Source organism: Leptopilina boulardi, unplaced genomic scaffold (genome assembly GCF_019393585.1).
Source record: "Leptopilina boulardi isolate dan_hultmark-lab unplaced genomic scaffold, ZJU_Lbou_2.1 LbouV2_165, whole genome shotgun sequence".
NCBI lineage: Eukaryota > Metazoa > Arthropoda > Insecta > Hymenoptera > Figitidae > Leptopilina > Leptopilina boulardi.
This window is the reverse complement of record NW_026137713.1, coordinates 2,227,341-3,155,926: the sequence shown is the minus strand read 5'-3', so window position 1 is coordinate 3,155,926 and position 928,586 is coordinate 2,227,341. Positions and strand designations below refer to the sequence as shown.

At 27.8% G+C, this 928,586-nt stretch overlaps 51 protein-coding genes, 5 long non-coding RNA genes and 2 other non-coding genes across 137 annotated transcripts; 25 read left to right on the top strand and 33 right to left on the bottom strand.

Moving 5' to 3' along the window:
• Positions 1–969: 969 nt before the first annotated feature.
• On the bottom strand, positions 970–12,632 carry LOC127277107 (protein quick-to-court). Of its 3 annotated transcripts, XR_007842321.1 has the most exons (9): positions 12,369–12,632; positions 8,865–9,304; positions 6,157–6,429; positions 5,488–6,042; positions 5,186–5,422; positions 4,829–4,924; positions 4,311–4,412; positions 2,207–3,366; positions 970–2,117 (listed from the first exon to the last, which is right to left on the bottom strand). XR_007842321.1 is itself a non-coding variant. In XM_051297940.1 (8 exons), the coding sequence occupies exons 2-8, from the start codon at positions 9,294–9,296 to the stop codon at positions 3,157–3,159; spliced, it is 1,905 nt and encodes a 634-aa protein (XP_051153897.1). In that variant the 5' UTR covers positions 9,297–9,304; positions 12,369–12,632; the 3' UTR covers positions 970–3,156. The 3 variants fall into 3 exon arrangements, 2 of the variants coding, with proteins under 2 accessions (XP_051153897.1, XP_051153898.1); XM_051297940.1 differs by having other exon boundaries at positions 970–3,366; XM_051297941.1 differs by lacking the exon at positions 4,311–4,412 and having other exon boundaries at positions 970–3,366; positions 12,369–12,630.
• An 81-nt stretch (positions 12,633–12,713) lies between these two features.
• LOC127277108 (sentrin-specific protease 8-like) lies at positions 12,714–13,761 on the bottom strand. The gene is made up of 2 exons (XM_051297942.1): positions 13,668–13,761; positions 12,714–13,534 (listed from the first exon to the last, which is right to left on the bottom strand). The coding sequence occupies exon 2, from the start codon at positions 13,502–13,504 to the stop codon at positions 12,857–12,859; it is 648 nt and encodes a 215-aa protein (XP_051153899.1). The 5' UTR covers positions 13,505–13,534; positions 13,668–13,761; the 3' UTR covers positions 12,714–12,856.
• A 1,559-nt stretch (positions 13,762–15,320) lies between these two features.
• Positions 15,321–20,131, top strand: LOC127277283 (protein spaetzle 4). Its single transcript, XM_051298275.1, has 6 exons — positions 15,321–16,140; positions 17,790–17,974; positions 18,063–18,218; positions 18,314–19,096; positions 19,531–19,653; positions 19,815–20,131. The coding sequence occupies exons 1-6, from the start codon at positions 16,111–16,113 to the stop codon at positions 20,050–20,052; spliced, it is 1,515 nt and encodes a 504-aa protein (XP_051154232.1). The 5' UTR covers positions 15,321–16,110; the 3' UTR covers positions 20,053–20,131.
• A 2,099-nt stretch (positions 20,132–22,230) lies between these two features.
• On the bottom strand, positions 22,231–37,261 carry LOC127277282 (disks large homolog 5). 5 transcript variants are annotated; one of them, XM_051298274.1, is made up of 14 exons: positions 36,982–37,223; positions 36,317–36,418; positions 35,515–35,532; positions 34,634–34,778; positions 33,892–34,240; positions 33,259–33,678; positions 31,961–33,013; positions 31,214–31,899; positions 30,087–31,114; positions 28,565–29,543; positions 28,094–28,338; positions 27,530–27,759; positions 26,888–27,107; positions 22,231–26,455 (listed from the first exon to the last, which is right to left on the bottom strand). In XM_051298274.1, the coding sequence occupies exons 2-14, from the start codon at positions 36,357–36,359 to the stop codon at positions 26,349–26,351; spliced, it is 5,523 nt and encodes a 1,840-aa protein (XP_051154231.1). In that variant the 5' UTR covers positions 36,360–36,418; positions 36,982–37,223; the 3' UTR covers positions 22,231–26,348. The 5 variants fall into 5 exon arrangements, with proteins under 5 accessions (XP_051154231.1, XP_051154227.1, XP_051154226.1 ...); XM_051298270.1 differs by having other exon boundaries at positions 30,087–31,899; positions 37,172–37,261; XM_051298269.1 differs by having other exon boundaries at positions 30,087–31,899.
• A 368-nt stretch (positions 37,262–37,629) lies between these two features.
• Positions 37,630–258,264, top strand: LOC127277278 (facilitated trehalose transporter Tret1-2 homolog). Of its 5 annotated transcripts, none has more exons than XM_051298261.1 (11): positions 37,630–38,144; positions 38,237–38,327; positions 74,167–74,193; positions 205,660–206,197; positions 244,539–244,640; positions 249,765–249,898; positions 251,080–251,326; positions 251,935–252,219; positions 252,277–252,529; positions 252,936–253,282; positions 254,244–258,264. In XM_051298261.1, the coding sequence occupies exons 4-11, from the start codon at positions 206,174–206,176 to the stop codon at positions 254,379–254,381; spliced, it is 1,530 nt and encodes a 509-aa protein (XP_051154218.1). In that variant the 5' UTR covers positions 37,630–38,144; positions 38,237–38,327; positions 74,167–74,193; positions 205,660–206,173; the 3' UTR covers positions 254,382–258,264. The 5 variants fall into 5 exon arrangements, with proteins under 5 accessions (XP_051154218.1, XP_051154219.1, XP_051154220.1 ...); XM_051298262.1 differs by having other exon boundaries at positions 74,167–74,221; XM_051298263.1 differs by lacking the exon at positions 74,167–74,193.
• On the bottom strand, positions 38,163–40,570 carry LOC127277279 (aminoacylase-1-like). Its single transcript, XM_051298266.1, has 5 exons — positions 40,255–40,570; positions 39,951–40,120; positions 39,284–39,787; positions 38,812–39,102; positions 38,163–38,522 (listed from the first exon to the last, which is right to left on the bottom strand). The coding sequence occupies exons 1-5, from the start codon at positions 40,346–40,348 to the stop codon at positions 38,379–38,381; spliced, it is 1,203 nt and encodes a 400-aa protein (XP_051154223.1). The 5' UTR covers positions 40,349–40,570; the 3' UTR covers positions 38,163–38,378.
• On the bottom strand, positions 40,969–176,214 carry LOC127277277 (rap1 GTPase-activating protein 1-like). 4 transcript variants are annotated; one of them, XM_051298258.1, is made up of 11 exons: positions 159,540–159,714; positions 156,386–157,119; positions 87,232–87,334; positions 85,955–86,047; positions 54,488–54,796; positions 48,006–48,188; positions 46,270–46,508; positions 45,777–46,055; positions 44,998–45,163; positions 43,786–44,682; positions 40,969–43,555 (listed from the first exon to the last, which is right to left on the bottom strand). In XM_051298258.1, the coding sequence occupies exons 2-11, from the start codon at positions 156,424–156,426 to the stop codon at positions 43,394–43,396; spliced, it is 2,472 nt and encodes an 823-aa protein (XP_051154215.1). In that variant the 5' UTR covers positions 156,427–157,119; positions 159,540–159,714; the 3' UTR covers positions 40,969–43,393. The 4 variants fall into 4 exon arrangements, with proteins under 4 accessions (XP_051154215.1, XP_051154213.1, XP_051154214.1 ...); XM_051298256.1 differs by lacking the exons at positions 156,386–157,119; positions 159,540–159,714 and adding an exon at positions 175,799–176,214; XM_051298257.1 differs by lacking the exons at positions 156,386–157,119; positions 159,540–159,714 and adding an exon at positions 124,538–124,958.
• LOC127277276 (cilia- and flagella-associated protein 57) lies at positions 176,845–181,202 on the top strand. Its single transcript, XM_051298255.1, has 4 exons — positions 176,845–177,234; positions 177,654–179,160; positions 179,225–179,398; positions 179,458–181,202. The coding sequence occupies exons 1-4, from the start codon at positions 177,002–177,004 to the stop codon at positions 181,186–181,188; spliced, it is 3,645 nt and encodes a 1,214-aa protein (XP_051154212.1). The 5' UTR covers positions 176,845–177,001; the 3' UTR covers positions 181,189–181,202.
• LOC127277280 (very-long-chain enoyl-CoA reductase) lies at positions 181,295–183,831 on the bottom strand. The gene is made up of 5 exons (XM_051298267.1): positions 183,572–183,831; positions 183,421–183,468; positions 182,692–182,999; positions 181,653–182,062; positions 181,295–181,568 (listed from the first exon to the last, which is right to left on the bottom strand). The coding sequence occupies exons 1-5, from the start codon at positions 183,575–183,577 to the stop codon at positions 181,441–181,443; spliced, it is 900 nt and encodes a 299-aa protein (XP_051154224.1). The 5' UTR covers positions 183,578–183,831; the 3' UTR covers positions 181,295–181,440.
• LOC127277281 (mediator of RNA polymerase II transcription subunit 20) lies at positions 184,712–262,159 on the bottom strand. Its single transcript, XM_051298268.1, has 5 exons — positions 262,049–262,159; positions 261,605–261,747; positions 190,511–190,770; positions 185,739–185,849; positions 184,712–185,283 (listed from the first exon to the last, which is right to left on the bottom strand). Exons 1-5 carry the CDS (start codon positions 262,060–262,062, stop codon positions 185,191–185,193), a joined length of 621 nt encoding a protein of 206 aa, XP_051154225.1. The 5' UTR covers positions 262,063–262,159; the 3' UTR covers positions 184,712–185,190.
• A 2,465-nt stretch (positions 262,160–264,624) lies between these two features.
• On the bottom strand, positions 264,625–268,238 carry LOC127277095 (uncharacterized). 2 transcript variants are annotated; one of them, XR_007842318.1, is made up of 5 exons: positions 268,175–268,238; positions 267,514–267,744; positions 265,683–265,913; positions 265,122–265,222; positions 264,625–264,892 (listed from the first exon to the last, which is right to left on the bottom strand). It is a non-coding gene; the product is annotated as an uncharacterized LOC127277095 (long non-coding RNA). The 2 variants fall into 2 exon arrangements; XR_007842319.1 differs by lacking the exon at positions 268,175–268,238 and adding an exon at positions 267,825–267,851.
• Positions 268,239–268,619: 381 nt separating this feature from the next.
• On the top strand, positions 268,620–271,238 carry LOC127277306 (protein PRRC1-like). 2 transcript variants are annotated; one of them, XM_051298330.1, is made up of 5 exons: positions 268,620–268,848; positions 269,395–269,856; positions 270,179–270,263; positions 270,356–270,713; positions 270,818–271,238. In XM_051298330.1, exons 1-5 carry the CDS (start codon positions 268,758–268,760, stop codon positions 270,929–270,931), a joined length of 1,110 nt encoding a protein of 369 aa, XP_051154287.1. In that variant the 5' UTR covers positions 268,620–268,757; the 3' UTR covers positions 270,932–271,238. The 2 variants fall into 2 exon arrangements, with proteins under 2 accessions (XP_051154287.1, XP_051154286.1); XM_051298329.1 differs by having other exon boundaries at positions 268,621–268,848; positions 270,161–270,263.
• Positions 271,239–271,343: 105 nt separating this feature from the next.
• On the bottom strand, positions 271,344–278,301 carry LOC127277394 (translation elongation factor 2). Its single transcript, XM_051298495.1, has 14 exons — positions 278,290–278,301; positions 277,655–277,831; positions 276,743–276,957; positions 276,342–276,535; positions 275,807–276,249; positions 275,411–275,524; positions 275,011–275,157; positions 274,479–274,719; positions 274,032–274,199; positions 273,514–273,803; positions 273,110–273,319; positions 272,828–273,010; positions 272,287–272,544; positions 271,344–271,960 (listed from the first exon to the last, which is right to left on the bottom strand). Exons 1-14 carry the CDS (start codon positions 278,299–278,301, stop codon positions 271,892–271,894), a joined length of 2,721 nt encoding a protein of 906 aa, XP_051154452.1. The 3' UTR covers positions 271,344–271,891.
• Positions 278,302–278,353: 52 nt separating this feature from the next.
• Positions 278,354–289,263, bottom strand: LOC127277308 (cactin). The gene is made up of 12 exons (XM_051298333.1): positions 288,880–289,263; positions 287,914–288,743; positions 287,457–287,633; positions 287,183–287,384; positions 286,587–287,091; positions 282,874–283,256; positions 282,227–282,767; positions 281,990–282,106; positions 281,734–281,823; positions 281,301–281,552; positions 280,774–280,942; positions 278,354–278,913 (listed from the first exon to the last, which is right to left on the bottom strand). The coding sequence occupies exons 1-12, from the start codon at positions 289,110–289,112 to the stop codon at positions 278,756–278,758; spliced, it is 3,657 nt and encodes a 1,218-aa protein (XP_051154290.1). The 5' UTR covers positions 289,113–289,263; the 3' UTR covers positions 278,354–278,755.
• A 235-nt stretch (positions 289,264–289,498) lies between these two features.
• LOC127277307 (cyclin-dependent kinases regulatory subunit-like) lies at positions 289,499–291,602 on the top strand. The gene is made up of 3 exons (XM_051298331.1): positions 289,499–289,688; positions 290,289–290,416; positions 290,537–291,602. Exons 1-3 carry the CDS (start codon positions 289,633–289,635, stop codon positions 290,590–290,592), a joined length of 240 nt encoding a protein of 79 aa, XP_051154288.1. The 5' UTR covers positions 289,499–289,632; the 3' UTR covers positions 290,593–291,602.
• Positions 291,603–293,067: 1,465 nt separating this feature from the next.
• LOC127277402 (excitatory amino acid transporter 3-like) lies at positions 293,068–299,409 on the top strand. 3 transcript variants are annotated; one of them, XM_051298502.1, is made up of 12 exons: positions 293,068–293,186; positions 293,399–294,057; positions 294,698–294,809; positions 296,526–296,811; positions 297,133–297,376; positions 297,533–297,575; positions 297,778–297,814; positions 297,901–298,087; positions 298,251–298,484; positions 298,615–298,806; positions 298,871–299,005; positions 299,173–299,409. In XM_051298502.1, exons 4-12 carry the CDS (start codon positions 296,556–296,558, stop codon positions 299,321–299,323), a joined length of 1,479 nt encoding a protein of 492 aa, XP_051154459.1. In that variant the 5' UTR covers positions 293,068–293,186; positions 293,399–294,057; positions 294,698–294,809; positions 296,526–296,555; the 3' UTR covers positions 299,324–299,409. The 3 variants fall into 3 exon arrangements, with proteins under 3 accessions (XP_051154459.1, XP_051154460.1, XP_051154461.1); XM_051298503.1 differs by having other exon boundaries at positions 294,698–294,813; XM_051298504.1 differs by lacking the exons at positions 293,068–293,186; positions 293,399–294,057; positions 294,698–294,809 and adding an exon at positions 295,463–295,621.
• A 391-nt stretch (positions 299,410–299,800) lies between these two features.
• Positions 299,801–301,290, bottom strand: LOC127277403 (vacuolar protein-sorting-associated protein 25). Its single transcript, XM_051298507.1, has 4 exons — positions 301,121–301,290; positions 300,628–300,773; positions 300,285–300,503; positions 299,801–300,069 (listed from the first exon to the last, which is right to left on the bottom strand). The coding sequence occupies exons 1-4, from the start codon at positions 301,168–301,170 to the stop codon at positions 299,957–299,959; spliced, it is 528 nt and encodes a 175-aa protein (XP_051154464.1). The 5' UTR covers positions 301,171–301,290; the 3' UTR covers positions 299,801–299,956.
• A 215-nt stretch (positions 301,291–301,505) lies between these two features.
• LOC127277398 (kinesin-like protein Klp61F) lies at positions 301,506–307,257 on the top strand. The gene is made up of 16 exons (XM_051298499.1): positions 301,506–301,754; positions 301,995–302,142; positions 302,328–302,477; positions 302,589–302,749; positions 302,896–303,045; positions 303,139–303,375; positions 303,480–303,855; positions 303,943–304,193; positions 304,397–304,655; positions 304,778–305,122; positions 305,203–305,430; positions 305,569–305,748; positions 305,969–306,191; positions 306,283–306,404; positions 306,567–306,776; positions 307,050–307,257. Exons 1-16 carry the CDS (start codon positions 301,690–301,692, stop codon positions 307,164–307,166), a joined length of 3,222 nt encoding a protein of 1,073 aa, XP_051154456.1. The 5' UTR covers positions 301,506–301,689; the 3' UTR covers positions 307,167–307,257.
• Positions 307,258–307,398: 141 nt separating this feature from the next.
• Positions 307,399–315,885, bottom strand: LOC127277399 (protein masquerade-like). Its single transcript, XM_051298500.1, has 12 exons — positions 315,610–315,885; positions 314,875–315,427; positions 311,782–312,149; positions 311,670–311,709; positions 311,136–311,596; positions 310,860–311,036; positions 310,620–310,752; positions 310,331–310,519; positions 309,957–310,227; positions 309,485–309,762; positions 309,179–309,333; positions 307,399–308,973 (listed from the first exon to the last, which is right to left on the bottom strand). The coding sequence occupies exons 2-12, from the start codon at positions 314,972–314,974 to the stop codon at positions 308,806–308,808; spliced, it is 2,340 nt and encodes a 779-aa protein (XP_051154457.1). The 5' UTR covers positions 314,975–315,427; positions 315,610–315,885; the 3' UTR covers positions 307,399–308,805.
• Positions 315,886–316,236: 351 nt separating this feature from the next.
• On the bottom strand, positions 316,237–319,596 carry LOC127277401 (BRCA1-associated RING domain protein 1-like). Its single transcript, XM_051298501.1, has 7 exons — positions 319,370–319,596; positions 319,055–319,246; positions 318,082–318,982; positions 317,801–317,881; positions 317,499–317,695; positions 316,874–317,312; positions 316,237–316,711 (listed from the first exon to the last, which is right to left on the bottom strand). Exons 1-7 carry the CDS (start codon positions 319,444–319,446, stop codon positions 316,349–316,351), a joined length of 2,250 nt encoding a protein of 749 aa, XP_051154458.1. The 5' UTR covers positions 319,447–319,596; the 3' UTR covers positions 316,237–316,348.
• Positions 319,597–319,923: 327 nt separating this feature from the next.
• On the top strand, positions 319,924–322,609 carry LOC127277105 (pinin). The gene is made up of 5 exons (XM_051297938.1): positions 319,924–320,189; positions 320,706–320,901; positions 321,188–321,361; positions 321,442–321,736; positions 321,898–322,609. Exons 1-5 carry the CDS (start codon positions 320,029–320,031, stop codon positions 322,266–322,268), a joined length of 1,197 nt encoding a protein of 398 aa, XP_051153895.1. The 5' UTR covers positions 319,924–320,028; the 3' UTR covers positions 322,269–322,609.
• A 154-nt stretch (positions 322,610–322,763) lies between these two features.
• On the top strand, positions 322,764–325,455 carry LOC127277103 (protein YIF1B). The gene is made up of 4 exons (XM_051297935.1): positions 322,764–322,976; positions 323,348–323,445; positions 323,514–323,891; positions 324,453–325,455. Exons 1-4 carry the CDS (start codon positions 322,946–322,948, stop codon positions 324,984–324,986), a joined length of 1,041 nt encoding a protein of 346 aa, XP_051153892.1. The 5' UTR covers positions 322,764–322,945; the 3' UTR covers positions 324,987–325,455.
• A 328-nt stretch (positions 325,456–325,783) lies between these two features.
• On the top strand, positions 325,784–349,776 carry LOC127277404 (phosphofurin acidic cluster sorting protein 2). Of its 4 annotated transcripts, XM_051298511.1 has the most exons (13): positions 325,828–325,972; positions 329,477–329,617; positions 336,879–337,182; positions 337,781–338,068; positions 338,280–338,379; positions 338,637–338,792; positions 340,013–340,117; positions 342,337–342,608; positions 342,990–343,198; positions 343,331–343,678; positions 344,037–344,431; positions 344,675–344,788; positions 345,114–349,776. In XM_051298511.1, the coding sequence occupies exons 3-13, from the start codon at positions 336,961–336,963 to the stop codon at positions 345,245–345,247; spliced, it is 2,343 nt and encodes a 780-aa protein (XP_051154468.1). In that variant the 5' UTR covers positions 325,828–325,972; positions 329,477–329,617; positions 336,879–336,960; the 3' UTR covers positions 345,248–349,776. The 4 variants fall into 4 exon arrangements, with proteins under 4 accessions (XP_051154466.1, XP_051154468.1, XP_051154467.1 ...); XM_051298509.1 differs by lacking the exon at positions 329,477–329,617 and having other exon boundaries at positions 325,784–325,972; XM_051298508.1 differs by lacking the exons at positions 325,828–325,972; positions 329,477–329,617 and adding an exon at positions 335,330–335,523.
• Positions 345,321–354,400, bottom strand: LOC127277405 (UPF0692 protein CG33108). Of its 2 annotated transcripts, none has more exons than XM_051298513.1 (4): positions 354,188–354,400; positions 352,921–353,401; positions 352,174–352,506; positions 345,321–352,071 (listed from the first exon to the last, which is right to left on the bottom strand). In XM_051298513.1, the coding sequence occupies exons 2-4, from the start codon at positions 353,133–353,135 to the stop codon at positions 351,870–351,872; spliced, it is 750 nt and encodes a 249-aa protein (XP_051154470.1). In that variant the 5' UTR covers positions 353,136–353,401; positions 354,188–354,400; the 3' UTR covers positions 345,321–351,869. The 2 variants fall into 2 exon arrangements, with proteins under 2 accessions (XP_051154470.1, XP_051154469.1); XM_051298512.1 differs by lacking the exon at positions 354,188–354,400 and adding an exon at positions 353,713–354,112.
• Positions 354,401–355,208: 808 nt separating this feature from the next.
• Positions 355,209–358,390, bottom strand: LOC127277102 (mitochondrial-processing peptidase subunit alpha). 2 transcript variants are annotated; one of them, XM_051297934.1, is made up of 12 exons: positions 358,193–358,390; positions 357,694–357,941; positions 357,549–357,628; positions 357,289–357,474; positions 357,086–357,178; positions 356,834–357,006; positions 356,632–356,746; positions 356,324–356,532; positions 356,038–356,203; positions 355,823–355,955; positions 355,619–355,753; positions 355,209–355,386 (listed from the first exon to the last, which is right to left on the bottom strand). In XM_051297934.1, exons 1-12 carry the CDS (start codon positions 358,240–358,242, stop codon positions 355,346–355,348), a joined length of 1,629 nt encoding a protein of 542 aa, XP_051153891.1. In that variant the 5' UTR covers positions 358,243–358,390; the 3' UTR covers positions 355,209–355,345. The 2 variants fall into 2 exon arrangements, with proteins under 2 accessions (XP_051153891.1, XP_051153890.1); XM_051297933.1 differs by having other exon boundaries at positions 355,209–355,753.
• A 299-nt stretch (positions 358,391–358,689) lies between these two features.
• On the top strand, positions 358,690–368,009 carry LOC127277194 (mediator of RNA polymerase II transcription subunit 12). Of its 2 annotated transcripts, XM_051298076.1 has the most exons (13): positions 358,690–359,787; positions 359,857–360,557; positions 360,688–361,582; positions 361,671–361,993; positions 362,537–363,068; positions 363,174–363,767; positions 364,019–365,718; positions 365,784–366,033; positions 366,106–366,206; positions 366,277–366,781; positions 366,908–367,167; positions 367,405–367,566; positions 367,686–368,009. In XM_051298076.1, the coding sequence occupies exons 1-13, from the start codon at positions 359,244–359,246 to the stop codon at positions 367,902–367,904; spliced, it is 6,786 nt and encodes a 2,261-aa protein (XP_051154033.1). In that variant the 5' UTR covers positions 358,690–359,243; the 3' UTR covers positions 367,905–368,009. The 2 variants fall into 2 exon arrangements, with proteins under 2 accessions (XP_051154033.1, XP_051154032.1); XM_051298075.1 differs by having other exon boundaries at positions 358,692–359,787; positions 365,784–366,206.
• A 361-nt stretch (positions 368,010–368,370) lies between these two features.
• LOC127277199 (replication factor C subunit 4) lies at positions 368,371–370,620 on the bottom strand. The gene is made up of 6 exons (XM_051298087.1): positions 370,422–370,620; positions 370,066–370,341; positions 369,123–369,516; positions 368,950–369,063; positions 368,763–368,846; positions 368,371–368,579 (listed from the first exon to the last, which is right to left on the bottom strand). Exons 1-6 carry the CDS (start codon positions 370,532–370,534, stop codon positions 368,487–368,489), a joined length of 1,074 nt encoding a protein of 357 aa, XP_051154044.1. The 5' UTR covers positions 370,535–370,620; the 3' UTR covers positions 368,371–368,486.
• A 255-nt stretch (positions 370,621–370,875) lies between these two features.
• LOC127277200 (uncharacterized) lies at positions 370,876–388,734 on the top strand. The gene is made up of 6 exons (XR_007842340.1): positions 370,876–371,132; positions 372,120–372,397; positions 374,363–374,491; positions 375,740–375,821; positions 388,164–388,386; positions 388,596–388,734. It is a non-coding gene; the product is annotated as an uncharacterized LOC127277200 (long non-coding RNA).
• On the bottom strand, positions 371,595–377,237 carry LOC127277196 (nose resistant to fluoxetine protein 6-like). The gene is made up of 14 exons (XM_051298079.1): positions 376,876–377,237; positions 376,037–376,328; positions 374,624–374,868; positions 374,277–374,467; positions 374,037–374,161; positions 373,714–373,938; positions 373,406–373,619; positions 372,957–373,122; positions 372,794–372,873; positions 372,607–372,702; positions 372,387–372,516; positions 372,137–372,311; positions 371,886–372,028; positions 371,595–371,818 (listed from the first exon to the last, which is right to left on the bottom strand). The coding sequence occupies exons 2-14, from the start codon at positions 376,260–376,262 to the stop codon at positions 371,696–371,698; spliced, it is 2,139 nt and encodes a 712-aa protein (XP_051154036.1). The 5' UTR covers positions 376,263–376,328; positions 376,876–377,237; the 3' UTR covers positions 371,595–371,695.
• Positions 378,640–423,582, bottom strand: LOC127277197 (protein FAM102A). Of its 7 annotated transcripts, XM_051298081.1 has the most exons (11): positions 423,458–423,582; positions 423,191–423,275; positions 406,170–406,802; positions 389,388–389,508; positions 389,009–389,199; positions 388,695–388,900; positions 388,173–388,392; positions 386,296–386,952; positions 384,068–384,214; positions 382,896–383,101; positions 378,640–382,819 (listed from the first exon to the last, which is right to left on the bottom strand). In XM_051298081.1, exons 3-11 carry the CDS (start codon positions 406,310–406,312, stop codon positions 382,701–382,703), a joined length of 2,010 nt encoding a protein of 669 aa, XP_051154038.1. In that variant the 5' UTR covers positions 406,313–406,802; positions 423,191–423,275; positions 423,458–423,582; the 3' UTR covers positions 378,640–382,700. The 7 variants fall into 7 exon arrangements, with proteins under 7 accessions (XP_051154038.1, XP_051154040.1, XP_051154039.1 ...); XM_051298083.1 differs by lacking the exons at positions 423,191–423,275; positions 423,458–423,582 and adding an exon at positions 415,968–416,048; XM_051298082.1 differs by lacking the exons at positions 423,191–423,275; positions 423,458–423,582 and adding an exon at positions 411,296–411,444.
• LOC127277201 (uncharacterized) lies at positions 388,756–398,664 on the top strand. Its single transcript, XR_007842341.1, has 5 exons — positions 388,756–388,898; positions 389,052–389,210; positions 392,914–393,142; positions 395,859–396,005; positions 396,411–398,664. It is a non-coding gene; the product is annotated as an uncharacterized LOC127277201 (long non-coding RNA).
• LOC127277195 (rab GTPase-activating protein 1-like) lies at positions 411,491–422,914 on the top strand. Its single transcript, XM_051298078.1, has 18 exons — positions 411,491–411,840; positions 412,385–412,560; positions 413,242–413,437; positions 413,530–413,719; positions 413,842–414,025; positions 414,144–414,509; positions 414,573–414,848; positions 414,916–415,084; positions 415,168–415,409; positions 415,508–415,696; positions 415,768–415,893; positions 415,990–416,175; positions 416,476–416,650; positions 419,042–419,232; positions 419,369–419,428; positions 419,585–419,776; positions 419,897–420,114; positions 420,232–422,914. The coding sequence occupies exons 2-17, from the start codon at positions 412,393–412,395 to the stop codon at positions 420,110–420,112; spliced, it is 3,126 nt and encodes a 1,041-aa protein (XP_051154035.1). The 5' UTR covers positions 411,491–411,840; positions 412,385–412,392; the 3' UTR covers positions 420,113–420,114; positions 420,232–422,914.
• Positions 423,583–424,782: 1,200 nt separating the features above from the next.
• Positions 424,783–426,712, top strand: LOC127277191 (40S ribosomal protein S5). The gene is made up of 4 exons (XM_051298072.1): positions 424,783–424,833; positions 425,314–425,410; positions 425,884–426,252; positions 426,370–426,712. The coding sequence occupies exons 3-4, from the start codon at positions 425,884–425,886 to the stop codon at positions 426,652–426,654; spliced, it is 654 nt and encodes a 217-aa protein (XP_051154029.1). The 5' UTR covers positions 424,783–424,833; positions 425,314–425,410; the 3' UTR covers positions 426,655–426,712.
• Positions 426,713–427,538: 826 nt separating this feature from the next.
• LOC127277189 (macoilin-1) lies at positions 427,539–437,080 on the bottom strand. 2 transcript variants are annotated; one of them, XM_051298067.1, is made up of 12 exons: positions 436,858–437,080; positions 435,175–435,316; positions 434,858–434,984; positions 434,612–434,741; positions 434,348–434,414; positions 434,049–434,262; positions 433,653–433,908; positions 433,275–433,514; positions 433,025–433,201; positions 432,689–432,967; positions 432,311–432,504; positions 427,539–432,193 (listed from the first exon to the last, which is right to left on the bottom strand). In XM_051298067.1, the coding sequence occupies exons 1-12, from the start codon at positions 436,935–436,937 to the stop codon at positions 431,934–431,936; spliced, it is 2,166 nt and encodes a 721-aa protein (XP_051154024.1). In that variant the 5' UTR covers positions 436,938–437,080; the 3' UTR covers positions 427,539–431,933. The 2 variants fall into 2 exon arrangements, with proteins under 2 accessions (XP_051154024.1, XP_051154025.1); XM_051298068.1 differs by having other exon boundaries at positions 434,052–434,262.
• Positions 437,081–437,153: 73 nt separating this feature from the next.
• Positions 437,154–438,742, top strand: LOC127277193 (DNA-directed RNA polymerase II subunit RPB7). The gene is made up of 7 exons (XM_051298074.1): positions 437,154–437,308; positions 437,398–437,507; positions 437,700–437,859; positions 437,936–437,986; positions 438,059–438,196; positions 438,282–438,315; positions 438,419–438,742. The coding sequence occupies exons 1-7, from the start codon at positions 437,297–437,299 to the stop codon at positions 438,433–438,435; spliced, it is 522 nt and encodes a 173-aa protein (XP_051154031.1). The 5' UTR covers positions 437,154–437,296; the 3' UTR covers positions 438,436–438,742.
• Positions 438,743–439,020: 278 nt separating this feature from the next.
• On the bottom strand, positions 439,021–441,645 carry LOC127277190 (uncharacterized). Of its 3 annotated transcripts, none has more exons than XM_051298070.1 (6): positions 441,563–441,645; positions 440,806–441,142; positions 439,948–440,448; positions 439,767–439,855; positions 439,474–439,695; positions 439,021–439,340 (listed from the first exon to the last, which is right to left on the bottom strand). In XM_051298070.1, exons 2-6 carry the CDS (start codon positions 440,926–440,928, stop codon positions 439,067–439,069), a joined length of 1,209 nt encoding a protein of 402 aa, XP_051154027.1. In that variant the 5' UTR covers positions 440,929–441,142; positions 441,563–441,645; the 3' UTR covers positions 439,021–439,066. The 3 variants fall into 3 exon arrangements, with proteins under 3 accessions (XP_051154027.1, XP_051154026.1, XP_051154028.1); XM_051298069.1 differs by having other exon boundaries at positions 441,482–441,579; XM_051298071.1 differs by having other exon boundaries at positions 441,499–441,570.
• A 1,305-nt stretch (positions 441,646–442,950) lies between these two features.
• LOC127277347 (uncharacterized) lies at positions 442,951–448,801 on the bottom strand. Its single transcript, XM_051298429.1, has 10 exons — positions 448,574–448,801; positions 448,118–448,420; positions 447,806–448,051; positions 447,510–447,736; positions 447,199–447,436; positions 446,917–447,129; positions 445,361–446,840; positions 444,654–445,285; positions 444,325–444,437; positions 442,951–444,255 (listed from the first exon to the last, which is right to left on the bottom strand). Exons 1-10 carry the CDS (start codon positions 448,697–448,699, stop codon positions 443,256–443,258), a joined length of 4,578 nt encoding a protein of 1,525 aa, XP_051154386.1. The 5' UTR covers positions 448,700–448,801; the 3' UTR covers positions 442,951–443,255.
• Positions 448,802–448,902: 101 nt separating this feature from the next.
• On the top strand, positions 448,903–450,031 carry LOC127277354 (nucleoside diphosphate kinase 6-like). The gene is made up of 3 exons (XM_051298442.1): positions 448,903–449,244; positions 449,380–449,683; positions 449,784–450,031. Exons 1-3 carry the CDS (start codon positions 449,167–449,169, stop codon positions 449,933–449,935), a joined length of 534 nt encoding a protein of 177 aa, XP_051154399.1. The 5' UTR covers positions 448,903–449,166; the 3' UTR covers positions 449,936–450,031.
• On the bottom strand, positions 449,575–497,135 carry LOC127277348 (guanine nucleotide-releasing factor 2). 7 transcript variants are annotated; one of them, XR_007842360.1, is made up of 18 exons: positions 494,140–494,555; positions 467,435–467,825; positions 467,069–467,296; positions 466,674–466,859; positions 466,281–466,585; positions 464,928–465,044; positions 464,308–464,633; positions 463,780–463,984; positions 463,235–463,258; positions 462,196–462,388; positions 461,824–462,076; positions 461,257–461,491; positions 461,127–461,141; positions 460,799–460,973; positions 460,030–460,674; positions 459,789–459,920; positions 459,452–459,660; positions 449,575–449,712 (listed from the first exon to the last, which is right to left on the bottom strand). XR_007842360.1 is itself a non-coding variant. In XM_051298431.1 (18 exons), exons 2-18 carry the CDS (start codon positions 494,171–494,173, stop codon positions 459,534–459,536), a joined length of 3,591 nt encoding a protein of 1,196 aa, XP_051154388.1. In that variant the 5' UTR covers positions 494,174–494,415; positions 497,016–497,135; the 3' UTR covers positions 452,662–459,533. The 7 variants fall into 7 exon arrangements, 6 of the variants coding, with proteins under 6 accessions (XP_051154388.1, XP_051154389.1, XP_051154393.1 ...); XM_051298431.1 differs by lacking the exon at positions 449,575–449,712 and adding an exon at positions 497,016–497,135 and having other exon boundaries at positions 452,662–459,660; positions 494,140–494,415; XM_051298432.1 differs by lacking the exon at positions 449,575–449,712 and having other exon boundaries at positions 452,662–459,660; positions 464,314–464,633.
• LOC127277351 (uncharacterized) lies at positions 450,135–452,148 on the bottom strand. The gene is made up of 5 exons (XM_051298439.1): positions 451,851–452,148; positions 451,135–451,672; positions 450,836–451,048; positions 450,617–450,756; positions 450,135–450,546 (listed from the first exon to the last, which is right to left on the bottom strand). The coding sequence occupies exons 1-5, from the start codon at positions 451,882–451,884 to the stop codon at positions 450,386–450,388; spliced, it is 1,086 nt and encodes a 361-aa protein (XP_051154396.1). The 5' UTR covers positions 451,885–452,148; the 3' UTR covers positions 450,135–450,385.
• On the top strand, positions 477,319–480,608 carry LOC127277350 (J domain-containing protein DDB_G0295729-like). Its single transcript, XM_051298438.1, has 4 exons — positions 477,319–478,089; positions 478,273–478,557; positions 479,427–480,133; positions 480,211–480,608. The coding sequence occupies exons 1-4, from the start codon at positions 477,496–477,498 to the stop codon at positions 480,533–480,535; spliced, it is 1,911 nt and encodes a 636-aa protein (XP_051154395.1). The 5' UTR covers positions 477,319–477,495; the 3' UTR covers positions 480,536–480,608.
• Positions 494,675–496,146, top strand: LOC127277353 (leucine-rich repeat-containing protein 57). Of its 2 annotated transcripts, none has more exons than XM_051298441.1 (2): positions 494,675–494,896; positions 495,008–496,146. In XM_051298441.1, the coding sequence occupies exon 2, from the start codon at positions 495,054–495,056 to the stop codon at positions 495,768–495,770; it is 717 nt and encodes a 238-aa protein (XP_051154398.1). In that variant the 5' UTR covers positions 494,675–494,896; positions 495,008–495,053; the 3' UTR covers positions 495,771–496,146. The 2 variants fall into 2 exon arrangements, with proteins under 2 accessions (XP_051154398.1, XP_051154397.1); XM_051298440.1 differs by having other exon boundaries at positions 494,676–494,920; positions 495,008–496,144.
• Positions 497,136–497,233: 98 nt separating the features above from the next.
• On the top strand, positions 497,234–508,711 carry LOC127277349 (metal-response element-binding transcription factor 2). Its single transcript, XM_051298437.1, has 10 exons — positions 497,234–497,543; positions 498,729–498,864; positions 498,960–499,160; positions 499,306–499,488; positions 499,580–499,752; positions 499,820–500,015; positions 500,092–500,333; positions 500,441–500,614; positions 500,700–500,919; positions 501,800–508,711. The coding sequence occupies exons 2-10, from the start codon at positions 498,733–498,735 to the stop codon at positions 502,748–502,750; spliced, it is 2,472 nt and encodes an 823-aa protein (XP_051154394.1). The 5' UTR covers positions 497,234–497,543; positions 498,729–498,732; the 3' UTR covers positions 502,751–508,711.
• Positions 508,712–509,901: 1,190 nt separating this feature from the next.
• Positions 509,902–510,129, bottom strand: LOC127277355 (dolichyl-diphosphooligosaccharide--protein glycosyltransferase subunit 4). The gene has a single exon (XM_051298444.1). It carries the CDS (start codon positions 510,126–510,128, stop codon positions 510,024–510,026), a length of 105 nt encoding a protein of 34 aa, XP_051154401.1. The 5' UTR covers position 510,129; the 3' UTR covers positions 509,902–510,023.
• Positions 510,130–510,900: 771 nt separating this feature from the next.
• Positions 510,901–536,067, top strand: LOC127277344 (bromodomain-containing protein 4-like). Of its 13 annotated transcripts, XM_051298418.1 has the most exons (24): positions 512,989–513,130; positions 513,227–513,494; positions 515,873–516,160; positions 516,422–516,470; positions 516,773–516,814; positions 517,574–517,822; positions 517,895–518,089; positions 518,172–518,813; positions 519,519–519,596; positions 519,784–519,879; positions 520,043–520,144; positions 520,230–520,532; positions 520,620–521,184; positions 521,261–521,419; positions 522,044–522,163; positions 522,958–523,107; positions 529,478–529,572; positions 530,154–530,271; positions 531,898–532,365; positions 532,591–533,181; positions 533,678–533,826; positions 533,995–534,144; positions 534,579–534,875; positions 535,259–536,067. In XM_051298418.1, the coding sequence occupies exons 3-24, from the start codon at positions 516,150–516,152 to the stop codon at positions 535,322–535,324; spliced, it is 4,695 nt and encodes a 1,564-aa protein (XP_051154375.1). In that variant the 5' UTR covers positions 512,989–513,130; positions 513,227–513,494; positions 515,873–516,149; the 3' UTR covers positions 535,325–536,067. The 13 variants fall into 13 exon arrangements, with proteins under 13 accessions (XP_051154376.1, XP_051154371.1, XP_051154372.1 ...); XM_051298419.1 differs by lacking the exons at positions 512,989–513,130; positions 513,227–513,494 and adding an exon at positions 510,901–511,460; XM_051298417.1 differs by having other exon boundaries at positions 512,988–513,494.
• LOC127277346 (argininosuccinate synthase) lies at positions 536,009–542,399 on the bottom strand. Its single transcript, XM_051298428.1, has 7 exons — positions 542,218–542,399; positions 541,986–542,054; positions 541,633–541,878; positions 541,382–541,527; positions 540,830–541,233; positions 540,636–540,737; positions 536,009–540,543 (listed from the first exon to the last, which is right to left on the bottom strand). Exons 1-7 carry the CDS (start codon positions 542,380–542,382, stop codon positions 540,374–540,376), a joined length of 1,302 nt encoding a protein of 433 aa, XP_051154385.1. The 5' UTR covers positions 542,383–542,399; the 3' UTR covers positions 536,009–540,373.
• Positions 542,400–542,688: 289 nt separating this feature from the next.
• LOC127277341 (protein ROP) lies at positions 542,689–549,729 on the bottom strand. 2 transcript variants are annotated; one of them, XM_051298410.1, is made up of 11 exons: positions 549,655–549,729; positions 547,950–548,246; positions 547,599–547,702; positions 546,487–546,635; positions 546,198–546,413; positions 545,975–546,073; positions 545,644–545,851; positions 545,289–545,537; positions 544,990–545,177; positions 544,693–544,847; positions 542,689–544,529 (listed from the first exon to the last, which is right to left on the bottom strand). In XM_051298410.1, exons 1-11 carry the CDS (start codon positions 549,680–549,682, stop codon positions 544,459–544,461), a joined length of 1,764 nt encoding a protein of 587 aa, XP_051154367.1. In that variant the 5' UTR covers positions 549,683–549,729; the 3' UTR covers positions 542,689–544,458. The 2 variants fall into 2 exon arrangements, with proteins under 2 accessions (XP_051154367.1, XP_051154366.1); XM_051298409.1 differs by lacking the exon at positions 547,599–547,702 and adding an exon at positions 546,949–547,052.
• A 46-nt stretch (positions 549,730–549,775) lies between these two features.
• Positions 549,776–768,554, top strand: LOC127277340 (disabled homolog 2-interacting protein). Of its 14 annotated transcripts, none has more exons than XM_051298401.1 (17): positions 549,776–549,880; positions 550,506–550,908; positions 652,551–652,663; positions 662,331–662,372; positions 665,421–665,607; positions 672,697–672,810; positions 675,452–675,517; positions 699,519–699,584; positions 754,316–754,410; positions 760,328–760,611; positions 760,839–761,125; positions 761,367–761,699; positions 761,804–762,208; positions 762,383–762,549; positions 762,633–764,198; positions 764,572–764,696; positions 766,463–768,554. In XM_051298401.1, exons 2-17 carry the CDS (start codon positions 550,860–550,862, stop codon positions 766,731–766,733), a joined length of 4,170 nt encoding a protein of 1,389 aa, XP_051154358.1. In that variant the 5' UTR covers positions 549,776–549,880; positions 550,506–550,859; the 3' UTR covers positions 766,734–768,554. The 14 variants fall into 14 exon arrangements, with proteins under 14 accessions (XP_051154358.1, XP_051154357.1, XP_051154359.1 ...); XM_051298400.1 differs by having other exon boundaries at positions 550,484–550,908; XM_051298396.1 differs by lacking the exons at positions 549,776–549,880; positions 550,506–550,908 and adding exons at positions 637,935–638,029; positions 644,728–645,162.
• LOC127277407 (U12 minor spliceosomal RNA) lies at positions 574,682–574,832 on the bottom strand. Its single transcript, XR_007842366.1, has one exon. It is a non-coding gene; the product is annotated as a U12 minor spliceosomal RNA (small nuclear RNA).
• On the bottom strand, positions 703,534–707,199 carry LOC127277342 (uncharacterized). 2 transcript variants are annotated; one of them, XM_051298411.1, is made up of 2 exons: positions 707,025–707,199; positions 703,534–706,619 (listed from the first exon to the last, which is right to left on the bottom strand). In XM_051298411.1, the coding sequence occupies exon 2, from the start codon at positions 705,984–705,986 to the stop codon at positions 705,402–705,404; it is 585 nt and encodes a 194-aa protein (XP_051154368.1). In that variant the 5' UTR covers positions 705,987–706,619; positions 707,025–707,199; the 3' UTR covers positions 703,534–705,401. Both variants share the same exon structure in this region, with proteins under 2 accessions (XP_051154368.1, XP_051154369.1).
• LOC127277343 (uncharacterized) lies at positions 747,606–750,310 on the bottom strand. The gene is made up of 3 exons (XR_007842359.1): positions 750,221–750,310; positions 749,227–749,541; positions 747,606–748,312 (listed from the first exon to the last, which is right to left on the bottom strand). It is a non-coding gene; the product is annotated as an uncharacterized LOC127277343 (long non-coding RNA).
• Positions 768,555–769,530: 976 nt separating the features above from the next.
• On the top strand, positions 769,531–912,453 carry LOC127277334 (hormone receptor 4). 9 transcript variants are annotated; one of them, XM_051298379.1, is made up of 13 exons: positions 769,531–769,668; positions 770,578–770,725; positions 773,357–773,575; positions 895,969–896,073; positions 899,056–899,985; positions 900,167–900,713; positions 901,480–901,690; positions 901,810–902,172; positions 904,485–904,619; positions 904,724–904,987; positions 905,203–905,395; positions 905,672–905,799; positions 905,911–912,453. In XM_051298379.1, the coding sequence occupies exons 4-13, from the start codon at positions 895,974–895,976 to the stop codon at positions 905,989–905,991; spliced, it is 2,952 nt and encodes a 983-aa protein (XP_051154336.1). In that variant the 5' UTR covers positions 769,531–769,668; positions 770,578–770,725; positions 773,357–773,575; positions 895,969–895,973; the 3' UTR covers positions 905,992–912,453. The 9 variants fall into 9 exon arrangements, with proteins under 9 accessions (XP_051154336.1, XP_051154334.1, XP_051154333.1 ...); XM_051298377.1 differs by having other exon boundaries at positions 769,531–769,809; XM_051298376.1 differs by having other exon boundaries at positions 769,531–770,328.
• Positions 872,537–877,137, bottom strand: LOC127277339 (uncharacterized). Of its 3 annotated transcripts, none has more exons than XR_007842357.1 (3): positions 874,596–877,137; positions 873,587–874,306; positions 872,537–873,297 (listed from the first exon to the last, which is right to left on the bottom strand). It is a non-coding gene; the product is annotated as an uncharacterized LOC127277339 (long non-coding RNA). The 3 variants fall into 3 exon arrangements; XR_007842356.1 differs by having other exon boundaries at positions 873,443–874,306; positions 874,596–877,134; XR_007842358.1 differs by having other exon boundaries at positions 874,163–874,306; positions 874,596–877,127.
• A 193-nt stretch (positions 912,454–912,646) lies between the features above and the next one.
• Positions 912,647–915,348, bottom strand: LOC127277337 (inositol polyphosphate multikinase). 3 transcript variants are annotated; one of them, XM_051298390.1, is made up of 5 exons: positions 915,111–915,348; positions 914,842–914,968; positions 914,267–914,443; positions 913,918–914,178; positions 912,647–913,835 (listed from the first exon to the last, which is right to left on the bottom strand). In XM_051298390.1, exons 2-5 carry the CDS (start codon positions 914,951–914,953, stop codon positions 913,105–913,107), a joined length of 1,281 nt encoding a protein of 426 aa, XP_051154347.1. In that variant the 5' UTR covers positions 914,954–914,968; positions 915,111–915,348; the 3' UTR covers positions 912,647–913,104. The 3 variants fall into 3 exon arrangements, with proteins under 3 accessions (XP_051154347.1, XP_051154348.1, XP_051154346.1); XM_051298391.1 differs by having other exon boundaries at positions 915,120–915,348; XM_051298389.1 differs by lacking the exon at positions 915,111–915,348 and having other exon boundaries at positions 914,842–915,077.
• Positions 915,349–915,578: 230 nt separating this feature from the next.
• Positions 915,579–919,551, top strand: LOC127277335 (nucleolar pre-ribosomal-associated protein 1-like). Its single transcript, XM_051298385.1, has 9 exons — positions 915,579–915,707; positions 915,817–916,118; positions 916,239–916,638; positions 916,761–917,367; positions 917,477–917,773; positions 917,863–918,156; positions 918,240–918,557; positions 918,640–918,955; positions 919,039–919,551. The coding sequence occupies exons 2-9, from the start codon at positions 915,953–915,955 to the stop codon at positions 919,269–919,271; spliced, it is 2,631 nt and encodes an 876-aa protein (XP_051154342.1). The 5' UTR covers positions 915,579–915,707; positions 915,817–915,952; the 3' UTR covers positions 919,272–919,551.
• Positions 919,280–921,695, bottom strand: LOC127277338 (uncharacterized). The gene is made up of 2 exons (XM_051298392.1): positions 920,338–921,695; positions 919,280–919,694 (listed from the first exon to the last, which is right to left on the bottom strand). Exon 1 carries the CDS (start codon positions 921,524–921,526, stop codon positions 920,351–920,353), a length of 1,176 nt encoding a protein of 391 aa, XP_051154349.1. The 5' UTR covers positions 921,527–921,695; the 3' UTR covers positions 919,280–919,694; positions 920,338–920,350.
• Positions 920,004–920,075, bottom strand: Trnam-cau (transfer RNA methionine (anticodon CAU)). Its single transcript has one exon. It is a non-coding gene; the product is annotated as a tRNA-Met (tRNA).
• Positions 921,696–921,744: 49 nt separating the features above from the next.
• LOC127277336 (conserved oligomeric Golgi complex subunit 4) lies at positions 921,745–925,171 on the top strand. Of its 2 annotated transcripts, none has more exons than XM_051298386.1 (10): positions 921,745–921,955; positions 922,063–922,260; positions 922,365–922,739; positions 922,870–923,078; positions 923,195–923,390; positions 923,537–923,784; positions 923,850–924,072; positions 924,198–924,464; positions 924,554–924,739; positions 924,825–925,171. In XM_051298386.1, the coding sequence occupies exons 1-10, from the start codon at positions 921,893–921,895 to the stop codon at positions 925,080–925,082; spliced, it is 2,223 nt and encodes a 740-aa protein (XP_051154343.1). In that variant the 5' UTR covers positions 921,745–921,892; the 3' UTR covers positions 925,083–925,171. The 2 variants fall into 2 exon arrangements, with proteins under 2 accessions (XP_051154343.1, XP_051154344.1); XM_051298387.1 differs by having other exon boundaries at positions 924,798–924,919.
• Positions 925,172–928,586: the final 3,415 nt, after the last annotated feature.

The following is a 928,586-nucleotide window of genomic DNA, read 5'->3' as shown; positions in this document are numbered from 1 at the left end:
TTTTTTTAAAAAATGGCGGCAAATTCAACAAATAATATAAATTATTTTTATTTTCGACTTCAAAAATTATCATTAACAATAAAATAAATAATAATAATTAATTTAGTGTATGTTTATAATAATTTAAAGGAGATTTTACCTTATAATTGAAATGAAATAAGAAAAGAAAGTTATTTTTTAAATCTTTTCATTATTTTCAGAATTTACATATGTAACCATTTTTTTTTTTTTTGCCCAAGAAATGACGAAATGAAATATATATGAAATAATTATATAATATCTATGAAGAATATACAATATTTTCTTTTTGAAATTTACACAACCGTTAAGTTATTTTATTTATTTTTTTAAATTTTTATTTCATTTGAAAGTTTTTAAATATAAAAAGCCACTATTTAATCATTTGAATTCTCAATTCACTTTTATTTTATAGCTAAAGCACAAAGTATATTGAACTCACATTTCTTTATATTTTTTTTGTATTCAAATAAAATTTTCAAAATCAAATGATTATTAATTTTATTTGATTTAGAGATGAGTTCAAAAAATTTCTTCTAAAAAGATGCTATCTACAACATTTACAAGTTTCATAAAATACAATATATTATTATTAGTTTATAATAGTTATAGTCAATTCGGTGGAATGTGTTTTTTATTTTCTTTGGCTCAATAGTAACATATTATTTAATTTTTTTGAGTTGCAAAATTATTATATAAATATATTATATAAATTATATTCATAATATAAGAAATGAAAACTTTTACAGAAAAATTTGTAATAAGACAAAGACAAGAATTTTAATTTTCCAAACGCATTTTTGACAAAAATTGCTTTACCAAATTCTATCTAAATTTTATTTAAAAGGCAAGATATTTCCTTTCAGTCTCCACAAATCCCATCTGGATTTCTTACCAGATTTTGATATAGACAATCTTTTAATTATTATTCTTAATTATTAACTATATATATATAATAAATGATAAGTTTGTCGCCTTTATTTCAATTCGAAGAAAGGCAATACTCGATGAAATTTTCCATTCTTAGATATATTAAATTATATATTATCACACACACACATATTTTAAATTTGCGGAAAATGCATTTTTCTAAATATATCTCTTTCTTCAATAAATGACTTAATATAACATATCTTTAAATATTTTTTAACACATTAAGGCCCACTGTCGACTTTATTCATATCGCGTTTGCAAAATCGAATTTCATTTATGAGCGCTATGCAATTATTAGGGTTATTTCACCTTACTGACTGATGGCAAAACAGTTTTTTTGAAAAATGAAAATATAAAAAATTACCGACGCAGGAATCTACATTACCGACCGTTGGTAATTACCGACTGATGGTAAAACAGATTTTTTGAAAAATGAAAATATAAAAAATTACCGACTTAGAAATCTACATTACCGACCGTTGGTAATTACCGACTTATGGTAAAACAGATTTTTTGAAAAAAGAAAATATAAAAAATTACCGACGTAGGAATCTACATTACCGACCGATGGTAATTACTGACTGATGGTAAAACAGTTTTTTTTTAAAAATGAAAATATAAAAAATTACCGACGCAGGAATCTACATTACCGACTGATGGTAAAACATTTTTTTTGAAAAATGAAAATATAAAAAATTACCGACACAGGAATCTACATTACCGACCGTTGGTAATTACCGACTGATGGTAAAACAGGTTTTTTTTGAAAAATGAAAATATAAAAAATTACCGACGCAGGAATCTACATTACCGACTGATGGTAAAACAGATTTTTTGAAAAATGAAAATATAAAAAATTACCGACGCAGGAATCTACATTACCGACTGATGGTAAAACAGTTTTTTTAAAAATGAAAATATAAAAAATTACCGACACAGGAATCTACATTACCGACCGTTGGTAATTACCGACTGATGGTAAAACAGTTTTTGATAAATGAAAATATAAAAATTACCATCAGTCGGTAATTACCAACAGTCGGTAATGTAGATTCCTATGTCGGTAATTTTTTATATTTTCATTTTTCAAAAAAACTGTTTTACCATCAGTCGGTAATGTAGATTCCTGCGCCGGTAATTTTTTATATTTTCATTTTCCAAAAAAACTGTTTTACCATCAGTCGGTAATTACCAACGGTCGGTAATGTAGATTCCTGTGTCGGTAATTTTTTATATTTTCATTTTCCAAAAAAACTGTTTTACCATCAGTCGGTAATTACCAACGGTCGGTAATGTAGATTCCTGTGTCGGTAATTTTTTATATTTTCATTTTTCAAAAAAACTGTTTTACTGTCAGTCGGTAATGTAGATTCCTGCGTCGGTAATTTTTTATATTTTCATTTTTCAAAAAAATCTGTTTTACCATCAGTCGGTAATTACCATAGGTCAATAATGTAGATTCCTACGTCGGTAATTTTTTATATTTTTATTTTTCAAAAAGCTGTTTTTCCATCAGTCGGTAAGGTAGATTTCTGTGTTGGTAATTTTTATATTTTTTTTTCAAAATTTTTACCATCTTGTTAATTTTTTAACCATCTACATATTAAATAGAGCACATTCATTGCGCTTTTCAGTGCTTAGTTTCACTTTTTCGTTAAAAATGAATTAATAATTTATTCAAAAGAAAAAAATAGTTATATATATATATAAACCAAACAAAAAATTTACTATTTACAATACTTAAATATTTTATCATTTAAATAAAATATTTAATTGACATTAAACCTTCAAAATTATTAATGCATGAACTTAAAAAAAACAATTAAACGAAAATTCAAGAATGAAACTAATAAAATAAATAATAAAAATTATATTCATATCACAGTTGCTAGATCGATTATCGGTATAGAAAAAAGTAAAAAATAAAAATTGCAAAATTCCCTTTGCAAAAAAGAACTCAGCACTGAATATCGCTCACAACGACGATAATTTTCTATGAAAACAAAATATTATACTGAGAAAAAAAATTATGAAAAAAATGTATAAAATAAATTTTTAGAATTATTTAGAATTGAAAAATTATTCAATAATCAAGAAATAATACAATTAAATCTCGATGGAAAATTAAGTAAGAAATAAAATTGTGAATTATTGAAAAGAAAAGAACACCTCTCAGTGTTTGACAACGGGCCGGAAGAATAATAATTATTTTCTTACTGAACGATAAATCTTATCGATATTCGATTTTTCATTTTCATTAAAACCAAGAATACTTTCAATTGCATTTAAATGACCCTGATGATTCTCCTTATCGGTGAGAAAATAATAAATAGCTGATTTTAAAAATTGTAATGTTATCTCTGGATCGAGAACAGCTTGTGTATTTCTGGATTCCACGATTCGACGATACATCGCCTGAGGAAAAAAAACAACAATTTCTTCATTAAATATTGTTCTTCTGTTTTTTTTTTTATGAATTATCAATCAACAAAAATAACACCTAAAATTCCAATAATGCAATCTCTATAATATATATAAAAAAAGCTAAAATAAGGAAATAACACAACCAAAGGAATGAAGAGGCTGTTTCTTTTCAAAGTGCTTCTTTACATTCTATAATATGTGAAAAAACACCAAGTGTGTGTGTGAAAAACAATTAAGCCAATTTTCATGCACATTTTTTTTTAAAGCTTCAATTGAAGGCGAATCATGCAATGAAATGAAATTAATATGTTAATATTAAAACAATTCATGCTAATAATAAAAACTATTTGTAATTTTTCAATATTTTCGTTTTTTCTCTTTGGCGCACTGATATTTTTAAATGTCAATAATAATTATTATTAATAATCAATATCATTAATTATAATTATTATTAATTGATAATTAAGTACGATTTTTAATCAACGAAATTATATAAATCAAATATCAAAATTTGAAATAGAAAGAATTTTTATTTTTAAATTTAAAAAAAAACTCTTTAAATTAATTACGAATTTCTTAATAATTAAATCTCTAATTAATAATTTATCTAATTCTTTAATTAATTAAGTAATTTATTTAATTAATTGGACAAAATACCTCATTAATTCTCCAATTAATTAATAATTTGTCTAATTAATTTTCTAGTTAATTACCTAATTAATTATATAATTTATCATAGTTAATTGTTTGTGTCATGATAAATGAGGTAACATGAAAATTTCGTGAAAATTTGCACAAAAATAATGTTTGTGGGCAAGTGCTCTTAAAAATAGGTGCACTGCGTGATCAAATAATGCAAATTATTATAAAAAAAGAATACATCGAAATAAGAAAAAAAATTTAATCGCGAGACATTTTGAGTAAGGAATACAGACCTTACGTGTACCAAGCACCCAGAGAGAAACAGCCTCCTGAGCACTTAATAAACACGGACTACGTTCTGCTGAACAACACGGTTCAGACGTGTAGTATGTATCCTGGAATGTGAGCAGCGGCCAAAAAAATATATATTAGCATCGTTAGTAGACAAAAACAAACAAAAAAGAATGAAAAAAAAACAAGAAAACTGTGAATTTTAAAGTGATTAAACAGTGTTAGTGAGAAAGAAAGAGAAAAGTTACACAAGGGATGCGATATCGTGAGAAGCATCAGAATCGAAAAAGAAAGACAATCCCACAATCGCGAGATGATTTTCAATGAGAAAAATTATTGTTTCGATGAAATTAAAAAAAAAAAAAAACAATGATTAGTTTTGCAGCTTAAAGCATTATTCAAAGTATACATTTCAAATTGCAAAGATAATTTTAAAAATTTTTTAGAAAAATTTCATCGACAAATTTATTTTTACAACGTAAATATGAAAATAAATAAAAATTCTTGACTATAAACTGACCTTAATATTTTCTAATTCAGCTTGCGTGACTGTAAGTTGTTGAAGGAGTTCGGCTACTGTTACTTTCGGCGGTGTTTCATGGGCGTGCTCGAGAATCTATGAAAATACAGGTCAAGAATCAACGATTGTCTCGCTATACAAAAAAAAAAATTGTCAAATAGCTCTAAGCATTTTTCAAAAAGAAAAAAATAATCTTTAAAGAAAGTAAAGTTTTCTTTTCTCTTCTTTCTTTTAGAAAAGAAATAATCTTTGTTTCAGCAAAATTAATTTTTCACTATTCTAAAAATATATTCACAATTTTTTAGAAAATTACTGAAATATTTTTTTTTTGTTACTAAAATTTATTTTTTAGCTTACCTGATCGGTTTGCTCAATTCTTGCAGCTTCTTGACCTTTGGCGAACATTTTCAGGTACATTTGTTTATTTCTCTCTTCTTGATCACTTAGCAGAGCCTTTTGCTCCGTAAGTTCGGACTTTACAGCATCGAGTTCAGTTTCCAATTCGCGAACTCGAATCTCCGCTGTGTCGACGGACGGACGAATTTCACAATATCGCGTATTTACCTCGGCCAATTGATTCAATAAACTCTCAACCTATATAATAATAATAATCATTTTAGATAATTATTAATATAAAAATTATTTTTTTTTGTATTCACCTTATCGTTATGCTTCTCCTTGAGCTCCTGAAGTTCATCAACGTGCCTACGATGCAATTCCTCAATTCTTCCCTCATAATGATTGACAAGCTTTCTTCTCTCTTCATCCCAATCAGGAATTTCGACAATTGAATTAAATGTCGAATTCGGCGAATTTTCATGTTGCTGAGCGACTAAATTATTATTATTATTATTATTATTATTGATTGTGGTGGAAGTGATATTGGCTTCGGGAAGAAAAACGGCTTCCTTCGAATGAATGGAACTATCCTCAAAATGTCCCGAATCGGCCAATGACGATGGAACTTCAGAAGAAATTTGTTTCTCAGGACTTGTAACATTTTCAAATCGTCCTTCATCTGGAAGATCTCTTGTTGGCGATTGCGGTGAGAATGGATCATTTTCACGTATTGTTGGCGCATCACTACTATCAGTTTTTTCCTCAGGACTATTTAACGATGCCTTATGAAGACGCAATTCAACAACTTCTTTCGTTAGGCGAACAATTTCCTGATTTTTCTCCTCGATTTCTTTTTTCGCCTCTTTCAAGAGAATCTGTCGCAAAAAAAAAAAAATGAAAAACATTTTTCTAATTGGGACTTTTTATTGAATTAGCAAAATAATATTTTTGAGGGAAAGAAATTTTTATTATGTAGGGAAGAAAATTACCTGAAACCTGCGAATTTGTCTGGCTGCTCTTTGCGTGGGCGTGAGATATTGTTCAGTGTCTCCACTGTGATTTGAACAATGAACAACGTATTTTCGTGATCTACCTGACCATGTGGTACCATTGAGGGCAAAACTTGCATGATCGCAGGCACTCGCTGTACTGCAGGCACTTCCATAACTTTTGACACTTTCGACATCGCTGTCGTCGAATCCAACAATACAACCCGAGGTCGTGTGAATTGGTCGCGGCCTTGCCGGCGTCAGTGATAAACTCTGAATGAATAAAAAACATTCTATATAGTAAAATGTAACAAATGTATATTTACTGTCATTATCGATCGATAACAAGAGTCTCTCTATACATTTCATCAGATACTAATTTTATATCCACTAAAATCAATAAATAGTATTATTAAAAAAAAAAAAAAAAAAAACAAGTAAAGTGCATTTCTCATTTAATCATTATAAAATTTAATTAAAAATTCAATATTATTAAAATTAGGTTCAAATTTAATTTTAATGAATAAATTAGTAAAATTAGTGAATAAACAAAGTTTTAACATAATTTTAAGAAATATTTAATAATTATATAACTAATTATTATTTTCCTAAAATTTAATGCAAAAAATTTGGTTTATTGTTCAAATATTCATTTGTAATATTAATTATTTTAAGTACAAAAATGCAAGGTAAATTTTTATTTCATATAAAAATAGAAAAGTCGAAACAAAAAGAAGGATACAATTAATAATTTTTTCATTTCATGCAATTATCATAATGACCCCCCCCCATTTATTCCTTTTAGGGTATTATTAGTTGCCTGTTACATTATTAAATTAAAAATTCATGCCCCTAAATACTGAGAATTTGAATCTAATGATTAATTAATTATCGACATATAGTAGAGTGATTGATTATGAAAAAATTTTAGATTTCATAATTTCAATTATTATAAAAATAATTTTTTAAAATTCATTAATTTTATGAAAAAAAAATTTTTTTCAAAAATTTTATATTTATATTTTATATAATTATTTTTAATTAATAAAAAATATTTAATATTATTATTATTAATATTAATTGTACCGTTTAATTAATTTTATTATTAAACAAATCCATTGAAAATTCTATCATACAATTGAATAAAAAAAAAAAAAAATTTCCAAATGAATCAATTAATAAGAAACAAAAAAATTTACAGTATACAAAATAAGGAAAAATTATAAAAAAAATTTTATATAACGTAAATTATTATTAATAATAATAATAATAATAATAATAATAATAAACAAATAAATAAAATTGAAAAAAATGATTACATCATTAAAAAAAAATCATCGACTTGTTTTCTTTCAATTTTTTCATTCCTTCTTAAAGCTACCACTTTTCTTTAAGACGCAAAACGTGACTCCAAAAGAAGACCGTCAAGTCTGAAAAGCTTCTATATATAATGTGTATCAAAGGAATATAAGTGAATGACACAAAATGTAATTTACATAATTTTTTCCATATTAAAATAAAAAAAAAAAAAAATCCACCTTGACATACCGAGGGACAACTGCGTGAATTTCTTTCGTCGTGCGAATCCATGCGATATCGACACTGGATAGATGAAAAAATCACCGAAAGGACGAATTTCCATGAAGAGAAGTTTTATTTTAAAATTTCAATCGTTTTTTTTTTAATTGAATTTTTTTTTATTTTATCACCAAAAGGACGAAAGTTTAATTGTAAAATTTCAATCGATTTTTTTTTAAAGGGAATTAATTTTTTTAAATTATTTTTTTTTTGGACGGAAAAGATTGTCAATAGCCCCCCGAGAAAATAAACACGGGGGGGAGAGGAGGGACGTGCGAAGGGTTTTTTTTTTCGCGTGTACGATATTATAACAATTGGGAACGAGACACTGTTCACCACTGACGAGGAACCTACGTGTATCGTATAATGCAATGATTGAAATCTGCGCCGACGCGCTCGTTGGTAAAGGTCAGGAGCTCCTCTCCTTTTTCTTTATATATATATATATATTTGCGAAAATCCACTTCAAAATTAGAGCAAAGAAGGCGTAAAACTTCTTACTATCAGGAAGTAAAAATTCCATAATTAAAATTTTTTTTTTAAATAAACAACGAAAAGAATCATATTATTAAACATTGCAAATTTTTTTCACAAAAAAAGTAAATTCTTTTTTTCTTAATGAAATACCGACAATTTCGCTTCTTTTTTTTTTATCGCCTGCAACAGGTTTCTAGCGAGATCCTGGGAAATCGATTATATTTTCTGCCTGCGCCTTTGATTCGGGTCGTTTTGGAATTAAAGAATCAGGTCGAAGTACACAAAGTGTTGTATTAAATTTTTTTTTTTGAATTAATAGAGAAAAAAAATTAATTCCCCATACTTTTTTTTTATTGTCTGAAATCTCAGTTAATTGAATGCCAATTGCGCACAATTTCGAAGCTCAATATTGTGTTTTAATTTTTATAGATCGTTCGATAATAATAATAACAAGACAATTCTGAGATGAAAATAATAAAATCAAAAGAATGGATAAAAAAAATAAAATCGGAAACAAATTAAATTAATTAGAAAATGAAATTTCAGAAATAATTTCAGAATTTCAAACTAATCGATTAAATAATTACCAAAAATTTATAATTAATTAAAATTAAAAAGAAATATTTTTAAATATAATTAAAAGTAAAACTTACAGAAGAACGATTTCGTGGTGTATCTGATCCATTTTCATTGATAATGGGAAAAAATTCATGCGCATTCAATTGCGATTGAAGATAATTGTGATTGCTATTGTTTCTTATTTGATAATTATTATGAATAGTTGAGCTGACAATTGGCGATCGTAAATGTGAACCACGTTCACCACGCAATCGTAAACTTGCTGAGCGTCTTAATGCAGTTGGCGATGGTCTTGGAATTCGCGATTCCATTGATGGTGAAATGGCGGAACAATTCTTTTCTGTTTCCATCTCATTTTCGGATGTTAATTTTTTTGTTGTTGAATTCATTGTTAATGATGACGATGATGTTGGTGTGAGAACAGAATTTCCTGTTGAATTCATTGTGAGTGAATGCAATGACAATGAATCCGTTCCTTGACGAGCCATTCTGCTCGTCCAACTCATTCTATTATCTGTAAAAAAAAAGAAATTTAAAAAAAATAAAATTGATCACAAATCACTAGAATTTCAATTTTCTTTTATTTTTAAAGATTTTATAATTTTTGTTTTTCTCCAATTTAAAATTTTTTTCCACTAAAAATAAATATAATTTTTTCTTCACCGAAAACGAAATTTCTTCTTTCAAATTTCAAAAAAAAAAAAAAAAAAAAAACAAGAAATAAAATAATAAATCTATTGTCTAGTAACTATTGAGAGCAACAAGATAACAGTTATTGAAAGATAATACAAAAACAGTTACTTCTGATCTTTTTAGTTCAAAAAATGATAAAATAAATTTCGTGTTTTTCTTTTATTTTTTTCGTTTCAAAAGAATTGAATTGCAACAACAATACCTTATAAGAACTTTTCCAATCTTTGACAAAAAAAAAAAAAAAGAAAATTATTTTGTGAAAATTCCCACGATCTTCTTTATTCATTGAAGAATATACAGTTAATCATCATTAAAATTGCATAACAGTTAATTCTTTACTGACATGTACGTGAGAGATATACGGTATCTTAATAAGACATAAAAAAAAGAAACGTTATGCAACGAGCGCGACCGTTCTTTTTATAATAAGGGTCATCCGGAAGTAGATTAAATTTTATATTAATGTCCACATTGCAAACCATTTTTTTCTCTCTACATTCCTCGAATGTATAATTAATTTTTCGTTATCTGTTACTATACATACATATAAGTACAAAAAAAAATTTTTTCCTGTAAAATTCACAAGACAAAAAAAAATATTTTTATCCAAATTTTTGAAAGAAAATTTGTTTAATAATTAAAATTATCATTACTTTTAACTATGATATTTTGAAGAAAAAAAAAACCAACTGAAATTTATAATTATTCAAATAAATTTTATATTAACTTAAAGGAATTTATCAAAACACTAAATACTTTCATTTTACCACAACTTGTTTCTAAATGACTCATGATTAATAGATATTGTTTTTCATTTTTTTAATGTCGAAATCAAGTTTAATGACTAGAAAGGAAATTATTTACTAATGCGCTTAAATTTTCAATTGCACTTTCAAAACTTAAAAAACTAAATTTTTTTTTCTATATAATTTCTATTTTCTCTGAATTAAAATTTAGATTATTAAATTAATTAATTAATTAATTATTAAATTAAAAATTAAAAACAAAAACGTGAAAAATTTTCGTAATATTCACAAGAAATAAAAATATTAGAACAATGGAACATAAGAAACATTGTAGTTGATATTTACTTGGATAAATTATAAGCTCATAAGTCCTGTATGAAAAGACATAATGTATAAGATAAGAGGTCAAGAACTGATCGATCATTTTCGAGTCAATGATCGGAGTTACGGGCTTTAACCTAAGTTTGATTTTATTTTATTCTAGAATATTTATTAACTAATCGACTAAATCTTAATTCAATTTTATATATTAATGTATAAACTAAAGAAAATTTTGTAATTTTTTTCTTTTCCTTTAGAAAATAAATTGAACACTTTTCATTACAATAAAGAATTAGAAATAAAAAAAATAAAATTTAAGGGATAAATTTTTTTTTTGCAAGTTTTCTATTTTACGGAACGATAGATCTCGAAATTTCCGCACGGATCGGTGCCTTTTTGCTGATTGTGAATTTGCACTTAAAATCATTGACCGAATCGTGGTACATATAAAACTTGCTTTTTAAATGTGAATCTGTGATTGTAAATGAGAAACAAGTTTCACGAGAAGAAAAACCGATTTTAAAAAAAAATTTATTTTATTATTAGGTAATTTAATTATATAAATCAGATTTCTATATATATAAATAGTTGGCGAAACTTTCTGTTAAAATAAATAAAACTTATTTTCCGAAACCTTGAAACAAAACAAGAATATTCTTGAATATTTAAAAAATAAAATTAACACTTTTGAACTGAATTAAAAATTTTTTTTCAACAAAATATTTTACAATAAAAATAATTTTAATAATACAATATTTTACAATAAAATATTATATTCAAGAGAAATAAAATAAAAAAAAGAAATAAGTATAGAGACAATTTTTTTTTTTTATCTTTAACAATAGTTGATAAAAATTCTTGAAATAAATGGAATTTTTAAAATGTATAAAATAATTTTTCAAAGTTGAATTTTTTTTTCTTCTAAATATTCAATAATATTTTAGACAGTATTTTAGGGGGGGAAAAAATAAATAAAAAAAAATTTCCCTTATCATTGACTAAGAAATTTATTTAAAAAGTTAATTTTTTAATATATTATTGCAAAAAGTGCATTATTCACGTATTTTTAAAATTGTTTTATTTTTCCATTTTTTCTCAAATCGATATTTCATCACAATAAAACAATTTTTTAAAAAACAAGAAAAATATTTCAATATTCTTTATATATATATATATATATATATATATATATATATATATATATATATTCAAACAAGAAAATACTAAAATGTATTTTTAAACTAAATAAAAAAAATATATTTTTGAAAGAAAATTTCCAAATAAAAAAGATATTGTTATTGTATAAATTAAAATAAAAATTTACTTTTATTTCTAATTTAATAATTTTTTTTTTAAAGTTTACTTTTATTTCTAATTAAATATAATTCTAATAAAGTTTATAAATAAAACATATTGATAATTTAATTTAATTTTCCAAAACATAAAAATTGCATTTAAATATTGTCAATAGAAATGTTTTTCCTTTTTTTTAAAAAACAAGTATTTAAATTTTTAAATATATATAAAATCGATTCATTATTTACTTTAGATAAGAATTTTTATCAGATTACTATAGAAACGATCTGTTAGAAAATATTGCAAAATAATCGACATTTATATGACATAAGTAAAGCGCAATGACAGAATTAAACACGTGACGTATTCATTCTCAAATTAACAAACTGTCGCTGTCAAAAACTAAATGCCACGTAGCTTATGAAATTTTTTTTTTATAAATAATCATTGATTTTCATTGTTAAAAAAAAAAGAATTCACCACATATATGTAATAAAAAAATAAATAAAAGTAAAAACTCACCATTTGTATATGTAGAATTCAAAACATTTTTTTCCTCACAAAATCTCACAGCAAAATTTTTGTTTATAAACACACAATTTGCACAAATCGAGAAAAATCTGGTTGAATCATGTAAAAAAAAGGGACTGAATTATTTTTTTAACAGTCAGCTGGTTGTAGAGAGAGAGAGTAAAATTAACTATTGCTTTTAGATGTCACTATTTTCCTTTGAAAACAACTAATTCCCTCTGGCGATTAATAATAACACTATCATCTCAAAAAATACTCGATCGATATCAATTTTATTCTCACCATCTATACAAAAAAAAAGAAAACAATTAAAATAATAAATTAATAAAAATCAAATTTTTAAAAAGTATGAATTTTTATTTAAAAAAAATTTGTCAACTTACTATTAAAAAAAAAAAAAAAAAAAAAAGAAGTGTTCAAGCGGAAGAAATACAGAAGTTCTTCTCTTAATATTAAATCATAATTTTTTTTTTTGCAAATTATGTCTTGAGACTATTTATTAATTCCGTTAAATTATTTCGTTTTTCAGAGACAAGTCTTTTAACATTCTCTAAATCACAACCTTTAACTTTTGAATGTTTTGTTACATATTCCGTGAGAATATCAGTAATACACATCACATAAATTCCACAATCATAACAATTTTCTTGTTGTGGTGAATTAACTTCAATGAATGTTCCATTTTTATCACCAATTATTAAATATTTATCAAGATTTCTTATAAAATTACGTGCAATTATTTCATTTGATTTAGATAATGAATCAAAATGAAAATATGAACATTCAATTTTTGAATATACCAATAAACTCCAATGTGAACCACCAGATGAATTTCTTCTTTCACAATTATTTAATGGAAAGAATATAAAATTTTTTTGCAATGCATTTAATGGATCAAGAAAAAATGACACTTCTGATGAATCAGTCATTTTTAATAATTGCGTTAATTCAGGACTTGAATAAAGAATTTTTGCAAAATTTGGTAATTTCAATGTTTTACCCAAATATTCCAAATAAAATCCAATTAATGCATCATTTATCCAATTTGGTTCGATTAAAAGATCGACATCCGATTTACGTAGTAGACAATCGTGATAACTTAATATTATTTTATCAATGTCAGTCATTGTTTTTATTTTTGTAGTTTTTAAGTTCTTCTGTAAAAAAAAAAGTTTTTGAGGTTATGTTAGACGGAAATTTACGCTATATGTAAAAAAAAAATGAATGTTCATTTATTTTATATGACTTTTGTTTGTTTATTATTTATAAAAATATATTTACACTACTTACGAATTATGTATTTATCATTATTTTTTTTATTTATTTCACGTTGCTGCAAATATCAAAACAACGTCAAAACGAGATGCTAAGAGCTTACTTTAATACTCGTTTGGTGGCTCTGTTGTAGTTTCGAAATTTCGAATGGCGCGAATTTTTAAATTTGACATTTAAAATTTACTTTTATATATTATTTATTATTATTACTATTTTTTTATTATTATTAAATTGGAATTTTTTCAATATTATTTTTCACGATAGGAATAAAATAAATGTAATATTAAAAATTAATTCCAAGAATTTTCAATAATTGCTGACTTTAAAAAAAAAACATAAAAAAGTAAATAAATTCAATGAAATAAAGATAAATTAATAAATCAAGTAACAAATAAAAGAAATTGTTTAAAAAAATCATTTTTTAAATATATTAAATATTTTTTAGATAATTATTAATTAATTTAGAAAGATTAATTAATTTAATTTAATTTAGAAGAGAAAAAAAATTAATTTACTATAGTAAAAAAAAATGTTTAAATTCCAATGTTTAGTGAATTAAATATCGTTCATAAATTTTACGACAGTGAATATCAATGAGTCAATAAGAAAGTGACATTACTGTCACTGCTAATTATCATATTATTATTCTTTCAACTTACATAGTAGGTTACAACCTGAACACAATGTCACTGAAAGTTATAATTTACTAATTCTACGAAATATTTAAATTTTAGTTTTAGATTTCTTTTTTAAATTCAATTAATAATTATATTCTATTTTGTTATTTTGCATTTAATCAACTGTATAGATTTAATAAAATTCATGGTCGAAAAAATATTTGTGTCAAAGAAATTGTTACTTTAAATAAGAAAATAATTTTAAATTAATTTCCGCAACACTAATATGCTCTTCAAATGATAATATAATTGTATTAAATAATAAATTATAGAAATAAAAATGTTATCGTAAATTATTATTAATAGTGAAAACAATAATCGAAAAAGAAAAGGGAATGTAATGTAAAAAAAAAATTTACCTGCAGTCTTGTTCTGAAAAAAAAACTACAAATATACATTATTATTAATTAAATAAATACACTGAAACCTCATTTAATGTGTCACTGGATGTTACTCAATAACTCAAGTTTCAGTGTATTTATTCGATTCGAAAAAATATTTTTTGAATTTGTGGAAAATTTCGACTTTTTTCTAATTAATTTTCTATTTTTTTAAAAAAAATTTCTCTCAGTGGCAAAAATTATTTTACATTAAAATTTTATTTATATAATGAAATAAAATAAAAAATTTATATTTTAATAAAAATTCATTTGAAGGGTGTTTTTAAACTTTTTTTCGGAAGTTCCTTTCTCCCAAAAAATATTTTCTCTACAAATGGAAAAATTCCTCGAAAATTGTTTTTTTCAAAAATTATTTTTTCTGAAAAAAAAAAACAATTTTGGAAAATTATTTTCTCATTTAAGGAAAATTTTTCAGTTTCCAGCATTGCCTCAAGTATAGAAAGTAAATCTCACTAATTTAAAATTTAAAAAAAAATCTCTAAATTTGCAAAAAGAAAAAATTAATTGAAAAATCATTACTGCCAAGTGGGAAAAAATTTTCCCTTAAATAAGAAAAATCATTTTTAATTCTAATCAGATTAAAAAGTTCTAATGAACGTACGTGGTTTCTTGATACGGCGCACATGGGTTTTTTTTTTTTACTGGTAAATACGCGAACGGGGGCCCTCGTGACACACATCAATGGCCAACGCTTCTATAACGGTACCACCTTGTGACCTACTCTCTCTCGTAGAAGCTCTCTTTCTCTTTCTTTCTCTTTTCTTCTTCCTCGTGATTGAACTTTTGTGTATATATCTTGTGTATATGTGTGTATATATACTCTTTTTTTTCCTCCACAATCTCTCTTTCTCTCTCTCAAGTGTGGCCTTTCCTTTCCTTTTTTTTCTTCTTCTTCTTCTTTTTTTTACCACCATCAGCAGGTTTCCATCTCTTTCTTGCGCGAACACTTGACTACGATCCGAGCAAAATGTGTGGTCAGACTTATTTCAGAGACTCGACGATGATCGGGGTACACACTTTTTCCTCATGAGGAACTTCCTCTGATGGCTATAAACTCAACGATTATAGGCAGAGGCAGTAATGAAAGCGGCCTGGCTCGTGAAGGTGCTGCTTGTCATGTGGCTGTTGCATCCCATTTTTAAGTTGCACCCTCGCTAGCAACTTATTTATTTTTTTTTTTTTTTTATTTCCGATATACTGAAAACAAATCACAATCATTCATAGGAGCCTTAAAATTGTGACGTCAACAGTGATCGATTAGTTTCAAATTTTTTTTTTCTTTTTTTTTTTTTGAAGAGCAAAAGAAGAAATTGAATTTTCTTTTAAGAGAAAATTCAAACCCGATTCCCTTCAATTCTCGTAATATAATTGCCGGAAGATATGAGAGTTCTCGTATTCTTGACTCTTTTGGTGAGTCGATGAACTGATCAAAAAATTCTCTTTTTGATAAAATGGAAAATCCTCTCTTCTTTTGTGTTGTCAAGTGATTATTGTGAAGTGAAAAGCTTCCTGAAAAAAAAATCGAATTTGGATATAATCATCTCATTTAGAAATTACATTAGTTAACAAATTATTTTAATATTAATTTGGTTTATATAAATTATTTTTATTATTATTAGATAAATTATTATTATTATTATTATTATTAATGATAATATTAAATTAATAATTACAATTATACAAATATAAAAAAAATTGAAATATTATTGAAGTTTCTTTTATTAGAAAATTTCAGCGATTTGAGAACAGTTTAGTTGTGACAGCATTTGGCAAAACTTAGTAATAAAATTTCGAAGAATTTATTAATTTATTTTACAATTTTTAATTTTAATTAATTAAAAATTTAAATTAATAAATTTTCAGATATTAAATGAAATGAAATTTTTTAATTTTGTCAATTTATTTCGTTACTTCTGTACTTAATTTTGTAAGTAATTGTTTTTCTATTAATTAATGTAAATTATAAAGAGTAAAACTTTTGTAAAGTGTAAATTGAAAAAATAAATATTTTAATTACTTCAATTAATATAAATTTAATTAATTTCTATAGAATAACTTAATTAACAAAACAAAAACCAAATTTCTTTTAAAATTCGTTTCAATTTTCTTTGATAATTTTGATCATAGACTATCACTAATGAATCATCTTAAATGTATTTTGAAAAATATCAAATTTTCTAAATTTCAAAAGATTTTTAAATTCGAAATTGTTTGGAATCATTTTTTAATACTATAATAATAATATTTAATGAAAAATTTAATTAATCAAAATATTTAACAATCGTTGGCAAAATATTTTTTAATTGAACAAAATCTTGATCAAAGGATCAAAATATTAATCAAACAATCAAAATATAACATTAGAAGTTTATCAGACTATCAAAATACTTCCACTAAATGAGGAGGCAATAAATTTATTTTTAATTTTGATTTGTAGTTGAAAATAATTTTAACGAAATTTGTTTTATGAAAGGAAAAGTAATTTGAAAATAAACATTGAAAATAAATATTTATGACAAAGGAATTCTTTTAATAATAAATAAATTTTGTTAAAATAGTCCAATTTTTTTCAAATTTAAATTGTAAGCGGATATTTAACAAAAAATAATATTTAATTTCCACGTGGCAAAATCAATCGACAATCTTCTTCGAAAATCAACCTTATCGACACGATTGAAGAAACAAGTCTAACGGTATTCCCGATATCTTGTAGTATGCAGAAATGCATGTTTCATTTTTTTTCCGAAAATTAAAAATATCATTTCTTTAAAAATTCCAACAACTACAAATCGAATTTAAATATAAAATTCATACATTCTTTTGAAATTCTTTAGGATACTTTTTTTTTTTTTTACTAAAAAATTGCATTTTTATCATTAAGAAAAAATCGAAAGATCAATTCGAAATTGAATTTCTAGAAATTTTTTTTTTAGAAGATTTTCGCTTGCGGTTTTAATGACAAGAAGAAGAAAGTACCTGAGTGAAAAAAAAAAGATGAAAATAAAACAAGTAGAAAGGAGAAAGCAAATTTCAAAGAGATAAAAATAATTTGATTGCAGGTAGTCAGACTGCATTTTGCGAGATGTCAGGGATTCGGAGGAGGTGGTCCAAGTACTTTCGGATATGATGCATCATCGGCATGCAGTAAACCATATTCACGTGATGCTCGAGTTTTATTTGAAAATCTCCCTTGCGACTTTCGCCGACAAAATTGGTGCACAATCGCTGGCAACACTTATCCATGGTTAGAGAAAATCATCACAAATTCTTATAGAAATCGATAATTTTTTTTTTCAAAAATATATAAAGATATCAATTTTAATTCTTTACAGGCACGCAGTTCGAAGATTCGTGAGGGAAAATCAAGGCCTAATGAAAAGAATGTATGGCGATGAAAAGCATATTAATATTTTAAAATCAGAATTCGAGAAGAATGATATTGAAATTGAAATCGAATACAACTATCAAAGATATCCGGAAAAATCCAGGTGAGATTTCTTGAATAATAAAAAAATGAAATAATTTTAATTTACAATTTTTGATAAATTCCTCTCAAATTAATGAATAAAATTTATGATTCAAGGCGCTTCGATTATGACGATTGGGAATTGAATGATCCGCGATATCCCAGTGTCCTTGACGAGGAACCAGAGAGAAGAGGATTCACGAGTCGATCTTTAAACGATGATAAACTCAAGATGGAGAAAAAATTTATCAAATTGGAAGATCGTGTAAAATCACAAATTAAGTTCTCAGAAAATCCATCGACTTCTGAATCAAGTTCAACGACATCAAGTGCAACTGAAAAAATATCGACATCAAAAATAACATCAACTACAACAACAACAACTACTACTACAACTACTACTACAACTACAAAACCGATATCATCGACTACATTCGCAACAACAACAGTAAATACAACAAATTTGAAATTTAATACAACATCTCCAAATATGGAAAATAATATCGAATCACTTTCCACCTCAGCTCCAATTACATTGGCTGATATTGCAAATATTCAAAATTTTAGTATTAATGAAATACCAGGACGAACTGCCGAATTAAATGAGGAAATTTCTGACGATGAATCGACGACAAAATTTTCAAATTTGTTGAGTATCGATCGAATCGATGAAATTGTTGACAATGACGATAATAATAATAATGATAATGAAGAAGACACAGTGGAAGAATCAATTGATCAGCTTGCGGAAGAGAGTGAAAAACATCAGGAATTTCGACCTAGACCCGAATATCGTCCAACAGAGACAAAAACTAATAGTTCAAATATGCAAGGACAATTATTTCAGGACGTTGCTGGCAAGGAAAAACAAAAACAACCAGTTTACAAGGGCCAAGGAATGTGAGTTCTCTTTTTTTAAAGAAAATTTTATCATTCTTCAATTTAATAAAAATCACGACGATTTTTATGATAAAAGAAAATTCGGGACAAATGACAATTATTCAGCTAAATAGAAAATTCGTTTTTAAATAAAAATTCTCTCACTTGCGAAAATCGATTAATAAAAATTCAGTCAAATGCAAAATTTTTCAAAAAAATAAATATTCGATTAAGAGAATTTTTTTCAGTCCAAAAAATTTCCAACTATTGAATAAAAAATTAAATTATAAATTATTCATATCTAATTGAATAAATTTATAATTCATAATAAATAATTAAATATATATATAAAAAAAATAAGAATTAAAATAATACTAACTTGAAAATAATTGTTGACAAACATTGTTCCAAGGCAAATTTAATTCTTGATAAATAAATTATTTTTTTTTTTCCAGAAACGCTTGCCCAGTAAAAGAAGAAGTTGTGGCTCCATTTTGGGCGAATAATACACGAGGTGAAGTCCTGGCTCTATTGAATCTTTATCCTTTTGAGCAATATGTCCATTGGGAAAAGTGCACGTAAGTGAAAATTTTTGTCTGCAAATGAAAATAATTCATAAAAATTTGTATAAAAATTTCAAAATTCAAATTCAAATTCAAATTATAAATTAATTAAATTAAATATTAATTTAAATATAGCAAAACAAATGTTAATTATGAAAAAAAATACCTGTTTACAGACACGAGGATAAACAAATGAATTGCCGCGATGGTTGCAAATGTGAACAACAATATAGATTACACAGATTATTGGCCTACGATCCAAATAATGAATGTCGTGGAATTTTTAGCGATTGGTTCAAATTTCCCAGTTGCTGTTTATGTCGCTGTTACAATATTCCTGTTGAATTTCGTGTCACATCTCGCTCACCTCGCATGAGAAAGCAAAAAGTTAAATTACAAGTTTCGCGAAATTAATTACAAAAATTAAAAAGATTTTCAATTTTTCAATCGAAATAGAAAGTATCAATAAATAATAAAATTTTGAAAATAAAAATTCAAATTTAATTTCTATTTCAATTGAAAAACAAAAATAATCTAGTTTTATAAGTTAAAAAAAAAAAAAAAGTGCGTTAATCCAGTGAAAAAAAAAATCAGTTATTTCAATTTAACATCTGATAACAATCAATGGAATAACTCATTTTTTTCTGGTTTCCGAATTTGAAATGCAAGGCTCGTGATTGAAATGATTTCGCCATTTTCTGTTCTGAAAATATTTATAGATTTAAACTTGTAATATTTATTTATACTTGATAAGTGAATAGTAGGTGCAGAAATATTAAGAAATTTCTGCTTTCTCAAAACTAATCTAAAAAGAAGAAATAAAATAATTTTTTAATATTTTAAGAAATTAATATTTCTAATTGCACTAAAATAATATATTTTAATCAATTTATCACAATTACTAAAAGCAAAATAATTACTTATTTTAAGAGCCTCACATTTGACACTAAATTAAAAAAAAAACTGTTTCTAATCCTATTTTTTAAAAAAATTTGTACGATTGAGAATTTTTTTATTGTAATTTTCTTCTACAATAAGAGAACGATATCTTTTACAAAGAAGTTATAAACAATAATAACGAAAATTAACGTTAATACTTTTTTTTTGTTTTCTGGGCTTCCACTCAAAAAAAAAAATTTTAGAGCAGCTCAACAGTAATACTTATGCGCCTACATTACACTTTTTAATCAATGTCACATATACATATAATAATAATAATAATAATAATAATAATAATATATATTTTTTTTAATAATATTACAAACGTCGTGTTGTCGTCATATCGTTTAACAACATATGTATGTACATATAAAATAATATATACACACATATCTATATATACGTATGTATGTATAAAGAAGTCGTATGTAAATATATAGAAGTTTTATTTATATATAATATAAATATGGGTTATTTTTTTTAACATTTGGTATCAAAACCATTGCAGGAAAAATCTTCGAAAAAATGTAACTTCAAATTTACCCTCGAACAATAATTTCACAAATATTAATTTTTTTTTTCTATTTCAATTCCTTTTTTTGTTACTAGTTTCTATTCTACAAGCACGTTATAAGAATAGTTCCTCTTTTTTTTGTTTTTTGTTTTTAGTACAAAGTCGTGTCCCAGTAGAAAAGTGGACTTTCTAAACTCACCTACTTTTTGCCTTTTCATTTCTTTTTCTACATAAAAGATGACGATTCATTTCCCCATTCGTATTCACTAATTATTATTGTGATCTCGCTCCTTTTTCTATTATATACCCTGAATCTATTTTAAAAAACCTGACTTTTTTTGTCAGATTTTTTTTTTTTTATTAAAACAAAAAAAAGTAGTTAAAAATCTCAAAAAACAATTTACAAAATAATTTCATGGAAATTTTAATTAAATTTCGAGTAATGAAATATATTATTTCATTTAATATATAATTATTATTAAAAATTATTTGAAAATATTTCAATTTCTGAAAATCTTGGAAAAAATATTCAGATTGATTTTTGAAATCATATATATATATATATATATATATATGTGAGGAAAATTTAATTTTCCGTAAAATCTAAAATCACTTCGAAAATTAAATTTATCAATTTCAAAGTCATTTAAATCACAGAAGGTACGGACTAATTTTCTAATTCGAAATTTTTTTTTTTATTTATTTGCAATTCGAATTCATTTTTTCTATGTTTAATTAATTATATGATTAATTAACTAACTAATTAATAAAATTATTAATTAATTTGTTAAATAATAATTTAAATGATAAATTAACAAAATTCATCAACATTAATTAATTAACTAATTAATTAAACAATGAAAAAAATATTCTAATACAAATTGACAACATAAAAAGAGTTTTTTTTTTCTCTATGGGACAATTAAAAATGTATCACAACCATTTCGAAGGCTAAAAATTCGATTTAATTTTCTAATTCGCAAAAATCTAAGACTATTTTCTTTTTTAATAATCTCACTCGCTTATTTTCCAATTTCTTTTCTTTTTTTTTTTGGAAACGAGCTCCAATTATACGAAGACTGTATTTGGCTTTTATATATAATTTCAACAAGTTTGAGCATTTTTGTCTTGTTCCTTTGAAAAAAAAAAAAAAAAAAAAAAAATTAAATCGAAAAATTCACTAATCAACGAATAAAGTTCTATTTATTTTTTCTGAATTTAAAAATTATACTTTCACCTGCAAAAGTAATGATCTACAAAATGCATTGTGGGAAATAAAGTTTTACTTTTTTTTTTAGCAAAGTTCTCGAAAATTATCTGGATTTTGGAGAAAGATTTTTTTTATACAATTTAAAAAAAAAGTTTCGTTTAACGCCATAAAAATGATTGATATTAATTTTGAATATTTCTCATAATAAATTAAATTTAAATTATTTAATGTAAATTTAAAATTAAATTTTAATTGAATAATTTGAATTTTCAACAAGGAAAAATTAAGTAAAAATAAAATCCAGAATATTTTCAAGAATTTTAAAGATATTTTTTTTTTTTGAAGAAACCTACACCAATTACAATATTTCTGTCTATAAAACTACAACAAGAGAAATTGAGAGGCGGAAAATTGTGATCCACCAAGAGAAATTTGAAGAAAAACCCGAAAACACCAACCAGAGAAGAATATACATAGAAGAAGAATAAGAAGAAATAGAAGAGAATAATGAGAGCATTATAGAATCACGGAATAAAAGTGAGAAAAAACATGAAAAAAGAAGAAACATATTGTAAATTGTAGAATACTATTCGAAGACTAGTCGTGATTTCCGTCATAACGATCCCAAGTCGGACTCTAAAAAATGAAAAAAAAAAATAATAATAATAAAAAAGTAAAATTCATTAGAATCCTAAACGTGGATCAATAAAACGTAATCTACGTTTCCGCTTCTTAGCTACGCAGTATATCACCATTTACGCTTTAATGATCATCGTAATAATAGTCATTTTTTTTTTTTTTTTTTTTTTTTTTTTCTTTTAAGTCGAGATGAATGCACCTGGCTTTTATATGCTAAATTGAGTTTTTTTTAAGGTCGATATAAATTATCGTAACATTTAACTTAACTGTTTTCTGTTCTTTTCTTATTTAAAAAAAAAAAAAAGAAAAAAAAAATTAAAATCGTGCTTGATGCAGAATATCAAAAGTGCGTCACTAAGTATATTTTATATATATTTATATAACTATTTTCATATATACACAAGGCGTGTCAAACAAGTTTCCTGATTTTAAAACAATAAAAATTCCTCGTCGAATTTAATTTTTAATTAAATTCCAATAAATATATATATATATATAAAATGGATTCTCCTTTGACTCGTCTCGTTTACAATATTAATTAAGGCGCATAATTATCGTTGAAATTCGAATTATTTCATTTATTCGATTTACAGAATTTATAACGAACGATTTGTAAAAATATTAAAAGCTACGGTACATTTGGTAAATTAATTATTGAATTAATTCAGTTTATTAATATATTATTGACAACACTTTTTCTTGTATTTTTATTTTATTCCATAATTAACACAAATTATGCTTTTTTTTACTTTCAGGTTTTTCATGAATTTTTGCTTATTGCTAATTAATAATTAATAATTAATATTAGCAAAATTGTAATTCACAAATAAAAAAAAATCAACAAATATCTTTTTGAAAAATATTTTCATTGAAATAATTTATAAAATTTTTAAAATAATAATTTAATAAATAATTAATAAATTAAAAAACATGTTAATCAATAAATTACATTAATTTTCATAATAAAAAAAAAATTGTAATAAATCAATCGATCATTAAAAATCCTCAAAATTGCAAATAACTGAAAAATTAAAATTTAAAACAATAATCACGCACATTAATTATATTAATCAATAAATATATATATATATATGTGTGTTTATTTACACATACTATAATGTATTTTGTGTCTGTATATATACGATGCCGATAATAAGTGAGTATGGTCCGATTTTTAAAGATGATATGTCATCAAGTATTATAACTTTTATCACAGCGATGTGATTAAAAAATTCTCATTTATCACGTTTCTAATATTTTGTTTAAAAAAAAAAAAAAAAAAAAAAAAACAGTTTCACAGAATGTTTACTAAACTCGGAAAAAAACACAACAAATTCTAATTTTCTTTTACAATGAGAGAAAAAACATTATAAATCGTAGGTATACAATAAAATTCAATTTAACATTATTTAATCTAAAATTTTCTTTTCGTCTCGTTAAATTAAAATTTAAGAGAAAATTTGTTCCATTCCCTAATTTCAATATTTTATAAATATTTTTATACTTAAAAATTGTATGATTATAAATAATTATAAATAATACTAATTGAATAATTAAATTCAAAAAAAAAATTCCAAATTTTTGTGACAAAATTAATTTTAATCTTAAATTTGTTAAAAAATGTTCATAATTTCCGGTCAAGTAAAACATTCTCGAAACCAATAATAATGTGTAAGTTAACTTCGATTAAATCTCGTGTTAGTGACGAGATTAAAAAAAAAAAAAAAAAATTTCTCAACCCAAAATCGTAAGAAACAAAAGGAAAAAAAAAGACTAAATTTCTAATAATCTCGTCCTCATTTGCCTATGAAAATTAAATTAATAATTATAGAACCCCCCCTCCCCCTAACTCCATTAATTAAATATCAATATTCTTTTAATTTTTGGTCTCTAGTATGTAACTTACGCCTATATATTATTGTTTTTTTTTTCCTTTTTCTTTTTTTAGATAGAAAACTCAATTTGACGATGAAAAAATTCACAATCTCGACAATTACGAGTCGCACTACCCAAAAGTTTACCTCAATCACTGAATAAAAAAAAAAAAAAAAAAAATACTTTCTTGAGATCATATAAAGAAAAAATACATCGGTTTTTTTTCAAATGCAAAAAAATAAATACAATACAGAAGTGTCAATAAATTGAAAAAGAAATTTGCCAACAAAAAAAAATTTGATTTGTTGACTTCTAAGCAGATCAGTGATTAAGGAAACTTTCTTTAAAAAAAAAAGATTTTTTTTTTTTTTTTTTTTTTTGGTAGGCTCTTCGATATAACAGTGTAACAAGTACCGTAAAGAACGGTAATAAAAAACAATTCTTATCATATTAAATACGTATTTACGTTACTCTTGCACCATTGAGGAGCGCTTTTTATAAGCACATTCAAAATCCCCGTATGTGTATTTATAAATACGATTAAAGGCGAGGGGGTTAAAAAAAATCCCCTTTTTAAATCGATAATCTGTACAAAAGCGGCGAATTCTTCCCTAAATCATCAATAATATAATAATAATAATAATAATAATAATAATAATAATATTTTTTGTTAGTCGCGTTAACGATGTCTACATACACAATATTTACAGAAAAAACCGAGTGTCAAAAAAATCAATTCCAGCAATTCCGTCGCTCTATACGTCTAAAAAAAAAATCTATTCCAAATGAATAATTTTTTTTCTACCTCTATTAAATGTCAGACTGTATCTTTTTTTCTTTTTTTTTATAACAACAAGTCTTAACAACAATGTAACAAATTACTCTCGATAAATTTTTCATTTAGATACAGTCGCTCACTTTTTATGGTCTCTTTGAAATTTTCACAGACTGCTTCTATTTTTTTTTTTTTTTTTTTTCTCACTAAGCTATTATTGTGTTTCTTTTTTTAATCTCCCCCTTTTGAGACTTAATAGAAGATGGCGAAAAAAATTTTCAAAACAATTATGAATAATAAAAAAAACGACAAGTAGAAAAAGATGGCAAAGAAATTTTCAAAACAATTATGAATAATAAAAAAAAAAAAAAAAACGAGAAATAGAAAAAGAAAAATGAGAGAAACGAAAAAAAAGAAGAAGATGCAGAATACTGCCATCGTGATTAGAAATATGAAGAAAATAAAATTCTATCTAATAGGGGGACAAAAAAGAAAAAGAAAAAATTGAAGAAAATGTAAAAAAAATGAAAAATCCTGAAATCACAACCAACGAGATTTGTTTATACCCGAGCAAGAATTCTTTTTGATGAAGAATAAAAAACTTTCTTTTGCTCTGAGAATAAATTGGCTCGAGACCATAAATAAAAATATTTTTTTTTTTTTTTCTTTAAGAATTGTACGCATAGTTGAGACGAAAGGGTCCCCCGATGGAATTAGATTGATTTCCACTGCGGTTTGTTGGGACCCCCCCTTAAATGTCAGGGAGGCCCTCGAGGTACCCATAATGCTTTGCTTTGCTCGTCGTCGACGGCTGCTTTTATCTGCGTTACGATATATGCGACACTAACTCCAGCAGGAATTATTGCTGCAAAAATAATATTTTTGTTTAAGGATTTTTTTTTTGTTCACCTTACAATTTTCCACGAATAAATATTCTCAGCCTCGTGTATTTTTAATAAATTAAATTAAATTTGATTTAAAAAAAAAATCTTTAAAAACCAACAATGCAATGATTATACTTACATTGCATGTATACAAAATAATTCCCTAGATATGGAAAATTTATTTTTCCCTTGATTTAAATTAAAAGACAGTTTTTTGGAAAAAAAATTTCTTACAAACTAATTAATAATGAATAATAATATTCATTATTATACTTAATATTATTTAAATATTGAGTAAAAAATTATATAATTATAAATTTCGTTGATAAATTGTTAATAAATTTAAATAAAATATTAAAAATATTTTATTATAAAATTGAAAAAAAAAGGAAATTAAAATTGTTTTTACTTACATGAGATGAAAAATCGATATTCGGCCTCTGATTTGAGTGCTTGTTCGTACATCTCCTTAGCTGCCTTGGCGCTAACTTTTTCGCCAGGATACCTCGAATCTTTCACCTCCTTTATTTGCTTTGTGCTCTTGAATTTAATCAATAGAACGATAGGATATATTTGATGCCTATGAAGTCTTTCAATTGAGGCAATTGATATATCCAAAAGACAGTGCGAATTCTAACAAAAAAAAAACAAATGATTAATAAATTTTATTTAAAAACAGAAATTAATTTTAATTTAATTTTAATTTAAACATTAAAAAAATAATACAAAAATATAATTCATTAAATCTAATTTAATTACAACAAAATTTTATAAACTGAAAAAAGAACTTTAGTTTATTAAAACAATAAATATATTAGCGCTGAAAAATAAGGAAAATTTTTATCTTTTTCATAATGTAAAAAAATTGTAAATTCCAAATAATGCCAGTAAATGCATTAGTATTCTTTAAAAAAAATTAAATAATCTAAACATTATTAATTAACAAAAAAAGAAAAGATGTTTTTTGATTTATATTAATATTATATAATATAATAATGGAAATAAATAATAATAATTAATAATAATACGTAAAGAAAATATTTAAAATTGTCTACCTTTTCGCAAATGTCCTTCACTGCCTGAACAGTTGTGCATTCGAAGTAACTACCTTTCTTTCTGTAATCAACATACAGAGAATCTCGCAATCCTTGCTCGAGAGTTGCTTGCGAACAATGCATTGCTTCCGGTAGACATCTGGTGAATTGTCCCGGAAACTCCTGAAGCAGTCTTCCCAGAACGCATTCACTGAATGGACCAATTATTAAAATTGGTCTCAAAGCTGGATCTATAAAGGCAACAATTGTAAATTTTTTTTGTATTCCTCAATATTTTTTAAAACTAAAAAATAAAAAATTTTTCTTTAAATAATATCTATTTTTGTCAAAATGGTTTCAAAAAAATACATTTTTTTTTCAAAAATAGAAAAATTTTCAATGTAAAAATAAAGAAACATATAATAAAACATTTATATAATTTTTTTTAAAATTATTTTCTTTTAAAACAAAAATAATTTTTAAAAAAAGTAATATTTTATATAATTTTACTTTTTGTTAGTAAAAGAAAATTTTTGCAATTGTTTTTTTTTTTTTTTAATTAAATAAGTAATTAAAAATATTTACAGTCAAGTCGTTCAACTCGTTGATAACTGGCTGGTAAATTTTCCTCATTGAGCGTTCCACTGTCACTGTACCATCCCATATTGACGCCTGTAAGCTGCGAAAGTTCCTTGCTATCTCTGCTGGAAGATCGTTGATGCTGCTTTTTTCTACGGAAGAAACTGCGCCTAGCACTTGTTGTTCCTCTCCTTCCGGCGTCAGTTTCCAAATCACCAAGTGATCTTCTCAAAAGCATTTCCTCCTCAACTCTAAGAAATCAAATTATTTTCATAATCATTAATTACTTTTTACCAGTAAGAATTTTTTATTTTTCTTCAATCATTTTCTTTTATATATTATTTAAATTAAATTTTTAAAATAGTTTTTCAATAAATAATTTAGAAATTAGATTTAAATCGAAAAAAAAATCGCATTTCTTTAAAAACATGATTTTAAAATATTGATGATTAATTTTAAAATGAAAATTGATCTTACTTATATTTACTGGGAATGATGCCGCAGGTTTGTCGTCTTCCAGTTTGATCAACAAGCCAAGCTCTCCAGTGTCCAGGCGTTCCATTAAACATTGTATTATCAACATATAAAATATCATCTTTATTGAATCTCAATTGTAAACTATCGCCAACATCACCGGTACGATCGAACATTGCCTTCACATAGAAACTATCACCAGGTTTATCCTTAACTTCATTATATCTCTCGGGTATAAATTGTGCAATTAATGTCACTTTATCAGTGGGTCTTGCCAATTCCAATGCAGCTTGTTCAGCAGTCGCTTGCCTTAAATCAACACCATTATATTCAAGTATACGATCACCAGTTCTTAATCCCGATTTTTCCGCTAAACATCCCGGTTGAACGGAATGAACAAATATTCCAACTCCATTACCACCAACGAGCGATATTCCTAAATTGGAACATTTTCTCGTTTCAATGAATAAATAACGCGGTTCACTTGGTGGCACTGTTGCTTTTTGCGTTTGATCCTCTTGCGTTGGACTACGAACTGTTGCATTTTGTCGTTGCAATGTTGTTGCGGCTTGATTAATTTGTGCACGTGTCAATGTACCCGTTGCACTTCGCAACGAATCTAATGTCGCTGAATTTCTCATATTTTCAAGTGTTGCCGAATTTCTTAATTCTGGCTTTCTAATATTAATATCAAGCGACGCTGAACTACGAATTTCACGATCACGATCCTGTGTATTTCTCACGTCTAACGATGCTGATGCACGAACTTCACGTTCACGTTCTCTATCGCGATCACTTCGCATTGTATTCAATGATGATGAACCATCACGTTCAGGTTCTGATGATTCTAATGGTTCGCTCGTTGTTTTTCTAGGTGCTTCCGGACTATTGCATGGTGTTGGTGATCCACTACGACTGCCAGCTTCTTCGCCACCCGCTTCCGATGAACTTGACGATGCTGAACCATCTTGTTCATTGAATTCTTAAATAATGGAAAAATAAAAATTTAGCAAATAATTTTACAAAAAAATTCACATTTTCCTTTAGAATAATAATTATTTAAAAATATAAATATATTAATAAATAAATAAATAAAAAATTAGATAAATGTTTATCATATTAAAAATACTTAAATCCTCTGAATTTGATGCAGCAAGAAAAAGCTTCAGATTAATTAATAAATATTATAGTTATTAAATATCCAAAATATATGCAATATACAATTAATATTATAAATAATTTGTCAATGGTAAATATTCTACAAGGATAAATATTTTCAGGACAATGAATATTTCTACAAAGGGCAATAAATACTCTAATCTAAAATTGCAGAAACACATTTTTTAAAAATTCAATTTTTAATATAATTATTTCCAAAAAAATTTAATTGATAACGAATTAATAAAATATGAATTCTAAAATTTGGAAAAAATATTTGTCAGTTTCTGCAATTATAGATTAAAAAATAGAAAGAAAAAAGACAATAAACAATTAATGAAAAAAAAAAAGATGAAATAATACTCACTTTCAGGACTATACTGGACCAGCATCGTTATTGAATTACCACATTGTCTCAAGACATTAGCTGCCAATTGATAAGTAGCACTTCTCATATTAATTCCACAGACTTCCAATAATTGATCGCCAATTTGTAATCCAACGCGTGACGCTAAACTATGTTCAGAAACAGTTGATACAAAAACTCCACCACCATCCAAACATGAGATTTGAATACCAAGTGGTTCGACTGATTTATCAATATAAACCCTTCTTAATTCACCACTACCACCACCTGTTCCTGGACTCAATACCTCAACATGAAATGTTGGCATTGGACTTCCTCTCTCTGATGTTCTTTCAATACTACCCGTTGATAATTTACCAATACTATTTTTTGGCGTCACACTTGGATTCGATGGTATTCGAAAACGTTGATTTTCCTTTTTTCTTGGAAATGTACCGCCCTCATAGCCATGTGTATAAGAAGACGGTGTAACATCATATGGATGTGTTTTATTACTTTTATGACAATGAAGATCAGCCGATGGTGTATATAAATGTTGTCCAAAACCAGATTGCGGTTGAGGACTATAAGGTGGTTCAAAACAAAAAGAACGTGCATCGGGAAGGCCAATAGACTCACCCGATTGTGCCGAGGGTAATGATGGTGGTGATGGATAACGTGAGAATAATGAATTTTGTGGATGTGGATGCGTATAAGGTGGATATGAAAAATTACTACCAGCTAATTGTTGTCGTGGTCCAGTTGTTGATGATGATGATGAACCAGTTCCCATGATACCACTATAAAGTTGTGAATGTGCACGATTATGCATTGATTCTGTTGTTCCATCGTTTGGCAAATATTTTGCCGTACGTTTCTTTGCATAATAATCCAAATCCTTGCTTGATTTCACTGAAAAATCAATGCTCGTCTCCGATGGCGCTAACGTTGATCCCAAATCGAATTCACTTAATTTTTTCTCCTTTGTATCCTTGAATTGAACACCGGGCGTAAAGGATTTTTGACTGAAGAGCTGATGACCTGATTTACTGGTATCCGAAATAAAAACAGTATGCCGATTACTGGCATTGGAAAAATTAGTCAAAGGAATGGGGTTTGAGATCCTATTGTAATTATAACTCTCGTACTTGGGTGGTTGATTTAGAAGAACGCTGAGTGGTAGACGTTCCTTTGTTTTACGTGGATGGAGTATTGTTCCCGTTCCATTTTGCAATAGAGGTCCACCACGTGCTTTTGGCCATGTACCGCCATTTTTCTCCGCTTTCTCAGCACCGCCTCGACGTTTACTTCGTTTTAATACTCCATTATTTGCTTTTTTATGATAACTCTCAATCACTGAATCGAGTTCCGCTATTGCGTCCTGTTCCTGTTCAAATGTACTCGGACTCGAATTACGATGACGTTTTTTCTTTTCCTCACGATCCTTACTGTGTCGTCGTCCTCGAACAATGTCAATTTTCTCCCTTATATTATCCCAAGCGTTACTAATTCCACTTGCCTTCTCTCCGCTTACCGATTTTGACACTTTATAAACAGTTCGATCGCCAAAATTCGAGGCAATGTAGCGACGATCATAATCATCGGAACTTGTTTTCAACATTAGACGCTCATGTTCCGTTTGTGAACAACTATTCACCATTTTTTGTTTCTCCGGACTAAAACTCCCATCAAGGGGCATCGAATCAGAACTTGTTACTGTTGGCAATGGAATTCCCTTAAGTGTCGTAATTGTCAGCACATCCGAGGAATTGTCATTTAAAATCGCCATTGCCTCGTGCGATGAAGTTACATTATCCATCGGTTTGCTATTTATCTGCAAAAAGAAAATTAAAAATAAAAAAAAACTTGCGAAAAAGGATAAAAGAAAAACTTACGTTCAAGACCCGATCGCCAACTGCAAGATATCCGTCCTTTGCCGCTAAACTTCCGGGCGAAATTTTTGAAATGTAAATCCCAGTCTCGAGATTAATTCCATGTGGTACGGAACCAACTGGCAATTGTGTTGTTCTCAATGCTCGACGATTCATTCTTCTTCTTCGAACAGTCAACGTAGCGGGACCAACAGTTGACGAGCGTAATGTTTCCAAAACCATTCTCGTCGATACAGAAGTACAATCAACGTTATTCACTCTCATTATACAATCATTGACTCTCAATTTTCCATCCATTACACTACCCTGTATTACTTGCGCCACATAAACTCCAGTATCATTTGGATAATGTGGATTCTCCCTTCCGCCAACAAGCACCAAACCTAAATCACGATCCGAATCAAAGCAAAGCCTTCCAAGATCATGATGAATTGTCAATACATCCCATTCATTAACTTCCGTTTCAATACCACTTGTTCTTAATAAATGATCACCCGATTCAATTTTCTCCTTTAAATCTTTTAATTCTTTTAAAATTTCATTTCTTTGCTTTTTAATATTATCAGAATCTTTTAATGCACTCGCCAATTCAGAAACTGCTTGATCACGCTCCTTTTGTCGTACATCACAAAGTGATCTTATACTTTCACGTTCAAGGACAATTTTATCACGTTCACTGAAAGCCCAATCGCGTCTTCTTTTCGATACCTCAGCTTCTTGTACAGCTTCCTCAAGATCCGCTTGCAATGTATCGACAAATTTACGCAATTTATCTAATTCAAGATTTGCTTGATCTAAATTAACCATACGTTCTTTTTCTCTTTTCGCATAATCACGTGTACTTGTATCTTTTTCAACTTCCTTATTTGCATTGTCCTTCTCACGACTATAGGAATGAAGTTCCAAACGATTTTTATAATCACGATTTGCACTCTCGGAGAAATCGCCAAATTTCTGTCGTAATTCGTTGCATTCTTTTAAAGCCTCATCACGATCATGTAAAGCCGATGAGATCTCTCGTTGTAATGTTTCAATTTGATAGGAAAGTGTCTTCTTCTGAAAACAGGGCATTTTTTTTTTTTTTAAATTTACAATATTTTCAGCTTTTGGATCGACTTTAAGAAGAGTCATCACCTTTATTTTGACCCACTTAAATTTAAATTATTAATGAAATTTAAAGGACTCCAAATAAAGGTGGTGACTCACCTTAAGGCACAAAAAAAAGTCGATTTATATTTCAAAAATTGTGTTCTAGTTTAATAAAAAAAAAAAAGGCAAAATAATGATAAAATAATTCTTACTTCATCAACGAGTTGTTTATTTTGATTTTCCAAATGCGTGATGTGCGATCTCGCTTGTGCAAGATCCTCGCCTAGTTTTTCAATTTCCTTATGCACCGTGTCTCTCTCGCCCATAATTAAACTATATTCTTGTAACGCTGCATTTCTTTCCTCTGTTAAACGTTTCATATCTTTACTTGTCTTCATACGATGTATCATTGCATTATTAATTTCCTTCACAGCTTCCTCATGTTGTTGTTGTGTTTTTGCAAGCGCTTCCTGATATTCTTTTTTCTGACGTAATGCAATATCCCATTGACGAATTGCCGCCGTACACTGTTGTTTAAATCCATTTCGTTCTCTAACAACAGTATTTCTCTCCTGAACAACTTCTTCATTTTGTGTTCTCAGTCTTGCAACCTCTTCTTGTACCAATTCCAGCTGCAATAATTCATTTTATTTCTTATTTATACAAAAATTTTTTATTGAAATAAACAAAATTTTTATAAATAAAAATAAAAATTGGAAAAATTCCCTGCTCGAGATAAAATAGAAACAAGAAAACAAAAATAGAAGAGAAAAATAATAAAATAATATGAAAAAAATCGATTATCGAATATGAAAACTATAAATAATTATTATTAGAGCACAAACCTGATTTACAACGTCAGAATGAGATGATACGAGGTCATCGTATCGTTTTCTCAGGGCATCGTTCTCATCCTTGACGGCCTCATATTTACGTAGTGTCGATATATAATGTTGATTTATACTATCGCTATTACTTCCATCAGCGACAAGGACTTCCTGATTTTTTAATCTTAATTCCGAAACTTCTTTTTGTAAACCCTGTACCTCACGATCGAGACGTTGATTATCATTAATAAGTTCACCGTACTTGCCACGAAGAGCTGAACTCTCCTGTGAATTTGCTTCCAATTGATTCATGGCTGCTCTATGCTGTGTTCGATAGTATTCCAATTCTTTCATAGTATGCTCATACCTATCATCAGAGAGAGAGAGAAAAAAATGCGTAACATTAAACATTATTCGATTATTGATTTTGTTTTCCAATATATTGTGTGTGTATGTGTATGCTCTATTTATATAGAGCAAGCAAAAATAGAACTGTAAAACGATGGTCATGAGCAACAAATGAATATAAAACTAGGTCTCGAATTTCCAAATAGAAAAGATAATTCAGAAAAAAATCAAATGAATCAAAAAGAAAAATTTCCGTTATTTTCAATTCAAAAGGGAAATTCAAAATTTAAAACTAGAACTGAAAAAAAATTAAATATTGTAATTAAAATATAAATTAAAATAAAAGACAAAAAATTGGTCAATTAAATAAAACTAAAAATTGAACAAAACAAAACGGAAAAAATGAACAAACCGTCGAATAGTTTCGTTGTGCTTATGTCTAAGGAGTTGAAGTTGATGCATTGCTTGCTCGCATTGATTCTGTAAACCGTCATAGTCCCGACATTCAAGGCCCCGAACAGGACTTCCGACACCGCCGTAGCCTCCGCTATCCCTCTCTACATGCGTTAAAATGAAAACAAAAAAAAAATGCAGGGGAAACACAAAAAAACAAATGTATAAATTAAAAAAAAAAACAAACTTAAAATAATGCACAGCAAATTTAGTTGTTTAAAAAAAAAGAAATTGTTTCCAAATTCTCTTTCGTATAAAAATAAAAAAAAATAATAGAAAATGATCTTCATTGTAATTCAAAGAAAAATTAATTGAAATTAAAATTCGATTCATATGTACATAAATTTTATTAATAAGTTGACTTTAACTCTCGAACAATTCAAACTTTTAGTAGAGAAAAAAAAAAGATTATGATGAAAAATGATTTGTGACGTTTAAATCGATTATGATTTTGATCTAAAGTGAAAGACTTGTTATCAGAGTTTTATATTGACAATAAACAATCTAAAAGACATTCGGGTAAAGAACAAAATTTCTATATTACTATAATAGAGGCTAACAAAATTATATTGTTAAAATTATCACAATATGGAAATAATAAATAATATAAAAATATATGAATTAAATACGAAAAATGTAATAAATAATAATTAAAACAAAAAAAAAAAATTAATATAATTTGCAAAAGGAATTTGAAATATCGAGAGAAAAAAATTCAAAATAGAGATTTGAATTTTGTGCAGTATCGGCAATGAAAAAATAAAAATTTGAAAAAAAACAAAGATTTGCGAGCATGGATATTAAAATTTTCAGTTTTAATAATGTAACTCGAATTCTCACCCATATTGAGAGCTCCATCTGAAAGAAAAAACAAAAAATTATTTTCAGAAAAATTAAATACAATCAAAATATATTAATAAAAAAAAATATTGGGAAAGATTCGTATTTTGATAAAAGAGAAGAAGAAAATAATAATTAACTCGTTACAGTGTCTAAAACAATATAATTAGAGAAATGTTTGCTTTCACCAGGAAAGAAATCATGGCTCATGCATGTAAGCATCTTGATTTACTATTTTGTTGCATTAGTGAAACTAGAAATTAAGAAATTATAATTTCACTTTATGTGTGTAAGTTTTCAAATTTTGTACATTAATATTCAAAAACAATTTTTCAGCGATTTTCATTTTAAATTATAATTGAAAAATGTTTATTTTTCTTTGTTTTTCCGCATAATTGTCAAAAAAAAAGAGTAATTTTTCTTAATTTCAAACTACAAATTAAAAACTAATTTCAAAAATATTAATTCTTTTCGAAATTTATTCATCTAAATCAAAATTGAATTTTGTAATGATATTTAAATATAAGTTAAAAGAAAAAAATAATAAATGTTACAAAATGAAATTTATTGATGTAAAATTGTAAAAAAAAAATTGATATTTTGCAGTTAATCCTATAAAATATATAAACATTGAAAGTTGTAAATACAATTTTTGAACAATGAGAGAATTTTAGAAAAGCCATAGCGATAAAAATGAAGAAAAATTTCGGATTTTAATTTTGTAAAATAACAAAAAGGAAATTAATTGAAAGTTAAAAAAAAATGTTAAAGATATAGATATTTTTTTTTTTTTTAAACTTACCACTGCTACCAGCACTGTCCAAGGAAGACGCACCAGAAGCCATAATCCCCGATGAAACTCAACCTCGTCCACTAGTGTAGCAATATAATCACTAGGGTTCGCCTGAAAAATAGCGATGCGCTGTACTTCACGGAAGAGCGAACCCTTTGTGAATTAATAAAAAGTATAGCCTTCACAATGACAATTCATGTATAGATAAATAGGCCTTCGCGGTTGTTAGAAATAAATTTTTTTTTTTTTTTCATTTTCATAAGAACCCACGAGACATTCATATTGAAAACACTGCATTTAAATGATATGAGAATTATTGACAATCGAAATTAAATAATTGCAAAACCATTTCCCACCCCCTTAACACCCGTTAAAGAGAATTGTGTCTTTAAAAGCAATATTTTTTTCCATATAAAAACCATTTATCGTACAATAGTGGGTAGGAGGAAGGGCGTATGTTTTCAGAATGGTCGCATAGGAAATTAATCTACGTTTTGATGATGTGTCCCCCCCCACGAGAGAATATGATGAAAACTTTTTTATTGACACCAACTTTTTCAATTATTAATTCACAATTTTAGGTTATGTGAATATTGAAGAATAATTTTTATATTGCGACATGCTTTTTTAGTAATCAAAGAAACACTGTGTTAAGAAAAAAAATGAGATCAAACCAGTTCTTGTAAAGACGATTCCTATTGCTCATCACAGTGGGAACTGATTATTTGACCATTGCGTTGAAAAAACTTGTTGAAATTATGTTACTTTAATGTGAACAAACGATTACCACTAATCACTGCACCATTCTTCATGATTCACAACCAATTATTTAAACATTTTAACCAACATTTTAGAATTGCTCACCTACGGCACGTCTGACAATTAGCCATTTTCAATTTTCATTAGTTAGCTACCATAGAATATAAACTGGAAATCCATGGAAATGGAACAAATACGGCCTTTCATTGCCGGCAGTGCAAGTTATTTTATTAGATAGTTCGAGTTTTCGCCGTGGTGGCGCTCGTATCGTAATTTGAACGATAATATTTAAATTTTTTCTCTTGTTTTTTTTTTTTAAATTAAATAGATTTATTATAATATAAATAGATTAATAATAAATAAATCAAATAATAAAATAAACGAAAATCTTTAAATTTATAGAAATTTTTTTAATTTAAATTTCTAATTATGTTGATATAGTATTTCAAATTTACTTACCCACACGTTGGTAATCCTGTTTCTTCCAGCCAATGGGCGTAATTCCCTCCATTTGAGGAAAAATTTTCTTCATTGTTCGTTAAACATTTGTGCAAATTGTTAAACGTTTTATTAACAAAATTATTCTTGCTCGTAAATAATTCATATTAATCGGAATTTAAAAAAAAACTTTCTTTTGCTTCTTATTATAAAAATAATCACAATTGAAAAATAATCGAAAATTTTTGTAAATAATCCTGAATTATTTGCGATTTATTGTAAATTTGATATATTTCGAAAAAGTTTTCCAATTCTTGTTAGTCCATTTTTTATATTGATATAAATTTCAAATAGTTTTATCATATTTTCCTGAAGGTTTAATTAAAAGTATTATTGATAAAAATTATGACTTCGTGATAATAAATGAAATTTAACCTGTCAAATTCGTGACATATAAATAATTGAAACATAACCGCAAAAATACGTTTCATGTAACAAATACATATATTATTCAAAGTTTTATAAAAAAAATCAATACCCCAAATAAATAATGTAAATTCGAAATTATAATTAAATAAGTAAATTCAGTGTAAAAAAAATGTTCGAGTTGAAAAATTTCTCTTCGTTTTTTTACTTACAGGTAAATTAAATCTGAAAATTATTTTTATAATTGAATTTTTATTCCAATTTGGCTATAATCTAACCTTTTTCATTTTTTTGGTGTTTTTTCAGGATAAAAACCGAAAGTTGGTACAACTTAATCCCTTATGATTGGAAACTGGTCCAGAGAGATAAGATGCTGTACATCGATGGACTTTACAAGGTTTTTAATTAAATTCAAAATTAATTTCACTTGTGTATATCATATTTTTTTTTAAACATTCGCTATTTCTGTGATGATTTCCATGAATATTTTTATCCCCTTTAAGAAAATGTCCTTATTTAAAAATTCATTATCGCCATGCATACGAATAGGCGTTTGATTAATTGGTGTAAAACCAAATGTCGGTATATCCATCTAAAAAATAAAAAAAAATATTAGAAATTTAATCATTTAAACGCTTATTATTAATTATTAATAAAATAATTTTTTAACTTCAAACAAATTTAAAAATTAAAATCGTATTTAAAAAACAAAAATAAAAAAAATACTAAAATAAATAATAAAACAACTAAAATAAAAAATATTAAAAATCAAAATTGAATTAAATTTAAAAAAAAAATATTAAATAATAATAAATAACATTTAAAATTGTTTCTTTTTTTTTTAAATCAAAAATGTTTGATTTTGAAAAAAAAAAACTCACAACACGAAGAAAACGCGAATCTGATGCTCCTAAACGAATCATTGGATCAAGTTTTATATTTAAATTATCGCAGGATTTTTTAAATGCCATCCAATAAATATTGGTATTATCCATTTTTGTATTTTCAACAAATGGTTCTTTAAGTTCTGTCGTATAATATACACCATCTCCTGCATCATCACACCATTTTTGAATCATTTTCTCAAATTTTTCATGATTCACATCAGCAGCCAAACGAATATCAAATCCTGCTGAAAATTCCTTGGGAATAACATTAATTTGCACACCGCCCTAAAATTAAATAGAAAATTTCAACAAAAAAAAAATAAAATTTTCCATAAAAAAATTTGAAAACAAAAATTTTCTTCAATTATTTAATATTAATTGTACCCTTATTAATTAGATACAATTAATTGAATTAAATTAATTTAAAGAAATAAAATTTAATTTTCCCATTACACCATTCCCATACCTTAATCATTGTTAAATTTATACTCGTAACATTTCCAATTCTAATTTTGGGATTTTTTAATTTTTCCTGCTCAGCGTTACGAAATTTTGTGAATTTTTCCAAAATTAAAAGTAATTTTTCGCCAGCTGTATTATTTGGTAATAGTGAGGCATGTCCAGTTGTTCCATTACAATGAATCCAAATACGAAATAATGTTCGTTCACCATATGTTAATGAGAATTCATCATTTATCGAAGCACTTCCTTCATCTAAGGCAAATCCAATTTTTAATGATTTAAAATAATTTGTTTGTGTAAATGCTTTCATTCCGTCATGTCCTCCAATTTCTTCATCCGGAACAAATGAAATGTGAATTGTTCTCTTTAAATGAATTCCATTTAATTTTAAACGACGAATCGCCTCTAAATGTTGAATGCTAACGCATTTACAATCTTGTGAACCGCGTGCATAAATGTCTCCTTTTTCATCTATGTGAGCACTAAACGGTGGATATTTCCAATCTTCCTGTGAAAAAAAATTTTTAAAAAATTTGTCAGATTTTTTTTTCAAAAATACAAAAAAATATCGAATATTTTAGACATTTTTAGATTATTTTTAACAATTATTTTTTTTCTCTTCGTTCAATTATAATTTTTGTTACAAGTTTGATTATATATTTTAAACTTACGGGAAAAACGGGAACGACATCCATGTGTCCATTTAATAAAATTGAATCCTTCTCAGGTTCTGTTCCTGTCCAGGTGATAATTACAACGGGTTTATTAGGGGATACTTCAAAAACCTTGACTGGAAGTTGAAGACTTTCCGCTTGTTTTTTTATAAAAGCCACGCATCCGTCTAAATAGAATTAAATTTTATTTGAAAATAAAGAAATTTATTTTAATAACAAATAATTATTCAAAACTAAATACACTATAATAAAAGTAAAAAATTAACGATAAAAATAGTAATTATAAAGTTATAAAACTTACTGTAATTAATATTTGGATGAACACTAGGAATTTGGAGATATTCTTGAAAATTTTCCACGGCCTTTTTATCCATTGTTGATTCACTTAAAGCCATTTTGTGTAAATTCGCGATTTTATTTTCCAAAGCACTTTCTCTTTCTCTCAAAAACGCCCATTGACTTTGTGTCTGATAAATTTAATCTTCTCGCAAACTTGTTTGCTAAACAGTTTTCGCAAAATTTAAATCCACACCGATAGCGTTCAGATTTCACTTTACCGTACCTAGATAAAAATTTGATAAGAATAAAAAATATCGTCAACACAAATGCAAAGAATTATTTTAAATCAGCAAATTAAAAAAAAGAAAAAAATATTGGTATTCAATTTTTTCTTAATTTTTTAAAAATATTTATTATTTTCCTTAATAAAAGTAATAATTTTTATTATTTGTGGAAATAAGTTTTATTTTAAAAAAGTTTATTATTGGAACAAAAATAAATATTTTGAAAAAATTAATTTTAGAAGAAAAAAAAAAATTGGAACAATATTTTTCGAGAAATAATAAACTAATAAAATAAAAGTAAAATTGAAAAATTTAGTATTATTTTGTTAGTTTATTTTAATTTTGTTAGACAGTAGAGAAAATATAAATTAAATCGTATAGAAAGGGACGTGATCATTACTGTGAGAGATTTCATTATTGAAATATCAAAACAGAAATAAATAAATAGAAAATTTTGTCATGATTAGCGGATTTATTTTTGCTTCTTTTTCGAGTCGAGAATGGTGCACAAAAACATAAAGATATTTATATGTATATATAATATATCAGCCACAGAATGCACACGTCTCTATATATATATATATTTTTTTTTTTTAGAATCAGAGAATATAATAAAGTGACCTCTCTTTCTTTCTCTCTCCATATTGTATCCATTTAAATTAGCGCCCCGTTTTCGTCAAATATAAAATATATATAATATAGTATAATATATTCTATATCTACAATAGTAGTAGTTACTCTTTCTTTGTTTTTTTTTTCTTTTCAATATAACAGTGCATCTTTCATATTTAATAGGTCTAAATAGTTTCTTTGATTTTGCAAGGCCAATACTAGAGGTGGTAAACACAGTTTTCTTTTTTTTTTTTTTAATAATAATTTTTATACACAGAAGGCCTCAAAATTCTAGAGAAATTATTTACAAAAAATTTTCACAATAAAATCTCACGAAAATATTTTCTCCCCAATATAGAAAAAAATTAAGAATTAATCTTTTCATTTTAAATCCTTTAAATTTTTCTCTATTTTTTTTCGCAAAAAATCGACACAATGCAATAAATATAATTAGCAAAATATTTTCCAATTTTCTTTATAATTTTTTTTTCTTTGTTCTCTAATAATTTTTCTTTTTATTTTCTTAAATAGAAGTACACATTTTTTGTTTTGAAAATTTTTTCCTTTTTCTTTTCTTCTAATAGAAGTAGAATACAACTTTTTTTTATGAATAGAATATTATAGACAATTTTTTTTTCTTTCTATAGAAGAATTTCGAAAGAGATATTTTTTGAGAAATATACAATACATTTTTTTATTTTTATTTTCTTGTTAGGAAAATAAGTCTTAGAATATGAGAAAAAATTTCCATTTAAAAAAGTCTTTTTTTTTATATATACAGAGAGATGACGTAAAGTCTTTTGAAGGACGATACGGTGTAGGCAGTGGTAAAAGTGGTGTTCTAATCTTTCGTAAAATGTACATAAAATGAAAAAAAAAAAAAAAAAAAAAAAATGAAATGTTTGATAGTAGAAAAATTGGTGCTTAGCTTACACTACTTTCCTAACACTTTGGACGTGTGTTCTCGACATTTTTTTATGAGAAAATATTAAACAATAATTTTAATAATACAAATGAATAGAACAAAACTTTTTTTTTTCGTTGAAAATTAGAAAAATCAATTAAGCGAAAAATAGGGAGAAAAAAAAATATAAATGAGAAAGAAACAAAAACATGGCTTTGCTAAGTTAAACTTTGGTATTGGTTATGAGTGAATTTTGATTTCGAAAAATCAAAACTCATATGTACACAAAATGATATAAAATACAACGAATAAAAGTTGATAATAATAAAAAATGATTAATAATATTAATAAAATGATTAAAAATATAATAATAATATATATAACTAATATGTTAAAAGTAACGATAATAATACAGTTACTAAACGAAAGAAAAAAAATGACATAGGTGAGGGAGTTTCTAAATTCTACGTTTTTTTCTTCTTTTCTTTTTTTTCTCTCTCTCACAAAATTTATCTATCGCTTTAAAACGATTGTCAATATTTTTTTCTTTCCCCGATAAATACAATTATGTTCTAAACAATTTCTTTTTTTATACAGTTTTTTTTCTAAATAAAAACTACATCTTATTTTTGTTAAAACATTTGAAAAAACATTGCCGCTAGTAGAATAAAGCTATCGTCTCTAAGACAAAATAAATTCCTTCGAAAAAGAAAAATAATTCAAAGAATTTGCTCGCTAACGTCAATAATATTGGTGTGTGCAGGACATCTACAATTTTTTTTTTCCTAAATCTTTTTTTTTTTTTAAATTGTAGTGCCAGTTATTCTACTTTTTTTTTTTTAAACACCATTTTTGTCTTTCTCTCTAAAACATTGTACGTTAATGACATTCTTTTTTTTTCTATACAATAAACTACAAAGAGGGCTTTTCTTAAAAGCTACTAATAAATTAATTGTTAAATACTCAACTTGGAAAAGTACTCTCACATTTTGAGATCTCTGTGCGTCTCTCCCGAAACTTAAAAAAAAAAAAAAAAATCAATACAATTCTCAACTGGGAGGATTAAAGAGATCTCTTTTTCGACTATCAACTTTGTACCCAATAAACTATTCAACAAGTTTTACCTGTCGTAGTGACGAAAAAACCAAATTGTGATTAATTGCGCATCACGAGAAAATTGTTAAGAACAATTTTCCTTTTTTTGGTTTTCCTTTATCGAAACCGACTGGTAAAACAATAAATGCCTATAAATTCTTTCTGTTCCCCTGTTTCAATTATCGACAACGTGTTTCTTTTTTTTTGCTATTTAAAGCAATGTTTGGAAAATTCAAATATTTGTGGTCCACAAGAGAATTGTTTCTTCAAACTGTTGACGTTTGTTGATTATTGTTGTCTAGAGGAATACTTGAGGAACATTCTTTCAGCATTGCCCTTAATCGAAGTATTTCCTTCGATGCGGCCGCTAAATCCGATTGCAATTGTAGTTCTTTCTCGCGAAGACGTTTAATGTCCCTTTGACAGGTCTGTAAAAAAAGAATTTCCTTTTTTAATTTTTCTTATTTCTTCAATATTTTTATAAAGCGTACATTTTAAATATTTTTTTCTATTTTTGAATTAGTGATTTTTTGTTGTTAATATTTTTTATTTATGAAATTAGTTTTACTACAGAAAATTGAATTAAATTTCTATTTATGAAATTAATCTTTCATTCAGTAAATGAAATAAAATTCTTATTTTTACTATTGATACGTACCACATTTTGCCGCAATAAATCCAGCTTATCGCATTTCAATCGTGTGACCTCCATTCGCAGTGTTTCATTTTCCGTGGCCCCCTCTTTGGCAGGACATCTCGTCGCCTCATGAGTTTCCGCGGAACTCATCGATTCAAGTCCCGTGTCACTGTCCGGATAAACAGCTTGATCTAATTCCAATTCGCTATTCAATGAACTATCATCGCTCTCTGAGATAATTCTCGTTGTTCCCTCTTGTTTCTCTCCACGTTCCTCTCGTTTTCTCAAATTTTCATGTGTCAATCTTTGAAATGACGATGATCCCATTGTCGTCGTCGTCGTCATTGAAGATTGCACGATTTTATCAACAATTGTCGCCGTTGTATCAACAACACTCGTCATTCCATTTATTGATGAATTTGATTCACGTCTATCGACTTCATCTTGTTGTAATGTCGTCAAACTACTGTCTTGATTGTCAGTATTTGATAAACTACTATCTTGACTTCCTAAACTTGCATGATCGGAATCTCTTCTTAATGTTAAATCAGGTGATCCAATTGGACTCGATGGTTCAGTGGAACGTTTACTGCTGTTATTATTAATTTTCGTCGTTGATTGACGATTACTCGGTGGACTTGGCTCGGATGATTGTCCTTTTTTTGATAATTGTTGTGGTACACTTTCTGTTGATGCATTTCTTACACGGGAAATTAAAGCTTTTCGCACGGTATCAATAAAACGATTACCACTTCCGCCACCGCTTCCTGATGTTGTTGATACATCGCTTGAGGTTGGACTCACTGGACAATTTCCCCCAAGTCCTAATCCAACATTTGTACCACCGCCGAGAAATTCATTTGTCTTTGTTTGCAATTCCTCAGTTAACGATTCCAAGAGAGCTGATCTCGTTCTCAACTGGGGAAAAAAATTTAATTAATTAATTTTTTTATTTTACTATCATAATTAATTGTATATTGAGAAAAAAATTTGAAAAATTATTTTATTTATTATATATTATTATTATTATTATTATTTTAGTACTGTTTACAAATTCCGAAACGTAATTAAAAATCTATTTTGATTCTATTTTCAAAATAAAACGAAATTAATTTTGAATTCGTTGAGTTTTTGCTTTTAATATTTTAAAAATTCTAAATTAATTTTATTTTTATTAATTTTTTATTTAAATTACTATAAATAAAATAATAATAAAATTTGGACGGAACTTACTTCGAGTTTGGAAAATTGTTCAGCTTTGTAAGCGGCATTTTCGGCATTGACAAGTTTAGTAAGAAGAAATTCTTTAAATTCAACGCCTCGCAGAAAAACTGCAGGTGAAGGTAATGGTGGTCCAAACCACGGAACGTCAAGGCGAGATGTTACACTCACTTTGTACCTGAAAGGCAAAAAAAAAAAAACAAATTAATTTCAGTAAAGAAATTTTTTTTGCGAAAAAAATCCCTTTTTTCTCGAGAATAAAAAGTATAAAGCATATTTTATAATTTGAAATATTTTCTCTGATAAAAAAAACTAATTAATAATTAATAAATTGATAATTTAATAATGTAATAATTAATAAAAATTAAGTTGTATTTAATAATAGTAATAATAGTACTACTAAAATAATAATTTCCGGAAAAGAAACATTCAATCTTTAAAAAAAAAAAAAAACGAAAAAAAATCATCAATGGGAAATATCGTTAATCTCTAAAATCATAATCTTTTGTTTTTTAAAATTTTCATCTAAATATAACATCCAGATTCTGTAGATACAAATATTCCTTCTGTTCAAATACGTGATGAATCAATCAAAACACGTGAACTATTTTTAAAGTCAAGAGGAATTATTTCAGTTTGAAGAAATACAAAGTGCTGTCTGTTTTTCTCATCTCGTTTTCTTTTTTTTTTCAAACTGCGCGTTCACCACGACTTGTCTTGTTCTGAATCTTTTTTAAGGCATAACATAAAAGAGTTGCTTCTTTTTTTTTTTTCTTTGTAAAAATATGTACCTTGTGTTAGGAGTGCAAGGATCGATGACCTGAACGACAATGAAGGCGTGAAGGAAGTGGCTTGCAATCATGTCAGGACTAAAGGGCGTAGGTTCCTCTTGGAAGATGATTGCAACGATGTCGTTGCCAATGTGCCTTTTGCGTTGCAATTGTTGTGAATCGCCTGGACTGAATGGTAATAGTGAAGCAACATGAAAAAGTACTTCACGACCTCGGAATACCTCGTATACCGCGGAATCGCCCGTTTGCCCGTGTCTCGTATCTAATCCTCCGCGATATCTGCAAAAAAAATTTTTTATATCAAATTATTTAATTAATTACTAATTAAAAAATTAATTGAATAATTAAAAAAAAAATTGAATTTAAAAAAAAGAAACTAAATTTTTTTATTTCTTTAATAAATTGAAAATTTGTTTTTTTATTAAAAAATTTTCTTCCGTTGAAATTGAAAATAAATGGAAATTTTTTTTTTGAAATAGTATTTTTAACGTACCCTTTGTGATCTTTTAAATCGATTTTCTGACCGAGAAGATCGAGAAATTCTTGAAAGGCCGGAGTGATTTGGCGGTTACTGAAGAGTTGCTCCTCTGTTAGTTGGCCAGCTCTCTGATGTAGAACGCCAAATTTGAATCTGGATACGAGGGCATGCTCATCGTAACGAGCAATCAAAGTTCCAGCACCGGAGCATACCACAGGCATTAGATTATTCACGTTGAGTGACTCGTTGATTGCCTGAAAACAGAAATAATAAATACACTCTTTCTTTATATTCACATTATTTTTGGTTACATTTTAGAAAACGAAAATTATTATTCTATTTTTAATATCAATAAAAAGCAAATTTTTAATTAAAAACAATAAAATTATAAATAAATAATTTTAGATTATAATAAAATAATAAATATTAAAATATATATTAATTATATATTATTAAATAAAATAATTATTTAATTGTAAAAAATAAAAATGATAAATAAATATTTTTTAAAAATGACATTGTCACTAAAATAATAAACAATAAAATAAACAAAATAATAAATAAAATAAAAGCTAAAAAAAGGAAAAAAAAAATATATGTCAAATTGAGTATAATGATTGAGAACCCTTCGAAAATTGAAATGCATAGATAAAATTGCAAAGTACATATATGCATAATTTATGAGTTCAAAATTAGTGTTTCGAGTATGCATCGAGAGCATCTTCAAGTTCAATGTCTGAATACTAATGAACTTGTAGGAACGATATTTTCAATTTAAACGGTTTGTGCTCCAAGAAAAAAAAATTAAATTCGTTAAATTTTAATTTTCAAGATTTTGTAGATACATTATCTTTATATTATTCTCTTAGTCAGTTTAATATGAGTCTTTTAATATATAAATAATAGAACGAGATAATAAGCGGACGTTAAGTAATCTAATGCGTACTTTGCCACAGCCTCGCTCTCATCTCGCCTTCAGAGCGTAGTAATAATGTATATATATATATATGTTCTACTTAAATAAATGGCAAGAAAACCACACGGCTTTCTAATGACTATACTTGAAGACAAAAAAAAACTGTCCTCTTTATAGAAAACACACGAGACTTTAAAATTAGATTTAAAAGTAAAGGATATATAATATATATAAGAATCACTTTTTTTTTGTTAAGGTTAACAAAATTAATTCTTTAATTTTCAAAAATACAATTTTCTTTCAAAAAAAAAAAATTCTGTTTTATTTTTCTATCGTTTAATTCTTAATCTCAAATATTTCAAAAACGGAAAAAAATTTAATGATAAATATTTTTCAAAGGACAACAAATTTTAATTTACCTGAGAAATTTTTTTCATTTACGAATAAAAAAAAAATATATTAAAAATTCAAAGTTTCTTTAAAAAAAAAAAAAAAAAATTTGAATTCCACATAATAAGTATAATGTTTCGTTGATTTATGTGAACAAAAAAAAATAATTTTTTTTTGTTCTTTTCACCGCAATTCACTCTCGACAATTGTATATGAAATAAGTTTAAAATTTCTTGCGCCGGAAATACGGTGCAGCGAACCGATAAAAATCACTCTCTCGTGGCTTATATGTCCTTCACATTTTTTTTTTTCAAGTTTATGCCTCTTTCATTCTCAAGAAATTTTGAAATAAAGTAGTAAGAAAAAAAATAATTCAGAAAAATTGGTTTTTGGGAAAAAAAAATTGTTTTTTTTTTCATAAATAAATAGAAATTAATTATTTTACCTTAACCATTTTGGCCGGTGAGGGATTTGGTCCAAGTGTTGCTGCCGGCACCAATTCGTGTGTTGAACCAGCTCGTAATCGCAAAAGTACTCGCCAATGTTCCTGGCCAGCGACAGTTTCGGCTTTCATGGATACCAATACTGGTCCATTTTCACTGTCTCGTCCCACAAGGTTCACGTGTTCCTGTAGGAGAAAAAAAATCCAAATTTTAGAAAATTAATTTCTCTTTTCCCCAATACTAAATTTTAATTTTTTAAATTATTTTTTTTAACAATTAATAATAATAATAATAATAATATTAATTAATTAATAATTGAGAGAAAATTTTAATTTAGCCGAATTTAAATTAGAATTTTCTTAGAAATTCTGGCTTAATAAAAATTCGGTTAAATAAAAAATTTTCTAATTACAAATTTGATTAAATAAAATAATTGTAGATAAATATTCTGTTAAATATTAATCGTTATAAATATAGAAAAATCTGTTAACAGTTGCGAATTTGGTTAAGTATAATAATTTGGATAAATAAAAAATCTAAATATTAGTTTCGTTAATAGAAAAATTTGTTAAACTTTATTAAAAGATAATTCAATTATATAGAAATATATAAAGAATTATATTTTGCAAAAAAAAATTTCAAAGAAGACTAAATTATGTGTGTATTTGACAATTGACAATAATATATTGAAATTCATCATTCTGAAAATGAATGCATTTTGCCATACCGAATTTAGAACGAGTTTTGAACCTTCTGTTCATTTGATGCAAAAGTTATTTCTGCGGAAGTTAATATTGGTTGCGTCAGTGAATGCATTTGTACTCATTGTGCGTGCATGCGTGCAACTCACGTATATATAACGTCCATTGTCAACGATCGAGTCAAATACACAATATATTTCTATATATATAAAAGAGCCTTCGAGTGCGATAACTCAAGTCCTATCAGATTTTGTCAAGTTCCTCTATATATAATATAAATTTTATTCATAATATACTGAATATAATTTTGCTCGCATCTAAATATATCTATAGTTCGATTCACGTAAAAAAAAAAAAAAATTCGCATATAAATTGTCTTGAAATCATTTCATCAACTTTTTTTTATATTATTATTATTTATAAGCGATGAATCTAGATGACGTATATATGTATTATGCTAACTAGAACTGATTTACTGCTCTATTGTTTCCAAGTTATAAGGGCCGTGCGAAACGGAATTATTATATTGTATATATATATGAGGAAATTCACTATAAAAAAGAGTCAGGGAAGATATTTTAATATATGTATATATATATCGTGCGTGTATTTTAAGAGAAACAGGAAGATGTTTATTTTAATGCAAAAGATGGCATTTTCAAAATTCTAAAATACGCCAGTTTTATATTTTAATCTTGAATTTTTATTTAACAGAATTTTTATTAAACATTTCCATTTAACCAAATTTCTATTTAACAGAATTTTAATTTAATAGAACTTTTATTAAACATAATTTTCATTTAACCAAATTTCTATTTAACAAAATTTTCAATTAACAGAACTTTTATTAAATATAATTTCCATTTAACCAAATTTCTATTTAACAAATATTTCCGTGAAATAAAAGTGAATTTATATATTTAACAAAAATTCTGCATTTATACTGTTATTTAGCAGATTTCTATTTTACTGAATTCTAATTTAATAGAATTTCTATATTTTTAATTTTATATTTAGCCGAATTTTAATTTTACAAAATTTCCATTTAACCAAATATTCTATTTTTAAAAAATAGATATATTTATTTAAAAAATTGATAATTAGCCGATTTCTGATAAATTCTAAATGCCAATTTTGTTAAAAGAACATTCGGCTAAATAAAATTTCTATATTAAATATAGAAAATTTTGGTATAATAAAATTCGAGTTAATAAATATTTTGCTAATTAGCAATTAAAAGAACAATTTTTTAAATAAAATTTCTACTAAATAGCAAATTTAGTATAATAAAATTTGGCTAAATAAATATTCTGCTAAATAGCATTTAAAAGAACAATTTTTTAAATAAAATTTTTACTAAATAGCAAATTTAGTATAATAAAATTCGGCTAAATAAATATTCTGCTAAATATTATTTTTGTTAAATGGAAATTTAGTGAAATAAAAAATCAAATAAATAATATTCGATTAAATCGTAGTTCTGTTATTTCAAAATTCGGTTAACTATTATAAAGTCTGCTTAATATAACAAAATTTAGGCAAGACTAAATTTTTTTTTTCTAAATTCAGAAAAGAGTATTATGGAAAATTGTCGAGTTTTTTTTCCCCGAGTATTATTACAAATTCGAAAAGAAGTTGAGAAAATGAAAAAAAAAAAAATCACAAGAGGGGTATAGGGTAAAATAATGAAATGAAAGATCCATAGAACGCAGGAAAGAAGTACTTCGGGCGTGGGAGTGGGAATGTTCTCACACTGAATGTCCGCATGACGCACCTCTCCTTACCCCCCGGGATTTGATTTTCATCCTTATGGCCACATTTACGCTTCCCTCCCCCCTCACTGTATACACCATCCTTCCGTTTCCTCTCACTCTTTACCCCGCCATCATCATCATCATCATCTTAATCCCAACATAATATGTATTCCATTTTGTAATTCTTGTCTCGTCTCGTCTTAAATTCTTCTTCCTCTCACCTTCTGCTTTCAACATAGTCACTGTCTATACATATTCTATAAATAAAAGAAGCGATTCTGGACATTCATTCTTTTTTTTTTTTTAATTTTTTTCTTTTGATATTAGAGAAACAGTACTTTCTGTTTTTTTTTCTTTTCTTCGTGGAATAATTATAGTAATTAATAATAATTATTATTTAATAACAAAAAAATATTTATTATATTATTTATTAGTTATTTTATTTTATAACCGATTATTTTAATAAAATAAATTTTTTTTTCCATATATAATATCAATCGCAGTGATCCTTGGACTCCTTAGTTATAGTGACTGTACTTTCAATAATAATTAGAGTCCGGAAACTCGAGTCGATAATGATCAAGTAATCGTCCCTCTTTAATTAAGTTTTCGTCTCGCGAACAAGCTAATTGTACTTTAGTAGCATTGCATTTGTAAAATGAGGGGCTTATATTGCTTTTTATACGGATGTTTAATTTTATGCTCATTTGAAAGGTTAATTCAATATTATTTCATTTTTCAAATGCTAATTTTATAATTTAATATATAAGTGAATGCAATATTCCTTTTGACAATATATAATTATTGTAAAGTGCATATTATACACTGAAAAAAGAAAAAAAACCATTTTTATTAAATTAAATATATATTTGTTTCAAATACAAAAATTATTGGTTCAAATACAGTTTATTTAATTCAAATTCAACAAACTTAAATTAAAATTATATTTGGTTCAAGTAAATATTTATTTAATAATAATAATCAAGTAAACGTTTATTTTAATTAAATAAATAAGTAAATAAATAAATTAAATTTAATAATTGATAGTAAATAAATATATAAAATAAATTAATAAAATAAATAGTAAATATATATATAGAATAAAATGAATAAAATAAAAGGATAAATAAATTTTTTTTTCAAAAATATAAACAAATTAAAAATAGTAAAAACTAAAATAAATAAAATTTAAAAAAGTGAAAAATGTATTAAATAGATTTTTATTTTAAACTAATAATTATTCACACTATATATTTTTTTATATTTAGTAAAAAAAATAAAAGTGAAAAGTTGTATAGAGGAGTCGACATCGATTATTATTAAGCCAGTAGTGAAATTATCGTTTTTGCACGTACTGACCTACTGACCATTGCTTTTATGGCATGTGGCTACGAGGAAACTATTTTCAATTGAATTCTATTATACCGAAAGATGCGCGTCACTTTACACATAAGAATTATTCATTAAAGGGAAACTTTGCGGTGAAATTTCAACTTATCAAAATTCTCACTCAAAAACGATTGTATATAGATATATTATACAATTAATCAATTAAAAAATAATTCTTTTTAAAAAAAAGTTTATAAATTTTTTTTCTTTATGAATATTTCTTCTATTTTTTGCTTTTACATTAAAAAAAAATTTTTAATTATCTAGTTTCTAGGTAGTCTGACTATACGGAAACTGTCTAGTTTCCAGGTAGTCAGACTATATGGAAAATATTTAGTTTCTAGGTAGTCAGACTATATGGAAAATATTTAGTTTCTAGGTAGTTATACTATATGGAAACTATCTAGTGCCTCTATATTAGGTCAGAACAGTTATACTATCTAGTTTCTAAATAGTTAAACTATATGGAAACTATCTAGTTTCTTAGTAGGTAAACTATATGGAAACTATTTAGTACTACTAGATTATTTAGGAAGGTTAGGGTATTTATACTATCTAGTTTCTAGGTAGTTATACTATATGGAAACTATCTAGTGCCTCTATATTAGGTTAGAACAGTTATACTATCTAGTTTCTAAATAGTTAAACATATGGAAATTATCTAGTTTCTTAAGAGGTAAACTATATGGAAACTATTTAGTACTACTAGATTATTTAGGAAGGTCAGGGTATTTATACAATCTAGTTTCTAGGTAGTTAAACTATATGGAAACTATCTAGTTTCTAAATAGTTAAACTATATGGAAACTATCTAGTGCCTCTATAGTTTATTTATAATAGATTTTCTAGACAAAATCTATCTAATTTTTTCAATGAAAAAAAGAATAATAGTTTTGACAATAAATTATCATTTCGTTTCTCTATTATAATCTCGCATTTATCCATTATTGCTTCCACAAAGTCTTATGGTTCAGTTTTGGTGAATAGTTAACCATCATAAATTTGATCTCACATGTTGTTGATATATTTATATATACCCGCAAGTATAACACTCTATCTAATCCTAAAGATGATTGTAGGGGTATAGAAGGTATAGATAATATATAGAATCAGTTTCAAGTTTGAAATAGCTTTCATTAACATCACAAGATTCACGTGTGTCTTTAATTAGTGAACGTGGGTAAAAAATTAATGAAGTTGTTTATCAAACTCATCTCTCTCTCTCTCTCGCTCTCTCTCTATATATACATATATATATATATATATATGTAATCCAATAAGTCAAGCTGAAAATATTTTAATAATATTGTAATAATTCAGCGTGCGAGTCAATTGCGTCATACATATTTGATATATAATAAATTCAACGCAGGTTCATTATTTTCATTCTCATTATGATGATTCCCAAACGTCATTCATATGGGCCTCGCTTTATTATTCTTTTCTTTCTGTTTTTATAAAACAGAGGAACAATTGTTATTATATATATAATTGTATTCAAATTCAAGTTACTTGTTTGTTACTCTTTTGGTAACAACGAATGATTGGTTTATTTTTCTGTTGGTAAATATCTACTATTGTTAATTTCTTTTGTTACTTTTTCGTTTGGTAACAACTATACCAATTGTTACTTTTATTAGTAAAAATAGCACGGAAAACAATTTTTCCGTGAGTTAATTTGGTATACCCGTGTAGAAATTTTCCTATGGCTCCGATTGGAGTCTAATCGGATTTTAATGCAACGCTTGACGTGGCCCTGATTAGGAAATCCACATTTTCTCGTGGCCCTTATCTGGGACAAATTATGATTCCCTACTAGGGCCCTGGTAGGGAAATTTCTACAAGGGTAATGGTAGTTACCAGTTGGTATAGTAAAACGTGTTAACCAACGCAAAGAAAGTAAAAATTTATTTACCATTTGTAAAAATAAATAAAAGCAGAATTTATATAGTTTCGCTGGTAGTTTTATTTGATTGCAGTTAAATTTCGAACATTGGTGATATGCGTTCATCGTGCAACGCTGCATTAAAGCCGCGTTTGCGTTCATTATACGATGAACTGTGATTAAAACCCTTCTCTCTAGTATAACTTCCATGAAAGAGTTTGCAATTATGGAAGAGAGGCCCCGTTTCGTAGGCATTCACTATCAGATATAGGATTAACTTGGAAAAGCGAGTAAATGGGCACTGAGAGTTTGCAACGAGAATTAAATATACGACTTGTTAACGCGGAAATTGTTAAGACAACATCGTGGGATATGTTTCTTTGTATAACCATTTTGAAACAATCGCTAAAAGCACACACACATATATATATAATATAAAGTACCAAACAAGGACCATATTTGCATTGTACTTGAAATTCGTTAATCGAAAATCCCATTTTGTATGTGTCCTCGAAATGCTTTAATTATTTATAGGAGAAATCAATAACCCTATCACAAAACTTGCTTAAATTTATAGGGAGAACACTTCAAAATTTATTTCCACGACTATTTTTCTAATAATTTGAAATTTCAATTAAAATTTAAAAAATCGTATTTAAAAAATCAAATCGAAAAGATTTGGATTAAATTAAAAATTTTTGGATGAATTTAAATTGTTGAACATAATTATACATATGAAAATTGTTTTGGCTTACCCTGCCAACGAAAAAGCGTCTGTAGCATTTGGCCGTATCATCTTGGTCTATCCTTGGTTGCCATGCTGGTTGTGCTGGTAATAGTGCTCTTCCCGCAGAATCTAAAGTATGCCTGTGATCTGTACCATCGACCCAATAACCTGGTGGTGTGACAACCAAAGGCGGTTTCTGAGATCCAGAATTTGCTTGTTGAATTGCTTGTTCCATAAGCGCTCGACCCAATGGTGCATCTCCAACTGGAGATGGTGATGGTGTCGGCGTTGTGATTTGTGGTGATGGACTAGACGCTGATCTTTCATCTCTAGACGCCTGTAACAAAATAAAATTCAAAATTTCATTAAATAATTTTTAAATACTATATAAAAAAATTATTATATTTTTTTTGAGATTTAGAAAAATGTTTCTCTTTCCATATTTAATGTTTGGAATCCAATACGATTAAAAAAAAGAAACAGAAGAACAAGAAAAGACAATGGAATTTTATATTTAAAAGTCACTGACACCTGTCGATAAAAATCTATATACGTTATTGTTGCAGAATATCTGCTATTGTTCCGCACCAGGTTGTCGATTCTCTGGCTGCTCAGAGAGCCATGAAGAAAGTAACAATTCTATCTGCATTTTCTTATATATATACTCGCGGATTATTTCTCAGAGCTTATAAAACTTTATTCAATTGTTATCCATCATAATTTTCTAATAAAAGGTGTTTTTAAAGTGAATTACCGACATGTCGGTAATGTAGAAATCTAACTAAAAATACTCAAATTCGGGAAAAAATAATTAAGGCATGTAAATTGGCAATTAATTAATAGAATGTGATAAAAATATTGAAAATTTCTTTTATGATTTTCGAATGGGATAGTGGAATATAAATTTTTCGAAGAAAAGAAACATTTTTGTGGGAATTATATTCGTGATCGCTTCTTCCTTCGAGACTTTCGATCAAAGGAAGGAAGCAAAGCAAAAAAAAAAAAAAAAAGGAAGACGTGTATGTATATAGGAGGAGTCGACATATGAGAAGGAGGCGCTCTTTTCGCCTGGGATCATCTGCCAGGTCGAATGGCTTCATGTATATATGAAAACCCAGAGTCCAGAGGTCGTGTATAAAAGCAAAAATAAAACGAAGTACCCTCTCTCTCTTTCTATGAGTACAGGAGCATATGGCACTTGAGCAGGTGGTACACTGTCCAACCGCATTCGGGACACGGAAATTAAAACACCAGGTCCCTTAGCAACATGTGTTTTATTGTCTGGAACTTCTTTTTTTTTCTTTTTTATACTCCCAACAAGGAAACCTGTCGTTCATATTAACGAATTTCTTTTTTCTTTCCTTTCAATTCAGAAAGGATTTAAAAAGCATTTAATTACATTCGTTTTTTCAATTTACCGGATGATATCATCATGGAAATTCTTCTTTCAAAAAAGCTCGACGAATTCGTTCAACAAAAAGTTAAATTGATTTATAATTTAATTATAAAAAAAAGAATTGTTTTTTTTTGCAATGAGAAACATAATTCACGCGCAGCTTGACCCAAATTTTTTGGTTACGCCTCTATATAATCAACATACACACGCCAATTGAATGACAAGATGACATAAAATTTGCTCGTGTAAAAGATAAAAATTTACCACTTGACACATACATACGATGAGTGGTATATAGTTGTTATCTGTGACCGAACCCATATTCCGAAACTCGATATTCCCTCATTCAAATTATTAATGGCACTTATGGACATTTATATATATATATATGATCAGAAAAAAAGCATCTCGCTATGATTTAACTCTAAAGATAGATTGCGCAAATAATTTAAAACAATTAGAAATTAAAAGTTAAAATTTCAAAAACTTGAATTTTAAATTCAATTTTTGTGTATATATAGAAGAATTTTTAATTTGGAACAATAATCGAGTGACGCAATTACAAATTATCTCGTTAACTCTAAAAATAGATTGCACACCAACCCTACAAATTGGAAATCAACGGTTTTCTATTTTTTTTTTAATTTTTGCTTCTCCTCGTCTTTTAAAATCTGTCACGAATGATGTAGAGAGAGAGAGAGAGAGAGAGACGAAAAGCTCGCCGCTTCCCCAAAATGCGTGTTGAATTTATATTTAGCGTCAATGTGAGAAACGACGTTAGTTAGTGTTTCATTTTTTTTTTAGTCCCACCCATAGAATTTAAAGGCACTTAAATTACTGAACAAGCGCGAGCGTTAAATTTTTTTTTCGACGTCTAGGGTAATTCAATCCAAATATCAACGAACGAATTATTATATCTAAAACTCATTTCTCGAATGGCTTATTGAGAGACAAGATATATATATAGGAATATAATGTATACGAAACATGAGCCAGACACACTCCTGTTGACAATTATAATTTTGTTTTAAAATTTAAAAAATATGAGATTGGCATCCATTGCAGAATCTCATGGCCTGCTAAAGTAACGTTTACTACCATGGTAACTGTTGCTATGTTACCATGGTTTGAGCCATGAAACCCTATTAAAAAAGTAAGAGGAAGGACTATTCTTTTGCTTTTTCTATTAAATTGAAGCAACCAGAAATATGTTTCTTTGAATCAAAAATATTTGATTGTTATTTAAAAGAAAATTTTTTTTTATTTAAATCAAATAAATTTTCTTTAAATTAAATTATTTCTAAAAATTGATGAATGTTTTTAAATAGAGAAAAAAAAAAGTTTTAGAATTGGTACAATTTTTCTCTATTCTTCCAATTTTCTACTCTTAGACTGCAGGATCAGATGTCTTGGATGAAGGGAGAATTTACTATTATAGAAGATCACATTGTTGGAATTAGACTTGATGAGGGAAACTTTTTCGAAAATAAGAATAAAACACGAAGACGCAATGATTTGCTCTCTCTCTCTCTCTCTCTCTCTCTCTCTCTCTCTCTCTCTCTCTCTCTCTCTCTCTCTCTCTCTCTCTCTCTCTCTCTCTCTCTCTCTCTCTCTCTCTCTCTCTCTCTCTCTCTCTCTCTCTCTCTCTCTCTCTCTCTCTCTCTCTCTCTCTCTCTCTCTCTCTCTCTCTCTCTCTCTCTCTCTCTCTCTCTCTCTCTCTCTCTCTCTCTCTCTCTCTCTCTCTCTCTCTCTCTCTCTCTCTCTCTCTCTCTCTCTCTCTCTCTCTCTCTCTCTCTCTCTCTCTCTCTCTCTCTCTCTCTCTCTCTCTCTCTCTCTCTCTCTCTCTCTCTCTCTCTCTCTCTCTCTCTCTCTCTCTCTCTCTCTCTCTCTCTCTCTCTCTCTCTCTCTCTCTCTCTCTCTCTCTCTCTCTCTCTCTCTCTCTCTCTCTCTCTCTCTCTCTCTCTCTCTCTCTCTCTCTCTCTCTCTCTCTCTCTCTCTCTCTCTCTCTCTCTCTCTCTCTCTCTCTCTCTCTCTCTCTCTCTCTCTCTCTCTCTCTCTCTCTCTCTCTCTCTCTCTCTCTCTCTCTCTCTCTCTCTCTCTCTCTCTCTCTCTCTCTCTCTCTCTCTCTCTCTCTCTCTCTCTCTCTCTCTCTCTCTCTCTCTCTCTCTCTCTCTCTCTCTCTCTCTCTCTCTCTCTCTCTCTCTCTCTCTCTCTCTCTCTCTCTCTCTCTCTCTCTCTCTCTCTCTCTCTCTCTCTCTCTCTCTCTCTCTCTCTCTCTCTCTCTCTCTCTCTCTCTCTCTCTCTCTCTCTCTCTCTCTCTCTCTCTCTCTCTCTCTCTCTCTCTCTCTCTCTCTCTCTCTATTTCGTCTCGAAAAATGGTCCTAATACAGACTCTAACAGCGGAATTGAAGATTGTCGAGATAGGGTAGCAATCTTGATTCTATATTTCTTTTTTTTTCTACTACGTCTGACAAATTTCGTAACACCTATATACTATAGAGATTTTTATAGAGATTGCAATTTTTTTTTTATTATTTTTTTATTATCGAGAAAAAAAGTATTGAATCAAGAAAATCCATCCTTTGATTACTTAATTCAAGAAAAGAAGTAAAATAGTATATTGTTGGTAGTTATAATCTTTTTACATATATATATAAGATTATACCAAAAAGTTCATTCTTGGAAAACGAAACAACTGTCGGATCATTTCAAAATCCAGTTTCAAATTTACATTTAGGGTCTCTTTCAACCCTCTGTCCTCTGAGATGGTGTTTCTGCCTCGCTAATTTGTATATATATATATATATATATTCCCCTGAACCAGTGAAATTCTCTATAGGGTTTCCCGTAGAGTGCGCGTGCTGTTTTTAACAAGGAGTCGCAATTATCACACCAGGGTCTAAACCCTCAGTTAAAAAAAAAAAAAAAATTAAGTCTCAACCACGTCTCGCGTGTATGTTTTTCGAATTGGAAAATTTTCTTAAAATCACAGTTTTTCAATACATTTTTTTATGGCACTAAAAGCAAAATGAAATACTTTAAAAAAATAATATCCATATTCACAGAAAATTAAAAGGCATTAAAATAAGCTGCAACGCTTATTATTTTAATCCATTTTGGTATTAAAATAAACAAAATTGGATTAAAATAATAAGCATTGCATTGCAGCTTATTTTAATACCTTATAATTTTCTGTTTTACTGAGACAATAGGAAAATTATATTTTTTGTGAATAAAATAATTCAAGTATATATAGGTATATAATATTTGTTGACCCCTCATGGTATCCTTATAATATTTTCTACGCCTACGAGACGATGAGTCACCTCCTTCGTCTTTTATATGTACGCGAACTAACTTTCCCTTCCCAAGTCATTTTGAAAAGTTTATACTGCCCATCAAATGTTCCATTTTATTGCAATATCGATGGAGCATCTTATCTATCTCTCTTTTCATGAAGACGAAATGGAATCCGTATCTAATTTCTGACTGATACATTCTCATTCGTTCTACATATATATATATCTCGTGTGTTCTATCAAACCTATTCTATCAAACATGAAGTTCTTCACTTTTATCTTTACCCCTGCACACACTTTAAAACCAGTTTTAAACATATATATATACATATATATATATTTTTTTTTTCAAGAGATAAGCGAGCGTCCAATTTAGACACTTCCAAAAATTAAAAAAAGTGTTAAAAACTTGAATTTATTTTCTAAATTTTAACATGTATTTTCTAATTGATAATGAAATGCATTGAGAGATAAGAAATGCATCTTTTTTAAAAATTTTCCCAAATTATTAATCTATCCAAATTTTAAAATTAAGGATGGTGCTCTCTTAATTTGAATCAGTGAAATTTCACTGGTGAAATAGCTAGAAGTCGGTTACTGAATCATTTAGTGAAATTTTCACTGAAAATCAGTCATATATCACTGATTCATTTAGTAACCGAATTCTAGCTATTTTACCAGTGAAATTTCACTGATTCAAATTAAGAGAGTGGCGGGTCAACATAACCTCAAAAACATGTCAAAACTAAAAAATTGTTTTTAACGCAAACAAAAATATAATAAATATTAATTTTAAACAATTTTAGAAGATCTAGATTTAATTCTTTCGAAAAAAATTATTTTTTTCCAAAATATTTTGTCAATAATTATTTTTTTAACATTCAGTTTTTTTTTTCTTTTAAAATCAGACAAAAATTGCATTTTTTACTAAGTTTTTACTAAGTTTTACTAAGTTAAACATTCTCTACAATAATATTGTAATAAGTATGTTCTTAAAAAGTTATTTAATAAATAAAATTTTAATTGTTTATAACTTATTAAGAACATACTTATTATAATATAAAAAAGGTAACAATTATAGAGAATAATTTACATTTAGTAAAATGAGCATTTGTTTATAAAAATTGGTTAAAAATTGCAATTTTTGTCTGATTTAAAAAGAAAAAAATAAAACTAAATGTTATAAATATTTTGGAAAAAAATAATTTTTTTCAAAAGGAGTAAATATAGATCTTCTAAAATTGTTATGAAATTAATATTTATTATATTTTTGTTTGCGTTAAAAATAATTTTTTAATTTTGACAAGTTTTTGAGGTTATGTTGACCCGCCACCCTCCTTCATCAAAAAAAAAAAAAAAAAATGATGAAATTCTATTCTTTTAAATTTTTTTACATATTCTACAATTTAGAAATATCAAAACGAACATAAGGTATTTTTTTTCAAAAACAGAACAAAAAAAATGTATTTAATACGCGTCTCACTTGTCGAGTAAACGATATTATATATATATATAACCTTTTCATTAGAATGCGTGACGCAATTCCTTGTAGCCTCATCGCTTAATAAACGAACACGAGCGTTTATTCTTTTTTTTTTCATTTCTATTTTGTGCAAAAGAGTCGGGCAACAAATCCAGAGGGGCTGAATGAAGTTCGAGTTGACTCAGAAAAGAGAGGCGAGAAGGGGACACTGTGTCTCAAATGCAGAGAAAGAGAATCCACCTTTGTGCATAGAGACAAGGACAGACAGACATAACGAAAGTAAAAAAAAAAAGAGAGAGAGAGAGAGAGAGAGAGAGAGAGAGAGAGAGAGGTACACGATAGATACCAGAGAGATAAATAAAGAGAGAACGAGAGTGAAAGAGGCGCAAAGAAGTAGAAAGAGAGACAAAAGTGAGAGGATATAGAAAGAGGTTGAATGTAGCTAGCATATTAATAACGCAGCTAGAATTGCAAGAAGAAAAAAAGATGAAAAAAAAAAAATCTGGAGGGTGAAACTCTTTTTAACCCTTGACAAACTGGGGAGAGAGAGAGACCCTAAGCAAACGCAAAAAAAAAAAAAACTACCGGTGTGGGTGCAGTGTGTAATCGGTATGTGCACGCTAGGCTTCAGTTTCACAACTCCCTCAAGCTCAATCTGCACTTTTGCCGCATAAGATTCACCAAGAGAAAATTCGCAGGTATACGAATGTGTTATTAAGAGTTGAGTGCACTGTGCGTATATACGTTTGATGCATACATATATAGAAAGATGCACACACACACATATGATATGTATAGGTAGGAGAAGCACAAGTGTTTGTTTATGGATGCACTTGAGCGAAACCGTCGAGACGGCTTAGAGAAGATGACGTAAATGGCAAACCTTAAGGAAACCACAAGTAGAGCTCCCATTTCCGCGTAACAAATAGATAATATACTAATATATACGTATTATTTATTGTAAGTAGATATAATAATACTATATACTGAGAATTGGTACACAGAATTTCTAAATTATTTCTAATTATAAATGGTTCTTTAGAAACAGCATTCAATATATCTGAAAACATAAACAATCTGAATGTTTTTTTGAAAATGGGTTCGCTATTAAAAATCTCTTTTCAAAATCACTTAAAATTCATATGAATTCGAAGTTAAAAATCATCAAGTTGAATATTATAAAGAATCTATAATGCTTCCGATTTTCAGAATCATCAAAAATTCTGATATTCTGCAAGTTGAAAATCGTTTAGAAATCAAATCTTAAAGAATCCTAATTGTTCCGAATTCAGAACCGCCAAATCTACAATTTTAAAATCACTTCTTTGACAATTATATACGTAACAAGGATAATTTCCGTTTTTCTCTCTATTTCTCTTGTTCGAAATCCAATAAAAAGCTATTACGTGAATCAAAGGAATTCAGGGACACACGTTATTCGTACTATATAATATATATTGTGCATTTTCGCACAGAATGTACAGCCATCAGTGCGGGAAGTGAGAAAGAAACAAATAATGGAAAGATATATATATATATATATATATATATATATATATATATATATAGGGAAAAAAGGGTATAAAGAGAAACTTTGAGTATACTTGGATCTTATGGCACACAGGAAGAAGAGCGCAATTACCTCACGGAATATTTTTCTCATCCTCGCGACCTACGGGGTATGGAAACGATTGCGCGAATCCAGAAAATAAAATGCTTTGAACCTATATATATGGGAACGCGGAAAACTAGGAAAGCAACAATCATCTTTTTCAAAACTTATTAAGTATTTCCCCGCACCAAGTGTTTTCATTTGTAAATTATTTACAGAATTTGTATATATTGTTAAAACTATTCACATTGAGAAAAAAGGTTTCAATTGATAACAAAACTTAATTTATATGTGCAATCTTTTTTTGTTGCATCAACAAAATTTTAGTTGTTTCAATATTGGTACAATCAAATTTTGATTAAGAGTAAAATTTATTTTTTCTATTCCGTTGTGCCAACATTTGGAACAATTAAAATTTTGTTGATGCAACAAAAAAAGATTCACACGCGACATCTGCAACTTACATATATATATATATATATACTTTCTTCCGTTATTTTTGAGGTCACTTTTTTTCAAAAAGAATCTCGTCTCCCCTTTTTTTTCTATAACGAACCGTAACTAATGGAACACCCAGTTTGAAGAGTTGTTGTCGCATCTTTTAAAAACAACATTTCTTTCAATCCTTTTGCATTTCTTTCTCTTAATAATATCCTTCTCCCACCAATATTTTTCTCTTTCAATTCTTCTTTTTTTTTTCCTCAATTGTCTACACGAGACTAATTAATCCTCATTTCTCTATTGGCTTTCAAGTTTTGAAATCTGAGAGCTATTTCTATTTATGGAGAAACGAGAACTATTGATTGCTAAAGAATATTATTTATATATATATACGAATACTGAACAATTCGCATAGAATCAAAAATAAGTCAATCGAGTTAATAGAAAATTTTTAGACCATAAAAAATACGAATCATATTTATTAAAAAAAAAAAAAAAAAAATAGGATTCTAAATTATACTTGTAACCTAAATAATGAAATAAAATTGAAACTAAAAAACCTCAAAAAATAATAATGGTCTTCAAAACAAAGAAAATGTATGTATACTGTCCCAATTTCTTAAATATATATATATATTCAATTCTTGAATGAAATCCGTTTCTCATTGCCGCTAATTATCATTGAATCTGCTTTCTATTCATGAAGATATACAGTTGCCGAATAATTAACGCAATTATCCTTGGCTCGAATCTCATATATATATAAAAAAATTTCAATTACATTTTACTGTTGCTGCTGATGACCTTCTTTTTATGCGTGTCTCCAAAATCGGAAACTAAGCTTAAAGAAATATATTTGTATTATATGGCAGTAGCTTTATAGACCTAATACAAGTTGAATAATCCAAAGACCTAAGTGCGCGTCAATTTTATTCTCGACACACCTTTCATATAACGACATATATATACACATAAGGTGTATATGTCTCTTGACTTCACATGGGTGCGTCCAACAATGTCCCACGTAATGAATTATTCATTTTCACCAAGAGTCACAACAACTCTCTTGCATACATCTCAAAATTTCAAGTCAGCTTTTTTAATGACTTTTTTTTTACCTCCATATCATTGAGGAAAAATATTAATCTTCATTTTAGACAATCTATTTTCACGCCGTTAACAGACGTGACTTTAGTCGATTGTCTATTTTCACGCCGTGAAAAGGCGTGACTTTAGCCAAATGTCTAGTTTCACGCCGTTAATGTAGACAGCGGCGAAATCTTTTTATATAGTGAAAGAAGGAAGTTCTTCCTTTTTCCTAATTATACAATCAAGCAGAAAATTGACTTTTAGTTCTGACTTAAAAAAAAAAAAAAAAAAAAAAAAAAAACGCTGTAAAATTATATCAGGAGGAAAAAAAATCCTTTCGTAAGGAACGTCAATACATAAAACCAAGTTGTAAATAATAAATTATTTCAAGTGATTATAAAATGTTGTAAAACGCCTTTCGCTGAGATAACGATAACGCGAGTGGTATTTTAATGTGAGTGATCAAAAAAAAATCAGGTGAAATTATATGCGCGTAATTTATATTAAAAAAAATTTCGAAATGCAAAAAAGAGTTGAAAATTTTATTCATTAAATAATTTTTTTTTTTAATATAGATTTAAAATGTAACCAATGAAATATGTTCTCAATGTAGGAAAAAAATTCGATTATTATTATTTTTTCTTTTAAATAATCTTACTCTAAGAAAATTTTTTTTAAGTTTTTTTTTTTTTTTGAAAATCTTTTTCTTTTCGTTGTCGGATTCGAAATTCCTTTCACAAAAAGAAAAAAGAATAATAACTTTAAAAGCATTTTACGAAAAATTGCTTCGAGATGAAAGAGAAACTTTTTTTTAACGAGTTCAAATATTTATATAAATAGAAAACTAAAATGTTTTCCGTATTGATTTCAGAGAAAATATTTCTGGACCCGTATAAAAAATAGTTTCCGTTATGTTTTATTATGAACAAATTCTATAACTATATGAAAAATAGTTTGGATTTTTTTTACAAATTTTATTGCCAGACAGTTGTTACAATGAGAGGTAAAACGATATCATTATGTATAACGTTTTATCACTATATATATATATGTAATAACCAAATGGTAGTTTGGATCAAAGTTGTTTTTTTTTTATTTTCTACACATGTGGTATATATCAAAAACTTATATCACTGCGTAGAAATGACAGAAAAAAAAACGATTCTTTTTTTTCCGAGTCGAGTGCGCGAGTATATTATAAGAATTTTTTTCATACCCTTTCTCTCTCTCTCTTTTTGTGAGTCAGCTCGCGGTGAAATTATCAAGGGAACATGAGACGTGAAGTAATTTAGTCACAGAGTGATTTATCTCATCATTCGTGTTAATAATTTTCATAAAACGGAATCATTAAAAAAAAGTCAAATGATTTCTATTTTTGTATATTTTAAAAAGGGGGTCAATTAAAATTTCTCTACTGAAAATTTTCGATTCAAGTATATCTCAAAAAAAAAATTAAATTATTTTCTTTTATTTTAATGTTGTTGTTTCGTGGACAATATTAATATTACCGTTGCTTAGGAAAAAAAACGTCATGGTAACGGTTGTCATGGAAACAGTTGCTATGGTAACCGTACACTGAGAAAAACAATTTAGTGTTTGCAACAAAATTGTTTGATTATAGGTATAATTTTGGTTCTTGTAACCAAATTTTGGTTGGCTGAAACAAAGTCATAGACTTATCTCAACCAAACATTTGGTTAGGCCAACAAAATTATTTGATTGGACATTTTTAAATTCCAATCAAAATTTGGTTACAACAAAATAATTTGGTTAATACAACAAAATAGTTTGGTCTAAAAAACCAAATGATCGTTTGTTGTCCTAACCAAAATTTGGTTGCGACAATTAGTATTTTTATTTTATTCTCATTTTGAAAAGAAATAAAAAATACTCTTCTTTTTGAGAGAAAATATATATATTAGAAGGGTATTTTCCTCTTAAAATGAGAATTTTTTTTTACAGACTTTGTAAATCGAATTTGAATTAATTTTTAAAAGGCAAAAAAAATTATAATTGACTGAAATATTTGTCTAAATAAGATCAAGGTTGTTTGAAAATTAAAGAGACTATTTGCTTGCAACGAGGTCCTATTTATCTCTCGAATGTGTGACATAAAACTGATTTACAGCTGTTCCAGTTTTGTCCAACTCTATCTAATTTCAAACGGCAGTTGAATGACAAGAGAGAGGATATGTACCATAGAGTTAAAGAGTGGACTCTTTTACATGTGGGACCTCACGTGAGTCAAAAAATAAAAATAAAAAAAAAAAAAACAACTATATAGGGAACAACAAAACGACAACATAAATGCGGATGTTCGACAAGTAGGTTTTGTCACTTATCGATCGTTTAACCGGAAACAGCTCTTGACGTCGTCATATCAAGAGTGTGTGCGTGTATATAGATATTGCCAGCTGCAGTTTACACATATACAAAAAATTTCTGCACCTGGCTTCCTATTTAGTATTAGGCTTTCAATTTTCTTTGATATTTTTTTTTTTTTTTGGCTCACATGCTAATATGTATCCACCTAATCATAAGATATTTACCGTTAAATTAGGACTGTTGCCAAAACGTTCTGCACTATTTGTGCCACAGGAAAATTGAGAGAGAAAGAGAGAATAAATAATGTCAATTTCAGGCTTTTTAAATCTCATATAAAAGATTCAGTTCAGAGACTTTTTAAATTGTTTTAAATTTTTGATATTCAAAAAAAGAAAATTTGTAACAAATTTTTATATTATATTTATAACAGAAATTACTACTGGCGCGTTACTACCACTATTTTATTTTTACCATAAAATTAGTAAAATTTAACTACACTGAGAAAAATGTTTAGTCAGAGCAACCAAAATTTGGTTGGGCCAACAGAAAAATTTTGTTGGTATTTAAGCAACCAAACTATTTGTTTGGGTCACCAAAAAAATTTTGTTGAGTGTTTTTTGTTGGTATAACAAAAATGTTTAGTTAGCTCAACCAAATTTTTTTTGTTAGGTCAACAAAAATGTTTGGTTGATCAAATAAACAGTTTTTTTTGTAATATTAAAAATTTTATTCTACTTTATTTCATTTCTTTTCATCTTTTTTATTTATTTCATTATTTATTTATTATCAATTTAACATTGAATTTATATTTATCCAATTGAAATATTTGTGGACTTTGAAAAATCTCATCTCCGCATGGGATCGAACCTCTGTTTTAAAACTGAAGGTGGAGAGCTCTGACCACTGGACTACCCATCCTTGTGAGAGATTTAAACTAACTGTTCTCTTAAGAGAGCGAATCAAATTATTTGGTTGTCGCAACCAAATTTTGGTTAGGACAACAAACCATCATTAGGTTTTTTAGACCAAACTATTTTGTTATGTTAACCAAATTATTTTGTTGTTGTAACCAAATTTTGGTTGGAATTTAAAAATGTTCAACCAAATAATTTTGTTGGCCTAACCAAATGTTTGGTTGAGATAACCCTACGACTTTGTTTCAGCCAACCAAAATTTGGTTTCAAGAACCAAAATTGCCTAACCAAACAAATTTTGTTACAAACACTAAATTTTTTTTCTCAGTGTATAATTTAATAGCAAAAAAGTGAGTATTTAACTCAGATCCCAGTGGGAAATTGCCAATGGTAACCATTTGCCCATTATATAGGACCAATGATGGTCCAATATTGGGCCACTCTTTTGCCAATGATAAATTTCCCACTGGGATTATAGTTAAAATTTGTACTCATTTAAAGTAAATTTCGTTTCTTTGGTTTGTAAATTACATTATATTAATAATTGTAAGTTTACATTAAACAGTACACTATCAATCAAAGTGAGTTTATGGTTTTTTTTTGGTATATAAAGAGCAATCAAACTCGTTTCAGCCGTCTCTCTTTCTCTTTCCTTCTTTCTTTATAGATGATATTATAAGTATTTATACGAAGTCAATTGAGCACGTGCGCGAGAATCGTTTCAAGAGGCTTTAAACTTTAAACTTTTCTAAACGATCAAGAAGAAGAGAGAGACCTTTATATAACTTGGTCCGAGAGTTCTAATAAAAGTATATATATATATGTATGTATATGGGAAAATGAGAAAGACGTATATATATATACTTTTGAAAAGACACTCAACTTGACTCAGCAGAAAACTTAGGAGAGAAGAACTTAACGGTAGCGGAGAAAATTGCTTATACGCGAACAAGATCGTCAAAGTTAACAGTTAGTAAAACCGCTTTCGCCAGAATCAAGAGCGTCTGCTACTTTTTCTCTGTTCTTTATATTCTTCACTCGTTTATATATATATATATAAAGTCATTCTTATATTTACTGACGCCATGATTTCCAAGTTACAAACTACATATATATATATAAAGAAACATCCTATAAAAGAACGGTTTGTTTAGAAAAAAAAAGAAAAATGTGGTCCAAAGCGAAATCGTGTGAAACTCTCGGAAATAAGACGTAGAATTATTGCCAATTTTCCAGTCAGTGATTTTTTTCAAATACTCTTTTCAAATTCTTTCGCGAAATTATAATTCTTGCAATTTTCTTATATGAAAGCGAGTGAGGACAGAAAGAGAAAGAAGATTTTTTTGTTTTTGTATTAAAAAGAAAGTAAAATTACTATATATTTATAATAGTTACCATATAGCAAATTTGGTTACTAGAAAAATGGAAAAATGAATAAAGTATACCCAAGCAGCACCCGGTATATCCCCTGAATATCCCTTGAATACCACTGTGGAATATTCCCACTCTCTATAAATTTGAATCAGCGATAAGTATACACGGAGAAAAAAGATTTCTTTTATAAAGTAACTTTTACTATACTTTCAGAGTAAAACTGGACCAACTCGAAGTTTCTGCGCATCTCTGGCAATTTTTACTCCAAAAATAGTAAAATTTACTCTAGAAATAGTAAAACTTACTACGGAAACAGTAAAATTTACTACAGAAATAATAAATTTTACTATTTTTGGAGTAAAAATTGACAGAGATGCGCAGAAACTTCGAGTTGGTCCAGTTTTACTCTGAAAGTAGTAAAAATTACTTTTTCTTTTTCTTCGTGTACCACTGTTACCAATTAGCGTATATACATACGCTGAAAAATCAGTGAATTTTCACTAATTTAACCGTTGCATATACTGAATATTCCCTCAATATTACTGGAATATTTCCACATTATCATACCTGAATATCCCCTTAATGTCACTGAAATATTCCAATATGAATGTCACCGAGGAATATTCCCTCAATGTCACTGGAATATACCCTGAATGTCACTATGGAATATTCCCATGATGCGGACATTTTGATTTTCCTAGAAGATCATGAGAATATTCCACTGTGCGGTATTCAACGGATATTCAGGGAATATACCGTGCTGCTTGGGTATAACTTTTACTATATATTACTTTAATAAAAGTAAAACCGAAACTGTCCGCAGTTTCTGCCAATTTTCATTCCAGAAATAGTAAAATTTACTCCTAAACTAGTAAAAATTATTCGGAAAATAGTAAAATTTTACTATTTCTCGAGTAAAAATTGCCAAAAATTCGAAGAAACTGCGGACAGTTGCAATTTTACTTTTATAAAGTATAGTAAAAGTTACTTTATTCGTTTTTCCATTTTTCTCCCTGTAATTGAAGTTATTCACAATGGTATAGTTATCATTAATATTAGTTACCAGTAACTCTCGTATAATAATGGTAGTTACGTTACCAGTAGTATGTATAATAATTTCAATGTAATGTAAATCGTGAACAATCATATCGATGATTAAGAATTGAATTATTACTATTATTATATTGGCATAGAGAAAGAGAGTCTTTACAAGCTTCGTGAGCTTTCACAAATATATATATAATAAATGTGAACCATTATTGTAACGAGAAGGCACTAATATTTGTATATTCGAATGTCCGCGTGCATGTATATAATAAATCTTAAATGGGAAAATGTCCTCTATTGTGTTCTTGAATCAAGAGAGACCAGTAAGTCTCAGAAAATCGATTATAGAACCGAGCTCGCGTTATTCTTGTATTTATATGTCGATCGCAATATTCCTTTTTTTATGATTCATCGGTAACTCCACACGAATATATATATACTTAGTCATATGGTTTCGCCGATAAGGTCTCTCACGTGATATTAAAAAAAAATAATCTATATTTCAAACATTTTTTTACCCTTTTAGGTACAATTACTTTCACCTGATATATATATATATATATACTGATAAAGTTATCGATTTTTCTCTTCATTTCATTTTAATCAATGAACATGTGTTGCGAAAATAGGGTTTTATTAATTAATTGAATCGAATTTTTCGGGGTGTTTTTTTTTTCTTCAAATTACCAATAATGGCGAATAATGGTTTGTTAAAAATTATAGTGAATACTATCTTAAATTAGTACATAATCAGAATAATTTAAATAAGAATTTATTAATAATTGAAAAGCGAAGTAAATTACGAAACAATTTTTAACAATGATAAATTTATAATATAGACAACTTTGTGTATATATATTTATCTATTAATAGCAACTCAAAAGAACCAAGTACTAATTACGTATACAGTATAAATAATACACTGTCTATATAGAAGGTGGAAATTAATTAATTCTCAATCGAATAAAAAAGGAAATATAAAAATAATTTTTTGATTAGATAAACAAAAAACTATGTAACACAGCTCTCTCACACACTATATATTTTATCAAACCTTAGACGAGCGATCATGTTCGATTAGAGTAATTATGATCCATGAAATATGTCTTGATCAACCATATGAAATATATGCATATATATATATTTATTATATCGGATTACATTACACGCTTCGAATATTTATATATAGTATACATAAACAACACGTGCAGTTAAAAAGCAATTCTTTTAACATTGAACACGCAAGGAAAAAAAAAATTTTTACTATAGAATCATTGTCAATTTTAAAATTATTATATATAAAAAATATGTATATTTAATATTTATTATCTTGTATCGAAGCTGCGTAAAAAAGAGTAAATTCTATTTAAATTTTTCGGTTTTTTTTTTCTAATACAATGTATATATATATATAATACATTAAAGTTTTCATAATAACGTTTTAGCAACATTAAAATTTTATAGTTAGAAATTTTTCTTCAACTGTAAATTTATATATAGAAAATATCAGGAAACAGTAAATAAAATTTCAATAATACTAAAAATAATAACACTTGAATGATAATAAAAATAGAAAAATATTATTATTAATGTTATATTAATATTAATAATATTATATCAAATACAATATAATAATAATAATAATAATAATAATAATAATAATAATAATAATAATAATAATAATAATAATAGAAAACAATAGGACCTAATAATAATACTTAAAAATAAAATTATCTGAATCTATATATTGTCTATTTTAAAAATAGGCTATTTTTAATTTTATCGCACGAAAATTATAAAAAGATTAAGGTGTAGAATTCTTTTTTTAAATTAAGAATGATGATATGGATAATAATTTGACAGTTGTAAATAGAAAAATATTTGAACTCAAGGACACTATTTAATTCTATTTTATCAACAGTATAAGATGAATCTGCTTTCCCCTTACTGTATGTTTTTTTTTCTTTTTTTTTTTTTTAGAGTGTAATATAGTTTGACACATATTTAATCAAAATTTAAGGGCTGTAGTATAAAATTGTAGAGAAATGAATTTTTTTATTTTAAATATACACAATATATAGTTAAAAACTTACTATATATATTTTTGTTTGAAAAAAGTGTTTTCGTTAGTCGAAAAAAAAATTATCTCCATTCATTGATAATATATATATAGTAGAAATTAAGCAATCGCGACGCAATAGCCGATTGATAATAATATATTATACATTATATGTGTGACGAGTTCGAAATTTAAATTGTGGCACACTACTACCAATTATTACTGTTATAAATATTAAATTTTATAAAAGTATAAGTTAAAAATAATTATTATAATTAATTCTATTTATAATTAAAATTGAATTATTATAATATTAATTGATATTATTATTTATCGAATTAACTGATATTTAAAACTGTCAACAATAGTAGAAATTAGGAATAATTAAAAATAATATAAGAAATAACAATCACTAATAACAGACAAAAATCACCTTCGGAAAGGATCGAACTCTAGATTTATTGTTGAGAGTCGAGAACGCTGACCACTAGGCTACACACAACATTATAACACGGAAAGAAAGAAAAAATAATTTTTACTACTTACGGAGTAAAACGGAAACTGTCCGAAGTTTCTGCGCATCTCTGGCAAACTTTTACTCCAAAAATAGTTAAATTTACTTTAGAAATAGTAAAAATTATTATGAAAACAGTGAAATTTACTACAAAAATAGTCAATTTTACTATTTTTGAAGTAAAAGTTGCTAGAGATGCACAGAAACTTCGGACAGTTTCCATTTTACTCTGAAAGTAGTAAAAATTACCTTTTCTTTTCTTCCGTGAATCATTATAATAACTTTTTAAAATCTTCCACTTCTATTAATCTAAACTTTGAGTAATGAGAACAATTGTTTGAAGACCATTATTTAAATAACCATTATTTGAAACTATATACAAACAAAAACGACCCTCGTATCGCATTTTCTAAATTTGAAAACTAAATTTCCATCTTTTTTTTTTTAAATTTTTTTTTTCAAATCACAAAAAGAAAAACAAATATTCCATTCTGTTTGCTCGTGTATTTAGAATTTCAAATACAATTTTTTATCCCAAGCTTTGTTTGACGAAACTTTTAGAATTTGTGGTCATGCTTTTCTTTCTTTCTCTCTCCCTCTCCTATATGTTTATGACAGGTTTTTCAAGGGAAAGTGAAACTCAGCAGGTCAAAAATTTAGTTGACACACTGCAATGCATCTGGCACAGGTTTTTCATTCTTACCTGACTAACAAGTTTCGGCAGAGTGTGAGAATGTGTTGATCTATCTGTGTTGCTTCTCTGTTGACTAGCTTCCGACCTCAAGTCTTGCCTCCATCTCAATACACCCATCATGATCGCCTTTTGTATTACACTTTTCCAAATTCACACAAAAAAAAAAATATATATATTCACAATTTTCTTGATTAAAAAAAAAATGTCACAATTATTTATATTGTTTGTTTTCAATAAAGAAAATTTGATAGAATAATTTTGACAAAGTTATAACTGGCGACGATGAGTCTATAAACGCCGAAAGAGTAAAACCGCTTGAAACGTAAATAAACTCTTAACTCTCCAATCCCCCTAATTCCTCTGCTTCTTCTTCTTCTTCTTCTTCTTCTTCTTCTTCTTCTAATTCTTGTGGCTTGCGTCACGAATTGCGAATACTTTCAGTAAACTTAGAAACACTTTTTTTTTTTATTATTATTCTCCAATTTCAAAAAAACGTCACTCATTCCAAAGAAAACTTCCTCACTACTTTTTTTTTGAGGGGGGGGCTATTTTTTTTCACAATTCCTCTCAAAAGAGAGGAGAATTTTTCCTCGGTAATATATATATTTGTTAATATTTGCACTTCATCAAAAAAAAAAATAATAATAATAATACTATATCACTGAGAAGAAAACAGTTATCTCGCGTCCCGGCATCGATTGTGGATTCGTAGCACGTGACAGTTTCTTGCTGCGCGGTTTTAAATTCCGAGCAGCTGTCATTCTTGCCGGTTATTTTTTTTTTTTAATTAGGAGAAATTCTCTCTCTCTCAAAAAAAAAAAAGTTCAACTCATAGATTTAAGTTTATGAGAGAGGACAAACACCCACGCGCGAATTTTGATCGCGCGAGTGGCGAAACCCCCTCGAGGTCAGAATAGAAAGTGTGTTTAAATCGTGGGCGCAGAACCCGTTGGTCCAAAGAAAGATATTGTTAATAATAATAATAATAATGCACCATATACGAATATAAAACTAACACAATAATAATAATATAAAAATCCCACTGAGAGAAGGAGAGAGATGGAGAGAAAAAAAAAGATTTGTTTATAGAGAGAAGGGACGCGCGATCTCACAGGAACGGCAGGAGCGCAACTGGCATCGTAAACGAACTTTAGGCCTCACTTTGCCTTTACCATCCTTCCATGCTCGTGGAATAAACTCCCCCCGATATGTCCCGCACCTTCGTTGGGTTCTACCAACTTTGTCCAGGGACGGAGTTTTGAAAGGCGACTTTCGATTACTTCTTTATATATATATAAATAAACAAATTGTTTTTTCATCACAAAATGGATATAGTAGAAAAAAAACCCTTCAAATTGAATAAATTTTAATTACATTTTTTCTTAATTTAAATACCGCTCTCTTAATTCAAGTGATATAGTCTTAATTTTATCTAAAGTTGGAATATTTTTTATTTACAGGTATATAGCAAGTTGGAAATTCAAAAAGTGAGTCAAAGTACCTTTAATTCATAATGTAAGTCTTAATTTCAGTATTTTAGTGTCTTAAGTCAAAAAAAAATTAAGAAATTAAGTATATATATATACCAGAATTTAAAATCGTGTCAGCTGATTCAATTTACGTAAATTGATAATTTAATAGCAAAACAAAATTATATTATTAAAAAGTAAAACTTAATTAAGTACTAATATCTTAACTTAAGTAACAATGTCTTAAATTAAGAGAGCAAGGCTAAATTTAAGATATTCGTTATTGTAATAAAACAAAAAAAAAAATATTTTATTTTTAATTTAAGTATACTGATATCTTAAATTAAGAAAGTAATTTTTAAATACGGTGTAACTGAAATTAAGAAAATAATTTTTAAAAAAGATACCAGTAACCGAAATTAAGAAAGTTATTTTTAAATTATGTTCTAGTATACCTAAATTTGAAATAGAGAGTTTAAATTCAAGTAAAACTAAAATTTAAATTAATGAAGTCGGTCTTAATTTAAGTTCTAGTTTGCTTAAATTAAGAAAGTATGTCTTAATTTAAGTACGAAACTTAAATTAAGAAAATGTATCTTTATTCAGGTGAATCTTAAATTAAGACAGTGCGATTTTAAATTATATTACATATCTCAAAATAAGATAATAGATCTTAATTTAAACATCCGTATCTTAAATTAAGAAAAGATTAAGAAATTAAATCTTAAATTATGGTATTACTGTCTTAAAATAAGAAATTGAGTAAATTCAGGTACACGGAAAAAAATGGAAAAACAAATAAAGTAATTTTTACTATACTTTAAAAGTAAAACTTGAACTGTCCGCAGTTTCTGCGCATTTCTGAAAATTTTCACTCCAAAAATAGTAAAATTTACTATTTTCGGAATAATTTTTACTATTTAGGAGTAAATTTTACTATTTTCGAAGTAACTTTTGCTATTTTCGGAGTAACTTTTGCTATTTTCGGAGTAACTTTTGCTATTTCTCGAGTAAAAATTGAAAGAAATGCGCAGAAACTGCGGAAAGTCCAGGTTTTATTTTTAAAGTATAGTAAAAGTTACTTTATTCTTTTTTTCATTTTTCTTCGTGTAACATCTTAATTAAGAAATGTAATTCTCAAATTAAAATTAATGTAAATTATCTTAATTTTTAACGGCCATCGAGCTAGTAATTTTTTATATATTCGCGGCTTAAAGTAATAGTACAATTATTGTCTATAGTAGTTACAATAACAATGAGTTATATAATTACACACTGAAATCGTTACGATGATTGTTAAAGTTAATGATAATTTAAAATGAAGTTACAGATAAATTAAATAAAAATAAATTTAAATATTCAAAGACAGTATAATATATAATAAATAAAAAGTGTATAAGGAAGTCAGTTTTTCATATATTCAAAAACATTGCGAGTATATATAAATATGAATAATTATTACTGAAAACAATAATCCTATTTTGCATATATTATCTATATATATTCTTTAGACCAATGTACACGTTTTCCGTCGTGTGTTGCTAAATGAAAAAAAAATAAAAAATTTTTTTTTTTCTTTTTTTTTTACTGAAAAATCGATGTTGCCGTGTGTTTCCACAAATTGTTAGTAAAGTCTTATCTTCCGCTTGTTCAAAGTTCATGAAAATTAAATATTCAACACGAAGAAGAACTATAGCATAAAAATGCCAGTGTTCTATTTTTCTTTTTTTTTTTTTTTATTAAAAATTTAAATTTTTTTCTCCAAGAAAATCTGCCTATTATTTTAATAAATTTTTAAAGTGAAAATAAGCGATAATTTTATTATCATTGTTAATTTTTATAATATAAACTTAACTGTAATTTTTTTTTAATATCTTTAAATTTTCACTGTCTCTCCATTTTTTTTTATGAATGTAAATTAGTGAACAGTATATATATATAAAAATAACAGGTGGGAAAAAAAAGAGGGAAAACGAAGACGAGAGAGAGAGAGAGAGAGATGTTGTTGGAAAGGAAGCACCGACGGATGTCATTTCGTGGTCGACTTATTTCGTTGTTGGTAGATGCGCAACACTGACATCCCGTTCCCTTTGTATTTTGTATATTTCACTTCTCCCATTACATTGGCATACTTCCTGTGTCCCGAAAAACGACACAAAATATAAAAATTCGATATTATAATATTCCCGAAGAATGTGGCTATTTAGAAAAAAAAAAAAAAAATTAGGATGTGGTGTCTACATTACAAAAATTCAGGAAGGACGTGCGGTGTTCATTTTTATATTGAAGTATTATGTATACGTCTCAAATATTAGACAGTGAACCCTCGATAAAAAAATTCCATTTCAAGTTTTAAGAATACAGTAAATCCTCGATAAAAAACGCGATAAGTTTTAGGAATACAGTAAACCTTCGGTAAAAAAAACCTTTTTTTTCCAAAATACAGTAAACCCTCGATGAAAAAAAAATGTTAAGTTTTAGAGCTACAGTAAACCCTCGATAAAAAAAGGCGGTAAGTTTTAGGAATATAAAATAACCTTCGGTAAAAAAAACCTTTTTTCCAGAATACAGTAAACCCTCGATAAAAAACGCGATAAGTTTTAGAGCTACAGTAAACCCTCGATAAAAAACGCGATAAGTTTTAAAGCTACAGTAAACCCTCGATAAAAAACGCGATAAGTTTTAGGAATACAGTAAACCTTCGGTAAAATAAACCTTCTTTTTCCAGAATACAGTAAACCCTCGATGAAAAAAAAATGTTAAATGTTAGAGCTACAGTAAACCCTCGATAAAAAAAGGCGGTAAGTTTTAGAAATACAAAATAACCTTCGGTAAAAGAAAACCTTTTCTTTTCCAGAATACAGTAAACTCTCGATGAAAAAGAAATGTTAAGTTTTAGGGCTACAGTAAACCCTCGATAAAAAACGCGATAAGTTTTAGGAATACAGAAAAACCTTTTCTTTTTCATAATACAGTAAACCCTCGATGTATTAAGTGTTAGTGATAAAAAACGCGTTAAGTTTTTTGAATTCAGTAAATCCTCGATAAAAACAGCTTTGAATTTTAGGAATACAGTAAACTCTCAAAAAGAGTCCTTTTCTAAATATCCGAAATACAATTAGGTCTCTTGCTAAAAAAAAAAACCCATTTACACTCATTAGAAAAAGATACAGTATAACCTCGATAACAAAGCACAAAGAAATTCTACAAAAGAGAAATACAGTGTACTCTCGATAATAGACCACATCTAAATTCTGAATATTCACATATATAGCTAATTTTGGAAAGTATATCTCAAAATTTAAAGCAGATACAGTAAACTCTCGTTAAAAGAATCGCCAATCGTTAGATATAGCTATATACAATACAAGAATAATAATTTTAAAAAAATTAATTTTTAAATATATTTTTTCAATTGAATTTTAATTACTATATATAATAAATATATATTATTTGTGAAAGATTCGCGATCAATTTTATTTGACCTGGTACTCTAGTAATTTGATCATAGAAATTAATTCCAATGGGAGATGAGATCAGTAAGTAGAGTCACGTCAAATCGATATGTCGTGTGATCATCGACGTGTGAACATTGCGAGAAAATTTATGCATATATATTTTAGTGGTAATTTGATTTAAGACTTTATCGCCATATATGCGCGTCAATTTCAAATGCGGAAGCCGTTGACAAGTACTAGTGATAAAAATTGCTTTTTCTGTGTTATTTTACTGTTAAATAATTAATTAATTTAATAATTAATTCAATTAATTTAAAAAATAATTAATTTAATAAATAATTTTAATAAATAAAATTCACGGAATCCTTTTTTTTAAATTTATTTCGGTCTTTTCTTTAGCGAAAGAGAAAAATAAAAATTACTATAAGTTAATTAAAAAATATATATTTATAATTTTGAGCGTTTATCTCTTTCGTGAGGGATTCTCATGGTTGGAATCAGAAATCTTTATGGTGGTTGCGCAAGATTTGAATTTAAATATCATCGTCGACTGCATTAACAAAGCAAAATCCATGGCATGACGCTACAGAGTGGCTACACACCGGGATTTCCGGTCTAAGTGCATCAGTAAATATACTGTCTTAGGTATTCTGTAACGCGGTATATCTATATACCTGTTCCAGTTGCTTTGAACTCCTTACACATTGAAAATAGATCGATTAAAATATCTATTCACCATTTTCACTAAAGTATTTTATAGAAAAAAAATTTTTTTTTTTGTTTTGAATAAGATGAAATTATAATTGTTTTTTTTTTCAAAAATATTTATTGAAATTTATTGTCTAAGAATAAATATCAGCATCTATTTTAGATTCTTTCTAGTAATTTTTACTATTAATAAAAGAATATTTTTAAAGCATGTTTATTTTTTATATTAATTATTAATTTTTTTTTATTAATTTATTATATATTTAAGAATATGTATTCTTAATTTAAGAATAGAATTAATTAAATGACTATTCTAAACGTTAGGATAATATTCTTAAATTCAGAATAAATGAATAAAAAAAACAAATGAAAAAATAAATTGCATTGAAATATTCTAAAACAGAATTTAAATTAAGTAAAAATAAAAAAAGAATTTAATTTAAAAAAATATTTTAATCGAAATTGCAGTGACATCTAGTAGGTAAATTCAGTTAGAATACAGTAAATAGTAGAAATTTCCTTCTATACCGACAGTTGATAACTTAACAGCAAAGTCTCGCTTACCGACAGTAGTTAATACACTTAAAATTTACCCTCAGAGGATAATGCCGCTTTAATGGAATCTACCTTATCAAAGGAAGGTTCAAAAGAAATAATTTACCTACAAAAACGAAAGGGAAAACTATTAGAAAAAATAAAAACTTATCAAAGGCGAATGAAGGCGGGAATAATAAACACGTGGTATTCATATGGATAGGGGAGTTATTTCTCTCTCTCTCTCTTCTTCGTAATAAATGAACCTGATCGAAACGTCAGATGAAGAAAATAAATTCTCTCAACACATAATAGTGTCATCTGCTAAAATGAAATTCACAGCCCTTCTTTAACTCTCACCGGAAATTGTTTTTTTTTGACAAATTAAGATCTTTGCTGAAAGACATAATTGTCTCTTAAGTGGTGATTTTTTCGGTAATTAAAGAACCTATAGTACCAGGAGTTAAATTAGGATACAAATTATCTGTAAAATTTCTTGTGAATTTTACAGCTGTTATTAAGTAAAGAAAAAGATGTTTTTTTTAAATATTTAATTATACGATTAAATCATAAAAACAATTTTTAATTTAAAAATAAAATAAATTATTTTTTCAATTAAAAACTACTATAAAAAAAAATTGTGCAAATAATAATTTTTTTTTTTAATTTGAATTCTAATTTCTACATATATAAAAAATAAAAATGTAATTCTAAAGAAAATTTAATTTTAACAAAACATATTTTTCTTATACTAAAAACAATTTTCTTTAATTGAAGCAAATTTATTCTTCCTGAGTGCTTTTTTGTTGTATAAAGCGGGAACATTGTTTTATAACTTTAAAGTGTAATAAGAAAATTGTTGTGCATCAAATTATTATTCATCACTTTTAATACATTTACAAAGAAAAGCTAGTTTTGTTTTTGACAAAGTGTTCTTTAACAAAACAATACCGTTAGTTTAATTTAACAACCGCTTTATATAACACAATTAAATGCAATATGTCCAAAAGTAATAGTACAATGAAATAAGTTTTGCTATAGTTAAATTAAACTTCAAACACATTCTCTTGAATACCAAACTCTGATTTTAGTTAAAATTAATCTCTTTTTTTAATTAATTAATTAATAAATAATAATTAATTTGAATTTTAATATAATATATATACTATCAAAATAAGAATATATTCATTTTCTTTTCAATTGGATTATATTTTTCCAAACAAAACTATATTCTCGAGAAAATGTTTTTAATTTGTTAAAAAATATTATTTTATAACAGGAGAATATACTTAAATTAAGAATAAATAAAGTAATTTCAATTTATTTTGACAAAAAACAAAATCTTAAATTTAGAATATTATTTTTAAAGTGTTTATTGTGCAAAAATTTCAATTTCATGCGACTATGAAAAAAAAAAAAATTTATGTGTCTCTTGACCCAAATTCCAATTTAGATCCCCAAATGATTCGAGGATGCACTTCAATTTAGGTTGTCATTATCGTCACTTATCGTTTATAATCTTTTTGGAGGGGAGATAGGAACAATTATTTTGTCACAGTCACGCGCTAAACTGTTATTTTTTTTTCGAACAATTTCTATAGTATGAAGATCGATTTATTTTCAATTCACTCAATTAAATACAAAGGAGTATTTCGATTTCCCGATATTATATTTTGTTTGTTGCAAATTTCCTCGCGTATATAACAAATGTTCTCATTGAAAAAATCGTTGACAAAAAAAAACGGAAGAAAAAATATTGTATCATTAAATTTTTTTCTGTCCTAAAATCATTAATCTCTGCTGTAAATAAGTGTATACTGAAACCGATTAGGAAATTTACCACTTGAATTGATTTTTTTTTTTCAATATGAGACACTTCTTTTTTTTTTATATGACTTAGCTTTTTTATGTTTAGTGATATTTTTTTTTTTAAATTATATTGCAAATGAATGAAAATATTCTTAAATTGAGAATAATTTTTTTACATCTGTATATAATTTAGTAAAAAAAAAAAATAAAAAAATATCATTTTATTAAAATATCAACAAGGTCAAGTTGATTATTCCAAAAGATTTATGCAAATTTCACCCCGGTCAGCATCTTTTTTTGCGTGTATATTTATATATATATATATACAAGGGAGGCAAAGTATATATATATATATATATATATATATATATATATATATATATATATATATATATATATATATATATATATATATATATATATATATATATATAATATAAAATATTCATAAACAGTAAAGAAGGAAGGGGAGGGAGTTTTGAAAGTAAACTCAAAGAATTAGCATAACAACGATGCTGAAAAGTAGCTTTGTTGCTACTCTGGAATCTTGCTTTATGGTCGAAAGGAACTTCGGAATAGAGTCAAGGCGACCTACCGCTGAAATCGGGTAAAATCTCTTAACGAAGCTTGTGATTAATTTACCCCTTTTTTCCTCGTCCCTCTTCAAATAAATTCAAACACATATACATATATATATACACCCCATCGAGCCATTTACTCGCGCCAGTGTCCATTCACTTGGAACGGAAATTTTTATCAGATATCAAAACAATTCAATTTTTTACTCGCGATATGCTTTTTCTTTATATATATATATATATATATATATATATATATATATATATATAATAAAACTATTTCAAAAATAAATGCATATAGGGTAAATGTACTAATTGCGGCGCGATTCGAGTCAAAACACTTTTGAAATAGAAAATTCGACATTTCTATTGTATAAACTCAATTTAAGACTTATTAAACTAAAAGCTTATGTTATTTAGATATTAAAAAAAAAAAATTTAACTTTATAAAAATCGATTATTTAAACAAATATCAGAAATTAAAACTGATACCGTAATTTTCTATTGCGGCGCGTTTGTATCAATTTCGGTGACCTAAATTATACATGTATTTTGAAGATACTTTGCCCGCCGAAATTCGAGCCAATAGAAATATTAAAAATGTTTCAATTGTGTCGCGGAAAAAAATTTGATCTCAAATAATTAAATTAATAATTGTTTAAATATGCATCTTTATAAGTAATTGTATCAAAAAAAGATTAAAATAATTTTTTTTAATCATTTCGCAACAGTTATATTAAATATAATTGTAATAATAGTTAGTTTTTGTGAACGCGCCGTAATTGATGCACTCGCCGTAATTGGTACACTTACCCTATCTAAATTTGAGAATATTTAAATTTTTGCATATGAAAATAAATTATAGGGAAAATGTTTGGATTCTTTTTTTTTTTTTTTTTTTTTTTTTTGAAATTTTAAAAACAGACGATGATTTAAAGTTGCTTTCTCTTTCTCTACATGAACTCATTATCTCATACGGTATAAATTTTATAGTACCTATATACATATATATAAACGATGAAAGAGCTTTTTTCGTTTCGATGTCAACACACTGCGTGTCCGAATGATTCGCTCGAAACATGTTGCCGAACATGTTACGATGCAACATTGTAACGCATTGGCCATTTCGGGTCGCGGACAACATATATACCTTTTGGACAGGGAACAGGGACAGCGCGTGAAGAATTATATTCATCCATCTTCGAGTAGTTCCACGTGGGATTATAATGGGGGGAGAACCGCGATGCACGATACTTCATATATATATATATATATACTGGAGAGCCGCAAATAATATTAATCGTCGGCTGTACCGTTTGGATGAGCATATGCTCACACGTATATATATTATATAAAAATATAAAGAGAAAACAGGTAAAGAGAGAGAGAGAGAGAAAGAGAGAGAAATGAAAAGTTGGAAAACTCTTTCTAATACATGTGTTTTCTACAAAATATATATAAGGGTGATTCTACAATAAGAGGTAAATTTTTCCAAAAGTATGAAAAGAATATTTTTTTATTATTATTTTTTTTTTGTAATAAACGTTAAAAAAAAGATTGTTTTAAGTATAAAATATTCTTAAATTCAGTTATTTAATTTGAGGCGTATGAATATTCTCCAATTGACATATATATAACAGAATTTTTATTTAACCGAAACGCATATAACACAACTGTCAGAAGTCTGATATGACATATATAACAGAATTGACAAGTGTCCGATACGACAAATAACGTAACTGTCAAATGTCCGAAATGTCAGATAGCAGAACTTACAAATGTCCGACAAGTCATATAACAGAATTGACAAATGTCCGACATATATATATATATATATATATATATATATATATATATATATATAACATAACTGTTAGACGTCCGATATGACATACAACAGAATTGACAAATGTCAGAAATGACGTATAACAGAATTGTCATTGAACCGAAATGACACATATAGCAGAAGTGTCAAATGTCCGACACGTCATATAACAGAATTGACAAAAATTTCCGACATGACAAATAACATAACTGTCAAATGTCCGAAATGTCACATAGCAGAATTGTCATTTAACCGAACTGACATGTAAGAGAACTGTCATTTGACCGACTTTTTCGGCGCGAATTTCAATATTGACCAATCGCAATTTTAATAATAATTTTTAATTGGCCAATTTTGAAATTCGTGCCGAAAAAGTCTGTCAAATGACAGTTCTATTACATGTCAGGTTGGTTAAATGACAATTCTGTTATATGTCACGTCGGACATTTGTCAATTCTGTTATATGACAAATCGGACATTTATCAACTCTGTTAAATGGCGTGTCGGACATTTGACAGTTCAGCTATGTGACATTTCGGACATTTGACATAGTTATGTTATTTGTCATGTCGGACATTTATCAATTCTGTTATATGACGTGTCGGACATTTGATAGTTTTGCTATATGTCAGTTTGGTTCAATGACAATTCTGTTATATACGTCATTTCGGACATTTGTCAATTCTGTTATATATGTAATTTCGGACGTCTATAAAAGTTATGTTATATGTCATGTCGAACATTTTATAATAATGTTATAAGTCATTTCGGACATTTGTCAATTCTGTCATATCCGACTTTCTGACAGTTCTGTTATATGCGTTTCGGTTAAATGACAATTTTCTTTTATGTCAATTGGAGAATATTCATGCGCCTCTATTCCTAATTTAACAATATTATATACTTAAATTCAGTAAATATTATTCTTAAAATTAAAATATATAGTAAAAAATTTGAAGTACAAAATATTCTTAAATAGGCGCCAAGAATATATTATTCTTTAAGAATATTATATACTGAATTTAAGGATATATATAAAATATTCTAAAATAGTTCTATTCTACAGAATATTTTTTTTTTTTTGAGTTTTTGAGTCCTCTTAAATTAAAAGGACATATTTTTGATATAGAGGAAAATTTGCATATAAAAAATTAACACTTCTTATCGTAAAATCACCCATAAGTCCCTGAGGGGGATGAGAGAAGAAATATATATAAAATAGCGGGATTTAAAACGATCGATGCTGGTCACATATATATATATATATATATATATAATAGACTGAGAAAACGTCATCTCTTTTTGCTCACAGTTATTAACCTTTTCTCGGAATGTGTCAGTCTCTTCTTCCTCTGTGAAATTTCTTCTAAGCTCTCTGTTATTACCTCTAAAGACGTAAATTAATTACGTGAAATTAAAGAGTTTTTCATTTATATATATATATATATATATATATATATATATAGAAAACGTGCGACAGAATTTTTATTCTATTTTATTTGACTTTATATTCATAAAATAGAATACGTTTTTTTTCTCGATAATATAACGGTATTTAAAAAAAAAAACAATAAAAAATTAAACTAATAAATTTCCCTTGAACTCAAATAAATTATTTCAATCGAATTATTCGTCATTTTAGCAGTGATATAATAATGGGACAGTTTTTAACGAGAAATTTCTTGAAACATTATATATATAAATAATCAATGATTCTCCACCGTCAGTAATAGTGAATAAATTATTCAACTGTGATAAATATTTTAAAAAACCGACGAAATACACATACTATATATATATTCCCAAGAAAACCCTCACCGCACCCGCCGTAATGTTCAGAAAAAGTTCTTAAAATATTCAAAATTCGTTACACATCCCCCTATATATATATATATATATATATATACTTTCGAGGTCTTTGCATTATTTGCATGTTGCATCTTTCCACTTGCGACTTTTCTTTTTTAAAGTGGAATCTCACGAAACGACGTTGTCCAAAGTCACCGAAGCGTATAAATGCCGGAAATGAGTAGGCGAGCATTTCAATTGATATAAGGTTGACTATATATATATATATATATATTTTTTTTTCTTTTTTTTGTACATAATATATGATTATATTATGTAATCTTTAATCGTTTTCGCCTTTCCATTTTTTTTTCTTTATCTTTTGGTAATTACAAGTTTTGTCCTATTAAGACGGCGATTTTTTCCTTATTCTTTCGTTTTAGGGTTGATTTTTAAAGTAAAATTTTTATATATATACAAAGAAAAGATATTCTAAATTTAAGAATACAGTTGAATATTTTCTAAAAATTTCATAACTGAAAAAATTATATTCTAAATTTAAGAATATCTTCTTGGCGCCTATAAGAAAATTTCCCATGCATTTTATTCTTACAGTTATAGTATAATATATTCTCAAAATAAGAAATACTTTCTTAAATTAATAATTATTCTATACAGACAAAAGAAAATATTCTTAATTTAAGAAAGTGTTTCTTATTTTAAAAATATTGTATTCTAACTATAAGAATAAAATCCATGGGAAATATTCTTAAATAGGCGTCAAGAAGATTTTCTTAAATTTAGAATATAATTTTTTTAGTGTTAAATTTTTGAGAAAATATTTCAAATGAATATATTCTAAATTTAAGAGTATATTCTAACAGAATATATTCTAAATTAAACAGTATATATTCTAAAAGAATACATTTTTTTAACCATGATATATATATATGTATATTCTAACTGTAAGAATAAAATACACAAATACAAGTGAAAAAGATACATAATATTCTTAAATTTAGAGTATCGTTTTTTTTTTGTTATTGTGGTATAGATATATAAATTATTTTGTTTCATACCTGTGTAAAGTATGGTGGAAGTACGCAGCGTTGGTCGTCAAGCCTCGAGCTCTGCACCCTCTCGAGCAATTCGAATAAATCTTGTGTCGCTCCCTGCAATCATGTCAACACAAGAAATTAACTGCTGAACTTAAAGAATACAATTAAAATATCAACAATTTATTTACATATTATTCTATTCTTAATTACACCGAATTGATTCTTTCATTGTGATTTAAATAAATAACTAACTAACTTACACAGAGAAAAAAGAATTGTTAATATAGAACTAACAAATTTACTTTGCTTTTGTAACAAATTTTTTGTTGGCAGAACAAAACCAATTTAGAATTTTGTTCCAACAACAAACTGAATAATTGAGACAGCAGAAAAATTTGTTATTGTAACAAATAATTTTTGTTGGTTCTATATTAACAATTCTTTAGTAGATACAACAATTCCTTTTTCTCCGTGTACCAACTAAATAACTAAGTAACTAACTAACTAAATATATATATATATATTTTTTAAAATATATACAATAAAAAAACAAATTTATTTGATTCAAATATTCAGTTACTTGACTATTATTAAATAAATATTTACTTCAACCAAATAATTTTTATTTGAATTAAATAAACTCTCTATACATGAACCAATAATTGCTGTATTTAAAACAAATACCATCTCAAATAATGATTATTTCATACAAATAAATATTTATTTAATAATCGATTATTTGAATCAAATTTTTTTACACCGTATTCTAAAAAAAAAAATACTGGGTACAAAAAATGGAATATAATTCACATCGGGATTTAAATAAGCGCGCTTAAAATAAAGACCTGCAAAACAATTTTGATATCACTGACTGATAATAAAAACCGGTTTAGTCGCTAAAAACGTGCATTAAATTAGGCCATGCTCTCATAAATAAATAAATATATACATATACCTATATATACACGAAACATTTCAATGGACAGGTGTTTAAAAGTGAAAAACAAAAAAACTATTTGAAAAAATTTTCACGGTATGCATCGGCACAAAAAAAAAAAAATAAATTGTGTATGTGTAGATATAAATTCGAGCCGTATCATATATGACATAATTAAGGTCATAAACACGAATGCTATCGATACAGAGAGCATTATAATTTTTTTTTGTCCCGGACATTACCGAAGATTACGTATACAATTTTTTTTTTCTATTTTTTTTAGTCGTGAAAGGTTCGTGTCTTCGATATCGTCGTTGTATGAGAGAAAGAGAAAAAGAGATAAGTGAGATAATTATCATACCTTGACTTTGTCCGAATTTCCGCCCCGAGCATCGTGACGATCATCCCCAGGCGATTTGCGTGACTCGGAATCGCAGTAAACTGATTGCTCGAGTTGCTGTCTCCTGTAAATCGAAAAATACATATTATAAATATATTTCGCAGAAAATTATTTATTAGGCATTATTATTTTTTATTACTATTAAATTATTATTAATAATATTATTATTATTATTATTTATTGTTAATATTTTTTTGGTAATGTAAAATGACGTGACTTTAGTCAAAAGTGTATTTTCCCGCCGTGAAAGTATGTGAATTTAGACAAATGTCTGTCTTCACGCCGTAAAATGACGTGACTCTAGTCAAATGTCTATTTTCCCGCCGTGAAAATATGTGAGTTTAGACAAATGTATGTCTTCACGCCGTAAAATGACGTGACTTTAGACAAATGTCTGTCTTCACGCCGTAAAATGACGTGCCTCTAGTTAAATGTCTATTTTCCCGCCATGAAAATATGTGAGTTTAGACAAATGTATGTTTTCACGCCGTAAAATGACGTGACTTTAGACAAATGTATGTTTCCACGTCGTGAAAATACGTGAGTTTAGACAAATCTCTGTTTTCACGCCGTAAAATGACGTGACTTTAGACAAATGTCCGTTTCCACGTCGTAAAATGGCGTTTGTCTTAGCTGTTTGTCTGTTTTCACGCCGTAAAATGACGTGACATTAGTCAAATATGTATTTTCCCGCCGTGAAAATACGTGAATTTAGACAAATGCCTGTCTTCACGCCGTAAAATGACGTGACGTTAGTCAAATGTCTATTTTCCCGCCGTGAAAATACGTGAGGTTAGACAAATGTATGTTTTCACGCCGTAAAATGACGTGACTCTAGTTAAATGTCTATTTTCCCGCCATGAAAATATGTGAGTTTAGACAAATGTATGTTTTCACGCCGTAAAATGGCGTGACTTTAGACAAATGTCTGTTTCCACGTCGTGAAAATACGTGAGTTTAGACAAATCTCTGTTTTCACGCCGTAAAATGACGTGACTTTAGACAAATGTCCGTTTCCACGTCGTAAAATGGCGTGACTTAGCTGTTTGTCTGTTTTCACGCCGTAAAATGACGTGACATTAGTCAAATATGTATTTTCCCGCCGTGAAAATACGTGAATTTAGACAAATGCCTGTCTTCACGCCGTAAAATGACGTGACGTTAGTCAAATGTCTATTTTCCCGCCGTGAAAATACGTGAGGTTAGACAAATGTATGTTTTCACGCCGTAAAATGACGTGACTTTAGACAAATGTCCGTTTTCACGTCGTAAAATGGCGTGACTTTAGATGTTTGTCTGTTTTCACGCCGTAAAATGACGTGACTTTAGACAAATGTCTGTTTTCACGCCGTAAAATTGCGTGACTTTAGCTGATTGTCTATTTTCAAGCCATAAAATGACGTGACTTTAGACAAATGTCATTTTATAATATAAATATATTTATATTTTTTACTTTTAATAAAGAAACAAGTTTATAAAATAGTTTTGCTATTTGAAAATTTGATTAAAAAGAATAAAAACAAAAATGCAAAATTATTTTGTTGGAAACATAATAAATAAAGGAGAAAAGAACTTTTCAGTAGAACGGATACGAATTTGTAAATTTTCACTCGATTAAATTAGACGAAAATAATCTCCCTATAACCACGAATAGCCTTCTCTTCTTTCAACAAAAACCGCATATGTGTCGCTCCCACAGAATCAGCTTTCATCTCCAATTGCCGCACACGCCACACATACTCAAAATAATGTGTGCAATCAATTAAATAAATTAATTCAATAAACATACCCAACGGGTAACCAATAAAAAAAAAAAAGAAAATAAAAATCCAAGGGAATGTGACTCAAAATTTACGTCTTTATCATATATACCATCTGTTAATTTTTAATTGACGGTTAATATTTTTATATATACTGCGCGAATTATTTTATCGATATAATCTCAAAATATTATATATATACTTATAGCATATGTGCTTTTAAACAGTCAAATATCACAAAATCAAATGTCTAACAAAATGACATTTATTCTATAAATATATTTTACTCTTTAGAGGATGGAATATTATAGTTTGATATAATTCAATTTTTGCAATAGACGAGTCTCTGTCATATTTCAGTTTTCATTATAGTGACATATTCTACTTTTGGTTTTTAATATCGAGATATCATATTAAAAAAAAATAAATAAAATTTCACCACGTTTTCGATATAACGAGATTTTATTATTTTTGAATTTAATTTTTTTTTAACAGTACATAACAATCGTTAATTAAATCACCTGTTATATATAAATACAAAGCGAAAAAATAATTGGAAAAAAAAATAAATAAAAATACCTTCTTTTTTTACAACGTTCATAAAAATAATAATAATTTTTTTTTTGTTGACAAAAAAATCATTAGTTAAAATTTTATTTTTTATTTTATTAAATATATTATTTTTTTTTTGTAAATAAATATTCGTCTTTTTAAGAAGAAAATAGAATTGATTAATAGATAAGCGAAAAACTATAAAATTATTTAATCTCTATATAGACATTAATAAATTTATATTCCCTTTTTTTTGAAAGGAATAATATAATTGAAGAAAACATTGTCACGAAAACCAACAAAATGACTGACAATTTTTTTTTTTTTTCACCATAAAGAAGAAAATAATGTTTCATGATGCACCTGGGAGATTAAATTAATATGCTGAGCATTCAGATTAAATATAGACAGAGTTATAGATATATAAAATTCTGTCTGTCTGTTTGTCATATATACAAAATTAGAGAATGAGTTGCAAGTAATGAAAATAAAGAAAAAAAAATAGATTTTCATTTCTTAGAAAGAGAACGATAATAAGTCAGAAACTAGACGATTCTCTCTCTCTCTCGTCGGATGGAAGAAGAAGAAGAAGAAGAAAAATGCAGCTGCTGCCAGATGCGGTATCTGTATATATTTGTTTCAATATCGTTTCTTCGTAGGGGAGGCCCCAAAGATTTCACGTTTGTTGCGTCTACACTGTCAAGAATGTCTATATACAATAATACTATATATTAGTATAACCCGAAGCAGAAGCATCAGCAGTATAGAGACCAAACACTGACAGTGCGTCTTCACCTTTACAGAATTCAGCCCACACTTTAAGATTCACAAGCATCTGTCGATGAAGGCCAATTTCTTGAATATAACATTTTAAACGGCATTTACAAGCCGCATGTGCTATATATATATACTCAATTCAATGGCAAAACACACTTTCCCAAAAACTTGGAACATCATTTCTTCCCTTGACATTAAAAAACTATTTAGTTGAGTCGGATATCATTAATCTTTAGACACTTCAAGCAAAAATTTAACTGCAGAAGTAACGTTCTTTTTTTTATTTATAGAATTCATCTTTACATATACAGATATATCTGTAAACCAAATGGTTTATCGTATCATGAATTTACTTTAAAAATGACTGCAGGGGCAGTGTTTAAATAAACCTAATAATAATAACAATAGTAATAATAATAATAATAAATAAGCATATTTAACAACAGTCGTGATTATTAATTTTAACTATCATAACTGATAATTCCCATATTTTAATTACCAACTGATTGTAGTTAACTATCATAAGTGATAATTATCATGACTGATAACTATCATAAGTGATACCTATCATAACTAATGGTTATCATGATTGATAACTATCGTAACTGATTAAATATAATAACTAATAATTCTCATAAGTAATAACTATCATGTGATAACTATCATAAGTCCTGACTATCATAAGTGATAATTATCATAAGTCTTACCTATCATAGGTGATAACTATCATAATTGATAGTATTCATGACTGTTAACTATCATAACTAATGGTTATCATAATTGATAACTGTCGTAACTGATGAAATATAATAACTATCATAAGTAATAACTATCACGTGATAACTATCATAAGTCCTACCTATCATAAGTGATAACTATCATAAGTCTTACCTATCAATCATGATAACTATCATGATTGATAAATATCGTAACTGATAAAATATAATAAACATCATAAGTAATAACTATCATATGTGATAACTATCATAAGTGATAACTATCATAAGTAATAACTATTATAAGTGATAACTATCAAAAGTGGTAACTATCATAACTGATGGTTATCGTGACTGATAACTATCATGTGATAACTATCATAAGTCCTACCTATCATATGTGATAACTATCATAAGTGATGACTATCATAAGTGATGACTATCATAAATAATAACTATCATATGTGATAACTATCAAAAGTGGTAACTATCATAACTGATAGTTATAGTGACTGATAACTATATCATAAGCGATAACTATCAAAAGTGATGAATATCATAAATAATAACTATCATATGTGATAACTATCATATGTGATAACTATCATAAGTGATAACTATCATAACTGATAGTTATCGTGACTGATAACTATCATAAGTAATAACTATCATATGTGATAACTATGATAAGTGATGACCATCAGTTACGATGATATCAGTTATGATAGTTATCAGTCATGATAATTATTAATTATGATAGTTATCAGTTGTGATAACAATTGTAAGTGGTAACTATTTGTAACTAATAGCTATCAAAATTGATAACTATCATATTTTATAATAAAAATAATCTTTTCCGTTTTTTCTATGAAAAAAAATTATACATAAATAGCTGAAATTTTGTTACATTCTATTTGTGATTATTAAAAGGCGTAAAATATGTGACCTTAAGCGCACACGCATATTCTATAGACAAATTACAAAACATAAAAGTTTAAAGTAAAAAAATGAAAAATTTTTTTTTTTCATCATCAATCATTTTTTTGGTTTTGAAATCAAAGCACAAACTGTATAAGCGTCGATCTTATTAACATATATTCATGCGTGACATTACGCGAATCGTTGGACATCTGTCTGTCAAAATGTCCCTATACTGCTCCTCCCTTTGGTAACGGAGTAGTTCAAAAACCGGAAGGGAAACCAAGAAAAAAAAAAAAAAAAAAAAAAAAGAAAAAGAAAAAAATTGTCCTTTTCACTTGGATGGACCACGGTCACGCAATTTTCGTGAATCACGATGTATGATCCTCGTTCCTATATATTCCGATATATGCGGTATGAAGATTGATGCGACTTTTTCGGCCCGATTGATTCAAAATTAGGGTTTCGTTATATAAGGGCGAGAGAGAAATGAACACACGTGTGTTCGAAAATATATGATAATTTATAGGGTGATGAAGAACCAATCGCGATTCATTCTGCATATATATATATATATATATATATATATATATATATATACGTGAAGAGTGAGGTTTATTTTGTAAAAAAAAGCCGGAAATTAAGTGGCAAAATGTCAAACCACTAAAATTCAATTTTTTTTACTTTACTAGTGTGTGTTATATTTTTGCAATCAAATACGCAGAGTTTTTTTTTTTTTGCTACAAGCGATGATGACAATAATTTTTCATTTCACTTGAAATAAAAACGATATGTCGTCATTATTCTATTGACCCTTGACATTGAAAAATTATTTAACTTCTTCACTCAATATCATTATCTCTTTTTATGTTTTGTAAATACTTTCTTTTTTATAATTTGATATCATTTATAATATCAATTGTTGTTTATTTGTCTCACAGTCTAATAAATATTTTTTTGATTGAAAAAAATTTTTATTTAATTTAAATAAATTTTTATTTGATTTAAAAAAATTTTTATTTAATTTAAATAAATTTTTATTTGATTTAGATAAAAAAAAATTTATTTACGCTAGTAGGCTGTGAGACAAATATACGTTTATTTAACTCAAATATATTATATTTGGTTCAAATAAAACATTTCTTTGGGTGTAATTTTTGACGTAAATAGAAAAAACAAAAGGAGAAAGTTAATTAAAATCAATTTTTAAATTTATTTATGATTGTTTCGAATTTATTGATGTATATTAAATGCAGTTGTAAAAAAAATAATAATAAAAAAAAAAAAATTCCAGACACTATCAAGGGATCAATACAAGTACAATAATAATTGATCATTCTGTTTTGTCACTTCACGTCCACACGCAAAAATTGATCCGAATATTAATGAATGAAATAAGAGAGAATACATTATTATCGGTGACAGTTTATTTAATAATAAAAGGGGAGGAAGGGGGGAAAGAATATGATAAGTGGATATACGTTTAGGTTGAATAAATTTTCTTTTTTTTTTTGAAAAAAGCATTGATATATATCCACACCTCCAAAAATTTGCACCCGCCTTTGACGGATTTTTAATCGATTGTCTGATCTCTCAGGCGCGCGTTTATATATTATATATTACTAGACAAAGACTGCGCGCGCAAAGCGCGCGCCTTTTTCGTTGGTATTTAGTACTTAGTCAAAAAGAAAGCGAGTTATTAAATTTTTCTAAAAATATATAAAGTTGTTGCATAATTAATTTAAATTTTTGTTAATATCAGCAAAATACTTTGTAACTGCACTTTTATTACACTAAGTACACATAATTGTCAGTCTAACCATTTCTTGACAATCATAGAAAATTTAAAAAAGAGCCCGTGGAGAAGTTTCCCTAAGTTTCCTTATCGAAAACTAAAATTTGGTAAGTTTCTGATATGGAAAAATGCAGAATTCTGGTTAGGTCCTGATGTTTTTGGTGACGCTTGTTTTTCTCAAAAATTAGTTTTAATGGTTAATAGTGAGAAGAATAACAAGAACCCTACGATTGCCCTTTGAGAACTTTCAATTTAACTTTCAATTTAACTTTTATTTAACTTTCAATTTTTGATTAATTATAATTTCAGGTTATATTACTATATTATTCTTTATAAAAAATATAATTAAACTGTAAAAAGAAAATTTGTAGTTTATATAATTCATTAGAAAATATAATGAATTTAAATTATTAAGAATGTGAAAATAATTGTAAATATGAGGCAAAATTCCTGAAATGTCCAAACAAAAAATTAAAAGTTCTCGAATTTAATCCATACTTTTCTAAAATATTATTGAATTTAATAAAATAGTTTTTGAATTACAACGTTTTTAATGTTTGACTTTTGAAAAAAAAATTTTTTTCAATGTACAATATTTATAAGTAGAATGCATAAAAGTTAACATATATATAATGATTTTTAAAGCTTTTTTGACGGGCTACACGCTGTTAATAAAAAATTTTTTTTTTTAAATAACATTTGACCTTGAAATTCAAGGTCAAAATGTTAATTTACGTTTATCTCAAAATCCGATTTTTTAAAATTATGTTTAACTATCTCAATGGAAAGCTTGACTAATTTCCTACAAAACATGTAATTTTCAGAGTGGGATCTTTTAAAGTTTTTGAGATATTAATTAATTAATTAATTAATGTTTATAACAAATGAAATATTTTACAAACGAATACAGTTACCGTAATTCTGAAGTTAGCAATTGAAACTTAACGTAATTCCGCATCCAACGAGCCCTGTATGAAGTATTTTGGATAAGTAGATTGTTAATAAACAATTAGTTAACATTGCAATTGTTTATTACCAGTCTACTTATCCAAAATACTTCATATAGGGCTCGTTGGATGCGGAATTACGTTAAGTTTCAATTGGTTAATTTAGATTTACGATAACTTTATTTGTTTGTAAGATATTTCATTTTTTATTGTTATTTAACTAAAATTGAACAAAAATACTTCATATGGGGCTTTTGGATGCTTGTTGTTAGTAAAAAATAAAATATTTTACAAACAAATAAAGTTATGGTAATTCTGAACTTACCAATTGAAAGTTAAGGTAATTCCGCATCCAACGAGCCCTATATGAAGTATTTTGGATAAGTAGATTGTTAATAAACAATTGCAATGTTAACTAATTGTTTATTAACAATCTACTTATCCAAAATACTTCATACATCAGGGCTCGTTGGATGCGGAGTTACGTTAAGTTTTAATTGCTAACTTCAGAATTACGGTAACTTTATTCGTTTGTAAAATATTTTATTTGTTATAAACATTAATTAATTAATTAATTAATATCTCAAAAACTTTAAAAGATCCCACTCTGAAAATTACATGTTTTGTAGGAAATTAGTCAAGCTTTCCATTGAGATAGTTAAAAATAATTTTAAAAAATCCGATTTTGAGATAAACGTAAATTAACATTTTGACCTTGAATTTCAGGGTCAAATGTTATTTAAAAAAAAAAATTTTATTAACAGCGTGTAGCTCGTCAAAAAAGCTTTAAAAATCATTAGGGTCAACCGGGGTAAATCCGAACGGTTTTAGTAAATTTCAACAATAACATAAGTTTTTTCTTTAAAAAAAAATACTTCCGGTATTCTGGTGCATGAAGTTGTTACTTTACTTCCATAGAACAATTTTATGGGGTAGAAAATTTTTTTGATAAATTACAATCGCAGGAAACTTAGCGTTCGTATTTACCTCGATACTTTGCAACTTTCCTAAAATATGGGGGTAAATACGAACGCCACTGTATTTCAGAAAAATCTTAGGGAAAATAAATTTAAAGTATTGCAATTGTTAAACTTATATAAAAACTCAAAAAAATACGATAATAAACCTATTATGTAATAATGCATCATATATAAATACAAAAATCAAACAGGTTAAAAATTAAAATGCATTACACAATTAAAACCTTCAATAACTTTATCAAATCATAACGGATTTTTGCAAAACTTGGTACAGAAAGTATTTTGGAGTGATTGAATGTAAATACAAAAATAAAAGTGAAATTTTTTAAATTCAAAATGGCGAACTTTCCTAAAACTTATTTTTAAAAATGACCAAATTTGCTAACCCTGAAACCCCCCGAGTAACAATTTTCGAGCGAATCCAATGAATTTTTTAATTCTCGTCCGCCATTTTGAATTTTGAAAAACTGACTTCAAATTGGTAATTAGCGACCCCAAAAACCGTAGAATACCAAATTTTATTAAGATCCTGAAAAACTTTTTTTAACAAATTATTTGGCAAAAAAATTGAAACACTCCTTCGAGAGAACAGAGATTAAGTTTCTGCTTATTAATTACTAACGAGGATACGTATAGAAAGAAAAACTTTTTTCTATGTACTTTTATAATGTTAAAATAATAGTGTAATCAAATAAAAACAATTTTGTGTGGCTTTGATGTAAAAAAAAATTATTAAAAATACCGTTCGGATTTACCCCAGTTTTCCAATTTTCTTGGGTAAATACGAACGGTCTGATATTATTAATAAAATTTTACAGAAAGCAAAAATCAAATATAGTTTCTGTTCTAGTATTCATAACAAACAATTATAAATAATAAAATGAATTTTTAGGTTCTTTTTCTTCAAATACGAGACAAAATACTGAAAGAGTGTCATCTTTGATTTTCAATCTTTTTTGCAATACTTGTTATCTTTGTTTATGCTGTTGCTAATTAACAAACAAAAAATGGGATAATACTTAGAATCTCTTCAAGAGGATCTGAGGTAAAAATTCTCATATCGAACTTATTTTTAAAAATTTTAATTAAGCTGAAATAATTAGCGTTCGGATTTACCTCCCGTTCGGATTTACCCCGACTGACCCTATATATATGTTAACTTTTATGCATTCTACTTATAAATATTGTACATAGAAAAAAAAATTTTTTTTCAAAAGTCAAAAATTAAAAACGTTGTAATTCAAAAACTATTTTATTAAATTCAATAATAATTGATTTTTAGACTTTCACCAACAATAAAAACATTTAAGAAAAGTATGGATTAAATTCGAGAACTTTTAATTTTTTGTTCGGACATTTCAGGAATTTTGCCTCATATGTAGCAATCGATTCGAAGATATTAAAAAATAAAAATGTCTTATTTAATGGTAAAATCTCCTTGAACTTTGAGAAATTATTTTGTATGATGTTTTTGTAATACAAAAGTTATTTTATTAAACGTTAATGTATTACCATATATTAACTATTTAAAATATTTTAATCCCAAAAATACAATTTTTTTAAAAAATTATTAATATACTCTGGCACATTATAACAAAACCTTTTACTATTTTTGAGTTGTCAAAATCTGCGCAGAATATATTTATATGTGAAATCACAAAAAAAAACAGAAGATGCTTTCCCGACAAAAATTGATTTTAATTAATCATATTATTCTATTTGCTGCTTTTTTTTAAGGCCTACCCTTATAATGTTATTCTTGTTCCTTAATAAATATATATGACAGTCATAATTTTATAAATAAAAAAGAGTATATATCAAAAAAACATTGAGGTGAGATTTTAAATATTTTCTTGACAAAAACAATAAAATATTTTGTTTATAATTTTCTCTTTTACAAATTATTGATCGAAAAATTAAGTAAAATAGTTTTTATGCAAGAATATGTAAACATTTAAATAGAAAAATATTTGTTCTTCTAAATCGTTGATTAGAAATCGTTGTGAACCTCACTAAAGTAATTTATTAATTATTAGACTAACTATTTGATTTCAGCACATGCACAAAATAACAATATTCCTGGTAACACAATATAAAAATCTTAATTTTAAGTTTCGTGTTAAAATGATACTGGTCCAAATTTTCTACTATTTATAATAAATAATATAACCTTAAATTATCATTCAATAAAAATGATAGTAAGTTGAAAGTAATCGAAAGACGGTCGTAGGGTTCTTACTATTGGGTACTATGAATCATTTTTATAACGTTTATTTTACTTGTAAGTATATAATTAAAACTTGAAATAATTGAAAAAATACATTTTCATTATTAATAAAAATTAATTAATCATTATTCTTAGTAGAACTTATTTAAAAACAATTATAAGATTATGATGCTGTACAAATTTTCTAATATATTTGTGCATCAGTAGAACCTTATTCGGACTGAATGTATTATATATACATAACATGCTTGCATGAAGAAAGAAACTAACGCATACAATGCTTTTATTCATATGTGAGTGTATATTCGTATATACGGGCTAAACGTGTCTGATAATCGTGCTTGTAAGACGGAGAAAGACGAAGATGACGAATAACACTTCGACCAATGGGATACAGGTTACTGTGACAAAACTTCGAGAGTTTATCGATTAGAGATTTATTATATAGGATTGTTCAACGTGAGTGCAATATAGTGGACCCTCGATAATGATCAAACTGTCCCTTAGTGTATACAATCTCAACAACTCTATTACAATATCGTATATATATATATATGGAAAATTGTCAATCAATATATGACATGAATTAAGAGTCTGGAGGGTGATTTCTATATATATATATATATTTAATGTTGTCAATGTAAATATTATTACTCTCACTTTATAGTCAAATGTATTTTTTTTATCCAAAATTATTTTTCCTAATATATTTTTGCAAGCACGTAAAATGAATTTATTTTTTCTATTTATTTCAATTTTTATTTACAGTAGAATATTCATTTAACTGAATTTTTTCAATTAACAGAATTTTTATTAGGCCGAATTTTAAATTTACAGAATTTTCATTAGGCCGAATTTTTTATTTAATCGCATTTTCAATTAACAGAACTTTTATTAAGCCGACTTTTTATTTAATTGCATTTTCAACTAATAAAAACTTTTACTGGGCCGAATTTTTATTTAACCAAATTTGCAATAATGAAAATTTTATTTTCGTTACATAAAATTTCGGCCTAATAAAAAATTCTGTTAATTATTAATAGAAATTTGTTTATTATGCCGAAATTTTATTCAACGAAATTTTTGTTTCAACCCAAGCAAAAATTTGTCAGAATTTTTTATATCAGAATATAATCATTATAGGCATAATATTTGTCTATAGAAGAAAAATTATGTTAAATTTTTTTGATGAGAGAAACAAATAATTTTTTATTAAATACAAATTCTAAAACAAAAAATGTTTGAAAATTAAATATTGAAATAAAATAACGATTTTTTGACGAATATGATAAAAAAAAATTTGTCATGTAAAATATTTTTTTTTTCAATTTATGTGTTAGCTATAATTTGGTATGGCGCGATATTAATCCGCGTGTCCAATTTGCCAAACGGTTGGCAATATCTATATATATATATATACAACTTTGAAATTGTACAATCACTAAAAGGGTTCCTGTATGAGATTGGTTTCTCCGCATATTATCGATTCAATTTTCCATATATGCTACTACTTGCCATATGCATATGCTATGTCAATTTTACATTACACACACACATATATATAGATATTATGGTTATGGGAAATTTGCGGTCGTCGCGCGCGACCCAATTCAACGGTATTAAAGCTTTGTTGATGAAATCCGCAACGACACACCCCCTTAACATATTTATACATATATACGCGATATTATATACACGTTACGGATATTAAATTTGATAATTTTATTATTACAACATTTTCATTTTGATTTTTCGATGACTGAATATTAATCTGATAATGAACAAAATGTTTTTTACTTTTTTTTTTTTTTTATTAAATTTAAAAGAATAAATTATTATTTAGTTTAGAGAAAAATTAAACTATTTTTTATTATTGTTATAAAGAAGGAAGTATTATAAAAAATGAATAATTTTTTTTTCATCTAAAATTCTTTTTAATAGAAAAACATTTTTAATTAAAGAATATAAGCTTCTTTATAAAACAAAAAACAGAAAAAAATGTCACGAATATTCTATATAATTAAGAAACGAAAGAATATTTAATCATTGTGTGAATTCTTTTTAACTTTCACAAATGGAAGATATAATGAAGAGAATAAAATTTCTCAAAGTGTATTTTTTATATATATATATATAATGTAAAAAAATGGAAACTTATTTTTCTACTTCTTGAATATGCATACAATGGTCAAGGTAATTTAATATTAACGAGATCCAATATTTATAATACACGATGTCGTTATATATGCAAATTAAACATGAGTCTCATTTTTAATGATATTGTTTAAAACGTACGGAAGTCGCGACTCACTTTTTTCCCTCGTTTCTTCTATATATATATATACACGAAATTGTGCGATTAAAACCGCGTCAATAACAACAAAAAGTCTCATGAAAAAAAAATTTCACACAAAAAAATTTTTTTTTTTTTTTTAAATAAGTTTACAGTAAATAATTATTATAATTATTATTTATTCGGTATCAACAACAAACATTTGTTGATGCCAAATAACCAAATAATTATAATAATTAGTAGAAAACTTATTTATTTTATTTTAAATATATGTATATATGCATGTAAAAAAAAATTAAACCTTTTCTTACAACCGCGGCTATAATTATTTGCTGCTCAAAGATTATTACTGCAGGGTCATATTCCATTGCCAATATACGCATTTATCTTCGCCTGTACCAAGGATATGAGATATATTCTCCTTTACGTAACCTCCTCCATCTTAGGAGCGATGAAAACGATCGTTTGCAAAGAAAATTAATTGCCCCTGCATCTTTTCTTTATTACCATCGCAAATACTATATATTTATTTTCTAGTGTTTAAAAAAGAAAAATAATTATGAATTATTATTAAAGCTTATTGACAGTTTTAATCCACGGTAGTTATACTGTTAACAGCAAATTTCAATTGGCGTTATAAATGACGGTAAGTGCCAACAATTGTAATTTTTTTATGGACGGTAAGTGCCAAAGACAATTGAAGGTATGTGCCAAAGATTATAGTTATAATCGACGGTAAGTGCCATTGATTTTAGTTATAATGGACGGTAAGTGCCAATAGTTATAGTTATAATCGACGGTAAGTGCAAATGATTATAATTATAATCAACGGTAAGTGCCAAAAACTATAGTTATAATCGAGGATAACTGCCAACAATTATTATTTTTTATGGACGGTAAGTGAAAACGGTTATAGCTATAAACAACGGTAAGTGCCAACGATTAAAATGATATTCGAGGGTAAGTGCCAGCGATTAAAATGGAAATCGACGGTAAGTGCCAACGGCTATAGCTATATTCGACGGTAAGTTTCAACGATTAAAATTACAATCGACGGTAAGTGCCAACTGTTATAGCAGTAAGTGACAGTAAGTACCAGATACTATAATGATAATTGACGGTAAGTGTCAATGATTATAGTTATAATGGACGGTAAGTGCCAACTAATATAGTTATAATCGACGGTAACTGCCAACAATTGTTATTTTTTATGGACGGTAAGTGTCAACGATTATAGCAATAAACGACGGTAAGTTCCAGAGTTATAAGTAAGTGCCAACAGTTATAGTTACAATCGACGGTAAGTGCCAATAATTGTAAATTTTTATCTTCCTACTGTCTATTATAAATTTTTCATCTATGGTAACTACTAATGTTGATAGTTTTCATTAAATTTTATATTTTATATAACTAACATTTTGTCTTCTATAAATTTCAACTCCCGTGAAAAAGATTATCCTAATTATATGTCACAAGAGGAAAAGAATAGAGGGACAAAGGAGTCATTAAATTTTCGATAACTAACTACCTAATTTAATAAATTGGTGTAAAATACGAGGACTTATATTTATATATATTGTTACGCACATCTTGTGAATTTGACGTAAGGTGAAATAATTTATATATGACGAAACAAATCGACTGCTCTTCGTCCTACGCCTTCTGCATAATGCATCAAAAAGGGCTTATAGACTTTATCAAATATATCGAATTGCAACTCCAATATACAATTTATAAAGTTGAAGTTTTTTTTAGCCTCGAGAGCGAGACATTTTCAATCTCCGGGTGACATTCGAGGGTCTATTCGAGAGAGGCGTGAATGCTCTCTTTGTTGCAATGCAAATTTCAACGCGACACCTCTCTCTCTCTCTCTCTCTCTTGCATTATAAATGTCCAACGCAATACACAATGCCGAAATACTCGTAATAATGGTAATGAGAGGAGAAATATGGCTATGCAAATGCCGAATCGAGTTCAACACGAAGGTGTTGGCATCAGAGTTGCTTCTCTCTCTCTCTCTTTCTTTTTTTCGCAATACCAATGGTATTATTATGGGTACACATACGCTCGTGTCAAAAAGCACAACATATGCCCGATCCTCGGTCACATATATCACCTTGTCAACCCCTCGAGTCGATCCCCCCAAATTACGAGAGAGGACCACTGTTTATTATTTTTTTTACCTCGACCCTCCTCATCCTTCTACCCCTCGGGGAGAATTGATATCAACTTTATATATATCCCGAAATAAAATTCTCGACTTCCATATCTTTTCATTCATATACGTTGGGAACAAATCCAATTCGTTAATCCTTATTTCCCGCGTTTAAGGCAGAAATATAATTTCTTAACCGCGATAAATATATACATATATATATATAATATTGTTTATGTGTAGGCGCGGTGAAAAAAGAAATTCTATACAAAATATATATATACTAAATTTTATTACTTTAGTGTCAATTGCATTTAAATGTTTTGTTAGATGGAGTTTCAAAAAGACCTTTATGATTTAGTATCACTGATGTAATTCAAACAAGTTTAATATTTTACAAAGGAGAAACACCTAACCGGTTTAGTTTTTCATTTAGTAGAATTATATTTAAATATACTATTGAGAGCTATATTTTGGTAGAATGTATTGTTGTAATAACCGTTTAATGAAACAAGTGTTGCCAGTAAAATAAACTATACTGTTGCTGTTAAATACCGTCTAATTAAACAATTACATTTATAGAAATTACCGTCTACTTAAACTACTGTTACCAGTAATTACTGTCTATACTCAAACTACTGTTGCTGGTAATTACTACCTAAAGAAACTACTGTTACCAGTAAATATCGTCTACATAAACTACTGCTTCCTAACTACCGCTTACTAAAACTACTGTTGCTAGGAACTACTATGTAAATAAACTACTGTTACCAGTAACTACCGTCAACTTAAACTACTGTTTCCATTAACTACCGTCTACTCAAAATACTGTTGCTAGTAACTAATATCTTAATAAACTACTGTTACCAGTAACTACCGTCTACATAAAATACAGTTTCCAGTAACTACCGCCTACTTAAACTACTGCTTCCAGAAACTACCACCTACTTAAACTACTGTTTCTAGAAACTACCGCCTACTTAAACTACTGCTTCCAGAAACTACCACCTACTTAAACTACTGCTTCCAGAAACTATCGCCTACTTAAACTACTCTCCTATATAGAAAATACTGTATACACTGACTACTGTTGCCAGTAATTACCATTTAGTTAAACTATTGTTGCCAGTATCTACCGTGTAATTAAACTGCAATAACTACCGTCTAAGTAATCTACTGACTCCACTATTTACTGTTTTCTTAAACTATTGTTATCAATTTTAATTATTTAAATTAGGTCACGATATTCGTGAAACTATGTCGCGGAATGCGCGACTACCGTCGCCAGTACTAAAATAAACTACCGTCAAATTGTCATGTCGTTTAAGGAAATTAGTGTCTTTTTTTAGCCAATGCGACTTATCGACAACAACGGTATTATTGCAATTATTATAATATATAATGATAGTTATCAACGACGCTGATAGTTTCAATTTGAAAAATTGAGAAACATTAATTTTGCCATTTCACTAATAGTTTAGCCTTATCATCATAGTAAAATGATTAGCATCGTTTGTAAAATGACTGTTTACTCATTATGTAAATTGATAATAACGGTTTTCTAAGTGAAAAGGCACATGAGTTGTGTGACCTTTATTATATATATATATATATATATATATATATACGATTAGAAGCAAATTCACAATAATTTAATGTTTGACCATCAGTTTCTAATTAGAAATTCAACCCACGCGTTGATTCATCCTCTCTCTCTCTCTCTCTCTCCCTCTCTAATTCTGTCTCGGTTGGCATATGGACGAAACGTTGAATATATATTTTATCCGCACGAGACATCGCAAAACGCGTGGAATATGCGGCGCAAGAATGAAAATCGCGTCAGATCTATCAAACTTGGGTTTGTAATAGGGGCACATTCAATTTTGCTTTCACCCTTTTAAATTCCAAAAAAAAACCACTTCTATACACATAATATTATAATAATTGCATTAAAATATTTGCATCAAGTTATTTTTTAATATATAATATATTCTCTGTAAAACACTCACAGCAAAAAAAAATTTATTTAAATCAAATGAAATTTTTAATTGAATCAAAAAAGTAAATAAAAAAAAAATAATTGAAGAACAAATTTAAATCGCTTTAAATGTTCATTATATTTGCATAATTCTATTATCTATATTTATAGATAAGAAGAAAAGTAACCGTTAAACGCATGTCGTATATTATTTTCCGGAAAAAATAAAAATTATATGTATACATGATTTACAACGCTCTCAAGAGACATATACATCGGAGGCGTGTCGTGTGCGCGTCGACTGGACATTAAATGAAATGCGCATTACACTGTTCTACTGCAGACACGAAATGAAAATCTCATTAAATTTGTAAATACCATAGGGGGAGGGGGAAGTTGGACTTTTTATGTCCACGTGCAGACAACAATAGAAATAAGGGTTATTTTATTGTCTTTTTTTTTCATCTAAATTGACATCAAACGTTATCTAATTTGACAATTAAGGACACATCTTTATTACATCTGAAAGAATAGAAATATAACTGCGTTGATAATTAAGACTGATAACAGTTATAATTTTATCAACGGTAAGTACCAAAACGGTTAATTATAACCGTTATATATAGCAGTTATATTATAATTATTATATAGAAGATAAATTCCAAAGATTATAGTTATAATCGACGGTAAGTGCCAACGAATATAGTTATAATGGACGGTAAGTGCCAAAAACTATATTGTAATGCACGGTATATGTGCCAAAGACTATAGTTGTAATGCACGGTAAGTGTCAACAAGTATAGTTATATTTGACAATAAGTGCCAAAGATTATAGTTATCATTGACGGTAAGTGCCAAAAATTGTTATTTTTATGGACAGTAAGTGCCAAAGACTATAGTTGCAATCGACGGTAAGTGCCATAGAGAATATTTAAATTTGGTTGTAAGTGCTAACGAGTATAGTTATAATAGACGGTAAGTGCCAACGAATATAGTTATAATGGACGGTAAGTGCCAACGATTATAGTTATAATGGACGGTAAGTGCTAACAGTAAAAGGTATAATCGACGATAAGTGCCAACGAGTATACTTATAATCGACGGTAAATGCAAACCATTGTAATTTTTATAGACGGTAAGTGCCAAAGACAATTGAAGGTAAGTGCCAAAGACTGTAGTTGTAATCGACGGTAAGTATCAACTATTATAATTATAATTGACGGTAAGTGCCAACGATTATGGTTACAATCGCCGGTAAATGCCAAAAATTGTAATTTGTTTTGTACATACCGTATATTAAAATTTGTTTGTTTATGGCAATTACTAACTTTGATAGTTGTCATTAAATTTCATATTTTATAACTTGAATATGTCATTTTTTTATTAGGACTCTTGATGTCTAGACATTTTTATAACTTCAGTCATGATAATTTTTTTTTTTATAATAAAAACCAATCACGGACACTTTTTATTATGACTTCAATCATATATAGACATTTTTTTACATTGATGAGTTACTTTCTTTTTTGTATTATGAGTTATAACGTGAATATTTTTTATCATGAGTTATATCGTAATAAAAGAGATAAATAAGGTCGTTAGGGGGATTACAAATGTGGTTCGATTATCCTTGAAACTCGTAAATAGAAGGAGAGTATTACTTAGGCGTGTGGAGAGTGTAGGAAATTTTTTTTTAAATTTATTAAAAAAAAGGTGAATGAACCCAGTTTTTTTTTACTACAAAAAGAAAATAGAAAAAAAAATTCAATCCCTATGTAAAAATGTCTCTTTAAACTTGTATTCATATAATTATGTTATAAAACTACTCTTTCATAATATTATATTTTTGCTCTTTAATCTTATTGAGAATACATTTTTTTCAAGTAAAATACAAAAGAAAAATGAAGTTATCTTGCTTTGAGTGTAAAAGTAAACTCATTAAATGTCTTCAAAAAGAAAAGAAAAGAAAAAAAAATAAAGAAAAAGACTCAATATTGATTCTTCCATTTCTCTGAAAGTGCAAAATCTCTTTTATCGTATTCATATGTATATAAAAGTCCTCGGGAGTTTCTTTTCTCGAAGTATATAAGGATTTGCGGTTCCTATAAATGCGGGTGTTGGAAAAAATGCCTAAAGGTCTTTGAAACCCAACTCTCAAAAAAGGGGATTGTGCAAGTGATCATGGGGCGTTTTTTTTTTTCGCCTGAATGAGGCATGAAATACAAAGTGCCTACAGTCCCCCTGTTTCATCCCATACGGTCACTATTATTGCGGGGACGTTACGTGGACACGGAAATCTCTCCCCCTGCGCATTATGTCCAATAGAAGTGCGGTTATTGCATATAGACGACATTGGACTCATAGATATTACGACTTCAACACAAAAATATACCTCACACATACAAAATGGGTGTAATACATATACACAACAGATTATCAGTCTGAGCATTCACTGTTTGGGGTTAAACAGTATTATGTCACGACTTACGTATATGCATTAGTATTTGTAATCCGATTTGCTTCTTCGAAATGGTAAACGTTTATTATTGTCATTCTTATCCACTGTCATATTTGTCTCCCTAAAATCTCTTCTTTAAAATTTGTCATGCCTAGTGAAATGTAAATAGTATAAGAGCAAACATTGCAAATAGTAACAACAGTTTTAAAATTTATCGATTTTAACAAAAATTTACAGAAGTATACTATGATTTATTTAACAACAACAATTGGTACTTACAGGTAAATACCGTCGTTAGTACTTTCCGTTGATTAAAAGTTCTTTTTATAGCACTTACCGTCAATAGTAAATACCGTCATCGGCACTTACCGACGATTTCGTTAAAAGCACTTACCGTCATCAGTACTTACCGTTGGTTATAACAACAATTTAGAACAATTTTTGGTGTAACCATCAATTACCGTTGGAACTTACCGTCGATTATACCTGTCATTCTAGATGCTTATAAAATAACACTTTGAATCACAATTTCATTTTGAAACTAATTTTTTTACTCTTTAAATTTTGAAATTAACAATAATTTTTAAACGTTCAGAACTAATATATAAAGCGTGGGAATCTAACAAATAGATATAATGTACATCAGAAATATATATTTTGTAATATCTGTAACGAAATAATTTTCACGCTGGATCATCATCATCATCATCATCACGAGAGGGTTACTCTCACTAATCCTTAATCCTTTTGCTATTGAAAATTTATAAAGGGGTCGATTTATCATCGATTTTGATTCGCATTTTCAAATGAGATTAAAAATGACAACAAAACTATAATATATATGAGAAATAAAAAATGGTACTGTTGAAAAAAAATCCGTCTATAAGCAACAATGAGAACTATTCATTCACACAGTTACATATATATATATATATATATATATATTCTAACCGAAAAGCCTCAATTAAAAAAAACGAATCTCTAAATTTTTTCGAGTCTCCACTTGCGGTATATATTTAATTGAGTTAAATTCGTCAGGATTGCGTCATGATTTAAAAGAACCCAGACAGATTCATTGGAACAAAAAATTTGCATGACTTGAAATTAGGCACTTCTTGGAGATGTGATAAATACGTATACATATATAACAAAAATTATCTTGTGTGTGTGTGTGTGTATTTTTTCCATTTCATTTTGTGTCTGATTAGTTTTTATTCTTTTCATTCATCGTTAAACGAAGGGGAACTTGAATGTCTCGCTTCGTCTTATATATACTTTAGTAAAAGGAGATAAGGTCGCAAAGAGTATATAGCTTAATTGCTCGTTTCCTGTTCAGAGGCAAAAGCGAAAACGATGAAGCATGCTCCCACTCGTCTCCTACTCGACGATGCATCTTTGACCCATCTTCATTTCTCTCAAACTTTTACATCTTGAACACATACACAAATGTAGTATATATATATATATATATATATATGTATATATATAGCAAATGGGCGACTCATCGTGTCCGCGAGAAGTCACTCGTAAATTCGCACGTTCACTATATATATATTATGTGCGCTCAATGACTATACGCGCGCAGCAACACTCAATGGATGAAAAGGAACAAGTCCAACCTTTCTCCCTACTGCATAATTGTCATTAATCTTGATAAAAGCCACTCTGTATTTAATTTCCTATTCTGCTGCAATAAATGCCCACGCAACTCTACACCTTAACAAAGAACAGTTCAATTACACGTTCTGCAACGTTTTAATTAGACGGAACAAGTCAACTATCGTGTTCAAACTTCACCCTTTTTACTCAATTATTGTATATACTCGCACTCTATCTTTCTCTCTCACTCTCTATGTTAGCCAATTTCATTGTTTAGAATTATTAAAAAAAAAAAAAACGCTCGAGTTTGATATTCTGATTTCAATTTTAGCATTGAAAAAAACATGATTCGTTGAAATTCTTTAAACTAATGAAACTATTTTTTATGCTGTAAATATTGCCGTTATTCTAAAATAGGCAAAAAATTATTTTAATTTACATATTAATCGACGGTAAGTGCCAACGATTATAACTATAAACGACGGTAAGTTCAAGATACTGTAAATAATAATCGACGGTAAGTGCCAACGATTATAATTGTAAACGACGGTAAGTGTTGGCGATTATAATAATAATTGACGGTAAGTGCCGACGGTTATAGCTATATTCGACGGTAAGTGCCAACGATTCAAATTGCAATTAACGGTAAGTTCCAACGCTTACTTCTATAAACGACGGTAAGTGCTAGATAATATAATTATAATCGACGATAAGTGCCAAAGGTTAAAATTATAACCGACGGTAAGTGATAGCCATTATAATAATAATTGACGGTAAGTACCAACGGTTATAACTATAAACAACGGTAAGTGCTAGATACTATAATGATAATCGACGGTAAGTGCCAACGATTATAATTATGAACGACAGTAAGTTCTGGCGATTATAACGATAACCGACGGTAAGTGTCAACGACTTAATTTGCAATTATATTATAATAATAATCGATGGTAAATGCCAAAGATTAAAATTGCAATTAACGGTAAGTGCCAACGATTATAGCAATAAACGACAAGTGCCAAGAGTTATAGTTATAATCGACGGTAAGTGCAAAGACTTAATTTGAAATTATATTATAATAATAATCGACGGTAAGTGCCAACGGTTATAATTATAAACGACAGTAAGTGCTGGCGATTATAACGATAACCGACGGTAAGTGTCAACGATTAAAATTGCAATCGACGGTAAGTGCCGCAACGATAATTTGTCATCCATTTTAATTTTCAACAAAATTTACTATTTTGTTCTTTTGAAAAACTCATTATGAAGACATTATTCATGGAAAAAAGTGATTCAATAGTTTGCTTTAACAAAAAAATTCGTGCCAATGATAATTTTGCCTATAATGATAAGTATGTATATATATATATATATTTTTTATTTCTATGTTCGAATTTGATGAATCATTCCCATATCTTTTACTGTGATGATTTTCAAATGTCTCTATTTCTCTTTCTTTCTTTATTGCATTGTTCTTATACCTTAAAGATAAAGTATGTTAAACTAAAGATAATGCACTTTTAAAATAATCGTGATCATATCACATGGTCATTGTTTATAGTAACTGAATAGATATATATATAATGTATATATACGTAATCTGACATGTGTGCGCTATTATAAGGAATATGAAAATCATCCAAATTGATAGTCTCAGCACTATAATAATATAGATAAAATTCTATTTATCAAATCATTTTAATAAAATAACGACAATTTTCTCTCCTGTGATTTTGAAAAATAAATTTTATTCGTAAAAAAGAAAAATTATTGTTGCAAAAATTCTTTTCAAATCTCGATTATTCTCTTTTTCTTTTTTTCTCTCATATAATGCGATCAAATTTCCTATGAATTTTCCAAGAATATCGCGCACACGAGAATAGAATAATAATATAATGCTGATTCAATTGAAATACGATTAGACTTTCCATCGTTCTTTATATATTACAAATTTCATTGTTACAAATTTAAGTGATATTCATTTTACGTCTCTGCATCACTATTATCTCACTCTTTTTTTTTTTTATTACATTTCCTTTCAGTTTCAATGTGAATTAATACGATTTTTTTTTTTTGAGGAAAATTAAATTATGCTCAAAAATAGAAAAATAATTTTATAAAAAATAAAACATATTGTATTGTATATAGGGTAAAAAGTAGCAAACACACCGGTGTGCGCAAATGGTTTTGTCGAAAGTGATTTAGTGTTAATCGTACATTAAGGGGGACACGCATGATTTTGAAATCATGTGTGGGCGTTAACGTGTAGGATTAATGTTCGTTATGCCCACGTGGCATCTATTCACGTATATATATATACATATAAACAAGAGCATCTCTCTTATTTCTTTTCTTTTTAATAAAGCGTCTAATGCCACATATGTATACATATAGCCATTAAGACCTTTCGCTATTTTTCCTGGCGCCTACAGCACTATAATTAAAAATCCATCAGTACCAACAATATAATATATAAATGACGATTTATCCTTGCTTGTTTTTTTATCCGTTATTCATTTCCGATTACAGAAGAAAATTGGTTGTACAACCTTTATCGCTTTTTCTTCTATAAAAATTTTCCAATGCCATTATTAAGAAATTAATAAGGCGAGTGCAAACTTTTTATCAAATTGCTTGGAAAATCGGAAAAAAAGTCAATTTCACTTTTTCTCTAATAATAGAAGGTTAAAAAATATCAGAAATAATTTTTTCTAGAAAATACCAAGTAAAATAATTACATAATAAAAATGTTATTTTACTCACGTTCGCCGTGAATATGATTTTGAAACTTGAAACTCACCTGTAACAAAAAAAAAAACAATATATTATTAGAATCATTCCACTAAATGTAATTTCAATTTATTACATCAATAACAATTTTTATATAATAAAAATAAATTCACAATGACACGCATTTGGTTTGGAATGTCTGTTTTATTTTTTATTCAAAGGATGCAAAACTGCAACGCTATGAAAAAAAAAAAAAAAAAAAAACGAGGAGGAGGAGGTTAACGGTTTCAGTTCATTGGTCCGGGCTCTTACATAAAAAGTACCAGGTCGTAAAAATCCATGCAGAGGCCTCTCTTTTGATAACCTGCCTTCTATTTTGGACAGATGATAGCGCCTGTCGGGAAGGCGGTCACTTCCTATCTCTACTAAAGAAGTGGCGTGCATATTAGCTGCCACGAGTCAAAGGCATAACCGCGGGGTGTCCGGGACCCCATGGCGATATGGAAAACGAGAAAGTATATAGATATATATACCACAAACACAAACATGGATATACACTGCACAACGTTGCATCAAAACCATCCCTCCCTGTGTGCGCGCAGATTAGAACTTAAAATCGACCATCTGTCAGACTTGTCCGTTTGTGCTTCATCGTTTTTTTTTTTTTTTCATTTCTTTACCACGTCAATGCCATCATCATTATTATAATAATAATAATAAAAAGTTTTCCTCCTGAGGAAAAGGATCATGTGGATTATTATAAATGAAAAGTCTTAAAATAACCGCCCATTTCTCTATTATATATATATATATATATATACTCTATTACGTGTGTGTTTCGTAACCCTAGGGTTTGTTATAGTAAATAACTTCAGATGCTTTTTTTCCCCCTTTCATTTTGAAATCCATATTATCGTGAATTCATGTGACATCAGTTTAAACATTTCCCAGAAATGCAATGTATATACATATATGCGTCTCGAAATTCTATACACGAATGTTGCTGGGACCATGTATCGGAATACGAATTACAATTCAGCACTTGAATTTGCAAGCATTGATATGTTTGTGTGTGTGTGCGTGTAATCTTGTGATAAGGAACGGTGTCATTGACGCACTTTAAAGACAATGCCATTCACCCCGCTATTGTTATGGATTCACAAAACAAAACGTTATTCACTAAAAATATATAGTCAAATAATAGAAGAAATAGAGAGCATAAAATAATGTAAATAAAAGAAAATAATTGTCAAATTTATCTTTTATGAAACAAAATAAATAAACAGTTACGATTTATTCTATAGAAAATGATAAAAACTATATTTATAAACGACGATAAGTGACAAAGTTCAAAGTTGTAATTGACGGTAAGTGCCACAGATCCTAACATTTGACGACGGAAAGTGTCATCAAACCAAAGTTGTAACAGACGGTAAGTGCCATCGTTCATAACAGTTAACGACGGTATGTGAAATAATCCAAAGTTGCATTGACGGTAAGTGCCACAGATCATAATACTTGACGACGGTAAGTGCCATCATCCAAAGTTGTAACAGACGGTAAGTGCCATCGATCATAACAGTTGACGACGGTAAGTGCCATCATCCAAAGTTATATTGACGGTAAGTGCCACAGATCATAATACTTGACGACGGTAAGTGTCATCATCCAAAGTTGTATTAACGGTAAGTAACACAGATCATAATACTTGACAACGGTAAGTGCCAACATTTAAAGTTGTAATTGACGGTAAGTGCCAAACGAAGTATCGGTTCTTTTAGTTATAATGTACGGTAAGTGCCAAAGAGAATATTTCAAATTGACAGTAAGTGCTAACGAGTATAGTTATAATCGACGGTAAATTCCATCGATTATTGCAATATACGACGGTAAGTAATAGCGATTATAACAAAAAACGACGGTAAGTACTAGCGATTATAATGGTGATCGACGGTAAGTGTTAAGGATTAAATTATAATCGACGGTAAGTGTGCTATCGATTTCTGTTATAAATAGTGGTAAGTGGCACTGATTAAAGTTTTAATGAACGATAAGTTCTAACAATATGAAAGAATAATTCATTTTTGTTTTTATTTTCAACACCTTTTTTTGTGAGATACTTTTACGTTTGGAAAATGAAAAAATTAATTTTTATTATTAATTTTTTGCAATAATCTTAAAAAGTTCTAATTTCCTTTTTTACTATGGGAGAATGATGAATTATTGGCAATAAAAGTTAGTAATACGTTTTTTTAATTTTAGTTTGCATAAAATATAATCTCAACTTCTTCATTCGTTATCTCTTTAGATTGAAAATTCTGCAAAATTTTACCTGAGTTCTATTTCCGTAGCGTAATGTAACGAATGTCGTGGAAGCCGTTTTATTTTCAGATAATCGAATGACATTTCGATAAATTGAAAATCTCAGAGGACATTTGAGAAAATCGTTTGTATATATATATATATATACATGGTTGCAATGAGAGAAAAACGAACTTCATATGCCTGAAAGATAAAGCAAAGAAGTGCGCAGTCAATTACCACAGACCTTTTTTTTATTTTCTTAAGATTATACAACGAGTTCAATCTCTCTATTTCTCTTATTCTTTTCCCTTAGTATATATATATATATATATATATATATATAAATTTATAAATAGACTTTTTTATTTTATACACTGTCTTCACTTAATAGTAATGTTTTTTATTTTGATTTTAAATTAATAAAATTTTTTTTCATCAAATATCGAAGTGAATGTTCACAAAATTAGGCAATGCAGATTTATTATCACAGCCTTTAATAGAAACTTTGTAAATTTATATTTATATATAAAGAGTAAATTGATAAATTCAATTACGAACATTATCTTGCTTTCAGAACTTTAGCTCAAGAACTCCTATACAATATATGTATATATATATATACATATACTAAAGAGTGTATTCACACAGCATTTCAGAAGCATCGACACGAAAGTAAAGTAACTAACTTTATGCCAGACACTATCTCGCCACTGAGCGACTCAAATTAAATAAAAACTTTTCCATCTTCAACTTCGCTATGTGATGAACTTTAAATAGAGCTAAAAATAGAGCCTGCGGGGTTAATTTTACTCTCTGAATACAGAACATTGATTTAAAATATATATTCAATATTAAAATCTTTATAAAAACTTTTGATCCCTTTTAAAATTAAATCGTATAGATTTTATAATTTTAGTTTATTATTTACAATTAGGATAATTAAGAAAAATTAACTTTAAAACTTTCTAATGAATAGTCATACCAAAGTCATATCAATGTTGACGGTAAGTGACAACTACAGTTGTAATTGACAGTATGTGTCAGCTATTACAATTGACGGTAAGTACCAACAATTATAACAGACGGTAAGTGCAAACTAAACCAGCTATAATCGACGGTAAGTGCAAACGAAACTAGCTATAATCGACGGTAAGTACCAACAAATTTAACAGACGGTAAGTACAAACTAAACTAGTTATAATCGACGGTAAGTGACAACGATTATAACAGACGGTAAGTGCAAACTAAACCAGTTGTAACAGACGGTAAGTGTATACTAAACCAGCTGTAATCGACGGTAAGTACCAACGAATTTAATAGACGGTAAGTGTCAATTATTATAACAGACGGTAAGTGCCAACTAAACCAGCTACAATTGACGGTAAGTGCCAGCGATTATATCAGACAGTAAATTCAAACTAAACCAACTATAATCGACGGTAAGTGTTAACGATTACAACAAACGGTAAGTGCAAACGAAACTAGCTATAATCGACGGTAAGTTCCAACCATTATAACAGACGGTACTTAAATTTTATGATGGTATTTGTTAATGATATTGACGGTAAGTTCCAAAAAAATGATAACTACATCTTCGACGGTAAGTACTTGAAAGATTCTACATATATGATTTTATAAATGTCTATATTTTCAAAGTGTATATAATACACTCGTCTCGATGGGATTAATTGACCGGTGTTTACAAGCTGAATGATTCGCGATTCAAGTAAAGATGGAAAAAAGGGAAAAATTTCAAGAGCAGGTAGGAGAGCAAAGAAGAGTATAAGAAAAGAAGAAAAAAAAAGTGAAAGAAAGAACAAGAATGCCCTGCCACTGAAGCACCACGATCCACACAGCGTCGAGGAGGATTAATCGACCACTTTTAAACTCCCGGGTGCACGATCTTTGTGTGCAATAGATTCTTCTGTCTCAGCCCTTAAGTTTTCTCACGTGCCAGAATCTTGGACGTGCTGACGTTACTGCCATTCTCAAAGAGAGAGAGAGAGAGAGAGAGAGAGAGAGAGAGAGAGAGAGAGAGAGACCCAACATCCTTTTCATGACCAGCGTTGCCAACTTGAAGCACACACAACTTCTAACCAGATTTATGCCCTCGTACAATTTACAATACAACCTTTCTTACTTACTTCGTCGTTGAGATTTATTTTCTTCCCCCTTTTTCCTTGACTTAATTATCAGTCGCCTGTGCATAAAGTAGCCATGTGGAATTTTTTTTTTTTTTTTTTCATTTGACGAATCTCAAATTTATTACAAATTACACGATCAATTGAGTTGGGTTTGTTGGGGATTGTCATTGACGAATCATTCGATTATACTGTACATATGTATACAGTTTCCCGTGTACAATTTTTCAAGAACCTTCCACAAAATTTACGCAATGATCTCCTGCAGAGAAATTGAAAGAGGGGGAGAGAGAGTTTTCAAGTTCCCCCCCCTCAAAAATCTAATATATAATCTCTGTGAATGAAAAACCCTCATCCTTTTTTTTTTTTACTTGACAAGTCTTCGCACCCCTTATATGGGAAAATAATAGTGGAACTCGAAATGTTCTAAAGAAAATAGTAATGTTTGATTTAAAATGTGTCGAAGGGATATTAAAAGTTTTATTAACTGAATTCAGTTTTTCTTTTTTAATATTTTTATATATTAAAAAAATGAAAAATTGACAAATTTCTAATTCTGAATTAGTAAAAAACAAATTTTTAAATTCAACCTACAATAAAAAGCGTTGTCATTAGTTTTTTTTTCGAACATTAAAAACTAGATCCACTGCCATAATGAAAACCAAAATTTATTTTATAATCTTTACCATACGACAAAACGGTTAACTACGGAAGCAGGTGTGTGCCCTTAAAAATAAAAGAGCATTTAAGTAAAAGGTGTCATAAAAGTGTAATTTCTTCACAATTTGAGACTACGGTATTTTAACGCATACCGTTATATATTTCTTTTTTTTCAAGCTCGTTTAATTATTCAGGAAGTATATATATATATATATATATATATGCTAAAAAAGTCGTAAAATCTTTTTGTTTTTTCTCCTTATCTTCATATATATATATATATATATATATATATATATACTTGTTCTGTGTAGTTTTTGAAAAATCTCGACTGGATGCTGCGCAGGAATGAGAAGATTCAATATAAAAAAAAGTTTCGTTTTCTCCTTCAATCGCCAGTAAAATAACTAGGGGGTATTTTAACATGAACGAGTTGGCAACACTGTTCATACCCTTTTCCTTAGGATTTTACGAGCATCTGTACGCAGTTTACGAGGTACGAATGTAATGCTTCTCAGAATTTCGCGTCGTTTTCATATATATGTATATATGTAGGTGTGTATGTGTTGTATGAGGTCGTAAGGTTACAGTATACTTGAATCTCAAATAAAAGCTATTATAAGAATTTCGTGAAATAAAAAATTATTTTCTTCTATACAACTCCGGTTGACCAATATTCGTCGCTTCTTTCTTTATATATATATATATAATACTTAAACTTCTCTTATTCTTACTTGATATATTATCTCAATTCTCCTTAAAAAGCATAAAATATATATGTTAAAAAAAACAGTTATTTGATATTCAAATTAGGATCTATTCTTCTTTGTGTGTTGTAAATATTTTAAAATTATCTTTCAGGGTAAATATTTTTAATACGTCTCTAAATTCCGGTTGGAAAAAATAATTTTTATTTTAACTATAATCAACGATAAGTGCTGAATACTATCCTGATAATCGACGGTAAGTGTTACCGATTATAATCATATTCGACGGTAAGTGTCAATGATTAAATAACAATTGTCGGTAATAGTGCCAACGGTTATTAACATAAACGATGGTAAGTGCTAGAGATTAAAATTGAAATTGACGGTAAGTGCCAACGATTAAAACGGAAATCGACGGTAAGTGCCAGCGATTAAAACGGAAATCGATGGTAAGTGCCAACGATTAAAATGATATTCGACGGTAAGTGCTAACGATTAAAATAAAAATCGACGGTAAGTGCCAACGATTAAAATAGAAATCGACGGTAAGTGCTAGCGATTGTAATGATATTCGAAGGTAAGTTTCAACGATTAAAATGATATTTGACGGTAAGTGCCAACGATTAAAATGATATTCGATGGTAAGTGCCAGCGATTAAAATGGAAATCGACGGTAAGTGCCAACGATTAAAATTGAAATCGACGGTAAGTGCTAGCGATTATAATGATAATCGACGGTAAGAGTCAGAGATTATATTTATAATTGACTGTAATTTCAATTATTAAATGACATAATAATAAATTATTATTTAACAATTTCCTGATTAAATTCTAAAACTTTTTGCAAAATCATTTTAAAACATAAATTCACAATAAAAGTGTTGAAATAAAATCTTTTTCTATATATATTTATTATTGAAATCGCCCGCATCCAATTTGATTTGAAGAAGTGAGGATTTGTCAGAATGGAAAACATTCTTGAAAAATACAATAAAAAGCAAATTGTACAAAAAATTGTAACATCAATAAATCATGAAAAATCTTCAAGTGTAGAAAATTTTTCAATTTTTCTACTATACAATATATATTCAAATCAAAATAAATAAAAAGTCTTCTTGAATTTTCAGACAAGATTTTTCATCTCTGGGAAATAAATTTTTTACTTTTAAATAAATCTTTATGTAAATTTTATAAATGCGATATCTATTATTTAATTAAAAACAAAATAAATTATTTATCTTTTTATGTGTACGAATCTTGTTTTATAGATTTTAAAAATATTTCCTTGTATTCTACACGTGCTCCCAATTATGTGCTCGATCATGAAACTTGAAAAATATCATGTTTCTCAGTCCAGAGAGAAATTTGAACTTTCCTTCTCTCTGTATATATAGCCCCAATCGGTGCACTATATTCGTGTCTCAAGTGCACGTTTAATCGTTTATGTATGTCAGAGTAAATATATATATATATATATATATATATATATATATATTTGAACAAGTATTGGCTATACGGTTATCTAAACGTTGATTTGGAATGACGTCCCATGGCGCCATACACTGATAGCTATTTGATCGAAAATTCGCTGGATGCCCCCCAAGAGTGACATTATGCTTCGATTACATTCGTGGGGGTGACGTTAAATGAGGGTTGAAAAATAGATGTGTGGAAAAAAGAAGAAGACATAAGCAGGGGGTTAAGAAAAAAATCTAGAATCTGCTTAGCACATGTCAGAAACAGAATTTTTCAATAAATTTTATGTAATACACATGTGTTTAAATGGCTTTTTTTTATTTTTATTATATGAAAGTAGAAAAAAATTGTCTGAAAATAATCTTAAACGACTTTTTTTTATTTAATATTAATTATAAACCTCAACTATATAATACTATTTTTTTAAAAATAAGAACGCATTATATTTTCAATTAAAAAAAAAACTTTTCTGTACTTTTACTATACGAATCTACAACTGTAACTTTTATTATAAATGAACGCAAATTAAATTATCATCTATCAATAAAATTACCCAAATATTTCTGGTTGAATTAATTTTTTTTTTCTTTTCAATTCTAAGATTACAAAGTGTTTCTTCCTTCTGTTTGCTTTGAAAATTGCCGAATATTTTATGGAGTATATATATATAATAAGAAACGAAATAATACAAGTCGAAAAGTCATTAATTTTAATGTAAGATTTTCTATACCATAACAAGAGGGGGAGGGGGGAAGAATAATTTTTTGGCGACCTGCCGAAATATCCCCCTGAAATTCCCATGGAATAAAAATCGATACTCCTTGTCATCGAGATCTTTAACGATGCGTTTCGTCTATAGGGGTGCAAACTCCCTTTTTTTTAAATACGTGACTTTGCATTTTCAAGGGCATATTATTTTCGATTACACATATCCGCCTAATAATAAATCAGTATTTACATTCGGTAAAAAACAAATTAACATAATTCTATTATCTAACAGTCGTTCAAAATATTTTTTCCGGACTAACCATTTTTTTTCCCCCCTTATTATATAACGGTTTCCTATTCAAGTTCCTTTCGTCACATATTTTTGAATTAGAAAGAAAAATAGAAAATAATAGAAAAGGACAAGAAGTAATTAATGAAAAACTAAATCAAAATATCTCTTTTAAAAATAATAAAGTATCATAAAAGGGCCAATTTCATCATATTTTTTTTTTAATTTAATTTTTCCGTAGTTAAAAAAAAAATCCCACACCTTTTCCCATCGGGGGCCAGGTAAAAAGTGCAGATGTTTCTCAATTGGATTTTCAGATTGCGTTTATATGCGCACTTTATCTTGCCAGGCGAGAAAATGAAAAAAAAAAAAAAAAAATTAATCGATCATCTAAAATAGAAAAAAAGCTTCGAGAAAACGATAGGGCAAAACATATCGGAAAAAGTGTCTCAAGAAGAATGTTTATTTAGGACAAAAATGATACTTGCTAATTCGGCTACTTTTCTTTAGGAGAAAAAACTTTTCACACCATTTTATTTTTTTTTCTATTTTAAAAATATCACTAAATCAATACGAACGGTTAATGAATTAATCAAATAATTTTCTCTCTCTCTCTCTCTCTTTCTCTCTCTCTATGTAAAAAATTGAATATATAACGATATAAGTTAGAAAATTTGCTTATAGGTATTATAAGTAGATTTTGATATATAAGAAAAATCTGCAAATAAAAAAAAAAAAAAAAAATGGGGAGCTACCGTGCGAACCTAGGGGTCAGTTAGATCGACATATTTTAAACGCCCATTAGGAAACTTGTATAAATCACTTGAAAATTATGTCCGGCCCATATATTCCCCCAAAAAAAGAAAACTAGAATCTGTCACTCAGACATTTGAATCCTCAATTAGTTCAATTTTCTCCGCGGCGCCAAAAATTCAACAAAATGTATCAATAAAAAAATTCCAATCTTTGAAAAAAAAATACCCCAAAAAGAGTTTTCTAGATGAAAATGTTTTTAAATTAAACATGGAAAAACCTTCTCTGGAACAGCAAAACGTTTCATTAAAATAGTAAAAGATTTTACTGAAACAATTAAAACATTTGCTATTTTAATGAAACCTTTTGCTGTCCCAGGTAAAAAACTTTTTCAATTATACATTTATATTTTTATAACTGTCATATATAATTTTATTATATTATTATATCAACGATTTCATAATTCTTTTTTTTTTGACAACATTCGTATATAATAATAATCAAACAATGTGACATATCTCGGAAAGCAGATAACCTCTATTTACATTTTTTTTTGTTCTCCCTCGCCTCATTTATATCAAAAATATCACCGGTCATTTACGATAAAATTGATAAAAGTTTCTAACAAAAGATAAATGAAAAAAAGAGTTGAAAATAAAACAAAAAGATAAACATTTATATTTGTATATATTAATTGACAAATCCTTTTGGTATTAAATATAGTAACATCAATTGTTACACCAAAATAATAATAAAAATATAAAAAATAATAATGAATTGACAAAAAAAAAATAATGAATGTTATATGAAATGTCATAAATTTTTTTAAATCACAATCAACGATAAGTATCAACGATTAAAATGATAATCGATGGTATGTGCCAACGGTTATAACTATAAACGACGGTAAGTGCTAATAGCTATTGTATCATAATCGGCGGTGAGTGACAACGGTTATATATATAAACAACGGTAAGTGCCAAGAGTTATAGTTATAATCGACGTTAAGTGACAACGATTATATTAATAAACGACGGTAAGTGCTGGATAATATAATGATAATTTACGGTAAGTGCCAATGAGTAAAATTTCAATTGACGGTAAGGGCCAACGGCTACATCTATGAACGACGATAAGTTCTAACGATTAAAATTGCAATCGACGGTAAGTGCCAACGATTATAGCAAGAAACGACGGTAAGTTCCAACGATTAAAATGATAATCTACAGTAAGTTTTAGCGATTATAATCATAATCGACGGTAAGTGCCAACGATTATAGTAATAAACGACGGTAAGTACCAACGATTAAAATGATAACCGACGGTAAGTGCCAACGATTAAAATGATAATCGATGGTATGTGCCAACGGTTATAACTATAAACGACGGTAAGTGCTAGCTATTGTATCATAATCGACGGTAAGTGCTAATGACTAAAATTACAATTGACGGTAAGTACCAAAGGTTATAATTATAAATGACGGCAAGTGCAAGTGATTATACGATTATATTGTCATTATAATCGACGGTAAGTGCCATTAACTATGATTTTAGTTAACGGTTAGTGAATTAAAGTTATAATTAAATTAAATCAATTAAAATTACAATCGACGGTAAGTATTAATGATTTTAAATCAATTTATCGACAAATTCTAAAGAAATGAGAAAAAAAAATTCACCAACAATTTTAAATATAAATTCCAAAATATAATTTTATCAGCTGAACTTTTAATATTTTCGTATACCATCTGTTCGGACATAAATAAATAACAATATCTCGAATTAATTTTTGTTCGTCTATATATATATATTTATTGATATATCGAGGAAAGGAATAAGTTGACCTTTAAATATATACATGAAGTTGAAAAATTTTTGTGGAAACATTTTCAGCTAAAGGGACAAATGGTGTAAAAGCATTTTGTTGTTACAAGGGAAAATTCAATTGAGGGAAAATATTGGTATCTCGTGTTCGGGTGCGATAATACCTTGGACAAAGCCCCTCACCAGGTGAGCATAGAGGAAGAGAGAGAGAGCAGCTAAACATTTAACACTGCAGGCATTATAACAACTACATATATATATATACCTCCTGCAGGGTTTATCCTCTTCGCACTAATTTCAAAGACCACTGAATATTATATATTCCAAGAGAGGCAAAGTAAACGAGACCTTGATGAAAAGGGGTATATACTACAAGAATAGGTCAGAGATTCCAGAAATACAGTGAAATTTACTAGCTTCGTAAGACCACATTTCATTCAACGAAATTGGATTCATGTTGAACAAAGTTGATGTGCATTGTTGTATTATTAATTTACATTCTGCTATATACGTTGCAGGATTTACATTTTATATATACATTATAGTGAACCTTTTCATTACTAAAAACACTTAAAGGAATTTAACACCTCATACCAGATGGTTATCATTAAAATTGAGATCCTTTTTGTATTTACGCGTATATTTATTTTTAAATTAAATTTTTTTCAAAAAAAATTTTAAAAAGCAGTTAAACACTTTGAGAATGCATATTTTCCATACGATCAGATCGCCCATGGGGATGAGTATACATACATCCATATATATAAACCCATAAATTAATTCCACGAGAGTCTATTTAAAATTCTTAAATATTTTTTCCCCCCGCCGCTATAGAGTACGAATGGAATTAATTCATATTTATATATAAGTGTGTGCAGGGAATGCGAATCGGAAAGTTCGCAGTGTCGATATCTTAATTAATGAAAGCCCAAGTTAAAACATGTAAACTGGCTTTTAGAACCAGCGATGACATTTAAAGATATAGAGAAGTAGTATATATATATATATATATATATATATATATATATATAAAAGCGTAATCCGCAACTTATATCATCATTAACAATTTACATCAATTATGGTAACCACAGTCATTAGCTCAACCATCCATATACAGCCATTAAAAGTTATTAAATTGTCCCGCGCGCACATTGAGACTACAATTTCTTAATAATGGATTATCAATTACAAGTTGTCACTTGTGGTCAAATGTCCAATGCTACTGGTTAATCAACGTAATTGCGATAATTAAAAAAAAAACATTTATCTTGAATTTTATAAACTGATTTATACATCCAAAATTTTTATTTACAAAAACTGAAGTAAAAAGTTTCAACAATAAAATTATTCTAAACGATAAAATATATGTAAAAATTCATATTTAAAATCAACGGAAGGAACCAACAATTTTAATTATAACGATAAGTGCTAACGATTATAGTTATAATAGACAAGTACCAACTATTTTAATTATAACCAACGGTAACTGCTAGTGAATATATATAGTTATAATCGACGGTAAATGTTAGATAATATAATGATAATCGACGGTAAGTGCCAAAGGTTAAAGCTGTAAATGACGGTAAGTATCCAGGATTAGTTATAATTGACATTAAGTGTTAGCGATTATAATTATAATCCACGGTAAGTGACAACGGTTATAGTAATAAACGACGGTAAATATCAACGATTAAAATGAAAACCGACGGTAAGTGCCAACGATAAAATTACAATCGACGGTAACTGCTAGTGATTATAATCATAATCGACGGTAAGTGCTAATGGCTAAAACTACAATTGACGGTAAGTACCAAAGGTTATAGTTATAAATGACGGTAAGTGCAAGTGATTATAATGATAATCGACGGTAAGTACCAACGGTTATATCTATAAATAACGGTAAGTGCCAAGAGTTATAGTTATAATCGACGGTAAGTGCCAACGATTATAGTAATAAACGACGGTAAGTGCTGGATACTATAATAATAATCGACGGTAAGTGTCAATGATTAAAATTACAATTGACGGTAAGTGCCAATGGTTATAGCTATAAACTACGGTAAGTGTCAATGATTATAGTTATAATCGACGGTAAGTACCAAAAGTTATATTTATAAACAACGATAAGTGCTAAGAGTTATAGTTATAATCAACGGTAAGTGCCAACTAGTATAGTAATAAACGACGGTAAGTGCTGGATACTATAATAATAATCGACGGTAACTGTCAATGATTAAAATTACAATTGACGGTAAGTGCCAACGGTTATAGTTACGAACGACGATAAATTCCAACGATTAAAATTGCAATAATCGACGGTAAGTGCCAACGGTTATATAGCTATAAACGATGGTAAGTACCATTTGTTGTAAATATAATCGGCAGTAACTATTAGCGAAAATTAATTTAAAAATTACTCGTTATATGAAATATTTAAGCTTACTTAAATAAATAAAAATAACCATTTTTTTTCTAGAGGAAAAATTAATTTTTTCTTTTTTAAAGTAATTGAATTACCGTTTTTTGGAGAGTAATGTGTACGATTCCTTTGAATTGGTGCACAGTCGCATACGCATTTTGCGACTTCCTCGCTTCTTGGCGATTCCACCTTCTAAAACTGGCATCCAGACGAGCATATGTACCAAAAGTACAACGACAACAACAACATGAACACCACTTTGCTATCAACAACGATGCACCATCCGCTTTTAATTTTTTTTATTTTGCCTTTCCCCCCCTCTTTATCACTCGTTAGTCCTTCACCCACGAATCGTCGAACAATAAGTCCATTCGACCTCTTCTTCCGAGATAACACTTTATCTACCAACAATGATCACCATGTGTTTCTCCGACAATGCTCTCACTTGGCATGACACGATTCTGCTCTCAGGGTCGATCGAGTATCCCTCTCTTAATCGATTATACCCTCTTTCTCTGATATAATTCACAATTTTTTTCCTTTCTTTGGAAATTAGTATTTCTTTTTATTTTAATTATAAAATTTAATTTAATCTTTGTTTTTTTTTTTAGAAAATTTTGCGTTATTTAAAAATATTTAATTTTTTTAATAGCAAAAAAATATCCAACAAAATCAATGAAGTAATGCTGTACTTTGTGAGATTGTCTATATGTGTAATGATACTTTTTTTTTGTGAAAGTTGTATTTGCTTCTTAGGGAAGTTGTTATTCTACAGAAGCTGCTATTACTTTTTCTTCATAAAGTTGTTACTCTTGTTTACAGAAACTTGTACCACTTTTTAAAGTAATTGCCGTTTTTTTTTTTTTTTTTGATATTATTCCTTTTTTAGTAGCTTTTTTCATTAAGTACATTTGGTATTATTTTTTGCATCATTAATTTCTTTATGGTATCAATCAATTAGCTACTGTATTTTTCAACTGTTGGCTTTTTTTCCCTTCATCAGCTGCTTTTTCAATTATTCGATTTTCAACTACTGGTTAAACTACTGATTTTTTTATTCCCTCAGCTTCTGTCACCAATTTTGCTTTTGCCATTAATTTTCATCAATAAGAATGTTAATTTTCAACAAAATTGCAATAACCGGATCAAGATTAAAATCAAATAACACGACACCTACTACTTTTATCGCACAAACACTGTCTTGTTAATCAGAAGAAGAAAAATTATTTCTTATCAAAAATTGTTGGCAGAACACTGAACTTCTTTAGTCACATTCGTCACACCAATGATATTATCAAAATGAACATTTAATGTGCATGGCAAATAAATCACTATATATAAGATGTCATCAACGTCATCCTACACACTATTCACACATACTTTTCTTATTTTTTCAATTCTCGAATTCACTAAAAAAAAATTTAACCGCAAAATTACCGAGCAATAAATTATAAAGCACAATTGTGGGTACTGTACTGTTTTCCGGGAATACAAGATAAACTCGGCACATTGATGTACGAGTGTATATATGAGGCACGCGTTTCCTTATGTTATTCGTTTTTCTTCAATGAGCACTGAGATGAAGAGAGAGAGGAAGAAGGAAGGAAAAAGGAGACAGAATGAGAAAAAAAAAGAAAAAAGAGAGAGAGTGGTGAATGCTCGTGCTCACGGACGGACGGACCGAGCAAGTATGAAAACTACACGATGAGCCATGCGTCATTGCTAAAGGGGGCCCCACCATGGCCCCCGGATCGAGGAGAGTTGGAAGCGTCAAGTATACACGGCTAGAGAGAAAAACAAGGGGTCTAAAGGGCAGAGTGGAAAAAAGTCGGGAGAGAGGGAGAGAATCAGAAAAAGGTCCCAAGAGAGGGAGGGGGATATATATTATATCCCTTGTGCATTTTACACCACTATATAGCTATGCAATAGCTGTAGAAACGTAGATCGACGCATATACCAGGCATTGCGCACCGATGAACATGAATCTTCCGTACGAATTGACTTTAATTAATTCTACAGATTGACTTTTTGTTTCTATTTTTTTTTTTTTTTTTTTTTTACCATCAAGTCACGTTTATTTCCCTTTATATTGGATTTCAACGCGCCCAATGCCTATACTTTCGCCTCACAAGATTTTAATTAAGGGAATATTAGAGACCGTTATCAGAGGGTGGAAGGGATTAAAGAGGGATTCGTTTTTACAACCCCGGGGTCAATTCGAGACTCTCTTCAAGGTGTAAAGTGAATTAAGACTCGAGACTAATTCATTACAACAATTTGATGTTTATAATTTTGTAATTTTCTTTTATGTTTAAAATTATATTTGCATATGCAAGTTTAATGTAATGTGTAAACTAAGAATGTTACTATTAATGGTTGTTGCTGTTAGTAGGAGTAACATTTACATGTTATGGTAGTTGCTATTTATAGTAGTAAAAGCCAGTAGTTACTGGTAATAAAAGTTACTGTTAATGGTAGTTGCTATTAATGGTAGTTACTATTGATTGTTGTTGCTATTTACAGTAATAAAAGCTGATAGTTAATATTAATGGTAGTTACTATTAACGAAAGTTACTATTAATGGTAGTTACTATGAATAGATAGATAGTTGCTATTTATAGTAGTAACTATTAATGGTAGTTTTCATTAACGGTAGTTGCTAGTAATGGTAGTTACTATTGATTGTAGTTGCTATTTACAGTAGTAAAAGCTGATAGTTAATATTAATGGTAGTTTCTATTTATAATAGTAGCAGTAACATACAAATGTTACTATTAATAATAGTTGTCATTGGTATTAGTAACAATAGCCGGTAGTAACTAATAATGGTAGTTACTACTAATGGTCGTTACTATTGATGGTAGTTGCTATTTATAGTAACAGCCGGTAATAATTGGTAGAAGTAACATATAAAAATTACTATATTAATCTTAAAAGTAACATACGAATAAAAGTGAACGAAATTTCCTATTTCTAATTAAAAAAAATCTTCGAATGGTTGTTTCTATTTATGATAGTAGCAACGGACAAATAGTACTTAAAAGGTCAAAAACCCCGATTTTCTTCTTCCCCTAAAAGAAAAATTCCTACTACACATTCAGCTTTATACAAACAACTATACATACTATTTTCCAGTTTGAATAATGCAACCACTACCTCTTAAATAACGTTTTCGGAAATAAAACCTAAAAAAAAATGTGTGCACAGTGGCTCGAAAGATTTTTCATATACCTGTTCGAGATCCGGATTAAGAAAAATCGGCACCCTGGACCATATATTTTCGTTGGATCCTTTTGAAATATGGTATATACTACACAGTCTTATTGCCGAACGAACTTGGAATCTCCACGAGATCTGATAGCACACGGGAGTTTCAGTTACAGTTGGTAATAAGTTTCGAGATGATGGTAATCCACTTTTTTCACGAAACTACATAAGTTACTGTTTTTTTTTTTTTTTTTTCGTTTTCGCATCACACACACTCTGTACGAAGGCGTATATAAAACTTAGAGAAGGACTCTCGTGAAAGGTGTTTAAAGTGTCAACCCAACCATTTGCAAAAGAGAAATAAATAAATGAAGAAGAAAAAAAAAACATTTATAATTTCTTGTTTGAAATTAATCAACATTAAACTGTAAAATTTAAATCTGTTTCAATTTTCAAGTGTCAACCTTTTTTTTCCCTTATACTTTTTAAATTGAAATTAATTTATAGTGCGCATATTTGTCACTTTATTTATGTTCACGCGTTCAAAAAAAAAAAAAAACAAAAAAATTTTAAATATTTATATTTTCATAATATATTTATAATTTATATAATATTTTGTCATAATATAAAAATGAATGAGCCTTACTGAATGAGCGATATTATTACGAAATATATTTATACAATTAAGTAAAAGGAACTATTGTGTAAAAAATAATATTACAAAAGAACAATATATTGAGAGAGCAGTAAGACAAAAAAAAAAATACGGATATGAAATTAATATGAATTTAAAAAAGTATATATATTTTAGATATGCCAGAAACTTATATATATATATATATACACACATGTACTTTCACGATTATTTTATTACAGCACATTTTATTATCTTCTTCATTGCGCTTCGATGCACTATACATAAAAAAAAGTGATACAAATGTGCATCGCGAGAATCATAAATATCAAAATAAAAGTCCAGTTATTACCGGAAATGTAATTTTATCGGTTGTGTTACAGTTCAATTTTAATAATTTTTAAAGAGCCAACTGAACAATGTGCGTGAAACGGTAAAATAAGAATATAATTAATTTAATTTTACACCTTACTTCTATATAAGTATATTAGAGTCTATAAAATAATTATAGTTATAAATTTTCATTTCTATAGAAAATTCAAAATAAATTTAACCTAATAAAATGGAACTGAACTAATATCAATAAGTACCGGTATTAACGGTACTACTAATTAATTAATAGCAAGTGCTAGTTACCGTTATCTAAATATTTTGATTGAGAGTAAAAAAGCGTTTTGACACTCACTATTAATCGTATATACAAGTTCAGAACTTACCGTCGCTTGTAACTAACATTTTTATCACTTACCGTCTACTGTAAGTGACACGCACTTACCGTCGAGATTAACTAACATGTCAAACACTTATCGTCAATTTTACCTAACATCTTTAGAACTTACCGTCGAGGGTAAATTTTATTTTTAGCACTTACCGTCGACTGTATCTAACATATCGTGCACTTACCGTCGACTATAAGAAACATTTTTCGCACTTACTGTCGAGGGTAAGTTTTATTTTTAGCGCTTACCGTCGACTGTATCTAACATATCGTGCACTTACCGTCGACTATAAGAAACATTTTTCGCACTTACTGTCGAGGGTAAGTTTTATTTTTAGCGCTTACCGTCGACTGTATCTAACATATCGTGCACTTACCGTCGACAATAAGAAACATTTTTAGTACTTACTGTCGAGGGTAAATTTTTTTTCTAGTACTTACCGTCGACTGTATGTAACATTTTGTGCACTTACCGTCGATAGTAAGACACATGTTTAGCACTTACTGTCGAGTGTAAATAACCTTATTTTAATACTTATCGTTGCTTGTAACTAATATTTTTAACACTTATCGTCAAGTAAATTAGACAGTACTCTCTTATTTAATATAGCAATAAAGAAAGGGAAAAAAGCAGAGGCTATTCTTATAAATATATATAAAAAGATTAAACTCGAATTCCATCGACTTTAAACCCGTTGCATTTACGGTAATTGCATCGAGAATCAAGGCGAAGCATATAGCAAAAAAAAAAAAAAAAAGAAAAAAAGAAACATTATATATTTATTTTCCAAACTGATCTCTAGATATGGAGCTTACATACACTACGAGTATAAATTAATTTGGTTGAAGTGAATTATCGAAGCAAAATATTGGGTCGATGAAGGAATTAATTTTCTTTCTAGATACATTTCTGCTTGTGGAAATGGCAAAACGGGGACGGCTCTCGCACCATCCCGCGATACCAAACATGGCTCGCTGGGAAAACTTTTACTACCTCTCCAATTCCAACCTATCAAAAGAGATCGCCAATTTCATCGAGAGCTGCAGTGTTTTCATGACCCCCTTCAACTTATTCTATTCCGGCACATTTCGCCAGCAATTACCTGTACCATTCCTTTCCATATTGGTAAGCAATTATGAAATCGCGCTAATTCTATGGTTATATATATATATATATATGTGTGTGTGTACTTTTTATTTTTTATTCCTTCATTTATATATATTTCTTTTAAATCTGTCCAACTAGTGTCAGTTTTGAAGAAATAACACCACCCACGATGTCTCATTATCTATTGCGAATATCTGTAGGTTGTTTAGTGTCGTTTATGTCTGCTTAAAGAGACGGAAGAAAGAGAAACTCTCAGGGAAAAATAAAAGAAAAGACTTAAGGAAATAATGTGTAAAATGAATAGGCGGCTTATAAGCTCTTTCCATATAGTGGATATATGATGGTAATGAGTTATCTTTTCAGATTACTTAAAGTATGTTTATATTCGCGCATAGAAAGTTTCTCTCGACACAATAAAAATTTTATTTGCCAAAGTGTATAATAATCCGCATTTCTCTTTCGCTGACTTAAATCGTTTAAATTAATAATTCTAATGGATATTCAAAACAAAAGTGTGCAAAGTTAACTTTATAATTGAATGAGAAAATACGACATTTATTTTACATGATATTAATATAGTTTCTGTCTGGTATAGAAAAACACTTTTTTTTTTTACTTTTGAATATATATAGTAAAAGATAACTTTGAAAATTGCTCAATGACGTAAATGTGTAGCATAAATTATAGACATATGAAAATGTCAAAAAATTGGGTGGGGAAATATTTCTACAAATCAGTATTGCTTGCGTTCTTACTGTGCGGACATATATATATATATATATATATATATATATATATAGAGAGAGAGAGAGAGATATATAGGAACAATGACAATCAGACCAAAGAGACGGGGCATTGTTGCTACTGTAGTTTACGAGCATCGAGCATATGCTCTAGTTGTACACCTCTTCGGTTCTATCTCTCCCTCACCCGTCAACAATCAAACTTAGAGTTTGATTCTCCTTGTCAGGTACTTCACGAGAGTCTACATATGCATCCCGCGAGTATACTTTCGGTATATATATATATATATATATATATATATATTGTCAAAAGAAGAGTGTAAATCACTGTCCTGACATTACACCCGATCAATTTCTTTTTTGCCCCTCTCCCCAACACTGCTCCACCTCCTTTTCATATTTCAACGCTAAAATCATATATATTTATATGCTTTAAAATAGCAGTTATATATAAGGAAAGCGTTTTAAGTTACAGTTAAAGTCGACGGTAAGTTTTGAAAAATATATTTACAATCTGCTATAAGTTATTCCGATAAATTTATAATAAACGGTAAATATTAAAATAAGAGTTAAAATGGACGGTAAGTGATGGAAATGATACAGTTGACAGTAAATTCTGTCAGTGCCACTCAAATCGACGGTAAGTGCTAAAGATGTTAGTTAAAATCGACGGTAAGTTCTGCCTATGTTATCACAAACGACGGTAAGTGCTAAAAATGTTAGTTAAAATCGACGGTAAGTTCTGCCTATGTTATCACAAACGACGGTAAGTGCTATAGACATTAGTTAAAATCGACGGTAAGTTCTGTCTATGTCATCTCCAACGACAGTAAGTGCTATTAGTTAGATATTAGTTAAAATCAACGGTAAGTTTTCTCAATTTTGTACTCGACGGCAAGTGCTATAAATGTAACTATAAGTTGACGGTAAGTTCTGCCTATGTCATCACAAACGACGGTAAGTGCTGTAGATATTAGTTAAAATCGACGGTAAGTCCTCTCAATTTTGTACTCGACGGTAAGTGCTATAAATGTAACTATCAGTTGACGGTAAGTTCTTCCTATGCCATCACAAACGACGGTAAGTGCTATAGATATTAGTAAAAATCGACGGTAAGTTCACTGAATTTTACACTCGACAGTAAGTGCTAGAAATGTAACTATCAGTTGACGGTAAGTTCTTCCTATGCCATCACAAACGACGGTAAGTGCTATAGATATTAGTAAAAATCGACGGTAAGTTCACTGAATTTTACACTCGACAGTAAGTGCTAGAAATGTATGTTACAGTCAACGGTAAGTGTTGTAAATTATAGTTATATAATCAATGGTAACTGCTGGAGATATTAGTTACAGTTGATGGTAACTCCTAAAAAATACTCTATTCAACGGTAAGTAACATTGGTAATAATAATCAACAACAAGTTTTATCAATGGCAGTTGCGGCAGATTTTATTGTCTTTTGTCGGTTGAAAATATATATTATATATTTTTTTTAAAATAGTATACCCTCTAAATCATAATTTTTTTTTGTTTTTTTTTTTTTTGAAATTTTATGCCTCTTTTTCCAGCGAAGGGAGTGATGAGATATGTCAGAAACTTTGCCGATCGTTCACAGAACTTTGACCTTGGAGAGTCATGAAATGCCAATAAATCATAGCCTTTGAATGACTATCGTTTTGTTAGGTGCTTGAACGAACAAAGGACGCGAAATTTCAAAAAATTGGAAAAGCGCATTCACACCCTTTTCTCCTCCCTCCTCCCCCCACCTTCTTGTCAATATAACATGGCGTTAAATTCAAGAGGGTCAAAGTTAAATCGATAATATTGATTATTATATAGACCCCGCGTAAATAATATTATAACCATATGTCCATATAATTTTTTTTTTTGTCAATGACCACAATTCTCTATTAACCACATCGAAATTAGCAATTTATTCACATTCAATATAAAATACTTTTTCTCAATAAATTGCGTGTGGTTTAATTATTTATATATTATATAGCGAATAAGAATATATATATATATATATATATATATATATATATATATATATATATATATATATATGCGTGAATTATGTGTGCAAGTTTATTATTTATCAATATCGTGAAGCAGTGATTCAAAATTAATTTGTTCACGGACTTGAAGCAAAATCAGGGCTGATGACAATAGATTTGATTTGTCGTCCGTAAACGAGTGGTCATTCGGGCATATTGATTGCCCTAAAGAGCTTGACCTATCGACACGATATATACTTGGCTCAAAAGGAATCGAAGCGAATATTTTGCTTGTGGAAATAAATATTTCACTGTGTGTCCTCACAATAATTTATCAGATTTTTACATTTTTAGATATAGTGTTCTCTTTTTATATAAAAAAAAAAAAAAAAAAAAAAAAAAAAAACAGAAAGAAAACTGGAAAACAGATTTCGAATAACTACCATCAAACCCGCAACTAACTTACCGTCTACTGTAACTATAACAATTTTAGCACTTACCATCGACTGTAAGTGACACACACTTACCGTCGAGATTAACTAACATGTCAAACACTTATCGTCAATTGCATCTAACATTTTCAGCACTTACTGTCGAGGGTAAATTTTATTTTTAGCACTTACCGTCGACTATATGTAACATTTCTAGCACTTACCGTCGACTATAAGAAACATTTTTAGCACTTACTGTCGATTGTAAAAGTAACATCTGAAACACTTACCGTCGATTGTAACTAATCTATCTAAAACTTACCGTCGATTTTAAGAATATTGGCAATTACCGTCGACTGTATGTAAGATCTGAAAAAAACTTACCGTCGATTTTAAGACACGTCTTTAGCACTTAACGTCGATTGTAAGTACGGTAAGTGCTAAAGATGTGTCTTGAAATCGACGGTAAGTTTTTCTTGAGATCCTACATACAGTCGACGGTAAGTGCTAATAGGCTTAAAATCGACGGTAAGTTCTAGATAGGTTAGTTACAATGAACGGTAAGGATTATAGCTATAATCAACGGTAAGTGCTTGTTAATCAACTTATCGTCGGTTTTAACAATCATCTGTGACACTTACCGTCAAAAAAAAAAAATTGCCATCATTTTTTTAGCATTAAATTTAACTGCTTTTAGATGAATGAATTTGTTTAAAAAAAATTTGTTAAGTTATAGGACATGGGTTGTATATATGAAAATGAGAGGAGTGTCTGTAGTAATCTGTGAGATCCGCAGCAGGCGTATATATATTCTCTCTTTGGAAAGAGTAGCTATCTGTCTATCTACTCTACCTACCAACTACCTAGCAACCTATCTACCTACTCACCTACTCGCCCATGTCCATTCACCTAGCTTGTGTGTCCCGTTTCCGCGGTACTTTGCTCGCCTTGCTTAGCGAGCAAGTGCTCACGTATCTATATATATATATATGTATACATAATGGTATTTGTTCGCGCACTGAAAATTTATACATACGTGTGTAATTTACGTGTTACATGTAGTACGCACCAATGTTGGCACGCAATTATAAAAAAAAAATCAACTTCGACTATTATTATCACCAATGAAAGTTTACAATTTTATTTCTATATGTATCCAACATACACACACGTCACACACATTCCAATTCTTCGGATATTTTAGTTTATATATATAATACTGACTCTTGCCGGTTCAACGATTAAAAAAAAGATTGATTTTATTGCGTAACAGAAAGTACAAGAATTGGATTCCAATATTTCAAAATAGAACAAGCTATAATATATATATTTTAAAAATGTATTTAAATTCACTCTGTGTTATATGCACCCAATTTCTATTTGAATTTTATGTACAAACAGAAAAAAAAACATAACAACAAAAAGTATTTTATTTTTATCTCAAACTTCCTCAATAATAAAGATTTAGTGTAAATTTTCGTATATATATATATATTTAAGAAAAATTATGGTTTCATTGCGGCTGGATGATAAAAGAATTGGACATGGGTTTAAATTTTATAGTATTTTTGATCTTTAGAATTTGGAATATAATCGGGGAAAAAAAAGGTATACGAGAGTTTTCAGTATTATATGAAAATTTTGACACAACTGCGCGTATTCGAAGAGAAGCTAAAGCTTATCGAATCAGAATGAATAAGGAGAAATGCGGGAGGAAAATTTTAAACGTTTATAGAACTACGTCCCATTAAAAAAAGATATATGGCATTTGAAAGAAAAAGAAAAAAATATTAAAAATTCAATAAATTGTTAATTAATAAATTATTTTTAAATTTAAATAATTCTACCAAGAATAGAATATCAATTAATAAATGAAATTTAAACAAAGAAATACAAATTTAAATTAACCCAATTTCAATTTTTCAAAGCAATTGAATTTCTCATATTGAAACTCAATAATTTATAATAGGAATCATAATATAGAAATTATTTTATATATGCAGCTATTGACCTCTTTGTATTGATCCAGCATCATTTTTAGAACAGAAAATACATTACATCACTCTTTTAAAAATATATTGCCATTTTCTTTTTATATATATTTTTCCCCCTTTTTGTTTAAGGACCAGACGGCCTTTCTTTTTTTTTCTCTCTTTTTTTTTTATTAAAAAGTTATGAAAAAATTGTGATTGACATTTAGAAGTTACGCGCGTCACGGATGAGTATGCGAAAACAAAAAAAGAGAGAGGGAATTTAGCTCAGAGTCCTACCCCTTTGCACCATCGTTTTGACAGAGTCTGACGAATTTTGACAAGCAACTACAAATGCACACACACACACACACAGATAGATACACACGAACCTTATATCTCAGTAACGTACACGTAATGTATCGAACCACCTTTTCAAAAATTCCATCCCCTATAGCGAAGAATGAAAATTTCAAAAAATTTTCATCTATAAATCAAATTTTACAATTTTTTAATGTTGAAAATAGTGTTGATTGTAACTATACCACATATAGAAATGGATGTAGTCTACCAGACTGAGAAAAATATGCTATTGTATCAATAGCATTTCTATCAAAGGTATAAAAATTATTGATTCAAAAGCATATGCTATATAGAATCTATAAAAATTACAGAAATGATTGTTTCATCGACTCTCAAAATCTGAATTAGTAAAAATGTTTACAAATTTGAATTAGTGACTCACTTTTTCCCAATGGGAAATTTATCATTGGCAAAAGAGTGGCCCAATATTGGCAGCATTGGCCCAATATTGGATCATCCTTGGTCCTATAATGGCCCAATGGATACCATTAGCAATTTCCCACTGGGTTGCTTCTGAATTAGTGAAATTTTATTAATTATTAGTAACTTTTACTATAACAATTAGTAAAATTTAACTAATTCTAAAGCAAAAAGTGAGTCTAATAAACTAATTTAAATTAGTAAACATTTTTACTAATTCAGATTTAAAGAGTATAGAAATAGTTGTGTCATCCACATAGAATAGGTATTTTAACCAAATTAAAAAAATGAATCGTCTAAAAGCATAACGACAGGCTGAATAAATTAATAAATTCGAAAATCGGAACGAAATAATAATAATATTGTCTGTATATATACGGCACTGTTTTGAAATCGTGGTGACCTGAACAATTGAAATAATAATGTAACGCGCACTCGATCAGTCAGTCCATCGAATGTAAGCAGACTTTTTTTTTTTACATATGTGCGAGTATGCATACTCTATATATACAGTAGTGAAAATAAAAGCGGGTCCCATTGGGCTTTGAAAATGGGGGCTGAAGGGGTGCATATAGGACACATCAGGAAGGCGGAGGGTGATCACTGTATAGAAAACCTGCCACAGCCGAGGGGGTACGTAAACGTAATATTCTGCTCTTTCATTTATATAATATATATATATGTATGAACGAAACAAGCATCGGTCCACTAGCTCTTAAAAGAATGCATCTGCATTTGTATGCACAATATTGTTCACGTACACAGCGCTTTGCGACAGGCGGATTACTTTATTAATGACGGACGATTGACTTCCGGGTCATATAATGCGAGCTCCATCACCTCTATTCTTTTTATTTTTTTCCCCACATATATTTTATTTATATAATAATAATAATAATAATAATAATTTTTTTAAAGAAATAGTTGAAAAACTCTTCAACACTGAAATAATTTTTATTTGAAAAATGAATTATTTTAAAAATAATTTATTATGAAAAATTCGATAGAAAATTAAATTAGTCTATACTAATTTTCAGTATCAGAAACAACTAAATGGCCCAATTTTGAAATTAATTTTTTAAATAAAAAGCCTTTTTAGAAGAGTAATAAAATTTAGAAAAATTAATAATTTAAAACAAAAAAAAAAACTTTACTAACTCGAGTAGGTTTTAAACGTTTGCCTATATCACAAGTAACCTCTCTTATATATGATCAATTACAATCATTAATAATTAGCCAGAAGCTGAGTACAATAAGTGGAATATAGATATTAAATCAATAGACTGGATGTCAAAACGAAGAAAATGTGATAAACTATAGAATGAAATTGATTATAAATATTTAGATATGTAAATGTTGATTATTAATATTTCTCTATATCAGTATTAAAACATTAATTATTACAATATTAACATTTAGCAACAATTTAATAAAGTGCGCCATATATTTTTTGTTCGAGACTTTTTGCTCAATTTTTTGCCATTATTCCCGAGTCATTATCTGGCAAATTTTTTTTTTCGAAATTTTTTCCCCAGTTTTAGTGAGTGTAGCTCAGCATCCACTGGACCAATCAAAAAGTGCGCCATACATTTTTTGTTCGAGACTTTTTGCTCAATTTTTTGGCATTATTCCCGAGTCATTATCTAGCAAATTTTTTTTTCGAAAATTTTACCCCAGTTTTAGTGAGTGTAGCTCAGCATCCGCTGGACCAATCAAAAAGTGCGCCATACATTTTTTGTTCGAAACTTTTTGACTATTTTTTTGGTGGTATTTCCGAACGACTATCTCACAAATTTAATTTTTCGAAAATTTTTCCCACTTTTTTTGAGTGTAGCTCAGCATCCGCTGGACCAATCAAAAAGTGCGCCATATATTTTTTGTTCGAGACTTTTTGCTCAATTTTTTGGCATTATTCCCGAGTTATTATCTGGCAAATTTTTTATTTATTTATATATATATATTTTTTTGTATATTTACACTTAATAAATAAATGTTTTATTAATATTTTTTAATTTCACATTTTTCCTTTTGAATAAAAATATATATATACACAAATATGGACATTTCAAATGCTTGACAATTTTTATGTTTGAATAATATTAAATTTTGTAATTTTTAATGGGGGAAAAAAATTATTATATTAGGCATTAAATAATTAAATTTAAATAATAATAATAAAAAACAATAATATAAAAAATGTGTCCTTTCACTGAAAATTTCACTAACCATAAAAAGAAAACCGTTATATTTCTCATGCGGTATAAACTAAAGACGAAGTTAAATTCATTAAAAAGGAGATTAAATTAAAAAGAAAAGCACCAACTTTCTTAACATTAACTACCAAAAAAGGAAATATTTGAAACAGAGATTATTAATTGTCACTATTGCATGAAACAATAATTAAACTGAAATCTTTATAAAACGCAGTTTTTAATCAAAAAGGGTAAACAATTAATGTTATTTTTTTTATTAATATATTATAGTTAACTCGATAATAGTTACATTTTACAATAGTTACAACCAAAAATAGTTTTAACCAAGGGTAGTTTTAAACAAATAGTAATTTCAACCAATGGTAGTTTTATCAAATGGTATTTATAATCAATAGTAGTTACACCAATGGTAGTATTAACCAATGATTAATTTAACTACCATTGATTTATCTACTATTATGGTTGCAACTATCATTGGCTTAACTACTACTGGTTTTAACTACCTTCGGTTAAATCTACCATTGGTTGCAACAAGTATTGGTTATGCTACTATATAGTAAAACCAATAGTCATTTAACCAATGATAGTTACAACAACAATTGGTTAAAACTACCATTGGTTTAACTATACTATTAGTTGCAACTACCATTGTCTTAAATACTATTGGTTATTGTAACTACCTTTGGTTAAAACTACCATTGATTGTAACAATTATAAGTTATAAACTATTGTATGTTACCAATAGTAATTAAATCAATAGTTGTTAAAACTAATGGTAGTTACAGCAATAACTGGTTAAATTACCATTGGTTTAATGGTTGGACTATTGGTCTAATTTTTACTATTGGTTGCAACTACCATTGACTCAACTACTATTGGTTGTAACTCCCATTGGTAGTTATACCATAATACTTAATACCATAATAATTGTTGCAACTAATGGTAGTTTTAACCAATTATTGTAACTACCATTGGTTAAATTACTATTAGTTGTACCATATAGTAGTTTAACCAATACTTGTTGCAATCATAGTTTTAACCAAAGGTACAACCAATAGCCAAAGATAGTTGCAACCAATGCAATTCATAATTTTAACAACCAATGCTTGTTATTAACAAATGGTAGTTTTATAATATGGTACTAAAAACAAAGATGTTAGTCAAGCCAAACTAAAATCACTGAAACATCTTGACAGGAAAACCCCTATTTTGTATAATCAAAATTCAAAAACTAACAGACATTAAAAAAAAACAATTAACCTACTGTCTCAAAGGTTCATAAATCTTTTTTTTATGTCTTCGTTATTTTTTTTTTTTTTTTATTTTTCCTGGCACACTTCGCACCTGCACACACCTATCCCCAACAGATGGAAAATAGCAGAAAATTGGAAAAAAATTTTTTTTTTTTTTTGAAAAAAAAGAAAAAGAAAGGTTATTAAGTCATAAAGTTTTGCAGGCGGAGTCACGGAGACATTTCCTGCCCACCGTGAAAATGATGTCACCCATTAAGGGGTCTATAAGAGAGCAAAGGAGACTCTGCATTCGGGCTGACGTAATTTTTTTATATATATATATATATATATATATATATATATATACAAGCGGAATCGTAGAACGCGATTGCCGCAGGAAACGGAAACGATTTAAGAGTCGAGTGAAAAGGGACATTGGACGGATCCTCTCTTCCTATCTAAGTTGTCTTTAGTTCATGGTCAATGATTTTCTGGATTCGCTCGAGGAATTGTCCGTCATTATATATATATATATGTATATACAAAAGTTGAATATTGCCATTCTAACTCAATATTGGATGTGCGCAACTGTCATGAATCATAAATAACTGGAAATGCGCGTGAGGCCAACTGAGTCGTGCAATAAGTGACACTTTATTTTACGCGACAAGTTTACCTTCTCTTACTATATATATATATATATACATATATATACATCGGTTAAAAAGAGTGATAGATTTTGCACGCAAATTCCCGTACGGTATATCCTTTTACACTAATCAATCATATCTATTTAAAATATGAAATTGCAAATTGCTTTTTCTCTATAACGCTTTGCTCGCGCGCAGAGGTTGTATACATCAACTTCAAGAAACGGTTATATATATAATAATATTCAAGAAGAAAATAGAAATAATAGAAAATTAAAAAATTTTAACGATTTGCAAATCATTTAAAATAAATCAACAAAATAACATTAAATAATAATTGTGAAATTAAAATAATAAGCTGCATCGCGTATTATTTTAATCCAATTTTGCTTATTTTAATAACAAAATGGATTAAAATAAGCAACATTGAATTAAAATAATAGCTTATTTTAATGTCATTTAATTTTTTGTGATATTTTATTAACTACCATTGATTGTAATTACCATATTATAATTAGAACAATCATTTTTAATAATAATTATAAAAGAATAATAAAAATGAAATATATTTTTATGAATATAAATTAAACATGAAAATATTAATTTATACACGAGACGGAAAATATATATATATATAATCTTTCACTGTTATTTTAATCTCTAAAGAGGGGGTTGTTTTGTGTCAAATGCATTTTAACAGGCAATGCGGGAATTGTTTTTATCCGCTTCAGCGATTTACGGGAATTAAATACTGAATATTCGAATTTCAATTTCGCCAATATTCTCCAACAAATACGTGATTTTCGCTTAATAGAAAATATTCAAACGTCACGATGTTCGTCTCGCAACAACGATTTAACGGTTATATCATATATATATATAACAATTTATCCCGTTCCGTTATTGCAATAAGTGGCATTTAATAATATCTATGAATTTATAAATAGTATTATTATGAGTAAATTGAAACAATTCAATTATATCCAGACAAAAATTGTACACTTACAGTTATACTTGACTATTATCAAATAAATATTTATTTGTTTCAAATAATCATTATTTGAGATGACGTATTTGTTTCAAATACAGAAATTATTTGTTCAAATACAGTTTATTTAATTCAAATAAAAATTATTTAATTCAAGTAAATATTTATTTCATTCAAGTAAATATTTATTTGATAATAATCAAGTAAACTTAGTAATAAGTAATACTTACTAATAATGGTAATAGTTAAAATATAGTTGCTTACTACCAATGGTAGTTACAACTAATGATAGTTGCAAACAATGGTAATTACAATTAATGGTAGTTGCAGTCAGTGTTAGTAAATATCAATGGTAGTTTTAACCAATTATATAATAATAATAATTATTATTATTATTATTACATATTGTTATTCCAACCAAAAAACTACAATTTAAATAAAAGTACAACTATATATCAATGTAGTAAAATCTCTTCTCCTTTAATTTCTTATTATATTCTCGAAAAGAACCGTTTTGTTGAATGTTTAATTATTGAAAACCAGTTTAAAGCCATTAAAGATTACTTCTATATAATGAATTTTGTGTATGCCTCTGTTAATGTTTGTTAGCAGGTGAACAAGCGTGTAAACATCAAAGTAAAATGCTACGATAGGTATATATATAGAGAGATTTGAAAATTGTATACCTATATATATATGCCGCAATTGGCAACGATTATATGCTCGACCAAATAGAGGTGAATTTCCTGCGCACGATTAATTTTTATATGCTTCGCGTTTTCTATATAGACTTCTCCGCCAACCATTTTCACATACATTATTATACATTTTATATTTATTAGATGCACAATTATTTTAATGCGTATACAATTTTTTTTTTTTTTCTTTTTTTTGGCTCTGATATTTATCAAAATTGTAAAAATATTTTACTAGAAGAAAATATTTCTTCTATATACGCAATGGGGTCAAAGTTTAGCGTATTTTCTTTAAATCAAAATTTTTGTCAAAAAATAATCATTATTTTCAATCAGTGTAAAAATAAATATAGACAATTAAAAATCATATATACTTAAAAAGACGCGTTCTCCTTTTGGAAAAAGTGTCAAGGGACTAAACATTTGCTCCAGAGAAAATATATATATGTGTCAGAGTTCACTGTAGGGGATACCGAGGAGGAAAGTAACAGAGGAGGAAAGTAACAAAGCTTATAACTTTTAAACAAATTATCGGATAGACATGATTCAAACATATTTTTAGTCGGCACTGTTCCCCCTTCCTCCTCCATAGTGTGTCCGAGCCTGACAGGAAAGGTTAGGTCTGATTCCGGTGTGACGTGCAGAAAAAACGTCAAAAGTAAGTTTTCGTTCAAATTTTCAAAGTCTCGTATTTCTTTAATTTTATTGTTTTTCAAAATGTGCCTTTCGTTATTTTGTAGCCTTATTATCTGTCTTTAAGTTGTGCTTAAACAAACAATTTAACATTTGTGTAGTTTTAACTTTTTTGTTGACATACAAGAAAAAAGCGACCGAGGAGGAAAGTAACACGCTACTTTTCTCCTGTTGTCGATATTGTCCATGTTTTAACTAATGATTGAAGCAAATCGTATTTAATTTTACGAATAACAGAGATTTATTTAAGAAAAACCTGTGATCTAGGTAAGCATAAAATATCTTTAAGAAAAAAAATGAGCTAAATTCATAAAATGTTCGAAATATGTGCTAAATATGTCCCAAATATGTGCCAAATAAGTATAAAGTGTACTTAAACTTTCATGTGTTCCTAATAAAAATATTTCTAATTAATAATAGTCATTAGTCTAAAGAATTTTACATAATTTTATACTGTTACTTTCCTCCTAGGAGCTTGTTACTTTCCTCCTCGGGGGTGAGGAGGAAAGTAACAGATGAAGAGCTTGCGTAAAAGTTATACTGTGAACTGTCAATTTATTATAAATGTTTAATTCAAATTTTATTTAAAAGGTGAATGTGCAAGCTTTCATTTAATATATTGGACAAATTTATCCGACAAATATTATTAATGTTAGCATAAAAAAACTGATTTTTGTTACTTTCCTCCTCGGTCTCCCCTACACTTTTATATATATATATATAGAAATTATAATAGTCACATATATTCAAAGGAAACATTGCCTCAAGATATTTCACGTACATCCTGCTCAATTAGGAATGAAGAAAAAAAAAGCGTGCTGACCTTTAAATTATACCATATACATATATACTGCTTTTTAGTCATTCATATATAAGTTTTCATTCATCAGTCGTTTCTTTCATTCGCTTGTCGGAAGCAACACTGTATAACCATGTCATTCGGAATGAAATTCACAACGAAGTCATTCATTGAAAAAATAATTGCAATTGTTACAATAATATTTTTTTTTTGATTCTTTTAACAAAACAAAATTTTTTTTTTAAAGTTACGAACTAGTTACAAGCAATGGTTATTACCAATGATGTAATTACAAGGGGGAATTTACTCAGGCAGTCAAGTGTACACTCTTCCTGTAATACTTGTGTAATAACGTGTAATACCGTGTAATAATGCGTTATTACGGTGCTGTAATAACGCAAAAAAGTCTGTAATATCTCTGTAATAATGTGTAATACTCTGTAATAACGTGTAATACTTGGTAATAAGGGTAATATGAGGTGTATTACCGATAGTCAAGTGTACACGTTTTTAACTAGTAAATTCCCCCTCGTGTAATTATTATTGGTGGTAAATACAAAATATGTTTGTTACAAACAATGGTAGTTACAAAAAACGAATATTAATTACATTCATTTTTTGTAACAATTAATGACAGTTACAAACAATTAAAATAAAATCAAACGATATTCATGAATAAAGAAAAAAGTTAATAATAATAATAAAAAAATTATTAATTTTTAATAAATTTTCGTCATATATGCATAAATAAAATATATATGTAGCAGAATTTGGCAATTTTAATAGAAACTTTTGAACCAATATTTTATATATACAGTTTACTTTAACACACTAATATTTATTCTATAAACATTTTTCCACTCTATTTAGAAATTTCGTAACAAACCGTCAGTTGGAAAATTTATTTAAGCCACTGAATTATTATCGTGAGGAGAAAATAGTTTGTTGAAAGAAACTTTCATTTCATCTTCACATATTCTCGTAACTCTCGCATGAGAAGGTATTTGTTTTGTATGAAAACTGACTTTCAAACTATTTTTTTTTTTTTTTGTCTTTTTCTTTTTAACATTCTAGTATTCTTTTCATGCATTCTTTCAATAGAATTTTTCAAAGAAATATTCTTTATAATTCTTTGCAATTTTTATCTTTATATATATGTTTCCAAATGTTTAAAAATTTTCTAAATCTTGTAGAAATTAAAAAAAAAAAATTTTATCAGATAAATGCCGTTTAATTTAAAAATTTACAAATAAAAATTTTTTCTATAAAAATGAATAATTAAATTCGATTAAATATATTTTTTTAATATAGAATATATATATATATATATATATATATATATATATCTGTTTGCGGTTGAACTCAAGTTCTTTGATAAAGTCAAGGATAACCCATAAGCGCATGAGTACATATAAGCTGCGCGCTTCATTAAGGTTGTTGAAATGCTTTTACGACAAAATTAATTTATTTCCAGTCTTTTAATAAATTCCGCTAGACTGCTTTTAAGGGCACTTTTCAAGAAACTAACATCTTTTTAAAATAATGATAAATATTCAAGTAAAAAAAAAATAATAAAAGGTATATAAAAAGACATTTTTTTTTATTATAGAAATTTCAATTAAAAAATGAAATATTTAACTCTCATGAAAAAAACGTTATTAATCATTGTACGAATTAAAAAGAAAAAAGAAAAGAAACTATAATGTTTATAAATATCGACAATTTAAACAACAGTTGGAACACAGCAGGCGTGTATGGAATACGATTTAAAAAAGTATTAGTGTCAATATTGAGGGAGCATATTAAATATATAATGAAAGATCGAAAACATGTCTTGTGCGCGCACATTTGTTAATGGAACTTTAAGAGGGCGTTTAATCGGCGCCTATGATGATGGAAAACTTTCATTTCTTTCAAACCCCATCCACCTACTTTTTTTTTCTCTTTATTATTATTCCTATATACGTATTAATCTTTATGTATACATATAATGTGTGTACATATATACTGAAACGTCCTTACTATAATATAGTCTTTGTTCAGAAAATAATTGAAAAAAAAGTACAAAGGTTTTAATTAAGCATCTCTTGTCTCATATCCTTCTTATATAAGAGGTACACACGAAAGCTTACGAGAAGCGTTAAAGCAAGAAAATTCTAAATGAAATGTAAATGTCAGAGGAGTAAGGTTTTTCTTTTTTAATTTCAAAACTATGATTTAAACTTTGATGGATTATAATAAAAATTACTTTTTTTTCTATTTAAATTATATAATTAATCAAAATTTATTAGTTTTTAATACTGTTAATTTAGAGTGAAATTTATTTAGTGTTATCAGTGAGAAATTCGAAAATTATTATATCGTTTTGACATTAAATACTAATAATTGAAAGTACCATTGTTTGTAATAACCATGAATTTGTATAACCATAATTGATTCTGAGTATACCACTATCATCATTAGTTGTAACAACCATTTAGTTTTGACAACCATTAATTTAACAACCTTTAGTTGTAACAACCATTAGTTGTAACAACCATTAACTGTAACAACCATTAGTTGTAACAACCATTAGTTGTAACAACCATTAACTGTAACAACCATTAGTTATAACTTTCCATTGGTTGTAACTAACATTAGTTGTAACAACGATTGGTTGTTATAGATATTCTAACAACCTTTGTAACAACCAATTACTGTAACAACCATTAGTTATAATAACAAGTAATTGTAACAACCATTAGTTATAACAACCATTGGTTGTAACTAACATTAGGTGTAGCAACTATTGGTTGTTATAGATATTCTAATAACCATTAATTTAACAACCTTTAGTTATAACAACCAGTAATTATAACAACCATTCGTTCTAACTGACCATTAATTTTTAAAAAAAACATACACTAATGTATTGCCACACCTGACAAAGTGATTTTAAAAGAAACTAATAATTAAAAATGACATTATCCAGGTATATTTATTGTTTCATACTTTGTTTTAACCTTGCTAACGTGAGTCTCAAGCAAAAAAAAAAAAATCTATTTTACATCTTACGCTGTAAAGATGCAAACTGACGATGTTACGTAAAATGGTATTATATTGTATATACACTTTAAAAACACCTTGTAGACTATTACGTATGCATAAAATAAGCAATGTCCTTAGAAAAAGAATCTAACGATATTTTTATCTCCGCCCACTTCTCTATCTCCTCACGTTATACTTATAGTATATATATATTCTTTTTCCGGATAAACCTGCGAAACCGTTATATAGTCCCAGTGTAGAACAGAAAAAAAAATGTCGAACAGACGTTGTTCTTTTATTTGCAAAAAAATACACATGTGTATGTGTGTGTGTGTGAATGAATCGTCTTTATATTTTCATTTACTTATAAATGTTAGTTGAATGAATGAAAAAAATAACCCGAGTCTACCTGCTTTGAACAACCCTTCGCGTGATACAATTCACCTAAGTGGAAGAGATTTTTTTTTTCGACAATGAAATTCAGAGGAAGTAGGCGTAATTCAGTATCCGGTTAACACTGACACTGCGCACCTAATGTGAGGAGAGAGAGGGGGGGGGGGGGAATGTTGCATTTTTTGACACTGTCCAACTTGCAATGTCGCATTTGAACAAAAAAAAGCACCAAGCGGAACGGTTACGCTATCGTCTTTCTTAGATTTTATCGCCTACAGGATTCGCTTTCTTTCTAACTATATATATATGTATACACTCTCGTCAAAAATCTTTGTTTATTATAATTAAAATATATAGGCGGAAATAAATTTCGTAATATCTCGAATTAACATTTATCAAAATTGATTGACAATCAATGTGAAACTTTCGTTACTTTTCATAGAGAATTAGTAAAAAATTGCAACTAATTTAAATTAGTATGATTAAATTACAATGGTAACGGTTGTTATAGTAACTGTTACCATGTCAACCAAACGAGTGTACGACGAACGGACGGACGCCAAAAGCAAAACCACCATAAAATTAAAAGGCATTAAAATAAGCTCCAACGCTTCTTATTTTAATCCAATTTTGCTTATTTTAATACCAAAATGGATTAAAATAAGCAAAATTGAATTAAAATAAGAAGCGTTGCAGCTTATTTTAATGCCATTTTAATTTTCTGTGACTATAAGGCTTTTGGGCCTGAACCACGAAACACTAAAAACAACATCCATTATTTTCACAAAATTATATACGCCTGAAAATCAAAACTACATGAGCTTTAAAATTAAAGCGCTGTTAAACTAAAATTATGACTACAATAAATGTCGATTATTTATTTTTATAGTAAAATTACCATACTCTTTAAGATTTACTGTTTAGACATTTTTTTTTTTTTTTCGAAAAAAAAGTCTATCTTATACGAAAATCAGTTATACGGACGATAAATTAAGAGTTAAACGATCGAATATAATTGAATATATATATCACAATCTTTAGCATAATCAAAGAGATTGCATCAATAGAGAGCAAAATCCTTTCTCTCTCTCTCTCTCTCTCTCTCTCTCTCTCTCTCTCTCTCTCTCTCTCTCTCTCTCTCTCTCTCTCTCTCTCTCTCTCTCTCTCTCTCTCTCTCTCTCTCTCTCTCTCTCTCTCTCTCTCTCTCTCTATATATATATATATATATATATATATATATATATATAATATATATATATATATATATATATATATATAATATAACAATGACATTTTGTCCACAGCGAAATTTTTTCCGATTCAAAAAAAGAAATATATATATATATATATATATATATGAAATCGTGCGAATTTGATCGAGGAAACGTGAAGATGTAAATAATGTACCGTTAAAAGCTCTCGATATACAATGTAACATATATATGTTTAAATATATATGCATATAATAATACATTGTATCCAGAATATAATACGCCGTATAGAAATATTACTTTCTCCAGTATCACAGGATATTACTCATTGTACCAATTGATTTGCAAGTTACGTCAATGATTTATGAATTTCGTGCGCTCTCTTATGCGGCTCACATTGTTTTGCGACAGCGGAAAAATCTATTAGAAGCGAGAGCTTGTTTTTTTTTTTTTTTTATACCAGGGAGAGAAACTCAGTTCCTGAAACATGATATAGAGTTTCGATGAAAATGAATAATATAGAACAAAATCCCAGTGAAAAATTGATTTAATTAAATTGTAAATTAAACCATTCATTTTAAATAACTTGAATTGTCTATATAGAAGCGAATGTATAAAAAAACCAAGTTTGCACTGATTTCGAAAGAAATCATTTTTGAAAAATGAAATAGTAAGAAAAACAACAACGAAGAATATAATAAAGAAGGCAAATAAAATGAAGATACTGTCGCGCTTACTGTATTTTATGGGACATGAAAAGGGGTTTTACATAAAGTACAAGCGCTCTCCGGGGCTGGTTTTATGTGCCAATGTATCTTCGAAGTCATTCATTTAAATTCGTTGCCATCATATTTTGAATCGTTCTCTACTCCTACGTATAAATATACGTAGGATGTACCTATACGTACTTATGAACTGGACATCCTTACCAGCAAAGTATCGAATACTACCTTTATGCAAAAAGAGAGCTAGGCAAAAAAAAAGAAGAGATAAGAAAATAACACCTATAAGAGAGCTCTTTAGAAAGTTCAATATTAATAGTTTATTATCTGCTTTACACATGTTCTCTTCAAATGTGAATTGAATATATATATATATTGCAAATCCTATAAATTATAGTTAATTGTATATAAATAAACCAAATATCAAAAAGATATTCTACAATGCATGTTTGTAAATTTCTCTATTTCCTGAAATATTTTTCTTAATAGCTTCATATTATATAAATATTGTAACTACTGTAGTTGCAACATCCATTAATTGCAACTACCATTAATTGTAACTACCATTAGTTATAAGAACCACTGGTTGTAACTAACATTGTAACAACCATTGTTTGTAACAAGTATTAATAGTAACAACCATTAGTTGTAACTACCATTAATTGTAACTAACATTTGTTACAACAACCATTTGTTATAACAACCATTAGTTATAACAACCATTAGTTATAACAAAAATTAGTTATAACAACCATTAGTTATAACAACCATTAGTTATAACAACCATTAGTTATAACAACGATTGATTGTAACTAACATTAGTTGTAACAGCCATTAGTTGTAACTAACATTGTAACAACCATTGTTTGAAACAACTATTATTATTTACAACCATTAGTTGTAACTAACATTGTAACAACCATTAGTTGCAACTACTATTAGTTATATGAACCATTGATTGTTACTAATATTGTAACAACCATTGATTGTAACAACTATTAACAGTAACTACCGTTAGTTGTAATTGCCATTAATTGTAACTACCGTTAGTTGTAACAACCATTAGTTCTAACATAACCATTGGTTGTAACTACCATTAGTTGTAACTACAATGAACAAAAACTGCAAATTATAGAAATTCCCCTTTTCTTAACTATACCACAGAATATAACTATATTTTTATTTTTTAACCCACCAAACGATAAATAAAAATAATTTATAGAAATTTACTTTAGGGAATAATTGCGAATTACAAGTATATTAAAAAATACAAGTATATACGCAAAAGCAATATAATGTTTGCATTTGTGAAATATAAGTATAAATTCAATATTTGTTTTTTCATGAAGAATTACACAACCCGGAAGAAAAATTAATGTTGATAGATTTCCGCATTCACGCGGCGGGCATCTGGATTCATAATATATAAATTATTATTATACATATTTTATATAGTTAAAAAAGACTGCATCCACATATTATTATTAACACAATGCATAATATGTAGGTTAATGAACCGAGTTGAAGCAAAATCGTAGCAAATTGTTTGATTGAACGAGGTCATTGAGCTAGAGTCGATTTCACCAGGCCATCAAACATATATACATATATATATAATATACAGATATTATGTGTATTGAGTGCGTTTCCTATAGATATATTGCGAGCACTTCATACCTTTGGGACAAGCATGCTATCAATACAGATTGATTTGAAATTCAAGTTATGGCGCGAGAGCATGCAAGTCAACTCCTTGTTAAGGGTCGAATCGAAAATGCAAATCAGACTCTCATTCAGATGGTCTTAATACTTTGCCAACTTTTAAACTCGCGTCTCCGGTATATCAAGATTGTTCGGCCGCAAACAAGTCTTTTATAAAAATGAAAGTTTGTTAATTAATTTTGTGTTCCACAAAAATAAATAAAATCTTATTCTATAACGCAATGTAAAAATAATTCAAAAATAAATATTAAATGTAACTACATGTACATATACATGTTCTAACCAAAAGTACTAAAATTTCAAAACATTTTATTAACCTAATTAATTTGTTATAATTTACGATAAAATTTTTTTTTTTTTTTTTAATAAAATAAACCAAATAAAATTGAATCCGACTTTAATGCTTCATATTAAGAATCATTAATTGAAAGTATATAGCTAGTGCAATTTAAATGAAATATGCAATTGAATAAAGTGGAAGTTGCATATATATATAGTCTATAAAACGTGTCAATGACCGATGAGTGGTTTTGACATCTCGAGGGAAATCTGTATTCGCGAATGAAGAAACTGTGACGAAAGAGCTCCAGCGGAATTCGCGTACGTTTCACAAGTTAACAAATGACAAATGATAAATGACAATCCACAACTAGTTAAATACACAGGTTTTTCATTCGTGTGAACAATAAAGCGAAGGCGACTTTCTAATTATATACCTTATAAACGGATGAGCAATTTTTTTTAACAATTACAATTTTATATATATATATATATATATATATATATATATATATATATATATATATATTTCGTTTTATGAAATTTTAAATGACAGTTTAACACATCAAAAACCAAAAGTAACAAATTATCATTATTTACATTTACCTATTGATCTGTTAATTCGAATTATATACGTTACGTTTTTGTATAAATAGATTGTAACTGCCATTGTTTGTAATTGTAACTATAATTGTTTGTAATTTAAATACCAATGATTATGTAACAACCAGTGTAAGTAACAACCAACTATTGTAACTATCATTAATAGAAACTACCATTTAATATAACAACCAATGTTTGTAAAAAACAATTATTGTAACAATCATTTATTAAAACAACCATAGATGGTAACTAATATTAATTGTAATAACCATTGATTGTAACTATCATTGATTGTGATCACCATTGATACTAACAACCATTATTTGTAACTATTGTATTTATTGTAAACACCATTGTATGTAGCAACCACTGAATGTAATTAACATTGTTTGTTACTACCAGTGAATGAAATAACTATTGAATGTAACTACCACTGATTATGTTACAACCAACTGTTGTAACTACTATTAATTGTAACTACCATTAGTTGAAACTATCATTTGTTATAAGAACCATTGGTTGTAACTAACATTGTGACAACCATTAATTTAACAACCATTGGTTATAACTGAAATTTTCTGTAACAACTATTAGTACTAACAACCATTAGCTGTAACTACCATTAGATGTAACCAGTGTAAGTAACAATTAACGATTGTAACTATCATTAATAGGAACTAGCATTAAATATAACAACCATTGATTGTAATAACCATTTATTGTAACAACCATTCATTGTAACTAACATTAATTGTAAGAACCATTAATTGTAACTATCATTGTAACTATCATTGAATGAGCTAACTATTAAATGTAACTATCATACAACCAACAATTGTAACTACCATTGAATAAAACATCAGTCGAATGTAACTATCATTATTTGTAACTATCATTGTTATGTTACAAACAACTATTCTAACTACACCATCGAATGAAACAAGCATTGAATGCAACCATCATTGGTTGTAACTACCATTGTGTGAAATGAAAATTATGGCATTAGTAACAATAAACAATAATAGAAACAATCTATTTTGTAACTACCATTCTTTGTAACTATCAGAGAATGTAACCATCAACAGTAGTAACTTAAATTTAAATTACAACTGTATTCAAGTTAATATTTAATTTTGAAATTAATTTGTTTCCAATAAATACTATTAATTGAAATTTAAATTGCTGATAATTTAAGAACCGCACTAACTCGAATTAATAGTTGCGTTACAGAGTGCTAATGTTGGTAATTATATTAATTGATTGTTTACCACAATTTCAACATAAACTACCACAATTTTATTACGCCAACACATAATTTTCTCCATCAAACATAACCTCAGAATTTTTGAAGAAAGTAACTATAAAAAACAAAATAAAGAAGCTAAATTTTATAATAAATATAAAACCTGCACGCGGCAAATTATCAACCAAATGGTTGAGTTTCTTATCTGCGGAAGTGATAAAAAAAAAAAGAAACAACTTTAAATTGTAAGTAAAAGTGTTTCTCGAGACGTGAAATTATACTAAATTTATAGAATTTCATTTATCTTTTGCATAGACAGAGATAGCCTTATATTGTAATAAAAATGATGAAAGTTAATTCAGAAACATACACAGACATTCTTTTTTTTTTAATGTCATCTTAAGATGTTTTGTGACAAATAGTTACTTGATAAGTAGCTTATCCTTCGAATGATTTACGATTGACTTTATAAAGAGGCGTCCGCTGAGACGATATGCCTTGGTGCATGAAACGCGTTTATTTATTTATTGTTTTTTTTTAATACTCGAAGGCCCTTAAAGGAGTGTTGTTGTTTAAAAAGGAGCAAATTTCGATGGTCTTTTTCTACCTTAATAGAATGTATAATAGAAACCCTCCTATATATAATATGTAATTGAGTATAAATAATAGAAAATTTCAGTTTTTATTATTTTTTATACAAATATTAGAATTATTCATGAAATCTAAATTCAAAAAAAAAAACATTTTTTGGAAGTTCGTCGAGTCACTTTGTAATTCATGTCGAGCAAGCTGTTTTGTCATAAGAATGATTAAATATTCAGTAATATTTAAATATATTTCATATATTAAAAAGAAAAGAGCATTTTTCAAGAAAAGAGAACTATATAAAATCAACTCTTGAAGGTAAAAAAAGAAGGGAGTTAAATTTTAACTCCAAACGGAATTCTAAAAAATTTGTAGAGACCACAATTGGGAGTAAAATTTTTAAAAATCAATTCTAAAAGTGAGTTAACTCCCTTTGCACCAACTGCCAAAAAGGTGCGACTTTTATAGAATCCAATTGGGAGTTAAAATGTAACTTTTTTTGTATAAAAGTCGCACCCTTTTGAAGTTAAAACAAGAAAAGTTTATGATTACGGAGTCAATATTAATAATAAACGAGATTATGTAAGAAGAATTCATTTTGATTGATATGTATAGTATAGTAATAATTACAAGTGTTTGATGGGATTAGTTATTAACACTTTCCCTTTTAATCATTTGCTTATTGATAAAGACACAAAGAATCATTTCAACGGCATTTTACACTTGTTACGAGAATGTATATAAAGAACTTACACAACCATATATATGTATACGAGGAATAACAACTTTGTGATTTATACGCGATTTTTACGATGTACAATTTTATGTATATGTTATAATCATGTATAATAAAAACATAGATGTTAATTTTTTTTATGGACCCTCATATCTGTATTGAAGATAAAAGATACATTGGTAACTATTTCGTGGGAATTTTTAAGTTTTTTTTTTAAATCAAAAAGAGAGTTAAATTTCATTTTTTCCATGTTAAAGCAAAGGGAGTGAAATTAACTCCCAACGGGAGTTAAGGTAAAGGGTGTAAAACCTAAGGAGTTAAATTTTCACTACCAAGGGAGTTTAATTCAAGTTTCACCACTTTGAAATTGAAAGAAAGGGAATGAAACTCTAGGAGTTAAATTAACTCCTAATGGGATTAAACTTTTGCAGTTGAAGTAAAGGGAATAAAACCTAGGGAGTTGAATTTTTACTCCCAAGGGAGTTTCTATTATAGTTCCACACGTTTAGAAAGAAAGGGACTGAAACATAGAGAGTTGAATTAACTCCTAACGGGATTTAATTTTTGGAGTTGAAGTAAAGGGAGTAAAACCTAGGGAGTTGAATTTTCACTCCCAAGGGAGTTTCTATTATAGTTCCACACGTTTAGAAAGAAAGGGACTGAAACATAGAGAGTTGAATTAACTCCTAACGGGATTTAATTTTTGGAGTTGAAGTAAAGGGAGTAAAACCTAGGGAGTTGAATTTCCACTCCCAAGGGAGTTTCTATTATAGTTCCACACGTTTAGAAAGAAAGGGACTGAAATCTAGAGAGTTGAATTAACTCCTAACGGGATTTAATTTTTGGAGTTGAAGTAAAGGGAGTAAAACCTGGAGAGTAGAATTTTCACTCCCCAGGGAGTTTCTATTATAGTTCCACACGTTTAGAAAGAAAGGGACTGAAACCTAGAGAGTTGAATTAACTCCTAACGGGATTTAATTTTTGGAGTTGAAGTAAAGGGAGTAAAACCTAGGGAGTTGAATTTCCACTCCCAAGAGAGTTTCTATTATACTTCCACACGTTTAGAAAGAAAGGGACTAAAACCTAGAGAGTTGAATTAACTCCTAACGGGATTTAATTTTTGTAGTTAAAGTAAAGGGAGTAAAACTAGAAGAGTAAATTTTTACTCTCAACAGAATTTTAATTGAACTTCCACCTATTTGTAGTTAAAAAAACAAATATAGAGTTAAATTAACTACCAATGGGATTGAACTATATTGGAGTTCTAAAATTTTGTGATAGATATCAAAAAAAAATTAAGGTAAAAAATAATGTCATACAAACATCAAAGAGATCTTCTTTTTTAACAGTAAAAAAATAAATTTCCTGATTTAGAGGATATGATTATTATCCACATGGGTAAACTCTATAAACTGAAAGAAGGTAGGTACTTGTATTACGAAAGAAATTGCAGTACCTACCTTATAATATCCTCCACTAAAATGTACAATAATTTTCTACATACCAAGAACGAAATTACCATGTTTCCTGATATAGGGACAGATATAATAAATTGTTTGAACATGTAACATTAGAAAAAATAATGAGGAAAAGAAGCCAAGAAAAAAAATATGCGACATCTGTTAGTTTATATATAAACACAGATATTTGTTCTAAAGTTCGCGTATTTAAAATAATCATCCATATAACGAGATTGTCATTCAAGAATATGAATTTCCTCTTTTATAAAAAAAAAAAGGAAAATCCAATATCAAAAAGTCGCAAAAACTTATATGAATAGAAAAAGTTCCGCGTCTAATGAATTTATAAGACACTAATTAAATAAAAAGTTGATAATTTCATTTATCAAAAAAGATAAATAAAAAGTTTTCTTTTTTTTACCCCTATAACTACTGTGTAAAACTTTTTTTTTTTTCTTTCTCCCCGAAGAGAGAATAAAAGTTGTAAACTACAACAATTTTAATGGCGCGGTGAAATAATATTGTTAAAAGAATATTTTCTATAGAGACTTATATATACTTTGGTCTTTGAAAATATGAAAGATTATTATTAGGAGAAAATTCAGAAAATATTTTTACGATCCTTGCTAATAATAATTTACGCTTCAAGTGAACAATAATTTTTTTATTATAATAATTATTACCTGCCTATATATATATATATATATATATATATATGTCTTTAAATTCTCTAAAAAGAAACAAAATTTTCTCCAATTTTTATAGTAGAAAAAAATTTTCCTCTATAAAGGTGTAATATTGTTAATCACCGAGTCAATTATTCGATAGAATGTCGTTAAAAAATCATTTACTAATTAACAAGACACAGTGTCAAGTCATGCTATGATTTCATCAATAAAAATTTCCATTAATAATAATAAATGAGAAATTCCAATCGATATTATAAAAATATCTAAATGAAAAATAATTTTAAATACTTAAATAACTCATTAACTTTATGTATATAATTAACAAAATTGGAAAAAAATATATCATTTTCAATAAAAAGAAAAATTTTTTTTTTTACCAGACAATAATTGTTGTAATGTATAAAACTCACCCAGTGTCGCCAATATAATCCAACATGCTGATTTTAAGCATTTCTTCCTTCAAACTTTTTTTTTTTTCTTCTTCTATTCCCGGTCCCACGAATTGTACTGTTTCCGGTGAAGTGCACACTTCCAGGACGAGAGGGTCAAAAAGACAAACTCACATTCACATATACATTATACTTCACAGTGATCGCAAAACGAAAACGGTACCACGCCCCCGATAATTTCTCCAAAGAGCCTCCCCTCGTTAACTTTAAAGACTCGCGCGTGACTCACGCGAACCTTTTTCTTATTCCTTTTTTTTTTTTTTTGCTACCGATGGATGTTTTAATTACTCCAAGATTCGTATACGTAATGTACAATCATGTCCGGTTGCCAACTAATATAACCTCTTGTGACTCTTTAACTTCCGGCCTTGATTCGCAACATCTTGATGAATTATTAGCATCGAGTTGTCAATCTGTGAACCGTTCATCGTTCAGATGAATATAAATATATATGTATGGGTATATACATATATATGATGTCCAAAGAGAGTTTAGTGTTACAAGACACGCTCAACTTCAGACCCTGGTATTACTCTCGGCAATTACGTACGATATCCAGAATCCCGTTATCGATCCCGATCGATGCGGAACACGTGTATATTTGCAATGGGATATGCGGCACAGTCGATTGCAATGACGAAGGACTTCTTCGAATTGTGTTTATCCTTTTTTTATTTATATATATATTCTCCTCTCTGATGATTGCATTTAAAAAAAAAGAAGACAAAAAAAAAAAATTATTTTACAATTATTTCCAAGGAAATTTCATTATAAATTGTTTGTTGATTATTATTACACTGAAAAAAAAAAACAAATTTATTTGATTCAAATAATTGGTTACTTGACTATTATCAAATAAATATTTACTTGAACCAAAATAATTTTGCTTAAATATACACTGTAAAAAAAAGGAGTTGAATTTCAACTCCCTAGAGGATGCTATAAAAGTCCCACCCTTTTTGAGTTGAAGCGAAGGAAGTTAATGCTTTACAAGTTAATTTTATGCCTAGGGAGTTAGTTTTAAAGAGTTAATTAATTTATTAACTCCCTTTTTGAGTTGATTTTTAACTCGAAAAATTTAAATCCCAATAACGTTAACTCCCTAATTTTTTTACAATGTATAAATAAATTATTTAGTTTAAAAAAAACTTTATTTGAACCAACAATTTTTGTATTTGAAACAAATAAAATTTATTTGGTTTAAATAAATATATTTATTTGATAATAGTCAAGTAACTGTTTATTTGAATCAAATAAATTTTATTTCCGTGTATTATTATTATTATTATTATTATTATTATTATTATTATTATTATTATTATTATTATTATTATTATTATTAATATTATTATTCTTTGGAAAATTCAAAGTCATTCGCAATATAACATTCTTTTTATTTTTGAAACTTAACTCCCAACTATGGTGTTTTATTGAAGTTCCACTTCATTAGATTTGAGTTTGAGTAAAACCTTGGAAGTTAAATTTTAACTCCCAATGAGATTTAAAGAAGGTACTATACATTTTTGGAGTTGAAGCAAATGGAGTGGAACCTTGGGAGTTAAATTAACTCCAAATGGGATTAAACTTTTAGAATTAAAGTAAAGTGAGTAAAACCTATAGAGTTAAATTTTAACTCTTTTAACTTTTGGAGTTTAAGCAAAGGGAGTGGAACCTAGGGATTTAAATTAACTCCAAATGGGATTAAACTTTTAGAATTGAAGTAAAGTGAGTAAAACCTATAGAGTTAAATTTTAACTCTTTTAACTATTGGAGTTGAAGCAAAAAAAGTTAAATTAACTCCCAATGTGAATTGAAGTAAAGGGAGTAAAATTTTCACACCTAACGGAGTTCAATTGAAGCTTTTGAATGATTAGAAAGAAAGGGAGTGAAACACTGTGTTTAATTATTTCCCAATGAGTTTGAAGTTGACTCAAAGTAAATGACGACTTATAAATAAAAAATAGGTTAACATTAATATAGTAATTATTATTATATAAATATTGTTAATAATAAGATATAAATTAATTAAAATTTTCAATGATCTGAAATACTTGGAATTTCTGGTAAAATGATCAATTTTTAAAATGTCAAAGTATTAATTTTTTAAGTGTCAGAGTTTCGATTTTAAAAATATCAAAGCTTCGATTTTAAAAGTGCCTAAGCTTCAATTTTTAAAGTGTCAAAGCTTCTATATATTTTTATCCTTAATATAAGAATTAAAATATTCTCGTATATAAATCGAAAGAATCAACGATATAATTTTTCAAAAAGAATATACCGTATACGAGGTAAATCATCAAGATAACAAAATATGTTACGTAACTTTTAAAGGGTCCATTTCAACAATATTATATACCTAATGTCATTCAAGAAAAATTTCATGGACCATTAAATTTAGAAGAAAAAAAACTTTCAGTTTGATTTTAATCCACCTGCATCTTAAAAAAAAAAATCAAATAGAAGCTAGCAGGTGATGTATATACAATTCAATGGAACGATCAATCACAATTAGAAACCCTTTTAGAAGAATCAAAATTTTCCATAGAAAAAGATTTAATATACGAGATGAGAGAGAGAGAAAAAGAAAGAGATAAAAGTCAAATTACCATTACAGATTTTTGGAAACACTGAAAAAAAATGTAAACACTTCGATATTATACAATCACTATTCTTCAATTAAGAATAGTTTCCTTTAAATTACTCCTTTGAACTTTCAACTCATAAAACCTCATAAATAATACATATTGAATCTTGCAATATATAAGAATCCTTCTAATAAATCCCAGGAATTCTTTCTTTTTTTTCTCAATTGTAATCGCACGTGCGCAGCTTCCTTTTTGCAGGAGCACACTTTTCTTCATACGGGAATTTCGTAGAAGACATTTGACTTGGAACAGTCGACATTAATTATTAACACAAACTCCTGTGTTCTCTCTCTTCGATTCTGCACAACTTGAATTTGTACAACTCTACCAGGAGCAATTAGCGTTCAAATAAGAGGAATAATAATTTAAAAATCCAAAAGATAAAATACTGAGAAAATTCCACGTCACACAAATTATCACAAACAAATATCTAATTTATACTGTTTTTTTATAATTAAAATAAAACTTACAATACTATTTTGTAAACGATCAATTTTGTGATTTAAAAAAAAAAAAAAAAAAATTTTCTTCCCCCCTTAAAACGAGATTCGCGCGCAGACCTGCGCAGCACTTTAAAATAAAAATAAAGAAAACGATCGAGATTAATGTAAAAACGGAGCAACCACCGACTTCCAAGAGCCGTTGGACTGTTCAGAACTGTTTTACTCTCTGGCTTTGCTCAATGCAACGCAGTGGCAAAGCTCCCTTCTCCCAAGTTCCCATCTCTCTGTCTCTCTCTTTACTCTACTCTATAATACTCCTCACAGTGACCGAGGTAGATGAAGAGGAGGGCAGAGGAGGTATTATGGTGAGGTTTCTCAATGTGGTGGGGTCGAATGTGTGCGTGTCGCGTATATAAACGCGTGTGACACGCATGCATAGACATCACCCACACATTTATGAGAAAAAAAATCCTCATTCCCCTTTTAATCCACATGTGTTTGTGTGTATGTGTGTGTGTGAGAGAAACTGGACACTCTAGAAATCGCATATTCATGGACGGGGAGGATCCACGCTCGATTACTGACGATGCCAACTAACGCACACTAACTAATCTTTTGCGTGCTTCTGCGGCTCGATTAATTCGGTTCTCAGAGATCGCGTACATATATATATATAGCTGAAAGCTTTAGTGGCACAGTTTGCCTTTAGGCACAATGAACCGCATTCGTGCGACAAAAAAAAAATATATCAGTGTACAAAAAAAAATTATAAGTTTAAAAATTCTAAACTCGAGACAAATAACTAAGAGACCATTTTCAACGTGTGGATAATAATTCTCCGAGTGGTTAAACGCAGAATATATCCCCATTTAGAAAGATTCCCCGGAAAGTGCCCCCTAGAGGTTCTATCAGAATTCCGCCGGAACTTCCAACGTAATTTCGTCGGAATTCCATCGGAGTTCCAAAGAATTTCCGATGGAATTCCGATTAATTTTTTTCAAAATTTTTAGAGTCCTAATTCCGTCGGAATCCCATCGGAAATTTTTTTTGAACTCCAATGGAATCACGTTGGAAGTTCCGGCGGAATTCTGATAGAACCTTCAGGGGGCACTTTCCGGGGAATCTTTCCAAGTGGATCTACTGGTCTGCGTAGAATATTTGTGTACAGCTTTTGCGCAAACGCAGAATATATATCTACTATTTTTAACCTCTCGGAGGATTTTTATCCACAAGTTGAAAATAGTCTCTTAATTATTTGTCTCAAATTTATAGAATTCTGAAACTTATAATTTTTTTTTTTTTTGTGCGCTTTTTTTACATTGATATAATTTATACTAATTTGCACCGTTATCAAATCAAAAATTTTCAACCCAAAAACTTTTTCTAATTTTTTTTCGAATTTCACAAATCAGAATAAATATATATATATAAAAACTTGAAAAAAAAATTTTAATTTAATTTAGAATATAAGGTCAAAGAACTCGTCTATATAGTTCTAAATTAGAGGCACCATGGACCAGACGCTGTAAAAACGTGAAACTACTTGTTAAGTAATTTTCTCCCTTAACGTCTTTACCGAGCGAATTTTTTTTTTTATCCTATCTTTCTCTCTTTGTCTCTCTTGGGGTTATTATTCGGGAAAATTATTGGCTTTGCACGAACACAGTGATTATGAAGAAGCTTATAACATATCTCCGTGAATTGTTACAAGTTTACGAACTAGATTTAACTTAATTTCCCTCGAGTTTCTACCACATACATATATACAGGTGAACAAGTTCAAGGTCGACAAATTTTATGTCTTTTATATGCCCTTTTCTGCATCCAACATTAAGAAGAAGAAGAAGGGGAGGGAGGGGAATTGACCTAGAATTGACAAAATATTTTCAATAATTTGTAAAAAGACAAGACGACCCTTAATAAACCAGTTTAAATAATTTTTTAAAAAAATTCCGTTAAGTTAACTTGTTTGACGTTTATGGCTTTTTTTTCTACACCATCGAATTCAGTGAATTCATTCAACATGAATGCAACAAGAAACTGATGGGCGTTTCCGCTTGGACTCGAAAAAACCATAAATAAATAGCGACATGACAAATATAATTTTTGCCAAGAGATGTCACCCTTGATATTGCATCACAGAACACGAAAATAATAAACAAATGACCCTCGTCTTAGAAAGTTTGAGAAAAAAAAAATTCATTTCCCTTCTCTCGCACCTTTTTCTCTCTCTCTCTCTCTCTCTTTATATATATATATATATATATATATATATATCTCGACATCTCTGGGAGGATGGTAAACAGAAAGATAGTGACACATATTTGTTTGCATTGGTTTCCTTTCCCCCCACATTTACGATAAAGCTTTCATAGAAAACTTGGAACAGTTCCCTATTCTTTTGAGCAATGACTATATACAACGATTAAGGTTGCTTTTTAAGTATTTTCTCAACTGTTTTTAAAAATAAATCATTCACATATATATGTATATACACATTATATCAAATAGTGGAAAATACCTGAAAAGAGAAAATATTCCCAAGTAATGTGTGCAACAAGTTCTACTGTATAATACCAATACATATTTATTTTTAGTTAATTCTTTCTTAAAATGTCGGTAATTCAGAAATCTAACTTTTTTTTTTTGTCAAATTCAAAAAATAATACTTGGGGCATTTACCTTAAACATTATGTAATAGAATAATCTAAATATTTTAAAAATATCACTCATTGTTCATCAACTGATTCCACAAAATGTAAATTCGATTACAAAGTGCCCATATATTCATAAAACGAACATCAAAATGAAAATTACAAAAAATAAAATAAATGCCAATTGTAAAGGTAATTTCGTTCGATTGTATTGCTTTACGAAGAAAGAAAGATGGGTTACAGTAGTTTTATTATAAGCCAAAGAAGCAATATATATATATATATATATATATAGTAATCTACGAATGGGAATTGAAGAGGATTTTAACGATTGCTTTCAAGTATATTATTCGACAGGATATTCATTTAATATACTTTATTTTAAAGAATATGATGATGATTGGAAAAATTTTAAAGTACATCGGGAAAAGAAACATCCCCCCCGAGGTCGTACCATTATCGGCTTTTATTGCTTTACAATGGGAAACAAGACGACGCGCGGCTAAGGTGCAAAGCGTCTCGTTATAACACGTGCGGTTATTGCACGACTTTGCCCGGTCGTCGTCGGTAAAAAAAAGAAGAATATTGCCAATAAACCACAACCTCTCTTGCGCTGTGCACTTTAAGATGAGATCCCCGCATTTTAAAAACCTAATATCATTTAATTTTAAAACGTCCGTTAAATAGTTTACCATACGACCCTGAGAAATCAATATACCAAGATTAATATATCGCTCATCAAATATATTTATTTTTCCTCAAAAAACAATTGCTAGAAAATAACTACAAATCTTTTTACCTAATTTATTTTATTTTATATTATATATATATAATAATTACTGAAAAATGTAAACGCGCATTTAAAACTCTTAATATCAATCGACTATTTTTTTTTTTTTTTATATATGCAGAAACCGGTTATTGTACCGTTTTACATTTTCGTTTAGAATTTAATCATTTAATCACTGTCTTGTATGCGCAAACTATATAATTAAAATTTCATTTAAAATTAACGTCAATTATATTCAAGAAACAAACTTGAAAAATTCATTACAACTTTTTTTTTTCCCCCAACCTTTTAGTTTCAAAATTTATAGTGGTTTTTTTTTTTGTTTATAATACAAGTCGTCGATCTGACCCCATGGGAGACAAACTAGATTTCCAGACTTTCATCTCTAAGTTCGATGGTATAGTCAACATGTGTCGTGAATTCTATAGAAATTCTTTTATAACACTATGGGGAAATACGTAAGTAGAAAAGTCACTTCGGGGAGGTAAAACTCATTCAGATAGAATTTCAAGATATGCGTCATATTATATATATATATAAAAATAGTTTTTCAATTTCTCATAACTCAATTATCAATTGAAATATTATTATTATGTACCTAAAGTTTTCAACGTTCAAATGAGAGAAATACATTATTTTTTAATTACAAAATATTAATTTTATCCAAAATCTAAAAAATATTAGGTAATTTATATATATTCATAAATTTAAATGTCCTCAATCAGAAAAAAGTACTAATTTATATATACAATTTGGAAGACAAATTATTGTGAAGATTCATGTTATATATATATATATATAAAAGATGTGAATTAAAATTTACAGAGGATATTAATTACTAAACTTCGGAAGTTGGTAACAAATAAACATATATACATCTGCAATTGAACCGTTATATGTACTCGAGTTACTTGCTTGCGAATATAAATATATCACGAATTTTCAAGGAAGCTGTATACACATCTGGTGAACAATTACACCTCCGCATCACGTGCACGTGTAAAAGATGCGGATTCTGTAAGCACGAGAATCTGCACGTGAATAAAAAAAGAGAGAAAATAAAGAGAAAGAGAGAAATGAAAAAAGGTAGAAAAAGAGAAGACATAAAACGAGAGAAAAAGGATGAGAGATATAAAAAAAAAAAAGTAAACGGTAACAAGAAGAGCATTTCTCTTGCCCCTATGGGGGTCGATCCACAGGATCTTGTCTACCTATATCTCTCGATTTCGAGATCACTTTTGCAGATAAATATATATATATACCTGCAGAGTCAATGTGTTATATACGCGAGAAGAAACCCATCAATGATCATTTCTCTCCTTGTTTTGTTGTCCTTGTCATTGCACACAAACATCATGTGAGAAAAGAAGAATTTACTTAAGTGAGAGAACTTAAAAAGGGAATGAGATACTCGTCAACGGCTTCACTTTTATATATATATAAAATCTATGAGGGGTGTTCTGAGGTCAGAAGACCTAAACAATATTCCAATGGAAATGTTAAGGGAATAAAATTTAGCTTATCGTATATATACAAAAGATTCAATCTCAATACTAGATGAAGATCATTTATATATGATTTGTAAATATAATAAAAATAAATCTCTATACCCTCTTATTTCTTTTTCTCTTATTTCTCATAAGATTTTCATTCTGAAGAAAAATATAACGATTCTGATATAAACATATATACGTTTAGGAATAAATTTTTTTTAGAAATTTTATCTAATATTTCGTCTTTTTAATATCTATACAAACGTACTGGATCACAGCAGCTCAATATATAACCTTGAGTGGCTGACTTATGCTCATCCTCGGAAGATAGTACTATTAATCAATGCTTTAAGTAACATTACAGGCCGATAATGACTAAAATCGATTCTCTCGCCTCCTGGGAAGCGCACTTGAATTGCAATTCAAACTGCCTCGAGCGTCATCAAAATACTTCCAATTACATTCCTTCACATATATGCTATATATTTATATAATATGATTAATTTAGATTAATATTTCTCCAGAAATATATTTACTGCCCTACAACGGAAAAATATATATACGTTGAAATTAATTTGTTATAATTTTCAATTGACAGAATTTCATATATGTAAAATCTACTCGATAAAAGTATCATTTTCTCATTCAGAACAGGAACAATAAGCGCAGGAAGTTGAAGAATAAACGAGATCGATTCAGAAGACCGTTAAAGAAAAGAAAGTCTTCTTTTTCATACCCATGACATTATGCAAATTTTTTTTTTTTTTTTTTTTTTTAAGAAATAAGAAGAGAACAGGTCAGGGCATTCTTATATAGAAAATGCATAAAATGAAAATTTACATTTAAATACAAGAGAAAGACGATACAACACTATTTCGTACTACTAGCATAAAAAAAAAGAAATAAGTGTATAAACAGCTTTAGACAAAATTTAATATTTCAATTTTCATACAAACAAAAATAAATTTCAATAGGGGCTTTACATTAATAAAACACGTTTGAAAACAAGTTTCGTTAAACAAACATATACAAAAAGGGTCATCAATAAAATTAACTGTTAAAAAAAAAACAAAAAAAAAAAAAAAAAAACTCGAAATCGAAAACATATTCGAAGGCAAATATTGCAATGTTATTTTAAGGGATGATGACCATATGATCTCTTAAACCAAAAGCCTCTATAACCTACCCTTCTCTTTTCAACAATTCAATTAATGTAATCCGAACGCGTGGGGTGTAATGTTATATATAGCAAGGGTGAATGAAAAATATGTGCGCATTTAAGGGGTGCAAGAATAGTCAATTACTGACACGAAAGATGCGCTCGATTCTATTATATAAATTCCAATCTTTTAATATCAAAACCAAGTTTCAACCCCTAATCTTAATTTCATTGTTATCGTCCAATTTAGTGGAATTATTTTCGCGCCCTTTAGGTCCCATTAATCCCTGTCGCAATTGTATTTCGTTTCTCAAATAACCAAGCCTTCATAATAAATTATCCATATTTTCCTCTACATTACAATAGTTTTAGCATTTAGTAAAAACAGAAAAAAAAATTTAATTTCAATATTGATATTCTTAACATCTGTTTATGAGGCACTTGAATATATATTTTTTTTTCGAAATGACGATAAAATTAAAAGTTATACAAGCAACTTATTTTTTTGTGTATTTAGTTGAAAGAGGAACATTTCGAACTGCACTTTTTTGATAGCCAGGTGCCAAAAATCAAACATACTTGAAACGCAACGGTTCTGGGTAAAAACGTGATTACAACAAAATCGACCACGTCCGTATATATATATATAATAACGGTACATAGTTACGTATATATATATGTATATATATATACACAATTTTTGGTCAATTATTCAAAATAATAAAACGCGTGTTTGCTTTTAATGATGACGAATTAATTAAAAAAAAAAAAAAAAAATTCCGTTAAAACCAAGACGACGACAACGACACTGTTTTAGAGGCTAATTGACAAAATTTATCATTTTTCAAAATTTCACATTAATTTCGAAATTAAGATAAATGATAAAAGATATAGTCAATTATTCATTATTATACACTGAGAAAAATATTACTATTGAATCAATAGCATTTCTGCCAAAGGTATAAAAACTATTGATTCAAAAGCATATATGCTACAGAATCTATAAAATATTTTATAGCATATGCTTTTGAATCAATCATTTTTATACCTTTGGCAGAAATGCTGTTGATTCAATAGCATATTTTTCTCAGTGTATATAGTTCAAAAATACGGATCTGAATTTTCCTTATCTCAATTAAAATCAGAATTATTTATAACGAGTGACTTCAATAAATTTTTAACATCATATAACAATTCTGATCACCTGATGCTCTGCTGCTTTAAAAATATGAGAGAAACAGGAGAAGGGTTTCGTGACTAGCTAAGGTAACATTTACTACCATGGTAACGGTTGCTATGGTAACTATAATAACTGTTACCATGGCAACCATACGAGTAAACGACGGACGGACGGACGGACGAACGCCAAATTGGAACTATAATGATTTCGAGTCTGCTCCACGAAATCCTAAAAAATAAAAAATAATACTGGAAAAGTATGTATATAAAGAAAAAAAAACAAAAATAAATCTCTTAGGAATAAATGCCATATTCTCAGGATTCCACACTGTTTTCTCGAATGAATGATTCCTGAAAGAGGAGATGAGAGAGAAACTCCACTCTTATTTTGCATCCTCCGCACATATATAAATTTCAACTCGGTTTTTCTCTTTAAAAAGAGAAAAAAAAAAAGAAGGGGCAGTAAATTCAACTTGCAAAGTGTATAGTTGTGTTGCGCGGCTTCGAAAAAAAATCGAACAAGAAGATAGTGGTTTGTGGAAATCGAAAAAAAAAAAAATAATAATAACGATCAAAGTTGCGCCCATAATCATCCAAGATCATTTGCACCTGATTCTAATTATCTCTTGAGGTCAAAAAAAAATGCAAGAATTTAACGGTTTATTTGCACAAAGTTTTAATAAATTATTATTTTCAGTACGAGGTGAAATAAATAAAAGCGCGTTGAAAAGTAGGTGACAAACTGGTGAGTGGAACGGATGAAGAGGGAGAGAGAAAGAGAGTGCAATAAGCGATGAGCGGAAGTTTACAAACCACCTGAATACTCTGGTGCGGCGTTTCCGGCATTTATACGGAAGTAAATATAGAAGCAAACATGACGACAAACTTGTTTGCATCTCCCTTATAAATATATATATATATATATATATATAACTTTTGAAAACTAGGGCTTTTATCCAATCAAGGTCGTGTGCGTCCTTTCATCCCTATATAACTGCACTTTAAATAGTTAATACAGTTAGCTATGTGATTGCATAATCTCCGCGTTCAGAACTAATTTATTACTCAACGATCATCTCCGCTATATACACTCATCGCTCTCGTATATATCGGCCCAGACTTGGAATGAGGATGTCCTCTCTAATTCCCTCCTTCTTCAAAACCTCCCCCCCCCCCTTATAGCACACTCTTTATCAATATATCACCGAGGACGTGTGAAATTACATTATACATTCCCTCTTCTCTCGAGCCAACAGAGATTTATTAATTGATGTGTATTCAAATTTTTTATGAGATGCATTATTTCAAAGTCCAAAAAGAATTAAATTATGAAGAACGTCAAATTATCGACATATATATGCTTCTCTATTTTTAATATAAGAAGACATTAATAATTATAAGCAATTCATCTTTACTCTCTAAAGATTATATATATATAACTACGAAAATTATCCAAATTTTTATTTCTCAAAATTTGCTAATTAATTTTTCCTCTGATTTCATGTTTCAATTATGCAACACAAAATTATTGATTTCTTCATACTGAAATTTTCACAGAAAATTAAAAGGCATTAAAAATGGATTAAAATAAGAAAAATTGGATTAAAATAATAAGCGTTGCAGCTTATTTTAATGCCTTTTAATTTTCTGTGTTGCTGCATAATATGCCAGAAAAGTATAATTTTCTCCACTGTTGTATATATATTATAACTTTCTTGCATAGTGTGCAAAAAAGTATATTTTTCTACACTGTTTTTTATAACTTTACAGAACAGTATATACAGAAAAGTATAATTTAAGTATACGCAGTAAAGTTATTTATAAAACAGTGCAGAAAACTGTACTTTTTTGCACAAAAAAGTATAGCAGTAAATTTTAATTTTCTGTACTGTTCTAATTTTGATGGATAATGTGTAAAAAAGTATAGTTTTCTGCACTGTTTTATATACACTGAGAAAAATATACTATTGAATCAATAGTATTTCTGCCAAAGGTATAAAAATTATTAATTCTAAAGCATATATGCTATAAAATTTGTAAAATATTTTATAGATTCAATATTATAGAAACAATAATTTTTATACCTTTCACAGAAAATTAAAAGGCATTAAAATAAGCTGCAACGCTTATTATTTTAATCCAATTTTACTTATATTTTAATACCAAAATAGATTAAAAATAAGCAAAATTGGTTTAAAATAATAGACGTTGCAGTTTATTTTAATGCCTTTTAATTTTCCTTGTTGGCAGAAATGCTGTTGATTCAATATAGCATATTTTTCTCAGTGTATAACATTACTACATACTATGTAGTAAATTATACTTTTCATGTTCTTTTAACTTTGCTGGATACTGTGAAAAAAAGTACACTTTTCTGCACAGTTTTTTTTATAACTTTTCAGCAAACTGTGCAGAAACTTAAATATAAATGATACACGGTGCTTTATGTAACATCTGTTTAGAAAAAGACATTTATATAATTTTCCGCACAGTATACAGTTATAAATATAAATGTATATACATTAAAGTATACATTTTTCTGTATTGTATGCAGAAAAATTATAAAGACAGTGCAAAAAAGTACACTTTTCTGTATTACATGCAACAAAGTTATGAATACAGTGCAAAAAAGTACACTTTTCTGTATTACATGCAACAAAGTTATGAATACAGTGCAAAAAAATACACTTTTCTTGCACAGTGTGCAGAAATCAACAACTTTCTTCTACATTTACGTTAAATTACCGTTTTTCTATAGCAGATGTTACACAAACCTATTTTCAATTAGTATAAACTTTTTACATCTGGATAATATAAATTCTCCTTCTTTTTTCTCATTAGCAAACTTTAATTAGCATTAATAAACGCATTTATATAATTATTTTTCCTCTACATATTGCTATTTCTATCCCATATATATATATATATATATATATATATATATATATATATATATATATATATCGAATAACTATAACTCTCGCAATGAAAATTTCCTCGCGGGCTTTCTACGTGTCCTTCAAGACCTCAACCTTGAAATCAGTGTCGCCGTCCGCCTAACGATAGTGCACTGAGCTCAGCGGGTAGTGCTTTTAATTGGTTCGTAAATTCCTCATCAAAGATGCCGCCTCTTCTATCTCAAATAGTACAAAAGGGATGAAGGCAAAAAAGAAATCAAACATATTCTCTGCCAAAAAATAAAAAGAAAAAAAAGTACAAACTTCGACCCAGTTTTAAATAAACACTGAAAAAACAAAAGAAGAAAGGGAAAAACCGATTTAAAAAAAAAATAAATAAAAAGCTTTTGATGTTTATAAAGAAGTGCATTTAAAATTTGGTAATTATGTGTTTGGTGTGAGAGAGAGAGAGAGAAACATCGTACCCTTGAACTTTCGCCTGAAAATCTACGTAAATCACCCATTCCCAACCCTAGTGTGTGACAGCGAGAATTCTCAAGTCGAAACCTGTAGAGGGTTAAGAGAACTATATATATATATATGTGTGATATACATACACAGGTCAACTAAAAGTGCGCGAGCGCGAGTCTCATGCTCCAGAAGCTCCTGGATTCACCGGCCTGGATATCCGGGACCTCGCACTCTCTCTACGCTGTTGCAAATTATAGGTTAAGTGCCGAAAAAAAACCCTAGAGCCTAAAAATGCAAGGTGAAAATAAAAAATTCACTTTGTAGCAAACTTCCTTTTTGCCTATACATATATGGAGCCCAACAGGCGACTTAACTTTTCGCAGATCAATTGCGCGCGCGCGCGTGTTTGAGTTTTGACGAGAAAGAGAGAGAGAGAAAGAGATTGAGAGAGTAAGAGAGCTTTCAATTCCGAGAGTTTCAAAACAGGTACATATATATAGTTCATCTGTGAAATGAGAAAGAGAGCAGTTAAATTGACGGAGAACTCTTAAGTTCTTATATACAACGTCAACGAGGTGACGAGCAAGTTTTCGAAATAGAAATCTACACATGTTAGATGAATGAAGGGTTCAATTTCATTCATTAAAATTATTGCTTAAAATTTAAAAGCAACCGAAATTATTTTTTTATATATACAAAATATTTTTAAATTATCCCTATATATCAAAAATTTACTACTGTCGTAGTATTGGTACCAGTATCGCGTCACTACTCCGTCATTAGTAAATTTTTGGTAGGGATTATTAATTAACAAAATTTTGATTGTTCCAATAAAACTTTAGTTGACCCAAGCAAACATTGACACAAAATAAGAAAAATACAAAAAAAAAAATTTTTTTGTCATAAATTTAGTTGTCCCAAATTAAGTTTGACAACAAACATTTTTTTGCTGCAATAAAACAATTTTAATTGCAGGATCGTAACCATATCTCTAAAGAAACTTTCTAACAATTAACAATTTATAACAATTACACGGGAATATTACAACTATCTTACAACTATCAGCATTTAAAAATCAAAAATAAAAATTATACATTTAAAAAAATTTTTATTTAATTTAAAGAAAAAATTTTTACTATTAAAAATTGAGAAAAATTTAACTGAAGTTACCTTTGGAAGTTTTTTTTTTTATTTTTTATGACTTTTCACAAACATGATAAAAGTTTAACAATCATTACAAATTGAAAATGTTTCTTTATATAAGTTTTTATACGACCACATGTATATATTGAAAGTTCAAAAGTTTATTTGTTTTACGATTATAATAAATAAGAAAATAGGACAAAAATCATATAAAATGATCTTTTGGTTTTGAAAAAAGAAATTTACTTTGAACTATATTATATTTTTTTTTAAAAAAAATACAAACAGTTAACTATAAAATATGTATATAATATGTTACTCGACTCTTTTATATATATATATAGATGTATATATATATATATATATATAAAAAGCAAATAAATTTGTTCAATTAAAATTATAAAAGTGTCCACGGGTAAATTTAATTACTGGAGTACTATTTAGTGTCGCCAATAAATAAGTCGAGTTAACCGTACTTTTTATTGTCGGTTGTATAGGAAAACTTTGATATTCGCTGTGAGGTCTTAGCCATAGCCCATAAAAACACCATGTCGTAAATCCACATATACGAAAGTAATTTGTGTCAAAAAAAAAAAGAAACACCGGGTATGCATTTTTTATAATTTCAAAAACTACTTTTCCAGATAAATGTCCTTGTCGACTAAATAATACAACATTTGACACTAAACAAATTGAACTACAATCGACTATAACTACCATAATCACAATTCAAAAAAAAAAAACCACCATCGATAAATTTTAATTACAACCACATTTGTAAAAATCAACGACTATTTTAATTAGCGAGAATTTAGTTCAATAATTTATTAGTGAACATTTCTACTAATTTTTAGTCATTTTTCACTAAAAATTTAGTAAAAAAAAAGAAACTATATATTACTAAATCAAATAGTAACATTTTACTAAAAAATTAATGAAAATTTCAACTAATTTGAATTAGTGAACGAATTCTCATTAATTTGCTAATGCGCAAAAGAACTCTGAAAAATCAACTTTTTTTTCTGAAATAGATATTGAATATAATTTGCTCAATGACAGTCAACATCGATTCACAACTGAGGATTTGCAGTTTGTATATATATATCGAAAGTCCACTGGTCCCATTATAGGAATATACAAGCTAACCAATCGTTTTCTTTCCCTTTATCTAAATGTTCCATGAGCCTTGTTTAGTACACACGTGATTCGTCCATGAATATTTCATGTAAGTCGTTCCTTGTTGCAATTTCGATAGCTTTAACGAGTGCCAATCAATGATTTTAAAAAAAGGATATAAATAAAAAGAGAATAACAAAATATTCCACTTTCTTATCTGTATAATACTGTTTTTTTTTATTCCCATCTTATTTTGACCCTTATTTACTTTCCTTATTTTATTTTATCATTCAGTTGAACCTGAATTTTTTTTCCCCCACCTTTCTCAATTTATAGAAAAATCAAGAATGATTTCTTTTACTCTTATACACTAAAAAAAAAAAAAAATTTATTTCATTCAAATAATTGATTACTTGATTATTATCAAATAAATATTTATTTGTATCAAATAATTATTATTTGAATCAATTAAATGCATTTAATTGATTGATTGATTATTTCAAATACAGAAATTATTGCTTCAAATATACAATTTATTTAATTCAAATAAAAATTATTTGGTTCAAATTATTTTCTTTGTTAATAGTCAAGTATCCGATTATTTAAATTAAATAAATTTTTTTCAGTGTATTATAGAATTCGATTAAATAAAAAATGGACCCAAAATAATTCGATTCACTGGAAGTTCGAACTAATATCTATACGAAATAAGACATATAATAGATAACATATTTTCGAAATTCCTATATTTCGAAAAAAATTTTTGATAACGATCATTTTATACGTAAAAGACGAGTTCTACAAATGAAAATTAATAATTATGTTAACGTATTGTGTTTATCTATTTTATTATTTATTTATTTTTTTTTTAATTAAACTGTTCCACTAATCTGATGGTGAAAAGTAATTATCTTCTTTGTTTTTAATTAAATTCGCGTTTTATTATAACATAGTAACATAGTTTATGGATGAAGAGGAGAAAAGATGGAGAATATAAAGTCCGAGGAGGAAAAACTCGACTTCTTTAATTTCATTTTAAAAATACTTTGTTCTGCTCTAAAAAATTCTTCTAAATTAGCGAAAGAGGAGGGATTAAAATGTGATTAAATATATAAAGACCTTGATGGTTTAGGAAGCTGAAATCCTTTTTTCTTCTGTATTTTTAATGAGAGGGGGAAAAAAGTGTTAAATATCATCCTTATTAGGAGAAAAAAAAATAACGTTCTCTCTCTATATATATATATATTTTTATGGAAAATATATCAGTATTTTGAAAGAAAAAGAAAAATGATAAAATTAAAATTGATAACGTCCTTTTATCAGGTATATCAAATATAATAGATATATACCTAAATCCAGACAATCGAAAAAAATCCTAACATTCAATGAAATCGAAAAATATATTCATTTTCCAAAAAAAAAAAAATAGAATAATTTTCAATATAACAATTACATACAAATGTTAAATAAAATGTAAGCTAAATAATTTTTTCAATTAAATTTGTGAAAAATAAATTAAATTAAATTTTTCTTAATGCCATATATGATTAGATTACGTAAACTTTGATTTGATCTACACAAACATTATTGAATTCGAGCAAACTCCTTTCTAATTAATTTCCATCTGATAAATTAATTTTCTAAATAAAAATAAAAAAAATAATAAATTCTATTGTTTTACGAAATTTATAAAAAAAAAATTATTCTATTATTTAAAATCCTAACTAAAATATTACAGTACATTAAAAATTTTATAAAAACAAATTTTTAATGAATATATAAAAAAAAAAATTAGAAATGTTTTAATAAAATATAGAAATTTACAACTTAAGGCTTTTAAAAAAATGAATCGATTAACCTATTTTTTAAAATAAGTTAAAAAGCAAAGTTGTATATTTGAGCTTTAAAAGGGTCGAGCTTTTTTTTTTAAGTAAAAAACATTTTCTCGAACATTTTATAAAAATTATAATACAATCAATAGATCAAATTTTTAATAATATTTTTTAAAGATATTATAAATTATAAAATTTATATTATTTTAATGTTAGAAATACAATTATATTTTTTAAATTTGTCCCATTTGAAAGTTAAAAATTTTAGAATATAACAGGAACTTCATTTTAAAAAGTCATTATGCATGTTAAAAAAAACTGGTTTGAATTCAACAAAAAAATAAAGTCTTTGTCAAAAAACAAAAATTCATTCAAACTTTTTTTTTCTTGAAAAAAAAAAATTAACATGAAATGTGCAGTATATTTATGAAAAATTATGCATTATACAACTGCTGCAATCATGACTTCTATTATTTTAAATTTCAAACATTAATCATGTGCGCAAACAAATTTAAACTTTTCTATATGAATCTCTTCCTGACCCTTTTTTCCGCTTTTATTTCAAAAACATAATTTTATATTATTTCCACTTTATTGTAATGAATATTTATATAAATAATAATTTATATATAAATTTATGAAAAAAAATTCATTTTATAAATAAAAATATACGTAAAATATGAGATAAATAAATATGAATTATCATAAATATTAATTTATATTTAAAATATAAATAAATAATGGTAAAAATTCATATAATCAAAAAATTTTTTTCGAAAATTATGTTTTTTAATCATTAAATCTAAATTAATTAAAATTAATTTATTAATTATACTTATTAAAACATTTCATACTATGAATAATTATTTTTAAAAAAAAACTAATCATCAGTAAATAAAAAATTACTAATTTTTATTCAAAATACAATTAAAAATTGACAGATTATTTATCTAATTAAAAAAAAGAAAAAAACGGCTAAACAATTGGTTAATAAAAATTACTAAATATTTCAGTTAATTTGTCATAAGACAAAAATTAATATAACTAAAATGAAATAAATTATTCAAATAAAAATAACTAAATTATTCAAATAGTTTAGTTAATTAATTTTATAAAAATTTAGTAGATTCAATAAAAATAGAACAAAAATTAATATGACAATAAATAATAACGATAACTCTCGCTTTAATTTCACATAACCTAATAGTGCTTTAAATTAATAATTAATTGTTCTTAACCTCACTTTTACTATAGCAAAATATTAAATTAAAAAAATCACTTTATTAACCAAAAAATGTCAATAAATAATAATCAGAATATTCCTTCATTAAAATCCGATCATTGGGTAACTAAAAAAATATTTTGTCAACAAATGAAAACATCAAGAAAAAGCACCTGGCGTAACCAATTTGAATAAGAAGTTTTTTAAAACCCCTTAGAAAAAAGAAGAAAGATAAAAAGTATGAAAAAAAGATATATCAGTTTGACTAAAGAAGAAGAATAAAACAATCGCAACCCCGTTGGGTTCGTGACACTCAGATTAAGTACCAACCTGTTGTTGATGGTGCTCGTGGTAACGGACGTCACTGTTAACCGTGGTTCTGGAGAAATGCGGCCACGATGATTTGTCGATGGCACTTTAAGAAGATCACAGGACGAGACATGATGTCGATAATTACGTGAATTCCAATTATAACCACGATCATCGTCATTTGTTTGTTTAATTGATTGCCGTCTGTTTTTATCGCTACCGGCACCACCACCACCTTCAGACAAATGCCGTATAAGCGGTCGTCTCATTTCATTCGCGATAAACTATATAATTTTTTTTTTTCACTTCTAATTTGATTATTTTTTCTTTTTAAAAAAAAAACACGACGAATTTAATAGTCAACAAATAATGAATTTTTTATCACTTTATCACAAGATGAAACTCAACTAACCACGAGTTGTACCGCGACTGAGCACAAAATACATACTTGCAACTGCACTTGTACCTATATCTTTGCACGACCCGCGGAAACGGGGAACTTTTACTCTGAACCTTTAAATTAACCACCGAGACTCAAAAACCAAATGGTAAAAGAGAAATTTTAAGAATTTACAAAAGATAAACACAGGAAATGAAAGTTAGGTTAACGTTGTTCTCGTTCCTACTGACAGAGACAGAATGACCAATCATTGGTAAAGAGAATTCCTTTCTGTGAGTTTTACGTAAGACGCGGTAAGTCGAGAGGGCGCTAGCAAGCGCGGCGGGAAAATTCAAATTGCCTAATTTTAAACTATTGTCGTTTTGACGAAAAATTCAAAACAGATGTTTTTTTTTTATTTAAATTTCGTCATTAAAATAAAATAGAGTAAAGAATAATTAAAATTCTTTCGTTAGATTTTTATATAATTAATATTTCAAACATCTATTTACCAAATAAATATTAAACAAAATATTAAAAATTGTCAAATAAAATTGTATTGATAATAATAATAAAAATAATAATAATGATAATAATAATAATAAATTAAATTGTTAATAATAATAATTATTATTATTATTAAAAAATTTAAAAAAAAGTTATAAACATTAATAATTGTAAACTTACCTAATTGTGTGTTTTTTTTTCTTTCAATTGCAATCTAAACTGGTTGTCATGGTGATTTGTAAACATATTTCTTCGTCTATTTCATTAACATCTTCAGAGATATAATTGATAATAATTTTTTTCTTTCTTTTCCATCAAATTAACCAAAAATTAAAAAAATGTCGAAAGATTTTCGACAATTGTCAAAAACAACTGCATCGGCATTACAATGCAAAATATTTTATGGATTAAAAACAAATATTATTGGTAATGCTCAATATATTACTGATGGGGATATTCTTTATCCAGTGGGTAATGCATTATCAATTCACAATATTTCTCAACGACGTCAAAAACTCATTTTATTACCGGATAAACAGCAAATAAATATTATAGCTGTCTCGCCAAATCGGTGAGTTTTTTCGAATTCAATTTTTTTTTTTTTTTTTTTTTTCTTAATTCTTAACTCTGAAAACAAAAAAAATAAAAACAAACAAATATAAGATAATTTATAAATAATAAATATAAATAAATTCATTAACAATAAAAATTCAATTGTTTTAAAAATTAAATTAAAATTATAACTATTCAAGGAATTGTTTAAGAATTTAAATTTAATTAATTAATTAATTATTCGCAAACAATTTCAGAGTTTAAGTTATAATTTTAAAAAAATTAATATTTTAGAAATATATAGTAGGAAATATTTTTTTGAATTTATTTTTTTAGAATATATTAATAATTAATAATAATTAATAATAATTAATAATAATTAATTAATGTAATAAAAAAAAATATTGACAAATAAATATAATTTTTCGGCTATTATAGAAAATATGTGGCAGTCAGTGATGTGGATGAAAAACCAACAATTTCAATTTACGATCTACAAAGTCTAAAGAGAAAAAAATCCCTTGGCATTCCATACGATTCAATGGGAGTAAAAAAATTCACCTGTCTTTCATTTACAGCAGATAATAAAAATATAGCAGCAATAACAGATGAACCCGATCAAATGATGTTATTCTATAATTGGGAAAAAGGCAAAGTTGAATCAAATATTAAAGTTGGAAATTCTCAAAATTCTGAATCAATAGTTAAACTATTGTCATGTAATCCAGGTGATGTGGGAATTGTTGCACTCGGTGGTCCCTATATATTTAAATTTCTCACCGTCTCTGAAACAGTTTGGCGTCCATATGGTTTTGCAAAAGCTGAAAATTTATTCATCACCACATTGGCATGGCTAAATATTGAAAGACTTTTAGCCGGCACAAAAGATGCAAGAATTTTATTTCTTGAAAATGGTGAATTAAAATTCATTTTCAATATGCTTGATACAATAGTGATGAATTTGAAAATACGCGAAGAATTTGTTTTACAAACATCAACAACAAGTTTGGAAATTGTTCGTAAACAAGAATCGAATATTGATATTGTTTGTTTGACAGTTATTGGTAATTGTTTTGTTTATGGTTTTGGTAATGGTAAAATGATTGTTTTCGAGCAAGACGGACAAAATAGATATGTGAAAAAAATTATTTACAATGTACCAAGACAAATTTCAAAAATTGAATCACAAGATTTATATCGTATCAATTCAATTAATTCAAATTTAAGTTCAGATCGTGTTATTGTAACGACTGGTTGGTCACAATTATTCACAGGGAAAATTAGTGGAAAATCATCATCTACAAATGAAATTGAAACAATTGATTTAGAAACAATTGGAGAAAATTTACATCATGGACCAATAAATGGTCTTTCAATGTGTAGTTGGAAATCAATTTTCATTACTTGTGGTGCACACGATCGTAGTGTTCGAATTTGGGATTATGAATTGGAAAATTTAATTATGATTAAACAATATATGGAGGATATTTTTAGTGTTTCATTACATCCAAATGGACTTTTTTGTCTTATTGGTTTTAGTGATAAACTTCGTTTTATGACAATTTTAATCGATGATCTAATGATGATTCGTGAATTTCCAATAAAAAATTGTAAAATCACATCATTTAGTAATGGTGGACATTTATTTGCCGCCGTTAATGGAAATATTGTTCATATTTATTCGACAATGGATTTTCGATCACGTTTTCTATTGAAAGGTCACACGGGAATAATCACTGGTTTTACATGGTCAAAAACAGATGGAAAATTAATTACAATTGGCAATGATGGGGCAATTTATGAATGGGAAATGTTTAATGGAACACGTATCACTGAAGTTATTATTAAAGAAGTCACGATTAATGGAGTTGTATTATCGTCGGACGATTTGACAATTTATTGTATTTCCGGTGATAGGAAAATTCACGAAATAAAAGAGAGTTCGGTAAGTAAATTGAATTTTTTTTTTTTTCCATGGAATAAATAATTATAATTTTCTTTTTTCAAAGGTAATTCGATCATTTAATTGCAATAATTGGGAACTTAGTCGTATTATTTTGGGTAAAAATAATCCAATGATGCTCGTTTCCTGTCCAGGTGGAGCAGTAATTTCTGTAAAATATCCATTACAAGATCCAACTGAATTTCAAGATTTTCGAATTCACAGTAGTGACATCACTGAGGTAATAAAAAATTTTAAAAATTGTTTTCAATGAAATTAATTAATTTTTCAAATTTTCAGTTTGCTTTCGCTTACAATGAGCGAATTTTAATAACAGCTGGCATCGATGGTACACTTTGTTTTTGGAAAGTTCAACATCCTGATATTCATATAAAAGATGATTTTGTCACCAAACAAGTGTTAATTGATCGAAACGATCTTAATACAAAAATACAACAAATCAATGATTTATCAATTCGTGTCATGGAATTAGAAACGGAACACATTTATAAATTAAAACAAAATGAAATTCAATATAACGATACAATTCGTGATATACATCAAGGCTATGGTGAGGCAATACAACAATTACAAACAAACATTCAAGAACTTCAAGAGGAACACGAAAATGAATTAAATATCATAAACAATGAAATTGTAAAAATGAAATCAAATCATGAGAAAATAATGCAGGAATTGGAAATAAATTACGAAGCCAAATTAATAACAGAATATGAGAAATATAATAATTTGGAAATAAAAAATTCACAAACATGTCGAGATTATGAGGGAAAATTAGAGCACCTCGATCGAATTAAAAATGAAAGTCTCAAAAAATTAAGTTCCAATTACGAAATGGAAATAAAGAGAAAAGACACACAATTTGAGGAAATTAAACAAGAAATGTTACATCGTGAAAAAATTAATGAACAAATGAGAATTCAAATCGAAGACGATGCCGATCGAGAAATAATTAATTTACGTGTAGAAAATGAAAAAATTTTAGAAAATGAAAGACAATTAATTTTAAAACTTCGCGGCGAAATTGGAGTGATTCGAAATAAATATTTAACAAGTCAAAAAAATGAAGAAGAACTTTTACAAAAAATTGATAACTGGAATGATGAGCGTGAATTTTTGAAGAAAACCATTGAAAATTTAGAAAAAGACACAAATCATTCTCGTGACGAAATAATAAATAAAGAATCAGCAATTCATCAAAATGAATTAACAATAAATTCTCTAAAATTCGATAAATGTGAATTAGAAAAATATAAATTTCTCCTCGATCAAAAAATTACTGAACTAAAAAATCAAATTGAACCCAAGGACAAAGAAATTCAAGAACACAAGGAAAAAATACATCACATGGAAACAGAATTAATAAATCTTCATAAAACAAATATCAATATTGAATTAGAATATCGTCGTTTAAAACAAAAATTCCTCACCATCAAACGTGCCAATAGTTGTGAATTAGAAAAAAATAAAAAATGTCAAATTCTCCTTAAACGTATGCACATTGATATTTACGATGTTGCACGTCTCGTACAAGAACCTCAATCATTAAAAACATCAATTAAAAAACTCTATCACAAATATTGTAACGATGAGGCATTTTTAAATATACGTCGGGAAGAATTTGATCTTCAATGTGAATTTAATAAACAACGTGATCATTTAGAACGAACAATTGCAAGTTTACGAAAACAAGTATTTCAAGATACAACAAATGATAAAAAAGAAGAGAAATTATTAGATGAAAATATAATACTGATGAATGAAATAAATCCCTTACGTGAAGGTTTGAAAAAAGCACAAAAACACATTAGTGACATGGAATATATTTTAGGTCTTAAGGGAAAAAATATCAATCCCGAAGAAGCAAAACGTAAATTGGCTAAAGCTTGTAAAAATAATGAGAAATTACAAATGAAATATAAAACTGAACTTGAAGAATGCCAACAGGAAATAATTGTTCTAAAAGACGATATTAAACGATTAGTACATAAAATTGAACCAACTTTATAATTAATATCAAAAAGAAATCTAATTTATAATATAATAAAAAAAATTCAAAATTTTTATAATTTTTCTTTTTCAAAAATCAAAAAGAATTGGTAAAATTTATGAAAAATAATTTTTCGTAAATTTTTATTTAAATAGTAATATAAATTGTGAATAAAACAAAAGTTTTTTTCATTCATTTTTCTCTTTGTACTTAAAAAAAAAAAAAAATGTAGAAATTTTCACCTTTCATTGTAAAATTGTAATTTTAATTAATTACAAAATAAGAGGAATGATTGCTTTACGACATTTTGGATAATCACTAAATTCCTTTTTGTACGCCCTATGCTTTCCAAGAGCCCACAATGTCATTTGATAAGCGCCAGCAAAAGCGAAAAGTGCGGCTAAAAAAAAAAGAATTATTAAAAATTGTCAATTATATCAATAAAATACATTAATTATAATTTTTTTATTCGAAAAAATTTTACCTGGAAGACATTGTGTCATGATGGTGAAGCCAAGCCAGCTTCCAATTTCGTATGTATAATTTGGACAAGACACCAAATTAAAAAGTCCAGTAAATGGATTTGCATCGGGTTTGGGAATTTTTCTCAATGTTGTACCCGGTGGTCGTAAATTTCTAAGCGCCAAATGAATACTGAGATTTCCACATTCACACAAAAAGAAAATTGTTACGCCAATTAAAAATTGCATATGACTTGGCGGTGTAAATAATGGATGATTTACATGATAGGCAACGTACATTGCAAATAACCAATAATATGAGCAATTTTTAAATAAATTTCGAATTGGCATTGTCGCATGACTAAAACGATGGACAAATAAAGTTTCAACAAGTCTTTTTGCATAATGAATTGTCCAACAAACGGCTGCCCAACTAAAAATTTAGAGAGAATTTCAAATTATTAATTTTTTTTTTATTTTCAATTTATTAAAATATTTTTTGAAAATTATTTCAATTAATTTATACTTTTTACATTATAATATTTTAAAAACTATTAAAATTATTAATAAAATTTTTTAATTTATAAATAATTAAAAAATTTATATTTAAATACAAGGGGCCATTAATTATTTACAAAAAAAAAAAAAATTTGTAATAATCTGTTCTTCTAATGAATATGCATTTTATTTTAACCTTTAATCTAAATTCTTCAATAGAATTAAAATTTTTTCACACTGAACGATTTTTCAATTTTGCACTGTCATTGTTATTATACGACAATGTCTCCTCGTGTTTTATAATACCGTTAACTAAATAATTCACGTGAGACAATAAATTTTTATCTAAAAAATTCACGTAAATTTGAATAAATAAATTTTTTTTTATTTTTATACCAAATAAATAAAATTTATTATATATTTTACGATATAATTTTCTTAATTTCGAAATCTTTCATTTCTTGAGAACCTCTGTATTTTATTAAAGAGAAATTGTTTGGGATTTTTCAAATTCTTTTCAAAAAATATTTGAGAGATAACTGTATTTTTTTTTTGAATACTCACTGCGCTACACTGTGCATTTTATTATCTACAGTTCCATAAAATAACCATGGTCTTTGATAAAGCCAAAGATAAACAATAAGTGGACCTGCATATTCAACGAGAAAAACTGTATTCCATCCAATTTGTGGTCCAAGATCTTTCATATATAATTTTGCGCCAGCTTTTAAATCAAGACTTTTTATTGTATCAGTGTCAGCTAACGATTTTCCTTTAGGTTGAGTTCTCAAGCTCTGCCTATCAGAGTATGGGGCTTTTTTACTCTTATAAAGTCCTTTTTTTATTTCACCTATCGTGGTACTTGGATTGACCTGGAAACGCAAATCATAATGTAGTTTTATAATTAATAATTCCTGTGATTTTTTATACAAAATAACACAATTCCCTAGCAAATAATTAACAATTCACTATTAACAATAACAATAATTTTAACTTAAATAATAATTTAACAATATAATAATTCAATTATTATTATTATAAATAATTGAATAATCGTATAATTTTAAAGAAATTTATAATTAAAATTAATTTTCTCAATTTAATGAGTTATGAAAATATTAATAATAATTATTATTATTATATAAAAAATATTTATTACAGAATTATTTAAATTGTTAATAAAAATTAAATTTTAATAATAAACTATCAATTAAGTAGTAATTTAGAATTGCTTTTATTATTATTATTCAAATACTAATTAAAATTTTTTAAATTCAAAATCTTTTTAAATACCTTTATATTTTCAATGAATTTTGAGTTTGAAGCAACCAGAATTTCGATCTGTGAAAAAAAATTAAGTTTAATTAACAAATACATTTTTATCTAATACTATAATAACGAGCATAATTGCTAGTATTAAAACATAATTGACATATTAATTTACCTCCATTATTGTATATTAAACTTTTAATTCGGCTTTTCCGTGTGTGCTTTCAATTCCGAAGAGACTATGGCAACTATATGATGCGTCGTTGTTGCTTCACTAAAATCGTGTTTTCACTATCGACCACATGGAGGACATGAGGGCGCTTTTTTTAAAAAAAAAGAACTGTCGAGCAGAAATATTTTCTGTAGGTATACGAGGTATACAAACGACAGCGCGGGTAATGCCAACGCAACTCGCACACAAAAACGATTATAAACTTTCTCTGTCTGTCACGAATAAGAAAAATTCCATTTAAATTGTCATCGCATCATTATAATATTAATGAGAAGATAAATATACACAATGTTCTATGCATAAGTATACATTCAGAAAAACTGCACTTATATATATTTTATAATGTTATGCATTGATGGAAAATGTAGTCAAAAGAGGATCTTTGACCCCCGTGTGTAATGAAAACATTTAAATAAGTTTACTTTTACTTCGATACGAGAAATATATTCAAGGATAACGAGTTTTTTTTCAAAAAAAAAAAAAAAAGTTAGAAACAAGAGTATTGTCTAGAAATCCCATCATTCTCATTGATTTTATATTTAAAGTATTAAAAACAACATCATAATTGTTAATAATAAATTATTGATTACCATTATTGTAACAACCATTGATTGTTACAACCAACTGATTCTTACTGCAAAAGAGTTTCTATCAACCATTGTTTATAACTATCATTATTGTAACAACTATTGTTTGATACAACCATTATTGAAAACAACTATAAATTGTAACAACCATTAATGGTAATTAATATTAATTTTTTAATTAATAGTTTTAATTAATTAATAATATTAATTAATAACAAATATTAATTGTAACAACCATTATTGGTAACAAATAATGACTGTAACAATCAATATTGATAACAATATACAATAATACCAAATATTTTTAAAAATAGAAAAAAAAATTACCGTATTTGCGAGTTTCTTGCCTCAATTCTCATAAACTGACAAAAAAAAAAAAAAAACTGCTCAATCACGTCCCATTCATATTTATTAGATTCTTGAATTGTACGCATTAATTTGCCGCACGAGGTGTTGATCAATTATCATTTATTTCATTAAATAATCTCTTCATATATATGTGCGAATCAATATTTATTTTGGAGAAGAAAATATTAGCGCACATTTTCTATGACAGCTAATCGTGAAAAAAAATTAATTAAAATAATGAAATACTTCATTTTTATTTTTCAATTATAAAAAAAAAAAAAATAGAAATGTATTAAAATGTGAAATACATACTAAAATTTGAAAAGTACAATTCCAAATTACTTGCTCCCTCTCTATTCACTTGTTCAAAGCTCAAAATCAATGTCGATAACATTGTAGGCTGTTAATTTTTCTTCAGTCGGTAATTAAACAATTTTTTACCGAAATATTTTTAAATTCAAAAATTCAATTGTTTTTCTAAAATTGAAATTTTCTCTACCTTTTTTGTTTTTTATTGTTATATAGGTATTTTGTTAAAAATAATATTGTCGATAATATATAATTGATTATCGTTAAATAATACTAGTCGTGTATTTTTTGTTTGCTGTTATATATATATATTTTTTTTTAAATAACTCCAGTTGCTTTTCTGTATTGACCGAAATGCTCCAAATACTGATGAATAGTATCCATTGGTTGATAAATTTCGCTCATTCGATTCTAAAAAAAATATATATATGATGATTAATATTAACTATAATAAATAACATTAATCAAAATCAAAATTATGGTAAATATGGACTAATTTAAAAATAATTGAGAAAAATAAATAATCATATATTCTTTTCAAAAACAGGAATTACTTAAATATTCAATGAATATGAGTACTCACAAAGGAATCAATAATATGATTACGTAATATTATATTAATATTAAAAAAAAAAGTATGATTAAATTCGATTACCTAAGAATTTCCATTAACTTTAATCCTTCTTAATGTCACTTTACACCTTGAATTTATTCTCAATACTATTTTCTTTTATATATATATATATATATATATATATATATATATATAGAAATTAACGCATGTCTTGGTTTTGATGAAAAAATCGATCGTTCAACATGACTTTTAGTTGCGCTTGATTTAATTTAATCCAGAATTTATCTTTTACCTGTAAGTATTGAGGTGCCTGATTTGACACAGTGGAACCAAGAAAGCCTTGAAGAAATTCTCGCATCAATTCCCAAGCATTTACCGGAACAAGACATGGCCTATATTCCACCTGAAAAACAAAAAAAAAAAAAAAATAAATAAACAAACCAAAATTTAATTATCCAATTTCTGATTTTAGAAAAGATTTTGCTTTAATTTCAATTAAGTTACGTCAATCATATTCAAAATAGATTTTAAAATGACACTTTTCAAATTGGATTAAAAGTATCAACATAGAGTAAAGGATATAATCCTTGGCTTCCGCAATTTCATAAAATAAAATTATAAATGTACAAATTATCAGAAGTTTCATCATTTTACATCTATTATTAATTTTAACTATTGTCAATCATAGCTCTTATGTTTGTAACTACCACGAATAGTAACAACCATAGATTGCAACTACCACGAATTATAACAATTACAGTTTGTAACAACCATAATTATCAGCCATATAATTTGTAACAACCATAATTTATCGCAAGCAAAATTTCTAACAACTATGTCTTATAACAATATAATAAATGAATAAGAATAAGGTGAAAATGATGAATTGAAAGTAGCAATTATTCCTTGAAAATTTAGTTACCATGCGACACGAATATGAATATTATATGTATGTGTAAATGTGAAGATAATAGTTCTTTAACGGCAATTTGCGTGTAATTTAATCGAATTGTGGGTGAAATGTTTAAGACCACATCGCAAAATGTTAATTAAAATTTTAATTACAGTCCTAAAAAGAAAAAAACGTTCTTTCGTTTTTTTTTTCAATATCAGAATGTCCTCACGGAAGAAATCTCAGTCATTTTATATATTCTCAACTCTGTGTGTGCGCGCAACTTCGTAAATCTCGAAAGTCTCATGGATGATTATAAATATTTAGAGTCCAAAACCGGATTGATTTCAATTCCGCGAATAACTGTTTTCACTTAACGTGCAAAAAAAAAAAAAAAAGAAGAAAAAAAAATTCTCTCAATAAACTTTATAACCCCAGAGTTTTCAATTTACAAATTAAATTTTGTAAATTAATTTGCTTAACACTATATTTAATAAACAAACAAATTTAATGGACTCTTGAAATAAATAATAATTAAATTATTATAGTCAGTGTTAATTAATTCATTCTTTGATTCTTAATTAAAAAAACGTCTATTGATTGTAACAATCACTTAGAGTAGCAACTATTAATTATATAGGAACCATTATTGGTAACAACCTTTAATTTTAACGACCATTATTAGTAACAACCACTAATTGTAACAACCATTGTTGGTAACAACCACTAATTGTAACGAACATTGCTGATAACAACCACTAAGAGTAACAAATGTTAATTATAACAACCATTGTTGGTAACAACCACTAATTGTAACGACCATTGCTGGTAACAACCACTAAGAGTAACAAATGTTAATTATAACAACCATTGTTGGTAACAATCACTAATTGTATCGACCATTGCTGGTAACAACCACTAAGAGTAACAAATGTTAATTATAACAACCATTGTTGGTAACAACCACTAATTTTAACGATCATTGCTGACAACAACCACTAAGAGTAACAAATGTTAATTATAACAACCATTGTTGGTAACAACCACTAATTTTAACAACCATTGTTGGTAACAACTACTGATAACATCGCTTATTTTAAACCATTTTGGTATTAAAATAAGCAAAATTGGTTTAATATAAGAAGCGTTGCAGCTTATTTTAATACCTTATAATTTTCTGTGAACCACTAATTGTAACGATCATTGTTGGTAACAACCACTAAGAGTAAAAAATGTTAATTATAACAACCATTGTTGGTAACAATCACTAATTGTAACGACCATTGTTGGTAACAACCACTAATTGTAACAACCACTAATTGTAACGACCATTTTTGGTAACAACCACTAATTGTAACGACCATTATTGGTAACAACCACTATTTGTATAAGTACTATCATTGGTAACAACCACCAATTGGAACTTTCGATATTGTAACAACTACTAATTGTTGCTATACCAATGAAAAGTAACAACTATGATTGATAACAACCACTAATTGTAACTTTATATATTCTAACAACTATTGATTTGTTGCAAAACCAATGATTGTAATAACTATTAATTATAACAACCAATATTGCAACAACTATTTGTTACTACCAGTGATAGTAACAAACACGTTGAATGTAACATAATTACAAAAAATAATTGTAACAATTGTTGTTACAACACATTATGTATAACTAACAAGAAAAATGTTATTGTATAAAAAAAATTATAAAATGGTTGTTATCAAATGACTAATAGTATTTTTTTTCATCATCTTCCTCTTCAATTGAAACAAATTGAAATAAAGAATTATATATATATATATATACTTTTTCCAGGATAAATAGTTTATTTCTTGGAAATTATTTTCATCGTGGGCGAATAGAATCTCGATATTCTCGCAGCAATTGCATTTATGTTAAACTGAAATACTTTATAAATGTCCTGCTAAAGTCAACCTCTATATCTTAAGGCGCCTCCGCAAAAGTTCACAACTATTTTTAAAATAATATAATCATTATTATCGCGGTTACTAGGCGCGTGCTTCGACATTTACGATATTTATAACTGTTTTACAAATAAATACTAAACTATGATAAAATAGTGTAACACATTTAAAAGATACTGCAATATATATATATATACAATATCTAAAATATCGAAATTTCCTTTTATGCAAAATAGCAGATGATTTTTGTAAAAATCATTAAAGATATATAAATTGTATAATGCAGAAAATAAAAAGGAAATAAAAGGATTTTTTTTCATAAAAGAAAATATAGTTAAAAATTTTAAAAAAATTTTTGTTTCATTGTTTTTATATAATTTTGAAAACAAAAAATAAAATTTTGAATAGTCTATTTAATTTTAAAGCTTAAAGATTATTTTTTGTTTTTGTTTTTTATTTAAAAGGGGGTTGAGTGAAAAATTTTATTATGTTTCTTTGCATCTAGCACATATATTCGTACGCACACCGTTATGTGTCGTTATTATTTCAAGCTTCGCGATTTCGAAGCTTTATTCATTCGAACGGTGTTCAATGGGGCAGATTTTCAGGCGTAAAAATGCTCACGCAGAATATAAAAGCTCCAATATATATATATATATATATATAGATAACATCAAAGCTGCAATCAGTTTTTTTTCTCTCTATTCTAGATATTCTGTACAAATATTTTTTTTTTTTTTTTTTGTATAAGACCAGCAATTTTATGATTTCAAAAAAAAAAAGATTTCAACTAAATGTTATCATTTCCTTTGACTCGAAAGAGAAAATTAAACAATTTTTTAAAAAATAAAATCAATTTTAAAAGACCTCGCACAAAATATATTGAAAAAAAGTTTTCGGTGAAATTTCTTCTAACTAGTTTTTAATTTTTTGACATTTATTTTATGCGTGATATTTTAGTTTAAATAAATATATATATATATTTTTTTTTGTATAAATTAAAAATTTTAATTCCTTAAACCTCCAAATTTAGTTGCACCTATTCAAAAATTTATTTTATACAAAAACATAGATTGAAAATAGGCGTAAATTTCGTTTGAAAAATTTTATTTTGTAATAATTTATAACCGCGCACATTAATAATTCTGTCAGTAGAGATTCTAATTTACGCTTGTATAACATTTGACTCGATTTAATAGTGAAGCTCCTTCTTTCCACTGAATGAGTGTGACACTCGGGATTTTTTTTTCTTTCTTTTCTTTTTGTACATATATATATATATATACGCTTCAATGCTTACGATATGAATACATCGTCATTGAAATTAATGGAGTAGTCGGTTTTACCGTAAAGTATTTCGGGGGCGGATGCCACCAACGACCTCTGCAGTTTATAGTAAAACGAATAGCCTAAGGCATTAAAGGGTTTACGTTTGTCTGTTTATACAAGTATATATATATATATATATATGTAGAAACTATATAATTTATACAGAATGTATTTCCACTAATGTATTTCGTTTAATCTTGATGAGACTACTTAAACACCAATTTCACTAATAAAAAAAAATTTTTAATAAAATGACACTTCATTCAATAGAGGAAAAAGTGTTTTGTCAAAACAAATACTAAACCAAGATTTGATCATGTAAATTATTTTTTTCTAGAAAAAAAAATCTAATAAAAATTTGAAATACTGTTTACCACGAGAGTAAAGCAAACAAAAAAAAAGAAACTTATAGAATATTAATTCTCGGAATCTGAATTAGTAAACATTTTTACTAATTTTTAATTAAAATTTTAACTAATTCAGATTTAAATTAAATTAATTTCCAGAACGTTAAATTCTAAACAACTTATTTTGTTAATTGATTCGTATTAGAATTAAGCTGCGTGAATTTTAAGATATAAATTAAACATTATCCTTTGTGAAATTAAACGGCTTGGAATAGTTAAAAAAAATATAATTCATCCCGAATTGCGGCTGATGTATATAGAAATTAAACGCAAATTTAATTGATCAATTTGAATTTAATGAAACTGGACGAAATTCCATCATGCAGAGTTTATCATTTGTTCATTTATATATAGAGATAAATTCACATGTGCGCGCGATTATTAATCAAGTATTTAAAAGTAAAAAATTCTAATTTTTTTTAAAGACCTTCTGATAATTTGTAAAAAAAAAAATAATTTTTTATATAATAATAAAAATAATATTTTATATATATACCTCGACTAAAACTCCCTTGAAGTTTTGACTCATTGTGACACTTCCCAATTTTACACAAAAATCACCAACTTCAAATCTCGGTCCTTTAGATTCAATTTTTGTTTGTTTTTTACTGGTGTAGATACCAGTTAATTTTAACATAAGCAAATCAAAGAGACCATCTGCTATCAGAGGGACCATTTTACTTCCAGATTCGAGAATAGCGAACACAGATGCCGGTTGTTCTGAATTATGCAGAACATGTACAGTTCTTTGATTACCTGAAACAAAAAAATTGCACAAAAAAAACTATTAAACAATGTTCATTAAATAAAAAACCAAATTTTATATTTTTTTTTTTACTATTAATGGTATTCTCTCTAAATTAAAGTTAAAAATAACTAATGTAGAAAAAAAATTAATCACTGATTCAAATAATAAATTTATGTATAATTAAAATTAAATAATTATTATTTTAAATTCACCTAGGTTATGTAAAAAAAACACACATTTTTCTATCAAATTAGTTATTTTTAACTATAATTAAAAATTTGAGATAATAAATTATTTACTCGAGTTAATTAGCATTTATTTGAATCAAAATAAGTATACTTATTTAAATCAAGCAAATATTTATTTAAACAATCGTTTATAGTTTTTTTAATAAAAAGAAATAAACTGCATTTTATAATTTATTTGTATAATAGTCAAAATAGGAAAAAAAAATTATGAAAATTAAGCATCTCATTAAAAAGTTAATAAACTGAAAAAAAATTTATTTGATAATCGGGTAGTTGATTATTATCAAATAAATATTTATTTGAACCAAATAATTTTTAATTGAGTCAATTAAATGGTATTTATTGAAATTATTGGTTTAAATAAAAATTATTTGGTTCAAGTAAATATTCATTTGATAATAGTCAAGTAACCGATTATTTGAATCAAATAATTTTTTTTTCAGTGTAGCAGAAAAAAAAATATATTTTCATTTTGTTGGAAAAATTTGTAAACATCGTTTTCGTATATATAGAAAAATATTCGCCTCCTTTTTAAAGGCATTGAATAATATATATATCGAGACGGAAAATTCAAATGAAATAAAAATGTCGCACGTTTGGTGCACTTGAAGCTTTTGACAGAGCCCTGCTTAGTATGTATCACCACGAATGTTCGCGAAGCAAAATGTGCGGGAGAGGGTTGAAGTAGCGAACTAAACTCAAGTCTAACTTGCATCTCGCTCAAGAGAAAAAGAGAGAGAGAAAGAGAGAGAGAAAAAACTTCGATTTATGTCGATATGTCTCGCGAAATGATCCTACCAACTTATTCACTTATGTCTCTTAAAAGCGAAAAATGTCGAGATAAAGTAAACTTTTACGTGTTATCAATATTTGCCGAGGTTTCAATAACATAAAAAAAGAAAGAAATGTACCAAATTACAGTGTGTCAAAATCAATTCTTGAATTTTAAATCAAGAAAATTAGAAAGTCAATAGCTAAAAATTTATCACATAGAAAAAAAATGCACAGAAAATTATAAGGTATTAAAATAAGCTGCAACGCTTATTATTTTAATCCAATTTTGCTTATATTTTAATAGCAAAATGAATTAAAATAAACAAAATTAGATTAAAATAATAAGCGTTACAGCTTATTTTAATGCCTTTTAATTTTCTCTGTAACTTTTACTATATATTTTACAAAGTAAAATCTAAACTGTCCGGAACTTGTGCACATTTCTAGCAACTTTTGCTACGGTAATAGAAAAAAATTACTATACTAAAATAGTAAAGTTTACTCCGGAAATAGTGTAGTTTTTATACTATTTACTGAACAAAAGTTGCCATCAACACGCGGGGAAATTTTAAATAATTAATGAAGCTCAAATTAATTAATGATGACCCATATTCCCAAGAAATCATGTCAATGAATGATGCACTTTTAAATGTATCAGAGATCATCGATAAAGATCGGAAAGTATATATACATATGATAATCATAAATTAAAATATCTCTTAATAAATGCAAAAGTATTAATTTCAAGTATATTTACAACTCACATATATAAGAAATGGAAAGTTTCGCATCAAAAAAAAAATGATGTTACATATGATTGATTCATAATGGATGCGATTATCAGACATTAATAAGATATAGTGTTCTATAATAATGGGGCTACGTACAAAATATATTATTTGATCCAATGTGCCAAATAAAAACAATTTGTCAATATATTATATCGGGTCAAAGAAAAAAAGAAGAAAAAAAAAAAAAAAGAAAACATTGCCTTGAGGTGCCATTTTGAAAAAGGATAATTATTCGATACATATTTTATCTCTTGCGCTGGATTCAAAACTACTTTAAAGAGTTGTCGGTAACTGAAAACATATTCTCTCTTGTAACGGACTGTTCAAAAAGTATATAAACTTGAGCTGACACGATAAATTTAAAGTCGATTGGCTTCCAAGCGCGAGAGTTGCGGAACTTGTCTCTATATTACAAAATCGAAGGTTTTGTGCATGCATGGGAAATCACAGTCTGGTCTTTCTACTTTCGGATAAAAAGGAAATTGACTCTTTTTTTTTTTTCTTTTTTTTAATCATGTCATAAATGCATCTTCGAAAATGTCTTTCTTGCTGTTAACATTCAGAAAGAGATTCGCCAAACACGTATATAATCTACTGAAATTGATGCTTTTTTCCAAGGTCCTATTTTACAAGCACCATAATTCACTTTGGAGAATTCCAACTCTAAAAGCAGGCAGCAGTGAAGGCTCCAATTTTTACAATTGAGTACGAAACCTTGAGAGCCATTTTCGTCCAAGCTATATACATACATCATATTCTTGATTCATGAAAACTATATATATATATATTTAGAGAAACTTTTCACCTCTCATTTATATATATATATATATATATATGAACATAAAAGGGAATTATGAGTACAACTAATAGTAGATACGTCAAATATCGCATAACGGTTCATAATACCCTCTGGCCTGCATTTTATCATTACCATGCACTTTACAGTGCGAACATCATTAATTATTCTTATTGAGATATTTTGTGCCGACGAGACTGTTCTTTGTCACACAATGCACCGGGTGTTGGTCCCATATAATTAATATACATTAATTTCCTAAGCTATACATTTTTTAAAATGGACTTTATGAAAGAAAAATTATTTCAAAAAATTCAGATTTCAAACTAACGACCAAATGTTGCTTCCTCCAATTGTTGATAATTATTACATTGACCGAATGTTACTTTCCAGTAGTTGCTACCAACTTGGGTTGAGTTACTATCAAGAAACTGTTACTTTTACCACTTATTTTAAACATAAAAATGACATAAAATCAATTCTTTATTTCCTACACTCAGAAAAAAGATATGTTTGAACCAAATGTACCATTTTTTTTTATATTTATACCCAATTTTTTGGTTAGTTCAAACAAAATTTGTTTAATTCAAATAAATATTTATTTGATCTAAATAACTGTTTGGTTTATTTTAATAAATTTTTTTGAACAAAGAAAAAATTTGATTGAGCTAAATAAACGTTTGGTTTATGCATAACCAAATGTTTGGTTAACTGTATATCAATGCATTTATTTTGTTGATTTAACCAAAATTTGGTTGCTTCAAACAAATTTTTTTCTGAGTGTATAATCAGTTGAGTTTTTTTTTCTATACAGTAAAAAAAAAAAGCAAATACCTATTAAAAGTCAAAATGGAAAAAAAAAACTCTTTAATGATAGGATTTTCAGAACAATTGATGGAAAAAAAGAGAGAGAGAGAAAGAGGGTATAATTAAAAAAAATAAAAAATTCTCCAATTACAATGAGAATATGCCGAGGAAGAAGAAGAATACTTTTTGCTATAAAAATTAATTAACTAATTGCAATAATGGCAGAAGCACAACAGACAAGAAATATTATACATTTCTGTATATGCAGATTCTAAAGCAAAATTGCAACTTTCACAATTCCAAGAATTAAAGTTTATTTCCTCTCTTTTAAAAGTTTTGTCATTTCATCTCTTTTTTTTTGAAAAATCCCTTTTTGTTTTGTCTTGACCCATTGACTTTAAACGGCTGATGTGAGTCTAATTTCAGTGTGTGTGCGCCCAAAGTGAATATTATTTTGCGAAGAATATTTCAAGGCGCAAAGAGAACTGAAATCTACATTTCTAAAATTAACCGTCAAATTCTATAAATTATTACTTCAATAATATTATTTGACTAGAAATTATTATTATTTTTATTATTATTATGTTCTATGCGTATAAAAAAATGTAATTCTTGGAAAAAAAATTTCCACTTTTTTTTAAAGTCTATAAACAATTTATATTATGGAATGGAAAAAAAATGGTTGCAATTTATTTGGAATAGTTAAAGCGAGCTTTTCACAAAGAGATAAAGAAGAAGAGAATTACAATGAACGAGTACTGACAATAGTGGACGTAAAAAAAAAAAATAAATAAAAGAAGTATTATATCGAAACCGAATAATTTTTTACTCCACAAATTGGATTTTCTTGACACGTGAGACAGTATCGCGCGCACAATTTCCCTATATTTTTCTGTGTCGTGGGAAGAAAAGAATTTTTTTTCTATTTCACAAAACACTTTTTTTTTTAATTGAAAAATACAAAAAAAAAAAATTAGAAATAAATCAATTTAAAGCAGACTTTTTATTATATTAAAAAAAAAAATTATTGTAAAACTCCATATTTGGATTATACTTTCTCTAGGAAAAGAAGGACCTTTTATAATTAGAGAGTGATTAATAATTGAGTAAAAGATTATCACTTTCTCGCAGAATTTGATCAACTTTTCAAAGCTCTTTAACTTTCACAATTCCATATTAATTTCCCTCTTCTCTTTCTCTCGCAACCATTTTAATTCCTATATATATATATATATATATATATATATATAGTTGGAAAACTATTCCCTAAGAATAACTTTTCGCCAACTGATAATGATATCAGCATAGATATAAATGAATTCATAAGAAAAGAAGGCCTATGCAACGTAATGGCTATCGTGTTACTGTAAAAGACGTCTTTTATAGTCCACGAGAATAAGAGAGATTTGTGATCGTTTTATTAAAAGTTCCCCAGCTGCTGCATCACCGATACACTCATCTAAAAAATAATCTTGCGAGTTTATATATTAAAAAAAAAAAATTAATTTCAATTAAAAATTACGAGCTTAAAATATATTTTTAAAAAAATAATGAATAATTAATAAATAAATAATAAATTTTCTAGTAAAAATTAGAGTCGCCTTATTTTGGCCTACAACGGAAAATAATCGAATTGTTAAAAGTTCGAATTATAATTATAATTTAAGTCTGACTATATAAATTGGTTTTTCTACTAATATAAAAAATTAAACACATTTTAAAATCTTAATTTTCACTTCAATTTAAGTTCAAAATTTTGTTATATATGTATATACAGAAGCAATCACTGCAAAATTGCATTACAACGGGATTTAATGAAGATGTCAATGTCCAACAATTTCTCCCTATTCATAAAGTGCTTAACGTCGGAAATGGTATTTGTTCGATATAAAGGGGTGAACTTTACTCGCACATGCCAAGGTTCGTGTTATACGAACAAGTTCTGATGATTTAATTTGAATCCCTCAAGCCCTCGGTTATATATTCGAGTTAAGTATATATATATACTTCAACCAAAGTATCTAGAAAAGTTTTTTTTCTTAAAATAAGTTATTAAGAATGAAAAAAAAAAAAATTAAATTACATTCAATAAATGCAAAAAGGATTAATGAAATAAATTTTCTTCAACGACAGATGTTTTCAAATGAATTTTTGACACAACATTAACTGAAATTAGAATCAACCTTGTTAATTACGAAATATCAAAATATTGAAATTATTAAATATATAATTTCAAAAGCTCGTCCAAGATTTTAAAAGCCTCGCAAATCAAAATTCGCAAAAATACAAATTTGAATCTTCTGTTTTTCCCCTCATCATCTCAGCGCATGGATTAACGAATCAATTATATTATTACACAAAATTCATTTTAATTAAAATTATTTCACGTTCTATGGTTAATATTCTTAAATCTCGCGCATCAAAAGCGGATATACCACGACGCTTATCTCATAAATATATTTTGCATAATTAAAATTCGCATAATTAATGGAAATTCTGCTAATTTTGCGAAAAAAAGTTTTCATTCATTTTCAAAAATTCACCAGAGATGAAATAAATGCTGTCACAATCAACTAAACGAAAATCACTGCTGACAAATTAGATTTAATTTTACTCCACCGAAAGAATCAGTTCAAACAAATTTTTTTTCTTTAAATTCAAATTATGACATTTTTTTGCCATATTTGAGAATAAAGAATTTTTTTTTCGTTTCGCTATTCATGGAAAATTACATCAGAATAAAAGAAAATCAAACTCTAATTATATTACTTCAATTTTGCAAAAAAAATTTTTTGTATCATTTCCAAAAATACGAAAACCACTTAAAAAGAAACAAAAAGAAAATGGAGTCTTCTAATTGTTCTCTCTATTTTTCAACTCATTGTCTACATTGTTTCAGAGTTTGAAAAGTGACTTTCTACACGGATGATGGTCCTTAACGCAATATTCAGAACTCTATTTTTCTCTTATTTGATTTTTAAACTAAAATGCACAAATTCATATTTAACAATCACTAAATAATCGATAATTAATAACGTATTGAATAGCGGGACAATTAAGTATATGAAACTTGGACGTTATTCATATACACAAAAGGGAAGTCTATACTCATTGAAATGATTGTATGTGCGCATGAAAAGGGTTTCAGTCTACGGATATGGGTCATTCTTTGCAAAAAAGAAAAAAAAACGCCCTAGTAAAAAAATTAAAAAATTTTAGAGTTTGAAATTTTTCTCTAATTTTTACAAATATTGTCAAAACGAGTTAAAATTTTCAACAATTGTTACTGCACATATAGAACAACAATTTACCAAAAATTCAACCTAATTTAAGAAACTTTTACTCTTTTGACTCGAAGGTTAAAAAAACAATTTTCCTCTATTTTCTACAAATATTGTTAAAACGAGTTAAAATTTACAACAATTGTTACTAACTTATAGAACAACAATATACCAAAAATTCAAATCAATCCGAGAATTTCTACTCTTTTGTCTGGGACATTAAAAAACAAATTTTCTTCTACATTTTACGAATATTGTCAAAACGAGTTAAAATTTTTAACAATTGTTACTGACATATAGAACAACAATTTAGCAAAAATTCAAACTAATTTAATAAACTTTTACTCTTTTGGCTCGAACGTTAAAAAACCAATTTTCCTCTATTTTCTACAAATATTGCCAAAACGAGTTAAAATTTACAACAATTGTTACTAACGTATAGAACAACAATGTACCAAAAATTCGAATCAATCCGAGAATTTCTACTCATTTGTCTGTGACATTAAAAAACAAATTTTCCTCTACATTTTACAAATATTGTCAAAACGAGTTAAAATTTTCAACAATTGTTACTGACATATAGAACAATAATTTACCAAAAATTCAAACTAATTTAAGAAACTTTTACTCTTTTGGCTCGAACGTTGAAAAACCAATTTTCCTCTATTTGCTACAAATATTGCCAAAACGAGTTAAAATTTACAACAATTGTTACTAACATATAGAACAACAATTTAGCAAAATTTCAAGCTAATATGAAAATTTCTAATTTTCCCCCCCGGTTCATTTGATGAAATTTATCCCGGATATGTGGTGCGCTCGTTCTCTCTTTCTCTGATGCTTGAGTGGATTTTCAAAGTCAGGAAGAGAGGCGCAACTATCTTTGTCGCACTAAGACGACGTTTGCAACCACGAGCACACGAGGGCCTACCCCAGTCCTTTTCCACGCGGTGCAGGTCGTGGTGGTTGTTGTATAAGGGGAAGTTTTGCGCAGGGGGTCGCGCATTGCCAGAGAACCAACTGACGTGCCAGAGCAGATCGGGGCTGTTCAGTTGCCCGCGATTCGGCGTGTGGTGCAAACCAAAATCGGAATAATATAAACCCCATTTTTTTCCCCCCGTATGACGACCTCTTCCTTCCTACCCCCCCCTTACCATCCCTTACACGCATGGAATTGACCCCGTGACCGAATCGCGCGATTGTCGCTTAAAGGGAGACCCTCAAAAGGGATGGAGCGCCTCCAAATTCAGATCCACCGTCAAACGAGGTGCTTATAATTTATTTTTTCGATTCAAATCCATAAGAAACAAGTTTTAATCAAAGAAAAAACGGAAAAGAAATACGATAATTCAATTTTTTCATAAATGTCATTAATTTTAAAGAAGACAAAAATTAATTGTTTCGGATTAAGTTTTCTCCTCAATGAAAATAAAGTTTTTTTTTATCAATTGATTCTGATACCGCACATTCCTTTTATTAAATATTATTTCAATGGAGTTACAACTTTGTGCAAAACAAAACTGGTTAGAAAAATTATTAAAAGAAAGTAAACAAGGTTTAGTATTAACTATTAGAGCGGAATAGAAAATATCTGGTATATATTGAATTTAGGATTTGACAAATTTTAAATAAAAAATTAATTTGGTTGATTCAAAGCAAAATTTGGTTAATTGAACGAAATTTTGGACGAATCAAAATCGGTAGCCAAATTTTAATTAATTCAAACCAAAATTTAATTAATTCCACCTAACTTTATGGTTGTAATTATACTTTGATTTAACCAAAATTTAGATATTTATCTTTTGAATCAATTTAATTACCCTAAATTTTAATTTATTCTATTAAAATTTCTTCTACTCTCTAAATCTGAATAAGTAAAATTTTTTACTAATTTAAATTAGTGACTCACTTTTTGCTTTAGAATTAGTTAAATTTTACTAATTTTTAGTAAAAGTTACTGATAAATAATTAGTAAAATTTTACTAATTTAGAAGCAAAATGTGAGTCACTAATTCAAATTAGTAAACTTTTTTACTAATTCAGATTTAGAGAGTAATTTATAGTTTCTATAAATATATATTAATTTTAATGTACTCTTCAAAAAATAGAAAAAATAAGACAAAATACATATTTAAAAGGACATAATTATTTGGAAAAATGTATATCTCAACCGGGATAACCGTTTTACTTGTATGCAAATTTATTTCACTGAATGGTTAATGTAGCAGAACATGATCAATGAAAAATGTGCATTTTAATTAAATATATATCATTTTAATTAGAGGAAATAGACATTTTAATTAATGAAAAATATAAACATTTTCATATTAATTTGAAAGTATATAAATTAATTTTTCTCTAATATTGCTATAAACGCGCAATGAAAATTAACTGGATTCAGATTCAATTAGTGTTTTCGATTTAGTTTCAATTTAATAGAAAGTATGCAAATTTTAATATTGTAAAAAAATTTAAATTTTTATTTATATTAATCGCGCAATGAAAAACTTAAGTTTCGCTAAATGAAATAAATATATAATTTTTTTTTAACATTTAATAATAATAATAATAATAATAAATTAATAGAAAAATATAATAATAAGTAATAATAATAAATAAAGAAGAACATATGTTGAAAACAAAACACATATAATTAGACCAACTGCTCTTTTTTTACGATAACCGTTACCATATTATCAACAACCACATATACTGAAATTATTATAACACTGACCATCAGCATAGTGGGTAAATTTGAGATGCTAATCAGTATTACATAATAACTGTTCTGCGGTTAATACAAACTTCTCACCATTAAATTTTATCTATTTCTCTTCTAAATTAATATTGCAAATTAGAAAATTTTAAATTTCTTATTAATAAAACTGTCTCATTAAATAAACAAGTATTTTCTTTTTTTTTCAATGGAGAATTTTTAAATTCCTTTCTTTATTAATGAAGTTTAAATAATTTAATTTAATAAAAATTAAATGTAAATCGTAACATTTATATTTATTATAAATTATATTCAAAAGTTGAATCTCCTGTCATAATTCACTAATGACATATGAAATAAGAAAAACAGTTATACTACATTGTATATGCAATCTTTACATTATTATTAATGAAAGATATTTTTATTATTTTTTTTACTATTAATATTATTATTATTATTATTATTATTATTATTATTATGTTATTATTATTAATATTATAACAAGATAGTCGATGAAATGTGAGTGTAAATATATAGTTGAGCCTTTCATATTCAAAAGTAATTACATTTCAAATGTTAAATTAAATTTTTTTTTTAAAATATCTTAACCTTTAAAAAATATATTGACAATACGCCTTTCAGAAACACTTCATTAAATATATGATTGAATATGTCAAACTTTAATTTTTCATTTCAAATATTTCATTTTTCAAGATTGCACAATCAAAAATGCATAAATCTTATATTCTTTTTTCTTTATATATATATATATATATATATATATATATATATATATATATATATATATTGTATATTACGTGTTGTATTCAATTTAAAAAGAAAATCATTTATAATTATAATTATACTTCCGGCAGATTTTCAACAAAAGCATTTCTTTCTTTTTAACATTGTTATATATGCAATTTCTATTATTATATATACTTATATAAAATTGAATATTTTCGAGAGAATATATAAAAATATATTTTTTATATTATACCTCTTAAATATAACCAATACTATAAAAATATATAGCCTTTTTTCCACTATAAATAATAATTAATCACTTTAAAAATAGTTTAAAAGTAAATTGAAATATTTTGAAATTTTTTATTCAAAGGATAAGAGATTAAAAAAAAAAATAAACTTTTCCTCTTGATTACTAAACCATATTCTGCATCCAATATATAAGAGCAATTTTCATTTATATTAGAATATTTTAACAACATAGATATATTTTCCAATATTGGAAAATTTTTTATTATCGATAATCTTCGGTTGACATTGTATGTGTGTATGTGTGTGTGTGTCTGTGCTATAGCAATAGAGAATGTAATTGCTTTTCTGATTGTCATCTTTCACAAAATTGCATAAACATTAATGTAACCTAAGTTTACCGCACCAAATTAAAAAAACGATATTGTTTTTTTTCTTAGTTTAAAAAAAAGAACCTAAAAGAAAATTGTTCTCTAATTTTTCAATTTAAAAAAATATATATTTCCTTTTTTTAAAATTATTGCAAAATGCACCAATAAGAAAATGTAATAAATATACGACATCTAAATTGAAACCATTCAAGGATGATATTATATATATATATATATGTATGTGTGTATTTATATTCCTATTCGTTTTTCCTATATATACACAATTGAAAGAGAAAATCTCATCCAACGGAAGAAACTGGTTTGCAGTTTTATTGAAAGAGAAAATCTTTTCCAGTCAAAAGTCTGATTTTTCCTGTGTTTACTTCGCTACATCAATCCTGATCAAGATACATACAACCAAACATAAAAGTATACAGAATAAATCTATATTGATATACACAATATAGTAACCTACTGACATGATTAAATCATCTTTTTACAACTTAAAAGACTTCTTTTTTTTTCTTTTTTGTGAAAACAATTTTTTTTCTTTTGTTAAATTTCTAAATATTTTCCAAGAATATCAAAAAAAAAAAAACTTGAAAATAAATTTTTCAAAAGATCATGCCCAAAAAAAGCACGTACATATATAACAAAAACAAGAAATTGCAATTTAACTCTAAAGACCTCATGAATAGTAAATACGTTACTTGTACCTATCATGTATAAATACGAGTCGTAAATTAAACTTATTTATATATGAACCTCTGTATATAATATAAAATGGAAAAAATCATGTTAAAATATTACATGAAAATTTTAGAAAATATACGTATCGTGCATACAGATGTAAATGAAAAATACGAGAGAAGCAGGGTTTCGTGGCTAATATTAATATTATCATTGTTAAAGAAAAAAATTGTCATGGAAACGGTTACTATATGGTAACTGTTACCATGGCCGTTAGCTGTTACGTCACGAAACTAAACGTTTATTAAGATCAAATAAATATTCATTTGAATTAAGCAAATTTAAAATAACCAAAAAAATTTTGTCAATACAAAAAAATGGCTTCCTGCACAAGGAAGCAAAATGTTACATTTTGTTCAAACAAAATTTCTTCTCGTTAAATTTTGTTCCAACAAAATGCGACATAGGCGAAATACAAGATTAATTTTGTAAAATTGTCTCAATTGATGTTGACAGGAAATAGAATTGCATTAGATGTCAGTTACACATATGTGTTCAAAACTATAGGGAGAATATGACAAACGTAAATCTCGACTGCCTACAACGCGGCTAGTTAGTCACGTGCGCGCAATCTATTTACAACACAATATTATACACATATATATATATAACTGCAACATAATCATAATCATAATGATCATATGCACTATGCAAACCATGCAGAATATTCGTTATATATACATAGAGGGGGTATTAATAATGTAATATCTTGTCATATTGTCCAACGAAACATGATAAGGCGATCAACAAAACGATAAAAACAGTTGTACTACATCAGCGACATCAATCATCTCTCACATATATAGAAAAAGCGTTCCACACTCCTCAAGTTCATTTTGAATTAGAAAGACAACTATATCTACCCAGTACATCATAATTTATATAACCTACGCAATTACTATATTTCTAATCAAATGTGTCTAAGTGCTCGATAACTTAATTCTCAGAAAGCAAATTAAATATGTGCTAATCAATTCCTTTTTGTGAATAATGAGAAGTAATTGCAAAAAACGGGACTTCAATTGAAACCATAATTGATGATAAAATTAATTGTGGTTTCAAATTGTGAAAACAATTAAATACAAATGTGACATTAAATTTATAATCAGTGACCTCAGAAATCGTCGAGTAATAAGTTTCAAATCAATCAATAATGATTTTTCATGAAACTCATTTTGAATTTCGAAAAATTTTTCTCCCTTTTTTCTTTATCAAAACTTTAAAAAACCGGAAATTGATTTTATGAATCTTTCAGGTCCCTTTTTAACAGATCAGATAATTATTTTCAATCACAGAAAAAAGCTGGACTCATTTTTATTGCAGTTCAAAATGAGCCAAACGACATAGAACGTGGCGCCACCTACTTGACACATTTTTGTTGCACTTCAAATTGTATATACGTACATGCGTACGTTACTCATTTTGAGCTCAGATTTTTTTCTGTGATGGTAATTTTCTTCGATTATTTTTAAGTGGAAAATTTTTTTCAAAAACTTGTTTATGAAAAAAAGAAAAATATATTATTTAATATTTAAAGAATATGATATTACATATACAGCAAATGCATATATGAGTTATCGCCGGCTGCCAAGTACAGGCGGCTTCGTGACCCGATATTGCCAGAACAGTTCAGATATTGGCAAAACTCTACTCTCGAGAAGGAAGAACAATAGGTGGCTCTGTTATCAGTCGTGAGATGTGACAATCCTATTTAGTTTACTCCCCAATTCGTCATAGTTACGTCTTATCATATATTCAATGTACTCATATATCTTTTATATTTACGTTATAATTTTATCCCACTAAATAACAATTTATTAATTTTTTTACTTACTTACAATAATATTCATTGAAAATGTTTGTTATTTAAAGAGAATTAAAAAGAAAAGAAATACATTTATCTCAAAAAAAAAAAAAAAAATACATACAAAATTCATCGGCAAAAGTAAAAAAAAAAGTCTTTTATATAAACTTGATATATAAAGCAAGATGTCCATCCTAATTTCAAGCGTGAACCAAAAGATCGAACTACCAAAAAAGAGGCAAAAATCAACTGCCACCGCAAAGAAGCCGAGCGTATAACGATAAACGAAACGATTGTTACTTTATCCTTTTTTTTACCGTCAAGATTCTGACAAGATGTTATACACATGATGGTCATGCATACATGAAATGTAAATGCGTGTGACTAATATATACCATAATATCGTTTAAAAAAAAAACACATTTCGACTTTTTAAATAAATCAGAATAAAAAATCTATAAGCAAAAGATATATAGAAAGAAATGAAAAAATATATTTTTCTCTAATTAAAATATATAATTTATAAATATATTTTCTTTAATTTTTAAATATATTTTCCTTATATAATATTTTTTCAATACAGTAAATAATTATGACAAAGCAGAAATGGATCATACGCTCATTAAATATTGTTATTTGAATCAGAAATTGGAGCAACTCCAGATATATTCTGTTTGATCTCGCGAGGTTCGGAATAATTGATCTCATGATAATGGTTATTTGCTATTAGCGCAAGAAGCCAGGAACAAGAAAGCATCATTAACAAAGAGCAGGTCATACCGGAAAGCTACATATATAACATATTCATTTTGAAAATTATTTATCCTCAATTTCAAAATTAATAATTCCCCTCTATGCACTGTAAAAAGAAGGTACTAAAATAGTACCGATTTTAGGTATCAAAATAGAACCAAATGACAATTTAGTACCTAAAGTATAGATATTAAATTAATACCTTTCGTTTTACAGTGTGAACAAAATTTCATCCCGAATTCAGAGTATTTTTTTTTTCTAAACACAAAAAATTACAAAGTAAAATTATAAATTTACAACTTTTTTTTTTCTCTGGTACAATATTTACAATTAAGATATTAATGGACCGCAAGAGATTCTTGAAAAGGGTCAACTGAAAGCTTCTGAACATTAAAAGAGAATCTATCTCACTGACGATGTAAATTTTATACAAGTATAAGAAATCAGTTTTATATATATATATATATATATATATATATATATATATATATATATATATATATACGTTCGCAACGATGCACGAATAAGATCGAACGATTCAGTAAAATTTACCTCCGACATAAAATTCAATTGCAAAAAAGTCGCGCGAGAATCCCGTGTGCCGTTCAAGAAATGAACTCAATTTATACCTATCTGTAATACACGATATATATTGCATCACTAGTATAAAAATGAATTCTCTTTTTAACCCTAAAAAAATCACACATACTATTCATATATAAAAATAAATAGGTATAAAAAATATATATATAAAAAATTTTCTCTACTTGCCAAATAAATGAAAAATAATTTTTTTCTTTTATGTTTCAGTTGAATCCATCGCCTTTCTCACATAACTCAATAGGGTTGCGACTCATAAAAGAAATACCTATTGCAAACCATCTTCAACAACAGCGTAAATTTAACTTAACATTTATTACTCAGAAAATAAGACACGAAGATGTTGGAAGACCTGACAATAAAATCGAAAGAGAAATAATAAATTTACTCCAGACGAAAATATTCATAATAAAAAAGTAAGAAAAAAGAAAAAGAATACAAGAAATATAACTTCATAATATAAGCTTTTGATGAGAACAAAACCAAATTACAAATTGTACGCGAGATGAAACTTGCTAATCAACAAACAATGAGACTCCATGGAGTTTTCATTTATCTACAAAGTCTTGTTCAATTACGACATCAGTCTGTTATAACAATCGAAACATAAAACAAGAGATTCATTTAAAAAAAAAAAAAAAGAAAATGCCAAAGTTTTGGTATACAGAGACAATAATTTAGAATTGAGGGAATAATTTGGTCCTGAATTCTCAGGGAAGGAGAGATGTCACTTCATCACAAGTATTATGTGAGTAAATTAAATTTAATTAATTAATTTAATCCTACAAAATGATTCTCCAGAAACAATTTAATTGGGAAAATCTTTTTTTTTTTTTTTTTTTTTTTGAAAAATATAATTATTATCAGAAATATATTTTACTAAATGCTGCGTATACACGAAACATGATTGAAATTTTATTATCACATTCGCTCGCTAATTGTGTCAATGTTTGGAAATGGATTTTCGAACTAATCTGGACATTAAGAAGGTTTTGGGGAATAGAAGTGCCAATATAGGGAGAGAGAGAGAGTTTTACCTCAAAATCGATATATCCGGTATTAACGTTACGTCACTCTGGTTGTACATTTACGGTTATCTATTATGTCTCAGCCTCGGCTCGTTTCATACTATACACAATAACTATAGAGAAGACCATGGATCTCGGATAACTCCTCCATTCGACCATCCTCCTTCTTTAGTAATTCCTTCATCTCCCAACACGTCCCATAACAACATCAACAAGTTCGATTTTCAATTTCGCAAATTTTTTATACATTCCTTTCTTTTTCAAATTATACTACTATATCATAAACCAACAGCATCTTTAGATTATGATTGATTATTGTCAGTAAAAACAAAATCAATCATTTTTAAAGTTTCGTGACTCAGGCCCGAAAGCATAATTTGGTGTCCGTCCGTCCATCGTAAACTCGTACGATTTCCATGGTAACAGTTACCATACCAACCGTTTCCATGATAACTGTTTCCATAGCAATCGTTACCATAGCAACCGCGTTACCTTATCAGGCCACGAAACCCTACAATAGAGGCGCCATGCGCCTGCTTCTCTCATATTTTTTTAACTTTCAGAAATACTTATTACTACTTAAATATTTTTTTATCATCAAGACTTATAAAAGTTCTACTGCAAAGAATTTCGAATACAAAAATTCAAGGACAAATTTATATCAGATGACATTTAACTATAGAGCTCAGCATATCGAACAATATTTGTGAAGTATTTCAATTCAGTGAAAACCCACAATATTCAAATTATATAACAAATATGTACATAATAATGCGGAGAAAGTAATAGAAATACAATAAAGAGACTTTGACTCTGATTAGGAACATCAAGATCTTATATAACAATGTTTAATGTAAACTGAGACGGCAATAAGAAGTTTGTCGAGACTTTGAAACACAATGAAAATTAACTATTGCGCCAAAGTCTTCCATATAGTTAATCTAGCCAATCTCTCATTAGCACTTCGTTTAACAATGAAACCATATCAACATATATTGCTATATCTAAAATACAATACACCAGATTTTCATTCCATTTTCAAATATAATGTTAAAAATTTCAAATATTTTATTAAAAAAAAAAAAAATAGTTTGTAAAAAAAATCGAATACATTGTTAACTATAGGAATTACCATCAATTAAATACGAGAAAACAAATGTTCTTTTGTTTTCGAGAGAAAAAAAGAATATCTTAAAAGGCCATTGTAACCAAAAGATCAACGGAATAAACATTTCAATCGTGCACATATATATATAAAAGGATGCAATGAATGATGCAGGACAAGCAGAGAAGATAATGAAAAAAATTTTTGCATTCGTATACTTTAAAACGAAAGCGATGACAGGACTTGAGCGACTGCGAAAGGTGGTGATGGTTCTTAAGTGCAGTCTCGTCCCCGCTGAACGTGCACACGTCAAACTTGGAAGAGTTATAAAGATGACGGAAATTTCTGGTACACGTGACATCCGCAATTCTTATATTCCGTATATTATAAATATACACGTTCATATACATATATATATACAACAAAATTTAGTTTATTAATCCATCACTTTTTATAGAATTTTACTAGAATTCAACATAGAAAAAAAAATTTAACTATTTTTCTTATAGAAATTAAAAAAAAAAAAAAGAGCAATAATTTAATATAAAACCTATGTGAATAAACAAATATATATTTATAAAAAAAAGAAGATGCGAGAGAAAAATATGAAATCCTATGAAGATTATAAAAGGAGAAAAAATTAAATTGCCACTATAAGATTTCACCAAGAGTGTCTATTGAGCAAATGCAAGGTGTTACCAACAAGCCCCTCTGACGCGTCCTACATTTGCATTTGTAACCTTTAATATCTCGAGGTATTTCTTAGCATTTCCTCCTCCCTTATACTAACTAATGCTGAAAGCAATTTCCGCTCCTTGCATCTACTGAAATCAGTATATATATATATATCTGTAGAAATGAATTTTTTTTCCTAACACCAAGCTTTTTTCAAAAGTTATACATTCAAGAAAAAGAAAAGAAATTTTTTTTAAAATCCACATCAATTGACATTATTCTATGATGCTTATATTTTTTTCGCATTTAAAAGTAAAATATAAAAAATACAAGACAAAAACCTTTACTATATATATAATATGCAATCTCAAAAAGCCATGAAAAGAAAGTCAAAGAGAGAAAACAAACTATCATGAAAAGAATACCAAGAAAATCCGACAAGTATATTACAAACTTCTGTATACATTTTTTCACTTTGAATTCCGCAAGAAAATGATTTGAGACAAGTATTATTTTCCATGTATCGATACTATTGTGTTAATGGAAAAAAAATTTACTATTGTCACTTTATACTCAAATACAATAATAAAATAAACGAAATAATAATGCAAATAGGTATATATTTAAAAAAAAAAAATTTACACCTTTTGTTGCACGCGATTGATGAAACAAATAAAGTTTCTTTCTATCAAAAAAAAAATTTGTCAAAGAAATTGATTTCTTTGAATCAAAGAAATCTTTTTTCTGTGTATATAATAAATAATAGTTACAATTAACGGTACTTGCATTATATGACAGTTACATTATATACTAAATAGCATTAAACAACGCTGAAATATTCAATCGACGCGACGATAAAAACGAATTATAAATAATTGAATAAATTTCGTTTTTAAAAGGTTTCAAACTTCATTCTCACGGCATAAAAAATTCGTGCCACATATGTGTGTGTGTGGTATTAATTTGTTTCATGGATGACAATGGAGTTGAGCGCGCGAATTTTGCATTACTTATAACTCTCTTTGTGTATATAAATTTAAAAGCATGCTTTTACGAATTGTAAATATATATATATATATATATATATATATATGGATGTACGTACACTCAAAAAAGGATTGCATGTTTGTTTTCGTGTGTGATATATACTGAATGAATAATAACCGCACTTGCATATCGAGTAACTAAATATCGTTATATATATATATAAATATCTGCGAACATTTACAAATCAATTCTTTAAAAGCTTATAATGGCTAATGTTTATTCATTATCGTCATCTATTAACGCATTTAAATCTTTTGTAAATGCTATACATATATTAATATATATCTTTCACTTTTTACATGAAAAAAATATTTAAAAATTTCTTTTCAATTTTTTTTTATATTTAGTTATTATACTATATACGGATTTGAACGTTCAATTTGCAAATGGCAACGTCAATGCAGCTGGATTTTCAAGGATTATACGTTCGCGAGAGAGGTAGCTACCTCTCTCTACTAATAGGATTAAGTCACACCTCATAGGAAGAGACTGTTATCAATTTACCTTAACAATACCAATCTGCATATCTCTCGGGCAAAAAATATGCCATTTTGAAATATGATTGTTATATTTTTAACACCTATATATGTACCAGCAGAAAAGAAATCCTGCGAATAATAAAAGAGAGAAAAATATGCTTTAAAAAAAGCCAAGTCTTCTATATATATATAAGAAAAACAAATTGATGAAAAATTAATTCGAATATTTAACAAAAATCTAAATATATTTCTTGAACGATATCAAATACATTTATATATAAAACTCAGAATAAATAGGGCAAGATAAGAGGGAAGTATATAGAAGAATCTTGCGGCAAAATTGCAGTCGACACTGCGAAAAAACATATATATATATATATATATTTTTTTTTGCGTAATTGTGCGCAAAGCATCGTGTCAAATAATAGTAAATGTGACAATGCTAAAAGGGTTAGTTTAAAGGTAGGGGTAGGTCTACTGCCAAAACCCGCGACCCAGATACCGATCGACCCACCGACATACACCGGAGAGAACCCATCCTGTAGTACTCTGCGTTTCAGTACCTCTACCTCCCTTGCGCCTCTCTCTCTCTCTCTCTCCCTTCCCCTCCTCTAACCATTCAAACTCCCTCTCCCCTTTCTCCCACCATTGTTTCTCTCGCCTGCAAGAACCCCTTTATCCGCTTCGTACTTCAACCCCACGAACACTTATCCCCTCCAAATCCAATGTTAAATTTGAAAATTCCCGTCCGGGTTACATCTCCCCCTCTCTCACTCTTCTGTGATGAAATCAACAAGAAAAAGTTCAATTTATTAAAGTTGGAAATTGAAAAAAATTAGAATATAAATTATCACAGTTAATGTAATGAAACGAAAAACAAATGACAATTTAGTACTTAAAGTCAGTATTAAATTAATACCTTTCGTTTTACAATGCCGTCATTTATTTAATAATTATTAAATAAATCTTTTCATACTAATTCAAAATATTCGAACATTGATAATTCAGAATTTTTAAATTGTTCCAATCATTCCGTAGTTTACTTTTTATTTCCTTATCCAACATTTTTTTTTAGATCGTGTTTACATTTAGCCTCGTGTGCACTATAAAAAAAAAGCGAATGTGTCAACATACAAGTATAGACAAATACCTGTTTGTATTTCCGTATCCTACGGCCTGGTGCATCACTCTGAATAAAGTGCACTTAAACGTATCGAAGAACCATGGGCTCCATTTCCATAAATACCAATGGACTTGCAATTCGCTCGGCGAACACATTTTGTATAAAAACTTTAAATCAATTTCACGTGGGAATTACTAATCACAAAAAAAAACAAATATTATCAGAATTTTTTCTTTCCTTGAAAAAATTATTTTTCTTCCACAAAATTGTAGAACATAATTTTCAAAGAAAAGTATTCGTATTATTTCAATCAATTCATATAACTAGAATTTACTTATTCATTAGGAAGTATTACAAATGAATATATTCATTCAAAAGAATAACTTGTAAGCGAATTTTCACACATCTCAACTAACAGAGTATATAATATACGTTATTCAATCTGCATTTCCTCCTCGTTTTATTACTTAACTCAACACAACAACAAAAAAAAAAGAAGAACCGACTGTTGGCCTAACTACTTTATACATATAATATGTATACCAATGCATACATACTTTGTACGTAAAGTGTTTTAATAGCAACGAGATATCCACGTTATTAGTTGATACATCTACTTAACTCTATAGAATCCATTTAAGTTGGTAAAATAGTCGTTTTCATAAATAAAATAATCACACTAATAAAATACCCATCTAAATCCAACCAGTAAAATGATCGTGCCAACTAAGAAGAAAATAGTTTTGTGTAATACATATAAATATACCAACTATAATAAAATATATCAAAGGAATTCTGTTCAAAGCCAATAACTTGTCAAATATTAACTGCTTTATACGGTAGCAAAAGAAAAGAAAGAAAAAAAAACAATTGAACAATACAAAAGACAATAAAAATCTGCACCCATCTTGCTTTATTGATTTTAGCCACGTACAAATGTGTACTTCGTGGTATTCCACATTGTTTTGAAGTCAGAAAGCGACGCGACGACGGTCAGCTTCCCGCAGGACAAATTCCCGTTGGAATGCGCATTGCATGCGAAGGATGCAGTGTCGAGTAATTAGTCACAGGGAGGCGTTGGTTTGTTGCGCAATGCTAGAATAGTGCTTTGCTGCTGATGCTCTCCTGCTGTAACATACTTACTCGAAAGACTCTCTCGAATACGAATAATCTCTTGAACGCCCGATCGATTACAAATTCCAGACTATACACATATATATTCTATAGTATATATATATATATATAAAATGCGCACATTTTGCTTTCAACCGGAAATTTATTATCTATACCATATTAAATAGAATTGATCATATATTCAAAGACAACGAAAATTCCTAGTTTTACACAAATCTTCATTAAAAATTGGACACACGGAAGAGTTATGCTTGAAAAAGTATAGTAATTGATTTCAGAATCGTTTAAAATACTATTGATTCAAGTACTAGTGATTCAAGTATACTATTGATTCAAGTACTATTTATTTAAGTACTATTGATTCAAGTTCTATTGATTCAAGTACTATTAATTCAAGTAATATTGACTCAACCACTATTGATCCATCTACTATCGATATAAGTACTATTGACTCGACTACTATTGACTCATATTCTATCGATACAAATACTATTGACTCAACTACAATTGACCCATACACTATTAATACAAATACTATTGATTCAAGTACTATTGACTCAACTACTAGTGATTCATATATTCTATCGATACAAATACTATTGACTCAACTACAATTGACCCATACACTATTAATACAAATACTATTGATTCAAGTACTATTGACTCAACTACTAGTGATTCATATATTCTATCGATACAAATACTATTGACTCAACTACTTTTAGTTCATCTACTATGGTTACAAGAACTATTTACTCATTTCCTATGGATACAAGTACTATTGATTTAACTACTTTTGACTCATTTACTATCGATACTACTACAGACTCATCTACTATATAGACACGAATATATACTATTGACTCATCTACTATCGATACAAGTACTATTGACTCATCTACTATATAGATACATGTACTGTTGACTCATTTAGTATCGATACAAGTACTGTTGATTCAAATACTATGGATTCAAGTACTATTGATTCAAGTAACACTTAAAAATTCAAACTAATACAATCCTTATAGTGATTATTTCTTCGTCACAAATAAAATCCGTTATGATATTTCAAGAACGTATGTCATTGAATTAAATTTCATACCATAAAAATTTAACTTAACATCACCAAAAGTTTCGCATCCTATTTTTTCTCACACGGAAAAAAAGAAAAAGTAACTTTTACTACTTTAAAAGTAAAATTGGACCTGTCCGAAGTTTCTGCGCATCTCTGGCAACTTTTACTCCAAAAATAGTAAAATTTACTTAAGAAATAGTAAAAATTACTACGGAAACAGTACAATTTACTACAGAAATAGTCAATTTTACTATTTTTCGAGTAAAAGTTGCCAGAGATGCGCAGAAACTTCGGACAGGTCCAATTTTACTTTTAAAGTAGTAAAAGTTACTTTATTCGTTTTTCCATTTTTCTCCGTGCATTTTTGCCATTAAAGAACAATGGACATTGTTTTTTTTTTTATTATCATACATTGTGTGGTATACGAGTTGTGCTTTTTCATGTAGCCATTAAAAATGTTTGGCTCCATAAATGTCTTGCAATGCGTACTACACAAATTGAAGTATTGCCTCGTAACTTTTTACTATTTGTTGACATGTCTTTTTTTTAAACATATATTCGTGGCATTGTCTTTAGCTCGCGTATATTATAAAATACGATTAAACTTAAGGTGATTAAACGCAAACTGCCATCTGAAGCGAAGAAACTCTGAATTGAAATTTAGTCCCATAAGGACATTCCCTTAGACCATAAAGTGAAATTTAAGAACAAAATTTTTAGAGCCTTACAACTCATTTTTTTTTAACCATAACATTGTCTGCCTAACGCATAACTATATATACATAAACAGTTGTGTGTCTCACAAGTGCAAAATAGAATTTTTACATAAAAATCTTTCAGACCAGACTAAACACGTCTTATATTTACCAGTTCTCGAGAATGCTGTGAATCAAGTTTCTCTGATGATGTATGTCGTTTCAAACGCGGTTAAAGAAAAAGAAATTCATCAAGAAAAGATGAAATTTTCTCTCTATATATATATATAATAAGAATTTTAAGCAGTGTTGAAAATCAAAATGAAAATTATGCAATTTTTATATAATGTAAAGTTAAAGATATTACAAATGTTCTGATATTTCCTCTGTCAATCATTGTATACAATTGTCACAGTAAACTTTACCCTTACAAGTTTGTGGGACAATCCATTTATGCATATTACCTTTGCAATGGTGGCACTGGGTTATAAGACTTCGCTTTTAATAAAATATAATATTGTTAGAACAAAGTTCAAGATTACAAGGTGCGGTAATATGCAAAAAGCAAGGTTAAATCATCATAGATGAAAAATAAGAAAGGAAATGTGTCTATATTTTTAATGTATGTCTGTCCCATACTGTCTGCATTTGCTGAAAGCATTTCTCTACTGCCTAATAAGTAGTCCCTACTGTCGATTTTTTTCTATACTGTTTGCTTCCACTGATGACTATATATGCCGTATAAAATGGAAAAAGGAATAAAGTAACTTTTACTATACTTTAAAAGTAAAACCGGAACTGAAGTTTCTGCGCATTTCTATCAATTTTTACTCCAGAAATAGTAAAACTTTTCAGGAGTAAATTTTACTATTTCTGAAGTAAAAATTGTCAGAAATTGCTGACAGTTCAGATTTTACTTTTAAAGTAGTTTAATTTATTCGTTTTTCCATTTTTCTCGGTGTACCTATGCCTAATGACTATATGTTTGGTTACAATTACCCACAACAAAATTTATCCAGCGTTTTTTCTGTGTGAACATTTTGTTACTTGCCACAAGCTTTCTGTACCGCGCAAGCTTGGCAATCTGTTACGATAATTTTACAAAATACGTGCAAAAAACAAAGCTTGAAAATATATTCTTCAACCAATTTTCTGAAATGGACTTCTGTTTTTTGTTCAATTATTATTTGACTGTTTTTTCTTCTTAACCGTTCGTACAAGTATCAAATGAAAGCTGCACATAATACTCTTAAGATTAAACCGCCATGATGAGAAATTGTAGATTGGAGAACGTGCCAAGATCCGACACAGCTGGGTCAGGATGTTGAGAGGGTTGCTAAGAGATCGTTACCGTTTTCAAGCTATACGGGGGAGTCAAGAGAAGAGAGAGAGAGAGAAAGAGTAGTAAAGTTCTTTTTCGTCTATACGTGCTTCCAGTCGAGTTCATAATTTTTCAAAGAACACATACACACTTATAGTGTATATAAGAGATGTGCACATTGAACAAGAAGAAAAACTTTCCAACTGACCGACGTATAACTAGAACACACACACACACCTATTTAAATTGCAGACTATCTCCTAAACATAAACCAGGAATGCCAACCTACATGACTTTCCATCTCTTAATTATTATTATCCGTCATGAAAATAAATCACAATTTTTCTCGATTTTTTTTTTTTTTAAATAAGAAACACGTCCTTATGAAATGTTGTACTAATCAAACTCAACTTTGACATGAGATTCTCAAGTGTTATATTATTATGCTTGTTACAATAACCGCAACTCAAGAATTTATTAATTGTTAAAAAATGATAAAAGTTGTATATATAAAACGACTGGATTCGTGAATTGGCTAACGTGCCAAGAGAGTTTCTGGCATATCTGGGTCAGTATGCTGCTGAGAGGGTTACAGGAAGAAGTACCGTTCTGGGTAATAGAAATATATAGAGTTAGCGAGACAACGACGTAGTCCACTTGAATGATCGAGCCTGTTTCATTTTTCAAAATAGTTCAAGAAAAATTCTTTTTAAAACTTTCCTTCTTCTTTGGTCCAGATACAACTTTCTCCTATCAGCGAATCAATGATAAATAGTTTTCTCGAGAGGCTTTCAGGGAAATTGACAAAAATATATAATATATATATAAATGAAAAGTGAAATTGACGAGTTCATTTGTATATCGTAAATAAATATCAAAATTAATTATTAGATTCTTTTAGAAATTTGCATTCTCTTGATTCCCTATGAGCTATTTTTCTAAATGGTTGCATATATTTCGAGTTATTTAAAATTTAAATGAAAATATTTCATGTCGTCAAGGAAATAGTAGAGGGGGAATGTTTCATCACAAAACTTTAAACTTAAACAACTCGGAAAATTTGCAATCATATAAAAAATAATTTAGAACTTACTTGTTCAGAATTTAATCAGTAATATAATATTATATAGTTTTATAATAGATTTTAAGAACTAATAAATTATTTTTCAATCCAAATAAGTTTGAAACACTTGCTTTAATCACGTCTTTCGTGTCTTCCTAAACCGTTATCGAAATTCAGATTAATATTCTCTCTCTTCCGATCCTCGTAATTACGTTAAAACTTTCACATACGAGTACCTCAACCCCCTAATGAATATTACACGTAGCACACTGGATCAGTGGAAATTCTAATTAAATATCACAGGCACACAGCATCAAAAAGCATTTAGTTGCAGAAAGAATAGAAATTAATTTCCCCATTGAAGGTATATATAAAAATAAAACAACGATAAGAAATAAAAAACCAAGCAACCAAGATAAATGAAAAAAGAAAGGAAATCTCATTTTATTTTATATATATCGAGAGAAAGAGCGCAAGATATATCATTGAAATGATCGATTTTAATTTCCGCCCCCAAGTAAATTGAAAGGCGAAACTTCTCTCTCGGCCCCAAATATATCGTTAATTGCCTAATGTCGAATCGAAAAGCTCACGAATTATTTCTTTAATTGAAACTGTATTTAAACTCTCTTGCAATACATATATAACTTCAGTAATCTAAAGTTGTAAGATTCCAATTTCAAAAAAAAAACCGAATTGAAAATATATTTTTCGAAACATTCACAAAAGAAAACTTCTTTGAATGTTGTAATATTTCTCAATATTTGAGTTTAAAAACTTTTGTATCTGTCCTCTCTCTATAGGCCAACTTTTCTTGTTCTAAAACAATCAAAACCTCTGTGTAAAACTTGGAAAGAGGAGATTACTTTGTAAAGTTTCGAAATGTAGACATGGACATGAATCGGCATTTTGGCAAATACGAATTCACTCAAGTAGAACGAAGACCAATCTATATATATATATCCCTTTTCGTTCGAGCTTATTTCTTCTTTCTTCGTTCATTATTGTGTATATCAAACTCAAGGGTCATGACATTTTGAAAAAAAAGAAATAAAGAAAATAATCGTTCAAGAAAATTAAGTACAAGAAAGGCGCAACGATGAATGAGAAACAAAGATCGAAAGTCTATAGATATATATGTATAGAGAGAGAGAGAGAAAAAAAAAGTTATATAGCTAGCGCAGAAAACGGTGGGCTTTCGTTGAATAGAATGCCAAAACGTGACCGAATTAATTATCGGTTTTTACTTTCTTTTCATTTTTCTATTTATTTTTTTTATTTGTGGAAATGTAGGAGTCTCTCTCTCTCTCTCTCCTTTTTCATCCTTTTGTTCTTGTTCGCCACAGGAGGCCAAGAAAATTAAAAAAAAATCGGATTATTCAAAAGAACGGCAAATATACCCTCAACTATAACTGACATTAATTAAAATTACCATCGACAGTGACTATACAAGAAAATCAAATTGGAAAAAATTATTTTAATAAATTTTTTATCTATCAGTCACACAGTAATATGTTATGTTAAAAAAAATTTATTTTTTCCAAATAATCGTTTCCTATTATCAATTGTTGAAGTAAAACTGAGAGTGTAATAAAAAATAGTTCTAATGTAAGTGCAATTAAGCGATTGGAATTGAAATTTTTAAATTGAAATAAAATATTTTCGCACGCAACAAACACAAAGATTCAAAATATTCAACAGAGATAAAAACTTATGATTTTGCCACACATTATTATACAGATATGTGAAATCTGTTCTGTTGCAAAATTGTTGCTTTTTTTTATCTCTCATGAAAGGCAAAAAAACGCACTTGGGTGTCACTTTCATACGTTTACACATATAATGTGTGTATGTTGCCCTGGGGCATGCAAACATCCTACTGTATGCAGAGTGAAGTTGTCTTTGATCTTACTTAGTATTAGTGGCATATTAATCGGGTACGTAGAAGCAGTAGAGCTTTTCCAACAACCTCCCTATATATTTCTTTTGCATAAAGAGAAATACGACGGGTTTCACTTGAAATGTGCGCACATATTTTATTGAGATATGTGTTTTATTTGCCTCATTCACGCTGGACAATATTGTTTACAACATTAAAAAAAAAATACATTTCATTTCAAAACATTTTTTTTTTTCATGTATACAATATGATCCAGAGAAGGGTTCAAAAGTAAGATTAGAATTTTAATGCCAGTTTAAATGTATGCGTTAAAAGCGAATAGGAAACTATTAAAAGTATTAAAACTAGGTCATATCTTTGAGTCATTTAAGGCTTTACAAATACTCTTTCTATATGAATGGGCTGTATTATAAAATGAAGCTATTTGCGTATTTCGTTTTTTGAAAATGTTATAGAAAGAAAATCTGTCGAGGTATATTTCTATATTTCTCTGATATATATAATTCCAAGTAATTGGAGATAAAAAATAAAATTGAAAAGAATTTTTGACATTATACTTCTATTCAATATTTATGTATTACATTTTTGCATTAAAGTACCTACTTTATTTTTCTATTTAAATACAAATAAATATATTGAAATTGCCACGATTATACAGAATTGAGTCATATTCTATTTTCAATGTTATTCTCATGAAGACAAATGTCGTGACAGGTTTGCGTCTTGGAATCACAAAAGGAAACACTATCAGTATCTAAATCATCTATGAAAATGGTTGTCTCTTTAACTATGATGGGTGAAGTATTTGTGAAGACTAGCAACTTTGAATCTGGCATTGAACCAAGACACGAACAATACACTTTCAAATTATAACGAATATGCGCTCCCAGGATAAGATATATATATATATATATATTTAAGAAAATTAGGAAAAGACAATTAACAACAATTTTTTATGCCAAATTGTACTCTATAATATGAATTTGAATTTTTTTAAGTGCAAGGTGTGTGCTTAATGAGACGCATAAATTGTTCCTAGTTGGGTCATACAACTTTCATTATACAATCTTTTTTTCTGTGAGACCGCTGCTAGTGACATTTTTATATAAAAAAAATTTTCGCGATTGTTATATAGTGTCAAATTATGTAAAATAGGTAAATTTTGTGAAACAAGTCATGTTTGTAATTTTAAAAAAAAAATAATAATTTGAAACATATCACACATATTCAAGAAGATTGCACATGTGTAAAACGTACGACTTTGCTCTCCCTGCAATTTCCGCTGTTTACGAACATATACATATATATAGACACCCTTGTTCTCATCGTCTCCGTGTGTATATACACACATAATGTGCAGAGATGCATTCTACAACAAGGTTGTATCTTCAATAATGTGAAGCACGTATAAACGAAACATCGAAGACACCCGATCGACACGAACATTGTTTGACAAAACAAACTGGTATAAGCTGCCTCAATTAGCTACATGACTTCCTCTACTTCTTAATTAGCAAATAGTTCAACAACACTATCAATCCTAATTATATTGATTTCTAAATTTACTAACTTCATTGATAATATTGTTTCCACGCAGAATTATTAATAATAGTTGATAGTTGTAGTCATTGGTAGTTATATAATAGTATTCAACTATTTAAGATAGTATTTATAAAAAATTTCAAAGCATTTTTTAAACAAAAATTGTTTTCGACAAGACCTTATATCAGTCTGTACAAATTGCGAAGACTCATAAATATCGAGCTAATTTGATAATTACCACCCACTTGAACAAGTGGGCCAAAGTCCGGTTTAAATCGGTCAATTTGTCCAAATGGGCGCTTCCAACAATCATTTTTCTTTTATTTCAAGTCGCCGCGGGGATCCGCAAAATAATGGTAATTAGAATTGTCGGTCCCTTTTTGGGGAAGAAAAAAATATATGTGGGTGTGAGTCCGTATGTCTTACCCAATTGCCTCAATTCAAAATTAACATAAAAAAAAATCTCTCGGATAAAAAATTACATTCACTTTCAAATATATCTCTTTTCCGCATTCGTTATATATATATATATATATATATATATATATATATATATATATATATATATATATATATATATATATATATATATATATATATATATATATATATATATATTATTTGTTTCATATTATCAGCACAAATTATCTGTCAAGCATTCAGTCTTATTCTAAATTGAACAACGAAATTTTTCCCCCCTAATAATTTACAGTATTTCCTTTTAACAATAATAATAACAACAAATAGATGTTAAATATTTAAAAAAAAAAATTATTCAATATTATTATCCATTGATTGTTACTACTAGAGACGGAAAGTCTTAAAATTTAATTGGAAAAATTTTACAAAAGTTAGGAACAGTTTCTCTGAATCGTCATATATATGCTTAGTTGTAAACTTAACATATATTTCCACACTGGAATAACAATAAATCATATCAAGTATTTATTGTATAGAAGCATAAAATCATGTAAAATTTCAATAAATACCATATGACATTGGAAAGTTTACGAGAAATAATTTTACTATTTTTAATATTCCGTGCATATTTCATTATTCTTTTCATTCTTAAATATGATGGCATACATGTTTTTACGAGAAAATTAAATGCCCACGATAAGTCGTGAGTATACACATCAAGAGTGTAATAAATTTAAAAATTATTATTTATATCGTGACGTATGATAAAATACAAGAAAACTATATGTACCCATCACATTTTTGTTTTTGTATTATAAGCAAAAATTCGCTATTTAAAAAAATATCTATTAATTTTTAATTGTCCTTATAGTTCAAGAAGAATAGAGAGAATTATATGGTTTCACCAAACTAACAACGATTCAAAGTAATATTGATCCAGTCTAATATCGATTCAAATTAATATTGATCCAAAGTAATATCGATCCAAACTAATATCGGTCAAAACTAATAACGATCCAAACTACTATTATTATTGATCCAAACTAATATCGATCCAAAGTAATATTGATCCAAACTAATATCGATACAAAGTAATATCGATCCAAAATAATATCGATCCAAAGTAATATTGATCCAGTCTAATATCAATTCAAATTAATATCGATCCAAACTAATATCGGTCCAAACTAGAAACGATCCAAACTAATGTTATTATTGATCCAAACTAATATCGATCCAAAGTAATATTGATCCAAACTAATATTGATCCAATCTAATATTGATTCAAAAAAAAAATATTGATCCAAAGTAATATCGATCCAAACTATAAATATCAATCCAATCAATCCTCTCAAGAAACTTCTAAATCCAATCACTCGGCGTTTACAAGTCTGGAGAATTTCGAGAGCAATTTCAAATTCGAATAATGCAGTTTTGTTTTTCTACATTGGTTTTGGCAGTGTAATTTCCGGGGTCTCTGCAAAACGACCGACAACGGACCACCCTCAAATATATACCAACTGTCGAGTCCTGATGGGTGGAGTTGTATAGAAAGATGTTTTTAAAAAAAAAAAAAAATGTATTCTCGCTTACAAATTTTTGTGGTAAACTTTATTTTTTTTCTCTGCGTTTTTATTTTTTTGTATTTTCAATTTATATCTACCAATTTTAATTCATTTCAATTATCAGTCCTATATAATATAATTTTGTAAATCACTATCTCTATGTATACAATACAACTATACCTATATATGACAAAAAAGAACCAAAAAAACTATACGTACTAAATTATTACCTCCCATATAATTACAACTTCTCTGAAATTCGATATGTTCCTCGAAAATTGTATGCCATTATATAGTCACACACAAGAAATATATGTTTAACGTTTTTCCTTTCACACGATTGAACATGCATTTAGGACAAAAATACAAACATATATATATATATAAAAAATTGCATTCTTGCAAGCTGCAAAAGAGCATTTCTACGTATTGACTAGTGAACCGATCGTGTCCACTGTAGAAAATCCGCTCTTTATCACCTCTCGAGGATTAGTCAACTGATGAACATTTGTCATTTTATTTCAAAAAAAAAAAAATATATATATATATATATAGATCCGAGGTGTTTATATGAGAGAAAACAAATGAAACCACTCAAATGATGAGATGAAAACCAAAAAAAAAAAAAAATGTACTCATGAAAGCCAAATGTTAAAAAAAAGACAATAAAAAATAGGAAACAACAAAAAAATCGGAAAATGAAAAAAAATAACGGAAAGAAAAAGGCGCCACCGACAGTAAAAAAAAAATGATACCGACAGGATAAAACAAAAAAATTTCACTGAAGAAACCAATAAAAAAAAGTGAAAGAAAAATACAAGGAAAAAATATTCTTAAAACGATTATAGTCTCAGATAAGAATTTAACGACAAATGATTATTGATGCAATTAAAATATCATTGAATGACGCAATTGAAAAAGATTATACAAAAAACCAAGTGCGTGCACCTAATGGGGCATAGGTTCGACATAAAAGATATTATGTTTCGCCAAAGGGCAAAAAGTTACTTAGACCTCCCACGTTTTTTTTAAGAAAGATGTTCTTTTAAAAGGAGCTAAAACACCAAAAAAAAAAAAAAAAAAAAAAAAGAGAAGACAAGATAAAACTACAGGATCCTCGTCAACGTCACGCACCACCATAACCGCAAAGTTAATGAAAATGTTACTCTCAACACGAAATCTCCCCCCATATTTTTTTCTTGATGACTGCTAACACATATATACATATATATATATCAAGAAAGATTCACATAATTTCTCCCTCTGTATAAGCATTCTTTCATTTTTCTCTTGCCACCTTTTATATTATTTTTAAATTACCTAACATGAGGTTACTCTCTCCATGGGCGCGAGTGAATACCATATACATATATATACAAACGTGACGAAAACTTTATTCACGCTTGTCAAATGCAGGTGACACTCTTGAATATTCGAACGGCTTGATTCAAGCCTCCATAACGATTCAACGAACAATAATGACCCTTGAAAACCTTCGGTCAAATATGCGAGTGTTGTAAATTTACAATATATATATATATATATATATATAAATTTTTTCAATGAAAAAAAAATTATAGTAATGTTAAATAAATTTAGAATTTACAGTGACCACGCCCCCCCCCATCCCTTTAAAAGGAAGATTTACTAAGTGAAGAAAATCAATTCAATAGAATATTATTTCCATTACCAAATCGGATGATACCTTATCTAAAATTTATGGACAAACGGTACTCTCAGAGGATTTAAAGAAGAATTCCAAATTTCCGACACTATTCACTTCTATTAATGAAAAAAAAAAACTGTTTCATAATTGACATTCATACCTAATTTTCAGAACAAAATTAAAAAATGTGAATAATAATAATAATATATGTATATGTCTCAGTACAATAATATACGTAAACTGATACCAATTATCAGCAGTTACGGGTGCATATATTCCAGCAAGCTAATGAAGATGTCAACGCATTCATTTCCGAATGTCCATATGCATTGTTAATATTCAACTATATACCAAGTGCACAGAGCTCAATGTTAACGGTAGAAATTTCTTGTTAATCAATATATAATTAAATGCATTAAACACGACAATCATCATCAAATAAAATAAATAACCAAATTTTTTAATTAAAAATAATGCGGAAAAGAATATAAAAGAACCAAAAAAAAAACAATATATATATTTATTTTTTAATCATTTTTAGTGCGTATTAAATACATACTTTGTGGATATAAACACTATGCAAATGTAAACACCGCAAGTGAATGCATAAAGTGATTTTATTGAGATCATTAAATATTATACTTTGTGCGATATATGTCAAAACTGAGAAAATATATGAGCAGCTTAATTACGATACTTTAATAATTTAAGGGCAATTACATTATATATTATTGGCAAAAATAAATAATTTTTTTTTTTTTTTTTGACAAACGCTTTACAAGCACTCGTGCCAGTTTGCAGAGAGAGACTCATTTTATGCACGAGATTATCTTAAAAGAGTAAAGAAAAAAAAGAATAAGAAGAAGATGATGCGAACGAGAGCCAAGCAGTCTGGCTATGTTCATATTTGCAAACTCAGTAAGAAAAAGATGCAGTGACTCATTGTCACCGGATGACATTTAGTATTTACACAAGACATGTAAACTGGGAACAAGCAGAAAAAAAAGTTTCGAAGGAGATTAAGCCCGGCATATAACCATTTGAGTGTAACAATTATAGCCCAGCTGTATATTTATATGAGCAAAAAAAGATGGAAATTGAAATATTTGACAAGCGAACAATATTGCAATTATACAGAAAGAAGAAAAGTTTCTTTAACATAAAAAAAAAGAAATTTCAGTGAATCAAAAAAATACCGGTTTACAAATTTCATTAATAAAAAAATATCACTTAAAAAATCAATATTGGTTCAAGGATTTAAAATCGATTAAATACCATCGATTTAAATTATTATTGATCCCAAACTTAACATAAATCAACTATCGATCCTAACTAATATCAAAATTTTTATCCAAACTAATATCGTACAAAACTAAATGTTGATCTAAACTACTATCGATCCTATAACTAATATTATCCAAAGTATTATTTTATTATTATTATTATTATAAATGTGAGAAATCAGTTAATGTTAATTGTATGAAATTTTGCATTAAAGAACAAGTTGTAAATAGAAGACAAACAAGGAACATTTATATCTATACACACAACGAAGAAATGAGTAGATTATTACACCTTCATGTCACATTGATAAATGGGATTTATTTGTTAATATACTTGATAGCCTCTCGACATCGGATTATATAGTTTTCTAATCTCGAGAACATTTCTATCAAAGAATCGCGCGCATAGAGACACACCAAGGATTCGAGTTTATATTGAAGTGATTGGAAAATACTTTGCATGAATGCCATATGAGATTGCTGTGTATATATATAGAAATGTAGCTACACAGCAGCAATAATATTAAAACGAATGTTTATGAAGGACTTTATATAATTTGTAGCGAAGGGAAAAAATTAATTAAAATTACAATTATACTTTCTTTTTTTTTAAATATTAGCGAGAACGCAATATAAATGAAAAGATTTTTTTTTTCCTCGAGAATTTTCAACCAACTTTAAAATAAATAAACCTAACTGAATTGAATGTTTTCAATTTTTACCGCGCGCGTGGATTACAGTCTGCGCGTATATAGCTTTTTGTCAAAATATTTCACATTTCAGTCGCTGTTTATTCTCTACCTTCCGTGTAGGTCGTTGCACACAGATTATCGTAAAGCGTTTGCACACGCGTGTATCTTGCGAACATGTCAAATGAAATGAAAAACGTAGTCTGATATTTGTCAGAAAAAAATATTTCACTGACATATAATGTGAATTTAACGTTCGCACGATAATGTCACTATTATTGTTTATGTATTTTATATGTGAATTGAAATGTTTTAAGTTTCCAATAAAAAAAAAAAGTTCTAAAGTAAAAAAGAATAAAAACAAAATGAGATAATGCAAAATAAAATGAATTATTAAAATTAAAAGAGTACGACAAAAAAAAATTAATAAAACAAAAAGAAAAATGCAAACAATATTTTTTACAAACTAAATTAATATTGATCCAAACTAATATCAATCCAAAGTAAATATTGATCCAAAGTAATATCGATCCAAACTAATATTGATCCAAACTAATATCGATCTAAAGTAAATATTGATCCAAAGTAATATTGATCTAAAGTAATATTGATCCAAACTAATATTGATCCGAACTAATATCGATCCAAAGTAAATATTGATCCAAAATAATATCGATCCAAACTAATATTGATCCAAACTAATATCGATCCAAAGTACATATTGATCCAAAGTAATATTGGTCCAAAGTAATATCAATCCAAACTAATATTGATGAAATCTAATATCGATTCAAGCTAATATTGATGCAAACTAATATTGGTCTAAACTAGTAACGATCCAAACTACTATTGTCATTGATCCAAACTAATATCGATCCAAAATAATATTTATCAAAAATTAATGTTGACCCAAATAATCATTAATTCAATCTAATATCAATCGAAAATAATAGTAAAAAAGAATACAAATTTCAGTTTAAAAGTAAAGAAAAAAGAAATATATTTATTACAAATTGCATTAACTATGTTTAGCAAAAAAAAAAAAATTAATCAATAATAGTTACGAAATATATTCAATGACGGAAAGAAATCGACCGGAAATTTGACCGTTATATGTTATCTAAGCGCTTCCGGTCTCATTGAAGGCGGGAGAAAAAAAGGAGACTCCATTTTTGCTATACATATATACACATACATACATACATGTATTGCATATATGACTCTTTTTCTATATCACGAAACCGAATAATTGGTATTTATTTTTATTGAGTTCGTGTTTAACAACCATTAAATTAGAATCGTTTTGAAAAAAAAATAAATGCCAAAAAAAGAAGACAAAATATTGTTACAAAATAATCGATTCGAAATGATCGTCAAGACTAATTTACAAGCTGATTTTGACATAAGGTAATGAAGCATATACATATATACACAGTGTGGACAGTGTCACGAAAGCATGAAATGTTAAGAGAAAAAAGAGAAACTAAAATTTCATATCTGAATATCTCACGGATGACAACTCGGTTGGTATACTTTTCACACTTATCATCAGTAAATCAGCACCTAATTATCAATTACCCAATGACGTCAATGGAATATATATATATATATAAATTTTTAATACATTTTACAAGTTGCGTGTGTTGTAAAAATAGAAATGTCAAAAAAAAAAAAAAAAAAAAAAACGAAAAACAATAAAAAGAAATAGATAAAATTCTTAGAAAACTATTAAAAGTACCAACGTTTAGAAATACTATTAACTATTTTTGAAAATACTATTTAAAACAACTTTGAAACATTTTATGTTAAATGAACAATTTTGCATTAGTATTTTGAATCACATGAAAATATATATGAATATCGTCTGAAGATATTAGACTTGTATATAAATTATACGAATAATTCCAAAAATATCGTCAACTATGTATTCAAAGTGTGTGTCTATGGTTACCATCAGTTACAAAACACATTGGTCCCCATTTTGATATCTCGCCGGGTCATCTAACAGCTGTTCTTTGCGCAGCAGCATTGATCCTAATGCAGTTTTTGGAATGCGGAACGCTCTAGTCTCTCCCTGTGATAAATTTAGGATTGAAAACGAAACCCAGGTCCCCAGACACATGACATAATGAGATACGACGAGAAAATCGCTTCAACATAATAATATTTTACACACCATAATCAAAAGCTCATACTTTTACTTGAAATATGTATATTAATTATAATCTCAAAACAGAAATAATTAAAATTCCAAGACAGAGAAAATACTTCTATCACCATTTTCTAATGTACATAGTCATCTGGTATCCGTTATATGACAGAATCTTAAAAAAAAAAAAATTGTCGTTCAAGTGCTCGATGAGGATCTTCAGAAGCTTTATGTATGTTTAGAACGGAAGCTTGAGATGTTGTTAAAACAAATATTAGCTTGGGACTCTGTCTCATCTAAATTATTTTTTTATATGTGCCGCGAGTGCGTCAATGATTTGGATATATTCGTGCATATGGGAAAAACAATTTTCATTTCTTTCTTTTTTTCAAACAACTATTTCATTCTCAACAAGTTCTCTATATTTGAAATAGACAGGTGTGTAACTAGAATTGAAACATACTCTTCAAAAATGTCAAATAATGACGAAATTAGTTAAATTATTTATCAAACGCAAGTGCATTAATCAATAATACAACCAAAAATTAAAGAATTTCTTTTTTAAACAAATTTCAAAACACTTGATTATTTATCGACTAAATAAAAAATGGGTATTTTTAAAAGAAATCCTTTCCAAATTTGTCAACGAATTGTTTTAAAAACATATAGATACCTATAGGAAAAAGTTCCTTCACTTTATGGCGTGACTTGGAACAAATTAAGGGATCAGTAAATTTAAACTCGGTTGTCGAAAAGTAAAAAAAAAAAAACTAACTGTGAATGAATGAATGAATGAATGAAAAAAAGAGAACTTCCCTTTCAGTTCTGTTTTCTACTGCCTGACCTACCACTCTTGTCACATCCTCAATATCTCCCCCAATCCAGACTGTTTTCCCCTCTTGCAATAAATTTCCCAAAACATAGACCGCAGAATTCTTTCCAGACTATCGGATTTCGAAAACTGACCGACTTGTGAGAAAAAGCAATTTCAAAATATCACGTTTTTAGCATCCGATTACACACACATTTATATATATATATATAAATGAAAGTATATAGTACTGTACATTATACAGAGAATCACTATTGCTACACATACATTTTCTTCTACGAAATTTTTTTTCAACAGATTTATTGTTAACGAACATTCACTGTCACTAAATGTATGAATTGGACTTATACAGAGAGGGAAAATAATGAATTTTGACAGAAAAGCAAGCCAAAAAGTATGCAGAATATAAATCAGTGCACGAAGAAAAATGGAAAATCGAATAAAGTAACTTTTACTATTTTAAAAGTAAAACCTGAACTGTCCGCAGTTTTTGACAATTTTTACTCCCGAAATAGTCAAATTTACTATTTCCGGAATAATTTTTACTATTTGAGGAGAAAATTTTACTATTTCTGAAGTAAAAATTGCCAGAGAAGCTTAGAAACTGCGGAAAGTTCAGATTTTACTTTTAAAGTAGTAATAACTTATTTTAATTGAAGTAGGTACAATAAAAAAAAATTGAAAAATCCAACAAAGAAACATTATTACAAACTGCTAAAAAAAACTATTTTTAGCGAAAATAATTGATTCAAAGCTTCCTTACATTATAAATTTCCATGCGTTAACCTTGAAGCTCCCGAAGTGATAAATAACTTTTAATTTATAATTGATTACTTTACCCTCCATTGAGACTAATAATCACTTTAATAATTTTATTGGTTACACGCATTTATTCCTTAATTAAAAGATCTTGTTTTCGCGTTGCAAATATAAACCTGTTTAAAATATATATATATGTAAGTTAGGTCTTTTAATGTTGTATATGTAAGTTTTATGGGTCTCAAACAAAGCTATCGAGCGGATAACAATATTGATTGTATCTGAATAAGTAAGTAAATCTTCCTGACACACGAGTGCACCATACAATTGGCCTGACGTGAAAAGAAAGATTAAGTGTGTACGCACGTTACAAGCGGTAATTCATGTTATAAAGTTGAGCGCACTCTCTTGGGACGTTTAAACTTCGCGTGTATTCACTTATTCACGATTTTTTTAATATTAAAAAAGCGCGCAGAAGAAACGTTCAACGCACCAACATATTATAACGACAACACTATATACGTGAGTCAAATCAAAGGTTATTCATATATACGAAGGTCGCTGAACGTAGGTGGTTTTGTCTGATAGTCATTGCACTAAGTACATCGAAAATGTTTTAACGTCTTAATGTAGAAAAAAAAATTGAAAAACAGGATAACCTCCACTTTGATCCATTTGCAATAAGCCACAAGTCAAATTATTTTAATACATTCACCTTGTTTCGTCTCATACTGCGAGCGAGAGAAAAAAATTGCTCTGATTTATTATAATCGCACCGAGAAAAATGAATATTCACTTCCCACATTTTAATATCAACTTTAATTTCACAAAAAATTATAAATAAATAAAATTTATCAATATTAAAAACCTGTTATTTAACTAAATTTTAATTTGATCGCGATATTTATTTAAATTAACACTTAACCAAATTGTCAATTAAACAAATTTTTTATTTAAAGTCGATAGTTAGTCGAGTTGACCTAAATTGTTGTATAACTGAATTGATATTTAGCAGAATAGTTTGGCTTAATAACATTTTTGTTAAATACAATTCAGTTGAGTGGCATAATTCAATGAAATAACAATTCGGGAAAAAGAAAATACTATTTCGGTTAAATGTCAATTTGATAAATAATTATTATTCCGAGTGCCTCATTTATTTTGTCTACCATGTATATTTAAATTTATAAAATATATTTATGCTCTAATTTACATAATAAACAATTTTTCTCGGTGCAATATCAGAGTGGATTCAGCATTAGATTTTTTGTTTGTTTTGAAATTCTATAACAGATTATCAACTTGGACCCTGACCTTTCTTCCAGCCATGTAAAAGAGTACAATTCATTTGTCTACGTCGCTCTCTATGCGATTTAATTTCTCAAGATACTTCTTAGTTTCCATTCAAGGGTTAATATTTCATTGACTCTGATTCAAATAGCAGTATATTCAACCTGCTAAACAGATGATGATCATTTTGTATACAAGAGTCAATATTGCAAAAGAGAAAAGTTTCTTATTGATTTCAAAGTCGCATATATAGAAAACTATTATAACAACTAACTATTATAATTGTGACAGACGCAAAAACCAGTTGATTATTATTATTATTTTCTTTAATATAAATGATATTATTTTTATATATATTAACGTTTCTTCATTCATGAATCATTTTATATTACACAACTTATCTAACCCACTGCTCATAATAATCTATCAAACTTCTCAGCGGGAGATAAAAGCCTCATTTTCACACACAAATGAAAAATGCATATTTTATCGAACTTTAGATTCACCACTGAGGAGGGAGAGAAAAAAGTTTATTCGAAAAGGCGTCAATAATTTCAGTAAAAAAAAAAAAAAAAGATATAACTATTTACAAAATAATATCGCTATATTTCATTGTCAGAGATTATACTTTTTAATGGAGGAGTTTAACCTAATTTCCGAGCTGAAGTATGACATATATATATATATTTTTTTTTTCAAGAAGTTCTTTAATTTCTTCTCAAAGAGAAGAAAAATTTATTTTTCTCCGAAAATAATTACACAACAATGGACCACAACTATATTCACAAATGACATTGAGCCTACTTACTTCTAATCTTTTATTATCTATAAAATATTTCAGAATACTTTGCATTAATTTTCTAATTTTTATGCCTAATACGATAGAATTTTTTTCTAACCAACTTGCTCTGCCAAATAAGAATTATGTTAAATGAAAATTTGACTAAATAAATAAATAAAATTTCAGTTAAATAAGTTCTTTAATCAATATTCGATATTTAGGGGTTGCTGATAACAAATCTAAAGTCACTTTTAAAATTTCAAACTAGATTTGAAATTCTTTAAATTTTTCTACAAACATTTTGTTTTAATTTCATTTATGGAACCATATTTTCGAGTAAACCGTGGGCGCAATAATATATAATGGTCCACGTGCGTGGCACGCGTGTTCGTGTGAGTCTGCGACATGCGTATGTAACGAACCGAAGCACCATATATATATACATCTCTCTTTCTCTCTCTCTCTCTCTCTCTCTCTCTCTCTTGCGCCTCAAAGAGTTCCCTGAGCTCAGTCAGCAGTCACAGTTTAGTTGAGAGTTGGTTCAGTTCTGCGATGGTCATCCGACTGGGAAGTCGCAGACTCGCTTTTGTACCACCATCATTATCATCATCAACATCATGATCATTATATACAATTCGACTCTATAGGAATACACGCATATCTCGTGATACTCAATTATCTTTAATTAAAACTACACACTTTCATTTTCCTGTCCCCCAACACTATCGACTTTAAAAATGATTACACTAATTAACTAATTCAACGAAATAAACGTTCAAAAAGAGATTTTTTTTCTTTTTTGTCATTAATTATTAGTTTTGACAATGTGTTATATTTTTTAAAGTGAATTTATAATTTTCCCCCCAAAAAAAATAGTGTGTTTTATGAAAATGAAAGTTTTTGGAAATTTTTCAAGATAGTGTTTATTGTAAAAACAGTTGTTTAGAAAAATGAGAGTGTAAAATATTTGTATAGTGGGGTGAATACGTTTTTTTTTAAAAAAAAAGATAAGTTTGTGAATAAGCACACGTGGTTTGTACTCGCGCCTCGCCGGTGCATGCACATATATGCCGGCGCAATGCGTAAAAACAAGCTACTCTCATGCTCACCACAGCTACCCACTGTAAGTATTAATTATAAACGAGACTCAGACTTTAGTTATATTGTTATTATTCCAAATGACCATTTTGGCGGCCCTTCAAAAAAAAAATTAAAGGAACACTCTCTCGAGTATAGTTCTTTAGTTTGAAAACGATTTACTAAATAATCTCAATTTTGCCCCAAGGGTACAACACCGCGATTCTGAAAGCGCGCACCAAACGCGCTTTCAACATTTATTTTTACGAAGCAATATATAGTAGATTTAAAACATCCAAGTACCGGTTCCTTTAATGGAAACGTAATTTGAGGATTCAAAAATGGATATAGTAAATAATTGACACTGTGTGTTGAAAATTGAAACTGTTTCAAACTATCAACATACTACACAAAATTATAGACGTTCGGTTTTCTTTTGAAAATAATCAATTATTGTAATTAACGATAATTACTAATTTAATGTACTAGTTTGGAAAAAAAATACGAAACATTTTATATCGATTGCTAAATTTTAATTATGACAATTTGACTTAGTAAAAAAAGGAGAAAAACGATATAATATTTCATTCTTTCGCGCCTTTAGGACATAATGTAAGTACTATACCTAATTTTTTCAATTTTTAGAGTAATTTTTTTTATTTAGTACAACTAATTTATGAAAGAAAATTTGGAAATTCAATTTTCGAATGAAGCTGAAAATCTTGTTAAAAACAGAATTCTGAGGAAAATAGGTTAAATGAAAATTCTGTAAAATAATAATTCGAAGAAATGAAACTTTCGACTAAAGAAAAATTCTACCTAATTCTAAAGATTATCAAATAAAAATTAGAAATCCAAAAATTCTGACGAATTTCAGGATTTATTCATTCGTCTTCTAAAGATTGCCAAAAAAAATTCTAAAATGGTGAAAAATAATTTATAAATAAATTTTTGTTTTTTCCAAGAAAACAAAAATTGTTATATTAGAAACCTAACAAAAGTAATTAAAAAGAAACACGTTTCAAAAACAATGAAAAAACAAAACGGGAAATTCCACTGACAAACGAAATTAACTCATATTGATAAAATATGATATCACATGTCATCCAGCAGTGAATCTGTTTAAATTTTTCTTGTTTTTTTTTTTTTTTTTTAACGATTCAATGTCAGCGGCAGATTGACAAATTGAATGTCGGCAAGTGTATGTATATATATAGAGAGTAATGACTTTTCTAATACTCTATTAAAACCGCAGTCAACTGCGAAGCAACTTGCGATCTTGTTCACATATAGTGACTTGACTGGTTTGACATGAGTGATTCCCGATGTCAAACACAGTTTATTTTTTCTTTTCCTATCAGTTATCTGGATTACATTATCTATAAGAATCTTGAGGTTAGTTCAATCAGTGAAGCGAGAGTGTTTAAATTTTTTCTATTTAATACTAATATTAAGAAGAAAAACAATCGAAACATTGATGTAGATACATTAGAAAATATTTGTATAATATAAAATAAGGGAGTTAGAATGTTTATGACCTACCATAAATTGTCTTTTGCATATATATATATATATATGTTTATAAATCGCGGAAAGGAGATTGAGATCTCTCGAGCGGAAATTGTGAATTATGCCTTTTGACACACACTGGTATATGAAGAAAGAAGGGAAAGAATAAAAAAATACATTTATGACATATTTTTTTACGAGTACCGTTTTATTTTTACGATTTCACGAGAAATCCTCCTATGCTAATTGTAAAAGAAATGCGTGCTGATTACTTTTTCCTAGACTTTCCAAAATAACTGAGGAGAGAACGAGAAAAAATATAAACAAAAATATCTCTAAGCGTGTCACATTTATTTAATTAAAAATTCAATTCTAATAAATTTTTACAGTTTTTAAAATCGAGGATCTTTACTTTTTTTGCTACTTTATATTTGGAACTGAGATTATTTTTGTTTTGGCTGATAAAATAAATATAAGTTTCCAAAGAAAAGAAGAATTTTTTTTTAAATGCTCGTATTAGAGGAATATCTTCGATTATTATTAGAAAAAAAAAACCTCGTAAACCTCAATATTTTTCAAACGAATAACGCACAAATATATATGAAGAAGCAATCGAATTCTCAAATCCTAACTTTCAAGAAATGTGGATTTAGTCTCTCTTTCTCTCTCTCTGTACTTTGAAATGCGAATAAGTGATCGACTGGGGTCTTTCAGAGTAACATCAGTCTTTGCTTCTGTTGGGGAATACCACGTTTTCTAAGTCGGTCCTCAAAGGAATCTCTTTATCCCGACGACATACCTTTGCTGGGCAGAAGAAGCATTTGATCTCCCTGCTACATTTTTGATCACGCAGTTGCAAAAATCAACGAAAAAAATTCCCTTTGAAAATTAAATACATCTCACCTACTACTATTTTTCTATAATTATTTTCTAAAAAAAAAAAAAAAAAAAAAATGTTTGCTAAATACAAAAAAATTTATAACCTTCAAAACTATTTTCATCTATCAAGACACCCATTCAGACAGATACTATATTGAGCCATAAATTATAAACCACATTCATAAAATTGTGGTTTGAAAAAAATTTATACTTCACTGGAATTATTTCATTTTAACATTAAAAAAAACTCACACGCACTTGAAATTGCATTTATGATAAATTTTTACTAAAAAAAAATAGAGAAAAAGGACAAATATTTCACACAAAAAAAATCTTTCATTTTTTTAATAATTCACTGGTGTTTGTAAACATCTTTTTTCTAAAATCTGAAGCACGTGCCAAAGCGAAATTTATTGTTCTCTACTAGTCTTTCAAATCCAAATGGTACGTACAAAAAGGCTTTAGGAGAAAGGGGGGAAGGGGATTTTGCATATTCAAGCGGTCACGCTACTCCTATTTTCTCGTTTTACCTGAAATCGAATAAGTGAACCAGACGGACCGGTAGATGTGAATGTTTCCGAGTTCTTCGCGCTTATTTTTACCTCATATATATATATATACGATCGAGTGATATTAATTTCACATGATTGATATTAAAGACTAATTAAATTTAACATTAATCTATATTTATTAACCGTAAAATTCTATGAAAAATTAAGAATATCCTGAAAGCAAAATCCTTGATATCTAAAAATAAAAACATACCTCACAAATAATAAATTTTATAACATCAATTATGTGAAATATATATTTTTTAAATCCCCCATTCACCAATTTTAAGAAGAAAATAAGTCCTGTGAAATATTTTTTTTTTTTTGGGAAAATCTAAGTTATAATTTTCAAAGCAAATGTCGCAAGTCACATTCAACATGTGATGACTAAAATAATCATTATGAAGCGAAAGACAGGTGCCAGCTTTGCACCCGCAGTAATGCCGCGTTTCTTTCTCAGAATTGTATAATAATTATAATAATAATAATAATAATAATAATAATAATAATAATAATAATAATAAAAATAAAAATACTAAGAAAAGGAAATAGAAGATTTGTAATTAGAAATTTAACAAAAAAAAACCACGAATAAATTAAAAAGAAAATAAAAACGAGTTTGAAGAATGTAAAAGAAGTTTATTTAAAAAAAAAACCGCAATAAATCATCATAATTTCCACACAATTTGCAGATAAACATGATAGGACAATATAATCAAGTAATAACGGAAAATTATATGAATGAATGCTTAACGTTTATTGGATATATATGTGTATATTGCGTGTAAATTCATTGGAATGAAAAGCATAATCCGCATTTGAAAATTTCATTCTACTTAGTCACACACGACAGTTTATACATATATATGTATGCGGAGTGTAATGCAAATATAAATCTTGATAGGATTGGTAGTAGTAGGTCAGAGAAACGAAAGCCATAAATCTATAGGCAATGTTGTCAGTTAAGAGCTGTCACGAGGACAAGTGACTTTTTGCTAACGAAGGTGGTCCAGACGAAGATGACATCTGTCCGATACTCGCAGGGCATATACAAAACTTATAATAACGTGAGAGCCAAGGGGATCAATTTTGGAATCGAGCAATTTGCCAATTTCATGCGCACTTCGCGAATAATAATTGAAAATAGAACACGCGACGAGCCGCCTATTGTTCATCGCTTGACAATGGAATCAGATGTTTTGTTAGACATAATAGGAGCGCGTGGCCTACACGTTAATGAAAGGGTTGCACCTTTTGAATACATTCGACGCATACATATCTAAGGTTAAGTGGTTCTCAACTTTTTTAAAGTTTCAAATCACAAGCTGAAACAGTACGTGAAAACAAATTCTGTTTGTACACGGAGAGAAAAATGGAAAACAAAAATAAAATAACTTTTATACTATTTCCTTATAGTAAAACCAGAACTGTCCGGAACTTGTGCGCATTTTTGACAATGTTTGCTCCGTAAATATAGTAAAAACTACTATTTCTGGAGTAAACTTTACTATTTTAGAAGTAATTTTTTCTATTTCCGGAGCAAAACAACAACCAACAACGAATTTTCGATAATTCCTGCTGCTAATTGGCAAACCCAAAAAAAAGTTTGCAAAAAAAAAAAAAATAAAACCATTAGAAGTCAAAAGCCATTTATCAAGATTGATTCAATTCTTTCAGCAATGGTGAACAAATTGCAGAAACACAAACTACTGCGGTTAATGAGATCGTATACCACTTAACCGCATATATACGAGTCTTTCTGTCTTTCTATATCTCTTTCGTGGTGACTTTATCGAAGATCGGTGCGGACTGTGATTAATCTACTCTGATTTTAGAAGTATCATTACTCATTCACTGCCACTGTATATAGCCGCATACTCTCTCACCCGTTTCGGTCGTCCACGTTTTAGAATATATATCTCGCGCGCGTCTACTAACTTATATAGCGAATGACTTCCGTTAGCGTGTGAACGCGCAAACGTGCGCCAATTTATCATCTCAAGATGATGCGTTAAAACTCCTGTGGGAGGTTTTTTTTTTCTTCCCCCTTTATATATCTATATAATATTCCAATCACGTCATAAAATCCATGAAATATACAACTTTTACCCGCAGATCCTTTCTTTTTTTTTCATTGCATTTTGTGTTAAAAAGAAAATAAAGCGACAACAATAAAAATCCGTTAAGTATGGACAAATATCTGGTTTGGGAGTTTTAACGGAATTTAAATATAATAAAAAAAAAAAAAGTATAATGACTAAAGCGCAGGACTTTAATTTCTTCCGTGCGCGAATGAGTCACAACTTTACTTACCACATTTTATTTTCCGATGCGGAGGGACGAGTCTGGGTATTTATTTTGTTTTGTTTTTCGTCACTGGGTGTACTGCCTCTGAATAAGACTTACATGCAATGCACTCTTTAGAGACTCTGTCTGATTCAACTTTAATGCCGCTAAATGTAAACCCGACTTGTTAGAATCACCTGCAAACTAAGAAAGGTCTACGACCTCAGCCGGATCAATGACTAATTTTTAATATACCACATTTGAGAAAATAGATTTGACTTGACAACAAAACATTTTCTTTAATGTACAACTAAATTTTTTTTATTACGGCAACAAAATTTTAATCAATTCAAAGCTACATAAAAAGACACAGTAAAAACAAAGTCTTAAACCGTTTACACCTTAAATTAAGCCCATATCACAGAAAATTAAAAGGTATTAAAATAAGCTGCAACGCTTCTTATTTTAATCCATTTTTACTTATTTTAATACCAAAATGGATTAAAATAAGAAAAATTTGATTAAAATAAGAAGCGTTGCAGCTTATTTTAATACCTTTTAGTTTTCTGTGATATTTTGCATAAGTCTGTCCTTTTTTAATTGGTCTGACTCCGTTTACACCTTAAATTCAGCCTCAAAAATAGGCTGAAATCAAGATTTCTTTTTTAGTGTGGAAAAATAATCCAAAAACGCATTAAAAAAAATCCAATACAAAAAGCGATTCAAATAAGATGAGTCAATTTGAAAATCCAATAGTTTGTATAAGGATTATAGAGAAACATTTACCTAGAAGATTTTTCACATCTTCAAGTATATAGATTCTTAAGCTGTTTTGCAAACAGACATAGCAAGAATGAAAGTTTCGATCTTCACTTAATTACATAGAAGATGTTTGCAAAATGTATATAAAATGAAATCTGAGACTTCGTAACTGCACTTTGTCAATCATGTATGAATATATATATGTTATTCATTTATACGCGAGAAGAGTGTATCTTTCTTTCATTTATGAGAAGTGTGTAACTGCATTACTTTAAATGCATCAAGTGTTATAGAAACAGATGTCGCATTTGCACTATAAAAACAACATTCTTTCATATACATGTATGCTCTCTATATAAATCATTAAATTGTCAAACCCATATATATATATATATAGCGCTTACTGCACGAAATAGTTAAATTCATCTCAATGGAAAAGAGGAGTGGTCACATTCAAAGGAAACGGATCCTATTTATTTTCTAGATAAACCTTATTCCCAAGAGCTAGAGGAGAAATAATCTGAATTATTCTCAAGGATAAATGACATGCAAATTTCAAGATAAGAGATATACTAAAACGGTGAAATACATACTTTTCAACAGAATTTTTTATGATTTATTTCCAACTCTATACATTTCGATATGATGATTCGCCTTTGCTTTCTGTGATTTGTTCAATAAAATCGACTTAAAAGTCGGTTATTGAAACTAAATATTAATTTATGAATATTTATATAAATTATTATTATTAAATTTAAAAAAAAAATGTACAAAAATTTGAAATCAGTGTCACATTAAATTCCCCACGTGTTTCATTTCGTGTGAGAAAATTTTTCTGCACGAACGGATTGATTAATTTTTCGTGTGCTAAGCAAATTTGCGGACAATCGCGTGCAACGAAACTGGACAGGTACCGATGAGACGTGAGCAACCATAGAAATGCAGCGGCTAAGAGTGCACGAACGCACAACCCCCGTCGGTGTACAAATTACAACGAGTTACATCGTGTTACACAGTCGGAAACCAATACGTCCCAGGGAATTTATACACGTACCTTCAACATAAGTCTTCCTCATGATGTATCTCGGTACAGTTCACTATATATCTACTATAAATGCCCTTCATCATCATCATCATTATCCAAACAACCGTACCGTTTATTTGTTAAATATCATTAACAACTTTCAGCTAGAATATTACTTAAAGAATTTTAATGTAAACGAACAATATTTTTGATAAATTATTATTTATCATTGATAAATGAACAACCAACAATTTAATTAAATTAAAACTGATTAATATTTCAGAATCAGATAACTAAAACAGAGAAATAATCCCAAAAGTATTTATTTTATGATAGATAAATCGCATTGTTTAAATGTGCTTACAAAAATTCATCTAAATGTAGATGATATATCACAGAGTATTGCTGTCTTGTCGAGCAACAGCCACGGTATTTAAAGAGTGGACCACTCATCTCGACTGCGAGTGAACCGAAGTCAAGACATCTACCGGACGATTTTGAAACTACCTAGATACCCTAAATGAACACAAATATATCGTTTTCCAGCATTTCAATCGATTCTAAAAATTTTACCACACGAAGAAAAATGCAAACACAATTTAATCAAAACTATACCATATTAACTGAAAATACCATTACTATCAAGTTAGAATGAGTAGACAAAAACTGTTATAATAAATACTCATCAATAGCGATAATACAATAAATCAGTGAATCGTATTGAATCGATGAAAGAGCAACCAGAAATTACTATTAAAGAATTGACCGCCCAAGTTTATTTGCCATCAAATATTTATTGATGATGATAAATAGCCAATTGCAATCAATGATTGCATATGTACATATATATATATAAGAATGAAATCGTGAAAGGAAGAAGAAAGTATACATATTGTACCTCGAAGGTCGAGTGCACACGCGGTACAATAATATATGAAATGATGAGAATAGCATTGTATGTGTGGAAAAGAGATGAAGCAGAATAATACTCCTTCAATTAATCGCATTGAATTAGTTGCTTAGACCTCTTACCGAGTAATAAAAGGGTGTCAGTCATTGACGCCTCGCGCCGAGGAAGAAGAACAAAGACAAAAACGAATGTGCATATATGTGTAAGTGCGAGCCCAACTTCATACCGAAATAAACGAGACGTTTGAAAAAGGAGAAAAAACATTTCACGCGAGAGAGAGAGAGAAAAAGAGTCAATTTTCAATGAAAAGAGAGAAAAATGAGTATTTATTGCGCAAACTTCACTCAATTTTTATTCTACTTATTTTATATATTAAAAAAAGAAACTTATATAACCCCCCCATCAATTGTTGAGGCTGAATTTGAAGATGATTTCAAACTAATAAAAACCGATCTCACGTTCCAGAGAATTACAGTAGTGTTATTGGCAATACAGCACACCTTTCAGTTCTTCGTCGACATATCGATTTATAATTCTCAGCGAATTTATTGCCCATGCCATTCGAGCGAAGGAAGGAAGGCTTCATTCATTTTTAGTGTAAAGCTTTGGAATTCCTCGGGAACTGAAAAGCGAGAAGATTGCGCTCAAGGGAGCGAATGATCGTTCAGATATATTATGGAATAAGAGTCAAAAACCAAGAATCTCACAATTTTAGAGGATGATAAATTTAAACAAGAAAATTTAAAAAATTTATAATACATCAAAATTATAAATAATAATCCTAAAATATATGCTATTATATTGTAATCAAAAATTTCCATATAATTCAAAATAACCTTTTCTTATAATTTGATAATTTTTAAATTGTATTTAGAGAATAATAGGTGTGGTTATAAGGGCAAGAAATAATGCGTAAATATATGTAATATAGTGTTTTGTGCGAGGACGAGAAGACGCGATAGAACACAAATATTCATAGCCACTTGACCCGAATGCACTTGGAAAAGCGGAACATAAAATATTCGCACGTAAAATGTGAAATACGGCAAATCGGTAGTATTTCATTTCTTAATACTTTACTATATATATATATGTAGGATTATTTTCACGCTGTATATATAATCATTGTTAAAAGAGTATAAAGAACGCAAAAGCGGAACTTTTTAAAGTTCATCATATTTCTCAAAGTACTTTATACAACATCATTTACGCCAATGAATATATATATGCTTTTAAATTAACAATGAAAATTCTTTAAGCATGTAGATAATGAAGGAATGAATGAACGAATAAATGTCAACGATGAATTAACTCAATGCAGTTAATAAAATTTTATCGTCTATCATTTGATTTTCAAGAAAGGATGACAAATAATTTTTATTTTATTCAAGTATTGTTTGAAAGACAACTGAAATTCAGAAATAACTCTCAAATAAAACATGTAAAACTGTTCTGAAAAGATAAGAATTGAAAAAGACAGACATAGATAAGAACATAAAATCTTTTCTGAAGACGCCGATGAAAGTTCAAAGAATTTCGACACGAAATATATATGCGCAAAGTATCGATTTTTCTAAACGAATTTACACTATAAATGTAGAGAATAAATTATCATTTGATAATTAATCAAAATTATTTATATTAATTAATTAATTTTTAATTTAATTTGTCAATTGGAACAAAAACTAAGAGGGATAAAATATACAAAATCAAAACAAAAAATATTTGAATATATACCAAAGCGAGGAAAATGCATTAAACGTATTCTTACTAATTTAATTTCGCTAATGAAATTTATTTCGAGAATTGCGGCAAACAGAAAGAATAACAAAGAATATGCTTTAAAAGAACAGAATTAAATTATATATATATATGTATATAATTTTGGGGTAAAAAAGAAAAAGTAATACATTTGGATTATCTTAATAACCAAATGGCACTATGACATTTAAATTATTATTACATTTTAATGTTCTTATACACCAATATACGAAATAAAAATAAAAACTTTTTATCGTCATGTTTTCACTGAACACAATTTGAAATCAAGACATTAAGAGAAGAATAATTTTGCATGTTATAAAAACCAAACACATATATTGCATTAACGTATAAAAATTTACAAATCCCACATTCACTCAAAAGAAACATTTATGCGAAAATTGTAAAAAAAATAATAATAATAATCTTCTTAGATATCGAGAAGAGTCAGATAAAATTTTAATGTACCACCAGCAAAATTTCAACAAGTTTTTTCGATTATTTCAAAGAATATTCCCTTTTTTTTTGTTCTTTTTAAAGGGGGGAAATTTTAATATCTTGCTCAAACAAGTTTTCAAAACGTCGCGCCATATGAATTCAAGGAAGAGTATGATATAATCTATTATATGGTAAATAAAATTAAAAAAGAAGAAATGAATAAGGAATGTATGTTGAATATATATTATATATATATGACATAAGCACAAGTGTTCGGCATATAAGCATTGGAGGATATTGCACTTGAATGATTATAGAAGAATACCAATTGAGAGGATCTTTCAGTCCTTGCTCCACCTTTATCTATTCCCTTTCACCAACGCATGCTCCACGTTTATATATATATATATATATAAAAACTAAATACTCGGATCTTTATGCTGGATTCCTCACAACCGATTTCTCTTTTTATACATTCAGTCATAGAAAAGTTCATTAATTAAAGAAACATTTGTCAATTTTACGGAAAATTTTATATCTTTTTTACAAAGTCGTAATTTTACCCGTGGGTTATTAAATCTGTGCGTATTTTATTTAGAAAAAGTATATATATATATGCTTGTCAATCAAATATGCTCAACACAAAAAATAATTTTATTATTTAAAATTGCAAATAAATAAAAAATTATCTAATAAATTTGGTATTTTATATTATTTAATAAATCCTTACTTTTTAAGATAAAAGAATATTGATATTAATTTCGTTGGGTCAAAACTAAATTATTCTTTAATTAATTTTTTTTTATAGCTAAATCAAGGATTCTTTTTTTATCTACCTAATACAGTATAATTGAGAAAAAGAGCATAATCCTAGACTCGGAACAAAATTTAAGTCATATCGATCGACAAGAATATATTCTCTCCGCGGAGTATATAGGACTATCGCGAAAATCTGTAATTAAGTTCCGTTTCCCATGGGACCAAAAGTAGTTAAATGAATTCAAAATCCGCCTACTCTAGACAGAATCCAAACAACCTATATTCAATCTTATATATGATCAAAGGCTACATCATAATTTCATTAGTTTACTTTTTTTAAAACTAAAAATCCACAAAAAAGATAATTAGCCTCTAAAATCGAAATTAAAGAAAGAATTGATATCTTGCCTATAAAATATATAAAAAGCATAAAACATCCTATAGATAAATTATAACAAAAATTTCGAATTTTCAAAATTTTCCCAAATGTTACAATTTCTCAAGAAAAAACAGAGAAAACTTTTTCAAATTTTTATGAAAAAGAAAAGTGAGTTAACTGACGAAAATTGAAATAACTCGAGAAATGAGAATAATGATAGTACACATTTATTAAACCATTGCCAACACGATACAGCAACCGGAAAGATCTTTTTTCGCCAACAGTGTTGTAATACAAAGCTTCTGGCCGGAAATACGTGCTATTAAATCCACTTTCTAATTAATCATTTGTCATTGATTAATGGCTCGCCTATTCTATAAATATAGGGATTGTAAATATTATTTTTTTTTTTTTATAAAAATCCTGAGAAAAATAGTTCATTAAACGATATTATTCGCATACTCTATAAAGAAATAATCAAAAGCAAAAAAAGAAAAAATATATACACCTATATAAACATATAAAGAGTATAAATATTTCTATAAAAGCTTATTTATGAAATCCCTTCATTTTACATACAAAAGAATTCTGCTGAAGAGAACCACATGTTCCTTTAGCTTCTTTTCAGAATGAAGAGAAGCGTATCTTTGTCAAGATTTTTAAGCTTACCACGAGTAAAAAGGGAACATGTGAAACGAATATACATATCCACGCGAGTACTGCGAGATGACAGTTAATTCATGATACTATATACACACGCGGCTTATATAATTATGTGAGCATATAAAATTGCGAAAATCACGTAATACAAACAAAATTTTAAGAAACTGTTAAAAGAAATTTAAAAGCGAAACATTCCGTCCAAATTTAGAATTTTTTTTCTATTTTTAGTTAGAAAACAAAATGGAAAAAAAATATTTTAAAAATGGCAAAGAAAAATAGTATTTTAGAAGAGAAATTAAAAAATATTTCACGATCATTATACGGAGAGAGAGAGAAAGAGAAAGAAAGATGATTATCTAACATGATCTTAAAGCTAAGATATATTTTATCGATAATATAAAAAAAAAATGTTTGATATTTTTTTTGGCAGATATATGTGTGGTTCTATAGTTTCTCTAATTTTGTTTCAGGTAACAACAGTACCAGACGAGGGTGAGGACAGTTTTAGAGTGCCCAAGGCGTCTGTGGTATACATGGCGTCGACTGCTACTAGACCACAGGCCATGTCACAAGTGAGTACACACGAAATACTGCACGTACGTGTTTCGAATTCAGACGAAAATTTCTCGAGCATCAAGAAAATTTAGTGGGTTACAAGAAAATAAACAATTTTCAAACATGGAAGAAAATGAATTATTGCCTAGTATAATCCAGATTATACATATAACGCAAACTTATCATACATATAAACACATAAACCCTTCCTAATGATCGTGTACAACAAGTATTATCATGGAGATTATCAAAATTAACACGCACTTATAAATAGAACAATTCAAAAAAAAGAAGAAAACATGCAAAAATAAATTCATGAACAAAAATGGATATTAGGCTAAATAAGAATTAGAACAGAAAAAGATTTGGTCTAATAAGAATTAGGCCCAATACAGATTAGACCAAATAAGAATTAGGCTACCATAAGAATTAGGTTAAATAAACATTAGATTACATAAGAATTAGGCCAAATGATAATTAGATTAGGCCAGATAAAGATTTGGTTTAGTAAGAATTAGGCCCAATACAGATTAGACCAAACAAGAATTAGGCCAGATAAACATTAGGGCAAATCAGGTTGAGTAAAGATTTACATGAGAATTATGTCATATAAATATTAGGCTAAATAAAAATTAGGCTAAATACGAATTAGATTAATAATAGATCACATTTTAAAAGATGATTTTCACAGTTGAATTTAGGACAATTATAAGTATTAAGACATTACTTAAATTTTGAGAAAAATTCAAGAGCCTCGCTTTAAACATCCGTTCTATATTTCTTAGAATCCTAATAAATTCTTGAAGCGCAACATTATCTATTTTCTATTTTTATATAGTACAGTGAGAATTTAAAAAATGCGAAACGTATGTTTTCCTATGACTGACATGAGACTTTCCTTATATATATATATATATACACCGACAACTCTAGTCCTTCCTATTTCCATAATCTAGTTGAGGATTTTTATGACTTTTTACCGAGCTAATAGTTTTAAGCTAATGGCTCTCGGTTAACTTCAACCCATCCTCGTCGGTGAACTGCCATTGGCTCCATTCTCCGGAAACGAGCTTTTAACGTTGCATCTGTAAGAAAGCTTCGAGAGCGAGAGAGAGAAATAGTTCGTGATATATAGAACAAGTGGATATACCTTCTTCCTAACAAAATTTTTCTCAAGGTTTCTTCAAGTACTTTTTTAATGACAATCTCTCCCTTTTTCATAATCAACATCATATGCTTTTAAATCCGTTACCTCGATTTTTAAAAAAAATTCTATTTTTAACGTAATTTATTCGAGAATTTTCTTTTTTCTTTGCCATTTACAAAAATTTTTACTAACTTTCAGAATATATTAAACTAATAACAATAAAAAAAATGCACTCAATGACATTTAAGGACATTTTTAATCAAAAAATGTGTGATAAAAGAATTTTCATACGATTTTTTAGAATTAGAGATAGATAAATATATTGAAAATATATAAAATCTCATCTCAAGAATATAATGATAGTAGACCTAATTATGAGAACCTATTTCAGAATTATCAATACTTCAAACCACCTATTATCCTTAAAAACCATATTCTTAAATATAGGAATTCTATCACGTTCTCTATAGCCGTCAAAATATTTTGAAAAGAGGAGGTGAACTGAAGAGTATAAACATGATACATTACATTATTATATGACGTAAATACAACAAGATAATAAAACTATTATCAGACTAAAATGTACATATATGCATAGACATTATTTTGGTCTGGAAAAGATTATTCTGAATTTGATAAATTTCTTTTTCAATACTTTTTTTACAACAACAAAAGACGAACACAATTTTTAAATGTTAAATATAATTTAATTTTTTTTATTACTAATTTATTATTTAATAGTAAATTTTTTCCTTCAACATAAAACCTGCTTAAGAATCGTTTATATTCCAATTACCCCAATACTATGAACAATAATTCGGACAATTAATATATATATATTTAATGTTATCATTGAGATGGATTATTTAGACTTATAGATTAATTCCACGACAATTTCCTTAATTAATCATTCTTGATTCGTGATTTTGCTCTCGCGACGCGTTTATTAATGCCAAGGAGGGTGCGCGCATTGGCAGATTCCAATCGATTAAAATTATGATTCACGCATCGCTATACATATAAGCTGGGGAAGACCCTTTTAACGGTGCTAATTAAACACACAAACTATATATACGCCTACATAATTTCTGATGATCATTCCTATATAATTAAATTTCAATAGAAATTTGCAAAAAAAAAGAGCGAAACAAAACAAAAGGAATAATTTAACAACTATTATTAATAAAACCATAATAATTGAATATATTGTACTTCAACAGTTTTTCATCAGCTCATAATAACAAGTTAATGAATTATTTCTAAAATGAGACATTCTACTTAACCAAAAAAGCATATAATAATATAATTTACTATTAACGATAATGAACCTTCTGTTACCAATGCACAAAAAAAACCTTATGTATTTATAATTAATTATAATACGAATTTTTTTCCAACTCTCGAAAATCATTTCTCTCCATTGGAAATTTAATTTCCAGAAGCATTTCATTAAGCGTATATAATAAAAGTTATAATTTATTGAATAGAAACTGTGTTTTTAACTGGCGTTCAAATATGGATTAAAGAAGGCGTTGACAAAACGTAAATATTAATTTTAATAGGTCATTAATTCACCTTTTTTTTAACGATTATTTTTTCAATTATATTTCAATTCGAGTATATATATATATATATATATATATATATATATATATATATATATATATATATATATATATATATTTAATTAAAATTTATGTAAATATATAATCAAGAGAGAATATTGACAGTGTTGTGACCTGACCGTATTACAACTAATGTTTAAAATTCCTTCTCGAGACGAATGTGAATAGAAGTATATAATCTCCAAGTGTATAATATATGCTTCCTAGTGTCCTCTCACAAGTCAATGACCGTCTAGAATAATTGAAATGTACGATTTGATCATAATTATATCGTATCAGCTTTTAAATGGAACAATTCTAATAACTATTGCGAAACTTTTTTTTCCACAATATTTCAACCTAACAATAACAAACAAAATCTCGCATTTAATTTCATAAAGATAATAATTTTTATGTTAATGACATTAGCATAAATGTCAATCAAACAAAAAAAAAAGCTGTAATAGCAAATTGGAAACGATTTTAAATGATACTATTTTCTGGTATGTCTTACACATATACACACACAATATAGAAATAGTCGGTTTAATAATCTTTCGACCCTCCTACCTCTTGAAAAAAAGTCATTTACATAGGTTCATGCATACTAACTTGTAAGCAAGAAACGTACATTCATGTATACAAGCTTTTACCGTGTCCACACACTGTGTAAATATGTCCTATCATACATTTTGAAATATAATAACCGATCATTTCTCCAAGTTTTTATTATATATACCTATAATGCTAGCTTTTAAAATAAATTCGGAGAATTAAAGGAATAAAATTCAACTCAAAAAGAGAGTAGTACTATCCTTAAAATTAAAATTTCAACTCCAAAATAATATGACTTACAATTTTTTAAAAAAACTTTTCCTAATAAATTTATATTTTTAGAGTATATAGAAACTGTCAATTGAATGTATATAAAAAGAGAGAGAGAAAAAATCACCATTTGCCTTCTACGAATTTCCTACCACGAAACTCTTATATACGTGCTTAAAATTAATCTCACAAGGAAGACGACAGAAGAAATTAAATCTCGTTTTCTTTTGTTCTTGTCCAGTAAAATTTATGGTCATGGGATATGGTTAGTACAGGGAAACTACTGTTGCATTTTATGTAAAATCACTTTAAGCGAGGGAGAAGAAAAATAATAATGAAAAAAAAAAAAAAAAAAAAGAATAGAGATGCTTTTGCACGTATAAAGTTTCACGTATATATACGTTGATTATAACAATTGTACCGCACATATGGGGAATGATTCATGTCTCATTGTCAGATTGTCACACGGATGGTGTGTATATCCGTTTTGCTATATATATATAGCAATAGGGTTTTGTAGTTAGAAATATATACGTGCACAAGCAGATTCGTCAAGGATGGCCGATCCTGCGAAATGTTTAGTATTCTGCACAAACAGCGGGCATAGCTTTCAATTTGCAGTCCGCAATTTATCCCAGAACATGAGAGCAATACAAATTCTCACTATGCCAACAACACTATAACCGACCTACTGAACGAATCTGCATCCCAAAACTAATTCATATTTTTTTTTACAAGAAAAAAAAACAAAATAATCTCAATCATGAAAAATGAAAATCGACATAACGATGACAATTATAAAATTACTAAAACAATTAGTTGAAACTAGCGCTAATTAAAACTACAATATCGAAATGGATGAAAATTATAATTTTATGTTAAGAAATACAAAATCAAACTTCAATTAAAGAGGAATCGACAGGCACAGAAAATGTCTGTGATTAACCAAGCGCGCGCAAAGATTAACCGAAGCAGGAAGATTTAATGCAGCTATATACTGTATAGTGTGTTGTTTTATACAGAGGAATGAAAAATAATTAAAATGGAAACAGTGCACTTCTCTCTTGTGTACACATATACACACAAGAGAGTAAATCCTCGAAAGAGAATGTAATTGAAATAATGACCACGAGACAGTGGGGACTAGTTTTCACTGTTCTTGTTCAGAAGTGCTTACTGGCGCTTGCATGCTACATTTTATATATATATATATACACAAAGTGAACATTCTGTTGAAGCAGAGCTATTTTCAGATGAAGCGTTCACAACACTTCTTACTCTTCTAAAGATCAACCATGTAATTATCGCTTATGCGGAAAGCAGTAACATTTTCATTTATAAACAAAAGCTTACTTTTCTTACAATAAGTTTTTCCTTCACAGTCCAATAACATTCAATTCTATTTTATTTTTCACTTAATTACATAATTATTAAACGGAAACATATAGGATGAGAAATATAATGTAGAACATTTTTATAGATTTCTATCAAGAGCGTTTTAAACACAAAATAGTTTTTCCCTTGTATAAATTTGAATAAGGTTTTTTTTTTTTGTCAATTTATAGGTGTTGGCATCTTTGGCTCTTTCTATGGGAACTCTATCGTCTGGATTATCAAAAGGATATACATCACCAGCTTTGGACTCAATCCTTGACACTCAACAGCCTAATTTATATCAAACAACACGGAATGATACCTTGTAAGCATTCAGATAAAACATCAACATATTTATTCTACAAAAAAAAACTAGTATAATAATAAAATAACAAACTTTAAATTCAATGGAAAATACCAAATTGTCATTTATAATCCAACTATCATTTAACCAAAGTTTTATTTAAACGAATTGCAACATAAAACTGACATTTAACTGAATTATTTAACCAAATTGCCACAACCAGAATTGTCATTTAACACAATTTCTATTTAACTGAATTGACTTTTTATCAAACTACTATTTAACAGAATTGTCAGTAACCAAAATTTTTTTTTAATCGAATTGCAACTTAACCAAACTGACAATTTACAGAATTTTTTTAATCCAAATTGTTATTTCATCGAATTATCATTTAACCAAACTACTATTTAACAAAATCGTCATTTAAATGAATTGTAACTTAACAATACTGTCATTTAACCAAAATACCATAAGCAGAATTGTTATGTAACTGAATTGCAACTTAACCAAACTGACATTTTACTGAATTTTCATTTAGCCAAATTAACACAACCTGAATTATCATTTTAAAAAATTGACATTTAACCAAATTGACTATTGACCAAATTAACATTTTACAGAATTTCCATTTAACCAAATTGGTATTTAATCAAATTGGAATTCAACAGAATTTTGAAATAACGAAATTTATTTTTCACTAAACGTCCATTTGACCGAACGAATAATCAGACTAATGTACGTTTGCGATAAAATCATTAATTCATATAATTTTTCGATGAAAGAAAAATTCAAATAAATGGAAATTCTGTTTAAACTTTTTGGATTACGTAACAATTTGGTTAAATGGAAATTCGATGAAACAAAAATTTAGTATAATATATCAGTTTAATAAAAAATAATAATAAGAAGAAATAGATAATATACAATCAAAAAAGTAGAATTCATGGAAAATTCATGCGCCCAAGTTTCTAAAATAATAGTGTGCAACAAAGAAAAGTGAAAAATCATCCCAATCAACTCAGATCTAAATATTCCTGTCATAATTCTGATTGATGTTTAGGAGTGTTGAGACTGCAATATAGTAAAAGAACAAAAATGCATAATATATAACTAAAAGAAGAATGCATAATTCATAACTCAAAAAATCATCAGATAAAAGAGAGAAATCTTTTTTCTTTATGTGTTTGTGTGTGTGTCTGTAGGTCGGAATTCCGAGTGTCTTCACAAGAAGCGTCATGGATCGCATCACTATCGTTATTAGGAGCATGGTTCGGAGCTATGATTGGAGACTGGATAATGAGAAAGGGACGTAGACTGGCTCTTAGAATGACATCTCTACCTTTGGTAGCATGTTGGGTTCTTACAGGAGTTGCACCTTGTGTCGAGTTAATTTACACTGCCAGTTTTGTCGGAGGACTATGCTGTTCAGTAATAACAATGGTTGCACAGGTACTAAAAAAAAATTCATAGCAATCAAATAATAATTGATTTTAAAAATTACTTTTGTTTAAAAAAAGAACCTATTTATTTATAACTAAAATTAAATTACGTAGGCGTATAGGATTAAATTTATGAAAATATAAATCTTTCGTATGGTTATGTTACACAATAATCTATTGTACAGGGAAACGAATTTTTTTTTTAAACTTATTAGACGCGAACATAAAGTTCCAACTCTGTGAAAGTAATATAATTAGGCACTTAAAGATGATCGAAAGTATAATCTTAGCTATAAAATCGTACACGCATATATGAATACATAAGTAGACTAATAATAGTCTTTAGGAATAGTAAAGAAAAATAATCATTTGCCCAAGCTATTTGGAAGGTTAAACACGATGACTATATCTTCTGAAAAATTCTCTTCTTTATAAAAAAGAAACTGTTGCATCCTTTTTTTTGGAAATTCCAAGGACTATGATACAACCTAGAATAACTAACATCTATGTCATCTTTTAAAAAGATTTTCTTTTAGAGGAAAAAATATTGTTAATTTTTTTAAGATTCAAAAAAATTTAACAATCTAATCATAAATTATTTATTAACTTAAAAATTAGGTCTACATCTCGGAGATTTCCCTGCCAGGAATTCGAGGTTGTTTATCAGCGATACTGAAAGTTCTCGGTCACGTGGGTGTTTTGCTATCATACATCGCGGGCTCTTACTTGAATTGGAGGCAGAGTGCATTGTTAGTGGCTATTGCACCCTTAATGCTCTTTCTCGGTACGCTCTTCATACCGGAAACGCCCTCCTATCTCGTTTTGAATGGCAAGGATGAGGAAGCTGCAAGCAGTTTACAATGGCTTCGTGGACCTCATGTAGATATTGGCCAGGAATTACAGGTAAGAAAAAATTATATTTTGCGAGAGGAACAAATTAATTATTATCAAATATTTCAGGTTATCAAAACCAATATACTAGCATCGAGAGCTAAACAATATGATCTTTCATTCAAGAGTAGTGTACTCATACCAAGACTGTATAAACCAATAGGAATCACATGTGGGCTTATGTTCTTCCAAAGATTCTCAGGCGCTAATTCTTTCAACTATTATGCGGTAATAATATTTCGTCAAATATTGGGTGGTATGAATCCTCACGGAGCAACAATTGCCATTGGATTTGTACAACTTCTAGCATCACTATTATCAGGTATATATCTTTTTTTTAATTTTATTCACTTCTAAAAAAAATCAGATGTAAATTCAAAAATTTAGTTTTCAAGTTCAACTTAAAAACCCTCTATCCTTGCAATAACAAGCATAGCATCCTCCTTTTTTCAACGAAGCAAAGAGCACTGATCTTACTTTGTTTTCAAAGACAACATATTATCCGAGATTTTCTCACAAGCCACTAATTTATCTGTCAGTACTTGTTTACACCTCTCTCTTTCTCTTTCTATCTCTGTTTCTCAAACTACTTTTCAAAAATTGTTCAAGAATAACAATAGCAACTGTTTCTAAACTAAAAATAAACATACATCCGCACAAAATTTTCAAACATAAACGAAAAGAAAAGTGATCCTTAAATTTTGATTATAATTTTTTTTATTTCGTAGGATTTTTGATCGACATTGTTGGCCGATTACCACTACTGATAGCGAGTACTGTTTTCATGTCCTTGGCCCTTGCGGGTTTTGGTAGCTATGCTTACTACAATTCAATATCACAAAACCAAAATCAGGTCTATACTGATCCAAGCATGATTGGACAACACGATTGGATACCGTTGTTGTGCGTGCTCGTGTTCACAACGGCTCTGTCACTGGGCATATCGCCAATTTCGTGGCTATTGATTGGTGAGCTGTTCCCACTGGAGTACCGAGGACTCGGTTCAAGCATCAGTACAAGCTTTAGTTACTTTTGCGCCTTCCTTGGCACCAAGCTCTTCATGGACTTTCAGCAGGTTGGTATAGTGCGCGCAAACAAACAATTGACTCAACTTTTTCTCAAGAGATGATTTTAGGGGACACATAAATAAATTCTAAAATTAATTTCCAACAATTTTCATTTCACAGAATTTCATTACCTGTAATTTATTTTTAGTCCAATTTTTATTTCTTCCAATTATTATGTTACAAAAATTCCATTTAACCAAATTTCTATATTACAGAATTGTTACTAAAACAAATTTTAGAATTCTGTAAAATGTAAATTGAAAAAAATGAAAATTCGGCTAAAATTAAATAATGAAATTCGACCAAATGAAAATTTTAACAAATTAATTTTATAGCTTATTCATGCAATTATTAAGATGAAATAATTTTTTAATTTAAAGGACAAAATTTGCATACGTCTTACTAGTTTGCAATATTTTCAGTCTCGTTAACTTTAATCTTTTCCAAGATAAACGCTGATACAATAACGAATATAGGGAGGAATAAAGAAAAGAGAGACTCGTACAATATAAAACGGAAGTACAACCACATTTCAAGATGAAAGGATGTCGGCACTCTCTGTATATATATATATATATATATATATATATATATATATATATATATATATATATATATATATATATATATATATATATATATATATATATTTAACAAACACGGATGTTTCTCTCGAGAGTCACTCTTGCGTGAACTCGCACGTAAAATGAAGAGGAATCTCTTAAAATCGTGCTGAGAAACATTTCGAGGAAAAATTATACTTAAAATGTCTTTTCCAAGAATATGACCAATCGCACAAGATTGCGATTGTAAAAAAATAATCCAATTTTGCAAACCTTTTTTTTTATCTCTTCTAACAAAAAGATTTTTTTAAAACACTATCAAATTGAATAAATAAATATAAAATTAGTTCTAAAAAGAAATTCTGTTTTAAAACAGAAAATGTTTTAAAATCATAATCTTTTACAGGTTCTAGGATTGCATGGTGCATTTTGGTTTTACGCTGCAATGGCAATATGTGGATTATGTTTTGTCGTGTGCTGTGTACCAGAAACAAAAGGTAAACAACTGGACGAGATGAATCCAAATTATGCCCAAGCTCGGTAGTATAAGGCCTCCCTCACTGGAGGGTTATCAAATTTAGAAAAAGCTAACAAACCACTGCCCAGTGGAGCATATCCAAATCAACACGATCCACGTGTACTTTATAGCACAAGAAATCAACCAATTGTCATCGATCAACGCACCACTGCAACAACAACAACAACAACATTCGATTGTTCTGCTATATTTCCCAGGAGGAATCATCGTAAATTCTCCGATTACTGTGATATTTTTGTTGAGAAAACTGGTCGTCTTTCGAAAAATGTCGGACATTTTATGCAATCACGAGGTCTACTATTAAATCGACGACGTTCAGAAATACAATTATGTGACACAAGTCCCAATGATATTGTCAATCAACGACAATTAAATTATTATCCACAACAAAATAATTCTAATCTAATGATGGATTATCAAAATTTCCATTACCCAAGTGGTAGTAATACATTTGTTCAGGAATTAAATCAAGTTGAACAACGTCGTCGTCAACGACGTCGTATACAAAAATTACAACGTGAATTTCGTCAAAAAATGATTTCAGTTTCGCGCAATGATGGACAACAAAGACAATATTATGCGACACTGCCCAAACGTAATAGAACTATCAATTTTGCTGATCAGATCCGTCCGCAAGATATTCGCAGGATTAGTAGATATCCAAAAAGTTTACAAGATCTGACTGCACTTGAATTGGAAGCTATTTTAGATCGTGATCCGCAACCGTCGTCGTCTATTCATGAAAATTGTTCACTCGAGGAATATTTCCGTCGGCACTTAAATAATAATAATAATAATAATACTAATAATAATAATAATAATAATAATAATAATAATAATAATAGTAGTAATCAGGGTGATATCGTTAATCACTGTTACACGGACGATGATTATTTAACAAGACTGTACAGAAGTTTACCGAGACATAGTCAATTACCAAAAGATTGGCTTGTTCCAGGTAAAGTACATTACGAAAAAGAATGTCGAATGTATGGAAATACAGTTGCTGAGATTTATTATAAAACTTGTTACTTGTGATGAATGCAAACAAATCAAATATAGAAATTCAACATTTTCAAAATACAATAAAAAACAATGATAATAAAGAAACAGTGAAGAAATGCCGCCCAAGATAATAATTTACATTCTACGAGAGAAAGATACGAGAAAAAGTACTTTCGAATTTTTAAGGTACTTATTTATTCAGGTATATATTTGTAGATGAGAAACTAACTTACTTTGCTAAGATTTTCAGTTACTATTTTCTTATTTTTGTTCAATCACATATTAAACAAAATCGATAGAAGCTGTTCAAATATTCCTCAAAGTCTAATTATCAGAAAATTTATTTGACTGAAATTCATAATTCAAATGGCTATTTAGCAAATAGCAAATCTTTCCATTAAACATGAATTATTCAGATGTGAAATAAATTTTCTAATAATTAAAATTTAATGAATTTATGCATCTCGATCGAAGGAAGATAATAATTACAAATTTATTTACTAAAGATCCATGACACAAAAAAAACTGAAAATCAACAATTCTTTAACAATCAGCCATCTATTGTTTTAAGTCCCTTTTTTTGAAATACATTAACAAATAGTGACTTTCGAGACGCGATTAAAAATTCCTCCCCCCCCCCTAAAAAATTAATATATCGCAAGAAACTGAATTGAAAAATTAGAGAAAAAAAATTAAAATCAGCACAAAACTATATATGAAAGCTCATATTTTTCAAAATAATATTTGCATAATAATGTATTTCAATTTTTTGAAAGCTTCGAGAAAAAATTGTATAAAATCGTTTAAAATTAGAGCTCTATCGCTTTTTCAATTGATTTTTTTTCTATTACTTGACAATATTAACAAACTCTACATATATAACTATTATTCTAAATGAATCGTGAGCTATTAAAAACGCTCATCTTTCGGGACAATACATAAAAAAAAATTGATAATAAGGACGAAACGTTTTTAAGAGCAACGATCACTAATAATATAAACATATATATATATATATTTGTACCGTTTAATTTTTTGTAAATATACATTTTTGACTAGTCGAATCGTGCGTCTCGAATAAGAAAAAAAAAAAAATACAGATTTTTCGCCATTATAAATATAGAAAAAGGCAGAACTTCCATACATCGTGCCTTCCTCGAAACACGACAATATTAATTATGTACCCACATAAAATTACATTCGCGTATTTATCTACGTATATAAGTATAAACTTTAGGGAGAGACTCATTAGCATAAAATTATAACGAGAATTGTCTAGATATTAAGACGATTAAAAAGAAAACAAATTCTTGAAAAAAATGCATAATCGCTATTATATACATAATGCTTTTGTCGAAACGACTTTTTCAAGGGACCTTCTTCGCATCTACAATTTTCAAATTTCATTCTAATTTACAAAAAAAAACTCTCAATTAGGTATAGATAAAAAGAAAGCGATCTTTCGTAATTAAAAAATTAATTAAAAAAAAAAAAAATACCAAATTTTTATTATTATAGAAGAAAAAAGTATTTGAAAACCTATTCTATTGGCATAAAAAAACTTAAGCAAAATTAATTTATTAATTATTAATTAAGTATATTCGTGACTTAAAAGAATATTCATTATTTATTTTTTAAAAAAATAACCTTATTAGATAAAAAAAAATCAATTATAAAAAAATGTATTTAAAAATAATTAATTAACGATAATGAATGAGTATGAATCAAGTGTGATGACAAAATAATATTGAAAACTATCAATAAATGGAAAGAAAATAAAAAAAAAGTCCATCCCTGATGAAAAAGAAGAACTGGTAAAAAAAAAATTGTGACAATATCAAAATATTTCAATGTAAATTATTTACTAAAAAAAAAAAAGATATCTAGTGATCTACTACAGTAAAATAATATAAATATTGCTCCAATTTTTTTATAAAATAAACTCTAATTTTTTTTCAAAATTTACAAATAAATGACAATAAATTTTATTCATAATCGATAGTAATCGATTAGATATGTAAAAAAAAATTATTCTCGACAATATATTATATTGAGCATTGCTAATTTTTCAAACTAAAATTTGTTTTTTTATTATATTTACAAATAAGACTAATATCCCCAGTTATATAATATATTAGTTGTTAGCGAAAATTTTAATTAAAAAAAATTTTACTTAAAAAGTTTTAAACAAATAAGTGAAAAAATGTATTTTAATAAATTAAAACAAAAAAAAATATTTTTAAAAACATATTTAGAAGCTTTTTCAATATTTTAAAAATGTTTACATTATATTTTAGAAACATTAATATTTATTTTATTAGGTATATACTTTTAGAAACATTAAAAAATTGTTTCATTTTTTTAAAAAAAGTTACAAATCGTTTAAAATTTTTTAAATATTAAAGCTTTTTTAAAAATATGTTCCAATTCGAAATATTCAAATTCGAAAATTATCTAATTTTTAATATTCAATATTAAAATTTAAAATAATTTGAAATTTTATTTGTAAAATATTTTTTTACTTAGCTCTTATTTAAAATGTTATATCTTTTTTCAATGAATGTAAATAGCACGATGACTATAAAGAATCAAAATCCCTTGATCAGGGTAAATTAAAACATGTCGTTTTCAATTGAAAATTGTAACTACGATTAACAAGTTTTAAAAACGTAGTTTGAGTCACTAGAAATTTAAGACAAGAAATTGTTTGTGTGTGTGAATGTGCAATTTGGAAACAGGAAAATCCTAAAAATACTCAAAAGTCTTAAAACAAATTTTAGCAAGAAAAAAAAAAAAACAATTTCTTGTATTTTTATCCTAGTTTGTAAGAAAATCAAACACGAAAAGTTATTTCGAACCTCAATAAATAAAGATTTAAATTTTATTATTTTCTTCCAGATTAACAATTTTATTTCAATATTTTATATTTCTAAACTTTTTTCTTTTTATTTAACAATTTAAAAAATGACAATAAAAAAATAAATAAAAAATTATTTACATATTTTTTTAAATTAATTAATATTAAAGTTATTTTATTTTGTAATTTGCTTTCATTAACATTTAATTTTTTATTTAAATAAAAAAAATGTTTACTTCCACTTTATGAATAATTAGAAAAAAATAATTGACAATAATTAACATATTAAAATTTGACTTAAATCTTTGAAAATTTAACTTTTCTTTCTGATTTAAAAAAAAAAAAAATTTAATCGATCTATTTATATATCTGAGGATAATTCATCGTATATAATGTATTACCTTGAGTCATATCCCTTATCATATCGAATAAAAATTCAATATTTTGAAAAAAAATCTAATTTTGTAAATATACGAAATATATTTTAAAATTGTCCGTAATTGTTTTAGTATTATAAATATATATATATAAATTATTGATGCCAAACTATAATGTTTACTTCTGAGTTACATTTATCAATAAATATTAAAAAATAAAAAAAATAAAAAAAACTATTTAAAAAACGAAATTCTCCTATGGAATTCGCATTTATAAATATTGTAATGCTCAAATACCTGGACGCGAAATAATAAACAGATTCTAATTAATATATTATACAAAATCATCTCCTAATTAGATATGTACTTGGAAATAATTGTCGCGTTCAAGTTAAATAACTATACTTAAAAAAAAGAGCAGAAAAAATCAATAATTGAAATTTTCAATACTTTCTATAAAATAAAGAAAAAAAAAATCTGCACTGTGCACTTCTGTGAATTGACTGTTTATATAGAATAGATATAAAATTATTCTATCCATAATGACTTTTACCTCTTCTGGATTGGAATATATTTTGTAAATTCGACAAAACTTCTAATTTGACTCGATTCAAACTAAAAAAAAAAAAAAAAAAATTTCCTACTCTTTTTCTCTTTCTTTCTGCTTTCGAATGAGTGCAGAATATTAATAAATAAAAAAATATTGTAAATAATAAATTCATAGTGGAGTTATTGTCTAAAATTTAATTAAAAAAAAAAAAATTAATGAAAGTCGCTTTCATAGATGCATGATTGCTCTTTATGTCAAGAAAGTCGCCGAAGCCCGGATCATTTTTCAGGAAAAATATAAAATAAATAAACGAAAAATACGATAGCGTTACTTTTTAAATAATCAAAAAATTTTCTTCCCCATTGTGATTCCAATTTTCATTCTCATTATAAAAATAAAAAATTGGCCTCAATTAAATCTTTTTGCAACGAAAATTATTTAGCTGAATTTTATAAATTATAGAATTATAATTAAATAATATTTTTCATTTAACCAAATTTTCCATTAACATAATTTTTCAATTTAAAAAAATTCATCTTTAATGAAAATTCTTTATTAAAATTAATTAAATTGAAATTCAATTAAATAAAAATTACGAAATTTAAAAATTCGATTCAATGAAAATTCTATTCGATAAAAATTTGGCTAAATAAATTTTTGATATGAGAGAAATGAACTAAACGAAAAAGAAGAAAATCACTCAGAATAATCAAAATAAAGATGAAAGCTTAACTTTTCATACAATATAAGTAATATGCTTTACGATAGAAACTAACAAGACTGTAGAACAACGTTAAGATGATTTTAAACGAAATATTATAAATTTTTTGAAACTTCCTTTTAATCCATAAATAATTCAATAAAATAATAATAAAAATAAGCCATGAGTCTTCGATGTTAAACGTACGATAATAATAAAGCTACCAATAAATTTTGTGACAATAATAATAAAAAAAAAAACTATATAATTGAATGCTGGTCATCTCGAACAAAAAAAAAAAATCATATTTAATTATGTATATGGCAATATGATCGCATAGAATAGAAATTATCATCTTCGCTTCGAAAAACAATATTTTAAATGATCAATTTTCAATAATAATTGTCGCGATGAATGGAAAAAAAATATTGTATGTGAAATTGTCATGTGAGAATGTTTTTTCCAAACGAGATACTTAAAAAAAAAAAATCAATAAAGGTGTTGTTCTTTTGAAAAGATCACACTGAAAAAAGCTTCGCTTACTAGATTTAATATTTTTGTAATAACGCCTAGGTCTAGCTTGTTTATATCTTTGTAGATTAAACCGTTATTACACCTCAACGAAAAACGAACAAAAAAAAACACTTTTCCAGAAAGGAAGAAAAATAAACGATCGAATAAACAAGAAAATGAGAATGTAAAAAAAAACAAGAAGAATAACATGAAACAAATAAAGTAGTAAACAGAGTCAAAAGAATGAAATAATTTTTCTATAATTTGCAAATATTAATAGAGAAAAAAAAAATTTCTTTTATTTGAAACCTAGCGTTTAAGAAAAAAAAATAAGAGAGTGAGTTAACCCAATGGCCTATTTATATTCAATATTAATTAGAATAAAAAAAATTCTCTGGAAACTTTAAAACCTTGTGAAAATATTCTTACTCACAATTTTCATTCGATTTCTTAATTTTTTTCCACTATAGAAAAAAGGTCTTTTTTTAAATGACAAATGAACAAAGAAAAAAAATTCTTTTTTTGGCACAATAAAGAAAATACTTTCATCAATCAAAATTTCATGAACGAGAAATAATAATTTAGGCATCGGAAAATGTAGCATTATATATGTATAAAGAAAGAAAAAATTAAAAAAAAATGTACGTAGCACAAAAAATAATAGTCCTGCCGCGGTGTGAAGCAATGTGAAATTTTTTTTGCATGAAAATGAAGAATGTGTCTTTAAATTAGCGTCATATTAAAAAAAAAAAGTTTATTTGCGTCAAAAAAAAAATGTGTGTACTTAAATTTCCATAATGTGAAAAAAAAAGTAAAATAATAAAAAAAAAAAAAAAAAACCCCACCTTTGTACCTCTGTAGAAAGTATATATATATATAATAACAACATGACATGTTTAAGATTGCTGTAATAAGATCTTTGACAGAACCAAAACTGATGAGTGTTTTGTATAGAATTATATTATAGAAACTTATTGCCAAATAGGAGATATAATCCATGAAAAAATCGTCTTTTTATTTATTCAATCCCTTAATTATTCCTAAATTTCCAAGTCAAATATCGAATAAATTATCAAATTAATATTATAAAAAGGAAAATATTCTGTATATCAAATATATTCAAGAATATTTGATAATCAAAATATTTAATGTTTATTAAGATTTTTCAATCGAGAAACAAACTACCCAAATTTTCACAACCAAAGCAGTTTAAAAAAAAAAACTCACCCAATTGAGGAACAGACATAAATGTTTCGCAATCAACCAAAAAATGACCAGATTGAACAGCTCCTAAAGCAACAATGCGTTTTGTCAAAAATTCAATTGTCTGTGGCCCTGTTCTATTCTCTGTCATTGGAAATTGTTGCAACCTGTCAGAAAATAATACTATCAAGAAAAAATCGAAATAAATTTTTCTAAAATATCTAAAAATACATTAGTAATGAAAAAAAATGTATTTTGAATCTAATAAATTTAATTATAAATATTCTAATTCTAATTTATAAATTTAATTCTATAAATTAATGATCAACACATGACATGTGTTAACACCGCCTCACCGCCATAACCTCAAAACAACGTAGAAAAAAAAACTTATAAATTCGCACAATACGAAATATTATAGATCGATTTATTATCCGAATAGTGGGAAAACTTTGTTAATATGCTTACACAGTGACTCCCATATTTGAGACTATTTTATTTAAACAACTATCACAGTTTTAAAACAGAATTGACATAAAAAGCACAACAATCCAGTCAACATCAACAAATAAACACGGGTAAAGTTAGATGAAATTACGTAGCGATTTACGTTTTACCGACATAACAGGCGGGAATATACAAATTAAACTAAACTGGTAAAACGAACTTTCTTTTTTTACAAAAAAAAAGATAGTCAACTAAAAGAAATAATTGAGTTAAAAACTTAAAGAAAATGAAAATCAACAAATCGATAAGTTGAAACATAATCCTTTCAAAAAGGAAAAGACTAATTTGTCAACAAATCGTTAAATTGACAAAAAATTCACTTTAAAAATGAAAAAAAAGTAAGAAATTCAATACATAAAAAATACAAAATAAACCGAGTTTTAATTAAAATTTAATCGAAATAACTATTTTTTTAATATTCAGTTATTTAACTTTATTTGCAGTTTATTTCTTTTTAATTATTTATTAATAATTAATTTTAAAAATAAAAAACACACCTTTAATTGAAAAGAATTTTCCCACAAATTCGCCAAATTCGGAAAATTTTTAATATCGAAGTTCTGAGAACAGATGTAAATATAAAATATTAATAAATTTTGTAAAAAGAAAATTCGAAAATAAGAAAAACAATAACTCTTACAATACCTCATACAATCTGTAAAATAAAAATTCAATAATTATAAATGAACAATAAAATTTCACAAAAATTTCCTACCTAACAACAAATTAAGCGAAAATTTCCTACCTAATAACCTTTCTAAACCCTACATACAACAATCGATTGCAGAAACGGAAATAACGACAACAAATAAAATAAATTTAATGTGGTAAAAAGAGGGAAAATTCACATAGTGACAGTGGATGGAATCTATTAGAAGTCAACTATTAAAATAAATAATTAATTTATTTAAATAATTAACTTTTAACAGTTCAAAGTATGTAAGTACCTTTATAACAACCTGTAAGAATAAGATTAGTAACCCTAATATAATTAAAAAAAATTTTAATCAAACTTTCTTTTATTATCTCTTAATTGTATTTTGAAATTATTATTTCTTTATTGCAAATAACAAAAAACTACTTTAAAAATTTCAATTAAAATAAAATTTACTATTGAAACAAATTTTAATAAAAAGCTAAAATTGAGATTTTTAATTAATTTATTATTATATCAAAATTAATTTTTAATTCTTTTCTTGGTCTCGAGATAAATGTTATATGAAACTGAATTTCATTTAATTAATGATTTAAAAAAATAATATTAAAAACTGGATTTTATTAAATTAATAATTAAATGCTCACCGAGTGATAAAGAAAAAGTAAATAAATTAAAAAAAAGAATTTTATGTACCAAGAAAAGTCCTAATCTAAAAAACATACATAAAACAGAGAAAATCCACCTGTTAATTAAATAGATTAAATTAAATTTTTAATCGATTTAATTAACCGTCACTATGGAAGTTTTCAATATTATTACAACCTGCCTCCTCCACATTATCTAAGAGACAGGAGGGACTTGCCGACTGATGATTCTTATGATGAAGAGACGTTAATTGTGCTGATGATGACGCTGCTGGTGACGGTGAAGATAATGATGATAATACTGCTGATGCTGAAGCTGATGCTGATGCTGATGCCGATGATGCTGCTGGTTTCAATCCTTTAGTCCTCCTGAACTTCCATCTTTCTTTTTCCTTAATTCTACAAAAAAATCTATAATTAATTTAAACTGAAATGCAAATGTGTAAAAAAAATTTTTATTTTAATTGAATAAAATAAAGAAAAATTCATGAAATTCTCTATATGTTTTGCAAAAAAAAAAAAAAAGTGATATAAAAATTATTTCAACTTGTTTCTAAAATTGAGATAAAAAATTTTATACAAATTATAAAAGAATATATTTAATTATTAGAATATTATACTGAAAAAAATATATTATTACACCAACAAAATTTCCGACAAAAGTATAAAAAATATTGTTTCAAAAGCATAAAATTTATATCATATTTTACTAAATTTATAGAATATATATATATATACATATATGCTTTTGAATGAATAATTTGTATGTCTTTGTCAGAAATGCTGTAAATTCAAGATTATATAGGATTATATTAATTTTTATGAAGTAAAAAAAATATCTATATATGCATTTTTTGAAAAATTTACCTGAAATAATAAATGATTGAAATTTTTTTCAATCACAACACTCACTATAAATTTAAAAAAGGAATTTTATTTAAACGCGCACAGACTTTAATTATTATTAAATTATTTAAGTGTTGCGGACGATAAAGAATTGCTCCTTTTTTACTGATTATGAATTATTTTACATTTTTATAATGCTTTAAAATTAGTTTTCAATATCTATTTTAAAAAGAAATTTTGTATATTAAAATTTTAATAGAAGAAAGATTTTTCTAAAATCAAAAGTAACTTTACTATAACAATTTTAATCATTAGTTAGACAATTTTAAATTGGATATTTTAAGAATAAAATACTTTAATTTTTGTAATCGTTACTTCTAGTAGTAAATATTAAAAAAATATATATTAAAATTTGCAAAAATTCAATAAGAAAAAAAAAACCCCATGAATATTATTACATATATAAACAGTAAAGTGCCCGCAACACTGAATATTTAGAAAAGTAATAAATTAAAACGGTTTAAAAGCGCGCACTGACTCTAAACTTTGTAATTATTGAATAAAACAAAATTTAAATAAATCAAAATGATTTAAAAACGCACACTGACTCTAAACTTTTCTTTTTATATTTGACTTTCTCTTTTGTCAATCGTGGCTCTGAAAAATAAACAAAATAAATCTTTCATTAACAATAATAAAGTTCAATAAATTGTTTTTAAAATAATTTATATAAATTAATTTGAATTGATATTAATTGTGAATTTTTATATAAAATATAAAAATAAAGAAAAATAAAATTCTAATGCAAAAAATAATAATTAAATATATAATTAAAGAATTAACACATTCGATTATAAAGGAAAATTTTTTAATGAATTTAATTTACCATTTTAATTAATTCCCTCCATTAAATTATCCTCTTATTCAAACTAACTTGTTGAGAGGATCTTTATTTCTGACGACTTTTGTGCCTAACATAGCACGGAACTGAAAAAAGATTATTATTCATGAAAATTAAAATAGATCAATAAAAAAAGTTAAAAAAAAAAGATATTTATCCGTAAATAAAAATAATCGCCACTGAATTGAAAATATTTCTTTGTAATTAAATTAAAACCAAATAATTCATAGAAACAAAGAAGCAAAATAAATGTTGATTAAACACTGTTAATTATCTTTGTATTTTTTTCAATTGTTTCATGACCTAACCTAAAAATGTATATTTTAAAAATATAAAAAATGCCTTTTATAAAATAAAAGATAAATTTTTCAAATTATAGGTTAACTGGATCAGAATGTTTAATCATTTGTCAATTTATTTCACTTTGGCAAAAAAAAAAAAAAATCAGTTGAAAATATTATTAGAAATTACCAGTTTTTTAATTATTTATCGATATCAAAATATATCCATATTAAAAATTATTTCATTAAATTAATATACACTTACAATTCCGAAGAATTTCCTCCAATGATGAATTGATCCCAGTTAGATAATTTTCAAGCCATTTGTCCCCGGAGATCCCTCCTCTCGGATAAAATCGAAATTTTCAATGGATTTTTCAATCCACGAAAATTCCAAAATTAACCTTTTGCGAGGAGACCAAGTCATAATGGCTCGAATTTCTCATTACCGGGATCTGTATTTTTCGTCAAAATCGATGTTGCACAATGAGGGAATCTGAAAAAAACAAATTTTATCATTTTATTATTAGTATTTTTGCGGAAAATCTCAAAAAAAGTGAGAGCAATAGTCAATACATTGTTAACAGCTACATGCAATCGCCGCCATCTTGAAAAATTTGGCAGTGTTGCCATATTTGGCAAAAAACAATGTCAATTTTTTATATTTCTCGATTTATAACCTATAAATGCTAATACTATGCAAAAACTCAAAGCGATGCATTAATTATGAAAATTTTTGAACAAATTATTCCAATTTCACACTTTTAATAAGATACATATTGAAAATAATGTTTTTCCAACAATCAGACAATGCACACATTATTATGATTGTCACATATTTTGTTGGTAATTAACAAGCTAGATACAATATTAATGAAAAATATAAAGCCCTTTGACTGAAGGAACAGCCAAGATAAAAAAGTTTTTCAAAACTCACCATTTCTGCAAAAAAATGGGAAAATAGTAGGCGACGCCATCAAGAATGAAAAATTTTCAACACCAAGATTAACAGTATATAACGAATGCTCTGATTGGTTGAACGCAAAAACGGCGGTTTAGATAAAATGTTTTGACCTGACCTCTACCGGAAGTTAATATAACTTACTATCTACGCCTCTACATTACCAACTTCAATACGTATCCCTATTGGTCGTTTCAAATCAGCGGGAAGATTTGAATTATAATTTCAATTAAGAATTATTATTCACTCGATTAAAAAAAAGAAATTATTTACATTCTATTAAAAATGAGAATATTAAACGTAATTATTATAATTAATTATATAATAATTATAATTAATTACTTACTACTTCAAGAATTTAATGTAATATTATAATAAAAAAAATCATTAGTTAATTAAAGATTTTTTTTACAATTATTAGTAATAAATGATTAATTAATTAATAATTATAAATTATAATTTTATATTTTAAGAATTTTAAATATTACTATTATAATAAATTTATTTAATTAATATTTTGTTACAATTAATAGTAATTAATTAATAATTGTAAATTATTAATATACCTCTTTAATAATTTTAAATAATATTTAACTGAATAAATCAATAAATTGATTAAATAATTAATATTATTTTTATTTTGTTAAAAGCCGGAAATTAGCAATGCAATTAAATATTAATTTAATTAATAAGCACCTAAAATTAAAAAAAGCTAATCAAACTAATTTACAGAAAGCAATAAATAAAATTCGATTATTTGCTCCATTTAAAAAATTAAATTGACCTTTTTTCACAAATAAAATAAAATTATTTTTGCGAATTAATGGAAACACTAAATTTCGTATAAACTCCATGATCTTTATTTTAATTGTGTAAATTCTTCAATTTTTTTTTTGATAATCTAACCTCAAAATATATTTTAGAAATAAAGCAATTTTTTTTTAATTAAAAAAATTTATGTGTATAAATTATAGGTTATGTTTTATCATTAAATTTAATCAAATTATTTTTTTACAAAAAAAAAAATCAAAAATTGGAAAAATATTATAAATTATAGAATTAATTTTTTAATAATTATTCGATATTATAAGGTGTCCATATGAAAAATGATTTCATCAAATTAATATATACTTACAATTCCGAAGAATTTCCTCCAATGATGAATTGATCCCAGTTAGATAATTTTCAAGCCATTTGTCCCCGGAGATCCCTCCTCTCGGATAAAATCGAAATTTTCAATGGATTTTTCAATCCATGAAAATTCCAAAATTAACCTTTTGCGAGGAGACCAAGTCATAATGGCTCGAATTTCTCATTACCGGGATCTGTATTTTTCGTCAAAATCGATGTTGCACAATGAGGGAATCTGAAAAAAACAAATTTTATCATTTTATTATTAGTATTTTAGCAGAAAATCTCAAAAAAAGTGAGAGCAATAGTCAATACATTGTTAACAGCTACATGCAATCGCCGCCATCTTGAAAAATTTGGCAGTGTTGCCAAATATGGCAATTTTTCATATTTCTCGATTGGACAAATTTTTTCCTAATATTTTTAATCCAAAGCAATATTACCCTATTCAATCACGAAAATAACCGGAATTAGACTGAAATTATTGTAATTTGGTTATTTTAGCGAAAAATTGACATGCTACCCACAATGCACTTCTGATAGCACATTGTGACCAAAATGGCATTTGTCACATATTTTATCAATCATCGAAGAAATGTTGATAAAATATCATGCTTTATAACTAAAAAAAACATCAAAGACAAAAAACTTTACAAATAACTTACCATTTCTAGAAGAAATATGAGGAAATTAAAAGCGACGCCAACAAGCGTGCAACTTTCAACAGGAATAAACCTGTATAGAACAGAAGCGCTCTGATTGGTTCATTGGGTTAGAAAGAATTAAGCATTGCTGCCATCTGTATATTTGCAGGAAAGTTTGTTTCCTACACGTCCGGATGAAACTCGTATTCCTATTGGTCAACTGAAATAGGCGGGAAAAAAACAATATTTAAATTTTTTAATTAATTTATCAGTAAAATAGTTATTTTAAAATATTGCAATTCTAACATACTGGCTTCCTATAAGTGATTCTACAAGAAAATGAAATTAATTCACTCTAATTTATATGTATTAATGTATAAAGAAGGTTAATTTAAATGTAGCCGGAAATTATAACTAGTGTCCTCTGGGTAGAAATTCAAAGTACTAATCTAATCAGATGGTCACGTGGTTCAGTGACATTTTGTATTGTAATCTGGGAGAAATATCTTGTTTTTATTTGTGAACACCTACCATATACTAACATTAAAAAAAAAAGAATTCCAGGCGTGTGCCTTTGATATCATTTTAGACGCAATAATTAGCAATGACAGACGAATCCATTGGAGAAGGAACTTTCGAATTTGTCGAGAAAAGAGTTGATGAAGTTTCAATTTCTGGAGAAACAGTAAAAACTGGTTAGTTTTAAAACAATAACAAAAAATCTTTTATATTATAACTGTCAAGTATTCTCTTTATCATCCTTTACCTGATAACAATTGTCATTTTCAATAAGATTTATTTTTAATTTCCCCTTCCGTTGTTTACCAAATTTGTCACTTATGTTTACATGTATAATTGTCACGAATCTACTTTCCTTATGTTATAAAATCCTTTCCGTATGTGTAAATTTATAGTATATTTAATTACTCCTTTATTTTGTATTCAAGGTTTCAATATACATTTTCAAACTAGAATAAGAATTTTCTAAATTCTTTGTTTTTTGAGTTAATTATTATTATTATTTTTTTTACATAACCTTGTACTTAAAAAAATAATTCGATACGATAAAAACTTATCTTTGTTATAATTTTTTTTTTTTATTTAAATCGCTCATGTGAAATAATTTAAATATTAAAAACAAACTTTTATTTAACATTTTCGTTTCTTAATAACTTGAATAATAAAATAATTTAATTTTGTAATATTAATAAAGAAAATTATTTAATGTATTACTTTTTAAGATTCTTTGAGCAGTTTATCATCAGCTGCGTCATTATTAACACCTTTGGGTGTTTCAACTTCAACAGGAAGTCTTTTGTCAAGTATTGGACCTCCCAGTGTTTTACCAAGTTTTGTTACTAATTCATCATCGTCACAATTGACATCAACGTCAATTTCACCAAAGCAGGAGAATTTAATTGTAAATTCGGATAATAATTTAGCGGAAAAAAATGCGAGCACCGAAAATGAAAAGAAAAATCAGCAAGATCTACGAAATCAACCTTCAACATCATCTGATTCTCAAGCGACAGTTAATGTTCCACTTTTGGAAAATCAAGCCGTTGTTCTTGGAGCTGGATTATTTTCCTGGGTAAAAGAAACTGTTGTTAATAGCAATGTTTTAAGTAAAGTTGCCGAAAAAGCGAAAAATAGTGTCAATTCAATGATCACCACTCTAGATCCACAAATGCGAGAATTCATCTGTAAGTATGAAAAAAAGTAATTTATAAATTATTTTCAATATTAAATATTTTAATTTTTATTATATTGATTAATAATTATTTTTATCAAGGGGTAGCGAGAAAAAAGAAATATTTCTTCTACTTGTTCGGCAAATTTTTTTTTAATATAACTAAAAAATATTTTCAATAAGAAACATAGGGGGGGGGGAATTGTTAAAAAAGAAAATTCAACAAATATTTCAAGTAGAATAAAACTTGCTTTTTCGTTATTTAATAATAAAAAGAAAACCTTACCTTTAAAAAAAGAAGTAAAAAAAAATTTTAGATTCTGGTGGTGATGTAGATATATTCGTGGCATCGGACAAGGAAGTGAAAGTCAGTTCGATTCGTGAGGCTTTTCAAACTGTTTTTGGAAAAGCCACAGTAACGTAAGTTTTCTTATCTTACTTTAAAATAAAAATTTTTATATTTTACATAAAAGAAAAAATAAATAATAATAATTTTAATGATAATTTAATAGAGGAATATCAGTAACTGTGACAACAGTTGCATCTCAACCAATTGGTTTTAATTCTGCATTAAAAAGTGCCGAGGAAAGGATAAGTTTGGCACGTCAAAATTCAGAAGTAACACAAGATGCTCCAGTTGTAGCTGTTGAAAATTTCTTATTAAAAGTCGATGAAAATAAATGGTACGATCTTGGCGTTATACTTTTGGATGATCCAAAAAATAATGTCAGTTTACAAACATTTACCCAAATGACACCAGTGCCAAGTCAAATTGTAACAATGGCCGAACAAGCAACACCGCAGGATTATCCTCATAAAGAATCAGGATTAGCAATGACAGTTGGTAATTTATTGGCCAACAATTTGCAGGTACGTTTTTTTAAACGGCAAAAAAAATAATTTTATTTTCAAAAACTGATTTTATTAGCAATTTAAAAGTAAAATATTTCTTAAATTTTGTTATTAATTTGCAGGTTTCTCATAATGAGTGGCATCATGCATTAACTGGTGTATCAAGAAAAGATGTTATTCTTTTGGCAGCAAAATCACTTGCGGGAATTTATAAAAATACAATAAATCCTGTATAATTATAAGTATTGAGTGAAAATTAAGTTATCAAAGTTCGATTTAACACACATATATATATATAATTATAATAATCGTTTAATTGTAAATATTTAAATTCCAAAATCTGAACAAAGAGAACTTATTATAAATCGTGCAAAACTGGCACAAATTTTTTTAATCAAAAAAAAAAAAGAAAAGAACTATGCAAAATATCGGTTGATCTGTATAATTGTTAAGCAAAGGAAAAAAAAAATACGTACCTCCATACAATATTTTTTATTGTAAAACTGTTTTCTCATAATTTCAATAAAAACTCTTAAGTACAAATTACCATTTTAATTTAAGTTTCTTTAAAACTATTTTCACTTCTAATTTATCTGATTAAAAAAAAAGATAAATTGTCGAGGTTTAATAAGGGATAAAAGAAATTACTTTCGTTTTTTTTTTTAAAGTTTTGTTATTTCATAGTCGTTTCATTGTACGAGTACATTGTTTTGTTCGCAATCAAATTCATTAGAGATTGCATTTTGCTATTGATGTTTTTTTTTTGTTTTCAGTCAATTGAAAATTTACCGACAGTGCAATAACATAAACAACAAAAATACACTTAAAAAGAACGTAAAAAATACAATTTGTAATGTAATTAACAATTTTTTCAATTTTTTTTGGTTTCTAAAAGACATTTCTGTTTTTTCTTTTTTTTTCTTTTTGTTTCCTCTCTTCCGATAATTTAACGTATAAAACACGAATACTCATTAAAAATATTTGCATTCTTTAACAATATTAGTTTCACTAAATTTCACGAAATAAATCGTTTTTCTCTTTTTTTTAAATTTTATTTTAATTCCAATATTTATTCTTGGAAAATAAATCGATTACGTTACTTTTAAATGTATTTAAGTATTATATATATATAAGAGGCAGCGTTAGATTCAATTACAAAATTTAAATAAAATAGGTATTTAAATAAAGTATGTCAGTTACAATTTATCCAAATACGATGACAAATCTGGGAGTCCTTCCTTCAATCCCTTTCTCTTACGAGTTTCCTGAAAAAAAAAAAGAAAACTGTTAGAAAGACTCGTAATTTCTAATCAAATAATTCTTAAAAAAAAAAAATCTTTTTTAATGTTCGTTTCCCTATTCTGGCAAACCAGATTGTCTGGAATACCGAAACTTTAAAAACAATTACTATTCCACGAGTTTAAAAACGGCAAAGCACTTAAAAGCACTGCCATCAGTTATGATCGTGGCAAGAAATTTAAAACTTTTCTAATTCATTTATTGTCTCGTTAATTAAGGAATTTTTTTTTTAGAGTACAACAAATTTCTTTGTAAAATGACATTTAAATTAGAAAAAAAAAGTGAAACTTACTTGAACAACTGTGTATGGTCGAGTGGAGGTTTCCATTGGATCTCCAGGAAGAATTTGCCAATGGTCAAATACACATTGTGGGAAAGCTTGACCGCCAGTGTTGGAACGCAAATCAGCAGTGAATCCAAATGACTCGTTAACGGGAAGATAAGCTCTAACAACAAACATAGGGGTACCAGCCACTTGTTGTTCTTCAAAAACATGACCTCTCCTGCGATTCAACACTCCATAAATTCCACCAACAGCAACTTCTGGGCACTATAATAAAAAAAAACAACAAAAATTTTATTATTACTCCAGTAAAAACAAATCAATGAATTATAAAAAAAATCTTTATCAATTATCAGTTAATGTTCATTGACTCACTTCACGAAAATTCAGAAGAGGTGTCAGAAAATATTTTTTAGAACGTTCATCATTTAAATTTTACCAACAATTATTTAAAATTAAAAAAAAGAAATAAAAATACAATTAAAAAAATTAACAAATACATATATATAAAAAAAACAATTATAATTGAAATGAAAAGTAAATAGTTTACCTGAATTTCACATAAGTAGACCGGTTCCATAAGTCTCGGTTTTGCAGTAAGAAGACAAGCATACAAGCAACGTCTCGTTGTGGGAATGATTTGTCCACCTCCTCTGTGAATGGCATCAGCGTGCAACGTAACATCCTCAATATCGAATCGAACTCCTCTCAAATTTTCTTCAGAGAGAACTCCCTATTAGCGAAAAAATAATTAGCCAAAAAATTCAAATTGAAAAAAAAAGAAAAATAGAAAGAGGGGGGAGAAATAAGTACAAAAAAAAAAGAAATTCACCTCTTTCGTGGCCCATTGGAATCCAGCGACAACAGAGTCCTTAATTTCATTAAGATATTGCACTCCCTTTGTGCAATCGACAAGGATATTTGGTCCAGTTCCATCGGGACCGAAGCACCAAATTTTCCTGGCCTCTGTAACATCATAGTCGTACTTCTCACCAAGATAACGAGCTCGTACCTTAAAATCGTCTCTTGGATTAACTTCTCCCTGTAATTAAGAGAAAATTTATTTTTAAAAAATTGTACACAAATATCAAAGTATTTTTCTTTCCTAAAATTAAATCGTCAGTTGGCCGTTCTTAACTGTCGTTCATTATTAATTCAGAACAGGTCTGTGAAGAACAATCATCATTTAAATACTAAATTAAAAACAAATGAAAAAAAAAGAAATTGAATCCTTACGTTATCAATGTCCTCGGGAAGACCGTCAGGCATTGGTTGTGCTCTCATGAAGAGACGATTGTGCTTGTTTGGAGATTTAGATAAGCATACTTGATCTGATCTTTCCGAAACTGTTTCTCTGTATGATACAACAGGATCTGATTTCTTGATGGGAATACATGCATGATCTTCCTCAAGATCCTTGAGACAAATTTCAAGATGAAGTTCACCAGCACCGGCAATAATGTGCTCGCCAGACTCTTCGATGATACATTGAACCATAGGATCTGATTTAGCCAAACGTTTCAAACCTGTTCATCCAAAAAAAAAAAAAAAAAAGAAAAATCCAATTAGTAACACATACTCTTTTTGTTAACAAAATTTTCCTCCCTAATCAATAGTAATCAGGTTGTCAACGATAATCACTGTTCAATCATAACCCAGTGCTCAAAAAATGCTTTCATCATATTGATTAGTTTCATAATTTATAATTTAAAAAAATTTGAGGTATTTTTAATTAAATTAAATTAATTACATACCTTCGACTAATTTAGGTAAATCAGCTGGATTTTTAGGTTCGACTGCAACACGAACGACAGGTGAGACGGAGAATTTCATGACTTTCATGTTGTGAGCTTCCTTGAATGTTGTGATGGTACCAGTTTTCACCAAGAATTGATCAACACCGACAAGACCGCAAATGTTACCTATGAAGAAAAATTAATTTAGTAAACATTCCAAAAAAAAAAAACAATTTACAAATTACAAAAATTTTATCAGAGAGATTATAGTCTGTCGTTCATTATTTTTCAGGACAGGTCTGTGTAATTTCATCACTTTAGATCAATAAACATTGATTTTACAAGAATTTTCAATCAAGGTGAAACTGTCAAAAACATAACATATAATTCGTTTACTTCTTAGTTGTAATAAACACAACATTCATATTGTATAAATAAAATGAAAAATATAGAATATTATTTTACCAGATGGAACATCCTCGATAGCTTCAACATAACGACCCATCATCAAAATAGTTCTCTGAATGGCCTTCTCGTACAAATCTTCCTTCTTTCCAGGTGTGAAATTGGGTCCCATGATACGTGCTTTCATTCCGGTGCATACTTTTCCAGAAAACACACGACCAAACGCATAGAAACGTCCTTTGTCAGATGTCGGTACCATTTTTGAGATGTACATCATGAGTGGTCCATTTGGATCACAGTTCTGTAAAAAAAAACAACAAACAAAATAAAAATTTGTTCCAAAAATTTAATTTCTTTTCTATTTAAAAAAAATAAATAAATCGTCAGTTGGCCGTTCTTAACTGTCGTTCATTATTAAATCCGAACAGGTCTGTGAAGAACATTCATCATTTTATTTTAATTTAATAAATTATAATTACTTTATAATTATTTAAAAATAAATAAAAAAAATCAAATTTGTTAATAAAGCCAATGTTAAAATTAATGGAAAATAAAATTGAAAAATTTTGAAATAGAAAATATTGATTTTTACCTTAATAGCAACGGCGGCTTCATCATCATGAGGTCCCTCGTATAACATTTCCATTCTGTATTTTTGAGCAGTCACAGGTGACGGTAAATGAATGGCTATCATTTGAAGAAGTGCCTCACCAGCTGGGAGCCAACTTCTCATAACAACCTACAAGAAATTTCACTTTTAATAACATGAAAGCAAGATTATTTTTTTTTTTTCAATTACAATTGAAAATCAAAAATAAATGTCAGTTAATGTTCATAAGACTCTCTCACAACGATTCAGAAGAGGTGTCAGAAAATATGTTTTAGAACGTTCATCATGGAAAAAAAAATTATTTAATTGATAAATTCAATTCTAAATTTAATTGATTTATCTACAAATGTTGACGAAATTAATTATTACAAAGGAAAAATACCTTCAATAAAGATTTGCCATCCTTGTCTTCATCCTCATGCTTCAAAGTGATGCCTAATTTCTCGAGTAGACTCTTGGTCTCTTCTTTCTTATAATTCATGATACAATCGAACACCTGAGCAAAAAGAAATGAAAACGAATTAGCGATTGATAAAATATATTTTTACTTTTTTTTGTACAGTCTGTATCGCAGTTTTTCACTAACGAACATAAAGATAGAGGTTCAGTGGTAACTTTGAAATACAAACTCAAATTTTTAATCTTCTTCTGTTTGCGCACTGTCAACACTGTCCAGGTAAGTTTATCAGTTTCAAAAAATATGAAAACCAATAAAACTCACTTCAGAATGACGCTATTGTGCCAGAAGAGAAATAGAAAAAAAAGAGCACATTCTCACCTTGTAAATTGGATCCAAAACGTACATACAAAATGAACGTTTGTTGTCAGCCTCTTTCTGTTTTGACCATTTCTTTGTTTTTGGATTGAAAAACGACTCACCCCAAAGTCTGTTCATTAATTTGACTACGTCAATCTTGAATTTCTCGGCATACATTTCAGAAAATTGTTTTAACGTAAATGCCCAGCCATGAAGACCGGATCCAAAACCAACAGATCCTTTGCTTGGATCAACATGAACTTCACCCATTGGACCACTATCATCAGAATATGTAGCAATAATAACATTAACATTTTCAACAATACGTTGGAAAGTTTGATAAAGCTCTTCGCTTTCAAGTTGAAGCTCGAGCAATGCACGGTCCATTTTGTTCATGAAAAGAACTGGCTTGATACGTTCAGCAATTGCTTGACGCAACACAGTTTCCGTTTGCACACAGACACCTGGAAAAAGATAATTTTAATTTTCTCTCAAAATGAAAAAAAAAATGTAATGTTTCTAAAAAAAAGGGGGATTTAAAAAAAATAAATCTTACCAGAAACACAATCGACAACAACGAGAGCTCCATCAGTTACACGAAGAGCTGCTGTTACTTCGCTGGAGAAATCGACGTGTCCAGGTGAGTCAATAAGATTAATAAGGAAACCCTTTTCATCTTTATCACGTTGATCCGGATTGGTAATGAAAGCCATATCCTTATCTTCCAGTTCAAAGAACATAGAAATTGCGCTAATGAGAGAAATCAATTGATTCAGTTAATATGTTAATTATCGAGGGCCGAACAACTAGAGGAATCGTTGACACCCTCGCATTTCGAAATTTCTTTTATTTTCCAAACAAAAATTTTGTATACATTTTTCATTTAAATTTTCAATTAACATAATAAATTTAATTAATTCTTAAAGAGAAAACACAAAATTTGAAAAAAATACATACGTCGATTTAATCGTGATGCATCGTTCCTGTTCATCTTTGCGTGTATCGGTGAAACGCGTTTCACCAGCCTTGGCACCAGCAATAATACCGGCTTTGGACACGAGGGAGTCAGTCAATGTTGATTTTCCATGATCGACGTGAGCAATGACGGACATGTTTCTGATGTTCTTCTTCTTGTCCATCATCGCACGGATCTCGTCTACCGTAAAGTTCACCTAAAAAAAAACAAAATTCATTAAAATCCTTTTAAAAAAAAAATTCAATTTTTTTTTAAGGTTATGTTAGAAAAAAAACAGAAAAACTTCCAAAAAAGCAAATTATAAACTACTGTTAAAATAAAGAAAAATCAGAATTCTTGAGAAATTTCTAAGTACAAAAGCAATTAATCATTGTAATCAGATGATACCATATTGTGAAACAAAACGAGTCGATAGCACAGCTTTTATTCAGAAAAAAAAATTTCCTGACAATTTCCAATTAAATTATTCTCTTCTTCCACGTGTATAAGGAAGAAAAAAAAGTGTACCGCGTGATTAAATCACGATATACGCGGAGCTAGTGCTAATGAGAAGCACACCATGACACGTTTTCATCAACCATTGACATATTTCATAGAAACGTCATTTTTATCATGTGAATTTTTTTTCTACCGCACATTTTTAAGTGTTTTATTTATTTTTAACAACATACACAAGCAATGTTTTAATTTTAAATAAATTCATCGAAAAAGGAACCATGAGGAAAAACTTTTTTCAGCACACACAGTCAAGTTGCGCAATCCGAGGCAATTCCAACAGTTTTCTATTTCCCAAATTGAATGAATATTTCGATGACATTAAATATATGAAAAATTACACTTGTTACACTGCACAGATTATAATGAGAGTAAAACTGTTTATAGATGTTACATACCATTTTGGATGTTGTCCGATTATCGTTAGCCTGATCAAAGAAATAATACGTGCGCCAACAATGGCGGACTCCCTGGGAAAGAACAGGATTCTGAAGGAAGAAATCCTTTGCTTCATGCAATCTTAAGACAGAGGGCGTTGCACTCAATTTGCTTGCGTCGCTTGGACACAAAATAAACTATCATCTACGCAGCTTGTTGTTGCGCGCGCAACTTCCATTCACGTGAAAAGTGAATTTTTTTTTTTTGTTTCGTTCCCCACATGATTATCATAAAAAAAAGATGCTGCTGAATATATAATTTTAAAGGAATGCTATGAATTTTTTATTAGGAATTCGAGGGTGGAGGAGGGTGGGGAACTATGAACAAAAACCTGCACTTCCGGTTTTTATCGCCTTTCGATTGTTTTCTACTTTATCGATATTACCCGCGAAAATTTAAATCAATTTAGAAAACAATAAAAAATAAATTTATTTTAGCGTGTTCATTTAATTTTAAAACTGCAAATCTTGAGAAAAATTGTTTTCACAAAGTAATGATAAATAAATAAGAAATATAAATATTTTGTAATAAAAAAAATAAGTTTTTCTATAAATTTGAAATTTTATAAAAACTAAAAACAATTTCGTATATTAACTAAGAAATTCATTTGGTAATTAATAAATATAGAGAACAATTAATAACATTAATCAAACTCAATATTTATTTTTAAAAAATTTAATATTTTAATTTTCTAAATTATATTTCGACAGTTGCTTATTGTATATATTTTCAAAAAGTAATTCTACTTTTATCTTGTTTTTTTTTTTTGTACAAAATTTATAACTAGATAAATTACACGTTTTTGAAAAAATTTAAATTCTATTATTATTTTTCACATTTAAAAACAATTATTAAAAAATTTTTAAATCTAATATGATTCATTGATCTCAGTGGAAACACTATTTTTTACTTATTATTTATAATAAAGTGCGCATAAAACAATAAAATCTAAACTGTAATTATTTACTGTAAATTAATTATTATCAAGATACGACAAAAAATATTTAGTATAAGTTTTTCGATTTTTTTTTTTGTTAAAGAAAAAAAATGAATTTCCTTTATCAAGTTCCTTTACAACTTCGTTGATGTATAGTTACTCTATCGGGATTAAATGTTCTTTTACATTTATTACAAGGAATCAATTTGTCCAGATGTTGTTTCCAACTTAATTCCGCTAATTCAGATGAAGTTGGAGCCGATTTTCGAGAAGCTGCTTCACCTGTAAATTGAAATTTATTTTTTATTCATATAAATTAAGAATAATTTGCAACTTATTGAAATATAAATTATTAGAATTTAATTTTCAATTTATTTATTTCATTTAATTTATTTTTACTGACTTGAAAATTAATAATAAAATTCAAATTTAGTGAAATTACAAAACAAAAATTAAAATCCAATAAAAAAGAAAAATAAAAACGTAAAAAAGAAAATAGAAATAAAAAGCAAATTTATATTTAGAGAGATAGAAAAATTAAAAAAAAAAAGAAATTAAAATTCAATAAAAATCGAAATAAATTATTGAAAAAAAAAAATTAAAATTGAATTGAATGTTTTGCAATAATTTCATTGTGTCAGTCTTCTGTTATGAATTTATAATGTGCATCCAATGTGTAAAAACCTCACAATAATATGATGCATGTCAATCGATCGATCTTGGCCCTGGCCGCTTTTTTGCAAAGACTATAATTCCAATTTTACAAACCATGATTGTTATAATGAAGATAAAAGGGCATTTTAAAAATAGCCCTAAAGGTCACAGCGAACAAAAATTAAGAAATTTTTACAAATTTTTTTTCAGTTTTTGAAAAAAGAAAATAATTTAATTAAACAAATTAATTTAATTTTCAAATGTTATTTAATTTATTTTTCTATTTTTTTATTTTACTACAAATAAGTATTTATTTATTTTACTTAAATATTTTCATTTATTATTTCATTTTATTTATTTAATTTAAAAAAAAAACTAAAATAAAATTTTGTTTATTACAAATTAAAACTGATTTTTCTGGAGAAAATTTAAATTTTTTAAATAGTAAATTCTAGAGTCTGTTTTAATTAAAAATTAATTCATTCATTTTTAATGATATACTCGAAATACAATAATAATAATTTAATTATTTTAAATAACAATATTTTGTTTCGATAATATTCGATATTTTTTATCTCATTTACTCAATATTTCTAGTTTCTTTTAGGAAAAATTGATTTTTTTTTTAAATTTACTCATGTGAAACTCATGTGATAATCGGTCATTAGATTGTTGCATAAGGGATCACACCACGTCACGAAAGCTCGTAATGCAGTAGTCGAGAATTAAAATTTAAATTTGCAGGGTAACTTTAGGATCAATATTTATACAGCACCTGTTTGCAGGTGTAGGATATAAAGTGGAAGTTTACCTTTAAAATATAGTAAACATATAATTTATTTATATCAAGAGCAATCGTGTAAAGTATAATATTATTTTTGTTTTATAAATAGATACGTGAACTTGAAATAATATTTGAATTTTTTCAATCATTAATATCCTCCACGATTATAAGAAGATAATTTCATTAAAATAAACCTTTTATTTAGAAATAAAAACTTTTTGCAAATTTTTAAAAAGAAATATTTTTTAATTTTTACAAATTTTTAATTTTTTTACTCATACAATTATATAATAGTTTCTAAATGATTTGATCGTAAAATAAAAGGGAATAATTACAGTTTTTACTAAAGATTACTTTTTCATGTAAATCGTTAATAACTGAACTTGCGTGTGCTTGACTATATAGAGAAAAATGTTAGTTATTCAAACGCGAATCAATTATTTGAGGTCATTCCACTCTTGATAATTTAGATTTACAAAAAATCCCTTTAGTAACAAAAAAATATCAATAAAATTTTAAATACAATAAATATATGAAAAAATTAAAATTAAATTAAAAATTAATATGAAATAAATTTTCTAATTTCTTTGACAAAGGAATTTAAACAATTCAAAAATTGTACAATGAAACAATAAGGTGTATTTTTAAATTTTCACAATTAATAAAAATTCTTTAGTGGTAAGAAATTAGTGAAAAAAACTTACTTATTGTATTGTCAGGTTTCTTTGGTTCTTTCTTTCTCTTTTGTACAGGTAACTTATTGTTTTCAATGTGCCATCGTTTTAGACATTGAGTTTCATGAATACTAATACTGGCAGAACCAAAATTCCTGTCACATAAGTAACACGTGAAAGTTTTCTTCGACACAGAATCCTGCAAACATTTTTTTTTCTTTTTTTTAAGACAATTAACAAAAACGTCAAGAAACAAAATTAATAAAATAATTTTTAAAAAACAAGTAACAGATAGTAAAAAAAAAATTCAAAAATAATAAGAAAAATAAAATATGGACAAATAAAGAAGTAAAAAAATAATTATACAATGAAAGCAATAAATTAAAATTAAATTAAAATTCTTATAGAAAATTTACTTACTGTAGAAAATGAAAGTCATGCAATATTTTTAAAACAGTAACAAAACATTTACAATTTATTTATCATATTTATACACAAATAAAAACTCATGCAAAAAGATAAGAAAAAAAAAAGAAAAATTCTTCTTTTCAACTCACTGCCGATGATTTTCGTCGTTGAACTGTTTCTTCGGATCGTGATGCCATATTTTTTCTTAACGATCCATTAGCCTTTTGATTTGATGGCAATTTACCATTTTCAAATTGCCATTTTTTCAAACATTGTGGCATGTGAATTTTTATACTTCTTGTACCAAAATTTCGAGAACAAATTTCACAAACAACTGTCGGTGGTCCTGAACGAATACGATTTAATTTTGGCTTCGCATCTGGATTTTCATTCTCAATATTCTGTGGAAAATTCAAATTTTCGTATAAAAAATTATTTTTAACTAATATTTTTTTTTTAAGAGATCAACTTTTTCTATTAATAATCAATTTTTCTTGATAAATTATGTATATTTAAATCTTTGAATTATTTTCACATAATTTATAAATTTTATGAGAAACGATGCCAAATTAAATTTTCTACCTGCCAATATGATTTGCAATTGATTTCATGGACATTTATCTTATCAGCGAGGAATGTTCTTCCGCATTTTGAACACGGTATCAATAATGTCTGTATTTTATTTAAATAAGAACATTAATGTTTATTACTCTCTTTTATATTATAATTATAAAGGTATCTTTCAATTTTAAATCATGGTTAAATTTGTTATTAAAATACCTATAATTGTCTTTTTTATTTTTAATATTATACGATTGTCTTTTTTTTAAATACTTACTTGACATTTTTCCAATGCTTTCAAATTCCAATCTTGATGATCAATTGGCACATTTGGTCTCTGAGGAATTGGTCGCCTTTGTGAAGGTGGCAAAGTTTTGTTTTCTCGTTCCCACTTCTGTTAATTATAATAAACAATTAAACAAATAATTTTTAAAGTAAATATTTTTTTAATAGTTAATAAAAATTTTATAAAATTAAAAAAAAAAGATTTTTTGTAATTTCTTAATTTTCTTACTTCGAGGCACTTTGGTTCATGAATTGGAAAACTCGCAGTTCCATAATCACGATTACAAATGTAACAAGTGAGTGTCTTGGGAATTCGTGAATCATTATTTTCTCCAGTTTTAGCTGAATTTTTTGTCGATATTGGACTCGGTGTTTTACTTTTGCCAGTAGTTGACATTTTTTTTGACGTTTCCACATGACTCTTCATTTTTTCCTTATTATTTTTATCGCTACGAAAATTTAATGCAACTGGCTTTTGAATACTTTTTTTTACAATTGACGAAACGTTATTATTCAAATTGTTATTGCCCAATTTATTTTTGAGAATTGGAACTTTTGGATGACTATGTAAACGTTCTGGTTGATCGTTAAGTCCACACGTTGTACAAGGTTCCGGTGTTCCTTTAATAAATCTCGTGAATAATTCAACATCCGAGGAAATATTTTCATTCACTGATTTTCGTGATGGTTGTGATAAATTTGTGAATTTTGCTGAAATTCCACTTCCGTTATTATTGTTATTGTCCAATTTCCGATCAGATTTTCCGTCACTGATAACAAAAGAAAGCATAAGAGAAAATTTAAATTTAATTTCATACAATATTTTTAAATTAAAAAAAAAAAGAAAAATTAGTGGAATAATTTTAGAGAACAAACCCCGATTTATGGTGATGCTGCATATGCATAGAAGAAAGTTCAAGGGGCGATAAATCGACACGAAAAAAATTGTCAGTCGAAGATCGCGAAATGGGACGTTGTTTCTTCCGCGTGGTGGTGCACTTAGTGAAGCTTGTCGTCCGGGTGTGTCGAGGCAGTTCCGTATCGATGGATGCACGCTGTTGTCTTCGCTTCGATGAGGACGAGGTCGAGGGCACACCCCCACCACCTAATTGACCCCCTAATCGAATACGACTCAACGAATCCTTGCTCAACATTGACATATCCAATTTGTCCATTAAATCAGGATTTAAAATACTTGGTTTTTCCAAATTTGCCGTTTTTGGTCTCTCAATAATTACATTTTGTTTTAATGTAATTTTCTTTACTTTCGGCGGCCACGTTGCCGTATTATCTGGAAAAAATTTCATTTTTTTAGTTTTAAAATAAATATCATATAAATATAAAATTATAAAAGAAATAAAAAAAATTAAAATCTAATTTGATTTATTCAAAATTCGAGTTAGTCACATTAATGAAAAAATTAATTATATTATAAAAAAAGAAAACAATTAATAATAATAGTTAATTGATTTCTAATATTATTATAAATTATTGATGATAAAGAATCTTTTTTTTTTTCAATTACAAAAGTTTAAATTAATTTTATTTGAAAAATTTTAATCTTTTAAAATAGATCAATCAACTAAAAAAACGTTTATATTATCGGATTGAAGAAAATTTTCCCTCATTTCAAAAAGTTAGGCGATAGATCACTCTCTTGTTTTATCGATTTCAACAAGAACTATATAAAATAACGAATAATTCAATGAAAGTGCACTTCTGTTTGCATTGACCCCGGAAATATGGAGCAAACTACCTATAGTTACCCTACCTTTTTTTATTATATCAAACATTTCAAAACATTATGACATAATATATAGAAAATAAAAGTTAAATTTAATAGAAAAAATAAAGATTTGTAGAATTAAAGACAAGAAAAAAAAATGCTAGTAAATAGTAGATAATTTTAATTTAATTATAATTAATAAATAAAATAAAAATAAAATATATGATTAAAATAAAAAAGAAATTGTGCTTAAAGAATAAATTTTTGTCTATTTACCTTTAAAAAGATCCAGATCTTTGTTAAGCACAAGAAAAGTCTTTTCCGAGAGAAAATCGGCAGATGGCTTTTGCCACTTCATCGTTTTTACCACCCACCCAGACATTCATTTGTAGAATTTTACAAATTTTGTAATTTTCTTCACTAGATAAAATAAAAATTAATTTTTAATTCACGAAAACGTGAATAATGTTCAATTCATTAGTCTCTTTAATTTTCACAATATTTACAAACAGTTTTTTTAAAAAATGTAATTATAAATTTCAATTTTTCAAATTTAATAATTTAACATTTTTTTTTTTTAATAAATTTTAAACAATATTCTTTTAAAACTAAATTTCAAAAATAGTACAAAAAAAATTTAAAAAGAAAAAATAATTCTACTAACAATTTGAAAAATGTCAGGATAAAAACAAAACGCAAAAAAACTCAATATTCAATTGTTTAAGAACAAAAAATAAATTTTAAAAACTTGATTTATCGAGAAAAAATTCTTCAGAAAAGTTATCTTTTTCTTCTGTAAATTCCTTGGCAAACTTTCGTGAAATTTGACAAAAAAAAGTTTATTTACAAAAAAAAAAGTTGTTTACACAAATAACTTCTCTAATTATAAGTTACACAAGACCCGGACATGCGCGAAAACAAAAACTTTCTTGGCAAATTTAAAATTAATGAAGTACACAAAAGTTTATAAAAAAAAAAAATTCATCAAGGAAATAAAAATATTTTTCTTTCATCCAGTCATGCAATTTTAATAATTAAAAAAAAATTTGTTTTTCATTTATAAAAATATTTTTTGAAAAATGTTGCGAGCAAATAATGCGCGCCCTTTTTTACTCTAAACAATAACACGGTGTACTGAGCTTGAATTTACCTTGCCATTGGGTTTGGTATAGCTATAGGTGGACTTTCAGCATTCACCCTCCTGCGGTTTCATTTGTGTGTATACACACAGGCGTGTGCATAAGAGAAAATCGATCCAACGAACACTATTAACAAAATTTTTCGCGGCTTACACTGCCAACTCACGCAAGCTTCAAATGCGTTATATCTACTCACTGTATGGTCAATTATAATTTTATCAAGATTAAAGATGTGAGAAGATAACAGGAACATTACGAGCGTTCTTTCATTTTCCTGTTTTTCTTTTTGTATAGAAACGAATGGACAATCAACATAAAACATTGAAAATTTGACTCTAAACGTCAATTAAATTCCAATTATCAAACTGTGTTACATCTGAAATAAAAAAATACAGTCAATTAAAATTTAATTAAACAATTAAGAATTAAATAATAAAAATTTAGTTTTTACTTTTTGTAAATTAAAAAATAATTTTTTTTTTAATTATGTAAAAAGAAATTTTTTCTATTACCAATTGTGTAAGTATTAATTACTAAAAGTAATTACAATTAATTAATACTGAAAAATTAATAAAACTAGAAATAAACAAAATAAATTTAAATTATTTTATAATTAAAAGTAGAAATTCAATAATATTCAAATACATTTTTAAAAAAATTTAAAGACATGTCTTTTTATAAACAATACAAAAAATTGAATTAAAAAGAATATTTAAAAATTCCAATTTGGTAGTTATATTTTTATAAATCGATAAAAAAGAATATATACTTACAAATTATTCTCAGAAGTTCCCTTGGAATATTTGATTCTTTTCTATATTAGTGGATTATAATTCTTAATTGATAAGTCTATTTGCAAAGAGAAAGCTAATTGATAAAAAAAAAAATTTGCAATATTATCTGCAGATAAAATTTCAAGAAGATGCGGGCAAATATGACGCAAATGAAATTCTATTTAAAAGTTGCAATAAAATTTGATTATTCTAATTAACGTAATAAAAAGAAAAAACTAATATGTACTCACAAAATGGAGTATTAAAACAAAAATCATCTATTTGTGATAAACTTATATTTAAATGATAGACTCTTCACGAAACTAAAGTTTGCAACGTTTAAGAAACTTTTTTATTTTGTTTAAAAATTTAATTAAAATTTTATATTATAAATGAAAATTTTTGAAAGTTATTAGAAAGTTATTCTAAATTTTTTATTTAACTACATTTTTATTCTAGTTAATCAAATTTCCATTTGTCCAAATTTTTTGATGTATTTTTTTCTTTTTGCTTCTTAAACGTTGCAAAAATTTAGTTTCAATGTCTACTCTTTTAATTTTTTTTCGCGGCATTATTTTATTTAGAAAAATTTCTAAATAGAACGAAATGAAATTGTAAATTTGTATATATATGTACAAAATATAAAGATAATAAATATTCAAATAGTGTTCCCTATCGCCGATAACGATATCTTTTGAAATGGAACCAAAGTTGAAAAATGTTATTGTGAAATTGACACCTGAATCCACGTTTGTAGGAGTATTCCCATTCTCGATTGACAATTTTGAATGCAATATCCTCGTACGGTGGGCCAGCGTGAAATCGAAGATTTGCAAAATCCTTATTATCCGAACATGGCGTCTGAGAAACGAATAGAAATTGAATTAAAAATTATAATTTTAAAATCAAAAACAAATTACTTTTTTTTTTGATAAATAAAAATTGACTCACCAAAAAATATTCTGGCGTTGTGCTTTTATCAATCAAATCCGGATAGAAGATATTAAATTTATAACCCTGAACAATTTTCGGTGGTGGATTATCCATATCGTAATGGGTTTGATTATATTTATTCCATTCGAATCCAGTATGAACTCTATTAAAGTAACGTGGTTTTCTCGGGCGATATTTGTCAGACCAAAGATAAACTTGTGCTTCCAATGATGATTCAACGCTAAATTGAGCCTCATCGTCGCCCATATTTTTTCTCGCTTCCTTCAACATTGCCTGCTCCTCGGCTGTCATAACATTTTGTACTTTACGACCCGTATTTAGAACCATATTTCGTGCATATTCCAAACGTTGACTATCGTCTTCCTCGAGAGTGACAATTGTTCCCGGTTCGAGTTGCGATTGTGTTATATATTTCGGTGAATAACCACCCGATTCATATTCACTAAATGATTCCGTTATCATTTCATCACCTGCACTTGTGTTTTCATTCTCTTGTTCCTTACTGAAAATTTGCAAGCAAAAAAAAAAATGGTTTAAAAATTAATTAGAGAAACAATAAATTATTTGCAATTAATAAACAAATTATTTCTTACTCCGATTGGCTGTCATCATTCTTCTCCACATGAGCGGAACTTGACGAAGGCTCTTCTGCTTTTACAGAAATTTCACTTGATTCTTGTGAAACATCGACTTCGCCTTCTGCTTTTGTTACTCCTTGCTCGGCTATCAAAACTTCCAATTTTTTACGCAAATTCTCCTGATGTCTATCACGTAAACGAGCTCTGGCCATATGAGCTAAAAAACGAAGAATTAAATATTAAAATTAGAAAAGGAAATAAAATTAAAAAAATTGAAATATAAAATTACCTTTCAATTGAGACAATAAACTTTCCCAATAACCAATGTCAACACCTTCAGGTTTACCACTAATTTTCGTCTCAATTTGCAATTGTAAAGCTTCAAGTTGAGATGCTGTCTTACCCTTGAAAATGGCAGTTACATCCTTTGCAACTGACTCATGAATTCCTTCTCTTCGACCAACAGCTGAATAAAAATAATAAAATCACTTTAGACTGAAAAAATATTAAATTTCAACAAATAAAATAAATAAGATAAGATTTATTTCATTTAACTCTCACACGCGTATAAATAAATAAAATAAATATTTCCTCTAGAGAGGAAGCAATAAAATAAACTAAAAATAAAATCTTAATTAAATTGTAAATATTCAAAATATGAAAATAAAAATTTTATGATTATATATTTAATTAACAGTGCAATACACTATTTACGTATAGTAAATAAAAAAAAAAATAATACTCACCAAGCTCGTATTCGGATCCTTCTAATTTTCTCAATTTTATAAGCTCATCCTCGACAATTACAGTGATATCATTCCAATAATCTAAATTTTTACCCCTCTCCAATTCTTTATACACTTTAATATCCTCAATAAGATCCTCCAAATCTTTAACATTTAAACCACGTAAATAAGTATAAGGCTCATGCATTTCAACTGCATCAACTTCTTCCTCAGCACTAATATATTTTGCCAATAAATCAATTGGTTTTGCACGACCATCTTGTATTCTTATTCTTGATCTTAATCGCGCTTGTTCCAAATGAAATTGATCCTCTTGACGTGCCCATTGTTCAAGTTGTGCTGCTTCTTTACCACGTTGTAACAATGCCATTTCTGCTTCTCTTTGTTGTCTTTCTAATTCACGTTCCATTCGTCTTTTCTTTACTTTCTCCAATTCTCTTTTATTTTCTTCTTGTTTATGTCTATTTCTTATTTCCAATTGTTCACGACTTACACCCAATAATCCTTCTTTCTCTAATTTTTTATTCCAAACAAATGTTGTTAGTAAATTTCCATCACCAAATGGATTATCCGTATTTGTATAATGTAAATAATCATTGTCCCAGCCCATTCTTTCTTTTCGTTTACGTTCCTTTGCCTCTTTCTTTTTTAAACGACGTAATCTTTTCTCCTCGGGTGTTTCGGTTGCTTTCATTATGTCCTTTTGTCGTTTACGTTCATCAATCATTACTTGACGTTGTTTTTGTAATTTTTCTAAAAGTTTCGTTGAATTTGACGACGAACCAGATGACGTCGAATCAGAGGAATCAGAGGAAGACGAAGATGGTGATCTATGAAAATATATTTTTATTTAAGGTTTATGTAATTTTAAACTCATAAACTATTTGTTAAAAAAAAAATCACTTTGTTTTTGTATCACAAATAATATAGTAATTTAATCAATTTTATTTATCTTTAATCACTAACCTTTTACTTTTACGTTTGGAAGACTTCTCACGACTTCGTGATCGTTCCTTTTGTTTAGATTTCTTCTTCTTATTACTTGATTTTTCCGATTTATGTCTAGAACTGGAATTTTTTTCTCGTTTTTTGTTATCATAATCATCGTCCCTTTTGTGTTTATATTTATCACGATTTTCATGTCTTTCTTTCGATCGCGACCGTTCATAATTACTTTTATGTCTGTGTCTTTCCATCATACAAGGACAATTAACCTAATTAATTAATTAAAAACACTATTTTTTTTAACAAATAGATTTAAAACGATTGTCAACGATTGTTCATAAAATTTAACCTATAAAACAATATTTACGTATTTATGGCGGCCATCATGAATTTACTAACAGCTGATTTCCTGTTATGCGCATTACACATCTACTACTCTAGTTTTAGGCAATTATTATTTAAATAATTAATAAAACTCTTTACTATAGATAAAATTATTCCATGGAGAAATAAAATTCTAATTTTGTTTTAGTAAAAAATAATCTTTTTGATAAATATTAATTGATTCTTTAATTTTTAGTATTAAATGATTAGAGAGGTTCCCCCACTTACTTTTCATTTGTGTATCCGTTAAATTTTAAATACATTCAAATTATATATATATAGGACACGCCGTCAAGCAAGCTATTGAGATTTCTCTTTGAAAACATTTAATTTTGTGCTTATTTTCATTGCATTTTTGTTAATACTGTGCGCATTAAAAAGTGAATAATTATGGCTGATAACATTTACTATTCGAGCAAATATTACGACGATACGTATGAGTACAGGTTTGTGAAAATTAGAAATGTTCTCATCCCCTTTTTTTATGACTCCTTTTGTTTGAAACGCAAATAAAACAAGCTGTTGTTTTAACTATTTTGTGGTTTTTGTTAAGTTTACAAAACATTTTCTCGTGTTATTTGTATTATTTTTCTGTTTTTGATGCATATATAAAACGTTCAAAGTTTTATTGTATATACAGTTTGACATATTTTGGTACATAACCTCAAAATGCATTTGATGAGTATTTCAAACAATATTTTAATTTTATCCTTTATTTCTCAATTAAAAGTTTCTCAGAATGTTAGAAATTGTAAATTATAAATATATATTTCGATTACTAAAGGTAAAAATAATTAAAATGGTTTTTTTTATTATTAAAACGTAGAAATTAAAAAGATGTTTGGAAAGTTTTTATTGTTAAATATAGATGTTTAGATTTATAGATTAGGAATTTTATAATATAGTTTATCTAATTACAATGTATTTAATTTAATTTATTAATATATTAGGCTTCAATTTAATTAATTTGTTTATATTTAATTAACGTAAAGTTAAGAAATTTTATTTAATTTTAAAAATATTGAAAAAAAATAATTTATTTTTAGACATGTTGCGTTACCAAAAGAACTAGTGAAACTGGTGCCAAGGGGTCAATTATTAAGTGAAAAAGAATGGAGAAACATTGGGGTACAACAAAGTCAGGGTTGGGTACATTACATGACTCATGATCCAGGTAAGATTTTTTTCTAATTTTATTTATTTACTAATTTAGTTATTTAATCAGTTAATTGGATATAAATTAATTTCATTGATTTTTAAAGACACGAATTTATTAAAATTATTTCTCCCTCAGAACCTCATATTCTTCTATTCAAAAGGAAAATTACATCTCCGCCACCTGAAAAATAATATGTAACAGAAGGATGATTTTCTCTCACCAAGTGACGTTTTAAGTTAAGATATTAATCTTAGAAGAACTCAGCTAAAGCATACGGTAATGTACAATATATTATTTTTATTTCTTCTATCGACTATTATACCACTTTCACAAAAAAAAAAAAGAAAGAAACCACTAAACAATGAAATTGATAAAATGAATTTAAGAAAAATTTGAATTTTTTATCTAAATAAACAATATTGTTTAGATTCTAATAAAGTGGAAAATTAAAAAAAAATGTGTTCCTAAAAAATAACAATTTGTTAGCTGAGTTCTTTTAACGTCTTATTTCGACATGTCATTTATAACATGTGAATTGAGAGTCTGTAAATATGTTAATAGATAATTTTTTTTTTTTTTTTTTTTGGATTGTAATAGCATTCGAAAGGGATAATTATGAAAAAAATTTATGTAGGAAAAATATTAAGACAGACGAAAACTTACGATACTTGTGTCAGACCTTCAAGGTTTCAGTATTAAACGATGATTATTTTTTCTTGCGTCTTCGCTATATATATATATATATGATATAAAGTCTGTTATATTTTTTTGTCAAGTCGTGTAAAACATATGATCGATTGCAATTTGTCTATTAATTGCACTCGACACAAGACTTTTAAGCTTAGTTCGAAGATTTATAAATGATTAAAAAAGAAAAAAGAAAAAATACGGAAAATCTATTTAATACTATCATTGAAAATAAAAAAAAAAAAATTAAGTTTCACTAGGTCTGCGTCTATACTTTTTTTCTCAATTCTTATAAATACGTCAAATTAGTTTCGCTAACATATGAGACTCTTCATAAAAAAGAAAAGGAAAAAAAAAAAGTAAATTATTTTCTAAGCATCGAATATAAATATTATACACACAGTAAATCAGATTTCATCTCATCAAATAGAAATGATTTCTGTTTTGTTCTATTTAAAAATGATGATATGTATTTTTAAAAGCATCGTAAAATAAATATGTTCGTTTTTTATAATTTTTTGTCAAGATAATTGTTAATTAATAATAATAATAATAATAATAATTTAATAATAATTAATAGTAATTAATTAAAAAAAAACTAATCAATAAACTAGAAAATTAAAATAACAGTCTAAAATATTAATTACTCATTAACTTTTTTTTTACTGTAATTATTAGTAAAGATAATATTATAAATTTGGATACATAAATTTAATATTCTGAGAAAAATATAGAATTTGAAAATTTGTACTTTTTTTATAGTTTGAAATATTAGATAGTCCACTTAAAAATGTTTCTATAGTATTTTTTTATGCGTTGTTGATGTTGAGGACCCACTCACTCTGGAATACCTTGAAAATCTCCATTGCTGACCTTGTACTGCCAGCGTGACAAATGCGTGTTACGTAATTAAAATTTCATGATTATTTCATATATTTTTTTCATTTACAGAGATGTAAGCAAAAAAGGAAGTTATAAAAAAAATTCTGATTTTGTCTTTAAAATTATAATTACTGAAAATCATATATATTATTCAAAAAATTTTATATAAGAAAACAACATTTTTCTTATCTCTTAAATTTCTTATAATTTATGAATTTTGTTACATCAAAATTAAGGAATTTTTTTTTTAATCTATAGTAATTAATATTTTATATTTTTAATTTTAATTTAAATAAAATTTTATTTTACCTAAATTAAATGAAATGTTTTTTAATTTGTAACAAATTTTTTTGATAGTAATTGAATTAGTTTCATTAACTAATGTTTAGAGTAATTAAAAAAAATTACTCCTGGTCATCTTTAAAATTTACTCTCAATTTATCAGGGGAACTTTAATTAAAAATTGTCATCATCTTTCTAATGTAATTAATTTTATTTACTTTGTTTTTTTTTTAAATTTAAATACAAAAAAAAATAAATTATAATAAGAAAAATTTATTACTATAATAAATTGTTAAATATATAAAAATGAAATACAGAATATAAATAATATAGATAATAATAAAAATTTTTTTCAAATTTTAAGAATTCTAATTAGAAAATATAGAAAAAAATTAAAACTTATCTAGGGAATGTTATGGGGAAAAATTTTTTTTTTTTTTATGATTCAAAGGCTGCAGAAGATTAATTACAAAAAAAGAATTGCTTAGTCTCGTTTTAATTAAAGCAGACTCACTTTATACTAAATGCGTAATAATTTACTGGATTAGTCGGGATATTTTGAGTTTTATTCAGTTATTCTACATATTTTTTTTATACACAAATTAAGTATGAGTCCTCTTAATCTTTTTTTTCTGCAATTCCTAAACTAATTTTACGCTTTATAATCAACCCATTGTCACAAATGTCCTTTATTTCGTGTCGAATTAATTTGCACTAATATTTTTTTTTCCTTTATCACAATTATAATTATAGTTTTAAATTATCGCAATTTTAACACAAAGAAGAAAGAGAGAATTTTTTTTTCTATTTTACTAATAAATTATGTTAAGCTTATTTTTCAGAAAAGGAATTTATTTAGATATATTTAAAGAATAGGAATTTTCAAAATCCCACGAGGAAAATTAATAATGATAGAAATTTCCAGTTTTATAAGGTACTTTTATTATTTTTAAATATTTGAAATGTTTTTCTGAATTTTTTTATTTGAATTTTAAAAATTAATTAAATACTTAGGAAAATTTCAATTAAATTTTAATATTTTGAATTTTATTATTTCGTACTGAAATAAAAAAAGTTAAAACGTGAATTATTAATTATTGTTTAATTCAAGAAAATGTTAATCTAATTTTATATTTTTAATTTCAGAAAAAATCGAAAGGATTCTGTGATTATCTTCGATAGATTATGAATAAAATAGAATCTTGTGAAATAAGAAATACAAGAAGCACAATGACTTCACTAGTTTAAATTACAAGTTCAAGGCATTAAGTGGAGTTATGCAGTGTCTCAATATATTCAGTAGACTTTCCTTTCTTTTTTTTTTACTCTTTTTTGCATATGCCATAATCTGTCGCATTTATTGAATTTTATTGAGAGTTTGATTATTCTAATTACATTTTTAAAAGTATATACCTGCATCAATTTATGTTTTTGATAATCATATGTTTACACAAATGATTAAAAGAGAGCAAAGGAAAAAAAAAGAAAAAAAACAGAGAATAAAAAAAAAGTATAGGAACACAGAATGATGAAAAAGAATTTCTTTCTCTTTCGAATTCAGCATGAAGTAAAGGACCTCATACATAACTTGACCAGTCAGACGGGAACTGTCGCGACTGAGTGAACTCTTCGATATACTCTGTAATATTGCGTGCATGCCGAAGAAAATACCGCTAGTTTATTTTTCTTTTCATACACGTGCAAGAAAATCAAATGAAATATTATACTTCTAAGTGAAAAGTAAAAGTATTTCGGAAATTTGGATTAATAATTACGAAAAATTGAATTCCAGCTTCTCTAAATTGGTAATTAGTTAATTTATTATTTATATAAATTTTTAAACAAAATTTTTCAATAATATTGTTGCATTTTTTTAATTTTATATTTTTTTTGTTTTGCAAAAAATTTACATCTAAAATTCTTATCAGGTAAAAACATCATTGACACTTTCCTCAAAATTAACTTTATTATTATTGAGCAAATAACATTTGTAAATAATTGGATTTTGAGGCATATTTTTTCAGCTTTTTAGTTACTTTGTGTAATTTATTTTTTTATTCTATTTTTTAAATCTATTTTTTATTTTACACATAATTTTATTTTATTTTTATTATTTAGTTTTCAATATTAATAATAGTTTGAAATCAGTTCAAAAATTTACTTTTACGTTATTAACTTTCGATTATTTTCAAATTTGAATTAATTTTTTTTAAGATTTTAGTTTAAATCCTGTTTAGTAAATTAAATTAATTAAATCAAATTACTTATGGAAGTATAAAAAATATATAAAAGTATCTTATAAAGTATAGAAAAGCTTTTATAATATTAAACAAAATTAGATCAAATCAATAAAATTAATCCTATGAAGTAAACTTTTAACTTTCAAAGAATTTTTAATCAGTTTTTTAATGAAAATAGTAATTTAAAAAGTAATTATTTTTACAGGTAATTTCTGAAATAAAGGAACATTTCCTCAAAACCCGCATGTGATTTTAAAAAGAAGAACTTCATTCCAATGTTTGGGCAAACATTATTTTAAGGAAATTTATTTTTTATCGTAGGTAATTTTAATTTTAAATTATGTAGTAGAATATTAGAAAATATAAAAAATAATGAATTAAAATTTTAATTAAAATGAAATAAATTACAATTTTAATTTTTTTTCAAATATTATTTTAAAATTTTATCTATATAAAACATTAAATTTCTGATATTACTGTTCATTATAACAAGCAATTTTATATTTTTCTTTTTTCATAGGAAAATAGGACTTTTGTGCATGAATAAATAATTAATTTCTAGAAATCGTCATTTATCATTATTTTATTACTAAAAAGAAAAACAATTAAAAATTGTTAAATTGACATCTGTTCATTTATTTCTAAAATTGAATTTTTTTCAATTCTATTATTATTTATTATTTTTTTTTATTTTGTTATAATCAAAATATAAAAAGGAATTAAATTACTTTTTTTTCATCTTTCATATATTATGATTTATGCAAATTAGTAGATTATCGAAACTGTCAACGTACCAGTAAATTTCTAAAACCTGTTCAGAGCGGGAATTTGAAAAAGACTGACAAAATTTTATTGAATTGAAAAAAATTTACATACGAAAAGAAAATCAACAAGTATGGTTGACTTAATAATGAGATAAGGGAGATGAGTATTTTTTTTATATTGTGTAATGCGAGTGATAATTGGAATTTCCTTTGGAAACCGCCGCGAACAAGTTATTTCTCATATTGTATGCAGATTTGTGTAAATTTTGAAAAAGTATTCTTTGTGCATTACTTATTTTGATTTAAAATAATTATTTAAATAATAATAATTTTTTTATATGTTATTAATAAATTGAAATAAAAAGGTAAATTATGAAACTTTGACATTTTTAGACTTTTAAAATTCTTTAGGGAATTTAAAATTAATAATAATTAATTTTAATTAATTAATAATAATTTTTAAATAATTGACCGTTCATTTATCTAGCATTTAATTATGTACTTTTAATTGACTTACGTATATTTAATTACCAGACAATTTTTTAGTCATTTAATTGCTGAAATATAATTTATTATTAAAAAGAATTTTAATAAAAAAAGTTTTTAAATATCATTAATATTTTAAATAAAGCAAGTTTACTCCTGTCACATATTAAATTGATAAAATATTCTCGACGTAACGACAACAAACCGCCTTCTTAAATTAGTTTGCACTTCTCTCTTTATGATAAGTTCAAACTTTTACTTATTACATTTTAATCAGTTAAATTGAATCATACATATATAATTAATTTGATATAATAAGGCAATTGTTTTTCTCTAAACTTACGTATCGTAAATAATTATTTATGTAATTTAAATAAACAAAATTTTTTTAAACTTTAATGTTTTTTTATATTTACATATTACATATACTTAGTCAAAAAATAAACAATAAATTTTATGACGTTTTTTTAAAAAAAAGCAAGAAACCACAATTATAATAAATTATAAAAAAAAAATCTAAAAAGAATAATTTGAGTATTGAAACGTCAAATAAAGTTTTTAAATTATTATTATTCTTTTTTTACTTTAAAAACGATTTAATTATAATGAATATTATTCATAAAATTTTAATTTTAGAATTTTCTAAAAAAAAACTAAAAACGTTTAATATTTTCAGAATAATTTGATTTAGAACATTATTTTTATCTTTGTTTCAATTATTATTTATTAATTATTAGAAAATAAATGAAAAATAATAGAAATTCTTATCTGTTATTGTTCCAGGGAAAAAGAGATTTTCATTAAAGAAAAAAAATGGCTCTCCCACCAAATTTGAAAAGACAATTTTCAAAACATGGATTGACATTATTTACTGTTATTGGAGTATTATTTGGTGTTGCACTTGGTATGATACTACGTAAAAGTGGCAAAGAATCATGGACACCTCGTGAAGTATTATACGTCGAATTTCCCGGTCACATGTTTCTTCGAATGTTAAAAGGCCTTATACTTCCTCTCATCGTCTCTAGTATAATCAGTGCCATTGGCAATCTTGATCTCAGTTTATCCGGTACGTGACAATTTTTTAAAATAAACTATTACACAATTTCTTCACGCCTCAATATGGAAATCAGATTAATGGTTTTTCCACTCTTGTTACAATAGAAGTCTCTGTGCTTCTAGAAAATTTGTTTAATCCACAAAAAGAGAATTAAAAAAAAAAATAATTCTTCATTTTTGAGGAATTAAAATAGAAAATTAAAAACATATTTTTTATTTAGTTTGAATTTAGCTCCAAAAAAACTTCCTTTGTATAAGTTTTTGTAATTAAATGATAATTGATATTTTTGTTTAAATCAAAATTCTTATTGAAAATATCAATTTTTTTTAGGAAAAATTGGTAAGCGATCAATTTATTATTACAGTACGACAACGATAACTGCCGTAACATTGGGAATTATTTTGGTTTTGACAATAAGGCCAGGTGATTTTAAAAATACAAATTGCCCTCGCACAGCGGAGGAATTTTTAAATAATTCAACAACAATTCATAATGAATGTAAATTTTTCAAATCAAAAAAATTAGAAGTATCACATAATATTACAACTGTTGATACAATTCTCGATTTAATAAGGTAAAATGTATTTTTATTCTTTTTGTTTCAAATTTTTTTCTAGTTTTTTTTTTTTTAATTTCTCTTGTTTTACAGTGTTATAAATTATTTGCGAAAGAAAATTTTATTTGTTAAAAAAAATATATAGAACAATAAAACGACAAAATTTCTTTTTAGAAATATATTTCCAACAAATCTGGTGGAATCTTGTATTCAACAAGTGAGTAAATATAAAAAAATATAATAATTTATAATGATTAAAAATAAATAAGTAATTATTTGAAAAATTACTAAACAATATAAAAAAAATGATAAAATCGATTGTTTAATTTAATTAAAATTTTTTTCTTCAATAAAATAAATTATTTATGTATTATTTATTAATAAATAGTAAATACAATAATCAAATTTTTATTTTTCAGGATAGAACAGTATTAAATTATCCAAAAGACAAAAATGGTAAGATTATTATTATTATGGTAATTAGAAAAAAATGGAAAATAATTGTCAACAAGTTGGTATATTCATTTAAAAAAAATTTACAGTTTCTTCATTATACGATTGGGATATATCATTTGGAGTGTCAAAAAGTATGAATACTTTGGGTCTTGTGATTTTTAGCATTATTTTTGGAATTACCGTTGCAAAAATGGGAGAAACGGGAAAACCTTTACTCGAATTTTTTAATGCTTTATCCGAAGCCATGATGGTCATCACAAATTGGGTTATTTGGTAAATAAAAAAAACATTTCAAAAAGTCATTAAACAAATTAAAACTTTAAAAGAAATTTTAAAAGAAAATTCCATTAATTTAAATTAATTTTTAGAATTTTTTTTTTTTAAATTAATCATTGGAAATAATAATTATTTTAATAGATTTTTGTTTAATTTTTAGGCTTTCTCCTGTAGGTGTAATGTTTCTAGTTACTGCAAAATTAATCGAAATCGAAGATATCAGTCAAATTGTCGGTCAATTGGGTCTTTATTTTGTCACAGTTTTATTAGGATTAACTATTCATGGATTTGTTACTCTGTCAATTATATTTTTCGTTTGTACCCGAGAATTACCGTTTAAATATTTACGTAAAATGGGACAAGTTATTGTCACCGCTTTTGGAACTGCATCAAGGTGAGATTTTTTCCCCCCTTTTTTTTCATGAATAAATTTAATTATTATAAAAAATAAATAATTTAATTGATTTATTTATAATAAATTGAGAGAAAATGAAAAATAATATTGTTGTTTTTCAAAATTGTAGTTCGGCAACGTTACCAATTACTCTTCAATGTTTAGACAAAATGGGAGCTGATCCGAGAATAACGAAATTTGTGGTTCCAATAGGAGCGACAATAAATATGGATGGTACAGCACTTTATGAGGCAGTTGCTGCAATTTTTATTGCACAAGTGCGTCAAAGGAGCCTTTCATTTGGCAGTGTTATTGCTATTAGGTAAAAATATTTTTTTTTTCAATTTTAATTAAATTTTAATTACCCCGATGTTATTGTGCTTTAGTATAACAGCAACAGCCGCAAGTATAGGAGCTGCAGGAATTCCTCAAGCAGGTCTCGTTACAATGGTCATGGTTCTCGACACCGTTGGACTACCAGCAGATGACGTGTCCATAATTCTCGCTGTTGATTGGCTTCTGTAAGGAATAAAAAAATTTATTTACATAATTTTAATTAAAAAATATTTTTTTTAATATTAATTCCAATTAATATTAAAATTTACTTGAAATTGAAATTCTGATAAATAGATGAAAAGAAATGCAGAATATTTGATAATAAAAAACGAATTATTTACCTGATTAATAGGGATCGATTCCGAACGACAATTAATGTGGTGTGCGATGCTCTGGGAGCTCTTATCATTGAGAAAATGAGTAAACAAGATCTTCATGAAATAGTTGAAAATGAAGCAGACAATATAGAATTACCTCACATAAAAAAAACCGAAGATATTTAAGATTTGTGTGCAAAGTTGGAAAAGAAAATTTAGTAAAAAAGCAACATTTTAAATTTATCACCTTTAAAAATGAAAAAAAAAAGAAATTTATCTTTTCACGTGTTGCTGAGTAGACAGAAATCAAATTTGTTTTTTTCATAAAATAAGAAAAAACATTCCACTCTTGACTGTGTTAAAAAACGTAATTTTATATCCTATAAAAAATACGCTTCCTCTTGGAAATTTGTATTTGCCAAAGATTTATTAACATCTTTAATAAATAAAAAAAAATTCCCACATATATTTATATAAAAATATTAAATTTTCTTCTCATTATTTTTATAAGGAAAAAACTGTATTTTGCTAAAAACAATTTTATAATGAAAAACTTTGAATTATAAATCTAAAGAACAGTGAGATGAAAGATTATAAAAATAATCTAATTCTGAAACTTAACTGTTAATTAATTATTGTTATTATTAATTAAAAACTTCATCATTAAAATTGTAACTTTATGAAAATTTTTTTTTTAAACTTATTAAAATACATTATCTAAATTTTTATAACATAAATAATTCTTTATGTACTTATTTTAAAAATCTTAATAAATAAGAAAAAAAATTGCTACAAAAAACTCTCGATTTGTTTTAAACTTTAAAAAAATTTCACTCCTTGATTATCGTCAAACATAATTAATTCAGCTTTCTGCGAAGCTTCCAATGTTTTTAGCGACCTAATTAAAACTTCAGTGTCAAGTCCATGAAATTCTGAAATACGAACTTAATTTTAGAAATTTAAAATGATTTTTAAGAAAACATAATTATTTTACAATTTATATTTATTTTGATAATCATTGATTATTCAATATACTTTTTACAAAAAATAAATTTTTAATCCCAATTAAAATTACAAAAAGAAAACTGTTTTGTTTGTGGAAAATTAAATTTAAGTAAAGATAAATTTTGAAATAAAAATTATTTACCTTGATCAACAGTGTCTTCTCCTTGTGTTAATTCAAACAATGTGCATACGGAACCAATAAAACCATTTTCCTGAGCCCAATTGTAAACAATTTCTCCCCATTCTTCTAATGTATGCCAATAAACTAACCACCTTTGTTTCGTTTTATCGAGAGGACAGGCATTTCCTGATTTTGCTAATTCCTCTAATATTAAAAGGACCACGTCTGAAGGTAATTTTCCTATTATTTTATTTAAGGAAAATAAAATTAACGCAATTCAATTACATTTACATATAAAATTTATTTCTTACTTTTCTATAAAATCAATTTATTTATTCTTATTATAATTATATGAAAAGGATACTGTTTATTGCAGTGTTATTAAATAATGGACTCGATTGTACTTCACGAATATCTACAATTGCTTGTTTTGTAACTTTGTGATATTCTAAAACTAAATTCTTCCACGCAAGTAATTGTTTTTCTCTGGTCTCGGAATGAGGTTGAAGACTATAATTAAAAAAAAAACATTTGATTAAATAAATAACGCTATTAAAATAATGAACAAAAAATTTTAAATTTACCCCCTAACTTTAATTAACAACAATCATTAAAAAAATAAAATCTAATATATTATTTATATGAAAATTATTGCTACTATGCAATTGTTTATTATTGTTTAATTAATTTAATACAATTACTTTTAAAATATTTTTAATAAAATAATTAAAACCAAAAAGAACTTACTTTGAAAGAATTTAATAAATAATATATAGGTAAAAATTAATAATAAATGAAAATTTTGACATTTTGAGGTTAGGAATGTTTGTTTTCTAATCTTAAAATAATTAACTTACGTAAAAAATGGAGGAAAACTATATTGCCAAGACCAATTCATCTCCGTCATTTTAAAATGCAATATTATTTAAACACTTTATTATTATTAATTTAATAAATAATAAACAACAGATCACAACAAATGTTTACGTCAGCGCTTTTCTAGCAGACGATATTTTGATCGTTTTGACACAATTGACATTTTTATCGTTTTTATATGAATGCTAATTTAAAATGTCCAATAAATTAAGAAAATTAATTATTAGTTTAATAAATTATTTACCATTTTGTCAAAATTGGTTTTTATTTATTTATTTTTATTTCTAAATAATTTCTTTTTTAAAAACCGGAAATCGGAAACAGAACATATCAGCGCCTCTTGCACATGAAATGTGAAGTAAATTATTTTCAAACCGTCAACGGTTTATTTGGGAGGTAAAAAGTTGTGCGTTCTTTTCATGTGTAAATAAAAACGTGCTATTTTTGTGGAAATTGCTTTAGAAAAAAGGGTCAATTTTAGTGTTTACTGATAAGTGTCTTGATAAACTTGATTAAACTCAATAAAGTGTTCAAGAAAAATTGTTAAAAAATGAATGAAACACGAGGAAATAGGAAGGACAAAAATCAGAATATTCAGGTTTTCGTCCGTGTCAGGTAACGTTAAAAACATTAGCGTCTCTTTATGAATAGAAATGTCAAAAATTTCTTAATTTTTCAATTGTAATATCAATTTTTTAGCTAAAAATTTTTATAAATTAGCTTCTAACCTTTTTTTTCTAATTTTGTTGACATTTTTATTGTTTGAGGTTATTATTTAATTAAGATTCGTTATGATTTGTTTATTATATTTACAATGTTAATTTTTGTGTTAAAATGTTTGGTTTCTGTTTGCAGGCCAATTAATAATATTGAAAAAACACAAAAATCAGCGTTAGTCGTTGATGTTCCTTCAAATAAAGATGTAGTAGTGCGAGAGAGACCACAGGATAAAATTTCAAAAAAATTCTCCTTTGACAGAGTTTTTGGACCACATTCAAAACAGGTGTGCTTTTTTACGGAATTTCCTTTTGTTTTTTGTAATTTTCTCCTTTTTTTTTTGCTTCTGTGTAAATTCTTTTTATTTTTGTGAAAGGAAAATGTATATTTATTTAGAAAATAACTTTATTCACTTTATTTAAATAAAATTATTCAGAATAATCTGAAAAAAAAATTATTTTATAATTACAGATTGATGTTTACAATGCTGTTGTACATCCTTTACTCGATGAAGTATTGGCAGGATATAATTGCACTGTATTTGCTTATGGACAGACAGGTACTGGAAAGACTTTTACGATGGAAGGCTATAGCAATGATCCTGGTTTGCAGTGGCAAAGTGTAAGTGTAATTATTTATTTAAGTATAAAATTATAAAAATATCTAAATAAAATTTTACAAATATTTAATCAAGAAAGAAATAGAGGTAAAAAGATTATTTTTTATTAACAGGACACAACAGCTGGTATAATTCCTCGTGCATTAAGTCATTTATTTGATGAAATTCGAACACTCGACGCTCAAGAATATTCAGTACGTGTAAGCTTTTTGGAATTATATAATGAGGAATTATTCGATCTTTTATCACCAAATGATGATGCATCAAAAATCAGGTAATATTTCAAAAATCGCAATTTTTTTTTAAATAAAAAGGCAATTGAATTTACATTTCTTTATTAATAATTTATTCAATTAATTAAGAATAAAAAAATAAGTAGATATAGATCATGAGTTTAATTATGTTACAAAAAATATTCAGATTGTATGAAGATGCAGCGAAGAAAGGTGCAGTTATTATTCATGGATTAGAGGAAGTGACAGTACACAATAAAAGCGAAGTGTATAAAATTCTTGAGAAAGGATCGGAAAAGAGACAAACTGCTGCCACATTAATGAACGCTCAATCGAGGTATTAAATTTTCAAATTTTAATCTTAACTTAAAATAATAAATTTATTTTCTGTTTTTTCATTCACAATAATTTTCTATTTTTTTTTTTCTAGTCGATCTCACACTGTATTTTCAATTACTGTGCACATAAAAGAAAATACAGTTGATGGCGAGGAATTAATGAAGACGGGAAAATTGAATTTAGTGGATCTTGCGGGAAGTGAAAATATCGGAAGATCTGGCGCAGTTGAACGAAGAGCAAGAGAAGCTGGCAATATAAATCAATCTTTATTAACTCTCGGTAGAGTTATCACTGCTCTTGTTGAACGAGCTCCTCACATTCCTTATCGGTAATTCAATTGAAATTATAATTTTATTTTAATTATTAATTCATTATTAACTTTTGATTGACGATTTTAAAGGGAAATTTAAAAAATTTTAACTAAAATTGCAGAGAATCAAAATTGACTCGTTTATTGCAAGAATCATTGGGAGGACGAACTAAGACGTCAATTATTGCAACTGTTTCACCAGCGAGTATCAATCTTGACGAGACACTTTCAACATTAGATTATGCTCATCGTGCAAAGAATATCACCAATCGACCGGAAATTAATCAAAAACTATCTAAAAAAGCATTACTCAAAGAGTACACAGAGGAAATTGAGCGTTTGCGACGAGATTTGGCGGCAACACGTGAACGAAATGGCGTTTATATCGCGCAAGAAAATTTCAATGAAATGCAAACACAAATCGAATGTCAAGGAAAGGAGATTGAGGATAAAATTAATCACATCAAAGCAGTTGAAGAAGCAATGCAAACAAAAGAAGTTAGTTTTATTATAATTTATTTAATTGTTACAAATTTCTAATTTTTTTTTTTTTTTCAATTGTAAAATTCAATTTTCTTTTTTCAGAAACTCTTTGATGAGCTACAATCACAATACAAAATGCAAACCGATGATCTCTATCGAACAAAGAACGATTTAAATACTACGAAAACTGTTTTAAAGGAAACCAAATTGGACCGAGATGTACACAAGCATCTTGTCAATAAACATGCCAGTACGGAAAAAGTTTTATCAAAACAAGCGCAAACACTGTTGGAAGTTGCGGAAACAGCAACTAATGACACTCAAAAGCTTCATGATAAAATTATGCGTAAAACGTAAGATACTTTGTTTTTTTGTTTGATATATTTTAAAATTCATTATAACAAAGAACAGGTCTCAAATTGTCAAACTTGAAATTTTTTTTTTTTTAAACTAATCTGAAAGAAAAGAAAAATACTTTTACAAATAATTTTATTTTAAATTAATTTTTTCTTAATGTATAATAATTTTTGTTTACTTCTTTTTTTTCGTTTTACAGACGTGTTGAAGAAGAAAATGAGAATCTTGGTCAACAATTTCGCAAAAATATTTCCAAACGCTTTCAAAGTATTGAACAAGATTTATCATTTCATGCCCAACAATTGGTGCAATCTCATTTATCAATGAAGGATCAAATTGGTGTACAAACAGCCGCCTATAATCGTGGCATCGATAAAACAATTCATCATATTTCGAAAGAATTAACGCAACAAGAGGGTAACATTAATCGCAAATTAACGGAAGATGTAAATGAATCTGTGAGTATTTTTTTTTTTTTTTGTTCAAAAACATAAAATTTTCTTTCATTTCTTTATTTTTACTTTTATTTTTTGTTTTGCTTATTTTAAATTATTTTTTTTTCTTTTTTATTCTTTTCCAGTACGATTATTATTACAATTGGATAATGTTACAACTTCAAAATACATCGTTAATGTCGGACAAAGAATGTGATCGACTACATCAAATTTCTACAAAATTAGCATCGGGATTAAATGAACTTGTGAATAATAAAATAGCCGAGAATTTACGTTCATTGAATAATGAAATCTCGTCTAAATTACAAAATTACAATACATTCATGAAAGAATCATTGAGCCAAGTTTCAAATGAACTTGTTAATGAACATGATCGTCTTACAAATGAAATAGAGAATTTAAAAACAATAAATCAATCTTGTAGGGAAAATCAAAACAATATTCAACAAAATAGAAAAACATTTGAGAAGGTATTGATTTTTATATATATAAAATAAATTAATATTAAAATTTGAAGAATGTATTTGGGAATTTTTTTTTTTTTAACTAGATTTTCGAAGATGCGTGGCTTCAATATCAAACTATCAAAAAAAGCGATGAAGAAAATCAAATTGCAACTTTCCACTCGTTGCAAGAAATAAATGACAAATATGATTCTCTCAGCAATCACAACGCATGCAAGCGTAAAAATAATATCGAACGAGATAATATTTTCATCAATAAAACTAGCAATGATATTGAAAGTATTCAAACATCATTGACAGCTGGTTTGAAAAATGTGAGAAACAAATTTATATTTATTTTTTATTTATATTTTGAATTTATTTAAAATTTTTTAATTTTATTTAATTAGAATTTTATTAGAAATTTGTTTTAATAATTATAAAGAAATAAAATTTTATTTTAAACATTTTAGAATTGGAACATTGCCGACGAAACAATCAAACAAAGCAAAATATTCACGAAGAAAATTGAATCAGGTTTAGAAGAAAGCAGAAATACAATAAGGGAATATCAAAAGTCTGTAACAAGTGGTACAAGCGAATTACAACAAAGAACATCAAATGACAAAGGTGCAATTTTATCATCTGTGCAAGTAAGTTTAGAAAAAAAATTCATCTAAATAAATTTTATTTCAATATTTAACATTTTATTTAAACCTGAATAGTTATGAAAATATAATCTGAAAAATTAATAATTGAAACTAAATAATAATTATAACTTATTAGTTTGTTGGTTTCAATTATAATTTCTCATTTTAACTGTAATATAAAAATGTAATAAACTGGAAATTTTTTTGTTTTTTTTTCCCGCAGGATTTACATAAAATTGTCGCAGATGCAAGTGTCGATCATGTTGAATTCATGGAAGATCAACGTAATAAGGTACAAATAAGTTCAACTGAAATTGGCCGCAAATTAGAGAATCAAAGTGTTGAATTCACCGAATGGAATATTGGAATAACTACAGAATTGCGAACAACGCAACATCAAATCGATAAATTCCTCATGGAAGATCTTCGTCGTGATGTACCAACAGGTTTGTTAAATAAGAAAAAAAAAATTATTTTCTCCTTAAAAAACTGAATGAAAATTATAAAGCAATATAATAATTTTGTTTATTTTGATAGGAACAACACCTATTCGAAGAGACTTTCACTATCCTCAAAGATTAGTATCAACTTCACCACACGAAAGAATTATCAAAAGATTCATAGAACGTTCTCGAAGTGCTGGTGAATCTGACGACGAGGTAGAGAAATTTATTTTATTTATCAATTTAATTTAAAGAAAAAATTAAATTTAAAAAAATTTAATTAAATATGTAATTAATGTTTGTAAATTATTTTATAGTATTATTTATTTAAGCAATATATGAGTTTATTTATTAATAATTAAATAATTTCAATTTCAGGACACAACTATTATTGCTGGTAATTCATCACCAACGAGAATTAATGGTCAAATTTCGTCCACGCCTAACAGCATTTCGAAAATTCAATTTTGTAACGGGAACAATGTCGGTTATCCAATGGTAAAAGCCGCTTCAGCATCTGACATTTCCATCATCTCGAGACCCAGCAATGAACTCATTAGTCAATCTGAATCAGATTTACCTTTAAAGGTATAATTATATTTACTTATTCAAGAAAATTTACAAACTTTTCTTTAAATTATTCACATATATTTTATAAATAAATATATATTTTTTTTTATATTTTATTTTATTATTTACCTATGTTTGTATTGTTAAATAATTGCTTACATAAAAATATTTTTTAAAAAAGAACTTTAAATAAATATATTAATAAGAATTATTAAATTAATATTTTTTTTATGAATATATTTTAAGTATTTTAAAAATTGAATTGAAACAAAATGTTTTTTTTTTATCCAGCAAAATGATAAAGAAAATGATGAGGAAGAATTCATCAAACCAAACAACAACACAAAAATCAAACGATTATCAAAATTAAAAAGTGTCAGTCGAAGAGTACTTGGAAGTTGCAACTAGATTCATCAATAAAGAAAAGGTTAATATCTTTTATTACTTTGTATTTTCAATAGATGAAATTGTTTGCCTACTAAAAAGCTTCATTATTTTAGCATTTTTTTTTTCTATTTTAGAAACGTTAAATATTCACCTCTATTATAGTTCTTTATTTTAACAAAAAATTAATTTTTAACAAAATATTTTACGTCAAATTAAGACAATAATAATGGATAAATTCATATATAATTGTATATTGAAATTTAGTGCAAAAATAATTTTTATATATTTTAGAAGCAACAATAATGGAAGAACAAAAAAATTAAAAAATAGTAGAAAATATCTAAACTTATGTTTAAAAAAAAAAAAACAAAAAAAAAACAAATGGGAATTTAAAAAGTTGCTTCGTAATTACTACGATATTTTAATAATATTAGATTTGATTTATGACAATAATATACATGATATATATTGTGTATTCAATTTTAACTGAAAATTAAGATTATTATAAATAAGAAAAAATATTACTCTATTAGGTACATAGTTTTTTATTTTTTTGTTTTAATTCAAATTAATACATTTGTACATGAACGAGAGATGAAAAAAAGTGTCAATAACTATAAAACGAAATTATAATTTATATTTAAATCTAGAATTTTTTTTAAAGATAACTTAAAAAGATACTAAAAGAATTTTACACTTCTTTTTTTTTAATAAACACTTATAAAACAATGCATTAATATACAAAGCAAGATAGAGTACAATATCTTTTCATTTCATTTTTTTAAATTTCAAAAAAATAAAAAAATATATCAAAAATCGATATTTTATATAATATTTACAAAATGTTCTATATTATAAAAATGATTTAATGTAATTTTTAAAACTACACAATGAGTTTGAAAACAATGATTGTGAAGGATGAATCTCAATCAATTTTTAGAGAAAATAAAGAGAACGATGAAAATAAAAAAAAAAGTTTTTAAATTCTAAAAAATGTAATTCCAGAATTTCGACTTTTTTTAAAACTTTTAAATTAATGACTAAAAAAAAATTTATGTAACTCAAAATTAAATTAAACGAATCTAAAAAAAATACAATTGAAGATTTTAATTAAAAAATAATCTGAATGAAATATTTGGTGTTTGCAAGAAGCGAAAAAAACAAAATTGGGAAATATTTCCCCAAATTTATATATATATATAGATATAAGTCTTTTGTTCAACTATTTGGAAATAATTTACCAATTAGTACAAATTTCCTAATTAGAATTAATTGGTAGAAGAAATAGTGCAATTTCAATAATTTGCTCAAGTGCCTCCACAATGTGAACAATCTCATTTTTTTACCTGAGTTTCAATTTGAAACTTTTGGCGCATCCTAACGTTCTTTCATTAAATTATTAAAATGTGCTACAGAAATTATAAAAAAAAAAAAAATACAATTTTTTCTCCCTACTTTGCAATTAGTAAATATCACAGTTGCGATGCTAAAGTCTAGATCAATTTAGCTTTAGAATTCGCTTCTTCTGTGCATCGATGGTGCTTATTTATCAATCAAGATTCTCAACTGTCAAGATGCGCTGATATGACAATGATATAAATAAATAAGCGTATAAATATATATATATAAATAAAAATAAAAATGAAAGAACTAATTAGAGCTAAAGATTATTTACAGATATTATTTGATTTATCCAACCAATAAATGCCGATACTTTAACGTAAACGCCGGGGACGTCGATTCGACCGCAACCAAAGCCCCATGATACTAAACCTGCCAATTCGTAAAATCCATCGTCTTGACATACCAATGGACCACCTCCGTCGCCCTGTAAAAAATTTCAATGATAATTAGGTAATCAAATTTTAAAACCACGTAATTATTTCATAATTGGATCACTCCAGGAAAAATCTTATTTAAAAAAAAAATAATCTCTAAGATGATTTTTCCTGAAGTGAATCAAATAAATAATTTTCAATTAATAGTAATTTTTAATTATTTTTTAATTAATTGTTAAATAATTATATTCTTACTTGACACGCGTCATTGCCTTCTTCTCCACCAGCGCAAAAACTACTCGCTGGTAAAATGAAAATTTTTTCCGTAACTGCATTTACTTTTCTAATGCACTCAGCATCGCTGACAATTGGTATTTCGGCTTCGCGAACTTTCAACGGAATTGGACCAGCTAAAGAAGATTAAAAAAAAAAAAAAATTAGTTTATTTTTGCAAAAGTATTGAAAAAATATTTTCAAACTATTATCTCTAGTAAGAGATAAATTGACAATTTGAATTAAATTCTTTATTTCTGAATGATGAAAAAAAAAAATAATTTTTACCTTCTCCCATATATCCGTAACCGGTAACGGTGCATCGTTTTCCTGCCGTGTGACTGACACCCCTCGCCGGTAGACAAACCAAGCAAACACCATCTTTAAGTTCCGCTTGTCCGTGTAATTTCAACAATGCAATGTCATTGTCCAACGTTTGACTATTGTGATTATGATGAATGTATGTCGTTGCCACTCGTAATGTTTGAGCGCCAGGACTACCGTATTTTCTCGTTAAATCGTGATCGCCCACTCTCACATAAATTGCGTCTCCCGATCGTACGATACTAAGAAAGAAATTTTTTTTTATTATCCATAATAATAGAATAAACTAAAAATTAATTAAATTTCTTTTATATTAATTAAATACGGTGGGGCCTTGATTATCCGAACAAAAGTAATATCTAAAACTACAATTTTTTTAATCTTTAAAATTTACTTTAATTAGGAATAAAATTAATTAATTAGATTTTTTTTTTACTTTGTAACACAATGTGCGGCTGTTAGGACCCATTGCGTTCCAATGAGAGCACCACCGCATAGATATTGATTGAGGGAATTGATTAATGCGACCTGCCAACACCATTCATTGGCTTCCGCATCATCACCACCCACGACTCTTGCTACTCGATCAAAATCCCTCGCTTGTACTGGTGTTCGTGACGTTCCTTTTACACCGCAAACATATTTACTGTAAACGGGATTTTTCGTTGTACTTGGAGGCGGCGGCGGTGGAATTGTTGTTGTATCATCTATTATACCAAATATATTTTTTTAATAATCAATTTTCTTTTTTCCTAATTGAGTAGAATTAAAATTATATAAAAATAAAAATAATAAAAAGAGAATATTTACAAATAATTGTTGATAATGGCGTATACGGTGTATTTGCTCGTGGTGGAAGAGTAACGTATGTATCGTTTCGATTAGCGAGAGTTGATTCCGTCGAATTTCCCTCCGTAAATTCACGAATTATTGATTTTTGTGCACAACACTGATGACCGGGTTTTTTGCATTTGAAAATATTCGTTAACTCTGCATTTCCTATTAAAGAGAAAGAAAAAAAAATTTGTTAAATATAAAAAAAAAAATTCAAATTACTTAAAATGAGAAATAAATTTCATATTATTTCTTTTATACTTACTGAAACATGTAAACGATAAATAGGACATGATACACGATCCAGGACATTCTGGTCGTGGATCCGGAGGTAGAGCAACTGTTGTCGTCACCGTTCTTTGCGGTGTTGGTTTTGGCTTTGGTCTCGGTCGCGGAGTCTAAAAAATTCAATTTTCTAATCAAAATTCAGATGAAAATATATTTTCAAAATTAATAATACCTTTGTTTTTATAACAATTTTTTTTATAAAAATAAAACAACTTACGGAACTTTTGGTACTTCCGCAACAAACTTGTCCAACGGGACATGTGGATGTTCGCGAGATAATGATTTTCGGTCGTTCGCAAAATGCTGCCATTATCGGTAAAATACAAAAACCAGGACACGACGGAAGTTTTATTTCTGGAGGTTTTGTCACTGGTTTCTCCGTTGTTGTTGGTTCCTAATAAGAAAAAATTACATTTAATAAAAATTTCTTTATCAAATTTGTTTTTCAATTGAAATTAATTTTTAAAAACAAATTAATTTTTTTGTTCTTTACCGGATTTGCGGGAGCTTCCGTGATACAACAAAATCCATCGCCAGGACAATCGGCATCGGTATCAATATTATCGCAAAGAAATGCAAATAATCCATTAACGCATTCGCCTTTACATATTTCGCCAAGTGCTGGTTTTGGTCTCTCTGGCACTGGTGTTGATATTCCAATTGTTGATGGTGTTGTTAACAATGATCCAAGTGTAATTGGTCGAATTTGAGATGGTGGTCGTGATGTTATTTTTTCCTGTGTTTTCATTGTAGTTGACACAAATTTTTCATCAGGACGTGTACCATTTAATTTTGTCCTATCAATGACAACTAATTCCGGTGGTGGTGAATCGCCAAATGCATCGCGTGACACACAACAACGATATCCCGGTTTACAAAGTGTTTCAACATTAAGCACTGCATCGCAATAATCAGCGATTCGCTCGGCCATGCAAATTCCCGTACAATTTTGCACTGAAAGTTCAAAAAAAAAAGTTTTAATTTCAATCAAATTTTTTTTTTTGAAAATTTTAATATTTTAACTCACCACTTTCGGTTTCCACTTGTTTCGTACCATTTCTACTTTTCTGAAAATAAAAAAAAAAATAATAATTGATCTAAATTTGCAGTTTTTTTTTAATTAATTAAAAAATAAATACCGTGGATGATTTTGTGATGGAAGAAATTGTTGTAAGGGAAGAAGTTGTTGTCGATGGTGTTTGCGTTGTAGGTGATTTACTGGTTATAATTTTTTCTGTCGTTGGCGAAGCAGTTGTCGTGGTTGTTGTTGTTGATGTCGTTGTCGTTGTTGTCGCCAATGTTGTCGTGACATTATCACTAATATCGTTTGAAGTTTCGGACGATAAATCTGTACTATTTAATGGCGCTTCTAAACAACATCTCATACTCGATGTTGGACATTGTACATCCTCTAAAACTTCATAACATATCAAAGTTGCCAGGGCGTGTACACAATACCCTGGACAATCAGCACTATTCGCCGTACTCGTTATCGAATCCAAAAGACCTGACAAAAAAATTAGAATTTTAATTAAATTATTTTTTTTAAATTAAATATAATTACTAATATTAATATTAATTATTAATATAATATTATAAATTCTAATTCGTAAATATTTAAATAATAATAAAAATTAATTACAATTTATTTATTTATTCAATATTTAAATAATTATTATTAACTGGAGTAACAATCTCATGAAATAATATCGAATATAATAAAATAATTACGTGATCGATAATAACGTATATTATATAATTTAAAGAATTTTTTTTATTTCATTTTGGTGAATCGAGCGGTTAACACGTCAGGTTCAATAATTCCAATGTGTAATATATAACATCAGCTATTACGACTATAACTGTATATACGAGTTATGTGAATGCCTGTTGATTGAGAGAAATTCCTGCATACATAATATGACACTCAAATAAATAGTCTATAAAAGTTGAATGATTATCAACTTGAAACATTTTTTTTTTTTATCTCAAAAAGTTGAACGTCCTTATCGTCAATTACAAATTGGAAAATATCAACAAAAAAAAAATTAATTAATCTAATTTTCAATTACATTTTTTCATTTTAAAAAGCTACTACATATTTATATACCTGTGTTTTATTTTTTTTTAAATTTCAATTCATAAACTTATTTATTATATAGCAATTTATCAAAATTTGCAAACTTCGTTCTGTGAATTAATGAATAATTTAAAATTTAATTTGAAATTAAATTTTGAGTAGAAAATTATCAATGGAATTAATTTAAATTAAAAATTTGCCATTTTCATGGGAAATTTAATGTTAATAATGAATTTTTAATAAGAATTTACCGTTTAATTTTCAAATTGACTTGCACTTTAAATTATTAAAGAAATTAAATTTTAAACAAATTAATTAAGAATAAAATCAATCGAAATCTTTTCTTTCAATAATTATCCATATAATAAATATTGTTTTCATTTTAAATTGCAGAATAAATGCAAAATTAAATTTTCCCTAAAGAAATATGATTTTCATTTCTGAACCTAGTATTTAAAAATAATAAAAATTGAATTTTTTTTTAAATTTCAATTTTATTTAACAATACAATTTTTATTTAAGAATGAAAATTAAAATTGTATTAAAAAAAATATATTCAATTTTCTGTCACGAATTAAAAGAGCGTAGTCATATTTTGTTTCTTAATTGATTAGAATTAAAAATGTGTAATAACGAAAATTTTTTCGAGTTTTCAAATTGTTCATAAAAAAAAAAAAAAAAAAAAAAAAAATCATCTAGTCATATATTGAAGATGAGGTGTGTAATACCTCGACAACATCGAGTAAAACTGTGTGGCTCATTAACTACCGTTATATTTGTTTGGGCCGTTATGCCTTTGCCAAAGTGAAACCGACCAGGATTGGTATGGTATTATATCGTATATCCTTATTGCAAATTCTTTTGACGTAGGTGTGAGATTTGCATCAAGAATGACCTGGACAAACACTCTCGCACTTTACACACAACTTTCGTTAATTTCACTACGTCACACATTCGGGAATTTTAACAATTCGCAAAAGAAAAAGAAGAGACAGTTACAAAAATTAAAATTCTTTTGTTTTTCTTTTCAAAAAAAAAAAAAATTCATTTTTTCAGAATTTTTTTTTTTATCAAATTCCTGCTTAAATGATAATTTCGTAAAAATGGCAATTAATAAATTAAAGAAACTAATAATTTAACTTTCGCATAAATTACTTTCGATTTTTATTTTTTTCTCTTAAATTTCATATTGTAAAATTAAATTCTTGAAACTGAACACTTGCGATTATCACCTTAATTAATTAATCACAGGAAAACAAAATAATGAAGAAAAAAAATAAATAAATGAAAATTTTCTGTCGGGATTGAAACTATTTATGAAATGTCAGTTATTTCCGTTTCTTTTGCTGTTGCGTTTCCTTCGTCTAGATATACCGTTGTATAGTTTTAAGCCGGCCAGCGGCCTTCTTACAGGCCGATCATCCGCATAGCGTTATTGTCATAAGTGGGACAATCGCATCCTTCGTGAGATAACCACCTATATGTAACTGTGCCGCATGCGAATTTCTATTTTTTCAAAAACTAACATTTTTCTTCCACTAAAGGGGTGAGATAAAAATAATTATTTTCTTTTTTTTTTTGTTTCTTTCAATTGTCTGCGTTCAATTTTCCGTTATCAAGAGACTTTAATGCCTACTCAATTAATTCTTTCATTTTACTTTGTTATAAATTCGAAATTATTTATTTAGAAACATAAAATTTGAATTCGATTGTTTTTTTCATTTTATTTAAACATACGGGTAAAGAGCCCGTATATATTATTTATATGACAATAAATTAAAATTTATTAAATATAATTATCAGTTTAACGATAAAAAAACAAAATTTCGCCTTACATTGTAAAAAAATAATACTGACTGAATATTGTTTCTCAATTAAATTTTCTAAATAAATCTCAAAACGAAAAAAAAATTAATTCTAACGAAAATGTTTCTAAATTCAAGTTTTAAATAAAAAATTCACATCATAATTGAATTTTTTTATCAAAAACCTTTTCAACGATAATTTTAGATCTCAAAAAAAAAAAAAAAAAAAAAAAAAAAAAACCGCAACAACGAAAGCAACTGAGAAAATTATTCAAATTATTATTATATAAAAAAAATACAAGAATTGAAAGAATTCGAATATTTGTTTATTATTATTTATTTATTACCTGATAGAAAGCTGCCGGCTAATGAATCGTCATCTTGTGCAGAAACATTGCCAAGGATCAAAATAAGGACGATGCATCCCGTGATCGAGTGGAATTGCATCTTTCCCTTTAAGTGTCTTTCTCTCTTTCTCTTTTTCTCTCTCACTGATGATGCAAAAAAAAAAAAAAAAAGCTCTCTCGCCCCGAGAGATCACACAGCTGATCGGGATATATATATATGTATGTACACACAACTCTCAAGCACGTGTCACACTTGGCCGCGAATTACAATAGCCAATCCTAATCGTACGAGGTTTCATCGCCTGACTGACTGACTAGTCCCACACTTGTGGGTCAGGGTGCGGGTCCCGTGCGCGGAAGAGTAAAAAAACACGAGTATCAACATATATAGGGATTACACCGTCGAGCCAAAGAAATAAAGGAGGAGGGAGTATACCGGTGTATATCGTCGTCTATCGTGTTTCTCATCTTCTTCTCTTCTTCTTCTTCTTCTTCTTCTTCTTCTTCTTCTTCTTTTCATTTCTTTCACAAAACAGGGCCGAAGAACATGTTCCTGGAACCCAGTTAATAATCTTCATTTTTTAAATCATAAACTATCATCGAATATAAAATTGAATTTCCTAATTTTAGATTAATTTAAATTTATTTTTTTCCTTTTTAGACGATTGTAATTATAACTTAACTACTATCAATGATTATTATACTAATTAAAAAATTAATGTCAATTTAACTTACCAATACTTCCTGTTTGAAATTTCAAAATCCTCTTTACCATTTTTTCCTTCCTGACATAAGACATTCATGTTTTCAAAGGTGGTGTATATAAAGCGATTAGCGGTACTTGTTCGTCCGTAAATGCGAGCGATACCGTACGAGGCTATACAAGATTTTTTTCTCTTCTTTTTCTTCTCTTTCGGGATTCATTATATTGCCTTTACGCAATACAGGCGCCTTCTAACGTTGCAACCAGCCCACGCAATTTCTTTTTTAATCATCATCATCCTCATCAGCGTCCTACAGAGAGGGAACAATTTTAACTAGATATACGATTCTATAATTAAATTTTAATTTTAAAAAAGTCTCTTATTTTTTTACAAATTGAGAATAATTTTTTACCCTTTAAATAATTTAATCATAAAAATGTATAATTTCAAAATAACAAGTTATTCCTGTATTAAAAAAAAAATATTTATTTTTTTTTTATTTGTAACAAAATATCATCAATACATTGTATGATTGGATAAACTTTATAAATTCGTTGTTATTAAACTAATAATTTTAATTTTAATGAAAATATTTCTATATTAAATTTTTTAATAAACAAAAATATTTTTTCCATAATTGAATTTTTTTTGTATCAAAAGTGATGAAAAGAAGAAACAACTCTTCAATGATAATTTTAGATCGTTGAAGAATATTTTTTTTATAGAAAAACATAATTATATAAATATTTTTGATATTCATACTTAACAATTTATACAATTCCAAAGAGCGCTGGATCGACGAGCGTGAATTTTTCAATGCATTCTATAAACCAAACGAGCGGCAATGTTTTAATATGAGGCATATTATATTTGACGCGTGGCTCATCTTTTCCAGGTGAATAAATAATATAATGAGAACAATTATGAAGAGGATGATTTTCATCGCCAACGTGAAATGGAATTCGTTGATCGGTTATACCTTCAGGATTTGGTTCTCTTGATAAAGAACATCCACCTCCTTCGAGACATAGTTGTACCAAGTTTTTCTTTGATAATTTCATTTCTTCCACTTGATATTCATCATTTGAATTCAACGCAAAGTAGAATGAGCAATTGTTAAACAATTTTGGTTTCTGTAATATTAGTTTTTTTTAATTTTATTACTTAAATAAATAATTAATTTAATAGAATAGAATTCCAAAAAAAATAATAATAAAATTACTTTATTTTGATTTTAAAGAAATTATTTTCTCATTATCTCAATATAAATTTTTATATATTAAATTTCTTTTTACCTGTAATTCTGCATTTATTCTCGCACGCCTCGGTGCATCATCGTTGTGAGAAAATTTTATTTCAAAAACATCTAAATCCATTTCTTTAAAATCCTGATATTCAAGAGTTAATCCAATTTCAATCCATTCACAACTTAATATCCATTTTCCACGAAGAACTGATAATAAGAGATCGTAATTGAGAAAAATTGTTTTACCACTTTCAACAACAACGTGGGTAACATTTGATTGAAATGAATTTACAATTTTCAATTTATGCTTCAATGATAATGTAGTCAATAATTTTTTCGTTGATTGTTGTAAATTACATGCGAGTACAATAAATTTATTAGTTGTTGAAAGAAATGAACAATTTAAAGATGAATTGAGATCTCGCGAGTTATTCATTAAATTCTCTTGTGACAGCAATTGTTTTATTTCATCAGATTTGCAATAATCACTGTATTATAAATAGAAAATTTCATTAAACAAAAGAATGATTAAATTATAAACAAAAGCAATAAAGAAAAATTAAATCTAATTAATTAATTAATGTTATTATTACAATAACAATAATTATAAAAACAATATAAATTAAAAGTATATTACATTAAAAATGGATATTCAAAAAAAAAAAAAAACTTACATGGGTTTTTTTCCTTCTTGATCGAAAACATTTGGATTGGCATCAAATTGTAATAATAATTTAACTGTTTTCTCTAGATTATTTATCACTGCTTCATGAAGAGCTGTTCTATTATCAAGTCCAGGAGTATTAGGCCAAGCTCCGTTTTCTAACAACATTTTACTTATTCCATAATAACCCTTATATACAGATTCTTGCTATAAAAAAAAATATATTTAAATGTATTCATTACAATTACAATAATTTGTCAATGTCATTATTTCATATGAAAATTAAAATTTTTTTTTTTTTTTATTACTTACTAAAGGTGTCCAATTGGCGTTATCTTTTGTATTTGGATTCGCGCCATTATCCAATAAAATTTTCACAGTTTCTATTTGTTTCTACAAAAATTAATAATAAATTAAAAAAATAAAACATTTAATATTAAATCAACTATAAAATAATTTAGCAAATTGTCATCAAAAAAATTTTTACTATTTTATAAATTGGACAAAACTTTATAAATAATTACAGAAAATATTGATTATTATTAAAAAAAGAATAAATTAAATTTGATAGTTTATTAGAAATTTTAACAAACCTTTACGCACGCCTGATGTAAAGGTGTTTCTCCTCTTTTATTTTTCTTGTTAATATCTTTTGGAATCTTTGGAGCTTTTGTCAATGAATTATTTTTTTGTCTACCCGTTGTTTTTTTAGACTTTGTTGCCCTTATATTTTTAGATTCATTAAATTCTATACTTCTCATAGTTTCAAATCCATATGAATCATTAAGTATCACAGTATCAGCGTCAGAACATTTAGTTTTTTCATTTTCACTGGAAGATGGTGTTTCTTTAATAATATCTAATGTGTGTTTTGATCGGGTATTATGAATAATTTGACTGGAAGACGGTATTTCTTCAATATTAACTGATATTACAGTATGTTTTGATCGGGTATTATAAATAGTTTGACTGGAAGACGATGTTTCTTCAATATCTGATAATACAATATGTTTTGATTTAGTAGCTTTTGCTTGAGATAATCTCGTTGATGAAAGTAATTCATCAACATTTATCACAACTTCTGAATCATCAATTTCTTGATCCTCATTTTGTCGTTCAATATTTTGAAATTTTGAAATTTCTATTTGTTTTTCAATTTCTTTCATGTTCTTAATTTTTTTTCTCTTTTTTATTGGTTCGTCTTCATCTATCTGTTTGACAGTATTTCGATATTTTTTTTTTATTTCATTTTGCTGACTTTCCATTAAATTTACATTATTTTCTTTTTCCATTTCCTCATTGTTTTCAAATTCCATAATTTCTGAATCTTTAGACATTGTAATTTGATGATCAACAATTTTTTCCTCTTCTACAATATTTTCCATAATATTTATTTGTTCTTCAGGTACTTTTTCTCTCACGCATTCAATTTCTCGTGTTCTTTGTTCTTCTATTTGATCCTCATCAGGATCATCAATAAAATCTTCGGCATTACTGGAAAAATATCAAAAATATAAACAAAAAGAAATGGAAAAAAACAAACAAACAAAAATTTGTAAATTATACCCATTATTAAATACAATATCCACAATTGAATCACAGGCCGAAATAATATTAGCTGTAATAAAATCGTGATGAATGTCCGATGGATTAACAGGAATTCCGCAAAAAAAACATTCCGAATCATTATATACACAATTGCGACAAAAATGATGAGCACATGTTCTGAATTTTATAGGTTCTGTTGGCCTTTGTTTGCTGTACCAAAAAAACATTCGATTTACTCAACTAAACTCGAAAATACATTTTTTGAATAATAACAATGCTCTAAAAAAAACAATAGAAACAAAAAATGAACGAAATAACCAACAAAAGACATACCACTTCATACAGGTTAAAAGTGACATAAACTCTTTCAATGCAGGACGAGTTCGAGCCCATGACGTTGATTCTGCCATTGTTATTATATTGATGAAAACAATTAATTATGAACTTAGATATACTCAAAAATGCACTCAAATATCAATGTAAAATAACATTTCTTTGTAAACACCTCAACAGATGATTCCTTTCCCGCAAATTTTACCGGAAACAGGCAGAGTTGCCAATTGTATCTAAACGCAACTGCGCTTGCGTCACAATATCTCTCTCTCTCTCTCTCATTGGCAAGAAAAAGCGCGTAAATATGAAATGCTTTTTAATATTAACCATTCACAATATATTTTTTGTACATAAAATAATTGATAAGTAATAAACAGTTATGAATGTTGCTTCTTGCAACATTTTAATAATTGAAATTTGATTATTTTTTATATTCCTCTTTAAAGATTAATTAATGAGAATTCAAATTTTCCCACTTAGAGCAACCAATGAAAATTGTGCACGTCAGGTTAAGTAACCTGATAAAAATTTTTATTGATTGGCAATTATGAAGGAGAGGATGCGAAATTAAAATGGCTGCCTTAACGTGAAAACATTAGCGGTATTTGTTTTATATGCGATTTATAAAAAAAGGGAGTGTTTTTTAAAAAAATAAATTAATGAGGAAATTAGATTCAAGAGAGCCCTGGGGGGCTGATAAATTAGAGGCTGAATTAGAAGCTGCACGTGATAATCTTAGAGGATTAGATCGAAATATACGTAAAATTCTTGGTCGTGATTTGCCCGACGGTGAAACCGGATCTCTTCAACCATCGCCCAGGTTTTTTTTTCTCATTTTAATTAATTTTCACAATAATTAGCAATAAGTTTAGAAAAAAAAAAATTATTTCCTATATATTGTGTTAATGTGTAAATGATTTTAGTGACATTTTTAAGTGAGATAAAATTATCCAACATAACCTCAATTTGACATAATATTTTGATAAAATGCTCCAATTTTTTTTTTTATTATGATAATATATAAAAAAATATATATTTTTACATTTTGTTATTTGTTTATAATTTTCACTGTGCGATAATTATTTAAAAAAAATTAATTTTAAAAATTAATTACATTTATATGGTAATTATAATTATTATTCTATTACATTCTATTAACTCTGAATTGGCTATTTGTTTTTTGTTATTTAAATATTTTTTATTTGTTATTCAATTTAGAATTAATATTTTTAAAAATGTTTTTCGTTTTTATTTTTGTTTACAATTTAAATAATTTGTATTTTTTTTTTTGTTTTCGATTAATGTATAATTTTTATTCTATATTTTTCTTGTAAAGACTTGCACAAAAGAGGCCACTTCACGATGAACGACGACGAACTGTCGTTGATTTATCATCAAATAATGATCATCCTGGCAATAAAAGACGATGGCAGAGTGTTGTCGCTGAGCCGAAAACTGTTTTTAGTCGTTTAAGTGCAAAAGTACCCTCGAATGCGGATGACAGTGCCGATGAGGATGATTCTTTTATTAAGGTTTGTTTATTACATAATAGAAAATATTGTTTCCATGACAAAGCAACATTTTTGCCGTCTCTCGTTTTTTTTTTTTTTTTTTTTTAAAAAATTAAAATAAAATATTTAATACAATTTTTGATAAAATAAAATATCTCAAAAGGATTGTTTAAAAAAAAATGGAAAAACTAATCTCGTAAAAAATACAATTTTTTAATGGTTTACAAGATAAAGCGATGAAACATGCAATTTTAATGTAAATCTTGATGTGTTTTTTAAAACATTTTTTTTTTATTGTCATTAATAGCCGGCAGTTTCGTCAAGAGTGATTGTGACTCCTCGTGAAGTGCCATCACGTCAGGAAGTTATAAAACGTGAACGTGTTGACGAAAGAAGTAGGCAGAGAAATAAAAGAATGTTCGGCGCATTATTGGGAACTTTACAAAAGTTTCGTCAGGAAGAAACAAAATTGAAAGCAAAGGTAAATAGAAAAGAAACAAAAAAAAATTGCAAAAATTTTGGTATATAAACAAAATTGTAAATTCTTTTTTTTTCTTTTAGGAAGACAAAAAAGCTGAAGTTGAAGCAAGAGTCGAAGAAGCGAAAAGAAAAGAAAAAGAGGAATTGAAACGTGAAAAACAACAATTGTTCTTGTCTCGTAAACGACAATTAGCGGAAGTTCGTGCATTAGAAGTAAAATTGACGCGCAGTAAAGAATTTCAAGAATGGCGCACTGCGCAATTGCCATTAGCTGGCTTTATTCAAACACGAGCGCATCCTCCCATTTATTATTTACCAAAACGAAAAAATGCTCGCACCGAAGCTTTATTGGCTGAATCTGCAAAGCAGCTTCACGGTATTTCATTATAATTAATTCAAAAAAAGATTTTCTTTATTTTAATTATCCATTAATAAAAATCATTTTTATTTATTATTATATTATATAAATATTATTAATTAATTTACCATTTATTATTTTTAATATATAATAAAATTATAATTTTTCTTTTATTGCAGAGGAAATTGAGAGAAGAGAGAGAAGTTTAGTTGAGGAATTGGAAAAAATTGAAGGACAAATTGGATTTGGTAAACATCAAAATTTCGAAATTCCTTCATTATCAACGAACGCAGATGATGAGCAACGATCAATGAAAGACGGTGAAGAAAATCGTGATCCAAATCCAGAGATAAATAATGGTGAATTAAGTCAAGATGTAATATCATCACCGAAAATAAATCACGAGGATCTTGATGTTTCAATGTTAAATAATAGTGATGTACAAAAAGATGATGAAATGGAAGAAGTACACGACAAGGAAGATGAGGTCGAGGAAGATGAAGCAGAAGAAATAGAAGAAGAGGAAGAGGAAGAAGAAAATAATGGTTAACGATTATAATAATTTTTGTTCGTGTAAATATTTTCTACTCATGAATTCGAGAATTTTTTTTTGGACAAATTATTGTTTCTTTCTCTCTATAATGAAGCTCATAATCATTAATAATAATGTAACAATATTATTTTTTAGAAATAATATTGAAAATTTATTATTTCAATCCATTGCAAAAATTTCTTTCTTTTTATATTATTCAAATTTAATTATGTGTAATAATTATTATTATACGCGATTGTCACTTTTATTATGATTTTATATCATAAAATGATTAGTTTTTAAAATAATTAAAAAAAAAACTAGTTATTAAGTAATGTTAAATAAAATGAAATTATTGAAATTTTCCGTTTTGCTGAATATACCATTTTCCATAAAGTTTAGAATCACTATTTTCTTATTAAATAAAATAATTTTAAATGTTATGCAAAAGAAAAATATTCTTTTATATCAAATTAGAATTTTTAAATATTTTCCCGCGTTTTCTTGGCGGCTCGCAATGGCTGCTGGGAGCGATGTGTCAAGACATGGCGACGTGTTTAATACAAATTGTTTTTGATATTTTTAATTAAAATAAAATAAAACAACACGTATGCTTGTTAAATTTTGTAAATAGTTCTGTGCTAGTGTAAAAACTTGTGTAAATTGTATGGAAAACGATAGTAAAAAGAAGTAAAATGAGTTATAATCACACAGGAGCAAGGAGAGGTAAATGACGTGTATTTTGGTACATCTTACAGCTGGATAACAATTAATTTATCATTTTCTCTCATTTTATTATCACATACAGTTTTTATCACTTTCGTTTCTTTTAAACCCATGCCGTATGTATTTTTTTATTTATTAAATAGGTCTTTAAATCAGACGAAAACGAACGTAAAATTTATAGGTTATGTTTTATAAAAATAGTCTATTTCGTCATTGCAATTTCGCGAAAATGTTCTTGTTTTATAATATCTATTATTTAAAATAATATTTTAACTATTCAAAGACGGTTTAAATGTGGTATAATTTTTTAGATAAAATTTTATGTGTTTACTGGCGGAAAAAATAAAAAATTGTTTTTGTTTTTTATTTAGGAAAAGCGAAAAGGATATTAGATCCTTCGTCAGGATTAACAACACAAACTTCACAACCCTCGGCGATGCCACAGAATCCTTACATGTATAATCAACAGGTACAAAAATATGAAAATAAAATTTAAAAAAAAAAAAAAACAAATTGTAAATAAATGATTTATGGCAGGTGCCTCTTAATAATGGAATGCCAATGGAGTATGGTTTCAATATACCAGAACAAAGTACACCTTATGGATTTACAACACCGCCTCCAATGCAAAATCCAATGCAACAACAACAACAACCAATGCAAACACCTTTACCGCCTTATTCATCTCGTGATCCAATGAAGGATGCTTTTCCAACTCCTCAATTTGCAACGCAATTACTTGCCGAACCAATGGTCGCAAATATTGCAGCGCATTATGGCAATGCATTAGTTGGATCAGGAAAACAACAAATTGAGAAATATGTTCCTGTCAGTGCATTGAGATATTATTTTGCTGTTGATACCGATTATGTTCTCATGAAATTGACTCTACTTTTATTTCCATTTACGCATAAAGTAAGTTCTTATGTTTTTATTTTCTTATTTTTAAAGGACGGGTATCAATTAGGAGATTTTCGTTATCCCGTTGATCAATTAACAATTAATCGTAAACAATTTTAAGGAAAATAGATTGTTTATTGGAAGCTGTGTTTCGAAACTTTTTACAAAACAAAAAAAAAAAATTTGAAAAATTGGTTTCACAAACAAATTTTAATGAAAAAAAAAACTTTGAAAAAAGTGACGTGTTTTTCTATAGATAATTGGAAAACAGAAAAATTCACCTTTTTTTTTAATTAGAGGAAAATTATTAGTCATATACGAAGTGGAAACGAAATCTGGGGCCTAAAAAAATGGGCCTTATTGACACCGGTCCTTACAAGTATAATTAGGATTTATAAGGGTTAAAAAAAAAATCTTAACTTTATTAAATTTTATTTACCTTTATTTTTATTAATTTAAATCTAATTAAATTGTGTCTCTTATTTTTAATGGGATGGGGGGGGGGGTAAATTAAAATCTTAAAAATCCTAAAAATTTACATAAATTTTAAAATAAATTGAAAAAAAAATCTCTCAGGACTGGTCAGTAAAATACGAGCAGGATGGACCATTGCAGCCTCGTTACGAGAGAAATGCGCCTGATTTATACATTCCAATAATGGCGTTTTTAACATATGTTGTCCTCTCAGGATTGGCATTGGGAACACAAGAGAAATTTACACCCGAACAATTGGGGATAATATCGAGTACAGCATTGGCATGGGGTGTTATAGAATTACTTGTTCATACAATAACACTCTATGTTATGAATTTAGATACAAGTTTACGAACAATGGATTTATTAGCCTATTGCGGTTATAAATATGTTGGAATAAATGTAGCACTCGCAATATCATTAATATTTCGTAAATTCGGTTATTATTGTACTCTAATTTATTTTGGTATTTGTTTAGCATTTTTTCTCGTGAGATCATTAAAATTGCGAGTTATACCAGAAGGGCACACGTCCTATACAGCCACAGGTAATAAAAGGCGACTCTATTTTATTTTATGTCTCGCTGGACTACAACCATTTTTAATGTGGTGGCTGTCTTATCATCTCATTTCATAAATTTCCAAAATTTGACTTCAATTTTTTTTTCCAAAAAATGAAATGTTTCTAAAAAAAAATTTGTTTTCTACAAAAAATTTTCTAAAAAAAAAAAATCAAATCCTTTTTAGAAAATAAAAAAGGTTCGAATATTTTATTGTGCGCATATTTCTGAGGTAATTCACCTTTGTGCATTATTATTATTTTTTTTTTTTTTTGTAATAAATATTATATTGTAAAGTTACGAGTATATACTACCTTCTATAACAAAGATAAATACTGATCAATCACTTTGTTGTGTAGTCATGCTGCGTCTATTTTTCGAAATGTGTTTAAAAAAAAATTTTTTTTTTTGTTTATTGTTTCGTAATCGTGGAGTATGTGACTGTCTAATCAAAAAATTCAAATCGTACACTAAACAAATTTATGTAAGTCTATTAGTGAAAAGCAGAGGATAATAAAAGAGACGGTTTCTTATAATAATGAAAAATTTTAATTAACCGAATTTATTATAATTAATTTTTATATATAAATTTTCTGACAATTGCAAGAATTGCAAGTGGTTTGTAGAATATAACCTTAAAATCATTTCTTATCAGAAATTTGTATTATTAGTATTTTATTATTTATTAATAATTATTTTTATTTTAATTAATTTAAATTTTATTTTTTAAATTTGAATATATAAACTGTTTTACCAACGGCTGGTGAGATGAAAGTTACCAACAGCAGATGGCGCTACATTTTTATTTTTGCAGAAAAGAAGATGGCGCAACAGTGTTAATTTTGAAGGTTGAGGCGCGTCTCACTCGATTATGTAGATAACCGCTGCAGTTTGCTGAGGACCACGAAGACAAAAGGTTGTATATATTGTTGTGATATCGTGGTGAGACCAGCCGAAAAATGGCGGAGCGCACAAAGACAGCAGCCCCGGCCACCCGGCCCGTCCCCATGAAGCTTTTTGCTACCTGGGAAGTGGATCGAACGCCTCCCAATTGCATACCCAGGTAGTAATCTCCTCTATCATTATCATTTTTTTTTCCTATTTTAAAAATACTTCTAAATTAACCGCTTGTTATAGACGCCACCGCTCTTTGGCGGGTATTTTACACGCCCTTTTAGCTGAATTGATATACATATACAAAATCCAAATGTTTTTATATTTTCTCATCTTAAAAAAAAAGAGATGATTTTATTTTGAAAAGAAAAACAAAACCATTATGACATTTTTACATGTTTGTATTGTCAATGTTACAATTCATGTTTAATGTCATTGGTTTCATTGATTTTTAATAGTAATAATTGTCAGTGTTTTCTTTTTTTTTTCGCAAAAAATCTCATCTCTCGCAATTTAAAAGTGAAACGGATGTTAGCTGTCAGTGAGATTGTGACAGTTCTTCCCCGATTTAAGTGTGAGAATGTTTTTCTTTTTTTTTGTAATTGAATTAAGATTTATTTGATAATAATCTGAAATAATTATACAAGTGCGTGTTAATAAATGACAATTTGTTGTCACGAAATGTTTAAGGGTAAAAATTCTTGTAGGAAAGTTTTTATTTTATATTTCAAATTTTAGAAAAACAAATTGTACAAAATTTTAACAAACTGAATATTATTGGAGTAATATTATTGTGTATAATAATAGATTTCAGTATTATATACAATAATTATGCAAGGTTATGTTTTTTTTTTGCCTTTTAACAATTGTCAAAGTATTTTTTTTTACGCGGACAGATTAAGTGTCTAATTTATCGTGCTTAATAACATTTTAATTGCAATTCACTTTCTTCATGTATTCGATTTTCTATTATTATAATTTTCTCTTTATTAAACTTTCTAAATAATTGATGATTAATGGTGTTAAATATTAAACGCATAATAATAGTGGAGATATTTTCCCCCTCAGTGAATGATAAAATGATAAACAAATTAAATATGTTTGTACATATAATGTTTGTTTACTAGTGTTAATGTTTGTCAACGATCTATTTTTATTAGAAAATAATCTAAAGTACTTCCTTTATTAACTTCGCTTTTTTGATATTAAAAAAGGATTCGATTTTTTAATTTTCTCTTTTTTTAATTGTAATTTTTGTTTAACCTTTTTTTGATTTTTCAACAATTTTTCTTTGGACATTTTGTTTATTTTTATTTTCTCCATGCGGACTTGTGAATTTTGTGCATTGCGTATTTTTTTTACGCTTTTATCATTTTCAAAATGTGCGAGAATTTTGTGAATTTAATTTTATATGGCAAGTTTGGAAATTGGCCAAAAATTTCGTGCATTATTTATTAGTTGCGAGGGAAGTGAAATTAAAATTTTGTTCATAAACGTCACATATACATATATATATGAGAAAGAGAATAATAAATTTATTTGGAAATATTTATTAGCGTAGAAATTTTTGATCAGATGTTAGTTATTTTACTTGATATTTTGGTGCAAAATGCATCAAATTTTGGGGAAACTGATAACAATTAAACTGTTCTATGCCGAGACTTAAGTACATTAATTCATTTGTTATAGGCTATGCAACGACCAATATTTTGACACACACACACACACATACGAGAATGTAATTACACGGAATAATGTCATTGAAGTAAATTATCGTACCCCTTGTTGCTTTTCATTAGATTTTCATTGCTCAAATCAATTAAAATATTTCTACATTGGAAAAATTAATTTTGTCTTATAAAAAAAAAATATTTGTAAAATTTTCCGATATATGTTTAATTTTATTAATTTATAAATTATTTAAAAAGTTTAATAAGGAGAAAATAATTTAAATTATGATACACAAATTTTTTTTAATAATTATTTTTTTAAAATTAATATTAGTAAATTAATTTTTTATAATTTATAATTATTAATTGCATGTTTTATAAATTATATATTAATATTAAATTAATTTTTACTAATATATTAATTGTTATTTTATAGTTATATATTTATAACACGATATAATGAAAGAAAATGTTTATAGTCTCGTCTACATGAAAATTCGAAAATAGACGAACTCTTAAACTTTAACTAAAAATAATTTGTTTAAGAGTCAATTAATCGACAATTGCTTTTCGAAAATTTATACGTATTTGATCGTTAATATGTTTAATCTAAACTCAAGTTGATTTATTTCCTTTTTTTTTTTTTTTATTAACTTGAATTTTGCAATTTTCTGCGAAATTCAAGGAATGTGTTGATTTTGTTTATTATAAAGTTTCCTTATAGTTTGTATATTCATCGTAAAAGTCAAATCTTCTCTTTACTAAATTGCAAAATTATTTACTAGGCAGAAAATTTACAATTTTCATTTAAAAATAATTGTATTTTCAAATATTTATAAAAAATTTTTATTTTTTACAAATTTTATTTTTCCTTTTTTTTCGTTAGAAAAACAATTATTATGAGTGGATCTTTTTTTTTATAATTCGCAAATCTTAATTTTCTTATCGTTGCAAAATTCATTGAAACGAAATTTAAATAACCTTTTTGAGTTTTATAAATTTTTGTATTTAAAAGCGATTTATCCGTGAAAAGTAAATTAGGATTCTTAATGGGATTAAAAAGAATAATAAAAAAAAGAGTGAATAGTGGGAGAGTTTGTGTGCTCTATTGAGATTTTTCTCTCTTTATTCAAATATTTTTCTCCTATGACATATAAAAAAGAAATGAGAGAAAAAATTGAAATAACGAGAACTTAAAGTGTTCATATATATAGGTGCTAGTTTCATAATTTGAAAATGAGTGTTTATTTAGTAGTAGAAATAAAAAAAAAATTGGGACAAGTAGAACTTAATTATCAAAGGAGAGCAGCCTTGCAACCAAGTTTGTAGGTCAGAAGTAAAAAAGAAAAAATTTCAAAAAGAAAAAGAAAATGGATAATCGATCTCGCTATAACGTCATATACTCATACTATTCCATTCATTATTATTTGTTTACTTTTTTTTCATTTGATTTTTTGTTGCAAAATTGAATATAGATTTTCAAAATAAAAATTAATTTCTATTTTGTGAAATAAATTTTTATTTTATAACTCGTAGGGTGAATTTTTTTTTTTTTTTTTCATAAGTGAGTGATAAGATCGTGTCATGAGAATCGTAAATTTTATAGAGGGCAATATTAACCATGCGTGTTTTTATTTTGTGCTTCATTTTTATAACATATTAGGTGTAGATGTTTAATTAACGCACCTTTAATATCGAGAGTGTTAAGGTCGATCGATTTCTATTTTTTAATCACGCCTTATCTTTTTGTATAATAAATACAAATTTCCGTTTTATTTTTGAAAATTTCAATTATTTAATTGTAATTGTACTTTCTTCATTTACTTTTTTATCTTCTTGATGAAATTTTATTTTATTATAAATTATAATTTTTTTTTTCTTCTTCTTTCGAGATTATTTTCAAATGCAAATATTGGAAATTCTTGAAATTCATTTCTCTTCTTTGACTTTTTCCTCGCAACTCTTTTGTGATATTTGAAACTTATTTGAAATTCTTTTTTTAGGTACGTTTTTTTCGAGCGGAAAATAGAAAGTCAATAAAAATCCTGGACAATCGTTTGCTTATCGTCGTTGTATAGTATTTGGAGTTTTCGAAAAAAAAAAAAAGGGAAGGAAGAAGAAAAATACATCGTCTTTTGTGAAAAGTAATTTCAGTGAAGCTATGTATATATATATAGTGTTGTTCCTGGCTTTGATTTCCAATATTCTTGTTATTCGACAACAGAGCACTCGATACCGCTTATCAACACACATGATCTCACTCACCCTCTATTTCTCTTGTGCTTCCACTATTATGTCGGAAGTCCATCAAGTTTTGAAGCCACAAAAGTGAAAAGTGTGTTTTTTTTCGAAAATAACATATCATCTTTTTTTTTGTTTTTTCTTTCTTTCTTCCTTTTTTTTAACAACGTAAAATTGACAATAGAATATTAGTAGGAAATCCGCGTGTGTCCTTGGCCCTCGATTTTTGGCCTTCCACCAATTTCTTGAGTTGAGATCACTCTCATCGGCACACACTAGTTTATACAGCTGCTTCCAAGTTCAGCCAGAAAGGTACAAGGTTAATGCGAAATATAATATATAGAATTATATATTGTACGTTAACAATATTCCAAGTTTTTTATTTTTATTTTATTGCGTAAAATCCCTTCATTTGCCCTTTCTCTATTCTTTGCCCCCTCTCTCTCTCTCTCTCTTTCAACTTTAGTATCCATTGTTATCATTTGAAACAACCAGGAAAGTTCCCACGAGCAATTAGTTCCTTCCGTCATAGAGAAATATCATTTAAATTGCGAGAAATTGCCTTTTATTCCCTCGTTTCTAGTTTTTTTTTTTTTTGTGAGGAGGTAGAGAAAAAAACGATAAATTTTTAACAAAAAAAAACATTTATTTTACTAAAGAACCTTTTTTATTAATTTTCATTTTTTATATTTTTTAATTTTTATATAATAATTATTTTTATTGTTTTTCATTTTTCCTATTTTTTTAATTTATATAATTATTATTATATAATTATAGTAAACATATATAGAAAAAGAGGGGTATAATTTAAAAATTCATTGTGACATAATTTTGTTTAAATACTATTTATTATATTCTTTTTTAATTCGTTTCTGAAATGCAAACTTTGGACAAAAAATAGAAATATTTTTTTAAAATTACTTCCTCCCACTGAAGGTGATTCATATAGTACGGATGTTATTTATTTTTTTTAAACAAGGTCTTGACATTCAAAAGTTATTTCTTTTACTTTTTAACGTAGTTTTTTTTTATTTTTCCTTACTTTTGGTAGTTAAAAACGCAGTAAACAAAAATTGCATTCTCTTTTTTATATTTTTCAATATTTCTTCATAGTACATTTTTTCTATCGAAATAATATTTAATATAATTTCAAAAATTCTTCTACAATAATTCATTTTTGTTGTAATTATTATTTTTTATTTTTATTATTATAAATAAAATTATTTTTCTCTTTTATACTACAAATAAATAAATTATAATATAAAAAATTAGTAAAAAAAAAAATAATTTAACAATTCATTTTTTTTTTTACATCAATTAAAATAGTATATTTTGAGTCATAAGAGTTTTTAATTATCGAAATTATGATAAAACAAGATTATTATCAATATACAAACACTTAAAATTCTTTTTTTGAAAATAATATCAATTTTTGTGTATGAGTAAACGAAATCCAAATTTCATGTAAGAATACATAATGTGTAATTAATTACTTGGCGCACTGTTAACAATTTTAATCGCATCAAAACGCAATTCCTCGCACGACAAACATATTTATAGCCTCATCACATTCCTAGCAGGCTATTTTTTTTTTTTTTTATTATTATTATTATTATTATTCCACTGCGGCTCTTATCCCTTTTTGCATTTGTTTACCTATAATCAATGCAAGCCTTCAATCCACAAAGTGTAAGCAATATAAGGAGAAGAACTGTGTGTTTAAAATAAAAAAAAAAAAATCGAATGAATTGCCAACCGATGAGTCATAAAACGAGACAAGAAATATAGTTTTGTTCTTTCTTTAGAAATATCCCTCCCTCGTCTTTAAATACGTGATAAATAAATTTTATATATCGATCAATATTATAAAAAACTATTGGACGATAAAAAAAAAATAGAAATTCTTCTCACATTCAGTGTGAAATTCTTCTCGTTCTCTGTCGATGATATATTCGCATATATAATATAATAGCAACTTGTCTCTTCAATATCCTCGTGCAAAACACAAATCAATGAACGTCTTTGTTCTGTATGATTTTTTTTTTAAATTCTTTTCAATGCCTTGAAAAAGTTTTCTTTTTATAATAAATTGAATTTATATTCAAGTGCAAATAAATATAAAAAAAATCTGTTAAACGATAATTGTATTAAATTTAAAATTCGTTTTAAATTATCAATTTTTCACAAATATGTAGATTGACAAAAACAATTTGTCAAATTTTTTTCTAATGAAATATATATTTATGTCAAAATCAATTACAAAGTTTTGAATTGACGCAGTGCGCACTACTGTAAATTAAGTTTGAATCCACAACTCTGATGGGATTTCACATTCGATGAGTGTCGTATATATATATATATAACCGCAAATCGGGTTTAGATTAAAGGATTGCAAAAGCTTTTTACAAATAAGATATATACTATATTATATGCTGACCTCAGCTTGTAAATAGAATTGTCTCACATTTGGTCTTAATTCTTGTGATATATAAAAAAAAAAATTTTGCATTTTAATCATATTTAATTTATTCTTAGAATATAAAAGCATCTGATATAAAAAATGTTAATCAATATATTTGTGAAAAATTAAAAAAAGAGAATAATATCCATAGAATAAAATTGAATAAGTGCATCACTTTATATAAAAGGGAGCAGTAATTAAAGAAAGTAATTGAATCAAGAATCCTCTATGAAATTTAATTAGGTTGATTAATTAATCATGATTGTGCGGGTAAAAATGATTTTCCCATCTCTTTGTTAGTGTGTGTATATTTCAATAATAAGCGCGCACTATTTATATGAAATTACATTTATAAAAGCTAAGCTTTATTTTTTTATTGCAATTCTATTATATAGAGTATTAAAATTTTTATGATAATCGAGAATTCATTGCGCTAAATTATCCACATATAATAATAATTTTATTACCTCTTTTAGAATTTTTTTTTTTATCTGAAAACTGAGAAGAGAGGATCTTATATTTCATTTACAAAGCTTCTTACTTTACCGATTCTTGAATTACAAAAGTTTCCATATTTTTTTTTTTGCAACAACAATAGAGAAATTTAATTAGAATAATATTTTTAAAGATTTTAATTTGAAATTATTTTTTCTAAATTGAATTAATTAATAATTATTAAATAAATAATAATTTAAATAAACCAATATTTTCTTTTAATTTTTAAAAATGTTTTTTTGTGAATTTTTTATAGATTCAAAATAGGTGCTCGATTTTTTTTTTATATTTTGAATTTTATTTTTTTCAAAGCTAAAAGCAATTTAAGAGGTAAATTTTTTTTTCTGCTTAGTCAATTGTTTTAAAGGAAAATATTCTTATGTTGTCCACTATATTCTTTTTTGTTGAAACTAAAAACGTATTCATGAACTAGCTACATCGATATTCACGACATATAGGTCATATACTTCGTCTTTATACATACATATATATTCGCTTTATATACGAAACATTTCTATAGATATCTTTTTACAACACTATATTGCTTCTTAGTTATACAAGTATAGGGATTCTCCAAGCTGATTAAACAAAAGATAAAACGCAGAAAATGCTCCATTTGAAAAAATAATATATGATATTCTTTTTTTTTTCTTAAAAAAAATTATTTCCATTTCTTTACAATATAGCAAAAAAAAAAAGGAATATTCCTTTTGTAAATTATTTCCTTGGCCTTCAAAAATATATAATATTTGGCCCACTTTTACATAATTTTGGATATTTGCCAAAAAAATTTATAAAAAAAACACAATATATTAAATTTAATAGGAAATTAATTTTTATTACATTCGTCATGGTAAGAATTTCGATTTCGAGAATATAATTCTTTTATCCAAATTTTATTTAATAAAAAATTTCTATACTTAACCCACTTTATATAAAATTCTCCAGTTCATTGCATTTTCATTTACCCAGAATTTTTATTTTATAAAATTAAAATAATATTTTTTCATCGAATATCTATTTTTATTCAATTCGAATTTATCCGAATTTTTTATTTAAAATATTTATATTGACTGTATTTCTAATTTTTTAATCATTGAATTTGATTTTTGTGTTACAGATTCTAATTTTATTAAATTTTTGTCCAATTTTTAATAATTGGATGTACAATTTCAGAATTTAAATATTGAAAATTTTATTTTTCAAATTGATTTCATTGAAAGGTAGAAATTAGAATTCCTTTGGAGATGCTTTGGGCCTTTGAACTTTAAATTAAATTTGGATCGATGGGCAGAAACAAAATGAGGGTTGTATATACACGTTTTCTAGATTAAAGATATATTATTCGAGGTGGCTGACAGGTGATTAAGATTTTCTGAATGAAATACTTTTCGTGTCTGTATGAGTGTGTTTTCAAGCATGCAAATGTCATGTCACTAAAATTACATTTCCTTCCGTTTAAAATACATTTATATAGAGGAGGTATTTTCCGGAACAGAATGATCATAAAACGATTCCCAACTGGTTGCGCTGCGATCAATTTAAATATACATATATACAAGCATGTAAAATGAAAATCAGGTTGACTGTGTATAAAATCAGATTATTATGAACTCTTCTCTCAACCATTGAAAGATCATTTTATCTGATTTTCGCTTACAATCTATAGGTCATCAGAGAGAGATTTTTTTTTTTTGCTGTGTAGATGAAAATAATTTTTTCAATACAGAAAATATGCAGACCTTTCAAATTCATATTTATCTTATTCTCGAAAAAAAGCTTATTTTTTTACAATCAGTTTAATCTAAATAAAAATTCGAACTATATTGATTTTATTTTTATTAATTAGTGATTCAAAGCGTTTAATAACTGATTAATAAAATACAATTAATTAAATGTTACATATGAATTTATTGTGTAAACATGGTGATAAAACTTTTGTGATGTCACTTGAAAAACACGCCTCGAAAGCCGTCTTGTCAGTAACCTCATGACCTAAGACTTTCTATTTATATATCGTTTTCTATTATCCACAACCAAATCGATTTTGAACCAAATGATATTTAATATTTAAACAAATGTTTTATAAATTGTTAATTCTGGAATATTTATTATTTTGTTTTACATAAATTATATTTATTTTCAAATCTGATGGTTTTGAAAGAGAATTGTTCTTCAAAATTCTCACAATAAATCATTGCATAATTTAGAGCAAAGGAGGGAATTAAAATTCTGAATGTCAATTTAATAGCTTCTCAGCATGAAAAACATTTATTATGTTAAATAGAAAATTGGTTATTATTAGAAGGAATTTTCTCTCAATGGTGAATATTAAAATTATATTTTTTATTTTTAGGAGGTGTATTTCTAATGAGGAATTATATAATATAGAGCGGTGCTTAATTTGATTTAGAAAAGAAAAGAGGTGATTAATCTGGATAAAATGCTTGCTGAGTGTTTCTGAAAATGAAGAACTGATTCATTCATTCATCGTGTGGCTGGTTGGGTGATTCATACGTCGTCTCGTGTACTATATATATATACGAAGAAGGCACACAGGGTTGTACAAATTATGTACTTAGTTTTGAAATGACTTGCACACCCACGAGAATCGAGGAAGAAAGCTTTTTTTTTCTCTCTTTCTCTCTAGGAAGGTAATATCTTTATTGGAGTGCCACTATAGAATGGAAAACAAACCCTCCAACAACACTCCTGAGGCCAACCTCAAGCTTCGATGTTATATCGATCGACTCAATGTCACCGACCGACCTACGCCAGTCTGTCTCGCACGACACTCGCCTCGTCAGATTCCCGTCATGCAATCGCATATAGGAAAATTCGATTTGCCACCCTGTAACTATTCAAAACCACTTCTAAGTATCTCAAATCCTAAACCACTAAAATTACTTCCAAGAGATATCGATGAATTATTTATCATCAAATATTTAAGCTAATAGTTTATTTTGTTAATAGAAATTTAATCAAAAAAAAAAAAATTTGAATCCAAAATGGCGAAATATTAAAAACAAATTAAGCATTGATTAAAAATTCTTTCATAATTTTTTTTTTTTTTTTATAAATCTAATTTTCGTAATCAGCGATCCTGAAAAAAGGCGAATTTTCTATTTAGTCGAACTATTAACGAAATTTCTATAAACTTTCAAATAACTTTATTTTTTTATTTAAACTAATTTTCATTAAGCTATTATTATTTAATAATAAAATAATTATGAACTATAAAAAAAATTCTCCTTCTTTTGTAACGTGACCCTGACTTATAATCAAGAATTATTGAAAATAACGATTAATTAAATAAATTAGAATTAAATTTAAAATCAATATTTGTAGGAAATCAAACAGGAAATTTAAATTATTTCTCACCATTTTAATATTTAATTTGCAAATATTGATTCGTAATAATATATAGCGAGTAATAGATGACTTCAATTTGTGGAATTCATATAAATGCAGAGGTTTGCATTTATTATATAGAAATTGTGTAAATAATTGGGTTTTTCTTTCTTTTTTATATGAGTACATATGTGACATTGACGTGAATTAAATAAACGAATCTAGATATATAGTTTTACACTTCGACCTTTGTATTTTTAGATTTTAGTGGTCTATTAAAATAAAAATAGAAACCACCTGCTGTATATCATTTTACGTCAGGAAACTTTTTTATTTATTTATTTATCCTGTTACGGATATAAAAGAAGAAGAACCATTTAATTATTTAGTTTTCCGGTATTTATTAAAGAGAGAAAATTCTTCTTCCTTTTTGAAGTAATTGAAAACTTTGAATGATTTTGAAATTTACTTTCAAGAGTTCCCAAAACTTTTGTTTATAAAGTGAATATTATATACACACACAAACTGGAATTATAAGTCGTTTATTAAATAAAGTTTCTTGAATTCTGCAAAATTTGCTCCGTAAACTTGAAACGATTTACCTGTTATCTCTGGTATTATTTGTGTTTCTTAGAAGTCGATTAAATAATTTTACAGAGACTTTTTCTTATTCACTTTTCAAGAAAAAAAATTTATTACCAACAATTATTTGAATTTCTTGTTAGAAATGCAAAAAAAAATAATGTTATTACATAAATATTTATTGGATAATTATTTAAATGATATAATAGTTATAATAATAATAATGATTATTATTATTATTATAAACATAATTATAATTTTTATTCTTGTTTCAGACTTTGTTCCTTGACATTGTCACGACTGGTGATTCTTCAACCGTTGGGTTCCGAATTATCTTCAATCAGCATTGCAGTGAAAATGCAAAGTTCAAAACGGACACTTCGCTCGAATGAAATGACTATTCCACCGGGTGGAATGTTGGACACCGAATTAGAATTACAATTTGCTCTTCAGTATCCACATTTTCTGAAACGCGATGGCAATAAATTATTAATTCTTCTACAGAGGCGGAAACGATACAAAAATAGGACCATGCTTGGATATAAGACACTCGCTGAAGGTGTCATTAACATGGCACAGGTTTTGTATTTTTCTTTTTACATAATTTAATATTATTTTATTTATTTCTATTTATTTTCATAATTATCTAAAAAAAAAGAAATTAAATTTTTATTGAAGATAACTTTTTTAAATATATTTTTTATAAACATATATTAATTTAATTGAATATTTATATTACAAGTTACATTTGTGTTCCACTAAAATGAAAATAGAATTATTACAATTTAATAAATAATAAATTAAACAGAATTTTTATATAGTAAATAATTATTTTAATTTAAAAATAATTAAATCATTTTGAATAATCAAAAGTGTCCTCGACATTAAGTTTTTGAAAACGCAATTGTTTAATGCAAATGCTTGGAACTTTTCCAAATATTAAAATGCTTACAACTGTTTTGATATTCAAAAGGCATTCGAATAATAAAAGTTTTTTTTTTTTTTTTTTTTTGAAATTTATTAAACTTTGAAAAACTTATTCGATTTAGAAATATTGTGAGAGGGGAGTTATAATATATTTTCTCTCGAATGACAAATAAAAATTCTTTTCTCATTTTACTTTTCAAGTAGATGAATTTTTTTTTTTTTTTTATCGTTATCATATATTTTTTTTTAGGTTTTGCAAAAGCAAATGGATCTGGAGTTGGATTTAGTGTCAGATAAGGCTGAGAAATATGGTGGTCATTCGGTTGTTTTAGCTCGTGTCATTGTCGTTGCTTTGAGTTCGCAGCCAGTTGATCATGACAAACGATTGATGAATGATCCCAACGAGAGATTATGCCAAGAATTCAGCGACGAGGAAGAGGAGTTTAGCTCGGAAGGTGAAGCTGAAGGTAGCGACAGTGAACCAACGTTGGAAGTTCACAGGCGAAAAAGCCGAGGAAAAATTCCTGCAAATGCGAGGGTACAATTCCCCATTTTTTTTTTTCTTTTAAATAAATTAAATTGTCTTTTTTTAAGTTTTAGCGATTCAATTTAGAAATTTAGATTTTATTTTTAATTAAATTTATTTAAAAAAAAGTTTTATTTTTTTATTATTTAATTATTATTATTTATTAAATTTTCCTTTTTGTAAAATCAAATAAATTTTTAAACAATTTTTTTCATCATTTCAGCAAAGAAATTTAAAGCAAAAATTTATTTCGCTCCTAAAACGATTTCGAGTTTCCGAGGAACTGGAACATGACCAAGAAGAAATGGGCCAAAAATTATCGGGTAAGAATATTATAATAATTTTGAAAACTTTAAATATATTTAAACTTTTTGTTAAATATTGTAAATTTTTGCAAAAACAAAAAAAAATTATCTTAAAATGCTCCAAAATAATATATTTTTAATTTTTATTTATCATTAATTTGCAAGTAATTATCGTTTCTTTTGCATTATTTAATTATTTATTAAAAAATTTTTTTTAGTTCATTTAAATTAATTGTAAAATTCTAATTAATAGATTAAATTTTTTTTTTTTGAAGGTGAAAGAATGGAGATCGATGAATTATTTGACGAATTGGAGGATCTGTCTGACAGTGGTCCGGAATTGGATACAATGTCGATTAGCAGTACACCAAAGCCATCTCTTCGACCATTTTTCAGCTCAAGCCGATCTCTTCTTGCACCTCCAAATGCCGGTAAGTTAATCTCAACATTAATATTAGCTTTCTTTTTTTGTATCGTAGAATATTGTGGCACGTTAAAAGCCAAGCAATTTTATTTTATTTTTTCTTTATACTCGAATCAATTTATACATTAATATATATTTATGTGACCTACAGTAAATTTTTTTCTCCTTTTTTTTACATATTCGTATATAAGTAAAATTACTAACAGAAAGTGTATATTTGTCGTGTTTAGAAAAATTTAAGTAGTTTAAAAAAGAAATTCAAAAATTCATTTAGTGGCGAGTTTTTGTCATATAAATTTCATAAAAGAAAAAAATCATCAACAAAGCTCTTTTTTAAGCAAGAGTTATAATTATTTAAATATTAATTAATTTATTAATTACGAACGAAAAATTGTTGTTTCTTTTTTTGTTAATTGAAATTTTTATTTTCTTTTTTTTTTTTAAAGTAATTACGAAATATTTTTGAGCAAACATCATAATGCGCCCTGGCTTTGCTATGTTTTTCTTCATGTCTTGTCTCTCATTGAGCTTTCATTCATTTTTTTTTTTTTTAAATAGCTATTTACGTAGTGAAAAAAAAATGTTCTTGCTTTGTTGTTGCTTTCGAGAATTTGAAAAAAAAGTCAAAAAGAAAAAAAATAGTGGCTATACAATTGTTTAAAATTCACGTAATTTTCCATTTCGCTGAGAAAATTAATTACGTACTTTAATTAATAATTGACACGCCTTTTTATTACGTGGCCACTGGTATTTTATTTTTATTACATTTTTCCATCGTTTGTGGAATTTTTTTTTTAAAGATTTAATTAAATACGGATTTTTTTTACAGGTAATATTAATTTCATAAGTTTTTAAAAATTAAGTGACAAAAAAATTAATATAAAATATTTAGGTAACAATTTGAATTTAACAAATAAATTTTCAAAATATTTAAACTAAAAGAATTTTTTTTAATTTAGAGAAATAAATTCAAAGTTTAAAAACTTGTTTTCTAATTAAAATTAATATAAAAAATTTCATTAATTAAGTTTAAAATTTGTTTTTTTGAAATGATAATAATAGAAATCATTCATTTTTGTCACTTTTTATATGGTTTTTTCTTTTATTTTTGTTTTTTTTATTATTTATTATTAGAACTTCATTTGCTTAACAAATTCCAAAAGTCATATTAACTAAATAAAAGTCGCTCGGGTTGGCTTTGCACTGTTGCATGGTTCGATTCGGTAGTAGTAACCAGCGAGGAAACAAGAAACAACTCATCAGCCACTGTTGGTCCACAACCTCCTGGACAACCAACAAAAGAAAAATCACGCGTTGGACATACAACTCCAGGTATGTGAGAACGTTTCAACCGAAAAACGTTTTCCTCAAAAATTCAATAATTAAAATAGCTTTTCTTTTTGATAAACGATTCTTAGTTCACTTATTGCTAATTGAAGCCTACACTATTTTTTTATTCCTCTTCGTTAATAATTTAATAATTTAATAATAATTATTATTATTGTTATTATTAATACCACAGAAATTAGTTTCAAAAATTTAAATTAGTATGAAAGTGAAAAATTGTTTCAAAATGGAAATGAATAACATGAAAATTAGGTGGATATTTTAGTTAGAAATTAGAAAAAACAAAAGTATTTTTTTTTAAAAAGAAAAAAAAATTTTTTTGAAATGAAAATGAAGAAACAGGAAATTAATTTAACAATTAAGTAACTATATATTTAAAAATGTAAATTATAATTGAAAAGTGAAAGTTACATCAAACATGGAAATTAATTTAAAATTTAGAAATGCTTTCAAAAATTAAAATTAAAATGAAAAATAATATTTAAAAGCGAATACTATCTCTACTTTAAAACAGAAATTATTTTATAATAAATGAAAATTATTTTGAAAAATCATTGGAATGGAAAATAATGGAAAATAATTTAAAAATTAAAAATCATTTAAAAATAGAATTCTAGTTATGAAAAAAAAATTGTCTTCCAATTGAGTGTACAGTGAACTCAGGCAAAAATAAAAAGAAAAAATAAATTTCAAATTAGTAAATTGCTGATGAAAAATCGAAGGCAATTCATTAAAGATAATTTTATAGATTGGAGAAGAAACTCCAGCTGTTGAATTCGTGGGAGACACTCGACTCTGTAGTCAAATCTTAAAAATTAGTGCCTTCGCAGAAGTCATATCACAAACTCGTCCAAATAAAATGGGAGACTTTTAAAATTAAAAAAAAAGTAAATTTCTTTTTGTGACGATTGCATTCTTTGCATAATTGAAGAAGGCGATTGTATATTTAATTTTTCGTGCACATCTGCAAAACAAACAAACAAAAAAAAACAGAAACTTTCATGTACGAAAATCTGTAAAGAGTAGAAATAAATCATCTTGGAATTTAAATCCTTTGTAGTTATTTCTACTTGTATTTTCGTCGAATAAATTTGTATTAGAAAATATCTGTTACTTAATTTTAGATTTTTATCTTTTTTGTTAATTTTTATTTTTTTCAATATAATTTTCATTATTTTTCTATTTTATGATTTTTTCTTGTTTTTTTTTTTTACTTTAGAATTTTTTTTTCAAGCGCGGGATTTTTTTTTTTAGTGTGCGTGTGTGACTTTTATGCTCTGTGGTTTCTATTGCTTTCATGTTGTCCGTTGCAGACTCTTTCTCTCTACTCATACGTACGTATTCTCTTCTTTTTTTGAAGTGTCTGTCTACTTTTTTTTGTCGCTGATGCTTTGATAGAAATTAATCAGGTCATTCCAACTATTATTATTATTATTATATTACTGTCGCCGACTTCAGTAAATCAGTGTTCTTTTTAATTTACTAATTCCATTTTTTTCTCAAATTTCCCTTTCGATCATTTTTCGATACCTTTTTTTTAAAAAAAAAGACTGTTTTTGTTGCTCCTTGATGGCATTTCTGTATAAAATTTTAAGTGTGGAATATTTTTGAAATTAATAAAAAAATGTTATTTTTAACTTGAATTAAATTTACAATAATTATATTTAATTAATTTCATCTTATTGATTTAATTAAATTTAATTAATGGTTTTATTAATTTATTCTAATTTATTTAAGTTTTTTTTTTAGGAAATATTGCTTAATTGCACGATTTAAAAATATTTTGCCGTTTTATTAACTTTCTATTCGGATTGTTTTGCATGTGAAAAAAAAATTGTTTCATTATTTTTACTATTTTACAATTCCCTTGAAAATTCTTTATGTAAAAAAAAAAAAAAATTCTCTAGCACATAAAATACATTTTCAATATTATATTAAACTGGTTTGCATAAAATTATATTCTTTGTTTCTACAATCTTTTGTACAAAATTCTTCATTCTATATATATTATTAAAAATTGATTAATCTTTCTATCTTTTTGTAAAAATAAAATTTTTTTTTGCACCTCAACTTTATATTCTCCTAGAGAAGACACACTTTTTGATTTTTATATTTGTTTTTTTTTTTTATTCTTTTTTTGATTTTTTGTTTTTCTTTTTCAAAAGTTTATTGAGTTTTGGAAATTAATTCTAATTATATTACAGAACGTGGAGTGGACAGACAAAGCGATGACAGTTCACGAAAAGCTGACAGCGATTCACATCCGGAAAATTGTACTGATCACGAGACAAATGATGTGACGACAAATATTTTTGCTGGATCACCACCAAAGTCAGAACCACAAAATAAAAATGATAATTCCGATCGGAAACCAAGACTTTTCACGAGGGACAAAAGTGGTAGTAATCCGATTAAATCAAAAAAGCATAGTTTGAGCGTTGACTTGAAACCATCTGTGGATCTCAACAATTCCGAGGTAAATAATTCAAAAAAAATACTTTTTTAATAATAATAATAATAATAATAATAATAATAATAATAAACTTTTTTTGTTATTTTGTTATTAAGAAATTTTCTCAAGAAATTTTTTTTATTTAACTGAATTTTTTTTTACATTATATTCTTTTAATTTCACAATTTTTTGTTTTAAAATATTTTAAATTTTAATAAAAACAAAAGATATACATAGAAATAAATTGTATTGTATTTTTAATTTTAAAATGATTTTTAAATTACTGATTAACAATTATTTTTTTTGATAATCGTACTAGAAATTCTGTTGAAAAATTGATATTTTTGTATAATTTTTTAAGTTCTTTTGTAAAATTGAAATTTTTTTTCTTTGCAAATGTTTCAGCCGAGAAAAGCGTTAATTGAGCAACAGTTCAATCGGGTATTGCCCGACGATGGACTTCCGGATGCGTTGTCCTTGGTTTCATTGGCGGATACAGGAGGAGCAGGACTTGCAACTAGACTTCAGGAACGAATTCCTCTTGTTCTAACAACAGCTTCTCCTGCGGATATTCGTGGAACTCTAACTTGTCTTTCAACAAGGATACACAAATTGTAAGTAAAATATAAAAAAATTTGTAATTAGAAACATGAATTTTTATTTATTTTTATTTAATAAATAATTTTTTTTTAAAAATTGTGAATTATTGCGGCGAATTTTGGAGAAAAAAATAATTTTTATTTCAGTTGTAACAGTTCAGCGAAACCTCCAGGACCGATAAAAATAGTGATTGCTGGAGGTGATTCGTTTGTTAATACAGTTTTGAAACACTATGTCGATCTATTGAGTTTTAAACCACCAGATTGGCAAAATTATTTAAGATTTTTAGTTGTGCCATTGGGTTATAATAGTTTAGCAAAATATTTGAGTTCAATTGATAGTAAATATGCATCGCTTTTTGGCGACGAATGGAAGGAAATGATTGACAGGGACGGTGGAGGAAGCAGTGAAGTTTCCTCTCGTGTCGCTGAATACATTTCATCCGCAAGTTCAACACTTTTATTGCCAATTGCCGAAGCAATGGTCGCTTACAGGTATTTAATTAAAATTTAATTAATATTTCTAAAATCAATTTAATATAAATTATTGTTAATAATAAATATTTAATTTTATTTTTGCTTAGTAATATAATTAAAAATATGTTTCTAATTTGAAAGTTCAATTTATAATTTATTTTTTTAATTATGTTGATAATTTAATTGAGAGAATGTCTCAATTTAAATTAATTTAAAAATTATAATCTTAATTAAATTGTAGATATTCAAACTAGAGACTTCAAACTTTATAAAAAAATTTTATAATTATATAATTTACTTATCAATGCAATGAAATAAATAATAAATTAATTGACAATTAATTATAATAAGTAATTAATTTTTTTCCGGATTTCAGAGAAACGGATGACAGTAGTCAGATTTTTATTCCGTTTGTGAATGACGTGAGAGTTGGGTGTCCGGAAAATAGTTCATCGACTTCGGTTGATCTCGATGAAGGTGGAATGACAATGTCTGGATCGCCACCTTCATTACCGACTCCTGGTGCACAAGTTCCGCCACCAGGACGATTAACGCCACCAAGTAGTCCGAATGTGGGTCAACCGCGTGAAGGATGGGAACCAGTGGAAATGCAATTGGATTATTGGGGGAAATTGTCACTTGGCGAAAAGGGGAAAAATACCCTTAGACAGGCTTTTCGTGCACTTCATGTTCAAAGATTATCTGCCTCAGGAGAAGTACCCGGCAATAATTTTTCCATGAGTTATACGATAAAGGAGAAAAAGCAAAAAAGTACGTTCTAATCAAAAATTAATTTTTTTAATTCATAATCATCAAACAATTATTAATTACCAAAATGACAATTAGTTTATTATTCTATAATTAATTGACTATTTCAAAGATTTACGGATTTTAAATTTGATTTAAGATTTTAAAGATTTATTATTATTAGAAATATCAAAAATACTCCAATTATAATGTTCAAGTTTTTCATATTTAATGTTGATTAAATAATTTTATTTTATTTAATTTCAGTTATGAGATTAGGCAAGAAAAAGGAAAAGGAGAAGGAAAATGAGCCAAAAAGCCAAAGTGTTGACGGTGTTACGCGACTAATTTGCTCAGCAAAAACTCATGTTCCACTTAAAGGTAAATAATAATTAATTTTCCAAATATCAATAAAATGCTAATTTATTTATATAAAATTTTTAACATTTAAAATTATTAATGAGAAGTGAAAATAAACGAAAGCATGCAATTAGTTTTTAGGGAGTATATTCAAAAATGCAAAAAATATAAATACCAAATAAATAATACATAATTAAAAATAAAATCTTGCAGAAACATACCATTTTATTTATTTATTGTTTTCGTTTATTTTTTCACCACTCTTTAAAAAATATTTCTTGGACGTAAAAAATTAAATAATTGGAATTATGTTAAGTTTGCTAATAATTGTTGAATTAAAAATTAGTGAGCATCGATGGAACTGACTGGTACGGCGTCAAGTTCTTCAAACTCACAACCCAGTGGCAAACTCACATCAAGACATTTCCGATAGCTTTGTTTATTTATCATTCCCAACAGCAAAATCTCAATCCCACTTGAATACACATATATATTTATTTTGTTTTTTTTTTTTGTTGAATTTTTTTTCTATATATATATATATATATATATATATATATATATATATATAAATATATATGTGTAGATAAATTTTAAAAATTGTGATTCATATCGAAATTTCGTGGTTTTCAAAACGAGTGCTCAGAGAGCGTTAACTTTACGGATCATAAAAATATTATTCCATTATAATTTTTGCGACGAATATTTTTTTCGGAGCAAAAAAAATTTATTCTATATGAGAAAAAACGTAGTTTTTACGTTTAATTTTAAAAATTAAACACAAATAATCGCGATTGAATCTCTTTTTTATCCAAATGATAATTAAGTAAATAATTATTAAATTAATATCGACGTTTGATAAAATGATTTTAACTTTTGATCATTCAATCAAAAGTTAAGACATTTTCGATTATTTTACTTTAATTCGAATTTTTTTTGTAATTTTTTTAAAAACATTTTTTCTTTATTAAAAGATTAATCTAAAAAAAAAATTAATTAATTACTTAATTATTAATTATTTTTTTTATTCATATCGTTAGATATTTTTAATAGACAATTTTTTTTCATTCGTCGCTTTCTTATTTTTGGATCCGAAAGTTAATAATATTGTGAACATATCCCAGGGTTTTCGAGTCTAAAAAAAAAAGGAAGAAAAATTGTGCTTCTAATGTTGTATTTTAATTGCGATACGACAAAAACGTCCAGATTGATAAATGCATCGCGCACAAAAAAGACTTTAAAAAAAAAAAATTAACACGCTTTCAAGTAAAGCTGAGTAAATTAACTAATTATTGAATAAATCCCTGACAGATTCTATTGAAAAGACGAATAAAACTATTTTTTTTATGTTCTTTTAAAAAAAAAATTATACGATAAAGAATGTAAAGACAAAATTATTCCACTATTATGGTTGAATTTTTTCAAAATTTTATAAAAAAAAAAGAAAAAAATCGCTTTAGACTCGTACTCTGTTATCAAATTCAATGAAAGCTTTATTGTGAATAATAAGATTTATTCACTTGATTTTTTAAATAATATATTATATATAATAAATTTTTGCAAATAATTAGGCCAATTTGTATATATATTTTTTATGATCCATCAAGGATGTGTTAAAGTATGTGTATATATATAAAATGATACTAAATTTTTATATATATATATAGAGAAAAAAAAAGATAATTTCCATTTTTTTTCTAAAAAGAAAAAAATTGGAATTTTTTTTCTTTTCTTCAATATTGGGAAAAAATAGTTTTATTCATTTGAGGGAATTCAAATATATAAATATTGTTTCTTGTAAGATATATTATATTATATATTTTATGTTTTAAAGTGTATCAACGAGTGAGAATCTAAGCTCAGAATATTTTAGAAAAAAATATTTTTGTTTTTTTTATTTTTTATAGTTTTTCTAAAAAAAAAAAGAAATCTTTATTTTCCAAGTTGTTAAAAAAATATAAACAGCGAATTCGTCACGTTGCTCAGTTACGATTAGAATTTATTGAGAATTTTTTTTTTTATTATTAATAATTTGACAATCGATATTCGTTTATGTGAGTCATCGAAATATGGATTAATTTAATTTAAATTAAAGTGATATTGTTATTTACGATTGTTGTAACGCTTACAGAAAGCAGAGATTTTTTTTTGCGTCGCTCCCCTTTTTTTTGAAAAATACGATAATTAGCTTTTGTTAGTCGTCAAAGTATTGTAAAAAAAAAGTAACGATCAGTGTTTTCTGATCTTTGTATAGTTACTGTCTTAATTATTAAATAATTATAGATAATTAATAGTTAGGTATTAATAAATATTAATAATTAATAATTTTATAATAACTAATGATTAATGGTTATTAATTATTAATAATTATTAATTGAATTATTAATTATAAAAATAAAATTTCATTAATATTGTAAGTATCCAATTATAAATTTGTTTTGGATATTTTTAATATTAATGTATTAAAATAATATTGTAGTATTACATTTTTTTGGAAGATTAATTAGAGCAGATGAAATTAGAATTTTTCGCCATTTTCACAATAATAGACAATGATTAGAATGAAATGTTTTTAGTTTAATTAGAAATTGCCGTGACTGCCGAAAGCCAAATTAAATGACAAGTCTGTTTATCTTGTTAAACAGTTTTTTTTTTATTTCATAGATTTGACTCGCTTTCGCAAAAAAAAGCGTTGTTTCCGTACTGATCCGTTTACAATTTTTCTCCATTATTACAACAACAAAAAATAATAATAATAATAATAATAATTGTTAAATGAATAATAATATATTTGAGGCCAAAGAATGCTCGTTTTTTGAGACTATTTCCAGAATTGCTTGTCTTTTTTAAATAAATAATAATGTACATATATATATATATAAATAATATGCCGGAGAAATTGATTGTTTCGCTATAGAAAGAATTTAAATTCTTTTTATATAATTGTTCAAGAAGCCTAATTTTTTTCTAATTGACTTTTTCTTAAGCTACATTTTTATTTTTACCTAAAAAAAGAAGTCTGAACAAAATACTCTTCGATCTATATACAATAAAGTTACAGAATAATCTGTTCTTTGTTTTCCATGGCTTGCACAAATACATTGTAATTTTCTTCGCGAAATATTGATTTCGATTTTAGATATCTAGTAGATTTTTTTGTCTATTTTGCAATAATGTGAATTTTTGTAATGTCATTTTTTTTTTAATGGCACATCTGGAAAATTGTCGATTTTAATAGAATTTTTTTTTTTTTTTTTGTATAGGAAAAGCAAATTTCCAAAAAGAAGAAAATGTTCCTTTTGCTCCCTGTTGTTGCAATAATTACGAATAGAAATTATTCGTAATACCCTAATAATATTAATATTAATAATAATAATAATAATAATAATAATAATAATAATAATTAATTGAGATGTATGTAAAATTAAGATAATGTATAGTCTTTATTGTTAGATTATATGAATAGTTGGCAGTTTCTGTCTCCGAGAAAGAAAGATTTTGTTAGATTAATTAAAATTGATAAATAGAGAATCTTTTCGGAGATCGATTTTTCTTTCCAACGTCAAGTGATAGTATTTTTAGTACGTGCTCGCGGTCCAATTGTTTTTTTTTCTAGGTTTATGTATTTCTAGTCAATTTTCTCACATTAAGCGATTATTTCTAAATTCTATTAATTAATTTTTTGTTACTTTTTAATATCAAAAATTCGTGAAATTTCAAATAAAGAATTAAAAATTCTTTATAAATGTAATTATGAAAATAATTTAAAATTATAATTTGTTATTTAAATTATTAAATAAAATTGTTTTTAACTTTTTAATCAATTAGATAAAAATTGATGTGAGCTAGTGCAGTTTGTGTTTTAACAAATAAGAACTGAATTGAAACTGTATATACGTATTTTTTAATTATTAGATCGAAAAATAAAAATTTGTCAAATATATTAATAATTTCCTCGTTTCAATAAAAGGAAAAATTTTGAAAAATGAAACGAGAGTATCAAACTTTGACCGTACGCACGTTTCTTTTTTCTTTTAGAGAAAAAGATACTGATAATAAAAAAAGAAAAAAAATGTGAAATTTGTAAATTGTTTTTTAATGTACAGTTACAAAGTTAACGAGGGTTTCTAGCCGGCCCAAGCTCAAAGCTTACAATAATTAAATGTAATTGATACTACGTTTGAGGAAAAAAAAAATTACAGACAAAAAAAAAGAACAGGAATTTTTAGCAAACGATTATATAATAAAATTCATAGAACTAGACGTCTTTATTGCGCTTTTACAAGAGATGTCTAATATTGTAAATGTACATATATATAATATTATTATTATTATTTTCCATAATTGAGAGTTCAATTGAAATTTGTGTTACTCTACAAGAAGAATGATTTTTTTAAAAACATCTTTCTAAATAAATTAATATAATTAGTTAATAAACAAATTTTTATATTTGTTAAGTTTTAATAAATTAAAATTCATAATATTTTAAATTAAAATCAATATTGTTTAATTTTATCAAAGAGATTTTTGAATAAAATATTTTGATTTTTTTTTTCTATCTTCTATTTTTAATTTTATATTTTATATTAAAAATTTTGTTAATTTTTAATTTAACTCTCAATGTATTTAAATATTAAATACCTATGTGTGATACTACATATTTTTTAAACGTAAATACTTCGACATAGAATATATCATCATTAATTAAATGAAATAAACTTGTGACCTGGGCACTATTTTGATATTAGATATCAAAGGCTCCAAAAGTAAAAAAAAAAAATGTTTTCACGTCGAAAATTGGCGAATAAAATTTTTTAAAAACAATATTCAGAAGATTGTCAAGCTCAAGACACAAGTCAATAACGATTGAGTAATTAATTAGCTCGTAGAAAAAAAAACTTAGTAGTGTATACTGTTTAGACGTAAAAAAAATCGATCCGAGTCAAATGGTTACACGAAATATGTTGTTGATGTTTGTAAGCTTGAAATATAAATGTACAGCATTTTTATTTTTCTTTTTAAGTTCTCTGCCTGAATTCGAAAACGAAAATTCAGCGTTTCTGATGATTGAAAATTGTTCATTGCGCTGTTATTATTATTATTAATAATATTATTATTATAAATAAAAAAAAATGCGAAGATTATAAAATTTTTTCAGTTTTGTCTATACAAATCAATGCAATAATTAATAAATATTTCGTTAAATAAGCAAGAATTTTTTATGTTAAATATTTAATTTTTGAATCTTATAAATTGAATTTGTAATTTTCAATAAAATTAGAAAATGATTCGAATTTCTATTAGAAATTGATTGTATATTTACATTTTTGTTATATTAAGTTATTATACAGTTTATAATTATGAATTTTTTTTGCTAATTAAATTTTTTTTCAAATATACACAATTTTTTTCTGTATTCTTAATACTTGAAAAAAAATTATGTTCCCAACAATATTTTATATAGACAAAAGTCTGATTTTATTTTTATCAAATAGATTTTAATTCTTGAATTTAGCGAAAGAAAAATTTTTTTTCGAGTATTCGTCACAAAACTTTTTTTTATTTAATACAAATTTCTCTACAAATAAATAATTTCTTAAAATTGAAAAGAAAATTGCCTTTTTTTTATAAGATTAGATGAGGGTTTAAATAATATATATATATATAATATATAAATAAAAATCACATTCACAGTCTGAATTGGTAAAAATAATCGAAGTAATTTCATTGTTTGTGTTTTTTTTAACGAGATTATAGAATTAGGTACTTGAAATTATTTTTAGACAAAATTCAATTTACAATTTGTTGACTAAATTCGAATTGAATATTAAAATTCTATTTTTTTCAGATTAAATTCGATTTGAAAATAATTCGATTTTCAAAACTTGGTTTTTTTTTTTTTATAGCCAATGGAGATTTTTTTAAATTCTATAAATAGGATTTTGATTCTAATGGCACGAGAGATACTTTTTTTTGACTCAATACTGGCTTTTGTTTTTATCAAAATCAATATTAATTACCTACTAGATAACAATCTTTATAAACAAGTTTTTTTTTCGTTAGCAACGCACTAAAAATATTGAAAAAAAAACATTTTTTTTTTTGAAAAAAAAAAAAATTAAAACATTTAGTAGACACGCAACACTTCTCGATATGTTATATCGCCGTGGATAGAGAATAGACATTACGTAAAATTGATTTTCTTTTTCTAATAAGTAAGATTTTTTTTTTTAATAATTCGTAATAAATATGATTAGAATTATAATTTGAAAATGTTCAATTAGCCTTGTTTTTTGGTTTTCTTATCCTAAGACATTCGACACGTCATTTATTTAAATATTAAATCACATCGAGGAGTTTCAACATCTATCGTTTCAGGCATTTGCGCAAAACCAAATTATTCGTATTTCGGTTTGCCATTAGAAACCCTCCCTCTCTTTCTTCTTTTTTTTAACAGGAGGAGGGGCGAAGAAAAATAAAAAAAAAAAAAAACCTTTCTTAATTTCAGGAAATTTTAAAAGAAAAAATTAAAATTAAATGAAGAGAAATTTTTTTTAAAAAGTAATTCATTTAAAAAATGATTATTTTTTCAACAAAAAATTTGAAATAAATAAAATTTGAAGAATTATAAGAGAAAAAAATTTTCGAATAGAAATTAAATTTATATTTCCTGAAAAATCAGAAGGTTTTTTTTTTTTTATAGATGACAATTCAATTATTACATAGGATTCATTGCATTTTTTGTTACGTTATTCGAGTTACTAATTAAAATACAATACCACAGAAACGATACTTTGATATATATATATATATATATAGATATAATAATAAAAAACAGCAATAAACTAAATAAAATATGCAACAGTTATTTACATTGTGTTTTTTTTTTGTTTTGTTTTGCGCGTTAATATCAACATTTGATAATTTGTTGATAGTATGTACAAAGCTGGGCTCCTTTCAATATTATTATATTTTATATGAAAAATGACAAAATAAAGAGCAAAAAATTTTTTTTTTAAATGAGAGAAAAAGAAAACCTGTGGTATTGATTAGCTATAAGAATGGTTTTTTTTTGTTTCTTTAAATAGAAATTCAGGAAATATTAGACGTAGGGATGAAGAGCTAAGGCCCTGCCTCGTAATCCTCTTTGACCACCTACCCCACCTTTTGGTATCACATATCCACCGGCATGTCGCGCTGTTCCTTCCTCCTCTAAATTTCCATTGCTCTCAATTAAATCGCGAAGGGGCCAGCATGCCAAATGTCGAGATTTTCCATGACGCGCCAAAACGTGATATCCTTGTCTGGGGGAAAAGAAATTTTTTATTTCCATATCCCTTTTTCAAAATTCGGTAAATTATTATTATTTTTTTTTTTTTTTAATGCAAAATTAAAAAAATTATTACCTAGAGGAAATGAGTCCAACGAGTAAAGCCCAATGAGCTTTGTGTCCTCTTTTAAGACAAGGAGCATGATTAAAATCAGAATCGTACGGTACAAGAACCATTGCACCATGTGCCAATGCATGCGTCAATGTATCAGGACAAGTTTGAAGATCAATTAAAATATCAGGTCTATGATCTGGTAAATATTCTGCTGCTAATGTACCCATGAAATCAACGCTATAAACTTCACCATGTTGAGTGAATCCACGAACACGAGCTTCTGCCAAAAGTTGTCCCACTGAAACTGGTTTTCTATATTCCTGAGATGCCATTGCCAGTGCAACTAATCCACATCTGAAAATTAATTCCAATTCTTTAAATCTAATCATCAGGCAATTGAATTTTTTTGAAAATAATTGAATTTCAGATAATAATTATAAGAGAAATTTTTAGTGATTTTTATTGATGAAGAATGTATTAGAAATCATATACAAAAATTTAATTCCAAAAGTTTTTAATTGAAAAACCCTTTCAGATAATTGAATTTTTCAAAGAATATTATAAAAATCATTAAAAATAATTGAAATTATTGCAAATAATTAAATTTCAAGTGATAATGAATCATTAATAATTACAAAAGAAAGTTTTCTTTAGAATCAAAAAGAAAGTTTTTCACAAGAGAAAATTGTTCGAAAATAATAATAATTAAAAAAAACATCAATTTATAAATATAAATGGAAAGGAAAATAATAATTAAAGAAAACTTACTGAGGACCATCCTGGAGAATTGGTTCCACTTGACAAAAGTACGTCACCTCAGCATCTTTTAATTCATTTCTAGAAATCAATTTTTCTATTTCAGCCTCTGTTGAAGTAAGAGTAATTTTTGCCCATGGTGGCAAATTTTCACTTTCATTAACGTCAGTTTTCTCACAAATCTGTGCTTCTGGTAAATTTGGAAGTGGTGGAGGTGGAGCTGGCATTTTTTCTATTTTGAAATCTATTTTTTTAAATATATATATATATTTATATATTATATACTTTTTTTTGTATTTCTTCTCTATTTAAAAATGACTATATATTTTCTTATTATCCTCGTTATTGATTGAACAATAAGGTCCTATTATACTTTCCGAAAAATAATATATTATATATATGTATATATATTCTAAATCAGCATCTTTTACTATCTTCTTTCTTTTTCTTTGTATCCTCTCGTATGCATTTCATTGTATATTGTCATTAAATTCTGAAAGGGCGAAATAATAAATAAATAAATTTCCACACATAAAAAAAAAAAATACACCCGACTCGAAAATATTTTTCTTAATCGATAATCGCGAAGGAAAAAAATTCTCATTAGTAGAAATAACTATTAGAAAAATTAATTTACTTTGTTTTTGGAAATTCAATTATATGTCAAAATCAAAAGAAACAAGTTTAAAATACACTTAATTAAAAGACTTGTCTTTTTTTATATATTAATTAATGATGGCACACACAGAGACAGAGAAAGAATGAATATCTCTCTTTTGAAGACCTTGAGAACAAAAGACTTACTACTTCCTTTTGGTGAATTCTGATTATTCACAAATGTGAATTATCAATAATCATCAGACTTGTCGTAATTTAAATAATTTATTATATAGTTAATAAATAAAGAAACGTCCGCCCCTCTTGCACTGATCAGATTTTGACGTTTGCATGACACCCTTTATTCTGTGACTCATCACGTCTTATGTAATTTTGACTTTTAGAAAAAAATTAGACACACGAGACTATTCACACTCAATTAAATAGACGCTTCAATTAAAGTGAAATTTATAAATTAATCGAATGACGATTATCATGTAATGATATAATAATGAAATAAATTTCTTTTTTGCTGAGATAAAAATTAAAGTTTCAAGAACCAAGACCCGCAGACGTGAGATCGACAAACAGAAATATTCTGATTGGTCACTTGTGATTCATGCCCGAATACAACGCGGAAAATTTTGAATTAAATAATATTAAAATAACTTTTTTTTTTTACCTGATTTTTATCCAAAAGTTCAGATGTTCATTTTATTGAAATGTCAAAATGTCATATTAGATATCATATAATAATAACCTTAAATTTCGTAAAGTTAGAATTTTATCCATTTTATCGTATTTCTGCAAGTATTAATCTTTATTTCACCGAATATCCAATAATTCGATTGTTTATTTAATATAAAAGATTAATTTTAATAATGTAAATAATATAAAACGTCTAAAACTAATTTTTTACAATGATAAAATTAAATTAATAGAAAGTTAGTGGCGCCATCTGTTGGTGACTCCAGACGTACCTGCTAAATGACTTTTTTTGGTACTTTTTGCGATTTCCAATTGGAAATTTGAGTTAATGAAAATGTTCATTTAGGAGCGCTGCTGCCCCAAAAATTTAACTACCCATCCTTGGTTTGAACTTTTGGATTGTAACGCTCTCATTGGTCATTTTCATATTTACGCGGGGATTGAGGTGAGCGCTCATTACTTGCTATTCCCCGCGTAAATATGAAACTGACCAATGAGAGCGTTACAATCCAAAAGTTCAAACCAGGGATGGGTAGTTAAATTTTTGGGGCAGCAGCGCTCCTAAATGAAAATTTTTATAACTCAAATTTCCAATGGGAAATCGCAAAAATTACAAAAAAAGTCATTTTGCAGGTACGTCTGGAGTCACCAACAGATGGCGCCACTAACTTTCTATTAATTTAATTTTATCATAGTAAACAATTAGTTTTAGACGTTTTATATTATTTACATTATTAAAATTAATCTTTTATATTAAATAAACAATCGAATTATTGGATATTCGGTGAAATAAAGATTAATACTTGCAGAAATACGATAAAATTCGAATTTAAAAAAATAATTTTAATTTGTTTAAAAATAAAATTGCACGTCTTTTAAAATTAAACAAAAAAATACTTTTTATTTATGTAAACAGGAAAATATAAAATTCTAAATAAACTATTAACATATTAATATAAAGTTGTTAAAAAAAAATTTATTTAAAAAGCGCAATGTAATGTTTGAAACATAGTTTATTGACAATGTATTTATATATACAATAATAAGTTTAATTTCAAAAATGAAGTAAGAAGTAATCGTGGCGACTCCTGGTCAAATGGGATAAAACGCAATTTTTTTTTTGTTTTTTTTTTTATTTTGAACCAAATTTCCATCCCTCAGCTCGTTTGGATGCTATATAGAAAATTACAATACAAAAAGATCAAAACAATATATAATTTCATTTCTATGTATCACACACGATTAAATCGATTAAATCAAAATGATTAAACTTATTTTTATAATAATTATTTTTAAAACAGAGAGAAAAGAGAAAGAATATTAACAAAAATGAAAAAACAAATGTAAAAATATATAATGTATTAAATGTTGAGTGATAATCGACTCCGAGACCTAGGTATCGCACCTTTTGCGTCCAACAAACCAGCTTGAATATCTGAAAGTGAAGGTAGTCCTTTAACTAAACCTCGCGCTGCAACACTTGGAGGTGATTTTCTTAAACGTAATGCCACCCTATTGATATCGTCTTTTGTTATTTTATCTGCAAAAAAAAAAGAAAATAAATAAATGAAATTTACATTTTATTAAATAAAAAATAAAAAAAACTAACTGATTGCATCAATAAAATATTCTGGACGATGTCTGAATCCAGTAGCTAGAACTTGTCTTCCAATATCTTCAAAAACAACTGGCCTTTGCTCCAAATTCATCAATAACAACGATTGTAATTGTTTCTTCGCTCTCTACAAATTGACGAAACAAAAAAAAAGAGAATAGAAAATCATATATTTCTTGTTATATTTGAAAAAAAAATTGTTCTCTTACTTCTAATTCAGCAATTGTTGTCGAACCAGCCATTGATACTAATTCATGAACAATTACTGCTGTCATTTCTCCAACGCGAACTTCTGGTGATGATGCATGAATGCAAAATAATCCTGTGTCTGCGTAACTATGATTATAGGCAGTTGCACTGAACATCCATTGATATCTTGACAAAAAAAAAAAATTAAAATCAAATATAAAAAATCATTTAATATAAATAATAATAAATTTAAATAAAAATTAATTTCCCGGCAAAAAAAGGTTAATTTTTAAAACGTATAATTACCGATTCAAAACATTGGTATATAATTTCGTATACATTCCTTTGCCAGGACCTCCAGCACTAAAACTACCACCTCCTCCCATCATTGTATTTAAAACACACATGGCAATAAAATCTGGATCCTGATGTGAACAACCCTCTAGACCTATTACAACATGTGACAATCTTGGAATTCCACTTGATTCTGGATGTACCGGCATACTTCCTTCTTTCTAAATAATAAATAAATAAAAATTAGGTAAACAATTAGAAAAAATATAAATTTAAAAATACAAAAATTCATTTTAATAAAATAAATATTATTAACTTACCACTACAAGTCCTCCTGTATATTGTGCAACAGATTCGTCAATTAAATCAACATTTCTTCCCGTCATAATGAGACTATTGTCTTCTTCCCAAATTGGTTTCTCATCCACAAAATATCTAAAATAATTCAATTTAACATTATTTAAATAATCAATTCTTTTAAAACAACTTTTTGTTTTTGAGAAATAAAAAAAAAAAATTTACTTTTGAACAGCTTCAACAAGAGCATCATGTTCAACGCCAACTCCAGCTATAACCATTCTTTTCGGTGTATAGTGACTTTTTAAATATGTAAAAAGAATTTTTCTGTCTATTTTATTAACATTTCCCTCGGGACAAATTTTCGGAAGACCTAAAGTATTGTCCCTGAAAGCAGCCTGAAATTAAGATAAAACAAATTAATTCTTTAAGCTAAATAAATTATTCAGCAATAAATAAAAAAAATTAACTACTCACGGCATGAATCATATCTAAAAGAAGTGGTTCCTGTTCTGGACGAGTTAATAGTGACTCAATTTCAAATTCAATTGTTTGACGAGCTACAGTTAACTACAAAAAAATAATAATAATTATATTTAATTTTTATTTAAATTTATCATTATTGAAATTTAAAAATTATAAATTTAAGTTATTTAAATTTATATCATTAATGAACAAACCTCATCCTCGGTAATTTGTGGTCTTAAAACAATATCTGCTAAAATTTGTGTAATTGAATTTAAACCCTTTCTTTCTGCAGAAGCGGCGTAAATAAATGTATCGCGAGAAGCTTGACAATCAAAAATACCTTCATGTTTCTCCATTGCCAGTAAAATATGATCTCTACTTTCGAAATTTTTCGTAGACTGAAAATAAAAAATAAAAAAAAAAAACAATAACAAAAATTAGAAATTACAGAAAAAAAAGAAAATTCTCTTACATTAAATGCCAATTTCTCAAGAAAATGCGAAATTCCACTGGGATAAGCGACTTCAAAACGTGGACCCGAATTAACTAAAACTAAAAGAAAAAAATATATTTTCAAAATAGAAAATTATTTATCATTATAATTTTTTGCCACCTACCACCAATAGTACAAAATTGTCCGAAATAATCTTCAGTAGCGACTTTCAATCCATTTGATAGTGTTGTAATTTTAGTTTCCTGTTTTTCCTTTTTTACAGTTGAATAAATTGGCGTTGGTAAATTTGGTAATGGTTTTGATAAAGGAGGAAAAGAAGAAACAGTCGCATTTTGAGGATTTTCAGATTTTTTTGTGTCAGACGCAAATCCACATCTTTTATCAACTTTTAAATATTTTAATTGATTGAAACTGAAATTATATTCAGAAATGAAATCATAAAAAAAATTATTTTCACATTAAAATTTTTTTAATTTAAAACAAAGTTTAAAAAAAGAAAACTGAAATTTTCTGTTTACAAATAAATTCTATTTAACGATACTTTTAGATTAAAATAGAAAATAACATTAAATCAAAAATTTTGTTATTTTCTTACATTAATTTAACCAAAAAAAAAAAATGCGTTAGTTCTTAAAAAGTTGATTAATAATTTTCATAAATACCTAGATCTAGTTACTAAATTCAAAGGAATTTGAGCTTGTTTTACAAACATTTTAGAGTAATTAATCTTTATTCCCTTGCAGTTTAAAAACAAATTTAAATCATCTTTTTTTTTGGGGAAAAAATTTAGAAAAGAAGCAGAATACTTTCTTGTTGGTCTAAGCAGACATGCAAACACACTTGACACACACGATCCATTAATAAAATACAATAGATTTTGAATCACATGATACGTTCTTATGTTAGAAAAAGATATAAAGTAACTATTTTATCTCTTTTTACATACATTTGTCATTATAAACACAGCTTTAGGTGTGTCCGACATCTGAAATACGACACTTTTGGACTTCTATTTCCGCTAGGGAATTTCCATTCGTTATAAATTTGAACCAATGAAATTAATTTATAAAGGTTTGATTAATAGCGCATGCGCAATATAAATTTTATTGTTTACTTTAGAAAAAAAAATAGAAAAACAATACTTTTATTTTAAAAAATACATCATTTATCAAATTAACTATGTTCAATAGCTTTCTTTTAATGAACAAAATGATAAAAAATTAAATATTATAGGGAAAAAAAATAATTTAACCTACTTTAAAACTCCGTTATTTATGCGAAAATGCCAAGATGGCGTCGTGGGTGGTTTGATTCTAGAATTTTATCCAATTTTTCATAATAAATTTTAGCTTAATAGTGTAAAAAAGTATCTCGTAAATATAAAAATAATTATAATTCTTTTAATTATTGTATAAAAATTGAATTTTTGCAATTGGCTTGTGCAAATCAATATGATATATTTTATGTGACGTCAAATTGTTGAGGTTATGCTACTTAATTGATGGTGTTTAGATATAATTTTTTTTTTTCTCATAAAAAAGAAAGAAAATGTTTCGAATATTCATTCTATAAGTGTGTGTTGATATTTATTTAGATAAAGTTATGTGTCAAGAAAAAAAAATTATATCAATTATTAAAGAAATATGTTGATTGAAATACAACAACAAAAAGTGTTTATTATAATATAAATAATAGTTGATATCACACTTTACGATGATGGGCATTTTGTATGAAAAACGGCCTTTAAAAAGGCCAAGATTAGGTCCACCTGATGTTTATCCTCAAGAGCCAAGACAAAAAGAAGATGAATTGACATCAGTTAATGTTAAACATGGATTTTCAACAATGCCCCAATTATCCGATGAATTTGGAACTGCTAGGCATTGTAGTGTGACAGCAGCAAAAGTTGGAGCTTATTTTAATGGTATTCTTGCAAGAAAAGAAGAATTGGCAACAATGCCCGATACAGGAAGGAAAAAACAACAAATTAATCCAAAAGATAATTTTTGGCCAGTTACTGCTAGAACAAAAAATGGAATTGAAGCATGGTTCAAAGATTTGTCTGGTTCAAAACCATTGGTAACACTTGCAAAGAAAGCACCAAATTTTAATAAAAAAGAAGAAATATTCATGATGCTTTGTGAATATCAAGTTCCAATGCTTAGAGCTGCTTGGTTTATTAAACTCAGTTCGGCATACACTGTTGCTGTGTCGGAGGCAAAAATTAAAAAACGACAATTACCCGATCCCACTACAGGTAAGATATTTGAATTACAAAAAAAATTTGAAATACTTTTAATAACGAATATATATTTTTTTTCCTCAGAATGGAGTGGAACGTTAATTAAATTTTTAAAGGATCAACTATCAAAACTTCACGAATGGTATCATTTGGGTAATTCAACTCTTCATACATCAAATAGTAATGGAACGACAAATGGCTCATGCAGCAGTAATACACCAAATAGCGCTGTTCCAACGACAAATACAACAAATGGCACTGCAATTAATCAACCACCAACTCCAAATTCACAATCAACGACAAATACAGTGATGAACGATGAACATAAATTGGCACTTAAACAATGGCATTATTGTACAATGTTAGCGAAATATATGTTTGAAGAGGGACTCCTTGATAGGCAAGAATTTTTACAATGGATCTTGGAGTTATTAGATAAAATGAAAAATGTTCCTTCTGACGATGGAATTTTAAAACTATTACTGCCACTTGCTTTACAATATTTAGAAGAATTTGTTCAATCTGAATTATTGGCTAGACGTCTTGCTTATTTGTGTTGTAAAAAAATTGCCCACATGTGTAGTAATGTTGACACAACTTTTAATCCACAAAGTCCCTGTATTGTGTCAACACCATTGAAATCAGAAATTAATGGAAAAGATGCTAATGCTGCTGCAGTCGCTGCAACTCCAATTGCTGTTAATCCATTAACAACTGCGTTTAATGATTATCTCTCGTGTCCACATCATAGAGATATAATTTATGAACTCTCAGCAATTATACAGGTATGAAAAATTTCCTTTCACACTTTTACTATATACCAGAAAATTTACTAAAATGAAAATAAATTTTCTTGATAATATTCCTATAGAATTATTCTTATTAAATTAATAAAATAGATTTAATATTTTGTAGGCCATCACTTTGGAATGTCCCACTGCCCTTGTTTGGAATAGTGTTGGTGAGGGTAAATCACCATCAGTTTTAAATGGATCACCACTTGATCATGTTCCATGTCCACCAGCTGCATTACCCTGTCCACCAGCAAGTGCAACCGATCCAACAATGAAACAATTGCGATTTGCTCAGGAAAATATTAGAGCACGTTCACAAGCAGCTGAAAGTCGATGGTCATGTGATAAATGGCAACAAAGTAGCGCTGGTATGACAACAACAAAAGTACTCGCTGCACTCGATGCACTCGATCGTCATAGTTTTGATCGAATGGATCAAAGTAATTCATTGGATACACTTTATGCAAAAATATTTGTAATTACACAAAAAGAAGTTGTTACAACAGCTTCAGCATCAACAGCAGCTACAGCAACAACAACAACATCATCATCATCATCAACAACGACAAACACAACAACAAATACAACAACTACCACTACAACATCAACAACAAATGAACGAGATACAAAGACTGAATATAATCCACAGCAGGATTCTGCAATTATTGAAATTCTCTGTGAATGGGCTGTTAGCGCTGAAAGATGGGGTGAACATAGAGCAATGGCCGTAGCAAAATTATTAGAAAAACGTCAAAGTGAAGCATCCGGTGAAAATAATGATAATGACGATAAGGACAGTGTTTGCAGTAATGGTTCACCACCATCGCTTCCTATTTTTCAATCACTTCTTATGAAATTTTTAGATACTGACGCACCTATTTTAGATAATAGCTCAATACAATCAAAAGCCCAATTTACAAATTTGGTTCATCTTTTTTCTGAATTAATACGACATGATGTTTTTTCTCATGATGCTTATATGTGTACATTGATATCGAGAGGGGATTTAATACAAGGTTCATTTATCAATATTTTCAACAAAAAAAATTTTAATTTGATTTTTAATTTAACAATTAATAAAAATTTAATTTTAATTCATTTCAGGGCCAGTTGCTAGTAAGCCAAGTACACCTAGTAATCGTGAGACTATGGATGAGGACAGCCTATTTCCGGGATTAGAATTTAAAAAATCAAACCAAGAAGTGCCTGATTATGGTAGAACAATGGATTGTGATGATAGTAAAATCGATGACGATCTTGATAAACTTTTACAACATATAAAAGAAGATCAACAGAATAGTATGGACGCTCCTGATAGTCCAAAAGAAGATGCATTAGGAGGTCATGGACACGAAGGTCTCGATACTAAAACACCTTCCAGTCCCAGTAGACATTTACTTTATACTACTCACTTTCCACTTCCACAGGTAATTTTTTTTTTGCAAATCTACTATTTTTATTTAAATTTGGAATTTTTATGATTGGGAACATTTTCTTAACTAAAAAATACCTTTTTGTTATCACCTTGTAAATTATTATATTATTAATGAAGCTGAAGTACTCAACGTTTATGTTAAACAATTTTTTGCCTAAAAAAATATTTCTTGTACTTTTTATTAATCAACAAATTATAAAAAAAAATATTTTTTTAGTGTAAACAATTTTATAATTTTCCATGTTAAATAAAAATTGATTTCTAATTGTTGACCATAAATGTTGCGTACTTCAACATTGTTATTATTATAAATAATTAAAATATTTTTATCTCGTTGAAAAACAAAAAATGAAAATTTGATTCTTCATTAGAAACAACTATTTTAAAATAAAAAATAAATGAGGTCCAACATTGTTTCAGTGATAATAATTTAATTTAATAATTATATTAAACTGATAAAATAATAATTCGTCAAATGTATAAAATTGTATATGTATTTTTAAAAATCTTTATCTAAAATTTTTCTTTCTTTTAGGATGAAACTTGTAGTCAACACGATTGTAATCAACGACATGTACTTTTATATGGTGTTGGCCGTGTACGCGATGATGCGCGACATGTCGTTAAAAAAATGACAAAAGAAGTTTGTAAATTATTTGGAAAGAAATTTAGTATTGATGTTGCTGAAGGTGGAAAAGTTAAAAAACATTCACGCAATGAATTTAATTTTGAAGCAATTACACAAAAATTTCAAAATCTCAGCTATTTTGATCAACATGTTGTAACATGGCAATGTGCAACGCAAGTTGTTGAAATGCTTAATACATTTGCAGTTTCTGCATCATCTTATTTACCCGTTCAAGAACATGTTGCATTTCTATTTGATTTAATGGAACTTGCACTTAATATTTATGGATTAATTGATATATGTATTCAATTATTAAAAGAATTGCCCGAGGTTGAAGCACAATTAACAACAAGAAATAGTACACTAGTCAGAAGTTATACAACAAGTTTAAGTCTTTATGTCGTTGGAGTTTTGAGAAGATATCATTGTTGCCTCTTATGTAAGTTATTGATATAAAAAAAATGTATTATTTTTCTACAAAATAGACAACGAAATATTATTAATTAATTATAATTTTTAAAACAATGTAAAACTTCTTTTTCAGTATCTCCTGAACAAACGACAGTTGTATTTGATTTACTCTGCAAGGTTGTTAAGCATGTGTCAAATCCAAGTGATTGCAGTTCAGCGGAACGTTGTGTTTTGGCACATCTTTATGATTTATATTCAAGTTGTTCATTATTGAAAACAAAACCACATGGCGTTGAGGCATTTAATAATGCACATCCAAAAATTCGTTTAGCACTTTACAGTGCATTACAACCGACGCCTTCGAATCATGTTTATAATTCACAATTTATGGTTGATGTATTTAATAGTCCAAGAAGAGGTGGTAAAATTGAACAACAATGGGCTAAAATGTTAAATGAAACACCAGCAAATCGTTACAGTTTTGTGTGTAATGCAATTGTTGCTGTTTGCAGTGAATTGGATAATGATAAATTAAATGATATTGCCATTACTTGCGCAGAATTAACAGCATGTTGTAATGCATTAAGTGCCGAATGGCTTGGTGTACTTATGGCACTTTGTTCATCATCGAGTAGTTCAACATTTTATATTGATGTATTAAATCAAGTGGACGTACAAGATTTAAGTTTACATAATTCACTTGCTGTATTTACATCTATTTTGATAGGTGAGACAATGTTTCTTCTTTTTTAATTTCGGTTATAAATTTCAGGCTCTTCAAATTTAAAATCTTCGATTTAAAAAAAAAAAAAAATTGAATTTAAAAATCTGAAACTTAATTATTGTTCGAAATTTTGTTGATTATTAATACTAAAAAAAAAAAACTGTGCAAAAAATTTATATTTTCATTAATTAAAATAATTAATTAATAATGGATTAAAAATATCGACAATTTAATATTTATTTTTTGTTTTTTAGCGAGACATTGTTTTTCCCTTGAAGATTTTTTGCTTCATGTAGCATTACCGTGCCTAGTGAAAACATGTAACGAAGGACGTGGTGATGCTGATACAGAAGCTGAAGCAGGAGCACGATTAACATGCCACTTACTTTTGAGACTGTTTAAAACTAGTGAATGTCCACAGCCGGCTTTATATTCGGTCAGTACAAGTCCACATCCATTGCCAAGTGGTAATCCACGAGGATATAGCATAAAATTAAGTTGCGATCGTCATTTGTTGGCTGCGGCGCACAATAATATTAAAGTTGGTCCAGTTTTAGCTGTACTCAAGGCTATTTTGGTTGTTGGCGATGCTACTGCGGGTAAACAACCTCCAAAAAAAATTGATGTTCCATTAACACATTCGGGTAAGGCTGGTGGTCCTGGTAGTGTTGGTGTTAGTGGATCGGGTCCCGGTGAATTATCAATAAGTCATATTCTCGGTACTAGTGATATTCTTGGTGGTGGTGATGATTTAGGTCTTGATATTGGAATGTCATCATCAAATAGTAGCGCTGGAATAACTGCCGAAAGTGTTAAGGGTCTTTCTGATTTTGCACAACATGTATTGAGACAAATATGCAGTCAGGAATGGGTATTGGAGAGATGTCTTCAAAATCCTGAGGAACTTTGTCATCCTGGAATGTTATTGGATGATGTATTGACACCACGTCAAGCGCAACGACTATTACATATGATATGCTATCCCCATACATCGTCAGACGCGTTTCTTGATCAAAAAACTCATATAACGAATATTTTAGAAAATTTAGAACAATGGAGCTTGAGAATGTCGTGGTTGGATCTTCAATTAATGTATAAACAATTTCCATCAAATTCGAATGATTTATTACAATGGCTCGATACAGTGGCAAAAGCAGCTATTGACGTTTTTCAATTGAATAATGTCACCGCTAAAGGTGATAAAAAATCAGGATCAATATGGTTGGTTGCGCCATTAGTATCAAAACTTCCAAGTCCAGTGCAAGGTCGTGTATTAAAAGTAGCGGGTCAAGTATTAGAATCGGGTAATTGGTCGAAAACGGCAAATCGAGAACGTGGAAGATCTAAATCGCCTTCACTTTTTAATCATCAACCTTTTCTATCGCTTGTATTAACGTGCCTCAAGGGTCAAGATGATCAACGTGAAGGATTATTAACATCCTTACATTCGCAATTGTCACAATTTTTAAGTACAAGTAAAGAGGAGAAAAATATTGGTTCAGAGGATCCAAAAACAAGAGAAGTTTTACAAGATGCATTACAATTGAGATTTAGTTTAGTTGGCGGTGTATTTGATACTATTCAACGTAATACAACTGTCACTACTGATTGGGCTATTTTATTGGTTCAATTGGTAAGTTATGGTGTTATTGATTTAAATAATAATTCTGAACTTTTTACAACAGTTATTGATATGTTGGCAACATTGATACATTCAACTCTTGTCAATGATTCACAATCAGAGAAAGATGAAAATAAAAAACATTATCAAAATTTAATGAAAAAATTGAAAAAAGAATTGGGCGATAGAAATTCACAAAGTATTCAATTTGTTCGACAATTACTTCCATTGCCAAAATTGACAATTGAAGTTATTGCTTGCGAACCAGTTGGATGCTTAACAGATACAAAGGGAAATAAAATTACCGGATTTGACAGTATTGATAAAAAGCAGGTGAGTTATTGTGAGAAATATTCAAATTGTATTGTTATTTTTAAAAAAATATATATATTTTTTAGGGTCTACAAGTTTGTGATTCGCAAAAGGTCTCAGCTTGGGAACTATTGGAAGGTCATAAAAATCCAGCTCCCCTCTCCTGGTCTTGGTTTAGAGCTGTGAAAATTGAAAGAAAACCCCTGACCTATGAGATTGCTCACAAACTTCTTCGCTATCATACACACAGTCAAACCAAGGCATCGAGTTATTATTTGGAACCACCACCATTGCCACCAGAGGATTTGGAACCGGATAAAAAGGAATCTGAATCAGGTAAAGCTGACACTCCAATGAGTATTGATTCTCCAGGAAGAATTGGCAGTACAAATGGTGTTATTGGTGCAGCTGCAGGCGGTGTCGGCAAAGGGAAAGCCATGAAAACGAAAAGACATCGAAGAATCAAGGGATCGGTCACGCCAACTGCAATTCCACCTCAACAATTACAGGTAAAAAGAAGAAATTAATTTTCAAACTTTATTTCGAGCACAATTTTTAAAACAATTATTTTCTTTTTAGCCTCAAGGTCAATCGCAGATGCCACAAATGCCATATGGTAATCAACAACAACCACAAGTGACACCACAACAGGGAATGTTTTCAGGACAACCACCACAACCACAACAAAATTGGTATCCCAATCAACAAGGACATCCTCAACCTCAGCAATATGGTTATGGTCAACAATTACCACCGGCTGTCACTGGACCACGTTATGATCGTCCAGGAATGAATAATCAATCAAAGCAAGCGCTATCAAATATGTTGAGAATGCGATTACCTTCAACACAATTTATGGGCACACAACAACAACAACAACAGCAGCAGCAGCAACAACAACCAAATCCAGCGTCCGTTGGTCCTGCCGGTTTTCAGGGTATGCAACGACAACAATTCATTAGGCAACAACTTAGGGCGCAACACAGTGCAGCGTCAATGAATCCTCAACAAACAATGTTTAATCCACAACAACAACAACAACAACAACAGACACAACAAGGAATGTATACAGGAATGCAGCAAGGTATTTGTTTTTTTCAAAAAAAAAAAATTTTTTATTACAAGAATAAGATTCGTACATTTTACATACGATAACGTGAGAGAATTATATATTTAAGAATAAATAAATAAATGCTAAAATTGTTTCAAGGAGTGGGAGGAATGAATCAAAACTACGGTGGCTATGGTAATCAACAAATGCTCGCGCAACAACCACAACAACAGCCCCAACAAGTACAACAGCAACAAATTTTGCAACAACAGCAGCAGCAACAACAACAAGGCATGATATCGCAGCAACAACAAAACATGTTGTTTCAAAATCAACAAATGTTAGGTGCACAGAGAGGACAGGAATATCTTCAGCAACAAAGAATGCAACAAAATGCAACGAGACCACCTTATCTTCAGGTTTTTATAAATATTAAAAAAAAAATATTAAATTAATTGCCCTTTAGTTTTTGTTTGAATTAAAAAAAATTTAATCATTACTTTCAGTCTTAATTAATTTAATAAAATAAACAGGGGAAAGGAGTACCTAGAAAAATTATCATTTTCTTTGCAAAAAAAAGGTGGGGGGAAATAATGATTAGGGCCAATAAATTATTTATAAATTGAAATTTAAGTAAATTTATACTCCTTTTTCAGACACCTAATGTAACAATGAATACAATGGGTCCAATGGGTGGAAATGTTCAAAATCAACCAGCTCCACCATACAGGCAAACAGGCGGTAAACCTGGAGCTGTTGGAGTTTCTGGAGTTGGATCAACTAACGTTGGATTACAATCAAATCAGCATCTACAACAAGTGAGAAATTGTCCCATTTTTTTTTACATTTTAAATTCGATTACTTTTTATTTTATTTATAAACACAAACTTTTTTTTAACAAATTTGTAAAAATAATTGAAAATTTTAATTTTCACAGCTGGCAATGAATCAACGTTATCGACAACAGCAACAGCAACAAATGTTAGTTAATATGCAACATCATCAACAATCGCAACAGCAAGTTCAACAACAACAACAACAGAGTAGCAATGTAGGCCAACAACAAACACCACAATTAGTAGCGCATCTTCAACGAAATTTAAATCAACCTCCACAACATCCCTATCATAATCAACATCAACCTCCACCATATTAAGACAAGAACAAAAAAAGCCTTGTAAATTGCAAAAAGTATTTCGAAAAGAAGAAAACTCTTTTTTTTCTTCATAGAATTATTTTCTTCACGTGAATAAATCACGTGGCAAACGGGAACATATTTTAGCTAATTTTAACAGAAAAAAAAATAGATGAAATTGACAGAAAGTTTGTATTATAATTATACATACGTTTCATATTATATTTTATTAAGCAATTTATTATCATTAATTTTTTATTAATGAAATTTTCTCGCTGTCAAGTCTACAAGCAGCAAAAAAAAAAAATTATTAGCAATTTTATTTGAATGACTGTTTAAATATAAGCGTAAATTATTTATAATTTTTTTTTTAAGGTACACGCTTATTTAAATATGAATTTTTTTTTTTTGATACATTGCATACTCTTGAAGAAAATGGTAATAAAAAGTACATACACATTGCTGTGCCAAAATGATTGTAATAACATTTTTTTTTTTTTTAGAAAAATGTTTTTATTCCGTTGAGGTAAAAAAAATAGAGAAAAATATAGAATTAGTACTGTACAAAGGAAAAACAAATTATTAATTACCGGTGGACGATTTTTATGACATTTCGTATGCTTGCATAATACCGCAGCATAAAGTTATTAATTGTACATATTCGCTGCCTCCATCAAGCAATCTGTAGCTACATTCCTGTAAAAGATAACACAATATTTAGCATATTTCCAATTATTAATAAATTAATATCTCGCCTTAATTTATTTCTTTCTTTTTCTAAAAGAAATTCTTCCAAAATGTACATTTTTGACAATTTTAAGTTCTATAAGTAAACATGACAATTTAAATTTATATGCTATTTATTTTTTTTTCACTTACCCCGAGTCTTTCACCAATATGTGCTTTTTGTTTATCAGTTAAAAAATTCGAGTAAATAATCCTTTCATTCAATTGATCTATCACCTACGAAAATTTATAGCTTTTAAAAAACTATTTCAATATTCATTTCTTAAAAATATCTATTTATTTTTTCTTTTTATTCTTTTCAATTTTATGATTAACAAACCTGAGTTGTTGAATAAGCTTCCATCATAAATTTTTCAATAAACTCTTCAGCTTTTGTATAATTTTGAGTTTTACAAACTTCCATTAAATCGTGTAACCAATGATCGGGAACAATCTAAAAGAAAGAAAATTTGTTTATTTTGTCACGATAATATATCTAAAGAAATGCGTTACCCCAGTAATTTCCAAGACATCATTAATAGTGACTTCGACACCCTTTCCTTTAAGTCTCATAACTGATTGTAATGATGTGATTGCTCTTCTTAAATCACCACCTGATGCCTCAACTAATTTAACAAGCACCGGTTTTTCTGCTTTCATATCCTCTTCACCACAAATATATTCCAATCTTTCAATTATTTTATTCTCGCCCAATGATTTAAATCGAAATTTTGTACAACGTGACGTTAATGGTTCAATAATACGTGAAACATAATTGCAAATTAAACAAAAACGTGTACTGTGAGATTCTTTTTCCATTGTTCGACGTAGAGCTGATTGTGCAGCAACAGTCATACTGTCAGCTTCATCGAGAATTATTATTTTAAAAGGTGGACACGCCTTTCCGCTGAAATTTTATTTTATTTTAATATCATCAGAAATATTATAAAATTTTTTGAAGATTTTAATTATAAAGAAAAGGCGCCTCAGTTATTATTTCGTAATCACAAGTTCTTTAAACAATCAAAGAATCTTAAGATCGGAATCTGATTACAAAGGAATTTTTTTTTTATATATATAACATCAAGAATTGGGAGTATCTTACAAAAAAATACTTTTTTCAAGCAATTGATGATAGATCAAGCAAAACATTGATTATTATATTAAAAAAAAAAATTTATCAATTTTTCGATAAAATGAAAGTGAAATAATCTTCAAATACTTTCATGAAATTAATCAAGAAATTTATGAATTTAATGTCTAGTTGATTATAAACAAAATAAGAATCTTCTCCTAACTGCCTGATTAGCAACTAGTCAGTTACAATCTTAAGTTATTCGATGTCGTTTATTATTTTTGAACTTCAAACCTTTTACTTAAACATCATTGGCATGAATTTAAATTCTCAAAATTTAATTCTATTAAATTATTATTGTTTATAATTTTTTTAACTTACTCATTTCGTACACCTCCCGCTGTGCGTTGTGCAAACGTTTTGACTTTATCTCGAATCACTTGAATACCACGTTCATCAGAGGCATTTAATTCTAAAATTCTGTCTTTATACATATCGCCAAAAAGTTGTCGAGCAGCTGCTAAAATTGTACTTGTTTTTCCTGTACCAGGTGGACCATAAAGTAATAAATTTGGAAAATCACCACCAGTTAAACATTGACGAAGTACTTGAACAACTTCTGCTTGTTCGACAACATCGTCAACAGTTTTAGGACGACTAAAATCAATTATTTTATTTTTTAACTTTAAAATGTAATATATTTATTTTAAATTTTTTGAGGTTATGAATGTACTTACTATTTTTCAACCCAAGGAGGAGATGGACCACTTTTCTCTTTTGCGTTACGGGAAGTTGAGGGTTTTTTCACCTCGCCAGGTCCTAATTTTCCGGTTTTCAAAAAAGCGTGCATTGTTGATAAATTAATTATAATTAAAAAACGGCCGGCGTTCAAACAAAAATTCCAACGACCGTCACTAAACGCAACTGCTGCGCTTGCGTTACTACAACCCTCTCATTGGTAGAAAAAGGCGCACTTATTTAAAATACTTTAATATAAAAAACTGTTTAAAATAGATTTTAAAAAAATTGTAATTGTTAAATTTATTGTTTTTTACGTTTAATTATAATGTTTTTATTTTTATTTTATCAATAATTAATAAAAAAAAATTTCAAAAAAACGATTATTAAAAAAATCCAAAAGGAATTTTTTCATGTTGGTAGAAGTGAAAAAGTTCAGTATTTTGTTATCTTGAATTGGCATTACTGCTCATTAAAAATGGCGTCGTCAGAGTGTTTACAACGAAATAAAATTTTTCAGTATTTCTGTAATCGTAACGTTAATTCTACATATTTTTTTTTGATAATTAAGTACTGTTTTATATAAATAATCAATAATTGATAAAAGTTTTGTGGAAGGCAAGAAAAAAATTAGTATATTCAGATAAAAGTTTTTGACACGAAAACATAACCTAAAAAGTTTAACATCGAAATGTTAAACAAAAAAATAGGTAATGTATTTCAAATCGTAAATATTTTTATTTTATTAATAATAAATATGAATAAATTGTGTTAACTTCACGATACTGAATAATCAAGAGAATTTGCAAAGAACTTGAAATTCTTTTACCCAGGGTTTATTTATTTATAAATTAATAGAGTTAATATTTCAAATATTCTGTAAAACTAAAAAATAATATAAATTTTTACCATTAAAACAAAATGACAATAATAAACATTGAAGAGAGGTTAGGTAAATAAAGTGACAGGCAAGCAGGGATGAGTAGATACGTTAAAGAACCTCTTCTATTGGCTGGTAATATTTCACGAAATAATTACCAACCAATAAGAAACGTAGAACAATTTTCGACCTGTGTTTACCCAACTCTGGTCACTTGTAAATATTTGTAAATTTAATAATAAAACGGTAAATTGAGTGTTTAAAATAAATTAAAGTAAATAATCAACAAATATTAAATTTATATAAAAATATCAACTATTTATTCATTACTATTTACAAATTATATTTAATATTTTTTTTTAATTTTAAAAACTAATAAAACAAATTTTATTATCAATTTTTTCTGGAAGGACTTGTTAATAATCTCATGAGCAAAATATTTGGAGTCTCAAGCATTAAAGTGAGAACATAAGAACAAATATAAGTTATTGCAAATATTCCCATAAATGTGGTAGTCTGTAACCAAATTTTTATTATATTTTATTATCTTGTAAAATTATTTCTTTAAAAATAATATACTTACATTAGGTAAAAATTCAACATGTTGAGAAGATTCACTATGAAGGAAAATAGAATTAATTAAAAAAGGATTTAATAAATAGGCACAATATGTGAGCCTACTTAATGGAATCCATCCTCTAAAGGAAAGAATTTTGTTGACAATTCCTGAAAATTTTTAATTAAATTAAATATTAATATAATTAAAATTTTAAAAAAAACTTTCTTTTTCAATTAATTTAATTAAATTTCTCATTAGGGAATTTTTTTTGTCACCTCCATGACGTGTACAACAAGCGATGAGCAACCAAGAAAGACCAACAGCCCATATTGTTCTACTGAGTCCAACATAAAATGCCGCCGACAATATGGAAATATATCTTTTCCAAATTCCAAAAAGTACAAAGAGATTACAAGAACTTCCTAGCATCCAACAAAGGGCAACAGTTCTCTAAAAAAAAGGGAATTTTTTTTTTATCAAAATTTCTCCCAAATGGCCAACAATCTAAGAGTGAAGAGAATTTACTGTTTTTAAAGGTAATTTATTATTCAGCTTTATCAAAATATAAGCAGTGATCATTCCCACGATATATGGTCCTATTCTTGTCCAAGGTGGATCATATAAAACATTAAGCATGTGATATTGAGCATCTAATCTAAAATAATGAATTACAAAAACAAAATAATTAGAAATAGAATTATCATAATTTATATTTAAAAAGTTGTTTTTTTTTTTTAAATCTTACGTTGGAACATATCCGTAAATATATGAAATATAACCGGTTATTCCAATTGATCCGATCATTAATGAAATCAATATGGTCGAAGCTAAATAGAAGCATCTGAAAATATTGAAAATAGTTATAATTTTCTAAAGCTTAAATTTTTTTAAAATAATTTTTGTGTCAAGTTTTTATTTTACTTTAAACTCACACGGAGGACAAAATTAAAAGGAACGTTCCAATTATGAAAAATTGCATATCGTTCGATAAGTACCAACTCCAAGACATACACTGCAAAAAAAAAAATGAAACAGAAATTAAAAATGTTAATTTTTTTAAATTAAATTCAGTTATAAAGAATTTTGAATATTCACCATTTTATCTCTACCAAAAAGATTATTGATATAAAGAATATTTCTCCACCAATATTTTGCACATAGTTCTTGTGGTCTTTCGGACATGTAAAATTGTGAAACTTCACCGTACCAGGCTGAATTTACTTCAACAATTCCAACAACCATCATATAAGCTGGTGTCAATCTTATAAACAAAAATTTCATTAAATATTTAATTATTATAATAAATTTACAATAACTAATATTATATAAATATATGTTTTTTGTGTCAAAAAAAAAAAAGAAAAAATTAATTAGCTGATTTAGAGCAAATAAATCGTTTTTAAGTGCCTGTTGTATAAGAACATTATTAACAAGTAGTCTTACATAACATTTTATAAATTAGTGAAATTCTATATAACGTAATTGCAATATCACGCGATATTAATTGTTTTATTTATATTTATATTATTATAAATTATTTGTACCTGAGAAATCTCTTGAGGATAGCACCAAAAAATTCGTTAACTTTTTTACTATACTCAATTGGCTTTTTATCGATTTTTTTCTTTTTTTCATTTAAATATAAATAAGAGACAAGAAATCCACTGAGAAAGAAAAATGTATCAACTGATAATGTTGAATTTGAAATTATTTGTACAACAAAACCTTCGGATATACGCCAAGACATTGGTTTATTATCTGTTTAACATTGAAAAATAATTTTTTTTTTTAATTTTCATTAAAAAAAAAATGAGGTAATTTTAACATAATCAAATTATTATGAAATACTTGCCAGCATAATCGCTCATATAGAATATAGTATGAATCATAATTATCCACGCCATTCCCAAAAATCTTAATCCATGAATCACTGGTATTGAATCGGAATTTAATTTCGTTGTGAAAATAATTTTTGTATTTGTATAAATTGAAAAACACATAAGCACTTTTTCCCAAGTACTTTGAGAATGTTTTTTCAATATTGGTGATTCCAAAAATTTGCTACATTCCTTCATTTCTAAAAATTAGCAAAAAAAAAAAAAATAAATAAAATATTTGAAACAAAATAATTAAATTAAAATATTTTAATAAAGAACAATTTAACAAAATTCCTACCATTTTTATTGGGGACATTTTCCAATTGAACAAACTTTTTTTGCATTTTAAAATATTTTTGATAAACTAGAACATCGTAAATTGTCCCCATAAGCATTATTAATAAAAGAGACGAGAAAATGATTCTGTAACAAAAAAAATATAAAAACAATTAATTTGTTTTTTTATTAAAAAAAATTTAGTCAGAAATCATATATTTAAAACAATATTTCTTTTATCATTTTTTGTCATTTTACTCACAAAATAAAAATTCTTCTAAAATTCATCGACAATTTATCTTCCGTTAAATCTTTAATTTCTACTAATTTAAAATCTGCTTTATACAGATCACCAATAAAAAGTGTTCGTTCCCGAAACGTTTTATTCAAAATTAATCCAATTTCCATCATGCTACAAGTGGCCGGCAAACACAAACCAAGTGTGATTATATTCTGAAAAAATAATGAAGAAAACAAGTAAGTTTTAACAAATATTATAAAATTAATATTTGAAAAAAATTGAATTTATTTAAAAGAAAACTTTTTTATTTAATAATTTCAATTCTACTAAATTACAATAGTAATAAAAAAAAAAAAATAAATTCTTGCCTCATTTGGTAAAATAACGTGATATTGTAATGTACTATTGTGCAAAAAATATGCAACAAAATAATGAACATCAAACGGTGGAAATTCTTCTTTTACATTACGATACAATGAATTATTTAATTTTATTCTTTCACTGAGTATCAGTGGTGATTTATTTGTTGAATCATAACATTGACTTCGAATTCCCAACCAATAATTATTTCCATAAATAAATCCCGGCTTTGGTTCTCCACTTGAGTCCAACACTATAATTAAGTAAACAAAAAATATTTATTAGAAATAAATAGTTTGTTCCCATTAATAAATTAAACAAAAATTCATAAAAAAAAAATTTTTTAACAAAAATATCATTAAATTTCTAAATATTTTTGATTAATTTTATTAAATATAGAATCTAAAAATTGATTACATAAATTTTCCAACTATTCCAATTCAATTATATAAACGCTCTGAATATATTTTGAGAATTGATTTTTACAAAAAAAAGAAAAAAAAATCAACTGGTTCAATACTCTTTGGCGGAAATAATATAAAGAATGTGTCAGGTAAAATGACATTAATTTTCACTTGTAAGGGTCATTTGGTGTAAATTGCATTGAAATGATTGTAGCTTTATAAAATGACAAGGAGAAATAGCCACTATATAGTATATATGTATACATTTCCCTGTAATGTGAATAAAACAAGTTTCTTGTATAACATTCACGCGAAAGTGGATCTTTTTCTCTCTCGTCCTGATAATCACGCACCTGACACAATCGGAACAATAATTAACTTATGCATACACCATCAGTTGTGTAATATCATGTATACACGATTATACCATAACTATTGAGTTGTGTATGTGTATTCATAATTTATTATCATTGCAAATCTATGTTAACGTGTCTTATAGTTACAATTAATTTCTTTCTTTTTTTTTTTTTATCAAACGGCTTTTCTCATTTTCCTCACTTAATTGATCTCCTAATTATTGTATAATAATTTTTCACTCTATACTGAAAAAATTATTTTTCCAAATTAACAAATAATTAAAATTAAAAAGTGTAAATATATTTTTATTTTTTTCTAATTATTTTAAATATATAGTTAATTAATAATTTTTTATTTCTTCAGGATCGGGAAATTTTTATGATCAGACTAACATTGAAAGAAACCATCAAAAACAACAACAACAGGGACAATTTTTATAAAAAAGGTAAGAAATTTGATTAATTTATGTATGTAAGATTAAAAATTTTATAGCGAGAATTTAAATAATTTTCCCAATCAGGGAAAAGAATTTTGAAAATGAAATTTTGCAATCACCCCTGGTTTTAAATAATTTAATTAATATACCTAAAACAATTAACTTTAAATAATTAATATTATTTATATTTGAAAAAAAAATAAAATTTAATATTTTTTACTAACTTCTTAAACTCCACAATTTCCTGTTGTCAATTGCTTCTCGAAACTCGATTAAATTCTTTTCACAACCAGATCCATTCAATAAATTAGCATTTTGAGCAAATGCATAAGCCGGTAGTGTTCGACTCATAACTTCCTTGTTTCTATCGTTATCGTCGATATCATATCCTCCCGATAGTGAGAAAAGTAAAGCTATTATCCATGTCTTTAAAATTGTCTTGTCAATCATTTTTCTTGACTTTTTTTATTTATTTTATCACACAAAACAACACACAACGATCATTGACACTGATTCCTAAAAATAATTTTCATTCACAAAAAGAACGAATTTTCAGATTCATTTTGATAACAAAAAAAATTGTTTTATTTCTACATATTAATTTTTTTTTTTTTAATAAAATGAAATTATTTGAAAAAAATTAGAATATAACAATAATGAAAGAAAACCAAAAATTGATAATTAAAGAATCAATTTATTGAAATTAATTCTTGTATTATTAATTTGAACTAACGTTATAAAAAGATAGATTTATAGATCATTATTTTACTCATTTCTTTTTGTTAAAAAAATGTAAATTTTTTTTTGTATTCTAATAGTCATATTATTTTTGAAAGTTAATTCTACAATATTAAATAATAATTTTTATATTATATTTAATTATTATTATTTAGTAGAATATCAATTAATTATTCATTTATTTAATAATAAATGTGACAATGAACAGTTATTAATAACTATTAATTATTAGATATTAATTCAATAATTATAATTAATTTTCAAATTCAATAAATTGACTGTATACAAAAAAAAAAAAAAAAGAAATAGGAAACTAAGTTACAACCTCCGGATAGAGTGGTGTTAGAAAGAGAACTGCAAGAAAATTCGTATTAGAATTTAAGAGTAAACTCTTACTGACAGCCCCACTATCTCTACTAATGGACATATAAGATTATTTTTATTATTTGCGTAATTTCCCCTCCTTAAAATTCACTTAGAATTAAAGAGTTTTGAAAAACTGGTACCTAACTTTATTCCATTGAAAACTTTTATAAAGGTCCATGTGAACATTCTTATTTGAAGGTCACTAATAACTTCGCACCACTTCTTATATTTTTTTTCAATTTCTGTAAATTTATTCATCATTTGAAAATTTAGTTCGCCCTTTTCATCCTCCGATTCTTCTTCTTCTTATTTTAATTAAAATCCACGAAAAATATCTTTCTTTATTTAAATAAAAAAAAATTTATTTACACTAAATAAAATTTTTATAATTATATTATAATTACTAATTTTTATTATTATTATTATTATTTATTACTACCTATATTAATTTTGTATTAAACCAAGTCGACTTCTGGGCCGAAAGGCTGAAGTTTAATTAATAAATAAATATAAAAAAATAATACTACCTATATTAATAAATAAATAAAAACAAAGATATTCGGACGATTATTATCAAAATAAAAAATGTATTTGAACCTATATAAATTACGTAATTGTCTCATATTAAAAATTGACATTTAATTGAAAAAAAAAATAATAACAATGATGAGTGAAGTTAGAGGAGATCTGAGAATGAAAAGTGAATGGGTTTTTTTTTGGATGTATAGAGTGAATAATATGGAGGTGAACGACATTGAGTTATCCACGTGATATTATGTCACAGTGAACGATTACTATTTGAATATGAAGTAGATTTTTCGCCACGAGAGATGTAATTCTTTGATGCTTCTTCCTAAATTATGCAATCGTTACTAATTTATAATATTGTAGAAAAAAATTAAAAAATTTACAAAAATGAAAAGCAAATTTAACAATTTTCCATTGAAACTTAATTAAATTTAAAAATTAGTTAATTCAAATTTTTTTTAATTTTCCTAGTAGAACTTAGTTAAATTATTATTAATTTATTATTAAATTATTAATTTAAAGTAATTTAGTAATTAAAATTAATTTATTTATTTTATTTGTTATTAATCTTAACTTGTAATCAGAATTATCGAAATTATTTTTTTTTTTTTAATTGATCATAACTATTTTAATTTTGTTATGATCAATTTTTGAAAATCACTCTTTTCCCCTTTTTTTTTAAATGACGCACATTTTTGACTGTCATCTTCAAAAAAAATTTACATATTAAATGAGAAATCAAAATAATGTTTGATCTTGACATTAAAACCTTGAACTTTGGAATTGAACATTACTCAAGGCTGTCGTGTGTGTTTAAATCTTACTGGATATTAATTTCCAAATAGTCACACAGCAATAAAGGATTGCTTTCTGACTTTCAACGAGGCCAAATAAAATAAAAGATGCCCACAACATTATAATTTAAATATCGAATTTATTATTTATTTCGTTATGTTCATTTATCTAGTTCAAGGTGAAGGAAAAATGATATTTAAAGAATTAATTTTTTTTTTTTGGTCCATCCGTATAATAACAATAATAAAAATAGTATTATAATTCATATTATTATTATTATCATTGTTATTAATAATTAAGAAAAAATTTTCATTCAAAATTAAAACAGATTTGAATTTTTTTTTTATTGAATCAATAATTAATAGAAAGAAGGTATATTAAAAAATTGATTAAAAAATAGTTTCATTTGATTTTCATGATATTTTTTTTTTTCATTTTTTTATCAGCACATGGAAGTTTGCGATGTTTTTTTTTACATAATAGATAAAACGAATAGTCAACAACAGTAAATTATAGAAATCAGCCCGAACATGTACGTACAATACTTTTTTTTGGGCACACGTTCTAAGTAAAAGTAAATACAATACATTTGATAATACAGGTAATAACTGGTATTATTACAGCATTGTAAAATATCACAACAATAATATCTTCAATTGTCTCTTGTCTCAAAAAATTGTAACAAAAGACTATCATCAGAAAGCAACAATGAGAAAGAAACGCCATTCACTTCTTAAAAAAAAAAAAAAACCTTCTAAATTAAAATTCAAAAACAATTTATTTAGATTTAGATTTAAAAGAAAAATAAAATTTAATAAATGAATTATTTAATTATATTTTTTAAATGGAAAAACTTCAAAGAATTCATTAAAAAAAAAGGATCAAATTTAAATTTGAAATAATTCGAGTTAATAATTGAGCGCACAAATAAAGCCCGCATAAAATTCATTCCGATATCTTAAAAATTGACAGTAAAAAATAATTTTTTGTATACTACTTGAAAAAAAGGTGCGTAATAAAATGTTCATCTTTCATTCCATAATTTACAAACGTCATCATTAACAGCGATAAAAAAAATTAATATTCATAATTAATATTATTTTCATAAAAAAAATAAATAATTGCTAGAAAATTTTATGGGGTTTTTTTTTTTTTTTTGCTTGGCGCTCAATATTTAAACAATTTGGTGTTCGTATAAACATCATAGAATAATAATAATAATAATAAATATATACGTTTCTTTATCAAAGTGTTGTTCAGATCTTATAGCGTACAAAAAGGAATATATTTTAACTCTCATTATTCTGTTTACTTTCATATATGTGTATGTATGTATAATGTACAAAAAGAGGAATCGTTCCATGTTCCCTGCGCGCACTATTCTCACCTAAAATAAATAAAATTGTCACGCAAATTGCGCAATTAACACACTAGTATGGACAATAGTAAACATTCTCTCTTTCTCTCGGCATAAATATAAATAAGAAACTCACGACTATTGAAAAAATAATTTGTATCACTCACAAAATCGGATTTGGCATGAACAATAGTAGAGACTCAAGAATTCATAAATATAAAAAAGAAAATATTAAAAGAAACTTTTTTTTTTTGCAAAAATTCGAAAAGTTATTTTAAAAATAAATTTCATACATTTAAAATTATGAAATAAATTTTCGTCGCTTTAGAAAGATTTTTTTTTCAAATCTCCATTTGCATTTTCGTTATAAAAACTCATTTGAATTAATCAGTCATATTTCATTAAATTATTATCATTATTTTTAAAAATTACAAAAAGTTTAATATTTTTAATAATTATAAACAGTTAAACAGATTTATAATCAGAATTAAAATTTATAAAATTAAAAATTCAGTCAAAAATTTAAAAAGAAATTTTATTTTATTTTGGGAATTTTATAAATCCTGAGACTCTGGAAGTAGCCGCGTCCGATCGACACTCATTTTTGATAACAATTTTCGCGAGGTATCACTTTTATTAACACATTATCTCTCTCGACCACTTTTTTTTCCTTTTTTTTAAAATATCATACCAACACAGCAATACAATTTTGCAAGTACGAAGAAAATATATAAGGTAAACGTCCCAGTACCTGATTAAGATATAATACCTGATTTCCGTATAAATTTCTTTAGTTAATTAACAAAAAAAAAGTCTTGGACTTATTTTCAAACTGGCAAATTTAAAAAAAATTTTTTTTTTTAAATAAATCTTCAACAGAGGGGGAAAAAAATTTATTCCAAATTTTCTGGATTAGAAATTAAATTGGTAATTTTTAATTCTAATTATTCTAAGATTTTTAATTAAATAACTCTGAATATTTTAATGAATTTTCTTTGTAATTATAAATTCAATTAGCCTAATTAATAATAAAATTTCAATTATTCTAATTAAAAATGTAATTGTATCCAATTAATTATTCTAATTAATAACGTAATTATTCCGATTATTCTAATCATAATTATTCCAAATTGAATATTAGTTTTTTTTTCTCAATTTTGTTTTTTACTCTTTTACTTGAGTTTATCGAATTTTCGGTAAATCACTTAATTTAGTGATTTAATACTGTAAAGAACATTTCTTTTTTTTTTGTAAATTAAGTGTTAAAAAAAATTAAATTTTTACATTCCTGAAAAGAATCATTGTAAATTTTGTAACAAATAAAATTAAATTACTTTCTATTTTTCTTCAATTAGGTACTGGTACATAAATTAACCTTATAACACCAGCCACTTAACTACATAACAGTTACTACACTATATTTACAAACTGCTATATTAAACAGTCGGTTGCACCAACTAAAAATCCCCAGTTTTATGGAAAACTCGATTAAATCGAATGTTTTATTTATTTATTTTTTTTTTTACTTTTCTACCAATGCAACTTTCATAAAAAGAATCTATTTTATTTTCACAATTAACCGTAAATTGTATATTTATTTTCAGAATAATTATGTATTATATTTTTAAATAATTTATTTTTGTTTAATATTTAAGAAAAAAATTGTCAAATATTCTATTTTCAAGAAAAAAACAATTCTTTTTGCGTCCTGAAATATTTTTGAAAACTTTTGTCTCCTCGTCATTAAAAAAAAAAAAATTTATAATAGATTCCCTTTTTTTATCTTCAATTGGCACTTCTTATCCTATTTTGAAAATTATTTCATTCGATTTTGTGTGCTTATTTTGCAAAAACAAAAAAAAAATCAGACGATTATTCCGCGGTTCTTTGAAATATTACGATTTGAGCATGTAAAACCGCAATGGAATCAAAGTTGGTTTGTAAAGTTTTTGGAAGTTTAGACTCAAAAAAATAAAATTGAGAGAAGAGAAAAATTTGAGAAAATAAAGTAATAAAGTAATTTTAAAAAGAGTTAGTAAAAAAAAACAATAGAAAAATTTTAGAAATGAATTAAAAATAGAAAATATTTCGAGAATTAAAATTGTTTAAAAATAATTTTTCAGTGAAAAAAAATGTTGGTGCATTTGCAGCATCGACATAAGTTAACGTTTTATTTATTCGACCACGGTCGTGATTCGTTAATTTTCTTTTCAATAACTAATCATCTCTCGTTAAGTTTTTTTTTTAATTATCTCGACTATTTTTTTTTTTATTGACTAATGCTCCATTATTTGAAGCACAACAACGAAAATTCTTGTGCTTCGATTTCGCGGAAGAAAATAGTTATATATATCTATATATGCGTGTGTCTCTCACGTCATGGGATTTTCTTTTTTTTTTCTTTCTCTAACTAAAAAAAGCAGTTCTGCTTTTATCTTTTGTATTTACATGATTTCCTTGAACCCATTTTATAAAATGTTTTTGACTTATAACAAAAAACTGACTTTTTGACTCTATACGCCATTTTGTTAAGGTTTGTTTTTTTTTTTCTAAATTACGAGCCTTTTTCTTAAGTTGCATCGATGAAGCTTCGTTGTGAAATTTTTGAAACTAAACCTCACTTCTCAAAATCGTAGCTATTTTTTTTTAAATCACACTATAAAATTAATTTATTAAATTCAAACAAAAAAATTTAAATATTCAAGTTAATTATATATTTGTTAAATTCAAAATTTGAATTTAACTGAACACATTATTTAAATACTGTTTATGGTCCATAATTTCTGACACTGAGATTTTGTTTGTGAAAAAAAGAGAATAAATGCAATTTTTTTTTTTTAAATATGAAAAGCAAAAAGTGAGGTTGGTTTGAAAAAAAGCTAAACACCGTATGGGCTAATCTAAAATATGTAACAAGTGGCGTCATTCGAGTCGAAGTCTTAATGAATTTTCTTTTAGCTTTTATTTTTAGTGCAACGTTCTCTTATTTTTTTTTTATACTACCGAGGCTCGCAAGCTTCGTAAACGAGCTCTGGTACAAGCGCTAATGAGAACGCAGATGAGGTTTGTCTTGGATAATGTCGACGTGACATCGTAACTTCGTGTTACCTGTTGTTTTCTTCCATGACCACCTGCTTAAAGCCTCCTGGCATTTGATTTTTAACTTCATGTGTTCCCAACGCTGTTCGTCCGTCCTTAGTTACAAATAATTGCAATCCCGATGCTGAAAAAAAAATTATTATAAATGATAAAATTCAATAAATTTCAGAACAATATTTTTTAGAAAAAAAAAAACATACTTTCTTTACTCTCCAATGACGATTGTTCAAGATTCGTTGCTTTCAGCAATTCATCTATTAATGAATCGGGATTAGGTCTCGTTACCTCAACCCTACATAAGATGGAATTTCCCGTACCATCTTCAGCCTTTTTTCGACGCTCGAGCGCCGCTTTTGCTCGGTCCAAAGACCCAGTTTCACTAAGACCTGAACCACCTGAAGGATTCCTGTAAAAAAAGTACGAAAATCAATTTTTTCCAAATTCATTATTATTATCTGCAAAAAATTCATACACACACTCACACCCTCCTTGATTAATTATTATTAATTTTTTTTTGTTTTCTCTTTAAGTTAATTTTCCTGCTAAAAAGAAAAATAATAAATAAATAGTGTTAATAGAAAATTTAAAACGTAAACAAAAATTCAGAAAATTATTTCAAACTAAAAAAAAAAGAAATTATTGTCTACCTCTATTATAGTAAAAACAAATATAAAAGAAACAAAAATTAATATTTAAAATAAGTCTAATAAGACACAATAGAAAAAACCATGCGTATCAATTTCAGTGAATAATAATAATAATGCCAAATGAACATGCCAATTAAAAAAAAAACAGATGAAAAATAAAAAAAGATTTAGAACAATTTATTTCTTATCTGCCACCAAACGCAAGTGAAGCAAAACATGCAATTTTTTTTTTTATAAAAGTGAAAGCGTTTGAAATTTTGCTGAAAGTCCATTTTTGCAATTATTTTTCATAATGATAATTTTTGTCATTTATAAAAAAATCAAAAAAAAGTAAAGAATATCAACCCATTGTATAATTTGAAAAAAAATTTCATTTATCACAAAAACAAATTTTTTTCATAATTTTTTTAATTGAATAATTTATATCCAACTTAATTAAAAAATTATTAAATTGGAAATTAGAGAAATTTTCTTTTATTTTTCTTTGTGAGTCAAAGTCCAGAAAAAAATCAATCCATTTTAAAAGTAAATCTTGATTTTGCGAAAAAAATTGTGTGTCAATGGGTCGAACTCTTAAATTCCAAATTTAATTAAGGTTTTAATTTTGTAGGATTTCAAATGGCAAAATGGATTTTGCAACTAAAGCAAAAAAAAAAAAAAAAAAAAAAAAAAAAAAAAAAAAAAAAAAAAAAAATATCACAGGTAACACAAAAGCAAGGACTGACGGTGGGGTAATGCTGTTTCGTTGTTGCGCATTGACAATCGCGACTTCTGGTACTGCTAAAGTTGAAGACTCTTCGGAGTCTGGACTGGTGGCTACCGTGGCTAACTTGCCCCCCGCTCCGTCCAGTAACTTCCGGTGACCTCCGCCCCTGTAAGGATTTAAAGCTCTCCTAACTAAAAAAGCTCTTCAGTCAGATCCAGACAAAAAAAAACTGACTTCTTTTTCTTCTGACTAGTGTTGCTAAAAGTCCCCAAATAATAATTTTTTTCTGCCATGCATTAAATCCTATTTTCCAAATTTTCTTCTTTTTATCTTTGACATTTTAGAAATTTTTTTAAAAAATCAATTTATTATTTTAAATTAGGGAGAAATAATTTTTCTTTTCTATTGAATTCAAGAAAATAAATTTTTATAAAAAAAATTACAATTTTTCGAGAGAAAAAAAAATAAAATTCAAGTTTTAATGACCTAGCAACACTGGTCGACATTAAAAATATAGATCTATAAGGGAAGCAATCAACGATCTTGGCTTTTTTTTTTTAATCACACAATGAATAGTTAGAGAAAAATTTCAAACTGTACTCGTTTTTTTTTTTTTGGCAAACTTGAAACACAGAAATCCGCAAAGCAATATAAGCGAAACATGAATATAAAAGATAATAATTGACACAAAATACTAGAAATTTATAAAAAAAAAAAAAAAAACAAACAAAAACAAAATAGCAGAACGATCAAAGATAGCCTCCCTGAAAATTATTTTTTTTTTAAATAATTAAAATTTAACGGTAGATTTTAAAAAATATTATTTTATAAAACGTTCTCTTCGCACATTTTTAAACAAAACAAAAACAAAAATTTAATAATTATATTAGACAAGTTTCCTAATCATATTATAAAAAGACTTCTTATAATATAAAATAGTAAAATTCGAATATTTCTATTATTTTTTTTAGAGGCGAGTTCCTTGTGAATGATTTTGACTAATAAAAAAATATTTATTTAGAAAATAAAAATATGGGAAATTGAAAGCGATAGGAAAATATTTGAACTTTTTTTTTGATGAAAGCTACAAAGCAATTAATGCAATTAACGAATAATATTGAAATCAAGCAGATATAAAAATAGCAAAACCATGCAAATATAAATCGTAGAATATTTCTTTCAATTTTAACCCTTTAATAATAATTTTTTTATTTCACAATTTAAATCACTTCAATTTTATTTATATTCAATTAAAGTTTTTAAATAATTGTAAAAATTTTCGAGAAGAAAAAAATTACATTTTTTTAATTATCTCGATAAATCTCGAGTTCACACTGAGATTGATTGTTCGAGAGTAAATGCGTATAATTGAAATTATGTAGAGAAAATGAACGATTTCAAATCCACTTGTTTGAATCAGTAGCAATTGTGAAATCGTCTATATACGTATATAAAGATAAATTATCTATAATGAAAATTGCAGTCAAGGTGTTCATCTTTTAATGGTCATATCTTTACTTTTTCAATGATTGAATAATTTTAATAATTCTTTTTAATGAATCGTCATATATATATATATATATTGACATCAGAAAAAGTAGTCATCGACAATTTTAAAAATCACATGAAGGCGTTAAATTTATCTTTATACATATAATTCAATAATTAGCAATAATCATTGAATTATTGACAATAAGAATAAAAAATTATTATTAAAAATAAAATAAAATTAATTTAAATATATTATTATAAGCAATAATCATCAATTATTACAATAATTGTAATTAATTACATTATAATATTATACGATCAATATTATTATAATAATTATTTTTTATAATTAAATTTATTAATAATTAAATTGATAATTGCAAAAAATGCAAATTTATTTTTCTGCAATAAAAAGAAATCGAAAAAATTAATTAATTTTTTGCAATGACTAATTTAATAAACTTTTGGTAAAAAAAAAAATACTTGAAAGATCAAGTTTTTGCTATTAGAAAGAAATATAAATTATCAATCAAGATGATGATTCCTCAATTTCAGAGGATTCATGAAACAAACTGCGATAAATTATCGTTCACCCTTGCAATAAAATAAGCATGATATCTACACAATAACTACGATGAAGAAAATGATTTTTCTCGATTAAGCAAACATGAAAAAAAAAATAATGTAAAATGATGAAAAGACTCAATTTTCTTTTTTTTTTTTGAAAAAATGCTAAAGTGGCTTGATGAGACCTACCTGAAGGTCTGAGTTGTGGCCGTAGATAATGTCGAGGCTCTAGGATTATCGGGTCTATGAAGTGGATCAGGAGAGGAAACAGCTCTGGCCTGTTCAGCCAAACGTAAAACAGGACTCGTTTTTCCTTTTTCAATAAAATCACAAGTTTTTGAAAAGCCTCGCCAACTTGGTTGACTAATTTTTGGCTTTGGTCCCACTTTAACTCCATTTTTATTATTACTATATTCATTTTGTGAATCGAAATTATTTTTTCGCGACGGAACATTTTGTGCTGATGGCATTTTAAAAATTCCACCAGAATTATTGTTACTCGTTAAATTATTATTAATTATTGCGATACCATTTTTTACTGATGACGATGATGATGATGATGATGATTGCAATTTACTTTTTTCATAATTCGCGAGAATTAATGTCTTTATTTTATATGAACGATTTTGTTGATTATTATAACGGTCGCCTTGCTTCTTGGAAGAAAGGGGACTCGACGTGGGCCAAAACTGATTTGTCGTTGGTGAATCCATTATTGCTAAGGACATGGGCATTGGTGATATAGGATCATTATTAGGAAGAGAAGACTCGACATTGCTGGCTTCGTAACTTTGAATTTGGGAGAGGGTCGGGAGGCGTGGAGCCCAAACCGGCCAAGAAGGTGACCTACAAAAGATGATAACACAAAAAAAACAATATTCAGGCATGCAGAAATCATAAAATTAAGACAAGAAAAAAAAACAACAAATTTTTCGCATCGCGAAAAACAAAATCAGCTCAACAAAAATTATATTGAAAAGGAACAAAAATAAAAGATTATCCTACTTTTCATTCTCAGAACTAAACAAAATTAACTGTCTAAAAATTAATTAATTTTAAAAAATTGGGAAGAATAACAAAAAAATATATTCAAAAAATAAATTTCAGCTTTGAAATTTAATTTGAAATTTTACCAAAAACTTCTAAACAGTTTATTTATATGCGTAAACTTATTGAAAAAAATGTATAATTTTTTTTTTCTGAAAAGAGTTTCTCAAAATAAGTAAACACTTGAAAAATATACAAAATGTTTACTTAACACATTCTCTCGGGTGCTTATCCTTCCGCAATGTCCAAAAAAAGATCAAAGCAATATTTTAATCTTGCGTGCGTGAAGAATTTTTAAAGAGAGAGAGAAATATAGAGGAAGAGGAAAAAACAGAAGAAAAAAAAAAAGAAGAGTTAAGCCAATCATTCCAAGTGCGTAAGATTTTGTTTTTGTGAAGAAGGCTTATAATGAAGATCAGGGCGTGTCGAAGAAATAAGTGAGCAAATTCAAAGAGTTACAAAGGACCTAGTATTAGCCTCTCGAGATGTTTTTAATGAGCTGGTTAGTTCGCTTTGTATTAAAAAAAAATTCTTTTTTTCCCTAAATCGACTTAAAATTCACAGAAGAAATCTATTTTCTGGTAAAAAATGACTCAAATATTTAATGAACTCTCAGTGATGTAAGAGAGAAAATTTAAATATTAGAATCTCCAGTAAATTACAGAGAGATAAAAATATTTACTTTTTTTCAATTTGTAATTAATTTAATACTTAATTCATTATAGTACTAAATTAATTATTAAAAAAATTTTAGTAATTCAACGAAATTTAGACATTAGTTTTTCCTTTTTATATGTAGATAAGAAAGAAAAAATTGTATAGACAGAAAAATCCATTAGCTGACAAAACGCTTCCACTGTTATATTATACACAAGAAAAAATGATGAAGAAGAAATAAGAAGATGGACATATTTTTCTTTTTTTTCCGCGAAAGAGAACGTTAACCTATTGTTTTTTTTTGTTTAATTGATAAAAATAATAATTATTCCTGGGAAATTTTTTTTGTTTAGTTTGCTTACCTAATATGACCACTATCACCACTACTACTTTGTCTACTGTGCTGGCTATGAGAATTTAAGGATCCATAGCCGGATCCTTTGCTGAGCTGACTCGTGTTACTGCTATTTCTCGAGTGTCCAGATTCTGCTTGTGTTTCCGTTGAAGCATCTACTGGAAGAACTGAAGGAATTACCTCGCTCAATGTCATTGGATCGTACAACTCCGTCCCGCTTAGTAATTCTACAAGAAATAATTATATTCTTTTAGAATAAAAAAAAAGTTTCAACTACCTAACTAGCAGCAAAATTGTTTTTTTTTTATATTAAAAATTATTGCTTCTTCCTTTAATGATAATTTTCCAATTGTGAATGTGAAATAATTGATATGAAACTAATGTGAAATAAAAAAAGTTATAATTTAACTAAAAAAAAATATTTTTTCAGGTGTATAAAAAATTGAAGAAAAACGAAAAGAAAAAAACTAAACGGTAAAAAATGGAAAGAAAAATTAAAAAAAAAAAAAAAACGAAATAGAAAGATGACCTGAAGAGAAGAGTGCCGGCCTCTTCTTAGGAAGACTGCCGAATCCGCTGCTGGCACTGGCTATACTACCTGCTAAAGAACCAGTGGAAACGTAATCCTCTCGATTACTACATCTGTCAGTTGAACTAACTTCGTCAGCAGTCACTCCAGGAATTCCAGGAGCACCCGGAACTGCCAATTGTGTTTGTTTCAACGATGGCGAAGGTCTGTAATTGCAAATTAAATGTGAATATTAATTTTTATTTACAATAAATAAATAATAATTTAAATTAATTTTAAAATGGAAGAACGGAGAAAAAAAATTTTTTTCTTACACTTTAAAGAGAATATCTCCTGAAACCATGTTCATTTTTATAGAGACTCGCAGCATAGAATTATCCTGACGATGCCTCGCGTCATAACCCTCCAAAAGACACCTTCTTCGACAGAGACCAGCTCCAGCGAATTCGGCAAGATTTAAGTCGCAGAAACCGAGTTTTTGGTAGGACCTGCCTCCCTTCAATTCCTAAATAAAAAGTAATTCCAAATTAATTAATTATCACTTAGAAATAATAGAAAGATCAAAATTTTTAATTAAAAATTAAATTGAATTAAGTTTTATAAAAAATTTAAAAATCACAAAACGTGAAACAAAATTAGCATCTCTGATTATTATTTTACTGGAAAACAAAGAAAAAAAAAACAAATTCTCACCTTTCTAACTGATATCCTTAGATTACAGGGGTCTAAGACTCCAGTAGATGCATTGGCACTCATTTTACAAAGGAAGTCAAATTTTGCATTCCACCTAACAGTGTGGTCCTGCACTTCCATTCTGTAAAAATAAAAGAAAAATTTCAGTATAAAAATAAATAGAATTATTTATAATTTAAAATTATAAATAAATAATTATAAATTTTAAATTTATAATTCATTAAATTTAAAAATAAAATTGTTTATCGATATATTAAAGAAAAAAATTTGCGAAACAATTTCCCTTTTTTTAACATACTATTTTTAAGGATGACTTGTCAAAATCAAATTTTAGGGCGTAGATTTATCGATAAAGGTGAAATGATAAATGAAACATATGCAGAGTGTGGTTTACATCCGGTAAAAATGCTTCCGTTCTCTATACACCCACATAACTTGGCTGACCTTTTCTTAATCATAAATTTTAGTTTGCTCTTCTCTTTTCTTTTTACGGTTCATTTGGAAAAAAAATCGCTCTAAAGACAACAAATAAAAAAAAAAGATAAAAGGTTGCAGTAAAAAATGACAATATTTTCAAAACGTTAAAATTTACCTAACACATAAATTCAATATTATTTATTATTATTCGATTATTAATAATTATTTAATGGCATTAAGTAATTAAAAAATATATTTTTTTAAATTCTGGTTGAGGCATTAAAAATTGTTACAAAAATTGTAAATAGTTATTCCGGTAGAGAAAAAAAAAAAGATAAGGAAGCACAAAACGAAGGAGATAGTAAATTTTTAATATTCTTATTTTATTGGTCCATTTCTCTTTTTTACGTTCATTTATTGCTCTTGGCGATATAATCAGAGGGTATTTACTGAAATTTACTTTTCTACAAACCAATCATTTCTTTTTATGTTTAAAAATAAATGTTTGCCTCCTTGTAAAATTTAAAAAAAAAATCAAATTAATATAATAATATAAATTAATATAAGAAATTTTTTTTTTTTACAAATTCGTTTAAATAACATAATTAAAACCAATAATAATTTTTTTATCAAGTGGAATTTAATTAATCTAATTTAATTGTCATGAATAAGACAATTTTTCATCGAAATCGTAATTTTATCATATTTTTTAAAAAATATATGAGTAATGTTTTAATCATTTCCGCCGTCAATGAGAGAATTTAATCCAATATGATTGATTATATTACAATCAGAATTAATATTAAAAAAGATACTTTTTAATATCTAAATAAAAATTTTTATCGTGTACCTACTTTCTTTGCTATTAATTCTCATAAAATTAATATATCATTTTATATACTCAAAAAAACTAAAAGAATTTTTACGATTTAATTATTATATAATTTTCTACAAATATTCTTGTAAAATCATTAAAATAATTTTTTATTTTTTTTTATTTTTATAATCCCTCTTAAAAAATTATTAGCCTCGTAATTGAGAATGTATTTTTAAATGTCATTAAAAAAAAAGACTTTTCAGTACCTCGTGAAAATTGTAACATTGTAAAATCTGGGTTAAATATATCAAAGAAGAAAATTCGCGACAAATTAACTTACACCTTATATATATATATATATATTTTTATATTGTCGGCTTTATTGTCGATTCGTTTTTGTATTTGAAAGAGACGGAAGTAAAATAGACAGATTGCACTTAAGAAAGAAACGTGACAACGCATCGCTGACCGAGATTTGTTATACAATATTTGTAAAAGTATTATAACCATTATAATATCAAGACAAAAAAGAAAAAAATAATGTAATTTCATTTTTTGAAAAGCGACATGGAAAAAAATTTTCTTTTATTATTTATATTTTTATTGGAATTAAAGTGCTTAAAATTTAATCAGAAATCATTGCTATTAGAGAATTAAAAAAAAAATTTCATTTAATTGAATTTTACCGTTATTTTAATTATAGTAAAATTTTCACTAAAAATTGAAGTATGAAGTGCAATGAAAAGAGGACGGAAATTTATGAATGACAAGGCTGAGAGTATTCGGAACTAACGTGGGAGGAGAAGTTCAAGAATTTCATGAAGGTTAACGTAGAATGTGTGGGTGATTATGTGCGAAATATCCAACAATAGATAAGGGAGAATTGATTAAAATACTAACGAGATCTATAAATTTACAAAAATATTTTTTTAAAAAAAAAAACCTATTTATTTTCATTTAAAAATTTTTTTTTAAATAATTTCATTTTTATTTTTGTGATTTTATAATATTTAATGGAATTATTATTTTTTTCCTCCATTTTTTCCCCTAAAACTATATGAAGGAAACTAAACTAAACTTTCAAACTATGTAATCATACGTTTTGAAAATGTTTTATTTTATTTTTTTTATTTTTATTAAAATAATTTATGTTAAATATTTAATGAAAGACCTTTCGTTACTTGGCAACGAAACAATCAAACAATGTAGTTAGGATTTTATTGTATTGAAGCTCGTTCAAATTCTGTAACTAGAACGAAGGAAATGTAATGGATACAAAAGTGAAGATAAGGAGCTTTTTTTTGAGGCCACGTGCCAGCAAATGAATAAACAAGGTTTTCCGTGCGTGAACTGCTGTAACAGCAGGTAAATTATTATACCTGAATATAACACAGGGGGAAATATTATACGATAAAATATTGTTTTACATTTATGAAAATCCATTTCATAATGAATAATAGATTTGTTTTTTTTTCGTGTGGAAAAAAATAAAAAGGATAAAAATTTTTATTTATTTATTTTTTTTTTTTTAAAAAAAATTTGGTTTAAGTAAATATTGAATTTCCATAAGTAAATAATTTAATATTTCTTTTGTTATCAAAAAAAGAAACAATTTTTATTTTTGAACAATATAAAAAGAGAAAATTTCTTTCTGAAATTAAAATGAAAACCAAAATAAACTAAATTTTGGATTAGAGTATATATAAGCAATTTGTTTAGTCAGTCGTTTTGGATCGTTGAACTATGTGCATCATGCGTGTTCGTTTCGTGCTGTGCTCACAACATTTACTGCACACACGTCATTTAACGAAGCCAAGATCGCATCTTCAGGGGGAGATTTCTAAGATACAGATTCTTTTTTTTTTATTATTATTATTTTCAAGAGGGTTATTAAATGTAGACATGCACTTCGCGTTGAAATAAGATTTTTAAAACAAAATTGATTACATATTTTTCTATATATTATTTTCAATATTTTTCTTTGTTTTATTAAATTATAATTTATTATTTATGATAATAAATATTATTAATATTAAAAAAACTACTATATTTATAAAATAAATATTAGAAAAATTTTTCTTTTTCTCCTTATTTAAAAACCATAGAAAAAAAAATTATTTTTATATACTTTGAAAAAATAATCGACATATATAGTTGGAAATATAAAAATTTGTTTATTTGAAATAATTTTTTTCCTTGTGTAAAAACAATAAGAAAAATAATTATTTCATATATAGAAATTAATCGACTTAGTTGAAATATAAAAATTGATTTGAAATAATTTTTTTTCAGTTCGAGGAACAAGGTGAAGGTTACTGGACAATTCGAGAATGAAAAATTAAAAGTGAGATATTATGCACTAAGTGTTGCGTGTTTGAACTTCAGTAACCAAATCTGATTGCAAAAGGTCAACTCGCTGCCTGTTCTAAAGCATCGTTATAATGAACTTAAATAGGGCTTTTATGAATATAGGAGCCTATAATCGCGCTTTGACTCGAGATGGATATAACCATAACCAGAGGTGAAGGGTCAAGCAAATGTCTTCTTCTTTTTGAGTTATTTTCAGTTTATTAACAAAAATCGATTAATTTATTTATAAAAATATACGATTTTAAAAAAAATTGATTTCATTCAAATAAATTGAAACAAATTCTTTTTAGAATGCGCTATTAGAATAATTATAATCATGGGCTAATTTCAAAATGTAAATTAATATTTATGTATCACGAAAATTTTAATTTTATCCTTTGAATGTCATCAAGGTCTAGAGAACAAGGTTGAAAATTAAAATTTTATCCGAAACATTAAAAATTATGTACTTTGATAAAATATAAATCGTTATATTTATATAATTGATATTTAAAAAAAGGGAATCAAAAGTTATAGAAAAAAAAGAGAAAAAAATTTGTCATTTTTTTCTTTTTAATTAAAAATTTGTTAAAGATCGATAAAAAAAATATAATTATAATAATATGTGTTTATTTCATCGCGAGAACTATTACAAAATTGTTCGTGTATACAGTGTGACGTACTCTCCTGGCTAACAACCTTGAGACAGCCTTGCCTTCGGCTGAACAGCTAAGCCGTGCAGTCGCTTTATTGGAAACTAACGCAATTTCACCATCTCGAGAAAGTAAACCAGCATACGTAATCACACAAAATTCACCGATAAAATCTTGTACATATATATATATATATATATTTCCACAGTGAATCAATAATAGTCTCAATTAAAACAGTTTAATGAGATCATTAAACAAATTGTTTGACATTATTTAATCTTATGCCGGTCAATGACTTCTCTACTTTATAAAATAGTGTTGCAGTTATGCGGCTTCAATTTTTTTTTTCAAAACAATATACTTTCATACGAGTATAATTTTTCACAAAAAAAAAAAATTTAACACAAATTTAAATATAAAAATGTTACTTTTTTTTTTACTATATATAAACATTTTGCAGTGTAAACCAAACCTTACTATTATATACCATTAAATTATTTTTTTTCTTTTTTACGATTCGAAAATAATTTCACTTGCGGAAAATATTTAGATAAATAATTTCAACAAATATTGTAATATTCAAATTTGAAAAAATTCTAAAAATTAAAATTTTTTTTTTATGAATTTAAGAATTTTTAATTAAATTAATATATGTGATGTAACAATTTAAATGCTAAAATTTACATTTTGCAGACAAGGTAAAATCAATTAAATTTTCAAGTAATAAAATATTTCTAAAAAAAAAATTCTATTTTTACATCATTATGTTAAATTGCGGTTTAAAAATTAAAAATTTAATTTAAAATAATTATTTTATTATTGTTGTAGTTTTTCTCATATATAATCTTATTAATCAAAAAATTTCAAAGCGTGTCTAACAAATATACTTAAGGAGATTAGCTTCCGTGATGTAATATAAAAATAAATGTAACGGAAACGTCTAACTTAAATGATATAATAAAGCAGATAGCAAGGATCGAGTCCAATATCTTATTGTAATAATAAATGTTAAATTTTTATTTTAAAATGATTAATCTTTGTCAACTTTAAAAAAATATATGATAAAAATCAAATTTTTTACTAACAAATATTTATTTATTTATTTAAGAATTTTACGAGCTATAGACCGTTAAGTAATAGAAAAGATTTTTAAAATGATAAAAAACAAATAATATAATAAATAAAAAAAAAATTTTAAATAGTTCACATTCCTCGGATAATAAAAGGAAAAAATAATAATTACTGGGAAAAATTCATTAAAATAGTAATAAAATAAATTATTATTTATCTATATATGATCCTGTAATTATAATCTATTTTTCTGTTTTCATCAAGTCATCGTATTATTATAGATAAGAATAAAATTATACTTTACGAGAAACAAACTGATGTGTAAAATGATAATTAGTATAAAGTCTCATCTTCACTAGATGACAAAATTCAGAAAAAATAAAACAATAATTAAAGAAAAAAAAATTTTCCAATAGAATCGGAATCTTAGGTTTTTTTTCTCAAAAAAAAAAAAAAAAAAAAAAAAATTGGAAAAATCTTTAATGCAAAATACACAAAAGCGTGGGTGTCATATTTACACAGACAGAAGAACAATGTGGAACAAATCGAAGGTGTGGTTTAATCAAAAAGTTCATATCACTTTCCATAATAATAGTCATTTGTGTGGCAAGGGCACCGGGGAATTATAAAAATATATAATTTTGAGAATATTGATTAGACAAAAATGAATTTTGAAAAATTTATGAAGAAAAAAAACTTGCATAAAAAATCGTAATTCCAATATAAAACAAATTTATACAACAGAGAACGAAACGCGTTACTCTAGGTCATCCAGCGTGTCGTATTAAGAAATTGCAGTGGATTGCGTGATTTCTCTCACCACAAAAAAAAAAAAAAATTCTCCCGCAATATAACCCTTACAAGGCTTGGAAATAAAAACAATGTTATTTTATTCCAATCAGAGCGGATTAAAATAGAGAAAAAAATTTATAACGTTACATATCTAAAACAGTTAATCTGATGATATTGTCTCGGTCTATTTAGAAAGAATTATTATCAATTGACTCAAAAACTTAAACTCCTAATTTTCCAATTTTTTCCCACTCCTCATAACTTTGCTAACCACGAATTCTAAAGTCCTATTTTTTTTTTAATTTTAATTATTTTAAAAGAAACTTTACTTTTGACATATTAATTTACATTTTTTAATTTTTCAAATTACAGAAAGCTTAACCAAGTGATTAAGAAATCGAATCTACATTACATTGTGTCTCAAACTTCGAGGAATCAAATATAATCCTGATTATATAAAGACCATGGACAATTGAAAGAAAATACAATTAACATTTGTTATGATGTAATCTGATTGTTGTGAGTATTAATATTAACACTCAATCATAAAAAAAATAAATTTCTCATTCTTTTTTTTTAAATCTTAAAATAATTATTTCTATATAAAAATACAATTAAGTATAATAATTATATTTTTCATTATAATTATAATTTAAAAAAAATTTTTTTTTTAATTATAATTTTATTTTTTGTTTAAAATAAAAAATTTTCTCTTTTCAAAAGAATTTATCCTCTTGACTTTTCAAAACAAACTTTTTTCTCGCGTAAGTCTATTTTATTCAAATATCAAAAGATTTTAAGCTAAACTTCTGCAATTATAAAGATGAAAATATCAAGAAAGTACTTTAAAAAAAAAAAAAATTTTGTCTAATGAATTTCGAGAGAATAAAAAAAACAAAATAAAAATTTTCTTTTCTTTTTCAGGTCAAAGACAAAAAGTTAAACAGTTATTCAAATTATAAAGAAGACAAAAAACTGAGGCATTGTTTATGGCATTTTTTTTTTTCAAAGAAGAAGAAAAAAAAGAAGAAGACCATACAAAACGAAAACCTGATTAACATAATAAGTATTAGTTCAAGAATGTCGTGAATTTTTCACAATGCGACATGTACATACATTTTCAACTATACACAATCAAGAATTCTTTCTGTTCTATGTAATCCTGGATTAGTGATGTAGCACAACTTTAATACCAACGATCAACTCGAATAGAAAAAAAAAGAAAATTCAAAATAAAAAAACCTTGACCATTATTTGCAATGATTGTCAAAAAAAAAAAACAAAAAACAAAAAACAAAAAGTTATCTGCTGAAATTAATCGAAAACTATAACCTTTTTTATAATTATCATTTTTATACGATCTAACCAAAAACTATAATATAAATTGTCGTCCTTGAAGAATCAAACCCTTAATTTGTCTTAATTTTGTTTAAAACACATCTCGTGAGTACAAACTTTAGAATAATAAATTCAAAAGTTTTTCACTTTTTTATATTTTCTCGAGAGCAATAAATATTTGACATATAACTTATCACAATGTCAACAGTATAATTAACTCTATATATAGAGAATTAGACAATCAACTTGAAAATTTATTATCGCAAAACTAGGTTCTACACTTATTTTTTAAATTAGTTAATAAAAAATTAATAAGTATAAAAAAATTAAAAGAAATACATAAATAAAATGAATCTAAGAAAAAAATGAATAAAAATAATATTCATGAAATAATGTATTATGAAAACGGAACTTGGCATTTATAAGGTTTTATATCGACTTTTGAAAAATATGAAAAATAAAAAATAGCTGTGACAAAACACGAAGAAAATGCAAAAAAGAAAAGAAGTCAAAAAAATAGGAAATATGTAAAAAAAATGGAAAGAGAATAAAAAAAAATAAAAGAATGTTAATTATCGCAATTTATATGGATAAAAGGAGAATTTCGATTCTGGGCCCATTGCCAAAGATCCTGACCCAGACTTTACATTTTATTCAAGGCCATCACAAAAGTCCGCGCCTTTCGCCTCGATTCGACAATTATCGCGGATCTGACATAATCATGGGATGAACACGTGGCATTTTGTTACAATAAAAAAAAAAAAAGCAAAATGATGACATCATCAGTGATCAATAAAACGGAAATTTTTTTTTCGGACCGCTCTTATTTTTACTAAAAATAAAATACTCTACTCTTTAAATTGAAAATTTCCTCTAATTTTTAGTCATTTTTCGAACTAAAAATCTTTAGTGAAAAAAAAATATTACTAAATAAAATTAGTAATACAATATTCTACTAAAAATTATTTTTCCATTTTATTTAATTACAATTTTGTAAAAAGAAATTAAAATTCAAAAATATACGATTTTATGTAATTCCGTTTTACTGTAAATAAAATTTTTATTTAGACAAATAAAATATAAAACGAAAAATAAATTTTAAAAAATTACAAAAAAAAATAAATGTGTAAAAATTGTGTCGAGTACAACATTTATATTTGGATAAAAAGAACGTAAATTGCAAACGACACATTTCAGTATATAGTTTTTCATGTCAACACATTTTTCTCAGCAAATGTGAATTATGTATATATGAGTGTTGAAAATATAAGTGTATTACGCATAGTGCACACTTTCAATTACATATATATATGCAGATAGAAATATGGAGGCGTATTCCGGAAGTAGCTCATCGCTTATTGAAACAGGCCGAGTGTATAATAGTTACTATTTATTTCCCTTTATCAATTTAAACATGTGCGACTCGTTTGAAACAACAAAGATATAATAGAGGTCTTGTTATAAATGGGGGGAGAGGCCTAAAAAATGAATTCGAATTAAAAAAATGTTGAAAAAAATTAAATCATTTTTTGGGGAAAATATTTTTAAAAATGCTTCCAAAAAGCTTAATCTAATAAGCAGTATTTCTTTTATTATTTTTTTTTAAATAAAATGTTTCTATTACTTTTAAAAAGACACATTGCATCATGTTTTACGTCACATAAAACACAGTTTACTGTTGCAAATGAAAAACTGTCATTGTCATGCTTGAAATAATGTTTTTATTTACATCAGGAAAATGTGTTAATAATTACTTTAATATTCTTTTCTTATATTTAATATATATATTTAAATATTTAATTAATTTGAAATATATAATTATTACAAAAATTATATTTACGATAATTCGCAGCAATTTTTTGATCTAATAAATATTTAATTGACCCAAATATAAAAATCTTTAAATCAATTCAATTATATTTGACTCGATTTCTATTAGATTTGATTAAGATATATTTATTTGGGTCAAATAAATATTTAACAGATAAAAAAGAAATGTAATTAATCTAATGTAAATATTTTTTTAAAAGAACATTTACAAACAAATATTTCAAAAACTGCTGAAAAAAAATGTTGCCCAAACATTAATAATCTGTTAATTTTTTTTTTTTATATAAATATTTTATACTATCACTATCATTTCAAAATAATTGTTTTTTTAAAAAAAATTTAATATTTTACAAAATATTAAATTAATAAATTCTAAATGAAAATTTGTCATACCTTTTCATATTATTATAAACGAACCTTCGGTTAATTAGGAATTCATTAAAGATGTATGATAATTGTATAATTTACCTGAAACAGAAAAAAAGAAATATATTTTAATTAAATAAATTATAAAATAAAATAAAATAAGTAAATGAATTTTTTTTTTATATTAAATTTTGAAGTTAAAATATAGACAATCGTTCCGTCAAGTAGGTAAGAAAGCTTTGCTTTCTTCAATATTAAATAGAGAGTACTCTTGCAGTGTGTTACTTTTTTACAAGTTTTTACGAGAGGAAACTCAATTCGAGCGTGAAATTGAAAATGTTGGGAAAAGGTTCCAATTCTCGAGATAAACTACATCTTCAATACACCAGTTATTTTTTAAAGGTTATTGATTTTCAAAAATTAATTCAGTTTATAAAAAAGATCTCAATATCGTTGAATTTCTTATATAATTAGAAATTATTAATCTTTTTTTTCTATTTTTAAGAGAAAAAAAAATCATAAAATTTTAAATCTCGAGAAAAAAGTACTTTTATAGGTGGCATATCACATTGATATAAATTCCGATATGATTATGTCAAGTGCAAAATCGAATCATTGTCTTTGAAGCCTACCCACAATTTATTAATAATGATATAATCACATTGAATATTAATATATCGAACACCAATCAGGATATGAATTAATAAACAATACAAAAATATCTTTTTTTTTTTTTGCTAAAAAAAATTTTATAATTAACAAAAATAAAAAGAAATTCCCTTGCTTTATTTCTAAATAGTAAATTTTCCAGAATGAGGTGTAAAAATAATCATATTGTATACACAGACTCTATCAAAATTTACGACTTTTGTATATAAAGACCCATTTTTATATGCACGACACAATTTGAATCTTATCTACAACAATCTTATTATTTTTTTCAAAAATTGTGCCATTGGAGAATAAAAAAATATCTAATGGAATAATTTGCCTTGTGTCATTAACTAATTAAATTAAGATCTACAAATATAGGAGAAAATATCACTGGAAAGAGAATAGAAAATTCTTTATCGAAATAAAAAAGAATTTAAATCGAAAAGTTTCATTTTCAAAAGAAAGAGAAAAAATTTCATATTATCTAAATTTGAATTTTTAATACATATGACGCAAGTATATATATATGTATTTGAAGGTCGATGTAAAAGGATAAAACTAGGACCGGTCAAGGTCGCGTGTGTGGAAATGATGACAGCCAAGAAACAGGAGATGAACTTCATATTGTTGGCAAAGGACCCATTTGTTTTAAATATATTGTCCCTGGCATGTACAATTTTTTTTTTCCAATAATTTTTTAGTTAACAAGAAATTTCAAAAATAATTTCCCCCTACGATGATTTAGAGTTGTATAATAGCAAAAATTGCAATCTGGAAAAATAAACAAAACAAAACTGAATTGAGTAAATAATTTTTTATATATAAGGTTAAGGGCATATTGGGAAAAAAAAACAATTTAATAAGCAACCCACGCACAGGGAAACAAGATTAAAGTTTCTTAAGAACAAAAACAAGAGGGAGGAATAAAGGGAGGTGTTTTTTAAGTTATGGGAACCAGAGTAAAGATGACGTAACGGAAAAGCTCATGAATATTCAGGAAGGACGAGAGCGTCCTTAGTTGGTTTATTTTAGGTTTCTATACACACTTTATCTATATAACGTCACGTTGAGAGAGACGTAATTCCCATTGGAGATTCTCCGCGTTCGATTCTACGGAAATTCAATATATAATGCAAAAGGGATTTCCTACGATAAAATAATTATCATCCAATTACAATAAATCGACAAATTGGTATTTCCAAAATATCATTTAAAATTTTTAAAATTTCCTTCCTTTTTTTAAAAATTCAGTAGAAATTCCCAACTAATTTATAGAAAATAAAAATTCTTTCAAAAAAAAAAAAACGATTTTCTTTTTAAAAATTCATACACTGCAAAATGTCACTAGATTTATAAATCAGAATTGCAAAAGGTTATTTTTGTCACATAATACCTATGCATAAACCAGCTCATATATCACAGTTACGAGAGGCGGATTCAATGCTTTGAATAAATAACTGCAGTTCATTCGATTGTATAATAAGTCTGACTAGATTACAATTTTTTTTTTTATATTAACCCTAATAAAAAAATTAAGTAAAAGAAACAGAATTTCCAAATAATCCTGCATTTATCAAAATGAATATTTTTTTATGAAATGAAAAGTTACGATTCAATTAATTTTTTTTTTTCTGTTTTGTTGAAAGGACGTCGAATTGGAACAGAAAGCAATTTGCTCATCTGGATTCGAGACTGATTTTCTACAGGTGACTGACGCTACTCTCTCGACTAAAGATTTCTGGCCTCCATGTACCTGAAAATGACTGAGAACAAAAAAAAAAAAAAAAAATCTAGGCTAACGACCACTTTTGTATCCAGACAATAAAACACTTGTTCAATCAAATTCTTGAAAAATCGACTCCATTTGGATTAATATCTCAAACTCGAAGACTTTTTCTTCTACTTTATAAAATTCTAATTAACAAAACCAAGTTGATTTTAAAAACTGGAACAAAAAAAAAATTTATTTAGAAAAATAAATATAAATTTTAATCTAAAAAATAAATTTCATAAATTATAAATTTCTACAATTGCGAATTATTTGTAAAAGTTTAAAAATTAGAAAAAAAAATGTTAGCGATTTTTTTTTTTATTGATGGTGTCACGTGACAAAGCATTATATTTTTCTCTTTTATAAACATCTCCATATGAATGAATATTAAATATGTAAAGCCATAGAAGATGAATACGCACGTACGATGCAAATAAGATATATACACGTGTTCAATGAACGTAGAACTAAACTAGCCTCTTCAGAGGTATGACCTACTGCGGAAAGATTAAATAAATATTTTATACAAAATCAACCAAGATCTTCTATTTTTTCTCTCAAAAAACCTATAGAAACTTTAAGAAAATTTGATAATAAAAAATAACTTGATTCATATCTTTGTACAACCTGTTGCACAACGAAAAAAAAAAATTTTTTTTTTCTGAAAACTAATTAATATTTCTAAAACATCCTATCTCTTCATTGATATTTTCTAAGGTTTCAATTTTTTGTCATATAAATAGTCGAATTTGTACGGCTTTCGAATTTTTATCTCCACAAAATTTGTAGAGCTTCAAAAAAAAAAAAAAAAAGTTTTCATATTCATCTTTATAGAATTACTAATATTGCCTTCTAATTTTCTTTTTTCAGAACTTGTTTTTTGTGATTTTTTCTTGAATGTTATTTTTAAAGAATGACGTACATATTTGAAATGACTAATAAATATTGTGATCTTTAATTTTCCATTGACCAAAGTGTATCTAATAAAAATTTCCCGAACTCATTCCTATTCTATGATAAAAATTTACATAAATAAAAAATGAAAAACAAAACGGCAAAATTCTCCAAGAAAGTGAAAAAGTAATAATAGTTTTCTAGTCTGATAGAAAAAAAGTAAAAAAAAAAAATTATATCACCACCGAAGATTATTACATTCGGAGCGTTGTAATCGGGCGTTTCCTCATCATGATACATGAAGTGGTGGCAGATAATCTACTGGCCTCTTCACACAGGGACACTCTCAACAGGACATTGTCCATTATCAATGCATATATAAACCATATGATTTTTTATTATTATTTATATTATTAAATTTTCTATATTACGAAACTTGTACACGCGAATAACTTAATAGACGTTCGACGATATTGCTTTCGTTTACGATTAACATTATAAATAAATTATAATACAAAAATAATAAATTTCTAAAAAAATTCTTTATCAATTTTAATAATTTTTTGATATACAAAATACTGCCCTTTTTCAAAAAAATGCCTTTTTTTAATTAAGGAATCAATAGTTTGAAAATAATACTACCAAACCCGGAACTGAAAATTTTTTGACTAGAATCAAATTCTCTATAGTTTAACGTACCCTATGAAAATGGGTCAACTATTTTTGAATTTAATTATGAACACGTGCTCGCTTCTAAACTCCCTAAAATTAAACAGATGAACCAAAAGAAATATTTATACTCAATTTATAATTCAATAACAAACTTTCAATTGGTGGAATGTTACAGATTCTTGATTCTAATTTTATGATTTGTACCAAAAAAATGACTACGTTTTAAAAAAGTAGTTTTTAAATTAATTGACAAAAAAAATTTTTTTTTACTTAATTTTTGTCTACTTTAATTTAATTGTAATAAAATTAAAAAAGTTTGGGTTTTTTTTTTTCAATTGAAAGTTACGATTCAAGGGCCTGTTAACTACTTCCGAATCGATTATAGTGACAAACGTTTCTCGCCTTCTACTTTTGTTTCTAGGGGGAGACATGTGCTCTACTTCCTTCTTTACAAGGTCTAAAGAAGGTTGGAAAATAGAGTTTAATGTTGAATTGAAAATGCCATATACTGTCTCTAACTCTTTCAATATTATCAGACCTCAAATCGACTTCAAGGCGCCAAAAAAGTCGAAATTTATTTTAATTAGTTAATATTTGACTTTAAATAATTAATGATATTAAATTTATTTTATTAATTCCTTGATAATAATAATTCTATAGGAATATTTATAAAATTTATTTCTATTTCAGAATCGAAAACGTAAATTAGAAAAATTTTCACTTTTTAAAAGGAGCAAGAAAATATGAGATTTTGTCATTTCAAAGAGAGAAAGGACATGATTATTTCGAGTCATGAATATTTTATGAAGACTAATACGGTTTTCAATTGGACACTCACGTATATACAGTACTTTACTTTACAATGTTTTCCTTAGCATTAAACAATTCAGAAGTAACTGTAAAACAAACATAGAAAAGGAAACACACTTCAAATATAAAACTAATTTTAGAAATGCGAATAAAAATCTCTATTACAACTTTTGTTAAATTTTTTCTAGTATATTTTTTAAATACTAGTATACGATCGATGCCAACTGATGTTCAACGACCCCATATTTATATTTTGAAATATTTTTGAAAAATTGTACTGCATCTTTGCAGTCACCAAGTATGAAAAATTTCTTTATTACAAATATTTATGTAGATCAATATGGATAGTATTCAGTTTTTTTTTTGTTTTTTATTTTGCATTATATATTTGCAGTAACTTGGCCCACGGCCAATATGTTGGTCTCGCATTCCAAGCAATATCACAATTTAGTGGACGTACCCTTCTAAAATCCAAAGATTCCAATAGAAAATAGAACCATTTTTATAGATTTTTCACTTTATAATAACATCAAAATAATAACTAATTTATAAAATTTTTCGGACCAATTTGAAAAATTACTGCTTTAGAAATATATCTTGACACTAATTGTTTAAACTAATTCTGTATTTAAAAACTAATTCTTAATTAAAAATTCTGAGATGTCGATTTTCCTAATCCGTAGACTCTATTTCACAATATTCTTTCAATTCCCTCGTGCCATTTCTTGAATTTCACACTAAACACGAAACAATATAAAAAAAAAAAGTCGAATGGCCTTTAATGTAAGAAGACATAAAAGGCATTGAAGTTACTAAACACGATAAAAAGTGACTGAGAGATAGAATTTTTAAAATACTAAACTAATGCAATCGAACTATCGAATAAATGCGTTTCAAAGACTTTGTGTGAGAAGTTTATAGGAAATAAAATCCTATTTTATGCTAATGTATCGGATCTGAGTGATTTATAACCTTTCTATATAGCGCACACTCGATATTATAATCGTATAAAAAATTATTATAGTTTTTTTTTTTCAATGATGAGAAGCGTCAATAAAATTACACGATAAAATACCATAAAGTGAAAGATGAAAGAAAGCTAACGGAATGATCAGATTGTAAAATAAAGTAAAATAGACTCCTTTTAATCCTTCACAAAGTCTGGATCAAATTGGCTCATGCCTTTTACTCTCCTTTTGACGTATAAACTTTAAAACCACGTGTGTTATTGATCTCGAATTATTATTCATTAAATGCAATATTTGTTAATATTCTACGAATTTTATTCAATTTTTTAATAAATTAACATTTTTTTTTAGTCATTCCATATAATGTGATTTTTTTTATATAAAAAATTGAATAAAATTCAAAAACCAAAAAAAAGATTCATCAATTGATAGAAAGAAAAATTATAAAAGAAAAGAATTTAAAAAAAAATCATTACACTTTTTTTTATATAAACGAACTCGCAAGTGCATTGTAGATTTCGTGTCCAACAACTTGTAATTTGATGAGAAATATTATTCTCGAAAGTGTTTACTCAGGTTTAAGATTCAGTGAAAGAGAATTTAAATTCGTTAAAAGCGAATTTACAGCCTCAGCATATGCGAAACAAAAGCCTCTCTAAAAAAAATAACACAAAAAAAATATTCAGACAATATTTTTTATTCTAATTTAATATTAATCGATAAATATTTAGATCATACAAATGTAATTTCATAATTTTATTAATTTCTTTATTTTAGCTTTTACTTTTTTTTTAAATTTTTATTAGCTTTTTAAAAATTCTTTTTTTCTAAATTAAATAAAAAAAATAAACACAAAAATTAAAAAAAAATGGATGACAAAAATTGAATTTTATGTAATTATATTGAACGTGAGTGCTAATTTGAAAAGAAAATTTTATGTCAGAGAAAGTGTATCTCGTGATCACTCTAGTTATATTAAGACATAGAACTGCAAGTATAAAAATGTCCATAGCTGGAGTGACCAAGTTTAAAAGGAATTACACTTGGAGTTACATTACAAAATCCTGTGTGAAAAATATTTCAAAATATGAAACACAAAAAAAAAATATCTGAATTTTTTTTTTACTATTTACTTTAAATCTTTTCATGAATATTAAAATGAAAAAAAATGATTTCACCTTATCTAATCTGATTCCTCTACTGACGTAATTAATAATATTTCCTATTAAAAATCGCCTGAGTCAGAATTTTACAAGTGTTTCGATTATAAGAGAGAATTTCAATTTAATTTGAATTTTATATGAAATAATAGCGAATTTTTTTTAATATAGTTTTGCCCATGGACATTGTGAAAAAAAAATATATAAAAAATAAATTTACCTTGTGGAATTGTCGGTGAAGGAGCCATCCAGTAGTCGAAGTTTGGCAAAGAGTACAGCACTGACGAAAGGCACAGCAGTCAGCTCCTCGAGAACAATTTCCACGGAAAATTTATATTTCTTCTTTTTCATCATGAATGCCATTTCACTCAACCCCGGACACTTCACTTTGATCGCGCTTTCGGAGCTCTTGAGCTCTCAGGCACTTCACTTTCCAGAAAATAATAATTCTTCGTTTATCAAAAAAAGAAGAGAGAATTAAAAAAAAAAAACTTGTTTTCTTTTGCAGGTCAGTGGCCCTCAAAGGGTTCTCACTGTCTTTTTCTTCGGTGGTTCAAGGATGCGTTTTATCGACTTATAAACTGGGTGATGACCCACCACAACATCAGAATAGGAACTTGACGGTCGTTTTCAGAATCGACAATATTGTGTATAGTTTCTTTTGACCTCACGACCTTAGACTCGCTTGTGCTGAACAGAGAAGGCCAAAAAGACGACGAAGGAGAAGATGAGGTAGACGTGGTGAACCTCGACGAAATTTTCTCGACATCGCTTTTTTAAAAGCGAGTCGTCCACCGTTCAGTGCCACTTTTCTCTCCCTGTCGTATTTCCATCACATGCCATGTTCCTCGACCTACAAAAAAAAAAGATAATTAATTTCAAAGAATCGGAAAAACAATTGAAAAAAAAAATTTTATTTGAAAAATAATTAAGCCCCCCCTCAAAAAAATTATTACATTAATCGGGCACTATTTATTACCTCCGATTTTGTAAATCAGAAAAAATATTTTTTAAAATAACTTTAAAAAAAACAATTATATACAGCTTCATGATCACACAGTTGATAATTACATCATTCTAACAATTAATCTAAATGTTTCATATGAACCCGTTTCAATAAAGAATGTCCAACATTTCACTTCCCTCCAAGGCCTAATTAATTACTATTATTTAAAAAGCAATTTATTAATTCTATACCAAAAAAAAACATTTTTAAAATGTACAAATTTTTTTCCCGACAAAAAATTAATTTAAAAAAAAAATATTCATTCAACAAAAACCATTTTGTTGAAAAATATTTTTTTAAAAAATTTTTAATCACGCAATTATATGAAATCGTAAACTTATTTTCGTTGGAGAAAAAAATTTTCGCCTTTAAGAAAAAATAAAAAATACACGGGAGAAGTCATTAATTTCGAAATACGAGAAATATGTAAACAGTGTGTGTGTAAATTGGGCTACTCAAATGTTTGTAAAACACTATTACAGTATATTAACACACTCGCCGGAAGAAGGAGAGCGCGAGAATAGACTTTTGCTTCCTGGAATTAAGTTTCAGTCGCTAAATAGAAGAATTTACTCGCTATTATTATTTAAAAAAAAAAAAAAAAAAAAAAAAAAAATTCTCCCTCGTCAGAAACGAAGCTGCATGCATAAAATTTAATTTCAAACTGGAACGAAAAGCATGAAATCCATCTAAGTCGGCAACTTTTCAAGGACATAGAATTTAATAAAAAGTTCTCTAATTATATTCACATTTGACAATAAATTTAATTTCAAAATCAATTTTTTCTTTACAATACCAGAAATTAATTTTTTATTCAACATTTTTTCTTTAATAAAATTTTTTGAAAGACAAACATTATTCTTTAAAATACAAAGAAAAAAAATGACGCAAGTCGTTTAATTATATTACAAAGCTTGATTTGTTATTTTTGTTATAAAATAGTAATCGATGATTCACTCCTGAGGATATCGCAACAATGACTTCTTTGGAAGTACTTTTATCGCGACGGGTAGTCTTTCCAACCCCTAAATTATTTTTATAGGTTTAGTCAGTTTGACCTACTTTATCCTCAACATATATCGAATTATTTGATTATCTATTGTTTTTTTTTTTTTTTTTTTTTATAAACTTTTCAATTATTGTTAGATACAAAAATAAAGTTTCAAAATAAATTAAATTCCAAAATGGAATAAAAAAAAGTTCATTCAGAAAATGTAACCAATTAATTGAATTTCATGCTTAATGTATTTCGATTTTGCAAGAAAAAGAAATTCTTATTACAATGGGAATCCCACAAACTGTTATTGCAGAATTGAACTCGTAAATGTGATAAAAGCAAAATGATTGCAAAACTTTTTACCCAGTATTCTAAAAAATATATATATTTATTGTATAATCAATTCTAATCGTAGCGAACACATTTAACCTGGATAAGAGTTTAATTACCTGTAACTGGGAGTATAAATTTTAATTTACCATTATAAAGCTGAAGCAAAGAATTAAGAAAATGTTCCTTTAATTGAGAAACTGAAATTTCATTTTCATTAATTTTAAAATTCAAGATATTTTTTTTCATCTCTGTAAAGATTTAAAAAAAAATGTTTTTCATTTATTTATATATAAGAAAAACTATTTTTCCTCGAAATTTCTTTGTTTATTTAAACTTGGTGCTTTTTTTTTGTAATTTGCAAACATCAAAAAAAAATTCAAGGCAAGGTTTCATTTTCTATATTACCTAATTCTCTGCTGATGGTAAAATGATACCACAATTCTATTTTGAATCGTCGACATATAGGTGAAATGAAGTAACGAGACGCTCGTGTTTTATCGATTATTCGGTGGCTTTCGGAAGCATTGGGTGAATCCAAGATTGAGCTTAAATGAAAGAGAGAGAAAGAAAGAAAGAAGGGTGCGTTTGTTCGCATATATAAATCACTCTATTCCAGGAATAGTGAGATGAGTATCGTTAAATTTACACCAATATAGTTTACTGCTTCTATTCTCTCGCTAATTATAACGGCAGACATTAATTGTTTGCATTTCTTTAAAAATAAAGTATTTTTCAATAGTTGAACACGTGTCTCCCACACTGTCTGAATCGACTTGATAAAACCTTACGTAAGGATTAAACGAAATTGGCTTTGAGTTCTTTGAAATTGCTCATCGACAAATGTATTCTTGCGTGATACAATCGTATGAATTAAAAAAGAAAAAAAAATTACAAATAAATTTGTAAAATGACAGCGTTTATTTACAAAACGTAAAATAATTTAACGCAAGACTTGCACTTCTTTTTTTTTTTAGTTACTTTCCATAATCCAGTCTTTCATAATTATTTTACTCTTCATTCAATCATTTTTTAGTTTAAATTTATTTTTAATATTTTATATTTATTTTTAGAAAAACAAATTATTGAAAAAATTTAGTACTTATTGTTTTATTATTTAATGTAACGGAATGAGATAAAAACTAGAATAATTAAAACCAATATTACCAGTTTTCTCGTATACCATAAAATAAATTTTTAATGTTAAAAAGTATTTAGTGATTCCATATAAAATGAACGAACCTTGACTTTAGTCCAAATTCTATAAATATATCGACTATTCATTCAGAATTAAATGAAGTTAATGATTTTCTACAAAAAAAAGACATTAAATAAAATACTTCTTTATAAACAACAATTTCATTGTTCAAAAAAAAAAAACATTCTTAGAAACACTTAATTCACTGATAAGAAAATATGATTAATTTGTTTTTTTAACAACAAAACTGTAAGGTATTCAAAATGATCTATTAAAATTATTTTGCCCGTGCCTTTTAAAAAATATTGATTTAAAATAAATTGACACTATCTTTTTTCTAGCAAACTATGTTAATTTTCCTTAAATAACAATTAAAAATATAAATTGAAGTTAATAATAAATTTTCTAATAAATAAAAAATTAACAAAACAATAATAACTTCAGTCAATTTTTAAATTAGTGAAAAAAGGAACTGTCAAACAAAATGACCAAATGAAAAGTACAATAAACTTTTTATCTAAAAAAAAAGTCGATAAATTCCTTCATTAATTTGTGAAAAAATATTTCTAACATATGAAATACTGTTTCATTTGTAAATAAACGATCATTTAATTAAATATCATACGTTTAAATGTGTGAGCTTTCAATTTCTAGGAACATTTTAACAGTACTGACTGTCAATAATAATAATACAGAGGACGGAAATTACAATGACAGTTTGAAATTGAATCTCCGAGAATGTGCACGAAGCAAAAACAGTGAAGAAAATTGCAGTGCAAAACAGCTGTCTACGATGGCAGGTGCAGCAAGTAAGAGATATAGAACAGATCTTTCGATTTTATAACCTCACATTTTCAATGAATTCTATATACACTTGCCTCATATTCTGCAAACAATTCTCACAAAAATTAAATTAATATTTTAAATAATTTACAATTGCAAATATTCATAATCAAATGATTTATCAATTTTACCAGAAAAATATTGATGAAATTCAGGTTCCCATTAAACTATCTATTACAATCAGAAAATGAACCAAAAAAAAAAGAAGTTGTGTTCTTTAAGCTTACTCATATTAATCCTTTGACAAACTGGGAGCAGAATACTAATCAATTTTGCACATTGTCACAAAACTTGTTATGCAGATTATTTGAGATTTTAATCACTATTTTAACAGTTTTGCTCACAGATTACTGGAAAATTAGCTAAACAATAATGCCTTTTGTCACATCAAACAATGGGAACGGAGGTCGTTTGTGGACTGACCACTGACGCGAGGAGTCCGACAATTTCCGAATATCCCATTCATGGAAAACCCGGATTCGGATATCTTCGTGACACGAGAGTATCGAGTCAACAAAACTGACAAGATAGTTTCACTTATAGCCGCTAGAGGCAGCACCAATCGATAAAGAAATTTAAATATTAAAATAATAAATAATAACATATCTAATCTAATAAATATTTTAATAAAGACTTTATAAATAATATCATGTTTATGTAATAAAAAATATATATTTTATAAACAAATTTTTTTTTAAATCAATTAATTTTTATTTCAAATTTCCCTCCAAAAAATTTCGAATTGAAAAGAAACCTAACCTCAAAAGTTGTTGATTTGCATTAAAATTTACCAAATTTTTGCAAATATCGATATCTAATAAAGATCTAAATGAATAATCTAGTTTAGTTAATTTTGAAAAATATTTAGTCACATTGCCATACGTAAAAATGTGAACATACAACTAAACAACAAAAGTAAACAATGAACATTGTAAACAAGTGTATTAAAAGATAAAAAGAGATAAAACTCACACAATTGTACAAGTGTATTGAACCCGTCTTGCACTATGAACTCCCGATTATTAAATTAATCGCAATTCACAATTAAAAATCTTTGTTTGCAGACGAGTTCGCGCGAATCTTAACAACAGTTGGCAGTCGACATTATAGACTTCCGTTCCGGCAATTTTCGAATGTTTCCGGAACTGGCAGCCTGAAAAACCGAATGGCTAACTATGGCTGACATTGCGCGACAGTCAACTTTTCAATTCTTTTTGTCAATCGCGAGATTTTATGATTAAAAACGATGTAAGTATATACAATATTCGTGAGGTGCAATGGGCACACAATATCCCTAAGAAGAAATTTTGTTAAATGTGTTTAAAAACTGAAAAACAATTGGATTATGACAGTTGTGCAGTGATTCTCTATCTTTGCAATATCCATACAATTCTCAGATTCGCAGGGGGTATCAAGATCGGCCTTCGAAATCGCAAAAATTGGGTCTTTACGACGTTTCATCGTCCTCAAAAAATTTTTTTAAAATGATCTGAATAATTCATCTCGCAACCTTCCTGGTAAGTTTTCACTTACTTGTGTTAATTGTTCAGTAAAATGGTTTTTTCTTTTTATTTTTAGAGTGATTATTTTTTCTAGTGGTGGATATGGGCGTGCATATTTTTTTATCACGTCATTTCATGCACAAAACAATATTTCTTTATCTGACAATTTTTGTAAAAAAAAAAAAAAAATTCCTTTAATAAGGGAAGTTTGGGTTTAGGGGCATTCGCGGGAATTAACCTTATTGTTTTTTTAATATAGTCAAGACCTCTTTTGCATGCAAATAGTCAATAATGACAGCTCTAATCTGGTTCTCTTGTGTCATTACGTAAGTTCAATGTTTGTAAACAACGTTTATGATAATAGCGACATTCAAAAATTTTTCATATCTAAGAATCAAGGTTATAAATATATGAATTTTTATATTTTGTTCTTGTGAGGTTATTTTTCATATAAATAATTTTCTAATTTCTAGCTTATGTTCCTTAATTTTATATACATTTATCGCAGTAATTCAATGTTCTATCTTTGGTTTTTTTTTTTCTTATATAAATTTTGTAGACTTCGTTATGGAGGATAGTATGAGTGTTAAGTCAATGGAATCTGTGGCGACAAGCGATGAATATGAATTTGTAAGTGACAAAGGTATCACGAAACAACAATCGCTACTTGAACCGCCAATGCTTAAAATTGCCAATAATGGCAATTTAGAGGATCTGCAAAACAACCTTCGCGAGGTAATTGCTAAATTTCATTGCAATTCGAATTCAGGGCATAGAGTGTGTATATCAGTTGATTTGTTAACGAGAACGTGATAAGATTTAAGGAAACTATGTACAGTTTCAAAACATGGCAATTAGTCATCTGCATATTGCAATTTAATAGCTTCCTCATCCATATCGGGGAATTTTTTTTTTTTTAAATTCGATTATATCAAGAAGTTGATTTAAAACTTTTTAAATTTTTACAATTGAATTATTTTAAGGACAAAGTATTTGAAAAAAAATATTTTTAAATCATTTAAATTTTTAGTTGTTGTTTTCCAAAGTTTTTAACTTTTTTTTAAATTTTCTTTTTAATCATCTTAATTTCTTTTAAAGCTATCATTCTTTCTCTTGTTTTTGAAGTAGATATTTTTTATATTTGCCAATGTGTGCGTAAAAAAAATAAATTAACACAAATTTCCATGCTTTGCTGATTGAAAATGTAAAAATACTCATGCTCTGAAATCGAATTGCGAAAAAAAAAGCACAATTTCCTTGTATGAACATCTTTGTTTGCACACCTTTACAAATTGTAGAGTCTCACAGTATGCGTTTGATAATTCACAAAAATTGATCACACATTATTTTTACATTTCTCTTGAATTTTTTATAACAAAAATGAAGAAATTAATTATTAAACATTTTAAATTGCAGGTATTAACGGAAGATTCAAAAATGGAGGGAAATGGAGGAAGTGATCATCAGAAAGTATTAAATAGTGGCAACACGCAAATTAGTCATAAAACAAAATCAGTTGGTCAAAGTAAATTTTATGATGTTGCCTCTTCAACTGTCACGCCCGAGAAACAAGATATTATGAAACCTGATGATTATAATGATGATATTATTGGTAAGACAATATTTCAATTTTACATATAAAAATTTTCTTTCTGATATAACAAACAGAATTTACAATGAATTAATTCAAAAATGGAATTTTAGAATTAAATGCATTGTCCGATGTTCAACAAGAGTGTACAATTTTCAATGGGGTCACTTATCACGGTTCAACGGCAATTAATGCACCAAAATCTGAATGTGAAATTCAGAGAAATATGAAAATTTTAAATGCTGAACAATCATTGAATAAGGTTTCAGTTTCTGTACCTAGCAGTTCGCAAGGTTGTGTCGTGTAAGTTGAACTTATTTAATTTTATAATTAAAAGATATTTAATAAAAAAAATTAATAGAATTTTAATTTGCTTTTTAAAAGAAAGGCAATATTAATGAATTTTTTTCTTAATGAATTTTCAGTCTCTACGATGCTGAGTCTCAACAACCAATAGCTCAATACGAGGTGCATAGAATTCTTTTTTACGCGAGAGGAGAATGTAGTGGTCCATGTGCTGCGTGTTTTGCATTCACATGGTCTCACGGTGATACATTGGAGTCTGCCATTTTTCAGTGTCATGTTTTTCGGTGTGATATTCCAGAGGCCGTAAGTTTCATTTTTTTTTTCTTCTAAAATTGCATTAATTTAATATTTAAAACGATGAATTTAAGTTAATGTAAAAAAAAATTAAGTTTTAATTATTATAATTATTGAAAAAAAAAAGGTTGGACAAGTATCGGCCTGTTTCGCCAAAGCATTTCAAAGAATTCCACGATCAATGACGAATTCTTTAACCGGAAGTGACTTCAATGGATATAATCCAGGAAATGAGAAAATTAATTCTCGAATGTTCATTTTTGAAGTGACGATGGAAATAAAAGAGGAGGATGGTAAAGGTGCTTATGCTACGGTTCCCAAAGATAGAAATTGTTTTAAATTACGTAGCAATGTTGCTAAACAGGTGTGTTTGAGTATTCAGCAAGTGTCACGAGGCGAAGGGGGAATTACTTTAGAAGTTGAAAGATGTTTTGGAGTACTTGTTAGTCCTGGGAGAAATGTCAAGCACAGTGATATGAGATTATTAGAAATGGTACGAAAATAGCATTTTCTTTTCATCCTTCAATTTTGTATTAAAAAAAAAAATTATTTCCAGCAAGTCACAGCCGGTCCGTTAGTGCAAGACAAACAATGTTACAATATTTGCGGTCGATGGGATCCAGCGGATCCTTCTTTAGAAGCACTCAATATGGAAACACCACGTGAGGGAAAAATTTTTATGACAGTCGCTGTTGATTTGGTTATAAGAGGAATAAGAGAACCAGTTAGATTTGCAATAGAAACGGCCGTTAAAATATTCCCTCAAAATGAAAGATTTTGGTATTTAAATAAAAGGAACCTAGTCCAACAATTTTATCTCAACTCAAAAGAGGTAAATTAAAAAAATGGTAACAATAATTAATTATCAATTAATCCTTTTTCTTTCTTTTTTTTTTTAGATAATATCGGGTGATGGATCGGATATTCATTACGAGGTACAAAATATCGAAACATCTGGTGAACTCGATAGAAATCGATTAAATCTTGCTCTCAATTTAGCGTCATTAATAAGATCACCATCGCTCACGAGTATCGATACACTCACACCAAAGGAAGAAATCGATTCAGGTATTAAATTTTTGTAATTCGAATAAAAAATTCCTTTAATTTTTTTAATTGTTTAGAGAAAATAAATTAAAAATTCTAACTAGATGGAGACGAGCCAATGTTAAGTGGTACTGGTGAAGTTTCAAAAGATTGTTCAGCTGATGAACTAGCAAGTTGGGCGGAAGTTTTAGACAGTTGGCAATTTAATGAGCAACGTCCAAAACTTTTAATTAAATTAACAAAACAAGGAATACCTGAAGCTTTAAGAGGCGAAGTATGGCAGAGATTAAGTAATTGCGATAATTCTCAAGAAATGATGGACAAATATCGAATGTTAATTACAAAAGTGCGTGAAAAAAAAATTTTTTTTTAATTTTTGCTTCGAAAATTATTATTTTAATTTAAAGAATTATAAGAGAAAAAGAGAATTTTTTCTTTTACCAGGAAAGCAGCTGTGAAAGTGTAATTTTGAGGGATATAAATCGAACTTTTCCTGCGCATGATTTTTTCAAAGAAACAGGAGGATTGGGTCAAGATTCATTGTACAGGATAAGCAAAGCATATGCCGTTTATGATGAGGAAGTTGGATATTGTCAGGGCCTTAGTTTCTTAGTTGCCAGTTTATTATTACACGTAAGATTTATTAGAAAAAGAATTTTAATTATTTTAAATTGATTTGAATTTTTATTTAATTTTGCCAACAGATGCCAGAAGAACAAGCGTTTTGCGTATTGGTAAAATTGATGTACGATTATGGATTACGCGACTTGTATAAAGATAGATTCGATAATCTTCACATGAGATTTTATCAACTTCAGCGCCTAATAGAGGTTCTTATTTTTTTTTTTTAATCAAATTTTAATTGTTTTTTTACAGGTTAATAAAATTTTTTTTTTCAACTCACGTTTTTTTCTTCAATTTTTCAGGATCAATTGCCAGAACTTTACAAACATTTCTGTGATCGCGGCGTAGAAACGCACATGTTTGCCGCACAATGGTTTCTTACTCTTTTTACCGCCAGATTTCCCCTGTATCTAGTTTTCCATATTCTAGACGTGTTTCTCCTTCAGGGACTCGACACTCTTTTTCAAGTAGCATTGGCTTTGCTTATGGTGAGTTTGATTTTTTTTTTTAATGTTGTTTCTCGCCTAAAAACATTTTTTTTGTTTCCTCTCGACAGATATTTTTTATTCTAAAAAATATTTTGCTTTCTCTATAAATTTTATTTTCCAAAATTATTGTTTTCTCTTGTAAAATGTCATTTTTCCTTTAAAAACATTATTTTTTTTTTTTTTGGAATAAATTTACACATTTTTTTACAAAAAGAACTTTATCGTAGAACACAAAACGAAATTCAAAGCGTTTAAAAATAAATATCACTTTTTTATTATTATTTTTTTTTATTCTTTCAGTTATGTAAAAAAGAACTACTCCAGCTCGACTTTGAGAGCATTTTGAAATACTTCCGAGTTCATCTGCCAAAGCGTTGTCGTAATGAAGAAGTATCGCGTTACGTGATGAAGCTTGCATGTTCGATAACGCTGAAAAAACTAAAGAAATACGAGGCCGAGTTCATGACACTCAAAGGTAATTTCATCTTCTACGTTTGAGTTAAAAAAAAAAAAAAAAGTTAGGAACAAAAAAATTTCGCAGTCATAAATACCTCACACGTTGATACCTGCTCGTTATTTAATGAATCATCGTGTCAATTTTATTGCAACGTATGTACCTTATTGCACTTGTCTTTTGCACGTAGTTCTCTGGTGATTGTCATTCTGTCTAAAGCCGTAGTTTTGCTTCACTATCCATTTATGTTTTGTGAGTAGCAAAAATGTTTAACACGAAAATTTATCAAACTAAACAAATTAGCAATGTTTTTTATTATTTTTTTTTTTTTTTGAAAAAAAATGAATTTTTTTTACACGAACTAGAAAATAATTAGAACAAAAAAAAGTTTTCATTTCTTTTTTTTTCTTTCAACTAATTCAGTTTTACATATTACCAGAAAGCTGTTTTGAATATTTATTTATAGATTATATTTTTTTCTATAATATTAGAAAGTTTTTTTTATCTTAATTAGGAAGTTAATTTTTTTTATTTACTGTTTTGACAATTAATTATCTGCTTAGAAAGTATTGTTTCTTAATTAAAACAATATTAATCAAAATAATTTAATAGTTTAAGTTAATTTAACAGTAAATATGCATGTTGCCAAGATCTAACGTTTGCATATTATGTTACCTACACTACGATTCTAGTCTTCTACAAACAAATTATTGAATTAATCTATTTAAATAATTAGTTCACATAAATGTGTCTAAAATATAGACAAAATATTTATAGTTGTAGCAATTTAATAAATAATATATAAGTTACGTAAATAAAAAATAATAATATTAACAAATAAAAATAATTTTTTTTATAAATTAAGAAATATGAGATGAATCTCAATTATTGAAAATTTATGATTTTTCTTTGAATAAAAAAATACTTTTCTTGTATTTTAATTATTATTTATTACTACGGTTTTTGTGAGATTAAATAAGCTTCGATATTTTTCTGCGATCCGATATGAAATATTAATTATTAATAATTACTGGTGTTAAAAAGAAAGAAATGAAGAAAATAAATTTTTTTAATATAAATTTAAAGGCTTAGATTAATATTGCTAATTTGTTTAGCTTATCATCGATCGCAGATAATGCGTATAAAATATTTTTTTGTTGTTTTCATTCATCTCTGTGCAAAATTTATGTCACACTCTTTGTTATCGCGTTTTGGTGATAATAAACTCCTTTTTAGAACACTTTCAGTTTTATCAATTATTCCTTTTCCCTTTTTTTATCATCCTTTTGTCAACGTAAAGCTTTTCCAATTTTTTTTTAAGGATATTTTTTTTCGACAGTAATGCATGATGCACACGGGGAAAATATTCACCATATTAACTTTTCAACGATTTCTAAAATTACTAACATAAATTGAAACCAAAGGCTTTCGGATTAAATATAGAATAAAACAAACGTTTTATTTTCTTTTTTTATAAATAAGATTGGAAAAATGTGCTTATTTGAATTTAGAAAACAATATGTCATTTATTTTGAACTGGAATTTTATTTATTCCAGGAATGTAATGACGTTAAAAATTAATGATAAAAAATTAATTTTATAATCAGTTAAAGATATGTAATTTTAATAAAACGTTTTATTAAACACTTTGCAGATGTTACAAAAAAAGGATTAGAAAATGACGTCTATTTTTTTTATTATGACAATAATTTGCATGTAAATGAATATTTTATGTATTTTTTTTTTTTTTTATTGACATATTTATCTTTAAAGTGTGAAAGATAAAAAAGATCAATGTATTTTATGCGTGATGTGCTTTGTGTTGTAAATGGGAAAGATATCTATATATATAAACAGCAATAGCAGCAGTTAAAAAGGGGCCGAATGTCGCAATAAGATATAGGTACGAATGCCATTCTGAGTGAGTGACAATGTTATTAACGATATTTGAACCGATTGACGCCCACATATTATTAACATGAGCCACACTGCAAAGAGTTTAATAAAAAGTAAGAAAATTCGCACTTTTAAAAATTAACATTTCGAATTATCACGCCTCATCTATTTGTTTGTCCTGTTTTACTTAATTGTTTAATAAAGTTTTTTTTTATTTCCGTTATTATATTTATTTAACTTAACAGTATAATTTATTTTTAATTTTTTTGATAATTTAATTTAATTTTTATATTTAATTTTTTAAATTCAATTTTAATTTTCAAAATTTATCATTTATAAAGTTTTTTATTATATTAATATTACAAATTTAATATTTTTAAAGATTTTATATGTTTTTCGACAAATAAACACGGCTTAAATTTATTTATATATCTCCTAATTAAAATGCGATTTAAATATAAATAAAAAAATATTTTTAATTTATTATTTGAATTTGGAAAAATACTCTTTTTTCAGAGGCACAGGAAAATGCGGACGAATACAGTAACGAAGTTGAACAACTTCGTTGTGCAGTTGCTAGAAATGAAGAAGAGAAACAAAGATTGGAAGCTGAACTTCTTCAAGTTAAAGAAATATTACAACGTGAAGTTTCTCGAGCTGATTCCGAAACGAGAAGAAACAATGTTATCATTGCCGAATACAAACAGGTGAAAATTTTTAATATTTTTCATTGTCATCAACTGCTTTAGAAAAAATCTAAAGAAAAAATCTCGACTAAAAATATATCCGAAAAAATTAAAGGAATTTTTTTTTGGAATTATAAAAGAATTTTTTTTTTTACAGATTTGCCAGCGTTTGGAGGATGATTACAATGCTGCAAAAACGGCCTTGAGTGATTTACGCGTAAGTTTCTCTTTTTAATTTTCCTCGTTAAAAAAGAAAAAAAGAAAATTCAATTCTTTTTTCCTCATAATAAATTTTCAGTTAATTTTAAATATTTATAAATTAATTTAGTAAATGTAAATTAATATTAATTGATTGCTAACTGAATTTCAACAGACGAAGATATCAAAGTGCGATAAATGTAGAAATTACTTGAAGGAATCGGCAAATATTCTAGCGGATATTGCCCATCCTTTAGAAAATCGAATAGATCCAATTCTTAATAGAGCTCAGGAAAGGGTACGTGAACTAGAATTGGAACTTGCTCAGACAAAATTAGCTCACGTGGAGGCGGAATGTAGAAATCAGGTAAGAATGTAAAAAGAAATGTACTATTTAATTGATAAAAAAAAGACTTCTTTTAATTTTCAAAAATGAATTAATTGGCTCACTATTTAAAAAAATATTATGATTTGTTAAAAAAAAAAGGACTTAACACATCAATTGCATGCAACTGCGGCCGAATTAACGGCAGCGAGAAATAGTTGGCCATGGCTTAGTAAAACATTGTCAAGCATTAAAGAAGCGGCAAATAAACGAGAAGTAATTGGACAAGGAGTTTTGAGGCGTGACAGTGCACCAGGAGGCGAGATGAGACACACTATTCATTCACAGAGTCGTGACAATCTCAAAGAAGTTGTGTGATGGTAATTTTATTTGAGAATTAAATAAAATAATAATTAAAAAGGTTAATTAATGTTTTTTTTTTAAATGATTTCAAATACAGTAAAAATCTAATAAAATTTTCATATTTTTGTTTTCAGATTAAGAAATGATTCGTGAAAGAAAAAATTCTGTGCCACGCACAGTCAGGTATTCGTCTACAAAGTACATATTAAAATAATTATATGTATAAAAGTTGACGTTTGTACCTAATTGTTACGTCGATTCAAGTTGGTGTTTGCTTCGACACAGCCTCACAACGCATCGTTTAATCGTGCAGTTTTTTCGTTTTTTTTTTCTTAAAAAAAACCTTACGATCTGAGAATGGGGGGATTCTGTCAACATTTTTAGAACACTCGAAATTTGAGGATTTATATTTCCTTAGAAGAACAAACACAAAAAAAAAACTAGGTGCCTCTTTAAAAGTCAAGATATAAACCTCTCAGACTTTGATCGTTCTTATAGAAATACTGTTTTAAAAGTCTCTATTGTTAGGATCCTTTGTTACGTTTTACAAATACGTCCCTTTTTATAAAAGAAAAAAATTCCTCATAAGGAAAGTGTGTATTTTCGTCAAATTTCGTTTCTTTAATTACGCTCCCTGAAAATAATATTTTCTTTTAATTAAACATTTCTTTGATACACTTTTTTTAAAAAATAAAATGTGAATGAATTTTTTTTATCAAATCGAATTTGGTTAAACCAATGTAATTGTGAAAATATCGACAAAATGTTTTATTAAAGAGAAATATTTTTTTCAGTGACTTAGTGAACTGATGGCCTTATATATTAATTTCGAAAAAATTCCTCTTCAAAAAAAAAAAATAATAATAATAATAGAAATGTTCAATAATATTAAAATTCCTGGCTCTGTTTTTGTATAAAAAAACTAGTTTAAGATTATAATTGAGTCTTTTCTTTATGAAAAGAAACGTACATACAAGCTAGAAAAAAAGTATATTGCGTCCTATCGAAAAAATATATATGTTAACACATTATTCCCGATCACGAGTCCGTTAAAAATCGTATCGAGTTGCAAATTAAACGATCAAGACAAATTTTTCTCTTTGTACTGATAGTACATTCCAATATAGTACGACGAGAATGTTTATTTATTTTTTGAGTCATTGTACCTAATCAACTGTGATTCTACGTTTTATTTTTTTTTCTTTTTTTTTTGTCTAATTAGATGCTTCGTCGTGCAAATCGTTTTCGAGGCTCTCTGTACTATGAGCAATTCAATATTTTCTTTTCCAATAATATATATAAATATATATCTAAACTTCAAGATTTTCGACTGATGTTTCGAATTTTTTTTTATATTTTTAAGTTTTTAGTTACGCAACAATTGCCAGACATGAGTGAATAATTTTTATCATTGAAATTCAATTTCTGTGAAACTTATAGTCAATGTTTTTTTTATTGTATCATCGTTTTATGCAGGTTTTGCTACTGAATTTGAAAAATTAAAAAAAAAACTTTTTTAAATAATAAAAAGAACTTTACAATAATAAGTTAATAAAAAAAATAAATTTAATTTAAAGAATTATCATAAAGTGTTCGTATTTAATTTAAAAAATAATTTCAATAGTCAGATGATAATATTTACAATATGTAGTCAAAATTTTACAATATTTCAAAAATATGTAATTTTAAGTAATTAGAATTTGTCTATTTTAAATAATAATTAAAAAATCTACCAATTAATATTGTTTGTAAATGAAATATTTTTGTGATTTATTTTTAGTAAATGTATACTTTATAAGAAATACGTATTCGATAAAAAATTTTAACCTGCATTAAAATAAATTATATTAAGTTGATCACATTTTATTACTTCGACGAAATCAAATGTTTACATAGTCAACATAATTATTATATTTTTTGCAGTGGTTATTCGTGAAAACGAACTAGTAGCACGTTAAAATCAGAAATACACAAAGGTAGTTACAAATTACCACTAATTGCAAATTTGAATACACAATATCACTAGTTTAAACATCACGTAAAAAAAAATAAAAAAAACCAAGAATCCAAAAATATTGTCGTTTTAAAACTTTCGTTTATAAAAATCTCAAAATATTTTTCAATATTGTTATACTAGAAAATTTTGTTTATTTATTATCATCGACATTGTTAATAATACAAGACTCATTACTTTAATTTTTCAAAACTGTTTGCCAAAAATTCGTAAATAGGATTATATAATATTGTTCTTTGTTTGTAAAATTTATTAAACGCTTTTATAATATGATGAAAGCAGTTAATGAATTGAAAAAAAAAACTAGAGAATAATTTTACGAGAGTTATATTAAAATTTAACATCAAATTCAAATATAAATAGTATAATTTTAATAGTTTTTAGTTTTTAATAATTTTTTAAAAACAAATTTATAAATATTAAAACAATTAAATTTAATTTTGTTTAAATATTAATAAATTATTTCAAAATTTAACACAAATTTTTAAATTAATATTTTAATTAAATTAACTGATTTTGAGATTATTTTTAAAAGATTTTTTGTTGTAATACAATAAATTTTGATAAAAATAATGTATTTTCGAGGGCAATATTTACGATCACTTTAACATGTAAACGAAATAGTCTGGCAGAGATTTATATGAAAAGGGATTAATTCTCATATGTAAATATTAAAAATAACGCATTTTGTGAACACTAGACATGATTAGATTAGGAATATTTTCCATAAATGGAAATGACATTGTACACCCTGTAATTTCATTCCACGCTAATGATATTAAAATAAAAATACTTGAAGGTATTATGAATCTAAATTCTTTTTTCATAAAATTATTCATTGTTTTTAAACATATTTTACTTTTTATCTAATTTTATATAAAATTCAATTACTGGATTGAAAATTCTTTTTACACTCATTGCATTTAAGAATTTATAATAAAAATACAAATTCAATAGTCAAGAAAGAAGAAGAAAATTAATAAGAATGTTAAAATTTTTTAAATAAAATTGTAATGAAGAGTTTTATTTTAATATTTAAAAATTATGTACAATATTAATTTTTATAAACAAATATTCACCTTACTTGAGAAGAATTGATCACGCCGAAAGGAAAAACATATTTTTGCTTTTTTTACTGAGGTTATTTCATACCATTTTTTAACCCTGTAAATAAATAAAAAAAGAAGTTAAATAACTAAAGGATACAAATTTTAATTAATTAAATTTTGTTTTTAAATTTTGGCTCAAAAATATAGCAGAGTAGCGGACAAATACCTGATGAAATGTAATTTTTTAGGTTAAAATTTAAAACATCATTACAAAATATAAGAAATTCTGATACTTACCAACAAATATTAGCTAAAATCTTAAATTTGTAGATAAAACTGAACTCAATTATTTAAATATATTCATAATTTATATAAATATTATAAGATTTTCTTTGTTATTGACAGGATCATGTGCGAGGAAGTGGCACAGCGGCAGCCAATCAGAACGCTGCTTTAATATATTATACAAATACAATACATAAGAATGTGCCACCTCTGTTTGCGGCTGCAGCTCCTGATACTTTCGGTTAGCTTTTAAAGAATCCTTAAGCAGCGTTTTGATTGGCTGACACTGTGCCACTTCCTTCTATGTTTATATACATACCGAGTGTTATTTTTAATATCAATTATTAAACAATTTATTATAATTAAACAATTATTAAATTGTTTATAGAAAAAAAGGGAAAGTTTAATAATCAGAAGAAAAATTAAATAACTTTTGTATTAATGATCCCCTAAATCTACATTGACAGTTTAACTTTTTTGATATATATTATAATATATAATAATTATATAATAAGTTTTAATTTAAATTAAAGAATTACTTTTATATTTTTTACTGATAATAATTTATTTTTATACGATAGTTAATTATTTTGTTTAATTAAATTATTTTATTTTGACACTTGCTATTTTTGAGGTTAAATAATAAAAGTTTACATTTATTTGTAAAAGAATAATGATATATTTATTAAATTTTTTGTTAACCTCACTATTTTAGACATTTTTAGTTAATTTAACACTTATTTAATTAATCATAATTATTTGATAATTAGTATACAATAATTATTATTTTGACATATAAAGAATAAACCAATATTCCAAAAGATATAGTTAACCTCACTATTTTAGATATTTTTAATTAATTTTCCTATTAATCCATATTTATAATTAATGAATTAATATTTATTTATATAATTAATAATAATTATTACAATAATTATTATTTTGACAGATGATATTAACCTATAAATATATAGGAAATTGTATTTACTTTTCGTGCCACTTCTTATTTTGTTTATACATACGCGCCTAATACGTTATAGGAATTACCGACGCATTTTCATTCAAAATTTGAAATATTCGCACCAGGAACACATGATGTGCGAGAAAGTGGCACAGCGGCAGCCAATCAGAACGCTGCTTAAATATACTATCCAATACATAAGAATGTGCCACCTCTGTTTGCGGCTGCTGCTCCTAATACTTTCAATTAGCATTTGAAAAATCACAAAGGAGCGTTCTGATTGGCTGACGTCGTGCCACTTCTTCGCACATCATGTGCTCCTAATACGAATCTTTCAAATTTTGAATGAAAATGTGCCTGTAATTCCTATATTATATTAGGAGCGTATATATAACCAAAATAAGAAGTGGCACGAAATTGAATAGAGGTTAGAAATAACTGTCAAAGTATTAATTAATAATTAATCAATTAATTGTTAATAATTAAACGAAGTAATGATTGTTTATCAGTAAATTTAAATAAAAATAATATAAAATTATTAAATAATATAATAAAATATATAGATTAAAGAGTATAACTAATAAAAATACAGCTTTAAATTTCGTTGAAATATAAATTGTCAGAGTAAACAATTTAATTATTCCTATAGAAATATTTTTAATTTAAATGTTTTAAATATTATTATATTATTATTATATTAATATTTTATTTATATTATATTATTGTATTTTTCTATTAATATTATTATAAATTTTTTTAAATGTTAAAAATTTTTAATAATTAAAAAATACAAGAGAATATTCTTTAATTAAATTTAGAAATATATGTTTTTATGTAATTGTTTATTTACCTATATAAAACAAAAAAAAATGTGTTAAAATTTCTAATTTGAATCTGACTTTTGTAGTTATTTCCGCCCGTCAGATGTCTTGTTCTTTTCCTGTGCACGCCTCCTTTATTTTACACGTGGTTGAGACACAGAGACATTATTTGACAAATTAAAGGTAAGAAAATATAAAAAAACCTGTTTGTTTACATTTAATAAACAATTTTTAATTATTTCTGTACAAAATTAAATTTCAAACAAATCAATTTAGTGTATAGATTAATTTTAACAGGTGAATGAATTTCACGAGTCCCACGAATTCAACTCATTACATATTTATGTTTATTTATGTTCGTTAAACTGTTTTTTATATTTGATTATTTACATTTTTTTTGTTATTTTATAAATAGGATTTGTTAATTAAATTTTTGAATTTGATTTTCTGTTATTTATTTACATGTGTTTTTTTCAGATTTTCTAACCTCAAAATTTGATTGTATGACAGGTTTTTGACATAAAAATTTTAAAAATTAGTTTTTAATATAACAATCAAAATATTAAATTTATATAAAAAATATATTGTTTTTTAATTGACAATTTTTAAAGTTTTAATTAAGAATTAAAATTCTAATCTCTTTTTGTTTTTTTTAGATGGGAGATAATATGGAAACATTTGATGATTTCGGTGGTGGTGCTACCGAAACGATGCAAGCAGGTTGGTCTGCAGAATTGCCTGAAATTAAACTTTTTGGACGATGGAATTGTGAAGATGTACAAGTCAGTGATATGTCTTTGCAAGATTACATCGCCGTTAAGGAGAAAAATGCAAAATATTTGCCTCACTCTGCAGGCAGATATGCGGCTAAACGTTTCCGTAAAGCTCAATGTCCCATTGTTGAGCGTCTCACTAATTCACTTATGATGCATGGACGAAATAATGGTAAAAAGCTCATGGCCGTGCGTATCGTGAAACATTCATTTGAAATCATTTATTTGCTGACAGGCGAAAATCCTCTTCAGGTAAAATTCTTCTTTTTTTTTTCGTTTCTACATTATTTAACGCAAATTTCTTTTATTTAAATTTTTATTTGTTATTTTTGTCATATAGGAAAATAATAAATATTTTTTTTTCCCCAGGTACTTGTAACGGCGATTATAAATTCAGGACCTAGGGAAGATTCGACGAGAATTGGACGTGCTGGTACTGTGCGTCGTCAAGCAGTTGATGTTTCACCATTGCGACGAGTCAATCAAGCGATATGGTTACTTTGCACTGGAGCCAGGGAGGCTGCTTTCCGCAATATAAAAACAATTGCTGAATGTTTGGCTGATGAGCTCATTAATGCGGCAAAAGGTTCATCAAATTCTTATGCAATTAAGAAGAAGGACGAACTTGAACGTGTCGCAAAATCAAACAGATAAACTGTTCTCTCTTCTTATTCGTAAGAAATAAACTTAAGTATATACATTTACAAACAAATTTTTGTTAAAATTATTTCCACTCTTCAAATTTTTAATTTTAAAATTATTTTCCAAAAAAAAAAAGAATCCGAAACTTTTTACTTATAATCAAAAAAAATTCATCAATTTTTCAAGACAAAAAAAAATTACATTTTGGTTTGGAATCTTTATTTTAATAAATATTTATATCGTAATAGATGATACATAATACACTGTGAAAGATCAAGATCGGTATATGAAAAAAAAAATAAATAAAAACGATAAAGAATCTATTTCACATGTCATCGATATTCAAATTCTCGTGTTGAATTCACTGTAACTTGTGTGTCTCTTAATTTCGCGTTCGCTCATCGATTCGACGATACAAAATTAAAGAGAAACACAAAACTTTAAAAAAAAACAAATAAGATCGCACTCTGGCAAAAATATGCCAAAATTTCCAATTTTTTTTTTCTTTTCATGAAAAGTACGCTATTTTAGGAAAGGAGCTGATGTCCATCTTTCGAAGTTCATACATTATTTACATTTGCATAAAAGGAAAAAAAAGAAAAATTAGAGTTTTTTAAGTTAACTCAAGAAACCAAAACAAAAAAAATTATTTTACGATTCGACAATGCATAAAATCGCATTTTGAAAGGTCTAGTCTTCTGAAGTTTTTTTTTTTATTTGATTCATGTACTTTGTACTTTCGAGTTTAATTCAAAATTAAATCGTGCTTTCTTAATCTAAGCGATATTAAATATAATATTATAATAACGGATCGATTATGATCAGTCGAAAAAAAGGGGGAAATACATTTAATTTTTCTCTTGTAAAATAGGGAAAAATATAAATTTCAAAATTTCTTTTTCTTCAAAGTATTTTATAATTATAATCACAAATTAAACTTTGGATCATTAAAAGTAAATTTACATTTTTTTAATCTTCCCATTTTTTTCGCAAAGAAAAGAAATTATTAAGATTTAAATTCCTTTTTTTGGAAGATTTAAGTTAACGATTTTCTTTTACAAATTGAATCGTGGCAAATTCTATTTTCTATTGAAAATACAAAAACTAAGGAGGCAAAAAAAAAAAAAAAAAAAATTCAACTGAAACTGAGTCGAATCTACCACTGTTCAGCTTATTTGAAAATATATTTATAATAATCACTTCGAGAGATCATTTACGTGTCTTGTCGTTAACTTGTGAGATCAATGACTTGGCAAATTTATAAAAAGCCAGTCCTTTTTGCCATTTAACTTAAGTCTAATTAAAAAATATACAAATAAGTACATCGTAAATTGTTGGAAGCGCTTTACAATTCGGTACATATTTTTGCGCTTAAAAAATGAATTCAACGAATTTTCTCAAAAAAAAAATATATATTTTTCTTTTCTTTCAATTTTTGAAAAAACATTTCTAAAAAATACAAATTAAAACAATTTATAGTTCCCTAAAGTACTGAATTTTTTTATAATTATTAATTATAAAAAATAAATATTAAATAAAATATTATAAAATATTTAAATTGAAGAACTTATATAATTTTGAAAAGAAATGAAAAAATACTTTTTTGAGAAAAAATTCCTTGTATTCACTATTATGTTACCCCAAAGTCCAGAATTTCTTAATCTGTTCTCGCAAGTACAACAATCATTTAATTAAACTTTTATTGTCATCAATGATGAACTAAAAAAAGTATTTGACAATTATTTATAAATATTTGATTCATGAGATAAATAACTAATTCCTATAATAATATAGATATACTTGTCGTAATATTTGTAGTCTTTCGAGAATGGGAAGCAGGTATCGGATAAAAACCGTTTTACCAACAAATTTGTGCTAACCTTTGAACTATCTAGAGATGAATTATATTAATTAACATATTAATAAAAAGACAACAAGTATATAGAGATTGTTTGTAGAGTAAAAAAAGAAAAAAATATTAAGTACCCTCCTCGCGAAAAAATCGCTTTTTTTATACAACAATAAAATGTATAAAAAGAACGTCGCTTGAATAGCAAAAAAAAAGTACTGGAATAGATATAAAGAAAAATTGAACTTATCGAAAAGAATTTATCAAAAAAAAAAAAATAATAATAATTAATTATAAATTAAAAATAAAACGTCCCACATTTTTTTTTCTTTTTGCAAAATTACAAAAGGCAGGATTAATGTAATTATATATTTATATATCGTAGATAAAAAAATATCACAAACGAACGTTTTAATCGACTAAGTACGATTAAATAGCTTCGCTAAGACTTTTTTTTCTTGAAGCTAAAAATTAGAGGAAAAAAAAATAATCTCGATTTAAACATGAGCTTTTTTTAATCAAATTATGTATATTAAATTCCCTACATATACTTTTCAATTTCCAAAAAATTATTCAATTTCAATTATTTGAATTTGAGTAAAAATTAAAATTATTATTTTAATAAAACATTCGAAAATTATGAATAATTTGAATTGAAAAAAATTTCGAATCGAAAATAAATTAATAAGTCTAATTAAGAAAAATTCAAATCAAGAATAATTATACTAAGAGTATACACTTATTATTAAGAGATTCAAATAAATAATACTTTTTTTCAAAATTTATTTGGCTTTCATATAAAATTTTTTTAATTTTTCAAAATAAATTCAAATTTTACCGATAAAAAAAATTTTTTTTTTAAACATTAAAATTCTAATTGTACCATAATATTTTCAAAAACTGTTTTTATCTTCAAATTTTTCAAATTGAAAAGATAAAATTGAGTTTTAACGATACTGGGATAAATTTTATATCCTTGAAACGATAAAATTTTAGAAACTTAATTGTCAAACAATAATGTCGGTTTTTTATTTTAATTAATTAAATTAATTGTCAGTTTCGTAAACCGACCTGAATTTTTTTCTTAAAGAAAAAAAAAGCTTTATTTTATCACTGCTCGAAACTAAATCTTTTTGTTTCGTTAAATTTTCTTAATAAATATAGGATTACATTTATTTCCTAAGTTTTTGTTTTTTGTCAAAACTGAAAGCTCGTTTTTTAAATCGATCCGAAGAAAAAAAAAAGTTACTGTAAGCAATTTAAGAAAAAAAATTCAGGTACATAAATTACTTGAATGCTTTACAGTTTTAGATGAATTTTTCTTACGTTTCATAATGGTAAATAAAAAGAAAAAAAAGAAACGATAGCTTCAAAATCAAAGGTCTTAGCATTTGGCGAAACTAATTAAGAACGATTTCTTAGTCAATAAATAGATTAAAAATAACAACCTTGTATAATGAACGACTTTGACACGCAAATCACTCTCTTTCTTTCTCTCTCTTTTTGCCTTTCAGCTTAGAAGATAATTTTTTTTTTCATTTTGTTTAAATTATAAGTCTTATTTAATCGACCATACAAGTAAAAAAAAGTGCGCAATTGTGAGCACAAATCACATATTTTTTTTCAAAATCGAAATCCTTAATTATTTATTTTGAACAAAATTAATCCTAATAATCTTTTCAATTTTGTTTTTAACAAAAAGAAAAAGTTTTGTAGCGAAGATATCGACTCAGAAAAAGAATTTTTTTTTTGGAAAAAGGAGATACATTTACTAAACATCTAATTATATTTGTGCTCACAGAACCTCATTCTTCTGACTAGTCGGCTGTTACTGCCATTACAACACGTAATAAGTTAATTGTCATGACAATGCCGTGTATTTACATTTATGAAATGATGTCTAGTCGATGATTTTTTCTATTACTGGTTCTTGAATTTTTTTTCCCCTTTATTTCGTTTTATTTATCACTGAATTTCTTATAATGAAATTCAAATTTTTCTGTTTTAAACATATTTTCATCTAATTTTCTTTTGCGATAAAACGTTTTTCGTCAGTTTTCAAAAAAAAAAAAAAAAATTAGAAAAAAATTTTTTCTTTTTAAATCTTTTCCATAAGATTATTTTCAAAACGTTTTAAAAATTCAATATTTTTTTTTTACAGTCATGAAGATGAAAAAAAAATTCAATACGCCAGTGAATAATGAAAATTCGTAACAAAAGTGGGTTAAAAGAAAAGCGAGCGAGACAGTTACGACTGAATTGAGACGTTGTGAGTGGAACGATAACAATGAGAACAAGAAGCCTAAATCCTGTTTCTTTGCGAACGATGAACTCCTCCTTTTTTTCATATGTGTAGAGATGGCTTTTAATGATGTTAAAATGAACTGAAATGGCTTGACCCGCCATTGATTGTTTTTTTTTTTTTTTAATATTATTTTATACGATGGACTAGCTTCGAAGTGCGACTTGAATTAATTTTCTTTTTTTAAAAACAAGTCGCAAAATATGCAAATGAACATATGCTGTGAGTAAATTGTCAAGAATCAGTTGACGACGATTTGAAATCGTTCATTCAAATTTACAAGGAGAATTTTGTTACATATTAAAATGTATACAAAATTAAATTTAAAAAGAAATCCTAAATTAGAATTGTAGACAATAATTAAAAAAAAGAACCTCTCATTAATTTTTCAAATTGAAATTAGATGACATTTTATGTCTATTCAATAATTAAGATTTCTCTTCATTTTTAATGAAGATTAAATTCCATTTGAAAAATAATTCTCAATTTTCTAAAGAAAAAGAATTTCATTTTGAACCAGCAAAAAAATAATTCCATTAATCTCTCATTTTGTGAGTATTTTTTTTTTTTGACAATGTGGGGATTTTATTTTTAAGTGATTTCCCAAACACTGAACAAGAAAGAAGAATAAATGTCTGGAAAAACATGTTTTCCATGGAAATAAAAAGAAGAGACGAATCTTACAAGAATAACTCACAGCATATGAATTTTCTTTTTTTTTTGAAGCCACTTATAAGTGGGAAAAAAAATTCACCGGAAATTTAGGAATCTATTGAAGATCCTTTTTCTCTTAGCCATTTTGGTAGATTTTTTTTTTATATCTCGAGAGGCAAAGCGCACTTTTTGAGAGCATTTCTTTTTTTGTTTTCATAATAAATTAGAATGAAAACCTCAAGAATTGTGTGTTATCTCGAGTTTCACACGAATTAAGATGAAACAAATATATCTCGAGATTCGAGTATAATTTTAGGTACAAAGTAAAAGGGGGTGGGCGAGGGGCGAAGGGGAGATTGACCCAAAAGGGACAAAATTTGAATTTGTTTTTTCTTAAAAGTGCGCAAAATTCCACACAAGGAATTTTAGGAAGCTGTTTTTCTAGTTTTCTTTCATTGTGAGTGATTTTCTCTTTTCTTTTCTTTTTTAAGCTTCCGTAGATGCTATTAACGAGCCTTTAGGTGTGTACGCTGTTGCATTGGGATCGAGATTTGAAACTGTGCATCCCGGACAGGAACTATCACTTGCACGTAGTTTCGTACCAACTCGAACATCATTACCAAGACGGAGTTTCGACGTCGTGCAGCTTGATGCCGATCCAAATGTGTCCTGTGGCATAACAGCCAAGTCTTGGGCAATTTTCGCCTTTAGTAACTCAACTTCTTTCTCTTGATTTCTAATCATACCTAAAATAAAAATTAAAAAATATATTAACGCAATAAGAAATTTTTAATTATTTGGTTAAAATTATATAATTAAACAATAATGATAATTATTATTTTAAAAAAATATTTTTAACTTACTCTCTTTGATTTCGAGTTGACGTTTAGCTTCACCAAGAGCGGAAAAAAGATCAAGTTTAATACGAGTCTCAGCACTCAAGCTGTTCTCCAGATGAGTATTTTTTTCTTGCAAAGCGCTTAGCGCACCCAGCAAGATTTCTGTCTCTCCATGATTTTCCTTACACCGCGATACTTCCTTTTCCAAAGAACTGTACCTTGAAATTTATAAAACTCGTTGGACAATTTCTTTTTTTCATTATTTGAAAAAGGAAAGAAAATATTAATTATAACAAATATAAATAAAAATAGTAAATAATATCTTAATAAGTTGTGTTAAATTAAAATTACTGTTAGAACTACAAAACAAAAAAAAACGGGAATTGATATTTTTTTAGATACCTATCGTCTTTCGACTTAATGTCTCTTCGCAAGCTTTTCACATCTTGCTCGAGTTGTGTTCTACGAGATTTACAAACATCGGTGCATTCCTGACGAATCAATGGAGGTGGAGGTGGTGGTACTGCGGATCTAGCTTCTTCGGCGGCTCTTCGAGCCCTTCTTTCCGAAGCTAATGACACTTCGCATGCACTACGCTGCCTTCGTTCCTCGGCAATTCTTTTTTCTAAAGTGGACATTGTCTGTCTATCCATTTGACGAGCAGTTACTAATCCGTGTAACCTTTCAAAAAAATTTAATTAATTTAAATTTAATAATTCTTTAACAATATTAACTTACTTGCTTTGCAACTGATCATTATCATGTTGTAACTGTTGTAAATCGCCTTTCGTTTGTCTTTCTCCACTCAACAATGTGTTAATTTGTGAACGAAGCTCTTGTTCGGTTTGTCTACTTGCTTGTAAGTCTGATTTTAAACGTTTCACGTCAGCTTCAAGCTTACGACAAACTAGTAACCTGCAATTTAAAATCAATTTGTAAAAAAAAAAAATGAATTTAAAAATTCAATAAAACAAAAAATGAATATTACCTCTGGCAATATTCGTCTTGTTGCTTTTGGTTTTCTGAAATAATGTCACTTGTGACTTTCGATTGACGACCTTTACGTTCACGTTGATTATTCGTCGTCGATGAGTCACGATTTTCTTTGACATTATTCCATTTTCCATTTGCCGAACCATTTGATTGTGTTTTCACTGAATTATGACTATTACCACCCTTTAACGATTTATCTTTCTCCACTTCGTTTATGTCAAAATCATTAACCGATCTGTAATCAATTTACAAAATTTTATTCAAATTATTTAAAATTATAATTTCTTTTGTAAATATTTTCAAAAATTTTCCTATATAAAATAGAAATTATAATTGAAAATTAATGCAAATAAAAAATAACAAGAAATCTCACCCAATTCTCTCGATAAATTGCAAGTCGTTTGAAGGTACTGTTGAACCATTTATGTGCATAAATCTCTTGTCATTTTTTTCAGACTGTGAGACATTACTATTGTGTTTATTGTGTTGATCCTCAGACTTTTCTCCCTTATCAAGCGATTTTCTGTGTATATTTTTTGTGGCTGAATTTTGTGCTTGTGACATAGTCTGTGTTCCATTGTGAATGCCGCCGTTTTGTAAGCTCGTTTCCGTTGTCGAGCCACCGGCTCCTGCAAAAAGAAAAAAAGAAAACTTAATATATTTTTTTTATTCTATATTTAAAAAAAATAATGTTTTGTTTATTTTGTCAAAAAATAAAATGAAATATATTTTATAATGAAGAGAAAAAAAACAAGGTATAAATACATGCTACCTCTACTTTTTTCGGGACTGTGATTGTACTGCGAATTTGTCCTATGAGATTGTGATTTTGAATGATCTAAAGGCGTCGCTACAAGCTGTGCTTGTAACTGTACTTGGGGTTGAATTTGTTGAATATTTGCTGCTTGTTGTTCAACAGGCAATGCCTGTTGTAACAGTTGCACGTAGAAATCATTTTCTTTTGCAACATCTTTTTGCTTTCTCTAAAAAAAAAAAATCATAATTTCACATTTCTCTCGATATTAATACAATTATTTTGAAAATAGTCTAAAAAAATTAATTACAGACCTGTCTCATTCTGTAGCCTACATAACTTTTAAAACCGAAGCCTAATGTAACTACTGGATAACCAATACTGAAAAAAAGAATATTTCCCAATTAATTGAATCAATTTTTCTATTTTCAATATTCAGGAAATAATTTACCATTTTGTTTTCAAATTCGATAAATAAAAAATTTACAATTTAAATTTTCACGCGGCTAATAAAATTGAAATAAATAGAACTTGAAAAGAAGAGAGGCAACAAAAAAAAGAAGAAAGGAAAAACATACCAATGAGCAGCAAATGGCCTACAAAGATCTAAATGAAATGGCATATGTCGTAGGTCTCTTAATCGAACTGCTGCCTCTATATAAAGAAACAGTAGCCACAGCATCACAGTTGGCAGGCAAACACCTTTGTCTGTAATAAACATTTAAAATAAATTAACATCAATTTCATAAACACGTATGTTTCTTATATTATGAAAAATAATTAATTCTTTTGCTCTCAATAATAATAATTATTATTTCATATACCTGTGTGCCAAACATACTGCACCCAAACGTATGTACTGGCGGCAAAGAAAAGCCAGTGTACTGGGATGAAAAAGAAGCAAATCATGTCTGATGTGAGTGCAATACAAATAAAAAATACAGAGAAGGCCTGAAAAATAGAAAAGAAAATTATTTCAATTACAAATAATTGTTATCGTATCTAATAAATTATTAATTTTATAACTATCATTTAAATTTTCCTCCACACAATAAATAATTTAATTTTAAAATATAAACAAATTTTTTTTTTTTTTTAATTAAAAAAAAGAGATTAAATAAAAAAATGAAAAACAACTTACCAAGCCTTGATATTTAAAAGAATCGTAAACACTTCGAAGAAGCAGCCAAAATGGCCACAAAAATTCAAAACGAAATTCTAAAATGAAGTCTGCTAATATCACCATAGCCCATAGTAGAAGAAACTTTAAGTAAAGTAAAGTGCTGTAACAGAAATTTCATAAAAAAAAATAAATTAGAATTCGAAATTAAATTGACCTTGAATTAAATAAACAATTTAAATTTAAAGTAAAATAAAAAATTAAATTATCTTCAATTATCCTGGCTATTTTAAACAATTGATTAATGAAAAGGGAATTTTTAACAAACAAATGAAAAAATCAATTCTTCCATGTGAAACAATTGTGGCTATTTTTATATAAACAAGGGAGCGTGATAATGTGTTTTAAAATAATTTTTATTTTTCATTATTTTTAAAATGCAAATGTAATTATTTACGTGAATTATATTCCCCCCCCACCCCTTTAAAATAAGTATTCAGAACGAATTATTGTCTAACGATATATAAGTAAATACAATGTAATATTATCAAATAGGGCATCAATTTAGGGTTTTCAACTAATTGATTATGAGCTTTATACAAATATAGATTTTTCCAATAAACACGTTTTTACTTTCTCTCTTATCTACTCGAACGAATTAAATTATTTTGTCTGATTCGTTAAAAAAAAAAAAAAATTAAAATACAAAGTTGAAATATCAATAAAAATAATTATAATAATAATAAACAAATACAGAACCGGATCAAAATTTTATTTTTTTTCCACATTATTGTAGAGAACTTTAAAAACACAAATAATAAATTTGAAAAAATGTTTGTTGACAAAACAAAAAGTAATATATTATTCCATTTCAACAATATAAAACATAAAAATTCTATCTATTAATAATAATTAATATTATCATTACATTACAATTTTTGTAAATATATTAAAAAACGAAGAGTTTATAACAGAAAACAAAAACTCCAGAACTTGAAAATCAGCCAATTTATTGAAAAATTATAAAATTAATATCATTCCAGAAAATGAATTGTCATGGCATAATAACATAAACTAATTTTCATATTTTTATGATGGACTGAACTGTTGCTAAGAGAGAAAATAATTTAAAATTGCAACAAAAAGGTTTATTATCGAATAATTAAAAGAAGAATTTTGTTAAATGGGAAAAAAATGAATGATAATAGAAGATTTTAACTTTTTTTTCTATGGAATTGTTAATCGAGAAATTTCTCAAAAAAAAAAAAAAAATAGACTATAAAATCAACGCAGGGGGTAGAATCCCTGTCACCATATACATATTTAGTGACATTGTCAAAGATATTATTCTAACCTGCAATTATTGAAATTATGACAGAAAATTACATACACGAGGATTGAGAATCTGTTATAAGAAATTTTAAAGGAGCAGGTGCAAATAAATTGTGGTGAATCTTAAAAAAAAAGGCTAAGAAAACGCGCGAGGTATCGTAATATCGATAATAATCCGGAAATGATCCATTGACCATTTGGAGGATATAGGCTATGTTTATGGATAATGAGAAAATGTGAATGAAGACATGAAAATCGTCTCCAAAGGATCATGTTAATGTAATGATTGTTTAGCGGCAAACGTATCGAGTTTTTGGTTATTTTTAAAGATCGGCCATTGTGATGCAAACGCATATGGCGACCAAAACTTGCCTTCCGTAAATTCCTTCGGTGATCTTGTTGCGTTTCAAGGGCCTCCGGAGCTTGCCGCACTCGGCATTTCTTCTCTTCATATTCTTCGACACTTTCACCACTCTGATGCAACGTTATTCGCGGCGGCAACACAATGGAAAAAAGTATAAACTTTGACGAAAAAACTCACTCTCAAATATACACACACTGTCTCTGTCTCTTTTGTTGTCATTCGTTTGCGGACAGATTCGAGGTCTCGCGAATGATGGTTTACCGAGCAGCTGATTGGTTCACCCGGGGATATGGCGTTGATTATTTTCATCATAGAGGCGCTAGTATCGCTTGTTGTCCTTTTTCACCATATAAATTTTCCATAATATTACTCCGAAATAAAATTAAATTAATTGTATTTAATTCATTGATTTCATTTAAATTTGTGAATTAAAATATAATTGACAAGATGTTTTATCACGTAAGTTGAATTTTTAATTATAAAATTCGTATCTTGATTATCCTTTTCGATTAAAGTATATGTAACTGAAAATTCCTAACCTCAAACAGATACCGATGGATCATGATATTTTGTTGCATCCTCGTTATTTTGGACCACATTTATTGGATACAGTGAAACAAAAACTTTATACAGAAGTTGAAGGAACTTGTAATGGAAAGTAAGTAAAAATTTGCATAATTTTTTAATTTTAAAGCCCGATATTCTTTTGTTTATATTGAATTATTGAGAATGTTAATTATAAAGACTGTGTTTTGTTATTATTTAATACTAACTAAGCAATTTTTCTTTTAAAATATATTTTAACTAATTTTATTTATTTAATTTACTGAATGGAATAAAATAATTTCAGATATGGTTTTGTGATTGCTGTGACATCAATCGATAATATAGGTGCTGGTATCATTCAGCCAGGTCAAGGTTTTGTACTTTATCCTGTAAAATACAAAGCTATTGTTTTTCGACCATTTAAAGGTCAAGTTCTCGATGGAATTGTGGTTCAAGTTAATAAGGTAATTGCAGTTTTTAAAAAAAAGGAAATAATATTATTTGTTTTTTAGAAGATAATCAGTATAATATATTTTTCAGGTTGGATTGTTTGCTGAAATTGGACCCTTGACGTGTTTTATTTCACATCACGTATGTTAAAAGAAAATAATTAAATTTTCAAAAATTACCTGAATTTTTTAAAATAATTGAAAATATTTTCAGTCAATTCCATCGGAAATGCAATTTTGTCCAAATATCAATCCACCATGTTACAAATCGAAAGAAGAAGACGTCGTTATACAAGCTGACGATGAAATTCGAATAAAAATAGTTGGAACGAGAGTTGATGCCAATGGAATTGTAATTATTTCACAACAACAAAAAAAAAAATGCTTATTATTTAATTTAAATTTTGTGTGAATTAATACGGTTATTTTTCTTTCAGTTTGCCATTGGAACGCTCATGGACGACTACTTAGGTAATTCATTAATTTTAATTTTAAAAACTCAAGTTTCTTCATTTTTTCTAATAATTATTATTATAATTTCTTTTATTAATATTGAAATAATTCTGTTTTACAGGTTTAACTTGCAATTAATGAAGAAAAATAATTTACTCGACAATTAATTCCATTGACTGAAGAGTGAAATTTTATACTATTTATATATATATATTTTTTTATTAATAATAACTTTATTTTAAAAAATACTTTAGGTTTATGTACAACTAAATCTTTAATGTGGTAATTAATACAACAATCATTTAACATGTATTTTCTAAAATAATTGAAAAGAAACAAAAATTTTTTTTTAAATGTAAAGCGTGTGCTTATGTATGAGTGATTTCGATTATTTTATCGATCGCTTTCTTTGAAATATTAATTAAATGTACATATCAATATCTTCTTTTATTTATATTATCAGTTCTTAATTTTAAAAAAATCAAGTGCATAAAGTTTTTTTTACAAAAAAAAAAAAATCAATCTTTTTTAAATTTAAAATATTGACAAAATAAATGATATATAAAACATGAACTTGAAACTCGATATAAGTCATATTTAAAAATGTATATTGAAAATGCAAAAGTGGACTCGATTATTTACTAGTTTCATTTTTTTTTGTACTACTTAAGCTTATCTTGCAAATTGAAATTTTGTTTTTTCATGTGAATAATAAAAAAGATCTGCGTATTTAATTTTCTCTATTATATAAATATTCATTGTGTGTACCTCATTTCATTTTAAATGCAATTTTCTCAAAAAATGTCCATTTTCGTCCATTGTATGATAATACTTTGCCAATGTTAGAAAATAGAATTGCCACATCTGGCAATAGTTGTTTAATATTTTTTACATTTGAAAATAATGTTAATTTGGCTGCAACTGGAACTGATTCTTCCTTCTTCACCGGCGTCTTCTCTTGATCTGGCATCATTTTATCGGCTATGTGTTTCACAATTAATCCATCAGCTCCAACATAAAATGTCGAAAATCCATCGTACCATCTGTAAAATTTTTAATATTTTTTTAAAATTTCAACATAATTTATTATTCTAAATCTTTTAAGGTATACTAAGAAGAAATAATTATTGAAAAAACAAACGGTTAAAAAAAGTTGATTTTTCAATGAAAACTTACGATTCTTGGAGCTTTTTAGATTCCTGAATTTTGAAAACATTGAATTTCCAAAACATTAGTAAAATTTTATATCCTGGCAATCCATTAATGCGCCAACGAATTTTTATGCTGTTATCCTCTGGGTGCATAGTCATTTTTAATATATCAAATTTAACGTATGCAAATTTTATATGTCCAAGAGTTCTTAATAAAGCAATTTGTCTCACGTAAGGAAAAATTCCTCTATAAATATAAAATTAATTAATTTTTTTATTAATTTATAATATGTAATATATTTTCATGACAAAACTTACGTCGTTCTTGTTCCTCGAATATTGTTTTCAAATACAAAATCTTTATGGTATATTCTATAATCTAATGTTCTGATAAATAGAAGTGGTAGCTGAAAAAAAAAAAATTATTACGAATTTTTGATTATTAATAATTATAATAAAATTGTATGTTTTTTTTTAAATTTTTAATTAAAAAATTTACTTCTTTTTTCAATTTATTAAAAATAATTTCAAGTTTCTCTTGACTCGGTGTTTCATTAACATTAGAGACATTTTTTTCATTTTCTGTCTGTAGATTATTTCCTCCACTCATAAAAACAATTTCGGAATTATTTTTATCTGGTGAAATAATTTTATTAATATGCAAATCATTATTAATGATGGAAAATTTGTCATAAAGAATCACATTTCCATCTTTATTGTGTTTTCGTGTAATTTTCGAAAATTTTTGTCTAATCCTCCAATTTTCCTCGAGTAAAAAATCAATGGATTTCACATTTGAAAGATGATGTCTACGAAGGTCTTTATATTTTACTTGTCTCACATCTTTTCTGACATTATCTCTCAAAGAAATGAGATTCTCTCGAGGAGGAATATCCAGTGACGAGACAATTTTATTTTTAAATGCAAGATAAGGTAGAATAATTTCATTCGATACATCTCGTAACGTTTGTGAATTTAAAATGTTTCGTGTTCCAAAAAACTGAAAAATAAATTTATTTACAATTATATTTTTGTTTATAAAATTAATTAAAAAAAAAAAATGTGAATAAAACATTATTTAAGTAACTTAATTACAGTATAGGTTATTGGAAAATTAAAATATATTCTAATTAACAATTAAATTAATTAAGATTAATTTGCAAACTGATAAATAGGACGTATTATTGATATTATGTAAGGCTTTTGAGGTTATATGCAACGTGGTTCTGAATGATTAATTAAAATAACATTGATAGAACGTCAAGATTATTGATAAATTTAAAATGATAGATACTTATTGATGTAAATTGTTAAGTCGAATAAAAAATTTCTAATAATAAATAAAAATTAACTTTACCTCTTCCAAAAATGTTGAACATTTTATGTGTTTTGGCAGCTGTCGGCTCATTTGTGAGACTTGTTTTTTCGTGCCAATAAATGGTGGAAATTTATAAGATATTGTTCTAAAACATTGAGACATTTTTAATATATTGATAAATCAACAAAATTGCAAAACTTTTTGATAAACTTCTTATATTTGTAATTCACAATTTTTTTATTAATTGCGGAGCACACTCAAGCGCCATGATTTTTCACCTTTTTTTAAACGGTCGATATTACTCACGAACGGTAAACAACGTTTCTAAATCATCGTCTTTAATTTATATGTTCATAGATGACATTCAATGATACTGCTGAAAATTTAAAAGTTAAACAACAATTAATAAAAATAATTTTAAACAAAAAATTGTAAACAATTAGAATCAGATCTTCTTGACTTTTTATTATTTATAATAGTAATTTACTTATTTACACAAAAAAATTACTGTAAATTAAAATAATGTTCTTTTGTAATCTTTTAAAATAAATTTTTCATTAATTAATAGTTATTATTTCATAGGAATAATTAAATTTTTTATTTTCACAATTAGTATTTTTTAAAAATTTTAAACTGTATTTTTATTATTTATACTCTTTAACCTGTATTTTATTATATTATTTAATAATTTTATATTATTTTTATTTAAATTTACCGATAAACAATAATTACTTCATTTAATTATTAACAATTAATTGATTAATTATTAATTAACACTTTGACAGTTATTTCTAACCTCTATTCAATTTCGTGCCACTTCTTATTTTGGTTATATATACGCTCCTAATATAATATAGGAATTACAGGCACATTTTCATTCGAAATTTGAAAGATTCGTATTAGGAGCACACGATGTGCGAAGAAGTGGCACGACGTCAGCCAATCAGAACGCTCCTTTGTGATTTTTCAAATGCTAATTGAAAGTATTAGGAGCAGCAGCCGCAAACAGAGGTGGCACATTCTTATGTATTGGATAGTATATTTAAGCAGCATTCTGATTGGCTACCGCTGTGCCACTTCCTCGCACATCATGTGCTCCTGGTGCGAATATTTCAAATTTTGAATGAAAATGCGTCGGTAATTCCTATAACGTATTAGGCGCGTATGTATAAACAAAATAAGAAGTGGCACGAAAAGTAAATACAATTTCCTATATATTTATAGGTTAATATCATCTGTCAAAATAATAATTATTGTAATAATTATTATTAATTATATAAATAAATATTAATTCATTAATTATAAATATGGATTAATAGGAAAATTAATTAAAAATATCTAAAATAGTGAGGTTAACTATATCTTTTGGAATATTGGTTTATTCTTTATATGTCAAAATAATAATTATTGTATACTAATTATCAAATAATTATGATTAATTAAATAAGTGTTAAATTAACTAAAAATGTCTAAAATAGTGAGGTTAACAAAAAATTTAATAAATATATCATTATTCTTTTACAAATAAATGTAAACTTTTATTATTTAACCTCAAAAATAGCAAGTGTCAAAATAAAATAATTTAATTAAACAAAATAATTAACTATCGTATAAAAATAAATTATTATCAGTAAAAAATATAAAAGTAATTCTTTAATTTAAATTAAAAAATATTTAATAACTATTATATATTATAATTATATATCAAAAAAAGTTAAACTGTCAAAGAAGATTTAGGGTATAATTGATACAAAAGTTATTTAATTTTCGTTCTGTTTATTAAATTTTCTTCTTTTGAATAAAAAAAAATAATAATTTAATTAAACATAAAATAATTAATAAAAATAAATTATTATCAGTAAAAAATATAAGAGTAATTTTTTATTTTAAATTAAAAAATATTTTATTTCCATACAAATATGTAATTTTATTAAAAATTATATATCAAAAAAGTTAAAGTGTCAAAGCAGATTTAGGGTATAATTAATACAAAAGTTATTTAATTTTTGTTCTGTTTATTAAACTTTCTCCTTTTTTATAAAAAAAAAAAAATAATTTAATTAAACTTAAAATAATTAAGTATTGTATTAATTTTTGTAATAAATTCAATATTGCATTTTCTAATCTTAATAATAATTATAAATTTTTTTGTATTAAAAATATTTTATTTAATATAGTGTACAGATTATTAACAAGGTCGAATGGCATAATTATAATAAATCGAAAATTCTTAAAAGGCACAAAATTTAGATCAATTTGATCTACAAACTGATATATATTTATATAAATTTGAACCTTAAATAAATTTTCGCGAGCTCAAAACAGTATATATATATATATAATATTTAATTAAAAATTTACGTCAATAATGAACACATTTCTTCCTATTTAAAAAGTTTCTCACTTTTTTGTGAAGATTATCAAAATTAAAAACGGTAAAATTCATATTTTACCGTTTTTTCTAAGAATTTATTTTAAAAAAATCAACATCATAGATGTTTCGTTAATTTTCCTCTATTATTATTCTTTTTCTTTCCATGGGAAAGAAATAAATTTGGAGCAATTAAACTATCGTTAGGATCACGTAGACTAATACAAGATGAATTTATTGTCGTTGTACTTGATTTATCATCAGAATTTGAATGTATCATATTTGGTGTTGATGTACGTCCTTTTAATAGTACAGCACGTTCGGTACTTTTACTTGCTTCTTTAACTGATATCGATGATACATCACTAAAATCAGGTAAACCATATAAATAAAGATTCTCCGCTTGCCTCTTAATTGGTGATATAATTTTTCTCGCTGTCATTATTGGTGTCACATCTGAATTTGACGATGAACTTAATGCTGATGCTTCACGTGTTTTTTTCAATGTTGTTAATGCCCAACCAAGACCAAATTTTTTTAAAGTTCTCTCCATTTCCTCAGGTGATGATGGACATTTTAAAAAATCCGACGATGGTGTACTAATTATTTCCGAAATTCCCGATAATGGTGAAAAACTATTTGAACTTGTTGAACTGATTTTTTTAAAAAATTGCTCATTTTGTGTGTTTGATAAAATATTTAATATTGATGAATTATTTTCGTCATATTTTGAAATTGCAATTTTTTTAATTTCGGATGAATACGATGAATGACTTTCATTTTCATTTGGCAATGCAAAGGCATCGAATGGTTTTTCTTTGCCGGGAAATAATTGAATTGATGATTTTTGAATTTGTGAACGTTTAGGTGTTTGTTCGGGTGTTCGATGACTTGGTAATGGAGCAACATGAACGGAAGGTTTAATGTTATTTTTTGGAATATTAAATAGATCTAAGGGTTTTTTTAAGGTAGATTTTTTAGAAGGACTCACTGATGTTATGTCATTTGTGAGATTTCTTTTTGCCTTTGACGGTGATATTTTCCCGCTAATTTGACTTCTGTCTGCCGTATCCGGTGTGTCAAATTCAACGATTGTCGAAAGCTCATGAGCGGGTGATCTAAAAATTTCAATTTTTATTAAAATTTTCTTTTTTTTTTTAATATATTTTTTTTAAATTTAATTTTACCTGTAATGACCGCTGGTTAATGTAACAGGTGGACGTCCCCTGTTATTTAAATTTGGCAATGCTCGTGGAGTTTTAGGAATTCCTGCCAATATTGGAATAAAATCATCTTTTTTCTGTAAAAAGAAAAAATTTTTAATTTCCAAATTAGTTGATTAAAATTGAAAGAAATTGAAAAGAAACACCTTTAGGCGGTTGATAGCTCTTGAATTATTACAATTAACGATCATTTTTACAATCCTTTTTACTTTTTTCGTACCTAAATTTAAGTTATTTTTAGTTTTAATTTTAAAAAATTGTCAAATTCTATAGATTAGAGATTGTAAATTTACCTTGGGACTTGAAGATGTCTTTTGTTCAGAAACGTTATTTTGCTCCTCAGAGGAATCAAAATCACGAAAATCAAATTCCTCCTTCATTGCTAAATAACTGTCAGTTTCTTTAAATGAATCGAGTGTCACAAAACCTGATGATTTATCGACACTTTTACTTTGTTGTAAAATTTCGTTGGAAATTTTTTCAACAATATCATCGTGTCCCGATTGTTTATCGGGATCATTAATTTTGTTTTCTAATTTTGGATTTTGAAAAATACGAAATTTATCCAAATTTAATTTTACCGTTTCTTCGCTAACAATTTTTGGTTTTAATTTTTCAATTCTATCATTATCATCTTCTTCATTACTTGATGATGTGGATTCTTCTTTTGATTTTGAATCACTGATATCGGGTGATTTTTGTATTTGTGAATAAGACAATGGTGGTTTTGGTAAATCAATTCCTTCGCCGGCAATAATTCTTCGTGATTCTTGTAATGTTCTTGCCAATTGATTATTAATTGCCTCGACATTTTCCACTAAATTACGAACATCTTTTAAATCACGTGGAATACTACTCGTTGATAATTGAAGATTTATTTTATCCTGCGGTGATAGTAGAGTAAAATCAGCTCCCGCTGGAAGAACTAAAAAAAAATATTGAAATACTTACTAAATTTACAAAAATTTCAAAATAAAATTAAAACAAAAATAATACTCACTTTTAGGTTCGTTTCGCAATTTTTTAATAAGATCCGTCAACGAAGCAATTCTCTCAGCGCAAACATTTTCCAATTCTTCGTATAATTTTTGTATTTCGGGACAATTTTTCAAATTATCAGTTTCATTATAATGCATTTTACAATTTGGATTTTTGCATTGACATGTTTGCATTGATTTTTGTGAATTTTTTGTAAAATTATTTTCTTCTCTTTGCGATTTTTTATTATCAATATCGATAAATTTTAACATTTTACTTATTTTTTCTGGATTAGGAATATTTGATGGTAATTTAATTGTTCTTGGCGATGGTGTTTCGGGCGTTGATACGGGACTTATTTGTGATTTACGAACATGTAACGCATCAATTGCATGTGAATCTAATAATTCTAAAATTGGTGTCATATCAGTGAAATTGTTTTGATTTAAAAGAGCAGCTGCTTGTGCATTTGGTGGACTCGCATATGATGTTGATGTTGTATCGGAGGCGTCACGAATTCTTATTGTTTTTTTCATTGATCGCGAATGAATACGATAAATTTTACCTGAATCATCAATTTTAGGCGTTGAATAAATTTGCGAACTCTCTGTACTTGAATCAATAGTATCGATTTCAAATTGTTGTTGTTTTGTTTCTTGATTTTTTATTGGCGATTTTTTTGGTAATTTTGATGGTGATTTTGAAAATTGTTTTTTTATCGGCGTTGATTTATTAACGGAACGTGATTTAGATGATGTTAGCGGTGATGATTTACGTGAAATTTTTAATGTCCCTTTCTTTTTTCTCTTTGGCGTTACTTGGACTTGTTTTTTATCGAAATTTATTACAAGATCGGTGATTATTGACGATCCACTGCTGGTGTCATCAATTTCAGGTGTAACAATTTTGACAATTGGTTCGAGTGGATGGATTTTTGGTTGATTTTCAATATTTTCAATTTCTTGAATTAATTCAACTTGTACACCTTTATCCTCGGCAGTTTCTTCAATTGTTGATGTTTGTACAGCAATTTCGGATTTAGTTTTCAATTTCTCGATGATTTTTGGTATTTCCTGTTGTGTTGACATATTTATTACTTGAATTTCAGGTGAATGATTTTTTTCAATCGATGGCGGTTTTTGTTGAGTGAATACATCCTGTGGTAGATTAGCACCAAATTCACGAAGTAAAATTCTCTTTTGTCTTTCGACTTTTTGCAATAGTTCGAGAATTTGTTCCTCGCGTGATAATTCATCGAAACTATCTTTTAATTCGGGTGATCGAGGTGGTGTGGGATTTTTAAATGGTGAATCTTGCCAAGAAGCATTTGGCTGAAATTGTATATCATCATTATCGTCTTGTGGTTTTAGGGTAACAATTTTTTCCGTTAATGTATAAGGTGGATCGTCAGTGGTTCGTAAAATTCCCTCCAATGCACGATTCATTTTTCTCTGACGTTTATTTTGCATTTCTTTTCGTCGATTTGGTGACATATGTAGATTCTGAAAAAAAATTTTTTTCAAAGATCAAAGAATTCGAAAAAGAAAAAAAAAAGAGGAAATTTATGAGAATAATTACAGGTGGTTCGTGAATTTGACTGGCTTTCAATTTACGTTCCTCGCGCGATAAATGCTCTAAATTTTGCATCATATTTTGATAATCGCGACGAATTTTCTCTCGAAGCAATGCATCTTGTCCACGACGATCGGCATTTGTTTTTTGCTTTTTTAATAATTCGGCATTTGCAATTTCTGATTCGACAACTTCTCGAGCCAAGTCTTCTGCGTTTGGCTGTAAAAAAAAGGATTTTCAGTAAACTTCGATAATACTAGTTGTAAATAATTCTATTTGAAAAAAAACCTCATTTGTAAAGTCAATTCGTTGAACAATTCCCGCAGGTCTATCGTAAGCATTTTTCTGCCTAGTATTGTGATCATAGAGTTGAACTTTGCTTTTCTCGGGGGTTTTAAATTTTGGATTTCTTTTTATAACAGGATCCGCAGCATCAGAAAAATAAGAAGAATCTTCACTTATCGAACTTGAGCTACTAGTGCTACTGGAATCGATTGATTTATGAATATAATCCTCTGGATTATATCTAAAAATAAGAAAATAATACTAAATTCTTTTCAAAAATTAAATTTTCTTAAAAATGAGAATATAAAAAATACCTTGAAAATTTACTAGATTTTGTCGATGGAATATTTTTATTAGAGGAATTTTCTTCGATTTCTTCAATATCAGAATCGGGATTTGTCGCTATTTGTGAAACATTAGAAGAATTTGCATCCCGAGTTCTTAATTTTTCAAAATGTCTTCTCTCTTCTTTTTCCTTATTTTTTCGCCGCGTTTCGGTAGAGCCAGTGTGACTTTTTAATTTTGAATGATTTGCAATCACCTTAAAAAAAAAAAAAAGAAATGAAATATTAATAAATTTTATTTTAAGAAAATTAATTCAAATACAAACCTTGACATTTGATTTTGTCACAACTTTGATAGGTGATTTTTTAGATGGAGATTTAATGATTTTTGTTTTTTTCAAATTTTTATCGTCTACAATTTCAATTATTGCATCGTCACTGTGACATGTCTCAGAAATTAATTTTTCATCATTATTTTGCTTTGATTTTTCAACAACAGCTGCAGCACGTGAATTTTCCTTCTCACGTATTTTTTTTATTCTCTCCTGTTGTAATAAACGAGCATCTTCTCTCTGAAAATTAAATTTTTTATTTAATTAAATAGGTCTTCTATATTACATTTATTAATTTTTTTTTACCATTTCAGCGTCCTTTAATTTTTGTGCTGCTTCTTTTCCTCTTTGAAGTGCAATAGCTCTATTTCTTCTTGCTTCCGCTTCAATAATTGCATTAACATCAGGTTGAAGTGTTGCTGCTAAATGAGCTTGACCTATATCCTCCATATCTTCATGATATTTTTGTTGCATATCCATTATTTTTCTATCGTGTATCTGCTTAAGCTCTGATTTGCCATCCTTTTCAAGACGACTCAATTCTTTTTGTGTTGCATTTTTTGCACGTTCCAAGAGTCTATTTGATATTTCTTTTGATTGCTGTCGAACCTATAATAAAATATATATATGTTAAAAATAATTATATATTATTTTTAATAAAAATTTGAAATTAAGAATGTTTTTAATTAAAGGTTATTTAAAAAAAGATTTGTTTTGAGTTTAATTGTAAATAATTTAAAATAAAAAGAATGTAATCTCCACCTGTTCGACACGTAACCTCCTTCGACGATCGCGTTCATTTTTCTTGATTTGATCCAAATCTGACAGAAACATTCGTCCTTTTCGTATATTCACCGGATTACCGTTGACAGTCACATTTATTGACATATTTCTTTTTTGTTAAAAAAAATTATTACACAGTTAATAATATGCTTTTTTCTTTAGTAAACAAAGATATAAACTTGTAACTGACAAGAAGTAGTCCGTGAAGATGGCTACATACTGATATATGAAATGAGCCCCAATGCCAACCTAAGATAACAAAAAGTTAAATTTTTCACTTCTACCAACATGAGAAAACTAGTTTGTTTATAAGCGCCTTTAATTTTTATAAAACAAAATAATAAATTGTATTTAAAACAAAAGGTAAATTTTATTTGAAAAAATAATAATAAATACGAAATTAGGTATTTATCTATGTGTCGAAGGAGGATTATTAATTTTATTTAAAATTATCAGTGAAAGGTTATGTTTAATAGCACACATGGCACGGTAAAGTTGGTATATAAAAAAAAATTAATAAAAATGTTTAATGAAATTTTATCTAATTAACACTTAATTAGAAAAATGTTGCCATGAAGTCGAAACGAGCGTTAGAATTAACGCTTGCTATTCTAAAACCTCACGTTATAAAATCTCCATTCGCTCTGCAGGTACTTTTATTTTGACAGTCAAACATTTTATTTAAAAAAAAAAAACTTTGCAATAAATTTTAATAAAAATGTTTAATTAAATAAAAATAGTTTAACGAATTTAAAAATTTGATATTAATATTATAAATTTTTTAGAGTATACGAGATGTAATAATTAAAAATGATTTTAAAGTAATAAAATCGCAAAGAATTGTAATTAGTGAAAATGAAGCGTCACTTTTTTATGCTGATCATAAAGGAAAATTTTTTTACAATCGTTTACTCACTTTTATGACGAGTGGACCATCGGATGTACATATTTTGGCAGGACACGATGCAATAGCACGTTGGAGAAAATTATTAGGACCAACGAAAGTTTATAAAGCTCAATTTTCCGATCCTGATTCAATAAGAGGAACATTTGGTCTCTCAGACACTAGAAATGCTGCGCATGGATCAGGTATTTTCCAAAATTCTAATATCAAAAATCTGTAAAGAAAAAAAAGAAACATAATTTATTTTTATTGTAAATAAAAAAACTTATACCATTTTAATCGCAGATTCTAAAGATTCAGCTGAAAGGGAAATTGCAATTTTCTTCAAAGATTTTGATATTCAAAAATGGTACGAAACTGAAGAGGATCATTACATTTTTGGTAAACTCGACCTTGATCCTACAACATTTGTTCACACAATTAATAAAAGTTTGTGATAACAAAAGTAATTAAATAACCCACTTGTGCCATAGGTTCTATTTTAATATTTATTATAAATTAAAAGTTTATTGTAAATAATTTTTAAACAAATGCTTGTTTCCATCAGGAAAAAGTATAAAAGAAGTATCAAAAAGGGATAGAAATGTATTTTTAAAAAACATTTTTTTTAAGTGATAGAATAAATAAGATTCCACATAGAAAAATAACATTCTATATTTTTCCATTGTACCACAATGAGATTGTCACACGTTAATGCTGTACAGATTAGACTAGATAATTTTTTTTTTTTCGTGAACAAACAAATATTTACAAAATAGTGATGTATGTAAATACAGGTATTAATGAACAATTTGATAGTAGATTTTTCACTACTTATTTTTAGATTCCTTTTCTGTGCAATTGACATATTTGATGTTGACATTGGTCCCTTAAATGTTGAAATTTATTTACGCATCAACTTGTATAAAAACTTTTGGTCTTGAAAATACTTTAATACCCTCTTCAAGTTTCATTAATTCCCTTTCAATTTCTATTTTTTTCCTTTGAGCTCGTAAAGTATCATTTCTTATTGGCAATTTATTTAATTCAGTCACATACTTTTCATATCCTGGAAAAAAATAAAAATAAATTATGGAAATTATTAGAAACTTAACTAATAAAAATTAATTTATAATTACTTTTTTTTAACATATGTAATGATTCCTTTCGTTCATCATCGGGAATTGGAATATGTCCTGGTGGACAATCTGATGGAATTGCTGCTTCAATTTTTGCCTGTTCTTCTTTTTTCAAAGCTTCTTTTCTTTCTTGAATATACCTAGAAAAATGTATGTGTGATTTTTTTTTTAGAAATCTAAGAAAATTCTTTCTAATTAAAAATCAAAATTAATTTTTACTTGGGAACAACTCCTTTACGATAACTCGAAGGCGGAACAACATTATTGATCGCTGTATTCACTTTATTGCCAGCAGCTGTTCGTTCTTTATTTAATTTAATAAAATCTATTTTAGTGTTTTCATTTTTTATAGGTGATTTATAATCTCCACTATCAGAGGTAGTAATCGTTTGTTTTTCTTCATTTATTTTTGAATCTCTCTTTGTTGCGTACCTTCAAAATTTTTCAAAAACAAAAATTTAATATTCTGTAAAATTATATTAACGCAATTATATCTGTATTTTTTAAAAATTAAATACCTTATTGTTCCTTCAATATACAAATTATCCAATTGATCATCATTCATTGTTTGAACACCCTGATTTTTGAGTTTTACATCAGTTTTTTTCAATTCACTATCTTCAAATTGTGTTTGTACAATATTTGCAATGGGTTTAATTTTATTTTGTCTAACAGCAACTTTTGGAATTGGACGATATCTACCAATTTCTTTTGGCAACGAATTATACCTTTCGGGTACTTTAGTTTTTTTTGTATACAAACCCTCCTTGCAATAAACATTAGTATCATTTAATTTTTTACAGGAATTTGAAAATTTTTCTGTTTTACTTATTCCTTCTTGTAAATTTGAACACGATTTATTTACTGTCACATCGCCCAATTTAAAAGAGCCACCATTTATTTTTGAAGTGACATTTTGATGTTTATTCAGAACTTTCTGTTGTTTATGAATATGAAAATTTTTTAAATCTTCTATATTTTTATTATGAAAATACTGTTCCATTTTACGTAGACTCTTTACATTTTCGTGTATAAAATTTTTTCTCCTCGTTGGTTCTGCAAAAAGAAAAATAATTTTCTTAATTCAAAATTTTTTTTCGCTACTCAAATAATAAAAACAATAATTGTTGTGAATAACATAACCTTAACAATTAAAAAAAATTCTATCATAAACTGTACTATAAATGTTTATTTATTGAAAGATAAATATGAATAAATTGTGTCGAATACTTACTAGGATCAGGAAAAATGCCTTTTAACGTCGTCATCTTTATTTTCAAAACAGAAAACAATTCACAGATACGTGGGAAAGAAACTTATTTCGATAATGAAAATAAATGAAAAAAATATTTCACGAGTTTTTCATTATCATCACAATTTTTTTGTCACTTCACCACACGCGTTTAGAAATATTCTAATTCTTGAATTATTAAAGACACGTACATCCCTTTAATTTTGTGATTCTCGTAACCAAATAAACAATTTTATTTACAATTTCAGGCATGGCGATTGCTGTCAAACATCAGGAGTACCAATCTTAAGAAAATAAATTCAATAAAGCGGGAAAAATAATAAACATTTTATCCTAATAGATAACAGTTAATTATTATAAACAATTTTCACATAAATTTTATATTATATTCTCTTGAAAATTAAAGTTAAAAAAAAAAATTGTTAGTAACAATTGCAGCTATCTTCAAAGTATTGAAACACACAAAATTCTATAAATTTGTCCACAAATCCATATAGATGGCGCCACAAAAGTTAAAAGTGCATTTTCAACAGTCACGCTCATTGGCCGTTAATTTCCACGCAAATTTGAAAATAACCAATGAGCGCATTCATTTTTAAATATTTGAATTTTGAATATTATTTTTAATAAAAATTTTTTAAATTAGTTTGAAACATGAATATTAATGTAAAAATAGTTTAACAATAGAAATATGAAATACAGAATAAATAATTATATAAATCCAGGGTTCATTTTCAAAAGAATATAACACAAAATAATTTTTTTAAACAACTTAGTATTAAATTATAAGTCATTTAAATTCACACAATATTTATTTCCCTCGTATATTCGTTACAAAATGAAAGAAATAACGTCTCATTCAAACATCGTATGTATTATAAATACATACCTCGAATTTCCCCACAAGATATATGAACAAAAAAATATAATTATTTGCAAGAAATTGTACATTATTATTTTTTGTAACATCGCGACAACACAAAAATCGCATCCATCGGGTCGCAATTTTATATATATAATATATATATATTTTTTTTAAAATACTTGTGTCAAATTGTATTTTTATACATATATATTAATAATTATAATATTTATATGTACGCATATGTGCATAAATTAATTAGTATCGAAAGCTTGACAGCAAATCATGAAAATTCACAACCAACTCATGCCAACGCAACGTTTGTATTCCAATCCATATTATGTATCATATTATCGATGTCATCTATTAATTAATTTAATTGCTAAGAAACTATTTAATCCGGGGGTTTACTCCCTTATTTTTTTTTGGATCTTTATTGCTTTTTTTTTTAATTATCGTGTAAAAAGAAAATATTCGGACGTCTAAATATATTAGTTTTTACTTCACTTATACCACTGATATGCTTTTAATGAATTGTATGTTATTTCTCTGGTGTATTTATATTTCTTTTTTATTAATTATAATCATTACTGAGCTAATCTGATTTTATTTGTATTATTTTGTAAAATTCAACTAATGATTAATGAAAATTTAATTAAAATTACAAAAAAAAAAAAAAAATAAACAAATTTTTTTTGAGAAATAAATTTTTTAAGACTCTTTTTATAATGTACGTGTAAAATTTGAAGAAAATTGATGTAATTTGTTTTGTTTGGAAAATACCAGAAATATTTATAATTAATATTATATTTCTTTTCAAAACATAAATTTACTGTTTTTAATAGAGTAAAATCATTTAATGATTTTTAATTGAAGATTTTAAGATAATAATGACAAAATAGTATAGTTTGGTCCCGAAAGTGATTTTATGAATTGATTTTTTTCCCCTTTAAAATTAGAGATGAATTTATAATTTTAAAAAAAAATTCATTTTCATTATTATATTATAAAAATAAATATTCATTAATAAAAATTAATAAAAGAAAATTTCTAATATTATCCAAAAGTAAAAGTAAATTCACATCAATTATCAACAATTATATATATACCTGAACTCAATAAGATTTTTACGAAATGAACATTTTTCTAAAATAAAAAATGTTAATAGAAAAAAAAAAGATTTGAAGAGAATAATTTAAATTCTAAACGTTAGTCTGTCAGTAATTACTGTCAGTAATTTATTAACAAAATGAAAATTAATTTGTTAACGAAATAATAATTCTTTAGACAATAAAATTCTCGACCTTCTCCCAGGAATGAATTACGAAAAAATTGTGTAAATGGATATGTATATCTCTGCTCAAAGATTAGTAGTAATTATAAATTGCTTAGTTTGTTTTGAAAATTTTTTTTTTTTTTTTTTTAATCTTATATAGCTCTACTGTAGCACCCGTTTCAGCATTAATTGTTAAGATGAAGTGTGCACGGACATCTTCTAATTAATATTCTACTGCTATTGATTTACCTTAAGCTTAGACACATATTTGTTATATATCCAAGGAAAGATTTTTTTTTTATCATAAAACATTTATCGTATTCATTACAGGCTGATGGTAAATTGGTTTTCCCTTAGAAATTACAGCAATACTTTTTTTTATTATTATTATTTCGTCCACTATTAACAGTTACACTGATTTCAGCGAGAGTTATTTGATTCTTTAATCTATATGATGGATTATGGCTCGAGAATTTTTTTTTTTTGAAAAAGCTTACACAAATGTTTCACGTCCGAAAAACCGGATGACCAGCCACTGATAAATGCTTGGTCTTGACTATGCCATCATCATTCACAGCCTAGTGAGCTCGCTCGTTTAGAGAACCGATTATTATTATTATTTCTTTTTTTTTGTTAATAAATATTTTTTCATTACAGGTGCACGAGTGAAGACTGACGAATTTTGAACGGGGGGAGGCGGGGGGGGGGGGAATAAAAAAGTTTATCACGAAAGTGCTGCGTATTTATAGAAACAAAAAACGAGTCTTTCTTTACTGAGGATAGATTTTTTTTTTATAACATTATATTATAATAAAATATTTCCAAAGTATTTTAAAAATACATTAAATCTACTTTTAAAATATTTAAGAAACACTTCTAAAAGAAAATTTTAATATATAAAAAATATAATTATTTTTAAAAAAAACTGACATAAATAATCCTCAGAAAGAATTTTTTTTATAACACTCACATGAGAGAAACAGTCGTTAAAATCAATATTCGATTCATTTAAAGAGTCTAGGATACGATATGTTATTTTTCTACAATTGTTTTTTCAAGTGTAAAATACTAATCTGTATAGTTATTGAGACGATTGAGCAAAATCTTGGTGCTTTCTAAAAATGAAAAATTAGAATCCATCGAGAAACGCTTTTTCCTTCAATACAAATGAATATTAAAAAACAAATTTTTTTCAACTTTTTCAATTTTCATTATATATAATTCGAAAATTATAAATATTAAATAATTTATATATCGTATAATTATCTAATATATTTTTTCTACAAATTAAATTAAAAAAAAAAATAATAATATCAATTTATAAATTAGAGAAATTGTTAATATCTTTAATTTTCAAATAAATTTGAAAATTGAATTAATTTGAAAATTTTTATATATTGACAAAAAGCGAATCTTTGGACGAATAGACTGTTCTGTAAAAAATTATAGAATTGCAATTCGAATAAAAAATCGAAATTGGTACTTTTTAAAAGAGTGTTTGTTGTTTCTGATTTAAAGAGACTCTTAAAGCAAATTCAACTATTTTGAATCTATAAAGCTACAAATATCTCTCGCTTTGGAGACAGATTGTGCAGCACGAGTGGAAAGCTATTATATAATATTATTAATAATTAATGTGCATATGTGTTAATTGGCCAAAGTCTACAGCAAAATACAAACGCAGTGTCTATATAATATCGATAATGTTAATTTTTTTTTTAAGCATTCATATCGAGTGGTAGATTATAGAAAAACATTGAGTTACAGTTTGAACCTTCATGAAAATACTCAATAATCAAAAGTATATTATTATATGATATACGTGTTTATCAATCACAATGTCTTTACTTTCTTAATATCTTAATAATGATTTCCTAGCTAATCGGTAAAATCAAGTCTAAGTTTTTCGTTGCACATTCACTGGTTGTTTTCGTCTCGCTCGGCTCTCCAAATTGGAAAGAGTTTCCAAGTTCGAGATTACATAGGACTATCTTTTTTTTCTCTTTAACTCTACATTGGAATTTGTTATTAATTAAAAGTATAAAATAGTTTTTTTTTCATTCAAATGGTCAAAAAATTATCAGTAACATTCAAAGTAAATAAAAAAAAATTCGAAACCATTGACCTAATCTCAACATTATTTGTTAAAATCAGTAACAACTAAAATACTAATTTTTTGTAAAATAAACAGTTTTTTAATTCAATTTAATTTTTAAATATTTGGTTTAAAAATCTTTCAAATTATTAAAAATGAAAACTTTTTTAAAAATCTTCCAAAGGATTTTTCAGATTGAGATTTTGTCAACGGATCGAATATATATTAAATTTCGAAAAAAATCCACAATGGATTACATTCGTTAAAAAAGTATAAATAATTTTTAAAAAAAATTTAAATCAAAACTGAAAATTATGTTAAATAAAAAAAAAACTATCCTTTAAAATTAAATATATAAAAAAGTATAAATTACGTTAAAAGTAAAAAATATCAACATCTTTAAAAATAAAAAAATGCATTTAAGGTCAAAAGACGAAAATAAAAAGAACCAAAATGTAAAATAATTAAAAAATTTCCCGAGTTCTTTGATTTTAATCGTAAAATAAATATTTAAATAATGAGAGCGCGTGACTAATATTATAGAAAATAATGGCATCACAAAGAGAATGTCCGCTTAATATAGAAATTACAATTTTCTTTTTTTTTATATATGTCATGGATGTAACGATGAAAGAACAAGTGTAATATGTATATATATATATTATATACCTATCATTATTATATAATATAGACGCTGTTAGCGCAGCACATGAAACAAGTTCGTATCGATTCGTTATTTACAAGTAGTTTTTAAATACAGTATTCTTTCGACGACTCAAAATTAAATATTAGAATTATTTATACAATTAACTGACTACCGAATCGAAAAAAACTCATTCGTTCAACTCGTCCATTCTCAAAAAAAAGTTATTCAATCAAATAATTTACTTTAATAATCGAAAAAATAAATTCGTAAATTCTATAAAAATTCAGCTTAAATCATGATTTTTTTGAAAAATCAATTCATTTAATTCAAAAATCTATATAAATTAATTCTATACAAATTTTTATTTTTACAAAACATAGTTTTTGTCAAATTTGACAAATTTATTAATTATTTATCAAAAATTAACTATAATCAATTATTGGTAATTCTTATTAAGTTTTTTTTTATTAATTATTTATTGTTTATAGAAATTAAAATTTCTCCCTCAATTTGATTTTTATCGAAAAGTGTGTTTAATAAAAAAATATTATTAGAAAAAAATTACGTTTAACAATTATTAGCAAATTTATTATTAATTTATTATAATTTTTTTTTTTTTTTTTTTGCGAATTTTTAAGAAAAAAATAATTGATAATTTTCTGAAATTTAATTTGCTATATAGAAAAATATTTATAAAAATTATATTTTGTCACAATTATTTAATAATGAACAAGATATAAATTGTTCCTGTTGACTTTTTAATTCAATTTTCGATTAATTTTTTATTTTACAAAACTTAAATTATTTTTCTCTTCAACTTTATACCAATAAATATTTTACCAATTTTCTAGTGATTTAACTTTATATAAATGTCTTTTTTTTAATATTTAATTTAATCAAAATTGTCAAAAAAAAATTAATTTCTTTTCATTGTTTAAGTAATGACTTATCTACAAATAAAAAATTACCAGATAGTATAATTAAATACAAAACCGTTATTTACAAAGCGAAATGAAAAAATTAGGAATTGATTATAAATATAAAAAATCAATCATTACTAAAAATTTCAATGGACTGTGTGATCATTTCATTTAGGCATTTTATTCTATGTATGTTTTAAATTTCATTTTTTCTCTTTTAAGCTTGTGAAAATTTCTAAACAAGATCCTACACATTTTTTTCAACTATACTCTCGATTAATTGACTAATGAATTACCGCGTTGAATTCATTTTTTTTCTCTCTTTTTTTTGTTTTCGGAAGATCCTATTTGTAAGTGTAGAAAAATGTAATGAAGGAAAAATTTATATTTATTTGTGGGAATTGAAATTGAAAACTATATAGAGAAAAAAAAAAATCTAATTTTTCGAGACACCATAAACGGGGTTCTTTTTTTTTTTGCTTAAGTTTCTGCTAAAAGTTAACGCTGAAAACTTTATCTCCCTTAATTTTTATTTCTCTCAAATTTTTTTAATTACTTTTCTTCAATATCACACGAATTATATATAAAATTTAATTTTAATTTCTAGCACTCTTTCTTGGCACTTAACAAAAAAAATGTATTTTTCGGTTACTTCTTTTAAAATTTTCCATTTTTTCTAGATCAAAAACTTACAACAGGAGAATTTATTTAAATAACTAAAGAAAATGTGAATTTAGATAAATGTTTAATTTTAAAAAATTATCAGCGTAAACTTTTGTCAGTCAACTTTATTTAAAAAAAAAAGAGAATCTCTATAAATAATTGGAAATCTTAAGAATAATTTTGTTTTCACGTTAGTTTTCTAATTACCTAAATAGCGGCTTGATTTAAAGCTAAAAGCTTGAATAACTATTAACAAGTTTTGCAACAAAATGTTTTCTATATAATCATATACAATAGTATATGCAACAGTAGTTTTTTTTTCTTTTTTTTTTTTAATTTTTATTTTTTTGCTCTCAGTCATACCACGCGTTCCGAATCACGTATTCTTATAAGAACGACAATGCGGAACAACAATGGCTCTACATTTTAATCAACGTAATTGGTGTTCTTCCTTGTATAATCAACAAGTGAATTGTTGACCATTTAAACGCTTTTCTATCTACGTAAACCTAGACAACGAATTTTAATCTATATATATAATCAAAAGTAAAAATGCCTACTTTTTTGTATCTTACACGTTAGTTGCGAAAATAATAATAATAGTGATGATAATAATAGTAATAATAATATTACTAATAATATTAATAATAATAATAATTGAATAAATAAATAATAGATAGTTTACTCGTAGAGTAGAATTTTTAAAGTTTTGGGGTTTTGTGTTAGTCATCTACTCATTTATAATTACAATTATTCTTTAAAGCATTTTTGCTCGATACGTCTTTTAGCGTTCGAGATTATTACTTTTTTTTTAAAGCAAAACATTAATATTTTACTATGCTAAAGCATAGATCAAAGGCTAACGAAGAGCGCGAGATCGTATTTGGCGTTTTTCTAATATGCTTTTCAGGTTTCTCTCCACGTATTTTATATATGTATATATATATATATATTTTTTTTACGAAAAACCTGAAGTTAAAATTCAACCTCATAGAGGTCGGTTAAATAATCGAATTCGGAACTAAGATTCCGACTTTTTGTATTTGTCGATCGATAAACAAATCGATTTTGTTTGCTTTTTAAATAATATAATAAAAATAATAAAGAAAAAAAAATAATACCTTTAAAGAACATTCTTTGTCCGCTTTCATGGTTTCTTTTGCTTTAAAGAAGAGAATTTGTTGTTTGTTTTTCTTTCGAAAATTATGATTTCTTTCCGCCTCGGGGTTTGATGCTCTCAGATATTTGCCACATTGCATCCTCGCAGAGGAAATCACTGAAGTTGTTGAAAAACGCAATGATGCGCTCATTCTTTTTAAAGTGATACGTGCTATGTAGAAGAAAAATTCATTAATCTTTTATTTTTTAAATAAATTACGAAGAAAAATATTTTAAAAAAGCGATTTTTTTAAAAAACAAGATAGAAAAATAAATTATGGATAATAAAAAAAAATTTACCACTTTTTAAACCTCTTCATATTTTCAACAAGATTGAATTGTTGCCATCGTTTGGAAAAATTAATAGAGCCATCAGGCAACAAATCGTTGTTCCCAATGTGAACGAATGTCAAGTCCTGAAGGACAAGACCACTAAAAAGCGGACAATTTAATTAATAATATTCGAATTGTAATTAATTGAATTTTTCTCAAAAAAAAAAAAGAATTGGTTATTAATTAAAAGAAGAAAAAAAATTCTTACATGTAAGGAATGCAGGGAGGTTGTGTTTCCGACAATGCATTTCTATACGCACGAAAACTACTGGAACTATCGATTAATGCGCAATATTCTTTTAATCCTTCGGTAATGTGTTTTTGCCATTCGAGTCGTCTAATTGGTGCACTATCCAATGCCGATAGTAATGCAAGATAACTATTAAAATTATTAATCTTCCTTAAATGTTTCATTATTTTGATAAATTTCACAACATATTTTTCACGATCTTTAGCTTCATTTTCAAGACGATGTTCCAATATTCTCGATCTTGCCCAGTAGGACATTTTATTGAAATGTTCTGTGAAACGTGTGAGATTTGGACTTCTCTCTTCATTTTGATCTTGTGCCCATATTAATACTTCGGGAATTTCAATTTTCATAAAAAGATCAGCATCAAGAAGTGTCATTTGCTCGGCAATTTGTTCACTTTTAAAATCCAATAATGATGCTTGCTTTGTCGTGACACTTAACGATGAGAGAATTGGTTGTGTAGTTTGCATTTTCTTTGCCGTGTGTTTTTCCAATATTTTCACACGCAATGCTTTTGCCATTGTTAAATCACCTCTGCATACCAATTGTTGGACAAATTCCATTAGGGTTTGTAAAAGTTTATCATCGAGATCATAGATTCTGAAAAATTTATTTTTAATTTTTTAATTGATTATTTAATAAGAAAAAAATTAAAATGAAAAAAATTTTAATTCATAAATATTGTAGAGCTGTTAAGGAGAAAATGATTTTTTAAAAAACTCACGTTAAATCGCTAACGACTCTAACTAGGAGAGAGAAAGCCTCCCTCGCAGCTCGTTGCTTTGCAACATCCGGAGAACAGGAAAAACGTTGATGTCGCCTATGTAACTTTTTAATTAGATCCAGAGGCAACATAAAAGTCCTATACGTCGTTAAAAATGCTTCTTGGTACAAGAAATCTGCAAAAATTCATCCTTTTCAATGAAAATATCTTTTCCTCAATCACAACTTGTAATTAAAATTTTTTTTTATTCTTTAACTCAAAATAAAAAATTCTCAAATCTAAATTATTAACGAATTTTTCGGATAAATTTTCCGTTTAATAAACCAACCTGATTCCTTCTCGTCTGATGTACAAAAATTACAAAAGTACATTATTAAAATTTGTCAATGAAATTTGATTGAATAATAATTTAAATATTTGGGTAACATTGAGAAAATAGAAATTAAAAAAAAAATTACCGTGTTTGTTTGCTTTGGTGGCGTGAATTAGCAAAGCATCCGGAAGTCCACCACGAATATCTGGACCATCTTCTTCTGGCTTTTTGAATACAAGACAATTATTTATCTCCAACTCATCTAAAATACTATCATCCTGGTCCACGTCGTGTAATTCAAGTGTATTTTCATCGACAGATATATTCGAGAGTGCATCGCTTACTGGTCTCGATGGATTGTCTGCATGTAAATTGTTGTTCTAAATAGAGAAAAAAAAAGTATTAAAAGTCAAGAATATAAAATAGTGAAAACGAAATTACTTTCTAAAATTTAAACTATTTCAAAAACAATATTTTTCATGATTTCTACAAATTTTATATTTCAAAATTTCATTATTTCCAGACTAAAAATTAACAGAATTATCAAATTATATTAAAAACTGATAAAAAAAACATAATATTCTGTTAAATGTAAATTTGGTTGAATACAAAATTCTTTTAAAACAAAATTCCGTTAAATAAAAATTTGGCCAAATTTAAGTTCAGTTAAATGAAAATTTCATCAAATGCAAATTTGGTTTAAAAAACTCACCAACGAAACAGGAGTTAAAGGTGTAACAGATTTAGATTCCGCGATACATTTGGAATCTTCAATCTTAAGTGGACTCGATGTCGAAATTGTCTCCGGTTTGTGTATACTTTGCATGCTGACAGTTGGTTTCGGTGAAATTGGAGGTGGGGTAACGTTTGATTTCATAGAACGAGATCTCTTTGGCGGTAATGCTGGAGGCAGACTAGAATTGGTCACGACTTCCTTTATCGATGGTGTCGTGTTGATTGAAATGCTGTTCAAGAGAAAAAAAAGAGACAATTAATTGTTTATTTACTTTTAAAAAATTCCTCTTCACGAATAAAATAATCAACATTTATTATTATTATTAAAATGTAAAATAAAGACTCTCACCTCGAACTGTCGTGCAAACTTGTCAACGTATGGGTCATAAAAGAACAAGATTGCGTCGTTGTAAGAGACATTTCTTGCTGCTGCCATTCAGCTTGCATTGAATTGTAAGCTGCCATCGAGTGTCTCGTTTCCAAATCCGAAATAAAATCGTTGTTACTTGAAATGTTTCCAAACATTTCCATGTACGCCATAACTGAAAGGATTCACAATTATAAATATTTGCAAAAAATTAATTCTTTATTATTTCGAATTGTTTGTAATTTAATTTAAAAACAATTGTTATGCTGGTGATGTAAATAAAAAATATATAGACACATTTATTGCAGAGAGAATTAAAGAAAGAAAAAAACGAGCAAAGACAGATTTAATTTCTTTTTTTTTTTTCTTTAATGTTTAACACTTTTAATGACAATGAAATCTAATTGAAATGACTAAGAGAACACGTAGCCGATAACTGATTTCATATCTTCATTTTTTAAAACAGATTAAAGAAGAAGAAAAGATAAAAACATTTTTTCAATAAAAATTTTAAAATAAATTTTTTATTTTTATCCTTCATTTATTTTTAAAAAGTTAAATTTTTTTTTATAAAGATAAAAAAATTTCCAAAAGTCAAACAAATAATTAAACATTCAATTATGTAAGAAATATAAATTAAAAAAAAAAAATTCAAACATTAATTTACGAAGAAATAGTGAAATCTCAAATGTAATTGAATAAGATACGTAAAAAATAAATAAAATTCAGTTTAAAAAAAATTATGACAAACTACAAAACATAATCTGTTTAAAAGTATCAGTTGATGATTCAGCGAATAAGCAAAAAAGCTGAGCGTATTAATGAAATAACGTGTACGAATAATAACAATAAAAATAATAATAATTGTAGCGAAGTCGTTCTTGCAGTGCTAAAAAAGAAATGTAAGAGAAATAAAAAAAATCAAAAAGAAAAGAAAATGAGTAAACATGCCGCAAAAAGCTTAGCATGAGAGAATATGAGTGCTGAGCAAAATTGACTTTAGTGGGATTATCCCACTTACCAGAATAAGCCACAGATTGGAACACTGGGGGATACAAAACATTTTTTTGTCAGTTTCAACAAATGACCTACTTTTCATCGTTCTAGTTTTGTCGTTTCTAATATAAAATACATCAAGAAAAAGAAATCGAGTGACAAATTTCGTCACTTGGAAATTTTTTTTTCAACTCACAGATTTCGAGCTCGATTTTTTTTTTTTTATTATTATTTTAATGCAGTTTGAAACTTTTTATTGTTTTAAAAATTTATTACACTATAGATTTACTTTTTATTTTTATTTAATATTTTACTTATTATTTATCAAATATTTAATTTGTTGTAAAATAAAATTTCTTGTGAAGTAGAAATTTGAATAAGAGATAAATAAATTTGTGAATTTAATTTTCTTTTAATTTTTAATTTTTCACAAAATTATCTGTAGAAAAAGTTTCAAACTTAATTTTTTATTTACAGAAAACTTGGTTCCAGAATAAAAGCAGCGATTATTTAAGCGATTATTATTATTTTTGTTAATAATAATATTAATAATATTAAAAGCAAACTTACTGTGTCGTTTTTTAATTGGTAATGGTGGTGGTTTACTGGAATCATAGTTATCGCCATTGCTGTATAAACTGCAAGTTGACAAGTGTTCATTTTCGGGTACATTGTCATATTGCGAGGGATGTCTCTCTTTTCTGCGTTTCGAACGTTTTTCCGGAAGCGCCGGTGGAACACCATTTGCGTCCGCCGCTAAACAATCCTCAATTTCCTACAAAATTCAATAAATATTATGTATTCAATTTTAAATTAATTATATTAAATTATTATTAAATATATATTATTAATATTCAATAATAATTTATAGATACAGAAAAAATCACAAATATTCATGCAATACATTCTTTTAAAAAAACATCATTAATAGGATTAATGAAAATAATATTAATAAAACAGAAATAAAAATTTTTATAAAATATTTTTAAAAAAAGTAAATAAAGAGACAATTTTTAAATAAAATAAATTTCAACAATAAATGATAGTGAAAAAAAAGAAGAAAAGGTAAAAGGAAAAAAATGCACACTCAACACCCACATTTACCAGTTTTTCCAATAGAGCCGGATCTCCGGTGCTTGTTATGTTTGTCGTGCTGACTGAACTTTTCGAGCTGGTTATCGTTTTCTGCGAGTAAACTGTGCCGTTATTATCGGTGGTAGTAAGCTTTTGCTGTGAAAACGACGACTGCTGCTGCTGTTGTTGCTGCGAGCTAAATGACTGTGAATTGTAACTGATACTACTTTGCTGCGAAGATCTTTTCGAAGCCATACTCGAAGTGGTGTAAATTTGAGAAGAACTTCTTTGTGAATGTAACGATACAAAACCAGATTCTTGTGTTTGTGTCGATAGTCGTTCCATTTTTGCTTCAATTCGTGCAACAAAAGTAAAAAAAAAAGAAAAACGCAATCATGTTTAAAATTTCTGTCGCTAAAAATTAAAATAAAAAACAACTTTCCTCAGTTTATTTATATACATAATTATGAATTAAAATACTATAATTTAAATTTCATTAGTTTAATATTATTTAATTTCGATTTATATTAGTTACTTTTTCAAAAAGTGTTAAGAAAAAAAGAAGCAAACGAAAAAATAATAATAGAGGAATGGATGGGAGGTAATTAAAAAATTCATCATCATGCATAAAATAAATTACATACCGGCAAAGGGACCGAGAATATCTTGTGAAGTTTGCTGACCTAGCAACATAGTGTTTGATAAACTTGTTTCCGAACCTTCCCAACAACCGCAATGTGACGTTCCATTAACTTGCATCCCTAAACAATTCAAGCTCAATTTGAGGGACTACCCGACAACTCAAAAACAAATCCATTAAACTTAAACCACAATTATTAAACAAAAGTACTTATAAAATTATAATTTTCTCAAAAAAAAAACCGGTTTTAATAATTTTTAATAATTAATTCTAAAAATAATTATAAAAAATAAATTCAAGAAATTTTCACGTTTTTACTAATACAATTTTTAATGTTTATTGTTTATTAATTTAATAAATAATTGAATAATAATTCAATTCATTAAATTTAATAATTTAATATGTTTTTAGTTTAAATTTCAATTAATTAATTTTTTAACTCAAAAAAAAAAAGAAAACGTAAATATAAATTTACCATTTCCCAAGTTGAAAAGGATGTTTTTTCTTGGAAAAATTGTATTATGAGAATTCATTTTTTGGTTTTAGATCCTATTTAATCACTTTGTTATTCAATGAATATTAAAAATTTTGAAAAATTTTTTTTTTTTTATTTTATTTTTAGAGAAAGAGAGTGAATAGTTCTATCAGGAGTTTAGTCTCGATCATAGAACGTTTAAGATTCAACTGGCTACTTGAGCAACAAGAGACGAGGGTCAGACTGTCGCGCTGACTAATCCTTTTTAGTTGTATATATCCTTCGTTCACGCATATGGCAAGGTTTTTTTTTGTATACGATCGTCGGACAACAAGCAAAATAATGTCGCCAGAAATTATTTCCCCGTATTAAAATTTAAAGTGACGACATTGCACAATGAAACCCACGCGAAAATGAAGCAAGTTTTCATGATTAAATTAAAATTTTGTGTGTGAAACAACAGTAAAAAAAAAAAATAAATAAAAATTAGTGCTCATAAAAAATTTATATTTTTTTTAAAAGAAAAATAAAAAGAATAAAACTAAATAATTGTTATTTCGTTTATATCAAAAAGAGAACATGAATTTGAGGAAATAAGGAAACCGAAAATGAGAAAAATTATAAGATATTAATAAATATGGATTTTGGGATAAATAAAACCGAAAAATATTTCCAAGAAAGGTTCGATAGAAAAAATAATAAATAATTTGAAAAGTGGTAACTTAACTTTCATAAATTAAAATTAATTGAATCACTTTTTGTAACGATATTAAATGGATATTATTAAATATTTTAATTATGGATTTTAATGGAAAAATGTATTCGATTATATAAAATATTGAGAGTAATAAAGAAAAATTGAAGAATTAAATATACACTTACCTTGAATTGTCGCCATTAAACTAAGATCCATACTATCATTAAGAGACTCATCGTTTGGTCCCATAATTGCACGGATTTCATCCTCATCACGCGAATGATTTAATGCCGAATCTAAACTTCCAGCCGATGCACTGAGAAGTGACGACGAATCCTCTGGTGATCTACTGCGTAATGAAACCCTATCGAGACTAGTTGTCAATAGACCATCAGTTTCATCAATTAATTGTTCAGTTCGTGTTCTTCTTTTCGGTGGCAAAGGTGGCGGTGTTCCCGAAGAACTGTTTTCATCCGACACGCATATTGTTCTACAAAAAATTAATTAATAAATATTAAAAAAAAAAAAAACAATTCAATTTTATTAGTTTAATATTTTTAAAAAAAGTGAATTTTTACCTATCAGGAAGAGGTGGTTTCGGGGGTGGACTCGAATCTCTAAGGATTGATTCAGAACTGTGTGAACTACGAACTAAGCTGCTGGTTGTTGCTGCCTGTTCCAAAATTTGTCGTTCCCTTGGTGTCAGTGGAATGTCAGGTAAAGAATTCCGTTGCGCTGTCAATTCCGAACTGTATCCCGACGTTCTGATGAGAAAGAAATTCAAAATAATTATTTAACTCATATATATAAAAAAAAAGTTAAAAATACCACATAGAATTTTTTATCTAAAAAAAAATGTTATTTATAATTTTTTTTTTATCAATAAATATCTTTAAAAATCGTAACTTCAGCATTGTACAAAATTCAAAAAGTAAAATTTGATTTTCTTGTTTTTTTTTTTAACGTAATTTACCTATTATTGTTCCCAGCAACTGGTGGAGGTTTCTGTCGACTGGAAATTTTCTCTTGTGCCAATGTAACGAGATTTTTAACAGCATCCTCCACTAAACCAATAACATGGTTGACATTCTCCGTGTCGAGCGCTGAAGATTGATCTCCATGTAGTAACACATCATCGCAAAGTTTTAGCAATTGTGCCAGTGCTTGATACACTTGATTCGTGGCCGAGCCCAATGTCGAGCTAAAAATAATTCCAAAAAAATTGAAAATAAAAAATTATACAAATAAAAATCAATAAAACATTACAATAATTAATAAAAAAAAAATTCTTTTAAAGAGAAAAAAAAATTATATTATATTAAGAGAAAATAAAAAATACCTGTTCTCGGAGAGGAGGTAAGACTTGAGTACAGTGTGTATTGTCGTGACAGTATCCAGGACGATGGTACCGTTTCCCGGAAGCATCTCGAGCTTGTTTTTCGACACGACATCGCGAAAGTGCAAAAGGGCCAACTGTACCTGACGAACATGTATATGAAGATCACGAAGAGGATTTTTGTCCTGATTCTCAGTGGCTACAGTCTTGTCACGAGGTGTGCGAGGTGATGAGGGTGAGGCTGCCCTTGTACCGGCTGCACTACCACCGCCTCCAGTACTACCACCTGGAGAACGCATCTGTGACAATTTCTCCAGGAAGTCCTCTTTGAAGGAACGAGCCCGACGCGCAAGCTTACCGCCACGCGCTTTTCCTCCCGATCTTTCCTCAACTTCTGCAAAAAAAAAAAAAATTTCTTTAAAAATTCAAATACATATCAAATTTTATTTAAAAAAAATTAAAAACTTTTAATTAATTAAAAAAAAATTTAACTATTAAATCATTGTTTTAATTAAAAAATATGTTACACGTTCTGAAGAAAAGGCGGACTTAAAAAATTATAGGTTATGTTTATGATAGTTTTATCTTATCATAAACATAATCTACAATTTCTTGATTAAATCCCTTAACCTAAAATTGACTTGTTCAATTTATAATTGTATAATTTCTTATACGCGTCGTTTAATATTACCTATAGTGAACACTAGGAGCGCTGTCTTCGCGTCACGTGACTATGTAACTAATTTGAATTAGAGAAATAATAATTAATTTATAAAATATTTTTAAAAAACTTCCATTTTATTCAATTAAATATGTTTAAAAAATGTATTTTAATAACATTTTTTCTAAAATTAAAAAATATTTTGATAACAATTACAAAAGTTAATTAAAGTTAAAATTAAATTCAAAAATAAATAAATATTCTATCAGGAATAAAAATGATTGATATATATGGAAATTGTAATTAATTACGTATCCAATAAAAGTTTGTGAATAACGTGGAATATTTAATAATTAATCCACTCGATAACCGCAAGGTACAAAACACATATTATATATATATATATATATATATATATATACGTGCGAGAAATTTCTTTCTCTCTTTATGAAAACTGTATTGAATTGTGCATTCGATGCCGATTCCCTTTTCACTGTTGTTCATTCATTATTTACTCGGATGGACAGCCAACGAGACAATAAATCGCTATGAAAGGCAATATTGCTCTCGGCACCTTTTGTCCATATAGAGTTCAACACAAATATTCTCTCTGCATATATGTTACCTCCCTACACACTTGTTGGAATTTCTATTTACTTATAAGAAAATAAAATAATAACAAAATTCTTCCTTTTAAAAACAATTATACTAAAAAAGTTTTTCCTTACAAATTACGTATAAAATTTCTAAAATTTCCTAAAATAAAAACAAAAAAAAAAAAAAAGGGCTAAAATTTTATAACAAGAGCTTAAAAATATTGTTTGAAAATGAAGACATCTGTTTGAAACTAATAATAAAAAATTTCACAAAAAAGAAAATGATAATGAATTATAGAGACTCGCCGCCAATTGTGTGTGTGTGTATATATATATATATTTATGGGAAATGGAGATTGTACGAATACAGCAAGAGATTGGAACGGAAATCAAGTTCTATTCACGAATTTGGTTTGAAATCCGAATCAGACAGACGTGATTTCACTAAAGGCTCAGAATGCCCATAGCCTGATAATAGACTGACACTGTCAGGTATATCTCCACAATCTACATAGAATTCGTATACCTATATAGAGTAGAGAATATAGACTATGTACAGTACTAGATAGAGAGAGAGAGAGAGATAGAAAGAGAGTGAGAGAGAGGTCCAAAGGGAATGATGGGAGACGTATGCAGACAACCTTTATGCAAATTGCTATGATTCAGGGGCATTCGTGGTTAAATTCACTATCTGCTTTGAATGAGAAAAAATACAGTCGCATCTGTCAATAAACACTATATTTACATTACAAATATACAGAAGAGATAATAGAGTTAACAACGATCAAAAACCACACGAATTTTTGTTTTAGAATATTTGTTTGCACACTTTGTAAAAAATGTGTTAGAAACATTTTTTTTAAATTCTGATATCCCAATATAATGACTATAATATACCATATGTGACGCGCTTTTTAACTTTCTAAAATCTTTTCAAAATTCAGAAAACACTTTTTAATTATTAGAATTATTAAAGTTTATAGGATTGAAAACTTATAAAGTTTAAAATACTAATTTAAATATAATTATTAAAATAGATTTTTTTTTTATATATAACCCATGTATAAAAATGTAATTTGGAAGATTTCCAAAGTCTGGAAAATTATTTTAATTTCATATTCTTTGACAAAGGCGCGACACATTATAGGAAAAGTTGAGAAAAGCCTCAATTTCGAAACCGATTTACCAACTAATTAATAAGGTATAGAATGGGTGTGAAGGCAATGGAGAAAGTCAATAATCTGATTTTCACTCCTTCTTGGTGTTTCCCATCAGGTGACTTTAGACTCCAAAGCCAATAATTATATATATATCTCCCTCTTTTGCTGAAATTGATTACCCGCGGGTTCGTTAGGGGCCACATAGACATCGGCTAATGGATTTTGAATTATGAACCTATATATATATTTTACCACACCATAGCTATCTTATATACGCGTAACTGTCTCTAAATGTCCTCATGAACAATGTATGCTATTTTCTATCTCTATACAAAATCTCTACATTATCGAAACAACAAACGAGAGGTAAATTTAAATTTCGATAAAGCTATTAAGAGAACAAAAAAAGCGAAATGAGCTTTTGCCAACGATTTTATACTCCCAGTTAAAGGCAGTAAAAACAGGATATAAAAATGAATCGTAGAAGAGGGTTTTTGACATGGATTATGGCCCACTTTTTTCAATTTTAAAAATGTACTCGAAAAAAATGTGCACACGCTGCATGTGGAAAAATTTTATTTATCGTTCAGTTAATTTCACTATATGCGTATAGACGCATTTTATTATCATTATTATAACTATTCTATTTCAAATTGTCCGTTTCTTCAAATTCATAATTTGGAAATTAAATATTTTTGTAGAATGAAATTAAAAATATTTAATTAAAAAAAAAAAAAAAAAAAAAAATTGTTTTGATGCGACATAAGTCTCCGTGTTAAGGATGAGTTTGCATTTATATAGGGCTCTGTCTGCATTCCGTGACACGAGATCTTTACGAAAATAACCAGGAGGTTAATGCACCAGCCATATAATGTGAACCAAGAGTTTTCCTAAGATTCTATTTAGAAACATATTATATAGCTATGATGACATACTTTAGTTTCACTATATAGATTAAAAGAAATAGACTCTATAAAAATTGGGTATTTATTTATAACTTCACAAAAATTTTTGTGTATCTATAAAACTTTCTTTTTTTCGAAACTTTATTATCACTTTCTCAAGAGAAGTGAGAAAACAAGGTATACAATTACTTAAAAATATCGTTTATAGTGAAAAACAAGATAAAAATATTTCACATTTGATATAATAGTACAGCGATTAGGCTATACTAGATTGGCAATATAAAATTAAGGGTTCGATTTCTGTCAGCAAAAATAATTTTTGCTTATAATTTTATATGAATAAATTGGAATAAGTCTCGAGAAGAGAGAATATAAAACTTAAAAAATGTAATAAACGATGCTTGCAAAATTTAGGCAGAAATACAGAATCGGTGCCAAGAGCGAACCATTCGGATTGCAATTACCTCTACTTTAATGTCCAGGGAACGATGTCGGGACTCGTTTTCAGATTTTGGAATTTCATGGTTCGTTGGATAATATATTTAGTAGTGAAATAAAATTCTCCCCAAAGGTAGAATTGTATCGTTTACTGAATTAGGTGTCTGGATCGATATAGTTACGTATATAACAATTCAGAAATAAATTAGAATTTCTATTTTCTTTTATTTTGAGAATAGAAAAGCCAAGTTTAGTTGTTACCGTAAATAAAAAGTTCCATTAGGGGCGAAGGAAGTGAGAAAATGGAATTACGTAATTTTAAATAATGCGTCCATTCAAATCTTCTTAAAGTAAAAGCTGTCTGCGTGTGTGTGTGAGAGAGAGAGAGTTGATTAACGGAAAAACCTTTTTTTCCAAATGACTATGTTTTTTTTCTTCCTGAAAAAGAAGAAAAATGAATGGATATAATACACAAATGACTCGGAAGCGAGAGAATTATTTGTGTGGCTCTAATTTAAATACACTAAAGATATATATACTTAAAGAGAAAGAAGAAGGTTCTTTACTTGAGACAGTGGGAGATAAGGAAATAAATTTTGAAATTCAATCTCAAGTGCCTTGAGCGGTTCACTAACGAGAATTATTTTTCTGTTTTAATTATGTTCTAGTCACGTTGGAGATATAACGATACCTATACATACGGGGTGAAGAACTGCACCCTCGTTATGTGCGCCTTTTTTTTGTATAGCAGAGAAAGATCAATATGACAAGGATAAATTCAAGCCTCACACACTTATTATTTTCAAAAAGAAAAGAAAGTTTCAAATTACTATAAATATTTTAATGATTTTGAAATTGATTTTAAAAATAAATATCCATAGAAATAAAATATAAATTACAATAAATCCGATTATATATAGCAATTAAATTAATCTAGATGATCAGCAGAAAATGGATTTGTAGAATATACTTTCGATTACAGTAGCAGATATTACAAAAAAGAGATTTTATCATACAATGTAATTTTCTTCAGCCTCACAAAGGAAAATGTATCATCTTAAAAGTCATTATCTACTCGTCAGTTTCTTCAAAAGATTATAAATGATATATCTCTTAAAAAGAGAAAAGAAAAGAAGAAATTTTATTTGCCCTTTGAAAAAGTAGTATTTTGAAAACTTTCTTAATGTTCTGTAAATTCTAAAAATATTTCGGCAAAAGTGCATTTTTAGCTATTATGTCACAAGTAAAATAATAATAATTACACTTCTCATCTCTTGTGAAATATTACATATATAAAACAATAAGAAATGTTTTCGTCTGTTAAATGGCATGTCTATTATATAAATGTACAGTTATCACTTGACTTTGGAATTTCAAATCGCATACAAGGTTGAAATAACTTCAATATTATTATTAATAGACAGTTGTGCATCATCTATTATAACATTTACCACGATCAGGAATTACATCAAGTTACCTCAAATCTCTCTTGACATGTGTATGCCATTGAAATTCTTGTGAGGCGATATCGAGAAAGGAATTTGGACTAGTTCGGCGATTCAATTTCATCAAATCCTCTGTGACGTTTATTGATTTTCATATATATGCATTACGAATACTAAAAGCCACATGCATATTGTGTGACGTCTAGCAACAGCAGAAAACACACACAGACTTGATTTATCTCCCTTGACACGTACATCATAACGTCAAATTCTTATTTTGGCCCACATTAATTAATTATAAAGATATGACATGTGTTTAAAATATTAAAAATTTAAGATTTTCTATAGAGGAATTAGAGAATACTAATGGTCCTCTGAATTAGTATTATTATGCTTGCGAAAATTGGTAAAATTATATACAAAATACCCTTTCTAGTTTCTCTACATGTGACCTTTTTAAAAATAAGATAACATTTGATTGATAAATGTACATACACAAAATGTATATACGTATATAAAAAAATATATATGTGGGATGACTTAACAAATGACCTTCCCTGCCACCCTGAATTACTCGGCCGCCCACCGTTTATCCACTTGCCATGATCTCATCTCACCATTTATTTACTGCAATCACCAATTTTATACCGTATCAGATAAATGATAAATTTTCCCATATACAGTTGTCAATAGACTCCCAATAAATTCTCTTATCAAAAAATTGTGTTTAAATATATGTCTCTCTCTCTCTCTCTCTCTTTATATGGCAGTAATTTTTTTTCTCAGAAACTCGAAAAATAGGCATGATCTCACTGCAATTTTATTTCAGAGAAAAATCACAAAAATTAAGATTATGAGGGGAATAAAAACAGCTGAGAAAATAACTAAAAATTCAAAAGTTATTTTTACAATTAATCAAAGAGAATTATGGTTACTGTTTTCCAGATGTGAAAAAAATTTAATGAATAAAGAATACTACAAAAAAATTGAAAAAAAAAACTACAGAGTAATAGATTATAAATAAAAATTTTCCCATTTGCAAAATTCCTTTTTAAGATATGAGCTCATACAGAAAACTAATGTCAAAAGTATTTCTCTACCTTATAAATTATAAATGAATGTCACTTAAAATGATAAGATACAGAATGAAAATTTACCTAAAAGAATTAGACGTTTCCGTTGAAGAATAATTGCGTCACCAAAATTATCAATTTTTGATTTCACTCTTATTTAAGATATATATAATGCAAAATATGAATATGAAAAAATATTGTCAATCTATTTTAAACAATGCATCAGCAAATTCTAAGCGCATGATGAGATGTCTCATACACGTGACAAGTGTTTATATTTTTCAAACTACCACATAAAATCCTGATTTCTCGAAAAAATTGCTAATTTCCAATATATTAAAATGGATTCATATAGAAAGTGTGTCTTAATGACAATGACACTGAATAATAATTATTATTATTGAATATAAGAAAGTAACAAGGAACTTGAAAATGGACGTCCGGTACGCGTGGTGTGTGCGCATCGACTGCTAACTAACTTCACGCGGAGACTTCACTTTCGTCTCTTTCTCTCGCTCATTCTCTTTTTGTCTCTCTTTTCTCTCTGTCACACTATCATTCAACCCACGCATTCAATATTCCTTCCATCTCCCTCATATATAATATGTTAGTTTATTTAAAAAAAAAAACGTCTCTAAAAATCAAGTTTCTTTCGTATACAAAAGATTATCCAGCTTGCTTCTTCTACTTCTTCTTCATTCGAATACAGAAATTTTTGCAGCTATTCTTGGACATTGACGAGACGAATTTTATGTTTTTCCTCCCGGCATCTAGTTTGCATATATGATACGTAAATTTTCGAGTATTCTAATATCAAAAATTCACTCTAAACCAAAAGAAATTAAAAATAAATACCAAACAATCATCCATTATCAGTTGTAACATCAAAATTGTCGTTTGTCTTAGCAGAAATACTGTTTCAAAAAGAGATAAAGATTAGGTAGTTATTAATCTACGCTTAACAATATCTCAATTCATAAGTAACAAAGTTTGCAAATTCTCTCACTCTCTTAAATTTTAAACACACTGTTGTCTCAGTGTGGTTAATATCTAATTCTTTAAATTCTTATACGACATTTAAAAATGATAAAAAATGGATCGAAAGTGCACTCTTCGTATATATAAGACTGCACGAAACCCACATATATATAGTGCAATTTATCTTCCTTTTTCCTAATCTAAAAACATTTTCAACTCCATTCGAGCGCGAATCAGCACACACGTTTCGAGAACTCAAGTATAGTTGTATTATAGTAAAAAAAACACAAAAGTTTTAATCGAAAAAGTTACAAAACAATGCGGTTTTATACATCTTTACTTTTATTATTTATAAAATCTTCTAGTACTTTTATGATAAATTTTCCCGAAATAATATTTCATAATCATTTTAAAAGCTATATTCTCTTAAGATTCTGAAAAATTTGCTATGACTGTTACTTCCCGATGAATAAGTATCCCTTTATCTTTTTGTTTTAAATTTAGAAACACTCATCGTGTCAAATTCCTTTCACCGCGAGATTTGGAGTGGATTTATAATGTTTTATTGAAAGGCTTTGTGACTCGTTTGTGCAGTTATTGAACTGTATATACCTATATATATATATATATATATATATATATATATATATACGAGTTCAAGAGCAAAACGTGCTTCACACATTTTACTGTTAATTGCGTGAGTGGAGACATTGGAGCAATTTCTCTCCTCTGGATATATGTTTCCCATAAAATATATAAAACTTTTATCGTTTTCTAAAGTCCTTTTCGTATATAAGCGCACTTGGATAGATTTCGATAAAGAAAGAAAAAAAAATACAATGCTTCTCTTTTCTATATTGAAACATTTTTTTCAATCTCTCCACAGTTTATGGGAAGTGTATATATATGAATACTGAAATAATAAAATATACGTTGCAGCAAATAGAAAAAGGGTAACAATAAAAAATTTCGACTCTACACACCTTCAATTTTTTATGGACGACCTATTATTTATTACAGAGTTTCGAAATCATATCCAATAAAATTTACCGAAGAGCAAACATTTATATTTCCTTCTCTAAATGGGTATTTAAAAGAATGAACCAATATAATGAATTATCCTACTCATGAAGCATTGTATCATTTCATCTCAAAAGCGTCAAAAAATATTTCCGTTCCTATATACAGAATCCGATTAAGCGGAGAGAGAGAGAGAGATGATCCTTTGAATGTAAAATTTTGGAAAATTGAGTTACACCCCGAGGTAAAATCTCGGCGCAGCTTAATTTTCCCCAATTCCATTACGCCTGCGCGTGAATGTGTCTAGTATATGAAAAGCTTAAAAGCAATGCCATATCATCAAGAATACGCGACCATTCACGGAAATTGAAAATTAAATGGAGAGTAAGTTTTTTTGTAAACTCATTTTCCCTAAAAGAACCTCATCTCATAATTATATTGTTTAACATACCTAATATTTAGTAAATTTGCTTAATATCTATATATATTTATACAACGTGAGGTATACTAATTTGAAATTTTAATATCAATTATTACGCTCCAGGGTTTGAACACAATCTCTCTCATTTGGCTCGTGTCTGGATAAGCTCATTTGCTTAATTCATAAAGCAGGATGGAGTCATCGAGCGGATAATTAATTGCCTTCTTTTGTGAAAAAAAAATATAATATATATAAGTAAATATTCATTAAATCGTTCACCGCAGTTAATATAACCTTGCAATTCTAATTTTATAATTAAATAACTAAAGTGTAATGTATAAAAATAGCTTTTTCAAAATTTATAAATAAAAATTATTGTTAATAAAAAATGTTAATTTTCAGTTGTAAGGTAATTTTTTTAAATTGTTCAACCAATTGATATGAAAATTGTGACGGTCTTTTGACTTTTGTACATACAATATATATAAAAGCACTGCCGCGGGAGTTGAAAGTCAATCGAAGTAGAAGGGAAATCACTTTGAACTTTTTGGAAAGTTTAAGATGAAGTTTGTTTGATTGAAAGGTCTTGTATGGCGGGTGGTCTTTGTACAGGGGTTTTACACACTAATACACAGACATTTTGTAAACAGTCATCACTTTTATATAGTCGATCAACTTCAGACAAGAAGGAATTCTTAATAAAAAAAAAAAAAACTTTGCGAAAATGGAAAAAAAGTTTCCAGTATCAAATCGTTTACTTTAAGTTATATTCAGTAGATCTATATACATGTATAAATTTATGGAACTATATATAAACACATGTGTATTAAAATGTATATGTGTGATATATATATATAGACAGAATATTAACAGCGCACTGTGATTTATACTTTATGAGAGTTACGACCTCTCTCTTTGAAAGTTCAATAATCGAGCTTCACGTAATCTGCATATCTGATTAATTGGACCCTAAATCGAGTTATGTTCTCCCGTCGAATTGGTTAAATTACACTACACGCGTTTCCGCAATGCCTCCCACGTTCTAACTGCAATATTATATATATATACACGAAACTCCAGAAAGTGAGAAATTAGTTTTACAGTTTAGAAAAAATTCAACAAAAATTTTGAAAAAAGAAAAAAAAACAGTTTCCAAAATACAGAAAAAATGAACACGAAGTTTACTTCAGTCCATATGTGTCATGTAAACCCCATATCATGGCTGTCGAAAAGTTTTCGACAATAAAATCTAAATTCAAAATGTGATTTAATTTTTAAACTAAAATCTCGGTATACTTTTTTTTTTTAATTTTTCTGCAAAATTTAAAAAAAAAATCCTATCCTATCAAAATTTTGCAAATAATAAAATGAGAAAATTTTTCTACAATATTGGTCAATCATTGTCATTATTTTCAGACGAAAATAATTTACAGCAACAAAATGTAATAAAAACGGAAGATTTATTGAATTCAAAAATTGAAAATAAATCCGATCCACCATCATCATCATCCACCAATGATAATGATGACTGTGAAAAAATAAGAAACATACTATTAGAAGATTTGAAAAATAATCGTGTAATTGATAAAAATAATCTTCACAAAATAATTAAAGAACATTTGAAAAAACGAAGAATTAACGATAATTTTAACAGTTCAACAACAGCAGAGGCAATTTTAGCATTACTTCAAGAAATTCAATTACAATTACAATCGATATTAAACACATCGAATTTTATAACCTATGAGGAACAATATACAGAAATACTAATTGGTAATTTAAAAAATGACATTTTTGAGAATTTTGTAAGTAATCAAGAACAGGAAGAACCAAAGAAAACAACAACACCTTTGGCAGTTGTTTGTCAAATAAAGGCGAAACATAAGAGAATAAACGTTACAGATAAGGATGTTGATCAAAATGAGACATCCGCGAAAGGTGAACGACACATTCAAGATGAGGTGAATGGCATTTCAAAAAGACAAAATTTCATTAATTCAAAACAAAAAAAAAAATTAAAATTTTTATACAAAATTTTCTTCAATATTCTGAAATTTATAAATTTTTAATAAAATGCAATTAAAAATTCTGTTAAATAAAAATTTTCAGACAAAAATAATAACCAAACATGTTAATTATTTCAGGAATATTTCGAGGAATTTTTCAAAGAAATTCAAGAGGGATTAAATAGGGGATTTTATCGAAAGCGAAGACGTTATTGGAGTCGATTTAGTTTCAGTCCATCATCGACTATATCTGAATGTCAAATTAATCAATCGTCGGATAAATTTTTTAAAAAATCAAACCAATTATTATCCTCCATGACAGTATCTGACGAAAACTTAAAAAAAATTGAAACTCCCTTTAATTTAACAACAGTTAACAGAAGTGAAACATTTTTCGATTGTGCCAACAAGAAGATAGAAAAAGTAAATATCGAATTTTTTGTATTCTTTTTCCTTCGCGTGCACGTCAAATGTATAATATAATAATGAAAGAAAAAAATTGCATTTAATTTGGAAAGTAAATACGAAAAATATTCTGTTTCATTTTTAATTGGAAACAAATGAGAGAAATTTTTTTTTTGTATTTGATTTGAAAAAAAAGAGATAAATCTTTCCTATTTTAAATATCCGGAAATATGAATTATTAAATTATATTTTACCTATATTTGTTAGAGAACAAATTCAATTTTTGCTTTTTGTTATTTTTATTTTTATTAAATTTTTTTAAATTAAAGTTTGAATACTGATATAAAACAAGTTTGATAATATAAATTTATCAAAGTTTATCATGAATATATAATGTCATAAAAAAATATTGTAGAATTTTTTTTTATTAGATGTTTTATAGGCGGATCGAGATTTTATATTGAATTAACGAGATTTGTCCCTGGGTAGAAAACCCAACAAGTTATGACTACATATTGAAAACTTTATCAAACTATTTTTGTTCCTTAATAAATTTAAAAAAGCAAAAACTAATTTTAAAAAAGTTCCATAAAATATCTCATTTTTTGTTTGTTTTCTTTTTAATGACAGTCTTTTGTCTTTTCTGTTTATTAACCAAAAAAAAAGAAGAAAAAAATCAAGTCAAAATTTAATCATTTTTTCAAAATTTATCAAAATTTCATTTTATTTTTAAACAATAATTTACTTTCAATATGGTATTTAAAACAAAATAATAAAAATACGAATGTAGCTAATATTAAAAAACTTACTAATCAATATTCAATCAATAATTATTTAATTTACAAGAATTTAATAACAAAATATTAATTAAAAAAAAAAATTTTCAGTTTCCACTATCACCACTATCCCCCTTAGAAGATGAGAATAATCCATTTCAAAATAGTTCCAATTTTTTATCACCAACATCATCGATAAATCAAAAAATATCAATTGAATCAAATAGAAATTCTAAAATATCATCAGATGACTCACCATCAAGATCAGTTGAATCAACATCAAATGCAAGTTCATTGTCCTTGTCTAACGCATTTCAATTTGATGAAATAAAACCAAATGGCAGTGAACAAAAAATAATAAACACAAATTTACAATCGGACATGGAATTATCAAGAGAGATGAATGTTTTAGAGGAACAAAATAACAACATCAATAACAATACTGAGAAATCTGAGGATGTTGAAAGTGCCTCATCTGGACCAAATTTGTTAATAACAGATGAAAGTGTATTGAAATTGGCACGTGCTTTGAACATCGCGAAACGCTTTCAAAATGAAAACAAAGTTCTTTGGCAACAAATCACCCGACTAAAGAATTTAATTAACGAAAAGGATTTAGAAATTAAACGAGTCAAATTACATTCAAAGAAGGAGGCAAGCCAGGATGAGGTGAAAATTCTTAAAGATAAATTAACAATTTTGGAACAGGAACAAAGTAACATGAGTCAGAATTTGAGAAAAAGTGAAAAACTTTGTCGCGAATATGAAAGGGATCTTGATGGTTTAGAAAAAAATTTGGAATTTGCAGAACAACGCAGGTAATACTATTTTTTATTTTCAACAAATTTCCATTTCAATTTGCAATTAAACAGAATTTTTTTTTTCTCCTATATAGAAAAAGTTTTAAGTCAAATTGCATTTGTATTAAGAGCGAATCATCGAAACAAAATTTTAATATTGGAACATTGCCAGAGATAGATAATAAAGATCAGGAATCAGAAATTGAGAATTTAGAATACGCTGCTGAAGGATCAAGTTGTTTTCAACTTAAGGGAAATAATAATAAAACTGAAAACTCAAGCACTGAAAAAGCAGATAACTCATCATCATCATCATTAATGAAACGATCATCAGCTTATGAAAAATCAATATCTGGACATACACTAAGAAATTCACGGCTTCGTAAAGAATTTAAAAATAACAAAACTTGTGAAAGATAAAATCTCGACAAAAAAAAAAAAATTTTGTAACTAATAACGAATGAAATATTACTTTTAAATAATGAAAAAATAATTTACTAAAACCCCTAAAACATTGAAAACATATTTTTAAACATTAAGTCTAAGAAGGTTGAAAGTTCAAAAAAAAATAAATAAAAGAAGACCTTCATGCGAATGTAATGAATGTAAAAAAAAAAGAAAACATGTGTTCTATAAGGTTGCCTCCAAAAGCGCATAAAAGTCAGAGGTCGTGGTATATTGATTTTTGGTCCGAGGGTGTGGGGGGGAGGGAATAAAAGTACCGATTACTGTCGCTAATCAGCACTTCATGTGGATGCTGGGAAAGCAATCAATTTGTTCAGAAATGTAGTTATATACACACATAGCTATATATATATTTACAAAACGAAATTATGAGTCACGTGCGTAAACGAGAGAGAAAGAAATTTCCAGCAAAATTTTGTACTTCAACTACAACACCAATCCATTTATGCCGCTACTTGACATTTAGCCAAGCTTCACATATTATTATGCTTGAATAGAGATTCTATAATACCTCTTATGAAAAATGACTGGGGCGCGTATTTCAATTGTACTTTAAAACTCTACTTGTAAACTTTCATTATTGCAAAAAAAAAAAAAATTCTCAATTTAACCAGTGAAAATATTCAAATAATCGACTGTTATATTAAATAAATATCTTTTTTTTTTAGTTTGTTTAATATTTTTAAAAAATGCTAATAGGAGAAAAAAATTTTTAACGCTAGGAAGAATCGAACACAAGACGTGACGCTCAGTCTAATCCTACATCTTAACGACTCCGACCAATAAATTTTTTTTCAGTCAATAAAAATACAGTTTTTAATATATTCTAGAATTTTTGAAATTCTAAATAAGTTTAAAAAAAAAATTCAACTTCTTACCACTTTAAAACCGTTAGATTCTCTCGCCATAATTTTGAATTTACCTGAAACAAAAGAAAAAGTTTATCATTAATTTTCTAATAAATGTGTATACAATTTTTTTTTTAGTATAAAAATTAAAAAAAAAAAACTATATTCATATATCTGCAAAAATTTATTGCACTTAAATAATCAAAATTTTAACTTAAACAAAAATTTTCCCATTTCTAGTAAAATATTTTCTGGTAAATCTTTGTTCTTTCTCTGAGGAGTAAATTTTAACTCCATTTTTCAAAGAATAAACAAATCACCAGGCAAATGCGATCAGGTTAAAAGTTTTTGAACGTATATTGAAAAAAAATTCACTTTACTAAAATAGAGAAGGTTCAAATAGGGTTTGTGTGGGGGGTTTTAGAGATGAAGGGGGTAAAATACGACTAAAAAAATATAAGATGAGTCAGAGAAAATTGCCCAGTAAAAAGGGAGGATGATATAGCAAATGAAACCTAGGCAGAGTTCGAAATACATCGAATGAGAGAGAGAGAGAGAGAAAACCAAGACGAGTAGAAGATTGACATGAAAAGAGAAACCAAAATTGGTTTGAGGCTCTTTCCATTTATTTTCGCAACTCCCCCACCCCCCTTCGTAACCCTTATATTCCAAGCATGTAGGAGAGAACTCTCCTTATATTCCATTGGCGTCGTCGTCGCCGTGGAATTCCACATTTCTAACTCTTCACGCGAGAAGAAACCATCTTCTTCTTTTTATTCTCTTTATTTCCTCCTACGCTCTTTCTCATCCCCAAACGAAACACACACACACACACGTCTTTTTCCTTATCTCTTTTCCTCTACTCTCGCGCTCCCCCCCCCCCCCCTCTCTCTCTCTCTCTCTCTCTCTCTCTCTCTCTCTCTCTCTCTCTCTCTCTACTCTCATTCGCATTCTTCCCTGAAGCAAGTGGACACGAATGCACTTTATACATATATATCGACGAAGAGCTTTTTCCACGCGGAAATTTATCTTTGAAGGAAAACGACGGTATAAATGAAAATTGCTCTTCTTTTTTTTTGCATTGAGAAAAAATATAATTGGATTCAGGAAAAAAATTCTACTTTCAACTTCTTTTTTTTTTAAAAAAAAGTCCTAATTAATTACGAAGGGATATAACAAATCTTCGTGAAGAAAATTATGATTCAATTTAGTACCTATATATAAGGATATAAAAGATATATATTGCAAAGAGGAAAATTTATTATTGAAAAATAGGAATAAATTCTTAAATATAGATTATAATTTTTCCAATGTATAAAACGAAAAAATTAAAATTCTATTAAAAAGTTTTCTAAAAAATAATTATATAGAAAAGACAAAATTATAAAATCATATGCTCACGGGAGTATCAAATTGAAATGCATATACAACAGTTATCACAAGTAGTAACGGTTGGTTATGGTCAGCCATTCATTCGATTGGTCAGACAAGCGAGAAATTAATCTGTCACACTTCATCGACTACCCAGGACACAAATTTTTTGAAACTAAATCTCGCTAAAAACTCTCTTATAAAATCAAATATTAAACAATTTGCCACAGCGAGATGATAAATTTTTATTTTACCACAATTTCTTTAAATTAAAAAAAAAAATTTATTTAGCAGAAAATTCTCATCTAACTGAGCATATTTTCATTAAACACAAATTTTCGTTTATCAAAATTTTATGTAAAATCAAATTCATTCATATATAGAGGAGAGAGAAGTAGAATAAGCCCTTAAGGGTGACAAAACACCGAACATATAACTATATTTTGGAACATGGGGTTTCTGGGAATAGTCTCGTATTACGTCTTGATTAAATGGTGGTTTACACCCTCAGGCTGATATTCACCCTCGCAAAATCCTGTAAAACCAGAGCTTCACATTCGAACTTGTCTTCAAAGACCCTTGTTTACACACTAAACCATTTGAAATCAAGGGTGGAAACCTGTGCACGTGCTTTTACATAACTTTGATTTTAATGGGAAAAAAATGAACTTAAAAAGAACAAAATTTGCAAAAATAATTTTCTACTAAAATATTATTTTAAAAAAATCCCTCAAAACAATATTTAAACCTAATTATATGAATACTCAAAATTTACACTGAAAAAAAATTTACTTGATTCAAATAATCGGTTACTTGACTATTATCAAAAAAATATTTACTTGAGGCAAATATAATTTTTGAAATCAATACTATTTCAAATAATAATTATTTTAAAATATTTATTTGATAATAACGTAACCAATTATTTGAATCAAATAAATTTTTTTTTAGTGTATGATAAATAATAATTGTATCATATAATAGTACTTCCAATATAAACACGATTACATATATATTTGACTATTTTTATATAACGGGAAACTTTTTTTTATGTAAATAATGAAATAGTATCTCGTTTATTAAAACGGATTGTAGGTCAAACTACAATATATATATATATATATATATATATATATATATATATATATATATATATATATATATATATATATATATATATATATATATATAGAAACCACAATATGACCGCATATATACAACAAGTTATTTTTACTTTTTCTCTCACTAAGAAAACGGGTTTCAATTCCGGAAGTTTATTCAATAATAGTTATTATTTATCTCCAAAACAAAAAATCGCACAATTCAAAATTAAAATCTTTTTACAGTTTTACGAATTTTTTCTATATAAATTTTTTTATTTTTAAAACTAATCTTTGGAAACATTTTTATCTTCAACCAAAAATTTCTTTTTGGAAAAGAAAGAAAAATAATTCATGCGCCCCCTCGAAAGGGTTTAATGGAGACAAAAACGATTTGGATAAATATTAGTGTTTGTAAATTTTTAGTATCATATTTTGATTATAAATTGTTCGAAAGATATATATATATATATATATATATATAGATGTGAGTGACACTTTTGGTCCAGGGGCAAACAAGAAATGATTAGTATGTAGTGAGGGGTTGCCTATATGAAACCATCACATGCAGGTGTATTGCGAGCGACCTATAACAATTTGTATTACATTGCTATCCTACGGGGAAATATCTGATACAGTGTCTTGATGTATAGCAAGAGGGAGGTGATAATTGTTCATGCTTCGTATATATAAACATACTCGCATTGCACGCACGTGTTAGTTAATATGCTTGACGGCAATACTCTGTAATTATCAACCTGATATTATTACGTACATTGCACAATATTTATTCCTTTATAAATATTCGAGAAAAAAACACAACAAAAGTTTGCACCATACATAATCCATTCTTTAAAAGTTATTGTTCCCTAAATCAGAATCAAATCTATTGGAACAGAATTAAAATAAAAATTACGTATGCTTTAAAATTATATTGTTTCAGAATCAGAATCAAAATTAGAATCAGAAGTGTTTAATTTCGATTAGGATTTCAGAATAAAAATCAGAAATTCAATTCTAATTCCTGAAACTGAATCAAAAGAAAACTATTGTTATTCAACGATGCTATATATAATTATAATAAAAAAAGATGTTATTTCTAATTACACAAGAATTATATTAAAAATAAATGAATTTTAAGCGAAGTGCATTATCGGATTAGTGTTTGCGAGCAGGATTAGGAGGCGGAACAACAAGAGGCTCATGATCGAATTACCTTGCAAATTGCATGTTGATGAAGATACGGCAATGCTTCTCGATCGATTGGTCACGGACAATAATAATGGAGTGGCGGACAATGAAAAAGATTTTGATTTTGGGACAACTTGTTTTTGCACACAATAACTGCGAGCACGTCGCCGAAAAAGTGGCGAGTCTAAAAATGTATCGTCGTATTGTGGCATATTTCACTAGCACATTATTACTTTTTTGTTATTATTATTATTATTATTATTATTATTATTATTATTATTATTATATTTTCACATAATAAAATCACTTTTGCCGATTTAAATTGGCAAACAATTATTCCCATTTCTTTCAGACATTCTGGAACCTAAATCACATTTTCACACGTTCTACATTTAAAAATTTAATTCTTTTTTTCTATTTCCTCTTTTTATCATTAAAAAAAATATAATTTTTTATACAATAAATTGGTTCTTAAAAATAGAAAAAAGTTTTGAATTCGACGAAAGAAAAAATCACACTGGACTTTTTGTTATTAAAATGCACTGGCCATGTCAATTATCAGTAATTAAGTGCTTATTTATATGTTCATTTGACTCACTGATAAGTTAACAATGTTTTCTTTTGGACAATAAAATATAATTGTTATTATAATTTAGAAAATATTTTTATTTTAAAAGAAAAATTCATGCCGAGTATTATAAGAATTTAATCTTTCATTTTTGAACAATGATGATAAAGTTAAAAAGTTTAATGGACGTAAAGAGCGCGCATAAGAAAATGAATAAAACATTTACTAGATAGATACGAAATAATGGAGACTATAAAATATTAAGAGTCGTAATGTCTTGAAGACTGCACACATGACGAAAAGTAAATTTTGTATACAGAATTTGTTTTTTAAACCTTGGAAAATGTGACTACTATAAAGATTTTAGTCGAATATTCTTTTTTTTTTGGTAAATATAAATAACTATCTCATTGATTACAAAATAATACTTCAAAAATTTTACCAATAAAAATGTGCTATACGCAATTTATAAAATTAAATTGTGTAGCACACTTTTTTTGAATTAATAAAATAAAAAAGCGTTATGAAATTTTTAAATTAAAACTAGTCATAAATTCAATTTAACTGACTTTTATTATCATATACTAAATAGATATGTATCACACATCTATGTAGTAATCATCATTTGACCTAATTTTCCATCGAGAATTATGTTATATAAAACAATTCTTCGAGACAATTGAAAATTCAACATTTATTTAAAATCCCAATTCTCCTCTATACACGATATCATTGTTTTTCTCTCGAAATAAAAAAAAATATATATATTTCTAGAACAAAAAAAAAGGAAATAATTTTTCGTTTTTATATAGAAGCAAATAGCACCCTGACAATAATAAAATCTGTCAAATTCATCACAAGGATCACAACAATAATAAAACCCCGACACGAACTAAACACGTGCAGTATCTGACGAGATCTGAGCTTGGTGATTTTAGACAGAGAGAGAGAGAGAAAAAGAGAGGAAGGAAGGTGAGATGTGAAACTAGCCAGAGGGATTATGTATTATCTGTGTGTGGTGACGAAAGAGATCGATCGAAAAGTGCCAAGAATGGACATCAAGTATATTTTCACAGGACACACATACAAGTTTATATAGATTTTAGTGCCTTGTAGGTCAAACGATTTGCGATAACTGGAGCGAAAATTTTGGTCACCCATACCTTTCTCTCACCTCCCCCTTTGGTTTGTAATCTCGCGTTTAGAACACATTACTATATCTCTATTTTATCGGGTCCTTATATTTCGACTTGTTTTTTTTTTTTTTTTTTTTAATATATAAAATTTAATAAAAGCAAGAGAGGCTCATGTGTAATGTGCCATTAGCAAACGCCAGAATGAACACACACGAAGCTGACCGAACCTTAATATAATCGCGGGTCCTTATAATCCTCAAATTCAAAACTTTGATCCGTCTATTGAAACTTTGCTCCATCGGATCTCTATTATGCTTCAACTAACTTTCATTTATAAACATATTATTGATAGATTAAATATAAGCTGTATTTAGTTTATAGTCACTTGGAAAATTATTTTCTATAACATATTTAAGAATTAAAAATTTAGATTTTTTTATCAATTGTAATTTTTTTATCGAAAATTGTAACAATCATATGGCTCCAAACTAAAAATTGGAGAATCAGTTATTGTCATGGGGACTCTATCTATCTAAATATATCATATGAAAATAACATATATGCATTATTGACAGTTTCTTATATAGATAGATGACAATTAACGTCGGTGAACTTGCGACCTAGATTCAACTTGACTTCCTGTCGCGATGGAGTAGCCCCAGGGGTTTCGGTATTTTAGGAATAGGAAATATACTCTCTGGAGTGACGCGAACTCACAAGTCTAAGTCAGCTTCATTTTGTCGCCTGTATATTCCAATAGACATGTATATTTAACATATGTCTTGCATGAACTTCCATGAATAAATCCTACTTCTATATATGTATACCTATTTTGCATATATTTATATAGAGCACATTTAAAAAAAAAAAATTATTATCCTTCCCTCTCATAAAACTATTAATATATAGAACAAAAAATTCCTTAACTAGAAATATAAAAAATATTTGCAACAAAATCTCCAAATATAAAAACAGATTTTTTATATAATATATATATATATATATATATATATATATATATACACATATATATATATATATTAAAAATGTCAAGTTTTGCCGATAACAATTTTTATTTACTGCCAGGATGTAATTCATAACAGTATAGAAGCGACTATCAAATCAATTTATGGAGTACTGTTCCCATCGATCCAGAACAAACAGACACTCAATCCACCTAATGGACGATCAAGGCCCGATTATTTAACTCGGAAACTTGTTGTGTGCGCGTTAATTGAAAAAAAAAACAGTTTCAATCAGAAAATTACAGTGTATTATTGTTCTTTTTAATTTTCTGTCAAATTTTTCTTGTTTCTTTTATACAAAAAAAAAAGAAAATTTTGCAAAATCAATGGAAATGCACAGAGAAAAAAAGTTAGCCATATTAGCTACAATTTAGCTATTTTAGCTAACCATATTTGCTATTATATGGACAGCAATTTTCGTTAGCTAATACAGCTAAAAATTAGCTGCTATAGCTAAAATAGTTTGCTGTAACAGCTAAATATTAGCTACTGTAGCTAAAAAATTAGCTATCCATATAATAGCAAACTCATTTTTTTCTGTGTGTGACTTAAAAATCGGTACTATTTTAGTACTTTCTTTTTACAGTTTGCGATGATCATGAAGAATTATTTTCAATTTGAATATATTCAAATTTTATATATACGATGTATTTATATCACGCAATGTTGAGCAAAAAAGAGAAGAGAGAGAGAGAGAGAGAGAGAGAGAGAGAGAGAGAGAGAGAGAGAGAGAGAGAGAGAGAGAGAGAGAGAGAGAGAGAGAGAGAGAGAGAGAGAGAGAGAGATTTCTTTACGCGAGTTCTACACGGTTTATGATCACAAATCTACTCAGTATCATATTTTATGATATAGTTTTGTTTTGCAGGATGCACCTGGAAACACAAAACCTTCAACTACATTTCTTTTGTTAAAATTGCTCATTAATATCATACAAAGAATATATTTCATAACAATGCGGAACACAAAGGTAACAAATTAATTTATGCACATTTAGAAGAAAATTACCAATGTCTGAAACTACCACTGATTGTAAATTATTTCTTATCATTATTAATAAAATATTTTTTTAAAAGTAAATATTATTATTTTTATATTAATAATTCAAATAAAAATAATTCTTTCAAATAAATTTTATTTGGTTCAAATGAAAATTTTATTTAATATATATAGAAATAATTATTTAGCTCTCACACAAATAAAATTTTATGATTATGATTCATGAGCCAAAAGTATTGAACGTTCATATGAACGAAATTTTTTTTTATTTTTTTTAACTTTTTTAAGTACGAATTTTATTACAAAATATTGTTTAAAATATATCTAAAAAGATGTTATTAATTTAATAATTGTTTAATTTTTCTGTTTTATTTTACATGGTCATCATAATTTTTAATAATTTATAGATTGAAAAAATATATTTCGTTCATATGAACGTTCAAAACTTTCGGCTCATTATGATTCAAATAAATTATATTCGGTTCGAATAATAAATTTTTATAATAAAAAGAATGAAAAAATAAATAAAGATGGAAATATTCGAGTATAAAATAAAATTTTTCTCCGCGAACTATGAGATGAAATAATAAGATATAAACTATAAATTATTTTTTTTATTATAAATTAACACACAACAATATTAAATTGCAGGGACAATTTTAATTATTTTACTTTGACATTTATAATTATAAATTTTTTAGAAAAATATCATTTCTATTTTTATTATAAAAAGAAGTGTCTCTTATTATTTCAACTGATGTAAGCTTAAAAACAATTTATTAAATCTCGCACTTTATTATATTTATAGTTTATGAACTTTTATCATTTTTTTTTAAATATCCTCGTTGTTTTTTTAATTAAAAAATTCTTTTATTAAAAAAAATTTTTGTTTAAAAAAATTTTTATATTGTGAAAATAAATTTTTTTAACGTAATCACCATATACACTAAAACTAAACTATCTTAGTCGCGAATTAAAGCTCAACTGCGGTTGACAAGGTGGATGAAAGAGACTCTGACTTTGGCACGAGAAAGAAGTCTTGTCTATTTTAATAATTTGAAGAAAACAGAAGCAGAATGTTTATAACTGAAAATACATCGATCTCTAAGATTGCATTTATAAAAATTTTACTTATTTTAAATTTTATGTGACTGATACTTAATACATAAATTAATTAAAATTTAATTTAAATTTTTATAAAAATAAAATTATATAAAAAGTTTTAATAATTGAAACAAAATTGCTTCTATTTCTTATTCTTATTTAAACAATATCAACATAAAATTAATAATTATTGTTAAATAACAATTTTTCTTTAATATAGATATATTATTTACAAGACTCACGTGAGAAGCGAGATGTATGATATGCGGTCGCATGTTTCTTTGTTTCATATTAAATTACTTAAAGTAACAATTAATTTTTCTTTCGCGTGTAATAAATTGTGTCTACTCGTGCTCTTCCCGCAGACTAAACGTCTCTAAGTCTCTCCTAATCATTATTTTGATAAAAACATTTTTTTATTTTATTTTATCATTTAAAAAAAAAAAATTTTTTTATCAAATTCACTGTGAAAAATTTTATTTTAAAATCAATTTTAATAGAATATTTTAATTATTAATATTTTTTAATGGATATAATAACGGGTTGGGTTATAAACAATAAAGAAAAATAGAGAGAGAAAAGTCACACACTATACACATATGGGTAATAACAACATATGCGTTGTGCCATAGAGACATCGTCACGACAAATGCATTTGACGTCAAAACAGTTGCATATTTATGCATCGTAACTAAACATTCTCTGATTCAAAATTGTGTTTCTGGTACACACAAACTATTTACAAGTGATTGAGAATAATTGTCCTTTGTTAATTTTTCAACTCTATTAGAAATATAACGAATTTCGTGGTTTTTTTTTATATCAAAAAAATTTCTCTACAACAAAAATTTGTTATACAAAATAATAAAATAAAATTTTCAACTATTTTTTTTTTTTAATTAATAAAATTAAAATTTTACCACAAATCAAAATTATCTGATTTATATCAACAAAAATATATGAATTAATGAAAAAACATGATACTATTTATAATTTCTTTTTCTTCTATGAATGGAAAATAGTTTTCGTGACATATTTGACTATACGGATTATGTATATTCGAAAGCCACGGGTCTCCCCTATGTTACCCAGCGGTTATTCCGCCATAGAAATAATTTCAATGAAATACTAGTTGGGAATTTAATGAGTTTGCTTTTGAGAGGTCTCTTGCCAGTTCTAAGAGGTCGTCGGTGTGCTCTTGCTTCGATATCGCGAAACTATTGACCTCATTTAAACAGCCGTCTTCTGTCACGCTGACATCAGTTTTCCAGCTAATTCTCTATTTTTCCTTCTCTTTTTCTCTTTCTATTTTTTTTTTTTTTTTTTTTTTTTTTTCAAAACCCGGAACGTTTCTTCGCATAAACCCAACAGGCAATATCGTCTGAGAATTCGACGATTTTTCATCGTTTTTTTTTCTCTCTCTCTCTACTCGTTGGCTATAACGAGATTTTCCCATGACTTATTATAAGCCAGACCTCCAAGCGCACTTTTCTCAAGGACACTTTTAATTTAGTTAAAAATATATCCACAGTCACGAAAACAATTTTTTTTTTTCTTTAAAAATTTTTCACAAGATTTGTTTAATGTATATATAAAATAATTAACTACATCTATACATTGAAAAAAAATAATTATTTGATCCAAATAATCGTTACTTGCTTATTATCAAATAAAATAATTTGTTTTTCGTAGTTACGATAATAATAAAAAAAAAATATCAAATATTTATTTGGATCAAATAACATTTATTAATTTAATTAATATTAATTCAATATTTGAATAAAAATAAATTTTTTCCTATATTTTAATTCTACTTTCTAAAGTGAAAAATAAAATTTTTTTAATCACATCTATAGGCAAATAGAAAATGTTAATTAAAAACTGTCGACGATTTAGAAAGTTGTATTTTTTTGTATAATTTATTAAATTGAAATAAGAGCATAAAAGCCAAATATGTTCTTTTCGTATAAATCTCAGATGATCTCTCTCTCTCTCTCTCTCTTTTTCTCTCTTTTCCTCTCACTAAAGAATAATAAAGTATATCCTGCGGGTAAAAATCACGTCATAATTAAACGAGCTCGAGTCACATAGTTTGTCAACAAAATATGAAAAGTATACAGTGTTTGCTTTTAAAAAATATGAGACCAACAGAAGCAACTCTATATATTATGATTTCAGCCACTGACAAATCAACTCGAATTAAACGTAATTACTTGCGTCAGATATATGATGCGGGGTGCCATTAGTATCACTGTCTTTCTCTAACAGGCAATTTTTATCGATTATTTCTTTTTTTTTAATTCTCATATAACTTTATAACAGTTTTGCTTCAGCCCTCGAAATATAATTTTTATATATATTGCTTTTATAATATTCGATATAGAATAATAATAAAAATAATAATAATAATAATAATAATAATAATAATAATAATTTTCAAAGGAATTTCTAAAGTTTTGAAAGTTAAAATAAAAGTTAATTAGAGTATAAGGTTATTAACTTCTCGATAAAAAGAATTTAATTTTTAAATGCTTTCTATTAAATATATAATAAGCAACTTTTTGCTTATTCGTGTTAATTGAATTAAAAGATAATTCTATAACAAGAAAATCGTTCACGATGTTTAACTTTCTATTAATAATATCATTCACTAAATTAAAAATTGTTGTCAATAAATTTTTTAAAAGCGTTCATAAAATTTAAATGGACTATACTATAATAAAAAATAACTTTTACAAATAATAATAAATCATTTTAATTTAAAATTATTTACTTTAATTTAAAAGGGAGTTTGCAAAAAAAAAAAATTCAAATTTTATAAAAATTATTCGAGTTAAAGAATATGTTGCTCAAGATGCATTCGTCCTTGACTCCTCAATATGTTCTGACCAAAAAAGGACCAAACACTGGTCCAGGTCCCAATTCAACGTGACTTGAATCTTTCTTATTTTGCTTTCAGTTCGCAAAAAAAAAAAAAAAAACAAATATTCTCAAAGATATTAAAAGAAATACTGATTATTTATATCAATTAATTAGAAATTCCAGGGAAAAATAAATATTTAATTATTATTATTATTAATTTGCATTAAATATTTAAGCGTTTTGAGAATTAAGAAAAAAAAAATTAATATTATTGTGTTTATAAAATTGACATGAAATTCTAATAACATTGTCACATTTTGTAAAAGCGTTTTTGTTAATAATAAGCCAGTGAGATTTACTGCAGGTGAATAATTTCCTCTTTCATCAAAATGGAATATTAAAGCGCCTTTATGGAATTTAACAGGCAAAGTGGCTAGGAAAGGAAACGAACTAATTAGAAAGCGAGAAAACAAGAACGATTTTGGTGTAAGAATAGTACGAACATGTCCCTCAAAGGGTGGTTTCATCTGACCCCAAATTTCCTTTCTTTTAATTATCTAATGAATTAATTTCATTATAAACCTCCATCCCTCAAAAAAAAAAAAAAAAAAAACAACAACAACTTGAAACGAAGGAAAATAGTGTTTCTAAATAATTTATAATTAATTTAAAATTAAAAAAAAAATTGCTAATAATTTTGAAATATAAAAATATTTTTTATGTCATAAATTAAGTATATTCAATCTATTGTCAATTTCAAATTCTCTCCTTTTTCACATATTATATATAATTTTTTGCCCACTCAACACTTTTCTTAAAACAAAACTTCTCGAGACTTCCTAGATTATCGATTGACACTCGGAAAATTTAAGAAAACATGAAAAACAATTTTGCCGAGTGATTAAGATCCAAAGAAAAATTAAAAATAGAGCCCCCTTGATAAATGAAAATTATGCACTTCTAAAAAAAAAGAGAAAAAAATCAAAGAAGGAATCTACGAAGAAAGAGAGAAGAAAAGGTTTCGCTCCCGCCCGAGCACTAACACATATGCTTTTGACATTTTATGTCCGGCGTCTTTTATGAAGTAACAATCAACACACAGTGTTGATTATTGTCATATACGTAACTGATACTTGAGATAAAAATAATGTCTTTCATCCCCTATGATAAAAATACTAACATCTCTGATAATTCTAGATAAGAATACAATAAATTGTGAGTTGACAACACAATACATACATACATACAAATATATATAGATATATATATATATATATGCTCATGTTCCTGGGAATCTCGTCCCGATACCTATATAGAAACTATATTTTCGCAATTGTAGATTTAGATTTGTCACTCACCTGGACATTTTTCGGACTTGGGCGTTGACGCCATTGTTCTCCCGTCTCTCGTTCTCACCAAGAACAACACTATCTCACCATTTTTGCAACCGGCCGCCCTGTAAACCACGCACTAAACGCGATTTAAATCTAATGTAAACTCGACGTGCACCGCTACATTTTCGTTTGTCGACCATTTTTGTTTCACCAACACTTCGCTGACATCTAGAGGCGAAAACTTGAAACTTCATCTTGATTTGAATTTTTGAGGTTAGAATTCCTCAATTTTTAATATTTCTGCAATCAAAAGTTATTTTTATACACATATACGAAATAATCACTTATTTGTTAATATTAAACAAAAGGTATAATATTTTAATATCTCAAATTAGTAAAACTACGATGCAAAATAAAAAAAAGAAGACAAATTCATTCATTCAATACGCCATTGTCGGGGAACTACTAAACTAAAATAGAAACGAACCCTAATGTTTTTACCGTTGGTTATCGATAGTTACGTATTGTTCGTATTTCACCATTATTCACGTTAATAATTTCGTCAATAATTTTTGACAAGTAACACGTCTGTCATTGATTTGACATTTTTTTACTAATTTTTGGTTTTAAAATTACCTTGTTTCTTGTGATTAGAAGAAATTCTAAATATACATTACTTGAGGAAATTGACAATATATCAAATTAAGGAATTCAAAACCGGGAAATTAGTGAAAAAAGTGAAACTTCAGAAAGTACAGTCCGTATAAAAAATGAACACGTGGTACAGTCGATATAAACAATGAAAGTTTGTTTTAAATTCTGAATTTTATAATAAAATATAAAATTATAAATCAATCTTAAGTTTTATAATAAACTTAAAAAATTGTTCTAGGTTAGAATTTTCCTAAACTGAAAATTAAAAAAAAAAATTTATAATCATGGGAAATTCTGGATTAAAACAACATTATGAGACAGCAAAAAAAACTGGAACTTTGACACTTTCAAAAAGAAAATTAGATGAATTTCCACAAAATTTACAAGCCCTGACACCATTGCTACGTACATTGGATATTTCGGAAAATAAATTCCTTCATCTTCCTGTGGAAATAAAGGCTTTCACTTTACTCAAACATTTGAATATAAGTCATAATAAAATTGTCGATTTACCCGAGGAAATGGGTGTATTATTAAAACTTGAGAGTTTAAATGCAAGTTCAAATCAATTGAAAATGTTACCATTTTCACTATCGAAATTAACGAATTTAAAACAAGTTAATCTCTCTGATAATTGTTTAATGGAATTTCCATTAATGTTTTGTGGTTTAAAACATTTGGATGTTTTGGATGTATCGAAGAATAAATTAACACACGTTCCTGATGCGGCATCATCGCTTCATGTTACTGAATTGAATTTAAATCAAAATCATATTTCAATTATTTCAAATAAATTAGCCGAATGTAAAAGACTAAAAACATTGAGACTTGAAGAAAATTGTCTACAAATAAATTCAATTCCTGCAACAATTTTAAAAGATTCAAAAGTTTCTGTTTTGGCACTAGATGGAAATCTTTTTGAAATGAAACAATTTGCCGATCTTGATGGTTATGAAAACTACATGGAACGTTATACTGCTGTGAAAAAGAAAATGTTTTAAATTCTGATAATTCTCAGCCAAAATTGCGGATTAGATTTTACAGAGTTTATTTTAAATCAATTTTTTAAAGCAATTGAGTTTTTATTAATTAAATCCAATGATTATAAAAATTAATTAGAAGCATAATAAAACATAATTTACATAAGAGTATCAATTAGAAATGTATTAATTAAAAGTATTAAAACATATATACTTTTGATCTTTTTAACATTTCTATTTTTATATATATATATTTATATCAATTTTAGATTTTTCACAAACTCTAGATGTTTTCTTATATACAGTGTATATGTAAATTGTGAATATTATCAATGTACAAAGTTATGTAAAAATAATGTATTTCCTTATACTCACAACAAAATATATTATTTATTTTTTGTTAAAAAATTTTAAACTTTTTTTCCATCAACTCAAAAAAAAAACGTTTATAGTTATTTTTTAAAAAGAAAAATATCTTTTTGTACAAAAAATGATTTTGCAAATAAATAAACCCAACAGAAAAAACTATGTCCTAAAAAATCTCCTTGGATAAGAGGATTGGGGAAAAGCATTAACTTTTTAACTGGTAGATAAAAATCAATCATAAATTTTACTTTCACTTTGAAAAGAGTTTAAATTTTAAATGCCCAGTAGGTATGAATGTGCGAACAATTAAGTTATAAATCACAAATGAGTAAAGTCAAGTTCAGAACTGGTCACCAAAATAATTTATGGCATCGAAGGGGAATTTTGAAGGCTCTTTGAAAAGTAAACATAGCAAAAATGTGGCAGTATCTACAAGAGACAAGGAAACAGTACAACTTTAGTTTTTTTTTCTTCTATAAATAAAAAAATTTGAATTTTTATTTCAATTTAAAAAAAGAACCGGTTTCTAAATTTTTGTCAAACATTAGAAAAAGATTCATAGAAGGAAAAATTGTTTATACTAATTAGCCTCAAATTCTAGGTTCCGAATTTTGGAGGTATCCAACAAAGACGTAATTAGTATTTTCGAGACCCTTAGAATACACATTTACTTCGAGTATTGTTAAATAGTTTTGTTTTTGTATATAAAAAAATTCTATAATAATAAGGTATAAAATTTTTGTTTAACAAGTTAATTTTAAGGTTAGGAAATTGAATTTTTCAAAATTAATAAATTTTCACTGTGAAATCGTATTAAAAACTAAATATAGCTTACATTTTCCAAAAAAAATTGTATACAAATTGGAAAATAAGAGAAAAACAACAAATATGAATACTTACAAATTTTGAGGTTAGGATGAAAGCGACGAAAAATGTAAATAATTCGATTGTAAAATAACTCTAATCACTGGATTTTAATTATTTTCAAGACAATAATTATTCAAGAAAACTAATATTTTTGAATAAAGAGTGTGGCCCAGTAAGAGAGATATACGCTCATGACTTTTCGAGCTCAGTGACGAACAGTGTGCGCTTGAACCCAGCGGTGCCTGGCAAGTGTTTCCTCGAAAATGGCGGACGGTGCTGATTCGAATTTTCCGAGCACACGATGAAAGTCCGCCGAATTTTTAGCACCCACATTCTTTTTTGAGTTTTTCTGAGTTTCGTGAAATTCTAAAGGGTTCCTAATCCCATTTTCATAGTTGTGTGCACGCGATTAAACTTCGTTAAAACAGAAAAAATTAAGTCGCGCGGGATTGTGTATTCAGTGGAAGGTGGCGGGGACCCCCATAAGTAATAAATGGCTGACCGGAGTTGTAAAATAAGTAGCAACTAAATCACGAATGAATCCAGAGCCAGATAAATAAGGTATGAAATTATTTTTAATAGTTTTAAGATTAGAATTATTGATCTGTCAATGAGATGTCGATACTCTAAAAGATCGTCTCCAAGGAGAAACCCGGTACCTTTTGGAGACCTAAGCAAGGGTTGAACCTCTCGTGATCCGCCTATGTGATTGATTGAAATGAGGGGGGTGGGTTTTTTTTTGCATACATTTTTCCCAATTGTCCCAAGAGTTCGTTACTCCGAAATAAAAATTTCCTTTTTAGAAGAAAAAATGTAATTATTTCAAATACAAACTTTCCTCTTGGGTACCATTGGTTTTTAATATGGTGTTTCGATCATATGGTTGCAGCTTCCTCGCGGAGCATTTTCTCCAGCCATTAAGGATTTTGTTTTTATTGCTTGTTTTTTTAAGGCCAAGGGATATTTAGATTGATTTTAACGAGTGTTTTTAATATTCCCCTTTGACGTGGTGATTTCTATAGAAGAAAAAGAAGTATTCGAGAGCAAAAAATAAAATATATAATTTTGCTCCGAAATTTGTTGTGTTGTAATTATATTTGATATTTTTGCAGGTTCACCTCGGGGATAAAAATTCATGATAAATGGTCTTTAAAATCTTATCATATTCGTTTGACTCTTGGAATTTGGTTTATAAAAACTTTTATATATCTCATAAGTGAAATTATTAATTAGAAATTCTTTGGTGTAATTAAATGGGAAAATTTATTTCAAGAATAATATAAAATTATTACAAATAATTTTTCTATAAAGAATTAAATTCTTTAAATAATGTCATTAAAATACATTTATCAGAAATTGTCTTAGGAGATTAGTGATTTATTTACAGTTACGATAAGTTCTTAATAAAAAATGATTATATAGTGCACGATAATAAAGAGAATTTTTTCTTTAAACATATGTTTGAAGAAGACAAAAATTTTCTCGAAATTGAAAGTTATTGAAAAATACGATGAAACTTGCGCTTTCCAATGTCTATAAGGAGAAAATCGGATAACTGATTTCTCGAACAAAAACCTTCGTGAAAGCTAGGGGAAAATTCTTGAAATACCTGCTTGAAATAAAAGATCGTGAAAACATTTTTTATTCGAAATATTCACCTTGACATATAATTACGGAAGTAAAGAAGAAAGAAATTGGATTTTTATTTTTAAATGAGTTTAAAATATTTTATTTTTTCAATTAAAGGATAATGTCAGAACCCGAAGAATGTCCGGCAGCTCCGGACAGTACGACAAAGGAGCAACGAATAGGATTTTCTCATGGAGAAGATGTTTTTCTACAACTCAAAGATGGAAAATATTATTTGGGAACAGTTGTCGAGGTGTGTTTTTGTGTAATTTAAAATAATAATAAAAAAAGGATTAGAATTTCAAATTATAACTGATTTTTTGTTTTTAAATGATATATATTTTACAGGTGGATGTGGCGAGAGACAAGTGTCTCGTCAAATTCCTCGACAATACATCATCTTGGTCATCGGTCAAAGAGCTAACGAAAGTATCAACGACTGAATCCGATGTAATGTGTGTTCTTTGTAAAAAATCTCAACCCAAGACTGACAATGATATCATTGTTTGCGATAAATGCGGTCGCGGATATCATCAACTTTGTCATCAGGTATTCAAAAAAAAGAAAATTTTTTTTTTACGTTAAGATTAAATTTAAATATTTTAATTTAATTTAATTAAATGATAAGTAAATTTAAATTATTGTCTACAGAAATTTTTGGAAATTTATATAATTTTTCATTTCTTGTTTTTAGCCTCAGGTAATAAAAGAGGAAACACCTTCAGAAGCACATTGGGTGTGTAAAAGATGCATTGACAGTCAACCAAGACATGGAGAGCCTAAAAATTCGATGGTTAAAGCAAATATTAGAAAAGTTTGCAGTGGTCGAGATCAACCACCACCGCCTCCAGAAGACATGACGAAGTTACCTTATGACGTAAGTTTATTAAAAAAAAATCATCTCATTCGAAAAAAAATATATTTCGCTTTTGCCGAAAAGAAATTGGGAAAATATCTTTTTTTTCCAGCCGAACATGTTGAGCTGGGACTCTAATCACCGAGTGAATGCAGAACAAATTTATTGTTATTGCGGATTAAATGGCGAATGGTACACGCAAATGTTACAATGCGCTCGTTGTAAACAATGGTTTCATGAAAAATGCGTTAGCTGTTTAACGTATCCTCTCTACAGTGGAGACAGGTAATTAAAAAAAAAAAAAATTGTTAATATATTTAAAGAAAATAATTTCTTTAAAAAAATATTTCAGATTTTACGTGTTTGTTTGTTCAATGTGCAATTATGGCAAGGAATTTGTACGTCGATTAGAAATAAAATGGGTAGATTTGGTGCACCTGATGTTGTACAATCTAACGGTTTATAATGCAAAAAAATACTACGATTTGGACACTGTCATTGTTCCATACGCGAATGATAATTGGAATACTTTGCAGTTGCCACCTAGAGTAAGTTTTTATTTGTAAATTTTTTTTTTTATTTATTCAAAAATATAAATTCATTATGACTGATTTTTTTTTGCAGATTCGAGATGTTAGTCAACAGATTCGCAGAGATTCGATTCTCGAGATTTTAATTAGCAATAGAAATAGGTTTAAATGTGGTAGAGAAATAAAGAAGAGGACAACAATTTGGGGATTGAGAGTGAGATTACCGCCTCCATGTCCAGTTGTTTATCTTCCGGACACTGGTATAATTGATGATTCTGTTTTACGCCGTTGCTGGGGTGGAAACAGAAGACTGCAATACCTTCCACCTACTACTGGGCACGTATTTTTTTCTCTTTTTTTTTACTAATTAAACGAATTTTTAAAATGTTTAAAATTCTTTTTTTGTTTTTCAAAAATTGTTAAAGTTAAATTTGATTTTACAGACCGGTATTAATGCCAGAGAGTACAAAACCACTCATTGAAATAAAACAGGAAAATCTTGAAATTTCTGTTAATCCAACTGATGTATTAAGAGGCGCGATCTACCAAAATAGTGAAACAGGGCAAAGTTCTGATACAAATCTACCTAATCAATCGACAGAGGCTTTGAGAGAAAGGTACGAAATGAAATATTTGTAGGGTACTTGTTTTGAAATAAATATGGGCCTAATTAATTGATAAAAAAAATATTTTCATATTCAGGTACAGCGGAGGTGGTTTCGTGAAGAAATCGTTTCCATTTCCAAAATTAAGTTTGCAAAGAAGAAGACGTTTAATGGCCCTGGGTAGTTCTCGAGAGAGAATGCTCCGCAAACAGAAAAAAAGGGAAAAGGAAAATTCAGAATCGAATATTAAATTGCAATGTGTTCGTGAGGCGAGATACAAAAAGGCAAGAAAACTACTTAAAAACGCTATTGCCAAGGTAATTTATTGAATATGTTTTTTAATTTTAATTCTGATTATTCGTCGACAATTGAAAATTTGGGACAAATTTTAGTTTCTCAATAAAAGGATTAAAAATAAATAAAATTAAAAAAAATTTCTTCAAATGTTACATATTTACAGAATTAAAAATAAAATTAATAATATTTCAGTTTCTAGTTTAAATAATAATTCTAACTATTTAATGCATAATAATCAATTAATTAAAAAAAAAAAAAACAAAAATTAATTTCTCAATCGAATCAAAAACATATGTTTATCTCTGATGGTGTTTCGTCATTTGTATAATAAAGTGTGTAAACAATCTGGCATGGAATATCCGACAAATAAACTTGTGAAGGTTAATTGTGATATATCTATAATAATAATTAGGAATATAAAATTTACAAGAGTCAAATACATTCACAGACTTCTAAAGTTTTTTCTAACTAAAATAACAAGCTCTCAAAATTGAAGTTTAATAATAATTTGACGAAAAAAAATCAAAATTTTTTTTTACAAAAGAACTTGTGACTTTTAAAGAATAATTGTGATATTTACATACATATGTAATCATAATGATGAATAGAAAAACATAATTTACAGAAGCCAAATACTTTTAAAGTTACTTCTGTCTAAAATAAAAACTTTTAAAATTTAAACTTAATAATAATTTGACAAAAGGGACAAATTACCCTGAATTTAAAAAATTTGTGACAATCGAGAGAAAATGGACTTTGTAATTGAGGACAATTTTGTAAGTTATTTATTTTAATTGCTTTTTTAAAATTAATTTTTCAATTTTTCTTTCAAAAATAAATGTAAAGGAAAGAGAAATTTAATAGAAATGACATTTATTTATTTCTTTTTTCAATTTCTAGAGTAAATCGCGAAATTGTGATGCATCGGATTTGCCCCCAACACCGCCGACGTCCGTCTCGGGACCACCAACTCCACCGGCAACAACATCCGGAATATCCGAGATGATGGTTCCAAATTCAGTGGAATTATTAAATCAATTACCACCATCAACACCAGCGGACACGAGCGGCGATGAGACAAGTTCCCGTGGCACTCTTGACTCATTCATTCCACCACCAAAAGATTTTGAAGGTAAAAATAATCCATTTCGAAATCTCAGCGAATTACTTGGAACACCGTGCACCATTAATCAAGGTAATTCAAATATTTCCCTTACATTCAATCAATGTCCCATTACATTGCCCCTACCCCTAACACCAGTGATATCGCAACCGCCATTAATGCGACCAGCAAAACGACAATTGTCCGAAAAAGATATTATTATCGATCGTAATGGTCAAGTGAAACGTAGACGACAACATCGACGTGGTCGACCGCCACAACAACAACAAACAGCAAGTAAAACAGCGGCAATTATTCCAGCACGTAACAGTGATGTGAAAAATGAATTTGTCCGAAATTTACGAAGTTCATTTAATGGCTCATCAAGTAGTCATCAAATTGGAAATTGTGTTGACTATGCACTTAATGGACGAAGACTGAGACAACGGCAAAATATTGATAAACTTCCACCACCATCATCTGATCCTCAGATACAAAAGAATAAAGGAAATAATTTAGTTGTCAGTGGTGGTGGTGGCGTGAGTAGTGTACCAACGTCACCAAAATATTCACCAGTGAAACAAAATGCACCCGATATATCGATTGACGATCTAAAATCATCAGTTAATATTTATTTTGGTGCTGCTAATCGAATAGCCGCTGGTGAGAAATTTTTCATTAAAGCAAAACGTATTGGGCCAAATGGCCAATCACAATTTCTTATCGAATGGGAAGGACCCAATACTTAACGTTAAATGTTGGGAATATTGTCTTTTAAAATTTATAACAAAAAAACGATAATTTCAAAAAAAAAAAAAAAATGTGGGAGCTTTTTATATCTCGGCATCGAACTCAAAAGCCGATCGACTGATCCTCCTCTCTGCAGATTCGATAGTACATCGTGGATCAAAGGATTTCTGTTGTTTTTTTTAATCTTTTTTTTCTTGTTATCTAGTTGTTTTTATTATTCTCTATTTTTTCCACCTAATTTTTATTTTCTTTATTTTTTCATCTGTACTATTTTTGTTTTCTCTTTTTTCTTGTCTATTTTACGATTTTTTTTTCTCCACACTGAATGAAAAAAATTATTTTTGATTCAATAACAGCGATGCTAAAAAATCAACTAAATACTTATATTATTAAATAAATAAAATTTCTTTTCACGTATTTGAATACGTATGTAATGAATTCTAAAATACTTTTTTTTACTTCAGTGTATTTCTAAAGTTCTGTGCGGTCATGTAAATATAAAACGTTTCGTAAAAATAAATAAACTAAAGAGAAAAATAAATTAATTACACTAAAAAAATTTTTTGTAATAAATTTATAAAAAGTAGATCTGTTTCTATTTATATATTCTTTTAAATTGTAAAAAATATTGAAAATAATTATAGAAGGATTAAGTTGAATAAAAATATTAATATTAATTAATGAATCAATATTTTCTGAATTTTTCAACTTGATTATATTAAAACTAGAAGTAATAATTACTAAAGCTAAATTTAAATTGTTATTTTTACTAATATAGTATAAATAAGTGATAAACAAATGAAATTAAGTAGAAATTCTGTTAAATAAAATATTTTACTTAAATAAAAATTCTACATTATTAAAAATGTATTTTATTACATTACAAAATAAAATTCGATCCACTGAAAATTCCAATTAATTATTCATGTATGATAATTAAGTATTTATGTTTAACAGTATTAAATTAACTACTTAATTCATTTAAAATCAGAAATTGTAAAAAATAAATATATTTTTTGTTAAAAATATTATTTAGAACATTTTTTACTAAAAAGAAAATCGTTTTTATTTACAATCAGAACTTTAGGAACACTTATCTCTTTTTTTTTTACTTTTTAACATATCTGTTATTCATGTCCGATAATTGAAAACAATTTTTTTTTTATGAACTGTTAATAAAAAAAAATTATTTCGAAAAAAATCACGACATTTGCTGTCGTTAATTTCGTTGCTGGCCAACGGATTTTGATTTCAGACTTCTTAACAATTTTCGTCATTTTATTTTATATATATTATTTTTTTGCGTATATGATAAATTATTTTTAAATGAATAAAAATTGTCATGGATTATAAATCGGTTGTTAAATTAAAATGGAGCGCCGTCCACGTTTTATAGTTCGAGTCCAGTATTAAAAAAAAAAAAATGAAAAAAATATTCGAATTGAGAAAAGCAACGAATTGTACAATTGAAGATTTATTCTTACAGAAAATTTTATCAAATCTGTAAAGAACAAAAATTGAAAATGAAAAGAAAGATAAAGAATTTGATTGTGAAAGTAGTCAGGAATTGTCGGCGAAACAAATTTTCGATTGTATTTGATATTAAGAGTTTACTACAAAAAAAAAAAAAAGAATATATATCGCTAAATATTAGACTGCAATTCCAAATAGAAAAAAAAATTTTCAAGGTGGCTGCTGATGAAACAATAAAGTTTCTATAGATTATTTTCTGTAGGAAAAAAAAATGTTATAATAAAATATAATTTTATAAATGACAATTTTTTTTTGTCTGTAAATTAGAATAAGTTACAAAATTTAATTAAAAAATAAGCAAATAAAAATTTGCTTAAAAAATTAAAAAAGAAAATAATCTTTTAATGAAATAGAAATAATAGACTTGAATTTTGCGGCCACCCTGGAATTGAAATTTAACTATTTCTCGGTTTTTTTTTTGTAATTTATTAATATTCAATAACTAGCATATCGTAGAAGCTAGTTTTCATAACAAAGCAAAATGTTATTTTTCAATACTATAGAGTTTAATAGCTCTGATATTTCAATCTTCTCAAAATTAAATTCGTTTAATATTTTAAATATTTTAACGTTAAATTGAAATATTTTATATTTAAAAAAATTTAATTTTTTTTAATTATATATAGAAATATAACGATTTCGGTAAAATTTTGAAAAATTAAATGAATTATCAATGAGATATTTATTAATAAATTTAATTGAAAATCTAGTTGGTGGTTGTTTTCTAATTGAAAGAAAATATTTAATTAGAGAAGATGAAATATTGCAAACCACATTGCTCACAATACAAGACTAAAAGTTATCTATTACAATTACTACCTATAAAAACTTGATGACAATTTTAATCAGAGGCATAATATAAATAGTGGAATTGATATAATATTTCATTCAATCAAATGCAAATTTGTCAATTAAATTATTACTTTTTATTAAACTCAAGTTTGCAACGTTTCTAAAACAATTAAAACAACAAAGATTTTACATTTGTTTTTAAAAAAGCAAAATTATTTCAATTAGAAAATTAATTTTTTATAAATTGAAATATTAAATTAGCAAACTATATATTTTCTTATAGAAAATATTTTTAGAGTTTAAAACTTTTTATTTTCGTTTTTTTTTATTAAATATTAACTAGGTTTAATTTAATTTTTATTATTTATTCATAGTTCATAACTTTCGATTTTGGACGAATATTTTTATTTTATTTTTATATTTATTATTATGATTAATAGTCATAATTATCATGAAATAAAAATTTCATATTATGTTATGAAATTTTTATTTCATTATTTGTTTTATTTCTATTGAAATTTATTTAAACTTTGGAAGGAATTTTTAAATGCGATTCAAAAAAATATTTTTATTAAAAAACAAAAAAAAAAAGAAATCATTGTGGCATCAATTTGAAAAGTTTTCGAATTGTAAAAATTTAAATTATTGAATTCATTATTAAAAAAAATTGTTTTGTTTTATCAAAACGTTGCAAACTTTTGTTTAAAATATAAAAAATTTCTCTCCTTAATTTTTTTTCTACACAATATAATTGCCATAAAAAGCCGTACAAAACTCGACCACAATTGCATTTAACGTACAAATAAATACTTTTAATAACAATCCTTAATTCCTTCCGTGAAAAAAAACCACTGCCAGCACGTATTTCTTTTAAAAAAAAATTTAATAAAATAAGTAAACAATCAATTAGTTGAATCGAATCTTTGATTTTTGTCTTTTTTTTTAGAAAATATATAGTTTTAAAGTATAATAATAATAATTAATAAAAATCCTGGGGAAATAAGTCTGCATTGTACAATATTTAAAAAGAAGTCTATATGTATTAGAAAGGATTTTATACGTGACACGATGGTCAAAGGAGCTTATTAGAAAAAATTGTCGAATAAATGTCGGTTTTATCCTTTGATATACGTGAATTTTTACTCTATGTACACTCTGAATTGAATCGATTCACGCAATTTTAGAAAGAGAGCCTAAAAGCGGAAATTTTTAAATGACAAAGAGAGTTGAAAATCATTAACTCGATAATAAATAATTTACCAATAAATAAATAATTGGTATCTTTAAAAAAATATATTTAGTTTAAAATACAAAAAAAGCTAATTGTGTTCTGAATTTAAATAATGTGATACGGGAAGTTCAGCATTAATCTAGACAAATTAAATTTGTAGTGTTTAAAACAAAAAAAAAAAAAAAAAAAAGGATAAAATAACAATTGTGATACAAATTTTCTTTGCTTATATTTTAGTAAAAAAAAAATTTAATTTTCTCAACTGAGATTACTTTTAACATTTTTCGATAATTAAAAAAGTTCTGAAGACTTTTTTTTCATCTTCTATTTTTAATTGAAATTTAATTATAAAATTAAGCAATTAATTTTAATTATGTTTATTAAAATTAATTAATTAATTAATTATTAAACTATTTTTAGATTAGAAATAGTATTTAGCAAAACAAAAAATGTGTTTAATTCGAATTATATGAAAATTCGAAACATTTTTTTTTTTAGAGAAATGTCGCAGCGAAACCAAAATTAAAAAAAAATAGACGTTTTTAAAACGTCTACGTTCTCTTTTTATCGCTTATGAGGTGATAAAATGCTGTTCTCTTAGGACCCGTATCACAAAAAATATTTAGGTGGTATCGTCTTTCCTTGTGAAAAAAAGGGAAATTCAGGTTAATTTATTTTGACGAAAACAAGAACTATATAAAACACTGCCAAGTTAAAACGATTTATTTGTTAGAATTATGTGTTTTATTTCTAACAAATAAGTGGAATTAAACGATCGTAAGTGAAATTAGGAGGAAAAGAACTACTGCCAGTATCGTATGTAAATATTCCTTTTTTTGTAAGCTATAAATAGTTATGTTTATTAAAAGAAGAAAAAAAAAGAAAAAAAAAACAGTTATGTTCTGTATGAATGTTATATGGGATTCTGTAATTTGTGGTTGTGTAATTTTGTGAATGCGAGATAAATGCAAGAAAGAAAATATTGAATGGGGCTTTAATCAAATCTCAAAAAGCAAAAAGACTTTATAATCCATCGTTTACTGAATATTATAAATAAATAAATATATATATAAACAATTATATATATATATAATTATATTTGCGCTATTTGTTTGTTTATTGTGAAAAAATTTCATTATAATTGACCGTAAAAAAGTAGGACACAAGTTATTGTTATCAGTCTATAATTCACTATATTGGTTTTTGTTTTCTTGATCAGAAAATAAAATCAACTTATTTGCATATTTATTATCGTATAGCACAGTGTTTTTATTTTAAATATTGTCGAATCTTTTTTTTCTTCATTTAAAAGTAAAACATTCCAAAATTGAATGAAAGAATTCAAAAATGTTGGTTGAAATTTTAATTAAATTTTGATTCTTGTTAAAAAGAAATAAATTGTCGACCAAAAAAAAAGAAAATTAAGAAAAAATATTTAAGCGAATGTTTTGAAAATTTCTAGAGAACTTTTTAATAAAAACATTGTGAATGTTGATCAACAGAATAGATTAAAAAAATCTTGTATATAAATTAAGTAGAATTAAAAAAAAAAAAATTATTTAAGTAGCACCTTTGAAATCTTGTAGTTTTTGTTTTCTAATTCTTCAAGTAATATTATAACTACATATGAGTTAAAAAAAAAATTAATACGAAGCTTCAAGAATTAACGGATTGCTTTCTTAGATGGATTTCTGTGCGTGAAAAATCTTTGCCAAACTATCTGTGTGATAAATCTTTAAGCAGCTTCACGAAATTTTTAGCTGCTTTTCTTTTTTTTCTTTCTTTCGTTAAAATTGGTAGAATATTTGTAAACTCATTATGATCTCTGTATAGAAAATTAAAAGAACTTCTCTCGAAAAAATCCAAGAAGTGCAAAGCTATGGGATCTTTTACTTTTTAACTACTATATAAATATATATATACTATAACGATTAATTTTTTTCTTTCAACTTCATAATACATAAATAGTTTTATTTTCTTTTTCTCGTCGAATTGTACTAAGAATGTATGTGCAAAATAGTATCGAGCACTTTTAGAAATAAGACTTATTTTGCTGCCTGTATAAAAAATAAACAAGGATCGAAGCAAAAGATCCCTATATAAAAAAAACTACAGTCGATTTGTGAAAGCAAAATAGAAAAAAAGACAAGAAAAAAAAACAAAACAGTGAAAGCCTTTGATATTTTTCTATTTTTCAAACTTATTGAATAGAAACAGCGAGATCAATGGGAAAAATTTTTCTATCTTCGTTTTTAGATTTTGCATTTTTATTGACTCTTCACACAAAAAAAAAATCAGCTTCGCGAATAAAATGATCAAGAAATGTATGTATGAATGTAACGAACAGATTGTTTTGCATAAGATTGAAAGAATAAAATCTAGAAAATAAATAATCTATACAGAATTTGATTGTTTTTCTCTTAAACCTCCTCGACTTTGAATGCATTTTTTTAAAAAAATTCTATTCGATAAAAAACAAAACATAATCGTGGAACTTCATTTGATAAATGTAAAAACAAATTATTTTTTTTCCCTCAAGTATGTAGTCAATTACGAAAGAAAAAAAAAACATAAATTTGTCGGAAGGGCAAATTATTCACATGGAACTTTTCAAAAAGATATAAAAAAATTGAAGAATTTCGAAAAAATATAAAAAAAATGGCCATCGTATGCGTAAGAACTTTTACAACCTTTATATATTTTTTTGACAAGTTAATTTGGTTAGCAAGTTTTTTTTATGCATTCTAAAAAATATTTCTAAAAATGTTCAATTCAAAAAAAAAACTTAACAATTTTTAATACAATATTTATAATTAATTTAGATTTTAAATAAATTTTTTGCTGTTTAATAAAATATTTTAGATTTTAACAGGGGTAATTGAATTATTCACATTAGTGACAATAACCGGAGTTTTAATTACACTATTGGCACTTTTTAATCTATTAGAATTACTCCTTAAGGCAGTAAATCCAGTTTGCATTTATTTACTCCGACAAACCGGCAATTTATTCTCAGTGAGTAAATTAAGTAAGAATTTAATTATTAAAACGAAAAAGAATTTAATAATTTTAAAAATTGTTTTCATTTGATAAATATTGAAATTTGATTATTTTTATTGTAAATAATTAAAAATCAAAAAGGCAGGGCGAAAGAGTCCGTGCCCAGTTAATTTTCGACTCCATTTTAATTATAGTGTTCAATCCAATTGTCGATACGGAAAATGCATCAAGTTTATCAAAAAATGTATCCTGAATTAAATGACGAATTAATTGAAAATTCACTTATTGGTACAATTGAACCACTTTCTTCAGATACAGAATTTACTTTAGCGACGTCATTAAATTTAAATGACAACAATAATAATGACGAAAATTTAAACAATACTTCAGAAATTTCTAATGAACATTCTCCTATTTCAAATGAAGAAAATACAAATGCACAAGAAATTCAAAATAACTAATGCGCCTTAAACAATATTTAAATTTGTTTTCGACGATTTCAAAAAACAAAAAAAAAATTGATGAAAACTAATTTCTAAACTTGTATTTTCCATCAAAAATTAAAAGCAATAATTGATGAACAAGAACTAAAAATCTATTATTTTGTTATTTTATTAAAAATTTAATTGTAACATAACTTAGAAATAAAAGAACCTGTCAAAGATCGACAAATTCTCAATGTTGTTTTGTTCCATTGATGTCACGGAATCCATTCCTCATTTGGAGTAATTAGCATTTATATAGTGGAAGATAAACACTAAGAAAAAGAGTGTAACTCCAAGAATGTTGGAGAAAATTGCCAGCTGAACGTCCGTGATCATTTCTGAATAAACAGATCGAAACCTTTTTAATTCTCGACCAAAAGCTCCAAGAATATTTTAGAAATTAGTTTAACTAATATTACTTTATAGTACTTATATTTAATAATATATTAATTAATATTTTAATTAATTTGAGAATGAAAAATAGAAAAAATAATCTAAATGTAGAGGTTTTATATACCCCATTTATAAATATACAAAATTACAACAGAAATTATAGGTTAGAATCCAACTTAACCTTTAGTTTAACGAATAATAATGTAAATAATTTATAAAACATTTTCAAGAAAAGCGTAAAAGAGAATGTAAATACCTGAAGATTTTTTGAAGAAGAAGTTGCGAATGAAAATTAAATTTTTTCTTAAAAACAAATTAAGATGACGTGAACAAGTTCTGAATTATTTACGTTTTTACGTGGCTGTCACGCATACAATGTGAAATTATCAATTAAAATCATTGCTACCAACCATTATCGAACATAAAAATAAACGTTTTATACACAAACCAATCAAAATGGAGTATTTGGACAAAAAACTCCTGACGGTGGTTGTTTTTTAATTTTTTCGAGTAATTTAATTATTTTTTATATTTTTTGTAAAATAATTTACGTTTAACATTTTTCCAACTTAAAAATTATTTAGAAACAAAAGTCAGACAAATACAATAATTAATTAAAATAATTTGAAAAGTACTTACATCTTGCTGATTCACCACATCCGGTTCCCAACAAACTTCCGGAAAATTTTCAGTCGTCGTCATCCGTTGTCATTTTGACTTCGTTAGTAAACGATGCCATCGAAAAATGATTGTTCATGACAGCGTCGCTTGAATTAAATGTAAAACTGTTTTTTCCAGTGTTTCTTCATCATTAATTGAATTCTTCTATTAATTGAGAACCGGGTTATTTGTCGTGTTTCGTATCGGAAATCCAGTGAAAAAGAAGTGTGAAGTGACAGAGAGTTCATTGATCGTTGTTGGCTTCTCGACTCGACGCCATTTTGCCATGGCCTTTATAATGACGCAAGTGCGCATTTGTAAATAATATCAACAGTTTGTGAAGAAAACAAAAAAGTACTTTTTAATTAATATTCCTGTGCATTTTTGTGTTTCAAGCGTGACGTTTGTTACATAAAATTTACTGGCTGTTATTTTTGATTTGACAATTTGTTGATTTGACTCGCGTAGTCGAGTTTCATGGATGGCAATATGGCTGTCAGTTTCACGCGATCAGTGAATCTTGCATCACGCTGACAGAAGCATCGCATTCTTTTCGCACATGGTTTCAAGTTTCGAGAAGAGATCTATCCCCCGCGGAGAGTCTGTTTCTGCAAAGTAAGTCGTTGCTGTATCGTGTGAGATTATTTACAAACAAAAAAAAAAAAAAACCCAGGCACGACAATCGCCATTTTTTCTCATTTTTAATGGATTATGATGATACAAAACACGTCATGAAAAAAAAAATAATGTCAGCTGCAGCCACGCGTAATTTTCACCACGTGTAACATCATGTAATATTATTTATTTTCAATTAAATTTGTTTACGAATGCATATAGAAATGTTGAAATATTTTGGAGCGTCATTATAGATTTTGCGCTTGGCTCAAAAAAATGCATTATGGGTGAATTTGAAACTGTGGAAATGGACCTCCGTTCGCGCTTCTACGTTTGTTTTTTATATAAATTCTCCATTTGAATTTGTTAAATCATCACTTGGGTTTTTGATTAAAAAATCAAATCTCTTTATTCCGGATAGAAAATCTCATAGAATATGTAAGTGAAAGTTACACGTGTATATACCCCTGAAGGGGGGAAAAAATGCATTGTGGGTGAAATTGAAACGATGGAATTAAACCGTTAATTTTTGGATTGGATAATATAGCGTGATCTTGTTCTGTAAATAAAGGTGTACCGTTACTTTGCCGCGTGTCGTGCGTTTCGAAAGTGACACGATTTCCCTTGAAAGCCCTGTTTTTTTTTGATTTGTCAGACCTATTTAAAGAATTCGAAAGACGTTTCTTATTTTTGTATTGTTAAATAAAACGGAACATTAAGCAGTTGATGAATCATGTAGGTACCTTAATTTTTCCCTTGGGTAAGTCGATAGAAATTGAATATTGATTTGTGATAGATTCATGGCAGTTGATTAAAAGAATAAGTTGTAGAGAAAGAAGGTAGTAATTTTTGTTTAGAAATACTTGTACACGTGCTTATTTGAAGGTTAGAAACGCGATTACAGGTAGTAGCCGGTGCGTTATTGATAATGACCTCTTTTTTTACATCGTGTCCTCGACGAAACGAAACACGTCAAATTACCTCAATATGCGACGAAAAATAATCTTTGAGTTCTCAACAATTTTTTTTTTCATTTTTAACACAGCTATGAAGAATTTCACGAAATAAAATTCTTAATATTATTTTATGCTAAATTATGTTTTTCAGCTACTAAAAAAAAGAAACAATTTTTTTCTACCGTAATTGTTTTTCTGTCAAAAAACTTGATAAATTAAAAATGTCTTTGACATAACCTCAAATTATAAAGAATTAAAATCTTTTTCCAAATGCATTTTTGAGGTTAAGGTTTAAAATTGTTTTTAGAGATTTAAATTTGCAAATAAAGATAAAGATAAAATGAACTTTTTTTTCCTTTATTATTCCTATTCTCGTATCATTTAAAATTCCTTTTTTGAAACTTTACTTTTTCTCTTGAATGGAGGCTATTTAAAAATGTACTTACTTTCGCGGTTTTAGTTTAAATGGTCTTCGTGCTCTTCCGCTAATTTTCGACTCGTCATTGGATAGAGTGGTGGGGTTTTCCGGAAGAGTGTAATGTCAAGGGGAAAGGGGTAGGGTGGCGGTAGTCTGGGCAGGTCGTCAGACGGAAACATCGGAACAGGACTATTCTGGACGTCGCGTGGGGAATGCGTAGCCATTGTTGCTGCTGCTATCCGTCTAGTATTTTAGATTAAAATTTGTCAATGCTCCGCTGAATTTGTTTATACAACGTAAGGCTTTGGAAAAATGTAATTTTCGTGTGTTCATTATTGTTGAGTACGTATTGTATTTGGAATTAGTGATAGTGTTTTTTTGTTGATCGTCAGGGACGTTGAGTGTCGAGTCCGCGTCTGTGGCGTTGGTTGTTGGATCGCGTGTGCTAGAAGTTGAGACAAGCAGCGCTCGCGCTCACGCGCGAGGGAGTGAGAGTGAGTGAAGTGAGCGACACGGTGGGGCACTTTCAGTGGCGGCCATAACACCAAGTCGACCAACTAAACTAGCGAGCCAGGGAGAAAGCGTAGCGCGAGTGTTTCGAGGCGTAGTGGTAGTGTTTTCCAACTGAATTTCCCTGAAAAAAGGACTCCGAGAGATCAGGTAGGTCCTCGTGGATGTTGTAGGGCAAAACGACCTTGAGTTGTGTCAAGAATCATGTGTGATACATGCGAAAGCGACGTATAAGTCACCGATATCGGAGCGGGGCCCTTGGGAGCTTTCTTTCTTGAGCGGTCGAACCGCCATGTTGAATGAAACCTACGCCAAATCGAGCGGCCGTGGTGGTGTACCCGATTTCCTTGACTACATCCTGTATCTAATGTGAAAAAATTGATCTCGAAATCATCTTCGGGATGAATGTTGCTCACAACACGCCGTCCACGGCGTTTGTTGTGCGTTGAAAGCATCGGTTGGGCGCGGGTCTACTAACACGTATCTTTTCCCCCTCACCCATCCTCCTACTGTTCCGCCACTTCTGTCGTCTTTTGCCTCCTCCACTGATACACTTTTCATTCTCTTATTATACCAGTTTACTTTCTTTCTCTACTTTTCCAAACATCCTTCACAAAAACATTTTTGCTCCAATTTACGCACAAAATGCTTGACAATTATGCTCTCAAGTGTCCTCTCTGATCTCTAGCTCCGATACCTGTCGCTGGCACGCATGCATTCATCCTCTACGTTTCACGTATATAGCGTTTCTCCTAATTTCGAGCTTTTTTTTCGCCTGACAAGTTTCATTTGAATCTTTTATTGACAAATTTTATTCTCTTTTTCTCGGTTCGGAATTTCGTTTTTAGATTTATCTTTGTTATCGGTGAGGGTTTTTTTTGGAGGGGAAATTTCTCGCGTTTATATCTAAAAAGAAGAGGTAGAAGGTTGCTTTTGAAGTAGAACGACAAAACGTTCAGAGATAATTTTGCGTTTACTCATAAATTGTTCTTTTTTTTTTGTGAAACTCATACTTTTTTATTTGTTTTTAGGTGTAAATCATGATTTTCATTCATAAATTTTTATGCATGACGAAAATTCAGCTTTAAATTCAATTGGATTTCATTAATTATATAAAACATTTTTTTGATATTTTGGAGAAAATTTGATTTCCATGAAATGTGTTGAAGAAAAAGATATACTTAGCAAGAAAATATCCTGTCTATGTTGGAATATTAAACATAAATTCATCTTTTCACTGGTGGAAAAAAATCATTAAAAACATAATAGAAAACGATTTAAATTTAGGAAATTCAATTTTAATTACATTGCATTTCAATGAGAATAATTTGCCAATTCTTAATTGCTTTCTAATTCATTTTCTTTATAAACAGTTTTTAATTACTTTATAATGACTAATTTACCAAAAAATGTTTTTATTGTATTTGTCAAATTCTTCACTTTGTACAAACAATATTAATACACCCAGGTTATAATAAATTCCCATAAATCTTAAAAAAAATTTTTGATTAGTGTAGATATGGTTGAAAGATCACATCATCATTAATCATTTTTCTACATTTCTTTTAACATTTGATAGAATTAAAAGAAAATTTTTGCTTAAAAAAATATTCTCCTGAAATGTTTTGTATATTTAAAATTGTAATATTTGTGATAATCAATGGGAATTTCAATTATTATCATTTTGTGAAAATATGAATTTCTGATTCTCATGGGGAATTAAAGGTACCCTTGAAATCCACTTGGAGCGCTGCCTCTGCCCAACGAATTTGGCGGGTCATTTAAATATCTATTTGAAAATTAATTAATAGTATTTTTTTACTATATGTTTGTGATTATGTTATGATTATTTGAAAAATGATTATATATGTAATTTATTAAGATTTTTTAAAAATATTTTGTTAAAATTACTCCAATTATTTCAAAAATTGATTTTCACATACGAATTTTAAGTTAATGAAAAAAAAAAAAACATTTCTATAAAGAAGATATATAATTATTTCAAAAGGTTTTGAAACTGGAATATTTTTCATAAAAGTAAAATCACATTGATTATTTATGTGTATTGTAAAATCAGTCCTTTTCAAAAAGATTTTTCTTTCATAATAATCCTTGAATTTAAATATAGAGGAGTGCCCTTCAAATATTTTTCAATAATTTATAAATCTGACAAAGATAAAATTTTATTTAAAGAATCTAAATTAATTACGATTATTTTTTTAGCTTAATTTGTATTTTTATACCATTATGGGTGTAATTAAATATTTGGAGTGATAAAAAAATTCATTTTTTTAAAAATGAAGATAGATAATTTTAAAAAAGAATCTATATTTTCGTATCTTTAAATATATTAAAAAATAAAGGAAGAAAGAAAAATTAAATTTTGTTTGATTAAAAATGCTGAATGATTTTTAATTTTTGAAGAAAATCAGATTTAGTGCCTTGTTTTTTTTTTTTTTTTTGGTTAATATGTAGATAATTAATGCTTGTCGCTCCAAAAAAATGAGATCCTCTTCTGTTTTATTCAGATGTTGCTAGTATCGCGAGACTTGGTTGGCGGCACGGCGAATTACCAGAGAACGCAGGGCTGACATTCGAGCAACTACCATTTGGTAGGCTTGAGTAGTGTTATGTCTCCTCAGCATCGATCTCCCTGGTCACAGCCCAATCGTCTTGGCAAGCAATTAGAGAGCTGCAATGCTCAATTCAAAGTATACCCTTGCCAACTCAATTGTTGATGAAGCCTCGTAGCATCAATCATCGAAGTAAAGCAGTTACCTGCTACAAAGCATTTATGTACCATACATGTCGGAAAGGTAGGTGGAAGTTCGCGGATTAGGTCATATACACTCTTTCTCTCTCTCTCTCCAAATTCTCTCAATCACTCCATTATGAATATTATCCAATTCACTCATATTAAATATAAACAGAACCCACAATTATTGCAAAAACAAATAGTATACAAAAAAATAATTCCCAACCCGCACGACTTGCCACATGATTTTATAATATAATGCAAAAAAAGAAAATTTTATTCCTCTTGAATATGTTTTCACTTATTTTTATTTATGTTTCAGAAAAGAAACCAAGATGCAGCAGGTGGACACGATCTCGCAAAATAACTCTGTGAGTATCGTTTTTATTTGATCGATGGTGATTTTTTTTTTTTTGTTTTGTTTTGTCATCGAATGCAGCTTTACTAATTATTCACTAATTTTACTAACTATTATATTAAAGTAATTGTTTTTATTTTTAATTCGAAACTTTTGAAAGTGTATTGTATTTTAAAATACATTTGAAAATGATCTTTTCGCAGCCGATTTTTATAAAAAAAAAACAAGAATAGTTTTTCATGTAAATATTATTATTTATTTGAGGCATAAAAATATTATTGAATTTTTGACTGAAGGAGTATGTATGAATTACAGTTAGATGTGGAGGAGCGAGAAAGGCTGTGTAATATACCGAAGGTGAGATTTCATGAAAAGTGATTTAACTGTGAGATAATTTTATTTGCTTTTTTAACGAGAGAGTACTTTTGTAATGGTTAGCTTTTAGTTTTTTTTATTAGCAAATTTAAATCTGGGTTGTAATATTTAGGCGAAAAATTAATTTGGAGAAAAAAACTAGTTCAAAATATTTTTGATTAATTTTAAAGTACAGATAAAATAATTAAAAACAAAATTGTGATAAAATCGAGAAAAAAAAAATCCACTAAATTAGTCGTAATTATAAATTTTTGTATCCTGCATGTTATTTTGAACTGTCTTTTTTTATCCCCTACTATATGTGTTTATCATAAAAAAATCTAATTTTCATTTGAAAATGGTTATCTCTAACATTCTATAATTCAACATATTAGCAGCCTGATTCGCTCATTGCATGAATTCAAGGGAAAAATTTCTTTACTCGCATGATAAAAAAAAATTAACCATAAAATCCTAGATAACATCTATCTGTTCTATTAATTTATAAATTTTCAGTAAATTTTTCATTTCAATATCTACTTTTATATTTTAGTTTTAGAAATTCATAAATTCGAAGCATGTTAAAAAAAGTAAATACAGTATTAATGCTATAGTATTCTGAAAACAGCAAATGTACTTTTCTAAGAAAATTTGGACCTATTTTTCTTTTTGCAATACAAAAAAAAGTAGATTTTGACTTGTGGAAAAAGTAAAAATAAATTTGCAATTTTAATAATAAAAAAAAAAAATAAAATCGTACAGACGAGTGCACCTGGTAAAACGTCGGCAACACCGTCTGCTCCACCTCGGGAACCACCTCCACGAGAAGAGCCGCCTGTGGAGCCAGTGAACGGAATTGTTCAACCGCCCGTTGTAGCGCCTCCAAATCGACCGGGTCGCAATACCAATCAGATACATTATCTTTCGAAAGGTGTTTTCAAAGCAGTATGGAAGCATCAATTTGCTTGGCCGTTTCAGCAGCCAGTCGATGCGAAAAAGCTCAATTTACCAGTACGTTTATTATTATTGTATACATTTAGTATCAATTAACTTTTATGTTAATTTGCCAAATTTTTCTATAAGGACTATCACAAAATTATCAAACAACCGATGGATTTGGGTACAATCAAAAAACGTTTAGAGAATTTCTATTATTGGAGCGCCAAAGAATGCATTCAAGATTTCAATACAATGTTCACCAATTGCTACGTTTACAACAAACCAGGCGAGGATGTTGTTGTTATGGCGCAAGCCCTCGAAAAGTTGTTCCTAACGAAGGTAAATTAGATTTTAATTTAAAATAAAAATTGCAAATAGATTGTAATTGAATTAAGTAAACAAATTTTAATGTATTTCGCAGGTGTCGCATATGCCAAAAGATGAGGTGGAACTTGATCCGCCCGCTCCAAAGGGGCCAAAAGGCAAGAAACCTGGTAGAGTTGGCGCGTCACAGACTGGCGCTGTACCATCAGCAACTGGTGGTCCAGGTCGCGGGCGACCGTCGTCTGGTGCATCAACCGTCACATCCAGTGTTCCAAATAATATGGCACCAACGTCAACAACCGCTGGTACAACAGGTGTTATGCCAATGCCACCACTTGGCACGCAAGCACCAGTTTCCGTACCAGGAAGCACTAATACAACAACAATTGCACCACCATCGAATTTAGGTGTTACATCAATGGCAACACATAATTCATTACCACAACAAGTTATTCCACCAACAAGTGGTTATCATGCACAACCAGCAATAGATACACAAACGGCAACAGCGACGGCGACGGCAACCACAGCATCTGCTGTACCACCATCGACGCAAATACCCACCGCAGCACCACCTGTGATGCCACCATCGCAGCCTGCCAAAGTTAAGAAAGGCGTGAAAAGAAAAGCTGATACCACAACACCCACTGCTAATTCATTTGATCCCATTTATAATCCCCTTGAACCCAAGAATGCCAAAATACCAGCAAGACGAGAATCAGGCAGACAAATCAAGAAGGTATGCATCTATTTTTTCCATTATTTCTAATATAGAACGTTTTTTATAATCTGGTTAGATGAAATTCGAAACATTTTCTTTATTTTTCACAATCGTTGATTTATTCATTTAATAATATTACTAAATTTACCAATAATACGGAAGGTAAAAGAATGAAAACAAAGTCCAAAACCGAAAGGTATGGGCGAAAAGTAAATAATATTCATTGATTCATGTGTTTAGTGCTTCGTCAAAACGTGATTAATGCAATTTTTCAGCGCTCTAAATTGATAATTAACATTCGTTTCTTGTATCAAATAAATCAATAATTGAATAAATGTTTAATGAATTTTTTTTATTTTTCATTGAAGCAGTAATTTAAAAAAAAATTGTTCATGTTCAGAACTTTAGGAACAAAATTTTTATTAAAAATCTGGAATATATAAGATTTTTAAATAATTTAATGGTAAATAAGAAATTAAAAAAAAAAACGGAATATTTTGATAATTAATTAGGAAAATTTTTTTTTCTGTCTACAATTTACTTTTCTTATTGTTGTCTTTAGTTTTTTGAGAGAAGAAAAAAAAATTCAAGTGGATTCGTCTTTGATTTTGTATATGTAAAAAAAATTATATCGCCTAGTCTGATCTTTGTGTTTTTGCATGTGTTAAATCATGTCATTATACATTAACGTACTAACAGAGGGTTATGATGGGGCTGTTTCAGCCAACGAGGCAAGCTGACGATGGTCTGGTGCCGTACCATCAGGCTAGTATGCCAATGATGTCTGCTATGGTACAACAGGTACTTAATTTTTTTTTTTCAATCACTCTTTTTTTTTAGTTCGTTTCATTTGTGACGTCTTCAATCGCATTTTTTTTCAAAGAAAACAGATTTTAATAAAAATTATTATTTAGTAAATTTTATAAAGTAATTTTTAGAACTTTTTTTCCAATTTTAGTATTTTATATTAAAAAAATGACTTTTGCAGCCTCAACATCCTGGCGGTAAGACAAAGGAGAAACTCTCGGAAGCTTTGAAATCTTGTAACGATATTCTCAAGGAACTTTTCTCCAAGAAACATTCGGTAATTATAAATTTTATTAACATTGATTTCAATAGAAGTAAATTTTAATTTAAAAACAAATTTTTTTTTATTTTTAATTAATTAATTAAAAAGACAATTTTTGAAAATTAATTTAAAAACGTAAGATAAATGTTAATTAATTTGTATTTAAATTATTTTCCAGGGTTATGCGTGGCCTTTTTATAAGCCCGTCGACGCTGATCTTTTGGGTCTTCATGATTATCATGAGATCATTAGGAAACCAATGGATCTTGGAACTGTGAAGGTAATATTTAGAAAAAAAAACCTCTTTTGCTATTTCGTGAAATATTACCCTTTTTCTTTCTTTTCTAAATTTTTTTTCTCCACAGACGAAAATGGATAGTCGAGAATATAAAACAGCTCAAGAATTTGCGAGCGATGTACGACTCATATTTACCAATTGCTATAAATATAATCCACCTGATCATGATGTCGTTGCAATGGCAAGAAAATTACAAGACGTTTTTGAAATGAGGTATGCAAAAATACCTGATGAACCATCGGGCGCTGTTGTTGGAATAAAAGGCAGCAGTACAAGCGGCAGTAGTTCGGCGTCGGAAAGTGATAGCGAGAGTGAAGACTCCGAGGAGGAATTCCAACGCTCACAGAAGCTTGTTGCCTTACAGCAGAAGGTACATTTTTTTTTTTTTTTTGAAGCAATCTTTTCTGAAAAAAAAGAAAATTGGTAGAAATTAACAATTGGAAATTTTTTATTACAGTTGAAAGCCGTGCAGGAACAAGTAAGAATGCTAGCTGAGGAATCGACAAAAAAGAAGAAGGGCAAAAAGAAGAAATCTGATAAGCCAAAATCAAAGCCAATGAGTAATAAAACGCCAAATCTCATTGGCAGTCACAGTGGTGCCATGAAAGAATTAATGAAACCAAGCGCTGGACATTCAAATGTTGCTGGTGATAATGTCACAGCTGGTATTGGTAATGCAGCAATGGGTGGCGATATTAAAATGACAGCAAGTGGTGATCTTCATCATCAAACAATGGCTGCCGTTGGTCCTAATAAGGCACATGCACCGTCAAATCTTGGACATCATATGCCACCGGCAAATGCAAAAACGAAAGGCAAAGGACGTGGACCAGGTAAAGCTGCAGCAGCAAATGCAGCAACAAAAAGGCCGAAAGCCAATAGTCGATCGGCTGGTAATAAAAAGAAAAATGTTGGTAATCTTCTGCCACCAATTCCATTTGATTCGGAAGATGAGGATAATGCCAAACCCATGTCATATGATGAGAAACGTCAACTCAGTCTCGATATTAATAAATTGCCTGGTATGTATAAAGGTTTTGTTTTTATTTTACAAATTAGAATTTTGAAATTAATTTTTTTCTTTCTGTTTTTTTTCAGGTGATAAACTGGGACGTGTAGTGCACATAATTCAATCTCGTGAGCCGTCGTTAAGGGATTCGAATCCTGATGAAATTGAAATTGATTTTGAAACCCTGAAACCATCTACATTGCGGGAATTGGAGAATTATGTTGCCTCGTGTCTTAGAAAAAAACCACGTAAGCTCTACTGTAAGTTCCGTTCCAACGTCATGCAAGGACACTTCGACTGTATTTTTTTACTTTTTTTGAATTTCCATCATTGGTGTTTCACTCTTGTGGGTGATCAGTGGAAAAAATTATTTATTGATCCCTGCTAAATTGGAGTGTTTTCGTTTTGAGAAAGTGAGAAAGAACCTTTCTAAATATTTCCAATTGTTTTTTGACTAACGATATTCGAATCCTGTAGAGAAGGTCCTTACTGACGTTCGTGAAAGGAACTACATTTATTGCATCTAATTCACCCCCCTCCCCTTTTTTTTTCTTGTTTTTTTTTAATAATTTGTGCTTTTTGTCTATTTTTAAGTGTGGCTTTTGTTTTTTTAAACTGTTTTAATTTATTAATATTTAATTATTTACGTTGTTTTACAATGTTTAATTTTTTTGTTTTTAATTATTTTATTTACTTTCTGCTATACGTTTTTTTTTCTTTATAATTTTGTTTGTTACGCGTGAATTTGGCGCTTTTTTTGTTCAATCATTCAAACAAATTAGTTCAGTTACTTTTACTTTTAAAAAAGGGGGCTTCATTATTGTTAAATTAAACTTGTGAATTAAACAAAATTTACATTGTCATGTTTATAGATAAGAAACTCAGTGGAAAATCTAAGGAAGACCAAATGGCAGAGAAGAAACAAGAACTCGAAAAAAGATTGCAAGATGTTACGGGCCAACTGGGAAATGTCAAGAAGGCTCCCAAAAAAGGTGAGTTTCTTATTTCATTATTAACTTTTACTTTTAATTAATTCTCCTTTATTATTATTACAATAATATAATAATATAGTTTAATTAATATAATATTTTAATTCACTAAATTATTAAATATTATTAAACAAAATTAGTAACGTATTTTTTGTATTGAAAACTAAAATTTGATTTAAACGATAAAAATTTATTGACTGATTGTCTATAAGTATTTTAAAAATTTGATTACTATGAATACATAAAATAATATAAAAATCAGAGTTAAGGAATAAAATTTCAATGAAGAATTAAATATTTTATTTCTTTTTTGTGTTTTGAAAACAAATATTAAAGTGCAGGATTCTTTTTTTTTTATTGTGCGTTTATTAAAAGTTCATTGAGAGTTATTTTATCTTTATGCTACTGTTATGTAGGGCAGATAAAAAGATAGGAAACGAGCACCGGTATTGATTTTTTGTACACACTTCCTGGTGGGGAAATATTGATTCTATAATATTTCCAACAATGATAAAAGACATTTCTTAAAATATATATTTTATTTTAAAAAGCCTAATATTATTATTTAATAATCCTAATATTCAATCATTTTTAATATTAAAAAAATTTAACAATTTTTTATCTCAATAATTTTTCAAATACTAAAAAACAAATTCTCAGACATTGTATTTTTAAAATTTATTTTGATATTATAGTAAACTAAATATTAACGAATTGAAAATATTATTTAAAAAATTTTTCTTTAAATTAATAAAAAGAAAACAAATTTAATAATAAATATTCATTGATAATTACAGAAGACAGTAGTAAGTCAGTAGACGTAGTGGGAACTGCTGGAACTAGTGGACCTCAGAGATTGTCAGCATCCAGTAGTAGTAGCAGTGACAGTGATTCCAGTAGCAGTTCTTTATCTTCGAGTTCCAGTGATTCTAGCGACAGCGAAGCAGGTTAGATATGAACAAAACCTCATCTAACTGTTGCCACTATTAAAAAAACAAAAAAAAAAACCCCTCACTCGGGAACAAAAACAAAAATAAAACGACCTTCTTTTTTATTATAAATGAAAATGGTCGTTAATATTAAAATTACAAAAAAAAACTTCTTTTATTTCCTACGAATTACAAATTTAAAGGGATTATTTGCGATTGTTGTGAATCAACAGTCAAACCAATATTTGGTATTGTTTTTCTTTTGTTTGTTATTTTTAGTATAAAAATTTTTTTAAACCGATTTTTTCATGTATGAAGTGTGACATAATTAATATTTTTTCTGTTTTTTTCATTCACAAAAGCACATATTTTTACTTCGCGCTTTTATCCGAAGTTATATAAAGACAATACTATTTTGTACACGCTTTGACAAGCACTTTTTTTTTAAATGCAAATATTATTAGAGTAAAATTATAAATAATTATTATGTTTTTGCTTAGATTTAGCGTGGAAAAAATTAAATACACGCGTCTTTTCTTTTGATTGATTACGCGAATTGATAATTCGCGTTTTTTTTTTTTTTTTTTTTTTTTTTCTCGTTCACTATAGAGAAAATAAATTATCTAAGTCTCTAATCTGAATTTTGAAATTCACCATACCAGGATTAATTAAAATTGTTCAATTGAATTGTATATCAAATGATAATGAATCCAATTGATAAATTTAATTATTAAAATTATAAATTAAACGTTAAATTTAATTATTAAAATGATAAATTAAACGCTAAATTTTATGAATTAAAGAAAATTATGTTAAACAAATTTTATTATAAATTAAACGATAACATTAAAGTATAAATTATATTAAAAGATAAATTAATTTTAATTATGAGAGGAATTATAGTTAATTATGAATTATGGAATTAAATTATAAGTAAAGCAATATATTTAATAATAAATAATAAATCAAGTGTTTAGTTAATTTAATTAATCAATTGAATTATTTCATTGATCTTAATTTATAAGTTGAAAAACATGATTCGAGTCTTAGAACTATTGTTTAATTGGCTATTTGTTAAACAAGAGGCCATTACTAAAAAAAAAAAAAAAAAAAAAAAGAAAGAAAGAAAAAAATATATATGTATATAAATAAATATTTCACGACTGATGTTAGATTTTGTACATTTTTCGTAAATTTATTTAGTCTTGGTTTGGTGACTTTTTTTTAATTATAAAAATTAGGAGAGAAAAAAAACGAAAATCATAGCAATAATAATTGAGAGACTCGCGCAATGTCCAATTAAACAAATTAGATTTAGTAATAAAAATTTGGTATCATGGCGGTTTTTTAAAAAAATAAATTTTTAAAGTAGTCCATTGACCAAATAAAATTGACTGCACAAATTCATCGCAAATATCTCCCAATAAAAAGTAAACTGAGAAAAATATTTTTCTTCATTTATATATTTATTAGGACGGCGTTATACTGATGTGGTAAAAAAAACATTACTACGTTACGTTAATGCAAATTGTATAAAGAAAAAGAAAACAAAAAGTATTGAGTCTCGATTGTGCAAATTATTATTAATATTATTATTATTATTATTACTACTTATCGTCGAGACTCAATACAAAGTTACGATATTTTGTTTCTTTAATTTAATAATTAATTGAATAGCAATAATAATATTAATAATGGAAACATGAATCTTAATGGTAAGAAAGAAGGTGAGCTAGTGGAGTGCAGACTGTGTTTTGAGGGATACCATATAATAATAATAATGCCATGTCAGCTTTATTTCAAGAAACGATGATTCGCAAAATTAATGACAATTCAGTTCTTTTCTCTTGCTCTGTTGATGTTGACGGTGTTTAAAGTGTGTCATCATTAAAAAAAAAAAAAAAAAACAAATCTAAAAAAATAACCAATATGCAAAAAAAAAAAAAAAAAAAACTCGAGAGAGAGAGAGAGGAGTACGTCGATCTTTGAGATCGAGGTAATAAATTTCAATAATCAAAATAATAACGGTATCAAAGACCGACGCCTCTGTTTATATATCTAAATTCTAATGCCCTGCCAATTTCATGCTTTTTTTCATTCAATGAGCAGAGCATTAAAAATAATTGTTTCCCCCACATGTTCAGCTTTATTTCATTTGCATCGAATCATTTTTTTTTTCCTTTCAAAAAAGAAAAAAAGATCTCAATTTAGAGATTTTTCTAAAAGCACTAATTTATGTCCTCCTTTTTTTTTTGTTATTAATTTTTTTCGTTTTGTGACAACATGCGTGTACCTTCGACTACATCGTTTACTATAATGGAATGGAAAATTCTGTTCGTCAATTGCAAGTGGACAACAAAACCAAAAAAGAAAAAAAATCACGTTAAGTGAAGTTTTTTCATCTTCACGAAACTTTTAATAACCAGGCAATGACAATATTTAAGGGGACTGATAAAATAATAAATAATAAAATGCAGACAATGTGTATTGGTGGCTGGATCTTTAAATTAGCGCGTTGTAACTTTTCGGACCAGTTTGTCAATTATTTTTTAATAGTCATTCAAAACTGTCACTGCTGATCCAGATATAATGAAAAATAAAAAAAAAACGGTACTCCAAGTGGAGTTTAAAAAAGAATTTAAAAAGAAAGAAATAGTGAAAGAAAGAAAAAACCCTCTTGAGCTACTCCGATAAAAATATTTTTTTTCATATCCTTTCAGGATTGATGATGTACCATTTTTAGTTAAAAAAAAAAGAAGATTAATTATATGCGTTACATCTTTTTAATTTTTATGTAGCATTTTTCAGTTATATATATATATATATATTCCTTTTTTTAATTTATGTAGCATTTTCTCTAGCTACATTATTTTTTTAATCTGCATGTAACAATGAGTTTAACTTTTAATTTTGAAAAAATAAATCAAATTTTTATTTCAATTTTCAATAATCCTGGTGCTTTTCAAACTTGTAGGACCAAAAGAAAGTTTGTTACTTGAATTAATTTTTAGATGGGGATGAGAGTAAAAAAGATGAAGAAAAAGAGAGAGAGAAAAAGAATAAAAACAGAGGAGAAAGAGAGCAATATTTTTTTGATTAACGGAGCAAGAAGGGAAAAGAAAGAAAAAAAATGATAATTAAAAAAAAGGCAAGAAAATATCTTTTTTCCGATTTGTTAACAAAGCGCACTGGCCTCCAAACACATTGTTTGCACTCCGCTAAGCTTTGATCCAAATGATCGGTTAGAAAAAATAAATAAATAAATAATGATCAAGCGAAGCAAAGATTTGTTTTTTCGACTTTGTGTGTGTCTCGATTCGACGATTACTGCGATTTAAAAAAAAAACAAAAAAAAAAATTATGAAAACGTGTGACATTCGCTGAATTAGGTATGTGACGATTTTTTTTTTTTTATTTTTTTTTTATTTTCTTTGAACCCGTCCTATTTAAACATATTAAGAAGCCTTTTATACGTGTTTAAAGAAAGTTTAATTTTAGGGATATTTTGTTTTTATATTTCTATCTGTAAATGTCTGCTCCATGATAGTGGTTTTTGTTGAGATATCATGTAAATTTAGTCCTTTATATATAAATATATATATATAGCAAGAAAAAAGTACATATTAATAATTAAAAAAAAAAGAAAAAAAATAAACAAAAGTTATGGACGTAAAACGATCGGCATTATTCGATTTGTCATAAATGTAGTAAAAAAAGTAATATCACAATTTACTCGAAAATCACAAAAATACAAAGAAACTTTATTTGTAACAATAAAAATTTTTTAATGAAAAATTTTCTTATTCTAACTAAAAAAACATTCATATATTCTAAAATAAAAATTTGTATTCTAAATAGAAATTTAAATTCTAAATAAAAATTTATATTCTAAATAGAAATTTAAATTCTAAATAAAAAATAATTTTTATTTCTGAATAAAAAGAAAAAGAAATTCACATCTTATTTTTTACTGAACAGGAAAAATTAAAACTGTCGATAAAATTGTGATTTTACTTTATGTATTTTAACGAGAAAATGGTGTGTATATCGATGGTAATAGATGATCGTACGATTTTAAACTCAAAAAAAAAACGTACTTAAAGAAGAAAAAAAAAACTGAAAACGTTAGTTGGCGGTCATAATGTAGGAAAAATATAGAAAAAAAAGCCCCCGAGGGAGATTGGAAAGACAAAACAAACAAAAAGAGACTTTTTTCGAAGCATTTCTCGGAGTGTACTTGAAAAAATTCTTTATTGAATTTAGCTAGAACACTAAACAAATGAACAAATTCAATTAGATAGATTATATTATATACATTTTAAGAAAATGCATCCAGTAAGATATACAATCATTGTTATAGTTTGTAAACGCGATGAAATAAGGGCATTTTTTATAATAATTTACAAATTTTTGCCTTCCAAAATTTTTTTCATCTCCTTTTTATATAAAAAAAATAACGCGTAACATTTATACCAAGTTCTTCTAATTCCTCTTCCTCTCTTGCCCTCCCCAATTTTTTTTTTTCTCACTAAATTCTTCCTCCTAAAGATCGTCATCTGCCGATCGATCGCAAAACAGATCTAACGACCTAAATATTTTATTAAATATAAATAATAAAAAAAATATATATATATAAATGAAAAAAATTATAAATATTATATATATTATACATACTTCCTTATTTATACTCACACAATAATATCTTATGTCTACATTTTTCGTACGCGTTCCATCTGTTTTGTGCGAATCTAACGAAAAAAAAAACGTACCCCGAGACAGCATAAGCATTTTTTGTACATAGTGAAGACTAATATATCATAAAAAAAATATTAATTCTAGCGATAAGTTATACTCGTGAGAAAAACAGAAGAGAAAAAAAAGGTGGTAAAACGTTAAACGCAAAACTTTTTTAAATTGCATTATTCGTAATAAAAAAAAAAAAAAAAACAAAAAAAATTTAAAAAAAAATCCTTTCTTACTGACACTTTGTGTGTTTAAAAGGATGTAAACGACGTGTTTATTGTAGATTTAAAAACAAAAAACAGACAAAATAAATAAACATAATTACTCCGAGTAGTCTTTTTCGGAGTCGAGGTTGGCTCACAAAATGGTGGTCCAGCTCGATTATATTATATAAGTTTAAGGATAACGCTGGAACTCCTTCTCGATGTTTAAATAGAGATAAAAAAAGAATATAGTCCGCCGAATTTTTCATACTTCCATTTTTTAAATCTCTCTCTTTGTCTCTCTCTCTCTCTCTCTCTCTCTCTCTCTTACTCTCTCTTTTTGTAAAATTTCCTTTTTTCAAATTAAAAATTTGAAAAATAGGAAATAATTTAAAATAAAACAAAGACACCGAGCAGGAGATTCTTGCCACCGATCTCAATAATGTGCTAACTACGACTCAAATTAAAATTTAGGTTTTTCATGAATTTTTATTGTACACTTGATTTTATTTACCATTTAATAAGACATACAATTAATTTTGATTCTACGAGATAAATTTTGCAAGTTTGATGGTTTTGTTGTCAACGTTTTTTTGTAATCATCATTTATCATCATCAATCATTACACGATTCTCATCGCGTTTTATTCTTCTTCTTCTTATTATTATTATTCATATGATTATTCTTATTATTATTCTTATTATTATTAATTATTATTATTATCATCATCAGCATCAATATTAGAATATTTGTGAAGGGATGAAAAATATAAAATAAATTTTTTTTGGAGACGAACGCTTGTTGATCGTTTTGCACATTATAATAATATAAATGTGCAAACGAATCAACTTCTTCGCAGAAACATTTTTTTTTTTGTCTGTGGGACTTGTCCAAGTGAGAGTGTGTGTGTATATGTTTTATTGGCATATTCGGCATATATATATATATATATATATATAAATATTATTTGAGATTGAATGACTTTTATGTAGAATGGGTGAATTGTTCTGCGCATTAAGATTTTTTAATATAAAAAAGAAGAAAAAAAAACAATGAAACAAAAAGAAAAAAAAGAAAGAAACGTGAAATGAAAGTCCACAAAAAAGGCATACAATTGAGATATTTAAATTAACATTGTTGTACACAGTGATACAATTATAATATAAGTATATGAATAAAAATCTATTAGAAAATAAATTGGCAAATGTTGTTTAATTTTGCGATCATCGAAATTTTATATATATATTTTTTTATAATAATTAAACATAAAACAAAATGTATTTTTCATATGGCTGGTATCCTCTCTTTTTCTCTGTCTCTCTCTCTGCACTGTTGGTTATTTCACTAGCTCCACTTTTTAAAGTGATTTGTGTAAAAAAAACGAAATTATTTTTTTTTTGCTTTGCACTTTCGGTTAGACGCAAAATTACGTTCAATTTCAGGCAATTCATCGAATCGACCGCCACGAAAGAAAACCAAAAAGGCTACAATACCACCTGGACCACCAATGACAGCCGCATCAACTGTGGTACCACCGGTGAGAATGCCATTTTTTTTTAGACTGAAAGAAATTTATTGTCAAATTTTATTCAATTTCAGCCTTTTTTTCATTAAAAATTTATTTATTTTATATTAAACTCCAATTTATTCGAGGTTCTATTTTATTTTAGGATTCAAGGGGAATAAAGACAAATTTTTCATAATAGAACATTTTTAAGAATTTATTTATTAACTAATTAATTTAACTTTTAGGGGGAAATAACATTTTATTTTTAAAAAAGCCTCAAATATTTTTTCTAGAATTGAGTATTTTCTTTATTTTAAAAATTTGATTTTTCTCTAAATCGAAAAATACTGTAAAATTTAATAATCAATTTCTTTCAGTTGTGTCAGATTAGAAAAAATTTGAGAAAAAAAAATCGCACAGAAAAGTTAAATATAATAATGAAAAACAATAGAAACATTATATTTTTAAAAAAGTTTTTTTTTTATTTTTTTTGTTTGTTTTTTTGAAAATGATTTAAAGTTGATTTCATAATTTTTTTTTAAACACCTTTGGTTAGATATAAATTATTTTTTCAATTGAAACAGTGATTATTTAATGATGAAAATTTATAGGCGACTAATTTAAATCATACCGGTGGTCTTCTAATGAATAATCAACCAGCAACTAATTCCACGGGACCAGCGGCAAAATCAACAATCACACAGGCAAATAATATTCCAGCTGAACAAGGTACGAAATAGTTTGTAGACATTCCCAGGGCTCGGAAGAAGAAAATCGATAGGTTGCAGAAAGTGATGTCTAACGAGCAGTGAACTCTTCTTTTTTTTTAAAGATTCTCATTCTCACAAAACTGTGATGATTTTATTCTTTAAAAAAAAAACACGAAATTCTTTGAGTCATATTTTAATATTATTTTTATCGAGAAACAATTGACAATATTTATTTATAAGTCAATTTTTATTTATTAAATTTTAATGAAATGAAAATTCACTAAATCTATTTTAATTAAATTTATTTAAATTAAATTAATTCATATGTAGTAAATTCACTGAAATTTAATTTTGCAATTTTTATTTCGTTAGACATCACAAAATAAAATGATTATTTATCATAATAATATATAATTAATATGGACAAATCAAATTTGTGATTGTAGGATGTTTTAAAATTTCTACTTTTCGAATATTTAGAGTGAGAGAACAATTTTTTTATCATTCTTTAGTCGTTTATAGAATATAAGATAGAAAAAAATCTTTAGATCAAATTATTACTTTAGAAACATTATTAAAAAAATATTTATTCTTAGGTCGCCAGGCGACTTTTTTTTTAAATTAACTTTATTTTTTTCATAATACATATACGAATGTTAAAATGCTTTTCTCCTATAATTATAAAATTGTTAATTCACAATTATTATTTTTCCCCATTTTTTTAAAATTTCTTCTGCCGAGTTCTTTTTTTAATTAAATTAATTTTCCTCATATCAAAATTTCCGAATTGTACAATTAATTCAGGGTTATAAATTGGTCGTAAGTAGTTCAATTAAAATCCAATAAAATAATATTGTATAACAATTTTGCAGGAGAGAAGGGTCTATATATATATATATATATATATATATATATATATATATATATATATACATGGTTTAATATTTAAATAAGATTTACATATTTAAATGTGTTGTAGATGAATTTTTGTATTTTACATTTGAATACTTCAATACTGCTGTATATTGAAATTTGTTAAATACATTTTTTTGGAAACTACTTTTAGAGTAAAATCTTTATTAATACTACCTTTTATTTATTAAGTAAAATTTTGTTTAAAATTTTATTTCTAGAAAACGGCTTCGTTATTTTTTTACAAATTTCTCTTTTTTATTTAATCCCCACATTTTTACAGCCGTCTTTCATTACTTTTTTTTAACTCTCGTTATCTATTTTTTTTTTAATTTCAAATTGTAATTTAAATAAAATAATTTCTTTTTTGTCAAAAATAAATATTACAATTTGTTTAAAAATATTGTTTTGACTTATTTATATTTAAACCTAAATTTCATTTTCGAATAAAAAATTCTCTTTTTTGATAACAATTATTAACTTTTTCATAAATTTTTTTTTTATATTTTTCTCTTTTTAAGTAGAAACGATAAAATAGACCAATCGTAGCCATGAATTTATTGTATAATTAATTAAAAGAGCTTTATTTTTTATTATTTAGATAATCAAAAATAACGAAAACTAAATTTGGTTTTTATTTTATTTACTATTTTATTTTATATTCTATTTTTTTAAAATTATTTTTTATTTGTTTAATGAGTTGAAATTCGATACTGAAAGAAAATTCCTGTAGGTGCAGCTCCTCCTCCGCAACAATCAATTGCAGTTCCACCGGTGACAGTTGGACAGACAATGCCAATAGCGAGTCATAGTTCAATGCCAGCTCAACCTGCCCGTCCAGTTGCTTTGGCCACTGCTGCTCCAATTAAAAAACCAACACCGCCACCACCAGCACCTCCTCCACCACAACCACCACCACCACAACAACAACAACAACAACAACCGGCACCTCCGGCTGTTAATACAAATACAACTTGTTCGTTATCGGTTCCAACACCACCGCCAAGTGTTACATCAACGAATATAAATAATTCAACCACAAGTACAGTGGTGGCACCTTCTTCATTAATCATATCGCCTGTTCTTCAGCCTCAAACAACAGTTGTTAATACCTTCCCAAATCCAACAACTCCCACAATAACCGCGGATTCAATTGCCCTCAATCAAACTCAGGATCTTCTGCAGCCATACAATACTCTAGGTAGTTATCAGTTCCTCAAAAATTATATTTTAATTAATTTTTGGTTTTAATTAAAAATTTTTTATTCGTCGATAATTATTCTTCATTGTTAACTAATTTAAAATGTTAATTAACTGGAGAAATTTATTAATTAGAGACTTACTATTATTATTACTTTATTAATTATTAATTGAAAATTTTGCTTTTCTTTTTTTGCAAAAAAAAAAAAAAAAAAAAAAATTATAGTAACGGTGCCTACAACGCAAACAAGTTTGGATCAAGCTCTCTTGGCACTGAAGAAGGAACCCCATATACCAATGATACAAACATCACATGGCTCGACAAATAATTTATTAAATTTTCTACCACCCGATATTAAACAACCAGCAATGAATATGTTAACGACAAGTATGCCACCAAATATGGGTATGGGTAATATGAGTATGAGTGGTTTGAGTTTAAATTTACAACAGGGACTCGCTGCACAAATGTCAATGCAAAATCAACTTGACAATCTTCTTAATCAAAGTAGTGGTGCAGCAGCAGCAGCGGCGGCAGCGGCAGCATTACAAAATTCACATTCAATGTCAATCACACAACATAGTTCCAATGGATTTTCAAATATGAAACGTGAAAATTCACCATCAAATATGTTAAATAATAATGGCATTACTGGTTTTGCTGGTATGAATATGTCCGGTATGGTGGCATCAATTTTTGATCCTATCACACCGCTTAATACAAGTTTGCCAATGCAAATATCACAGTTGCCAGTGAGAAAAGAAGAGAGGTCATCGTTGCCGATGAATCAACCGCAAATGCATCCGAAAATAGACGGTGAGTTCGTATTGCTTTTTTTTGTTTAATTTTTTAAAATATTTTTTTCTTTTATTAGCGCTTGAAAAAAAGATTCCCTTTCCTAGTTCGGTTAACTGACAAATAATATCTAGAACTTTTTTTCTTTTTTTTTTGTAATAATTAGAATTTATTTGCTTTAGAATTCGTTTAATAGAATTTATATTCAATTGAATTTCAATTTAAGCATAATTGTTCTTTAATTGAATATTCACTTAAGAAATGTTTCGTTTAACCAAATTTACATTCAGTAGAATTTTTCGTTTGAATTTTTAATTATTAATTTCAATAAATAGAGATTTAAAAATAAAAATAATTAATAATTAAGATAAGGGAAAATTTGGTAAAGGAAAGTGTATTAACAATTTTACAAAACTAAAAAAATTAACGCTTTTTTGCACGTAGTGTTTTTTTCCATGTATATCAATCACAATATGCTAACTGCTTACTAATTCTCTTTATGATGCTGGTCCTCTAGTGGGAGGTTTTTTTTCAGACATGGCAGCATTGGGATTACCGCCAATGAGTAATCATTCGAGTTCTCAAAAAATGTCCACGGAAAAAAGAATGAGTCCTCCTGATTCGAAAAATTCTGCCTCTAATTTTGCATCGGCATTTAAATCTAAGGTATGTTTAGAAAATTGGAAGGAATTAAAAAAAGAAATTAGGAAAATTAATTTATTATTTCATGAGTAAATAATTTTAAAAAACAAATTTTTTTTACAATTCTTTTTTATTATTAGTTTCAAAGATTTTTTGTTATTAATTGAGAAAATTGATTTATTTTTTAAAAAGACTGTGGAGCAGAAGCTTCAAACCGCGTGGTCATCATTAGCACAATCATCAAGTCCACAATCAACTGCTGGTCGAGGCATTATGAATGCAGCAACAGCAGCTGATACTTTCAATCAATTCAAAAAACAAGCAAAAGAAAAGAACGACAGGGTAATTATTTTTTTCTTCATTCTTAAAATAAAAGGAATTTTTTTTTTGCAATTTTATAATTGAATACCTAATTTAAGAAATAATTTTTTTAAATCAAATCTTAAATTATTTTATTTAATTTTCAATATGGAAAAAAATATAAAGTAATTTTTACTATTTACAAAGTAAAATCTGAAGTATCCGAAACTTCTGTGCATTTCTGGCAAATTTTATTTCGGAAATATAGTAAAAACTACTATTTCCGGAGTAAAAGTTGCTAGAAATGCGCAGAAATTCCTACTTTAGAAGTAGTAAAAATTACTTTATTTTTGTTTTTCATTTTTCTCATTGAAAATTTTAATTGCAATTTAAAAAAAATGCTTTTTTTTTATTTTTGTTCATGTTTTTGAAATTTAATTTTTATATGTAAACAACAAAAAATTGACAATTAACAGGCAAGAGCATTAATTGAACAACAGGAGAGAAGACAGCAGAAGGAACAGGCAGAACGTGAGAGAATTCGTAAGGAAAATGAAAAGAGAAAAGAAAGAGAGGAGGAGGACGCTATGGAGAAGGGAAGAAAATCGGTAGATCATCAAAGTGCGGTACTTACACCACCATCGAGAGCTGAGGATATTAGAACATCGACAGATGACAGTAATAGTCCAAGTCATTCTTCTGGTCAGGATCGTTCAGCGGCCGAGAGAGAACGACAGAGGCTACGCGAACAAGAACGTCGACGTCGAGAAGCGGTGAGTTTTAAAATTATTATTATTATTCTTTTTTTTTCAATCAAGAACAATGAAATAATTTAATAGAAAAAAATGAAATTTAATTTTTTTTTAAATTATCATTCTTGTCGTTTTCTTTTATTTCTATTTTTCGTATATAAATAGTAAACTGACAAATGCATGGAAAAAAAGTGGTAATGACAAACAAAATCAAGAAAGGGAAAATAAAATTGTAGTTAAAAATAAATATTAGAGAATTTTTCTCTTTTGTACATTTTCTTATGCAATCGATAGATCATTTTTTTTAAAAATAAAGCGACCTGCTTTTTTTGTCGCTTGTGAAAGGATTTAAAAAAAATCAGAAGGGGGACTCGTCCAAAAACTAGGTAAATTTGTTATTTCAGATGGCGGGCCAAATCGACATGAACATGCAAAGTGATTTGATGACTGCGTTCGAGAATTCATTATAATGTTATTATAAAATGCTGCTGCTCACAATATTGTTGGAGCCTCGGAAGCCAGGCAGGATTTGGCGAGAGACGTTTCACATAAAAATTCAAAGTTGGACGATACCACAGAATCGTGTTTAATATATACTGTTAATAATTAATGACTAGTGATGTTAAAATAATAATAATAATTAAAAAACTGATTCGATACAAAATTTGATCAGTGCTCTAGCGCGATGATGGTGGTGCAAAAAAAAAGGAAAATAAATTCCCCAAAAAAAAAAGAATGGTGAAGTGTTATTCGACTCGAGAATAACAAAAAAGACACTTAATTAGAAAAAAAATTGTCTCACAATGACGCGAGGAATCTGCGTGTAAACAATTTTTTTTTTTTTTTTGGACACAATTGTGACCATAGTAGATTAAAAAAAAACGAAACAATACCTACAGATACTTCGAGATATTGCTACAAATTATGTTAAAAATAATTTTCCGATTTTCATAAGTATGTACTTTATGTAAATTTGGAAATGAAATAAGACGAACGCACCTACTGAAAAAAGTGATGCGTTTGCGTGCGAGAAAGAGATATATGAATAATTGTGATTTTCGTGTGTCGTGAAAAAGGGTTGTAAGAGCTGTGTACATTTAGTTAAGTTTTATATTTTTCCACTTTCAGTCATTGATTGTTGGTAGGGATTTACATTGTTTTTTTTTTTTTTTTTTTCTTTTTTTTGCCAATAATTATCTATTATTAATAATAACTAGCTCTATATAAATATATATTGTGGATCATTATATTTTTTGAACGATTAATCAATTCTCGATTACGAATTCGACTAATTTGTATAAAGAAAAAAAAATCAACGTAATCGTGAAAATCGTGATAGTTCAGCGAAAAGAAAAACCTAAGTCCAAATGTGTACAAAAATGTGCACGAAATAAATGGAAGAAAAAAAATTTTTTTTTTCCTTGTGAACTTAAAAAAAAAAAAAATCGTGGACGTTTGTTATTTACTCGGTTTTCTTATTCCGAAATAAATTTAAAAAAAAACGCGCGATTTGCTATATACTGAAAAAAGTCGTCAATTATTAAATAAGCATAAAAAAAGAAATCCTCTGTCGGCTACGAATTTACCAGACGTATGTTCCTATTTTCAAGTTTACATGCGTCGAAAATATTATCGATGTGGATGCATCGATTTTTATAAAATTTGAGAATCAAGACCTTTACATTTTGGAGATTCTTGAAATGGAAAAAAATACCCGTGAAGAAAAATAACGCAAATTTTCTTCCACTTCCCCACCCCCAAATCTCTCCAAGTGGCTAAGAAAAAATGATCAACTTTCTTCGCATCGTTTCGAAGGGGCAATATAATAATAATGTATATTTTTTCGGCAATCAAGAAAAAATGGGCGCAAAATAAATTGGACGAAAAATAAATAAAGGGTACAAAAAGACTATATATATATAAAATATGAAAATTAAAAAATAAGTTTTTTGTGAAATGATGTAAATTTTGTTTTCAATGGAAGAGAGAGAGACATGAAAAATGATGAATTTTTATTTCAAGAGTGTGTTACTCGAAATTTTCTAAACATAATAATAATTGTAAGAGCGCAAGAGGCAGAGTTAATTTATATATGAGCTTCGATTGATTGCTATTAATAATTAAATTATTGAAACAAAACAAAAAATAAGTCCTGGTCCTTTTGTAGCTAATTTACTCTCCTCGTCTTCCCTGGTGAAAAAAAAATATTAATTATCCTTTTTTCTCTTTTTTTCACCAAGGTTTCGTTCTCAAAAATCAATTCGAGAAAAAGAAAATATATATAGCACAAATTTCTAAGTGTATTTAGGTAATTAACTAATTTTTTTAAAATTAATTTCGTCTTTTTTTAATAACAATAATTATTTTAATTAAAACAAATTGAATAACGAAAAAAAAAATTTACTCGAAGCATTATTGATGTTTATAATGATTACTTCAATATAATTTATAGAAAATAGCGCAGAATGGATGAAAAACGCGTGTTTTTTTTTTCTTTGCCGACGTAAATCAGTTATGATCATATTGTAGTTGTTATATTTAGATATATTTAGATCAAAAGTTTATATTTAAATAATATAAATGAGAGAAAGAAATTCTATGAAAAGGAAAATTAGTCATTTTTTGAGAACAAGTAAAATTGCGAACATGGAGGTGCAAATCAATTTTTTTCGTTTTGTTAACGAAAAATTCTATCTTTAAAAAAAAAAAACAATGAACGTAACAAATAGTTTGTTATTTGTTTCGTTATTTCGTTACCCGAATAGTATTTGAAGCTCAAAATCAAAAATAAATTTACTTTTTTAAAAAAAAAGTTGCATTTTTCTTTTTTAATTCGTTTTTTATATACATTTTTATTTTTTTATTCCCTGACGTATTTTTTTTTTGCTAAAAATATTTTTTTTACATCGATTTTTCTTTATTACGTTTTAACTTTGAATGTCATTACATTTTTTTACAATTGTCAAAAAGAAAAAATTTTAATTTTTTATTTTTTTTTTAAGGACAAACTTGTCGACAAGATTTTTAATAATTTTTTAAAAAATAAAATTGAGAAAAGTTATTTCTATATTCTTTGAATACTTTGAAATTCGAATACTATTCGATAAAAAAAAAAAAATTCGAGAATCAAAGGAAATCTTTGGAAAATATCTCTTTATCTTTCTTCCATATATAGTTATAGTCAAATGTGAAAAAAATTAAATTAGAGATTTCAATGAGCTTCTCGATGGGTTTTTTTAAGAATTTTCACAATATATTTTTTGAAAAAAAAAAATTCAGTTGTGTATATTAAATTTTCTAACTGAATTTTCATGTCTTTCCAATAAATTGTTATAGCTAATTTATAAAAGTTTATTCATTTCACGTGATAATTCTAATAATTTTCCCATCGAGGGATTTATTATTTCTATTTGATTCTCAAGAATAAATTACTAAACATTTTTTTTTACTACAAAGAAATTTTGGTTTTCTGTTTTTTTAAAAATAAAATTATATCAATTAAATTATTATTGTAGCTTTTAAAAAGGAAAATATTTTTTAAAAAGACGAGAAAAATAATAACTCGTGTTAAACTCGCATTTTTGGTTTTTAATAATAAAAACTAACAATTTCATCTCTTTTTTTTAAAAAGAAAAAAATAGAATAATGCTGTGAATAATCAAGTGTGTAAGTGTAATAGGTAGAGTGTATAAAATATGTGGTTTATAAATGTAAATATTAAAAAAAAAAGGTAAAAATCATTGGCAGCAATTAAACACACAGTCCTTAAGATAAAACCCTTGTATAAAGAATATAAAAAACAACAAAACAGACACACCTCTATTGTATTGTGATAAGGTTTGTAATATTTAAGAGAGGCCGAAAGACGGATTGTGTAAGCTACGAGATCTCAAGCCTAAGTTTAGATTTAAAGAAAAAAAAATTGAAACGACGATAATCGTAATTATGTAACGCGTATATAAGTAACACCAAAATCACTCCATTGTATGAAAAAACAGAAGTAATTTTTTATAATAAGTTCCACGGGCGCACATCATTTTCCAATGGCACATTTCAATTTTAGCAGAAAAGAAAAAAAATAAAACAAAAAACTTATTACTACTATTATACTATTATATATACTTATTATAATACTAACTAAACGAACGTTAAAAAAAATGGTTGTACATAAATAATAATAATTTTAAATAAATGGCTAAAAAAAAAGAATAAATAAATAGACCCTCGATGTTGTTAAGTAAAAGGACGAGTGTTTTTTTTTCACTGCGTATTTATCAATTTCCCAAAAATTTGGGCTTTCTTTTATCCTTTCTTGATCCTTACATCCATTCCTAATTTGCAATATTTAATTTCAAATCTTAATTTAAAAAAATATGTTTTGTTTCAAATTTTTACATTTTCCATAGAATTACGAGATTCTTTTATAATAATTTCTAGTTATTTATTTCTTTACCTATTTTTTCATTTTTATTTGCCTCCTTTTTTTGATTCTTTATCCCAATTCCTTTTTCTATCAGATTTAAAAATTTTTAAATTTTGTTGATAACAGTTTTTTTTTATTTTGTTGACAATTATTATTTCGAAAATTTACATAAACAACGCTCATTAATTTTGAGAGTGTATTAATTAGTTTATATTTAAATTTCTATAGAGTAAAATTTTGCTTCAGTAAATTTTTGAAAAAAACAATTTTCCTTTTACTTAGTAATAAAATAATTAATAAAAAAACCACTAATAAATGTATTTGCCGATACTCTATGATAAATAAAATAAATATGTATAACATTAGATTTATATATAATATATAAAGTTAACAAAAGGACAGGACAAAAAATTTTGTCAATCAGAAGCAATTATTATATAAAAGAAGAAGAAAAAATCCCCTAATGTATATTTTACCTTCCCTAATTTGCAGTTTTTACAAATTATTATGTACAATAAAAAAGGGATTTGTCTTTTTTGTGAAATAAAAAAGTCATCCATATTATATAGAAAAAAAACGAGTGCCGAGTGCGAATTTATCTCACATCTAGTTTTCCTTCGAGTTAAGAAAAAATTATAAAAACAAAAACAATAGAAAAAAATATGTATGTGAAACAAGAAATGAATGTGTGAGATTCACTGTGTATACTATTAAAAATTAACAAGGTAACACATATTATATAATATATAATTATATATTGTCGTATATATATATATATATATTATATACATATATATATATTATTATAACATCCAGAAATATGCTTATTACCTTCGAAGGTTGAACTATTAATAACTAATTGAAAGTAATTGTGGTAGGTTTAATTTAAAAAAAAAACCTTTCATAAATATTCCCTAATTATTTATTCATCTTTCTTATTATTTTAAGTTCAATTTATATACCTATATATTATATAATTTAAGATATATAAGTTATTTTGAATTATTATATTAAGTTGAATAAAAGAGAGTAAGATAGTGAAATTGTTGTTTCTTTTAAACAAAAAAAAAAAAAAAGTTTCTCTTTAAATTAATTTTTAAGATTTTTTTTGTTGTTGAAGCTTAAATCTTTGATATTCTTTTAATCTCACCGCTTGTATTCGAATAAATCCTCCAGCATCTTCTGGTTGAAAATCTCCCTTTATATCCATTGAAACAAGACTTTCGTTGTAAAGTGAAATTTCACTTGAACGTCCCATTATGATGACTGTAATTGATTTTTTTTTCTTTAAATTATTTCTATTTTTTATGCGTTAAAACAAAATTTTATAAATAAAATTTAATCACTGAAACACGAACCATTTCCTTTATAAAGACGAACTCGAACCGTTCCATTAACATATTCTTGAGATGTTTCCAAACAAGTTTTAACAAAATCGCATTCAGGTGAGAACCAAAAACCTAGAATTTTATTTTATTCAAATAAAATTAAAAGAAAAAATTAAATAAAGTGAAATTATTATTGTCATATTTTTAAATTCATTTAAACTAACCATTGTAAACGTAATCTGACATTTTATCAGAAAGATAAAATTTAAGTCTCAGGATTTCTTTATCCAGTAGAAAAATTTCCAAATCTTTATGCGCCTCGTGAAGAATTTTAGCTCCCGGTGATTCATAAATTCCTCTTGACTTCAATCCAATATATCTATTTTCAACAATATCAATTCTTCCAATTCCATGATTACCACCGAATTTATTAAGAATTTCCATAATTTTCAATGGTCCACTAAAAATTTCATTTCTTTCACAATCCTTAATAAAATTAGGAACTCCTTTAAGGAAATTAATTTCTATATCTTGAAATTTATCAGAAGCATCAATTTGATCTTTTGTCAATTTATACAAATTTTTTGGAGCAGAATTATTCGGATTTTCAAGAATTCCTGATTCATAGCTGAAAAAAATCAACACTTTCAAAATCATAAATAATTTTTTTAATAAAAAATTTATAAAAAGAAGAAAATTCAAAAATAAAATAGAAATACAGAAAATAAAAGAAGTGTAGGATAAAATTTATAAATTTCATTAATATAAAAAAATACCTAATATGCAAAAGATTTGCATCCATACTCCACGGATCTTTAGGTGTTGCTGATACTGGAATTCCATTTTTTTCAGCATATTTCAATAAATCAGATCTTCCTTGAAATCTATCAAAAAATTCCGCTTCTCTCCATGGGGCAATTATCTTTTTTTAATTCATTTTAAATTGTTTGAAAAAATAAAATAAATTAAAATTTTCTCTTTTATTTGGTTTTTTTGTTTAAAATCAATAAATTAAAAAAAAAATAACCTGCACTTCTGGATAAAGTGTATAACAACTAAGTTCAAATCGAATTTGATCGTTTCCTTTGCCAGTTGCTCCATGAGAAATAATTTTCGCATTTTCTTTTTTCGCTACATTAATTAACCCTTCGCTAATACAAGGACGTGCCAATGATGTTCCTAGCAAATATCTTCCTTCGTATAATAATCCACATTTTATCAATGGCCATACATAAGAAATGATGAATTTTTCTTTTAAATCTTCAATAATCACCTTTAAAATATTCCATCGATGTTGTTATACATTAAAAAAAAATTAATTAAATAAAATCTTTTCCCTAATGAGGAAGCAAAATATTTTTTTCAAATTTAAAAAAATACCTTCGAAGCACCTATATTATTTGCCTTTTCTCTAACAGCATCAAAATCATCTTCTTGACCAATATTAGCCTATAAATTAAATTTGTTAATTGATTTTCTGAAAATGCACAATTAAAATAAATATTAAATTAAATATTATTCTTTTAATAATTTTGATTTTAAATTATTTATAATCAAAACCGAAAATCTAATTGCAATTTTTGAAAATCGCTAAATTATTTATTGTGCTTACCACGTAAACAATTACTTCGTATCCTTTATCAATTAACCATTTTAAAATGCAAGAAGTATCTAAACCACCACTGTAAGCCAAAATAATTTTCTTTTTTAATTCCGACATAATAACAAAATTAGTAAACTCAAATTGAATCAACTTTTTGCAAAATATAATAATCATACGAGAAAAATACAGTGAAAAGATAATATGTTTGACCTTTGAATCTAAGATAGCAAAATATTTTCAATTAATTTCTCGCCATTTAAATAGTTATAAAAATACGAATAATCGAAAAAAAAATTCCTTAATGGCAAATAATTATTAACATATTAATGAATAAAGCCCCAAAAATGAAGTAATGTAGATATTTTTTTAAACTAAAAACTAGTGTAAAAAATATTAATGTTAAGAATATGGTTTAATAAATTAAATTTTACTTTTTTAAAAATGAATTCAATAGAAGGATTTTTTGAGAGAAAAAAATGCTTTTTAATATTACACTGCTGTGTAGGCCTTTATAAGTATAACACTTTGACTTGTGCTACAACTACAAACATACATATATTTTTTTTTCATAATTTATAAATATCATAAACTCTATAATAATATCGTTGCTATATTAATTGCAACGCGTATTAACGTATTAATTAACTTATTAAATACATGAACGATCAATTATTTAACAGACAAAAAAAAATGTTCATTGACCAAAAAATGATCCCCCTATGTAGTCATTTTGACCTATCGACAGTTCAACTGTTTCTGCAGTTTCTTTTTCATCATCATTATCATTATCTTCCTAAACATATAAATACTCTACAGATTCTAGATTGAACATTATTGTAATTATCATTATCTATATTATGTACTTGTTAATTCATCTTTGCAATGACTTCCAGCATTGCTTTCACATTATTTTTTTTTGGGCTTGTGCAAAGAGTGTTAAATTGTTATACACAAAGTGAAATTATTATTATTATTATTTGATTTTGCTGAAAGTGCTCTTTAATAAAAGTTATTAATTAAAATCTACAAATTCCATTAGTTACTCTTAAGGAGCGAAAAATTGTAAAGATTCAAAAAAGCTAATAGAGATGTACAATTTATCTCATTTCCAGAAAGAAAAATGCATCAATTTTTCAAATTTCTAGATTAAAAATTCTAATATATATATATTATGTATATAGTGAATTGAATACTGATTGACTTTCTTTTTATCTTTTTTTATTTTAAGAATTTGATGCGATTTTCGTTCTAGAGGAGAATTTTTTTTTTTTTTTTTTTTTGTTATTAACAACGTTTAGGAAAAATTGATATTTTTTTCAGTATGAACGCTTTCAACGCAATTGCGTGGATTCGTTACTTTCTGAGATGAAGATTTCATCACACACATTTGCGAAAATTCTTTTTTTTTTTAAGTCTGCATCCCCCCCTTGACTAAAAGAGCATTTTTTTTTTTTTAATACTACAAAGGTTTCAAAAGCGATTTTACACGCGCTAATTCAGCCTTCAATTCAATCATCATTTTCTCTAGATATGAAATTATGACATTAATTAAAGAAAATAATTTGATAATTCGAAATATCAATTTCAATTAATTCAAAAATTCAATTTCAATTTAAAAATGAAAAAACGAAAACTATTAATTTAAAAAGAGAAAAAAATCAGGACAACAAAAATTTATCACGATTCTCTTTCGCGATATTATAAACTTGGAATTAGAAACAAAATAAAATGGAGTAAATTTGTATTTTTTTTAAAATTTTCTCCAAAATACTGTTTTTTTTACGCGAATAGACATCAGTGTTGCCAACGAGTAATCATTAAAAATTCTCTTCGTACAGGCACTTTTATACCAGTTGATCTCTCGATACTTTCGAATCTTGAAGAGATTCAAAGAGTCATTTGCCATTTGGTTAGACATTTTCTTTTTTTGCTTTTTTTAACAGTCTCTCTCTCTAAAAATTGGATCATCGTGAATCCATTTCTCTCTCTATTTATTTATGAAATCCAATCGTTTTAAGCGCGACTCAATCTAATTCAATTGACACAGAGTAAAATTTTCTAAAGTTACTATTATATAATAATAATAATATTAGTTTCCGCGATTTAAACGATTAATCGACGAAACGCAGCTGGTATTACTGATGGAATCGTGAACTATATAATTTTGATGTTATACATAACTGAATTTGCGACAAACACTTTTGGAATGTTGATCATCCTCTCTCCAGACAACGAAAATTTAATATTCATTTACGAACAATTCAAATGGAGCTTTGATAAATCCTCCAGAAACGATTTTGGCGTTATTATATGCGAAGATCCTATAAAAAAAATTTTATTATTCAAATTGAATATTATATTTCTAATTTGTCTAATTTTTCAAATATTGTTTAAAATACAAAATTAATAAAATAAAATTCAAGGTTCTACATTTTAAATTGCAATTATACAGAATTTGAGAAAAGAAATTAATTAATAACATACCAACGATGACTTCCCAATTTTTCAGAGCGTTCGTTACTTCATAGGCGCAACGAATTTCGGAAAAACTTACACCACCGACAATAAAAACAATTAATCGAGGAACGTTTTTCACTGTCTGCTGTCCCTTGTCCTTGTGCCAATGTCCATATCTTACACTAGAGAAGAATATACACACAATTATAATTTAATAATAAAAAAAACATTCATAAAATTGTAATTAAATTTTTTTTTTAAAATAAAAATTATGTCAAATTTCCTTTTTCTAATTGCTAAAATTTAATTTTAATATTTATTTACCTTGTTGGTGCATGATAACCAGAGCTAGTTGCTCTTCCACCTAAAAATGGAAAATGTTTCGAATCCAATTTATCCTCAATGGAATCTTCCATAATATCTTTAACGACTGGCGTCCAACGACTCATTTGGTATGTTTGTTCTGTGATTCTTTCTTTTCGTGGTACATTGTATAATTTCTTTCGATTACCCTAATCAAAAAGTACAAAAAACTATTTAAAAGGACTTTTTAAATTTTATTTATTAACATTTTTTTGTTTTAATTTAATTAGTTTTATCATGTATATAAGTTAAAAACTTACATCAACAACGACATTCAAACCAAGATTTGCCATATTAATAATCGTTTGTTTATCCTCAGGCGATAATTGTGCATGATGTACAAGACGATTTAAATTATCCTCAGGTAATCCATTTTTACTGAGCACATAAAGCATAATAATACGCAATTTATCCACATTATTGACATTTTGATCGAGTAAAATTGGAGTTATATTTCGCATATGATCTTTTATTCTCTCGCCCTCAGCATCTGTTCCCATTGCCAAGTCCTGAAAAAACGATTTTTAATTTTGTAATTTTATTAAAATATAAAATATTCAATAACTTTTTCAATTGTTTTTTTTTCTATTTTCAAGACAATTATTCTTTTATCACCTGTTCGACTTTACAGAGTTTATCGACATTTCCCTGATATCGTTTCATACAATCTTCAGCCAAATGTAAATGCGTTGCATATTTACTCAATTCCTTTTGATATTGTGGCATTTTCTTGATCATTTGCGAAAGATCTCTCATAGTTTGTTTATCACCTTGTGGCATTCTCTTCGATTCAGTGAATTTCTTCAAATTTTTCGTAACATTCCTGTAATAACATTTTTTTAAAAAAGGTTTTCTATTTTTAAAACTACTTTCCATTTTCTTAAAGTTTGAAAACATTTGCCACTTTATGTAAATTAGAGAATTAAATTTAAAAAAAAAATCTTACTGTGAAACAACAGCAATGTGCTGATGTCTAAGTTCCACCCATAAATCGTCGTTCTCATCTAAAAGAACTTCTTTCTCTTGTCCAGCAGTGGCTTCGTATCTAAATTATATTTAAAAATGAAATTTATATGAATTTCATATCAAAATCGAAAATAAAATTGGATAAACTGAATAAAATTAAAAATAATTGAATTTAATATAAATTTTTTAAATTTATTTCTTACTTGTAAACGTCATTCTCAATTTCAAGTAAATCATATGCCATCGCTTGTAATGTGAGTTCATGTAAAAGAGGCGAAACGGAATCGAAACCACGATCAAGAATTAAAAGATGAGAACGAGCTTTTTCTGGACCTTCGCCCATGGTTGGTTCATCAGCTTTGTAAGCATCCAATTTTTGTTGAACCATCTGCGCCAATTCGACATTGCGATCAAAATCACTAGAAAAAAAATACAAAATTATACTTTTGTTCTTTTTTTTAATTTAATTTTTTTTGTAAAAAAAAAAAATACCTTCGATATCGAACTGACGGATATTCGCCAAGAGTAGCGCATAGAGTTGCAATTTGTTCAGCAATTCGTTCCATATTAGCACTACGAACATGATGTAATGAAGGATTATAGAAACAGGCAAATGTATCTCTTGAATCCAATGAGAAAACCTAAAATTCAAAATAATAATTTAATATTAATTATTATCACTAAATGTCTTATAATCTATTATGAAATTTCAGCGGCACTGCAAAAAACTTAAATTTAAAAAAGAAAATTATATAATTTTTATATGAAAAAAACAGGAGTAACATTTTCAAAAAGCAAAATTGCAGACAAAGAAACAAGCGCCATAGACACAAGACAAAGTATGTTAGCAAATTAATAAAAAAATAAGGTATTAACAATTTTTTTTTAGTGTAAATTTGAAAAAAGCGAAAAGATAGGAGAAAAAATCACTTTTCAAGTTATTCTTTGTTTCACCTGAGACTCATACGGCAAGAAAGCGATGTTGATCTCTTTGAGTGTTTTGATCTTTTTAGCGGCGAGTGACTTGCAGATATCATTGAACAGCTCCTCTGGACACACTATAGGCAAGTGCAAGCATGAACGTAACGAGACGTTAGTGAAATAACAATTTTTGTGAAAAAAAAGAAAGACAATGCTGTGAGTTGAATCTCATTTTGCAAATTTAAAAGAATTTTTCAATTATCTTAATGATACATTTTTATTATTTGAAAATTAATTAAATTATAGGTATTTCTCGTAATTTTGTATTTTGATTTATATTAATTTTCTTTTATTATAAAAAACAAAATATTATTAATGTTAATTCATTCCACAATCACCAAGCAGTTTTTTTTCTCTAAATAAAAAAAATTCTTTCTCTCGGTTATTTGTTTTAATTATAATTTTTATAATCAAGCGTGTTATCTCCTGAAATCAACCATGTTCCCTTAGTGTTAGATCAATCAAAATTGTTAATTAACATTCATTATAAAACATTATTTTTAAAAAAACGCTGTAAAATGTAGTTTAGACAAATGATCAGACCAAGGACATCACAAGATTAAAAGATTTAGTAAAAATTTTCAAATAAAGAACCAAATACCCTTGAAACTATTTTAAATTACCTGTTCCTCATAGGGTATAAAAGCGATGTTGATCTCTTTTAATGTTTTAATGTACATAGTTATCTTCGCGTTAGCAATATCATTGATCAGATTATCAGGAGAAGCTGTAAAGAAATAAACTAAAATTCTCTGAAAAAGTTTGAAAATCTTTTTCTTTCTTTAAAATAAAAATTAAATAAATAATAAAAAATGATAGAGAATAAAATTAATATATTTTTTCGGGAAATTTAAAAATTCCTGTTCAAAAATGCTAATAAGGAAAAATTCAAATTATTTTATAGATTTAATTTGTGTGTGTGTGTGTTTTTTTTCTGTTGTGTAATTAAAAAATGTATTTTTTTATTATTATACCTTCGGTGAAATAAACGTGGGCATTTTTATATTGAAGTCTGCCTGGATTACTGAAGTCATCGATTAATTTTGTCACTGATGAATTACTTGGTGTTATCAAATAAACAGCCTCCATTGTTGGTAATGGTTCACGTTTCTTGTGAATATTTTCCACAAGTGTTATACCCTGAGCACTGATATCGTGCATTTTACAACATGCTGACACCATTCTCATTGACAATTGATCAACAACGAGAATTCTCCATTCCATACCACCGGTTGTTTTCTTTTTTTGTTTAATGACTTCATTCATAATTTCTGCAAAAAAAAAAAATATAGAAAACTTATTAATAAGAAAATAAATAATTAATTCTATATTAATTTTCCCGGGAAATTCATTACATTTTTCTATATTATAATAGTTATCTGAAAAAGAAATCAAACATTATTAATCCCCTAAAAGAAAGGTAAAAAATATATAATCTTAAATAAAATCTATCTAAAATAAGAAATAAATAATTAAAAATATATCTTAAATAAAAATTTAAATGATTAATTAAAAATTTCAATAAACTTGAAAACATTTCTAGATTTTTCCTTAAAAAAAAAAAAAAAAAAAAATTGAATACTCTGAAAAAGAAAGTGCCATTGAGAAAAATAAGCTCATGTGATGAAATAGCAGGAAATCTTTTGGAGCTTTTGTATTGATCGCCCTTACGAACCGATGACGTCACATCTGTCAACCCTGCAGTTGGATTCCCTGTGCCCTGACTTTATTTCTAAGAAAAAATCAAAAGAAAATTTACACAGAAATCTATAAAAAAAAAAAATCTATAATTTTCCCTTTAAAGAAACATGTCCCAAAAATCTAAAAGAAAATAAAAACATAATATGAAAAATGTAGTATAACAAATTTTAATATAATTTAATAAAACTATTTTTATAAAAAAAATATTCCAATAAATAACCTTTAGAAAAATGTAAATTAAAATAAAATTTTCTATTTAATACTCTGCATCCTTTGACATTTTTATTTTTAACCAGTACCAAAAATAGGTCTATTGATTCAGTGTGAAAAATGTCAACGAACCTTCTCACGTGCTTCTTGAATAATAATTGAATTCCATTGTTGCATTAGTAAATAAAACAATTGACAAACAATTTGCCCATTATTAATAATAATAATTAAAACAAAAAACAATCAAATAAACGCAACGTAAACAAAAGTTACATTATTACATTGGATCAAAATAATTAATAATAAATTAACCAATATAGTGAAATTTAACAACTTAAAACTATTTCTATATTATTTAAAAACAAATATTAAGAAAATAAAAATATATTCAGTGTTTTGATATGAATGAGTTTAAAAAGAAAACAATGTTTTTTTTAATCCATATGATTGTGACATTTAAAGAACGGGAAATTTTAAAAGTCTTAAAATTCTAGAATTTATTTTAATTACAAGTCTGTTAAAGAAATTAAAGTTTTTTTTAAATAAAATGACATTTTGCCCAGCAGCAGTTTATACAGTGATGAAGTCATCAAGTGACGAACGCCCACCAAAATACTACGTCATTTTTAATTAAATCGGAAAGATAAATACACAAAAAAGTATAAAGCATATAATTAATATAAATTAGAATATTTTTTAAAGCATTTTTTCTTCAATTTAGACATAAGGAAATCAAAAGAAAAACAGTAAATTATATTAAATACTCACTTTGTCCAACCTGTGATTTTAACGCCATTTTGACAGTACTGAGTTAATTTCAAAAATTGCCGCCAGGGGTCGTGGCAATCGACGACTGCGCATAACTTCGCGCCAAAAGTTTAGTAAAAATTGTTCATCGACAGGAGAACGTTGTTTAACCAAAGTTAATGATTTTTTTCATTTATATTTTGACTCTAATTAAGTAAATTAAAAGTAAATTCATTAAATTTCGAAGGTAGTATTTGTAATATATTCAGTGAACATAAATTTGTCTCCTAATTACATAATTAGAAGCAAATATCGAAATTCCAAAATTGCTCCACACAATTGTTTCTATTCTCCCTTTTTCTAACGGTTTTTTCACAATTCTAATTGTTGCAATTTTTTCTTTTTAGACGTCTATTCTTTAATAATCTTAACAATTATACAATACTGAGGCATTATTTAACTTTTAATTTCTTTAATAGCAAGAATTCAATAAATTTTTATCTATAAAATCAATAAAATAGTAAAATAATAAAAATATTAATTTTTGCTCAACGCCAAAAATTTATTAATTTTCTCAACAGTTTAATAATAATAAACCCTAAAATCAAGTTTTCTAGTCGAAAATAACAAAGATTTGACGAAATATTAAGAGAAAGCTACAATATATTAGAATTTTTTAATAACTTAATTTTGAGGTTATGTGTGAACTGCACATAAATTTTAATGAATATTTTATTGTTCCATCTAATTAAAATGTTTCGAATCTGTGAAATTATGCAAAAAAAGTCTATAATAAAGTTCATTTTTTCTATTTGGAGAAAAATCATTAAATTTGTAATTGTCGGTATAGTGGAATTTAGTGTTACCATCAGTGTCGGTAGAAACAAAATGGCGATCACAGCGCCACGGTTGGGCTTGGTGTTGAACAATCAGTTTAAATCCGGACGCCGGTTAGTGAAGTTGTTAGTGAACAGTTTTTCCATGTTTCTATTATTGTCGATCATTAATACTATTAATTATTCTCGAGTTTTATATTATTAAAATCAGTGAATGTCTCAAATGAGTTTTACGATGAGTGTCTCGGATGTTTTTTAATGCGCGATTTATATCTCGATTGTATTTCTTATGTAACGGGAAGTTTTTTCTTCTTTGTGTGATTAAGTGTACCTGTGCATAACCACGTGGATTTTTGGATTTGACAAGGGAAATTTGCCAAAACTGGACGGATGAAGATGGAGTACCCCTGTCGCGTGGAAGGTTGGCTGAATGTTTGTGGTATGTATTATTCTCATACTTTATACTCTTTTCAGTGATAAATATCTATTTTTGTGTCAGATCATTTATACAAAACGAAGAATATTTACTCTGAAAGGAGAAAAAATACCATTTTTCTTATGTTTTAATGTACTATTGATTTGTATTTCGTAATATTGATGTGGATTTAGAAATTTTGAGGTTAGGTTGAGACAGGTGTCTTGCTATGTTCAAAAATAGCTTTTAAAAAATAAAAGGTCAAATTCTGACTCGTTAGAAATCTTAACTGTTATCTAATTGATTAAATAATGTTTCGATTTTATTGACAAGTACATAATATTTATGTTAAAAATTAGTTATTTGCAAAATTCGTTTTTGGAGCCAAATAGAAAAATGTTCATAATTCTTTCTATTGGTTAATATTTTTTCAATTATTTTGTTATAAAAGTTTTATGTATATGAAATAAAAGAAATAATATGAAATTTATTATTCGGAATTTGAATAGCAAATATTTCAAAAAAAATGCATATAATTTTCGAGAGATATTCTTCGTTTTGGATGTTTTATATTGTCGCATGTAATTTTCATGTCCTCATATATACTTTATTGCCATGATCGTGAAAGAATACAAAATACAATGCAATCGTAAAGTGCAAATCGTTGACCCAAAAAACAAATATATTACTCATTATTTTGGAATGTGAATTCAATTCTGGAAATTTGACCTTGATGCATATGTGAACATATAATACTTATACAAAATGTTTTGTTGACATTAGAGAAAACGAAATCTTTGGTACTTTACTTTTATTTGCAAATAGAGATTCAAAGCAAACATTGCTGCCTTTTTATCTTATTCAAATAATGTAAATTTTATGAGGTAAAAGTCGAACATTTTTAGATATTATAAAGAAGAAAGAATTTCTTTTTATTCTTTACGTCATAAATATGTTAAAAGTATTTGCACCATATTTATTATTATCATTATTATAATAATATAATATTATTTTCTATTATAACTTTTTGTAATGGTAATTTTTTTAATGAAAAATTTTTATTTATTTTTTAATATATTTTTTCTGATCATTCTCGATATAATAATAATTTTTTTATTGCCTTTTTGAATGTGAAATTAAATCTTATTTACTGGGGTATGAGTGTGAAATGCTCATTTTAAAAAGAGTGTCTAATCCGGGTCCCCCGATTACTTCTCCCCTATATTTAATCCGACTTTATGTGCATTTGCTGACTTCTATTTCTATGCGAGATCACGTTACTGAAGAGATCAGATTCTGTAACATCGAATGCTTTTTGTTGTAAAAAAAAATTTATATGCGGGAATATATTCTATAAATGAACGTTTCTCTCTTCTTCTTCTTCTCTCATCGTATAAAGTGTTTTGACCATATCGTTGGGTTCAATTTTAACGACCGGCCATTCTGTTAGAAGAGGTCACGCGTCAGGTGTCCTTTCAAGTATCCTATATAGGGCCAGGGTGATATGTTTTGACACTCTAACAGAATAACGAGTGGCGTAAACACATCTGTTTTTATAAAAAGCCCCTCTCGACTTACATATATAGAATTACTTACTAATTACTATCCAAATAATACACACGTTTTATTTACGTTCTAAGTAATTATTTTTATTTCTTACTTTTTTTCTAGTGAGATTAAATTTATTATTATTTTTTCTATATTCATAAAAAATATAGGAAAAATATTTATTCCTCCTCTCATTGTGTATTGACTTGAGATCACTCACATTTGCATTGAAATTAAAACATTCCATTTACTATTAGGCTTAATTTACATTTGCAAAAGCTTCTCGCTCTCTCTCTCTCTCTGTCCTTACGGAATGGACATTTCATGTTGTACAATTTTGTACACATCCGTTACATTTCATTCTAATGGCATTTATATTCTTTTTTTTAATAGTCAAAGCGTGATAATTAATTTTAGGGAAATATTTTTGTTTTCTATGAAGAGAATGACAATAAAGGAAAATAAAATTGTTTTCTTTTAATTTTTGTTGTTTTCTTCTTTTTTGATCTGACTTTTAGGTTGAAATAATTGTCAGAAAGTTATGAGGGATTCTCTCTCTCTCTTTCTCGTTGACAAAACTCTAGGCGCACAGGTGTATGTGACACCTCTAATCAAGCACCATCAAGTACCTTACTTTTGTGTTGTGTTCATTGTTTCCGGAGGGTGGGGTGGGGGGGGGGGGACAAAAGCAGTTCGTGCCCACAAACACTCGTCGTCGAAAACCGTCTCTGGTCAAACACATTACTGCTGCATTTTCGCGTTGCTTTGTTCTCGTTTGCTTCGTCGTTTTGACATATACTACTATGAAACATATATATAGACTTTAAATTGTTCCGCTACTTTTGACGTATAAGTGATAAATAAATTTTCCCAAAAATTTATAGATGAAAAATCAAAAATAATAGGTATCTCTCAAAGGTTGGAAATTTTATTTTTCGTTTCCATTTTCAAAAATTACTTTTTTCTTTTCTAATATAGTGTATTGTAAAAAAAGGCACTTTTTTTTAGGGGGAAAAAAAAAGTTTTTATCTCTCCTGACAGAAAAATCCTAGACAGGAAAAATTTAGGGCTCTGAGGTATTTTCTCCCTTGTTTTCCGTATTCTTTTTCTCTTTTTTTTCTCTCTCTTTTTGGAAAAAAAGTGATAAAAATAAATCTTTCTTTTCTTAAATTGGCTAATATGTTTAGTTTTCCACCCCCTTCTTTTTTGCTGTAGTTTATTGCATTCTTTCATTCGGTTTAATTATTTATAGTGAAAATTTTTCCAAGATAAATGAATCCTATAGTTAAATATATATTATGAATTTATTCTTAAATCTTGAATAGATTGTATTGATCTCTCTTTTTTCATTTATGAATTCTTAATAAAATTTAAATCCATATTTATATTTCCTGTTACTTTTAGATGATTAAATTTTTTTTTTAATTATTGATTAAAAAAAAAAAATTTTCTATATTTTTTTTTCACTCTTTTAGTTTTTTTTTGTCGGTGATTGATATGAATCTAAAATACATTTACTGTAAGAAAATAATTTTTTTTACGTAACTATTTTTTCATTTAAAATCAAAATCTAATTAATGTGGTTCATTACAGTGATATTTTAGATCGTTTTTATTAGATTATATAGGCAAAGCAATTACACTTTAGTTCGCATTTGGTGTTTTGTATATACAGTATACGTTTTATCAAAGCAATTACAATCACTACTTCATTGTGTAATTTCATCTGGGTTCTCGGTACACCATATCAACACACAAAACTCAAAGCCGACTGTAACATTTGATCGTAAAGCTTGAACCCATCAGAGTTCAAGCTCACAACGAAAGACATACACCATACGCGATTACACGCCCTTATAGCTTAACTTCCATCACACATGGGATTTAGATTTTTTTCATCTCGCAACTTCCCATATCGCTCGTTAATGTTGTTCACATTGCTTCGTATCGTAAAATTTAGAAATTGTTATTTTATACCCGAAGTAGACCTTATTTTTATTATCTATTTTTTATATATATGTTTTAAACAAAGAAGGTTACGCCATTTTCAAGTAGGAGCTTTGTTTTATACTAAAAACTAAGTAGAAATTGATTCTCTGAATTCTTATGTAAATAATTATTTTCAATATTATATTTTTATTTTAAATATTCTCGTTATTTATATTTTATCCATTTATTTATAAATAAATACAAAAGAAATGTGTTTGAATTATATTTAGTCGAAATAGAAGCCGCCGGGAGCAAACAGTGAAATTAATATCGACTTGAATCGTTGAAGCGTTCATCTGAAGATTCGATTTCCACCCGTCAGAACTATGTTCCAGGGAAAATTCCACGTAATAAATCCTTTGGAGAAAAAAAATTCTATTTTTTTTCCCTTAATTTATATATGTATAGGGAATGATTCTTTCAATTGCAACTAATTTTATTTTTCGATAAGGATAAAATCTATTGTTACATTTAAAGGTTGTTCGTTCCTATTTTTTTTTTTTAGGTTTATAGTTGATTTGTTTGTAAAAATTAATTTCATTTTTCGTAGAACAGTTCATTGAAATATATAAATTAAAGAATTCAACTATTTGTGTGTGCATGAAATCAATTTTCTGAAAGAAATGTGAAATATCCATCGATTACATAGAATGATGCACTTGGAGTGCATCTCGCTGATATTCTTATCCGTCTTATAAACGTCACGGTTTTCTTCAAGCGTGAACATTTATGCCTCCTAAATGCCACAGTGTAAGACGAAACAAGTATACAATATTACTTTCCGTCTTTGTTAAAATAAAAATTATACTTACTTCATATAAACTCAGTCCATTGTATTACATATCATGGTAATATATATATAATAATACAATTTTCTCTCTCATTGTTTACGCTTTTTTCTTAAATAAATTTTTTTTATTTGCAAATATTTTTCTTAAACAGGTATTTTGTTAAAAACATTTTATTTTTAAAAATAAAAGTTTAAATCTGAAAATTTTGTTATAAAATATATGTTTAAATATTCTTATCAAGATTGAAGTTTGCTATTAATTTAATTCTGCAACAAAAATGAGTTGAGGTTTCTAATTGCATCATCTGGAGTTTATATATATATATATTTTGCACGATGACTAATCTCGGAGGCTTAAAGTGAAAGATAATTTTGAAGGAGGTAGATTCATCATCCTTGTGTGATATCTCACCTATGGCGATGATGAAAAAGATAAAAAAAAAAAAATTACTGATGAGTGAATGCCACCGTGTCTGAAACGTATACTTGATTGATGTATTCGATATTCTTTGATTTAATATAATGTTTTTTCACCTTTATAATAATATAATCTTATCTTCATGTGCGAAATTGTAATTTCTGACATAGAAATTCTTGGTTTAGACAATGGTTGTAGAATTTCTGACATATTATTTCCCTTGAGGGGCTTTGTAATATTTAGAGTTTTAGATAAAGAGAAAATGTGCATCTTGAAAAATGTCTTTTCAGAGAGAGAAAGAGAGAGAGAGAGACATGTTGTTTAATTAATCAACTTGTTTCTTTATGAACAAATAATAATTAACGTCGGTGAAATTCAATGTAAATTTTTATAGAGTAAATAAAATAAAAAAAAGGTCTATTGAAGTTTGAATTGAGTTTGAACATTGAGGTTTAGAGTATATATATAATAAAATTTGTTTCCTTATTCGTTTTTAATCCAAGACGTGCCTCTTTTTCTTATTTATATTGCACAGGTCGATTGAAAACCCCAGGACTATTTGGAGACAATTTTAAACAGAAAAGCCAGACTTTTTTTGTATATAGATATGTAGAGTATTCAATGTGCAAATAATCAGGAGTCTCAAGTTCCCTTTTCTTCGACTTTGCAACGAATTTATAGATTGTAAGTCCAATAAAGAGTTTCTCAACTTTCTTCGTAACGAATTATATATTCCCCTGAGAGGCGAAGCTTACATTTCCGTCACGTATATACATATATATATATACCTTATGGTTCTATCGCAAAATGTTATAGGGATTTATGAATTGAAATTATACTTTATATAGCTAAAATTGAAAATTATTTATGGTTCAAAAAGGAAAAGAATTCGGTAGTTTTTGAGAGAAGGTCAGTGAGAAAAAAAATTATTAGAGCAGAATCGTAATATTGAATCTAACAAAATTTAAAAAAAAGTAAAATAAAGAACATTCGAAAGATGCAGTTGAAGTATATATTCAATGGCAGTACTCCACCTGAAGCATCAGGATCTCGTTAACCTCTAGCACCTTCGAGAGAAGAAGCATAATCTTAACGCACGACTGGTCGTCTTATTTCTTTCAGACTCACAATCAATCAGAGGTGTATATAATAAGGCTTTTCTCTCGTATATGACTTCCTTTTATTGTTAATCAAAAACAAAAAAAAAAAAGATTTATTTTGCATATATAAAATTTGTAAATGTTTTAATTTACCATATTTGATCATAGGTAATTGACTTGTTTCCATATAATTATCTCTTTCGCATATTGAAAATATATATGATATCAAGATTGTTCGCATCAAGAAATAGATATATGAAAGGTTTATTATTTATTTGTGAAATCTTTTTTGGGTGCAAGTCTTCTCCTGTTAAATTATATACACACATATATATAGATTCGTCTACTATCATAGATATATATATCCCGCTGGCAATATTACATTCTGATTCTATCGCCGGAAGTGAAATTCCAGGAGTGAATATATAGAGATAGATCCTCACATTTACTTGTAACTCTTGTCTCGTTAAGAGAGCTCAAGGTAAATGTTAATTCAACATCAACAGATAGTTATTTCAGAGTTTGTATTTCTAAGGAAAAGTCTGATAACCGTGCGACGACACAACGACGACCAACTTGCTCTTATTGAGTCCCCAGGGGAATTAGTCTCTCTTTCTCTCTCGAAAATTTACATTATTCTTGAAAGGCAAGTCGGAATTTTAATTATATTCGGGTTAAAAAGGTTATAAAGTAATTACATTTTCATTGTATAATTAAGACATTTTGGAAATGTTTAAAAAGTATTTTTCGATCTTAATAGTCACCAGTAAAAAGTTTCTATAGATTCAGTTTAGTTAGTTTTGGTACAGCCGTTTGGTTAAAACAATCCATGACACTCTCTGTAACAAAGCCAACAAAACAATATGATTGGATTAGCTAGAATTAATTGAAGAAAAATTTATTTCAAGACTATATGGATGGTTAAATCTGTATTTTGCAACATGTTTTATTCTTCATGGATAATTTTGATTTTATCTTTTGTATATATTTTATTGAAGTACTTGCTCAACAAATATGAGCTTGAGGGCACTCGTAACATGAGTCACTTGAGGGAAATTTAAAATACGTAAGGCACGTGGAATGGCATTACAATGCGAATTAGCACACACTTTATTTTACGGAATAAAATTCTTGTCTTTCTTTTCTTGCTTTTCACGTGCGTGTAATTTCTCTTCATTCACATTCTCGAGAATTTCTGTTGCTGAACATATACATACTATATCGCGGTGGTCATTTTCCTTCTCTGTAGCAAAAGGTATTTATAATGCTTACACTTAACGATCTAAATTGCCCCCTCTTTTCATGAGTGCACAAATGTCATTTCGTATGCGGTTGCGTGCATATATGCTAATTGCTTACACGCAGAATGTGTGCCATAATTTCTGAATTCGATTTATTATGCACAAGATTCAATTAGTTTTGGATCCAAAACTGTTTTTTTTTTCGAGAAAAAGAACAGAATTTTAATAAGATTTATTTATCATAGAGAAAAATGAGTAATTTTTAGTTATGATAGCTAATAATTAGGGTTAGTTAAGGCTAAATTTTAACTAATGAATTTTAGGGCTTATTGTTGAAATATAGATACATAAATGTTGCACTATGCAATATTTTGGCAAAACGTGTGTGTGCACAATTTCTGTATAATGAGCCACATAATTTCGTTCCACTTTGATCAGCATTTGCAAAATATAAACTCTATAAATGTACATTTTCACTATATCGTGTATTCTCGTTTCGCGAAATACATTAAATTGTTTAATCGCAAAATTGTTTATTCACTTAATGAAATTTATTTGTTATTTAAAAGAAAAAAAAAAGAGAAAGGAAATTAATTTTTCAAATTATTATACCAATTGTTCGGCATATATTAAAATTGCTTAATTTATATATACAATAATCCTGTCAAAATTCTATAATAATAATAATTATACAGCAAACTAAAATATGTTTCAATATTTCCATATTATATATTATTTAGCCTTCACCAATTGTGTTGTAAATTTCCAAGAAAATAAACATTGTAAAAATTATATAAATGTGGTCGGGCACACGTTAATATAATTACGTAACTTTCTTAAATAAACTTAACCTCACTATTTTGTATATATATTTAAGCAAAAAAAAAGTTACTTTAATTGTCTTAAAAAATTTATGAATTTCATTTTTTTCTGTAAATAGTAGTTTTTTGTTTACAAATATTAGAATATAAGAAGATTATTGAAGAAAAAAAAAGAAAATTTATCCTTGTTTTAATAAACAAAATTTCCCCTTCTATTTTGCACCGACATTGGATGATACATGTCATTCGAATTGCGATGTGTCTGCATCAGAGAATTGTCATGCGTGTCGGGAACGAAGGGGGATGCATATAGCATTATCTAAAGGCCCCCCCTCTTTATAATCGAATGTATGGGTACAAACGCCATGTTATACAGGGGAGAGAGAGAGAGAAGGGTGTATAGTCATTCGGTCGAATATTTTCCCATTGAAATGAATTCTGCTGAGAGAAAAAGTAATTGATCTTCAATTGATGTTTAATCCTGATAGAAATCATCCTACATGTGTGTGTGTGTGTGCTCGTACAGTCAAAAACCAAAAGCTTTAAATCATCTACCCATTAATTTTTAATATAAATTTTCCTTAATTCGATAAATTTTAACCAAATTTTCATTTGCTGGATATATTGTTGCATGAATAAAATAGAGATTATGGTTAATTTTTGAATTGGTAAATTTGACCAAAACGGTATGGTAAACTTTATTGAACTAGTTTTTGAGTTTGATCAATTCTTCTGGTATTTTACTGTTTTCTTTTTCTGATAACGTAACAACAGTGTTTAATGTTTTTTCTTTCTATTAGTAACGATGAGGTAGACAATTTTTCATCAAGGTTATAAATCTTTTTTTTTTTTTTTTTTTTGTACAAATGCAATGACCCCTGGGAAACACGTGCTTGTGATGTTATGGGTCAGGCTGGTCTCACACTCCCTCTCAATCTGAGAATATAACGCACACGCTACAATTTCTCGGCATATAATGACAGCACAATGATTGCTTACTGATTCCTCGCACACACCTCGTATATATATAGCTGTATATTGTTATTTATTGCTACTTTTGTTTTCTCTCCAGAATCTGGATCTTTCCTTGTATAAATAAAACGCGTTTAATTGCTTCTCGTTTTTTTTTCAATTCTTAAAAAAAAACATTCTTATTTACAAATGACACATTACAAACAATGATTTACATATATCATTGCTTTGTTATTTAAAAAATAATTTTTCTGGAATTTAAAAAATGTCTGTGAAAAAAGTTTATCTTGTAATTTTTCGATAATAATATTATTGATTGGTACGAGTATTGGAAATTTCACTTCCTGGATTATGAAACAGAATTTTTTTTTTTCATTTAGATACATACTAGAATTCAGTTCATGTAATCTCTTAAAAGTACTTCATAGTTATTTAATCCCTACTGTTATCGTTGTTTTTTTTATATTCCGATTTCAATTGATCCAATCGAGCGTAACTGTTTTCCAGGCACGATTTCACTCGTATATCGATTTTCTACGTCTTAATGAATTCAAAAAAGAAAAAGAATTACTTTCTGTTTTGACCCCGTTTTTCAATTTTTTCCTAGATTCTGAAATTTTTGGTTTGTAATATCTTCTTTTATTTTCACATCTTTATATTTTTATTGTATCTTAGTATCATTCATTGATGAATAAAAAGAAATTTCCGAATGAATAGAAGGGTAAATTTAATGAGAATCGAAAATATGTCGATTCATTAAATATTCACGCGATTAAACTTTCATTAAAAAAAAATAAATAAATAAAAAATCTTGAAGTATTCATCACTATTTTATTGCTTGAAATTCCTTGGAAGTCCTGTTTGTATGTCGCGGGAGGGGGGAACCTTTGACTTGAAAGATTGATATAGTGTTAGTTTTCGCTGTCTGTCGTTTTATTTCATTTTGTGTTAGGGCGTGTATATTACCATGCCTCTCCACAAGACAGTTCACACCTATATATTCTCTCCACTAAGTAGAAAGTTACGTTACTAACTCTATATAGATTGTCAGGTGAACCGACAACCAGATAGATATAATTAATTGACATTCTAATGATCTGATTAAGCATATTGAATATTGGGGTATTATTAAGGCTATACCAATTGTGTTAATAATATCAAATTATCAGAAAGACAAATATTATATCCCTATAATTATAAAATAAAATTTTCTTTTTTTTAAGAAATAATTAAAAATACTAAACAGCTGACTTATCGTATAATGATATCTAATTCTGTTTTATTCAGCATCTAGTTAAGTCATTTATTGTAGCTTCATTTCCGGTTGAAAGATTTTCCAATTCAAGAATAAGCTTGAGAATCTGAGGTGCAAATTTTTTTCCCCTTTATATAAATCGGAGTAAACGAACGGGATCTTTATTTTAATGAGGCGCTATATCTTTTGTGTAGAGGAGTCAATTAGAACCATTTTGCTTTGTCATAGTTCAACTTGATAAAACACGGGAAACAGATTTTTGCAGTTTTTCTGTTGAGTGGATTTACTGCAGGATTTTTCAAAATTAATTACATTTTTCTGAACTTGAGAAATAAAGTTATTACATTATTTCTGTTTTTGCAGTAATAGATATATTCAATTTGTATTTTTAAATTTCAATTAGTTATTATTTATTAATGAACTCGGTTTACAATTTTTATTTTTGGAAAAAATACAATTAAACCGATAAAAATGTTCATAAATTTTCATATAGAGAAATCAATAAAATAAGTAGCACTTGATTGCATAATGAATACGGTATCCGGAAACTTTTCTGATAATTGGAGTCGTTTCTATATAATAATGTTTCCGTTTGAACTAAAAATTTTTTGAGAGATTATTTAAATGAGGTCATCATATTACGTATTGATTTATGTGGTTAATTTTAAAAGATGCCTATCTCATTTTATTTAATGTTTCAATTTTGATGTATGAATACTGATGCTAATTGATGTGATAAAATTTGAAGGTTTTGGATAAAAGACGCAAAGGGATATATAATCAATTTTGGTGCGTGGGCTGAAAAGTTTCTCTCCCTAAAAGTTGCGACGTTGTTTTTGAGCTTTTGCTCTGATCTTCACTTATTACTAAAAGTTGGTACGGGTTTGTGACTTGTCAAAAGAAGAAGAAACTAGAATTAACTTAGGGTTTTCTCTGCTTTGTGACTCACACACTTCCTCGCGCTTAATTTAGCAAAAAACTTTTTGAGAAAAGCCTCACTTCTATTATTGTGTACCCTTCATGAAATTTAGTGCTTCAAAATAATCCTATAGGAAAAACACTTATTATTTTCTATTCTATTTATGTTCTATAATGAATAAAGCTCCTCGTTATAGTTTGTTTCATCTTTATTTTAGTATATATTCTTGCCTCCTCTTGAAACTATTTTTTTTTTGATAAAACAGTTTAAAATTAAAGATTTGTAACATCTTGAATTGATTCAATAATTTTTATACCATCGGTCATCCCGATGGTATAAAATAATTCATGTCATATATATTTTCATCTATACGTCGTCTACTATAATGTAATAAGAAAATAAATTGATATGCCAGACAGAGATGTAGTCAGCTGGAACAAAAACTGAATCATCATTCGATAGAGATTGAACGCTTATCATTGACTAAAGACAACGAGAGCTATTATACAGTTGAAAAATGAAAATATCCAAACTCATATATTACTTATTTTTTGATGTCATTTACAGTTTTCGATTATTTTTATTACGCATCCCTTTTTATGTCCAAATGACTTGTTCTTTTTATTCAAAAAGCAATTTTAAGAAACAAGCTAATTTTGTTCTTTCGTGTGATACTCTTTTATTGGTAACATTTCGTTTTCAGTTCTTCTTTATCATTCTCCGTTATATGGTTTTATATCCTAATATTACATTCCCGTTTTTTTAAAATATATTTCTTATTTCAAAAATTATTTCTATTTTAGTATATTTATTTGATTAATTTATTATTCGTTGGATAATTTTATCTTTCTAAAATTGTGCTAGTAGTTCAAGATAAAATTAGAATGGAAGGTGTGAAATTTATTTTTGGCATTACATTCTGAACTGGAGCACCTGTTTGCGGGTGAGGGAATGAAAGAGAGAGGAGAGATGATTAGCGGTTAATGAAACTTGGAATATTTTGGCATGTCTATCTAATCTCGGGAGAGTTTTGCGGGGAGAAAAGAGGGTGCACGTCATTTCCACGGAGGAATTACAGCTTAATTATGTCGTTGATAAAGCATTTATCTGTCTCATTCTCGGGTGTACACAACCCTTGGTGTGTCTCTGTAATCTCGCATCAGTAAACCACATGGTTAGTTAGTGAAGAGAGAGAAGGTATGAGGTGTTGTTGATTATTAAGTTTTGTTCACACCGACCAACCGCATATGCTGAGTATACATAATAAACATTTGTCACCAAAAGGTCTTCATACATTGTTGAACAATACGCCATTGAAATTATGGATAGTTAGTATACCTGATCATCAAAATTGTACAGCGTTAATCGATTTTGGAAGCTATAAATACTCTCCCTCGAATAACATAAATATTAATGAGTTTCTTCTCTAATTAATTTTTTCAATTTGATATAATCTTTTGATCCAGGTGTTGTAAATTTTCATTAATTGAATTATATAGCTATATATATATTAGGAACAGTTTGTACTAGTTTGAAAATAGTATGCAAATTAAATATGTAGAGAGAATTAAGAATCAAATAACCATAGAGATTAATATAGGTCGAGAGAGTCTCGAGAGAGATGAGTTGTAATAAATAAATTTACTATCAATCCAACAGTGCGACTGCCCTTTCGCTCGAGGTCACGATCGAACGTTGCGTTTAAGAGATGAGGCAGGTTATATATATTCTACAAAACCATTGTGTTATTTGTGCTGAATCCTCTTCCACTGACGCAATTTTAGGCAATGCTCCAAAAAACCTAAAATGTCAGAATTTCAGGTCACGCGAGTGAATTTCTACCAACTATATATATATATATATATATATATATATATATATATATATATATATATATATATATATATATATATATATATATATATATATATATATATATATATATATATATATTTTTATATAAAGGTAGACAGAAATTTTATTTCAACTTGAATTATTTTCTCTAGCATTGAAAATGTATACGATTCTGAATTTTCATTAGAAAGATTTAATGTATTTCAAAGTTTTAACCGTTTTAAAAAGGCGTTGTGTTGAAAATGACGACACATTTAGCGCGGAAACTAGCGAGACAAAATTCCAGAACAATTACGAGTGCATTGTGTGGACTAATTTCTCGCTCGTTATTCGCGCACTCGAGCTTAATTGTTTCTTCTTATCCGCTGCGGGTAATGTCGAACCCTATGATTCAAGTGATTATATTATTTTCTCTCTCCTTTTTCGTATTATTTCGTTTCAGAACAACTCTTTCGCCTCTGTACTGTTCTCCCTTATTGTTCACGGGCTGATGCGATCCATTAAGGATCTAGACAGACTTGCAATTAATTTCTCTCTGCCCAAAAGAGTTCTTTTTTTTTGCACACTTTATTCTGAATATTTCTTTTTGGATACGCTTAATTTGTCCTTAAATTCATTTCTTGGAAACTTTCCGCAAGAGTAAATAGTGCTATGAACTTTGATGTTTATAGAAATATGTCTAGAGAACGTTTTATTATTTTTTTTTTTTGAATAATATTCCATTGTTATGAAAACAATGTTCTCTTTTGCAAAGGAGAGTCTGGAATGACATACAAGAACAAAGATTTTTATAAATGACTCATCTGTCTGTTGGCATGAATCTCAACCTTTCTGATGTCGTCGTCGTCGTCGGTTTATTCTACTTGTGTGTGGGTGAGGTAAAAGGGGAGGCACACAGAACGGAATTTCATTTAGTTGCTTTGCAGGTGGGTATATACGTCAAAGAGATACCTATCGTCACATATACACTATTATAACCATAACATTCTCTTTGTGATAACATACGTTCTCTGTATATATACATTCAGAAATTATTACGGAAATGAGATTCTCAAATTGTTGCAGATAAAATCAGAATTGTCTCTGACAACAACTGTAAAAGATCATTAGAGAATTTATTTTTTAGAAAAGAAAAGATTTACTGCACAAAAATTTAAATAACTGGTAGTTTTGTTTTTTATGATATTGCCAAAATCATACTGTTATTTCGCATGCTCGCCAAAATATATATGTACCCGAGGAATGTTGTTTTTTTGCGACGAACTCACGCAAAGAAACCGTAATTCGTGTTTGTATGAAAGTATAAATATTATGTTCGATACTGTAGCAACAAAGTTATTGAGAAAATTATAAGCGCCATTATGAGAAACGCATGCATTAAAATGCTTCACGTTAATCATAATAATCTCAAAAAATAATAATTATTCATGATTAGAGATTATTTTTGCTAAAGAATTTTTGGTTCTAAATTTTACCCCAGTGTTTTTAAAATCATTGCTGTACATCTGTAGCGAAATTTTTGAGCATAGTTTTTTAACGGTTAGCGTATACGTCACGTGACCATTCATTTTGTTTGATTCAAGTTCGCACGATTCATGTCACGCACATTGCACACATATCCGGCGCTAATTCTTTGCCTTTCCATCCGGTCCTGATGTGTATACGAACTTGGCGAGACTTTGATAGACGTTACGGTAACGCACACATCATTATGTAAAAATAACGCACTCTATATTTCTTTCCCATGTCGTCTTTATTTCTTGTGTGATATCGTAGGCGTAACACAAGAAAAAAAAACCATATGTAATTTCCGTATAATCACTCTCTGCATATACAAAAGATTAAACTTTATTTAGCCTCGTTACCTAGAAATTAAATCTTTTAGCGAAAAAAAAATTGGCTATTTTTGCCTGCAAATAATAAAAATACAAAAACAGTAATACCTTAATTATTTTAATGATCAAAAATCCTCGTTAAAAAGTTTCTTGAAATTTGTTTCTGAGAATTTTTATCAGGCAATTGGTGAGAACATATTTATCGAGTGCGAGCACAGTTTTAAACAATAAAATAAATTTTTGCTTCAGGGTATATATACCGAAACTAATTACGCAAATGTATTGGAAGCGCCGTAAAAGTTTCTTCCCGAGAATCTCTGGATGAGTGAAAACTACTCTCAGAGGGGTTAATAATCCAAATGGAAGTTATCGAACGATTCCAAAATGCGGATTGTTTTCTGTGTTCCAAGAGTCAAACATTAATTTGATTCTGTAAAAATGGCGTAAAAGAGTTTCACTTAAACATATATATCGCGTGAAACTTTCGCTCAAATTATTTATGCATTATTGACGTAATCACCAGAAGCTGGTTATATGTTTCGCCATTAAGTAGGAAAACGAGTATAAATAATTATGTACATACCGAGAGTCAAGTAGGACAAAATTTGCTTTTCGAGGATTTATTTTTTTACATAGCATGAAAGTATTATATATACATAAAATTTGTTGAATTTCCTTAGTTGGGAGTTCAAAGACACATATTCTTCTTTTTCAATTTCCTCTTGTAAAGTTATAATAAAATTGAGCTTTTACAGGGTAAGTCTTTCAGGCTAGACTTTCATCTCAGTATAGTATAGGAGCTTCCAGTAGTTCTTTTATGTTCTTTTTGTGTGTCATGTACCGCATCCTATTTTATATCTTTCTTATACGTGCATCATCCTTTACGTTTTTTCCAACATTCATTGTTTTTTCTCATCAAAAATTGTATTTTTTTAGGACAATTCTTTTTGCCAATTCTTTATTTAAAAGTATTAACTATATGTTAATTTTTTAAAGTTGTTTCGTTTGAATATTGTCACATAAAAGAAGGTTGTTATACAACTATTTCTGCGTAAAAACAAATTTTAAAATTAAAAATCACTCTGATATACTGATTGTTTTTTTGTGTAGAAATTTATTAAATAAATTCATAACAGGAGAAACGAGACGATAGCAGCATTGAAATTAAATTGCCTGTATGTGGTTAGAATGTGTAATTTGTGCTGCATATGTGTACGCCCTATAGACATGATTTGAGCGTTATAGAAATCATATTGAGCATATATCTCATTTGCATAAGTATATGTCTGTAATAGTTGTTGTATAGTTTTGTAAAAGGTTGAAGTGAAAAGCAGCTCTAATTTATCACAAAAGAGAACTCTCACTACCGTTTGAACCCTTTGTGAATTGGTTCTGTACTTGTTAATAAGAGATTGCTACCGTTGCCATCATATATATGTTTTGCTACTATACTTGCCAAGCCCCTGATTTGCCATAGATGCCTTTTATTACAGGTTTTCGCGCATAATACTACGGTCATTATTGAACACGAAGCACTTAAATTCACGTATATTATATTCGATACCTAGATAACACATTCGTCTATATGTATAATATTTATCGCATTGTTCCACAGCCATCTTATACACCTGAAAAAAATTTTGTTTGACTGGAATTCTGGTTATTCCAACCAAAATTTTTTTTTCTAGGAAAATGATTCAAAAGTTTTTTAATTGTCTGGGAAAAGGAACATGGTTTATTTTAGTAAAGATTGTTCATTGGGATTCGCGTGACGTTACCTCTTGAATCTTTTCTTCAAAATCACCGGAAATCTTGAAAACGGCTTTCCTTATAGCGAGAACTGTACACAGTTGAATCGTCATCGCGTGCTCTTTATAATGATTCTTCTATATTGCGGGATTTTATACTGTTTTGCCAGAGAATATTATTCGTTGAGAAATCTTGATGTTTAAATTCATTATATGAAATAAACATATTAAAAATTATGTAATGTTTATATTACAAATTATTCCATATTATAAATTTAGATTTTTATCTATAGTTGTATTTTCATTAGAGAGGACAAATAATTTCAAAATTATAAAAATTGAGGAATTAACAATTTATAGTGTTTTTAATTTTTTTAAATTTAGTATTTTTTTCATGTTTGTCTTCCTTATATGTTTGTGTGAATAAATTGAAAGAATTTTATATTTAAATTTTGAATAAATGAATGGAAGTAGTATTTTATTTCCTGTTTCTTTTTATGTATGGAATGTTAATGTATTATGAGATGATACTATAATCGGAATCAGTTGAAATTTGATTGGAATCAGTTTTAACTGGTTTAAATTTAACTGATTCGCAGATTTAATTAAAACAGTGTGTGTGCATTCTTATATATAGTATACAGGAGAATGTTTCACTTCTGTAATTACAGTGGCTATGTGAACTATTCAAGCAATGTGTGTATATGCCTCCAAGCAATTACTGAATTAGACTCGGATTATCCACCTGAAAATTTATCCTTCCCCCCTTGAAAATTACAATTCTTGTTGTAATACATCAACTATATGGTATCAGTTAATTTATAATTGAACAGCAATTAAAAGTTTTACTAAATTTTGAGATAGTGTGGACATAAAATTTCTGTTCCATTGGGTTAAATGTTCTTTTTCACTCTATGTAAAGTTATACACATGAATGTTTTTTTTGTTTACATGAAAAGTGAAAAGAACATGCAAAAGGAAGTATATAAAGGCATATATTTTATGTGATTTCTATTAGCAATTATATATAATTTATTCGTTTCCCAATTGAGGAGCCGGATCGTAGAACCGATTCTTCGCTCGAACTCACGCAGAAGTATTGTCCGCCCCTCCACTATACCATCAAATTTTAAAACTCATAAATAAAATATTTAAAAAATATTAGGTTATGCAGAAGAAAAAAATACATATTTTATCTATTTGAAACTTTTTTCTAAAATGTAATTTATTAGTACTAAAAAATGAAAACTGAAAAATTTTTTTTTCGAAAATAAATTACTTTTTAATAAATATATCGTCCTTTTTCGGTCAAATATTGACGAAATTTTGTGAAATTTTTTAAGCATACACAATATACACAACAGAAGCCTACAAGCTATAAAAAATAAGAAAAATCACATTATTTATTTATTAAAAAATTTTAAAAGACGTCATTTACAAATAGAGGAATTTCACTTTTCAACACAAAAAAGTATGCGATGAATTTTCAAATTATGAAAACTTCTCGCGAGAAAGTTTTTCCTTTACTAATCAGGAAGTTTTTCCCACAATTTCAAACTGATTCGAATATAAATAAAGAAAATACGAGGAAAATAGCGAAACCGTACTTTCGTTCGCAACGAGAATGTAAAAAGGCAGACATGTTTGTCGTCGCAACGTCGCGCGCGCGCACACACACACACACATATATGTAAACAACTTGAGGAAGCCTTAGTTGCTGCTGTGTGTGTGTGTGCGCGCGTGTCATTGCGACGACAAACATGGCTGCCTTTTTACATTCTCGTTGCGAACGAAAGTACGGTTTCACTATTTTCCTCGTATTTTCTTTATTTATATTCGAATCAGTTTGAAATTGTGGGAAAAACTTCCTGATTAGTAAAGGAAAAACTTTCTCGCGAGAAGTTTTCATAATTTGAAAATTCATCGCATACTTTTTTGTGTTGAAAAGTGAAATTCCTCTATTTGTAAATGACGTCTTTTAAAATTTTTTAATAAATAAATAATGTGATTTTTCTTATTTTTTATAGCTTGTAGGCTTCTGTTGTGTATATTGTGTATGCTTAAAAAATTTCACAAAATTTCGTCAATATTTGACCGAAAAAGGACGATATATTTATTAAAAAGTAATTTATTTTCGAAAAAAAAATTTTTCAGTTTTCATTTTTTAGTACTAATAAATTACATTTTAGAAAAAAGTTTCAAATAGATAAAATATGTATTTTTTTCTTCTGCATAACCTAATATTTTTTAAATATTTTATTTATGAGTTTTAAAATTTGATGGTATAGTGGAGGGGCGGACAATACTTCTGCGTGAGTTCGAGCGAAGAATCGGTTCTACGATCCGGCTCCTCAATTGGCGGTCAATGTAACTGTTAGAGCGTGACACCATTTAGAATTGCATGGACATGCATTGTATACATGTATATATTTAATGGTGTATGTAAATTGTCTAAAGGAGGGAAAACGTGAAACAGTGCATCCACTAAACACGTAAAAGCCAACAATGCGTGTTATACGGTAGTAACCGCGCGTTGACTATATATATATTTAACTCTCGTCAAACGCATTCCATGTGTATAACAAAACCAACCTCATGTTAAATTACCATTTGGTTGACAAGTAAAACCCCTGAAAAAATTTTTTTTAAACGTATAATTTATATAACAATTGTAATTTGTAACAATTTTTAATTATGTAATATAAATATATACACATAGAAATTTTTTATTTGTAATAAAATTTATTTGAAACAAATATTTATTTGACTCTGCGAGAGACAAATGTATCATTTCTTTGGTTGTATATATTTGGTTTAGTTAATTTTTTTATTAAAAATGTCATATTTATTTATAAATTTTTTTTGTTTCAGGTGAGTCAGTTTTTGTCTCTCTTATATCCTTGGGATATGTCAGGAATGTAACAAAGGTATTTATAAAAATGTTTCTTCTTCTTTTGTAGAGAAAAAAAATTTTTGTTTACTGAATGTGATGTTCGTTTTCTTTTTGAAAATTAAGATAAAGATATATATGTATAGTTGCGTTTAGTAAAACGATGGAACATCAGTCATTATTTTGGATATATCTTTATTCTTTCGTTCATGAAAGCGGGCAATTATTCTAACCCGTGTGGAAAAATTTCGGGGCGCTGGTAGGACCCTGGACAGACTGTCTAACGTCTCTATAGACCCAGGCCAGACGGTCTTGTCGAGCCCCCGATCAGAAATGGAACGAAAGTTCCATGCTACGGTCTAGAGTTAGACAAGCTGGCCAGGTCTTGATTCTCGCGTTCAATAATTCTTAATAATAATAGTAATAATAATAATAATCCTATTAATATTACGTATTATTATATTTATAGATAAAATTAAAACAACATTAGTATTCATTAATAATATGATTTTAATTTATTAATAATAAGGAGATAAGTTGTATTGGAATCTTATAAGTCAAGACAACTTATCTCCTCATTTAATTATTATTAGTAATTTCAAAAAAAATTTATTATTATTTAATTAATTTAATCCGAAGTTTTTTACTATTTTTATATTATCACTTAAGATTAATTAACAACACCTGTGGAAATAACACCTAATCTAATTTGAAAAATCTCGCTCGCACTGGGCACCGAACCCACGACCTAACACTCGCAAACCTACTACGCTAACCACGGGGCCACGCTGGCTACTTGGCGACAATCTGTTAATACCGGTGATGTTTTTGGCGCGCCTTTATGCTAAATTCAAAATGTTTTTATCCTTAAATTACATATATATTTTTAATATAATTATAAAATTATTTCTATTTATATAAAAGCCATATCCATTGCCTTTATTGTTAATAATATTATAATATAATATATATTAATAATAATATTGTTTTTTACGTTATATTTATGATTTATCATCTCTATAATGTATCAAATAATAATTCTTTAATTATTACAATATTATAGGTATAATTATAATGAATAATATTGAAATAATCTATAATAAAGATGTTTCAATAGACGTAGTCGAGTTCGTCTTATCTAGACCGTTTTTCAAGACTCAGGCCAGCGACTTTACAGCGCTACTTGACAAACGTATAGGTTATGGTCGTTTGCGGTTGTCAGTGTACTTTTATAGTTGTTGCACTTTTGTAAAATACTTTTGTGAAATACTTTTGTGAAATACTTTTGCGAATTACTTTTGTAGTTGTGTACAAATATTTTTAAATAATATATTTTTTACAATTTTTACTAATAACAATTTAATATATTTTATAATTAGTAATTAATATTATTTAAATTAATATATATTGTACAATTGGATATGTCGAATTTGGGTGTAATAAATTTTAAATATATTTTTAGTTTTGTTAAAAACTACTTTTTAGTTTGAGGTTATGTTAATGGATATATAATATAAAAATAAATAAATTCGTGACAAAGTTTTTTCTTCGATTAAAAAAATAAATTTCAAAAATCTATAAAAAAACAAAGAATATTTTTATTGAAATTAACAGCAATATATAAATATAATTTAAATAATATTAATTACTAATTATAAAATATATTAAATTGTAATTAGTAAAAATTGTAAAAATATTTGTACACAATTACAAAAGTAATTCGCAAAAGTATTTCACAAAAATTTAAAAATATTTGTACACAATTACAAAAGTAATTTGCAAAAGTATTTCACAAAAGTATTTTACAAAAGTATTTTACAAAAGTATTTTACAAAAGCATTTTACAAAAGTATTTCAAAAAAAAAAAGAATTTCACAAAAGTGCAACAACTATAAAAGTACACTGACAACCGCAAACGACCATAACCTATACGTTTGTCAAGTAGCGCTGTAAAGTCGCTGGCCTGAGTCTTGAAAAACGGTCTAGATAAGACGAACTCGACTACGTCCATTGAAACGCTTCTTAGCGAATAGCAAGACCGACTAGTTTAGACGTGCTTGCCTATGACTGGAAAGACTATTTCTAGACGCTAGACTTCCACAAGATTTTTCCACACGGGAAATGGATAAAAAAAAAAGTTAACCCTTTTGCACGCACAAGAGGTTCTCGTGTGTTAAACACGTGCTAGTCATTCCATTTGGGAATTTCTCGTACGAAATTCCCTAACAATTAACTATATAGGCTATATATATATAGGAAACTGCCGGTTACGATCGATTGTATGTCCCTACTTGGTCCCCGTGGGAAATTTAATATCATTCATGGTTCTGACCATATATATATAATTCCAATGAAGATTAAGGTAAATTTGCATTTTTTTCTTCTCTCTTTTTTTTATATTCTTTACATTTATCGCTTTTGCGTCTGTTTGCATATTAATTGAAAGACCGTACCGCGTGAAATGAATTTTCATTCATCCTACAATCATATACTTGATTAAATTCTTTTTTACCTGAATATATATTTTGCATTTTTTCTTTTTCTTCTTCTTCTTCTTCTTCTTCTGTTTTTTTTTGCCCCGTACTCATCCTTCATAGATGAGATATACAATAATCTTAGAGGTACGATCTTTTTACTTGATGAGATTTTTGTGCGAGAACAGAGAATAAGAGAGGCAGAGAGGGAGATAGAATTTTTTTTCTAACAGTTAGAATTTCAAAGGGATGAGATGAGACTTTACTCGGATTGAGAGAGAAAGAGAGATAGAGATGTAATTCTTAAGATAAGATTTAGTGTACTCTTGGAAGTCGTTCTTCATCGTATAATTTCAGATTGAGGAAAAATGGATCATTGATCGTATCTTCATATAGCTCTCGCGAATTAAAAAAAAAAAAAAAATTACTCGCTTTAATATTTTTTTAGCATTTTTTTATGTTCGAATTATTAATTTTTTCTCAAAAAAAAGCAGTAGATTATTTTTTATCCCTCATGATAAAAAAAATTATTATAATAAAATAATAAAAAATACAATAATAATAAATAATAATTATAATAATAAAAAATAATATCATGAAAAGAATAAATAATAATAATGATAATGATGTATTTGTTGAAAGGACGGGATTAATTGATCGTTTAATTATTCAATCAGCATTGAATTGAGGCATTCAGTGACAGAATCGATAATTTTCAATTCATTCAACAATCATCCCGCACAGGTGTTCCAATATCGTGATTCAGCGCGAGGGGGCGCTATGAATTCTCACGAGAATGCACGAAAGTCAATTGTTCGTCACGCACGAAATTGAAATTGTTACCGCGTGAAATTGGCACGTTTGATATCCGAACCTACCGCATGCCAAAGAGTATAGATAGAAAACGAGGCCCTTATATTGGTTACAGTTTCTTTTTCCATTATAAAATTTTTAAACAAAAAAATCGATTCCTTCCTGGTATGAATTCATTATTATTATTATTTTTTATTGTCAAGGGTCATTTCACCCTCACACAATTGACATCTGAATAAAAAAAATTATTTAATAATATGAAAAAGAAAAGAAAATATTACCGCAATAATGTCGATCTCGAATAGTTTGACTTATCGAAAGTTCACGATTTAATATTATGGAAACGAACGAGATTCAATATTATATAGAATAAATTTGAATTCCTCATGTTCACTCTGATGTATCATTGGCATTTGATGGAAAAATTCCGCTTTTTTCCCATCAATATGTACTTGCTATAAATTTTTTTTTTTTTTTGAGATGATGAATGAAAAAAAATTCCATTGTTAGTGGTTCCAAAATAATCGTTCTTAATAATAGTTTTAATTAAATTTTTTAACTTATTTTTTAATTTTAATTATTGGCAATTTTAATTAACGAAGTTAAAAAATAGTTAGTACAAAAGTTTGAAACGAGTTTTGGGAAAATTTATTTTTCTTTTATTTATTAGAACGATAAAATGTTTTTCTCATATGATGAAATTCCTATTTGAAAAATTGTTTATTTCCAATTCGGTGAATTTTAATTAAAAGTTCATAACTCTTTCTCCAATTTCACAATATATTGATTTCTAATAACTAATAATTCTCAGGTTTAAAAAATAATATAAACTGATATATACAAGAGAACAATAATAATTAAAATTGAATTTAAAAGAAAAATAATATAAATGGTCAAAATAAAATTGATATTTGTTAAAGGAAATAGTATTTTATTTTACCGTTAGCATTAAAAATTAAATCTATTCTTTATAGTAAATGTAAAGAAATATAAAAGTGAAATTATACTTTTACTATTCATAAAATAATAATAATAAAAAAAAGTAAAAGTATAATAGTAGAGAAATTGAAAATTAAATAGAAAATGATATTTATTTAACTAATTAGATGTTTATTTTTATGATAATTAGCGAGGAAAGATCGCTTCACCCGATCGCTTGAAAAAGTAGTTCAAGCAACCTTGGGACGACCTGTTCCCCTTCAAAAATAAGTTCGCTTAATTCATGAGCATAGCTAAGCGTCACCAAAGCTTTATATTTTCCTTACTCATTAGTTTAAGGCACGATGATATCGTCATTCTCTCGTTCTTTTATATTACTCCTGTTTCATCTCTCTTGCGAGACGCATGCTCGAAAATATTGAGCAGCCATCTAACAATTACTTATGGTACTAACCTATACATCCATTTAATTCGCGGGTAATTCAAAATAATTATTTTTCGCAATATTAAAATATTTATTTATTATTCCATAAAACTTTTTTTTTTACTATTATTAAAAAAAAGAATTCTAAAGAAATAGTAACAAATATTATTATTTTTTAATAAATAACTTTTTTTTTGAAATAAAAAATAACTTTCTTTAAAATAATAATAACTTAAAAAAAAAAAAAAATTTATTTTTCGTGTTTTGAAATTTAAAAATAAATAAATTCGTTGAGACAGAGGGTTGTCAAAGAAAGTTCTTTGTTCTATCGCGTCAATTTAAAAAAGAAATGGAAGGGGTAATACATTCTCTCTCACAAAGCCCCTTGGGGGTTGCCGAGCTACGACTAATGGTTGCATTACAGCTTAATGAACGTTTCATAATGATATTGGCTTCATTAAATACATGCATTTTTTACGTTTTTTTTAACATGAAAAAATAGCACATGTATGAAGTAGTTTACATCTCGTATTAATATTTCACGTATATATCGTGGAATTTTTGTTTTGCAACATGGAAATTTATAAAATTTTATTTGTCTAAAAGGAAATTTATTAAATATTGATTAAATTTTAAAAAATATATGGTTGAAAAATTAATTAATCTATTAATTAATAATAATTCATTTAACATTAATTAGATTGATCTATTAATTTAAAAATTAATAAAGTGCAAATATTTTTTTCCTGTATTTGTTGTAACAACAATTTTCGTTATGTTATTTTGTCTAATTATAGATTTTCAAGTAGGTCACAAGTTTTTTTTTTTTTTTTTTTGACCATTTAAAACGTAAAAAATGATAAGCGCTGCGACCATTTCATCATAAAATGAGTATTTTTTGTGAGAGAGTAGAATTTCCACTTCATTACACTTACGATTTTATTGTAAATTACCATTTGACCATTAAAAAAAAAAAAATTCGACCCATTTTATAAAATATCGAATAATATTTTAACTACAGTATTATATATGTTTTGTGTAGAAAACTATTTTATTGTGATAATATAATGTTGAAAAAATGTGATTTAATAAGAATTCATGAATTGATATGTAGTTGAAAATATAAACTCCATAGAATACCAATTTAATGACTTGAAATTAAGTTATTATGATCATATTTTTTTTACGACAGATCATAAAATAGAAATTTTTCAGAATTTAAAAAATAGTAAAATGGGTTTAGTTAGACAAAATATTTTTCCTACCAATAAAATATTTTTATTAAATTTAATAATTATTTGTTACATTTTTTTTTTTTTTTTATAAAAGTGCGTATTTTCCGCTGGCAGATTCTCGAAAGCTTGTAATTTTCCTTGTATGTGCAAAATCATTTTTTTTTAGTGATAGAATTATCAAAAAACATAAAAGTCATTTGACGGTTTACCGGGTTGACATTGCATTGAAAATTATTTAGTATCATTTTGTCGCTGGATAGAACAACGTGAATTCCCATAGCGATACTATAACGAAGTTAGAATCGCCGCCTCAACAAGGGTTGTGCTGGACCATAATTAACCCTCGTATCTCGAAATATGGTGACAGACATTGTATGTACATATAATCCGTACTAGGAAATGCGCAGGGCATGTGAACGATGACTCCCTGCTTGTGTATTATAATCTATATATCTCTCTCATACTCACTCATTCTCTTATCTTATTAATCTGTTTTATATCTTTGTCAAGTTAGTATCATCTCTCTCCAAAGTGCGTATAAATTTCGCTGATATAATTTACTTAATCATATACACGCAGAGTAGAGATTAGGGAATTGCAATTTATGCTGGTCCATCAGCATCAGATACAGTTTTATCCGTATACTGAAAGATTTTTATTGATTTTGTTTTATTGTCACAGATAATTAATATCGTTTTTTGGATTAAGTTCTAATTTGGTAATTTTGTGAGTGATAATTTTTAATTCTGTTGGTAAATTTTTGAAATTGTTTACTGATTACAAAAAGTGTCTTTTTGTACAATGATGAATAAAAATCAAATTAGTAAAATCAAAATCAGTAGATTTTACAATCCGTAGTAATCGAAATAAGTAGAAACAGTTCTTACAATCCGTGTAATAATTAATTATCAGAATCAGAGTATAGTAGCTTTTAATTCGTAATAATTACAATCAGAAGTAGTTATAAGTATAATAATTTATAATTTTAATTGTTCATCGTATAAATTACTTTTCTGGTATTTTTCTCATAGATTTCTCACACATATTTGCAATAGCCTCCTGTATCTCTGTACGCATTGTCTCGAGTGTATATGCTCTCCGAACGGAGTGCACATTGCTGATATAGGTACTTGCATTTATACATATATGCACTGTTAAGGACCACCAGCCGTTGTTCCCTTTATGACACACTTTTTTCGCACTTCGCCAACCAGTCGATTCTTTTAACTCTGTTTTTGATGAATGCATCCATTTTTACAATATACATATATGATGGAAATTTTAGATAAAGACCTTGTTGTCGAAAAGGAAAAATAAAAAAAATACTCCTCATGCAATTCTCTTTTGTATCAACTGGTAATTATTTAAATTTGAGAAATTCTTTCAATTATTTTACCATTAAAAATTAGTAACTATTTACTAATAAATTAGTTATTTTTTTTACTAATTCATGAAACAAAAACAGCCAAGATTTTACTAAAAAATAGTTATTTTTAATTTAAATCAAGAGAGTAAGGGTTTTATAAAAAGTTTTCTTAAAACTCAAAATGTTGATGGTAGAATACTAATTATTATTTCTTTTTTTGGATAGAAATGGCACACGTATTAATTCCACATGAACTTTATTTGATTCGTACAAGTTTTCATATAAATTATCACACTATATGTTAGGAAATAAATTACGTGAGGGGACTACAAGATGATAATGAGACTATAGTAATGTTACTACTATTACTGCTGTATAGATCCGAATAGGGAGGAAATAATAGTTTAGTTTTCTCTCCTTCACACATCTGTTGTTGCAATATTTTCTCCTCAGTTTATTAATGTGTGAATATATCAGAGGTTTATATTTGCTTTTCATATTTCTTTTTTCTACACGGAGAAAAAAAGTTTGCTAACTTAGCTAACTTTTTCTTCTTAAGACTTTGGCGGTATGGATATTATAGCTAATACAACTAATATTTAAAACATTTTGATAAAAATTACTGTTATCATTTTTCAACTATCCCCGGGAAAATTTTCGTTAACAATTGAAACGATAAAGTTTAAGATCAAAATTCATGTTCAAATAGTAAAATTTAAGTAAATTTACGTAAAATGTTCATTTTTTCGTGTTACATGAGAAAATATGAAAAGCTGTTATATATATGCGATTCTTCGTATATGTCAAGTCGCTTATTCAGTTCGTGCATCAATGACGAAGGGCGAGGGTGAGATTTAGAGTAGTACATAGAAAAGAGGGTAGTTAGGCATATCTGGACTATATATATATATATGGGGGTGCGCGCTTTCCCATAGGAAATTCAGCCACGAGGTTTGAGAATATGCGATACGCTTGGAAACCCTCGAGGGTGCCTCTCCAGCTTCCTCGACGTTGGTCCGCAGGACAGAAAGTGGGGTTGATATCGATTGCTCCTGGCACACACCAAACATTCTCTGTATCCAATAACTCTCACTAGGACGTATGTACCTTAGAACTTTTTCTACTTTAATTTTTTCCTTTTTTTCTTTACTTGTGTATTTCTTTACAATTTCATTATATACTATTTACATTTTCTTCCCTGTTATTCTCTATATGAATGAAAACTTTTCATCAAAAATTTATTGTGTCCTCTACTTTGGAGATTATTTAATTTTGTGTTATTTTCATTCTTATGAAATTTTTTTTGGAAAACTGGCACCCAAAATTACTAATTAAAAATTAGTATAAATTCCAAAAGAGATTTTATATATTTACTTTAGGGGTAGAAGGATTTGTATATGTACATTTAAAATAGAATCTGGTATATTGATATATAGTTTCCATTATATTAGGTATAATATGCTTTATATAAATATATATAATCGGTATTATGCTAAGTTAGCAACTTTACCCGTTTCCAAGTTCTAATAGGAGATTAGTCTTATGCAGAGAGAGGTTAATCTTGGCGCAGGACTCGCGTTTGAATTTCGACTTAAATGCAAATCGAGAAGGCTTCTCTATATAATCATATTATATTATTATAGAGAGTGTGTTACATATCCCATGTGTAATTTGCATATTTGCTTTTTGATAATCCCTAAAACCGGAAATTGATTTTCTAATAGATATTTAGTCAAATTACAAATAAATAATTTAAATATTTATTTATTATTATAATTATCGCTAAGAAAAAATTGCAATTATATAATTAAATTATTAGCATTTGCCAGCGTTTAGGAATAAATTTTAGAAACACAATTTTTTGTTTTTAAATTATTTTTGTATTTTTTCAATTATCTCGCGCGGCTTTTTATATAAATATAAGATCCCCAGTGATAACTCTTCATATATTTTGTAATTGCAACTTAATTCAATATTCTCTCTCTCTCTCCCTTTAATCCCTCGGCTAGGGTTATGGTATAATTAAGATTCCAAGAGTTGTATAAAAAGAAAAAAAAAATTGTTGACGAGTTATGAGGTAAAATTTGTGTGCGATTTTTTTTTCTTCCTCTTCTCTCTTCCGCGGATTTAATGTCTGTGTATACTGATACAAAATGGGCAATTATCTGTGCGAGAGAGGAATATATACATGAACGAAATGGAGAGTATATAGCGAAGATGTTTCATGTTTAGACGACGCGAGTAGAGCGTTAAAATATATTATAGTCTGGCGTAAAGCACTTTACGCAATCGCTTTTATATTGTTATCGCAGAGAAAGTTATTACGGAAGTAAATTATTTAGCTAGTCTTCGTGCGCGCATCTCACACACTTTGATCCGTTTATTAATAATTTAATTTCTCCCCTCTTATTTTGAATAAGTTTTTCTTTTATATTCTCTACTTTTCTTCAAGATTTTTAAGTGCTAATTTATATAAAGAAACTTTCGAGGATTTTTTTTCGTCAAAAGATAAAAGGAATATTTAAATATTAAATTCATTTCAAAATAAAATTCGGTCTTACTATTTCTTTCGCTTATAAAAAAATTCTAATTTCATATTTTATTTTTTTGGGAAATCTAATTTATATATTAATGAATTAATTTGACACGGAAATAATTTTATATTTCATCTATATATTACTTAATTAATTATTACTATTAAATAAAATTAAAAGTTTTTCGAATAATTAAAAACATTTTTAAGGAACGAAGTAAAATTTCAAAGGAAACGGGGAAAAATTCACAGACAAAAATTACAGGTTATAAACCCTCAAGTTTGTCATTTTGATCTTTTCACCCTCCTTCCAATTATAATAATTAGTGACTTTAAACTTGTTTGAAAAAAAAAATAATTGTGTAATCGTCTTTCCTTGCGAGGATTAAAAAAAGGTATATAAACTTTATAGACAAGTTTATAAGCATTCTATTCATTAATAATAATAATAATAATAATAATTTCGTAATTTTTGTTTCATTCACAAAGTATAAATGTAATACCTCGATTGCTATATACAATTGGCAATAATTTTTCTTCTTAGAACTGCTCATGAAAAAAAAAACATAAAATTATATATGTGTTTCTATAAATTTTTTTACGAGGTTATTTATAGTTGTATATCTTTGCGCTTTTAATTATCGTGCAAAAAAAGGAACCGTTAATCATTAATTTTATTAACTTGACCGCTTTTGACGTAATCATTTTGTGCAGAAAGTGAAAACACTTATAAATATTATTTGATTCGTGAACAAGTTATGAGCTATATAAACCGGCTATGGAGATATATGGTGTCGACATAACTCATAATTTTCACTGATTTTTAAATATTTGAATATAAAAACAAAACTAGATCACATATATATATATATATATAAATATAGTTTATTCTAATTTGTTAATGTATTTTAGTCATTTATGCAAAATTTATATTTGTTGTTATAAAAGCACCTGCAGATGATTTATTGATTATTACAAAATTATTATTATTATTTAAAATCTTGTAATTCGTGTGAAAAAATAAAGTAGTTTCTTTTTTCTATATATAGGTATAACGGAATACGGGAAACATAATGTAGGGGCTATATACACAATTTTAAAATGAGAAAAACTTGGGTCATAATGTGTTTTCTTCCAATTTTCTGATTAAATTTGTAGATAGAGAAAAGATAATTAGCAAAAGTCAACCCCATGGTAGAGAGAATATAACATTTCCGGGTGAAATTATATTGTAATGCGTCGGAAATGTGGGATTACGGTAATTTTTCATTTTTTTTTTTTTTTAACGACAACGCGACCCTGAGAAACAAGTTTTTCTCGACGTTTATATGAATTGTCATAAGGATTATCTTAAGATTTCATCTTATATTTAGAAGGTCTTTAAAAAAAATAAAATTACTTTCAATATACTCCATTAGTGACTTGAATTTTTATTGATTCTTTTATAGAAGAGCAAATCGCCTTAAAGAAGATATATTAATATATCTTCTTTAATATATATATATATATATACTTTCACACTAAAGTTAAAAACGGTGTGAATACACAGGAGCCAACAAGTAGCTGATTATAGAGTCGTTAATCCGTGTGCTTTTTGGACCGCTTCTGGACCACCGTGAAATCCCAATAGTTCTAGGAATTTGTTCATTCATATCGTAGTATATTCAGAATTTTGCTATATAAAAATTTACTGTACAGTTTGAAAATCGTTTAATAAAATAATATCAATTATATTTTATTTAAATTATTCAAATATAGTAAATAATTTTTGAATTTTTTCTTCATTTGCCTTTTTTTCGTGAATTTTTTGATTTGAGAAATAATTTCGTGGAATTGTCTTTTCTTATTTGATATATATTTAGTTAGTGTGTCTCTTGGTTACAAGATAAGTAACTTGTGTATATGAAGTGTGAGGTGCGCCTGGCGTCGTCTCAGAAGACAGGACATTGCTTTGCATACAAAACAGTGCACCCTCCCCCCGAAATTATTAAGACTCATTCACATGCATACCGGTTAGCGATTGCAATTGTATAGGTGTCCCAAGTGAACCTGATGGTTCGTGGCACACGACTACTACAACATACCCTTTTCGATTCGATATTCTCATACAGTTTCGTAAAATTCATGGAAAATTCATATACACATATATACATATATACATTATCACACGCCCATTTACTCTTGAGAGATAATTTGCAAATTTTTACATAATTTTCGTCTCGTTTAAATATTCGCAACATTGTATATAATCCCCAACATTCACCTAATGTGAAACGGTAAAAAAAATCTGTTGCTTTTTTTGTACAAAATAATAATTGAATATTATTTATTTTTTATTTTATTTAAAAAAATTTTTTTTTAAAAATAATTACAGTCACGGTTAAAAAAACCGTTAGTCGGTTAAATAAAAATTTGGATAAAAATTAATTCCGGTTCAAAGTAAATTAAGTTATATAAAAGTTTAAGTTTGTTATAAATGGAAATTCGGTTATATATAAAAATTCTAAATCGAAATTCGGCTAAATAAAAATTCGCTTTAATATATAGTGTGTGCCATTTTTTTCTGTTCTATGATGTTTTATATGAAATACTCGTGCTTTGACTGTCCCATTTTTTCCTCATATATATATATACATATAGGTGGGTGTAATGAGATCACTTGCCATCACGGTTGAGAATATCTGAAAAATTTAACGCACGTGCGTTGGCAGCCCTTCAAAAAATATAACTATGTTTTTTGGGGGGGGGAATCAATTTTGCGCTCATATTTCCCCTTGTATTTTGCTATTATTCTGATATGCACTCATGGCCTTTTTTTTGTTTTAAAAACAAAAAATGATTTTTTTTTCCCCTCTTCGCATAAAAAAGTTCCATAGCAGCAGCTTGCGAATGCATTCAATCGTTATGAAACCAATAAAAATCCCTATATATACCGAATAATTGCCCTGGAAAATAGTCCGTTGATTCGTCTACATACATTTTTCGATAAATGCGAGATATTTTTGCTTATATAAAAAAAATAATTAAAAAACAAATAGAATTTTGTTCATTTAGCTTCAAAAAAAAAGAATAAAAATGTAAAATTCATAAATGCGCAATTATTTATAATTGGGAAATCGTGGTAAATATATATATATATTTTTTTTGCATTTTTTCTTTACCTAAATCTGAAATTATTACGACGGCTATTATATATTGGTTGTTGACTTTTAATCGGGTCAATCGCTTTCGATATTATCGTCTAAACAGGAAATCTGTAATAAAGGAAGCGGAGAGTGGTTATATTGGTCAAGCTTGAATCTTGCTAATACTATTAAACATATACTTTGAATTCGTGACTTGATTTTACATCTTTAGATTTTTTTTACCTCTCGGCGTATAATATACATTTTATACCTTTCTCTCTCTCTCACTCATCGTGAGAAGTTTAAAATCAGAGATCTCAGTTTTCAACACTCAGGCACGAAAATTTCTTTATCCCAACTTGTAATCTTAATTTTCTATTGAAAACAAATTTCCATTATATATATTTTTTTATTATATATATATATATATATATATATATATATATATATATATATCCTTTAAATTAAATCACCTATAGCAAAAAAAGTCTCTCATAGAAAAGAATTGATATTTTTTTGTCATTATTTCTGGGAAAATTTTTATTGAAAATTTCTTTGAAAAATTGTTTTTAAAAAATTTCATTTATAGAAATTGTATATTCTTTCTCTCGTCAAATTAGATTTTTTTTTTCTTTTTATTTCTGGCGAGAAATAATTCGCATTCCAAGCATTAACGAACTACAGACTTTGCAGAGCATAATTAGTACCTGGTTACAGTACTTAAAATACAGAAGGTAAATTTGCTCTATCTCTCTCTCTCTCTGGATATTTTCTTTCTGGATGCTGTGTGTGTTCCGCCCCGCAAAGTTTCAACCATTATCACGTGCTGCAATTACATTCTCATATATTTTATGACGAAAATCCCTCTAAAATATTAAAATGTTCGTTATAATGTTTAGATAAATCCTAATTATATTTATGATATAATAAAATCGACTATAATTTTAAAATTCTATATATAATGGTAATAATACTGTTGGGTTTATAAAATAAAATTTTAAAAAATAATAAATAAATCAAATCGGTTAAGTAAACAATTTTTTTTTATAAACTGAAATAATAATAATAAATATTTTATTTTTATTATTTTCAATACTTTATTATTATTTTTAAATAAAAAAAAGGCTCTTTAAATATTTTTTATATTTTAATAAAGTAAATATGGAACTCGAGTCTCACAAGTGATAATTGAGTCATACAAGTTAAAAATTTATTACTACATACACTTTATATATCGATAGTTATAGGCTGTAAAGAATTAGTTACTTGACACATAAAAAAATGTAATGTAACGATAGTATGTGTCATTTAATGACGTCACATATAAAGCAGGGAGTAGCAATTTGACATTGCGTAATGCAAAACAGCAATAAAATTGTCCTTGAACCAGCAAAAACCCGATTGCACTTTCTTTTTAGACACAACAGCAGCAGGCAAATGATTCCGACTATAGCGCCATAAACTTTAAAATATTTTACCAATAAAATTCTCTCTCTCGTTTCTCATATTGATATTTTTCAATACAAAATAGAAAAAGAAGTTAAGATTAGAATTTTTTTAATTTTAGATCGGAATTTTTTTTTTCATCATTACGTAATGAAATTTTTTTTTTTTGCACAAGCTTTGAAAAATCGAATTTTTTTATTATAAGATTAATTTTCTGTCTAATCAATACATGAGATTTACAATATTGATGATGCGTGAACACTATATAACTTTCTAACGGTAATTTCTCTATATTGGATTCAAATGGACCGTGACTCATTAATTTGTTGAGTTCCTTCAACATAGTGAATCATTTGACGTATATACCTATAAGCAACAAAACATCATGTTCATTAATCGAATATGTTCTTCTCGCGTAATCGATACAAAAATAAAACATAGCGTCATCGTTTTTTCCTTAATTTACAAATTTATCAAAAATTTTATTTTTTGTTTATACAAAGATATATGTTATCTTTTTAGAGAAAGTTTTTTACTACCCCAAATATTGTGCTCTATGTTCAAAAAATATATGAAACTTTTTTTTCATTTTAAATGTGCAATTTTATATGAATTGCTTGTTTTGTATTTATATTTAGGGAAAATGTTTCCCGATAATATAACTTTTTTTTTTTTTGAAACCGGAAAGGAGAAAGCAAAAGCGGAAAATACATACCTGTTGACCATGCATCAGGTAAAAGATGACTTTGCGAGATAGTAGAAAAAAAAGAGAATTTGGTCAATGCGCTTGAGATTATAGAGTTGACCTTATCTTTATATATATAAAAACTATGCTTCCTATAGGGTAAAAATTTACACAAAATTCTTGATCTCAAAATTTTGTTTTCTATATCAAAAATCTATTAGGAATTGTTGAAAGTATATTAGATTTCGTTCCTCAGTGAGATTAATAAAAAAAGATTTGAAAAAAAATATAATTCTCGAGTAATTGAAATTAAAAGAAAAATTATATAAAAATGAGTTCGTAAAATAGTTTGAGAAAAGATCTTCCTCAATTTCCGAGTAAGTCGCTCTCTGCGTTGCTTTAGTGAGCATTCGGCAAGACCGAGGAAAATGTTTCTGTAATTCCGTCATAAACATCGGGGCGCAAGGCGCAAATGGATCTTTCTCATCCTTACCTGGGAAAAACCTCTAGAAAAGTCATCTTCTCTTATACCTCTCTCGAGGAATTCATAGAATTGTTCTCCACTCGAAGTATCGACTTTAAAAAGAAAAAAAAAATCCAAGCTCTTTCCAATTTTTATAATTAACTTGAAACAATATATTATATAAAAATAATATATAGATATATATTTTACACAATTATAAAAATTATTTCTCGATTATCCATGTCCTTTGACGACCTTCAGTTTTAAAAAAAAAAATTTTTTTTTTCATTTTATACAACTGAGAGAGATGATAATTTTGTAATTTAGCGTTTTATACTTTTTTTCACGTTTGGTAAATAAGCAAGCCGTAGAATTTAATAACAAAGTCTTCAGTGTTTCCAAGTATAGAGTAGAATTTCTAGTAATAAATGCCACTCGAGGTAAACCCGCAGCAAAGTTCGCAACAGTGGCCTACAAAAGTACAGTGAAGTTCATTCTCTTTGCAATAATTACGCGAGAGTTGTGAATTTCTCTTAATTATATGAATTTGCTTTTTATTTTCTTTCAATATGTTTTTTTTCCCCACAATATATCTGTTTTAATAATTGGTAAAACAGATTATCAATTTAAATCGACAATTATCTGTTTTATCAGCAATCGGTAAAACAAATCAATTATCGATTTAAATAGCTCTTATCAGATGCGAAAAATAATATATTTTTGATATTAATTTGTATAAAGTGAAAAAATGAACTTTATTTCATTGACATTTAAATCACTCTTTTTTCCTTTAAAGTAATTTTGCTTTCGAAGAAATGGATGGTCCAGAGAGTTATGAGACAATTTCCCAGATCTCGTTTATACTCTGACCACCTTTGAGATTCTTTTGTCTCTCAGAAAACAAATGCCCTCTGTCTGTCTTTTTTCTTTTTCTTTCCTCTTTTTGAATTTTCATCGGTATTTTATGATTATTCGGAGCGACATAGCGCATTATTTCTGGTATATATATATAGTGAATTTATAAATATATTCAAGTTGCCATGAAATAATCGTGACTGGAGAATGGTTTCATTCTACAAAGCGAGGTCTTGTCTTGTCCTTTTAGTGATTTTTGCGCACAAGAAAAGTAATTGTAATTGCTCCTCTCGCCGAAGAGAGTTAGCAACACAACGTTGCATCCCCCTCTCTCATCTCATCTTGTCGAACTTGAAAGAAGAGTGCCGCGCTCACTAAACACAAAGAGTGTTTTATAATATCAAATCAATGATCCAATATATGCATTGTTGGCATTTCGTCATAAAGATTTATAAAATATATAAATTGAATATCTCTCTCTCTAGTTCAAAAAGTTGCATAATTCATTGACAAGAAGTTTACATAAATTAGAAAAAGGTCAGTGAATTTTTTTTGTTGAAATTGTTAACCATTTTGTTCTTCGCGCATTGAAATATCAAGATTTGCAATTTATAGACGCAATTATAAATCTCTTCAATAGTGATGAGTCAATCTTTTTGTGATTTGTGAATTATGTAAAATGAAAACAACTCAATTATTTGCTTTTAAAAATTTTTTGTACATAATAAATTTACTTTCTTTTATTACCAAAAAAAAAAAAAATATAAAGCTACAAATTTATCTAAAAATACGAAGTTAGCGTAAATAATTGTTTTCTCTTTTCTTTTTTTTAAGTGTAACAAAATAACCCTCTCATTGGCTCAAGTACGTATAGGGACTCTAAAAAGAACAGAACAATAAATCCCTGGACATTTGGTCATCCTCTTTCTTCTTATCGCTTCCTCTCGAGTTACTCTTCAGGGATAAACCTATATCACAAATAAAAATTTAATCTTTGCAATTTTTCTTCGCGAAAAAATTTTAAGTGAACTTCAATTTTTTCCTCCTAGGAAAATTTTTTAATTCTTTTTCATTTTTAGATAAGAAGCGCGAAATTTATGAACTAGAAAGTTTTGGATCTTTATCATAAAATGGAAGTTTGGAAAACTTTTGAAAATTCTATTAAATTTACTGGACCTCAGCATAAAAGGAGCTTTTAGTTTCTGTATTCAATTAGAGAAAAAGAAATTGTGGAATGTGTGTAAAAGATTTTGCTTTTATAAAAGTGTTTCTTGTTTTTTTTTTCTTTTTTTTTAGGGTGAAAGTACTTTCCCAAGTAGATTAACTTTCCTAGTTTATATGAGTTCTTTTTTTTCTCGAAGTCTTCATGTAGAAACAAGTTTCATGTATGTTATATATAGTAAAAGTCGAAAGCCGTCCCTGCTGAGCGTCTGCTCTCTGATCTTGATTTTTTGTAATAAATAACCTGGTAGGATGTACTTTTGGCAAGAGACGTCCTTCGTCGTATTTTTATTTGCACTCTCCATTTTATTATGTATAGACATATGTGAGTTCCCAACCGCGTTTTTCCACTTTTATTTATTTTATCGCCAAGGAAAAAAAATACAACTTTTTAAATGGTCTTTGATCATTTTAAAACTTTTATTTTCTTTTTTTTTTGGTACAAAAATGAAAAAGAATTTTCAATAGGTATTCTTTTTGTTCTATTAATGTAATTTTAAAAAAGATTATTTTCTAGACCACTTGAACTTAGAATATTTTTATTAAATAGAAATAAACTTGTACTAATTTTTTTTTAGTTTTTTTTTAAACATTTTAGTAAATAATAATGAAACGAAACGTTTATAATATACAATATATTTGTGGCAATAACTAATCGCAGTTATTATGTTGTGATTAGTTAATATAATCTTATTATCAATATATGTCTATTGTGTGGGTTTTCGTTTTGTTCTAGTTTATTTTACACCCCCGCGTCATTTTCAACCATATAAATGAGTGTTGCTCACTTTTGTTTATAATAGAGAAAGCAGCACCACGCGTTTAATTAATCCAATTAGTAAGTCGGGTTATCCACCCATCGTAATTAGAGTCCAATTACCATTTTTGCTCTTCGATTTTATACTATACTGATTTCGCTCTTTTATTCAAGTGCAACGACTTACGTCTGCAAAAAAAAAAATAAATAATAATCACGAATTTTTTGTCATTTTATCTAAAATATATATAAATAAAATAATCTCATATTGAGAGGAAAAAAATGTATCTCCTTTGGTACAGTTATTCAAAATAAGAATATTAATCTTATTAAAACCAAATATATTGTGTTTTATTCTTATTTTGAAAGGAAGAGTATTAAATGAATATTTGTTTATAGTGTTTTCCTCTTGGCCCAAGAGTTTACTTTTATATTTTCATTATTATTTTACCTTTAGTTTTGTATTTTTATTACAATCCATATGAGGAATATTTATTTAATAATAATAATAATAATAATTTATTAATATATTATTATTTAATAAAAATATATTTTAAAAATGATTTTTTTTGTTTCAGGTGAGTTCAAGTCTTTATTGCTATTCCCTTTGGTTTCAACATAAAGGTATTTTAAAATTTTTGTCTTTTTTAATAATTTGACTAATTTATTCTCAAATTAAGTATATTCTACACTTTTAAAATATAATTTTCTAAATAATATTATTCTTTGAATATATGTAGTTGAGAAACTATTAAAGGCAAAATTACCACCTCCATTAACAATAATAATTTATAATTATTAAGGATTAGAGTTGGTCTTTCTCGCTCTTATAATAGATCAAAAATATATGTAGGAGTGTTTATAATTCATATATACGAGATATAATAAGTCAGTGCAATTTTCTTAAACAAGTGTTTCATTCAATTTGAATTTTTTTTATTCTTCATTTCCTCATTTGCAATTGTACTCGTGACTATGAGGTTCATTCGATTATCGTTTTAGCTATTATTAGGGGGCTTTTAATATTTTGCTAATAGGCACTTAGTAATTTCTAGTTTGGAATCAATCTCTACCTACGTAAATTTTTTTTTTTAAGAACAAAAAAATATATTTGTACATACAATATATATTTGTAAATAATTTCTAATACACTAGTTTACAATTTCAACCTTTGTGATTGATTTCTTTGAAATGATTGATGTTTACAAAATTAATATGAATAATAATTGTTCACCGGAAGTGGGTGGCGAGATTTACTTTTGACATTTGTGTGGGTGCAAAATTATATATAAAAACTTGACAGTTTACATTAATAAAGTCTATATTTAATAATTTACGAGTTAGTTGTAAATAAATATTACTATGAAGATTAATGTTGCTCCGTAAATCAATGGCTATTAATCATTATATTAGTTTATATAAATTTTAATTTAATTAATCAATAATTATTATTTATTATTATAGATACTAATGTTGTTACGTATAATAATAAAATTATAAAAACTATAATATAATTTATTATTATGTACAATAATAAAACGAATAACAAAAATAATTAATAATAATAAAGTACAAAGCACTTTTATCTCTGTTCAAGCTCCTGTGTAAATATTAAGTGCTATAAACTTTTCTACATAGTCCTTCTAGATATATTTTCGGTCGCTGACACAGGATTTAGAGTCAAAATTGACGATTTGACAGTTAAAAACTAGTAAAATAGCAAAAAACGGTAAAAATTGATTGTCTAAGAAAAATTGAATTTTTTGGGAATTTTTTCATGATAGGGGTTGTCTTAAGGGTGGTAATATTGGTCTTCCCCTACTTGTATCGGGCTGTCAATTTTTTTGTACACTTTTAGGTGTATTTTGTGGAAGAAAAATGCAATAAAATAGTCCGCCTACGAAAAATTGAATTTTTTTTAGTAGTTTTTTTGTTCGAAAAGTACTTTAATGGTGAAGATAAGGGTCTTCCTCTACTCGGATCAGGCAGTCAATTTTTTCGTACACTTTTAGGTGTATTTTGTGCAAGAAAATGCATTAAAATCGTCCGCCTAAGAAAAATTAAATTTTTTTGGGAACTTTTTTATAATTTTGGATTTATGGGTTGGATGACTTTTTGGTGGTAATAGGTGTGTTCCTCTACTCGGATCCGGCTGTCAATTTTTTTCTACACTTTTCGGTATATTTTGTGCAAGAAAATGCATTAAAATCGTCCGCCTAAGAAAAATTAAATTTTTTTGGGAAGTTTTTTATAATTTTGGATTTATGGGTTGGATGACTTTTTGGTGGTAATAGGTGTGTTCCTCTACTCGGATCCGGCTGTCAATTTTTTTCTACACTTTTCGGTATATTTTGTGCAAGAAAATGCATTAAAATCGTCCGCCTAAGAAAAATTAAATTTTTTTGGGAAGTTTTTTATAATTTTGGATTTATGGGTTGGATGACTTTTTGGTGGTAATAGGTGTCTTCCTCTACTCGGATCCGGCTGTCAATTGTTTTCTACACTTTTCGGTGTATTTTGTGCAAGAAAATGCATTAATATCGTCCGCCTAAGAAAAATTAAATTTTTTTGGGAACTTTTTTATAATTTTGGATTTATGGGTTGGATGACTTTTTGGTGGTAATAGGTGTCTTCCTCTACTCGGATCCGGCTGTCAATTGTTTTCTACACTTTTCGGTTTATTTTGTGCAAGAAAATGCATTAATATCGTCCGCCTAAGAAAAATTAAATTTTTTTGGGGAACTTTTTTATAATTTTGGATTTATGGGTTGGATGACTTTTTGGTGGTAATAGGTGTGTTCCTCTACTCGGATCCGGCTGTCAATTGTTTTCTACACTTTTCGGTGTATTTTGTGCAAGAAAATGCATTAATATCGTCCGCCTAAGAAAAATTAAATTATTTTGGGAACTTTTTTATAATTTTGGATTTATGGGTTGAATGACTTTTTGGTGGTAATAGGTGTTTTCCTCTACTCGGATCCGGCTGTCAATTTTTTTCTACACTTTTAGGTGTATTTTGTGCAAGAAAATGCATTAAAATCGTCCGCCTAAGAAAAATTAAATTTTTTTGGGAACTTTTTTATAATTTTGGATTTATGGGTTGGATGATTTTTTGGTGGTAATAGATGTGTTCCTCTACTCGGATCCGGCTGTCAATTTTTTTCTACACTTTTCGGTGTATTTTGTGCAAGAAAATGCTTTAAAATCGTGTGCCTAAAAAATATTAAATTATTTTGGGAACTTTTTTATAATTTTGGATTTATGGGTTGGATGACTTTTTGGTGGTAATAGGTGTGTTCCTCTACTCGGATCCGGCTGTCAATTTTTTTCTACACTTTTCGGTGTATTTTGTGCAAGAAAATGCTTTAAAATCGTGTGCCTAAAAAATATTAAATTATTTTGGGAACTTTTTTATAATTTTGGATTTATGGGTTGGATGACTTTTTGGTGGTAATAGGTGTGTTCCTCTATTCGGATCCGGCTGGCAATTTTTTTCTACACTTTTCGGTGTATGTTGTGCAAGAAAATGCATTAAAATCGTCCGCCTAAGAAAAATTAAATTTTTTTGGGAACTTTTTTATAATTTTGGATTTATGGGTTGGATGACTTTTTGGTGGTAATAGGTGTGTTCCTCTACTCGGATCCGGCTGTCAATTTTTTTCTACACTTTTCGGTGTATTTTGTGCAAGAAAATGCATTAATATCGTCCGCCTAAGAAAAATTAAATTTTTTTGGGAACTTTTTTATAATTTTGGATTTATGGGTTGGATGACTTTTTGGTGGTAATAGGTGTGTTCCTCTACTCGGATCCGGCTGTCAATTTTTTTCTACACTTTTCGGTGTATTTTGTGCAAGAAAATGCATTAAAATCGTCCGCCTAAGAAAAATTAAATTTTTTTGGGAACTTTTTTATAATTTTGGATTTATGGGTTGGATGACTTTTTGGTGGTAATAGGTGTGTTCCTCTACTCGGATCCGGCTGTCAATTTTTTTCTACTCTTTTAGGTGTATTTTGTGCAAGAAAATGCATTAAAATCGTGTGCCTAAGAAATATTAAATTATTTTGGGAAGTTTTTTATAATTTTGGATTTATGGGTTGGATGACTTTTTGGTGTAATAGGTGTGTTCCTCTACTCGGATCCTGCTGGCAATTTTTTTCTACTCTTTTAGGTGTATTTTGTGCAAGAAAATGCATTAAAATCGTGTGCCTAAGAAATATTAAATTATTTTGGGAAGTTTTTTATAATTTTGGATTTATGGGTTGGATGACTTTTTGGTGGTAATAGGTGTGTTCCTCTACTCGGATCCGGCTGGCAATTTTTTTCTACTCTTTTAGGTGTATTTTGTGCAAGAAAATGCATTAAAATCGTGTGCCTAAGAAATATTAAATTATTTTGGGAAGTTTTTTATAATTTTGGATTTATGGGTTGGATGACTTTTTGGTGGTAATAGGTGTGTTCCTCTACTCGGATCCGGCTGGCAATTTTTTTCTACTCTTTTAGGTGTATTTTGTGCAAGAAAATGCATTAAAATCGTGTGCCTAAGAAATATTAAATTATTTTGGGAAGTTTTTTATAATTTTGGATTTATGGGTTGGATGACTTTTTGGTAGTAATAGGTGTGTTCCTCTACTCGGATCCGGCTGGTAATTTTTTTCTACTCTTTTAGGTGTATTTTGTGCAAGAAAATGCATTAAAATCGTGTGCCTAAGAAATATTAAATTATTTTGGGAAGTTTTTTATAATTTTGGATTTATGGGTTGGATGACTTTTTGGTGGTAATAGGTGTGTTCCTCTACTCGGATCCGGCTGTCAATTTTTTTCTACACTTTTCGGTGTATTTTGTGCAAGAAAATGCATTAATATCGTCCGCCTAAGAAAAATTAAATTTTTTTGGGAACTTTTTTATAATTTTGGATTTATGGGTTGGATGACTTTTTGGTGGTAATAGGTGTGTTCCTCTACTCGGATCCGGCTGTCAATTTTTTTCTACACTTTTCGGTGTATTTTGTGCAAGAAAATGCATTGAAATCGTCCGCCTAAGAAAAATTAAATTTTTTTGGGAACTTTTTTATAATTTTGGATTTATGGGTTGGATGACTTTTTGGTGGTAATAGGTGTGTTCCTCTACTCGGATCCGGCTGGCAATTTTTTTCTACTCTTTTAGGTGTATTTTGTGCAAGAAAATGCATTAAAATCGTGTGCCTAAGAAATATTAAATTATTTTGGGAAGTTTTTTATAATTTTGGATTTATGGGTTGAATGACTTTTTGGTGGTAATAGGTGTGTTCCTCTACTCGGATCCGGCTGTCAATTTTTTTCTACACTTTTCGGTGTACTTTGTGCAAGAAAATGCATTAATATCGTCCGCCTAAGAAAAATTAAATTTTTTTGGGAACTTTTTTATAATTTTGGATTTATGGGTTGGATGACTTTTTGGTGGTAATAGGTGTGTTCCTCTACTCGGATCCGGCTGTCAATTTTTTTCTACACTTTTCGGTGTATTTTGTGCAAGAAAATGCATTGAAATCGTGTGCCTAAGAAATATTAAATTATTTTGGGAAGTTTTTTATAATTTTGGATTTATGGGTTGGATGACTTTTTGGTGGTAATAGGTGTGTTCCTCTACTCGGATCCGGCTGGCAATTTTTTTCTACTCTTTTAGGTGTATTTTGTGCAAGAAAATGCATTAAAATCGTGTGCCTAAGAAATATTAAATTATTTTGGGAAGTTTTTTATAATTTTGGATTTATGGGTTGGATGACTTTTTGGTGGTAATAGGTGTGTTCCTCTACTCGGATCCGGCTGTCAATTTTTTTCTACACTTTTCGGTGTATTTTGTGCAAGAAAATGCATTAAAATCGTCCGCCTAAGAAAAATTAAATTTTTTTGGGAACTTTTTTATAATTTTGGATTTATGGGTTGGATGACTTTTTGGTGGTAATAGATGTGTTCCTCTACTCGGATCCGGCTGTCAATTTTTTTCTACACTTTTCGGTGTATTTTGTGCAAGAAAATGCTTTAAAATCGTGTGCCTAAAAAATATTAAATTATTTTGGGAACTTTTTTATAATTTTGGATTTATGGGTTGGATGACTTTTTGGTGGTAATAGGTGTGTTCCTCTACTCGGATCCGGCTGTCAATTTTTTTCTACACTTTTCGGTATATTTTGTGCAAGAAAATGCATTAAAATCGTCCGCCTAAGAAAAATTAAATTTTTTTGGGAACTTTTTTATAATTTTGGATTTATGGGTTGGATGACTTTTTGGTGGTAATAGGTGTCTTCCTCTACTCGGATCCGGCTGTCAATTGTTTTCTACACTTTTCGGTGTATTTTGTGCAAGAAAATGCATTAATATCGTCCGCCTAAGAAAAATTAAATTTTTTTGGGAACTTTTTTATAATTTTGGATTTATGGGTTGGATGACTTTTTGGTGGTAATAGGTGTGTTCCTCTACTCGGATCCGGCTGTCAATTTTTTTCTACACTTTTCGGTGTATTTTGTGCAAGAAAATGCATTAATATCGACCGCCTAAGAAAAATTAAATTTTTTTGGGAACTTTTTTATAATTTTGGATTTATGGGTTGGATGACTTTTTGGTGGTAATAGGTGTGTTCCTCTACTCGGATCCGGCTGTCAATTTTTTTCTACACTTTTCGGTGTATTTTGTGCAAGAAAATGCTTTAAAATCGTGTGCCTAAAAAATATTAAATTATTTTGGGAACTTTTTTATAATTTTGGATTTATGGGTTGGATGACTTTTTGGTGGTAATAGGTGTGTTCCTCTACTCGGATCCGGCTGTCAATTTTTTTCTACACTTTTCGGTATATTTTGTGCAAGAAAATGCATTAAAATCGTCCGCCTAAGAAAAATTAAATTTTTTTGGGAACTTTTTTATAATTTTGGATTTATGGGTTAGATGACTTTTTGGTGGTAATAGGTGTCTTCCTCTACTCGGATCCGGCTGTCAATTTTTTTCTACACTTTTCGGTGTATTTTGTGCAAGAAAATGCATTAATATCGTCCGCCTAAGAAAAATTAAATTTTTTTGGGAACTTTTTTATAATTTTGGATTTATGGGTTGGATGACTTTTTGGTGGTAATAGGTGTGTTCCTCTACTCGGATCCGGCTGTCAATTTTTTTCTACACTTTTCGGTGTATTTTGTGCAAGAAAATGCATTGAAATCGTGTGCCTAAGAAATATTAAATTATTTTGGGAAGTTTTTTATAATTTTGGATTTATGGGTTGGATGACTTTTTGGTGGTAATAGGTGTGTTCCTCTACTCGGATCCGGCTGGCAATTTTTTTCTACTCTTTTAGGTGTATTTTGTGCAAGAAAATGCATTAAAATCGTGTGCCTAAGAAATATTAAATTATTTTAGGAAGTTTTTTATAATTTTGGATTTATGGGTTGGATGACTTTTTGGTGGTAATAGGTGTGTTCCTCTACTCGGATCCGGCTGTCAATTTTTTTCTACACTTTTCGGTGTATTTTGTGCAAGAAAATGCTTTAAAATCGTGTGCCTAAAAAATATTAAATTATTTTGGGAACTTTTTTATAATTTTGGATTTATGGGTTGGATGACTTTTTGGTGGTAATAGGTGTGTTCCTCTACTCGGATCCGGCTGTCAATTTTTTTCTACACTTTTCGGTGTATTTTGTGCAAGAAAATGCTTTAAAATCGTGTGCCTAAAAAATATTAAATTATTTTGGGAACTTTTTTATAATTTTGGATTTATGGGTTGGATGACTTTTTGGTGGTAATAGGTGTGTTCCTCTACTCGGATCCGGCTGTCAATTTTTTTCTACACTTTTCGGTATATTTTGTGCAAGAAAATGCATTAAAATCGTCCGCCTAAGAAAAATTAAATTTTTTTGGGAACTTTTTTATAATTTTGGATTTATGGGTTGGATGACTTTTTGGTGGTAATAGGTGTCTTCCTCTACTCGGATCCGGCTGTCAATTGTTTTCTACACTTTTCGGTGTATTTTGTGCAAGAAAATGCATTAATATCGTCCGCCTAAGAAAAATTAAATTTTTTTGGGAACTTTTTTATAATTTTGGATTTATGGGTTGGATGACTTTTTGGTGGTAATAGGTGTGTTCCTCTACTCGGATCCGGCTGTCAATTTTTTTCTACACTTTTCGGTGTATTTTGTGCAAGAAAATGCATTAATATCGACCGCCTAAGAAAAATTAAATTTTTTTGGGAACTTTTTTATAATTTTGGATTTATGGGTTGGATGACTTTTTGGTGGTAATAGGTGTGTTCCTCTACTCGGATCCGGCTGTCAATTTTTTTCTACACTTTTCGGTGTATTTTGTGCAAGAAAATGCATTGAAATCGTCCGCCTAAGAAAAATTAAATTTTTTTGGGAATTTTTTTATAATTTTGGATTTATGGGTTGGATGACTTTTTGGTGGTAATAGGTGTGTTCCTCTACTCGGATCCGGCTGGCAATTTTTTTCTACTTTTTTAGGTGTATTTTGTGCAAGAAAATGCATTAAAATCGTGTGCCTAAGAAATATTAAGTTATTTTGGGAAGTTTTTTATAATTTTGGATTTATGGGTTGGATGACTTTTTGGTGGTAATAGGTGTGTTCCTCTACTCGGATCCGGCTGGCAATTTTTTTCTACTCTTTTAGGTGTATTTTGTGCAAGAAAATGCATTAAAATCGTGTGCCTAAGAAATATTAAATTATTTTGGGAAGTTTTTTATAATTTTGGATTTATGGGTTGGATGACTTTTTGGTGGTAATAGGTGTGTTCCTCTACTCGGATCCGGCTGTCAATTTTTTTCTACACTTTTCGGTGTATTTTGTGCAAGAAAATGCTTTAAAATCGTGTGCCTAAAAAATATTAAATTATTTTGGGAACTTTTTTATAATTTTGGATTTATGGGTTGGATGACTTTTTGGTGGTAATAGGTGTGTTCCTCTACTCGGATCCGGCTGTCAATTTTTTTCTACACTTTTCGGTGTATTTTGTGCAAGAAAATGCATTAAAATCGTCCGCCTAAGAAAACTTAAATTTTTTTGGGAACTTTTTTATAATTTTGGATTTATGGGTTGGATGACTTTTTGGTGGTAATAGGTGTGTTCCTCTACTCGGATCCGGCTGGCAATTTTTTTCTACTCTTTTAGGTGTATTTTGTGCAAGAAAATGCATTAAAATCGTGTGCCTAAGAAATATTAAATTATTTTGGGAAGTTTTTTATAATTTTGGATTTATGGGTTGGATGACTTTTTGGTGGTAATAGGTGTGTTCCTCTACTCGGATCCGGCTGGCAATTTTTTTCTACTCTTTTAGGTGTATTTTGTGCAAGAAAATGCATTAAAATCGTGTGCCTAAGAAATATTAAATTATTTTGGGAAGTTTTTTATAATTTTGGATTTATGGGTTGGATGACTTTTTGGTGGTAATAGGTGTGTTCCTCTACTCGGATCCGGCTGGCAATTTTTTTCTACTCTTTTAGGTGTATTTTGTGCAAGAAAATGCATTAAAATCGTGTGCCTAAGAAATATTAAATTATTTTGGGAAGTTTTTTATAATTTTGGATTTATGGGTTGGATGACTTTTTGGTGGTAATAGGTGTGTTCCTCTACTCGGATCCGGCTGTCAATTTTTTTCTACACTTTTCGGTGTATTTTGTGCAAGAAAATGCATTAATATCGTCCGCCTAAGAAAAATTAAATTTTTTTGGGAACTTTTTTATAATTTTGGATTTATGGGTTGGATGACTTTTTGGTGGTAATAGGTGTGTTCCTCTACTCGGATCCGGCTGTCAATTTTTTTCTACACTTTTCGGTGTATTTTGTGCAAGAAAATGCATTGAAATCGTCCGCCTAAGAAAAATTAAATTTTTTTGGGAACTTTTTTATAATTTTGGATTTATGGGTTGGATGACTTTTTGGTGGTAATAGGTGTGTTCCTCTACTCGGATCCGGCTGGCAATTTTTTTCTACTCTTTTAGGTGTATTTTGTGCAAGAAAATGCATTAAAATCGTGTGCCTAAGAAATATTAAATTATTTTGGGAAGTTTTTTATAATTTTGGATTTATGGGTTGGATGACTTTTTGGTGGTAATAGATGTGTTCCTCTACTCGGATCCGGCTGTCAATTTTTTTCTACACTTTTCGGTGTATTTTGTGCAAGAAAATGCTTTAAAATCGTGTGCCTAAAAAATATTAAATTATTTTGGGAACTTTTTTATAATTTTGGATTTATGGGTTGGATGACTTTTTGGTGGTAATAGGTGTGTTCCTCTATTCGGATCCGGCTGGCAATTTTTTTCTACACTTTTCGGTGTATGTTGTGCAAGAAAATGCATTAAAATCGTGTGCCTAAGAAATATTAAATTTTTTTGGGAACTTTTTTATAATTTTGGATTTATGGGTTGGATGACTTTTTGGTGGTAATAGGTGTGTTCCTCTACTCGGATCCGGCTGTCAATTTTTTTCTACACTTTTCGGTGTATTTTGTGCAAGAAAATGCATTAATATCGTCCGCCTAAGAAAAATTAAATTTTTTTGGGAACTTTTTTATAATTTTGGATTTATGGGTTGGATGACTTTTTGGTGGTAATAGGTGTGTTCCTCTACTCGGATCCGGCTGTCAATTGTTTTCTACACTTTTCGGTGTATTTTGTGCAAGAAAATGCATTAATATCGTCCGCCTAAGAAAAATTAAATTTTTTTGGGAACTTTTTTATAATTTTGGATTTATGGGTTGGATGACTTTTTGGTGGTAATAGATGTGTTCCTCTACTCGGATCCGGCTGTCAATTTTTTTCTACACTTTTCGGTGTATTTTGTGCAAGAAAATGCTTTAAAATCGTGTGCCTAAAAAATATTAAATTATTTTGGGAACTTTTTTATAATTTTGGATTTATGGGTTGGATGACTTTTTGGTGGTAATAGGTGTGTTCCTCTACTCGGATCCGGCTGTCAATTTTTTTCTACACTTTTCGGTATATTTTGTGCAAGAAAATGCATTAAAATCGTCCGCCTAAGAAAAATTAAATTTTTTTGGGAACTTTTTTATAATTTTGGATTTATGGGTTGGATGACTTTTTGGTGGTAATAGGTGTCTTCCTCTACTCGGATCCGGCTGTCAATTTTTTTCTACACTTTTCGGTGTATTTTGTGCAAGAAAATGCATTAATATCGTCCGCCTAAGAAAAATTAAATTTTTTTGGGAACTTTTTTATAATTTTGGATTTATGGGTTGGATGACTTTTTGGTGGTAATAGGTGTGTTCCTCTACTCGGATCCGGCTGTCAATTTTTTTCTACACTTTTCGGTGTATTTTGTGCAAGAAAATGCATTGAAATCGTCCGCCTAAGAAAAATTAAATTTTTTTGGGAACTTTTTTATAATTTTGGATTTATGGGTTGGATGACTTTTTGGTGGTAATAGGTGTGTTCCTCTACTCGGATCCGGCTGGCAATTTTTTTCTACTCTTTTAGGTGTATTTTGTGCAAGAAAATGCATTAAAATCGTGTGCCTAAGAAATATTAAATTATTTTGGGAAGTTTTTTATAATTTTGGATTTATGGGTTGGATGACTTTTTGGTGGTAATAGGTGTGTTCCTCTACTCGGATCCGGCTGTCAATTTTTTTCTACACTTTTCGGTGTATTTTGTGCAAGAAAATGCATTAATATCGTCCGCCTAAGAAAAATTAAATTTTTTTGGGAACTTTTTTATAATTTTGGATTTATGGGTTGGATGACTTTTTGGTGGTAATAGGTGTGTTCCTCTACTCGGATCCGGCTGTCAATTTTTTTCTACACTTTTCGGTGTATTTTGTGCAAGAAAATGCATTAATATCGTCCGCCTAAGAAAAATTAAATTTTTTTGGGAACTTTTTTATAATTTTGGATTTATGGGTTGGATGACTTTTTGGTGGTAATAGATGTGTTCCTCTATTCGGATCCGGCTGGCAATTTTTTTCTACACTTTTCGGTGTATTTTGTGCAAGAAAATGCATTAAAATCGTGTGCCTAAGAAATATTAAATTTTTTTGGGAACTTTTTTATAATTTTGGATTTATGGGTTGGATGACTTTTTGGTGGTAATAGGTGTGTTCCTCTACTCGGATCCGGCTGTCAATTTTTTTCTACACTTTTCGGTGTATTTTGTGCAAGAAAATGCATTAATATCGTCCGCCTAAGAAAAATTAAATTTTTTTGGGAACTTTTTTATAATTTTGGATTTATGGGTTGGATGACTTTTTGGTGGTAATAGGTGTGTTCCTCTACTCGGATCCGGCTGTCAATTGTTTTCTACACTTTTCGGTGTATTTTGTGCAAGAAAATGCATTAATATCGTCCGCCTAAGAAAAATTAAATTTTTTTGGGAACTTTTTTATAATTTTGGATTTATGGGTTGGATGACTTTTTGGTGGTAATAGGTGTGTTCCTCTACTCGGATCCGGCTGTCAATTTTTTTCTACACTTTTCGGTGTATTTTGTGCAAGAAAATGCTTTAAAATCGTGTGCCTAAAAAATATTAAATTATTTTGGGAACTTTTTTATAATTTTGGATTTATGGGTTGGATGACTTTTTGGTGGTAATAGGTGTGTTCCTCTACTCGGATCCGGCTGTCAATTTTTTTCTACACTTTTCGGTATATTTTGTGCAAGAAAATGCATTAAAATCGTCCGCCTAAGAAAAATTAAATTTTTTTGGGAACTTTTTTATAATTTTGGATTTATGGGTTGGATGACTTTTTGGTGGTAATAGGTGTCTTCCTCTACTCGGATCCGGCTGTCAATTTTTTTCTACACTTTTCGGTGTATTTTGTGCAAGAAAATGCATTAATATCGTCCGCCTAAGAAAAATTAAATTTTTTTGGGAACTTTTTTATAATTTTGGATTTATGGGTTGGATGACTTTTTGGTGGTAATAGGTGTGTTCCTCTACTCGGATCCGGCTGTCAATTTTTTTCTACACTTTTCGGTGTATTTTGTGCAAGAAAATGCATTGAAATCGTGTGCCTAAGAAATATTAAATTATTTTGGGAAGTTTTTTATAATTTTGGATTTATGGGTTGGATGACTTTTTGGTGGTAATAGGTGTGTTCCTCTACTCGGATCCGGCTGGCAATTTTTTTCTACTCTTTTAGGTGTATTTTGTGCAAGAAAATGCATTAAAATCGTGTGCCTAAGAAATATTAAATTATTTTGGGAAGTTTTTTATAATTTTGGATTTATGGGTTGGATGACTTTTTGGTGGTAATAGGTGTGTTCCTCTACTCGGATCCGGCTGTCAATTTTTTTCTACACTTTTCGGTGTATTTTGTGCAAGAAAATGCTTTAAAATCGTGTGCCTAAAAAATATTAAATTATTTTGGGAACTTTTTTATAATTTTGGATTTATGGGTTGGATGACTTTTTGGTGGTAATAGGTGTGTTCCTCTACTCGGATCCGGCTGTCAATTTTTTTCTACACTTTTCGGTGTATTTTGTGCAAGAAAATGCATTAAAATCGTGTGCCTAAGAAATATTAAATTATTTTGGGAAGTTTTTTATAATTTTGGATTTATGGGTTGGATGACTTTTTGGTGGTAATAGGTGTGTTCCTCTACTCGGATCCGGCTGTCAATTTTTTTCTACACTTTTCGGTGTATTTTGTGCAAGAAAATGCTTTAAAATCGTGTGCCTAAAAAATATTAAATTATTTTGGGAACTTTTTTATAATTTTGGATTTATGGGTTGGATGACTTTTTGGTGGTAATAGGTGTGTTCCTCTACTCGGATCCGGCTGTCAATTTTTTTCTACACTTTTCGGTGTATTTTGTGCAAGAAAATGCATTAAAATCGTCCGCCTAAGAAAAATTAAATTTTTTTGGGAACTTTTTTATAATTTTGGATTTATGGGTTGGATGACTTTTTGGTGGTAATAGGTGTCTTCCTCTACTCGGATCCGGCTGTCAATTGTTTTCTACACTTTTCGGTGTATTTTGTGCAAGAAAATGCATTAATATCGTCCGCCTAAGAAAAATTAAATTTTTTTGGGAACTTTTTTATAATTTTGGATTTATGGGTTGGATGACTTTTTGGTGGTAATAGGTGTGTTCCTCTACTCGGATCCGGCTGTCAATTTTTTTCTACACTTTTCGGTGTATTTTGTGCAAGAAAATGCATTAATATCGACCGCCTAAGAAAAATTAAATTTTTTTGGGAACTTTTTTATAATTTTGGATTTATGGGTTGGATGACTTTTTGGTGGTAATAGGTGTGTTCCTCTACTCGGATCCGGCTGTCAATTTTTTTCTACACTTTTCGGTGTATTTTGTGCAAGAAAATGCATTGAAATCGTCCGCCTAAGAAAAATTAAATTTTTTTGGGAATTTTTTTATAATTTTGGATTTATGGGTTGGATGACTTTTTGGTGGTAATAGGTGTGTTCCTCTACTCGGATCCGGCTGGCAATTTTTTTCTACTTTTTTAGGTGTATTTTGTGCAAGAAAATGCATTAAAATCGTGTGCCTAAGAAATATTAAATTATTTTGGGAAGTTTTTTATAATTTTGGATTTATGGGTTGGATGACTTTTTGGTGGTAATAGGTGTGTTCCTCTACTCGGATCCGGCTGGCAATTTTTTTCTACTCTTTTAGGTGTATTTTGTGCAAGAAAATGCATTAAAATCGTGTGCCTAAGAAATATTAAATTATTTTGGGAAGTTTTTTATAATTTTGGATTTATGGGTTGGATGACTTTTTGGTGGTAATAGGTGTGTTCCTCTACTCGGATCCGGCTGTCAATTTTTTTCTACACTTTTCGGTGTATTTTGTGCAAGAAAATGCTTTAAAATCGTGTGCCTAAAAAATATTAAATTATTTTGGGAACTTTTTTATAATTTTGGATTTATGGGTTGGATGACTTTTTGGTGGTAATAGGTGTGTTCCTCTACTCGGATCCGGCTGTCAATTTTTTTCTACACTTTTCGGTGTATTTTGTGCAAGAAAATGCTTTAAAATCGTGTGCCTAAAAAATATTAAATTATTTTGGGAACTTTTTTATAATTTTGGATTTATGGGTTGGATGACTTTTTGGTGGTAATAGGTGTGTTCCTCTACTCGGATCCGGCTGGCAATTTTTTTCTACTCTTTTAGGTGTATTTTGTGCAAGAAAATGCATTAAAATCGTGTGCCTAAGAAATATTAAATTATTTTGGGAAGTTTTTTATAATTTTGGATTTATGGGTTGGATGACTTTTTGGTGGTAATAGGTGTGTTCCTCTACTCGGATCCGGCTGGCAATTTTTTTCTACTCTTTTAGGTGTATTTTGTGCAAGAAAATGCATTAAAATCGTGTGCCTAAGAAATATTAAATTATTTTGGGAAGTTTTTTATAATTTTGGATTTATGGGTTGGATGACTTTTTGGTGGTAATAGGTGTGTTCCTCTACTCGGATCCGGCTGGCAATTTTTTTCTACTCTTTTAGGTGTATTTTGTGCAAGAAAATGCATTAAAATCGTGTGCCTAAGAAATATTAAATTATTTTGGGAAGTTTTTTATAATTTTGGATTTATGGGTTGGATGACTTTTTGGTGGTAATAGGTGTGTTCCTCTACTCGGATCCGGCTGTCAATTTTTTTCTACACTTTTCGGTGTATTTTGTGCAAGAAAATGCATTAAAATCGTGTGCCTAAGAAAAATTAAATTTTTTTGGGAACTTTTTTATAATTTTGGATTTATGGGTTGGATGACTTTTTGGTGGTAATAGGTGTGTTCCTCTACTCGGATCCGGCTGTCAATTTTTTTCTACACTTTTCGGTGTATTTTGTGCAAGAAAATGCATTAAAATCGTGTGCCTAAAAAATATTAAATTATTTTGGGAACTTTTTTATAATTTTGGATTTATGGGTTGGATGACTTTTTGGTGGTAATAGGTGTGTTCCTCTACTCGGATCCGGCTGTCAATTTTTTTCTACACTTTTCGGTGTATTTTGTGCAAGAAAATGCATTAAAATCGTCCGCCTAAGAAAAATTAAATTTTTTTGGGAACTTTTTTATAATTTTGGATTTATGGGTTGGATGACTTTTTGGTGGTAATAGGTGTGTTCCTCTACTCGGATCCGGCTGTCAATTTTTTTCTACACTTTTCGGTGTATTTTGTGCAAGAAAATGCATTAATATCGTCCGCCTAAGAAAAATTAAATTTTTTTGGGAACTTTTTTATAATTTTGGATTTATGGGTTGGATGACTTTTTGGTGGTAATAGGTGTGTTCCTCTACTCGGATCCGGCTGTCAATTTTTTTCTACACTTTTCGGTGTATTTTGTGCAAGAAAATGCATTGAAATCGTGTGCCTAAGAAATATTAAATTATTTTGGGAAGTTTTTTATAATTTTGGATTTATGGGTTGGATGACTTTTTGGTGGTAATAGGTGTGTTCCTCTACTCGGATCCGGCTGGCAATTTTTTTCTACACTTTTCGGTGTATTTTGTGCAAGAAAATGCATTAAAATCGTGTGCCTAAGAAATATTAAATTATTTTGGGAAGTTTTTTATAATTTTGGATTTATGGGTTGGATGACTTTTTGGTGGTAATAGGTGTGTTCCTCTACTCGGATCCGGCTGTCAATTTTTTTCTACACTTTTCGGTGTATTTTGTGCAAGAAAATGCATTGAAATCGTCCGCCTAAGAAAAATTAAATTTTTTTGGGAATTTTTTTATAATTTTGGATTTATGGGTTGGATGACTTTTTGGTGGTAATAGGTGTGTTCCTCTACTCGGATCCGGCTGTCAATTTTTTTCTACACTTTTCGGTGTATTTTGTGCAAGAAAATGCATTAAAATCGTGTGCCTAAGAAATATTAAATTATTTTGGGAACTTTTTTATAATTTTGGATTTATGGGTTGGATGACTTTTTGGTGGTAATAGGTGTGTTCCTCTACTCGGATCCGGCTGTCAATTTTTTTCTACACTTTTCGGTGTATTTTGTGCAAGAAAATGCATTAAAATCGTGTGCCTAAAAAATATTAAATTATTTTGGGAACTTTTTTATAATTTTGGATTTATGGGTTGGATGACTTTTTGGTGGTAATAGGTGTGTTCCTCTACTCGGATCCGGCTGTCAATTGTTTTCTACACTTTTCGGTGTATTTTGTGCAAGAAAATGCATTAATATCGTCCGCCTAAGAAAAATTAAATTTTTTTGGGAACTTTTTTATAATTTTGGATTTATGGGTTGGATGACTTTTTGGTGGTAATAGGTGTGTTCCTCTACTCGGATCCGGCTGTCAATTTTTTTCTACACTTTTCGGTGTATTTTGTGCAAGAAAATGCATTAAAATCGTGTGCCTAAGAAATATTAAATTATTTTGGGAAGTTTTTTATAATTTTGGATTTATGGGTTGGATGACTTTTTGGTGGTAATAGGTGTGTTCCTCTACTCGGATCCGGCTGTCAATTTTTTTCTACACTTTTCGGTGTATTTTGTGCAAGAAAATGCATTAAAATCGTCCGCCTAAGAAAAATTAAATTTTTTTGGGAACTTTTTTATAATTTTGGATTTATGGGTTGGATGACTTTTTGGTGGTAATAGGTGTGTTCCTCTACTCGGATCCGGCTGGCAATTTTTTTCTACTCTTTTAGGTGTATTTTGTGCAAGAAAATGCATTAAAATCGTGTGCCTAAGAAATATTAAATTATTTTGGGAAGTTTTTTATAATTTTGGATTTATGGGTTGGATGACTTTTTGGTGGTAATAGGTGTGTTCCTCTACTCGGATCCGGCTGTCAATTTTTTTCTACACTTTTCGGTGTATTTTGTGCAAGAAAATGCATTAAAATCGTGTGCCTAAGAAATATTAAATTATTTTGGGAAGTTTTTTATAATTTTGGATTTATGGGTTGGATGACTTTTTGGTGGTAATAGGTGTGTTCCTCTACTCGGATCCGGCTGTCAATTTTTTTCTACACTTTTCGGTGTATTTTGTGCAAGAAAATGCATTAAAATCGTCCGCCTAAGAAAAATTAAATTTTTTTGGGAACTTTTTTATAATTTTGGATTTATGGGTTGGATGACTTTTTGGTGGTAATAGGTGTGTTCCTCTACTCGGATCCGGCTGGCAATTTTTTTCTACACTTTTCGGTGTATTTTGTGCAAGAAAATGCATTAAAATCGTGTGCCTAAGAAATATTAAATTATTTTGGGAAGTTTTTTATAATTTTGGATTTATGGGTTGGATGACTTTTTGGTGGTAATAGGTGTGTTCCTCTACTCGGATCCGGCTGTCAATTTTTTTCTACACTTTTCGGTGTATTTTGTGCAAGAAAATGCATTAATATCGTCCGCCTAAGAAAAATTAAATTTTTTTGGGAACTTTTTTATAATTTTGGATTTATGGGTTGGATGACTTTTTGGTGGTAATAGGTGTGTTCCTCTACTCGGATCCGGCTGTCAATTTTTTTCTACACTTTTCGGTGTATTTTGTGCAAGAAAATGCATTAAAATCGTGTGCCTAAGAAATATTAAATTATTTTGGGAAGTTTTTTATAATTTTGGATTTATGGGTTGGATGACTTTTTGGTGGTAATAGGTGTGTTCCTCTACTCGGATCCGGCTGTCAATTTTTTTCTACTCTTTTAGGTGTATTTTGTGCAAGAAAATGCATTAAAATCGTGTGCCTAAGAAATATTAAATTATTTTGGGAAGTTTTTTATAATTTTGGATTTATGGGTTGGATGACTTTTTGGTGGTAATAGGTGTGTTCCTCTACTCGGATCCGGCTGTCAATTTTTTTCTACACTTTTCGGTGTATTTTGTGCAAGAAAATGCATTAAAATCGTGTGCCTAAAAAATATTAAATTATTTTGGGAACTTTTTTATAATTTTGGATTTATGGGTTGGATGACTTTTTGGTGGTAATAGGTGTGTTCCTCTACTCGGATCCGGCTGTCAATTTTTTTCTACACTTTTCGGTGTATTTTGTGCAAGAAAATGCATTAAAATCGTCCGCCTAAGAAAAATTAAATTTTTTTGGGAACTTTTTTATAATTTTGGATTTATGGGTTGGATGACTTTTTGGTGGTAATAGGTGTGTTCCTCTACTCGGATCCGGCTGTCAATTTTTTTCTACTCTTTTAGGTGTATTTTGTGCAAGAAAATGCATTAAAATCGTGTGCCTAAGAAATATTAAATTATTTTGGGAAGTTTTTTATAATTTTGGATTTATGGGTTGGATGACTTTTTGGTGGTAATAGGTGTGTTCCTCTACTCGGATCCGGCTGGCAATTTTTTTCTACTCTTTTAGGTGTATTTTGTGCAAGAAAATGCATTAAAATCGTGTGCCTAAGAAATATTAAATTATTTTGGGAAGTTTTTTATAATTTTGGATTTATGGGTTGGATGACTTTTTGGTGGTAATAGGTGTGTTCCTCTACTCGGATCCGGCTGGCAATTTTTTTCTACTCTTTTAGGTGTATTTTGTGCAAGAAAATGCATTAAAATCGTGTGCCTAAGAAATATTAAATTATTTTGGGAAGTTTTTTATAATTTTGGATTTATGGGTTGGATGACTTTTTGGTGGTAATAGGTGTGTTCCTCTACTCGGATCCGGCTGGCAATTTTTTTCTACACTTTTCGGTGTATTTTGTGCAAGAAAATGCATTAAAATCGTGTGCCTAAGAAATATTAAATTATTTTGGGAAGTTTTTTATAATTTTGGATTTATGGGTTGGATGACTTTTTGGTGGTAATAGGTGTGTTCCTCTACTCGGATCCGGCTGTCAATTTTTTTCTACACTTTTCGGTGTATTTTGTGCAAGAAAATGCTTTAAAATCGTGTGCCTAAGAAATATTAAATTATTTTGGGAAGTTTTTTATAATTTTGGATTTATGGGTTGGATGACTTTTTGGTGGTAATAGGTGTGTTCCTCTACTCGGATCCGGCTGGCAATTTTTTTCTACTCTTTTAGGTGTATTTTGTGCAAGAAAATGCATTAAAATCGTGTGCCTAAGAAATATTAAATTATTTTGGGAAGTTTTTTATAATTTTGGATTTATGGGTTGGATGACTTTTTGGTGGTAATAGGTGTGTTCCTCTACTCGGATCCGGCTGTCAATTTTTTTCTACACTTTTCGGTGTATTTTGTGCAAGAAAATGCATTAATATCGTCCGCCTAAGAAAAATTAAATTTTTTTGGGAACTTTTTTATAATTTTGGATTTATGGGTTGGATGACTTTTTGGTGGTAATAGGTGTGTTCCTCTACTCGGATCCGGCTGTCAATTTTTTTCTACACTTTTCGGTGTATTTTGTGCAAGAAAATGCATTAAAATCGTGTGCCTAAGAAATATTAAATTATTTTGGGAAGTTTTTTATAATTTTGGATTTATGGGTTGGATGACTTTTTGGTGGTAATAGGTGTGTTCCTCTACTCGGATCCGGCTGTCAATTTTTTTCTACACTTTTCGGTGTATTTTGTGCAAGAAAATGCATTAATATCGTCCGCCTAAGAAAAATTAAATTTTTTTGGGAACTTTTTTATAATTTTGGATTTATGGGTTGGATGACTTTTTGGTGGTAATAGGTGTGTTCCTCTACTCGGATCCGGCTGTCAATTTTTTTCTACACTTTTCGGTGTATTTTGTGCAAGAAAATGCATTAAAATCGTCCGCCTAAGAAAAATTAAATTTTTTTGGGAACTTTTTTATAATTTTGGATTTATGGGTTGGATGACTTTTTGGTGGTAATAGGTGTGTTCCTCTACTCGGATCCGGCTGTCAATTTTTTTCTACACTTTTCGGTGTATTTTGTGCAAGAAAATGCATTGAAATCGTCCGCCTAAGAAAAATTAAATTTTTTTGGGAACTTTTTTATAATTTTGGATTTATGGGTTGGATGACTTTTTGGTGGTAATAGGTGTGTTCCTCTACTCGGATCCGGCTGTCAATTTTTTTCTACACTTTTCGGTGTATTTTGTGCAAGAAAATGCATTAATATCGTCCGCCTAAGAAAAATTAAATTTTTTTGGGAACTTTTTTATAATTTTGGATTTATGGGTTGGATGACTTTTTGGTGGTAATAGGTGTGTTCCTCTACTCGGATCCGGCTGTCAATTTTTTTCTACACTTTTCGGTGTATTTTGTGCAAGAAAATGCTTTAAAATCGTGTGCCTAAAAAATATTAAATTATTTTGGGAACTTTTTTATAATTTTGGATTTATGGGTTGGATGACTTTTTGGTGGTAATAGGTGTGTTCCTCTACTCGGATCCGGCTGTCAATTTTTTTCTACACTTTTCGGTGTATTTTGTGCAAGAAAATGCATTGAAATCGTCCGCCTAAGAAAAATTAAATTTTTTTGGGAACTTTTTTATAATTTTGGATTTATGGGTTGGATGACTTTTTGGTGGTAATAGGTGTGTTCCTCTATTCGGATCCGGCTGGCAATTTTTTTCTACACTTTTCGGTGTATGTTGTGCAAGAAAATGCATTAAAATCGTGTGCCTAAGAAATATTAAATTTTTTTGGGAACTTTTTTATAATTTTGGATTTATGGGTTGGATGACTTTTTGGTGGTAATAGGTGTGTTCCTCTACTCGGATCCGGCTGTCAATTTTTTTCTACACTTTTCGGTGTATTTTGTGCAAGAAAATGCATTAATATCGTCCGCCTAAGAAAAATTAAATTTTTTTGGGAACTTTTTTATAATTTTGGATTTATGGGTTGGATGACTTTTTGGTGGTAATAGGTGTGTTCCTCTACTCGGATCCGGCTGTCAATTTTTTTCTACACTTTTCGGTGTATTTTGTGCAAGAAAATGCATTAAAATCGTGTGCCTAAAAAATATTAAATTATTTTGGGAACTTTTTTATAATTTTGGATTTATGGGTTGGATGACTTTTTGGTGGTAATAGGTGTGTTCCTCTACTCGGATCCGGCTGTCAATTGTTTTCTACACTTTTCGGTGTATTTTGTGCAAGAAAATGCATTAATAATCGTCCGCCTAAGAAAAATTAAATTTTTTTGGGAACTTTTTTATAATTTTGGATTTATGGGTTGGATGACTTTTTGGTGGTAATAGGTGTGTTCCTCTACTCGGATCCGGCTGTCAATTTTTTTCTACACTTTTCGGTGTATTTTGTGCAAGAAAATGCATTAAAATCGTCCGCCTAAGAAAAATTAAATTTTTTTGGGAACTTTTTTATAATTTTGGATTTATGGGTTGGATGACTTTTTGGTGGTAATAGGTGTGTTCCTCTACTCGGATCCGGCTGTCAATTTTTTTCTACACTTTTCGGTGTATTTTGTGCAAGAAAATGCATTGAAATCGTCCGCCTAAGAAAAATTAAATTTTTTTGGGAACTTTTTTATAATTTTGGATTTATGGGTTGGATGACTTTTTGGTGGTAATAGGTGTGTTCCTCTACTCGGATCCGGCTGGCAATTTTTTTCTACACTTTTCGGTGTATTTTGTGCAAGAAAATGCATTAAAATCGTGTGCCTAAGAAATATTAAATTATTTTGGGAAGTTTTTTATAATTTTGGATTTATGGGTTGGATGACTTTTTGGTGGTAATAGATGTGTTCCTCTACTCGGATCCGGCTGTCAATTGTTTTCTACACTTTTCGGTGTATTTTGTGCAAGAAAATGCATTAATATCGTCCGCCTAAGAAAAATTAAATTTTTTTGGGAACTTTTTTATAATTTTGGATTTATGGGTTGGATGACTTTTTGGTGGTAATAGGTGTGTTCCTCTACTCGGATCCGGCTGTCAATTTTTTTCTACACTTTTCGGTGTATTTTGTGCAAGAAAATGCATTAATATCGTCCGCCTAAGAAAAATTAAATTTTTTTGGGAACTTTTTTATAATTTTGGATTTATGGGTTGGATGACTTTTTGGTGGTAATAGGTGTGTTCCTCTACTCGGATCCGGCTGTCAATTTTTTTCTACACTTTTCGGTGTATTTTGTGCAAGAAAATGCTTTAAAATCGTGTGCCTAAAAAATATTAAATTATTTTGGGAACTTTTTTATAATTTTGGATTTATGGGTTGGATGACTTTTTGGTGGTAATAGGTGTGTTCCTCTACTCGGATCCGGCTGTCAATTTTTTTCTACACTTTTCGGTGTATTTTGTGCAAGAAAATGCATTAATATCGTCCGCCTAAGAAAAATTAAATTTTTTTGGGAACTTTTTTATAATTTTGGATTTATGGGTTGGATGACTTTTTGGTGGTAATAGGTGTGTTCCTCTACTCGGATCCGGCTGTCAATTTTTTTCTACACTTTTCGGTGTATTTTGTGCAAGAAAATGCATTAATATCGTCCGCCTAAGAAAAATTAAATTTTTTTGGGAACTTTTTTATAATTTTGGATTTATGGGTTGGATGACTTTTTGGTGGTAATAGGTGTGTTCCTCTACTCGGATCCGGCTGTCAATTTTTTTCTACACTTTTCGGTGTATTTTGTGCAAGAAAATGCATTAAAATCGTGTGCCTAAGAAATATTAAATTATTTTGGGAAGTTTTTTATAATTTTGGATTTATGGGTTGGATGACTTTTTGGTGGTAATAGGTGTGTTCCTCTACTCGGATCCGGCTGGCAATTTTTTTCTACTCTTTTAGGTGTATTTTGTGCAAGAAAATGCATTAAAATCGTGTGCCTAAGAAATATTAAATTTTTTTGGGAACTTTTTTATAATTTTGGATTTATGGGTTGGATGACTTTTTGGTGGTAATAGGTGTGTTCCTCTACTCGGATCCGGCTGTCAATTTTTTTCTACACTTTTCGGTGTATTTTGTGCAAGAAAATGCATTGAAATCGTCCGCCTAAGAAAAATTAAATTTTTTGGGGAACTTTTTTATAATTTTGGATTTATGGGTTGGATGACTTTTTGGTGGTAATAGGTGTGTTCCTCTACTCGGATCCGGCTGGCAATTTTTTTCTACTCTTTTAGGTGTATTTTGTGCAAGAAAATGCATTAAAATCGTGTGCCTAAGAAAAATTAAATTTTTTTGGGAACTTTTTTATAATTTTGGATTTATGGGTTGGATGACTTTTTGGTGGTAATAGATGTGTTCCTCTACTCGGATCCGGCTGTCAATTTTTTTCTACACTTTTCGGTGTATTTTGTGCAAGAAAATGCTTTAAAATCGTGTGCCTAAAAAATATTAAATTATTTTGGGAACTTTTTTATAATTTTGGATTTATGGGTTGGATGACTTTTTGGTGGTAATAGGTGTGTTCCTCTACTCGGATCCGGCTGTCAATTTTTTTCTACACTTTTCGGTATATTTTGTGCAAGAAAATGCATTAAAATCGTCCGCCTAAGAAAAATTAAATTTTTTTGGGAACTTTTTTATAATTTTGGATTTATGGGTTGGATGACTTTTTGGTGGTAATAGGTGTGTTCCTCTACTCGGATCCGGCTGTCAATTTTTTTCTACACTTTTCGGTGTATTTTGTGCAAGAAAATGCATTAATATCGTCCGCCTAAGAAAAATTAAATTTTTTTGGGAACTTTTTTATAATTTTGGATTTATGGGTTGGATGACTTTTTGGTGGTAATAGGTGTGTTCCTCTACTCGGATCCGGCTGTCAATTTTTTTCTACACTTTTCGGTGTATTTTGTGCAAGAAAATGCATTGAAATCGTGTGCCTAAGAAATATTAAATTATTTTGGGAAGTTTTTTATAATTTTGGATTTATGGGTTGGATGACTTTTTGGTGGTAATAGGTGTGTTCCTCTACTCGGATCCGGCTGGCAATTTTTTTCTACTCTTTTAGGTGTATTTTGTGCAAGAAAATGCATTAAAATCGTGTGCCTAAGAAATATTAAATTATTTTGGGAAGTTTTTTATAATTTTGGATTTATGGGTTGGATGACTTTTTGGTGGTAATAGGTGTGTTCCTCTACTCGGATCCGGCTGTCAATTTTTTTCTACACTTTTCGGTGTATTTTGTGCAAGAAAATGCATTAATATCGTCCGCCTAAGAAAAATTAAATTTTTTTGGGAACTTTTTTATAATTTTGGATTTATGGGTTGGATGACTTTTTGGTGGTAATAGGTGTGTTCCTCTACTCGGATCCGGCTGTCAATTTTTTTCTACACTTTTCGGTGTATTTTGTGCAAGAAAATGCATTGAAATCGTCCGCCTAAGAAAAATTAAATTTTTTTGGGAACTTTTTTATAATTTTGGATTTATGGGTTGGATGACTTTTTGGTGGTAATAGGTGTGTTCCTCTACTCGGATCCGGCTGGCAATTTTTTTCTACTCTTTTAGGTGTATTTTGTGCAAGAAAATGCATTAAAATCGTGTGCCTAAGAAATATTAAATTATTTTGGGAAGTTTTTTATAATTTTGGATTTATGGGTTGGATGACTTTTTGGTGGTAATAGGTGTGTTCCTCTACTCGGATCCGGCTGGCAATTTTTTTCTACTCTTTTAGGTGTATTTTGTGCAAGAAAATGCATTAAAATCGTGTGCCTAAGAAATATTAAATTATTTTGGGAAGATTTTTATAATTTTGGATTTATGGGTTGGATGACTTTTTGGTGGTAATAGGTGTGTTCCTCTACTCGGATCCGGCTGTCAATTTTTTTCTACACTTTTCGGTGTATTTTGTGCAAGAAAATGCATTAATATCGTCCGCCTAAGAAAAATTAAATTTTTTTGGGAACTTTTTTATAATTTTGGATTTATGGGTTGGATGACTTTTTGGTGGTAATAGGTGTGTTCCTCTACTCGGATCCGGCTGTCATTTTTTTTCTACACTTTTCGGTGTATGTTGTGCAAGAAAATGCATTAAAATCGTGTGCCTAAGAAATATTAAATTATTTTGGGAAGTTTTTTATAATTTTGGATTTATGGGTTGGATGACTTTTTGGTGGTAATAGGTGTCTTCCTCTACTCGGATCCGGCTGTCAATTGTTTTCTACACTTTTCGGTGTATTTTGTGCAAGAAAATGCATTAATATCGTCCGCCTAAGAAAAATTAAATTTTTTTGGGAACTTTTTTATAATTTTGGATTTATGGGTTGGATGACTTTTTGGTGGTAATAGGTGTGTTCCTCTACTCGGATCTGGCTGTCAATTTTTTTCTACACTTTTCGGTGTATTTTGTGCAAGAAAATGCATTAAAATCGTCCGCCTAAGAAAAATTAAATTTTTTTGGGAACTTTTTTATAATTTTGGATTTATGGGTTGGATGACTTTTTGGTGGTAATAGGTGTGTTCCTCTACTCGGATCCGGCTGTCAATTTTTTTCTACACTTTTCGGTGTATTTTGTGCAAGAAAATGCATTGAAATCGTCCGCCTAAGAAAAATTAAATTTTTTTGGGAACTTTTTTATAATTTTGGATTTATGGGTTGGATGACTTTTTGGTGGTAATAGGTGTGTTCCTCTATTCGGATCCGGCTGGCAATTTTTTTCTACACTTTTCGGTGTATGTTGTGCAAGAAAATGCATTAAAATCGTGTGCCTAAGAAATATTAAATTATTTTGGGAAGTTTTTTATAATTTTGGATTTATGGGTTGGATGACTTTTTGGTGGTAATAGGTGTGTTCCTCTACTCGGATCCGGCTGTCAATTTTTTTCTACACTTTTCGGTGTATTTTGTGCAAGAAAATGCATTAATATCGTCCGCCTAAGAAAAATTAAATTTTTTTGGGAACTTTTTTATAATTTTGGATTTATGGGTTGGATGACTTTTTGGTGGTAATAGGTGTGTTCCTCTACTCGGATCTGGCTGTCAATTTTTTTCTACACTTTTCGGTGTATTTTGTGCAAGAAAATGCATTAAAATCGTCCGCCTAAGAAAAATTAAATTTTTTTGGGAACTTTTTTATAATTTTGGATTTATGGGTTGGATGACTTTTTGGTGGTAATAGGTGTGTTCCTCTACTCGGATCCGGCTGTCAATTTTTTTCTACACTTTTCGGTGTATTTTGTGCAAGAAAATGCATTGAAATCGTCCGCCTAAGAAAAATTAAATTTTTTTGGGAACTTTTTTATAATTTTGGATTTATGGGTTGAATGACTTTTTGGTGGTAATAGGTGTTTTCCTCTACTCGGATCCGGCTGTCAATTTTTTTCTACACTTTTAGGTGTATGTTGTGCACGAAAATGCATTAAAATCGTCCGCCTAAGAAAAATTAAATTTTTTTGGGAACTTTTTTATAATTTTGGATTTATGGGTTGGATGACTTTTTGGTGGTAATAGATGTGTTCCTCTACTCGGATCCGGCTGTCAATTTTTTTCTACACTTTTCGGTGTATTTTGTGCAAGAAAATGCTTTAAAATCGTGTGCCTAAAAAATATTAAATTATTTTGGGAACTTTTTTATAATTTTGGATTTATGGGTTGGATGACTTTTTGCTGGTAATAGGTGTGTTCCTCTACTCGGATCCGGCTGTCAATTTTTTTCTACACTTTTCGGTGTATTTTGTGCAAGAAAATGCTTTAAAATCGTGTGCCTAAAAAATATTAAATTATTTTGGGAATTTTTTTATAATTTTGGATTTATGGGTTGGATGACTTTTTGGTGGTAATAGGTGTGTTCCTCTATTCGGATCCGGCTGGCAATTTTTTTCTACACTTTTCGGTGTATGTTGTGCAAGAAAATGCATTAAAATCGTGTGCCTAAGAAATATTAAATTTTTTTGGGAACTTTTTTATAATTTTGGATTTATGGGTTGGATGACTTTTTGGTGGTAATAGGTGTGTTCCTCTACTCGGATCCGGCTGTCAATTTTTTTCTACACTTTTCGGTGTATTTTGTGCAAGAAAATGCATTAATATCGTCCGCCTAAGAAAAATTAAATTTTTTTGGGAACTTTTTTATAATTTTGGATTTATGGGTTGGATGACTTTTTGGTGGTAATAGGTGTGTTCCTCTACTCGGATCCGGCTGTCAATTGTTTTCTACACTTTTCGGTGTATTTTGTGCAAGAAAATGCTTTAAAATCGTGTGCCTAAAAAATATTAAATTATTTTGGGAACTTTTTTATAATTTTGGATTTATGGGTTGGATGACTTTTTGGTGGTAATAGGTGTGTTCCTCTACTCGGATCCGGCTGTCAATTGTTTTCTACACTTTTCGGTGTATTTTGTGCAAGAAAATGCATTAATATCGTCCGCCTAAGAAAAATTAAATTTTTTTGGGAACTTTTTTATAATTTTGGATTTATGGGTTGGATGACTTTTTGGTGGTAATAGGTGTGTTCCTCTACTCGGATCCGGCTGTCAATTTTTTTCTACACTTTTCGGTGTATTTTGTGCAAGAAAATGCATTGAAATCGTCCGCCTAAGAAAAATTAAATTTTTTTGGGAACTTTTTTATAATTTTGGATTTATGGGTTGGATGACTTTTTGGTGGTAATAGGTGTGTTCCTCTATTCGGATCCGGCTGGCAATTTTTTTCTACACTTTTCGGTGTATGTTGTGCAAGAAAATGCATTAAAATCGTGTGCCTAAGAAATATTAAATTTTTTTGGGAACTTTTTTATAATTTTGGATTTATGGGTTGGATGACTTTTTGGTGGTAATAGGTGTGTTCCTCTACTCGGATCCGGCTGTCAATTTTTTTCTACACTTTTCGGTGTATTTTGTGCAAGAAAATGCTTTAAAATCGTGTGCTTAAAAAATATTAAATTATTTTGGGAACTTTTTTATAATTTTGGATTTATGGGTTGGATGACTTTTTGGTGGTAATAGGTGTGTTCCTCTACTCGGATCCGGCTGTCAATTGTTTTCTACACTTTTCGGTGTATTTTGTGCAAGAAAATGCATTAATAACGTCCGCCTAAGAAAAATTAAATTTTTTTGGGAACTTTTTTATAATTTTGGATTTATGGGTTGGATGACTTTTTGGTGGTAATAGGTGTGTTCCTCTACTCGGATCCGGCTGTCAATTTTTTTCTACACTTTTCGGTGTATTTTGTGCAAGAAAATGCATTAAAATCGTCCGCCTAAGAAAAATTAAATTTTTTTGGGAACTTTTTTATAATTTTGGATTTATGGGTTGGATGACTTTTTGGTGGTAATAGGTGTGTTCCTCTACTCGGATCCGGCTGTCAATTTTTTTCTACACTTTTCGGTGTATTTTGTGCAAGAAAATGCATTGAAATCGTCCGCCTAAGAAAAATTAAATTTTTTTGGGAACTTTTTTATAATTTTGGATTTATGGGTTGGATGACTTTTTGGTGGTAATAGGTGTGTTTCTCTATTCGGATCCGGCTGGCAATTTTTTTCTACACTTTTCGGTGTATGTTGTGCAAGAAAATGCATTAAAATCGTGTGCCTAAGAAATATTAAATTATTTTGGGAAGTTTTTTATAATTTTGGATTTATGGGTTGGATGACTTTTTGGTGGTAATAGGTGTCTTCCTCTACTCGGATCCGGCTGTCAATTGTTTTCTACACTTTTCGGTGTATTTTGTGCAAGAAAATGCATTAATATCGTCCGCCTAAGAAAAATTAAATTTTTTTGGGAACTTTTTTATAATTTTGGATTTATGGGTTGGATGACTTTTTGGTGGTAATAGGTGTCTTCCTCTACTCGGATCCGGCTGTCAATTGTTTTCTACACTTTTCGGTGTATTTTGTGCAAGAAAATGCATTAATATCGTCCGCCTAAGAAAAATTAAATTTTTTTGGGAACTTTTTTATAATTTTGGATTTATGGGTTGGATGACTTTTTGGTGGTAATAGATGTGTTCCTCTACTCGGATCCGGCTGTCAATTTTTTTCTACACTTTTCGGTGTATTTTGTGCAAGAAAATGCTTTAAAATCGTGTGCCTAAAAAATATTAAATTATTTTGGGAACTTTTTTATAATTTTGGATTTATGGGTTGGATGACTTTTTGGTGGTAATAGGTGTGTTCCTCTACTCGGATCCGGCTGTCAATTGTTTTCTACACTTTTCGGTGTATTTTGTGCAAGAAAATGCATTAATATCGTCCGCCTAAGAAAAATTAAATTTTTTTGGGAACTTTTTTATAATTTTGGATTTATGGGTTGGATGACTTTTTGGTGGTAATAGGTGTCTTCCTCTACTCGGATCCGGCTGTCAATTGTTTTCTACACTTTTCGGTGTATTTTGTGCAAGAAAATGCATTAATATCGTCCGCCTAAGAAAAATTAAATTTTTTTGGGAAATTTTTTATAATTTTGGATTTATGGGTTGGATGACTTTTTGGTGGTAATAGGTGTGTTCCTCTACTCGGATCCGGCTGTCAATTTTTTTCTACACTTTTCGGTGTATTTTGTGCAAGAAAATGCATTAAAATCGTGTACCTAAGAAATATTAAATTATTTTGGGAAGTTTTTTATAATTTTGGATTTATGGGTTGGATGACTTTTTGGTGGTAATAGGTGTGTTCCTCTACTCGGATCCGGCTGGCAATTTTTTTCTACTCTTTTAGGTGTATTTTGTGCAAGAAAATGCATTAAAATCGTGTGCCTAAGAAATATTAAATTTTTTTGGGAACTTTTTTATAATTTTGGATTTATGGGTTGGATGACTTTTTGGTGGTAATAGATGTGTTCCTCTACTCGGATCCGGCTGTCAATTTTTTTCTACACTTTTCGGTGTATTTTGTGCAAGAAAATGCTTTAAAATCGTGTGCCTAAAAAATATTAAATTATTTTGGGAATTTTTTTATAATTTTGGATTTATGGGTTGGATGACTTTTTGGTGGTAATAGGTGTGTTCCTCTATTCGGATCCGGCTGGCAATTTTTTTCTACACTTTTCGGTGTATGTTGTGCAAGAAAATGCATTAAAATCGTGTGCCTAAGAAAAATTAAATTTTTTTGGGAACTTTTTTATAATTTTGGATTTATGGGTTGGATGACTTTTTGGTGGTAATAGGTGTGTTCCTCTACTCGGATCCGGCTGTCAATTTTTTTCTACACTTTTCGGTGTATTTTGTGCAAGAAAATGCATTAATATCGTCCGCCTAAGAAAAATTAAATTTTTTTGGGAACTTTTTTATAATTTTGGATTTATGGGTTGGATGACTTTTTGGTGGTAATAGGTGTGTTCCTCTACTCGGATCCGGCTGTCAATTGTTTTCTACACTTTTCGGTGTATTTTGTGCAAGAAAATGCTTTAAAATCGTGTGCCTAAAAAATATTAAATTATTTTGGGAACTTTTTTATAATTTTGGATTTATGGGTTGGATGACTTTTTGGTGGTAATAGGTGTGTTCCTCTACTCGGATCCGGCTGTCAATTTTTTTCTACACTTTTCGGTGTATTTTGTGCAAGAAAATGCATTAAAATCGTCCGCCTAAGAAAAATTAAATTATTTTGGGAACTTTTTTATAATTTTGGATTTATGGGTTGGATGACTTTTTGCTGGTAATAGGTGTGTTCCTCTACTCGGATCCGGCTGTCAATTTTTTTCTACACTTTTCGGTGTATTTTGTGCAAGAAAATGCATTGAAATCGTCCGCCTAAGAAAATTTAAATTTTTTTGGGAACTTTTTTATAATTTTGGATTTATGGGTTGGATGACTTTTTGGTGGTAATAGGTGTGTTCCTCTATTCGGATCCGGCTGGCAATTTTTTTCTACACTTTTCGGTGTATGTTGTGCAAGAAAATGCATTAAAATCGTGTGCCTAAGAAATATTAAATTTTTTTGGGAACTTTTTTATAATTTTGGATTTATGGGTTGGATGACTTTTTGGTGGTAATAGGTGTGTTCCTCTACTCGGATCCGGCTGTCAATTTTTTTCTACACTTTTCGGTGTATTTTGTGCAAGAAAATGCATTAATATCGTCCGCCTAAGAAAAATTAAATTTTTTTGGGAACTTTTTTATAATTTTGGATTTATGGGTTGGATGACTTTTTGGTGGTAATAGGTGTCTTCCTCTACTCGGATCCGGCTGTCAATTGTTTTCTACACTTTTCGGTGTATTTTGTGCAAGAAAATGCATTAATATCGTCCGCCTAAGAAAAATTAAATTTTTTTGGGAACTTTTTTATAATTTTGGATTTATGGGTTGGATGACTTTTTGGTGGTAATAGGTGTGTTCCTCTACTCGGATCCGGCTGTCAATTTTTTTCTACACTTTTCGGTGTATTTTGTGCAAGAAAATGCATTAAAATCGTCCGCCTAAGAAAAATTAAATTATTTTGGGAACTTTTTTATAATTTTGGATTTATGGGTTGGATGACTTTTTGCTGGTAATAGGTGTGTTCCTCTACTCGGATCCGGCTGTCAATTTTTTTCTACACTTTTCGGTGTATTTTGTGCAAGAAAATGCATTGAAATCGTCCGCCTAAGAAAAATTAAATTTTTTTGGGAACTTTTTTATAATTTTGGATTTATGGGTTGGATGACTTTTTGGTGGTAATAGGTGTGTTCCTCTATTCGGATCCGGCTGGCAATTTTTTTCTACACTTTTCGGTGTATGTTGTGCAAGAAAATGCATTAAAATCGTGTGCCTAAGAAATATTAAATTTTTTTGGGAACTTTTTTATAATTTTGGATTTATGGGTTGGATGACTTTTTGGTGGTAATAGGTGTGTTCCTCTACTCGGATCCGGCTGTCAATTTTTTTCTACACTTTTCGGTGTATTTTGTGCAAGAAAATGCATTAATATCGTCCGCCTAAGAAAAATTAAATTTTTTTGGGAACTTTTTTATAATTTTGGATTTATGGGTTGGATGACTTTTTGGTGGTAATAGGTGTCTTCCTCTACTCGGATCCGGCTGTCAATTGTTTTCTACACTTTTCGGTGTATTTTGTGCAAGAAAATGCATTAATATCGTCCGCCTAAGAAAAATTAAATTTTTTTGGGAACTTTTTTATAATTTTGGATTTATGGGTTGGATGACTTTTTGGTGGTAATAGATGTGTTCCTCTACTCGGATCCGGCTGTCAATTTTTTTCTACACTTTTCGGTGTATTTTGTGCAAGAAAATGCTTTAAAATCGTGTGCCTAAAAAATATTAAATTATTTTGGGAACTTTTTTATAATTTTGGATTTATGGGTTGGATGACTTTTTGGTGGTAATAGGTGTGTTCCTCTACTCGGATCCGGCTGTCAATTGTTTTCTACACTTTTCGGTGTATTTTGTGCAAGAAAATGCATTAATATCGTCCGCCTAAGAAAAATTAAATTTTTTTGGGAACTTTTTTATAATTTTGGATTTATGGGTTGGATGACTTTTTGGTGGTAATAGATGTGTTCCTCTACTCGGATCCGGCTGGCAATTTTTTTCTACTCTTTTAGGTGTATTTTGTGCAAGAAAATGCATTAAAATCGTGTGCCTAAGAAATATTAAATTATTTTGGGAAGTTTTTTATAATTTTGGATTTATGGGTTGGATGACTTTTTGGTGGTAATAGGTGTGTTCCTCTACTCGGATCCGGCTGGCAATTTTTTTCTACTCTTTTAGGTGTATTTTGTGCAAGAAAATGCATTAAAATCGTGTGCCTAAGAAATATTAAATTATTTTGGGAAGTTTTTTATAATTTTGGATTTATGGGTTGGATGACTTTTTGGTGGTAATAGGTGTGTTCCTCTACTCGGATCCGGCTGTCAATTTTTTTGTACACTTTTCGGTGTATTTTGGGCAAGAAGTTGCAATGAAATAGTGTGCCTAAGAAAAATTAAATATTTTTGTGAATTTTATCATTGTTTTGAATTAGAAAATTACATTATCATAATGATTTAAAAAATGTTATATAAGAAATATATATATATATATTATTAATAATAAATATATTATTAATAATAATAATCTATTTAATTTTTTCTATTGGAGAATTTCGTTTTTTTCGCGGATAAATGATCACAATTATAAATTATTTTTTTTTTCTTTTTTTTTGTTTGAAAATAATTAATATACACGCGGTATCGAGAGAAAGTAAATATTTTTCTCACGTATCTTTTAATGAAGTAAACAATTCATTTGCTGTTAGAGATCGTTAAGGCGAATTTTTTTTATGTTTATAAAGACATGCAATAAATATGAATTATTATGATCAAGTCTAATCGCGAGTGAACGCAAAGTGGGTCAAGCATATAATCTGAAATGCAATTTGCCGGTTGGCTGACACGTTCTTGGACATGTCCAGAACCTTTCTCACACGTATCTGTATAGTGGGTCGATGAGCTTTTTATACTCACCCCCTTTATCACTCTCTCTCTATATTTTTCTTTCTCCCTCTCATTTTTTTTCTCTATAGAATATAATATATAAAAAAAAGTGTAGGAAGTAATTATTCGATATTTTCAATTTTCCTATATTATTTTCTTTTTTGGAAAAATTTATTTCTGACGATTTGTTTCATAAAAAAATTTTATTTGATTCAATTATAAAATTTGTTGCTTGACTATTATCAAATATTCCAATTTGAAAAATCTGAGAAAAGGATTTTTTTAATAATTCAGTAAAATTATAGTGGGGCACGTGCTTAAAATAGATTTATTTTTCTTATTCTATAATCTGATTTGAGTTTTATGATCTTAGCAAAAGGGCACAAATAAGGAATGTTCAACTTTATGATATACGTATATATGTGTTACTGTTTTGTTCTGTCTTCCAGAAAACAGGCAATTATTCACATTGAAAGATAGTGATCTTAGCGTCTTTGTTATAAATTATACAACCCCCCTCCCCTTTCTCCTTGTGTAAGGTATAATCCAAAATCAGATAACATATAACGATTATTATCACTCACACGTGAAGAAAATATTTTCCAGCTTAATTTAACACGCATAATTTATTTTCGTGAAATTTAATCTGAAGGCATTTTATCTATCATATAAGATTGGACAAGAATGATTTCTACGAAATTGAAAATAAAATAATTATCAAAGAAATCCTCTTTTAAAGTTCAGTAATTTACAAAAAAAAAAAAAAAAAAGTATTGAGAAAATCGCAAACAGTAAACTATGTAATGAAAGAGGATTTCAGATGGTAGAAAACTCAATGCTTGAGGGGAAAAGTGTAATTAAATAGAATCTAACCAACCACGGATGACGGAAGAGGGTAAAAAAAAAGTATTTTTATATATAAATTCAAGTCGCCGCGGAGTTTGCACTTTTAATTAATTGCAACCCTAACGGCAAACGAAAACTTGTAAATTCTTATCAAACTTTTTTTTTATCAGGCTAATTTGTAATTGAAAAGTAATTTAACAATTTTATATATATTTTATATAATTGTTTCTATAAATAATATTGTTTATTTTATTTAATATTATTAATAAAATAATATTTATAACATTATTATATTATAAATAGTAATATAAAATATGAATCACATTTTCCCATATATATGATTTGAATTCTATTATTTGTTAAATTAAGCTATTTATTACGTAAGTAAAATAGCAAGCGGAAATGGGTAAACGATTTGTCTTTCTATGCATAGAAATCAAATCATTCTGCAATGGTAAAATGATGTGTTTTTTGTTTTATTACGCCAATTTACATTGGCATAATAAATAAATTGGTAATAGGGTATCGTGGGAAATATAAAGCCACAAATGCGATATTGTTGATTCGACAGAAGCGTACGCATGAACGCTTTTATGTAATACACGCTATATAGTATATTATTTCTATAGTAAACAGTCACGTAAGTATATACGTGACTAATTGAATTAGTATAGTAGTATGAGTAGTAAAAAATAGTTGCAGACAGACAATATTTTTTTTCTAATTTTATTAGGACGCAGAAAAAAGTAATTTTTCTGTACCAGTAGTAAATGTCAATATTAGTCAGACAAAACGGTTTAAATTTCGTTGTAAATTTTTATTATTTAGTATAAAAAAGGCGGTTTTTAGTCTTTGTAATTTTACTCTTAGAAGTTAGTCAGTTTTCGAATAAGTGATAGAAGCAATTTTTAGTCAGACAATAATTTTTATGTAAACTTGTAAATTTGGTTTTATTACAGTAGTAAATAGTCAGACTTGATAATAAAATTGTTATTTTTATCAGAATTTGATAATATTCAGTAGTTCAGGTAAATTTGAGTCCGACGTTGAAATTTAGTTCTTATGAGTAGTAGAGGGTCAGTTTTAGTCAGACATTAATTTTTTTTTTTTAATATAAAAATAAAATTATTCTTTCCTTGACCTTGAAGATAATTTTTTTTTTTTTCCTCTCGTAATGTTCAACTCATTGAAGAAGGGAATGATGAGCCGCACTTTTGCAAAAGTGAATGGATCGCATAACCTGATTCCATCTTAGTATAACAAAAGCAGCTGACTGGCATAAAGAAAAGTGACAGTGAACTTTCGTCGGTTATCATCGTTTGCAATCATAAGTGGCACAATTAATTATATTAATAATCTCCAGATGGCAATAACTCATAATGATAATATCTGATAGAGAAATGAAGTAAGTACTTGTTCGTTAGATATAAACTCTATACGAGAGGGATGATAATTTCTTTTTTTCTTTTCACAAAAAAATTAACATTCAAATTATAGTCCAAGACATGAAAAAATTGTTTTTTTTTTGTTATATTTATTTATTATTTTTATATTTTATCATTTTGAGAACAAAGTAGGAATATAAAATTTGGATTATTTGACAAATGTAATTATGTCAAGGATGATGCTAATGCAAAAATAATTATATTAAAAGTTATATCAGGTGATCGTGATCGATACGATTATATTAAATAACATATGGGAAGTTGATATCGATACTCGGATCAGGCGCAGGCGTGACTGGGTCAGGTGCAATGGTTGTTTTTTTTGTAAAGAAATACTATCATTAATTTATTTTAATTTAATAATTAGTAAAAAAAAATACATATATTATTTAGAATTAAAAATATTTTTTAAAAACTACTTAACAATTAAGTAAGTTTAATAATTAGTAAATTATCTATTTGTTGAATATTAAGAAATAATTTTTTATTTGATAATTTATTAATTATTTTTTATTAAAATAATTTTTAATCTATTTTTAACATTTTAATTTTCAATTAAATAAAAATATATTTCGACTTCATTTTTTTTATGTATTGCAGTCAGATTTTAAGTTATTGTAACGGAAAAGAAAATAATTATTTTTTTCGGTGTTGTAAATGTCATTAAGTATAAATTATCGTTTTTGTTTTTTTTTTTTTTTTGATTTCTGATATTTTCATTTTGATTCCTGGCTTGTTTATGTAAAAAGTCAACGAACTCAATCTGAAAAGTTGTCTTGCGTATAATCTGTGTGTGGGTTGTAAAGCGTCTCGACTAAAAATTACCGATATAGATATAGATAGACTGCGAGGTCATGATTATTTTTTTTTTTTACTGAATAGTGAGGAAAAAATGTTAAGTATAATTTTTTTTTAATTTTCTAAAAAAAAAATTTCTGTTTTAAAAAAACAAATCTTTTTCTCTATTCTTCATTGAAAATTCTCAAGATTTCTTTGGCGTATAAAAAGTCATCTTATATAGATATATATTTTTTGAGAGTGAATCATGACCATATAAATTTTGGTTTAAAGTACCAAAAGGGTGCCTATACTTTTGCTTTTAACAATATATGTGAGAGGAAATCTTAACCAATAATTTCAGGTTATCAGCTACTTGAGTAGAATTTCGCTATATAGGTTTGAGATTTATATTCCAAGACTAGACATACATTATTCAGTGCTCTTTAGCGATAGAAAGAATGAGACACTTCTGTTCTTTTTCTTCTCTATTACAATTATTTTTGAACACTTTACTAAAAATTATTGTAACATATTTTTTTATAACATTTTTATTACACAAACAATTTTTTTATAATTTTCGAAAATAAGTACCATTTTTAATATTTATTTAAGAAAAAATTGCAATTTTCTTTAATTAGCCTTTGTAATTAAAAAGTTTAGAATTACGTTCGTGAATTTTTCTTTTATGATAAAATTACAATTCGTGAAAATGAGGAATTAAACATAAACTGAGAGATATAAATCTTGTTTTTTGTTTAATATATAGACGTCGTTTATTTGCTAGTCATTAAAACAGTCTGTCTTATATAGAGGGAAATTAAACGTCTTTTTCAGGGTCGGTTTAACTTTCTCGAAAGAATTTCACGAAGACCACTTTTTTTCCCCGATTTAAAAACTTGGATCATCATATCGCAAGTTTCTAAATTTCTCCATTTAGTTTTCTTTACATTTTTCAGACCGCGCGGAATAAATTCATTACACAGATAAACTTCTTTGAAAAAAAAAAAAAATCTTACAGAGAAAAAGTCCAAATGTTTTAGTGTTTAAAAAAAAAATTTCTATTGGCGGAAACTATGTTCGCGGTGACAAATTTTGTTGAAAAGATTTAGGAGTATAATAATTTTTTTATATATACGACGATAAAGGAGTTTATTGTCGGATATTCAAATAATAATGACAAAAGAAAGAAACAATAAGGGCAAACGCATGACGTACATTTTTATTGATATCCAGTCTTCCGTTTCTGAATTTATCGACTATTCTCCCTCTCACTAGGCAGTTTTGCAAAGGGACTATATCGGAAACGTATAAATCTTCGGGTTTATGGTGATTCCGCCATGCCTCCAGGTTATTCACATTCGCGCACAACTTGCCTCCATTTACCAGAGTTGACTATCGATATTTGCCATACCAACATTTTTATATATTCACAATATTAAAAAAAAAAATCTATAGATAAAAAAGAAAATTTACCTTTCTTTCAAAAAGAACAATATTATATTTTTAAAATCTAATGGATTAAAGAACAAAAATAGATAATAAATTTCATTCTAAAATTGCCAAATTCTTGTTGTATTTTTCAAATAAAAGAAAACTTTTTACATTTCTATTTCGTTTTTGTTTGCAATCGGGGAAATTGTTTTTCCTCTGAGCATATAATTCTCTCTCTCTCTCCCTCTTTTTTTGGGGTTCCTTTTTGGTTATCCGGACTTACACCCTCTTGAAAATAGCCCGGCGGCTATAGATATAATAGAGAATGAATGAATAAACTTGAAATTCACCAATGCATCACGAAACTTCTATATAGATGAGAATAATAATAATAATAATATGAATTCGGAGAGTTTGGACCATATCCCCCCGCCCCCTTCTCTCTTACTTTGTTCGAATTGTTTCGGCCATTGTTCATGGAGAACATGACAAAATTTACGACCGGATCGGCCACTAATGTCGCCATTGCTAATGTTTCCTAAACGACCATTTCATTATTACTATTATATAATATTCCTGCATATGTTCTCTGTCACTGTTCATTTATGACTTTATCAAATCATTGTAAAAATATTCACAACTTATTAAAAATGTTTGTTTTTTTCTAATTACTTGAACCCATTATCATAAATATACCAAATATTTTCTAAAACCATAAATTATCAAAATCAAAATATATATTAGGGGAATTAATCAAATTGAAAAATTGATAATAAAATTTTATTATGTTATTTCATTAAAGGAGAGATTGAAAGGATTTTTCCATTTGGCTAATGGACTTTTGCGTCAAATGGAAAATTGAAACAAGCAGGTGATATCGACATTCATATAATTCATGGATTGATTTAAAGAGTCAGGATGCTTTTTCCAACACTGTTACTATATTCTATACTATTGGATAGATCGAAATTGTGTCCCATGAGCCACACACATACACCTCATAAATGTTCATTTGTGATGATCCTTTTTTTCAGCTCCAGAATCCCTGGTAATTATACTTCGTGGCCCTTCATTAATACCCCTGGCAAACATGTCCATTTCATTTATCTGCAACATGAGTACGCTCTCTAAAAGTGATGTTGACACATCACCCAACATATTTCTCTCTTTATATAATATATGTATATGTATGGAATTTATATAAAATCCCTCATTAAAAACTCAATAAATATTTCTAATTGTTAAATTTCATAAAACATAAAGCAATTTTTTCCGGCCTTTTTTTTTATAAAAATTTCCGAAAAAAATTGATCGAGTGAGACATATATGGAGAGAAATCAACGAGAAAGAAGTTATCAGTCGACTGTGCGGTGAAAAAGCCATGGAGCAAAAAAAAATAAAAGAAGGATCGGGAAAGGGGATCAGTGAGCCGTTTTCATCGCGTGGCGCGTTTAGAACCGGATGTGACGCAAGACTGAACAGAATGATGCGACTTGTTCTGTCTCTCTCTCTCTCTTCGGAAAAGCTCGATTCAAAAAGCAACCTTTAGGAATGGCCCCTGGGCTATATATATATATGTAGAACCCCATTTCGTCATCAGTGATGAGAGACCTCGGACTTGGTTCATTCAGGCATGAAAATTCCACAACCCCTATAGTTGTTCAACTTTCCCCTACTGAAAATTGCCCCCCCCCCTTTTTTTTTCTGATAAAACCATCTTATCGACTTTAGTTTAATCGCGGGAGATCTATAAAGTTTGACGTCTCAATTCTTTTGTTCAAATATTTCTGTACTCTCTACATCTGAATTAGTCAAGAATAACTGATTGTTATAGTAAAATCTTGGCTGATTTTTTGTTTCAGCAATTAGCTAAAAATAACTAATTATTAGTAAAAAGTAAATAATTGTTAGTAAAAAGTAACTAATATTCAGTAGAAAAATATAACATAAATTATAGTCAAATTTGTCTATAATTTAATTAATTGACAAAAATTTTTAATTCTTTTGATATAACGTAAATGACTATATTTATAAATAATCAATGTTATATTTTATAAATTATATATTAAAATAAAAACATTCTTTTGTTTCAGGTAAGTGACATTGATCGATATTTTCATCTGGAAATTTTTTATGAGTCGAAAAGGAATATACTTACAAAATTTTAAGGTATGTTTATGCATTAATTATAATCAATTAATTTATAAAATGTCTTGTATTATTTTATTGATTAAAAGTAATAATAATAACTATAATAATATAATGGTAATTGTACAATAATAATAATAATAATATAAATAAATGATGCGCATATTCTTTCATAAATTTTTTATGGTTTGAAGACTGTGATTTAGCTGGTATAAAATAAAAGAATTCAAATATTTTATAAAAAATAGAATACATATAGGAAAGTAACTTTCGATCTGCGTTTTTATCTCGTAAATAAAAATTCTTTTAAAATAAGAATCACTTGCTTATGCGCATACAAAAATATCTGGCGCGCGAAGTTTTGTAAAAAGCTTTTTAAATGAATCCATTCGCAAATGTTGTGAAAGGATGCCAAAATTGAATTGAATGTGAAAAAGGATTGGAAAAAATAACATATATACGCGAATCTCATTAAAATCCACTGGCACTGCACTATGGCGATAAGTTTAAATATTATATCAAGTGCAAGCTTACATATTTTTATTTTTAAATAAAATTCCCATTAGATTCGAATTTCTTTTTTTCTATTGCAATATGTGTTCTTCGTATGATTAAAAAAAAAAAGCTTCGCCACTCTCACCGGCCTATTCTTTTTTTTGTTTGAAAAAAAAAAAATTCCTCGCTTGTGCCCCTCTCCCATTAAAGCCGTTTTTTTTTCTTCTCTTGGTAACGTATCTCTATCGATGATATTCAACATTCTTGTTCTATATATAACCGTAATAAAAAGCTTTTCTTTTGTTTGTTCCTCGGCTTACGTATTTTTATTGTTGTTAGCATCAATTCACTATATACTTGATTTGAAAAATAGAAATGTGTTGATTTTCAATTTTTTGTTCTCTGTCGAAATCATATATTTGTTGGATAAAATTCTGCTTTTCATATTCGTAAGTGAATATAAAAATTTCTATATATGCTTGAAAATTTCTGTTGGATTTTAATTCCGGTTCCGGTTTTGAAAATTGATTTTCTTTTTTTCTGGCTGAAGGGAGAATTAATTAGGGAATTTTGTATATATAAGATAAATAATGGTGGTAATATGAGCTAAGGAAGTAAATTGGATGAATGCTCTCGATTGCTCTTGTCTCAAAGTTAAGTAAGTTATATATATATATATATATATATATATATATTGCATCTGTATTATGCCCTGACGGGATCTTTCTTACCCCTTGTGTTTACTGTCAGTCATGGGTTCCTTTATATAATACATGAAGCGTTCAATCTTGAAAGTTCTTACCTTTGCCCTCCAACACCCTTTCGCACCCCCTCCTCCCCTCTCACCAATGTAATCTTATTTTCGAACCCAACTTTTCAGCCTCACTTCTTATCCGATAAGTAAACACAAAATTTCCCGAACAACCGCCCTAACTTTAGATATTGTACGGTTATTTCTGTGGTTTAAAACTTTAACTTCAATTTTCGAATATTTTTTCTTTTTCTTTTGCTGCTGCTAAATAGTGTTGTATTTTATTAAATATTTCTCAATTATTTATAAAATATTTATCAAATAATTTTTTTTTTTTTTGCTATATACTGTCAAGGAAAATTATTTCTTTATTCAAAATATTTTTTGGAATCATTTGGACAATGATTATTATATTTCCATCTCGAAATATACCTAACTATTTTTTGTTTCGTTTGAATATAAAAAAGAATGTTCATATGTATATGTAGTAACGAGCGCACAGCAACAGAAGTAATAGTAATGGATTTTGAACATTTGGCTTGTTTCCAAAAGCCGTCAGAGAGAGAGAGAGAGAGAAAGAGACGAATTAAGACACCTGTAAATTACAAATAAAAAAATATGTGATTTAAAAGAGGAAAATTGGACTATACAATTTTGAGAACGATTTTTTTTATAGGTTTTGCCTTTGTAAAATAACTATATATATGAAATTAAAAACTGCCTTTGACTCGGCTTAAAAATATTGATCAGAAAAAAATTTATATAATCTCGATCACTTATTTCTATTTGATTTTATTTATTTATTTTTTTATTTATTTTTCTTTTTATTTATTTTTTTTATGAAATTCAAATTAATTTTAGTGATCAATTTAACGATGATTAAAAATATAAAATGTTGAATGTGATATTTTAACAACAGATATTGGAAATTCTATTTTTATCCTTTATTTCATATATATTTTATACAAGATTCTCATAGAAATTAGCAATGTGATCTTATTGGCATTGGGTGGTATTTTATATATATTTATAAATATAATATGTGACTGTGATTACACAAATTTTATTTTGCAATTTCCTGTCAAGTTCCCTTCTTTTTACCGGAAATTTTGACCCAGAATTTAATAAATCTTTCTTTCTCTTCATCTCTCTCTTTCGAATGCTTTAGAAACAGATAATAAATAACAATATGAGATTTTTTCATCGGAAAGAAAAAAGTAAAATATATTTTTTAATTCGTCAATTTATTTCTTATTTCCTTGAATTTTTTTTATTTTTAAAATTAAATTTATAACAACGTCTATTTTTGCATTAGTTTTTTCTTTACAAAATAGTTATATATTATTTTGTAAATATTTTGGTACAAAATAGGAAAAAAAAAATATTTGCGGAATGCGATATTAATGTTCATTTGTTCCAATTAACAAATTATCGTTGGCCATTGACTGTTAATTAAACATGAAACTGATTTCTCTTATGTAATCTCAATTCTCTGAATTCGAATAACAAACAAATATTAATACATAAAATTTATTACTATTAAAATAAAATTTTATCTCGTTTTACTGTATGAAAATTTTGCTCTAAACTTCCGTAATATTTATAAAAATAATTTTTTTCCTTTTGTAAAATGTAGAAATGTAGAATAAATAAAGTGTAGAAGAATTTAAAAAGAAAATATTTAAATTAAAGTGTTAATTGATGAAGTCGATGTTGCATTAGATTCATAAGATCAGGTTAGGCCAGGTCGAGAGTCGATGTCAATGTTCGTTCCAGGCATAAATTTTATTATCGTTCAGTACATTGTCATCATCAAAATGCTTATTATTATTATTTTTATTATTAGTCTCCGTAATAATCTTCGAACAATTCGAATAAAGTAAGTTGCGCCTCTCGTAGATAATCTACCAACATTCACTAATGAATCAACTGTAGATAAAGCAGAATCTTTAGGTAGGGTCGGTAAATCCATTGCAGAACAGATAAATTTAAAATATTGTTATCAAATGATATCAGGAATTAAAGTATCACCAAAAAAAAAGAGGAATTACAAATTTTAATTATAATTATAAATATAATTTTAATTATAATTAAAAATTTATTTGATTCAAATAATTTGACTATTATTAAATAAATATATATTTCAATCAAATAGTAATTATTATTTAAGTCAAAGATATTTATTTTAAATACAGAAATTATTGATTTGAAAACAGTTTTATTTGAATAAAATAAAATTTATTTGATTAAAATAAAAAATTGATTGTTTGAAATAAATATATATTTATTTCACAGAAAATTAAAAGGCATTAAAATAAGCTGCAACGCTTCTTATTTTAATCCAATTTTGCTTATTTTAATACCAAAATGGATTAAAATAAGCAAAATTGGATAAAAATAAGAAGCGTTGCAGCTTATTTTAATGCCTTTTAATTTTCTGTGTTGATAATAGTGAATTATTATTCAATCATAATATGATAATAATAGTCAAGCGATTTTTTTTTCAAAATGTTAGAAGTTTCAGAAGGGGAGAATTTAAAAATTTCACACAGCTTTTAAGAAAATTTATTAGAAGTCTAGAGAAAAAAATAGCTCATTCGCTTTTTTAAGAGAGGAAGGGTCGAAAACCGAAGCGTGACTGCAAAAAAAAAAAAAAGGATAAAAATAGATTGTCGCTTTGCGGACAAATTGAAATGTCGCCTCAAATGACTTTGCTATTCGTAAAAAAAAACCCGTTCTCGATATGGTGGAGCAACTTGTTTGCGGTGAGCTTTCTCTCAAATTTTGCAATATTTTGCACCTTCTTGATTGCGGGTTTAACATCTTTTTCGTATTTGTGCGTTTGTCAATTCAAATTAGTAGAAATGACAGTTTTCACACCTTTTCATCTATCTACTGTTTGAGAAAATGATTCTTTAACGGATTTTTTTTAAAATCTTTTTTTTCTCTCCATATTCCTTTACAAGGAGAATTTTATTTTGGTTTTAAAAATTTGTATTTTAATAATTTAAAAAAATAATACATTATTAATTTTAAAAATAGTACATTTTTATTGCAAACTTCGATTTTGTAAGATTTTCCTCTTATTTCCGCCTGGTCTTATTAAATATCTAGAGACCCCCCGATGGACCAGTTAAAAACTTTTCTTGAATTCTGATTGGACTTGGAAAAGCTGAATAATAAAACTTTTCCTCGAGTAGCGAAAGTTTATATATATATATATTCTCTATCTCTATATCTTTTTGCTCTCGTAATTCATGGTTTTTATGAGTTTTCCTTGGCGAAACTTCTCTTCCCATCCGCCTTTTTTTTTTTTATCTCGCGAACATTCATAAGGAGGATGACCATTGGAAAGTTTAAAGAAATTTAACGATGTCGAGTGAGAAAAAATTGTTGAATACTTATGAGAAGAAGGTGAAAATAGAGTTAGATTTTTTTAAAGGATTGGAACGATAGATATTGAAACAAAATTTTCTGTTTATTTCTTTTGCAACATTTAAAAAATGTTTACAATTTATAATATCAATTAATTTAAATATTATTTAAATAACAACATTTTTGTAATAAAAATAAATTCTTGAAAATAATTTTTATTAACGCTGGGGTGCTTCGAACGCAGGAAGTAACTCTCGTTTTTAAACACGCCTTAACGACTCCAGCCAACGGAAATTCTTGCGGTAAAAATGAATAAAATGTAAGAATTTATAATTATTTAATAATATAATTAAAATAAATATAAAACAATTATTGTTTTTGATTTTAAAAAATTATAATTTTTGAAAACTTTTGTTTATGGGGAAAAACTGTGAAAATATTATTGCTTAAAAAAATGACAATTAAAATGCAAAATTCGAAGAGTAGGTTAGAATGTCACGTGCGATTCGCTTTATGCATATATTTACAAGTATACGAAACAGCATACCAAGAAGTTTTATGGTGTCATTCAACATTCTACGATTCTCTATATATAGTAAATGTGTGTGTATTCTTTTTTTTTCGTTTTTGTGAGGATATAACGGACGACACGAGAATAGTATATATATAACGGAGTGTGTATTGTGCTTTTCGAGGCCGACTGGACTGGACTTTAGACATGTCCTTGTCCCTAGTTAGCACTCTATATAATTTTTTTTTCCCCTCTTTTTAACCATATTTTTCTCTCTCGCTGTATATAATAAAATCTGTATGGTGTAATTTGCGTATTTCAAACGTCACTTCATTTTCTAGCCTTATTCACACGCACTTTCAATCACAAAGAGTTGCAAACGTATATAATTTCTCAAGGCTTCTCAAGGTACTTTCATTCAGTTTCCTTTGAAAAAAAAAAAAAAAATCATATTTACTTTCCATGACAGACAAATTTTAGGTTTCACGATTTTGTAATTGATAATAATGAATGATTTGTAAATTAGAAGTTGTATGTCTCTTAGAAAGATTCGAAAAAAAATGTCTAAAAATAGGTTTTTTATGTCAAATATTCCCGTGCTCTATTTAAAACGGGGCTTTGGTCAGGTTTCAATATTTGAATATTTGTGAATAGTTTTTAATATTTTGTAAAAAAAAAAATATTAAAAAAAAATTAACAGGAATTTTTATACTAGTGTTTTAATAATTTTTTTTTATTATTGTAACAGCCTTGTATACTGCTCAGTTTCTATAGGAACCCATTTTTGAGTTAGGAAAAGCCCATATATTTCACTTTCTTATAACTTTTTTTGTGAATTAAAAAAATTAATCAACCTTTTATAACGGTGAAAAAATATATTTTGTTTTTAAATCCATAGAAGCGACGAAAAACCCCTTGCGGAATTGTATACGAGCTTTGATTTAAATTAATGGCCGCGGTCTCTTTTTCTACTTATATAATTAACTAATGTCTGACATCAGATTTAACATGAAGCGCAGTGGAAAGAGTCGCTCTTGGTCAGACACACACACGCAGCAGTGAAAAACGCCCGGTAAAAGACGAATAGGTAGTGTACATTTATATATATATATAGAAAAACAAAGAGAATTGTATATAGGAAGAAGAATGTAACCGCACAGTCACGGTTTATGCGCTTCGTAGCGCGTTTAAACAAGTTTGATGTGAAAAAAATCCTCATAAAATGAATCATATATACATGGATTTTATGTTTTGCATAAAATAGGTAATTTTCGAAAAAAAAGAAACATTTTTGAATATATCTTTCAGCTTAGAGGTATTCGTGTAATGTAATTCTGTTTTTTCTATCTGTATGTAATAAAATTGTCATAAATATATATATAGTCGTAATCGGACGAAAAAAAAATTCGCAGATGTCGACCTCAAATATTAAATTTTCAAATTGATTTTTCGATTCCAACGTCTGCCGTTTCATTTCCTCTGACATCTTTCTATTGAGTTTTTCCTTTTTTTATATTAGAGAATGTTTTGCACTTGTATTACCAAAAAATTGCGAGAGTTCACTATTGGTAACACTATCGCGCCAGTAGTCGATTTCGAAAATCTTATTCAACTTTCTTCAGTATGAAAAAAGGATAAACTTTTTTTTTTTTTATTCTTAACGATACTTTTAAAGAGAAGACGTCAAGTTCAACGATTCGACCTCGTTATTTTTTTTCTAAGTCAAACAACAGAGGAGAGAATTTTTCGGCTATTTTCGACATCAAAGTTCCCCTATTTTGTCTTACAGGCAAATGTGTCTGGCAAATTTCTTCATTTTCTATTTTCTTTTTTTTGGGGGTTTTTCTTTTTTTGGAGGAACTTCGAACTAGTGACTACTGAATAAGCTAATCACCCATGAAAATGTTTTACATTTTGTGAAGCATGCTTCTTGGTTTTTTTTTGTCGTATTATAGGTTCTTTTTTTTCTACTTCCGCTTTTTTCAAATGTGGTGACATTTAAAGAAGTGATGATGCATTCTGTTTTAAAGCACGTGTGTTCATTTTTAATATGTTTAAAATAGATTTCATATTTCTTAGTCAAAAATTTTCATATATTCATAGTTTTTTAGATTGAAGTGTTTTGGTAAATTATATCTTAAATAATAATTATTTTAAAATATTTTTATGATAATAGAATCAAATAAATTTTTTTTTCAGTGTAGAGCTTAGAGTAATGCATAATTTTATGTTAAAAAATTTAATTATTTAATTATTAATTGAATTTAATTAGTTATTTAATGTTTATTTTATAAATTAATAAATTTATCTATAAAATAATAAACATAAAAGCACTTATATGGTAGCGTATATATTGTAAAGCTGCGAGAGAAGGTGATAACTTGTAGACTTTGATGACGGATCGTTTGCAATAAACTTATACAGTGAATGTAATTCCTCTTATTCTCTCGGAGAGTTGATTCTCGAGAGTTCGCGATATTTATTTTTGTAGTCAGTGTTCGAATCGTTAAAATAGGCTCTGTTTTGATTGACCCAATTTTGACTAAAATAGCGATAGATCAAATATTCCAATTTTAATTCATCGCGATCTATTATTATAAAAAAAAAAATTATCAAAAATTTTATTGTTAAAAAATTATAAAAAATTAAACAAAAATTATTTACAAATAAAATAAAATCTTTGCAATTGTAAATATTAAATAAATTTCTTGAATTTTTTAACTTTCAATTATATTCATAAAAACTTATTCGCGATTATTATTGAGCTATTTTATAATTAAATTCTTTTAATGAATTAAACGATTGCTGGAGGCTATAAAATTAATCTGTTTATGAATATTATTAAAAAGAACTTTAAGGGAAAAAATTTAATAATATTTTGTTGAAATATATTATACACGCTTCAGTTGAAAATTCCTTGCGTTTTATTATATATTAATTCGCGTTGGTTTTTGTATTGGATTAATTAAAAACAAAAATTCATTTATATTTGTGAATATTAACAATATTTCACCTTTATTGAATGAGTACAATAAAGAATCTATTTAATTTCATATAAAAAATATTAAGCCAATTAGAGGGAAATTTTATCTTTTATTGTTAACGAAATATTTGAAAAATTTCAATTTATAGTTCATATATTAAATTAATTAATTATATTAAATTTATATTTATCATTTTTTTAATAAAATACTTAATATTAGAAATTACAAATTTTTTGTTGTTGCGTTAACTATATTGACTAAAAGTTCCTTTTATGACCTTAAAAAATGTTTTTATTTAATACAAATAAAATTGAACAGCTCGCAAAAACGGTTTTATTTTATTAAAATCAAAATCGACAATAATTAAAACTGTTTTTTTTAATAATTCTGTACTGAATTTACAGTCTAGTTCGGCATGTTCCGTGATTCTTCGTTTGCCGGTCGGTCGCTGACATTGTATCATGCCGACAGTTTGCGACAAGCATTCACCGCGTGCACGTCTCATGGGAAGTGCGCTTTTTCGCGAGAAAAAATGTGAAAATTAACAAAAATTTTTTTTTAATAAATTAAAAGGTGATTGAAGAATTTTTTTTTCTTCTAAAAAAAAAATTTTTCTTTTTTTCCTTTATTGACAAAAATGTGCATTTTGTGATAGTTGTCAAATATTTCTTGTTCAATATAATAATGATTTTTAGCAAGAAAATATATTCGTTTTTTTTTTGCTATATTATTTTAATATTTTAATTTTTTTTTTAATTTAAAAATTTTTTAAATTCTTGGTTTCTAGATTTAGGAGCAATCATGTTAAAGTTTGTGTATAAAATAGGATTTTTATCAGTACCAAAGAAAATTTATTTGAAATAAATAAATTTTATTTGCAATAAATAATTTTTGAAACATAATTGTTATTTTAAGTGAAATTGTTTTATCTAGTTGAAATAAATTCAATTTATTTCGAATGAAAAAATAATTCTCTAGGTGTAAATAATAATTGGTATAGAAAGTTTGAGACAGGAATTAATAAATCAGTGCCGAGGAATTTGGAAAAAAATATTAACGGAAGTTTTTATATATAGAGTATAGGTATGTGGGATGAAAAATGGTTTCTTGATGTGAGAGTAGGTGAAATTTTCCTTCATGGAAGCAATGGAATATTGTCAATATTTTTTTTCTCTTTGAATTGTTCATGATTGGTTGTGATCAATGTTGCGTGATTAAAGATTATTTTCTTCATCGTTATATAGAAATTATCTGAAATCTATTAACTTGGAGTGTAAATATATATTTTCGCTATACATAAGGATCAATTACTGTGATTTTCTCTGAGACTTTCTTCTTTCTTGATCCTGCGAACTATTAATATTTTCTATAATTTTTTTTGCATGTTTTACACGATTTATAGGTTTAGATTTTTCTTGAATTTTTTTATCATCTGAAAATAAAATTGAAATTCTCATTTAAGAAGGATTTAACATCTTTTATTGTTGCAGTTGGAATTTGTTTAATAATTTTTTTTATTTTATATAAACTTTATTCTACTTCGAATTTTTTTTTCTATTTTAAATCTAATTTTTTGTATATGTAAAAATTGGCAAAAAAAAAAAAGAAATTCCCGCATAATTAAAAATTGTGAGGTATTATATGTTAATATTGGTGGTGGTCGTCGTTTCCACTACTATGTTTATCGTGTAAAACGTAAAACGCTTGATTGAAGATACAATACACACAGACTGCAAATAGAAAGGTGCCTCGGGCTTATTTTGTAAACCTAACGGGTTCCTCTTCTCGATTCGACTTTTGCAGCGAAAGGTTCCTTTAAAACTATATAAATATAGAATACTTTGCTTTCATATTCGATTAGTTACTCTACATTATAAAATATTATTCTCTCCCTCTTCTTTTGAAATCAATGTTGCATTTTTGTTTGCTTCCCGCATTTTTTTTTTTTGCGATTTTAATTTTCACTCATGCGGAAATACAGTGGCGGAAATTTCGATTTTATTCGTAACGGTCGTTACCTTTCTGCAATTTACACATTTTAACGATCATTATATTTTTTTATATCTCTTGTTTTGATTATGGTTATTTAGTTATTGAAACGTTAAGTGCATCGTTTAAAAAGAATTCTTCCGTATACACAACGCGATGAAGATTAATTGTCATTGTAAATTTTCAATAGGATCATTGTTGGATTCAATGACAATGGGAAATTGCCCTGTATTTGATGTTCGTGTGTAGATTAATTAACTTTCGCCTATATTGCGATTATAAATTAATATTATATACTCAATTAGTCGCTTACTTCCGTAATTAATTAGGTTTTTTTTTTATTTAAAGGAAAAAAATTATTTAACAGGCGTATAAATGCAAATATTGCATATTGTAAAATAATAATAATAATAACGGCAACATAAAAGGGATTTATATGATAAATTTTACTCGGCAAATCTCATTTTGAATGTCGAAAAATTATAGTTCAGACACACCTGGCTTTTAGTTTCTAATTAATTCCTTTCTCTCATAAATTTAACTTTTATAATTATTGTTATACATACACTGGTTTTACGCAAATTAAAAAATATTATTTTTTTCTATATTAAATATTCGTTTTTACACATATCAGATAAATAAAAAAGAAATATTTTATGCTGAGAGCTCATCCGTAGGTTTAAATTAATCGCTGCTATATGTTTGTTAAAATAGAAAATTTAGCTGGGAGGGTATTAATGATTGAGCGGCTCTCGTTAGAAGAGAAGAGAAGAGCTATTTCAGTTCATTTTATCGGAAGTGAAAGATATATATATGTGTGTGTTACATTTTTGGAGAGGAGGTTGTTACATTGATTCATGAAACATTTTCACTTCCATTAAATATTTTTTAAGAAAATAAGATATATTGCCTCTCAATAAAGGAATTCCTTTTTTATGTGTATACAAAATTTTTAATAATAATATTCTTTTTATTCTGCTTGTATTAAATATTTATAAAATAATGATTTTAATTCATTTAGTCAATATCTTCGTTAGAATTAGCAACAATTGAAAGGTAAAAGAATTTTTCCCCTTCAAATCTACGTTGGTTGCAGTCGTTAAGGGGTATAGAGATACATAATGTCCATTCGAATCCTCCTGACTGAAAATTTTTTTAAATTCTTTACTTAAGTTGCTGAAAACTGGTTTCTAATATCGAATAATTGTTGACGAGAAAGAATAATTCGTTTTATTTAGAAACAATTTTTTCCTCTCTCTCTGGTTTTAATGATACCGAGAGTCATTAATTAAAGCGCGTTACACGGTGATTCGTTTTACGCACGTTTCTGACGAAGGTCGACGCGGATCATATCAGTTGAAAAAGACAGTGCAAAACTCGAATCTCGAAGAAGAGCTGGTTTTATCGTCGTCTAGCTGGACTTTTACTGTTAGCCAACATCGGACCGGCTACTCATCTTCCTCTCTTTAAAACTCTTAAGCTCACTGAGATTTTTCTCTTTCTCTCTTTTACTCTCTCACTCACTCACACTCGTCTCCAGGAAGAACTTGTTAAATAGCAACTGCCCGTCAAATCTTTACCTGAGATGACTTCTCTGAAAAAAGACTGAATTTCACTCAAAGAAATAAATGACCGACGTAATCGCTTCTCTGGATCCACTATTTATTATATATATATATATATATATATATATATATATATATATATATATATATATATATATATATGTGCGCTCGCGTTGAAACGACCATTTTTGACGCTCGTCCTTCACTTCCAAGTTCCACTTACCATTTCTCAAGTGGAAACGAAAAGAAAAAAAATTTCTGATTACATGTACCCAAGAGGAGATTAACACCATAAAAGTTTTGCTCGAAAGAAAAGGGAAAAAAAAGTGTTGAGGTCAAAGTCATCTTGAGAGCTTCTGAATGGAAAATGTGACAGAGTTTTGTATTTCATTATGAAAAATGGTTTTGTTAGTGTTTTTATTGATTCACCTGATGATGTAGGATTAGAAATGTTTTGTTCTTTCTTTTTTTCATTTCATATTCATTTGTCATTCTTTTGTTGGCTTTTTTCTCATTTCTCTTTATCTAATTTACAACAATTTATTACTCTCCTCAATTTTGTATAATTTCACAAAATGTCAATTCTTAATTTATTGTCTGTTCTTTTTTTTTGTAATTTACTTGTCATCATTTATATTTCTTGTCACTTTTTCTTCTATTTCGATAAAATTTTACTTTACAATATAAATAATACTTTTTCTCTGCTTGAAATCACTTTAGCATAATTAGTTCGAGACAGATCATCTTTTTCTTGGAGATGATTATGACTTTTTCTGCAACAAAATAAATAGAAAAAGAGAAACGTTAATTTGTCATTATGCACAAAAGAAAGAAGAACAATTTTAATTATTTCCCATTCGCTGTCAATTGTTTTATTTTTTAATTATTGTTTTATTGTTATTTATACTTGACATAGAATTCGAGTGACCTAGTTAACTACAGAGAGAGAGAGAGAGAGAGAGAGAGAGAGAGAGAGAGAGAGAGAGAGAGAGAGAGAGGGGGGGAGATTCATTCCTCAGTTTCCGTTTAGCTTTACGTATTCTTCTTTTATTATTGAATCAATTTTTTCTACTATTTCCTGATTTATTATTAAATAAAGGGAAAAATAATTTTTATACAGTGGCTAATTATCGTATACAAAAAGGTTCTCTTAATAAATTATAAATCTTTAAAGTCTATATAATTGCACAGCTTCTACAGCAAAAAGCTTTTATAATTGAAGTATCTCTTCATATCAGATTATACGCGAAAAAATGGTTATATTATCCGTTTAGTACATTTTCTTGAGACGAGTGTTCACTGCTGTGATATTCGAGAAGCTGTTTATTTTTCCTTGTGAGAGATGCGAAGGAAAAAACCAATATATAGGGAACGGAGAGATCGGATCAGTTGAAAAGAAGAAGCATCAGAGTTTGACTTTTCCGATTTGGAATTCACGCGGTAAAAAACACTTTCGCGGATGAACGAAAGTGCATACATCAGAATTTCTCAAAAGAGCGCCAATGGAGAGAGAGAGAGAGAGAGTGAGAGAGAGAGAGAGAGAGAGAGAGAGAGAGAGAGAGAGAGAGAGAGAGAGAGAGAGAGAGAGAGAGAGAGAGAGAGAGAGAGAGAGAGAGAGAGAGAGAGAGAGAGAGAGAGAGAGAGAGAGAGAGAGAGAGAGAGAGAGAGAGAGAGAGAGAGAGAGAGAGAGAGTCTCTCTTGTCGTTGGTTTTACATCAGATTTTGCCAAGCGATTTCCAACTCGTTTGATCCTCTGAAGGACTTCTGCGAATTATCGTGCCCTTTGTGGATAATTCTCGATAGTCTCTCTCTCTTTCTCCTATCGAGATTTTCCAATGGTTAATTAACGGTATTGCCACAAGTGATCAAAGAATTTGATAAATACGACAATAAAAGCACTCGACGTGGGAAGCCTCGACGAGTTCCTTTGCTCGATTATAATCTTTATTAGGTCTTGTTGTATCTTATTATATTTTATTGAATCTTATTTCTTAAGGGAGATTTTTTTTTTTTGAGGTCTTCTAAAATTTAAGAGATTTTAAATGAAATAAATTTCTACACATCGAACGAGATGGCAATTCCTATAATTACGCATTTATTCTGCACGTCTAATGTGACTTTTTGAAACAGCAAATGTTCTGAATTAACGCTGTAAGTTTCAAAAATTTCTACTTGAGTTGGTGATTTTTGAAAGACAGGTGGTTTATAATTCTGAAAAAACTTGTTATTCTTAGCAGAAAGAATGTTTAATATGCCGTTACTACTTCGTCTGGCTAAAGGAAGCAGAATTCTGATTATCGGAAACTTTCTGCTAAGCAGTAATCTTGTTACATTTAGAATCAATCGGAATTGATTCCCGTAATTGAGAGTACTTATGGTATATGATCATATTACAAAAAATTTGCCATTATTTTAGTTCAGGTGAAATTATTATTTGGATAAAAAATCTCCTTGTATTGTTTGAGCTTTCACAATTGATGTATAACCTCTCTTTTATAGGGAAAAAGAACTCTTTATATCCACCCACGTTTTTCTATTGTTTATCCAACCGGAACGCTATTGACTATATATAGAACTCACGAAATGTCAAAGGTATACACGAATGCAAAAAAAAAAAAAAAAACCATTAATTTCCGGGATTTTCTCGAATTTAGATTGACAATAACAGATTCTGTTTTTTTTTTATAAAAGAAACTTCGATGGGAGAGGAAATTGCATTTGAAATGGCGGCCTTTGCCAGGAATAAATGTTTTTCTCATTGTTTCTTTAGGGAGACTTCAAAAGTCCGGAAATACTTTTGTAAAGACACTTTAACTGTTTACAACACCGACTCTTGAAAAGTTAGCAAATCCCTCTCGCTTTGGAATACTCCTCTTTTTCCCAGAGGTCGATCATCTTTTACTCACGGTTTTAGTTTTTTTTGTTGTTTATTTTTTTTTCTCCGTTAAGAAAAAGGAATTACTATTATAAATTCTTTTTTTTCTTTTTGTCACAGAAGTTTTTGTCTCTGGAAGAAGGCTATTGTCATATTGAGAAAGCAATGCGGAAATATGTGGATAATTAGCACTGAGAATTTTTTTTAGTATTCTATTTTTATCTGAATTTATTATTTTTTCGATTTTTTATTTATTTTCGATGTTGAATCTTCTAAACGGAATTCGTAGAATCAGTTCACGTGCTATGTGATCTTGATCTTCGTTGTATATGTAAGGCAAGATCAGGGACATTGTGTATTGTCACGCCCTCTTGTATGCGTGTCCTTCTCTCGTAAAAGAGGTTACGATTTGCACTGAAGTCATTAAAGCCCGAAGAAGCTTAGAATGTATTCTCGAATAAAGTAGTGAAGGCTGATTGATGAACTCGATTGACGGCGACGCTATATATGGTTCTTATGTATACATATCATTCGGTGGCATCATCCATGATTTAGATCCAATCTGCGATCAATCGAGGGATCTAGACCTTCTCTCTCTTTTCAATATAGAGATCGTTATCCTATTGTGTACATCAATGGAACAGGTTGCTTTTCATCACAAGATGAATTATCTAATTATTCAAGAAATGTTGTTATCTGGTTTACAAAACTGTTTAATAATATCTTATTCAGGGTTTGTTTTCTTGATTCAATACAATTTTCTTTTAATTACAATTCGAATAATTAAATACAAATTAAGAAATTATATCAAACAAGAAGTAGAATAGAAATTATTGTTTCAGCTTTTTATAAAATGAGGTGAATACATTGTGAAACAGAATGAAGTGAATAATATCAAAATAAAATGAAGAAGACATGAAAATTAGGAATGTTTAGGAATACAAGTTTAGAGAATTTTTTTTGTTTAGTGATTAAATGGTGCAAAATTTAAAACTGATAATAGTGTTAAAAGTGTGTAATTATTTTTATTGCTGAGAAAAAAATGTCCGTGACATCTCGTTGTCGAAGTGGAATAAGTGATTGTCTATCGGAAGAACTTGTGGAAGAGGAAGAGTTGCCCCTTGTCAGGGGAACATTTGAACCATTGAGCGATTCCTGCGGTGAGAGTGACATGGAGGGTCTTGATCTTTCACTCTTTGAGCCTCAGGCCGATTCGAACTTTTGGTGTGATAGTCGCGTGCAAGCTGGCACTCTTTTTCTACTAGTCGATTATTCCGGTAAGCTACATGCAATTTTTAAACTCAAAAATTCTGTTTATTTTTTTAACATTAAAAAAACAAAAAAAAATCTGGCTTAAATCGTCTTTTAAATATTAAAAAAGGCAATGCGGGATCGAGATGAGTCATCCTTTGGTACAATACATAAAGCTGTATTTATTCTTGTTGGAAAATATTGTATGGCGCCACCATATAAGAATGTTGTGTTTTTTTTTTCTTTTTTAGAACAGTCTTAGTAACACCGCGTTTTCCGTTCTCCGTGCGACTTTGTAAACACTCTTTTTTTTAGAGTACCACCCAGTATTTCTTTTATGTTATTTTTCTTTTCTGTTTCATTGTTAACATTATATTTTTCGATGGACCAACACGATTCGATTAACATACAATGCCCAATACACGACAAGGTGTGGCGATGAGAAGAATATATTTATTTGAAATTTATTACGTCTTACGTGTATATCACAAGTCGAAAAAAATCAATGAGAATGAGTTATATAAGCATCTATTCATGATCGAAGATGTATATTATTCATATACTATATATATTATAAAACAGTTTAGAATTTGTTACCGTTTATTGTAATTTTATTTTTTGCTATAAATTTTATTCATTGTTTTATTAAGGTTCGTAATTTTTATTTTTACATTCTCATCAAATGGGAAGGTATTTTTTTTATGTTTATAAATCAATTGTGTTTTGTGATTATGTGAATGGAATTTTTTATTTCGTCTTTAATGGTCATCCGTGAGAATGTAAAATTGTTTAAAGAATGTATGTATTTTAGTATAAGAGAGAGAGAGAGACTTGAATTAATAGTAATCTTGATAATCTGGAAGATAAAAATTGCAGCTGATGTTAAATGCGCGCGGCTTGCGAACCTCGTTTGGAAGGATTTTTATTCGGTATTTTGTATTTTTTTCTTCTACATAATGCCCTCGGGCATGTTGCTTCGTTGGCACCTATTGCAGGTAATCTTCCTGGTTGTAATAAATCTATGTACGTAAACGACTCTCGTCCTTTATAGCGCTTGGATCAACCTCCCTTTTCTCATTCCACTACCCTCTGCTATAAAAAAAAATTCACTCTCTCAAGTTACAAAATTTTCTTTAATTATATCCCCTAAAGGTTTGCACTTTTACTTTTTTTTTTTTTTATTTATAGTAGAGGGGAATCTAATCATTTTTTATATTTAGCTTCTGAGACATAAAATTTTGGTGAAGAATTTTTACATGAGTTTCATAAATCGATCAGCCCTCGATTAAAAATAAATATTTTCATATGATATGTGTGCGCGCTCGACCCAGTTTAGAAATTTACTTTTCTATATCGTATCCTGAAATAGCAAATATATAAGCAGAATTCTTTGAATAACAATGAAGGTGTTGGTACAACGTCGCGGAAGGCTGACGGACACACGATATCCTGTTTTCCTTGTCCCATGCTATATTATTCGACTTTGGATTATGAGAGACAATCTAATCACTCGTAAATTAGTTTCTATATATATTTAATTTACCAGTTTTTTTGTATATCTTTTTCAATATCTAATCAGTTCATAATGATTTCTTTTCAATTAAAACTGATTTTGTTTTCAGTTATAGAAAAGGATTTATTATCACTTGAATGATAAATTGTTATTAATCAGGAATAATTTTGTTGTTTCGTAGTCGTATATGTATATTGAAAATTATTGAAAGTTAAGATTGTAAAATTAATTGATATAATTTTGCGAAATATCATTTTTGTCCTATTTATGAGATAAGATAATATAATCTTTTGCCAGCTGCTCGACACTGAATATCATGTGCTGTATGTTACTAGAAAATCGAGTTTCGTAACACCTGCAGTTGAATTAAGTTGCTTTGATTTATTATCGCATTGCTCCCTTTTGATATATAACATACGTTTAAGAATTTAGTAACATCTGTATTTTAAGAGCTTTTAGATATATTTTCATGTTTTTAATGTTTTGTTATTCTTTTTTTTTAACAATTAGTATGAACATTACATTAATTATTTCCTTTTGCTGTTACAAAAATTATTAATTGCGATTTTGTGTGTTATACAATTTTTGGTAATGATTATTTCTAGTGATTAGTTTTCCCTCGTTCTAAGGTGAAGCTCATTAAGTTTGATGGGATTTCAGAATGCATATTCCGAAAGGGGTAGATTGGTATAGCTCTACTTGTATTAGTGTATGTGTGATGACGGAATCTACAACAACACTGAGAATTCATTATTCGAAATGAACATCGTATAGTGCGACCATTAGCACCCGGAAATTGTTGGGATTAAGGTCCCCGACTCATCTCTGTTTCAGTCCAGGTAACATCCTTCTAAATGTAGAGTGGAGAATGTCGACAAAACTTTTCCTCATTTTCTGTCGAGTTTGCAAATTTGTGACATTTGACAACGATTGTAAAATTGCTTTCTTGATTGCTGTTCCGTCTCTTTTTTTTATTGATGACTTGATCATCACTTCTTTTTTTTTTAATTATCAAAAAGGAAAATTAGTTATTTTATTTATGAATTAAAAGTTAGTTATTTAAGTGTTACATCTTGTTGACTTGTATATTTATATATATAAACTGAAGTGAAGCTTAGGCATTATGCATACACTTTGTTTGCAATTGAAGCCATGGATATGACAGCTTGTTAAAATCAACAAGAAAGCATCCTTGAGGTATTCTTTTTTTTTTCTTAAAGTAGTTGTTTAAGGGCTATTTTCTCTTGTAAGCTGTAATTAACTGTCATTTTCAGGCTTCAAATGGTAGTCTTCAATTCCAAAAGACTGACACATTTTTTTTCTTTATACCGGGACAAATTATCGACAAACATTTATTTATCAATCTAGGTCAGTTATTGGAAAAAAAAACTAGTGCAGAAAATAATAATGATTTGATAATTGATAACTAAAAATTGATTTTTAAAAATGCTTTGTTTTAATATTTTTTTTACACACCAGAAGTCTCGATGGGAAGACATGTTTATTATTTAAAGCGAGTAACTTAATCAATATATCAATAAGCCACTGAACTGTCCTGTCTCGACTGGAGGAAAGCTTGTGTATATAATAGTTTTGAAACGTTGAGAGTGAAGCTAGAATTTATATTCCACTTGACTGTTATTAATATTATATCGCAACTTTGTGTGAGAAAACTAACGCTTGACGCGTAATAGCTAGTCAACATGTTGAGAGAGAGAGAGAGAGTGAGAGAGAATAGGGAATTCAGTTTTCGTAATTCACGTCACACAAGGCTAGTGGTGTGTAGTTGAGAGGTAAATTCAAGAGTACAAGAGTTGAAGTCGAGTTTTAGTCGTTAATATAATTTCCTGTTTTCCAGCGTCATGTAAAATATGTAAATTAATATTGTATTTTTATTTATTTATTTTTTTGCAACTCAGGCGCAACAACATAAATGGCTAGTGTCTCGTAACTTTTCCTTTACAGATATTTTATTTTTTGTATTGAGATAATTTTTGCTACTTTATTTGTCGTTTTATGGTTAAGCGGTTATTAGAGATAGAGGGGTATGAATAGATAATAATTGTGCGTATATACATTGTATGTAAAAATAATGCAGAAATAATACAGAAACAAAAAAAGATGTAGAAACAGATATACAAATACAGAAACCATAACAGATTCAAAAACAGAAGCAGATACAAATACAGAAACTATAGATATAAGTACAGAAACAGAATCATCTACAGATACAAAATCAAATACAGAAACAGGTACAAATACAGATTTAGGAACAGAAGCAGAATCAAATAAATATGCAGATTCAAAAACGGAAGCAGATACAAATATAGATAGAGATAACAATGAAAATGACGATTTGGTATGCTTTGAAAAATATTGACAATAAATTAAATGACTGCACGCTGACAAAAGGTGACAAATTTGTCTGAATGTATTATTGCCTGGTTGGCTATATATGTTGCTGAAAAGGGTATAGAGTAGGCTCCACGCGGAACGAGAATGTTGAAAGGCTTGGCAAAGAATGAGTCCATGATAAGATCACCGGTAATGAACTGGCCGGCTTCGGCGTGCGTCTAATGAGGACTTGGCTCGAGCTTTGGAGTCACTTGTGGAGATTGGAGTTTAAGACAACTCTTGGAGCATCCTCACCTGGAAGACCTCTCACCTGTCATCCTTCAGAAACTCACCGCTTCCTCTTCTTCTTCTTCTACCACACACAGTTCTACCATATCTTTTTCTTTTCTCTCTTTCCCCATTTTTCACAAAGCATATATATATATATATATATATATATATATATATATATACATATAATTTTCTTATATTCTCTTCTTTATTTTTTTATCACATCACGTAAATACGACCACACGTGGACACGACAATTAAATGAAGGAGTATAAACAAGTGCCAAGATTTTTTTTTCTTACAAAAAGAGAGACCTCTTCGTTATCTATATCTCACCGCAGTTCGTCAAAAAAAATATCTTTTTCCTGAAATTTCAGATTGGAATGGAGTTTTTAGATTGAGAATGACGGATATTAGTTTCATGAGAATTCTCAAGGGGGAAATATCTTTGTGAAATTGGATTTTGTTTTCGCAAGGAAATTTAGTTTTTAATGATGGAATTATTTTTTTAAAAAAATTCAGTTTTTGTACGTATCGATTCTGCTTTGTGTTGGTAGTTTTTTTTTATTAATCAGTGTTGATGATAGTGTGGTTGCGTCAGTTACTTTTTTTGTGAAATAAATATGAGGAGCAAGTACAGTGTGGTTGTAAATTGAAATTTATTATACCCAAGGTGAAAGTGTATGAGTCTCTCGTCGAGGTGGTGACATAGAACTTGAAGAAGTGTGTACACAGAATATGGTAGTCAGGGAATGTGAAAAGTATGGAAGTACCTTCAAAGTGAGAATATATTTATAGAGAGAATAGTTTTCCAAGTATTTCAATGCCATACTATCTTCCTCTCTCGCTCTCTGCCTTTATTGCAAACTAATAAGAAATTTTAAAAAATCCACTTGCACGACAACAATTTTAACATAAATATTCAGTGGCAAGAGCACACTCCGCCGACAATGGAAAGACTTTTTCTTAATACTTCTTTTTGGTTCTTTTTATTCCCCGTCCTTAAAAGGTGGAGAGAGGCATTTTTCAGAAAAGAAAAATTATTATATTTATCTTGTCTTGGAGTTAAATTTTTTTTTTTTCATTTTTGAAAAATCTGAATTTTTTTCTATTATCCTCTTTATTATTGCCCTTTGAACATTGGTTTCAGTATCACATTCGCATCGATTTTTTTCCACCTTTCGTGAAGGAAAACATTTATCATAGAGATTAAACCCATTTTTCACTTCTAAAGATTTAGAGACAGAGAGAAAAATTTATGTTTTGAGGGAGCATTGAGAAAAATTGTAAAAAATGGCACAATGTTTCCTTTCAAAAAGGAAATGAATAAATAGAATTAGTTTACTTATACATGTATTTTTTAAGTTTATTATTTAATTTATACAAAAAGAGTCAAGAGTTAGAAATGTTTTTTTTCGGTATAAAATTTGTTGATCTCGTTTTTTGCATAGCTCACATCTTTAAGAGCGATCACCTTACTATAGAGAATCCTCGACCTCAACATCTCGTGTAACCTCACAAGAGGCTATTAGATATATTCTCAGAAAAGGTGTCCTCGTAACCTTAACCTTCCGTAATGCTTTCTCCGTAGATCATATATACTCACCTTGTAAATATACACACGCGTGGGAGCCTTATTTTATCATATTTGAGATTGTAAAACTATTAACACATAAATTCCATAGATTATATATGTATTATGATATAAGACTCAGCTTCTTATAAAAAAAATGTTTGTTTTTCCTATATTTATTATCATAATTGTGATAATTGATTCTGTTTATTATTTCTTTATAGTAATGAATTTTTTCATCTGAATCATTTGTTTCTTCAATCAGGTTCCTTAGGCTTATGCCCTAAATAAATAGTAGAGGTCAAAGAACTATAATTTTTGTGACACCTTTAGAAACATTATATGAGTTACTTGCATCATTTGCTTTAGATGTTGGATCATTTAATTTAGGTATTGTTTCATTATTTGGATCATATGCTATAAAATTTGATTTTGATTCGTTGTACCATTTGTTTCGGATGTATCATTTGATTCAGATGTTGCACTATTTATTTTAGATGTATCTGTAGTACGATTTGATTCTAAGTACAATTTGTTTTAAATGTTATATTATTTAATTCGGATGATATATATAGTATTCGATTTAAATGCTGTACTATTTGGTTCAGATGTACCATTTGTTTTTTAAAACAAGATTATTTCAAGAAATACAATCATTTAAAAAGTTGAAATGATGTGTGTGAGTCTTGAGAAATCAATTTAGAAAAATTTTCGCGTTCGATTTTCAATAGACATCCGTAATCGACGATTCGAACGTGATATCGTGTCAATGTGCATTGTGCATTGTCTACCATACTCGTTATTCAATGTTTGCAATTGTCGTCGTTGTTTTCATATATATATATATATATATATATATATATATATATATATATATATGTATATGCATGCGGGTATTGGTTCGTTCCTTTTTATTTTCTTCTTCTTCGTTTGCCTATCTCTCTTCAGCAGTATAAAAACACGATGAGGGATGACCGGCAATCAAGGTTCCCTGATTCATGACGAAGATGCAGCATTGGAGAAATATAATAGACGCGCAAAATAAGGAAAAGGAGATATAAATCAACGCGTGGGAGCATTTGAAGAAGAGAAGTTTCTTGGATATCTACATCTTTGAATTTCCACTCATTTTTAATTGACTCGTCGTTTCAAAATACAATTCCTTTGGAAATATTTCCATTCTTTGTGATGATTTTATTTTTCCACGGGGGTTGATTTACATTTAAATTAACTGCATAAATGTGTTTAATGGGAATATCAATTTCAATTTGAAGATAATAATCGTTTCTATTTGATTTGAATTTTTCTGTAGAAATTTATTAATTAAATGTTTCGATTTGAGTAATTTTTTTTTTTTTTTATTAAAATTAAAAAAAAAAATTTTTTTGCCAAAAAATGATTATTCGGCCTGCTGTATTATAGTCAAATGATTCTTGAAAATAGAAGTAATGGCACTACGTTTTACAACGAAAGAACGTGATTTGCATTGGGATTCACACAGTCTAACGAATTCAACGAGAGTTAACTTATGGTAATTTCTGAATCTCGTCCACCGGGAATTTCGCAATTAACTAATCAGCTTAGTAGCAGAATTAACTGGCATTGTTCTTGAGTATTATAACGTTCTTAAAAATTAGTGAGCACTGAAAATCAAATTTTTACTTAAAAAAATGACTAATGAATTTTTTTTTTTCTTTTTACAGAGGCAGATTGTTGTGTTGGTGATGCATCAGCCGAAGCATGTTGGGAACCCTGCTATTGTGTCCTCCTGCAGGATGAACAAACTCTGACTGCCTACAGAAGCGAAGACATGGCGGTAAGTCAATTTTTTTAATTAAAATTTTTAATTCTTAAATTTTTTTTTTATATTTTTCAATTATTTTGCCTTTGATTAATCAAAAGTAGGTTATTTAAAACAAAAAATTAAATTCAGTTTAGATTTTGATATAAATTAGTTCATCTGATTTCTTTGGTTTATATATTTTTCTCTCATGATCGTTATATGAAAAAGGAGATCAAATTCGTTAAAGGATCAATATCAATATATGTGATGACCATTTTAGTCTCAACTGACTATAACCTTTTAAAGTGAATGAATACCTCGTTAGGTGTTGTTATGCACTAACGCCAAACTCTAAAAGCAAATCCAATATACACACGAAACATTTGCACTCCTGATGCAATTAGAAAGTCAAGTCTCTTAGGTTTGCTATGTCGGCACCTTTACTAATTTTGTTATTTTTTTTTTTTTTTATTACGAAGAAGAATTGTAATTTTTTATTTTTAATTCACACCTTCTAATGATTAATTTCTAGGAACATATTTTTTTAAGTTTCTTCTTGTCTAACTAAATTTAAAAGTTCTTTTTTGGTAAATAAAAAAAAAAAATTCGGAATTTTCCATGCCTTCCTTTAATGGTTCCCGACCAGCATCGTAAAATATCCCCCCTGAGGGAAGAACTTTTACCCTTCTCTCAAGTTTTCTTCAACTTGAATTTCCAGCCATTTCCACTTTCCTTGCGCTCATCTTGTTGCACGTAAGGCAAACTCTTGAGTGCTTCTCATTATATATTTAAGCTTCTTTCGATTTCTTTTATCGTGTCATGCCTCCCTATCAATATCACCTGCTTTAGGTTATGCGACTGATAATTTTGTACCTTTTAAAAAAAGTGTTTTAAAATACATGTGTATTGAAGAATCTAGGAAAAAAATATTTCTTTCAATGCTTATAATGAATATTTGGTTCGAATTTATTTATTTCAAATTTTATTTAGTTTGAATTTTATTTGGTTTGAATTTTGTTTTGTTCAAATTTTGTTTGGTTCACAGTAAAAACAAAGTCTTAAACCGTTTACACCTTAAATTAAGCCCATATATTTTGCATAAGTCTGTCCTTTTTTAATTGGTCTGACTCCGTTTACACCTTAAATTCAGCCTCAAAAATAGGCTGAAATCAAGATTTCTTTTTTAGTGTGTTGAAAATAAATTTTATTTAATTCAAATAAATAATTATTTGTTGCTAAACAAACATTTTTTATTTGATTTTGACTTTTAATCTCAATAAATAGAAGATGGTGGTATTATCAGAGATGAAACGTTATCGAGACTATACTATTAGATATATATATATATATATATATATATATATATATGTATTTAGATTTGGGTTCAAGTCTGGATCGTTTTAACATTGTACATGTATATATATTCACGCATGAACGAACGTTTACCTTTGCAGCCAAGTGGGTAACATTCAGTTGCTCTCTGGCTGTAATAGCAGACGTGCTTTTCGTAAACATCTGAAAGCTGGAAGAGAGCAAAACGATATATACAAACTCTGCTCGAGGGCTCACTTTCAATGCACCCGGATTGCAATTTTATCTTGTAATCGATCATTCCCCCATTAAATATCCATCGATTTGGACTATTTCTCTCTATATATACTATTTCTAAAATACAAAACATATTATTTGCGTACATTTTATTTAAATTCTAAAGAATCTGTACAGACTACATAGAAAAAAAAAATTAAGAATTACAATGTCGGGGAAAACTTTTTTAAAAATTGTAAAGGCTTATTTTCAAATAATAGTAGATAAATATACTATATAGAGTGATTTGTATGTTCTGGACCTCCTAAAAATTTTTGTTTTTTTCGTTTAAAAAACCAAAAAATGAAATTAAAAAGAAAATTTTTAGAGGGTCCGAAACACCCTGTATAAATATAATGCATTATATAAATAATAGTATACTTATATTTAATTTCAAATTTTTCTCTATGAGATGAAATTTTTTCGCTAAGTGATCAATATATTCTCATTATAGTTCATTATATTTAATTAAAAAGAGAGGAAAATTATTGCAATCAAATTGTATATTTTTTTTCCATAATTACAGTAATATTGTTTCTCGATCTTTATTATTTTTTTATTAACTGGACCTTTAGGGGTTTCTAAGGGTAAAAAAAATCTTATTATTATTATTATTATTATTATTATTATTACTAAATCAAGACCTATAACATGTTCTTCTCAGTACATTCTGGAATCTAGATTCTAGAGCCCTTTTCTCTCTACCATATAACGTATATATAATCTCATCGACCTCCACTTTACTCCCTTACTACCTCACTATATGTGTATAGTGTACCTTCGACGGTCCTAAAGTTCACGGGTCGTTGACCTCCTTGGAAAATTACTCCTATATAAATATTGCACTTTATAGAAAAAGTATACAAAATACTAAAATTGTAGGTAAAAAATAGTATAGTTGATTTTGTCTTTTAATTATCTTGAATATATCTTTTCAATTTTCGTCGCTCAGCAAGTAGAACAACTCGACTATATAGTCAGACATGAGTTCTAGGTTACTAAAAAGTAGAGGTGTAAGTGTGTCTTAATAACAATTATTATTTTTTTACTGTCATAATTTATTATCTTTAATATATTATTAAACTAGTATTAATAAATTATTTATTATTATTATTATTATTATATTAATAATTATAATAAATATTGTAATAATTTTTTTTAATAATTATAGGCCTTTTTATTACAAAAATTATTAGAAACACAGAAAATTAAAAGGCATTAAAATAAGCTGCAACGCTTATTATTTTAATCCAATTTTGCTTATTTTAATCCATTTTGGTATTAAAATAAGCAAAATTGGATTAAAATAATAAGCGTTGCAGCTTATTTTAATGCCTTTTAATTTTCTGTGAATATTAATTATAATAAACTTAATGATTAATTTTTGAATTTGATTATTAGGTTTGAAGGAATATATTTTTTTTGTAGAAAATTGAATATTGTCGTATAGATAGATACTTTCAGATATGAATCTTTGTTCCGTTGAAGTTCTTCTTTTTTTTTCTTTCTTTTGCGCTTGAAAATCTCTAAATATGCCTAGTTATACTTAGGATCGATTTTTTAACGTAATAGTCTTTATTATAGAGTTTGAGGAGTTTCGTTGCAATTTCCATAAATGCCCAACCAAAAATTTCAGTATTATACCAGAGTTAACTACTGGCGCAATACTGGTTCAGTATTGGCTACCGAGGCTGGGCAGTCTGTACTGATCCAGTACTGGTATTTTCATTGTATCAGTACTGGTACAGTACCACCCTTCCAGTACTGGCAAATCAGTACTGAGCCGATATTGAGCCAGTACTGGGTCAAATATATTTTCTTTTTGATTAATACTATAGTTTACAAAAAGTTCTAAAGTGAACCTGATAAACCTTTTTGTTTAAATATTTTGTTCATAAAAATTTTTTCACTTTGATTTTATTTTTGAAAATTAAAAGGTATTTTATTTTGCTTTTTTGAGGGTATAAAATTATTTAAACAAAAAGTTTCCTGAGACTAATTCCAAAACATTTTGCAAGTTTTTTTTTGTTGTTTTCAGATATGCAATAAACCAAAAAAATTCTTTAACGATCAAACTAAAAATAAATAAAATTTTTTATAAAAAAATTAATAATTTTTAAAATAAAAATTCAAAAAAATTTTCTTGACAACACTTGTTAAATATTAAAAAACAACTTTTATTTTCTTAAAAAAATTTTTCAAAAATTTATTTTGATGCAAATAATTAAAGTGAATAATAAAATAATTAAATAGCTAATTGTATAATTATTTTATAAACATTTTTATTTTTACTGAACTGTTTTTATATATTATAAAAACTTTGGTTTTATAATAAATATATTTTTATATTTATTTTTTGATTTTTTTAAATAATGATTTGCAATATATTTTATATTTAATAAAAAATAAAAACTGTTGGTGTTCTCGATTTTATATATAATAAAATATTAATTAGTTAGTTGACTAATTTAATTAATATTTAATTTGTGTTGGGTTACTAAAAATTTCACACACTTTTTCCTAAAAAAAAAAGTATTACCTGGTGCAGAGATTTCACTATTGCAGTGAAACTTATCTCTGTTACAGTTAAAGCTTTCTTTTCGTATACAATAAATTACAAAACTGCCAGTACTCAGCCAGTACTGAACCAGTAGTGGTTACCAGTACTGGTGCCAACTCTGGCAGCCAATACTGGTAAAATGTTATCATCCCAAAGTTACGCCAACTCTGGCGCCAATACTGGGTGCCAGTACTGCGCCAACACTTGTCAGTACTGCGCCAGTACTGCGCCATTAGTAAATTTTTGATTGGGTGCGCTCGTAAACGTATAAGCTTACACTAAAGAGATCCCATTAAATCCCACAAGTTCTCTAGAGCGCAGGAAACTCTCATCGACATGAGGCGCACATTCTCAAGAGATTCCATAACCCATTATTATTATTATTATGCCTTATTGATGTTGACAGAAGTTATATTATTGATTGCTGTGGGAAATTTCTTATTAAACAATATTATATATTTTAATTTGATTTACATCTAATTTTGAAAATTAATAAATATAATTAATTAAATTATTTATTATTGTTTATAATTATTTAAAAAAAAACGGTTTTAAAAAAAAGTTAATGTGGAAATTATTTTTTATTGATAAATATTTTTGATAAAAAGTCAATTAGAAATTTTATCGAATTAATTTTAACATCCTTGAAACTTATTTACTGATACTCTCAAAGTTTTTTGATGGGATTTTTTTCTGCGCATATATATGAAGAATAGAATTTAATCTTGAAATGGGAACATGTAAAAGGTGTTTTGAGGGCCTTCTTCTTTATACCCTCATCTTGTTGGTTAATGGTTTTTCCTTGACGCGGATGCATCCCGAGAACTCTTCTCTTATAATCTCTTCTTCCTTCTTTACTTCCTTTTCACACTTTCTCTCCCTCGCATCTCTTTTGGAGCGATCGATCAGGATTTATCTTGGGCCTCTCAGGATTTACTTTGCATCCCTTTCTCTTTCCTTTTACTTTTCGTACTTTCTGCTTGAAATCCCACAAGATCTAAGACCTGGGAATTCAAAGAAAATAAAAAGACTTTTCTTATTTTATATTTTCTTGAAAAAAATCTTTTGTTAAACAAATATAGTTATCAAGTTTTTTTTTTATTTTCTTTTATAAAATGTTTTTTCAAATTTATTATTATTGAAATTTAAAAAATATATATCTCTAGGTATTTATTTTATTTTTTTATTTAAATAAAAAAAATGTACATTTTTTTCTGAGAGGCAGGAATAATGAAAAATTTGAAAAAGGATATATATTTTGTATTTAGAGAAATGTACAACTAAATTTCTATTTAAACTGTTGGATATAGAATTTACAACCCTTGACATGAAGGACTTTTTTTTTAAAACGTGTTGCATACTCAGCACGTACGTTCTGCTTTAAATGCGCGACCTTTTTCGTCAGCTTCGAAACGAAACGCCCGCAAATGTCGCGCATAGGAGAGGGTGGATGAGACAAGGTTTTAGTATTAAATTGCGCGTCTCTTTCTCTCCTGTTCCTCTTTTATGTCCAGTCCTTCTCTTCTTCCGGTCGTATCTGCTGACTCTCAACCAACATATGCGTGTGTTTGTGTGTCTGTGAAAATAATGAATATACATACACGATTATCTCTCTTGCGAAAAATTTTCTCCCCTTTTTTCTTTTAGTTCACTCTCCAAATGTCAACTATAATCTTGTTTATTAAAGAGTAACTGGATTATAATTTATAGTTCACAGAATGAAACTTTTGTTTATTCCCCCCAAAAAATTGGAATATTAATTATATATTTTTTATAGTTAGCTTTTTATTGTGTCAGATAATTATTAGCTATCGTAGGTATAAAAATTAGTTATCCATCTAGCAAACTGATTTTTCTCCATGTAAGGACAATCGGTTTAAAAGTTTGTTACTGGGGTTAATTGTAGTCAAGTGGTTAGCGTTCTCGACTTATGATGCGAAGTTCAGGGTTCGAGTCCTGTGAGTGTGGAATTTTTTTCTGTGATGAAAATCGGTATTCATAATCAATAATAGTTACAAATTGGTAATAGTAACAGGACAGTGGTTATTATATTCGGTGGCAGTTACAATCAATGGTAGTTTCAATTAATGGTAGTTAAGTTTATGGCAGTTATAAACGTTGGTAGTTTTAATCGATGGTAGTTTTAATAAATGGTAGTTTCAATTAGTGGTATAGTATTAGTTTATGGTAGTTACAATCGGAAGTTTCAATTAATGGTAGTTACAGTTTTATGGTAGTTACAATCACTAAAAATGTTTTAGAGTTACAAATAACGGTAGTTATAATTGTTAAAATTTATACATAAAATATTCAGAAGTAGATTTTTTTTCTTGAAAAAATAATTTAAAAAATGTTTGCTTCTTACACTTTTTTTGTGACGAAGCACTTTTTTTTACTATGTAGGTACTAAAAATAATTGAATAATATCCGTTTGCAGGGTTCAAATTCTCTAGGTTTTTTAAGCTTCAGTGCCTACCTTTAAAAAAGAAGACTCTCGAAAGTCCGTCTTCCGTTTTCCATTTTTACTCTTCTTATTTCAGACATTTTTCCTCTACTCGGAAATAGTAGTCTCGAGCTTTCATGGCGGCGAGCAATGCAGGAAAGTAGAAAATCGGCACGCATTTCTCAACACGTAGTAGTAGCAGTAGGAAATGGAACTTTTGAAACGAAAGAAAGAGAGAGATGAGCTCAAATCCCTGATGAAAATCCACCCTTCAAGTTTAGTAACTCCTTTTCAAATAAAAGAAAAAAGATGATAATGAAACATCAATATAAAATTGAAAATGTGAATTCAATTTCAAAAGGAAAAGTCGAGTAAATTTTTTTATTTTCGAAAATATTGAGAGGTTGAATTTTTTTGTGAACTATATTAGTCGGAGAAAATTGATGGAATTTTTTTTACAATGGAAAGAGAGAGCATAGCGATTACAAGGGAAAATTCCAGCCTAAAAGAGAACAAAATTTTATTACGCGTTGGAAAAGGTTGAGTACAGGGGTGGAATATAAAGAAGAGAGGGGTGCATTTATATCAGAACGTTGGTGGATAGTGGAAGGTATAGGGTAAAGAATAAACAGAGAGGAATTACCGAGTCGAAGAAGGAACGTTGGGAGCGAGAGTCCATTATTGTCGATATACCGGACGTGTTTTCTTCTTTTCTTTTTTTATATATATAACCCCAGCATCTTTCTATATACCTTCATTCTTTTCATCTTTATCCGCCTTAGCTTTAACTCCCCCCCTCTTTTCCAGACCTTGTCCAATCGACTTTGTCTTTGTATAAGCTAGAGCGTAACTTTGGACCCTATCTTTCCAGCTGAATGGTCACTATATATATGTATAGAGTATATATATAAAAGGAAGCATCTTTATTGCCTTGATTAGGAACTGACACGAGCCACCGGTCGCCGATTTTATTGCCGACAGGTGAGAACAGGTGCGGTTAAAGTTTACCGCAAACTCTCTGCTTTTTGAAGAAAAAAAAAATTTGTTTTTTTAATCGTAAAAGAAAATTTTATAAGAAAATATTTAAAATTCGAATTGGAAAATAAATCAAAAAGAAATAATGAAAAATATAAAACGTAGTTGGAGGATGGGGGAAAGGATTGGTGAAGGGAAGATCCTGGAAATTTTACCCTCGTTATAAATTCACTTGAAGCCACAGAGCCAAAAGCTCTTTTCGAGCTTGCGAAATGCACGGGGGGGGACACCTTTTCAACTAGTATACCGTTTACATTGCATCGCACGGCTCTCTCTGACTTTACGCTCCAACGCCTCTCTTGTAAATTCATGTAATTCGCACGAGAGCGTCACGAGTAAAAAGGATTTTCAAAAGGATATCTCGAATGCAAGAACGGACTTTCTTTCTTTTCCTGCGTGCAAAGTCCCTTTTTTCAGGACACACTTTCATTGGACCACAAAAATCTTCCTTTTTTTTCTCTCTAGCTCTAGATTCGTTTATTATATCTTATCGCTTTACTCAAAAGCAGTGAAAAAAGAAAGAAAAATAAAATTCTTATAACAACAAAAGACGCTTTTTCCACTTAAAAAAATATATTTAGCATACTTTCTACTCTTGGGAAAAAAGTAATCTCGAATTGAGAGGAAAATTTCTTTATTGATGACATAGCCTACACTGATTCGAATTTGGGAAAAATGAGAATAGATCACAAATAATATAAATTAAAATTAATTAATAGTTAAATAATAATAATAATAAAAATAATATAATTAAAAAAAAATGTTTTGATAAAATAAATATAAAAGAAAACGGCGCAGGATGTAGTAAATACGAAACAGAATTTCCACAATTTCGCGGTTGAAAAAAAAAAAAATATATTTTTCTTTTGAAAAATGTTGTGTGTTTCTCTCAGCCAGAATTTCACTCTTTCGTCTTCTTTGCCATTTTCTTTTTTATATTATATATATCCTTGTCGATTTCGTTGAAGAAGATTGTTCGTTTGGAAAAGTTTTTCAATTAGTCGACGCTGCAAGAGAAAAGAGAGTGGCCTCGCGCGCAAAAGACTATTGAGAGAATGCAGCGGCCTCTCGAGATCTTCAACCCATTATTTAACGCCCAGAATGTAAAGGAGGTATGGGAGGAAAGTCAGTGGGGATAAATAAGGGTTTTCTTCCATAAATCGAATCGATCCCGAGGTTCCTGCTATATAGATCGATTATTATTATATTGTTCCGACCTCGCGCAGTTCAAATGACGCGAAAGAGAGAGAGAGAGAAAGAAAAGAGATCTTATACCAATACACAGACTGCAAATTTTATCCGACGTGATCATTCACGGATTCAGAATCAATAATAGGTAACAATAATTCTCGATCTCTTCTTTGAAATCGTAAATTTTTTTTTCATCTTTTGAAATTGATTTTTTTTGTGCTCTATTATTGTTGAGAAAAAATAGAGATAGGAAACAAAAAATTATTATTACTATTATTTATGTCAATAATAAAAAAATTGGAAAATTTTTTTTAAATAAAATTTTACTTTTGTGACAGAATGACTATATATAATAATTACATATTATAAATACACGTATCTTGATAAATTTACTAAGAGCGTTATATATTAATTACACTCTCATCAGTGAACAATTAATTATATTTCGCTTAAAGCGTTATGTGGCTAAATGTTTTGCGCTCATCTCGTGGAACATGTGAGTTTGCCAATTTTCTCAACTACTCCTAAGTTTGTCCTCTTACAAATTATATACAGTATAGAACCCACACTTGCATAAATTGGATTTTACGCCTACAACAGATATTTTTTTTCAGTCCGCCCTTTGGATTTTTTCTAATCCCTTCAAATCTGACATTGGTTTTACTATATTTTTAATATATAACACCCTTAATTTATTGATTATTATTAATTTGTTTTATCTATTTGCATTTTTGAATTTTTCGAAAATTGAAAAATTATATTTTTGAAGATGTGGATAATTATATATATATTTTTTTCAAATAATTGTTAAATGAAAAAAATATCATTTTCTTTGCAAGTGTTTATTAAAAAATAATTGCAAATTTTCTCTCCTATGGATGCAGCTATTTGCCGGGACGGCCTGTTTATTCAAGTCTCATACAAAGGTTTGTTCTTCTTATATATATGGTTGTATGTAATCTCTTCTTTTTTTTTTGCATGTTATTTCGATTTTCAAATAATATAGTTGTTAGAAAATTACTAGAATAATTTTTTTCTCTCTAATATGTATCTATTAAAAAATGCTTTAATAATAATAATAATGAATCTGTGAATGATTGATGAGAAATGCTATGTTGCTTAATTGAGTTTTGTTAGTCTTGTTCATTGCAATTACTTTCTTGATCCCAAGACACACTTGGTTTCTCTACAATCAATCTCTCTCTCTCTCTCTCTCTCTCCGTCTCGTTTTTGTTCTCTCCTCCCTCAACCAGTTCCGTTGTCTGTTTTCCGCAGCCTACTTTGTATATGCGAGACGAGAACTCGATATCGTCGACTCTGCGTAATTTCTCTCAGCCTCTCGACATCTTCTTGTAGGAGAGAAACGTCTCGGAGCTTCTATTTAAATATATATATAGCTAAATATATATATATATATATATTTGTAAGGCAATCCTGGATTTCCTTCCTTCCCCCCTCTCTCTTAGTCACCCCCCAAGTTTCAACCTTTCCACCCTCTTCTTCTTTGAGTATATACCATAATGCAATTCCCTAGTTTGTCTTCGACGATTGTCCCGCATAACCTGTTATCCGCATCACATTTCACAAAAGAAGCTTTTTACAACCCTTCCATATTATATATATATATATATGTGTAGATAATAACAAGAATATAATAAATTTTCAAAATTGTCCCCCTATTTTCTTCTTTTTATCCCTAAGTCGTATATAATAATAATTCATTAAAATAAACATTAAGGGCAGGTTAAAGTCGATGCAATTTTTTCATTGAAGTTCTATGTAAAAATTGCTTCGACTTTGACCTGCCCTTAACTTTCAAAACAAAATTATACAAAAGGAAAGAAAGTACATTTTTTTATTTAATTAAATTCTAAACAGACTTATTAAAAAAAAATATTTTTAATTATTTTTATTTATTGTTCTTTTTTGTCTTGTTGAAGCAAAAATTGAAGAGAAAGGCTAATTTTAAAAAAAGATATAAGGCTTTGTTTTTTAATTTTTAATGAGCTCTATGAAATTTTAATTATATGAAAGAGAGTTTTGCATGTTTTTTTTTTTAGATAAACATTTTAGGAGAAAATACTAATTGGAGTTGCAAGTAGAAGTTATATATATATATATATATATATATATATATATATATATATATATATATATATACTCCATGCATTGCCTAATTGGACACATTTGTTTGCGGCATGATAATAATTACATTAACCCATTATAACTGCATATGTCCCTGTTGTTTATATATATGTTAAAACACACTCAGTGTTTCGAGTCTATTTTTTCAGAATCACATCATTACCAACTACTTATTTCCTTTCTTTTTATTTATTTCTCAAATAAAAATTCATTCTTAGAAAATTATGCAAGAAACATATGGCAAATATCGCTTTTATATAAGAAGAAAATTTATTTCTATTTTAACATATGCTTCATAGAGAATTAAAAAAAATCCAATTTTTATTATATTTGAATTTTTTTCCACCCTTATGTGACGAAATCCGTTACTTTCAATCAAAGTTCATATATGTATATAGCGCGTATATATATATATATACATACTTTCACTGCATACGAAGAAGATCACATTCCACATCATAAGTTTTCCCGCAAACAGTTATTTTAACGGTTACACACACACGATGTATACAATTTATGTGATTGCCTCTCGAAATTGATTCGAATCATTTCCACCTTCTTTTCATTGCGATGAACAATATTGTGAAGATATTTTTTTTTTTTTTTTTTATTATTATTTTTTTTTCGTAACTCTTAATTTTGACGAATTGCTTCTAGTTTTCCTGACAAAAGTTTCATGTTCAATCAGTTTTTGATAAATATTTTGAAATTTCCGAATCAATTGAAACAATTCGAATTAATCATGATTCGAAAGGATTAAAATAATAATAATTTTTGAATGAGAAAAAAATATAATGCTAGAAAAATAAATAATTATTATTTAAAATTTTATAGATATTAATAATAATTTCGGTGGCTCTTTTGTCTTTTTTTTATCTGCCTATCTCTCTCATTCTCTTTTTTTCTCATTTATCTCGGATTTAATTCGACGTGCGCTTCACTGTTCAACGAGCTTTAATTAGTGACGTCAGCATGTCGTCAGGTCAATCCCAACGATATTTTGAGAGAAACCCAAGAGATACTCTCTTTCAGTTCTGCATGACCCGCGGTTTATGATGTTTTACCATATAATCATAAGAATTCCATATTCGCCGTGAAATTTTGTTCCTTTTTTTTAAGTATATCATTAACATAAATTTACTCCTGGAATCTTTATAGTGACATTTGCTGTGTAATTTTCTGCAAAAATTATAATTAAAAAAAAAAATTCTTTTAAATCATGTCTCTTTTTTAATTTACATTGAAATCGAGATCAAATTTGACTAGAAAATTTCTAAATAGATTTTTCTTTTTATTGTGGTTTTAAATTCGAATAAACAATGTTTTTATTACATAAAAAAAAGTAATGAATATTTCATTTAGCGGTTTTTATAAAGATAATAAAAAAAAGTGATAAAGAATATAAATTATATATATGAAACATGTCTCTACATTTGAGCGAGACTTTGTGGAAGTTAAAGAAAGTTATTAAAGAATTTATTGATGTTTCGTATGCAAATATACTTAATAAAGAAGAAGGTCAAAGTTGAAATTGTCGCGAAGCGTGAATTTTATTTTATATTATTATGAAGATGGACATCGTTCGAGGTTATGTGAGTGTCATTCTCATATATATATATATGTATATATTTAAGAGTACATAATTGAATTGGAATGCGATTATTTTTTCTTTAATATTTTAAACTTTATTGAAATTTGTATATCGAGAGCTTTCATTATATAAATATTCAATAAAGCATCTTATCGCTTAATTATAAATTAGGTATAAAATAATTTTCTATTTAATATTGAAATAATAATAATTAGACGTGTTTTAATTTTTTTTTCAGCTTGGCGATGCCATGTTTGTTGAATTGCCTCGCATTCGACTTGATGGGGGTGCTCGAGCTTTTAGACAACATTGGGGTTATGAGACTCGTCCACTGGCACCACCACCACCTTTAATTGAAGAAGACGAGGCCTCGATCGAACCGGAAACAGTTAGTCTTCGTGAAGCCAACACCGCATCTCCAATAGGTGAGTTTTTAACAGATAAAAAAATATGATTTTAAAATCAGTAATAATTAATTAAATTATTAATCATTAAAATTGAAAAAATTAATTTGATTCAAGAAACTTTAACTATAAATTAATTTTTTTTTTGCACTTTTTATTATTCATATATATGCAAATATCACTGATGAGCCTTTTTAAAACGAAAAAAAATTATCGAAAGAGGTGTGGCAGTTTTTTTGGGATCATAACAATATGTGTATAAAGGTTTTTGAAAAGTCCCCCATAGCAGCTTTTTTTAACTTAACTAATTTTAAATATAACGCACTTGATCGCATATATCCGGAAAGAATTTTTATGATTTTCATCATTTTTGAGGAATACAATAGGTATTATACATATACATTAAGAAAAGTTTCTTAATTTTTTGTGCAAGAAATAAAGACAAACTTTGCTTTTTATTTTCTTTTTTAAAAAAAAATTTTAATAAGCGAAAATTTAATTCGACAAAGAATGAAGTAAGAATATTGATGGTGAAACATTAAATTCATAACTCTTATTGTTAATTGTTGGCTTTTGCGAGGGTGACGTCAACAAAAACTTTCTTTTAACAAGCATTTATTGTTTGAATCGCGGGTCAAACTGCAAAGGAAAGTAACTCGTTGTCGTGTTCGTGTAACAATAGAAAAATTGTTACAGCAAAGAAGAAAATAGAAAAGGGATGAAAGTATTGAAATATTACAATTCTTTGTGAATAAAGTATTTTAATACAAAAGACCTTTATATTCGCCGATGAAAATATAAAGAGCGAGAGAGAGAGAGAGAGAGAGAACCAGCAAAGAATAAAAAAAAGTCATGCCAGACGCGATTCATTCTAATATTAAAATGCGCTCAGAATTGTTAGGATTAATTTTCTTTAAAATGAAAATGTTGAGGAAAATAGTAGGTATGAAACAAAATCGTTCTTTTGTTAAAGCCCCATGTGTATGTGTATTTTTTATAAATTATAATTTTATTCATTCAACAATCATCATTTGCAAAATTAGAAAAAAGGTCAATTTTTCATGAATATAGAAGTTCAATTTTTACTTTTCTCAGTTGACAAATTATATTTTTTATATATACTTTCTAGATATTGAATTCTAGGATTTTAATATTCACGTAAAATCAAGTTAAATTAGATCTCTACACGAAATGAAAGAAATATGACATTAATATTTTCAGAAAAATAAAAAAGTAGGAAAATTATTAAATTTTTAAAAAAATTTCATCTACCGAGAATGTTAGTGTAGAAAACTTCTTTATCATCTGTGGTTTACTATTCACTATAGATAACTGCAGTATCAACTGTCGGTACATTTTTCTTTGCTTCTCTTAGAAATTCGTAGATGTCTCTACGGTTCATAGATTTGTTTTTCGAATTTATAAATTTTATTAAATTTTTTCTGAACATATTAAAATTTAGAGACAATTATATTTATATGAATTTAATTATATTAATTTACAATTTTTCTTTTATTTTATAAAATTAGTATACTTTTTACAAAACTTTGTACAAATTTAAGTTTTTAATTATTACTGATGAATATAAAGAATAAATTTTATTTGCATTGATAAATAATTATGATCATTATTTAAAAAATGCAAAGGAAAAAATGTTTGAAAATTGATTTACTGATGATTTATCTGAAATAAGACAATTATCTTGCTCTACTTTTCGCTTCGTTGAAGAGAAGAGAGACACCTTGGTAATTTTTTTTCTTCATTACCATATTGGATTTTATTATTATTTGTGATTTTGTAACTCAAGCTTATGCATAGATTGTACATGCTTTTGTATATATAAAATTTAAAAAAAAATCATGTTTCACTCTTATCCGGGTAAAATTAAAAAAGTCTATAATTGTGAATTGTTTGGAAATTTTTATGATTGTCGGTTTATTAATATGGAAAAGTGGGTTTGTCATCAAAAAATCATTCTTAACTCATTTATCCCAGTATTGTCTAGAGAACCGGTCACGCCCATCACCGGAAGTACTCTCCTGTACAACCGTTTCATCTAAAACGTGTGAGCCTCTTTAACTACTTCCCTTTTGTCTCTTTTGTATACTCATATAAAACTGGATCCCATTCGTTCGATAACACACGTTTTAATATTTTCCTACTCAATAAATAAAATTTAAATAAATTTTAATTACTAATAATTTATTAATATTGATAATAACTAATATTGTTTGATAATTAATGTTTATTATTTTTCATTTATTATACAATTATTATTTATTTAATTAATAATTAATATTGTTTAATAATAATTAATTATTAATAACAATTAATTGTTAAATAATATTTGTTTTAAAGTTTCTGACACTACTAGAAAATATTGAGCAAATGATTTATAATTGTTAAAATTTCCGGTGAGTTTTTTCAATTTTTTTGTGTTTTTTTTTTTTTTTTGAGCGGGAAAATTACTTTATCCTGAAAAGGTTTGAATCAGATATAAAAAAAAGGCAGGCGTTTCTTAAATCTTTTTTTAAAAAAACCGTTTATTTCTTGAGTACACAACTTCCTGAGCGAGACTATATACAGTCTGTTATCATAAGCGGGAAACTTCATCCTCCCGGCTTAAGAGAGGCAAACTCCTCGTAATTCACATCGACTGACAGTCTATCGGAAACTGCGATACGATTTACAATATTTTTATATATACACTTGCGTCGGAGTCTTTTATTTGCTTCTTTCGAAACAGATATATCGTTTTTCTTCTTATACATTCCCCTCGCACTTGATTCATATTTTTATATATTGAAATTTAAAAAAAAATTGATAACAATTCGATATATTATACTATTTGAATTTGTTCATATTATAGCCTGCTTGGCGCCGGATGTGATAAGAACAATAATATATATGACATTAGTGTTATAATTTTCTTTCGAGCAGTTAATTTCGCGACTGTCATATATACATATATATATTATTAATTTTAATTTTCCAAATGTAAGAAAAATTATTTTGTGAAAAAAAAATGATTTATTTATTTTTTATATGATATTCAGTTTTTTGTGATAAAATTAGTTAACGAGGTAATAAAAATGAGAAATATTTTTTTAAATTCCGGTACATAGAAAGTGATAAAAAAGAGACACGTCAATTATTAAAATGAAGTTAAACACGCCTGGTTTCGTTATAGCGGTTAAATAAAAATGATAACATTGTGTGTGCGGGGTGTGCCTGTTTAAATCTTTAGAATTATTAATCGCGCATCAAAAATACGGAAACTTTGGGTTTTAATTTGCCTTCTTTAATGTATCTTTTCATTTTTTTAAAAATTATTTTATTTATTATTTTTTTTTATTAATTAATTGACTATTTAATAAATTGTTAATAATTATTTATTAATTACCTAAATGTTAATACATTTTTAATAATTATAAATTAATTTTGAATATTTATTAATTAACTATAAATTAAATTATTGTAATATTAGTTTTGCATTAATTATATAATAAAAATTCATAATTACTATTTTAGTATAAAGTAAATAATTACTATATATGTGTAATTATAAATGAAAGAATGCAAAATTAAAAAGGCGATGAAAATTGAGTTTTATAATTGACTGTCAGGTGACTGATTTGTTTTTTTAGACAAAGAAAAATATTACCTTGTCATCCAATTATCTTTGTTCTAATCATGCCGAGTAATAATTAATATATTAATAAATACTCAAGGATTCAAAAATGAACCATCGAAAATTATGGAATTCAATTGTAAAACGAAAAAAGAAATTAAAGAATTTGGATTTAAGTGAAATGTCTTGTCGTGATTTAAGAAAAAATATTTGTAAGTCAACAACTATAAAAACGTTTTTTTTCCACTTTTTATTAAAAATGGAAATAACAATTAAAAAACAATTTAATTAAATTAATATATAATTTGAAATTGTAAATATTATTTGTTAATTAAATTATAAATTTTAAATTCAATTAAATTGTTAGCAGTTAGACTTGTTAATTTGAGATAAATATATAAAATTACTTTCGCTTTGAGAATAGTATTAATAATATTTTCATATCTAATAGGATTTAATTTTTTCCATTTTAGTTATATTGCTTCTGTTCACGCGAATATACTTTCCATTTTCTATTTTTTTCCTCCCGCTTATTTTATATTTACTCGTAAAAAAAACTATTATAAACCGGTGAATCATAACGAATTGATAATACAATTTTTATTTATAAAAAAAAAATTGTCATGATTCAGCACTTAAATAAAAACAGTAACTGCAATAATTTGTAATTAAAAATTATTTTTAACATACAATTTTTGTATTTATTAATAGACAATACTTTTTTATATTTATTAATAGAAAGAATTTTTTATTTTTATTCATAGAAATTTTTCAAAAAAAAAAATTTTTTTTTACATTTATTAATGTACAAAGAATCCGATAAGTTGGAGTAAATGAATTTTATTAACGACGTGCTCAATCTTGGAAAATTTTTCTTTTTTAAATTAAAAATCGTTTATTATTAATTGAGTTAATATTTTAAAGAGTATACATTTTAATTATAACATCATTTTATAATTAATGTTTTATTATTATGCAAATGTGTTTTGCATTTAAAAGTGAAAATATTTAATGCGATTCTTTGGATTGATAAAATTTAGTAAAAATAGAAAAAAAATTTGAAGTAACGATCCGAGGAGAAAATGAAAGACAAAAGGGGATATGAGTTTTATATAAGAAAGGGAAACTGGAATTAAAACCAGAAAGTAGTATTCCTCGGGTTTCTTTATGTATGATTCTCGCGAAGAGGGATTTTAATTGAAATGTCCAAACGTTTAATTAAAAACCAGTGGCATTGACAATTTTTTTTTTTTTGCATAATCATCTCTATTAGTCGATTTTTATTTTATTCGTGAATAATAAATTTATGAAATTAATCAATGAAACTCATCATCTCGAGTGTTATTTTTTTTTTTTTTTGCTTTTACTGAGGCAATAAAACGCGACTACTTAATTAATTTTTATTATAATTAAATGGCGATAATAAATAGTCACTATTATAGTTAAATTTTTAAAAAATGTAGAAAATATATAAATATAAATATAATAAAGTGGAATGAGATTGGAGACTGGTTTTCAGGTTGTAATCGTCTATAGGTAGGGATATCGGGTATCACAATATCGTCATCAACATCATCCCTTTGGAAGAGTAGGCACGCACAAGCTCTTGGTACTTTAGTAACATAAGAAGACAATGGGTCCGCGAATGTGACACGCGGTATACTGTATGGGTAATGTGACCTCTCGCTTTCACGCTACGGTTACGAAAAAGGCTTGAATTTAACCCTCGAGATAACTTCTTTCAGTAGTTGGTACAGCAGGTTTTATTCATATATTTTTTTTCGGAAGTAAATTTAAATTCTCTTTTGTTACAGAAAATTCTTTTTTTATAGCCTCTCTAAATTTTTCAATTTTAAACATTTATTATTATTATTTTATTTATCTTTGTACAGACAATATACACTGAAAAAAAAGTTTGGTATTGACAACCAAACGCTTGGTTGGTATTTAAGCAACCAAAATTTTTTTGTTGAATCAACAAAATTTTAATTGTCTCAATCAAAATTTGTTTGACACAACCAAAATTAGAAAAAAAGGATTTTTGTTGTCCTAACTAAATTTTGATTGGAACAACCAAAATTTTGTTGATTCAACAAAAAATCTTTGGTTGCTTAAATACCAACCAAACGATTGGTTGTTAATACCAAACCTTTTTTCAGTGTATTTTATCAAATTTCATTTGTATGTAAAGTTTTTTTTTTTGAAATAAATATATCATTTATTCGCAAATACGTCATAAATGCATTATGAGTTGCCACCTCGTCGTTTCTTATCATCCAAAGTTAGGTTAGGTTCATCTTGTGCCGCCTACGCTTTCTATAGATGTGTGACTCATATCCACCTTTAGGTTGTTATTGAACGAGGAAAATAGATTTCGCTGCGTCGTCGAACTTTTGCTTAAAGGCATCTTCGAACTGCTCGTAAATTTTTCTGATAAGAAAACTTTAATTTTTTATTTATTCTATTTTTAGATATATACGTCATATATCACGAACAATTAACTCATTATACCATAAAAAAGTGAAGTTTTTTTTTTGTATTTTATGTCCTCTTACAGGTGAAAAATTTTCATTTTCTATGTCTTTACCACAATAAACGAAAAAAGGTTTTAAAACAAAATCTTCTTTTATAGATTTATTTTCGTAATAATTTTTTTTTTTATTACATAAAACAGGAAGTGTTACACTTTTTTTCCAAAAATTTAAATAGAGCTATGTTGTCAATTGTAGATATGATGAGTTGAGTTTATAATTATATTTATTGGCGTAACGCTGATGAAGCTTGATTGACAAATAAACCGGGACACTCACATTTGTGTTTTGTATTGTATGTGTGAATAATGAAATGAATGGTAAACCACACAGACACAAGTTTTCGTCGCTCTCTCGTGTGCAACGATGCACAATATAATATGGTCATATGCCTCTTTAGCTGTAAATGCCTACGCATACTCTCACTCGTTTCCGCATTTTCATTCTTCTTTTTTTTTATCATCTTTTTGATAAACAGAGATAAATATTCTCAGAAAAAAATTTCTCGATAAACAAAATTCTATCTCATTCACAATTTTCGTATTATTAATTTATTTTTTTTACTAAATACATTTTAATTTTTTTAATACATGTTTTTTGAAAACATTTCGAAAAAATATGTATCAATTCGTTATGATTCGAATTTTTCCCCCCAATTTCCCATATGCTTTTTCCCTATAAATATTTTGGGATGGATTGTTGATTCGCTTTTTTTTTGCTACTTACGCAATGCTTTTTTTTAATTAAAACATACTTTAATAATTATTAAATTAATTTTGCTTTAATTTTGATGAGTGAGGCTTTGATTTTATATTTATAGCAAATAAAGGAAAACATTGAGGAAAGAGAAATAAAATTTTAATGCTTTAACTGGAAAATGTTTTCTGCGCTTTTGAGTTTTGAAAATAAAACAAAAAATCGGTATTAACGTCTGAACTCCTCGTTTAGCCCCAATTTTAAGGAGCGTTTCCACTTTGTCGAGAAAAGGAAATCGGAAGAGACACACCTGTAACGTCCTCACTTCTCTAAATGAGATTGGCCACAATTGCCTTCATGCGGAAAGTAAGTCCTCTCAAAAACAATAAAAGAGTGCTATAATAATTTTATATATAAAATCAGATTTTTTTTTAGTAATTATAATCCAATAGGAATACAGTAATTCTTAATTAAAGTGATACTTTATAATTTAAATTTTTTTTCTATATTATAGGAAAGAAATTTTTTTTTCATATTTACCACAAAATTAAAAAATATATTAATATAATCAAATTAATATAAAAATATCAAGGGACTTGGTATAGTAAGAATTTATTACGATCGATTTGTACGACAAAATAATTTATGTACATAAGAGATCGTTTTGGGTACCACCAAAGTATATATTATATATATAAGTCTGCACTTGACTCAAATAAAAAGCCTTTTTTTCGTGACTATAAATATAGCTGCGCGTGGCTTGTCCTCGATTTGTTAGATTTACTTTACCATGAATTATTCCCCCCCTTTTTTTATGCAATGAAAAGAGAAATGTTTTTACACTTTATTAATAATTATATTATATTAATGAAGATTTTTAAGAAAGTCGTGTTAAATATTTTTTCTCCCGTGAAAAACATTATTTATATCTTATTAAAAATCTTTCAACATATAGAGAAATTTTTTTTTTAAAACCAAATATTTAAATTAAATTAGAATTTGTTGTATAAAAACTGAATTTTATATTTATTTGATACGAAATTATTTGATTAAATTTTGTTTCAAGTAAATATTTATTTAATAATAGACTTAGAATCAAGACTTTACAATATTTGCTAACTTTATTATTGTCATTTCTTTAATTGTTTTGGCTCATGTATATATTCGAATTACTGAAAGGGAAATGGATTTTCAAAGTTTATACACATATTGATATATTTGGAAGCTGGCCAGAGATATTTTTATACTGCATTTATGCAGTAACATCATCTGCAAAAACCTCTATCGTAAGCGTGTATAATATCAATATCTTTATACTACCAACTCCAAATGGAATTTGATACAGACAATAAAAAAAAAATTGATTACTGAGAAAAATGTTTTGATTCTTAGTTCAAAGAGAAAATTTTCTTTTATTGTCGCCATCAAAAACTTTTTTTCAACATATAAAAATTATAATTTTTAAATGTTGAAAAAAAGCTATACAGTTTGTACAAACAATATTATTCCTATTGTATTTGACTTTGGAAAAGATCTCAATTCTTTGTTTAAAGGCATCCCATTGTTTTTTTTTCTCTCTCTATTTCACGAGCAAAAGCGTTGTAATCATTTTAATTAGTGCGACGATGATGTAACACTTATAGAAGTGTAGTTCATTTCTCGCACCTTTTTTGGAATAGTATATATATATATATAGTGTGAATAGCCACCTCCCAAGATCATATCAGTTGATGCGCACATTGATGTAGACCACGTGAAAAAAAATTGGTTAAAGAGTCAGACGCACAACTTTCACTTTGGATTACGCAAATTTTTTTTTCTTAATCACCACAATAATTATTATTGTTGTGAACTGGGAAAAAAATTATAAAATAAATTTTTTTTCTATTTTTTTCTTTTAAAACTTTTTAATAAATACCTTTCTCACTTGAATTTTTTTTTAATTACTTGAATTTTTTCTCTTTATTTTCCTCTGGATTTTTTTTCACAAAAAAAAAAAAAAAAAAAAAAAAAAAAAAAAAAAATAGACGCGCAAATTTGCGAAAAACAACTCTCTGGTCTCTGTGCCAAAATGGCTCTTTCGATCTATAGAGAATTATAGCCATGGGGTAAACATTTGCGATAAACAACATTGCAGCTGTTGTATTGGCCATTAACTGAACTCCACTTTTGTTATTTGTCCCGTTAGTCACGAGAGACTAGATTTTCGGTCCTCTCTTTCTCTCGTTATCATATTATGTAACCGAACATTTCAATCGATAATGCCGCCCACACGTATAACTATTTTCGGGGGAAAATTCTATTTTATAAAAAAAATTATAAAAATTCCATTTTTAGATCATGCATTAATAAAAAATAATAATGGTTAATTAATTATAATTGAATAATAGTAAAAATTATAATAAATGAATAAAAATTATTATTTTATAATAATAATTAATTATAATAATTATAATTATTATTATAGATAAATTTACAATTCAATTAGTTAATTAATAGTAGTATATATAAATTGTTTTTAATATATTATACTCTGGGGAAATTTATGAACGTTAATAAACGGAATTTATTTTATTCTGAAATAATATATATAGGTATAAATATGTGACATTATTAGTTTAATAAAAGATACTTTTAGGATTAATAAGCGAGATGTAAATGGTAGTTTCAAGAGGATACATATATATATATACATATTGGTCCCATAGGATTCACGAAATTGGGTTTAATTGAGTGGAAGTGGCTGCTTCCAATCTCACATCCACTCGAACATTAAACTCTTGACCTGCAGGAAACTTTTATGAAAACACAAATTTATATTTATATTTTCTCCAATATTTCTTATTAATATATATTTATTAAAAAATTATCATCTACTTTAATTATTACTACGAAAGTAATATTAAGACGATACTTTTAATTTGTTATTTATAATTTGTTTCGTTTATATTGATTTTCAATTGTAAAGAAAAACTAAAACAAAATTTTTTATTTCTCTATTTTCCAGGTGAGTCCAAGTTTTTATCTTTACCTCGAGGATTTCCGGTGGAATCTGTAATGCTGAATGATGAAGGTAATTAAAAAAAAAAATAAATTTTATTACGTATAAAAATAGAGCGATATTTTTTCTATTTTCCAATAGTATTGAAAAAATATTGTTTCTTTATTGAATATAATTAAAAAAAAGAGAAAAAGAGAGAGAGAGGGAGTTTTATTGCTACAAATCGTGATGATGATAATAATTGATACTTATTTCTCGGTATAAGTCTGAGACGAATTTTTTGATTTAATCCTATTAGGAAGTAATAAACCTATATACTAAATGTTGAATATGATTGTGATAATTATTATAGGTATTGTTAAAATAATTATAATAATATAATATATTATAATTATATATGTAAAAAAAATTAAATTTTATAAAATTAAAATTTTCGCGTTTATCGCAACACGTTTTTAACAACGCAAATGATGATGATGATTCATTTTAATGAAGCTTTGTGTAACTCCCATATATAGGAGACATTCCAGTGAAAATAATTTTTAAACATCATCACCGGATGTAGACGAAATTACTGTAATAATTTTTTAAATTTGCCTATACAATCAGTATAAAAAAATAATTTTTTTAGTTTAGTTCTTTAATATAATTAATAGCTTAATTTTTTTTATTTATGCAAATTGATCATTTTTATGATAATTACTACCTGTCAAATTTTTTTTTCTAAAGAAAGATTCTTTCGTTTTTGGAGGGAATTTGTAAAAAAAATATATATATATATTAGGGACTCAGAGACCAAACCAAGGTTATTTATTAATTATTCAAATTAACGCGCATATATATTCACATTTGCAGCTGCTTGTATTCTCGAGGAACTTTGTGCATTTTCTATATATGCATTTCCGGTCGCATGCTTATTACGCACGCGCACAAAGCACGCAATGAACAATTTATTCCCTTTCAAAAAAATACGGTACATTGTCTGCAAAAGTGGATTATAATTAATTTAATGAAAATAGATTAGAAGTCCTAATTTTTTTTTTTTTTTATACAGAACAAAACAATTATTTGACTTTTACAATATTTTTTTTTATTATTATTATTTGAAGCACCAAAAATTTTGAGGCAACCAAAAAATTTTTAACTTAAAATATTTTTTTTCTCACATAGAAAGTTATTTTTTTTAAATATGAAGACAAAAAAGAAATTCACAGCACATAATTTTGTATTATCCGGAAATAATTTTCCGAGTATAATGACACTTGTTTCCTTATTATATTTTTCACGAAAAAAAAAGAAGAATTCTCGAGGACCGGACTTAAAATGCACAATCATGAGAATCATTATAGCGACCTCTTGAATGAACAAATTCGGTCTCAGAATATATAATTAAGTATATATGTAACTTCATAAGAAAACAACTTTCTTAAGAATATATTTATTCTGCACTTATTCTTTTCTAGTTGCATTTTTTTTTTTTTTTTTTGCATAATCCGGAAGAAATTGTCGCAAATAGTTTATTAAAAATTTTCACGTAACAATAATCCCATGTAAAATTGTATATAATTCCTATAGAATAAAAAGGGGAAAAATCAATTTTTTGAAATTTATTTATAATTTCAAAAAATGTAGGTTACTAGTTAGATGCTGGGATATTTTTGAGACATATATTTTCTTAACATACAAAAGCTTTTCTCGTAGGTAAAAAAAGAAGGAAAAATTCCTGTGAGGTCTTTTCTGTCCGATAAAGCATCCGTTGGCCAATTTCCGCACGAATGGAAAGGCGCACGTTAATTTCACGGGGCAATGGAGCCACTCGACCCTTGCTAATATAGTTTTGCACCAAGAGTGCCAACTTATTCTCTTTTCTATCGCTCGATTCGTTAAATTTTCACCTTAAATTTTCAATATAGTCAAAAATTGTAGGAATTGTCAAAAAAAAAGAAAAGTTTTATGATCGAAAGGAAAAAATAGATTAAATAATAAATAAGAAAAACGACATTATGTCATAATAGAAAGAAGTAAACATCGTTTATTTTTTCTTCAAACAATTTCCAGTAACAATTAATTATGTCTTTGGCTTAATTAAAACCACTTTATATTAACATTTCTCTCTCTACATTTATAATTATAATTATGAAATTTCTTGAAAAGGAGAACATATTTATAACAGTAAATTCACACCGGCGGAACTGAAAATATCTTATTATACGGTCAGTTGTTTTTGAGAAAAAATTATTTACATCACTGTTAGGTAAGATGGTGACTAAATTCTTTTTTTTTTTGCCAACGAACAATGAACAAATTTTTTTATAAAAAAAAAAAAATTCTATGAAAATGTAGGACAGTATGAGAATTTTTGCAACTACTTCTATAAAAGAAATGAATGATTTAAATGACAAGTTTTTGAGATAAAATTGACCCCGGTAACTCATAAATGGTGCAAAATGCGGGCAATGATAACTATGTGAAAACCGCTTTTTTTCACATAATAATATGCGGGTAAATGTATACGATAAAGATTATATATTATTTCAGCTAAATGAAAAGTAATATATTAACCTATAAATTATAATCAAATTAATAACAATATATATATATCTGTATACAAAAGTTGTATCTGAACCAAAAGAACCTTCCAAAAATAACAAAAAATTTTTCCCTTTTCATGTTCACAAAGACTCATTTCAAAAATTAACAAAGAAAAAAAATTATTTAGAACTAAAATCTTTTTTTCAAATAAAAAGTAATTAGAAAAAAAGCATATAGATATAATTGTGTTTTAGTTGCGTAATAAAATATACGAAATTGCCTTTAACCTTCGAAAAATTATGTTGGTAAACAAATTCTGAAATTTTTGCCGCATCGAGGACACAATTTATCTTCAAGGTTCTACGTGGATTTAGCGATGAAATATTTTTATCTAGCAGAATATTTTTTACGCCAAAAGAAAAATTTATTTACATTAGTAAAAAAAGAAAAAAATAATATATATATCTATATTAATTGATTTTATGCTCGATAAAATAGAACAGGTGCAATAAACTCTGAGAGCCATATGTCTATCTCTTTAAATACGATTCCATTTTTGGAATAAGATAATATAAAATTAATTTCTATATGCGCGCGTTATAGAGAATGAATATGTCCGAGGACACGTTCCTTTGGCGCATTAACCTGGCTCACCGCCATGCTGCATCATAAATATGACGTTAACAATGCTCCGCCAAATGTGGCGTACCAAAAAGAGCAAAAATCGCGATAAATCCAAAAAAAATTTAAAGGTCTCTTCATTATATATTATATATATATAGGCAACCTTGGGCTTAGTTCCGTTTTCACGAAAATATGCTATCAAAAGTTATGTGCCAAAGATTAATTTCACATTTTGAGTCATTTTAAAAAATTGCAGTAATTTATTAATTAATATTAACTAATTAATATTAATTAATATTGAAGTAAAATATTTTATTGTATTAAAATTATTATTATACTGCGTTAGAAAAGGTACTAATTTTCGATGTAGAAAAAATGAGAACAATTTTTAGATAGTGCAATAGCCGGTGCTTTAGGCAATGAATGTTACGTTTGGGGTTCGAGTCTCGGTACGGGTAGAGTTTTTTAATTTGCTAACTTATTGGAAAAACAATTAAATATCAAATTAGAAGTTTACGAAATCATTATATTGAATTTCTTATTCTAAGTAAACTATGTAAATGATAGTAATTAATTAGTTACCATATGGTAATTAATGGTACAATTAATATTAGTTACAAACCAACAGCATTTATAGTAAATAGTCACAATAATCGATGGTAGTTACAGTCGCTGGTAGTTACAATTACTTTAAATTCTAATTACTGGAATTATTGGTAATTAATTCTGGTTGTTGCAATCAATGATATAGTTACAATCCTTTAGTAAAATATTTAGTACTAATGGTAGTTGAGTGAATGGTATTTACAGTTTGGTATTTACAACAATGGTAGCTACATTAATGATAGTAATATTCAGTTACAATTACAACAATGTTAGTTCCATCAATGGTAGTTATAACAATTGTAGTCACAACCATGGTAGTTACAACAATGGTACTTATAGTATGTGGTAGTTACATCAATACTAGTAATATTCAGTGATTGTTTCAACAATGGTAGTTATAAATCAATAGTACACTGTAAAAAGAAAGTCTTATTTTAAGGCCAAAAAGAGGTCTTATTTTAAGATTCATCTGAAAATAAGATCTTCTTTTTACAGTGTACTTGTAGTTAATGGTAGTTACAGCAATGGTAGTTACAACCATGGTAGTTACAACAATAGTAGTTGCAAAATTAGTAGTTATGAAAATTATTGTAATATTCCGTGATTGTTTCAACAATGGTAGTTATAAATCAATAGTACTTGTAGTAGATGGTAGTTACAGAAATGGTAGTTACAACCATGGTTGTTACAACAATGGTAGTTACAACAATAGTAGTTGGAAAAATGGTAGTTATAAAAATTATAGTAATATTCAGTGATTCTTTCAACAATGGTAGTTATAAATCTATAGTACTTGTAGTAGATGGTAGTTACAACAATAGTAGTTACAACCATTGTAGTAACAACCATTGTAGTTACAACCATGGTAGTTACAACAATAGTAGTTGCAAAAATGGTAGTTTTAAAAATTATAGTAATATTCAGTGATTGTTTCAACAATGGTAGTTATAAATCAATAGTACTTATAGTTTATGGTAGTTACAGCAATGATAGTAGTGTATGGAATTTATTGCTTCGGTAAAGGAATTTCTCATTCGTATAGCATTCAAAAAGGTTAGACTTTTAGAAGTGCGGAATCAGTTTATAGAGAAAAAGTTTTTCATGTTTTGTCGTTGCAGAAAAAAAAAGTAAAATGTATATAAGTGCACATTCCAAATCGGGACATTGAGAGAATAACTGTATCATTGCGTGAAAATGTGTATACGGTTGAGGAGAATAATCGGACGTTTCGTTTTTGTTGCATTATATATATATACATATATATATACAATACATGCGGAGAACACGAGCGCCTATGTTTAGTGGACACTTGCCGAAGCTTTATTCTACTGCAAGCGATTCTATACCAGTTCTGTTTCGATATTCCCGCGCGTCGGTGCGGCGGCAACAAAATGTTCAAGTTGTCTATATTCATTTTTTTTCTTGTTTTTTAAAATAAATTGTCAGATGTTAACAATTTTTAATTGAAAATTTTTTTTTTTTTGACAATTTTTACAAACAAATATTGTCATATTTATTATCAGTGGTTATACAATAATAAATAATAATAATAATAATAATTGTGTAAGTTGGCAGAAAATTGTGGTCGGAAAGTGGAAAAAATTGTATGGATTGTAAACAAGGAGTAATTAGTTTTAACAATATTTTATTGTTGTTGTTATTGTTTTATTGTTATCATGTTTTTTTTAAAGAGTAAATTGTTTAAATTTTTTTTTCTGGGAAAAAATATTTAATTCTTTTTTTAATTTAATAAAAATTAATTCTTAATTCTATATTGTTATTACAGTAAAAAATATTACTATTTACTTTTTTTGTATTTTATTTTATTTTTTGTTTGTTTGTGTATGAAAATTATAAATAATTTATTATTTTAATTTCCTTTTTAAAATTTTTATTCTTTTTTTTTAATTTTAATTCTTTAAAGTAGATATTTTTTTATCTTTTATTTAAGAAATATGCAAAATGTGTCATCGAAAAAATTATATTTTTTATCAATAATTGTAATTCTTGAATGAAAGTCTTGAGAAAAATACACTCAACGAGGAATAAAAAAAATTATTTTTAAATACTTATTAAAAAGAATTTTTTTCGCGCGAATGAAAATTTTTCCGCTGGATTTAATTGCTTTTGGAAGTAGATCAGAGTTTAGAGGGAAGTATATATATATATATATGTATATGTGGATTCGCGAGTGACAGGAACTCGATAAAGCAGCAGCAGGCCGTTGGCGTTTTCAAAACGAATTGTTGAATTTGGTCTCTGGTATAAATGTGGTGAACGCATTTCAAATTCTCCAGAGGCTATAGATTAGGTAGATTAGATTTCATTGGTTAGACGAGTTAGGCCTGTCAAGAGAGAGGGAGAGAGAGAGAGAGAGAAATATAATTGCACAATGAATGAGAGTCACTGGTGAAAAAGAGGATAATAATGACTAATGTTCATAGAAAAAGAAACGCGAGAGTGGGAGTGAAAGACGAGTCCTCATATCGAGTTCTCTTTTTCTTGTCACTTTTTTTTTTTCTTTAAGCAAACGCGCTTTATTATTTTTTTTTATCTTCGAAATGACAACACCTGACAGATAGGAAAAATGTCCGATCAAATGTATTTTCTTTCATTTTACTCTTATATTGAGAGAAAAAATATTCTCTTAAATTGAGAATATTTCTTTAGAATTTGATAATCGCAGGGAATTTTTTTTATTCGGACCAAAGATTTGAATTAGAAGTAATAAAATATTTCTCTACAATTAACTATTTATTCGATTAAAAATTTTATTTGGCAAAAATCAAATTTTTGTTTAAAGCAAATAAAATTGAACCAAATAAAATTTATTTGAAACAAATAAATCATAATTTAGCTTTGAGAAAAATATATTTTTTTTATTTCTATATTTGGTTGTACTGAAAAATTTCTCTTTGGGTGAAGACATTTGTAAGGTAATTTAAATGTTTGAAGGGCTTTATAGGCGAACTATGTTTCTCTCTGCTATATATTTTCTGATCGGTGTAGATTACCATTGAGGCCCTCTCTGTTTTCAGCAACACCGGAACTGAGAACCCTTCGGGTAGAAAAACAGGTGCTGAACTATAAGGGAGAATGGTTTCCACTATCACCGTCGTGCGATAAACTTTTGTCTTCTTTTTTATACCTATTACATATATATATACTTTTCATGTTTTAGAGAGACTATAAATTCGCCTGATCACGTAACACTCAAATGGTCAAAAAAAAAAGGGAATAAAATCTCCAGTTTCACGAGCTTCCGACTTTTTATGTTTAACCATATTACATGATTTTAGTATATATAGAGAGGTGAAAGGTTGAATTTGCAAAAAGAAAATTCCAGAATAATATAAAATGCATTAGAGGAATAAAAAATTTTTTTTTTTTGCTTAATGTAGAGATAAAGTTATTTCTATAAAGAAATGATCCTTTAGAAAAAATAAAATATTTCAATATTTGTGAAATTGTTATTTTAATTATAATAGTAAAAAAGAAAATAAATAAAATTAAAATATATTTAAGAAAAATAAAATATTTTCAATAGAAAATTCTAGTAAAAATAATATTGAATGCATATAAAACAAGAAAGAAATAATTTTTTCTTTTTCACTTGAAAGATCGATATATTTATGAGGATAAAATGTAGGGCACAGGTCCTTTTGTACAAACACGCAATAGAATCATTCAAATAAATTTTCTAACAGGATTGCTTTTTTTAACAACAATTTTCTCTATTTAGAATCAATTTTATGCAACTAAAAAATTATTTCTGAAAGGAAAATTTTAAATAAAATAAATTATATAGCAAAATGACTCATTATTTTTACAAAGAAAAATTAAGGGAATGTTTTATTTAAAGGGAAGAAAGACATTTTTTATTAGAAAGGATAAAATTATTGTTTTAATTTTATTTAAAATTTTAAAGTTAGTTTAACATTACTTTTTTAAAGTTAATGTAAAATTTAAAATTATTATAAAGTTTAATGTTACTTCAAAGTTATTGTAAAATTTAAAATGCGTAAAATTATTTTAAATTCACTTTCCTTTGAAGAAAAAAAGAAATTTTCGAAAATAAATATATTTCTTAATTAAATTCTCAATTTTCAGTTGAAAATTCTGATTAAACGAATCATTGAGCTTTGAAAATTTAATATATTTTTCGTTTCCTCTAAAGAATTTTATATTATAGAAAAAATGTCGAGGACTTTGGTAACAATACACTTTGGTTAAATGGTTTCCTTCGACTATAAAAAGGGCGGATGTTTGCCGGCATTTTTTAACAGTCCCTTTTCACGGTATTCCTCTCACACACGTGTGTAATACTCGCACGAGCGTGTGTTCCTTCAATTTTAGAGAGGCCAATTCAAAAATTTTACCTTTGAAAATTAATCGTTTTAAGAACACCTGTTCTCACCTGATATACAAAGGAGAGAGAGAGAGAGTTTAATTAATTTAGAAAAGGGGGCATGGGAAGATATATAAACTTTGACGAGAAAATTCAATTGAGAGAAAATTGATATAAATTAGTTTTGTGTTATTGTATACGTTTTTTGTTACGTCTTTTTTTCGAATATATATATAATTACGTGAATTACTTTATACGAATGAAGAAAAGAAATAAAATTCCTTAATGGAGAATTTTTCCAAGACTTTTATTCAAGAATTAATTATATTTACGTAAGAATTTGTTTTTTATTTCTTTATTGTTAAACAGCAAGAAGCAAATTTTCGTAATGCGGCTTCTTTTTATTTATATTTTTCGCAAAATAAAGTAATGATTTTCTTCGATTTAGAAAAATGATTTCTTTAAATCAAAGAAAAAATTTTTTTTTTATTTTTGTAAAAAAAAATTTTATATCTAGAGAAATTATTTTTGAAATATTATTTAATTTAAAAGGCAAAAGTGAATTATCTCTTTTGAAGAATTGCAAACTTTTTTATATCGTATTAAACACAACGACGGGGGCTTTTTGCGATTATACATTTTGTGGGTTTTCTTATTTATGAGATGGATTTTAGCTTCTTGCGTTGACATTAAAATTAACCCCCCAAGTACAATTTTCTGCCAGATGGTTCATTCAACGTCAGTGAAAACATACGTCTTTATGACAGTAGTGCGCGACTACAAACACAAAATGAAATGACGTTTGCAAAATGACCGCGTGCAATTCATATGAAATTTGTGCTTCGAGGAAATGTGAAAAGTGGTCAAGACAACTTTATTACCTGTATGTGATTTGACTTTGGGATTTAATTGGTTATAATTTATATCGGTAATTTTTTAAACATTTTATTATACAAATTATCTTGTTTCCTTCTCCAAAAAAAAAAAATTAATAATAATTGACGTCGGCTCAGGTTTTTTATTTTTTAAAATAGGTAAAAAAAAAGTGAAAGTAAAGTTGGTGGGAATAATAATAAATAATTAATTAAATGAAGAAAAGCAAAAAAAAAAAAAATTATTTTGTCAGGCCACGTGCGACAATGTTGATTAAAAATAAATTTCAAATTATCACTCGCGGCTTATGAAGCATGCGTCACATTAAATTCATTTACGTATCGTCATGGTGCACAACCGATTAAATTACGATCTTGTCATTTATCTCATTTATATAGCACACCCTGTATATATGCGTTTTAATTACGGTTAAATCGCATATGAAAATTGCGTGTTTAATAACATCACGCTTCGTACATAAAATCCCACAGATGCATAAACTGCATCACCTATGTATAAAAGTACTTTTTTTATTTTTAACTATTGTTCTCTATTATTTTATTTTATTAATTATAATAATTAATAATAATTATTATTATTGTTATAATAGTATAACAATAATAAAAATATTATTATATTATTATATAATAATTTATTTATCTTTTTTTTTTAAAGAAAATTCCTTTTCTGATATATCTTTAAATTCAAATACGCGCATAATGCATTTCAAGAATATTTGCCAGAAAATTACATTAATTAATGTAGATATAATACTTTCTATTCAATTAAAAAGAATAATATTCTATGTTTAATTAAGAGAGAAAACGATCTCTTAATATATTTTAACTTGGAAAAAAAACCCCGATTTGTTTCGTATATGTATAAATATGAAACAAGTGTAGTTTTTAAACATTTTTATTATAAAAAATCTTGAGTTAAAAAATTGTTTACAAATATTCTAAAAAGTATAAACATAAATTTTTTATAATAATTTATTTTATTTAGGACAAACATAATTTTTATTTGAAACAAAAGAAATTATTAATTTATATAATTTTTCTCTCGGTGTTTAAATCTGGAAGAGTTTTTTTTTCCTTCTTTAAGAAAAAAAGAAAAAAAGGGAGAAAGAGAGAAAAATAATGTTTTGATGTCAGGTGTTGTTTATTTACAAAATAGAAAAATGTCAAGGGAGGGGTTTTAAGTGACGCAAAAAGTGTAAATTTACAACTTTCCCCCCTGAGAACAGGCAACCAAGCTTGCTGAGACGCTTTTAGTAACTCGCACCCTTTGTATTCTTTACTAAAACAGAACCATTTCGTTGGATTTGCATGGCAAAATTCTGCGATACGCACTGTAAGGGATTATCTTCTTCGTTTTCAAAAGCTCCGACTAAAGCTGCTTACTTTAAGACCCGAATTCGCTTCATACTCGTTTTTTTTGTATTTTTTCCTTCTTGTAAATTTTGTAATAACTCCGGCTTTTAACTGTTCTCTACTTTTTTTTCGGCTATTCAACGTTTTCAATATTGCTCGAAAATTTGCTCCACTTTTTGTTTGCAAAAATTTACCATGCAATAAAACCTCTTAAAGTGGGACGGTATATTTTTCCTATTCTTCTGTTTTTTTTTATGTATTTTTCTACCTTATTTTCTTTTACCTTTTCTCAATGTTATTTTTACTAGTTATACTGAAATTGTTTCAGTTTTATTTCTATATTTGTAGTACAGTAAAACCTCTCAAAGTGAGAGAGGATTTTCATATTCTTTTGTTTTACATTTTTCTCTTTCTAATATAATTATTATTGTTATTAGCAAATGTACTGGTAATAATTACTGTGTTAGAAAAATTTATACAGTTAAAACTTCTAAAGTGGGAATTTATATAAAATGAAATGATTTTGTCTTCGTGCTCGCATATATATATATATATATATATAAAGTCATCCAGTAATAATAATAATGATAATATATGAAAAAGGGATGAAGAAATATTGCAAGGTGCGTGTCTACTCGCTGTTATTTTGTGCGTTTTTTTTATCCCTTTTCTTTTTATTCTCTTATTTATTCATCTCGCTGTCCTCTGTCAAGTTTCATCCCAACCCACCCGATCTCCGTCGCCTCGAGGGTTTTTCTCGACATGCGTCGACGACAGTTATAAACTCTCTTCTAGTATAAGAATCCCACGACTTATGCTCGTGAGTCTCTTTCGCAGTTGCAAGAGACGAATTTTGTCCATGTTTTTCTCTTCTTCTTCTTCTTTTCTTTTTTTTTTTTTTTAAGAAAAATGAAGAAAACCAACGAAAATTCGATGTTTAGATTCATGGACGAAAGTTTTTCTCTCTATACGATCGTGTTTGTTGAAAACTTTAAGCTTCTCAATTCGTAACAAATGGAGTTGTTTTTGAAACTTGAATTTTCTTTCGCTAATGTTTTTTTCAAATTCTGATGTACTTTATTTGTAAAATGCTTACAGTTGTACCTGATTAAGTAGGACGTGAATATAAATAATTTTATAATACGATAACTATTTGTTTTATGTTTGTTTTTCGTAATTTATGTTACAGTAACTCGAAGTGGGAAGAAATTTTTATTTGTCCCACTTGAGCAGGTTTGAGTGTATGTGCAAAATTTCTATTTTTCTTTTAATATTTTAAGGTAGATTCTTTTTTTTTTGTTAAATATTTTAAGTCTCTGTTGGAATGATTTGATTTTTTACTGGTTTTTTTCCCTTCGGTTGATTTAATCTTTTTTGCTTAGATTCCTTGCGATGTAATAAATATATATCGTGCAGTCATTATACAGGTGCACGCGCCGATGTGAAGTTAGATGTAATTTTCTCGATGCCGTGTGTTGTATCGTGTACACTTATTTACATCGTTTTCACAGCATGCGAACTTTTTATTACACCTTATCTTTGTAAAAGTCAAACCGTTTTTTTGCAACTAAGCAAATCGAAAGATATAATCAAATGTCATTCTAGTTAAATGTGTTTTAGCATAAAGATTGAAAAAAAAGTAATTTCCTTGACAAAAAAAAAATTTAGAAAAAAATTTATTAGAACCATCGTTACAGTTTAATTAACACTAAATTTTCTTTGCAAACAAATTTATTTTGCAATTAAAAATAATGTTTAAATAATTTATTATTTATTGTAATAAAATTTATTCTATAATTTTGTGTCAAATATTTGATTTTCAAATTTAGAATAGCTTTTGTTGTGGACAAATGAAAGGATTGAGATTTTGTGTGTTGAAATGCTTTGAAAAGAGAAAAAGAGAGGGGATTATCGGGAGGACACACAGGAAGTGGCATGCAAGCAGGTAGTGGCTATAAAACTTCCGGTGTGGATAACATATCCCAACAAAAGAGGATATATCCTTTCTTTTTATTACTATAACCATGAAATAACCTCTTTCATGTGTTGCAAAAATCTACAGGAATATTTTGATTTTTTTTTTCGAAGATATCCATAAATAAATATTCTAAAATTGAAAATAAATATTGAATTAGACTTCTCGAATGTATCATTTTTAAAATGAGAAGATATTTCAATTCAGAATATATTCTTATTTTAAGATTAAAGATTTGTTTCTTTTAAGAGTATAATATATAGAAAAAAAAGTTTTTTTTATTTTCACCTTTTTTCGAATACCACGTGGGCTTTTTTATAAAATAACTGACATATTTCTTCTCATATTAACAAACCCCTCGTCATTCTTCTCTTCTATGTATTTTAAAATTTGATGGTTGAATCATTAAATGAGCTTTTTATTGAGATGAATAACAACTTCTTTAATATGGTATTTCCCGGTTTGATTAGATCCCATTAAAATCATATTTATTTTAGGTCTCTAAAAAAAAGTTCTTTTTAATTTCCATTTATTTTTATTTATTCTTTCTTTTCTTTTATTTATTTTTAACTAAATATATCAGTTATTTTTGTTTTTAAAAATTTTGTATTTTTATACACGTTAATTTATATTTAATTTTTTTTTCTGTTTACGATTATATTTTAATGTTACTAACATTTATTGAAACTTTAATCATTTTTTTTTTTAACTATACTTTTTTTTAACTACATATAATGCTCATGGACTATAAAAAGAATATTATTACAAAATATGCGCGGTTGCAAATGCTATACAAATTTGATTTTGAAAAGTGACAATGACAAAAAATTGTTATAAAAAAAATTTCTGTAAGCATGTGTCTCAATACAAATAATGTCTCTTTTCTACAAAGGCATAAGTTTCGTAACAAAACAGGAAGTTCGTAATGATATCGTTCGGCACTACATTTTACAAAAAAAAAAACTACTTTTAGACTTTTCCTTTGTTTAACAAAACCAAGAGACAATTATTGAAAAATGAAAATTGCTTTAAAAAAAAGAGGGAAAAAAAATTGAAAATTATCTTGGCATCTATTATAGAATATTGATATTCTTAAATTTAGTATAATCTATAATCTAAAGAACAAATTAATACCATTTCAAATAATTTCTAACTGCCCGTGTGGAAAAATTTCGGGGCGCTGGTAGGACCCTGGACAGACTGTCTAACGTCTCTATAGACCCAGGCCAGACGGTCTTGTCGAGCCCCCGATCAGAAATGGAACGAAAGTTCCATGCTACGGTCTAGAGTTAGACAAGCTGGCCAGGTCTTGATTCTCGCGTTCAATAATTCTTAATAATAATAGTAATAATAATAATAATCCTATTAATATTACGTATTATTATATTTATAGATAAAATTAAAACAACATTAGTATTCATTAATAATATGATTTTAATTTATTAATAATAAGGAGATAAGTTGTATTGGAATCTTATAAGTCAAGACAACTTATCTCCTCATTTAATTATTATTAGTAATTTCAAAAAAAATTTATTATTATTTAATTAATTTAATCCGAAGTTTTTTACTATTTTTATATTATCACTTAAGATTAATTAACAACACCTGTGGAAATAACACCTAATCTAATTTGAAAAATCTCGCTCGCACTGGGCACCGAACCCACGACCTAACACTCGCAAACCTACTACGCTAACCACGGGGCCACGCTGGCTACTTGGCGACAATCTGTTAATACCGGTGATGTTTTTGGCGCGCCTTTATGCTAAATTCAAAATGTTTTTATCCTTAAATTACATATATATTTTTAATATAATTATAAAATTATTTCTATTTATATAAAAGCCATATCCATTGCCTTTATTGTTAATAATATTATAATATAATATATATTAATAATAATATTGTTTTTTACGTTATATTTATGATTTATCATCTCTATAATGTATCAAATAATAATTCTTTAATTATTACAATATTATAGGTATAATTATAATGAATAATATTGAAATAATCTATAATAAAGATGTTTCAATAGACGTAGTCGAGTTCGTCTTATCTAGACCGTTTTTCAAGACTCAGGCCAGCGACTTTACAGCGCTACTTGACAAACGTATAGGTTATGGTCGTTTGCGGTTGTCAGTGTACTTTTATAGTTGTTGCACTTTTGTAAAATACTTTTGTGAAATACTTTTGTGAAATACTTTTGCGAATTACTTTTGTAGTTGTGTACAAATATTTTTAAATAATATATTTTTTACAATTTTTACTAATAACAATTTAATATATTTTATAATTAGTAATTAATATTATTTAAATTAATATATATTGTACAATTGGATATGTCGAATTTGGGTGTAATAAATTTTAAATATATTTTTAGTTTTGTTAAAAACTACTTTTTAGTTTGAGGTTATGTTAATGGATATATAATATATAAATAAATAAATTCGTGACAAAGTTTTTTCTTCGATTAAAAAAATAAATTTCAAAAATCTATAAAAAAACAAAGAATATTTTTATTGAAATTAACAGCAATATATAAATATAATTTAAATAATATTAATTACTAATTATAAAATATATTAAATTGTAATTAGTAAAAATTGTAAAAATATTTGTACACAATTACAAAAGTAATTCGCAAAAGTATTTCACAAAAATTTAAAAATATTTGTACACAATTACAAAAGTAATTTGCAAAAGTATTTCACAAAAGTATTTTACAAAAGTATTTTACAAAAGTATTTTACAAAAGCATTTTACAAAAGTATTTCAAAAAAAAAAGAATTTCACAAAAGTGCAACAACTATAAAAGTACACTGACAACCGCAAACGACCATAACCTATACGTTTGTCAAGTAGCGCTGTAAAGTCGCTGGCCTGAGTCTTGAAAAACGGTCTAGATAAGACGAACTCGACTACGTCCATTGAAACGCTTCTTAGCGAATAGCAAGACCGACTAGTTTAGACGTGCTTGCCTATGACTGGAAAGACTATTTCTAGACGCTAGACTTCCACAAGATTTTTCCACACGGGTGGAATATTTGAGATAGAATACTCCATATATATTGACGAACATAGAGAAATCACCAAAGTTTCTCATGGTGCTTTCTATATAGATAAAGTTGCTTTCCTATATATATTTGCTCAAGTTCCAGAGAATGAATTTGACCAACAAGAACGCGAATGATATTTCCAGTGGTGAACTTTCCTAAAGTTTACTCATTATCTTTAGATAATATGTCCAAATAGTTATAGATGACGTGTTCTCACATTCCATAAGGGGGAGTGGAAAATATATAGTTCAAACATTCGAGAAAAAAAAATTCATTGTCGATGCTTTGAGATAACAAGATAAAGAGATAAAAAAAAAGAAATATTCCAACTTTAGATTTTTTTTGTTTTTCAATTTAGAGCCGTTTTTGAATTTTTTTTTTTTAGTATATCAGTAGTATAAAATAGTTTAGTCAGACCGAAGATTTTTAGAATTATTATTATAAAGTTGTTAGTAGTAACAGATAGTTTCAGTCAGACAGTAATTTTTGAAGAATTTCTTTGAATTTTACATTAAACACTGCAGTATTTTCTTATAAATCTTTCTTCTACGTTATATCTTCAAATGTATAAAAGAAACTTTATTTTCGTGACTAGGAAGCAAATATATTATCGGAAAGCGCATAGCTATTCTTAACGATTCCGCATTGGTTCAAATAATTCACAAAGTGATCATTGTGTTCTGAATTGAGATTTGCTATAATATAAACTTGAAAGCTTATTTTCTATGGCACATTTAACTTTTCCCTTAAAAAACCAACTTTAAGTTTCTTTTCTTTTCTATGGAAAGCTTCCAAGAAATTTCGTTTGTTTAATCGAAACTTTAACAGTGATTAGAATTTTTAATTTTGTCAACGAAATGAATCTTATTTTATATTTTATTTATTAATTATTATATTTTTTATTACATTATTTATAATATTATTTATTATATTAATAATTTATGTTAAATAAACCATTAACATTTTTTTACAAGTCCTTACAACAACAAAGTATAAATAATTTTTTTTTTTTCACTTAAATTCCCTCTGTGTTTATATAATATTTTCTTCGTTTTTTTACAAACCTACTTTTTATTATATTTTTTCATTCCAATTACATAATGGGAACCCAAAACTGGTTCGATCCTTTTTTTTCTGAAGAGAAGAATGCAGTTAGATTATCTGGTTGAGTGAATAATCAGAGACCTTGGATTATATTTTTTTTTCTGCGAAGTTTCTTATATTCTGATTGACAGAATCTTTTTTTTTCTCCACATGAGTAGTTGAATTGAATCAACAAAATTTTGGGTACCTTAAAAAGTTTTTCTTTCAATATTGTTCTCGGATGCTTTTTTTCTTTTTCTGTAATATCTTTCTAACTATTATATATATATAGTGGCATAAAGCCACTGAGATTTTACGACAATGATCTAGGCCGGTTCGATGAACTTTCGCACTTATAAAGAAAATAGACTCTTCTTCATTATTATTATTATTATTGATCTGTAATATTTTTCAAATTTTCTTTCCACTTTTTTTTCTAAAAGAAAATATATGTCAATCGAATAGAATTTCAAGAAAAGTATTTTATTACCACGATCCTTAAAATTAAAAAACCAAATTATAAATAGTCTAAATGAAAATGAGTAAAAATTTAATGAAAATTTGTTATTTCTATTATTTAATTATTATTATGTGCGAGGGATTTAAAATTGAAATAATTGTTTTATTGTGATTTTGGAAACAATTTTAAAAAATTTGTTTTCTAGTTGAGAACCACTTTTGCCCACGCTTGTCTCTTTTCTGACGTGTATAGAAAGACATATATATATATTGAGTTTTTGATAAGGTCAAAAGCGTTAAATTGACGACTTGAGAACTCCTTTAATTACTCTGATAAATTACCAATGATGGCAATTAGCCGCTGAATTAAATATGCATACAGTAATATAATCGTCAAATGAATTTACAACCACAAAAACAGATTAAGATAAAAATAAATATATTGCATCATAATTTCTTTCAGATTTTCTTTACAAAGAAATTATTATCAAATTGATTAAAATTAAAAATTTATATTTATTATAGATAAAAAAAAATTTTTTTTTTAATAATTAAGCCAAAAGAAAACTAATTATTATAATTCATAATTCTTTATTAATTTTTTAAGTATTTTTTTTTTGTGGAGCAATTTTTTTTGCGTGGTCAAATGTATATTTGTTATTTTAAGAGTACGACTGCATCTTTCGCGAATCCATCGCTATAAATAGTCACCCCGCGAAATGCAACCTTTCAACTATACTACAAGAACGCGAAATTCGGGCCTTTGAACTTGATTTTGATACGCGCGCCCACAATTTTTACTCGTCAATAAAATATTTATATTTCTATCGTTTCTGAAGATCAGTCTTGAATGAAATATTTATGGCCAATGTCATGCAAATCTTATTTTTCAAATGAAAAAAAATTTTTGTTGAAAAATTTAGTTTTTATAAATGGTTAATTAATTATTGTTATTATTATTAATTAATAATATCGTTAATTTATAATTGGTATTGCTAAAGTATTTCAATCACTCGATTGACATTTTTTTTTCTTTTTCAATATAAATTTGTAGAAAGTAGAATGACCTGTAAATATCGGGTCAACTCAAATTAGTACTGTCTTTTTAGATTGAAAGTCGTGCGTGGCTAGTTTCCTTTTTCAAACTGGTACATTCGTATACGTATTTACCGATTAACGGGGTATACGATGCACTTCTTTTTTTCATAAATTGCATCTTGATTCTAATTGACGTTTCAACGCAGCAATTAGTTCTGGAGTACTACTTCTTTATACTAACACAAAGTCCGGCCTTTGATCATCTAGATAAGCGTTTGTTTTTTTTTTTTTTAGAGATGACTCTATACTCGATATAGACCATTGAACCCATTATTTTTCAATTAACAATTCATTTAAAAAAAATGGTTTTCGAAAATTATTTCTAACAAAAAAATATTTATTGAAAAATATTCATTATCGATGTCAAAAAAATATGTCATCAGTATGCGACGAAAAGAAAACAATTCTTTTTTAGAATTTTATGTATATGTTAGTTTTTTTTTTTTCTTCACAAGCGAGTGAACTCTCTCTCTCTCGCGATGCAATTAATTTTGACGTTACACGTCATATATTGTAAAAGTGGAAATATTTACGCAGCGTCGAAATAGAGCAATCGAAATTAATTGCGAGCTTTTTTCAAATTATAAATCAATCCCTTGTCCCAGTTAATATTGCTTGATACCCACGCACTCCTACGTCGCGATGCGAGTTGTATTGGCTTCTTACACATCGGTGCGGATAAATAAATTATTTTTCATTCCTTAGACACTTTGGGACACAAAAAAAAATTCTTTAATTTAAGATTTTTTTTTTATTCAAGCCTATAAATGTTTTTGTCGGTAGGCAAAAAAAAAAATCATTTAAAAAGAAACTTTTTTCAAATTCCTCTTTCACTTGAAATTTCAAGGAAAAATAATAATAATAAGATAAAACAAAAGAATAAAATAATTTCGATTTCATGATTTTTGTATTTTAGAAATTTTCATAATGGTGATAAATTAATTAATAATTATGTAATTAATAGTAATGTACATTCAAAATCTCAGATATTTTTTCTTTTTTTTATAATGAAAGGAGTAAATTGACAATTTTCCCTTAATGTCATCGACTTTGTTTCCTCGACCAGAGAAACCTCATTGTGGTAGAAACTTTTGCACTTACTACTAAACCATTTCTAGGCTTCCGTATAGTGTCATCAAATAAACCGATTAGTGATGAGTAATCGTACGCGGAAGTATGTTTATAAAATACATTCTTTTTTTATTTATTTAAAAAAAGTTTTTAATTTATTTTATAAAATTAGATTTTATATTGATAGTTAAATATTTTTTTATTATTTTTTTTCATTTTGTTTTACATTTATGCATAGCATATCTATTTTTTGCTCTGTATTTTACAGTTCATTATTCTTCGAATATATATTTTTTTTGTTATCTCATTAAACTTCCTACGCAAAAATTTTTTTTGCTATATATATTTTATTATAATTAATGATTTATCGATTATGAAATTTTCGTAATTGTATGCTTTTATTTTTGCCGATATTCCTATACACAAATGAGCAAAAAAATAAATAAATAAGACGCGTTTATACAAATAACGTAATCGTAAAGTAGAAAATAGAAATGACTAATTTGTTTATGAAATATATTTATTGAAATTCATATGCAAAGAAAATAATTCATTATTGACAAATTTGTTTGACTATTTTATAAATTAATTTTAATTTGTAATTAATTAATTGTAAATTTTTATTGATATAAAAGTACGAGCCGACACTTTTTTTGGAGAATGGAAACTATTTTGCTTTGATTGCAAATATTTTCCAATATTTCGTTTTTATTTTTCAGATTCTTTTCTTTGGGAGAGAATTCGATACAATTTTTGAGTTTAATAAAAAAAAACAAAACAAAAAAAATCGCAGTATTGTGTGTGACGAGTGCAGATAAAGTTATAATTTACTTGTGAAAAAAGAATTAACTTTAAACAATTTAAACTTTCTGTACAATTTTTTCGAAATAAAAAAAAAAAAATGCATCAATCATCGTCAACAGAATCAGCCTCGCCAGGTGGACGAAGGCTCTCTCGAAGTTTTCATTCCTGTCTTCGAGGAGCTGACAACGATGATCAAGAATCAGGTATCAATTTTTATATCCAATTTTCGGCTATTTCGAAAATTAAAAGGAAAAGAAAAAGAAAAATTATTTTATTTTTTATTCAAATGAAAAATTTACTTCTAATAAAAATAAATATTTGTCTCAGAGCTATTTATTTGAAATAAATATTTATTTAGCTCTTGGACAAATATTAATTTTTTCACAAAAAAATTATTTTGAAATGTAAATGAAACGCACTTTTTTTGAGTAATATATATATAGTTTATTAGTCGAAGGAGAAAAATGCTGAATTGACAATTTGTTATAAATATTCATGGAATTTGGGAGAATATAGTGGTGCAATTTTGTTGGGGGAGGGGGAATTTTTTTTTTTTAAATTCACGTGTGTATGTGTGGGATATTTCGCTACCGAAAGGTAGCTTGATGACACGCTCACGCACGACCCACGTGGTGCTCTCTCTCTCTCTCTCTCTCTCTCTATCTCTCTCACATTTATATTTTAAAGGTGTGTGTATATGTTACACACAAGTGCAAAACTGCAACGCGTTAATATTTACTCTCGAAACACAGCCTCTGCTTACCACAGTTCCTTTCTGACGGTATTACTGTTCAGTGTATATAATCTAACCAACTTTACTCAAAAACCAATCAGAATCAATTTCACCATGTGTATGTGTGTGTGTGTTTTTATTCCAATTTTTTCCATATTATCTCTTTTATAAATGTTAATCAGTGATTTTGCAAGTGTTTTATTGTTTTTAAACAAAGCTTTGGAAAACAAAATTTAGTTTCATCATAAACATTTTTCAAGTTATAATAAAATAATTTTCTTTTGGATTAAAAAATTAATTTTTTAAATCAAATTAATTATTATAAAAAATTTTAATTTAATTACTAAAAATTGAAAAAAAAAGTTTAAAGAGAAAATAATAAAGTTTCAATTTGGATAAAATAGATAAAAAGCCTATAATAAAATTTAAAAAAAAAATGTGAAACATATATATATATTGTTTGGAAGAAAATAATGACGAATGAAATAAAAAATGATCAAGTGCGAAATTTTAAAGGGTGCTACTGTCAATTCGTCAGGGGTCAGTGTATTTTTAAGAAAATCGAGTGGAAAATTAAAATATTCCAAAATGAGAATTAGATATGTTCCACCAGATATTAGTAATTGTTACAAGCGTATGTATAATTTTTATTCTCTATTTCCGATTTGATTTATTAACAAATTTTCAAAATTTATTTATTAAAAATATTAATCCTGTATGCGTGCGAAATTTTTCAATTTAACTTTTAATAATAATTAATTAAAAACAGTAATGACCTATTATTAATAATAATTACTATTTTTATTTCATATTAATAATAATAATTAATTAATACATATAATTATGACAAAAATTTTTTTTTAAATATTATACCGTAACTTTTAGATGAAAAAATTATGCCCATAAATGTTGTTATGTACGAGCTTTAAAGTATCTGAAATATCGTCAAGTCTTTTTTGGACAAAAAAAAATGAAGTGTATGAACAAAAAGATTGTTATGATGGGGTGAACGACGATGAATTTCAAAAAGTACCGTATGTCTCCTCTCGTAAAAAGAACTGGCCGTTATTCCGGTACATGTGTTTCGCAGGTTTTTCTTTTGCTTGCGCCGAAACTCTTATAATAAACCATAAGACCCAAAATGTGAGTGCGAGAGATATTCGAAATATATCATATAAATAAATGAGTTACATTAATTTCAAAATTGATCACATTTTTCAATATATTAAGGAGGGTTCATTAACTTTTATTTGAAATTCATAATTATTACCCCTTTAGGAATTTTTAATTATTATTGATTCATTTCAGAATCTCATTAATTTAGGTGAATTATTATTCTGATTATTTCGAATTTCATAATTATATGAATATTTCTTTTAAAATTTTGTAATAATTGTTTATTTGTTTATTAGCTAATTCTTTATTCTTTTTTTTAATTTTAATTTTTTAATATAGCGGAGATGAGATTTTTTTTTATTTAAATTAAATAATAAAAAATTGCATTTGTAAATTTTATTTTTCTGAATTGTTTTTTCGAAAAAGTAAATATAAAAGTGACGCGTGAAAAATTATTGTCTTCGTAAGTGTCATTAAATCATTGATGACGACATAATGACATTTTCTAAGATAAAAAAAAAATAGTGACTCATCAATACTGAAAGCTTAATTTCACAGACACATCGTAGACTTAACTAAAATAGAGAAAAAGATGTTTAGAATCGATCTAACAGGGCGGATTAAGTTGTAAGAAAAAGTTCCTTTAGCGTTTTTTTTTCTTCATCAAGTCTGCAAATAACTGCTAATTAAGTTGCTCCCGTTTAATTAGATCGATATAATCCATTCGTTAGAATTAGAAACCGTGAATTTTTTTTTTATTCTAATTTATTGGAATGAAATAAAAAAAAATTATTTATAAAAGACATAAAAAAAAGTAGAAATTTCTCAATTTTAATTATTATATTATTAAAGTTATCAACTATTGAAAAAAAAAATAATAGGGAGTTTTTGTTGTTCATTGTATTATAGAGTTAGACTAATGTCGATTTTCACAAGAATGTGAATTGCTAGTCATTGGAGCTGTGATTATACTCTCTTATCATTGCAGTTCTCTATTTTAGGTTAATAGTACCTTCCTTGCCTCGAAACGCCACTTTATGACCCTTATTATTTTTTTTAGTTTTACGTTTGCCAATCTTTTAATGCGCACTCGAGACTATTATGGTGTTTTACTCCCTGAGTTTTCATGTAATGCTCCTCTCTCGCATCACTATTGATGCTGCCTCTTGATAGGACTAGTATTTTTCACGCGTATAAAAAACGATCTCCAATCTTGCAATCTCTTATCCTTCTATTATGAATTATATATAGTTATAAATTAAAATATATTTTTTTTATAAAAAAATTTTTTTTTTTTGATAAACAATATTTATCTTTTATTTTATTATCTTGATTTAATTAAGTACTTAACATTCTATGTGATTAGTTCAATTCAAAATATTCTTTGTGATATAGCTGCGCGGTTATATTGCTCAATTGACAGCCGCACGTACCTGAGTTCAATTCTTCCTGGAGTTGTAATTTTTCTACTTTATAGAAAAATCCAAAAATTATTTTTACTTATCCTAATCGATAGCAGTTATTTTTTAGTAATAAAAGTAATAAAAGTAATAAAAATAAAATCCGAGAAAAAATTTTTTTTTTCCTCGATCTTAGATTATTTCTATATGAAGGCACATGCCCTTGTTGCTTACATTTGCTACATACAATATATTTCTTACCCCGCTTGCACGTCATAATTACACCTACGGCAATACATACAGTTCGACTTGTAATTTGTTTTCTCTGTCAATTATTTACTAGCGCAATATATATGCAGACTCGCGTGGTTTATTTTTCATTGAGAGAGGCGCCCCCAGTGCGATTCTTCGAGTAGACTTTGCACTTTGAAAGTTTTTTTTTGTATTTTTGTTTTTATTATTTTTTTTTTTTTTTTTTTTTTTTGTTATGTTGGATGCTACATTTGAAGGTAAAACAATATATATATGAGCAGGGTGAAACTCTTCAAGAAATATATATAATGTACAACAACTCTTTTGCCAATTACGACTATTTTGTAATCTTCGTATAACATATATATATATATATATATATATATATATATATATATATATATATATATATATATATATATATATATATATATATATATATATATATGTATAGTATTACCGTGGGAAGTGCTTCTGCATTTTTTATAGGGTGGTTTTTTTTTCTATTTAATATGTCACACAAAAATTATTTTGATTTATATTCTTCCGGTGTATATATACTAATATATGAATGAGAATTTTTTTTTATTGTGAAAAATTTAATAATCTTATAATATAATTAAAACAACATTCTAATAAAAAAAATTATTGTTTTCTGTTTCAGGTGAGTCCAAAGCAAAATCTCTTCCTCGAAATTCAAAATATGAAAAATTACTTCGCACTGCAGAAGGTATGATTCTAATTAATAATTATATTCCATCAATTAATTTAACACCCCCCCCCCCTCTCCCTCTGTTTTTAAGGAAATACATGCAAAGTATGTATCTATATATGGTTTTGCTCTCCCTCAGAAAAAAATCCGTTTCTACGCCCCTGAAAATTACAAAAATAATTAAAATAATAGGTAATAATAATAATATAATATAATAATAACAATAATACTATAATAATCATAAATTATTTAGTTTTATGGAAATGATATAGAAGAAAAATTAAACTAAAATTATAAATAAAAAAAAACACGGAAATGAATTTTTTTTTTTTGCGAATATTAATAATGTGGCATTGATTTTTTTTTGTTTCGAAATATATTGTGATTTAAGCACCATATCATCCTTTGCAATTGACGCCTTGGTTTGAGACCTACGCGGTTATAATATTTTCAAAAGGGAGGACTCAAGTAACAAACAATGCTCTCGATTGAGAAATTTAAACCGGTAGATATTATATTATCTATGCGCGTCTATATTGAGTCATTGTCCCTATAATAAATGAGAAAAAAAATACAAGAAAAAAAAATAATATAATTTTACATATGATTATAATATATATTTGAAAAAATTAAATTTTTTTCCCCCGCATAATATTGTAACAGTTCATTCACGCAGCAGGTGATTAATCATATATACAATATTTATAATCAATAAGTATATATTTATATATAACTATTAAGTAGGCTATACTTGTGTTTTTGATTCATAATTAAAATTTTATTCCGATTTATAATTTATTATGAAATTAATAACAATAATTTAATTTTTTAACAAATTAATTACCTTTTATAAAAAAAAATTATAAAATATAATGTTAGGTAATATCAAGAAATGTTATATACGTAAATGAACAATTTTTATAATGAGATTTATTTTTATTGATTTGTTTTGCGTCGATCTTTTTCATTCCATATATATTTACAATACCGGATCTTATATATGTCTTTGTTTCTTATTTAGACTTATATTCATGAATAATTCTGAGCAGAGTATTGTTACGTATGAATTAACCGTTAGATACCGTCGTGGATATTAATTGCAAGGTTAGCTAACGTGGAATCCAGTGGGCGCGATGATAATAATAATTTGCAGGATTAATATATTTTTCATTCTATCGTTCTTCAATGATAATATTTCTCTATAAAGTATCCTTTAAAGTTTTAAACATTTCTTTTCGATTAATTACAATTTTTATCAAAAAAAAAATCTGTATTTGAAAAAATTAGAATGCAAAAGAATTACATTAATCTTATTTCAATTTATTGTATTTTATGCAATTATTTTATTACTGTTATTATACTTATTATTTAATTTTTGTATTTTTTAAAAATAAATACACTCGAACTTGAGTTATTGAGAAAGAGTCTCAGTAAGAGTTCTATAGTGTATTTTCAAAAAAATACAAAAATAGTAAAAAAAAAATCCTTTTTCCATAGGAATGCAATAAAATAAAAAAAAGATGTCTTAAGCGGAATAATTATAGAATAGATTGGACTTAATTTTCGTGTTCGTCAACTGTGCTTTTTTTCTTTTCTTTTTTATTTTAATGGTACGCATCCTCTCGCGCTCTCATCATATATTTTACGGTCAAGTCTCACTGACAGTACGCCCCTTTTGTCACACCCTTGATTCATCTCTTTCTCTATGGGCATTTTCGCAGACGAGAGATGACCCTGACACGAGCCATGGAATTTACGAGTGGACGTTTAATTACTTTTTCCGCCTCTCTTTTTTTCTACATTATATATACACTATCCTACTTCCTTTCACATGACCGTGGCGCGAGGGATTTAATTACCTTTGTGTGATATGCTACTGGCCAAATAGAACCAACATTTTTTCTAAATATTCATCAAAGTATAACAAATGTCTCCTCGATATTTTGTGTGACATTTTTTCTATATGACAACTCTTTCTCTCTCTAAATTTGAATTATAGTGAAAAGTCATTTTATAATTTAAATTAGTGAAAATTTTTACTAATTTTTAGTTATTTTTTCACTAAAACTTAAGTAAATTAAAATTAGCAGTACCAGTACTAATTTTTAGTTATTTTTTAACTATAAAGGTTTAGTAAAATAAAATTAGAAATATTAGTAATATTTTACTAAAAAAAAAAAATTAGTGAAAATTTCTAGAATGACTTTTCACTAATTTAAATATAGAGAAAAGAATGTAATTTAAAAATTTCGCTTAAAGTTATGTTTTGCTTGTAAAACAATTAAAAAAGAAAGGATGTGCTTTCGGAGTCGACAGAAACCTTCATTACCGATTATCATTTTGTGTGTATAGAAATCCACGTTACTCACAGTTTGCATCGATAAAACAGATTTTTCTTTCAAGTGGCGCCTCTATTGTTGAATCAATTCAACTACACAGTCAGTGGTTCTCAATACAATTTTCTCAATATTTTCCAATTTACAAATTTTTGTAAAATTAAAATTCAAAATCTTTAAACAATTTTATAAATTATAATCTATATTTTATTAATGCAAAGCGAAGCTATTTTTTTCACATTGAGATAAATTAAATTCATATATAAATAGGAAATAAATTTTTGAGCTTAATTTAAATAGAAATTATAAATTATTATTAAAATAAAAGAAATAAAATGTTTGCAATGAATTTTTTTTTATTTATAAAAGAAGGTGCAAACACCCCCTTACAAGGAATAGTATGACTATAAGGTCCTTTAAAGTTCGTTACTTCAACTTGGATATTCGTCTCGGATCGTTGACCGCGCGCGATGTGATATACTATATCATTACGCAAGCAAATCAACCTCTCATTGCAACTTTGCAACCAGCAACCCACTTATGGATCACCCTGTACATCAGTGTCTCGACTGTAAGGTACCACTTTACCTTCTTTTTTTTCACCTCTCGCTTTTAACACACACACACATATACAAACATAATCCGCGCTTTTATTCAAGGACAACGTATATATATAAGAAAGATCATGTCTCGTCGACGAACCTCATTTTACCCTCTGGGAATGCCCTTATATTGTATATTTATGATCAAGAAGCCTATTTCCAAGGCCATTTCCGCCCACTCTTTACAGGTTAGACATTTTTCTTGTGTTTATTTTCTACCGCAGTCACGTTTTGTTAGGGTGAGGGTTGCTTAACTTTCGTCATTTTTTTTTTTTTTAAGTCTTTTATCACTGAGGTGTAAAATGGTAGAGTGGTTAACGTGCGTGATTTGTAACAGCAAGGACCAGGGTTCGATTCTCTTCACGGCTGAATTTTTCGATTTATTATTAGGATTTAAGGATTTGTTATTTAGTGGATTCTAATTACTATTTTACTGGTATGATAGTAACATGTATGGTAGTTACAATTAATGTTAGTTGCATTGACACCGAGCGAAAGGAAATAAAATTCAGAGAAAGAATTTGTCGAAGTTAACAAAAAAATTCATAGTAAAAATGTAACACATGCTTTTTTTCCCTGAAAATCGATAAAAATGTGTAGTGCTTTAGAAGTGCCACTAATTTGAGAACATAATTTCATTAAGCCCCTCATGTGTGTTTCAAGCTCGGTTTAGTCCGATAAAATTTACGTCGCCTTGACAACAATGTAACAACAGTTTATACATGTAATAAAGTCGATAGGACTAGTGCATTAATTATGTGTAGCGACTGAAAAAAAAGTTATTTTCTCCAACACCTGAATTTATTATCAATTTTTATCATCTAAGTTGGATATATGTATTTAAAGTCACATGTTTATAGAATGAAACGTAATTTTTTTCACTACACATAAAATAACTATTTCGAATATTTATGTTTTATATAAAGTTCGATGTATATCTCTCAGTTAGACTTTCAATGAAATAAAATGAATTTACTAAATTGAAATTAAATAAATAGGTTTAAAAAAAACGGTAAAAATAGGATAAAAATAAGATAAGGAAAAATACAAAAATCGTGAGATAATTTTAATTAGATTTTGATATATATATATATTTTATATGATTGGTTAGTGACAATCGATTTGACATTAAATTAATATCTTTCAATGAGACGATTTCTTTAGTTCGAGGATCAATAATCGATCATGTTTTATTATCGTATTATGCAATCGTATAGTTGATTTATTGGACGTGAACTGATCAGAAAACGTTTAAATGCCTAAGAAAGTATGACCCTAGCCTCCGGTATAGGTTGGAACTTGTTTTGAATCGAGCGTGTGTCTGCGGTTGCACAGTATTCTCTCTATCTCCTTTCCCTTTTTTTCTCCTCTCTCTTTCTTGTTATCTCTTTCTATCTTGCGTCTAAAACCTCTGTGTTTAAAGTATATAAACATTAGAGATCTCTTCTCTCGCCCTTATCCAGCATCCTTATTCTCCTCGATCTTATGTACCCTCTCTTTCCATTCACTTTTTTGTATATACATATATATTTTCTTCCTTTCTCAAGTCTCATCTCATCCTTCTCTCTCTCTCTCTCTCACTCGTTATGAATTGATCTTGCATTTATGATTTTCTTCTCTCTCCAACCTTGTCCCTAGATTATAATATAACGCTCGTTCTAAATTAGCTTAAGATATTTTGAATGAAATTTAAATCTAGATCTATTTTTATAAGAAATATTTTGCATTAATTTTTGTTTGCAACAAATTAAAATAACAAAATTTTGTAATTTATTTATAACCGGAAGTAATATAGCTACCGAAAATGATTTCGAACATTATGTATACAGTAGTCACTATTTAAATACATAACGTCAAATGAACGGAAGTCGCGTGCTCTTGTGTACAAATCACGTTTTGTTACTTCCGCTCTGTCAAGCAAATCATGCTAAAAACATACCTTCTTAGTATAGTTTTAACTTTTTTTTTACTCAATGTACATATTTCGAAATTTTTTCTACTTTTAAAAATTATTCTTCTTTCTTCTTAAAAATAATTCCATAAAAAAGAGAATGGAACATTTTTTCTATTTTTCTTTATGGTTGATATAAATATAGATGTAATTAATGGTGGTTGGCAATCTTTGTAATTCCCGCCTGCTTAGTATAAATACTGACTAGTGATGAATTTATTTCTTTTGTCTTTTATTCTGGAGGCAGTCCAACTAAACACTGAGCTCTCTCTCTCTCTCTTTCTCTCTCAAGAAAGAGAATTCCCAATGGAACGCAACAACTTCCTGCGCCGCGTTTTGTTTGCTCTTTTCATACATATTATTGGCAACGTCGTGACCCTCATACAAAAGTATATTATAAAAAATTCACCCCACAATGAATGCCTCGTAATTCTATCTACATTTTCTCTCCTTTCTTTGTGTATTTCTTTCGAAAAATATTCTCAGTGCATCAGAAAACAAATCGCATTTAAAATTGTCTTATTTAATTTGCATTTGAAGTATTAGTGGAAAAGGTTTCTTAAAAATATTTTTATTTTTACATTTATTTTAAACTTTTTATTTTGTTACCTTTTCGTCTGAATTCTTTCTCTTCCCGATTCTCCATTTTTGACGTTTTATGACTCTACTAGTTTTCTCATACTCTTCAGTCGGCGCAGAAAGACTAAGAAGGAAATTGGTCCAGGTCGTTGTACCTTTTCCATTCTTGTATATTTAAAGTGTAATAGTAAAATATTCATATTGCGGTTTCAATCACTGAAAATTTATTCCTTTGGAAGCTTATTGCTACATAAAAAAAAAGAAAGTAACCCGAATTCGGAAAGTATAATTATTTCTCATAGCAGGTATTATATTACACTAAAATTTGCATTAAAAGTGTACTTCATTTTTCTTATTTTGATAAAAATCATTCGTTTTTCTTCATTTCATCTATTTTCAGTTGTACAACAGCTCGAGGCACTGAAAGATAACATTCGTCCTGAAGACCATTTCTCCTTGACGAACAATATTGATATTTCTTAAGTTGAGCTTCGGATAAATATTTTCTATAGTCGGAAATCAATTCTTCAGCTGAGGGTAAAGGAATCTGTTGAAAATAATTTCGATTTCTTTTATTAATTTTTTCATTCGATTTTTTTCCATTTCGTTCCATTTTGTTTGCGACAATTTTAAAATCAGTAGAAGAATCATTTGGTTTTTGAAATTTGAAATCTGGAGAAAAATTATGTTTCTGAAATTTTAAATCAGCAGAAGATGAGTCATTTGGCTTTTGAACTTTAAAATCAGCAGAAGAATCATTTGGCTTTTGTACTGCTCGAATAGATTTCAAGTATTTCCATTTTCCCTCTTTGCCTTGTAGTTCAGCAAGATTGGGATCCAATCCATTTCTTCTGTACAGAGCAGCGGCGCCATCCGGTTTGGAAAACTTCTTTTCTCCATCTTGGACCAAATTGTATAACTTTTGTGTGGTTCTATTTGCAATAAAGTACATTTTTGATTTTGATTCAATTTTCTGATGTTCGTTCTCCGAAGAAACAGGTTTCTTACTTTGAATATTTCTTTCAACCGTGAATCCTTGAGGGATATCTAAATTCTGATCTTTGTCATATCGAATTCCATTTGCTTTTGTCACTTCCACTGTTAGTTTTTCATTTTCATTATCTGCTGATGTAATTATAAATTACGTTTTTGAAACAAGCATTGGAAAATTATTTACTAATTATATGAAAGAATACCATTATTTGTAAGGGATGAATTATTTTTAGATGAAATTAAATTTATCGTTACAGTTGCAGATGCAATTGGAGTGTCGTTATGTTGTAACAAATTTTCCAAGTTTAGTGAGGATTGATTAACAGTTATTATTTTGTTTGGTACTTTAGCGAAAGATGTTGTGCATTCAATACGAGTTGAAATTTGTTTGTAACTCTCATTATCCTCGATTGGGTGGTAATAAGGTAGACTTTGTGATTGCTTGGTGGTCTCGACCGATGGGCTGGCCAAATAATCCGATGAGGCTACTGCGTTTGTCCTCGTGTGAGATTTGAGATGATGATAACAATGTTTCTTGTTCCTATGAGAAGTAGGTGTGGTCTTGACATTATTCTCAGATTGAACCGCCACTCTAGAATGAAAAATATCAGGTTTCATGTGTGTATAGCGCATGGCTTGACTTACTTCCCGGCGATTTATATACCTTTTTTCTTTCCCCTAAAGTGAATTCTCTCTTTTATAAAAAAATGTATTTAACAAAAGTAGAACAAACCTTCCTCAAAATCAAAGTATTTTCGTTATGGAAGGTGTTTGTCAAATCATAATTTTGATTCTGATTATCATGCGAACATTGTCATTTTTAAATTATTCAGAAGATGGTACTTCTGTTACAAAAGGTAGCAATAATTTTGATTTTGAATGAAACATTATCCTCCTTAGATTTCAGAGAATAGTATTTCTGTTACAGAAGGTAGAGCAAATGTTTTGATGTCATTTTTCTCTATACTAATTTAGATTTTAATTATTTGGGTTGTACCTTGTGAAAGATCCATTTTCGAGATATCTGCTTTCCACTAAGGGGCACATTGTGCATGACGAAGGAGTTGTGGGCGTATGGACCACATGGGCCATTGGTTGCTTACCGTCAAGATGACACTTTAATAGTGTATACTTCCTGATGAATATGGTATAGGTACAACAGGTGGGCTGCACGATCGGATCTGATGGAATCAAATTACATCTCAAATGAGTGGTCAGTTGTTGTTTTTTTTTTTCAAAATCCTACACATGCTTAATATTTATTATTTAGAAATTGAAAATTTAGTTTTGTTTTCCAAATGTCATTGTGACTTTATTTTTCATAAATACAATGAACAAGATAGAGATATAAAATTATTTCTATCTTGGTAAAAAAAGATGACTTTCTTTTTTTTCCCCTTTTGAAAATGACTGTTGAAAAATTAAAAATAGTTATAATAGAGGCAACTTGTATATGCAAAATTCATTTTTCTGGTATGTAATTCACTTTATGAATATGCTTTTGTAAAATCAGGTACAATATATTTGTCGCAGTTAAATGTGTTTTCACTTTGCACACATCCGTCATATTTTTCGAATCCGAAATAAGTATGCTGACCAACGTCCGGACAACCTTATATATGCAAATGGAACATGAATCTCCCCCAATCGAAAGTAGCATTCTACATCTGCTACTTCCTCTCTTATGGTCCTGCTTCGATATTGCGTCCATTATATTCACGTTCAAAGAAATTAACTCGTGTCGTAATGCAGTTATTACTACTTAGATGATGCATTTTGCAATTGCTTCCATTCTAACATACAAGCGCGCACATAAAAGGGTCATTGTAACCATTTTAATATTCATAAGAGAATATTACAGGTCTCTCGCCTTCTGGACATACAAATCTGCCCTTTGCGGAGAATTAGTATTTTTTTTTTTTTTGCTTTTCGTTCTCAACTGTCAATTTATTTAGAATTAAAAGATTTACTACTGATAATAAATATCTCTATTTTCAGTAATTAATGTGATTTGAAATATAAAAAATTAAAATTTTAAAAATAGATTATTAAAAAAAGTGTGATTTTAATTAAGTTACCTGTTTTTTTTTGGTTAATTTACTTTTATTGACAAATAATAGGAATAATTTTGAATTTTTTCCCCAAAGGGTTGAAGAATTAAAAATTTTATTTATTTTTTTTAAACTTATATATTTTTATTTTACAAGGAATTTTGATAATGAAATCTAATTTTTTTTAGTGAATTTATTCATTTGACATTTAGATATTTTTTTGTTTTTAATTTTTTCTGAAATTATTAATTTCTTTCTTTTTTTAAATAAAATTTTCAAAGGTTTAATATCAAATGAATTTAAATTCTATATATATGCTATTTTTGTTCTTTACTATTTTTTTTTCACCACTGCAGAATATGGTATTTTAAACTATTTACAAGCATGTATTGTGAGGCAAAAGAAAAAAAAGAGAGAAGTAAATAATTTGCGCTCCTCTCGGGTTCTGTTCTTCCGTTATATGCGCTCTCGTAAATTAGACGTTCATGGCCCTTAAATCTTGTCGAAACCCGCATGGATATTTTTGGTTCATATTTAAGTTGAATAATTTTTTCCTAGACACAATAAAAAAATATACATATATATTCTATGAAAATTATACAAATTAAAATTATTTCCATTTTTATTCTACTTTCTATTATATATTTAATTTATTATTGTTATAGTACATTTATGATAAATATGTTATTTTTTTGTTATAAAATGTATTATAATAGTATTTTTTATTTTGTTTCATTTCTTGTAATAATAACAAATTATTATTATTATAAACGATAATAAATCTTTTTTTGATAATATTTCAATATAAATTGTATCACTGGAATATTGTTAATTATTTTTGGGACAAAAGGGGATGAACTTTTCTTTGCCTGTCAAATTTTTTTTTTCTTCCTAACCATCATCAGACATCAATTTATTTTCTTTTTCTGAGGTGGTAATTAAATCGCTTCTCTCTTAATGTTAAACATTCCCGTTTTCGGCATCATTAGTCTCGCTAAAAATGTTCGACATAAAGACTTCTTTATTATATTTGGCCACGCATATATTTATCAAACATTATATACAAATAAATTTTTTAAGGGTCTGCTTTTCGTTTTCATCTCCTGCTGTGACAATAATTTTTAAAAAAGAAATAAAGTGGAGACGATTTTTCAATTAAAATAAAACATTTTCTGGCTAATTGAAAAATTGATACATCCCTTAATTTTAAAAATATATTTTATAACAGAATATTTTTTTCAAGATTTTTAAATGACATTTTTGTCTATTATTGAATCAGATGCATCAGATTGTGAGACACTATAAATGAGAAAGATTATATTTTATTTAAAAATTACTCCGGCGAATGTTTCAGACTTCCGCTCTTCTCTTTTCTTTTATTATATTGACACGGTATAAAGTGTAAATGCCCTCTTCTCTTTGCACGTGAATATAAAGACCCAAGAACACACATGAATACCTTTCAATGTTTATATGTTCATTCAAACATTGTGTTTTATATTTGACGAATGCTCTTTTTTTTTCTTTTCTCCAACCGCTTGACACTCTCATTGTTATATACATATATATAAAATGTGGTGCGATCGTAAAATATTAATTGCCATCCGAGACATTCCAATCATATAATAATATATCATACAGAGAAAAGTTTTCTTTAAACTAAACAAATTTTTTAATACAATTTTTTGGTTTGTAAAATAAAGTTTTAGTTTGTACAATTGCTGTTAAATTTTATAAAAAAAAATTTGTAATGTACACTAAAGAAGTTCTAAAGAAAAGAAGAACTAAAGTATACATATTCTAAAGAAGTATATGGTTATAAAAAGTATAAAGAAGTTTGTGCGTACAAGTTAAAGAAGTTATGGTTAAATTGAAATAAATTAAAGAAGGTACATGGAAACCAAAGAAGTTACTATACTCATTTTGGGATGTTCAAAATAAAATTTAAAATTAGGAAACCTTTCTTTGAAAACTTTTTTTGAGTCATTTAACTTTTATGACATAGAGAACGACAAAAAAAAAGTGAATGAAGCCCTGTACGGAATTTAAAATTAGCCGTCTCTTTTTCATAAAAAATAAAATGAACGCACATATTTTGATACTTTTTAAAGTGCTTCAGAGATAAAATGTATGTATAAAAAAGGGGAACAATTTCTATACGTGTAAATGCACCTCTCACTGAAATATATGTCGCGGCTAGACGCCAATTTCCTGTGCGCGTAGATTTTGTGATCTTTTGTGTGTGTGTGTGTGTATTTTAATACATACGCGCTTATTTTCTGGCTTCAAAGTGAAGCGGAGCACTATGTATATATATAAAGTCACGTATATACATATATAGATATTGCATACTTACTATCGAAAGACTGTGTTCTTCTGAAAGATACATCGAGAGGGAGAGAGAGAGAGAAGCTAAAAAGGGCAAAAGAAGAAAAAAAAATGATAAAAAGATAAAAAAAAGAGTCGACGCCCAACTCGCGACAAAGAAGCAGGATTCGTGCCAGCCGGTCATTCAAGATCTCGTTACAGCTTTTTTTAAACGATTTTTCTTTTATTTTCTCTCTTTTTTTTCTTCTTCTTCTTCTTCATTCCCGGCATTTTAAGTGATGATCTACCTATCCCTGTTGAAAATATTACTGAAATCTTTGCGCGCAAAGAATGAGACCCAATTAACAAGTTTATAAATGACGACGTCTTTATTGAGAAAAAATTTTTTTTTTTTAAACTGAATTTCAATTTCTCCTGATGGATGAAAAAAATTACATTTTTAACATGTGCGCAATATTTCATATTAATTAATATATTATATGGCAATTATTATATAAAAAAATTAATAATTACAAATTAATTTATTATGATAGTTTCAGTTAATGGTAGTTACAATTCGTAGATAGCTTTTATTAATGGTAATTACAATTAATTGTAGTTACAATTTTTATGTCATAGTATATCTAGAAGTTTCGATTAATTGTAGTTATAATGGTTGGTAGTTACAATTGATGGTAGTTTCTATTAATGGTAGTTACAATAATTGGTAGTCATAGACGATAGTAGTTTCAATTAGTGATATATAGTTACAATTTTTAGGGGCTTTCTATTAATGGTAGTTACAATAATTGGTAGGCATTGACGCTGGTAGTTTCAATTAATGGTAATTACCGTTGACGGTAGTTATAAACATTGGTAATCATAGTTTCTAGTAGTTTCAATTAATTGTATTTATAATTTTTGGTAGTTTTTATTAATTGTTGTTACAATAATTTGTAGTGATAGGCGCTGGTAGTTTCAATTAGTTATAGTTCCAATTGTTGGTAGTTACAATTGATGGTAGTTTCTACTAATGGTAGTTACAATAATTGGTATTCATAGGCGCTGGTAGTTACAATTGTTGGCAGTTACAATTGTTGGTAGTTACAATTGTTGGTAGTTACAATTGTTGGTAGTTACAAATATTGGTAGTTACAAACGTTGGTTATTGTAATCACTGGAAGTTAAAATTGTTAGTGATTACAATTTTTGGTAGTTAAGAAATGAATAGTATGGTATGGTATAACAAGACTTGATAGTTAATATAGTAAACAAAAATTTTTTTTCGGTAAAAATCAAAGAAACAAAAATCCACACTTGAAAAAGGAGATCTCGTAATACCTTTATACATGCATATATATAGTGGAAGTCTGGAGGAGTGCATCGTAGAAACGAAATGCGCTGCAAGTCTAAACGGCTTGCCATCAGAGGCGCTGAATGTTCAGTAGGAAAAAGTCGACACTCATGAGCAGATAGTCGTGACTCTGTTCGGCAAGAGGTTGTCTATATTGCGCTCTTGTATTCGTGATTGTGCACGCTTTTTAACCAATTTAAAAAAAAAAATAGTTTCTAAAAAAAAGGTCAATTCTTTTTGTGTAGAAAAAATTTGAAATAAAAATTGCTTTTATTAAATTATAATTTACATTTATATTCTCTGAGAAAACCTGTCTCTTAAAGAAAGAATCTATTTTTGGATTTAAAAATTAGTTTCATCCTGTATAACAAGTATTTTTTTTTTTAATTATAAATAAGACGCAGTACATGGACATTAAAAATCGGTTTTTCGTTATTTAAGTAAAAATGAAATAATTTATTAATTAATAAAATAATAGTGTGATGTGAAATATTGAAAGTGTTTTGTGTAACTAGGAACAAGTTGTGGAAGACTTTAAGTGTTGAGTGAATCGAAATACTTTGTCTTTAAAGGTGAAGAAGAATCGAGTTAAAAGAGAGAAAGAGAAGGAGAAGAAAATACTTGTTTGAAACTTGTTTTGAACTTGGATTGATCAGTTGGTAGACTTAACACCGAATGTCAACTGGTGATGCATCCACGTGCTTTTAGCACACTTAAATTCATTGTGTGTATGTGTAAGAGGGGGGAACAGCAATGTGTGTTTACGATAATTCACTCGTGAAGAGTTTTATAGTTCGTATATATATCCTTGGGAGCCATTGATCTGACAGTCAAGCGAAAGAGAGATATCCCTTTTTCTTGCTTTCTCACGATTGGCCAAGGCGACCTTTTCAATACAATCTCCATAGCATGAACATCCCTGGATTGAACATTCTCAAACTGAAACGATAAAAAAAACTCTCTTTCAATTAAAAACTCATAAAAAGATCAATTTAAATAATGTAATTAAAGGAAATAATAGAAAAATGTTGGAACAGGAGGATTCTCCCAAGAGGAGATCAACATTTTATGTATCACTTGATGGTGAATCACGTCAAGGAAAAATAGTTAGTAAAACTATTTCCCATGATGCGGAAAAATATTGTAATACATTTCCAATTGGAAACACAACAGCAAAAACAACAGGACAATTGCAACGAACTTTAAGCAATCATGATGCATTGACTAATAGTAGTGTGGTGGAGAATAATAAAAGGACTGATGTTGAGTCACGAGGGAAGGTACAGTCGTTGACGAGAATATTTGAGGCATCGAAAGTTGTGGATGAGGTTCCAGAGCAGCAACATAATAAGAAAAAAGTGGAGAGGACCAGGTCCTTCAAGACGATAGAAAGGTTTCAGAGCCGGTTTACTGGTAAAAAAGATTCTGGGAGAAAGGACAACAGACTGAATAATACTATAGCTTGTATTACCGATACTACGGAGAATTATAGTCATCATGATGCTAGACGTAAAATTCATCGTGACGATGAAGAGGATGTTGAAAGAACATCGATAATGCCCAAGATTAAATCAAGATCGAGGGAATCGAGATCAATTGTCGAGCAAAAGGTCTCGAAACAAAATAGTAACAGTGGTGGTGGTAGTAGTAATAATAATAACAATAATAATACATCATTCGCTAATTTGATAAGGAGGACACATAGCACAAAATTAGCAAGAAGTACCAGTGCTTTGGTTAGAGCGGGAAGACAAACAACTATTGATGATTCGAGTCATCATGAGGATTTTTCTACAGATCATGAAAAGGATAATTTTGACGATACCAGAAATGAGTGTCCAGATGGATGTGTTTTTAAGGAAACTGATGTCGATGGTGGAATTCATTCAGGTGATTATTTGTGGACCTTTGTTTCAAAATTTATAAACTTGATTTAAAAATCAACAGTATAACAATAATTCAAAAATATTCTTAAATGATGATTTTAGGAAAAATTCTGCCTTTTTTTGGTTCAATTTATCAAAAGAAAGAAGAAATTAATTATAATTAGAGATGACAATGATGTTGTATTTATCAATTACTCGCTCTTGATTAAAAAAAAAAAATATATCAGATTCAAAAGTATAATTTCTCTATACAAAGGATCTAAAATCTTTATAATTGAAGACTTCTGACAAACTATATATGTTTTCCATGTATACATAACCTCAGCTTCATAATTATCATAATTCGTATTATTGTAAGCAAGTTTTCTAAAAAAAGAAACTATATGCTATCATTTTTTTATACTTAATTTCTATGCAGGATTCTCAAGGATGTTATGAGAGAAAACGATAATTCTAATAATATTCTAGAGATATATATGTGATGCAATGAATGATGAAGTAATACATAATTTATCATATCATCAACATAATAAAATCGTCTTATTGGTAGAATAATTTTTTTTTTTATAAACATGATTCGATATCGTTTTTTGATGCCTTGTATATCTATAATATAAAAACGTTTTCGAAGATGAAATGAATACATTCATTTTTTTTTCTCATAAAAAAAAATTTCGAGTGAGTTTATATGCGGGAAAATACGACTTTTTACGAGGCACACGGTATATAATCGTAATTATAAAGTGCAAAATTATAGAGTCCACATTTTTAAAAAAAAAAACCGTTGCAAGAGGCCCTTCGTTGCTCGCAATAGCAACCCTGTGGTCAATATGGTAAATCGTTATCCACAAGACGATTATATATCTTTATCTTTAAGAAATGTTTCTTGACATATATCCCAGATAAAAAAAAGTCACCAAAAATGTTGAAAACCCTAAAAAAATATAATTTCTCCAAAAAGAATTTTAAGCATTCGATTAGTCATGATTATATCTATTTCTTAATGTTAAATTATCTTTTTTATTTTGCAATTTATCTATGGAAATGTATATATTAGATAACGAAAAACTATTTCTTTTTATATATTGAACGACATGTGAGAAAAATGAGTCATTTAAAAAAAGAAAAAAGCCCTTCAATGTAAAAACGTGACATGTAAATATGTCACGTATATTTTTCCATTGTAGGATAATATTGTTCTTCTTATGATGTTTGTAAAAAAAAAAATTATTAACATTTTTCACGATTTTCTTTGTATTATAATATATGTGTGGGGAAAAAAAGTAGGGCTTTGAGAAGATATTGCTAATATATGTTGGTTAAAAAAAAAGGGGAGTCAAAAGTAGGCGAAAGAGTTATTCCATAATGTATGAGCTGTTCCCGTGGGCTCGTTATTATTTAAGGACAAGATATTACGTATAAAAGATTGCAAAGAGGCGAGGTCTTATTATTTATTCATTATTTTGCATCGTTTCTTCATCAATATTTAAGAAAACAAAAAATTTTTCTATAACTAAAACTTGAATTTTCATTTCGAAATTTCGCGCAGCAGAAATTTAAATATTTATTTTGAAAGGAAAAACAAACTAAAACTTTGAGGGAGAAAGTATGATTTTTATAAATTTTTTTTAGAAAACTGAAAATATGTTTAGAATCTGGATATAATGACCTAAAAAGATAATGAGAGCTAATCGTTGTTAGACGACACTTTCTATATATAACATGAAACCATAAAGATTGTCTATCGATATTTAAATAAATTTTGCCCGTCAAGCGTAACAAAAAAAAACGTTATTATTGTATTTTTTATGACAATAGCAAATTCTAAAATTGGCATACGTTAATTACGGAGGACTATGCGCGTGCTCGAACTCGACAAGAATCAAAAAGAAGGAAGTTTTATTGCGTTCAACGTTCTCGTTTCCGTTTGAATATAACGGGACTCGATTTGCGAATACTGAATACCGATTTGTTGTACTCCCCCACTTTCATTGTTGGGTCTCTCCTTCTCGGTCCCTTTTCCTGTTTTACAATGTTATATAACACCATGAGAACTTGGTTTTTTTTTTTTTTTTTTGAAATTGCAGAATTTAATCGTTGCTCTAATATAAGTATACTTTTTACAACAAGAAAATGCATTTCATTTCCGTAGTAATCATTCCTCTCTAAAGTTTATTTTCAACGTTAAAAACTTTGCAGAACATAATCAAAATTTGAAAGAATATACAAATTAAGGCATTAGAAATAATTCAATAAAATAACTTTGTTGGTCCATCCAAAAAAAGAAAAAAAAATGGGATGTAAATTAATGAGCGTGTAAATTATATTATACACATTGTTGGGATATTAAATAATGAAGTGAAAATATGTTAACTTTCCGAGGCATTCGATATTATAATCTTTTAAATTTAATATTTTTTCTTATTTTTTTTTTTGTGGTTTTGAATTGCGTGCAGTTGTGATATGAAAGTTTGTGATGCTTGGTTGATCTTTAAGTGCATATATAGAGTTATTACTTGGGAGCATGCAGCGTATAAATGAGGCTTTCACGGTTGTTTTTCTTTTGGGATATATAATATTGAAGCCACGCGACAACTATATATATATGTATAAAAATAAGAGAACGAGAACCCTTTTTTAATCACAAGAGTTTTAGTCTCTGAAATATTTTCAATCGGGTCGTGGACCTTCATCAAGATTTTCAGGGACCTACTTATATGCAGGAGAACCTGCATCTTGGTTTTTATATATATACAAGGCACCTGCCTCTGATACAGCGGACCCAAACGAAAATAATATACACTCCCCTCGACAATACTTCCTGCGATTCGAAAACAACGTTTCAAAATAATTGATATTTATATATTTTTCGTTAAGAAAAATTCGGGTTTTTCTTCTTTTTTTTTTGTTAATTATTAATTTTTATACAGCCTATTTTTTAATTAAAAATTCTACTAACATTAAGTTTTATAACAAAAAAAAAAAATTATTTTTTTTTATTCAAACGGTAATTATCGTTTATGTGTTACTTGTATATTAAATTGCGGATCATAAATAATGGAGAAAGGAGACATTGATGATATAGGCAATTTTGCATATAGAGATAAAAAATATAAACTAGGAAAACTGCAATTAAAATTTATTGCTAGGATAGAATCAGCATCGGCAATTAGCCAATGATGACCGACTAAATGCTGAGTATCTCTACATATATATATATATATATTCTGTCATTGTGAAAGCAATTTATAATGAAATGATGAGGCCTACATATTAGAGTTATAAATCCGACCTGGAATCTCTTTATGCTGATTGAGCTAGATTTCTTCTTACATATGCAGATATGTATAGAAAACTGGAATGTCAAACTGCAAGAGAAAAATATACAAGCTAAATAAATATTTATTTAATTAAAGTAAATTTTTTTGGTAAATATTAAAAAAAATGTTAAATTACTCTTTTTCCGCCTAATTCTCTTATTTTCTTTTGGGCAATTTTTTTTCAATGCAATATCATGATCAAATAGCTTTATCTTATATTTATCCAATTTTTTGCCCCTTAAAAAAGGAAAAAAAAATAAATCGAAACCATTTGTTCCAGATAAAAGGAGTAGAGCATCTGTTTTAATCTCGCATAATCCCTAAAAAACATACTTTTTTTCTCTCTTTTTACCCTCAAAAAATTCTTTTGTATTTCTTGTCTATTTTTGGGGAAGCATCATTTTGCTATACATATAAAGATGTATATATGTCACTATTTTTTGGAGCGAATATAACAAAAGAAGAACAGTAATCGCGAAAAAATTGCGATTAAGTATGGCTGATAATAATTCGTTGCAAGGAATTAATGTAACGGCATCATTGAATTATCATGGATCTCAAATGAAAATTAAAAGAGAAAATTGATAACAGATGTGTAACATCTCATTTCTAAATGATTTGTATACGTGTGAAAAATGATGCGTACCATTGATAATTTCACCATTTCTTGTTGACTTAATTTTTCAATTCTATATATTTATAATAAAAAAAAACGTTGTGATAATTAAAATCCATTGCTTGATTTATTACTTTTTGATTCTATTTTCAATTGAGTTATTTTTTAATAATTATAAACATTAATTTAATCATATTTTTATAATTATATAATAATAATTCAATAATTATAAGAAACAGAATAAGAATTTTTATTAATTTACAGTAAATTATTGTTAGTCACAACCTTTAGGTTTTTCGTTACCAATTTTTTGCATTTTTTAATTAATTTTTTTTAATACACATGAATAATATGGGGTATTCAAAAAATGTTAAGAGGATTATATATATATATATGAAAGTGAATTGAATTGCATCGAGAATTGCATATATAGCGAGAGAGCTAAGAAACAAGAGTGTTATTCAGTGTACAAAGCAAGTGAGCGCGGCTTTTCTTTCTTTTTCAAAACCAAGGGGTTCGTCTATTATATGTCTTTCATAAACGAGCCAAGAAAATACCTTTTCATCGCTTCCTTTACAATTCTTCTTTTCTCACACTGTGCTTTCTATCTTACTTGTTCTTTAGCGTATATATATATAGTTTCATAAGACATTTTCACCGGCCTAGAATAAAACGGGACACACATTCACAAAAAGAAAAAGACTTATGATCCTAAAGATCTTAATACTTAAATTTATGATCTGGAAATTTCTATGTATCATTTTTCATATTCTCACCTTTTATTTACAAATATAATTATATAATATATATCCTTAAAAAATCCTCTCATTTATAGAATAATGCATTAATAAAAATTTCAAAATTAAAATTTCTCCAAATGTAATTTTTGAAGAAATATTTCCCTAGAGATATTTTCTTTCTCTCCCTCTCTTTCTCTCTCTCTCTGTAAGTTCAATCCTGTCTTACCATTTTCGGTTCTTTAAAACTTTAAATCAATGTTTTTCAAAGTTTATAAAAAAAGAAAAAAAAAATTATCGTGAAAAGCAAACTCGGTTTGCTTTCAACCAACACGAGAGAGGATAAATTACCAGTGAATCAGATTTCTGATTGGTTCAGACTACTGGCTCCTGCTTGTTGCTGAGCAGTTCGCAAGAAACTGATTCTATCACGTGCCTCGAATCCTTTTCTCATGTGTATAGGTATAATACTTACAATCAGCAGCCTTGCACTATTTTTGCTCCTCCAAAACGAAGGAAAAAGTGGATATATATTTTGTAAAGTTGCTTGAAGAAATTTGTTAACAAATTTCTATTTTTTATTTGAAGAAAAGAATTTGAATTACAAAAAAAGGTTTCAATAATAAATAATTGAAATTGAAAATCAATTTATAGTTGCAACTAATATATATCACTTTTCAGTCATCAGACATATTCCAATTTGTAATCTTGACATTTTCATTCATTCGATTCTTTTCTTTGCAAAATTTGTGACCTCGTGAACATTATCATTATCATTAACTTCCACCCTCCTTCCTTTTTACTCGCACAGCTTTTTTTTTTTTTGAAAATTGAACTGAATTTTCGCTGACTTGCGGATATATTTCGCAGTGGGATATGGCAATGAATCAAGTTTTGTTAGTAGGGACAATGCAAACATCAATCCAAGAGGAAACTGACTGTACCTTGCGGGCGGAATTGTAATTCTGGGGATTTAGGGCACGTGGTTAATGTCACACCTGGATTTATAGGAATGCATCCATCCAAAATTTAGTTCTCCCTCCCATACTTTGAAATTAAAATGAAAGTTTCGTGTTCTCTGCTACAATGTTGTCAATGCGAAAGGGCAGAATGAATAATTGATGCGCATTTACTTCAAATATATATAAACGAATCGCGTTTTATAATGATAAAGTAACCTATATATATACTTTCTATATTTATATATCGTTTAAATTTATATAATATTCTTATTTGAGAATATTATTTTATATTATATAAAATATTTACATAATATTGTATATATAATATCTATATAGTTTTGTGTGTATTTATAATATTTATAATATTTATAATATAATAAAATTACTATAACAAAATGCGGGAAGTGTTTCAATAAATAAAAGTTATTTATTTATTGTTTATTTATATAATAAAATATGAAAATATATACTAGTATACATATATGTAAAATATAATATCGAGAATGCTCAAATTAAGAATAAAATTATAAATTGCATTTGGATGGATTAAAAAAGAAAAAAGTTTCAAAGATTAATGTTTGCCAAATCTATTCTTCAAAATTTGAAAAAATTGATGGAATATATTTAATTGATGTAAATCACACACATAGACGGTGTGTTATTTCAGATGGTTCCAGCTTTACAGTAAAAAGTCATTAGAGGATAAGAAATACGACCCTCTCTTCTTTTTTTTTTTAGTTTACCATAAACTCGAAGCAGATTCGCCCCAATAAAATTCCATGGTGTATATATAATATCGGCATTTACGCTATAAATAGGGTTCTAATAGATCCACCCCAAAAGTGTACAAGTTTGTCTAATATAAAAAAAAAAGAAAGAAAGATCTGTCTATGCGAGTGATCAATTGGTTTACATAGACAAGGCACGTGTTTATTCTTTTCAGTGAAGCGTGTAAGTAAAATCCCCTATAGTCAAAAGCTTCCTTCATCCAGTTCAACTCTTCATTTTTTTTCCCTATATAAATATCAGTATTATTATTATTATTATTATTATTATTTTAAATTTTAATCATACAATCGCTGGTAGTTATAATCGTTGGTAATTACAATCATTGGTAGTTCCAATCATTTGTAGTTACAATCTATGGTAATTTCATTTAGTAGTAGTTACAAACAATCGTTGATAGTTTCAATTAATAGTATAGTAAAAATTGATTGAAGTTACAATATTCGAGCGCAGTTAAAATTAATGTTACTTCCTTAGTTATTTTTACCAAAAATTTTTTCTTTTGATTTTTTTTATAAATAGCTGTGCGACATTGACATCCATTAAAATGCAACTTATGCGTTGAGATGCTTCGGAAAACTGTCTAATTGTAGTTGTTTAATGTTTATGCACGTTCTGTGCGCATTTTCCCCTTCTCTATATTATAATATACAATGGGCGCCATGCAGCGAAGGGCTGGTCTGTTTGTGTATTTAGGACATTTTTCTAAAAAGGGATCGTCGAACATTTTGACATGACTCCACGCCTCGTAGGCAAATTTTACTCGCTTTTCTCCTCCAGGTCTATATATATATATATTTGATTTATACTGACTCCCACCCCACTCTCCCTTAAGCGTGGCAAATTATTTTTCTCATCCCCTCTCTCTCAAAAAAAAAATCTTTTCCGTTTTTTTTTCACTCTGGAGAATCTAAATTTTTTTTTTAAAGATAAATAATATATTTCTATGCAATAGGGAGTATATATTTAATAATCTACTGATGGAGATTAATGTTTATTTTACTAAAAATATTAAACAAATGATTAATATTAAATTTGATAAATTGGAATATTTTTTTTTTGTATTTTTTTCTTGCGTAATTTTTTTCCATCGGTGCAAAAAAATTTTGTGTTATACAATTTAAATATATTTTTAATAAAATATAATAAAAATTGTATTTACTAATTTGATATTTGTTTTTTGTTTTAGGTAAGAATCACTCTTTTTTTGGCGCTGAGTCCCTTAATCGTAAAGGTAAAAAAAGCAAATTATCTAAAAAATAATAATGATTAAACAGGTGATCAAAATTTATTTCTTTTCTTAATTTTATGTAATTTTGTTTTATGAATAAAAATTATACAATCGTAATTGCAAATAGTTTAAAATTAGAATGAAATTCAATTTAAATTGAAAAATTCTGGTTTTTGATTACTGATGAAATCATTATTATGTATTTAATATGTAAATGAACCGCGTGAATTCGCATTCTTATTAACCCACATAGCAGATATATATACAAAGCGTGAAAAAGCCTTCTCGCGACTTCTATCAAGTTCAACATTCCTCTGAACGTATAGTGTCATTAAAATCTAACCATATGAATACGACCCACGATACAATTTTCTTGCAAAAAATATTTGCATTGCGAAATCAATTGCCAATCTTCAATTTTCGTATTTGAATCTTGATCTCAATATTTTTCAAGGTAGAATTAATCTTCGCATTTTATGATCTAATAAAACAATAATATAATAATTTTTAGTCTTTCATTTTTTTTCATTCATTTTCATTTATTCACTAATATTCAGATTAGTAAATTTTTTTACTAATTTTCAATAAAATATTACTACTTGATTTAGTAATCGACATATATTAAAGATCAAAGTTTACTGTGACAGCAAAAAATTCGCTGCCACAGCAAATTTCTTCTATATTTTTAAACGATCGTAAATTGCAACTATGTCTTGGAGAAGAATATATTTTACAATAATTCTCTCGTGTTCTCTTTAGCATTTTGCAAACTTGTAGTTGCATAGGAGCAATGACCATATTAAATTGAAAACAAGCGGAAGTGAATGCCAAAAGAGTCAAAAGTTTTAAGAGAAAGAGAGAAAGAGATAGGGTTTAAGAGAGCAAATCGCATATGGAAGCTGAAGGAATTATGCAAATTTTCCATTTAAGCAAAGTGGAGTTCCATTCCAAGTATATAACAAGGTGACAAGGGGAGTGTTCAGTAAACAAGCTTCGAAAAAAAATAACTTTTATTATCATTATATGCTCCCATCACCGCACTGATGCTTATACGGATCTTTATCTCGAACATATAGTAATTTTTTTATTCAACTTTTTTTTGCTTCCACACTGTCAAAAGATGAATTTTTGTTCAGGTTTTATAAGCCCTTATATATATGGACGAAAAGCTGACGTGCACGTATCATAAACAAGCTTTTAAGGGATTGAGCGCAAGGGATGCTGAGCACAATAGATACATTTTTAGGGATTAAAAATACTATCTCATTGTCATCACTATTGTCGTTTTGGAAACTTATAACAATTGAGCTATTATTTAAAATATATTGCTACCTATTAAAGACAGAGGAAGAGAGATGAGCAGATTAAAGATTTAAAAAAAATTTTCGGCAGTTGGTTCTAGAAGACCTTGTTTATTAATTTTATGACATTTTTTCTAAGTTTTTTTTTTAAATTTGAAAAAAGAATCAAAATAATCCTATTTTTATTTATTGAAATTTTTTTTTTTGAGATTAAATCTATCTGCGCAAATACTTTTCTATAATTAATGTGTATAACCGGTGATAATAACAGCGTTAATAATCGGAAGATTCAAGTTGTAAACCTGATATAAGTTGCAAATATAGTCTACCGGGTATTTACGCAACTGTACGGGGAAATTTACCATATATACTAGAATATAGAAAGCCCGCGCAATTTTTCATTAAAAAAAATAGCACTAATCATGAGTCATTGCTCTCATGTATTATAAAGTTGGAATTTAATATATATGTTGAGAAACATCGTTATAAATCGACGTATTTTTCTTAACATATAAAAATACAATTGAATGTTGTAGCTACTTTTGTTGTACACTAAATAAAAAATTGTCTTAAATCAAAATCGTGAAAATTGACATAGAAAACAAAATTGTGTAAATATAAATAAAAATTCGATTAAATTTGAATTTATGAAATAGAAAAAATATTGGGTAACAATAAGAGAATGTGTCAGTAAAATTACGTTAGAATTTTCTATTGTTTCGAATTCAGGCGACTAAAGCAACATAAAACAATAATCCATTGATGTTACGTAAGCAATTAAGGTTTGGTTCCGCCTCTTATGTCTGTGGCCTGTCAGAATTGGAATCAAGTTTCTTGGCTCAAAAGAAACACACATATACACCAACTCGTGTCAATGTTTTAAGTCAATTTTATATATATATGAGTGTAAACGCTTCCAGCTATTAGACTCTAAACTTAAGCTGACATGATAGAACTGGGACATCCGGGGCAAAATAGAATGCAGGAAAAAGGCCTTCCTCAATGCAGAGAAGAGAGAACTAGTAAACGAGCGCATAATGTAATGCTAATTCCCCGACATCTATAGACTCCGATATATCGTGATATATTGTGTATTTATATATATTATATACATATGCCTTTGGGAAAAGTAGATCGATGCATAAGGAAACCATTTTATACATATCATGCTCGGGGTGGTCTATTTGATGCAGCTTTCGGTCTATTTGAATAATAATGTCTACTATTTACTTAATGCTCAACATGTTCGTTTAGACATATCCTTATATTATAAATTCTGCAATTAGTCACGCAGAAACGATGAAAAATTTTCCATATAACAAAATTTATTATATTTATTATTTGGAATTTCTATAATAAAAACAATTTTTCTTATTGTTTTTTTTGCATTTGTTCTACACTGAAGAAAAAATTCTGGTTAGATACTTGTTAGGCTAACCAAAATTCTGGTTAAATTAACTAGAATTCCCTAACCTGAATTCTAATCTAAGCAGTTTATTTCTGAATTTGACATTAGGTTATTTTCTTTTAAAATTCGTCCGTACAGTAGAAATTGATTTCAGATGAAAATTGTTTGGAAATTTTAATGTCTTGCATTTTTTTTTTTTGTCTTGCACTTTGGACGAAATTTAAAGTGGTTCCCACGAGCAGTAAATTACATATACATAATATATAAACTGAAGGGGAAATTTACCATTGGCAAATTATTGAACCAATAATGGTAGCTATAATAATTGGCAACTTCGTGATCATCCCAAGAATGATTTTGCTATTGAATTATTATGGATCGGTAAATGGAAGTTAGAGATTAAAATTATTGGACCAATTTTGATAGCTTATATATACATTGTCTTTTTTACATTTACTTTTTACAATTTTCCACTAAATGCAGTGGAAAATTATTTTCCGATTGTACTTTTATAATGGTTCTAATTCAATTAAAAATGTTTCTTATTCTTCTAGAATCAGAATTCTAGTAGCATTTTGAATTATTTTCAGAAGCTAATTATAATACTGTTCTAATTCTGAAAAAGTTTCAATTTTATTGTATAAATAAATTGTATAAATAAATCTAATAATTGATAAAAAATGTTTTGGAGTATTGTAAAAATTACTTCATATTTCGGTGCATTTCGTAAAACTTTATTAGTGTTTAAAACTTCTTTTCTTTCGTACATATATAATATACTTACGTGTTCAACGCTTTTTTTCAACATTTTACATAATTGGAGTTAATTGACTGGTAAAACTGAGCATTTTGCAACGCGAGAGTATAATTTTCCCCTGTGGCCCTTTCTCTTTTCTACCGGTCCAGATATATTGAATAGGTGAGGCCGTTTTAATGCGTCATGTTTTTAGAATAACGTAGAGAGAGAGATGATAAGAAATAGAGCGTGCATATATGCGCCAATACGTGATATGAATCATGGCAATATTTTTCTCGATTATAAAAAAAAAGAACCATAAAGTTTTATTTAGTTGGAATATTAAATAAAAAAAAAAATCATTTTTATCCATTTCATTTTTAATCTTTTTTTTATATTACCGTTTCTCAGAATTATTTCGTTAGCATTATTATTTTTTGTAACAGATATTATAATGATTGTTGGAGAGAAATCTACTGCTATTATTTTTCTAAATTATTTATTTTAGTAACCTGGTTTTTTTATTTTTGTTAAAAAAAAATCTATTTCGTAAATTTGTTTATTGGAAAGTAAATTTTTCTAAGGATATATTTTTTGTGATTCACAAATCAGTATAATGAATCATTGTACTTACAGCTTCTTCTATATAGAAATTTGAATAGATTTTTGTTGGATTTGTATGCCTCGAGCTAAAAAGCCGCACATATATAATATGAATCATTCTCTCTAGGAAGGGCCATAGATTCAACTGACCCGGAATTTAGATTTCATCTTCTCTCGAATATATAATAATTTATTTATAGTACGTGATCTAAGCTCAATCTCAGTTAAATAACCCTTGGTATATTATATCTAAATAATTTTTCTCGTATAAAAAGTTCAATATTAATTTTCCATTTTTTATATGATTAATATTAAAAAAAATTATTTTAATTTCCCTATTCTTAGAGAAAGTTTTGTAATTTTATAAAAATTTTTAAGGTCTGGTTTTCTGTTTCATACTGCGGAAATTGCAACTCGTGATTTTGTAAATATAAACCGACCGGAGGTGTATGAAAATAGACGGGGAAATTTAATCTTCACGTGTGTGTGTGTGTGTCTCTTGGGTCCAAGAAACAAATGTGTTTAAAAAAATTAAATGTTTCTCTCTTTCTCGAGGGACTTTTTTCTCATTGAGATAATTTAGTATACAAAATTTTTTTTTTAAATATAACTTACGTGATTTACTATGACATAAAATTATTTCGAAAAGTTTTCGTTAGCTTTAAATTTAAATGAAATTTCAATAATTTCTTTTATTAAAAATTAAGAAATAAATTTTTGTGTTAAATATTGAAAATTACTTTTAGAAGCACACAAAACGATTTATACAATTCGATAAAAAAAAAAACCTCTTTGTTTTCTGACTCACACAACTTAAAACGATATCGTTGTTATGGATTCTTGTTTTACCGATAAAACCAATTCAGAGGGAATTATAATTGAAAAAATTACTATAATTTCGTAATAAAAGAATAATCTCAAAAAAGAAATATAGGAAATAAAAAATTGTATCAACGAGATAAATTTTTCTAACTAAATGTGACTTGTTTTTATTTACATATATTTTTTTTTATTTATTTACTTGTTTCTTTAATTAATTTTTTTTTATTTTCTCTTTATAATGTGTATAGAAATGATCTTCTTTAGTGATACAATTTCATGACTTTACGAGGAGGTCAGTCTGATCTTTATAATCCGTTAATTAATGAGAGCATGCCTTCGTTCAGCGAATAAACTATATTAATTAACGCCAAAGCCAATGCACTTTTACTTTCGTTTCGCCTTTGTTCCATATGTAGGTAATGGTCACAAACAATTGTACAGTGAAAAACAATAGAAATTTCCCTTTCTGAAAATTGTTTGACATAAAAAAATATATTTTTAGTTTTTATTTTTTTAAAAATAAAATTAATTTACAATCAAAAATTGTTTTTTTTTATTTTATAATTTCTAAAAACCTGCTAAATTAAAACTTTGTTTCTCATAAATATTTTTTTTACAAAGATAAAAACTTTCCGACTCATATAGAAAATGAAATTAAAATGACTAATTTCCTTTCGAGAGCGTTATTATATAAAAAGTGGATTATTTTCTTGTCAATAAAAAAAAAGAGACGGAGAAAAGTTTTTAGAACGATGTTCATCATCGTTTCTTTAACAAATTTGTCCACCTCTCTTGCCTTTGCCGCGTGAATGCTTTTAATTTCAAAGCGCCCCTAGTGTTTTAGTATTTTGCTAAAAAGTTTACAAAGTACCTCGTTAACAACGAGTCTTGTGATCGCTATTTTATATATATAAGCAATTTTTTCCTCTTTGACATATTCTATTTTTATCTTTTTTTTTCATCATTCTTTTTTAACCTGATTACTGTTTTTAATCTCCCGCAATTTTTACTGTTTCATATTTTCTTTTTAGACACTTGAAAATATTTTTTCTTTCTTGCTTTTATTTCTAATTATACTTAATTTCTAATCAAAATATCTAATTACTTTTAATTTTTTTTTTAATTTTATTTTTTTGAAATTGAATTAAAATTTTTAAAAGTGTAAATTTAAAATTCTACTATATTTAGGTATTGAAATTTTTTTTTTGCATTTTATAATTATTGTATTTTTTATTATCGATTGCACTTTCGTTTTTTTTTTCTTTTTTTTTTTTGAAAACGGGCGCGGGTTTATCGTAATTATTGCGCTCTTTTGCGTCTTGTTTAAAAGCGTGCGAGATTAAATGAGATAAAATTCTACTATCGTGCTCATTCGAGCCGATCTTCTCTCTCTACAACAACAACATATCTAAATTAAAAGACGTATCATCGGCTATACGCTAATTTAGAATTTTTCCACCCTGCGGGTTAACCAATTTGCGCATGACTCGTCTTGTAGTGCATCCGATTAGCAGAAGGACGTAAAGCAAATGAAATTCTTTTATTTATAGAATATTATAAGTAAAAGGGTTCCATTACAATAAAAAAATTCCGATAAAAAATATTTACTTTTATCTTGTTTCTATATTTTCTGTAATTTCTGATCTTTATATTGCTTTACTTTATTTATTTATATTAACGTATACTTTAATATAAATTATTTCTATACAAAAATGAAATATATTTTCACATATTTTTTTATTTCTTTTTGTTTTTTTTAATATGTTAATTATTTATTTCATGTTTGCTATTTATTATTATTTTATTGTTATTTTGTTTATTTAATAATTTTTTCTCTATTATTTTTTTTTTTATTTAACATTCAATCTAATCTGGTTTTATTTAAATACAAACTTATATATATTTTATCGCAATGTCAATGAAGCAAATGATAACCCAATTTTTTACGCAATCGATAAAAAAAAATATTTATTGATGTGATAAACAAAAGAGAGATAATGAATCTTTTCATTTATATTTGAAATTTCTTTACGGAAGCCAGACGAGTCGATGATCTCAGCTTTTGCATTTTCTATTTTGTTCCAATATAATATATATATTTGTCAGTATAATATGTTCGAATTCCGATAAAGATGAGATATATAATTGTGCGCGCATATAAGGCATAAAAAAAAAGTAACGGAAAAACAAATGTTACAAAGTGAAAAAAAGTGCAATTATTCTTCTTTATTCGAAAATAAAAAAAAAAGGAAAATGATGATGGCAAATTATAAAAAAAGAACGAAATTTCCTGACATTCACTATCGGCCAATCACTTCAACTTGTGCAATTAAACGCACCAACTTTCCATGTCTCGAAGGTAGAGATTTATTTTCATTTTTATCGATTTTAAAATCGTTAAAGAATTTTATTTCTTTTTTTCTAAATTTATTTTATTATTATATTATAATTATATTATTTATTTATTTATAAGATTTACGAGACATAAGCCCTATTGTATAATTATAATTTCATATATATATATATATTTATATTATTAGTGAGAAAGAGGGAAAAAATCTTCGCGATAAAACTAATGAAGAAGAAAAAATTTCATGAAAAATAGTTTTAGAATATCGTAGTGTCACATTTGTGTGTGCATTTTTTTTTTAATATTAATGTTTGTAAGACTGCAGCTGCAGCACCTGCAGACTTTTCAACCACTAACCACTCGTTTCTCCCCCCCCCTCCATAATTTTTTTAAAAAAGTCTACTTGTCCTCTGAACGTATATAGTTGCATCTGCCACTGTGTTATGAGTCGCGTGCCAAGCATTGCTCCAATTACGTCTAATTACTTAGATATATACTCGTTATTATTGGAGCGGAATTCCAATAGAGAGTCGAGATAATAATTTTTTTTTGTCGAAAGAAGAAAAGTGTCCGAGTTTCATGTATATGGAAATTAGTTAGAAAATTCTGGTAGTTTAAATGTTGTTTTTGTAATTTACATTCATTGTTCTTCCAACATTAATTTTCGTGTTTCTTTTTGTTGTTTTTTTTTTTGAAAAGAATAAAATATTCTAAGCCTAGAAAATTCTCTCTTTGAACTAACGATAGCGATTTATTTGCAAACGATCGTTAAGCTCCAAAGTACATCAGGGACTGAACAACATCATACGACCAGGTGTATTTTGTTGGGGATGCTGTATATATGATATAAAGGCTCCTTTATAAAGCGACGCCTAATAATTTCCTGTAATTACGCATAATGAAATATTATGTAATATTACAAAATGGTGGCAACTCGCAATTTATTTTCGTTGTAAATTACAGTTCGAAGAGCTCACTTTCCTGGGGCATATATAAGTTTCGTGAAACTTTTAAATCAGTTCAAGCTTTATAACGGAACATTCCTATATAGTAATATAATATTCCCTGGAATTTGCTCGTTCATATATCTTAAAATTCTTCCCAATTTCAAACAAATCGTTCAATAATAAAATTGAATAATATTAACTAAATATTTGGTTAATTTAAGCAAATATTTGATTCAATTAACGTTTGCATATATGAATTTTACTCTTGGTGAAAAAAATGAATTAGTATTTATTATCGAAAGAAATTATGAATTTATTATTTTATTTGAGAATATGTGTAGTATATAAAAATATTGTATAGAGTAATTTGTGGTAAAGCTCTATAAGTCATTGATCAACATAAGGCTATCGCGTTCAACGTTCACCCCGCGGGCAACTGGCACTTTGTACAGTCGATTGGTATACATATACAGGACCCGATTCGAGGACACGACTGGCTCTCTCGCTTCCGAGAGAAAATGGAAGAGTGAGAGACTATACATATACATAACCAGATAGAAGAGGGTGAGCGCGAGGACTCTCGAGATCCTTTTGTTGTATAGGTTATATTATACCTATATAGGTATATACTCTCTTGAGGTTGATTCGCACGAATTGAGACGGGAAAAAAAAGAGAGAGAGAGAGAAAAAAAACCCTTCAATTCGGATTGTGCATTTCACAAGAGCGGTCTGCCGGACCATTAAACTCGAATCGTCTAACCCAACGACTAAATTAGGTTTCAACCCCACCTTTCATTTGTTATCTCTAAACCACACTGTACTCTACCTTCAATCAATTTTAACAAAACAAAAAAGAATAATGAATAATTGTAATTTTTTTTTAAAAAAGATTTTTAATTTTTTTAAGCAACTTGGTAGTTACTGTCTGTATGGTAGTTATGGAACATAATGTAATAGGGGAGACCGAGGAGGAAAGTAACAGAGGAGGAAAGTAACAAAGCTTATAACTTTTAAACAAATTATCGGATAGACATGGTTCAAACATATTTTTAGTCGGCACTGTTCCCCCTTCCTCCTCCATAGTGTGTCCGAGCCTGACAGGAAAGGTTAGGTCTGATTCCGGTGTGACGTGCAGAAAAAACGTCAAAAGTAAGTTTTCGTTCAAATTTTCAAAGTCTCGTATTTCTTTAATTTTATTGTTTTTCAAAATGTGCCTTTCGTTATTTTATAGCCTTATTATCTGTCTTTAAGTTGTGCTTAAACAAACAATTTAACATTTGTGTAGTTTTAACTTTTTTGTTGACATACAAGAAAAAAGCGACCGAGGAGGAAAGTAACACGCTACTTTTCTCCTGTTGTCGATATTGTCCATGTTTTAACTAATGATTGAAGCAAATCGTATTTAATTTTACGAATGACAGAGATTTATTTAAGAAAAACCTGTGATCTAGGTAAGCATAAAATATCTTTAAGAAAAAAAATGAGCTAAATTCATAAAATGTTCGAAATATGTGCTAAATATGTCCCAAATATGTGCCAAATAAGTATAAAGTGTACTTAAACTTTTATGTGTTCCTAATAAAAATATTTCTAATTAATAATAGTCATTAGTCTAAAGAATTTTACATAATTTTATACTGTTACTTTCCTCCTAGGAGCTTGTTACTTTCCTCCTCGGGGGTCAGGAGGAAAGTAACAGATGAAGAGCTTGCGTAAAAGTTATACTGTGAACTGTCAATTTATTATAAATGTTTAATTCAAATTTTATTTAAAAGGTGAATGTCCAAGCTTTCATTTAATATATTGGACAAATTTATCCGACAAATATTTTTAATGCTAGCATAAAAAAACTGATTTTTGTTACTTTCCTCCTCGGTCTCCCCTATGGAGTTATAGTTGCAATCAATGGTAGTTACAACTATGGTAGTTACGATATTGTTGATAGTTACAATTGTTGCTATAGTTACAGATATTGAAACTAGCATTTATATAAACTACCAACGATTTTAACTAACATTACTTGTAACTACCATTGTTTATTACTACCAGCGATTTTAACTTCCAAAAATAGTAACTACCATTCATTAAAAGTACCGACGATTACTACTACCATTTGTAATACTACCATTAGTAACTACCACCGTTTGTAACTATCAGCGATTATAACAATAATTAATTGTAACTGATCGTAGTTACAATTTTCGATAGTTACAATCACTGGGGTAATTATAAACAATGGTAGTTACAATCGTTGGTAGTTATAACTGTTGTTAATTACAATTAATGGTAGTTACAATTAATGGTAGTTTTAATTAGTAGTAGTTACAATTAATGGTAATTATAAACAATAACGGTTACAATCGTTGGTAGTTATATAATTGTTGTTAATTACAATTAATGGTATAGTTAGAAATTTTTTTAATTACAATTTCTGGTAGTTACAACAAATGGTTGTTAAATTCCAAGAAACATTATTTTTCAATTAAATAAGGGTAACTTTTTTATAAAGAAAGAGAGAGAGAGAGAGAGAGAGAGAGATTGCTTTTTACGTAACACAATATAATAATGAATGCGACCCTTTGATTATATTAATATACCGAGTTTTCGTTATACTTTCCTGTATATATATCATTAATAATTGGTCGCGTGTCCGGCACGTGTTATTACCAAATGGTGACTGTGAATACGATTGTATAACGTTAATAATAGGGTGAAAAAACTTTGTTGTACTTAAAATTCCATGTTTTAGAGTAAAAATTGATAATATACATTTTTTTCTATATTGTGGACAAGAGAAATATTTACTTTCAAGTTTATCGAACCTTGACACATTTTATATGCAAACGCATGTATATAACCATTGCTTCCGCTCTATTCACAAGACAAATTCACATTATTTTGGAGTTTAAATAAATAATTTTATCATTTTAAATCTCGTTATTGAAATTTTCTCTCTTATTATTTTTCTCTAAAATATTATAAGAGGTTTTTTTTTAATCACGGTTATTATAAATTATTGTTTATTTCTAATTTCTTTTTCGATTAATATTTTATTAATATAATTATATTATAATTATATTATAAATATATTATAATTTTATTGTGATTATATTTAATGTAGTTGCATATACACAAAAAGTGGTATACTATTTAATAAATAATATCAGACAAAACCAAGTGAAACAATTTTATCGCACATAAAGTTGCATCTGCTCTTCAGGAAGTGTTTCTTTTTTAATTAATCTCGTCACGTCATTATTTTCATGATATTCGACGTGTATGATATTTTTACATACACACATATATATATGTATATTCACGTATAAAAGCCGAAGAACAAGTTTTTGTTATTTATCACACGAGAGAAAAAGAGAGGGAGACTTCCTTCTCCCGCGGGGTTTTTCGCGTTATCACTCTTCCTTTTTATGCAACTTCTCTTTATTGTGTATATGAACACTCTGTGTGTGTGTGGGAGAAAGATTTGGTTTGTAATCGCAAAAAGAAAAAAAATTTTTTTTTTAATACCCCTTTCCCCCCTTAAGAAGATTGTGAGTGTGTAAAATTCAAGTCCGATGTTTCTTGTGTGTTATTTTATTGGTTTTTACTACGCGTTACACTCTCGTGTAACAGTAACTCCGATCCCACGCTCTTTTGCTCAACGTGACTGACCTACCACACTACACCTAATGCCATGTTCGCGTTTATTTCTTTAATTTTTTTCTTTTTTTTTCAATGTGTGATAATTAATTTTTTTTTATTAATATAATTTTTAACAATTAACTGATTATAAAATAAATGATTATTTTCATAAATAATTAAATATTTATGTCTAACATACTTTGAAGAAAAGGATCGCAAAAAATGATAGATTATGTTAATATATTTTCGCTTTAAATTATAGTTAATAATTTTCATTTTTTTTTAGCTTTTTCCTTTTTAAATAATAAAATTTGTATTTTATTTTATAATTTTCTTTTTTCAAAATGAAACACATTGATATTATTGTTATTATTTTGAAAGAGGTGTATTTGAATGGGTATAGTATCGTGATATCAGTACGCGGAATACTTAAGTACGTGAAGTGCATTCAAATGAGCAAAGGTGGAATATAATAACGTTAGGGAGGACTTGGGGCAGATGTTTGACCATCATTGCATTTTCTATTGCCAATTCAAAAAAGTTTGCCATTATTTACAATGATAGGATACACTTATCCACATTTTTTTTCCCTCATTCTTGACATTTTCAATCATGTTTTAAACTAAAATCTGAGTTAAATGGACAAAAAAAAATGGTATCATTTTGATTGATCCCTTAATGTATCGCATTTATATTCAGACCATATATACATTGTTCGGCTTGTCCAATTGGCAATTCATAAAATGTCTCTGTCAAAATTTCAGGTCCTTGATTTTGAATATACGTGTTAGTCACTTGGGGAATAAGCAGATAATTCGAATGGGGATTTTATGCAGATGCTTATATGGGATTAGGCGCAGCTATATATATATATATATATAGATTCAACAGACGGATTTAAAAACCCGTTGATCGCCGTTTTGTTAGGAAAAATACCTGCTATTCTCTTTTGTAGAATATTATTTTTAATATAATAATATATATTTTAAACAAAATTCTTTATATCGACAAAATTGTTTCACTATGGTTACAGAAAAAAAAAATTGTTACAGTTAAAATAGCAGCTAGTAACTATGGTTACACAAAAAATGAATTAAAATTTTTCTACTCTCAAAATCTGAATTAGTAAAAACGACTAATTTCTGAGGCTTTTTGTTTTTGAATAAAATTTTACTAATTCAAAAGCAAAAAATCAGGTACTAATTTAAATGTATAGCTTACAATATACAATTTATGATTGATATGATAAATGTACAATAAGAAATAAATAAATAATATATTTCCGATAATGACTTTTATGAGCAGAATATGACTTCTAATAATTATTATTATCAAGGATATCAAGTATTTTAAGAAATTGGGTTATCTTGACCTCGAATACCGTCGACTCTCTTGACCTCAGAGTAATAGTTGATTCTACATTGAGAAAACTACCTATAACATACTTTCAACTTTATATAGTGACAAACGCTTGAGTATAACGTGTATAGATAACGGCTTTTCCATAAACGATTTTAAAAAACCTCTCTCTTTCCCCCCCCCCTTTTTTTTCTTCTTTTTTTATTCCAAAGAATATTTTTCGTATTTTAAAAGCTTGAAATTCTTCAACGGCAATATAACATTTTTCTTAAAAAAATTAAAATCTTTTAATTATCCTTTGGAATTTGAAATTGAATTTATTAAATTTCACTTTCTTTTTACGTACTATTTTTGAGGAAGAAAAAAAATTTATGAATAAAATACAAAATAGAGTTTCGTTCTTTACGAAATGAACATTTATAATTAATTAATGCAAAAGTGAAGACTAACGGAATGTTACATCACCCATGACCTTAAAACACATACACAGACTGAATATACAGCTTCCTGATGTTCATCTTCATCCCGTATTTATTCTCTCGTAACTTCTCTTTCCCTCTCTCTCTCTCTCTCTCTCTCTCTCTCTCAAATTTAAAAAAAAAGAGAATCGTATTCTCATAAAAAAAGTATTTTTGCATAAATGAAAAAATAAATAATATACACACTTATCTCTTTTATGGTAAACCGATGCTAAGACAACATTTAAAGATTGCGTGAGCTACAGTTTCTCACGAGATACATATATATATATATATTGCATATAAAAGAGAATTTTTCTATCTGTCAGAAATTTATTATTGTTATTATAATTTATATTTATGTTTTTCGATTACTATCGTACACCTTCTGTTTATATATTATATATAATAATAAACCGAAGAAAGTAGGAAGCCAAAGGTGCACAAGCTGAAAATCGCGCTCATTACCATTTCCTATGTAGTTAATTAAGCGAATTTTTTTTTTTTTTTAATCGTTTTGCAAGATAAAAATAATAAAAAAACATATTACAAAAATTGGGATAAAATTAATTTAGTAATGAGGCAGTTTACAGATATAATATTGTGATTACATTCTTTTTGTAGATTTATAACGGTTGGTTATACCATCAATTAATTATATAATAAATAAATTAATTAATTGGAACTACCATTGATTGAAACCACCTTAGCTATAATTACTATTGATTGGAACTACCATTAATTGAAACTACCATTAATTGGAACTATCATTAATTGAAACTATCATTAATTGAAACTATCATTAATTGGAACTATCATTAATTGGAACTACCATTAATTAGAACTACCATTAATTGGAACTACCGTTGATTGGAACTATTATTAGTTGTAATTACTATTGATTGGTACTACTCTCTAAATCTGAATTAGTAAAAATGTTTACTAATTTAAATTAGTGACTCACTTTTTGCTTTAGAATTAGTTAAATTTTACTAATTGAGAAGCAAAAAGTGAGTCACTATTTCAAATTAGTAAACTTTTTTACTAATTCAGATTTAGAGAGTATAATTAATTGGAACAACTATTTATTGGAACTATCATTAGTTGTAATTACTATTGATTGGAACTATAATATAATTAATTAATTAAAACTACCATTGATTGGAACTATTAATAGTTGTAATTACTATTGATTGGAACTACCATTAGTTGTAATTACTATTGATTGGAACTATAATATTATTGGAACTACCATTGATTGTAACAGTAACCAATTGTAACGACCGACAACATTGTAACTGCTGGTAGTTACAATTATCATTAGTTACAAACAATGATAGTTGTAATTTATTATAACGATTACTATAATTAACCATAAATATTGTTATAACTATTAGTTACAGTTATATTAATTACAACAGACGTTAGATTTCAACGATCGTACTTACATAATATATATATATATATATATAGGTTGTACCTTTTTTTGATTGGCAGTTATTGCTGACCCACTTGACACGAAAGACAAAAAAAAAAGTCACGACAGCAATATATTGTATCCATAAGCGACGACGTATTGTTACCGCGATTTCTATGAATTCAGTGAAGCATGATCAATTCGCGATATATATCTTTTGTATTAAATACTCGTACTGCAAGAAGAGAAAAAGAGAGAGAGAGAGAAAGAGGACGAAAAGTGTAATGATTTGACACGAATGATTTGCGTCAAAAAGCAATTTATACTTCATTTACAGACGAATGATTTTAGATTGAAAGGGCGGGAAATTCCATTTAAAAAAAAATCGTTTTTTCCCTCCTCCTCATATATACTTAAAGAGAATCTGTTACAATTTTTTTCTATCTTGAAAGAATAGTAAAAAAAAAAAACTATCTATTTATTTTTTTCGGGGGAGGGTTCAATTTTCTTGAATATCATATAATTTAGATTTTTAATTTTTTTTTCTCGATAAAAAAAATTACTTGAAAATGTATTTTTATTCAAATTTATAATATGGAATGACAATAAATTCTCTCACTTACCTGGAGGATTTATATTACAATCACTATTATTGTATTCAAGAGTGTCCTCTTGGATGACGTGTGAAAATTACATTAGAATCGAAACGCCCCTTATGTTTGCTTGTCACGTGATTAGTTTGCAAAAATAAAAACGAGAATTTACGACTATTCAGACAATGATTTTTCGAAAACTTATTTTGAATATATATGTATATACAATATATGATCCGTTATACTGAAAATTCACGCTTTGTTAGAAATTATACCGATAGAAATACATTACCGATTTTCGTTCGACATCTGTGAAAAATCTTTCACAATTTCCAAATGGAGAAAATATTTTTATACGCTTATTAGTTGCCTTTTTGAGAGAAAAACTATATTTATATCATCTGTGACTAAACTTTTCTAATTTTTAATTTATTTTTAAAACGCACGCCTAGAAGAGATTTTGTTGTGGCAGAAAATTTTTTTTTTTGACTCTAGAGTAATATTTTTCTCATTAATATATGAGACAGTAAATAAGTTTTACTGCAGGCTTGGAATTCGCGATTTTTTTCGTTTTTTTTTAAACGTCACTTATAACTTTTGTATAGCAGTTCTTAGCAAACATTATTTTGTCTTTCTCTTATAAATGAATGGGTATTTGGATTTTCAAAACTTAATAATAAAAAAATAAATAACAACAACAACAACAACAACAACAACAACAACAATAGTTATAACAATAATAACAAAAAACAAAAATAATAAAAATAATTACAATAATACAAAAATAACAAAAAAACAATAAAAATAATTACAATAATAACAAAAAAACAATAGTAACAATAATAATAATTACACTAATGACAATAATTGCAATAATAAGAATAATAAGAGTTATTACAATTATAACAATAATAACAAAAATAACAATAATAACAATAATAACAATAATAACAAAAATAACAATAATAGCAATAAATACAAAAATAACAAAAAAACAATATTAAAAATAATTACAATAATAATTACAAAAATAATAAAAGTAATTAGACTAATTACAATAATAACAAAAATAACAATAATAAATTAATAAATAATAAATCAATAACTTAATAATAAAAATATTACAAATTAGTAAAAATATAAATCTCGAAGAAATGGATTTTAATGAGATAATAAATATTGTCGAATTTATTTATTTATCCACTTATTCTCGAGGGGAGGAGGTAAATTTATTGTTTACAAATGTGCTTTACAGTTCTAAAATATAAATCTAGTTCTCTAATAAGCGCAAAGTCAGCAAACGATTTTAAATGAATGAACTCTTCTTTTCTCCCCCATGAAGATAAATCTGTAAACAAGTTAAAATCGTGTGCATTTCATTGATACGGATTTCTATATATATATACATATTTTTAGGGAGTCGTTTATTAGAGACATACTTGGTTGTTATAAAGCTTCACAGGAAATAGAAATCCAACGTAAATTGTTTGGTCATCCTTTGGCTATAAATATTCTCGAGGACAATGGACGTGACACAAGGACAGCTGAACGCCCTTAAAACTGCAACGACCACCACTGTATAATATATATAACGTCATCCAAAAGACTCTGACTCGTTTTCATCGGGAATCACTTTTCGATTGACTGACCGAAGAGAGTCACTAAAAAAGAAGAAAAAAAATTTTTTGTCCACATCGAAAGGGTGAATAATAATAATAAGAAAACAAAGATGAAAAAAAAACAGGATCGAGAGCATTAGTCATACAGCATCCCAGATCATCATTTTGTCTCTTTATATTGAATGAGATTTTTATAACATGCTCTGTTTTTCTTGTCATTTTGCATAACAACTTCATTCAAAATTTTCAATTGATTTTTTTTTTTTTTTGAGACGAAATTCCAATTTTCCAAATCGGAATACAATGTAAATATAAATCCAAATACCTAAAATATAAATTATTTTTTATTATTATTTATTATATTTTTTTGTTACGCATATCTATAATAAATTGTTATTACAAACGAATAAATTAAATAAATATTAGTTTTATTTTTCTCTCTGCAAGAGAGATATTTTTTGGTCGAAATTTTATTGGACGATATAATAATTATTATCGAAAGAAACAGTGCATTTTGTCATAAAGAATTTTAATGGTATATCTTGAATTGGTGTGCAATTGACATACACGAATTTTTTTTTTTTTTGCGCCCGGCGGTGCGTTAATGGCTCGTGTATTGTAATTTTAAAGCGCCCCATAAGGCGTAATAATAAAGCAATAAATTAAAAGTGGTATGTATATATAAATGTAGCTTAAAAATAACCCCCATTAACCGATAGGTGAGTACAAGTTTTGAACCAGATCGCTTTTTTGGGCGCGTTAACAGTCATCATGGGGTTAATGGCCCATGAATGTCGCCTGGCTTTTATATGTGTATAAAGTTCAAGTCGTCGTCCATGTGGAAAACTGGTTTTTGGCGCACTAAAATAATAATTATTACATGCGCCAGAAAAAAAGAAATAATTTGAGATTCACCAACAAAATTACTATATATACTTTTTTTGGAATCATTTTTTTAAGTCATTTTAAAATTAAATTATTTAAAAAATAAATATTGAAAAAAAACGTTTACAATATACTTTGAAGTATATAATTACTATTAATTAAAACTATCAATAAATTAAAAATACTTCATATTTATAATTGAAAATAGCAATAATTGAAAATATCTTTCAATTAAAACTTACAATAATTGAAACTATCAAGAATCGAAATTATCATTTATTAAAACTACCATTACTTGAAACTACCATTAATTAAAACTACTATTAATTGAAACTACAATTATTTGAAATTACTGTTAAGTAAAACTACAATTAATTATAATTATCATTAAACAATAAATTATTTACTCTCTTTTCTGAAAAATAAAATAATATAAAAATAATAAAATTATTAATAAAGCATGAGAAAAAAAAACGGTAAATTGAGGGAAAATAGAAGATAAGGAAAAATAAGAAATACGTATTTTTAGTTACTAAACAAATTTTACGCTGAATTGAATAAACTTTTAAATTTTAAATAAAATTTTTTTCTATATAGTAGAATATATTTCTTTTGAAGTACGTTATTGCCGTAAAACAGATATAACGATTTTCTATATATATTATTGCCTTCAATATTATTATAAATTTCCATAAAAGTAAATATATATGCGCAAGGTTTATTTTGCGTTTAACTTCATCATTTATTTCTTTATATATGAGTTTACTTTTTTATGAGAAAAATATTTTATGATTTCGTCGTTATATGATCGTGACAAAAATCTACCTGCGTTATTTTATTATATATATACGAGAAAGGAAAACCTCACCACATTCACGAGTGCCATAACAAATTGAACCAATGTTACTTTTTTTTGTAGTTTTTATACCGCACACACATTCCTGATTCTAATTTTTTTTCTCTATTCTTTTTTTCATCACTGTATTAAATTGGGAGTTTTTTTTCCATAAAAATTGATTTTATTTCCTTTTCTCAAAATTTTGAAAATTCTTTCCTTCTATTTTTCGAAAATAAAATAAATTTACAAGAGATCTTTTTTTATATAAAAGCAAACAAACGAAAATCGATAGAATAATTTAAGTGATGAATGTTAAAAAAATATGAAAATGAAAAAAATGATAAAAAAAAATTTATGAGTGAAGGTAATATATTATTTTTTTATATATAGCTTTGGGACTTAATCTTAGCCCTTAAGTGTATATTTTCTGACATTTAATATTATTGTCATTGTAATATATAATTAATTACTATAAATATTGCTAATAAAAATAATTACAATTTATTCAATTTTTTTTTGACAATATTATAAAAATTTTGCTAACAAAATTCTTTTCTATGTTTCAGGTGAGAATCAATTTTTTTGTATTAAAAAAAAGTGGATCCCAGGGTCAATACTGGTAATGTAATTCTAATTATTAATTTTTTAATGACTTATTTTGATGCTTATATTTTAAAATAATAATAATATTTTATATTTTTCTTCCGTTTCTTTAAAAAAAAAATTAATAAAAAACTTGTGAGAAAAGTATATAAAATTTAGAAAGTAATCTTAATAATGTCAGTATAAAATAAACTGAATGAATACGACAAGTGAAGCAATTTTTTCCAACAAGTTGATCAATATTATTTGAAGCGTTTTATGTTGTCAGCAGAATACAATTTTCACAATTTTATCCCGGAAATTGTATGTGTTCACACAAACATATATGGATTATGAAAACGAATTGTGATGTTGATATATAAGAAAAGCATGTTTCAACATCACCGGTTTCTCAGATCATTTTATCTCTCACATATATGATATAAAAAAAAGGTATTACGCATATATATATGTACAATGTCTCACGATTGAAATCCAATAAGGAGGTAAAATTCCTTTTATGTGAGATAGTAATCTTTATAGAAATTGATTCGTTTCTATCAGCTAGATTTAATATTCGATTTGATTATATAGTATTTGAAATTGAGTAATTATTTGTTTTCGAAAGTGAAGAATATATTTTTTAAATTTTCATTTTGATGTAACTTTATTCGCTAAAACAAATTAGGATAAACTAAATTTGAATTAGTAAACATTTTAACTAATTAGAATTAGTGACTCACTTTTCGCTTTTGGATTAGTTCAATTTTACTAATTCAATAGTAAAGAAAATTTTTTTACTAATGGTTAATAATTAATTTGATAGTAAAAAAAGTTTCAGTCAATGATAGCTTCAAATTTACTTAATATATAGTTTCAGTCAATGATATTAGGTTTCAGTCAGTGATGTAAAGTTTCAGTCAATGATGTAAAGATTCAGTCAATAATATATAGCTTCAGTTGTTGGTATTTTCAGGCGGAAAGATGATAAACGTAAACGTATTAAACATCATTTGCTGAAGTCTTGAGCAATGAGAACTTCTATAACTATAGGAAAGAGTATACCAATATGCTGTTCGACGCAAACATTGGCAGCACCAAGCTGGTTTTCCAGTCGTGTGATAGCTTCAGATTATTATTGGTGATTTCGAGTCATGATATATGGAATTTTACACGGAAAAAATAAATTCGTCAATTATTTACAGAATAGTCAGTCACTTTGAGACGGGACATAAAATTGTTTAAAGGTTAAAAGTTTTTGATAAATAACAAAAAAAAAATTTCCAATTTTTCACAATTATTAGTAATTTCAAACACTAATTGGCACAAAATAATAATACACTTTTTGATAAATAACAAAAAAAAAAAAATTTATAATTTTTCACAATTATTAGTAATTTCAAACACTGATTGGCACAAAATAATAATACACTTTTTGATAAATAACAAAAAAAAAAAAAAATTTATAATTTTTCACAATTATTAGTAATTTCAAACACTGATTGGCACAAAATAATAATATTTTTTCTGATAAATAACAAAAAAAAAATTTATTTTTTTCACAATTATTAGTAATTTCAAACACTGATTGGCACAAAATAATAATACACTTTCTCGTTGCACAGTTTTATATTTTTTACACTTTAAACCCGCACATATTTACGAATTATTACGCATACACTGAAAAAAAAATTTATTTGATTCAAATACTCGATTACTTGACTATTATCAAATAAATATTTATTTTATAATAGTCAAGTAATCGAGTATTTGAATCAAATAAATTTTTTTCAGTGTATACATGACGAGATTTTTCACCACTTTCAAGAAAAGATTTTGCACTGAACATCACTTTTTAATCATTCAAAAAATTATAAAGTTAATTAACGTTTCACATACTTTTCACTATTGATTCGTAAACGTTTACTAAAGTTACGCACACTCGTATAGTATTCGATAAATTCTTTACTTTTAATGAATTCAATTAAAAATATTATTAAAGAAAGTTAACTAAAATTCTACGGAAAAAATGTCCCATCTTTAAGTGATAGACTAGTCTCTTATAATTTATTGACGAACTTTTTTTTTTCCTTGTAGCTCTCATCAATACTAGTAATCAATCAATCAACCTGAGAACTTCAACCTGGTAATTGCAGTCAATAATTACTCCAAGCTGCTCTGTTAGTCAATTGATAACGTACAGTTCTCTATAGAAATCTATGAAGTTTCAGTTGCTCATAGTTACAGTCTGTTATAAGTCATATGATATACCTTCAACTGATAGCTAAAAATTTTGCTTTAAAATTTATTAGTAGTTTCTATCAATGATAGAATGTCTTTGGCAATGAGAACTTCAATAACTAGTAAAACTGAAGGGTCTCAAAATGCTGTTCGACACAGACATTGGCTGCATTAAACTGGTTTTCCAGTTATTTTGATAGCTTCAAATTGTAAAATGACGTCGAGTTGCGATTTCTTAAGCATAAAGCACATCAAACACTGATTGTCAATTTAATCTGATAGCTTCAGCCAAGCTGTTCTTTCAGTCAATTGATAGCTTCAGTTACTAGAAATCTCGGAAGTTTTAATTGCTCGTATACAGTCCTTTTCAAGTCATTGTAATACGTTCAACTGTTTTTTAAAAAATAACTTCAACATTTTTTTACTATTAGTTAATAATTAATTTGATAAGAAAATTTTTTTTTTACTATTAATTAGTTAAATTTTGCTAATTCAAAAGCAAAAAGTCAGTCACTAATTCAAATATAAGTATTCAAAAAATGTAATCAAAATGGAACTACAAACAAATTTTATTCGAATTATTTACTATATTCCCTATTTTATATTTTCCGGTATTTCAAAATTTTTATACATTTCAAATATTTCCATTTACAGTTTAATGCAGGAATTTTAAATTTAAAGAATTTGAAAAATTCTTGTCATTAAATTCTCTATTTGTTTGCTTCCGCCTTAAGTATGTATACGTCATCCTTTTATTTATATATAGGATATATTTTAAAATAATTTACGAAAACGTTTCTTTTATTCCTAAATCCGTTTCGGTTGGTAGCATAAAAAAAAAAAAAAATATTATTTTTTCCTACCCCGGAGAGACATTTAGAAGGGGTATAAGTTCTCATTTTTGAAGTGGAAAGGGTTTAAAATATTGACATACAACCACCCATTGTGCATATATATAGGACATTAGCTCTATGATCTCCTATCATATATATATGTATATATAGGGCGTATAGAAATCCATAATAGGAAGGACAACTGTGAAACGTTACTCTGTAGTATATTTTTGCAAATACAGCTGGCAACCTCTTCCCTTTGCAATCGTCAGCGCGACGAGTGACAAATCACAGAAATAGGTGATCCGCCGCATACATTTAGAGCCGAGCCAAAAGTTTAAAGTGTGTTCCGCAAAGATTCTGAATTTTGCAAAAAAAAAAATAATTCTTGCCCTCAATTTTTATAATATTGTCAAAAAAAAAAATTGAATAAATTGTAATATTTGTTACCTAACATAATTAATAACTATAATATTAAAGAGTAGTTAAAAATTATTGTAGTATCAAAAAATAGTAATTACAAATTATGGTGGTAACAAACAATGGTAGTTACAAATTATGGTTGTACCAGATAGTGGTAGTTATAACAAATGATTTTTAGAAAAATTCTTGGAATTTTTCTTAAAATTTTAAAGTTTAAAAAAAATACTAATAATAATAAAATAATAATAATAATAATAATTTTAGTACGGGAAGCACATTGTGCTCGTAAATCGAAAGTTGTGCTTCTTGACAACGCGAGAGAGTAGCGATTGCGTTTGCATTGCGATCTTATCTAGGGGCGTACACGCAATTGCCCCGAGCCGGTCCCTTAAGTTGACTTCTTTATCGTCACAACGAAAACAATAGACTCAGATTTAAAAAAAATATATTTTTTTACTCTCTCAAATTATATTTATATATAAATCAGAGAAAAAAAAATTTAATTTAATTTCTGTCCAAAAAAATAAAAAATACATTTAGTTGCCTTTTTGCTTCCACATACAGGAAGTATTATTTTTTTAATTTGTTATATAGTAATTATCTTGAATTAAACAACAAAATTTTCTCTAATTCAAAGAAACTTTTCTTTATATGATTTAAAATATTTAATAAATCATTTGAAAAAAAATCTTTTTCTCTATTTTAATCCATTTGAATGAGATGAGACGTGAAATTTTTGAAATTCCTGATATTGGAAATTATTTAAATTCCAAACCTCTTTCTCTCTTTTATATGTGGGAAAATAAAGTTCCTCGCATCGCGTTACTTCCTCAGGTCATGGACTTGACCATATAGAATATTGTATATATTATTATTATTATTATTATTATTTTATTATTATTAAAAATAATTACATGCGATTAATTTTTTCCTATTTATTAAAAAAAATTGAAAATCACTTTCGTATTTTAAAATTATACAAGGATGAAATGAAATACGACTGTATATTCTGAGCTCCAATTACGTCACTTATTGCTGTGTGGAATGTTTTTAAATGGTCAACCTTGAATTTATATACAATCACTGGGATTATTCAAGTTATTTTATGCGCGATTTGTTCCACTAAGATTTTCACTTCTCATTGATGGTGGAATCGACATATTTTGAGAAATAATACAAAAAAAAAGAGAGCCCGGGAAATTAGAATATAAAAAATGATGATTATTACACTCAGGAGATAAAATTTTTGTTGTTGTTGTTGTACCAATAAAATTTTGATTTAACATTTTAAAAAATTCGAATTTTCAATTAATAAAAATTGAATGAATTTCACATTGAGATAATCGTATATATTATGAATAAACTGCAGTTTTGTGAGATTAACTCGTAATCTCTATAGGCGAAAAAAAAAAATAATAATAATCGGGTGTGATAAAACCATGCAATTCTATACAATAGTTCACATTTCTTTTATGTAGTTGAAGCTCATTCTTACTCGTGTCATAAATCATTCAAGTACCCTTTTTGATATTCGCGGGGTAGAAAAATACACTTCACCAAAGAAGCGAATTATAAATTTTTTTTTCATAATAAACCGTGTCATATTTTTTAATTAATATTTTGTTACATAATTTAAACATCATTTATAATAATCATTTTTTAAAATAAATTTCATTATAAAATATGTACTTGTTGTTAATTATGTAATTATATTATTTCAGAATATAAATAAATAATTACAACATTTTTGTCTGCGTAATTGACTAATTAATTAATTGTTTAAAAAAATTGTTAAAAATACACAAATGTGCCAAACTTCAGTTCCATCAGTTATAAAATTTCCATGAAACTCAAACTGTGATTATAACGCGTTTCGATGATAATACTATTTTTTCAATTTTATTTTTATTCTTTAACAATTAATGATAGCTTCAAATTTACTTAATAAAGTTTCATAGTCAATGATATGAGGTGTCAGTCAGTGATGTAAAGTTTCAGTCAATGATGTAAAGTTTCAGTCAATAATATATAGCTCCAGTTGTTGGTATTTTCAGTCAAAAAGATGATAAACGTAAACGTATTAAACATCATTTGCTGAAGTCTTAAGCAATGAGAACTTCTATTACTACAGTAAAGAGTACCAATATGCTGTTCGACGCAGACATTGGCAGCACCAAGCTGGTTTTCCAGTCATGTGAAACTTCAGATTATTGGTAGTTTCGAGTCATGATATACGGCATTCTAGCTCTCATCAAGTACTGGTAATCAATCAATCAGTCTGAGAGTTTCAACCTGGTAATTGCAGTCAATAATTACTCCAAGCTGCTCTTTCAGTCAATTGATAGCGTACAGTTATCTATAGAAATCTCAGAAGTTTCAATTGCTCATAGTCACAGTCCGTATTAAGTCAATGATACCTTCAACTGATAGCTAAAAATTTTGCTTTAAAATTTATTAGTAGTTTCTATCAATGATAGAATGTCTTTGGCAATGAGAACTTCAATAACTATAGTAAAACTGAAGGGTCTCAAAATGCTGTTCGACACAGACATTGGCAGCACCAAGCTGGTTTTCCAGTCTTGGTGATAGCTTCAGAATGTAAAATGACTTCGAGTTGCGATTTCTTAAGCATAAAGCACATCAAACACTGATTATCAATTAATCTGATTGCTTCAACCAAGCTGTTCTTTCAGTCAATTGATAGCTTCAGTTACTAGAAATCTCGGAAGTTCTAATTGCTCTTTTAAAGTCTGTTTCAAGTCATTGTAATAGTTTCAACTGTTTATTTAAAAATAGCTTCAAAATTTTTTAGTACTTTCAGTCAGTGTTCTACAACTACATAAAACTAATCCATTTTAACCGAATTAGTTATAAAATTTGGCTCAAATGTGTATTTTCGCGTATATAATTTTTATTTAATATTTTTTTGATGTAATAAAAATTTAAACATTTGTACTGAGAGTTAATTATCTTTCTTTATTTTCACTCCAAACGTATCATAAACCTAACCTATATTTGTTTTGCTTATTTCTTCAGAGCGCATCATGTATATACCGATATAATTAATTAAATTTTTATAAATTTATTGAAATTAAAAAACAAAAGAAGAAAGAAAATACAACAATAACGACAAATTTTTTTCTCAAGAAAATTGGACGCAATGCAAAAATTCGCAACTTTTTAAATATTAATTAATTTTTTTTTCCAAAATTCTATTCAAATTTAATTTAAAAACTTTAATAGAAATTTTTCAATTTTTTGAGTAGAAAAATCATTCGCATGTAATTATTATTTTTATTATTATTATAATTATTATTATTTATTTAAAAAGTGTATACCTCTAACCTTTATCTTTGTGGAATAAATTGATGATATTCTTCGGCCAATATGACATCTGATGTTGGAATCACACACACTTATACACACGCGATTAAAAAAATCGAATACTCTTGAAATGAGTTTAAATAATTAAAAACAAAACACACTTTCTTTTCTAAAATTTTTAAACGATCGCGATTTTAAAAATTTTTCGAACACTCCCGAAATGAAAAAAAAACTATACTAAAATAACAAAAACTTAAAAAAAATGAATTATTAAATTTCAAAATTTTTCTGAATAATTTGATATTAGAAATATATTGTTTGAAAGTAAAAAAAAAAATGAATTATTATTTATATTGAAGAGAGAATGAAAGTCAAAGCAATACCATTAATGATAGTATACATGCTATTGAAAAACGGAGAAAGGGAGATTTCTAGAACCTCCCTCTCAGTAGCATGTAGTAATTATAAATACCTTGTTGGATACCGTTACGTTTCAATTTCAATTCGAAATGTATAATATATAAATCCTCTCTCTCTCTTTCTCTCTTTTTCTCTCTATAAATGTATGATAAAAGTTTTATTCTCATGTGGTGCAAACGGCTGCCCCTGGATACATTTTTTTTTGCAGCTGCACATATGTATTGCGTATATCCGGTACTGAAAATGAAAATGAAAAAAATAATTCACCGCGGGAGAAATAACAACGATCATGATCATTAATGCGCAAAATGTAGGCCAATCGTTTGCAAACAAGTAAAAAAAACCTCGGCCTCATATTATGTTTCGTAAAATCAATTTTTCCATATATATAATTTTCTTCACATACTTTATAAAATTAATATATTGAGTAAAAAAAAAAGATTTAAAAATTTCCAATATTAAAATATGTTGTAATTTTTTTTACTTTGCTTTTTAAAAATTATATATAACGGTTTATTTAATAACTTCCGTCTTCTTGTAATGTTGCACATTATTAAATAATTTCGCTAAAAGTTTAATTAAATTATCATTGTCTAGGTAAAAAAAAAAACATAGCGTGAGAATTCAATATATAAAACATTTAACACATACCAAAGAGGCATTTAATTGGCTTCCGATCGTAATAGATCTTCATCATTATCAGAAAATACCATCACGCATACTGTATATAACAATATAACGGCACGTGTATTTTAAATAAAAAGCAAATTGAAAATTACTTTTTGCATATATAATTAATTTTTAATACTTATTCTAATAAACAGAAGATATTTTTAAAAATTATTCCTTTTTTATATATAATAAAAAATTTAAATAAAGAATATTAGGTATAAAAAATCATTTATTGAAAATAAAAATAATCTCAAAAAATAAGGAAATTAAGAGGACAACTGATAAGGTCCTGAAAAGTCGAAATTAATTATCAGGTAGCGCGCAACCAAACGAATAGAAATTACTTTGATGTTTATGAGGATCGTAAAAAAGGCACTTCGGAAGCAACTCGTTAATAAATTACAGTTCGAATCTATGCGTAAACGTTTGACATTCAAACTTATATAAAAAAAAGTATGTGTAAGGTAATATATACTTACGCGTATATGAATGTATCCGTTAATCCCTTTTCCGGTTTGAATAGCTTTTAACTATATATATGTATATGGGCATATAGTCAATAATAATATTTATGATCTTTGAAAAGAACCAGTAAATCATCAACAAATCAGAAACCATAAGTTGCCAATATAATGTTTAATATATGCATTTATTAATTGGTAGTCACGTTTTATCCTGGGACCACCCATTCTAAATGATCCATTCTCCTTATTCTTCCTTTACCGTTATTTCTCCTTTATTCCTTTTTTGCATTTTACTATTTTCTTCTTCCTTTCATTTTGTTGAATTTTTACCTAATTGAAATGATTAATTATTTATTTGACCAAAAAAAAACATAAATAGCAAAAAAAAAATATTCCTTTTTGTGTAATTTAAAAAACTTTTCTTTTTCACTATGGCCTTCGATTGGTATTATTATAAAAAAAACAACAAAAAAGAAATCAATGTATAGGCACTTTGATAACATTCGAAATAATGAAATCATGTTTGGTTAAGTGCGTTAGTATATATAATACCAACATATATTTGAATCGTAAGTTGATTTTCAAGGAGACCTCCTTTCAATGGAATTTACATTTGCATTATCTCCCCTTACTATCGACGATAAATTGATAATGAAATAGAAATACATATATTTTTTAACTGGGACTCACTCTTTGTGTGATTTTTAATATATTGACCAAGTCGGCCAATGTCTCCCCCGCGATAAATAAATATATTGTGAAATTATCGTTTATTCACTTATTATAAATTTTATTAAATTAATTAATTTAGTTATACCAAATAATTTCTAAATAAACTTATAAATATATTTTAATTATTTTTTAAATTTATTATTTAATTATTTTATTTCTTTTCTAATTATTTAATTTCTTATTTTAATTTTTTCTAATTATTTTATTTTATTTATTATTTTAATTAAATAATAATAGTTAAAAATTTAAACAAAATATAAAAAAAGAAATACCTAACCTCGAATGTTACTGTTGCGAGAATAGTGATCTTCTGCTCGTCGGCATTTTTTGATAATAAAGAAGTCGTTGATCTTGTTTTCAACTTTTTTTTTCCTTTTTTGCTATAGCACGCGAAGGTCCTTCAATAATTTTTGTTCGTAAACTCCTCTTGGAATTCGCGTTCAACACATTGCCGCTTATTAGGCGCTGAAAAATTACAATTTTTTTTCCTTAATTTTATTTCATATATCTTAATTTTAAATTTATTTTACCATTTTTTATAAATATTTCAAACAATATTTAAAAAAAAAAAAATAGATTGACATTTTTTGTGTTCAAATATTTTCGACATTTTTTTTTAAATGACATTTTAATTTTTTTCACTTTTTTGCTGATTAGAATTTTTTAATTTATAATTTGTAAATAACAATAATAATTTATAAAACTAAAAACATTAATTTTTCACATAAAATATATATATATGTTATAAAATTTTATGTAAATGTCATGCGCCATAGAGAAAACTTACATTAAAGGCAAAATATTACAGGTTATGTTTGTCAATTTGGGATTGAAAATGTTGAAGTCTTCATTGAATATGAAAAATATAAATTAAAAATTGATTATGATTTTACATAATTAATGGAGATTTTAAAAAAAATTTTCGCATATTTGAAATATTTTGTCCATGTACAATTTCAAATAGCTTGGATGCGCGCGCATCCGCAAGAATTGTCATTTTGTAGGACGAATTTAAACATTTTAGTTACTAATTACTTATTAAACAAGTATTAAATGATTAATTAATCATTAATTACCAATTAGAATTAATTAATTTCAGAGAATTAATCGCGACAATTCAAAAGCAAATTCATATTTAAATTCAAAATTGCTTCTGCTAGCATGCGCGTGCATCAGCAAGAATTGTCTTATTTTGTAGGATGAATTTAATTATTTTAGTTACTAATTACTTACTAAATAAGTATTAAAACATTAATTAATCATTAATTACCATTTAAAATTAATTCATTTCGAAAATAATTCGAGACAGAACAGAAGCACGTCCATCCAAGTCCACGTACAATTTCAAATGGCTTGTTCTTGGATGCGCGCGCATGCCCAAGAATTGTCGTGTCTGAAAAAATAAAATTAATTATTTTTGTTACTAATAACTTATCAAATAAGTATTATATGATTAATTAATCATTAATTATCAATTAAAATTAATTATTTTTAGAAAATAAATCACGACTATTCAAAAGCAAGTTCATGTACAAATTCAAAATTGCTTCTGCTAGGATGCGCGCGCATCGGCAAGAATTGTCGTATTTTGTTGGATGAATTTAATTATTTTAGTTACTAATAACTTAATAAATAAGTATAAAATGATTAATTTATCACTAATTACCAATTAAAATTAATTAATTTCGATAATAAATTGCGACAGAACAGAAGCACGTCCATCCAAGTCCATGTACAATTTCAAATAGCTTGTACTTTGATGCGCGCGCAGCTGCATGAATTGTCGTGTCTAAAAATGAAATTAATTGTTTTAGTTACTAATAACTTATCAAATAAGTATGAAACGATTAATTAATCATTAATTACCCATTAAAATTAATTATTTTTAGAAAATAGATCGCGACAATTCAGAAGCAACTTCATGTACAAATTCAAAATTGCTTCTGCTTAGATGCGCGCGCATTGGACAAAATTGGGAAGTTCATCAGAAATTGATTTGATTGGTTCGAAATGAGCGCGCTTGTTTAAAATGGTAATCCCGCTCATTTCGACCAATGGCAATAATACACTTGCTCGACGCTTCCGTTTCCGGTTAACTCCACTGTATTGTTTACTCTGACTAAACATAACCTAAGTTTTTTTACCTGTAAAGTACGTTTTCTCGTAACGCGTTGAATATATATTCTGAATTAAATATTTTGAAAAATTAATTGTGAGTGAATATAATTCACACTTTATTGGTTGGTTTTTTTCCATTATGTTGATATACTTTTAAAATGTGAGTGAAAGAGTAGTGTTTTTTGGCCCCTTTCTTCAGATAAAGATCGACCATGAGTGCAAGGTCTCGATTCGAATGGTCATTATTATTATGCAACGGGTGCAACTTACATAATATCGCACCCCAATTGAGAAAAAAAAAATATTCAAATGGTGCACATTAAAACGCACGTGCGTCCTCGACTTTTTAAATATATTTTCAACGACTAATGGAGTCACTTATAAAGTGATTTGAATAATTTAAGACCTTCATTTATATATAACGCATAAAAACATATTTTAATTTCTGGATAAAAATATTTACATCTATTTATCAGGTAATAAAAAATATTTAATTAATTTTTCAATTGGTTTATTTTAAAAAAGTTTATAATATTAATAATTAATATTTTTTTTTCCTTGACTAAACATTTATTTTTGAATATAAAATTATAATTAAAAAATAAATAATTATAATTATTATATAATTTGTAATTATTAATTTTAATATTTATTTGCATAATAATTTTTTTTTATTTTTATTATTTTTACGTAACACTTTTTATTTTATTTTAACTTTCACTTGAAAATAACTTTTCAACAGTAAAAAATGTTTTTGTTATGAGTATATTTATGATTTCAAAAGTTTTCCTCTCAATTCAATTATTATTGTTAAGTGTTTCTTTTTTTTCATTTTTTGTTAGAGATTCCGCAAAAATTGTTTAGTTTCACTAATTGCAAAATGACCCTAACTTAGAAAGTTTTGAAACAATGATCAATTAGAAAATTAGAAAGTTTGTTTTTTAATCTCTTTATATATACCTCTTGGAATTTTTCATGCGATAGTGATAATAAAAAATATACTGCATTCCTTGCATGCTGACAATAATTTGTGTGCTGATTTTTTTTTTCTTTCTCTTTTAATTATATCAATGTTCTCGAAAATGGAACGCAGAATTTAATAAACGAATTATTTAAATCTTATTAGAAATTTATAATAACCAAATAAAAATTACAGATTATTTTAGATAGCGAATTTTCTGGGAATACGTGTAAATAATAAAATTTCTTTTGGCATTTTTTCAGAAAAACATGTTTACTCTATTTGGTGAAAGAGAGAATAAGTTTTTGCAAATCAAGTTGAGTGTGTGTAAAACGTGAAAACGTTTTGAACCATTTAGAGAGAAGTCCACATCAGGATTCTCTCTTCTTTTGTCGATTCCTTCTCTCGAGGACCGCATTGTTTCGTCTTTCAGAATAACCCGCATATAGTTGAGGATTTACAATTTATTCCTGCGGTTAAATACACAATATATACAGGCAAAAAACCAGCATTTTAATGCAACGGTTTTATTCTTCATATAAATAATATATTCTTTACACAATATTTTTCTAATATCTCGTATAAATATTATATCTATTACAAAATCACGAGAATATTAAAATAAAAATAGCAAATTTATTATTTTTGTAACAAAAGTTACTAGTAGTTTCAAACACTAGTTGTTACTATTCCAACCGTTGACAAGAAAAAAAATATTTCTTTTACATCTTTTGGAGCACGTGTTGACAAATTTTTTTTTTAAAAGAATTTTTCTTTTTTTGTTAGGACAACAATCATCACTCTTATAACCCCTCGTTTATACAATGAAAATTATCGATCATTTCGTTTTCTCAAAAGTTTATTATTGCATGCGAAAATCTATATAATATGGACTCTTGAATGATCAATGATCTTCTTCTAGAAAATTATTGACTTTTCAAAATGAAAAAAATGAGAAATGGTTCTTTTTTGAAATTATATTTATATACACAAACAGGTTAAATGTATCATATCGTCTTTTCCTTTGGGAAAAGTTTCTCTCCCTTATACAACTATGAAAAGTGTTTTCTCAATATTCTCCATTGGACCCCATACTACTCACCTATACATAGAAAAAAAAAAGATGACACACCTTGAAATTGAAACCGTTTGCAGGATTCATATACAAACTTTTCAGGTTTTTGTATTTATTTTTCTTATTGTTTTTTCTGCCATTTCCTCCTTTTTGCCTTTTTTTAAATATAGTTTTTTTTATATTAAAAAATTCATGACTAATAAAAAATTTTTTTTCAGATACCTCGTATGAAAAGGCTTGCAGAAGAGGAAGTGCACCAGCCACTCCTGTCTTGGGTGCAAGGCCCCTTGATGTCACCCCCAATCGAATTGTCGTAAGTGCCACTTCATTTTTTTTCTTACTCCAAAAAAAGAAAAAAAATATCGATAAAAATTTTCAAGAATTGTTTTCCTCTCCCTAATGATAGACACAAAACACATTGATTTCCTTTTAGTATATTATTATTATCATATACTGATTTTCTGTCAGTTTCATTTTCCCTGAATTTTCAGATTATTCACCCCGTGGAGAAATTAATATTTAAATGTCTATCATTTTAATCTAATATATAGAGTTATTTATAAAATGAGTGACAAAGGATATTAAGATTTCTCCCCCAAAAAAACAATATCTAGAAAATTTTTATTTATATATTTTTAATTTTATTACATTTATTTATATATCCTTATTTATATTATACCTATCAATCAGTTTTATTTCATTTTTTTTTTCTATATAATTTATCAATTTTTCTAAAATTTATTCTTATGTTAATTATTAATCTAAATTTAATAGTGTTGACAAAAAAAAAAATTCTGTCAATTTTGAAAACCAAAATATGACGAATTGAAGTTTTTAAATAATAAAAAAAAATGAAAAAATCTGAGATGAATCCTAAAAGGGCAGACGTTGCGAACAAAAGAGGGATGAGAGAAAGATAATGATCGATGCGAGAGAGAGAGAGAGACTTGAAACGACAAAACTAGTTTCACGTAAATTTAAAAGGAGGGATCCGAACCCTAGAAACTCGACTGATTTTTATAGATTGTCTTATCACGTATATATTTTGCATATAAACGTTTGAGTAAAGACTGAAAAATTACACAATATTTTTCTCAGGTCACCCTTCTTAAAAGGAGTTTTCATTCTCCCCCTTTTTCTCAACCACCCCTCAAAAAAAAATTTATCAGGTTTTTTTTGTCTCTTTCTATATACGTTAAAAATTAAAATTTTTTATAAAATTAAAAAAAATATAAAATAATTAAAATAAATTTACATTAGAATTTAACATTTCTTTTTTCCTTTTTTTAAAAATTTTTCCAAAAAAACTGAAATAATCTACTGATTAACTGTTTCCACTCTCCCCTATATTATTTTGACAAAATAATATTCGGAACGACTTTGAATTGCCCCGTAAAATACAATAATGTACCAAAAGTGTCATAAAAGATATCATTTTGAGAGGCATATATATTTCCCTTGACGATTTTGAAGGTGTGAGGAGAAAATAAGTGTGGACCCTTATAAGAAAATATATTGTGAATCTATAAGAGGGGACTATTTGGCGATTTTTTTTTCTTTTTTAAAAAATAAAATATTGCACTGGTTCTATTATTGGTATAATTTAACCATTGAATTATATCTCTCGTATTAATATAACTTGATAGGTCAATGGACCCGTTGATTCTGACTCTGAAATGAAACAGGGTCGAAGGGCATCTCTCTCGCGCGGGCGATCGGTTAATTACCAGGAATATAGCGAACGACTAATTGATTTAGTCCCGCCAATTTTACATATATGTATATATAGCCAAAGAGAGAAAGAGCTCATCGGTTTCCCGTCACTTTCAAATTAATTAACACTGTAAAGCAGAGAGATAGACACAAATTTTCTTTTTTTTCTTTTTCATTTTTCTGTCAATTGTTTTCAATCATTTATCAATTATAATTAAATTGAATATTAGAAAAATAAATATATAAAATTTATTCATTTACATTAATATAATATGTAAAAAAAAATATAAAATAAAATCATATTTAAGTCAAATAGAAAATCTAATAATTTTTTTTTTTTTTAATAGAACAAAAAAAAGAATGAAACAAAAGAAAAAAAAAGGCAAAGAAAATAAAATTTTTTTGCTGATAATAAATAAATAGAAATGTACATTTTTTTGCGGGTGAAATTCGTTTTTTTTTTTTTAAATTTGAATGGCCGCTATATATTCTCTCTATGAATGGTATATCAAAGGCACCGGAAATGTTACCTGTCATTATATTTCCGTTTTGAACAAAAATCGTCCTTGCATTCCTTTTCTTGACTTTACCGCTTTAGGATTTCTATTTGGTGGTCGAAGCACGAATCCAAATTTTCAACTTCTTCTCACGTTTCATTTCATCTAATATATAACGCGACGTAACTTTTCAAAGATTTTTTTTTTTTTTCTTAAAGAGAGAATCTATTCTTTCAACCGGAAGTTATAGTCTGACAAGTTCTTTTTCTTTTTTTTTTACTATTATTATTTTAGGAATAATAATTCTACGAATAAATAATGTTTAAAAATTAATTAAAGTGGAATTTAAAAAATTCTAGTTATTTTATTTAAAAATTGAAAAATATCTAACTTTTTTGATTATTTGTCCCATTCTTTCTTATATATATGTATATAAGTTATATAATAAGCGCGCGTGACAAATATTGTCAAAAGAATATAATATAAATTGCGGTTAATTCAAGGACCTCGATTTTTCAAAAGATTGAATGGAAGCCAAGAAAATATCGATCGAGTTTCTCAAACTCGACAGTTGCTCTCATTTCTCATTCTTCAAAAGTATTCCTCTAACATATGTATAAGGAAAGGGTATTTTTTTTCTATTCAATTTTTCTATGAGTCGTTTCAAGTCCTTTCCCTTCTTTAAAAACTTACAATTTCTTTTTAAAATCTTTTACTTTTATTTTAACTGTCTGACCAATTTTTTACTTAATGTTAGTTAAAATAAATAATTACATTTAATTAGCAGTAATTCAATTTTTGGAAAAATCGAATAAAAATAAAAAATCAAGATTTGACGGGAATTAAAATTCTTTAGCTCTTAAATTATAAATTTTAGAATTTTAGAATTAAAATAAATTAAATTTTATAAAATCATGAAGTTCATGGTTAGATATTGTGTCTGCGCAAAGTTGCATTGCACGTGTTTCTTGGTGCATAATGCAAGTTCATAACGGGCTTGCTAGTAGACAGTTGTCACAGGGCCTCGATCGAAACCAGTTCGCTCCTTTCTTTTGTTTTTTTCATATTTTTTTTATTCTTATATTCTGGTTACTTGTCTGGAAGAAGCGAGAGAGAGATCCAGGACAAGGAATCCGGATTTGTTCATGTTGTTGTTTTTTAAAGAGATAATTAGAATTCGGAAACTCTCAGGACAACCATTATATGGTTAAAAAAAGGGATAAACATGTGTTTTTCACCACGTCTAATTAAAACTAATTTCATGTTTTAGAAAAATTTTATTTCAATCCATAATTTTTTTTCCACAGAAATTTACTCATTTTATAGTTCTAATAACAAAAAAATTTTTAAAAAAAAGTCTCTTTAATCGGTATCCATATCTAATTTGCATGTTAATTTGCATTTTAATTGAAGTTCCTTTTAATGGAGATTGGAAAAATTTCAAATTCATGGCCATTACATTTTCGTATTCATTGTTTGTTTTTTCCATGATTGATTTTTATTTTGAATCGAAAAACTACACTAACATTTAACATTCGTAATTTACTATTTTAAAAATAGGAATTAATTTAAATTTTATTAACGATTCGGTCAAACAATCGGAACAAAAGTTAATCCAACTGCATATTTTCGAAATTTTTAATAATGTCTATCCAATTCTTTCTTAATTTAATAATAAAAAAAAAAAAAAATTCGGAATAATTTCTAAAAATTAAAAGGAAATAATTTTATTTTTAAATCAAATAGAAATATCCATTTAATTTCATCACTTTCATTGTGAAAATATAATTTTATTTTTCCGGAAAAATACCGGTTATTTTTTTTATTTGGTGAATGAACACAAATCTTTTTGAAAAATGTTACGTTAAAATCTTTTGAGGATAATAATCTGAACACGCGTGTACCCTTGAATAAATACACGTTTTACGTTTTGAGAACCCCTCGAAGACGTTTTTATAATATATATAAGTATATAAATGGGGACCCCGGCAACGTCGTCAGTGGTTGGTCCTTGGAGAAGGGGGGCAACTCTCACCTGAATATTTTGTAAGGGCAGAATTTTTCGGTAGCACAAAAGGTGGCGCGCCCTGAGTTCCCCCCTTCGCAGGATCCCTTGACTTCACTACCCGGATGAGCAGCGGAAACCATCTGCATCAGTCGTCCACGAGATTTTGCCGGGTACACACATATTATATATTTATATATAGTGCGGTTCTTTTTTTTTACTTCAGTTTTAAAATGTAACCGTTTAAACATAATTTTAATATATTTTTTTAAAATTGTTATCAAAGTGTTATTAATTGCAAATTATATTTATAATTAATATAATCAACTGTATATAATTATATATTGTGTTAAATTGATTAAATAGATAAATAAAACTTAGCAAACAATATAAAAAATATAATTAACAATATTAAACAAAATTATAAAAATTTATAAACCGAGAATTGTATTTAAAAAAAAACATTAAAAAATAAATTAAATTTTAAAATAAAATTAAAAAAAAACTTTTTAAATATAACATAAACCAAATTAAATCCATGATAAACCAAATTAAAAAATAACGTTAACCAAATTTTATAGATAATAAATAATATTAATAATAATATTAATCAAATTTTATTTTAAAAAAATATTACAAAAAATAATAATTGTGTATAACAAAAATTTGAAGCAGTTCGGTTGTGATTAATTTGAAAAAAAAAGAATTGATAGAATAATAAATTGTGGAAAAGTGAGGATAATTTTTGTTGACAAAACGGAAAATTGTTTTCGGTTATAAGTTACAGGAAAAAAAAATTTTTTTTTCCATCAGTTCTGCATGACAAAGCAAACACACGTCATGTGTCTTTTGTGAAACGAAAACTTGTGTGCGTGTATGTGTGATATGCAACATAAAAACCGGAAGTGAGGTGTGTCCAACGACTCTTCAGGATTTTTAAACAGTTATTCAAAAAAAAAAATTACCCTTTAAAAAATAATATAGTTGAAGTAATAACTCCACATTTACAGTGAACAAACAGGAATTAAACGATTTTTCTCAATAAGCTTATGGATTTTTTCCCCCTTTGAATTAAAAAGAAAAAAAAATTTTTGGTGAATAAAAGTGATTTTTATTGACAATTAATTTAATTATTTTTTTTAAGAATTTAATAAAAATTAATTTCATGTTAAAATTAATATTGTGCCCGTCAAATTTAATTTGTGCTCTTTTCCCTCTAAATGAGGGGGAAGAGAATGTGTCTAAAGGAAATGGAAGAGGATGAAGATGAAAAAGTCGTTAGCGCTATTCTTAATTATTTTACCACAAGGGTAAATAATTATATTAAATACTTAAATTAAAATTCATATTTTTTAAATTTAATATTTATAATCAAATATTATTTACTTGGTATAGTGAAAATTTTCATAAATGAAAATTTCCTCTAATAGCTTTCATTTTAGAAAGTTGGAATAAATTCCCTGGATTATAAAATTAAAAGAAATTATTCTAATAAACTAAAAATAAAAAAAAATCTAAAGTGAAAACATTGCAAATTAATTCGTATAAATCGTGGTTAAAAAAAAATTGCATTTGTTTAATTTGTAAATTCGAAAATAAACTTGACATTTTTTTCAAGGTCGTGAAAAACTTTTACGCGCTTGACTCCACTTTCACGCTTGCGACTTATGTGCATTAAAAAAAAAAAACGTTATAAACGAAAGTCCCACCAATGCCATTTTGTCGACAAAAAAACCTTTCACTTGCAATATGTAATTGAAAATAATTCTCAAATTCCCGCGCGTTCAGTCGAGTATCATCTTTGCCCTTGGGTAAAAGCGCGAAAAATCCGCGATTCCAAACATAATAAAAATTTACAAAATATTTTGTTATTTGCCAATAATCAATAAACTTTGTAAAATTTCTGATTATTTATTTATTATATTTAATTATTTATTATTTGTTTATTTTTTAATTATTTTTTTTTATTTATATACTTATTAAACAGAAGAATGAAATTTTTTTTCTTTTTGCAGAATTTCTTCTCGAAAAGGTCGTTCCGATCAAATCCATTGAAGAGGACAAAAAGTGTGACAAAATTGGAGAGGCAAAAACAACGTGGTGCTGGACTACGTGGTTGTCGATCGCACGAATCACTTCTATGCGGTCAGGCGGTGACCTCGATGGACCTCGCCGCGGTCACTCCGTTGCATCCAAGTCTTCTTGGACGACCTCATTGTTTCCAGGTCACACCCAGCAATGGTGGACCAAAATATTTCAGCTGCAGGACTGCCCACGAGCGAGATCAGTGGCTTCAAAGGTCAGAAAAAAACATTATTTTCTCAAAATTTTACTCAACATTGAAATCTTAATTTACGATTTAAGAAATAAAATTCGATCAAAAACAAATTTTGTATTATTTTTTATTATTAATATTATTAGCATTTTATTTATTATATTTAAAAAAATTAATTTTTTTATTAAAAAATAGTAATTACTTTTATTTATTTATTTTTATAAATTATTAAATTAAATGTTTGTTTTCAGTTTACGAAAATCGGTACAACCGGATGCTGAGCAAACTCGTCGCACGGATAATTCTTTGCAAATTTGGCTTCTCGAGGCAAAAGGCGTACCGGCAAAAAAACGATATTTCTGTGAAGTTTGTTTAGACAGTACATTGTACGCAAGGACAACTGCAAAATTAAAAGCAGATCTTTGCTTTTGGGGCGAGCACTTTGATTTTCATCACCTGCCATCCGTTAACACCATCCAGGTGAATCTTTACCGTGAAGCCGATAGAAAAAAGAAGAGGGATAAGAACGTGTTGATCGGTAAGGGAAAAAAAATCACGCCCTACCCCCCTCCTTTTATAAAATATGATCCCATAAATTAAATTTCTCAAGTGCAAAGAAACAATTCAATTAGTTGCTTTTCTTTACCTTTTCTTATTTTTCTTTTTCAATTTTCTCTCAATTTAAAAATTTAATTTTTCTTTTCAATTTTTTCATAATTTTCAAATTCATTTTTCTAAATTAAAAATATTTATCATGATTTTTTTTTCTCTCTCTCTAGGATCAGTGAGCATTCCAGTTCACAATGTGACATCTCGATATCTCACGGAAAAATGGTATACAGTCGTCGGCGAGAAGGGGCCACTAAAAGAGCCACCGGCACTTCGTGTCAAATGTCGCTTTCAATCGGTTGACATTTTACCGGTTCAGGTTTACCAAGAATTTCTCGAGTATCTCAAGACTGATTACGCGTCACTTTGCGAAAAATTGGAGCCAGTGATTGGCGTCAAGGCCAAGGAGGACATTGCCACCGCTTTGGTTGCTGTCATGCAACGTGAAAAGAAGGCTCCCCAGTTTCTTGCTGATCTTGTCATGATGGACATTCACAGAATAGGTAAAAGTCAGGAAAAAAAAATTAGTTTTCTAATTGTAAAATTAAAAATCAGAATGTAACAAAATATTAGAATTTAGTCTCATAAACTTTGTGTACTTTTACAGACGACGAGAGGTTAACCTTCAGGGGTAATTCATTGGCGACGAAAGCAATGGAGGCTTATTTAAAATTGACGGGTGATCGTTATCTTCAAGAGACCTTGGGGGCAGTGGTGCGTGGCGCCGTTGAAGGTGGTGATTGCGAAGTGGATCCAATGAAGGTCGCCTCGGTAGCTGCACTTCACAAACAACAGCAAAATCTTCGCGCTGCCGTTGAACTCGCCTGGAATCGAATACTCACAAGTCATGCTCATTTTCCCCTTGAATTACGTGAATGTTTTCGAATATTTCGCGAAAGATTGGCTGAAATGGGTCGCGAGGATATTGCCGATAATCTTATTTCCGCTTCAATTTTCCTACGATTCCTCTGTCCCGCTATTCTCAGTCCGTCTCTCTTCAATATTACTCACGGTGAGTTTTAAAACCATTCTTCTTTTTCTCATCAAATATATATAAAAAAAAATACAAAATTTTCGTTCAATATATAATTTTCTTTTTATTATTTTAAAAAGTCGAATCCGAAATTTTTTCGAGACAATAAAAAAGTTTTGAGCAATGAATTTATTTTCTGTCGATTTTTTTCAGAATATCCGAACGAGAAGGCGGCGAGGAATTTAACGCTGGTCGCAAAGACTTTACAAACTCTTGCCAATTTCACGAGATTCCAAGGCAAGGAGAACTTTATGGAATTTATGAACGATCTTCTGGAACGAGAAGCGCCTTCGATGAAAGACTTCCTGCAACTTATCAGCGTGAGTAAAACAAAAAATTGAATTCCGTTTCTAAGATAAAAGAAAAGAAAGTAATTTGCAATTGAAAACAATTTCTTTTACAGAGTCCCTTGTCGAAAGAAACATCAGCGAACAATTCCCTGGAGTTTGACGGCTACATTGACCTTGGCAAACAACTTTCGCTACTTCATGCGCTTCTTCGAGAAAGTGTTGCCGCTACAACATCAACATCGCCCTCATCGCCTCCATCACGATTACCAGAAATTTTAGATAAAATATCATCAGCGTTGGATCAACCTGGACCAAGTCCAATATCAACTCTTCATCGTTATCCAAATCTTCAAAACAACATTTTTCGTTTCAACGATCCAACAATTTCAAATAGCAATTCAAATCTTTCAATTTCGGCCACATCAACGTTGAGCAATCATAGTACATTAAATGGGACAATACGCGACAGTAGCGAAGTATTACAGACAAATACACTCGGTCATAATAATACAAGAAGTCCAAATGTTGTACGTGCCGCAACTCTACCACGTAATGCCTATTTACCAACGAATGGTAAACTGCAATTACAAATCAACACTGATGATTATCCCCTCGAACCACCGGCATTTGTATCCAGATCACCAACACCAATTGTTCGACAACATAGGCCAGTGATAAATAATCGTACCGGCGTTGGCTATCGATTAACAGCAAGTGCAAGTCTTGCTAATGTAAATCACTGCCAACAACATCCAACAAGTCCCACACGATCCGAAAGTCATAGCAATCTCAAGGATTCAAATTATAATATAACAAACGTTCCACACATTAGGCATAATAATATAACAAGGTTACAGAATCTCGACATTCACGATAGAACCGAAGATAATTATAATCATAATTATAATAATATGTCCACAAAATCGACAATAGTAAATCGAAATCATTTTCACAAGGAAGAAAATGCAAATCAAACCCAACAGCAAAATTACAATAATGTTTCTAAAACAACAGTTAATGCAAATCCAAATCTCACACTATCGATTAATCAACCGAATAATAATTATCATAATTCAAAAACAAATGCAACAAATGGAAATCTCGATGATTTGTCTGATTTGTTAAGATACGCGGATGATGAAGTATCAGAATCAAAATCACAAAAAGGATCACAAATCTCAATTTCACAATTGAGTAACGTTGCATCGTCGGGCTATCAAAGTTTCGCTGCCTATAGTCAAAGTTCAAGCCCCGTGGAATTGAGTAGTAATAATGCGAATGCTCATATTATAAGCGCTGCGCCACTTGCTTTTGCAAATCCTGTTTATCATATGGAATCGAGTCATACGCGTTCAGGCCGACGTGGTAGTAGCAGTTCAGAGGAGAGAGAAAGAGGTGTTGGTATTGAGGCTGTTCGTGGTGTTGATCTCAGTCCATCGCCACCACCACAGCAAAATGTAAGGAATGTTATACAGAGAAATGGACAAAATCAATGGCGACAAAATAATACAGGACATCGTACGAATGTTGAACAATCGCAAAATGTTTGTTGTACAAAATTACGACGACGTTTGTCACTTGATTCGACGAGAGATTTATCTGATACCAGCGAGGAAGAGAATTGCGCCACAAGAAGAAGTAAATCACGCAGTCATCGAAGTATCGATCAGGTAGATAAGGTTAGATCCTAACGATAAAAAAAGATGCACATATTCAAATTCTATTTGTCAAAATTTCAATTATGTAAAATTTTTCCAAATAATATTTGAGTTGTGCACCTAATTAGAAATCTAGAATCAAAATTCCTCTGTAAATATATTTTGATTCTTTATTTTTGTTATTAATTTTTATTATTTATTTTCTAATTTTTCTTTTATTTTTTCGACTATTTTCCTCTCGAATTTTTCGGTTAAAATTTTTTTTTCTTCTCGAGCAACAATTATCATTTGTCAATAACAAAACTAAAAAATGACGCGATTAATAACAAAAAAAAACAATCATTTGTTCATAATCTAATTTAATTTTTTGTAACTAACAAAAAATTCATTTCAGTACGAGGTGGAAATTGAAAGGCTACAGAGCAATGTGGATCGTTTGAGAGCGCGATTAGCAGCAACTGATGATACGGAATTAGATGGCATTGGACCGGATACAAAAATGAAGAGCATCATCTCCAGGTATATCATCATCATCATCATGATCATTATTCTCTATCTCTCGCAATTGCGCTAGTTTATTCAAAATAATCTTTTGCCTGAATGTCATCATCAGCCGCGCGGATCAGAATCGTTTCTCTTATGTTTTTTTTCAATCATATGCGGGGTTTTTTTAATTTCTCTTTTCATTCTCTCTCCCCCCGATGATAATATTGTGTGTGTATTATTTTTTTACTTGATCATTTTTGCTCCAATTCTAATAGGACTCGTCATCATCGAGGAGTTTTGAATTCTGCTGTGATAAAATTCCTGATATTCATTTTAGTTTCGTGTGTAGTTGCAAAATCAATGATTTACTTCGAATCAATGATTTTTTTTGGAGGAAGTTTAATTTTGCAATGAATTTTTAAAATATTCAATATTGTAAATCATGTAAAAAAAAATTAAGAATTTAGTAATGAAAATCAATTTAATTGTTTAACTATCACAAAGAAACGATTTTTTTATGAAAACATTTAATCAAGTGAATTTTCTAATTAATAAGGAGAATTAAAGAAAAGTTTTTCGATATTATTTTATATTCAATTTAATAGTTTATTTTTAAGATTAATTATCAATATTGCGTGGAATTGTTAATTATTTTGTACGTTATTTGGAATTTAATTTTTCATGTATAATTTAGCATTTAATTTTTGCATATATACAATTTAGAATATTTAATTAAACAATATTCAAATTTTTATTTTATAAGTTTAATTTTAATTTAAAATTTAATTTTATAATTTAAAATTTTCATTTTCATTTGTAATTTTAATATTAATTTTTAAAATTTTAATTTTGTTTTGTAATTTAATTTTAAGTTAATAATTGTTAATTCTCGATTTTGTAATAATTTGAAACAGAAAATACACGTTGATAATATTTTCAAAAGTATAAATTATTATTTAAATAATAGAAAAATTTTCATTGTGATATTGAAATGGTAGAAATTTCTTTTTATAGTAAATTAGTTTTCTGAAACTATTTTCTCTCTTTCTCTCTATTTTATTTTATTTAATTACTATTTTTTTTCTTTTTTTTTTTTTTTAATAAATCAAAGTCCTAAATCTAATATGTATGTTTAATTGATTGTGTGTTCCTGTGCATTCTTTCCGCTGCTTGATCTGGATTTTGGTGTAAGAGTCAATTATATTTCTAAGCTTTTTTCTACGTACACGACTTTTTAGCCGTTGATTTTTTCAATTTCCACCGTATCGCTTGATTTTCAAAAAAAAGAAAATTAAAAAAAAAGAAGAAACGATCTGGTACTCATCGCTTCTGACAATTGGATTCATCATTCTTTGTCGCTAATTTATTATATATTCACGCTCTCAACACGCTTTTATATACATTTTACTGTTAAGATTTTCGTTACAAATATTCACGAAATTCTACTTATAAACACAAAAAAATAGAAACAAAAATAATTTTGCACAAAATACGCTACAGCTTTATTTTAGTTGCTCTTCATATTCTTCCCCGGCTGTAAAAAAGATGAAGCTAAATTTTGCAACCTTTGAAAAATGGAAATAAAATTTATTTCCCAATTTTTTTTTTTTTTTTTATAAATTTTTTGCTAAATTTTCAGCTTCATTTTGAAAAAAAAATTTCGTTTTCGCTTAAAACCTTTTAAATCAGTTTTTTGCGAAAATTTGCAAAAGTGACAGAGATTTTTCTTTTTTGCAAATTTAAAAAATATATTTTTTGAATAATTAACTAAAAAAAGTATTTTTTTTTCTGGTAATTAGGTTAATCTCTGTGGAGGAGGAACTTCGTCGCGAGCAACAAAAGATGTCGGCGGCATTGTCGTACAAGCAGCGCGTGATCGACGCGCAGGAACAGCAAATAGCTGCCCTGGATGCGGCAAACAATCGCCTTATGTCGTCGAATACAAGACTGTTGTCCGCATTAACATCACTTAAACAACGCTACAATACCAAGGCACAGCCCAATAATGAAGCAGCATCATTACTTCAAAATATTGCCGACATTGGTGAACTCAAAAGTTCTTCTTGTTAAATTTTCATCATTTGAGTTATGAGCACTATAACCAAGCTGATGAAGAAGAGAAAAAAAAGAAGATTTTCTTCAAGATAGAACTCAATTCTTGTAGAATTTTTTTTCCTTACTCGTATATAATTGGAGAACGATATTTTTTCTCTAAGCTTTTTTTTCTTGTAAATTATGTTAAAAACACGTTTGTTAATTAGGTTTATAGAACCTAGAAAATTAGAGAACATATGTTCTTTCGTTCTGGGAATGATTTTAGGAAAAAAGTCTCATTTTTTTTAAAATGATTATTTATTTTAATCAGAAGAATTTTTTTTTTCAAATTCGTTTCGATAACGATTTTTTTTATTTGGAAAATTTGTTTTTAAATTTTTCCGTTTCGAGGGAAAAGGGTTTTTTAAATTTGAGATTGAGACAAACTTGTCGATGTTGGAAATTCATTATTTGTTATCGAATTTCATTTATTTTGTTTTTATTTTCTTTGTACGTCGACATATGATATTTAGAGGCTACCTGTGAATTGTAAACAAGAAATTAAAAAAAAATAGGTAGAAACGATTTTTGTCAATTAGTGTTAAGATACGACTTTTCGAGAATTTTGACCGCCCTTTATAGTGACAATTTTTATCGAGGATCGTTTATCTCGCGAATGAGATGAAAAAACGATTTACAATAAATACAAAAAATTGCCTTTAAATTCTTTTTCAAGTAACATTTTTTTTCTTTATTATAATTTTTTTTTGGTAAATTTTTGATAAAAAAGAAAGGCTTTTTGCAAAGGAATTTAAAAAAAAAATGTCCACCCCAAAAATTTGTATGGAGTCAAAGAAAAATGTTTTGTATATACTTAGCATCATAACGCACAATTATTGTACGACACAATATATTTAAAATAAGCCGTTGAATCTCCGTATATATATAAACTTGTAACTTAATACTCAGAGAATTTTTTTCCATGTATTTAGCGAAGCTCTTTTGTTTTTCAAAGAGAGTTCTAAAGCGAAATTTTAAAGAAAGAAAATTCAGAGCTTCGGGACTAAAAAGAAAATAATTGTCTCGATCAAAGCAAATATACTTTAAATGCGATAAAATATTTATTTCGTAGTTGTTACCAAAGATAAAAAAAGAAAATTCTTTCTGTAAATTTAGTAAAATTTTTTTTTCTTTTGATAAATTTAACAAATTTGTAAAATTTTGGAGTAAATTGTCTATTCGCAATTTACAAAATTATATAATTCTATAAATTTTGTAAAATTGATCAAAAATTTATATTCAATTTTTTCATAAATTCAGCGAATTTGTAGAAAAAAAACAAATTTACACGCAAATTTTGGTAAATTTAGCAAAAAGGTAAAATTTACTAAATTTACTATAATAGAATTGTATAAAGAAAAACACACAAATGTCGTGTAAGATATTTCACACTGCCTGTGTCATTTTTCAAATTTCATTTCCGAATTTTGATAATTTTTAGAAACTTTTTCTCAGGAATTCTTTCATTTGTATTATTTAAGAAAAAACAAAAATTTCTAAGAAGAAATTTTTTTTAACGAAAGAATTCTTGAAATAAAGTTTCTTTCATACATTTATACGCAAAATTTCTCATTGTCATTGCTTATTATCGGGGTGTTTTTTTTACAAAAAAAAAAACACAAATTCTTCAATTTCCGGCAAAAAAAAAGTTTATTTTTTTTGCTGGACACAGTGCGTACCGCATGACAATTATTAATTATATATAGCGTTTCATTGCTGTTTTCTGTTTCTTTAAACTGCAGCAAAATTGTTATAAGTTTTTTTTTTTTTTTTTTTTTTTTTTTTTTTTTTTTTATATAGGATATAAGACGTGAATCTCGCAAGTGTCTGTGAGTGTTTGTGTCGAATAAATGAGGGGACAAAAAGAAATGAAAAACGATGAGTAAATGATTTTTGTAGTGAGTGTAATATTCTCCCCTTTGGAAAAAAGTATTATCTTGACGACTTGTACAATAGGATGTGTTAAAAATTTCCTTGGGAAATTTTTATCGATAGTGTTTTTTTCTGTTACAGATTATTCTTGTATAGTAGAAAATATCCAAGTCCTCCCCCACCCCTTTTTTTGTACTTTTGCCACGCAATAATTCTTCTTTGTATCTGAATTTAAAATCAGATACGAAGTGCGTTATGAGAAAATTAATATATATAAATATATAAATAGTATATATTAACGCCACCAATCATCGGAAGATGTAATCGATTAAGATACAATATTCTATTTAAAAAGATCAATCAATAGTATGTACATTAATAAGTTTCCTATATTCTTTCTCTGTAATAGAAATCTTGTATTTAAGCGTATAGTAATTACTATATAGTTCATCATGAACAAATAAATATAATTACACAAAAACTTTGTTTTTATTTTTAAGTAATTTAAACATATAATCATAAATTGATTTTATTTAAAAAAATATATATTTTATATTCAATTAATTTAATACTATTTATTTGTTTTGAAAACAGATTTTTTAAGAAGAAAGAATATTTTAAACAGAAAAATATTTTTAGTGAAACATTTTTTTTTGCAAAGGTAATTATTCGTTGGATATCTTTTTAAATAGATATCAAATTTATTTATTTATAGTTTATTTTTCGAATTTTAAATCTTAAAAAAATAATTATTTATTTATAGTTATACTCCTTATGTTTTAATTTATAATTAAGATAAATAATAATTGATAAATTTAAATAAATACATTTATGTATTTTGAATTTCGCGGTCAGCTTCGACCGAAGCTCGACATGCGCAATGCATTCTGGTCCAATTTCATTTCACAAGAGTTTGCGTGCAGTGTTGTTTTAAGCTCTGTGATTTTGTGTTATTAATAATTATTTTCGTGTTAATAGTATACAAATTAGTAATTTCAGTGTTTCGTTACCGATTCCGAACAAGATTATCATAAATAAGGTATGAAACAATGTTTCTTTATGTCGCGAAAGTTGATAAAATCGTGGCGTGGAAAAGTGAGGTTAGGTTAATATCACATTTCATTGCCGCCTGTCGCCGGGTTTCAATTCGTCTAAAATCCCGGACTTTTGTTATTTATCGGTAATTTTAAACAAGTTTTTCTTGAGTTTGATCTATTAATTCATCATTGTTTAGAAAAAATTATAATGTAAATAGACAATAATTGCATTTGCACGTTTACAAAATTTTGTCAAAAAAACGTGTTTCATGAAAAAGTGTTCTTGTTAATTAGCTTATTTTTGTTTCGGTTCGTGAATAAGTGTAACATAATTTCCAATTTCGTCTATTTATTGCATTGTATACGAAAAATGATTTTATTTTGGAAATTTTTTCTCGCGCATTTTTTTCAAGGTCAGCGCCCTCAGCGCAATTTTTCCGTTAAATTGTAATCTCAATTTCGAATGTGATCGGTATTAGGCAAAGTTATCAGTAAAAAAGTGTTAATTATTTTTTTTGTGTTCACGTGGAAAATTGTGTATTTAAAATTCATTAGTGTCATCAGTTATTTAACATTTATATTATAGTAAATTAGTTTCTTTAGAAAATTTATTAGCGCCCTTTTTTAAAAGCATCAGCGCCATCTACCAGGAAGTTGTTGAAGTCAGTTGTGAATTAAATTTCTTTATGTTGGTAGCAATGCTTGATTTGAACTGAAATTTCTTTTTTTCCATCGGTGAATGAAAAACGGTTTTTTGAACAAAATTGTTTTTTTTTAGAGTAATTATTTAAACAAATAGAATAAAAAAATTTCTTTAAAGAGAAAATGTTAAATAGCTGTTGACTCTGAAAAAGTGAGATTATAATTTATGTTATTTACCGTATTTATAATTTATTTACATTAATCTGTAGTGACGGAATTAGTGTTGTTAAAAATGTATATTTTTAAATTTAATTATTTTCCTAATTTATCGTAAAAAAAGTGCCAGTGAAGTGTTGTACAATGAAGTTGGTGAAAAACAAAAGAGTTAAAACTACGGGGAGAAAGAGAAAAAAAAAGGTAATTGAATAATTGTACAATTTTTTTTTAGGTTAGAATATTTTTTTATTTTATTTTAATCTTCATTTCTAAAGGCATTGACATTTATTTATGATAATAAATCAGTGGCGTGAGATCGAAATTTTTTGTTTAAATTTTTTTTAATTATAAAATATAACGATAAATTATTATAATAGTTAAAATTAAAGAAAAAAAAAAAAATAGAATTTCAATGGGTTGGTGTAAATATTTTTTGTTTGATTACGAAATCTTTGCATGTATATTTGTCTGGGTTTGAAGAATCATTTGTACAGGCCTGCAATGTAACTGAGATTCTCCACGTGTCATCACTTGGTGCGATTGTATATAAAGTTCATGATGAAAAAAAGCAGGAGTCTCCGACCTTGATCGTAATTTCGCGGTCCTATTACTACTATCACGTGATAATGACATTCTGACCTTGATATCGAAGCTATTACATTTCTTTCCTCTGAGCACTTGCCTGGCAAGCTTCAATTGAACTGTCAGAGACAAAATCATATACATATATACTCCACTTGTTCAATTATCACACTTTTAGACCCAATTATAGCTTCTTTTATCAGTTCTACATTTTTAGAATTTCCCCTGAATTTTACTCTCTCAAATCAAAGAAGTAATTTTTTTTATAAATTTTATTATTATTATGAAATATTTTTTTTACTTGCTACAAATGACTTTATTTAGAAAATTTTATTAAAAATTTTTAACATACAATTAATAATTTAACGAAAATTAAATAAAAGTAAAAATAAACAAAAATCTGAATATAAAATTAGATAATCGTAAATAAATTAGAACATGCGAATTATTCGAGGCCACAAATGATTCTAGTCAAGGGTAAGAATGAATTGTTGGTATATATGCAAGTAGATTTTGTGTAGTAAGACTTAAGAAAGAGAACGCGCGATAAAGTATACGGGGAATGAGTGATAAGCCGAAATAAGATAGCGTCGCAACAGTCAACGATATCTCAAAGTCAATGTCCTATGAAGCACTGGTAGTATTTGAGATATATACATATACAAAAAAAAAACACATACACATATGTGGGGAAAAAAAGTCATTTAAGTCACTGTACTGTTTTATAAGCTTCGATCAAGTGCACGCACTTTCATCTTTCGTATCGGCAAAATTTTACAGCAATTAAATTCGGATAAAATTCTTGAATAGGGACGGTATAATGGTGTTTCTCGTTAATTTTTTATTGTTACAAAGAAAAAAGAATTTAATATCAAAATCTCCAACAAATTATAAACTATAATTTTTAATTGAATATTAATTCTAATTTATAAATAAGTAAATAAAAAATAAAATAAAAATTAAAATGTATAAAATACATATAAATTATTAAAAAGAGAAATGTAAAATTTTTCTATATTATTTTTAGGCGCAAATGATTGCGATAGCATTTTATTGTTATATAGAATAAGCGCGAGATAGTTTACCCGAGTCTTTACGCTGATTCATTATTGATGAGTGTAAAATCGTTTATATAGGAAATTTTTTATTGCAAATTGAGTTATATATGTATATGTGAGGGTTTGTCGTTAAATTGCAAATGTGTATGTATATGGATAAATGGCTTTGTCAAGGTTTCATCAAACATCAATATTGAAATAATAAATTAAGATAAGATAGGGATCTTTAAAAGTTTAGTGTATATGAGACTCAAGTTTGTCTGATTTTCTTTTTACCTTAGCTGATTAACGTTAGTTATCTGATAAAACAATGTACTTTGACAGAAGTGAGAGCGATATTGACATCAATTTTACCGTTATGTATATTTTTATTCTGGTTATACAGTTGTTAAAATTAAATAAGAATTATTATTTCCACTTTTTCATTCAAAATATAGGGAAATATATATAGATTACATGGAAATAATATAAATGAATATATAATTATTACATCTAATATACTTGAATTCATATTTAAAATAGTATCTGTAGAATTTATCTGTGACCTTAAAATATATGGAATATTTTTTCCTGAAAGTCAAATTCCACTAAAGTATTCAAAAATTCTTTCAAATAATTTATATATCTGAATGTAGAAAATTTTAGTACATAAAAGGATTTTTTTTACTTTGGGAAAAATCTCCTATAGTAATGGAAACTTAAGATGAGGCTGAAGTCCGCAATGTTTTTAAAAACGAAAAATTAAAATAGAATTATTTTTTTAAGTCAATTTATCTTTAATTTTGATTTTCACAAACTTTCAAGAAATTAATTGTTTTATATAAAAACCAGCAGCTCCCGAATAACTTTAATTTTAAATAATTAATATTGTTTTAAAAACGTTGCGGACTTCAGCATGATAACTTAAGAAAAAACTTACTAAAATCGATTTTTAATTTGTTTTTTTTAATTTTATTATGAAAATTAAACTGCTTTTGTAAGAAAATTTAAACTTAAAATTTACTAATAATGTCAAAAAAGCATTTCTTAAAAATTGTACAACTTAAAATCAGACTTCTTTTTATTTTAAAATAAGATTTTCTTTTTACAATGTAGAGTGATAAATTTTACTTTAAAAAAATTAAGCATATTAATAGCCTGTGAAAAAAATAAATAATTTTTTTTTTTTTAATTTCTCATTTCATGACCATAGAAGAACCAGGAAATAACAAATCTGACGGAGATAACTTCACGGACTTGAATTTGAAGGACAGGAAGGATGTGGACGAAGAAAAGCGGCCCCTGCACACTACCAATTAAGTAGTGTAACTCTTGACCTCCCGCAGAAGTGCGATTATTATGGAGGGATCTTCTTGAGTGGTCCAAAGAAGAAAGAAGAAGCGACGTGGGATTTGGGATTTTTTATCAAACGGTGAGTCGTGTTTTTTTTTTATTTAACATCTTATTCGTTTAGGAAATAATGTTTTCGATTTAAATTAAATTTTTTAAAACCAATCTTTACTTTGAGATTAGGTTTTAATTATTAAAAATTTGAAATCCGCGTATATGCAGCATCCCTGCACGTTCGATGTCTTTCTCATGTTACAAGGGCACACCAAGATTCCGACCGTGGACCATGGCTTGCCTTCCATAACTTATCGGATAGGTCATTACTGACCCTTTAAATTCCCCTTTCACACCCACCCCCCCCCCCGTCTTATATAGTCCCCCCCCCTTCTCGAAATTCTAATCTCGCTATTTCTCCTCCCTTCCTTTTTGTCAAAATAAGAGAAAGGAGAAGGGAGGTTTATCCTGAGAGTGTAGTGAATCAGGAAGAGGTTTTTGAGGGTACACTGTACCAGTGAACTCTCAAGGTGCGTTGTCAGATTTTCCCCTCTTTTCCCCTAACGTATAAGGGGGATGGAGGTTTCTTTTTCCCCTCCATTTTCTCACCCCTCAATTGCGCATCTGAAACGAACGATTCAGGGCAGGACTGTAGGGGAGTTACTATTAGAATTAGAGTGGGGGGTGTATAGCCTACCTCTCCGATATAGTGGGAGGGTGGGGAGAAACTGGCAATGGAGGAGAGCTCGACGACGGCACTGTGAGGGTCATTGACCTCAGCGACTCGTTGCCGGCTGTTAGAACGCGCTAAAGGTTTTTACCGTGGTGCTGCTGTAGCTGCTGCTGCTGCTGCTGTTGCCGTTGCTGCTCGTTGTTCCGCGTTGTTCATTCGCGTGCAACCTCGTGTGCGCGCAACGGCTTCTTTCCTTCACTCTCTCCTTCGTGCAAGGACGAAGGCCCATGGGCCTTACATTGCATTTGTAGTTTGTCAACTTCCATCGTGTGCTCTTGCCCCTATATAAAGTAACAGTAATTTGCCTCGTGTCGTTGACGTGTTTCTTTTTTTTGTTATTTTTTCTCTCTCTCTCTCTCTATCATTCTCTCTCTCTCTCTCTTTCTTCACATTCGTTAAATATACGAACGCATGTTCCGGCCGGTGTGACCTGTAACCCATCTCTATATACGTCATCAGTGAGACATTATCTTATTGACACCCTACTTTATTTCTAAAGGGGAGGAGAAATTTCTATTTGTTTTCACGGTAAATAAAAATTGTGATCTTCAGGTGATTTTTCATTAAAAAGTGCATTTGGAGAGAGGGAAAAATGAAGGAAGGAGATGCAGTGTTTTTGTTAATGACACTAGTGCAATCAGTGCTGTGAGAAAAAGTGAACCTGGATTATAAATATATATATATATATTAAATTAATGAAGAATATTGATGAGTAAATATTAAAACGTGAATGATAGAAGTATAATAGAATGATATAAGGAATAAAAAAAATATAGAATATAGTCTTCCCCCCCTTTGCTTTTAATTATATATATACAAATTTAGCAGCAACGCCTATACATTTAGAAAAATTTGTATTAAATATTTAATATTTTTATAATAATTTAATGATAATAGTTTAAAAATCAATGTAAAGACTTACTAAAGGTGTAGATGGAATAAAAAAAAAAGATAATTTAATACTTTCTATATAAAGCAAATATTCAAGTATTGAAATTTAATATACATTTATACTAAATTTAATGTAAAATGTATATTAAATTTAATAAAAATATTACATTTGTATCAAATAAAAAATATTAAATTTAATACAGATTTTTTTTTACATATATAGAAATTGTGACGAGCTTTGAAGAAAGGGATAAGCAAAAAAAATTATAGGTTATGTAAAATCAAAATCAGTTTTTTATGCAATATTTTGGATATATAATAAAGATTAATGTTTTGGTTGATCATTTTTTTTTTACTCCAAAACTATTATGAACATAACCTATAATTTTGTTTGCTTCTTGGGTCCCTTTCTTTTTCTTAAACTCCCTCTCTCTTTTTATTCTCTTTCATTTTGATAATCAGTCATTTTCATCTCCTTTCTGGTTATCTAAATAGAACTTGTTTGAATTTAAATACTTTCCAAATATATTGTATCAGGTTGAAATCTTTCACTTTCGATATAATATTTATAGAATTTTATTTGATTTTTTTAAATTTTATTTATCAACTAGTGTTTAATACAAAAAATTTACTTCCGTATTCTTATTATGTAAAATGAATTTTTTAATCTTATATTATTATAATTGTCTAGCAAAATTGTATAATTGATAAATTGATTCATAGATAGAGTAAGAAAACAAAATGGAATCTTTTGGAAATAGACGAAAATTTCTCCTCCTCCTTCTCCTTGTTTTTCACCTCTTCTTTAGCAAATTTATATAACGTCATTCATGTCAACAGTTACATTCCACTTGACTTGTTGAGACATTGATAAGAAATTGGAACTACAAAGTGTTTTCTAGACCAGTTATTGAAATAAAAATCTGACAGTTGGACAGAAAGAGAGGGCAAGTGGGTGTATGTGTGTGTGAATGTGTCGAACGGAAAGAGTGAGAAAACTTTGAGAGGAGATATAACCTACCCCACGTGCAGGGTCTATACCATTAATGAATGATGAGAATCAAGCTTATTCAAGTTTTAGACATTATTTTTTTTTTTTTGTCAAATATTATCACACTTTATTTGCAACTAGGATTATTATTATTATTATTTATTTTTGATAACTCCTGCATAACATTTTTTTTAATACAATCAAACATCAAAAAAAAAAACCTTATTGAATTATATTAATTGCTTTAAATCTCAATTAAAACGTAATCAAATAACTAACAAATTTCGTCTATTCATTTTTTCGATTTAATTTTTTTTTCATACTTTTTTCTTAATAACTCAAAAATAAAGTGATATTTATTATTACTGATAAGAAACTATTTAATTTACTTTTTTATCATACACATATAGAAATTATTATATTAACAGTCGCGAATAATTTGAGTTGTGACGATGATAATAAACACGCAGTATTTTTTAAGAAAGTTTCAAAATTTGTTTGCGATAAAAAATAACACACACATAAATAAAAAACTGAATCTTTAAATAAATTAAAAATTAAAAAAAAATAAATTTTAAATTAATTTTGAAAAAAATGTTTCTTTCAATTACAATTAATTTAATCCTATTATTGAATTTGCGAATTTAATTCGATTTAATTAAAACTTCTATTTAAAACTTGAATTTAATGAAAAAACTTTTAAATTTCATTCAACAAACTTTAGAATTTTCTAAATCGTCTTAACAAACTTGTAATATATATATAATTTAATTTCGAAACTTTTTTACAAATTCGTGTTTTCAAAATAAATTTGTATTTGTAATGAGATAAAAGTGATTTAAAAAAAAAATTAATTTAAAGATATTTTTTTTGGAGTGAATGAATTAGTTTGAATTTGTCCAGGAACGTGAAATTTTCTTATCTATATATAAATATATATTGAAGGACAGTGAACTTGAAGTGATACTACTTTTTTTTTTTATTTCCAAATCCGCGAAAAATTATATAGCGATCACGCGTTATCTGTATATACTTAAACCCCCGTCGCTCAAAAACAGTTGCTGTTGCTGATTCTTATTTGATATCTTTAAAATTCTTATCGATTATTCCATTTCTTTCGTATATACGACTTTATATTGACAATCGACGAAATTTTTATCATTTTCATCTATGAAACGGTACAACCTATATAATATAAAATCAGATTCTGCGCGCACGAGAATTCTATATGGATATATTAGATGAGAAGCCACGATGATCATTTCTCTTCTTGAAACATATTTTAATTTCATTCTATTTCAATTCCGATTTGAATCTATGTAAAGAAATCTGACCCCTCCCAAAAAAAAAATTTACTAATTGTCGATTTTTTGAATTTTCAAAAGTTTGAATTTCCAACAATTAGAATTCATAATAGTTTCATACTCCGAAAGTTAGAATTTTCAAAAATTACATATTTGTCAAAAGTTTTCTAATTTGAACGTCGAAGAAATGGAAAATAATAAGATTGAAAATTGATCCATTGGAAGGATGTGTTTGCGGTAAAGATAACTTATTGTTAGATGAGAAAAATAAATAATATGTTATAAAGGGATATAGAGAATATATAAGTAGGCATTGGAATCGCACACGTGTTCGAGTTACTGTGGCGCGGATACACGAGAACGGCATTACGGTAACGGGAACGGGAACTGTCCGCGGCGACACGACCTAGTCGCAGCGATGTTATAAACGTCGAGAGAGTGAGCGGCTAAGGAATTTAAAAGTGAAACTCGAAGATGATACGGATTCTCTCATCCTCTGCTTCCCCCCCCACACACACATTTATATATCCTTCTTTTCTCAGTTTATCCTAATTTTTGTATAGGTTTAGAGGGCTGAATATAAATATCCAAATGAGAAAATAGTTAGCGAAATTTCTCAAAAATTATATCCTTACAAAAAGTGGGAGAGAATTAACTTTCTATTCTGTTCAACCGTCTTTCGATTAATATAAAATTCAATTAATTTTCTATTATATTTTTTATCCCTCTTTGTATATTGTATCCAAAATTCTAAAATCTCATTTCATTTTATTTTTTTTTTCCTATTTCTGAACTAGTTTCGTTTGTTTTCAATTTTAAGACTCGATAATCTAATTCGCGTTTGTGCTTTTTAGATTTAATAATATATAGATAATAAAAACAGTTTTTGAAGACAAAAATTAGTGAAAACTTGAAGAAAACTAAAGTGAAAAAATAAAAGTGTGCGATGATATTAACGACAATTGTGCATTTAAGGATGATGATGATAAGTGTTGTTGATTATGTACAATAAAAATGTGCTGAACGAGAAAAAGAGCAGGTGAACAGATTTCTCCAATCCTTCTCTTGCGGAAGAACTTCTTCGTCATCATTGGCGTTACATTGATGGCAGATCATCGACGCAATAAAAATGTGAGTCACGTGATCTCAATAAATAATAATAACAATAATCGTTGCGACACTGATCATAGTTACGCGTAAAGAAAATTAAATTTAAAAAATATTTATACCTCTAATGAGAAAATTAGTTAATTAAATAATAATAGTATTTGAAAATTTTTTTAAGTTTTTCGAATATTTTGAATATTTCTTTTATTTTTGGAATTATAAAAATTATGATTGGTTATAGTGTTAAAATCCCTTGCACTCGAGTTAGAAAGGAAAGGAAACGAATAGAAGGCGAGTTTAGTTTATCACGCAGTTGGTTGGCAAAAGGCTCGTAGATCGAGTTTCACTTCTTCACTGTCTCTTTTCAAGACTCGTTTTCATGAGCCGCGAAAACGAAACGAGAAGCGAATGGATTCCGGAAATAATCCGCTCCGGAAGTAATGCGGCCTTTGTCTTTCGCTCCATATTTTTTTAAATATCAATTATAATACGCTTCAAAATAATTAACTTTGAGATTTCAATATCATTAATTCTTTTCTGATTTAAAAAAATAAGTTGCCAATATAATTAATTTTAATTTTGAAACACGCGCGTTGGTTGCAGTCGTTTAAAATTGTCAGTCGGTTCTGCGTTGGAATCCTCTCGGCTTTAGAATTTTTATTTCATTTTATTTGCCTTTTTTTTACTTTAAGAATGTAATTAAATTAAAATAAAAAATGTATTTACATACATTTTTCATTACTGTATTTTACAATGTTGTCTTAACTTTCTAGAATTATCAGAAATCTTGGTATAAATGCGAAAAATGTTTTTTACAATACAAATAAATTGAATAGAGTAAAGTAAAAATAGAATAGAGTGAAAATGTTATTGTTTATGAATGAAAAAATTTACAGTAAAATGGAAAGTCGATGCGATAAGTGAGTTAAATAGGCTGTGCAATTGAAAATATGTGAAAATAATTATTATTAAAGAAAAAAGAAGAAATATGTTTATAAAGGTATATATATGGTTTTCTGCGTAAGTAAGAGAGAGAGAGAGAGAGAGAGAGAGAGAGAGAGAGAGAGGTTTTAATGTAAGATCGTTTTGCACGCTCGATGAAACACGCCAGACGGAAGCTGTCTACGCTTCCGGCATTGCAAACTGTGAGGCCGATCGTTAGCGATCAACCTCACAGACCAGCAATTGATTTCTGTTTCTTCGACGTAACCACCCCCCGCCCCCTCCCACTTGTTTCTTCTTTTTCCAATTTGTACATGACATTTTACTTCTTTCTCACGCACGTATAGAAAATGTGTGTGCTTTTACTATCGTTTGTTATCTGTTGGCATTTTAAATTCATATATAAATAAATTCTTATTAACAAATTTATTTATTAAAATTTAAATAATTAACAGTAAAAATTAAGCACAAAAATGTGCTTCTTTCCTCTCTTGATTAACAAATTTTTGCCGTTCTTTTGAATAGTTGTAAAATTTCTGGATTCTCAAAAAGTTCTAAAAATACATTTTTGTGGGATTTATTTGATTTTAATTGCTTTGGTGAAAATTTTTATTTTTCATATAGTTTCTTTTTATAAAGGTAATTTTTTTTGAAATTCGCATTGTTCGCGGTTGTTAAGGCATTAAAAAAAAGTGTGTTTGATTTAGGTAATTGCAGTCGAATCCTCCTTGACGTTAAAATTTTTCATTTAAGTTTATTAGCGTTAATTCAAGAATATATATTAAGAATTTTAATAATTAAGAAGAGTTTTTGTTAATTTAAAAATATTTTTTTTGGATACTCAGTTACCAAAAACAGAAATCAAGTATAGGTATTTTAAAATTTGGCGCAAAATATATTCGATATATATATTTTTTTTGTCTGAATTCTATAATCAGCACCACGTTAACCTCGGTGAACTCGATTCAAAATTTTCAGACATTTCGATATCTCTAATTTTAAAAGTAGAGTGGAAATGTGTGTGAAAAGAAATTGTTTTGTCGACATAATTGAAGATATATTTATATACGATATTATTAATCATGAAAATCAGTCCCGTGTGTACTATATATTATAAAAATAAGGATTTTTCTATTTTCATTTTAATGACAATTGTCAAAGTTATAGGTATAAGAAAAATTGTCTTAATAATTCGATTATACTTATGTCAAATAAGATTTTATATAAGTCGAGATATTCCATAATTATTCAATAGTAATGAAATCATTTCAAAGGAGACGTGCGAAAAAAAGTCAATTTTCTTATTATTTACCGATATTAGATAAACGGAACAGTTAGATAAAGATAATGAATTTTAAAAATTTATAAACTTGAAAAGGTGAACTGTCTGCTAGAAAGTAATTAAGTAATTTATGTTATCAGACTAAACTCTATATATTTTAAATATTAGTTTCTTTTTTTTGTAAAAAAGAGTTGAATTTGAATATATTGTAATGCGGGAATAATGGTGAATAAAGGTAAAAAAAAAATTTTTTAAAAAGAAAGGATACATAAATTTATATAAAAAGTTATCTTTATTTTTTTTTTTGCAAATTTTATTACAAAATGATTAAAAAATTATTCATGAGTAAAAGAGTGTTTGTTTAGACAAGAAAATTATAATGATAAATATTATATATATTTAGTGATTGAAGTGAGAGAGAGAGAGAGAGGTCATTCACCTTTTTTCGTGGCTTTATCATTAGCAACAATATTGTATGTTGTCATAGGTTGCATTATATTCTGGATCATTAATCTTTTATGTAAGTTCTTCCACATATTTTTATATATCATCCATTTTAAAGCTCGCGTATAGTGAATCCCTATATATTATTATTTCCTGCTTCGAAATAACTTGCTATTATATTATCATCATTACCGCCATTGTCAATGATTATTTTATTAATTAGTCCTCGCAAGTAAGACTGTTAATTAATTCAGAAGTAAATTCGAAAATTCTCACAAATAAAATTATAACCAATTTTCAAATAATTACAAGCAAATTTGAATTTTAGTTAAAATTCATTCTTTTGGCAATATTTAAAAAAATAATTGTAAAAGATTTTTTTTTCCCTCCTGGAATTTTTGTTTATACACCTTTTATAAGTAATGAAAATATTTTTCATTCCCTTTTTATCCTCTAAAAAAAAAGATTTTTTCTTCTCAATTAAAAAGGATATTAATTGAAAAATAGACATATTCATCTTAATTTGAGAGGAATGTCACAATTTTCAACATAATATCCTTTCTGTCTTCAAAGAACTCGTTTGTCTAGGAAAAAAAAAATAATGGTGCAGTTCAAATAAGAGAGTGATGACACCGCATGTCAAATTGACAGAGAGGAGGAATTTCTTCTTCCGTGATTACCACTTCCGCGGTAGCGTTACAAAATCCGCGATCCCTCAGCATCCAAAGCGCCAGTTTGAACACGGCGCCCAATTTTCATATCAGAGGACAAACATGTCATCTACCTTCAAGAAAAAAATCTTTTTGATAAACAGAATACTTCTTATTTGAACGAGAAAGTGAAAATTTATTTAAATAAAAATCGAATAACTCTGTATTGGTATTACATCAGTTACAGTGTACACTGACAAAAATAATGTGTGTGTAATGAACGGAGCGAGAATATGTGATATGTAGGTGATTGGTTTGTAAATGTGAGCGTAAGAGAATAGGTGAGAGAGGCAAAATGAAGATGTAGTAGTGGAGGCCGACATCGCAGTGACTCGGGTCGACGTCCTGATGTTCGGTTATGTTCGTGGAAACTCGTGGATTCTCGGCACTAGGTCAGTGATGGAGTCACTGGCCGCCCTGAGCGTCGAGGCAATGACACCGAGCACGCTGTGAAGCTCGAATCCAATCGTAACGAGTGCGAGTATATCCGATAGCTGTTGAAGTATGACTGTCCTTTACTTCCTCCCCACCAATGTCACTTTTCTCCCACTCTTTGCATAAAAAAGTTATAGCTCATATACCCCTCTCTGGCGCCTGTCTCCCCCCTCCTCTTTCTCTTCAGTGTTCCTCTATAACCCCACGCAGCACACACATACATACCCCACCCTGTTATGACGCTGAACACCCGCACCGCTTCACTCTCCTCTCTCTCTTTCTCACATACACACACACACACACTCCTCTCATCCTTCTATCTGGCGCGCGACACACGCACCAATGCCAATTATTGCAATGACGCTTGTCGAAGGTCCAATAGACACTGTGATTTCTCGTCAACGATCAAGAATTATTTCTTTTTTTTTTGCGCTTGATGTCTATTTTTTTCATTTTTAGATGTGAGGATTTTCAGTTTTAGGTTATCCTAGGTCTTGGTAGCTGGTTACTGTGATAATAGGGTCTTGTTTCCGATCATTATTCTAATTCTAAAACTATCCGAACCTTGTCAGTTTTCTTTTAAATTATCCTATTTTGTGAGATTTTTATTTTAAACCAATGTCAGTTTTTTAATTTATATTCTAATATTATTATATAAGTACATAAAACATGAGAATTTTGAAAAATCTCACACGCTTGGGGAATCGAACCCAGGACCCTTGGGACGCGAACCCTTGTACTCTGACTACACAGTCACGTTCACTTTTACTTAACATTTCTTTTTAAATATTAAAACTACCTTCTTTTTCTGCTGAAAACTACATTATCTTTAAATTTTTACATCTAATAATAGTTTATAATCCTTTTAAATAATTTATTTTAAAAATCATTAAGTAAATTACAATTTTTTTTATACATAATTTGTTGGTTTGAATGACAATCAAGGATTAATTCGATAAATTTGTTTCCATTTCTTTTTTTTGCAATTTTGAATGCGTCGCGAATTTGGAAGGTAAACGACATTTTTAAAGTTGATCCAAACGAAAATACTGAAAATAACTTGCTTTTAGTAATTGAAGGGGACACATGGTATGAATGACTTCCGTTTAAACATTTTTTTTTTTAATTCGCAAATAATGATTCCAAATCGACTTTCAAAGCAATAAGGAAAATTTTTTATTTTTACATTCATTTTTATTTTCGTACATTTTTTAAAGAATGAAAAAAAAATTGATTTTTTAATTTACAGTATAGTTGTGAGAATTAAAACATTTAATAATTGTTTCTGGAATAAATATTAGAATAATTATTATTTAAATATAAACAGTTATAGTTAATTAAAATAATATGCAAGTTATTAATAATAATAATAAAAAAAAAAAAAAAAAAACGAATGCCACAGGGATTTGAACGCAGAACCTAATTATCTAAACTTAATTCACAATTCGATACGCCTTAACGATTGCAACCAATTTGGATTTAGAGGTGAAAAATAAATTAAATTAATTATATTCAATTAAATTAAGCTATATTTAATCTAAAGAAAGAAAAAAATGTTTATTCCAAAAAAAAAAATATCGTGAAAATGAAAAAACTTGTTGACTCGTTTATTTCTTAGGGTGCAAGCAATTTTGTGTATCCCGCCGACAAGATCGAATGGTTCAGGGCGCGTAGAAACGCCGCAGGAAAGACCAAACGCGAGAGAGTGTTTTTACAGGCGGGAGGTCCTAAAAGCATAAAAAGAGAGAATCTAGAATTGCAAAAAAGTGACTCAGAGGATAGTCTAAAAGGCTCGATCTCTAAATTTTGCGCGCGTTCCACCACTTATTTCTTTTCAGTATAGCTCTCTTATCCATTAAAAGATACTCGAACGCAATTCTCTTCTTTCATTATCCCAAGAAAAATCCTAATGCGCGGATAAAATCTATTCAATTTAATTTTCATTCTTTTTAATAATAATAATTAATCTCAGAATTAAATTTTATTAATTATTTTTTTTAATTATTCGTAGATTTTTTTTTGTTTCCTTTTTAAAGATTTTAAATCAAAATAAATTTTTTTTTAGAGTATCGAAAAAAAAATTAATCAAATTAAGTTTGCTTCATTTTGTTAAATGAATGTTTTGAAGCATAGCAGGAGTTCATGTATAATGCACGTTGGATAATTCGTGGACTTTTGATTATACGTCGTGTCATCGTGCCGCGTTTTATCGATGCCTCTATTGTTTTCCCCCTTTCCTCTTTTTTTATTTGTTCTTCTATAATACATATATAAAGACAATTGTTTTATTTTAACGACTACACTTGTTCTCTCCTTTATTCTTTTAAATTTTTAAATATCTTTATGTATAACTTTTTCTCTAAATTCGTATAAGCGAAAAATAATTGACTGACAAATGAAATAATGAACGTAATAAAAATTCAATTACTATTATTTCAGAAAAAAAAATATTTTTGAACCTTTTGTTAATTTTAATTGAATAAAAATTTTATTAAATTAGATTTTCTAAATTTGCAATATTTTAGAAAATAGGACGACTTTTGACATATTCACTTGGCGTGTGTGTTACATTCCGTAACATATTTTCATCGCGTGTGTAACGCCACTTATTTTGTAGTATATAGATATAGATATAACACAGATTTCGAGGAAGGGAAGTCTGCAAAAAGTGGGGACAAATTGCGGTTCTCTTTCTGGAGGTCAAAATTTGAGAATGTAAAATTTTTAGGTTAATGTTCGAAGCGATTATTTAATTAAAGAAAAAAAAAGACAAAAAAAAAGTCTTTTTTGAAAATTATAAGAGTTTCTAATATATAATTTTACATATCTAAAAAAAATATGATTATAGAAAATTATACAAAATTTGATAGATTGAACCAAAAAGCTTAAGCTTCATAAATAAGCGCAAAAAATATACACAGCAGCAAAAAATGCTTATGCAGAAAAAGATTTTTTTTTTTTATTTTAATTGAATGAAATTGATTTTAATTATATATGGTAAAGTTCGTTTTGAAAATGACATTTTCCATTAGGAGAGTTATTGATCCAAATTTTGAAACTTTTTGGAATGAATTGTGTATGTGTGTGAGTGGCTAGAAGTCTTTTTCCTTGATTAATGGTTTTGACTTGTAGATGCTGCAAAAGGAGGGTCATGTCAGAACCCCAACTTTCCCCTTCATGGGAAAAAGAGAATGCATCCAAAGAAGTGTACAGAGTAGATGAGAATTATTTTTCCTCGAAAGTGTTTTTCTGTTGAAAATTAATTTAATGTTCGTTTAAAAAGAGGCTGAAAAAAATCTTTAGATATCCTATTTTTATCATCCTGAGAAACATATTTTTTTTTCAATAAAAAATACCTACAATTCTTTGGTGAATAAATGCATAAAATTTTAAAACACTTTATAAAAAAGTATTTTTATTAAAATAGTTAATAGTAAATAATTTTATTAAACTTTTGATTCGGGTTTGAAAAAAAAAAAAAATTTCTCGAGGATGTTATGGTTGAATCTAGTCTGGGCGCGTATAGCCGTAGCGGTACTATGAGTAAACTAGCGGTGCTTTCGGAGGGGAAAAAGTCCCGCTCGCAGTTATGGTGTTTGGTTCAAGTCAGTGAAACCGTGCTTGGACTTGAGGCCTTTTATGACTCACTCTCATCTTCCTTTTTTTACCACACGATATACGCCGTTGGATGGCGCGTCTTTCGCGCATACTAGAGTAGACTTTCACCTATTCGTATTTTATATACCGCAAATGGGATCTCATTTCCATTTCGCTTGTGTCGTTGAATCATTATTCTCAGTATTTCTTATTTAATTAACCATTGAAAATTCATTTATTTTCTTTCGAAAATATTTTATTAAAAATCCTCGAAAATTTTTTAGTTAATTTAAAGACAATTTTTAACTAAAATTAGTTTTAACTAATTGTTAGTAAAACATAACTAATTGTTAGTAAAAAAAGAAACCACTAATTCAGATTTAGAGAGTAAATTATATTTTTTTTTAAATTGACGTGAGTTTTGTCAAAAAAAAAAAGAACATCGTCATATATAATTAATGGGCGTTGCTGTAGATTTTGCGAATCAAAAAATAAAAGTGTGGAGGGGGGGGGGGGTAGTATCGCAAAGTGGCATCTTGGCAACAATGGAGAGCTATTGCTCTCTGCACTGTTTTACGAGCTATTAAAATTATCTAGGTTACAGGTGCGATAGAGGTGTATAAGGATATAGATTAGGTACAGTCTAGGAAACACATGGGAGTTTCTGCAAGTGCACGCTCGCAGGATTATTCGCAAGATTGCGATCTAAAAACTAAATAAAGTCGCACAGCACGAGGTCCGGCCTTCTCATTTAGAAAAGAACAACAAAGAATAAACAAAATTAAAAAAAAAAAAGAGAAAAAAAATCGAGACAACAATGAGAAATTGTTTTCATAAAATTTTTATATTCATGATAATAATTGTTAAATCGTATTATGTTTTTTATTACTTTCGTTAAATAGAAATAATATATATCCATCATGTTATTATGAAATTGTAATTCTTGTTTTTAATGTTAAAAAGGGAATAATGATGTTAATGTTTCTTGTAATTTTAGTATTTTTTATTTTATATTCCGAACATGAAATATTGATCGACATAGGACTACAATATTAAGAACCTTGTTTTCTGTAAGAAGGAGGAGTTTGAATCCTTCGTTTATTTGGCGAATTTAAATCTTTTTGATTTTTTTTCCAAATGTTAAATTCACCGCGAAAGATTTAAACACTTCCTTCTTACATAAAGTAAAATATTTTTATAATCCGTATACATTTTTTGATTTTTGTTATTTACATTTTTTGTTTGGAAGATCAAAAAATAAAAGACAATGAAGTTAGGAAAAGAAACCTTTTTTTTCAATTGAAAATAAAAATTAGAAAGAAAGAGATATATGTAAGAAGGAAAATTTTTATCTTATTCCGGAACAATATTTATATAAACATTTAGTAAGTGATCGATTGAGCGGAAATGGCTTCGATGAAACACTACTCAATTATGGGAATAAATGAAACTTTCATATAATGCAAGTAAATTAACAATATATATTTAAGTGTATTATATATATGCATTAATATTACGCGTATATGTATATAAAGTCAGGTGAACGGATTGCTTAGGAATAGATATTCTGGCTTTGCAATGCGAATCGCTTGTTGCATTATCCTTTTGTTTCGCGAGGTGAAGGGTAATGGTTTTCTTCGCTATATAATACATACGTCATTGGAGAACCTATTAAGAATCTCAGCACCTTGTGTTAATGAATCGATTCACAGTTGTGTGTGTGTGTATAGTTAATTTTCTAAGTGCCTATATTTCAACTATATATTGTTATATACTATACAATTATATTTCTCACAAAGATATTTCTTCGAGTTTGATATAAACAACAGATGATGAGAAAATAAATTTTTTGTCGTAAAAGAAAATTATTTTTTTCTGGTGATTCGTATTTTTGTTTTTTACTTTTATTGTGAGAAAAAAAACAATCTTGAAAATCTCACTACTAATATTTTTTCTTATGAATATTTTTCAAATGAGATACTATTTTAAATAATTTTTATATAGGGACAAAGTTTTAGATCAATTTAATAAGTTTTTACTTTTTATTTGGAACGTTTGAGGTAGAATACCCCTTATAGTTGTTGATCTTATATAAGAGGTTTTTTTTTCTCTTTTTTCTCATGACAATGTATATGTTTTAGGATTAAGAAATATTGATAAGATAAAAATCCGACTTGATCTCAAGAATCTTTTTGATGTATAAATATCACATTGTTCTCGTGCTGGGATTTGATTGTTGATTTTAGATTTTAGATTCCCTGGATCATATATGTAGTGTGTTTTGCTGTAAAGAAACTTTCTCCTCGAGGACGATGCACTCTTTTCCCACCAATTTTTTTATATATCCTGACACTCTCTGTCGCGAAATACAGGCGTAATCTCGAAACTTTAATTTTTGACAATTTTAGAAATCGATTTTCTTAATACAATCATTTATACATAAATTATACTTATATTATATTATATTATTGGTAATTATATAAATTTTAAAAATTTAATTAAAAATATAATAAAAAGAAATTGACAATCTATTTATAAAATAAATAGAATTTCAAAATTTTTCAATTGTTCGAAACATATACACAAAAAAAATAAAATTTAAAATTTAAAGAATGAACGCGTATACCAGGAAAAATGGTAATTTATAAGTAAACGTTTCCTTTTGTCAGTATTTAAAAAAGAAAAAAAAACTGTATTTATGTACGCAGGTAATGAACTGAAATGAACTCATATATATCGTATGAATTAATTAAATACACGGAACAGGTATGACACACCTGGTGTATACAATTTCGGCGCATATCTCATCTTATCGTCGACAGTTGGGTTAAAGAACCCTTATCTTTTGAAAACCGTTATAAAATTCATGTAACATATGCGATCACTTGAGTCAAAGTCAAAAGTCACATGCTTTTTGATTTTAAATTCCTTTAAATAATTAATAATATTTCGAAGTTCTCTTTATATCTATAATATAAAATTTTTATTTATATATAAAATAATTGCAATCAGAATTAAAAAAAAATTTAATTCTAGGGTGGTCCGTTGAAAAATATAAACAGAAATGTTTTGTGAATATATATATATAGTGATTGCTATATATTGTAAAGAGGGGGTGTTCCTATTTCGGTGATCTCCATAATATTTTTTTTTTCTTATTTATTCGCGAGTCGTATTTCTTTTAAATTCTCTCTGTCTCGCTGATTTAACGAACGAATTGCCGTGCAATGGCCTTTTTACTGCTCAGCGTCTTGGAATTTTTTTTTTTTAGCGAATATATATCCCAAATAGATTTCACCCACGCTAAATTAGCTTTACGTGTTGGCGTTGTGGTGAGATGAGAAAAAAGAAGTTGATTGCATTTGTACTAAAGTGCATATAATACCGCGCGAAAGCCTGCCACCTGTGATTCATTCCTTCGCGGAGAGACGACGTTGACCACCAAACGCGCGCGCTTCCAATATGATTAAAAAAAAATTTACTTCCAACTTTTTTTTCACATCAGGACCGTGCCTTAAAAAAATAGAAAAAAATTTATTTTTTAAAAATAGTAATTTGCTTACTTATGAATATTTTTTCTTATAAATACTTAACAGAAAAATTCTAAAACGTCGGGAATCGAACCCATGATCCTAACACGCTATATCAGTTCGATAACTTAACCATCTAACCACATTGTACATTCTCTTTTTAAATAACGAATTTAAATATTATAATAGAGTATATATATTATATATTTATTTTTTACAATATATTAATAATTTATAAAAATTATAAAAATATTATATTATAATAAAAGAAACATAAAATAATTTATTTACAAATAAATTACGATTTAAATTTAAATCGTATATATATTCGATACATTTAACGAGTTTTATAGAATAATAAATAATTGAACGGGATTTTTTTCACGGCACACGGCACTGTTCTTGCGCGAGACATGTTACATATCATCAACTATATAATGATAAAAATATATCGTGAGAGCGATGACTCGCGTTGTAAAAATATACATGCAAATGCAAAGTTGAAGTTTGTGTGGGTGGAATTTAAAAATGTGCGATTCGACATTTGTGGCGGGAAAAAAAAGGAAGAAATAAGATTTGTAAATGACTCGTCGAGTGAATGGGACGTAAAAATTTATGATGAAAAAAAGGGAGAATGAACTTGACTAGGAATGTCTTTTAACTTGAAGGGTAGAAAAAAATTAGTATCAGTTTTTACTAATAATTTAGAATAGTTTGTTTTCGATTGGTATTAATTAAATTAACAAAAAAAAAAGGAATTTCTTTCAACTTAAAAGATTTTTTCCTTTTCATTTCAAGACGAAATCTTTAATTGTTTTTTCTCATTGATTTTTCATATTTTAAAATAGTTATTTATTTTTTTATCTTGCTATTAATTATTATCAATTATAATTTATATTTGTCATTTTTAAAATTACTTTTTCATAATTTTCTTTTAATTCCGCTGTTTTCTGCATTTTTTTTTTTTGTCTCACGATGATATATACTGATACAACTCTGAGAGTAATCACTTTAGTCCAAAAAGAGATTATGAATCGCCACTTTTAGATTAATCCGCACAAATGCGGCGCGGTACGATCCAAATGTATACAGTGCAGGAAGTTAGTTTGTTCTTTTTTTTGTCGTTGTATATAAAAAAAGAGTATACGAGTTTAATTCGCGAGAGCAATGTTTTGTGAAAGTAGTAGGTATTTTTAAAAATTTTTTTATTGAAAATTATATATAGAAATAAGAGATGGAGAGAAAAAAGCAGAAGTAATGAACGATTAAGTTCTTTTTTTCTCTTTCTCTCTCGTTTTTCCGTCTTCCCACGCGCATTTTTTTCCCTTCTGTTTTGCTCGTGTAATCGTGACACCAAGTGCAGTAACCTAAACCTTGTGTATTGAAGAGAGAAAAAGAGAGAGAGAGAGAGAGAGAAAGATTATTCTTGACCGAGCTTTTTCTTCCTCTCGGATAACAAGTACAAGGGTGACAATATGTCGGTTGTTATTCCTGTTGCGGTAAATAGACGGACGTATATGGTCAGCTGACCCGCGACGATAAACAATCCCACAAATGTTATCACTATTTCTTTTTTTTCCTACTCTTTTCAGTATAGTCTTCATTTTTTTCTCCTATATATTTTTCACGGTATTTTTTTAATTTTTCCGATTTTTATTGCGAAATTTTGTTAATTACACTGAAACCTCAGTTAGTGAGACAGTGTTCTCAATAAGAGGTTTCAGTGTTTTTTTCATTTTTTGTTTTGATAGTTGCCATAGTTTTTTTTTGAGTCTGAAAATTCGAATTTGTAAATAGTGATTTGTTTTTAATAATATGGGAGGGTTCTTTTTTAGTGAGGGCACGTGCAGGAATTGTTTGGTTGACCTCGGGCAACTTTCACCGAGACGTTTATACATATATATAGTGATTGTAAGGATCCAGCCAGGAGTTGTTTGTAATTTATGCATGTTGCGTGCGATCATGGTCCCATGCTCGTAACCTGGCTGCATGGTCAGGTTTACAATTTACATGATACATCCATGGTGCATGCACTTTACCCTTTCAATAAGGCTTTCGCTCTTGTTTCAAATTTATTTCTATCTCTTGCTCTTTCAATTCTCTTTTTTATTTTATCTCTTGATTAAAAATCTCGTTTCAATTTATTTCTTTTTTTTTTCGTGTTTACTTGATTTACTTGGAATCAATATGTATTTTTAGCCAAAATTTTTCCATTATATTTTTTTCAAAAATATAATTATAATTATATTAATATATTATTATTATTTATTTATATTTATTTTTTTTATTCATTTTGCCTTTTAATATAATTTTATTTAAGTCGTAAAATTAATTTCTTTAACCATTTTTTTTTATCTATAATAAAACTATGAAATTCTATATTCAGTATGTAAGTCAAGACATTTAATGGCAAAAAATAGCGTATATCTTATCTTGTGGACCATACGCAGATTTAATCATTTGCCCTTTACATTCAGTTGAAATTATTTTTAGTCTTAGTTATATACGATCGGTGCTCGAGTTTACGTGATCGGTTACGTGAAAATCTACATGTCAGTCTAGTTTCACTTTTCTGTGGTTATAATTTATTTATTTCAATTTTACCTTCGCATATTTCATTACTTTGTTTAATTTTTAATAATAATAATAATACTTTGTTGAATAAAATTCTTTAATTCCAAATTAGTAAAAAAAAACTAGAATCAAATTTTACTAATACAGATTTGAAGAGAATTGAAATTTGTTTTTTTGATTAAATTAAAAAAAAATGAATATGAATAATAAAGAATTTTGTATTATATTAATAATATATATAATTTCATTTTTATTTTAATCAACTTTAATGTTATAAGTGAAATATAATTTTGTTTTGCGAAAATAAAAAATTTTAACTAATAAATAATTTTCTTTTGTTACAGGTGAGTCTGCACATATATAAATCCATTTCGTTGTGGGATATAAAAAAATAATGTGAGTAAAATATATTTCAAATGAAATAATATATTCTCTTTTAAATACAATTTATTGTGTAAGTTTCTATGACCACGAAATCTCGATTTTAAAATTATTGAGAGATGAGATATCTTACTTTTGCAAAATACTATTTAAATGCGCGCGGGAATATTCTTAACAGTACAATTTATCAATATCACAATATATCATTAAGGGTAATTCTAGTTTGCTTTTTTTTCTTCTAATCATCAATGGAGATTTTCCATTCGATATTTTTGTTGTTTTATTCTTTATAAAATGTGTGCGAATAATTAACATTTTTTACCAATGGAAACTATATATATATATATATATATATATATATATATATATATATATATATATATATATATATATATATATATATATATATATATATTATATTGCGTGGTAAAAAAGGAATTTTTATAAAAGATTTTAAATCAGATTGAAAAATAAACTTGAATAAATTAACAATTTCATCTCAAATATAATCTATCGATTTCATTTTTAGTTTATACGAATAAAGAAATCTATATTCCCACAAGAAATCTGACTTTATTCTTATATTATTTTTGAAAAATCTTTGCTTCCATAGAGCTGTAACAAATTTACTATTATTTCGTTAGTAAAATTTGTTAAATCTGCCAATTTGTTAGTAAAATAAAGTACTGATTGAAAAAGTGAAAATTCTAATTCAGATTTAGAGTTCTATCAAAAAAAAATTTCCAAATTGTGGAAAAATTAAATTAAGTTAAATAAAGATGAAAATAAATGTAGGAAAAAAAAGGGTTGATGGCCTGAGAGTTAATTTGAGTAATAATACATCATTATCATTATATTATCAGTGCTCCATTCTTCGGTAAAGAAAAAAAAAATACATCTTAACCGCGATGAGGATGCAATGATTAAACGAGGTCCCCCTTCTCGCTTTGTTATCCACCCACTCATCCGTCACGTTAGTGGCATAGCGAATTGCACCAGGAAGAGTGAACACCGGCGATCTAAACTCTCCCCTCTATCTCGCTCTCTCTCTCTCTCTCTCTCTCTCCCCTACCTATCTTAATCTGTCTGGTGCAACTACAGGGCAATCGTGTCGCTCCTAGGCACTTTCACTAGTGACCTACTGTTACAACGTCCTGCAATGAATGTATATAAGGTTGTATTGGTGTGTAGGCTCTATATATAGATATATATCTGATGGCTAAAATTCACTTTTAAGTCCTCGAGATCGTGAGAGTATAAATCTTTTTTTTTTTTTTTATTCGAGGTATCGAGAGTGGGAGAGTGAAAAAGACGAATTAGTTGTCTAGTTCAACTTCCGCGTCACGATTCTTGTAATTCCTACTTGCACTGATGGATCACGATGTTTTGCGAATTCTAGTGCAAAATTATTATCATATTTCGTCATTAAATTAATAGAATCTTGGATGAATCTTTTTCCTTGTATTATAAAGGAAGGTCGATTTCTATACTTTTTTTTTTTTTTTTACTATTATTAAAGTTACATAACGTTGGTTATGTAATACTGCAACATATTGTCGAAAAGTGTTTCCAATCTGTATTTCATTGCTCGAATTATCAAAATGTAATTATCAATTAATTTTTCCTAATGACTTCTTTTTTCTTTATTAACTTAGGGAGTTGATTTTTAATTCTAATAGCGTCGATTTTATATTGAACAATTTTATTTAGTTAAAAATAAATTTTTTTCGGTTCTTATTGAACTTATCGACGAATATATATATATATATATATTTGTCACAAGAAACACCCCATGAGGCTTTAATATATATAGTCACTTTGGTATTTCTGTCGACGACGACGACCAGTCGGTTGCCTATTTATGCTTCCCGGTGTAAACGCCATTCGATCGTAAATACAAGCATTTTCTTTTCGAGACTTGTTGCCAGTTTTACGATTCTCGATACATGCTCCAAGTTTTCTGTTTCTTTCATTTCATTGAAAGAACAATTATTATATATTCAACTCTTTAAATTTGATTTCCACTAAAATTCAATCATATTTCACTGAATATCAGTCGAATTATTACTGATTTCAACAGTCAAATCTGTATTAACATTAATTGGTAAAAATGTTACTGAGATTTTGTGTTAAAGTTATGAAAAAGGGTGAAAATTGAGATAATTTTGTTGAATTAATTTTTGGATAATACTTTATAACAGTAGCGTCACACCTCACATTTTGTTACAGTATGTAAAATGTCGGTTATAATAAGCTTCACTTATAATGTTAATAACAATTTCGATTAGAATGCCCTCATGTATTTAGAACATATATATATATATATATAACTTTTTAAAAAACGTTTAATTTAAATTATAATTTTGATTTAATGACACGTTGAGTCATATGTGCGTTATCATTGCTTTAAACAATTGTATGTAAATGATCGTATGAAAGAAGCTCGTAAACTCATCTCTCTTTCTCTCTCTCCCTGAATTACGTATAAGCGCACAGCATCGCATACATACTTCATATATACTCAAGTGTTACTATACTTGAATGGCGCGTTGCTCATTTAGCGAACCCTCTTTTCCGGATACATGGTAGTTTTTTGTTTTTAAAAACACCCTCGTGAAAATTTTGTATACGATTTTAAATATACCTCCTGCCCTAAAAAACAGGCTTATGCAAATTTAGTTTCGACAAAAAAAATTTTTAGGAATACAGATATGAATATTTTGAGACTGTTATTCCTATAAATTATATTTTTTTTTAAAATCGTAACTTTTTTTTGCATGATTTTTGGGCTTTTAATTCTTACGAATAAGTTTTCTGCAGGGTTTAAAGTCTCGAATTTAATCATTTTTGATTCTAGAATTTAATGTATTTTTACACATACTACAACTAACTTTTTAGCAGGTGTAGCAAACATTTTTTTCTCGGCAGTAGTTAGGTAGCTTCTGTAAAGAAGGTATTTAGGAAAAATAGACCTGGGGTCTATTAGACCCCAAAGTCACCAGTAAGGGTTAATTTTGCTTTTTATACTGTTACTCGTAATTAAGTTTTGAGTTTTTTTAAAAATATTAACCAACATTTTAATAAATTAACAATTATTTTATTACTTTTTATTATTATTACTATTTTTCTTATTATTATTATTTTTATAATTAAATTTTTCGGTTACTTTTAACGGATTTGAACTTTGCATTTGTGGTCTTCTATTTTTATTTTTTTAGAAATTTCTATTCATTTTATATATAATTTTTATCTGTTTCTTGATAAGATTTCTTTTGAATTGAATCATATTGTTCAATTTTACTGAAAAATATTTCTAAAACACGAATTGTTATTTATATAACATTATGTAATAACATATAATAATAATAATAATAATAATAATAATAATAGTAATAATAATAGTAGTAATAGTAATAATAAGAAGAAGAATTATAAAAATAGTAATAATGTAAAAAAAATATTAAACTACTTTAATAATTGATCCAATTTTTTCTTAATGATAAATTAACTATATGTATATGTATGATTTTAATATATCATTTAAAAAAACATAATTTGAATTTACAAAAAAAATGTTTCCTCAAAAATTGTCTTGATGATCAACTTGTGGGTCCCTCTCCGTAGAGTATTATACGCCTTTTGTAATAATGAACATAAGGTCTGGGTCACTTGAGAAAAATAATGGTGGGATAAAGTGACGTATCTGCCGTCATATCATTCTTACGTTTATGTGTGTGTTCATGAAAAAAAAAAGAGAGAGAGAGACAGAGAGAGAGAATAAGAAAATGATAGATAACAATAGTATATGGTAACTCTTCGAGAGAGAGAAAAAAAAACAGAGAATCGAAAAAAGTGATATAGAAAAATAAAAAGAGAGGAGGGGAGCGAGGGATATTTGGTTCCCCATAAAAGAAGGGAGGGAGGGGAGAAGGAGGGGAATGACAACCACTCGCGTTACTTTATACGTTTGTTCATTTTTTTTTCCCATTCTACTTTTGCCCTCTCTGGCCTGAGCGGTGTTTCCCTCCTATTCTCTCTTTTATCATATTCTCTCTCTCTCTTTCTCTGTCTCTTTTTCTCCTTCCTTGCGTCGGAGTAAGGACGGGCATTGACCTCCACGCGGTGCATGGCGCACTGCACCGAAATACACATCGTGTTGCTCGCACATGCGTCCTTCTCTCTCTCTCTCTCTCTCTCTCTCTCTCTCTCTCTCTCTTTCTCTCTCTTTTGATTTTTCTTCTCTCTCACATTCAGGAAACAGGGAATAACCACGAAGGGTGTGAGTATACCGAAAAAGGGATTCCAATTGTGTCTAATATCTTATGCTGGATGTGAGTGAGGGCGAGATGAGGTGCCAGGGTGGGGAGGAGAGAGAGAGAGAGAAAGAGAGACACAGAGAAAAGAGACAGAGAACGAATCGAGCAAGGGAGACACGCGGGCACGTGCTTCAGTTCCGTTATTGCTCAGAAGCCCGTTGGGTTCCCTTTGGGCCACGATTCTTTTCGGCAGTTTTTCGTTTTCTATATCATCACCTCGAATAATATTTTATAGAAAAAAATATATGTGCGAGTTTAAAAAAAAAAATGTGAATTTTTACCGTAAAGTGTGTCAAAAATTGATATTAAAAAAAAAATTATATCAATTTTCTTTGACAATTATAATTCGATATTATTTATCGATGATTTCTCATTTTCGTCTGTTTATTCTTGGTGAAATTTTTTGGGTAAGTGTTAGGATGGGAATATAAATTTTGTGTATATGTGTTAGTTAATGAAATTAGTGCTTCTTGGTTGTGTGTAATGTTCATTCACTGGTGATAGAGAGTGGGATAGAGAATGGGTGGTGCGCGCACACCCTGCGCGCAAAAGGTGTTACGCTAAATTAATTGAAAATATTTATAAATTACTTTTCTGTTGGGAAATTTTATTCCTTTTTTCTCTAATTTTTATAAAATTAAGGAAAATTCAGCAAAGGTTACCTTAAAAATGTTGTATCTTAAAACAATCTTCTGCCTTAATGTCAAATGTTAATTTTACATATAGTTAAGTAAAAAGTAAAAAGAAATACTGTAATATTATTTAGTAAAATAATAATAATAATAATCTCTATCTCGATTTTTCCTTTACAATTTGTTGCTTATTTTTTATTTATATTTCATTTTAAATGTTTGATGAAATTTTTTGAGTACCGAACGGTGAACACTATATGCATGCGGTTTAATGAAATCCATGAAATAAAGGTCAAGTCGAGGTCGTCTCTCCTAATTGTCAATTCAGATCTAATCGACATATATTTAGATGACGCCGTGTCACGACGCGAGTTATTTCGATTCGTTTTCTTATTCTTCAATTTAATTTATATATTATTATTGTTTCTCATTTTTTGTGAATTACATTTTATAAATTATTACTTTTAAAAGAATGTTGATAATATTCAAGGACCTTTGACAGTATGTATTTTTAAGGTGAATTTTTGACTTGAGGCGCTTTTATTCTCGAAGGGCTCTTTTCAAAGTGCAATATATTCGATTGACAAAAGAAACTTAACGAATGCATCGGCGGGAGTTTGAAATATGTTTGTATATGTGTATGTGAGTGCAGCTGGGGATACAGAGTTCGATGGGCGATGGGAATCTTAACAATTATCGCATTATGGCGCCTGGAGCCTGCCAGAAAACGGGTTCAACGACCTCTGGATGCACTCCAAGACTCGCGGCTTCTTCTTTTCTCTTCCTTCCGCTATTCCCCTTTCTCCCTTCATTCCCCTCGTAGACATCTAATACCCTGGAACCCCACCAAACTCCCTACGTAGTCGTCGTCGTCGTCGGCGTCACAAAATCAATATGCTTGACCGTGAAAACCAACGCGCACCTACTCCTACTACTCTTGGGGTCTTTCTATATATGTATATACGTATACAGTTGGTTTCAGACCCGGTCGCACGTGCGCCCTGAAACCATCAAGTTACATATACACCAAAAAGCTTCGGGCTTTTCCGTCCCTGTGTCGGCAGATTTTCAGATAATAGGGAAACTCATGTCATCAATTTTAGGGGTGTCTTTGTATATATATAGGGGTGCGATTTCGTGTGTGAAGTTGTTTCCGCTAAAATTTTAGATTATTATATGTTTTTCACATTGGCCTTTTTCCGTTTCAAAATATTTGAGTGATACAAAAAAATAATAATACCTATATGCCATAATAAATTGAAAAACATTTTCTTTGTTTAATTTTTAAATTAAGATTTTGTAAATTACACTAAAAAAAATATCTTTTTTTAAGTCTATTTTTGAGCCTGAATTCAAGATGTAAACGGTTTAAGACTTTGTTTTTACTATTTTTAGTATAGTTTTTTTTTACACGGTAAAAATGTCTCATTTTAAGGCAAAAAAGAAAGTCTTATTTTAAGATGTTTGACAATTTTAAGGCAGCGTCTACTGAATTTATGCAATTTATTTTTACCCGCTGATTAGCAGTACTGAATTTCAGATACACAGTTGCACATTTTGCTGAAAATCAGTCAAATTGTTACTAATTTAAATAGTAAAATCTGTATTAAAATACAAAAAAATATAAAATAAAATTTTTTAATTGTAATACGAAGTACGATATATTAATGAATAGTTTTATATAGGAAATAAATACATCTTTAAATTAATATTTCATTTAAGTGAAACATTACTGATATATAAGATATACAGATATATAAGATATAATTTTTCATTTATATATTGAAAAGATAATAATATATAATATTCAACATACACTAGATAATAGAGACAGTACCATTTCTACATATGTAACAAACTGTTCGACGAATCCTAGAATTATTAAATAATAGCATCGATGAATTTAACTTTTTTTTTTCCTTTATTTAATCTCAAATATTCTCTCTTTTTTTTCCTTAAAAAAAATAGCCTCATCACGAATATACGAAAGTAAAAACATTTTTATAATATTTGCTCAATTTCCGATATATTAAAAAGAAAAAAAAAAAAAAAAAAGATAATCATGATAGATAATTGAGGAAAGGAAATGTTTAAAACTGTATATCTAGAATCGTGTTTTGAATATATTTCTCTCTCTTCTTCGTTTATTTTTTTTTCGTCACTTTTTCCCAAGCGGTATATAAAGCAATGTGGAAAAGGTAGTTCCCCTTTTGTCTAGGATTCGTAACGAATTACCTAGAGTCTGTCCTCGAAACGTCGGTTTATGGTCTAGGATAGGTTCGGCTAGGTTATCTGGGTACATATGAACATATATATATATATATATATATATATATACACATTGAGAGAGTGAGTGAGACCCAAGTTGGCTTCGTAGTGGTGTATTGGTTTCAGGGTGTTGGTTATGTGCAAAGCGTAGACGGGTCGTTGACCTCGGCGCACTCGGCTACACGTATTCCAAACTATACAAAACAGAACATGTGTCGTTGCACGGTTTTAAAGGCGATTTCAAATTTTATCTTTTTTCCATCTTCCCCCCCCCCCTTCCCTCCTCACGGTACACCTTTTTTTAGATATCCTCTCTTTAGCGTTAAGTAGTAAAGAATTTTCAAAATCGCTATGTATATATATATAATGAATAGGCGCCAGGTTGAAAATGCGATCATCACAAAAATTATTAGTCCCGAACTTTACTTGACAAAATTATTATCAAAATATCTTGTTTTTCTTTTGTCAAAAGAATTTTTTATTTTCGCAATAGAATTTGTGAATGGATTGCTTTTGACTGTCGTTCAACTCATTGAAATATTTTTTTCATTCATATTTTTTTCCTCCCAAACTTTGTTTTATCGTTTGATTTTTTGTTTGTAAAAAAATGTTCCAAAGATTTTTAATAATGATATATATATATATATTTTTTTTTAAATTATTATTTTTTTAAATTACTGATTAAGGTAATTGATAATTGAGTAATTTTCGTTTTAAGAAATGAAAAAAATAGTTCAGTATGAAAAATTATTTTGCAAGTAAATTCTGTATTTGACAGGGGAATTGAAAAAATGAAAAATTTAACCAATTTATAGAAATTTGAAAAAGGGAATAATATAATAGTGGGTTTGAGGCAAATATGCGGAAATAAGAGATTGCTATGCAAAATCAGCGACGTCATTTGCAACACGTGACTTTCTCTCGTTTGTATTTATATATATATATATTTAACCAGTTTTGAGCGCGCTAACATAGAGGACTCTGATATTCGCTTTCTATAATTAAATGTCAAAACGCATTAATTGCTAGATATCAAAACAATGCAGAAAATTGAGTTATTTTGACATAATTCAAAAACGAATTAAATAAGATTTTTTTTTTTGCAATTGGAGATGCAACTAAATTTTCTTCAATAAATTAGATGTCAATGTAGGCTTTAAAAAGAACGCAGGAGCAATAAGGAATCAGGAAAGCTGAGAGATTTTCACCCTTTATCAGTCACAACACTAATAATAGCCTCTTGTCACAAGCAGTGTGTGTTGAGCTTTAGAGGGGAAAAAAAGTAGAAATATATTTCGATTGAGGGAAGGGCAGCTGTTAACTTTAACTCTTTGTGATATCGATAAATGATGATAAAAAATATTAAATACATATCTAATTATAATAATATTTATATGTTTTGTTGGAAAATTTTTTTTGTCGAATTGGGTCAGAAACTAAAAAAAAAAAAGTTGTAAAAATTAAAAATTGAATCTATATGCGGAAAAGTAGATCGAAGATGTTTGATCGAGAGGAAAGATTAGCGAAAAGTGTATATAGCGTGTGTGTGTGTGTGTGCGCGTTTATTTAAGCATTGGCGTGTGGCAGAATTGACGGTTATAAGAAAAGCCCAGGATAATTCATATCCTGTCATAATTGTTGGCAGTTTAACCCAATTCCTGAAAACTAACGCCCACCTATATATTTAATATACGAGCTGGACAGAGAGCGCTATATAGTTTCAGTTTATAAAACTCGAAGATTAATAATCGCAAACTGGAATAGTGCATAACCGATAACGAGTGCCACGGTATCGGACCTTTTGTCCTCATTTTCAAACGTTATCGTCACGGTCAGGACATGCACGTTTTTGCTTTTTCCATATATATGTAAATATATCATAGTTGTATACTTGAATTTATATAACTTTCCCAGGCTTACGTTTTTAATTTACTCATCTTCAAAAAAAAAAAAAAAAAAAAAAAAACTTAAACTTTTTTTTATAAACTTGCTGCATACTGTGTAGAAAAGTATACTTTTCTGCATTGTTTTACAATTTTTCTGTATAATACGAAGAAAAAATATATTTTCTTCACTGTTGTTATAAGTTTTCTGCATACTATGCAGAAAAATATACTTTTCTGCACTGTTTTTAAAACTGTGTTCTGTCATATAACATTACTGCATTCTGTGCAGAAAATTACACTTTTTTCACTGTTTGAAAACTTTTCTATATATAATATGCAAAAAAATATGTTTTTCTGTACTGCTTTTCTGCACTGTTTTTTTTAACTTTGCTGCATACTATGCAGAAAAGTATAATTTTCTGTATAGTTCGGTATACAGCAGAATATTTTTAATGCATGTTTAATAATTTTGATTTGACTATACGAATAAATATAATGATCTTGTTTATGAGATGTCATAATCAACTCTCTAAACATACATGTTTTCTGAAACTAGGGTTCACGCAAATATATAAGTAGAGTCATCGGCCTTAAAGTTTTCCGTCCTCGACCCCTTTGCTTGATCGTCGAACATATTCAAAATGCAGACAATCGAATAGGAGAACAATGGCATTGATTAAAGAAAAGGAGTTCAGTACTTCTGAGCTGTGTGTTGGTCGAAGGGAAGGTAGTTTTGTTAGGTTGCCAGGCGACAAAACGAACGTTGACCTACCCCATCGTCAAGTTGGTCGAATATATATATATATATATATATATATGCTACGCATATGTTCACGCGCACATGTCTCCCTAAATACCACAGATTCCATTTCTTTTTCGTTCCTAGATTAAGTAGAGTATTTATAGACATTTATTTATAAAATAATAATTATATTCCCAGAGGCTAATTCTGGATATATCCATAAGATTCTTTTTACGATGCACATAATTTATGTATACATTATGTGCGGGATCCTTTTACTTATGTCGCAAATAAATTTCTTGTAGAAGTAATTTAGTTTTTTGAAATTAAATATTTTTTTGTAAGAGTACTAATTTAGTGTGTTGAAAATCAATTTTAGAAATTTTAAAAAAAGTTAAAAAATAGCATTTGGATAATAAAACAGAAACCCTGGGTATAATTTTGAGAATCTGTCTAGAGGAAGCTTTATATGAATGTACTTAGTTAAGTGGATGAGTTGTGACGGTACACACATATATTTTTATATATATATATATAGATATGTGAGAAGCCACATAGGTATCCGGAACCTACCTTAACGTTTGTATGAAGTAAAGAGGACCAATAATAATCCAGGGGAGTCTTTACACCCCTTTCTTCGTGTGTTCACGTTCGCTTTGAGGCCCGGAACCCAGACAGTTGGATATAGTACTGGTCGTATAACGTATAATGCCCCAGACTACCGGTCTGTGCCATAAACCGTCGAAACCGCCATAGATTGCAATTGAGGGTAGGAGGGTACAGACTAGTAGAAGAGGAATTCGTGAAGATAGCGATGGATAGAAGAAGGAAAATATGAGTATATACCAAGTCTAGAGATTCAAAAACAGATTTATTGTAACCATTATTATTTCCTTTTATCATCTTGAGAATTTTTTTTTGATCCGAAACAAAATTAATGAATTTTATTTATAATAATATATTTTCAGAGATAAATATTATTTTTATATAAAAATTTATGGTGCGTATTTATTTTGCTGTGAAATATATTTTAATGTGTAAGAAATCCGTTTTTAGTGTTCGAATTTGTAAACATAATTTTTGAAATTTTTTGCATATCGATTCGTTATCACAGCATGATATTTATTTTTCTCCTCTTTTTTTTATGATTCACTTGAGATTTGCCAATATAAAAGGAAGGTACTTGAACGGTCTCGTTGATTCTGGTTCGTTGCATTGCGACACTTCCGGAAGCTGGTGATACCAGTTAGCGAAGTTCTAGAGAATGCGAATGCACCCGGGCACAGTGGATTCTGTCTCAGAATTCTCAGTCGCATGGATACCCTCGTTAAACAGAAATTGTCGACTTTGAAGTGAGAGAGAGAGAGAGAGTCGTCTATTCCATTGCTCCAGTTAGAAATCCGCTTCATTGTCAATTAAAGCTCTCTCCTATATCAGATAGGTATTAAAAAAAAAATCCCAGATGAGTAATGATATTTAATTCTTTGCCATTTTACCCATTAATTACTTTTTTTTGCATTCTAAAGAAATATATTTTCTGCACAATTTATCTAAAATCTAGTGCTCATAGGAAAAAATAATCCTTTGAGAAATATGGAATTTTTAAAAGCGAAAAATTGTTAATGAAAATTTATAGTTTGATTGTAAATATTGAAACAGTATCTGTGAAATGGTGTATATTATATTGAATAGGGCGTAAACTTTTAAATTTGAGGTATGTTTTTTTTTTAAAGTACCGCAACCCCATAACGAAAAGTGAACTGGAAAATTAGTACATGACACTTGAATCACGATGCGTGTGTGTATTGGAGGTTAATACATGCGTGTATGGACTGTGTATCAGCAATGGGGGTGCATTCTCATTTTGAGGGTCACGTTCACAGCGCAGCATCACTGGTGACGCGGCGTCGATTCGGTGGTTGCGCTAGGTCCGGGCCGGTGTGGTGAGAAACTTGGGAAGGGATGATCGTGTCGAGGTATATATATATATATATATATATATATATATATATATATATATATATATATATATATACTCATACAGGAAGGGGTGTTTGGGTAAAACGAAATGGCTGACGAGAGGGGTTGAGACGAGGGAGAGAGGAGATGCACAGCTGAGCCATCCGGTCGATGCAACTGCATACTCATCCTCTATTTCTACCCCTCTCTCTGAACCAACTCTCCTCTCTCTCTTTCTCTACCATTTACTTCCCCCTTAACGTTACAACACCCTTCCATCAGATGATGCATCCTTGTCTCTCTGTCTCGTTCTCTCTCTCTCTCTCTCGCGTTTGCCCGAATATTCCTCTTCTCTGCTTTTCTCTCCCTCTCTCTTTTTCTCCTACAATTCTTTCCACCCTGGTCAATGACCTTTGCAAGGGAGCGTACTGCCGCTGGCAGAGCAGTTTGTTTACATCGGTTCAGGACTTTTAATCGTATCGATTTTTCGAGTCGTACTTCTTTCTGAGTTTTTGTACCTTTTTAAAAAAAAACCCTCCCCCCCCCTTTTTTTCCTTCGCGATCTTAAGAGAAGGAAAACAATTTAGAAAATAACTAATCAGCCGCAATAGTTGATTCTTGATATCAAATGGCGAAGATTATGGGATGTTTCATCCGTCCTACCATTTGTCACTATATAGACGAGATTTTCTCCTCTTTTTGAAAATATTTTATTACTACTGCATAAATATGATTAAATAAGAATTTTTTTTTGATTTATTGCTCTGTTTTTTTAAGTACAGAGTAAGTATTCTTTGAGAGGAAAATTGATATTTTAATAATATGTTTGACTTCCGTCATGTATTTATAATAGTAGAGAGTAAAATTTTGATTTGAAAAGAATAGAGCAGTTTGTTATATATTCAATTAGAAGATTTTTGGTATAATCAAATTTTTTTGTAACAATTTTTGTTCATAATTAATTTTTACGAAATACAGTTATATAAATATTAATAATTATTTCTTTTTTGTTTCAGGTAAGTTCGCTTTAAATATTCATCTTCTCATTCGTGATTAGTAAGTACGATTAAATTATTAAATTTTTAGTAGAAATAAAATGCTTGCACCGAAAATCGAAATTAAAAATTTTAAAATACTTTTTTTTTGGACCTTTAAGATTATACTTGCAAATTATATTTTCCATAATATATATAATTTGCGAAAATTTTCTATAAAATTTGTCTGGGATGAGTTACTTCTTCTTCTTCTTCTTTTTTTTTTTTGCCCTCCTTCCTTTGTTTCTGTCTAAATTTGTCGGACTGATCTCGTTTATTTTTATGTGCATATCTTGCTTTATGTTAGATTTAAAATATAAAGGGTGTGTATAGAGAAAAATCTTCGCGATTCACGCCGCTCTCAAAGTAGACAAGAATCGTGTGAGCTTGTATCCCTCATTCGAGTCAATTTCATTTTATCCTCTTCCCCATTCTCTGTTCTCTTCTTGCACAGACATATCTTTTCGTAAGAAACGAGAAAAAGTATATAATGCAGTTTTATTTCACGCAAAAAATAAATCGACCTCCTTATTTTGCATTCTTTGTCGATAAAAAAAAATCGACTTGGAATTCAGTTTATACTTCATTAGTTGCGATAAAGGAAAATACACTTTAAAAAATTTTTTAAAAATTGCATTATTTTTTGTTATTTGTTTTAAGTACAGAAAGTGTTAATAAAAACAATTAAAAAAATTATGAAAAAATATATAACTAATAATAGTAATAAAATTTTAATAAATATATATAATATAATGTTAATATATAGAAATGATAATAAAATAGAAAATTCATAGAATAACTGCCGAAAAAGCAATTGACAGTGGAACCTGTTGGAAATTTTCAACTCTCTCTCTCTCTCTATACACCAGCAAGCATTAACCAAAAGCTCTTCTCTTTGACAACTGCATAATCGAATTTACCCTCACTCAACAATCGGTATCCTGCGGATGAAAGATACCTCCTCTATTATATCCTCCACCCATTTTCAAAGAGCCTCTCTTTGAACATCAGACCCTGATTGCAATACACTCGCTGCTCCATTAAAAAGTTTCTCTTTTCATTTGTTCTTTGCGGGTTCATAATAAACGTAAAAGCAATTGAAGAAAACGACAACAAAAAAAAAGAAAGGAGCAACATACTCTATATACAAATGGGAAAGAGCATCTAAAAAAAATTGTCATCATCAACCGTCAATGTGTTATATACATGACCAACCCTACGTTTTCTTTTTTCACCCCCTTTTTTTTGCAAAGAATCATCCCTTATTTTACACAATTCCATCCCCTTTATTAGAAAAAAAATTCTTCGATTCTACTGTGAATAATTTCATTTTTTTTTTTTTTAAACGGTTTTTTCGACCTTAGTTTTATCATGTCATCATTCTATTTTAAACTAAAACTAATTTTTAAAGACAAAAAATTATCTAATTTTTGAAGAAAACAAATTTTAAGCAAAAAAAATCGCTGAGAAAAAGTATGATTTGTCTCAAAGTCAAATACATTTTTATTTGTTTTGTAATGCAAACTAATGATATTTAGGTTTTCATTGCATCCAAAATATTCAATAAAAAATGATTTCAGTTTTACAAAAACAAAAATAAACTTTAAGTTCAAGTAAAACTATTGTAAACATAACCAATAATTCATTTGCTTCTAAGGTCCCTTTCTTCAGATCGCGTCACATATTTATTTGTAACAAATAAATTTTATTAGATTTTAAACAAAAATTTTGTTTAGGACAAATTAAATTTCTATTTACGACAAATAAAAAAGCTATTTTGCTCTGAGACAAATACACGTTTATTTAATTCAAATATATATTATATTTGTTTCAAATAAAACATTTCTCTGGATGTAAATCTCAGCAAAAAAAAAAGTTAACTATATTTAAGTGAAACTAATTTTAAAAAAAAGTTATCTAAATAAAATGGAAATAATATAGAGAATTTTTTAAAAATAAATATTAAAAATTTTTATTCCCCCCCCCCAAAAAAAAGGAAATGGCGTCACTTGCAGGCACCACACCAGTGCCAATGTGCATTAAAAGCAAGGCTCCTCTCTCTCGCATCGAGCCGCACATCCAACCCCCGCTCTTTTTGGCCCTCAATTCGAATTCTTCTCATTTTGTTCTCTCTCTCTCTCTCTCCTCTCTTTGCAAGCGAATATACATACACTGTGCGATAGTGGTATACATATGAATCCGCACAAACCCGGACCTGCCACAAGATGTCCCGCAGTGCGCAGCTAAGGGAGTGTTTACTATTTTTGCGCATGCGTCAGCTTGATAATAATGCCACCCCTCATGCGCGCCACTTTTCGCCACGCACAGAGGGGTGGTAAAATTATGGTGGGGAGAGATGAATAGTGGTGGTAGAAGGGATACCAAAAAAAGAAAAATTAAATAAAAAGTGGGGTGGGGGAATAATGAAGTATATTTCCATTCGTATTTTCCTTTGGTGTAAGTGGTGGGAGAGAGAGAGAGAGGGGGGGTAGGGGTAGTTTTGTCAAACCCCTTTCTCCTTCGACTAGCACAGAGGTTTCGTCTCCCTTCTGCAGAGTGGAGAAAGTGGTGTAGATGGCAGTACAGAGTCATCAGTTACAATATTTGGAGAATGATGAGAAGGAGGGGGGGGGATGAAAAGGAGATGCTCTGGATGATATGGAGATTAAGGTCCACTTTAGAATGATTGCTACTGATGTTTATGGTTTATGTTTGATTAGGGATGGCTAAAAAAAAAGGGTGTGTGTGTATGATAAAGAAAGTTGAAAAATGTATATAACAAGAGGGTGTGATGTACGCTTCATGGTGAGATTAAAGTTGAGAAAGGGTGAATATAAGGGGTCGAATGAAATTGAGAGTGACACTTGGATTATGGGATTGTAATGCTTGCGGTATAAAGGGTTGAGAGGGTTTCCTGTGGTTTCTTAGAAACTTTTTTTTAAAGCTCGAGTTTTTTTCATATCATTCCATTTTCTTTAAATGTATTTTACTATAGAAACTTTGTTTTTTTTATTACTCAAATATTTGATTTTCTTTTTTGCGTCAAGGTACTTTTTAAAAATTGTAAATTATTGAAATGTAAATTTTTTTTTTTTATCCTTTTGAGAAACATTATTCTTGACATGAAAAATACAGGTTATTTTGTCACGTTTTCAGAAACATGGATAAGATATCATTCATACTGAAAATGCATATAAATGTGAATTCCCACATAATCAAGACTTTTTTCATAATATATAAAGTCTTTTTTACCTTTACATTTTTTTCTTCTTTTTCTATATCCTCCTAAATTGACTTAATGGATCGTTTCTTCAAATAACGATCTTAACGTTTACGTCGTTTTTCTATGGATTCAGTAAAGCTCTTATTGTCTCTCTTTTTTTTAAATTGTCCCATAAATTAATATATTTTTAGATTTAGAATATATATTCATAAATATTCTTACTTTGAGAGTATAATATATACTAAATTTAAGAATAAATTTCATTAAAGTAGATGCTAAGGATCTATTTTTTCCAATGCGGTTGAAATTAACATAAATGGTTTCAAACGAAATGAAGACAATTTTTATTTTATACAATGAATTTTTTTATTGTGACTATTTTTCCTGTCCACACATTCAATATAAAGAGAATAATTACATTTTCCACTCATATGTGTTGAGTTCTTTTTTTCTTCCTGATAATAAAAAGTCTCTAAAGTGTGTAGAACTGGTTTTACTTAGATTATATATAGTCATTTTAATTAGCTGATAGAGCGCGTCGTTTATAGTTACGTTATAGGTATATATATGAGATGCAACTTTTGTATATATATATATGAAGTCACTTGTAGAATATACATGTATAAAATTATATCGTCACTCGCTTATTCTTCGAAGCGTGAAATTATACCCAAGAAAAGCCCAAGATTTCATGCTTAAAGATTCTGTATGTCTTAAATTTTCAGTTTTTAAATTTGCTGTGTATAAAGGAAAATTAAATTAAATTTTTAAAATTATGGAGAAAAAAAATTATCATTATCATTAAAAATTCATTTCCTTTTCTACTCTCGTTAAAATTTAATTGCTGGAATGAAAATTAAATTTAAAAATATACATGAAATTAAAAATACTCGAGTTTAATTCCAGTTTTAAGTAGTAATATACATCTTTGGTCAGACAGTCCCTATATCATTAAATCTTCCATACTTATGAAATAAATTCCTTAAATATTGTTCTATGAATAAACAATGAAAAATAATGATATAACAATTTGAAAATTTTATTTTAAAATTTACAATTTAAAATGTTTATTATCTCTAATATGTGCACACAGAAGAACCTGTAAACTGAAATTAAGAATATATTCTTGGCGCATATTTAAGAATATTTTATACTTAAATTCAGATTTTATTTTTAAAATAAGAATATATATATACTTAATTTAAATTTTAAATATAAAATATTCTTAAATAGACGCCAAGAATATATTCTTAATTTTAGTTTATGGATTTTTCTGTACACCAATAAAAATGTATTTTCAAATCAAGAAAATATAACTTAAAAAAAAGTTTTATTGAAATTTCGCTGGTTTAATATAGTAAAATTTTACTGATTCACAGCGTATATATGCTAATTAGAATTAGTGGTGTACTTATCGCTATTTAAGATTTAGAGTGTGTATATATAGATATATGTGTGTGTATGGATGCGCGAAAAACAGGAGAAGGGTTACGTAATATTTTCTCTATACGTAGACCGACGACGACCTTCCTCTATGGAAAGGTTGGCTCTGAAATAGCAACGACCCGTATATGGGTCAACATGCATTGTGGCGCGACCCTCTTCACGCAGGCCGACTGGTGCAGGCGGTTTTCACGCTCGAAAATAGACGCTTTTATCAGCCGCGTTTGCGAAGAGAACATGGCATGCGCAAATCGTGCATCTACACTCCTCTGTATAGATTCAATTCCACATTGACGTCCTTTTACTTTGGCATCGTGTGTTCCATTTTCTCAAATTCCACCCAAAATCGGAGGCAAAAAAAAAAAAAAAGAAAAAATTTTATTTCTTGAAAAATTACTTTATTTTTAAAATCTCTTTCTCTATATGTTATCTATATATTTATTTTATAATAATGAGGTATTTAAATAAGGAAAATGTACACAATTTGAGAATGCAGTAAAACCTCCATAAAACAAAAACTACTCTTAATTTCTCTTTTACAACTTTTTAATGTATACAGTAGAACCTCGATAAATCGAAAGTTCTTTAACTCGTAGATTCAAGCCATTGCCTTGAACTCCGTCTTATCGAGGTTCAAGTGTACATTTAAAAGTTGTCAAAGGGATATTAAAAATACTTCGTGTTAAAGAGTTTTCGATTTATCATTATTTTACTGTATTTAAATCTCTGTAAAGTCAAAAATTCTTTAATTCGAAGTTTTAACCTTTTCTCTTGAATTTCGACTTATCGAGGTTCTACTGTATATTATTATTTTAAGAATACTATTTTAATAATGATATTATGAATATTATTTATATAATACCTACTTTTATTAAACAATACTAATAATGATAATAACAATAATACACTGTAAAAAGAAATATCTTATTTTAAGATGTTTTAGTAGCGTTTTCAAGACATCAAGATATCTTAAACATCATTATGTCTTAAAAACGCTACCAAAACATCTTAAAATAAGATATTTCTTTTGCAATGTAGTTGATTAGAAACCAAATTAGCGACATCAATAAAAGTAATGCAAATAGAATGGAGAAAAATATTGTTTTCAAAAGTGTACAATATCGAGACAAAGATACACAGACACGGAGATCTAAGTTGTTGTAGAGGGGTAGAGAGAGGCATACTTTTGTAAAGAGGTGCAAACGCGAGAGAGAGAGAGAGAGAGGGGGGGGGGTTTAGAAAAAGAGGGAAAACAGAAGATCAGGGTAGGTCAGGCGCAAGGTATATGTACATGTATATATATATAAGAGGACTGCTAACGGATATAACGTGGGTGGAGGTGCGGTAAAGGGGGGTAAATAACGCAGCAGCAGATTGTAGAAGAGGGGGAGGCACTGAGGGTGAAAAGAAGCTTTTGTTGGATAGGTAGTGGTGGTGGGGGGGAAGGGTCGAAGCTTTGCGGGACACAGCGTTCCTCAACCTTTGCCCTAGAATTCTACCTCCCTCTCCCCCTTTCACCTCCCTCACCGTCATATAATACATCCACCGATATGCACCGTGTCAACCGTTAATCGTCAACCGTTCGCAATTTCGACGGCAATCCGCAAGTACGTTAAGTTATACTAACATCAGGGTCCCCATATGTAATTTATTATAGGGCGTACCACGTTATTTATGTGCCCATTTTTCTGATCACTTATTATTTACTAGTAAATATCATTTTTTTAAAATTATTTTTTATCACTTATTCTATTAATTGAAATTTTAATATGAAATATTAAAAAAAAGGTGTTTAGAAATACACTGAAACCTGTGTTATTGAGACAGCTGTTTATTGTGTCTCAGTAACTATAAGGATCAAGTGTATTTATTTCTAATACATATTCTTAAAAATACATTAATACCTGAGTTACTGTTTCTAAACACGAAATACTGCAGTGCATAGTGTCTCAATAACTGAGGTTTTACTGTATTCGCAAATTTTCGAAAAGAATAATTATTTTCATTAACAGAATTGCAATAGAAATACATACTAAATTATAATCAATAATATTATGTATATTTTTATAAAATAATTATTTTTTATATTTTTCGTGTATAATTAGTAAAGAAAAAAAAGGGATTTTTTCTATGAAATGTCTGTAATTTTGAAGTATTATACATTTTGTTTTAAACTAAAGTGTATATTATAAAGGACCTCGTTGACCTAGTTTTCCCACCACACATAACCATTTTCGAAATATGTCTAATATACTTTGAAAATACTTCGCACAGGCTTAAAATACGACTACCATAAATTATAACAAGTTGTCTTCTCGTAAAATCAGATTCAAAGTAAGGCATCGATTGCAAAGACGAAAGAGAGAGAGAGAGAGAGAGAGAGAGAGAGAGAAACATCGTTCAGTGTTGCTCACGCGATTATTATGCTTGCAGTTTGCAGAGCGAAATGTTAGTGCCGTTTGAAATTAGACCTCGTTTGCCCCTCCCATTCCGTTAGTATTACCCTTCCCTCACCTCTCTTCCTCCCAGTCTCTCTCTCTCTCACTTATGGATGGTTCCTCCTCCTCTTCCTGATGTGTGAGCGTAATTGCTACCACCGGCTGAACACTGGCCCCTGTCCTTCGTTGATCGTTGCATAACCAGACCTCATCCCCCCTCTCTTTTCTTTCTTTCTTATCCCCTCCACTTTTTTCTTCATTTCATTCTTTGAATGATTTTTTTTTCTTTTTTCTAACCTCCAATTTTTCTTCTTGCTTTTTGAAAAGCACGTGGTTTATATATATTGAAGGCAAAATAGAGACCTTCGACTTCAATGGACCTCGATGCGCGCTCGAAATAACGAGAAGGTTGAGATAGGTCGCGGGCTTTAATCAAAAATTACGCGTATGCGCCGAGCCAATCGCATCATACGACGATATGCGCATCGACAGTATATATATATATATATACATATTGTGGCCAAGCGGTACAAGGTCGTCATTTTCAAACGTCTGCGCAGATTAATGTTTAAAGTAAATTTATTCAGGGTTTCTAGTGTCCGTGAGAATCGGATTGAATTAGAGAGAGAATAATATGAATTAACTTTTTTTTTTCTGCTGTAGAACGATTTTTCTTCTATTGACGATATTCTCTAAATTTAAATTAGTTAAAATAACTAATTTGATGGTGAAAATTCAGTCGCTGATTCAAATTATAAAATTTCTACAAATTTGTTAGTTATATAACTATTAGTTAAATTTACCAGGTTATGTCACAATAATTAAAATTTCTGTTAACTAATTAAATTGGTAAAATTTGACTTTTTTTTTTACTAAAAATTAGTTATTTTTTAATTGTAATTAGTAATTTTTTTTATTAATTGATGAAACAATAAATCGGGCAAGATTTTACTAACAATTAGTCATTTTTAACTATAATTCAGATTTAGAGAGTACAAGAGAGGAGTTTCATTATAAGAAAAGTTGAAAAATATATTTCTTTATTGATTTTTAATAATGGAATTTATATAAAGTTCTGTAATTGACGAAATATTCGTCTGACCTTTACGGTTTTTATCTACTTAAAATTTAAAACGTCTTGTCTTGTCCCTGCGATTGACTTTAACCACTTATTCACTACTTTGTCTTACTGTTACTGTCAGTATCTACTTAAATTTGGACTGTCTTGTCCTACCGACTTTAACTACTTAATTTTATACTACTGTGTCCCACTGTTACTGTCCATATCTACTAATTTCGATTTTGTTTCTCTATTCCTTTTTATCACTCTTTTTTCAAAATAATATACATTTATTTATCTCTCTAAATCTCGAAAATAAATATTGGATATTCATTTTATTTTGAACATTTTTACTTTGGTTCAGTAAACTGGGTTAGTAGATCTAAATCAAGAGTAAACACCTCTATCGTAATTACGAATCTTAAACTAGAGGAACATTACAACTCTTGTAAGTGGTAATTATCAAAGTAATTCGCTGTTTCCAATGAAGGAATAAGTAAATATTTTTGGTAACTCTAAAAGAGTCAATTTTTTTTTTTAATAAAAGGAACATGATTTTTGTTCATAGAACACTATTTATAAATATTCAAATATTATATTCAATGTTGAATTAAAATATAAAAATTTGTAAGTTATTTATAAATTATAAAAGAGTTTATAACTCGGTTTTGGTTGGGAAAAAAAAGTTCTCTTGAAAGGTGAGAAGGTGAGGAGAAAATGTTTATTGATTGAAATTTAGAGGAGTAGCGAGAGATGTATATTTACAATTGAAATTGAAAGTTTAATGTGTGCAATGTGGTGAGGTCAGGGAAAATGTCTTGAATGAAGTTGAATGTTTTGTGACTGGTGTGTGACTGCCTTAGGAAATCGCTATATAGACAATGATATAATATATTAGTATAGGGAGAATTGAATTGTAACTTGTCCCTCTATATCGACTAATATATATCTTTGGAGCATCGTGTATGTATATGTGAAACGTTTGCGGATATAAACTGGAGTCGAGTTGAGTCGTCGAGCGCGAATCGTGTGGCCAGCGAGCCAACCGAAGCTCTGTGTGACGACTGACCCAGTTACTCGACGAAGGTAATGACCGATACCACACCTAACCCTCCTAGACCCTCTCTTCCATTTCCACTCCCCTCAGACACCCTCCCTATCCCTCTTTGACTACTCTCTTCCTCTCGCCTTCTCCTCTCATCCATCTTCAATTCTCTCTCTCTCCCTCTCTCTGCTTTTCATGCACTTGCATCGCTCCCTCAAACTCCACCTTCTCTTTTTTCACTCTCTTCCTTTTTCCTATATACCTTCCACTTTACTCCCCTGTATATGTTCACTGCTCATTGGCACGTTTACATATTCACTGGGGTAGACGAAAAATCTTTTTACACTTATTTAAAATTAAAAATTGTCCCACTTTGTGTTATTTAATTTGTTTTCCGTCTTATTTTCTTTAAGTGAAAACGTCTTAAATTGGTTTACTTCTGGTACAGATTAAATAATGAAAATCTTACACTGTAAAAAATTTTTGAAGTTTGGGAGTATTTTTGGAGTTAAAAATCAACTCCCAAAGTGAGTTGACATTAGATTAGATTCTAAGACTGAAAAATTAATTATTTAATTATAAGTTATAATAATAATAATAAAAATATTATTATTAGTAATAATAATAGTACAAGTAATGAAAGTAATAAAATTTCTGAACAGTTTGAAAGTATATTTATATATGTTAAGTTATATATGAATTGCAAGAAATATAATAAGTTGAATAAGCGAGCGATACTTATATATATATATTTATAATGCTTGGATATACCGAGAGGTTAAAGTACAATTGGGAATGATAGAAATAGATTATGAAATAAGAGAGAATACTTGTTAGCATAGTTGAGATCAAACTTAATTATAAAATATTTCACTTAACTTTTTATAAAAAAAAATTCTTACATTTTTATTTTGAAAATTCTTTCAATTTTAATATTCACTTTTTCCAAGTTTAAAAATTAATTAATTTTCCTTTTTTTTTTTAAAAAAAAAAAAGTGAGTAATGTTTAAAATAAACTGTCCAGCAAGTTAAAAATTTAAAATTTCCAATTTTCCCTTAACGTTCATAAGCTATTTTCAAAAGTTTTTAGTTATATTATTAAAATTAGTGTAATTAAATACATATATTATATTTTACATAAAATTATTATGATAAAATTACTATTTTTATTCTTTTTACATTTTTTATATGTTTTTATATTTATTAGGATTAATGTTTATGTATATTGTTATAAATGTAAAAATAGTAAAAAAAATTAAAAAGTAGAATTTTCCTCAAAAAAAAAAAAAAAAAAAAAAAATGCTTCATTTAATGAATAAAAAATTAACTTTGAAAATCAAAATGCAGAGACAAAAGGGTTCTGTACTTTATTGCTTCTACGCTCCATTTGCGGTTCGATGGACATCGGCCTTAATATTATACTACAGAAATCGCCAAGAGGAAGTCGTCCAATACGGATAGACTCTCTCGTTAGGATTCTCGTATTCCCGATAGAAATTTTCACTTTTTAAGGCTTCTCTTCTCATATTTATATGTGCGTTGTAATTCTATTTTTCCCAAACAATTTTTATCAATTTTTTCTAAATTGTTAAGAAAAAAAAAATTCTAAGGGAAAGTTTTTACAGTTTCAAGTGAAGATTTTTTTCCATTTTAAAAAAAAAATCGACTTTTATGTCTTAGCCTAACGGATAAGATTGTCGACTGGCAATTTTATATTAATAGGTAGTTCGTATCCTGATGGAAAAAGAATTTTTAATTCATAGAAAATTATTTCAATAGATATATATTTTTTACACTGTAAAAAAATTAGGGGCGTTAACAGCACTGAGTGTTGGGAATTAATATTTTTCGAGATAAAAATCAACTCAAAAAGGGAGTTAATAATTAAATTAACTCCTTAAAACTAACTCCCTAGATATAAAATTAACTCGTAAAACCTTAACTCCCTTCGCTTTAACTCTCAAAAGGGTGGGACTTTTGTATAGCATCCCCTAGGGAGTTGAAATTCAACTCCTTTTTTTACAGTGTATGTTATTAATATTATTATTATTATTAATTGTTCATTTATTTTCGAGTGTAATTTTTTAATTATTTTTTAATTTAATTTTTATTTAAAATATTTTTAATTAATTATTTACTTTATATAGATATTTTTGAGTATTCGTATGAGAGATTGTAAAAGCTTTTGTACATCATTAAAAACTGGTAAAGCTTTTTTTTTTAAGTATAAAGCGACTTTAGAAAAAGAATGTACACTTTTTATTGTTACTTTCTTTCTCTAATGAACGTGATGTGAATATAGGGAGGAGTACATATAATGAAAATGAAAAAGAAAAGTGTGTGTGTGTGTGTCTCTAGAAAAATTGTTATCGTTAAACAATTTGAACACAGTGTTTTTATTATATATATATTTTTTTTTTGCGTGCACGTGAATTCGAGTCATCACAAGACCAAGATCTGGGTCAAGAGTTATATGCTTCACAGATCCTTGAATTTTGCGAAAAAGCTTTTTGGAAATATGGCTTCTCACTGTAACGTGAAACACTAAAATATTTGCATCAATTTTTTTACTTTTCTATTTTTGAATAAATTTTAATATACAATTGTAATTATATTTTTAATATTTACGTTTTTGTTCTCCATAAATTGAAATTTTAATTCAATTAAAAAATTAAGTATTATATTTTTTTTTTTGTTACAGGTGAGTTTGGATTTATGTTCTTAATTTGCTGAATCGTAAGTTGTTTTGTTATTTATTTTTTACATATATTGGTCAATTATGTTTTACATATTTATTTTTGTATTTTTTGTAAATTTTTTTTTCTCCTCGATAAGAATTGTCTCAAAAATCTATATTGAAATATTTTTTTTTTTTTCTTTTGAAATAATATTATGAGATAAATATATTGAGATTCTGATTTATTTTCAAGATCATTGATAAAATATAAATTTATTTGTTCATCGAGTTGCTATCGAAGGCAGACGCAGACATTATATAGTTTAACATTTTCTTCGAGTATATCTCGCTTGACATCGCACACACTCATATATTAAAAAATAAAATATATATTAATATATACATATATTGCGCGCTATATTCTGTAGACTGGCGACAACGCACGGTCTTTTCTGCACTAGATCTTGAACACTTTCAATGACAAGCGAAATGTAAGCCGTCGCAAATGAGAGGCACTTGATATATAGAGAGAGAGAGAGAAGGAGAAAGAAGGATAGAAATATGTGGTTTGCAAAAAAAGAGAATGAGAGGAAAAATATATATGTACAAAAAGAGTGAGAGAGAGAGAGACATGAAAGAAAAGAGGGGCCCTCGATAGATTGGCGAACCACCTACACAGCCGTGTTAGAGCGAGCACCGATAACAAGAAGTAGGCCAGCAAAAAAGTCGTCAATAGCTCGAAAAGTAGGTGAAAAAATTTACAGTTCGCGATAGCGCAAACAGTTAATTACTTGCTTTAGCTTCCTAAGCTTGTGCGCTTACTTGTAATTTCAGGGCCGTAATAATTCACGCGTTCATTTCAATCTCTTCATCACATACATATATAACAAAAATTCACTCATCACAATCGAAAGAAAAATTAAAAAAATAAATATTAGTAAAAACTAAAAAAAGTATAAACATTTTTTTAAAAGAAAAATTATTACCAAAAAATAGAAAGCTTTTTATTTATTTTTCTTTTTTTTCATAAAATCGAAAGTTAAAATAATTTTTATAATAAATAAAAATTTTACTGCGTTAAAACTTATTTTAAATTATTTTTATTCATAATAACAATTATTCTTATAACAACAACTAATATATAGTGGGATAAGAAAATATTCTAGGAGACATTTTTTTTTATTAGATCGTGAAATACATAATCGGAAATAAGAGAGAGAAAAAAAGTATATATAACTTGTAGTTCAGTTGGCTTTCACCTTTTGAGAATACTTACGAGTTACAAGTCTTATGTAACAAGAGTGCATGGGCGCACGCGAAAGAAAGAGACGGTTTAATTACTTGGGGTATTTCCATCGTGAAAGTAAAAACAACTTCTCTTTTATACATTGGTAAGAGTGCAAGCCCATCCCCTTCTCCCTTTCCTCTTTGTCTCTCTATTATTCGTTTAGTAATTTCCCTATATAAAGTCCTATTTTTTTCCTCCCTACGCGACCTCTACAATGACCAGCCTTGGCCTATCGGGGAGACAACATTGTTATGTTTTTCACAATTTTTCGATTATTAAACGTATTTAATTAAGTTATTGATAAAATTAGTACACTGAGAAAAAAAATTTAGTGTTTACAACAAAATTGTTTGGTTAGGCAATTTTGGTTAGGCCAACAAAATTATTTGATTTAAATTCCAACCAAAATTTGGTTACAACAAAATAATTTGATTCGCTCTCAGCTCATAGCTTAAGAGAACAGTTAGTTTAAATCTCTTACAAGTATGGGTAGTCTAGTGGCCAGAGTTCCCGACCTTCAGTTTTAAAACAGAGGTTCGATCCTAGTCGGAGGTGAGATTTTTCAAAGTCCACAAATATTTCAATTGGATAAATATAAATTAAACGTTAAATTGGATAATAAATAAATAATGAAATAAATAAAAAAAAGATACAAAGAAAAGAAATAAGGTAGAATAAAATTTTTAATTTTACAAAAAAAATTGTTTAGTTGAGCTAACCAAACATTTTTGTTATGCCAACAAAAAAAACTCAACTAAATTTTTTGGTTGACTCAAACAAATAGTTTGGTTGCTTAAATACCAACAAAACTTTTTCGTTGGCCCAACCAAATTTTGGTTGCTCTGACTAAACATTTTTCTCAATAGAATTATTAATTAAATTAGTTACTAACTAAATTATCTATTAGCATTCAATTAGTAGAGTTAGTAAGTAGTTACTCTTTAAATCTAAATAATAATTTCTTTAACAAGTTACTGATTACTATAAGAATATTAGTTAAATTTTACTAATCAATTAGTAAACTAATTTATAAAAACTCAGTTACTAATACAAATGAGTTTAAAAGAATTTAATTTACATAATTCATAATCGATCTCAAAATTTGTTTGAAACCCTTTATAAAAGTAATAACTTTTTTTTCCAATGTACTAGGCCTAGGCCCTGAGTTTACACGTCCCTGGCAGCACCACTGCCATTAGTCCTGGCCGTGGTCTACTCCTGGGGGTCGAGAAAACGCATAAACAGTATATAAAGTTGGTGGCAAGTTCTAGGAGAGTAAGAGAGAGAGAGAGACATAGAGTAGGTGAGTGGGTGGTAGTATTGGTGTGGGGGAGGGGGGGGGTTGAGGGCAAAGAAGGAAAGAGAGCCAACTATAAGCTCGCAGGTCGATGTATTCTCGGTTGTTTATTTAGGCCACACGAGGTGAATCGTTCATTTGCTCGTGCTCTGTAAAAGCGCTTATAATCGTACACATACTTCTTCTATATATACGAAAACTGCAACAAACATTTATAAGAACCAACTGCGTTAACACATATATATATATATATATATATATATATATATACTTGAGAGAAGATAAAATCAGACGGCAAAACCTGTCGCGACATCTTCAAAATTAAACTTGAAACGTGACTCTCATGCATTCCGTCATCTTTCACCTAATCAAGAAATAATTTTTTGTTTTTGATATACGATTAAAAATCGATTTTACTTATTATTATTATTATTATTATTATTATTATTAATATATTATTATATCCTTTAAATTTATTATAATTTTAAAAGAAAAAAAAAATTATTAAACTTTCCTCTGACTTAGATAAAAAAAAATTTATATATATATGTATATATGTATGTAACGGGCAGTGCCGTGTTTTTCGTAACGTGACTTTGTATCATGAACTTTTCGAATTCTTGCGCAACGCCATAATTCTAATCCGCGCTTTATAAACGTGGGTAGAACAAATTTATTATTTTTCTTACGTCTGCTTTTCAAAATAAATATAAATATATACACAATAGTTCTATATAAACACATTCCTCTCTGATGGTGGATTTTCAGAGTAGCTGTTTATGAATTTAATAGATTTTCAAAATACAAAAAAGCCCGAACCAATATGGCGGAAAAATTATCTTAAACTTTATATTTGATTCGCTTGAAATATTTATTACTTGGGAATTTTCGAGGTATATATATAGCTGCGATTATGAATTTGATAGAATTTTGAGTTTTTACAAAACTGTCATCGAATTTGTACACTGTAAAAATAAGGTACTAAAATAGTACCGATTTTAGGTTTTAAAATAAAACCAAAAGGCAATTTAGTACCTAAATTTGATATTAAATTAATACCTCTCGTTTTACAGTGTAGCAAGCAATCCAAAAAAAAAAACGCACCCCACGAGTAACATTTAAAAAATTCAAACGCTATTTTGAATTTTGAAAATCTGACTTTGGATTAATAATCAACATTACTTTTCATATTATAAAGAATTTTATTATTATTATTATTTCATATTCGTGACAGTAGCGTGAATACTATTTTTAGTGAATAAAAACGAGAGGTGTAATTTTTAGTGATTATTCTCGTAAATCGAATTGGTATTATATGGCGAAGGTGTTTGTATATGTTATGTGAGGGGAGAGCTTTCCCCTGATTCAAAAGTTACCGTCGCGACTATAGTTTCACTAGTTGCGTAACTATAATAGGCCGGTTTGCTACTGTTGCCGGCGCACAAGTTTGTATATATATATATATATATATGTTGCTTCTGTTAAAAACTCTCTCAGATTTCGCGCCAGTGTTTTATAATTATAATGCAACAACTCGCACGGAGTTAGGGAAAAATATAAGCCAGTCGAGTAAATCGATTCCCGTGAGCATACATTTATATATATATATATATATATATATATAAAAGTTGCAACCTTTCTCGCAAACGTCGACGATCCAAGTTCGACGGATGCAATGTAGGGGGATATATAATAGTCAGTTTCTCTAGTTGCGCAACTAAAAAAAGCCACAAGCAGGAACGCCGCTATTATATGGCGGGCGTTACCGTTCTTTTTTAAGTAGACCAGTTCATTTGCAAAGTAACTCCAGCATTTTTTTTTTTTTTTGCATAAATCATTACAAAATAATTTCAGCCTTTCGTTAAATAGAAGAGGGAGGGGGGGGGGAATTGATTGAAATCGACGTACCATAATTTCATTTCAGGAAAAACCACTCCTTTATATATTCAATCCCCTTCCTCATTTAGTTATTTATCTATTAAAGTATATCAAATGAAATTCAATTTCTTGATTCTATTTTTTAATAATAATTCTATTAAGTGACTCTGAAAAAAAATTTAAATACACTGAACCCTCTGTTACTGACACTCCTGAGCAAACTGTCTCAATAATGGAGTGTTTAGTGCAGTATCAAAAATAATTGTATTGAAAAAAAAAAATTTAATACACTGAACCCTCTGTTATTAATGCTCCTGAGCCAAATGTATCAAGAACACAGGGTTCAGTGTATTTGAAATTTATTTAATACAATTTTCATAGTATACTGAATCATCTGGCTATGGAGACACATGAGCCAAGTGTCTCAATAACAGAGGATTCAGTGTACTTAAAAATTAGTTGTGTTGAAAAAAAATTTAGATTGTTTTTCTTAATACGAATATAATATAGAAAAAAAAAGAAATTTTGAGGAATATTCTTTTGGAAAAAGTTGTAGATTATATGGAAGTTAGTCAAGACAGCTTTCTTTGTCAGTGGCATTAACGCCATTGACTTGAGGCAAAAAGTGCAACGTTTATAAGGCCACTGGTAGTAGTATTGTAATAGGCAAGCAACCTATCGGTTTAGACGCTTACGCAACTGGTGAAACTATCCCGGCCGATTACGTTTGGCCCCGAGTCTGCGCGAGAGTGTAAGTTTATTGCCAAAGTTTTTGGACACAACGACCGCAGGTAACCCTGCATTACCCCCGCAGCCAATGCGCATTTTCCATACAAGAAAACGGCCCGAACTTTAATTCCACATGTTTCATCTTTACATATATATATACATATAGAGACATTCATGATTATACAATTTTTGGAATAAAAGACAAAAGAAAAGTGAACACTTATCATTTTTAATATAGTGGCGAAGAACAATTCTTTTTTTTTTAACACCCTGCAGCTCCCGTCTCTTTTTTTGGGGCTATAATTTGATGATATTTATGCCTATAAAATATACTGCATTCAAAATAAAAATAAAATTAATTTGAAAGAAAAATTAAATTCATAGAAAGATTAAAACGTCTCTTTTTCATAGAAAGAAAAATTTTAATTCCTAGTTAATTCTCAAAAATTAATAACTTTTTTTTTTGTGAAAAGATTATATATGTAAATATTTTCTCGTATACTATTTATAGAATAATATTAAAAATTCTTTGCGGTTGTTTCTATATAGTTAATTTGAAATCTTTATTTTATTTTATTTGTAATTTTTTTTTTATCAAGAGCTGTTAATGTATTTACGCGAAAAGTAGGTAGGAAGTGTGTAAGGAGAATAACCTAGGGCAACATATAAATATATATGTACATTGACCGCTGGCAGCACGTTAAATAATCACTTAATTGGGTTATGCATGAGGAAATGACCTATGCACAACCCAACCTCGAGTCGCCATTGGAGATATTTTTTTTTCTTTTTTAAAGTACTTGTTGCTATTACCAAACTCATTAGCAATGATTAGAGATGGAAGTGTGAAAACTTTCTTTTTTTCACGTAATTTACATATCGGTGAATTTAAATAGTTAACAATAATAATAATAATAATAATAATAATAATAATTTTTTATATAAATTAAAATATTTGCTTTATATGAAAAGAATAAATGATTAATATTTTTTTTATTTAATAATTTTGCAGAATTTATGTAACGTTCCCTGGATATTTTCACATAACTTTTGTTTTTAAAAAAGTTTTTTTAAAATGACCCACGAGAGAGAGAGAGAGAGAAAGAGATTACCTCACTTAAATTTATTGGTTAATCCTTAGTCACACACATTTTGTTGACAAACTCAACCAAGGTTGGTGAGTTAACCAAGGTTGATGACCGAAACAAGGTCTGTTTTCTACTGGAGTCATTTTTTGTTAAGAATGTTATAAACATTATTATTCATTGCTGAATATTTGATCAAATTTCTTCATATCCAATATCATATACGATATATATATATATATATATATATATATATATATATATATATATATATATATATGAAATGTGTATGTGTGGCTTAATTATGATGCAATAAATTTTCTGAGTCACTTTAAGCCTTTCTTTTTTTTCGACGTTTTAAATTCCGCGAAAACGTTTACATTATTTTTTTTTATATGGAAAATTTTTCTTTCACCACATTTTAAACATTTACATAATTTATCGACAATTTAACACATATAATATTATAGTTTGTTGTTATATAAATTAGTTATATAAGTTTTTATATTCGTTTTCATAGAAATTGTCTCTCTAAACCTAAATTATATAGTTTTAAAAAAATTAGTAATTTTTATTGACTTACTTATTAATTTGGAATAATATATAAATATCTTATCATTTTGTATTAATTCTCTTGTTTGTATTTATTTATTATTTTTTTTTATCAATACTTAAAAAAATAGAAACAAAAAAAATACTTTATTATAATTCGCGATAGCCGTGGTCGTTAATTGGTTCGGTTATGTATTATGTTTAGGGTTCGACTCTCCTTGGGGTTCAAAACTTTTATTAATGGAAAATTTTATATATTATTAAATTATTAGAAATTTAACTAATTATATAAGATATATTTATATGTATGTACTTTAATTCATAAAAAGTAACGAATGTTTTATATATGTGAGGTCATCGTTTTATTTCGAACTCGAATTAATAGTAGGAGATTTACTCCTGGTCTAAATTCGTTATTGTTTCGAATGAATGACATCAAGGAAGTGATTTGTTATATAACCCACTAATACTGGAAAGAAAGCGTTGACTAACTATAGATCATTGAACACATCGTAATTGATCTACGTAACAGGGAACCACCTCATTTACACGCGTCATCTCTTATTAATGTCGTCTCAGTCCAATGACATTAAAAAATTTTCACCCAAAAAAATATTTTTTTCCTCTTTTTTATTTAATCAATATTCATCAATTTCAAATTTTTTTTTTACATTTTCTTCAAAGATCCATGAAAAGTCATAGAAAAATGAATATAGAATAAATAGAAAATAAATAAAAAATTAATAATATATATATATAAAAAGAATGTACGAAAGAAAAAAAAATGTAGTTCAACAATTTGTGGGAATTTTCAAATTAAGTTGAAAATTGAAATGACAGTAGCAATAAAATTCAATTATTTAATAAGGAATATTTTACAGAGTTAAAGTACACTTTGTAGAAGAATAATAGACAAATTGGTTTGCGTAAGAGGAAATAGAGCGATCTATAAACCTAACCGCATTGGTTGACAATTTGTCTTATCAGGGACGAGCTCGATATGACGTCAGGAAATAGACAAGTTTTTAATTTTCGATTTCTTTAAATTAGAAAATCATTTCTTTAATTAATAATAATTTATAATTTTTGTTAATTACAACTTTGAATTAAAAAAAAAAATTCAAACCAATTACCTAAGTAATAACGCAATAAAAAATGAAAATTTTTCCACCAACAAAAACAGTGAAATTTCTTTTAATTAAAGTTCAATGGAAGCTGTCATAAATATGAAAGTTTCCCATTATTTAAAGTTGCAAGTTATATATATCGCAAAAAAAAGATAAAATTGATCAGTTTCCGTTTTAATTCTATTGTTTATAAATTATTAAATTAAAAATATCAATTATCGTGCCTAAATAATAGTGAAAATCAGGTGTAAAAATTTGATTTCTATCTGCGTCATTGAATAATCAAGAAATTAAAACTATTTTTTTCGCCTATTTAAAAAAAAATGAAAGATCACTTAATAGTCATTATATAATTGTAATAATAAATGTTGCTTTTCGTTACGTAAAGTTTTAACAGATATATATCTGTTGAAGATAATTATTTTTCATAACTGACCTATTCCTTATATATACAAAGAAAATAGTCTTTCCAACATGTCTACATATTACATCGTGGACCAAGAAAATTTACGATCAATTCAATTATTATGTGACATATATCTAACAGACTGAAAAGAGAATTAAATTATACATATGACATGTATAAAAATGTAAAAAAATTCAATGAAGACTTTTTTTTAATCAAAGATTTATTTAATTTTCTTTTAATTTTGAGATCGAATAAACTTTAGTGTTTGGGAATTTTTTTCTAAGTAATTAATTAAATAATTTTTAAATAAATGCGTTCAAAGTATTGTATTTAAGAATTTTGCCTCCAAAAAACAATCTGTTGCTACGCCTCTGCTCTGGTAATTTATATAACATTCAGAGTACAAAGGATACCTATACCTTAATTCAAAGGTCAAATCCCAAAGATAATTCAATTCAGTTTGCAATTAGTGATAGTATTAATCTGTTTAGATGTGTTTAACGTGAATTTAAATTTTAAAATTGAAAAAACTTCAAATTTTTTTACCCAAACCAAAAAATTTAAAAAGTATTATTTTTAAACATTTTAGTAAATTTTTTGCTTCGGGATTTGGGGTTTCCCTATCTGAACCCTACCAGGTACCGATTAAAATTTCTGCATCAGCCCTTAAAAATTATTTCTATTTGATATAATTAAATTATAATTAATTAATTTTTATTAACGAATTAAAATACCATATACGCTGAATATAAAAAAGGGCCTGTCCTTTATTTATGAAAGATTGGCAATACCAAAGTTGGTTTGAGGTGGATTTACATAACATGTTTAGTGGCACGTTATCTCATAAATATGATTTTCATGGAACGACAGGTCTCTTCCCGTTTTCTCAAGTCAATCGTGAAATTACTGGCTGCTTTAACTTGTCCAGGAAGTAAAGATCCTGGTAAGTGAAAGTCGTTAGTTTACAGCATTAAAAGTCCCGCGTCGTGCCGCGAAGGTGGAATAATCATATATATATATATATATATACCACAGAGGATGAGTGAAAAATAAAGAAAAAGAGATAAAGAGAAAGGGAATAACTCAAGTGGTAAAAACAGAAAAATGAAATATAACAAACTAAAACAAATATTGTTTTACGTATTCAGTAAGGGTAAATTTCTTTTTGTCATACATTTTCTATTTACAATCCACTTGTAGTTGAATGTTTTATCCCGAAATTTAAATGTCATCATTTTAAAGTAAAAGTAATAGAAATTTTCTATTTTGAATATAAATTACAATACTAGTATGGTAAATTGTCAGTATTTTTTTTTCATTATAATTAAAAAATGTTTAATTTTATAAGAATTAGAAAAAATTTGTTTAGTTTCTTTTTGTAAAGTGCTTTACAAAGTTATTTTACTTAAAATATGTTTTTTTTTTCTATAAATTTAATAGAGAATATATCTTTCTACTTCCTCTCACTCTCAGTTAAAACTCGTCCTGATCGTCTAACTCACTCTCTTTCCCACTTTCCCTATCGTTAATACTTTCTCTCTATCTCACTCACTCTCGCGTTTTGCAGAAACAGTTGCAACGAGTCCTGGATGGGTCTACCGGTTTTACAATCGTTACGTCATTATCGATTGAAGCGGTTAAACTCCTTTACGATATATATATATATATATATATATATATATATATATATATAATATAATATTTCAAAAACAAGAAATTTTCCATTCTCGAATTTAAAGCAAAAAGAAAACAGTGAAAATCAATATTATAATTTAGAAGGAAAATAATTTAAACCACCAAAAATGATTCATTTAAATATTTTGTTTGCATATGAGTCAATTTCTTAAATTCTTTTAAAAAATAATTTTATTTACATGAATGATTGCTTATTTCCTTCAGAAAATAGTTATCCACATTTTCACCGTACAGATTTTTTTAAACAAATACATCGTTTTGCAAATATGGTTATTTTTTTTTTTTTTTAAGAAAAATGATAATTATTTTTTAAACAAATAACATATTTACAAAATGGTGCACTTGTTTAAAATTTTGTACTTTAAAGTTTTAGAGAAGTATTTTCTGAATAATCATAATTCTAGTTAATTTAACCAGAATCATTATATTAAATAAATCTTAACTATAATTCTAGTTGGAATAACAAAAACTTTGGTGGAACTAACTATAGAATTCTGGTTGAAATATTCAAAATTCTGATTAAAATATCCAGAAATGCCAAATTTCCTTTAATCAGAATTCTAGTTGGAATAACCAGAATTATATAGTGTTAAATATACCCTAACCATAATTCTATAATAAATTGAATTCTCTTTGAAACAACCAGAATTCTAGTTATTTTAATCGGAATTTTTTTCAATGATACATTTCTAGATACAAAATATTTTAATAAATTATAAATCAAAAAAAAAAAAAAAAAAATTAATAAATATAAATTAATCAATTATATGACATAAAGAATATTTTATATTTCGGTGTGAAGTGAGCTTAAACGATATCCGCGGCGTGTTGCAATGGCCCAGAAGCGATAGCTAGGCGAAGGGTCAAAAACACCGAGTGGCACGGTTTCTAGGCCATGCGCTGCTATCTATAAACCTCTGCGAGCTCCCTCTCTTCCCACCCCCCCACAATCCCCTTGGTCGTCGTTGTCGTCTCCGTCGTTGTATGTACTCCTCCACCTCCTTCTATCCTCCATAGGTGCACTAATACAATCTCAACTTTTAATACGCTTATATATACGTATGTATATATATATTCACAATACTCAACGATGCCAGCAGTAATATCTGGAGTCCGAGATCGAGGAGGTAGAGGCACATGGGGGTGATGGGGTTGTGCCAAGGGGGGGGGGGGGAGGGGAACTGAGGTAAGTCAGAGCAGAAGCGAACTTTAAATATAGAAGGAGCTTTGATATTTCCGTTTCCGCGAAAAGAGAGCGAGAGGGATAATATATAGACAATTCTTTTTTTTTTTGTTCTTTTTCATTTTGCAACAGTTCAACCTCCCTCAATCAGGTTGGAAGGTCAAAGTAATTCGGTCACTTTTTTTTTTTTTTTTAACAAGGAAAACTCCTCTTTTCAGCGAGAATAGTATCTACTTGAATAACTCTTCCAAGTCATATCAAGAGGAATCTATATTTTCTAGTCGATTGAGTACTTGATTTCTCTACTTTGAACTTATATGTACGATATACTGGGTGTCTAAAAAGTTTGGACACGGCCAATAAATACAAACTTTTGTAAAATAGTGAATTATCGATCGAGTACTCTGTAGGTAACCTGTATAATATATTTTTTCTAATTGGCTTTTTTTTCCTCTTTTGTTTCAGGTGAGTTGACACTGCTTATCATTGGTTTTCATATATATATATATATATATAAGGTGGTAAGAAAAAATAATTATTTTAATATTTTAAAATATTTTACCAACGAAATTTTTGTATAAATTACGAAATTAGTCTAATCAAAATTATTCAAACTGCCTAATACGACTTAACCTATAATAAAAAATTCTCTAAACTTAACATAACCTAAAATAATCTATAAGTTAGATTAGGTTAATGTTAAGTTTAAAGAATTTTCATTATAGGTTATGTTAGGCAAGCAAGGTTAGTTGCGGCATTGATTTCGTTCAATATTAGTGAGGTCAGGTTAGATTCTGATAATATCAATTAGTTATAACTATAAGGTTCGGTATAACGCTAAGTCGTTTTAAGAAAGGGGGGGGGGGAGGAGATTTCGCCCCATATTAGAACGGAAATTCGTTTAATGAAGCTTGCTTGTCTGTTAAGCGGCTTTCACACGACGGATTAATTCCCTTGAGACGATATCGCGGGGTTGACCTGCTTATTGAGCTTTACACTTTACCAGAGGTCTCGATCTCTCTCGTTTCCCACTCTTCGTCTCTCTCCCGCTACTGATTGTCGCTTCCGGGTCGCTGCATCGATACGCTTTAAAGCTACGTTCACACTGTCTATCATGCACTTGAATTACTAGTGATTAGTTAGTTTGGTGATTAAATTTTTTTTTCTTCCTTTTAATTCAATATTTTGTAAAATTTTTCTGGGTTTATAACAAACAATTATATATAATTGTGAAAAAGATTTATTTATAAAATAGTACGTGGATGTAGTGTCTAAAGTTCCTCTCTATTCACGCATATATGAGTATAAGTCGCTAATAATATCATAACACATGATAAATCAATGAATTGTTCTACGAATTCTCGCACTCGTGTAAAATAAGCACGGAAAACTATATGTAATATGTTTTTCTTTAATGAGCTGTAAAGAAGAGAAAGAAAAAAGGGAGAGAAGTTGCGCAAACTAACATTTAGAAATTAGAACTAATAATTTTCGCAGAAAATTTTGAATAGGACACGGAAATATTTTTGTTGCAGCAAAATTTTATTTGATTTATAGTGAAAATATAGTTGAAACATGATAAACTTTGAAAAGTTTTAAAATTACCTAATATAATTATAACTTTTCAACTGAATTTTGATAATAAAATTTAATTTATTCAAATAATAGTAAATTACAATTAGTAAAAATTATTATATTATTGGCAGTTAGTAGTTTCAAATAGTTATTATATTTATTTAGTTTCAAATAATTTTAATTGACTTTATATATTATTTTCAATGTAGCTGTGAGGTTAGCCTACATGATTTGTAACTATAAAAACCGAGTTCGATTCTTAATGATTATAATTTTTTTTTTCAATTTCCATAAAAACCATTTCTTTTCTCAGTGAGTAAATTTTCTATATTATTGGGATAAAATAAAATTTTGTTTTTTCTAGAAAAATAAATAAAAAAAATTTTTTTGGTGAAAGGAATGTAGGTGAAAAATGTTGTGATCATGTTGGACTTTTAGGCCTGTGAGGAGGTCATGAAAGGTAGAATTGTGCACCTCTTTGGAATGTGTTGCAGGAACAGTGTACGCGTGAATGACGTAAGGACTTTCGCTCGCTTCTATATATACATAGGTGTTCCGCACTTTGACTACACTGTACTCTACCTTGCACTTGCTCACTCAACTATGAAATAAACCAAACAAGTCTAGACAAAAATTTTCTCAAACTATATATTTTAAAAAAGAATCTTTTTTTGAAACATTTATTAAATTACTTACTCCAAATAAAACTATTTCAAAATTTTATTTTTTTTTCAAGACTTGTAATTTTTTTTGGAACTTGTTTGGAATTGATGATATATAGTGGGAAATAAAAGTGGTAATTGTCCTTATATAGGGTTTTCGTGAGACTCTGAACGGCAGTTGTATATATAGTTTTCTACTCGACATGATGAGCGACCTATATCACCGAGAGGCAAGACACATAAAATAAGAATGACATGCGGTACATTTACGTTAACAGGCGGCTTTGCCCTTTGATCTTGATTATCGAAGCATAAGAAATTCCCGTGAATGCGCGCTCGTTTACAAAAGATGAAAAACTTACCCTGAGGTGTCTTCCAAAAAAAAGAAAAAGTAGTATAACTTTTAATTATTCCGAAAAAAAGGTCAAAATCATTAATATATAATTTTCTTCTATCTTTCTTTTAATTTATTAAAATATTATGTCTGAAAAGTATGAAAATTTGTTGTGCATAATAACACTGCAGAATTACGCCACTTTACTTTAACGCACTGAGAAAAAATGTTTGAGCTGACAACCAAATATTTCATTTAATATATGTGCAACTAAAATTTTTTGGTTGACACAACTAAACTTTAGTTGACAACAACCAAAGTTTGTTTCAGACGACTAAATAAGAAAATGAAAAAGAATTTGGTAGTCTCAACCAAACTTTGGTTGATGTCAACTAAAGTTTAGTTGTGTCAACCAAAAAATTTTAGTTGCACATATATTGAATGAAATATTTACTAAAACTTTGATGTATACTGTGTAGAAAATTATCCTTTTCTGCACTACTGTTTTTTAAGTTTTCTGTATACTGTGCAGAAAAGTAACTATTTTTTTTAACTTTGCTGAATACTACGAAGGAAAGTATGCTTTTCTGCACTGTTTTTATAACTTTGTTGTATACTATGCAGAAAACTATACTTTTTTACACTGTTTTTTTTTTAATTTTTTTTATACTGTGTAGAAAAAGTATACTTTTCTGCACTGTTTTTATAACTATGCTATATAAAATGCGAAAAAGTATACCTTTCTGTACTGTTTTTTATAACTTTGCTGTATACTGTGCAGAAAACTATACTTTTCTGCACTGTTTTTCAATTTTTCTGTATACTACGCAGAAAAGTATACTTTTTTTGCACGTTATTTTTGAGCATGATTTTGATCTTTATTTTCTTTATCTATTTGAATTTAGAATAAATTATAATGTAATTATGAATTTAATTAAACTTTTAAGTGTAAGAGAAAAAAAAAGTTTAATCAAAGATTCCGATACAGTTGCGTAAGCGATCAATCATCAGGGTCTTGTGTTAAAGAAATTCTCATGATCGTTGCTTTTCCAATGATTCGTTGACGCGTAACACCTTAATTATTGTCGCATATAAGTATGTATATTGAAACCGGTTTTTTTTTTTTTTTTTTTTTTTTGGATTGACTATATTAGTGCACTTAACTTGCTCTTTTGTGTCATTTATATCGTGAGTGCATTTTTTTTATTTGAAACATTTATAATATAGTTGCAGTTTTAGTGTGATCTACGATAGATTTTGCCTTGTGACTCTATAGTTATGCCAACTACCGTTATAAACGAACGCAAAATATGTCGGTCGCCACTTTCTCTTTGTGCAGGGTTTCTCAAATGCGCTTCCTGTTTCCTCGATCCAATGTCCATGTCTAGAATATAATTTTAATTCGTAAAACTCACATTAAATTTTCATATTTATCATTTTATTTTCAATTTTGAATATGATAATATTTGTTGATTTTATAAATTGAGGTTATAGGTATTTGGTAAATGTTATGTAAGGAAAGATTTTCTTTCTTTTTTCTTGTTTAGGAAAATTCTTGAATTCACATATTTGAACTCGGATGAGAATATTATGTTTGCCATATTTTCATTTTTAATGTTTATGATTTGGAAATTATTTTTCTTTTTGTTTGTTCATCGTCAAATAGAATTAATGCTGCTGCTGCTGCTCTCCTGGCTCCGGTGGTGCGTTTATGTAACGGTAGAAACATCATCGTTAGTTGCAAGACTATAAGTCTCGAGTACGTTAACCTCTCGCGACCACGGCTTTCTCCGCCTTGCAAACTAAGCTTTTATATAGTTAGCGTTGGCACTCGATATGAAATTCACTCTCTTTCTCTATTATACTTCCCGCGCTATACTTTTCATTTCATATACGCGCACGCTCTCTTTCTATGCTTTATTTTCTCGAATAGTTTATGATTTTACAACTTTTGTGTTTTTCTCACGAAAACTGCGAATTGTATAATATTTTATTATTGTTATTATAATAGGAAAACAAATTTTTTTCTTCACTTTAAAATTAAAATGAAAGTTATAATTATTGATAGTAACAAGAATCGTTTATGTAATTGCATTATCACTTCTAGAAATTCTAATTTTCACTCACACTTCCGCTGATTCTAATGTTCACTCTCACTTTCATTTTCACTTCTACTAATTCTGATTTTTTACTCCCATTTGCGTTTTCACTTTCACTTCCAGTAATTCTAATCTCCACACTCACTTTCATTTCCATTGTTTGTTATTTTCTCTCTCATTTTCCCTTACACTTACACTCACACTTTCATTTTCATTGATTCTAATTTTTACTCTCAATTTCACTTTCACTAATACTGATTTTAATTATCACTCTCAATTAAATTCTTATAAGAATGGAATTGAGAGTGAAAATTAAAATCAGTGATAGTGAAAGTGAAATTTAAAATTAGAATAAGTGTTGACACTTTGTGTCGATATTATTTTGATTTTGTCTACTCACTTTTCTAAATGCCCATATATATATATATATAGTATAACAAAAGTCTCATTACTCAATCTGTCTGCTCAGTCATTGTAACATCAAAAGCACTCCCTTTTTGGGTGTATATGTATGTATGGGTGAAATAGAACTCACATATTATCAAATCCATTTACATTTCATTATACACACACGTAGACGATTTTTTTTTCTTTTTGTTATTTTCATGGTATGAAAATTTACATGTGTATGTATGTTATGCGTGAATATGCGTGTGTTGATTGGTGGAAGAGAACGGGGAAGAGGTGCTTCTGACTGTAGTATTATGGTGGGGGGAAAGGCGCCCTTGCCCTTGGCATTGCCGCTCGATACGAATACTCAGGGTTGTCCAAATCGTATCCATCCCATTTCGACCTTCGTCTCGTATTTCATGGTTACGAGAACCCATAGAAAAACATTTCCATTTTTATTCACTTCGCTTTTTTTCCCCCTTTGGTGGTTTTTTTTTCTATTATTTCTTCAATTATTATTATGTTTTTTATTCCCTTTTTTTATTATTAAATATTTTATTACTCCCACTTTAATTATATATGTTTTTTCGGTATTTAATAATGTCTTGTTTTTTTTTATCAATGATGTACTCTCTAAATCTGAATTAGTAAAAAAGTTTACTAATTTGAATTAGTGACTCACTTTTTGCTTCTCAATTAGTAAAATTTTACTAATTATTAGTAACTTTTACTAACAATTAGTAAAATTTTACTAATTGAGAAGCAAAAAGTCACTAATTCAAATTAGTAAACTTTTTTACTTATTCAGATTTAGAGAGTATTGGAATATTTTTTAGGTTTATTGAAATTGTCATATTTATTATTTAGTTTTTGAGTATTTCTTTATTTTCTCGGTAAAAGTGATTTTTAATCTTATCAATTCAAGAGAAGTAAAAAAAAGAAGAAAATATTTTTAAAAAAAAGAAAACATTTATAGAAAATAAAAAAATTATTTAATGTCAATAATTTTTGTTTTCACAGTAAATGAGATTTTTTTCGGCACAACTGCGTTTGATTTTAGTCGCGAAGGCAATGTTTAAAGTACGCATGTCCTACCCTTTGCCCTTGGTCGATACTTATCACGAGTAGCCGTCTTTTTCCTGTGCCATGACTGTTTCTAAGAAGTGATTTACCACGTGCTTACCACGTGTATAATTTTTCCCAAAAATAACATCGAATTTTCATCAAAAAAAAAATTTTTACTATTCTAATTTCTTTTGTAAAATATCAAAAATACGTCACTTACTTTTCCTAATTTTGTACTTTATATATATAAAATTATATATTTAAAAGAAATTAAAGTAAAAAGAAAATTTAGTCCTGCTGTTGTAATTTGATGAAAACGCATTAGTGAAATATTCATTACTTGAAAACAGTTTCATCAAACATTTGATTTTTTTTTTGCATTTACTCTGAGTAAAACTTGGATGATATCCAAAGAAAAATAGTCGAATTCTCGCATAGCAGTTATATGTATGAGAGGTTAATGTATTCTGATTGAACTATAAAGTCAAGGCGTGGTCTAATTGACCGCTCTCATGGTTTCGCTATACAGATTTCATTCGCTATCATCGAAAACTATATATATTGAAAAAATATTCTATATTTAAGAATATTGGCTTATATTTTTAAAAATCAAATTGCAAGCAGTACAACTACATAGAAAAAATCAGTAAACTAAAATTAAGAATATATTCTTGACGCCTATTTAAGAATATTTCACTCTTAAATTAAGTATATATTCTTATTTTAAAAATAATATATATGTATAAAATATTCTTAAATATGCGCCAAGAATATATTCTTAATTTCTGTTTACGGGTTTTTCTGTGTTGAATCATTGGAAAAAGTTATTTTTTCCGTGCCCAAGATGTGAGTTTCATTCTCTTTCTTCTGAGACCTTTTAAGGGGTGGAATCTCGAGGGTTCGACATATATACACTCTTCGCGCTCTCTTTCAAAGTCTACTACCCTTTTCACAAGGAGATGTAACTTCAGTTTCTTTGCTGCATAAGACGAGAGAGAGAAAGATCCACAACGTGTATCTGTGGTCTTCTAAGATGAAGAAGCTTTTATTTGTATATTTATTTTCAAACAAAGAAGAACAACCTTTCAAGTGTAAGTTGAGAAAAAAAATTTTCTCTCTCCTTTAACTTTTTTCGATTTTTTCTCTCAATTTTTATTTACTTTTTTTTTCCCCCCCACTGCATTTTGTTTATACAATGTATTTTTATATTTGTGCGATGTTTGTAATTCTTTCTTTTTTCTTTCGCAATATAATGCATGTGATACTTTTTCGACGACCTTAACCTTTCTTCTTCTCTTGAAAGAGAGAAGTCTTAAAGTGAAAATAAAAAGCCGCTTTCCAATTCGACATATTCCACGCACAAGACGTGATCAGAATTCTTTTGTTGCTATAATATTACGATCGAATGAAAAACTTTCCATGAATAATAATTACATGTAAAATAACTGCAAATTAAGTTTGAATTAAAAAAAAAAATTATTAACAGCAATTATTATGATAAATCTTTTTGAAGACGAGTTTTTTTTTAATTTTCAATTAGGTACAATAATTATAAATCTCTTCATCCATTTTCACAAATTATATACTGTTATATAATATCAGTAAAAGAATAAAAAAAGAAACTTTTGTGTTTCTATTTCTTTTTTTTAAATTTTCCAGTAATTAATAATTGAAAAATTAAAATAGTAATAATTAATGTTAAAAATTGTTTTTTTCCAGGTAAGCAGGCACAAGGAACTAGTATGTACTTGGATTTAACAAATCGATCTCGTCATTATCTGTAAGTTACACATAAACATGTGAACATTTTTATAAATTTTTACCAAGCCGGGAATTTTTAAAAAATTTTTTTAGCAAAATGCAAAAATTCCTATTTATTTTAAGTTTCTTGAAGAAAGAAATGTGAGTTTAATGAGAAAAAAAAGTTGAGGTGTAAGTAGTAAAAGTCAATTTGGTCAGACATACGCCTTAGGAAAAAAGTATCTCAGTATCTAATACGTATATATATATATATAATTCCTTAAAATTATTAAACAATTTTCGTTTTCATTTCAATGAAAAATTTTTTTCAAAGAGGAAATTTTTCATTTATACATATAATTTAAAACAACTTTTATAATCAAAAAATACATTTAAAATATTCTACCAATACCAAATTTTTTGAAAAAGGACATTTTGCTCTCCAAATCTGAATTACTTAAAATTTGACTAAAATTTTGGTTTTAAATTATTTAAATTTTACTAATTCGATAGTAAAAAAAAATGACTATTAATTAGTTAAATTTGACTAATTTAAAAACAAAAAGTGAGTCACTAATTCAAAGTGAAAATTTTTACTGATTCACATTTAGAGACTGTTTTATTGGAATGAAAAAAAAAATATAACTCTTTTTTTACCCTGTGTAACAATTAAGATACAACCCCTTAAGAAAAGGCAAAAACGTCTTTCCTGACATTTGTCTGACGTTTTGTTCCTTAATCTTTGGATCTTGTCTTTGTGGTCTGTGCACTTGTTTCCCTCATCTTCGCGGATATCCGTAGGGTCAAGTACAGTCCCCGAGATTGGCCGTTTCCTACGTGTATACCGGAGAGAATTGGAATCGAGTGCCCGTTGTGTGTACGAAGGGTGAACGACCGAAAGGCAGGGGCACTAGGCTGCTACCCTCTGCATGGAGAGAGAACGACCGAAGGGAGGTCGCCTTGTTAAAAGTGAGAAAGAGCATAAAGAGAGAGAGAGAGAGAGAGAGAGAGATAGAAATTACGAGAGGGTGTATATGTGAGAGAGAGATCCGATAAAGAGACCTATGCTACCACCTCCAAATCCTCCTCCACCACTTCCTCCACCTCCTAGTTCTTCGTCGTGCCACCGAAGAGGATCAATACGAACCACGTGGTGTGTGGCACTGGCAGAATAAAACGGAAAACTTTTACCGCGTGCAACTTTTTTCAAACCATTCTACAACTTCCCCTCTCTAAAAAAAACTTCTTAAAGATTTGATTTTGATCACTTTCAACAAAACAAAAGCATCTATATTAAAAGTTTATGTGAGCAAATTTTACCATACTGTTTTGTAAATTTTACTATAAGTGATTCTAAACGTTTACCGTATACCTATTTTTTAAATAAATTTTAATTTAACATTTTATCCTCTTAAAATTAATGATCTTTTAGTAGATATATATATATAAAAAATATTTCTCGATCATGTTTAGAAGAAGTTAATCAGTAGAAATTAGGTGAGGTTCATTTTTTTAGATTGAGTTGCAAGTGTTGTTGTTTTTATCTTTCTAGAGCAGCAAGTCATCACAAGCTGTTCGTTCTGATCAACTTTGATGATCTCTCTCCCTCTCTCTTTCTCTGCTTCTTCGATGCGGTCAGCCTCGAAGAATTTCGTGACTCCATACAACATTTCTTGACCTTTTAACCCTACACGATTAATTCCACAATCATTCTAATCTTCTTTAATCAGTTTTCTAAATTAGAATATATCATCAATTCTGAAAATTGCATTTTTCACATAAATGAAAAATTTATTTGAAAAAAAATCAAATTTTAGAATTAATTTTTTTTCAAAATGAATTTTAAAAAAAGAATCACCATTTCCTGCTATTTAATTTGTTTTTTCGCGCGTTTAATAGAAAATGAATATATTGGATAATTAATTAATTAACTGAATTTGGATCAGAGTCATTAACTAGCTACAATATTTATAACGGTTAACAATGTTCAATATAGTAAATAATATATTTCCGAGTAGTTAGGTCAATGATGATTATCGATTCTGTAAATACTGATGCAGGTTACTATTTAACTGAATTAGTAATGGCTTCATATGCTATATAATCCATTTATGATGTAAATCTATATATATATATATACATATACAGTTTTAATATTATTTGTCACCATACTGTAATTGGTGTCAAAAAAATGTTACAAAATGTCATTAAATATAAATTTCTTTTGTCAATTTTGAAATATTACTTTTGGAAAATATAAACAAAATTTCCAAAAAAAGTATAGTAAAATTTTCAAATTGCATACAGTAAAATTTACAAAAAACGTATGGTTGATTTAACCATACAATTTTTTGATTTAGTGAATTTCATCAACTATTTCTAAAATTGTAAATAATTATTAATTTCCTCCATATATTTAATTAAATGATTTAAGTGATTCTATATAATTATCTTATTTATTCTTTGTATCTTGCTTTTGGTAAGATTTGGTCTATTACTAGTGTCTATGCACACCCCTTTTCAACATCTCGTGAATAAAGTATAATAAACAGTGGGACATTCGTGAAGACAAAAATGTATATGCAAGGGAAGTGAGTAATATATATATATATATATAGTTCTCTAAGAGGGTGTAAAGCCTACCCTTGTAGATTGCTTTGAAGAAGGGTTGCTATTACGGACGGTTTTATACATTGCACACCCCTGACTACAAGTCTAGGTCGGTCATTCACCTCGGCCGCCATTTCTCCCACTCCCTCTCAACTTTCCTCAACCCCTGGAATCCACCACTTCTCCAATTCATCCCCCACCACACTGACAGCTGCTCTACCCCTCTTTTCTTCTTAAACCTCCCCCACTTGACGAAACTGATGACGTCACCGTGTCTCCCACTCCAAACAGGAAGCTTTTCTCCTCAATCCCTTCTCTCTCCCCCCCCCCCCCTCTCTCACTTTTATAGGGATGAAAATATAGGCGTAGGTCGATTAATTCACTATACATATTTCTGGTTTAATTATAAATATATACATATTTTAAATTGTTATCTTTGATTTGATTTATTTTTGAACGTTTTTCATATTTCCTGAACCTTATATTGAACTGTGAACTAATTTTTCGATATTAGGACCTGTTCTAAATAAAATTAAACTTGAAATAAAAAATATTCATCTGAAACAGCGATATGCTTCTCTAGATTATAATAAAAACTTTCGCTGTTTTAGTAAAATATATCGTTGTTACAGGTGAAATTTTTTTTACGTTAATGAAAAAATAAATAATTTATCTAAAATTTTTAAATGTTTAAAAAAATAGAATTTCTAATTTTTCCAATAAAAAAAAAAAAAAATGGAAAGCGAAAAATGGGCCTCTCTCGGAATATTATATAGATATATAGTGCGACTAATACGCGACCGACTTCTGTTCAATATAATAGCCAATTGGCCGTAATAATCAGTCACTATCTACTTTTTCCTCTTACATGCGCGAAGTGAAAACTTGCACTGGAAATTCTTCAGTTACGTGTACAATGTTACGTATACATACTACTTTATTTCTTTTAAACTATATTACACACTTAGAGAGAAGTAATCGCAAAAAAAAGAAATAGTCACTTAACATGATTTGAAATTAGAAAATAACATTCTCTTATTCATCAGTTTTTTTTTTTTTTTTTTGGAAACTCTCCAAATATACATTTATAATTTTTCATTATAATTGGGCCAAGGTGGTGTTGAAAATATTTTATTTTCAAACATCATCATTGTAAGTTAGAAACAAGGTTATAATTTATATCAAAGTTTCTCAATTTATTAAAACGTTGACAAGACACACCTGCATGCTTATTGACTGACAAAAGTCTAGCCGTTACATTATTAAAATTTGCAGTAAATGATCAATCCAAAATTTTCTAAACATTAGAAGTTGTTTAAGAAAATTTTTATTTATTCTATACAATATGTGCAATAAAAAAAATAAATTACATGCCAGTATATAGTAAAATTTCTTTTTCATTAAAGGATGAAATTTACAATACGGTTCTGTAAAGTTTAGTTTATATTTTAAAATTTATTTTTTACTTCTTGTGAAATTTACTATATAGTACTGTAAAGTGTACTATACTTTATATTCCATTTTATTTACTTCACTTAAAGTTCAATTTACCATATGGTTCTGTAAAATTTACTATACTTTAGTTTACATTTTAAAAGTATAATAAACGTTGCAGAATCGTATTGTTTTCATTTAGTAGATTTATGTAACCTAAAATTAAATGGAAATGTATTAAATTAAATATAGTACACTTTACACAACCGTATGGTAAATTTTACCCCAAGTAAAGTAGATTTTTAAAATGTAACCTAAAGTATAGTAAACTTTACAGGACTGTATGGTAAATTTTAGCATACTGTCCGGTCTTTAAAGGGTTAGTAAGTATTTATTTTCTTAACAGGGTCAAGATTATTTTTTAAGCTTTGTAATGGGTTAAACAGTGATCAATAATTAGTAATTAGCAATTAATACGTCACTAGATAGTGAAATTGGTAATGTGGTTTTAGGGGTTGAAAGTTGCGTTTACGCACTGTCATGAACAGCATTGGTAACAGTTGACTCACGCGTATATAGTGGGTAGAACAACTATTATATAGTATTATATATACACACACACAACACTCGATGTATATCGGTCGGCAACGAAGACGCGAGAAGAGAAAGTTACCGACCTCGCTACTCAAGTGAGTTCTCAACTTGAGTTATATACCCGACTCATATTAAATTATCCACTCACACTTTTAATCTGTCTTTTGAAAATATTAACTATAGTATCAATAAAAAGTCAGTCAACATAAAATTTCAGCATTGCTATTTGTAACTATTTATTAAAATAACTACTATATAGTATACGTAATTACCACCATTTATAAGTATCAAACAATTTTTACCATTACAACTATCATTGTATTAAAATTTTTGATTGTCTCAAGTATTTACAAAATTTAATTCGTAATTGTACTACCCACAATTGTATCGATAATTATTGTTTCTAACTATGATTGTTTTGAAAAACATGATAGAATTTAAAATTATGTTACAATCGGTGGTTGTTACAATTTGCAAAACTCGGTCAACGTAGAGTTCAAAAATTATATAAAATTGATACTCGATGAAAACTTGGCTCGTAATAATGTAATAATAATAATAATAATTGAAAAAAGAAAAAGAAAACTTTTGATTCCCGGAAATTGAAAACTGACATTGATCTTTTTTTTCTAATTTATATAGTATACATTGACTGAGGTGGAGATATAATTGATTTACGATGCAATAACTCAATTGGGTCAATTTAAAATTTGCACGAGTAATTTTCTATGAAACTTATATATATATGGACAATAATGTGTGTTTATCTATGTATGTATCTCCACAAGGTGTTTGAGAGTCACTGTTGCAGCAAGGCTGCACAAAAGGTGAATGCATCGGCGCTTCCTACATTTACGCAATTGATCCCGCGAACAGTTTCAACGTAGATTCCACGTGTTTTTTCTTTTTTTTTTTTCTTTTTTTGTAATGTAGGTGTAGTTTGCAAACGTGTTACGCGTTTTATATAGTTCTCATATATGTTTTCACAATATTTATAAACTTTTAGAAATCTTTCTTCTCTAGCCCCCTCTCCCTCCATGTTGCATCATTTTTAAAATCGCAGTTTATTCCAAAAAATTTCCACAAATTCAGTCTTAATAAAATTTTATATATATCGCTGTCTGTGATAAGGAGGAGTTTGAATCTTATAACTTGGTAGTTTCCCTTCCGAAAGAAAAAAAGTAATTGACGAAACTCAAAAAATAAACACAGGACTACCCTTGCTTTCCGTGAAAAGGTGGAGTTTGATCTTTCTTTTATTTGTCAAATTTAAGTCTTTGGAAACTTAGTCTTATCAGCTTTGGTATTTGTTTTTTAAATGGAGATTAGAGAAAGATTCAAACTCTTCCTTTTTACAGAAAGACAAATTTTAATTTCGATTTGAAGAAAAAGAAAAAGTATAACTAAATCGAGAGATAATGATTGCAGCCTTCTGTAAATTTTTTTTTTTTGAATTTTGCCATTTACATTTTTTTGTTCAGAAGGGAAGGGGTAAATAATTTTTAAATGACAAATTATCCATTATAAACCCCCTCTCGACATATATAATATATGGGATGCTTCAGGGTTTCTTTTTTTTTTTTTTTTTTTTGGTGAAAGCTGTTCAGCAGCCCTTGACCTTCCTTGTCTGCCAAATTCCTTCCACTCACCGAACTCGATGAGTGCTCGTTTCGTAATGCATAGTGCCAATTAAGGCAAGATTCGAGGTGGTGAAAGGTTTCTTCTTTGCTGTTCGCTTGAGAAGAGAGCCCCCAAACACAACCGCAGGATAAAACCCTCCTATATATAGGTATATGTGAATGAGAAAAGTACGAAAACGAAAGGATTAGCGGTCGTTTGACGCTACGATGTAGCCTCTTCCGCTAAACTTTCCCCATTGTTTAAAAAAGAGAAAAAAAAACCGCTATATAGTCACAAACAAAACCTCGAGAGTTCGTTCAACTTTTACAATTCTGTTGACACTATGAGTGATTTTCTTTTTCTATTATTACTTTTTTTTACACTTGTTGATTACAAATTCTTAGACATTTCTAAATAAAAATAATTATAATAATTTCTGAGATAAGAAAGAAAAATTCTAACAAAAAAAATGGAAAAATTGAAAGAAAATTCAAGAAATTTAATTTTAGAAAAGGATTTTGTTTTTAACAAATGTAATAATACTTTATTTTTTGTTTTTAATTTAAATATTCACTGGATATAATTGTCATGAAAGAAAAGTTACGCAACTTTTAGAAACGAATTATATTTTCAATGAGAGTCCTTTTTAAGATGTTTAATGGCTAAAAATTTATGTCTCTTTGTTTCGTTTTTTTTTTTCAATGTAATTTAAAAAAGAAAAAAAAAGTCCAGGAAATATTTATTTTAACAAAAAGCATTTATAATTTTTTTGTTAGTGATTTCAAGTGATGATGTTATTGAACCCGTATAACTCTCAATGCCCTCAGCCACAGAGAATATTTTCGAAAGTAAATCGTGTGCCGCAATCGCGAGTACTTGGACTCTAACGATGGTAGATATATAAAACACAGGTCTAAGATGGTAGGAGAAAGGTCAGTCTGACGAGGAAGTACTATACAATAACACTTTCTACGATATCTCAAGACCTTCTTCGTTTATATATTTATATATAATATTGCACACCTAAATAAAACGTGACGGAATTAATGTGTGTTAAATAAACGGGCGCAGATGCACTATGTTAATCATTCATTTAAAATAACTATTGTCTGAATACTCGCGGATTAAACAATAGAAACATATATTTTATATAAAATAATGTGAAGAAAAAAATACAATTTTTCTAAATTATATGGAAACATGTTTTGCAGATAATGAAACAGTAAAAATTGAGGGTCGATTGTGTAATTCCATTTTCACTTCCACTGATTTTATTTTTGACTCACTTTCACTTTCACTGACGATAATTTTGACTCGCATTTTCACTTCCACTGATTAAAAATTAGTGAAAGTCGAAATGAAATTCAGAATGAAAATTGAAATCGGTAAAAGTGAAAATATTATTGTTTAGAATCAGCGGAAATGTAAATGAGAATGAAAATTAGAATAAGTGAAAGTGAAAATAGAAGCAGTGGAAGTGGAAGTAAGAGTGAAAATTAGAATTAGTGGAAGTAGGAATAAAAATGAGTAAAAATTATAGAATCCATGAAAATGGAATAAAATTTTAAGACCCGAACTTAAAGTTATAAATTAAAATTTTTCATAACTATTTTTACAAAAATTGACTTTTCCTTTTTTTTCGAATATACATCGTGTACATACTCTTATTGGTAAAGTCTTTTTTTTTTTACCAATTCATGCCACTTTCCCACGATCAAGTTTGTCTGATTGATCTGATCATAGTGCAGATCATCTGTCTTGAACGTCTTTTGCTTCTCAAGAAAATGCATTTGCATTCTCAGTACGGAATTGCAAATTTTTCTCCACGAAATATCAAACATTCGGAAAATTTACACATATGCAAATTTTGGCAATGTGAAAAATTTTCATTTTATTTGTTAGATTCAAAGAAAAAGGAAATTATATTATTATATTATATTAGAAGTTTTCTTTTTATATTTTTCCGTACTAATGAAAAAGCGATCTTTAACTATATATGAAAAATGACGTTGCTGGAATATCATATACATATAGGTTTTGAAACAAAGGAGAGATATTTAACAATGGTGAGGTAAAAGAGTGAAAATTGAGAAACTTTAACCGGTGCGGGTCCAGTGGGGGTCAGAAAGGTTTAAATGGTCGCTACCAAAGAACTTGAATCTTGACCCAGAAAGCGTGCCGTTGCACGGCCGACAGCCAATCGAGGGCCACTTTTTATTTCGCGGTCATGTTCACCAGTCGACTAACGCTATGAATGCAAACGTTAGTCATAGCGCTTTTTATATCAGAGAGAGAGAGAGAGAGAGAGAGAGAAAAAGAGATGAAAATCTATATAGTTTATTCACACGAGGTATATAAAAATAAATTATAACCTAATGATTATTGATTCATCTATCTCTTCTCATTAAATATATTTTCATAATCAATTTGCGATTAAATCGAATCACAAATAATTTCTATAAATAATAAAAAAAAAATCAATTTTCTAATTTTTAATTTAAAATTTTCAATGAAAACATGTTAAAAAATAAAAAATTTAAAACTATTTTCAAAATTAAAATTTTTATTATAGAAAGCGACCTAAATTTTCATTAAAAAAAAAAAAAATGTTGGATTGAAAATAAAAACGTTTCAAGAATTTTTTTCTTTATTTTTTTCAAACTATAGTTACTTTTTTCTATTTTTATGTTCTTTTAAATATTATTAAACTTTCGAATGCAAAAAAAAAAAAATAATACAAAAAAAAAATAGTTGAAGAGTGAACGAAAGTTCTTCCGTTATAAACGCATTCATTGTTGAGTTTCACTCTCAATAGAAGGCGAGTCTCGTGGCTATTATAACGGAACCCCGTTAGGATAAATGCATTGAGTATAGACACCATGAGAATAACAGGGGAAAATATAGTATATATTTGTAAGTCAGTGGGACTTACGGTATCTAACGTAAAATACTTTTACTATAATAGTACAGTTAAAATTTTTTTTTCCCCATAATGTATTAATTTCATTAAATTTTAATAAAATTTTTTTTTGTTGTAAATGATAATTCTTTTAAATAAAAATTTTGTTAAAGAGAAGTTGTGTAAAATTCTGTGAAATAAAAATTAATAAAAATTATATATGAGACATAAATAAAAGAGATTTGTCTTAATAAAATTGTAATATTCCCAAGACGAGTGTGTGAAATATTGTATTATTCGCGATAACGTGATGAGAAGATTCGTGGCAAAAATATATATCTCATATATATATATATATATATATATATGATGCTAGAACAGTTTAATTCCATGAAAAAGAATATTTGACCCCAATACACGATCAAACGATGAAGCACCAGGCATTAAATTCTCTAATTCTCACTCTTCCATTCTTTCAAGTATGTTAAACCTTCACATTATATATATATGCGATATTAAAATTAACCCCTTTGTTCGAAATATATTCCAATTTGTGAAATAATTTCAAATAAAGATTTTTCAAAATTGTAAAAAAGTACCCGATTTTTCAAAAATAATTGTTTCTTCTGAATCATAATTTTTTTTTTTTTGCTTAAAAAAAAGATAAACACTGAAAAAAATATGCTATTGAATCAATAATTTTTATGCCTTTTGGCAGAAATGCTCAATAGCATATTTTTCTCAGTGAATAAGTAAATTAAAAATTGTTTTTAAATAAAAAAAAGAAGGATTAAAAGAAAACAAAAAAAAAAAAAGGAATGTTTGCTCAAGTTACGTAAATCTGGGCAAGGCACAATAAACCCCACAACGTAAACAAGTACATCAATTTTTTTTAAAGTGAAATCTACCTTCATTCGAATAAATCGTCAGGCTTAAGAGATTCACGAATATATATCGAGAATCAATGTTTACTTAAAATGAAAGTTATGTTTAACTTAATTAAAAGTAATTATTGTGATATGCGTTCAAAGTTTATTTATATTTACTCCAAGAAAAGAAAAATAAATAAATTTTCGTATAAAGTAATTTAAAATAATAAATTATAATTCTTTATAATTAATAATTATAATAGAATTTTCTGTGTATGATTTGTTTTGCTGTCACTATTTTTATAAAAAATTTAAGAAAAAAAAATAGAATGGAGAAAATTTGATAACAGATAATAATTGAAGCAGATAATTTCCCTGGTGAGAGCGCGAGAAACATGGAGAATTTTCATATATATATATATATATATATATATATATATATTTCAGAGAAGGTCAATAATAGAAGGAAAGAATTCTTGTTCATTATTTTTTTTTTCTTGGCATGATTGTCTGTATCGATTTACGATCCTGATCATGAAAGTCGCAACTGTCGGAGTCATTAATTTTCTTAGGACTCGAGGGTTATATCCCCCGAGCGCGCGAGAATCGCAATTAGAATTATCAGAGCGATAGCAAAAGCTGGTTATTTTTTTTTTCTTTTTTTTTTGAGGTCAGGGAAACAAGACATAAAAAAATCCTTGTGACGCCTTGTATCAAGGAGCGCATTTTATATATGATAACCTTCAATCCTGTCATATCAACCTCGATGATCCTTCGAATCAGGATTGAAATCTAATTAATACATACAATAACGGAAGTGATTTTTAAAAAAAATAATAAAAAATTATAGAAAATTATCAATGAATTAAATCGTAACTCATTAATCCAGTAGGTCGTAAAATGAAAGTTCTAAAATTTCTCTCAGACAAAGATTTGTTTTTTTGTGTGTAGATAATCGGTGGTCCTCTCCTTTTTTATATATATAAAAGTTCAAACGAGTTTAATTGTAAGTCTATTGACCGTGGACTCTATGTCCAGCTATATATATATATATATATATATATAATGACGCATTTTGGAAGGTGAAAGTTTTTTTTTTCGATTATCGAACACCGTGTGGCCTAGACCGTGCACAAATGTCTAGATAACAGAAAACACGTGTGACTTTCTCTTTTTTAAAAACATGTAAAAACATTTTGACCAGTTTCCTTTTTCGAGCTGGCGCAAGGATAATCGTGTCTAAAAAATGCAAAAGAAATAAAATATATCCTCTTATCCCATATGAAATAAAACATTTCGATAGAATTTGTGATTTCTCTTGAATTTCGCATTTAAGTCACAAATGTTATTTTTTATTTATTTGTTTTTTTTTTTTTTATTTTTTGCAAGAAAGTATGCAATTTGAGTCATAAAATTATGTCTTTTTTTATTAATAAAGAAGATTTATTTTTTTAAATTGAAATTAACCTCAAATAGTAAAACATATTGCCACATTATTGCAACAATATTTCATATCAATATTGTGAATATTTCAGGGCAATATTGAGGCAACATTACTTCAATATTGCCGTGCAAAATTCGTAATATTAATGGAATATTGTGGCAAAATTTTATGCTATTTGGAACATTGATTAAAACAACAAGAACTAAGTTTGAGATAAAAAAAAACACATAAATTGATTGAAATAAGTTTTAACATAAGAATTTAATTGAAATCTTGTTTCAAGACAAAAAACCATAATTGAGCAAAAACTAATTTTGAAAAGCAAAAATGATGTAGGTATTATTAAATATGTGAAAAATTTAAAACTATATTCTAACTGTATTTAAATAATATTAGGTTGAAATTAATGTCCGTTAAATTTATGCTAATAACTCGCAATGATTATCATTATTGTCATTTATTTTAAAATGAGAAAAATACCAGAAAGTTAAGCACAATCGTGCATATAGTGTAAATGTGTGTATATGTCTTGGTTTTCTAAGCAATCTCTCTCTCTCTCTCTCTCTCTCTCTCTCTCTCTCTCTCTCTACTCTCTCGTAACTATTCATATATAGAGTTCCCCTACTGGAGAACGGAGTTTGCAACAAGCGCTTTGCGTTTTATCGTGTGGAGGGTTCGTTCTCTCTTCCACTTCCATAGCACCACACCGGGGAGCGTGTGGCGCGGTATCGCACGGCGACGACTGTGCGCTTTGCTTTGCCCGTGGCCGCTGCTGTCCCAGTCGTCGCCCTACTTTGTCGAAGCCAACTCTGCCCCCCGAACAATATACACTTGGATTTTATATTAAAAAAAAAAAAAAAACCTCCTTTCGTCCATTGATTACTATTTTTTTTTTTTAATCGTGTTTTTAATTAATATATATATTTTTTTTCAATTATTTATTTAATTTTTTTTTTTTTTGTGCATCTCGAAACATACACGAGGACTCGACACAAATCTCGCGAATGTGATGTTTGTGCGCGCGCGCAACAATTTCAATCAGGAACCTCTCCTCATACCACGTGGTTCCTTTGGTTCGTTCCCGAGCAGCGACCGTCAAAACCGGAAATCATTGCGCCGACCCCGACCTTTCACCGCCAAAAATTTCTTTTGGAAAATTCGATATCTCGTGAATATAATGTTATGAGGGAAATATTGTGCCAATTTTATATATTTCCCTTACAAATAGAAGAATTTAATTGAAATAATAAATTAACAATAAAAATAAGGGAAAAATAATAAGTGACAGTGATAATTATAATAAAATCAGTTGGACAAAGATGAAATTTAAAAAAAAAGTATCAAATGATTTTAAGTTTTTTGATCTCATAACACACTGCCAGTTCTGTGATCTCATTGACTGATTCCTTTTTTTTTGTCAGTAAAAAAAAAATCATCATTTTGCTTGAAAAGGCAAAGGAAGGAGAATTCTTGAACGACATACACATACAGAGAAACTGCCAGCATCGACCGATGCAAGTTCCCGCTTATCAAACTTAGAAACTCAAAAGTGTTACACTGCCTCCATCATGAGTCGCACTGCCACAAACTTTGAAAAAGCAATGATACCAGAAAATAATTAAACAATTAGTAAAAAACAATTTCACTTTTACAGCAAAAAAAAAAAAATTATTTCCGGAACCGTAAAAATAATTTCTAAATTGAAAAGCCAAGAAAGTTTCCAAAAAATTATGTGAAAAGAACTAATATTAAAAAGAGAAACTTATACATTTTTAAAGGAAATGAAACACGAAGTGAGAACAAGTAAAGGTGTGTTGGCATAAAAATTGTCGAATTTATTTTGATAACAGGAAGTGGTAGTGAAATAACGGAAAATCTGTCGTTTTTTTTTTATATGAAACAATTTTTCTGACAAAACATTGGATCGAATCAAAAAAAAAGGGCTGAATGAATGAAGAGGATGCGGCGAGAAAAACCGTTATTGGTTGTGTGATGCTGCTTAAGAACCTAAAAGACCGGACAAGAGAACAGAAACCCAGGCCTTCTGTTGCAGGACAAAGGATAACCCACTTTTTTTAAAAAAACACGTGTAAGTGGGTCGTGCGACTCTATGGTGCTCTTCCCTTTTTTCAACCCTTTTTTTTTGAATTCCTCTTTCGTGAAAGTGGGTCAAAAAATCTCCGTCATATGCCAAAAAACAAGGAGATTAATTATATTGTAACTATTAGAAAAAGCAAACAATGAATAAAAATTATTTAAAATAATAATTGAAAATATTTATCCAATTGACTAATTTTCATCTTAAAAAGAGAAAAAATTTTGTCTTAAAAAAAGACTAACTTTATTCTTAAATAAAGAATAAATAAATACATTTTAATTGAATGAGAGGGGAAAAAAGTGTCTTTAAAAAAGATTGGATTGACAACGCGTATAAAAAATATATTTACAAATATTGGAAATTGTTAAAAAATAAATTGAAATAGTAATCAATATTATTGAACAGTATTGTTAAAAACATGTGGCGAAATTAAAAAAGTGAAAAAAAAAATAAGTTGAATATACAGAAAGTGCAGACGTGATAGATTGGACAAAAAACGTGCGCGAGTTTTTAGACCGGATCAAAGGTCAGTTTTTCGCGTCACCTAGTGACCTCAGGCCATCGTCAGTGAATGACCTTGGCGTCGTCCTTTGTTCTTTGATAAATTTGATTTCATTAAGCAGAAGCCATTTTCATGTTTTTGATGTCTTGAGCGGAAAAATGTGAGTGTTTCTATTTTTTTTTTTATTAAAATTTTATAAAAACAAGTACATTTTTAAATATTGAACTTTAGTTTAAATAAGTTACAGCTTAAAATTAATTTTAAGTTTAATCTAAAAAAAATAGTTTTAAATCAATTTTTACTCTTAAAATTAAATTCTCAATCTTAAATGAAGTATTGACTTAATTTAATATTATGAATTGAATTTAAAAATCTAAAAAAATGATACCAAATATAATTTTAGCAAAATTTTGTTTTCATATGTTTATATAATAATAAATTTCCACAAAAAGGTTAATAATTTTAAAAAAAAGAGAAAAAAAATCGTTATTAATAGTATGTGCCTTATGTGAGAGCGCACTGAACCCATTAGATGGCGCTTTTCTTGTAGATTATAAATATAGAAACCATATACAAATTGTCACTTACGTAATTTTATGATCAATTGCGCTTTTCCTTATGACATATGACTCCATATAAATATATATACATTTTTTTAATATACAGATATAATCGAGACATCTTGACAAATGATGTGTTTTATAATCGGAATTATATATTTATATATATATATATATATATATATATATATATATAACTTGTGTTGTGCACATAACTGATGTATATATATAAATTAAAGTCTATACCCTCTATAAATATATTTTTACCGCCAAGATTATATATCAAATTGAAATTTAATTATTATTTATTTAAATATATTATATATTTAAAACAGAAAATTGAAAGTATCAAGAATATGCTATATAGAAAAACATTTAATTTTAGAAAAGATTTTTGATATATAGAATTTAGTGAATGGTTTGACATTGAAAGGGATCTTTAGAAGTGGGAAAAAATGGACAGACGTTAATGCAAATCGAGAATAGAGATCGGGTGTTGACAGTAAAAGGTCTAGGTCATGAATGGACCTCAATAATTTTTAAGCCGTCTTCCGTGTTTCGAAATTCGTGACAATTTATTGAATAATATATATACCGAAGGTATAGAAAATGTATCCGTTCTATCTTTTCCTTAAAAATATTTGTATTATTATTATTATATTATTTTAATAGTAATTTAATAATAATTATTATTATTATTACTGTTACTATTATTTTTATATTTAGAAAATAATTTTTCGTTGATCAATAATATGAAAGAGCATACAGTAAAATCTAAAACTCGTTGAAATCTTGTTATATATAAATATGTAGTATATATAGAAATAGAGTTAGTAAACGTGGGCTTCTTGCAACTATGTCGCTTCGTCTGCAACTCGACCTCAGAACGGTAATAAAATGAGTATAAACTAGACCGTCAATCATTTCAGAATGCCATCGCATTGACTTTTTCCTCTTTGCAAGTAAAGACCATCAGAAACTCTCTAAGACAAACAGTTTATTCTGTTAATTGAAAAAATATCGTCCTTTTTTTTGCAACAACAAATATTATTAATCATTTCAAAGAAACATGCTCAAAATAATTTTTATGTCCTTTGAATTAATAACATCATTGTTAGTTGCATAATAATTAATCGCACTTGCAACAAATTGCAGTTAAAATTTTTTAATTGTTACAATAGTATAAGTAATAATATTACTGATAATATTACAAATTACAATGTCAGTTGTAATGTTTAGCAGTTACAAATAGTGATAATTACTAAACTAAAACTTTTCCTAGTCGAAGTGAATTAGCCGAGTGGTATGCGTATCGGACTCGCAACATTAGAGACCGAGGTTCGATTCCTCATGTTTTTTGGATATTTTTCCGTTGTAGAATTGAACTATAATTATATAATTTCTGATAGTAAGAAACATTGTTACATATCATATGTTTCAAATTAGTCACAATAGGTTACAATCGTTGGTAGTTTTAAACAATGGTAATTGTAATTAATGGTACTTACAATCAGTACAAGTTTTATGGTTCATTTATGGTTAAATTTGAAAAATTAGTTTTAAGAGGAAAAAATTGATTGAAATATTGTAAGATACAAATATCAGTTTTGATAAACGTCGAAAAATCACAATCAACATTAACGCTTTGAAACAAAAGTATATATATACAGGGTGTCCCAGTCGAGGGTGTACATATTAAAGGGACATATTCTTCAGAAAAAAATATGACGAAAAGTCCTTTACAGTTTTTTAAAATTTTTTATAGTTTTTGCGTAAATTGCAATTGAAAATTTAAAAATTACGCGTTGTGATTGGCCGTGCAAGCTCAGTGGGCCGGAAGGCGGGGCGACTTGAACAGAACATTTCCAAAATTTGCAGGCGTGGGCGTTTACCATCAGCGCTGTGATGCATCGGGTTAAAATAAAATAATAAATTTACACTTTAGCGTACGTAATAAATTAATAACCATTTTATAATGTTAAAGTAACTACCTAACTTTCTTACTTAGTAAACGCCTACGCCTGCAAATTTTGGAAATGTTCTGTTCAAGTCGCCCCGCCTACCGGCCCACTGAGCTTGCACGGCCAATCACAACGCGTAATTTTTAAATTTTCAATTGCAATTTACGCAAAAACTATAAAAAATTTTAAAAAACTGTAAAGGACTTTTCGTCTTATTTTTTTCTGAAGAATATGTCCCTTTAATATGTACACCCTCGACTGGGACACCCTGTATATATATAAATAGATGTAAAATTATGAATGAAAAACAAAATTAATGTGACTCTCATTAAGTTTTCTGAATGTTAATTAGTTAGAGAAGTTTATGGTTGAATAGAGTTTGATTGGAGTGCTTTTGAAAATCGCGATAGCGTCACGGTCGTTGTAAACGTCACGGAAACTAGTGGATAATTGTGCAAGCCCGCGCCAGAAGTTATTCTGGCGGATGAACGCAGTCGTCGGTGACGTCCCTAACCTAGCTTAATACCAACCCCTTCGTCGCCGCTATATATTCTTTTTTCCCAACGCGCATTATCCAGTGCGCACGCCCTCCAAATGACGAGGTTGAGATAGGTCGCTTGTAAACTCTCTGTGTATATTCAATATATATATACAGCTCTCTTGCACTCAACTGCAATATATAAACACACACACACACATACTTGCTTATATTTGCATGATTACGTTCGCCTGCTGTATTATATTTCAAACAGTTTACTAACCATCACTTTTCTATCGTTTCATATCGCAAGTATCCTCTTCTGTTCAGGAACTCATTCACATGTTTTATTTATTACCAAAATAATTTTAAGAAATCTCGAATTTTAATTTTTTTTTCTATATCTAATATGAATAAAAAATTTATTTAATGCAAATAATCAATTCCTTGACTTTTATGAAATAAATATTAAATAATGCTTTGAGTCAATTAACTGATTATTTAAATCAAATAAATGCTTTTTAATGTAGTTGTTTTTTAGAATAACATATCACGTTAATCTTATTTTTTTCGTCTGAGAAGATCGTTATGAAAGACAATGAGAATTGGTAAATAATAAACAGTATTATCTATTTGATTATTAAAAAGAAAAAAGAAAGACAAAAAAATTTATGTATGAAGAATTTGCAAAGAAACTGAAAAATCATTATTTACAACTCGATCAATGAATTTCATGAGGGTTAAAGCCTTGAATGAATTCTGTTTTCCATGAATTAAGTACTTTGTAATATGTCTAATTTGCATTTCATATATTATCGGCTTCTTTTTCTCACTGACCTCCAAGTGTTTTTTTCCTTACAATTTTAACAAAGAAACAAAGAAAATTGAAAGACAAACAATTTAAAGTGAAATAAAATTAAGTATAATAATACAGTAAAACCCACTTATATCGGATTTCAAAAAATTACCTGCGCAGAAATCTACCTAACCGACTGATGATAAAACAGTTTTTTGAAAAATAAAAATATAAAAAATTACCGACGCAGAATTTTACCTTGCCGACTGATGGTAATACAGATTTTTGGAAAATGAAAATATAAAAATTATCGATGCAGAAATCTACCTTACCGACTGATGGTAAATAAATTTTTCGAATTTCACAAGCATTTTTGAAACTGTTTTACCATCAGTCGGTAATTACCATCAGTCGGTAAGATAGATTTCTGAGTCGGTAATTTTTTATATTTTCATTTTTCAAAAAAAAACTGTTTTACCATCGATCGGCAAGGTAGATTTCTGTGTCGGTTAAAATGTTTTTTTTATTAATGTTGCATATTGTATAAACACTAAAGATAAAGTAACATATAAAAATGTAATTTAATGGATTATTATCAATAATTTTTTTTTCAGTCGACAATTGGACTTAAAAGAAGACTTTCATAACTTAAAATCAGACTGTTCTTCGACTTAAAATTAAAGTAATTTTCAATTAAGTCAATACTCAAACTAATTTAATTTTCAATAAGGCGTAAAATAATTTTTTCATCATAGTTTACAGTTGGGAAAAAATAGTTTTCCTTAAAATTAGACAGTTTTCGACTAAAAAAAGTTAAGTTATTTTTTAATCTGTTTTTACTACAGTGAATATTACGTCATGTTATATCACGTGCCAGTGAAAACTCGCTCATATCTATATAAAAAATAATGAAATAATTGAAGCCTTTTTATTATTGGTTACTTGTAGAGCCAATGAAAAAATAGAGAATTTAAAATTGCATTTTGATTGGTCGAGGAAAATATTTCACGACCTGAGTCACGATAATATACAGTGTATTATAACTAATATAATGACGATCGCTTGACATTGGTCGAGAGTTGCTCGAAGGACTGCATATGTGTATAGTGATATATCTATATATGAGTAAGTGATCCGGGTACTTGTTCTGAACAACATTTTTCATTGACTTCAATTCGTCGCGTGTTAAAAGCCATCGGCCTAGAGTCAATGGATCCTAGTTAAGGATTTATTGGCCTCTATTTCTAACTCCACTATATGACGTCAATTTCACGCTCCCGAGCCAAAATGTCAAACTCCTTTTGCTGTCAATGAAAAAAAAAAATCTTGTTTTAAGTTCAATTTTAACTTAAATATACACGTTGCGATTAAATTTAAGATTTTGAAACTAACATTAAAAATTGTAAGCTAATTTAGATTTTGTTTTGAAGAAAAAATTCATAAGACTTTTTGAGAAATTCTCATGAGAGAATACACAATTCTTGTGAATATATATATACTTAAGCAGTTTACTATAGGCAAGAAACTAGACGCTGACTATAACCGGCTAGAACAGCTCTAATAGAGGCCACGTGCGCAGAAACAGATAACAAACAGTATACTCTCGCGACCTATGCCAATCTCAAACTAAATATATCCGGCAGTAATCACGGCATTATACGTATTCGCATGCACGGGGGCTTCTTATGCTTTTATGCCGTTGAATTGAAATTTTACACAGCGATAAAAATTTAATTTATCAATAATTTTCTTTTCTTCATTTATATTCCCAAAAAAATATTTTAAATTATTTTATAGTAAATTGCACAAAACTGTTAAAAATAACATCGATGTAAATTTAAATTAAAATTTGTTTGTACTGACTGTGACTTAGCAGAGTGTGTTAAGTACCGTACTAGCAACAATAAGGACCGTGGTTCGAGTCCTCGCACTTTGTAAATTTTTTTCTCTTTTAGAATTCGATTAATTTGGATTCCTTATTGTCTAAAATTTTTGGTAGTTACAACAATGGTAGTAATCAAATTTAGTGATTCTAAATAAATCATTTTTCTTCATTTTATGATTGTTATATTTAAAAAAAATAACAATCTTATAAAAATGAATCCGCGAAATAAGTAATTAAAAATACATTATCGCGAGGTTAATGTTTATAAACATTGTACTTGACAATTCGGAAGTTGGAAATGGAATGTCATTTTTTTTTTTGTTTAAGTGCTGGAATATAATGGGAAAAAAAAAATTGAGAATCGCGACTTTTTTTTATATTGGTGTTCTTGAAATTCTTACGAGGTTCTTCCTGGATCCTCGAAGATTGTGAACAAACCGCACAGGATAAATTACTACCATAGGTATATTAAAACTGTATCCTTGCATCCTAATGATCTCACATGACCCTGACACATGCCAGTTAATCGACTGTATCCGAAGTCATCGATATCGCTCGATCTCTCTAGTATTTTAATATTTTATATAAATATGACTTTTGAAATTTTGTTTTCTATTTATCATGATTTTTTTTCATCAAATCATTATAGAAATTTTTACTAATTTTTTTTTTATTTCACAATTAATTTTTTAAGGGTAAAAGAAAAATATATTTTGCTTTGTTGAAAATGATTTTGATGAAAATTGGTTGCTTATATTTTCCATTGTTACGAGATCATTCTTAGAGAGCATGAGGATCGTGACGTTGATATGATGTCGACACTCCTTTAAGGTCGATTCTCACGGACAAAAGTCGGCCTTAAGGCACTCTTTGCAAGTGGCGATAATTCCAACTTGATATTAGTCTAAGCACGCAATCGCGTCGCTTAAGAAAATTCCAACAAGATCATGGACAAATAATCCATGATCATCGACCTTTTATCAGTTCATAATATAATTTCTCACATATATATGTAGTATATATAGTAAAGGTCAAACCAACATTGAAAATGTCTTCATTAAAAAAAAATTATTGTACTTTTAATTCGAATTTTAATTTTATTTTCCAACTTATTTCATTATGTACTTTGAATCATTGTACTCGACGCCTATGCATGATAATGATAATGTAACAATGTTAACTCGATGATTTCCGATTTTATTTGTCTTGATTTCTTATTTTTTTCAATATCAAATTTCTCTTATGGAAAATATATCTTTTTTTTTGGAATTATATAATCCAATTTACACGCAGCAAAATTATATTAATAAAATTATAATAACTAAATAATAATAATTAAATAATATTAAATTATTAATTATTAATCCATTTATTTATTAAAATACAGGACATAAGAAATCTTTAGCTTTTAGTCTGACTATAATTTGCCTCGACTACTTAAATGTTCATTTCCCTGTTACCGAATTTAATATTCTTTTTAAATATTATATTTTTGATAAAATTTTCTTATTATTATCATTATAAATTAAGTTAACTGATTAAATTTTATTTTGCATAACAAACTTTGTCTACAATTCTTTGTAGAAGGTTAAATTATGATTGTGGTGTTGTTTATTATAAATGAGTCTGCCAACTTTTGAGATATTTCCTCGAAAACATATCAATATAATCTCGCTTATTTATTTCACTATAGAGGACAAAAAGATTATTTACAAATTAATATAAAGCAAAATCAAATTATTTTATCTTAAGAAAATTACAAATATAAATTTTTTAACAAAAACATTGCTTAGAAAAATTCTAGAGGAAAATGTTTTTTCTGCATTGTAATAATAATAATGAAAAAACATATAATTATTAAAAGGAAACATCCCAACCAAAAATTTCAGTATTATACCAGAGTTAACTACTGGCGCAGTACTGGTTTAGTATTGGCTGCCGAAGCTGGGCAGTCTGTACTAAACCAGTACTGGTATTTTCATTGTATCAGTACTGGTGCAGTACCACCCTCCCAGTACTGACAAACCAGTACTGAGCCGATATTGAGCCAGTACTGGCTCAAATAGATTTTCTTTTTGATTAATACTAGTTTACAAAAAGTTCTAGAGTGAACCTGATGAATCTTTTTGTATAAATATTTTGTTTATAAAAATTTTTTCACTTTGATTTTATTTTTGAAAATTAAAAGATATTTTATTTTTCTTTTTTGTGGGTAAAATTATTTAAACAAAAAGTTTCCTGAGACTAATTCCAAAACATTATGCAAGTTTTTTTTTATTGTTTTCACATATGCAATAAACCAAACAAATTTTTAAACGATCAAACTAAAAATAAATAAAATTTTTTATAAAAAAAATTAATAATTTTTAAAATAAAAATTTAAAAAAATTTTCTTGACAACACTTGTTAAAAATTAAAAAACAACTTTTATTTTCTTAAAAAAGTTTTTCAAAAATTTATTTTGATGCAAATAATTAAAGTGAATAATAAAATAATTAAATTGCTAAATTGTATAATTATATACATTATAATTATTTTATAAACATTTTTATTTTTACTGAACTGTTTTTATATATTATAAAAACTTTGGTTTTATAATAAACATATTTTTATATTTATTTTTTGATTTTTTAAAATAATAATTTGCAATATATTTTATACTTAATAAAAAATAAAAACTGTTGGTGTTTTCGATTTTATATATAATAAAATATTAATTAGTTAGTTGACTAATTTAATTAATATTAAATTTGTGTTGGGTTACTAAAAATTTCACACACTTTTTCTTAAAAAAAAGTATTACCTGGAGCAAAGATTTCACTATTGCATGCGAAACTTATCTCTGTCACAGTTGAAGCTTTCTTTTCGTATACAATAAATTACAAAAGTACCAGTACTCAGCCAGTACTGAACCAGTAGTGGTTTACCAGTACTGGTGCCAACTCTGGCAGCCAATACTGGTAAAATGTTATCATCCCAAAGTTACGCCAACTCTGGTGCCAATACTGGTTGCTAGTACTGCGCCAACACTTGTCAGTACTGCGCCAGTACTGCGCCATTAGTAAATTTTTGATTGGGATATTTTGATAACATAAGTAATAAAATATTTTGATTCGTTTATAAAAAAAAAACTGATATAGAATATGGTTGAAAAGAAATTTAAAATAATGTTTCCTTGAAGACATTTGAAAACGGAAAAGAGATCATGGAGAATTTTTATTGTTGCTAAATCATATATAAGAGTTATTATCGTTGTCAAACAAGAAAATTAAACCAAGTGCATCAAGCCTTGCACCAGATTACGAGCGGGTCAACAGATAAGAGTTATCTCGACGTTGTCCCTCGAGAAACTTCATGGGCGGAGTGCTATCATCAGAGTTATATATATATATATTGTCTATTTTTTATAAATATAGACATTATTTAAGAATATTGTATTATTAACTTTTACATTTAATACTAATATTCAGTAAACAATCATTGAAAATTTTTTGAAAATTATTAAATTTTACTACCATTGTAACTACCATTTAGGATTTCTATTTAATTATCCATTTAGAAGAGTTTTTATTTAGCATTTGCTGTAACTATAGTTAAGGGTAACACTGCCATTGCTTATAAATACCAATAATTTGTTAATTAACTACCAAATTAAAGTAACTATCATTCATTGGAACTACTATTACTTATGCAGTTTCCTCGAATTATTTGAGATGCAATAAAATCTCCAGGGTTAGCGAAAGCCAAGGTCGTGGCAACCTATTCACTCGAACAGTTGCTAACAACGCTAGGATTGCTTAACCTCGATGATCGCAAAGCCAAGGCGTCACCGCTTGAGCTATATCTACACTTTCGCTTTTTTTTTAAACCAATTTCTCATTTTTTTTTTTGTCTTTGGGGGTCGATTATGTAATTCCACTTTTACTATAATTTTAATTTTCACTTCTAATTCTAGTCTAAACCCTTATTTTTCATTTTCACTATTGTTATTTCCATTCTCACTTTTGTTTTCAATTTCATTTCCACTTTCACTAATTCTAATGTTCATTCTCACTTTTTCACTTACACCGCTTCTAAATTCACTTTCACTAATTCCAATGTTCACTTCTACATTCTCTAATTCTAATTTTCAATTTCACTTACACTATAGTAAGGAATTGAATTTAGTACTTTTTCACTAATTATCAGTAAAAGTGAGAATTAGAATCGAATTACATAATCGAGTTTAGGAAAAATTTTATCGTTACGTAAAAACATGGTTTTAAAATTGAAAAATATATTTTCATATGTGGTTTTTTTTTTTTTTTTTTTTTTTTTTTTTTTTGCATATATATAGATATAAAATATAAGATAGTATATGTATAGATACGTAAGAAGCATGTACATACATATGTATATATTGCTAAATATACCTATGTATGCGAAGTGTATGTATTAGTATAGACCACGTTTACAAATACAAATTCATAAAACTATATAAATGAATATATATGTATATATACATATACATGCATCTGCGCACAATACTTTTGCAACTACGTGCAAGAGTGCATGCCGGTGTGATTGACATTAGTAAGTATGCCATGGCCGACCGCTCACAGTGCTGTACTGGTACGAGCGACTCTACAGCCTACACTTTACTTAGGAATATACGCATGTACTCGCGACTAGGCTAGACGTATTTCTCTATGTCTAGGAAAAAAGTCACTGAAAAATCGTGTTTTTTTTTCAATTTTATTTTTTTGACTATAAAAAAAATAATAATAGTAATTTTCTTTTTTTGAACTAAAAATCCCCGTTACATTTACTGTAGTGTGTGTGTGTGTGTGTGTGTGAGGAGAATTAAAATTAGTTCCTTTTATTTGATAATTTTAGTCTCATCCGCGCTGTGTACAAAGTTGGAAATGCAAATCAAGTCGTGCACAGAGAAAAAGTACTTTTTCTGTGATCCCCAGGGGGTGGGGAGGATAGAAAAATTGTGCATCATTTGCAAAAGTTTTTTTTTTTTTTCAAAGAATGAGAAAAAGATAAATTAGACTGTGAACGAGTAAAGTGGGTCAATTGGGAGGGAGGGGGGAGGTGAATACCAAAGAGTGATCTAATTAATCTTTTCAATATTAATAAAAAAAATCGATTTTCAATTATAAGGTAAAAAATCAATTTTTGTCGATTTTTTTCCCCACCCTATGAAAATCGAGTATTTTGAAAAAAGAGAGAATAAAATTAATTGAAACCAAAAATAAATGATAGAATAAATATAAATTAATTTTAAAGAACAATAAACATTCCTTTGCAATTTTTCGATTACGTAACAAAAAAATCAAAAACCTTGTTTGAAAGTTTCATTGCGCGCATGAAATAAAATTAACAAAAAAAAAAAAAAAGAACATTAAAGGAAAAAAAAAGATCGTAATTTCCACATACGGTAAAAGTGACATTTTTAATGAACCTGACAGTGACACTTGCAAGATCGGCTCTTCTCTCATTTGGAATCTGTAAGACGTGCAAATAAACCGGTATTCACATTTTATCCGAATTACGAGGTTGTCGCAGGGAGCATTCGCTTACTTTTACTTTCGACCAGAATGCATGCCACAAAATGACGATCTTCTTACGGACATGTATATATAAATAAATATATATATATATATATATATAATATACTCTCACCTGCCGGTCCTACGAAACTTTCATCGCTAACTTTCGTTACTTTCTTTATAAGTTAAAAGTGAAACACTCGAAAATTGACCTCATATTCCACCATATAAATATATTCCATCATTCTCTCACCTTTTTGAAATCTTCTCAAAAGTTTGTATATTCGATATAATTAGTAATCGAAAATTAATTTTTAAGGTTTTTTTTTGTAAAAATAGATATTTGTTTGCAATTTTCTATTTCTCTCAATGAAATATAATTTTTTTTTACTAGGGTACAAAAGTCGTATTGAGAAAGATTATTATTATTTATATATGATTGAGTATAAATTTAGATGTCAATTAATTATTTTTGCTGACTAATTTTAGTTATATAATTAGTTATGTATTGATTCAGGTTGAATAAAGGGGTTGGATTGTTGCGGATGTAATTAGAGAATACGGGAATTTGTAATTAGTGGTGTAATATTGTGTCTCCAGATGCAGAGATTGTTTATTAAAACTGTAACATGTTTATTTCATTTTTTTTTTAAATGCGATAGCAGGCATTTTATATAATGTTTTTTTCTTTTACTTTCAAACAAAATAGTCTCTTAATATTTTTTATTATATAAAAGCGAAAATTTATCATTTTCCAAAAAAAGCAAAATGATATTTAAGATAAATTGAAATTTAAGATTCAAAACACTGATTTTAAGGCGAAATCTTGGCTGAATTTAAGAAAAAAGCAAAATTTAAGACAGTTTATTGCATTTAAGTGAAAAATTAGGTTGATTCAAAAATTTGAGACTTATTTTAATCTAAAGTGTTTATGAATTCGCATAATCAACCCCGCTAAAAGAATGTCTTATTTTAAGTATGAAACAAATCTTATTTTAAGATTCAACATTTTTATGACTGCTCTTGATGAATTTAAATCCTTATTTAGCTGAATTTCACACACATTTTAAAATAAGACTTTCTTTTTACTTAAATATATTTTTTTTTTTGACAAAAATTTGAATTTTTAGCCGCAAAGAAAAAGTCATAAGAAAATATTTTCTCTTAAAATAATAACACATCTTAATCTTAAATTCAGTCGACACTTTGCCCAAATTTAGCTTGATGTCAAAAAAAAAAAAAAAAAATTGGAATATTTTTTTGTTTTTTTTTTTTTTTTTCTCTTTGAAGGAAACATGACGAGAGTTCAAAGATACAAAATTTCGAGAGAGTGAAAGTTTCTTAAGGACCGGTGTGTGTGAGTCGAGTTTTTGGCATTGGGGCCTTTCGATTGGAGGGCCACGGTTATCGAGGTCACTGGTACCACCACCTCCATGAATAAAACGTTCATCCATGGTTCGTGTGACCGTTCAACAATCAGGCCGTCCCAAAAAGTTTGGGAAGTCCCTCGCGTTCACATCGTTATTTTCAACAGTTCGCGTCGTGTGCTTCCGTTCTCCCCCGACATTTCTTATTTCGTTTCTCCTTCACCGTTAGTCGTGTATTCTTCCTCACACAAAAACGAAATCCTACTTACGGCGGAAAATAATAAAAAAAAAAAAAATATGTGACGAAACAAAACGGATTTTTTTACAGTGAAATTAGTGTGATTGATCTGAGTATAGTGCCAAAGGATAGTAAAAAAAAAAAATTTAAGAGTGAACATAAAAATGACAAGAAAGTAAAATGAAATACAAAGTTATTGAATTTTACGAGAATATTTCTTCTTCTTTTTTTTATAGTGAAAACGGTGATATGCATTTTGTGTTGTACAATTTTTATGGATTAAATCATGTATAGAAATGTTTGAGGATGGATTATTTTATGCCTCGTTTCATTTCTATAAGGCGCCGTCTTCCTGGCCTTTGATGAAGTCAAGATTTTCACCGAAACATGACATGAAAGCTTCCACATGAAATAGTGATTTTACCATGTGCGCCAAAATGAGTGTACTACAGGGTCGACACTTGGGTACGGAATTTCATTTCCTTTATATTTAATTTTTTTTACTTCCTCTCTCTCTCTCTTTCTCATCTTCAGAAGCACTTTGAATAATAAATGAATATAGTAAAATTATGTTGATGTAAGAAAAAAATTTATCTATTTTAAGAAATTTTGTATTCTTTAATTTAATAAATATTACTCTTTTCTTTTTTTGTTAAATATAGAATATTTTCAAAACTTCAAGAGTAGAATATACTGAACTAAAGAATAAATTACTATAAATATAGAAATATAATAATTACTATAATCTCAATTTGAAAATAATTTTTCTATTTCCATCAATAAAAAAACTATTCAAATCAATATTTTAAATGAAAATTATAAATAATTTAAGAAGTCAAAAAATTGATAATAATTTTCATTCGTTTGTATTAATTAAACGAACAAATTCGTATAGATCACGTTTACTTTCGATTGCCATCATCTTTAATAAAGTCGAGATCTTGTTTTTTATATATTTTGGATTTTTTTTTACGATTATTTTTTTTATACAACAAGAATATGAATCATATATAATTTTTTTTTTCTTCTAATTTTTTGTATACGACATTGCAAATAATTTTTAAGGCGAATGACATTCCAACTTGGCGATCACGATTGTATACGCCAACATCGGCCTTCGGGTCAATAACACCGTCGACGCGATTTCACAATTGCACGCTTCGCTAATTACAAATCACAATTGCTAACTGTTGTCGTGTATAAATATATTTAAAATGTGGTTATTTGATTTTTTTTCGAAAATATTGTAAAAAAATTTTTAGAAAACTATCAAAAAAAAAAAATGTTGTTTATTTTTAAAATCAGTAATCTTAAAATAAAATTTTTGAAATTTAATAATTTCATTTCTGAATAGAAAAATATATTCTTAAATTTAAATATTTTCTTAAATTATATATACTAAATAAAAGAATATATTTTCAAAATATTTTAAAAATGGAGTATACTGAATTTAAGAGCAAGTTGAATATTGAAATACCAAGCATATATAATCTTAAGAGCATTTGAACCTTCGTGACGTCACAAATCATGGCGCATGACACGCAAACTTCTCAGGTATGTGAAAAGCACAATTTTGAATATTTTTTAAAAAAACCTTTTGGAAAATGTTCAGAATAACATAGACTCTGTCTGTTATGTGCGGAAAATTCAAAATTTTGCGTTTAAAACGTTTTTTAAACAATGTTAAGGTCACAAATCATGGCGCATGACACGCAAACTTCTCAGGTATGTGAAAAACACAATTTTCAATATTTTTTAAAAAAACCTTTTGGAAAATGTTCAGAGAAACATAGACTATGTCTGTTATGTGCGAAAAATTCAAAATTTTGCGTTTAAAACGTTTTTTAAACAATACCTACATATAAGCAATTCGTGTATTTTTCCTTACTTGTGACAACCAACTTAAACATTGTTTAAAAAACGTTTTATACGCAAAATTTTGAATTTTCCGCACATAACAGACAGAGTCTATGTTATTCTGAACATTTTCCAAAAGGTTTTTTTAAAAAATATTCAAAATTGTGTTTTTCACATACCTGAGAAGTTTGCGTGTCATGAGCCATGATTTGTGACCTTAACATTGTTTAAAAAACGTTTTAAACGCAAAATTTTGAATTTTCCGCACATAACAGACAGAGTCTATGTTATTCTGAACATTTTCCAAAAGGTTTTTTTAAAAAATATTCAAAATTGTGCTTTTCACATACCTGAGAAGTTTGTGTGTCATGCGCCATGATTTGTGACGTCACGAAGGTTCAAATGCTCTTAATTTCAGAATATTTTCTTTTTAAATTCGCACAAAACTTTAATAAAATAAAAATTTCTATTTCCCAATTCTAAAAGATATACATATAGGCAAAGTTTATATTTCATACAATTACGTAAGACGAGATTTTCACTGACAAGAATTATAGAGAGAGATAAAAAAAAGACTTGTTTCAGTGTCGAAGAAAGACTTGGAGATTTAAAAAAAAAAATTGGGAATAAAATAACAAAATAAATTAAAATAGAATAGAACAGCTGTCCTGACTTTCCAGTTTATTTTTGTATACCTAAAATACTGTTCTAGTTTTGTAAATCTCTCCCCTCTACTAAAAAATAAAAAATTAAATTCGAAATTTTAATTCAAAAATAGAACGCAAGACTACTTTCATTCGATGTTTCTGAAAATGAGGATTAGAATATTAATGTCTGCTTATAGATATAGATTTATTGGCTACAAATACGCGAGTTTATAATTTTAAAAAACCTTTTTAATTGGATTTTATTATTTTTTGATAACAGAAAAATTCTGAAACAAAATAAATGCTTGACACATTATTTTAGAATCTTTAATATGTAATTTTTTTTTTAAATTTAGTATTTTAAAATAAAGAATATAATAATAATCTTAAAATAAGAATATATTTGAAAACAATTTATTAGAATATTTTTTTATCCATGTTATAATAAAATGAAAATAATGCCAAACAAAAATATTAGTAACAATACGGATGATGCAATTAATTTTAAAAAAATGCATATTATTATTTTGAAAAAAAGCCTTGAATCGATTGGCCTTACCTTTGAAATATAAAAAACCTTCACATTCGAAAATTTGAATAATTTAACAAAAATGTTGAAATTCATTTTAAAATATAGCCTTCTTAAAAAATTTTATGTAAAAATTTTTATATTTTCATTATAAACATTATTCATCACTAATTATATTTCCTCTATTTATTCAATGTCAATGTAACATCTGTTTGTACGTAAGAAAGTGTCAAAAGATAAATTAACATATTTAATTTATCTTTTTTGAATTAAATCAGATAATGATAATTTGTGTTCCTTTTCATTTTTAATCGTTAAATTATATGGTTATTTTTAAAAAATTAACTTGTTAATATTATGGTCGGACAATTGAACTTGGAAAATTATATTTTAATGTTTACTGTCGAATTAGCGAATAAAAAAATGTTTACTGGCAAATTAATAAAATTTAACTAATTCAAAAGCAAAAAGTCAAATTAGTTAATTTTGTTTTACTAATTCTGTAATTAATTGCGCAATTTTCAATACATATTCTTTGATGAGACAAAAGTTTGGAACGATCAAATGAACGAAAATTTTTTTTTTTCATTTACTAATAAAAACCCAATAACATCACTCAGAGTAGTTAATAATACAATAATTATCAATAAAAAACCAAAACTATTCACATTAAGGGTGAAAACAACCCTTAATCATATTATGTCTATTGTGAAAAAAAGAATGTCCAAATACCCAATCCAAAATTTACTAATGGCGCAGTACTGGCGCAGTACTGACAAGTGTTGGCGCAGTACTGGCACCCAGTATTGGCGCCAGAGTTGGCGTAACTTTGGGATGATAACATTTTACCAGTATTGGCTGCCAGAGTTGGCACCAGTACTGGTAACCACTACTGGTTCAGTACTGTCTGAGTACTGGCAGTTTTGTAATTTATTGTATACGAAAAGAAAGCTTTAACTGTAACAGAGATAAGTTTCACTGCAATAGTGAAATCTCTGCTCCAGGTAATACTTTTTTTTTTAGGAAAAAGTGTGTGAAATTTTTAGTAACCCAACACAAATTAAATATTAATTAAATTAGTCAACTAACCCGTGCAGAAATTTTGACCGGGCCCTGGCCAGGGCCAGACCGGGCAAGACCGGGGCCACTTCGGGAAATCTGGCCTGCCCCCGGCCTGGATGAAACAATAAAACCGACCGGGGCCATGGCTCGGGGCCCGATCTGGTTCCCTGCTGGGGACCCGACCGGGGCCATCAAATTTTTCCCGATTTGACCACCATTCAAATGTTTGTGGTATGGTAAACTATACAGTAGTCATCTGCCTAACAATTTAGAGTGGATATTGATTTGGTCTTCAGATTCATTAATTTCGTAGTTTGAATCAATGTCGCCTGGTGTGAGACAATCTTCCATATGGGAACTAAGCGAATCATATTGTTCTCCTAGTTGTGAGCTGATATTCTCATTTACATTCGCATCTTCATGATTTGAATCATCTGAAGCTATAAGGCATAGAATTATATTTAACATACATGAAAATAGTTGTTATCATTATTATTATATAAGAAAGAAAGATCATTCTTATAAAACTAATTTCGATCGAGTGATAAATTCATACTTATACATATTATTATTATAACAAATATGAAAGAATATATAAGAAGTCAGATGTAATAAAAGAATTTTTAACTTCAATTCGGGATTTTTTCAAAGGAATACTACTAGAACATTTGTAAAACTATAAAAATAAAAACAATATTTATAAAGTTAGAATACAAAATCTCTATTTTTAGGTTATTTTTTATTTGGTAATGTAATATCATGTGAATAATATTTTTTACTTACGACTTGATATATTCGGCAGAGATCAACCAAAAGTTTTGAACGTTCAAATGAACAAAATTTTTTTTGTAACTTCTTTAAATATGAATTTTATTACAAAATATTGTTTTAAATATCTAAAAAGAAAATATTAATTTAATATTAGTTTAATTTACTGTTTTATTTTACATTGACATTATAATTTTTAATAATTTATAGATTGAAAAAAAATTTTTGTTCATTTGAACGTTCAAAACTTTTGGCTCATCGGCAGAGATGAAAATTGGGTTGACAGTCGATGTTTCCGTACACGTTTCGTACTTTTGTGTTTTGGCATATTATTCACAGAAATAAATAATTTATGTATCCAAAATAAAACAAAAGTTAGGCCAAGAAGACTAGAAATGGGAGGTACCGTACGAATACGTAAGAAAAAGGTTTTTCTGAAATAGGCAGAGCAATAGAATAAGTTGCAAGTCGCGGTAGCCTTCTGCGCAGACTAACTGTTGACTTACCATCTGGCGGTAATTCAGAATAAAATATTAACACTGATTCTATACGTACGTATATGCTTCGGTAAAATAAATATCTGCTTTTTTATTATCACCTGTTCGTAATATGCGCAGGAGGCTACTGCGTCTTGCAACTTATCCGCCCATTTCAGAAAACCAAATTGTCACGTACCCCCACTACCTAACGTGTACTTCCTGTTTCTATAGCCTTCTTGAGTTCTGCACTCCTCTATAAAAATTTATTTTTACTTATTTTATTATTGGGGCAACCCGGCCTGGCCACGACCGGGGCCACTAACATTTACTGACCCGGGGCCGGACCAGATAATCTGGCCGGGGCCAGGTCGGAAATCGGGAAGAAGGGTGGAAATTTCTGCACGGGTAATTAATATTTTATTATATATAAAATCGAAAACACCAACAGTTTTTATTTTTTATTAAATATAAAATATATTGCAAATCATTATTTAAAAAAATCAAAAAATAAATATAAAAATATATTTATTATTAAACCAAAGTTTTTATAATATATAAAAACAGTTCAGTAAAAATAAAAATGTTTATAAAATAATTATACAATTAGCTATTTAATTATTTTATTATTCACTTTAATTATTTGCATCAAAATAAATTTTTGAAAAATTTTTTTAAGAAAATAAAAGTTGTTTTTTAATATTTAACAAGTGTTGTCAAGAAAATTTTTTTGAATTTTTATGAACAAAATATTTAAACAAAAAGGTTTATCAGGTTCACTTTAGAACTTTTTGTAAACTATAGTATTAATCAAAAAGAAAATATATTTGAGCCAGTACTGGCTCAATATCGGCTCAGTACTGATTTGCCAGTACTGGAAGGGTGGTACTGTACCAGTACTGATACAATGAAAATACCAGTACTGGATCAGTACAGACTGCCCAGCCTCGGTAGCCAATACTGAACCAGTACTGCGCCAGTAGTTAACTCTGGTATAATACTGAAATTTTTGGTTGGGTACAACAATTTGGTGTTCGGCTTTTTTCTTAAAAATACCGCCAAAAATTCTCTAAAAATATACCCAACCAAAATCCATTATCCACATGCGGCGCTCGCACCCCTAAAAGCCACCCCTATAGATGATTAAAATAAAAGTGTCATTTTTCACCCTTTGGTGTTCGGCTTTTTTCTTAAAAATACCGCCAAAAATTCTCTAAAAATATACCCAACCAAAATCCATTATCCACATGCGGCGCTCGCACCCCTAAAAGCCACCCCTATAGAAGGTGAAAAATAAAAGTGTCATTTTTCACCCTTTGGTGTTCGGCTTTTTTCTTAAAAATACCGCCAAAAATTCTCTAAAAATATACCCAACTAAAATCCATTATCCACATGCGGCGCTCGCACCCCTAAAAGCCACCCCTATAGATGATTAAAATAAAAGTGTCATTTTTCACCCTTTGGTGTTCGGCTTTTTTCTTAAAAATACCGCCAAACATTCTCTAAAAATATACCCAACCAAAATCCATTATCCACATGCGGCGCTCTCACCCCTAAAAGCCACCCCTATAGATGGTGAAAATAAAAGTGTCATTTTTCCACGTTTGGTGTTCGGCTTTATTCATAAAAATACCGCCAAAAATTCTCTAAAAATATACCCAACCAAAATCCATTATCCACATGCGGCGCTCGCACCCCTAAAAGCCACCCCTATAGATGGTGAAAATAAAAGTGTCATTTTTCACCCTTTGGTGTTCGGCTTTTTTCTTAAAAATACCGCCAAAAATTCTCTAAAAATATACCCAACCAAAATCCATTATCCACATGCTGCGCTCGCACCCCTAAAAGCCACCCCTATAGATGATTAAAATAAAGTGTCATTTTTCACCCTTTGGTGTTCGGCTTTTTTCATAAAAATACCGCCAAAAATTCTCTAAAAATATACCCAACCAAAATCCATTATCCACATGCGGCGCTCGCACCCCTAAAAGCCACCCCTATAGAAGGTGAAAAATAAAAGTGTCATTTTTCACCCTTTGGTGTTCGGCTTTTTTCTTAAAAATACCGCCAAAAATTCTCTAAAAATATACCCAACTAAAATCCATTATCCACATGCGGCGCTCGCACCCCTAAAAGCCACCCCTATAGATGATTAAAATAAAAGTGTCATTTTTCACCCTTTGGTGTTCGGCTTTTTTCTTAAAAATACCGCCAAAAATTCTCTAAAAATATACCCAACCAAAATCCATTATCCACATGCGGCGCTCGCACCCCTAAAAGCCACCCCTATAGATGGTGAAAATAAAAGTGTCATTTTTCCACGTTTGGTGTTCGGCTTTTTTCATAAAAATACCGCCAAAAATTCTCTAAAAATATACCCAACCAAAATCCATTATCCACATGCGGCGCTCGCACCCCTAAAAGCCACCCCTATAGATGGTGAAAATAAAAGTGTCATTTTTCACCCTTTGGTGTTCGGCTTTTTTCTTAAAAATACCGCCAAAAATTCTCTAAAAATATACCCAACCAAAATCCATTATCCACATGCGGCGCTCGCACCCCTAAAAGCCACCCCTATAGATGGTGAAAATAAAAGTGTCATTTTTCCACGTTTGGTGTTCGGCTTTTTTCATAAAAATACCGCCAAAAATTCTCTAAAAATATACCCAACCAAAATCCATTATCCACATGCGGCGCTCGCACCCCTAAAAGCCACCCCTATAGATGGTGAAAATAAAAGTGTCATTTTTCACCCTTTGGTGTTCGGCTTTTTTCTTAAAAATACCGCCAAAAATTCTCTAAAAATATACCCAACCAAAATCCATTATCCACATGCTGCGCTCGCACCCCTAAAAGCCACCCCTATAGATGATTAAAATAAAGTGTCATTTTTCACCCTTTGGTGTTCGGCTTTTTTCTTAAAAATACCGCCAAAAATTCTCTAAAAATATACCCAACCAAAATCCATTATCCACATGCTGCGCTCGCACCCCTAAAAGCCACCCCTATAGATGATTAAAATAAAGTGTCATTTTTCACCCTTTGGTGTTCGGCTTTTTTCATAAAAATACCGCCAAAAATTCTCTAAAAATATACCCAACCAAAATCCATTATCCACATGCGGCGCTCGCACCCCTAAAAGCCACCCCTATAGAAGGTGAAAAATAAAAGTGTCATTTTTCACCCTTTGGTGTTCGGCTTTTTTCTTAAAAATACCGCCAAAAATTCTCTAAAAATATACCCAACTAAAATCCATTATCCACATGCGGCGCTCGCACCCCTAAAAGCCACCCCTATAGATGATTAAAATAAAAGTGTCATTTTTCACCCTTTGGTGTTCGGCTTTTTTCTTAAAAATACCGCCAAAAATTCTCTAAAAATATACCCAACCAAAATCCATTATCCACATGCGGCGCTCGCACCCCTAAAAGCCACCCCTATAGATGGTGAAAATAAAAGTGTCATTTTTCCACGTTTGGTGTTCGGCTTTTTTCATAAAAATACCGCCAAAAATTCTCTAAAAATATACCCAACCAAAATCCATTATCCACATGCGGCGCTCGCACCCCTAAAAGCCACCCCTATAGATGGTGAAAATAAAAGTGTCATTTTTCACCCTTTGGTGTTCGGCTTTTTTCTTAAAAATACCGCCAAAAATTCTCTAAAAATATACCCAACCAAAATCCATTATCCACATGCGGCGCTCGCACCCCTAAAAGCCACCCCTATAGAAGGTGAAAAATAAAAGTGTCATTTTTCACCCTTTGGTGTTCGGCTTTTTTCTTAAAAATACCGCCAAAAATTCTCTAAAAATATACCCAACTAAAATCCATTATCCACATGCGGCGCTCGCACCCCTAAAAGCCACCCCTATAGATGATTAAAATAAAAGTGTCATTTTTCACCCTTTGGTGTTCGGCTTTTTTCTTAAAAATACCGCCAAAAATTCTCTAAAAATATACCCAACCAAAATCCATTATCCACATGCGGCGCTCTCACCCCTAAAAGCCACCCCTATAGATGGTGAAAATAAAAGTGTCATTTTTCCACGTTTGGTGTTCGGCTTTATTCATAAAAATACCGCCAAAAATTCTCTAAAAATATACCCAACCAAAATCCATTATCCACATGCGGCGCTCGCACCCCTAAAAGCCACCCCTATAGATGGTGAAAATAAAAGTGTCATTTTTCACCCTTTGGTGTTCGGCTTTTTTCTTAAAAATACCGCCAAAAATTCTCTAAAAATATACCCAACCAAAATCCATTATCCACATGCGGCGCTCGCACCCCTAAAAGCCACCCCTATAGAAGGTGAAAAATAAAAGTGTCATTTTTCACCCTTTGGTGTTCGGCTTTTTTCTTAAAAATACCGCCAAAAATTCTCTAAAAATATACCCAACTAAAATCCATTATCCACATGCGGCGCTCGCACCCCTAAAAGCCACCCCTATAGATGATTAAAATAAAAGTGTCATTTTTCACCCTTTGGTGTTCGGCTTTTTTCTTAAAAATACCGCCAAAAATTCTCTAAAAATATACCCAACCAAAATCCATTATCCACATGCGGCGCTCGCACCCCTAAAAGCCACCCCTATAGATGGTGAAAATAAAAGTGTCATTTTTCCAGGTTTGGTGTTCGGCTTTTTTCATAAAAATACCGCCAAAAATTCTCTAAAAATATACCCAACCAAAATCTATTATCCACATGCGGCGCTCGCACCCCTAAAAGCCACCCCTATAGATGGTGAAAATAAAAGTGTCATTTTTCACCCTTTGGTGTTCGGCTTTTTTCTTAAAAATACCGCCAAAAATTCTCTAAAAATATACCTAACCAAAATCCATTATCCACATGCGGCGCTCGCACCCCTAAAAGCCACCCCTATAGAAGGTGAAAAATAAAAGTGTCATTTTTCACCCTTTGGTGTTCGGCTTTTTTCTTAAAAATACCGCCAAAAATTCTCTAAAAATATACCCAACCAAAATCCATTATCCACATGCGGCGCTCGCACCCCTAAAAGCCACCCCTATAGATGATTAAAATAAAAGTGTCATTTTTCACCCTTTGGTGTTCGGCTTTTTTCTTAAAAATACCGCCAAAAATTCTCTAAAAATATACCCAACCAAAATCCATTATCCACATGCGGCGCTCGCACCCCTAAAAGCCACCCCTATAGATGGTGAAAATAAAAGTGTCATTTTTCACCCTTTGGTGTTCGGCTTTTTTCTTAAAAATACCGCCAAAAATTCTCTAAAAATATACCCAACCAAAATCCATTATCCACATGCGGCGCTCGCACCCCTAAAAGCCACCCCTATAGATGATTAAAATAAAGTGTCATTTTTCACCCTTTGGTGTTCGGCTTTTTTCATAAAAATACCGCCAAAAATTCTCTAAAAATATACCCAACCAAAATCCATTATCCACATGCGGCGCTCGCACCCCTAAAAGCCACCCCTATAGAAGGTGAAAAATAAAAGTGTCATTTTTCACCCTTTGGTGTTCGGCTTTTTTCTTAAAAATACCGCCAAAAATTCTCTAAAAATATACCCAACTAAAATCCATTATCCACATGCGGCGCTCGCACCCCTAAAAGCCACCCCTATAGATGATTAAAATAAAAGTGTCATTTTTCACCCTTTGGTGTTCGGCTTTTTTCTTAAAAATACCGCCAAAAATTCTCTAAAAATATACCCAACCAAAATCCATTATCCACATGCGGCGCTCGCACCCCTAAAAGCCACCCCTATAGATGATTAAAATAAAAGTGTCATTTTTCACCCTTTGGTGTTCGGCTTTTTTCTTAAAAATACCGCCAAAAATTCTCTAAAAATATACCTAACCAAAATCCATTATCCACATGCGGCGCTCGCACCCCTAAAAGCCACCCCTATAGATGGTGAAAAATAAAAGTGTCATTTTTCACCCTTTGGTGTTCGGCTTTTTTCTTAAAAATACCGCCAAAAATTCTCTAAAAATATACCTAACCAAAATCCATTATCCACATGCGGCGCTCGCACCCCTAAAAGCCACCCCTATAGATGATTAAAATAAAAGTGTCATTTTTCGTCCTTTGGTGTTCGGCTTTTTTCTTAAAAATACCGCCAAAAATTCTCTAAAAATATACTCAACCAAAATCCATTATCCACATGCGGCGCTCGCACCCCTAAAAGCCACCCCTATAGATGGTGAAAATAAAAGTGTCATTTTTCCACGTTTGGTGTTCGGCTTTTTTCATAAAAATACCGCCAAAAATTCTCTAAAAATATACCCAACCAAAATCTATTATCCACATGCGGCGCTCGCACCCCTAAAAGCCACCCCTATAGATGGTGAAAATAAAAGTGTCATTTTTCACCCTTTGGTGTTCGGCTTTTTTCTTAAAAATACCGCCAAAAATTCTCTAAAAATATACCCAACCAAAATCCATTATCCACATGCGGCGCTCGCACCCCTAAAAGCCACCCCTATAGATGGTGAAAATAAAAGTGTCATTTTTCACCCTTTGGTGTTCGGCTTTTTTCTTAAAAATACCGCCAAAAATTCTCTAAAAATATACCCAACCAAAATCCATTATCCACATGCGGCGCTCGCACCCCTAAAAGCCACCCCTATAGAAGGTAAAAAATAAAAGTGTCATTTTTCACCCTTTGGTGTTCGGCTTTTTTCTTAAAAATACCGCCAAAAATTCTCTAAAAATATACCTAACCAAAATCCATTATCCACATGCGGCGCTCGCACCCCTAAAAGCCACCCCTATAGATGATTAAAATAAAGTGTCATTTTTCACCCTTTGGTGTTCGGCTTTTTTCATAAAAATACCGCCAAAAATTCTCTAAAAATATACCCAACCAAAATCCATTATCCACATGCGGCGCTCGCACCCCTAAAAGCCACCCCTATAGAAGGTGAAAAATAAAAGTGTCATTTTTCACCCTTTGGTGTTCGGCTTTTTTCTTAAAAATACCGCCAAAAATTCTCTAAAAATATACCCAACTAAAATCCATTATCCACATGCGGCGCTCGCACCCCTAAAAGCCACCCCTATAGATGATTAAAATAAAAGTGTCATTTTTCACCCTTTGGTGTTCGGCTTTTTTCTTAAAAATACCGCCAAAAATTCTCTAAAAATATACCCAACCAAAATCCATTATCCACATGCGGCGCTCGCACCCCTAAAAGCCACCCCTATAGATGATTAAAATAAAGTGTCATTTTTCACCCTTTGGTGTTCGGCTTTTTTCATAAAAATACCGCCAAAAATTCTCTAAAAATATACCCAACCAAAATCCATTATCCACATGCGGCGCTCGCACCCCTAAAAGCCACCCCTATAGAAGGTGAAAAATAAAAGTGTCATTTTTCACCCTTTGGTGTTCGGCTTTTTTCTTAAAAATACCGCCAAAAATTCTCTAAAAATATACCCAACTAAAATCCATTATCCACATGCGGCGCTCGCACCCCTAAAAGCCACCCCTATAGATGATTAAAATAAAAGTGTCATTTTTCACCCTTTGGTGTTCGGCTTTTTTCTTAAAAATACCGCCAAAAATTCTCTAAAAATATACCCAACCAAAATCCATTATCCACATGCGGCGCTCTCACCCCTAAAAGCCACCCCTATAGATGGTGAAAATAAAAGTGTCATTTTTCCACGTTTGGTGTTCGGCTTTTTTCATAAAAATACCGCCAAAAATTCTCTAAAAATATACCCAACCAAAATCCATTATCCACATGCGGCGCTCGCACCCCTAAAAGCCACCCCTATAGATGATTAAAATAAAAGTGTCATTTTTCACCCTTTGGTGTTCGGCTTTTTTCTTAAAAATACCGCCAAAAATTCTCTAAAAATATACCCAACTAAAATCCATTATCCACATGCGGCGCTCGCACCCCTAAAAGCCACCCCTATAGATGATTAAAATAAAAGTGTCATTTTTCACCCTTTGGTGTTCGGCTTTTTTCTTAAAAATACCGCCAAAAATTCTCTAAAAATATACCTAACCAAAATTCATTATCCACATGCGGCGCTCGCACCCCTAAAAGCCACCCCTATAGATGGTGAAAATAAAAGTGTCATTTTTCACCCTTTGGTGTTCGGCTTTTTTCTTAAAAATACCGCCAAAAATTCTCTAAAAATATACCCAACCAAAATCCATTATCCACATGCGGCGCTCGCACCCCTAAAAGCCACCCCTATAGGTGATGAAAAATAAAAGTGTTATTTTTCACCCTATGGTGTTCGGCTTTTTTCTTAAAAATACCGCCAAAAATTCTCCAAAAATATACCCAACCAAAATCCATTATCGAGATGAGAAAGAGATAAAACTTTGGCGTAGAATCTATTGGTGTGTCTGTCGTCTTCTGTCACGACTGAACCACTTCGAATTTTTAGTATAGTTTTAACAAATTTCGAAATAATCTTTCCAAATTTTCATATAAATTTAGTAAATAACGAAGTGCGCGTCGGATTAACTTACTTCTGGTTTTTCGTATAAATTTATCAATTTACGAAATAATAATTTCAATTTCTGGAATATATTTACTAAAAAGACTATTCGTAAAAATATACCGATTTTCGTTATCAAACTTAAATGTTCCGCGTTTGAAAAAGAGAATACTAAAATTTCCTATCAGATTTATCAAATATTGCTACACTGAAAAAAAATTTATTTACATCAAATAAAAAGTATTTGATCCAAATACATCATTTACTTGTCTATTATCCAATAAATATGTATTTGAACCAAATACACATTTACTCAACCTAAGTATTTTATTTTATCGTATCAAATAAATAGTTATTTCAGGGACTGTCTCGGACACGAAACGTTGTTGAATTTTAAGAAAGTGTCCGTGTATTGTCGCGACTCGACACGTTTGAAAACAATTAAAAGTATCGTGGCGAGACCCGACACTTTTAAAACTTTTCAAACGTATCGTGGCACGACCCGACACAGTTAAGAAATTCATAATTGTATCGTGGCCAAGCACGATACGTTTAGAAATTTGTAATCGTATCGTGGTAGGACTGGACACGTTTACGAATTTCCAAAAGTATCGTGGCGCGACTAGACACATTAACAATTTGAGAATCGTATCGTATCATGACTTGCCACGACACGATAATTCTGTATAAATATGTCGTGTCGCATGAAAAAAAATTGTTCAATTAATTTAAACTTATCTATTATGTATTATCTATTATAATATAGTATATATGGAATAATAATAATACTAATAATAATATGCATACAAAATAATATACAATAATATATAACTTTTATATTATATTATATTATATTATATTATTTCCACGAATTTCTGTTTTCATCCTATACTGTTTATTTTCATGTATTTCTTTTTGTATTATCAACAACTTATTGTCTAGTATGTAAACAAACCACACTTAAAATTAAAAATAATTTTGTTCAATAAAATTAATAGATTAATTTAATTTATTAACATTTTAATATTATTATGATTTAAAGAACTGAAAAAAATGTAAGACTTGATTACGAATTCAATATCAGTTTTTTAAAATTCAAAATGGCGGATCCAATATACCGAATCAAAATAACTAAAAATGGGCAAATTCGTCTTAACCATGTTACCCAGGGGTTTTCGGGGTCGCTGATTACGAATCTGACATCAGTTTTTCAAAGTTCAAAATGGCGGATTCAATATGGCGGAAGACAAAATAAAAAATTAATCGGATTGTATTAAAAACCTATTACTCGGGGGTTTTCAGGGTCATTGATTACGAATTGTGACAAAAGTTTTTTAAAATTCAAAATAGCGGATCCAATATGGCGGACAACAAAATAAAAAATTAATCGGATTGGATTGAAACCGGTTACTGAGGGGTTTTCAGGGTCGCTGATTACAAATGTAACATCAGTTTTTTAGGGTTTCGTGGCCCATGTCCGAAAGCCTTATAGTTTCACTTTGGCGTCCGTCTGTCCGTCGTATATTTTGGGGCACCACAGCTCCCAAAATCAAATTTTAGGGCACAGATCCCAAATTAAAATTTTGGGGCACCACAGATCCCAAATTAAACTTTTGGGGCACCACAGATCCCAAATTATACTTTTGGGGCACCACAGATCCCAAATTCAAATTTTGGGGCCCCACAGATCCCAAATTAAACTTTTGGGGCACCACAGATCCCAAATTCAAATTTTGGGCAAACATAGCTTCCAAATTCGAATTTTGGGGCACCACAGATCCCAAATTCAAATTTTGGGGCACCATAGCTCCCAAATTCAAATGTTGGGGCCCACAGATCCCAAATCTCCATTTACTGAATGGACATTTTCCCGAATGGACATTACATGAATGGACATTACATGTCCCATTAGTAAACATGCCCCTATAATTGACATGTCCCAGTAGTTGACCTGTCTCAGTAATTGACATGTCCCAATAGTTGACATGTCCCAATAGTTGACATGTCCATATAGTTGACATGTCCCTATAGTTGACATGTCCCAGTAGTTGACATTAAAATTTAAAGCGCCATGAAACCCTATGTGTAGGCGCAATTGCGCCTAGTTCTTTTCCTATTTTTAATATTCAAAATGGCGGATCTAATATGCTGAACAATTTTTTAAAAAGGATCGGATCTTTTGAAACTTGTTACTCGAGCGTTTTTTGGGACATTTTGAATTTTGAAAAACTTTTGTCACAATTCGTAATCAATGACCCTGAAAACCCCCGAGTAATAGGTTTTTAATACAATCCGATTAATTTTTTATTTTGTCTTCCGCCATATTGAATCCGCCATTTTGAACTTTGAAAAACTGATGTCAGATTCGTAATCAGCGACCCCGAAAACCCCTGGGTAACATGGTTTAGACGAATTTGCCCATTTTTAGTTATTTTGATTCGGTATATTGGATCCGCCATTTTGAATTTTAAAAAACTGATATTGAATTCGTAATCAAGTCTTACATTTTTTTCAATTCTTTAAATCATAATAATATTAAAATGTTAATAAATTAAATTAATCTATTAATTTTGTTGAACAAAATTATTTTTAATTTTAAGTGTGGTTTGTTTACATACTAGACAATAAGTTGTTGATAATACAAAAAGAAATACATGAAAATAAACAGTATAGGATGAAAACAGAAATTCGTGGAAATAATATAATATAATATAATATAATATAATATAATATAATATAATATAATATAATATAATATAATATAATATAATATAATATAATATAATATAATATAATATAATATAATATAATATAATATAATATAATATAATATAATATAATATAATATAATATAATATAATATAATATAATATAATATAATATAATATAATATAATATAATATAATATAATATAATATAATATAAATTTAATAATTTACATTTGATATATATTCAATCTATATCTATTTTATTTTAATTTTATTTCTTGAAATGTTATTGAAGGATTAATAAACTGTCAAGATGTTGATCAACAAGTTTCATTGTATGCGACACGAAATTCATAATTATTTTTGTATTGTGTCGTGTAGTTTAGCCCCACGATACGATTCTCAAATTTTTATTGTGTCTAGTCGCGCCACGATACTTTTGGAAATTCGTAAACGTGTCTAGTCCTGCCACGATACGATTACAAATTTCTAAACGTATCGTGCTTCGCCACGATACAATTATGAATTTCTTAACTGTGTCGGGTCGTGCCACGATACGTTTGAAAAGTTTTAAAAGTGTCGGGTCTCGCCACGATACTTTTAATTGTTTTCAAACGTGTCGAGTCGCGACACTACACGGACACGACACAAATATTTCGAGACAGTCCCTGGTTATTTGAATCAAATACAAATTATTCAAATCAATTAAATGGAATATTCAAAGCGAATAAATAATTATTTGAATAAATTATGAAAATTATTTCATTCAATACTGCATGTTTTTTGACTCAAATAAATATTTATTTGCTTTAATAAAATATTTTTCTTGAAACAACTAAAAATTTTCTTGAATCAAATATTCGATTATTTGTCATAAGTAATTGTTTTAATTGAAACTAAAACCTCTTTAATTGCAGCAATTATTATTTTATTTGATCTAAATACATAATTTATTTGCATAAAATGTAAGAATTTTTTGATTCAAATAAATCAAAATTTGAATTGAATAAATAACATATTTATTTACTAATTCTTCAATTTCTAAATTAAATTCTAACTCAAATAATAAATAAATAAATTAAAAAATATGTAATTTCTGCATACTATGATCGTATATTTTCATTTTTCAACTAATTCATACATAGAATTAATGATTAAACGCAAACCTGAGAAATAAATAAATCTAACGCATGGTGGGAATCGAACCTACGACCTATACTACGGATTATGAGTCTAACGCTTTACCAACTACGCTACGCACGGTACGTGAAAACGAATGTTAACTTCTTGATGTCATTTGAACTTGCAAAATACCTAACTCAGAAAAGTGCTTGGCATCATTAAGTTAAAGTTAAGATATTAAATTATATTTTCCAATTAAATGCAATTTATAAAATATAATTAATTATATGTTTCATGATTATTATCATGAATCATCCCAGGTGAATTTTCAAAAAAAAGTGTAAATATATTTTTATTAAAAATGCGTTTTTCGTTGTTCTGAATCATTGTAAATATTAATTTTTTGTAGATGAAAAAATATTTGACTTTTGGACTTCGAATATTATTAAATAATATATATATAAATAAATGAATAGTAGGTATCAAATAACTGATTACTCTCATTACACTTAAATATTTAATTTATCAAAATATTTTATTTTCCTTCAATAAAATAGTGTATTATTTAAATAACGCATTATTTATATTAAATAATTTAATTAATTAGAATTAATAAATTTATTGTATCAAATACTTTTTATTTGTATCAAAAAAATGAAATATTTGAGTGAAATAAATAAATTAATTGATTGAAATATTTTTTTATTTGTCTTAATAAAATAGTGTATTAGGATTAAATAACGAATTATTTGTATTAAATAATTCAGTTTATTTGAATCAATTACATAAATTTATTGTGTCAAATACTTTTTATTTGTACCAAATAAACGAAATATTTGAGTGAAGTAAATTAATGAATAGTTTCAAGTAACTCATTATTTTTATTAAATAAATCCATTTATTCAATTCAATTAATTATTTAATTGAACCAAATACGATTTATTTGGTTCAAATAAATGCGATTCAAATAATTCAAGTTATTTGAATCAAATACATATTTTTTTTATCCAAATAAAAAGTATTTGAACCAATTAAATATTTTTCAAATAATTTAAAGTATTTGAATCAAATAAATTTTTTTTCAGTGTACTAAATTTCTTCCGTGTGTAAGTTTGAACCGAGTGGATAAAAGCAGATATATTTACTTGCAGGCGACATTGACTCTGGCTGGGACTGGTGTAGTGCAGGCGGGGATATTCGGTCGCGTCCGGTGTACTTCGTTTACGCTCGGCGCTACCCCCGCCGGCCACCACATTCACCTTCAAGGCTCTGGCGAAAGTCGACTGTAAAACGTTTCTTGCATTTCTCGACTAATTTCGTTCTCTCTCCACTCGGAAACAAATTTTTTTGTGCTAGCACGGCGGTTTAAATGTAACACAATTTTTTTGTTAAATATTTAGCTAATAACATAAATTTTTTTTGTTAAAAAAATTGATTTTTTTTATCGAAAAAAATTTTTTTTTAAGAGAAAAAAAAATTTATTTAAAAGAAAATTTTATTTTTTTATTAAAAGAAAAAAAATGTTATCAAAGTTACACTTTCTAAAGTACAACTTTGACAACAAAGACCCTTATCTCTCTATCTCTTAATAAAAAAATTTTTTGTTACTTAAAAAAATGATTTATTTTACCAAAAAATTTTTTTTAATTTTAGCAAAATATTTAAGGGGGAAGTCTACTGTGACAAGGGAAAAAAGCCGTTTTTTCGAATTTCTTTCGAAAAAAATATGACTCATATTTTGATAACATTTAAAAAAAAATTTCTCTTTTAAATAAACTTTTTTCTCTTAAAAAAAATAACAATTTTTAGAAAACAAATTTTTTTTTGTAATAAAAAATAACAATTTTTGGAAAAAATTTTTTTTTCGTAATAAAAAAATCAATTTTTTTAACAAAAAAAATTTATGTTATTAGCTAAATATTTAACAAAAAAATTGTGTTACATTTAAACCGCCGTGCTAGCACAAAAAAATTTGCTTCCGAGTAGAGAGAGAACGAAATTAGTCGAGAAATGCAAGAAACGTTTTACAGTCGACTTTCGCCAGAGCCTTGAAGGTGAATGTGGCGGCCGGCGGGGGTAGCGCCGAGCGTAAACGAAGTACACCGGACGCGACCGAATATCCCCGCCTGCACTACACCAGTCCCAGCCAGAGTCAATGTCGCCTGCAAGTAAATATCTCTGCTTCTATCCACTAGGTTCAAACTTACACTGTCTCTGACATATGTGTGCGTGCACATTCAATTCCAGGAACCATTATTACGAATTAAAATGATAAAATATTTTCTGAATTAACAAATTTTTGTTAAAAAGATTTAAAAAATATTTTTTTCAAAAAACATTTTTTTAATTCCCAAAACAATAAAAAATTTTGTGCATAAAATTTTTTTAAATTTTTTGTTGAAAAATTTTTTAATTTTATTAAATGAAGAAAAATTTTGTTATTAAAAACTCTTATTTTTTAATTTTCATTAGGTCAATAAATTTTTCTTATTATTTTAAAGTGTTCGTTCCGTCCATTGTTTAGAATTTTTTTTTCGTATATTACAGAAGGTATCTAAACAATAAAATTTTTGGTCCCGGCTATTCTTTTTACTCCTTGTAAAGTATGCCTTAAATTTCGCCTCGGGTTACTATACATATAATACTTAAATCTCAGAATTAAAATTTTTGCAAGCATCGAAGATCAAACAACTTAAACATGAAGGTATTTTTCTAGCTTAATCGATTATTAACTATGCATAATAACAAAGATATTATAGACGTAAATTTTTTGGGGGAGGTTAACATCAAATTGCATTCCGCAAATATTTACAGGCTCAAATGTGAGGCATTTTACGTGTAATGTCCTGAGTTAAAAAATTGATTTCTCAAAAAAGTAAAACTTAGGGAAATTGTTGTCCTACCTGATAGAAAAATATACCCAAAAAAAGTTTTGACTTTTTTCGAATTTTGGGGGAGATAGAGGGGGTCAATTTTATCAGTTTTTCCTGACACCGCCTACTATTTGAATTTTTTCTGTCTATAAATGTAATAAATAAAATTTAGGCAGGTATGTTTTTTCAAGTTTTTTTCATGCTCTTTCCGATGGTGAATTTCGTTTTTTTAAAATAAATAATTACAAAGAAAAGTTGAGGTTTTTTCCGATCTGTATATAAATTTTCAGAATGCCGAGTTTTTTTGTTTTCGAGATATTAAATATCAAACATTTTATGTCGGCGCGCGCCAGTGTAAACAGCAACCACGGCGCGGTATAAGTTGACATTTAAAAGTACTTTCCCGATGACGTCGGGCAAGTTAACCCCAACACCAACGCTTTCCGCCCCCTCTGGGGGGTTCTAATGTACATATCTTTTAAACTTATGGTTAGGAGAAGCCATTTTAACCAAAAAATTTGAAAAGTTGGGCCATTTAAGGGTACTTTACTGATGACGTGGGTCAAGTTACCCCCAATTTCAGGTTTATTTGGGGGTTCATGATTCAACATTTTGTTTTTGTTATAGTAAAGTGTATTTTAAGCGGTTGTCATTGCGAAAAGTTAATTTTTTACATTTTTAATTTTTTTAAACGTTGCGGACTTCAGCTTCATGTTTGGTGTTCTTTTATCTACATGTTACATATTGCATTAATTTTAATAACATTAATTTTCAATAATGTTAATTTTTTAATTTATTTACAAGTTTAATAAAGTGATAAAGTAAGAAAAGTTTTTAATAGTGACGAATTTTTTTTTGGCGGTATTTTTAAGAAAAAAGCCGAACACCAAAGGGTGAAAAATGACACTTTTATTTTCACCATCTATAGGGGTGGCTTTTAGGGGTGCGAGCGCCGCATGTGGATAATGGATTTTGGTTGGGTATATTTTTAGAGAAATTTTGGCGGTATTTTTAAGAAAAAAGCCGAACACCAAAGGGTGAAAAATGACACTTTTATTTTTGACCATCTATAGGGGTGGCTTTTAGGGGTGCGAGCGCCGCATGTGGATAATGGATTTTGGTTGGGTATATTTTTAGAGAATTTTTGGCGGTATTTTTAAGAAAAAAGCCGAACACCAAAGGGTGAAAAATGACACTTTTATTTTTGACCATCTATAGGGGTGGCTTTTAGGGGTGCGAGCGCCGCATGTGGATAATGGATTTTGGTTGGGTATATTTTTAGAGAATTTTTGGCGGTATTTTTAAGAAAAAAGCCGAACACCAAAGGGTGAAAAATGACACTTTTATTTTAATCATCTATAGGGGTGGCTTTTAGGGGTGCGAGCGCCGCATGTGGATAATGGATTTTGGTTGGGTATATTTTTAGAGAATTTTTGGCGGTATTTTTAAGAAAAAAGCCGAACACCAAAGGGTGAAAAATGACACTTTTATTTTTGACCATCTATAGGGGTGGCTTTTAGGGGTGCGAGCGCCGCATGTGGATAATGGATTTTGGTTGGGTATATTTTTAGAGAATTTTTGGCGGTATTTTTAAGAAAAAAGCCGAACACCAAAGGGTGAAAAATGACACTTTTATTTTAATCATCTATAGGGGTGGCTTTTAGGGGTGCGAGCGCCGCATGTGGATAATGGATTTTGGTTGGGTATATTTTTAGAGAATTTTTGGCGGTATTTTTAAGAAAAAAGCCGAACACCAAAGGGTGAAAAATGACACTTTTATTTTTGACCATCTATAGGGGTGGCTTTTAGGGGTGCGAGCGCCGCATGTGGATAATGGATTTTGGTTGGGTATATTTTTAGAGAATTTTTGGCGGTATTTTTAAGAAAAAAGCCGAACACCAAAGGGTGAAAAATGACACTTTTATTTTTGACCATCTATAGGGGTGCGAGCGCCGCATGTGGATAATGGATTTTGGTTGGGTATATTTTTAGAGAATTTTTGGCGGTATTTTTAAGAAAAAAGCCGAACACCAAAGGGTGAAAAATGACACTTTTATTTTAATCATCTATAGGGGTGGCTTTTAGGGGTGCGAGCGCCGCATGTGGATAATGGATTTTGGTTGGGTATATTTTTAGAGAATTTTTGGCGGTATTTTTAAGAAAAAAGCCGAACACCAAAGGGTGAAAAATGACACTTTTATTTTAATCATCTATAGGGGTGGCTTTTAGGGGTGCGAGCGCCGCATGTGGATAATGGATTTTGGTTGGGTATATTTTTAGAGAATTTTTGGCGGTATTTTTAAGAAAAAAGCCGAACACCAAAGGGTGAAAAATGACACTTTTATTTTTGACCATCTATAGGGGTGGCTTTTAGGGGTGCGAGCGCCGCATGTGGATAATGGATTTTGGTTGGGTATATTTTTAGAGAATTTTTGGCGGTATTTTTAAGAAAAAAGCCGAACACCAAAGGGTGAAAAATGACACTTTTATTTTTGACCATCTATAGGGGTGGCTTTTAGGGGTGCGAGCGCCGCATGTGGATAATGGATTTTGGTTGGGTATATTTTTAGAGAATTTTTGGCGGTATTTTTAAGAAAAAAGCCGAACACCAAAGGGTGAAAAATGACACTTTTATTTTTGACCATCTATAGGGGTGGCTTTTAGGGGTGCGAGCGCCGCATGTGGATAATGGATTTTGGTTGGGTATATTTTTAGAGAATTTTTGGCGGTATTTTTAAGAAAAAAGCCGAACACCAAAGGGTGAAAAATGACACTTTTATTTTTGACCATCTATAGGGGTGGCTTTTAGGGGTGCGAGCGCCGCATGTGGATAATGGATTTTGGTTGGGTATATTTTTAGAGAATTTTTGGAGGTATTTTTAAGAAAAAAGCCGAACACCAAAGGGTGAAAAATGACACTTTTATTTTAATCATCTATAGGGGTGGCTTTTAGGGGTGCGAGCGCCGCATGTGGATAATGGATTTTGGTTGGGTATATTTTTAGAGAATTTTTGGCGGTACTTTTAAGAAAAAAGCCGAACACCAAACGTGGAAAAATGACACTTTTATTTTCACCATCTATAGGGGTGGCTTTTAGGGGTGCGAGCGCCGCATGTGGATAATGGATTTTGGTTGGGTATATTTTTAGAGAATTTTTGGCGGTATTTTTAAGAAAAAAGCCGAACACCAAAGGGTGAAAAATGACACTTTTATTTTAATCATCTATAGGGGTGGCTTTTAGGGGTGCGAGCGCCGCATGTGGATAATGGATTTTGGTTGGGTATATTTTTAGAGAATTTTTGGCGGTATTTTTAAGAAAAAAGCCGAACACCAAAGGGTGAAAAATGACACTTTTATTTTAATCATCTATAGGGGTGGCTTTTAGGGGTGCGAGCGCCGCATGTGGATAATGGATTTTGGTTGGGTATATTTTTAGAGAATTTTTGGCGGTATTTTTAAGAAAAAAGCCGAACACCAAAGGGTGAAAAATGACACTTTTATTTTTGAACATCTATAGGGGTGGCTTTTAGGGGTGCGAGCGCCGCATGTGGATAATGGATTTTGGTTGGGTATATTTTTAGAGAATTTTTGGCGGTATTTTTAAGAAAAAAGCCGAACACCAAAGGGTGAAAAATGACACTTTTATTTTAATCATCTATAGGGGTGGCTTTTAGGGGTGCGAGCGCCGCATGTGGATAATGGATTTTGGTTGGGTATATTTTTAGAGAATTTTTGGCGGTACTTTTAAGAAAAAAGCCGAACACCAAACGTGGAAAAATGACACTTTTATTTTCACCATCTATAGGGGTGGCTTTTAGGGGTGCGAGCGCCGCATGTGGATAATGGATTTTGGTTGGGTATATTTTTAGAGAATTTTTGGCGGTATTTTTAAGAAAAAAGCCGAACACCAAAGGGTGAAAAATGACACTTTTATTTTTGACCATCTATAGGGGTGGCTTTTAGGGGTGCGAGCGCCGCATGTGGATAATGGATTTTGGTTGGGTATATTTTTAGAGAATTTTTGGCGGTATTTTTAAGAAAAAAGCCGAACACCAAAGGGTGAAAAATGACACTTTTATTTTTGACCATCTATAGGGGTGGCTTTTAGGGGTGCGAGCGCCGCATGTGGATAATGGATTTTGGTTGGGTATATTTTTAGAGAATTTTTGGCGGTATTTTTAAGAAAAAAGCCGAACACCAAAGGGTGAAAAATGACACTTTTATTTTAATCATCTATAGGGGTGGCTTTTAGGGGTGCGAGCGCCGCATGTGGATAATGGATTTTGGTTGGGTATATTTTTAGAGAATTTTTGGCGGTATTTTTAAGAAAAAAGCCGAACACCAAAGGGTGAAAAATGACACTTTTATTTTAATCATCTATAGGGGTGGCTTTTAGGGGTGCGAGCGCCGCATGTGGATAATGGATTTTGGTTGGGTATATTTTTAGAGAATTTTTGGCGGTATTTTTAAGAAAAAAGCCGAACACCAAAGGGTGAAAAATGACACTTTTATTTTAATCATCTATAGGGGTGGCTTTTAGGGGTGCGAGCGCCGCATGTGGATAATGGATTTTGGTTGGGTATATTTTTAGAGAATTTTTGGCGGTATTTTTAAGAAAAAAGCCGAACACCAAAGGGTGAAAAATGACACTTTTATTTTTGACCATCTATAGGGGTGGCTTTTAGGGGTGCGAGCGCCGCATGTGGATAATGGATTTTGGTTGGGTATATTTTTAGAGAATTTTTGGCGGTATTTTTAAGAAAAAAGCCGAACACCAAAGGGTGAAAAATGACACTTTTATTTTAATCATCTATAGGGGTGGCTTTTAGGGGTGCGAGCGCCGCATGTGGATAATGGATTTTGGTTGGGTATATTTTTAGAGAATTTTTGGCGGTATTTTTAAGAAAAAAGCCGAACACCAAATTGTTGTATTTGGACATTCTTTTTTTCACAATAGACATAATATGATTAAGGGTTGTTTTCACCCTTAATGTGAATAGTTTTGGTTTTTTATTGATAATTATTGTATTATTTACTACTCTGAGTGATGTTATTGGGTTTTTATTAGTAAATGAAAAAAAAAAATTTTCGTTCATTTGATCGTTCCAAACTTTTGTCTCATTTCTTTGTGTGTATAAAATTTAAGTATTTATAAGTTTATACGTTTTTTTTTTCTTTCTTCCGACTTATAAGTTGTGAACAGGAAGAGTCCATGAAGTTGTTACCCAACTCGGGGTCGAGCTAGCGATTGGTATCATTGCGATTCCATAGAATCTGAATTACGTAAGCAATAGAAAACAGGGAACCTGAGTTGTGGGGTACCTCGTAACCCCTTCTCCCTCCCCCTTCAAATAGACATCCATGAAAACGGTTATGTTTCATTCCCAATATTGCGTCAGTTTTAAGATTTTGCTTCCAGAATTTCGTATCGTAAATCGAAGTTTATTGTTGTCTTCAAGCCAACAGAAATCATTGATCCATTAAATAATGAAATTTTCTTCTTTTTAATTTTTTTTTTCTTTTATAATCAGTTATTATTCAATAAGACACTATTCTACCCTACAGTGGAAAAACATTATCACTAACGTATGTTTTTCCGTTGTAGGGTATAGAAATTTTTTTAAAATATTACCCTTTATTTTTCTATTTACGAATGGAGAAAATATTTTGTTGATTATTTTTTTTTTTATTAAAAAAAAAAAAAAAATTTCTCTCACGAATTTCGAAAATGACACGATTGGTCATGAACGATTTTTCAGTAGGATTTTAAAAGTTTCTTAAAATAACTAAACGTTTGCGTTCACTGACCCGAGGAATCTTTAATTCCAGCTTCGCTGAGGCACACACAATTTTTAATAGCCCACTAATTCTAAAATTATAGTGAAAGTGAAAATTCAAAACTAAACACTAAATACTTTTGAATTTTAATCGTTTAATTTATTTCGAAATTATATTTTTAAATAAAAAAAAAATTCTCGTTGCGTAACATAGACGATTTATTTATTTATTTAAATAAAAATGTTATTTTTAACGAAAAATGATTAAAAAAACGGAACATTGTATAGGACGAACATTGCGTGTATAGAACGACAGCGGAACAAATCGGTTTTGTATCTATATAGTATACTCCTTGGGACTTATGACACAACGCGGTAAAGCTTGCCATAGGAAAAGTAAGGTAAGGCCAGTGGTATAATAGAAACTTTCACTGCAGAAGTTCAACGTACCAAGCTCTGACTCTCACTGCTCGTTTCTCACTCACTAAACTGAATATCCACTCAATTCTCTTTCTCTCTCTTTCTTTCTCTTTTATTTAATTTCCCTTTTTTTTCTCATTCATTGCAATTTTCATCTCTTTCTTTTTCTTCCTTTAAATAAATTCTCATCTTATTAAACGCGAATCGTTATACGCGATCAACAACACGGAAATTCGTCAAGATTCCATCCATGAGATAAAGTCAGTATTTGTCAGACTCCATGTGAGACTAAAAATGCGGAAATTAAACTCCATTGTTATATGAAAATAGTTTTGCAAAACAAAATAAAATTCACAAATTTCAAATTATTTTTTTTTCTATTTAAATTAATATTATACTTTTTTTTCATATTTACAATAAAATTAATATTTCTTTGCAAAAATTTGTTTTAATAATTGATCTAAATTATAATCATTGACCTATGATTGTAATGGTGCGAATCTGACAAATCATTTTTTTTTTTTTTAAATCACAATATTACAAATGATTGCAAAATAATTTTAATAATTCACTTCTTGAGGAGATAGTTTTTTGCATCATCATTATATATGAAGTCAATAGAAAGGAGAACTTGTATCTTTCTTTCAACCAAGTTCCCGACAGAATTGCTCTTATAAATTATAGGCACGTTACGTGGCAGCCAAATGCCAATTTACTATTATATAAAGATACTTTATTGCAGTTGAAATTCATTTATGACAGTACACTCTTTTAATGGGGCTATCTAGCAAAAAAAAAAAAAACATGATAATATATAACATTTTGATGATTGTTCAAAATGCTTATATTAGTATTAATAATCAAAGACGGAGTTTTTTAAATTTAATAATAGAATAAAAATAATAATAATTATTATTATATATACAACACTATATTTTAGTGTTCGAGAAAATTTATTAGGAACATAAAAATAATGCTGTGTTGATAATTTTTTTAAAAAGTATTTTCAATGGGCAATGATGATTTCATAAGTAGATAAGGTTATTCGAGGTGAGACATCTCACCTCCACTGGCCCACTTTTGAGAATTCGTGTTTATTTTCGTTCATCTTATCGGTCTTTTGCCACTCTCATCAAATATACATTACTTAATTTTATTTATATCTATGTATTATATTAAGAATAAATTTTTCACCCTCTCTTAATCAGAATAAGTGAAATTTCACTTAGTTGCTTCACAATATTATATATTTTAAAATATATGTAAGTGCAATATGCACTTATTCAGATATTTAGAGAGAAATCTGAAATTTTTTTTAACAAATTGCAATTGTAAGAAAATAATGAACAAGAAATTGAAAAAGTAAAAGCAAATTTTTTGCCACCATAGCTCTAAATTTGAATCAATGAGATTTCACATTGACGAAATAGTTGTAATTAAGCAACTGAATCATTTCAGTAAGATTTTCACTGAAAATCAGTAGAATTATTACTGGTTTAAACAGTTAAATCTGCATTATCATTAGTCGGTAAAACTGATTTGAATGTTTTAATTTTAAAAACAGATTTTTCTAACATTTAGAGTAACTTTTGCTTTTTTTACAAAACATTTATGCAACTAAAGAAACAAAATTTGCGACTTTGTAATATGATTGTCCATGTATGCATGAGAGGTGAAAAGAGCAAAAGAAAACTACAAGTTTTAGGAACGTGATTCGAAATTGGATTTGGAAATTCAATTCTTTGAGTTTGGAGAATCTCTTTTCCTTATACCTTACGTGTATGTTTATTTTTCCCATTGTTTTAGAAAACAAGGGACATGAATGCAGGAATAGACTTAGTCACTTTTTTCTATAAAAAAAAAATAAATGTGATAGGAGAGACATAAAGATCTACGATATGGAAAAAGATTACTCAAGTTGGATTCCAGTGACAAAGTTACATTTCAGAAATTTTTTACTTATATCTTTACTCTAATATATAAAAATTATTATTACTTTATCTTTATTCTTATAACTTTTGTTATTCCATTTAACCTTGATTTACTTTTTATATCAAACGATTAAAAAATTATATATTTAGTTTAAAATCAGTGTTTATAATAATAATCCGCTACAACTATATGAACTCGGGGTCATGAACATTTTCTAAACTTTTCTTTTCACTGTGTTGATAAAAATCCAAACTAAATTAAAAACAAATTTCACTTTTATTACGAAAATCAAGATCGAAAAAAAATATATATTATATATAGATCAAAAAGAAAGTAAAATGAAACTTGGAAAGTATTTTAATGACATACTCTTGTTAAATTTTGATTCGATTTAAATACCGGTAAATCTGAATGCGACTTAGGCACAAAGGATGATTTTATGTCCTACATAGAATTTACCGCTACGGAGCTACGATGGTGAAAGTGACTCTCCCACGCCATAACATCCTACTTCTAGCTGTAGTCTCTCTTGCCCCTCTTTATTCTCTCTCTCTCTCTCTCTCTCTCTCTCTATTTCTCGTTTCCTCATTTTTATATACAGAGGCCTCGAAAACACGACTAGACGATGTCTGACTAAAGTTTGATGCTTTCTTGAACCTTTTGACAACCATCTTTCTCGTTTGTTTTTAAGAAACGAACTCAATTTAATTATGCTTTGCGTATATACCAGAAGAATAGAAAGTGCGCGAGAACTCGACATTCATATTTTGTATATATATATAGATATACCTTTTCAAAACTCAGAGAGCGGTTAATTTTAATTATCCTATTAAAAAGAAAATTATTCCCATTGTGAACTAAGTTCAAGGATTTATACACGGAAAATTAGGAATTAGCTGCAGATACTAACTAATGAATTTTGCCAAAAAAATATATTTGCTACAACTGCTAAAAAATTAGTTAAAAATTTCTGTCTGTAACTAGAATTTTGACAAAAAAAATTGTTTTTCAAAATAATAGTAATGTTTGGTTAGTATATTAACACAAACTGATATCAGAAATTATAATTACTACACTGAGAAAAACAATTGGTTGGGATTACCATTTAGTTAGTAAGAATATTATTGCTAATTTATATTAGTTACTGTTACCATTTAGTTAGTCAGTCTAACCATTTCGTTAGTAAGGTAACTAATTAAATAGTTATTCCGAAAAACTAATTAGTTAAACCAACTAATAAAATAGTTATGCCAACCAAAAATAGTAACAACTAATAAATTAGCAGCAGTATAGTTTACTAACTAAAAATGGTAACCACAACCAATCTTTTCTCTCAGTGTATTACAATTATTATTAATAATTATCTTTTTTGTTAAAAATAAAATTGAATACAGCTGAGTTAATTTCAAGAAGTGATATATATTTGTAGGGTTCTAAAAATGTAAAAAAATGGGGGTTAAAATAAAATATATATATATATGATGAAGCATGCATGCATTGGTTACGCAAGAACGGTGGCGTGTGTGAGACTGCTGACCCACATACGGCCAGAGAGCAAGGACCCCAGTGCACCGAGTTATATACTTGCTCGGATCTCTTACGTGTGTATACAAATACTCTTTTATATATATACACACACACATACGAGCATCATTTGCAGCGGCGCACGCACGATGCACACAAACATGAGATTCGCAATATATGCAGTGGACTCTCTCGTTATTGGTAGAATTATACCGGCATACAAAAACACAAACGCCATCTGGATTCATATTACAACGCTTTGCGACTTTATACAAGCGATACGCGACTTTTAATATATATAATATTCCTTCTTCATTGTTGTTATTATAGTTTCTATTTACAAAATTTATTTATAGACAGTTAGTGTTTAGTATTTTTAAAAATTACAAATAAATCTTAAAATATTCTTATTTTAAGAATATATTTTTTTTAATTCTTTTCTTTTTGTAAGAATATCGCACGATCCTATTTATTTCCATTGATGTTAAATAAAAATATAATATAATTTAAAAATAAGAAGCAATTCTTAAGTTAAGAAATATTCTCATTTTAAGAATATGCTATTGAATCAATAATTCTTAAACCTTTGATAGAAATGCTATTGATTCAATAGCATTTTTTTCTCAGTGTAACTTATAAGATTATAGATTCTTAAATTTTTAAGCTATGTTATATTAATATTATTATTATTATTAAAAATCTTAATAAATATTATTTTAATATTTAATATTATTAGAATTTATTAATTTATAATAATTATATACAATTATTATATAATTATAATAATAATTGTAATATAATTTTATTATAAACAAAAAATTTTATTTGAGAAAAATGACAAAAGAATCACGAGAAAAAACAAATTTGACAAGAACGAAAGCAACCATTTTTTCGCCAAGCACAAATGTCTTGCCGGCTGACTAAAAATTTGGCACTACTACTGAAAAATCTACCAGTGATTATTGTCAATTGTTAGTGAGCCAAGACGCGGAAACATTAATTTCATCAGAAAACAAAACTTCGTAAATTGAAATTTATTATCGATTTTATCATTTTTTTTATATAAATATATGAAAAATCGATAAAAATTTTAATGTAAGAACACGTTTTTTTTTACCAAAATTATATTACAGACGCATTAAAAAGAAGAAATTTCTTTTTTATATACTGATATCAATGTACATATATATTATGTATAATAACTTCCATAAAAAAGTTGAATTAATCTTATGACAAGCACCTTTACGGCTAAATAAGTTGTTGAGAATATTTTCAAGTAGGATGACTCATATCTTCATCTTCTTTTTTTTTTAATGAGCCTAATAAAATGCGATAATGAAAATATCTTTATTCTCGTGTGTATGTGTGTGAGTGTATTTACATTAATCCTGAAAATGAGATATGCACTCTTGTCACCGTTATTTCAGTGGCAATGAATAGATAAATAACTCGTTATCAATGTCATAAAATATTAAAAACACAGTATTTAATTAAAAATACCAATAATATTAAATATAATAATTATTATTAATAATGATAATGCATAATTATTTTTCTATCTTTTTTAATTAATATTTTTTGTTTGACAAATTATGCCGAAAAATATATAAGTTTATAAAATACGTCTATGAACTTTGCTGTTTTGCATTTTTCTTTTCATGGATTTTGCGAAGGCCTTTACTGTTTATTCATTTGTAAGTTGACCCTGACTTGTAATTGAAGGAGCGAGTGCAAGAACCAATTAACACATTCTCAACACCAGTTTCTATAATGGCGCCTCTCAATTCTTAATGTTTATTCAAAAGTCACAATTTATTGTAATTTTAAATTTACACAACATGTGAGCGAAAAAATAAATTTCTACTTTAACATTCTTTCTGTGTTAAATAGTAACTTGATCAGCAATTTGATAAATTTTCTTTGAATTTATTATTACACTCAAACCTTGCTTAGTGAGATCTCGTTCGTTACTGTCTCACTTTCACCAGGTTCGACTGTTATACTTTCATACAATAACACTATTCCAGTTTTTTTAAATTACTTTATCAAAAATTAATTTTAAATTATTTTTTGTGATGGCAAAAATAAATGTTTTCGATATTAAAATACATAGGAAAATATTAATTTATATGACATCTATAATAAACCTATAATGGTGTCAGTAGTTCTATATGAATTTTATTGTTTTTCCTCTATAAAATGAAACTATGCAACGTGCAGTTCTAATTGTACGCCTCTGTTTAAAGAGGGGTTAATAGTGAACTATGCGTTCGCAGTAAATGTGAGTCTAGTACTTTCACATATTGAGAGTGACAACCTCCTCGTCGATATGCATACAACATATATGATGTCAACCAGGAGTCACACACAATGTCTAATAAACTCATTTTTTTCTTTTAATGTCTCAACGAGATAAAGTATCGCCTTCATGGTCGATTATAAGACCAATCTAGTTTTCTAAGAAATCCAGTTCGACTAGTAGGCAACCAATGTTTTACATTATTAAATATAATTTGTTTTAATATTATTTATTATAATGTTATGACAATAAAGTAAATTTAAACATCTATGAGGAAGAATTTATTTTATATTTTATCTATACTATAATGACGAGATCTGTTATTTCCTAGATTCTATATATAATGACACGAGAAAAAAGTGAAAATTTTACAGTATTTTCTCTTTCTGCTTTCAGGAATTATGACCCTTACGAGCAGCCCGTGTGAGCTAGACAACATGAGCTTGTTTCAAGACCTCAAGTTGAAAAGGAGAAAGGTCGACTCCCGATGTAGTAGCGACGGTGAGCACAAGATTTTCTATTTCTTATTTATATTAGTACCTTATTAATGTTGATTTATCAATTTTTGTTTAATAAAACATTTCTATCATAAACACTGAACATCTTATCTTTAAATTTGAATCAATTAGATTTCACTGATGAAATAGTTGAAATTTAGTGAAATCTCATTGATTTATAAATTTAGAAACTTGTTAATAATTATTAAGATTAATAAAAAATAATAAAGGGAGAGAAAATTTTTACACCCCTAAAAAATATTCCCTATTTAAAATTACGCAGAAAATTAACATTCTTGGAAGTTTTAATTTAAGTTAATAATTAATAATGCAATTTTTGAATTAATTATTGTTATTAACTTATTGGAAAAGGTTTTTTAATTATAAAATTCACTGATAATCAAACAGACAGTACGTTTAAATAAATACAGCAAATCTTTTCAATCTCCTCTGTCGTTTACTCAAGGAGAAAAGATCAATTTTTAGTCAGGCACGTGAAGAGTTCGAAGACTCAATTACTAAATCAAATTTCGATAAAGGAATTTTCATTCTATTCGAGTTTAATAAAGATAAATGTTCAATGAAATTAGTTTCACCAATCAATTAAAAGTTGTTAATTAATTAATTACATTTTTTTTGAGACGTTAGTGTAAAATTGAATAAAATTACGAACGTTTTTTTTTTGGCATTTTTTTACTAAACGGAGTTAAAAATATATAAATATTCTTCTATTTCTGCGAGCCTGGTGTCACTCGCGGTCGGTCGTGACAAGAGGAATTAACGATCGGCAAGTGCAACGACATTTCTAGAAGCACTACAACTGTTGCATTACGTTGACAATAGAGTTTGCACGTGATTGCAGCGCAAAATTTTATACAACGATGATAAATGAGCTTCGGCACGCTTCATGGATTTACCCCTAAGACATTTCGTGAGGTATGTGTGCCAATTCCGCACGAGCAATGACCTTTGATTGACAATTCACTTATATTAGTAAATGTTAATTATTATCTCAAAATACCATATGAAATTAAAGCCATCAATATAACTAGTTATCAAAAATTTATTATTTTTTCTATTTAAAAAAAAAAAAACTCAATGAAATGAAAACTCCGAATTTTTCGTCTTTTTTTATCCTGATAAAATCTTATGAGCGAAATTTAAAAAAATCAATTGCCAATATATCAGTGTTGTTTTCACTATATATTAATAGCTTTGAAACTAGTACCTAGGTACCTACAATCACGTCTCGGCCTTGTCAACTGCATTCCTTCCTTGACCTACACGAACAGTCATAATCTCACATCCTTTTTACAAGCGCAAGTTCTCCGAATGACTATATTATACTTTTGTATATTGTCACTTATATCGTCAATTACACGCTACTTATATATCTATACAAAAATACATAAAGACCTTCATAACGTCACAAATAGTCGTTCAGGAAACTAAAAAAAAAAAAGACAAAATAAAAAAAATTACCAAGCAAAAGTAGGAAATTTGTCTCGCGTAATAACAAATATCAAACAATTTTTAATGTAACAAATTATTATGATAATTTCCTGATTCAAGAAAAACATGTTTGCCATTGTCAAATCGATTATTAATATTTATAAATTAGACCGCAATCGAATTTTAAGTAGTGTATACGCTATTCATTTTGAGACCAGGCTTTTTCTGTGTTTTTTTCAAATACAGAACACAGAAAGTTATAAGGTATATAAGGCTGCAACGCTTATTATTTTAATCCAATTTTGCTTATTTTAATACCAAAATGTATTAAAATAAACAAAATTGGATTAAAATAATAAGCGTTGCAGCTTATTTTAATGCCTTTTAATTTTCTGTGAAATTATTCATCCAAATAGTGTTTATTTAATGTAAATAAAAATTATTTGTAAATATTTATTTAATAATAGCCGATTATTTGAATCAAATAAATTTTTTTAAGTGTGTAAATATATTATTGTGTAGAATTTTTATAGATTCTTTTTCTATTGATTGCCATCACAAACTAAAATAAAACAACTAAATTGCGTAGAAGAAAATAGCATCTTTAATAACTTCATCGAAGCATAATAGATATTGACTTTGAGCTCTTATTGTTTTCCTTCTCTCTTTCACTTTTCTTTTCTTTTTATTTTATTTTCTTAATGAGTCGACAAAAGCGTCAATTCTTGCGGGATGTACAGCATCGCGAGCAAAACAATAACAGTTCATCGCTTAGTTACTTATGATTAATAACATTTTCATATATGCATATGCGGAACTACTAGGACCGGGCACCGATTAAACACAAGCGAGTTCAAGATAGTTGCGCGATCATTGAACCGAATAATAATGTATTTAATGATCAAGTGTAAATTTTATTCGTCAGTTTTTTTTTCATCGATAAGAGTCACTCGCGATATTTATTGCACTGATTTTTGAAAAAAAAAAGTATGCCATAAATATACGAGGACTGTCGAAGAATTTTTTCCTCAAATTTTCTTATAGATTACAAATAATGTATTTTTTATTTAAAGATATAATTAATTTTGAATCATGTTATATCTTATTACTATGTTACTTGTTGCTATATCACGTTACTATCAAGAATTTTACTTGAAAGTATTTTAATTTCAATAATATTACTCTAATCTTACTTGAGAGGATTTTATTTCCAAGAATGTTACTTCCAAAAAAGGGTATTCTGAAACTAAATTTTTACATTTAGCTAAAGTCATGTCTTTTCACGACGTGAAAATAGATTCAAACATAACCTCAAAATTCAAGGTCATAGATTTACTAAACAGTGCAAAAAAGTATTCTTTTCTGCATAGTATACACAACAATTATAAAACAGTATGGAAAAGTTTACTTTTCTGAAGTTTAACATAATCAAAATGATTCATTTACTTTAAAGTTAAGTGACATTATTCTTGCAAGTTTTACACAAAAAAATTTATAGACTAGTAAAAAAAATGAATGTTAATCCTTTTCTCAGACTCCCCAGTATCCCTCGGATCAGCAGGCTCACCGCTCGGGATCCAGCCAGCGGACGCACCGTCACCCATAAACTTTCCTGCTCCAGGAGAAAGTGTGGCGGATACCTCGACTTCATCACCAGACGCTAACATGCCAGGCTCGCCGGGCTGCCCGGTGGTCAAAGTAAAATCCGAGTACCTGCGTAGTAGTCCAAGTCCCGGGACACCAGTTCGGGACACGATAAGAAGTTCCGTGATAAGCCAAGATCCAATAAGGGATCTTGGTTCAGATCGTGCATCGCCCGATTCTGTTTTTCCTGATGTGATCAGTTCACGTGTTGTTGCTGATGATCATCAACGATCATGTACACCAGCACCGGCGAGATCATCACCACAATCGCCAATTCAGGCCGTTTCAACAACACCAATGTCTCAAGAGGCAAGTAGCAGGAGCGAAAGTCCCGATCGAGGGAATCACCTCACGTCCGTTCAATCGAAAGAAGAATCGGATAATTCTGTATTCGATGGAGGTGGTCCTGGCGGTGGTCCAGGTGGTGGGAATAATCGAAACGATAACAACACCACAAATCAATCGTCACAAAGAAGCAGTCCCTCATCGCAATTCAATCCAAATATGAGTCCCAGAACCAATTCTTCCCATGGGAATCACATGCAGTCACCACCTCAGAGGCATCGGGCCCCAACGGTACCATCGCATATATTAGGTCATCATCAATTCTGGCCTCCAGGCACTGTTGGACAGAATTTCGCCACCCAGAGATTACTCAATGGTGTTATCAGCAGTGCCGTTAATTATGCGCAAAACCTTGCCGGATCCTCAAGCAATAATGGCTCTGGGGTTAATGTCACTACTGGAAATGGCTCCGGTTCAAGTGGCACCGCCAGTGGAAATGGCACTGGTTCCGCCGGATCCAACACTGGAGGTGCATGTAAGTTTCGTTTCAAACTAATATCTTTTCTTGAACAATAATCGCTAGCTTTTCATGACTAAAAATAATAACGGTCACAGTTATCGACTGATGGTAAAAAATAATGGCACCTAGGTTACCGACTATTATTTTAATTTCATTGTTTCTTAAAAAACGATCTGATAACAAAAATTCCTTTCAGGCGAAAGCATGAAACCACCGGCTCAGCGATCGGCTCCAGCAACTCCAAGACCACCACCCAGTGTAATAATGGGCGAAGTTGGTGGCGTAAGAACAATGATTTGGTCAGCGCCAGCATTGGATCCTGTTCCACCACCAGCAGCGTCATGGACGACGACAGCATCATCGGCTTCCTGTTCATCCACGGAGGAATCAGCGGCACAGTTGCTCTTGAATCTCGGTCAGGAATCCCGAGGGAAACCACCCGGCATCTCATACTCATCGGGTCCTCCATTAAATATGGAAAGGCTGTGGGCCGGTGATCTAACACAATTGCCGGCTGCTCAACAAATTCAGGCATTGAATTTAACGGCATCCGGCTCAAATCAACCGTGGGTGAGAAATGGAGGGGTTGTCAAGTCTGAGGTGGCGTCACAATCGTTATCTGTGGCACCACCTGCCCCACCATTACCACCACAAGAACACGAGGAGGACGAGACGCCTATGATTTGCATGATTTGTGAGGACAAGGCCACTGGACTTCATTATGGCATCATCACCTGCGAAGGGTGAGTTCTTTTTCTTTTCCGTCTTGTTTTATTCTGTTCCAGTTGATTTCCTTTTAATTTGGGATCAAATTTTGACCAAACTGAGTCCGAATCGTTGCGTATAAATACAAATTTCGTATCGTTCCTAATTCCGCCAAATTTCGGATTAAAATTTTTAAACGGACTAAATCCGGTATTTATTCTGTAATAAGTCAAATATTTTAACCAATACGGAAACTATAATAGCATTATATTTTCGATGCCGGATCGATAATGTCATAATTACTTTACCTGAAAACCCTGCAGGCAAAATTGATTATGACCTAAATTTCCACATAGAAAGTTGAAACTTTGACTCGAGCTTGTCAAAAATTTGATTATATAAATATTTAGGCATATATTTTTAAAGAATGATGAGTTACTATTGAAATGTAATTTTGCTCCGGTACTTTTTTTTTTCTCTTGAGAATGATGAATTCCACTTTAAGCTGATGATATTTATATACTATTTTTTGCTGCGCAGTAGCGGATTAAATTGATCTTTGAACTCTGACCTTCCGTTAAGTCCACACATGCACCTGCCGCGTCTTCCATTTATTCGAAAGTGTAGGCAGGTGTTCGATCCAGACACTTTTGGAATAATTCTTCTTTCTCAAGGAGAAAAAGAAATTGATTTCGGCTTTTTTTTTACTTTAATTCACATTGTTTGTATATTGAACAAATATTACTTTTTTTTGTTTTCTTCTGCTATACTTATTAATTTTTTTGTCTAAATTTTATATTTTAGTTGTAAGGGATTTTTCAAGAGGACAGTACAGAATAGGCGAGTTTACACTTGTGTGGCTGAAGGAGGCTGTGAGATTACAAAAGCGCAGAGAAATCGATGTCAATATTGTCGTTTCAAAAAATGCATCGAACAGGGTATGGTCCTTCAAGCAGTTCGCGAAGATCGAATGCCCGGTGGCAGAAATTCTGGCGCCGTCTACAATCTTTATAAGGTAATCATTTTTTATTTTTTTTTTGAAAATCTATTCACAAATTATCGAAAATTTTTTTGAATTTGAAAGAATTTTCATTTTGGGATAAAATTTATTGAGGGAAAAATTAATGTTTGTAGGTAAAGTACAAGAAACATAAGAAAACCACCAAATCGTCGGGAGTTGGGGGTGGAATGGGAGGAGGTGGAAACGTTAGTGGTGTAAATGGCTCGGGGACGTTGACTGGTAGCAAAGGAACCATGGGAACAACAATGTTGGAAAAACACATGGCTGCTGCAGCGGCTGCACATCACAGTCAACAACAGCAGCAGCAGCAGCAGCAACATACCCAGCTGGCAGGAAGTTTTCTCCATCATCACAGAATTTCATCCGGTGATTCTCACAACTCTCAACCTACCTCCAGCCATCCAAGCCACAATGTGCACTCGGGCCATCTTGTTAATGGAACCATTCTCAAAACGGCTCTCACCAATCCCTCCGAAGTAAGTCGGCAAATGGCTTCAAATAATTTTCTCTTTTCTCAAAAAAATATATATACCTAACACCTGAAACAATCCTTTAGGGAAGAATTTCAACTTGTTTGTAAAAATGTTTTTCTCCAATTTAAAATGGAATCTTTATTTTGTTTTTAAATTCCATTTCGTGATTGAAAGAAAATTTACATTTCGAAACGATATCTGAATTTTAGGAATATTGAAAATAATAAAAAAAAAAAAACACGTCGAGAATGTGTCGTGTTTTCATTGGGGGGGAAACCTGAAATGAATGAACTCTGAGAGCAATTTCACTTTCTTACGACTTGGCTTGCGCAAACCTCAAGGTTTCCCATATTACGAAAGAACGATAGATGCAAGGAGTGCTATATAGCTAAGTCAAAGGAGAGTTGATCGTCATTATGGATGACGCTTTGTGTTGTACTGTCGACCATTGTTTTTTGTCTGCGAATTATAACTGCAGATAGTTTCTCTCACGCGCAAAATGTCTTATCGTATCTCTTTCTCATCCTTTATCGCGAAGGTAATTTCCACAAATTAACTCTTTTTTTTATTCACTGATTAATGAAGGACGCATTGAGGAAAAATACAACTTACAATTTCATTATTCGAACTAAAAATTCTATAATAGAGGAAAAAAATTTATTTAATTTTAATTTTTTTCAAATAAAAAAAATTTGAGTTCATTTAAGGAAATGATAAATAAAGAAAATGATCGAATGACGAAAGTCATGTAAAATATGCACTCTATCGGTTTGTGTGAGTCTAGAGGCCATTGCCAAAAGTGAAAACGCACAGCTTGTGCAAGTGACTCGCAAAAATATTGCACACATTTTTGAAGAGAATGAATCAATAAAACAAATTTTTTTGATAAAATTTCACTAAATTGGAAAATAACTCAATATTGAGAAAATCATGAAAAAAAAGAGAAGAAACGAGAGAAGAGGATAATATTCTTTTTGTTGACTCTTCTCTTTCTGATATTTAAATGAAAAATAGGGAAAAATTCATTTTTTTGATTAACGGCCTCTCGCGATTATTGAATGTTTGAAAATCTCTCGAGGTGAAACACGGATAGGGGGGACAATAGAAAATCAGCGGCAACCGGTGCCAAGGACGGGCAGTTCTCGGACGTTTCGTAACTCGTGAAAGTCTGCACAAGGGACACTGACCTCACCCTCCTCCTCCTTCATCGAACACAACTGCCTCCTTCTTCTTCTTCTTCTTCTTCTACTTCTTCTTCTTCTTTATATTTTCTTCTTTCTAAAACGTCCCACGGTCGACGACGATCCATGTGCATAGACCTTTAAGATATATATCTCTCTCTTTCTTTTCTTTTATCTAAGAAAACTTTCCCCAAATGAATCTAGAAAAATCTTCTTCCTTATATTTCATGTAACCAACGTATCATGAAATCGTGAGTCGACCTCAAACATTCAGGGAAGTTCAAAAGGTCAGAGAAAGGTTCTCTAATCCAGAGCTCAACACAACACTTTCATCTTTGCCTCGCGGATTATTTAATTGTCTTATTTTAATAATTCGTTACTTATTGAAATAAAATAAATTACAATTTAAAAAGAATAATAAAGAGTCACTCCAACAAAAATCGGATTGCTTCATTATTTTAAAAGAAATTCCAGTTTCCTGTTTCATAAGTTATAATAGATTAGTTCTAATAGTATAGTAAAAATCCCAAATATATATAAAACACATTTTTGAAAAAAAGGTATTAATTATGTTGAATTAAATATAAATTTTTCAGAAAATTACTCCCTTTAAATATTTAAATCAAAGTTTTAATCATTTCATACAGTGGTAAATTAACTTTTTCATTTTCAAACATACAAATTTAATTTAATTTACATTCAAATTTTTGTTTAATATCAACATTGAAGTTAAATCAGTTTAAAGTTTGATCTAGATATTAAACAAAAATTGAATGTAAATTAGATTAAATTTGTATTATTTTAAGAATTTTTAAAATTATTAATGAAACGAAATCCCATGAAAATTTCACCGGGAATATAATTGTAAGTTTAATACGCTTTAAACTCAAAAGGTTTTTCATTTCTCCATATTTAAAAATGAAAAAGTCAATTCATCACTGTACGATAGGATAAAAACTGCGATTTAAATATTAGGTGAGTAATTTTTACTATACTACTAGAACTAACTTACTAAACTTTGAAAATTATTTTTAAAAAAATAAAAGTTATTTTAATTTATTAAAATTAGCAAAAAAAAATTTTTTTTTTTTATTTGTGAATAATTTATAAGTAATGAGGGAATTTTTTCTTAAGGTTGTGCATTTACGGCAGAGGCTAGATAATGCAGTTAGTAGTTCAAGGGATCGGGCATTTCCTTTGGACGCAACTCTCGCCATGATACAAACTCTTATAGACTGCGACGAGTTCCAAGATATCGCCACGATAAGGGTTAGTGAATTTATATGTACAAATTAATTATTTTTTTTTATGTTAATTGATTTTCATTTTATAATATTAATAATAAATTCTAATTTAATTTTCCAATTTTTCAGAACTTGGATGAGCTGCTGGACCATAAATCAGACTTAAGTGAGAAGCTGTGTCACATAGGAGACAGCATAGTGTACAAGTTGGTGCAATGGACCAAAAGGTTACCCTTCTACCTTGAGCTACCGGTAGATGTCCACACGAGGTTACTCACTCACAAGTGGCATGAACTTTTGGTGCTCACCACGTCGGCTTATCAAGCCATGCATGGTCAGCATCGTGTTTCCAACGCTGGTAACGATGGAACGGGAACTGATTTTATGCAAGAGGTAAAAAGAAAAATTAACCCTAAAAAATGCTTTGTAAATCAAACAAAAATATAATAAAAAATAATTATATTTTCGTTTGCGCTAAAATGAATTTTTTAGTTTGAGATTATGTTACAGTCACCTTTGCCTTTAAAAAAAAAATTACAAATTCTGCTAAATGAAAAAGGTATTTTTGGAAACATTTTTCCTAAATACGTAATTGTTTGTTTATTTAGGTGTCAAACAATATGTACACGTTACAAACGTGTCTCTCGAGCATGATGGGCCGAGAAATAACCATGGAACAATTACGGCAAGATGTGGGACTCATGGTGGAAAAAATCACATACGTCACGCACATGTTTAGGAGGGTGAAGCTGCGAATGGAGGAATATGTTTGTTTAAAAGTCATCGCAATGCTCTCGCAAGGTGAGAGTTTTAATTACCAAAATCTCAATCGCTAATATTAAACAATAAATAATATACTGTTACTAATAATTAATAAAACAATGATCTATTGGTTACGTTATATTTATTCATCATTAGTATTAATAAAATAATAATTAATCTCAATTACAATGAGATTAAAACCTAAATCAAAATCACGTTCTTGAATAACTAGAATTAGATACACGAGAAATGGAATTGTTTTAAAATTACATTTTTGTTATTGCATCGACTAATTCCCTTGGTATCATTTTACAGCACGAGGTGCTACGGTGGAATTGGAGCAAATTCAAGAGCGGTACGTGAACTGTTTGAAAAGTTTTCTTGAACACAGCGCACCGAATCAACCTGGCCGCTTCCAAGATCTTATTATCAGATTGCCAGAAGTAAATATCTTTGCTAATTTTCATGGATAATTAATCGAAAAAAAAATAATTTTATCCACAGTAAATGACTCAAAAATTGTGAATAATAAAAATTGTCTCCTTTCTTTCAAGGTTCAATCGGCCGCAACTTTACTCCTCGAAAGCAAAATGTTCTACGTTCCTTTTCTACTGAATTCAGCAACTCAAAGATAGTAAATAAAAAAAGTGAAAAACGAAGCTGACTACCTACAATTGTATACATATATAAATAGACAAGACGAAAGAATAAAAAATAATAGTGAACAAACAAACGAACTCACGTGCGTGAGGCAAGGGAAAGGCTTTGTTTGTGTATGTATAATAACTATAATATATATAAATATATAAATAATATAAATGTGTGTGTTCGTTGCGTTGTACAAAAGAAAAAAAAACCAAGTTTTTTTTTTTGAAAGAAGAGAGAAGACTTACACAATTAGAAAATGAAAAAGAAGCTGCCGAACGATAATAAAAAAAAAACGAGACGACGAGAGTGAAAGAGAAGATAGAGAGAAAGAGGATAATACTAGAAAGAAAGAGTTATATTAAAATAATGAAAAAAAAAGAAAAAAAAAACTCTAAAAAAGAAATCAATTGAGGACTGAACTTTTTTATCGAAACTAAAAGACTATATTAATAATATATATATTTCTGTACGCAGTCGCGCAACTACGTCATTGTGTGTTCACATTGCATAATCTGATTCGACGATAAGACTCTTGTACGCACGCTCATCATAAGTCACACACACATACACCACAATTTTATCCACCATATTAATTACCGCCTGCGAGAAATCAACATAGAAGAAGAAAGAAAAACCATCACAATTTTTTTTAGTCTATCAGCTCTTCAATGTCAACGTCCGACGCGCAATTATGGAAAAAAAAGGAAAGGAAACGACAGCTTACCATTGTGCATTTCTATAAATTGGCCCCCCTCCACCTCACCCGACGTTTTTTGAATCCTTCTCGACGCTCATCGACGTCTCAACGTGATTCTCATTATAAAAATCCTGTTACTACTACTTCTACTACACTTTTATCACTACTATTTAAAAAAAAAAAAAACTAGTACGATTACTAATATCCACCAGTTACCACTATTGCAATTGTCACAACGACAGTCGTTAAAACTCGTTACCGTAAAAAAAAAACAATGAAAATAATAGAACGGTGAGAGCATCAGAGAGAAGCATCAAGGTTTACTTTATAAAAATATTGTAAGCAGTCGATACCCCCCTCGACTTCAATTTAGCTTATTTTTTTGTAGCTAAAAAACGACTTTTTTTTAAAGAGCGGATAAAGATGTATTGTATTGAAATACCTTTTCGTTTAAGAGATAAGTTGTATAGACATTGGGACAAATTTTATTTAATTTAAAATAATAATTAATTAAAAATGAAAGATATGATATGAAAAGATATTAAAGGGGGAAAAATCAATGAAAACATAAATTTGGCAAATTAATTTTTTAAATTGTAAACTGCGAATTGAATAACTTATAAAGCAAAGTTTTTAACATAAAATTTTATGTTAAGATTTTTAAATTACTTTTTACGCTTTTCTCTTAAATGAAAAGGTAAAAATATCTCAATTTTTTTTGTATCGAGCCTGTCTTTAATTTTTCTGTTTGCAATATTTCATCTTTTTGTATACATCTCAAGCATTTTCAATAGCTTTAAAAAATATTTTCTCTCTCTTTATTTACACCGTTTGATTTTTTATTATATTTTCTGTGGAATTTAGAAGAAACAAATTTTTTCAACAATACAATTTTTTATCAACAATTATTAAATAACTTCTGAGAAATTCTAATATAATTTAAATTAAAAATTTTCTACATTACTACGTTATACTTTTAAAATTAAAAAAGAGCATTTTAAATTCAAATCCAGTTTTTCGGTACATGAAAAAAAATTTTCAATCTTTCTCGCAATATATACATTCACATAATAATAAAAATATTAATAATAATATTCCACAAATTGAAGCTAATGCAGAAATGTATTCAAAAAAAAGAGAAAACTGAAACATTAAAATACTCGAGATTCTCTTTCCTTTGTATAACACATTCCGACAGATCATAAAACAATCTAATTGAGAAAAAAGTAGAATTTTAAAAATCGTATTGATTTACTTACAATACTAAAAAGTGCAAAAAAAACATAATCAAGAAAATTATTCAACATTATCAATAATTATTAATTTGAAAAACAAATTTTAAGCTTTTTTTAAATACGATAAATTAATAAAATGAGAAGGAGAGGGGATTCTCGAAAAAAATGCGATCGGCTCAATTATTTAAGGTTCGAAGTGTTTATAAGTGTAAAATAATTACCAGTGGCTGACGCTAGTTAAGAAATTGTTCAATATATATATATATAAATATAAATATTTTTTTCTTTTAATTTTTTTTTCTCAAAGTTGCTCCACGTAGATGTATGTATGTGTAATACAAAAAAAAACACCGACACGAAATGGCATGATAAAATTCGTGAACGAAATCTTTTTTTATTTCGTACACGATTAAAAATTTTTTTTTTTCATTTCGTCTTGCCACCGTAGAATTTTATCGTAGTTATACGAGTACGGTCAAATAATAATACATAATATAATAATTAAAAAGTGTGCTTGCCAACTTCCTCAGTCGAGGATCTCAAAATTGAAAATCTAGTACCTTGAAAAAGTGCAATTTTATTTATATATAATGCATAATAACTAAATATATAAATAATATTATTAATAATAAGGAAAAAAAGAAGCTTTACTCCTTCGCACTTGATAATTGGCGTAAAAAAAACGATTCAGCATAATATTCATGTAGCTTTAAGTACTTGTTTTTATTTTTTAATTTATTTTTTATTTAATTTTTACTAAAAATTCTTCTTTGTTATTTAATCTTTTAAAGTAACCGAATTAACATTTCTATAATTACATTTCATTGAAATAAAAATTGATTAACAAAAATTATGCAAAAAAAGGTTAACAAAAATAAATTTAAAAAAAAATGATAGGCATAAAATTCAAAATCAGAAATACAAAAAGAATGAAAAAATTTAAATTTGTTATTATTTTAATCATAAAAAATTAGCAGCGAAAAAAAATTGTAAAAGTCCAAGAAAATGAGTCAAATATTCTATAATAAAAAAATCTAGAGTATTTAAATGCCTAATAATTAAAAAAAAATTCAAAGAGACAATGGAAAATTTGTGAAAAAAAAAGAAAAATCGATAAGTGAGTCTCTCGAAAGAGGAAAAAGGTTGAGCACAAAAAAAAACACGGAAATCAATATTTGGAACTATGAAAAACCTTAGGCCTAAATTGCGCCAAAAGGTAATAACACTTGTCCATACTTATAAGACTTAACTACTGATGGATACTTCATACGGTAAACTTGTATATTATTTGTTTGATAAGAGAATGACGGCAGGGTTTTTTTCACTAGCATTCCCAGACACCTTGATTTGCTCTTGTGTTCAATTAGATATTATATAGAAAAAAGGTGACTTAAATATTATTCATCAATCTCGAATTTATTATCCGATTTTTTTTTCATCTAAGTTTAATATTATAAATACATCGCGTTCACGTCGTCAATTCTATTATTATTATTATACAAATATATATGTGACGCGCGATTTTTTTACCAAAAGACTTTTTTAACGATTTTTTTCGTTTGCAAATACATACTGCCACAATTTATATAAATATTATTACATAGTAAATCTTTGTTAATAACATTTAAACTGCCTTTAGTATATATTCATTGTGTTCAATCTGACATTTTTGCTCACAATATTTTTGTCTTCTGTTGGAATTTGCAAAAAAGTTTCCATTAAAAAAAAAAAAAAACAAAAAATAATTTTGCCAAAATTTCTTAATCATTTATTTTTTATGATTGAAATAACATTATTGGTAAGCTTTTTCCGTCGGGAATAAAAACGTGAATATCAATGTGATGTATAAAAAAAATGATCTTGGTTAATCGATATATCGTTTTAACCAAGTCAAAAACACTGTCTTGCATAAATGTGCATGTGTATAAATATATATATAAATATATAAATATTATATATTACTAATAAGAAAAAAAAATATTAATAATATCCTAAATGACAGGTGTCTGGTAATGCGTGGTAATGCCTCGCGGGGAAGGGCTTAAAGCGTTGGATCAGCAAGACTTAGGGCATTATACTACTACCAAGAGTATTATCGTGCCCAACCTTTAATATTTAAGTGCGAGTGAGAGTATAATGAATAACAAAAAAAAAATAAAAAAATAAAGAAAAAAAAAAGAAAGAAAGTTGTCACTGACTCTCGTTTCTGGATTAAAACTTTGTACATAATAATTGTTGTCACAATTTTTTTTTTATAAATATTCAAAGTATACTAGTCTCATTTTTCACGCAATATTATTTTTATATTTAGAAGAAAAAAGGTTTTTTAAAAAAAGCACATGTAAAATTTTAAAAAACGCTTTATGTGTAAAAAGCTTTTGAACAAAATTCATTATTTTTTGTATTTTTATATAAACAATTGGAACTCTCGAATCGGACTTTAGTTTTTTTCAATTTAAACCTTTTTGAAAAAATGTATATATATTTATACCTGACATAATTGAAATTTAATAAAAAGAAAATTATTAATTAATTACATCGAAAATTAAATTAACCAAAAATTAAGTTAACTGGGAAATAAAAATAATTAAAAATTTAAAATAAATGTCAAGTAAATTAATTGAAAATAAAATAAACTGAAAACTAAATTTAACTATATAGAAATTAAAATATCGAAAAATTTAATTACTTTAAAAATTAATTATTAGATATTTAACAATAATAACAATAATTTACTCTAAATTATTAGCAAAAGAACTTTTCATTCAGAAAATATTAAAGTCCGATCCAAAAAGTCTTATTGTACTTTACACAAGACCTGAAACATAAAAATTAGCGATTGTATATAACGACTCGATGTAAATAAATTTAAAATAAGTTCGAATAAATGGAAAATTCGACGAATTTTTCGTTAGCAATCGCAAATTATAATTAGGATGAGTTTTTTAATAAATTATCTAATTTATATCGAATTTTTGAAATAAGGCGAGAACATAAAAGAAAGAAGAAAATAATAGAAAAGTCAGAATCCAGAAACGATGGACAGAAAAAAATGAGAGCCGCTGAAATCGGCTGTAATTTTTCATGGAGTGAGTCAAAGTTACCAATTTTTATCTACGTTTAGAAAATATACTTTTTATTGTCTCGTTTTACCGTCGACTATTCCTTTTGTAATTGAGATTGGGCACCACACGTGGGACGTTACTGTTGCTTAAAAAAAAAAAAAAGAAAAAAAAATCGAAAGCCAAGTGGGCCAAGAGCGCACAACGAATCATGCGAATATCGATTATATTTAAAAAAAATCGTTCCAATTCGTTTTTTAATAATTAATAATTCAAAGTCGTTTGAAAAAATATTTAACAACTTTTTCCCACGATAGATATTTTTTCATTCATACTTTAAACAAAAATAAATAAAATTTGTAGAGATGTTTTTTAAAATATTTTATGAAGAATATTTTCAGATAAAAAAAAGAGTTATATATATTATATATATATATATATTAGAAAAAAAGAAGAAACACTCTGATATTTTCAGAAGAATTTGTATATTATCAAAAATAATTGGCAAAAATTAAAATACGAGTTTAAAACTCGTATTCTCGTTGTTATTACAACGATAATATGATAATGAAAATAATAATAATAATGATAATAATAATAATTAAAAAGTATTTTCGAGCTTTTTTCTCTTTCTCAAGACACATATTTTTAAAGAAAATTAAGAAAAAAATTTTTTTTTTTATTTTATAGGGAAAATATTTTCTCTTGTTTCAGCATTTTTCTTCATAATGCATTTTTTTATTTGCATTTTTTTTGTCCCCCGCACGAGAGTAAAAATGGTAGTACACAGTATTATATATAAGTAAAAAGAATAACGAGAAAAACTTTCCGAAAAATATTATTGTCTTGAGAAAAAGAAAATTTCACGTTAAAAATAAAAAAATTTCTTTGTCAAGATTGCGTGCGCTCCATGAAAACAAAAATGTGTACATAGTTTAAAAAAATAATAATTTTCAGGAGAGGCGCAAAAGACAACTTATTCATTGAAATGTGCTTTGTATTGTTAAAAAAAAAAAATATTTCGATAAATAAGGGACTGAAATGGAAGTATTGACGATTTTTTTCTAATCGTCAAAAAATATAAATTACAGGGTGGAAAAAATGCGTGCAATCATGACGCACACGGCCATGGCCTACGATTTTTCCGTAGAAAAAAAAAAAAGAAAAAAGAAAGCCAGTAACATCCCACGATAGAGTGCGCGAGTCCCCTGTATTTTTATGAATAAATAAGATATTTTAAAAGAAAAGTAAATCTGAAGTCTGTTTGGAGATGCCTTTCATAGGGATTATAAATGTAGATAATATATTATACATAATGAACATAAATACACTATATATTATTATATATATATTATATATATATAAATACAAATAGTAAGAATTAAATAGAATTATTATATATATGACAAAGAATAATATTATTACGAGTAAATAAAGTGAATAACGATTAATAAATTTATGATTAAATCATTTTTTCCCCGTCCTTATCCTCATTACATTCTCTATGTGATGAGAAAGTATCGGATTTGTTCTTTATATTTTAAATTTTTTTATAAAATTAATTGCAACAATTAATTGTATATTTATGTTATTTAATAGAATTTATTAATAAATATTAAGGTAAATTTAATAATCTTGCAATAGTTCATTGTAACAAATATATATTATAAATTTATAAATGTATAAATTTACATAATACATAAAATTTTCAAACAATAAGTACTTTCGTGCTTTAAAATTATTTAATATTAATTATTAATATAATTAACTTAAATTTTATTTTATTAAAAAATTTAACATTTCATATAATTTTTCGATAAGGCATTTATCTTAGAAAAGAGTGAGTCTTTCTTCATATTCTTAATATATTATTCAATTAAAAAAATAACAATTATAAAATTGATTAGCAAAAGCACAATAATTATAAAATATATATTAAAAATAAAAAATAATAGACGTCTTTTGGCACTTTCTTAATTCTGAGAAAAGAACACATGTGCGTTAAAACACAAGAAAATATTAAAATTAATTCGGATGAGTTAATAATTATATTAATTTAATTAATATTATAATTAGTTATAAAATTATAATCAATTATAATGATTATTAATTCCTCTTTATTACTCGTGCCAAAAATCTTTCTAAAAGTTTAATTAAATTTTCAAGACCCTCCAAATAATTATTATCAAAATCATTATCTTCTGCATGAAAAACGTGAGTAAAATCAATCATATTAATTCGTACCCAATTTTGTTGGTCCTTTGATTTACCACAAAGTTCAGCGAGAATTGTCGCATAGTCTTCTTTAATTTCTTTAATGTCATTATCAAAGTTATGAGTATATGAATGTGTTCGAAAAAGTCTATTTGGCTCATGATATATAACAGGTTTTGTCACTGGCTCTTGTTGTTTTTCAATTTCTTTTTTCGTTATCTCATGGCTTGATAAACTTCTTTTTAATTTTTGAAATTTATCCAATGTTCTATTGTGAATTGCTCTTTTTAAAAATGTTGGCGATGCTGTTTTAAAAAAGCCTTTTATTCCGCCATTTTCTCCAATTGGCAATTGATTATGATCATCATCATTAGAATTCAATGGATGAGAAAATGTATTACTTCGATTTATCAATGTCAGTGATTCAGTTTGATGACCATTTAAACGTATTAATTGACGTAATTTCATTGCATCGTATGCTATTAACAATGAACTTGAATAGAAACGATATTTTTTTTGTGTTCGAAAAAATGCGAGTATTTTCCATAAAATGGAGAGAATTTTTAAAATTAAATCTCGATTTGGTAAATTGCCTGAGGAAATATTTAGAAACAATTCCAGTGCTGAAAAAAAATTATTCCATTTACTTTTAATTTTTTTTTACTACTGATGATTTTTTCAATTATATTTAATAAATCACTGTACCTTCGACAACCGACTTTTCATTTAATTGTTTACCGTAATCTTTGCCAAATTTTTTTAATTGAGCGTCAGATAAACGATAAACTTGAAATCCCGGTATACAAAATCCATAAGCACGTCTTGATTCTAGATATTTTTTTCCTTCGGCAAGTTTTTTTTCTTCCCCCGCAAGTGGATCCCAAGTTCTTTTTCCAATTTTAATGTCCATAACACAAGGTTCACTCATACCTTTCGTTATATCTCCCAATTCTAAAAATGTAGTTTCTAAAAAAATCAGATTCAATGTCAAATTTTCAATTTGAAAAATTATTTTTAAAAATCATCAACTAAAATTAAATTAAATATTTAATACCTTTTTCGCAAATTTTTAACTCCCTTGTTCCATAATAATTCGGAATAAATCGCAACAATTGCAATGAAATATCGTCGGTATCGTTTTGTAAATTTTCATAAAAATCAACTTCTCGCTTTCCAAGCAATGGTTTTGATACAGGTTTTAAAACTCTGCCATTGTCACTTTTTAACATGCCTACAATATAAATTAATCAAAATTATTTATCTCTTTAAAATAGTTTTAAACTTATCTCCATTTCTAGAAATATAATTATTAATTATTTAATTATTCATATAAAATTTTTAACTGACTTTTAAACTACTTTAAATAACCAAAGTTATTTTCAATTATACTAATTAATAAGACATTATTAACAGTACTTAATGTTAATGATAATTAAATTTTTACAATATTTCACTACTTACTATTGTTTAAAAATATTTTTTCTAACAAAAAAACTTGGAACACTCTCAAATTAAAATTTCATTCTTTTTAAAATCTTACATAATAAAACCCGACCTTCCAAAAAAAAGAATATAAAACAATGACTGAAAGTAGTTATCATTAAATATATTCAAAAGAGATAAACGTACTAATTGTATTTTTCTCCACGTCAAACGGATGTCCAGCCACTTGTGACTCCAAAATAGAAGTTCCTTCAGGTAATTCATATTTATTAAAAGTTACTGATTTACTAGAAATCATTTTATTCAATTACCACTTGTCATGTAAATATATAAAAAATTAGATATGAATTTAAGTATTTGATTATCAAACACTTTTATATAATATTCATATACATATATATATATATATATATATATATATATATATATATATCTGTATAAGATTATAAAAATACTTTTCTGACAGGATCAAAACATTTAAAAAAAATCATTTGTTTCCTCGTTTTTGAATTATTGTTAAATCATTTTCACGTTCATTTTAAAGTGTATAAAATTTAATACGATATCTTCAACACTAATCACTTGTTTAATTTACGAGTAATAAATAAAAGAACTAAACAAATAATTGAACAATAATAATGTCACTTTTCTCTTTTGGATGCGCAATTGAACCATGTGACTTAAATCAAGTGAATTTAGCCTATAAACTTGTAATTTCGATAATATATCGAAAATGACGTCTACTTGTCAAAATTCTTAGTCATAGACTTACGAAAATATAAGAAAGTAAACTCAATATTGAACATCAGTGCCATCTATATCACTATATTAAGGCCAGTACACAAGAGTTTTTTTTAAGTATGCAGTTAGCTTTCTGATTTTTTTTGTAAGTTTATGATTTTAAATTTTTATCCATGACGTCACAAAAATCGATAATTCTCGATATTGCCTTCGATTGTTAACAAACTTCGTGTTAGGTAAAAAAAAACAAAAAAAAATATATATATTCTCTAAGAGAAACCTTTGTTTATGTGTACTAAATATGTAAATAAGTAAGTAAATTAGCATGATAGACAAGAGTTAATGTTATCATTTTCTAAACATAATTTTTAAAAAATGTGAATCATATTGAGAGTTAAATAACAAAACTAATTGTTTTAGGTTAGGTATCAATGTTTTCCATAAAAACAAGCACATGTTCGATTGAGATATTAAAAACCTAAAAATTACATATTTCTAATCAAAAAATAACTTCATTTTAAGTAAATTTTAGCTGATAACAAAGTAAATAAAAAAAATGACAAAGTCAAAGAAAAATATAACCTCAATAGAGGATCAGGAAGAAATTGAAATTCCTTCAAAACGACAGAAATTACAGGAAAATAACACAGAGGAACTTGTTATTCAAGAGACAAAGAAGAAAAGAAAGAAGAGTGAAACCAAAATAACTGAAGAAATTTCAGGTAAAAAAAATTAAAATCTATTTTCTAGATTTTATTCCAAAGGAATCAAGTATAATTAAAATTTTAAATTATATTTAGTTTTATATTTAAATATTTATAAAAAAAAATCTAATTCTTTAGCGAACGTGGAAAATGGGAAAGAAGTTTTAAGTACTAAGAAAAAATCGAGAAAATCTATTGATGTTAGAGTCGAAGAGGAAAATAATCCTGACGAGAAAAAAATGAACAAAAATATCCAAGAGACAAATAATGAAGAAAAAGTTACTAAATCAGTCAAATCAAAAAAATACGAGATAACTGGAAAATCTTTAAGGACCAGTTTTCAACGTGAATATGCGTTTGATGAAGTTCGAACATTTGTCACCATGTGCAATGAAAATAAAAATTACGATTTAGCTGCCGATTATCTTGAAGAAGGTGGCAGTGTTCTTGAAATTCTTAAAACATTTGACACCACTGATAAAAAAAATATAAATAACATTACTACTTTATTCTCCGCTATTCATATTCTAACCATGAAGTAAGTTTAACTTCTAATTTAATTAAAATTTCAATTTTAATTAAAATGTAATTTTTAATTGAAATTGAAATTTTAGTTCTACCTGTTATTTTAAAATAATAAAAATGACATTTATTTTACAGAGTCTTGGGATTATATCCCGAAGGTTCAGAACAATATACAAAAACAGAAGAAATTTGTCGACGATTAATAAACACTCATACATCGTCAATGCAATCAATGCTTTCAAATCAAAGTAATGCAAAACAACGGAAAATAATATTAAAAATGCTCACAACAATGATAACACTCGGTGGTACTATTCCACGTGATATTTTAACAAATCTCTCGTTAAATTCACAAATTTTAGATGTAGTAACACGTCTCACAAAACCAAATGATCCAAATAATGTGAGAACATCATTTATTCACTTTATCCTCGCTTTTCTCGTCGATGGACGCAATAATACAATTAGATTACTTTTGGAAAAACGTGACTTACTGTCAAGTATTTTTCCCGATTTAATATACGATTCACACGATACAGTTCATTTAACATTGCAAACTGTAAAAAAATATGTTCTCGAAAATTCAACAATCAGTAAAACAATGAAACTTCATATTTTCACCACACAAGTTGTACAAGGTCTTGTGAATTTATATAATTGGAAGGGACCAACAAATTGGCCGGGACTAAAGAAGGAGAAAGAAAAAACTAAAATTGAAAAAATCGATCCCGAGGAAAAAGAGGTAAATATTTAAAGTCTCTCTTACTTATTTACACCCAGAATAATTTTTTATAAACAAATAAATATTTATTTGGCTCTGAGACAAATAATATGGATTTTTTTCTGTTTAGATTGCAGTTGAAGCTGTACACGAATTTCTTCTAATTCTCATGACATCAAAAAGATACGGAATTATATTTCAAGATAAGACTTTAGGCACTGGTCAGGGTAGAAAGAATAATCAATTAGTGAGCACAGTTTTAAGAAGTCTCGATCGTCCATGGGAATATGATAAACCTGGCGATTTAGTTGTTCAAATTTTAAGAGCTTGTCCGGATTTAATGAAATCACAACTTATTCTCACAGAACCATTCCTCTCGCCAAAAGTAACGATAAAGTGGATTAAATTAATGAAGTTTCTAAATCAGGTATTATTACATATAATTCACAAGATTATTAGCAAATAAATAAATAATAAAATTTATTCCCAAAATTTTAATTCAAATACTTTTTTTAGGTAATTAGTTCTTTAGACATTGAAAGATGTTTCCAGGATGCCAAAGAATTGTCAGATGTAAAAATTGAACAATTTGCAAATACTGTGATAAATTTAACGCTTCCAACTACAATTTTAAGAAAGGCAATTGCTCCGGCATTACTGCACAGTAACATTAGAGTACGACACGAATGTGTTTTACTATTCACGACAATGTTAAATCAAACAAAAAAATTATTAACACTAGCCGAAGATTCGCTTGATTGTAAAAAATTCAGGACGTTCAATAATCATTTGATAGAATACATGACGGATGTGAGTAAAGAGAATTTTTAAGTAAATAATTTTATTCACTTTAAAAAGATAATGATTTGTAAAAAAAAAAATAATTTTTACAGAATGCTCCAATTTTTGAAAGATGTTTGAGAGTATGGAAAAAAGCACTCGAACCCACTGAATCTGAAATAACTGAAGAACAAATTGAAATTCCTTCGATAGATGAAATTTTAGTATCGATTTTAAATTTATTGAAATCATTTCATGAAGCATTTCCAGCATTAGTTTATGTAAATGTAAAAGCCGATGTCAATTATGCAATGTTATTAAATGGACTCACAAATCCATTGGATATTGAAGAAAATTTACAAAGTGATATAAATATACTGGCTATTGATTTTCTTCTTTCTACAAATGCTTTCATGTTTACACCAGTCCAGGTAATTTAATTAAAAATAATTATAAAACTGTAGTAATAAAATTAAAACAATTTTTAAAAAAACGTCTAATTTTAAAAATTAGGAACTTTACGGACAGGCCCTTTTATTTTTGTTAATGGCCCTTGATGTGGAATCGCCATTATTTGATAAAGTGAAAAGTTCCATTATTAAATTACTTGAAGTGCCACGAGCATTTTATGAATGTGAAGATCAAATAGAAATTTGGCTAAACACTTTCCTTGGATTAAAGAATTTTGATGAACGACTCGAAATTTCCACGTGGTTCGTGAAAGTTGTTAATCGAATTTATAAAAATGTGGAAAAATATCATTTGGCCATAAAAACAGCAGAAGAAAGCTGCGGTATTGAAATTGAAAAATATATGAGCTTTTTCCAAGGTAAGTTATTGTTAAAATTTACAAAAAAATATATATATATAATTATAATAATAGTAATAAAAAACGATTATTTAATTTTTCAGAATTAAAAACAAAAGGAGCCTATTCCAAAACTGAAGACAGATTACAATATGTAACATCTTTGCCACTTGTTCTATGCTCAGCATTAGATTTATTAAAGAAGAAATCAACCGAAAATTTAATTCGTTTTATGAATGAAATTTTAGTTCACACAATTTATTATCAAGTGAAACCTGATCCGTTGATTTATTTAACAAAGGATATAAAGGAATTGAAATTGGAGCAGTATCTTTAAATTCAAAGTCTGATATCACATTTTTTTTATTATTATCCATATAGATATAAATTTATCAGATTTTTATAGATAAATGTTATCTATATCATTACATTTTTTTTTGTGATACAGGAGTAAGAGATTTTTTTAATTTTTATAAAATATAGCAAATATAATTGCAAAGCGTCAAAAAAAAAATGTACGTGCATGTAAACATGTTTCTAAACTATATAACCTATAATTTAAAAAGAGAATTGTAAAATATTCTTCAAGTTTGTAAATAAATATTCTATAAAATTAACAGCTTCTTTAAAAATATATATAAAAAACAAAAGAACCTAAACATTTAATTTTGCAAATTTATAATTCGCACGAGAGTCATTAATTTATTTTTTTTATACGGTTTTTAGTCATGGAAGGCAGCACAGCTTGATTCAATGAAACCTGTTAAAAAGTTATATTATTGTTTTTTTTTGTTCTATTTTCTAAATTTTTTTCGTAAACAAAATTATTAAAATTATAAATATTTAATATTAAATAAAATTATTAACGGCATTTTTTAACTATACATAAAAATATGTAAATTTTAATCATTTACGTTAATAATTTTATGAAATATTTTCAAAAAATTAATAATTACATTAACAGTAATGTTTTATTAGGAATTTTCAAATTAAGAGTTTCTAAAAATTTATAGTGCAAGTAATTTATGTGTTTTAAATAATTTTGACAGTGAGAGGAAAAAAAAATTGTTAGCAGAGCGTGGTTTCGATCCACGGACCTCTGGGTTATGGGCCCAGCACGCTTCCACTGCGCCACTCTGCTCTTGAAAATTTTCTTGCTATAAACATTGGCACTCCTACCGGCTTTTAAATCACACAAAAATAATTTTTATTTATTTATTAAAACCACAATTATCAAATTAATAAATAATAAACAAGAAAAAATTAATCCATTCATATTATGTTTTTTGTGTCAGCTATTATTTATAGCAAAAAAAATTTCCATTTTCAAGTAGAAAAACTAATATTTAATTTTAAATCATTATATTCATAATATTAAATTTAAAAAAAAAAATTATTCGTACCAATAGTTTCTTTTTAAATTTCAATTTCCTTGGAATATTTCGTGTCAAATGGAATCATTCCAATATCATTTATTGAACGATATTTGACATTTAAATTTTCCAAATTTTTCAACAATTCAAAGGAACTCTCACGAATAAAATTACTATTATTTTCCAATGATATATCCCAAATCTTTGGCATTGAATTATAACTCAATATTGATGTCGCACTGATTATATCCATTTTAATATTAGGTACTTCATTTACATTTTCTGGTAAGTCAATTGGTTTTTTTGGTTTCATATCTTCCTTTCTAATTAATTTCTCAGGAAGTTGAAGCGAAGGAATTGCGTCTGGTTTTAATCTTGGTTTCATACCGTGATACCATGAATCATCAGTAAAATGTAAATAACAAACAGCAAGACGTTTCTTTCGAATATATTCGTAAGTCATTTCCTTCAAGAAAGGACTTTTTACAGCCTTCATCCATTTTTTACCAACATATTTGTCTTTTGGAAAGCGATGCTTGGTAATACGTCGACCAGAATTACAATTTGGAACAACGCAACAGCCTGTTTTAATTTCTCTATTTTCTTTAAATGGTATTTTATTTTTTTTTAACTTTTCATTTTCCAAATGTTGTTTTCCATTTTTATATACTTTGGCACGTATTTTTAAAGCCATTGTTATTTCCTTACTTTTTTCGGCACGTTGAAATTCCTTACTTGCATATGATAAAATATTCTCCACTTGATTTTTATTATTTATCTCTTCAAAAAGATCATTTTTCCAAAAAGTATCTTGATTGTCCATTACTTCTTGATTTTCATATTCATTCTCATAACTTAGGGATATTGAATTGTCAATGAATTTTCTTTTTATTCCATGATTTAAATTATTTTTTACACCAATTTTTAAATCAATTTTTAATTCCTCGATTTTTTCAAATGGTAAATGAAGAGATGGAATTGCATCCCATTTTAATCGTGGACGTTGGGCCGTGATAAAAAAAGAATCCTTTGAAAAATGTAATTGACAAACACGATAAGTTTGAATTTCTTTTAATGAAAGAGTTTCTAAAAATGGATTTTTTACAGCATTTATCCATAACTGACATTGTTTACTATTCTTTGGAAACCTGTTGAGTTTTACCAATTTTCCTGAATTGCAATTTGGTACAATACACTGGGTTTTAAATTTTTTTGACATTGTTTTTTTGTGAAAAAAAATAGATTCAATTTTATAACACTTGACACTTTATTATAGCTTTATAAAAAGACTTGACTGTTAATTTAGGAAATTGAAGCGCGGTTTGGAAATAAACGTGAGGTCGTACACTATACACGTGATGCACGTGTTGAAGGTCGTCGAGAAATGCTCTACAGTACGTGTAGGTCAGGTTGGGTTGCGTCTGATTTTAAGGTTATGTTTGACGTGGCTGCTGTCAAAAACGTCAAAAATGAGAAACTGACATTTTCTATTGTAAACAGATTTTTTGTAAAAAGAGAATTGACTGTGATGATTTTTAGCATTAAGTATTAAAAAAAAAAATTCAGTTTTAATATATATTTCACAATGGATTTAGCAGTGACTGAAGAAAATTGCCCGGAAATATTGGAAAGACTTCAAGAAGCAGAGGTTAGAAGTTTGCATTTTTTGTATTATTTATAAATATTATTTTATATTAATGTTTCAAATATTCCCAGAAAGAGAAAGAATAAATTGAAATTAAATTTTTTTTCTAGGTAACAATTAACAAGCAATTGAATCACATTCTTTCGCGACACTATCATGTCGAGTCAAAATTGCAAAATATAAGCAAAGTTTTGCCTAATGTGGTTGTAATTCGAGCAGAGAGTGAAAAATTTCGCGATATGATTAATCACACTAATGACTTGGCTGAAAAAGTTAGTGCTAAAGTTCGACATTTGGATTTAGCTCGGGTAAGAAAAAAATTATCATTATGAAACAAATATTTTTGTTGTGTCATCATTTCTAAATACTGACTGTTTTATTTTCTTTTTGCCATTATGAAAAAAAAATATAGAGCAGAGTTTGCGAATGTCAAAGTCGAGTTAATGATATACTTGACTTGCAACTTTGTAGTCAGGGTGTGGCGACAGCTTTGAAAAATGAAGATTACGAACAAGGAGCAGCCCATGTTCATCGATATTTATCAATGGATCAAAAATTATTGGAAAGAACGGCAGAAGATGTTTCGGGAGATCGTACAACAATCACCAGTTCATTGGCAACTTTACAACAAGCCGCTCTTGAATTGAGAACAGTTGTCACACATAAATTCGACGAAGCTGTCAAATCCGAGGATTTGGCATCTGTTGAGAGATTTTTCAAAATTTTCCCTTTACTTGGAATGCATTCCGAGGGGCTTAAAAAATTTTGCCTTTATCTTTGCTCAAAGGTTCGTTCATTTTTTCGATAAAGTAAAGAGAAATATAATTTTGCAAAATTTCACTGAAAATATTTCAACTTTGATAATTTTGAGACTTAAAGAAAATATAGGAATGAAAATGATTTCCTTCTGTTTACAGCTTCAGGAAACTTCTCAAAAAAATTTGAAATCAGCTTTAGATATAAAAAATTCTGACAAAAGAGCTCCGGTAATATTTGCCGATACGATAACATTATTATTTGAGGGCATTGCAAGAATTGTGGAGATTCATCAACCGATTATTGAAACTTATTATGGACCTGGACGACTTTTTACTTCAATTACAATCTTGCAAAAAGAGTGCGACAGGTAAAAATGATATAGTTTCATTTGAAAAAGAAAATATATATCAAATTTTGATCTAAGACAAATTTTTTATCAATTTAGTAATAATTGAAATAAATTATCTGATTCGATTTCACCAGGCAAATTAAGAAGATTATTGCGGAATTTATGAAACATAGAAATATTTCTAAGAAGGTCCAAACGATAAATGATTATTTAAGAAAGCAGGGTGGAGAAAAAGCTGATCCTAAAGAATTGGATTTACTCCTAGGCGAGATAACAATAATGCACGCTCGATCTGAACTCTATATTCGATTTTTAAGAAGACGAATTAGCGTAAAAATAATTTTTTTTTTTTAATTTTAACTTTAGTTACAAAATATTTACAAAAATATGATCTAAATTTTTTTTTTAATTTATTTATTTTAATCATTTAAAATTAAATTTTTAATAAATTTTAAAAAATTGTTCAAAATTTACAGAGTGATTTAGAGATTAGTACAACAGATACAACTCAGCGAAAAGCATCGATTAATGATTTTGAAACATTTGTAAACAATTCGGAATTAGCGAGAAGTATGCAAGAATTATTGGGTGCTTATTTAGCATTGGAGAGATATTTTTTAGAAGAAAGCGTTAATAAAGCAATTGGAATGGATGTTCTCGATCAAGAACAGCAGACATCTAGTATGGTTGATGATGTCTTTTTTATAGTGAAGAAATGTGTGAGGTATGTCATAAAATTTTAAGTTTTTAATTTTAAAAAATTAAAAAAAAAAAATTGTTAATACATAGGCGAGCAATTTCGAGTTGGAGTATTGATGGAGTTTGTGCGGTAGTAAATATGGCTTGTGGAAATTTAGAGGGAGAATTTACAAGCAGATTAAGAAATCGTTTAAGACAAGGTTATCCAGCAGGATATTTAGATTTGGCTCAGGCATATAATGCTCTTCAAACGAGCTTTCAACACGGACGACTACAAACATCCGACACTGAACAAGGACGATTAATGTTCTTGGTAATTAATTTTTTTTATTAATACAATAAAAAAATAAATATTCAATTTTTCTATTTTTACTAATTTTTATCACTAAACAAAATTTAAAGAATTAATTTTTCTCATGTTTTCAATAAATTGTCTAGGCATATTTAAATAATACAGACGTGAGCATCGAGTATGTGGAGACACTGGGCAAAAGTTTGAACATGGAAATAAATCAGGCATTTTCGAATATGCAAGATAAGGAAAGAGGAAAAGTCGATAGTTGTTTGGCAGGTCTTAAAAGTGTAACTCACAGTTTAAGAGCTGTCATTGATTATGGATTACAGCAATTAAGAGCAAGTGCCGTGAAACCCCGTGTAACACCCTGGGTTGATGTTTTTCTTTCCATAAATCATCATATTAACGAAGTAACTAATCTAAATTCTCAAATATTTATGTATATCAATCTAAAATACTAAGTATTGAAATTTGAATAAAAATATCACTTATTTTTCAGGACGAATTACTTAGATACGAAACCGATGAACCTTTCGTTCAAACGCTCATTCAACATCTAGAAGGACTACTTCATGGATTTAAAGATATTCTAACAGCTTCTAATTATGATGCTTTAATTGGAATTCTCACTGCTGAAGTCACGGCACGTTTAGAAAAAGTGGTACTCAAATGCACTTTTAACAGAGTAAGTTTTGCAAAAAAATTTCTTCATTTCCAATTTTTATTTAAAAAAAAAATCAAAGTAATTTTTTTCAAACAAAATTTTTTAGGCTGGTGGACTAATTCTAGATAAGGAAATTAGATCACTAGCAAGCTATTTAGCATCGGCAACTTCATGGTCTGTTCGCGATAAATTTGCAAGATTAATGCAAATAGCGACAATTTTAAGTGTTGAAAAAGTTGAAGAATTGGCCGATTATTGTGGAGCTGATGCGATCGCATGGCGACTCACACCACAAGAAGTCAGAAAAATCGCTGGTCTCAGGATAGATCTCAAAAGCGAGGATATTAAAAGACTTAAACTTTAAGAAGAATAAGAAGAAGAAAAACGAATACCAATATCTTTTATCACTGTAAAAAATTTTAACACAAATAAAAAAATAGAATCTTATAAAAAGCATCAATAAGTGAAAATAATTACTTCCCTAGGCCAGCAAATGAGTTTTTTAAACGAAAATTGTAAAAATCTTAAACAAAATAACAAATGAAACGAAATTATTTTTTTTTTTTTTTGTAGAATTTGAAGAAAATAAATTTCCTGCAGGGATAGAAATTGATAAGAAAATCGCATAGAAGAAAAATGTAAAAATTTGAACAATCTATCATTTATAAGAATTTTTGTATATATTTAATTTCTATTACAGACTCACGCTATCTCTTTGTTTTCGCTTCAGGAAATTAATTTCTCTAACCCCCTAGACAACTATTTAGTATTGCGAGGGTGAGAGTCTCATTACAACATTCGCACGTTGCAGAACACTATACAATTCATTAGGGTGCCTCGATAAAAATTTATCATTATCTTAAATAACATCCCCATGCCAAAATGTGCATTCATTTTTCATATACAAATAATTAACCACAAGCGAACAATTCTTTTGCTAATTAAATTAATTAAAGATAATTTTTTTTGAAAACTTTTAATTTATAAAAATTGTCTTTCAACACATTTATTTGAATATAAGAACTTTTTTTTTTGATAAATTTTCGTGACACCATTAACGAAACAAAATAACGAACAACTGGTGTAAGCGAATATGTCATAAAACACGCAAAATAACCCTGAAATTCTGAAGAGAGGAGGGTTGAAATTGGCCAGCTGTGTCTTTGGCAACTTTGCCATATTCAGCACAGCAGGCACAACAATCAAATCATGCATTCTTCTTAACCATTTGACACTTCAATTTCAAACATATATATAGGAAACTCTTTTAGCCAAAAAGAGATTTATATGAGACATAATAAGAAAATAAATATTTTCCAATATATATTGACATATTCGATCAAATAAAATAAGAAAAAAAAAATCATTAATATTAAAATAATTTGCATGAAAAATGATTTACTAAAAATCAAAAATAAATAAATAATTTTTTACGTTAAATACACCAAGAACTTTGTCATTACGACTTTTAATTCTTTTGCGCGGGAACAAAGGGAATGACAAAACGGGGCAAGTGAATGCGACCCCGAGAGCTTTTAAAATGACCTTTTGCATTTCGCGAATCACAGAGCAGAAATAATGTATATAGATGAAAGCGAGAAGAGAACGACTTGTGTCCATGGAAAAAAAGGTAAAAAGTTAAAGCAGACGAATGTGTTCAGAAAAAAAATCCGTTTCGAGTTTACATGATCTTAAAAGATGACAGTACAAACTTGAGAAAAATATTTTTCAAATTTTGAAAAAGAAATAATTTTCAACTTGAAGAATTAAAAAGATCTATTCTAGAAGAATTTTCTATAAAAGTAAATCAATTTTTCTAATTTCTAAATAATTCTACCTAATTACCATAATTATTAATTAACAATACATATAAAATGTTAAAGAATTGAAAAAAACTTTTTTTTACTAGTAAGAATTTTTCTTTTTAATTTTAAACGTGGAAAGAAAATACTGAAATTTTGATCATTTTATGGGACATTGACTTCTTAATATGTATTTCGCAAACGTCTCATAAAGCAATCGTCTAAAACTAATATAATTACAGGGAGGAGATGAAAATTCAATCTCGTGTCGTGTCCTTCGTACGGTAGATTTATTCGTAATTAAGTCTACTGGATAATTACAACGGGTCAATCGAGCCAATCGGCTAAAACAGATATTCAACAGTAACGAAATACACACCCAAATGCATCGTGTTTGTTTATAACTATATACATATCAGTACACGACTAATTGGCGTTTAACTATTGTTTCCTAATTGGTTTCCGAAACACTATAAAATTTCATCTCTTAAATCAAATAGATTTTTTTTTCTTACATTTTTAAAAATAGGGATAATACACTTCAGGGACTTTATTATTGAACTAAAGCAGAGAATGTTAATAATAGAAAAAAAAAATTCCAAATATATCGAAATTAGAATGTGTAGTTAATAGTGTACCTAACAAACCCTCTAAATTTTATGACTGTTTACGTGACGTCCGCCCCCTCGACATCTGCATCGAGCACATGTGTGACTTTTATATACTTTTTTTCGTATTCCAAACCAGAAAATATATTTTTTCTCACTCATTTTTATTTTATTAGTTGCAACTGTCTATATAAAAACGTTGAATAAAAAAATACTTTTTTATTTTTAACGCGTCAAACGTCAGAAATATCGAAATTTGTCTTTGACAATAAAAAAATTCTATATTCATAAACTGAAAAAAATGTATTTGATTTCAATAATCGATTACTCAACTATTGTCAAATAAATATTCACTTGCAACTAATAATTTTATTTAAATCAAATAAAGTATAGTCAAACAAATAATTTTTATATATTTTTTTTTATTTTTATTTTTTATATATTGACTCAATAATAATTATTTAAATAAATAAATATTTACTTGATAATAGACAAGTAACCGATTATTTGAACCAAATAAAATTTTTTTTTCAGTATAGACATCAAATACAAATTGATATTGACGAGAGAAAAATAATTTCAATAATTAAATGTTTCCCGTTCAAGGAACTGAATTTAATTATTCAGATTCTCATGGTTAAATTTTGTACATATAATATAATATAATATAATTTATTATTATTTTATAATACTTAAATTCTTTAAATTTAACTCAAATGTACAGGTACTCAAATGTTTATATTATTATATTATTTTTGTATGTTTATTTCAATGTTAATGCTTTCTCCACGAGGAAGCAAATTTTTTTGCTAATCGTAAAGAGGAAGCAAAATGTTCATGTAATGAACATCTGAATTTACAATTTGTTTCTTAATATAATGGGGACAAAAAATTTCCATGTAGTAATTTATTAAGTAATAAATAATTTTATAAATAACGGTAACAAGGTCAACTATGGTAAACATTTTAACAATATTTCTGAAAAAAAAATGATTAATAAAATTGAAAAAATGAAAATATTTCTCACCACGATGATTTAAACTGAAAATAATGATCAATTAAACAAGTATAAAGAAAACAGTAAAATTTAAAACAACATAGTGACAATAAGATAATAAATGTTTTAAGAAAAATAGATTTTCACTGGTTTTCCAGTTACTTTTTTTACTTACTTTTTTTCCTATCCCCGATTTTCCTACCTATAGCTATATTTACAACGAAAAACAATTTACACCTATATACTACTGCGTAAAAACGAATCTTTCCCGATTTCCCTACCTATAGCTATATTTAAAACGAATTTAAAAAAGTATTTTTTAATTTTCCCGATTTCCCTATCTACGAATATAAATTTACCAGCCCAGGTGCAAATTATACCTACACTAGGGTTAACGTCCCGGGACGCAACCGTCACCTGAGCGGTCTTTATCTGAAAAGAAAAATTGAATTAATCATTTC

Coding starts and splice junctions, on each gene's coding strand:
- LOC127277107 (XM_051297940.1), bottom strand. CDS start 9,296: ATGAGTTGGACGAGCAGAATGGCTCGTCAAGGAACGGATTCATTGTCA. Junction 5,423..5,487: donor AGGAGAAGCATAACGATAAG/GTGAATACAAAA, acceptor ATTATTATATAG/GTTGAGAGTTTATTGAATCA. Junction 4,925..5,185: donor GAATTGAGCAAACCGATCAG/GTAAGCTAAAAA, acceptor GTATTTTCATAG/ATTCTCGAGCACGCCCATGA.
- LOC127277108 (XM_051297942.1), bottom strand. CDS start 13,504: ATGACTGACATTGATAAAATAATATTAAGTTATCACGATTGTCTACTA.
- LOC127277283 (XM_051298275.1), top strand. CDS start 16,111: ATGAGAGTTCTCGTATTCTTGACTCTTTTG. Junction 16,141..17,789: donor TCGTATTCTTGACTCTTTTG/GTGAGTCGATGA, acceptor ATTTGATTGCAG/GTAGTCAGACTGCATTTTGC. Junction 19,654..19,814: donor GTCCATTGGGAAAAGTGCAC/GTAAGTGAAAAT, acceptor ACCTGTTTACAG/ACACGAGGATAAACAAATGA.
- LOC127277282 (XM_051298270.1), bottom strand. CDS start 36,359: ATGGCTTCTGGTGCGTCTTCCTTGGACAGTGCTGGTAGCAGTG. Junction 27,760..28,093: donor ACGAGTTGAACGACTTGACT/GTAAATATTTTT, acceptor TTGCCTTTATAG/ATCCAGCTTTGAGACCAATT. Junction 27,108..27,529: donor TGAAGGACATTTGCGAAAAG/GTAGACAATTTT, acceptor TTTTTTTGTTAG/AATTCGCACTGTCTTTTGGA.
- LOC127277279 (XM_051298266.1), bottom strand. CDS start 40,348: ATGGCTTTAAGTGAATCAACAATGGATAAAAAGGCCGTGGAAAATTTT. Junction 40,121..40,254: donor TCATCCAAATATTAATTACA/GTAAGTTTTATA, acceptor AATTCTATTTAG/ACGGATGCGTGGCTTTTATA. Junction 38,523..38,811: donor ATTCGCGTTTTCTTCGTGTT/GTGAGTTTTTTT, acceptor TTTATTTTTTAG/ATGGATATACCGACATTTGG.
- LOC127277277 (XM_051298256.1), bottom strand. CDS start 176,046: ATGAGACGACCGCTTATACGGCATTTGTCTGAAGGTGGTGGTGGTGCC. Junction 54,797..85,954: donor TTCCACCATACTTTACACAG/GTATGAAACAAA, acceptor ATTTTGTTACAG/GCGTCTAGAGATGAAAGATC. Junction 46,056..46,269: donor GATTTAAAAGATCACAAAGG/GTACGTTAAAAA, acceptor TTTTTTTTGCAG/ATATCGCGGAGGATTAGATA.
- LOC127277276 (XM_051298255.1), top strand. CDS start 177,002: ATGTCGAAAGATTTTCGACAATTGTCAAAAACAACTGCATCGGCATTA. Junction 177,235..177,653: donor ATAGCTGTCTCGCCAAATCG/GTGAGTTTTTTC, acceptor CGGCTATTATAG/AAAATATGTGGCAGTCAGTG. Junction 179,161..179,224: donor ACGAAATAAAAGAGAGTTCG/GTAAGTAAATTG, acceptor CTTTTTTCAAAG/GTAATTCGATCATTTAATTG.
- LOC127277280 (XM_051298267.1), bottom strand. Junction 182,063..182,691: donor AAAATGCACAGTGTAGCGCA/GTGAGTATTCAA, acceptor CTAAATTTTTAG/TTGGGCAGCCGTTTGTTGGA. Junction 181,569..181,652: donor CATGACACAATGTCTTCCAG/GTAAAATTTTTT, acceptor TTTTTTTTTTAG/CCGCACTTTTCGCTTTTGCT.
- LOC127277278 (XM_051298260.1), top strand. CDS start 232,128: ATGCACATATATGCCGGCGCAATGCGTAAAAACAAGCTACTCTCATGC. Junction 249,899..251,079: donor ACAACACGGAATGATACCTT/GTAAGCATTCAG, acceptor GTGTGTCTGTAG/GTCGGAATTCCGAGTGTCTT. Junction 253,283..254,243: donor TCTTCATGGACTTTCAGCAG/GTTGGTATAGTG, acceptor AATCTTTTACAG/GTTCTAGGATTGCATGGTGC.
- LOC127277281 (XM_051298268.1), bottom strand. Junction 190,771..261,604: donor TATGTCTGTTCCTCAATTGG/GTGAGTTTTTTT, acceptor TTTTTGTTTCAG/GTAATCAAAGAACTGTACAT. Junction 185,850..190,510: donor TCAAGGGAGTTTTAGTCGAG/GTATATATATAA, acceptor TTTGTTTTTCAG/GTGGAATATAGGCCATGTCT.
- LOC127277306 (XM_051298329.1), top strand. CDS start 268,758: ATGACAGACGAATCCATTGGAGAAGGAACTTTCGAATTTGTCGAGAAA. Junction 269,857..270,160: donor ACAAATGCGAGAATTCATCT/GTAAGTATGAAA, acceptor AAAAAATTTTAG/ATTCTGGTGGTGATGTAGAT. Junction 270,264..270,355: donor TTTGGAAAAGCCACAGTAAC/GTAAGTTTTCTT, acceptor ATAATTTAATAG/AGGAATATCAGTAACTGTGA.
- LOC127277394 (XM_051298495.1), bottom strand. Junction 276,958..277,654: donor ATCGGACAACATCCAAAATG/GTATGTAACATC, acceptor GTTTTTTTTTAG/GTGAACTTTACGGTAGACGA. Junction 273,011..273,109: donor TCCAATGGGCCACGAAAGAG/GTGAATTTCTTT, acceptor TTTCGCTAATAG/GGAGTTCTCTCTGAAGAAAA.
- LOC127277308 (XM_051298333.1), bottom strand. CDS start 289,112: ATGATGGAAAGACACAGACATAAAAGTAATTATGAACGGTCGCGATCG. Junction 287,092..287,182: donor AATGATGACAGCCAATCGGA/GTAAGAAATAAT, acceptor GCAAATTTTCAG/TAAGGAACAAGAGAATGAAA. Junction 278,914..280,773: donor GAAACCTGACAATACAATAA/GTAAGTTTTTTT, acceptor TTCAATTTACAG/GTGAAGCAGCTTCTCGAAAA.
- LOC127277307 (XM_051298331.1), top strand. CDS start 289,633: ATGGCTGATAACATTTACTATTCGAGCAAATATTACGACGATACGTAT. Junction 289,689..290,288: donor GACGATACGTATGAGTACAG/GTTTGTGAAAAT, acceptor ATTTATTTTTAG/ACATGTTGCGTTACCAAAAG. Junction 290,417..290,536: donor TTACATGACTCATGATCCAG/GTAAGATTTTTT, acceptor TTTCTCCCTCAG/AACCTCATATTCTTCTATTC.
- LOC127277402 (XM_051298502.1), top strand. CDS start 296,556: ATGGCTCTCCCACCAAATTTGAAAAGACAATTTTCAAAACATGGATTG. Junction 297,377..297,532: donor ACAATTCTCGATTTAATAAG/GTAAAATGTATT, acceptor ATTTCTTTTTAG/AAATATATTTCCAACAAATC. Junction 297,576..297,777: donor TGGAATCTTGTATTCAACAA/GTGAGTAAATAT, acceptor TTTATTTTTCAG/GATAGAACAGTATTAAATTA.
- LOC127277403 (XM_051298507.1), bottom strand. CDS start 301,170: ATGACGGAGATGAATTGGTCTTGGCAATATAGTTTTCCTCCATTTTTT. Junction 300,774..301,120: donor AGTTTTCCTCCATTTTTTAC/GTAAGTTAATTA, acceptor TTTTAATTATAG/TCTTCAACCTCATTCCGAGA. Junction 300,070..300,284: donor AGAAGACACTGTTGATCAAG/GTAAATAATTTT, acceptor TTCGTATTTCAG/AATTTCATGGACTTGACACT.
- LOC127277398 (XM_051298499.1), top strand. CDS start 301,690: ATGAATGAAACACGAGGAAATAGGAAGGACAAAAATCAGAATATTCAG. Junction 303,856..303,942: donor AAGCAATGCAAACAAAAGAA/GTTAGTTTTATT, acceptor TTCTTTTTTCAG/AAACTCTTTGATGAGCTACA. Junction 304,194..304,396: donor GATAAAATTATGCGTAAAAC/GTAAGATACTTT, acceptor TTCGTTTTACAG/ACGTGTTGAAGAAGAAAATG.
- LOC127277399 (XM_051298500.1), bottom strand. CDS start 314,974: ATGCAATTCCACTCGATCACGGGATGCATCGTCCTTATTTTGATCCTT. Junction 309,334..309,484: donor TTACGGATATATGGGAGAAG/GTAAAAATTATT, acceptor AATCTTCTTTAG/CTGGTCCAATTCCGTTGAAA. Junction 308,974..309,178: donor AAGGCAATGACGCGTGTCAA/GTAAGAATATAA, acceptor AATTTTTTACAG/GGCGACGGAGGTGGTCCATT.
- LOC127277401 (XM_051298501.1), bottom strand. CDS start 319,446: ATGGCAGAATCAACGTCATGGGCTCGAACTCGTCCTGCATTGAAAGAG. Junction 318,983..319,054: donor GATATTGTATTTAATAATGG/GTATAATTTACA, acceptor ATATTTTTCCAG/TAATGCCGAAGATTTTATTG. Junction 317,882..318,081: donor TACATCAGGCGTGCGTAAAG/GTTTGTTAAAAT, acceptor TAATTTTTGTAG/AAACAAATAGAAACTGTGAA.
- LOC127277105 (XM_051297938.1), top strand. CDS start 320,029: ATGAGGAAATTAGATTCAAGAGAGCCCTGGGGGGCTGATAAATTAGAG. Junction 320,190..320,705: donor TCTCTTCAACCATCGCCCAG/GTTTTTTTTTCT, acceptor TTTCTTGTAAAG/ACTTGCACAAAAGAGGCCAC. Junction 320,902..321,187: donor AGGATGATTCTTTTATTAAG/GTTTGTTTATTA, acceptor TGTCATTAATAG/CCGGCAGTTTCGTCAAGAGT.
- LOC127277103 (XM_051297935.1), top strand. CDS start 322,946: ATGAGTTATAATCACACAGGAGCAAGGAGAG. Junction 322,977..323,347: donor TCACACAGGAGCAAGGAGAG/GTAAATGACGTG, acceptor TTTTTTATTTAG/GAAAAGCGAAAAGGATATTA. Junction 323,892..324,452: donor TATTTCCATTTACGCATAAA/GTAAGTTCTTAT, acceptor AAAATCTCTCAG/GACTGGTCAGTAAAATACGA.
- LOC127277404 (XM_051298508.1), top strand. CDS start 335,405: ATGTTATATCGATCGACTCAATGTCACCGACCGACCTACGCCAGTCTG. Junction 335,524..336,878: donor AAAATTCGATTTGCCACCCT/GTAACTATTCAA, acceptor TTCTTGTTTCAG/ACTTTGTTCCTTGACATTGT. Junction 338,793..340,012: donor TCTTGCACCTCCAAATGCCG/GTAAGTTAATCT, acceptor TCGATTCGGTAG/TAGTAACCAGCGAGGAAACA.
- LOC127277405 (XM_051298513.1), bottom strand. CDS start 353,135: ATGCCAGCTCCACCTCCACCACTTCCAAATTTACCAGAAGCACAGATT. Junction 352,507..352,920: donor ATTCTCCAGGATGGTCCTCA/GTAAGTTTTCTT, acceptor ATTAATTTTCAG/ATGTGGATTAGTTGCACTGG. Junction 352,072..352,173: donor GTTGGACTCATTTCCTCTAG/GTAATAATTTTT, acceptor CTTTTCCCCCAG/ACAAGGATATCACGTTTTGG.
- LOC127277102 (XM_051297933.1), bottom strand. CDS start 358,242: ATGTTTGTAAAACAAGCTCAAATTCCTTTGAATTTAGTAACTAGATCT. Junction 357,942..358,192: donor AATTTAGTAACTAGATCTAG/GTATTTATGAAA, acceptor ATATAATTTCAG/TTTCAATCAATTAAAATATT. Junction 355,754..355,822: donor ATATTTTATTGATGCAATCA/GTTAGTTTTTTT, acceptor TTTTTTTTGCAG/ATAAAATAACAAAAGACGAT.
- LOC127277194 (XM_051298075.1), top strand. CDS start 359,244: ATGATGGGCATTTTGTATGAAAAACGGCCTTTAAAAAGGCCAAGATTA. Junction 361,583..361,670: donor GAGAGGGGATTTAATACAAG/GTTCATTTATCA, acceptor AATTCATTTCAG/GGCCAGTTGCTAGTAAGCCA. Junction 366,782..366,907: donor GTATACAGGAATGCAGCAAG/GTATTTGTTTTT, acceptor AATTGTTTCAAG/GAGTGGGAGGAATGAATCAA.
- LOC127277199 (XM_051298087.1), bottom strand. CDS start 370,534: ATGCACGCTTTTTTGAAAACCGGAAAATTAGGACCTGGCGAGGTGAAA. Junction 369,517..370,065: donor GCGGGAGGTGTACGAAATGA/GTAAGTTAAAAA, acceptor ATAAAATTTCAG/CGGAAAGGCGTGTCCACCTT. Junction 368,580..368,762: donor ATATTGGTGAAAGACTCGGG/GTAAGTGAAAAA, acceptor TATCTTTTACAG/GAATGTAGCTACAGATTGCT.
- LOC127277196 (XM_051298079.1), bottom strand. CDS start 376,262: ATGATTGACAAGACAATTTTAAAGACATGGATAATAGCTTTACTTTTC. Junction 372,703..372,793: donor CTTTTAATTTTGTCCTCCGT/GTGAGTTTAAAG, acceptor CAATATTTTCAG/ATGCTTCTATTTAGCTTCGA. Junction 372,312..372,386: donor ATAAATTACCTTTAAAAACA/GTAAATTCTCTT, acceptor CCTTTTTTTTAG/AGAACTGTTGCCCTTTGTTG.
- LOC127277197 (XM_051298081.1), bottom strand. CDS start 406,312: ATGGCATTCATGATGAAAAAGAAGAAATATAAATTTTCCGTGGAAATT. Junction 389,509..406,169: donor TTCACCGACAATTCCACAAG/GTAAATTTATTT, acceptor TTATTTTTACAG/AATGGAAGTGCAGGACCACA. Junction 383,102..384,067: donor CGAAACAGCATTACCCCACC/GTCAGTCCTTGC, acceptor CTTTTTTTACAG/GAATCCTTCAGGTGGTTCAG.
- LOC127277195 (XM_051298078.1), top strand. CDS start 412,393: ATGGAGGATAGTATGAGTGTTAAGTCAATGGAATCTGTGGCGACAAGC. Junction 415,894..415,989: donor AACTTCAGCGCCTAATAGAG/GTTCTTATTTTT, acceptor TCAATTTTTCAG/GATCAATTGCCAGAACTTTA. Junction 419,429..419,584: donor CGGCCTTGAGTGATTTACGC/GTAAGTTTCTCT, acceptor GAATTTCAACAG/ACGAAGATATCAAAGTGCGA.
- LOC127277191 (XM_051298072.1), top strand. CDS start 425,884: ATGGGAGATAATATGGAAACATTTGATGATTTCGGTGGTGGTGCTACC. Junction 426,253..426,369: donor CAGGCGAAAATCCTCTTCAG/GTAAAATTCTTC, acceptor TTTTTTCCCCAG/GTACTTGTAACGGCGATTAT.
- LOC127277189 (XM_051298067.1), bottom strand. CDS start 436,937: ATGAAGAGAAGAAATGCCGAGTGCGGCAAGCTCCGGAGGCCCTTGAAA. Junction 434,742..434,857: donor GCAGTATGTTTGGCACACAG/GTATATGAAATA, acceptor TGTTTATTACAG/ACAAAGGTGTTTGCCTGCCA. Junction 432,194..432,310: donor TCAACTCGAAATCAAAGAGA/GTAAGTTAAAAA, acceptor TTTTTATTTTAG/GTATGATTAGAAATCAAGAG.
- LOC127277193 (XM_051298074.1), top strand. Junction 437,860..437,935: donor TTGTGGTTCAAGTTAATAAG/GTAATTGCAGTT, acceptor TATATTTTTCAG/GTTGGATTGTTTGCTGAAAT. Junction 437,987..438,058: donor CGTGTTTTATTTCACATCAC/GTATGTTAAAAG, acceptor AAATATTTTCAG/TCAATTCCATCGGAAATGCA.
- LOC127277190 (XM_051298070.1), bottom strand. CDS start 440,928: ATGTCTCAATGTTTTAGAACAATATCTTATAAATTTCCACCATTTATT. Junction 440,449..440,805: donor GTTCAACATTTTTGGAAGAG/GTAAAGTTAATT, acceptor TTTATTTTTCAG/TTTTTTGGAACACGAAACAT. Junction 439,856..439,947: donor TTAATAAATTGAAAAAAGAA/GTAAATTTTTTA, acceptor TTTTTTTTTCAG/CTACCACTTCTATTTATCAG.
- LOC127277347 (XM_051298429.1), bottom strand. CDS start 448,699: ATGTCAATAAATGTGACTGTCAACGGTAATCCGGTGAATATACGAAAA. Junction 447,130..447,198: donor GAATTGACTTTACAAATGAG/GTTTTTTTTCAA, acceptor TTTTTTTTACAG/CCAAACGCAGAAGACTTGGC. Junction 444,256..444,324: donor TTAACCAGCGGTCATTACAG/GTAAAATTAAAT, acceptor TGAAATTTTTAG/ATCACCCGCTCATGAGCTTT.
- LOC127277354 (XM_051298442.1), top strand. CDS start 449,167: ATGAAGTCGAAACGAGCGTTAGAATTAACGCTTGCTATTCTAAAACCT. Junction 449,245..449,379: donor AATCTCCATTCGCTCTGCAG/GTACTTTTATTT, acceptor TAAATTTTTTAG/AGTATACGAGATGTAATAAT. Junction 449,684..449,783: donor AAATGCTGCGCATGGATCAG/GTATTTTCCAAA, acceptor TTTTAATCGCAG/ATTCTAAAGATTCAGCTGAA.
- LOC127277351 (XM_051298439.1), bottom strand. CDS start 451,884: ATGACGACGTTAAAAGGCATTTTTCCTGATCCTA. Junction 451,673..451,850: donor AGGCATTTTTCCTGATCCTA/GTAAGTATTCGA, acceptor TTCTTTTTGCAG/AACCAACGAGGAGAAAAAAT. Junction 450,757..450,835: donor CGTAAAGGAGTTGTTCCCAA/GTAAAAATTAAT, acceptor ACATTTTTCTAG/GTATATTCAAGAAAGAAAAG.
- LOC127277350 (XM_051298438.1), top strand. CDS start 477,496: ATGAGAAAATTTTTCTACAATATTGGTCAATCATTGTCATTATTTTCA. Junction 478,090..478,272: donor AACGACACATTCAAGATGAG/GTGAATGGCATT, acceptor TAATTATTTCAG/GAATATTTCGAGGAATTTTT. Junction 478,558..479,426: donor CCAACAAGAAGATAGAAAAA/GTAAATATCGAA, acceptor AAAAATTTTCAG/TTTCCACTATCACCACTATC.
- LOC127277348 (XM_051298431.1), bottom strand. CDS start 494,173: ATGGCGTCAACGCCCAAGTCCGAAAAATGTCCAG. Junction 461,492..461,823: donor CTTTAACTCCTGTTTCGTTG/GTGAGTTTTTTA, acceptor TTCTCTATTTAG/AACAACAATTTACATGCAGA. Junction 459,661..459,788: donor ATGAAGAGGTTTAAAAAGTG/GTAAATTTTTTT, acceptor TCTTCTACATAG/CACGTATCACTTTAAAAAGA.
- LOC127277353 (XM_051298441.1), top strand. CDS start 495,054: ATGGGAAATTCTGGATTAAAACAACATTATGAGACAGCAAAAAAAACT.
- LOC127277349 (XM_051298437.1), top strand. CDS start 498,733: ATGTCAGAACCCGAAGAATGTCCGGCAGCTCCGGACAGTACGACAAAG. Junction 500,615..500,699: donor ACAGAGGCTTTGAGAGAAAG/GTACGAAATGAA, acceptor TTTCATATTCAG/GTACAGCGGAGGTGGTTTCG. Junction 500,920..501,799: donor TTAAAAACGCTATTGCCAAG/GTAATTTATTGA, acceptor TTCAATTTCTAG/AGTAAATCGCGAAATTGTGA.
- LOC127277355 (XM_051298444.1), bottom strand. CDS start 510,128: ATGATCACGGACGTTCAGCTGGCAATTTTCTCCAACATTCTTGGAGTT.
- LOC127277344 (XM_051298413.1), top strand. CDS start 511,405: ATGGTTTCAAGTTTCGAGAAGAGATCTATCCCCCGCGGAGAGTCTGTT. Junction 516,471..516,772: donor CGATCTCGCAAAATAACTCT/GTGAGTATCGTT, acceptor TATGAATTACAG/TTAGATGTGGAGGAGCGAGA. Junction 517,823..517,894: donor CGAAAAAGCTCAATTTACCA/GTACGTTTATTA, acceptor TTTTTCTATAAG/GACTATCACAAAATTATCAA.
- LOC127277346 (XM_051298428.1), bottom strand. CDS start 542,382: ATGATTATTATATTTTGCAAAAAGTTGATTCAATTTGAGTTTACTAAT. Junction 541,879..541,985: donor ATAATATAGGTGCTTCGAAG/GTATTTTTTTAA, acceptor AATATTTTAAAG/GTGATTATTGAAGATTTAAA. Junction 541,234..541,381: donor GCAAATCTTTTGCATATTAG/GTATTTTTTTAT, acceptor GATTTTTTTCAG/CTATGAATCAGGAATTCTTG.
- LOC127277341 (XM_051298410.1), bottom strand. CDS start 549,682: ATGGCGTTAAAATCACAGGTTGGACAAA. Junction 545,538..545,643: donor AACTCTGTAAAGTCGAACAG/GTGATAAAAGAA, acceptor TCGTTTTTTCAG/GACTTGGCAATGGGAACAGA. Junction 544,848..544,989: donor GGTTATCATGCACCAACAAG/GTAAATAAATAT, acceptor ATTCTTCTCTAG/TGTAAGATATGGACATTGGC.
- LOC127277342 (XM_051298411.1), bottom strand. CDS start 705,986: ATGTACTTTATTGCAAATAGAACCACACAAAAGTTATACAATTTGGTC.
- LOC127277340 (XM_051298393.1), top strand. CDS start 712,765: ATGTTGGAACAGGAGGATTCTCCCAAGAGGAGATCAACATTTTATGTA. Junction 761,126..761,366: donor GGATAAGAACGTGTTGATCG/GTAAGGGAAAAA, acceptor CTCTCTCTCTAG/GATCAGTGAGCATTCCAGTT. Junction 762,550..762,632: donor ACTTCCTGCAACTTATCAGC/GTGAGTAAAACA, acceptor TTTCTTTTACAG/AGTCCCTTGTCGAAAGAAAC.
- LOC127277334 (XM_051298379.1), top strand. CDS start 895,974: ATGACCCTTACGAGCAGCCCGTGTGAGCTAGACAACATGAGCTTGTTT. Junction 904,988..905,202: donor GAACTGATTTTATGCAAGAG/GTAAAAAGAAAA, acceptor TTGTTTATTTAG/GTGTCAAACAATATGTACAC. Junction 905,396..905,671: donor CATCGCAATGCTCTCGCAAG/GTGAGAGTTTTA, acceptor ATCATTTTACAG/CACGAGGTGCTACGGTGGAA.
- LOC127277337 (XM_051298390.1), bottom strand. CDS start 914,953: ATGATTTCTAGTAAATCAGTAACTTTTAATAAATATGAATTACCTGAA. Junction 914,444..914,841: donor CGTGGAGAAAAATACAATTA/GTACGTTTATCT, acceptor TTTATATTGTAG/GCATGTTAAAAAGTGACAAT. Junction 913,836..913,917: donor TGAAAAGTCGGTTGTCGAAG/GTACAGTGATTT, acceptor ATTTTTTTTCAG/CACTGGAATTGTTTCTAAAT.
- LOC127277335 (XM_051298385.1), top strand. CDS start 915,953: ATGACAAAGTCAAAGAAAAATATAACCTCAATAGAGGATCAGGAAGAA. Junction 918,157..918,239: donor TGATAGAATACATGACGGAT/GTGAGTAAAGAG, acceptor TAATTTTTACAG/AATGCTCCAATTTTTGAAAG. Junction 918,956..919,038: donor ATATATGAGCTTTTTCCAAG/GTAAGTTATTGT, acceptor TTAATTTTTCAG/AATTAAAAACAAAAGGAGCC.
- LOC127277338 (XM_051298392.1), bottom strand. CDS start 921,526: ATGTCAAAAAAATTTAAAACCCAGTGTATTGTACCAAATTGCAATTCA.
- LOC127277336 (XM_051298386.1), top strand. CDS start 921,893: ATGGATTTAGCAGTGACTGAAGAAAATTGCCCGGAAATATTGGAAAGA. Junction 923,391..923,536: donor TTTTAAGAAGACGAATTAGC/GTAAAAATAATT, acceptor CAAAATTTACAG/AGTGATTTAGAGATTAGTAC. Junction 923,785..923,849: donor ATAGTGAAGAAATGTGTGAG/GTATGTCATAAA, acceptor GTTAATACATAG/GCGAGCAATTTCGAGTTGGA.